We start from the raw sequence: 1,153,433 nt of genomic DNA, 5'->3' as shown, positions 1-1,153,433 counted from the left end.
CTGTCTATATCTACAATAATATATACCTGACAGGAGCCCATACAGTCTATATCTGCAATAATATATACCTGACAGGAGCCCGTACAGTCTATATCTACAATAATATATACCTGACAGGAGCCCGTATAGTCTATATCTACAATAATATTTACCTGACAGGAGCCCGTACAGTCTGTATCTACAATAATATATACCTGACAGGAGCCCGTACAGTCTATATCTACAATATATATACCTGACAGGAGCCCGTACAGTCTATATCTACAATATATACCTGACAGGAGCCCATACAGTCTATATCTACAATAATATATACCTGACAGGAGCCCATACAGTCTATATCTACAATAATATATACCTGACAAGAGCCCATACAGTCTGTATCTACAATAATATATACCTGACAGGATCCCATACAGTCTATATCTACAATAATATATACCTGACAGGAGCCAGTACAGTCTGTATCTACAATAATATATACCTGACAGGAGCCCGTACAGTCTGTATCTACAATAATATATACCTGACAAGAGCCCATACAGTCTATATCTACAATAATATATACCTGACAGGATCCCATACAGTCTATATCTACAATAATATATACCTGACAGGAGCCAGTACAGTCTGTATCTACAATAATATATACCTGACAGGAGCCCGTACAGTCTGTATCTACAATAATATATACCTGACAGGAGCCCGTACAGTCTGTATCTACAATAATATATACCTGACAGGAGCCAATACAGTCTGTATCTACAATAATATATCTGACAGGAGCCCGTACAGTCTATATCTACAATATATATACCTGACAGGAGCCCGTACAGTCTATATCTACAATATATACCTGACAGGAGCCCATACAGTCTATATCTACAATAATATATACCTGACAGGAGCCCATACAGTCCGTATCTACAATAATATATACCTGACAGGAGCCCGTACAGTCTATATCTACAATAATATATACCTGACAGGAGCCCGTACAGTCCATATCTACAATAATGTATACCTGACAGGAGCCCGTACAGTCTATATCTACAATAATATATATCTGACAGGAGCCCATACAGTTTATATCTACAATAATATATACCTGACAGGAGCCCATACAGTCTGTATCTACAATAATATATACCTGACAGGAGCCCGTACTGTCTATATCTACAATAATATATACCTGACAGGAGCCCATACAGTTTATATCTACAATAATATATACCTGACAGGAGCCCATACAGTCTATATCTACAATAATATATACCTGACAAGAGCCCATACAGTCTGTATCTACAATAATATATACCTGACAGGATCCCATACAGTCTATATCTACAATAATATATACCTGACAGGAGCCAGTACAGTCTGTATCTACAATAATATATACCTGACAGGAGCCCGTACAGTCTGTATCTACAATAATATATACCTGACAAGAGCCCATACAGTCTATATCTACAATAATATATACCTGACAGGATCCCATACAGTCTATATCTACAATAATATATACCTGACAGGAGCCAGTACAGTCTGTATCTACAATAATATATACCTGACAGGAGCCCGTACAGTCTGTATCTACAATAATATATACCTGACAGGAGCCCGTACAGTCTGTATCTACAATAATATATACCTGACAGGAGCCAATACAGTCTGTATCTACAATAATATATCTGACAGGAGCCCGTACAGTCTATATCTACAATATATATACCTGACAGGAGCCCGTACAGTCTATATCTACAATATATACCTGACAGGAGCCCATACAGTCTATATCTACAATAATATATACCTGAAAGGAGCCCATACAGTCCATATCTACAATAATATATACCTGACAGGAGCCCGTACAGTCTATATCTACAATAATATATACCTGACAGGAGCCCGTACAGTCCATATCTACAATAATATATACCTGACAGGAGCCCATACAGTCTGTATCTACAATAATATATACCTGACAGGAGCCCATACAGTCTGTATCTACAATAATATATACCTGACAGGAGCCCGTACTGTCTATATCTACAATAATATATATCTGACAGGAGCCCGTACTGTCTATATCTACAATAATATATATCTGACAGGAGCCCGTACAGTCTGTATCTACAATAATATATACCTGACAGGAGCCCGTACAGTCTATATCTACAATAATATATACCTGACAGGAGCCTGTACAGTCTGTATCTACAATAATATATACCTGACAGGAGCCCATACAGTTTATATCTACAATAATATATACCTGACAGGAGCCCATACAGTCTATATCTACAATAATATATACCTGACAGGAGCCGGTACAGTCTATATCTACAATAATATATACCTGACAGGAGCCCGTACAGTCTATATCTACAATAATATATATCTGACAGGAGCCCATACAGTTTATATCTACAATAATATATACCTGACAGGAGCCCATACAGTCTGTATCTACAATAATATATACCTGACAGGAGCCCGTACTGTCTATATCTACAATAATATATACCTGACAGGATCCCATACAGTTTATATCTACAATAATATATACCTGACAGGAGCCCATACAGTCTATATCTACAATAATATATACCTGACAAGAGCCCGTACTGTCTATATCTACAATAATATATACCTGACAGGAGCCCATACAGTCTATATCTGCAATAATATATACCTGACAGGAGCCCGTACAGTCTATATCTACAATAATATATACCTGACAGGAGCCCGTATAGTCTATATCTACAATAATATTTACCTGACAGGAGCCCGTACAGTCTGTATCTACAATAATATATACCTGACAGGAGCCCGTACAGTCTATATCTACAATATATATACCTGACAGGAGCCCGTACAGTCTATATCTACAATATATACCTGACAGGAGCCCATACAGTCTATATCTACAATAATATATACCTGACAGGAGCCCATACAGTCCGTATCTACAATAATATATACCTGACAGGAGCCTGTACAGTCTATATCTACAATAATATATACCTGACAGGAGCCATACAGTCCATATCTACAATAATATATACCTGACAGGAGCCCATACAGTCTGTATCTACAATAATATATACCTGACAGGAGCCCATACAGTCTGTATCTACAATAATATATACCTGACAGGAGCCCGTACTGTCTATATCTACAATAATATATATCTGACAGGAGCCCGTACAGTCTGTATGTACAATAATATATACCTGACAGGAGCCCATACAGTCTATATCTACAATAATATATACCTGACAGGAGCCCATACAGTCCGTATCTACAATAATATATACCTGACAGGAGCCCGTACAGTCTATATCTACAATAATATATACCTGACAGGAGCCATACAGTCCATATCTACAATAATATATACCTGACAGGAGCCCATACAGTCTGTATCTACAATAATATATACCTGACAGGAGCCCATACAGTCTGTATCTACAATAATATATACCTGACAGGAGCCCGTACTGTCTATATCTACAATAATATATATCTGACAGGAGCCCGTACAGTCTGTATCTACAATAATATATACCTGACAGGAGCCCGTACAGTCTATATCTACAATAATATATACCTGACAGGAGCCTGTACAGTCTGTATCTACAATAAGAAATACCTGACAGGAGCCCATACAGTTTATATCTACAATAATATATACCTGACAGGAGCCCATACAGTCTATATCTACAATAATATATACCTGACAGGAGCCCGTACAGTCTATATCTACAATAATATATATCTGACAGGAGCCCATACAGTTTATATCTACAATAATATATACCTGACAGGAGCCCATACAGTCTGTATCTACAATAATATATACCTGACAGGAGCCCATACTGTCTATATCTACAATAATATATACCTGACAGGAGCCATACAGTCTGTATCTACAATAATATATACCTGACAGGAGCCCGTACAGTCTATATCTACAATAATATATACCTGACAGGAGCCTGTACAGTCTGTATCTACAATAAGAAATACCTGACAGGAGCCCATACAGTTTATATCTACAATAATATATACCTGACAGGAGCCCATACAGTCTATATCTACAATAATATATACCTGACAGGAGCCCGTACAGTCTATATCTACAATAATATATATCTGACAGGAGCCCATACAGTTTATATCTACAATAATATATACCTGACAGGAGCCCATACAGTCTGTATCTACAATAATATATACCTGACAGGAGCCCATACTGTCTATATCTACAATAATATATACCTGACAGGAGCCATACAGTCTGTATCTACAATAATATATACCTGACAGGAGCCCGTACAGTCTATATCTACAATAATATATACCTGACAGGAGCCCATACAGTTTATATCTACAATAATATATACCTGACAGGAGCCCATACAGTCTATATCTACAATAATATATACCTGACAAGAGCCCGTACTGTCTATATCTACAATAATATATACCTGACAGGAGCCCATACAGTCTATATCTACAATAATATATACCTGACAGGAGCCCGTACAGTCTATATCTACAATAATATATACCTGACAGGAGCCCGTATAGTCTATATCTACAATAATATTTACCTGACAGGAGCCCGTACAATCTGTATCTACAATAATATATACCTGACAGGAGCCCATACAGTCTATATCTACAATAATATATACCTGACAGGAGCCCGTACAGTCTATATCTACAATAATATATACCTGACAGGAGCCCGTATAGTCTATATCTACAATAATATTTACCTGACAGGAGCCCGTACAATCTGTATCTACAATAATATATACCTGACAGGAGCCCATACAATCTGTATCTACAATAATATATACCTGACAGGAGCCCATACAGTCTATATCTACAATATATACCTGACAGGAGCCCATACAGTCTATATCTACAATAATATATACCTGACAGGAGCCCATACAGTCTGTATCTACAATAATATATACCTGACAGGAGCCCATACAGTCTGTATCTACAATAATATATACCTGACAGGAGTCCATACAGTCTGTATCTACAATAATATATACCTGACAGGAGCCCGTACAGTCTGTATCTACAATAATATATACCTGACAGGAGCCCATACAGTCTATATCTACAATAATATATACCTGACAGGAGCCCGTACAGTCTGTATCTACAATAATATATACCTGACAGGAGCCCATACAGTCTGTATCTACAATAATATATACCTGACAGGAACCCGTACAGTCTATATCTACAACTAGATTAAGGCCCGATGCTATCGCATCGAGAGGATAGTGACACACCTCTTGCCATGTTAACCCTCAATATACACACACCTCCTCAACACACACTCCTCTCACCTTTCACCATCTCCACTCACATCCACTCACTCTTTCACTCCACATACGACCCTTTCTCTCATACTCACACTGTCATCGTTGCTGCTCCATGATCCCCGACATCTTCTTCCGCCGGCGCCATCCTGGATCCCGACGTTGTCCACGCCGGCGACATGTTCTTGCGGCCATGCCATCTTGAGTATTCTGAAATCCTGCGAGTGGACATTAGTGGAGATAGTGAAAGGTGAGAGGAGTGTGTGTTGAGGAGTGGTGTGTTGAGGGTTAACATGGCAAGAGGTGTGCTGTGACGTCACCGGTTACAACTGGACGGAAGTTGTTACAACCCGGAAGCTGCTTAGCGCATTTATTATAGTAGATTAAGGCCCGATGCTATCGCATCAGGAGGATAGTGACACACCTCTTGCCATGTGAACCCTCAACACACAGTCCTCAACACACCACACCGCCTCAACACACACTCCTCTCACCTTTCACCATCTCCACTCACGTCCACTCACTCTTTCACTCCACATACGACCCTTTCTCTCACTCCGTCTCTCATACTCACACCGTCATCGTCGCTGCTCCACCATCCCCGACATCTTCTTCCGCCGGCGCCATCCTGGATCCCGACATTGTCCACGCCGGCGACATGTTCTTGCGGCCATGCCATCTTGAGCATTCTGAAATCCTGCGAGTGGACATTAGTGGAGATAGTGAAAGGTGAGAGGAGTTTGTGTTGAGGAGTGGTGTGTTGAGGGTTAACATGGCAAGAGGTGTGCTGTGACGTCACCAGTTACAACTGGACGGAAGTTGTTACAACCCGGAAGCTGCTTAGCGCATTTATTATAGTAGAATAAGGCCCGATGCTATCGCATCAGGAGGATAGTGACACACCTCTTGCCATGTGAACCCTCAACACACAGTACTCCTCAACACACCACACCGCCTCAACACACACTCCTCTCACATTTCACCATCTCCACTCCCGTCCACTCACTCTTTCACTCCACATACGACCCTTTCTCTCACTCCGTCTCTCATACTCACACCGTCATCGTCGCTGCTCCACGATCCCCGACATCTTCTTCCGCCGGCGCCATCCTGGATCCCAACATTGTCCACGCCGGCGACATGTTCTTGCGGCCATGCCATCTTGAGTATTCTGAAATCCTGATAGTGGACATTAGTGGAGATAGTGAAAGGTGAGAGGAGTGTGGGTTGAGGAGTGGTGTGTTGAGGGTTAACATGGCAATAGGTGTGCTGTGACGTCAACAGTTACAACTGGATGGAAGTTGTTACAACCTGGAAGCTGCTTAGCGCATTTATTATAGTAGATTAAGGCCCGATGCTATCGCATCGGGAGGATAGTGACACACCTCTTGCCATGTGAACCCTCAACACACACTCCTCCTGAACACACCACACCGCCTCAACACACACTCCTCTCACCTTTCACCATCTCCACTCACGTCCACTCACTCTTTCACTCCACATACGACCTTTTCTCTCACTCCGTCTCTCATACTCACACCGTCATCATCGCTGCTCCACGATCCCAGACATCTTCTTCCACCGACGCCATCCTTGATCCCGACGTTGTCCACGCCGGCGACATGTTCTTGCGGCCACGCCATCTTGAGTATTCTGAAATCCTGCGAGTGGACATTAGTGGAGATAGTGAAAGGTGTGAGAGGAGTGTGTGTTGAGGAGTGGTGTGTTGAGGGTTAACATGGCAAGAGGTGTGCTGTGACGTCACCAGTTACAACTGGACGGAAGTTGTTACAACCTGGAAGCTGCTTAGCGCATTTATTATAGTAGATTAAGGCCCGATGCTATCGCATCGGGAGGATAGTGACACATCTCTTGCCATGTGAACCCTCAACACACACTCCTCCTGAACACACCAAACCGCCTCAACACACACTCCTCTCACCTTTCACCATCTCCACTCACGTCCACTCACTCTTTCACTCCACATACGACCCTTTCTCTCACTCCGTCTCTCATACTCACACCGTCATTGTCGCTGCTCCACGATCCCAGACATCTTCTTCCACCGGCGCCATCCTAAATCCCGACGTTGTCCACGCCGGCGACATGTTCTTGCGGCCATGCCATCTTGAGTATTCTAAAATCCTGCGACTGGACGTTAGTGGAGATAGTGAAAGGTGACAGGAGTGTGTGTTGAGGAGGAGTGGTGTGTTGAGGGTTAACATGGCAAGAGGTGTGCTGTGACATCACCAGTTACAACTGGACGGAAGTTGTTACAACCCGGAAGCTGCTTAGCGCATTTATTATAGTAGATAGATGTATCACACCTATGTTTTTATGTGGATAAGATATTTACATAGTGAGCCTCAAGAAGGACAGTATTACTGATGTATGTAAAGTGCTATTGAAATAATAGTACTCTATTAATAAATAAAAAATTAATTATTATTACCTAAGTTATGTAGGTATGTGTTAGCTATGTAGTTGAAATCTATGTATGTTTGCCTAAATTTTTTTTGTTTTTGCCTTTTTTTTTTAATCTTTATATACCTATACCTATGTATATTTTTATGGATTTAAATATGTCTATGACATATATGTGAAAGAGATAATTAGTGTAAGATACAGTGGGGCAAAAAAGTATTTAGTCAGTCTGCAATAGTGCAAGTTCCACCACTTAAAAAGATGAGAGGCGTCTGTAATTTACATCATAGGTAGACCTCAACTATGGGAGACAAACTGAGAAAAAAAATCCAGAAAATCACATTGTCTGTTTTTTTTCATTTTATTTGCATATTATGGTGGAAAATAAGTATTTGGTCAGAAACAAGCAAACAAGATTTCTGGCTCTCACAGACCTGTAACTTCTTCTTTAAGAGTCTCCTCTTTCCTCCACTCATTACCTGTAGTAATGGCACCTGTTTAAACTTGTTATCAGTATAAAAAGACACCTGTGCACACCCTCAAATAGTCTGACTCCAAACTCCACTATGGTGAAGACCAAAGAGCTGTCAAAGGACACCAGAAACAAAATTGTAGCCCTGCACCAGGCTGGGAAGACTGAATCTGCAATAGCCAACCAGCTTGGAGTGAAGAAATCAACTGTGGGAGCAATAATTAGAAAATGGAAGACATACAAGACCACTGATAATCTCCCTCAATCTGGTGCTCCACGCAAAATCCCACCCCGTGGGGTCAGAATGATCACAAGAACGGTGAGCAAAAATCCCAGAACCACGTGGGGGGACCTAGTGAATGAACTGCAGAGAGCTGGGACCAATGTAACAAGGCCTACCATAAGTAACACACTACGCCACCATGGACTCAGATCCTGCAGTGCCAGACGTGTCCCACTGCTTAAGCCTGTACATGTCCAGGCCCGTCTGAAGTTTGCTAGAGAGCATTTGGATGATCCAGAGGAGTTTTGGGAGAATGTCCTATGGTCTGATGAAACCAAACTGGAATTGTTTGGTAGAAACACAACTGGTCGTGTTTGGAGAAAAAATAATACTGAGTTGCATCCATCAAACACCATACCTACTGTAAAGCATGGTGGTGGAAACATCATGCTTTGGGGCTGTTTCTCTGCAAAGGGGCCAGGACGACTGATCCGGGTACATGAAAGAATGAATGGGGCCATGTATCGTGAGATTTTGAGTGCAAACCTCCTTCCATCAGCAAGGGCATTGCAGATGAAACGTGGCTGGGTCTTTCAACATGACAATGATCCAAAGCACACCACCAGGGCAACGAAGGAGTGGCTTCGTAAGAAGCATTTCAAGGTCCTGGAGTGGCCTAGCCAGTCTCCAGATCTCAACCCTATAGAAAGTCCGTGTTGCCAAGCGAAAAGCCAAAAACATCACTGCTCTAGAGGAGATCTGCATGGAGGAATGGGCCAACATACCAACAACAGTGTGTGGCAACCTTGTGAAGACTTACAGAAAACGTTTGACCTCTGTCATTGCCAACAAAGGATATATCACAAAGTATTGAGATGAAATTTTGTTTCTGACCAAATACTTATTTTCCACCATAATATGCAAATAAAATGAAAAAAAAACGGACAATGTGATTTTCTGGATTTTTTTTTCTCAGTTTGTCTCCCATAGTTGAGGTCTACCTATGATGTAAATTACAGATGCCTCTCATCTTTTTAAGTGGTGGAACTTGCACTATTGCTGACTGACTAAATACTTTTTTGCCCCACTGTATATCTATCTGCTTAAAATATTTATATATATAACATATATCAAGCTATGTATAGAAGTCTTAGAAGTCTATTATCTATATCTATTTAGAATGTAACTATTATTTATATATCTATATATCTATCAATTCTAGGACCAACTTAAATAGTTTAAAGTAAGACATTTTTGTAAACGACATTTCTAGTGAAGATTTTTGGGCTATTAGGTAGCAATTGTCCTTGAAGTGGTGTATCCACCACTTTGACCCTAACGTTGCTGCGTTGCTTTACTCGGGAGAATGCAACATACAATTGTCCATGGGCAAATACAGGTTTGGGCAAAAAAAATTCCAACTCGATTGAGGGTCTGTCCTTGGGATTTGTTAATGGTCATAGCAAAAGCAGGTTTTAGAGGAAACTGTCGACGTTTTAATTTAAAAGGTAACCCAGTTTCTGAAGGACACAAATCGATGCGTGGAATAAACACAATGTCTCCTTCAGCTGAGCCAGTAATAACTTTAGCCTGTATGATGTTGCGGAGTAAGGCAGTGACAATGAGGCGAGTGCCATTGCAGAGACCTTTCTTGGTGTTTAGGTTTCTTAATAGCATCACAATGGTGCCAATTTCAAGTTTTAAGAGATGTGATGGCATTCCTGATGGTGTCAGAGAGTTTAAAAATTCAACTGGGTAGTTTTCACATTCCTCTGCCTCATCAGCATCGACAGAATCATCACTTGTATATACAGTATAATCACCACTAATGCGATCCATTACTTTACAGTTCAGAAAATCGACGTCATCATTTTTCGGACATAGTATAGCATGTGATGCAGCAGTGTTGAGGCTTTGTTGGTCATTAACATCAATGCAAATATGGTCTCCAAAGATCTCGGTTACTATAGAGCCAGTGCAAAGCATGTCTGGAGGAATTTCAATGACATCCTCTCCAAGGTTATGTTCATTAGACAGCTCACCATTTCCAAGTTTAAGCAACCAAGTGCTGTATTCAGGATCAGTGGAGCGCATGTTGTTGATTAGCGGTAGTCTGGTAAAATGTTGCCAATGTTCTGAATATTTAATGCAGGAATCTACAATGTCTATTCTTGTTCCATGAGCGATGACGGGAAGACATTGTCTGAAGTCTCCTCCAAGAACAATAACTTTACCTCCAAATGGTGTTTTATTTTTTTCAGCAACATTTGTTGTCATGATGTCACGTAGAAGTCTATCTATCACATTCAATGCATGTTTTTGGACCATAGTGCACTCATCAATAATAAAAAGTTTTGTACTCTGTAAATGTTTTCCTGCATTTGTATCGTTTTTAATCCTGGAAACAGATGTTTCGTTGATCGGAATAGGTATGCCATATAGAGAGTGGATTGTTCGGCCTCCTTGTATCAAGTTAGATGCTATTCCTGTAGTTGCTGCAGGTGACACAATTTCTCCTTGTCCTCTTAAATGATGTGTAAGTAGATGGTATAGGTAGGTCTTTCCACTGCCACCAGGTCCATCGAGAAAAAAGCACTTTGGTATTAAACTGCTATTTTGTAAAGCTTCAGTAATGACATCATAGGCAAAAAGTTGCTCCTGATTAAGAGTTTCTTTCATCTCTGCAGCTTTTTTTAACTCATAATCCTTATCATATTGTTTAAGGAGTTGTTTAATATTTTTTGCTGGGCGTGGTAAATTATAATCAGCAAAAGTTTTTCCATGGACTATGAGGACATCTTGGACATCTTTCATAGCATATCCTTCACAATCGATACACTCTTCAGTGTTGCTGTGGTATGTATGACAGTAGTCTTGTAAAAAATGGTCCTTAAATTCATTCCACAATTCAAGTGGATTACTGGGGGGGCCAAAAATACAGATATAAGCAAACATGTCTCTAAGTTGGGAAGGCATGTTAAGAATGCAAGCATCTGTTAAAGTATGTCTCCAGATGCTATCATCGAATAATAATCCGAGTTCTAACGCAGCATCCTTAAAGGTTTCATGCATAACTCCATTGACGGTTTTAATGCTGTCAAAACTGGTAGCAGCTTTTACATGCAGTAACAACAAACGTAAATAATAGCGTTCTTGGTCTTTCACACTAACAGTGTACATTCTTCCAATAACTGTGAGACCCCCTCGTTTTCTTTGTTCCCATGTGCCTTGTTTCCAAACGTAGTGTTCTGGAATTTCGCGGTAGAAATAGTTATGTGCATTGTGGTCGATCTTATTAAGGTTGAAATACGCCATAAGTGTAGAATTGGAATTGAGCTTTTGATGGATGTTGTCTGCAGAGTCATTCTCATGAAAATAGAGTGGTTGAGAATTAGGCAGATGTACGGCTAGGCGAATGATGACATGAGATTGTTTATGCATAGGAAAAGCAAATATTCGCCATGCAGCCTCAGGTGCACTAACATATCTGGTATCCGTAAATTGGTGTGTTTCATCATGTTGGATGTTATTTTGGGAAATTTCAAGGTTGGCTTTGTCATGTCCTTTGTAAACGTATTTAAATAAATATTTTACACTTTGAATGGAAGCACATATTTCTACATTAATATGGCACTTGTATTTGGTGAGTAAAAATGGGTTATATGGAACTACCCATGAATTGTCAATCGTCTTAGAATGGTGTTCATATGTTTTGCCAATGGGTCTGCGGTAAGTGGGATAGCCATCCTTTTCTTTGATGGTATATGGTTGGTTTTGTTTTGGGAAACCTTTGCTACACTTTCCAAGATCCATACAGGGAGAATTAGGATTGTGTTCTCCACAGGGACCATGAATCATGTGTTGAAGAACAATGTTATGGAGCTGAGGGTAGATTGTTTCATCAGGTATTTCAGCCCAGACTATATTATCTATGTCCGCCTCAGTCCGTAATTTAGACAGGCTGTCAAGAATAATTAAAATATGAGCGTGTGGGAGACCACGCTTCTGAAATTCAATGACATGGACCATTGCAGTGACGTTTCCAAATAATCCACTGCTAATGTCTTTTAAGAGGGATTCCAGTTTAATTTTAAAGACACGTGCAACCAAGTCTGGTCTGTGTTGAACACGCTGCCACGGTTGTAAATGTGTAGTAATCTCATTCCACTTAGGATTACATGTCATGGTGATAAATAGATCTGGTCGACCATACTTTGTAACAATAGCCATAGCATCCTGGTAGCGCTGCTGCATGTTTCTTGGACTGCCTTCAAAAGAAGATGGTAAAATGACGGTTTTCCCAATAGGGATGCCCTTTTGAACCGATTTTTTGAGTAGATGTTCTTGAAGGAGGCAGTAATCCTCCACTTTTAAATCTTTTTGGTGTTTGCGGATGTAATGTAGGCGATTAGCTTCGATTTTGACATAAGCATCTACTAAATATTGCTGTGTTAGCTTACCACCATTGAGGAGTGGATTAAAGTAATTTCTGACAGATAACATAGAGCAATAGTATTGGAGTTGAGTGATCCTCCTCGAACTTTTGCCTTGTTGTTTGAGTCCATCATGCCATCCTTGGTCTCCATAAGGGAAAAATATTGGATAGAGGAGGGCATCCAAATTGCTATGGAGAATACTAATTTGTTGTGTTTTTGGAGCTAAAGGGTTATGGGGATCAGGTTTTAAATGAATTAATATGTCTCTATTGAAAGGTGGCTCACCATTGTCATTTTGAAACACGACTGCTACTTCACTGACAGTGGGATTATTGTAGCGTCGAGGGTCTTGAGTACGATCTTGTTTAATAGCCATAGTGATGTTTGGCATGACAGTTCCGTTTTGTAGAGATTTAATTTTTTCTTGTTCTTCCACATCAGGTAACATTTGATAAGCTTCCACAAAAGGATTAATAGTTTGGATTTGAAGGGCAATAATGTTCATCAATGTAGGATGACATTTTTGATTTTCTTTACATCGTAAGCGTTGTTCGTTTGCGGTAGTGGTATCGAGAATGTAAAGTTGGGCAAATGCGCGTTGCTGGTCATCTGAGGGATGTAGTGTTCCAGTTCTATGATAGATCTGGCCATGTATGCGGAAACAGTATGGGCCATATCCAGGAGGTGGTGAAATATTTGCACCCATGGAGGCAAAAGCAAAGAAACTGTTAATACTTCGAATATTATCCATGAAATTTTTGCTAAATTCACTTTGCCCTTTCAGCAAACGTGTAAAGACATCAGGATATTGTAGTATGGGTACATGGACTTTACCCTTCTGACAGCAGAGCGTAAAGTTGTTATCAGAAGGTATCTCTGCTACAAAATGCAAAGCTTCGCAATGCTCACATACATGGATCATGTCACCACAGCTGTGTTCGGTAATACTATTTTCATCATTAGTGAAAATGTGAGGTTGTAGTAGAAGTGCATGTCCAACCGATGGGGTGCGCCTAGTTTTGAGACCAACGTATATTTGTCTTGGTTGCACTTTCTGCGGGCTAACTGCAGCTTGTATGTGAAGAAACTGTGCGTTGGTATTGACTAATGGTGGTATTGATAGGGCAGAAACAGATTGCTGATTAGTTATGTCAGTGAACGGCATATAGGATGAAGTGTGGTAGTAACTTGTTCCACATGCTGATGTGGAAGCATCCTGTTGTGAGTCTACTAATAATGATGAGGAAGAAGCCGTCTGATGTTGGCGGTGATGGCGTGTAGAGGCTTCTTCAGCCAATGTAATAGATTTAGAGTTAGGGGATTCGTGTGTGAGACGACGGCATTTATAAGCCTTAATCTTGTCAAGTTGATGCTGTTTTTCCTCAGGAGTCTCATTAGCATGGCGTTGTTTTTGTCGTAGTGCTAAAGCTGCTTTCCTTTCACTGGCATTGGCATACTGTGCATCGGTATTGAATGGTGGTATTGATAGGGCAGACACAGATTGCTGATTAGTTATGTCAGTGAACGGCATATGGGATGAAGTGTAGCAGTAAATTGTTCCACATGCTGATGTGGAAGCATCCTGTTGTGAGTCTAATAATAATGATGAGGAAGAGGCCGTCTGTTGTCGGCGGTGAAGGCGTGCAGGGGCTTCTTCAGCCAATCTTATGGATTTAGAGTTAGGGGATTCGTGTGTGAGGCGACGGCGTTTATAAGCCTTAATCTTCTCAAGGCGATGGTGTTTTTCCTCAGGAGTCTCATTAGCACGGCGTTGTTTTTGTCGTAGTGCTAAAGCTGCTTTCCTTTCACTGGCATTGGCATACTTTTTGTTATGACTCATGTTGGCACAGGTAAAGGAGTCTATTTGGCAGTTATCTGGCAGTGAAGAAGGCGTCCTGGAGTATTGTAGAGTAAACAGATACTAATTGACCCTGTAATTGCCCAGCAGTAGTTATGAAGTGGTAGTGGCAAATTGGCCCTGTAGTTAGACACCGGCAGAGGAGCAAGGCAGCAGTAGTTATGGCGGTAGAGGCAAATTGGCCCTGTAATTAGACACCGGCAGAGGAGCAAGGCAGCAGTAATTATGGCGGTAGAGGCAAATTGGCCCTGTAATTAGACACTGGCAGAGGAGCAAGGCAGCAGTAGTTATGGCGGTAGAAGCAAATTGGCCCTGTAATTAGACACAGGCAGTGAACAGTCAGAGGAGCAAGGCAGCAGTACTTATGGCAGTAGAGGCAAATTGGCCCTGTAATTAGACACCGGCAGAGGAGCAAGGCAGCAGTAGTTATGGCGGTATTGGCAAATTGGCCCTGTAATTAGACACCAGCAGAGGAGCAATGCAGCAGTAGTTATGGCGGTAGAGGCAAATTGGTCCTGTAATTAGACACCGGCAGAGGAGCAAGGCAGCAGTAGTTATGGCGGTAGAGGCAAATTGGCCCTGTAAATTAGACACCGGCAGAGGAGCAAGGCAGCAGTAGTTATGGCGGTAGAGGCAAATTGGCCCTGTAATTAGACACCGGCAGAGGAGCAAGGCAGCAGTAGTTATGGCGGTATAGGCAAATTGGCCCTGTAATTAGACACCGGCAGAGGAGCAATGCAGCAGTAGTTATGGCGGTAGAGGCAAATTAGCCCTGTAATTAAGACACCGGCAGAGGAGCAAGGCAGCAGTAGTTATGGCGGTAGAGGCAAATTAGCCCTGTAATTAGACACTGGCAGAGGAGCAAGGCAGCAGTAGTTATGGCGGTAGAGGCAAATTGGCCTTGTAATTAGACACCGGCAGTAAACAGGCAGATGACCAAAGCAGCAGTAGTTATGGCGATAGAGGCAAATTGGCCCTGTAATTAGACACTGGCAGAGGACAAAGGCAGAGTAGTTATGGCGGTAGAGGCAAATTGGCCCTGTAATTAGACACCGGCAGAGGACAAAGGCAGTAGTTATGGCGGTATAGGCAAATTGGCCCTGTAATTAGACACCGGCAGAGGAGCAAGGCAGCAGTAGTTATGGCGGTAGAGGCAAATTGGCCCTGTAATTAGACACCGGCAGAGGAGCAAGGCAGCAGTAGTTATGGCGGTAGAGGCAAATTGGCCCTGTAATTAGACACTGGCAGAGGACAAAGGCAGCAGTAGTTATGGTGGTAGAGGCAAATTAGCCCTGTAATTAGACACCGGCAGAGGAGCAATGCAGCAGTAGTTATGGCGGTAGAGGCAAATTAGCCCTGTAATTAGACACCGGCAGAGTAGCAAGGTAGCAGTAGTTATGGCGGTAGAGGCAAATTGGCCCTGTAATTAGACACCAGCAGAGGAGCAATGCAGCAGTAGTTATGGCGGTAGAGGCAAATTGGTCCTGTAATTAGACACCGGCAGAGGAGCAAGGCAGCAGTAGTTATGGAGGTAGAGGCAAATTGGTCCTGTAATTAGACACCGGCAGAGGAGCAATGCAGCAGTAGTTATGGCGGTAGAGGCAAATTGGCCCTGTAATTAGACACCAGCAGAGGAGCAATGCAGCAGTAGTTATTGCGGTAGAGGCAAATTGGTCCTGTAATTAGACACCGGCAGAGGAGCAAGGCAGCAGTAGTTATGGCGGTACAGGCAAATTGGTCCTGTAATTAGACACCGGCAGAGGAGCAATGCAGCAGTAGTTATGGCGGTAGAGGCAAATTGGTCCTGTAATTAGACACCGGCAGAGGAGCAAGGCAGCAGTAGTTATGGCGGTAGAGGCAAATTGGCCCCGTAATTAGACACCGGCAGAGGAGCAATGCAGCAGTAGTTATGGCGGTAGAGGCAAATTAGCCCTGTAATTAGACACCGGCAGAGTAGCAAGGTAGCAATAGTTATGGCAGTACAGGCAAATTGGTCCAGTAATTAGACACCGGCAGTAAACAGGCATAGGACCAAGGCAGCAGTAGTCATGGTGGTACAGGCAATGCCAAGCGTCCGCACAGCAAGTCGGCGTGAGGTAAATGACGCAATTTCACGAATGCAAGATGGCGTCGGCGAAATCTCGCGAGATTTCGCCGACGTCGTTAACACCTCTTGCCATGTTAACCCTCAACACACCACACCGCCTCAACTCACACTCCTCTCACCTTTCACCTCCACTCATGTCCACTCACTCTTTCACTCCACATACGTTCCTTTCTCTCACTCCGTTTCTCATACTCACACCGTCATCGTCGCTGCCCCGACATCTTCCTCCGCCGCCGCGATCCAGGATCCAGACGTTCTCCAGGCCGCCGACATGTTCTTGCGGGACGCCATCTTGGATTTCGTGAAATCCCGCGATATTTAAGATGGCGTCGCCGCAACAACATGTCGCTGGCGTGGACGACATCGGGATCCAAAAAGATGGCGTCTGCGAAATCTCGCGAGATTACGCCAACGCCATTTTGGATCCCGATGTTGCCCACGCCAGCGACATGTTCTTGCGGGACGCCATCTTGGATTTCGTGAAGTCCCGCGATATTCAAGATGGCGTCGCCGCAACAACATGTCGCTGGCATGGGCGATATCGGGATCCAAAATGGCGTCGGCATAATCTCGCGAGATTTCGCCGACGCCATCTTTTTGGATCCCGATGTCGTCCACGCCAGCGACATTTTGTTGCGGCGACGCCATCTTAAATATCACGGGATTTCATGAAATCCAAGATGGCGTCCCGCAAGAACATGTCGGCGGCCTGGAGAACGTCTGGATCCTGGATCGCGGCGGCAGAGGAAGATGTCGGGGCAGCGACGATGACGGTGTGAGTATGAGAAACGGAGTGAGAGAAAGGAACGTATGTGGAGTGAAAGAGTGAGTGGACATGAGTGGAGGTGAAAGGTGAGAGGAGTGTGTGTTGAGGCGGTGTGGTGTGTTGAGGGTTAACATGCGTGTGTGTGGTGACGTCACCGGTTACAACTGGACGGAAGTTGTTACAACCGGAAGCTGGTTAGGGCATTTATTATTATAGATAATATATACCTGACAGGAGCCCATACAGTCTACATCTACAATAATATATACCTGACAGGAGCGCGTACAGTCTATATCTACAATAATATATACCTGACAGGAGCCCATACAGTCTATATCTACAATAATATATACCTGACAGGAGCCCGTACAGTCTATATCTACAATAATATATACCTGACAGGAGCCCGTACTGTCTGTATCTACAATAATATATACCTGACAGGAGCCCGTACAGTCTATATCTACAATAATATATACCTGACAGGAGCCCGTACAGTCTGTATGTACAATAATATATACCTGACAGGAGCCCATACAGTCTATATCTACAATAATATATACCTGACAGGAGCCCGTACAGTCTGTATCTACAATAATATATACCTGACAGGAGCCCATACAGTCTATATCTACAATAATATATACCTGACAGGAGCCCGTACAGTCTATATCTACAATAATATATACCTGACAGGAGCCCGTACAGTCTATATCTACAATAATATATACCTGACAGGAGCCCATACAGTCTGTATCTACAATAATATATACCTGACAGGAACCCGTACAGTCTATATCTACAATAATATATACCTGACAGGAGCCCGTACAGTCTATATCTACAATAATATATACCTGACAGGAGCCCGTACAGTCTGTATCTACAATAATATATACCTGACAGGAGCCCATACAGTCTATATCTACAATAATATATACCTGACAGGAGCCCGTACAGTCAGTATCTACAATAATATATACCTGACAGGAGCCCGTACAGTCTGTATCTACAATAATATATACCTGACAGGATCCCATACAGTCTATATCTACAATAATATATACCTGACAGGAGCCCGTACAGTCTATATCTACAATAATATATACCTGACAGGAGCCCGTACAGTCTGTATCTACAATAATATATACCTGACAGGAGCCCGTACAGTCTGTATCTACAATAATATATACCTGACAGGAGCCCATACAGTCTATATCTACAGTAATATATACCTGGAAGGAGCCCATACAGTCTAGCATCATCAGTAGTGAGCCAGCTAGACTGTATGGGCTGCAGTTAGGACCTGGAAGGAGCCTATATATTCGGCTGGCTTTAATAAATTTATACCTTGAAGGACCACATACATTCTAGGGTCATGTATGGGCTGCAGTCAGGGCCAAGCAGCAGCCCATAATGTCTGCTATCTTCAAGAAAATATACCTGGAAGGAGCCCATACAGTCTAGCATCTTCAGTAGTGAACCGGCTAGACTGTATGGGCTGCAGTTAGGACCTGGAAGGAGCCTATCTATTCGGCTGGCTTTAATAATTTATACCTTGAAGGAGCACATACATTCTAGGGTCATGTATGGGCTGCAGTCAGGGCCAAGCAGCAGCCCATAATGTCTGCTATCTTCAAGAAACTATACCTGGAAGGAGCCCATACAGTCTAGCATCTTCAGTAGTGAGCCGGCTAGACTGTATGGGCTGCAGTCAGGACCTGGAAGGAGCCCATACAGTCTAGCATCTTCAGTAGTGAGCTGGCTAGACTGTATGGGCTGCAGTTAGGACCTGGAAGGAGCCCATACAGTCTAGCATCTTCAGTAGTGAGCCGGCTAGACTGTATGGGCTGCAGTTAGGACCTGGAAGGAGCCCATACAGTCTAGCATCTTCAGTAGTGAGCCGGCTAGACTGTATGGGCTGCAGTTAGGACCTGGAAGGAGCCCATACAGTCTAGGCTCAACCCCACATATATGGCTGTTCTGTGCGCACAGGACCTGGGATGAGGTCACAGGAGGGGAGGAGTCAGGGGTCACATGCATCGCTGTGCTTTGCTAGTTTTAGACATAGTGGGGCTCCAAATGCTAACATATTGCACATCACACAGGAGCATTTCAGTTATACTTACATGCGCTGAGTTCAGGTCGTTAAACGAGTGTGATAAACAATATTGAAGTCGTTCAACGCTTTATTCCTGGCTTCTTTACACCGGATGAGGAAGAACTATGGGCACAGAATGATCACTAGTAGATCAATTTGTTCCCATACAGTGTCATGTTAGCAGCATATCTGCAGTTTTCATCAGGCGATGTGCTGCTGAGAACAATGATTTACAATCCAACCACTCGATGAATAGGCAGCATTTTGCTCGTTTAGTATAATGCGCCCCATAGTGCTTCATATAGTATAATAAACTCCACAAAGTCATCAATAAACTACAATGCACCCCACGCAGAGTGATGGACAGTGTTTGCATGTGATGGGAGGCCAGGGTGTGTTAATGCAAAGATGCTCAGCTACGACTACCGCCCTGGCCCTCCCTCACATATACTCCTGTGGGGGCTGCATTATGCTCTATCAAGGACTATGGGAAGTGAATTATTCTTGTCAGCATGTGCAGAGTTCCAGCGCGTGGTCACATCACAAAACAAATCGGTGAGCTGGCACTTGAATGCGCTGCTGCAGCTGTGCCAGAGCGGCTGTAGCTAACTTGAGGAAATAGCTACTGACATGGCGTACCTTGACCAGATGCTCTGACAAATAAGGATAGGTTTGTAAAAAAACACTGAACTACCAAGCTGAGCATGTAGGTCAAGCATGGCACATGTGTGAGCTTGCCAAGCTTCACAGCCACCACCAGGTTACGGCCATTATCACACCCGACTATGCTTGGTTGTAGGTTCAGTGGTGAGAGCCACAGATCGGTCCGTTCTGTTATTCCTTTCAATAACTTTGCTGTTAGCTTCAGCAGAGCCTGTTGCCACTTTGTTGAATCAGTGCTGCTGAGCTTCCAGCTGATGTGTGCTCTGAGATAGCATATTAAAATTGAGGATGAGGAGGAGCAGGAGGGGTGCAGGATCTTGAGTAGGAGGGGGAGAAAACCCTTGTAGAAGTAGGGCCATCAATCCTCGACGTCAGTAGCACATTTACGGTCCCAGGGTAGGACTCGGCCCCAGCCTCCACAATGTTCACCCAGTGTGCCGTCAGTGAAATGTAGCATCCCTGGCCAAAAGCGCTTGTCCACGTATCGATCTTTAAGTGGACAATCCTGATAACGGTATTGGTAAGGACATGGGTGATGTTCCTGGACACATGCTGGTACAAGTCGGGGATGCTACACCAGGAGAAGTAGTGGCGGCTGAGGACCAAGTTTTGAGGGACCAAATTTGTACACCTGTAGCAGCCCAGTTTCGGTTTATTTTAAACCAACAAAATTGCACACAAATCAGGTTCTACAGCATATTGTCAATTTTTTTTAACAAAAATATTTTATGAACTGAACCAGACCAAGTGGTTTTTAAAAATTTGAACCCACTGTAATTTTACACAAAGTATGTTAAACTATATGGATGACTAATTGAATCCATAAAAAATGTTGGAAGTTTTTTGAGGAGTTTTATATATGGTATGTCAAAATCAGGGAGTACAACAAACGGATAGTTAGAGGCCAAGTCCCGGGTCAGATTCCTGAATTTCAGAGCGCCAAAAGCAGAAGGGAGAATCCAAAAAATAATCATGAGAAATCCTAGGTCCTGCAACAGGGTCAGAGGAAAGAGACACAGAACTAAGTAAACATATTCTACTTAAGCAGAGCTACAACTGACATTGACTACTAACAGCTAGACAGCTAAATACCTTGCGAATGATTAAGGATGGAAGGCACCAAAGTGAATGCCCACAGACTAAACCAAATATAGCAGTAGGGCTTCCAATCAAAATGCTGACAACCCAGCATACCCCAGGATTTGATTGGATGACTGGACTATCACTCACACAACCAACAGTCCAAGCTCACCCAGATTCCATAGGGCGGCTAAGCTGTCACTCAGTGTCCCTAGGCCAAAGCCAGTTATGAAATTGTGACAATGTGGATGTCAATGTTAGGCATGATGATAATGTTTTTCGTAGTAAAGGAAAGCTCAACCATGTCACGCTGCAGAGTGATGTTGCTGAGGATCCTCTAAAAGCAACAAACATCAGTGCTAAAAGGGCGATGGGAACAGGCTCCGGGATCATGAGCATTTAGTCTAGTGCAGCTGCCCAATGTCACGATAGACTGTGACATGGCCAGTGCTAGTTGGCTCATGATTGGCACTACTCCTGAGGTATTAGGGGAGGATGGGGACAAGGACTGGAATCATGAAGCAAGTGGTCCCGTGCAGCTCACCAGTGTCATGATGGACTGTGACATGGCTGGTGGTAGCTGCCCCATGATTAGCACTGCTCCTGAGGTAACGGATGAGGGGGGGGGAGTTTTATCCCAAGCCTGTTTGGATGGTGGGAAGGTGTGTCCAATAGGCGGTCATGGTGAGGGAAAAGTGTGTCTCACAGCCTGCCAGGATGCTGGGAAGGTGGTACTCCCAGTTTGTCAGACTGATGGGTGTTATGATTGTGTAAACACACTCACAAGGATTATGTACAAGCCAGGAGAGATGATAAATCTGAACACTGCAGGCTCCTATTCAGACTAGGCAATCACTAATCAGACTGTTCCTGCCTGATCGCAGAAGTTGGCACCTTAAGATTACAATTGCTCCCTCATTCAATATTTGCTGACCCCGAGTGTCCTTAACTACACCCTACACTACACACAGTGTACTCCAAAACAACAGCAACAGAAAGTAATGTACACAAGCAGAGATTGAGAAGCTGAGCTAAGAACGTGTTCACACAGACATACAGGAAAGATGGAAAAAATAAGAGGAACCAAACGGACTGCGTGAATAACCTCCAAGCCCTTAAAACTAAGAAAAGGGTACTGGGGATGAAGAGAAACAAAAAATTTTTTAGCAAAAGCAACAGCATACCTCCCTATACATACTTTTGAAGAAGGGAAAGAGGGACAAAGGCTGCTGCGTGTGCGGCGCGCTGTGGCAAATTTTAGGCCACGCCTCTCCACCACACTCATTTCACAACTAGTCACGCCCATGTCCATGCCCCAACCACACAATTTTAGCACTGCTGATCACACTGGTACTGAGGGCACAATGGCTGGCATTATGGGCACAGTGGCTGGCATTATGGGCACAGTGGCTGGTACTGTGGACACACTGACTGGTACAGAAGAAAAGAAAGAAAGAAAGAACAGAGAGAGAGAAAAAAGAAAACAGAGAGAGAGAAAAAAGAAAGAGCAGAGAGAGAAAGAAATAACAGAGAGAGAAAAAAGAACAGAGAGAGAAAAAAGAACAGACAGAAAAAAGAAGAACAGAGAGAGAAGAAAAGAACAGAGAGAAAGAATGAACAGAGAGGGAAATAAAGAACAGAGAGAGAAAGAGGGGAAAGAAAGAACAGAGAAAGAAAGAAAGAAGAGAGAGAAGGGGGAAAGAAAGAAAGAAAGAAAGAAAGAACAGAGGAAGAAAGAATGAAAGAAAGAAAGAAAGAAAGAAAAGAGGGGAAAGAAAGAACAGAGAGAGAGAAAGAAAGATAGGAAAGAAAGAACAGAGAGAGAAAGAAAGAGCAGAGAGAGAAAGAAAGAGCGGAAAGAAAGAAAGAAAGAAAGAAAGGAAGAAAGAACAGAGAGAAAGAAAGAGGGGACAGAAAAAAGAACAGAGAGAGAAAGAAAAACCAGAGAGGGAGAAAGAAAGCGGGGAAAGAAAGAAAGAACAGAGAGAAAAAAAGAGGAGAAAGAAAGAACAGAGAGAAAGAAAGAAAAAAGAAAGAAAGAAAAGGAAAGATAGGATAGATGGAGAGAAAGAAAGAGGGGAAAGAAAGAACAGAGAGGGGGAGAAAGAAAGAGAAAAAAAGAACAGAGAGAGAGAAATATCAGAGAGAAAGAAAGAACAGAGAGAAAGAAAGAGGGGAAGAAAGAGCAGAGAGACAGAAAGAAAGAAAAAGAAAGAAATAAGGAGGGGAATAAAAAACCAGAGAGAGTGATACAACAGAGAGAGAAAGAAAGAACAGAGAGAGAAAGAAAGAACAGATAAAATGAAAGAACAGAGAGAGAGAGAAAGAAAGAAAGATTAGAGAGGGTGTCACAGGGTCCATCTCTGGTATCACACAATCAACAGAGCAAGCGAAGAGTGAACAATTCCAAGACCTTTATTCAGGCAAAAATACGAAAAGGTCCATATTCAGTCCGCCACACAAAGGATAAGATAGTCCAGAATAAGAATGCAGTCCAGTATCAGGATAAAATGTCCAGGGAAACGAGATTCCAAAACTCTAGCACCAGAGGATAAAATGGGTCCTTCTCTCTCTGAAGTGCTGTCTGTACACGATCCTGTCCACACCGGAACTGACCTGTCCAGCTGCCGTTCTCCCCACCCCCTTCCTTGTCCAGGGGTAGTCAAACAAGCTGGGGCGTTTCATGGTCTCCCAGAGGAGAACAAAGGGCCTTAGGGGTTAATGCACTACAGGGGGTCATCAAGAGACAGATGCAGTGAGGCTGTAGACTTACAATGTAATAAGAAAAACACTATGAAAATAACTGAAATAGAAAAATAGGAATATACAAAAAATGATATCCACATAACATATCACACCATCACAACCTCTCCCCCCCCATAATAAGTGAGCACGCCATGAGGTCTACACAGACCTCTGGCCTGCTCACTTTAGTCCACATTGCTCAGTTATTTATAATTCCTTGCACAGTGGCAGGGGTAGGTCGGCCTGGGGAGCCTATGGTTCTTCTTGTCGAGACAGTCCATCGGCGTTCTGGTGTTGGCTTCCCCACTTGTATTGGATGGAGAAGCTGTAGGGTTGTAAGGACAAGCTCCACCGCAGCAATCTTCCATTGTCCCCTGATACGCGATTCAGCCATGTGAGGGGGTTGTGGTCTGTAACAATCGTAAAGTCTCTGCCATACAAGTATGGCTGCAATTTTTTAGCGCCCATACGATGGCAAGGCACTCCTTTTCAATAGTGGCATAGGCAACTTCCCGATCCAGTAGTTTCCGACTGGCAAAAGCAACAGGATGTTCTTCTCCGGCGGCGTTCACTTGGCTAAGTACTGCCCCAATCCCAAGGGTGGATGCATCTGTCTGCACGATGAACCTGCGTTTATAATCCGGGGCAGCCAAGACAGGAGCAGTGATGAGGGCAGTCTTTAATGCTGAAAAGGCATCCTCGCATGCCGTCATCCACGTCACATTCCAAGGCATGTTCTTGCGGGTCAGGTCGGTTAGGGACTTGGCCAAGGTGCTGAAGTTAGAAACAAATTTGCGATAGTAACCAGCAGTTCCTAAAAATGCAAGTACCTGCTTTTTAGTCTGGGGTCTACATCAGTTGCTAATGGCTTCCACCTTGGCAGGCTCAGACCTTAGTGTCCCACCCCCTACTCTATGCCCGAGGTACTGCACCTCAGCCATCCCTATTTGGCACTTATCAGGGCGAATGGTCAGTCCTGCAGTAAGGATACAGTCCAGCACTATGCCCAAGTGTTTAAGATGTTCCTCCCAGGTTGTGCTAAAAATGGCGATGTCGTCTAAGTAAGCACAGGTAAAGTCCTGACATTGTTGTAACAGTCGATCCACCAGTCTCTGGAAAGTAGCGGGGGCAGTTTTCATCACAAAGGGCATTCCCAGGAACTCATAAAGCCCAAATGGAGTAATGAAGGCTGAGCGCTCCCGAGCGTCCTCCGTTAGGGGTATCTGCCAGTACCCCTTGCTCAAGTCTAACGTGGTAACAAATTGGGCACTGGCCAGACGATCCAATAGATCATCAATCCTGGGCATGGGATAAGCATCACTCTTGGTGGCATCATTTAGTCGTCTGTAATCAGCGCAGAATCGTGTTGTACCATCCTTCTTGGGGACCAGGACGACAGGAGAGGCCCAAGAACTGTGAGATGGCTGAATAACTCCCAGTTGTTTCATCTCCTCCAGTTCGTTCTTTATCATGCCTTGAACAGCCTCTGGAACCCGGTAGGCAGCCTGCTGGATGGGGCGTTGTCCGGGGGTTTCCACATGGTGGCTTGTTATGATTGAGTCACCGTAGGAGGCAAAAACAGAAATGCTAGCTAAGTCCAGAAAACCAGAGAAGTTGTCAGCTATCGGATTGCAGACCCCTGAACCTATCAACACAACTAGCAGTAGCCGTGGGGGGTTCCTAGACCCCTCGATCACAGCCGGAGAATTAAATAGGCCTAAAGAAAGAAAGGGGAAATCTAAACTGCCCCAGAGCAGACCCCAAAGCAATAGGCAGCCCCCAACATATAATGACGGTGAAGCAAGATGAAAATACTAACACAGACAGAAAGATAGACTGAGCAAAGACGGGGCCCAAACTAACTAGATATAAAAGGACAGGAAGGCTGCTGTCTGCAATCCGTGAAAAACCCTATGAAAATAAGAGCCAACAGACTGACAGTAAAAAAGGCCCTGAAGACGCTAGGCTTCAAAAAAGCTATGTCAGTACTCAGGAATATTCTGAAGACAGAGCTACAGGCAAAAGGAGATTCAGCTCACCCCAGCAGGGAATGGCAGAATACAGAAAAGCAAGGAAAACAAAAAACAAAACAAAAATGCAAACAGGCAAAACAGAAAACTTAGCTTTAAAGGAGCAGGAATCAGACTGGTGCCCTAGAAGTCCACAGAGAAGTCACCCTCAGGGCAGAAGGGCGTCGGCAGCCTTATATCCAGTCCGACTCCACTCAGCCAGTCATCCTCATTAGGCTCAGGTGCCTGATAATCAGGCTCACTACCTTCCTTCACCAGAACAGGGAGTTCACCAGACCTCAGTGACGAAGGGGAAAATGAACTCACAACAGTGCCTGGTGAGAGTAGTCTTCCCCAGCCGTGAGGAGAAAGCAGCAGCCCTCGGCCTTAGTACGGCGACAATATCGTCCTTTTGTATATCCGATAAATGGGAGCCCAGGGGCACTTGTTCCAGTGATTCTCCCGCTTGGGCAACCTGGAGGAGATCTGGGAGATACTCGTCGGTGGCGGTATCACTAGGGGGGTGGCAGACAGCTAGAACAGGCAGAGATCGGTTGTGGTAGTCTTTCAGCATGTTAATGTGGACGGTTTTCTGTCGTCGACAGCTAGAGTCCAGAGCAATAACATAGTTAGTGTCATTAATTTTCTTGTTAACCTGATAAAGGCATTCCCACACTGCTTGAAGCTTGTTGGCAGGGGAAGCAGTAATCATGAGCACTTGCTGTCCTTCCATAAATTCCCGGTTCCTGGCATTACGGTCATACCAGGTTTTTTGTCTGGACTGGGCCATTCGCTGATGTTCTTTAGTGAAGGTAGCTAGCTGGGCGAGACGGTCTCTGAGCTCTAGAACATAGGGAACGATGGGCATTCCGGTATCTGAGATGTCTCCCTCCAAATGTTCTTTCAGAAGAGTGAGAGGCCCACGGACCTTCCGGCTAAACAGTAGTTCGAAGGGAGAGAACCCTGTGGACTCTTGGGGAACCTCCCGATAGGCGAAGTGGAGATGTGGCAGGTACTTTTCCCAGTCTTTTTCAATGTCAACAAAAGCCCTCAGCATATTTTTTAGGGTTCCATTAAAGTGTTCACATAGTTCGTTGGTCTGCGGGTGGTATGGGGTGGTGCGAATGGCTTGAACACCACAGGTATGCCATAGGGACTGGACCAGTTCTGACATGAACTGAGTGCCTTGATCCGACAATATTTCACTAGGAAACCCTACCCGGGTAAAGATGGTAACAAGGGCCTCGGCTACCTTTACTGCTGTAATACTGGACAGGGCCACAGCTTCAGGATACCTAGTGGCATAGTCCACCACGGTCAGGATATATTTTTTTCCCGACCTGCTGGGGTGGGCCAGAGGACCTATGATGTCGACGGCTACACGTTGAAATGGTTCCTCAATTATGGGTAGGGATTGCAGGGGTACCTTATGTCGAGCTCCTGGATGCTGCATTCGCTGGCACACATCGCAGGTGCGGCAATAATGGGCTACCGACTGCGAGACGCCCGGCCTGTAAAAACTTTGGGTGAGTCTCTTTTCAGTCCTTTTTCTCTCTTGATGCCCAGCCAAGGGGATGTCATGGGCCAGTTGAAGTAGCTGTGCCCTGTACTTCTGAGGGACAATGAGTTGCCTGGTCGTTGCGTCAGGGTTGCCCTGGTCACTGCCCTTTGTTACACGATAATACAGTCCGTTTTCTCGAGTGAAGCCATCCCCATTATCTCCCATGTGCCCAGTTTCTGCCTTTCGCCTAAGGGCTGCTAAGGTAGTGTGACCCTCTATTTCTCTCCTAAACTCCTCTCTGTCCCAAGACTCTCCCAATGTAGTTGCAGCGAAAGTATTGCTTACCGACTCTGATGCGGTTCGTGGTGGTTGCTTCCCGGTGGGGTCCAGATGACGTAGTGTTTGAAGGGCCTGTAGTCGGGTGACTGCTCCCACAAATTAGCACTGTAACTCCCCAATGTCATTCCCAAGGAGGATATCTGCAGGAAGTCCTCCCATAACTCCAATCCAACACAGTTATTCTCCACAACCATAATCCAAACGCACAGAAGCTCACTGTATATATTTGCGGGCAACCCCCACCAGGACAATGGGAATTCCCGGACCCTGGTAAATTGCCTCGGGTCGAACCACACTGGGGTCAGCGATAGTCAAGAATGCCCCCGTGTCTCTAAATCCTGACACTTTGTATCCATCAATAAAGACATCCTGCAGGTGGTGTTGCCATTGCTCTGAGTAGCTAAAGGACAGAGGCCGGAGTCCGTACACTCCTGGAGGGGTATCTATGGTGCCGTGGTCGGTGGTCCACTCTGGTGGGGGTGGTGGTAGCTCTTCCTCAGGTGTGGTGGAATGTACAAGATGCACTGGGCGAGGTGGGGCTGGGTAGGGCTCCCTCCGAATCCTGGAGGGACAGCCAGACTGCAAATGACCAGGTTGCCCACACCCATAACACCTCCTCTCTGTGATACCCCCAGGTCATGGTCGGAACTGTTGGGGCCTAGGATTGTGAGGCGTGATTGTCATCGGCTTGCGACTAGGTGGAAGGGCAGATATAATTGGAGGGGGACGGGGCGCGGGAGCAGGCCGTGGTTCATTGTCCAGAAGCCTCCTCCATTGCGGCCGGATAGTAAGGGCTTCATCGGCCAGGGCTGCAGCTCTATCCACGGTACACGGCGTGCACTCCCGGACCCATTCCCGTACCGCTGCAGGGCACTTGGCAAGAAATTGTTCTATAAGGAACGCCTGTATAACATCTTCCACAGTAAAGGCGTTTTCTGCTTCCAGCCATCTCCGACATGCCTCGGACATCTTATGTGCATACATCCTAAATGATCCCCCCATGGTGCATGGGAGGTCTCGGAACTTGGCCCTATATGTGTCTGGGGTGATAGCATGGTAATCCAGGATAGTCCGCTTTACAATGTTATAATCCCGGTTCCACAGTGCATCAATGGTTCGGTAAGCCTCCGCCATGCTTCCGTTCAGGAGCCCCACTAACAAACACATCCAGCTAGAGTGGGGCACCTCCATCACAGCGCACTGCTGCTCAAAGTCTTTGAAGAACCCCTCCACATCTCCAGAAGCCTCATCAAATGGCTTAAACTCTGTCCGGGTGATTGGTACAGGCTCCCGGATTGTGGGGGTTACACTCCACATTGCGTTACTCCCTTTTTCAAGCTCCATTGCTTCCTGTCTCCGCTGTGCCCGGCGGGCAGCCTCCTCCTTGTACTCCTGAGAGACGCCGGGGCCCAGAACCGCCATCTCTTCTTCGTACTACACCAACCACTGGCTTTTCTGGAAGGGGATCCCTGTCTCCATTGCTCGTCCTTCAGACATCTGGGAAGAGGTGGCCGGGCTAGCGCCCTCCAGTAGATCGATTAAGGCCTCTTTGGTTAGTCCCTGGTAGTTCAGGCCCAGGTCTCTGGCTCTCTCCTGTAAACTGCATACAGTCCAATTTCTGTACTCACTCTGTGGGTGGTTCTCCATTGGGTTACGCTCTGTCGATCTCACCGCTGCCACCAGTTGTCACGGGGTCCATCTCTGGTATCACACAATCAACAGAGCAAGTGAAGAGTGAACAATTCCAAGACCTTTATTCAGGCAAAAATACGAAAAGGTCCATATTCAGTCCACCACACAAAGGATAAGATAGTCCAGAATAAGAATGCAGTCCAGTATCGGGATAAAATGTCCAGGGAAACGAGATTCCAAAACTCTAGCACCAGATGATAAAATGGGTCCTTCTCTCTCTGAAGTGCTGTCTGTACACGATCCTGTCCACACCGGAACTGACCTGTCCAGCTGCCATTCTCCCCACCCCCTTCCTTGTCCAGGGGTAGTCAAACAAGCTGTGGCGTTTCATGGCCTCCCAGAGGAGAACAAAGGGCCTTAGGGATTAATGCACTACAGGTGGTCATCAAGAGACAGATACAGTGAGGCTGTAGACTTGCAATGTAATAAGAAAAACACTATGAAAATAACTGAAATAGAAAAATAGGAATATACAAAAAATGATATCCACATAACATATCACACCATCACAGAGGGAAAGTAAGAACAGAGAGAGAGAAAGAAGCAGAGAGAGAAAGAAAGAAACATAGAGAGAAAGAAAGAAAGATTAGAGAGGGAAAGAAAGAACAGAGAGAGAAAGAAAGAAAGATTCTATAAAGATACTATAGCAGTCCAGCTCCCATTGTAGTGCCCACCTGAGCCTCCCGGTGCAGGACATATCATGATCCGCTCACATGGCCGGCATCCCCGATTCCAAGGTGATCCCACTTGTCCGCACTGTTGGAGGAGGACACAGTGATGGATCTGAAGCATTCCCTGAAGTGCCTCCATGGTTCCATCGCAATCTCCTCCCGAAATTACCTAATTTTCGGTCAGCTTCCAGCACATCACTTCTGGTGGAACATCACGTGCGAGTTTTAAAGTGCTCCTCGGGACTCCACCGTGTACTCATGTGTCCGAGGGAAAAAGTAAGCTCCCGGCCGGGACAGCGGGGCAGATTCTCAAAATCGGGACTGTCCTGCTTGATCCGGGATGGTTGGGAGGTATGAATGCTCTACACCATACACCTTGTACACACATGACTCCACACATCTCATACACACACGGTTCCGCTTTGTATGCTTCGTACACACATGGCTCCACTCAGTACACACATGGCTCCACTCCATAAACCTCGTACACACACGACTCAGCTTCGTATACTTCGTGCACACATGGCTCCATTTCATACACCCCGTACACACGTGGCTCCGCTCCGTACACCAAGTACACACACGGCTCTGCTCCGTACACCTTGTACACATGCGGCTCCACTCCGCACACCCCATACACATGCAGCTATGCTACGTACACCTCGTACACACACAGATCCACTCCGTACACCTCATACACACACGGCTCCGCTCCGTACACCTCGTACACACACAGCTCTGCTACATCCACCCTGTAAACTCCTCCTTACCCCACACATACACTTCCCCTCATCCAGCACCATGACAACCTGCACAGCAGAATCCTGCATACACTGAGGCCCCTGATGATGTGACTCCTGACTCCTCCCCTCCTGTGACATCATCACAGGTCTTGTGCGCACAGAACAGCCTAGCGACGTCATTGCTGGGATTTATTAGCAGTGAGGGGCTGTGGTGGGTCTCTCTGGGAGGGGGAGGAATGGATGGAGTCGGTGCATGAGGGGGGCGTGGTGGCTTAACAGTGCAGTGTGGGAAAAGTATACTCCCGGCCGGGATAGTGGGGCAGACTGTACAAATTGGGACTGTCCCGCTGGATCCAGGATGGTTGGGAGGTATGAGCAACAGGAGATTAGTCTGGTCAGATAAACCTTAGATGAGAAGCTGTATCTCCAAACACCATCAAACTTGGAATACTGCCATCAAAAACTGCAAGTTCATGGCGAGATTAAATAGTAAGTGAAAACACTAGCATAGAAGCAACACAGCAAAGCAAAAACAAATGTATTATCAGTAGTGAAGAGAGACCACACAGTCTGTGGTCCAACAGAGAGGGAAACCGACCACTATCCAGAGGTCACTTGATCGAGTCTTGGAGCTCCCCCTTCTACGAGGGGCCACTGGACCCTCAGAAACCCTCATCCTTATAGAACTCTCATATTTATATCAAAATACTGACCGTCACTTCCAAACTGAAAGCCGATCTAAATGCAACTTACAAATTAAAGTTGCACTCTGAAATGCTATAATATGCAAACATTGAATATATGAAATTGGAATTGCATTACTGCTATAGAAAATAAGTTAATGCAATGTTTGGCAATCTGCATGCAGATCCTCCAAATTAACCCAGGAGTTATCTTCTGGAGGACCTAAAAAATTAGGAGCAAACTTCCTAGAAGCCACCTTAAGATGTAAATTCTTCGAAGTTAACCAAATAAATTCCCCCACCCTAAAGACAGTGGCCTTCTTTGACCCAGTCACTGGTTACCCACAGAACCCCCTTCTACCTCCTTCTTGGCTTTAATTACATAGTTGCATAGGTTGAAAAGAGACCCAGGTCCATCAAGTTCAACCTTCCAACACAAATTGTACATATTGTAACTAATTTAACTGCAACGCACAATGTTATGTGTATTAAGGAAATAATCCAGCCCTTTTTTATAAGCTGTTATAGAGTCTGACATTACTACCTCTTGTGGTAGGGCATTCTCCATTCTGACTGCTCTATCTGTAAAGAACCTTTTCCAATTTAGCTGCCAGAATTGCCTTTCTTCCACCCATAATGAGTGCTCCCTAGTCCTCAGCACGGTCTTTAGAAGGAATAAGTCATGTGCAAGTCCTCTGTACTGACCACACATATTTACACATATAAATGAGATCTCCTCTGAGGCGTCTTTTTTCTAAGCTAAACACCTTTGAAGTGACTCTAACTTCTGAACCTTTTTAAAATGTGGAGCCCAAAACTGGATCTCTTATTCTATATGTGGCCTCATATGTGATTTATAAAGGGGTAATAATACGTTGGTATCGCCGGATTTTATCTCTCTTCTTATACATCTTAAAATCTTGTTTGCTTTTGCGGCTGCTGCTTGACATTGAGCACTGCTCCTCAGCTTACTTGTAACCAGAATACCCAAGTCCTCTCTTGTTCTGTAGTCCTGAGTATTCTCCCATTTAATGTATATGCAGCAATAGGATTACTCCGTCCTAGGTGCATTACTCTACATTTATTTACATTAAACCTGATTTGCCAAGTGTTTGACCATTAGGTCATCTTATTCAGATTATTTTGCAATACTGTAATGTCAAGGTCACATTTTAATATCATCTTTCAAGGGACTGATACCATCTGTTTTTTTCTTTTTGGTATTGATGTATTTCCCACTGGGACCTGAAGAGAGGTTTTAACCTTGGCACTGGCTCTGCAGTTGTGAACATACTCGTCAGTATCTTTACGAGTATCCTGAATGTGGTGTCTGAGATCTGCCCTCAGAGCACTTACCCTCCCTCCTATCAAGAAGCTTGACTAGCTTTTGTCCCTCAATTCTGGGACAACACAACAAAACAAAACATCAGCCTTAACATTCTTGGATCCATGGAGACAAGTTACGGGAGCTGAGGATCCGGACAGACATTATTATTTTTATTATTATACATTTATATAGCGCCATTTATTCCATGGCGCTTTACATGCAAAAAGGGGAAACATAGACAGGTACAATAAACATGTGTAAGACAAGGGACACACAAGTACAGAAGGAGAGAGGACCCTGCCCGCGAGGGCTCACAGTCTACAGACATCTAGAAAAGCAGGAGTCACCTCATGACCTAACCTCTTGGATGTCACAATTATTAGCTGGATTGTGCATAAATAACCATGGCAGGCCTAGCACTAACTTGGCTGGTAACGAAGGGAAAACCAAAAATCAAATTGATTCAGTGTGCAACTCTTCTACCTTCATACATATGTTCTTGACCTTCATAGTAACATGACTTTGTGAAAGAGGAAAGTTATCAATAGCAGAGACTCTGGGACTCGAGCCGGTTACCTCTGGCTGGCTATTATGTTATGACTCTGTAAACACACTCACACGGGTTATGTACAAACCAGGGAGATGATAAATCTGAACTCCACAGGTTTCTATTCAGATTAGGCAATCCCTAACCTGACCCTGATTTGTCTCTGCCTGACCGTGGAGGCTGGCACCCCACGAATATGCAATGGTGCCCCCACTTAACATCGGCTGACCCTGAGTGTCCTTAATTACACAATATACAACACACAGTGTGTACTCCAAAACAACAACAGAAAGTAGTGCACAGAAGCAGAGGGTGAGAAGCTGGGCTAATAAGGTGTTCACACAGACACACAGGAAATAAGAAAGAAAATAACAAGAACCAAACAACAAATGGAATACTTGAAAAACCTCCCAGATTCTAAAAGCAAAAGAAAGAAAGGAGTACTGGGGAAGAAGACAAACAAAAAACTGTACAAAATGCAACAGAGATTAGATGAGTAAAGGTACTGTCACACTTAGCGATGTACCAGCGATCCCGACCATTGATATGACGCGGTCAGGATCGCTGGTACATCGCTAAAGTGTGACAGTAGCTTAAGAGAATCCTTAGATAAGAAGCTGGATTTCTAAACACCATCAAACTTGGAAAATGGCCTGCAAAAACTGCAAGTTCATGGTGAGTATAAATAGTCCCTGCCAAGATGTGATAGACAAACTAAATAAGGAAGTGAAAACACCTGCACAGAAGCAACACAGCAAAGCAATAACAAGTGTCTTAGAAAAAACAGGCTGTGGTCCAACAGAGAGGGAAACTGACCACCCGCTAGAGGTCATCAGATCGATTCACAGAGTTTAAACTATGACAATAGGAAAGTGCTATCCCTCAAGGAGACAGTCTACATTGCCAGTGTCACCTGCAGAGTGCCCAGAACACAGGTAACACCCTGCCTTCTGGACCCTCATCATTCAGCAGGATAACAGTACCAGTTCTTGACCCAGCATTAATGTCATTTTTGGCTACCTCCAGCCAGGAGTTTCAGACTGCACTACCCATAGATGCCAGTCTTGAGGTGCTGAGTGACCTCATGGAGAAGCCCATCTCATTGTCCATGGAGAGGGTATTGTGGAACCAGAGAGGTTGTGCCGTAAGGTGGGCTTAGAGAGATGGTCTGTAAATTAGTCTCCCATGCTGCCTCTAAAAGGGGAGGTGTCAGGTCATAGAGAAAAGTTAAAATCCATACAGATAACTCCAGGGAGGGGAGAAGAGAGAAACTAATTATAACAGAGAAAGAGAGCTGACACTTCCATCTCCATTAAAGTAAGTGCCTCCTGTGGTGACCAGATAATTATAGCAGAGATTTGCTGGGAAGAAGACAAGCCTGAGATCTGTTTACGCAGAAGCAGAGAAGTACCTTGCCCACGGAAAGAGCTTCCTCTGATCAAAGAATCTTTTTATATTCTTTGTCTCCGGTGCCCAAATATGAATATTGGGGTATGCATCGATCCAATATTTACGGGAGATAGATTTTTAACGTCATAGCAATGGAAGTAACAGAACGTATTCACTCATATCACTGTAAGGCCATCCTAGCCCCACCTTAATACTGGCCCAATGGATGGTGCTATCTAGGTCATGTATCAGCTTTATAAAAAGATAAAAGGGCGAAGATATCCTGTGAGTTGGGGATTTCATAAAATTGTGAAGGACCTAGCACACCACACAACCAGTCCCCACGTGAGCTCATCAATTGGAGGTATGTGGGCAAAGCCTTGAGCTAATAAAAATAAATGTTTGGATCTCTGTCTTTGTTAATTGTGAAAAACATAAGTTTAGTGTGAGAGTGTTCCATTTATTTTCCCAATTGAAGTGCTTCCCTCCTTAAAGATAAGAGCCATTCTGGCAACATCAGGTTTAGTAATTCTCTTTCGTTATTCCTTTATTTAATATAATTTAACTAGCTGAAGAGCCCGGCGCTGCCCGGGCATAGTAACTAACTGTGGTTAGTTATAGCAAATTATAATTATCCTCCATCCCATAGTCCCGTGCCCATATACCCATCATACATATCCACGATCCCATAGGCCCATGCCCATATACCCATCATACATATCCACGATCCCATAGGCCCGTGCCCATATACCCATCATAAAATATCCTCCATCTCATAGTCTCATGCCCATATACCCATCACACATCCTCCATCCCATAGTCCCATGCCCATATACCCATCATACATATTCGCCATCCCATAGTCGAGTGCCCATATACCCATCACACATCCTTCATCTCATAGTCCCATGCCCGTATACCCATCATACATATCCTCCATCCCATAGTCCCGTGCCCATATACCCATCATACATATCCGCCATCCCATAGTCCCGTGCCCATATACCCGTCATACATATCCTCCATCCCATAGTCCAGTGCCCATATACCCATCACACATCCTCCATCCCATAGTCCCGTGCTCATATACCCGTCATACACATCCTCCATCCCATAGTCCAGTGCCCATATACCCATCACACATCCTCCATCCCATAGTCAACCATTATGACATCATAATGAGCGGCGGGGCTTGCAACCTATGATGACATCAGCATCGCCATGGCAACCATTATGACATCATAATGAGGGGCGGGGTTTGATACACATTTTTTCCCCATTATGTAGATAGGAGCAAAATTGTTTAGTGAATTGGAACGCTGGAACGCACGGGGTTAAAATTTCACCTCACAACATAGCTTAGGACGCTCTCGGGGTCCAGACGTGTGACTGTGCCAAATTTTGTGGCTGTAGCTGCGACAGTGCGGATGCCAATCCCGGACATACCCACATGCATACTGTACATACATACATACATACACACACTTGAGCTTTATATATTAAATATATATGTAGATGCAGATTACATGTAGATACCCCGGTACGGTCACCACCAGCACCATAACAGCAAAAAGGAACCAATACTAGCTGCCATCACACAATTAGAGTATTTAGCCTCAGGGGTGCAGTTTACAGAGCTTTTACGTTTTATATATTAACCCCTTAGTGACCACCAATATGCCTTTTTACTGACCTGCGATATAAGAGACTAGCATCCCCCTACAGGTGACAATCCTGTAGCTTTCAGCTTGATGCATCAGCCACGATCAGTGTTGGCAACAACTATGCTCGTTTAACCCCTTAAATAAATATAAAACATTATATAGCTCCAAAGGTAGTTTCAGCACTTTGGAATGTCTTGAATACTTATCAGATGTGGAGTTTCCCACGTTAGGTCTTACTCAACAAGCCTATCTGGATGCAGACTTTACTATAGAGGAAATAAATGGAGCTATTGCATCCGGCCCAGGAATTGCATCTGGCCCAGGAAAGCACCTGGGCCGGATGGGTTTCCCATAGAAGTGTACAGGAAATATCGGGATGTTTTGGCGCCACTCCTCCTAAAGGTGTTTCAGGAAACTTGGGAGAGAGGCTCTCTACCAGACTCCTTTTATGAGGCAAATATAATAATTCTGAATAAAGAGGGGAAAGACCCCCTTGACTGTAGATCATATTGCCCCATATCGCTGGTAAATGTGGACTATAAGATCTTCGCTAAGATCCTGGCCACTAGCCTGAATTCGGTGATACTTGAAATAATACATCCAGATCAGACCGGTTTTATGCCCGGGAAGAATACATCTATTAATATTAGGAGAGTTCAGTCGGTGATTCAGTACAGCTCCCTGGTGCCAGATAAGTGGGTCTTGGTCTCATTAGACGCAGCTAAGGCCTTTGACTACCTTGAGTGGTCCTTCTTATCCGCATATTTACAAAAGTATGGTTTTGGTTCTAAATTTCGGAAGTGGATTGGCACAATCTATATGAAGCCAAAAGCCCGAATAATAATAAATAGCTCTATATCCAAATCATTCTCTTTGGCAAGGGGAACACGTCAGCAGTGTCCCCTCTCCCCAGCACTCTTTGCTCTCGCAATTGAAGCACTAGCGATACGTATAAGATCCACTCCGGTCATTAAGGGTATAGATTTAGTGGGCCGTTTGGACACCATTGGCTTATATGCTGATGACATGGTGATATTCATGGATAACACAGAAGAAACATTACCACATGTGATTGCCACAATAGACAAATTTAGTAATTATTCGGGATTATATATAAACTGGGATAAATCCACTTTAATGCCTCTCTTCCAGGGTCCAATAGATCACCTTGAAACGTTATCTCCACTGCCTGTTGTAACTAGTTGTAACTAATTTTAAATACATAAGAATAAATATCCCAAAAAACAGTAAACTTGATTTACGACTCAATATTCTCCTGCTGTTGGAACTTGTCAAGTTCAAATTCGCTATTTGGAGCAAATTACCATTATCTGTCTCTGGACGTATTTACTTAATTGAAATGATCCTACTCCCAAAGCTTAATTATTCCCTCCAACATAGTGCAGTATTGATACCTAAATCCTTTTTCTCAGGTCTAAATTCATTGACCTCATCCTTTATATGGGGAAAGACCAGACCCAAACTCAAACTGTCCACCTTACATAGGTCTAGACATAGGGGGGGAGAGAGCGGCGCTGCCGGATTTCTTTTTATATTATTTGGCTGGCCAGATCAGAGCCTTAGGTAAATGGATGCCCAATAATTATCTACCTAACTTGGAGAGCTATTTGGCCCATGCTGCAGGGACCAACTGCTTGTTGGGCTTTTTAGAAATAGATAAACCTAATGTCTCTGGATTATTACCCCTGCTTCATTTGCCTAGGTTGGTCTGGAGACAATTTAAACAAGTGGTTCATTTTGATGGCATCATAGCTGAAATGCCATTATGGAATAATACTTATTTTCGAATGTTATTAAATCACCCATCTACTCAATTCTGGGTCTCACATAACATCTCCTCAGACAACGATCTATACAAATACAATGTCTTAATGTCCTTTGAACAAATACAAACCAAATATATTATCCCGAGGTCCCAATTTTTTCCCTATCTACAGTTTAGATCAGCAATTCAATCAAACTTACACAAAATAAATTTGACCCAAGTACTATCGAAACGCGCGTCGGGGAGACGAGCGTACCGCCCGGTCACCCTGAGGCTGTAGTGAGGTAATGTGTTTCGGGGTATTTACCCTATTAGGGCGGGTTGTTTGCCCGTTTGTGCAGTATTAGGTATCGTTCACTGCACCATTTTTCCCCCCCACACACACAGGAGCCGTGTTAAGTATTGCCCTAGGGCAACAGTGGTAGCTTTTGGTCAATATTCTAGTTACCTCATTGGGATGGCACATGTATATTACATATAATATATGATGGGCATTGGCCCTCTTTTGATGTATGACAAATTCCTTTTTGGACCCACTTGGATATAATATGTGCCGCTCTTTATATGGATTAGATATATAATAACCATTAAACATGGCAGCTCAGGTGGACTTTGGCAGGTCCTGCTCGTTTCAGCATTTGCACTATTGCACTTTTGATTGTCTTTGCACAAGTTCCCCAATCTTCAGAATGCCCAAGATGTCTTGCAATTGGTGCGGATTTTATACATATGGTGTGGGGGTGCCCAATTATCCTATCCTACTGGAAAGAGGTAACTTCGTTGTTGACCTCCCTTATATGCACCCCTTTTCCTCTTAACCCGTTGGTGTGTCTGTTTGGTGTGCTAGAGGAAGAGATTTGGGGGCACCATGTTAAAATTTTCCTACGTGAGACACTTTTCTTAGCCAGGAAAATATTGGCCTTGCGTTGGATGGGTAATGTACATCCATCTCCTAGAGCTTGGATTGAGTTGGTGAATTCAGTTATACCTTATTAGCGGACAGTGTATCAGAATAGGGGTTGTCTGGGAAAGTTTAATAAGATTAGGGACGTGTGGAATACTTCTCACCTTACTATATCACCATGTAGACAATAGTTTGATGCCATCATAATGGCTGTAGTGAAGAATACATTGATTCACACTTTATAGTTACATAATGTCATTAGAATTGTGGAGGCTGTTTATGGCGGCAGGATAGTAGTAGTTTTAGTTTTATGATCGATATGTTGAATGTAATGTATCACTTTGAGCTATGCATAGCCAAACATATAGAATAACGAACAATGAACCCTTTTTTTTTCTTTTTAATTACCCTTTAATTGTCCATAGGCCTCGCAAGGGAGTGAGGATCTGTGGGATTGAAGTCTGTACAAATAGCTCATTATACAAACTTGTTGTTTTACCATAATGAACCTGTATACATTACATTGGTTATGTACCAAATATGCTTGGTTGTTTGTTGCTGTTTAAAAAATGAATTTAAAACTGAACAGGCCCCTAAAAATTAAGTTTTGCAAATTTCCTTGGAAAAATGAAAAGTTACTGCTACATTTTTAAATCTTCTAAAAGGCTAACAAAATAAAACAACATTTTACAAATGGTGCTGATGTAAAGTTGACATGTGGGAAATGTTATTTATGAATGTTTCTGTGTGCTATGACCATCTGGATTAAAGGGATAATCATTCAAAGTTTGAAAATTGCTCATTTTTTTACATTTCTGTCAAATTTCTGAAGTTTTTAGAAATAAATGCTAAATATATCTACAGTACCTAAATTTACCATTATCATAAAGTATGATGTGTCACGAAAAAAACAATCTCAAAATCAGTGAGATATGTTGAAGCGTTCCAGAGTTATTACCACATAAATTGACATGTCAGATTAAGGTCGCTAAGGTGTTAAATCTGGAAAGGTAGACAGTGTATATAAAAATATACATAGATAATACAAATGGTGAGCTGACTCTCCTATTTCCTCTCTTTCTCTCTATATATACAGTACAACAGGCCCCACATAGTCCTTCATACTGTAACATGGCCTCATGTAGTGCTCCATACAGCATCAAAAAGCAAACCGTTAGTTTTTTTATATTTGTAGTACACGCCTTCTGACAGAGCTCTCCTCCCATCAGCCCCTACCTGCCCACATAGTTGTACACTTTTAACCAGGGAGAGTCATGTTAGGTTTAGGGTCCAAAGAGGTATGCCTTGTTGCTGACAGTTGGGCTCACATGAATTTGCCAATTTGTGCGCTAAGTAACTTCATTATTTAACATGTTTTCTGCAGCAGTAATGTAGTTCCAATTTCATATATCTAATGTTAAAACTATTAGAGCGCCTTAGAGTGCAGATTTTAATATGTTAGCTCCATACAGTATAATGGCCCCACAGAATATAACGGCCTCACATAGTTCTCTCTACAGTATAATAGGCCCCATATAGTACTGCATACAGTATAATGATCCCACATAGTGCCCCATAGAGTATAATGGCCCCACATAGTGCTCCATACAGTATAATGGCCCCACATAGCATTCCATACAGTATAATGGCCCCACATAGTGCCCCACAGAATATAACGGCCTCACATAGTTCTCTCTACAGTATAATAGGCCCCATATAGTACTGCATACAGTATAATGATCCCACATAGTGCCCCATAGAGTATAATGGCCCCACATAGTGCTCCATACAGTATAATGGCCCCACATAGCATTCCATACAGTATAATGGCCCCACATAGTGCCCCACAGAATATAACGGCCTCACATAGTTCTCTCTACAGTATAATAGGCCCCATATAGTACTGCATACAGTATAATGACCCCACATAGTGCCCCATAGAGTATAATGGCCCCACATAGTGCTCCATACAGTATAATGGCCCCACATAGCATTCCATACAGTATAATGGCCCCACATAGTGCTCCACAGTATAATGGGCCCCATGTAGTGCTCCATACAATCCAAAGCTCATTGTAGATTGTAAGCTCTCACGAGCAGGGTCGTCTTATTTTGCTTTAATGATTGTATTGTTAACGTTGTTACTTATGACTTGTGTTTTGAAACTGTTAAACTGTAAAGCGCTGCGGAATTTGTTGGCGCTATATAAAGATTATTATTATATTATTATTATTATAAAGGGCTACAAATTAAAAAAAATAAAATACTCACCTCTGCCTGTTCCCCCGCTGTTCGGGTCTCTTTATGGAGTCTTCTGATCCTCTGCACACCTAGGTTCAGTGAGTGCATTTAGGCTGTGTACCCACGTAAGCATTTTTTTTTTTGCGTTTTTTAAGTGTTTTTCCTTGCAAAAATGCTTCAAAAATGCATACAAGAAGCACCCCATTCTTTTTATTGAATTCCGCAATTTTTGTGCACATGATGCGTTTTTTTCTGAGAAAAAAACGCATTGCGGAAAAAAATGCAGCATGTTCATTAATTTTGTGGAAAAATTCGCATTTCTAACTATATTCTATGAGCAGGAGGATGCTCCTGTAAAAAACACAAAAATCGCGCAAAAAAACGCATAAAAAACACGCGTTTTTCCTGGGAAGGAGTCCGTTTTTTTCTGCATACGTGGGTACATAGCCTAAATGACGTCATGGCACCCGCTGTGCTGACATGTAAGACGCAGAGGGGGAATGATGGGAGAGTGTTAGCTAGCGCTCCTTCCTCTGTCATCGTTTTCAACTGTATAGGCATCTAGGGTGCCAATATACAGTGGGGGAAATAAGTATAGGATACACTGCTGAATTTGCAAGTTTCCTCACCTACAAAGTATGGAGAGGTCACTAATTTTTATCGTATGTACACTTCAACTGTGAGAGACAGAATCTTCAAAGAAAAATCCAGACAATCACATTGTATGTTTTTTTCATATTTAATGCAATAAAAGACAAATTAATTTTATAGTATTTAATACAATACAAAACAGAACTTTAAGGGACTCTGTCACCACCTTTTACATATCTAAGCAATTAAGGTTATAGAATGCTGGAAAAAAAAGTCCTAACTGTATGCCTCACATGCTTTGTTGTTGAGAAATCATCTTTTGTCACTTTATATAAATGATCTCTTCCAAGCTCTGGGGAGGAGTTTGTCTGGAAGATAACTCTGCCTCCAGAGCTTGTTTTAAATATAAGGGAGAGTTACCAGTGCGATTTGTAATGACCGCTCTCCTGATCTCATTGCAGAACTCTGTGATTATGTGATTATATCTTACACATCTGCAGGTTCTTCTCAGCTTCAGCTTCCATCTCACACGATGAGTATACTTGCCTTTTTGCATTTTATATCCTAGCCTGTAAAGGGATAAATTGTATCCACACATGATTGGACAATGTTGTTTTTAAATGTTCCCATGATTCTGTGTGTTTAGACTATGACTAATGGCACTGTAACGGGGATACCATGACAGAGAGGGGCCAGAAGACCACAGTGTCTGGTTTTATGTACTTCTGCATTTGTAAAAGTTTTTTTCCTTGCAAGCAGTGCAAGGGTTAATAAGTTAAGTTGAAACTCCTGGAGCTTTTCCACTTGGATTGTCTCAGAGGTTCAGTGTTAGCCACTCTCCTCTGCTATATAAGCTTGCCTCTGGCACTTGGTAATTGCTAGTATTTGTTCTTACTACCTGGTTTTGGAGTTGGAGATGTTGTTCGTGGTTAGAGTTTGTGTTTAGATATTGTTCAGTAGATTGTTTCTTGGAGGTTTGTCTGTGTGCACATGCACATCCTTTCCCATTTGGTTTCTCCTTCCTTTAACTCCTCTGTGCGCACATGCACATCCTTTCCCATTTGGTTTCTCCTTCCTTTAACTCCTCTGTGCTCCACTCTGTTGTTTTGTGTGAGAGTACTTTGTATGATTGATATTTTAATTTATCCCCATCTGTCTTCCCTTGTTTGTCTGGTTAGTGTTTTCCTATACACTTCAGCCAAGGTCGGACTGTCCTACCAGAGAACCGGAGGATTCTCTGGTGGGCCCAGGCACTTACACCTGCTGGCATACAGGGGTGGCAGCTGCCCAGGGCCCCCGCTGCTCCAGGGGCCCCCAGCCAGTGGAATGTCGCTAACTGCTATGGGGCCTCTGAGTCAGGGGTGCCCTCCCAATGCCAGCAGAGCAGCAGCTGGAGACAGAAGCCTGTCTCCGCTGCTAAAGAGAAATGAATATGCACGCTTCCCCATGCCCCCATGGGCGTGGAGAGGAGTGAATATTCACTTCACTTTAATAGCGGGCAGTGCTAGCCACAGGCTCAGGGTGAGGCTAACACTGCCCGCAGGAACTAGTTAGTGCCCACAGTCCCAACACCATCTTGACAGACACTTTAATATTATAAACATAACATATATAAAGTACTTGACAGACTGGTTGGATGTTGGATGGCAATTGTCCTGATCATGTATAGCAGGATTTCTTCATTGCAGATATCACATTGAAAAGAACAGAGCGATATCAGACAAGTTGTGTATGTAAATGTTATGTTTCATACAGAGGTGTATTATATGGACACAATGTTTTTCAGTAACAATGAATCATTGGTAATTGCATACATTTTCTAATAATCAAATGGCCCAAATTATTTTCTCTGTTTTTTGTTTTTCTTGCTTGATAAAAGAAAAATATCTACTTCCCTGTGTGTCCTTTGATGTCTAACAAGATGTGAATTCAATATGAAACATTTCCCACATTCTGAACATGAAAATGGCTTCTCCCCTGTGTGAATTTTCTGATGTACAACAAGTTCTGATTTAGTTTTAAAACATTTCCCACATTCTGAACATGAAAATGGCTTCTCCCCTGTGTGAATTCTCTTATGTATAACAAGATATGAGCTTGTTTGAAAACATTTCCCACATTCTGAACATGAATATGGCTTTTCCCCTGTGTGACTTCTCTGATGTGTAACAAGACGTGATTTCTCTATGAAACATTTTCCACATTCTGTACATAAATATGGCTTCTCCTGGCTGTGAATTCTCTGATGTATATCAAGATGTGATTTCTGAATAAAACATTTTCCACATTCTGAACAAAAAAATGGCTTCTCCCCTGTGTGAATTCTCTGATGTGTAACAAGCTTGGATTTCACACTAAAACATTTCCCACATTCTAAACATGAATATGGCTTCTCCTCTGTGCGAGTTCTCTGATGAACAACACGTCGTGATTTCTGTATAAAACATTTTCCACATTCTGAACATAAAAATGGCTTCTCTCCTGTGTGAATTTTCTGATGCATAACAAGATCTGATTTCCCTTTAAAACATTTCCCACATTCTGCGCAAGAAAACGGATTCTCGTCTTCAAGAGCTAGTTCATGTTTAACAGTAAGTCTTTGACTTTTGTTTTGCATATCGGGCATTGATGAAGGTGAAGATAGGACTTGTTGAAAATGATCAGATGAAAGATTTTTTCTAAGAACCGCCTGAGGTGTATCTGTGATAATAGCATGTTCTTCATATGTATCTGGAGTAATACCATGATCGTCTGTTGCAAAATCTGAAAATATCAGATGTCCCTCTGAGCTCCTGGTACAGTCAGCTGTCAAGAATAAAAGTGATTTTATTATTTTTCATTAACACTGCATTGAAATCATATCAATTTCACATAATGTATACATTAACGATTTAGATGAAGGAATGGAGGGTAAACTGATTAAATTTGCTGACGACAGAAAGCTAGGAGGGATAGCTAATACTAGAGAAGAGAGAGAGGATTCAAAAAGATATAAATAAACTGGAGAAGTGGGCAGCAACTAACAGAATGGTTTTTAACAGGGAAAAAATGCAAAGTACTACATCTGGGCAATAAAAATGAAAAAAGCATATACAGAATGGGAGGAATAGGGCTAAGCAACAGCACATGTGAAAAAGACTTGGGTATACTAATAGATCACAGACTGAATATGAGTCAACAGTGTGATGCAGCAGCAAAAAAGGCAAATGCAATTCTAGGATGTATTAACAGAAGCATACAGTCTAGATCACGTGAAGTCATTATTTCCCTCTACTCCTCTTTGGTCAGGCCTCATCTGGAATATTGTGTCCAGTTTTGGGCACCACATTTTTAAAAAAGACATCAACAAACTGGAGCAAGTTCAGAAAAGAGCGACCAGAATGGTGACCGGTCTGCAAACCCTGTCTTATGAGGAAAGGTTGCAGGATTTGGGAATGTTTAGTTTGCAAAAGAGAAGACTGAGAGGAGACTTAATAGCTGTCTACAAATATCTCAAGGGCTGTCACATTGTAGAAGGATCAACTTTATTCTCATTTGCACAAGGAAAGACTAGAAGCAATTCGATTAAACTGAATGGAAGGAGACACAGATTAGATATTAGAAAAAACTTTTTGACAGTTAGAGTGATCAATGAGTGGAACAGGCTGCCACGAGAAGTGGTGAGTTCTCCTTCAATGGAAGTCTTCAAACAGAGGCTGGACAGACATCTGACTGGGATGATTTAGCAAATCCTGCTTTGAGCAGGGGGTTGGACCAGATGGCCCAGGAGGTCCCTTACAACTCTACGATTCTATGATTCTACATTTTCACACAAATTGCAATACAAATCAATCAATTGACTAAGAAAGTGGAGCACAAAGCAAGGACTATTAGGTTATGATTTTACACCTCCAGGTTGCACGGTTTCACTTTTTCACTTCTGTGTTGGATTCGTCTTCTCCATAGGTTCATGTTTCACTTTGCCTGTCATTGATTATTACCAGTTATATCAGGGGTGGGGAACCTTTTTTTCTGCCAAGACTCCTTTGGATATTGATGTCCTCATTCGAGGGCATTGCAAAACTATCAACTTGAAATTTATCTTGCTAAATTTGGTGAAACATTTAATTATCCCACCTCTAATGTGATGGCTGGAGCTACATCTCTTTGGTGAGGCTGTGATGTTAAATGGTATTGATTATGTTGCCACTTACAACTGATTTCCAAGCTTGCATTAGTCTGGAAGGTAGTCAATTGTGATGGGTTTGAAAATAAACTCACAGCAGGAAATTGTACCGAACATAGATGTACTGTATATTACACTGCATGTCTCCTCACAGTGGGAAATTCATCATTGCTCAAGTAACATTTATATAACTCAAGCAGCGGGGGGTCTGCTGTATATATCACAAAGGAAACATCAAAACTGTTGTATACATCCCATAGGGCACACCAAGACTGCTGTATGCACATCACATAGGGGACACCGAGACTACTAAATATACATCAAATAGGAGTCAATGGGGCTGAAGGATATAAATCAAATAGGAAACACTGGGGCGGCAGCATATACATTGCATATGAATACCCAAAAAGGTGCTACAAACGTCTCATACGAAAAAATACTTTAATATAATATGCAATTAACAAAAATTCTATAAATTAATAAATGGCAGAGTGACTCAAGGGAGGACCATGTGAATAGATCCAGGTAACACCCTGTCTCCATAAGCTAAGTTATTGCCTGTAGTATCACATCACAGTCAATAATATGGCAAACAAAAAATGATTATAATATTAGTAAACCGATGCATACACAATAACAGCAGGCAGACAGGAAGTTTACATTTCAATATGTTGGAACCATTTTTTGGTCCCTGTGTCCATTTTTCCAATCTGTGTAACATCCAGTTTTTTTTTCTGTCAAAGCCTCTAATATCAACTACTCATTGAAGAAAGGATAGCAATCAAATGACAACAAGGATGACATCTGAGTGCAAACAGTTTTTCATCAGAAGCAGAGTGGTCCCATGTATTATGAATTCAGATGTGTGTCCTTTTTAAGAAATCTAAAGATAATTGCACTATTTATATACATAGCATAATGCTTGTAAAGAAGAATACCAGGGTTTTATGGAAAAGTATTGCGTATATAACAGCGCAGCCTGTGGCTCACTAGTAATGTTTCTGCCTTCCATATCAGGGGTCCTGAGTTTGAATCTCCTGCACTGCTTCAAAAGTAAGTTTAGAGACATCCATTGAGCACAGTGTCTGGGTGTTAAACAAGACTGTGAATATAGAATAGGCAACCATACAGAAAAGTGTGTGTGTTTTCTTTTTTTGTTTAAGCAATTAAATCTTTAGGTGAAAAAAATAATTTGCATGAAAAAATTCACAGAATTATACCATCCAGTGACAGAGAAGAATCTGTGACTTCTCTGCATTTAGCTGTTGCTACTGACCTTGGCGGTTATTTGTAGAAATCTCCTCGTCACCACTTACATATGTCTCTGTAGTATTAGTATAGGTCAGATGTTTACCCTGAAACAAAACATTCCAAAAGTCAAAAACAAATGGAGAACTTGTATGAAATTATCTAAAAAAACCAAACAACAGTAAATCAACATCGCGACTTGAGAGAGCATGCTCCATACTCGCTAACATCTCTGTGACTCGATGTTTTATTATAACCCTTAGCTTGATCAAATAACACTGCTAGGCAGAGAAATTTCATGTTTCTGTTCAAGCCCATAAATTCCTGTTGGCTACTTCTTTCTAAGGGAAGTTTTCTTTCTTTGTGACACTATTTAAACTTGAGCTGTGCATTAATAAAGTAGAAATTGTCTGGTCCAAAACTGAACAGATACCTATGCCTTTTTTTTAACTGTGTGCATGTGATGGGATTAGTGTACAAAGTATGTAATATAGTGATATTTACACTTGGTGAATTACTATTGTTTCTTTGTCTTGTTTGGCCGTTGAGAAGGATCTACACAATACAAGGGTATTTTGTAGTCTGTTTACTGGAGATCATATTATGTACTGTATGCTTTAAATGTGGCTTGGAGCCTACCTAAACACAAATTTAAGGTTTGAAAGTGGCTTGTTGCCTACCTACACATGACTGTAGGGTTTAAAATTAGCTTGTTGCCTACCTACACACAAATTTAGGGTTGGAAATTGGCTTCCTGTCAACCTAGACGCGAATGTTAGGTTTGAAATTGACTTTTGTCTACCTCTAAGCGAGTGTAAGGATTGAAAGTGGCTTGGTGCCTACCTACACACAAATGTAGGGTTCGAAAGCTCCTTGCTACCAAACTACTGTAACGCCGGTATGTCTGTATCTTGTTTCCTTGGCGTTTCTCTGCATGTCTCTGCATTAACCCTTTGCTCCTTTTCCCCTAACTAGCAGGGATACTGTTGTCTGTTACCTTTATGGATGCTGCTCAGTTCCCTGCTCCGCTGCGTAGCTGTACATGCGTGTGTGGCTCCACTGCACTGCATGACCACCCACTTGTGCGGTCCCTGGCTGCTGCTGTTGAAAGCTATCCACGGGTTTCTAGGTCCTCTACACTGTGCATGGCTTACTACATGTGTTCAGGCTTGCAGCTCTGCCAGGTGTCCTTTGCAATGCTGATTTGTGTCTGGCTGTGCTTAGGGTGCGTACGGCCACACCTCCTCTGCTTTTATGAGTAATGGGTGTGTGCTAAAATTGCTGCTCTAGCCTATCGCTGTGAGGCAGTTCCTATATAAAAGTTCCCTGCCCTGTGGGGCATTGCCGGAGCTTCGCCTTATGTCTCTGTGTCTTGCCATGTCTGTGTGTCATTCAGCACCTGTCCTGCTTGGCTGCAGTTCTAGGTGAGCTGATGCCTGTCTTGCTGCCCTCCAGGAGGCAGAATATCCTGGTCCTTGTTCCTGTCCGCCCTCCAGAAGGCAGAATATTCTGGTCTTTGTTTCTGTCCGCCCTCCAGGAGGCAGAATATCCTGGTCCCTGTGCTATTGTTTGGAGTCTTGCCTTGTACCAGTTCCTGTTGTGTCTTGTTTCCTGAATCCTGGATCTGCTCCTGTACTTGACCCTGTCTGAACTGTGTCCTCTGTGTTATGTTCCTGAGGTCCTTCTGTGTCTTGAGCCCTGTGCCTAGTGACTATGACTCTTTACTAACTGACTTTTTGTGATCTAACCTGGGTTCATCTTGGAAGTAGGAGCCTGGTCTGCCTGCTGAGTTTCTGCTACTCTGTGCTCAGCTTGTTGTTCGGTGCAATCCCTGGCCTGTTCCAGTCCAACCCGGCCGGGCTTGCACCAGACCGCTTGGGTTCCTTTTTAGGTCGCTGCCAGATGTCCGGAGCCTGATGACCGTGGCCTCTCACCCGGAGCCTAATGACTATGGCCCGATGTCCGGTGTCTGATGACCACTTCCAGATGTGCTGTGCCTGATGTCCTCCACCAGATATCCAGATCCTAGCCTTCCCTGCCCGATGTCCGGAACCTGATGACTGTGGCCTGATGTCCGGAGCTGATGTCCGCAGCTTGATGTCCGGAGCCTGTCGATCGTTGCCAGATGTCTGGAGTCAGATGCCTGTGTGCTGATGTTCTATCTGAGATCTGAGTCCTGATGTCCTGCCTGAGACCTGATGTCTGCCTGGTGTCCTGATGTCCTGTCTGAGACCCGGTGACCTGATGTCCCGTCCGTGTTCCTGATGTCCCGTCCGTGTTCCTGATGTCCCGTCCGTGTTCCTGATGTCCGTGTCTGTGGTCCTGGTCATCCAGCGTGTCCAGATGTCTGGTTCGTGGTCCTGGTGGTTCAGCCTGTGTTCCAGAGTCGGTCCCGCCTGTGTTTCTGGAGAGGCTCCTGCCTTATTTCCCTGTTACGGCTCTGCCTGGATCTAACCAGCCGATGACCTGTGTTGCCATGCCAGAGTTCCTGTTCCTGTCATGCCTGTGTCCCAATGTTCCGCCGCTTCCCTGAGGTCCACCCTGTGATGATGAATGTCCTTGATTGGTGTCTGATGTTTTCCTGCTGAGCCTGTGCTACGACTAAGGCCTGAGAGAGAGGTCGTCCTAGTATGCCCGCGCCAGATGACCCTGGACTGCATCAACCCGTGATGACCCTTGCCATCGTCTGACGTCTGTCCTGGGTTGGTGTCTGATGTTCTCCTGCTGAGCCAGTGCTATGCCTGAGGCCTCAGAGAGAGGCCGTCCTGATATGCCCGTGCCAGATGACCCAGGACTGCATCAACCCGTGATGACCACTGCCATCGTCTGAAGTCTGTCCGCGGTCGGTGTCTGATGTTCTCCTGCTGAGCCTGTGCTACGCCTGAGGCCTGAGAGAGAGGCCGTCCTAGTATGCCCGTGCCAGATAACCCTGGACTGCATCAACCCGTGATATCCTCCTGCCTTTGTCTGTTATCCTGGAACGTGTACCCTTCCCTGATGTGCGGAATCGGGAGCCTGGCATTATGTTCTGTTTATGTACTGTGTTTGTCTTCAAGTAAACTTTGTTTCTTCTTACCTGAAGTTGTGCGGTGTCATGTCGTTCTGCCACCTCGTCTACATGCTCAGCTGCCACAGTTCCTACTCGCTGCCCTTCCCTAGTCTGGGTAGGTCCAGGTTACTCTATGTGGTCCAGTGGGTCCACATTCCTTCCCCACCTGGGACGCTCGCCCAATGTCGCCGTGGACGGGCGACGTGGAGGCGTCGGCTGGGCCGCGTCCGCGGTCGCAGTCGTGACAACTACACGAGAGAAAAGTGTTCCGGCACTGTGACACAAGCTTCAAGGGTGTTTACCTGAGATGGTTTGAAGGTCATGTACTGAAACTTTGCAGATGGAGACAGAAAACCCACAGAAAAGACAGAAAAGAGAGTGATCAGAGAAAGTGAAGGCAAAAATGCCATAACATATTGTAAAAGGATGTTGAAAAAGCTAAAGTTTCCCTAAAGGTGGGTCTGAATGTTTTTCAGTTGTAAATAATCATGAGAGAGCAGCGTGGTAGGTTACAAGACAATAGTAAAAAGCTGAGCACTGAAAGACTGTGACTGGGGAAGTGAAACAACTATAGGCGAAAGAGTGTTGTATGAACGTTTTGACAATAGACGGCACAGACTTATCAGACAGAACCATCATTACATTCTCAATATAAAAGACAATACAAAATGCAGGATTAAGAGACAGTTGTTTAACCCCTTCGACCCAAAGTCTGTTTTCACCTTCCTTTCACCTGTTCAGACCTGATTTATGTTTGGATGCGACGGTCAATTTTTTGATATTTGCATTGGCCTTCTGTCACAGAGTGACTGGCCCAGTGTTACTCGACTCACCAATTGGTAGGTCACTAAATGGCAAAACAAACTAGGAAACACCGGGGACACAATTACGATGGGCCCTGCAATGGGGAACGGGGAATAGACACCTCCTGCACTCTCCTAAGGATGTGCCCTGATCTCCCTGACGTCCCTATACAGGTTTTTTCAACCTGTCGCTGAGCAGGATACCTTAGCCCTCGCTTGCCCTGCACCTATCCCTAAGTAGGGAATTGGCAAGTGAGGACACTGGTACCACCGTTGCACTAATACAACACAATGTAAGGTAAGACAAACACCACAGGGGATAGGAAACACAAAACAACACTTAGCTTTCTCTGCTGCAATGCACCGCACAGCAGAGTAAGGCACCAGATAACAGCATTCAGCTGAAGCACCACTGCACCAGCAACCTCCTGTCTTCAGCACAGTTGGTATCCAAAAGGACCTGTATCACTAACAGTCAGCTGATGCATTAGATGACCTTATAAAAGAAGGTGGGAGTGGTCACCACATGCAGCAGCAAAACTAGCAGCAATGTAATTATACCAGTGGCCACCAGGGGAAAACTGACATTAACCCCCAATGACCTGAAAGGAATAAAGTTTTAATATGAAAGGCCAAATCTGCCACAGATCCAAAACTGGATCGTGACAGTACCCCCCTTTCAATGAGGGGCCTCCGGACCCACAACACTGGACCTCACCAGAAAACAACCTAAGGTGAGGACGCCTCCATCCACCAGAGTTCACCTCGGCAGTCATCTGATCCTCAGGTTTATGGCAAACGCGGACTGATGGAAGTGACAACGTATGCTCCGGAGGCATCACAAATCTCCAGAGCGCCAACCTGGAGAATGAGTTGTGTACGGGCATTACTGGGGGTAACTCCAGCTGGTAAGTCCCCGTGCCGAGAATGGTCGACACCCGATACGTCTCGATCACCCGAGAACTCCAGGCCCCAGCAGCACACTTCTTCGGATGTTTTTGGTGGACACCCATATGTATTCATTCACGTTTATTGCCACGCACACATTTGCCACAAGATGGTGAACTCTTTACAGAACCGACAACAGAGGCATCCCCCCTGTGTCATCACACTCACATCCCCACAATGCTCAGAAGGAACCACCACCCTCCTCTGACCCCTCCTCCTAAGAGGACTCCGACAAACAGGGTTAGCTAGTGGGGAGAGTTGAGACTTGCCCCTACTCCCTGGCAGCACCTCTGCTGCCCCCACTGGAGAAGAAGGGGATGGTTGTAGAAAGAGGGCAGAGACAGCAGCCCTCACATGACTGATCCCAGATGACTACTTCCCTGGACCACCAATCTATGACCGGGTTGTGTCTTTTCAGCCAAGGGAGGCCTAAAATGATGGATGATGGCATTCCCCCCAAGACTGAGCATGACAGGGACTCTTCATGATGAGTCCCTATACGCAGATGTATATCATCCACGACTTGGGTCAACCTCCCCTGGCTAAGTGGGACAGAATCAATGGCCTGGACGATTAGGGGTTTGCTAGCTTCCTCCACCTAAGGCCATGGGTCTGGACAAAGTGAGCATCCACCAGAATGACACCTGCTCCACTGTCCACAAGCAACAGTATAACCTCAGTTACTCCGCCAACCACTACTTCAGCAGACAAGGTACACAGAGGGGAAAACATGGAGGAAATATACACTCCCTGGTCGCCTCCCTCCACACGACCAGGGGGATGCGGCTTCTTAGATGGTACAGATAATTTGGCGTGCGCTGGGCAGACCCCGATAAAATGCCCAGTCTGCCCAGAGTTAAAACATGCCCCCACACCAAGACGAACCGCAGGCAACACCGTTTGGGAACCAACTCCTCCCACCTGCATGGGCTCGTCCGTGTGCACTGGTGTGTCCTCCTCCCTAACAAGGACTACAGGAGGCATATTTGGTATATGTCTCTCCCTCAAGCTTCTATGCACCCTGATGGCAAAAGACATGGCGGCCTCCAACAACCTGGGGGCAGCATACTGCACCAGATTACCTGCAACCTTGGAGACAGACCCTGCATAAAGTGGCTCCTAAGAGCAAGGTCGTTCCACTGCGTGTCAGTGGCCAACTCTGGAACTCTGAGCAGTACTCCTCAGCCGGCCGGCTTCCCTGCTTGATCTTATGGAGTTGGGATTATGCCAGGGAGACGCCATTAGGTTATCAGCAGAATGGAGGGCGCGGGTAGGATGGTATACTGAAACAAGGGAGGAGATGTAGGGTGGTGCTGAGCCATGAAGAGCTTTGTGGGTTAGAGTAATAAGTTTGTACTGGATTCTGGAGTGGATGGGTAGCCAGTGTAATGACTGGCACAAGGTAGAGGCATCGGTGTAACGATTGGCAAGGAATATGATCCTGGCAGCAGCATTCAAGACAGATTGGAGGGGGGAGAGTTTGGTAAGAGGGAGACCGATTAGAAGAGAGTTACAATAGTCGAGACGAGAATGAATAAGAGAAACAGTAAGAGTTTTTGCGCAGTCAAAAGTAAGAAAAGGTCGAATTCTAGAAATGTTTTTGAGGTGCAGATAACAAGAGCGAGCCAGTGATCGTATGTGGGGGACAAAGGAAAGCTCGGAGTCAAGTATGACCCCAAGACAGCGGGCATGTTGCTGGGGAGTAATAGTGGAACCACACATGGAAATGGCAATGTCGGGTATAGGTACATTAGTAGCGGGAGGAAACACGAGGAGTTCAGTCTTTGACAGGTTCAGTTTCAGATATAGTGAGGACATGATGTTAGACACAGCGTTTAGACAATCGCCGGTGTTTTCTAGAAAGGCTGGCGTGATGTCAGGAGAAGCGTATAATTGGGTGTCGTTAGCATAGAGATGGTACTGGGAACCAAAGTATAATATTAGAGGGTATATACACTAGTTTTCTTAATATTGCGTTGATCCAGGGAGCTAGTCTGATTGCCGTATGTGGAGTCGGGAAGGAATTTTTTTCCCCAATGTGAAGCTTACTGTTTGCCACATGGGTGTTTTTTTGCCTTCCTCTGGATCAACATGTTAGGGCAGGTTAGGACAGGATATGGGTTGAACTAGATGGACTTAAAGTCTCCCTTCAACCTTAATAACTTTGTTACTATATTACTATGTTAAATCTACTGATTGTTTGACCAATAGGGGCAGTATACAAAGAGAAGAGGAGGGGGCCTAGGACTGATCCTTGAGGAACCTCAAAAGTAAGGGGAAGATGAGAGGAGGAGGAGCCAGCAAAAGATACAGTAAAGGAGCGGTCAGAAAGATAGGAGGAGAACCAGGAGAGAACGGTGTCCTTGAGGCCAATGGAATGGAGCATAGTGAGGAGGAGCTGATGATCCACAGTGTCGAATGCTGCAGAGAGATCCAAGAGAATTTGCATGGAGTAATGATCATTTGATTTAGCTGTTAGTAGATCATTAGAGACTTTAGTGAGGGCAGTTTCAGTAGAGTGTAAAGAGTGGAAACCGGATTGGAGAGGGTCGAGAAGAGAGTTATCAAAGAGATAGCGGATAAGACGGGAGTGGACCAGGTGTTCCAGGAGTTTAGAGATGAAGGGAAGATTAGAGACAGGTCTATAGTTAGGGGCACAGTTTTGGTCGAGGGATGGTTTTTTAAGTAGTGGATGTATGACGGCATGCTTAAATGAGGAGGGAAAGATACAAGAGAGAAAGAGGTTAAATATTTTAGTTAGGTGAGGGGTGACAGCACGGGAAAGGGGCTGGAGTAGATGTGACGGAAATGGGTCACTGGTGCAAGTGGTCGGGCGAGAAGATGCAAGGAGCCTGCTTACTTCTTCTTCTGTGACTGGTTCAAAATCAGAGAGTGAGCTAGATGCAGGGGGGGAGGGAGGACAGTGCATGGTATGCGGTGATTGGGAGATAATTTCCTGTCGGATCTGGTCAATTTTTTCTTTGAAGTAATTGGCCAGATCGTCAGCTCGAAGCTCCATGGTTGAGGCCTGTACTCTTGGGTTGAGTAGAGAATGAAAAGTGTCAAAGAAACGTTTAGGGTTATTGGACAGTGAGGTGATGAGGGTGTTGAAATAGGTTTGTTTGGAGAGGTGAAGGGCAGTGTTATATGTACGAAGCATAAACTTATAATGGATGAAATCTTTGGGTAGGTTGGATTTTCTCCACAGACGTTTGGCGCACCTGGAGCACCGCTGCAGGAAACGTGTTTGCAGGGTGTGCCAAGGTTGTCGCCGTCTGTGTTGTGGTGTTCTATGTATAGGAGGTGCAAATTCATCCAGGGCACTTTGAAGTGTTTCATTGTAATGCTTCAATGCAGAATCAGGACATGAGAGGGAGGAGATAGGGGCCAATGAAGACTGCAAGTTCTTCATAAGTTTCTGGGTGTTAATGGCCTGTATGTTTCTATAAATATGGACAGTGGGGGTGACCTGTGCAGCCTGGCAGTTCTTGATAGAGAATGAAAGAAAGTTGTGGTCAGAGAGCGGGAGAGGGGAGTTTGCAAAATCATTCACTGCACAAAGCCGAGAGAAGACCAAGTCGAGGGAGTTTCTATCTTCATGCGTTGGAGAATTAGTAAATATGGTAAATATTTGCGGTAGCCCAAATGTACAGGGAGTAGATTTATTTATTTGTCTTACCTGTCTCCTGCCCTGTCTAACTGCCATGTTATAACTGCCAGCGTCCTTTGATACATGTACTTCGATTACATGTACATAAATGCCCCCCTGCATAAATGCCTTCCCCAGGCTAGTTCTGAATTTTTAGAAGGCTAGTTCTAAGATCTTCCTTTAAAAACTTAAGATCTTAAAAACTGGTCAGCTCCAGCAGTGGCGGAGTTTTCTTCATAAAACATTCCTTTAATGTCAGCCCCTGTTTTGGTCCAGTCCATCTGAACCGTTCATTGTTGAGGTGGATGCATCGGAGGTGGGGGTGGGGGCGGTGTTGTCCCAAGGACCCGTCGCTTTAAATAACTTAAGACCTTGTGCCTTCTTCTCTAAGAAATTTTCTCCTGCTGAGAGAAATTATGATGTTGGGAATTGGGAGTTATTAGCCATCAAGTTGGCTTTGAAGAATGGAGGCACTTTTTGGAGGGGGCTGTTCATCAGCTTACGGTGATTACAGACCACAAGAACCTGTCCTACATTAAGTCCGCCAAATGTTTGACTCCTAGGCAGGCGAGGTGGTGGCTTCTTTTTTTTCACTCTTTCATTTTTCCATCACCTTTTGACCTGGTTCCAAGAAGGTCAAGGCTAATGCCTTATCTCGCAGCTTGGATCCGTGAGGCTCAGTCTCTTGTTCCTCTGTCATTGCCTAATAACAAGCTCTTCGTTCCTGTCCAGTACCGGTTGAGGGTGCTCCGGGAGTTCCACGATTCTGCTCTTAGTGGGCATCCTGGAATCTCGGCCATTCAAAGAGCTATTGCTAGGCTGATTTGGTGGTCCTCTATGGCCTCTGATGTTGCCGTGTTTGTGTCCTCTTGTGATACGTGTGCTCGTGCGAAAGACACCCATAACCGGCCGGCCGGGGAATTGGTGCCATTTCCAATTCCGGATAGACTTTGGACTCATTTGTCCATGAACTTTACCACTGATATCCCTCCTTCCAATAGCAAAACTGTGGTCTGGGTGGTGGTTGACAGATTCAGTAAACAGGTGCATTTTGTACCTTTGGCAGGTCTGCCTAATGCAGAAACACTATCTAAGTTGTTTGTAGCGCACGTGGTGCGGTTACATGGCATGCCTCTGAGCGTGGTTTCTGATATAGGGGTAAAATGTGTGTCCAAATGTTGGAGGGCTTTTTGTAAAACGTTGGGTATTAGCTTGACTTTCTCCTTGGCCTACCATCCCGAGACCAACGGTCAGACGGAGAGGACCAATGAGTCACTTGAACAAATTTTGCGGTGTCTTGCCACGTCTGAGTAGGATGATTTATGCTCTTCATTGCCCGTGGCCGAGTTTGCATTTAATAATCGGATTAATCAGTCCACCGGCACCTCTCCGTTCTTTTGCAACTACGGTTTTCACCCACGTTAGTGAATTTTCCAGGCTGGATTCAGGGTGTCCAGGGGTTGATTCAGCAAATCAGTGGTTGGGGGAGGTGTGGAGGGAGGTCCAGAGGAACATTGGGGAGGCTCAGGGCAAGCAAACATTTTGCTGACAAGCGACGGCCTTTAGGGCCCGTATTTCTAATAGGAGATAAGGTGTGGTTGTATACCAAGAACATACGGTTGAAGGTTCCTTCTGTTAAGCTGGGTACCAAGTTTATTGGCCCTTACGAGATAATGGAGGTTATCAACCCAGTTGCCTTTTGCTTGTGCCTTCCTCCGTCGCTTCGGATCCCCAATGTGTTCCATATGTCCCTCCTGAAGTCATTTTCACCTTCCTCTGTTGGGTCGTCATCCCTTCCGCCACCTGACTCTGTGGATGGTCAGATTGAGTACCTAGCTACCTGCAACATGCAGCCTGCCAAAGAAAGGCCTGTAAACTCGACAAATTTTGCCTACAATCATGATGCAACAGTCTGTTCATATGTACCAAAGAAGAACAAATCAGTCGTGCTTCTATCATCTATGCACATGACGGAAGAAGTTGAAGAGACACTAGCAGCCAAGCCAGAGATAATAAAATACTACAACAAAACAAAAGGCGGAGTTGATGTTATGGATAAAATGTTGGGGGAGTACACTGTGAAACGACGAACATTACGTTGGCCTCTGGCATTTTTCTACAATGATTGACGTCACTGGGTTTGCATCCTACATCATCTACAGAGAACACAATCCAAGCTTCAGGACAAAGGATCAACGAAGAAAGTTCCTGAAAGATCTCGCAAATCAGCTGTATATGCCTGCAATTGAAGATCGTAGTACAAACCGAATGATGATGAGAAACCATTTTCTTCGAGGTGCAGTAGAAATGGTGCTTGGACGATGCATTCTGGTAGCATCGCAAGCAGCAGCTGGCCCTCAAATACCTCATGGTAGTCGTGGACCCTCCCCTGTTGTTGGTAGTTGCTATGTCTGCCGAGACCTGATGCGAAAACAACGTAAGACTAGAAAGTCTTGTGTGGTTTGTGTGAAACCCATTTGCGAGAAACACTCTGTAGCAAAGACAACATGCATTACTTGCAAAGAAAATCAATAAAAAAAGTTTCTTACATTTTCTTTTATAATGTAAATGAACAGTTTTTTTTACTTGTTTATAATAATAAAATAGCATTATCATTAAAAAAAATATTATTCTTTTTTCCTTGTATTATCTTCATTCAAAATATATGAGGGTACATTTGTACCTATGCAGCTTGTTATGGATGCAAAAATATCTCAACCCCTTATCTCGGAAGGGGGTGGAGATATTTTATTGAAATTTGGACAATATATTCTGGACCAAAACTGCAGAGATGTCACGAAATTTCAGCCCTCTACGGCTTTTCGAAAAAAAGTTATTGCAATTTTAAAACGGAATAGGTACAATTGTACCTACTCAGCCGGACGAAGGATATACAGTGATGGTCTCCTTTGAAGCCCGGTCACAGGAAGCTGACCCCCGGCTGTCAAGAAAGCAGCTGCGACCCGTGATCACGTCATGGGCGCGCCAATGTGTGAGAGAATGATGCACAAGCATGTTGACACGTGTTAAATGCAGTTGTCAGAGATTGAGAGTGGCAATTAACATGTGTCATGCATGTAAGGTGGGTGTCGTAAAGGTGTTAAATACCTGAGTATCCCCTTACCCACTGTTTCAACCAGTATCCTGTGGGCTCCCTCCCCCACTGTCACCCAATATCCTGTGGGCCCCCTCCCCCACTGTGTCACGAAATATCCTGTGGACCTCCTCCCCCACTGTCACCCAATATTCTGTGGGCCCCCTCCCCCATGGTGTCACCTCTATTTTTCTGTGGGCCTCCTCCCCACTGTGTCACCCAACATTCTGTGGGCCTCCTCCCCCACTGTTTCTCCACTATTTTCCTGTGGACCTACTCGGAGGGGGAACGGGGACCTACAGTAAAATAGAGGTGGTTGACAGAATGGGGTAGGGAGCACACAGGAAATTAGAATCTTACTGTGGGCCCTCTCTCCTGTGTCACCTTTAGGTTGCATGGGAGCCCCATCCCCTAACTGCCTCAGTGTCTGGAGAACTAGTCAGGCTGCAGGCATCACGTATTTATATACTTACACTCACACTGCAGCCATCAGACTCCCTCTGCTCCTCTGTACAATACATGGCTGCGCTGCTTTGGCAGGACTTTGACCAATCACAGCACAACTCCTTGCCTGAGCTGGACTGTGAGATCACACAAAGAAAACTAACGCAGATTGGGCTGAATTGCAGCCAATCAGCATTTTCACTGCTGTCCAGGGCTTTGTGGAAGAGGAGCCGAGAGACACAGGATAGGAAACAGGTGACTGCGGGTCAGCTGTTGTGTGCGTGTGTCTCCTCTCAGACTCAACCTCACAGTCAGCTGTGACTCGGTACGCATGCACACACAGCTCTCTTGGCAGAGTAATAGAAGCCGGCAGCGGTGGCAGGTGATGCGAAGACGCTGCCCCTGCACTTCCCATCACATTACTTGTGCACCTTGTCAGCCGGTGCCGGCTATACAGTAAAGTGTGCACTGCTCGGCCCACGCTATTATCAAGCAAGGCAGGCACGAATGAAGGAGGTAGGAGCTGGGGCTGAGGGTGGGCCCGGGCCCACCAGAGGATTCTCTGGTGTTCCTGTGCCCCTGTCCGACCCTGCTTAAGGGGGGCTCTTTATATGGAATCCTCAAACTAGTCTAGGAAAATCTGCGCTCCAGGAGTCAAATAGCACTCCATCCCTCCCGAGTCTCTCCGTATGGTTAAGCAGTACTGTACAGCCACATATGGGGTATTTCTACATTCAGCAGAATTTGTGGGACAAATTCTGTTGTCATTTTTACCCATTTCCCAGAGTGAAAATGTAAAACTTGGGGCTAACACACAATCTTGGTGGTAAAAATGTAAATTATTTTTTTTTCACTGCTCAATGGTATAAAAGTCTGTGACCCACCTGTGGTGTCAATATAATCACTGCACCACTGGATGAATTCATTGAGAGGCTTAATTGGTCAAATGGGGTCACTTATGGGGGGGTTCTGCTGTTCTGGCACCTCAGGGGCTCTGCCAATGTAACATGGCACTCTCAAACAAGTGCAGCAAAATCTGCACTGTAATATGGTGCTACTTTCCTTCTGAGCTTTGCACTGTGCCTCAAAAGTAGTTTTCAACCACATATGGGGTATCGGTGAACACAGGAGAATTTGCGCAACAAACTTTGAGGTCCATTTTCTCCTTTTGCCCTTGTAAAAATACAAAATTTGTAGCTAAAAAAGATTTTTCTGAGAAGAGTGATTTTTTTTTATTTTCATGGCTTAACGCTATACACTTCTGTAAAGCACATCATGACAGCACCACCAAGAGGTTGTCCTTCTTGTCTTTGATAGGGACAGGAACACAGAAGAGGTTAAATAGCCCATCCCCACCACCACCCTTCAGTGATTTTTCTAAGTATCACACCAGGATGGATGCAACACTGTTATTGAACTTCCTCTCTACACGTTTATATCACATATCAGACAGGAAATCCAAAGGAGGTTATATAAGGGGTGCTGTCATGATTGACTCCTGGAAACAACATTACTGGTAGGACTAATTCCTACTTTCCAGGACGTCCCTCCTCACAGTACCACCAGGAGAAATACCAAATAACTCCTACTAGGGCGGGATTACTGCTTGGAGGACTTTCCTCCCAAAGGCCGTCTGTTGGTTTGACAGAATGTCCAATTTATAATGTTTGCAAAAGGTATTTAATTTAGACCAAGTTGCGGCCCTGCAGATCTGGTCCATGGAAGCCCCATCACTCTTTGCCCACGAAGCCGAGACTGCTCTCAGCGAGTGAGCCCTGAGGTTTTCTGGCGGAGTCTTTCCCGCCGAGACATATGCTACTCTAATAGTTGACTTTATCCATCTGGCTAAAGTAACCTTCTTCCCTTTGTTCTTTCCGGCCATCTGGATGAAGAGGTTAGAGTCCACTCTCCAGCTCTCTGTGAGTTTTAAGTACTGAAGAACTGTCCTTTTTATGTCCAAAGAGTGGAGAGGTCCTTCTCATTACTGTAGTTTTGGCAGAAAGTGGATAACACTATTTCTTGATTCCTGTGGAAGTCAGAAACAACTTTGGGAAGGAAGGCAGGATCCAACTTTAAGACAATACAGTCCTCCTGAATTTTTAAATATGGGTCCCTTATGGAAAGGGCCTGAATCTCACCTATGCGCCTCACCAAGGTTATTGCTACTAGGAAGACTGCTTTTAACGTTACTGGTCTTAGGTGTGCCTGGTCTAGTGGCTTGTATGGAACTCTACGTAGTTCATTCAGAACAAAGTTGAGATCTCAGGGGGGCACTGAGCTACGAATTGTGGGCCTAATATGCGGAGTAGCTTTTTGAATCTCACCACACAGGGATGATTGGCTAGTGGAAAGTCAAAGAAGGAACCCAGGGCTGAAATCTGTACTTTCAACGTACTAGGCCTCAACTCTTTATCAAAGCCAGCATGAAGAAAGTCTAGAATCTGAGGGATATCTGGATCCTGAGTGATGGATACTGGAACTGTACTTTGTGAACAGAACTTCTTCCAGACCTTCTGATAGATCGCTGAGGTTACCGGTTTCCTCCTCTTTTGTATGGTAGAGATGACTGGATCCGACACACTCTTTGACCTCAGGATCTCCTTCTCAGGATCCAAGCTGACAGCTGTAACATTACTGGATTTTGATGATCTAGAGGGCCCTGAAATAAAAGATCAGGTCTTGCTGGTAGGGGAATCGGGTCTTCCACTGCCAACCACTTTAGTAGGGAGAACCAGCTCCTCTTGGGCCAGTAAGGGACTATTAGGATTACGGATGTCTGATTCTCCTGAATCTTCCTCAGGACTCTTGGTATTAGGTTGAGTGTCGGGAAGGCGAAAGCAAGCCTCATGTTTCAGCTCTGTGCCAAGGCGTCTACCCCTGTCAGGTTGTCTCCTGGATTTAAAGAGAAAAATTCTTTTGTTTTTGTATTTTTCCTTGAGGTAAATAAGTCGATTTCTGGAGTCCCCCACTGCTGTGTCAGCTGGACAAAGATCTCTTCGTTTAGCGACCATTCTGAGGGTTGAACCTTCTCCCTGCTTAGGCAGTCCGCCACCTGATTTTTTTTAGCCTTTCAGGTGTACTGCTGTGATTGATTTTACCGTGAGTTCTGCCCAGGAAAATATTGTGTCCGACAAATTTTGTAGGCGACGGTGCCTCGGACCTCCCTGATGTAGAATGAAGGCTACTGTGGTCAAGTTGTCCGATAATATCCTAACATGTTGATTTTGTAGCTCTTTCTGGCATCTCCTCGGTGTTTCCCAGACTGCTCTGAGTTCTCTTTGGTTTGAGGACCTGTTGCATATGGATGTGGGCCAAGTTGCTTGGAGGTAACGACCTTCCATGCAATCCCCCCCACCTTTGAGGCTTGCATCTGTAGTGATGTTTACACACAGAAACGTTCTCCAAGGCCTTCCTCTTTCGAGGTTTGCTGTAGTGGTTCACCATGACAGTGATTGCTTTACCTCTCCGGATAACCACATCCTGTTCTCCAGCGATGCCTTCTTGCCGTCCCATGCTGAAAGGACCTCCTGCTGTAAGTTCCTTGAATGGAACTGAGTCTATTGGACGCTGGGAAAACATGAAGTCATCAAACCCAGGACTCTCAAGGCTTTCCTTATGGAGATGCATTTCCTTTTCTGTACTGCTCGAATCTCCTGTTTCATTGTCTGTTGTTTGTGCAGGGGAACAAATTAGTTTTCGTGTTCTGAATCCAGGAGTACCCCAAGAAACACTTTCTTCCTTTCTGGTCTAAAACTTGATTTCGTCCGATTTATTAACCACCCCAACCTCTCCAGGAGTGACATGGTTGTTGTTAAGCATTACTTCATCTGTTGTGGAGAGTCTGCCACCAGCAGTAAGTCGTCCATATGGGATGATGAGAATGTTCCAACTTCCGCCAAGAGCTTTGTGAAGATTTGGGGGGGGAGAAGAGAGACCAAATGGCAAGCACCGGAACTGGAAGTGCTGTATCATCCCTTGGTCCTTTATTGCGAACCTGAGGTACTTCTGGTGTGAGACGTGGATAGGCACATGGTAATAAGCATTTTTTAGATCTAGTGTGCTCATTACCGAGTCCTTCCGGTATGACTGATTTGAGAGACTCCATTTTGAATTGCTTGTAGGCCACCCACAGGTTTAGTGGTTTCAGATTTATTATTGTTCAATATTATCCTCTTGGTTTTTTTTATGGAAAACAGACATGAATAATGTCCCTGGAACCTCAGGGAATGAGGCACCTGGATTATGGCCCGCAATTCTATAAGCTCCTGTATATCCTTTAGAAGTGTGATGAACTGCAGGAGACTGGGTCTGTGTTAGGCAGTATCTCTTGGGAGGTAACTGGGTGAGCTCTATCCTGTACCCCTGTGCGACTGTTTTCAGAATCCATTGATTCTGGGTAATTTCTTGCCAACCGCCAACCTTCCAGGAAGTACTGGAGTCTCTCCCCAACGCTTCTGGCGTCGTTGCCTGCTGGGCCTTGGCCTTTGATCCTGAAAGGAACTTTTACCTTTCCCACCTTTGGTGTAGCTCCACCTGCCAGATTTCCCCTTTCCTTTATTGTCCTGCCTGGGGTGGGAGCGAGTCCTCTGAAAGGACGGCATTTTCTTTGGCTTTTCTTCGGGAAAGCTCTTTTTATCTGATGCCTTTTCAAGCTATTCGTCCAGTACCAATCCAGATACGTGTAGGCCAGATAAGGGTATTGAACAAAGCTTGCTCTTTGACTGGGTGTCCCCTGTCCATGATCTCAGCCATAGAGCCCGCCTTGCTGCATTAAACAGCGCATTGTTTCTTGCAGAAAAGCGGACTGACTCAGCTGAGGCATCAGCCATAAAGTCAGTCGCCATTTTCAACAATGGTAGAGACTTCAGAATTTCCTCTCTGGAAGTCTTGTTCTTAATATGATTCGCTAGCTCGTCGACCCATAGACTCATAGACCTGGCTACCGAGGTGACTGCTATATTCGTTTTCATGATGTCTGCCGATGACTCCCAGGCTTTCTTGAGGAGGTCTTCTGATCTCTTATCCATCGGATCTTTAAGGCCGGACGAGTCCTCAAAGGGGATAGCTGTTTTCTTGGAGACTCTAGCCATGGGTATATCAATCTTTGGAACAGTTTCCCATACCCTGGTCTCCTCTGGATCGAAGTGAAGGCAGTAATTAAAGTCCCTTGGGACCACAAGCTTTTTCCCCACATCTTCCCATTCAGCTAATATCACTGCCGTTATGTGATTGTTAACTGGGAATACTCTATTCCTACGAGCTCTCAGCCCACCGAACATTTTGTCCTCATGGTACTCCTGACGGCTTGCAGGAGCACGTCAGTGTTTTCAGAAGAAAACAGATATCTTTTCCGTTCTTTCGGAAGTACTACTGAGGAACATTCGCCCTCGCCCGGATCTGGATCAGAATAGCCAGACTTCTCTCCTTCATAAGAGTTTGGAGCCAAATCGCATCTGGATCTCTTAGGACAGGGGGATTGTGCTGGTTCTTGCACTGAGACGGTGATTTGCACTTCCTTTTTGATCATGGATTTAATACTGTCTAGAAAAGAGGTTTGCTCCTCCTCAAGTTACCCGGATATGCATCCTTCACATATCTTTTTAATATATCCTTCTCTGAGTCTGTCCGAGCATAGGGGGCATCTGCTAGCCTTCCGTTTGGTTGCTGCAGTGGATCGCCTAGGCGTCTCCTTATCCTGAAAGAAAATATATAAGAAAGTCCTGTAGCTCTGGATCCAGTGACCCGCTAGGAGTCCTACCCCTACCCCTTACTCACATGGTCCAGGGGTGTCTCTAAGGATTGGACATCAGGACGGCTAACACTCTCCATTTTTACTGAGTCAAGTGTGTTGTCAGTTGTCTGTCTTTAAGTAGTCCACCTTACCCGGCTTCAAGACATCTGATTCGTCCTCCTGCCGAGCCCAGCTGCCGTTAATCTCGGCGTCACAGATCTTCAGCTGTACTGCGCACGCTCCAAGTGGAACGCACGCTGGCCGCCAAAGTGACACCTGAGATCAGAGCCCAGTCCGAAGCCACGTCACCAGATGCGCCCGGCACCCGTCTACTCCATGGAGCGCCGGAAGTTTGATGAGCACCGGGACCCAGCAGAAATGCTTGCCAGAATCCTCTGATGCTGGGTCCCTAACCCAGTAACCCAGGGGTAAGACGCAACAGTCACGGATTCTATGGAAATTGCCCCTGGATGTCATCACCGCCGTGCCACCTGAAGACGCAGTGCACCGGAAGTTCCGGGCACAAGACAATGGCTGACTCTGCAGCCGGAACAGCAGCCACTGCCCAAAGCCCCCTGGAGGGATGCAGCAGATGCCGGGAGCATGCAACTCAACCGGACCTCCTCTGGTATCAGCGCCATTGCAGAGTCTGCACACCAGACTAAGGCTCCACTGCCCAGAGCCCTCTAGAGGGATGCGGCTGTTCCCAGGAGCCTCCTGCTCAACCGGGCTCCGATGCCCCAAGGGATCGTCGGCACGCAGATATCATTATTCTTTGCACCTCTGCATTTGTCCCTGATAGGGACAGGAAAACCACTGAAGGGTGGTAGTGGGGAGGGGCTATTTAAACTCTTCTGTGTTCCTGTCCCTATCAAGGATAAGAAGGACAACCTCCTGGTGGTGCTGTCAGGAGGGACATCCTGGAAAACGCAGTTATTAGGTTTTGCAGAGTTTTTAATGAAAAAAAGCAAGTACAGCAGTATGTGAAACCTGTTTATTTTTGTGATTTTCCCAGGTTTACCATCTTGTCTTGGTCACCTGAGATGGCAGTTAGGATTAGCACAGTTTTCACACCCGCGGTGATCGGGTGTAGGTGTCAGCTGTATGTGACAGCTGATACTCCGCAGCAACATCCACGATCAGTGCTAGCACCGATTGTGGGCATTTAGCACCTCTGATGCCGCTGTCAGTACTGATAGCGGCATAGAGAAGCATCACGTAGGGAAGGGTCTCCCTGCGCGCTACCAACGGAAGAACACAATGCAATCGCGTTGTTCCGGTGGTCTCCATGGAGACCCCTGGCTCCAAGATGGCCGCGGGGTCCTTACAGGTCCTGCAGGGAGGTGGCTTCTCAGCACCTGCTGAGAGCAGGACCTGAGAAGCCTCCTTCCCTGCATGTCAGATTGCTGATCTCATACTCAGCAGTGGTAAGTGTCAGATCAGCAATCTGACATTATATAGTAATGTCCCATACTGGGACAATCTAATAAGGTTTAAAAAAAAATTATAATGTGTAAAAATATTTTTTTTAAAAATCCCCAAATAAAGAAAAAAAATTAATTATACCAATAAATACATTTATGTAAATAAAAAAAAACAATAAAAGTATACATATTTGGTATCGCTGCGTCCGTAACGACCCGCTCTATAAAACTGTCCCACTAGTTAACCCCTTCAGTGAACACCGAAAAAAAAAATGAGGGAAAAAAAATGCTTTATCATCATACCGCCGAACAAAAAGTGCAATAACATGCGATCAAAAAGACGGATGTAAATAAAAATGGTACCGCTGAAAATGTCATCTTGTCCCGCAAAAAAACAAGCCCCCATACAGCTCCATCAGTAGAAAAATAAAAAAAGTTTCAGCTCCCAGAATAAAGCGATGCAAAAATAATCATTTTTCATATAAAAGTTTTTATTGTGTAAAAGTGTCAAAACATATAAAAATTCTATAAATGAGGTATCGCTGTAATTGTACTGACCCAAAGAATAAAGCTGCCTTATACATTTTACCACATGCAAACAGGTATATATAAAAAAAAAAATTCCTGAATTGCTGGTTTTTGTTCATTCTGTCTCCCAAAAGTTGGAATAGAAAGCGATAAAAAAAGTCATGTGCCCGAAAATGGTACTAATAAAAACGTCAGCTCGTCCTGCAAAAAAACAAGCCCTTACATGACTCTGTCGGCCTAAATATGAAAAAATTATAGCTCTCAAAATATGGTGATGCAAAAACTAGTTTTTGCAATAAAAAGCCATGCCGTGCACCAAAACAGTGGTTTTCCCCCACATATGGGATATCGGCATACTCAGGAGAAATTGCAGAACAAATTACATGAAGCAATTTCTCCTTTTACCCTTATGAAAATGCAAAATATGGAGCTAAAAAAGATTTATTTGGGAAAAATGTGATTTTTTTTTATTTCCACTGCTCTACGCTATTAACTTCTGTGAAGGACCTGTGGGTTCAAGGTGCTCAATACACATCTAGATAAGTTCCCTAAGGGGTCTAGTTTCCAAAATGGTGTCACTTGTGTGGGGTTCTACTGTTTAGGCATATCAGGAGCTCTTCAAACACGACATGTCATTCGCTAATTATTCCATCAAATTTTACATTCAAAAAGTCAAATGGCGCTCCTTCCCTTCTGAGCCCTGCTATGTGTCCAAACAGTAATTTCCCCCACATATGGGGTATCGGCATGCTCAGGAGAAATTGCACAACAAAATGTATGGTTCATTTTCTCCTGTTACTCTTGTGAAAGTAAAAAAAAATTAGGTCTAAATGTTATGCCGTATGGCTAAGCAGTACTGTACACTCAGCAGAAATTGTGGGACAAATTTTGGTGCCATGTTTACCCATTTCCCAGTGTGAAAATGTAAAATTTTGGGCCAAAACAAAATTTTGGTGGTAAAAATGTAAATTATTTTTTCTTCACTGCCCAATGGTACAACATTCTGTGACACACCTGTAGTGCCAATATGATCACCACACCTGTAGCTGAATTCATTGAGAAGTGTAGTTTGTAAAATGGGGTCAAGTATGGAGGGTTCTGCTATCCTGGGACCTTAGGGACTCTACCAATGTGACGTGGCACCCTCAAATCAGTCCAGCAAAATCTGAACTCCAATATATTGCTTCTTCTCTTCTCAGCTTTGCACTGTGCCTCAAAGGTAGTTTTCAACCACATATATGGGGCCATTGGTGTACTCAGAAGAAATTGCACAACAAATTCTGGGGGCCATATTCCCTAGTTAACCTTGTAAAAATAAAAAAAATTTGGGGAAAAGAACATTTTTATGGGAAAAAAATTTGAGATTTATTTAAATGGCTCAATATTATAAAACGTCTGTGAAGCAAATGGTGGTTTAAGGTATTCACCACACATTTATGTACGCTTCCTGAGGGGTCTAGTTTCCAAAATGGTGTCACTTGTGGGGGGTTTCCACTATTAGGCACATCAGGGGCTCTCTAAACTCGACATGGCATCAACTAATGATTACAGCAAATTTTGCATTCAAAAAGTCAAATGGAGCTCCTTCTCTTCCGAGCACTGCCCTGTGCCCAAACAGTAGTTTACCTACACATATTGGGTATCGGCATACCGCATAACAAATTTTGGGGTCCATTTTTACCTGTTAACCTTGTGAAAATAAAACTTGGGTCCTAAAGTAAAATTTTTGTGAAATAAAGTTAAATGTTAATTTTTTCTTCCACATTGCTGCAGTACCTGTAAAGTACCTGAAGGGTTAATAAACTTCTTGAATATGGTTTTGAGCAACTTTAGGAGTGCTGTTTTTAGAATTATGTCACTTTTTGGTATTTTCTGTCATATAAGTCCCTCAAAGTTACTTCAAATGTGATGTGGTCTCTAAATAAAAAGAGTTTTGTAAATTTTATTGGAAAAATGAAAAATTGCTGATCAATTTTTAACCCTTCTAACTTTCAAACAAAACAAAAGTTTCAAAAATTGTGCTGATGTAAATTAGACATGTGGGAAATGTTATTTACAAACTATTTTGTGTGACAGAACTGTCTGATTTAAGGGCAGAAAAATAAAAATTTAGAAAATTCCAATATTTTCAAAATTGTCGGCAAATTTTCTTTTTTTTCACAAATAAACAAAAGTTGTATCAAATAAATTTTACCACTATCTTTGAAAGATAATATGTCACTGGAAAACAATATCAGAATCGGTGGTATTCGTTGAAGTATTCCAGAGTTATGACCTCATAAAGTGGCACCGGTCAGAATTGAAAAAATTGGCCTGGTTAAGAAGGTGAAAACGGGCTTTGGGGTGAAAGGGTTAATGGCATAAAAATCCAAACTTTGAAAACGGCAAAATTTTCTAGTTATTTGTAACATTTTCAATAATTTTCTTCGCTAAACCAAAATTTACCATCAACATAAAGTACCATGTGTCCCAAAAACACATTCTCAGAATCACTGGGAACGTTGGAGAGTTAGAGTTATTACTACATAAAGAGGCACTAGTCAGCTGTTAAAAATGAGTCTAGGTCATTAATGCCCAAAGAGGCTCGGTCCTTAAGGGACAAGCTTGCCTATATATCATTGTTTTGAAAAAATATGCTATTCTATGCACACAGAACGTACATGTTAATAGTTGTTCTGTGTACACACACACACACACACACACACACACACACACACACACACACACAAACGAGTGCTATCGGCATGCATACAGGTTATTATACGACAGCAGATAGACTTCATATAGCCGGTCGGTGGTCATTTCATGGCCTTGATTCTCCACTGTAAATACTAACTCACACCCAGAGGTACCTTATACAGTGACAAGCAAAAGGGTAACAATGTTTTGATCTTTTGACTTTCAGGGTCCATATTTCACCATCCAAAACTGCCTTGATTGTGAGACTACCATCATTTTACAGACAATCATCTTGGCCATCTCATACATAAACTTGACTTGCAACTACACTGCTCAAAAAGATAAACAATACAACATAACTCCAAGTCGATCACACTTCTGTGAAATCAACCTGTCCAGTTAGTGAATCAATAGCTCCTGCTGTTGTGCAAATGGAACAGACAACAGGTAAAAATGAGGGGCAATCAGCAAAACAACCCATATAAAGGAGTGGTTTGCAGGTGGTAGCCACAGACCATTTCTCTGTTCTCATCCTTTTTAGCTGTTGTTTTGGACACTTTTGCATTTTATCATTGCTCTCAGCCCCTAGAGGTAGCATGAGGCAGTGTCTACAACCCACTGCTTTTCCAGGTTTGTGTCAGCCAGGAGAGCAGTCAACTTTTTGTCATAAGTTTTGTAAATCGTATGCATCACATAGGAGACGCTGAGACAGCTGTATATACACCACAAAGGTGATGATGGGACTGCTGTATAAGCATCACATAGGAGACACTGTGACTGCTGTCTATACATCACATAGATGATGCTGAGACAGCTGTATATACATCACATAGGAGCTGATGGGACTGCTGTACATACATAACATAGGAAACATTGAGACTTCTGTATATGCATCACAGGAGACTCTGTGGTCATATAAATTACAAGAGGGGCTTGGGTCATAGACATCACAGTAGATGCTGGGACATATTCATCACCGGTGAGGCTGGGGGGGAATAGACATGACTGAGGGGCTAAATACATCACTAGGAAGCACAGACAGCACTGGGGTTATATATGTCCCTAGGGGAATATACATCACTGGTGGGGTCATATACATCACTGGGGGCTATATACATTAAGTTGGGGGGATATACAGGTCTTTGTGGGGATATACAGCACTTCTGGGGTAAATGCAGCACTGGGGAATATACATATAATTTGGGGGCACATACAACCCTAGGGGATACAGCACTGGGGGAGCACTGGGGGGACAGGCATCGCCGGGGAGGCACATAGATCACCGGGTGGGGTTCATAGATCACTGGTGGGACACAGAGATCACTGGAGGGTGGCACATAGCTGGGGGCACAGAGATCATGGAAGGGCACATAGCTGGAGGGGACATAGATCAGAGGGGGCACAGAGATCACATGGGACCAAAAATATCACAGGGGGTTCATAGCAGGGGGACACAAGGATTACATAGATCACAAAGCTGGGAGCCACAGAGATCACAGGGTTGCACATAGATCACAGGGGGCATATAGCTGGAGGGCACAGAGATCACAGGGGGGCATATAGCTGGGGGTCAGAGAGATCACAGGGGGGGCAAATAGCTGGGGGGCGCAGCAATCAGGTGGACATATAGCTATGGGGCACAGAGATAACAGGGGGGGTACATAGCTGGGGCCACACAGTTCACATCGGAGTACATAGCTGGGGCCACAGAGATCACAGGGGGGGCCACAGAGATCACATGGAGGCATATAGCTGGGAGGCACAGAGATCACAGGGGGGTATATAGTTGGGGGGCAGATCACAGGGGGCACAGAGATCATATTGGGGCACAGAGATCACAGGGGAGCACATAGCTGAGGGGAACAGATCACCAGCTGAAAGGCACACAGCTGCGGGCACAGAGATCGCTCTGGACTCTCTGACAGGAGCTCCTCTTCTGGGACAGGAGGACGGGAGCGCATTGGGCACTAACCCCGCCACCCCAATGATGTCATCATTCATGTGCATACAAGGCAACATTCTGTAATGAATGCTTCATACTGTGCACTTGGGGTTTAAAGGGTCGGCAGCTGGCAGGATACGGCTGCAGCCCGAGCATTGCTTACTCCGGGGACCTGCCCGCAAGCCGCATGAAAAATCTGAGGTTCCCCACCCCTGTGATAGACCATATGACACTTAGACTGCACACAGGTGGACTTCAGTTCACTAAGCATGTGACTTATGAAGGTAATTGCTTGCTTCAGAAATTTTTAGGGGCTTCATTGCAAAAGGGATGAGTACATATGCACATGCCAATTTTTAGTTATTTGATTCCATAAAATTAATTTAGGCCTATATTTTTCTCACTTCATCAACTTAGACTATATAGTGCTGATGCATCACACACATATTTACAACACAGGTTGTAATGTAACAAAATATGAAAAAAGCGAAGGTGAATAACTTTGCAAGGCACTGTACTCAAGTAAGTCAACCAGTATGCACCAACTTTGTAAACATGTAAAAGAGACCTGGGAATAGATTTTGGTTGAGAGACGTCTGAATCTAATTGAGAGCATGCCCAGAAGCATTCGGGTAGTGTTGAAAGCCAAAAGGTGGATTTACAAAATAATAATTAAAATTTAAATATTTAGGAGCAAAACAGTAACAATGCAGTAACATATCATGAATCTGCATACCTAATAATATGCTAAATAGTGGCAATTCAAATTTATATATGAGATAGCTAAGATGATTGTCTAAAAAAATGATGGTAGTCTACGTTCAAAGCAGTAATGGATGGGGAGATATGGAGCCTGAAAGTCAAAAGTTCAAAACATTGGTACTAGTGATGGGCAAGCACTAAAATGCTCGGGTGCTCGTTGCTTGGGTTGAGCCAATTTGAATGCTTGGGTGCTCAACCCGAGCAACGAGCTTAATATAAGTCTATGGGAAACCCCCCCGGCGGTCTGCAGAGGGACTAGAAATTGCTGAAATCGATGGGAGCAGTGTTCACATGACATGGGAACAGCATGGGGAAGACCCCTGGAAGCATTTCTGACTCCCAGGTCACTGCTGTGTACAATGTTGTCAGAGTCTTACGCTACTTTTACAGATTCACAATAAAACATACAGAAACAAAACCAAAATGGATTTTCCTGGAAAATATGTTAAGGAACATCCTTTCCAGGGTAATGACTTGTATATAAGGCAGAATAAATAACCAAAAATGCTCCTCCACATCTTGGGCTATGTTCACACGTAGCATTTTTGAACTTTAGCATTGCTTTCAACTAAGACAAATGCTTTCACTGGGAAATGTCATTTTAACATTTTACAACCTTATCTGGCCATGTGGTGTGTGACACATCCTGTTTCATTTATGAAGGAGGGACTCTGAAAGTCACAAATCTTATTTACATAGGGACATCAGGCGGCCTTTACTATTCTTAAAGGGCCAACAGTTGGCCCTCACTATTCTAAGGCTACGTTCACACTTGCATACCGGGGCTTTGTGGGCGGCTGCGTCCTTCCTCCCTGAAGCTCCGCCCACTTACACACTTCTTCCGTTTATGTCCACCTACTTCTGCATGTGTCCTGCGTACTTATCTTTAATATAGGGTACGCAGGACATGCGGATGTATGCAGATGCGTTGTTTTGACGCGCCGGCCAACCGCACGGGATCACAACTTGTGTGGTGCAAATGGCCTTTTTGGGGTTATTGGCAGAGTCTTTAAAAAACAACCAGACTCGGGGAGACCTAACAGTTGTACTGTATCAACAAAAAAAGGTGTCCAAAAAATGAATAGGGCACTTCACATAAATGTAACAACTAGTTCCCAATGTTCACATAGAGGACACAAGAAGAGATCCCACAATAATGATCAATTAAAAGGTATATATTTTATTGAAAACACGTCTAAAATCAGATTAAATGAGCAGCAAGATAACCATGACAGGGGACACCAGAGTAAATATCAAAAATAAGTTATACAAAGTAGCAACCAACAGACCCAGGATCCTAATCAGAATAATCTCCTAGCACAATGGCTATAATAAACTATGATCCCCAAAAGGTGTGCTGCATAAATTATAGGTGCTATACATATGTAAACAAGGCTTACAAGGTACTAACAAACCTCACAAATAGATCAGCACAAGCGCTGTATAAATAAATCAATTGGTGAATGCATCAGTAATTGAATGTATAAAAGTAATAAAGGAGGTATGTACCTGTGGCTGTGGCTGTATATCTCCAGGTGTCCCCTCACCCCGACGCGTGTTTCGCCGCCAGCTTCTTCCAATTACTGATGCATTCACGGATTGATTTATTTATACAGCGCTTGTGCTGATCTATTTGTGAGGTTTGTTAGTACCTTGTAAGCCTTGTTTACATATGTATAGCACGTATTATTTATGCAGCACACCTTTTGGGGATCGTAGTTTATTATAGCCATTGTGCTAGATTATTCTGATTAGGATCCCGGATCTGTTGGTTGCTACTTTGTATAGTTTATTTTTGATATTTACTCTGGTGTCCCCTGTCATGGTTATCTTGCTGCTCATCTAATCTGATTTTAGACGTGTTTTCAATAAAATATATACCTTTTAATTGATCATTATTGTGGGATCTCTTCTTGTGTCCTCTATGTGAACATGGGGAACTAGTTGTTACTAACAGTTGTACTGTCAACTTCTGTCGTGCTGGTGTTACGGGAAATGGTTTCCTGCCTTCTATCTGTGGCCACCGCACTGCTTCTTCCTGACTGTTGGGGTGCTACGCCTCCCTCCCCATGTGCTGCTGTCCTCGCTCTGCATGTCTTCCTGCCAAATTGGGTCAGTTACTATATCATCCACCACCTCATCTTCCTCTTCCGCACTCTGGTTCTCCTCCTGACTTTCTGGCAATTGTGTCTCATCATCGTCCACCTCTTGTGACACTTCCCCACCGTCACCTTCATGTGACCGTGGATGCTCAAATATTTGGGCATCGCTATATGCGATCTCCTCTTTCCCCGCTTTAAGTGGACTGGGCGAGAGTGTCCAAGTGTTGGATCAGTTGTCTCTGGGCACTCTGCATGCACCATCACCATCACGTCCAGTTCCCCGTCCCTTGCCACAAGCCTTGCCCATTTTAAATGGAGGACAATATTTTCCACGTTCACTACAAATGGCTCAATTTGGAGCGAACTTATATGTGATCTGTAAGACGAAAACCACAGTTTAAAATAGCTGGCCTGTAGGTAACTATTTTTAACAGCCAACTGGTGTCAATAACTTCACACAAATCAGTAAACACACTGCAACAAAATTTAAATGGAGGCCAGAAATGACAGAATGTTGAGCGCACTTATATGTGATCCGTGTGACGTACAAACCAGTTTTAAACAAATGGATTTTTAGCGCTGTAATATGGAAAGGATCTGGCTGTATTCTGCAGTGCCAACAAGCAAATGGAGCAGAAAAACGGTGTTCTCTGGATTGGTTTTCAAGCAAATAATCAGGATTAAGATCCAAAAAAAAATTATTCCTGGCCCCTGATACCCGGGGTTATGTCTGGAAATATCTGTAAAAGCAGCAGCAGCAGCATACAGAACTGGAATGGACTCTCTTGCTATATGCACTGCAGTATGCCACATACACCGCCTGCCTGCCTAGCACTGATATCTATGCAGCTGGATTAGTCCTCAGAAGGACTGTTAGCTGTGATAGATATGTGTAGAATATATTGTGGTATACCTACACTAAGAAACAAGCAAATCTCTCCCTAGCTCTGCAACAACTCTCCCTACACTGCTTGATTCCGGAGTAGACTGTGACGAACATGGCGTTGTCAGGTCTGATTTAGACCTGATGACGCTGTGCTGCGAGGCAATCACTGTAATGCTACAACTAACATGGCTGTGGCATTACAGTATGTGGCAGACAATCCCTGCATGTTCATTGGCTGTCGAAACAGTGCCAATCATGCAGGGAGGGGACCCGAGCTCCCGCCGAGCACCCCCGGGAATACTCGGCAAGCTCCGAGCAGTGAGATGCTCGGGCCACTACCGAGTAGTGGCGAGCATGCTCGCTCATCACTAATTGTTACCCTTTTGCTCTTCACTGTAGGTAACATGTACTGTGATTGGAATTGTTCTCATTCCTTTCTTATCATCTGGTCCTGATGCCATTATGACTTTTCACATCCAAAGCAAGTCTGTTATGACTCTGTTGTCGAGTGTCCCGGGACCAGGGGCTCCTTCCCTGTCCCTAAAGCTAGGGGAGCCCTAGCTCACCCTGTTCCCCAGGTTACTTCTGATGGTGAAGATGCCGGGGCCCCATACCTGGTCGCAGCTCCTTAATCTGCCCTCATTATGTACCCTTCCCCGACCCAGGGCATAGGAAAGTAGTAGTGTACCATAATAAACCAACTAGACTAAAAGGGAATACAAACAGGGGTAACTAAAAACACCAAACACACAAATATAGACACACAAATAACAGATGGATGCATCGGGGAATGGAGGATCACATAAACCAAAGTAGGAGAAGGTAGGGAATTATCACACACTCAAGACCTAATAACAGTCACAGATAAATCCACCAAACGCCTTCTCCAATAATAATAATCATCAACAACCTCCAGCCATGCAGCAAAAGCTATATCTGACAATGAGTGCCAGTCAGGACTGTTTATATAGGAGATGGGAGTTGCTAACAGTGCACAGCTGAGAGCCTTAAAGCTCCAGGAGCTCTCAACAGAGCAGATTAACCCCTGCACTAGCCAAAGAAATTTATACTGTTTACTAAGTAGGTGAAGTGCTTCTAATCCATGCAGGATAAGGAGAAATCAGATACTATGGCCGTCTGGCTCCTCTCTGTCGCAGTAAACCAGTGACATCGTCTCTACAAACTTTCCTCGTCACTGCGCCAATCAGGATAAGACAGGTGTCTAATAATTTGGCCTTTCAATATAAGGGCTTATTCAGACGTCACTATTTTTCATTTGTGCTTCTTTACCAAAACCAGGAGAAAAACTTAGAGAAAAACTATAATTGAAATATTGACGGTTCTGTCTTTTCTGCAAATTGCCTCTGCAGAGAAGAAGAGGACTTGAACTCTATAGCTCCACCTGTTGGTTGTAGCGATCCTACAAGTCACAATCAACCCTTTAACGAGTCTTGTAATATGACTTAGGATAAAAGCCAAATCAGAATCTCAATTTGCAAATTTCTTTTCTGGAAACGCTTTGTTTTCGCATACAAATACTGAACAGAAATACTGATGTGTGAATAAAGCCTTATACTGGTAGATAAAGCAAGACTGAAAACAAGATCTTCACAGCCTTCTACACATCATTGGGGAGATCTCATGACACCTTCTCTCCATCTACCTGATGATCCTGAGGAACATTGGGATCTTCTTGCTTACAGTCCTGTGGAAGAAGAGGACGGGGACATCTCTCTGGTGTTGTCCTCTTACTGGATAGAACTGAAAAACACATACAGGGACTGAATTCCATCTTTACCTACAGATAATTATAGGCCATGTGTATTTAGTCCTGTCTATTACCTTGTGATGTGAGGGGCTGGGGAACCTCCATCATGACGTCCTTGTACAGATCTTTGTGTCCTTCTATATACTCCCACTCCTCCATGGAGAAATAGACGGTGACATCCTGACACCTTATAGGAACCTGACACATACAATGATACCGTCATCCCCCGATCCCTCCATAGCGTTACGGTATAATGTCCCAGCATTCCCAGCAGTGTCACCTCTCCAGTCAGCAGCTCAATCATCTTGTAGGTGAGTTCTAGGATCTTCTGGTCATTGATGTCCTCATGTATCAGGGGGTGAGGTGGAGGCCCCGTGATTGGGCTCAGGGGTCTTCCCCATCCCTCAGACACAGGGTCCTGACAGCGCTCACTAGAGGTCTTCTTCACTACTGTGTAATCCTGGTTATGGAGAGACACATTAATAAATCTCACTACAGACATTTCCAGAGTCCTCACCTCTCCAGTTCTGTCTGTTATTCCCATAGATAAGAATGATGTAATGTGACGTCATCAGAATCTCTCACCTCTCCAGTAAGCCGGAAGAGGATCTCTAGGGTGAGGTGTAATATCCTCTCCGCCATCTTGTCCCTGTCCCTCTCCATCCTTGTAGGGTTACTCAGAATTCTCGTATACAGAAGATCTCCACTGAGAGGATCCGATATTGTAGGGACCTGAATGGGGAGAAGATGACGATGTAACATCATAAAGATCCCATGTAAGAAATCTCCGGAGCTGTTACCGGCTCCACATGATCACTACATCCAGTCATGGCCCCGTCCTGCCCCCGGTATAACACACAGTCCCATTATAGTCACATACAGAGATTTATCCCAGGCTCAGCACTGAGGGGGTTAATGTCCCCTGTGCCCAGTAATGGGGAATCTCCAGAACCTACCTCCACCTGCAGAGCCGCACACCACATATATGGCTGTTCTGTGTGCACAGGACCTGGGATGAGGTCACAGGAGGGGAGGAGTCAGGGGGTCACATGATCAGGGGCCTCAGTGTATGCAGGACTGGTTGTCATGGTGCTGGATGAGGGGAAGTTTATGTGTGGGGTCAGGAGGGGTTTACAGTGTGGATGTAGCAGAGCAGTGTGTGTACGAGGTGTATGGAGCGGAGCCGTGTGTGTACGAAGCAGAACCGTGTGTGTATGATGTATATGTAGAGAAGCTATATGTATGTACGATGTGCGACACGGAGCCGTGTATGTAGCGGAGCCATGTGTGTGCAACATGTATGTAGTGGAACCGTGTGTGTACGAGGTGTATGTAGCGGAGCCGAGTGCGTACGATGTTTATGTAACGGAGCCGTGTGTGTATGTGTAAGAGAGAAGACTGGGCTGCGAATACCTGCTTGCCGGGAACGGAACTGTTGAGGCTGCCTTCCCTGTTACCTGGGGGAAGGAATAGGCGACCGGACAGACCCCATGACCCAGGAAGAGGGGGCGTGTTTAGTCAGAGAACCCGGCCAGAAGCTGAGGTAGAAAGCGCGCAAAGCTGCAGAGAGGCTCCCGCCGTCAGCGTGTGAGAAGCAGGGCAGGCAGTGCGCTCCGCTCCTGAACCACCAGCGTTGCGACGGACTACAACAGACACCCAGTGGCCTAGAGACAGTTTTGGCGCGGGCAGGCAGCAGGCTGAGAGGAGTGTTCCGTCCCCAGAGCACCGATGCTGCAAAGTCCTGTGTCCATTAACCCCCACTGCCAACCGCGGGGACTTGAGAGAGAGGTGAAGGGTGCCCGGTGACTGCCAGAGAGCAAGGTGCTGTACGTTCCGTGCCCGTGAGTACAGCGCATGCGCCACATAAGGGAAACCGGGTACGGGACAGACACTTGCACCCTGATTTGCCAGTTGATACTTGCCGGTCTACGTTGGACCCGGACAACGCTGCGGCCTTAATTGACTCGACTGCATCAACTTATGTATTAAGGGCTCAGCGGAAGGTACCGGAGACCGACTGCTGCCGCCAGAAGACAGATCCTTGTTACCTACAGGACCTTCCTGGATAAGCACCGCACCAGCCATTGTTGGAGCTATTGACTTCCCAGCAGGAGTTACAGTCTGAGGAACTTCTGACACGTTAAGTGTTTCACAAGAACTGCCGTTACCGGATTCATTGTTACTGAACTCTACATATCCTTTGCAAATTGATCCGTTTATTTCCTCATTTATCTGTTTACCTCCCTGCATGGAGTATTCCCCTGTTAAAGTAAAGTTATTAACTCTTGCTCTGTCTTCTGTCTGTCACTGCATCCCACAACCTGCTTACACTTGGTGTACACTGTGTTCCAAATTATTATGCAGAAAGAGTTTAGGAGTGATAAGGTTAGAATTTTGTTGTTTGTCATTTAAACTCATTGATGGTGATGTGTGTCAGGGCTCTTTATATCACTGAAAGCAATTGCAGATACCTGTGCAAATTAGTTTGGCAGGTGTGTCCAAATAAAGGCAAGACTACTTAAGAAGGCTGTTCCACATTATTAAGCAGCCTACATTTTTTGCCAAAATGGGAAAGAAAAAGGATGTGTCAGCTGCTGAGAATTAACAAATTGTGGAGTATTTAGGTCAAGGCATGACTACAATCAACATTGCCAAGACACTTCATCGTGATCATCGCACAATCAAGAAGTATGTAGCTGATTCCCAGCACACACGTGTGCGTGCTGATAAGGAAAAATTGAGGACTCTTTCCAACAGGCAATTGCGTCAGGTTAAAACAGCAGCTGCAAAAATGCCTTGTCATAGCAGCAGACAAGTTTTTGAAGCTGCTGGTGCCTCCAACGTCCCCCGAACAACAAGATGCAGGGTCCTTCAGAGGTTTGCAGCTGTGCGTAAGCCATCCTGTCGACCACCTCTATCCACTGCACACAAGCAGAAATGGCTCCAGTGGGCCAAACGATACATGAAGACTGACTTCCAAACTGTTTTGTTCACCGATGAGTGCCGTGCAACGCTCGATGGTCCAGATAGATGGAGTGGAGGATGGCTGGTTGATGGACACCCCATGAAAACATGGCTAAGGCGCCAACAAGGAGGAGGTGGAGTAATGTTTTGGGCTGGAATCATGGGGAGAGAGATTGTCGGCCCCTTTAGGATCCCTGAAGGGGTAAAGATGAACTCCATAATCTATGTGGAGTTTCTAAAACAGCACTTCCTGCCATAGTTCAAGAGGAAGAACCGTGCTTTCCGCAACAAGATCATTTTCATGCATGATAATGCACCGTCTCATGCTGCAAATAACACATCTGCATCTCTGGCTGCTATGGGCATAAAAGAGGACAAACTTATGGTTTGGCCACCATCTTCCCCTGACCTCAACCCCATTGAGAACCTCTGGAGCATCATCAAAAGGAGTGTCTATGATGGCGGGAGGCAGTTCACATCTAAGCAACAGCTCTGGGAGGGTATTCTGTCCACATGCAAAACAATTGAAGCACAAACCATCCAAAAACTGACAAATTCAATGGACGAGAGAGTTCAGAAGCTTCTTTCGAACAAGGGGTCCTATGTGCAAATGTAACATCACCTAGAATAAAGTTTTGACTTGAAAACGGTTTGATTTCATTTTGTAATAAGCTGATAATGCTTAGAATTTCACAATTGACCATTTTTTTGTTCAAAATAAAAATAAAAAGGTTGAAAACTCTGCTGTGCATAATAATTTGGAACATGCATTTTGAGTGTTTATTATTTTTAAAAATATACTGTTTTCATAGGCAGTTTGTTCAAAAACATTGCAATTATACTAGAATAGTAGATGACTGGAAAATAACAATGACTGCAATTCATATAGGTAATTTAGAGAAAATATGAGGAAATATTATTTGCATAATAATTTGAAACACAGTGTAGTCAGCAGGATGCAGTCCACAGGCATGGAAGTAACAGACCAAGTGGCTGTGGGTGCCCCAAGGGCCAGTATGCCTTTGGGGGCAATGTTGAGCAACCCCCCAAAGTTCACAAGGAGCAACACTTTGCTATGGGACTGGACTGAGTGGGTCAAGGATATATTGAGAATGCACCCCATGACCCACGTGATGCAGGCGGAAATTGCCATAATGGCCCTGGATGGAGAGGCGAGGTGCTCCATCATGTTCCGGTGCCAGCATGAGCGAGACACCTTTACCAAGGTGTTGCAAATCCTAGAGATGCACGGGGACCCCACAGACTTTGGAGAATGGCGCATGCGCTTGTTTAGCAATGTCCAAAGGGGGCGGGAGTCAGTGACCCGATACATGATCGCGCTACAGGAGATCCACGCTGCAATTGCTAAGCGGGATGATGAAGGCATAGGGCCTCCTGATATAATTCTGAGGAACCAGCTAGTGGCAGGCTTTAGATATGCGCTGCTTAAGCAAGTTTTGCGGGAGTGCCTGCGTGCTAAGCCGCGTATGACTTTTGCAGAAATTGGGGCAGAAGCGCACATAAGGGAGCAGGAGCAAGGGACTGCAGCCTTGGCAGGGATGGTTTGGAACCGAGAAGTACCTACTCGAACAACGAAGAGCCAGAGTGGTCTCGCGAATTATTGCAGGGAATGCAGAAAATAAGGAGCCTAATGGAAGCCCTTACTTGCTACCATGGAGTCCGATCTCAGACTTGGGGTAACTCATGGCAAGAGTTAAGAGAAATTAGAGATACGGAGCGTAACAGAAACTCCAGCAGCAGCCCCAGAATCTAATTCCATATCTTATAGTGAAGAGCGATTGCAGAGGGGGTGTGCCTCTCGTGGAGGACGGCGATCGAGACCGAAGCGCCCACCAGACAGGCGCAGAAGTGAGTGGTGGACTTGTGGAAAAATGGAACACTTGTCCAGGAGTTGCCCTACACGAGACAGCCAATGGCAAAGATTCACTCACCCCTCCGAAGGTCATACTGGAGAGAACGCTGCATCAGGAAGAAACGATACAGTGAGCGGAGGGGAGCCTCACCCAGAGCAAGGCAGAGGCATGACGTTGGACGCCGAGAAGTGATAGAGAAGGCGTCATCTGCCTACAGTGAGATGTCGGTGTTCCTCAGGAGCGTGAAGGTGAATCGAGTAAAATGCCAAATTGGATCCAATGGTCTCATCTATGAAATTCAACTTGAAGGAGGGGACAAAGTGCCAAGTGTCCCTGAAATGCTCACTCCCACAGTTCCTGAGTGTGATGAGGAAGAACCACTTGCCTCGTTCTGTGAAATGGATAGTTTGCCACCCACCAGCCCAAGGGTAGGTCTGAAACACCAGAGATAGCTGCTTCAGTGAGCCCGGACGTACTCCCATTCTCTATCACCCAACCTGAACTATGCCATGCTGAGAAGAAGATGGCTGGAATACCTTCCACTCGTTATGACCAAGAACAATTTATTTGGCAGTGTATGGTGTGAGAAATGGAGGAGTGTGAATGTCTAATGAAGGAACTCTCGCCCGTGGAATGGCGATCTAAAGGAGAGGGGGAGTGTAAGTGAGAAGACCGGGCTGCAAGTACCTGCTTGCAGGCACTGGAACTGTTGAGGCTGCCTTCCCTGTTTCCTGAGTTGAAGGAATAGGGGACCGGAAAGGCCCCGTGACCCAGGAAGAGGGGGCGTGTTTAGTCAGAGAACCTGGCCGGAAGCAGAGGTAGAAAGCGCGCAAAGCTGCAGAGAGGCCCCGCCATCATCGTGCGAGCAGCAGGGCAGACAGCGTGCTCCACACCCGAACCGCGGCGCTGCGACGGACTTCAGCAGACAGACCCGGTGGCTTGGACAGTTTTGGTGCGGGCAGGGGGCGTGCAGCAGGTTGAGAGGAGTGCTCCGCCCCCAGAGCACCGGGGCTGCGCAGGCCTGCATCCGTTAACCCCCGTCGCCAAATGCGGGGACTTGAGAGAGAGCTGCAGAGTGCTGTATTTTCAATTTCTGTGAGTACAGCGTACGTGCCACATAAGTGAAACCAGGTACAAGACAGACACTTGCACCCTGTTTGCCAGTTGATACTTGCTGGTCTACGTTGGACCTGGACAGCGCTGCGGCCTTAATTGACTCGGCCGCGTCAACTTATGGACTAAGGGCTCAGCGGAAGGTACCGCAGACCGACCCCTACTGCCAGAAGACAGATCCTTGTTGCCTACAGAACCTTCCTGGATAAGCACTGCGCCAGCTGTTGTTGGCGCTATTGACTTCCCAGCAGGAGTCACAATCTGAGGAACTTCTGACACGTTAAGTGTTTCACAAGAACTGCCGTTACCTCATTCATTGTTCCTGAACTCTGCATATCCTTTGCAAACTGAACCATTTATTCCCTCATTTAACTGTTTACCTCCCTGCGTGGAGTATTCCCGTTAAAGTTATTAACTCTTGCTCTGCCTTCTGTCTACCTTCTGTCTGTCACTGCATTCCGCAATCTGCTTACATATGTAGCAGATCGGTGTGTGTACAATGTGTATGTAGCAGAGCCATGTGTCTTTATATTTTATGTGGTTATACAAGGTGTAACATAAGCTTTATCTTGTCTGGCATTGAGTATTCTCCTTACAACATGTTACGCATCTTTCCTGTTTTATAGTCCAGATCCTTTTCTGGGTCTGAAGATCCCATCTTCATTTCTGGATTCGTCTCAGTGGGATTTTTTTCTGCTCTCTACACAAATTGTTTATTAGAGCACAATTGTGAATACAGCTTTGGCCACAAGGGCCCTTATTCATTATTTTCATTTTATTTGTTTTATCGTATTTGTTGATGGTTTTTTTTTAGCCAAATTCTTCTTGAACCACTTGCACCATTTTAAATTTTGTGCAATCATTGTTTTTGTATTTTACATTTTTTGTGACTCTGGTTCAGAAGGTCTCATGCACCACTTAAAATATTAACAAAAAGTCATGAAAATTTTGATGTAAATAAAATTGCAGGGGTCACTGGAGTATAAAGTTTGCACATTTTTAAAAAATGCAAAAAAACCCGTTTGGGAGAGAAGACCAGACAAATCGCGGCGCCCTAAGTGCGTAAACACAATATTGTAGTCTTTAAAGGGTGCCCAATTTTATGCACTCACCTGATAGAAGACTAATATGGCTTTAGATTGTGTATCCTCAAAGATCCTTCCTTCTGGGATACTTTTCAATAGACAGGGCATGCAGCTTGCCTCGGGTGGATCCAAGTGAAAGAGCCAGATTCAGGCTCACACACGATGAGTAAATCAAGAAAGGCCCATCCAGCCCATGAATGGCAGCGCTTCCCAGGACTCACATCCAAAGATGATATAGCACATTTTTTTATTTGATAGGTTAAAAAAGAGGAGATACAACGCGTTTCGGATACAGTGCATAACCTTCATCGGGTATCATAAAAACAGTACAAATCCTCTTCGAAATTTTTTAAAAAGTCATAATTTGTGAATCAATCAAAAACATCTGGAAGACCCAAACCTTGTCCACAATGACAAACATTAAAAAAAACAACAGGGGTGTGTGTCCGGATGCTGGACTGAGAAAACGCGTGGCTGCAGAGCTCCTGCCAGGCATAACTAATCGATTGTAGAGCCCTGCACTGGCGATCAACCTTACCCAGCGATGGGTCCCAAGAAGCGGGGAGCCCCTGCGCTCTCAGAAGCGGTGTCTGCTGGCCCGGCGACTGCTCTGGATGTCTTTTTCCAGCGGGAGCAGAGTGGAGCTGCGGTCTGGACGCCATCTTGCCGGATCTAGGAGGCGACTGAGGAGTGCGAGGAGGATGCGACACATGGAGTACTGGAGGTGGGAGAGCAGCGACTGGTCCCGGCACGTGCTGGATCTACAAGGGGTAGGAGGAATCTAATAATAGGAGAGGACTCGGGGCGGAACTGAAAAGAAGGGGTCCTGCAGTCATTAACGCCCCTGGTCATCCTGTTGCACAGGATGATGGATCACTGCAGGCAGACAGGGGAGATCACCTTTCTCCCTCACTGGGACAGTCTCATGTTGCTGAACCTGAGGGGTTGCCTGAAAGTTTACTAACAGGGAAGGGAGTAACAATATCAAAGGGATAAAAGGGGTATGGGCTTCTCAGAAGGGTCCCCCTAAGTTAACTACAAACATCACATGTGAAGAAGAAGGAAGTGAATATATGGAAGGAGCCTCTGATGAGGAGGGAGACCAGTCAGAGGAGCACCTTCCCCCACAAAGGATGAGGTTCTTTTCACTTATCCCCTCAAAAGCAGACTTTAAAGCTTTAATAACAGAGGATAAAGACACATGCAGATTTGAAATTGCTTGCCTGTGTCAAGCTCTACAGCTTCTATCAGGCGGGATCAATTCATTAGAGGGGGATTACGATCTCACCAGATCTGGTAGAACTCCACTAGACATCTATCTTGCACCAGAAAAGTATTAGAGACCTTCATGTCCAACTAGAGGACTTAGACAATAGGGGAAAAAGATGTAACATTTAGGTGAGAGGGGTCCCTGAATCTATTGACCAGGAAAATACTAAAAAGATCCTTCAGGACATCTTTAATTCCATCTTGGGAGATCCAACTTCAAAGCCCATTAAATTTGATAGAGCACATCCTGCCCTACAGCCCAAGGGATCACTACCGTATCCGAGAGACAACATCTGTTGCCTTCATGACTTTGAAACAAAGGAAAGGATTATGGCTCAGGCTAGATCCCAAGGGGAAATATTATATATGGATGCTGCAATTCAACTATTTCCGGACTTATCCTGTATTACATTACAAAAAAGAACTCTTAGGCCTTTGCTGTCCATCCTGAAAAGACCTTAAAATACTTTCAAATTTGCCTTTAACTGTTTCCCTACATCTTATTCTGCTTTCAGTGATAATAAAAACAATATTAATATAATCAAAATGCCCCTTGCAAGTAACCAAAGAACATATCGACCCCGTGGGGAGATTTGTAAATTTAGAAGCCTCCCTGAGGGTCAGCTCTATCATTTTATGTAATTTTTATGCTCCTAATACAAGTCAGATAAAATTTTTGCTAAAGGTATTTTCTCCTATTCAAAAACATTTGTCAGCAGGCTTATTGGTAGGTGGTGATTTTAATATCCCCTTTTCAGAGGTATGTGTTAGACTCTCTATCAATAATAAACCACCTTCACAAAATCTAATTAGAATAGCAAGATAATTTAGAAAACTAATTAGGACTAATTCCCTATTTGACCAATGGAGAATAGAGCATCCAAGGGATAGGGTCTTCTCCTTTTACTCTCCCTCTCATCACACACATACCAGAATTGACTTCTTTTTTTGCATATACACTGACCCTTAGAATGATGGGGGGAGCGGAGTTGGATCAAATTACTTGGTCTGACCATGCTCCGGTTGTGTTGAACCTTAAATCCACTCAACCGTGTACTAGTAATTGCCATTGGCGATTGAATGAGTTTTTTATGAAGGACCTAGTTATTTGGAAGACCTTTTTAGACCATTTCACTGACTTCAGACTGAATGAGGGTTCGGTGTCTTCCCCTTCAGTACTGTGGAAAGCTCACAAGGCTGTCATGAGGGGGTATTGGATCAAAGAGGGTCCCAGATTTTAAAAAATGCTAAAATGGAATTTAATAAATTAACCTCTCACTTAATTAAAGAGGAACATAAATTAGCAGGTTTGCACTCCGCGAAGGTTTTGAATAAATTTGTGGGGATCAGAAACAAACTAAAAGACCTTTCAATGCGTAAAACCGAAAAACTCCTTCTCTATACAAAGCAAAAATATTATGAAAAGGGTAATAAAGCCCATACGCTTTTAGCTAAAACACTGAACTCCCATCCCCAGGCGCCTTGAGAGGGACTGATGGCACGATCCATTATAATCCAACAGAAATGTCGAAGCTATTCTGTAATTTTTATAGGAAATTGTATAATCTACATGATTCTCTCCCCTTAAATAGGATTGATTTAACTATCATATTGAATTTTTTTTTATCAAGCTTAACCTCCCGGTTCTCCCCTCGGAGGCCCTAATTTTTCTCAACCAACAGGTGCCACAGGAGGTGGTTGTGGATATTTTGAAATATCTTCCTTTAGGTAAATCTCCTGGACCAGAAGGGTTGACATATTCATACTACAAGACGTTTGCAGAGGAGCTTTCTCCCCACATGGTCAGAATGTTTAATTCATTTTGTCACATTTCTATCTAATTCTCATCCCAAAACCAGGGAAGGACCCCTTAGATCAAATTATCGTACAATTGCATCGCTAAACTCAGATCTCAAAATTTTCACTCACATACTGGCTAATAGGCTTAACAATTGGCTTCCTCAGCTTATTAATAAGGACTAAGTAGGTTTTGTCCTTAATTGCCAAATAGAGGATAATACCAGATGGACAAAAGATTTGATAGAAGTTGCCAAGAGTAGTAATCTTCAGACCCTTATATTATATTAAGTTTAGATGCGTAGAAAGCATTTGACTGCCTAAATTGGGCCTTTCTGTTTGAGATCCTGAAGATCTTTGGCATTTCCAGTCCTTTCTTGACAGCCATAGGGGCACGTTACAGTTCCCCATCGGATTCAATTAACTTCCACTGCTCTCCCTTGTTCAAGCTATCAAACGGCACTCGCCAGGGATGCTCCCTTTCACCCCTACTTTATGGCTTATGCATAGAACCACTGGAGCTATGATAAGACAAAATCCTAACATTTCAGAGATTGAGGTTAGAAACAAAATGTTTAAGATTTCCTTATTTGTGGATGATGTCCTTCTAACCCTAACCAAATTACATACTACATTCCCTAATCTCATGGATGATTTAAAAAGGTATTGGTAATTTTCGAGGTATTAACTGAACACTTGAAAAACAGAAGACCTGCCATTGAATATCCCACCTGAGGTATTAGACCATTTAAAACTAAACTGTAAATTTAGATAGAAGACTGAGGCTATTAAATATCTGGGAGTTAATCTGTCTTCTTCCTATGGTAACCTATATAACACCAATTTTTCCACTACATAACACCAATTTTTCCACTACTTTTGACTGGTTTGAGAAGAATGTTGGATAAGTGGAAATCACTCTCGCTCTCATTAATAGGATGAATTACTTCTATTAAAACGTCGCTCCTTCCTAAGTTACTCTACTTTTTTGAGACCTTACCAGTCAAGGTATCCATGAAGGAACTTAAGTCCCTCCAAGCTGTAGTGATGAGATTCATTTGGAGTGATAAGCATCATTGGGTCTCCAAGCGTGTCCTTGTCTCCCATAAATCACAAGGGGGCCTCTCGGTTCCTGACATTCTTAAATACTACTGGGCCACGCATTTAAGGATTCCCTCATGGGCTTTGCTATGGACATATAGCAAATGGACAGAGTTAGAAAAGTTGTGGCTAGCCCCAGTTCATCCGAATTCACTACTATGGTCAAATAGAACCTCTAGAATAACGGTTCCTTTGTTGGGTCCCAGGAGGTTCACAAGGGAAATATGGATTTCATGCATGAACAGGTTCGGCTTGGCCTCCCCTAATTCACCAATGATCTCATTTATATTTCAGCACTTGCTACCAGTTTGGATCATGCAATGGTTCGTCCCTGGACCTCTGAGTGACACCTCATTGTCAGAACCATTGAAAAAATGGTCTTTTATAAGAGGGACAATATACATGAGATGATCATCCATTACAATAAAACCTAGCAATATACACTTTGAAATATATAGGCCCCATGTTAAATAGTAATTAAATCATATAAATCATATCAAATTATTACTTTTCAAAACAAGTACAGTGCTTTAGTTACAGTAGACGGTACTGTAACATGGCGCGGATGGCAGCCATTAGTGGCGTACTCTTCTTTCACGCCTCGACATGGTATATAAGGGGGGAACTTGGCTGGGCGTGTGGACTTTGTCTACGGGGGCCCTACACCCTTGCAGGCCACATGATGGCAGTTACTTCAGTTGGCCAGAACTAGATGTTGAGAAGGTCAATGAGGGGGACCACCAGTCAACAATAAAGTCTTTTACTTAACATTAACTTGGTAGGCTATATGTATAGATAGCAGGTGCACTTCACAAATGTTTCTTTTACAACATGGAACATCTTCACACTCGTTCATTCTATTTCTTCCAGGGTAACTTGGTTCTGTCCCCAAGTTCCTGTCTTTACCACAACCCAGCACAACACTACAGTTCATTAAGTAAGAGCCCTCTCCTCAACCTGTGGTTCCGTGTCCTCCTTTCCCTTGGGAAAACTAGTTTGCCTTTTTGGACGTTACTTAGGTTGTCTATTACAATAAATAATGCCCCCATCGATTTAAACAGCAGAAAGAAGTGGGTGGAAGTTGGGCTGTGATGTGTGGTGAAACTCCTGCTCACTGGCTGGCTGCATTCTCACTTCCAATGGGCGCCATTTTGCTGTTTGCTTCTTCTGAGGGCGATACAGGCAATTGAAAGTAATCACAAAAATACTCATTTCCATTGTTTAAATTGATGGGGGTATTATTTATTGTAGTTCACAAGTAGTGTAAATGCTGAATTCTTTCTGCAGGTTTCCGCACCAGACAACTCAATAACAATCGTCTCTGATTATTGCGTGTCTGCTGCATTTCTTTTATGTGTTTTCCTGCTTATTGTATGCGATTTTTGGGTAGATTTGAAGCTGCGTTTTTAACGCTTTTTTAAATAGTGCAGAAAAGCTTTGACTCTGTGCTTAAAAATGTAACAGCACTCACACAGGTCTGACATCTGGGTGAGATCGTTCTGATTCACTTATTTGCGGTCAGAGCTGCGTAAGCGCAATTGCAGACAGACTCTTCCCACACTCACACAGCTTTGACAGCACTATGTGAAGCAGAACCATCTCGCCAGATGTCAGACCGGTGTGAGCGCTTCTCAGCAATCTACATCCTGTGCACGTTGTCAGACACGTGAGTGCGGGGAGCGTCTTAGGCCGGGGTCACACTTGCAACTGCAATGCGAGAAACTCGCGCTAGTCGCTCGCATCAATACCTGGCACTGCCGCCGGCACTTGGGACCAGAGTGTGCGGCTGCATGTATTTCTATGCAGCTGAGTGGTCCGGTCCTGAGTGCCGGCGGCAGTGCCTGGTACTGATGCGAAAGACTCACGAGTCTCTCACATTGCAGTTGCAATTGTGACCCCGGTCTTACATACATTGTGCACACTGGGGATGAAGAGGTGGGGGAACTTTTTTTTTTTTTTATGATGACAGGAACTGCGCATGCTCAGCCAGCTGATCAGCCACTGGGAGGACTGATAAAACTGACAGACGGAATAACGCCAGGGGGCAAACTTTAGAACATGAAAGGTTATTTTTGAATTTTTGAACGAAGCATCATTTTTTATAACTGTAAATTACAAACCATTTATTTCCAAGTTTTCTGCTTAGTTAAAAGTACTCTTTATCGTTGCAGAACCCCTTTAAGAGATATTCACCATGAGTAATAGAATAAAAAACATTATATCCAAATATTTATCAGTTTTACACCTAGATGACACCTTCAAAGAAAGAGTTCACAAAGGCTGTCAAGTTGTCTCTAAAAGAGGCAAATCAGGAGAAATTTTGTCTCCTAATTTATTTGTGAATCAAATTTCTGGAAAACCTTGCTAGAGTCAGAAAGGATTTTATTGGTGAGGAGATAGTAGGTGCGATATCTGTAGGTGTGAAGGTAGTAAGTATGATGCCTGTAGATGTGGAGGTAATAGATGTGATACGCAGAAGAAGTGTGTATACACATACAGCATATATACATACATTGCTCTAAAAAGTAAAGGGAACACTAAAATACCACATCCTAGATAAGACTGAATGAAATATTCCAGTTGCAAATCTTTATTCATTACATAGTTTAATGCGTTGAGAACAATAAAACATAAAAATGATCAATGTAAAATCAAAATGAATATTCAATGTAGGTTTGGATTTGGAATGATACTCAAAATCAAAGTGGAAAATCAAATTACAGGCTGATCCAACTTCAGTGAAAAGGCCTCAAGAAAAGGAAATGATTCTCAGTGTACACTCTGTGGTGCACTAAGGCGGATGGAACGACACATGATGTCCCAGATGTGCTCGATTGGATTCAGTTCTGGGGAATGGGCAGGCCAGTCCTAAGTATTAATGCCTTCATCATGCATGAACTGCTGACACACTTCAGCCACCTGAGGTCTAGCATTGTCATGCATCAGAAGGAAACCAGGGCTCACTGCACGTGCCTATGGTCTCACAATGGGTCTGAGGATGTCATCCCAGTACCTAATGGCAGTCAGGGTACCTCTGGCTAGCACATGGAGGGCTGTGCGGCCCTTCAAATAAATGTCTCCCCACACCATTATTGACCCATTGACAAACCGGGCATGCTGAACGATGTTGCAGCAGAATGTTCTCCATGGCGTCTCCAGACTCTGTCACATGGTTATGTGCTCTTGTTTAGGCAAACGTTACCCCTATAATTCAATGAATCAACTGAGTATATTTGTCTTTTTGTACCGTATTTTGAATTCTGGTCTGTAATTAGTTAAATTGAATTCACACATGATGTTGTTTTAAATGTTCCCATGATTGTGTGTTTAGACTATGACTAAGGGCACTTTATATACAGCTCTGGCAAAAATTAAGAGATCACTTCCAAATGTTCAGTTTGTCTGATTTTTCTCTTTATAGGTATATTTTTGAGTAAATTGTAAATTGATCTTTTAGTCTATAAACTTCTGACAACATGTCTCCGAATTTCCAAGCAATAAATTTTTTTTTTTTCTGGAAAGGAGAAATGGTCAAAATAAAAAAAAATAAAAAAACAATGCTTTCAGACCTCAAATAACGTAGCGAAAACAAGTTCATAGTCATTTAGAAACAACAATACTAATGTTTTATCTCAGGAAGAGTTCTGAAATCAATATTCTGTGGAATCACCATGATTTTTAAAACCAGCTTTCATGCGTCTTGACATGCTTGCCACCAGTCTTTCACATTGCTTGTGATGCAAAAAATTAACCAGTTCTTCTTTATTTGATGGCTTGTGACTATCCATCTTCTCTTGATTACATTCCAGAGGTTTTCAATGGGGCTCAGGTCTGGAGATTGTGCTGCCCATGACAGGGTTTTGATGTGGTGGTCTCTTAATTTTTGCCAGAGCTGTATGTTATGTATGTAATAATAAAGTACTTAACATACAGGTTGGGTGTTGGTTGGCAACTGTCATGATATTGACTAGCAGCAACTCTCCATTGCCAATGTCCCATCAAATAGGAGAAAGCGGCATCTTGTGTATGTAAATGTTAAATATTATATATATTTCATACATAGGTGTATTATATGGATACTAATTGCTTTTCAGTAACAGTCATTGGTAATTGTATACTTTTTCTAATAACCCAATGCTCCAAATTGTTTTCCATTTTTTGTACTTGTGTGATTATATCTTACTTTTTTCTCTTACGCAATTTAAAAAAATTATAAAAGGAAAAGTCACTACTTCCATATGTGTGTTTTTTTATGTCTAACAAGATTTGCTTTCAATGTAAAACATTTTCCACATTCTGAACATGAAAACGGCTTCTCTCCTGTGTGCATTTTCTGATGTACAACAAGTTCTGATTTTGTTTTAAAACATTTCCCACACTGTGAACACAAATAAGGCTTCTCTCCTGTGTGAATTCTCTGATGTACAACAAGATATGATCTTGTTCTAAAACATTTCCCACATTCTGAACATGAATATGGTTTTTCCCCAGTGTGAACTCTCTGATGTGTAACAAGATGTGATTTCTCTATGAAACATTTTCCACATTCTGAACATAAAAATGGCTTCTCCCCTGTGTGAATTCTCTGATGTGCAATGAGATGTGATAACTCACTAAAACATTTCCCACATTCTGAACAGGAATATGGCTTCTCCTCTGTGTGAGTTCTCTGATGTACAATAAGCTGTGATTTCTGTGTAAAACATTTGCCACATTCTAAACATGAAAAGGACTTCTCCCCGGTGTGAATTTTCCGATGCCTAACAAGATCTGATTTCCCATTAAAACATTTCCCACATTCTGAGCAGGAAAACGGTTTCCCCTCTTTAAGAGCTAGTTCAAGTTCATTTGTCCTCCTATGACTTTTGTTTTGCACATCAGTCACTGACGAAGCAGAAGAAATGACAGGTTGAAAATTATCAGATGAAAGATTTTTTCTGAGAAGGGCTTGAGGTGTATCTGAGATAATGCCATGTTCTTCATATGTATCTGGTGTAATACAATAATCATCTGCCGAACCTGAAAATAACAGATTTCCCTCTGAACTCCTGGTACAGTTATCTGCCAAGAATATAAAAGTAATTTTAATATTTTTCAATAACACTGCCTTCAAATCATATCAATATCATAAAATGTTTACATTTTCATGCAAATTGTAATACAAATCAATTACATAGGTATGCAAAATTTGGGTCGCTAAAATCTTTTTCAAATCTAATGGCCGATTCGTATGTTTTGTAATGCCCGGATTTAAAATATACAGTTCAATTTTTTACCATCATGAATGGATTTTGCACAAATTGCGAGTGAAATTATGTAAAAACGAGATAAAGATTTTTCTTGTTTATTGTAGACAAAAATGTACACAATTTTATATATAAAATTGTATTAAACATTCACTCTGCAACTTTATTGGAAATTTTTGCACCTTTTACTTTTGTCTTCAAAGCTTCTTCTGATACCTTTTCTTTTATAGAAGGCAAGTGGATCTGCTCTGGGAAGCATCCAACAGCAGTCACCCATCATGTTCACATTCCATCACCTACCTTGGTATCGTTGTACCATGTCCTTGATATCCTGAAAAAAATCTTTCTCCTTGCTCTTCACTAACAGAGCAGGAAGATTTTCAGGAAAGTAGTCCAAATGGGAATGTAAAAAATGTAACTTCAAATTCATCAGACAACCCAAGGCTTTGAAACGGATCTGCACGATGGACTTTTATTTTAAATGTTTGTTGTGAAATAGAATTTTTTTCAAGATTTCTTTAAAAGAATCCCATTGCCCATTTCTTAAAGCATGACTTTCCTAATATCTGGACCCACAAAAATGCCTTCCTTCAGTTTTACTTCGGAAAGTTCCTGAAACTTGGTACGCAGATACTCAAAAGACTCTTATTCTTTCAGTACAGCTTTCACAAACTGCTTCTTCAATCCAAGCTTAATGTGAAGTGGTGGCACGAGAACTTTAGTGGAATCAACTAACCTTTCTGCAACTATGTTCTTGAGCGAAGGTTGCAAAAATGGTCTTGTGGGCCAACTTTTTTGGCTCCAGTGACCAGTCCTTTCTCGGCTGTCCCATTCACACAAAAAACATGGGTACTTTGCTTCTTGGGCAGCAAGGAGGATACACAAAGAGAACTTTCAGATCAATATACTTAATTGACCATCATTAAACCTTACAGTTAAGTTTCTTGAGAATAAAGTCTACTTTTTCATACCCTTCCTTCAAGTGCACAGAAAGCACAAAACTTAATTACACAGAGGGACAAAATTAAAACCTTGGACAGACTCACTGGACAATCTTGATATTTATTTAAAAAAATTGAGGAAGTTTTTCCTCATTATAACAATTAATCTTTTAATAATGGAAACCAACTGTGTCCCAAAGTACATTATAATTAATAGCTCTTCAGATCACAGGACCAGAGCAGTGGATAATTCTTGCTTGCAGAGGTGTACATAGAAATCACGGAGCCCCATACCAAAAGTTCTAATTGGGGACTCCTCCCCAAAAATAAACCCCTTAATATTCTTTGGGCTCACAGAAGAGCGTATCTCAAAATTTTACAGTATTTACAAAGTAGTTTTCCTCCTATTGAAGCCCCATAAAGCTTAATGCCAACAAAAGTTCCCCTACAGTGAATTCCTCCACATGCACAGTATGATGACCCCAACACAGCACTATGCCCAAACTGTGATCCCCACACAGTGAAATAGGCCCCACATACTGCTCTATACAAAAGAATGGGCCCCACATTTAATAAAAAACAAGCAAACAATCACCTCTCGTTCGCCCGCCACTCTGGTCTGAGCAATGAGTGCTCTGAAGCCATTTACTGCTCGGCGCAGTAGGTGTGAAGATATCACTACTTTTTCGCCTCCTGAAATGTCAGACACAGAGGGAAAATTATGGGGTAGGGAGTGTCAGCTGACGCTCCATCTTCCATCATTGCTTTCAACTGTATCAGCATCCTGGATGCAGATACAGTTGAAAGTGCCATGCTGGCCAGGAGGAAGTGCAGGCATCGCGGGCCACATATAAATCAACCTGTGGGCCAGAGTTTGACATTCAGGTCTTAGAATCACTGAAGCATACTTGCTGCTATTGTGCAGTAGCAGTGCTTTTAGACTTTTTTTATGAAATCTGTAAAGAGTTTCCACTTGATCACATTGTACTCCGTGTTAAATTTTTCCATCAGCCCAGAATCCTGCTCTTCATGTTTTGAATATTCATGTATATCTTCAAGTTTCTACTGAGGTGAAAGGACAGGTATTTCTGGACCATGAGGCACAGGGAGAACCGCTATATTTATTAAATATATTTCCTTCTGATTTTGAAGGATTAATGCCTCCACTTTGCACGTTCAAAAGTAGCAGTCATCACTATGATTTTGCAGTTCCCTCCAGATCATAGGCACACCAAAATGAAAGTTCTCTTTCTTCCCTTTAGACCACTGTCATAGTTCTTCTACACACACAGAACACACTAAATGTGGAGCCCATGATTTGTTCTGATCACCTAGTTTTACACCAAAGTACACATAACAAACTTTACTAACAAAGTCCATAATGTTCCTTTGTTGTTTCTTCACTACAAAACAACTGCTAAAGTTTTCAGGGGAATTACGACAACCCCTTGTCGACATTTTCACATTGTTAGAAACTGAAACTTAATCCACCACAACCACTAAATACGGAAAGGAATAGTCATAAGCACACCACCACACTCTTATGACACCAAAATCAAACACCAAAAGGTCACGCACAGGGGTCAAAGTATGGTGCAAGAAAAAAAACCTATGGAGTCAGCGTTTGTGAAAAACTGCACTTGATGGAATTTTTTATCGAGTTCAGCGATCAGAAGTATATAAATATTACTTCTTACTTTGCAAACAATTTTACCCTTGCAGACCTGTGTTATACATTGACTAAGCACATAGAGCAGAAAGCAGCTTGGACAAAGATCACGCATGTGATCGAAACACGTCTCTTTGCCATCATTTTGCCATCCATTCTGTCCCAGAGCAATGATGTTTTAATGGAAGAATTTTTTCATTTAAGAATCTCAAATTTTTATGGAGCTGGAACGTTGTTTTTTCTCTTTCATTGGATTCACATCTGACCAGGGCAAAGTTCCGTGCACCTGACCACAATTCATGGTGAGCTGGCTATTTTCTTCTTTTTTCATTACTATTGGATTATGCCGTTAGGCCTCCAGGTTATGCAGTTTCAATTTTTCACTTCTCTGTTGGATTTGTTTTCTCCATAGGTTTATGTTTCACTTCACATTTTGTGAGCAGGTTGCAGGTTGCGGGATGCTGTGACGGGCAGTTGGCAGAGCAAGGGTTAACATATTTTACTTTAACAGATATATACTCCACGCAGGGAGATAAAAAGTTAAACAGGGGTAATGCAGGTAGTAGGCAGTAAAGGATATGTGGTTGAGGAAAATGCAGGGAAAGGTAACGGTGGCAGTTCTTGAAATATGACTTATCCAACATGACGTCTTCCAGGCTGTAGAGTCCACGAAACCAGTGTTGGCGCCAACAACTGTCAGCGCGGGGTTAATCCGGTGTAGTCCTGAAGACAACGATGTGCTGAGTGCTTCCTGCATCGGCGAGTCTCTGATGCCTTCTGCGGGATCCAAAGTTCAGTGGGTGCTGTGGAGGGTAAGGCACAGGCCACAGCAATGGCGGAACCTAGAGTGGCCTGACAATTATGCATCGGGGGATCACTGTTCACTTCATGGTCACGCAACCGGTCTTTCTTAGGCGGCACGTGCGCAGTACTCACGGGCCCGGAGCGTTTGGCACCTTGCTTTGTGGGGGCCAACGGGCATCCGGTACAACTCCATTCACAGTCTCTATGGGCGTCAGCAGGGATGCTGGAGTGCAGGCCTGCGCTGCTATGGTGCTCGAGGGACGGAGCACTCACCTTCCCCTGCTGCGTGCTGTCAGTTCCCACCAAGTCTGTCTGTTTCTGCATGCGCTTATGCTTTTTAACCTCAGGCACACCCCTTACTGGCAATTGGATATTTAAGCCATCTTTCGGGGGCCATGCACAACTACCAACTTGAAATGTATCTTTTTGTATTTGGTCAATCATTTAATTAACTCACCCCTAATGTGATGGCTGGAGTTGCTTCCACTTGGTAAGGCTATGACATTATGTGGTATTGATGAGGCTGCTACAAGCAACTGCTTTTTCAAGTTTGCATTAGTCTGCAGCACAGACAACTGTTTGTGATAGGTTTTGTAAATGACATACAGTAGAAAATTGTACCGAACATAGATGTATGGTATATTGCATTGCATGTCTACTCACAGTGGGAAATTCATCACTGCTTCTGTTTATTACATTTCTAAAACACAAGAAGTGGGAGAATCATAGAATCATAGAGTTGGAAGGGACCTCCTGGGCCATCTGGTCCAACCCCCTGCTCAAAGCAGGATTCGCTAAATCATCCCAGTCAGATGTCTGTCCAGGCTCTGTTTGAAGACTTCCATTGAAGGAGAACTCACCACTTCTCGTGGCAGCCTGTTCCACTCATTGATCACTCTAACTGTCAAAAAGTTTTTTCTAATATCTAATCTGTGTCTCCTCCCATTCAGTTTCATCCCATTGCTTCTAGTCTTTCCTTGTGCAAATGAGAATAAAGTTGATCCTTCTACAATGTGACAGCCCTTTAGATATTTGTAGACAGCAATTAAGTCTCCTCTCAGTCTTCTCTTTTGCAAACTAAACATTCCCAAATCCTGCAACCTTTCCTCATAAGACAGGGTTTGCAGACCGGTCACCATTCTGGTCGCTCTTTTCTGAACTTGCTCCAGTTTGTTGATGTCTTTTTTAAAATGTGGTGCCCAAAACTGGACACAATATTCCAGATGAGGTCTGACCAAAGAGGAGTAGAGGGAAATAATGACTTCACGTGATCTAGACTGTATGCTTCTGTTAATACATCCTAGAACTGCATTTGCCTTTTTTGCTGCTGCATCACACTGTTGACTCATATTCAGTCTGTGATCTATTAGTATACCCAAGTCTTTTTCACATGTGCTGTCACTTAGCCCTATTCCTCCCATTCTATATATGCTTTTTTCATTTTTATTGCCCAGATGTAGTACTTTGCATTTCTCCCTGTTAAAAACCATTCTGTTAGTTACTGCCCACTTCTCCAGTTTATTTAAATCTTTTTGAATCCACTCTCTCTCTTCTCTAGTATTAGCTATCCCTCCTAACTTTGTGTCATCAGCAAATTTAATCAGTTTACCCTCAATTCCTTCATCTAAATCGTTGATAAAGATGTTGAACAATACAGGGCCCAGGACAGAGCCCTGTGGTACCCCACTTGAGACATTCTTCCAACTGGATGTGCAGCCATTTACGACCACTCTTTGGGTCCGATCACTAAGCCAGCTATGAATCCATAGAATGGCTGTATACATTACAAAGAAGACACAGACTGCCATTTACATCACATAGAATACACTAAGACTGCTGTATACACATCACATAGGAGACACCGAGACTGCTGAATATATATCATATGTGAGACACTGGGGCTGCAGTATATATATCAAATAGAAGACACCTGTTGAGCATACACATCACATAAGACACTGGGGCTGGAGTATATATATAATTTTATCATATACGCCACACTGAGCATACTGCATATACATCACATACGAATACCCAACTAAACAAAAAGGTGCTACAAATGTCTCATATAAAAGAATACGCAATTATCAACAATTTAATAATTGAATAAAAGGCAGAGTGACTTAATGGGGGACCATGTGAATAGATCCAGGTAACTCCCTGTCTCCATAAACTAATTATTGTCTGCAGTAACAAATCCTGGTGGATAATATGCGGCACTAAACAAAAAATTAATTATTATAATATTAGTAAACTGATGCATACACAGTTACTGCAGGCACCAACTTAGTTTATCCAGAAAGTAATCTTTCATTTGAGATCTTTGTAGCTCCTTTTTGTTTAGTTTGGTATTTATATTTATTGTGGGTGTATCTCTAGTATTAGAGCTATTACTCTTTGGTGCTTGTAATTTGTTTGTTTTAATGCATCACATAGTATACACTAAAACTGCAGTATATATATAAAACAGGAGACACCGGGGCTGAAGTATATACAACAGGAGACACTGAGTGTGCGTTCAAGAAGGAATTAAAGGGCCAGCAGCTGGCAAAACACAGCTGTGAGCCCAAGAACTGTAGTCCCGTGGAATCATCCAGGGAGCCAAAAAAGGTAGTCACAGGCCATAAACTGGCCGTCTGCTGGATGTTCCCCATTCCTGAGGTATATGATCAATGGAGACCCCCTAAAGGGATCGGTGATTCGGTGCTATTAGACAGTGCCTGTTTCATACCTTCCCCATCAGATACATGCAGTCTAGCACGGAGAACGGCAAAGGGGAGGATTTAAAAGAAGCCATGGATTTGGAGAAAGTGTGGGGTTTTGTATTTTTTTTTTTTACGAAACTAATCAGTAAATTCAAGAAGGGAGAACAGGTCCTTTGTATTCTTTTACACATGATTGCAGCCAATGGAAAAGGTTAAACATAAAAACAACAGAATTGCTGTTTTTTTCTATTTTTTTCCCATAAAGAGTTAATAAAAGTTACTTAAGTTTTATGCACCCCCAAATCCTGCCACTGACAAATACAACTCAGCATGAAAAAAAAAGCCATCATACAGCTATGAGGATGGAAAAACAAAAAACCCATGAAACTTGAGGGGTTGATGGACACGTCAGGGTAACGTGTTTTCGTGTATAAAGATATGGCCCCCATACAGAGTGTGAATATAGACTTTGGCCTCAGGCGACAACATGGATGGCATCTGAGTGTTACCAGTGTTTCTCACAGACACATTCACTTGAACGGGAAAGTTTACTCTACAAATCAAATGAAACACAGACGTCTCCATTATTTGGCTGACAGCGTCAGGCCGTGTTCACACTTCTGTTTGAATGAGAAATGTATTTTGTACATAGCAGTGCAGCCTGTGGCTCACTAGTAATGTTTCTGCCTTCCATATTGGGGACCTGAGTTTTAATCCCCAACACTGACAAGTAATTTAGAGACATCCACTGAGCACAGTGTCCAGGGTTAGACAAGACTGTGAACACAGAAGAAACATCCAAACAGAATAGAGTGAAAAGGTGTGTGTGTTTTCTTTTTGTTTAAGCGATTAAATCTATAGGTGTAAAATCTAAAATAATAAAGTCTGTGTGAACAAACCCTAAAAAATTCAACACATAATTATATACTATCCAGTGACTGAGTAATATTTCTGACCTCTTGGCATTTAGTGGTCACTACTCACCTGGGTAATCATATGTAGGAATCTCCTCTTTACACCGCTCATCACCCCTCATATAGGTCTCTGTAGTATTAATATGGGGCAGATCTTCACCCTGAAAGAAAAATTGCAAGTCAGATGGATGGAGAACGCATATGAAATAATTTAACAAAACACAAACAACAGTAAATCAACATGGCTACTTTAAGAGAGCATGAACCAAACCAAAAAAGGTGCACGGTAGTCAGGATGACAATACCGGCACCGTGCTAGTGGCAGCCCATTGCAGCAGCAGCTACTCAGTTTGTTTCTGTTACAGTTTTGCCTGTTGCCTGTTCTTTGGACTTTCTTTTCGACCTTTGGAACTTTGATGCACCCCTAATTTTAATCTTGGATTGATGGATGTCCATAACTTCCCTCGGGATCAATAAAGTGTATCGTATCGTATATTTTGTTAAATAATCCCAAAAAAATCTTTATTCTCAAAAACAGATAAAGACAACTGACCTGCTCAGTTAAAGGGCCTAAAACGTATAAAAAGCGCTGAAAAGTGAAGGTAATCTCTAATGGGTATTTACACTAGATGGTAATCGTCAACTAAATATCATTCTATTTACAAAGGCTGTCAATCACCAGATGCACAAGCAAAACTTTCAGTCACCGACGGCTGACCAGCACGGCTAGAGATGTGGGGACCAATTTCAGCATTGCCTGCTCTCTGATCACTGTGATCAGTCAGTCAATCTCACTAACAGATTACAGCCTGTGATTGACCGAAGATTCCGAAACAGCACTTGCCAAGCATGATCACCGCTGGCAGCTCAGCTTAGCTGACAGCCAAGCTCCAGCGGAACAGCCAAGGCAGGTGCCTACACCACCCATAGTGGATTGACTCACCAGATGCCACGATCAATAGCAATCATGGCATTAAAAAGGTTGTGAAGTGCCATGGTATGACATTTTATGAAACACCCGTTGTTCCATTATGAACACTGCACCCCTAGATGAATTCATTGTAAAATTGGGTCGTTTATGGTGAGGGGAGGTTCTGCTGTCCTGACACCTCAGGGGCTCTGTAAATTAAACAGGGCATCCGCAAACCATTCCACACAAAGCTGGATATGGCGCTCCTTATATTCTAAGCTTTGTGCTATGTCTGAAAACTAATTTTGGACCAGAGCTGTGGAGTCGCTAAGCCAAACCTCCGACTCCTCAATTTCCATGACTCCGACTCCACAACTCTGACTCCAACTCCCTCATACCAGGGCTGTGGAGCCGGTAAGACAAACCTCCGACTCCTCAATTTCCATGACACCGACTCCAATAAAATGGGCTCTGACTCCACGGCTCCGACTCCACAGCCCTGTTTTTGACCACATATGGGGTATACAGTACTCAGGAGAAATTGGGTAACATATTTTGTGGTCAATTTTCCCCTATTATCCCCTTTGAAAATTAAAAAGTTGGAGCCAAAACAACAGTTTAGTGGAAAAAAAATGACATTTTTAATTTTCACATCCCAATGTTATACAATTCTGTGAAATACTTATGGGTTTAAAATGCTCACAAAAGTCAAATGGTGCTCCTTCCCTTCCGAGCACTACCGTGAGCCCAAGCAATAGTTTGTCACCATGTTTTCTCCTATTACCCTTGTGAAAATGAAAAATTTGAGGCTAAAGCAACATTTTTGTGGGAAAAAATTTTAATTATTTCCTTCCACATTGTTTTAAATTCCTCTGATGCACCTGAAGGGTTAATAAACTTCTTGAATGTGGTTTTGAACACCTTGAGGGGTTTAATTTTTAAAATGGTGTCACTTTTGGGTATTTACTGTCAATTAGGTCCCTTAAAGTGACTTCAAATGTGTTTTTCTAGGAAAAAATACAACTACATTTTACTGGAAAATGAAAAATTGCTGATTAACATTTAACCCTTCTAATTTTCTGACAAAGAAAAATTATGTACAAAAATCACGGTGATGTAAAGTAGACATGTGGTAAATGTTATTTATTATCTATTTTGGGTAGTATAACTATCTGATTTAAGGGAATAAAAATTCAAAGTATGAAAATTTTCAATTTTTTTTTTCTAAAATTTTCGATATTGTCACAAATCACATTTATCAACATTTATCACTAATATGAAGTACTACAAGTCCCAAAAAAACATGTCTCAGAACCACTGGGATATGTTAGAGTGTTCCAGAGTTACCACTAGTCAGATTTTAAAAATGAAGCTTGGTAATTAACGCACAAAATGGCTCTATACTTAAGGGGTTAAGCTTGCTTACATATCATTGTTTTGAAATATGCTACCCTATGCACACAGAACGATAAAACAACACTGAGCACAAGACCTTCACAGCTTCTACACATCATAGGGGAGATCTCATGACACCTTCTCTCCATCTACCTGATGATCCTGAGGAACATTGGGATCTTCTTGTTTACAGTCCTGTGGAAGAAGAAGAAGGGGACATCTCTCTGGTGTTGTCCTCTCACTGGATAGAACTGGAGGAAACACATACAGGGACTGAATTCATTCTTTACTTACAGATAATTATAGGCCGTGTGTATTTAGTCCTGTCTATTACCTGGTGATGTGAGGGGCTGGGGAACCTCCATCATGACGTCCTTGTACAGATCTTTGTGTCCTTCTATATACTCCCACTCCTCCATGGAGAAATAGACGGTGACATCCTGACACCTTATAGGAACCTGACACATACAATGATACCGTCATCCCCCGATCCCTCCATAGCGTTACTGTATAATGTCCCAGCATTCCCAGCAGTGTCACCTCTCCAGTCAGCAGCTCAATCATCTTGTAGGTGAGTTCTAGGATCTTCTGGACATTGATGTCCTCATGTACCAGTGGGTGAGGTGGAGGTCCTGTGATTGGGCTCAGGGGTCTTCCCCATCCCTCAGACACAGGGGCCTGACAGCGCCCCCTAGAGGTCTTCTTCACTACTGTGTAATCCTGGTTATGGAGAGACACATTAATAAACCTCACTACAGACATTTCCAGAGTCCTCACCTCTCCAGTTCTGTCCATCTGTTATTCCCATAGATAAGAATGATGTAATGTGACGTCATCAGAATCTCTCACCTCTCCAGTAAGCCGGAAGAGGATCTCTAGGGTGAGGTGTAATATCCTCTCCGCCATCTTGTCCCTGTCCCTCTCCATCCTTGTAGGGTCACTCAGGAGAATTCTCTTATATGGAAGATCTCCACTGAGAGGATCCGATATTGTAGGGACCTGAATGGGGAGAAGATGACGATGTAACATCATAAAGATCCCATGTAAGAAATCTATGGAGCTGTTACCGGCTTCACATGATCACTACATCCAGTCATGGCCCCGTCCTGCCCCCGGTATAACACACAGTCCAATTATAGGCACACACAGAGATTTATCCCAGGCTCAGCACTGAGGGGGTTAATGTCCCCTGTGCAGCCCAGTAATGGGGAATCTCCAGCACCTACCTCCACCTGCAGAGCCGCACACCACATATATGGCTGTTCTGTGCGCACAGGACCTGTGATGAGGTCACAGGAGAGGAGGAGTCAGAGGTCACATGATCAGGGGCCTCAGTGTATGCAGGACTGTGCTGTGCTGGATGTCATGGTGCTGGATGAGGGGAAGTTTCTGTGTGGGGTCAGGAGGGGTTTACAGTGTGGATGTAGCGGAGCCGTGTGTGTACGAGGTGTACGGGGCGGAACCATGCATGTACGAGGTGTACGGAGCGGAGCCGTGTGTGTATGAGGTGTACGGAGCGGAGCCGTGTGTGTATGAGGTGTACGGAGCGGAGCTGTGTGTACGAGGTGTACGGAGCGGAGCCGTGTGTGTATGATGTGTACGGAGCGGAGCCGTGTGTGTATGAGGTGTACGGAGCGGAGCCGTGTGTGTACAAGGTGTACGGAGCGGAACCATGCATGCACGAGGTGTACGGAGCGGAGCCGTGTGTGTATGAGGTGTACGGAGCGGAGCCGTGTGTGTATGAGGTGTACGGAGCGGAGCTGCATGTGTAGGAGGTGTACAGAGTGGAGCCGTGTATGTGCGAGGTGTACAGAGCGGGGCCGTGTGTGTACGAGGTGTACAGAGCGGAGCCGCGTGTGTACGAGGTGTACAGAGTGGAGCCGTGTGTGTACGAGGTGTACGGAGCGGAGCCGTGTGTGTATGAGGTGTGCGGAGCTGCATGTGTACGAGGTGTACGGAGCAGAGCCGTGTGTGTACGAGGTGTACGGAGTGGGGCCGTGTGTGTACGAGGTGTACAGAGTGGAGCCGTGTGTGTATGAGGTGTGCGGAGCTGCATGTGTACGAGGTGTACGGAGCGGAGCCGTGTATGTACGAGGTGTACGGAGCGGAGCCGTGTGTGTACGAGGTGTACGGAGCGGAGCCGTGTGTGTACGAGGTGTACGGAGCGGAGCCCTGTATGTGCGAGGTGTACAGAGCGGGGCCGTGTGTGTACGAGGTGTACAGAGTGGAGCCGTGTGTGTATGAGGTGTGCGGAGCTGCATGTGTACGAGGTGTACGGAGCGGAGCCGTGTGTGTGCGAGGTGTACGGAGCGGAGCCGTGTGTGTACGAGGTGTACGGAGCGGAGCCGTGTGTGTACGGAGCGGAGCCGTGTGTGTACGAGGTGTACGGAGCGGAGCCGTGTGTGTACGAGGTGTACGGAGCGGAGCCCTGTATGTGCGAGGTGTACAGAGCGGGGCCGTGTGTGTACGAGGTGTACAGAGTGGAGCCGTGTGTGTATGAGGTGTGCAGAGCTGCATGTGTACGAGGTGTACGGAGCGGAGCCGTGTATGTGCGAGGTGTACGGAGCGGAGCCGTGTGTGTACGAGGTGTACGGAGCGGAGCCGTGTGTGTACGAGGTGTACGGAGAGGAGCCGTGTGTGTATGAGGTGTACGGAGCGGAGCCGTGTGTGTACGAGGTGGACGGAGCGGAGCAGCGCGTGTACGAGGTGTACGGAGTGGAGCCGTGTGTTTGCGAGGTGTACGGAGCGGAGCAGCGCGTGTACGAGGTGTACAGAGTGGAGCCGTGTGTTTGCGAGGTGTATTGCAGCAATTTTGACCACACCCCAATCCACGCCCATTTACCATTTCTTTCTGCCCCCATAGGAGGGGATGTCAGAGGGGGCATGAGGGCAGTGAGCATGGGCGTACTCACCGTAGGGCAGGGGGGGCAGCTGCCCCCCCAGAACAGTGAAGGCGAACCTGCACGCGTGCCAGAGAGGGCACGCAGAGCCGTTTCTGCTGGCATGCGGCATCGCCAGCCCTAACCTGCTCTGTCCTTCCTCACATGGCATTCAGCTCGACGCCGCTGTGTGCCAGTGAGGGGAAATGCAGGAGGAAGCTGCCAGCTCAGAGCAGCGGAGAGTTGTGTGGGTGATGGAGAAGGCAATGATGGGAGGGATGGAGAAGGGGATGATGGGAGTGATGGAGAAGGCAATGATGGGTGACGGAGAGGGCAATTATGGGGGTGGGGAAGAAAGCAATGATGGGGGTGAAGGAGAGGGCAATTATGGGGGTGGGGAAGAAAGCAATGATGGGGTGAAGGAGAGGGCAATTATGGGGGTGGGGGAGAAGGCAATGATGGAGTGACGGAGAGGTCAATGATGGTGGTGATCAAAATGGCAATAATGGGGTGGTGAGGAAATGGAGGTGGTGGAATGGGCAATGATAGGGGTGGCAGTGTGAGTGGCTCAGTTTCAGTGTGTGATAAGCACGCATGAGCTGGAAGCCCCCCTGATGAACAGAAGAGAACACTGTAAAGGTAAGTTTAAAATCAGAGAATTGTTGACATAATATAATTGATCACGGCGGTATTTCTCCTTGTATGTGGTATTATTCAGTCACTATGTGATCTGTTCATGGTGTGGTGGTATTTCTCCCCTGTATGTGGTATCATTGGTCTTGGTATAGGGGATTGTGTTGTGTATGGCGGTCATTTGTTCATTTTCGTTTCATTTAATTTACCTTTTTCGTTCTAAAATTTTACAGCCTGAATGACCATGGCTTGCCCCCTCCCAAGTTTTCATCCTGGGTACGCACATGGCAGTGAGGCTGCGAATCTCTAACCTTCCGACGTCCCCAGAGTGGCCTTGATTAGGCCGGGCTGGTGCAACATCTGTGCGTTCTGCTCTTCTCTAGTTTGAACTTGTGGATTAATTTTTGTTCATTCACAGTCGAAGCCGCCAGAACTTTCTCATCTTTATGTAGCATCACTATATAACCGTCTACACACATTGCATAAATATTGGGGTTTTTTGTTTTCTGCAGGATCCATACCAAACTACACAATTACAATCACCTCTGGTTATTGCATTTTTTTCTTCATTTTTTATGTCTTTTCCCGTTATTTGATGCAGTTTTGGTGTAGATGTGAAGCCGTGTTTTTTAATGTGTTTTTTATACCACAGAAAAGCTTTGATGCTTCACTTAAAAACGTAACTGTGTTTTTTTTAGGCTCCATCAAACCTGCATACTTCAGCCACATGTTTGGACCCACAGGGAGCGCAGTTTTCGTGAAATCACATCCACTTTGCTTGGACTGTCAAACACAGCAGAATTTCTGTACAAAAAGAGTAGCAGAAAAGCATTTACCGTACATGTGTAAAGGTATGTTTCCACTGGCCGAATTACATCTGGATTAGCTGCGGATTGAACACTGCATACAGCCACAGCGCTCAACCTGCAGCGTCCAGATGTTACAGCATAGTGGAGGGGATTTTATGAAATCCCGTCTCCACTATACGTGCGAACACGCATCCGGCGACCCTGCATTTCTGGACATGTGGCACGTCTTTTTAGACCGCAGCATGTCTGTTTACCTTGCGGCGATGCTCCGTCTCCGCAAGGTAAATAACACAGTCCTATGTATAGGGTGCGGCGATTCCGGATGTGTTCAATGAACACATCCGGAATCACCGCGCGTACAGATGGGGGCGGAGCTTTGGGAGGAGCGGGGTTTCTGCTCCATCCAAAGCGCCGACAATACGGCCCGTGGAGACATACTTAAGGAGGTGGACCAGGCTGCGGGTACCTGTTCTGAGCCAAGTCCGAAACTGTCGAGGCTGCGTCCCATGTTGCCCGGGGGAAGACAAAGGGGACCGAACAGGTCCCATGACCCGGGACAAGGGGGTGTGGTTAAACCGGAAGGATAGCCGAAGCACATGAAGCAGCAGTCAGTTTCCCACCGTCGGGGAGAGTGCACACTGCACCTCGAGCATCAGCGACGTGCTGTACCCGGCTGATATTGGACACTCTGGCGGAACGGTGAGATTGGAGAGCACCATGTGCCCGGCTGAAAAGTGAGACCGTGCTCGTGCAGAGAGGTCAGAGACAGCTGCAGGACATTAAGTTGCACATTCTTCTCTGCGGGCCAGAGCACAGCAGCCTGTTGTGAGTTCATTCTCCCCTTCACCTTTGATGTCTGATGAACTCCCTCTGCTGGTGAAGAGAGGTAGTGAAATTGATTGGGATGGGAAGAACCTGTCATCTGAACAGGCGGAGTGTGATTCGACATCTGGAATTTCTGAGTGGATATAAGGCAGCCGACGCCCTGCAGGGCTGCTGGTGATCCTTTCTGCTCTGAGCTCTTGCATCCAGTTTAGTTCCTGTCTACTAAAAGCTAAGTTTTTGCCCTGCTATTATTCCATGAGATTTTGTCTGGTTTCCTTAGTGTTTGTGTTCAGCCAGTCCTGGTTGGGACTGGCTGAACTCCATTTTTGTCTCTGATCAGTTGATCTCTTTGCTCTGTTTTCAGAATATACCTGAGTGCTGATATAGTGATTTTGAAGTCTAGCGACTTCAGGGCCTTTTTCCCTATCAGACGGTTGGGACATTTATGGTAGGGTTTTTTGCGGATTGCAGCCAGCATCTTTTCTGTCCTGTCCTATCTAGTTAGTTGGACCCCATCGTTTGCTCAGCCTGTCTTTCTGTCTGTGTTTGTGTTTTTCATCTGTATTTCACCGACAATACATGTTGGGGGCTGTCTATTGCTTTGGGGTCTGCTCTGGGGCAGTTTAGATTTCCCCTTTCCTTTAGGCTTATGTAGTTCTCTGGCTGTGACGAGGGGTCTAGTGCACCGTAGGAACCCCCCACAGCTACTGTTAGTTGTGGTGTATAGGATCAGGGGTCTGCAATCCGATAGCTACCAACCTCTCCGGTTTTCTGGACTTAGCTTGTATTTTTGTTTTCTCCTCCTCCGGTGACTCATTCATAACAGAATCACCAGCCATACCGCAGATTCTAGGGTACTCAATAGCAGGAGAGAATTGTAAAAAAAAAAAAAGTGTCAGAATTTTTTTTTTTTTGGTGTATATTTTTTCCTCTATTTCTCTGAGGCCGTAGGGGGAATTTTTTCTCAATGGAGGTTAAGCAATTGTCTGATCGTGCGGAGCAGCTTACTGCTGAAGTGCGGGTAATTTCCGCCTATCTTGCTCATTCACATACTGCTGAACCAAAGATCCCTACTCCTGATGTGTTTTTTGGGGATCGGTCTAAATTTCTGAATTTTAAGAATAATTGTAAATTATTTTTTGCCTTGAAGCCTAACTCATCGGGGAGCTCCGCGCAGCAGGTTAAAATTGTCATCTCTTTGCTGCGCGGCGATCCCCAGGATTGGGCGTTTTCTTTGAAACCTGATGATCCTATTCTGACTGATGTGAATGCATTTTTCAGGCCTTGGGGTTGTTGTATGATGAACCTAATGCTATTGATCAGGCTGAAAAGGCCCTGTTGGCATTGAGCCAGGGTCAGGATTCTGCAGAGTTGTACTGTCAAAAATTCCGAAAGTGGGCGGTCGTTACTACCTGGAATGATGGTGCCTTGGCAGCTCTCTTTTGGAAGGGTTTGTCAGAAACCGTAAAAGATACTATGGTGGGATTTCCTGTTCCCTCTGGTCTTGACGATTCTATGTCATTAGCCATTCAGGTTGATCGGCGTTTGCGTGAACGCAAAACTGCACGAGAGGTGTTGCCACCTGTTGAACAAATGTCTGAACCTATGCAATGTGATAGAGTTTTGTCTAGGGCGCAATGTCAGGAGTTCAGAAGGCTTAATAAGCTATGTTTTTTCTGTGGAGATGCCTCTCATATTATTTCTGTCTGCCCTAAACGAGAGAAACGTTTTGCACACACATTTGCTGTGGGTGGTGTTCAACCTAAGTTTCTTCTGGCAATTACTCTGATCTGCTCCCTGTCCACATTTTCCGCTAAGGCTTTTGTTGATTCGGGAGCAGCTCTGAACCTGATGGACTTGGATTTTGCTAAACGTTGTGGGTTTCCTATGACACCTCTGCGGACGCCTATCCCTTTGAGGGGTATTGATGCTACTCCTTTGGCGAAGAATAAACCTCAGTTTTGGACCCAGGTGGTAATGCGGGTCACCCCAGACCATCAAGAAAGTTGCAGATTTTTGGTGTTGCATAATTTGCATGATACCATCGTTCTGGGGTTTCCCTGGTTGCAAATCCATAATCCAGTTTTGGATTGGAAATCTGTGTCTGTGGTGAATTGGGGTTGTCGGTGTGCCCTTAGTGACGCTCCTATTTTCTCCACCTCTCCCCAGTCGCATGATGTTCCTGACTATTTGGCTGATTTTTATGATGTATTTAGTGAGAATGAGTCTGTGTCTTTGCCTCCTCATAGGAGTTATGACTGTGCAATTGAGCTGAGCCCTGGGTGTAAATTTCCCAAGGGTCGACTTTTCAATTTATCTGTACCCGAGCACGAGGTTATGCGATCCTATATTAAGTAGTCGTTGGAGAAGGGTCATATTAGACCATCCTCTTCACCCTTAGGTGCTGGGGGGTTTTTTGTGGCCAAGAAAGATGGTTCATTAAGGCCATGTATTGACTATCGTTCCCTCAACAAAATTACTGTTAAATATCAGTATCCGTTACCCCTGATTTCTGATCTATTCTCCAGAGTTAAAGGTGCTTGCTGGTTTACCAAGCTTGACCTCAGGGGGCGTATAATCTTATTCGCATTAAGCAGGGGGATGAATGGAAGACGGCGTTTATTACTCCGGAGGGACATTTTGAGTACCTGGTGATGCCTTTTGGGCTCACTAATGCCCCTTCTGTCTTCCAGTGCTTCATGAATGATATTTTCCGAGACTTTGTGGATAAATTTTTGATCACCTATCTGGATGATATTTTGATCTTTTCCAAGGATTGGGACTCTCATGTGGAACATGTTCGGACTGTGTTCCGGATTTTGAGGGAGAATTCCCTGTATGTCAAGGGATCGAAATGCCTTTTTGGTGTAGAGAGGATTTCATTTTTGGGATTTATTTTGTCTCCGTCAACTATTGAAATGGACCTGGCCAAGGTACAGGCCATTTATGATTGGGTTCAGCCCACTTCTTTGAAGGCCCTCCAGAAGTTTTTGGGTTTTGCTAATTTTTATCGTAAATTTATAGCTAATTTTTCTGGTATTGCCAAACCATTGACTGATTTGACTAAGAAGGGGGCTGATGTGCTGAATTGGTCTCCGGAGGCTGTTTCTTCCTTTCGGGAGCTGAAGCGAAGGTTCACTTCTGCTCCGGTTTTGCGGCAACCTGATGTCTCAGTCCCTTTTCAGGTAGAGGTGGACGCTTCTGAGGTTGGTGCAGGAGCTGTTTTGTCCCAAAAAGATCCTGTAACATCTAAAATGAATCCCTGTGCTTTCTTTTCCCGAACGTTCTCCCCATCCGAACGTAACTATGATGTGGGGAATCGGGAACTGTTAGCCGTGAAATGGGCATTTGAGGAGTGGAGACATTGGTTGGAGGGAGCTAAACATCAAGTCGTGGTCCTTACTGACCACAAGAAGTTGATTTACCTGGAGTCGGCCAAACGCTTGAATCCTAGACAGGCTAGGTGGGCCTTGTTTTTCACACGTTTTGATTTTGTGGTCTCTTTTCTTCCGGGCACTAAGAATGTCAAGGCAGACGCCCTCTATAGGAGTTTCTTTGCTGATTCTCCTATTGTGACCAAGCCTGCTACCATCTTAGGTGAGGGGGTAGTTCTTTCTGCCATCTCACCCGATTTGAGACGTGTTCTGGAAGAGTTTCAGGAGGACAAACTTGAGCGTTGTCCCATTGGAAAATTGTATGTTCCTGACCAGTGGAGGAAGAGAGTGATGTCTGAGGTTCATTGCTCCGCATTGGCTGGTCATCCAGGTATTTTTGGTACTAGAGATTTGGTGAGTCGGTCTTTTTGGTGGCCCGCCTTGTCTCGTGATGTCAGGAATTTTGTGCAGTCCTGTGGGACTTGCTCCCGGTCTAAACCTTGTTCTCGCTCTAGTGGCTTGTTGATGCCTTTGCCGGTGCCTCGGAGGCCATGGACCCATATTTCAATGGTTTTTTTCTCTGATATGCCTGTCTCTCAGAGAATGACTGTTATTTGGGTGATTTGTGATAGATTCTCTAAGATGGTCCATCTTGTACCACTCCCTAAGTTGCCATCTTCCTCAGAGTTGGTGCCCTTGTTTTTGCAACAGGTGGTTCGCTTGCACGGGATTCCTGAGAACATTGTATCTGACGGAGTTCAGTTTGTTTCTAGATTTTGGAGGACTTTCTGTTCCAAGCTGGGAATTCAGTTGTCCTTCTCCTCTGCGTTTCACCCTCAGACCAATGGGCAGACGGAGAGAACAAACCAGACTTTGGAGTCATATTTGAGATGATTTATTTCTGCTGATCAGGATGGGTTTCATTTTTGCCCTTGGCCGAATTTGCTTTAAATAATAGAGCTAGTTCTGCCACTTTGATGTCACCTTTTTTTTGTAACTTTGGGTTTCATCCTCGATTCTCTTCAGGGCAGGTGGAGTCTTCTGCCTGCCCAGGTGTTGACACTGTGGTGGAGAGAAAGCACCAGATCTGGGACCAAGTGGTGGATAAGTTGTCTCTCTTCCAGGAAAAGGCCCAGCGGTTTTCCAACCGGCATAGGACCATTGGTCCCCGGTTTAAGGTGGGTGATATGGTTTAGTTGTCATCAAAGAATATCTCTATGAAGGTGGCTTCTCCAAAGTTTAAACCTAGATTTATTGGACCTTACAAGATTTTGGAGATTCTTAATCCGGTCTCTTTTCGATTGGCTCTTCCTGTTACATTCAAGATCCATAACGTGTTTCATAAGTCTCTGTTAAAGAGGTTTGTTGAGCCAGTAGTTTCTGTGGTGGCACCACCTGACCCTGTACTGGTTGAAGGTAATGTGGAATATGAGGTTGAGAAGATACTGGATTCTCGTCTGGCTAGACGGAGACTCCAGTATTTGGTTAAATGGAAGGGTTATGGCCAGGAGGATAATTCTTGGGTCCCTGCATCCGATATTCATGCCAAAAGATTGGTTCGTGCTTTTCATCGGGCCCATCCTGATCGCCCTGGTGGCGTGGATGAGGGTTCGGTGACCCCTCCTCAAGGGGGAGGTACTGTTGTGAGTTCATTCTCCCCATCACCTTTGATGTCTGATGAACTCCCTCTGCTGGTGAAGAGAGGTAGTGAAATTGATTGGGATGGGAAGAACCTGTCATCTGAACAGGCGGAGTGTGATTGGACATCTGGAATTTCTGAGTGGATATAAGGCAGCCGACGCCCTGCAGGGCTGTTGGTAATCCTTTCTGCTCTGAGCTCTTGCCTCCAGTTTAGTTCCTGTCTACTAAAAGCTAAGTTTTTGCCCTGCTATTATTCCATGAGATTTTGTCTGGTTTCCTTAGTGTTTGTGTTCAGCCAGTCCTGGTTGGGACTGGCTGAACTCCATTTTTGTCTCTGATCAGTTGATCTCTTTGCTCTGTTTTCAGAATATACCTGAGTGCTGATATAGTGATTTTGAAGTCTAGCGACTTCAGGGCCTTTTTCCCTATCAGACGGTTGGGACATTTTTGGTAGGGTTTTTTGCGGATTGCAGCCAGCATCTTTTCTGTCCTGTCCTATCTAGTTAGTTGGGCCCCATCGTTTGCTCAGCCTGTCTTTCTGTCTGTGTTTGTGTTTTCATCTGTACTTCACCGACAATACATGTTGGGGGCTGTCTATTGCTTTGGGGTCTGCTCTGGGGCAGTTTAGATTTCCCCTTTCCTTCTTTAGGCTTATGTAGTTCTACGGCTGTGACGAGGGGTCTAGGGCACCGTAGGAACCCCCCACAGCTACTGTTAGTTGTGGTGTATAAGATCAGGGGTCTGCAATCCGATAGCTACAAACCTCTTTTTTTTTCTTGGCTTAGCTTGTATTTTTGTTTTCTCCTCCTCCGGTGACTCATTCATAACAGCAGCCCACATGTGACACCGGGACTTCAGCAGCTCTCTTTGTTTCAGCTGCATCGGATTATGGACTAGGGGTCAGCGGGTAAAACCAGTAACTACCCGCTGCTGCCAGAAGTTGGATCGTATTCTTTTGTTGAACACTCCACCAGCCGTTCCCAAGACTACAACCCTGCACTGCATCACTTGTGGAGGAGGACCTTAAAGACACAATAAGTTTGATTACGGTACTGTTGTTACATTCCAATTTTCCCTTTTCAATTTAACGGTTTTCTCCCTGCGAGGAGTTTCTCTATTGTTCCAATTAAGTTATTAACCTGTTAACCCTTGCTCTGCCTCACTTACGTTACTGCATCCCCCAACCTGCTTACACATGTGAACATGGCCTATATGTCCAAACAAAGTGGATGTGATTCCATGAAATCTCCACTCTCGGTGCATCTAAGGACGTTGCTGAACTGTGCGGTTTTGGTGCTTTTTTTCTCTATAAGCTTCTATATGGAGCCTGAACAAAAAACAAACAAAAGGAAAAAAGGAAACACTGCATTTTTAAGTGCGGAATCAAAGCTTTTCTGTGGCCTTAAAAAAGAATTAAAAATGTGGCTTCACATCTGCACCAAAACGCATCAAATATGGGGCAAAACGTATAAAAGAAAACGCAGCAAACATGCAATAATCAGAAAAGATTGTTATTGTGTCGTGGTGCAGACACCTGCAGAAAAGCATTTACGTTACATGTGAACACAGCCTCAGCATTACATCTTTATTATCTTTTATAGGTTTAATGGAGAAAAAATATCAGTGACACCCTTTTTTTGCACAATTTACCGATCCCCCATAAATAATGTGGTTGCTGTGTTGTGCAGGTCATTACGATTATAGGGGCTCCAAATATGTCCATGTTATTTATGATGTTTATTATAGCACATTAGAAATAACATTACTGTAATAGCTTTTCATTAGAAATACACTGCTATGTACCTATGTATCTCTGTGTACCTGTATAATCTGCTTCTACTTTCACTGCCTGCAGTACAGCTCAATATTATCAAATTCTCCTATGTTTATTGTTGTGGGCTGTGGCTCGTAGCTATACATGCAGCCTGTGAACATGAGATTTTTATATAATTTATGTCAGAGTAGAGGAGCCATGGAGCGATGTCGGCGTCTGAGAGAGATGAATAGAAGCCGGGACAAAGCCCTGAAGTCCCAGTACAGTAGGACTGAGCCCTCAAATCGGGACAGTTCCGCCGAACCCAGGACATTTGGGGCCTATGTTACTTTACAAAGAGACTCCAATAAACTGTAATATTTTTGTTATAAGAATTATCATTACATCCTCTTTGGTTTATTAAAACTGTATTAAATATTTAGATTTAATAAGGGAGAAAGTCACATCCATATTGCTTAACACGGCAAATCTTCTTTATTAAAATTCCATTAAAAAGACATAAGAAACATTCACCATGAGTAATGGAATAGAATATAAAACATTATATATATATATATATATATATATATATATATATATAGTATGTATAAATGCACACTAGTTTTACACCTTCAATATAACATTTCACAAAGGCTGTCAAGTTGTTTCTAAAACAAGCAGATCACTAGGAGATATTTGTCTAATTTACTTGTGAATAAAAGTTCTGAAGATACATTGTTGAGTCAAAAAGATTTTATAGCTGTGGAGGTAGTAGGTGCAATGTCTGTAGCTACGCAGTTAAGAAAAAGAAAGTGTGTATATACATACAGGTGCTTCTCACAAAATTAGAATATCATCAAAAAGTTAATTTATTTCAGTTCTTCAGTACAAAAAGTGAAACCCATATATTATGTAGAGTCATTACAAACAGAGTGATCTATTTCAAGTGTTTATTTCTGTGATGTCCATAGCATCAATGCCTTCAGCACACAGAAACTGCTTACACACTTCAGCCATATGAGGACTAGCATTTTCATGCATCAGAAGTCAGGCTACCTCTGGCCAGCACATGGAGCGCTGTGTGGCCCTCCAAAGAAATGCCTCCCCACTCCATTACTGACCCACTGCCAAACCAGGTATGCTGGAGGATGTTGCAGGAAACAGAATGTTCTCCACAGCATCCCCAGACTCTGTCTCATGTGCTCACCCATGAAGAGCATAGGGTGCCACTGTCGAATCTGCCAATCTTAGTATTGTCTGGCTAATGCCAAAAAGACTAACACCCACTTGTGGACATTGGCCCTTCATACCACCCCCTCATGGAGTCTGTTTCTGACAGTTTGAGCAGACACATGGATGTTAGTGGCCTGCTGGAGGTCATTTTGCAGGGCTCTGGCACTGCTCCTCCTTGCACAAAGTAGAATGTAGTGGTCCTGCTACTGGTTTGTTGACCTTCTACGTCCCCCTCCACATCTCCTGGTGTACTGGCTTGCCTCCTAGTATCTACTCCATGCTCTGGACACAGTGCTGACAGACACAGCTACCCTTCTCGCTACAGCTCTCACTGATGTGCCAACCTGGATGAGCTGCACTGCCTAAGCAACTTCTGTGGGATGTACTGTAGACACCGCCTCATGCTACTATACCTCTGGGGGTGAAAGCAATGGCAAAAAATGCAAAAGTGACCAAAACAACAGCCAAACATGGGGTTGTCTGGCTAATTGCCTATAATATCTACCTGTTCTCTGTCCCATTTGCACAACAGCAGTAGAAATTGATTCACAATCAGTGTTGCTTCGTAACTGGACAGATTGATTTCACAGAAATGTGACTGACTAACCTGATATGATTGGCCCATATCCAGGTCCTCATAGGCATGGTCCCATCAGAAAACATTAAAATAACAAACCATTACACTTACCTTCCTGGCACTACCTCACAGCGTCTTGTTCTGAAGCCAGCAGCTGCTTTATGCTTGTAAGCAGCGCATGACAGGGACGTTATGTGCTGCTTGCAAGCCGAAGGGCAGCTGCTGGAATACTCACTACACTACACGCCGGGACTGTGTGCATGGAGAGCAGTGAATATTTATTGCTGTTTAATAGCTAGCTCAGTATCAGTCGGAGCCTTCCTGCAGCTGCCGGCTGCCACGTGTGCCGCTACTTAAGAGAAATGAATATTCACTGCATTCCTCTCCCATGGGGAAGGAATGCAGTGAATATTCATTTCTCTTTAGCAGCTCACTGCTCTGCCGATGCTGCTGACCCAGCTCCTCACCGCAGCCAGAGCCGGTACAGCAGTACTATAAGACGCACCCCCATTTTCCTCCACATTTTTGGAAGAAAAAAGTGCGTCTTATCATCCGAAAAAATACGTTACTTCCTGTAGAACCATACCTCTATACCCTATGAAAATTCAGCAGCCACGTAAAGTAAAATCACAGCAAGTACACATAGAATAGATAGATATATAGATCTCAGTAACACATATATACAGGTGCATCTCAAAAAATTAGAATATCAACAAACAGTTAATTTATTTCAGTTCTTCAATATGAAAAGTGAAACTCATATAGAGTCATTACAAACAGTGATCTATTTCAAGTGTTTATTTCTGTTAATGTTGATGATTATGACTTACAGCCAATGAAATCCCAAAAGTCATTATCTCAGTAAATTAGAATACTTTATAACAACAGCTTGAAAAAATGATTTTAAAATCCGAAATGTTGGCCTACTGAAATGTATGTTCAGTAAATGTACTCAATACTTGGTCGGGGCTCCTTTTGCATCAAATACTGCATCAATGGGGTGTGGCATGGAGTTGATCAGCCTGTGTCACTGCTGCGGTGTTATAGAAGCCCAGGTTGCTTTGATAGCAGCCTTCAACTTTTCTGCGTTGTTGGGTCTGTATTCTCTCATCTTCCTCTTGATAATACTCAATAGATTCTCTATGGGGTTAATATCAGGTGAGTTTGTGGCCAATCAAGCACAGTGATACTTTTTTTTTTTTTTAAATCTGGTATTGATACTTTTGGCAGTGTAGACAGGTGCAAAGTCCTGCTGGACAATGAAATTTCCATCTCCAAAAAGCTTGTCAGCAAAGGGAAGCATGAAGTGCTCTAATATTTTGTGGTAGACGGCTGCGCTGACTTTGGTCTGATAAAACACAGTGGACTTACACCAACAGATGACATGGCTCCCCAAACCATCACTGATTGTGGAAACTTCACACTAGATCTCAAGCAGCTTGGATTGTGGCCTCTCCACTCTTCCTCCAGACTCTGGGATCTCGATTTCCAAATTAAATGCAAAATTTATTTAATCTGAAAACAACACCTTGGACCACTGAGCAACAGTCCAGTTCTTTTTCTCCTTGGCCCAGGTAAGACATTTCTGGTGTTGTCTATTGGTCATGAGTGGCTTGACACAAGGAATGCGACACATGTAGCCCATGTCATAGATACATCTGTGTGTGGTGTCTCTTGATGCAATGACTCCAGCAGCAGTCCACTCCTTGTGAATCTCCCCCAAGTTTTTGCATGGCCTTTTCTTAATCCTTTCAAGGCTGCAGTTATCCCGGTTGCTTGTGCACCTTTTTCTACCACACTTTTTCCTTCCACTCAACTTTCCATTAATATGCTTGGATACAGGACTCCGTGAACAGCCAGCTTATTTAGCAATGGCCTTTAGTGGCCTTTCCCTCCTTGTGGAGTGTGTCAGTGACTGCCTTCTGGACATCTGTCAAGTCAGCAGTCTTCCCCATGATTGTGGAGCCTACTGAAACAGACTAGGAGAACTTTTAAAATGCTTAGGAAGCCTTTGCAGGTGTTTTTTGTTAATTATTCTAATTTACTGAGATAATGACTTTTGGGTTTTCATTGACTGTAACCCATAATCATCAACATTAACAGAAATAAACACTTGAAATAGATCACTCTGTTGGTAATGACTCTATATAATATATGAGTTTCATTTTTTGTATTGAAGAACTGAAATAAAGTAACTTTTTGATGATATTCTAATCTTGTGAGAAGCACCTGTGTATATATATATATATATATATATATATATATATATATTACATAGAGAGAAGAAAAGCGATTCATCTGCCGTGTAGTGTAAAATCACAGCGGGACCCGACAGGATAGAATAGATGGATTACATACAGTAAATACACATGAAACAGGTAGATATGTCAGTGACATATAAAATTAGTGCAGTGTACGTGCAGCCTACTGGGCGTGTTTAATTAAAATGGTGTGGGCTCCCGCGTAGTTTTCTTAAGCAGTAGAGGGAAAGCCAACGGTTGGGGACAGATGTTTACAGCCTGGGAAGGGGGTAATACCAATGGAGCTTTCCAGGCTATTAATATCAGCTCACAACTGTATACTTAGCCTTTACTGACTATTAAAAAGGTTACCCCCAAAAAATAATGACGTAGTGTCCCCCTATAATAACCAGCAAAGTTTATGCAGACAGCTGTGGGCTGATTTTAATAGCCTAGGAAGGGGCCATGGATATTGCCCCCCCAGGCTAAAAACATCACCTCTCTATGAGATGCACCAATTCTGGCACGTAGCCTCGCTCTTCCTACTTGCCCTGTGGTGGTGGTAAATGGGGTTCATATTTGTGAAGTTGATGCCACCTTTGTATTGTCAGGTGACATCAAGCCCAGAGTTTAGTAATGGAGAGGCATCTATAAGACGCCCCCATTACTAAGCCCATAGTCATATTGTATAAAAATACAGACACCCAGAATAAAGTCCTTTAATTGAAAGAATGACAGACTCCTTTAATAAATCTTAATTATATCATACAGCATCGCACATTTCAGCGACACCATTATCCTCTGCAAGATAATTAAAATAAAAAACAACAATATCCCTCACCTAACCGTCGTTCTGTCCCACGCCGTAATCCATATCTGAGGGATAAACAGTTTTCAACCTGGACGGTGCCAAGATGCGACCGACGAGGTTGAGAACCACTGGGAGAATGAGCAGGATCAGTGAGTACCAGTGATGTAATCAAGGTTATCGCAGGTCACTGAGGCTGTGTTCCCATCCAGGCTGAACTGCTGTGACCTCAGTGAGATCCACGCTAGCACCGTGAGAAAGTCGCATGGTGCAGCGGTGTGTTCACTGGGAGAATTTCACTGAATTTGAACTGCGATGAACTCTAATAGATGTGCCTTTTCTGGGCGGCTGTGGGTTGCTATTTCTAGGCTGAGGGGGACCAATATACATGGCCCCTTACCAGCCTCCAGTTGTCTGCTTTAGCAAGGCTGGATGTCAAAAGTGGGGCGACCCCACGCCGCTTTTTAAAATTATTAATTTAAATAATTAAAAAATAAGGCATGGCGACCGCTCTAGTATTGATAACCAGCCAGCTGAGGGTTGCAGCCCCCAGCTGTGAATTTAGCCTGGCTGGTTAGCAAAAATACAGGGGAACCCATGCAGGTTTTTTTTTATTGTTTATTTACAGCGCAGGAGCTGGCTGATGAATACACCCATCAGACGCTACTGCTTTCACTGTTTTTAGCAGCAGCAGGCGTCGGCTGATGGAAGCAGTAGTCACATCAGCTGACACCAGTAACCGAAGGTAAACTTTATACCACCAATCACAACTGAGCGCTTATGCTGTCTTTTGACAGCGTGAGAACCCCAGCTGTCTGACCGGGGTGATGATTTCACCGCCGACCAGAAGCGGTGTTTGCCCCGCTGTCATGCACATGACAGTGGGGCAAACACTGTATGTTCAGGCCTCCCATTCAAGTGAATGGGGTTCAGGTCTGCTGTTCAGTGTCTCTGCCGGATGACAGGCTGTATGGTCTCATCATGCAACCATGCAGCCTGCCATCTGGATGTAGTAGAGCTGAGTGTGAGGTCACATCCTGCTGTCCTTGACTTTTCAGCAACAAATACACTGTAAAAAAGGTTTAAAAAAATGCGGCAAAGTACAAAATCCTGATGACAAAAAAACCCCACAACAATATGTGTGCATGAGATTTCTGAACTCTTATAGGCTTTGCTGGTACTGTAAAAATCAGCTGAAAATTAGCAGCAAAAACGCCCAGTGTGAACATAGCCTAAGTGTTCCCTTTATTTTTTTGAGCAGTGTGTTTACTATATATACATATACAGTGTTGGCCATAAGTATTGACACCCCTGCAATTCTGTCAGATAATACTCGGTTTCTTCCTGAAAATGATTGCAAACACAAATTCTTTGGTATTATTATCTTCATTTTATTTGTCTTAAATGAAAAAACACAAAAAGAATTGTCCTAAAGCCAAATTGGATATAATTCCACACCAAACATAAAAAGAGGGTGGACAAAAGTATTGGCACTGTTCGAAAAATCATGTGATGCTTCTCTAATTTGTGTAATTAACAGCACCTGTAACTTACCTGTGGCACCTAACAGGTGTTGGCAATAACTAAATCACACTTGCAGCCAGTTGACATGGATTAAAGTTGACTCAACCTCTGTCCTGTGTCCTTGTGTGTACCACATTGAGCATGGAGAAAAGAAAGAAGACCAAAGAACTGTCTGAGGACTTGAGAAACCAAATTGTGAGGAAGCATGAGAAATATCAAGGCTACAAGTCCATCTCCAAAGACCTGAATGTTCCTGTGTCTACCGTGCGCAGTGTCATCAAGAAGTTTAAAGCCCATGGCACTGTGGCTAACCTCCCGAGATGTGGACGGAAAAGAAAAATTGACAAGAGATTTCAACCCAAGATTGTGCGGATGTTGGATAAAGAACCTCGACTAACATCCAAACAAGTTCAGGCTGCCCTGCAGTCCAAGGGTACAACAGTGTCAACCCGTACTATCAGTCGGCGTCTGAATGAAAAGGGACTGTATGTAGGAGACCCAGGAAGACCCCACTTCTTACCCCGAGACATAAAAAAGCCAGGCTGGAGTTTGCCAAAACTTACCTGAAAAAGCCTAAAACGTTTTGGAAGAATGCTCTCTGGTCAGATGAGACAAAAGTAGAGCTTTTTGGGCAAAGGCATCAACATAGAGTTTACAGGAGAAAAAAAGAGACATTCAAAGAAAAGAACACGGTCCCTACAGTCAAACATGGTGGAGGTTCCCTGATGTTTTGGGGTTGCTTTGCTGCCTCTGCCACTGGACTGCTTGACCGTGTGCATGGCATTATGAAGTCAGAACACTACCAACAAATTTTGCAGCATAATGTAGGGCCCAGTGTGAGAAAGCTGGGTCTCCCTCAGAGGTCACGGGTCTTTCAGCAGGTCAATGACCCAAAACACACTTCAAAAAGCACTAGAAAATGGTTTGAGAGAAAGCACTGGAGACTTCTAAGGTGGCCAGCAATGAGTCCAGACCTGAATCCCATAGAACACCTGTGGAGAGATCTAAAAATGGCAGTTTGGAGAAGGCACCCTTCAAATAACAGGGACCTGGAGCAGTTTGCCAAAGAAGAATGGTCTAAAATTCCAGCAGAGCATTGTAAGAAACTCATTGATGGTTACCGGAAGCGGTTGGTCGCAGTTATTTTGGCTAAAGGTTGTGCAACCAAGTATTAGGCTGAGGGTGCCAATACTTTTGTCTGGCCCATTTTTGGAGTTTTGTGTGAAATGATCAATGTTTTGCTTTTTGCTTCATTCTCTTTTGTGTTTTTTCATTTAAAACAAATTAAATGAAGATAATAATACCAAAGAATTTGTGTTTGCAATCATTTTCAGGAAGAAACTGAGTATTATCTGACAGAATTGCAGGGGTGTCAATACTTTTGGCCAACACTGTATATATTGGTTGGCAATTATGAAGTTAAAGTGGTCATTAATTTTGTTTATGATTCGGGTATCATCCATCTAAATGGTGGAATATTGGTAATTTTCTCTTCTTTAGTCAAAAGTTACCCTAATCATTCGATGAGTCAACTGTGTGTATTTGTGTTTTTGTATCCTTTATTAAATTGTATTCACATATGATTGGACAATGTTATTCTTACATATGTTCCCATGATTCAGTGTGTTTAGACTTTGGTTATGGCTTTACCTGTCAGAAAAGCACCAGTCTGTTACTCATGATGAATAGCTCTTACGTCTTTTTAATAAAATTCTATTAACGAAGATTTGACATTTTAAACAATGTGGATGTGCCATTCACCCTTACTAAATCTACATTAAGTGTTGATCTACGACGGGACTGGCACCTACAGATCTTGGACTGCATCTCAATGATTATAACAAACATGGTAAGCCCTATTACAGACTTTGTTATTATATACATAATATTAATATTTAAAAGATGGGCAAGGTGTTGAATGACAGCTGGCCTGATCATGTATAGCAACATCTCTCCATTGTTGAGATAACATCATGAGAGTGAGGAATCAGACAACTCGTGTATGTAAATGTTAAATATTTTATGTGTATGGTTCATTATGCAGGTCTATTATATGGATCTAAATGTTTTGCCTTTTTTCTTGTAGATGTGTGACTTTACTATAATTTGTACTTTTTTTCAAATAAAATGATAAAAAAAGAAATCACTACTTCCCTTTGTGTATCCTTTGATGTCTGACAAGATTTGTTTTCTCTGTAAAAGATTTCCCACATTCTGGACATGAATATGGTTTCTCCCCTGTATGAATTCTCTTATGTTTAACAAGATGTGATTTCTGAAAAAAACATTTCCCACATTCTGAACATGGATATGGTTTCTCCTGTGTGTGAATTCTCTGATGTACAACTAGATTTGATTTCTTTCTAAAACATTTACCGCATTCTGAACATAAAAATGGCTTCTCCCCTGTGTGAATTTTCTGATGTCTATCAAAATCTGATTTCCCATTAAAACATTTCCCACACTCTGAACATAAAAATGGCCTTTCTCCTGTGTGAATTTTCTGATGTCTAACAAAATCTGATTTCCCATTAAAACATTTCAAACATTCTGAACATGAAAATGGTTTCTCCTGTGTGTGAGTTTTCTGATGTACAACAAGCTGTGATTTCTGTATAAAACTTTTACCGCATTCCGAACATAAAAATGGCTTCTCCCCTGTGTGAATTCTCTGATGAATAACAAGTTTGGATTTCTCATTATAGCGCTTTCCACATTCTGAACATGAATATGGCTTCTCCCCTGTGTGAATTCTCTGATGTGTGTCGAGATGCGATTTCTTATTAAAGCATTTCCCACATTCTGAACATGAATATGGCTTCTCCTGTGTGTGATTTATCTGATGTATAACAAGTTGTGATTGCTGTATAAAACATTTTCCACATTCTGAGCATAAAAATGGTTTCTCTTCTTTAAGATCTATTTCATGTTCAACAGTCCATTTATGACTTGTATTTTGCATATCAGTCGTTGATGAAGCAGAAGAAACGACTAGTTGAAACTGATCAGATGAAAGATTTTTTCTGAGAAGGGCTTGAGGTATATCTGAGATAATACCATGTTCTTCATATGTATCTGGTGTAATATCATGATCATCTGCTGCAAAATCTGAAAATATCGGATGTCCCCCTGAGCTCCTGGTACAGTCATCTGCCAAGAATAAAAGTAATTTTATTATTTTCCAATAACACTCCAATCAAATCATAGCAATATTATATCTTTTCATACAAATTGTAATACAAATCAGTTGACTAAGAAAGTAGAGCAGAAAATAGAAACTATAAGACAATGATGTTGGGCCACCCAATTGTGCCGTTTCAATTTTTCACTTCGCCTGTCACCAATCATTACCAGTTATATCAGGGGTGGGGAACCTTTTTTCTGCCAAGACCCATGTGGATATTTATGCCATCATTCGGGGCCCATACAAAACGATCAACTTTAAATTTGTCTTGCTATATTTGGTCAAACATTTCATTAACTCACCCCTAATGTAATACCTAGAGCTGCTTCTATTTGGTGAGGCTTGTGATGTTAGATGGCATTAATGATGTTGCTACTCACAACTGCTTTTCCAGGTTTGAGTCAGTCTGGAGCTAAGTCAACTCTTTGGTGATGATAATTTTTGTAAAGAACTCACATCAGAAAGTTGCATTGAACACATGAACACAGATGTATATTACACTGCAATGCTCCTCACCCTGAGAAATTCAGCACTCTGCATGTTACATTTATAGAATTCTAGCAGTGGGACGTCTGCTGTATACATCACATAGGAGATACTGAGACTGCCATATACATCACATGAGCGATGCCAAAACAGATGTATACATCACAGAGGAGACACTGAGGCTGCTGTAAATACATGATGTAAAATACCCCAAGACTGCTAAGTATACATCACATAGAAGACACTGGGGATGTAGCAAATACATCACATTGGAGACTCTAGGGCTGGAGCATTTACATCACATAGTAAACACTAGGGCTGCAGCATATGTGACACCCCAGAGTCCGGTTGTCACAGTGACACTGCCTCCCTCTATGAGGTGAAGTCATGCTTGGAGGCAGAAGGGGACCCCCATGCCAGGTAACATAGATTAAATCACAATTCCTGCTGCAGGTCAGAAAAGGGAGCTGCCTTATAAATTCTGGCCAACAGATGGGGTTGGTGAGTCAGCTAGAGGTGAGCTGAGGAGGTTGTCATGGAAACGAGAGCAGCTTTGAGGAAAAATGACAAGACAGTTAAACGGGAGGTAAAAAGATCTTTCTGGAAGATCCAGTCAGTTCAAGACAGGGAGCTGATCGGAGAGGAGCTCAATAGGCAGAGCTGATCCGTGAAGAGGGAAAGGACACGGGCAAAGACGGTGATGCTCTGGGGAAGCTAAAAATCTGCATATAGCAGACCCCAGAGCAAAGCGCTAATAGAGAGAAAAGGGACGTCAGAGTCCATGGTGTCAGGAGCTGTATGTCCTGATCGCCGAATTTGAAAGTACAGGGGATTGTAAATCCCTGTGCGACATTGAACACCTGAGGACACGGCAGCGGATAAGGAGCCCGGGGCTGACGGTGAAGAGAACGGTACCCATGGAATAGGCTCACGCTGACAGCCGTACAGGTTAGTGAAACCATCACGAATAGAGGGTCAAAGCTTAGTTATATACAGTGGAGACCCACACACAAAGCGCAGAAAGGAAGGTCCTAACCGCCACCTGGCAAGGTGGATCTCCTGAATGCCTCCAGGCGAGCCGGACTCATTCCATCACCTGTATGTGGTACTCCGGATTGCCACCAATTGCCATTAAAAGGTAAAGAAACTGCATCTCTCTGTGTCCTCATTTCTCTGCACCCCAACGTTCACAGCCATTTTGACTATTAATCTAACATCTTTGCTCTGGGACTATTGCTCTACCTGTGGAGAGCTATTTTCACCGCAGCTGCGCCACATCAACAGTTTCAGGGGAACAACATCGCAGCGCTGGTCACTTCTGACCAGAATACCACAGGTGGCATCACATATTTAATCATCTATAAACTTTATCTTCATTTTTACCACATCACCAACAACTTTTCCCCCTTCCCCTTTCATCATTTTATTTAATGGACGCCCCAGAGCCACGGACCGGGTCGCCGCCGCCGTGACACCGTCCCCAGTTGAAATCGACGGGCCCGGTACCGAGTACCCCACGGTCCTGCAGCACAGTGTGCGTGCTCTCGCGCGCCCTCACGCTGCCCCGTGCGCTCCAACTGGCGTCACGAACAGGATTTAGCGAGCCTAGCAAAACTGGGTAAAGGAGCCCGGCAAAGATGGGTACTGTGTGCCATAGACGTTATTAAATTGAGTGCTAAAGATTTGACTGAGCTTGCAAGTAACCGCCAAAACTGTGTCACACAGTGCGTGCAAGCAGAGAGGCGCATGCCAGTGAAGCTGGAGCTCCACTCTATTGTGAGCAAGTGAAAAACAGGAAGAAAAATGCCCAACTCGGGTGAAGATTCAGCGGCGGTTGCAGCTGCAGCCTCAATAATGCTGCTATCGAAGCCATATATACCAGGAGCAGCCTGGTTACCTCAGTACTCAGGGGAGTCGCACTCTGAGCGATTTTAAAGAAAGACTATGTATCTTGTTCAAAGTGTACCCCCTGTCAGAAAGCCAAAAAGTCAATATCCTCATTGGCCAGTTAACTGGTGCGGCCCAGAGGGAAGTAAAGTCCTGGCTGGACACTAATAAAGGGACTGTCCAACAAATCTTGGCCAGACTGAAGAACACTTTTGATACCTGCACTGCAACAGAGATAGAAATGAGATTCTTTGGGTGCAAACAGAGAGTGCAGGACAGTATACGGGACTATGCCCTTAATCTTCAGGAGGCACTACGGGCTGTAAAGCAGGTTGATCCTGAGAGCGTGCAAGATGAAGATAGATTACTAACAGAGCAGTTCATAGAGGGACTCCAGTCTCACAACCAAAGGACACAGCTGCGCATAATGGCCCTACAAAATCCTGAATTGGACTTTGCACACTTTAAGGATAGAGCCATACGGGTGCTACATGAACCGAATCCTAGCAGCACAGAGCCCTCTAAGCATCATGCAATTACATACCAGCAGGAGACAGCATCCTTTCCAAAGACCTCTATTGAGACTGACAAGCCGTCCCAAGATGATGATTCTGCTGCAGACTTACGTCTCCAAGTCAAGGAACTAACCAAAAGTGTGGCTGCACTCACAAAAACTGTGAAGTCCCTGCAAGTGACTCCAAAGAAGAAGATCCAGCTGGCCTCCAGTCCAGAAGACGTCCCGTGGCGACAGCAGAAGAGGATCCCACCAACCAGAGGGAGAGACCGTGATCGTTACGACGAGGACGGACAGCCCATCTGTCGCCGCTGCAACAAGGCGGGACACCTAGCCAGATCCTGTCATTTAAACAAGCAACCCCTGGGGCAAAGAGCCAACCCTCAGGAGTAAAGACGACCAGGGCCACCAAATTGGCGGCGAGACAAGTACGTAGGAGGACGACCAGTCTTGACTGTCGTGATTGACGGTTTTCCGATGAACGCTTTACTGGACACTGGCTCCCAGGTGACAACGATACCATATGTTCTTTTAAAGCAGTACTGGGCAGATTCAGACATTACTCATAGCCCAGATAAAGACTTTGCCATTTTTGCCAGCAATGGTCAGCCCTTGCCTCAGATGGGATATAAAGAGGTGACCATCAAGATTGGCAGAGTAGAACTGCAATCGCAAGGTTTGATAATAGTTGATATTGACAAACGAGAATGCCATCCTATGATCACTTTAGGCACTAATGTAATTGAAAATTGTCTTGGAGAAATTATTGCTTTGTTACAACAGGTAGCCGAGACCGCCAGCTCCAGTCAGCAACGGGTCCTGCAAAAGGAGATCAGAGCCCTGATGCAGAGACAACAGGTAGAGCTGTCTGGTGGAGAAATCGGCAGTGTCAGAGTAAGTGATCCTTTCCCCACTGCAGTACCTCCCAGAAGTGAAATGTTAATTTGGTGTCGGGCAGCAATAGGCCTAAGGGGTCAAGATTACCAAGCCCGGGTGGAACCCATGTACTCTGATAGTAGGCCCACTATCCTGACAGCCAGAGGGGTAGTTGATGTCCGCAAGGGGAGAGTACCAATACGCATCTTAAATTGTGGGGAGAGAGAGGTCAAGTTACCCCGGTATGCCACCTTTGCTAAATTGTTCACTGTCAGTAACAATGCAATAGAGACACTAGAACCCTTGCTTCCGTCTGACAAGGTGGAAGAGAATGGCTCTGAAGGGCAGCAGGAGGATTGGTGTCAGCAGCTACACGTAGGCACTGACTTCACCCCTTCACACCAAAAGCATGGGGCTTACCGGGTGGCTTGAGAATTTGAACGGGTCTTCAGCAAGCATCCTCTAGACTTTGGGCAGGTAAAAGGGGTCCAACATCATATCCCCACCAGACATCATCCACCCATTAAAAAGAGGCACCGGCCTGTAACCCCAGCACACTATCAATGTGCCAAGAGTATGTTAAGGGAGATGAAGGAGGCTGGAGTGATCAGAGATAGTTGTAGCCCCTGGGCAGCTCCATTAGTCCTCGTTAAGAAGAAAGATGGTACTATGAGGATGTGTGTAGACTACAGGCGGATTAACAGCATTACACATAAAGACGCTTACCCATTGCCTAGAATTGAGGTATCACTAGCCGCAGTGAGAACTGCTAATTATTTCTATACCTTAGATCTCACCAGTGGGTATTGGCAGGTTCCTGTGGCAGAGGCAGACAAAGAGAAGACAGCATTTACAACACCAATGGGCCTCTGCGAGTTTAACTACATGCCGTTCGGGCTCAGCAATGTGCCAGGAACATTTCAGCGGTTAATGGAATGCTGCCTTGGACATAAAAACTTTGAAACCGTTCTGCTGTACCTGGATGACATCATCGTCTTCTCCAAAACCTACGAAGACTATTTGAAGCACCTGGCCGAGGTATTCGAAGCCCTGTCAAACTTTGGCCTGAAAATAAAACCATCCAAATGTCACCTTTTGAAACCCAAGGTGCAGTACCTAGGCCATGTGGTGAGCGCGGAAGGTGTGGCACCCGATCCTGACAAAGTCACCATTATCCGGGACTGGCAAAGACCCAGCACTATCCATGAAGTGAGGCAATTTCTTGGGTTAGTAGGCTACTACCGAAGATTTATCAAGGACTTCACCAAGACAGCAGCACCGCTGCAAGATCTTCTAGTGGGCCAATCCAAAAAGGCCAAGAACAAAAATCTTCCATTCGAGTGGAACAAAAGGATAGAAGAGTCCTTCACCAAGTTGAAATTGGCCCTCACGGGAGATGAGGTCCTGGCCTACCCTGACTATGACCAACCATTTGTACTTTACACTGACGCCAGCAACGTGGGGTTGGGAGCAGTGCTGTCACAAGTGCAGAAAGGCAGAGAGAGAGTGATTGCCTACGCCAGCAGGAAGCTTCGTCCCACTGAGATGAACCACGACAACTACAGTTCCTTTAAGCTGGAGTTCCTCGCCATAGTCTGGGCGGTAACAGAGCGCTTTAAGCACTACTTGGCTTCCGCAAAGTTCACCATCTACATGGACAATAATCCGCTAACCCACCTTGAAACTGCAAAGCTCGGGGCACTTGAGCAGCGATGGATGGCCCGGCTGTCCAACTACGAGTTCACCATCAAGTACCGAGCAGGACATAAGAACGCTAATGAGGATGCGTTGTCCCGGATGCACAATTCACTAGACGGGGAGAAGATCCACAAGAACTCGAAGAAATCGAGTTACCAGCCTTCCACCGTCCAATTGCAGCCCAGCGCTCCCAAGGAGTAAGGAATAAGCGCTTTGTCATACGAGAGATAACGTTGAATCCATTACCCCATCATGAGTGGGCAGAGACACAAGGTAGTGACCCAGCTGTTCGCCTAGTAAATGAGTGGCTGGCACAAGCTGATGCACACCCTGGTCCAGATGACCCACAGGAAGCACAGCAGTTATGGAAGGAGAGAGGCAAGCTGTTCATCTATGAAGGTAAACTGTGTCGAAGAAACATCAACTCGCGCACACACGAACTGGTCTGGCAGGTGGTAGTCCCGAAGAGGGATGCGCCAATGGTCTTAGAGGCGTACCACAATGGAGCAGGACACTTCGGTTGGAAGAAGTTGGAGGTCCTACTTCGTGAAAGGTTCTCCTGGGTTGGCATGAGGAGTTCCATTGAGAAGTGGTGCCGAGAATGTGGCCCATGCAACCTGCGCAGAAAAGACCGAAACAGCCAGCAAGCCCCATTACAGCCGATCATCACAAAACAGCCGCTTGAACTGGTAGCCTTGGATTACGTGAAGTTAACTCCGAGTAGGAATGGCTACACTTATGCTTTGACCACCGTGGACCATTACTCAAGTGTTCCAGGAGTTCTGTAACATGTACGGTTGCAAAAAAATCAGAACGACGCCGTATCATCCACAGACAAATGGCATGTGTGAAAAGATGAACCAAGTGGTCATTGACTTATTGAAGACCTTACCTCTGGAAGAACGAAACCAGTGGCCAGAGAAGTTGCCAGATCTGATAGATCTATATAATCATATACCGGTAAACTCTACAAATTGCACTCCGGCCTACTTGATGAGAGCAAGACCTGGCAAGTTACCAGTTGATTTAGACATGGGAGTCTTAACACCTGAGACAACATCACCAGATGCAGACTGGGATACAGAGCGGCAGCAACAATACCGCAAAGTGCAAGAATGTGTGGAGAAAAGTTTGTCCCAAGCAAGACAGAGGCAGGAATGAAATTACAATCAACACGCCCCTGCAGTTCCCTTGGCACCAGGAGAACAAGTACTCAAATGAAAGAGACGTGTTCACAAACTAGATGACCAGTGGGAGGCAGAGCCATACACCGTGATACCTTCAGACTTTAATAACACCAAAGTATGTATCATCAGCAAAGATGGAGGAGAAACCTTCGAAGCAGTCTCAAGAGATCATCTAAAGATGTGCCCTGATCAATTGAAGGACAAGAAAGAAGTCCAAGATGCTCCACAACCCATAGTAGAGGTGGAAGAAAAGATTCAAACTATACTTGGAGAATTTCCTCAGACGTGGACACAAGTAAATCAGGCAATAGTAGTACCAGTTCTAACCTTTCATCAGTCTACTGCACCAGATGAAGTAGAGACTCTAAATGAAATGCCTCCAGTAACAGATACCACATCTGCAGAGGAATGCGGAAATCTGTCCCCTGCTAAAAGCGAATCTGACAATCTCATGGTGAGTCTAGGAGTAGAGAGAAGGCAGTCTAAAATACCTATCTTACACAAGTCTACTTATAGCATAGTGACTAATGCACCAACAGTGGACATCAGAGAACAGGTCAGGCCATCAGAAATACCTATACTGCGTAGATCCACTCGTAGTACAAGAGGTCAGATCCCTACCCGTTACAGAGATTACATAATGTAAATAAAGTAATCAGAATGTATAGTTGTAACTGTTAAGCATGAGAGCCTACAGAGACTTACTGTATGAACCATTTTAAGTATTGGTAATAACCAGTTAAAGGACAATTCGGCCACAGGACTATGTGTGGTCAGAACTGTATTTGCAAATAGTTACTCCAAAAAGGCCTTGAAAATAAGCCGCCGGCGTGGCCGACAAACAGGCCCATCTACAGAGTGCCCTGTAACCACGCCCAGGGACGACACACAAAGTGGGTTAAGGCGGTTCACATCAACCAAACTCCAGGTACAAGCACAAAGACAATTCCTGGACAGCAGCGTAAGGACTGTTCGCTGCAGTAACTGTGCTATTGTTTCTTTTTCTTGTCTGGTTTTTGATAATTTTTACATTTTTAAGACTTTGTAGATTTTCATTAATTGTTGTTGTCAATAATTCTTGTTATGTTTCCTCAGTCCAGGAGTACTGAACTTCCCCAGAGTTAGAAACTACCGAAGCACTAAATGGAGAAGAACATGACTTTGGGTGGGGTAGACCTTTAACTACTGCTGCTTTGTTTGTATAGCGGTGTAGATTTTAAGCAAAAGTGATATTGCTTTATGAGGAAGGAGCTCAGTATGTCAGAGCCTGGTGTGTTACTGTGAGGAGGGTGGGGTTTATAGAGAGGAAGTAATTCTGTCTCTCTCCCTCTTTCTCTCACCTGATGAACTGGATGAAACATCACCCGCCCTGTTTATAATCACTGTCCTAAAACTTTTTAATTATTGCTTGTATATTGATAAATGCTTTATTATATTTTTTGAATTTGCCATTGTATATCGTTCTCTGCTCTGTCTCTGACTACTGGACAGAGCACAACACACCCCACCCCGGAGGCCCCCGCCCCGCGCACTGATTCCTGCGCGCAGTGCGGCATTGGCGGGTAACTGGAGCTCACTGGAGGAGTCACCGCCACTGCCCAGACTTGTCAAGTCAATGTGAGCTGAGCCCAGGCAGCGTGACGGACCGGTGATTTGCGCACACCCGGAGGCCGGAGGAGCAGGACGAGCGGTGCGGGGCCTGGCCATCCAGGAGGCCTCAACCGCGGCCGCGGGATTACAGTGATAGTCTTCTTCTTCTTCAGAGTCAGACGCGTCGCAGCCTGTCGCCTGTGTATCTGGTACACAGGCCAACGCCGGGTCTGTCTGTATGTGCTGCGTATTGGGGACCTGTGCAGTGCTGCCTATTGGGGACCTGTGCTGCCTACTAGGGACCTGTGCCTGCCTATTGGGGACCTGTGCTGCCTACTAGGGACCTGTGCTGCCTACTAGGGACCTGTGCCTGCCTATTGGGGACCTGTGCTGCCTACTAGGGACCTGTGCCTGCCTATTGGGGACCTGTGCTGCCTATTAGGGACCTGTGCTGCCTAATAGGGACCTGTGCCTGCCTATTGGGGACCTATGCTGCCTATTTTGGACCTGTGCTGCCTACTAGGGACCTGTGCCTGCCTATTGGGGACCTGTGCTGCCTATTAGGGACCTGTGCTGCCTACTAGGAACCTGTGCCTGCCTATTGGGGACCTATGCTGCCTATTTTGGACCTGTGCTGCCTACTAGGGACCTGTGCCTGCCTATTGGGGACCTGTGCTGCCTATTAGGGACCTGTGCTGCCTACTAGGGACCTGTGCCTGCCTATTGGGGACCTGTGCTGCCTATTAGGGACCTGTGCTGCCTACTAGGGACCTGTGCCTGCCTATTGGGGACCTGTGCTGCCTACTAGGGACCTGTGCCTGCCTATTGGGGACCTATGCTGCCTATTAGGGACCTGTGCTGCCTACTAGGGACCTGTGCCTGCCTATTGGGGACCTGTGCTCCCTATTTGGGACCAATGCTGCCTATTGGGAACAATGCTGCCTATTGAGGACCTGTGCTGCCTATTGGGGACCTGTGCTGCCTATTGGGGACCTGTGCTGCCTATTGGGGACCTGTGCCTGCCTATTGGGGACCTGTGCTGCCTATTAGGGAACAATGCTGCCTATTAGGGACCTGTGCCTGCCTATTGGGGACCTGTGCTGCCTATTGGGGACCTGTGCTGCCTATAGGGACCTGTGCTGTCTATTGGAGACCTGTGCTGCCTATTGGGGACCTGTGCTGCCTATAGGGAACAATGCTGCCTATTGGGGACCTGTGCTGCCTATTGGGACCTGTGCCTGCCTATTGGGGACCTGTGCTGCCTATTAGGGACCTGTGCTGCCTACTAGGGACCTGTGCCTGCCTATTGGGGACCTGTGCTGCCTACTAGGGACCTGTGCCTGCCTATTGGGGACCTGTGCTGCCTATTAGAGACCTGTGCTGCCTACTAGGGACCTGTGCCTGCCTATTGGGGACCTGTGCTGCCTACTAGGGACCTGTGCCTGCCTATTGGGGACCTGTGCTGCCTATTAGGGAACAATGCTGCCTATTAGGGACCTGTGCCTGCCTATTGGGGACCTGTGCTGCCTATAGGGACCTGTGCTGTCTATTGGGGACCTGTGCTGCCTATTGGGGACCAATGCTGCCTATTGGGGACCTGTGCTGCCTATAGGGAACAATGCTGCCTATTGGGGACCTGTGCTGCCTATTGGGACCTGTGCTGCCTATTGGGGACCTGTGCTGCCTATTGGGTACAATGCTACCTATTGGGGACCTGTGCTGCCTATTGGGACCTGTGCTGCCTATTGGGGACCTGTGCTGCCTATAGGGACCTGTGCTGTCTATTGGGGACCTGTGCTGCCTATTGGGGACCAATGCTGCCTATTGGGGACCTGTGCTGCCTATAGGGAACAATGCTGCCTATTGGGGACCTGTACTGCCTATTGGGGACCTGTGCTGCCTATTGGGGACCTCTGCTGCCTATTGGGTACAATGCTACCTATTGAGGACCTGTGCTGCCTATTGGGACCTGTGCTGCCTATTGGGGACCTGTGCTCCCTATTTGGGACCAATGCTGCCTATTGGGGACCAATGCTGCCTATTGGGAACAATGCTGCCTATTGGGGACCTGTGCTGCCTATTGGGGACCTGTGCTGCCTATTGGGGACCTTTGCTCCCTATTTGGGACCAATGCTGCCTATTGGGGACCAATGCTGCCTATTGGGGACCAATGCTGCCTATTGGGGACCTGTGCTGCCTATTGGGGACGTGTGCTACCTATTAGGGACAAATAAAAGTATAAAAAATTACTATTGACATAATCATGCGGACCTACATAATAAATGTAACGCCTTATATGTGCAGTGTATGAATAGTGGAAAATTGAAAACATAAAAAAAACTGAATTGATATTGTTTTTGTATTTCTCCATATAGTTAATAAGTTAGTTAAGTTATATGTACCCCAAATCCTGCCACTGACAAATTCAACTCATCCTGAAAAAAAAGAAGCCCTCATGCAGTTATGATGACAAAAAAATAAAAATAGGTATTAGACCTACCGGTAATGATGTTTCCAGGAGTCCATCCTGACAGCACCATGGAGGACGTCCTCCTCCTCCTTACAGGGACAGGAAAAGCACACGAGAGGTTAAAAGGTTCCGCCCCACCCCATTTCCCTCAGTGATTTAACAAGTACCACAGCGTGGATAATGCACGTAAAATTTTAATGATACAATCATTTTACAATATATAACATAACCTAACATAAACAGGGAGGGAACTACCCGTGCTGTCAGGATGGACTCCTGGAAACATCATTACCGGTAGGTCTAATACCTATTTTCCAGGACGTCCCCCTGACACCACCATGGAGAGTACCAAAGCACCTCCCTAGGGTGGGACTACCGCCTGGAGAACCTTTCTCCCAAATGCGATTTGCTGACTAGCCAGCACATCAAGCTTGTAGTGCTTGCAGAAAGTATTCAGTCTGGCCCAGGTTGCTGCTGTACAGATTTGATCAACTGAGACTCCCGCCCGTTCGGCCCATGAGGCCGATACTGCCCTTGTAGAGTGGGCCCTTAATCTATCTGGCGGGTTTGCGCCTTCAGCCTGGTAGGCGTCTGAGATTACTGAGGTAATCCATCTGGCGATGGTTGTCTTAGAGGCTTTCTTCCCCTTATTTTTACCCCCAAAGAGGACGAATAGATTTGGGTCAATACGCCAACTGTTGGTGGCCTCTAAATAGTCAGTAACCGCGCGTCTCACGTCCAGTGAACGAAGACGCTACTCCTCATTACGGGGATTGTCACAGAAGGATGGTAACACTATCTCCTGGTTTATATTTTGACAAGAGGCTACTTTTGGGATAAAAGCCGGATCTAATCTCAAGATCATACGGTTTTCTCTGATCTGGAGATATGGGTCTCTAGTGGACAGGACCTGGATTTCCCCTATTCTCTTGGCCGTGGTAATGGCTACAAGGAAGGCCGTTCTGCGAGTGAGAGTTGAGATGGTAATTTCCTCACTGGGGACATAGGGAGCCCTACATAGAAATCTGAGTACCAGGCCAAGGTCCCAAGGCGGGGTGAGCTGCCTAATCATGGGGCGAAGACGCTGCGTGGCCTTTACGAATCTTACTACCCAGGGATGAGAAGCTAACGGGTAATCAAAATGGGAGCTTAAGGCCGAAATCTGGACTTTTAAAGTGCTGGGCTTAAGACTTTTATTAAACCCTGACTGTAAGAAGTTTAAGATACTAGGGAGGTCAGGGGTACCCGCCACGAGGTCGGACCTGCCACCGTCCAGACAGAATCTCTTCCAAATCTTCCGGTATATTGCGGACGTAACTGGCTTCCTGCTGGCCTGTAGGGTAGATATCACCTGATCTGATAAGCCCTTTGCCTTCAGGATGTTCCTTTCAGGATCCAAGCCGAGAGGTGAAGTCTTGCTGGATTCGGGTGGTGGATCGGGCCCTGTTGGATGAGGTCTTTCTTCAGAGGTAGTTCGACCGGACTTCCCAATGCCATAGCTCCTAGTAGGGGAAACCAGCTTCTCCTTGGCCAGTATGGAACCACCATTATCACCCTTGCGCGGTCCTCGCGGATCTTCCTTAGTACCGCCGGTATAAGCGCTAGTGGTGGGAACGCGTAAGAAAGGGGTTCTTCCCAGGTCTGGCTCAGGGTGTCTGCCGGGTTCAGGGAATAAAATCTGTAGACCTTTGCGTTTCTTCGATTTGCGAACAGATCTATACTGGGGGTCCCCCAACGCTGACACAGTTGATGAAAAATCTCTTCGTCCAGTTCCCACTCTGTCGAGTAGACCTGTTGTCTGCTTAGGTAGTCTGCTACTGCATTCTGGGACCCCTCTAGGTGGACTGCTGTTACTGAGAGGACTGTTCTTTCTGCCCAGGAGAATATTCTTCCTGCTAGAGCCTGGAACGGTTGGTGCCTGGGCCCTCCTTGGTGCCTCACAAATGACACTGCTGTTATGTTGTCGGATAATACTCGGACGTGTCGATTCTTCAGGATCGGTTGGTTCCGCCGCAGAGCTTCCCAGACCGCGTAGAGCTCTCTGTAGTTGGAGGATTTGTTTCCGATTTCTGCCGGTCATCTCCCCTGGAAGATCTTCCCTTTTACGTGGGCTCCCCATCCCCACGTACTGGCGTCTGTGGTGAGTACCACGTATGGAAAGGTTGTCCATAATACGTCCACCTGGAGATTTCTGGCCTGTGTCCACCACCGTAGTGATTCCTTCATTAGTCCTGACAGCCTTATGGGTCTGTCGAATGAAGACCGACTTCTGTCCCATACTGCGAAGATCTGCTTTTGTAACGGTCTCGAGTGGAACTGTGCCCATCTGACACACGGAATGCAAGCCGTCATTAAACCCAGAACCTCCATTGCCCCTCTTATGGAGGAGCGGTGCTTTAAGAGGTCCCTGGCTCTGTCCTGAATAGTCTTCTGCTTGCGTCTTGGTAGCAGGGATATCCTGTCTTGTGAGTCTAAGAGAACCCCAAGGAAGACCTTCCTGCACTCTGGTCTGAGGTCTAACTTCTGCCAGTTGATCACCCAGCCGAGGAACTCCATTAGAGTAGTTGCTTGGTCTCTGTCTCGGATGAGCGCTTCTTCGGATCCTGCCACCAGGAGGAAGTCATCTAAGTATGGTATGATGACGATACCTTGACTTCTCAGGAAGGCCACTACCTCCGCTACCAGCTTTGTGAAGATTCGGGGGGCCAAAGCCAGCCCGAATGGAAGGCATTGGAACTGGAAGTGGCAGGTCCGGGTTGGTAATCTGATTGCAAATCTTAGTAGATTTTGGGATAAGGGATGGATAGGGACCTGATAGTACACACTCTTCAGGTCGAGGGTGCACATGACAGCGTCCCTGTCTATTAGCTGTATTGCGGACCGAATAGATTCCATCCGGAACCTCTTGTACCTGACCCAGGCATTCAGAGGCTTTAAATTTATAATAGTCCGGGCTTCGCCGGATGGCTTTGCAATGGAGAACAGGGAGGAGTAGTGTCCCTTTCCCCTTTCTGACAGAGGAACCGGTACTATAACCTCTGACCTGATTATGTCTTGTATATCTGCCCACATTGCGGAGTCCGCCGGGACTACCGTGGGTGCAATATCTCTGTCGGGGGGAGATGAGTAGAGCTCTATACTGTAGCCCTCCGTGATGGTTCTGAGAACCCACCGATTGTGGGTGACTCGGGACCAATTTGTTGCGAAGCGGCAAAGTCTTCCCCCAATACCTATGGCGTCATTGCCTCCTAGACCTGGAGGTTGACGAAAAAAGGGAGCTTTTGCTTCTCCCACCCTGGCCATGAGGGCTTCTGTATGAGCCTCTATTGGACCTGACCTGGGCCCTAGAGTCGGTCTGTCTCCTATAGAAGGGGCCTCTTCGAAAAGGCTGGGGTCGCTTAGGTTTTTCTTCCGGGAAACCTTTATTTTTGTCGGACACTAGCTCTAAGATATTATCCAGGGCTGGTCTGAATACTCTTAAGCCTGAGAAGGGAATGGAGCAAAGCTTCGCTTTAGAAGCATTATCTCCTGACCTAGATTTAAGCCAGACTGCTCTCCGGGCCGCATTAGAAAGGGAGCTGTTTCTGGCTGCAAATCTCACAGATTCGGCCGACGTATCTGATAGGAATACCGTGGCCGACTTCATGAGGGGAAGGGAGGCTAAAATCTCGGACCTAGGAGTCTTGTTGGTAAGGCGTTCCTCCAACTGCCCCATCCACAAAAACATAGATCTGGCCACCGAGGTGGCTGCTATGTTAGCCCTGATAAGGGCCGCCGACGTCTCCCATGTTCTTTTTAACAGAACGTCCGCCTTTCTGTCCATTTGGGTCCCGGAGACTTGATGAATCCTCGAACGGGATGGCGGTCTTTTTGGTGACCTTGGCTACAGGACTTCCTCCCATGATCGTGTTTCCTCGGGATCGAAAGGCAGTCGACCTTTAAAATCACGAGATAGTACAAGTCGGCGTTCCGCCTTCATCCACTCCTCGCGGACCATTGTCTTGATGTATTCACTTACAGGGAACACTATCTGCGTTCGAGACACGAGTCCTCCAAACATCAGGTTCTCTCTAGATTGCGGCTTAGGAATTTCCTCAATCTTCATGGTGTTCCTCACCGCCTGGACCAATTCGTCCATGTCCTCTAGTCTGAACAGGTATTTCCTGCCCTGATCCTGCTTATCCGCGGGGATCTCTCCTTTCTCCTCTGGATCCGAGTCCCGGAAGTCTGACCCCTCATCGGAGCTTGGATTGGATAACTCTGCCTCCCACCTTGGACGCTTTCGGCTTGGCCCTGGACTGGGGGACTGCCGCTGTGCAAAGCTGACTCTGGAGGCTTGAACTTCCTCCCGTATCAGAGATCTCATCTCGGATAGGAGGGACGGCTGCTCATCTCCTATCACCCGTGACGTGCAGGGCACACAGAGGGTTTTGGGATGGGTGTCTGGCAGCTTTACCCTGCATACTGGGCATATGACCGACTTAGATGTGGCCTTGGCCAGGTCTTTAGCCACTGTTGGGGGGCTGCTGGGGTTCCCTTATCCTATGATAAAGGATAGGATAGTCAGGCCCTTGTCCTGGGCTGTGGAGGATGGTATGGGGAGGGTGATTTGCGCCAGGCACACTTACCCCTCCATTCGCCTGTTCGGTATCCATCCTGTTGTCCGCGCTTCCAGAGAGACGCCGGGCTCCTGGAACGCGTGCCGAGATTCAAAGCCGGCACGTGACGTCACCGGAAGTGACATGCATCCTTCTGCGGTAGGCCGGGAGTCGCTCCGGCCACTTCCGCCTACCCAGACACTAGCCCCGCCTCTTCCTGATGCCGGCGCCCGCCCGAGCAGCTGCCTGCGGGGGACCAGCCCTCGCCACCATGGCGGTCACGACTGGAGCCGAGAGCCTCCCACCGGGAGGAGCGGCTCCCTCCAGGCGCATCGTCCCTCTCCTGGCCTTTGGGGCAGAGGGACTCCCCACGGGAGAGTTTCGGCCCTGGGCATCTTCACAGGGGGAAGGATTGGACTGGCCGCTCGATCCCCCTGGGCCCGGTAAGCATTGCTACGCTTCCTCTCGCGTGTCCCTCCATGCAGGGACAGTAAAAACACTGAGGGAAATAGGGTGGGACGGAACCTTTTAACCCTCGTGTGCTTTTCCTGTCCCTGTAAGGAGGAGGAGGACGTCCTCCATGGTGCTGTCAGGGGGACGTCCTGGAAAATATCATTGCTCTTGAAACACGACAAATAGATAACAAAAAAAAAAATAAAAAATTGACCACAGACCCAAAATGGGCACCCCACTAAAGAGGTGGTCCGTAGGCAAAGTCATTTTCCGCCTAACTTCTTATTTATTCCATGCCATTTTCTGATTTACTTGCTTTAAAAATTTGTCTATTTTTTTTTATTTCCCCTCTGATGACGATTCATTTGAGAGTCCCCAGTGCATCCTGGGATATTAAAACGAAGCGTCATCAGAGCAGGGGGCAGAGGCTGCGATCCCTGTCACAGCCGCTGTCCCCTCCCTGAAGCAAAGCACCATCAGTGACGCTCGTTTCTGCTCTGTCCCCGCTGCTTCCTGTGCGCTGTCCCTTGCACTCTGTGCCCTGTCTCCAGTGCACAGCATACGCTCCATTGTTGGCTTAGATGAATAGTAATAAGCCGACAGCACACAGAGCAGGGCCAGCCCCTGAAACGGGCGTCACTGATGGTGCTGTTTCAGGGAGGAGACAGCGGCTGTGACAGGGACCGCAGCCTCTACCCCCTGCTCTGATGAGGCTTCGTTTGAATATCCCAGGATGCACTGGGGACTACCAAATGAATTGTCATCAGACAGGAAGTAAAGAAAATAAACGAACAGTTAGTGTAGTAAGGGGAAGGTAGGGAATTTTTAATACAAATATATTAGAAAATAGCTGAAATTATGGCATCAAATATATAGGGAGTTAGGAGGAAAATTACTGTTCTTTGAAGAATGGACAGCACTCAGTTGGCAACACTGATGTCATTGAGGTGTTACCGGTGTTTTTCAAAGACAGCTTCACAGAACGGGAACGTTTCCTCTACAAATCAAATAAAAAACAGACGCCTCCTTCTGTTAGCTGACAGTCTCATGGTTCCAGTATGTGTAGTATCTGTTTCACGGATATCACACGTACCCATTATAACCTATGGTGCTATGCTACCATGTGTTTTTTCATGAACTGTGTGTCCATGCTGCACACCCGGAGATAGGATTGTTTTTTACGGCAGCAGGGATAACAAGGTCCAATACAATTCTATGGGTTCATGAAAAACACATACAGAACACAGATGTCATCCGTATTTAGCATAAGTATAGGAGAAACTTTTGTAATTTATTTCATTATCCGTATCGGAAAAACACTGATGACACCCTGATGGTAGAAACGGACACACGGATGACACACTGATGGAAACCAATGATGACACCGGTACCGTTTTTTCATGTGTGTGTTTTATATGGTAAAAGGAGGAAGGAGGCCTCAGGCCGTGTTCACACTTTTGTTTGGGAGTTTTCTTTTTTCTGTTCCATTTTAGGGATAAACAAACTGGATTCATGTTCAAAACTGATCTGTTGTACAACCAATGCAATCAGAAGCAGAGCGGTCCCATTTATTATGGGGTCTCTCTGTGTTTCGATACGTGTCCTTTTTAGAAATGGAAGTTCTGTATGATGAGGTTTTTTACCATTTTAAATACAATTGCACCATTTATATACTGGAATATTATGCTTGTAAGGCCGGTATCATACATGCGAGAAACACGACCGAGTCTCACATGAAAATACCCGGCACTGCCGCCGGCACTCGGGATAGGAGCGTGCGGCTCCATGTATTGCTATGCGGCAGCACGCTCTGATCCGAGAGCCGGCGGAAGTGCCGGGTATTAACATGCGAGACTTGGCCGTGTTTCTCGCATGTGTGATCCCGGCCTAAGAAGAAAGCTACTGAGGTTTTCAGGCTAAGAAATTCATTGTGTACATAACAGTGCAGCCTGTGGTTCACTAGTAATGTTTCTGCCTTCCATATTGGAGTCCTGAGTTTGAATCTCCAACACTGACAAGTTTCAAAAGTAAATTTAGAGACATCCACTGAGCACAGTGTCCGGGGTTAGACAAGACTATGAACACAGAAGAGACCTCCATGCAAAATAGTGTGAAGTGTTGTTATTTTTTTTTAAGCGATTAAATCTTTAGGTGTAAAATTCAGATAAGAAACTCAGTGCAAACAAACCCTAAAAAATTCCACACATAATTATACCATCCAGTGACTGAGAAGAATCTGTGACTTCTCTGCATTTAGTGCTTACAACTCACCTGGGTAGTCAAATGTAGGAATCTCCTCCTTACACTGCTCATCACCCCTCACATATGTCCCTGTAGTATTAATATGGGGCAGATCTTCACCCTGAGACAAAGATTATAAAAGTCACTGACAGATGGAGATGTTGTGTGAAATTATTTCAATAAACAAAGAATAGTAAATGAACATACTCCATATCGTCTCAGTGTATCCATCTTTTCTCACAACTCTTGGTTCGATCAAACAACACTGCTGGGATGAGCAATTTCACATTTCTATTCACCCCCAGGCTTGGACTGGCCCTCAGAAAAACTGGAAAATCCTCTGGTGGGTCCCTGTGCTAGAGTGGGCCACCACTCTCTTATATGAGCAGTTCTTGGCACTATATACTTCAATCACTCTGTACAGACAAAGGCGGCATCATATTCATTTAACAATCTACCCAGTTCATTGTTATATAAATTTGTGATTGAGGATGATGTCACATTTGTATGTAGGTGAAAAGTGGGGACCTGGAGTTGGTTACTGGTGGGCCCTTGGCATCTCAGTTCGACACTCACTCTTCACCCCCATAAATTCCCGTTGGCTATATCTTTCAACATGAAGTTTTCTTTGTGACACTATTTAAACTTGAGTTGTTCATTAATAGAGCACCTGAGCGCTTGTCAGTACTTTCGCAAAAATATGTCTAATGACAGAAACCTGTGCCTTATTATTTAACCACACTAGAGCTTGTCGCCAGGGGTGCACCCTCTTGTGTCCGAGCCATTTCTGTGGTTCAAGCCATGCTTGAAAAGGTTACAAAGTTACAATTTACACTTAACACCACATTCATGGTGTCCTTAGTCAGGTACAACCTAGACACATTTCAATAGCCCGGTAACGGTCGACTTCAATGTGTCCTTCACATGCACCTCCCCTCAGTTTGGTAACCTGATATAATAGAATCATAGAATCGTAGAGTTGGAAGGGTCCTCCTGGGCCATCTGGTCCAACCTTCTGCTCAAAGCAGGATTCGCAAAAATCATCCCAGACAGATGTCTGTCCAGCCTCTGTTTGAAGACTTCTATTGAAGGAGAACTCACCACCTCTCGTAGCAACCTGTTCCACTCATTGACCACTCTGTCAAAAAGTTTTTTTCTAGTATCTAATCTGTGTCTCCTCCCATTCAGTTTCATCCCATTGCTTCTAGTCTTTCCTTGTGCAAATGAGAATAAAGATGATCCTTTTACAATGTGACAGCCCTTGAGATATTTGTAGACAGCTATTAAGTCTCCTCTCAGTCTTCTCTTCTGCAAAAATAACTCCCCATTAATTGCAGAGTGTGGGAACCTGGTGTCTGATCCTAATTTGAGCAGTCCCAAAGTTCTCTTCGGACACTTCTAACTCAGCAAGGTTGGGTTCCTTGGTCACTGTCTCACCTCCTCTCCAGCGAGGACACAGAGATGAGACTCCGCCTTCTTTGATTTCTGTGGACTTTGTTTCCGAGGGTTCTGGCTTTTGTCTAAAACACTCCGTACAACCCCCTTTTACCACAAGTTCCAAAATAAGAAAAAATCCTGCCCCAATATGACTGGATGTATCAAGTCCTTTACTCCCCCAACCTTATAGGATTTGGTAACACAGTCTGTTCCCATGGTAACTCTGGCCACAGGGTAGTCCTTGGCGTCTCCGTGTATGCAGCAGACGCCCAAGAACCTGTCAGGGATCAAATGGCAGGGAAAGGTAGCACTGATCAGGGGTCACCAGACTTCAAGGGTCCAAAAGTCCAAGTATCAGTAGCCTATAAACTGACACGATACATGCCTGCAGCCCCTCATCGGGTTGACAGTCCACACTACAGACCAGATAGACATAATAGAAACACACCCGTCTAGGCTGCAGTCTATTGGTTCAGGGGACATATGACACCGATGGCTATATGTCCAGGATTGTGATATCACCAACAGATCACATTTTTAACAACCACTTTTGGGGGACCCTCCATTTGTGGCTCTGGACCCCCTTCGTGGTGAGTCCACCCCCTTTGGGTATTCCAGTACGAGGAAGTGATGATGTCCGGTTTCACAAGGGATTTCTCGACAACCTGATACCTCTCTCTTATGCTAACCAGGTCGTCCATGTTCTGAGGGTCGCCCTGAGCAACCCAAGTCTTTATTGCCCTGGGAAGGAGTGGATGAATCTGTCCATCACCACATGCTCAACCATCTGGGCAGGAATGGAAGACTCTAGCTGCAACCACTTTTGGACTAGATGTAACAAGTCAAACATCTGCGAGCAAGGGGGTTTGTCGCCAGCATATGCCAGGTGATGGACTCGTTGGGCTCCAACCAGGCATACCAAGATTTCGGTCTTTATCTTGGTGTATTCCTTGTCATCCTGTAGTGCTAAGTCATAATACGTTTCTTGGGTTTCGCCTGTAAAACATGGCGCCGGCACCAGCGCCTCCGCCCACTGCTCTGGCGGAAGATTTTCCCGATCAGCCACCCTCTCAAAAACTGTGAGAAAAGCTCTATGGTTGACATCCGCAAGGGGTCCTAGACATCACCAAGCAAACCTGGGAAGCCGAGGTCACGCCACATCAGACCATCATAGAGCATGGCACCCAGCTGCAGGAGAAGATGGTGAAAGTAATGCCTATCATGAAGGCGCATCTTCTCCAGGTACAGGAGGCACAGGGAAGGGTGTATAATCGATCAGCAAGGCTGACACAGTTTCAGTCTGGGGATCGCGTGCTGGTGCTTATCCCCATGGTCAAGAGCAAGTTCCTGGCCAAGTGGCAAGGCCACTTATATACCAAACGTACAAGCAAAATAAATCCAAAAAAAATGTGCCATAGGAAAGGAAGAGGCCAAGTACACATGTAAAGCACCATGGAATAAATGGCGCTATATAAATTTATAATAATAATAAAGTACTAAAGCTATTTTTTATATTGTCGCGAGAGGCAGAATTAAGCCACAGATAAACAAGGTCGAGGCAATTCAGAAGTGTCCGAAACCGCTTTCCAAGAAGCAGGTGAGGGCGTTTCTTGGAATTATGGGATATTACCCACAGTTTATCCCAAATTTCGCCATAATTTCCGCACCACTGATGGATCTCCTTACATGCACCAAACTGACGATGGCCAAATGGACTGCTGAGACAGAGATGGCATTCCAGGAGCTAAAGCGGGCTCTGTGTAAACAATCGGTCCTGGTCACACCGGACTTTAGCAAAAAATTTGTGGTCCAAACGGATGCTTCAGAAGTCAGGTTGGGAGCCATACTGTCTCAAGAAACAAATGTTGAAGAACATCCCATCCTGTATCTGAGCCGGAAGCTCTCTTCCTGTGAGAAAAACTATGCCATTGTCAAAAAAGAGTGTTTAGCCATAAAATGGGCCCTGGATATGCTGAAGTATTACCTACTATGCCTTAGGTTTAAACTAGTGTCAGACCATGCACCTCTGAGATGGTTAAGGGAAGAAGAAGGATAAGGGTTCTTAGGCCTCCAGGACTTTAGTTTCCACGTAGAGTATAGACCTGGGAAGTAACACGGTAAAGCGGATGCTTCCCAATTTTTGCTTTCTTGGCCTTTTATCAGAGAATATGAATGATGACAACAAAACTTTTTCTCCACTCATGGTTAGTGGTTGGGTAAAGCCATTTAGTGTCAAACTACTGTGTTTTCTCTTTTTAAATCATAATAACAACCCACAACATCCAGATAACCCTGATCAAAAGTTCACATACCCTGGTTATTTTGGCCTGATAACATGCAAAGAATTTGACACAGATGGGTTTGAATGGTTGCTAAAGGTAACATCCTCACCTGTGACCTGTTTGCTTGTAATCAGTGTGTGCAGAATGAATTTCTGGGATGCAGACAAACTCTTGCATCTTTCATCCAACCACTGCTGTTTATGGATTGTGAGTCATGAGGAAAGCAAATGAATTGTCAACGGATCTAAGGGAAAGAGTAGTTGAACTGTATAAAACAGGAAAAGGATACAAAAAGATATCCAAGGAATTGATAAGGCCAGTCAGCAGCGTTCAAACTGTAATTAACAAATGGAAAATCAGTGGCTCTGTGTTAAATATTAATAATCCGTTAATTTCTTATTACACTCAGTTCTGTACATTGCTTTAGCTGACACTACGTAGGCTATTTTTAAGTTTAGCTCATGGTAAAAGGACAACTCCATATGTAGAGACCACGTGCTTTGAAAGATGTATATTTAAGGTGGGGACTTACTCTAGGGGTTGCTCTCTCGCTCTCTCCTTCGCTATCACCATGAAACACATTCGAGGAGTTATCTGTGCTGGGCCATGACATTACGGACAGCTGGTATGTAACTTGATGGCTACGTGAGAAGCCGAACAGAGACAGACGCCATTTGCCATGTGGGATCCCAGAGAAAGAAGGATATAAGTTTTGCTATGAACAAATGGACAATCTCTTTATAATCATGCACCTATTTTTATGTTTTTCTGTAATAATCTTTTCTTTGATGGAAGAATCCAAATAAACCACTATATTTTTATCTGGTAACTAGTTCTGAGTATTTTACAAGAATACGTATTTTTTTTACACTCAGTAAAAACAAAACCACGGTCAGGTAGACCAACAAAAATGTTGTCCATAACTGCCAGGAAAATAGTTCGGAATGCAAAGAAAAACCCACAAATAACATCAGCTGAAATACTGGACTCTCAGAAAACTAGTGGTGTAGCTGTTTCAAGATGCACAATAAGGAGGCACTTCAACAAAATTGGGCTGCATGGACTAGTTGCCAGAAGAAAGCCATTACTGTGCAAATGCCACAAAGTATCTCGCCTACAATACGCAAAACAGCACAGAGACAAGCCTCAAAACTTCTGGAACAAGGTAATTTGGAGTGATGAGACCCAAATTGAACTTTTTGACCACAACCATAAACGTTACATTTGGAGAGAGGTCAACAAAGCCTATGATGAAAGGAACACCATACCTACTGAAAAGCACGGAAGTGGATCGCTGATGTTTTCAGGATGTGTGAGCTACAAAGGCACAGGAAACTTTGTCAAAGTTGAAGTAAAGATGAATGCAGCACTTTATCAGCAAATACTGGAGGCAAATTTGCAATAATCAGCCCGAAAGCTGCACATGGGACATACTTGGACATTCCATCATGACAAGGATTCAAAATACAGGGCCAAGTTGACCTTCAAAGTGAAGGTTCTGGAGTGGCCATCTCAGGCTCCTGACCTCAATATCATTGAGCCGCTCTGGGGAGATCTCAAGCGCGCAGTCCATGCTAGACAAATGATGAATTTACAGGAACTGGAGGATTTTGCCAAGAAGAGTGGGCAGCTTTACCATCTGAGAAAATAAAGAACCTCATCCACAACTACCACAAAAGACTTCAAGCTGTCATTGATGTTAGAGGGGGCAATACACAGTATTAAGAAATGGGGTATGTAAACTTTTGAACAGGGTCATTTGGATGTTTTGGGTTGTCATTATGATTTAAAAAGAGAAAATAGTTTGATAATAAAAGGCTTCACCAACCACTAACCATGAATGGAGAAAAAGTTTTGGTGTTATCATTCTTATTCTCTGAAAAGAGGCCAAGAAAGCAAAAATTATGCTGGTGTATGTAAACTTTTGAGCACAACTGTATATACAGCTCTGGAAAAAATTAAGAGACCATCACATCAAAACCCTGTCATGGGCAGCCCATTCTCCAGACCTGAACCCCATTGAAAACCTCTGGAATGTAATCAAGAGGATGATGGATAGTCACAAGCCACCAAACAAAGAAGAACTGCTTAAATTTTGTGCCAGGAGCGGTGTGAAAGACTGGTGACATGCATGCCAAGACGCATGAAAGCTGTGATTAAAAATCATGGTTATTCCACAAAATATTCATTTCTGAACTCTTCCTGAGTTAAAACATTAGTATTGTTGTTTCTAAATGATTATGAACTTGTTTTCTTTGCTTTATTTGAGGTCTGAAAGACATGTTGTCAGTAGTTTATAGACTAAAAGATTTATATATGTATAATATATATATATACACAGTACAGACCAAAAGTTTTGACACACCTTCTCGTTCAAAGAGTTTTCTTTATTTTCATGACTATGAAAATTGTACTCTGAAGGCATCAAAACTATGAATTAAGGCTAGTTTCAGACTAGCGTTTTTTGCCAGCAGTGCACGCCGCCGCTAAGCCCCGCCCCCTCCGGTCATCTCCGCCTAGTATCGCACATAGCTGCATGCGATCTGCACACCCTACCTTTAGCATAGGGTGCGCAGACCATCCGCTAGTAGAATTTTGTGTGCACTGTGCCCTTTTGACGGTGCGCCGGTGCGCGCCGAACGCACCATGTTGCATTTTGGTGCGCTTGGAGCACTGTCAAAAGGGCGCAGCGCACGCAAACTACTACTAGCGCACGGTCAGCGCACGGTCTGTGAACCCTATGCTAAAGATAGAGCGTGCAGATCGCATGCAGCCATGTGCGATACTAGGCGGAGATGACCGGAGGGGGCGGGCAGGGGGTGGGGCTTAGCGGCGGCGTGCGCTGCTGGCAAAAAACGCTAGTGTGAAATTAGCCTAACACATGTGGAATTATATAATTAACAAAAAAGTGTGAAACAGCTGAAAATATGTCTTATATTCTAGGTTCTTCAAAGTAGCCACCTTTTGCTTTGATTACTGCTTTGCACACTCTTGGCATTCTCTTGATGAGCTCCAAGAGGTAGTCACCGGAAATGGTTTTCACTTCACAGGTGTGCCCTGTCAGGTTTAATAAGTGGGATTTATTGCCTTATAAATGGGGTTGGGACCATCAGTTGTGTTGTGCAGAAGTCTGGTGGATACACAGCTGATAGTTCCTACTGAATAGACTGTTAGAATTTGTATTATGGCAAGAAAAAAGCAGCTAATTAAACAAAAATGAGTGGCCATCATTACTTTAAGAAATGAAGGTCAGTCAGTCCGAAAAATTGGGAAAACTTTGAAAGTGTCCCCAAGTGCAGTGGCTATAAACCATCAAGCACTACAAAGAAACTGGCTCACATGAGGACCGCCCCAGGAAAGGAAGACCAAGAGTCACCTCTGCTGCGGAGGATAAGTTCATCCGAGTCACCAGCCTCAGAAATCGCAGGTTAACAGCAGCTCAGATTAGAGACCAGGTCAATGCCAGAGTTCTAGCAGCAGACACATCTCTACAACAACTGTTAAGAGGAGACTTTATGCAGCAGGCCTTCATGGTAAAATAGCTGCTAGGAAACCACTGCTAAGGGCAGACAACAAGCAGAAGAGACTTCTTTAGCCCAAACACAAGGATTGGACATTAGACCAGTGGAAATCTGTGCTTTGGTCTGATGAGTCCAAATTTGAGATCTTTGGTTCCAACCACTGTGTCTTTGTGCGACGCAAAAAAGGTGAACGGATGGACTCTACATGCCTGGTTCCCACCGTGAAGCATGGAGGAGGAGGTGTGATGGTGTGTGGGTGCTTTGCTGGTGACACTGTTGGGTATTTATTCAAAATTGAAGGCATACTGAACTAGCATGGCTACCACAGGATCTTGCAGCGGCATGCTATTCTATCTGGTTTGCGTTTATTTGGACCATCATTTATTTTTCAACAAGACATGACCCCAAACACACCTCCAGGCTGTGTAAGGGCTATTTGACCAAGAAGGAGAGTGATGGGGTGCTACGCCAGATGACCTGGCCTCCACAGTCACCAGACCTGAACCCAATCGAGATGGTTTGGGGTGAGCTGGACCGCAGAGTGAAGGCAAAAGGGCCAACAAGTGCTAAGCATCTCTGGGAACTCCTTCAAGACTGTTGGAAGACAATTTCCGGTGACTACCTCTTGAAGCTCATCAAGAGAATGCTAAGAGCGTGCAAAGCAGTAATCAGAGCAAAAGGTGGCTACTTTGAAGAACCTAGAATATAAGACATATTTTCAGTTGTTTCACACTTTTTTGTTAATTATATAATTCCACATGTGTTAATTCATAGTTTTGATGACTTCAGAGTGAATCCACAATTTTCATAGTCATGAAAATAAAAGAAATCTCTTTGAATGAGGTGTGTCCAAGCTTTTGGTCTGTACTGTATATATATATATATATATATATATATATATATATATATATTATATAAAGCTCAAAGTATGTATGTATGTATTGTGAGGTGCCAAGGGGAGAGGTACTAGAAAACAGGTATATTTCTCCCCGTTTCATTTCATATGTCTGCCTGTACTGATGATGAAGCCAGTTTATTTCACGGTAATCCAGTCCTGGTTTCCTTAGTGATCAGCATGGAAAGGACTGGTAGTTCCCCCTCCACTAATTCAATCCAGGTTTTTGTTTCCTGACTGGTCCAGCTGATATAATCAGGAGGAGCTGGGATCTCTGAGTCGATCTCGTCTGCTGAGCTGGGAGCTGACACAGTAAGATTACATGGACTTCTTTGCTGTTATATAGGTTTATTTTGTAGTTAGCCTGCTATTGTTAGTTAGTGGCCAGACGGCCTTAGACGTTTTATTTCATGTTTGGCATGTGTAACATTGAATAACAAGTGTGCACAATAAATATGCCGTGTCCATATCCATGTGAAACTTGCTAGTCTGCTGTAGTAACTCCATAGCCACACGCTTGTGCCAAAGCAAAGATCCCAGCTGAGCTATCTATTCCCACAAATGGTGTTTCGAATGCGGGCAACTGTGGCTGCTGGACTGTGACTGCAGAGAAAACGCTGTGTATGTCCTGGCTGAAAGCTTCTGTGCTTTTGAAGAGCCAAGAGTCCAGTAATATGGAGGAACTAGTGAAGCAGTTATTGCAAGCAAATGTGCAACAACAGCAGACTAATACTTGCTTCCAGAAGGCTCTGAAGCAGCAACACCAGATGCAGCAAAAGCAGTTGGAGGCAATAAAACAGGCCTTGGTTCGGCAACCTCGAGATGAGGGAGACCGTGCACAAAGCGCTGCTAGTGCGCAGAAAGCCGTACAGAAGACTCTGCTTAAAATGACCGCAGACATTGATGTGGAAGCATACCTCACCGTGTTCAAACGTATTGCAGAACGTGAGCACTTACCGCTGGACAGATGGGCTGAGGTAGTTGCTCCATTTCTGAGCGGAGATCCACAAAAGGCCTATTACGATCTGAGTGGAGCGGATGCTATGGACTATATCAAACTCAAAGGCGAAATCCTGGCAAGGCTGGGAGTAAACACGTATGTACGGGCACAGAGGGTGCATTTATGGACTTTTGTGGAGCATCAGCCAGCCCGCTCACAAATGCATGATCTCATCCATCTAGTAAAAAAATGGCTGCAACCAGAGGCTTTGACGTCCACACAGATGGTGGAGCGTGTTGTTCTAGACAAATACCTGCGGTCCTTACCCGCTAAGATCCAGAGGTGGGTTGGACAGGGTGACCCAACTACCGCTGACCAGTTGGTGAATATGGTCGAACGCTACAATGCTTCCGAAAGCCTACTCCAAGGGACATTAGCACCCCACTGGCTCCCCAAGAAATCGCTGGAGAGTCCTGCGAAACCTACTTCATCTTCAAAAGAAGAGAACGTCACAATGAAGGGTAGCAGACCTACAAAGGACTATGGAGGTGGTACGGGCTCACAGCAAGCCAGCAGACCTCGTATGGGATCTCCATCGAGGAGGCAAGGTCCTATACAATGTTGGCGATGTCGCGGGCTTGGCCATGTAGCAGCTAACTGCCCAATGACTACAGAGCCAATGGACTGTAATGCTATGAGGCGTCTTTCGTTATATGTGCAGTCAGTCTGTGTGGCGGAGACCCTCACGGGAAATGAACAACACGTGTGCCGCGTCGAGGTTGACGTTTATAGTGTGAATGCCGTCTGGGATTCCGGCAGTCAAGTAACTTTGGTACATGCCAGTTTGGTGGACTCTAGCACCCTAACAAACTTAACCGTGGGCAATGGGGATACTAAGAACTACCCAACTGCCTGGGTTACTCTTGCCTCGCCAGTAGGGACCAAAAGACATCAGGCGGCAGTCATAAAGTCTATTGGACATAGTGTAATCCTGGCGAGAGACTTTCCTTTGTTTTGGGACTTGTGGAACTTCAAAAGTGGCATGAACCCTCTAGTTGAAGACGGTACTCCGGAGCTAGCCCCTGAACCATTGCAGCAAGACGACGGAGAACCCATCTCAGAGGAAGTACTAGAATCTGTGGACTCTCCTCTGGCTGTGTATGCAGGCGAGGCAGACCAGCTAGAGGATGTTTTAGAAATGCCTGATCTTGAGGTGGCCCGTGGTAAGTTCGGGACCGCTCAGCACCAGGATCCTACTCTAGCAAGGGCGTGGGAAAACGTAAAGGTCTCCGAGGGAAGACCATTGTACCCAGGGGCTCAAAACGAGTTCCCACACATGGCGGTGCAGCAGGATATGCTGTATCACATAGACAAGGTGCGAGAATTGGTGGTAGAACAACTAGTGGTACCTAAGTCCTTTCGCAAGGTAGTTTTGGAGTTGGCACATAAACATCCCTTGGGAGGACACCTGGCGGTAGAAAAGACAAAACAACGTATTCTGCAACGTTTCTTTTGGCCGGGTCTAGTGGGAGACGTTACCCAGTGCTGTCGGTCATGTCCTATGTGTCAATTGACCGCACCTATGTCACATTTTAGAAGCCCCTTAGTGCCCTTACCAATAATAGAGGTGCCCTTCGAGAGGATAGCAATGGATATAGTCGGTCCGTTAGTTAAATCTGCCAGGGGTCATCAGTACATTTTGGTAGTATTGGATTATGCCACGCGTTATCCCGAAGCAGTGCCCTTGCGGAATGCCAATGCGAAATCAGTTTCAAAGGAGCTAGTTAATATGTTTTCCCGCACCGGCATTCCGAAAGAGATACTTACGGATCAAGGGACCCCCTTTATGTCTCGTATACTTAAGGATTTATGTAAACTAATAAAAATCTCCTATTTGCGTACCTCAGTATATCACCCTCAGACTGACGGTTTGGTGGAGCGCTTTAACAAAACCCTAAAGGGAATGTTGAAAAGGGTGGTGGATAAGGACAGGAGAGATTGGGATGCCCTACTACCATTCCTCCTGTTCGCTATACGTGAGGTACCCCAATCCTCCACAGGCTTTTCACCTTTTGAGTTGGTTTATGGGCGGTGTCCTAGAGGCCTGTTAGATATTGCCAAGGAGACTTGGGAACAAGGGGTGACTCCTTATCGCAGTGTAATTGAACACATAACACTTATGCAGGACCGAATTGCAGCAGTTATGCAAAGAGTGTTTAGAGCGCGCACAACATGCCCAAAGCACGGTATACAACCAAGCGGCTAAAACACGTGTCTTTCATCCCGGAGACAGGGTGTTGGTATTGGTACCTACCGTAGAAAATAAATTTCTTGCGAAATGGCAGGGACCATACGAAGTGCTGGAACGAATAGGTGAAGTAAATTATAAGATACACCAACCAGACAAGAGAAAGCCCGAACAAATATACCACATAAACTTGCTTAAGGCCTGGCGGGACAAGGAGAGTCTGGTGGTAGGAGCTGCCCTTGAGGATGGGCCTTGAGGTGCACCACCTTCTAAGGTAAAGGACCCCCAGGTAGCTCCGCCAGAAGTGGGTATTGCACACACGCTATCCGAAAGCCAAAAACGAGAGACCAGGGAGTTCATACAGAGGAACGCAGATGTTTTCTCGGAACTTCCTGGCCGGACTCACCTAATTAAACATGACATTGTTACTGATCCACAGGCGCGGGTACGGCTAAAACCATATCAAATTCCGGAGGCTCGGAGACAAGCCATTGCCCAGGAAGTGAAGAAGATGTTAGAGCTCGGGGTCATTGAGGAGTCCCGGAGTGATTGGGCTAGCCCTATCGTACTGGTGCCCAAGCCCGATGGGACTATCCGATTTTGTAACGATTTTCGGAAAGTAAATGAAGTATCAAAATTCGATGCCTACCCGATGCCAAGAGTCGATGAACTGATAGAGAGACTGGGTTCGGCCAGGTACATATCCACTATTGACTTAACAAAAGGTTATTGGCAGATTCTCCTCACGGAATCAGCCAAAGAGAAAACTGCCCTTGTTATGCCCCAGGGATTATTCCAGTACCGAGGTATGCCATTTGGGTTGCATGGTGCCGCAGCCACCTTCCAACGTCTAATGGATATTGTCCTAAAACCCCATGGCCAGTATGCGTCCGCATACTTGGACGACATCATTATCTTTAGCGATGACTGGGACACGCATTTGTTAAAAGTACAAGCCGTCTTAGACTCCCTAAAAACAGATGGGTTGACTGCCAATCCCAAGAAATGTACGTTGGGATTGGAAGAGGCTCGCTATCTGGGATATAGCATAGGGAGAGGCGTCGTGAAGCCTCAAGCCAATAAAGTGGACGCTATTCAAAATTGGCCACGACCCGTAACCAAAAAACAGGTTGGAGCTTTCTTAGGGATCATTGGTTATTATAGGCGGTTCATCAAACATTTTGCGACCATCGCAACTCCTCTCACAGATCTTACTAAGGGGTCGAAATCTGTCACAATAAAGTGGAACGCAAAAGCAGAGGAGGCCTTTCAACGATTGAAAACTGTGACCAACCGGTGTTGGTTGCACCAGACTTTAAACGGGAGTTTACTGTCCAAACGGACGCCTCTGGGGTGGGCCTCGGCGCGGTTTTGTCTCAAGAAGTAAATGGCGAGGAACACCCAGTGGCCTATCTAAGCAGAAAGCTTACGAGAGCAGAAAAGAACTACAGTGTAGTTGAGCGGGAAGCCCTGGCTGTGAAATGGGCCCTGTGCACCTTGCGCTATTATTTACTAGGTCGCCAGTTTAGGCTAGTGACGGACCATTTGCCCCTAACGTGGATGTCCCGGGCAAAAAAGGGCAATGCGCGGGTGACACGCTGGTTCTTAACATTACAAGGGTTTAAATTTTCCGTTGAGCACAGGGTGGGCACAGCGCACAGAAATGCAGATGTGTTGTCTAGAACGCACTGCTTGGTGACTCGTCGTGTCCGACCCCACGGGTTCGAACAGAGAAGGGGGGTGTGTGAGGTGCCAAGGGGAGAGGTACTAGAAAACAGGTATATTTCTCCCCGTTTCATTTCATATGTCTCCCTGTACTGATGATGAAGCCAGTTTATTTCACATTAATCCAGTCCTGGTTTCCTTAGTGATCAGCATGGAAAGGACTGGTAGTTCCCCCTCCACTAATTCAATCCAGGTTTTGGTTTCCTGACTGGTCCAGCTGATATAATCAGGAGGAGCTGGGATCTCTGAGTCGATCTCGTCTGCTGAGCTGGGAGGAGACACAGTAAGATTACATGGACTTCTTTGCTGTTATATAGGTTTATTTTGTAGTTAGCCTGCTATTGTTAGTTAGGCTAGTTTCACATTTGCGCTTTTGAGCGCAGTGACGGCCTGCGCATGGCCGCCGCTAAGCCCCGCCCCTGCCACGCCTCCGCCTGTAGCTCCGCCTACCGACGCATAACGCTGCATGCGTCCTGCGTCCCCTATCTTTATCACTGGGGGCGCAGCCCGTGCGCAGTATGCGTTTGGCGGCACATGCGTCCTTTTCACGGTGCGCCGAGCACAACCAAACTGCAGCAGGTTGCGTTTGGCGCTGGTCGGCGCACCGTGAAAAGGACGCATGCGCTGCCAAACGCATACTGCGCACGGCCTGCGCCTCCAGTGATAAAGATAGGGGACGCAGGACGCATGCAGCGTCATACGCCAGTAGGCGGAGCTACCGGCAGAGGCGCGGCAGGGGGCGGGGCTTAGCGGCGGCCGTGCACAGGCCGTCGCTGCGCTCAAAAGCGCAAATGTGAAACTAGCCTTAGTGGCCAGACGGCCTTAGACGTTTTATTTCATGTTTGGCATGTGTAACATTGAATAACACGTGTGCACAATAAATATGCCGTGTCCATATCCATGTGGAACTTGCTAGTCTGCTGTAGTGACTCCATAGCCACACGCTTGTGCCAAAGCAAAGATCCCAGCTGAGCTATCTATTCCCCCAGTATGTATGTATGTATGTGTGTATGTGTATGTCCGGAATTGGCATCCGCACCGTCGCAGCTACAGCCACAAAATTTGGCACAGTCACACGTCTGGACCCCGAGAGCGTCCTGGGCTATGTTGTGAGGCGAAATTTTAACCCCGCGCGTTCCAATTCACCAAACAATTTTGCCCCTATCTACATAATGGGGAAAAAGTGTGTGCGTGTCAAGCCCCGCCCCTCATTATGATGTCATAATGGTTGCCATGGTGACGCTGATGTCATCAAAGGTTGCAAGCCCCGCCGCTCATTATGATGTCATAATGGTTGACTATGGGATGGAGGATGTGTGATGGGTATTATGGGCACTGGACTATGGGATGGAGGATATGTATGACAGGTATATGGGCACGGGACTATGGGATGGAGGATGTGTGATGGGTATATGGGCACTGGACTATGGGATGGAGGATATGTGTGATGGGTATATGGGCACGGGACTATGGGATGGCGGATATGTATGATGGGTATATGGGCATGGGACTATGGGATGGCGGATATGTATGATGGGTATATGGGCATGGGACTATGGGATGGAGAATGTGTGATGGGTATATGGGCACGGGACTATGGGATGGAGGATATGTGATGGGTATATGGGCACTCGACTATGGGATGGAGGATATGTATGATGGGTATATGGGCACGGGCCTATGGGATGGAGGATATGTATGACGGGTATATGGGCACGGGACTATGGGATGGAGGATAATTATAATTTGATACAACTAACCACAGCTAGTTACTATGCCCGGGCAGCGCCGGGCTCTTCAGCTAGTATGTGTATATATATATATATATATATATATATATATATATATAAATTCTAGCTACACCATTGCTTATACTGGTGTATAAAACAAGATTAAACACAAGACCTTCACAGTCTTCTACACATAAGAGGGTAAATTTCATAACTTCTTTTCTCCATCTACCTGATGATCCTGAGGGAAATTGGGATCTTCTTGCTTACAGTCTTGTCGGAGAAGAGGACGAAGACATCTCTCTGACGTTATCATCTCACTGGATAGAACTGGAGGAAACACATACAGGGACTGAATTCATTCTTTACATACAGATAATTATAGGCCGTGTGTATTTAGTCCTGTCTATTACCTGGTGATGTGAGGGGCTGGGGAACCTCCATCATGACGTCCTTGTACAGATCTTTGTGTCCTTCTAAATACTCCCACTCCTCCATGGAGAAATAGACGGCGACATCCTGACACCTTATAGGAACCTGACACATACAATGATACCGTCATCCCCCGATCCCTCCATAGCGTTACTGTATAATGTCCCAGCATTCCCAGCAATGTCACCTCTCCAGTCAGCAGCTCAATCATCTTGTAGGTGAGTTCTAGGATCTTCTGCTCATTGATGTCCTCATGTATCAGGGGGTGAGGTGGAGGCCCCGTGATTGGGCTCAGGGGTCTTCCCCATCCCTTAGACACAGGGGCCTGACAGCACTCCCTAGAGGTCTTCTTCACTACTGTGTAATCCTGGTTATGGAGAGACACATTAATAAACCTCACTACAGACATTTCCAGAGTCCTCACCTCTCCAGTTCTGTCCGTTATTCCCATAGATAAGAATGATGTAATGTGACGTCATCAGAATCTCTCACCTCTCCAGTAAGCTGGAAGAGGATCTCTAGGGTGAGGTGTAATATCCTCTCCGCCATCTTGTCCCTGTCCCTATCCATCCTTGTAGGGTCACTCAGGAGAATTCTCTTATATAGAAGATTCTCCACTGAGAGGATCCGATATTGTAGGGACCTGAATGGGGAGAAGATGACGATGTAAGAAATCTCCGGAGCTGTTACCGGCTTCACATGATCACTACATCCAGTCCTGGCCCCGTCCTGCCCCCGATATAACACACAGTCCCATTATAGTCACATACAGAGATTTATCCCAGGCTCAGCACTGAGGGGGTTAATGTCCCCTGTGCCCAGTAATGGGGAAGTTCCAGCACCTACCTCCACCTGCAGAGCCGCACACTAGATATATGGCTGTTCTGTGCGCACAGGACCTGTGATGATGTCACAATCATGTGATAAGTCACATGGAGGGGAGGAGTCAGGGGTCACATGATCAGGAGCCTTAGTGTATTTGTATCCTCACAGGTCCTGTGGTGAATTTTTTAGGGTTTTTTCGTACAGCGTCACATCTCCACCACAACCTGCTCCTGTGACTTCTGCTTCTGTCTCCAGGCGCCGCTGTAGTCACTCTGTGGGCAGCACTGGTGAGAGAGGCGATGTCAGAACCAGAAGCTCTGGACGGCGGACTCTATCCAGCCGCTAAGGCTACAGTAGCTGGGACCTGTAGTGCCATCAGTCTGGCAGTGTGAGTATGTGTGCTGCCCAGCTGAAGTTATCAGCTCTCTTCTCCAGCCAATTGAAGAGCACCAAATGCTTCTAAGCCTTCCAGCTTGCTGCTGGAAGCTGCCAGATATAGCTTAGTGTCTCCCTGGCTAGGTGTTTGTCTTCTTCTCCTGTCTGATTTAGTATATTCCTATTTTGACCCTGACTTGTTTCTTACTATTCTTACAGTTCCTGATTTTGTCCCTGATGTGACCTTTCGACTCTGACCTTGCTTGGTGATCATTCCTATCTCTTGATAGCAGCCCTTCCATGGTAGCATTCCACTTGGTCCTATTCTAAAACTAGATCCCTATTCTAAAACTAGATAACTATGAAGAGTTGGTGGAAAATCTCCTCAAAACATATAGGGATCTTGGCTATAAGGTTAATTTCTTACATTCGTATCTAGACTTTTTTTCCACCAAACTGCAAACAGTGAGCGACGAGCATGGTGAGAGATTTCACCAAGATATTGCGGCTATGGAGAAAAGATATCAATGAAAATGAAATATATCAATGCTTGCATATTACTGTTGGACAATTGTAAGAGATGATCTGATGCAGGAGTAGAAGAAACAAGCAAAAAAAGAGCTGTCAATGAATGATGAACAAATTTTGTAGTTTATGAGCACTCGCGGGCAGGGTCCTCTCTCCTTCTGTACCAGTCATAACTTTTATTGTTTAAGATTACTGTACTTGTTTTTCTTTTATTATGTATACCCCTCCTCACATGTAATGTGTCATGGAATAAATGGCACTATAATAATAAATAGTGCAATTTCTGTAACTGTTTATCATTCACAATAGTGTTTAGATTTTAGTTAGGTTTTAGTTATTTGAATTGTTGCTAAGTTTCTTCTAAATAAACATCAGAAAATTAGTATAACGAAATATTCAGCATCTTTATATTTGCAAAAATAATGTTTCAAAAGTCTTTGATATCATGGAAACAAAAGCCAACTAAAAATTTTCATTGTCAGACTTGAATTCTGACTAAAACTAAAAATTTTCATTGTCAAACTTGAATTCTGGAGGGCAAAATCATTACGAAATTGCTGATTTCATAACTAAACCTGACAACTTTTAAAAATATGTAGAAAAGTGTTATTTGTTTATAATCCATGCTTCGTGGTATGAGCTGATGTTGCTTCCAGAGAGTTCCTAAGTTCCTCTGCCCTGCCTATGTCAATTTCCCATGGTACATAGCTACAAGGAAAGGTGAGCAAAAGAGATGAGCTACTTTGCCTTTTTTAGGGTCGAGTCGGGTTTCATGAAACTCGACTTTCTCAAAAGTCGAGTCGAACGAAATCGGCCGACTATAGGGAAAAGTCGGGAAACACGAAACCCAATGCAAGTCAATGGGGAGAAAAGTCGGCAGTGAGTGGAGGACTTTAGACACACCTGGCATGAATTTTAACCTCTCTCTCTTCTCTCTCTCCCTCTCTCTCCCACTCCAGCTACGCTACGCTCTGCTTCTCTCATTGGCTGAAAAAAGTCACGTGCAAGCATTCGGCGAAAACCGACTTTGGCGCTTGGGTCGCCGACCGCATGACCGACTTCACACTGTAGTCAGGTTTCGTTTCATGAAACCCGACTTTGGCGAAAGTCGGCGACTTTTGAATCTGACCGACCTGTTTCGCTCAACTCTAGTGAGCAGCCATCATTCAGCCTGCGCCATGGCCGGAACTAAAACTATTATTATACTGGATGGTGCTAAGCGCTACTGACACTTGTAAGGATAAGTGGTGGCTAATGCATGGGGTAAGCAGTACTGTTCTAGACAGGGCTGGTTTTAGACAAAGTAGGCAAAAGTTGAAAATGAGGCCCCAAATGCTAAAATATTACACCATCACACAAACATTTAGGTCGCAGTTACGTGCGCTGAGTTTAGACCATTTAACAAGCACGATCAACAATATAGAAGTCATTTGGTGCTTGTTTCCCGGCCTCATTACAGCAGCTGAAAAGAATGATGAGCACAAAACAAGAAGATCAATCTATCCCCATTGTAAGGCGGTGATGGGAGTCATATATGTGGGTCACTGCGTGTTCTCCAGGATGTATATGGAAACATATTGAACCTGCAGGAGAGCACTGTAACCACAGCCACAGCTGTGGTTACAATGCAAAAATAAAAGTAAGTGTGGACTGGGTCAAGCTATTTGACCAAGTCAGATTTAGGAAAACCATACATGGACTTTTATTGTAGGAGAGATCTGTAGGAAGGTAGTGGGACAGATCTCTTCCTCCGGAGCGGGTTTTGCAAGTGGACCCTGGCTATGATTCACATTTAATCCTACAAGTAAGCGTTTGGTGAGTCAGTTGTTGTTTTCAAGTGCAGTTAGCTGGAGGTTCTGTATATGCCTGGCTGTGTGAGATTGAACACTTACCAGAGCCAGAGATTTGGGGAAACCTTTTGATGTCTATGGTGGTCCAGATGCGTTCAGCAGCCAACTAAATATTAGCATACCCGGCTGCGAACCAGATGATGGTTTGCCTCGCTACCGTGCTGGCGTGAAAACCGCTGCCTTACATATGGTGGAGAATGTAGGCAGTGTGAATTAAGGCATACCCCGAAGAAGAAAACTACATGTCCGTGATTAAGTGTCAGGATTCGAACCCAGCAGCTCTGGTGCACCAGGCAGCAGCTCTTCTTCCTTTGAGCTATTTCAGCCTGCTGGGCAATTCCTTGCTAACTCAGATACCTGTACCTATGTAATTTCAGATTGGCTCCATCCTGTAAGTTCCTGATTGGCTCCACCTTGCAGCTCTCCTGACTTGAACACCCTATTTAATCCTGGCATCAATTCATTACAAGATTATTGAGCTCCCAGCCTTTAGTCAAGCTCTCCTTTCACCTGCTGCTTCATCCAAGACTATACTGCTGCTACCGTGTACCAATCTCTGGCTATTCTCGACTATGCAATCTGCTTATCCCTCAACTATACTGCTGCTATCATGTACAGACCTCTGGCTATTCCTGACTATGCAACCTGCCGGTGCTGCCCCTAGTTGTTGAAATACCACTACTCCAACCCAGGTCAGTCCTTAACATTAAGCCTGCAAACATGTAACTCAGGTCCACAGAGAAGATGTAGGAACTCCTGAAGCAGCTGGTCCTCTCTTTTGTGCAACAACAGCAGAGTACCAACCTGTTATTACAACTGATTGCAGGCCCTGCAAGAAATGCCCCCACCGGCAACTTCAGTCCATCCCGAGGCCCAGGACAAAGTCAGGTTGGCGCTAAGGATGATGAGCCTGGAGCATGACCTAGAAGCCTTCCTCACTGTGTTTGAGAGAACAGCGGAGAGGGAGAATTCGCCAACCGACCAGTTGGTTGAAGTGGTGGCCCCATTCTCGATGGGAGATGCCTTGAATGCATATTTCAACCTCAGCCAGGAGGACACCCAGGACAATGGGAAACATTAAGGCATGTGACTTACTGTATCTCGTAAACATGTGTCTCCAGCCTGAGACTTTGAAGCCATCCCAGATGGTAGAGAAGGTAGAAGTCAACCAGTTGGTTCGAACTCTGCTGGTGACCATACAGATTTGTGTGGGTCAAGGGGACCAGGGCAACTTAGATCCGGTGGTTCCGGTGGTTAGTCTGAACATTATATGGCCACCCATGACTTTGTATGGGACTCTACCCCACTGCAGGTATCTCGCCGGCTCCATCAATCCCAGGAGCCTGGAAAAAGGAAACAACCCTATGCTGGGGACACTCAGAACCAAGCCCATACTGAGGGTGGTCACCAGAATGAGGGTAGAAGGAGCCCAATTTCCCTCTAAACTTGTGGACTAGCTGTGCCACCGCTCTCAGGTGCTGGCAGTGCCAAGGGCCAGGACATGTGGCTGACAACTTTTCCCTGACTGCTAAGCCCATTGACTATGGATTTGCTCACAGGAAATCGATGTATGCCCAGACTGTCTGCACCACGGACGCCGTCACCATCATTGCCAGGGGAGCATCAACGGGCACCCAGCAGAGGCTCTCTTGGACTCAAGGAGCCTAGTGACACTTGTCCATGGGTTATTCATCTCCGAGGAAAACCCCACTGGATGGAAAATCAGGGTCATCTGTATACATGGGAAACTCCAGAAGTATCTGACGATGTAGGATACCTTTTCCATCCCTTGCGGGTGGATTAAACAGATAGTGGGAGTCGTTAAAACCCTTCCTTTCTCGACTATTTTGGGAAGAGACTAGTCTCTGTTTTGGTCCCTATGGGAGGGCAAAGCTAACCTTCCCATGGTAAAGGTTTGTCTGGACGTGGAACCCGAAGATGTCGAGTCAGTGATACCTGTTGTTGGGGTCACCTTCACAGGGGAAAAGTGTAATCCTGATTGACCTCTTCTGCCAAGGAGAAACCTAAGAGACCACATCAGTCTCAGAGATTTAAGTGTCCCGGAGTACCTTTACGACAGTGCAGCTCCAGGATCCCACACTGGCCTGGGCATGGGAAAGTGTGATAGAGATAAATGGGGTGGCTCAGCAACCTGGGGCAGAGGTGATTTTTCCTAGTATGGCGGTCAACCAGGAGTTGCTATAACAAAATCCGGGATGAAGTCATAGAACCGCCTGTTGTGCCCTAATCTTACCACCAGGCAGTACTTGAATTGACCCATAAACACATGCTGGATGACCACCTAGAGGTTAAAAAGATGCAAGAGTATATTCTGCAAGGGTTCTTTTGGCCCAGGATTTATTTCAAAATTAAATTTTTATTGAAAGATTACCGTATTTTTCAGACCATAGGACGCACTTTTTTCCCCAAAAATTTTGGGGGAAAGTGGGTGGTGCGTCTTATGGTCGCAATATACTCACTTCCGACCATGGCTGGAGGCTGGTGCGGGTGCCGCGGGGCTCTGTGGTGTGGTGGTGGCGGCGGGCTGTGCTCCGGTGCAGGGGCAGCGGCTCTCTGTGCTCCGTGGGGGGCTCTGCCGGCATTTCCTCCACCCTGGAGGCCCCCGCACATCCGTTGCTGGCTGCCACCATGTTGCGGTGGTCTCCGGGAATATGGACGCCAGGAAGATGGCCGCCGATCCGGGGACGGCGCGTGCTCAGGTTCAGATCTCGTCCCGAGATCTCGGGAGACGAGATTCAAATCTCGGCAACGAGATCTCAGGACGAGATCTGAACCTGAGCATGCGCCGTCCCCGGACCGGCGGCCATCTTCCCGGCGTCCATGTTCCCGGAGGCCACCGCAACATGGCGGCAGCGAGCAACAGATGTGCGGGGGCCTCCGGGCTTTGAAGAAATGCTGGCGGAGCCGCCGCCCCTGCACCGGAGCCGCCGCCCCTGCACCGGAGCCGCCGCCCCTGCACCGGAGCCGCCGCCCCTGCACCGGAGCACAGCCCGCCGCCACCACCACACCACAGTGCCCACCTGCCCCAGCACTCCTGCCCCAGCACAGCACACCTGCCCCAGCACAGCCCAGCTTCCCCAGCACAGCACACCTGCCCCAGCACAGTCCAACTGCCCCAGCACAGTCCAACTGCCCCAGTACAGTCCACCTGCCCCAGCACAGCACAACTGCCCCAGCACAGCCCAGCTGCCCCAGCACAGCCCACCTGCCACAGCACAGCCCAGCTGCCCCAGCACAGCACACCTGCCCCAGCACAGCCCAACTGCCCCAGCACAGAGCCGCCGCCACCGCACCAGCCTGGACCACTGAATGAGCCCTGTGACCACTCCTCCACCTGGTAAGCTGAATTCGGACTGTATAGTGCGAAAAATACGGTATATCATTTTCAATTACAAAAAAGAAGCATAAACAGCACAACATCAGCATGAATGTATAATAGATTATAAGTATAACATCCAATAAAATATCAAGGTGTAGGAAGAAAAAGTAGGGAATGGAGTATTTTAAGTCCTCAGTACTTCAATTATGAGATTACTAAAATCCAATGGAAACCATACACAGTGCAGTCAGCCATAAACAAACACGGAGCACAGTCAGTAAAGAGAAGAATAAAGAGAAGAAAAGCATCAGAGAAAAGGGTGGGTCACATAAGTCTGATGAAAGGTAGTAGGCATTGGATTCCTGGAATTAAATCCAGTCTCTCCAAGTCTCACAGTATCTAACACAGTCAGTGGGGGATTTGGCAATCAAATATTACATCCTATTTAAAAGGCCTATTTCAGAGAACCACTCCTCCAGAGTAGGTGGAAAAATACTTTTCCAGTGATGAGGAATGATATTTTTAGCAGCCTGTATAGGGTAGCTTACTAAATATCTTTTGTATCTGGTGAAACTAATTGGGATCATAAAGAGCAAAAGAGATTCAGGAGAGTCGGGTACACAGAGACTAGGCATTTTTTGAATAGTTTTAATTAACTGAGTCCAGAAGCTTCTTATAATGGGACAACTCCACCAAATGTGTGTCATTGTCCACATCTCCAGCATCTATGTGATACTGCAGGAAACCACTTATAACAAATATCCTAAAATAAAAAAGTAAAAACTAAATTGCATGAAAGTAGTAATAATAATAAGGGTATTTAGTAAAGACAAATCTAGTTTTTCATTTAGTTCAGTGTGCATTCTGTGCATATAAGGGTGTGACCGCCCTGCTTCTGAGTTGGAAAATCCATCCTGTCTGGCCTATACTATTACTGGTGGTTCAGTCCCTCGGTCCTTTTTCACATTTACATCACTTGACAAGTGGAAAGGTTTTAAATACAAGAGTTAGGACTGTCCCACAAGGGTTGCCTTGACGTGGCAGGATGACTTGCACATTCTTTTGATCAAAATTATGTTTACTATATACCCTTTTTATTATAACTACTTTCATGCAATTTTTGCTATTTATTTTTCACTTTTTTATTTTAGGATTTTTTTTGTTTTCTCTGTGTAAAGGTCATGTGTTTATATGCATTTACATTTTGCATACACATTAATTTACTTTTTCAGATCAGATCTAGTTTCTCAGGAAACCACTTATGAAGTAATACTGGAACCTGTTAAGAACGGGAGATAATCTTAAAGGAGGACTCTTGAGTTTTGGTCGCACTGGAAGTTTTGAAAACATTTAGCCCCTTGCGAGTCCTCAAAATATTTACCCAATTCTTTTTCCCATACAGGGCAATAGGGCGGTCTGACAGTTGTAGTTTGGGCTATTAGGTGATTATAGAGCAATGAGATAGAGTGTGTGAATAATCATAGTTGGCTCTTGGAGGGATAGACTGGTCCTCAAATATCTCATTGAGGGGTATTAAAGATGCGTTAGTACATGAGGAAAATGAAGAGGGTAATATTTATATCCCATGTTGATGAAAATAATCAAGTATTCTGGCATGAACTGCAACCATGTAGTATTTTCTACAATCTGGAAGACCGAGAACTCCCATCTGTTTAGGCCTGACTAAGATATCACCACAAATACATGGATGACCAGTCAGCTAAATGAACTTGCAAAAGCTACTATTGTGATGGAAATATATACATTTCATATAGATCTCACTTGCATGTATTCTTTGTATACTGATATACACACATATATATATATATATATATATATATATATATATATATATATATTCATAGCTATCTTGAACTTTATAATCAATTGCTCAGAATGGTCCAGTGACCTCGTCAGCTATCCGGCTCAAACCAGCATTGTCTTGTGATATATGTGCTAGACATTGAAAAGAGGAAGTAACAACAGATGTTGAAACTGATGTCTGGTCTTTGCTGAGTTGCAGGACAATGGATATAGTAAATATGGATATAGTAAATAATATTGTTGAATCACCCTCTTGTCGGATGCTGCCATATATATTCATGTACTCAAATAGCCAATAGCATTGAAGTTCAGCCTTATGTTAATTGACTAACCACTCCTTTCTGTACGTAATGATAAAACCATGTATGTGCAATAAAGCTCCAGAGTTTTGCTGGAATGTGATGCTGCTAACAGGTGTATAGCATCCTCATTTCCTTTGAGCGCTCAAAAGACTCTGTTCTAATTACGACAGCACACACAGGGATATATCTATCCATTCAAAATTTCCATATCATTTGGTGCCTGCACGCGGGGCAGTGGACGAAACGCACGGGGACCCTGCTGACCGGAGAGATGGAGGTGTCGGCTAAGGCCTTGGCTCATGGGGACGGAGATTGAGCAACTCCATAAGTAAGGTAAGAAAATCTGATTATCTTACTTGGATGTCCCCTGTTCCCAGTCCAGGTCTATACCTCTTGCCAGTCAGGTGTGGTCACCACCGCATTCCCAGGTAGTGTAAAAAGTTCACGCCCTTATCCAAACCCTGGGATATAAGCCAAGTTGCCTGCTGCGTGTCCTGTATGTGTTTTGATCTGGGAGAGAGCTGGTGGAAACGGTGGCTGATTGTGCTTGTGGTTGCTGGGAAACCGATAGCAGGAAGTTGAATCTCTCAGATAAGTCCATACAAATTCACCTGTGCATCGGAATGACAGGTAAGGCCTAGCCAGGTACGGGTGGTGGGGGCTTGGAGATATATCATTAGTCGAGTCTCCTGACAAGTTGTCACAGATTCACCTGTGCATCAGAAGGAAAGGAGAGGCCTAGCCAGGCACAGGTGGTGGCAGCTTGGGGAGATATCGAGAGCCAAATCACTTGACAAGTTGCCACAGATTCACCTGTGCATCGGAAGGACGAGAGGCCTAGCCAGGGACGGGTGGTGGCAATCTTGTGGGGGTTATCACAGATTCCTGTTACTGGCGGACCAGGCGGGACGACCGGTACAGGGTGGTAACATTTCCCGGGTGCCAGAGAGCAGTATACCCAGTGTGATTGGCAGTTATCGGTTACCAGAGCTGCTTGTACTACTGTCACAAAACAAAGAGGGCCTCGATTTCTCCCCGGACGTCTATATGTGCGTCAACCTGTGAATTCACTGCTGCTCTCCATGGAAATCTGAAGCAGAAAAAGTTTTTTTCTTTTTACACTTCCTCTTTTGCCCGTAGGGTGCGTCTCTGATATTTTTTCATATTGTCACATCTGTTTTTGTGCTGTGTTTTCCACTGATCATTTTTGCTTTTTGGTGAAGGTTTTAACCATAGTGTAAAGATCTTTGAGGAAAGCTGGGTTGTTTGAGCTGTATATGCCATTGTTCAGCGTGCCCTTTGCTTTCAGAGACGTTGCTTAACTGAGAATAGACAGGGCAGAGGAAAGGGGAAGTGTCTGTCTAGGAATCTGTGCACGGACATAAAAATATACATTGTTGGAAGTTGTACTGATTTTTGACTTCCTTTCGGAGTGTTTTTTCCAAGTTTTACCATCTTCTTGATTTTTCTTATTGTCTTTTGCCTCCATTTCCTAAATTTTTTATTAGTTTTTCATTTTCTTTTTGAAGTTTTTATAAACATTTTGGTTTTTTTTGCCTTTTTCTTTCCTTTTTTAAGCAAGTTTTAAAAGGGTTGTAAAGTTTTTGACGTTTTTAATCACCTTTTTTGAAGTTTTTGGAATAGACACAGTAGGTGTGATTCAGAAAGTTAAGTATGTGGATTTGCAGGGGCAGCTTCTGAGGCTGCAGCGTGGCATAATATATTGAGAGGAAAAAGGGAAGTTTGTTGAAGCTGGATTGCTGTCTGCATTTTATAAAGTAGCAGCAGACTTACAGCATAGAAGGTACTAAGAGTTATGTGAACAAGAAAGGATTATTTTTACGTGTACAAGATAGGAAAAGGTGTTTTCAGCAGAATTCAAACCTGTGCTGTCTGTGAGGCACCCCGCTTCCCCCCCAGGGAGAAGGCACCATAAGTCCAAGCATGCCCTCTCTGACTGCAGAAAAGGGGAAGGAATCCGCTCCTCCCTCCCTCTCCCCCTCTTTCTCTTCCCTCCTCCCGTCTCTCTCCCCTCCTTCCATCTCCTCTCCTCCTTCTCTCACCTCTCCTCCCTCACCTATTTTTCCTCCTCCCTCATCTACTCCCACTCCTCCTCTCACCTCTCCTCCCTCACCTATTTTTCCTCCCTCATCTCCCTCTCCATCCCCTCCACCCTAACCTATTTTTCCTCTCTCATCTTCTCCCTCTCCTCCTTCTCCATCCCCTCCACCCTCACCTATCTCTCCTCCTCCCTCATCCCCCTCGTCTTCCCTCTCCCCTCCTCTTCTGTCCTCTCCCTCCCCTCCTCCCTCATTTCTCTCTTCTCCTCATTTTTCCACTCTCTCCTCCTCTCCCTGCTCCTCACGCTCTGTCTCTCTCCCACCTCTCAGTTCATTGTCACCAGCTGGGCCAATGCCAAATCCAGACAATGAGGTGTCCCTATATCCACAGGGCACCCTCTCAAAAGTGCCAGCTATGATACCGGGAGAAAAAAGTGAAAATCTCCCTACACAAAACACCACATGTGCCCCCCCCCAATACAACAGCCAGCAGAGCCCACAGCTCGGGGTGCAGTGGGGGAGGTGTAGGTCATCAGTGTCTGCAGCTGCTGGGTCTGAAAATGAGGAACCCAAGTGCCAGACAGAGCTGCCAGCATTTACATCACCATCAGTGCAGCCTCAGAAGGGGGGAACAGCCTCACACAAAAAGGCAAACACACAATGTCACAGTTTCTCCTCTGATGAATATGAAGAGGGGACATCATACATGTTGCCCAGTACTAGGGAAAGGAACCCACAGGCACCAAGTAGGCAGGGGAAGATAGAGCAAGAACCCTTACACTATGTGCCCTTCACCCCTAGTCAGGTGTTCAGTATTCTGAATAATCTGCCAGACCCAGATTTGGACCCCATGCCATTTTACCGAAGAATGCAGCAGAGCCAGCATACATATGCTGCAACCTGGATTGATCTCTGGTCCATAATGGACCATAATGGAAATAAAAGCAGGTGAAACACTCTGGACAATCATGAAGGAACACTTCAAGCTTCCATCAGAATTAGATGTGCACTCCTGGGAGTCAGGATCATAGCTAATTGAGCAGCTCAGAGAGTGGGCCAAAGCCAGACAAGCAGGGCAAGTCCTCAACCTACATGACATGAGCCAAGCCAAGACAGAGTCTGTAGACAAGTTTCATGGCAGAGTGATGCAAGTATTCCAAGATTTAGGCCTCACTATTCATGATCAGATACACAGACAAATGTTGGCACAGGCCTTTGTGCATGGACTAAGAGAACCAATCAAGAAACTGCTGATAGTGGCCAGGCCTGAGTACAGGTCAATAGCAGTAGATACCCTGCTCACAGTAGCCAGAAGAATTGAGTCCCACCCAGGAGTGCGGAAGACAGCCCCTCTTATGGTGGCCACCAATGTGGAAGAGCAACCACCCTGCAGGGACAGAAGACACATCAGGTGTTACAACTGTGGCAACCTTGTCCATTTCCGGAACAAGTGCACAGCACCCCGGCAACCCAGGACATCATGCAGAAGAATAGGCCAAGCAAGAAGCCAGGTCCGCAAGACGTCATGCCCCTGACATGTGAAACCCCATCAGCGGACCCAATACCTCAAATCACCGGGGGTTGTCATATCTTTCTGTTGTGAGTTCATTTTCCCCTTCGTCACTGAGGTCTGGTGAACTCCCTATTCTGGTGAAGGAAGGTAATGAGCCTGATTATCAGGCACCTGAACCTGATGAGGATGACTGGCTGAGTGGAGTCACGGACTGGATATAAGGCTGCCGACGCCCTTCTGCCCTGCGGGTGATTTCTCTGTGGACTTCTAGGACACCAGTCTGATTCCTGCTCCTCTAAGCTAAGTTTTTCTGCTTTGCCTGTTTGCATTAGTGTTTTGTTTTTGTTTTCCTTGCTTTTCTGGATTCTGCCATTCCCTGCTGGGGTGAGCTGAATCTCCTTTTGCCTGTAGCTCTGTCTTCAGAATATTCCTGAGTACTGACATAGCTTTTTGAAGCCTAGCGTCTTCAGGGCCTTTTTCAATGTCAGTCTGTTGGCTCTTATTTTCATAGGGTTTTTCACGGATTGCAGACAGCAGTCTTCCTGTCCTTTTCTATCTAGCTAGATTGGGCCCCGTCTTTGCTCAGTCTATCTTTCTGCCTGTGTTAGTGTTTTCATCTTGCTTCACCGTCATTATATGTTGGGGGCTGCCTATTGCTTTGGGGTCTGCTCTGGGGCAGTTTAGTTTTCCCCTTTCTTTCTTTAGGCCTAGCTATTTCTCCGGCTGTGATCGAGGGGTCTAGGGCATCGTAGGAACCCCCCACGGCTACTGCTAGTTGTGTTGATAGGTTCAGGGGTCTGCAATCCGATAGCTGCCAACTTCTCTGGTTTTCTGGACTTAGCTAGCATTTCTGTTTTTGCCTCCTACGGTGACTCAATCATAACATCTTTCCTTGTGGACACTGGTGCAGTCAGAAGTGTGATGAGGCATGTGGAACTCCCCGACCCCACTTGCCTCTCAGAACACTCTGTGTCTTGTGTGGGGATTGAAGGTCAAGTCAGACATTCCCAGCTTACAAGCCCCTGAGCTGTGAAGACAGCCAGGACACTCCATCCCGTTCCAGTTTATGGTGGAGACCTGCCTACTCAACCGAATGTGAGCAGACCTATTGCAGGAGCTGAAGGTGACCAAAGTGTTCCAGGAAGATATGACCATTACATTTTCTCCACCCCTGACCCAAGAAGAATCAATCATGCTGGTGGCCCTACAAGAGCCTCAAACAACCGGGGCAAGCCTACCCAAGGAGGTGCTGGACATAGTACCCGAAAGCCTATGACCCAAGGGAGACTTCAAGTTGCGCCAGTGTGGGCATCACTCAAGTCTGGAACCCCGTACCCTCACAAGGCCCAGCATCCCCTGTCCATCACCCAGAGTCAAACTGTCTCTGACCAACTGGAGGACTAATTGGAACCGCTGTTCAAGAAACGGCTTAAGAACTTTGGCATGGGCCAGGAAATTTTCAACCCAAAGGGACCTTACCCGCTTCATGAAATGGCTCTGCTGCTTCCGGCTCCAGCGCCAGAGGATCATCTTGGACAAGATTCTGAAGGTGCTCCCTGAAGTTTATCCAGGCCCTGGACCAGAAGACAGCCACTCAGCTCTACAAACTGGTACACAAAATGCTGACCTGAGACCAAGCTGGGTGAAAGGAACGGCTGCTGGCTGGTAAAGAAGACGTCCCAGCAAAAAGACCCCCTGTGATCAGAGCAGGGATTACCACAATGACCGCCTTGGTGGAGAGCAAGAAAGCTCAGCTGGACATCATCTCTGATGAAGAGGACCCCAGTAAATGGCTTGTTTTCCTGCCGGCTCTGTGCCAGAAGATGGGAATCCCTCACGGCATTGTGAAGAGCAAGGCCAGACTGGGCTGCCTCGTCCATAGGAATCATCATGCAGTGCCCGCTTTTCTCGATCAGGAGGAAGACTGTGAAAGGAGAACCAGCCAGGTTCGGAATGGTGCATGACCTGAGGGCTGTGAACGAAGCAACCGTGTTTGAAACCCCAGTTGTGCCAGATCTGCACACTCTGCTGTCAAACGTGCCAGCCACAGCAACAGTGCTCACGGTGATGGATCTGTCCAATGCTTCCCTCAATGTTCCCCCTTCACCTGGACGACCAGTTCCTGTTTGCGCACCAAGGGAGGGTGCAGAACACATGGACAGTGATGCCGAAGAGGGCCCAGGACAACCTTTCACAGCTCACCAAAGCATTGTCCTCCATCCTTGTCAACTTGATTGCAGAACATGCAGAAGTTATCAACATCGCTACCTGCACAGCCCTTTCCTTGTCTTCTCTACTCTACTCGGCGGAGCAGCAATGCAAGTTCTGGAAAAAAACAGTCCAGTGGTGTCAAAAGCAAGTTACGTTCCTGAGACACTGTATTGCCCGCCAGACGAAACGCTTGACAAATGACCGGAACACCGCTGAGGAGAAGATGGCTCCCTCAACATCTCCGAAGATGCTGCAGGCCTTCCTTGGTCCAGTTTCGTATTGCAGAACTGGAATCCCTGATGCTCCGGTCTTAATGCAGCCTTTGTACAATTGCATTAATGCAACCCCGTTCCTCCTGTTGTTTGCAGCCTTCATCTCATACCAGAAACTGAAAGACTCCATAGTCTCTGCGCCAGCTCTAGGCCTCCCTGACTACAAGAAGCCATTCTGTCCTTACCAAATGGAAAAAGAGGGTTATGCTACTGGCGTCCTAAAACACACCCACGGAGGAAAAACAGAGGCCTCTAGGCTACCTCTCAGCCCGCCTGGATCCAGTTGCAAGGGGGGCCACTAATGCATGAAAACAGTATTTGCAGCGCACGCCCTCCTGGACAAAGTTGCTGATATCATTCTTGGACAACCACTAGAGATCCTCTCTCCACCAAAACATCTCTTTGACGCCCTTCAGTGCTCTCAGCTGTTGCCGGACTCTACTCCCACTCCCAAGGGGGATTACGGATACGTCGTCCACCCCCTCTCTACTCCCACTCCCAAGGGGGGGATGCGGATACGGACTCTTCAGAACAAAATCTGCAGGATACCGTAGATGGCTCCAGTTTTGCAGATGACGAAGGAAGGTTCCACACGGGATGTGCAGTGACCAGCAATCAAGAAATCCTAGGGTCCAGAAGTTTGTCACCTAGCTTGTCAGCCCAAGAAGTGGAACTGATAGCGCTGATGAAGGCCTGCCAGATTGCCTACCGATTCCAGGTACTCGCATGGCATAGCACATGATTTTGGACCCATCTGGGCTGCAAGAGACTTTATCACAGCAAGCGGGACAACCGTGAAGCATCATGGAGCCATCAGGGACCTGCTGGACGATCTGCTGGACGATCTCCAACTTCTAAAAGTGGTGGCAGTGTTAAAGGTCAAGGCACATGGAAAACTGAACACAGTAGAGGCACGGGGCATCAACATGGCAGACGTGGCAGTGAAGGAAGCAGCCAGAGGAAGACAATATGGAAAAGTGGGAGAGGTCGTAGAGCCGAACGGCTACTACATGACAACTGAAGACAAGATAACCTGACAAGATGACGTCCTGGGATCTGTTCAAGAAGTTGCAGGACCAGACTCCAAAGGAGGAGAAGGAAAGCTGGATGCTGAAGAGACAACATTTGAAGGAAGAAGGGAAAAAAGCACTGGACTCCAAAACCCTGTCTACCTCAAAGTATATACCCTATGGTGGTTCAATGGGCACATGGGCCCCCGCACAGATTGAAGATCTGATTGGACTCCCACCTTAACAGCCAATCTTCCCAGCAGCTGTTTGACCTCCGACGAATGCAACATTGGACGAGTGGAAAAAAGTTCGTAAGGAGAGCATTCGATCCCAGATTTGATGGCCCTTCTCCAAGTGCTGCTGATGACACCAACCTGGAGGGCAGACCCCCACTCAGATCCACGCATCACATTGCAAGGAAGCTGTCATACCAGAAGATACACCTGAGACGCTGTGGATGCCCTACCTGACTAAATAAATTACCTACCTGATAGAGAATACACACCACTGACTACATAGACTGCTAACTAAGAGACTTTGATCACCATACAATGAACCCCCGTTAGGGACAGATCTCCTGACCACCCATTTGCGAAAGTCTGTACGGAGAGGAGGCGTATGCACTAGGCATGCGTCAGCCCACTGGCAGCATAAAAGAGTTGCCGCGCTTTGAGACAGGAGCAGGATTAATGCAAGTGATATCTAAGGGGGATTGTGATGGAAATATATACATTTCATATAGATTATTATTATTATTATTATTTATTGTTAATGCGCCATTTATTCCATGGCGCTTTACATGTAAGGAGGGGTATACATAATAAAAACAAGTACAATAATGTTAAACAATACAAGTCATAACTGGTACAGGAGGAGAGAGGACCTTGCCCGCGAAGGCTCGCAATCTACAAGGGATGGGTGAGAATACAGTAGGCGAGGGTAGAGCTGGTCATGCAGCGGTTTGGTCGATCGGTGGTTACTGCAGGTTATAGGCTTTTCGGAAGAGGTGGGTCTTCAGGCTCTTTTTGAAGGTTCCTATGGTAGGTGAGAGTCTGATATGTTGTGATAGAGAGTTCCAGAGTAGGGGTGATGCGCGAGAGAAATCTTGTATGCGATTGTGGGAAGAGGAGATAAGAGGGGAGTAGAGAAGGAGATCTTGTGAGGATCGGAGGTTGCGTGCAGAAAAGTACCGGGAGATGAGGTCACAGATGTATGGAGGAGACAGGTTTGTTTATGGCTTTGTATGTCATGGTTAGGGTTTTGTACTGGAGTCTCTGGGCAATGGGGAGCCAGTGAAGGGATTGACAGAGGGGAGAAGCTGGGGAATAGCGGGGGGACAGGTGGATTAGTCGGACAGCAGAGTTTAGAATAGATTGGAGGGGTGCGAGAGTGTTCGAGGGGAGGCCACAGAGCAGGAGGTTGCAGTAGTCGAGGCGAGAGATGATGAGGGCATGGACTAGGGTTTTTGCAGATTTTTGGTTGAGGAATGAACGGATTCGTGAAATATTTTTGAGTTGAAGTCGGCAGGAAGTGGAAAGGGCTTGGATATGTGGTTTGAAGGAGAGATCAGCATCAAGGATTACCCCGAGGCAGCGAGCTTGTGGGACTGGGGAGAGTGGGCAGCCATTTACTGTAATGGATAGGTTCGTTGGGGGGGTCACGTGAGATGGGGGAAAGATGATGAATTCTGTTTTGTCCGTGTTAAGTTTCAGAAATCTAGCGGAGAAGAAGGATGAAATAGTAGACAGACATTGAGGGATTCTGGTTAGTAGGGAGGTGATATCTGGTCCAGAGATGTAGATCTGTGTGTCATCAGAATAGAGATGATACTGAAAGCCATGAGATTCTATGAGCTGTCCCAGGCCAAAGGTGTAAATGGAGAAGAGCAGGGGTCCTAGGACTGAACCTTGTGGGACTCCGACAGATACGGGGCGAGGTGAGGAGGTGGTGTGTGACTGGGAGACGCTGAATGTCCGGTCTGTTAGGTATGATGAGATCCAGGATAGGGCCAAGTCTGTGATGCCAAGGGATGAGAGGGTCTGTAATAATAGGGAATGGTCCACTGTGTCAAAGGCAGCCAACAGGTCCAGGAGGAGGAGGACAGAGTAGTGTCGCCTGCTCTTGGCGGTTAAGAGGTCATTGGTGACCTTAGTAAGGGCACTTTCAGTGGAGTGGTGTGACCGGAAGCCAGATTGTAAGCGGTCGAAGAGGGAGCAAGAAGAGAGATGGGAGGACAGTTCAAGGTAGACGTGTTGTTCCAGTAGCTTGGAGGCATAGGGGAGAAGAGATATAGGGCGATAGCTAGATACAGAGGATGGGTCAAGAGAGGGCTTTTTGAGGATAGGTGTGATGGAGGCATGTTTAAAGCTTGAGGGGAAAACACCAGTTGTTAGTGATAGGTTGAAAAGATGGGTTAGGGTTGGGATGAAGACTGTGGTGAGGTTTGGGATGAAGTGGGATGGGATCAGGTCAAGTGCACAGGTAGTGAGATGTGATCTTGAGAGTAGAGTGGAGAGTCGATCTTCTGTAATGGTGGAGAAGTTGGTTTTGGAGGTGGAGGGCTGGGAAGTCGGGAGGAAGGGCTCTGGGGGTTGTTGACCAAAACTGTCTCTGATGTTATCAATCTTCTGCTTGAAAAATGAGGCAAAGTCTTCAGCTGAGATGAGTGGGGAGGGAGGAGTGGCTGGGGGACGGAGGAGAGAATTGAAGGTGTTGAATAACTGTTTAGGGTTGTGAGACAGGGAGGATATGAGAGATGAGAAGTAGGTTTGTTTAGCTGTGGCGAGTGTGGTCTTGAAAATAGTGAGGGACTGTTTGAATGCGATGAAGTGCTCGTTGGAGTGGGATCTTTTCCATCTGCGCTCAGCAGCCCTGGAAGCTCGCCTCAGTTCTTTGGTAAGGCTGGTGTGCCAGGGCTGTCTGTTGATTTTGCGAGCTTTGGTATGTGTAAGTGGGGCAGGGGATTCCAAAGCTACAGCTATTGTGGTGTTATATAGAGCAGCAGCGTCATCCGCATTGTGTAAGGAACTTATATCTGTGAGAGGGAGGAAGGATTCAGAGAATGAGTGTAGGTCAAGGTGTTTAAGTTTGTGGGGTGAGGATTGTAGACATGGAGTGGAGAGGGAAGAGAATGTGAGAAGGTTGTGGTCAGAGAGAGGAAGAGGTGAGTTAGAGAGGTTAGATAGGGAGCAAAGGCAGGTGAAGATGAGGTCCAGTGTGTGGCCATCTTTGTGGGTGGCTGTAGAAGACCATTGAGTGAGGCCGAAGGAGGAAGTGAGAGATAGAAATTTAGTGGAAGCTGAGAGGGAAGTGTTAATGGGGATGAAGTCGCCCATGATGATAGTAGGGATGTCCGCGGAAAGGAAATGAAGTAGCCAGGTGGTGAAGTGGTCAAAGAAGGTGGTGGCTGGCCCTGGGGGGCGGTAGATGACAGCCAGTTGGAGGAGTAGATGCGCACAGAGTGCACCTCAAAGGAAGGGAGGGTAACAGAGGGTGGCAGTGGGATTGGGGTGAAGGAGCAGGTATCTGACAGGAGAAAACCAACTCCTCCGCCATGTTTGCTGCTGGGGCGGGGGGTGTGAGAAAGGTGGAAGCCACCATATGAAAGTGCAGCAGGAGAGGCTGTGTCAGAAGGGGTGAGCCAGGTTTCGGTGATGGCGAGGAAGGAAAGTTTGGTAGTAGCAAAAAGATCATGGATGTAGGAAAGCTTGTTGCAGACAGAGCGAGCGTTCCACAGAGCTCCTGTTTGTGGGACTGGGGAAGCGGGGGCTGGGTGAATGGGTATAAGGTTGGAGTGGTTACGGAAGGTTGTGATAGAGCGTGGATGGGAGGTAGAAATTACTGTGGGAATGTGGTGAGGAGGACCAGGATTTGGAGAGATATCACCAGCAGTGAGAAGGAGCAGAGAAAGTGTTAGCAGGTGGGTGCAGGAGAGGGCATGAGGGGGCTTTCTGTGTTTGGAGACAGAGGATTGTATGTTAAGGAACAGTTTTGAGGAGGAGGTGAGGTGGATGGGGAGGATTGAAGAAGAGATGAACAGTTCCTTACTAGGAGTAGGGATTAGGGGAATTAGCAGAAAGTGAAGGATTATAGGGGTAAAAGTGAAAACAAACAGAAACATTGTTTACAGTGACTGTGTACAGTTACCTTCAGTTCCCTTCTGGTTCAATTCTGGTTTTAATTCTAAAATTTATCTTTACACTTCTAGGAATCACACTGCAGACTGAAGTCTATGCAGACTTGAGCTATGCAATATATGTACAACTAAATGCATTCAGGTGTGAAGCAGAGAGGAGTGGTCTCTGCTCATCTTGGTCAGACAATTAAGGGTGGACCAGATGCATACAATCAAGCATTGAGTAAACAAGGTCATAAATAACACTGGGGTAAGCTGGGGTTAGCTGAAGGGCATACCATGTGAATGCTAGGTGCAGAGGCAAGTCTATGTGCAAAGCTGGGTGATGTACTATGTGCACTTCATAGACAGACAGCAGGAGAGCAGGAGATCTCACTTGCATGTATTCTTTATATACTGATATACACACATATAAATATATTCATAGCTATCTTGAACTTTATAATCAATTGCTCAGAATGGCCCAGTGACCTCGTCAGCTATCCGGCTCAAACCAGCATTGTCTTATGATATATGTGCTAGACACTGAAAAGAGGAAGTAACATGTTGAAACTGATGTCTGGTCTTTGCTGAGTTGCAGGATAATGGATATAGTAAATTATATATTGTTGTATCACCCTCTTGTCAGATGCTGCCATATATGTTCTACATCTATCCATTCAAAATTTCCATATCACTATGTAGATGTTTCCAAAAATTTAAAGGGATTCTGATTGGTATAGTTTGAAAGAGGTAAAGCAGTCTAAATAGATTATTCATTTTTAATACTTTTTAATACACTTACTCTGCCAAACCAAGAGACATCCTTAGCAGTCTATTAATTAAGGTCCTTATGGATTTGACCAACTAAGGGTTTGTAGTTGAGGTCAAACAGTTTATATAGATTACTATGTATGCGTATCCCTAAGTATTTTATACCCTGTGATTAGGCCCTGGTCTTATAATGAGGCTCAGAGGTTTTGTGAGTCTTGCCCAGAGTGTCAGCTGACCACACCCACCGTACATTTTCATAGTCCACTGTTTCCTTTGTCTGTTATAGAGAAACCTTGTGAGCTGATTGCCATGGATCTGGTAGGGCCAATAGTAAAGTCATCCCCTGGCTGCTAACACATATTAGTGGTAGTGGATTATGCCACTTGTTACACCGAGGCAATTTTGCTTCATCATACCTCGGCAAATCGTATTACCTGGGAACTGTTTGACATGTTTTGCCATCCTGGGCTGCCTAAGGAGATCCATATGGATCAGGGGATTACTTTATGTCCAAGGTGACAAAGGAACTATGTAAGCTGCTCCAGATCAAACAATTGTGCACATCAGTGTACCACCCCCAGACAGATGGTTTAATAGAGAGATTTAACAAAACACTCAAATCTATGTTAAAAAAGTTGTCTCCCAAAGCTGAGAAGGATTGGTATATGTTTGCCATCCATGAGGTATGGCAGTCCTCAATGAGGTTCTCTCCATTTGAATTATTATACGACAGACATCCCAGGGGTCTGCTGGACATTGTCAAAGAGACATGGGAACAAGAGCCTACATCCCATAAAAGCATGAAGAGCACGTTGCGAGTATGCAAGCCCAGATCACGGTCATGATGCCTGTTGTAAAGGAACATATCATGGATGGCCAGGCAGTGAAGAGCCAAGCATACAATAGAAAGGTCACAGTCAGGTTCTTTAAAAAAAGGGATCAGGCATTGGTTTTGGTGCCCAGTGCAAAAAGTAAGTTCATGGCCAAGTGGCAAGGGCAATATGAAGAGGCCGGGAATGAGGTCAAGATAAGAGAAGCGGTCTCTAAACAACAGCAAGGGCAGGTTGAGAAATTAGTGCAGCAAAACGAATACGGCGAATTCTTGGAACTGCACGGCCATACATGTTAGGCGCCGGGACTCTCCCACTGCATGGGATAGATCCCAAGCATTGTCTGGTGCTGTGGTCTCCCATTCTGGTATGGCCGCCGGTATTGCTACTCTGCCCAAGCGCCGGTCCCAGCGTCTTGCTCAGACTCGTGGTATACATTTGATTACTGCTGGTCCTCCAGCCAAGTCTATTGTAACTAGTGATATTCAGGTGCAGCCTTGCGCTCTGGAGTCTAAATCCAGAGATCACCTTACTGAGCAAGTCGGTGATGTGGTAACTCCAGATTGGCCCGCGGGCAATGTCACGGCCAGCTGGGAGTGAGTGTTTGGGGTGGAGCTTTGGGTTTAAAAGGCTCTCAGCGTCGCATTCTATATCATTCACGTTCGGTGTATGTGAGTGGATACTCTATCACTCTTTCTGCACGTGTGTATTTGTCTACCTTTGAGTCTGAGCTTCTTATGTGTTATTACGCTTGGCTTAGCATCTGTCTCGTTCATATGTGTAGTTAGCACAGTTCAGTTACAGAGCAAGCTCAACCTATGTCATGTATTTCTCAGTGAAGTCAACAGGGTTTTGTACCTAGCATCATTTGAGTTATTCCACTTCACTTAGCAACTGTTTCGTTCTAGTGTGCCATTAGCACAGTTCAGTTACAGAGCAAGCTCAACCAACCCTTTTGCACTACCTCTCTGTGAAGTTAACAGTGCTGGGTATTCTGCGTTCTGTTCATACTGTGTGGAGTTAACGCAGTCTGATTAAGGTGAATGCTCGCTGCTTCGTTCCACCAGTGTTCACACTAGCAGCAGTTATACATCTCTGCACAGTGAACCCCGAGTTGCGATTGCACTTGAATTTATATTTTAAATAGTGCAACCCGCCAACCCTAACAATACATCTGTGACCCAATATGGCAATGTCACCAAGGCTTAGGTAAGGGTACGAACGAATCCATACCGTGTGTTGGAGGCTTGGGAACAAGCAATCGCGGAGGTGAAAAAAATGCTCCAGCTAGGAGATATTGAGGAGTGAGATGGGCTAGTCCTATTAAACGGATTCCAAAGCCGTATGGATCATTACGGTTTTGTAACGATTTCTGGAAATTGAATGAAGTGTCAAAATTTGACTTTTATCCAATGCCACGGGTTGATGAGCTGATTGAAAGACTGGGACAGGCCCAGTACTTCACGACGCTTGATCTGACTAAGGGTTGCAGGTGCCTCTGACAAAGTCAGCCAAAGAAAAGCCCTCCTTCTTTACAATGGAGGGTCTCGATCACTATGCCATCTTACCTTCTGAGTTGCTTGGGCCCCAGCAATGTTTCAGAGGCTGATGGACATAGTTTTAGAGCCCCATCAGAAGCATGTGTCGGCATACCTGGATGATATTATCATCTATAGTAACGACTGGCCTTCCCACTTGTCCTAGGTGCAAGTGGTAGTGGATTCGCTCAGATCTGCGGGCTTGATGGCGAACCCCAAAAAATGTGCAATAGGTCTCGAGGAATCCCGTTACTTGAGTTATGTAATTGTCCGTGGGGTTATAAAAACTTCAAATAAACAAAATTGAGGCCATTCAAAACTGGTTTCGGCCTCTTACAACGAAACAGGGAAAGCATTCCTTGGCAACATTGGGTATTACTTTGACCGATCTGTTGAAGGGAAGAAAATCGGTCATGGTCCAGTGGAACGCTCAGGCAGAGGAAGGATTCCAGCCCATGAAGTTGGCATTGTGGGGACAGTCCATCCTCACCAGCCCCAACTTTAGGAATAATTTTATCCTAAAAAAGGATGCCTCTGAAGTAGGCCTATGAGCATTTCTGTCGCAGTAAGTGCAAGGAGAAGAACATCCAGTTCCAGTAGGAAACTTACACCGGCAGAGAGAAATTAAGTGCTTAGCCCTTAACTCCTTTACCCCGACGGTGGTTTCCACGTTACTGACTTGACCAATTTTTACAATTCTGACGACCGTCATTTTAGGTGGCTATAGCTCTGTAATGCTTCATCACATCCTGGTGATTCTGAGAATGTTTTTTTCATGACATATTGTACTTCATGATAGTGGTAAAATTTCTTCAATATGACTTGCGTTTATTTGTGAAAACAATGGAAATTTAGTGAAAATTTCTCAATTTTCAAACAGAATTTTCATGCCCTTAAATCACAGATATGGCCAGTGGCGTATCTAGGGGGGGGCAGCCGGGGCAGTTGCCCCGGGCGCAGCCAGCAGGGGGGCACAGTCGGGCCGCCTAATGCAGCGGTCCGCAGTGTCCTCCCTGGCGGCTGCGTTCTGCCGCCCCCCGCCTGAGAGTCGGCGGTTCTCTGTGTCAGCTGTCAAGCTGACAGCCGGCGCAGAGGAGGCCGTGCCGGCTCCCAGGGAGCAATTGTACTGGCGTCTATACAGACGCCTGTACAATTGAAGCTCTGACCGCCGGGCCAGAGCGACGTCAGCATCGTGATCAGGTCATGTGATCACGCTGCTGACGTCACTCCCCGGCGCCCAAAGCAAACGCTGGTGGTAAGTGTGCTCCACTGTGTGGAGCTGAAGAACCACCGAAGATGGGAGATGAGGGGGAGTTAATGAGTGGAGATGGGGGGGATTTGTAGAGGGGATGGCGGTTAATGTGTGGGGGTATTTAGAGTGGGGATGGGGGTTAATGAGTGGGGATGGGGGTTAATGAGTGGGGATGCCATGGGGTTAATGTGTGGGGGGATTTGGAGAGGAGATGGGGGTTATTTAATGTGATGGGGTTAATGAGTGGGGATTGGGTTAATGTGTGCGGGGGTTAATGAATGGGGATGGGGATTAATGTGTGGGGGCGTTAATGAGTGGGGATGGGGGTTAATGTGTGTGTGGGTTAATGAATGGGGATGGGGGTTAATGTGTGGGGGTATTTGGAGTGCAGATGGTTATTTAATGTGTGGGGGGATTTGGAGTGGTGATGGGGTTAATGAGTGGGGATTGGGTTAATGTGTGCAGGGGTTAATGAATGGGGATGGGGGTTAATGTATGGGGGCGTTAATGAGTGGGGTTGGGGTTAATGTGTGGGGGTATTTGGAGTGCTCATGGGGGTTAATGAGTGGGGATTGGGTTAATGTGTGGGGGGATTTGGAGTGGGGATGGGGGTTATTTAATGTGTGGGGGGGATTTGGAATGGGGATGGGGGTACTTAATGTATGTGGGGGATTGGGGATGGGGGGATTTAATGTGTGGGGAGATTTGAGGACACAAAATAAAGAGTATGTATGAGGAAACAGTATGGGGGATTGGTGCAGACAGTATGGGGAGCGAATGGGTTAATGTATGTGGATGGACACAGTATGAGGAGTCGGGGATATGTGTGAGCAGACAGTATAGAGAGTGAGGGGGTAAATATATGAGGAGACAGTATAGTGAACAGGTGGGATGCTAGAGGGGAATAGTGTGAGGCGACAGTATATTGCAGATATTTTTATTTAGGAGCATTATAATGACACTTCTATCTTTAAGGGCATCGTGTGGAGATTTGCTGCAGAAGACCGGAGAAGATGGAAGTCTACAGAGACGAGATGTGGATGAGAAAACTCATCATGGGGTCTAGAAGAAAAGGTGACTGACTGCAGAGACGACGTCATCTATAAGGTACTTGGATGTAAATGTTATTTGTGACACTGACTAATTCTCATGTTTTTATTTGTTAGGAACATTAAAGGGGATGTCCAGGTTTGTGCTGAGTCTGCAGTCATTCTATGTGACTGCAGACGTCTGAATTCTCACAGTGCTCACTGAACGCTGTCAGGATTCTCTCATGCCGGTAATTTACATACATGCGGTCACATGCTGACTAGACATGTGTGGCCTCACTCAATGAAAATGAATGGAGCGAGGCACGTCTAGTCGGAATGTGGCCAGAAGTATATAAATCACATACTTGTGCTGACATGACTGTACATCGGCAAGGGAGAATCCTAAAAGTGTGCAGGGGGGGGGGGGGCTGGGGGGCGCCGAACCGAATTCTTACCCCGGGTGCCAGAAAGCCTAGATACGCCTCTGGATATGGCACGCAAAATAGTTAACAAATAACATTTCCCACATCTCTACTTTATATAAGCACAATTTTGGAACCCAATTTTACAAAACCATTTTTTTAGGGACCACATCACATTTGAAGTCACTTTGAGGGGTCTATATGACAGAAAATACACAAAAGTGACACCATTCTAAAAACAACACCCCTCAAGGTGCTCAAAACCACATTCAGGTTTATTAACCCTTCAGGTGCTTCACAGGAATTTTTGGAATGTGGAAAAAAAAATGAACATTTTCTCACAACAAATTTAACAAAAGGTTAACAGAAAAAATAGACCCCAAAATTTGTTGTGCAAATTCCCCTGAGCATACAGATACCCCATATGAGGGAGAGAATCACTGGGCGCACGGCAGAGCTTAGAAGGGAAAGAGTGCCATTTGACTTTTTGAATGTTAAATTTCCTGGAATCATCAGGGGATGTCATGTCCCGTTTGGAGAGCCCTTGATGTGCCTAAACAGTGGAAACCCCCAACAAGTGACCACATTTGGGAAACTAGACCTCTCAAGGAATGCATTTAGATGTATGTATGGTGAGCACTTTGATCCCCCCAGGTGCTTCACAGAAATGTATAATGTTGAGCCGTGAAAATAAAAAAATATATATTTTCCCCACAAAAATATTATTTTGGCCCCAAATTTTGCATTTTCATAAGGGTAACAGGAGAAATTGCACCATACAATTTGTTATGCAATTTCTTCTGAGTACGCCGAAAACCCATATGTGGGGGAATATGACTTCTGAGGCACGGTGCAATGCTCAGAAGGGAACAGGCGCCATATTGGAGTTCAGATTTTGCTGAAATGGCTTGAGGGTGCCATGTCACATTCGCAGAGCCCCTGAGGTGCCAGAACAACAGAAACCCCCTATATGTGAACTCATTTTGCAGACTACACTCCCCAATGAAATCATCTAGAGCTGTAGTGATCATATTGACACCACATGTGCCTCACAGAATTTTATATACCACTGAGCGTTGAAGAAAGAATAAATTACATTGTTACCACTAAACTGTTGTTTTAGCACCAAGTTATTAATTTTTCCAAGGGCTAATACAATTTTTTTTTACAACAAACTGAGATTCATATCCTTCATGTAATAGGGAAATATTTTTCAGGCACAATGCAAAGCTCAGAAGGCAAGGAGCGCCAGATTTTTACTGCTATGGTTTGCAGATGCCATAACCCACTGGGAGAGTTCATGAGGTGCCAAAACAGCAGAACCCCCATAAGTGATCCCATTTTACAAGCTATACCTCGCAATCAATTCATCTAGGGGTGCAGTGATCATATTGACACCACGGGTGTGTCTCAGAATTTAATATCATTGGACAGTGAAGAAACTACATTTTTAACACCAAAATTTTGTTTTAGCCACAGATTTCACATTTCCACACAGGAAATGGGGGTAAAACTGGCACCATAATTTGTCCCACAATTTCTACTAAATGTGGAAATACCCCAGATGTAGCTATACAGTACCACTTAGCGATACAGAATGACTCGGGAGGAACGGAACGCTATGTGCCTCCTGGAGAGCAGATTTTCCTAGAACAGTTTGCAGACTCCATATATAGAACCCTAATTGCTTGAAGAGCAGAATCCCCCCCTCAAGTGACCTAATTTTGGAAATTATACCCCTTTTAGGAATTTAACTACAGATGTAGTGGGGATTTTCCACTAACAAGCAGTAATGAATGTTGCTGAGTGAAAATGGCAAACTGCCATTGTTGTGACCAGTACATTGCAGTCACCAGTACGTTATGCCCAGCACGTGCTTCTAGAGACATGCACCCGTAAGTTAGGAGGGCTCTCATCGCTTCAGAAATACCAAACATTGGGATGCTAAATGTGGTTTAGGAACACTGTGGGGCTCAGAAGGGAGGGGCATTTGGATTTGGGAGTGGAGAATTTGCTGAATTTCTTTTGGAGAGTGAGAAGCCATATTGCTTTTCCAGAGCCTTTTCACTATCAGTAATGTGGAAGCCCCCTATATTCAAGTTAATAGATGATAGGCCTGAGCGGGTACTTGCTTTTTTTGAGGATTGAGTTGAAGCTTTAATTGGGAGCATTTTACATAATGTTTCAGATCACATTTATCCGGCGCTCTCCATCTAAATCTCTGAGTGACGTGATTCAGATGAAACCCCCGAGGGATCCATTAACTATAATGAGGCAGCAGAGTTACTCTGGACTCCATCTGACCGCTGTTCAGCGGTGTCCTTCTTTTCAGAAGCGCACAAAACTGAGGCCGACGGCACTTTTATACAATCCTAATAAGACGGACACAGCCAGATCACAGGTCAGACGGCGTCCATGGTGACTCCATTTGTATCATTATAGGGAATCTTCCGTTGAGGGTTCCATCTGAATCACGCATGGAAACCCCGATGTAAGTGCTCATCGCAGAGTGCAAGATAAATGTGCACCGAGCCTTAAGGTAGTTACACTTAGCGATGCACCAGCGATCACGACCAGCGATATGACGCGGTCAGGATCGCTGGTGCATTGCTAAGTGGTCGCTAGTGCATTGCTAAGTGGTCGCTAGTGAGCTGCCACACAGGCAGATCTCACCAGCGACATCGCTGGGGACGGGGGTCGCTACTTACCTGTCACACTAGGCGATCCTGCGTCCTCCCGCCCGTCGCTCGTCTCTCCACAGGAAGCGCAGCAGGAAGCTGACGATGAGAAACGGTCCAGCCTGTTCTCGCGCGATCAGCGATAACCAGCGGGGGAGCGGGTCGTAGGTAAGTATCACACACAGCGATATCGCTAGCAATATTGCTATAGCGTCACAAGTTATAGCGATATTGCTAGAGATATCGCTTAGTTTGACAGGCCCTTTACTGTGATCTTTGGGAGGCAGAATGAGAAAATAAACAGCAGGTGAAGAATTAGTTTTAATTTATTTTTTACACTGTTCCTCGTGTGGTATAAATGATTAGGCAACATTATTCCAGATTTAATTCGGGTTTTTATGTTTGGCTGCTGTCACACACTAAAAGATGCTTTTTTTTTTCAAAACTTTATTTTTTGCATCACCATATCTTGAGAGCTATAATTTTTCCATATTTTGGACCACAGAGTCATGTGAGAGCTTGTTTTTGCAGGACGACTTGATGATTTTATTGGTATCATTTTCAGAAAAATGACTTTTTTTTATCTCTTTCTATTCCGATTTTTGGGAGGCAATTCAGGATTTTTTGGGGGGCGGGGTTTATGTCATTCCGCATGTGGTAAAATTGATAAGGTAGTTTCACCTTAGGGTCAGTACTGTTACAGCGATACGTTAGTTATATCGTTTTTTGTGTTTTGGTAATTTTACACATTAAAAACTATTTAATAGAAAAAATAATTTTTTTTGCATCACTTTATTCTGAGAGCTATCATTTTTGCTGGACAAGATGATGTTTTCAGTGGTACCATGTTTATTTATATCCTTTTTGTATCGCGTTTTATTCCATTTGATGATAAAGCATTGTTCTTTGTCTTGTTTTTTATGGTGTTAATTAAAGGTATTAACTAGTGTTAGGTTTGGCAGATCGCATTAAATTAAACTATAAAGTGCAATCGCAACCCAGGGTCCACCGTGCAGGGATGAATAACTGCTGCTAGTGTGAATAATGACGGATAAAAAAAACTAATAGCGAGCATTCCTTCTTAAACACACCGAGTAAACTCCACACAATGTGAAGGAATGCAAGTACCCAACACCAGATAATACTCAGGAATGCACAGGAAGAGGAGTACCAGCTCAGCTAACTCCGAGGTTTACAAGGGAGATGTGTACCAGCTCAGCTAACCACCGAGGGGTACAGAGAATATAAGTACCAACTCAGCTAACTACCGAGTGGCACACAAAATATGAATACCTAACTGAGCTAACCACCGAGTGGCATAGAAAATATTAGCACCAGGCTCAGCTAACCACCGAGCGGTACAGAAAAATGAGGAGTGTGCAATACCCAGTTAATACCATAGGGAATAAGCACGTGGGTTGACTGGGGCCCGTAACTGACCCATGTTAACCTCACACGTGGCCGAGACAGGCGCTAGGTCAAGTGAAAAAGCAAAAACCTGCCTAAGGAAAATTAGGCACACTTAGGAGCCAGCAGAGTGGCAGAGTATCCACCCACACACACAACAAACACAAGTGACACTACCACGCCCGTGTGCTTCGTTGAAAGCCCTTTATGAGCTAGGCACCGCCCCAAACACTCACGCCCAGTCGGAAGGGGCGTTGTCCATGGACTAATCCGGAGCTGCCACATAACCAGAGCAGTCCGAGCACCAATAAGAAGGCGCCACATCATGGACATGCTCAATAAGGTGACTTCTGGACTTAGACTCCAGAGAGTAAGGCTGCATATGTGTACCACTGGTTACCATAGACTTTAGCTGGGGAGCCAGCATTAGCAATACATATAACAGGAGCCTGAGCAAGTTGCTGGGACCAATGTTTGTGTTAAGCAGCAAACCAAGCGGCCGGGCCCGAATGGGAGACCACGGCAGCAGACAAGGCTTGGGATCTATCCTGCAGTGAAAGAATCCCGGCGCCTCACAACTAGTGGAACAGTTTTATAGGCCAGGTCGTTACGGATGCAGCGATATCAAATATGTGCACTTTTTTTCTTTCTTCATACAAATATTTATGGGTATAATATCTTTTGATTTTTTCGATGATTATTTTTATTTATTTACAATTATTTAAAAAAAATTACTTTATTACTTTTTTACTTTGTCCCACTATTTTTTGCAGGTTGATCATTTCTATAGTATGGGGATGCAGCTGAATCCGAATGATATGCAAACTGTCAGCTCTGCACTGACAGATAAAGTTGATGATGATGCTCAGCTCTGGTGACCCGGATGTTGTCATGATGACATCGGGTTACCTGTTATGATGAGTCACCGAAGGAGGAAAAAACAAAATACTAGCTAAGTCCAGAAAAACCAGATAGGTTGGCAGCTATCGGATTGCGGACACCTGAACCTATCCACAACAACTAGCAGTAGCCGTGGGGGGTTCCTACGGTGCCCTAGACCCCTCGATCACAGCCGGAGAACTACATAGCCTAAAGACAGAAAGGGGAAAAACTAAACTGCCCCAGAGCAGACCCCAAAGCAATAGGCAGCCCCCAACATATAATGACGGTGAAGCAAGATGAAAACACTAACACAGATAGAAAGATAGGTTGAGCAAATGATGGGGCCCAAGCTAACTAAATAGGACAGGACAGGAAAGCCGCTGTCTGCCATCCGCAAAAACCCTATCCAAAATGTGCCAACCGACTGATAGGAAAAACAGGCCCTGAAGTCGCTAGGCTTCAAAAGACTATATCAGCACTCAGGTATATTCTGAAGACAGAGCAAAAGATCAACAGATCAGAGACAAAAATGGAATTCAGCTCACCCACGGCCGGGGATGGCAGAACTCCCAAAAAACAAGGCAAAACAAAAACAAAACTGAAGTGTACAAAGCAGAGCAGAAAAACTTAGCTTTGAGTCGCAGGAATCAGACTGGTCTCCAAGAATCCAGCAGGATCACCAGCAAGGCAGAAGGGCGTCGACCGCCTTATATCCAGTCCTCAATTCCAGCCAACCAGTCATCATCTAGCTGCCCAGGTGTTTGGAAATCAGCCTCACTACCTTCCTTCACCAGAGGAGGGAGTTCATCAGACCTCAACGGTGAAGGGAAAAATGAACTCACAACAGTTACCATAACAACAATCAGGACCCAGCATCACGCCACGGGGTCACCGATTCAAGGGCAGAGGCGCTGTTATCTCTCTGCCTGCTCCCGGAATGCTGCAATCGAACGCAGCATTTAGGGGGTAAAAGTGCCGGGAGCTGTGCGGGACTGCTCCTGGCACTGAGTGTTTGGTGTCAGCTGTCAGAATCAGCTGTCACCCGGTGGCAATCACGCACGCACAGTCTGCGTGGGTGCAAAATCGTGATGCAATAATAAAACATCCCCAGTCAATAAAGCCCAGGGCGAGTTGACATGTTACTACCACAAATGTCGGAAAGGGGTTAAGTGGGCCAGTTTTATGACATAGCAGCTAAAAATATCAGCTTAGTCAGCGTCTGCACTGAATTCCATAAATCCTTATATAACCCCTGACACCCGTTTAACCACAAAAAAACTTTCTAATGTCTCCTGCGCTGTATGGTAAAGTTCTCGGTTCGGTGTGATGGTCTCCATCTCTACCCCTGACTACTGTTTGCCGTCCTCCTTCTTTAATTGATGTGGAAGACGCCTCGAGTCATCCACACTGCCGGGAAAAATTGAAAAGAAATCACGGCTTGCACCTGCGCAGTATGCTTTGCCCTACAGTGGGCGCTGTACACTTAAGATGGGTGCAGAATTTCTGCACAGACATGAGATTTCGCACAATGATATTAATTATGTGAAGATAAGACTGATAGATCCCTGTTTTTTAAAGAGTAACTAAACTTTCAAGACATTTTTCATATTTGACAGGCACTTTAGTTACTGAAAAGAGAGGAGAAAGTTCAGGAGAAACAAGTGCTCAAATCCTCTCTAAGCGCACAAAGAGCAGAGCACAGATTCAATAGAAAGCATACTTTGCTATCAGACAGGAGCTCTGTGCTCCCGTCTTCTGGACTCCGAACTGTTCAGGGGTCCATTTAACAATCAACAGTGGCCTCAGGACTCATCGATCTGCAGGCAATTAAAGTGCCTGCCAATTGAGAAAAATCTGATATTTTTGACTAATTTGTTTCACTTGGTTCTCTTTATCTGTTTTTAGGACTTGTGTGAAAATCTGATTTTGTTTAACATCACATTAATGCAGAAATATGGAAAAAATTTATATTTTCTGTATAGTTGTATTTGAATTTTATTTGATTTTCAATAACAAATGTTTATTGGTAATTGCATTCATTTCCAAATAATAATTTACTACTCAAAATTCCTTCTACTTTCTCATGTAGATGTGAGACTTTATTTCGTAACTGATCAATTTCTCCATAAATAAGTTTAAAAAAATGGTTACTTCCATGAGTGATTTCTTTAAAGTATAAGAGGTGACTTTCATTCTGAACAGGAATATTTCTTCTTATTCCTGTGCCCTGTTGTGTATAAATATGTGAAACTTCAGATTTTCTATTATTCTGTGCCTGATGAAGAGACCTGAGTAGTCTCGAAAGCTTGCAATGTGTTACCATCTTTTCAGTTAGCCATTAAAAGGTATCAACCACTGAGGACTCTCAAAACTTTATATTTTTCTATGTACTGGCTAACACAGTACAAAGATATACATTCTTCCAAGTGGTAATTCTCTGATGTACAATAAAAGTTGATTTCTGGTTTTAAAAAAAGGCCACATTAGGGGCATGACATTTTATTCTCCCCTGTGTGACCTCTCTGATGTTTAATAAGTTGTGATTTCTGTGTAAAACATTTCCCACATTCTGAACATGAAAATGGTTTCACTCCTGTGTGAATTCTCTGATGTGTAACAAGTTGTGATTTCTGATTAAAACATTTCCCACATTCTGAACATGAGAATGGCTTCTCCCCTGTGTGAATTTTCCGATGTCCATAAAGAGTTGATTTATCTGTAAAACATTTTCCACATTCTGAACATGAAAATAATTTTTCCCCTGTGTGAATTCTTAAATGTTTAAAAAGATGTGATGTTTGATTAAAACGTTTCCCACATTCTGAACATGAGAAAGGCTTCTCCCCGGTATGAATTCTCTGATGTGTAACAAGATATGATTTAGTGCAATAACATTTCCCACATTCTGAACATGAAAATAGCTTTGGCCCTGTGTGACTTCTCTGATGTCTAACAAGATATGATTTACTGAAAAAACATTTCCCACATTCTGAACATGAAAATAGCTTCTCCCCTGTGTGTATTTTCTGATGTCTATAAAGGTATGATTTCTGAGTAAAACATCTCTCACATTCTGAACATGAATATGACTTCTTTCTTTTGTGACCTCTTTTATGTTGAATATCTGTACTGCTACATCTCTTTGACTTAACAGTCTGCAATGAACAGAAAGATTCACAGTCATCCAGTGGGACACCCTGATCATCTGCAAAGAATAAAACTGAAATCATTATTTTTTTTCAATAACAATTCTTTGAAACAATAAATTATTCATACTATATTAATATATTTTATCATTTATATATAAATTGTACTAAATTCAATTATCAAATAAGACAGTGGCAGAAACATTACACGTTAAAGCAAAGACTTGTAGAGTATGATGCGTGGCCACCATGTTGCGTTTTCAGTTTTTCATTTCTCTATTGGAGCCAACTGCTTCATTGGTTCATGTTTTTTGTGCCCATCACCAATCCTTTATTGTGAATCTTTCAGTGGACACTAATAAAAAGGGACTAAATCAGTGCTATTAGGTGTCCGACTCACCCACTCCCAGACCATTACATGCACCCCAGCACAGAGCACGACACATGGGAAGAGAAGAGTAATGGGGTCACGTATAATTAAGTCATGAGTTTGGGGCAAATGTAGAATTTAAGTTGCAAATACATTTTTTTCTTATTTTTAGCAGAAGTTAAAAGTGGAAGGTTATTTTTTTTATGTGAGAAAACCTGATTGAAACATTGGCTTCCATCACAAATATAGCAACATTGTGGGATTGAAAAAACTTTACAGAAGCAACCAAAGAAAGCCATATCCATCACGTAACAAAGATCATAAAGACCATAAGAATTAACACTCAATCACAATGCCTAAATCTCTGGAACTGTGTGGCAAATTTCAAGAAACAAACGCAAGTGAATGAGAACAATCTGTGGCTGCAACTCACCTGAATCGCTGTCTGTAGGAATCTCCACTTTAATCCACTCATCATCAATCTCATATGTCCCAGTAGTATTAATAAAGGTCAGATCTTTAGCCTAAAACAAATATTGTAAGAGTCACAGACAAATGGGCAAGTTGTATGAAAAGACTTAGAAGATCAGAAATTAACATGACGACCAAAAATGACACCTGTAATTATCACAAAGATGTAGATCTCCTGTATAAATCCAACCTGTCGGCTCCTAATTCTAACCAGCGGTCTCCATGACCAGAAACCTGTGAGCAGATCCAGACACCATATAATGTCTATGATCAACTTTATTAGGCATCTCCACCAAGTATAAAATATACACTGAATGGCCACTTTACTACAGACACTCATCTAGAAGCACATTGGGTTTTCTTTGGCCTTTAGAATCTCAGAAATTCATTACGTCTAAGGCCTCTTTCACACTTCCGTTTTTGACAATCAGTCAAGATCCGCCAATTTTGAAAAAAAACGGATCCGCCATTTTTCTTTGCGGATCCGTTTTTTTCCCCATTGACTTTCATTATTGGCGGATCCTGACTGATTGCCGTCCGTTGCATCCGTTTTTTGAGGATCCGCCACAATGTTAGTGTCCGTCAACATCCTCAAAGATTTCCAAACGGAGCTTGCAACGTTTTTTTTGTCCGGCGGATCCTCCAGACACTGAATTAACCCCAAAATCTGTCTGGATGCCGGACAAAAATATCTCTCTCTCTCTCTCACCAGCGGTTCCTTTAAATTTCCTCATTTTCAGGATCCGTCTAAAAACGGATCCGTTCACATCAGTTGAGAACGGATCCGCTTGTCTGCCTTTTTGGCGGATTTTAACTGATGCAAATAACTGAAGTGTGAAAGAGGCCTTAGATTCCACTAGATGCTGAATATATTTGGCATTTTTGAGGAGTTCAGATAATTTTTTGCAAATTTATAAAGCCCTCATCTTGACACCTTTAATAGTAGTGTCACCTTTCTTAATTAAGTAATCCCACCAAATATACAGAAGATTAGAGGGAACAATTCCTACTAAACCAATATTTTGCTAAAAAGGTTATTAATGCCATTATATCTTTTAAATTACATAAATCTCCAGGCCCCAATGTTTTTTTCAGGTGATTTCTACAACCAAGACCCACTACCCTCTTATTCTTTTTAAAGTGGTATTCTCAAGTTGTCTCTTGAGCAGCTAAGAGCAGTGCAATTTTCTCACTTCCTGGTTTCTAGCAGGGCGGGCTCTCTTCCTTTGGTTATAGTTCTGGTGAATAGTAAAGCTGTAGTATTAGTCTGACTATACAGCTCAGCACAGGTTCTGCTATAACACATGCAGCTATCAGTGGTTTGCTCTAAATATACACTGCTATCATTATGTTTACACATAAAAATAACAAGGCAGTTGAAAAAGCACGTAGCTCTGGACAGCAAGAGCAGAGCCATGATTAGACCTGCTCTGAAAGCTGCTGACTAGTGATTTTGCAAGAGAGCAGAAACTGCTGTATAGAAATCAATGGTCGGGAAAGAGGTGGCTGGTATGCTAAAGGGCCTGTCACACTAAGCGATATCGCTAGCAATATCGCTATAACGTCGCTATGTCTGATACTTACCTCCGACCGCTACCCCGCTGGTTATCACTGATCGCGCGAAAACGTCCTGGACTGTTTCTCATCGTCAGCTTCCTGCTTGGCTTCCTGTGGAGAGACGAGCGTGGACGCGGGCGGGAGGACGTCAGGATCGCCTAGTGTGACAGGTAAGTAGCGACCCCCGACCCCTGCTATGTCGCTGGTGAGATCTGCCTGTTTGGCAGCTCACTAGCGACCACTTCGCGATCTACCAGCGATCCTGACCGCGTCATATCGCTGGTCGGGATCGCTGGTACATCGCTAAGTGTGACAGTACCTTAAGAGTCTACTTGGAATGTAGCTACTGCACACTCTCAGCCAGGTTTTAGAGGCTGAGCTCCATGCAAAATAGTTCTGCGCTATAAAAGTTAAAATATACAAATTCAGGAGAAAAAAGGGAGCAAACGAATCCAAGTAGTATAAAAATATCAAAATCCTTTACTAAGTGCGAGCACAGACAATATTATATATATATATATATATATATATATATATATAATCAGCAAAGTTGCAGATGACAAATAGACACCAATATTAAGAAGGCAGGTGGGGGTAGTAAAAAAAAAAAAAAAAAAAAAAAAAAAGACTGCACCTGTATATAACATTAGCCAGGATAGTTTGTAAAATATGCTGACACAAGGGCTGTTACAAATGCCAAATAATCGCCATATAGGCTGACAAAAAATCCTCAGGGCAACCAGCCGATGTGTAATCAGGCAATAGGGCTAATGACGGCAAGCAGAATCCATAACATTCATCATAAGTTACATCATATATCAGTAACAGTCATATGGAAAAAGCTTACCAGGTGGTGCACAGTTACCCCCAGCCGTGGAACAAACCTCCAACGTACGTTTCGCGCTCAGGAGGCGCTTTCTCCAATAGCCCTATTTTTTCCCCAAAACTAACCTATGTAAATTAATAAACTGGACAAACTGAGACTCTAAAAATCTTTCATAACACTTTGGAAGGGCAACAAAAGTAGGTGCATTTATTTAAAACTATAGCAGTCCAAAATATTAGCTGGCCTTATTATTGCAGCCATTATGAAATATGCTATAGATTGGATAGGCAACAGGTCTTTAACTACTAACAAACAAGTAGATGTTGGGTTTTATGATCACATTTTATCTTCAAGCATTATTAAATATTAAAATGTCTAGTATCCTGGCAGGCATCAAAGATAACCCCTTTTTCTGGAGCACCATACTAGCTTGGAGGACTTCTAGAAAACTTTGTAAACTATGAAACTATCCTGACCCCATTCAAAGGAAACCCAAAATTTTGGAGGCTAGACTCCACTGGAGTTTAAAGGGCCTGTCACACTAAGCGATATCGCTAGCAATATCGCTATAACTTGTGACGTTATAGCGATATTGTTAGCGATATCGCTGTGTGTGATACTTACCTACGACCCGCTCCCCCGCTGCTTATCGCTGATCGCGCAAGAACAGGCTGGACCATTTCTCGTCATCAGCTTCCTGCGGCGCTTCCTGTGGAGAGACGAGTGACGAGCATGGACACGGGCGGGAGGACGCAGGATCGCCTAGTGTGACAGGTAAGTAGCGACCCCCATCACCAGCAATGTCGGTGGTGAGATCTGCATGTGTGGCAGCTCACTAGCGACCACTTAGCGATGTACCAGCGATCCTGACCGCGTCATATCGCTGGTCGGGATCGCTGGTACATCGCTAAGTGTGACAGTACCCTTACATGATGTGACTGTGTGTGGGTGTGAATGTGAGTTTGATATGTTAACCAATTGTTATACCACCTAATCATTTAGTGAAGTAATTGTTAAATTCCCTCTTAATAAAGGGAAATTAATTTGTATACCTCCAAATAAGAAATTTTACAGAAACGGTAATGGCCTAAGAAACTAAGGAGGCGAGAGGCCACCCATTATCAACATCTCGGTAAAAAAACTAACATGTCACTGTTGTACTATCCATGAAAGCCTGACAGCCGTTAATACAGCTTCAATAGTGTTACGCACGTGGTTGTGGAACCACTCTGTCACGGTCCAGGGAGAGCCTTGAGGGATGTAAATAAGCAAACATCTGACTCTTCGCTAGGACCCTTGATGATAGGTAGCACACTAGGTATTACTCCAAGACGGATCCACGGCCATGGCAGCTGACCCCCAAGAGGAACAGGGAAGCAGGACTGGCAAGGAACTGGTTAGCAGGATGGTACAGCTGGAAAAACGGTGTTGGATCAAGCACAAGCAGGACTGTTACAGTAACACGGGACTGCCACAGGCACGGGATCACAGATGCAGGTTCAGAATGGGCAGGTGAGCTTAGCTATCCACCCTGTCTGCACCTGTTCCTGTCCATCCTACTGCACCCATATCCGAATCTGCACTGCCTGTGTCTAGTCAAGATCCTGATCCGTCTGACCTTTTAGCAAAGAAACTATGAAACTACAATGTGGATTCACATTAAAACTGATAGACAGAAAACTGATCACTTAATTTTATGCTGAACTCCAGGGTCAGTTGTCTAATTTCCATACAGATGTCAATAATAAATTGAAGCATTGCACAGCGAATAAGCCTCCTTACCTTGACAAGCCAGAGCTGGTATGCCACTCTCCACAAGGAGAAACCTTACCCCTTAGATCTCAGTCCAGAGCCTCTCACCTAGCCAAATCAGTTCTCATACTTTGCAATGACAATAGCCCGTGTCTGCAAATTGAGATTCTGGTTTGGCTTTTATCCTAAGTCATATTACAAGACTCATTAAAGAGTTGATTGTGACTTGTAGGATCGCTACTACCAACAGGTGGCGCTATAGAGTTCTTCCTCTATGAAGAGGCAATTCGCATATATAATGAATTGGCCATTCACTGTATAATACTAGTGTGTAAAAGAAGACTGAACACAAGATGTTCACAGCCTTCGGCACATCATAGATTTCATGGCAACTACCTGATGATCCTGAGGAATATTGGGATCTTCTTGTTTACAGTCCTGTGGAAGAAGAGGACGGGGACATCTCTCTGGTGTTGACCCCTTAAAGGATAGAACTGGAGGAAACACAAACAGGGACTGAATTCATTCTTTACATACAGATAATTATAGGCCGTGTGTATTTAGTCCTGTCTATTACCTGATGTGAGGGGCTGGGGAACCTCCATCATGACATCCTTGTACAGATCTTTGTGTCCTTCTAAAAATTCCCATTCCTCCATGGAGAAATAGACGGCGACATCCTGACACTTTATAGAAACCTGAGACATACAATGATACCGTCATCCCCCGATCCCTCCATAGTGTTACTGTACAATGTCCCAGCATTCCCAGCAGTGTCACCTCTCCAGTCAGCAGCTCAATCATCTTGTAGGTGAGTTCTAGGATCTTCTGGTCATTGATGTCCTCATGTATCAGGGGGTGAGGTGGAGGCACCGGGATTGGGCTCAGGGGTCTTCCCCATCTCTCAGACACAGGGGCCTGACAGCGCTCCCTAGAGGTCTTCTTCACTACTGTGTAATCCTGGTTATGGAGAGACACATTAATAAACCTCACTACAGACATTTCCAGAGTCCTCACCTCTCCAGTTCTGTCCATCTGTTATTCCCATAGATAAGAATGATGTAATGTGACGTTATCGGAATCTCTCACCTCACCAACTATATCGCATGGCTGAAATTGTTGCCTCTGTAAACCATGCACAGTTATCTTTCGAGGAAAATTGGCACCCATGGATTAGTTACAGATCCTCCCTTAACCCTTTACATATATGAACTCATGACCAACACAAAGCTCAGTTTGTGGTGTTGTCAGACTCTTTCCTCCCCCTCTCCCTCCTCCATATTTTTTTTTCCTCCCTTGCTTCCACCACTCTTTTCTCTTCTTTTTTCTTTCTCTTCTCTTTCTTCTTTTACAGCCCCCCACTCCCTCTCATCTCTACAACTACTTCTGTGTTCCATAAGTACATATAATATGCTTTTTATACATTACACCCTTATATACCATGTTATTTAAATTGGTTCTTTCTAGTTGGTATTGTGATTTCTTGAATAATAAATAAAATGATCATTGAAAAGAATATCACCTCTCCAGTAAGCCGGAACAGAATCTCTAGGGTGAGGTGTAATATCCTCTCCGCCATCTTGTCCCTGTCCCTATCCATCCTTGTAGGGTCACTCAGGAGAATTCTCTTATATAGAAGATCTCCACTGAGAGGATCCGATATTGTAGGGACCTGAATGGGGAGAAGATGACGATGTAACATCATAAAGATCCCATGTAAGAAATCTCCGGAGCTGTTACCGGCTTCACATGATCACTACATCCAGTCATGGCCCCGTCCTGCCCCCGGTGTAACACACAATCCCATTATAGTCACACACAGAGATTTATCTCAGGCTCAGCACTGAGGGGGATAATGTCCCCTGTGCCCAGTAATGGGGAATCTCCAGCACCTACCTCCACCTGCAGAGCCGCACACCACATATGTGACTGTTCTGTGCGCACAGGACCTGTGATGAGGTCACAGGAGGGGAGGAGTCAGGGGTCACATGATCAGGGGCCTCAGTGTATTAGTGATGGGCATCCGGCTCTTTTTGGTGACCTGGCTAACTTGGCTCTGCATACCAAAAAGAGCCAACTCCTTTTGGCTCAAAAAGCGGCTCTTCTTGCAAAAAGTGCTCCTTTCCCCACTTTTAGCACTCCAGTCTCTCAACTATAAAGCCTGGGCCTCATTATACAGCTGTACAGGTGTCTAGTGAAGGCTTTTTAGCCATTTTCTCAGAGTGTAAGCTCCTGGGATCAGGCCCTCACTCCTGTCCATATTGCTGATTTGTGTTATCCTCTAATATGAAAAAAGTGGTTTGGTACCGTGTTAGCCAGTAGAAAAAAATATATAAAGTGCTCTCAGTGAGAGAAACAAAATAGGAATCTTGTGGGTATGATATCTTTTAATGGCTAACAAATAATAGTGAATGATGTTACAAAGCAAGCTTTCGGGACTGCTTATGTCCCTTCATCAGGCTGATATGACAAAATATTTGAAGAAACCTTATTTATATACAGTTTAAAGCACAACATTTCAATAAACAAACAATGAGCTTGAAGAGAGAATCCTTAATTAGGTAAGATCAGATAGGTAGTATGAAAAGTTCTGAAGATCAAAGGGCTACTTGGAGTAGATAGCTCAGATATGGTAATGGATCATAAAACCTTCTGACAAATTGAGTCCTGTGTGAATAGAATCAAAGATTGTAATGAATTTGTGCTCCCAAACTCTCCAATATGTCTGTGATTTAAAATTGCCTTTTAAAATGACAACTTTCTGTTAGGTGTCGGATTCCTGGCACTGCACAGCGGGAATCCAGAGCCAGACATCCTGCGGTCTCCCATTCTCCTCCGAGCTCGGACTCCTGCTCAGCAATCTCGGCGAGCCAGGAATTCCCTGCAGACTCGTTCTGTGAGCCTGGATGTTGCTGCCACCTCTGGTGCAGCAATGATAACGCAACCTGCTTTGCAGGGAACTGCTCTAGAGGCTAAGTCCTCGCGCCGTGCGACTGGGCATGCCCGCAACTTGTCCTCTCAGTGGAGAGCAGGGGTCACATGTGAAGGTCCTATGTCGGATCTGATTGGTCCTTCCTATAGTACTGGAAGGTCCCGGAAGCGCATGGCTATAAAAAGCCTGCATGGCGGCTCGGCCATGCGCTAGTGTAGCATATTATGCTGTGTGTGTGTATGGTGATGGATGCATGGACTGGTGTCTGACTTATTATGAAACCCCTTCCCTCGGATATTACGAATGGTGACAGTATGTTGGGTTAGTCAGCTCCAGATTGTGGCAGGCTACACGCCACTGAGCCTTCCTCACCTACACTAGCGTCCGTCGGTGCCCGGCTCCTCCGGCATCGTCGCTTAGCGGCTTCAGTTACGGCCGCGCTGCAGTAGTAGCAGCTTTTGGTGTTCGCGGCTGCGACGCCACACGTCGGCTGACCTGTGTAGCTAACAGGTTCAGCCTTTACGTCTAGTTCATACTTTGGCGTCTCTGTGACTAAACAGAGTCCGCCCTCAGGCTCTCGGGTGACGTTAACCCGAGCGCTGTATCGCACTTCTAGCGTATCTGCCATTGTCCAGCAGCGGTCTTGTCATCTACCGCACGGTGGACCCCGGGCGGCGAACGCGCCTTCCATTATTTATATCTGGTGCGTTCCGCCGACCCTAACATTACACTAGCGCCAGGGTCTGGCTGGCAATGGCAGACGTGCAGCAGCTGCAGCGCTACATTCGGCAGCTGGAGAGCAGGTTGGCGGCTATTGAGAGCGCCAACTCAGCTGCGAATGCTGTACTAGCTGCTGCTCAGACAGTCGCTGAGGCTGTCTCACGTGCGCCCACACTTTTGCCCCTGCCGACAATGTCTCGCCTCCCGCTCCCCGATAAGTTTTTGGGTGATAGTGCCTCCTGTAGGGGATTCGTTAGTCAGTGCTCCATCCAGCTGGAGTTGCTGGCTGCACGGTTCCCTACGGAGCGGGCTAAGGTGGGATTTATTGTCTCTCTGTTGTCCGGCCGGGCATTACAGTGGGCCACGCCATTGTGGGAACGTGATGATCCCGTGGTACAGGGGGCTGCTCAGTTCCTCGCGGCTCTGAAGCAAGTCTTCTTGGGACCACGGGTCACCCACGATACAGCTCTCCAACTGTTATCTTTAACACAAGGGTCACTTTCGGTTAGCCATCATGCTGTCCAGTTTCGGACACTGGCTTCTGAGTTAGAGTGGCCGGACAAAGTGTTGGTCCCGGTGTTTTGGAGAGGCCTGGCTGAGCACCTAAAAGATGCTCTAGCTACTAGGGAGATTCCCACCAGTTTGGAGGAGTTGATCGCCGTTTCCACCCGCATTGATCTCCGCTACACGGAGCGCGGGTTGGAACGAGCGTAATCCAAACGTAGGGTTAATTTGGCTCCCACCTTTACTGAGCCGCTGAAATTTCCCGCACAGGAGCACCCCTCCTCTGAGCCTATGGAGGTGTCTCGCACCGGCACTAAGTCGCGTCCGATGCGAACCTCTGTGCGCTGTTATCAGTGCCGACAGTTGGGCCACTCGGCTGGCACATGCCCTCAGCGGCCGAAAAGACGACCACGTTCAGTGGCCGTAGGTGGTGGTCAATCCAAGGTGGGACCCTTTTCACCCAAACCGGTGTTCCGGGGTACATTAGATAGTGGGTCCTCCTCCTGGGAGGCAGAGGTCACCCTGGATTCCGGGGCCGAGGGGAACTTTATGTCCTCGACTTTTGCCCAGAGACACGCTATCCCTCTGGTGATACTCCCCCAACCTCTGACCATCAGGGTGGTAAATGGGGCACCGTTACCGTCTCAGGTGACCCATCAAACAGCCCCACTCGGACTCTCTATTTCACCCTCACATCGGGAGACTCTGTCCCTGCTAATTATGCCCAATGGCATCGATCAGGTGCTCCTCGGAGTTCCCTGGCTTCGTTGCCATTCCCCGCATATTGACTGGGCTTCAGGGAGGATACTGGGCTGGGGCAAGGATTGTGAGGGAAGGTGCCTGAGGGGCAGCGTTCAGGTGGCTTCCACAGAAGTGCCTGCGGATCTCTCCGCGCTCCCCAAACCCTACCACCATTACGCGGACGTCTTCTCTAAGAAGTCTGCGGAGACGCTCCCACAGCACCGTTCCTATGATTGCCCGATTGATCTCCTGCCAGGCACAGAGCCTCCCCGAGGCTGTGTTTACCCTTTATCACTCCCTGAGACGGAGGCTATGTCCCAGTATATCCGGGAGAACCTGGCTAGGGGTTTCATCAGAAAATCGGTGTCACCGGCTGGTGCCGGGTTCTTCTTCGTACAGAAGAAGAACGGAGAGCTACGCCCCTGCATCGACTACCGAGGTCTCAATGCTATCACGGTTAAAAACAAATACCCCCTACCGTTGATCTCGGAGTTATTTGACAGGTTGCGGGGGGCCCGGATCTTTACTAAACTAGATCTGCGGGGTGCATACAACCTGATCCGCATTCGCGAAGGAGACGAATGGAAGACAGCTTTTAATACCAGGGATGGCCATTACGAATACCTGGTTATGCCCTTTGGCCTTTGTAATGCCCCAGCTGTCTTCCAAGATTTTGTCAACGACGTCTTCCGCGACATGCTCTCTACCTCGGTGGTGGTCTATCTGGATGACATACTCATCTTTTCGCCAGATTTGACCACCCACCGGAGAGACGTCTGCAGGGTCTTTGACCGTCTGCGGGCGAACTCGTTATTTGCCAAGCTTGAGAAGTGCCAGTTTGAGCAGGAGTCCTTGCCGTTCCTGGGCTATATCATCTCGGCCCAGGGGCTGGCCATGGATCCGGCCAAACTACAAGCGGTAATGGACTGGCAGGAACCCCATTCCCTCAAAGCGGTGCAGCGCTTTTTGGGGTTCGTGAATTACTACCGCCAGTTCATACCACACTTTTCCACACTGGTGGCTCCTTTGGTTGCTCTCACCAAGAAAGGAGCTAACCCCAATGCTTGGTCAGAACATGTCTCCAAGGCCTTCTCGGCTATAAAATCACATTTTGCTGGCGCTCCCATATTACATCGTCCCGATGTGGATAAGCCGTTTATCCTTGAGGTAGACGCTTCTTCCGTCGGTGCAGGAGCAGTCCTTTATCAAAAGGATGCTCAAGGTCGGAAGCACCCCTGCTTCTTCTATTCCAAGACCTTCTCACCGGCGGAGAAAAATTACTCCATCGGCGACAGGGAGCTGCTAGCCATGAAGTTGGCTTTTTCTGAATGGAGACATCTCCTGGAGGGAGCCCGGTTTCCCTTTCTGGTATATACGGACCATAAAAACCTGGTCTATCTACAGACGGCCCAACGCCTGAATTCCCGTCAGGCCAGGTGGTCACTCTTCTTCTAACGATTCCGCTTCACCCTCCACTACCTCTCTGGAGAGAAGAACGTCCGTGCGGATGCTCTCTCTGAGCCTCGGTTAATTCTCCCGCCGGAGAGTTTTACGACCGTGGCTCCAGTTGCGCTCGAGTCGGTACCACCGGGCAAGACCTTGGTGCCTCCTCAGCTACGGCCGGAGGTCCTCGCCTGGGCACATGCCTCCAGAGTGGGTGGCCATTTTGGTAAAAAACGGACCGCCGAACTCCTGGCAAGGTCATATTGGTGGCCACATATGGCTCGAGATGTCAAGGAGTACGTGCAGGCATGTGTTTCGTGTGCTCGGAACAGACCCTCTAGACAGAGGCCGGCGGGGCTGTTGTTTCCCCTGCCAGTGGCGGATAGACCATGGGAGATGGTTGGCATGGACTTCATAGTTGGCCTGCCCAAGTCTGGTGGCAGTACGGTCATCTGGGTGGTCACCGACCATTTTTCCAAAATGGTGCATCTGGTGCCACTCGCACGCCTGCCTTCCGCTCGAGGTCTGGCCACCTTGTTCATTAAACACGTATTCCATCTACATGGCATGCCGGACAAAATCGTGAGTGACCGTGGTCCCCAGTTTGCGTCTCGGTTTTGGAGGGAGCTCTGCAGTTTACTCAGCATCGAGCTAAATCTATCCTCCGCTTACCATCCCGAGACGAATGGCTTGGTCGAGAGAGCCAATCAGACCTTGGTCACCTATTTACGACATTTTGTCTCTGCCAGGCAGGATGACTGGGCATCCTTGCTACCTTGGGCAGAATTTGCCCTAAACAATGCGGTGGCTGATTCCACTGGTCAGACGCCCTTTCTCCTAAACTATGGCCAACATCCACGTGTCCCTGTCCCGATGCCAGTGTCCTCCACTGACTCCAGGGTGGCAGACTGGGCAGTGGAGGCCCGGGACATTTGGGATCACACTCAGGATGCTATCCGGGCATCTAAAGAAAGGATGAGGGCATCCGCCGACATGCATCGGCGGCCCGCGCCAAGCTTCTCCCCTGGCGACATGGTATGGCTCTCCACCCGAAACATTAAACTGCGGGTTGAGTCTCCCAAGTTCGCACCGCGATACATTGGACCATTCAAGGTCCTCGAGCGACTTAGCTCGGTGGTCTACCGCCTGGCTCTACCTCCACATTTGGCCATTTCGGACGTGTTCCATGTGTCCCTCCTCAAACCAGTTCACATGGTCCGGTTTTCTGAGTCATCTGCCGGGTCATCAGACTTATCGTCTGATGAGTTTGAGGTTAACGCCATCATGGGGCGCAGGTTTGTCCGTGGCAAAAAATTTTATTTGGTGGACTGGAAGGGTCATGGGCCCGAGGCTCGGACCTGGGAGCCGGTGGAAAATATTCACGCACCGCTCCTGATCGCGGCCTTTGAGCGCAGTGAGGCTCAGAGGGGGGGGCCCTAGGGTGGGGGGTAATGTTAGGCGTCGGATTCCTGGCACTGCACAGCGGGAATCCAGAGCCAGACATCCTGCGGTCTCCCATTCTCCTCCGACCGCTCGGACTCCTGCTCAGCAATCTCGGCGAGCCAGGCATTCCCCGCAGACTCGTTCTGTGAGCCTGGATGTTGCTGCCACCTCTGGTGCAGCAATGATAACGTAACCTGCTTTGCAGGGAACTGCTCTAGAGGCTAAGTCCTCGCGCCGTGCGACTGGGCATGCCCGCAACTTGTCCTCTCAGTGGAGAGCAGGGGTCACATGTGAAGGTCCTATGTCGGATCTGATTGGTCCTTCCTATAGTACTGGAAGGTCCCGGAAGCGCATGGCTATAAAAAGCCTGCATGGCGGCTCGGCCATGCGCTAGTGTAGCATATTATGCTGTGTGTGTGTATGGTGATGGATGCATGGACTGGTGTCTGACTTATTATGAAACCCCTTCCCTCGGATATTACGAATGGTGACAGTATGTTGGGTTAGTCAGCTCCAGATTGTGGCAGGCTACACGCCACTGAGCCTTCCTCACCTACACTAGCGTCCGTCGGTGCCCGGCTCCTCCGGCATCGTCGCTTAGCAGCTTCAGTTACGGCCGCGCTGCAGTAGTAGCAGCTTTTGGTGTTCGCGGCTGCGACGCCACACGTCGGCTGACCTGTGCAGCTAACAGGTTCAGCCTTTACGTCTAGTTCATACTTTGGCGTCTCTGTGACTAAACAGAGTCTGCCCTCAGGCTCTCGGGTGACGTTAACCCGAGCGCTGTATCGCACTTCTAGCGTATCTGCCATTGTCCAGCAGCGGTCTTGTCATCTACCGCACGGTGGACCCCGGGCGGCGAACGCGCCTTCCATTATTTATATCTGGTGCGTTCCGCCGACCCTAACATTTTCATATTGCCTATGTTGTGTCCTGGACCACAGAAATGTTTAGCCACAGGTAAATGGGGTTTTTTGTCTGTAATTGTATGATGATGAGACCTCATCCTTGCTCTCAGTCACTGCCCTGTTTCTCCAACATAGAGGCCACCCACAGGACATATATTACATAGAATTAAATACATCACATTGGAAGAGGAACATGTGAATGTCCCGGGGATCTTATAGTCCTGCTGTGTTGTTGGGAATTTGGATTTTGTCTTTGGTCTCTATATGAATGCAGGTTTTGCATCTTCTCCCATTGCAAGGATATGTTCCTCTTGGTGAACCTGAGGGCATTGAACTTCGGATAATGATGTTTCTTAGATTGGGAGGTTGTCTGTAACATAGCAAGGGGGGGTCTTTGAATAGTGTTTTTAACCGGTTATCCCTGTGTAGGATATGGTGAAGTTTCTTAGCCATTTTTCTGAGTATTTCAAGCTGTGGGTTGTAGATCACTACCAGAGGTACACGATGATTTTCCTCTTTTTTTCTGTATTGAAGTACTTGACTTCTAGGGATCCTTGTGGCCCTAACGATCTGATCATCAATGGAGGTGGGATGGTAACCTTGATTTAAAAATGACATTTTAAGGTGGGTTAGGTGTTCATTCCTGTCCTTGGGACTGGAACAGATACGGTTATATCTGAGGGCCTGGGTGTAGACAATGGATTTCTTAATGTGTTTAGGATGGAAACTGTCCCATTTGAGGCATGTGGGACGGTCAATTGGTTTCCGATATACTGATGTTTGGAATGAACCATTTTGGATTTTTGTGGTGGTGTCTAGGAAGTTGATTTTTGTTTTTGAATGGTCTAATGTCAAGTTTATGGTTGGATGAAATTTGTTGAATTTGTCATGGAAATTTGTCAGTCCAGATTATTAATATGTCATCAATGTAATGGAAATAGGCAAAGGGTTTGATGGAGCAGGATGTTAAAAAGTCATTTTCCAGTTTAGCCATGAAGAGGTTAGCGTACCGGGGTGCCATTTTAATTCCCATAGCGGTGCCTGTGCGTTGTAGGTATAGCTCCTCACCGAAAGAGAAAAAGTTGTGTGTGAGGATGAATCTGGTAAGTGCTATTACAGACTTGGAGGGGATCCCATTGGCCTCAAGAAACATTCGGCAGGCGGCTAGTCCATCTTCGTGTGGGATGTTGGAATATAAGGATTCGACGTCCATGGTGGCTAAGATGGTGCTGTCGGGGAGGGGACCTATCGTGGATAGCTTATTAAGCAGGTCTGTAGTGTCCTGGATATAGCTGGCTGTCTTCCTTACCAGCGGCTTGAGGATGTTTTTAATCCACCCTGAGAATTTTTCAGTGAGTGTTCCCACACCTGAGATGATTGGCCTCCCTGGGTTGCCTGGCTTATGAATCTTGGGAAGCATATAGAAAGTTCCCATCCTTGGATTCTCGGGTATTAAGTCCAGAAGGTTTATGGGGTCTGTACATAGACCTTTGATGACTCTTTTCAACTCCCTCAGATATTTTGGATATCCTCTAATATCTGATATTTGTCCATGTGTTCTACATTAGTCAGTGCTGTGACATCTGCCGGCACTGATTATTCTAAGGTTATGTGCACACGTTGCGGATTTGCTGCGGATGGGATGCAGAAGTGATGTACAGTACAATGCTATTCTATGGGAAAAAAAACCGCTGTGTACATGCTGCGGAAAAATCCAAGCGGAAAGGCAGCAGTTTATTTTCTGCAGCATGTCAATACTTTGTGCGGATTCCGCAGCGTTTTACACCCATTCCATTATAGGAATCCGCAGGTGTAAAAATGCAGGCCAAATCCGCACAAAATCCACAATAAATCCGCATAAAAACCTCATGGATTTAGACCTGCGGATTCTGCCAAGAGATGCAGATTCCGCACAGAAAATTCCACACAGCAATCCGCAACATGTGCACATACCCTTATAAGTAAATCCTTGGAGACATGTTCCAGGTTCTTATAGAGTAACTCTGATATCTGCACCATACATGGCACCCCTTACCTACCAATTCTGGTATGCATGGTCCCCTCATCCCCAATCCTGGATGCACGGTCCCCTCATCCCCAATTCTGGTATGCATGGTCCCCTCACCTCCCAATCCTGGTATGCATGGCCCCCTCACCCCCCAATCCTGGTATGCATGCTACCCCTCACCCCCCAATCATGGTATGCATTGTCCCCTCACCCCCCCGTCCTGTTATGCATGGTCACCTCACCCCCAATCCTGGTATGCATGGTCCCCTCATCCCCAATCCTGGTATGCATGGTACCCCTTATCCCCCAATCCTGGTATGCATGGTCACCTCACCTCCCCAATCCTGGTATGCATGGTCACCTCACCCCCAATCCTGGTATGCATGGTCCTCTCACCCCCCTATCCTGGTATGCATGGTCCCCCCTCATCCCTATCGTAGGATGTATGGTCCCCTCATCCCCAATCCTTGTATACATGGCACCCCTTACCTACCAGTTCTGGTATGCATGGTACCCCTCACCCCCTATCCTGGTATGCATGGTACCCCTCATCTCCCAATCCTGGTATGCATGGCCCCATCATCCCTATAAAATGGTATGCATGGTCCCCTCATCCCTATTCTGGTATATATGGCCTCACACACCCCAATCCTGGTATGCATGGCACCCCATTCCTCATCCTGGAATGCATGGCCCCCTCTCCCCCCAATCCTGGTATGCATGATCCCCTCACCCCCCAATCCTGGTTTGCATGGTCCTCTCACCCCTAATCCAGATATGCATGGTCTCCTCACCCCCTATCCTGGTATGCCTGGTCCTCTCACCCCCCTATCCTGGTATGCATGGTCCTATCACCCCCCAATCCTGGTATGCATGGTCCCCTCACCCCCCTATCCTGGTATGCATGGTCCTCTCATCCCCCAATCCTGGTTTGCATGGTCCTCTCACCCCTAATCCAGATATGCATGGTCTCCTCACCCCCTATCCTGGTATGCCTGGTCCTCTCACCCCCCTATCCTGGTATGCATGGTCTTATCACCCCCCAATCCTGGTATGCATGGTCCCCTCACCCCCCTATCCTGGTATGCATGGTCCTCTCATCCCCCAATCCTGGTATGCATGGTCCTCTCACCCCCCTATCCTGGTATGCAAGGTCCCCTCACCTCCCTTTTGTGGTATGCAAGGTCCCCTCACCCCCTATCCTGGTATGCATGGTCCTCTCAACCCCCTATCCAGGTATGCATGGCGCCACAACCCGCCCTCTACTGACTTCAGGGTGAATATCCGATCGGTAATCTTTTGTGCCATGATGTGAGGAGAGGGCGGGTTGTTGAGCTGGAATTGGCGCCTGCACATTCCTCTCTTTCTGGCGCCATTTTCTTGAAGACACATTGCAGTGTTTTTTCCACAAAATGGCGCCGGAAAGCGCTGACTGCGCATGCGCCGATTCCGGCCCAACAACCCGCCCTCTCCTGTCATCATCGCCAGACGCAAGACCCCGCGGCAACACCGAACCGCGATCTCCTGGGGGGAGTGCGTCTACCGCGATCTCCTGGGGGGTGCGTCACTGCGCAGGTGCGTCGCACTTGCGAAGTCTATAAAGGCTTCAGACAGAGTGATGCTTAGAGCGTTATACTATACATATACCCCGGATCTGTCCACAGAGTTTCTCTGCCTCAGATTTATATTATTACTTTCCTACTGTAGAGCAGCAGGAACTACAGAAAATAATGAGAGGGATAAGATGGCTGTCAGTGCCTGAGCTCAGTGCCTCTGCTCATCCTGCAGCTGCCGGACATCCACTGTTATGTCAGTGACACTGAGTCTCTGTGACTGCACATTGTGATCTATCACAGATCGTGTGTGCACTCACTGTACTGAGCAGCCAATCACCGTACATCTATTGTGTTCATGTGGGAGGAGCCCAGTCTCAAGTCAAAGCATTGCCAGTCACTCCCCACTTGTACTCACTGCTCTAAGTCTCCTCCTCAGCTCCTCCCAGCCCCCAGCCAGGCAGGAAGAAGCTATGCAAACAGCAGGGGAAAAAAAAAATTTGGCTCAGCTCCCAGTGGTGAACCAACTCCAGTCGGTCACATGAAAGAGCCGGATCTTTTTATCTCGGTTCGTTCACGAACGACACATCACTAATAATAATAATAATACATTTTATTTTTATAGCGCCGACATATTCCGCAGCACTTTACATTTCAGAGGGGATTTGTACAGACAATAGACATTACAGCATAACAATAATCACATACAGTAGATTATAACAAATACCAAGAGGAAAGAGGGCCATGCTCGCAAGCTTACAGTCTATGAGGAAAGAGGTACACACGAAAGGTGGGTGGTAACAGTTGCCCTGATTGTATGGACCAGCCTTAATGTTAAGTGTGTAACAGTACAAACACAGAGGGCTAATGGATGCAGAAAGCATGTGGGAACATGATGCAGGAAATCTGGTTATGGTAAAACTTTTGGCTGTGCCACACAGGGATAGATTAGGTTAATGTGTTGAGGCGATAGGCCAGTCTGAATAAATGCGTTTTCAGGGCACGCTTAAAATTGTGGGGATTGGGGACTAAATCGTATTGACCTGGGAAGTGCATTCCAAAGAATTGGTGCGGCACATGTAAAGTCTTGGAGACGGGAGTGGGAGGTTCTGACTATTGAGGATGCTAACCTCAGGTCATCAGCAGAACGGTGGGCGCGGGTAGGGTGGTATACTGAAACAAGGGAGGAGATGTAAGGTGGTGCTGAGCTATGGAGGGCTTTGTGGGTGAGGGTAATAAGTTTATACTGAATTCTGAAGTGGATGGGTAGCCAGTGTAATGACTGGCACAAGGTAGAGGCATCGGTGTAACGATTGGTGAGGAATATGATCCTGGCTGCAGCATTCAAGACAGATTGGAGAGGGGAGAGTTTGGTAAGAGGGAGACCGATTAGAAGAGAGTTACAATAGTCGAGACGAGAATGAATAAGAGAAACAGTAAGAGTTTTTGCAGAGTCAAAAGTAAGAAAAGGTCGAATTCTAGAAATGTATTTGAGGTGCAGATGACAAGAGCGAGCCAGTGATCGAATGTGGGGGCAAAGGAAAGCTCGGAATCAAGTATGACCCCAAGACAGCCGGCCTGTTGCTGGGGAGTAATAGTGGAACCACACACAGAAATGGCAATGTCGGGTATAGGTACATTAGTAGAGGGAGGAAACACCAGGAGTTCATTCTTTGACAGGTTCAGTTTCAGATATAGTGAGGACATGATATTAGACACAGCGTTTAGACAATCGCCGGTGTTTTCTAGAAAGGCTGGTGTGATGTCAGGAGAAGAAGCCTATAATTGGGTGTCATCAGCATGGAGATGGTACTGGAAACCAAATCTACTGATTGTTTGACCAATAGGGGCAGTGTACAAGGAGAAGAGGAGGGGGCCTAGAACCGATCCTTGAGGGACCCCAACAGTAAGGGGAAGGTGAGAGGAGGAGGAACCGGCAAAAGATACAGTAAAGGAGCGGTCGGAGAGATAGGAGGAGAACCATGAGATAACGGTGTCCTTGAGGCCAATGGAACGGAGCATAGTGATGAGGAGCTGATGATCCACAGAGTCGAATGCTGCAGAGAGATCCAAGAGAATTAGCATGGAGTAATGACCATTTGATTTAAGCTGTTAGCAGATCATTAGAGACTTTAGTCTTTAGTTTCAGTGGAGTGTAAAGAGCGGAAACCGGATTGGAGAGGGTCGAGAACAGAGTTTTCTGAGAGATAGCGGATAAGACGGGAGTGGACCAGGCGTTCCAGGAGTTTAGAGATGAAGGGAAGATTAGAGACAGGTCTATAGTTAGAGGCACAGTTTTGGTCGAGGGATGGTTTTTTAAGTAGTGGATGTATGATGGCATGCTTAAATGAGGAGGGAAAAATACCAGAAGAGAGAGAGGTTAAATATTTTAGTTAGGCGAGGGGTCACAGAAGGGGAAAGGGACTGGAGGAGATGTGACGGAAATGGGTCACTGGTGCAAGTGGTTGGGCGAGAAGATGCAAGGAGCCTGCTTACTTCTTCTGTGACTGGTTCAAAATCAGAGAGTGAGCTAGATGCAGTGGGGGAGGGAGGACAGTGCATGGTATGAGGTGATTGGGAGATAATTTCCTGTCGAATCTGGTCAATTTTTTCTTTGAAGTAATTGGCCAGATCGTCAGCTCAGAGCTCCGTGGTTGGGGCCTGTACTCTTGTAGAGTACAGAGAATGAAAAGTGTCAAAGAGACGTTTCGGGTTATTGGACAGTGAGGTGATGAGGGTGTTGAAATAGGCTTGTTTGGAGAGGTGAAGGGCAGTTTTGTATGTTCTAAGCATAAACTTAAAATGGATGAAATCTTCGTGTAGATTGGATTTTCTCCACAGACGTTCGGCGCACCTGGAGCACCGCTGCAGGAAACATGTTTGCACCGTGTGCCAGGGTTGTCGCCGTCTGCGTTGTGGTGTTCTATTTATAGGGGGTGCAAATTCATCCAGGGCACTTTGAAGTGTTTCATTTTAATGCTTCAATGCAGAATCAGGACAGGAGAAGGACGAGATAGGGGCCAATGAAGACTGCAAGTTCTTCATAAGTTTCTGGGTGTTAATGGCCTGTATGTTTCTATAAGTCTGGACAGTGGGGGTGACCTGAGCAGCCTGGCAGTTCTTGATAGAGAATGAAAGAAGATTGTGGTCAGAGAGCAGGAGAGGGGAGTTTGCAAAATCATCCACTGCACAAAGCCGAGTGTATGCAGAACTTTGCTGTGCTGGTTGTCATGGTGCTGGATGAGGGGACGTTTATGTGTGGGGTCAGGGGGGTTTACAGTGTGGATGAAGCAGAGTCGTGTGTGTAGGACGTGGTCGGAGCTGAGCTGTGTATGAGGTTTACAGATCGGAGCCGTGTGTGTACGACGTATAGAGAGGAGCCGTGTGTGTATGATGTAAGATCATAAAGAATTCCATGTAAGAAACCTACAGAGCTTGTTACACCAAAAACACAGAACAGAAACCAAAAAGTTATAAAGTGCAGGGAACATTCACAGATCAGAACGGCAGAACGGAGGACATCAGTAACAGTCTCACAAGGGTGTCACGTCCCCCTGGAAGACCTCAAGTTAGATGGTTACATGGGGTAATGAACCACAGGTATTCTGTTATGAACGAGTCACCGTAGGAGGCAAAAACAGAAATACTAGCTAAGTCAAGAAAATCAGAGAAGTTGGCAGCTATCGGATTGCAGACCCCTGAACCTATCAACAACAACTAGCAGTAGCCGTGGGGGGTTCCTACGGTGCCCCAGACCCCTCGATCACAGCCGGAGAATTACATAGCCTAAAGACAGAAAGGGAAATCTAAACTGCCCCAGAGCAGACCTCAAAGCAATAGGCAGCCCCCAACATATAATGACGGTGAAGCAAGAAGAAAAAACACTAACACAGATAGGAAGATAGACTGAGCAAATGATGGGGCCCAAGCTAACTAGATAGGACAGGATAGAAAAGCTGCTGTCTGCAACCCGCCAAAAACCCTATCAACACAAGAGCCAACAGACTGACAGGGAAAAAGGCCCTGAAGACGCTAGGCTTCAAAAAGACTATGTCAGCACTCAGGTATTTTCTGAAGACAGAGCAAAAAGACACAAAGGAATTCAGCTCACCCCAGCAGGGAATGGCAGAATCCAGAAAAGCAAGGCAAAATAAACCCAAAACACAAATGCAAAAAGCAAGGCAGAAAACTTAGCTTTTGAGGAGCAGGAATCAGACTGGTCTCCTAGAATCCCTCAGAGAAATCACCAGCGAGGCAGAAGGGCGTCGGCTGCCTTATATCCAGTCAGCAACTCACGTCACCCAGTCATCCTCCACCAGCTCAGGTGTTTGGCAATCAGCCTCACTACCTTCCTTCACCAGAAGAGGGAGTTCATCAGACCTCAATGGTGAAGGGGAAAATGAACTCACAACAGTATTCATTAGAGATGTTGTGATTTGTGTCTCATATTAAATGGATTTAGTTTCCTCTGGTTCTGAAGAAGTTAACAACACTTCTTGTCCCTGCAGGTGAAAGATTCGTATTCCTGTGCGGTGTGCTAAAGCTAAGTGGTTGGAGTAGAGTTGCTGTAGTAGTGGTCTGTGGTTTGCTGTAGTACAACAAGTGTGATTATCTCCTGGTCCCTCTTCCCCTGTAGTTTATTCCTCTCTGTTCCTATCCTCCTCCCTAATGTTAGTTAGTACTTTTGTATGACAGAAGTTTTCTGTTATCAATATCTTGTCTTTGTGTCTTGTTTACCTTACATTTCTGCCCCTTGCCTCATGGGGTGTTGGAGGGGACAGATTAGTGTTTAACAGGAACATAGAGAGGCCGGAGACTCAGGCCTCTCTACCTTCAAAAGTACAAGGATAGTTCCAGGGACAGTTGGAGGCTTCTCCCTTATCACAGCATGACAAACAGATAATGACAGAACATTAATATATCCTGATAGTGACAAGATGGAGTGGGCGACGACTATTTATATAATTGCCTTGTAATGTTTTAGTTTCCTGTTCTGTCCAGATGTCACCGTATCGCAGCATTCCAAGCGGAGGAAGTTCACCGACCGCCATATTGGGATACCCAAGTGATGGGTGCCTCAATACGGAAACTGCTGTTACTAAACTATTGCGCGGTACCAGCAGCGGAACTCCGTCGCACCACACAATCACTCATACACTCACACACTCACTCTCACTCACGCAACCTTGCTAAAGGACATATTTGACCCTTCTCTTTGCCCGAAACAGCGCAAGTTCTTTTTTGTTGAAAAGAAAGATGGGGGCCTGTGTCCCTATTTAGATATTCGGGAGTTAAATCAGATTACTATCCAGGACCCTTATCCCCTCCCACTCATTCTTGACTTATTTAATCAGATAGTTGGGGAAAAATGGTTCTCTAAGTTGGACCTCAGGGGAGCCTATAATTTGATATTATTTGATATAATTTGATATACTACGATATCAGGATTGTATATCATGGAGCCACATTGGGTGAACATCTGGAACCAGTACAGTTATATATTTGCTGGATACAGTTATGTATCGCAAATTATATATAATGTGGAACTTAAGAGTCCTACATGAGTCAATGGGCCTCGAGATTTTTTCTTGGGGTTAATTACTTAGCGATCTATAGCGACTTATATGTAATATAATATTATTTTTATAAGGTAAATGGGTACGGTATTATCATCATATTGTTGTTGAAATCTATACCTTTGCTATAGTGCTCTATATACATGGCCAAATCTACACATTTATTATTTTATATGACATATGTAGCAATTATGCTCTTGGGTTCTATGTCAATAATTGAATATGCAATGATATCGTTTCTATATTCCATGCGAGTAATGGAGATTAGGTGATCCGATTATTGTGTCCTGTATTACTCATATTAGAGTACTGTGCGACCGTTTAAGGAGGATGTTCTGACCAATACGCATGCGCATCATGGTCTGGGGCTGCGACGCGGCCTCTGGCGTCTCCAGCCGGTGTGTTGCCGTGGCGTCCATGACGCCGGGGCGCACACTGGTTGACGCCGGCGCCGCTTCGCGTCCCTGGTCGTCATGACGACGGATGCGTCATTTCCGGTCCAGGCCGCCTCATTTCCGGTCACGGCCTTTATAGCTCCCTGGCTCCGCTGTAATTCACGCCCCCTGACGAAGGACGAGCATCCGAAATGCGCGTCGGGGTACACGCGCAGACCTCCCAGGGACTCCCTCACCACCGCCCTTTGTTGGTAAGAAATTACCGCCATGATCACCGCAAGCGTTTTTGGGTGGAGAGAAGTAACTATGGAACAGCGGCCATAAGATGATGGATGTTTTGGGATTTTTTCAATCTTGCCCTGTGTGTGGTGAGACGTTGGTGCCATGATTTGTTGCCATCCTATTGCCTCTTAGGGCCAGATAAGGTCCTCTATATAGAAATAACAGTTTTTAATGAGGCATTTGTATAAACCATCTTGGTGGCATATGTTAACAGTGACACCCTTTGTCCACCTTTAGAGTTGCCCTTTGATAGTAACCACTAGATATATACTATTAGATCGTACTATATTTTCATACAGTGCCCTATATATATACATATACATTTACTCACATATACCTATTGGTTATATATATTTGTGCAATATGTCATCAGGGCTGGTGTGTTAACAAAGTAACATTGAAGATTTGTCATATAAGTGATGATATGGTGATAATACCGTGTATCTATTAATGTGAGGAGATTGTGGTATTCATTTGGACTTCATGATTTGAATTCTTTAGGGATGTCTGCTATGTTTCCCATGTTGCATGGGTTGTTCTAATGCACTACTGAGCACTGTTTTTGTCTAAATTCTGTATACCTGTCTTAATAAAGATATATATTTTTTATATCGGATCTGTGGTCGTATATTAGTGGTTTTCCACTCCCCCCTTTTCATATCTGTCTTTAGCGACTGATCTATATTTAGGTCTTACACAACAGAGGAGGCATCTAGGTGTAATTTATTTTGCCAGGAATATGTCCTCCTGGTCTGATTGTGTTTATGAGTATCTTGTTTTTTGTTCTGTAGAGGCCTGTCCGAACGTTTGAAAGATGCCCTAGCCCTTCATCCTCCACCGGATTCTTTGGAGGACGCTATGATCCAGGCTGTCCGCATGGACCGTAGGCTGCGGGCAAGAGGGGTCATGCTGCAGGAGACCCCTTTATTCTCCAATCTGAGAGACTCTGCATCTAGTCCTGAGCCCATGGAGGTTGGTGCCACGTCATTGGAGGAAAAAGAGAGGAGACACTGAAGAAACACCCAATTGTGCTTTTACTGTGGATCCGCTGGACATTGGAGAGGGAACTGTCCTTCTTGCCCTTCTTCAGTGAAGCCGTCAGGAAAACGACTGAGTCTGGGTAACAATCGAGGAGGTTGCCCAGACTCCCAGGTACCCTTTTCCTCACTTACTAAAATTCTGCTTCCGGTGTAACTGGAACTTACAGGCGGTCCAGTTGGGACTACCGCCTTTGTTGACTGTGGTTCTTCTATTAATCTGATCGATGCCAAAGTTGTGACTTTTCATAAGATAGGGACAGGTTAAAAGATCCTGTTAAAATCGTGGCAATTGATTCTTCTCCTATCACACAGGAGGGAATTTGTTTCATGATTGATACCTTTTCTCTGAAAGTGGGTTCCACTCACGTGGAAAAATTAAGGTGTTTTGTTCTAAATAATCTGCCGGCTGGACTGGTACTGGGTATGCCTTGGCTTCAACGTCACAATCCTACTATTGACTGGGTCACGGGGGAGATCATTCAGTGGGGTTGTATGGCTAATGGTCTATGTTGTAACTTGACAACTCTTGTCACCCCAGTAAAATCTGTGTCAGTGTCGTCTGTCGATCTGGAAGGTATTCCGGAGTACCTGAAAGATTTTGAAGACGTATTTTCTGAAAGTGAGGCTGAGGCGCTACCACCACATAGACCCTTTGATTGTGCCATTAATCTAGTCCCTGGAGCCAAGTTACCCAAGGCTCGCCTGTTCAATTTGTCCGGGCCCGAACGTCTAGCCATGAAGGAGTACATTACCGAGAGTCTCCGCAAATGGCATATTAGGCCTTCTGTTTCACCTGTGGCAGCGGGCTTCTTTTTTGTTAAGAAAAAAGATGGTGGTTTGCGGCCGTGCCTCGACTTTCGGGAATTAAACAAAATTACTGTGAAAAATACATACCCTCTCCCTCTAATTCCTGATCTATGTAACCAACTCACCGGGGCCAAGTGGTTCTCTAAACTGGATTTACGTGGGGCATATAACCTTATAAGAGTCCGGGAAGGGGACGAATGGAAAACAGCATTCCTGACGACTGAAGGGCTGTTCGAAAACTTGGTTATGCCCTTTGGTCTCAAGAACGCTCCTGCTGTTTTTCAGAATTTTATTAATGCAATTTTCTCTGATTTAATTGGTCGTTTTGTGGTTATCTATTTGGATGACATTCTGGTGTACTCGGTGGACAGTCAATCTCACTTGCACCATTTGCGGATGGTTCTCATGAGAGTGAGGGAGAATCATTTGTATGCCAAGTTGGAAAAATGCTCATTTTTCATGCAAGAAGTATCCTTTCTGGGGTTGATTTTATCAGGGGAGAGGTTCCGCATGGATCCTAAGAAGGTCCAGGCTGTTACGGAGTGGGTGCAGCCTCATGACTTCAAAGGGTTGCAGCGATTTTTGGGCTTTGACAACTTTTATAGGAAATTTATTAAGGGCTTCTCGCAGGTGGTAAAGCCTCTAACGGACCTCACTCTCAAGGGAGCTGATGTAAAAAATTGGTCTGTAGCTGCAAAAAATTCTTTCATGACATTAAAAAAGTGCTTTTCTTCAGCCCCTGTATTGGTACAACTCGACCCGTCAAGACCTTTTGTCGTGAAGGATGACGCCTCGGAAGTAGGGGGGGGCAGTTTTGTCTCAGGGCCCTCCTACCCTTACTAATCTGAGGCCTTGCGCCTTCTTCTCTAAAAAATTTTCCTCTACCGAGAGAAATTATGATGTCGGCAATAGAGAGTTGTTGGCGGTAAAGTTGGCTTTTGAAGAATGGAGGCATTTCCTGGAGTGGGCTGTTCATCCCATTACAGTCATCACTGATCACAAAATTTTGGCCTATATCGAGTCTGCCAAGAGATTGACCCCCAGATAGGCTCTGTGGGCGCTTTTTTTTTTCTCAATTTCAGTTTACCATGACATTCCGCCCGGGATCTAAAAACATCAAGGCGGATGCCTTATCCCGACACTTTGATTCGGTGTCCCCACCAGAACCTCCCTCCTCCATTCTTCAGCCAGGAGTAGTGGTGGCCGAAATCTCATCTGAGTTACAGAGAGGGATTTTGGAGGCCCAGGCTCGGGCTCTTGGTGGTAAACCCCCGGGTAAATTGTTTGTACCGGAACGTTTCCGTCTCGGACTTATGCAGGAATTTCACGATTCTGTGATGAGTGCTCATCCTGGGACTGCAGCTACCCGGGGAGGGGCAATTGCAAGGGATTTCTGGTGGCCCTCTATGGTAACAGATATTAAAAAGTTTGTGACTGCATGTGGGGGGTGTGCGCTTGTTCTAAAAGTTCTCAGGTCCGGCCGGCCGGGGAATTGGTGCCTTTGCCAATTCCGGATAGACCATGGACACATTTGTCCATAGATTTTATCACAAATCTTCCTCCTTCCAGGGGCAACTCGGTGATTTGGGTGGTGGTGGATAGGTTTTCAAAACAAGCTCACTTTGTACCTCTCCCCGCGTTACCATCTGCTGAAACCCTGGCCCGCTTATTTATGCAGCATATAATTAGGTTGCATGGAGTGCCTATGAATGTGGTGTCAGACAGAGGGGTACAGTTTGTAGCCAGGTTCTGGAGGGCTTTTTGCAAAAAGCTGGGGATTTCGTTGTCCTTCTCCTCTGCCTACCACCCAGAGTCTAATGGACAGATGGAGCACACGAACCAATCGTTGGAGCAGATTCTGAGATGCTTGACCTCTTCCAGGCAGGAGGACTGGTGTGGTATTGCCCATGGCAGAGTTTGCATTCAACAGTCGTGTGAGTCAATCTACTGGGAAGTCTCCCTTTCAGGTCAACTATGGGTTTAACCCACATTTTGGAGAGTTTTCCCGCATGGATTCAGGTTGTCCGGGTGCTGAGGATGTGATACAACGTCTTAGAATTCTTTGGAGGGAGGTTCAGAGGAATATTTCCAAGGCCCAGGAAAACTATAAGCGGTTTGCTGACAGGAGGAGGGGGCCAGGTCCAGCATTTGCAGTAGAGAAGAAGGTGTGGCTATCCACCCGCAATATCAAGCTTAAGATACCAGCTATAAAGCTGGGCCCCAAGTTTATTGGCCCATACAAAGTTGTGGAGGTTGTTAACCCAGTAGCCTACCGACTGCAGCTGCCCACCTCCTTTAAAATTTCTTCCACAGGTCCCTGTTAAAGCCTGTGGGGACGGTGAGAGAGGATCCCTCATCAAATGCTCCGCCAGTGCTGGTAGAGGGGCAGCTGGAGTATGAAGTAGGGCTCATTGTTGACTCCCGGTGGGTGCGTCGGAGACTCCAGTATCTGATACACTGGAAGTGGTACTCTCTGGAGGATCGGTCATGGGTTCCGGCCAGTTCGGTGCATGCCGATCGTCTGGTGTGGGCTTTCCACGCCACATACCCAGACAAGCCTGGGGGTCCAGTGGCCCCCCGTTAAGAGGGGGATAATGTCATGGTTTGAACAGGGTTCTTGCCCTGCACTCACAGGGTTAAGTGTTCGTGGCCTCTTTCTGGATCTGGGAGGAGTATTTATACTCACTCTTTACCAGGGTTCTCTGTCAGCTATACTGTTGTTCTGGTGTGTCTGACCCCTGGTGTGCGTGTATTCTGCGTTGCTTGTTTGCTTCCCGTGTATGACCCGGCCTGTTCCCTCACTCTGTACTCCGTCTCTCGCTTTGGTACTATTGTCTTCTCCGGTTCTGACCTCCTGGCTTGGCTATCGTTACTCCGTTACAGTTTGTCCCTATTGTACCGTCTGGTAATTGCCCGTTCTGGTTTTCTGACCTATTGCTACGTCCTGACTATCCATTCTGTCTAACCCTTTGGTACTGTATTGCTATCTTGTGCTTTGACCCTGGCTTCATCTGGTTTCTGTCTCTGTCTATGCCCCTTGGTAACATTGTCCTGTAGTTACCTTTCTAGGAGTTTCCCTGCAGCTCCTAGATCTGTGGAGCTTAGGCCACGCCCCCAGCAGTCATGTGCTTCAGGTCCTGATACTCTGAAGCACGCATCGTCACCGCTGCTGCCCTGCTCCACAGGTATCTTTGAGCACTGTCTTTGTACTCAGGACACCCGCACTGGCTCAGTGAGCAAGTGCAGTGCGGGGCTCTTGACAGCTCTCCACCTCCTGTCGCCTCCAGCTCAAAAATATCTACAGAATCCGTCCCTTCCTCAATCTACTAAACTACTTGTGCATGCCCTCATCATCTCCCGCCTCGACTACTGCAATATCCTTTTCTGTGGCCTCCCTGCTAACACCCTTGCACCTCTCCAGTCCATCCTCAACTCTGCCGCTCCACTAATTCATCTCTCTCCTCGCTACTCCTCCGCTTCTCCCCTCTGCAAATCTCTTCACTGGCTCCCACTCCCTCAGCGTATCCAATTCAAATTACTAATACTGACCTACAAGGCCATCTACAACCTGTCTCCTCCATACCTCTCTTCACTAATCTCCCGATACTTCCCCTCACGTAATCTCCGGTCCTTCCAAGACCTCCTTCTCTCCTCCGCACTTATTCGCTCCTCGCCCAACCGCCTCCAAAACTTCTCCCGAATAGCCCCCATCCTCTGGAATTCCCTGCCCCAACACGTCTGGCTATCATCCACACTCGGATCCTTCTGACGGAACCTGAAAACCCACCTCTTCAGGATAGCCTACAGCCTGCAATGACCCCCGCTGCCTCCTCACCACTACTGGAGCTACCGCCTCATAATCACTGGAGCTGCTGCAACCCCCCAACCTACTGTCTCCTTCCCCACCATCCTGTAGCATGTAAGCCCGAAAGGGCAGGCTCCTCTCTCCCCTCTATATCAGTCTGTGATTGTTAGTTTGTTTACTGTAAGTGATATCTGTAATTCGTATGTAACCCCTTCTCATGTACAGCACCATGGAATCAGTAGTGCTATATAAATAAATAATAAGCGCTAAACAGAAATATTCAACTCTGTGCACAGTTCACACTAAATAGGCTGCAGCTTCCACAAACAGATGGCTCAACTTTCCCAGCTGACCCGTTCAATCTCCATTCAGAGAGAGACTCGGCACATCTATTGCTCAACTACAGCATCACCTTTCTATATGCCAAATAACAAATGATAATAAAAACATGAGCTTGCTATGCAATAGACAAACTCTAATACAGGACCGCTGACATAAAAATAAAAAAGAGTTACACTGTCAGGAAATAGCAAAACAAGCATAATTTTATTTTAAAAATGTAAAATTTGATATTTCATCATGCCGATAAAAAATGAACTATGCATATTTGGTAACACCATAATTGTACTGACCTAGAAAGTCATGAACATAGTCAAAACAAAATGTAAAAAAAATTGGCAGAAATGTATTTCTTTAGTTTTTTCACCATTTCAGTGCACTTGGAATTTGTTTATCAGTTCTCCAGAAAATGTAGTAAAATGAATTATGCCAATCAAAACTAATATGCATTATGTAAAAAGCATGCCCTATACGACTGTGTCAACAACAGAAACATAAAAAAAATTCCGAACGTAAGGGAGGAGAGAAGGAAAGCACAAAAATGAAAACTAGCCACAACAAAATCGGTTAAAGACGGTATGCAACTTTGGTAAGGTTATAGATTGGAACAGCTCTGTGTTAAGGCACATAGCGAGTAAATGTTAGCAAAGCCCTGCTGATTCAACTGCACTACCTGCACTGCTCAAAATCTCCTTTAACATTAAAGGGAAGCTGTCAGAAGGATCAACCCTCCTAAGCCGTCTATATGGGCATGTAGGTAATGCCAGGAAGTTAAAGCTTGGGCGGACATGCGTATTCCAAATGGACAATGACCCAAAGCATACTGCCAAAATGATAAAGTGGCTGAAGGATAACAAAGTCAATGTTTTGGCGTGGCCATCACAAAGCCCTGATCTCAATCCTATTGAAAATTTATAGGCAAAGCTGAAAAGGAAGGTGCCAGCAAGGCGACCTACAAATCTGGATCAGTTACACCAGTTTTGTCAGGAGGAATGGGCCCAAATTCTGACCAACTATTGTAAGAAGCTTGTGGAAGGAGATCCCAAACGTTTGACCCAAGTCATTCAGTTTAAGGGCAATGGTACCAAATACTAATGAAATGGATGTAAACTTTTGACTTTGCAGTAAGTAATAAAAATGCCTTAAACATTATTCTGGCATTTGGCAAATGTTAATAATTATGGTAATCCTAACTGACCTAAAACGAGAATGGTTTATTCTGATTTCATGTCAGATATTGAGATAAACTGTAAGGAGAAGCAACAGTGGACCCTCTGGGTCACGGTACCGGGATCCCTCGGGCGAGCTGGTCAGGTGGTGCCGACCCCTATACAGGGACCGTTAGGAGCAGGCCCGAAGGAGTCGGATACCGCGACAGCTGATACCAAGAGGGGCGGCTCATGTGCGGATGAGACAAACAAGGCAGAGGGTCAGGAGCGACTGGAGTCAGGAGTGACCGGAGTCAGGAGCGACCGGAGTCAGGAGCGACCGGAGTCAGGAGCGATCGAAGTCAGGAGCGACAGGAGTCAGGAGCGACAGGAGTCAGGAGCGACAGGAGTCAGGAGTAACCGGAGTCAGGAGTGACCGGAGTCAGGAGCGACAGGAGTCAGGAGTGACCAGACGGGGCCAGAGTACAGTACGGAAGGCACAAGATAATCAGGCGCCTCCATGAGGGAGGAGCCGCCTGATATACCCTGTGCTGGAGCTTGATTGGTAATTGCTCCACAGGGCTGGTGCAGAAGGAGTTAAGTGAGGGGAAGTGCGCACGCCAGTGGCCTAAGGCGCATGCCCGGGACAGGAGCAGAGGAGAAAGCCTTGTGCAGAGCTGCAGGATGGGAGACCGGGGGTGCCGCGCGGCGGCTAGAGCGGTGAGCAGGGAGCCGGGGGGGGGAACCAGGGAGCAGGAGCAGGCAGAGCGGGATTCGGCATGACAGGTGACGCCGGCCCCAACCTGACAGGCGCCGCTCGTACCGACCTGACATAACCATGCATATGTGTCTTTTTATATAGTGTATGTAAACTTTTAGTTTCAATTGTATGTGACTAAATGTCTTATTCCAGAGAAATCCACGTTTTTCTTAATATGTAAATGAGTTGTTAAGATCTATGAGCCGGCCATAGATCACCCTGAGAATCTGCCTCCAGAATATATTTTATATAAAATATACCATTTCCACTGTGAGGGAAATAGATCAGGAAAGTAAAAATATTAAATATGTTTCCCAACTTACAACTTTGCGGGATGGCTTTTTTCTGTTTCATCAGAACTGTCCCACAGTGTCTGAAGCATGGACCATAAAGTCATGGTTGCTCTTTCACACATCAGGTTTTCGCCGTCAGGCGCGATCCGGCGCTTTTGACAGAAACCGGATCCGGCGAAATGCAATGCCGGATCCGGTTTCCCCCCCATTTACTTGCATTTGCGCCGGATGGCCATGCGTTTCATCCGGTTTTCGCCGGATCTGGCAATGTGTCGCGATCCGGCGTCTGGAAAAAACGGCTACTGTAACGTTTTTTGTCTCCGGCGAAAAAGCCGGACACGCCAGATCCGGCGCGTCCGGCTTTTTCACACAATGAAAGCCTATGAGCGCCGCAATGCGCCTGATCCGGCGAAAGCCGGATCCGGTGGCCGGATCCGGTTTTTTTGGTCTGAGCATGCTCAGTAGCTCTGCCCACAAGACATATATAAAAGCAAGACAGTGGGACCCACAGCCACACCCAACATGCCACCCAAGAAAGCAACCAAGCGCAGCAGGAGAAGGCAGGAGACCACTGCAGCACCATCAGCACCACCACCACCCCAAATGGAGCAGCAAATGGAACATGCTGAGGAGGGGAGGCCAGCAGCAGATGAGAGACGGTAATTATCAAATCCCCCATTCCTCCAAACTAGGGCTATTGAATATCAAGATATTCATTGGCCCTTTGTTTCTCTTTATTCAACAGCCGCCCAATAGATGCAGCAGCAGCAGCAGCAGCAATGGCAGCAGCTGGAACACCACCCACAGGCATGGAGTGTGGCCACCAGGAAGACAGCACATCATCTTCTGGGAGCCCTCCCTCGCATCGTCAGCGTTTGACGGTAAGTTTTTATTTCCAAAATCCATCATCTCTGTAATATATGTCTATTCATTGCCTTTTATTTCAAAACAGGATTCACAAGATGAAGAGGAGCTCCCAGAAGAAGAAGGAAGGGGTGGACAGACACTTGGAGTGGGCTCACAATTGGTAAGTTTTTTGCATCAAACGCAGAAACACAACATCACACTACACACAACACATAGAAAACAATGTTTTGCAGACCACACACAGCAAACAAATGCCTACATCCAAAGACATAACATTTTTTGTTTTCTTCTCTAGTCTTCCCAATCTGGTGCTCGGCCAAGAGGTCCTCGCAGTGCCTCCCAGGGTCGTCGGCGACAGAAACGCGGCGGTCACCAGCGTGTAAGTATAAATATTTTTGCTTTGTTTTTTTGCACTTTTTATTTCATTTCTTTTGTGGAGGCTAATTATGTTATTTTTGTCTTTTTCTTTAACAGCCTTCACAGCGTGCTCCCGACTCTGACGGTGAGGATGGAGGACTCGATGTGGACCACCTCATCGATCTCGTCAGAGAAAGGGAGCCGCTCTGGAATATGGCTGACCGCCGCCACGCTGACCTTATCGTTACCCGACGACTCTGGGAGGAAATCAGTTCGCTCCTTGTGGGCCGCTGGGAGGACCTCGATGTTCGGGCCCAGATTAAAGAGCGTAAGTATATACAGTACCGGTTGCTTGATGTAAACCAGTGTTTCCCGAACTCCAGTCCTCGTGGTCCCCACGGATCATGTGTTCAGGATTTCTATTTACTATGGAAATCCTGAAAACATGACCCCTGGGGACCATGAGGACTGGAGTTTGTGAAACACTGATGTTGTATATTAACCACTCCTTTCTCGTTTCAGGGAACAGAATTGTGAATCGGTGGCGGTCTGTGAGGGATCGTTTCAAGAAGGAGTTCAATAAAGAGATGCGGGCCCCGAGTGGATCTGGAGGACGCAGGAGCAAGTACAAATACGCACAAGCCCTGTCGTTCCTCCGGGAAACAATGGTCACTAGAAGGTAAATATTACACACCACATGTGAAAAAAAATGTTAGATGTAACTTTTTTTTTTCAGCCAGGGCCATACCATGTCAGTATTTTAATTGTTTTTTTTTCTCTTTATTCCACAGCACGGTGAGCAGCACTCGGGAGCCTGCACGATTGGACCCTTCTGAGGCGATCCCTGAGGAGACCGGCACCGAGGGACACTTTGACCGCCCCGGTACATCTGCACCTTCCCAGCCTTCCCACACATTCGACCCATCTGTCCCATCCACCAGCACAGGAGCATCGTGGCCGCCTACATTACATGAAGCTGCTGGTGAGGAGATCGCTTTCCCTTTACCCCACCCTTCTGCCCCTGCCACCTCTAGTACACCTGCGGGTACTGGGCGACAGCGGCAGAGGGGTCAGGAAAAGAGTTATGCGCCAGAGTTCTTGCATCTGAATGCATCTTTCCAGAACTGTCTAAAAGTCTTGTCAGAGCAAATCTCCGCAGGCTTTCAGCAGATCAACTCCAGCATTCTGGAGGTGAAGACACTTCTGCAAACCATGCATTCAGAAGCAAGATCTTCGCCAAACCACACCTTTTTCAGGTCTGTTGTGGAGCGCATGGCAACACTATCTCCTACCCAGCAGATGCATGTAATGCATTCGTGCCACGGTGCTCTACAGCAGGTTACCTCCCAACCTCCACCTCCCACCACTGTAGTTCCTCCACCTGCACCCCCTCCAGCCACTTTCCATCCTCCCCCTCCTATTACATCTGCACCCCCTCCAGCCACTTTCCATCCTCCCCCTCCTATTACATCTGCACCCCCTCCAGCCACTTTCCATCCTCCCCCTCCTATTACATACCAGCAACCTCACCAGTACCAGCAACCTCCCCAGTACCAGACATCTCCCCACTTCCAGCAACCTGCCCCGTACCAAACTCCTTCCCCGTACCAAACTCCTTCCCCATACAACTTTCCATCAACATCATCTGCTCCTACAGTCCCTGCCCAACCCTCCACTCCACCGCCCACCACCTCTTCTGCCTCCCACATGTCCACCCATTCTGTAGCTTTTTCCACACCATCACCTCTAACTGTTCCTTCCCCACCACGATCCCAGTCCTCTCTCCACACTCCCATTGTCGAAGTGTCCCGCAGCCCCTCCAGCAGTATTTCCACCCCACACTACACCGAGTTATAATGTTTTTTTTGTAATAAAAATGCCCATTTGGTTGGTTTCAAACCTTTATTAAAAAAGTTTTTTTAACTTTAAAAACAGTTTACACAAAAAAAAATATTTTAAATAAAAGTTAAATTATTGTTTACACTGGTTGTCTGTCATTTCTTTCTGCGGCGAAATATGTTTAAAAAAAAGGTTAAATACAGGGTATTTAAAAGGTAAAAAGGTATTCAAAACCAGGTATATAACTGTGGGTAAATTTTAGCTTTTTGCCACAGTTGTGTTCCTGGTTGTGTTTGAAGCAAAGTATTTCACCTGAAAAGTTGTGTTTATTGTTGGTGATTTCCTAACAATGTACACAACTTTTGTTAAAAGGTGAAATACTTTGCATAAAACACAACCAGGTACACACCTGTGGCCTAAAGCTAAAAATAGTAAGACCATGACAAGATAGCCAACTTTGGTTGGCAAAGGTATATACTGTTGGTCCAGAAGGTACACAAGTTTGGTTAGGGCACAAATCTTTCACACTCTGTCATCCTGCCAGTGTACTCTGCCTTGAGGTGACATAAAGTATAGTGCAAAATTGTCCCTCATTACTGAAACCGTCACAGAACTTCTAGTGGTAATATTTCCAATGACAACATCCATCTTCGCCAGTAACTTGCTCTTCTCTCCAACCTGCACTTTCTTCTCTACAACCTGTCAAAGAAGGGCTGTAGGAACATGCTATATATAGTTTTCCAGTAGCCAATCCCGTTCGGAAGGCCACAAGGGTCAATTTTAAAAACCGGATCCGGCGTAATCCGTCGAAAAACTGATAGAAAAACGGATGAACCGGATGAGACGGATCCGGTTTTGTCTGTCAAGAACAAGACGGATCCGGCAGAAAACCGGATCCGGCACATCAGGTTTTACAAAACATTTGCCGGATCCGGCATTCTGGCACGACGCCGGATCACGCCTGACGCCGAAAACCTGATGTGTGAAAGTAGCCTAAGTCTGATGTGGAAGATAGTGAATATCTTTAAGATTAACTAGACAGGAGATTTCTAGGTGTCCTAATATTTCTACTTATGTAGTGTATATGCTATTGCCTCTACAGTACAGAATGTAGATCTGAAATATTTTACTCACTTCTATTCTTCAAAAATTAAGAGATCTGGTTTTTGTTTATTTGTTGCGCAAGATCATATTACTGGCCAATACAAATGTTCCTAGAGTCACCCGCATCTTCCTCTAATAAGCTAGTATTAACTCTAAAATAATTCTTTTTCATGAAAAAATAATTAGTTCAGCTAGAAGATCACCCTGCAGCATAATGTGCCAAATATTAGAGAGATTATGCTGCAAATTTTATTGTTGATAAATGGAGGACCATCGTGAACCTTACAAAGGAGAATGAAAATATTTTTTTTATACATTATAAACCCATAATTGGATGATCAACAAGAACTTATTTATGCTTTAAACATTTTCCACATCCTAAACACAAAAATTGCTACTCTGTGTGAATTTTCTCATGTCTTAAAAGATTAGGTTTCTTTGTAAAACCTTTCCCACATTCTAAACATGAAAATGGCTTCTCCCCTGTGTGACTTATCTGATGTTTAGCAAAATCAGATTTCTTAGAAAAACATTTCCCACATTCTGAACATGAAAAGGACTTCTTCCCTGTGTGAGTTTTCTGATGTTGAACAAGATTTGCTTTCTCATTGAAACATTTCTCACACTCCGAACATGAAAATGGCTTCATTCCTGTGTGAATTCTTAGATGTGTAACAAGATTTGATTTCTGATTAAAGTATTTCACACATTCTGAACATGAAAATGGCTTCTCTCCTGTGTGTGTTCTCTGATGTCTAACAAGATCTGTCATTCGAATAAAACATTTCCCACATTCAAAACATAAAAACAGCTTCTTCCCTGAGTGTGTTCTTCGATGTCTAGCAAGATCAGATTTCTGAGAACAGCATTTCCCACATTCTGAACATGAAAATGGCTTCTCCCCTGTGTGAGTTCTCTGATGTATAACAAGATATGATTTGTGATTAAAACATTTCCCACATTCTAAACAGGAATATGGCTTCTCCCCTGTGTGAATTCTCTGATGCGTAACAAAATTTGATCTCTGATTAAAACATTTCCCGCATTCTAAACATGAATATGGCTTCTTTCTTGTGTGATCTCTTTGATATTCACCATTATTTCTGCGATTTTTATTTTGCGTAACAGTTTGTGATGAATCATTAGATAGATCTTTACTATGTTTGGTTGGAGGTGTATCTGGGGTCGTGGCATTTTTTCCATGTGTATATGGTGTGATAACATGATCACCTGAAAATATCATATATCCCTCTGCGCTCCCGATACAGTCATCTGCCAAAAATGAAACCATTATTATTATACAATAACAGTGATGTGGAAGTGCATTCATTCTAGTATGTTATTACATATCTCATAATACTTCTGCATTAAAATAGCTATACAATTTGCCGTAAAACTAAATTTTCAATAGATTAACATAGTAAGATACAATATATGATACAATATTGTAACTGTAAGATACAATAAGACAAAGGCAGCAACAGAAGACCTTGTAATTCAGGCAGAATTGCCAGCGGCTTCCTTCTGACCTTCATCATACCTCATCCCCTGCTTAGTTGTCCATCTGGCTGACTTCAATGTATGACCTAACTCAATCTTTTGACCATGTTGTACTGATGGACTGTAAATTTAGTCTTCAAAGGCCAACAACTTTATTAGTATTGACCTTGGAGAAATTCCGATTTACGTGGGCCTAAAAAAGGTACACAATTGTCTTTTTCAATCCAAAATACTGGGGAGAACTTATTCTCAGCCAGGTTTTGTGTGAGCCACTTATTACTGAAGTCCTTTCTACTTTTTTGGGGGGGAAACCCAGAACGCTCAAGTTTTTACTCTTGAGTGTGATCCTCCATTTTCTCAAGATGCTGCTTTGTCTCTTCACCCAAGCATTCTTCTTCCTCAATTACATTTTTGGTGGTATTATAATTGCCTGAAACATAGACATTTTTTCTGTCATCTCAGCTATTATTTCTCATCTCTTGCCAAAATCATGCTGATGATCACTTTTTCTTCTAGCCTCCTAATTGACCCGACATATCCTTCAATGTTGAATTATATTTGTTGATTGCTCTTAAAATGTATTGTAGTGGGTATTTGATAATTATTTTGTTTTTTTCACAAGTGATTCATTTTTCATGGTATTATACCCTTCAGCTTTGTTTATAGACTTAAAGAGTAACTAAAAAAATGTTTTTAAATGAAAGTGAGTGTCACAAGCTCCTTTTTTCACAAGTCAAATTTCACATCAGTAAAGGTCACATAAAAATCAAAAACCTGCTGCAGGTGCTGGATTTATGGATGTCTACCTACATACCTGACTTTTCTTATTGCATCCTTTTTGGGAAGGGTGGCTAAAAATTTATTTAAAAAAATACAGGAAAAAAATCTAGATATGCAACTGTTAGTGTCACCAGTTTTACAAGTCCAATTCAACACCTGTGTATGGCACTCCAATATACAAAGTCAATTCTAACTTTCCTGCAACCTGAGGCGAAAATTAAAATGGCACCACCTCCTGCAAGAAAACTTAAACAAGGAGGGACTAGATCCAATTCCACTACTATTTTTCTTTATCTGTATTCATTTTGTGGTAAAATTGACCTGTGAACATTGTGGCAAATCAGGATCCATTATGTCTTCTCAGTCCCCATTTGTATGCCCTAAATCTGTCATGTAGCACTTTTACACAGAAACCTCTCTACACATTCCATTTGCCTGAGAACCTGAATAAAAACCAGGCACCTAGACACATCTATCTCTAAATCCCACAAACAGTTGCTTGCTTCTTGGCATAAAGCACTTTCTCAGGGGTGTATATAAACCCCACAAACATTTCATTAAAGCGGAATCTCTGACTAGACACTGTGTGTGCTGTAATGATTCTCTGAGCTCGTACATCACAACAGCTCTAATCTGGCCTTGCACATCAGCACTGGTGGGCCTGTTGTGCCCACAGTAAATTTGGTGCCCAAACAGGGATAGGACAAGAACTATTCAAATATGGACCACTTTGATTCTCCATGTCATTGCAGGGAAGGAGACTAATGATGTAGGGGTTTATTACAATGTTTATATTTTTAAAAACGTTCAAAGCAGTTAAAACTGGTTTGAATCACTGACTGGTAACCAACTTACAATTTTACTTAAAAAAATGCTTTGTCCCAATTAATTTGCACAGCACTGTATATACACAAAGCACTGATGATCACTATACACAGGTACTGGACCCTGCATATCACCATTATTACCTCATAGTATACACACACAATACTGATCACTATACACAGGTACTGGACCCTGTATATCACCGTTATTACCTCATATAGTATATACACACACAATATTGATCACTATACACAGGTACTGGACTCCATATACCACCATATTTACCTCATATAATATATACACACAGCACTGATCACTATACACAGGTACTGGACCCCATATATCACCATAATTACCTCATATACTATATACACACAGTACTGATCATTATACACAGGTACTGGACCCTGCATATCACCATTATTACCTCATAGTATATACACATACACAATACTGATCACTATACACAGGTACTGGACCCCATATATCACCATAATTACCTCATATTATATACACACAGCACTGATCACTATACACAGGTACTGGACCCCATATATCACCATAATTACCTCATATACTATATACACACAGTACTGATCATTATACACAGGTACTGGACCCTGCATATCACCATTATTACCTCATAGTATATACACATACACAATACTGATCACTATACACAGGTACTGGACCCCATATATCACCATAATTACCTCATATTATATACACACAGTACTGATCACTATACACAGGTACTGGACCCTGTATATCACCATTATTACCTCATACTATGTACACACAGCACTGATCACTATACACAGGTACTGGACCCCATATATCACCATAATTACCTCATATTATATACACACAGTACTGATCACTATACAAAGGTACTGGACCCTGTATATCACCATTATTACCTCATACTATGTACACACAGCACTGATCACTATACACAGGTACTGTACCCTGTATATCACCATTATTACCTCATATACAATATACACACAATACTGATCACTATATACAGGTACTGGACCCTGTATATCACCATTATTACCTCATATACTATATACACACACAATACTGATCACTATATACAGGTACTGGACCCTGTATATCACCATTATTACCTCATATACTATATACACACAATACTGATCACTATACACAGGTACTGGACCCTGTATATCACCATTATTACCTCATAGTATATACACACACAATACTGATCACTATATACAGGTACTGGACCCTGTATATCACCATTATTACCTCATATACTATACACACAATACTGATCACTATACACAGGTACTGGACCCTGTATATCACAATTATTACCTCATAGTATATACACAATACTGATCACTATATACAGGTACTGGACCCCATATATCACCATTATTACCTCATATACTATAGACACACACAATACTGATCACTATACACAGGTACTGGACCCCATATATCACCATTATTACCTCATATACCATATACACACAATACTGATCATTATACACAGGTACTGGACCCTGATTGCCCTCCCCCGAATCATATGTAGGGGGGGGTCACATGGGTACACAAACACTGTCAGGTCTTGTTTTTATATGCATTAAAGTTCATTATATCCTTTTTATGGTGATCTGAGTAATAAAGGGTTAAGGTCACAGGTTAAGCTGTGGGGGCACGAGCTGTCTGTCATCTGTTTGTTTATAGTTCTCTTGGCGCCTTTTTTCCTCCCAGCTGATTGGAGGATTGGAATTTGACCGGGAAAAATCTCCATATAAATAAACAGCTGTTGCCCGTTTTTCCTCACTCTGTGAGGAAGAAAGAAATTTCCCTCCCTCCCTCTTTATTTTCCTGTCGCGATGTTTTATTTGAGGGAAAAGTCACCCAGATGTCTGGGTGGACTGGTGGTTTGGTGGTTCATATTTATTGGTACATGGTATTTTTATTTAATTTATTGGTATTTATTATGAACCTTTTTATGTCACCGTAAATAAACATCGCGGCCAATGTTAATCCACAACTATTGTGTCTGAGTCGTTTTATCTTAGTTATTTTAATTGGTTTTATAGTCCAAAAGTGTTTTGTGTTCCCATGTATATCACCATTATTACCTCATATACTATATACACACACAATACTGATCACTATACACAGGTACTGGACCCTGTATATAACCATTATTACCTCATATACAATATACACACAGTACTGATCACTATACACAGGTACTGGACCCTGTATATCACCATTATTACCTCATATACTATATACACACACAATATTGATCATTATACACAGGTACTGGACCCTGTATATCACCATTATTACCTCATATACTATATACACACAATACTGATCACTATACACAGGTACTGGACCCTGTATATCACCATTATTACCTCATATACTATACACACAATACTGATCACTATACACAGGTACTGGACCCTGTATATCACCATTATTACCTCATAGTATATACACACAATACTGATCACTATACACAGGTACTGGACCCTGTATATCACCATTATTACCTCACAGTATATACACACAATACTGATCACTATATACAGGTACTGGACCCTGTATATCACCATTATTACCTCATATACTATACACACAATACTGATCACTATACACAGGTACTGGACCCTGTATATCACCATTATTACCTCATATACTATATACACACAGCACTGATCACTATATACAGGTACTGGACCCTGTATATCACCATTATTACCTCATATTCTATAGACACAAACAATACTGATCACTATACACAGGTATTGGACCCCATATATCACTATTATTACCTCATATACCATATACACACACAATACTGATCATTATACACAGGTACTGGACCCCATATATCACCATTATTACCTCATATACTATATACACACAGCACTGATCACTATATACAGGTACTGGACCCTGTATATCACCATTATTACCTCATATACCATATACACACAATACTGATCATTATACACAGGTACTGGACCCTGATTGCCCTCCCTCGAATCATATGTAGGGGGGGTCACATGGGTACACAAACACTGTCAGGTCTTGTTTTTATATGCATTAAAGTTCATTATATTCTCTTTATGGTGATCTGAGTAATAAAGGGTTAAGGTCACAGGTTAAGCTGTGGGGGCACGAGCTGTCTGTCATCTGTTTGTTTATAGTTCTCTTGGTGCCTTTTTTCCTCCCAGCTGATTGGAGGATTGGAATTTGACCGGGAAAAATCTCCATATAAATAAACAGCTGTTGCCCGTTTTTCCTCACTCTGTGAGGAAGAAAGAAATTTCCCTCCCTCCCTCTTTATTTTCCTGTCGCGATGTTTTATTTGAGGGGAAAGTCACCCAGATGTCTGGGTGGACTGGTGGTTTGGTGGTTCATATTTATTGGTACATGGTATTTTTATTTAATTTATTGGTATTTATTATGAACCTTTTTATGTCACCGTAAATAAACATCGCGGCCAATGTTAATCCACAACTATTGTGTCTGAGTCGTTTTATCTTAGTTATTTTAATTGGTTTTATAGTCCAAATGTGTTTTGTGTTCCCATGTATATCACCATTATTACCTCATATACTATATACACACAATACTGATCACTATACACAGGTACTGGACCCTGTATATCACCATTATTACCTCATATACTATACACACAATACTGATCACTATACACAGGTACTGGACCCTGTATATCACCATCATTACCTCATAGTATATACACACAATACTGATCACTATACACAGGTACTGGACCCCATATATCACCATTATTACCTCATATACGATATACACACAGTACTGATCACTATACACAGGTACTGGACCCTGTATATCACCATCATTACCTCATAGTATATACACACAGTACTGATCACTATACACAGGTACTGGACGCCATATATCACCATTATTACCTCATATACGATATACACACAGTACTGATCACTATACACAGGTACTGGACCCTGTATATCACCATTATTACCTCATATACTATATACACACACAATATTGATCATTATACACAGGTACTGGACCCTGTATATCACCATTATTACCTCATAGTATATACACACAATACTGATCACTATACACAGGTACTGGACCCTGTATATCACCATTATTACCTCATATACGATATACACACAGTACTGATCACTATACACAGGTACTGGACCCTGTATATCACCATCATTACCTCATAGTATATACACACAATACTGATCACTATACACAGGTACTGGACGCCATATATCACCATTATTACCTCATATACGATATACACACAGTACTGATCACTATACACAGGTACTGGACCCTGTATATCACCATTATTACCTCATATACTATATACACACACAATATTGATCATTATACACAGGTACTGGACCCTGTATATCAGGGGTCCCCAACCGCCGGTCCGCGGCCCAGCACCGGGCCGTTGCAGTGCCCTTGCCGTTCCGCGGACACAAGGGGAGCCGGGGGGCGGTGCAGCAGCTGATACTCACCCTGCATCCCGCGGCGGCTTCATCCAGCGGCGGCTTCTTCCAGCGCTGAGCGGTCACGTGCTACCGCTCATTTAAGGTCATGAATATGGACGCCACTCATCTCCCATAGGCGTGGCGTCCATATTCATGGACCTTAATGAGCGGTAGCACGTGACCGCTCCGCACAGGAAGAAGCTGAAGCGCCGCGAGATGCAGGGACGTGCAGCGACGGGAAGGAAGTTCAGCGACGTGAGGGTAAGTATGATGGGGAGGATGGGGGAGCCAAGCGGAGCCATAAATATAAGGGAGAGAGAGTGGGAGCGGAGCCATATACACAGGGGAGGGAGAATGGGAGCGGAGCCATATATACTAGGGAGGGAGAATGGGAGCGGAGCCATATACACAGGGGAGGGAGAATGGGAGCGGAGCCATATATACGGGAGGGAGAATGGGAGCGGAGCCATATACACAGGGGAGGGAGAATGGGAGCGGAGCCATATACACAGGGGAGGGAGAATGGGAGCGGAGCCATATACACAGGGGAGGGAGAATGGGAGCGGAGCCATATACACGGGAGGGAGAATGGGAGCGGAGCCATATACACGGGAGGGAGAATGGGAGCGGAGCCATATACACAGGGGAGGGAGAATGGGAGCGGAGCCATATACACAGGGGAGGGAGAATGGGAGCGGAGCCATATACACGGGAGGGAGAATGGGAGCGGAGCCATATACACAGGGGAGGGAGAATGGGAGCGGAGCCATACACACGGGAGGGAGAATGGGAGCGGAGCCTTATATACTAGGGAGGGAGAGTGGGAGCGGAGCCATATACACAGGGGAGGGAGAATGGGAGCGGAGCCTTATATGATAGGGAGGGAGAGTGGGAGCGGAGCCATATACACAGGGGAGGGAGAATGGGAGCGGAGTCATGTATACTAGGGAGGGAGAATGGGAGCGGAGCCATATATACAAGGGAGGGAGAATGGGAGCGGAGCCATATATATAAGGGAGGGAGAATGGGAGCGGAGCCATATATATAAGGGAGGGAGAATGGGAGCGGAGCCATATATACAGGGGAGGCCGGGAGACTGGGAGCGGAGCCATATATACAAGGGAGGCCGGGAGACTGGGAGCGGAGCCATATATACAAGGGAGGCCGGGAGACTGGGAGCAGAGCCATATATACAAGGGAGTCCAGGAGACTGGGAGCGGAGCCATATATACAGGGGAGGGAGAATGGGAGCAGAGCCTTATATACTAGGGAGGGAGAGTGGGAGCGGAGCCATATACACAGGGGAGGGAGAATGGGAGCGGAGCCATGTATACTAGGGAGGGAGAATGGGAGCGGAGCCATATATACAAGGGAGGGAGAGTGGGAGCGGAGCCATATATACAAGGGAGGGAGAGTGGGAGCGGAGCCATATATACTAGGGAGGGAGAATGGGAGCGGAGCCATATATATAAGGGAGGGAGAATGGGAGCGGAGCCATATATATAAGGGAGGGAGAATGGGAGCGGAGCCATATACACAGGGGAGGGAGAATGGGAGCGGAGCCATATACACAGGGGAGGGAGAATGGGAGCGGAGCCATATACACAGGGGAGGGAGAATGGGAGCGGAGCCTTATATACTAGGGAGGGAGAGTGGGAGCGGAGCCATATACACAGGGGAGGGAGAATGGGAGCGGAGCCATATATACAAGGGAGGGAGAGTGGAGCCATGTATACAGGATGGGAGAGTGGAAGCAGAGCCAGGTATACAAGGGTGGGAGCGGAGCCATGTATACAAGGGTGGGAGCAGAGCCATGCATACACCATGATTAAAAAATAATCAGCATGTATACAGTACTCCAGTACAATTTTTTCTAAGTGCTCAATGCTCCATTTCCTTGTAGGTTCCAATCATTATTAGCAGTGACAGTCATCAGTAGAAGTATCCATCTTTCAGCGTTAGGGGCCCACTACGCCTCCAGCTCTTGTAAAATGAGTAAAAAACAAACATTGCTATAGAGCTTCTTTGAAAAGGGAGAAAGACCTAATGATGAGACAGATGAAGACTCCATGACTGCAAAAAAAAAGAAAGCTGCATTTAAAAGAAAATACAATGAGTCCTACTTAAATTATGGGTTCATCGCAACAGGCGATTCAAACGCCCCAAGCCCACTCTGTGTGATATGTGGTGACCAGCTATCCAATGAGGCCATGAAGCCTTCAAAACTGGCTCGCCACTTACAGACCAAGCACCCTGCATCAAAAGACAAGCCTTTGGAGTTTTTTGAAAGAAAAAAGCGTGAACATGAAGGACAGAAGAAATTATTGAAGGCCACCACATCAACAAATGTGTCTGCACTGAGAGCATCATTTTTGGTGGCTAACCGCATTGATAAGGCTAAGAAGCCCTTCACTATTGGTGAAGAGTTGATCCTGCCTGCTGCTAAGGACATTTGCCACGAACTTTTTGGAGAGGCTGCAGTTAAAAATGTGGCACAGGTTCCTCTTTCAGCGACCACTGTCACTAGACGAATTAATGAAATAGCAGAAGACGTCGAGGTACAATTGTTAGAGAGGATTAATATGTCACCATGGTATGCAATCCAGGTTGATGAGTCTACTGATGTTGACAACAATGCAATGATGCTTGTTTATGTGCGATATATTTTCCAGGAGGATGTGCATGAGGATATGTTATGTGCATTATTGTTGGCAGCCAACACCACAGGTGCAGAACTATTCAAGTCTTTGGATGATTACATATCAGGAAAATTAAACTGGTCATTTTGTGTAGGTATATGCACGGACGGAGCAGCTGCCATGACTGGACGGTTTTATGGTTTAACTACTAGGGTCAAACAGGTTGCATCTGAATGCGAGTCTACGCACTGTGTCATCCATAGAGAAATGCTGGCAAGCCGAAAAATGTCACCTGAACTTAACACCGTTTTGCAAGATGTGATTAAAGTTATTAATCACATCAAAGCATACGCCCTTAACTCACGTCTGTTTGAGCAGCTCTGTGAGGAGATGGATGCGGAGCACAAGCGTCTTCTCTTACACACTGAAGTCAGATGGCTTTCTAAAGGTAGAACACTGGCCAGAGGTTTTGAATTACGAGAACCGCTTCATAGATTTCTTTTAGAAAAAGAATCACCACTTGCAGCACATTTCTGTAGTAAGGAATGGGTCACAAAACTTGCTTACTTATGTGACATATTCAACTTGTTGAACGAACTTAATCTGTCACTTCTGGGGAGAATGACAACTGCCTTCAAGTTGGCAGATAAAGTTGCTGCATTTAAAGCCAAACTAGAAGTGTGGGGACGGCGAGTGAGAACAGGAATATTTGATATGTTTCAAATATTAGCAGGGATTTTGGAAGAGAGCGAGCCTGAACCTTCATTCTCCCAGCTGGTGCATGATCATCTATCTCAGCTTTCAGTACAGTTTGAGCATTACTTTCCAACCACAAAAAACCCACGAACTAGGAAGGAATGGATTCGCAACCCATTTGTGAACAAGCCAGGTGAATCGACCTTGTCCGTGCTTGAAGAAGACCAACTGCTTGAAATTGCAAATGATGGTAGCCTTAAAAGTATGTTTGAGATGTCAAATCTCCCAACGTTCTGGATTAAAGTCAAGGCAGAATATCCTGAGATCGCCACAAAAGCACTGAAAACTCTGCTTCCATTTCCAACATCCTATCTGTGTGAAACTGGATTTTCTGCAATGACAGCAGCAAAAACGAGATTACGGAGTAGACTGGACATAAGGAACACACGTCGGGTGTCGCTGTCTCCCATCACCCCTAGATGGGACCATCTTGTTGGAGGAAAACAAGCCCAGTGCTCCCACTGATACATGGAAACAAGCCCAGTGCTCCCACTTCAAAACCTATGGTGAGTTGAGTCTCATTCACATTATAAATGTTATATTATGATAAGTATGCACTGACTACTAAACCTGTCCATAGCCCCGCCCCCTTATGACCAAAGCCCCACCCCTGACACGCCTCCATTCTCGCCCTGCCGGGCCATGGAAGAATGGTCTTGCTTGAAGCCGGTCCCTGGTGCAAAAAAGGTTGGGGACCCCTGCTGTATATCACAATTATTACCTCATATACTATATACACACAGCACTGATCACTATACACAGGTACTGGACCCCATATATCACCATTATTACCTCATATACTATGTACACACAACATTGATCACTATACACCGGTACTGGAACCTGTATATCACCATTATTACCTCATAGTATATACACACACAATACTGATCACTATACACAGGTACTGGACCCTGTATATCACCATTATTACCTCATATACTATATACACACACAATACTGATCACTATACTGTACACAGGTACTGGACCCCATATATTACCATTATTACCTCATATACTATACACACAATACTGATCATTATACACAGGTACTGGACCCTGTATATCACCATTATAACCTCATATACTATATATACACACACACACACAATACTGATCACTATACACAGGTACTGAACCCCATATATCACCATAATTACCTCATATACTATATACACACAATACTGATCATTATACACAGGTACTGGACCCTGCATATCACCATTATTACCTGATAGTATATACACATACACAATACTGATCACTATACACAGGTACTGGACCCTGTATATAACCATTATTACCTCATATAGTATATATACACAGCACTGATCACTATACACAGGTCCTGGACCCTCTATATCACCTCATACACTATATACACAGAGTACTGATCACTATACACAGGTACTGGACCCCATATATCACCATAATTACCTCATATTATATACACACAATACTGATCACTATACACAGGTACTGGACCCTGTATATCACCATTATTACCACATACTATGTACACACAGCACTGATCACTATACACAGGTACTGGACCCCATATATCACCATAATTACCTCATATTATATACACACAGTACTGATCACTATACACAGGTACTGGACCCTGTATATCACCATTATTACCTCATACTATGTACACACAGCACTGATCACTATACACAGGTACTGTACCCTGTATATCACCATTATTACCTCATATACTATATACACACACAATACTGATCACTATATACAGGTACTGGACCCTGTATATCACCATTATTACCTCATATACTATATACACACAATACTGATCACTATACACAGGTACTGGACCCCATATATCACCATTATTACCTCATATACTATATACACACATCACTGATCACTATACACAGCTACTGGACCCCATATATCACCATTATTACCTCATATACCATATACACACACAATACTGATCATTATACACAGGTACTGGACCCTGATTGCCCTCCCCCGAATCATATGTAGGGGGGGTACATGGGTACACAAACACTGTCAGGTCTTGTTTTTATATGCATTAAAGTTCATTATATCCTCTTTATGGTGATCTGAGTAATAAAGGGTTAAGGTCACAGGTTAAGCTGTGGGGGCACGAGCTGTCTGTCATCTGTTTGTTTATAGTTCTCTTGGCGCCTTTTTTCCTCCCAGCTGATTGGAGGATTGGAATTTGACCGGGAAAAATCTCCATATAAATAAACAGCTGTTGCCCGTTTTTCCTCACTCTGTGAGGAAGAAAGAAATTTCCCTCCCTCCCTCCCTCTTTATTTTCCTGTCGCGATGTTTTATTTGAGGGGAAAGTCACCCAGATGTCTGGGTGGACTGGTGGTTTGGTGGTTCATATTTATTGGTACATGGTATTTTTATTTAATTTATTGGTATTTATTATGAACCTTTTTATGTCACCGTAAATAAACATCGCGGCCAATGTTAATCCACAACTATTGTGTCTGAGTCGTTTTATCTTAGTTATTTTAATTGGTTTTATAGTCCAAATGTGTTTTGTGTTCCCATGTATATCACCATTATTACCTCATATACTATATACACACAATACTGATCACTATACACAGGTACTGGACCCTGTATATCACCATTATTACCTCATATACTATACACACAATACTGATCACTATACACAGGTACTGGACCCTGTATATCACCATCATTACCTCATATACTATGTATACACAACACTGATCACTATACACAGGTACTGAAACCTGTATATCACCATTATTACCTCATAGTATATACACACAATACTGATCACTATACACAGGTACTGGACCCTGTATATCACCATTATTACCTCATATACTATATACACACACACAATACTGATCACTATACACAGGTACTGGACCCTGTATATCACCATTATTACCTCATATACTATGTATACACAACACTGATCACTATACACAGGTACTGGAACCTGTATATCACCATTATTACCTCATAGTATATACACACACAATACTGATCACTATACACAGGTACTGGACCCTGTATATCACCATTATTACCTCATATACCATATACACACACACAATACTGATCATTATACACAGGTACTGGACCCTGTATATCACCATTATTACCTCATATACTATATACACACACAATATTGATCATTATACACAGGTACTGGACCCTTTATATCACCATTATTACCTCATAGTGTATACACACAATACTGATCAGTATATAAAGGTACTGGACCCTGTATATCACCATTTTTACCTCATAGTATATACACATGTCGGGATCCCTCAGATATCTCTTTCATCTGAAGGACCGATGTTCTTGGGTGTAAGGCACCATATGTCTCTAATTGATTGCTCCGTCGAGAAGGATAACACAGACACAAGCTGTATAATACCACTCGGGATGCCTGCCAAGACGCCTTTGGCTTATCAGTTAGGCTTCCATCTTTTATAGCAAAGAATTTAAACATTTACAGACATGCGCAGTATAAATGGTTTCACAACTTGTTTTCTACAAAGAAAGTCACGTAGGCCATAAAGTAGAAGAATTTGACCTTGGTTCACAAGGGAGATGTCTGAGACATCTCCTCGAAGAAAAGATAAAGCAAAAACAAGAAAATGCAACATGGACAGAACTCAATTTAACTCCTTCAGTTCCTATCATTCCCCCCTTTGACATCTTCATTTTTCCACAATCTGGAACACTGGGTCCTGCAACGACAGCTGTTAGTGCCCTATTCACCAGGTACTATCCCAGGCCGACGGGTTGCCCGAGGGAGACAGGCATCCCCTGGTTACTAAGGCCACGTCTGTCATCACAAGAGTACGCTCCTTCATGTCAGAAATGAGATGTCAACCTGAAACATCGGGATTTCTACAGGTGGGAGTTCCTTTCTTATATCCAGATGACTCGTTGCAAGGTATATTACCTGAAATATTAAAACAAGTTTTATTAGTGCCCTGGGGAAATAAATTGGAATACTCCCAGGACGTGTTATGCAATCTCCTTTCTAGCAGTACTGGCTTAAAGGCATCAGTAGAGTGAGAAGTTACATCAAAGCTAACTTGTAGGCCATACATTGGAATTTGTCCCAAGTGGGTTAACCGAGTTCTACTCCTGGGTACCCAAGCCCCCCCTTTGTATGCCAGATATTGAAGGTGTGTATCCTACCCATCCCACAATAGGTATACCGACAGTTGTGTTCCATAACTTCACATTATTTGTGGCATTATTAGCAAGTGTATCAGAACAACTGGTCCAGGCAAATAATTCCTCGGGTGGCACAGGAATAACAAGGAACGGAATACTAGTGGCCGATACTGGTGAATGTGTGCAGATCCAGCAATCTGCTGGAGATTGAGTGTCTTTTGACCAATCATTCAGTATTTTTTCATGATGTTGTATAAACTTATTATTCAAGGACATTGGAGAATTCAAACTATCCCACGCAGCTACCATTATTACAGAAAATGCAACAAAACCAAACCAAAACATTATGCACTCTTATGCTTTGTTAATTCCTGTGGCTAGTTTGCAATGTGATGCGTGGATCCAGGTTGATCGTCCTTCCAACTTAACAGAAGTAGGCGTTGTCAGGAGTACTTGGTAAGGTCCTTGATATCGGGGTTCAAGGGTCTTTCTGGAGTGTTTCTTGACATATACGTAATCACCAGGTTGTAGACAGTGAGTTCCTTCCACACTATCTGGATCTGGAGTGGAAGAGAAAACTAGAGAATGCATTTGAGTTAAATGCTTTTGCAACTGGATTACATAACTTGTCAAATTATCCACATTGAGTGTTAAGACCTGTGGGTAGTACAACCCTGTGTTTGGTGGTCTTCCAAACAGTATCTCGAAGGGTGACAGTTTAGTTTTTCCCGTAGGTGTGTACCTTACTGAGAATAATGCTAATGGGAGACACTCTGGCCATGGTCTATGGGTCTGCTCCATGGTTTTCTGTATTTTCAATTTTAGTGTCCCGTTCATTCTCTCTACCTTCCCTGAGCTCTGTGGGTGGTAGGGTGTATGAAATGCTTGTTCTACACCTATCATTTGCATGACATTTTGCATTACCTCAGCAGTGAAATGTGTACCTCTGTCTGATTCAATTGTTTCAGGGACACCGAATCGTGGTATTAGTTCCATCACCAGTTTCTTTGCAGTAGCTCGAGCTGTAGCCGTTTTCACCGGGTAGGCCTCTGGCCATCCAGAGAACATGTCAACACACACCAGAACATATTCATATGGTCCACTCCTGGGGAGTTGAATGTAGTCGATCTGTAGTCTCTGGAAGGGATATAGCGGCCTAGGACTGTGTTTCTGTGGAGTTTTCACTACCTGTCCGGGATTGTGTGCTAGGCATATGGGACAGGAGGTACAGTGTAGCTGCGCCACCTTCCCAAACCCAGGAGCAATCCAAACCTTCGTGACTAGGCGTGTCATTCCATTGGCGGACATGTGAGTTGGAAGATGAACTGCTTCGGCCATCCTCGGATATAAAACCCTAGGCAAGCAGTACCTCTGATCTTTCTTCCACATTCCGTTCGTCTTCTCAGCTCCCATCTTTTCCCAAGTCTCCTTGTCCGTCTGAGCGGAGTCTTCTTGGAACTTTTGTAAGTCTGTAAACAATTCTGATGCATCCTTGTGCACTATGTTTACCTTTTCTGGAGTCCCCAAGGCAGCTTGCTTCGCCGCCTGGTCTGCCTTTTCGTTGCCTTTTGCTTCCATGTTGTCTTTTCTGGTGTGTGCTGGCACCCTCATAACGGCCACCCCCTGTGTCTGGGCCACATTCTCGAGGATTTCTCTGATCAGTGTGGCATGTTTTATGGGTGTTCCTGCTGCTGTCATGAAACCACTTGTGCGCCACAAAACGCCAAAATCATGTACTATCCCAAAGGCATATCTCGAGTCAGTGTAGATATTTGCTGTTTTTCCTTTGGAAAGTTTTAATGCCTCATTCAGAGCTGTCAGCTCAGCCTCTTGTGCGGACATGTGGGGTGGAAGTGCCTTTGCTACAATAGTCTCATGTGGTGACACTACCGCATATCCTGTGTGAAATTTTCCACTTTCATCGGCATATCTACTGCCATCCACAAAAAGTACAAGGTCTGGGTTTGACAATGGTGTGTCTGTGACATTGGGCAAGCCAATAACTTCTTGCTGCATCAGTTCTATGCAATCATGTTCAACCTCGTGTGGGGACTCAAAAGAAAGCGATAATGTGTTCTCATCTATATCCCCCCCTTCAGAATCTGCAATTGGCAACAATGTAGCCAGATTCAGATTCTGAGTTTTGGTAAACGTAACATTAGGAGGCATAAGCAAGGCACACTGCAATCTGAGTTGTCTTGCCATAGAAATATGTTTAGAAGAAACCTGATTCAGGATACCGTATATATCATGTGTGGTACAGACAGTGGGTTATCCAGTACAATATCAGAGACTTTGTCAAGTAGCAATGCGATTGCAGAGACTGCTCTGACACAGGATGGTGTTCCCTGTGCTACAGAGTCTAATTTGGCAGAATAGTATGCAAGGGGTCTATTCTTTTTGTCATGTTTCTGTGTCAAAATGCCAGTAGCATGCCCTCTAATTTCAGCGGCCATCAGTTGAAAGGGTATATCATAGTTAGGTATACCTAATGCTGGGGCTGACACTATGGCCTTCTTCAGATACTGAAATGAGTCTCGTGCAATGTCAGTCAGTTGGAAAGGTATTGTGTTGATGCAATCATACAGTGGCTACATGTGTTCACTAGCATGTATGACCCATTGGCGGCAAGACGAAACTAAACCCAAAAATGCTCTCAACTGCTTATGGGTTGTTGGTTCCTTCATTTGTTGTACAATTGTGATTCTGTCATTGGTTAAGTGTCGGGTACCATGAGACAGACAGTGTCCCAAAAATATTACTTTTGGTTGGCAAAACTGTAATTTTTCTCTGTTGACCTTACAACCATTGTCTGATAAAAACATCAGTAGTGAAAATGTATGGATTCTACAATTAGCCTCATCTGGTGCACAAAGCAACAGGTCATCCACATATTGTAAGAGCACAATATCAGGTGGGTGTGGCCAGCCGGCCAACACAGACTGCAATGCTTGCGTGTACAATGTGGGTGAATGCTGCATGCCCTGTGGCAGTCTGGTCCAGGCATATTGTTTGCCCTTAAATGTAAAAGCGAACAGATGCCAACAGCTTTTGTGGAGAGGCACTGAGAAAAATGCGTTTGACAAATCAATCACTGAAAAACATTTCGATTGACTAGGGATTTTCGCCAATAGCGTGTGTGGGTTAGGTACTACTGGTGTCAAAGGAACAAGGACCTTATTTATCTCTCTCAGATCATGTACCATGCGATATTTCGGGGCATCACCTGGTCCTCCCTTCTTTTTGACAGGAAACAATGGCGTATTAGCTTGTGATTTAATTGACACCAATGCTCCATTGTTTACAAGATCAGTGACTTGTGCCTCAATAGCAGCCTCCTGTTGGGCACTGATAGGGTACTGCCGCAGCTGTGGCAACCTTGTGTCTGCGGGCACCTCCACCACAACTGGGGATACGGGAAGTAAGCCAATATCCGCATTCCCTTTTGCCCATAAGGTTTCAGGTAATTTGTCTAGGGCTGGGTCCCATGGTTGTGATGTGGTGTCATCAGGATTTTGTGACTCGAGAGCTTGAATTATCATGCAAGCCTCAAGAGTGTCCTCGTCCCCATCTGGGATAGTAAGATGTACTGTACCATCTTCAGCAAATTTGATATCTGCCTGCAGTTTCTTCAGTACATCTACTCCCAATAGGCAAATTGGTGCTCTTTTGACAAACAAAAATTTATTCAGGAACATTTTAGGTCCTATCTTAACTGGTAAAGGTTTGCTAAAAGGAATTAGTCTAGATTGTCCACTGAATCCTGAGACAAAAGTTGAATACTCTGAAAGGAGGTCTGGAGTTATTACTTTATCATTGACCACCGAAGAGGTTGCTCCGGTATCTAATAGAAAGGGTACCTTTTTACCATTCACCTGAATTTTAATTACTGGCTCCCTAGAATCGAGTGTCATTCTAATTGCATTTAGTCAGTCAGTAGATTCCTCCCTTCTAGGCTGAGCTTCTCTATCTGCCTTCCTCTTACGGCAGTCTCTTTGGAAATGACCTGGCTTCTTACAATAGTGACATGTAAAAGTTCTCCTCCTAGCCCCACTTATTGGATTTCCCTGATTATCAAATTGAGTTACCGCTACTCTTGTTTTTGCTGGCGGTGCATTCTTCCTTTCCTGTACATCTAGCTCAATTCCCATAGCTTTTTGTCTTAATCCATGGGCATCAGGTACTGACCTCCAATCGGGGGTGCTTATTTTCAGGGGATCTCGTATTTCTTTGAGTAAACCTTCCATGAAGGCTTTTGCCAATAGTCTTGATACTCCCTCATTATTGGTATCAAGACCCTCATCTTGGAAAGCCGTTTCCAATATCCGGAAGAAATCGGTTACTGATTGTCCCGGTTTCTGTGGTATGGCTGTCATGTTACCTCTCTGTCTCTGTTTTGTCTGCATGAAATTATCAAGGGCGGTTAAGAAGGGCTCTCTCGAAGCCTGAGTTCGAGGATTACCCTCTTGCTCATTATCAACAGGTCTGTTTGGTCCAATTGTCTGTGAGAACTCCCCTTGGGTAGTTATAGGTAATTTTAGTCTACATAAGTCTTCCCCATCCAACCAAGTCCCTCTGTGTACAGTCAGTACTTGTCTTATGTATCGGGCGAACCCCATAGGAAAGGTAGTTGGATCTGGAGCATTGGACAATAATGCCATACATTCTGGGGCAGACCATGGAGTATAATGATTGGTTTGAATCTGTCTGGTGCGGGTACCGCCATGTTCATCAGGTTCCCTAAAAGGGGTGTTTTGAGTCCTAACAGGGGCTAACCTGCTAGGGTGGTGGTAACGGGGTGCTCCACAGGCTAGGCAAGTATTTCTCCAGTCTGGATTTTGTTGACCACAATTACTACTAATCCATCCTGGATTGCCATTATCAGGTGATGGTGATTGTACATCAGGGTACAGTCCAGTGGACGGTGGCGGGGGTGAACTGGGAGTTGTGGCAGGAGCCATAGGTACTGGTGATGGCACTGACAAAGGGGTTGGATAAGGTGGAGGCTCACGCATTTCCTCCTCTGGGGCATCTGTCATTCTGACCTTCTTTGGACGTATCCATTTCCCTGTCTTCTCGTTATATGCCCACTTTTCCCTTTTGGCAACCTGTGAACACTTTAAACATGCTTCAACCTGTTCTCCCCATCCTGCATCTGTAATTTTTCCTGACTTCGTGTCTTTTATTTCTTTCCATTTATCCTCATTCAAAGCCTCTTGTCCCTCTGCCTTGAATTTTTTTAATACCTTCTCTAGGTCTCTTGCTGCACGTCTTCCATATCTATCCTCAATTATATCACATAACCAATTTCCTTCTTCAGGTGTCTTTCCCTGACTGTTCCCCATCTTTCTATCCTGTTTCTCTTGTTTCTTCCTGTTAATCCCCTGCCTTAGGTGGTGTATTGGGTAAGCTCAAGACTAGGCTCTACTATACCTCGTTACCTTCTTCCTAAGGTGCTAACAGGCTAAATGGAGTGTCTGTTCCTCGGTGTACTACGTGTCTCGTGTACTTATATGCTATGTAGCATCCGAACAGAAACACTCCCACAACACACAGGATTGTAAACAAAGTATCCATCTATCGGGGTTCTTCAGTCATATCTTGTCACAGGCTCATTTCACGGTCCTGTGCTCATTCAATCACACTCTTATCTGTCACAAGGTTTATCCGTAAAGGGTGTTGATTTAAGCTTAGGCGGTGACCTCCCCGAAAGGACGCTGTCACATGGCCCAGTTAGGCAATATCACCACTCTTTGAACGAATACCTACTGTGCAGCTTATTTGTCTACTTTCCACAGTCCTTCAAATCAAGGCAGTCACTCAACAACCTCCTCTATTCCTAGTGCGGAATCGTCTATTGTGAAAAACTTGTCCGTCCGGGCTGCGCAGTATGAACTGTTCACCCAGCCTTATATTCCGTAATGTCAGACCTCTTAACGTGTCACTCAATGGGACATGTGTATTCAATGCTAACAATACCCACCACTGTTCTCCCTTCTTGAAGTGGTGAAACTTTTTTATGTTTGTGTCTGGGGTTGTCCCTGCAAATGTCCAATCACCATACCCGTTATGATTTGCATCAGTTCTTCTCCTAAAAATAGCAGTACACAGGCAGAATCTGCAATAGCCTCTCATTCGGACAGGGATACAGGAATTACATATGTGTGTCACACCCGATTTCCTCAGAGTTCTTATACGGACCTGATCTTACGGCCCCCTCCTCTACTAGATTCCCCTTTATACGGACCTTAGTTATAATGATACATTATGAAGAGCAGAGAAGAGAAAATTGATCTCTTACCTGGCCAGGTGTTTAGGTCTGCTGTTCACAATTTCATCAGTAACTGAAGTGGTCTGTAGATCGGGTAGTCTTGGAGAGGTGCCTATATCAGGTCCCTGTTTCAGGCGCCAGGAAACTGTCGGGATCCCTCAGATATCTCTTTCATCTGAAGGACCGATGTTCTTGGGTGTAAGGCACCATATGTCTCTAATTGATTGCTCCGTCGAGAAGGATAACACAGACACAAGCTGTATAATACCACTCGGGATGCCTGCCAAGACGCCTCTGGCTTATCAGTTAGGCTTCCATCTTTTATAGCAAAGAATTTAAACATTTACAGACATGCGCAGTATAAATGGTTTCACAACTTGTTTTCTACAAAGAAAGTCACGTAGGCCATAAAGTAGAAGAATTTGACCTTGGTTCACAAGGGAGATGTCTGAGACATCTCCTCGAAGAAAAGATAAAGCAAAAACAAGAAAATGCAACATGGACAGAACTCAATTTAACTCCTTCAGTTCCTATCACACACAATACTGATCACTATACACAGGTACTGGACGCCATATATCACCATTATTACCTCATATACGATATACACACAGTACTGATCACTATACACAGGTACTGGACCCCATATATCACCATTATTACCTCATATACTATGTATACACAACACTGATCACTATACACAGGTACTGGAACCTGTATATCACCATTATTACCTCATAGTATATACACACAATGCTGATCACTATACACAGGTACTGGACCCTGTATATCACCATTATTACCTCATATACTATATACACACACACAATACTGATCACTATACACAGGTACTGGACCCTGTATATCACCATTATTACCTCATATACTATGTATACACAACACTGATCAATATACACAGGTACTGGAACCTGTATATCACCATTATTACCTCATAGTATATACACACACAATACTGATCACTATACACAGGTACTGGACCCTGTATATCACCATTATTACCTCATATACTATATACACACACAATACTGATCACTATACTGTACACAGGTACTGGACCCCATGTATTACCATTATTACCTCATATACCATATACACACACAATACTGATCATTATACACAGGTACTGGACCCTGTATATCACCATTATTACCTCATATACTATAGACACACACAATACTGATCACTATACACAGGTACTGGACCCTGTATATCACCATTATTACCTCATATACTATATACACACAATACTGATCACTATACACAGGTACTGGACCCTGTATATCACCATTATTACCTCATAGTATATACACAATACTGATCACTATATACAGGTACTGGACCCCATATATCACCATTATTACCTCATATACGATATACACACAGTACTGATCACTATACACAGGTACTGGACCCTTTATATCACCATTATTACCTCATATACTATATACACAGAGTACTGATCACTATACACAGGTACTGGACCCTGTATATCACCATTATTACCTCATATTATATATACACACCCATTATACCAAGATCAAACCCTGCAGATGAAGTCAATGCCTGCCTAAAAGCATCATACCTTTGGAGACAAGTGAAGAAAATGTCACTGAACACAAACATGAGGGTCCATATGACAGCCGAAGTTTCTGCTGGACTGTTCTCAAGTCAGCTGTTGACTTTTGGAGATGGCAAGGCACCAGGAAACTAAACCACTGGACAGATCATGTTTCCAAGCAACTTTTGCTACAGTACATCATTACATCAATTGAGGAGCTAAAAGAAAAGATTTTTCCAAACATTCAATGCGACTTCAGAAAGTCTGGCAGGCTGTGTGAAAGGGTGATTCTAGCAAATGATAGTGCCAACAAGATCAATTTTCAAATTTTATGTCTCCTTCCAGGTATATGCACGATCTACAAGTCAGTGGATACAGTAACAGATCCTGATCAAGCATTATTCTATCCAATCGAGTTCCTCAACTGCTTGGAACCACAAGGACTTCCTCCGCATAAACTCGTTCTAAAACCTGGAGCACCTATTCTGCTGTTGAGGAATTTAGAACCAAAGCTGTGTAATGGAACAAGACTCCTAATTAAGAACCTGTTTATACATGTAATTGAAGCAACCATTTTGACAGGATGTGCCAAAGGAGAGGACATTTTCATTCCAAGAATTTCACTCATTCCATCTGATTTGCCTTTTGATTTTAAACGCCTCCAGCTTTCAGTTCGACTGCTATTTGCAATGTCCATTAACAAGGCTAAGGGACCAAATCTTGAAAGTAGTAGGGATCAATTTGCAATCTCCATGCTTTTCTCATGGTCAACTTTACAAGGCCTGTTCAAGAGTTGGAAGTGCCGAAAATCTTTTCATCTTTGCATCGGACCGAAAAGCCAAAAATGTTGTTTATCAAAACGCTCTTGAATGAGTTGAAAATAAAATACTATCAATACTTGGGTAACCATTTAGTTGATTTGTGTTGCAAATTTGTAGTGTTGAATATATGATGTGAAATGTTTTTATGTGCAATATAATCATTATAATTTGCTATACATAACCACAGTTAGTTACTATGCCCTGGCAACACCGGGCTTTTCAGCTAGTAATGTAATAAAGCATACTCACCTTATTGACTCCCTGATGATCCTCTTACAATGCTGCTCAGGTGCCAAAAACATGACCATTTCAGCCAATCACTGAATGCGGCAGTGACCAACACATCAGAATGTATGGAGATGGGCCCCATGTTTTCATTCTGAGAAACGTCAATTTTGCCCATTGAATCTTTCCAATAAAAATGTGTTAAGAAATAAAAACATAAACGGACTGTGTAACAAATCCTAACAACACATTTTTTTAATCCATTGACAGTAGAATCTGTGACTTCTCGGCATTTATTGGTTACTTCTCACCTGTGCAGTTATCTGTACAAAACTCCATTATACACTGCTCATCACCCCTCACATATGTCCCTGAAGTATTAATATGGGTCAGATTTTACCCTGAAACAAATATTATAAAAGTCACAGACAGATTAAGTTGTAAGAAAAGATTTCTCAGAACATAAAAAGATCATAAATTAACTTAACCAAAAAATGATAGCAAAACTTATCACATACAGGTGCATCTCACAAAATTAGAATATCAAGAAGTTAATTTATTTCAGTTCCTCAATGCAGGATGTAATATATGAATTTCACTTTTTGTATTGAAAAACTGAAATAAATTAACTTTCTGATGATATTCTAATTTTGTGAGATGCACCTGTAGCTGCAGGTTGAAAGGCATCTCAAACATTATAGTTATATCCCACCTGTGCTGAGGGATAACAAGTGCATTTGGGCACATTAGATGGACACCAGCATTGGATTCAGCTGCTGTTTGCATGACTGAGCACCTCCTGCTCCTCAGAACAGTTCTTACCATCTATCTCAATTAGTTGTTTAAATGGAAAAATGCATGCTCTTTGTATGCTTCCCATGAACAGAACATTCTCAGTACATTCTTGACACCATTGCAAGTAACAAAAAATACAACAAAAAAGCCAATGGTTTCCAAAGTTTTGGGCCTGGTTAATTTACGACCGACTACCATGCCCTGCCCTAAGCCAGTCAGATCACTTAATTTGCCCATTGTCATGTGGATTTACACAAAACTGATTCTTAGAAACCAAGTAACCTCATTTTATCTTGCACTTCAGGATCAGGGACCTAATTTCCATACAGCTAAAGTTGGGAAAGAGCAGGTGTCTCTAATAAATTGTCCACTCAGTGTATAACACTGGTGGATAAAACAAGACTGAACACAAGACACTCACAGCCGTCTACACATCATAGGGGAGATCTCATGACACCTTCTCTCCATCATCCTGATAATCCCGAGGAATATTGCATTCTTCGGCTGAACAGTCCTCTGGAAGAAGGGGACGGGGACATCTCTCTGGTGTACTAGACAGAACTGTAGGAAACAGATACTGGGACTGAATTCATTCTTTACATTCAGATAATTAAATGCCGTGTGTATTTAGTCCTGTCTATTACCTGGTGATGTGAGGGGCTGGGGAACCTCCATCATGACGTCCTTGTACAGATCTTTGTGCATTTCTAAATACTCCCACTCTTCCATGGAGAAATAGACGGTGACATCCTGACACCTTATAGGAACCTGACACATACAATGATACTGTCATCCCCCCTGAACCCTTCATAGTATTATTGTATAATATCCCAGCATTCCCAGCAGTGTCACCTCTCCAGTCAGCAGCTCAATCATCTTGTAGGTGAGTTCTAGGATCTTCTGGTCATTGATGTCCTCATGTATCAGGGGATGAGGTGGCGGCCCTGTGATTGGGCTCAGGGGTCTTCCCCATCCCTCAGACACAGGGGCCTGACAGCGCTCACTAGAGGTCTTCCTCACTACTGTGTAATCCTTGTTATGGAGAGACACATTAATAAATCTCACTACAGACATTTTCAGAGTCCTCACCTCTCCAATTCTGTCCATCTGTTATTCCCATAGATAAGAGTGATGTAATGTGACGTCATCAGAATCTCTCACCTCTCCAGTAAGCCGGAAGAGGATCTCTAGGGTGAGGTGTAATATCCTCGCCACCATCTTGTCCCTGTCCCTAGCCATCCTTGTAGGATCAATCATGACAGTTCTTTTATATAGAAGATCTCCACTGAGAGGATCTGATATTGTATGGACCTGAATGGGAAGAAGATAACGATATAACATAATAAAGATCACATGATCACTACATCCAGTCATGGCCCCGTCCTGCCCTGGTATAACACATAATCCAATTATAGTCAAATACAAACAGGATCATGGGGTGCATTAAAAGAGGTCTGGATACACATGATGAGAGCATTATACTGCCTCTGTACAAATCCCTGGTTAGACCGCACATGGAGTACTGTGTACAGTTTTGGGCACCGGTGCTCAGGAAGGATATAATGGAACTAGAGCGGGTACAAAGGAGGGCAACAAAATTAATAAAGGGGATGGGGGAACTACAATACCCAGAGAGATTAGCAAAATTAGGATTATTTAGTCTAGAAAAAAGACGACTGAGGGGCGATCTAATAACCATGTATAAGTATATAAGGGGACAATACAAATATCTCTCCAAGGATCTGTTTATACCAAGGAAGGCGACGGTCACAAGGGGGCATTCTCTGCGTCTGGAGGAGAAAAAGTTTTTCCACCAACATAGAAGAGGATTCTTTACTGTTAGGGCAGTGAGAATCTGGAATTCCCTGCCTGAGGAGGTGGTGATGGCGAACTCAGTCGAAGGGTTCAAGAGAGGCCTGGATGTCTTTTTCCTTGAGCATGACAATACTGTATCTTACAGTTATTGTTAGGTTCTTTAGAAGGACGTAGATCTGGGGATTTATTCTGACAGAATTTTATAGGCTGAACTGGATGGACTAATGTCTTTTTTCGGCGTTACTAACTATGTTACTACAGTTAGGTCCATATATATTTGGACAGAGACAACATTTTTCTAATTTTGGTTCTAGACATTACCACAATGAATTTTAAACAAAACAATTCAAATGCAGTTGAAGTTCAGACTTTCAGCTTTCATTTGAGGGTATCCACATTAAAATTGGATGAATGGTTTAGGAGTTTCAGCTCCATAACATGTGCCACCCTGTTTTTAAAGGGACCAAAAGTAATTGGACAGATTAAATAATTGTAAATAAAATGTTCATTTTAAGTACTTGGTTGTAATCCCTTTGTTGGCAATGACTGCCTGAAGTCTTGAACTCATGGACATCACCAGACGCTGTGTTTACTCTTTTTTGATCCTCTGCCAGGCCTTCACTGCGGTGGTTTCAGTTGCTGTTTGTTTGTGGGCCTTTCTGTCTGAAGTTTAGTCTTTAACAAGTGAAATGCATGCTCAATTGGGTTGAGATCAGGTGACTGACTTGGCCATTCAAGAATATTCCACTTCTTTGCTTTAATAAACTCCTGGGTTGCTTTGGCTTTATGTTTTGGGTCATTGTCCATCTGTAGTTTGAAACAACGACCAATCAGTTTGGCTGCATTTGGCTGGATCTGAGCACACAGTATGGCTCTGAATACCTCAGAATTCATTCGGCTGCTTCTGTCCTGTGTCAAATCATCAATAAACACTAGTGACCCAGTGCCACTGGCAGCCATGCATGTCCAAGCCATCACACTGCCTCCGCCGTGTTTTACAGATGATGTGGTATGCTTTGGATCATGAGCTGTACGCCTTCACCATACTTTTCTCTTTCCATCATTCTGGTAGAGGTTGATCTTGGTTTCATCTGTCCAAAGAATGTTCTTCCAGAACTGTGCTGGCTTTTTTAGATTTTTTTTAAGCAAAGTCCAGTCTAGCCTTTTTATTCTTGATGCTTATGAGTGGCTTGCACCATGCAGTGAACCCTCTGTATTTACTTTCATGCAGTCTTCTCTTTATGGTAGATTTGGCTGTTGTGAAGGGGTTTCTCTTCACCATGGAGATTTTTCTGCAATCATCCACCACTGTTATCTTCCGTGAGCGCCCAGGTCTTTTTGCATTGATGAGTTCACCAGTGCTTTCTTTCTTTCTTTCTCAGGATGTACCAAACTGTAGATTTTGCCACTCCTAATGTTGTAGCAATTTCTCGGATGGGTTTTTTCTGTTTTTGCAGCTTAAGGATGGCTTGTTTCACCTGCATGGAGAGCTCCTTTGACCGCTTGTTTCCTTCACAGCAAAACCTTCCAAATGCAAGCACCACACCTCAAATCAACACCAGGCCTTTTATCTGCTTAATTGAGAATAACATAACGAAGGGATTGCCCACACCTGTCCATGAAATAGCCTTGGAGTCAATTGTCCAATTACTTTTGGCCCCTTTAAAAATAGGGTGGCACATGTTAAGGAGCTGAAACTCCTAAACCATTCATCCAATTTTAATGTGGATACCCTCAAATGAAAGCTGAAAGTCTGAACTTCAACTGCATCTGAATTGTTTAAAATTCATTGTGGTATTGTCTAGAACCAAAATTAGAAAAATGTTGTCTCTGTCCAAATATATATGGACCTAACTGTATGTTATCACATAATATCTCCAATCCAGCACCAAAAACACAGAATATATCTAATAAAAAAATCTATAATATCTGAATGAATAAATATTTAATAAAAATAATGTAAATTATAAAGTGCAGGAAAATCCACAGAGATTGAATTTTTTAAATCTGGCCAGTGTTACTTCATGTGGTAATTTTTGGAGAATAAAAAATGTGGATTTCTGGTGGCTAATGGAGGTACAGCATTCACAGAAGTATCAATGTGGCTATGTCCTGATGAAAAAATGTCAACAATAAAACCGCAATTAATACGCCTGTGTATCCTGGACCTTCGTCAATCAGCAGCAGCGCTGAAATGTCCATTTATTTTTCCCACAAAAAATCCTAAAACTTATCTGGTGATCTGTGGATCTGCAGCAGCTGCGTAATTACGCTTTGAAAACTTGTGTGTACCACAACCTTACCAGGTTAGTATAACATTTAAAATTTTGACTTTGTTAGAAGGGTTAAAAGTTTAGCAGCAATTTCTCAATTTTTTAAAAGAAATTTAGAAAACCTGTTTCTTTAGGGACCTATGCAGATTTAAAGGGAATCTGTCACCTATTTTTTCGTATATAATTGTGTAATGCTGTAGATAAGCCCCCGATGTAACCTGAAAGAGAAGAAAAAACGAGTTATATTATACTCACCCATGGGCGGTCCGGGTCCGTTGGGTGTCGCGGTCCGGCGCCTCCCATCTTCTAACGATGACATCCTCTTCTTTGCTTCCCGTCGCGGCTCCGGCGCAGGCGCACTGTTCTGCCCTGTTGTGGGCAGAGCAGAGTACTGTAGTGCGCAGGTGCCGGACCTCTCTGACCTTTTCCGGCGCCTGCGCACTGCAAAACTCTGCTCTGCCCTCAACAGGGAAGAGCAGTGCGCCTGCGCTGGAGCTGCGACAGGAAGCAAAGAAGAGGACGTCATCGCTAGAAGATGGGAGGCGCCGGACAGGACCACGACACCCATCGGACCCGGAACGGATCTGGACTGCCCCAGGGTGAGTATAATATAACTCGTTTTTCTTCTCTTTCAGGTTACATTGGGGCTTATCTACAGCATTACAGAATGCTGTAGGTAAGACCCTGATGGCGGTGGCTGCATCTTATATACGAAAAAATGGGTGACAGATTCCCTTTAAATGGACTTTAAGAAGCCTATATATTGGAAATGCCCCCAAAGCGATACCATCTTAAAAAAATCACACTGCTCAAATATTTCAAAACTGCCGTCAGGAAATGTTTTAACCCTTCAGGTGCTATACAGGAGTTAATGAGAAGACGAATGAAAAAAATGTAATTTTTTCCCTAAAATGTTGCTTTAGCCCCAATTGTTTTAACTTCTAACAAGAAATAGCAGTACAAAATGGATCCCACAAGTTGTTACCCCGTTTCTACTGAGCACGCTGATATCCCACACGTGGAAAGAAACCTTTGTTTGGACAAACACCAGGGTTCGGAAGGGAAGGAGCGCCATTTAAACTTTGTAAAACAAATTAAGCAGAAATAGATGGTGGGCACCATATCGCATTTGCAGAGCCCTGATGTGCCTAAACAGCAGAATCACCCCACAACTGACACCATTTTGGAAACTATACCTTTTAAGGATTTTATTCAGATGTATAGTAAGCATTTTGAATCCACAGGTACTACACAGAATTTGATAAAATTAGGTAGTCATATCGAAAATTTTCATTCTTTTCACAAAAAATGTTGCTTTAGCCCCAACACTTTGTTAGGGTTGGCGGCAGGGGCGGATTAAGAGTAGCCAGGGACCCGGGCAGTTTATAAGGCGAGGGCCCCCCCAACCCCTGATGTTCACATGATTCACACATTTGCAGAAGACAAAATGTTCTCCCTTTTGCTGCTTGCACAGCACTATACACAACATAGTACTATACATAATAAAGCAGAAGTGGAAAATTAATTTTCCTGAGGGGCCACATGTGAGGAAATTGGCTGAAATTAAGTCTGCTCAATATATCACTTGATATTGATCAGAATCAAGTATGCCAACACCCCCCTTGAGCAGGATGAGCCCCCACATAGAGGTATACATCCCAATACAACATTATATACCTCACACATCCTACCCTCATGTACAGACTGGCGCAACGTCACAGGAGAGGCGACTGGAGCTTCTGTATTGCAGGCGGTGGAGCTCAAGGACAGCTCCCTGCTCGGGAATTAGCGCTACTGATTGTGGCGCATAAGACATTATAATGGAGGCAATTACCCAAAAAATTGCAACTATGCAAATTGCTTTATGCCAGTTTTCGGCTGTAAATACTTTGTTGTGAGCTACCTGCCTAATGATAATCTGATGAAACTCCGTTTTTCTCATACATGATAATAACGGAAGTCTGAATGAGTCGTTGGTGCACAACTAGCCGCTTAAGCCGGGGTCACATTGCGTTATGGCAGTCCGTTAGACGGACTGTGTTACACCGCGGCATAACGTGGTGTAACGCAGTCCGTTAACGATGCCATTGACCCCCATTGTCAGGCACATTGCAAGAAGGAGGAGCCATGAAGCAAGCAGGAGGGTGGCATCACAAGAAGATGGGAGGCGCTGGACCCGGACCTGCGACACCCATCGGACAGAACCACCCTGCAGGTGAGTATAATAAAAGTTATTTTTCTTCTCTTGCAGGTCGGATTGGGGGCAGATATACAGCATTATAGAATGCTGTAGATAAGCCCTGAAAGACGGTGGCCATAACTCGTAACGGCCAAACCTGGCAACAGGTTCCCTTTAAAGGTCATGGTTGCCTGATGCAGGTTTCTTCATTAGGGAGCACGCAGACCAGACGTCCGGGCAAATCAGTCCGAGAACAGACTGGCCATGGCTCTCCCAACCTTACAGCTTCAAAGAAATACATGAAGCTATCCCCCTCTAGTTGTGAGAGCTGAGGCCAGTCCGTGATTTGCACAGACGTCTACACAAGCCCTTTTTATCTTGCTTGGTTACATTTTCGCTCATCCTAGAAAATCAGTCAGATTATATGATGTCACACTCTGTTCAGAAAGTGATCTCATTTTTTGAGAATATGAAAGAAAAAGGAAAAAAATTCCCCACCTTCTCCATTCTGTCAGTCTGTGAAAAGCACACAGTACTTGAATGTCACCAGATTGCAGTGCCAATTTTTACATGAACTCACTAACTTGAATGGCTGAACGCAATCCAATTTATAGATGAAAATAGTGTATGCTGCAATTTCTCCCTCAGACAGAAAAAAAAATTAGACATATGGCGGACAAGAACAAGATTGGTCCGAGTGCGACGCGATGTGTTGCCAGATAACACCTGGACCAAAAAATAGGGTCGTCTGCACAAGGCCCTGAACTGTGTGTTACTGAACAGGGCTGAGCACCATCGTTCTAGTGAATTTCCAGCTGAACATTGGCATTACACCTGTATGCACGGCCATCCCAGGAAGATCTTATGGGACCCGCAGCAATCAGGAGTATGTGATGGAACACATGCAACATCGCTCATCTCCTCACAAGAGAATGCCATCTGGCCATAGGCTGTGTACAATAAGGCATGACAGTAACCTGAGATTTCGGATCGGGCACACTTGTCACTGCAGATCCTGCGTAAGGTATAGTGAAATACTGATAAAGCCATTTATATACCATCATTAAATACATAGGTGCTGCGCCGATCAGGGCTGTGGAGTCGGTAAGCCAAACCTTTGACTCCGACTCCTCAATTTCCCTTACACCGACTTCGACTCCACCTCCCACATATATTGCTTATATTTAAGTGAAAAATGTATTGTAGTACAATGTGAACATCAGACATTTAATCATTTTTATGATACAATAATCAAGATATTTAGATATAACATAATATATATTTATTGGAATACAACTTTAGAACACAAAAAAACTGTAATAAATTGTAAATATGTAATACACTATGTAATATTGATTACATATACTGTGTATATATATTGTGTGTGTGTATATATATATATATATATATATATATATATATATATATATTGTGAGGTAGCGCTGTCATTTAAGTAGGGGATCACTCGGTTGGCAGCCACAAAATCAGATCCGGCACAGGTTTTCCATAAACTCAGAACGGTCCATGCGGTTTATTAAACATCATAAACCATGACCAGTAATATATAAACGGCATAGCGTCCATGACAGAGCTTCACTATGTTAGCAATGTCCAATACGCAGGGTTTTCAGCCTCACAGTTATATCTCACCCCGTCAGGGTTCTCTCATGGCTGGTTCTCCATACTGCAGACATTCATTCCCTCCAGGGAACTCTCAGGCACTTGCAGCCATTAAACACAGCGTCCACACGTGCTGTCAGAAGGCAGGAAACCCCATCTCAGCGGGACCTTCCACACTAGACCAACCAGGTCCCAGCATTCACCCCCATGTGACCTACCCTGGCCACATTATATGGTCCATAGCCACGCCCACCGGGTCACATGACTCTGACCTCATCACAGGTCCTTCAAGCCTTTACACTCTTTGCAATAGTGCTTTAAACACACCCCCTGGGTGGGTTTGTAGGTAACCAGGTCCGCCCATCTCTCTAGTTACCTGGAGACTTCTCCCTTACACATTGAAACAACACCTCAGCAGTATCACTGCTGATCAACACATAAGTCTCCATCCCAAAGCCACTCACTTTGAGATACATAATGGCCATTCAGTATTCTGCCATTCATCCTTTCTCCTGGGACATCCACACAGCGCCCCCTAGCGGACTCAGTGGTTACTACATCACATACCTCCCCCCTCTGTTCAAACTTGTGGGGTTGAACACACAACATTACACCAGGGTCTCGCGACCAGGCACTCATTACCCCTTGCCCCACAGGTCGAGAGAACCGTCTCCATCTGTTTATATGGCCTCGCTCCTACGTTAGACCTCCCTCGCCTCCAGCGGTCAGAATATCGGTCATTGGCTTTGACCCTCCAGTCATGGTCTGTCTGCGTCGTCAGACACTGGTTAGTCACCATCCTTTCTCTATCTAAGTGTCTTGTAACAAATGGTACCCACCACATCTAAGTTTACTTTTCAGTGCATTAACCTCACAGTTCTTTGCATCTGCTGTCTCTGTAGCAACCTCCAGTTCACACTGTAATCTACGGTGCAACGTATTGGCACGTTGAGCCTCTTTCTCTGCTTCTTCCACCTGGCGTTTCAACTGTTTCAGACGCACATCATTTCCCTCCGCCAGGTCTTGGTACTGCTCAGAATTACGCCTTTCATCATCCATTTACCTTAGTACAACCTTCAGTTTTTTCTCCATACGACGTACTTGTTTGCTAGCAGATTGTCGCACTTTAATTTCTGCATCAAGCTGTTCCTCCAGTAGTGCAACCATTGGTTCTAAGTCCTTATTCTGGCGAACTAATTGCTGACGGGCATTCTCATGCTTCTGAGCCTTACTACGCTCTGTCTTCAGATCAGCATCCATCTGGTCAACCTGAAGTGTGGCCTTTCTCAGCTTGTCATTGGCTAATTCAACGTTGCCGTGTTCTTCCTCCACTTCTTCTTCAAGCTGAACAATGCGAGACTCTAACCGCCTCTTTTCTTCCAAAGCCAGAGCACCTTCACCTCTGTTGTTGGCAATCACATCAGCCAGTTCATCTTTTTCCTGCTGTGCTTGTCTTTTAGCACACTCTGCAGCAACAAGCTCCATCTGCAAACGAATCACCTCTGCTTCCATACTTTTCAGTTTCTTTTTGTCTTCACACTGTTCCTCACTCAGGCCTGGCCGCTGTAAGTCTTCGTCCCACTTCTTCTCCCGCAGAAGACCTCTTACAGTTTTTGTTAGTACTCCTACCTCTTCTCTGAGGGACTTATTCAGACCTTGCCACGATGCCAGGTGACCTTTGAGCTTGAAGACTTCTTTCTCTAGCTCATCCAGTCTGTGCTCCCTTTCTCTCTCAGAGCCACAGTCACGCCTAGAGTCTGAGTCACGCCGATCATCCGAGTCAACCCTCCAGTTACCCTCTTACCGTGTGTTCACTCCAGTCACCTCATCTCGTAGCCCACCATCTGACTTGTCATGAGACGTCAGGTCCATCAGTTGGGCAGATGTACTTCTTTTACCGGTCAGTTCTACCTCTGATCTGTTCACGTCAGGAGCCGTCACTGTCTCAGTATCTGCTGGCCCCACAGTCGAAACGTCTCCATCGTCCGACCATACGTCATCAAACAAAACAAAGTCCCGGCCTCTCTCCAAGGCATAGACTAAGTCCCGTGGTATCCCACCCCCTTGGCAGACACCACCTTTGGTCCCCTCAAACATTATTCGGTCTACTGCATAGTTCATAGTTTATGTGTTGAAACAACACCTCAGCAGTATCACTGCTGATCAACACATAAGTCTCCATCCCAAAGCCACCCACTTTGAGATACGCAACGGCCATTCAGTATTCTGCCATTCATCCTTTCTCCTGGGACATCCACACAGCGCCCCCTAGCGGACTCAGTGATTACTACACCACAATACAAACACTATGTAATAAACTATGTAAGGCTGGTTTCACATTTGCGTTTTTTAGCGCTGGAAAAAAACGCATACGTGCGCATGCGTTTTTTCCCCTATATTTAACATGGGTGCGCATACCTGCGCGCTGGCATGCGCACGTATGCGATTTTCATGCGCTGCGTTTTTTTGGGGTGTGCGTTGGTATTTTCCAGACGCAGCATGTTGCATTTTTTGGCCCTGGAAAAAAGCGCATGCGCACGTATGCGCACGTTTTGAGCTAAAAATGGCCATTATAGCCTATGGATGCGCATACGTGCGCACTGGCATGCGCATGTATGCGTTTTTTTAGCGCTGCGTTTTTTTGGTGGTGTCCACTTGTTGTCCTAGTTATAATCTTCTAAAGTAAAAAAAAAAGTCTATATAAAGGAGGTGCCTGCCAAAACTCTGCCACTACTACACTGACAGATTGAAGAGCAGACAGTCAACCAAGAACCCATTATATCAGCGAAGAATGTGAGTATATTACATTATATGCCTGTCCTTTTAAATTATGTATGTACTAATGATTTTTATTATTTTTATATGCAGTATGTCTTCAGAATCCGAGTATTCCCCATCGCGGCAGGAATTGGCGCAAGCAGACCGTGAGGTGATTATTTTCGTGCATCTGGTAAGTATATCTGCTGCTTCTCCAAATCTCTTATGTTTTTTTCAACTTTTTTAAGACATCGTCATCATCATCTTCTGCGGACGGGACTAGTGAGGGCGAAGAGCAGGAGCAGCGAAGCCAAGTCCCGGTGGTGATACGGAATGTAAGTATCAAATGATTTGTAATGTTCTTTATTTTTTATCTTCTATTTTTACTCTTTTTTATGTTTCTTTTTTTGTAACTTTTTATTCAATTTAAATTTGATTATTCTAATGAATGTGTTTTGTCTAGGTTCCACAACGGGATGAAGACGTCTACCTGGATAATGAGCAGCTCATCAGCCTGGTCCAGGAGCGTTCGCCGTTGTGGGACAGCCGCGTGACCGGCTGCACAAGGACATTGTGGTGACCCGGCGGCTATGGAATGAGGTGGCCGCAGCGTTGATGGATGGCTGGGACAGCGCCACCGCATCCTCCAAAAAGGCGTTTAGTGAGTATTTCCCTGCTCTGTAATGTGCCGCAGTGACTGTTGTCCTTGACGGCACTGTTGGGTTTCGTGCTAGGCATATTCTAGCAGGAAACCCAACAGTGTCATCGGGGTCTACAGTGACTGCTTTGAGTATTGTATTGCTACATTGTGCCTCAGTGACTGTTGTCCTTGACGGCACTGTTGGGTTTCGTGCTAGGTGTATTCTAGCAGGAAACCCAACAGTGTCATCGGGGTCTACAGTGACTGCTTTGAGTATTGTATTGCTACATTGTGCCGCAGTGACTGTTGTCCTTGACGGCACTGTTGGGTTTCGTGCTAGGCATATTCTAGCAGGAAACCCAACAGTGTCATCGGGGTCTACAGTGACTGCTTTGAGTATTGTATTGCTACATTGTGCCGCAGTGACTGTTGTCCTTGACGGCACTGTTGGGTTTCGTGCTAGGTGTATTCTAGCAGGAAACCCAACAGTGTCATCGGGGTCTACAGTGACTGCTTTGAGTATTGTATTGCTACATTGTGCCGCAGTGACTGTTGTCCTTGACGGCACTGTTGGGTTTCGTGCTAGGTGTATTCTAGCAGGAAACCCAACAGTGTCATCGGGGTCTACAGTGACTGCTTTGAGTATTGTATTATTGCTACATTGTGCCGCAGTGACTGTTGTCCTTGACGGCACTGTTGGGTTTCGTGCTAGGTGTATTCTAGCAGGAAACCCAACAGTGTCATCGGGGTCTACAGTGACTGCTTTGAGTATTGTATTGCTACATTGTGCCGCAGTGACTGTTGTCCTTGATGGCACTGTTGGGTTTCGTGCTAGGTGTATTCTAGCAGGAAACCCAACAGTGTCATCGGGGTCTACAGTGACTGCTTTGAGTATTGTATTGCTACATTGTGCCGCAGTGACTGTTGTCCTTGACGGCACTGTTTTTTTTTTATCAACAGTGGACAAAGTCCGAACACGTTGGCGTTCGATCAAGGACCGCTTCAACAGTGATGTTCGTGCTGAGGGCCAGGTTCGCAGTGGATCTGCGTCAAGGACCAGAACTAGATACCGTCACTATCACGCGTTGCAGTTCCTAAGACCGGTCCTTGCCACGAGATCGTAAGTATTATAAATTTTGGGTTTTTATTTTTATTAATCTGTGTTTTTCTAATCCACAGCTGATGCTTCTTGTAAAGGCATGGTAGTAATGATTTTCCTTTCTTCCACAGCACCTGGAGCAGCACCCTGCAACCTGGCCCTGGAGCGGTCCTTCCTCGGACGTCCTCTGACCCGTCCCAGCCATCCGACAGCCAGGAAGCACCTTGCAGGTCAACCACACACACAGCTGGTGACCAGGAAGCTGGGCCATCAGGTGTTCCCCTGTCCCAGGTCTCTGCCACTGGTTATGCGGGCACTACCCGCCAGCGGCAGAGGGCCTTGGACAGGAATGTCTTGCCCGAGTTTATGCATTTGAGCGAGACATTTAATTCCAGCCTCAAGTCACTGTCCGACAGAGTTGAAAGCGGTTTTGCACTCATGGAACGTGGTTTTAACCACTTTGAACACCGCTTCAATTCTGTAGAACAGCGCCTTGACCGTCTGGAGGCCGACCTCAACAGACCAGCACACCATTTTTTTAGTAAGATTGAAAAGGGCATGGCGGAACACCTTAGTCCTGAGCAACAGCTGAATGTGCTGCAGGCCTGCAACAATGCTTTCTTGCAGGCTATGCAGCATAATCGGTACGGTCAGCAGTCAGTGGTGTCCTTTCCACCTGTGCCACCATTGACTCGCTTCACCTCACTACCGACTTGTGCTGCATACCACTGCACGGACACCTCTATTCAAAGCCAGGACACCCACCGTTACACCACCACAAGTCTGAGTGCAGCTGGTCACTTCACCGACACCACCATGGCAAGCGCTGCTCCTGTCTGGAGCACCACCGCCACTCCCATGCATGCGTGGAGCTCAGCCACCACTAGGCAAACATGGAACAGCCCTGCCGCTACAACATGTAGTAGCCCTGCCACCACCACTCTGCAAACCTGGACCATCACTGCCGCCACCAGTCCTCCTGCAAGGACGAGCACTGCCAACGAAGAGCAGCAGCAGCAGCCACCTCAGCAGCAGCAGCCACCTCAGCAGCAGCAGCAGCCACCTCAGCAGCAGCAGCAGCCACCTCAGCAGCAACCACCTCAGCAGCAGCAACCACCTCAGCAGCAGCAGCCACCTCAGCAGCAGCCGCCACCTCAGCAGCAGCCGCCACCTCAGCAGCAGCAGCCGCCACCTCAGCAGCAGCAGCAGCCATACCAGCAGACGGGGGACCTACATTCAATATTTGCCCCTAGTTCAAGGCGAAATCTATCAAGGCGGGCATTGGGCCAAAGTCGGTCCAGGCACACAAGCCTACGGCGACATGCCATTACAGCTAATGTACCTGAACAGATTTCCTCTCCTCCAAGTGTTCCTAGTTTAATTCCCTTAACTGGACTACCTTCCCCCACAAGTTTTGTTGCCCCTTCCCCTCAAACACCGTCTTCAACTGCAAGTGTTGCATATTCCCTGCACACCCCCAAATTGAAACCATCTGCCCCCAAACGCCGGAAAAAATAATTTTTTGGTTTATTTTTGTGATAAAAAATAAATTTACATTTGTGGTTCACCATTACTAAGTTTCATTAATGTTGTTTGCGCCGCTCACACACACTGATGGGTAAATACATGTTAAAAACCAACCCAAGGCCTAGTATAGTCATATGTGAAATAACACGGACTAGTATAGTCATACCAAGGCCTAGTGTAATAACTCGAGTTTTACCAACTTGGATCTGGTTTCATGAAAAACAAACTGTTGAAACTTGTCTTAAAAATAAGTTTCTTTCTAGTTTCACCAGTTTGTTTTTTGTGAAACAAGATGCTAGTTGTTAAAAATCGAGTTATTACAGTAGGCCTTGGTATGACTATACTAGGCCGTGGTATTTCACATATTACTATACTACTAGCCCCAAGGCCTACTATACTCATATTTGAAATACCACGGCCTAGTATAGTCATTACAAGGCCTAGTGTAATAACTCTAGTTTCACCAACTAGAATCTGGTTTCATGAAAAACAAACTGTTGAAACTTGTCAAGTTTCACCAGTTTGTTTTTCGTGAAACAAGATCCTAGTTGGTAAAATTCGAGTAGGCCTTGGTATGACTATACTAGGCCGTGGTATTTCACATATTACTATACTACAAGCCCCAAGGCCTACTATACTCATATTTGAAATACCACGGCCTAGTGTAGTCATTGCAAGGCCTAGTGTAATAACTCTATTTTTACCAACTAGAATCTGGTTTCATGAAAAACAAACTGTTGAAACTTGTCAAGTTTCAACCGTTAGTTTTTCGTGAAACAAGATCCTAGTTGGCAAAAATCGAGTAGGCCTTGTTATGACTATACTAGGCCGTGGTATTTCACATATGACTATACTAGTAGGCCCAAGGCCTACTATACTCATATTTGAAATACCACGGCCTAGTATAGTCATTCCAAGGCCTAGTGTAATAACTTGTAAGTTGGAATGGAGCAGATTACATTCATCCACTCAATGCTGACTTGTATTCCCCATGGACTTTCATTGGGGTTGGGTTTTGAGGGTTGTGTTTTGAGAAAATCACATACTTTGTTTTCAACTAGTTGCACAATTTTCTCTTGAAAAAAAATGGTTTCCTGATTCATGGCCTGCAGCTTTGCTCGTTCCAATATATTTCACGCAGACTAGCAATGCTGCATTTTAACTCATATGTGTATTTACCTGCCCAGGTGTGTGAACATCAAAAAATTCAGTTATACATGGGAAGTTTTTTATTTAATTGGAGTTTAAAAAATATAGTGCACTCAGTAATGGTATCAAATAAGGTTTTTTATTACCATAAACAAACAAAAACATTACACCATTTCATCTTGCCAGTGCACCCGTCCTACATCAGAAATAAAGTAGGCCGCAAATTGGTCCCTCATTTGGCCAACTTCAACGGATGACCTGAGAGTGTGCTGAGTGAATTTAGGCAATGGGTTAGGAGCATCATCGTCCAGTTCAAAGGTCGGGTGCTCTTTAGCCATCACAAAGTTATGTAGAACCACACAGGCCTTCACCACCTCATCGACTGTTTCAAGTTTAAGATTAATGGCCGTGCCCAGAATTCGCCATCTGGAAACAAGAATCCCAAAAGCACACTCGACAGTTCTTCTGGCCCTGGTCAGCCTGTAATTAAATATTTTTTTGGTGTGGTCCAAGTCCCGGCTGGAGTAGGGTTTCAGTAAGTTTCTGCACATTTGAAAAGCCTCATCGCCAACCATTACAAAGGGCAGTGGCGGAGCTTCGGTGTGAGGAAGAGGCCGTGGCATAGGGAAATTAAATTGGTTGCCATACAACCTCCGGCCCATGTCTGAGTTTTTAAAAGCCTGTGAGTCATTACCACGGCCAAATGCTCCAATGTCCACTGCTACAAACATACATCCGGCATCCGCAATCGCAATGAGTACTATTGAAAAGTACTTTTTGTAATTATAGTACTCAGATCCCGTTCTTTGGGGTTTGATGATCCGTATGTGTTTACCATCAACAGCTCCCAAACAGTTGGGAAAATTGCATACTGTTACAGCGAGTGATCCACTAGCTAGAAGACTATATCTACACCAGCAAGCTAGAAAAATACTTGAAATAAAACACTTGAAATAAAACTAATCTACTTTATTCAAAATTAGATTTAAAAGGGACTTAGTCCATTCATAAAATATGCACATGTACAAAAAGACAGACACTTACAAGAAAAAACCGCTCAGTCAGATGCGGTAAGACCAAACTTTCAAACACCTTTACGGTATACCCTTAGTGTCGTTATCCAACTATACATAGACACTCCCTCAGAGTATCTGCTTAGTGTAAATTTCTTTTGAAAAAGCACACTCTCATGGTGCTAAAAAATGTCTTTTACAGATCCATTGTTCTAAATTTATGTGCCACTACTGTGTAACATACATCATTATCACTGACAATGATCCTAGACAAATTTCATAGTAACAGCCTAATTACAATAGTCACCTAAAATTAAAGAATGGCATAATATACAGTCTGTAGTTATGAAACCAGGGTGTGAACCTAAACATTCCTCTCAAGATCATGCAGTTCACCACCTTTACAGATTTTTTATGTCATCTTATATATCATGGAAAGATCTCACCCAAATCTTTACATTCGTGGGTTCCTCCATGTGACGCTCCCTTCTCCCTACGCGTTTCACCAACCAGATCATCAGGGGAGTACTGAGTACAGCGTTATGCCTACATGAGAAAAATGCCATCACTGGGCTGTTCATTTACCCGCTTTTTATAACATGCACTCTTTAGTGTGTTCCCGCCTCATAAAGATGGGCGGGTGTATGCCCGTGACCACTTCCTGTTTCTATGTTACTATAGTGACAAGCCCGTTACTCATATGTTCCTTCACATCACTTACTAACTTACTCACATCGCATATTAATAGTATGCGATTATATCGACCTCCATAAAAAACACATGATCGTGCGCGCTCTTTTCTCCTTCATTCAATGTTATCGGGTTGCATAGTAACGCACTGACGTCACCTTTCTTTGACGCATGCGCATTCTTCTATGTCACGTCCAACCCTCTTTCTTACGTCAAGGCGCCTATTCCCTTCCTTATATCAGCATCAGGGGAATTACCGCGCCTGCGCACTCCAAAACATAGCCGCTTCTTTGCAGGCTTTGACTTCTAAATGTTTTTTATGGAGGTCGATATAATCGCATACTATTAATATGCGATGTGAGTAAGTTAGTAAGTGATGTGAAGGAACATATGAGTAACGGGCTTGTCACTATAGTAACATAGGGAGGGAGAAGGGAGCGTCACATGGAGGAACCCACGAATGTAAAGATTTGGGTGAGATCTTTCCATGATATATAAGATGACATAAAAAATCTGTAAAGGTGGTGAACTGCATGATCTTGAGAGGAATGTTTAGGTTCACACCCTGGTTTCATAACTACAGACTGTATATTATGCCATTCTTTAATTTTAGGTGACTATTGTAATTAGGCTGTTACTATGAAATTTGTCTAGGATCATTGTCAGTGATAATGATGTATGTTACACAGTAGTGGCACATAAATTTAGAACAATGGATCTGTAAAAGACATTTTTTAGCACCATGAGAGTGTGCTTTTTCAAAAGAAATTTACACTAAGCGGATACTCTGAGGGAGTGTCTATGTATAGTTGGATAACGACACTAAGGGTATACCGTAAAGGTGTTTGAAAGTTTGGTCTTACCGCATCTGACTGAGCGGTTTTTTCTTGTAAGTGTCTGTCTTTTTGTACATGTGCATATTTTATGAATGGACTAAGTCCCTTTTAAATCTAATTTTGAATAAAGTAGATTAGTTTTATTTCAAGTGTTTTATTTCAAGTATTTTTCTAGCTTGCTGGTGTAGAAAATTGCATACTGTCCAGAATTTGTCAGCAATTTCCATCCACTTTTCAGCGGTGGGCAGGGGCATAAATTCTGGGCAAAGAACATTCCAGAGAGCCCGGCAGGTGTCAGCAACAATTCCAGACAAGGTAGAGATTCCAATACGGTACTGGAAGTGTAGTGAAGATAGGGTTTCTCCAGTCGCCAGGAATCTGTGAACAGACAAAGAAGTAAAATTAATATTTATGTATATTATTTTAAAAAACTATAAAATAAAATATTAGTACATTCACGAAAACTAATTACCCAAGGTTTTGAATACTAAATTTAAAAAAAACCATCAGACCGCACCCCTTGGTTTTTAAAACATACCGTAATGTCACCAGTAGCCGTTCCTCAGGAGGAATCGCACGACGGAGCTGTGTGTCCTGTCTCCGGATGGATTGTTGGACACGAGCAAGCAAATCCATGAAACTTTCGTGGGACATCCTGATATAATCTGTAAATTTCTCCGGGTTTGCCTGTAGCTCGCTGTAGAGGGTGTGGTATGCCCCACGGCTCTCCCGGAGTTCAACAATCGGATGTATCCACATACGCCGCCGTCTTCGCTGCCTCTCTCTCTTCCTTTGTTCATGGCAAGCAACTGCATACGCCTGAGCCATCGCGATGTCCAAATCCAAGTTGAAGTGAAAACTCTTCCAGCGCAGGTCCATGGTCACGAGAAGAATCAAGCAAATGTGAAGAATACTGTAGACAGGGTCTATATATTAACATACCACACCCACAATGAAGTCCCATTGGTCTTGTGTGTTGTTGAATGGTTGTTTTTTCATTTTTGTGGGGTTTTTCCAAAATCTGTAAAAAACCGCAAACGCACAAAAAACGCATACAAACGCGCAAAAACGCTGCGTTTTTTTCCTGCATGCGCATAAAAATGCTTGAAAAAAACGCAGCGTTTGTATGCATTTGTATGCGTTTTTTTAATGCGTTTTTTTGCGGGAAAAACGCGCTGCAAAAAAAAGCAAGTGTGAAACTAGCCTAAGTGACAAAAAACATTTTTCAACAAAAACATACTAAATAACATTTGTGCAGTCTATGAATTTGTTCTAAGAAATATCAATTGCCTCCATGAGATCCTCCTTCATAGATGACCTCAAATCTGACCTAATAATTTTAAGGCAAGAGAACAACCTCTCTACACTAACTTGGGTTGGAGGCAAAGCCGTAACCACATGGGCAATATCTCTAACAATTTCCAGGTATAAAGGAATTGCCTCATGCACAGCCAGTTTTGATAAACGGTTGAATTTTTCTATTTCTTTGAGAGCAAGTGAAACATTTTGCTGAAATATGGTCAATCTGCTTGCTATAGGAGATGGAGTGAAATCTTTTTCCTTGCGGCAACGCTTTGCCTGCTCCATGTCATCCAAATACTTGTCAAAGTCAAACTCCTCATCTGATGAGGATTAAGATATGGCAGCAGTAGCACTGTCAGGACCCAAGTCCTCTTGCGCGTGGCAGTCCTCCTGTAGGCCACTCATACTAACTGCTACCTCAGTCAGAGCTCCTTTTCCTTTAGTAAGCCATTGATCATCAAGCAGTCTACGATGACTTGGGTCCACATAAACAGCTGCCAGAAAAATTTTATTTTCCAATAGCTGTGTCTCCCTCCGTTTCATCGAAGCTGTGTTTTTTCTGTAGAGATGCCTCTCATAATATTTCTGTCTGCCCTAAACGAGAGAAACGTTTTGCACACACATTTGCTGTGGGTGGTGTACAACTTACGTTTCTTCTGGCAATTACTCTGATCTGCTCCCTGTCCACATTTTCCGCTAAGGCTTTTGTGGATTCAGGAGCGGCTCTGAACCTGATGGACTTGGATTTTGCTAAACTTTGTGGGTTTCCTATGACACCTCTGTGGACGCCTATCCCTTTGAGGGGTATTGATGCTACTCCTTTGGCGAAGAATAAACCTCAGTTTTGGACCCAGGTGGTAATGGGGGTCGCCCCAGATCATCAAGAAAATTGCAGATTTTTGGTGTTGCATAATTTGCATGATACCATTGTTCTGGGGTTTCCCTTGTTGCAAATCCATAATCCAGTTTTGGATTGGAAATCTGTGTCTGTGAGTTGGGGTTGTCAGTGTGCTCTTAGTGACACTCCTGTTTTCTCCACCTCTCCCCAGTCGCATGATGTTCCTGACTATTTGGCTGATTTTTATGATGTATTTAGTGAGAATAATTCTGAGTCTTTGCCTCCTCATAGGAGTTATGACTGTGCAATTGAGCTGAGCCCTGGGTGTAAATTTCCCAAGGGTCGACTTTTCAATTTATCTGTACCCGAGAATGAGGCTATGCGATCTTATATTAAGGAGTCGCTGGAGAAGGGTCATATTAGACCATCCTCTTCACCCTTGGGTGCTGTGTTTTTTTTCGTGGCAAAGAAAGATGGTTCATTAAGGCCTTGTATTGACTATCGTTCCCTCAACAAAATTACTGTTAAATATCAGTATTCGTTACCCCTGATTTCTGATCTATTCTCCAGAGTTAAAGGTGCTTGCTGGTTTACCAAGCTTGACCTCAGGGGGGCGTATAATCTTATTCGCATTAAGCATGGGGATGAATGGAAGACGGCGTTTAATACTCCGGAGGGACATTTTGAGTACCTGGTGATGCCTTTTGGGCTCACTAATGCCCCTTCTGTCTTCCAGTGCTTCATGAATATTTTCCGGGACTTTGTGGATAAATTTTTGATCATCTATCTGGATGATATTTTGATCTTTTCCAGGGATTGGGACTCTCATGTGGAACATGTTCAGACTGTGTTCCGGATTTTGAGGGAGAGTTCCCTGTATGTTAAGGGGTCGAAATGCCTTTTTGGTGTACAGAGGATTTCATTTTTGGGATTTATTTTGTCTCCGTCAACTATTGAAATGGACCCGGCCAAGGTACAGGCCATTTATGATTGGGTTCAGCCCACCACTTTGAAGGCCCTCCAGAAGTTTTTGGGTTTTGCTAATTTTTGTTGTAAATTTATAGCTAATTTTTCTGGTATTGCCAAACCATTGACTGATTTGACTAAGAAGGGTGCTGATGTGCTGAATTGGTCTCCAGAGGCTGTTTCTTCCTTTCAGGAGCTGAAGCAGAGGTTCACTTCTGCTCCGGTTTTGCGGCAACCTGATGTCTCACTCCCGTTTCAAGTAGAGGTGGACGCTTCTGATATTGGTTCAGGAGCTGTTTTGTCCCAAAAAGATCCGGTAACATCTAAAATGAATCCCTGTGCTTTCTTTTCCCGAAAATTCTCCCCATCTGAATGCAACTATGATGTGGGGAATCGGGAACTGTTAGCCATGAAATGGGCATTTGAGGAGTGGAGACATTGGTTGGAGGGAGCTAGACATCAAGTCGTGGTCCTCACTGACCACAAGAATTTGATTTACCTTGAGTCGGCCAAACGCTTGAATCCTAGACAGGCTAGGTGGGCCTTGTTTTTCACATGTTTTGATTTTGTGGTCTCTTTTCTTCCGGGCACTAAGAATGTCAAGGCAGACGCCCTCTCTAGGAGTTTCTTTGCTGATTCTCCTATTGTGACCAAGCCTGCTACCATCTTAGGTGAGGGGGTAGTTCTTTCTGCCATCTCGCCCGATTTGAGACGTGCTCTGGAAGAGTTTCAGGAGTACAAACCTGAGCGTTGTCCCATTGGAAAATTGTATGTTCCTGACCAGTGGAGGAAGAGAGTGATGTCTGAAGTTCATTGCTCCGCATTGGCTGGTCATCCAGGTATTTTTGGTACTAGAGATTTAGTGAGTCGGTCTTTTTGGTGGCCCGCCTTATCTCGTGATGTCAGGAATTTTGTGCAGTCCTGTGGGACTTGCTCCCGGTCTAAACCTTGTTCTCACTCTAGTGGGTTGTTGATGCCTTTGCCGGTGCCCAGGAGGCCATGGACCCATATTTCAATGGATTTTATTTCTGATCTGCCTGTCTCTCAGAGAATGACTGTTATCTGGGTGATTTGTGATAGATTCTCTAAGATGGTCCATCTTGTACCACTCCCTAAGTTGCCATCTTCCTCAGAGTTGGTGCCCTTGGTTTTGCAACAGGTGGTTCGCTTGCACAGGATTCTTGAGAACATTGTATCTGACAGAGGAGTTCAGTTTGTCTCTAGATTTTGGAGGACTTTTTGTTCCAACCTGGGAATTCAGTTGTCCTTCTCCTCAGCGTTTCACCCTCAGACCAATGGGCAGACGGAGAGAACAAACCAGACTTTGGAGTCTTATTTGAGATGTTTTATCTCTGCTGATCAGGATGATTGGGTCTCATTTTTGCCCTTGGCCGAATTTGCTTTAAATAATAGAGCTAGTTCTGCCACTTTGATGTCACCTTTGGGTTTCATCCTCGATTCTCTTCAGGGCAGGTGGAGTCTTCTGCCTGCCCAGGTGTTGACACTGTGGTGGAGAGAATGCACCAGATTTGGGACCAAGTGGTGGATAAGTTGTCTCTCTCCCAGGAAAAGGCCCAGAGGTTTTCCAACCGGCATAGGACCATTGGTCCCCGATTTAAAGTGGGTGATATGGTTTGGTTGTCATCAAAGAATATCTCTATGAAGGTGGCTTCTCCAAAGTTTAAACCTAGATTTATTGGACCTTACAAGATTTTGGAGGTTCTTAATCCGGTCTCTTTTCGATTGGCTCTTCCTGTTACATTTAAGATCCATAACGTGTTTCATAAGTCTCTGTCGAAGAGGTTTGTTGAGCCAGTAGTTCCTGTGGTGGCACCTCCTGACCCTGTATTGGTTGAAGGTAATGTGGAATATGAGGTTGAGAAGATACTGGATTCTCGTCTGGCTAGACGGAGACTCCGGTATTTGGTTAAGTGGAAGGGTTATGGCCAGGAGGATAATTCTTGGGTCTCTGCATCTGATATTCATGCCGAAAGATTGGTTCGTGCTTTTCATCGGGCTCATCCTGATCAGCCTGGTGGCGTGGATGAGGGTTCGGTGACCCCTCCTCAAGGGGGAAGTATTGTTGTGAGCTCATTTTCTCGTTCACCTTTGATGTCCGATGAACGCCCTCTGCTGGCGAAAGGAGGTGGTGAAACTGATTTGGATGGGAGAAACCTGTCACCTGAACAGGTGGATTGCGATTGGACATCCGGAATCTCTGAGTGGATATAAGGCAGCCAACGCCCTGTAGGGTTGCTGGTGATTTCTGAGCTCTGGCCTCCAGTTCAGTTCCTGTCTTCTAAAGCTAAGTTTTGCTCTGTTATTGTTCCATGAGATTTTGTCTGATTTGCTTAGTTTTGGGTTCTGCCAGACCCGGCTGGGGCTCTGCTGAATTTCCATTTTTGTCCCTGATCGGTTAAATCTCTTTTGCTCTGGCTTCAGAATATATCGGAGTGCTGATATAGGGATTTTGCAGTCTAGTGACTTCAGGGCCGTTTTTCCTATCAGACGTGTTGGGACATTTTTGGTAGGGTTTTTGCGGATTGCAGCCAGCATCTTTTCTGTCCTTTCCCATCTAGTTAGTTGGGCCCCATCGTTTGCTCTGCCAGTCTTTCTGTCTGTGTTTGTGTTTTCATCTGTTTTCACCGACAATACATGTTGGGGGCTGTCTATTGCTTTGGGGTCTGCTCTGGGGCAGTTTAGATTTCCCCTTTCTTTCTTTAGGCTTATTTAGTTATCCGGCTGTGAAGAGGCATCTAGGACCACCGTAGGAACGCTCCACGGCTACTGTTAGTTGTTGTGAATAGGATCAAGGGTCTGCAATCCGCTAGCTACCAACCTCTCCAGTTTTCTGGACTTAGCTTGCATTTTTGTTTTTTCATCCTCCGGTGACTCATTCATAACACGTATCCTCAAAAAACGCAGCAAAAACGCTGTGTGTGAATGTAGCCTTAGATCAGGAATAGAACAGTCATTTATAGGACATTTCATAACTTTCCCAAATTCCGATGAAAAAATATTCAGCACATTCTGCATTGAACAACTGTACCCAATTTATTATATATTTTAGGAGTCGGTCCATTTTATAATAATAATAATAATCTTTATTTATATAGCGCCAACATATTCCGCAGCGCTTTACAGTTGAACAGTTTCAAACACAACAGTCATAAGTAACAACATTAACAATACAATAATTAAAGCGAAATAAGACGACCCTGCTCGTGGGAGCTTACAATCTACAATGAGGTGGGGGAGATACAAAGCACAGGTTTGTATTTACAATGATGTATTTACAATGATGGTCCAGCCATCTTCAGGGGGTGGGGGTTAGATGGAGATAGTGAATGGGCTACACACACACAAACATAAAATGACTTTGATTACTGAATGTGATAGGCCGCTCTGAACAAATGTGTTTTGAGCGAGCGCCTAAAACTATGCAAATTGTGGATGGTCCTAATATCTTGGGGTAGAGCATTCCAGAGGATTGGCGCAGCACGGGAGAAGTCTTGGAGTCGGGAGTGGGAGGTACGGATTAGGGCAGAGGTTAGTCGAAAGTCATTTGCAGAGCGCAGCGGTCGGTTAGGCCGATAGACAGAAATGAGGGAGGAGATGTAAGGGGGTGCCGCACTGTGGAGAGCTTTGTGGGTGAGAACAAGTACTTTGAATTGTACCCTGTAATGAATTGGCAGCCAGTGTAACGACTGGCGAAGAGCGGACGCGTCTGAGTAACGATTAGCCAGATGGACAACCCTGGCTGCTGCATTAAGGATAGACTGGAGAGGGGAGAGTCGAGTGAGGGGGAGGCCAATTAATAGAGCATTACAGTAGTCCAGGCGGGAGTGGATCAGGGCAACAGTGAGGGTTTTTGTTGTTTCCATGGTGAGAAAAGGGCGGATTCTAGAGATGTTCTTTAGGTGTAAGCGGCACGAGCGGGCAAGAGATTGTATATGGGAGGTGAAGGAGAGATCGGAGTCAAACATAACACCCAGACAGCGCGCCTGCTGTCGGGGTGTTATTATGGTGCCACCCACGGAGAGGGAAATGTCAGATTTAGGGAGGTTAGTAGATGGCGGGAGCAGAAGAAATTCAGTTTTGGAGAGGTTGAGTTTCATTTTATACCGACTCCACCAAAATGAGCACCGACTCCACGACTCCGACTCCACAGCCCTGGCGCCGATGCCAGCTGCACCACACATCAGGGGAGGCAGATTCCAGAAATAAATGCAAATTAAGGAAGCAGTGCTAGTTACACAGAAGTCAGGGATTACTATGGCCGGGGCCCACGCGGATCCTGCTGCGTGGGGCTCAGTCTGTAACTTGCCTGCTCCCAGACTCTGGTGTCAGCCCCATTGAAGTGATCTAGCCTGTGTGTGAACCAGCGATCCTGCACCGTCACCAGCACTTCAGCTTTGCTCAGAAACCTCCTATGTGTGAAAGCATTGCTGGCTGCCAAGCTCAGGCAGGTGATGAGCAGCACTGTCAGTATGCACGCCATGTCCTCAGCGCTGGCTGCTCTCTGCTGCACCGTGTCACATGACATCATATATCAGCTGACTCTCGCCCTCACAGAGACACAGTGCCCTCTGGTGGACGTGTGCACTGCAGCAGTCATCAGGATCACTTCCTATTGCCGGTTGTGCGGTGTCGTCACAGTACACACTGTCAGAGAAGCCGGGTGCTCTGAGGAGAGGGAACACTATATATCTGCTGTATACAGTGGCAGATTATAATGGGGCAATTTACCCTGGGCTGGTGGGCCCCCCGCAACACTGGCCCCTGGGCTACCGCCCAGATTGACCTCATTATAATCCACCACTGGTTGGCGGATTGCACTAAATAAAAATATTAAATAAAGTGCAATCGCAAACCGGGGTCCACCATGCAGAGATGTGACCTGCTACTAGTGAGAATAATGACGGAACAAAACAGCGTGCGTTACCTGAAGCACACTGAATTAACGCCACACAGTGTGAACAGAATGCAGAGTACCTCAGTTACTTCATTGAGAGGTACTACCCTAAGAATACAAAGTACTATACCCTGTTGACGTCAAAGGGATGTTAGCACGTGGATTGAGCTAGCTCTGCAACTAAACTGTGCTAACCGCACACATGAATAAAGCAGATGTTCAGCCGAAAGAAAGGACTCTTATGACGCTAGGTACAATACCCTGTTGCCTTCATAGAGAAGTAAAACATAAGAATTGAGCTTGCTCTGTAACTGAACCGTGCTAACCGCACACAAGAACGAAACAGATGAAAAGCCAAGCGGCTAGTTACCCCAGTCCTGACGCTACTGAACTTGTGCCTGACCGGCACCCTAAGCATGTGGCAGGCTAGAGACTCAGGCGATGAGCCATGGGTACAAAACCACACAGGTGTGCTACCTGCCTGCCAACGTGTACAATCTTAGAGCATAGACAGACACACACAAACTTGCAGACAGAGTGGTAGAGTATCCACCCACCCACATCAAACACAAATAACACTAGGGCGCTGCGGAGAGCCTTTTATACACTAGGCTCCACCCCAAACAATTACGCCCAGTCGGTTGAAGCATATCGCTCGCGGGCCAATCCGGGGCTGTCACATCACCACAGCAGCCAACGTCCAACCACCAATAGAAAGACACCACATCACGGACATGCTCATTAAGGTGATCTCTGGACTTAGACTCCGGAGCGCAAGGCTGCAACAGTATAACACTGGTTACCATAGCCTTAGCTGGAGAGCCAGCAGTAACCAAACATATACCACGAGCCTGAGTAAGATGCTGGGACCAACATCTGTGCTGAATAGCACCCGCAGAGACTGGAGCTGAATGAGAGACCACAGCACCAGACAATGCTTAGGATCCATCCTGCGCAGTGGGAGAATCCCGACGTTTAACACACTTTCACTTTTGCAAGAGGTAACATGAAAAAGTGGATCCCAAAGTTTGTGACCTACTTTCTTCTGAGTGTGTCGACATCCCACATGTAGTCAAAAAGTTCTGTTTGGACACACGGCAGGGCTCGGAAGGGAAGAAGCGAGATTTGGTATTTGGAATGTAAATTTGGCTGGAAAAGCCTGCAGACATGTCTCATTTGCAGAGCCCATGCGGAAGTAAACCAGCAGAAACTCCTACAAGTGACCCCATTTTGGAAACTAGACCCATCGAGGAATTTATCTAGGGGTGTGTTGAGCTAGTTGAACCCCTAGGTATTCACAGAACTTTTAAAAATGTGGATGTGAAAACAAAAAAATATGTTTTTTGGATAAAATATTGTTTTAGGCTAGTTTCACACTAGCGTTTTGGAGCGCAGAGACGGCCTGCGCACGGCCGCTGCTAAGCCCCGCCCCCTGCCGCGCCCCGCCGGTAGCTCCGCCCACCGGCGCATGGCGCTGCATGCGCCCTGCTCCCCCTATCTTTATCACAGGGGGCGCAGGCCGTGCACAGTATGCGTTTGGCGGCGCATGCGCCTTTTTGACGGTGCGCCGACGCAACCAAACTTTGGCGCAGGTCGGCGCACCGTCAAAAGGACGCATGCGCCGCCAAACGCATACTGCGCACGGCCTGCGCCCCCTGTGATAAAGATAGGGGGCGCAGGGCTCATGCAGCGCCATGCGCCGGTGGGCGGAGCTACCGGCGGGGGCGCGGCAGGGGGCGGGGCTTAGCGGCGGCCGTGCGCAGGCCGTCGCTGCGCTCCAAAACGCTAGTGTGATACTAGCCTTAGCCCCAAATGTGTAATTTTCACAATGTACAATAGAAGAAAACTGAACCCATAATTTGCTATAAATTTCTCCAAAACGTGAGGATACCTTATACAAGTGCTTCTCACAGAATATCAAAAAGATAATTTATTTCAGTTCTTCAATACAAAAAGTGAAACTCATATACAGTCATTACAAAGAGTCATCTAGTTCAAGTGTTTATCTCTGTTAATGTTGATGATTATGGGTTACAACCAATTAACCCCTTAACGACCGCCGATACGCCTTTTAACGGCGGTAATTAAGGGTACTAAAACCACAGCGCCGTTAATTCACGGCGCTGTGATTTAAGTGAATAGCGCCCCCCAGTGTCGGATTTTCTCCAGGGTCTCGGCTGCCAGGGGTAGCCGAGACCCCAGAGAACATGAATCGGTCGGTTTTTACCGACCCCCGCAAAAACCCTATAACGGCGACCGCAAAAAAAAAAAAAGCTGCGATTTTACATTTAATTTCTCTCTCCTCTGATGTGATCGCACATCAGAGGAGAGAGAAATAAGGTCCCCGATCCCCCCCGGTACCTCTCCGTGGCCCTCCGTCCCCTCCCGGTGGTCCCACGTCCCGCCGGCATCCTCCGATGTGCGCCGCCATCTTGAAAATGGCGGGCGCATGCGCAGTGCGCCCGCCGGGAATCTGCCGGCTCCGGCTGGCAGATTCCATTCATTATTTTGATCACTATGATAAACGATCATAGTGATCAAAATAAAAAAAATAGTACATAACCCCCCCGTTTATCACTCCCTTATATAGGCCAATATAATGAAATAAAGAAAATATTTTTTTTTTCAGTTTTCCATTAGGGTTAGGGTTAGGGTAGGGTTAGGGCTAGGGCTAGGGTTAGGGTAGGGTTAGGGCTAGGGTTAGGGTTGGGCTAGGGTTAGGGTTGGGCTAGGGTTAGGGTTGGGCTAGGGTTAGGGTTGGGCTAGGGTTAGGGTTGGGCTAGGGTTGGGCTAGGGCTAGGGTAAGGGCTCGGGTCACGACTAGGGTTAGAATTAGGGTTAGGGCGAACTAGAATTAGGGTTAGAATTAGGATTAGGGTTGGGATTAGGGTTAGGGTTGGGATTAGGGTTAGGGGTGTGTTGGGGTTAGGGTTGGAGCAAGAATTGAGGGGTTTCCACTATTTGCCAACTTTGGGGGTCTAAAAATTGGGGTCTAAAAAATCACTTTTGTGTAAATAAAAAAAGACTTTTTATTTTCACGGCTCTGCGTTTATAAACTTTTGTGAAGCGCTTGGGGGTTCAAAGTGCTCACCACACATCTAGATAAGTTCATTAGGGGGTCTAATTTCTAAAATGGGGTCACTTGTGGGGGGTTTCCACTGTTTAGGCCCATCAGGGGCTCTGCAAGAGCAACATGATGCCCGCAGACCATTCCATCAAAGTCTGCATTCCAAAATGGCACTCCTTCCCTTCCGAGCTCTCCCATGCACCCAAACAGTGGTTCCCCCCCACATATGGGGTATCGGCGTACTCAGGACAAATCGCATAACAACTGTGCGGGTATGATTTCTTTTGTTACCCTTGTAAAAAATAAAAATTTGGGGGCGAAAAGATCATCTTTGTGGAAAAAAATAGATTTCTTATTTTCACGGCTCTACGTTATAAACTTCTCTGAAGCCCTTGGGGGTTCAAAGTGCTCACCACACATCTAGATAAGTTCCTTAATGGGTCTAGTTTCCAAAATGGGGTCACTTGTTGGAGGTTTCCACTGTTTAGGCACATTAAGGGCTCTCCGAACGCAACATGGCATCCGATCTCAATTCCAGCCAATTCTGGGTTGAAAAAGTCAAACGGCGCTCCATCCCTTGCGAGCTCTGCCGTGTGCTGAAATAGTGGTTTACCCCCACATATAGGGTATCGGCGTATTCAGGAGAAATTGTACAACAAATCTTGTGGTTGATTTTCTCTTTTAACACTTGTGAAAATAAAAAAAATTGGTTCTGAAGTAAATTTTTTGCAAAAAAAAGTTAAATATTAATTTTTTCCTTCCACATTGCTTTAGTTCCTGTGAAGCACTTAAAGGTTTAATAAACTTCTTGAATGTGGTTTTGAGCACCTTGAGGGGTCTAGTGTTTAGAATGGTGCCACTTTTGGGTATTTTCTGTCATGTACACCCCTCAAAATGACTTTAAATATGATGTGGTCCCTAAAAAAAATGGTTTTGTAAATTTTGTTGTAAAAATGAGAAATCGCTGGTCAACTTTTAACCCTTATAACTTCCTAACAAAAAAAAATTTTGCTTCCAAAATTGTGCTGATGTAAAGTAGACATGTGGGAAATGTTATTTATTAAGAAATTTGTGTGACAAATCTCTCTGATTTGAGGGCATAAAAATTTAAAGTTTTAAAATTGCAAAATTTTCAAAATTTTCGCCATATTTCCATTTTTTTCATAAATAAACACAAGACTTATCGAAGAAATTTTACCACTAATATGAAGTACAATATGTCACGAAAAAACAGTCTTAGAATCAGCGGGATCCATTAAAGCGTTCCAGAGTTATAACCTCATAAAGGGACAGTGGTCAGAATTGTAAAAATTGGCCTGGTCATTAAGCTGCAAACTGGCTGTGTCGCTAAGGGGTTAAAACCCAAAAGTCATTATCTCAGTAAATTAGAATAATTAACAAAAAACACCTGCAGAGGCTTCCTAAATATTTTAAAAGGTCCCTTAGTCTTTACAAATGTCCAGAAGGCAGTCATTGACACACTCCCCAAGGAGGATAAGTCATCAAAGGTCATTGCTAATAAAGGTGGCTGTGTCCAAGAATATCAATGGAAAGTTGAGTGGAAGTTAAAAGTGTTATAGAAAAAGGTGCACAAGCAACTGGGATAACCACAGCCTTGAGGCCGCGTACCCAATTAAGCGTTTTTTTCACGTTTTTTAGGCGTTTATACCGGCAAAAAACACTTTAAAAACGCTTACAAGAAGCATCCCATTCATCTTAATGAATACCGCACTTTTTGTGCACATAGCTGCCTGTATAAGCTACATGAATTCTGCTTCATTTAGTGAGGATAGAACACCTACAGACGACCATCCATTCCTTCTAATACATGTGGGGGCAAATGACACAGCAAGAAATTACCTAGAAACCATCTGCAATGACTTTGAAATATTAGGTAAGAAAGTAAAAGAACTGGGAGCGCAGGTGGTCTTCTCTTCCATCCTCCCAGTGGATGGCCATGGAACAAGGAGGTGGAATAAGATTCTGCAGGTGAACAACTGGCTACGTCGATGGTGCCGTCAGCAAAGATTTGGATTTCTGGATCACGGAGTGAATTACCTATACGATGGACTACTTGCTAGAGATGGGGTGCACCTTGCGAAGACTGGAAAACATGTATTTGGAGGTCATCTTGCTACACTTGTAAGGAGAGCTTTAAACTAGAACAATGTTGGAAGAGAAGCAAAAGGACAGAAAAAGCCATATACCTGACAAATACTGTTGAGAACTCTGTTATTAGAAGTGGAAAGGAAGAACAAAACAAAACATCTAAATAAAAATATTGGAGAGGAATAGAACAACCACAAACTAAAATGTTTCTACACAAATGCACAAAGCATGGGCAAGAAACAAGGAGAATTGGAACTACTAACACAGGAGAAGAAATATGATGTCATTGGAATCACTGAAACTTGGTGGGACAATACACATGATTGGAATACAAGACTAGAAGGATACAACTTATTTGCTAGAAACAGACTTGATAAACGAGGAGGAGGTGTCGCATTGTATGTTAGAAACACGTATATCTGCACAGATATTGAAGCTTCCGAGACTGGGAGTTCTGTGGAAACTGTTTGGGTAAGAATACAAGGACAGAACAATGGAAAGGACACCATTGTAGGCATTTACTACAGGCCGCCTGTGCAAGCTGAAGACATCGATGAACTCTTTATGTATCAAAAGGCCAAGTTCTCCAAAAAATATTCTGGTTTGGCTTTTATCCTAAGTCATGTAACAAGGCTCGTTAAAGGGTCGACACTGACTTTTAGGGTTGCTACTTCCAATAGGCGGCACTAGAGTTCTAGTCCTCTTCCTCTCTGAAAAGACAATTTGCATAATCTCTAAAAAATATGACATAGTGGTCATGGGAGAATCTCAGGCAAAACTAACAGATCAAGCAAATTCTTATCCTCTCTTGCCGACAAATTTATTTCCAAAAGGTAGGGAAGAAAACAAGGGGAACTGCTACCTTGGATATAATCCTTATAAAACGGGGAGGAAATGGTTGAGGAGGTAAGAGTGGCTGGGACCTTAAGAGGTAGCGACCATACTATTTTAGAATTTTGGATAACTAGAGGAGGAAGACCTATGAAGACTCAGTCTTCCCCTTGTCAAGGAGAAAAAACTGCACTAATGCTCAATGGTCCATGGTGTTTTCAGATGAAAGTAAACTTTGCATTTCATTTGAAAATCAAGGTCCCAAAGTCTGGAGGAAGAGTGGAGAGGCACACAATCCAAGCTGCTTGAGGTCGAGTGTGAAGTTTCCACAATCCGTGATGGTTTGGGGAGCCATGTCATCTGCTGGTGTAGGTCCACTGCGTTTTATCAAGACCAAAGCCAGCACAGCCGTCTACCAGGAAATTTTAGAGCACTTCATGCTTCCTTCTGCCGACAAGCTTTTTGGAGATGGAAATTTCACTCTCCAGCAGGACTTGGCACCTGTCCATACTGCCAAAAGTACCAATACCTGGCTTTAAAACAACCGTATCACTGTGCTTGATTGGCCAGAAATCTTGCCTGACCTTAACCCCATAGAGAAGAAGATGAGAGACACCAGACCCAACAATGAAGCCGAGTTGAAGGCTGCTATCAAAGCAACCTGGGCTTCCATAACACCGCAGCAGGGCCACAAGCTGATCTCCTCCATGCCACGCCGCATTCATGCAGTAATTGATGCACCGACCAAGTATTGAGTGAATTTACTGAACATACATTTCAGTAGGACAAAATTTCAGATTTTAAAATCATTTTTCAAGCTGGTGTTATAAAGTATTCTAATTTACTGAGATAATGACTTTTGGGCTTTCATTGGCTGTAAGCCATAACCATGAACATTAACAAAAATAAACAATGCAATGACTCTATATATATTATATGAGTTTCACTTTCTGTATTGAAGAACAGAAATAAAATTAACTGATATTCTAGTTTTGTAAGAAGCACCTGTATATAATCAAAACCTGCTGTTTGGGCACATGGCAGAGCTCAGAGAGGAAAGAGCACTACTTGACTTTTGGAACATAGATGGAACAGATTGTGAATGTCTTGTTGCATTTGCAGAGCCACTGTCAGGTCAACACAGCAGAAACAACTCAAAAGTGACCCCATTTTGGAAACCAGACCCCTCAAAGAATTCATTAAGTGGGGTACTGATCATTTTTAACCTACAGGTGATTCACAAAACTTTAAAACATCTAAAAAAAACTAAGAAAAAGAGAAAGAATCCCCCAGAACCACAAATATATACAAAAATTCATAATCTTTAGTTACCAATATAAATTAAAAAACACATTAAATAGCATAAAAACAAAGGAGATGACACACACACATGTAGAATACGACAGACTACGGTGCCAGCAAGAGTCGCTATAAAAGCTAACACGTGCAAGTGTGCACAGGGCCGCTGTCACTTGCCGCAGTTCGATAGTGCCCAGCAGTGGGCGACACCATCGGACGCTAGTGTGCGAGTGCTAGGTGCACGGTGGCGGAAGCATAGCCACCTGTTGGCGCTGACTCAAATACCCTAACTCATGCGTATCAAAGGAGGGGGTAATTTAATGAGTCATTCACCAGATTCATGCATCCATCATCACACATACCAACAACAGTCTATAGTAGCGCATGGCTGAATGGCCATGCGAACCTTTCATAGCAGCGTCTGTTATGAATGAGTCACCGGAGGAGGAGAAAACAAAAATACAAGCTAAGTCCAGAAAACCGGAGAGGTTGGTAGCTAGCGGATTGCAGACCCCTGATCCTATTCACCACAACTAACAGTAGCCGTGGGGGGTTCCTACGGTGCCCTAGACCCCTCGTCACAGCCGGAGAGCTAAATAAGCCTAAAGAAAGAAAGGGGAAATCTAAACTTCCCCAGAGCAGAGCCCAAAGCAATAGACAGCCCCCAACATGTATTGTTGGTGAAAAACAGATGAAAACACAAACACAGACAGAAAGACAGGCTGAGCAAATGATGGGGCCCAACTAACTAGATAGGACAGAAAAGATGCTGGCTGCAATCCGCAAAAAACCCTACAAAAATGTCCCAACCGTCTGATAGGAAAAAAGGCCCTGAAGTCGCTAGACTTCAAAATCACTATATCAGCACTCAGGTATATTCTGAAAACAGAGCAAAGAGACCAACTGATCAGAGACAAAAATGGAATTCAGCCAGTCCCAACCAGGACTGGCTGAATACAAACACTAAGGAAACCAGACAAAATCTCATGGAATAATAGCAGGGCAAAAACTTAGCTTTTAGTAGACAGGAACTAAAACTGGATGCCAGAGCTCAGCGCAGAAAGGATCACCAGCAAACCCTGCAGGGCGTCGGCTGCCTTATATACACTCAGAAACTCCAGATGTCCACTCACACTCCGCCTGTTCTGATAACAGGTTCTTCCCATCCCAATCAATTTCACTACCTCTCTTCACCAGCAGAGGGAGTTCATCAGACATCAAAGGTGAAGGGGAGAATAAACTCACAAGCGTCCTTCCGGGACCTTCCTAGTGGTCCAATGGGAGCAGCAATAGGACCTGAGCACATGACCTCAGAGCTCCAATGAGAGGACTTCCCACGGGCATGCTCAGTGGTCCGAAATAAAGACTTAGTCCCAAGAACTGCTCGCTGCTGGCTATTGCAGGTTACCATAGCTGAACCCTGTTTGGCAGCAGTAACGGTGGCGGAAGCATAGCCACCTGTTGGCGCTGACTCAAATACCCTAACTCATGCGTATCAAAGGAGGGGGTAATTTAATGAGTCATTCACCAGATTCATGCATCCATCATCACACATACCAACAACAGTCTATAGTAGCGCATGGCTGAATGGCCATGCGAACCTTTCATAGCAGCGTCTGTTATGAATGAGTCACCGGAGGAGGAGAAAACAAAAATACAAGCTAAGTCCAGAAAACCGGAGAGGTTGGTAGCTAGCGGATTGCAGACCCCTGATCCTATTCACCACAACTAACAGTAGCCGTGGGGGGTTCCTATGGTGCCCTAGACCCCTCGTCACAGCTGGAGAGCTAAATAAGCCTAAAGAAAGAAAGGGGAAATCTAAACTTCCCCAGAGCAGAGCCCAAAGCAATAGACAGCCCCCAACATGTATTGTCGGTGAAAAACAGATGAAAACACAAACACAGACAGAAAGGCTGAGCAAATGATGGGGCCCAACTAACTAGATAGGACAGAAAAGATGCTGGCTGCAATCCGCAAAAAAACCTACAAAAATGTCCCAACCGTCTGATAGGAAAAAAGGCCCTGAAGTCGCTAGACTTCAAAATCACTATATCAGCACTCAGGTATATTCTGAAAACAGAGCAAAGAGATCAACTGATCAGAGACAAAAATGGAATTCAGCCAGTCCCAACCAGGACTGGCTGAATACAAACACTAAGGAAACCAGACAAAATCTCATGGAATAATAGCAGGGCAAAAACTTAGCTTTTAGTAGACAGGAACTAAAACTGGATGCCAGAGCTCAGCGCAGAAAGGATCACCAGCAAACCCTGCAGGGCGTCGGCTGCCTTATATACACTCAGAAACTCCAGATGTCCACTCACACTCCGCCTGTTCTGATAACAGGTTCTTCCCATCCCAATCAATTTCACTACCTCTCTTCACCAGCAGAGGGAGTTCATCAGACATCAAAGGTGAAGGGGAGAATGAACTCACAAAGCATCCTTCCGGGACCTTCCTAGTGGTCTAATGGGAGCAGCAATAGGACCTGAGCACATGACCTCAGAGCTCCAATGAGAGGACTTCCCACGGGCATGCTCAGTGGTCCGAAATAAAGACTTAGTCCCAAGAACTGCTCGCTGCTGGCTATTGCAGGTTACCATAGCTGAACCCTGTTTGGCAGCAGTAACCAAGCCAACAGAAGTAGACTGAACAAGATGCTGGGAACGACGTCTCTGCTGAGCAGGCTCCTCTGCGGCTGGAGAGGAATAGGAGACCGCAGAAAGCAAGGCCTGGGATTCCTGCTGTGCAGAGGCAGGAACCCGACGTCTAACAACTAAAACCAATGTTTTAGAAAAATTGATTTGTTTGTGCATCGTCGAATTCTGAGAGCTGAAACTTTTTAATTTTTTTACTGAATGAGCCATATTAGGGCTTGGTTTTTGCAGGATGGTTTGGCATTTTCATTTATACCTTTTTTTTAAATATTACTTTTTTAAATGCTTTTTATTCAAGTCACCATGATGAAAAAGCGACATTTTGTTGTGTTTATTCTTTTTTTTTTTACGACGTTCGTTGTACGGAATAAATAGCGTGACAGTTTGATAGTTCAGGTCATTCCAGACACAGCGATACCAATTTTTTACTTTGATTACCGATCTCATTTAGTGCAGTGCCTGAGACCTGTCATTTCTTCATAGACTTTGCTTATAGCTGGATCTACCAGACCACCATACCATAGGCTAATCAGAGGACGATTCGCACCCACTATTACCATCTTGGTGGGTCCATCCTGTCAAAGGAGGTCTTTTAACCCCCTTTTAACCACTTAGATGGTGCTATCGCGATTAACGGTGGCTTTTAAGGGGTTAACTGGTTATAATTAGTTCTAAAACCGATCAGGGCCAACGCTGCAGACTGTCAGCGGTTATACACAGCTATCACCCGCAGGATTTGTACCTGTGGTGGGGCACTATTAACTTATTCCTCAAAGCCTAGAAATAGCTGAGGAATAAGGCCCCTTTAAAGGCGTATCAGTGGTCATTAAGAGGTTAATGATAGTAACAACATGGGGCGAGCGATGGCCATAATGGAGACTATAGAGTAACAGAGCAGCGAGCGCCGTCAGGAGGGAAGTGACCCAATGCAATCCAACACAGACAATAGCGACACAGGCGGGGCCGCTGCACTGAGGGGGTTAATGTGCCCTGCCCCCTGTACCCAGTAATGGGGAATCTCCAGCACCTACCCCCACGGTAGATGCTAGAGAATACAGGCTGCTTGCAGGTTATGACTTCACTTCCGGGGCGTATTCATCTACTGTTAGGGCCTTACCTCCACCTGCAGAGCCGCACACCACATATATGGCTGCTCTGTGCGCACAGGACCTGGGATGAGGTCACAGGAGGGGAGGAGTCAGGGGTCACATGATCAGGGGCCTCAGTGTATGCAGGACTCTGCTGTTGGTTGTCATGGTGCTGGATGAGGGGAAGTTTCTGTGTGGGGTCAGGAGGGGTTTACAGGGTGGATGTAGCAGAGCCCTGTGTGTACGAGATGTACGGAGCGGAGCCGCATGTGTACGAGGTGTACGTAGAGGAGCCGCGTGTGTACGAGGTGTACGTAGAGGAGCCGCGTGTGTACGAGGTGTACGTAGAGGAGCCGCGTGTGTACGAGGTGTACGGGGCGGAGCCGCGTGTGTACGAGGTGTACGGGGCGGAGCCGCGTGTGTACGAGGTGTACGGGGCGGAGCCGCGTGTGTACGAGGTGTACGGGGCGGAGCCGCGTGTGTACGAGGTGTACGGGGCGGAGCCGCGTGTGTACGAGGTGTACGGGGCGGAGCCGCGTGTGTACGAGGTGTACGGGGCGGAGCCGCGTGTGTACGAGGTGTACGGGGCGGAGCCGCGTGTGTACGAGGTGTACGGGGCGGAGCCGCGTGTGTACGAGGTGTACGGGGCGGAGCCGCGTGTGTACGAGGTGTACGGGGCGGAGCCGCGTGTGTACGAGGTGTACGGAGCGGAGCCGCGTGTGTACGAGGTGTACGGAGCGGAGCCGCGTGTGTACGAGGTGTACGGGGCGGAGCCGCGTGTGTACGAGGTGTACGGGGCGGAGCCGCGTGTGTACGAGGTGTACGGGGCGGAGCCGCGTGTGTACGAGGTGTACGGGGCGGAGCCGCGTGTGTACGAGGTGTACGGGGCGGAGCCGCGTGTGTACGAGGTGTACGGGGCGGAGCCGCGTGTGTACGAGGTGTACGGGGCGGAGCCGCGTGTGTACGAGGTGTACGGGGCGGAGCCGCGTGTGTACGAGGTGTACGGGGCGGAGCCGCGTGTGTACGAGGTGTACGGGGCGGAGCCGCGTGTGTACGAGGTGTACGGGGCGGAGCCGCGTGTGTACGAGGTGTACGGGGCGGAGCCGCGTGTGTACGAGGTGTACGGGGCGGAGCCGCGTGTGTACGAGGTGTACGGGGCGGAGCCGCGTGTGTACGAGGTGTACGGGGCGGAGCCGCGTGTGTACGAGGTGTACGGGGCGGAGCCGCGTGTGTACGAGGTGTACGGGGCGGAGCCGCGTGTGTACGAGGTGTACGGGGCGGAGCCGCGTGTGTACGAGGTGTACGGGGCGGAGCCGCGTGTGTACGAGGTGTACGGAGCGGAGCCTCGTGTGTACGAGGTGTACGGTGCGGAGCCGCGTGTGTACGAGGTGTACGGAGCGGAGCCGCGTGTGTACGAGGTGTACGGAGCGGAGCCGCGTGTGTACGAGGTGTACGGAGCGGAGCCGCGTGTGTACGAGGTGTACGGAGCGGAGCCGCGTGTGTACGAGGTGTACTGGGCGGAGCCGCGTGTGTACGAGGTGTACTGGGCGGAGCCGCGTGTGTACGAGGTGTACTGGGCGGAGCCGCGTGTGTACGAGGTGTACTGGGCGGAGCCGCGTGTGTACGAGGTGTACTGGGCGGAGCCGCGTGTGTACGAGGTGTACTGGGCGGAGCCGCGTGTGTACGAGGTGTACTGGGCGGAGCCGCGTGTGTACGAGGTGTACTGGGCGGAGCCGAGTGTGTACGAGGTGTACGGAGCGGAGCCGCGTGTGTACGAGGTGTACGGAGCGGAGCCGCGTGTGTACGAGGTGTACGGAGCGGAGCCGCGTGTGTACGAGGTGTACGGAGCGGAGCCGCGTGTGTACGAGGTGTACGGAGCGGAGCCGCGTGTGTACGAGGTGTACTGGGCGGAGCCGCGTGTGTACGAGGTGTACTGGGCGGAGCCGCGTGTGTACGAGGTGTACGGGGCGGAGCCGCGTGTGTACGAGGTGTACGGGGCGGAGCCGCGTGTGTACGAGGTGTACGGGGCGGAGCCGCGTGTGTACGAGGTGTACGGGGCGGAGCCGCGTGTGTACGAGGTGTACGGGGCGGAGCCGCGTGTGTACGAGGTGTACGGGGCGGAGCCGCGTGTGTACGAGGTGTACGGGGCGGAGCCGCGTGTGTACGAGGTGTACGGGGCGGAGCCGCGTGTGTACGAGGTGTACGGAGCGGAGCCGCGTGTGTACGAGGTGTACGGAGCGGAGCCGCGTGTGTACGAGGTGTACGGAGCGGAGCCGCGTGTGTACGAGGTGTACGGAGCGGAGCCGCGTGTGTACGAGGTGTACGGAGCGGAGCCGCGTGTGTACGAGGTGTACTGGGCGGAGCCGCGTGTGTACGAGGTGTACTGGGCGGAGCCGCGTGTGTACGAGGTGTACGGAGCGGAGCCGCGTGTGTACGAGGTGTACGGAGCGGAGCCGCGTGTGTACGAGGTGTACTGAGCGGAGCCGCGTGTGTACGAGGTGTACTGAGCGGAGCCGCGTGTGTACGAGGTGTACTGAGCGGAGCCGCGTGTGTACGAGGTGTACTGGTCGGAGCCGCGTGTGTACGAGGTGTACTGGTCGGAGCCGCGTGTGTACGAGGTGTACGGGGCGGAGCCGCGTGTGTACGAGGTGTACGGGGCGGAGCCGCGTGTGTACGAGGTGTACGGGGAGGAGCCGCGTGTGTACGGGGCGGAGCCGCGTGTGTACGAGGTGTTCGGGGCGGAGCCGCGTGTGTACGAGGTGTACGGGGCGGAGCCGCGTGTGTACGAGGTGTACGGAGCGGAGCCGCGTGTGTACGAGGTGTACGGAGCGGAGCCGCGTGTGTACGAGATGTACGGAGCGGAGCCGCGTGTGTACGAGGTGTACGGAGCGGAGCCGCGTGTGTACGAGGTGTACGGAGCGGAGCCGCGTGTGTACGAGGTGTACGGAGCGGAGCCGCGTGTGTACGAGGTGTACTGGGCGGAGCCGCGTGTGTACGAGGTGTACGGGGCGGAGCCGCGTGTGTACGAGGTGTACGGGGCGGAGCCGCGTGTGTACGAGGTGTACGGGGCGGAGCCGCGTGTGTACGAGGTGTACGGGGCGGAGCCGCGTGTGTACGAGGTGTACGGGGCGGAGCCGCGTGTGTACGAGGTGTACGGGGCGGAGCCGCGTGTGTACGAGGTGTACGGGGCGGAGCCGCGTGTGTACGAGGTGTAAGGGGCGGAGCCGCGTGTGTACGAGGTGTACGGGGCGGAGCCGCGTGTGTACGAGGTGTACGGAGCGGAGCCGCGTGTGTACGAGGTGTACGGAGCGGAGCCGCGTGTGTACGAGGTGTACGGAGCGGAGCCGCGTGTGTACGAGGTGTACTGGGCGGAGCCGCGTGTGTACGAGGTGTACTGGGCGGAGCCGCGTGTGTACGAGGTGTACTGGGCGGAGCCGCGTGTGTACGAGGTGTACTGGGCGGAGCCGCGTGTGTACGAGGTGTACTGGGCGGAGCCGCGTGTGTACGAGGTGTACTGGGCGGAGCCGCGTGTGTACGAGGTGTTCGGAGCGGAGCCGCGTGTGTACGAGGTGTACGGAGCGGAGCCGCGTGTGTACGAGGTGTACTGGGCGGAGCCGCGTGTGTACGAGGTGTACTGGGCGGAGCCGCGTGTGTACGAGGTGTACGGGGCGGAGCCGCGTGTGTACGAGGTGTACGGGGCGGAGCCGCGTGTGTACGAGGTGTACGGGGCGGAGCCGCGTGTGTACGAGGTGTACGGGGCGGAGCCGCGTGTGTACGAGGTGTACGGGGCGGAGCCGCGTGTGTACGAGGTGTACGGAGCGGAGCCGCGTGTGTACGAGGTGTACGGAGCGGAGCCGCGTGTGTACGAGGTGTACGGAGCGGAGCCGCGTGTGTACGAGGTGTACGGAGCGGAGCCGCGTGTGTACGAGGTGTACGTAGAGGAGCCGCGTGTGTACGAGGTGTACGGAGCGGAGCCGCGTGTGTACGAGGTGTACGGAGCGGAGCCGCGTGTGTACGAGGTGTACGGAGCGGAGCCGCGTGTGTACGAGGTGTACGGAGCGGAGCCGCGTGTGTACGAGGTGTACGGAGCGCAGCCGCGTGTGTACGAGGTGTACGGAGCGCAGCCGCGTGTGTACGAGGTGTACGGAGCGCAGCCGCGTGTGTACGAGGTGTACGGAGAGGAGCCGCGTGTGTACGAGGTGTACGGAGAGGAGCCGCGTGTGTACGAAGTGTACGGAGCAGAGCAGCGTGTGTACGAGGTGTACGGAGCGGAGCCGCGTGTGTACGAGGTGTACGGAGCGGAGCCGCGTGTGTACGAGGTGTACGGAGCGGAGCCGCGTGTGTACGAGGTGTACGGAGCGGAGCCGTGTGTGTACGAGGTGTACGGAGCCGAGCCGTGTGTGTACGAGGTGTACGGAGCGGAGCCGTGTGTGTACGAGGTGTACGGAGCGGAGCCGTGTGTGTACGGGGTGTATGGAGCGGAGCCGTTGTGTGTACGAGGTGTATGGAGCGGAGCCGTGTGTGTACGAGGTGTGCGGAGCAGAGACGAGCCATGTGTGTACGAGGTGTACGTAGAGGAGCCGTGTGTGTACGAGGTGTACGGAGCGGAGCAGTGTGTGTATGAGGTGTGCGGAGCCGTGTGTATGAGGTGTACGGAGCGGAGCCGTGTGTGTACAAGGTTTGCGGAGCGGAGCCGAGCAGTGTGTGTGCGAGGTGTACGGAGCGGAGCCGTGTGTGTACGAGGTGTGCGGAGTGGAGCGGAGCCGAGCAGTGTGTGTACGAGGTGTACAGAGCGGAGCCATGTGTGTATGAGGTGTACGGAGCGGAGCCGTGTGTGTACGAGGTGTACAGAGCGGAGCCATGTGTGTACGAGGTGTACGTAGAGGAGCCGTGTGTGTCCGAGGTGTGCGGAGCCGTGTGTGTACGAGGTGTACGGAGCAGACCAGTGTGTGCGACATGTACAGAGCGGAGCCGTGTGTATACAGTGTGTACTGGAGAGGAGCTGCATGTGTATGGAGCCATGTGTGTATGAGGTGTACGGAGCGGAGCCGCGTGTGTACGAGGTGTACGGAGCGGAGCCGTGTGTGTACGAGGTGTACGGAGCGGAGCCGTGTGTGTACGAGGTGTACGGAGCCGAGCCGTGTGTGTACGAGGTGTATGGAGCGGAGCCGTGTGTGTACGAGGTGTACGGAGCGGAGCCGCGTGTGTACGGGGTGTATGGAGCGGAGCCGTTGTGTGTACGAGGTGTATGGAGCGGAGCCGTGTGTGTACGAGGTGTACGGAGCGGAGCCGTGTGTGTACGGGCTGTACGGAGCCGTGTGTGTACGAGGTGTACGGAGCAGAGCCGTGTGTGTACGAGGTGTACGGAGCGGAGCCGTGTGTGTACGGGGTGTACGGAGCCGTGTGTGTACGAGGTGTACGGAGCAGAGCCGTGTGTGTACGAGGTGTACGGAGCAGACCTATGTGTGCGACATGTACAGAGCGGAGCCGTGTGTATACAGTGTGTACTGGAGAGGAGCTGCATGTGTATGGAGCCATGTGTGTATGATGTGTATTGAGCGGAGCCATGTGTGTACGAGGTGTACGGAGCGGAGCCGTGTGTGTACGAGGTGTACGGAGCCGTGTGTGTACGAGCTGTACGGAGCCGTGTGTGTACGAGGTGTACGGAGCAGAGCCGTGTGTGTACGAGGTGTACGGAGCGGAGCCGTGTGTGTACGGGGTGTACGGAGCCGTGTGTGTACGAGGTGTACGGAGCAGAGCCGTGTGTGTACGAGGTGTACGGAGCAGACCTATGTGTGCGACATGTACAGAGCGGAGCCGTGTGTATACAGTGTGTACTGAAGAGGAGCTGCATGTGTATGGAGCCATGTGTGTATGATGTGTACGGAGAGGAACCGTGTGTGTATGAGGTGTATGGAGCGGAGCTCTGTGTGTATGAAGTGTATGGAGCTGAGTCGTGTGTATACCGGAGAGGAGCCGCGTGTGTACGGAACTGAGCCTTGTGTACGACGTGTATCGGAGAGGAGCTGTGTGTGTACGGAGCGGAGCCGGGTGTGTACATTAGTATTGAAAGTTCATTATATATTTTTTCATTCTTCTTACATCAGGGCTGCACAACCTGTTATACTCTGAGACATTGTCATCTGTGCCTACTTTATGGGGCAGCGATAACATTTAAGCCACTGTGTGTCGTACTAATATGGCATTGGTACTCATGTGCTGGCTAAATAATGATTCTCATACATACTCACTTTTAGAATTGCTCATTATTCCTCTTCTATATAGCGGCAAAACAGACGCACGTAGACACAGGACCGCTGTCCCTTTAACTCTTACACTGGTTTACGGAAGGTACTGCATAAACCAGTGCAGCATTAGAAAAAAACAAATATGGCCTTTCTGGCCTAACGGCAAAACAAAAACACCCAACAATGAATGTACCAGGTGGCAGAGTGTTTATCCTCTGGACTCCACACTGCTGACTGTACAGCTGTAGCTCTAAACATGGCCGATTAACCCCTCTCAGCACTTAGTGTGCTGGAGCATTTTCCTAGGTTCATATCACTCAAAATAACAACCGCAGTGATACATATCTCCCCTTCAGTACTTAGCAAGTGACTTTGTGCTCATGTTTAGTGACATGCAGATGTCATTATGCAGGAAGGGAGAAGAGGTGAGCTCTGAAACAACCTACTGTGCACGGTGGTTAGTGTTATCTCTCATTGTAATCCTACTTGTTAAGATAATGATGTGACTGCTGAAAAGGGATCTCATCTGGCCGTGTCAGTCTGCTAGAAAAGCAGTTTCTGTTTATGTATTACTTTAAGATATGAGGGGTGACAAACTTTAAAGTAAAATCTTCCAAAAGATTAAAGAATGATTAAAAGCATTGGCAATTTTCTTCTTATTGTTGATGAATGTGTTTGAGATAAGGCACTTACTAATACGGCCTTTCTTGAATTTCGACACCAAATATGAAATATGGGAAATAGAAATATAAGATTTGCTGAATTTCTGCACCAAGTGCCATTTAATCATCTCACAAGCACATTGCTTAACAATAACCAGAGAGTGGTCACAGCCCTTAACATAAAAGCTTCATAACACATGCCCACTAAACATTTAGCTAACTAAATACATTTTTCATCAGAGTCATTTAGTTACATCCTTTGGTCAGTTATGTAGAGTACAATATTACAGTGCCAGTAGCAAAAGAGAAAACAAAAAACAAGTATAACCAATTAATACAATGAAAATAAGGTCATTTTGTGAGGTCAGAAAAACATAATAGAAAAACAGTACAGTATTTTATACGATCAAAGGAAATTAATCATAATAAGACGTATTCCCATAATACTAAGGACAGCAATCAATAGTGCACACTGTCCTAAGAACTGAGCCCTGTCATGGTCCGTCTGGAAGTTCTAGGCTAGTGCTTCAGGGGTTAATGCTGTTGGCCTCTCTCTGGCTGTGGGAGGGCTTTAAATAGCCTCTTTTTGGCTCTGTCCCTTGTCAGTGATACTTCTGTCTTTGGCTGACTTACTGACCCTGTGTATCTGTGGATACTGCTTGCTTTTGAATGCTCACTTGTGTATGATCCGGTCTGTTTACGTTTCTGAGTATTGCCGTCTGATTCTGTACCTCCTGTATCTCTCTGTTTGACCCTTGCTACGTCCCTGATATTCTGTCTTATCGCTACCGCCCAATACCTCGCTGCTCTCTGTAGTTCTGACCCTGGCTAGTTGTTGACCATGTCTCTGTCCTCCTCCTCCCGTAACCACGTCATCCTCTGGTTTTACCCATGCCTGTCTGACACCTCTTTTGGCTTCCTTAGCTGATACTTTGCTTTCTGGGTCTTTGGTATTAGGCTCCGCCCCCGGCGGTCACATGCTGCAGGTACTGTACATCTGTTGGACGTTTCACAACCACACCACATCTCAAGAATCTCCGGGCTCTGCCAGCTCAGCTCAGGACACGAGCACTGACTTAGGTTGTAAGTACAGTGCGGTGTCCCTGATAGGGACATTCCTATAAATCTAAGAACAGCAAACAATAGTGCCCACTGTCCTAAGAACTAAGCCGTAATATAAACCCCTTTGTGACTTGCGCCGTACTAGTACGGCACATGAAGTGGGCTCCGGCAGTGAGCCCACCTCAAAGGTGGGACATGTCTGCTGTTTTCAATAGCTGACATGTGCCTGCAATAGACACAGGTGGAATCGCGAACCGCCCGCGGCTATTAACTAGCGCTTCCCGCCGTCGGGCAGGAAATACATGCACCACTGACCCCTGTCACGTGATCGGGGGTCATCGGTGCGTCGGCATAACAACCAGAGGTCTTCTCTAGACCTCTATGGTTGTTGATGCTAGATTGCTATGAGCTCCACCCGGTGGTTGACGCTCATAGCATTGTAGTGATTCAGCTATATATAGGTGATCTGCTCATCGCCTATATGTAGCAGAGGCGATCAGGCTATGGCAGCTTCTAGCTTCCCATGGAGGCTATTGAAGCATGCCAAAAGTAAAAAAAAAAAAAAAAAGTAAATATTAAAAAAATAAAAAACTACAAAAAGTTCAAATCACCCCCCTTTTGCCCCATTCAAAATAAGCAATAAAAAAAATCAAGCATACACAAACTAGGTATAGCCACGTTCAGAATAGCTCAATCTATCAATAAAAAAAGGATTAACCTGGTGGCTAAACGGCGTAGCGAGAAAAAATTCAAAATGCCAAAATTACCTTGTTTTGGTCGCCTCGACATTGTGTTGAAATGCAATAATGGGCTATCAAAAGAACGTATCTGCACTAACATAGTGTCTCACCCCTCGCCCAACCCAAGATCACGAAAAATGGAGACGCTACGGGTATCGGAAAATGGCGCAATTTTTTTTTTTTAACAAATATTTGAATTTTTTTCCACCATTTAGATAAAAATGTCATGTACGGTGTCTATCAACTCGTAATGACCTGAAGAATCATAATGGCAGGTCAGTTTTAGCATTTAGTGAGCATAGTGAAAAAAAACCCTCAAAAAACAAGTGTGGGATTGCACTTTTTTGCAATTTCATCGCACTTGGAATTTTTTTTTGAGTATAAGATATGGTAAAACCAATGGTGTCGTTCAAGAGTACAACTCGTCAAGCAAAAAAAAAAGCCCTCACATGGCAATATTGACTGATAAATAAAACAGTTATGGCTCTGGGAAGAAAGGGAGCAAAAAACAGAATTGCTAAAACAAAAATGGGCTCCGGCGCGAAGGGGTTAAAGGGGTATTCCCATCTGGGGTACTGATAGTACATTGCTAGGTACGTCAGGTCCAACGCCTGCAACATTACTAACTGAACTGTTGCCTGTCACTAATGCTATGACGTTGCGTCAGAAAACCCGCAGTCAGGCTAGGACACTCATCCATAATATAGGGGAACATACACATCAATAATACACTAATGTAAATCTGACTACATTCACTCAGTGGTGACAAGAATGAAAGCGTCAGTCTGTTAGACTCTTTTTTCAATCTTTTTTTACATCCTCGTAAGAATGTGAATAGCTGTTCTTAAAACTAGCTTTACCTGTATGTTTTATACTGTTCCTGAAGTCCTATATATGATGCAGTATTGCCATTTTCAAGTTGTTCTGATTTTGTGTTGTTATATGTACGTAGACCCAGTAAGATGTACCATCATAAATCCTCTAAAAAATGAAAGGAGAAAAGGAAGCGTGATAAAGAAAAGTCTTAAAAAGAAAAACGTCGTATTTCAGTACTTTCAAAAGCCACAAAGCACCAAAGGAGGTGATGATGACACTTGTGATGCAAGCTTCTCATCAAATGCTTGAGCACACTGCTTCATCCAGTGAGGAGGCTGCCCTTTCATGCATTTCTTCAGTTATGTAAGAAGAGGCTGCAACTATGCCAACTGGTGCGAAAAATAAGCTGCATGCACCGATTTTCAGGCTGTCAAAATGACGAGCCCCGGATGAAATAACCAGCCATAACTACGTTAGTGAATGGCTAGCGATTGCTCTTTTCACACTAGCGCTAAACAAACGATCCATCACTGGCATCTGCTATAGAAGCCATCACTGGATCGTAGGTCTATTGTGAAACTGGCTTACCTGAGCTGAGTCAAGTTACAAATACGGTAGTTTACATTGAAGGGGTTCTTTGTGAAAACAAGTTATCACCAATCCACAGGATAGGTAAGAGATAACTTATCGATAGGAGGAATCAGACCATTGGAAACTGTGCCGATCAGAAGAACATATGTATGAAATGAGATTGTCAGCTCACGTCCTCCTCTGGTTAATATGTCCTCCAGGCTCCACGGATCCACTGGGTGAAAGTTGATGTGCATCAAATACACTGCTCAAAAAAATAAAGGGAACACTTAAACAACAGAATATAACTCCAAGTAAATCCAACTTCTGTGTAATCAAACTGTCCACTTAGGAAGCAACACTGATTGACAATCAATTTCACATGCTGTTGTGCAAATGGAATAGACAGATGGAAATTATTGGCATTTATCAAGACACTCTCAATACCAGTACCCATGCTTTCTGGCTGATGTTTTGGTCACTTTTGAATGTTGGTTGTGCTTTCACACTCGTGGTAGCATGAGACGGACTCTACAACCCACACAAGTGGCTCAGGTAGTGCAGCTCATCCAGGATGGCGCATCAATGCGAGCTGTGTCAAGAAGGTTTGCTGTGTCTGTCAGCGTAGTGTCCAGAGGCTGGAGGCTCTACCAGGAGACAGGCCTGTACAGAAGGAGGCATGGAGGGGGCCATAGGAGGGCAACAACCCAGCAGCAGGACCGCTACCTCCGCCTTTGTGCAAGGAGGAACAGGAGGAGCACTGCCAGAGCCCTGCAAAATGACCTCCAGCAGGCCACAAATGTGCATGTGTCTGCACAAACGGTTAGAAACCGACTCCTTGAGGATGGTCTGAGGGCCCGACGTCCACAGATAGGGGTTGTGCTCACAGCCCAACACCGTGCAGGACGCTTGGCATTTGCCACAGAACACCAGGATTGGCAAATTCGCCACTGACGCCCTGTGCTCTTCACAGATGAAGGCAGGTTCACACTGAGCACATGTAACAGACGTGACAGAGTCTGGAGACGCCGTGGAGAGCCATGTGCTGCCTGCAACATCCTTCAGCATGACCGGTTTGGCAGTGGGTCAGTAATTGTGTGGGGTGGCATTTATTTGCAGGGCCGCACAGCCCTCCATATGCTCGCCAGTGGTAGTCTGACTGTCATTAGGTACCGAGATGAGATCCTCAGACCCCTTGTGAGACCATATGCTGGTGCGGTTGGACCTGGGTTCCTCCTAATGCAGGACAATACCAAACCTCATGTGGCTAGAGTGTGTCAGCAGTTCCTGCAAGATGAAGGCATTGAAGCTATGGACTTGTCTGACCGTTCTCCAGACCTGAATCCGATTGAGTACATCTGGGACATCATGTCTTGCTCCATCCACCGTCACGTTGCACCACAGACTGTCCAGGAGTTGGCGGATTCTTTAGTCCAGGTCTGGAAGGAGATCCCTCAGGAGACCATCCGCCGCCTCATCAGGAGCACGCCCAGGCGTTGTACAGTAGGGAGGTCATACAGGCACGTGGAGGCCCCACACAATACTGAGCATCATTTCCTTGTCATGAGGCATTTCTACTGAAGTTGCATCAGCCTGTAATTTGATTTTCCACTTTGATTTTGAGTATTATTCCAAATCCAGACCTCCATGGGATATTCATTTTGATTTACATTGATAATTGTTGTTTTATTGTTCTGAACACATTCCACTATGCAATGAATAAAAATTTGCAACTGGAATATTTCATTCAGAGTTATCTAGGCTATGGTATTTTAGTGTACCCTTAATTTTTTTGAGCAGTGTACATACTCGTATAATATCAATAAATGTTAGGGGTCTCAATTTCCATAGAAAAAGGAGGCTTACCATATGGGAATTGAAGTTTCAGATAGCTGACATAGCCTTTATACAGGAAACCCATTACGATAATACTGGAACATTTAAGTTTGCCCTCAGCTCCTTCTGAGTCTCATTGGGCTTTTATTAATAGTAATAGTAGCAATTCTAATATCTTCATCATGCCAGATCTCATTGCCAAGATCTGAACCTGAGCATGCGCCGCCCCCGGCGGCTATCCTTCCGGAGGCCCCCCGTGTCACAGCAACGGAGCTGTGGGGACTTCCGGGCTTTGATGAAATACCGGCGGAGCCCCCCATATAGCACAGAGCCCCACTACCGCCACACCAGAGCCCCGACACTATCGCACCACAGCCGTACCAGCCTGGGAAGGGAGGCTGCATCAGGACCACCGCCACCAGGACCGCCATCACTGCCACAGGATTAGTAAGTATATTGCGACCTTAAAACGCACCCCCATTTTCCACAAAATTTTTTGGGAAAAAAGTGCGTTTTATGGTCCGAAAAATACAGTATCTACCCCTGGGTAAATTCCCTGGTCCGGATGGCCTGACTTATTTGTACTACAAAACTTTTGCAGAGGAGCCTACTCCCCATATGATCAAGATGTTCAATTACTTTATGGAGAGTTCTCCCATTCCAGACTCGCTGTCACATTTGTATCTGATCCTTGTTCCTAAGGCAGGGAGGGATCCATTGGATTGCGCTAACTGCCGTCCAATAGCCCTATTAAATTGTGACATAAAAAATTTCACCCGCACGCTGGCCAATAGGCTCAATTGCTGATTGCCTCGACTTATTGACAAGGATCAGGTGGGTTTTGTCCCCCTTCGTCAGTGGGGAGACAATACTACAAAGGTGATTATCGACCCTGGGGGTAGATTTATTGTTATGGAAGCTTCTCTGAGAGGTAGGCCCATTATCATATGTAATCTACATGCCCCAAATACAGGGCAGATTAATTTTCTACAGAATGTGTTTTCCCTTATACAGAAACATCTGCCGACGGCTTTGTTAATTGTACTGGACTTTAATATTCCATTTTCGGAGTTATCCGATAGGCCCCCATCACACAACATAGATTAGCATTAGACTTTAGGAAATTAATTAGGGCTAATTCTGTTTTTGACTTATGGAGGATAGATCATCCTAAAGAAAGGGCATTTTCCTCACCATGAAATATGTGCTTGGTAGCTTTGAATGCTGTAGCAGAGATCCAGAGTCCGTCTGATCATCGGATAGTGGTATAAGAAAAAAATAGGATCAACTTGCTGAATGTATCAAAAATACCTTCTTTATTTCACACCATTAAAATGACAATAGAAACCATGTGAATAAAAACAGAGATCACATTCTTACGCATTTCTATTCACATGGATTCCATTGTCATTTTAATGGTGTGAAATAAAGAAGGTTTTTTTTGATACATTCAGCAAGTTGATCCTATTTTTTTCTTATACCATTTTCCTTTTACTTCCCTCCCCATCAAACCCACACCAGAATTGATTTATTTTTTGCTAATATCATATCTCTTAGGATCCCTGGTCTGATCACGCCACGGTTGTACTAGATCTTAAATCTGATCAACCTCACTTTCGGGCCTGTCATTGGCATCTGAACTAGTTTTTAACTAAGACCATCTCACTGAGTTCTTTCATCTTAACAAGGGTTCAGTTTCTTCTCCTTCAGTTCTGTGGGAGGCCCACAAGGCAGTGATGAGGGGTTATTGTATACAGGAGGAACACATGCAGAATCACCACATCCTATACATAGACTGTGTTATTTATCTTGCGGAGACTGAGCAAGATAAATAGACATGTTGTGCCGCATGTCCGGTTGCGCAGGTCTGCCACCTGCGTCTTTGAATGCATAGTGTGGATGGGATTTCATAAAATCCCCTCCACTATGCTGTAACATCTGGCCGCTGCGGCTGTACCCAACGTCCAATCCGCAGCAAATATTGAACGTGGAAACATACACTTACTGGGCTCAGATTAGTGACTAGGTCTTTCTCTTCTTGTCTATTCCCTAGGGACTCGTGCCTCTCACCCCTCTCCCCCCACTTGTTTATGTCTTATCTTTCTATGTCTGGTTTAGTCAATAAGTAGTTAGTTAACAGATGGAGCGCATTCATGGTGGTGTCGAATCATCCTTTATTGAAAAATATCTTAGATGTACTAATATTTAACTAGTCATTTAACATTTTGGTTTCCAGTCAGGGGAAGTGTTTTATATATATTTCAGTTTATTGTACTCTGTACTTGTGGCTCCTTTCAATTTCCGTGTTTGTCCTTTTCTTTCACTTCTGGAAAATGTTCAGAGTGTAATTATTTGGATTTTTGTTTTCAATTGGTGTAATATAAAATTTAATAAAAATTTACAGTTTAAAAAAAACGGTGTGAGCCTGCACGCCCTAAGAAGCACAGTGCCCAGGAATCTGCAAACCGTGCGCTGACCAGAGAAGCAGCAGCAGGAGGAGCGAGTGCTTGACGGCGGCCGTGGCAGTGAGTAAGGCGGCATTCCTGCTGGGAAAGGGAGTAAGCATGCAGGAATGTCGGCACTACATTATGGCTATATAAACTTTGTGTTACTCAATTATAGCCAAACAAGGCTAAATGATTGTATTGTCTTGTCTCCTTGCAGCAAACAATATTCCATACAGCAATTCTGCACCTCGAATAAAATTTTTCCAACAGTAACAATTAATCTATTACTAACATTTTCCATGTTATGAACATGAAAATTGGCTCTCTCCTGTGTGAACTGTTTGATGATTAGCAAGGATCGACGTCGAAGAATAGCATTTTCCACATTCTGAACAGGAAAATGGCTTCTCCCCTGTGTGAATACGTTTATGTCTTACAACTCCAGATTTCTTTGCAAAATATTTCCCACATACTGAACATGAAAATGGCTTTTCCCCTGTGTGAGTTTTCCGATGTCCAAAGAGAGTTGATTTGTCTGTAAAACATTTACCACATTCCAAACATGTAAATAACTTCTCCCCTGTGTGAATTCTCTGATGTGCAGTAAGTGTTGATCGATCTGTGAAAGATTTCCCACATTCTGAACATGAATATGGTTTTTCCCCAGTGTGAATTCTCAGATGATTAGCAAGCTTTGTTTTAAGACTAAAACATTTCCCACATTCCAAACATGAAAATGGCTTCTCCCCGGTGTGAATTCTCATATGTATAGCAAGCTTTGTTTTAAGACTAAAACATTTCCCACATTCTAAACATGAAAATAACTTCTCCCCTGTATGAATTCTATGATGTGCAATAAGATTTGATTTATTTGTAAAAGATTTCCCACATTCTGAACATGAAAATGGCTTCTCCCCTGTGTGAATTCTCAGATGTATAGCAAGCTTTGTTTTATGACTAAAACATTTTCCACATTCCAAACATGAAAATAACTTCTCCCCTGTGTGAATTCTATGATGTGCAATAAGATTTGATTTATTTGTAAAAGATTTCCCACATTGAAAACATGAAAATGGCTTTTCCCCTGTGTGAATTCGTTGATGTCCAACAAGATGTGATTTATTTTTAAAACATTTCCCACATTCTGGGCATGAAAATGGCCTTTCAATTTTGTGAATTCTCTGATGATTAAGCAAACATGATTTCTCTTTAAAACATTTCCCACATTGGGAACATGAAAATGGCTTCTCTACTGTGTGAATTCTTAAATGGGTTAGAAGATTTGATTTGTTTGAAAAACGTTTCATACAATAGGAGCATGAAAACGGCTTCTCACCTGTGTGAATTCTTTGATGTCTAACAACACATGATTTGTCTGTAAAACATTTACCACATAGGAAACATGAAAATGGCTTCTCCCCTGTGTGAATTCTCTCATGTTTAGCAAGTTTTGATTTAGCTGTAAAACTTTTTCCACATGTTAGACATGAAAATAGCTTTTTTCTTGTGTTTGCTCTCTGAAATTCTTGATAAATTCTGTTATTTTCATTTTGTGATGATTCAACAGACAGAACTAGTGCAAAAGCATCATATGACAGACCATTATGGTGTGGTTTTGGTGGTATATCTGAGACAAGAGCATGCTCTTCATATTTATTCGGTGCAAGATTATGATCATCGGCTTTAAAATCTGAAAATATCCCATTTTTTTCTGAGCTTCTGGTACAGTCAACTGCGAAAAAATGAAATCAATTACATTTTTTAAATAACATTCCCTGAAAGGATATTAATTCATTTATAATACAGAGCATTTCAGTATAAAATGTCTATACAATTTTTATACAGGAAAGATGTATATCTTTGTACCGTGTTAGCCAGCAGTAGACCTGAGTAGTCTCGAAAGCTTGCAATGTGTTACCATCTTTTCAGTTAGCCATTAAAAGGTATCAACTACTGAGGACTCTCAATCCTGAATATTTTTCTATACAATTTTTAGTGACATTCAATTTTCAACTGACTTGGACAGTGGCATCAAACGTATCATTGACTACTAGAAATTGACCTACAAACACTTTTTCATTTTTCATATTTCATGTTTGCATGTTATGGCGCTACAGTGTGCTTCCTTTTTGAATGTATACGAGTTGGTGACTCTTGGTTAAGCACCTGTTCACACTCTGTTTATGCTTGGATGCGACGGTCAGTTTTTTGAAATTTGAAATATAGAAATTGACCTAGGCTTTCTACTTGCCTCATACACATCCACTCCGCATTGGATTCAGGAGGGGAAAAAAGGACAACTGGCAACCAAACAGATGCCAATTTTAACCATTTATATTCTTCTGTTACCGATTGTACAGATTGTTGTAAATGGTTAAACAGCAGCAATAGGAGCAGGCTTTTTTGACAGCTTTTAGACGGGTGACAGTTGTATTTGGATTTCCAGTGGAATGATACTGGAATTCAATGTCAATTTTTTCTAGACCTTTTAAACACCATTAAGAATATGATGATGCGTTGTCCAACTGTGGACTCTCTGGAGACTGCAGTGACGTTACTCCCAAACTGAGTTGTATGTTTTATAAACTTCACTTACAATGCCCTGACTTTTTCTCCTAAATGGGGGAAAAATTCAGTCTCGCCAGCTAATGAACCATTGCCGATTGGAGTTATACACTCCTTCCAATGTATCAGACTGCAGAATGAGCTAGCAAACAACTAAATAAGTGATCATGTCTGGAAGTTCAGGTTTAAAGTTCTTATCTCCCTTCACCAGAACAATCTCCTAAGCTGATTCATGGTGAAATCCAAGCTCAACCTCTCTCTTCTTGAAGTTGTTATTCATGATGCTTCCAAATCCAATCGTGTGAATACTATTTGGTAAACTACAGCAAAATTGAAAAGTCTGGTATAACACAAAACAAAGCAGCAGTAGGCGATCCATGGGTCTCTCCTTAAATTTAGGACTAAGAGTGTAAATGCTATGTTGAAGGTTGACTCCGCTATACTTAGTCTTCAGTACACAGGCCCATATAAAGTTTAATGAAGTCATTAATCCAACTACTTTCTCTTTCCAACGATTTTAATAATCACTCAATGCTAAAACTCTATTGCTTCTATGTTCATCCAGCTAAGACTTCTATAATTATCCAACCACACATTCAGTGTCCCCCACTCCCACCTCATCCCACCCTCTCTCTGTTGGAGTCCCTCAAGGGTCTGTTCTAGGACCTCCTTGTTTCTCAATCTATTGGCCTGGGGCAACTCATAAAGTCCCATGGATTCCAGTACCACCTTTATTCCTCCTTCTTCTCCTCTCGCTTCCTCAAACTCAATGTAGACAAATCTGAACTCATCATCTTTCCTCCATCTCACAGATCTTCTTTACCCGACCTAGCTATAACAATTAATGACATCACACTTTCCCCAGTACCAGAAGTCCGCTGCCTCGGAGTAACCTTTGACTTTGCCCTGTCCTTCAAACCGCACATCCAAGCTCTTTCTACCTCCTGTCGCCTCCAGCTCAAAAATATTTCCAGAATCCGTCCTTTCCTCAACCCTCAATCTACTAAAATGCTTGTGCATGCCCTCATCATCTCCCGCCTCGACTACTGCAACATCCTTTTCTGTGGTCTCCCTGCTAACACCCTCGCACCTCTCCAGTCCATCCTTAACTCTGCCGCACGACTAATTCATCTCTCTCCTCGCTACTCCTCCGTTTCTCCCCTCTGCAAATCTCTTCACTGGCTCCCATTCCCTCAGCGTATCCAGTTCAAATTACTAATTCTGACCTATAAGGCCATCTATAACCTGTCTCCCCCATATGTCTCTGAACTAATCTCCCGATACCTTCCCTCACGTAATCTCCGGTCCTCCCAAGACCTCCTTCTCTCCTCCACACTTATTCGCTCCTCACCCAACCTCCTCCAAGACTTCTCCCGAATAGCCCTTATTCTCTGGAATTCTTTGCTTCAACAAGTCCGACTATCAACCACATTTGGATCCTTCAGACGGAACCTGAAAACCCACCTCTTCAAGAAAGCATACAGCCTGCAATGACCCCACTACCTCCTTCTCTCTCACCACTACCGGTGATATCACCTCAACCAACACCGGAACTGCTGCAACCCACCAACCTACTGTCTCCTTCCCCACCATCCTGTAGCATGTAAGCCCGAAAGGGCAGAGTCCTCTCTCCCCTCTGTATCAGTCTGTCATTGTTAGTTTGTTTACTGTAAGTGATATCTGTAATTTGTATGTAACCTCTTCTCATGTACAGCACCATGGAACCAATGGTGCTATATAAATAATGATGATAATAATAATAACAACTTGGGGGGTGGATTCTGCTCTTCTAGCAAATAGGGGCTCTGTAAATGGAGTCTGCAAACTGTTCTAGGAAAATCTGTGCTCCAGAAGTAAAACAGTATCTGTTCCTCCCAAGCCTCTACGTATGGCTAAGTAGTACTGTACAGCCACATATGGGGTATTTCCACATTCAGTAGAAATTGTGGGACAAATTAAGGTGCCATTTTTACCCACTTCTTGTGAATATGTAAAATCTGGGGCTAAAAACATTTTGGTGGTAAAAAAGTAGTTATTTTTTCCTCACTGCTCAATGGAATAAAATTCTGTAACACACCTGTGGTGTCAATATGATCACTGCACCCCTAGAGGAATTCATTGGGGAGTGTAGTTTGTAAAATGAGCTCACATATAGGGGTTTTCTGTTCTGGCACCTCAGGGGCTCTGTCAATGTTTCATGTCACTTCAAACCATTCCAGCAAAATCTGAACTTTGCACTGCACCTCAAAAGTAGTATTCCCCTACATATGGGTATTGATGTACTCAAGAGAAATTACACAACTAATTGTATGGTGCAAATTCTCCTGTTACCCTTATGAAAATGCTAAATTTAGGGCTAAAAACATATTTGTGGGGAAAATGTGCTTTTATTATTTTCACAGCCCAACGTTATAAACGTCTGTGAAGCACCCGGGGGTTCAAGGTTCTCACTACACATCTAAGTACATTTCTTGAGGGGTCTCTTTCCAAAATGGTGTCACTTGTGGGGGATTTTCACTGTTTAGGCACATCAGAAGCTCTCCAAACGCGACATGGCGTCCACCAATTGTTCCAGCAAATTTTGCATTTAAAAAGTGAAATGGCGTTCTTTCCCTTCTGAGCTCTGCCGCTTGTCCAAACAGTGGTTTTCTCCGTCATATGGGGTATTGGCATGCTCAGGAGAAATTACACTACAAAATTTGCGGTCCATTTTTACTGTTACAGTTGTCAAAAGAAAAAAATTGAATCTGAAGTAAATTTTTTGTGAAAAAAAGTTAAATGTTCATTTTTTCTTTTCCACATTCCAAAAATTCCCATGAAGCACCTGAAGGGTTAAAACATTTCTTGAAAGTGATTTTGAGCACCTTGACGGGTGCAGTTTTTAGAATGGTGGAACTTGTGGGTATTTTCTATCATATAGACCCCTCAGAGTGACTTCAAATGTGATGTGGTCCCTAACAAAATGGGTTTTGTACATTTTGTTGGAAAAATGGCTATTTATAACTTCCTAATGAAAAAAAAATGTTGGTTCAAAAATTGTGCTGAGGTAAAGTAGACATGTGGGAAATGTTATATATTAACTATTTTGTGTGCCATATCTCTATGATTTAAAGGCATGAAATTCAAAGTCTGAAAATTGCCAAATTTTGGCCAAAGTTGCTTTTTTTTTCCACAAATAAAAATAAATTTCACAAATTTATTTCAAATAAATTTTACCACTATCATGAAGTACAATATGTCATGAAAAACCAGTTTCATAACCAGTAAGATCCATTGACGCGTTCCAGTTATTACCTCATAAAGGGACAGTGGTCAAAATTGTAATAATTGGCCTGGTCATGAATGTGCAAACCACCCTCGGGGGTAAAGGGGTTGACATTTGATCAGAATAGATTTTTCCAATTGTGCACATGGAGCTCTTGAGAGAGTTGGAGGTCTTCATTGCAAACAGTAAAAAGGCCTGGGCTACACTGACATTTTGTAATGCTACTGATTGTTTAACTATTTAGCTAAAGTTCCAGTCCAAAGCAATATCTTGAATTGTATGCAATTGGGTGAACTGCAGCTTCCACTTAATCCCTCTCTGCCATCCAACATACTATTCCATCCATGTGACTGGGCCTGTCTGACCATGGACGGAATAGTACGTCATATCTTTAACGCGACACTGCAACCAAAAGTCGCGGTGACCGCATTAAAATTCCGGCATCATCTCACCTGTGGTAAGATGGTGTCGGCAAACTGGGGGTGTCCCTGCCCACCCGCACTCACGATCGCTGTGATTAGCTGTTCAACACTGAACAGCCAAATCACAGCGTCTCATTGTTTCAGGCAATCAGATTGCCTGAAAGAGTGATATCCCAGCCTAGGATCAAGTACCGAAAACTGCTCAGATTGGCATGATCGACAATCACATCAATCGCGCCAATCGCATGGCACAGCCACAGTGTTACCACGCTGTGCCCTGACGGTGACCTGCCTAGCATCGGTGCTGTAAGAGCACCAATCCTAGGTCGGTGCCTAGGAAAGGAAAGGCCAGGCCTGGCCTGGAGCTGCTGATTGGCACGATCGATGTAATTGTCGATCGTGGAAATCACAGGGCACAGCCGTGGTGTGACCACGCTGTGCCCTGCCGGTGACCTGCCTAGGATTCAGCTGTGAGCTCCGATCCTAGGACGGTGACTAGCAACCCCGGCATCACCTGGGCCAGCGCTGATTGGTGTGATCAATGTCATCATCGATCACACCAATGACAGGTCACAACAGCGGTATGACCGCTCTGTGACCTGTCTGTGACTGCTCTGCAGGTCCTCACATTAGCTGAGGATTCATGTAGATTGGTCACACTGCTGGATCTCTTGCTGTGTTGGGCCTTGTGGTGCCACAGAAGCCTGTGACACCACAATCCCTGCTGAAAAAAGAAAAGAAAGAGGACAAGAGACTACAACTGTAAGTGTTTTGATCCCTACCCGATCTCCCTTCATCCACCCCAATGCCCCTTCCCTTTCTCCCTCTTTTAACCCCCCTCCACCGACCCTTTGTGCCGCCTCTGTGCGCACATTTAGCAGCCGCCGAGCGTTGATTGGTGACGCAGTTCACCAATCAACACTCATGCTCGCTTTTCTAAGCCCCCTTTGCGTCACCTCCGTGCTCACATCCAGCAGCCGCCGAACTTTGATAAGTGAAACAGTTCACTTATCAGCGCTCGTACTTGCTGTTTTCCCATTTTTCTCTCACCCCCCTTGTGTTACCCTCCTGCATACATCCAGCAGCCACCAAACTTTGATAAGTGAAATAGTTCACTTATCAGAGCTCGTGCCTGCTGTTTTACACTTTTCTTTTCACAGAACTTTTTTCCTCCCTATTTGCTTTTTTAACTTCGTTTTTTCTTTTCAGACAAAGTTTGCACCAAGCTCTTTCCCTCCTCCCCACAGAGTTAAAAATAAAGTGCTCACCTTATACATGAAATGTCGTCCCGCCATCCCGTTCATCCTAACAACGCTATTCAGTGGAGGAGGCATATGCCTTCCTGCTTTCCTTGCCTTCCTCTTCTCCGAAGAAGCGAGAGGATACCACATTTTTTTACTTCTCAGATTCTTCATCCTCATCCTCTTCCTTCTCGTCATCGTCCTCCTCGGGTCCTGCGGAATCGCCACACAGAAATCCCAGGACAGAAGATGAGGCAGGGCCAGGGCAAGAGGGCCAGGTACGGAATCAAACTCTATAAGCTGTATGAGAGTACCTCAGGGTACACCCACAGCTTTAAAGTTTACAAAGGAAAGGACACCAGGATTCAACCCCGAGTGTCCCCTGTCCTGGGAGTGAGTGGGAAAATGGTGTGTGATTTTGTGCACCCAATGCTGGATAAAGGTTATCACCTCTACACCGATAACTTTTATACCAGCATCCCACTCTTCAAATCCCTCTCTGCGCAAGGTACCGCAGCCTGCGGTACTGTCCGCAAAAATCTGAGAAACCTCCCTAAAATGCTACTTGGGCAGATGCTCAGAAGGGGTGACAACAGAGCCCAATGTAGCGACCACCTGCCGGTGGTCAAGTACAAGGACAAGAGGGATATCTTTCTCTTGACTACAATACACAGTGATAGCAGTGCCCTCAGCACTGTACGAGGTACCTCTACACAGATCTACAAACCGGACTGTATACTGGGGTACAGCAAAAACATGGGGAGAGTTGACCTCTCTGATCAACTCTTCCAACCGTACAGTGCTTTGAGAAAGGCCAGAATGTGGTACAAAAAGCTGGCTGTGCAAATTGGACAAATGGCAAAGCTCAACGCTTTCCTGCTGTCACGATGTGCTGGCCACACCGATACGTCGTAACTTCAGTTCCAGGTAGTGATTAAGGCCCTGAGCGGGCCCCAGTACATTCGGAACTGAAGGTGCTCTCATCATACCAGGTCAACACATCCCGGGGGTGGTTCCGCCGACTGGAAAAGAAGCTAAGCCGCAAAAAAGTTGCCTAGTGTGTTACACAAGGGGAATACGCAAGGACACCATTTATCAATGCGACACCTGCCCCAAAAAACTTGGCCTGTGTATGAAACATTGCTTCAAACTGTACCACACCTCCATGCACTACTAATTTACTTAAATTTACATGACAGGAAACAGTAGGTTAGTTCCAAAAAGGGGGCACATCTAGATAAGTTCCTTGAGGGTCTAGTTTCCAAAAAGGGGGCACTTGTGGGTTTTTTTTTTTTACAGTTTAGGCACATCAGGGGCTCTGCAAATGCAACATGACGCCCGCACACCATTCCATCAAAGTCTGCATTCTAAAACGTCACTACTTCCCTTCCGAGCCCCGACGTGTGCCCAAACAGTATTTTTTTCCACATATGGGGTATCTGTGTATGCAGGACAAATTGGACAACAACTTTTGGGGTCCAAGTTCTCCTGTTACCCTTGGTAAAATTTAAAATTGGGGACTAAAAGATCATTTTTTGAGGGTAGTCTGCTTTGGGGATATTATAGCTGAAATGCCACTGTGGGATAACAGTTATTTCCCGGTATTGTTGAACCACCCATCCTCCGAATTTGGGACTTTACATGGGGTTTCCTTGGTCAGGGACTTATATGACCAGGGTGTCCTAAAGTCCTTCAAACAAATTCAATCTAAACACAAAATTCCGAGGTCTCAATTTTTCCGCTACCTTCAGCTTAGATCAGTTTTCCACTCACAACTGCGCTCTATGGGTGGGTGACAAGCTATATCATCCTTCCCTTTAATAGGCATCCTTAAGTTACAAGGACCCCAGGGTCTAATCTCTGCCTTATACACGTACATGCTATCAGTGGGAACTGGCTCTGCAATAGTGGCAATCAGGGAGAGGTGGGAGGGTCTTATTACTGATGCTCAAGATGAGGTTCTTGCATCTCCAATTAAAGTATCCCCATCAATCAACAATAGAATGGTGTGTTATATATAATTGAGTCAATCGTATTTAACTCCGTCACGACTCTTCAAAATGGGGCGATTTCAATCTTCGGAATGCTTGAGATGTCATTCATTGGAAGCAGACTTTGTTCACATGATATGGAGTTGCCCCATTATCCCTTCATACTGGAGAGAGATGACATCGTTGTTGACATCCTTAGTACAGGTTGTGGTCCAGCTTAACCCACTTGTCTGTTTGTTCGGGGTGATGGACGAGGAGATGTGGGGACACTATGCTATGAGTTTCTAACGTGAGACACTCTTTCTAGCTAGAAAAGTGTTAGCACTACGTTGGATGGGTGGGATACATCCCTCTCTTAGAGCCTGGATTGAATTAGTAAATACAGTTATACCATATGAACGAACATTATATCAGAACAGAGGTTGCTTGGGGAAATTTGACAGGATTTGGGAAAGGTCGACCTCTTCTCATCTTACTATACTGAGGCGTAGTGGTCCAGTACCACCGTGATATCATGATAAAATACTCTGAATCACTCTATGACATCACATGAGTACTAATGTTACATTACACAACTATGCTTGGCAGTGTGTTAGCAGTAGCTTAATTAGGCATGTAGTGTTGTTTAGGGTGTATGTTGCCGGATGGATATAAAGTTAAATAATAATCCAATCACTTGATACTTGGTTTATTGCCCATACAGCAATACATGGACCTATGTAACTTAAATTATATTGATAATCTGCTGGGCAAATTTGCAGCTCCACTATAATTGTTTGGACAAAAGCATGTGTATTCATCTGGTTATATGCATATGTATATATGTTCTGTGGTTAATAAAAGAATTTAAAAAAAAGATCATTTTTGTGGGAAAAAAATAGGATTTTTTTATTCTCATGGACAGACATTATAAACTTTAGTGAAACACTTGGGGGTTCAAAGTTCTCACCACACATCTAGATAAGTTACTTAGAGTGGTCTAGTTTCCAAAATGGTGTCACTTGTGGGGGGTTTCCACCTTTTAGGCACATCAGGGGCTCTCCAAACGCGACATGGCATCCGATCTCAATTCCAGCCAATTTTGGTTTGAAAAAGTCAAACAGCGCTCCTTCCCTTCTGAACCCTGCCGTGCACCCAAACAGTGGTTTTACCCGACATATGGGGTATCTGCATTCTCAGGAGAATTGCACAACAAATTTATCTGTCCATTTTCTCCTTTTTCTCTTGTGAAAATACAAGTTCTTGCTAAAAGATCATTTTTGTGACTAAAAAGTTAAATGTTCATTTTTTCCTTCCACATTGCTTCTGCTCCTGTGAAACACCTGAAGGGTTAATAAACTTCTTGAATGTGGTTTTGATCAGCCTGAGGGGTGCAGTTTTTAGAATGGTATCACTTTTGGGTATTTTCTGCCATATAGACCCCTCAAAGTGACTTCAAATGTGAGGTGGTCCCTAAAAATAATGTTTTTGTAAATTTTGTTGTAAAAATGAGAAATCACTGGTCAGTTTTAACCCTTATAGCTTCCTAACAAAAAAAAAAATTGTTTCCAAGATTGTGGAGGTGTAAAGTAGACATGTGGGAAATGTTATTTATTAACTATTTTGTGTGACATATTTCTCTGTTTTAAGGGCATAAAAATTCAAAGTTTGAAAATTGCTAAGTTTTCAAAATTTTTGCCATATTTCCGTTTTTCATAAATAAGCAGAAGTCATATCGAAGAAACATAACATGAAGTACAATATGTCACGAAAAAACAATCTCAGAATCACCGGGATCCATTGAAGCGTTCCAGAGTTATTACATCATAAAGGGACAGTGGTCAGAAATGTAAAAATTGGCCTGGTCATTAATGTGCAAACCACCCTCGGGGTTAAAGAGGTTAATAGTTAATCATGCTACAAAACTCGCAGTGTAGCCAAGGCCTAATAAGATAAAGCCATACAATAATGAGAAGTTGAATATTTTCCTCACATGTATATATAAAATGTGTCTAGATTTTCTCAGTATTTCAAATTGAAACGATGATGAACATAAATATGTTGTCATGTCCTTTGGACTTGGTAATTCTCTCTCTGCCCTTGTCAATTACATTGTTTGAAAACCTCTTCCCTGAGCACCCCCCCTGTTATCTCAGAATCCTCTTCAAAAATCGGTACCAGAAATATTTTGGATAAGAGGAGATCCTGAGTAACTCACTCTCCGAGTGAAAAAACTATGGTCCATAATGTATTAAAAATAAAGCATACACCATCCCATCCGTCCCCTGATGCTCCTCTTCCAAGGTATCTCGCCAATCCCGTGCATCCTCTTCTAGCCAAACACTGACATAATTACACCAGCCACTGACTGAGAAGAATATGTTACTTCTCTGCATTTAGTGGTTACAACTCACCTGAATCGCTGTCTGTACTCATCTCCACCTTTAGCAAATCATTATCCATCAAATATGTCTCTGTAGTATTAATATGGATCAGATCGTCACCCTAAAAAAAAAAAATTGTAAAAGTCACGGAAAGATGGAGAAGTCACATGAAATGATTTTAAAAAAGATAAAAGATCATAAATTAACATGATGGACAAAATGACATGACACCAGTAATTATCACATAGCTGCTGATCTCCTATATAATTCCAACCTTTCGGCTCCTCATTCTAACCAGCAGTCTCTGTAACCAAAAAATTGTGAGAAGATCCAGACAACATCTAATGTCTTTGAAAGAATTTATCCTGAAAATTCCACCAAGTATAAAACATACACTTAATGGCTACTTTATCACTGGAACATTGGCCTTTAGAACCTCAGCAATTTGTTATGTCACACGTTCCAGATGAAGGTCCTGACTTGCTCTTAATGGCACATTCTACCTCCATGTAGAGATGCTCCATAGCAGTGTTCCCCAACTTCGGTCCTCAGGAGCCACCAACAGATCATGTTTTCAGGATTTCCTTAGTATTGCACAGGTGATAATTGCATCACCTGGACAGACAAGAATTCAAAAGCCTGAGCAATACTAAGGAAATCCTTGAAAACATGACCTGTTGGTGGCTCTTGAGGACCGGAGTTGGGGAACACTGCTCTATAGCATGGGTGAGGAACCTCAGTCCATGGGTCATAAGCATACTTTTCCCCAGCCTCAGAGCAGATTCCCGGGGACCGCAGTGTACAGGCCAACGCTGGCCACTTAATTGCTCCTGAGGTACTGAATGCTGCAGACCATGCGATGAAGGCTTACATCCTCATGGTGGCCAGTTCCACCATGAGGATGTACTTTGTGGGTGGAGTGAGGGCGCTTTTCGCTCCTGTCACACCAATGACGACAGCAGTGGCAGACCTATTCCGTGATGCCCCCAGATCCACTTTCAATTTATATGTCCTCAGCCTCTCCTGCAATGCATATGCTCCAAGCACCAACATTTGCTGTGTTGTACAGGTGCTTCTCACACAATTAGAATATCATCAAAAAGTTAATTTATTTCACTTCTTCAATACAAAAAGTGAAACTCATTATATAGAGTGATCTATTTCAAGTGTTTATTTCTGTTAATGTTGAGGATTATGGCTTAAAGCCAATGAAAACCCAAAAGTCATTATCCCACTAAATTAGAATTAAGAAAAATCACCTGCAAAGGGAATCTGTCACCTCATTTTTGCCCTATAAGATGTGGCCACCGCCATCAGGGGCGTAGCTACAGAATTCTGTAATGCTGTAGATAAGCCCCAGAAGTAACCTGAAAGATAAGAAAAACGAGTTAAGATTATACTCACCCCGGGGTCCGTTCCGGTCCGATGGGTGTCACAGTTCGGTCTGGGGCCTCCCATCTTCTAGCAATGACATCCTCCTCCTTATTTCTGCCACGGCTCCTGCGCAGGCGTACTTACTCTGCACTGTTGAGGGCAGAGTAAAGTACTGCATTGCGCAGGCGCCGGACCTCTCTGACCTTTCCTGGCGCCTGCGCACTGCAGTACTCTGCTCTGCCCTCAACAGGGCAGATAAGGTACGCTTGCACAGGTGCCACGGCAGAAGTAAGGAGGAGGACGTCATCGCTAGAAGATGGGAGGCACCGGACCGGACCGCGACACCCATTGGACCGGACTTCCGGAGTGAGTATAATCTAACTCGTTTTTCTTATCTTTCAGGTTACATCGGGGGTTTATCCACAGCATTACAGAATGCTGTAGATAAGCCCCTGATGGCGGTGGCCACATCTCATATCAGAAAAATGAGGTGACAGATTCCCATTAATATGAAATTCTCCTTTGGTTTCAGAACTCCCATTTGAGTTCAGCCGATTGATTCGGCCCTCCACAGCAGCGCCTGTTTCTCATATGGCCCCTTGGGAAAATTAATTGCGCACCCCTGGCATAGAACATTGTTCTTCTAACATGTGACAACAACTTGAATTTTGTAGCTTTGAAATACTGGTCCAGGCTAATCTAGAATAGGAATCTCACAGAAATCAGATCACTTCATTTTATGCTGCACTTGGGGTCACAGGTCTAATTTCCATACACAGTAGCTCCAATCAAGAGAGGGCCCGTGTCGGTAATGTATTGTCTGTAATACATTGCACGTTCAGTGTATGATACTGGTGGATAAGCAAAACTGAACACAAGACTTTCACAGCTTCTACACATCGTAGTGGAGATCTCATGACACCTTCTCACCATCTACCTGATGATCCTGAGGAACACTGGGATCTTCTTGTTTACAGTCCTGTGGAAGAGGACGGGGACATCTCTCTGGTGTTGTCCTCTCACTGGATAGATCTGGAGGAAACACATACAGTGACTGAATTCATTCTTTACCTACTGATAATTATAAGAAGTGTGTAGTTAGTCCTGTATATTACCTGGTGATGTGTGGGGCTGGGGAACCTCCATAATGACGTCCTTGTACAGATCTTTGTGTCCTTCTAAATACTCACACTCCTCCATGGAGAAATAGACGGCGACATCCTGACACCTTATATGAACCTGACACATACAACGATACTGTCATCCCTCCGATCCCTCCATAGCGTTACTGTATAATGTCCCAGCATTCCCAGCAGTGTCACCTCTCCAGTCAGCAGCTCAATCATCTTGTAGGTGAGTTCTAGGATCTTCTGGTCATTGATGTCCTCATGTATCAGGGAGTGAGGTCGAGGCCCCGTGATTGGGCTCAGGGGTCTTCCCCATCCCTCAGACACAGGATCCTGACAGCGCTCACTAGAGGTCTTCTTCACTACTGTGTAATCCTGGTTATGGAGAGACACATTAATAAATCTCACTACAGACATTTCCAGAGTCCTCACCTCTCCAGTTCTGTCCATTATTCCCATAGATAAGAATGATGTAATGTGACGTCATCAGAATCTCTCACCTCTCCAGTAAGCCGGAAGAGGATCTCTAGGGTGAGGTGTAATATCCTCTCTGCCATCTTGTCCCTGTCCCTATCCATCCTTGTAGGGTCACTCAGGAGAATTCTCTTATATGGAAGATCTCCACTGAGAGGATCCGATATTGTAGGGACCTGAATGGGGAGAAGATGAAGATGTAACATCATAAAAGAAATCTCCGGAGCTGTTACCTATGTTACATATGATTACTACATCCAGGGGCGCACCTATAATGAGGCAAGCTGAGCACTTTGACTCAGGCAGCATTTAGTCCCTGAAGACAGGGGGTAGCAGTGTGGCACCGCCCCCTGCAGTCAGACAACATCGTGCCGTGCTCCTAGAGATCAGAGCTGCTCAGACTGCAACATAAGAGGACTGTGCCAGGTGCATCTCTTCCCTCTTTCTCCCTACCCAGGAATCTTTGGGTACGATGGAGGGAGGCTCAGCACAGCCACCCCTCTGCACTTCACTCACTACCAGGACTCCCGACGGGCCACATGAGAGACCATGACTGTTGTGGAGGGGCGAACTAATAGCTTGAAATTAATTCTACCTAATATTAATTTATTATATTAATTGTATCACTTAATATTGAGCATAATTAAGTATGCTGACACCCCCTATATATCTTTTAACCCCCCCACAGCCCCTCATATACAGCATGAGCCTCACACAGCCTACTACATATGTGACATGAGCCCCACACAGCCTCCCTCTATACAGCATGAGCCCCACACAGCCTCCCTTTATATGGCATGAGCTCCACACAGCCTCCCTATATACGGCATGAGCCCCACACAGCCTCCCTTTATATGACATGAGCCCCACAGTCTCCCTATATACGGCATGAGCTCCACACAGCCTCCCTATATACGGCATGAGCCCTACACAGCCTTCCCATATATTGCATGACAGTATACAGCCTTCCCATATATTGCATGACAGTATACAGCCTTCCCATAGCCTCACCATGTGCAGCAAGTCACCCCCATATTATCCCCATGTTCACCCCCATAGAATCCCTATGTTCACCCCCATAGAATTCCCATGTTCACCCCCATAGAATACCCATGTTCATACACATGAATAAAAACAAACCACCACATACTCACCTCGGTCCCGTTCCCAGGGGCCCTGCTTCTGCTACTGTCTCTGATGCGCTGACTCTCCGGCGGTACGCAGCTGACTCGATGAGCTGTCGTCATCGCGTCAGCTGTTTCACACGCTGATTGGTGGAGGAAGTGGCCAGAGGCCCCTCCTCTACCAATGCTGACTGCGCGAGACATCGCGTGAGCTGGCGGGCATAGTGCAGCCCATGGACCTCAGGTTTTCAGCCCCATGGCTGTCTCCATCCGCAGGCCGAACTGAGACAGCCAGAGGGCCGGATGTGGCCCACGGGCCGCACTTTGCCCAGGTCTGCTCTACCCCTTCAAAAGCTGCTTTTCCCCCCCACACAGCTGCACATTCCCAATCCCCTCTACCCTTTCTGCTCTCTGTTGACATCACAATGTCTCCCACCACTGCTGTTCTGTGATGGTGACAGGAGATCCCCATCTTTTTCATGGTGCTTCCTGTCAGAGATCCTGTCATCTTATATTCTTATATTTGTGTGTGTATAAACATATACAGTATAAAAATAAATACAGTACATATGTCTGCATTTATGTGAATGAATGTGTACATGTGATATTTTTAGTGATAGTCAGATATTAAAAAACATATATACTTTAGCTAAAAGTGTCCCCCACCCAAAAAAAAGCCAAAACACATGTACTTTAAAAAAAGGCATTTTTATTTGCAGAATAAATTAATATATTTATAATGCTATTTATAGCAAATGCATAAGGTTATGTTCCCAGAGTCAGCAAACGCTGCGGCTTTGACGCTGCGTACATCCGCAGCGTCCAGATGATACAGCATAGTGAGGGGATTTCCTGCGTAGACAGACATGCCGCGCATCTTGCCAGACCGCAGTATGTCTATTTACATTGTGGAGACGCTCCGTCTCTGCAGTGTAAATTTCCCATACACTATCATTAGATACGGTAAAACCGTGCGGGAACACCGCTTACAACGCATGTGAAATAATTTGAATAATGTTGTATCGTGTTTCTGATGGGAAGTTCAGCTACACTGCAGTTCTCACGATGAGCTGAGCTGACCGCGAGAACAGCCGTGCACATGATCGGGGAGGGGGACATCTCCAGTCACTAGGCAACTTCTCATGGTCACCTGACTGCGAGAACTGCCGTGCACGTGGCCGCCGGGGACCGCGTTATCTCCGTTCATCATCTTCAAGCTCCGCTGTATCTGCATTTCAGGCTAAGTGGTGGCATAATGATACGGTTCAGACTGACATCCAGATGTAGCAGAGCTGAACTCGTCGTGGGACATTATGGATTATCTTCTCAGTGGACAGGTAAGGATATTGGTTTTTTTTAATTTTATTTCTCTTACAGGAGATCTAGGGCGTCATGGAATTAGGTGAGGTCGTAAGTACGGTTTAATTGAGAATATTAAAGGAGTCTGTGTTATTATTTCAAATAAAGGACTTTATTCTGGCTGTGTCTTAATTTACCATGTAACTATAAGACTAGTAATGGATAGGTGTCTTATAGAAGTTTCTCCATTACTTATAGAAGCTTCTCCATCAACCCCACAAATAAGAACCCCACTTGCCACCACTACAGGGCAAGTGGGAAGAGTCGGGTAAAATGCCACAACTGGCGCATCTATGGATGTGGCAATTGTGGGGTGGCCGCGGACAGCTATTTTTAGGCTGGTGAAGGCCAAAATCCATGGCCCCTTACCAGCCTGAGAATACCAAGCCGCAGCTGTTTGCTTTTTCCTTGGCTGGTTAACAAATATAAGGGGACCTCACGCAATTTCTTTTGGAGGGGATCTCACTATTTTTGCTAACCATCCAATGTAAGCAGACTGCTGCGGCCTGGTATTATCAGGCTGGTAAGATTCATGGATATTGGATCGTTACCAGCCTGAAATACCAGTCCCAGTAGTCTGCTTTACTATGGATGGTTAACAAATAAGGGGGGATTCAACGCCATTTTTTAAAAAATTATTTATATTTTTTTTTAATTATTATTTAAAGAGGGGGCTTCTGTGTTTTCCGCCACTTCCTTCTCTGTGCTTTCCTCCACTTTTTGTGTCATGTACTTCTGGCTGTGTCACAAGATTCACCATTATGTAAATTAGTACACATGCGTAGTAAGCTACGTTCCCGCACCTAACCCCTTAATGTCTATTGATGTGTACAGTCTGTCATGGGCGGTTGTAACTTATAACACCAGGACGGACTGTGCACGTCATGGCTTTGAACTGCCACTGCGTGTAAACACGCAGTGACAGTTCAGTGCCGACAGCTGTCTATGACAGCTGAGAGGCACGGCAAGGGATGCAGGGACCCTTGCAGTCGGTCTCAACAGCTTTCAACATAGGTATCATGCATTACAATGCTGGAACATTGTAATGTATTATACCTAAAGTGAAAGTCCCATAAAGGGACAAGGTAAAAAAGCACATTTTTAAAAAAAAATATGTAAAAAGAAAATTAAAAAATAATGAAAAATAATTAAAAAAATCCCCTAAAAAAAAGGATTACTTACCGGTAATACTCTTTTGTAGAGCCACGACAGCACCCACTGAGAGAGGGGATCTGCCCCTAGGAACAGGAAACCTACAGAGAGATAAAAGGGGCGGTCCCCCTCGCTCCCTCAGTTGGATTACAGAGAACAAGAGGATCCGCCACACATGCTTTAGTCAATTTGCTCAGTAAGCGATTCTAGCATATATATATACTTATATCTTTTGCTACATTTCACATATTTATATACAGCTTCTATCCTTCACCCACTAGAGTGAACCACGTGTATATATATCAAGGGAGGGAAGTGAGCGGGTGCTGTCGTGGCTCTACAAAAGAGTATTACCGGTAAGTAATCCGTTTTTTTCTCTTCGCCACGACAGCACCCACTGAGAGATTTTCAGAGATAATCACCTGGGAGGGCCCACTGTGTCAAGGACTGATCTACCAAAGGCCAATTCATCGGAAGAAGATAAATCTAGCCTGTAGTGACTATAAAAGGCAGAAGGAGAAGACCAGGTTGCGGCCTTACATATTAGCTCAATTGGGACATCCGTCCTTTCGGCCCAGGAAGAAGATATGGCTCGTGCAGAATGTGCCCTCACGCCCTGTGGCGGGCCTTCTCCTTTTTGCCGAATATGCCAATGTAATTGCGTTTCTGGTCCACACTTCTTGTTACCCTGGAAAGTGAGAAAAAGAGACAAAAAAGAGCCCTGTTCTGCCTCCAGGGCTTAGAGTTATCTATGTAGACTAATACGGCCCCTTTACATCTAGGCCATGCCATCTTTCCTTCTCTGGTGTTGCCGGGCTCTCCTAAAAAAGAAGGAAGGTAGATTTCTTGGATCTATGGAATTTAGCAGTCTCGCTAGGCAGGTAGGATGGGTCCGTCTTTGACACTATTCTGCCCTGAAATATTGTCAGGAAGGAGGATCTATTGACAGGGCTTGGAGAACATGCATCCCCCTTGCCAATACTAGAGCTACCAAAAAGGCGGCTTTCAATGAAACGCGCTTTATTGAGGCCAAGTGTATGGGCCCGAATGGTCCCTGTGTGAAAGCATCTAGGAATAAGCTAAGGTCCCAAGGCGGTTCTTGAAGAAAGTGAACCGGGTTTGCTTGCTGGCAAGCAGAGAAAGATCGAGCTACCCCTTAGTTGCCCGCTCGTTATAATTATACTTGGCCTCCAGAGCCGAAACTTGAACCTTTAGGGTGTTACCTGCAAGTCCGAACTCACGCCCTTCCTGCCGGAACTCTAATATGGCAAGGATAAAGACCCTCCCCGGAAAGGTCTGCTGAATGGAACGTTAAAGATTTTCCTGCAAGAGGGTGCCAATTACGTCATCTGAGAATCCCATTAGCTTCATTAACTGCCTCTCAAATTACATGCCGTGAGGCGTAGACCTTTGGCCTGAGGGTGGTAACAGGGTCTTTATGAGCGCAGGTCTCGATCCAGAGGGAGAACCCATGACATGGCTCTCAGCCATGAAACCCACGGCTTTTTGGCCCAGCAGGCTATTAAGATGACTCTCGCTCCGTATTACCTCATCATCCTGGTAACAGCTGGCGACCATAACATCGGAGGGTCTGGTGAACCGTCCAAGGGTTTAGAAGAGCGTTGAGTACATCCGAACTGTGTTGTTCTGTACAGTAGAGCGAACCTTTCGACCCACCTATTGGCCCTTGTAGCGAACAGGTCTATCTCTGGCATGCTCCATATAGCCGCTATCATCCTGAAGATGCGCCGGCTGATCACCCATTCCCCTTGATGCAGGGTATGGTGGCTGAGGAGGTGTGCTCCGGAGTTGTCCACTCCTCTGACATGGAGAGCAAACAGGGACAGGCTCTGAAGTTGTTTATTACCCTGATAAGACGGGTCAATAGGGACAACAGGTGTGTTTTGGCTCTCTGCAGGATTCTCTTATGCGGTAGATATCAGAGTTCTTGACCGTATTCCTCCTCATACTATGAAGGTACCATATCATACCATGAAGCATCTTGTAGTGATATGTGGTTCTATGAAGTACCATGAAGCACTAAGTACCATGAGGTACCATGAAGTACCATGAAGTACTCTGAAGCAATGTGAAGTACCATGAAGTACCATGAAGTACTCTGAAGCAATGTGAAGTACCATGAAGTACCATGAAGTACTCTGAAGCAATGTGAAGTACCATGTAGTACTATGAAGTACCATGAAGCACCATGAAGTACCATGAAGCCATATGAAGCACCATCAAGTACCATGAAGTACTATGAAGCACTATGAAGTACCATGAAGTACCATGAGGCACCATGAAGTACTATGAAGCCACATGAAGAACCATGAAGTACTATGAAGCACCATGAGGGATCATGAAGTACCATGAAGTACTAGGAAGCACTATGAAGTACCGTGATGCAATATGAAGCACTATGAAGTACTGTGAAGGTACTATGAAGTACTATGAAGCACTATGATGCAATCTGAAGTACTATGATGCAATACTAACTATGACGTAGTACTATGAAGTACCATGAAGAAATATGAAGTATTATGAAACAAAAAAGATGCACGATGCAGCACTATTCAGTACTATTATGCCATCTGAAGTACTATGATGCAATACTAAATCTGATGAAGTACTATGAAGTACCCTGAAGCAATATGAAGTACTATGACTTACTATGATGCAACAAGAAGCACAATGAAGTCCTATGACATACGATGGTGTACTAAGACATATCATGAAGTACTATGGAGTACCATGCAGCAATATGATGGGCTATGACATACTACGATGTATTATGACACAAAAAGAAGTACCACAAGGTACTATGACATACAATGACGTACTATGACATATCATGAAGTACCATGAAGCAATATGATGAGCTATGGCACACTATGATGCAACCAGAAGTACTATGAAGTACTATGAGAGATCACGAAGTACCATGAAGCAATATGATGCGCTATGGCACATTCTGATGCACTATGATGCAACCAGAAGTACTATGAAGTACTATGACATATCATGAAGTACCACGAAGCAATATGACGTACAATGAATTATATCATTGGCTGCGTCTGCATCACTATTTGCGCTTTTTCTCCTTTTTTTTTTATTCATCTTTGGCGCATGTTTGCACTGGGCCGTAGTATTTGGTAATTAGAAAAGACAATAGTACCAAAACGAGAGACGGAGTACAGAGTGAAGGAACAAGCCGGGTCATACACGGGAAGCAAACAAACAACGCAGAGTACACGCACACCAGAACAACAGTATAGCTGATAGAGAATGCTAGTTTGGAGTGAGTATAAATACCCCTCCCAGATCCAAAGAGAGGCCGGCAAAAGTTAACCCTGTGAGAACAGGACATTAACCATGTCCGAACCATGACAATCACGAACCGTGATTGCAACACCGGACACTCTTTTATAGGTCAGAGCCAGAGTAATCACACCTGCTTCATAATCTTGTGCACTAAACTAAAGTAACCAGAGTGCAATGACCCTAACGGCCACTGGGGGCAAAACTAGAACTGAAACCACCACAGTGCAATGACCCTAATGGCAACCGGGGGCAAAACTATCTTTACGTACACAGCTTAAGTTAAAAAAAAAAGGTTACTAGTGCAAAATCTGTCATAATCCAGCCTGGATCATGACAGACCCGAAGAATAAAGCTGCCATACTAATTTTACCACACGCGGAGCGATGGAAAAAAAAAAAAAACAATTCCTGAATTGCTAGTTTTTGTTCATTCTGCCTCCACAAAAATCATAATAGAAAGTGATAAAAAAAGTTATGTGCCCAAAAATGGTACCAATAAAAACGTCAGCTCGTCCCGCAAAAAACAAGACCTCACATGACTCTGTCGGACGGAATACGGAAAAATTATACTGTAGCTCTCAAAATGCGGCAATGCAAAAATTCATCCAAAAAAAAAGCGTCTTTTAGTGTGTGACTGAAGCTAAACATGAAAAAAGGATTTAAAACTGATATCGCTGTAATCGCACCGACCCGAGGACTAAAGTCGCCTAATCACTAATACCGCACGAGGAACGGCGTAAAAAATAAAACCAATTCTTCACCTTTTGTGGATTTGTGCATTCTGCCTCCCAAGGATCACAGTAAGGCGATCACAGTGGATTACCCCACATATGGGGTATCAGCGTACTCAGGACAAATTGCACAACTTTTGGGGTCTCATTTCTCCTGTTACCTGTGGGGGGTTTCCACAGTTTAGGCACATCAGGGGCTCTGCAAACTCAACATAACGCAGATCATTCCATCAAAGTCTGCATTCCAAAACGGCGCTCCTTCCCTTCTGAGCTCTGCCATGTGCCTAAACAGTGGTTTACCCTACATATGGGGTATCAGCGTACTCAGGACAAATTGCACAACAACTTTTGGGGTCCAATTTCTCCTGTTACCCTTGTGAAAATAAAAATTTGTGGGCGAAAAGATCATTTTTGTGGAAAAAAAAGATTATTTTATTTTCACGGCTCTGCATGATAAACTTCTGTGAAGCACCTCAAAGTGCTCACCACACATCTAAATAAGTTCCTTAGGGGGTCTAGTTTCCAAAATGGGGTCACTTGTGGGAGGTTTCCACTGTTTAGGCACATCAGGGGCTCTCCAAAAGTGACATGGCATCCAATCTCAATTCCAGGCAATTTTGTATTGAAAAAGTCAAACGGCGCTCCTTCCCTTCTGAGCTCTGCCATGCACCCACATAGTGGTTTACACCCACATATGGGGTATCTGCGTACTCAGGACAAATTGCACAATGACTTTGGGGGTCCTGCTACCCTTGGGAAAATAAAAACTGGGGGTGAAAATATCATTTTTGTGGAAAAAATATGATTTTGTAATTTTACGGCTCTATATCATAACCTTCTGTGAAGCCCTTGGGGATTCAAAGTGCTTACCACACATTTAGATAAGTTCCTTGGGGGGGGTTTAGTTTCCAAAATGGGGTCACTTATGTGGGGTTTCCATTGTTTAGGTACATCAGGGGCTCTCCAAACATGGCATCCGCTCTCGATTCCAGCCAATCTGACATTCAAAATCTCAAAATGATGCTCCTTCCCTTCTGACCACTTCCGTGCGCCTAAGGAATGGTCTTCCTCCACACATGGGGTACACAGCAGAAATTGAGCAACAAACATTGTGGTTCATTTTCTCCTGAAACCCTTGACAAAATAAAAAAAATTGTGTCCAAAGAGAAATTTTGGGGAAAAAAAGTGCCTTCCACATTGCTTCAATTCTTGTGAAGTACCTAAAGGGTTAATAAACTTCTTGAATGTGGTTTTGAACACCTTGAGGGGTGCAGTCTTTATAATAGTATCTCTTTTGGGTATTTTCTGTCATTTTGACCCCTCCAAGTGACTTCAAATGCGAGTTGGTTCCTAAAAAAAATGGTTTTGTAAATTTTGTTGTAAAAATGAGAAATTGCTGGTCAACTTTTAACCCTTGTAACTTTCTAATAAAAAAAAATGTGGGTGTCACACCGCCCTCGGGCTCGGGGCCTGCTGTCCAGGCCTCGGCCACCAGGAGACGCCGGACTGACATGTCGTCGTCGATCTCGGGGCCTGCTGTTCCGCCCTCAACCACTAGGAGGCGCCGTGGCTTGCGCCCGAGTGAGGGCGGCAACAATGAAAGGGCTTCTGCGCAGGCGTCTACTGGACGCAGACTCCGCTCCTCTGTCAGTCATGAAGGGGCTGGTGCATCATCATCAGGTCTGGTCCTGGGGGCGGTCCTGATGACATCACCAGCCCGGGAGCCTGTGAGGGACGACCTGATCCCTCAAATACCTTGGGACTGGGCTTGCAAGCCGCCGGATATATTCTTGGTTCCCCTACGTGTTACTTGTGATTGCCTATCGTTAACTCCGACCTCAGCCTGAACTTCTGACTACTCTGTTGCCTGCCGTTTTTGTACCTTGCATTTCTCCTGATTACTGACGCTTTCCTTGGCCTGGATTCCTGACCCCCTCTACTGCCTGACGATTTTGTACCTCCGCTACTCTCCCGGTTTTTGACCTCTGCCTGGACTCTCGACTCTGCCTGCCGTTTCTGTACCTCCACTGCTCGCCTGGTTTCCGACTCCATTTTTGGCTCCCTTCCTGCTGTTCTATTGCGACCGTTCTGCTCTGTCACTCTGCTCCTGTTCAGACAGCGCTTCCTGGGCTCTGCAGTAAATCCAGATCCCTGTATAGGGGTAAAGGGTGTCGGTGCTACTCGGGGCGCTGTCTGTCTGCAGCCCAGACTTGCAGACGGACGCAACAGTGGGTTCCAAAATTGTGCTGATGTAAAGTAGACATGTGGGAAATGTTATTTATTAACTACTTCTTGTGATATATCTCTCTGATTTAAGGGTATAAAAATTAAAAGTTTGAAAATTGAAAAATTGTAAAAATTTTTGCCATATGTCCATTTTCTTCATAAATAAATGCAAGTCATATCAAAGAAATTTTACCACTAACATGAAGCACTATATGTCACGAAAAAACATTCTCAGAATCAGCAGGATCCGTTGAAGCGTTCCAGAGTTATAAGCAGATAAAGTGACAGTGGTCTGATTTCAAAATTAAGGCCTGGTCTTTAACCTACAAAATGGCTTGGTCGTTAAGGGGTTAATACACATGCGACTAGGGAGGTAATGTGGTTTTACCGCATCTAATGATAGTGAATGGGTAATTTATAGAGTGGAGACTGAGCATCTCTACTACATAAATTGACATGCTGCAGTCTAGAAAGACCCACTGCATGTCCATCTCTGCGGGTGAGCCGCGGGCATCGGTGCATGCATAGTGGGCATGGGATTTCTTGAAATCCCATCCACTATGCTGTAACAGATGGACGCTGTGAGTTGGACGCTGCATCCAACTCGCAGCGTTTACTGACCGTGGGAACATACCCCAATATATCTGCAAACAGGAAATCACTTTTTTTTCTTCCCAGAAGCCAACTTTCAATTAGCTTTATTTCAAGTGACAAAAAAACGCATGCAATGAAAAAACGCATGAAAAACGCATGCGGAAAAAAACGCATCAAAAATGCATCAAAAACAAAAGTGACCTGCCAGTGACCTCAGATACAGATTTGGTGCAGATTTCACCTGCATCAAATCCTAAGCCATTCCTGACCGTGGGAACATACCCTAAGGCCGGGATCACACACAGCGAGATACGGCGGAGTCTCGCAGGTTAAAACCAAGCTCTGGCGCCGGCACTCTGGAGCGGAGCGTGCAGCCGCACAGCAATACATGGAGCAGCACGCTCTGCTCCGGAGTGCCGGTGCCAGAGCTTGGTTTTAACCTGTGAGACTCGGCCGTATCTCGCTGTAGTGTGACTCCGGCCTAACAGTAAAAAAATTACTGTCTCCCCATACCCAAAGAAGTCAATAAAAGTAGATCACTGAAAGGGTTGTCCCATTTCAAAAAATACTCCATAGGCTCGGGGGTCTAAAAAAATAAAAACAAACCTGACGTTTTAACCTTTTTATGTTTGTTGATTGGCTGCAGCTGTGAAGTTGTGTCTGCAACGCTGCAGTCAATCACTGAACTCAACCTCTGATGTAGATGTAACAAGTCACTGAGCTCGGTGATAGATTACAGCACTGTAGGCTTGAAGTCACTACTGCAACAATCAACAAAGGTGAGTACAGTGGCAAGAGGTATTGTTGGAGCCCGATAGGGTGAGTAAGGTCATGTGCACAGACTGTCCTTTTACATGGGCACATTAATCCGGCGGATTTATCCTTTGAAGGATAAATCTGGTGGAGATATGACCGTTTGAAAACGACCAAAGATCAAGGGGTCACATATTTATTTGCTGATCCCTTGATCTTTGTAAGTTGAAAAATGTATCTGCCACCGGAGAAACCTTCGTCATGTAAACTCCGGTGGCGGACAAAGGTGGGCTTACCTTGCTTCTGGATTTCACACCCCTCCACTGTGCAGAGTGGAGGGGCGTGGAATCCAGCGGAGGTCTGTGAACATCCGTGAGAGTGGCGTGGAATCCGGATGCTGAAGCCAGGTAAGAGGAGTGTGGAATCCTTCACAACAGTGAGGATCTCATGCTCACCCCTATGAAGGACTCCACGCTCCTATCAAAGATTTATCCTGCTGATATATCCATGTCTCAGAGGCAGGTAATGATAAGGGCAGCACGGGCAGATTTATCCTCTTAACGTGACTCAGTGCTTAAATCTGCCCATTTAAAAGGACTTTAAGAAAGTCGGACACTTTATTTTACGGAGTGTCAATGGACCCGTGTAACACAAGTATGGATTGTCTAAAATGGGGAGGCTGCTTAAGAGTGGCCGGTAGAGTCTCTAAGACTTGGGATGCTGCACAGTCTGCTCTTCTAATATGCGCAGCCCTGGTGTTTATTGTTGTATTCATTTGTGTCTTTTGTATAGTTTTTCTATTGTCCAAGACGTTGAAGTTCTACCTGTAGTCCATGAGCCGGGCCAGATATCGGTACTACCCGGAGTGACTAATTCTCTTTGGTGTTTTTAGGTAGATGCATGTCTGTAGTTTATGTTTTGATATGATAGCCCTTGCACATCAGTAGCTTAACCCCTTCAGGCCTATTTGTACCCAAATGCCTAGGCCATTTTTTGTAAATCTGACCTGTCACTTCATGCGGTAATAACTTTGGGACGCTATCACCTACCCACGCCATTCTGAGATTGTTTTCTCGTGACATATTGTACTTCATGGTAGTGCTAATTGTGAGTCAATAGATTTTACCTTTCTGCATAAAAAATTACAAAATACACGAAAATTTGGGAAAAATTCGCTATTTTTGAACTTTGAAATTCTCTACTTTTTACAAAAATGATGATACCCCCCATAACAGTTATTAGTTTACATTCTCCACATGTCTACTTCACATTGGCATCATTTTGGAAATGAAATTTTATATTTTTCGGATGTGATAAGGCTCATAGTTTTATACGCAATTTTTAAAGTTTACGACTAAATTTCCAAAACCCATTTTTCCAAGGACCAAGTCAGTTCGGACGTCACTTTATGGGTCTTGAATAACAGAACCCACCCATACATTACCCCATTTTGCAAACTACACCCCACAAGGTGTCCAAAACGGATTTTCAAAACTTTGTTAACCCCTTAGGTGTTGCACAGGAATTCAAGCAAAATGACAGTGAAATATCAAAATTTCAATTTTTTGGCAGATATTCCATTGTAATCCAACTTTACCTGCAACCCAACAAGGGTTAACAGCAAACCCAAACCCAAAATTGGTTACCCCAATTCCGCAGTTTATAGAAACACCCCACATGTACACGTAAACTAAATTATGGGCGCGCAAGAGGGCTCAGCACAGAAGGAGAGCTAGGCGGTTTTTGGGATAATAGATTACACTGGAAGAAATCCAGTGGGCCATGTCGTATTGGAGAGACCCTGAGGTACCCCCAGAGTGGAAACCCCCAAAAGGTTACCAAATTTTGGAAACTACACCCCCCTAAGGAATGTTTTAGGGGGTATAGTAACCACTTTGACCCAACAAGCGCTCCATTGGAGTTTCATGCACTTGGTTGAGGAAATTGAAAAGTACGTTTTTTACCGAAAAATGTCGCTTTAGGCCCACATTTTTCATTTTGAAAAGGGGGACCAGGAAAAAGTACACCCCACTTTTTATTCCCCATTGTCTCCCGAACACGGCAATACCACAAGTGTTGTCTAAAACCACAGTATTGGCGCACGGCAGGCTTCGTAAGCGAAGCTGCGGCAAAATTCACTGTAAGAAATCTATGGGGCCATGTCACATTTGGAGACACCCTGAGGTCCCGCACAGTGGAAACCCCAAAAAAGTGACCCCATTTTTGAAACTACACCCCCTAAGGAATGTTTTAGGAGGTACAGTAACCACTTTGCACCGGGAACCGGCTCCCAACCCGCAGCGATCCGGGTACGATTCGCCGTACCGCTACGGCGGCCGGCGCGAAGGGGTTAATGGTATTTTTCACCTTTTGAATAGATCCTACCTATATTTCCAAAAAATAATGATTAAAGGTCGATTTAGGGGAAATGCCAAAATGTCAATACAATGCATGTAGTATTTGTAACAAAATTTAATCCAAGTTATGTAAATACACACTGAACATGTCATGGGCTTGTCCATACTAATGTGTGTGTAGGTGTGTGTGTGTGTGTGTGTGTGTGTATATATATATATATATATATATATATATATATATCATAATATCTTCAACATCAGACTCTGAATCTGACTGTTGTTCTACTGGCTCGTCTTCAATACCCTTGTTCTGGCATGTCTGTAACCTGCACATGTCCGTGCACTTCAGGCCATTGCTGAGGCAAGTACACTGAGGAAGTTCGCATGATCGCACACACTTGCAGGACAGTAGCTGGATAATAGCTTCTGGTGCTGGTGCCCCTCACATCCACTTGACAACAAGCTTTCCGTCATTATCTATCATCCAACCGCAGTCTGTTGGGTTTGCAACAAATGGCTGGCTCTGCAGACTTCTCCTCCAGATCGCAGCCTGGTAGTTTGCATGCAGTGCATGCATGAAAAGGCAGTCTTGGCAAGGAGGGAGTTGACTTGACTCTACCACTCCACGTCTGGCACAGAACAGCTGATACCGGAGCCTGTTTACCTCAGTTGTTTGGGTAGTTGGCAGGTACATGTGGCAGGTGATTTCCTGTAACTTCTCAAAGAGTTCGGGAGACACTTCCCATGAACGACTAACTTCCTGAAAGGCATCCTGGTATGTCTTGTTTATCTTCAACTGCTTGAGTGTCGTCATCTTCCCACGGCCAGCGAATGCACTGACTGTGTCACAGCCTGTAAATGCATGCATACCAATCAATAAATCACACACGCTGCCTCCCAATGTTCTGCTCAGAGTGGTGATATCCAGGAATCTTGTCCGGTTCTGTGTACCGCATTTCTGGAACAGGTGGGATGGGATTTTGTGGCACATGCCCAGACACAGGACCATGACATCAGTATCCTCTGAAGTGATGATGACAGACTTGTAACCAGATTCTGCTGCATGAAGAGCATGGAGAAGGAGGCGTGTGTCTGCTTCTTCTTGACTTGACTTAAGGTCAGCAGCCTCTTCCCACAGTTCTTTGGTGATCTTAAAGCAGAGCTGCTCACATGTGACATACATCATCTTCTCCTCAAGCTTCTCCCTGTGGTGTTTCACCTTCCATTCTTCTACCAGAAACTTTATGAGACTTGCCTTGTTGGAGGAATTACTTAGTAGCTTTCTCCACTGCTGGATGTTGTGCCCATGTTGAATGTTCTTGAAATGGATCCCTGTGCCTTCATATCTGTTGACTCTTTCTGTATCTTTGATGGATATCTCCTTGTAGACGTCAAAGACAATATCAATGCGCTTGCTCTTAGCACCCTCATGGATAGCGTGACTCATTGCTGTGCCTGCTAGCTGGGCAAATGTTGCATCGTTTCCCTTCAGTTTCTGAACCAGGCTCATCCCATCAATGATGGTTGAAGAGGGCTCAGGGATCACCTCTGCAGGAGGAGCATTCCTCTCCAACTCCCTTGCTAGGGAAGCCTTGTTGGTCTTGCGGACAGACCCATCACCGTTGGCAAGTGCCCATGACAATGGCGCCAGGGGATGAGTCAAGACATCACTCATTTGTAGCTTTCTGTTCTCAGCTACAAGTATCATCTGGCCAAATAGGTTCCTGTCAGCCTTCAAAATTACCTCCTTGCCAAGGCCTTGTCTGTGTGTCTTCATTCTGATGTTAGAGAACGTTTTAAGATTGTTCTTCGTCATCTTGTCATGAAACAGTGTAGTTGGCGTATCGGTACCCAAACGCTCATCCTTGAATGTGTGATATGCATCCTCTCCTATACTGTATGCCCCTAGAAGGTCTTTGGCTACATCTGGTGGTGCTGCAGTCGCTGTTGATAAACTGATAAGTTCACCATTATGCTCTTTGTTGAAGGGGTTCAACCAACCAGTCTCCAGCAGTTCAACAAAAGATCGGACATCGGCTTCATCTCTTCTAATCCTGGACACCTGTAGGTCTGAATGACTGAAGTCAGTATATTGTTGGCCTACTAGGGCCCTCAGCTGCCTCAAGTACATGCTGCGGTACTCCGATGTCAGGTAGAATCTGGCGACAGCTCCAACTTTGAGGCTGAAGCCTTTTGTGCCCCCTGGTGTCTGGGTGTCTTTGTTGATTGTTTCTTCGATGGTCTGGTCCACAGGAATCCGTCCAAAAGGATTCTTGCTACCGATCTGGACCGAAAAGCCACCTTTCATGAAGCATTCATGCACCTCTGGGTGGTCTATGGGCAGCCGAGACATCGTAGCATAGTTGACCTTGTCATAGGCAAAATACCATGGTATCATCTGTTGGATTGCTCCTAGGTGAAGCATCCAGTTGCCTTCTCTTGAAGCTCGAACCAGGGCCAGCATGGTCTCGACCATGTCCAAGTATGACATCCAGAATGCTGAGAGTTGTTCATTTCTGAAGGTCTCAAGATAAACTTGAAAGAGCTTCAGGGTAAGTGTGCAAGATTCATTATCCAAGAACTTTTCGAAGGATCCCTGCGACACACTGATGCGAAAGTTTGTGATGTTCTTCAGTGTTTCATCCAGATGGTGAAGGTCCCTTGCATGGTTTTCTTCTAGCCATGGAAGGAAGTTTTCCCATGCAAGCCTCATAAGTGCTTCATAGACCAGCTTGTGTAGTCTCACTGCTCTGTTGTACCTCCGGCCGTCCATCACTCCAGACACTGATCCTTCAGCGATGACACTGGATTCAACACACAGATCTCTAAGGCCTGCATCCTGAAATCTCTTACCTATGATGGAGAGGAGATTACAGATTGTGTGGAAGACACCCATTCTAATTATAATGTTCTTGAACTTCTCCTGTTTCCAGATAACCTCGGCAGCTTTGGCATAGAGTGCTTGATCAAACACGCACACAATTCTGTTAAGCTTCAGGGTCTGCATGATGGCATGTGTTTGCTCCAAGACTTCATTCACAGTGGACATGGCTGTTGCAGGAGCATTGATAGTGGGCAGGTAGCTTACAGTGTCCTGGGCCACTACAATGTCGCTGCGGATTTGGATGTTGAACCCAGTCCAACTGCTAATGGTCTGATCCTCATGGTCTGACATTCTAGCCAGAAGCCAGATATGGTTCTTGGTTTTTGAATCCTGGACCTCCTCGGTAGTGTTAACATTCGCAGTCTCAATCCTGGGTGGCCCTCCCCGCCGCCCAACATTGTATATTGGTGGCATTAATTCTGTCGGAATTATGCTTCTTTTCTTCGACTTGGTTACATCTGGCAGGACTTTTGTCACAGAGCATGCAACATTGGACTGAACAGCGATGCCATTGACTCTATGAGATGTACCTGCTCCACTTAGTGTCTCCTCAAGTCTGTCAATGTTATCCCAGGCCAAGGTTGTGAACACACCAGGGTAGATATTTGCTGGCATTGGGATGTCATCCGTTGAACATTCCAACTTCTGGATACAAAGGGCTGTATCGATCTCCTCAGCCGTTGAATATGACACACAGTGGCCAAGACGATTCAGAGTTCGAACCAGTTCTGTATTGCCGGTCAAAGACTTAATTGCAAAGGACAGCAGTACGTGCTTGGGTGGCTTTGTCTTTCCATTGGTAACAGCAAAAACCAAGCCACTGCCGAAGGATGTGGCAAGACGTTGAGCTCTTTCAGAGGGAGTTTGGCACTCACAATCTCCTGTAAGCAGGGTTTGCAGGAACTGAGTGACTAATGCAGGAACGACATTCTGATCTGTATCGGGAGGCCATGGCTGACTCACATCTTGCTTCTTGATCTCATTCCTCAGCTGCATTGCTGCTTTGGTTACAACATCTCCAGAGTTAGCGGCTCTTGCTTCTTGCAGATCTTTTGTCATGCTGTGTGCTTGCCGGGCAAGGTCGTCCATTGATAGGCTATATGGATAGACTAGAAGCTTACCTTTCTCATCGGAGAGAAAGCGGAGTGATTCACCAAACTCTGTTTCAAGTTTTCGGCGAACATGTTTCTTTGTCGATGGTTTCAGTTTGATGATACCACGGGACATCATGCATCTCTGAAGCCTAGATGTGAGGTTTATCATAGGCAGTACTTCTGGGTTTGGGAACAATTCAGTCCTTATATACAAGAAGAGTTCCTCGAGGGCTTCTCTCTCTGCCTCTCCGTAGCGTACTTCCTTGCTTTCTTCCTGATTTTCTGCTGCACCAGACCTACAGGTCACTTGGGAATCATCTTTTGTGAATAGTTTGTAGCACGACTTGTGGCAGTGCCCCTCTGAAGCAACAAGGTCTCTGCTAAGTAAACCAAGGATTCTCTGTGTGCCTTTCCTTATCGCTGCTCTGCGGATCGTCTCATCTGCTCGTAGCTCAACACACTGGACGATTGGCTCCCTTGTTTTTTCTCCTTTGAGATACTTGCTTGACTTCTCGCAGAACATACATACTTTGGCATACACCCTGCTATCACTGGGGGTACCCCTCAGTAGCCTCCTCCTGGGGATTTCGCTTGCTGTTTCCACAATGACACCCTTGGCAAGGATAGAATCCAGTGACTTCTTCATTGTAAAGAGACTACGACATTTACGGTGATATTGTATGTGCGGTATTTCTCGTTCTTCAAGGCCCTTAGCTGCTTCCAGGACGGATTCATGCTGTCTGATCTCTGCAGCCCTAAGCAATGTTTTCCAGGAGTCCAAATCCTGTAGGGACGCCAGATCATCACTGTCATCATTAGAGCAGTGTATGATACAGTTAATCCGTGATTTCTTCCTCGCTGGTACTTCCATCTTGCCATTAGATATGTCAGTAAACACCTGCAAACACAAAGAAAAACATTAAAACCCTTGGCACCGAGCGCCGTATGAGTACTGCTCTCTCGTCCTGGACCAAAGGACAAGAGCAGTACTAGTACGGCACAACCCCTTTAGCGTCCCCGCCGCTAATCGCGCGGGGATCGGGGGTAGATGGCCGCACTTACCGGCAGCAGGGCTTGTCCCCTCGCCGTGTGTGGCCATCGCGCCGACCCCCTGCAGCTAGAATCACTGTGATTCGCTGGGCTATATAGCCCAGCGAATCGCAGCATGCCTTGTAAAACATGGTGTGATTCGCTGCAGGGGTTCGTGCCTGTGGAGCGATTGGTGCATTTACCAGTCACTCCACAGGCCAGGGGGAGGATGTCAGTGTCTGATCTCCTCCCCCTGTGCTGCGATTGGCTAGAACATCGTTCTAGCCATAGCAGCGATGTAGCAGGGCCGACACAGTGTCGCCTCTGCCTGTATGAGATCCTGTCAGCACAGGGTCTCATACAGGGACGATCGCTGCACTGTGCAGGCTGGCCGAACCTGCCTGCACTCGCTGGAACTTGTGGTACCACAAGTCCCAGCAAGTCTGGGCAGGCAGGCAAAAAGTGTAAAAGAAAGTTAAAAAAAACAAAAACACTACACATCCCCCCTCCCTCTCCCATATGCGCCAATACTGTGGTTTTAGACAACACTTGTGGTATTGCCGTGTTCGGGAGACAATGGGGAATAAAAAGTGGGACTAAAGCGTCATTTTCCAGTAAAAAACGTACTTTTCAATTTCCTCAACCAAGTGCATGAAACTCCAATGGAGCGCTTGTTGAGTCAAAGTGGTTACTATACCCCCTAAAACATTTCTTAGGGGGGTGTAGTTTCCAAAATGTGGTAACCTTTTGGGGGTTTCCACTCTGGGGTTACCTCAGGGTCTCTCCAATACGACATGGCCCACTGGATTTCTTCCAGTGTAATCTATTATCCCAAAAACCGCCTAGCTCTCCTTCTGTGCTGAGCCCTCTTGTGCGCCCATAATTTAGTTTACGTGTACATGTGGGGTGTTTCTATAAACTGCGGAATTGGGGTAACCAATTTTGGGTTTGGGTTTGCTGTTAACCCTTGCTGGGTTCACAGGTAAAGTTGGATTACAATGGAATATCTGCCAAAAAATTGAAATTTTGATATTTCACTGTCATTTTGCTTGAATTCCTGTGCAACACCTAAGGGGTTAACAAAGTTTTGAAAATCCGTTTTGGACACGTTGAGGGGTGTAGTTTGCAAAATGGGGTAATGTATGGGTGGGTTCTGTTATACAAGACCCATAAAGTGACGTCCGAACTGACTTGGTCCTTGGAAAAATGGGTTTTGGAAATTTAGTCGTAAACTTTAAAAATTGCGTATAAAACTATGAGCCTTATCACATCCGAAAAATATAAAATTTAATTTCCAAAATGATGCCAATGTGAAGTAGACATGTGGAGAATGTAAACTAATAACTGTTATGGGGGGTATCAGCATTTTTGTAAATAGTAGAGAATTTCAAAGTTCAAAAATAGCGAATTTTTCCCAAATTTTCGTGTATTTTGTAATTTTTTATGCAGAAAGGTAAAATCTATTGACTCACAATTAGCACTACCATGAAGTACAATATGTCACGAGAAAACAATCTCAGAATGGCGTGGGTAGGCGATAGCGTCCCAAAGTTATTACCGCATGACGTGACAGGTCAGATTTACAAAAAATGGCCTAGGCATTTGGGTACAAATAGGCCTGAAGGGGTTAAGCTACTGATGTGCAAGGGCTATCATATCAAAACATAAACTACAGACATGCATCTACCTAAAAACACCAAAGAGAATTAGTCACTCCGGGTGGTACCGATATCGTCAAAATTGGCTCTTGGCTCATGGACTACTGGCAAGAGGGTTTGTGGAACTATTTTCATAGTTAAGGCCCAGCTGTTGATTTCTGAAACCATACCAAGAGTAGTATTCTTAAAATCCTTTATTTCCTACTACTTAGGCTACTTTCACATTAGCGGTTTTTAGCGCTGTGCTTCGTGCGCAATAGAAACGCATGCAAAAAACGCATCATGTGTTTGCTTTTTTAGGCGCATGCGTTTTAACCAGTTTCTAGCCATGTTAACTCTTAAAAAGCATGTGAGTTTGAACGCAGGCGTGCGCATGTCTATGCATTCCCATAGACTGTAATGTGTTATTTTGGCGCATTCCGTGCGCACGTGTTTTTTTGACACAGGTTCGACGGACCAAAAATGCAACAGGGTGCGTCGGGTGCGCCTAGGTGCACACTACAAAAAAACCACATGCGCACGAAAACGCATACGAACGCGTGTAAACGCTAGACCATGCGCCCCCATGTTAAACATAGAGGCGCATGGACGCACATGATGCGCTGCGCTAAAAAACGCTAGTGTGAAACCAGCCTTACACAGAACTTTAATGGTATGCGCACACACTGCGGATTCTGCTGCGGATCCGCAGCAGTTTTTGCTGTGGTGTACAGTAGCATTCTACTCTATGGAAAAAAAAAAAACCGCTATGCAGATGCTGCGGAATTTTCCGCGCGGATTTGCTGCAGTTTCAAAACCGCAGAAAGAATTGACATGTCACTCTTTCTGCGGATTCCGCTGCGGTTTGCCATGTCCTCCATTGAGATGAAAAACCGCAGGTAAAACCGCAGAGCAATCCGCAGGTAAAACCGCAGGTCTTTTGACCTGCAGATTTACCTGCGGATTTTACAAAATCCGTGTGGCCAAATCCGCAGAACATTCCGCAGCGTGTGCACATGGCCTAACAAGTGTAAAGATCGATGTTTCAAATATATTCCTATTGTGTATATATTTTACAAGTGCGTCAGGTCAGGCTAGTAAAGAGTAAAACAGATTTATTTGTGCTGATTTTACTATGGGGTGGCACCATTTTGCAGTTCGCCTCAGGCAGCAGAGAGGCTAGGTTCACCTCTCACTACATCCAGTCCTGGCCCCGTCCTGCCCCCGGTATTACACACAGTCCCATTATAGTCACATACCGAGATTTATCCCAGGCTCAGCACTGAGGGGGTTAATGTCCCCTGTGCCCAGTAATGGGGAATCTCCAGCACCTACCTCCACCTGCAGAGCCGCACACCACATATATGCTGCTCTGTGCGCACAGGACCTGGGATGAGGTCACAGGAGGGGAGGAGTCAGGGGTCACATGATCAGGAGCCTCAGTGTATGCAGGGCTCTGCTGTGCTGGTTGTCATGGTGCTGGATGAGGGGAAGTTTATGTGTGGGGTCAGGAGGGGTTTAGGCTATGTGCAAACGCTGCGGATTCACCTGCAGGTTTTTCCGCGCGGATCAGCAGGTAAAACCGCAGGTAAAGTGATCTGCGGTTTTCCTGCGGTTTTGCCCTGCGGTTTCACACTTCTACTATGTTAAAGTAATTGAAGTAAAAGAACAGAATAATCCAGCTCACCGCACTGCCTTGCTGGTAGGATCCAAATCCTGCGCACGGATTTGACTAGGCAGTCAATCAATAGTAGAAAAAAGGGAAGAAAGTTCCAGCACCAGGAATGGAAAATTAAAAATCCATTTTATTGTTCTGAGAACATGATTAAGACCTGAGGCGTCGAAACGCGTTGTTCTGCAGTCATCCGACTGATATGCTGTACCTGCTGGAATTTTAATATGCATTGGCACAATAAAATGGATTTTTAATTTTCCATTCCTGGCGCTGGAACTTTCTTCCCTTTTTCTACTATGTTAAAGGTGTGAGACCGCTGCGGAATTCGCACAAAGAACTGACATGCTGCGATTTGTAAACTAGCAAAACCGCACAGAAAAAACCGCAGCGTGAGCACAGTGGATTTGAAATACCATAGGCTAACATGGTACTGCACCATGTCAGCAGAACTGTTGCGTTTCCACAGAGCCAAAACCGCTGAGGAAACGCAGCAGAATCCACAACGTGTTCACATAGCTTTACAGTGTGGATGTACGTGTTGTGTACGGAGCGGAGCCGCGTGTGTACGTGTTGTGTACGGAGCGGAGCCGCGTGTGTACGAGGTGTACGGAGCGGAGCCGCGTGTGTACGAGGTGTACGGGGCGGAGCCGTGTGTGTATGAGGTGTACGGAGCGGAGCCGCGTGTGTACGAGGTGTACGGAGCGGAGCCGCGTGTGTACGAGGTGTACAGAGCGGGGCCGTGTGTGTACGAGGTGTACGGAGCGGAGCCGCGTGTGTACGAGGTGTACGGAGCGGAGCCGTGTGTGTACGAGGTGTACGGAGCGGAGCCGCGTGTGTACGAGGTGTACGGGGCGGAGCCGCGTGTGTACTAGGTGTACGGAGCGGAGCCGTGTGTGTACGAGGTGTACGGATCGGAGCCGCGTGTGTATGAGGTGTACGGAGCGGAGCCGCGTGTGTACGAGGTGTACGGAGTCGAGCCGTGTGTGCACTTTTGCAATTGCTCATTATTCCTCTTCTATATAGCGGCAAAACAAAAATGCGCACGTAGACACAGGACCGCTGTCTCTTTAACTTTTACACTGGTTTACGGAAGGTACTGCATAAACCAGTGCAGCATTAGCAAAACAAATATGGCCTTTCTGGCCTAACGGCAAAACAAAAACACTCAACAATGAATGTACCAGCTGGCTGTGTTTTTATCCTCTGGACTCCACACCGCTGACTGTACAGCTGTTCACTCGACCTAGCTCTAAACATGGCCCATTAACCCCTCTCAGCACTTAGTGTGCTGGAGCGTTTTCCTAGGTTCATATCACTGAAAATAACAACCGCAGTGATACATATCTCCCCGTCAGTACTTAGCAAGTGACTTTGTGCTCATGTTTAGTGACATGCAGATGTCATTATGCAGGAAGGGAGAAGAGATGAGCTCTGAAACAACCTACTGTGCACGGTGGTTAGTGTTATCTCTCATTGTAATCCTACTTGTTAAGATAATGATGTGACTGCTGAAAAGGGATCTCATCTGGCCGTGTCAGTCTGCTAGAAAAACAGTTTCTGTTTATGTATTACTTTATGATATAAGGGGTGACAAACTTTAAAGTAAAATCTTCCAAAACATGAAAGAATGATTAAAAGCATTGGCAATTTTCTTCTTATTGTTGACAAATGTGTTTGAGATAAGGCACTTACTAATACGGCCTTTCTTGAATTTCGACACCAAATATGAAATATGGGAAATACAAATATAGGATTTGCTGAATTTCTGCACCAAGTGCCATTTAATCATCTCACAGACACATTGCTTAACAATAACATGAGTGGTCATTGCCCTTAACATAAAAGCTTCTTAAGACATGCCCTCTAACTAAATACTTTTTTCATAAGAGTCATTTAGTTACATCCTTTGGTCAGTTATGTAGAGTACAATATTACAGTGCCAGTAAGAAAAGAGAAAACAAAAAAACAAGTATAACCAATTAATACAATGAAAATAAGGTCATTTTGTGAGGTCAGAAAAGCATAATACAAAAACAGCAGAGTATTTCATACAATCTAAGGAGATGAACCATAATAAGACGTATTCCCATAATACTAAGGACAGCAAACAATAGTGCACACTGTCCTAAGAACTGAGCCCTGTCATGGTCCGTCTGGAAGTTCTAGGCTAGTGCTTCAGGGGTTAATGCTGTTGGCCTCTCTCTGGCTGTGGGAGGGCTTTAAATAGCCTCTTTTGGGCTCTGTCCCTTGTCAGTGATACTTCTGTCCTCGGCTGAGTTACTGACCCTGTGTATCTGTGGATACTGCTTGCTCTTGAATGCTCACTTGTGTATGATCCGGTCTGTTTACGTTTCTGAGTATTGCCGTCTGATTCTGTACCTCCTGTATCCCTCGGTTTGACCCTTGCTACGTCCCTGATATTCCGTCTTATCGCTACCGCCCAATACCTCGCTGCTCTCTCTAGTTCTGACCCTGGCTAGTTGTTGACCATGTTTCTGTCCTCCTCCTCCTCCTGTAACCGCGCCATCCTCTGGTTTTACCCATGCCTGTCTGACACCTCTTTTGGCTTCCTTTACTGGTACTTTGCTTTCTGGATCTCCGAGTTTAGGCTCCTCCCCTGGCAGTCACGTGCTGCAGGTCCTGTACATCTGTGGCAAGTTTCACAACTGCAGCCGCACCACATCTCAAGAATCTCCGGGCTCTGCCAGCTCAGCTCAGGACACGAGCACTGACTTAGGTTTTAAGTACAGTGCGGTGTCCCTGATAGGGACATTCCTATAAATCTAAGAACAGCAAACAATAGTGCCCACGGCTATTAACTAGCGCTTCCCGCCGTCCGGCCGGAAATACATGCACCGCTGACCCGTCACGTGATCGGGGGTCATCGGTGCATCGGCATAACAACCAGAGGTCTTCTTGAGACCTCTATGGTTGTTGATGCCAGATTGCTATGAGCTCCACCCGGTGATTGACGCTCATAGCATTGTAGTGATTCAGCTACATATAGGCGATCTGCTCATCGCCTATATGTAGCAGAGGCGATCAGGCTATGGCAGCTTCTAGCTTCCCATGGAGGCTACTGAAACATGCCAAAAGTAAAAAAAAAAAAAAAAAAAAAGTAAAAAAAAAAAATACAAAAGTTCAAATGAACCCAATTTTGCCCCATTCAAAATAAAGCAATAAAAGAATCAAGCATACACAAACCAGGTATCGCCACATTCAGAATCGCCCGATCTATCAGTATATAAAAGGATTAAACTGATTGCTTAACGGCGTAGCGAGAAAAAAATCAAATTGCCAGAATTACCTACTTCTGGTCGCCTCGACATTGGGTTAAAGTGCAATAATGGGCGATCAAAAGAACGTATCTGCACCAAAATGGTATCATTAAAAACATCAGCTCGGCAATCAAAAAATAAGCCCTCACCCTACCCAATATCACGAAAAAAACGGAGACGCTACGGGTATCGGAAAATGGCGCAATTTTTTCTTTTAACAAAGATTTGAATTTTTTTTCACCATTTAGATAAAAATGACATGTATGGTGTCTATCAACTCGTAATGACCTGGAGAATCATAATGGCAGGTCAGTTTTAGCATTTAGTGAACATGGTGAAAAAAACCCCTCAGAAAACAAGTGTGGGATTGCACTTTTTTTTTTGCAATTTCATCGCAGTTTTTGAGTATAAGATATGGTAAAACCAATGGTGTCGTTCAAGAGTACAACTCGTCAAGCAAAAAAAAAAAGCCCTCACATGGCCATATTGACTGAAAAATAAAAAAGTTATGCCTCTGGGAAGAAGGGGAGCAAAAAACAGAAGCGCAAAAACAAAAATGGGCTCCGGCGCGAAGGGGTTAAAGGGATATTCCCATCTGGGGTACTGATAGTACACCAGATAGGTAAGTAAGATGTACCATCATAAATCCTTCTCTAAAAAAATGAAAGGCGAAAAGGGAGCGTGGTAAAGTAAAGTCTTAAAAAGAAAAACGTCCTATTTCAGTACTTTCAAAAGCCACAAAGCACCAAAGGAGGTGATGATGACACTTGTGATTGAAGCTTCTCATCAAATGTCTGAGCACACTGCTTCATCCAGTGAGGCGGCTGCCCTTTCAAGCATTTCTTCAGTATTGTAAGAAGAGGATGCAACTATGCCAACTGGTGCAAAAAATAAGCTGCATGCACCGATTTCCGGGCTGTCAAAATGACAAGCCCCGGATGAAATAGTGATGGCTGGCTATGTTAGTGAATGGCTGGTGATTGCTTTTTTCATACTAGCGCTAAACAAACGATCCATCACTGGCATCTGCTATAGAAGCCATCGCTGGATCGTAGGTCTAGTGTGAAACTGGCTTACCTGAGCAGAGTCAAGCTACAAATATGGTAGTTTACATTGAAGGGGTTCTTTGTGAAAACAAGTCATCACCAATCCACAGGATAGGTTAGAGATAACTTATTGATAGGAGGAATCAGACCATTAGAAAACTGTGCCGATTGGATGAACATATGTATGAAATGAGATTGTCAGCTCACGTCCTCCTCTGGTTAATGTGTCCTCCAGGCTGCACAGATCCACTGGGTGAAAGTTGATGTGCATCAAATACACTGCTCAAAAAAATAAAGGGAACACTTAAACAACAGAATATAACTCCAAGTAAATCAAACTTCTGTGAAATCAAACTGTTCACTTAGGAAGCAACACTGATTGACAATCAATTTCACATGCTGTTGTGCAAATGGAATGGACAACAGATGGAAAGTATTGGCAATTATCAAGACACCCTCAATAAAGGAGTGGTTCTGCAGGTGGAGACCACAGATCATTCTCAGTACCAATCCTTTCTGACTGATGTTTTGGTCACTTTTGAATGTTGGTTGTGCTTTCACACTCATGGTAGCATGAGATGGACTCTACAACCCACACAAGTGGATCAGGTAGTGCAGCTCATCTAGGATGGCACAGCAATGCGAGCTGTGTCAAGAAGGTTTGCTGTGTCTGTCAGCGTAGTGTCCAGAAGCTGGAGGCTCTACCAGGAGACAGGCCAGTACACCAGGAGACACGGAGGGGGCCATAGGAGGGCAACAACCCAGCAGCAGGATTGCTACCTCTGCCTTTGTGCAAGGAGGAACAGGAGGAGCACTGCCTGAGTCCTGCAAAATGACCTCCAGCAGGCCACAAATGTGCATGTGTCTACACAAACGGTTAGAAACCGACTCCATGAGGATGGTCTGAGGACGTTCACAGATAGGGGTTGTGCTCACAGCCCAACACCATGCAGGATGCTTGGCATTTGCCACAGAACACCAGGATTGGCAAATTCGCCACTGGCGCCCTGTGCTCTTCACAGATGAATGCAGGTTCACACTGAGCACATGTAACAGACGTGACAGTCTGGAGACACCGTGGAGAGCCATCTGCTGCCTGCAACATTCTTCAGCATGACCGGTTTGGCAATGGGTCAGTTATGGTGTGGGGTGGCATTTATTTGCAGGGCCGCACAGCCCTCCATATGCTCGCCAGAGGTAGCCTGACTGCCATTAGGTACCGAGATGAGATCCTCAGATCCCTTGTGAGACCATATGCTGGTGCGGTTGGACCTGGGTTCCTCCTAATGCAGGACAATGCCAGACCTCATGTGGCTAGAGTGTGTCAGCAGTCCTGCAAGATGAAGGCATTGAAGCTATGGACTTGTCTGCCTGTTCCCCAGACCTGAATCCGATTGAGCATATCTGGGATATCATGTCTCGCTCCATCCACCGTCACGTTGCACCACAGACTGTCCAGGAGTTGGCGGATTCTTTAGTTCAGGTCTGGGAGGAGATCCCTCAGGATACCATCCGCCGCCTCATCAGGAGCATGCCCAGACATTTTACAATAGGGAGGTCATACAGGCATGTGGAGGCCACACACAATACTGAGCATCTTTTCCTTGTCATGAGGCATTTCTACTGAAGTTGGATCAGCCTGTAATTTGATTTTCCACTTTGATTTTGAGTATTATTCCAAATCCATACCTCCATGGGATATTCATTTTGATTTACATTGAATTGTTGTTTTATTGTTCTGAACACATTCCAGTATGCAATGAATAAAAATTTGCAACTGGAATATTTCATTCAGGGATATCTAGCATATAGTATTTGTGTTCCCTTTATTTTTTTGAGCAGTGTACATACTTGTGTAATATCAAAGAATCTTAGGGATCTGCATTTCCATAGAAAAAGGAGGCTTACCTTATGGGAATTGAAGTCTCAGATAGCTGACATAGCCTTTATACAGGAAACCCATTACGATAATACTGGAACATTTAAGTTTGCCCTCAGCTCCTTCCGAGTCTCATTCGGCTTTTATTAATAGTAATAGGGGAGGAGTAGCAATTCTAATATCTTCATCATGCCATCATGCCAGATCTCATTGCCGAGATCTGAATGTGAGCATGCGCCGCCCCCGGCGGCCATCTTGCCGGAGGCCCCCGCGTCACAGCAACAGAGCTGTGGGGCTTCCGGGCTTTGTTGAAATTCCGGCGGAACCCCCACACAGCACAGAGCCCCACTGCCGCCACACCAGAGCCCTGACACTACCGCACCACAGAGCACAGCCACTGCCGCACCACAGCCGTACCAGCCTGGGAAGGGAGGCTGCATCAGGACCGCCACCCCTTGGACCGCCATTGCTGCCACAGGATTTGTAAGTATATTGCGACCATAAGACGCACCCCCATTTTCCTCAAAAATGTCTTGGGGAAAAAAGTGCGTTTTATGGTCCGAAAAATACGGCATCTACCCCTGGGTTTATTCCCTGGTCCGGATGGTCTGACTTATTTGTACTAAAAAACTTCTGCAGAGGAGCCTACTCCCCATATGATCAAGAAGTTCAATTACTTTATGGAGAGTTCTCCCATTCCAGACTTGCTGTCACATTTCTATCTGATCCTTGTTCCTAAGGCAGGGAGGGATCCATTGGACTGTTCTAAGTGCCGTCCAATAGCCCTATTAAATTCTGACATAAAAAATTTCACCCGCACGGTGGCCAATAGGCTCAATTGCTGGTTGCCTCAACTTATTGACAAGGATCAGGTTGGTTTTGTCCCCTTTCGTCAGGGGGGAGACAATACTAGAAAGGTGAATAAGACACATATCGACCCTGGGGGTAGATTTATTGTTATGGAAGTTTCTCTGAGAGGTAGGCCCATTATCATATGTAATCTATGATTACATATGATAGCTGCCGCCTCATCACCACCAGAGCTGCTGCACCCCTGACCTTCTGCCTTTTCCCCGCTATCCCGTTGAATGTAAGTCCGCAAGGACAGAGTCCTCTCCCCTCTGTACCAGTCTGTCATTGTAAAATTGTTGTGGAAACTTGTTTACTGTTAACGATATTTATAACTTTGTATGAAATCCCCCTTCTCATGTACAGCACCATGGATTTAATGGTGCTATATAAATAAATAAAATAATGATAATCTATATGCCCCAAATACAGGGCAGATTCGTTTTCTACAGAATGTGTTTTCCCTTATACAGAAACATCCGCCGACGGCTTTGTTAGTTGTAGTGGACTTTAATATTCCATTTTCGGCGTTATCCGATAGGCATTCCCTTGGTGATAGGCCCCCATCACACAACATAGATTAGTGTTAGACTTTAGGAAATTAATTAGGGCTAATTATGTTTTTGACTTATGGAGGATAGATCATCCTAAAGAAAGGGCATTTTCCTTTTAAAAAGACAAAGGAAAAAAAAAAGGGACTTGCCTCACCATGAAATATGTGCTTGGTAGCCTTGAATGCTGTAGCAGAGATCCAGAGTCCGTCTGATCATCAGATAGTGGTATAAGAAAAAAAAACATATACATACAGTGGGGGAAAAAAGTATTTAGTCAGTCAGCAATAGTGCAAGTTCCACCACTTAAAAAGATGAGAGGCGTCTGTAATTTACATCATAGGTAGACCTCAACTATGGGAGACAAACTGAGAAAAAAAAATCCAGAAAATCACATTGTCTGTTTTTTTTTCATTTTATTTGCATATTATGGTGGAAAATAAGTATTTGGTCAGAAACAAAATTTCATCTCAATACTTTGTGATATATCCTTTGTTGGCAATGACAGAGGTCAAACGTTTTCTGTAAGTCTTCACAAGGTTGCCACACACTGTTGTTGGTATGTTGGCCCATTCCTCCATGCAGATCTCCTCTAGAGCAGTGATGTTTTTGGCTTTTCGCTTGGCAACACGGACTTTCAACTCCCTCCAAAGGTTTTCTATAGGGTTGAGATCTGGAGACTGGCTAGGCCACTCCAGGACCTTGAAATGCTTCTTACGAAGCCACTCCTTCGTTGCCCTGGCGGTGTGCTTTGGATCATTGTCATGTTGAAAGACCCAGCCACGTTTCATCTTCAATGCACTTGCTGATGGAAGGAGGTTTGCACTCAAAATCTCACGATACATGGCCCCATTCATTCTTTCATGTACCCGGATCAGTCGTCCTGGCCCCTTTGCAGAGAAACAGCCCCAAAGCATGATGTTTCCACCACCATGCTTTACAGTAGGTATGGTGTTTGATGGATGCAACTCAGTATTCTTTTTCCTCCAAACACGACAAGTTGTGTTTCTACCAAACAGTTCCAGTTTGGTTTCATCAGACCATAGGACATTCTCCCAAAACTCCTCTGGATCATCCAAATGCTCTCTAGTAAACTTCAGACGGGCCCGGACATGTACAGGCTTAAGCAGTGGGACACGTCTGGCACTGCAGGATCTGAGTCCATGGTGGCGTAGTGTGTTACTTATGGTAGGCCTTGTTACATTGGTCCCAGCTCTCTGCAGTTCATTCACTAGGTCCCCCCGCGTGGTTCTGGGATTTTTGCTCACCGTTCTTGTGATCATTCTGACCCCACGGGGTGGGATTTTGCGTGAAGCACCAGATCGAGGGAGATTATCAGTGGTCTTGTATGTCTTCCATTTTCTAATTATTGCTCCCACAGTTGATTTCTTCACTCCAAGCTGGTTGGCTATTGCAGATTCAGTCTTCCCAGCCTGGTGCAGGGCTACAATTTTGTTTCTGGTGTCCTTTGACAGCTCTTTGGTCTTCACCATAGTGGAGTTTGGAGTCAGACTGTTTGAGGGTGTGCACAGGTGTCTTTATATACTGATAACAAGTTTAAACAGGTGCCATTACTACAGGTAATGAGTGGAGGAAAGAGGAGACTCTTAAAGAAGAAGTTACAGGTCTGTGAGAGCCAGAAATCTTGATTGCTTGTTTCTGACCAAATACTTATTTTCCACCATAATATGCAAATAAAATGAAAAAAAAACAGACAATGTGATTTTCTGGATTTTTTTTTCTCAGTTTGTCTCCCATAGTTGAGGTCTACCTATGATGTAAATTACAGACGCCTCTCATCTTTTTAAGTGGTGGAACTTGCACTATTGCTGACTGACTAAATACTTTTTTTCCCCACTGTATATATATATATATATATATATATATATATATATATATATATATACATAGACTGTGTTATTTATGTTGCGGAGACTGAGCAAGATAAATAGACATGCTGTGCCGCAAGTCTCGGGACCCAGCTCTCGAAAGATGAGATTTCAGCGCTGAGATCTATAATAATAATAATCTTTATTTTTATATAGCGCTAACATATTCTGAAGCACTTTACAGTTTTTTGCACACATTATCATGACTGTCCCCGATGGGCTCACAATCTAACTTCCCTATCAGTATGTCTTTGGAATGTGGGAGGAAACCCACGCAAACACGGGGAGAACATACAAACTCCTTGCAGATGTTGTCCTTGGAGATTTCATCTCTCGAGAGCTGGATCCCGAGATCACATCTGCGCACGCGCCGGCGGCCATTTTTTACCGGCACCACCGCACACACAGGGAACCGAGGAAATGCCGGGGCTCTGGCCTGTTGCACAATGTCGGCAGAGCCCTGGGCACACAACTCAGCACCGGAGACACCCGCAGCACCGGCCAGCAACCGCCGGACACCCGGAGAAACCCAGCAGCAGCACAAGACCCTGCAGCAGCATAAGTCCCCCACAGCACCGGCACACATCGGAACCCCCTCATCCCTGAATGTGGCCTGCAGCATCACTCCATGCCTGCCTCCTCCAGCAGCGAGCCTGGGACCCTGCTACACCGCAGCCTTCAAACCTGGTAAGCAATAAGATGCACGGATTATAAGAGGCACCACCATTTTATTAAAAAATATTTTTTTCTTATTTTTCTCCTCAAAATTTGTGGTGCGTCTTATAAAGCGAAAAATACGGTATATAAATGAGGTCTCACTTTAATAATACTGACCCTAAGAAAAAAAACTGTCTTGTCAATTTTACCCAAAGCGGAATGACATACCCCCCCAAAAAAAATAAAAAATAAATTCCTGAATCGCTGATCTTTATTCTTTCTGCCTCCCAAAAATCAGAATAGAAAGTGATCAAAAAATGTCATGTGTCTGGAAATGGTACCAATAAATACGTCAACTCGTCCCGCAAAAAAAGCCCTGATGTGACTTTGTGGGCCAAAATATGGAAAAATTATAGCTCTCAAAATATGGTGAGTCAAGTTTTTGCAATAAAAATAATAAATATTTTAATGTGTGACAGCACCCAAACATAAAAACACGATATAAATCTGGTTTTGCTGTAATCGTACCGACCGGAAGAATAAAGTCGCCTAATCACTTATACCGCACGAGGAGTGGTGTAAACCAGGGTTCCCCAACTCCAGTCCTCAAGGCCCACCAACAGGATTTCCGTAGTATTACTCAGGTGATAATTGCTTCACCTGTGCGATACAAAGGAAATCCTGAGAACATGATCTATGGTGGGCCTTGAGGACTGGAGTTGGGGAACCCTGGCGTAAACAACAAATAAAACCAATTCTCCACCTGTAGATTCTTTCATTCTGCCTCCCAAAGATTGCAGTAAGGCTCGGTGCACAATTATCCTGCGGTCTGTGCTGAGCGCCTACACTGGGGTTTCTGTGTAAATCTGAAATACGTGATTCAGACGAAACACTCAACGGAAGATCCCTATAATGAGACCTCCTGGAGTGTTTAACAAAGGAGGGTCATGGTGGCACGGACCTCAGTTTTACAAGGCTGGGTGATTTGTGTTTTTCATGGTATTTTACTTGGTTCCAGGTGTTGTGGGGTTAAGTTTGCATGTTTGCACAGTAACAGGGGCAGGGAACTAATGGAGGTGAAGCCTGCTGCCCCAGAATCCAGCTGATTGGAGAGATAAAAAGTGCAGGGAAGAATGGGATATAAATAGCTGTGTCACACAGCTCAGCTGATTGTCTGACAGAAATCAAAGGAAGAAACGGAGCTATGGAGGAGTTGATCTCTCAGCTTCTGAAGGGTCTGAAGAAAGCAGGAGAGGAGGGGGCGAGCAGTAGCTTAGGAATTGTCTGTCCTTACAGACTGCTCCCCCTGCTGCACAAGATGCTGTGTCGGTGTCTGGTGAAGAGGATTCTGCCGTGTAACAAGATTTTATGGATGCTGTTCCTATCCTGTCAGAGACGCAGATGAAGTAAGAGGAAGACCAAGGGTTACTCACCCCTTCCTAGAGTCCAGAGGCAGGCCAGCCGCTTAAGTAAAAGGCAGGGAAAAGGCACCAAGAGACAATCTGCAAGTACAGCTGCAGCCGGTGGCCTGTCCAGAGTGGTGCCGGCTGCTGAGAACCTGCCGGATTTACAGGTCTCCACGCGCAGAGCTCTCCTGATCGCAAAAAACATGCAGAGAGACCAGGACCTCTCTCCAATTCATGGAGGTCGAGAGCTATCTAACACGGGTGCGGAGGAGGGGCACGGCCCTGAAGTTGCTGAAGTCAGCTCCAGCCGCAGGTTACTAAAGCATCATCCTCCTTTGGAGCACCGTGGGGCTGCTGCAGCATTGAGAGCATGGAGGTCTTCGGGGCAGTCATCTGTGGAACTCCTGGAGGACCAGTGCCCAGGCACATCTCTCCCTCGACGCGGGGCTCCAGCCCAGACGGACCAGTCCCTAGCTGGTGGTCAGCTCTCATGTAATGATACTGTTTTAGCTGATGATAGTTTACATGATTTGATTGCACGGATTGTGATATGCTGAAGCAGGGAGAAGGGGTGCCTGCTGGTGTGTCTGCCCCGGGGCAGAGCTTGGGGGGATTCTGGTTATGTTATACGGTAATCTAAAGTTGAAGAAGTGGTGTTTAATATAAGTATTTATTAAGTGTTATTTAAGGTAATTTATTTATTCATGGTTATTAAAAATTTTGGTGACCCTTAATAAAAATGCCACAGCCATTTTATGCCAAAGAGGTGTCAATGTGTGTTTTATTCCAGAATAAGTAAAGTTCAGTACAGTAGTTCATGTAGGTTTTGTGCTACCATGAGGCAAATGGAAGCAATGTGGTCGCCGTCTGACCTGTTATCCGGCGGTGTACGACTTTTCAGGATTGCATAAAAGTGCCATCAGCCACAGTTTTGTGCACTTCTGAAAAGGACACCGCTGAACAGAGGCCAGACAGAGTCCAGAGTAACTCTGCTGCCTCATTATAGTGAATGGATCCCTTGGGAGTTTCATCTGAATCACGTCACAGATTTAGCTGGAAAGCCCACAGTGAGTGCTCAGAGTAGAGCGCAGGATAAATGTAATCCCAAACGTTATGTAAAATGTTCCCAATAAAAGCTACAACTCAAACTACAAAATAAGCAAGTCCTCACTCAGGCTGATCATCCAATAACGGAAATACAGGGGGCTTCCACGTTACGGCTAGTACAACGGCTCTGGAAAAGCAATATGGCTCCTCACCAAAAGAGAGTCAGCAAATTCTCCTCTCTCAAATCCAAATGCCCCCTTCCCGCTGAGTCTCACAGTGTACCTAAACCACATATAGTGTCCACATGTTTGGCATTTCTGAAGTGATGAGAGCCCGCCTAACTTACGGGTGCATGTCTCCAGAAGCACGGGCTGGGCATAACGTACTGGTGCCTGGAACGTACTGCTCTCTACAGCGTACTGGTCACTACAACGGCAGTTTGCAATTTTCACTCTGCAGCATTCATTGCTGCTTGTTTCTGGAAAATACCCATGGAGTCAAAAATCGTCACTACACCAGTAGATAAACTCCCAAAAGGGGTATCATTTCCAAAATGGGGTCACTTGGGGGGTGGATTCTGCTCTTCTAGCAAATAGGGGCTCTGTATATGGAGTCTGCAAACTGTTCTAGGAAAATCTGCGCTCCAGGAGGCAAACAACATCTATTCCTCCCAAGCCTCTACGTATGGCTAAGTAGTACTGTACAGCCACATATGGGGTATTGCCACATTCAGTAGAAATTGTGGGACAAATTAAGGTGCCATTTTTACACACTTGTGTGAATATGTAAAATCTGGGGCTAAAAACATTTTGGTGGTAAAAAAGTAGTTATTTTTTCCTCACCGCTCAGTGGTATAAAATTATGTGAGGCACATGTGGTGTCATTATGAGCACTGCACCCCTAGATGAAGTCGTTGGGTAGTGTAGTTTGTAAAATGAGCTCTGCCAATGTTTTATGTCACCTTCAAACCATTCCAGCAAAATCTGAACTCCAATATGGCACCTCTTCCCTTCTGAGCTTTGCAATGCACCTCAAAAGTAGTATTACCCCACATATTGGGTATTGCCATACTCAAGAGAAATTACACAACTAATTGTATGGTGCAAATTCTCCTGTTACCCTTATAAAAATGCTAACTTTGGGGCTAAAAACATTTGTGGGGAAAATGTGCTTTTATTATTTTCACAGCTCAACGTTATAAACGTCTGTGAAGCACCTGGGGGTTCAAGGTTCTCACTACACATCTAAGTACATTTCTTGAGGGGTCTCTTTACAAAATGGTGTCACTTGTGGGAGATTTTTACTGTTTAGGCACATCAGAAGCTCTCCAAACGTGACATGGAGTCCACCAATTATTCCAGCAAATTTTGCATTTAAAAAGTGAAATGGCGCTCTTTCCCTTTCGAGCTCTGCCGTTTGCCCAAACAGTGGTTTTCTCCCTCATATGGGGTATTGGCATGCTCAGGAGAAATTACACTACAAATTTTGGGGTCCATTTTTTCCTGTTACAGTTGTCAAAATACAAAAATATTGGATCTGAAGTAAATTTTTTGTGAAAAAAGTTAAATGTTCATTTTTTCTTTTCACATTCCAATAATTCCTGTGAAGCACTTGAAGGGTTAAAACATTTCTTGAATGTGATTCTGAGCACCTTGAGGGGTGCAGTTTTTAGAATGGTGGAACTTGTGGGTATTTTCCATCATATAGACCCCTCAAAGTGACTTAAAATGTGATGTGGTCCCTAAAAAAAATGGGTTTTGTACATTTTGTTGGTAAAATGGCTGTTTATAACTTCCTAACGAAAAAAAATGTTTGGTTCAAAAATTGTGCTGAGGTAAAGTAGACATGTGGGAAATGTTATATATTAACTATTTTGTGTGCCATATCTCTGTGATTTAAGGGCATGAAATTCCAATTCTGAAAATTGCAAAATTTTCACCAAATTTGCTTTGTTTCACAAATAAATGCAAGTTATATCGAATAAATTTTACCACTATCATGAAGTACAATATCTCATGAAAAACCAGTTTCAGAACCAGTAGGATCCGTTGACGCGCTCCAGAGTTATTACCTCATAAAGGGACAGTGGTCAGAATTGTAATAATTGGCCTGGTAATAAACGTGCAAACCACCCTCGGGGGTAATGGGGTTGATGTTTGATCAGAATAGATTTTTCCAATTGTGCACATGGAGCTCTTGAGAGAGTTGGAGGTCTTCATTGCAAACAGTAAAAAGGCCTGGGCTACACTGACATTTTGTAATGCTACTGATAGTTTTAACTATTTAGCTAAAGTCCCAGTCCAAATCAATATCTCGAATTGTATGCAATTGGGTGAACTGCAGCTTCCACTTAACTCCTCTCTGTCATCTGATTTACTATACCGTCCATGTGACCTGGGACTGTCTGACCATGGACGGTATAGTACATCATATCTTTAATGCAACACTGCGACTGAAGTCGCAGTGACCGCATTAAAATTCCGGCATCATCTTACCTGTGGTAAGATGGTGTTGGCAACCTGCCCACCTGCACTCATGATCGCTGTGATTAGCTGTTCAATACTGAACAGCCAATCGCAGCCTCCCTCATTGTTTCAGGCAATCAGATTGCCTGAAACAGTGATATGCCAGCCTAAGCTCGAGTACCGATGTACTCGATCCTAGGCTGGTGCCTGGCAACGCCAGGCATTGGTGAAAACTGCTCAGATTGGCACTATCGACAATCACATCGATCGCGCCAATCGCAGGGCACTGTGCCCTGCCGGTGACCTGCCTAGGATCGGTGCTGTAAGAGCACCAATCCTAGGTCGGTGCCTAGGAAAGGCCAGGCATGGCCTGGAGCTGCTGATTGGCGCGATCGATGTAATTGTCAATTGCGGCAATCACAGGGCACAGCTGTGGTGTGACCGTGCTGTGCCCTGCCAGTGTCCTGCCTAGGAATGTGTCAGGAACACCGCACTGCACTTGCTCACTGAGCCCGTGCACGTGTCCTGAGTACAAAGACTGTGCACAAAGATACCTGCGGAGCGGGGCCTCAGTGGTGACGATGCATGCTCCAAGCTCACAGGACCTGAAGCACGTGACTGCTGGGGGCATGGCCTCAGCTCCACAGAGCCAGGAGCTGCAGGGAAACTCCTAGAAAGGTAACTACAGGGCAATGTTACAAAGGGACAGAGACAGAAATCAGATCAAGCCGGGGTCAAAGCACGAGATAGCAATACAGTACCAAGGGGTTAGACAGAATGGATAGTCAGGACGTAGCAATAGATCAGAAAATCAGAACGGGCAATAGACGGTACAATAGGGACAAACTGTAACGGAGTAACAATAGCCAAGCCAGGAGGTCAGAACCAGAAAAGACAATAGTACCAAAACGACAGGAGTACAGAGTGAGGGAACAGACCGAGTCATACACGGGAAGAAAACAAGCAACGCAGAATACACGCCTACCAGGGGTCAGACACACCAGAACAACAGTATAGCTGACAGGGAATGCTAGTCTGGAGTGAGTATAAATACCCCTCCCAGATTCAAAGAGAGGCCAGCAAAAGTTAACCCTGTGAGAACAGGTCATTAACCATGTCCTAACCATGACAGTACCCCCCTCTTAATGGGGGGGAACTGGACCCCCAGGTTTCTCAGGGTATCTGGCATCAAAAGCCAGCACCAGTCGATCAGCGTGCACCGAACTGGCCGGGACCCATGACCGATCTTTAACGGAATATCCCTTCCAATGAATAAGGTACTGAAGTCTCCGGCGCACCCACCGTGAATCAATGATGCGCCCTACCTCGTACTCCAGTTGACCCTCTACCAACACTGGTGGAGCCACAGATGAGGGATCTTCTCTAACTGTCCCCACAGGTTTTAATAGGAACCTGTGGAAGACGTTAGATATTTTGAAGGAGGTGGGCAACTGTAATCTGTATGCCACCGGGTTGATCACCTCTACAATTTTGTATGGGCCAATAAATTTTGGGCCCAACTTCATAGAGGGTATTTTAAGTTTGATGTTACGGGTGGACAACCAGACTTTTTCCCCCACTGCTAATGCAGGACCCAACCCCCTCCTCCTGTCCGCAAAATATTTGTACTTCTTCTGGGCTTTGGAGATGTTCCCTTCCACCTCCCTCCAGAGGGTTTTTAACTGTTGTAACATCCCTTCGGCACCAGGGCAATCCGAATCCATACGGTAAAATTCCCCAAACTGCGGAACAAACCCATAATTGACCTGAAAAGGAGACTTTCCGGTAGACTGATTAATACTTCTGTTGAATGCAAATTCTGCCATGGGCAATACCTCACACCAGTCTTCCTGTCTGGAGGAGGCCAGGCATCTCAGAATCTGCTCCAATGACTGGTTGGTGCGTTCAGTCTGTCCATTGGATTCCGGGTGATAGGCAGAGGAGTGACAACGTGACCCCCAACTTCAGACAAAACGCTCTCCAAAACCTGGCCACAAATTGCACACCCCTGTCCGACATCACGTTCACGGGCACTCCATGCAGTCGAACAATGTGCTGTATAAACAAGCGGACCAAGGTTTCAGCAGATGTTAATGCAATTAATGGCACAAAGTGGGCTTGCTTAGAAAATCTATCAACCACTACCCATACCACTGAGTTGCCCTTGGAAGATGGGAGATTAGTGATAAAGTCCATGGACAGGTGTGTCCATGGTTTATCCGGAATTGGCAAAGGCACCAATTCCCCAGCCGGCTGGACCCGGAGCTTTTAGAGCGCGCGCGCGCGCACACCCAACGAGTATTTACAAACCTTTTTATATCAGTACCCATTTAGGGCCACCAAAAACCCCTAGCTACTGCCCCCCCGGGTAGCTGCAATACCAGGGTGTGCACTTAACACAGAATCAAGAAATTCTTGAAGGAGTGTGAGACGGAATTGTTCGGGTACAATTTTCCTGTGGGTTTATTCCTGGGAGCTTGTGCTTCCAGAATCTCTCTCTAACTCAGAGGAGATTTCGGCTACCACCACTCCCGGTTGAAGAATGGAGGAAGGAGGTTCTGGAGGGGACACAGAATCAAAACTTCGGGATAAGGCATCCGCCTTTACATTTTTAGACCCTGGTCGGAACGTGATAATACAATGAAATCGAGAAAAAAAAAAGTGCCCACTGAGCCTGTCTGGGGGTCAATCTCTTAGCAGACTCGATATAGGCCATGTTTTTATGATCAGTGATGACCGTAATGGGATGAGCGGCCCCCTCCAAAAAATGCCTCCATTCTTCAAAGGCCAATTTAACCGCTAACAATTTCCTGTTACCGACATCATAGTTTCTCTCGGCCGAAGAGAACTTCTTAGAGAAAAAGGCACAGGGTGTGAGGTTAGTCAGGGTAGAGGGGCTCTGGGACAATACTGCCCCCACCCCCACCTCTGAAGCATCGACCTCGACGATAAAAGGTCTTGACGAATCGGGTTGTACCAACACAGGGGCTGTGGTAAAACACTTCTTTAGTGTAAGGAAGGACTTTTTTGCGGCCACGGACCAATTTTTTACATCTGCCCCTTTAAGAGTGAGGTCCGTCAAGGGTTTCACCACCTGCTAGAACCCTTTAATGAGCTTCCTATAATAATTAGAGAAGCCCAGAAATCAGTGCAACCCCTTCAGGTCATGAGGCTGCACCCAATCGGTAATGGCGTGAACCTTCCCTGGATCCATGCGGAATCCCTCCCCGGATACAATTACACCCAGAAAAGACAGTTCTTGCATAAAAAATGAGCACTTCTCCAGCTTAGCATACAAATGGTTCTCCCGGAGTCTCATAAGAACCGTACGTAAATGGTGTAAGTGTGACTGACTGTCCTCAGAGTATATCAAGATGTCATCCAAGTAGATGACTACATAACGCCCAATCAAGTCAGAAAAAACAACATTAATGAAGTTCTGAAAAACAGCAGGAGCGTTAGTGAGGCCGAAGGGCATAACCAGGTTTTCAAACAGCCCCTCAGTTGTCAGGAACGCTGTTTTCCATTCGTCCCCCTCCCAGATCCTTATAAGTTTATAAGCCCCTCGTAGATCGAGCTTAGAAAACCATTTGGCCCCGTGAGTCGGTTGCTCAGGTTGGTTGATCAGGAATCAACGGGAGAGGGTACACGTGTTCTTAACAGTAACTTTGTTCAGTTCCCGAAAGTCGAGGCACGGTCGCAACCCACCATCTTTTTTCTTTACAAAGAAAAACCCCGCTGCCACGGGTGAGACCGAGGGTCGAATATGCCCCTTGCGAAGGGTCTCTTTGATGTACTCTTTCATAGCTTGGCGCTCAGGCCAGGACAAATTAAACAAACGAGCCTTGGGTAATTTGGCTCCAAGTAGTAAATCGATAGCACAATCAAATGGTCTATGTGGTGGGAGCGCCTCAGCGTCGCTTTCGGAAGACACGTCTTCAAAGTCTCTCAGGTACTCCGGAATACCCTCCAGACCGACAGACGACACAGATACAGATCTTATCGGATTGACAAAAGGAACCGGGTTACAACACAGACCATTATGATTACATCCCCATCGGATGATCTCCCCCTTCACCCAATCAATGAGAGGATTGTGGCGTTGCAACCAGGGCATCCCCAATACCAGTCCTGCAGGCAGATTATTCATAATGAAGCAGCTTCACTTTTCCACATGAGTGGAACCCATTTTCATAGAAAAAACTTCAGACATAAAACAAATTCCATCCCGGGTAAGAGGGGATGAATCCACAGCCACAATTTTAACAGGGTCTTTTAACCTGACTGTCCCTATCTTATTAAGAGTCACAACTTGGGCATCAATCAGATTAATGGAGGAACCATAGTCAACAAAGGCGGTGGTCACAACAGGACCGCCAGCAAGTTCCAATTCAACCTGGAGCACCATCTTTGTACATGAGAAAAAACGTACCTGGGACTCTGGACAACCTCCTCGATTGTTGCCCAGACTCAGTCGTTTCTCCGATGGTTTCTCTGAAGAAGGGCAGGAGGGGCAATTCCTTTTCCAATGTGCAGAGGCTCCACAGTAAAAGCATAGTAGATTGCCTCTACGGTGCCTTCTCTCTTTCTCCTTAACCGAGACTGACCCAACCTCCATGGGCTCAGATACAGGTGCAGTGTCACACAATTTGGGGTATAAGGGAGACTCTTGTTGCATCATTCCTCTAGCACGGAGTTTCCGGTCCATATGGACCGCCTGCATCATGGCATCCTCCAGGGTATCAGGGGGAGGATGTAATGCCAGAGCGTCCTGCAGATGGTCAGACAGGCCCCTGCAGAACAACCCCCTCAGGGCGGCGTCATTCCAGGATACTTTGGACGTCCAACGTCTAAACTCTGAGCAGAACCATTCAGCAGAGTGCCTCCCCTGCGTCACACTCATCACCATATCCTCTGCCAGACGCACTCTATCAGGCTCATCATAAATGTGCCCCAGAGCCTCAAAGAACAAATTCACAGACATACGTTCAGGAGCAGAGGAAGAGAGAGAGAGAAAGCCCATGCCTGTGGAGCCCCCCGAAGTAGGGAAATGACGACCCCCACCCTCTGGAGGAGCGGGGCCTCAGAGAAAAAAAAAAAAAAGCTTGCATCCTTCCCTGAACGACCTGAACTCCCTTTTATCCCCTGAGAAAGGGTCTGGCAATTTGACCGGAGATTCGGGGGATGCCAATGACACATCTCTATCCCCAGCACTGGGAGCCCCTGCAGCGACAGCCCCCTGCACCGTATCCACTAACTGTTGCTGGATATGGGCCGTCGTGCGCTGTTCCACATTAAGTTTGTGGAACAATTGGGTCAGGTGCTTGACCTGATCAGCCAAAGCTTGCATGGGATCCATGACGATAACACACTTTTTTTTTTTCCTTCAGAGGAAAAAAAAACTGAAATGATCAGCTATGTCAGGAACACCGCACTGCACTTGCTCACTGAGCCCGTGCGCGTGTCCTGAGTTCAAAGACTGTGCACAAAGATACCTGCGGAGCGGGGCCTCAGTGGTGACGATGCATGCTCCAAGCTCACAGGACCTGAAGCACGTGACTGCTGGGGGCATGGCCTCAGCTCCACAGAGCCAGGAGCTGCAGGGAAACTCCTAGAAAGGTAACTAGAGGGCAATGTTACAAAGAGGCATAGACAGACAGAAACCAGATCAAGCCTGGGTCAAAGCACGAGATAGCAATACAGTACCAAAGGGTTAGACAGAATGGATAGTCAGGACGTAGCAATAAATCAGAAAACCAGAACGGGCAATAGACGGTACAATAGGGACAAACTGTAATGGAGTAATGATAGCCAAGCCAGGAGTTCAGAACCAGAAAAGGCAATAGTACCAAAACGAGAGACGGAGTACAGAGTGAAGGAACAGACCGGGTCATACACGGAAAGCAAACAAGCAACGCAGAATACATGCACACCAGGGGTCAGACACATGAGAACAACAGTATAGCTGACAGGGAATGCTAGTCTGGAGTGAGTATAAATACCCCTCCCAGATCCAAAGAGAGGCCGGCAAAAGTTAACCCTGTGAGAACAGGACATTAACCATGTCCTAACCATGACAGATCGGAGCTGTGAGCTCCGATCCTAGGCAGGTGCCTAGCAACCCCGGCTGTTATGAATGGGAAACCGAGGAGGAAAAAAAGACAACAAGCTAAGTCTCAGAAAACCAGAGAAGTTGGTAACTATGCAGATTGCAGATCCCTGATCTTAACCGCACAACTAGCAGAAGTCGTGGAGCGTTCCTACATTGGACCTAGACGCCTCGTCACAACTGGAGAACTACATAAGCCTAAAACAGGAAAAGAGGAAAACTAACTGCCCCAGAGCAGACCCCAAAGGAAAGACAGCCCCCCACATCTATTGACGGTGAAACAAGATGTAAATACAAACAAAGGCAGGAAAATAGGCTGAGCAAACGATGGGGCCCGGCTAGCTAAAAAGGACAGAAAAGGAAAGACACTTGTTGTGAGTTCATTTTTCTCTTCACCATTGAGGTCTGATGAACTCCCTCCTCTGGTGAAGGAAGGTAGTGAGGCTGATTATCAAACACCTGGGCAGCTAGATGATGACTGGGTGGCTGGAATTGAGGACTGGATATAAGGCTGCCGACGCCCTTCTTCCTGGCTGGTGATTTTCCTGCTGGATTCTTGGAGACCAGTCTGATTCCTGCATCTCAAAGCTAAGTTTTTCTGCTCTGCTTTGTACTCTTCAGTTTTGTTTTTGTTTTGCCTTGTTTTTTGGGAGTTCTGCCATCCCCGGCCGGGGGTGAGCTGAATTCCATTTTTGTCTCTGATCTGTTGATCTTTTGCTCTGTCTTCAGAATATACCTGAGTGCTGATATAGTCTTTTGAAGCCTAGCGACTTCAGGGCCTGTTTTTCCTATCAGTCGGTTGGCTCATTTTGATAGGGTTTTTGCGGATGGCAGACAGCAGCTTTCCTATCCTGTCCTATGTAGTTAGCTTGGGCCCCATCATTTGCTCAACCTATCTTTCTATCTGTGTTAGTGTTTTCATCTTGCTTCACCGTCATTATATGTTGGGGGCTGCCTATTGCTTTGGGGTCTGCTCTGGGGCAGTTTAGTTTTTCCCCTTTCTGTCTTTAGGCTGTCTAGTTCTCCGGCTGTGATCGAGGGGTCTAGGGCACCGTAGGAACCCCCCACGGCTACTGCTAGTTGTTGTGGATAGGTCCAGGGGTCTGCAATCCGATAGCTGCCAACCTCTCTGGTTTTTCTGGACTTAGCTGGTATTTTGTTTTTTCCTCCTTCGGTGACTCATCATAACAGACACTGTCTGCAATCTGCCAAAAAAACCCTACAAAAATATTGTCCAACACTTCTGATAGCAAAATTAACCCTGAAGTCACTAGACTTCTAAACCTATATCAGCACTCTGAAACATTCTGAGACAGAGCAAAAAAGAGGCCAATCTAATAAGGGACAAAAAGCAGAATGGCAAATACTGATTAACAGGAGTGGAATTTCAGCATAGCCCCAGCAGGGGCAGGCTGATTACACAAAAAACTGAATTGACCAACAAGCGCAAGTGTGAACATTAGCAAAAAACAAACTTAACTTGAGAAGACTGGAAGAGAACTGAAGTCCAGGACCTGAATCACCAGCACCCGGATAGGGCGTCGGCTGTCTTATATCCAGTCTGATACTCCAGAGATCCAATCGTTATCTTCCTCATCAGGTGGCAGATCACTACCACTTAAACCAACCGCACTACCTTCTGTCACCACCAGAGGGAGAACGGAAGGGGAACTCTCAACTGGTGGAGCAGAAAATGAGTTCATGACAGTACCCCCCCTTGAGGAGGGGTCACCGAACCCTCATCCATGCCACCAGGCCGATCAGGATGGGCCCGGTGAAAAGCACGAACCAATTTATTGGCATGAATATCAGAGGCAGAGACCCAAGAATTATCCTCCTGGCCATAACTCTTCCATTTGACCAAATACTGGAGTCTCCGTCTAACCAAACGAGAATCCAATATTTTCTCTACCTCATATTCCACATTGCCTTTAACCAATACAGGATCAGGAGGTGCCGCCACAGGAACTACTGGCTCAACAAACCTCTTCAACAGTGACTTGTGAAATATGTTATGGATTTTGAACGTAACTGGAAGAGCCAATCGAAAAGAAACAGGATTAAGAATCTCCAAAATCTTATAAGGTCCAATAAATCTTGGCTTAAATTTTGGAGATGCAACCTTCATAGGAATATTCTTAGGCTACTTTCACATGTCCGTCAGTGGCATTCCGGCTCCGTGCGGCAAAAAGATGAAGTGCCGGATCCAGCAGTGAATGGAGGGACCGGAAGTATATGCTGCGCATCTTACGGTGCCTGACACGGCTATGTTGCGGAGTCGCCGGGGAAGAAAAGGATCCATGAGACAGTGAACAGGGTATGAAAAAGAGAGAGAGAGAACAGGGTATGAAAGAGAGAGAACAGGGTATGAAAGAGAGAGAGAACGGGGTATGAAAAAGAGAGAGAGAGAGAACAGGGTATGAAAGAGAGAGAGAACGGGGTATGAAAGAGAGAGAGAACGGGGTATGAAAGAGAGAGAGAGAACGGGGTATGAAAGAGAGAGAGGGAGAACGGGGTATGAAAGAGAGAGAGGGAGAACGGGGTATGAAAGAGAGAGAGGGAGAACGGGGTATGAAAGAGAGAGAACGGGGTATGAAAGAGAGAGAAAGAGCGGGGTATGAAAGAGAGAGAGAACGGGCATGCGCACAGGGTAAAACCGTGCATGCGGTGGCCGGATCAGTTAGAAGCCTGATCCGGCGGCCGGAATGTACCATAGAGAAACATTGTCCCGCAGAGCCGGAAGGGCCGCATACGTCCATGTCCGGCTTTTTTCGCCGGACAAAAAAACGCTGCAGCACCCGTCCTGTCCGGCCGCCGGACAGAGGAATTCAGCCGGATCCGGTAAAAACCGGAACAAACGGAAGCACATGCGGCGCGATCCGGCGCATGTGCTTCTCAATGACAAAAAAACGCATCCGGCGGTAAATAAAACCGGATCCGTTTTTTTACACACATGCCGGATTGTGCCTGACGGCACAAACCGGATGTGTGAAAGAGGCCTTAGACGACAGCCAAACCATATCACCCACTTTAAACCGGGGACCAATGGTCCTACGCCGGTTGGAAAAATGCTGGGCCTTTTCCTGAGAGAGTGACAACTTATCCACCACTTGGTCCCATATCTGCTGCATTCTCACAACCACAGTGTCCACACCTGGGCAGGACGAAGATTCCACTTGCCCTGAAGAGAATCGAGGATGAAACCCAAAATTACAGAAAAAGGATGACATCAGAGTGGCAGAACTAGCTCTATTGTTCAGCACAAATTCGGCCAAGGGCAAAAATGAGACCCAATCATCTTGATCAGCAGATATAAAACATCTCAAATAAGACTCCGAGGTCTGGTTTGTTCTCTCAGTCTGTCCATTGGCCTGGGGATGAAACGCGGAGAAGGATAACTGAATTCCCAGATTGGAACAAAAGGCTTTCCAGAATCTGGAAACAAACTGGACTCCTCTGTCGGACACAATGTTCTCAGGAATCCCATGTAACCGAAGCACCTGTTGTAAAAATAGGGCACCAACTCAGCGGAAGATGGCAACTTTGGGAGTGGAACAAGATGGACCATCTTCGAAAATCTATCACAAATCACCCAGATAACAGTCATTCTCTGAGAGACAGGAAGATCAGAAATAAAATCCATTGAGATATGGGTCCATGGCCTCTTGGGCACCGACAAGGGCATCAGCAACCCACTAGAATGAGAACAGGGTTTAGACCGAGAACAAGTCCCACAGGACTGTACAAAATTCCTGATGTCACGAGATAAGGCAGGCCACCAAAAGGACTGACTCACCAAATCTCTGGTAACAAAAATACCAGGAGGACCAGCCAATGCGGAGCAATGAATTTCAGACATCACTGTTATGAATGAGTCACCGAAGGAGGAAAAAACAAAAACACAAGCTAAGTCCAGAAAACCGGAGAGGTTGGTAGCTATCGGATTGCAGACCCCTGATCCTATCCACAACAACTAACAGTAGCCGTGGGGGTTCCTACGATGCCCTAGACCCCTCGATCACAGCCGGAGAACTAAATAGGCCTAAAGAAAGAAAGGGGAAATCTAAACTGCCCCAGAGTAGACCCCAAAGCAAAAGGCAGCCCTCAACATATGACGGTGAAGCAAGATGAAAACACGAACACAGATAGAAAGATAGGTTGAGCAAACGATGGGGCCCAAGCTAACTAAAAAGGACAGGATAGAAAAGCTGCTGTCTGCAATCCGTAAAAAACCCTACCAAAAAATGTCCCAACCGTCTGATAGGAAAAACAGGCCCTGAAGTCGCTAGGACTTCAAAAAGACTATATCAGCACTCCGGTAAATTCTGAAGACAGAGCAAAGAGACAAACTGATCAGAGACAAAAATGGAACTCAGCACACCCCCGACCGGGGATGGCTGAACTCCAAAAAACAAGGTAAACAAAACTAATAAGTTCAAAAGCAGAGCAAAAACATCTTTGGGAAGCAGGAATCAGACTGGTCTCCAAGAATCCAGCAGAGAAATCAAGAGCAACTCAGAAGGACGTCGGCTGCCTTATATCCAGTCAGAATTTCCTGTTACCCAGTCATCATCTACCAGATCAGGTGTTTGGTAATCAGCCTCACTACCTTCCTTCACCAGAAGAGGGAGTTCATCAGACATCGACGGTGAAGGGGAAAATGAACTCACAACACATCACTCTCTTTCTCCACTGGTCAGGAACATACAATTTTCCCATAGGGCAACGCTCAGGTTTATCCTCCTGGAATTCCTCCAGGGCGCGTCTCAAATCTGGCGAAATGGCAGAAAGAACTACCCCTTCACCTAGGTTGGTAGTAGGCTCGGTCACACTAAGAGAATCGGCAAAGAAACTCCTAGAAAGGGCGTCTGCCTTAACATTCTTAGTGCCCGGAAGAAAAGAGACCACAAAATTAAAACGCGTGAAAAACAAGGCCCATCCAGCCTGTCTAGGATTCAAGCGTTTGGTCGACTCCAGATAAATCAGATTCTTGTGATCGGTGAGGACCACAACTTGATGTCTAGTTCCCTCCAACCAATGTCTCCACTCCTCAAATGCTCATTTCATGGCCAACAATTCCCGATTCCCCACGTCATAGTTGCGTTCAGATGGGGAGAACTTTCGAGAAAAGAAGGCACAGGGATTCATCTTAGATGTCACAGGGTCTTTTTGGGACAAAACAGCTCCTGCATCAATCTCAGAAGCATCTACCTCCACCTGAAATGGAAGTGAGACATCAGGTTGCCGTAAAACTGGAGCTGAAGTAAATCTCTGCTTAAGCTCCTAAAATGCTGAGACAGCCTCAGGGGACCAATTCAGCACATCAGCGCCCTTCTTGGTCAGATCAGTCAGTGGTTTGACAACACCAGAAAAATTACCTATAAATTTACGATAGAAATTAGCAAAACCCAAAAACTTCTGGAGGACCTTCAAAGAAGTAGGCTGAACCCAATCATAAATGGCCTGTACCTTGGCCGGGTCCATTTCAATAGTCGATGGAGACAAGATAAATCCCAAAAATGAAATCCTCTGTACACCAAAGAGGCATTTCGATCCCTTAACAAACAGGGAATTCTCCCTCAAAATCCCGAACACAGTCCGGACGTGTTCCACATGAGAATGCCAATCACTAGAAAAGATCAAAATATCATCCAGATTGTGGATAAGTTTTTGATCATCTAAGTCACGGAAAATATCATTCATAAAGGACTGGAAGACAGAAGAGGCATTAGTGAGCCCAAAAGGCATCACCAGGTACTCAAAATGTCCCTCCGGAGTATTAAACGCCGTCTTCCATTCATCCCCGTGCTTGATGCGAATAAGATTATACGCCCCCCTGAGGTCAAGCTTAGTAAACCAGCAGGCACTCTTAACTCTGGAGAATAAATCAGACATCAGAGGTAACGGGTACTGATATTTAACAGTCATCTTGTTAAGGGAACGATAATCAATACACGGTCTTAATGAACCATCGTTCTTGGCCACAAAAAAACCCCCAGCACCTAAAGGTAACGAAGATGGTCTAATATGACCCTTCTCCAATGACTCCTTAATATAGGATCGCATAGCATCATGTTCAGATACTGATAAGTTGAAAAGCCGATCCTTGGGAAATTTACATCCAGGCATCAACTCAATTGCACAGTCATAACTCCTATGAGGAGGCAAAGACGCAGACTTGCTCTCATTAAATACATCAGAAAAATCGGCTAGATAATCAGGAATATCATAAGACTGAGGAGAGGTGGAGAAAACAGGAGCGTCCCTAAGAACACACTGACAACCCCAACTCACCACAGACCCAGATTTCCAATCCAAAACTGGATTATGAGTTTGCAACCCAGAACAATAGTATCATGTAAATTATGCAGCACCAAAAATTTACAATCTTCTTGGTGGTCTGGGGCAACTCGCATTGTCACCTGGGTCCAAAACTGAGGTTTATTCTCCGCCAACGGAGTAGCATCAATACCCCTCAAAGGAATAGGCGTCCGCAGGGGCGACATGGAAAAACCACAGCGTTTAGCAAAGTCCAAATCCATCAGATTCAACGCTGCTCCTGAATCCACAAAAGCCTTTGTGGAAAACGTGGATAAAGAGCAGATCAGAGTAATTGCCAAATGGAACTTAGGTTGTACACTGCCCACAGCAAATGTGTGTGCAAAACGTTTCTCTCGTTTAGGGCAGACAGAAATAGTATGAGAGGCATCTCCACAGAAAAAACACAGCTTATTACACCTTCTAAACTCCTAACGTTGTGCCCTAGACAAAACCCCATCACATTGCATAGATTCAGACGTTTGTTCAAAAGGTGGCAGCGCCTCCCGTTTAGTTTTACCTTCACGTAAACGCCGATCAACTTGAATGGCTAATGACATGGAATCATCCAGACCAGAGGGAACAGGAAATCCCACCATAACATCTTTTACTGTCTCTGATAAACCCTTCCGAAAGAGAGCTGCCAAAGCTCCATGTAGTAAGGACCGCCCACTTTGGGACTTTTTGACAGTATAACTCTGCAGAATCCTGACCCTGGTTTAATGCCAACAGGGTTCTCTCAGCTTGATCAACAGCATTAGGTTCATCATACAACAAATCCAAGGCTTGAAAAAATGCATCCACATTAGTCAGAATAGGATTTTCAGGTGTCAGAGAAAAAGGCCAATCCTGGGGATCGCCGCGCAGCAAGGAGATGACAATTTTAACCTGCTGCGCAGAGCTCTCCGATGAGTTAGGCTTCAAGGCAAGAAATAATTTACAATTATTCTTAAAATTCAGAAATTTAGACCGATCCCCAGAAAACACATCAGGAGCAGGGATCTTAGGTTCAGCAGCATGTGACTGAATGAGGTAGGTGGAAATTCCCTGCACTTCAGCAGCAAGTTGCTCCACACGATCAGACAATTGCTTAATCTCCATTATGGGGAAAAAAAAAAAAATCTTCCTATGGCCCCAGAAAAAAAGAGGAAAATATATATATATATATAAAAAAATTCTGGCACTTTTTTAACAACTTTTTCCTGCTTTTGAGAACCCTAGAATCTGCAGTATGGCTGGTGATTCTGTTATGAATGGGTCACCGAGGAGGAAAAAACCTAAACTTGCTAAGTCCAGAAAAACCAGAGAGGTTGGTAACTATGCAGATTGCAGATCCCTGATCCTACCACACAACTAGCAGCAGCCGTGGAGCGTGCCTACGATGAACCTAGACACCTCGTCACGGCCGGAGGACTAAATAAGCCAAAAAGCAAGAAAAGGGAAAACTAACTGCCCCAGAGCAGACCCCAAAGGAATAGACAGCCCCTACACATGTATTGACGGTGAAACAAGATGAAAACACAAACACAGGTAGGAAAATAGGCTGAGCAAATGATGGGGCCCAAACTAACTAGAAAGGAGAGGAAAGGACATACACTCTCTGCAATCTGCCCAAAACCCTACAAAATAATGTCCAACACTTCTGATAACAAAACTAACCCTGAAGTCACTAGACTTCTCCCACTATATCAGCACTCTGAAATATTCTGAGACAGAGCAAAAAGAGGCCAATCTAATAAGGGACAAAAAGCAAATTGGCAAATACAGATAAATAAGAGTGGAAATTCAGCACAGCCCAAGCCGGGGCTGGCTGACCACACAAAAAATAGAACAACAAAATCAAGTGTGAACATTAACAGAGAAACTTAGCTTGAGCTGACTGGAACAGAGCTGAGAACCAAGACCTGACAAGCAGAAGGAATCATCAGCAACTGAATAGGGCGTCGGCTGTCTTAAATCCAATCTGAGAGTCCTGAGGTCCAATCGTCATCCTCATTCTCAGGTGGCAGATCTCCACCGATCAAATCAGCCTCACTACCTCCTGTTGCCACCAGAGGGAGTCCGGAAGGAGAACTCACAACTGGTGAACCAGAGAATGAACTCACAACAGGTCTAGTTTCCAAAATGGTGTCACTTGTGGGGGGTTTCCACTGTTTAGGCACATCAGGGGCTCTCCAAATGCAACATGGTGTCCGATCTCAATTCCAGCCAAAAAAAGTCAAATGGCACTGCTTCCCTTCCGAGCTCTGCCATGCGCCCAAATAGTGTTTTACCCCCACATATGAGGCATCGGCGTACTCAGGACAAATTGTACAATAACTTTCAGGGTCCTGCTTGCCTTGGAAAAATAAGATTTGGGGGTGAAAAGATCATTTTTTTGGAAGAAATATGATTTTTTTTATTGTACGGCTGTACATTATAAACTTCTGTGAAGCCCTTGGGGGGTTCAAAGTTCTCACCACATATCTAGATAAGTTCCTTGGTGGGTATAGTTTCCAAAATGGCATCACTTGTGGGAGATTTCTACTGTTTAGGCACATCAGGGGCTCTCCAAACCTGACATGGGGCCCAATCTCAATTCCAGACAATTTTGCGTTGAAAAAGTCAAACGGTACTCGTTCCCTTCTGAGCTCTGCCATGCGCCAAAATAGTGGTTCCCACCCACATATCAGGTATCAGCGTACTCAGGACAAATTGCACAATAACTTTTACAGTCCAATTTCTCCTGTTACCGTTGGTAATATAAAAAAAATTGGACCTGAAGTAATTTTTTTTCTGAAAAAAAGTTAAATGTTCATTTTTTTTAAACATTCCTGTGAAGCACCTGAAGGGTTAATAAACTTCTTGAATGTGGTTTTGAGCACCTTGAGGGGTGCAGTTTTTAGAATGGTATCACTTTTGGGTATTTTCTATCATATAGACCCCTGACTTGTGATGTCCCTAAAAATAAAATGGTGTTGTAAAAATGAGAAGTCGCTGGTCAACTTTTAACCCTTATAACTTGTTAACAAAAAAAAAAATTTGGTTCCAAAATTGTGCCGATGTAAACACGTGAGAAATGTTACTTATTAAGTTTTTTGTGTGCCATATCTCTGTGAGTTGGAAAATTGCAAAATTTTCAAAATTTTTGCCATTATGACCTCATAAAGGGACAGTGGTCAGAATTGTAAAAATTGGCCTGTTCATTAACATGCAAACCACCCTTGGACGTAAAGGGGTTAAGGAGATAAGGCAAAGTACATGGCCCTGGCGTCTTCACCATCAGAAGTAATCCGGGAACAGGGTGAGGGAAGGTGCTCCAAGGACTCGGCACAGGAAAGGAGCCCCAGGGCCCCGGGACACCTGACAGAGTCGTGACAAAAGGCATTGCAGAACAGCTAGCTCCTATTACTCTAATGATAATAGGTGTATGTAAAATGTTTGGTACTTACTGTTGTACTTTTATTCCCAACAATACTTCTCCAGATGGCTGTATCATAAAGGACTTAACCGCCTTCTTGGAAGAAATGGCAAAGAATTCGCAGATTAATAACCTCTTCACTAATCTCTTGGAAGGATGGTTCAGAAAATGGAATGAATGACATCTGTCAAGATATCACCGCTCAGTGTGTCTTGGATGCAGTGAATGACAGCTCAGTTGTCCAATCTTGTGCAAGGGTATGCTGAGCTCTCAGTATTTTGAGTGACTGCTCAGACGACCAATCTGAAACTGGGAGGTGCTTAACTTCCTTTAGTCGTTCCCTGTTTCTAGTGATTACTCAGCTATTTAGCTAAGCTGTCTGCCCCAGATAGCTGCCAGGCAAGCTTTGTGGCTTGTTCTCTGTGCCTTGTACTCTAAATACTGACATTCTAATAATTTATTGCCAAACCATGGATATAACATTTGACTACACTACCTGTTTGTGTTACCCCTTTTGTCTTGACACACTCAGACCTTGGAATTTTTTACTTTGGGCTATGACCTGGCTACAACTTTTGCCTCACTCCTTTGTGTATGATGAGCCCTGGACCTCTTCAGTACTCAAGCCTTAAGGCTCGTCCATGAGTAGTCACTAGTGTCCCAACATCATGTCACCTGCAGATGTTGATGCATTCTCTACATAAGAGGACTACTGCAAAGACTAATAAATACAACTTTAACAAAGACTATAAACCAACAAGTAACTATGAATTAAGAATACACAGATTTAGTCATTTGAAAGTGCTCAAAATTAAACACTTAATGAATATCTAAAGAAATGTTAATTGTGGATAGGTTAAGTATAAGATATAGTTTATAGGTGTGTTCTTAGTATAAAAAGGGGGAAACGTAAGAATAATTTGATACTGTCACTTTAACAGCTAATCTGCAACTGAGGTAACAAAAGGTGGCCTTGAATAAAAGATAAAACTGTTGGAATATTGAGGGAGGGGACGAGAGCCTATGGGGGTGAGAACATGTGACTGCCTCTTCCTATGGCTATATAACCTTAAGGTACTGTCACACTTAGCGATGTACCAGCGATCCCGACCAGCGATATGACGCGGTCAGGGTCGCTGGTGCATCGCTAAGTGGTCGCTAGTGAGCTGCCACACTGGCAGATCTCACCAGCGACATCGCTGGGGGCGGGGGTCGCTACTTACCTGTCACACCAGGCGATCCTGCGTCCTCCCGCGTCGCTTGTCATCACAGCAGGAAGCGCCGCAGGAAGCTGACGACGAGAAGCGGTCCTGAACGTTCTCGCGCGATCAGCGATAACCAGCGGGGGAGCGGGTTGTAGGTAAGTATCACACATAGCGATATCGCTAGCAATATCGCTATAACGTCACAAGTTACAGCGATATTGCTAGCGATATCGCTTAGTGTGACAGTACCTTTAGTGTTACTCAATTATAGCCAGAAAATGCTTTACAATTGTATTATCTCCTTGCACCAAGCAACAAATCAACTTTAATCCAGTGATTCTGCACCGAGTAAAATTTTTCTTACAGTGACAATTAATTAGATATGTTCCACATTATGAACATGACAATTGCCCGTCTTCTTTGTGAATTGTTTGATGTTTAACAAGAAAAGACTTCGTAGAATAACTTTTCTCACATTCTGAACATGAAAATGGCTTCTCCCCTGTGTGAATTTGCTGATGTCTAACAACAGCGGATTTCTTAGCAAAACGTTTCCCACATTCTGAACATGAGAATGGCTTCTCTCCTGTGTGAATTTTCCGATGTCCAAAAAGAGTGGAGTTATCAGTAAAACATTTTCCACATTCCAAACATGTAAATAACTTCTCCCCTGTGTGAATTCTCTGATGTGAAATAAGTGTTGACCGATCTGTAAAAGATTTTTCACATTCTGAACATGAAAATGGTTTCTCCCCTGTGTGAATTCTCAGATGTATAGCAAGCTTTGTTTTATGACTAAAACATTTCCCACATTCCAAACATGAAAATGGTTTCTCCCCTGTATGAATTCGTTGATGTCCAACAAGATTAGATTTATCTTTAAAACATTTTCCACATTCTGGGCATGAAAATGGCCTTTCATCTTTGTGAATTCTCTGATGTCTAATCAAACACGATTTTTCTTTAAAACATTTCCCACACTGAGAACATGAAAATGGCTTTTCACCTGTATGAATTCTCAAATGTGTTTGAAGATTTGATTTGTTTGAAAAACATTTCATACAATAGGAGCATGAAAATGGCTTCTCCCCTGTGTGAATTCTTTCATGTTTAGCAAGACTTGATTTAACTCTAAAATTTTTCCCACATGTTAAACATGAAAATGGCTTCTCCCCTGTGTGAATTCTCTCATGTTTAACAAGACTTGATTTAACTTTAAAATTTTTCCCACATGTTAAACATGAAAATAGCTTTTTTCTTGTGTCAGTTCTTTGAAATTCATGACAAATTCTGTTATTTTCAGTTTTCGATGAATCATTAGACAGAACTAGTCCAAAAGCGTCAGATGACACAACATTATGGTGTAGGTCTGGAGGTATATTTGGAATAAGCGCATGCTCTTCATATGCATCTGGTGCAATATTATGATCATCTGCTTGAAATTCTGAAAATATCCCATTTTTCTCTGAGTTTCTGGTAGAGTCATCTGCCAAAAATAAAATAAAATTTTACAATTTCTTAATAACATTCCTTTAACGCATATTAGTTCAATACATAGCATTTCAGTATAAATATCTATACAATTTTTTGTGACATTTAATTTTGAACTGACAGTGTCAAAAATCATTACAGAAGTTAATCTAGGCATGCTCCTTGTCTCATCTCATTCTTACAAATCCAATCTGCAATGGCTTCTGGAGGAGAAAAGAGGACATCGGGCAACCGAACAGATGCTGATTGGATTTAAATTCCTCTGTTACAGCAGCAATAGGAGCAGCCTTTGTGGGCATCTTTTAGACACGTGCCAGCTGTATAGCACATTTCCAGTGGAATGATCCTGAAATCTGATGTCAATTTCTTATAGACCTGTCACACACCATTAAGAATATGAAGATGCGTTATCCAACTGCAGACTGTCTGGAGACTGCAATGACATTACTCCCAGACTCAATTGTATGTTTTTATAAACTTCACTTTAAAATGTCCTGGCTTTTTCTCCTAGACTCTGTGCCACCAGCTAATGAACCAATGCAGATTGGGGTTACATAGTTTGATACATCAGAAGGAGTGTGTATCAGACTGCAGAATGAGCTAGCAAACATCTCAATAAGTGCTCATGTTTGGTGGCTCAGGTCTAAAGCTCTTATCTCTCTTCACCAGAACAATCTTCTAAGCTGATGCATGATGATATCAAAGCTGAACCTCTCTCCTCTTGAAGTTGCTATTCATGATGGTGCTGATTATGATCGTGTGAATAATATTTGGTAAAGTAAAGCAAAATTGAAAAGTCTGGTATAACACAAAACAAAGCAGCAGTAGGCGATCCATGGGTCTCTCCTTAAATTTATTTAATAATCACTCAATGCTCAAACTTTAGCTTCTCTGTACATCCAGCTAAAAACTTCTCCAAATTATTGTTAATCATCATTTAGAACTTGAAAAACTCAAAAAAACTTTGGATTCCAGAAGTTCTCTACAGCATTTAGTTCACTGGAAAGGTTGTGGATCAAAGGAAAGCAGTCAAGATCATGGATTCTATCAATTTAGATTGTGAGCCCCATAGGGGACAGCGATGATAATGTGTGCAAACTGTAAAGCGATGCGGAATATGTTGGCGCTACATAAAAATAAAGATTTTTATTATTATTAATAATGCTGACCACTTAAACACAAGGTCCCAAATATAAATCGCTTCTAAATGTTCTCCAAATCCTGATCCTGAGGGCCTGCAGGGAGAACTGGTGATTACTTCCCTGGGACAGAAAATTTTGAAATCTTTATAGTCAGGCATGTAGGAAGCAGTTTGTGTTTAATATTTGATCCAAATGGATTTTTCCAAGTGTGCACATTTAGAGCTCTTGAGAGAGAGCTAGAGGCCATCAGTACAAACAGTAAAAGGCCTGGTTTACACTTACTTTTTGTGAGTTAAAAGTTAAAATCAATCACTAGTGCTACAAAAACATGCAGTGTAGTCAAGGCTTAATAAAAAAAACCCTACAATACGAAAATGTTGAATATTCTCCTCACATATGTATATAAAATGCCTAAATGTTCTCAGTATTTTGAATGGAAACCATGATGGACATGAGTACTGTATATTGTCATGTCCTTTAGGCTTAGTAATTCTCCATCTGTCTTGGTCAATGATATAGTTTGAAAACCTCTTATATTTCAGTACTAGCTGAAGAGCCCGGCGCTGCCCGGGCATGGCATAGTATCTAACTGTGGTTAGTTATAGCAAATTATAATTATCCTCCATCCCATAGTCCCGTGCCCATATACCCATCATACATATCCGCCATCCCATAGTCCCGTGCCCATATACCCATCACACATTCTCCATCCCATAGTCCCATGCCCATATACCCGTCATACATATTCTCCATCCCATAGTCCCGTGCCCATATACATATCCGCCATCCCATAGTCCCGTGCCAATATACCCGTCATACATATCTTCCATCCCATAGTCGAGTGCCCATATACCCATCACACATATCCTCCATCCCATAGTCCCATGCCCATATACCCATCACATATCCTCCATCCCATAGTCCCATGCCCATATACCCATCACACATCCTCCATCACATAGTCCCGTGCCCATATACCCATCATACATATTCTCCATCCCATAGTCCCGTGCCCATATACCCATCACACATCCTCCATCCCATAGTCCCATGCCCATATACCCATCATACATATCCACCATCCCATAGTCCAGTGCCCATATACCCATCACACATCCCCCATCCCATAGTCCCATGCACCCATCACACATCCTCCATCCCATAGTCCCATGCCCATATACCCATCACACATCCTCCATCCCATAGTCCCGTGCCCATATACCCATCATACATATCCACCATCCCATAGTCCCGTGCCCATATACCCATCATACATATCCTCCATCCCACAGTCCAGTGCCCATATACCCATCACACATCCTCCATCCCATAGTCCCATGCCCATATACCCATCATACACATCCTGCATCCCATAGTTCAGTGCCCATATACCCATCACACATCCTCCATCCCATAGTCAACCATTATGACATCATAATGAGCGGCGGGGCTTGCAACCTATGATGACATCAGCGTTGCCATGACAACCATTGTGACATCATAATGAAGGGCGGGGCTTGATACGCACACACTGTTTCCCCATTATGTAGATAGGGGCATTATGACAGCATAATGAGGGGCGGGGCTTGGCGTGCACACACTTTTCCCCAGTATGTAGACAGGGGCAAAATTATTTGGTGAATTGGAATGCGCGGGGTTAAAATTTCGCCTCACAACATAGCTTAGGACGCTCTCGGGGTCCAGACGTGTGACTGTGCCAAATTTTGTGGCTGTAGCTGCGACAGTGTGGATGCCTATCCCGGACATACACACATAAATACATACATACATACATACACACACACACATACATACATACATACACACTTTGAGCTTTATATATTAGATTGCCCCAGAAGGATCCTAAGGTCTTTTCTAATCATTTGGACTCCCATTCGGAGCATGTTTCCGCTGTCTTTTAGTGGCTTTCTTAGAACCTTTGCAGAGCCTCTGACAGAGGTGCATAGTTTGCATCAAGGTTTTGATTTTTCTCTGTGAATAACTACAGGTCAAATTAGCTTTAAATTTTAGATTCTCACCCTCAGTCTAAAAGGCCAAACTGAACAAGTCAATTATCTCTGGCCTGAAGACAATAGATGATTCTACTAGATATATCAAGCAGGTCAATGTGGTGTGCTACAATCTGCACAGACCAACATTTCTTCAGATTTGTTTTGTGTTCTCATCTTAAGGTCCCTTTACATTTAGCGATGCACCAGCGATCCCGACCACGATATGACCCGGTCAGGATCGCTGGTGCATCGCTAAATGGTCACTAGTGAGCTGCCAAACAGGCAGATCTCACAGCGACATAGCAGCGGACGCACTTACCTTTCAGACGTGGCGAGGGTGTCCGTCTTCCGCCTGCGTCCATGGCTCCCTCGTTGGCGCCAGCAGGAAGCCCAGCAGGAAGCCGACGACGAGAAATGGACCAGGCCGATCTCGTGCAATCAGCAATAGCCAGAGGGGGAGCCGGTCGGAGGCGAGTATCACATGTAGCGATATCGCTAGCAATATCGCTGCTGCGTCACAAAATCGGTGACGCTTTAGCGATATCGCTATGTGTAAAGCCCCCTTTAGCCCACTAATTCTAAACAAATTCCCTGAGCATCCCCCTGTTATCTCAGAGTCTTCTCCTAAAATTGTTGGCAGAAGTATTTTGAATAACAGGAGATCCTGAGTAACACTATTTTATCTTAAAATGACAAAACTATGGTCCAGCATATATTAAAATAATAAAGCATACGCCACCCCATCCGTCCCCTGATGCTCCTCTTCCAAGGTATCTCACCAATCTCTATGCTTCCCTTCTAGCCAAACACTGATATAATTGCACCAGCCATTGACTGAGTAGAATCAGTGACTTCTCTGCATTTAGTGGCTACTACTCACCTGAATCGCTGTCTGTAGTTATCTCTACCTTTAACCACTCATCATCCATTAAATATGTCTCTATAGTATTAATATGGGTCGGATATTCACCCTGAAAAAAAGATTGTAAAAGTCAGAGAGCTGGAGAAGTCACATGAAATTTAAAAAAGATAAGAGATCATAAATAAACTTGACGGACAAATATGACATGCCACCAGTAATTATCACATAGCTGCTGGACTCTTGTATAAATCCAACCTGTCGGCTCCTAATTCTAACCAGCAGTCTCTGTAACCAAAAAATTGTGAGAAGATCCAGACAACATCTAATGTCTATAATCAGCTTTATCCTCTCATTTCCACCAAGTATAAAACATACATTGAATGGCCACTTTATTATAGACACCCATCTGGTAGCATATTGGCCTTTAAAACCTCAGCAATTTATGACCCACGCTCCAGATGAAGGTCCTGACTTGCTCTTTACAGTACATTCTACCTCCACCTAGAGATGCTCTATAGGACGTACTTTTCTCCAGCCCCGTGCAGATTCTCGGGACCGATCTGCTCAGGAGGACGCCAGCTACTGGCCATTTAATTGCTACTGACGTTCGGTACTGAATGATGCGGCACGTGCATTGAAGGCTTACGTCTTGATGCCGGCCAATTCCAGCAGCAGCAGCCCCAGCCCATCCCATGATACACATGCCCCCCCCCAGCATCTCCTGTGATGTACCTGGCCCCCCAGCATCTCCTGTGACGCACATGCCCCAAGCATGTCCTGTGACGGACGCACATGCCCCAAGCCTGTCCTGTGACACACATGCCCCCAGTATCTTCTGTGGTGCACATGCCCAGAGCATCTTGTGATTTTTATGCCCCAATGTCTCTTGTGATTTATATTCTCTAACGTCTCCTGTGATTATATGCCAGAGCGGATTCTTTAAAATGTATATGCTGCAGGCCCTGCATATCCTATGTGATGTATATGCTTCAGTCTCAGTGTCTCCTATGTAATGTATATGCTTCATCCCCAGGGTCTCCTGTGTTATGTATATGCTGCAGTCCCAGTGCCTACTATGTGATATACTGTATATACAGTAGTCTGTGTCTATGTGATGGCTATACTACTGACCCCCTACTGCTTGAGTTCTAAAAATGTTACATGTGCAGTGATGAATTTCCCACTGTGAGGCGATATTCAGTGTAATCTACATCTGTGATCAGGACTTACTGTTGCAATGCACTGTATAATTTAGGATAGAAATAAAACAATCTTTGCATAAATCAATAGGACAGATAAGTATAAGGCTGAGTTCACGCGTGGCGGTTTTTAAGCATCCCATGCATTCCTATGGGATTGTTTTACCACAGCGGAATCGCTTCGCGGTAAAAAACGCAGCATGCTCATTAATTTAGCGGAATCACGGCGATCCCGCATCCATAGGAATGCATTGTTCTGCTTACTTTCCGCATGTGGCTGTGCACACCATGCAAAAAGTAAGCAGAACATTTGCGGATGGTACCCACAGTCCGGAGGAGAGGAGACTGTCCTCCGGGCTTTGGGTACCATATCCCTGTAAAAAAGAGTGATTTTTGGTTCTTACCGTAAAATCTTTTTCTTGGAGCTTTCATTGGGGGACACAGATAACCATGGGTGTATGCTGCTGCTGCTGCTGCTAGGAGGCTGACACTATGCAAAACAAAAAAATTAGCTCCTCCCCGGCAGTATACACCCACCGAAAGGCACCAAGCACCTCAGTTGGTGAGAAAGCAGTAGGAGAAGCAACCAAAAACCATGAACATATGTACCAACCCAACAAGGGACTCGAAGACCCAACACGGTACAACTTAAACAGGGATTGTGCTGTGTCCCCCTATGAAGGCTCCAAGAAAGAGATTTTACGGTAAGAACCCAAAATCACTCTTTCTTTAATGCCTTATTGGGGGACACAGATAACCATGGGACGTTCCAAAGCAGTCCCGGGGGTGGGAACAGCAATAAAGGAACGACAGAAGGAAGGGCTTAGGTCGGCCGATGTGCGACCGCCGCCTGCAGAACTTTCCTACCAAGAGCTGCATCAGACGAGGCCTGAGTATTAACCCTGTAGAGCCTTGCAAAGGTGTGCAAAGACGACCAGGTCGCGGCTCTGCAAAGATGTAAGGCCGAAGCCTGGTGTCGCACAGCCCAAGAAGCCCCTACAGCCCGGGTGGAGTGGGCTTTCACTCCCGGAGGGGGCCGTTTTTCCTGAAGTCGGTAGGCTTCCAGGATGGTAGACCGAATCCAGCGAGCAATTGTGGATTTGGAAGCCGGAAGCCCTTTCCGGCGACCTTCAGAAATGACAAGCAGGGAATAAGATTGGCGAAAAGAAGCGGTCCTGGCAAGGTAAACACGCAAGGCTCTCACTACATCCAGTTTGTGGAGCGACTTTTCTAGAGGATGAGCAGGCGCAGGGCAAAACGATGGAAGAACGATATCTTCGTTAATGTGAAAGGGAGATACCACTTTTGGAAGGAAGGAAGGAACTGGCCTGAGAACGACCTTATCTTGCTGGAGGATAAGGTACGGGGAACGAGAGGATAAAGCCGCCAGCTCAGAAACTCTCCTGATGGATGTAATGGAGATTAAAAAAGCCACCTTCCATGAAGAAAAGACAGAGGGATGTCCTGGATTGGTTCGAACGGTGCCTTTTGGAGAGCGCCAAGAACGAGATAGAGATCCCATGGATCTATCGGAGGATGATGAGGAGGAGCCACATGGGCGACTCCTTGGAGAAAAGTCTTCACCTGCGGTAAGGAAGCCAGATCCTTTTGGAAGAGGATTGCCAGGGCAGAAACCTGGCCTTTGAGAGTACTGAGGGACAGGCCCTCATCTGTTGTGAGTTCATTTTCTGGTCCACCAGTTGTGAGTTCTCCTTCCAGGCTCCATCTGGTGGTAACAGGAGGTAGAGAGGCTGATTTAATCAGTAGAGATCTGCCACCTGATAATGAGGATGACGATTGGACCTCAGGAATCTCAGACTGGATTTAAGACAGCCGACGCCCTATTGTGGTGCTGGTGATTCCTTCTGGCTTGTCAGGTCTTGGTTTTCAGCTCTGTTCCAGTCATCTAAAGCTAAGTTTTTCTGCTAATGTTCACACTTGATTTTGTTAGTCTATTCAGTTTTTTGTGTGGTCAGCAAGCCCCGGCTGGGGCTGCGCTAAATTTCCACTCTTATTTATCTGTATTTGCCAATTTGCTTTTTGTCCCTTATTATATTGGCCTCTTTTTGCTCTGTCTCAGAATATTTCAGAGTGCTGATATAGTGGGAGAAGCCTAGTGACTTCAGGGTTAATTTTGCTATCAGAAGTGATGGACTTTATTTTTGTTGGGTTTTTTTGCAGATTGCAGACAGTGTCTTTCCTTTCCTATCCTTTCTAGTTAGTTTGGGCCCCATCGTTTGCTCAGCCTATTTTCCTGCCTGTGTTTGTGCTTTCATCTTGTTTCACCCTCAATACATGTGTGGGGGCTGTATTTCCTTTGGGGTCTGCTCTGGGGCAGTTAGTTTTCCCCTTTTCTTGCTTCAGGCTTATTTAGTCCTCCGTTTGTGACGAAGCGTCTAGGACCATCGTAGGTACGCTCCACGGCTGCTGCTAGTTGTGTGGTTAGGATCAGGGATCTGCAATCTGCATAGTTACCAACCTCTCTGGTTTTCTGTGACTAAGCTTGTTTTGTTTTTTTCTGCTCGGTGACCCATTCATAACGCGCATCCAAACCGGACTGGAGGAAACCAAGTATGGCTGGAATGGAGAATGACAATTGTAAAAACCTCGTTATCTTTGCACCAACGGAAAAACGCCTTTCAGTACCTATGGTAAATGCGGGAGGAGGCTGGCTTCCTAGCTCTGATCATGGTCTGAATGACCGGGTTGGAAAAACCGGATTCTCTAAGAATCGCAGCCTCAACGGCCATGCCGTTAAACTCAGAGACTGAGAATTCTGGTGGTAAAGGGGGCCTTGAGAGAGAAGATCTGGACGGTCTGGAAGCCTCCAGGGTATGTCCGCGAGCATGTTCACCAATTCCGCGTACCACGGATGTCTCGGCCAGTCTGGGGCCACTAGAATGACCGGGATGCCCTCTGACTTTATCTTTTTGCCCACTCTTGGAATTAGGGCAAGAGGAGGAAACAGGTAAGGCAGGTGAAATTGGGACCATGGAATCACCAGAGCTTCGCAACCGACAGCTAGAGGATCCCTGGACCTGGCTACAAAGTGCGGAACTTTGTTGTTCATCCAAGACGCCATGAGATCGACGTCCGGGGAGCCCCAACGCTGGCATATCTGACTGAAGACTGTGGGATGAAGTGACCATTCGCCTGACGCTAGACCCTGACGACTTAAGAAGTCGGCTGCCCAATTTTCCACCCCTGGAATGTGAACGGCGGAGATCGCCGGAACGTGACGCTCCGCCCAACGCAGAATCTTTGCCACTTCTGACATCACCTGCCTGCTGTGAGTACCGCCCTGGTGGTTTATGTACGCCACGGCCGTGGCGTCTGACTGAATGCGGACTGGCTTGCCTATGAGGAGAGGCTGCCAACGAAGGAGAGCAAGGAAGATTGCTCTGATCTCCAGAAGATTGATGGGAAGAAGAGACTCTTGGTCGTTCCAGCGCCCCTGGGCTGTTTTCCGATGGTAAACTGCCCCCCATCCTAGAAGACTGGCATCGGTGGTGATGATTTGCCACTGAGGCAGAAGAAGAGACCTTCCCTGGAGAACAGACGCCGGAAAGGTCCACCAAGTCAGTGATTGTCTGACTCTTAGCGGAAGAGTGGGGCGATCCAGAGAAAACAAGGTCTTGTCCCAGACTGAAAGGAGGAACAGCTGGAGAGGGCGAGAGTGAAATTGTGCGAAGGGCACTGCTTCCATGGAAGCTACCATTTTCCCTAGGACCCTCATGCAGGACCAAAGGGACATGATCCTTGAGCGTTTTAGAGACCGGATCCCCTTGCAAAGGGTTGAAAATTTGTCCCTCGGTAGGAACACCCGGGCTAGATTCGTGTCGAATTCCATGCCCAAAAAGGTCAGACGTTGGGTAGGGAGTAGGATGGACGACTTCTTGTTGACTATCCATCCGAGGCGTCTGAGAGCATCCAGGGTTATCTGAAGACTCTGAAGGCAGTTCCTGGCGGGACGAGCCCTTTATCAGGAGATAGTCCAGGTAAGGAATGAAAAGAATCCCCCTGGACCGAAGGATGGCCATGACTGTTGCCATCACCTTCGTAAAGACGCAGGGAGCGGAGGCTAGGCTGAAGGGAAGGGCCGTGAACTGATAGTGATTGTCCTGAATCGCGAAGCGGAGGTATCTCTGATGTCGCAAACAAATGGGGATGTGAAGGTAGGCATCCTGTATGTCCACAGAGCAGAGAAACTCTCCGGGTTCCATTGAGGCTATTACCGAACGCAGAGACTCCATCTTGAAGTGGCGGACTCTCACATGGCGATTGAGCAACTTGAGGTCCAAAATTGGACGAAGTGAGCCGTCCTTTTTTTTGGGACTACAAAGAGATTCGAGTAGAACCCTGAAAACCGTTTGTTTGCAGGAACGGGAACGATGACCCTGGCGGAAAGGAGGGAGGAGACGGCCTGAAGGAACCCTGGAATCTGGGACCGCTGTCTTGGGGATCGCGACAGGAAGAAGCGACTGTTTGGGGGGGTAGAAAATTCGATTTTGTATCCGGACGTGATGATTTCCCTGACCCAAGTGTCGTCGACAACGGATAACCATGCGTCCTTGAAAGAGGAAAGTCTGCCTCCCACCCTGGAAAGATTTCCAGGTGGGGGTGACCCGTCACTTAGACGAAAATCTGCCGGATCGGGAGCCTGAGGACCTGGAAGGCTGACCTCTGGATCTCCAGCGGGGAGCGGGCTTATAAGAAGGCTTTCTCCGGTCTCTGGAAGCAGAGTGTCGGTCCTGCTGGGATGAACCTTCTGCGGGAGAGAAGGGGCGAAAGGACCTAAACGATCGAGAAGCCTTCCTGTTAAAGAACCTCTTAGAACGGGACTGAGGAAGGGAAGTACTCTTCCCACCAGTGGCATCTGAGATTATCTGATCTAGCTTTGCGCCAAAAAGCCTAGAGCCGTGAAACGCCAGGTTGGTGAGTGACTTTTTTACGGTGGTGTCCGCATTCCACGACTTCAACCAAAGAATGCGGCGTATGGCTACTATGCTGCTGTTGGCTCTTGCTACGCACCCAGCTGCATCCAAGGAGGCGGCCAAAAAGTATTTGCCCGCATGATTAATTTGGCCTGCTAAATCTGCCAGCTCGTCTTGAGGAGCTGCCGCTGAAATGCCCTTGCACAGAATTTTTGTCCAAGCCGAAATGACCTTCGCCACCCAAGCGGAGGCGAAAATAGGACAGAGGGAGGCGCAGGATGCCTCAAAAATTGACTTAGCCAACGACTCTATTTGCCTGTCTGTTGGATCTTTAAGAGAAGCTCCGTCCGGAAGGGAAAGAACCGTCTTAGAGGAAATACGAGAAACTGGTGGATCTACCTCGGGAGCTTTGGTCCATTTCGTGACTAGATCCGCACCGAAGGGATATAGTACATCTAAGTACTTGCGACCTGAAAAACGTTTCTCAGGATGTTGCCAGTGATTGGCTAAGGAAGTGACAAACTCTTTGTGATTAGGAAAGGTTCGAGATGGAGGCCTCGCTTTCTTAAAGGAAACCGAGCATTCCTGAGGGGGTGCCTTATCCTCCTTTATCTTGAGAGTTTGGAATATAGCCGATATGAGACTATCTACCATATCCCGGGTTCTAGCTATGTTGTCCGCCTCTGAGTCAGATCCAGATTGGGAATAATCGTCTGATCTAGGATCGTCTGTTGAGGATGGAGACGAAAAGCGTAGCCTGGGAGAAGCGGAGGGACCCTGCGAACTGGAAGACGAGCCAGACAAGATCCGCTTCCTAGAGCCCCTACCCGGCTTGTCCGTCTGAGGGTCGTGTTCAGGTGCTGGCGACTCGCTGTGAGAGGCGGTCGGCGCACAGGTCGCTGCAGATAGCTGGGGTAACCGCTCTAAGACCTGGACCAGAGATTGAGACACTTTTGTCAAATCCAAAACCGACTGAGACATTGCCACGGCCCACTCAGGGGGTGGGGCGTTCTCCACCCGGGGCTCGGAGTACTCCTGAGGGGCAGACATGGAGTAAGGGCTGCAGGACGGGCAGAAGGGAGTCGACTAACCTGATGCCCACTTCTTTTTACAGCGCGCGCAGGCGTAGTGAATAGCGGTGGGTCTAGAACAGAAGGCCCCTGCAGGGTTGGGCATATGTCTCTGTGGTAGGAATGCTACCTGAATGAAACTGCGGGGGGAGCTAATTCAAGCGTCAGGCTGAGGCAGAGTCGAGTCTACCGAGGTTCAGAAGCAGACAGAACAGCGTTGTGTCCCCCAGGAAAAGATCCGGAGAAGAGGGAGAAAGATGTTCAGCAAGGGCAGGAAGAGACGTTGGCGGTGGGCGGGGCTTAACCGCCGCACCGCATGATTGGCTGAGGCCTGAGGGGGGCGCGGTTAACGTCATGCTGACAGGGCTGAAGCGAAACCAGCCCTGAGAGAGGCTGAATAAGCGCGCGAAGAAAGCGCACGCAGGGAGAGGGCAGGCAGCTTTTGAAAATGAAAGTGAAATTGAAAGCGCTCCCTCTGCCCTCACGAGCGCCGGCGCGCCGGGAGGAAAGAAGCCACAGGGACAACCCACAAAGACAGGGAGGCCAAAGGAATAGGAAGCCACAGGGACAGGGCAGCCACTGGGTAGGATGCTGCCGTGGAAGCTACCGCTGAACCCCCCGATGAAAGCGCGCGTCTGACAGCACTTGGTGGAGGAAAAATGGCGGGAAATTTAAAAAGGTACTGATCCTGATGGCGTGTTGCAGGGCGGTATTTTGAAACAGCGCAGTACTGGCTGTAACGGCTGCAGGGATGATAGTCGGCTAGGGTCCATATTTGAGAGCGGGGCTGGAGGGGACATCCGGATCCGCTTACCTGACGTCCCTGAGGAGGATGACCGCAGGGGCCCACAATAGTCAGCAGGCCGCTGGGAGAAACGATCCTCAGTACCCGCACTATGTCCATATGGTGCAGAAGACGGCTCCAACTCATGCTGGTAGGGGAAACGTCACCGCTGGCGACCGCCGTCTTCCTCTCAGCCCTGTCCCGGGAGAGGGGTGAGGAGGATACTCAGCTAGGACCGGCCACCGTGATAAGCCCATAGCACCCGAGGGTGATAGGGGAAGGTCCTGCCTGCGGTCCTGAGAGGTGCGATGTGGGAAATACCACACTGCTCGCTCAGCCGCCTGAAAAGGAAAAGCAGGATGAACTCACATCCTGTTTCCTGATGCTGTATCTGAAAAATAAAATGAAAATATTAATAATCACAACTAAAACCTGAAAGGAAAAAGGGCTCCATTAAATGCGGATCTGGGGAGATCCCGGTCCGCCTCCTACAGACACTAAGCACAAACTGAGGTGCATGGTGCCTGTCGGTGGGTGTATACTGCCGGGGAGGAGCTAATTTTCTTGTTTTGCATAGTGTCAGCCTCCTAGCAGCAGCAGCATACACCCATGGTTATCTATGTCCCCCAATAAGGCGATAAAGAAATAGAATTTAAAATAAAAAATATTGTTATTCTCACCTTCCGACGTGCCGCGCAGCCTTTCCGCTTCTCTCCACGCTCCCAGTCCCAGTAATCCTTTGCGAGCGATGACGTCCGTTCTCGCGGGATCGCGAAGTCTCGCGGTCATTCGCGCAACGTCATCGCAAATGACCGTGAGAGGTCGCGATCACGCGAGAACGGACGTCATCGCTGTAATTCTCGCAAATGATTACCGGGAGCGTGTAGAGGGGGGCGGGAAGGCAGCGCGGGACGCCGGAAGGTAAGAATAACAATATTTTTTTTTTATTATTTTTTTACATCCTATCTTTTACTATTGATGCCGCATAGGCAGCCTCAATAGTAAAAAGTTGGTCACACTCGTCAAACACTGTGTTTGACGAGTGTGACCAACCTGTCAATCAGTTCTCCAAGCGATGCTACAGATCGCTTGGAAAACGCTAGCAATTCTGCAAGCTAATTATGCTTGCAAAATGCTAGTTTTTCCGCGGGAAAATCGCGGGAATTTAAAATGCGATTTTCCCGCGGAATGGAATACGGAATTCTCGCGGTAATTTCCGCGAGAGTTCAGCTACGTGTGAACCAAGCCTAAAGTTTGTAAAATATGCTGTTAGATAACTTTATTCTGAACAAGCTTGTCTCAGAGTACAGCTCACTAAATACTTCACATCATATTTCTTCACAGTCCATGAAGAGGGGAGGAGGGATGGAGCATGTTTGTGCTCAATCATATTCAAGAATACACAAATATATAGGCCCTCATCAATCCTGTTACTGTATTTCCAAATTTGAGATGTTAGAAAACAGTTTTTCCCCTTATATTCTATGTATAGTGTATATAAGTTACCAGAGCAGCTATTTCTCTAAACATGAGCTAAGAGGAAAAACAAACTAAAACATCAAGCATACAGAGACAATATATACTGGACTATTGATTTATGCACAGTTTATTGAAAGTTTAGATATGCTTTAAAAAGTACTTACCTTCCTTAATCCTGCTTTCCTGTTCACTCCAGAAGTTCTGAGATGAATGTAAACTTTCCTTCCCTGTGTGTTTGTCATTTTTTCCCCTTATCTGTAGAGGAGGAGCTTCACTACTTATCATGAACATCAACTGCAGCACAGATTAATCTCAGCTAAAAGTCAAGACCTTAGATCAGGAATAGGACAGACATTTATAGGACATTTCATAACTTTCCCAAATTCTTATGAAAAAAATATTCCCCACAAATTGCATTGAACTACTGAACCCAATTTATTATATATTTTAGGAGTTGGTCCATTTTATACAGACTCCACAGCCCTGCTTCAAACGCAAGTGGAAATATGCAGCCAACCACCCACATGCCCAAACAATAAACAGCCACATTTCCAGACTGCTTGTCCTGGAAATGTTGCCATTTAGGCTTGTGGACACTGAGGCTTTCCGCAACCTATTGGCGGCGGGTGTCGTTTGGTATTCAGCCCCCAGTCACCAGTATTTCTTCTCGTAACCATCCCCATCTTATACCAGCACGTGTCCCATAACATAACCTGTGCCTTGACCAACACAGTTTCTGGGAAGGTCCACTTAACCACGGACACATGGACAAGTGCTTTTGGCCAGGGAGGCTATATTTCCCTGATGGCACACTGGATGAACTTGCTGGAGGCCGGGACAGAGTCGGACTCCGAGACGGCACACGTGCTACCGTCATCTAGAATTGCGGGCCAAAGTTTCATCGTGGTTCCTGCCTCCACCTACACCAGGTCTTGCACCCCCTCTCCTCCATCTAAGAATTATCATCCATATCAGTCGCAAGCTGGAAGTACTGCCTCGGTGAGGCAGCAACAGGCTCTGCTTAAACTCATAACTTTAGATGATAAACAGCACAGCACAGCAGAATTGTTGAAATCTGTTGCTCTTGCTGCTGAATCTACAACAAGGCATGGTTGTGTGTGATAATAGATGTAAACTGGTTGTGGCTCTGAAGCTTGGCAAGTCTGCACATGTACCATGCCTGGCCCATGTGCTCAACATAGTGGTTCAGCGCTTTCTGAAAACCTACCCCAATTTGCTTGAGTTACTTATGATTGTACGCTGCATGCGCGCCCATTTCCGTAAGTCACCTACAGCTGCCGCCGGTCTGGCGGTGCTGCAGCAGCGGTTGCAACTGCCACCTCACCAACTGGTTTGCGACCTGCCCAGCTCTTGTACTCAACATAGATATGTTGGCAAGGCCTTGTGAGCAGCCGAAAGTAGTTAAATAGCTGGTGCTCGGTTTCTGACTGGCGTCACATGGGCTCCGGTTTTGACTGGCGCAGGCCTGGTGTTTATACCTTGATCCCATAGGGTGTGTAGTTTTGAAATACTAGTCCTGGCTAACCTAGCATAGATTACATTGCCTTGTTCAAATTTGTTATGATCACTGAACTTTCACATTCTACTTTGGATTGACAATTAATCTGATCACTTCATTTTTTGCTGCACTCGGGTCACAGGTCTAATTTCCAAACACAGTAACTCCAATCAGGAGAGGACTAGTGTCTGTAATAAATTGATCATTCAGTGTATAAAACTGGTGGATAAAACAAGACTGAACACAAGACCTTCACAGTCTTCTACACAACATAGGGAACGTTACATGACACCTTTTCTCCATCTACCTGATGATCCTGAGGAACATTGGGATCTTCTTGTTTACAGTCTTGTGGAAGAAGAGGATGGGGACATCTCTCTGGTGTTGTCCTGTTACTGGATAGAACTGGTGGAAACACATACAGGGACTGAATTCAATCTTTACATACAGATAATTATAGGCCGTGTGTATTTAGTCCTGTGTATTACCTGATGATGTTAGGGGCTGGGGATCCTCCATCATGACGTCCTTGTACAGATCTTGGTGTCCTTCTAAATACTCCCACTCCTCCATGGAGAAATAGACGGTGACATCCTGACACCTTATAGGAACCTGACACATACAATGATCCAGTCATCCCCCGATCCCTTTATAGCGTTACTGTATAATGTCCCAGCATTCCCAGCAGTGTCACCTCTCCAGTCAGCAGCTCAATCATCTTGTAGGTGAGTTCTAGGATTTTCTGGTCATTGATGTCCTCATGTATCAGGGGGTGAGGTGGAGGCCCCGTGATTGGGCTCAGGGGTCTTCCCCATCCCTCAGACAAAGGGGCCTGACAGCACTCACTAGAGGTCTTCTTTACTACGGTGTAATTCTGGTTATGGAAAGACACATTAATAAATCTCACTACAGACATTTCCAGAGTCCTCACCTCTCCAGTTCTGTCCATCTGTTATTCCCATAGATAAGAATGATGTAATGTGACGTCATCAGAGTCTCTCACCTCTCCAGTAAGCCGGAAGAGGATCTCTAGGGTGAGGTGTAATATCTTCTCCGCCATCTTGTCCCTGTCCCTATCCATCCTTGTAGGGTCACTCAGGAAAATTCTCTTATATAGAAGATTTCCACTGAGAGGATCCGATATTGTAGGGACCTGAATGGGGAGATGACGATGTGACATCATAAAGATCCCATGTAAGAAATCTCCGGAGCTATTACCAGCTTCGCATGATCACTACATACAGTCATGGCCCCGTCCTGCCCCCGGTATAATAATAATAATAATTTTATTTCTATAGCGCCAACATATTCCGCAGCACTTTACATTACAGAGGGGACTTCTACAGACAACAGACATTACAGCATACCAATAAACACATAGATCAAAACAGATACCAAGAGGAATGAGGGCCCTGCTCGCAAGCTTACAATCTATAAGGAAAAGGAGGAGACACGAAAGGTGGATGGTAACAATTGCTTTTATTGTTTGGACCAGCCATAGTGTAAGAATCGGGTGTTCCTGTTGCTGCATGAACCAGTTAACAGTCTAAATAAGTAACAGTACAGACACAGAGGGCTATTAAAAGCATAAAGCATGTGAGAACATGATGCAAAGAACCTGGTTATGGTAAAAAATTTTGAATGAGCCACACAGGGATATTTAGGTTAATGCATTGAGGCGATAGGCCAATCTGAATAAATGCGTTTTTAGGGCACGCTTAAAACTGTAGGGATTGGGGGTTAATCGTATTAACCTGGGTAGTGCATTCCAAAGAACTGGCGCAGCACGTGAAAGGTCTTGGAGACGGGAGTGGGAGGTTCGGATTATTGAGGATGTTATCTTCAGGTCATTAGCAGAACGAAGGGTACAGCTAGGGAGGTAGGCTAAGACGAGGGAGGAGATGTAGGGTGGTGCTTAGCCATGGAGTGCTTTGTGGGTGAGGGTAATAAGTTCTGGAGTGGATGGGTAACCAGTGTAAGGTCTGGCACAAAGTAGAGGCATCGGTATAAAGACTGGTGAGGAATATGATCCTAGCTGCAACACTTAGGACAGATTAGAAAGGGGAGAGTTTGGCAAGAGGGAGACCGATTAGTAGAGAGTTACAATAGTCCAGATGAGAATGAATAAGAGAAACAGTAAGAGTTTTTGCAGAGTCGAAAGTAAGAAAGGGTCGAATTCTAGAAATGTTTTTGGAGGTGCAGATAACAAGAGCGAGCCAGTGATCGGATGTGGGGGGGTGAATGAAAGCTCGGAATCAAGTATGACCCCAAGACAGAGGGCATGTTGCTGGGGAGTAATGGTGGAACCACACACGGAAATGGCAATGTCGGGCATAGGTAGGTTAGTAGAGGGAGGAAACACGAAGAGTTCAGTTTTTGACAGGTTCAGTTTCAGACAGAGGGAGGACATGATGTTAGAGACAGCAGTAAGACAATCACTGGTGTTTTCCAAAAAGGCAGGCGTTACATCAGGAGAATAAGTGTATAATTGGGTGTCATCAGCATAGAGATAGTACTGGAACCCAAATCTACTGATTGCTTGACCAATAGGGGCAGTATACAAAGAAGAGGAGGGGGCCTAGAACCGATCCTTGAGGAACCCCAACAGTAAGGGGAAGATTAGAGGAGAAGCCTGCAAAAGATACAGTAAAGGAGTGGTCAGAGAGATAGGAGGAGAACCAGGAGAGAACGGTGTCCTTGAAGCCGATGGAGTGTAGCATAGTGAAGAGAAGCTGGTGATCCACAGTGTCGAATGCTGCAGAGAGATCCAGGAGAATTAGCATGGAGTAGTGACCATTAGATTTAGCTGTTAGAAGATCATTAGAGACTTTAGTGAGGGCAGTTTCAGTAGAGTGAAGAGAGCGGAAACTGGATTGTAGAGGGTTGAGGAGAGAGTTATCTGAGAGATAGTGGATAAATCGGGTGTGAACCATGCGTTCCAGGAGTTTAGAGACGAAGGGAAGATTAGAGACAGGTCTATAGTTAGCGGCACAGTTTTGGTCGAGGGATGGTTTTTTAAAGGGAATCTGTCACCCTATTTTTCGCCTATCAGCTGCCAGCACCGACATCAGGGGCTTATCTACAGCATTCTGTAATGCTGTAGATAAGGCCCCGATGTAACCTGAAAGATAAGAAAAATGAGTTAGATTATACTCACCCAGGGGCGTTCCAGGTCCGGCCTTGGTCCGATGGGTGTCGCGGTCCAGTATGACGCCTCCCATCTTGTAGCGGTGACGTCCTCTTCTTTCCTTCCCGTCGTGGTTCCTGCGCAGGCGCACAGCTCTGCCCTGTTGAGGGCAGAGCAGAAAACTGCAGTGCGCAGGTGCCGGACTCTCCCGGCGCCTGCGCATTGCAGGACTCTGCTCTGTCCTCAACAGGGCAGAGCAATGCGCCTGCGCAGGAGTCGCAACGGGAAGGAAAGAAGAGGACGTCACTGATACAAGATGGGAGGCGCCGTACTGGACCGCGACACCCATCGGACCAAGACCGGACCTGGAACACCCCTGGGTGAGTATAATCTAACTCATTTTTTTTTCTCAATGGAGATAAAGCAATTGTCTGATCGTGTGGAGCAGCTCGCTGCGGAAGTGCGGGGAATTTCCGCCTACCTTGCTCGTTCGCATGCTGTTGAACCAAAGATCCCTACACCTGATGTATTTTTTGGGGATCGATCTAAATTTTTGAGTTTCAAAAATAATTGTAAATTATTTTTTGCCTTGAAGCCTAACTCGTCAGGGAGCTCCGCGCAGCAGGTTAAAATTGTCATCTCTTTGCTGCGTGGCGATCCCCAGGATTGGGCGTTTTCTTTGAAACCAGATGATCCTATTCTGACTAATGTGAACGCATTCTTTCAAGCCTTGGGGTTGTTGTATGACGAACCTAATGCTATTGATCAGGCTGAAAAGACCCTGTTGGCATTGAACCAGGGTCGAGATTCTGCAGAGTTGTACTGTCAAAAGTTCCGAAAGTGGGCGGTCCTTACTACCTGGAATGATAATGCCTTGGCTGCTCTCTTTCGGAAGGGTTTGTCAGAAGCCGTAAAAGATACTATGGTGGGATTTCCTGTTCCCTCTGGGCTGGACGATTCTATGTCATTAGCCATTCAGGTTGATCGGCGTTTACGTGAACGCAGGATTGTACGAGAGGTGTTGCCACCGGTTGAACAGACGTCTGAACCTATGCAATGTGATAGAGTTTTGTCTAAGGCGCAACGTCAGGAGTTCAGAAGGCATAATAAACTGTGTTTTTTCTGTGGAGATGCCTCGCATATTATTTCTGTTTGTCCTAAACGAGAGAAACGCTTTGCACACACGTTTTCTGTTGGTGGTGTTCAACCTAAGTTTCTTCTGGCAATTACTCTGATCTGCTCCCTGTCCACATTTTCCGCCAAGGCTTTTGTGGATTCGGGAGCAGCGCTAAACCTAATGGACTTGGATTTTGCTAAACGTTGTGGATTTCCGATGACACCTCTGCAGACGCCTATCCCTTTGAGGGGGATTGATTCTACTCCTTTTGCTAAAAATAAACCTCAGTTTTGGACCCAGGTGGTCATGCGGGTCGCCCCAGACCATCAAGAAAATTGCAGATTTTTGGTGTTGCATGGTCTGCATGATGCCGTTGTTCTGGGGTTTCCCTGGTTGCAATTTCATAATCCAGTTTTGGATTGGAAATCTGTGTCTGTGGTGAGTTGGGGTTGTCGGTGTGCCTTTAGTGAGGCTCCGTTTTTTTCCACCTCTCCTCAGTCGCATGATGTTCCTATTTGGCGGACTTTTATGATGTATTTAGTGAGAATGAGTCTGCGTCCTTGCCTCCTCATAGGAGTTATGACTGTGCAATTGAACTGAGCCCGGGGTGTAAATATGCCAAGGGTCGGCTCTTCAATTTATCTGTACCCGAGCACGAGGCTATGCGGTCCTATATTAAGGAGGCGTTGGAGAAGGGTCATATTAGACCATCCTCTTCACCCTTAGGTGCCGGTTTTTTTTTTGTGGCCAAAAAGGATGGTTCTTTAAGGCCTTGTATTGATTATCGTGCCCTCAACAAAATTACTATTAAATATCAGTATCCGTTACCCCTGATTTCGGATTTATTCTCTAGAGTTAGAGGTGCTTGCTGGTTTACCAAGCTTGACCTCAGGGGGGCATATAATCTTATCTGCATTAAGCAGGGGGATGAATGGAAGACGGCGTTTAATTCTCCGGAGGGACATTTTGAGTACCTGGTGATGCCTTTTGGGCTCACTAATGCCCCTTCTGTCTTCCAGTGCTTCATGAACGATATTTTCCGAGACTTTGTCGATAAATTTTTGATTATCTATCTGGATGATATTTTGATCTTCTCCAAGGATTGGGATTCTCATGTGGAACATATTCGGACTGTGTTCCGGATCTTGAGGGAGAATTCCCTGTATGTCAAAGGATCGAAATGCCTTTTTGGAGTACAGAGGATTTCATTTTTGGGATTTATTTTGTCTCCGTCAACTATTGAAATGGACCCGGCCAAGGTACAGGCCATTTATGATTGGGTTCAGCCCACTTCTTTGAAGGCCCTCCAGAAGTTTTTGGGTTTTGCTAATTTTTATCGGAAATTTATAGCAACATTTTCTAGTATTGCCAAGCCATTGACTGATCTGACTAAGAAGGGTGCTGATGTGTTGAATTGGTCTCCAGAGGCTGTTGCTTCCTTTCAGGAGCTGAAGCGAAGATTTACCTCCGCCCCGGTTTTGCGGCAACCTGATGTCTCACTCCCGTTCCAGGTAGAGGTGGATGCTTCTGAGATTGGTGCAGGAGCTGTTTTGTCCCAAAAGGATCCTGTAACATCTAAAATGAATCCCTGTGCTTTCTTTTCCCAAAAGTTCTCTCCATCTGAACGTAACTATGATGTGGGGAATCGGGAACTGTTGGCCATAAAATGGGCATTTGAGGAGTGGAGACATTGGTTGGAGGGAGCTAAACATCAAGTTGTGGTCCTCACTGACCACAAGAATTTGATTTACCTAGAGTCGGCTAAACGCTTGAACCCTAGACAGGCTAGGTGGGCCTTGTTTTTTACAGGTTTTGATTTTGTGGTCTCTTTTCTTCCTGGAACTAAGAATGTCAAGGCAGACGCCCTCTCTAGGAGCTTCTTTGCTGATTCTCCTGTGGTGACCAAGCCTGCTACCATCTTAGGCGAAGGGGTAGTTCTTTCTGCCATCTCGCCCGATTTGAGACTTGCTCTGCAAGAGTTCCAGGAGGACAAACCTGAGCGTTGTCCCAGTGGAAAGTTGTATGTTCCTGACCAGTGAAGAAGAGAGTGATGTCTGAAGTTCATTGCTCTGCATTGGCTGGTCGTCCAGGTATTTTTGGTACTAGAGATCTGGTAAGTTGCTCTTTTTGGTGGCCCACCTTGTCTCATGATGTCAGGAATTTTGTGCAGTCCTGTGGGACTTGCTCCCGGTCTAAATCTTGTTCTTGCTCTAGTGGGTTGTTGATGCCTTTTCCCGGTGCCCAGGAGGCCATGGACCCATATTTCAATGGATTTCATCTCTGATATGCCGGTCTCTCAAAGAATGACTGTTATTTGGGTGATTTGTGATAGGTTCTCTAAGATGGTTCATCTTGTACCACTCCCTAAGTTGCCGTCTTCCTCTGAGTTGGTGCCCCTGTTTTTGCAACAGGTGGTTCGCTTGCACGGGATTCCTGAGAACATTGTATCTGACAGAGGAGTTCAGTTTGTGTCTAGATTTTGGAGGACTTTCTGTTCCAAGCTGGGAATTCAGTTGTCCTTCTCCTCTGCTTTTCACCCTCAGACCAATGGGCAGACAGAGAGAACAAACCAGACCTTGGAGTCGTATTTGAGATGTTTTATTTCCGCTGATCAGGATGATTGGGTTTCATTTTTGCCCTTGGCCGAATTTGCTTTAAATAATAGAGCTAGTTCTGCCACTTTGATGTCACCTTTTTTTTGTAACTTTGGGTTTCATCCTCGATTTTCTTCAGGGCAGGTGGAGCCTTCTGCCTGCCCAGGTGTTGACACTGTGGTGGAGAGAATGCACCAGATCTGGGACCAAGTGGTGGATAAGTTATCTCTCTCCCAGGAAAAGGCCCAGCGGTTTTCCAATCGACATAGGACCATTGGTCCCCAGTTTAAGATTGGTGATATGGTGTGGTTATCATCAAAAAATATTGCTATGAAGGTGGCTTCTCCTAAGTTTAAGCCTAGATTTATTGGACCTTACAAGATTTTGGAGATTATTAATCCGGTCTCTTTTCGTTTGGCTCTTCCTGTCACATTTAAAATCCATAATGTGTTCCATAAGTCCTTGTTGAAGAGGTTTGTTGAACCAGTTGTTCCTGGGGTGGCACCTCCGGACCCTGTATTGGTTGAAGGTAACATGGAATATGAGGTAGAGAAAATACTGGATTCCCGTCTGGCTAGACGGAGACTCCAGTATTTGGTTAAGTGGAAGGGTTATGGTCAGGAGGATAATTCCTGGGTCTCTGCCTCTGATATTCATGCCAAAAGACTGGTGCGTGCCTTTCATCGGGCTCACCCTGATCGCCCTGGTGGCGTGGTTGAGGGTTCGGTGACCCCTCCTCAAGGGGGAGGTACTGTTGTGAGTTCATTTTCCCCTTCGTCACTGAGGTCTGGTGAACTCCCTATTCTGGTAAAGGAAGGTAATGAGCCTGATTATCAGGCACCTGAGCCTAATGATGATGACTGGCTGAGTGGAGTCACGGACTGGATATAAGGCTGCCGACTCCCTTCTGCCCTGCGGGTGATTTCTCTGTGGACTTCTAGGAGACCAGTCTGATTCCTGCTCCTCTAAAGCTAAGTTTTCTGCTTTGCCTTTTAGCATTTGTGTTTTGTTTTTTGTTTGCCTTGCTTTTCTGGATTCTGCCATTCCCTGCTGGGGTGAGCTGAATCTCCTTTTGCCGGTTGCTCTGTCTTCAGAATATTCCTGAGTACTGACATAGTCTTTTTGAAGCCTAGCGTCTTCAGGGCCTTTTTCACTGTCAGTCTGTTGGCTCTTATTTTCATAGGGTTTTTCACGGATTGCAGACAGCAGCCTTCCTGTCCTTTCCTATCTAGTTAGCTTTGGCCCCGTCTTTGCTCAGTCTATCTTTCTGTCTGTGTTGTGTTCTTGCTTCACCGTCATTATATGTGGGGGGCTGCCTTTTGCTTTGAGGTCTGCTCTGGGGCAGTTTAGATTTCCCTTTCTGTCTTTAGGCTATTTAGTCCTCCGGCTGTGATCGAGGGGTCTAGGGCATTGTAGGAACCCCCCACGGCTACTGCTAGTTGTGTTGATAGGTTCAGGGGTCTGCAATCCGATAGCTGCCAACTTCACTGGTTTTCTGGACTTAGCTAGCATTTCTGTTTTTGCCTCCTACGGTGACTCATTCATAACAGGGGACCATGCATACCAGGATTGGGGGGGGTTGAGAGGACCATGCATACCAGGATTGGAGGGTGAGGGAACCATGAATACCAGTATATGGATAAGGGGGTACCATGCATACCAGGATTGGGGATGAGGGGACCATGCATACCAGAATTGGTAGGTACGGGGTGCCATATATAGCAGGATTGGGGATGAGGGGACCATGCATACCAGGATTGGGGGGTGAGGGGGTCATGCATACCAGGATTGGGGGGGGTGAGAGGACTATGCATACCAGGATAGGGGAGTGAGGGGACCATGCATACCAGGATTGGGGGGAAAGTGAGAGGGCCATGCATACCAGGATTGAGGGGGGTGAGAGGACCATGCATACCAGGATTGAGGGGGTGAGAGGACCATGCATACCAGGATTGGGGAGTGAGGGGTACCATGCATGCCAGGATAGGGGAGGTGAGAGGACCATGCATACCAGGATAGGGGGTGAGGGGACCATGCATACCACGAAAGGGGGGTGAGGGGACCATGCATACCAGGATTGGGGGGGGGTGAGAGGACCATGCATACCAGGATTGGGGGGTGGTGAGAGGACCATGCACGCCAGGATAGGGGAGGGGAGAGGACCATGCATACCAGGATAGGGGGTGAGGGGACCATGCATACCACGAAAGGGGGGTGAGGGGACCATGTATACCAGGATTGGGGGGGGTGAGAGGACCATGCATACCAGGATTGGGGGGTGAGGGGTACCATGCATGCCAGGATAGGGGAGGTGAGAGGTCCATGCATACCAGGATTGAGGGGTGAGGTGACCATGCATACCAGGATTGGAGGGTGAGGGGACCATGCATACCAGGATTGGAAGGTGAGGGGACCATGCATACGAGGATTGGGGGGGGGGGGTTGAGGGGACCATACATACCAGGATAGGGATGAGGGGGTACCATGCATACCAGGATTGGGGGATGAGGATACCATGCATACCTGGATGAGGAATGGGGTGCCATGCATACCAGGATTGGGGGGGTGAGGGTACCATACATACCAGGATAGGGATCAGGGGCAGCACATACCAGGATAGGAGACCATATACCAATAAAAATGCCTGCCACCCAGGCGTAGAATGGGTTCAGAACTAGTAAACTTATAATGGTTTATCACAGTCCCATTATAGTTACACACAGAGATTTATCCCAGGCTCAGCACTGAGGGGGTTAATGCCCCCTGTGCCCAGTAATGGGGAATCTCCAGCACCTACCTCCACCTGCAGAGCCGCACACCACATATATGGCTGTTCTGTGCGCACAGGACCTGGGATGACGTCACAGCAGGGGAGGAGCCAGGGGTCACATGATCAGGGGCCTCAGTGTGCTGTGCTGGGTGTCATGGTGAAGTTTCTGTGTGGGGTCAGGAGGGAGCTACAGGGTGGACGTAGCAGCAGGGTCGGGACAAGGTGTTCTTATGATAGGCACCCACTGCTACCTCTTGCCTCCCCATGGGGGGCGCACTTTGAAAAAAAAAAGTTAAAAACTGACAATGTTCAATGACTGCGGAGTCCCGGCGCCTTCCTCTGGAGGTTAGGATTCAGCACACTGGCAGACAGGATGCAGGCATATAAGAATGGGGGATTACGTCTGTCGCCTTCCTAACCCTGAAGACACCAATCACGGCAGTGTTGTCATTGTGAACAGTGTCCTGCGTCTTTGTGATGTTCCACATGAGATATATGTTCCTGTAATATGAATAGTGTTATAAGACTGGTAATGTATAATGTAGGATGTGATAATGTGATGCATTACAGAAAACTGTGAAAAGTTAACCCCATAGTGACAGAGCCAAATTTTAAAAAAAATCTGACCACTATCACTTTATGTGGTAATAACTCTGGAACGCTTCGACAAATTCCATTGATTTTGAGATTGTTTTTTTGTGACACATTATATTGTGATAATAAATTTTATTTCTATAGCGCCGACATATTCCGCAGCACTTTACATTTCAGAGGAGATTTGTACAGACGATAGACATTACAGCATAACAATAATCACATACAGTAGATTATAACAGATACCAAGAGGAGTGAGGGCCCTGCTCGCAAGCTTACAGTCTATGAGGAAAGAGGTAGACACGAAAGGTGGGTGGTAACAATTGCCCTGATTGTATGGACCAGCCATAATGTTAAGTGTGTAATAGTACAGACACAGAGGGCTAATGGATGCGTAAAGCATGTGGGAACATGATGCGGGGAACCTGGTTATGGTAAAACTTTTGGCTGTGCCACACAGGGATAGATTAGGCTAATATGCTGAGGCGATAGGCCAGTCTGAATAAATGCGTTTTCAGGGCACGCTTAAACTTGTGGGGATTGGGGACTAATCGTATTGACCTGGGAAGTGCATTCCAAAGAATTGGCGCAGCATGTGTATCGTCTTGGAGACGGGAGTGGGAGGTTCTGACTATTGAGGATGCTAACCTCAGGTCATCAGCAGAACGGAGGGCGCGGGTAGGGTGGTATACTGAAACAAGGGAGGAGCTGTAGGGTGGTGCTGAGCCATGGATGGCTTTGTGGATGAGGGTAATAAGTTTGTACTGGATTCTGAAGTGGATGGGTAGCCAGTGTAATGACTCGCACAAGGTAGAGGCGTCGGTGTAACGATTGGCGAGGAATATGACCCTGGCTGCAGCATTCAAGACAGATTGGAGAGGGGAGAGTTTGGTAAGAGGGAGACCGATTAGAAGAGAGTTACAATAGTCGAGACGAGAATGAATAAGAGAAACAGTAAGAGTTTTTGCGGAGTCAAAAGTAAGAAAAGGTCGAATTCTTGAAATGTTTTTGAGGTGCAGATGACAAGAGCGAGCCAGTGATCGAATGTGGGGGGCAAAGGAAAGCTCAGAGTCAAGTATGACCCCAAGACAGCCGGCATGTTACTGGGGAGTAATAGTGGAACCACATACGAAAATGGCAATGTTGGGTATAGGTACAGTAGTAGCGGGAGGAAACACAAGGAGTTCAGTCTTTGACAGATTCAGTTTCAGATATAGTGAAGACATGATGTTAGACACAGCGTTTAGACAATCGCCGGTGTTTTCAAGAAAGGCAGGTGTGATGTCAGGAGAAGAAGCGTATAATTGGGTGTCATCAGCATAGAGATGGTACTGGAAACCAAATCTACTAATTGTTTGACCAATAGGGGCAGTGTACAAGGAGAAGAGGAGGGGGCCTAGAACCGATCCTTGAGGAACCCCAACAGTAAGGGGAAGATGAGAGGAGGAGGAGCCGGCAAAAAATACAGTAAAGGAGCGGTCAGAGAGATAGGAGGAGAACGGTGTCCTTGAGGCCAATGGAACGGAGCATAGTGAGGAGGAGCTGATGATCCACAGTGTCGAATGCTGCAGAGAGATCCAAGAGAATTAGCATGGAGTAATGACCATTTGATTTAGCGGTTAGTGGATCATTAGACACTTTAGTGAGGGCAGTTTCAGTAGAGTGTAAAGAGTGGAAACCGGATTGGAGAGGGTCGAGAAGAGAGTTATCAAAGAGATAGCGGATAAGACGGGAGTGGACTAGGCGTTCCAGGAGTTTAGAGCTGAAGGGAAGATTAGAGACAGGTCTACAGTTAGCGGCACAGTTTTGGTCGAGGGATGGTTTTTTAAGTAGTGGATGTATGATGGCATGCTTAAATGAGGAGGGAAAGATACCAGAAGAGAGAGAGAGGTTAAATATTTTAGTTAGGTGAGGGGTGACAGCAGGGGAAAGGGACTGGAGGAGATGTGACGTAAATGGGTCACTGGTGCAAGTGGTTGGGCGAGAAGATGCAAGAGCCTGCTTACTTCTTCTTCTGTGACTGGTTCAAAATCAGAGAGTGAGCTAGATGCAGTGGGGGAGGGAGGACAGTGCATGGTATGAGGTGATTGGGAGATAATTTCCTGTCGAATCTGGTCAATTTTTTCATTGAAGTAATTGGCCAGATCGTCAGCTCGGAGCTCCGTGGTTGGGGCCTGTACTCTTGGGTTGAGTAGAGAATGAAAAGTGTCAAAGAGACGTTTCAGGTTATTGGACAGTGAGGTGATGAGGGTGTTGAAATAGGTTTGTTTGGAGAGGTGAAGGGCAGTGTTGTATGTTCTAAGCATAAACTTATAATGGATGAAATCTTCGTGTAGATTGGATTTTCTCCACAGACGTTCGGCGCACCTGGAGCACCGCTGCTATGTATTTGGAACTGACAGCCAGCACAGAGAAGCTGCAGTGCGCCGGCTCCCAGGGATCAATTGTACTTGCATCTTACAGACGCGAGTACAATTGAAGGTCTGATGGCAGGGACTAGAATGGAGGTGATTTTTTGAGGCGATGTCACTGGAAGGGGCTGGGCCTCCTTCTGTCCAGTGAGGCTCTCATAGAAGGAAGCTCAAGCTGCATATTGTTGAGGCTGCTGCAGCAGAGAAGCAGGATAGGACTGAGGGGCTGCACCATGGACCTTTATACAAATGGGAATGAGGACCCAGTGTGAAGGGTTAAAACTAAAGTCAGAGCTGAAGTTTCATTTCTCCATTTCTCTGAAGGTTTTCGTTTCTCCATTTTTGTTGCTGTAAGATAAATTTTTGTAATTAGGATGAAATCAGACTGTTCCCATCAGGTGCAAGATAAGGGAACAGGGGGTGTAGAACTCTGAAGAATATGCCATTATACTACTTTCTATGCTGTTTGGATACGGACATATATGCAGTTTCCGGTTTTCTTGCAATATTATTGGCTTAGGCTAGTTTCACACTAGCATATTTTCCATGCAGCGCACGGTGCCGCTAAGCCCCGCCCCCTGCCCGCCCCATCCGGTCATCGCCACCTACTATCGCACACAGCCGCATGCGATCTGCGCACCCTATCTTTAGCATAGGGTGTGCAGACCTGCGTTGGAGGATTTTAGCGTGCACTGCGCACTTTTGAAGGTGCGCCGAGCACGCCAAAATGCAACATGGTGCGTTCGGCGCACACGAGCACACCTTCAAAAGTGCGCAGCGCACGCTAAAATCCTACTAGCGCACGGCCAATGCACGGTCTGCTCACCCTATGCTAAAGATAGGGTGCACAGATCGCATGCGGCCGTGTGCGATAGTAGGCGGCGATGACCGGAGGGGCGGGCAGGGGGCAGGGCTTAGCGGCGCCGTGTGCTGCATGGAAAATACGCTAGTGTGAAACTAGCCTTATAAAGTGAAATGATGCTATTGGTAGTTGAGAACTTTGCATAATTAAGCAAAAGATTATCAAAGAAGTGACTAAAATAAAGGGGACTAGTGAGCTGTCTCACTCCTCCCGTACAGAGACCCCCGTCTCCGTGTGGTCATTCCCAGTTGCTAGCAACGCCCTGTGAATTAATTTGGAAATCACTGGATCAACCGTGAAGGGTTAATTTAGCCCTCCCTCAACAACGTGGCAGCCCAACGTGGGGCCCCCGAACAGGGACGCCTCTGCCCCCAGAGGACAACAAGACAAAGGACCCTCGGAGCGGACACAGCTGCTGGAAAATTGGGACTGATCATCCCCCACAACAACCATGGTAAGTTGGCAGTTATACTGTTCAGACTGACCGTTGGTGTGGTTTTCCTGTGCTTGTTGCTGCAAAGAGGATCTGAGGTTTGTCCCCGTGGTGGGGTGATTCATGGGTGGAATCATATAGAGGTGCAGTCCCATTGGGGGCCCAGTGCTCGAACCGTACCTCATAAGGGACGGACACCCAGGATTGACGAGTGATTGTGACTCTCTTTATAGTCAAAATATCCTGGTGGTGATGTGATCGAAGACTGGGTAGGATATGTAACTCAGGTATATATTGATAGATATATATAACCAAAGGTGTCCGGGGGGATAGTCTGAGACACCCTTCTCCTTTCACTGAGTACCGCGTTGAATTTTGGGTTTCCCAGAGGGGGTTGACCCTGTGGAACAGACTGTACGGCCGCTCCAGATCTGTGCACAACTGAAGTAAAGATATTTAGCTCTAAATGAGAGAATCTGTGAAAGAAAAAGAAGAATTTTGTGGCTTGTCACATGAATTGTGTGACGAAGGTGTTAGGAACAGAGGAAGTGAATTCTGATTGTTTCTGTTACTGCTATGTTGAAGAAGAAAAATTGTCTATTATTATGGCAAGGGCTGGATGTTTTGTGGTTCAAGAAAGTGACTGTGGTGTGAGAATTGAGGAAGTGATTAAAGATGAAACGGATATCGAGACTGATGTGTCAGGCAGACAAATAGTTAAGAATGATTTGAAAGAAGAGGTCTCCCTGCTAGATGATAATTGTACAAGGAGACCGGGACTAGCAGCCCCCACCTTTGCAGATGGTACCTATTATCATCCGCCGCCAGCCTCAGTCCCCGCTATGCCTAATATTGCTAGTGGTTATGAGTATCCATCCCCTTCCATTTTAGTCACCCAATCCAGAGGAAAAAAAATGTTTTCAGAAGACTTTAACCCGCTCTGTTCAGCAGAGAGACAGAAAAAGAAAAAAAAAAAAACAAGCTAGCAGCCGTAGCTGCTCCAGCCCCCACCATCGTCCCCACTGCAGCTGTGAACACACAGCTCGTTCACACACAGCAAACCCCAGCTCCCACTCAAATTCTAGCTCCTGCGCTCCAATATCTCTTCCAATCCTATGACTGGTAACCCTGCTAATTCTCGTCTGCAATGCTGGCGCTGTGCCTGACTCGGACACTTTCAGCGAGATTGTCATTCCCCTGCTGCTTTAATCGGAGTAGATGGCAGACCCAATTAATATACTTTTATAAACCCCATCCCTGTGGGACCCTTCCCCGAGGTTACTACTCAGTTTGTAATCTCTCCCACAAGTCCAGTAAATTTACTAGGGGCAGATTTATTATCACAGTTCCGCTCCAGAATACAATTCCAAGATGATGGTCAGATGGCTCTTACTTTATATAATCCCTATGTAGATGAAGACAGTGAGGAAATCTGTATTTTGCATGCCTTTCCCACAGATGCCACAAGGGGCCCAAAACAGTCCCAACCAGTTTGCAAAAAAAATATGAGCAGGTGTCTTTTGCCATTTCTGCCACTGTTAGCCTCCTCAAGTATCTGGCAGCACTGAACAGTCGGGTTTCAGCCTCGGGACTTCAGTTCTGCCTTGGTCAAGTGATATTCTTGGGTCACTGTCTCCTTCAGGGTGCCAGACACCTCGCAGAAGAAATAAAAATAGCTGTCAGCTCCCTTCCTTTCCCAAAAGATGAAGCTGAACTCCAGCGTTTTCTTGGACTATGCACTTATTTTTGTCAGTGGATACCAGATGCATCCCGCATAATGCAACCCCTTTACAACACCTTGAAAGACGGCATAATGAACTATAAGGAAAGATGGCAGTGATGAGGATTACCTCCAATATGATTGTTCCCAACTTCTGACTGAAGAAACAGCTACTCCACCAAATGTCAGTGAGAATCCACTCCCAAATCCTGATCTGGTGTTATACACGGATGGTTCAAGATATGCTGACGAGTTTGGTAGATTCCACACGGGATATGGTGTTACCACAGAGGATACTGTATTGCACGCAGATGCGCTCCCGCCATCACAGTCAGCACAATAAGCAGAACTCCAGGCTCTGTCTACTGCATGTACTTAGGCCAAGAACAGACGGGCTAATATATACATGGACTCACGGTATGCATTTGGTATTGCTCACGATTTTGGGACTCTATGGTCCAATCGAAGGTTTATTACTACTGCCGGAACCACAGTGAAAAATGCTGAAGCTGTTAAAACCCTCATGGACTCGATCAAATTACCTATTCAGGTGGCTATTATCAAAGTTAAGGCGCACGGTCCTAGGAACAGTCCAGAGACTGTTGGCAACGCATTTGCGGATATGCACGCAAAAGCCGCCGCTCTCTTACCTGTTGAACCAACCATACCAACTATGGTGACCACACGCTCTCAGCGTAAACAGTTACAAGAAGCAATGACCCTACAAGAACCTGATGATCTACAACAGACTGAAGTTTTCTGTCGGACCCCGCGAAACCGCTTAATGACGATGCAGAGACCTACACATCGAGGAAAGAATCAGGCCCTCGCACTGGCGCAAAAATTCTACTGGGCCCCGGTTCTCCAGTTGGCCGGAAGCATTCCCTGTTACCAATATGACTGCGAAGACCACAGCGAAGAAACTGGTGATGGAAGCTATATGCAGATATGGGGTTCCAGAAGTTGTTGAAAATGATCAAGGTCTTTTCTTCTCACGGGTACCAAGAAGTTCTGACAATGCTTGGATCCACTGTAGCCCTCCATACTCCGTACCACCCAGTGGAAAAGTTGAGAGGTTGAACGGCACACTGAGGGGACAATTGACCAAAATGATGCAGGAGACTACGGCTCCATGGCCAGAGCTCCTACCCATTGCACTATACCATATTCGTACTACCCCTATTACAAAATATGATTTGTTTCCATATGAGATATTGTTTGGTGCTAGGCCCCCAGTTGCAAATTTCCAGCCTCAGCAGTTATCAGAAGAAACTGACCGTGCTGTTCAATGTGTTATTCAGCTTAGTAAAAATCTTGCTAACACCCATGCTCTAGTTTCTTCTTCTTTTCCAGATTCAGCAGAAACCGACACCTGTCATAATCTGAAGCCTGGTGATTTTGTAGTCGTGAAAAGGCAAGTCAGGAAGCACGGACTAGAACCCATGTATGACGGTCCCTATCAAGTCCTCCTCATCACCCAATAAGCCAATAGCAAATGAAGGGGGCATAATGTTTTGGTTTTCCGCATTTTCCATATTATTATTGGTAGAAGTTAAAAGTTAGTAAGGACAGTTGGTGGTCAGACACTATCTCCTTTCTTAATCCAGCCAATTGATTTAAGGGAATTGGGGGCTGGATAGCTGGGATCTTACAGAGCTTGTTGCATATTGCTGCCTGTATCCTTGTTGTATATGTGATACTAAAACTTGTTCTTTGGTGTATTTCTGTATGTATTAGGAAATTCTGCACTAAGACAGCTAATGATGATACCAAAGGCGTCGGTGCCCCTGCTCTTCTCTGCACCGATCTCAAAAGGCTACCTAAAAAAGATCTCCACCACCGTCATCAAAAATTGTTATTCGTGAATTGCAGTATACAGGGGGGACGGGTGCACCGAGATAGCCATGACTGGTAACACGGCATCAGGCATCATTCATGTGAAGACCAGTACCCCTCAAGCTGTTTGCTTGGGATAGCACCTCTGGTGCTGCATATGAGTTAAAAAAATTTATCTAGGGGGAATGTGAAAGGTTAAAACTAAAGTCAGAGCTGAAGTTTCATTTCTCCATTTCTCTGAAGGTTTTCGTTTCTCCATTTTTGTTGCTGTAAGATAAATTTTTGTAATTAGGATGAAACCAGACTGTTCCCATCAGGTGCAAGATAAGGGAACCGGGGGTGTAGAACTCTGAAGAATATGCCATTATACTACTTTCTATGCTGTTTGGATACGGACATATATGCAGTTTCCGGTTTTCTTGCAATATTATTGGCTTATAAAGTGAAATGATGCTATTGGTAGTTGAGAACTTTGCATAATTAAGCAAAAGATTATAAAATAAGTGACTAAAATAAAGGGGACTAGTGATTTGTCTCGATCGTCCCATACAGAGACCCCCGTCTCCGTGTGGTCATTCCCAGTTGCTAGCAACGCCCTGTGAATTAATTTGGAAATCACTGGATCAACTGTGAAGGGTTAATTTAGCCCTCCCTCAACACCAGGACTCAGTGTGAGTACTCTGAGGATGGATTTTGGAAAGAGGTTAATGTTACTTGAGTGGGGCTGCATAGGGAAGATGATGATGACTGGATGTGTGGGGATGGGGGGATTTAATGTGTGTGGGGAGATTTGGAGTGGGGATGGGGGATTTAATGTGTGGGGAGATTGGTGGACACAAAATGAGGAGCAAAGGGGTAGATGCAGGGCATGTATGAGGAAACAGTACAGGAGAATGGGGGGCATGTATGAGGAAACGGTATGGTGGAATAGGGGGCATGTATGGCGAAACAGTATGGGGGATGGGTGCAGAGAGTATGGGTAGTGAAAGGGGGAATGTATGCGGACACAGTATGAGTAGCGATGTGAAAAATATATGTGGACAGTATGGGGAGTGAGGGTGATGGGATATGTTCAGACACAGTGGGGGTTTGTGTGAGGGGTATGTGTGAGCAGGCAGTATAGAAAGTGAGGAAGTAAATATATGAGGAGACAGTATGGTGAACAGGGGGATGTGAAAGCAGACAGTATAAGGGTATGTGCACATGCTGCGGATTCTGCTGCGGATTTGGCCCTGCGGATCCGCAGCAGTTCCGCAGACAGTGTACAGTACAATGTTAGCCAATGGGATTTCAAATCCGCAGTTCATATGCTGCAGATTTTTCCGTGCGGTTTTAAATCCGCAGCATGTTAATTTTTACAGCGGATTCCTCAGCGGTTTGACACCTGTTCCATTATCCAGGTGTCAATCCGCAGGGGAAAACTGCAGGCAAATCCGCAGATAAACCGCAGGTCACTTTACCTGCAATCCTGCAGCGTGTGCACATACCCTAAGTAGGGAGAGGAATAGTGTGAGGAGACAGAATGGGGGAGAAAAGTGAGTGGTTACAGAATAGAAACTGAGTAGTGGGGGGAGTGGCATGGGGAGACAGTGTAAGGGTATAGCCAGGAGGGGACAGTATATAAGGAGGTGGAGCATGATGACTGAGTACAGTATAGAGACTGGGCCCTATAGGGAGGACAGTGCGAGATGACAATGTGTATAGGGGGCCAGTATGGAAAGGAGAGGTCATTGTAAAGAGCATGTACCTTAAGAGGGACAGTGTGGGAGTCTTACTTTGTGCAGACAATATAGTGAGGGGCAATTTTTTTATTCAAGAGCATTATAATGACACTTCTTCTTTAAGGGCATCATGTGAAGATTTGCTGCAGAGGACCGGAGAAGATGGAAGTCTGCAGAGACGGCTGTGGATGAGAAAACTCATCATGGGGTCTGGACAATATGAAGAAAAGAAGCAGAACGACTCCAGAGACGACGTCATCTATAAGGTACCTGGATGTAAATAATATTTGTGAAACTGACTAATTCTCATGTTTTTATTTATGTTAGGAGCAATAAATGAGTTGCCAGTCATTCTATGTGACTGCAGACTTCTGAATTCTCACAGTGCGCACTGCACGCAGTCAGGATTCCCTCATGCCGGTGATTTACATACATGCGGTCACATGCTGACTAGACATGTGTGGCCTGACTCAATGAAAATGAACAGAGCAAGGCCGGGCACCTCTAGTCGGAATGTGGCCAGAAGTATATAAATCACATGCTTGTGCTGACATAACGTGTACTCTTGCCACTGGTACGGGAGAATCCTAAAAGTGTGCAGTGCATTCTGTGACGAGCGTCAGCTTACGCTGAGTCATTTTTCTTCTTAGAGTGGACCCTCTGGGCCATGGCACCCACCCACCTAGGGCGAGCTGACCTAGTGAGAACCCCCCCTGTACTGGGAGTGTCAGGTGCAAGACCAAGGGGGTGAGCCACCACGGCAGCTGGACCAGACGGCCGGCTCAGGGAGACAGTATTGAGTGCCTGGCAACAAGACGAACAGGATATGAAACATAAGCGAGGTCACAGGGTTTCTTCAGCAAACGTGGTTACACACTTTAATCAAATACAAGGCAAAAACAGAGAATCAGGTGCAGGGCACAAATGGTGAAACACGGCAAGGTGCGTGTAAGGGCATGCCAAATGTTCTAGACATAACACGTGCAAATGTTCCAGACAAAACATACCGGAGTCCAGGGCAGGGTACCTGTTAGGGGTCACACCAGAGTTCCTAGGAAGGGTGCATGCTAGGACACGCTAGAGTCCAAGACAAGGTGCGTGCTGGGAAACACGCCAGAGTCCAGGGCAGAGTGCGTGCAAGAAGACATGCCAGGGTCCAAGGCAGGTGCGAAGGCATCGGACTGCGAACGACTGGCAAGGACTGACAGGATCCAGGCATCAGGATGTAGTCATCTGGTTCCAGACCTCTGGCAGCGGTCGGCAGGCTTTTGGGAATCCAGCAGACAAACCAGGATACGAGGAGGGATGCGTGCTAGGAGACACGCCAGGGTCAGGTTCAAGGACGGAAGTCTGCGTGTGCTATGGTCACGCCAGGGACAGGTACAAGGACAGAGGCCTGCACGTGCAGAGGGCATGCCAGGGACAGGTATAGAATACAAACAAGGTGCGTGTATAGAGACACGCCAGGGTCAGATTCAAGGCAGAGTCCTGCGTGTGCAGAGAGACACGCCAGGGTCAGGGTTTGAGGCCAAGTCCTGCGCATGCAGAGGCATGCCAGGGTCAGGTTTCAAGGCAGAGTCCTGCGCGTGCAGAGAGACATGCCAGGGTCAGGGTTCGAGGCAGAGTCCTACGCGTGCAGAGAGATACGCCTGGGTCAGGTTCAAGGCAGAGTCCTGAGCGTGCAGAGAGACACGCCAGGCTCAGGGTTTGAGGCCGAGTCCTGCGCATGCAGAGAGCCATGCCAGGGTCAGGTTCAAGGCAGAGTCCTGCAAGTGCAGAGAGACATGCCAGGGTCAGATTTAAGGCAGAGTCCTGCGCATGCAGAGAGACACGCCAGGGTCAGGGTTTGAGGCCGAGTCCTGCGCATGCAGAGAGGCATGCCAGGGTCAGGTTCAAGGCAGAGTCCTGCGCGTGCAGAGACATGCCAGGGTCAGGGTCCGAGGCAGAGTCCTGTGCGTGCAGAGAGACACGCCAGGGTCAGGTTCAAGGCACAGTCCTGTGTGTGCAGAGGGCACGCCAGGGTCAGGGTTCGAGGCAGAGTCCTGCGCGTGCAGAGGGGATGCCAGGGTCAGGGTACGAGAACAGGGTTAGGGCCTGTGCAAGCAAGAGGGCATGACAGGGTACATGGCAAGGCCTGCGCGTACTTTTACAGAAGCACAGGGAGGTATGCCAAGGAGCAGGCGAGGGCCTGTGCGTGCTTTAGAAAGCACGTAGAGGACAGCACAGAAACAGTGTGAGGTGCAAGGAAGCACAGAGAGCACGACTGGGGCACTGCCTAGCTGGACGGGCTGCAGCACTGACAGACGGGCAAGACTCCAGCGAATCCGGCTGAGGCATAGCAGGCGACACAGCTGTCACTGACCGACGAGCACGGCTGAGGCACAAGCAGGTGGGCACAGCTAGAGCGGGCACGGCTGAGGCACAAACAGGAGGCTAGGAAGGCCAGGTGCATGCAAAGGGCACACAAAGCAACAAGACAAGGCAAAGCAAGAAACAAGGCAAGGCAGGGAGCGGAACACGGAGAGGAGCATAGGCAGAAACACAGAGTCAGATCAGAGAGAGAAGAGAGCTAGCAGCGGAGCGTAGGCCAAAGCCCAGAGCCGGGCCAAGGCAGAGCCTTGGGACTAGTCAGGGAGTGTGCTAGAGAGCACCAGAGGACAGAGTCTAGCAGCGGAGCGTAGGCCGAAGCCCAGAGCCGGGCCAAGGCAAAGCCTTGGAACTAGACATAGAAATGTGCAAGAGAGCACAAAAGGTAAGAGAAGAGGAATGGTGCGTGTGCCAGGAGGCACTACAGAGCACCATAAGAAGAGAGCGAGGCAGAACAAGTAAAGACCGAGAACATAGGAAGGAACACAAGGCAGAGTATAGCGAAGGCAAGACATGGCAGAAACAGGCAAGGCAGAGAACAACAGAAGGAGAACAAGTCCAAGCAGGACAAGGACGACACATGACACAACAGACAAACATAGGACAAGGCACGGGACAAGAGACGGAGTACAAGCACGGAGCATGTGCAGAGACGCACGACAGGGCAGAGTGCAGGGGCACAGAATAGAGGGAGCGACCCAGCAGACCAAGCAGCCATGCAGGGAAGCAACACAATACTCAGGCCCTGACCATAGGGAGGGGTGGTCTGATATAGCACCATAGCACCAGTACTTCCGGGTCAGGACCAGGGAGGGAGTTTGGGTTCAGATCCTCCAGGATCATAGAGAGCATTGCTAGAACAGCCTGGGTAGAACCATAGAGCAGGTCACATGATCAGGGGTTCCAGGAGTACATCGGATTGCAGAACCAGAGCAGGGCTGGAACATAGGAAAGGTCACATGATCAGGGGTTCCAGGAGTACAGCGGATTGCAGAGTCAGACAGAGACGGATGGTTACCCAGCAACAGCGTGCAGCCATGAGGTAAGGCGCGCGTGCACACTGCTCCAGGCAACTTGCGGCATAACAGACATGGCGGACATGACACATTCATTGTGAGAAATCAGAACCCTGCAATGTCAGGATTCAGCGCTGTAGGATAAAGTAGTCATCACATGGACTCTTCACTCATATGCAATTTTCATACTTATGGTCCTGTGACAACGAGCTTCTCTTCCTGCTTCTCTCAGTTTTTCACTGATCATTGAGAGCATTAGGAAGAGCAGCTCGTCTGTACATGACTAAGTGCAAATCGCATATGTGCGGGGAGGGGGGGAGGGGGGGTGCTGAACCGAATTCTTGCCCTGGGTGCCAGAAAGCCTAGATACACCTCTGGTGACCATACTATATAATCGGAGCCTGTGGTGGATCTTATAATGTATATTTGGAGGCTGTTGTGAATATCGTACTGCATAGATGGCTGTGGTTACTATCACACTGTATAGGGGACAGTGTACAGTGTGGAGAGAACATACACTTTTATTTTTAAGTGCACTTTGTGAGGATGTGCTGCAGAAAACCAGATGAGAGAGAAGAGCTGTGGCTGTGAAAAGCCATCATGACATCTAGAGGAGATGGAGTCAAAAAGAGACAACTCCTATCAAAGAAGAGGTCACCTATAAAGGTACCTGGATAAAAATGTTATGGTGATACTGCTTTTGTCTCATCAGTGCTGTGGTTCCTGTATGATCCGCTGTCTGATGATGGTTGGCAAGAACAACTCCCAGTATGTACTTACCATGACATTACAATTGATTGCTGTACTGAGATTGGCGATGTAGTCATGTAGTGATGGTAGATCTGTGATACAATAGCCAAAATAGAAGAACCTGTAGCACAGATTGGGATTGATTTGCAAAATGAACAAAGTTTATTGAATGTATAACAGAATCCATCATTTCGGCCCAATCGCGGCCTTTTTCAAAGTTATCTGAACAAAAATACATGATAATAAGCATCAGAGGACATGAAAAAAACAGAAAAAGATATTCAAATAAAATACACACAAGGGAAATCAAGTCAAATAACGTCACAAAGGGGATTAACCCCGTACTATTGCGTCATCGGTAAGTATCCCCTGCTTTGAGGAGGGCTCCGGTGGTGAGCCCATCTCAAAGCCGCGACATGTCAGCTGTTATGAACAGCTAACGTGCCCGCAATAGGCGCAAACGGAATCATGAGAAACACTGACAGCGGGTATTTAACTAGTACTTCGGGCACCTGGCGGGAAATGGGCGAATCGCCGACCCCGTCACGTGATCGGGGGTCGGCGACGCATTGCCTTGACAACCAGAGGTCTCGTAGAGACCTCTATAGTTGTTGCAGGCACATTGCTATGAGCATCACCCGGCGGACGGCGCTCATAGCAATGCAGCAAATCTGATACATATGGGCGATCAGCTCATCGCCCATATGTAGCAGAGCCAATCAAGTGTAGCATGCTTCTAGCCTCCTATGGAGGCTATTGAAGCATGCCAAAAGTTTAAAAAAATGGTTAAAAATAATAAAAAGAACCTAAAAGTTTAAATTACCCCCTTTTAAATTAAAAATAAGGATTAATCCGATCGCTAAACGGCGTAGCGAGAAAAAAGTTCAAAATGCCAGAATTACGTTTTTTGGTCGCCGCGACATTGCATTAAAATGCAATAACAGGCGATCAAAAGAACGAATTTGCACAAAAGTGGTGTCATTAAAAACGTCTGTTGGCACACAAAAAAAAAGCCCTCACCCGACCCCAGATCACGAAAAATGAAGACGCTACGGGTCTCAGAAAATTGCACGCTTTTTTTTTTTTATAGCAAACTTTGGAATCTCTTTTCACCACTTAGATAAAAAAGAACCTAGACATGTTTGGTGTCTATGAACTCGTAATGACCTGGAGAATCATAATGACAGGTCAGTTTTAGCATTTAGGGAACCTAGCAAAAAAGTCAAACAAAAAACAGCCCCTCTGCCTTTGGATCGGAGACTCCGCGGCATGATGCGGGGTCCCGATCGCTCCCATGGTAACCTGATGTCGGCATGACAACAACCGGGTTACCAGAGCTCAGAGACTTCCTGCAATGCGCAATGCGTGTCAGGAAGTCTCTGATGTCAGTGTGCACAGAAACTGCAGCACCGACAGCTTATATGGCATGTAGATCTGCATGCCATATAAGTGATCAGCCTGCACAAAATTTGTGTTCCATAGTGGGACACAGTGTAAAAGTAAGAATGAAATAAAAAAATTTGTTTTTAAATAATTGTAAAAATATTAAAAAACAAATAATAATAATAAAAGTCAATATTTATTCTATAATTAAATCAATATTTGAATTAAAAAAATCGAAACAATAAATACACAACGACTCGACCTATAAAACTGTCCCGTTAGTTAACCCCTTTAGTGAACACCATTTAAAAAAAAAAAAAACTAGGCAAAAAACAATGCTTTATCATCATACCACTGAACAAAAAGTGGAATAACACGCGATCAAAAAGATGGATATAAATAAACGTCATACCACTGAAAACGTCATCTTGTCCCACAAAAAAACAAGCCACAATACAGCTCCATCACCAGAAAAATAAAAAAGTTACAGCTCTCAGAATAAATCGATGCAAAAATAAATATTTTTTATATAAAATAGTTTTTATTGTATAAAGGCGCCAAAACAGAAAAAAAACATATAAATGAGGTATTGCTGTCATTGTACTAACCTGAAGAATAAAACTACTTTATCATCAATTTTACCTCACGCGGAACGGTATAAACGCTCCCCCCCAAAGAAATTCATGAATTGCTGGTTTTCGTTCATTCTGCGTCCCAAAAATCGGAATAAAAAGCGAACAAAAAATGTCATGTGCCCGAAAATGGCGCCATTCGTCCAGCAACTCGTCCCGCAAAAAATAAGACCTCACATGACTGTGGGCCAAAATATGGAAAAATTATAGCTTTCAAAATGTGGTGATGCAAAAACTATTTTTTTCCATTAAAAAGCGTCTTTTAGTGTGTGACAGCTGCCAAACATAAAAACCCGCTATAAAAACCAACTATAAATAGTAAATCAACCCCCCTTTATCAACCCCTTAGTTAGGGAAAAATAATAAAATAAAAAAATTTATTTATTTCCATTTTCCCATTAGGGTTAGGGCTAGGGTTGGGGCTAAAGTTAGGGTTCGGGTTAGGGTTATGGTTGGGATTAGGGTTAGGGGTGTGTTGGGGTTAGGGTTGGAGTTAGAATTGGGGGGGTTCAGGCACATCAGGGGCTCTCCAAACGCAATCTCAATTCCAGCCAATTCTGCGTTGAAAAAGTCAAACGGTGCTCCTTCCCTTCCAAGCTCTGCCATGCGCCCAAACTGTGGTTTACCTGCATATATGGGGTATCAGCATACTCAGGACAATTTGTACAACAACTTTTGGGGTCCAATTTCTCCTGTTACCCTTTGTAAAATAAAACAAATTGGATCTGAAGTAAATTTTTTATGAAAAAAGTTAAATGTTCAATTTTTTTTTAATCATTCCAAAAATTCCTTTGAAACACCTTGAGGGGTGCAGTTTTTAAAGTGGTGTCAATTTTGGATATTTTCTATCACATAGACCCCTCAAAGTGACTTCAAATGTGAACTAGGCCCCTAAAAAAAAATGGTGTAAAATTGAGAAATCGCTGGTCAACTTTTAACCCTTATAAATTCCTAAGAAAAAAAAATTTGGTTCCAAAATTGTGCTGATGTAAAGTAGACATGTGGGAAATGTTATTTATTAACTAATTTGTGTGCCATTTCTCTGTTTTAAGGGCATGAAAAATCAAAGTTGGAAAATTGTAAAACTTTTTGAAAATTTTCGCCAAATTTCCATTTTTATGTCAAATGAACACAAGTCATATCAAATAAATTTTACCACCAACATGAAGTACAATATGTTGCGAGAAAACAATGTCAGAATCACCGGGATCCATGGAAGCGTTCCAGAGTTATTAGCTCATAAAGGGACAGTGGTCGGAATTGTAAAAATTGGCCTGGTCATTAACATGCAAACTACCCTTGGGGGTAAAGGGGTTAAGAACGGATTAGTAGAGTACCTCATGTTCTCTATTCAACCCATAAGGTTCAAGGGTGTTCAGGGTGTAAATCCAGTAAGCATCCCTTCTCTTTAAGGCTGTGCCCATGTTGCGCTTTTTAAGTGTTTCCGCGGAAACGCTTAAGAAAAGCATTCCATGTTATCATAAATGTTGTGCTAATGGTGCGTTTTTTACCGCTGCGGAATCACTTAGCGGAAAAAAACGCAGCATGTTCATTAATTTTGAGGAATCGCGTGCGATTCCGCATATACACTTGTATTGCAAAAACACATAGGAAAACGCATGACAAACGCGTCAAAATCGCTTAAAAAAGCTTGTCAAAAACCACATGCGTTTTTCCGGCAAAGGGTGTGCGTTTCTGCTCAGGAATATTCTGCTTCAAAACTGCAACGTGGGCACATAGCCTAAGTTTACGTACTCTATTACTTCCTCTCTTAGATAAAGGGACATGGTTGATGAGTTAGTAAGGATGTGGATTAATAAGAGACTCACTCAATTTTGTGTCACACCAAGAGATCTAAAATGATCGATCATTACACGTATTTCACTGAGAATAGAGAAATAGGAGTCTCTATCAATGGGAGTATAGATCTCATGATCAGCTAATTGTGAATAAATCTCAGAAACATAATAGTCTTTGTTCATTACCACTATAGCTCCGCCTTTGTCCGCGGGTTACATAATAATATGTTTATTCTTAAAGACCTTGATTTGCCATAAGGTTCTGATATATTTATGGACTGATCGTGGTTTTGGTATTGTATTCATATACTGATGATGGTACTGGTGTTGTATTTATTTACTGACTGTGGTTGTCGTGATGGATTAATGTATTGATGCCAGTTTTGGTGATGCATTCATGTACTGATAGTGGTTCTGGTGAGACAACAATGTACCGATAGTGGTTCCGGTGATATATTCATCTACTGATGGTGTCTCTGGTGCTGTATTCATGTTCTGATGGTGGTTCTACTGACATATTCATGTACTGATGGTGGTTCTAGAGACCTATTTTTTTTTTACTTGTGATGGTTCTAGATCCATATTTACAGGTCCTTCTCACAAAATTAGAAAATCATCAAAAAGTTAATTTATTTCAGTTCTTCAATACAAAAAGAGAAACTCATATTATATAGTCATTACAGAGTGATCTATTTCATGTTTATTTCTGTTAATGTTGATGATTATGGGTTACAGCCAATGAAAACCCAAAAGTCATTATCTCAGTAAAATTAGAATATTTAACAAAAAACACCTGCAAAGGCTTCCTAAGAGTTTTAAAAGGTCCTTTAGTCTGTTTCAGTAGGCTCCACAATCATGGGGAAGACTACTGACTTGACAGATGTCCAGAAGGCAGTCATTGACACACTCCACATGGAGGGTAAGCCACAAAAGGTCATTGCTAAAGAACCTGGCTGTTCACAGTGTGCTGTATCCAAGAATATTAATGGAAAGCTGAGTGGAAGGAAAAAGTATGGTAGAAAAAGGTGCACAAGCAACCGGGATAACCGCAGCCTTGAAAGGATTGTTAATATAAGGCCATTCAAAAATTTGGGGGAGATTCACAAGGAGTGGACTGCAGCTGGAGTCATTGCTTCAAGAGCCACCACACACAGATGTATCCAGGACATGGCCTACAAGTGTCGCATTCCTTGTGTCAAGCCACTCATGACCAATAGACAATGCCAGAAGTGTTTTACCTGGGCCAAGGAGTAAAAAAACTGGACTGTTGCTTAGTGGTCCATGGTGTTGTTTTCAGATGAAAGTAAGTTTTGCATTTCATTTGGAAATTAAGGTCTCAGAGTCTGGAGGAAGAGTGGAGAGGCACACGATCCAAGCTGCTTGAGGTCGAGTGTGAAGTTTCCACAGTCAGTGATGGTTTCGGGAGCCATGTCATCTGCTGGTGTAGGTCCACTCTGTTTTATCAAGACCAAAGTCAGCACAGCCGTCTACCAGGAAATTTTAGAGCACTTCATGCTTCCCTCTGCTGACAAGCTTTTTGGAGATGGAAATTTCATTCTCCAGCAGGATTTGGCACCTGTCCACACTGCCAAAAGTTCCAATACCTGCTCTCTTAGCATTTAATAATGTCCTGAGTACCCCGATGTAGTGCTCCTTTATGCAATGTATGATGGACCCACAGAGCCTCTTTACACAGTATGGTGGGTCCACAGCACCCTTATACAGAGTATGATATCCCCACAGCTCCCCTATGTACAGTATGATGGCCCCACAGCTCCCCTATATGCAACATAATGACCCATATCTTCCCTATACAGAGTATGGTGGCGCCACAGCTCCCCTATACACAGTACGATAGGACAGATGCTCCCTTACATACAGTATAATGGGCCAGAAGCTCCCCTGCATACAATAAGATGGGCCAGAAGCTATGCTATACACAGTATAACACCCCTGCAGCTCCCTTATGAACTGTATGGTGGACCCAGTTCCCCCATACATTGTATGAAGAAAAAAAAAGGGTGGGTACAGCTCACCATGCTGGAAACAGTATTTATTACAGGTTGGAGTATACTGGAGGGTGCCGATCCCGCTGGTGAAAGCAGCATAATGAGGAGTGGGAAGGGAAGATTCCAACCCAGCACGGCCCTCCAAGTAATCAGTGGAAATTAGGAAACCATTAAAAATAGTTAAAGGCAACCCCTGATGAGTAGAGCGCCCTTTGTCACAGGATATGTTGCAGAGGTGAACAGACATGTGTCATGATCCAGGACGGGGTTTCGCTTTGGCCCGTCCTGGTCTGATTGGGGGTTAATTGTTCCGCCTCTCCCTGCCAGAGGGCGGCTATTTAATGCTCACTGGACCTAGGTCCGGTGTCAGTTATACTCCTGCCCTCGGCTGAGTTAGTTGACCTTGTGCCTGATATCTTGCTTGCTTGTTTGGTTTTGATCCGGTTCTGTCCGGTTTGGTTTTGAACAGCTGACATGCGCCCGCAACAGCCGTGAGTAGAATCACGATCCACCCGCAACTATTAATCCGTTAAATGCCACTGTCAAACGCTGACAGCGGCATTTAACATGCGCTTCCGGCACCCACCTGTGACCCTGTCACGTGATCGTGGGTCACCGATGGGTCAGCATGACAACCAGAGGTCTCCTAGAGACTTCTATGGTTGTCACTGCCGAATTGCTATGAGCGACGCCCAGTGGTCGGTGCTCATAGCAAGTAATTCTACTACTTAGAGGCGATCTGATCATCGCCTGTATGTAGCAGAGCCGATCGTATTATGGCAGCTTCTAGTCACCCATGGAGACTATTAAAGCATGTCAAAAGTAAAAAAAAAAAAAAAAAGTTTTCAAAAATATATAAAAGTTCAAATCACCCCCTTTCTCCCCATTCAAAATAAAATAAAAATAAATAAAATCAAACATACACATATTAGGTATCACCACATTCAGAATCACCCGATCTATAAAAAAAAAAAGGATTAACCTGATTGCTAAATGGCATAGTGAGAAAAAAAGTCAAAACGCCAGAATTATGTTTTTTTGGTGGCCGCGACATTGCATTAAAATGCAATAACGGGCGATCAAAAGATCATATCTGCTCCAAAATGGTATCATTAAAAACGTCAGCTCGGCACCAAAAAATAAGCCCTCCCCCTACCCGAGATCACGAAAAATAGAGATGCTATGGGTAAAATGGCACAATCTTTTTGTTTTTTTAACAAAGTTTGGAATTTTTTTTCACCACTTTGATAAAAAAAGAACCTAGACATGTTTGGTGTCTATGAACTCGTAATGACCTGGAGAATCATAATGGCAGGTCAGTTTTAGCATTTAGTGAACCTTGTAAAAAAAGCCAAATAAAAAACAAGTGTGGGATTGCACTTTTTTTTGCAATTTCACCGCACTTGGAATTTTTTTCCCGTTTTCGAATATACGCCATGGTAAAACCAATGGTGTCGTTCAAAAGTACAACTCGTCCCGCAAAAAATAAGCCCTCACACAGCCATATTGACCGAAAATAAAAAAGAGGAGCAAAAAATGAAAATGCAAAACCGAAAATACCCCTGGTCATTATGGGGTTATCAATGGGTAGACATTTTAGAATTATATATTTTTTTTAAATTTCTCCATATTGTTTACTGTATGGTGTTGAAAAGGTAACAGGAGCAGTGAAATCAGGTTTGATGGGCTTACATTTTTGTTTGTCTAATATATTACATCCGGATTTTTTCTGTATGTTTCTGAAGGCTTTATTGATATTGCATCTGTTGTATCATCTGTCTGCAAGTCTATTGCTTATAATGTCTCCTTCGGTGGAAAAAGTATAGTCACTGGAGCAAATTTTTCTGGCCTGTGTGAATTCTCCATATGGAACTGCCCGGATTGTGTGACGGGGATGGGAACTGGAGGATAGTAAACTGATGTTACCTGTATTAGCCTTTCTGTACAAGGAAGTGTCCAACTTGTGGGATACAGAATTGATTCCAAATTTGAAACAATTTGGAATCACCCAGCTTTCGTCTATGCAAAGTAATCACTCATAGCTTGTTTCTGACTGGCTCCTGCCATGTATATAATCATGTCTCTTCGCTTCTGCGACATATCCTATGACTAAGGGCGCTCTACGCACCAGAAACGCATCAGGTGTTGTTTTGAACTATTTTTAATGGTTTCCTAATGAAAAAAGCATTTTATTACTTGGATGGTCGTGCTTGACTGGAATCCCCCCACCAGAATGCTGTAGATAAGCCCCCGATGTACCCTGAAAGAGAAGAAAAAGGAGTTATATTATACTCACCCAGGGGCGGTCCGGGTCAGGTATGGGTCCGGAGGGAGTCGCAGTCCGGTCCGGCACCTCCCATCTTATAGCGATGACATCCTCTTCTTTCCTGCCCGTTGCGGCTCCGGCGCATGCACACTGTTCTGCCCTGTTGAGGGCATAGAAGAGTACTGCAGTGCGCACAGGGCAGAGCAGTGCGCCGGAGCTGGAGCCACATGGGCAGGAAAGAAGAGGAAGTCATCACTTCAAGATGGGAGGCACCGGACCGGACCGCGACTCCCTCCGGACCCGAACCGGACCTGGACTGCCCCTGGGTGAGTATAATATAACTCCTTTTTCTTCTCTTTCAGGGTACATCGGGGGCTTATCTACAGCATTCTGTAATGCCGGCAGTTTTTAGGCAAAAAAATTGGTGACAGATTCACTTTAAAGTAAGCATAAATAACACTCCAGCACATTCTGATTTCTTAACACGCTGCCACCACTCAAACACACAGGTGAACAGTCCCCAAAATATGTTATTGTCAGAAAATCAAAAAGTCACACAAAATCTGAAAGGCTGTGTATTCTTTAGAGCATACAAGGATCAAACTTATTACAGAATATAAAAATAAACAATGCTTACAATAAAAGATAAAAAATAAAACGACACACAAATATGCATAACAGTTCTAAAATAAAAAGGATAAAAAGGAAGAAATAACAGAAATACCTAGACGTTTCCATCTACAGTTATCTCCTGCTACTTTAAGAGAATAAATTATGGATCACATAAGCCTCCTAAAACTTCTTTTTGTGCCACCCAGCTTTTTAAAGTACTGAAAATAGGCTTATATGTCCAGGATGACCCGGAATGGCCCATTTAACAGTTTCTGTTTGTGAATGGATGATGGGCTAAGTTGTGGCATTTCAAATATCTTATGTCGCCCTTCCCTCCTCTGCGAACAGTCAATAGGAAATATTCTGCCCAGTTACAAACCATCTGCTAGCTCATTGAAAGAATAACACCCTTAAGTGCTAAAGAAATTGTCAGGACATCTGTCCATGAACTGAAGCTCAAGACAACATGGGCCATTGAGCAAGACAATGACCCTAAGAACACAAGTCATTTTACAAAAGAGAAGACAAAAGAACAATAAAGTTAATGGAGATGTCAGATGAAAACAAGTTATCACCTATCCATGGGATATTGAACAAATGGGATCCCAGACTTGGTATTGACACAGATCCGGGGAACAGGGAACTTTTATCCCTGGTAGGGTTCGCTCACACCACCGTATAAATTGGATAGCACTCAGCTCAATGTTATTCAATGGGGCAGGCAGTGCTGATGACCGATTTTTTTTAACTTACAGAATCTGTGAAGAAAATCAGATGAGGCTCACCTATTCAAGTCTATGGGTGCAAGAAAAAAAATCAAATGCTACAGTATAGCATCTGATTTTTATGGATACATTGAAATTCTGTAACATAGGAAACGGTTAATGACCAATTACTACTACTGTAAAAAACGGATTGCACACAGATGACAAACAAGAAAAAAAATAGTCCCACTTTTCTGGATAAAAATCGGAACGATCTTTTGTACCATTGTGTGACCCTAACCTTATTGTGGATGAGCAGTGAAAATGCTTGAGTTGATGCTTAATTTATTAAGTATTGTAATACTGGTTGTTGCGCTTTGATTTAAGTAAAAATATGAAAAATTCTGGAGAGTTCACATATTTTAACACCATTTTAAATAATCATTTAGTGCTTTAAATTGCTTTACTTTTCTCTTGTATGACATGTGGCTTTACTATGTTATTTTTACTTCTTGTACAATTTGCTACCTCCCCCAGCAATATTAAATTTGTAGTTGGAACATTCTCCACATTCTGAATATGAAAATTTCTTCTCCTTGTGTGAATTTTCTAATGTGTAACAAGATTCTATTTTCCTGTAAATCATTTCCCACTTGGTGAAAATTAAGTTGGCCTCTACTCTGCATGAGTTCCCATGTGTAACAAATTTGGATTTCTCACCATAACGGGGAACGGTTAAAGGATCTGGTAATATTTAGCTTGCAAAAAAGAAGACTAAGAAGAGACTTAATAGCTGTCTACAAATATCTGGAGGGATGTCACAGTGCAGAGGGATCATCATTATTCTCATTTGCACAAGGAAACACGAGAAGCAATGAAATGAAACTGAATGGGAGGAGACACAGATTAGATATTAGAAAAACTGTTTGAGAGTGAGGGTGATCAATGAGTGGAACAGGCTGCCACAAGAGGTGGCGAGTTCTCCTTCATTGGAATTCTTCAGAGGCTGGACAGACATCTGTCTGAGAGGGCTTAGTGAATCCGGCATTGAGCAGGGGGTTGGAAACTATGACCCTTGAGGTCCCTTCCAACTCTAATATTCTATGACATTTAGCACATTCTGAACAGTAAACTGGCTTCTCAGCTGTCTAACACAAGTTTCTCTTTCAGTTAAAATATTTCCCACGTTCTGAACATGAAAATGAATTATCATGTGTATTTTATGATGTGTAACAATTCTTAATTTATTACTAACATTAACATTTCCCACATTAGGAACATGAAAATTGCTTCTCTCCTGTATGAATTGTTTGATGTTTAGCAAGAACATACTTCGTAGCATAACATTTATCACATTCTGAACATGAAAATGGCTTCTCCCCTGTGTGACTTCTCTGATGTCTAATGACAGCAGATTTCCGTGAAAAACATTTCCCACATTCTGAACATGAGAATGGCTTTTCCCCTGTGTGAATTTTCCGATGTCCAAAAAGAGTCGAGTTATCTGTAAAACATTTCCCACATTCTGAACATGAAAACAACTTCTCCCCTGTGTGAATTCTCTGATGAGTAACAAGATATGATTTCTCGGTAAAAGATTTACCACACTCTGAGCACGAAAATGGCTTCTCCCCAGTGTGAATTCTCTGATGCGTAACAAGCTTTGTTTTCTGGCTAAAACATTTTCCACATTCTGAACACAAAAATAACTTCTCCCCTGTGTGAATTCTTTGATGTTCAAGAAGATGTGTTTTCTCTATAAAACATTTCCCACATTCTGAACATGAAAATGGCTTCTCCCCTGTGTGGATTCTCTGATGTCTAACCAAACAGGATTTCTCTTTAAAACATTTCCCACATTGGGAACATGAAAATGGCTTCACCCCTGTGTGAATTTTCAAATGTGCTAGAAGATTTGATTTGTTTGAAAAGCATTTCATACACTGGGAACATGAAAATGGCTTCTCCCCTTTGTGAATTTTCTCATGCTTAGCAAGATTTGATTGAGCTGTAAAACTTTTCCCACATTCCAAACATGAAAATAACTTCTCCCCTGTGTGAATTCTTTGATGTGTAATAAGATTTGATTTATCTTTAAAACATTTCCCACATTCTGAACATGAGAATGGCCATTCATCTTTGTGAACTCTCTGATGTCTAACAACACATGATTTGTCTGTAAAACATTTCCCACATTGGGAACATGAAAATGGCGTATCCCCTGTGTGAATTTTCTCATGTTTATCAAGATTTGATTTAGCTGTAAAACGTCTCCCACATGTTAAACATGAAAATAGTTTCTTTTGTGTGTGAGATCTTTGATGTTCATGATAAATTCTGTTATTTTCATTTTCCAATGAATCAGTAGATAGAGCCAGATCAAAAGTATCAAAAGTATCAGATGACAGACCAATATGGTGTAGATCTGAAGGTATATCTGGGACAGTGGCATGCTCTTCATATGCATCTGGTGTAAGATTCGGATCATCTGCTTTAAAATCTGAAAAGAATTTCTCTACACTTCTGGTACAGTCATCTGCCAAAAATGAAGACAGTTGTATTATTTTTCAATAAAATTCCTTGAAAGTATCATAATTCAAATATTATATATAGCATCTCTATATAAATGTAAATACAATTTATAGTGATCTTGTGATTTAATTTTCAATTGACTAGGACAGTCATATCTAAAGTATAATTACTAGAAATTGACCTAGGCTTGCTCCTTGCCTCATATCCTCCTTATACATCCACTCCGCAATTTCTTCAGGGAGGTTGGGAGGGGCAGGACAATTGGCAATCGAACAGACACTGATTGGAACCATTTAAAAGCCTGTTAGTGATTGATTTAAATGGCTAGACAGCAGCAATAGGAGCAGGCTTTGTTGTCAAGTTTTAGACAGGTGGAAGCTGTATAGTAGATTTCTACTTAAAAGATTCTGGAACTTGATGTCAATTTCTTCTAGACCGGTCATGTACCACTAACAATATGATGATGCATTATCCAACTGATGACTCTTTGGAGTCTGCCATGACGTTACTCCCAGTCTGAATGGTATGGTTTATAAATTTCACTTTGAAATATCCCTAGATCTTCTCCTGACTGGGGGAAAGTTTTGTGATGCCAGCTAATGAACCAATGCAGATTGGAGTTACACACTCATTCCGATGTATCACATTATTTACAGTTGCTCGCGAAAGTAGTCACCCCCTTGACTTTTTACCTATTTTGCTACATTACAACCTGTGTTTAAATATTTTGGAAATCCAATTTGAGTGTGGTGTCTCAGCACTAAATAGTCTTAGTTGGTGCAGTGAAGTGAGAAAAATATAGGTATAAATTACATTTATGGAATCAAATAACTAAAAATTGGCATGTGCACATTCACCCCTTTTTCTATGAAACCCCTAAAAATTTCTGGTGCAAGCAATTACCTTCTTAAGTCATATGCTTAGTGAAAGGAAGTACTCCTGTGTGGAATCTAAGTGTCACATGGTCTGTCAGTATATACACACCATTTCTGAAAGGTCACAGAGGCTTCAACACCATTAAGCAATGGGCACCACTAACTGAACAACAGCATGAAGACCAAGGAGATCTCCAAACAAATCAGGGACAAAATCATTGAGAAGTAGAAGTCTGGGTTGGTTTATAAAACAAATCCCAATCTCTAAGGATCCCCCCCCCCCCCCCGAGAACCATCAAATCCAACACCATCAAATGTAAGGAACAGGATACCACAACAAACCTGCCAAGAAAGGGGTGTTCACCAATAAGCTTAGCCCGGGCAAGGAGAGCTGTTGTGAGTTAATTTTCCCCTTCACTACTGAGGCCCGAGGAACTCCCTCTTCTGGTGAAGAAAGGTAGTGAGCCTGATTGTCAGACACCTGGGGCTGATGATGATGACTGGCTGAGTGGAGTTAATGACTGGATATAAGGCTGCCGACGCCCTTCTGGCCTGCGGGTGATTTCTCTGTGGACTTCTAGGAAACCAGCCAGTCTGATTCCTGCTCATCTAAAGCTAAGATTTCTGCTTTGCCTTTTTGCATTAGTGTTTTGTTTTCCTTGCTTTTCTGGATTCTGCCATTCCCTGCTGGGGTGAGCTGAATCTCCTTTTGCCTGTTGCTCTGTCTTCAGAATATTCCTGAGTACTGACATAGCCTTTTTTGAAGCCTAGCGTCTTCAGGGCCTTTTTACTGTCAGTTTGTTGGCTCTTATTTTCTTAGGTTTTTTCACGGATTGCAGACAGCAGCCTTCCTGTCCTTTCCTATCTAAGCTAGCTTGGGCCCCATCTTTGCTCAGTCTTTCTTCTTGCTTCACCGTCATTATATGTGGGGGGCTGCCTTTTGCTTTGGGGTCTGCTCTGGGGCAGTTTAGATTTCCCTTTCTGTCTTTAGGCTATGTAGTCCTCCGGCTGTGATCGAGGGGCCTAGGGCATCGTAGGAGCCCCCCACGGCTACTGCTAGTTGTGTTGATAGGTTCAGGGGTCTGCAATCCGATAGCTGCCAACTTCTCTGGTTTTCTGGACTTAGCTAGCATTTCTATTTTTGCCTCCTACGGTGACTCAATCATAACAGAGAGCATTAATCACAGAGTCAGCACACGGTGGCCACTGGTGTTACTACAAGTTTAGTTAGTCTGCTGGTGGGTTTTTCTCCCCGGTGGACGCAGTGTGTTACGACATGTTTAGTTGGTCTGCTGGTGGGGACCACTCCCATCTTCCTATAATCTTCCTATATAAGGTCAACTGGTGCACCAGCTGACTGTTGGTAATACATTTCCTTTGGATACCAACCGTGGTGGTTCAGCTTATCAGCAGTGGTGGTTCTGCTGAAAGCTGAGTTCAGGAGCCTTACTCTGCTGTACGGTGCATTGCAACAGATAAAGCTAAGTTTTGTTTTTTAGTTGATTTAAACCCGAGGTATCTGTTTTATCTTTCCTTTGGTTTTTGGTGCAGTTCACTTTTTTCCCTGTGTCACCTCCTGGGGAGGGGGTTTAGCTCAGGGCTAAACAGGAGATAGGGACAGGTCGGTGACTTGGGCCTCACTACCATCAAGTGTACCCCCAAGTTAAGGAAAGTCAGGGCACCCTCTTAGCCTGAGGGGCAGTTCAGGGGCCCAGGTTCCTCGTCCCCTGTTTTCCCACTACTGCCCCGTGACACTTTACTTACATACAAATATTGCAAGGTTTGTTTTGAGTTTTTCAAAAGACATGCAGGAGACTCCCCAAATGTAGGAAGGTGCGGTGGTCAGATTGAACCAAAATTGAATTTTTTGGCCACTAAACTGATTCATTATGAAATCAAAGTTCTATATCTCTCATTTTGAAGTTGATATTCACGATGCTGCCGATTATAATCGTGTGTCATAAATGGAGTTATGAGTTACAGATATCAAATACTGGGGACATTGAATCACTGCCTGAACCCCTGCCCCACTTTGAACAGGTAAAAGAAGCCGGTTATCTGATGGAGAACAGAAACTGAGTGCGTACACAGATTAGTTAACAAGTAGCTGACAATTGTTGGAAGGTCCACCTAGATACCTAGCCCTAAGGCAGACTGGACAGCTCAACATCAAGAGGCCTCACATGGCAAGGGAAGTACAATTTTACATATATAAAATACGAATTTGCACAATCCCTGGATATAGCCATGATTGGGGAACATATTCGAATCTGTGGGTAAACTTACAAAAGTTTTGATAGCTGGCAACCCACAGCCATATTTTTCTGAATTATGGATACCTCATATTCATGTCTGGTATGTATAGAATGCTTGAAGGATGTTCGGCAAGATGACAGCCCTATTGTTTCTCTAGGAGGTTCCTAATGGAAAATATGACTGACAGCTGAAATATGGCCTAAAACTGGATTTGATTCTAATTCAGCCTTTCTTCTCTTACCTCATCTAAAGGTAGGACTGTGGGGTTTGGTAGACCCTTGATAATATCTCATTTTATTTTTATTATTATTATTATTATTAGGCTTTGCTTATATAGTATCATCATATTCCGCAGCACTTTACACACATTATCATCACTGTCCCCATTGGGGTTCACAATCTAATTTCCCTATCAGTGTCTTTGGAATGTGGGAGGAAACTGAAGTACTTGGAGGAAACCCACGCGAACATGGGGAGAACATACAAACTCTTTGTAAATGTTGTCTTTGGTGGGATTTGAACCCAGGACCCCTGTGCTGCAAGGCTGAAGTGCTAACCACTATCTACTTAGAGAGGTAAATGGACAAGTAAGTGTGGGAAGAGGAGTCCACCTTTACAGTATCACGTATGTCGCATGCAATTGGTGTTCGTTACAAATTGTTGGAAGCAAAAGTGCTTTTCCTGACAGTGTGAATACTATTTGGTTTGAAGTACAGTGAAATAGAAGAGTCTGGTAACACACATAAGAAAGCAGCTGATAGGAGGCCATCCATGGATCTCTCCTTTAACTTAGGATAAAAAGGTGTACCATATTTTTCGGACTGTAAGACTCACTTGGGGTGTGTCTTATAGTTGGAATGTACTTACCAGTAGTGTGGCAGCAACAGGAGTCCGGCAGTTCTCACGGCCCTGGGTTCGGAAGAGGGGATGTTCGATGGTCCGACGCTTCAGGGCAATGATACGACTTCCATACCAGACTGGTGTGGCAGTATTCGGTGGTGCGGGGGCTCCGCCGACATTTTGTGAAAGCCCGGAGCCCCCGCACTTCTACTGCTGCAATGCTGTGGTCTCCGGGAAAATGGTACCACCGAGCACCGCCGAATACTGCCGCACCAGTCTGGGATGGGAGTCGAACACACCCAACAACCCCTGTAACCATGTTCCACCAGCGCTGCCAATCCGCCCGGTAAGCTTAATTCAGACTGTAAGATGGGCCACCATTTGACACAATTTTTTTCCCTATTTTCCTTCTGAAAATTTGAGGTGCCTCTTATTGTTCTATGGTCTTATAGTCTGAAAAACATGGTAATTGCTAAGTTGAAGGTTGACGCCACTAAACAGAACTCAGTATACATGCCCATATAAAGTTTAATAAAATCATTAATCCTACTTTCCGTCTCCAACTTCTTGATTCTGTCAAGATTTCCAATGTATTTCATAATCACTCAATGCTCAAACTCTTTCGCTTCTCTGTACATCCAGCCAAGACTTCTTCAATTATTGTTCCTCGTCATCATGAGTTTGATATTCTACACAACTTTTATTCTAGTAAAGTTTCTACTACAGTATTTATTTCACCAGAAAGATTCTTATTTGTTTTGTATGTCCTCTAATTCTAAATAATTTCCCTGTGTGTTCTCCGTTATCTCTGAATGTTACAAAATCTGTGTCAAATATATTTTGGATGAGAGGAGATCCTAAGTAACACTATTTTATCTTGGTGGGCCAGGGATGTTTTTCAACATTTTCATATAAATGATCTACATAAGTGAACTGAAGGTAAACTAATTAGATTTGCAGAGGATGCAAAGCTAGGAGTGATAGTTAACACTAGAGAAGACAGAGAAAGGATTCAGAAGGATCTAGATAAGCTTGAACAATGGGCAGTGCCTAATAAATACAATTCTAACAGGGAGAAATTCAAGATTCTACATCTGGGCAAGAAAATCGAAAATTACATCTACAAAATGGGAGGAATAGAACTAAGCAACAGCACGTGTGAAAAAGACTTGGGTATACTAATAGATCACAGACTGTATGTGAGTCAACAGTGTGATGCAGCAGCAAAAAAGGCAAACACTGTCCTAGGATGTAATAAGAGAAGCATAAAGTCTAGATCACGTGAAGTAATTATTGCCCTCTACTCCTCCTTGGGCAGGCCTCAACTGGAATACTGTGTCCAGTTCTGAGCACCACATTTTAAAAAAGAGAAGAGCTTCTAGGATAGTGAGCAGACTGCAAACTATGTCCTACGAGGAACGTATTAAAGGATCTGGGAATGTTTAGTTTGCAATAAAGAAGGCCAAGAGGAGACTTAATAGCTGTCTACAAATATCTGAAGTGATGTCACAGTGTAGAGGGATCATCCTTATTCTTGTTTGCCCATGGAAACACGAAAAACAGCTGAACGAAACACAGGGAGAAGATACAGAATAGATATTAGAAAACACTTTTTGACAGTGAGGGTGATCAATAAATGTAACAGACTGCCATGAGAGGTGGTGAGTTCTCCTCGAATGTAAGCCTTCAAACAGAGGCTGGACAGACATCTGTCTGAGATGGTTAAGTGAATCCTGCTTTCAGCAGGGGGTTTGACATAATGACTCTGGAGGTACCTTCCAACTCTAACATTCTATGAGTATATGGTCTAAAAAGTGAATAACTATGATGTATTAACATAATAAACCATGCACCACCTCATCATCTCCTGATGCTTCTCTTCCAAGGTAACTCACCAATCTCCTTGTTTCCTTTTCTAGCAAAACATTGACATAATTGCACCAGCTACTGACTGAGTAATATCTGTGACTTCTCTGCATTTAGTGATCACTACTCACCTGTAGAGTTATCTGCAGGAATCTCCTCCTTACGCCACTCATCACCCATCACATATGTCTCCATAGCATTAATATGGGTTAGATATTTACCCTGAAACAAAGATTGTAACAGTGACAGACAGATGCTGAAGTCCCATGAAATGATTTAGAAGAAAAGATAGTAAATTAACACGACAACCAAAAATGACAGCAGTAGTTATCCTATAGCTGCAGGTCTCTTGTATAAATCCAATCTGTTGGCTCCTACGAGTAGTTCTACCCATCAGTCTCCATAACCAGAAAATTGTGAAAAGATCCAGACAACTTGCAATGTCTATGATCAGCTTTCTCCATCAAGTATAAGACATAAACTGAAAGACACTTTCTTACAGACACCCATCTGGCGGCACTTTGCCTTTAGAACATCAGTAATTTGTCGTGTCCCACATTCCAAATGAAGGTCCTGACTTGCTCTTAACAGCACATTCTATCTCCATCTATAGTAGCTCTATAAGATTAAGATCTGGGGACTGTGAAGACCGGGGAAGCAAAAAAAAAAAAAATTACTGGAAGCAATCCATGACTATATGACCATTATGGCATAGTGCACTGTGTTACTATCATAGGATCAACAGCTGAAAAGAAATAATAAAATTGTTTGGCCAAAATGCTTAAGTCCTCGTGTCCAAACCTCAATCCAAAGGAATAAAATGAGCCAGGATGTGCCAAGAAAACATTCCCCTCATCATTACTCTACCTCCACCAGCGTAAAATGTTGATTCTTGAAGATGATACAACAGAAATCTGTATTCATCTGGCCAAGCAATGTTTTCCAATGCATAGTGATATCATTGTGTGTTCTTTTGATCAAGTTTTTCCTTTCTTTCTCCTTTAACCCCTTACTGCCATCGGACTGCCATCAAAGCAGTATCCCCCGCTTTGACGTGGGCTCCGGCGGTGAGCCCCAGAGGCGTATCTAGGCTCTCTGGCACCCAGGGCAAGAATTCGGTTCGGCCCCCCCCCCCCCCCCAAGTACATATGCGACTTGCACACTTTGCCATGCACCCACGAGCTGCTCTCCCTAATGCTCTCAATGTTCAATAAAAAACTGAGAGAAGCAGGAAGAGAAGCTCGTTGTCACAGGACCATAACTATGAAAATCGCATATGAGTGAAGTGTCCATGTGATGACTACTGGAACCTGCAGAGCTGCACTGCACACTTTTAGGATTCTCCCTTGCCGATGTACAATCATGTCAGCACAAGTATGTGATTTGTATACTTCTGGCCACACTCCGACTAGACGTGCCCGGCCTCGCTCCGTTCATTTTCATTGAGTGAGGCCACACACGTCTAGTCAGCATGTGACCGCATGTATGTACATCACCAGCACAAGAGAATCCTAACAGCGTTCAGTGAGCACTGTGAGAATTCAGAAGTCTGCAGTCACATAGAATGTCAGCAGACTCAGCACAAACCTGGAGAACCCCTTTATTGTTCCTAACATAAATAAAAACTTGAGAATTAGTCAGTATCACAAATAACATTTACATCCAGGTACCTTATAGATGACGTTGTCTCTGGAGTCGTTCTCCTTTTCTTCATCTTGTCCAGACCCCATGATGAGTTTTCTTATCACCAGCCATCTCTGCAGACTTCCATCTTCTCCAGTCTTCTGCAGCAAATCTCCACACGATCCCCTTAAAGATAGAAGTGTCATTATAATGCCCCTAAATACAAATATCTGCAATATACTGTCGCCTCACACTATTCCCCTCCCTCCTCATACTGTCTCCTCCATCCCCCGTTCACCATACTGTCTCCTCATATATTTACCCCCTCACTCTCTATACTGTCTGCTCACACATACCCCCCCGACTCCCCATACTGTGTCTGCACACATCCCATCACCCTCACTCGCCATACTGTGTCCACATACATTAACCCGTTCGCTCCCCATACTGTGTCTGCACCAATCCCCATACTGTTTCCTCATACATACTCTTCATTTTGTGTCCTCAAATCTCCCCACACATTAAATCCCCCATCCCCACATCCCCAATCCCTCACACACATTAAGTACCCTCCATCCCCACTCCAAATCTCCACACACACATTAAATCCCCCATCCCCACTCCAAATCCCCCCACGCACATTAAATCCCCCATCCACACTCCTAATCCCCCCACACATTAAATAACCCCCATCCACACTCCAAATCCCTCACACACATTAAATAACCCCCCATCCCCACTCCAAATCCGCACACACACATTAAATCCCCCATCCCCACTCCAAATCCCCCCGCACACATTAAATCCCCCATCCACACTTCAAATCCCCCCACACATTAAATAACCCCCATCCACACTCCAAATCCCTCACACACATTAAATCCCCCATCCCCACTCCAAATCCCCCCACACTTTAAATAACCCCCCATCCCCACTCCAAATCCCCCCACACACATTAAATCCCCCATCCACACTCCAAATCCCTCCCACACATTAAACAACCCCCCATCCACACTCCAAATCCCCCACACACATTAAATAACCCCCATCCCCACTCCAAATCCCCCATCCCCACTCCAAATCCCCCCACATATTAAATAACTATTAACCCCCCATCCCCACTCCAAATCCCCCCACACACATTAAATCCCCCATCCACACTCCAAATCCCTCCCACACATTCAATAACCTCCATCCACACTCCAAATCCCCACACACACATTAAATAACCCCCATCCCCACTCCAAATCTCTCACACACATTAAATAACCCCCATCCCCACTCCAAATCCCCCCCACACACATTATATAACCCCCCATTCCCACTCCAAATCCCCCCACACATTAAATAACCCCCATCCCCACTCCAAATCCCCCCCACACATTAAATAACCCCCATCCACACTCCAACCCCCCCACACATTAAATCCCCCATCCCCACTCCAAATCCCCCCACACATTAACCCAATCCCCACTCATTAACCCCATCACCACTCCAAATCCCCACACACATTAAATAACCCCATCCCCACTCCAAATACCCCCACACATTAACCCCATCCCCACTCATTAACCCCCATCACCACTCATTAACCCCCCACACATTAACCCCATCCCCACTCATTAACCCCCCACACATTAACCCCATCCCCATTCATTAACCCCCCACACATTAACCCTTATTCCCACTCATTAAGCCCCATCCCCACATTAACCCCATCCACATTCATTAACCCCCACACACATTAACCCTTATCCCCACTCATTAACCCCATCACCACTCATTAACCCCCACACACACACATTAACGCTCATCCCCACTCATTAACCCCATCCCCATTCATTAACCCCCCACACATTAACCCTTATCCCCACTCATTAAGCCCCATCCCCACATTAACCCCATCCACATTCATTAACCCCCACACACATTAACCCTTATCCCTATTCATTAACCCCCCACCCCCATTCATTAACCCCCACACATTAACCCTTATCCCCACTCATTAACCCCCATCCCCATTCATTAAGCCCCCACACACATTAACCCCCATCCCCACTCCTTAATCCCCATCCCCACTCATTAATGCCCCCACACATTAACCCCCATCCCCATTAATTGACCCCCACACATTAACCCTTATCCCCACTCATTAAGCCCCATCCCCACTCATTAACCCCCCACTCATTAACCCCCATCCCCACTCATTAACGCCCCCACACATTAACCCCCATCCATTAACCCCCCACATATTAACCCTAATCCCCACTCATTAACCCCCATCCCCACTCATTAATGCCCCCACACATTAACCCCATCCCCACTCATTAATGCCCCCACACATTAACTCCCATCCCCATTAATTGACCCCCACACATTAACCCTTATTCCCACTCATTAAGCCCCATCCCCACATTAACCCCCATCCACATTCATTAACCCCCACACACATTAACCCTTATCCCCACTCATTAACCCCATCACCACTCATTAACCCCCACACACACATTAACGCTCATCCCCACTCATTAACCCCATCCCCATTCATTAACCCCCCACACATTAACCCTTATCCCCACTCATTAAGCCCCATCCCCACATTAACCCCATCCACATTCATTAACCCCCACACACATTAACCCTTATCCCTATTCATTAACCCCCATCCCCACTCATTAACCCCCCACCCCCATTCATTAACCCCCACACATTAACCCTTATCCCCTCTCATTAACCCCCATCCCCACTCATTAACCCCCCACATATTAACCCTTATCCCCACTCATTAACCCCCATCCCCACTCATTAACCCCCATCCCCACTCATTAACGCCCCCACACATTAACCCCATCCCCATTCATTACCCCCCCACACATTAACCCCCATCCCCACTCATTAATGCCCCCACACATTAACTCCCATCCCCATTAATTGACCCCCACACATTAACCTTTATCCCCACTCATTAAGCCCCATCCCCACTCATTAACCCCCCACTCATTAACCCCCATCCCCACTCATTAACGCCCCCACACATTAACCCCCATCCATTAACCCCCCACATATTAACCCTTATCCCCACTCATTAACCCCCATCCCCACTCATTAACCCCCCCACACATTAACCCCCATCCCCACTCATTAACGCCCCCACACATTAACCCCCATCCATTAACCCCCCACATATTAACCCTTATCCCCACTCATTAACCCCCATCCCCACTCATTAACCCCCCCACACATTAACCCCCATCCCCACTCATTAACCCCCCACACATTAACCCCATCCCCATTCATTAACCCCCCACACACATTAACCCTTATTCCCACTCATTAAGCCCCATCCCCACATTAACCCCATCCACATTAACCCTTATCCCCACTCATTAACCCCATCACCACTCATTAACCCCCACACACACACATTAACGCTCATCCCCACTCATTAACCCCATCCACATTCATTAACCCCCACACACATTAACCCTTATCCCTATTCATTAACCCCCCACCCCCATTCATTAACCCCCACACATTAACTCTTATCCCCACTCATTAACCCCCATCCCCATTCATTAACCCCCCACACACATTAACCCCCATCCCCACTCCTTAATCCCCATCCCCACTCATTAATGCCCCCACACATTAACCCCCATCCCCATTAATTGACCCCCACACATTAACCCTTATCCCCACTCATTAAGCCCCATCCCCACTCATTAACCCCCCACTCATTAACCCCCATCCCCACTCATTAACGCCCCCACACATTAACCCCCATCCATTAACCCCCCACATATTACCCCTTATCCCCACTCATTAACCCCCATCCCCACTCATTAACCCCCATCCCCACTCATTAACGCCCCCACACATTAACCCCATCCCCATTCATTACCCCCCCACACATTAACCCCCATCCCCACTCATTAATGCCCCCACACATTAACTCCCATCCCCATTAATTGACCCCCACACATTAACCCTTATTCCCACTCATTAAGTCCCATCCCCACATTAACCCCCATCCACATTCATTAACCCCCACACACATTAACCCTTATCTCCACTCATTAACCCCATCACCACTCATTAACCCCCACACACACACATTAACGCTCATCCCCACTCATTAACCCCATCCCCATTCATTAACCCCCCACACACATTAACCCCCATCCCCACTCCTTAATCCCCATCCCCACACATTAACCCCCATCCCCATTAATTGACCCCAACACATTAACCCTTATCCCCACTCATTAAGCCCCATCCCCACTCACTAACCCCCCACTCATTAACCCCCATCCCCACTCATTAACGCCCCCACACATTAACCCCCATCCATTAACCCCCCACATATTAACCCTTATCCCCACTCATTAACCCCCATCCCCACTCATTAACCCCCATCCCCACTCATTAACGCCCCCACACATTAACCCCATCCCCATTCATTACCCCCACACATTAACCCCCATCCCCACACATTAACTCCCATCCCCATTAATTGACCCCCACACATTAACCCTTATCCCCACTCATTAACCCCCATCCCCACTCATTAACCCCCCACACATTAACCCCATCCCCATTCATTAACCCCCCCACACATTAACCCTTATTCCCACTCATTAAGCCCCATCCCCACATTAACCCCATCCACATTCATTAACCCCCACACACATTAACCCTTATCCCCACTCATTAACCCCATCACCACTCATTAACCCCCACACACACACATTAACGCTCATCCCCACTCATTAACCCCATCCCCATTCATTAACCCCCCCACATTAACCCTTATCCCCACTCATTAAGCCCCATCCCCACATTAACCCCATCCACATTCATTAACCCCCACACACATTAACCCTTATCCCTATTCATTAACCCCCCACCCCCATTCATTAACCCCCACACATTAACCCTTATCCCCACTCATTAACCCCCATCCCCATTCATTAACCCCCCACACACATTAACCCCCATCCCCACTCCTTAATCCCCATCCCCACTCATTAATGCCCCCACACATTAACCCCCATCCCCATTAATTGACCCCCACACATTAACCCTTATCCCCACTCATTAAGCCCCATCCCCACTCATTAACCCCCCACTCATTAACCCCCATCCCCACTCATTAACGCCCCCACCATTAACCCCCATCCATTAACCCCCCACATATTAACCCTTATCCCCACTCATTAACCCCCATCCCCACTCATTAACCCCCCCACACATTAACCCCATCCCCATTCATTACCCCCCACACATTAACCCCCATCCCCACTCATTAATGCCCCCACACATTAACTCCCATCCCCATTAATTGACCCCCACACATTAACCCTTATTCCCACTCATTAAGCCCCATCCCCACATTAACCACATCCACATTCATTAACCCCCACACACATTTACCCTTATCCCCACTCATTAACCCCATCACCACTCATTAACCCCCACACACACACATTAATGCTCATCCCCACTCATTAACCCCATCCCCATTCATTAACCCCCCACACATTAACCCTTATCCCCACTCATTAAGCCCCATCCCCACATTAACCCCATCCACATTCATTAACCCCCACACACATTAACCCTTATCCCTATTCATTAACCCCCATCCCCACTCATTAACCCCCACCCCCATTCATTAACCCCCACACATTAACCCTTATCCCCACTCATTAACCCCCATCCCCATTCATTAACCCCCCACACACATTAACCCCCATCCCCACTCCTTAATCCCCATCCCCACTCATTAATGCCCCCACACATTAACCCCCATCCCCATTAATTGACCCCCACACATTAACCCTTATCCCCACTCATTAAGCCCCTTCCCCACTCATTAACCCCCCACTCATTAACCCCCATCCCCACTCATTAACGCCCCCACACATTAACCCCCATCCATTAACCCCCCACATATTAACCCTTATCCCCACTCATTAACCCCCATCCCCACTCATTAACCCCCATCCCCACTCATTAACGCCCCCACACATTAACCCCATCCCCATTCATTACCCCCCCACACATTAACCCCCATCCCCACTCATTAATGCCCCCACACATTAACTCCCATCCCCATTAATTGACCCCCACACATTAACCCTTATCCCCACTCATTAAGCCCCATCCCCACTCATTAACCCCCCACTCATTAACCCCCATCCCCACTCATTAACGCCCCCACACATTAACCCCCCACATATTAACCCTTATCCCCACTCATTAACCCCCATCCCCACTCATTAACCCCCATCCCCACTCATTAACGCCCCCACACATTAACCCCATCCCCATTCATTACCCCCCACACATTAACCCCAATCCCCACTCATTAATGCCCCCACACATTAACCCCCACACAATAACTCTTATCCCCACTCATTAACCCCCATCCCCACTCATTAACGCCCCTACACACATTAACCCTTATCCCCACTCATTAACCGCCATCCCCACACATTAACCCCCATGCCCTCTACAAATCCCCCCCATCTCCCATCTTCGGTGGTTCTTCAGCTCCACAGTGGAGCACACACACTTACCACCATGGTTCTCTCTGGGCGCCGGGGAGTGACGTCAGCAGCGTGATCACATGACCTGATCATGCTGCTCACGTCGCTCTGACCTGGTGGTCAGAGCTGCAAATTGCACTGGCGTCTATATAGACGCCAGTACAATTGCTCCCCTCCCTGGGAGCCGGCATGCGCTCCTTCTCTGCGCCGGCTGTCAGCTTGACAGCTGACACAGAGAACCGCCGACTCCCAGGCCGGGGGGGGCCCGCAGAACGCAGCCGCCAGGGAGGATACTGCGGACCGCTGCATTAGGCGTGCAGGGGCAAATGCCCCGGCTGCCCCCCTAGATACGCCGCTGGTGAGCCCACCTCAAAGCCGGGACATGTCAGCTGTTTTGAACAGCTGACATGTGCCCGCAATAGCCACGGGTGGAATCGCGATCCGCCCACGGCTTTTAACTAGTTAAATGCCGCTGTTAAACTTTGACATCGGGCCGGAAATACACACAACGGCGACCCGCATCATGTGATCGCGGGTCACCGGTGTGTCATCATGACAACCACAGATCTCCTTGAGACCTCTATGGTTGTTGATGCCGGATTGCTGTGAGCACCACCCTGTGGTCGGCGCTCATAGTAAGTCTGCAATTCAGCTACATAGAGGCGATCTGTGCATCGTCTCCATGTATCAGAGCCGATCAAGTTGTGGATGCTTCTCGTCTCCCATGTAGGCTATTGAAGCATGGCAAAAGTAAAAAAAAGTTTTTAAAAATATGAAAAAAAAACAAAAAAAGACGTAAAAGTTCAAATCTCCCCACTTTCGCCCCATTCAAAAAAAAACAAAAATAAAATCAAACCTACACATATTTGGTATCGTCGCATTCAGAATCGCCCAATCTATCAATAAAAAAAGGATTAACCTGATCGACATTGCATTAAAATAATTAAAAAGATTGTATCTGCACAAAAATGGTATAATTAAAAACATCAGCTTGGCCTGCAAAAAATAAGCCCTCACCCAACCTGAGATCATGGAAAATGGAGACGCTACAGGTCTCAGAAAATCACGCAATTTTTATTTTTTTATTTTTTTTTAGCAAACTTTGGAATTTTTTTTCACCACTTAGATAAAAAAAGATCCTAGACATGTCTGGTGTCTGTGAACTCGTAATGACCTGGAGAATCATAATGGCAGATTGGTTTTAGCATTTAGTGATCCTAGCAAAAAAGCCAAACAAAAAACAGTGTGGGATTGCAGTTTTTTTTTTGCAATTTTACCGCACTTGGAATTTTTTTTCCTGTGTTCTGTTACACGACATGGTAAAACCAATGATGTCATTCAAAAGTACAACTCGTCCCACAAAAAATAAGCCCTCACATGGTCATAAACGTGTAAAGAAAAAGCAAGTCGACACTGCCAATACTACTGCCGATGTGAGGCTGTCATGTCCATACTGCTCGTTGTGGCTGAACCCCGAGATCTTGGGTGCTAGTGTAGAAAACACAATGTATGAATCCAATGAGAGGAAAGAATAGCATAGCACTCATCGATCCAGGTGAAAAAGTACGCTTTATTTAGCAATCCCGTCAGACCCGTCGAAGTGCTAGTAAGCACGAAACGGCCTTCGTCAGACATTGCTCACTCCTCCCTCTAGCCTCCCGGCCATGAAGTTTTAATGTGGATTGCTAAATAAAGCGGACTTTTTCACCTGGATCGGTGAGTGCTATGCTAATCTTTCCTCTCATTGGATCCTCACATGGTCATATTGACGGAAAAATAAAAAAAAGTTATGGCTCTGGGAAGAAGGGGAGCGAAAAACAAAAATGCAAAACCGAAAAAGCTCCGGGGGTTAAGGGATTAAACAGCAATGACACTGGAAGCTGCATTTAGCGTGATTGTGCATAATTTGTTTCTTGATTTTTTCTCCAGTCAAGTTATATACACAAGTTATCCCATTTCATTACAAACATTTCTTGAATCGTAATATTCTCCATACACTATTAACACCTCTGGACATGAAAACCTGATGAGGTTGGAGTTTTGAAATACTGGTCCTGACTAATCTTGGACAGATGGTCTTGCCTTCTTCAAATTCACTCAGATCACTACAATATTTTCATTTTCTACTTAGGATACAGACTGAAATCAGATCACTTCATTTTATGCTGCACTCGGGTCACAGGTCTCATTTGCATACAAAGTAGCTCCAATCAGGAGAGGGCCTGTGTCTGTAATGTATTGTCTGTAATACATTGCACGTTCAGTGTATTATACTGGTGGATAAGCAAAACTAAACACAAGACCTTCACAGCTTCTACACATCATAGGCAATATCTCATGACACCTTCTCTCCATCTACCTGATGATCCTGAGGAACATTGGGATCTTCTTGTTTACAGTCCTGTGGAAGAAGAAGAAGGGGACATCTCTCTGGTGTTGTCCTCTCACTGGATAGAACTGGAGGAAACACATACAGGGACTGAACTCACTCTTTACATACAGATAATTATAGGCCGTGTGTATTTAGTCCTGTCTATTACCTGGTGATGTGAGGGGCTGGGGAACCTCCATCATGACGTCCTTGTACAGATCTTTGTGTCCTTCTAAATACTCCCACTCCTCCATGGAGAAATAGATGGCGACATCCTGACACCTTATAGGAACCTGACACATACAATGATACCGTCATCCCCCCGATCCCTCCATAGCGTTACTGTACAATGTCCCAACATTCCCAGCAGTGTCACCTCTCCAGTCAGCAGCTCAATCATCTTGTAGGTGAGTTCTAGGATCTTCTGGTCATTGATGTCTTCATGTATCAGGGGGTGAGGTGAAGGCCCCATGATTGGGCTCAGGGGTCTTCTCCATCCCTCAGACATAGGGGCCTGACAGCGCTCACTAGAGGTCTTCTTCACTACTGTGTAATCCTGGTTATGGAGAGACACATTAATAAACCTCACTACAGACATTTCCAGAATCCTCACCTCTCCAGTTCTGTCCATCTGTTATTCCCATAGATAAGAATGATGTAATGTGACGTCATCAGAATCTCTCACCTCTCCAGTAAGCCGGAAGAGAATCTCTAGGGTGAGGTGTAATATCCTCTCCGCCATCTTGTCCCTGTCCCTATCCATCCTTGTAGGGTCGCTCAGGAGAATTCTCTTATATAGAAGATCTCCACTGAGAGGATCCGATATTGTAGGGACCTGAATGGGGAGAAGACGACAATGTATCATCATAAAGATCCCATGTAAGAAATCTCTGGAGCTGTTACCAGCTTCATATGATCTTTAGTAGCATCCTAAGGGGTGCACGCGTGTGGGGTCAGGCATGCGTCTCCCTGCAGCAAAAGTATCACAGCAGCTAAAGTATCGAGATGCTGCAGTTATTTCAACAGCAGTTAGTCATGGCAGGAGTCAGGACCCCACGCTGTGAATCTGTCTCTTTCGGGTATGTCTGCTGAGTAAGCACTTCCTATTACTTGGATCTAGCTTTTTTATTAACCCTCTTACTCCTTCACCATGTCTACATATGCCCTCACAGTGTTTTCTCCATTATTCCTCACTCTCCTTCACTATCCCCAAACCCCAGCACCCCCTAACCAAATAATCATCTCCCCTTCCCTCTTACCTCCCCACCTGACCTCCTCTACTGACCTGCTCCTCAACCTCAAATCTGTCCTAACCAAACATAAAACAAGCCAACCACTCTCCTTCTCCCATCTGCTCTCCCTTTTTCTCATTCTCCTAACTACTGACGATATATCTCCCAATCCTGGACCCCCACAGCTCATACCTCCCATTACTACCTGTTGTGAATTCCCTTGCTCGGAGTTCTGAGCCGAAGCTCCCTCTGCTGGTTACTGAGAGTAGTGGAGCTGTCCAGGTTGATGGAAGTTCCCCACCTGACGACGATAATTGGGAACCTGGGATTACTGGCTGGGAGCATATAATTGAGCTGGCTGCTCTTGGAGGTTGCTGGTGATTTCCTCCTTGAGCATTTGGAGTTCTTTTGTCCCCTGCATGATCTGCATGGTTCAGTTAAGTGATTCTTTTGCTAGTGCTTTGCATCTAATCTGGTTGTGCCCTTTTTTTGCTTTCTGCTTTGTTGCTAGGGTTCAGCGTGCTCCCTGCTGGAGGCAGTGCTGGGCCCTGCTTCATATGCTACAGCTTGTTCATTCCCGTTATGTTAGTATCTTTTTGTTTTGCCTCCAGTTTATACCAGAGTGCTGATCTAGCGGGAGGGTGAGGTCGTGTGGCCTCAGGTTTTTTGTATATCAGAAGTGTTGGACTTTTTTTTTTAATTTGTTTATTAAACCATAAGCAGTTATATCATACACACATTTAGTACAAGATGTTGAGTTTGATTCATAACATATATATGCCCAGATAACATGAAGACGTAAAGCATGATATGTGCATCAATTGTGTGTAAATAAAGCAAACACATAATATCAATTGAATCACAGTGGTGTTGTGCCATTATACCAGTAACAAAACCTGCCTAATTTCTAAACCCTACCTACATCTACCAAAACATAAACTATTCCGCAGCCTACGTCTATACAATGAGCAGTTTACTGTGTGACATCTACGCTCTGCAAGGTGAAGTGAGAGGAATTCCACCTCTCCCAAAACTTTGTGAATTTACCCAGGCTATTCTGATACAGCGTACGTTCATATGGGATAATTGAATTTACCAGAGTAATCCAGGACCCAAGAAAAGGAGGTGAATTCCGCATCCATCGTAATGCTAGTATCTTCCGTGCCATGAACAGCGTCTCCCGTAGAAAAATCCCAACATAATGACCCCACGTCTCCTCATCCCACACTCCAAATAGACACATCAGCGGCTCAAGGGGAACAGGGGCTTGTACCAGGGATGTTAATAATGACGTCACCCCCCTCCAGTATTGCACAACAACAGGACAGCACCAAATCATATGAATAAAGTCTGCATCTATTGAATGACATCTCAAACATTCCGATGATGGGTATCGGCCCATCTTGAAGAGTCACATAGGAGTCAAATATGATTGATTAATAATATACAACTGTATCATCCTGTTGTTGGCAGACGGAGATACCCAAATTGGCGACTCCAGGATTTCTTCCCATTCTTCACCCTGTGTATCCGGGATGAGCCTCTCCCACTTCTTCTTAACGGAATCTAAGTCACATTCTGTCCCCACCGACAACAAATATGTATATAGAGAGGAGACGAGACCCTGAGGGCCCTGTGACTTAAGAACCCCTATCAGGGGTAAAGACGAGATGGCATTATCTATACCCATACATCTTATGTGTGATTGAAAAGCCGATCTTAGCTGTAAATAACGGAAAAACTGGGATCTCGGGACCCTGTGATTAACTTGTAATTGCTCAAAGGATACCAATGTTCCATGATCATGTAGATCACCTATCGTAGAGACACTGTACTGAACCCAGAACTCCGCGGATGGATGTTCAATTAGCACCGCGGGAGGTAGTCATTATTCCATAGGGGCATTTCAGCTATAATATCCCTAAATCTAACCACCCCCTTTATCTGCCTCCATATCGATCGTGCCAGACGAAGCAGAGGTAGCAGTTTCAAGACATTTATTTTCTTCATTTCCAAAAAACCCAGTGGGCAACTAATCCGTGCAGCAGGAAGAAGATGATTCTCAGAATTCGGGAGATGACCTCCAGGCATCCATGTATTTTATGGCCTTGGCCTGTCCAGCTAAATAATACAAAAAGAAATCGGGTAACGCTGCCCCTCCTCCCCTCGTGGGCCTTTGTAGAGTGGTTACTTTAAGTTTAGGCCTGGCTTTTCCCCAAATAAAGGATGTGGTTTGGGAATTCAGATTAGCAAAAAAGGATTTGGGCACCACCACTGCACTATGTTGAAGAAAGTAGCTAAGCTTGGGGAGTAATATCATTTTAATTAAATTAATACGTCCGGCTACAGACAGTGGAAGTTTACCCCAAATCGCAAATTTACCTTTGACCATTTCCAGCAATGGTTGTATATTGAGTTGCAGATCAAATATACTACCCTGAGAAATATAAACACCCAAATATTTAAGACTGGTTACAATGGGCAGTGATGAGAGATTCCTAAGCCGTGGCATTGGAGCATGGGAAAGAGGCATCAAAGCAGACTTCTCCCAATTTATGTATAGGCCAGAATATTTACTGAATTTACTTATTGTAATGATCACTCTTGTCAAGGTCTCCTCCGTCTTGTCCATAAATATCACCATATTGTCAGCATATAGGCCTATGGTATCTGTCCGACCTGCTATTTCTATACCGGCAATGTTAGGGGAAGATCTTATACGAATTGCCAGCGCCTCAATAGCAAGAGCAAAAAGGGCCCTTGGAAAGGGGACACCCCTGACGAGTTCACATATGTAGTGAAAATGACTCAGATATGGAGTTATTTACGATGACCCGGGCCTTGGGCTTCATGTATAAAACACTAACCCATTTTTGGAATCTATCACCAAATCCATATCTCTGCAAACATGCACGGAGAAAAGGCCATTCAAGCGAGTCAAAGGCCTTGGCAGCATTCAGCGACGCCACTGCCCATTCATTGTCTGGTACCAGAGAGCTATATTGGACCACTGACTGGACACGTCTAATATTTATGGAGGTGCTCTTACCCGGCATAAAACCCGTCTGATCAGGATGTACAAGATCTAATATAACTGAGTTCACTCTTTTGGCCAAAATTTTTGTAAAAATTTTATAATCCACATTTACTAGTGATAGGCCTGTAAGATCCACAATCTAAAGGGTCCTTCCCTTCCTTTTTAAGGACTACTATATTGGCCTCCTAAAAGGATTCCGGCATGCATCCCCCCTCCCAAATCCCACGGAACACTGTCAACAAAAGGGGTGCCAGTATATTCTGGTATTTCCTATACAATTCCACAGGAAATCCATCCGGCCCAGGGGCCTTCCCAGAGGCCATGTCTTTTATGGCATCTTCTACCTCCTCCAGAGTGAACTCAGCATCCATAAAGGCTTGTTGGGAAGGACTTAGCGTAGGAAACTCTATATCTGAGAGATAATTTAGACATTCCGGGCCATCCATATCAGTCCTAGAGTTGTACAATGAACCATAATATTCAGAAAAGCACCCTAGTATCTCCTCAGTTGAGGAAACCACAGTACCCCCCCGAATCACGGATCTGTAGAATTGTATTAGTTGTGTTATACTGTCATACTAAGTAAGCCAGAAATCTACTAGCCTGATTCCCCATTTCAAAATAAGACTGCCGGGCAAAGAATAATTTACGTTTCGTCTTGGTGTCAGTGTATTGAGCATATAACCTTTGAGCGGTCAGCCATTCTACCCTATTACTGTTAGTTTGTTCCGATATATAGGCTGCCTCCGAGTCTTTCAGACGTCGCTCCATCTCGCCATCCTCCTCCGATGTCACCCGTTTAATGTGATAGATCGTGCAGGATAAACAACCCCGTAAGTAGGCTTTACGAGCATCCCAAAATACATGAATATTTCGGGGTTCGGGATGGGACGAGACGAAGCAACGTAACTGATCTATCGTTCTATCAGGGGATGTTATCAACTTCAGCCAAAAAGGATTCAGCTTCCATGTTATCCTATTAGTCAATGGCCCATATTTAAGCTAGAGAATAACTTGACTATGATCCGATATCCCACTATTTCCATGTTTAATATCATCCACCCACGCCGCCAGACTGCTGGACCCAAATATATAATCTATGCGAGACAGAGAGCGTGTAGTGGAGGAATGACAAGTATACTCCCTTGTCTCTGGATGGCGCACTCTCCATAGATCTAGCTACCCGCCATGAATTGTGAAAGTTGGGATGTACCCGGGGGGGGGGACTCCGCCCTGTATTCCATCGCCCAGTCTCAATTTATCAAGATGGTTATTCATAACCAAATTAAAATCTCCCATACAGATAACATGTGCATCTGGGTAATTTAAAGCAAAGCTCAATGCCTTCTGAATAATTGATATATTGGCTGGAGGGGGATTATAAATACAAAGAATGACATATTTCTGAGAGTTAATCAGCGCATGAACGAACACAAATCGTCCCTCGGGGTCCCTCCGGGCCTCCCTGACCTCCCACCGAACATCCTTATGAATTAGCAGTGAGACTCCCCTTGAGTAGCTAGTGTGAAAAGCATGTATAAACCATTGCACCCACGGTTTCTGTACCCACCGAACCGTATCTCTGGTCAAGTGTGTCTCTATCAGAGCCACAATGTGAGGACGGTAGTGTCTAATTTGTGAGAACACCTTAATTTTTTTTCGAGGGGATTTTATGCCTCTTACATTCCAGGTCATACAAATCAGCTCAGAACCCATTCCCGTCTATCTGGATATGATGCATAATGGTGCCCGATCCAAGTGCATAGATCCCACGCAAATAGCAGAATTTGACGTTGGCTGCGGCCTCTATTTAAACAACTATAAAAATTAAAACTTTTGAAAAGGAGATAGCAAAACAGAAACCTAGTAACATAGGCGTACAGTCTTACGCCCCCATTAAAAGATAAACAAGGGGATACCATCACTGAGTACAGCGTCCGGTATAGCTGGTATCTAGGAACTCGCCGAGAGAGCTCCAATTAGACCGTTGATTGGAAGGATCTGAAGCAACAGCCGCCACATTAGGATTCTTTCGTAGGGGACCCCTTATGGGACCGCAGCCACTCAGTCGCCTCCGCCGGATCTGTAAAAAATATGGAGGAACCTCCATGAACAACCCGGAGCCAGGCCGGATATATCATCGAATACACAATGTTCCTGTCTCTGAGTCGCCTCTTGACATCGACGAACTGCGCCCGCTGCTTCTGCAGTTCCATGGAGAAATCCGGAAAGATGGAAACAACAGCATTGCTGAACTTAATAGGACTTTTCAGACGTGCAAGACGCAGAATGGTATCTCTGTCCTTACAATTGAGCAGGCGTGCCAGGAATGGTCTAGGCGGGGCCCCCGGAGGCAAGGGTCTTGTAGGGACCCTGTGAGCTCTTTCAACAGCGAACATTGAGGAAAATTCGTCCCCCAGGGAGGTCTTAAGAAAATCCTCCAGAAACTGCTCAGGATGCTGACCTTCCGAGCGCTCATGTAGTCCAACAATACGGATATTATTCCGTCGCATTCTATTTTCCAAATCGGCCGCCTTCTGTGTCCAAGCATTCATGGAGCCCGCCACCTTCGTTAATGTAGCCTCCATAGGTGTAATGGTATCTTCCATCTTGGACACCCTCGCCTCCACCTCCGTAATACGTCCCTTCATGGCCTGCATATCCTGACGGAGTCCTCCCACCTCCGTATAAACATCCTCAATTTTCTCTGTCAGGGATGTCCTGGTCAATGAGATAGCCTGCATCAATTGCTCAGATGCTTGTTTAAGGGTCAATTCCTCCTGTTCCATCTCCTCTTCACCCCCAGAATGGCGATTTTTGCGCTGAACTTGAGAGGATGTGCTCTTATTGTGTCGGGCACTTTCAGCGGGGTCAGGTCTAGCAAACTCCTTCAATTTTTCCGCTGCCGCTCCCGACCCTTTTAGCCGGCTCATGATTGTCTGCAGTATGGTCTGATGAGACAACTGAAACGTACGGTCCAGGTATTACCCACCACAGGTGGGAATCACAGTCAGGCTGGTAATCGTAGATTAGACTACAAAGGGATGCCTGATAGATTATAGGGACGGCAGCCAGGTACAGTTCAAATCTTTATGGCCCAGGGAAGGGGTGGCCCCGCAGAGGCAGCTGCAGTGGGGAAGGGCGCACAGAGCCTCTCTTCGTAATGGCGCCGGCCTGCACTGTGAGCGGATAGTAGGAGATGGATACCACGCAGGGCCCATTTTTCCAGGGCACTCACTGCGCGCTCCCTCAGATAATCAGCCGGCTTCTTCAATGCCCGGCGGCGGTGCAGCAATGGGAGCCGGTGCTGCAGCTCTCAGCAGCTGAGCTGCGCGCTCAAGATGGCCGCCGCCTCGTGGGGAACCAGCTGCCCTCTCTTATCTCCCCTGCTGCCCGCTCCCAGAAGCCGTCTCCCTGCCACGGAGTTCCCAGGGGGGAAAGAGGTCTGGCCAGCTAAAAGTGAGTCGCCAGAAAGGGGTCCAGGGACCAGGATTTAACAGGATAATGAGGAGTTCTCCTTATTAGCGTCCTCTCCCGTTCACGGCATAGCCACACCCAGTGTTGGACTTTTTTAGGGTTTTGTGCGTGTTTGCAGACAGTATCTTTTCTGTCCTGTCCTGTCTAGACAGCTTGGGCCCCACCATTTGCTCAGTCTGTTTGTCACGCTCGCGCCTTGGCTGAATGGCGCGAGCCGGGGGGTTGTGGCCCCACTGTGCCACAAACCAGACTACCCTGGAAGGGGCGTAACTACGGCAGCTTCCTTGGTCTTCACTGGAGCCTCTGATGGTGAGGTCAGGCTTGTGCGGCAGGTAGCTGCCGGGTGCCACTCCAGGGTGGTGTCTCGCTGTGGCTGCTGATCCCACTCGGGAACAGGACACCTTGACAGAGGCTATAGACAGGCAGGCAGGTGGATACGACAGGCACGGCTGAGACACAGGGCAGGCGGGCACGGCTTGGAGACACAGGACAGGCGGGCACGGCTTGGAGACACAGGACAGGCGGGCACGGCTTGGAGACACAGGACAGGCGGGCACGGCTTGGAGACACCGGACAGATTGGCGTGGTATGAAAAGGAGCAGGTAGGGACCTGTTCACACAGCAGGTGTAGGCAGGAGGGAGTGGTGTATGCTGGAACAGGATCTGGACCTGTTCACACAGGAGGTACAGGGATGGATCTAGGCAGGAAGGAATGGAATATGAAGGAACAGGTTTGGGCCTGTTCACACAGGAGGTGCAGGTATGGATATAGGCAGGAAGGAATGGAGTATGAAGGAACAGGTTTGGGCCTGTTCACACAGGAGGTGCAGGTAGACAGAGCCGCAGGAGTGCGGAGCAGGCAGAGCCACAGGAGGTGCAGGTAGACAGAGCCGCAGGAGTGCGGAGCAGGCAGAGCCGCAAGAGTGCGGAGCAGGCAGAGCCGCAAGAGTGCGGAGCAGGCAGAGCCGCAAGAGTGCGGAGCAGGCAGAGCCGCAAGAGTGCGGAGCAGGCAGAGCCGCAAGAGTGCGGAGCAGGCAGAGCCGCAAGAGTGCGGAGCAGGCAGAGCCGCAAGAGTGCGGAGCAGGCAGAGCCGCAAGAGTGCGGAGCAGGCAGAGCCGCAAGGGAGCCGTGCAGACAGAGCGGCTAGGGAGCCGTGCAGACAGAGCGGCTAGGGAGCCGTGCAGACAGAGCGGCTAGGGAGCCGTGCAGACAGAGCGGCTAGGGAGCCGTGCAGACAGAGCGGCTAGGGAGCCGTGCAGACAGAGCGGCTAGGGAGCCGTGCAGACAGAGCGGCTAGGGAGCCGTGCAGACAGAGCGGCTAGGGAGCCGTGCAGACAGAGCGGCTAGGGAGCCGTGCAGACAGAGCGGCTAGGGAGCCGTGCAGACAGAGCGGCTAGGGAGCCGTGCAGACAGAGCGGCTAGGGAGCCGTGCAGACAGAGCGGCTAGGGAGCCGTGCAGACAGAGCGGCTAGGGAGCCGTGCAGACAGAGCGGCTAGGGAGCCGTGCAGACAGAGCGGCTAGGGAGCCGTGCAGACAGAGCGGCTAGGGAGCCGTGCAGACAGAGCGGCTAGGGAGCCGTGCAGACAGAGCGGCTAGGGAGCCGTGCAGACAGAGCGGCTAGGGAGCCGTGCAGACAGAGCGGCTAGGGAGCCGTGCAGACAGAGCGGCTAGGGAGCCGTGCAGACAGAGCGGCTAGGGAGCCGTGCAGACAGAGCGGCTAGGGAGCCGTGCAGACAGAGCGGCTAGGGAGCCGTGCAGACAGAGCGGCTAGGGAGCCGTGCAGACAGAGCGGCTAGGGAGCCGTGCAGACAGAGCGGCTAGGGAGCCGTGCAGACAGAGCGGCTAGGGAGCCGTGCAGACAGAGCGGCTAGGGAGCCGTGCAGACAGAGCGGCTAGGGAGCCGTGCAGACAGAGCGGCTAGGGAGCCGTGCAGACAGAGCGGCTAGGGAGCCGTGCAGACAGAGCTGCGAGCGTGCAGATGCACAGATAAAGAGGACACAAGGAAAGACACGGCAGGGAAGAACCACAAACAAGGAGACTGACAGACAGAGGTAAGACTGAGTTCAGACAGAGGCACAGGGACAAAGACACAAGGACCAGGATATTCAGCCTCCTGGCAGGAAGACAGAGTATGGACAAGGTACAGGGAACAAGACTCAAGGGCCAGGATATTCAGCCTCCCGGCAGGCAGACAGGCTACAAAGCAAGACTAGAGTAATCCTCCAAAGAAGGAGACAGACAGAACAGGGCCTGGCTTCCTCAGCAGCGGAATACTAACCGAGTATAGACATTGCTCAGGCAATGCTTCAGTGGGAGTGGCGAAACTAAATAGTCAAGGGCTCCAGGTGGTTGGTCAGGGACAGATTACCCAGGTGCACCCAGACTGCATAAGAACCAGAGAGTTCAGGCGCCGCCCCCCTATACACACAGTCAGGAAACATGAAGAGCAAGCAGGAAAACAAGAGGCATAGCACATGGAGCTCAGGGCTGGCAACAGATTTCACAGCATGGTTTGAAGGAGAAAGTAAGTTGGTGTGCGGGGGATGGGAGGCCATGTAGTGATGCCAGCAGGGTTGTTACAGTACCCCCCCCTTTACGGCCCCTCTTCCTCAAGCCTGCCAGAATGACCTGAAGAAGGAGTATGGAACCACATACAGTCCAGGCTGACAGGGCATCCTTCTGGTGAGACGAAGTAGGTGTGCCATCCGGAATCACCGAGTGCCAAGTTTCTTGGTGCCCAACAGCCTCCAACACCGAAGGTATAAGGACTTGGATCTCTTCCTCCAGAGTGGAAGAAAGCAGGGACCTGGAAGCCTCAGACTTGACCCCTACATCAGCCGGCCAGCTGGAAACCGAAGAGACCTTTACCGAGTCCAACTTCAGCCCGATATCCCAAGAAAATTGGACCTCCTCCTCCAGACGGGTAAAAAACAGAGATGCATAGGCCACTGTTCTCACCTCTTCATCCACCTGCCACATGGAAGTTGGAGGCATACATACGGGGAGCCACCTCCGCCTGTTACCCGGAACAGACTGGACCACTTCTTTCAAGTAGGCGAACGAGTACTGCTTAATCCTGGGACCTTCACCCACAGACCATAGAGGAGCCGAGGGCATCCACTCAGGATCAATCTTCAGCCCATTATCCTGGGGAAGACTATCAAGTGTCAGGGATGTTCCTGAGGACTGGTCACTGGTATGGTCACCGGAGGTGTACGGAGAGGGCGCCACTGTTTTCTTTTCTTCAGTGACGTCAGTACACCATGGCTTGATAGCCGGCAGATCAGGTGGAGAAGGAGACGATACAGAAGACTGACCTTGCAGTAATGGAACTAGACACCTCTGTTGGCTAGGCAGATCCAAATACAGCACCATGCTGGGTCTTTGGACCGGAAGGGGCAATAGAGTGCCCGGCTCAAAACGACCGGTGGGCAAGTTGGTCAGCAGGTGGAAGACAAATGTCTCTGTGTATAATGCTCCGATTAGGAGCTGTAGTTGACCCCTCAATGCTGGACTGTTCACAAGTAGGGCTCGGCCATCACCAAACCCCCTGCATGGATTCTGGAGCGGTGGAGCAGGAACCATGCACAGACTTTGTCTGGCTTGTAGCTTGCATACATCTGCACGGCCGAAACTCCCACAAGGCACCGGAACAGTCACAGACTTTAGTAGCGAGGAGGTACTCTCACCAAGGGCAGTCTCTCCTACTGGCCCAAGGTTCTGTAGCTTTGGCTTCACAGGGCTGAGACCATCAGGATGTTCCTTCTCAGGACTGGCCTCTGGCGACAACCTAGCCAGCCCCTTTTTCTTAGACCTCTTGGATCTTGCATGGGGGGCTGCTTTGGCAGGCTGAGGAACAGATGGGTCATGGACGGTCACAGACGGAGAAGATGAATTGGCCACAGGTCTCTTTCGTCTGATCCGTTCCTGGAAGCTAGGAGGGGAAGACTTTTCAGGAGACACTGTACCAGGCTTGTCAAAGGCTTTGCAGAAGGCCACCAGGAAGGCCGGTTGAGGAGATGGGATCCCCTGCTTCCCAAAGGGGGTTGAGCCACTGCAACGCATCTCCTGTTAGGTAGGACATTAGTAATCCTACCTTTACCCGATCGCTGGCGAAGTAGGGAGCATGCCATTGAAAATAGTGTAGGCACTGCTCCATAAAGGCACGACAGTGCTTGGGGTTCCCATCATATCTTGGCGGGTCCGAGGGAGGTTCAACTTTAGGTATGCCAGCCTCTAGTTGAGCAAACAGTCTATTGGAGACCACAATGGTGGGTGGAGCAGTGAAGGATTGGGCTTCAGACCGGGTAAATTTATTTGGTTGCCCATACTGGCAAAAAAGTTCATCTTGCTCCGAGGGCGAAAGGACATGGGACTCAGCGGGGACCATGGCCTGAGCAAACTGTCACGCTCGCGCCTTGGCTGAATGGCGCGAGCCGGGGGGTTGTGGCCCCACTGTGCCACAAACCAGACTACCCTGGAAGGGGCGTAACTACGGCAGCTTCCTTGGTCTTCACTGGAGCTTCTGATGGTGAGGTCAGGCTTGTGCGGCAGGTAGCTGCCGGGTGCCACTCCAGGGTGGTGTCTGGCTGTGGCTGCTGATCCCACTCGGGAACAGGACACCTTGACAGAGGCTATAGACAGGCAGGCAGGTGGATACGACAGGCACGGCTGAGACACAGGGCAGGCGGGCACGGCTTGGAGACACAGGACAGGCGGGCACGGCTTGGAGACACAGGACAGGCGGGCACGGCTTGGAGACACAGGACAGGCGGGCACGGCTTGGAGACACCGGACAGATTGGCGTGGTATGAAAAGGAGCAGGTAGGGACCTGTTCACACAGCAGGTGTAGGCAGGAGGGAGTGGTGTATGCTGGAACAGGATCTGGACCTGTTCACACAGGAGGTACAGGGATGGATCTAGGCAGGAAGGAATGGAATATGAAGGAACAGGTTTGGGCCTGTTCACACAGGAGGTGCAGGTATGGATATAGGCAGGAAGGAATGGAGTATGAAGGAACAGGTTTGGGCCTGTTCACACAGGAGGTGCAGGTAGACAGAGCCGCAGGAGTGCGGAGCAGGCAAAGCCACAGGAGGTGCAGGTAGACAGAGCCGCAGGAGTGCGGAGCAGGCAGAGCCGCAGGAGTGCGGAGCAGGCAGAGCCGCAGGAGTGCGGAGCAGGCAGAGCGGCTAGGGAGCCGTGCAGGCAGAGCGGCTAGGGAGCCGTGCAGGCAGAGCGGCTAGGGAGCCGTGCAGGCAGAGCGGCTAGGGAGCCGTGCAGGCAGAGCGGCTAGGGAGCCGTGCAGGCAGAGCGGCTAGGGAGCCGTGCAGGCAGAGCGGCTAGGGAGCCGTGCAGGCAGAGCGGCTAGGGAGCCGTGCAGGCAGAGCGGCTAGGGAGCCGTGCAGGCAGAGCGGCTAGGGAGCCGTGCAGGCAGAGCGGCTAGGGAGCCGTGCAGACAGAGCGGCTAGGGAGCCGTGCAGGCAGAGCGGCTAGGGAGCCGTGCAGAGAGAGCGGCTAGGGAGCCGTGTAGAGAGAGCGGCTAGGGAGCCGTGCAGAGAGAGCGGCTAGGGAGCCGTGCAGACAGAGCGGCTAGGGAGCCGTGCAGGCAGAGCGGCTAGGGAGTCGTGCAGGCAGAGCGGCTAGGGAGCCGTGCAGACAGAGCGGCTAGGGAGCCGTGCAGACAGAGCGGCTAGGGAGCCGTGCAGAGCGGCTAGGGAGCCGTGCAGACAGAGCGGCTAGGGAGCCGTGCAGACAGAGCGGCTAGGGAGCCGTGCAGACAGAGCGGCTAGGGAGCCGTGCAGACAGAGCTGCGAGCGTGCAGATGCACAGATAAAGAGGACACAAGGAAAGACACGGCAGGGAAGAACCACAAACAAGGAGACTGACAGACAGAGGTAAGACGCACAGGGACAAAGACACAAGGACCAGGATATTCAGCCTCCTGGCAGGCAGACAGAGTATGGACAAGGTACAGGGAACAAGACTCAAGGGCCAGGATATTCAGCCTCCCGGCAGGCAGACAGGGTACAAAGCAAGACTAGAGTAATCCTCCAAAGAAGGAGACAGACAGAACAGGGCCTGGCTTCCTCAGCAGCGGAATACTAACTGAGTATAGACATTGCTCAGGCAATGTTTCAGTGGCAGTGGCGAAACTAAATAGTCAAGGGCTCCAGGTGGTTGGTCAGGGACAGATTACCCAGGTGCACCCAGACTGCATAAGAACCAGAGAGTTCAGGCGCCGCCCCCCTATACACACAGTCAGGAAACATGGAGAGCAAGCAGGAAAACAAGAGGCATAGCACATGGAGCTCAGGGCTGGCAACAGACAGATTTCACAGCATGGTTTGAAGGAGAAAGTAAGTTGGTGTGCGGTGGATGGGAGGCCATGTAGTGATGCCAGCAGGGTTGTTACACTGTTCTCTGCCTGTGTTTGTGTCTCATCTTGTCTCCACGGCAATATATGTTTGGGGGCTGTCTATTCCTTTGGAGATCTGCTCTGGGGCAGTTTAGATTTCACCTGCCTTTAGGCTTAGTTAGTTCTCTGGCTCTGACGAAGCATCTAGGGCATCGTAGGAACGCTCCATGGCTACTGCTAGTTGTGTTGATAGGATCAGGTGTCTGCAATCCGCTTAGTTACCAACCTCTCTGGTCTTCTGGTGGCTTAGCCTGTTTCTGCCGTCCTCCTCGGTGACCCATTCATAATAGAATCACCAGCCCAACCGCAGACTCTAGGGTACTCAAAAGAAGGAAAGAATTGTAAAAAAAAAAAAAAAAAAGAAGTGTCAGAATTTTTTTATATATTTTTTCCTCTTCTTCTCTGGGGCCGTAGGAGGATTTTATCTTTAATGGAGACTAAGCAATTGTCCGATCGTGATGAGCAGCTCGCTGCTGAGGTGCGGGGAATTTCTGCCTATCTCGCTCAATCATCTGCTGTAGAACCAAAGAGCCCTACTCCTGGTGTGTTTTTGGGGGATTGGTCAAAATTTTTGAATTTCAAGAATAACTGTAAACTATTTCTTGCTTTGAAACCTAATTAATCGGGGAGCTCGGTGCAGCAGGTTAAAATTGTCATCTCCCTGCTGTGTGGCGATCCCCAGGACTGGGCTTTTTTTCTGACACCTGGAGATCCTATTCTGGCTAATGTAGATGCATTTTTTCAGGCCCTGCGGTTGTTGCATGATGAACCAAATGCTATTGATCAAGCTGAGAAAACCTTATTGGCATTGAACCAGGGTCAGGATGCTGCAGAGTTATATTGCCATAAGTTCCGAAAGTGAGCGGTCCTTACTAAATGGAATGATGATGCCCTAGCAGCTCTCTTTCGGAAAGGTCTGGCAGAAACTGTAAAAGATGTTTTGGTGCGATTTCCTGTCCCCTCTGGTCTTAATGACTCCATGTCATTAGCCATTCAAATTGATCGATGTTTACGTGAACGTAAAAGTACACGAGAGGCGGTGCTGCCTTTTGAACAAACTTCTGAACCCATGCAATGTGATAGGGCTTTGTCTAGGGCACAACGTCAAGAGTTCAGAAGGTGCAATAAGTTATGCTTCTTTTGTGGGGACGCCTCTCATGTTATTTCTGTCTGCCCTAAACGAGAAAAATGTTTTGCTCACGCATTTGTGGTGGGCAGTGTACAGCGTAAGTTCCTGTTGGCAGTTACCTTGATCTGCTTCCTTGTCTACATTTTCTGCGAAGGCCTTTGTTGATTCAGGAGCAGCTTTGAATCTGATGAATCTTGACTTTGCCAAGCGTTGTGGTTTCCCCATGATGTCCCTGAGAACCCCTATTCCCTTGAGGGGAATTGATGCTACCCCTTTGGCAGAGAATAAACCCCAGTTTTGTAAATTTTTGGTGTTGCACAATTTACATGATACTATTGTACTGGGTTTTCCTTGGTTGCAAACCCATAATCCTATTTTGGATTGGAAATCTCTGTCTGTAGTGACTTGGGGTTGTCAATGTGTTCTTAGTGACACTCCTGTTTTCTCCACCTCTCCCCAGTCTCAAGATGTTCCTGACTATTTGGCTGATTTTTCTGATGTGTTTAGTGAGAGTAAGTCCACGTCTTTGCCTCCTCATAGGAGTTATGACTGTGCAATTGAGTTAATGCCCTGTTGTAAATTTCCCAATGGGTCGGCTTTTCAACTTATCTGTACCTGAACATGATGCTATGCGATCTTATATCAAGGAATCATTGGAGAAGGGTTATATCAGACCATCCTCTTTGCCTTTGGGTGCTGGTTTTTTTCTTTGTGGCCAAAAAAGATGGCTCATTAATGCCATGTATTGACTATCGTTCCTTTAACAAAAGTTAATATCAGTACCCATTACCCCTGATTTCTGATTTATTTTCCAGAGTTAAAAGCGCTTGTTGGTTTACCAAACTTGACCTCAGGGGGGAATATAATCTTATTCGCATCAAGTACGGGGATGAATGGAAGACGGTGTTTACTCCGGCGGGACATTTTGAGTACATGGTGATGCCTTTTGGGCTCACTAATGCCCCTTCCGTCTTCCAATCTTTTATGAACGATATTTTCCGGGACCTTGTTTATAAGTTTTTGATCATTTATCTGGATGATATTTTGATTTTTTCCAGTGATTGGGATTCTCATGTGGAACATGTCCGGACTATATTCCGGATTTTGAGGGAAAATACTCTGTATGTTAAGGGATCAAAATATCTTTTTGGTGTACAGAGGATTTCGTTTTTGGGATTCATTTTGTCCCCGTCTGCTATTGAAATGGACCCGGCCAAGGTACAGGCCATTTATGATTGGGTTCAGCCCACTTCTCTGAAGGCTCTTCAGAAGTTTTTGGGTTTTGCTAATTACTAACGTAAATTTATACGTAATTTTTCTGGTATTGTTAAACCTCTGACGGATTTGACCAAAAAGTGCGCTGATGTGGTGAATTGGTCTCCAGAGGCAGTCTCAGCATTTTAGGAGCTTAAGCAGAGATTCACTTCTTCTCCGGTTCTACGGCAACCTGATGTTTCACTCCCATTTCAGGTGGAAATAGATGCTACTGAGATTGGTGCAGGAGCCGTTTTGTCTCAAAGAGATCCGGTAACCTCTAAGATGAATCCCTGTGCCTTCTTTTCTTGAAAATTTTCTCCATCTGAACGTAACTATGACGTGGGGAATCGGGAATTACTGGCCATGAAGTGGGCATTTGAAGTGTGAAGACATTGGTTGGAGGGAGCTAGACATCAAGTTGTGGTCCTCACCGATCACAAGAATTTGATTTATCTTGAATCAGCCAAGCGCTTGAATCCTAGACAGGCTAGGTGGGCCTTGTTTTTCATGCGTTTTAATTTTGTGGTCTCCTTTCTTCCGGGCACTAAGAATGTTAAGGCAGACGCCCTTTCTACAAGTTTCTTTGTGGATTCTCTTGACATGACCGAGCCTACGACCATTCTAAATGAGGGTGTAGTTCTTTCCGCCATCTCTCCTGATTTGAGACGTGCCCTGGAGGAATTTCAGGAGGATAAACCTGAACGATGCCCTATGGGAAAATTGTATGTCCCTGACCAGTGGAGGAAAAGAGTAATGTCTGAAATTCATTGCTCCGCGTTGGCTGGTCATCCAGGTATCTTTGGTACCAGAGATTTGGTGAGTCGATCTTTTTGGTGGCCTGCCTTATCTCGTGATGTCAGGAATTTTGTGCAATCACGTGGGACTTGTTCTCGGTCTAAGCCCTGTTCTCGTGCTTGTTGATTACCCTGCTGGTGCCCAGGAGGCCATGGACCCATATCTCAATGGATTTTCTCTCTGATCTCCCTGTCTCTAAGAGAATGACTGTTATTTGGGTGTTCTGTGATAGATTTTCTAAGATGGTCCACCTTGTACCACTCGCAAAGTTGCCATCTTCTTCTGAGTTGGTGCCCTTTGTTTTTACAACAAGTGGTTCGTTTGCACGGGATTCCTGAGAACAGTGTGTCGGACAGAGGGGTCCAGTTTGTTTCCAGATTTTGGAGCGCTTTTTGTTCCAAACTGGGAATTCATTTGTCTTTCTCCCCTGCATTTCATCTTCAGACCAATGGGCAGACTGAGAGAACAAACCAGACATTGGAGTCCTATTTGAGATGCTTCATATCTACTGATCAGGATGATTGGGTCTCATTTTTGCCCTTGGCAGAATTCGCGCTAAACAATAGAGCTAGCTCTGCCACTTTGATGTCTCCTTTCTTTTGTAACTTTGGGTTTCATCCTCGATTTTCTTCGGGGCAGGTGGAAGCTTCTGCCTGCCCAGGTGTGGATTCTGTGGTAGAGAGAATGCAGCAGATTTTGGACCAAGCAGTGGATAAGTTGTCCCACTCTCAGGAAAAGGTCCAATGGTTATCCAACCGGCATAGGACCATTGGTCCCCGGTTTAAAGTGGGTGATATGGTTTGGTTGTCCTCAAAAAATATTCCCATGAAGGTTGCATCTCCAAAATTCAAGCCAAGGTTCATTGGACCTTTTAAGATTTTAGAAATCCTTAACCCCGTTTCTTTCCGTTTGGCTCTTCCAGTTACATTTAAGATTCATAACGTCTTTCATAAATCTTTGTTGAAAAGGTTTGTGGAGCCAGTCGTTCCCATGGCAGTGCCCCATGACCCTGTACCGGTTAAGGGTAATTTGGAGTATGAGGTAGAGAAGATATTGGATTCTTTTCTGGCTAGACAGAGACTTCAGTACTTGGTCAAGTGGAAGGGTTATGGCCAGAAGGATAATTCTTGGGTCTCTGCTTCTGTCATCCATGCCAAGATATTGATTCGTGCCTTTCACCAGGCCCATCCTGATCGGCCTGGTGGCGTAGATGAGGGTTCGGTGACCCCTCCTCAAGGGGGGGTACTGTTGTGAATTCCCTTGCTGGGAGTTCTGAGCCTAAGCTCCCTCTGGAGGTTACTGAGAGTAGTGGAGCTGGCCAGGTTGAAGTTGCCCACCTGATGACAATTGGGAACCTGGGATTACTGGCTGGGAGCATATAATTGAGCTGGCTGCTCTTGGAGGTTGCTGGTGAATTCCTCCTTGTGCATTTGGAGTTCTTTTGTCCACTGCCTGATCTGCATGGGTCAGTTAAGTGATTCTTTTGCATCTAATCTGGTTGTGCCCTTTTATTGCTTTCTGCTTTGTTGCTAGGGTTCAGCGTGCTCCCTGCTGGGGGCAGCGCTGGGCCCTGCTTCATATGTTACAGTTTGTTCAGTCCCCTGTTATGTTAGTATATTTTTGTTTTGCTTCCAGTTTATACCAGAGTGCTGCTGATCTAGCAGGGGTGAGGTCGTGTGGCCTCAGGTTTTTTGTATATCAGAAGTGTTGGACTTTTTTAGGGTTTTGTGCGTGATTGCAGACAGTATCTTTTCTGTCCTGTCCTGTCCAGACAGCTTGGGCCCCACCGTTTGCTCAGTCTGTTCTCTGCCTGTGTTTGTGTCTCATCTTGTCTCACCGGCAATATATGTTTGGGGGCTGTCTATTCCTTTGGGGGATCTGCTCCGGGGCAGTTTAGATTTCACCTTTCTGTCTTTAGGCTTAGTTAGCTCTCCGGCTGTGACGAAGCGTCTAGGGCATTGTAGGAACGCTCCATGGCTACTGCTAGTTGTGTTGATAGGATCAGGGGTCTGCAATCCGCTTAGTTACCAACCTCTCTGTTCTTCTGGTGGCTTAGCCTGTTTCTGCCATCCTCCTCAGTGACCCATTCATAACAACTACCCCTTCCTACCGCTCCCTATCTAATAACAATTACCACAATCATTCCAACGTAAAACCCGTGCCCTTGATGCCCACCCACTTGCTCCCTCTCTCTGGAGCACTCTCGAACGCCCGCTGCATCTGCAATAAGCTTCATGTGATTCATGACCTTTTTCTCTCTTGCAATCTTGAATTCCTTGGCCTCACAGAAACATGACTCATACCCTCTGACACTGCTTACCCTGCTGCGCTGTGACGGCGGCCTTCATTTCAACCACACTCCTCGCAGTGGCAACAGACACGGTGGAGAAGTGGGTCTTCTCCTTTCTTCCAACTTCACCTTTAACCCAATCCCACCTCTTCCCTCCCTAATCCTCCCCTCTTTCAAAGTCCACTTTGTCCACATCTACTCTCCCTCCAACCTCCAAGTGGCCGTCATATACCGACCTCAGGGCCCAGCCACTGCCTTCATTGACCAATTCTCTACCTGGCTTCTTCACTTTCTTTCCATTGACATCCCCACTATCATCATGGGTGACTTCAACATCCCCACTGATACCCTTCAGTCAGCAGCCTCCAAACTCCTGTCCCTTACTTCATCCTTTGGACTTGCTCAGTGGTCCTTCGCAGCCACCCACACAGACTGACATATATTAGACCCGGTCTTCACCCACCTCTGCTCTCTATCTTTCACCACCTCCATTCTCCCTCTATCCAACCACCATCTACTCACTTTACATCCCTGTCCTCCTCTCCTGTCACCCATGTCCAGCAACATGCGCACCCCCACAGAAACCTTGCACACCTAGACACCCACACGCTCTATGACTCTATTCTACACACTGGCATCCATATCCTCACTGTACAACACAGACAGTGCCACTACTTTCTACAATGCCACTCTTGCATCAGCTATTGACGCAGTTGCCCCTCTCATTCATGGCAGAATGTGACGTATCAACAGACAACCCTGGCACAATAACACCACTAAAAAGCTCAGGCAAGTGTCCAGGATTGCAGAGCGGCGTTGGAAGAAAACAAATTCACAAGACGACTTCACTGCATTCAAACAGGCAACACTCGCTTTTAATTCTGCCCTCACCCCTGCTAAACAGGCCTACTTCACAACCCTCATATCTTCCCTATCCTACAATCCCAGTTATTCAAAACTTTTAACTCCCTCCTCCGCCCACCACTGCCCCCTCCAACCTCCCTCATCTCTACTGAGGACTTTGCCACACACTTCAAAAATAAGATCGACCACACAAGGCAAGTCTTCATTTTTCAACCACAACCCCTTGTATACTAGACCAATGCCCAAACCCCATACCCTTCCTATCTAACATCACTGAAGGGGAGCTTAATTGTCTCCTCTCCAAATCGCACCTCACAACCTGTGCACTCGACCCCATCCCATCTCCTCTCCAACCTCACCACCACTCTTATCCCATCCCTAACCCACCTCTTCAGCCTATCACTTATTTCTGGTACCTTCCTTCTGCTTTCAAACATGCCACAATCACGCCTATCCTTAAAAAGCCAACCCTCGACCCAACCACTATGTCCAGCTATCACCCAATATCGCTGCTCTCATTCGCTTCCAAACTCCTGGAGCACTACGTCCATGCTGAACTTTCCTCCCACCTCTCATCTAACTTGCTCTTTGACAATCTACAATCTGGTTCCTGCCCCCATCACTCCACTGAGACAGTCCTGACCAAAATTACTAACGACCTACTTACAGCCAAAGCGAACGGACAATACTCTATACTCCTCCTTCTAGACCTGTCCTCTGCTTTCGACACAGTTGACCACTGCCTCCTACTAAAGATCCTCTCCTCCTTTGGCATAAAAGACCTCGCCCTATCCTGGATCTCCTTATACCTTTCCAACCGCACATTCAGCGTCTCCCACACTACCTCCTCATCCCACACTCTCTCTGTTGGAGTGCCCAAGGCTCTGTTCTAGGACCCCTACTCTTCTCAATCTATACACTTGGCCTGAGGCAACTCAAAGTAACATGGATTCCTGTACCACCTTTATGCTGATGACACTCAGATCTACCTCTCTGGCCCAGACATCACCCCTCTGCTGTCCAGAATCCTGGAGTGTCTATCAGCCATACCCTCCTTCTTCTCCTCTCGCTTCCTCAAACTCAGTGTGGACAAATCTGAACTCATCATCTTTCCCCCCATCTCCCAGATCTTCCTTACCTGACCTATCACAATTAACAACATCAAGGTTTCCCCCGTACCAGAAGTCCGCTGCTTCGGAGTAACCCTTGACTCTGCCCTGTCCTTCAAACCACACATCCAAGCTCTGTCCACCTCCTGTCGCCTCCAGCTCAAAAATATTTCCAGAATCCGTAATTTCCTCAACCCTCAATCTACTAAAATGCTTGTGCATACCCTCATCTCCTGCCTCGACTATTGCAACAACCTTTTCTGTGGTCTCCCTGCTAACACCCCCTCACTTCTCCAGTCCATCCTTAACTCTGCTGCCCGACTAATTCATCTCTCTCCTCACTACTCCTCCGCTTCTCCCCTCTGCAAATCTCTTCACTGGCTCCCATTCCCTCAGCGTATCCAATTCAAATGACTAATTCTGACCTACAAAGCCATCTATAACCTGTCTCCCCCATATGTCTCTGAACTAATCTCCCGATACCTTCCCTCACGTAATTTCTGATCCTCCCAAGACCTCCTTCTCTCCTCCACACTTTATTCGTTCCTCACTCAATCGACTCCCTGACTTCTCCTGAATATCGCCCATCCTCTGGAATTCTTTACCGCAACACATCTGACTATCAACCACATTCAGATCATTCAGACGGAACCTGAAAACCCATCTCTTCAGGAAAGCCTACAGCCTGCAATGACCCTGCTGCCTCCTCACCACTACCGGAGATTTCACTTCAACCAACACCAGAACTGCTGCAACCCACCAACCTACTGTCTCCTTCCCCACCATCCTGTAGCATGTAAGCCCGAAAGGGCAGGGTCCTCTCTCCCCTCTGTATCAGTCTGTCATTGTTAAGGTTTGTTTACTGTAAGTGATATCTGTAATTTGTATGTAACCCCTTCTCATGTACAGCACCATGGAATCAATGGTACTATATAAATAAATAATAATCATCACTACATCCAGCCTTGGCCCCGGTATAACACACAGTCCCATTATAGTCACATACAGAGATTTATCCCGGCTCAGCACTGAGGGGGTTAATGTCCCCTGTGCCCAGTAATGGGGAATCTCCAGCACCTACCTCCACCTGCAGAGCCGCACACCACATATATGGCTGTTCTGTGCGCACAGGACCTGGGATGAGGTCACAGGAGGGGAGGAGTCAGGGGTCACATGATCAGGGGCCTCAGTGTATGCAGGACTGGTTGTCATGGTGCTGGATGAGGGGAAATTTATGTGTGGGGTCAGGAGGGGTTTACAGTGTGGATATAGCAGAGCCGGCTGTGTACGAGGTGTATGGTGCGGAGCCGTGTGTGTACGAGGTGTACGGAGCGGAGCCGTGTGTGTACGAGGTGTACGTAGCAGAGCCGTGTGTGTACGAGGTGTACGGAGCGGAGCCGCGTGTGTACGAGGTGTACGGAGCGAAGCCGCGTGTGTACGAGGTGTACGGAGCGGAGCCGCGTGTGTACGAGGTGTACGGAGCGGAGCCGGGTGTGTACGAGGTGTACGGAGCGGAGCCGTGTGTATGACGTGTATATAGCGGAGCCGCGTGTGTACGAGGTGTACAGAGCGGAGCCGTGTATGTACGAGGTGTACGGAGCGGAGCCGCGTGTGTATGAGGTGTACGGAGCGGAGCCATTTGTGTACGAGGTGTACGGAGCGGAGCCGTGTGTGTACGAAGTGTACGGAGCGGAGCAGTGTGTGTACGAGGTGTACAGAGCGGGGCCGTGTGTGTACGAGGTGTACGGAGCGGAGCCATGTGTGTACGAGGTGTACGGAGCGGAGCCGCGTGTGCGCGAGGTGTACGGAGCGGAGCCATGTGTGTACGAGGTGTACGGAGCGGAGCCGCGTGTGTACGAGGTGTACAGAGCAGAGCCGCGTGTTTTCGAGGTGTACGGAGCGGAGCCGCGTGTGCACGAGGTGTACGGAGCGGAGCCGCGTGTGCGCGAGGTGTACGGAGCGGAGCCATGTGTGTACGAGGTGTACGGAGCGGAGCCGCGTGTGTACGAGGTGTACGGAGCGGAGCCATATGTGTATGAGGTGTACGGAGCTGAGCCGTGTGTGTACGAGGTGTACGGAGCGGGGCCGTGTGTGTGCGAGGTGTACGGAACAGAGTCATGTATATGAGGTGTACGGAGCGGAGCCGTGTGTGTACGAGGTGTACGGAACAGAGTCATGTATATGAGGTGTACGGAGCGGAGCCGCGTGTGTACGAGGTGTACGGAGCGGGGCCGTGTGTGTACGAGGTGTACGGAGCGGAGCCGCATGTGTACGAGGTGTACGGAGCGGAGCCGCGTGTGTACGAGGTGTACGGAGCGGAGCCGTGTGTGTACGAGGTGTACGGAGTGGAGCCGTGTGTGTATGAGGTGTACGGAGCGGAGCCGTGAGTGTACGAGGTGTACGGAGCGGAGCCGCGTGTGTACGAGGTGTACGGAGCAGGGCCGTGTGTGTACGAGGTGTACGGAGCGAAGCCGCGTGTGTACGAGGTGTACGGAGCGAAGCCGCGTGTGTACGAGGTGTACGGAGCGGAGCCGTGTGTGTACGAGGTGTACAGAGCGGAGCCGCGTGTGTACGAGGTGTTCGGAGCGGAGCAGTGTGTGTACGAGGTGTACGGAGCGGAGCAGTGTGTGTACGAGGTGTACGGAGCGGAGCCGTGTGTGTAAGAAGCGGAGCAGTGTGTGTACGAGGTGTACGGAGCGGAGCCGTGTGTGTACGAGGTGTACGGAGCGGAGCAGTGTGTGTACGAGGTGTACGGAGCATAGCAGTGTGTGTACGAGGTGTGCGGAGCAGTGTATAATGTGTATGTAGCAGAGACGGGTGTGTGATGGGACAAATTTATCAAGCAGTCTTTACCAGTTTTTTTTTAGTTGAATTGTGGCATTGTTTTTGTGTAATTTTTGCAGCTGCTCAAAAATATTGTAACTTTTGGCATTTTTGCTCCAGTCCCAGCCAGCTGTACTAAAGCTAGTTTCACACTAGCGTTCTTGGGCGCAGGGCCGCCGCTAAGCCCCGTCCCCAGCCGCGCCTCCCTCCGGCGCTGACTGTGCGCTGGTCTGATTTTGCTGGCACTGCGGCCTTTTGGCGCTGCGCTCAGAGCACAAAAATGCAACACAGCGCGTTTTTGTGCTCTGAGCGCAGCGCCAAAAGGCTGCAGTGCCAGCAAAATCAGACCAGCGCACGATCAGCGTATACAACGCTAAATATAAATGATAGGAACTGAAGGAGTTAAATTGAGTTCTGTCTATGTTGCATTCTCTTGTTTAAAACCTTATCTGTTCTTCGAGGAGATGTCTCAGACATCTCCCTTGTGAACCAAGGTCAAATACCTCTGCTTTTTCGCCTAAATGACTTTCTTTGTCGAAAACAAGTTGTAAAATCATTTGTACTGCGCATGTCTGTAAATGTCTAAATTCTTTACTATAAAAGACGGAAGCCTAACTGATAAGCCAGAGGCGTCTTGGAGGCATCCTGAGTGGTATTATACAGCTGGTGTCTGTGTAGTTCTTCTCGACGGAGCTGATTTAATTAGAGACATATGATGCTTCACACCTAAGAACATCGGTCCTTCAGATGAAAGAGTAATCTGAGGGATCCCGACAGTTTCCTGGCGCCCGAACAGGGACCTGATATAGGCACCTCTCCAAGACTACCCGATCTACAGACCACTCCAGTTACTGATGAAATTGTGAACAGCAGACCTAAACACCTGGCCAGGTAAGAGATCAATTTTTCTCTTCTCTGCTCTTCATAATCTATCATTATAACTAAGGTCCGTATAAAGGGGAATCTAGTAGAGGAGGGGGCCGTAAAATCAGGTCCATATAAGAACTCTGAGGAAATCGGGTGTGACACGCATATGTAATTTCTGCTCGAATGAGAGGTTACTGTAGGTTCTGTGTGTGCACAGCTATTTTTAGAAAAAGAGCTGATGCAAATCAAAATGGGAGAGGTCTGACATTATGGAATATAAGGCTGGGTGAACAGTTCATACTGCGCAGCCCGGACGGACAAGTTTTTCACAATAGACGATTCCGCACTAGGAATAGAGGAGGTTGTTGAATGGCTACTTTGATTTGAAAGGTTGTGGAAAGTAGACAAATAAGCTGCACAGTAGGTATTCGTTCAAAGAGTGGTGATATTGCCTAACTGGGTCATGTGACAGCGTCCTTTCGGGGAGGTCACCGCCTAAGCTTAAATCAACACCCTTTACGAATAAACCTTGTGACAGATAAGAGCGTGACCGAATGAGCACAGGACCGTGAAATGAGCCTGTGACAGGATATGACTGAAGAACCCCAGTAGATGGACACTTTATTTACAATCCTGTGTGTTGTGGGAGTATTTCTGTTCGGATGCTACATAGCATATAAGTACACGAAACACGTAGTACACCGAGGAACAGACACTCCATTTAGCCTGTTAGCACCTTAGGAAGAAGGTAACGAGGTATAGTAGAGCCTAGTCTTGAGCTTACCCAATACACCACCTAAGGCAGGGGACTAACAGGAAGACAACAAGAGAGACAGGATAAGAATAAAAGATAAGATGGGGAACAGTCAGGGAAAGATACCTGAAGAAGGAAATCGGTTATGTGATATAATTGAGGATAGATATGGAAGTAGTGCAGCAAAGAACCTGGAAAAAGTATTAATCAAATCCAAAGTGCAAGATAGTCAGGCTGTGTGAATCCTTGTATATATGTCTATGAGAACCTCTGAATAAGATGAGAGATGAGTAATTGAGTATAAAAAAAAAAAAAAAAAATCAGTGAATGAGCACGTATGAATGAATCATCACACATCATTTTTGTGTCAAGAGATTTGTGACCTTTCTAGTTGTGGTGGAATCCCGGACAGATGCGTTATAGATATTTCAAATCTACATCTGAGACTGAATGAATTGAGTAATGATATAGTTCGTGTTATATGTGGCATTACATTGTAAAGTTTCCTGAATGCATTTGGCCAGAAAAAGGGCAAGGCATGGTTAATCTCATTATACAGTTATCTGCTCTTACAGTGAAATCCCGTGATTTTGAGTTTCTTTGTAGAAATTGATTTTGATAAGTCTAAAGAACTACAGAATTCTGTGAAGGACGACGCTGCATTCTGATGGGAGGGGTGAAGGATGGAGCTGCGTAGTTTTTCTTCTCCCTTCGCTCTTATCTCTGCTGAGTGTGAGCTGTGCTCAAAATTCTCTGTAATTCTATCCGTAAGGTACAAGCTGAAAGATTTGTGCATTTTAAAGCAACAGTACTTAATTGAAGATTGGAAGTTAAAAGTAAGATATGGTGCCTAATTTAGAAGGGAATTGTAAGTGATTGCTTGGTCATTAATGTGTTTGAACCTGCTTCTAGTTGTGTGATTGATTTGTATAGCAAATTGTGTCAAATTACAAGAGACAGAGAAGGAAGGAAGCAGTAAAACAAGTGGGACAAATATTGAAAAAGGCAAAAATACCAGAGTGTGAATGTTTGGATGTACAAAAAGGCACAGACAAGGGAAGAAAATAGCAAGTGAATAAATGATGCTTGAGAATGTGCAGCAGTGTGGAAGGTGTATTATGAATGTTTGATTGACAAAGTGTAACCAGAGACCCAGACAAAACAGATGGACTTGTAAACACTGTGGTCAGACTCAGACAAACCCAGACTGAATAGCTACTTGTGTGACCTGTGCTACTGACCTAAGAGAATTGCACTAAATCCTATCCAGACAAGATCATAAGAAGCTGACATAATAGTGTGGATAGTGGGTAGTGGGACATTGGCCCTTGAGGAGTAAGCTGACAGTAGACATCAGACGGCCAACCCCATCAGGACCTAGAAGTGTGACTAGAATAAGAAAGATACAGGTGTATTATCCCTGGAGCCCCTCTGACCAGCTAGCTTTGCTGAAGCAGCTGCCTGCCCCTGAAGACCAACCATTCCCGTTTTACAGACACATAAAGGAAGTACAGCAGACATATAAGTGTACCTGGGCAGACCTAGAGAGGTTGGTGAGTTTAAAGGCAGGTGACGCACTAGGACATATAATTAAGACACACAGATGTGACAAAGAATCAGGCTTGGGGCATGAATGATAAATCTGCACGATCTGGGGAGACGTACTGTGAGTCACTAAGACAATGGGCTGCAGTGGAACAATCAGAGCAGTCTGTACTCCTGACTAATGTGACACAGCAAAGAGGAGAGAGAGTAGAGATATACCTTGGACGGTTACAGCTGAAATGGGCAGACATGGGGTACATTTGCATAAACCCACTTGATGTTAGAATACTGGTGAATGCATTCATTGACGGTATGAACAAAGACTTACGAGACGCAGTACAGACAGCCAGACCTGAATGGAGACATGTAGATCCGAAAGACCTCCTTAAGGTAGCTAAAGAAATTGAGCAAACAAGGACAATAAAACGACCTGTCATGTATTCTGGAGCACAAGGAAAAAAGTGGAGACGTAATAGGGAAGGCATGTGAGATGACACTGACGTTTCTTTTGACAATCTATTCCCCACATGACATCCATGCCATACTCCTACAAGTTCAACCAAAACATCTGTCTATGGCCAGACAGCTCTGACTTGAGTGTGCTCTACTAATTCCTGAGTATGTCACTCCTCAAAAGATGTAACGTTCTGAATCCAGCCACCCTCCTGCCTGTGGATTCAGAAAAGGGGGAATTGGTGACCGTATTGGCAAGTGAGGAAGGATACTTTGACATGACGCATGAACATGTCTGCATAGGACTGATGAGTCAGGAGACAGTTGGGTTTGCACACATTCATGAAAAACCTGTTCCTAATGCAGACTTTGAGTTTCTTTTTTGTAGATGGCCCCAGATACCACCAGGATGGACGATTCTACACTGGATATGCAGTAGTATCCTCACATGAGGTAATCCGAGCGGAACCACTCTCTCCTCACATGTCGGCGCAGGAGGCAGAGTTGAAGGCACTCACTGAGGCGTGTAGAGCCGCTGCAGGTAAAGTCGCTAATATTTTCACAGATTCGAAGCCCATTAAAAATGCAGAGCTGGTGAAACAATTGATGGAGGCATTGATGTTACCAGTCCAGGTTGGCATTGTCAAGGTAAAAGCACACACAAAGGTGACTCCGTGGAGGTAGAGGGCAATAGAAGGGCGAACGAGGCTGCTAAAATAGCACAAGGCGGCCTAGAGAGAGCAGTGGACGGTGGCGGGGAGTCAGCGTATTCCAGCCACATTGGGTCTAGATGTCCTGAAATCCCTCCAGCAAAAGGCTGCCCAAACAGAGAAGGTACACCGGGGAGACTGGGAGCTGAGCTGAACTCAAATGGAGTATGGGAGAATAAGGATAAAATGTGCCCACCAAAGTCCCTGTTCCCAATCATGGCGCAAGCAGCACATGGCCCCAATCACACCTCAAAAAGTCACATGTGTGCCATGGTAGATGCCTTCTGGATCGCTCCTGGCTTCAGTTGCGCAGCCGCGAAACTTGTACAATCATGCCTCATCTGTGCACAGCACAACCCAGGTAAAACAGTAAAAGTCCCTAAGAAAGCGACACCTAGGCCTCTCTACCCGTTTCAGAGACGGCAGATTGACGACATACAGCTACCAAGGTAGGAGTGTATGCAAATATCCTAGTATGTGTAGATCTCTTCTCTGGATGGCCAGAGGCCTACCCGGTGAAAACGGCTACAGCTCGAGCCACTGCAAAGAAACTGGTGATGGAACTAGTACCACGATTCGGTGTCCCTGAAACAATTGAATCAGACAGAGGTACACACTTTACTGCTGAGGTAATGCAAAATGTAATGCAAATGATAGGTGTAGAACAGGCATTTCATACACCCTACCACCCACAGAGTTCAGGGAAGGTAGAAAGAATGAACGGGACACTGAAATTGAAAATACAGAAAACCATGGAGCAGACCCATAGACCATGGCCAGAGTGTCTCCCATTAGCATTATTCTCAGTAAGGTACACACCCACGGGGAAAACTAAACTGTCACCCTTCGAGATACTGTTTGGAAGACCACCGAACACAGCGTTGTACTACCCACAGGTCTTAACACTCAATGTGGATAATTTGACAAGTTATGTAATCCAGTTGCAAAAGCATTTAACTCAAATGCATTCTCTAGTTTTCTCTTCCACTCCAGATCCAGATAGTGTGGAAGGAACTCATTGTCTACAACCTGGTGATTACGTATATGTCAAGAAACACTCCAGAAAGACCCTTGAACCCCGATATCAAGGACCTTACCAAGTACTCCTGACAACGCCTACTTCTGTTAAGTTGGAAGGACGACCAACCTGGATCCACGCATCGCATTGCAAACTAGCCACAGGAGTTAACAAAGCATAAGAGTGCATAATGTTTTGGTTTGGTTTTGTTGCATTATCTGTAATAATGGTAGCTGCGTGGGACAATCTAAATTCTCCAATGTCCTTGAATAATAAGTTTATACAACATCATGAAAAATTACTGAATGATTGGTCAAATCATTTGCTGGATCTGCATACATTCACCAGTATCAGCCACTAGTATTCCGTTCCTTGTTATTCCTATGCCACCCGAGGAATTATTTGCCTGGACCAGTTGTTCTGATACACTTGCTAATAATGCCACAAATAATGTGAAGTTATGGAACACAACTGTCGGTATACCTATTGTGGGATGGGTAGGATACCCTTGGTGGCAGGGTAATCTTTCAGGAAGTAATACATACCTTCAATATCTGGCATATAAAGGGGGGGCTTGGGTACCCAGGAATAGAACTCGATTAACCTACCTGGGACAAATTCCAATGTATGGCCTACAAGTTAGTTTTAGTGTAACTTCTCACTCTACTGACGCCTTTAAGCCAATACTGCTAGAAAGAAGGTTGCATAATACGTCCTGGGAGTATTCCAATTTATTTCCCCAGGGCAATAATGAAACTTGTTTTAATATTTCAGGTAATATACCTTGCAACGAGTCATCTGGATATGAGAAAGGAACTCCCACCTGTGGAAATCCCGATGTAGGGTAGTGTAGCCCTTTAGGACAACTTCCAAATTGGTGTATGCTTCAGAATGTATCTGCGTTCATAGATTTAGTTCATAGACTGGTATTACAACATTCAGCCCTATGGGACCTACCTAGTGACATGTTCTGGGTATGTGGAGACAATGCATATAAATGGTTGCCAGTAGGGGTAAAAGGTGCTTGTACTCTGGGTCGTTTGACTCCAGCTACCTTTGTTATTCCGAATGACCAGTTGAATACTCAGAGCATACCTAAACACACGTTGTACAAAAGAGCTGCTGACAATACACCTCGCCTCTCTGGGAGACCACATATAGTGCAGATGAGTGTGGCTAATAAAATTGTCAGCTCTATTTTTATTTATCCTATGATCACTCAAATGTGGGATAAATTAGTCAGGGCTACAGATTACTTAGATGACCAAATATGGGATATATTGGATATATTGAACACCACCGTTGCTGTCCAAAATCAGCTTATCATAGTCACTAATCAGCATACCATAGTATTAGATTATTTAACTGCAGCGCAAGGAGGTATGTGTCAAGTCATCGGACCCGCTTGCTGTCATTATATAGATCCCAACAGTAGTTTAAAGTTAAGATCAAAAATAGAGGATGTTCAAAGACTTAGAGATCAGTACGATAAAGACAATGATCGTACTAAGGATAGTTGGTGGTCAGATACATTCTCCTTTCTTAATCCAGCTAATTGGTTTAAGGGTATTGGAGGCTGGATAACTGGGATTATACTAAGTCTATTACGTATTGTTGTCTGTATCTTCGTAATATATGTGCTATTGAAACTTGTTTTTTGGTGTATCTCTGTATGCAAGAAAAGATGTAGAAATAGATAAGGAAGTTTGACTGTAAACAACAAGAATTTAACTATTATTCCTTTGAGTCCTAGATTGACATCTCATTTCTGGCATGAAGGAGCGTACTCTTGCAATGATGGACGTGGCTTCAGTATCTGGGGGATGGAGAAGGTAGAAGACCTGTCTCCCTTGGGCAACCCGTCGGCCTGGGATAGTACCTGGTGAACGAGCCACTATCCGCTGTTGTTGCAGGATCCAGTGTTCCAGATTGTGGAAAATGAAGATGTCAAAGGGGGGAATGATAGGAACTGAAGGAGTTAAATTGAGTTCTGTCTATGTTGCATTCTCTTGTTTAAAACCTTATCTGTTCTTCGAGGAGATGTCTCAGACATCTCCCTTGTGAACCAAGGTCAAATACCTCTGCTTTTTCGCCTAAATGACTTTCTTTGTCGAAAACAAGTTGTAAAATCATTTGTACTGCGCATGTCTGTAAATGTCTAAATTCTTTACTATAAAAGACGGAAGCCTAACTGATAAGCCAGAGGCGTCTTGGAGGCATCCTGAGTGGTATTATACAGCTGGTGTCTGTGTAGTTCTTCTCGACGGAGCTGATTTAATTAGAGACATATGATGCTTCACACCTAAGAACATCGGTCCTTCAGATGAAAGAGTAATCTGAGGGATCCCGACATAAGATACGCTGATCGCCTGCAGCTTCATGCGATCAGAGGAGGAACTGACCGGAGGGGGCGTAGCCGGGGCGGGGCTTAGTGGTGGCCTTGCGCTGCGCCCAATAACGCTAGTGTGAAACTAGTCTTACATTGTCAAAAGCAGGTGGAGCGCAGATGCGACATAGTGAAGTGCCCCATCATAATTTACTCCCCAAAAGTGCTGTAGATTACAAGTCCGGTGCGGCTCCTGACCAGCTTCTCCTTCCTTTGCTCTAGGTCTCTATCAATCCACTGGAGTAGGGCCGGGAGGACGCTGACTTGGGCCATACTGGACTGGTCCGGACACTTCCTACTGTCCCCAGTCGGGTTTTTTGCGCCGCTCTGGTCGGATAGGTGCTGCAGTGGTTAGTCACTTGGTGCGGCCTCCGTGGATTGGACTTGTTTTTTTCCCAACTTTCCAGACTTGATCATATTTTCATTAGCAACTCAGCTCCTTCCGTTGGTACACAAGCCTACAATTAGTAATATTACAGCCTCGGATTATGCACTGTGCCCTTCCACACTGTCAAAAATCCAGAAAATGGAGTATTAGGCCGGAGACACACTAGGGAGGAAAACAGACAAGTGCAATGCGATAAAATATCGCATTGCACTTGGCCCAATGTTAATCTATGGGGCAGCTCCCATCATCCGATTTTTTTCTCGTCCGTTTTAATCGGGCTGAGAAAATCGCAGCATGCTGCGATTGTCACCAATTATCGGATCGGATTTGCCAATGCAAGTCTATGGGTGGGAGAAAAAATCGGATTACACACAGACCACAAGTGTGACTTGCGAGAAATACGCACGGGTGTCCTTTAACAAAAGCCAGCAATTCATTTTGCGATACAGTAAAATCACATTGACATGTTTAATAAAGGAACAAAAGAATAGATATAGACACTTAGAATACATATATATATATACACTGCTCAAAAAAATAAAGGGAACACTTAAACAACAGAATATAACTCCAAGTAAATCAAACTTCTGTGAAATCAAACTGTCCATTTAAGAAGCAAGACTGATTGACAATCAATTTCACATGCTGTTGTGCAAATGGAATAGACAACAGATGGAAATTATTGGCAATTATCAAGACACACTCAATAAAGGAGTGGTTCTGCAGGTGCGGACCACAGACCACATCTCAGTACCAATGCTTTCTGGCTGATGTTTTGGTCACTTTTGAATGTTGGTTGTGCTTTCACACTCGTGATAGCATGAGAAGGACTCTACAACCCACACAAGGGGCTCAGGTAGTGCAGCTCATCCAGGATGGCACATCAATGCGAGCTGTGTCAAGGTTTGCTGTGTCTGTCAGCGTAGTGTCCAGAGGCTGGAGGCCAGTACACCAGGAGACGTGGAGGAGACCATAGGAGAACAACAACCCAGCAGCAGGACTGCTACCTCTGCCTTTGTGCATGGAGGAACAGGAGGAGCACTGCCAGAGCCCTTCAAAATGAACTCCAGCAGGCCACAAATGTTCATGAATCTGCACAAATGGTTAGAAACCGACTCTATGAGGATGGTCTGAGGGCCCGACGTCCAGAGATGGGGGTTGTGCTCACAACCCAACACTGTGCAGGATGATTGGCATTTGCCACAGAACACCATGATTGGCAAATTCGCCACTTGTGCCCTGTGCTCTTCACAGATGAAAGCAGGTTCACGTCTGGAGACGCCATGGAAAGCGATCTGCTGCCTGCAACATCCTTCAGCATGATCGGTTTGGCAGTGGGTCAGTAATGGTATGGGTGGCATTTCTTTGGAGGGCTGCAGGGCATGGCCGGACTGGGACTGAAAATCAACCCTGGCACACCAACCAAAGCAGCCCACATACATTTTAAAAAAAGTAAATAAATAAATTGTGAGGATGTCTTTTCAATACAACCTCTTCTCTACAGTTTGATTAATCAGAAATATCTGAGAAATTCTACAGATCCACAGAAACACATTTTCCATAAAACAGACGTCTTTAAAGTATGGTCCAGCAGGATAAATTCACAACACATTTTTGGTTGCAGGTTTACGTGCGGTAATTCTGCTTCATGTTACAGTACTATCAAGGTGGATTGCTCTAACTTGAATAAACCATAATAAAAACAAGTGTTGAGGCATTAACAGTGAGGGTGTCATGTGACCCCGCTACCTCCTCACTACTACCAGAGATATCACCTCAACCAACACCGGAACTGCTGCAGCCCACCAACCTACTGTCTCCTTCCTCACCATCTTGTAGCATGTAAGCCCGCAAGGTCAGGGTCCTCTCCCCTCTATATCAGTCTGCCATTGTTAGTTTGTTTATTGTAAGTGATATCTGTAATTTGTATGTAACCCCTTCTCATGTACAGCACCATGGAACCAATGGCGCTATATACCGTATATACTCGAATATAAGCCAAGGTTTTCAGCCCATTTTTTGGGGGTGAAAGTCCCCCTATCGGCTTATATTCGAGTCATATACACCAGGGGGTCGGAGGGGGAGGGGGGGCAGGGGTGTCAGGTCATACTTACATGTCCTGGTGCTGTCTCTTCAGCCCCCAGCTTCTCCGCGATCTCCATTCCTTCCTTCAGCGGTTACATGGTACCGCTCATTAAACTCATGAATATGCACATGAGTTTTAATGAGCGGTACCACGTGACCGCTGAAGGCAGGAAGGGAGATTGCGGAGAAGCTGGGGGCTGAAGAGGCAGCGCCAGGACGGGTAAGTATAGCGATACTCACCTGTCCTGCGTCCATGGCTGCTTGCTGCTGTCCGGCACATCATCTGTCAGTGACGTTCAGACAGCAGAGGGCACGGTGACATGGTTAGTGCGCGCCGCGCCCCCTGAAGTCTGAACATGACTAACAGATGACGTGCCAGACAGCAGCAAGCAGCCATGGGCGCAGGACAGGTGAATATCTCAGGTGCCAGCAGTGACACCGGCACCTGGCCCCAGCTACGGAGAGGTGAGTATGTCATTTTTTTTATTTTTAAATGCAGCAGCGGTGGAAGCATATGGGGCCATAATCTATGGAGCATCTTATGGGGGCAGCATATAGGGACATAATCTATGGATTATCTTATGGGGGCAGCATATGGGGGCATAATCTATGGAACATCTTATGGGGGCAGCATATAGGGACATAATCTATGGAGCAACTTATGGGGGCAGCATATGGGGGCATAATCTATGGAGCATCTTATGGGGGCAGCATATGGGGGCATAATCTATGGAGCATCTTATGGGGGCAGCATATAGGGACATGATCTATGGAGCATCTTATGGGGGTAGCATATGGGGGCATAATCTATGAAGCATCTTATGGGGGCAGCATATAGGGGCATAATCTATGGAGCATCTTATGGGGGCAGCATATGGGGGCATAATCTATGGAGCATCTTATGGGGGCATAATATATGGAACATCTTATGGGGCCATAACCTTTATGGAGCAGTGTTATGAGTTCATTTTCCCCTTCACCATTGAGGTCTGATGAACTCCCTCTTCTGGTGAAGGAAGGTAGTGAGGCTGATTACCAAGCACCTGAGCTGGTAGAGGATGACTGGGCGATGGGGATTTCTGACTGGATATAAGGCAGCTGACGCCCTTCTGCCTCGCTGGTGATTTCTCTGAGGGATTCTAGGAGACCAGTCTGATTCCTGCTCCTCAAAAGCAAAGTTCTCTGCTTTGCCTTTTTGCATTTGGGTTTTGGTTTTATTTTGCCTTGCTTTTCTGGATTCTGCCATTCCCTGCTGGGGTGAGCTGAATTCCTTTTTGTCTGTTTGCTCTGTCTTCAGAAAATACCTGAGTACTGACATAGTCTTTTTGAAGCCTAGCGTCTTCAGGGCTTTTTTCCCTGTCAGTCTGTTGGCTCTTATTTTGATAGGGTTTTTCGTGGATTGCAGACAGCAGCTTTCCTATCCTGTCCTACAGTTGTGGCCAGAAGTATTGACACCCCTGCAATTTTGTCAGATAATACTCAGTTTCTTCCTGAAAATTATTGCAAACACAAATTCTTTGTTATTATTATCTTCATTTAATTTGTCTTAAATGAAAAAACACAAAAAGAATTGTCCTAAAGCCAAATTGGATATAATTCCACACCAAACATAAAAAAGAGGGTGGACAAAAGTATTGGCACTGTTCGAAAAATCATGTGATGCTTCTCTAATTTGTGTAATTAACAGCACCTGTAACTTACCTGTGGCACCTAACAGGTGTTGGCAATAACTAAATCACACTTGCAGCCAGTTGATATGGATTAAAGCTGACTCAACCTCTGTCCTGTGTCCTTGTGTGTACCACATTGAGCATGGAGAAAAGAAAGAAGACCAAAGAACTGTCTGAGGACTTGAGAAACCAAATTGTGAGGAAGCAGGAACAATCTCAAGGCTACAAGTCCATCTCCAAAGACCTGAATGTTCCCGTGTCTACCGTGAGCAGTGTCATCAAGAAGTTTAAAGCCCATGACACTGTGGCTAACCTCCCTAGATGTGGACGGAAAAGAAAAATTGACAAGAGATTTCAACGCAAGATTGTGCGGATGTTGGATAAAGAACCTCGACTAACATCCAAACAAGTTCAAGCTGCCCTGCAGTCCGAGAGTACAACGATGTCAACCCATACTTTCCGTCGGCGTCTGAATGAAAAGGGACTGTATGGTAGGAGACCCAGGAAGACCCCACTTCTTACCCTGAGACATAAAAAAAGCCAGGCTGGAGTTTGCCAAAACTTACCTGAAAAAGCCTAAAACGTTTTGGAAGAATGTTCTCTGGTCAGATGAGACAAAAGTAGAGCTTTTTGGGCAAAGGCATCAACATAGAGTTTACAGGAGAAAAAAAGAGGCATTCAAAGAAAAAAACACGGTCCCTACAGTCAAACATGGCGGAGGTTCCCTGATGTTTTGGGTTTTTTTTATGCCTCTGGCACTGGACTGCTTGACCGTGTGCATGGCATTATGATGTCTGAAGACTACCAACAAATTTTGCAGCATAATGTAGGGCCCAGTGTGAGAAAGCTGGGTCTCCCTCAGAGGTTATGGGTCTTCCAGCAGGACAATGACCCAAAACACACTTCAAAAAGCACTAGAAAATGGTTTGAGAGAAAGCACTGGAGACTTCTAAGGTGGCCAGCAATGAGTCCAGACCTGAATCCCATAGAACACCTGTGGAGAGATCTAAAAATGGCAGTTTGGAGAAGGCACCCTTCTAATATCAGGGACCTGGAGCAGTTTGCCAAAGAAGAATGGTCTAAAATTCCAGCAGAGCATTGTATGAAACGCATTGATGGTTACCAGAAAGCGGTTGGTCGCAGTTATTTTGGCTAAAGGTTGTGCAACCAAGTATTAGGCTGAGGGTGCCAATACTTTTGTCTGGCCCATTTTTGGAGTTTTGTGTGAAATGATCAATGTTTTGGTTTTTGCTTCATTCTGTTTTGTGTTTTTTCATTTGAGACAAATTAAATGAAGATAATAATACCAAAGAATATGTGTTTGCAATCATTTTCAGGAAGAAACTGAGTATTATCTGACAAAATTGCAGGGGTGTCAATACTTTTGGCCACAACTGTATCTAGTTAGCTTGGGCCCCATCATTTGCTCAGCCTATCTTTCTATCTGTGTTAGTGTTTTTTCTTCTTGCTTCACCGTCATTATGTTAGGGGCTGCCTATTGCTTTGGGGTCTTCTCTGGGGCAGTTTAGATTTCCCTTTCTGTCTTTAGGCTATGTAGTCCTCCGGCTGTGATCGAGGGGCCTAGGGCATCGTAGGAGCCCCCCACGGCTACTGCTAGTTGTTGTTGATAGGTTCAGGGGTCTGCAATCCGATAGCTGCCAACTTCTTGGTTTTCTGGACTTAGCTAGCATTTCTGTTTTTGCCTCCTACGGTGACTCATTCATAACAGAATCACCAGCCATACCGCAGATTCTAGGGTACTCAATAGCAGGAAAGAATTGTAAAAAAAAAAAAGTGTGTATATTTTTTCCTCGATATCTGAGGCCGTAGGGGGAATTTTTTTTTCTCTCAATGGAGATAAAGCAATTGTCTGATCGTGTGGAGCAGCTCGCTGCGGAAGTGCGGGGAATTTCCGCCTACCTTGCTCATTCACATGCTGCTGAACCAAAGATCCCTACTCCTGATGTGTTTTTTGGGGATCGGTCTAAATTTTTGAATTTCAAAAATAATTGTAAATTATTTTTTGCCTTGAAGCCTAACTCGTCAGGGAGCTCCGCGCAGCAGGTTAAAATTGTCATCTCTTTGCTGCGTGGCGATCCCCAGGATTGGGCGTTTTCTTTGAAACCTGATGATCCTAGTCTGACTAATGTGAACGCATTTTTTCAAGCCTTGGGGTTGTTGTATGACGAACCTAATGCTATTGATCAGGCTGAAAAGACCCTGTTGGCATTGAGCCAGGGTCGAGATTCTGCAGAATTGTACTGTCAAAAATTCCGAAAGTGGGCGGTCCTTACTACCTGGAATGATAATGCCTTGGCAGCTCTCTTTCGGAAGGGTTTGTCAGAAGCCGTAAAAGATACTATGGTGGGATTTCCTGTTCCCTCTGGTCTTGACGATTCTATGTCATTAGCCATTCAGGTTGATCGGCGTTTACGTGAACGCAGGATTGCACGAGAGGTGTGGCCACCTGTTGAACAAGTGTCTGAACCTATGCAATGTGATAGAGTTTTGTCCAGGGAGCAATGTCAGGAGTTCAGAAGGCGTAATAAGCTGTGTTTTTTTTTGTGGAGATGCCTCGCATATTATTTCTGTCTGTCCTAAACGAGAGAAACGTTTTGCACACACGTTTTCTGTGAGTGCTGTTCAACCTAAGTTTCTTCTGGCAATTACTCTAATCTGCTCCCTGTCCACATTTTCCGCCAAGGCTTTTGTGGATTCAGGAGCAGCCCTGAACCTAATGGACTTGGATTTTGCTAAACATTGTGGATCTCCTATGACACCTCTGCGGACGCCTATCCCTTTGAGGGGGATTGATGCTACTCCTTTGGCGAAAAATAAACCTCAGTTTTGGACCCAGGTGGTAATGCGGGTCGCCCCAGACCATCAAGAAAATTGAAGATTTTTGGTGTTGCATAATTTGCATGATACCATTGTTCTGGGGTTTCCCTGGTTGCAAATTCATAATTGGAAATCTGTGTCTGTGGTGAGTCGGTGTGCCCTTAGTGAGGCTCCGTTTTTTTCCACCTCTCCTCAGTCGCATGATGTTCCTGACTATTTGGTGGACTTTTATGATGTATTTAGTGAGAATGAGTCTGCGTCTTTGCCTCCTCATAGGAGTTATGACTGTGCAATTGAACTGAGCCCGGGGTGTAAATTTCCCAAGGGTCGGCTCTTCAATTTATCTGTACCTGAGCACGAGGCTATGTGATCCTATATTAAGGACGCGTTGGAGAAGGGTCATATTAGACCATCCTCTTCACCATTAGGTGCTGGGTTTTTTTTTCGTGGCCAAAAAGGATGGTTCATTAAGGCCTTGTATTGATTATCGTGCCCTCAACAAAATTACTATTAAATATCAGTATCCGTTACCCCTGATTTCGGATCTATTCTCCAGAGTTAAAGGTGCTTGCTGGTTTACCAAGCTTGACCTCAGGGGGGCGTATAATCTTATCCGCATTAAGCATGGGGATGAATGGAAGACGGCGTTTAATACTCCAGAGGGACATTTTGAGTACCTGGTGATGCCTTTTGGGCTCACTAATGCCCCTTCTGTCTTCCAGTGCTTCATGAATGACATTTTCCGAGACTTTGTGGATAAATTTTTGATTATCTATCTGGATATTTTGATCTTCTCCAAGGATTGGGATTCTCATGTGGAACATGTTCGGACAGTGTTCCGGATCTTGAGGGAGAATTCCCTGTATGTCAAAGGAACGAAATGCCTTTTTGGGGTACAGAGGATTTCATTTTTGGGATTTATTTTGTCTCCGTCAACTATTGAAATGGATCCGGCCAAGGTACAGGCCATTTATGATTGGGTTCAGCCCACTTCTTTGAAGGCCCTTCAGAAGTTTTTGGGTTTTGCTAATTTTTATCGGAAATTTATAGCAAAATTTTCTAGTATTGCCAAGCCATTGACTGATCTAACTAAGAAGGGTGCTGATGTGTTGAATTGGTCTCCGGAGGCTGTTTCTTCCTTTCAGGAGCTGAAGCGAAGATTCACTTCTGCCCCGGTTTTGCGACAACCTGATGTCTCACTCCCGTTCCAGGTAGAGGTGGACGCTTCTGAAATGGGTGCAGGAGCTGTTTTGTCCCAAAAGGATCCTGTAACATCTAAAATGAATCCCTGTGCTTTCTTTTCCCGAAAGTTCTCCCCATCTGAACGTAACTATGATGTGGGGAATCGGGAACTGTTGGCCATGAAATGGGCATTTGAGGAGAGGAGACATTGGTTGGAGGGAGCTAAACATCAAGTCGTGGTCCTCACTGACCACAAGAATTTGATTTACCTGGAGTCGGCCAAACGCTTGAACCCTAGACAGGCTAGATGGGCCTTGTTTTTTACGCGTTTTGATTTTGTGGTCTCTTTTCTTCCTGGCACTAAGAATGTCAAGGCTGACGCTCTTTCTAGGAGCTTCTTTGCTGATTCTCCTGTGGTGACCAAGCCCGCTACCATCTTAGGCGAAGGGGTAATTCTTTCTGCCATCTCGCCCGATTTGAGACGTGCTCTGGAAGAGTTCCAGGAGGACAAACGTGAGCGTTGTCCCAGTGGAAAGTTGTATGTTCCTGACCAGTGGAAGAAAAGAGTGATGTCTGAAGTTTATTGCTCTGCATTGGCTGGTCATCCAGGTATTTTTGGTACTAGAGATCTGGTGAGACGGTCTTTTTGGTCGCCCGCCTTGTCTCGTGATGTCAGGAATTTTGTGCAGTCCTGTGGGACTTGCTCCCGGTCTAAACCTTGTTCTCGCTCTAGTGGGTTGTTGATGCCTTTGCCGGTCTCCAGGAGGCCATGGACCCATATTTCAATGGATTTCATCTCTGATATGCCTGTCTCTCAGAGAATGACTGTTATTTGGGTGATTTGTGATAGGTTCTCTAAGATGGTTCATCTTGTACCACTCCCTAAATTGCCATCTTCTTCTGAGTTGGTGCCCCTGTTTTTGCAACAGGTGGTTCGCTTGCACGGGATTCCTGAGAACATTGTATCTGACAGAGGAGTTCAGTTTGTGTCTAGATTTTGGAGGACGTTCTGTTCCAAGCTGGGAATTCAGTTGTCCTTCTCCTCTGCGTTTCACCCTCAGACCAATGGGCAGACGGAGAGAACAAACCATACCTTGGAGTCGTATTTGAGATGTTTTATTTCCGCTGATCAGGATGATTGGGTTTCATTTTTGTCCTTGGCCGAATTTGCTTTAAATAATAGAGCTAGTTCTGCCACTTTGATGTCACCTTTTTTTTGTAACTTTGGGTTTCATCCTCGATTTTCTTCAGGGCAGGTGGAGCCTTCTGCCTGCCCAGGTGTTGACACTGTGGTGGAGAGAATGCACCAGATCTGGGACCAAGTGGTGGATAAGTTATCTCTCTCCCAGGAAAAGGCCCAGCGGTTTTCCAACCGACATAGGACCATTGGTCCCCAGTTTAAGGTGGGTGATATGGTCATCAAAAAATATCGCTATGAAGGTGGCTTCTCCTAAGTTTAAGCCTAGATTTATTAGGCCTTACAAGATTTTGGAGATCATTAATCCGGTCTCTTTTCGGTTGGCTCTTCCTGTCACATTTAAAATCCATAATGTGTTTCATAAGTCCTTGTTGAAGAGGTTTGTTGAACCAGTAGTTCCTGGGGTGGCACCTCCGGACCCTGTATTGGTTGAAGGTAACATGGAATATGAGGTAGAGAAGATACTGGATTCCCGTCTGGCTAGACGGAGACTCCAGTATTTGGTTAAGTGGAAGGGTTATGGTCAGGAGGATAATTCCTGGGTCTCTGCCTCTGATATTCATGCCAAAAGATTGGTGCGTGCCTTTCATCGGGCTCACCCTGATCGCCCTGGTGGCATGGATGAGGGTTCAGTGACCCCTCCTCAAGGGGGAGGTACTGTTATGAGTTCATTTTCCCCTTCACCTTTGAGGTCTGATGAACTCCCTCTTCTGGTGAAGGAAGGTAGTGAGGCTGATTACCAAACACCTGAGCTGGTAGAGGATGACTGGGCGACGGGGATTTCTGACTGGATATAAGGCAGCCGACGCCCTTCTGCCTCGCTGGTGATTTCTCTGAGGGATTCTAGGAGACCAGTCTGATTCCTGCTCCTCAAAAGCTAAGTTCTCTGCTTTGCCTTTTTGCATTTGGGTTTTGGTTTTATTTTGCCTTGCTTTTCTGGATTCTGCCATTCCCTGCTGGGGTGAGCTGAATTCCTTTTTGTCTGTTTGCTCTGTCTTCAGAAAATACCTGAGTACTGACATAGTCTTTTTAAAGCCTAGCGTCTTCAGGGCTTTTTTCCCTGTCCGTCTGTTGGCTCTTATTTTGATAGGGTTTGAATGCTAGCTAAGTCCAGAAAAGTATATAGCAAATTGGTTTGGATATATATTACAAAGAATATTAAAACTTAACTTTTAATCACAAGTTTAAAACCTGTATAGTGAAAAATATGGTGCCATAACATAAAATAATAGTGCCTGTGCAAAAGTGCCAATAAAAACAAATTGTATGAGACGCCTTATTTTATCCAGATACTAAACGGAATATTTCTCTTTTTTGTGTCTATATGTGACCAGGTATTATTATTCCAGATACATTAACCATATACCATCTCAGCATATATAATGACACTTTTTTAGTTCTTACAGTATCCAATTTAGGAAGCTATTACGTTTCTTGTTTCCATTTCAAACCTTTAACAACAGTTATAGAGACAAGGCGAATCAATAAGGAGAAAATTATTTCTCCAACTCCAATATATCTATATTATAGCCGCATATTTTAGGTCAAAATGAATCATAAAAAGCACCCATGGAGTCCAGTGTAATATATTGCCCTGTGTTCCACAATATTACTGCCTATTAAATACTCTCATGGTGCAATAATAATATGACATTATACTCATCTCATGTGTATTAGTCCTTTACACCGATGCCTGTATATGCGCTCTTGTAAGGGGGGCCCCCACTCTTAGCATATCCTAATGCCCGTATTCATCTGGGCGGCCTTTTTCATACACCGTTCTCCCAACGCGTTTCATCTATTCAGGACTCATTAGGGGAGTTTATGGAGTTCAATTAGACACATAGCGCGCAGATATCACCTCTCCTTACTTTATAATAACTGAGCACCACATGGTAACCTATCAGTTTCCGGACACCGGGTACCATACTTCCGGTCCCTCCATGTGCAATGGGCCGTCGCCGTCTGCATGCCCCACTTCCTGGGCTCGGCTTAGGGCCATACGCGTCACATCCGGTCCCAGAGATACAGCGTCATCCCAGCATCGCTCACATGACCCATAGTGTCCATGACAACCTGACGCTGCACCTCCTCACCCGGTCGCATTTCTGCCATATGTCTTACGTATAGTATTAGTGTAGCTTATCTCCACAATACTAAAAACGGCTGCATCCAGGTTTTAAGTAATTTATCTTATTCAGGCTTGTTTATTGCTGAATACCCTAATAATGGACACATTGCCTGGATTCCATAACCAACTTTTTCGTTCACATTTACAATAGAAAAAGGACAAAAGGAACGTGTCTACAGAAAAACAAAAAAAGTGGTTTGGTACCGTGTTAAGGTACTGTCACACTTAGCGATGTACCAGCGATCCCGACCAGCGATATGACGCGGTCAGGATCGCTGGTACATCGCTAAGTGGTCGCTAGTGAGCTGCCACACAGGCAGATCTCACTAGCGACATCGCTGGGGACGGGGATCGCTACTTACCTGTCACACCAGGCGATCCTGCGTCCTCCCGCCCGGCTCCACGCGTCGCTCGTCTTCACAGCAGGAAGCGCCACAGGAAGCAGACGACGAGAAACAGTCCTGAACGTTCTTGCGCGATCAGCGATAACCAGCGGGGGAGCGGGTCGCTGGTAAGTATCAGACACAGAGATATCGCTAGCAATATCGCTATAACGTCACTAGTTATAGCGATATTGCTAGCGATATCTCTTAGTGTGACAGGCCCTTTAGCCAGTAGAAAAAAATATATATAAAGTGCTCTCAGTGAGAGAAACAAAATAGGAATCTTGTGGGTATGATACCTTTTAATGGCTAACAAATAATAGTGAATGTTGTTACAAAGCAAGCTTTCGGGACTGCTTATGTCCCTTCATCAGGCTGATATGACAAAATATTTGAAGAAACCTTATTTATATACAGTTTAAAGCACAACATTTCAATAAACAAACAATGAGCTTGAAGAGAGAATCCTTAATTAGGTAAGATCAGATAGGTAGTATGAAAAGTTCTGAAGATCAAAGGGCTACTTGGAGTAGATAGCTCAGATATGGTAATGGATCATAAAACCTTCTGACAAATTGAGTCCTGTGTGAATAGAATCAAAGATAGTAATGAATTTATGCTCCCACACTCTCCGATGTGTCTGCGATTTAAAATTGCCTTTTAAAATGACAACTTTCATATTGCCTATGTTGTGTCCTGGACCACAGAAATGTTTAGCCACAGGTAAATGGGTTTTTTTGTCTGTAATTGTATGACGATGAGACCTCATCCTTGCTCTCAGTCTCTGTCCTGTTTCTCCAACATACAGGCCACCCACAGGACATATATTGCATAGAATGAAATACACCACATTGGAAGAGGAACATGTGAATGTCCCGGGGATCTTGTAGTCCTGCTGTGTGTTGGGAATTTGGATTTTGTCTTTGGTCTCTATATGAATGCAGGTTTTGCATCTTCTCCCATTGCAAGGATATGTTCCTCTTGGTGAATCTGAGGGCATTGAACTTCGGATAATGATGTTTCTTAGATTGGGAGGTTGCCTGTAACAAGGCAATATATATATATATATCGGAAACCAATTGACCGTCCCACATACCTCAAATGGGACAGCTTCCATCCTAAACACATTAAGAAATCCATTGTCTACAGCCAGGCCCTCAGATATAACCGTATCTGTTCCGGTCCCAAGGACAGGGATGAACACCTAACCCAGCTTAAAATGTCATTTTTAAATCAAGGTTACCATCCCACCTCCATTGATGATCAGATCGTTAGGTCCACAAGGATCCCTAGAAGTCAAGTACTTCAATACAGAAAAAACGAGGAAAATCATCGTGTACCTCTGGTAGTGACCTACGACCCACAGCTTGAAATACTCAGAAAAATGGCTAAGAAACTTCACCATATCCTACACAAGGATGACCGGTTAAAAACACTATTCAAAGACCCCCCCTTGCTATGTTACAGGCAACCTCCCAATCTAAGAAACATCATTATCCGAAGTTCAATGCCCTCAGATTCACCAAGAGGAACATATCCTTGCAATGGGAGAAGATGCAAAACCTGCATTCATACAGAGACCAAAGACAAAATCCAAATTCCCAACACACAGCAGGACTATAAGATCCCAGGGACATTCACATGTTCCTCTTCCAATGTGGTGTATTTAATTCTATGCAATATATGTCCTGTGGGTGGCCTGTATGTTGGAGAAACAGGACAGAGACTGAGAGCAAGGATGAGGTCTCATCGTCATACAATTACAGACAAAAAAAACCATTTACCTGTGGCTAAACATTTCTGTGGTCCAGGACACAACATAGGCAATATGAAAGTTGTCATTTTAAAAGGCAATTTTAAATCGCAGACACATCGGAGAGTGTGGGAGCACAAATTCATTACAATCTTTGATTCTATTCACACAGGACTCAATTTGTCAGAAGGTTTTATGACCCATTACCATATCTGAGCTATCTACTCCAAGTAGCCCTTTGATCTTCAGAACTTTTCATACTACCTATCTGATCTTACCTAATTAAGGATTCTCTCTTCAAGCTCATTGTTTGTTTATTGAAATGTTGTGCTTTAAACTGTATATAAATAAGGTTTCTTCAAATATTTTGTCATATCAGCCTGATGAAGGGACATAAGCAGTCCCGAAAGCTTGCTTTGTAACATCATTCACTATTATTTGTTAGCCATTAAAAGGTATCATACTCACAAGATTCCTATTTTGTTTCTCTCACTGAGAGCACTTTATATATACAGAAAAACACACCCAGAATCAATATATTATATGGGAATCATATAATGGGGGTCGTATAATCATCTGGTATGATGTAAAATATAGGTCATATAATCATCTAATATGTTGTTGAATGCTAATTAGGGACACCACGGATCTTCTTGCTTATAGAAAAATAGAAAGGGTGCTCACTAGGTCTCTCCCTAATGATCCCTCACTAACTACTCCCTACCTCACGCGGAGGTTGGCACCCTAATATCCTGCGCAAGTGGCGCCCCCACTCAACGGCGGCTCTCCCTAGTATAACTCACCCTGTTGTTCCCTCCCTACAAGAAGGAAGAAAAGGAGAGTGTATCGTTTAGTCCGTTAGGGTACACTGTTTGTAGGGTAAAAATCCAATACGTTTCTCTTTGGAGGATGTATTTGTCCCAATCACCTCCTCTCTGATTTCTGGATACCTTTTCAATACCTATAAAGCTGACCATCTTAAGATCTCCCTTATGAATCTGATTAATATGATTGGCTACTGGAGTATCACGTTTATTGATGGTATCCCTATGATGCTCTCCTACCCTTACTCTGAGTTCTCTCCTTGTCTTGCCGACATATTCTAAACCACATCTGCACGTCATCTTATAAATTACTCCTACAGATCTGCAGTTAATGAATTGCTGAATGGGGTATGTTTTTCTTGTGATATTGCTACAGAATTCATTGTTTTTTTCAATCGACATACAGTATTTGCAGCAACCACATTTAAAGCATCCTTTTGGTTGGGTGCCTATCCATGTGGCGCTGTCAACACTTTTTTGGGGCAAAATGGCTACGGACCAACCTATCTTTCAACGAACGGCCCTTCTTATATGTAATCTGTGGGTGACTAGGAATGATTCTTGTGAGGTCCTGATCCATACACAGAATCGGCCAGTGTCGATTTATTATTTCTTTTATATCTTTGGCTCCATTACAATATTTTGTGATGAATCTTGTAGTACCGTCATCCTTAGTTTTCTGCGAAGGGATGAGTAGATCTTTTCTATCCCTAGCCAGAGATGTCCTGTATGCATTCCTTAAGATCCCATCCGGGTACCCCCGTTCTAGGAAACGTGATCTCAAATCATCAGCTTGCAACTTATAGGTATCACGATCTGAGCAATTTCCTTCTCATTCGAAGGTACTGCCCTTTAGGGATGCCTTTTTTTCAAAGGAACTGGATGGTTAGATTCCCATCTCAAAAGTGAATTCGAAGATGTAGGTTTTCTATATGTTTTTGTTAGAAGGCGTCCATTCTCACCCCGTTCAATCAGGACATCCAAAAAAGGTAATCTGCAAGCGTTGACCTCACAAGTAAAACTAAGGCCCAAATCGTTCTTATTAAGGCCTTTAACAAAGTTACAAAAACCATTCTCATCACCCTTCCAGATTACAAAAACATCGTCCATGTAGCGAAACCACAGAACAATGTTTTCCTCCGCCACTTCTGAATGTTCCCCAAAGATGGCATTTTCCTCCCACCAGCCCAGGAGCAAATTTGCATAAGATGGTGCACAGGGGCTACCCATCACGGAGCCCCTGAGCTGGTGGAAGTACTTGCCATCAAAAAGAAAATAATTTTTTGTTAGGCAAAATTCAAGGGCCCTCATCACAAATTGATTGTGTTCTGTATATTGTAGACCTCTCATTCTTAAATAGTAGTCCGCAGCCATTAATCCCTTCTCATGGGGAATCGATGAGTACAGAGCCTCTACATCGATTGAACCCAAGATCATATTGGTGTCCAACTCAATGTTATCCAGTTTCAATAAAAGATCCGTGGTGTCCCGTGTATAAGAGCTCAAAGAGACCACAAAGGGTCTCAGGATTTCATCAACATATAAACCTAGATTTTGGGTTAGACTCCCAATTCCAGAGACTATAGGTCTTCCTCTCAATGGTACTAGACCCTTGTGTACCTTTGGCAGGGCATAAAAAGTTGCCACTACCGGGTGTACAGGGATTAAAAAATCTCTTTCATTTTTATCAATTAATTTTAATTGAAATGCCCCATCAACCAAAATTTTTAGTTCTCTAAGGTATAGTTCTGTAGGATTACGTTCAAGTATCTCGTAACCCATGGATTTCTGCAGTAGAGAGTAACACAAAGTTCTATACTGGGCAACATCCATTATCACTGTGTTACCACCTTTATCTGATGTTTTAATTATTCTGGTGGTATCTCTCTCTAATTCGAGCAGACCATCCATTTCCATTTTGGTAAGGTTACGGGGTCCTCGTTTCTTAGATTTTTCCAATTCTAACAAGTCTCTGGACACCAAATTAGAAAATACATCTATGGCGCTTATATCATTATTACTTGGTGGCATGCGTTTACTTTTATTCTTGAAATCCGTAAATGGGCCTTCACCATATTCATTGGGGTCTATATCCCCCAGATGATACAAAAATCTGACATCTCCCAAGAGATCCTCATCAATGCCTAATTTAGTGCAGCTTTTTTTATCGGCATTTATAAAGTATTTCTTCCATTTTAGTCTACGTGTAAACAAATTAAGGTCCTTTATGGCTTCAAAACATACAAAATCAGAGGTTGGGACAAATGACATACCTTTACTTAATAACGCCATTTGTTCATTGGTGAGGGGTTTTGAGGAGATGTTGATAATTTGGTTATTCAAGCGGGGTTCCGGGTATTGAATCGACTTCTCAGTGGGTAGTTTGAATCTAAAAAATGTTCCCTCTGTGGTGAACCCCGACCTGCCCCTCTACCTCCTCGAAAACCACTTCTACCTCTAGGTCTCCCTCTATTGTTTTTAAACCTAACCTCGGAGTCGGAATATTCGGCCTCAGAGGATGAAATATCCGTTTCTTGTTGTCTATTTGGTTTAGTATTGGTGACCGTATATGCCTTATTGTCCCGAAACTCCTGTAGGTCTCTAATAAAATATTTATGTTTTCTTTCTTTTAAGTGATATTGAAATTTTTCAATGGTATTCTGTAGACTAATTTCTTTTATAGAGAATTCTGTTTCTGCCGAAAAAATTTTTGTGACCTCTATTTGCTCCTTAAGACGTTCATTAATGGAGTTTAGCATAGATTTTTCTTCTTCTAGGAGTATTCTCATTAGCCTTAGTGAACTATCTGTGGCTTCCTTTTCAAGCTTAGCTAACAAGGCTGCACTTTTATATCTATAACCAAAATTAGTAGATATCCTGAGATGTCTCGGTACTATGCCTGCCTTTATATAGTTTTCCAAACTCTGTACCTCCCACCAAGATGTAATTTGTTCTTTGTATATTTTGGTGAGTTCTTTAAAAGCTGCATTAAATGATGGTATATATTTTTTCTGCGTGAAAACACCATCCGAAAAAACGTCCCTGGCCTCATTCATCCATTGGTTTGTGTCTATCCCTGTGGATAGGAATCCTGCCATGTCCAAATTCAAAATTTTTGATAGCGGGGGTCTATTTTACCAATACCGGTCAAAAGTATATAGCAAATTGGTATGGATATATATTACAAAGAATATTAAAACTTAACTTTTAATCACAAGTTTAAAACCTGTATAGTGAAAAATATGGTGCCATAACATAAAATAATAGTGCCTGTGCAAAAGTGCCAATAAAAACAAATTGTATGAGACGCCTTATTTTATCCAGATACTAAACGGAATATTTCTCTTTTTTGTGTCTATATGTGACCAGGTATTATTATTCCAGATACATTAACCATATACCATCTCAGCATATATAACGACACTTTTTTAGTTCTTACAGTATCCAATTTAGGAAGCTATTACGTTTCTTGTTTCCATTTCAAACCTTTAAGAACAGTTATAGAGACAAGGCGAATCAATAAGGAGAAAATTATTTCTCCAACTCCAATATATCTATATTATAGCCGCATATTTTAGGTCAAAATGAATCATAAAAAGCACCCATGGCGTCCAGTGTAATATATTGCCCTGTGTTCCACAATATTACTGCCTATTAAATACTCTCATGGTGCAATAATAATATGACATTATACTCATCTCATGTGTATTAGTCATATACACCGATGCCTGTATATGCGCTCTTGTAAGGGGGGCCCCCACTCTTAGCATATCCTAATGCCCGTATTCATCTGGGCGGCCTTTTTCATACACCGTTCTCCCAACGCGTTTCATCTATTCAGGACTCATCAGGGGAGTTTATGGAGTTCAATTAGACACATAGCGCGCAGATATCACCTCTCCTTACTTTATAATAACTGAGCACCACATGGTAACCTATCAGTTTCCGGACACCGGGTACCATACTTCCGGTCCCTCCATGTGCAATGGGCCGTCGCCGTCTGCATGCCCCACTTCCTGGGCTCGGCTTAGGGCCATACGCGTCACATCCGGTCCCAGAGATACAGCGTCATCCCAGCATCGCTCACATGACCCATAGTGTCCATGACAACCTGACGCTGCACCTCCTCACCCGGTCGCATTTCTGCCATATGTCTTACGTATAGTATTAGTGTAGCTTATCTCCACAATACTAAAAACGGCTGCATCCAGGTTTTAAGTAATTTATCTTATTCAGGCTTGTTTATTGCTGAATACCCTAATAATGGACACATTGCCTGGATTCCATAACCAACTTTTTCGTTCACATTTACAATAGAAAAAGGACAAAAGGAACGTGTCTACAGAAAAACACACCCAGAAAAAATATATTATATGGGAATCATATAATGGGGGTCGTATAATCATCTGGTATGATGTAAAATATAGGTCATATAATCATCTAATATGTTGTTGAATGCTAATTAGGGACACCACGGATCTTCTTGCTTATAGAAAAATAGAAAGGGTGCTCACTAGGTCTCTCCCTAATGATCCCTCACTAACTACTCCCTACCTCACGCGGAGGTTGGCACCCTAATATCCTGCGCAAGTGGCGCCCCCACTCAACGGCGGCTCTCCCTAGTATAACTCACCCTGTTGTTCCCTCCCTACAAGAAGGAAGAAAAGGAGAGTGTATCGTTTAGTCCGTTAGTTTACACTGTTTGTAGGGTAAAAATCCAATACGTTTCTCTTTGGAGGATGTATTTGTCCCAATCACCTCCTCTCTGATTTCTGGATACCTTTTCAATACCTATAAAGCTGACCATCTTAAGATCTCCCTTATGAATCTGATTAATATGATTGGCTACTGGAGTATCACGTTTATTGATAGTATCCCTATGATGCTCTCCTACCCTTACTCTGAGTTCTCTCCTTGTCTTGCCGACATATTCTAAACCACATCTGCACATCTTTTATTGAAACTGGATAACATTGAGTTGGACACCAATATGATCTTGGGTTCAATCGATGTAGAGGCTCTGTACTCATCGATTCCCCATGAGAAGGGATTAATGGCTGCGGACTACTATTTAAGAACGAGAGGTCTACAATATACAGAACACAATCAATTTGTGATGAGGGCCCTTGAATTTTGCCTAACAAAAAATTATTTTCTTTTTGATGGCAAGTACTTCCACCAGCTCAGGGGCACTGCGATGGGTAGCCCCTGTGCACCATCTTATGCAAATTTGCTCCTGGGCTGGTGGGAGGAAAATGCCATCTTTGGGGAACATTCAGAAGTGGCGGAGGAAAACATTGTTCTGTGGCTTCGCTACATGGACGATGTTTTTGTAATCTGGAAGGGTGATGAGAATGGTTTTTGTAACTTTGTTAAAGGCCTTAATAAGAACGATTTGGGCCTTAGTTTTACTTGTGAGGTCAACGCTTGCAGATTACCTTTTTTGGATGTCCTGATTGAACGGGGTGAGAATGGACGCCTTCTAACAAAAACATATAGAAAACCTACATCTTCGAATTCACTTTTGAGATGGGAATCTAACCATCCAGTTCCTTTGAAAAAAGGCATCCCTAAAGGGCAGTACCTTCGAATGAGAAGGAATTGCTCAGATCGTGATACCTATAAGTTGCAAGCTGATGATTTGAGATCACGTTTCCTAGAACGGGGGTACCCGGATGGGATCTTAAGGAATGCATACAGGACATCTCTGGCTAGGGATAGAAAAGATCTACTCATCCCTTCGCAGAAAACTAAGGATGAAGGTACTACAAGATTCATCACAAAATATTGTAATGGAGCCAAAGATATAAAAGAAATAATAAATCGACACTGGCCGATTCTGTGTATGGATCAGGACCTCACAAGAATCATTCCTAGTCACCCACAGATTACATATAAGAAGGGCCGTTCGTTGAAAGATAGGTTGGTCCGTAGCCATTTTGCCCCAAAAAGTGTTGACAGCGCCACATGGATAGGCACCCAACCAAAAGGATGCTTTAAATGTGGTTGCTGCAAATACTGTATGTCGATTGAAAAAAACAATGAATTCTGTAGCAATATCACAAGAAAAACATACCCCATTCAGCAATTCATTAACTGCAGATCTGTAGGGGTAATTTATAAGATGACGTGCAGATGTGGTTTAGAATATGTCGGCAAGACAAGGAGAGAACTCAGAGTAAGGGTAGGAGAGCATCATAGGGATACCATCAATAAACGTGATACTCCAGTAGCCAATCATATTAATCAGATTCATAAGGGAGATCTTAAGATGGTCAGCTTTATAGGTATTGAAAAGGTATCCAGAAATCAGAGAGGAGGTGATTGGGACAAATACATCCTCCAAAGAGAAACGTATTGGATTTTTACCCTACAAATAGTGTACCCTAACGGACTAAACGATACACTCTCCTTTTCTTCCTTCTTGTAGGGAGGGAACAACAGGGTGAGTTATACTAGGGAGAGCCGCCGTTGAGTGGGGGCGCCACTTGCGCAGGATATTAGGGTGCCAACCTCCGCGTGAGGTAGGGAGTAGTTAGTGAGGGATCATTAGGGAGAGACCTAGTGAGCACCCTTTCTATTTTTCTATAAGCAAGAAGATCCGTGGTGTCCCTAATTAGCATTCAACAACATATTAGATGAATATATGACCTATATTTTACATCATACCAGATGATTATACGACCCCCATTATATGATTCCCATATAATATATTTTTTCTGGGTGTGTTTTTCTGTAGACACGTTCCTTTTGTCCTTTTTCTATTGTAAATGTGAACGAAAAAGTTGGTTATGGAATCCAGGCAATGTGTCCATTATTAGGGTATTCAGCAATAAACAAGCCTGAATAAGATAAATTACTTAAAACCTGGATGCAGCCGTTTTTAGTATTGTGGAGATAAGCTACACTAATACTATACGTAAGACATATGGCAGAAATGCGACCGGGTGAGGAGGTGCAGCGTCAAGTTGTCATGGACACTATGGGTCATGTGAGCGATGCTGGGATGACGCTGTATCTCCGGGACCGGATGTGACGCGTATGGCCCTAAGCCGAGCCCAGGAAGTGGGGCATGCAGACGGCGACGGCCCATTGCACATGGAGGGACCTGAAGTATGGTACCCGGTGTCCGGAAACTGATAGGTTACCATGTGGTGCTCAGTTATTATAAAGTAAGGAGAGGTGATATCTGCGCGCTATGTGTCTAATTGAACTCCATAAACTCCCCTGATGAGTCCTGAATAGATGAAACGCGTTGGGAGAACGGTGTATGAAAAAGGCCGCCCAGATGAATACGGGCATTAGGATATGCTAAGAGTGGGGGCCCCCCTTACAAGAGCGCATATACAGGCATCGGTGTATAGGGCTAATACACATGAGATGAGTATAATGTCATATCATTATTGCACCATGAGAGTATTTAATAGGCAGTAATATTGTGGAACACAGGGCAATATATTACACTGGACTCCATGGGTGCTTTTTATGATTCTTTTTGACCTAAAATATGCGGCTATAATATAGATATATTGGAGTTGGAGAAATAATTTTCTCCTTATTGATTCGCCTTGTCTCTATAACTGTTCTTAAAGGTTTGAAATAGAAACAAGAAACGTAATAGCTTCCTAAATTGGATACTGTAAGAACTAAAAAAGTGTCGTTATATATGCTGAGATGGTATATGGTTAATGTATCTGGAATAATAATACCTGGTCACATATAGACACAAAAAAGAGAAATATTCCGTTTAGTATCTGGATAAAATAAGGCGTCTCATACAATTTGTTTTTATTGGCACTTTTGCACAGGCACTATTATTTTATGTTATGGCACCATATTTTTCACTATACAGGTTTTAAACTTGTGATTAAAAGTTAAGTTTTAATATTCTTTGTAATATATATCCAAACCAATTTGCTATATACTTTTCTGGACTTAGCTAGCATTTCTGTTTTTGCCTCCTACGGTGACTCATTCATAACAGAGCAGCATATGGGGCATATTATTCTATGGAGCATTTAATGGGGCCATTATTAACCTTTGTGCAGCATTATATGGGGTGTATTTTAAATGGAGCATCTTATGGGGCCATCATGAACTGTATGGAACATTATGTGGGGCTCCTGATTCAAAATGGATATTCAAAAACATTTAACCTACTGATGTCTCAATTAATTTTACTTTTATTGGTATATATTTTTATTTAAAATCACCAGTAGCTGCTGCATTTTCCACCCTAGGCTTATACCTGAGTCAATAAGTTTTCCCAGTTTTTTGTGGCAAAATTAGGGGGGTCGGCTTATACTCGGGTCGGCTTATACTCGAGTATATACGGTAAATAATAATAATAATGCGTTTGTGGGAAAAATGTGTTGTTATCATGCTTTATGGTGGCAATTAATGGATTATCATAATGGGTGAGAACACTAAGGGGGTTCAATAGGGGAAAATGACTTTGTAAGTGCTACAATACATGTCCCTCTCCCTGCCTTTAAGATCTGGGAGATACAGACTTCTGTGACTGCAGTGTGACCCCACTGACATTTTTTAGTTTTGTAAGGGGAAACCCCAATTGAGATGTCTACTAGGCCTTTCTCACCGACATGGATTACGGCGTGTGACACAATGATGGACAGGTATGGTATATTGTTTTTTGTTTTATTACAGAAGAACAGGGGCTTTGGTGGAATTAGGCGTTAGGCGAGTATAACCGTGTTTGCTATTTTTAAATAAAAAATTAAAACTGTGTTTTGTTTTGTTTTATTTATAATAAAGGATTTTTATTTTAAAAGTATATGGAGGTACTGGTGTAAACACAGGTGCTGTGGCTGATATATACAGGTGCTGGGGGCTGTTGTATATACATCAGCCTCAGCACCTGTATATAAATCATCACCAGGTCCAGCACCAGCCCACTGAGACCAGCAACTCCTGTATATACCGTATATCTTCACCAGGTCCACCACAAGCCCACTGAGCCCAGCACCACCACCTGTAAAGCCCCAGCCCACTTAGCCCAACACCAACTGTATATATACATTATATCATCACCAGGTAAAGCCCCAGCCCACTGAGCCAGCACCTCCTGTATATACATCACCAGGTAAAGCCCCAGCCCACTGAGCCCAGCAGCACCACCTGTATATACATCATCACCAGATCCAGCACCAGCCCACTGAGCCCAGCAACTCCTGTATATACATCACCAGGTCCAGCACCAGCCCACTGAGCCCAGCACATCCTGTATATACATCACCAGGTAAAGCCCCAGCCCACTGAGCCCAGCAGCACCACCTGTATATACATCATCACCAGATCCAGCACCAGCCCACTGCGCCCAGCACCTCCTGTATATACATCACCAGGTAAAGCCCCAGCCCACTGAGTCCAGCACCTCCTGTATATATATCATCACCAGGTCCAGCTCCAGCCCACTGAACCCAGCACCACCACCTGTATATACATCATCACAAGGTCCAGCACCAGCCCACTGAGCCCAGCACCGCCTGTATATATCATCACCAGATCCAGCTCCAGCCCACTGACCCCAGCACCACCAACTGTATATACATCATCACAAGGTCCAGCACCAGCCCACTGAGCCCAGCACCACCACCTATATATACACACATCATCACCAGGTCCAGCACCAGCCCACTGAGCTCAGCACCACCTGTATATATATCATCACCATCTGCCTTGCTGCCCACTGCAGCCCAGCAGCACCTGTATACACCAACCAGCCACCCCACTGAAGCCCAGCATCACCTGTATACACCAGCCAGCCATCCCTGTTGTGAGTTCATTTTCCCCTTCACTACTGAGGCCCGAGGAACTCCCTCTTCTGGTGAAGAAAGGTAGTGAGCCTGATTGTCAAACACCTGGGGTTGATGATGAAGACTGGCTGAGTGGAGTTAATGACTTGATATAAGGCTGCCGACGCCCTTCTGGCCTGCGGGTGATTTCTCTGTGGACTTCTAGGAAACCAGTCTGATTCCTGCTCATCTAAAGCTAAGATTTCTGCTTTGCCTTTTTGCATTAGTGTTTTGTTTTCCTTGCTTTTCTGGATTCTGCCATTCCCTGCTGGGGTGAGCTGAATCTCCTTTTGCCTGTTGCTCTGTCTTCAGAATATTCCTGAGTACTGACATAGCTTTTTTGAAGCCTAGCATCTTCAGGGCCTTTTTTACTGTCAGTTTGTTGGCTCTTATTTTCATAGGGTTTTTCACAGATTGCAGACAACAGCCTTCCTGTCCTTTCCTATCTAAGCTAGCGTGGGCCCCATCTTTGCTCAGTCTATCTTTCTGTCTGTGTTTTGTTCTTTCTTCTTGCTTCACCGTCATTATATGTGGGGGGCTGCCTTTTGCTTTGGGGTCTGCTCTGGGGCAGTTTAGATTTCCCTTTCTGTCTTTAGGCTATGTAGTCCTCCGGCTGTGATCGAGGGGCCTAGGGCTTCGTAGGAGCCCCCCACGGCTACTGCTAGTTGTGGTGATAGGTTCAGGGGTCTGCAATCCGATAGCTGCCAACTTCTCTGGTTTTCTGGACTTAGCTAGCATTTCTATTTTTGCCTCCTACGGTGACTCAATCATAACACATCCCACTGCAGCCTAGCAGCACTGTATATACCAGCCAGCCACCCCACTGCAGCTCAGCAGCACTGTATATACCAGCCAGCCACCCCACAGCAGCCCAGCAGCACTGTATATACCAGCCAGTCACCCCACTGCAGCCCAGCAGCACTGTATATACCAGCCAGTCACGCCACTGCAGTCCAGCAGCACTGTATATACCAGTCAGCCACCCCACTGCAGCCCAGCAGCACCTGTATACACCAGCCAGCCACCCCACTGCAGCACCTGTATACACCAGCCAGCCACCCCACTGCAGCCCAGCAGCACTGTATATACCAGGCAGCCACCCCACTGCAGCCCAGCAGCACCTTTATATACCAGCCAGCCACCCCACTGCAGCCCAGCAGCACTGTATATACCAGCCAGCCACCTCACTGCAGCCCTGAGCACTGTATACACCAGCCAGCCACCCCACTGCAGCCCAGCAGCACTGTATATACTAGTCAGCCACCCCACTGCAGCCAAGCAGCACTGTATATACCAGCCACCCCACTGCAGCCCAGCAGCACCTGTATATACCAGTCAGCCACACCACTGCAGCTCAGCAGCACTGTATTTGCCAGCCAGCCACCTCACTACAGCCCAGCAGCACTGTATATACCAGCCAGCCACCCCACTGCAGCCCAGCAGCAATGTATATACCAGCCAGCCACCCCACTGCAGCCCAGCAGCACTGTATATGCCAGCCACCCCACTGCGGCCCAGCAGAACTGTATATGCCAGCCACCCCACTGCAGCCTAGCTTTCCTGTATATACCATCCAGCCCACTGTGGCCATCCAGCCACCTCACTGCGGCCCAGCAGCACTGTATATGCCAGCCAGCCACGCCACTGCAGCCCAGCAGCACTGTATATATACCAGCCAGCCACCCCACTGCAGCCCAGCAGCACTGTATATATACCAGCCAGCCACCCCACTGCAGCCCAGCAGCACTGTATATGCCAGCCAGCCACCCCACTGCGGCCCAGCAGCACTGTATATACCAGCCAGCTACCTCACTTCAGCCCAGCAGCACTGTATATACCATCCAGCCCACTGCGACCCAGCAGCACTGTATATGCCAGCCACCTCACTGCGGCCCAGCAGCACTGTATATGCCAGCCAGCCACCCCACTGCAGCCCAGCAGCACTGTATATATACCAGCCAGCCACCTCACTTCAGCCCAGCAGCACTATTTATACCAGCCAGCCCACTGCGGCCCAGCAGCACTGTATATGCCAGCCAGCCACCCCACTGCGGCCCAGCAGCAATGTATATGCCAGCCAGCCACCCCACTGCGGTCCAGCAGCACTGTATATACCAGCCAGTCACCCCACCGCAGCCCAGCAGCACTGTATATGTACCAGCCAGCCACCCCACTGCAGCCCAGCAGAACCTTTATTCACTCACTCACCAGGTCCCAGACCCATCCGTCACTCTAATCCTGGCAGCATCCAGTGATTATTGCAGGCACGCGAAGGTAGGCTGGATGTCCTGAGTCTCTTCTGATACATCAGTGCTGCAGCCTCAGCCTAGAGCAGGAGTCAGGAGAGCAGAGCGGCTCTCTCCTCCCACAAAGAACATCCTGACTGCAACGTCAGACGTTCTTAACCCCTTCTGTGCCACTGACTTGTGGTGAGTGATGATGCAGCTGCTGCTGCCATCGCGAGCCTGTGTAAAACCGCCGTGCCCACAGATTTAAAGGGCCGGCGGCAAAAGTTTAAAACGGGCCGGTGACCGCATCGGCGGCGGCCAGATGAGCGGGTGCCGCCACTCCAGCGGCCCACAGAGTCGCACACATCCTGGCCCAGCGGGAAAATGCCCAGTTGGGCAGATTATCAATCCGGGCCTGCTGCACGGTGTTGGGCTGTGAGCACAACCCCCATCTGTGGACGTCGGGCACTCAAACCATCCTCATGGAGTCGGTTTCTAACCGTTTGTGCAGACACATACACTGTGACTACAGTTGCACATATTATTCAGAAATTTAAGAGCCATGTAGCCAACCTCCCTGGATGTGGCCGCAGGAGGAAAATTGATGACAAATATGATAATATGAATGGTAACAAAAGAGCTCAGAAAAACTTCTAAACAGATTAAAGGTGAACTTCAAGCTCAAGTAACATCAGTGTCAGATCGCACCATCCGTTGTTGTATGAGCCAAAGTGGACTTCATGGGAGACGACCAAGGAGGACACCATTGTTGAAAAAAAATCATTAAAAAGCCAGACTGGAATTTGCCAAACTACAGTCATGGCCAAAAGTTTAGAGAATGACACAAATATTAAGTTTTACAAAGTCTACTGCTTCATTTTTTCTAATGGCAATTTGCATATACTCCAGAATGTTATAAAGAGTGATCAGCTTAACAGCAATTACTTGCAAAGTCAATATTTGCCTAGAAAATTAACTTTATCCCCCAAAACACATTTCAACATCATTGCAGCCCTGCCTTAAAAGGACCAGCTAACATCGTTTCAATGATTACTCCATTAACACAGGTGTGGGTGTTGATGAGGACAGGGCTGGAGATCAATCTGTCATGATTAAGTAAGAATGACACCACTGGACACTTTAAAAGGAGGCTGTTGCTTGGCATCATTGTTTCTCTTCTGTTAACCATGGTTATCTCTAAAGAAACACGTGCAGTCATCATTGCACTGCACAAAAATGACCTAACAGGGAAGAGTATCGCAGCTAGAAAGATTGCACCTTAGTCAACAATCTATCGCATCATCAAGAACTTCAAGGAGAGAGGTTCCCTTGTTGCCAAAAAGGCTCCAGGGCGCCCAAGAAAGACCAGCAAGCGCCAGGACCGTCTCTTAAAAGTGTTTCAGCTGCGGGATCGGGCTACCAGCAGTGCAGAGCTTGCTCAGGAATGGCAGCAGGCAGGTGTGAGTGCATCTGCACGCACTGTGAGGCGGAGACTCTTGGAGCAAAGCCTGGTCTCAAGGAGGGCAGCAAAGAAGCCACTTCTCTCCAGAAAAAACATCATGGACAGACTGATATTCTGCAAGAGGTATAGGGAGTGGACTGCTGAGGACTGGTGTAAAGTCATTTTCTCTGATGAATCCCCTTTTCGATTGTTTGAGACATGTGGAAAATGGCTTATTCGGAGAAGACCAGGTGAGCGCTACCACCAGTCTTGTCTCTTGCCAACTGTCAAGCATCCTGAAACCATTCATGTGTGGGGTTGCTTCTCAGCCAAGGGAATGGGCTCTCTCTCAGTCTTGCCTAAAAACACAGCCATGAATAAAGAATGGTACCAGAATGTCCTCCAAGAGCAACTTCTCCCAACCGTCCAAGAGCAGTTTGGCGATCAACAATGCCTTTTTCAACATGATGGAGCACCTTGCCATAAAGCAAAGGTGATAACTAAATGGCTCAGGGAACAAAACATAGAGATTTTGGGACCATGGCCTGGAAACTCCCCAGATCTTAATCCCATAGAGAACTTGTGGCCAATCATCACGAGACGGGTGGACAAACAAAAACCTTCAAATTCAGACAAAATAAAAGCATTGATTTTGCAAGAATGGACTGCTATCAGTCAGGATTTGATCCAGAAGTTGATTGAGAGCATGCCAGGAAGAATTGCTGAGGTCCTGAAGAAGAAGGGTCAACACTGCAAATATTGACTTGCTGCATTAACTCATTCTAACTGTCAATATAACCTTTTGTTACTCATAATATGATTGCAATTATATTTCTGTATGTGATAAAAACATCTGACAAACACACATAAAAACCAGCAGTTCATGTGAAAATATAATATTTGTGTCATTCTCTAAACTTTTGGCCATGACTGTACATGTTGACAAGCCACAAAGCTTTTGGGAGAATGTCCTATGGACAGATGAGACAAAAATAGATTTTTTGGCAGGGTACATCAGCTCTATGTTCACAGATGGAAAAATGAAGCATATCAAGAAAAGAACACTGTTCCTACTGTGAAACATGGAGGAGGCACTGTTATGTTCTGGGGCTACTTTGCTGCATCTGGCAAAGGGTGTCTAGAATCTGTGCAGGGTACAATGAAATCTTAAGACTATCAAGGGATTGTAGAGAGAAATGTGCTGCCCAGTGTCAGAAAGCTTGGTCTCAGTCACAGGTCATGGGTCTTGCAACAGGATAATTGACCCAAAACACAGAGCTAAAAACACCCAAGAATGGCTAAGAGGAAAACATTGGACTATTCTGAATTGACCTAAATCCTATTGAGCATCTTTGGAAAGAGCTGAAATATGCCATCTGTAAAAGGCAACCTCACACACGAGACAACTGGAGCAGTTTGCTCTTGAGGAGTGGGCCAAAATACCTGGTGAGAGGTGCAGAAGTCTCATTGACAGTTACAGGAATCGTTTGATTGCAGTGATTGCATCAAAAGGTTGTGCAACAAATTATTAAGTTAAGGGTACCATCATTTCTGTCCAGGCCTATTTCATGAGTTTTATTTTTTATTTTTTAATTCTGTGGAAACATGGCTGAAATGCAATGTCTGACTTTCATTTTGTCATTTTCATAGATTTTTAATTTATTATTACTTTTTTCAGAGTCAAGATATTTCTGTCACCATTGTGGGTTTTTCTATTATTAAACGAGGGGTACCAACAATTTTGACCACATGTGTATATAATGTACAGTGGGGAAAAAAAGTATTTAGTCAGTCAGCAATAGTGCAAGTTCCACCACTTAAAAAGATGAGAGGCCTCTGTAATTTACATCATAGGTAGACCTCAACTATGGGAGACAAACTGAGAAAAAAAAATCCAGAAAATCACATTGTCTGTTTTTTTTTCATTTTATTTGCATATTATGGTGGAAAATAAGTATTTGGTCAGAAACAAAATTTCATCTCAATACTTTGTGATATATCCTTTGTTGGCAATGACAGAGGTCAAACGTTTTCTGTAAGTCTTCACAAGGTTGCCACACACTGTTGTTGGTATGTTGGCCCATTCCTCCATGCAGATCTCCTCTAGAGCAGTGATGTTTTTGGCTTTTCGCTTGGCAACACGGACTTTCAACTCCCTCCAAAGGTTTTCTATAGGGTTGAGATCTGGAGACTGGCTAGGCCACTCCAGGACCTTGAAATGCTTCTTACGAAGCCACTCCTTCGTTGCCCTGGCGGTGTGCTTTGGATCATTGTCATGTTGAAAGACCCAGCCACGTTTCATCTTCAATGCCCTTGCTGATGGAAGGAGGTTTGCACTCAAAATCTCACGATACATGGCCCCATTCATTCTTTCATGTACCCGGATCAGTCGTCCTGGCCCCTTTGCAGAGAAACAGCCCCAAAGCATGATGTTTCCACCACCATGCTTTACAGTAGGTATGGTGTTTGATGGATGCAACTCAGTATTCTTTTTCCTCCAAACACGACAAGTTGTGTTTCTACCAAACAGTTCCAGTTTGGTTTCATCAGACCATAGGACATTCTCCCAAAACTCCTCTGGATCATCCAAATGCTCTCTAGCAAACTTCAGACGGGCCCGGACATGTACAGGCTTAAGCAGTGGGACACGTCTGGCACTGCAGGATCTGAGTCCATGGTGGCGTAGTGTGTTACTTATGGTAGGCCTTGTTACATTGGTCCCAGCTCTCTGCAGTTCATTCACTAGGTCCCCCCGCGTGGTTCTGGGATTTTTGCTCACCGTTCTTGGGATCATTCTGACCCCACGGGGTGGGATTTTGCGTGGAGCACCAGATTGAGGGAGATTATCAGTGGTCTTGTATGTCTTCCATTTTCTAATTATTGCTCCCACAGTTGATTTCTTCACTCCAAGCTGGTTGGCTATTGCAGATTCAGTCTTCCCAGCCTGGTGCAGGGCTACAATTTTGTTTCTGGTGTCCTTTGACAGCTCTTTGGTCTTCACCATAGTGGAGTTTGGAGTCAGACTGTTTGAGGGTGTGCACAGGTGTCTTTTTATACTGATAACAAGTTTAAACAGGTGCCATTACTACAGGTAATGAGTGGAGGAAAGAGGAGACTCTTAAAGAAGAAGTTACAGGTCTGTGAGAGCCAGAAATCTTGATTGCTTGTTTCTGACCAAATACTTATTTTCCACCATAATATGCAAATAAAATGAAAAAAAAACAGACAATGTGATTTTCTGGATTTTTTTTTCTCAGTTTGTCTCCCATAGTTGAGGTCTACCTATGATGTAAATTACAGACGCCTCTCATCTTTTTAAGTGGTGGAACTTGCACTATTGCTGACTGACTAAATACTTTTTTTCCCCACTGTATATAGACTGCTGTATATACATTATATAGGTGATACTGCAATTATATATAGCAGTAGCAATATCACTTACATATTGTATAAACAGTGGTCTATATACATTATACAGGTGATACTGTGATTGCAATGTATAGTCGCAGTATATATACAGCAGTATAACCAATATAATGTACATACAGCAGTCTATATACATTATACAGGTCAAAATGCAAATTCTGTATATGCAGAAAAAAAGATTTCATCTTGGTACTCACCCAGGTCCCTGAGATGGGGGAGGATGAAGAGATGAGGTGGGTCCACTGTCCAGCCAGCGTCGGAGGTGCTGAGGACTTGGAGCGGATGCTGGCGATTTGGGGATTGGTCAGGCGAGCATACTGTTCTCTGACACTGGTACTGGCCAGCATCAGACAGAAAGAGGCAGGTGTCCTGGGCGTGCTGCGGCAACCTTTTCAAACTTCTGACTAGGCCAGCCCTGTGTGCGCGCTCTCCTTACCCGACATGACAAGGGCAGTAGTCGCACCCGAAAGCATGAACGAGGGCCGCCGCAGCCCTTGTCAGCTCGTGCACCAAGAAGCATGCATGCACACATGGTCTTTGTTAAAGTTTTAAAGAGATGGCAGCCAATTTTGCATCTCAGAGCCGCCGGCCCTGTGGCCATCTGCCCACCTTGGCAGATTGCCAATCTGGGCCTACAGGGAAGTGAGCTCTAGCTACAGAGCTACAATTTAATGATCCTGTTCTCCCAATACAAACCTTAGTACACAGCATTATGCACTTTATCTTAACGTGAAGTTGGTGCTGCCCTCATGTGGCCAATTGGTAGTTATACACTGAGCATATATTTTTGCGAAGCGCATATACAGGGGTTGGACAAAATAATGGAAACACCTAACGTTTTGGCATCATAATCTTCGAACATGTTATAAACATGCAAACCGTGACATATGGTAATGCTTTGTAGTTGATTATTTGTGTTATGTGATATGTGTATGTAAATTAACTGTTTGTTTTGCAGAATTGTAAGAACATTGATGAAAACCTGATACCAATGGCAGACCTCTCGGATTTTCAAAGAGGCCAAATTGTTGATGCTGGTATGGCAGGCACTAGTGTAACAGAAAGTGCCCGAATGCTTGGCATGCCAAGAGGTACTGTCTCCAAAGTAATGACTACGTTTGAAAGAGAAGGAAAAACGTCCGCAGCAAAGCACAGGTCCGGCCGAAAGTCGAAGTTGAGTGAGAGAGACCATCGGACTCAAGCGACTTGTGAGAGAGGATCACAAGACCACGGCTCCGAAAATCACTGCTGAGCTCAATGAACACCTACAGAACCCAGTTTCCACGAAAACTGTTCGTCGGGAGCTGCACAAATCTGGATTCCACGGAAGAGCTGCAATTAGAAAACCGCTGCTCTCAATGACAAATGTTTCCAAGCGTTGAGTGGTGTAGAAACCTCCAGAATTGGTCCCTCGAGCAGTGGAAACATGTGATATTCTCCTATTTCCGACCTCCGGCCGAGTGTACGTTTGGAGACAACCGAAAGAAACATTCCATCCAGACTGCCTTCTCCCAACCGTAAAACATGGCGGATGTTCTGTGATGATCTGGGGTGCAATTTCGTGGAGATCCGCCAGGCCAATGATATCCCTTCATAGAGGAATTAACAGCCGCGATTATTTAGGTATTTTGGGTGACCAAGTACATCCTATGGTTCAAGCACTGTTCCCGGAGGGGAACGCCATCTTTCAGGATGATAATGCACCAATTCATACAGCTAGAATCGTTAAAGCATGGCACGAGGAACATTCTAATGAAGTTGAGCATCTCATCTGGCCCCCACAATCCCCAGACCTCAACATTATTGAGCATTTATGGCCGATTTTAGAGATTCAAGTTAGACGTCGATTTCAGTCGCCATCGTCGCTCAAAGAACTGGAGGGTGTTTTAACTGAAGAATGGGCTACAATTCCTTTGGAAACAATTCACACCTTGTATGAATCCATACCTCGGAGAATTGAGGCTGTAATCACCGTAAAAGGTGGACCTACACCATATTAAACGAACTTTGGTTGATGTTTCCAGGTGTTTCCATTATTTTGTCCAACCCCTGTATGTGCCCTTTACTGCCCCCACGTGGCCAGAACTATATAGGGTCCTTGTAGTTCCAATGTAGGTGAGCGAAGGCATCCTCACCCTGGACCCTGGATCTTCCCCGTCACTCTTATCTCGATGTGCCCTGTGATGCCGGGTCATGTGATTCGTCATGTGGTCTTGGCATCATGGTCATATACAGTGGGGAAAATAAGTATTTGGTGCACTGCCGATTTTGCAAGTTTTCCCACCTACAAAGAATGGAGAGGTGTGTAATTTTTATCGTAGATACACTTCAACTGTGAGAGACAGAATTAAAAAAAAAAAAAACAGAAAATCACATTGTATGATTTTTAGTATATAAATTGCATTTTATTGCATGAAGTATTTGATTACCTACCAACCAGAAAAAATTCTGTCTCTCACAGACCTGTTACTTTTTCTTTAAGAATCTCTCCTACGCTGCAGTCATTACCTGTATCAATTGTGTTTGTTTGAACTCGTTATTTGTTTGAAAGACACATGTCCACACACTCAATCACACTCCAGCCTTTCCACCATAGCCAAGACCAAAGAGCTGTCTAATTACACCAAGGCCAACATTGTAGACCTGAACAAGCTAGCTGGGATGAGCTACAGGACAATAGGCAAGTAGCTTGGTGAGAAGGCAACAACTGTTGGCAGAATTATTAGTTAATTAGAAAGAAACACAAGATGTCTGTGAATCTTGCTCTGTCAATGGATGATTTTGGGAAAGGTCAGAAATCCACCCAGAACTACATGGAGGACTTGGTCAATGACCTGAAGAGAGCTGGACCACAGTCTCAAACATTGCCGTTAGTAACACACTATGCCGTCATGGATTAAAATAATGCAGGTCACGCCAGGTCGCCCTGCTCACACCAGCACATATCCAGGCACATTTGAACTTCACCAATAACCATCTGGATGACCCAGAGGCAGCATGGAAGAAGGTCATGTGGTCATATCAGACCAAAATAGAACTTTTTGGTATCAACTCCACTCGCCGTATTTGGAGGAAGAAGAAGGAGGAGTACAACTTCAAGAACACAGTCCCAGCCATGAAACATGCTGGAGGAAGCATCATACTGCTTTTCTGCAAGTGGGCAGGACGACTGCATCGTATTGAAAGGAGGATGGATGTGGTCATGTATCACAAGATTTTGGCCAACAACCTCCTACTATCAATAAGAGCATATAAGATGGGTCATGGCTGGGTCTTCCAGCATGACAATGACCCAAAACACACGGCAAGGAAATATAAGGAGTGGCTCCATAAGAAGCATTACAAGGACCTGGAGTCTTCAGACCTAAAACCCAATAGAAAATCTTTGGAAGGAGCTGAAATGCAATGTTGCCCGAAACCTGAAAGTCTGGAGAAGATCTGTATGGAGGAATGGGCAAAAATCCCTGCTGCAGTGTGTGTAAACTTGGTCAAGAACTACAGGAAACGTCTGACCTCTGTAATTGCAAACAAAGGTTTCTGTACCAAATATTAAGTTCTGTTTTTCTGTTGTATCAAATACTTATTTTATGCAATAAAATTTAAATTAATTATGTAAAACTATTACAATATGATTTTCTGGAATTTTTTTTAGATTCTGGCTATCACAGTTGAAGTGTAGCTACGATAAAAATTACAGACCTCTGCATTCTTTCTAGGTGGGAAAACTTGCAAAATCCACAGTGCATCAAATAGTTATTTTCCCCACTGTAATGCAGGCTCCGAAACCCTTCCTGGATAAAGGGTCGCTCTGCCGGGACACGCAGTGACTGGAGGATAAGGGGACTCTCTGACCAGACATAAAAGGGACAGAGAATGGCAGATAAGGCCTGTGGTCTGGGAAAGGGCCGGGCAGAAAATTCTATCCCTGGTGAAACTTCTAAAAGTGCCGATACATACCTCCAGCTGCACGCCAGTCACCGGCCGGGACGGCGGCATGCTAGGAGGTAGCACCCTTTAGCTCCAGCAACCCTTAATATAACTGTGTCGGGGAGTGTCTTTGTGAAAGGACCTGGAAATTTATCTGTATTCTGAAGACTTTTCTCCGTGCCTCGCCAGCTGTAGCTCTAGTAAAGGTAACAGATCTCTTCATAAGATACTTCCTTGCAATTTTGTTTTTTTAACGAGGACACATTTATTTAGCGCAAGTCTATACAAGGTTTATTTATTATTATTTTTACAGAGACAATCTGAGTGGTGTGTTGTCTTAATACTTGCTGCTTTGTGTTCTGTGGTTGTACGCTTTAGCGCCATTGGTATATGCACATTTACAATATTGTATTTTGCCCGACAAGGAGAGTTAGGGTTAATGTTTGGGACTAGCCCAGAGTAGGAAGGGATAAAGTGCAGGGACAGAGACAGTTTCCTGTCAGGAAGTCAGATCTGGCCCAGCATGTGCCAGAAGCAGACCTAAGCAAGCAATATGGGGGAATACTAATCAGTGTCAGTTGATAAAGAGCTGAAAATACCAGCAGAGATTAAACTACCCAAATAAATTGAAATAAAAATCAATCTTTATTAAATATAACAATTTAAGTAAATACAACGTAAAAATTAAAGAACAGGGGGATTTTTTAGTTTGTACAGTGAATAAAGTGGTAAATAGTCACATGTATAAGCTATTACATAGAAAATTACAAATGTACCCTCGCCTACTGTATCCTCACCCATCCCGTTGTAGATTGTGAGCCCTCGCGGGCAGGGTCCTCTCTCATCCTGTACCAGTCGTGACTTGTATTGTTTAAGATTATTGTACTTGTTTTTATTATGTATACCCCTCCTCACATGTAAAGCGCCATGGAATAAATGGCGCTATAATAATAATAATAATAATAATAATAATAATAATAAAATGTGATAAAATATCAGTTTACTTGAGATTCCATAAGACACAGTAACGGGCTCATATTAATTTAAAAGGATTATAAGAAAATTAGTTAGCATGTAAACCGCTTGTAAAACATCTCCGCTTGGTGAGCAAAAAAGTGTCTACAAGGTATCAGATGGGACATGGTTTTATCTGCTATGTCTATAATGAGCCAACAGTATTCATGAGAGCTCACAGTATATAATAAGCATGAACTGAAGTATGCACCACAGGATCAATAAACTTGTGCTGATTTAGATAATAGTATAAAGCAATATACAAAAGACTATAAAGTGCTACAGTGCATGGATAAGGTACTCATATTTATAAGGTGCAAGTGGAAGTACAATACTGAGCTACTACATGTGTATACAAAAGTATTTGCACATATAAGTATATAGAAAACGTGCTGACAATACTGCCTAACCCTAATCATTATATGGTAGGAGTACTAACTCAAGATAGTTTGTTCATTAGAAAGATAAAGGAGACCCTTCCTGAAGAAGCCAATAGGTGAAACACGCATTAGAGGAACCTGTGGTAATTACTAATTTTCTTTAGTCCATGTATAGTTTTTCTTGTATTATGTTTCTTTGTTTCCTGGTATTTCCTTGTGATAGCCTTCTAGCAACTTTTGAGCAGGATGCGGAACACTGGTAAAAACGGGCAGGGAAAAGTAAACTTGAAGAGGTAAAGGAGCAAGTGTGAAAGATGCACCGTATTATGAAAGTAACACTTGTGAAGTTTTGCACTAGCTATCTATTTTACTTAGTTCCCACCAAATTAATGTTGAGTAAAAGACTTTATTTTTGATTGGTAGTCTCTCTCATTGAACTGTTTTTTTGTTTTGTTTTTTTTTAATAATTGTAATTTTTATTACATTTTATACAATTTTACAATCAGAAATAAGACAAAGCAATCACAATTTGACTTACAAATTAGAGGATCAGAAAGAATGGGAGTACAATGAGAATAAACCCTTGGAAGATGTTCCCTTCAGTGGCATCAAAACATATTGTGGAATAGAACAGAAAAAGACAACGTCCAACAGTAGTTCTAAATAATGCCAAGTTAAGATGACTCCATCCCCATACACCTCTTACAATTCTTATAAAACCACAATGCTAAATAAGACGAGACATACACATATGGCAGGGAAGGGAAGAAGAAACCTGTACAAAAACCAGTATGCTCCCAACTGTTTTGTTGAGCTCTAAAATAGTCCCAGGGAGCCCATACAGTCTCAAATCTGTCCAAACTCGCATTTAATAAGGCTATCACGTGCTCCATCCTGCGGATGACAGCTATTCTATCCAAAACCTTCTGATAAGAGGGTGGAGTAGTCTGTTTCCAATGAAGGTCAAACAAACATCTATCTGCTGTCTAACAGCAGTCCATCCCTCTAGGAGAAACATCTAGTAGGTATATAGCAGGGTCCAAATCAACCTCCACATATAGAACCTTTTGTATTAAGATTTTCACCTTTTCTCAAAATCCAGCCAGCTCAGGACAAGACAAGAAAATGTGGAACTGAGAGCCCAGTGCTGAGCAACAAAACCAGCAAATATTTGGGAGCTGGTGGTTCAGTCTATGAAGGAGCTCTGAAGTGTGATACTAAAACATCCAAATTTTATATTGGTTTTCATTATAAAGGGTGCAGATAGACGATTTGGCTGCCTTTTCCCATATATTCTGCCAGCATTAGGGAGACTCCCAGGAGAGACTCCCATCTAATTATATTTGAATGTTTCAAGGGGGGGTCAGTCCAAGGAGAACCCAAGAATATGTTGACGTGCCCTTCTTACAAAGCCTCTCAAATTCCGTTGGTTGAGAAACCGTCAATGAGCCATATAGTGACGTCGCCAGGCACTTAATCTGCATGAATTGGAAGAATTCTCTATTAGGTATAGCAAATTTAGATTTTATAGTACCAAACGAGAGAATTTCCAATGTTTTTCCATCCACCAATTCCGCAAATCTAAAAACTCCTGCCGACATCCACGGATGGACCATTGTCAGTTCCAAACTGTTTGATATCAGAGGCTGGTATATAAAAGATATCATTGGAGAATTGGGGAGACCAACCCAAAAACACCTTGCACATGAAAGTCACAGATCCCTCGTAAACTGCATAGGGCCCAACAAAGTAAATGGTATCTTAATGGGCTTAGTTGACGATAAAAGGCAGTTTGGGTGGATCAGAGACAGACAAATCTTTTCTATTTCAGTCCAAATATTGTAAGCCCATAATGAAGCCCAGGAGGGAATCCTCCTCAGGTGTGCTGCCCAATAGTATTTAACGATATCCAGAACAGACAAGCCCCTTGTGATCTATGAGCTGTGAGAAAACTTTTGGATATTATATGGCATTTCTCGTTCCATATGAACTTCATTAAGTTAAGTTCATTAAGTGGCATCCACTTAATCGATAGCCTCCTCAACTCTCCAAAAGGAGCCGGGTAGTTACAATTATATAAATTGTTATAGGAAGAGGACAGATTAACCCCCATGTATTTAATAGCCTCGGTTTTCCATCTAAATTTAAAGTTTGTCATTAAACAGTCAAGGATATTAGGAGAATGTACAAGGGTAAGGCCTCTGTTTTAGCGGCATTTAAGTCATATCCCAACAGTTGTCCATAAGCCTTATACAATGCATTTAATGCTGTAAAATAAAGCTCCCGAGATGCCAAATGTTTTTTGACTGTTTCAAACAAGAAAGACCAATTAAGCCGGTAAAATGCCTTCTCTGCGTCTAAACATAAAATAAGCGTTTGTGTTTTTATTTTTGTTGGACACATCAATCAAATCTATAGCCCTTCTGGTGTTGTCTCCTTCCTGCCGAAAAGGGACAAAGCTTACCTGATCCTCACTAATAAGCCGGGGTAGCCACTGATTAAGCCTATTAGCCAACATGCAGGTAAATATTTTCAAGTCCGAGTTTTATAGGGCCATCGGACAATAATTACAACAATCTAGACGGTCTTTTCCCACAGTAGGAATAAGTATCAAATATGCGACAGGGTATCTGGTATGGTAGAGCCCTCCATGAATGAGATAAACAATTTAGTCAAGGGGATCATCTCATCTGCAAAAGTTTTATAATAAAGATACATCTGTCCGTCTGAGCCAGGAAACTTTCCCAAAGGCAAGTCTTTCAAGATTTCAGCTATTTCTTCTTGGGTAACCGGAATATTAAGAGAGTTTATCGCTTCAGGGGCCAGGACTGGTAAATTTAAATGTATAAGTAATGTTGCAATAGTGAGTCCCCTCTATTCACATCTGTGGGAAGTGTATCCTGGAGATTATAAAACTGTATATACTCGTGTATAAGCCAACCAGTGTATAAGCCGACCCCCCTAATTTTGCCACAAAAAAACTGGGAAAACGTGTTGACTTGCGTATAAGCCTAGAGTGGAAAATGCAGCAGCTACTGGTAAATTTCAAAAATAAAAATTGATACCAATAAAAGTAAAATTAATTGAGACATCATTAGGGTAAATGTTTTTAAATATCCATATTGAATCAGGAGCCTCATATAATGCTCCATACAGTTCATGATGGCCCCATAAGATGCTCCATACAAAATATACCCCATATAATGCTGCACAAAGGTTAATAATGGCCCCATAAGGTGCTCCATAGAATAATATGCCCCATATGCTGCTCCATAAAGGTTATGCCCCCATAAGATGCTCCATAGATTATGCCCCCATATGCTTCCCCCATAAGATGCTCCATAGATTATGCCCCATATGCTGCCCCCATAAGATGCTCCATAGATTATGCCACCATATGCTACCCCCATAAGATGCTCCATAGATTATGCCCCCATATGCTGCCTCCATAAAATGCTCTATACATTATGCACCCATATACTGCCCCATAAGATGATCCATAGATTATACCCCCATATGCTGCCCCCATAAAATGCTCCATAGATTATGCCCCCATATACTGCCTCCATAAGATGCTCCATAGATTATGCCCCATATGCTGCCCCCATAAGATGATCCATAGATTATGCCACCATATGCTACCCCCATAAGATGCTCCATAGATTATGCCCCCATATGCTGCCTCCATAAAATGCTCTATACATTATGCACCCATATACTGCCCCCATAAGATGATCCATAGATTATACCCCCATATGCTGCCCCCATAAAATGCTCCATAGATTATGCCCGCATATACTGCCTCCATAAGATGCTCCATAGATTATGCCCCCATAATATGCTCCATAGATTATGCCCCCATATACTGCCCCCATAAAATGCTTCATAGATTATGCCCCCATATACTGCCCCCATAAGATGCTCCATAGATTATGCCCCCATATGCTTCCCCCAAAAGATGTTCCATAGATTAAGCCCCCATATGCTGCCCCCATAAGATGCTCCATAGATTATGCACCCATATGCTGCCCCCATAAGATGCTCCATAGATTATGCCCCCATATAATGCCCCCCATAAAATGCTCCATAGATTATGCCATTATGCCCCCATATACTGCCCCCATAATATGCTCCATAGATTATGCCCCAATATGCTGCCCCCATAAAATGCTCCATAGATTATGCCCCCTGTTATGAGTTCATTTTCCCCTTCACCATTGAGGTCTGATGAACTCCCTCTTCTGGTGAAGGAAGGCAGTGAGGCTGATTACCAAGCACCTGAGCTGGGAGAGGATGACTGGGCGACGGGGATTTCTGACTGGATATAAGGCAGCCAACGCCCTTCTGCATCGCTGGTGATTTCTCTGTGGAATTCTAGGAGACCAGTCTGATTCCTGCTCCTCAAAAGCTAAGTTTTCTGCTTTGCCTTTTTGCATTTGTGTTTTGGTTTTAGTTTGCCTTGCTTTTCTGGATTCTGCCATTCCCTGCTGGGGTGAGCTGAATTCCTTTTTGTCGGTTTGCTCTGTCTTCAGAAAATACCTGAGTACTGACATAGTCTTTTTGAAGCCTAGCGGCTTCAGGGCCTTTTTCCCTGTCAGTCTGTTGGCTCTTATTTTGATAGGGTTTTTCGTGGATTGCAGACAGCAGCCTTCCTATCCTGTCCTATCTACTTAGCTTGGGCCCCATCATTTGCTCAGTCTATCAACAGCCTTACGCAGATCCTAGGGTACTCAATAGCAGGAAAGAATTAAAAAAAAAAAAAAAGTGTGTATATATTTTCCTCTATATCTCTGAGGCCGTAGGGGGAATTTTTTTCTCTCAATGGAGATAAAGCAATTGTCTGATCATGTGGAGCAGCTCGCTGCAGAAGTGCGGGGAATTTCCGCCTACCTTGCTTATTCACATGCTGCTGAACCAAAGATCCCTGCTCCTGATGTGTTTTTTGGGGATCGGTCTAAATTTTTGAATTTCAAAAATAATTGTAAATTATTTTTTGCCTTGAAGCCTAACTCGTCAGGGAGCTCCACGCAGCAGGTTAAAATTGTCATCTCTTTGCTGCGTGGCGATCCCCAGGATTGGGCGTTTTCTTTGAAACCTGATGATCCTAGTCTGACTAATGTGAATGCATTTTTTCAAGCCTTGGGGTTGTTGTATGACGAACCTAATGCTATTGATCAGGCTGAAAAGACCCTGTTGGCATTGAGCCAGGGTCGAGATTCTGCAGAATTGTACTGTCAAAAATTCCTAAAGTGGGCGGTCCTTACTGCCTGGAATGATAATGCCTTGGCAGCTCTCTTTCGGAAGGGTTTGTCAGAAGCCGTAAAAGATACTATGGTGGGATTTCCTGTTTCCTCTGGTCTGGACGATTCTATGTCATTAGCCATTCAGGTTGATCAGCGTTTACGTGAACGCAGGACTGCACGAGAGGTGTGGCCACCTGTTGAACAAGTGTCTGAACCTATGCAATGTGATAGAGTTTTGTCCAGGGAGCAACGTCAGGAGTTCAGAAAGCGTAATAAGCTGTGTTTTTTTTGTGGAGATACCTCGCATATTATTTCTGTCTGTCCTAAACGAGAGAAACGTTTTGCACACACGTTTTCTGTGGGTGGTGTTCAACCTAAGTTTCTTCTGGCAATTACTCTGATCTGCTCCCTGTCCACATTTTCCGCCAAGGCTTTGTGGATTCGGGAGCAGCCCTGAACCTAATGGACTTGGATTTTGCTAAACGTTGTGGATTTCCTATGACACCTCTGCGGACGCCTATCCCTTTGAGGGGGATTGATGCTACTACTTTGGCGAAAAATAAACCTCAGTTTTGGACCCAGGTGGTAATGCAGGTCGCCCCAAACCATCAAGAAAATTGCAGATTTTTGGTGTTGCATAATTTGCATGATACCATTGTTCTGGGGTTTCCCTGGTTGCAAATTCATAATCCAGTTTTGGACTGGAAATCTGTGTCTGTGGTGAGTTGGGGTTGTCGGTGTGCCCTTAGAGAGGCTCCGTTTTTTTCCGCCTCTCCTCAGTCGCATGATGTTCCTGACTATTTGGCGGACTTTTGTGATGTATTTAGTGAGAATGAGTCTGCGTCTTTGCCTCCTCATAGGAGTTATGACTGTGCAATTGAACTGAGCCCGGGGTGTAAATTTCCCAAGGGTCGGCTCTTCAATTTATCTGTACCCGAGCACGAGGCTATGCGATCCTATATTAAGGAGGCGTTGGAGAAGGGTCATATTAGACCATCCTCTTCACCATTAGGTGCTGGGGGTTTTTTTGTGGCCAAAAAGGATGGTTCATTAAGGCCTTGTATTGATTATCATGCCCTCAACAAAATTACTATTAAATATCAGTATCCGTTACCCCTGATTTCGGATCTATTCTCCAGAGTTAAAGGTGCTTGCCAAGCTTGACCTCAGGGGGCGTATAATCTTATCCGCATTAAGCATGGGGATGAATGGAAGACGGCGTTTAATACTCCAGAGGGACATTTTGAGTACCTGGTGATGCCTTTTGGGCTCACTAATGCCCCTTCTGTCTTCCAGTGCTTCATGAACGACATTTTCCGAGACTTTGTGGATAAATTTTTGATTATCTATCTGGATGATATTTTGATCTTCTCCAAGGATTGGGATTCTCATGTGGAACATGTTCGGACGGTGTTCCAGATCTTGAGGGAGAATTCCCAGTATGTCAAAGGATCAAAATGCCTTTTTGGAGTACAGAGGATTTCATTTTTGGGATTTATTTTGTCTCCGTCAACTATTGAAATGGATCCGGCCAAGGTACAGGCCATTTATCAGGATACAAATCCAGCTCACCAGACATGGCATTCCAACATCGGAGCACGAGACCGCTGTGTCAAAGAGCACAATCCAAGGCAATGAGAAAAAACTTTGTCCAGCTCCACGATGTAGTGAAAAATATTCTTTATTTACTCAGTAGAAATGAGGTTTAAAAGCCAGCATGAGTTACAAGGCATGTGATCGATCTACGCGTTTCGAGTGGCTAGGCACTCTTAATCATGATACGCAGCTTTGTCCATGGGTAGATCTTATATACTCTATCCGGTCTACACACCGGTTAAATAATTAATTAAAACAAATATAAAACAAATAGAGAAAAAACTAACAATCACAATTAAATATAACAATTTGATTCATTAAGATACAATATTATCGCCTTCAGTAGTATTTTATCTTTTTTTTATTTCTTAATTTTTATTCATTATTCTCTTGTTATTATCCATGAAAAAATGAAGCAAACTTCTGAAATAGAAGAGAAACATAACAGATCTCAATGTTGCAACCATTCACAACAGTAAAATTCACATAGATACAATTTTTTCAAAATGCATGTGGTTTTCAATTACATGTCAAATTTTTATTTCTTTTTTGTGCAATGTTAATTTTAGCACAACAAACCATTTTTTAGTATGCACATGTATACAAAGAAAAAAAAATAAATTCAAGATTGGAAAGATTTTTTCAGGGACTATTTCAATTAGCGCACCAAATGTGCACACAGCCATAATATATTCGTTTAAAGGGGAGATAGAAAACTCCAATTTGCACTGTTCTAAAGAATTTTTTTCAGTGTATGTGATTTTTTTATTTATATACACAACCAAAAAAACATCTAATTCTTTTGTTCCCCATCATACACCAATCATAAAAAATCCGTTCTGATACATTTGTTGAAAAGTCGTTATCATAAACTTTCTCAAGACAGAAAGATGGAAAACTTCAATTTGCACAAAAAAAAAAAAAAAAGGGGGGGAGCATTCGGTTATTATATTTCCCCTTCATGCACTGAAAAAAAATCGTTCTAATGCATATATAGAAAGATTATCATAGACTTTCCCAAATAAATGAAATATTTCCTAAATACCGTATTTTTCGCTTTATAAGACGCACTTTTGTTCCCCCAAATTTTGGGGGAAAGTAGGGGGTGCGTCTTATAATCCGAATATACGGGGGAGGGGGTGTATATATATATATGTACTGCAGGGTCCAGGGGAGGTGGGGGCAGCTTTGGAGCGGTGCTGTGAGCTGGTAAAAGCTGCCGAAGGGAGCCTTTGATCTCCTGCTCCCGCTCATATAATATGCACTGCCGCTGTCCATCACCATGGTGCTGAAACCGCACCACGGTGACTGGCTGGGGGAGCGGTGCATATTATAGCTGCCTGCGCCCTCCTTTGATCGCACATGATCCCCTGTGTTAGATATCGCCCCCATGCTGCTGCCCATAGTAAAATAAAAAACTCTTTCCTTACCTCCTCCAGCGCTGATCTCCCGGTGTCTCTGCTGCTGCTGTCATCAGCACTCTGCTGTGCTGATCACATGACCGGCTCTGAGAACCAGGAAGTGGAGGAGGAGCTAAACCACACTGAGGGAGACACGAGGAGGGACAGCGCTGAGAAGGTAAGGAAAGAGTTTATTTTACTAAAAGCAGCAGCATGGAGGCGATATCTAACACAGGGTGATGTGTGGCAGCCACAGGGGGGCCAGTGTGCCAGCCACAGGGGGGCCAGTGTGCCAGCCACAGGGGGGCCAGTGTGCCAGCCACAGGGTGATGTGTGCCAGCCACAGGGGGCCAGTGTGCCAGCCACAGGGTGATGTGTGCCAGCCACAGGGGCCAGTGTGCCAGCCACAGGGTGATGTGTGCCAGCCACAGGGGGGCCAGTGTGCCAGCCACAGGGTGATGTGTGCCAGCCACAGGGGGGCCAGTGTGCCAGCCACAGGGTGATGTGTGCCAGCCACTGGGGGCCGTGTGCCAGCCACAGGGTGATGTGTGCCAGCCACAGGGGGGCCAGTGTGCCAGCCACAGGGGGCCAGTGTGCCAGCCACAGGGTGATGTGTGCCAGCCACAGGGGGGCCAGTGTGCCAGCCACAGGGGGGCCAGTGTGCCAGCCACAGGGGGCCAGTGTGCCAGCCACAGGGGGCCAGTGTGCCAGCCACAGAGTGATGTGTGCCAGCCACTGGGGGCCGTGTGCCAGCCACAGGGTGATGTGTGCCAGCCACAGGGTGATGTGTGCCAGCCACAGGGTGATGTGTGCCAGCCACAGGGGGGTCAGTGTGCCAGCCACAGGGGGGCCAGTGTGCCAGCCACAGGGTGATGTGTGCCAGCCACTGGGGGCCGTGTGCCAGCCACAGGGTGATGTGTGCCAGCCACAGGGGGGCCAGTGTGCCAGCCACAGGGGGGCCAGTGTGCCAGCCACAGGGTGATGTGTGCCAGCCACAGGGGGCCAGTGTGCCAGCCACAGGGTGATGTGTGCCAGCCACAGGGGCCAGTGTGCCAGCCACAGGGTGATGTGTGCCAGCCACAGGGGGCCCGTGTGCCAGCACAAGGGGGCTATATTCAATACAAGGTGGCCATATCCAGATTAAGGGGGCTAATTTTAGGGTGGGGGGGCTATGAGGGACATATACCCTATATGATTTGTTAGACGGACACTGGCATTATAAGACGGACCCCATTTATTAAAAAATTCTCTATTCCTTCACCACATTTGGGGGTGCGTCTTATAATCAGGTGCGTCTTATAAAGCGAAAAATACGGTAACTGATCAACACAAAATTATGTCGAATATTTTAATTTTTATATTTTAAACATGCAGATTCGAAAAACGGCATGAAAATACAGTTCTATGCACAAAAAATACCCTATGAAAAACCTTGCAAAAAACTACCATATTCCCACATATTTTAATATATATTTAATCAGAACATGAGGATTCATTATAAATGTAATAAGAAAGATATTTCACAGAGGAAAGGGTTGATAAGTGCTAGTCTAATAAAAGAGCATGGTGTCTTTTCTTTTATTCAAGCCTCGTGGCATACTGGTGTTTAATTTGAACATCCACCACGCCTCCCTATTCCTAAGCACAGGTTCTAAGTCCCCACCTCTAATCCGATTGTGGGCCATTTATGATTGGGTTCAGCCCACTTCTTTGAAGGCCCTTCAGAAGTTTTTGGGTTTTGCTAATTTTTATCGGAAATTTATAGCAAAATTTTCTAGTATTGCCAAGCCATTGACTGATCTGACTAAGAAGGGTGCTGATGTGTTGAATTGGTCTCCGGAGGCTGTTTCTTCCTTTCAGGAGCTGAAGCGAAGATTCACTTCTGCCCCGGTTTTGCGGCAACCTGATGTCTCACTCCCGTTCCAGGTAGAGGTGGACGCTTCTGAGATTGGTGCAGGAGCTGTTTTGTCCCAAAAGGATCCTGTAACATCTAAAATGAATCCCTGTGCTTTCTTTTCCCGAAAGTTCTCCCCATCTGAACGTAACTATGATGTGGGGAATCGGGAACTGTTGGCCATGAAAAGTGCATTTGAGGAGTGGAGACATTTGTTGGAGGGAGCTAAACATCAAGTCGTGGTCCTCACTGACCACAAGAATTTGATTTACCTGGAGTCGGCCAAAAGCTTGAACCCTAGACAGGCTAGATGGGCCTTGTTTTTTACACGTTTTGATTTTGAGGTCTCTTTTCTTCCTGGCACTAAGAATGTCAAGGCTGACGCTTTTTCTAGGAGCTTCTTTGCTGATTCTCCTGTGGTGACCAAGCCTGCTACCATCTTAGGCGAAGGGGTAGTTCTTTCTGCCATCTCACCTGATTTGAGACGTGCTCTCATAGAATCATAGAATCGTAGAGTTGGAAGGGACCTCCTGGGCCATCTGGTCCAACCCCCTGCTCAAAGCAGGATTCGCTAAATCATCCCAGTCAGATGTCTGTCCAGCCTCTGTTTGAAGACTTCCATTGAAGGAGAACTCACCACTTCTCGTGGCAGCTTGTTCCACTCATTGATCACTCTAACTGTCAAAAAGTTTTTTCTAATATCTAATCTGTGTCTCCTCCCATTCAGTTTCATCCCATTGCTTCTAGTCTTTCCTTGTGCAAATGAGAATAAAGTTGATCCTTCTACAATGTGACAGCCCTTTAGATATTTGTAGACAGCTATTAAGTCTCCTCTCAGAAGAGTTCCAGGAGGACAAACCTGAGCGTTGTCCCAGTGGAAAGTTGTATGTTCCTGACCAGTGGAAGAAGAGAGTGATGTCTGAAGTTCATTGCTCTGCATTGGCTGGTCATTCAGGTATTTTTGGTACTAGAGATCTGGTGAGACGGTCTTTTTGGTGGCCCGCCTTGTCTCGTGATGTCAGGAATTTTGTGCAGTCCTGTGGGACTTGCTCCAGGTCTAAACCTTGTTCTCGCTCTAGTGGGTTGTTGATGCGTTTGCCGGTCCCCAGGAGGCCATGGACCCATATTTCAATGGATTTCATCTCTGATATGCCTGTTTCTCAGAAAATGACTGTTATTTGGGTGATTTGTGATAGGTTCTCTAAGATGGTCCATCTTGTACCACTCCCTAAGTTGCCATCTTCCTTAGAGTTGGTGCCCTTGTTTTTGTAACAGGTGGTTCGCTTGCACGGGATTCCTGAGAACATTGTATCTGTTAGAGGAGTTCAGTTTGTCTCTAGATTTTGGAGGACGTTCTGTTCCAAGCTGGGAATTCAGTTGTCCTTCTCCTCTGCGTTTCAGCCTCAGACCAATGGGCAGACGGAGAGAACAAACCAGACCTTGGAGTCGTATTTGAGATGTTTTATTTCCGCTGATCAGGATGATTGGGTTTCATTTTTGCCCTTGGCCGAATTTGCTTTAAATAATAGAGCTAGTTCTGCCACTTCGATGTCACCTTTTTTTTGTAACTTTGGGTTTCATCCTCGATTTTCTTCAGGGCAGGTGGAGCCTTCTGCCTGCCCAGGTGTTGACACTGTGGTGGAGAGAATGCACCAGATCTGGGACCAAGTGGTGGATAAGTTATCTCTCTCCCAGGAAAAGGCCCAGCGGTTTTCCAACCGACATAGGACCGTTGGTCCCCAGTTTAAGGTGGGTGATATGGTTTGGTTATCATGAAAAAATATCGCTATGAAGGTAGCTTCTCCTAAGCTTAAGCCTAGATTTATTGGGCCTTACAAGATTTTGGAGATCATTAATCCGGTCTCTTTTCGGTTGGCTCTTCCTGTCACATTTAAAATCCATAATGTGTTTCATAAGTCCTTGTTGAAGAGGTTTGTTGAACCAGTAGTTCCTGGGGTGGCACCTCCGGACCCTGTATTGGTTGAAGGTAACATGGAATATGAGGTAGAGAAGATACTGGATTCCCGTCTGGCTAGACGGAGACTCCAGTATTTGGTTAAGTGGAAGGGTTATGGTCAGGAGGATAATTCCTGGGTCTCTGCCTCTGATATTCATGCCAAAAGATTGGTGCGTGCCTTTCATCGGGCTCACCCTGATCGCCCTGGTGGCGTGGATGAGGGTTCGGTGACCCCTCCTCAAGGGGGAGGTACTGTTATGAGTTCATTTTCCCCTTCACCATTGAGGTCTGATGAACTCCCTCTTCTGGTGAAGGAAGGTAGTGAGGCTGATTACCAAGCACCTGAGCTGGGAGAGGATGACTGGGCGACGGGGATCTCTGACTGGATATAAGGCAGCCGACGCCCTTCTGCCTCGCTGGTGATTTCTCTGTGGAATTCTAGGAGACCAGTCTGATTCCTGCTCCTCAAAAGCTAAGTTTTCTGCTTTGCCTTTTTGCATTTGTGTTTTGGTTTTAGTTTGCCTTGCTTTTCTGGATTCTGCCATTCCCTGCTGGGGGAGCTGAATTCCTTTTTGTCGGTTTGCTCTGTCTTCAGAAAATACCTGAGTACTGACATAGTCTTTTTGAAGCCTAGCGTCTTCAGGGCCTTTTTCCCTGTCAGTCTGTTGGCTCTTATTTTGATAGGGTTTTTCGCGGATTGCAGACAGCAGCCTTCCTATCCTGTCCTATCTAGTTAGCTTGGGCCCCATCATTTGCTCAGTCTATCTTTCTATCTGTGTTAGTGTTTTTTCTTCTTGCTTCACCGTCATTATATGTTGGGGGCTGCCTATTGCTTTGGGGTCTGCTCTGGGGCAGTTTAGATTTCCCTTTCTGTCTTTAGGCTAGGCAGTTCTCCGGCTGTGATCGAGGGGTCTAGGGCATCGTAGGAACCCCCCACGTCTACTGCTAGTTGTTGTTGATAGGTTCAGGGGTCTGCAATCCGATAGCTGTCAACTTCTCTGGTTTTCTGGACTTAGCTAGCATTTCTGTTTTTGCCTCCTACGGTGACTCATTCATAACAGCCCCCATATACTACCCCCATAAGATGCTCCATAGATTATGCCCTCATATGCTGCCGCTGCTGCTGCAAATGAAAAAAAATGACATACTCACCTCTTATCCCTGGGGGTCAGGTGTCGGTGTCGCTGCTTGCTTAGAACCCGGCACCTGCGATATTCACCTGTCCCGGGTCCATTGCTGCTCGCCGCTGTCTGCCGGGTCTTTGCAGTGACGTTCAGCAGAGGGCATGCGCTAACTACGTCACCGCGCCCTCTGCTGTCTGAACGTCACTGACAGAGGACCTGGCAGACAGCAGTGAGCAGCAATGGACCCGGGACAGGTGAATATCTAATATATTTACCCCCTCCTGGCGCAGTCTCTGCAGCCCTGCTTCTCCACGGTCTCCCTTCCTTCCTTCAGCGGTCACATGGTACCGCTCATTAAAGCCATGAATAGGCGCATATTCATGGCTTTAATGAGCGGTACCACGTGACTGCTGAAGGAAGGGAGACCGTGGGACAAGCAGAGGGACTGCAGAGACGCATCGGGGGGGTCAGTATGATCTGACACCCCCGCTCCCCCTCCCCCACCGACTCCCTGGCATATATGACTCGCGTATAAGCCGAGAGGGGGATTTTCAGCCCCAAAAATTGGGCTGAAAATCTCGGCTTATAAGCGAGTATATACGGTAATTTACTACTGAAATTATAAAGTAAATTAGAAATCTCAGATGAATTGTAGTGTATAGTGCCATCTTCACTTGTTAATGCTTGGGGATTCGAGAACAAAGCACTCTCCTTCAATTGCCTCGCCAATAGTGTGTGCGCTTTATTGCCCTTTTCATAATTTTGCTTTGTGTATAAAAGTAGTTTCTCTACCTTTCGCATAGATAGGTCTTTCAACTTATTTCTAATCTCTACCATCCTCCTCAAGACCTGCAGAGAAGGAGATGCAGATAGTTTATGGTCTTCTCTTTTGATTTGCAAAGAAAAGTATATTAAAGTTTGGCATTTTTTTTCAATTTGGAACCCTCTTTAACCCCTTTCTGACATTAGACGTAATATTCTGTCCATGTGTCCTGGGCCAATTTTACCATGGATGGAATATTACGTCATCGCGAACGGCCGCCACCTGGTGTCAGCTGATTCTGACAGCTGATACCCGGCACTAAGTGCCAGGAGCAGTCACAGACCGCTCCCGGCATTTTAACCTCTGAAATACTGCGATCAAATAAAATCGCAGCATTCCGGAAGCTGGCACAGGGCTGACAGCCCCTCTACCTTTGGATCGAGGTCCCGATCATTGCCATGGTAAGCGGATGTTGTCGTGACAACATCCGTTTCACCAGAGCCAGGAAACTTGCTGATCATGCGCAGTGCATGATCAGCAAGTCTCCCTGTGTCAGTGCAGCTCTAACAGCTTCTATGGCATGCAGATGCTGCTTCATCTACATACTATAGAAGCGATCAGCCTGCAAAAAATGATTGTCCCATAGTGGGACTGTCATGGTCACGCGTGGCTGGACACAGCGCCACCAGCAGTGCGGATTTAGATGACACGCGTGACCCTGGATACACTGCCTCCAGTTGGGCGAATTTAAATAATAGAACGTGCAGCTGGATACACCGCCTCCAACAGGCGAATTTCAGTAATACACGTATGTCTGGAAACCCCGCCTCCTGTAAGCTGAATTTAAACAATAAAAGGGATAATCTGGGAAACAATAACAATGGTGGCCCTGCGATAGGGAATGGGGACTGTTATGAATGAGTCACCGAAGGAGGAAAAAACAAAAATACAAGCTAAGTCCAGAAAACCGGAGAGGCTGGTAGCTATCGGATTGCAGACCCCTGATCCTATTCACACAACTAACAGTAGCCGTGGGGGGTTCCTACGGTGCCCTAGACCCCTCGTTCACAGCCGGAGAACTAAATAAGCCTAAAGAAAGAAAGGGGAAATCTAAACTGCCCCAGAGCAGACCCCAAAGCAATAGACAGCCCCCAACATGTATTGTCGGTGAAAAGCAGATGAAAACACAAACACAAACAGAACGACAGGTTGAGCAAATGATGGGGCCCAACTAACTAAATAGGAAAGGACAGAAAAGATGCTGGCTGCAATCCGCAAAAATTCTGCCAAAATAATGTCCAACACGTCTGATAGAAAAAAGGCCCTGAAGTCACTAGACTTCAAAATCACTATATCAGCACTCAGGTATATTCTGAAGACTGAGCAAAAGATCAACTTGACCGGAGACAAAAATGGAGCTCAGCCTGTACCAACAAGGGCAGGCAGAACACAAACACTAAGTAAACAGACACAATCTCATGGAAAAATAAGAGAGCAAAAACTTAGCTTTCCGAAGACAGGTACTGAACTGGTTTGCAAGAGCTCAGAGCAGAAAGGATCACCAGCACCCCTGTAGTGCGTCGGCTGCCTTATATTCACTCAGTGATTCCGGGTGTCCAATCAGGCTCCACCTGTTCAGATGACAGGTTCTTCCCAACCCAATCAATTTCACTACCTCTCCTCACCAGCAGAGGGAGTTCATCAGACATCAACGGTGAAGGGGAAAATGAACTCACAACAGGGGACGTGGAGACCTCCTGCACTCCCCTGAGCCAGCGCCCCTGCACTCCTCACGATCCCTAGGCCGATTCCGCACCGGGCGCCAATCAGGAACCTAAGATCCCTTGCTCGCCCTGCACCTAAACCCTCACTAGTGAAGTGGACGGTGCAGAAACTAATCCCACCACTGCACTAAAACACACATAAGGAAAAGAGACGAAACAGGGAAACACCACTTAGCTTTGCTCTGTTGCTTACGCACCCAGCAACAGAGCCCTCCACCTGCGTGCATCTTTTCCTCTGACCGGATCCAACACCATCGTGTAGCCTTGGAGCAAACAGAGTCCACGACCTGCGTGCAGCTGTCCAGAAACAGAGTCCAGCATATTAGTCCAGCTTTCCAGCAAAAGAGTTCAGCATCTTGAGTCCAGCTTTCCAGCAACAGAGTCCAGCATCATGAGTGCATCTCTACACCATAGCTGCCACTCCACCAAGCCATGCAAGAACTCCTTGCTGACACCATAGCTGCCACTCCACCAAACCATGCCAGCCCTCCTCACAGACACCATAGCTGCCACTCCAGGATTCTGACTGAGCTGCCCGGGACTCTCCTTCAGCTCCATTCTTCACCCAGGCTTGCTTGCAACTGAGGACTATCACCAACAGTGATTGACACACCTGACACTCTCTTATAGAGCAATCACACCTGTTACATAATCACGTGCACTAAACCAAAGGAACCAGAGTGCAATGACCGTAATGGCCACCGGGGGGGAAAACTAGAACTGAAACCACCACAGTGCAATGACCCTAAAGGCCACAGGGGGAAAAACCACCTTTAGCAAAACTAAAGGAAAAAAAGGTTACTTGAACATTTAATCTGTCAGATCCAACCTGCATCATGACAGGGACAAAGTAAAAAAAGTTAAGAAAAAGTTAAAAAAAAGTTAAATAATTGTAAAAATATAAAAAAAATAAAAAATAATAATTAAAAAATCAATATATTATATCTCTAAATAAATACTTGAATAAAAAAATCTAAACAATTAAAGTACACATATTTGGTATCACTGCGTCTACAACGACCCGACCTATAAAACTGTCCCTCTAGTTAACCCCTTTAGTGAACACCAATATAAATTAAAAAAGGAGGCCAAAAGCAATGCTTTATCATCATACCGCCGAACAAAAAGTGGAATAACACGTGATCAAAAAGACGGATATAAATAAACATTGTACTGCTGAAAACGTCATCTTGTCCGGCAAAAAATGAGCCAAGATACAGCGCCATCAGCGGAAAAATAAAGTTATAGCTCTCAGAATAAAGTGATGCAAAAACAATAATTTTTTTATAAAAAAGTTTTTATTATATAAAAGCGCCAAAAAATAAAAAAATATATAAATTAGGTATCACTGTAATCATACTGACCCGAAGAATAAAATTCAATTTTACCACATGCGGAACGGAATAAACACCGCCCCAAAACAAATTCATGAATTGCTGGTTTTTGCTCATTCTGTCTCCCAAAAATCGGAATAGAAAGTGATCAAAAAATGACACGTGCCCGAAAATTGTGCAAATAAAAACGTCAACTCGTCCTGCAAAAAACATGACCTCACATGACTCTGTGGGCCAAAATATGGAAAAATTATTGCTCTCAAAATGTGGTGATGCAAAAACTATTTTTTGCAATAAAGAGCGTCTTTTAGTGTGTGACAGCTGCCAAACATGAAAACCCGCTATAAGGCCTCTTTCGCACATCCTGATATCTCTGTACCGGAGATGTCAGTGTTACTTGCGAAACATGTGTGGCATGCGTGTGCCACATCAGTACCTTACAGACAGGCACCAGGGAAGAAGTGTTGCAGTAAGCGCTGTTCCCCGGCGCTGTGTGCTGAACACAGCCGCCATCATTCTCCCCTGCTCTGCCGGCAATCTGCGCGAGCAGGGGAGAATGATGAGAGTTACAGTTCAGTAATAAAAGAGACAGCAGGTGGAGGCAGATGGGACTATTACTCCCATCAGCCTACCCCTGCTGCTGCTAATAACAGTGACAGCAGGAGTGGCTGATGGGGGTATTCATCAGTTGCCGCCTGTACTATAAATAAATAAATAAATAAATTAAACAAATGGTGTGGGTTCCCCTGTATTTTCTATAACCAGCCAGGAAAACTCACAGCTGGGGGCTGCAACCCTCAGCTGTCAGCTTCAGCAAGGTTGGTTATCAGGAAGAGAGGAATAAATAATTTAAAAACATGGCATGAAGGCCCCCTATTTTTGACAACCAGCCTTGCTAAAGCTCTCAGCTGGGGGCTGGTATTTTCAGGCTGGTTAGGGGCCATTGATATAGGCCCCCCCAGCCTAAAAATACCAGCCCGCAGCTGCTCAGAAAAGGCGCATCTATTAGAGACAAACAGTAGTTTTCTCCCACATATGGGGTATCAGCATACTCAGAACAAATTGGACAACAACTTTTGGGGTCTAATTTCTCCTGTTACCTTTGAGAAAATAAAAATTTGAGGGTGAAAAGAATTTTTGTGGAAAAAATATTTTTTATTTTTACGGCTCTACGTTACAAACTTCTGTGAAGCACTTGTGGGTTCAAAGTTCTCACCACATATCTAGATAAGTTCCTTGTGGGGTCTAGTTTCCAAAATGGGGTCACTTGTGGGGGGTATCCACTATATAGGCACATAAGGGGCTCTCCAAATGTGACATGGCATCCGATCTCAATTTCAGCCAATTTTGCATTGAAAAGCCAAACGCGCTCCTTCCCTTCTGAGCTCTGCCATGCACCGAAACAGTGGTTTACCTGCACATATGGGATATCAGCATACTCAGGATAAATTGGACAATAACTTTTGGGGTCCTGTTTCCCTTGGGAAAATAAAAATTGGGGGTGAAAAGATCATTTTTGTGGAAAAATATGATTTTTTAATTGTACGGCTGTACGTTATAAACTTCTGTGAAGTCCTGGGGGGTTCAAAGTTCTCACCACATATCTAGATAAGTTCCTTGGGGGGTCTAGTTTCCAAAATGGTGTCACTTGTGGAGGGTTTCCACTGTTTAGGCACATCAGGGGCTCTCCAAACGTGACATGGCATCTGATCTCAATTCCAGCCAATTTTGCGTTGAAAAAAGTCAAACGGCGCTCATTCCCTTCCAAGCTCTGTCATGCGCCGAAACAGTGGTTCCCCCCCACATATCAGGTATCAGCGTACTCAGGACAAATTGCACAATAACTTTTGCAGTCCAATTTCTCCTGTTAGCCTTGGTAAAGTGAAAAAAAATTGGACCTGAAGTAATTTTTTTGTGAAAAAAAGTTAAATGTACATTTTTTAAACATTCAAAAAATTCATGTGAAGCGCCTGAAGGGTTAACAAACTTCTTGAACGTGGTTTTGAGTAAAAAAAAAAATTTTGGTTCCAAAATTGTGCTGATGTAAGGTAAACATGTGGGAAATGTTACTTATTAAATTTTTTGTGCTCCATATCTCTGTGATTTAAGGGCATAAAAATTCAAAGTTGGAAAATTGCAAAATTTTTAACATTTTCGTCAAATTTCCTTTTGTTTCACAAATAAATGCAAGTTATATGAATGAAATTTTACCACTAACATGAAGTACAATATGTCACGAGAAAAACAATGCCAGAATCACTGGGATCCATGGAAGCTTTCCAGAGTTATGACCTCATAAAGTGACAGTGGTCAGAATTGTAAAAATTGGCCCGGTCATTAACGTGCAAACCACCCTTGGGGGTAAAGGGGTTAAAGCAGATATCTTGTCTCGATCCTTTAATGTGTTTGATTCTCAGAAGGACTCACAGCACATCATTAACCTGGTTAAGATTGTTGAAGTGGTTACTGTTCTGTTAAGAGACATTCCCCCAGGTAAGACCTTTGTTCCTACTGATTGAAGGAGAATTCTCTCCTGTGGACACAAATCCAAGGTCGCTGGCCACGTGACTTCTGGTGACCTTCTCTGGCCAAAGATGTTTGGGACTTTGTAACAGCCTGTACACTGTGTGCCAGAAACAGGTCTCCTAGGAACAAGCCTGCTGGTCTCCTTCATCCTCTGTTGGTTTCTTCTATCCCCTGGCAACACATAGCTATTTATTTTATCCTGGATCTACCCCTCTTTGAAGCTTACAACATCATCTGAGTTGTGGTGGACCAGTTCTCCAAGACACTGTAGATGGCTCACGCAGTTTTTTCAGCATATGTTTTGTCTACATGTCCTTCCTCACCACATTGTCTCTGATCCAGTTCACATCTAAATTTTGGAAAGCTCTTTCCAAACTGATGAACGTTTAGTTAGATTTCTCCTCCGTGTATCATCTTAAGACCAATGGGCAAATGGAACGGGTCAACCAGGTTTTCAAGAACTAACTACACCACTTTATCTCTGCTCATCAGAGTGATTGGGTGCAATTACTTCCCTGGGCAGAGTTTTCCTTCAATCATCATATTAGGGAATCTTCAGGAGCATATCAATTTTTCATTGTATACTCCCAGCACCCTCAAGTGTTCTCTCCTATGTCTGCTTCTTCTGGGGTACCAGCAGTTAATTCCACATATGGCAAATTTTCCCAGATCTGGCAGCAAACTTGATCCTTGCTCCTTAAAGCCGTGTCCCAGATGAAGTCTCATGCAGACAAGAAGAGAAGTCCTCCGCCTCTTTACCAACCTGGAGAAAAAGTTTACTATCAAGATAATGTTGGTAAGACCCTGGTTGACCTATCTAGGCTTGCACAAGATCACTCTTTCTACAGATCGTTCATCTAATCAAGGTGCCATTGCTCAAGATAGAGCCGAAGGTAGATAAAAAAAAAAATTACATGAAAAAACTGACAAAGAAATTAGTTTGGGTTGTATGTTTGGCCTCTTTCACTCCTTTTAGGAACTTTCATTCAACAATTTGTCTATTTTACCACTGGCCATAGTCCTGAAAGAGTCGGTTAAATTTAGACTGATTCACCATTTAGCCATCCTGCAGATGAATCAATTAATGACGATATCTGTGTTGAGGCAGAGCCATATGACTGATGGGGAAAGCCAAGTGAGGTTTACTTACCAAATCTGATATTGCATCTGACTGCCTTCCACCTCCTACATGTTCACCCCTCTTTTTTTCACCTACTGAGTTGCTATCAACAGGTATGTCATTATGTGTCTTCCAAATGGCTATTCTATCTTTTGTGAATAGTTCAAAATATTTAGTTCCTTTTTGAAATTGGTTATGAGATACAAAATGGGCCTGAGTTCAGTAACTATTTTCCTGGATGATTTTTGTTTGTACATCAAAGGATTTACAAAGGTTTCTTATAAATTGCTAAATTCATTTAGGTATTTTATGTCCCAATTCAGTGTTCTTTTGTCCGAAGAGAAGACTATCATATCCTTTTTGTAAATTGAAATTGACACACTTAAGTAAGCTGGTTTGGATTCAGGGCTTCATTGATCACTTCACAGCTGCCAAAAAGGTTATCCTAACACTCATTAGATTGGCCTGTGGAACTTCGGCTATAGTATTTTCGTGATGGGCAGGGTATTTTTTGGAAAGGGATTGAATCGAAGGCTTTTACCTGCTACATCAGGCATAAAGAAATAGCCCCACTTTATCAGGCTTAACAGAGTTCTTAAGAGAATACCTTATGTCACTAGGTTTCTGCTACCCCATTCCAGTGATGTATCACTTAACTTATTGTGCTGCAGTTTTCATTAAAAAGTATTTTAGATGCTGTCTACCAGTTTTCAAACTGCCGAGCTCTATATAAATCCACCCATATCGCTGATTGGCAGCTTTTTGCTTATGCACAGTGAACACAGTAAGCTGCCAATCAGTGGTGTGGGCATGGTTGGACTACTTAGGAGGAAGCAAGCGATATTCTCCTGCGAATAATCCAGCAATTGTGTGAAAACTACACAAGAAAAGGAGAAACATCGCCCGAATCAGGGTCTATGCCCCCCATACCATGCTGCCCTCAGATTAGGAAATATGTGCAATTATTACCATAATATTAATAAATATAAAATAGATAAATCTTTACTGAAAATTAATTAAAATATATCATTAGAGAATATGAGACACACAGTTAAGCTATTTGATAAAATGGAATCACACTCCAACACGTAGGGCAGATATAGTAAAATATATAACGATGACACTAAATTATTCTCAATATGCAGGATTAGCGAGACAAAGTAACATATTCCAAAGAAGCAATGCAAATGGTACAATAGGTGAGTCTAGTAATCCTCAGTGACATGATGGATGGATAGATGGGGTCATGTATCGTGAGATTTTGGCCAACAGCTTCCTTCCCTCAGTAAGAGCATTGAAGATGAGTCGTGGTTGGGTCTGACAATGACTCAAAACACACAGCCACAGCGACTAAGGAGTGGCTCCGTAAGAATCAGTTCAAGATCCTGGAGTGGCCCAGCCAGTCTTTAGACCTGAACCCAACAGAAAATCTTTGGAGGGAGCTGAAACTCAATGTTGCCACAAAACCTGAAAGATCTGGAGAAAATCTGTATGGAGGAGTGGGCCAAAATCCCTGCTGCAGTTTGTAGAAACTTCCTCAAGAACTACAGGAAATGTCTGGCCTCTGTAATTGCAAACATGCTATAAAGGATTAATATTTGGAAACTGTGACGGTCGGAGAAGCAAAAATAATTTTTTTTTCGTATTTGTAGAATAAATTCATGACTATGTAAGCAAGTTGCGGGATGCAGTTACGGACAGGAGACAGAGCAAGGGTTAACAAAGTTAACAATTTAATCTAACAGAGTATAAACTCCTCAAAGGGAGATAAATTGTTAAAGATTTAATGCCAAAAAGGAAAAAAAAACAACAAATGCAGAATATTATTATCAAACTTTTTGTGTCCTTTATGTTCCTCGTCCGCAGATGATCCCGCAGGGATTGTAGCACTGGCAACAGCCAGGAAGATGTCCACAGATAGGGTCCTTTAAACGATGGTCAGTCTTCTGGCGTGCAGCGGTTGGTCTCGGGTACCTTCCGCTGAGCCCTTTGTACATACACACGTGCGGCCGAGACAAACAGGGCCGCAGCGCTCCCAGAGTCAAACGTGGACTGGCGCACAGCAACTGGCAGGGAAGGCCGCAAGCGTTTGTCCAGCACTTGGCTTTCTCGTTTCCGCACGTGCGTGGTACTCACCGTCACTGAGTGCACGGCACCTCTCTCTCTTACAGTCACTTGGCGCACGGCACCTCTCTCTCCAAAGGTCCCGCTGAAGACGTGGGAGCCGGCAAACAGCCTGTGGCAGCGCGGTGCTTAGGGGACAGAGCACACTGCTCACCTGGCTGCACGCTGCTGGTTAGTGCCAAACTGCCTGCCACCGCACGCGCTTTTTATTTTATTTCGCCCCTCCTACCTGGGTCATGAGGTTGATCCGTCCCTCATTTCTTCCCCTAGACAACACGGGAGGCAGCCTCAACAGTTCAGGACCTGACTCGGTACAGGTACCCGCAGCTTGGTCTTCCTCCTTACATTATACTAACCTCATAGCAAGGTGGACTGTCCTTCTATCATAGAGAGATGAATTTGGCTAACTATATGTAAGCCCTACTGTCAATTTGTACAGGTAATGAATCGTAGAATCATAGAATCGTAGAGTTGGAAGGGACCTCCTGGGCCATCTGGTCCAACCCCTTGCTCAAAGCAGGATACGCTAAATCATCCCAGTCAGATGTCTGTCCAGCCTCTGTTTGAAGACTTCCATTGAAGGAGAACTCACCACTTCTCGTGGCAGCTTGCTCCACTCATTGATCACTCTAACTGTCAAAAAGTTTTTTCTAATATCTAATCTGTGTCTCCTCCCATTCAGTTTCATCCCATTGCTTCTAGTTTTTCCTTGTGCAAATGAGAATAAAGTTGATCCTTCTACAATGTGACCGCCCTTTAGATATTTGTAGACAGCTATTAAGTCTCCTCTCCGTCTTCTCTTTTGCAAACTAAACAATCCCAAATCCTGCAACCTTTCCTCATAAGACAGGGTTTGCAGACCGGTCACCATTCTGGTTGCTCTTTTCTGAACTTGCTCTAGTTTGTTGATGTCTTTTTTAAAATGTGGTGCCCAAAACTGGACACAATATTCCAGATGAGGTCTGACCAAAGAGGAGAAGAGGGAAATAATGACTTCACGTGATCTAGACTGTATGCTTCTGTTAATACATCCTAGAATTGCATTTGCCTTTTTTGCTGCTGCATCACTCTGTTGACTCATATTCAGTCTGTGATCTATTAGTATACCCAAGTCTTTTTCACATGTGCTGTTGCTTAGCCCTATTCCTCCCATTCTGTATATGCTTTTTTCATTTTTATTGCCCAGATGTAGTACTTTGCATTTTTCCCTGTTAAAAAACATTCTGTTAGTTGCTGCCCACTTCTCCAGTTTATTTATATCTTTTTGAATCCTCTCTCTTCTCTAGTATTAGCTATCCCTCCTAGCTTTGTGTCATCAGCAAATTTAATCAGTTTACCCTCAATTCCTTCATCTAAATCGTTGATAAAGATGTTGAACAATACAGGGCCCAGGACAGAGCCCTGTGGTACCCCACTTGAGACATTCTTCCAACTGGATGTGCAGCCATTTACGACCACTTTTTGGGTCCGATCACTAAGCCAGTTATGAATCCACCTAACAGTTGCCTTGTCCATTCCATACTTAGTCATTTTTTCAATAAGGATTGTATGAGATACTTTGTCAAATGCTTTGCTGAAGTCAAGATATACTATATCTACAGCATTTCCTTGATCCACCCAATCAGTGATCCCGTCATAGAAGGAAATTAAGTTAGTCTGACATGACTTATTAGTTACAAACCCATGCTGACTCTGTTTAATCACTTCATTCCTATCCAGGTACTGACATACATGTTGTTTAATAATTTGTTCAAAGATCTTTCCTGGTATAGAAGTCAGACTCACCGGCCTATAGTTGCCTGGGTCCACCTTCTTCCCCTTTTTGAAGATAGGAACAACATTTGCTCTTCTCCATTCTTCTGGGACTTCTCCTGTTCTCCAAGAATTTTCAAAGATTATGGAGAGGGGTTCAAAAATTTCTTCTGCTATCTCCTTCAGTACTCGGGTGTAATTCATCTGGACCTGGAGACTTGAATTAATTTAGGTTAGCTAAGTGTTTCCTCACTATCTTTCTGTTTATAGATATCTTGGATTCTTCTATTCCCTTAATAGGACAGTGAAGAACAGTTGATGTTACATTTCCTTTCTGAGAGAAAACAGATGCAAAATAGGAATTTAAAAGTTCGGCCTTCTCAACATCCTGTCTTACCATTTCATCATTTTCATCCTGTAAAAATCCTATAGCATCTTTGACTTTTCTTTTACTTTTGACATATCCCCAAAATCCTTTATTATTGCTTTTGACATCTCTTGCAAGCCTCAATTCATTGTCAGCTTTAGTAATCTGATTTGTGCCCTGCAGGTTCTGCAGACAGCATTATATTCTTCTTTAGATATGCCTCCCTCTTTCCATTTTATAAACATTTTTTTCTTCCTTTCTAGCATGTGCTTAAGTTCTGTGTTCATCCATCCTGGCTTCCTTAAATGCTTCCTATTCTTCCTTCTTTTTCTAATGGAGGACACAGAATGTGCCAAGGAAACATTCCCTGCACCATTACTCCACCTCTACAAGCCTGAATGCCAGGATTTATAGATTAATGATATGTTACAAATTGTGACCCTCTCCTCCATTTGGTGCCTCAGAAATCTGGATTCATCCAACCAGGCAAAGTCTTTACATTACTCATCTGTTTCTCTCAGACATTAGAACTAGAACTGGTCTACTACCATTTTAGCCCATCTGCTGCTAAAGAATAATATATTGTACATTCTAACGCCTTAGTCAGGGCCACCATCAGGGCATTATTGCCCTGACTGGTGTATGGCGCCTGATCACCAGAGGGGGCCCGCATCGGCCCCCGTCTCTTCTGGTCATCGGGCCCCAGCGGTGTATGATGTCATTGTCATTCGCCAGCGACTGTGCATTTGAACTGCACAGAGGAATCTTCGCCGCAGGAGTCCGGCAAGGTAAGGAGAAGGGTTTTTTTTCTTTTTCTTCTTTTTCTATTGAAAGCGGCATAGGGGCAGGATGGGAGACACAGGGGCCATGAATGGAGACAGAGGGGGCAAGAATGGAGACACACGGGGAAGAATGGAGACACATGGGGAAGAATGGAGACACAGGGGCCAAGAATGGAGACACGGGGAAGAATGGAGACACAGGGGGCAAAAATGGAGACACGGGGAAGAATGGAGACACAGAGGGCAAGAATGGAGACACAGAGGGCAAGAATGGAGACACAGAGGGCAAGAATGGAGACACAGGGAGCAAGAATGGAGACACAGGGGGCAAGAATGGAGACACAAAGGAAAGAATGGAGACGGGGCAAGAATGAAGACACAGGGGGCAAGAATGGAGACACGGGGAAGAATGAAGACACAGATGACAGGATAGAGACAGGGGGCAGGATCATGGGGCAGGATGGAGACAGATGGGGCAGGATCATTGGGCAGGATGGAGACAGATAGGGCAGGATCATGGGGCAGGATGGAGACAAAGGGGCAGGATCATGGGGCAGGATGGAGACAGATGAGGCAGGATCATGGGGCAGGATGGAGACAGATGGGGCAGGATCATGGGGCAGCATGGAGACAGATGGGGCAGGATCATGGGGCAGTAAGGAAACACATGGTGCAGGATCATGGGGCAGGATGGCGACATGGGGCAGGATGGAGACACATGGTGCAGGATGGATACAGTGGAGACAGAGGGGGCATGATCACGGGACATCACATGGAGGAAGAATGGAAACTCATGAGGGTAGGATGGGAGAACATATGGGGCCAGGATGGGAGAACATATGGCTGCAGCCAGGAATGAGACACATGGGGGCCAGGATGGGGGATATTATTACCATAGGGGCTATTTAAGGGATATTATCACTGTAGTCATGTATTTATTTTATTTTTTGAGGATACTGTTTTAAATGGGGGGTCGGTCATATTACTGTGCAGAGCGACACTATGTCATCTTTTTTTATTCATCTGGTGTAGTGTAGAAGTTGGGAAAAAAATAAGTAATGTGTTCTGCAAGCGGTACGCTAGATAACTGTTATTTCCTGCAGAGATGAGCCCTGGCTGGAAGAAGTGATGGCGGTCTGTGCTAGATGAAGATGAAAAGCAAAGATGAAGGACTTCACCTAGAGACATCACTAGTGAGTCAGTGTGTTACCTGTACACTGACAATATACACTGTATACTACAGTGGGGAAAAAAAGTATTTAGTCAGTCAGCAATAGTGCAAGTTCCACCACTTAAAAAGATGAGAGGCGTCTGTAATTTACATCATAGGTAGACCTCAACTATGGGAGACAAACTGAGAAAAAAAATCCAGAAAATCACATTGTCTGTTTTTTTCATTTAATTTGCATATTATGGTGGAAAATAAGTATTTGGTCCGAAACAAGCAATCAAGATTTCTGGCACTCACAGACCTGTAACTTCTTCTTTAAGAGTCTCCTCTTTCCTCCACTCATTACCTGTAGTAATGGCACCTGTTTAAACTTGTTATCAGTATAAAAAGACACCTGTGCACACCCTCAAACAGTCTGACTCCAAACTCCACTATGGTGAAGACCAAAGAGCTGTCAAAGGACACCAGAAACAAAATTGTAGCCCTGCACCAGGCTGGGAAGACTGAATCTGCAATAGCTAACCAGCTTGGAGTGAAGAAATCAACTGTGGGAGCAATAATTAGAAATTGGAAGACATACAAGACCACTGATAATCTCCCTCGATCTGGTGCTCCACGCAAAATCCCACCCCGTGGGGTCAGAATGATCACAAGAACGGTGAGCAAAAATCCCAGAACCACGCGGGGGGGACCTAGTGAATGAACTGCAGAGAGCTGGGACCAATGTAACAAGGCCTACCATAAGTAACACACTACGCCACCATGGACTCAGATCCTGCAGTGCCAGTCGTGTCCCACTGCTTAAGCCTGTACATGTCCGGGCCAGTCTGAAGTTTGCTAGAGAGCATTTGGATGATCCAGAGGAGTTTTGGGAGAATTTCCTATGGTCTGATGAAACCAAACTGGAACTGTTTGGTAGAAACACAACTTGTCGTGTTTGGAGGAAAAAGAATACTGAGTTGCATCCATCAAACACCATACCTACTGTAAAGCATGGTGGTGGAAACATCATGCTTTGGGGCTGTTTCTCTGCAAAGGGGCCAGGACGACTGATCCGGGTACATGAAAGAATGAATGGGGCCATGTATCGTGAGATTTTGAGTGCAAACCTCCTTCCATCAGCAAGGGCATTGAAGATGAAACGTGGCTGGGTCTTTCAACATGACAATGATCCAAAGCACACCGCCAGGGCAATGAAGGAGTGGCTTCGTAAGAAGCATTTCAAGGTCCTGGAGTGGCCTAGCCAGTCTCCAGATCTCAACCCTATGGAAAACCTTTGGAGGGAGTTGAAAGTCCATGTTGCCAAGCGAAAAGCCAAAAACATCACTGCTCTAGAGGAGATCTGCATGGAGGAATGGGCCAACATACCAACAACAGTGTGTGGCAACCTTGTGAAGACTTACAGAAAACGTTTGACCTCTGTCATTGCCAACAAAGGATATATCACAAAGTATTGAGATGAAATTTTGTTTCTGACCAAATACTCATTTTCCACCATAATATGCAAATAAAATGAAAAAAAAAACAGACAATGTGATTTTCTGGATTTTTTTTTCTCAGTTTGTCTCCCATAGTTGAGGTCTACCTATGATGTAAATTACAGACGCCTCTCATCTTTTTAAGTGGTGGAACTTGCACTATTGCTGACTGACTAAATACTTTTTTTCCCCACTGTATATACAGCGGTCCTGTGTACAATGTCACCAGTGATCACTGTATTACCTTTACACTGACACTATACACAAAGCTCCTGTGTATAATGTCATTGATCACTGTATAACCTATACAATATATACAGAGCTCGTGTGTATAAAGTCACCGGTAATCACTTTGTTACCTGTACACAGACACTATATACAGAGATCCTGGGTATAATGTCACAGGTGATCACTGTATTACCTGTACACAGACAATGCATACTAAGTACAGATCTCCTGTGTATAACGGCACTCATGGTGATATTAGTATTGTGTTTTTTATTAATGATCAGTATTGTAGTATTTAGTCACTATATGGTGGTAATATGTTGTCCGGCCATAGTGTGGTGGTATTTGTCCCTTGTATGTGATATTATTTGGTCACTATGTGGTGGTAATATGTGGTCTGGACATGGTGTGTCGGTATTTGTTCCTTGTATGTGCTATTATAGGTCACTATGTGGTGGTAATATGGTGTCTGGTCATGGTGCGATGGTATTTGTCCCTTGTATGTGATATTATTGGTAATTTTAAAAATTGAAAAATAAATAAAAATATACCAAAATTGTATTGGATATTTTAACAAATGATTAATAGGATAGAGTAGAGTAGAGCTCAGCCAAAAGAGTCTACCTTGTCGTTGTGGCGGCTTAAAAAAAATCATTTGGCCAAAACAAAAGCTGCTGGCTATAATGCGTGACCTGGTGATGGGAACTGTTAATGTGTAATTGGTATGAAGCGGAGTTTTTCCAAGAGAGAGTGGTGGGACTGTGGACACTTCAAGGGAGTCCCAAAATTTTATCCAGTATGGGGCCCCGAAATTACTAGTGGCAGCCCTGGCCTTAATTAATCATTCATCACATTGTAATCAGCTGTAATTTGCTTCACTGCAGAAAGTATGTTCATTAGAACTATTCTTCATATCCTTCTCGAATATGGTGGACAATTTTTCAAATACTGATCCTGGCTGCTCTAGAAACGCTGCCTGCACCCAGTAATGGATAATCTCCAGCACATACCTTGTATCTTCATTATCCTACAACCTAAAAAAATTGTTCAGCAAATTTAACTCTCTCCTCCGCCCACCACTGTCACCTCCAACTCCCTTCATCTCTGCCGAGGACTTTGCCACCTACTTCAAAAATAAGTTCGACCGAACAAGGCAAACCTTTACTGTTCCACCACCCCAACCACTCCACAAACCAGACCTCTGTCCTTCCTTAATAACGTCCCTCTCCAACATCACTGAATGAGAGCTTACTCACCTCCTTTCCAAATCACACCTCACCACCTATGCACTTGACCCCATCCCTTCCCACCTGCTCCCCAACCTCACTAACACGCTCATTCCAGCCCTAAACCATCTCTTTAATCTACCGCTATCTTCTGGTACCTTCACCTCTGCCTTCAAACATGCCACCATCACACACCCATCCTCAAAAAAGCAAACCTTGACCCAACTGCTATGGCCAGCTATCGCTCCATATCACTACTCCCGTTTGCTTCCAAACTCCTTGAGCAGCATGTCCATGCTCAACATTCTTCCCACCTCTCATCTAACTCTCCCCTTGACAACCTCCAATCAGGCTTCTGCCCCCACCACTCCACCGAAACTGCCCTGACCAAAATTACTAATGACTTACAGCCAAAACTAATAGACAGTTCACCATCCTCCTCCTTCTCGACCTGTCCTCTGCCTTCGACACAGTCGACCACTGCCTACTGCTACAGATTCTTTCTTCCCTTGGCATCAAAGACCTTGCCCTGTCCTGGATTGCTTCATACCTTTCCAACCGCACATTTGGCGTTTCCCACTCCCACACTACCTCCTCATCCCGCCCTCTCTCCGTTGGAGTCCCTCAAAGCTTTGTCCTGGGACCCCTACTTTTTTCTATCTACACCCTTGGCCTAGGACAACTCATAAAGTCCCATGGCTTCCAGTACCACCTGCATGCGGACGACACGCAGATCTACCTCTCTGACCCAGATGTCCCCTCTCTGCTGTCCAGAATCCCGGAGTGTCTATCAGCCATATCCTCCTTCTTCACCTCTCACTTCCTAAAGCTCAATGTAGACAAAACTGAACTCATCATCTTTCTTGCGTATCTCCCCTACCCGATCTATCTATTATGGTAAACGGCATCATGTTCTCTCCCGCACCTAAAATCCGCTGCCTCGGAGTAACTCTCGACTCTGCTCTATCCTTCAAACTGCACGTCCAAACTCTTGCCACCTCTAGTTGCCTCCAACTCAAAAAATATTTCCAGAATCCGTTCTTTCCTCAGTCCTCAATCTGCTAAAACTTTTGTGCATGCCCTCGTCATCTCCCGACTTGATTACTGCAACACCCTCCTCTGTGGCCTCCCCGCTACCTCTCTTGAACCACTCCAGTCTGTCCTCAACTCCGCTGCCTGACTAATCCACCTCTCTCCTCGCTACTCCCCTGTTTCTCCCCTTTGCAAATGCCTTTTCTAGCTTCCAATTCCACAACGAATCCAGTTCAAACTACTAACACTGACCTACAAAGCCATCCACAACCTGTCCCCTCCCTATATCTCTGAACTAATCTCCCAATATTTTCCCTCACGTAATCTTCAAACCTCCCAAGACCTCCTACTATCCTCCACACTTACAGTGCCTTGCGAAAGTATTTGGCCCCCTGGAACTTTTCAACCTTTTCCCACATATCATGCTTCAAACATAAAGATACCAAATGTAAATTTTTGGTGAAGAATCAACAACAAGTGGGACACAATTGTAAAGTTGAACGAAATTTATTGGTTAGTTTAAATTTTTGTTAAAATTCAAAAACTGAAAAGTGAGGCCCCTTTAACTTAATACTTTGTTGAGCCACCTTTTGCTGCGATTACAGCTGCAAGTCGCTTGGGGGATGTCTCTACCAGTTTTGTACATCGAGAGACTGAAATTCTTGCCCATTCTTCCTTGGCAAACAGCTCGAGCTCAGTGAGGATTGATGGAGATCGTTTGTGAACAGCAGTTTTCAGCTCTTTCCACAGATTCTCGATTAGATTCAGGTCTGGACTTTAACTTGGCCATTCTAACACCTGGACGTTTATTTGTGAACCATTCCATTGTAGATTTTGCTTTGTGTTTTGGATCATTGTGTTGTTGGAAGACAAATCTCCACCCCAGTGTCAGGTCTTTTGCAGACTCCAACAGGTTTTATTCAAGAATGGTCCTGTATTTGGCTCCATCCATCTTCCCATTAATTTTAACCATCTTTCCTGTCGCTGGTGAAGAAATGCAGGCTCAAACCATGATGCTGCCACCACCATGTTTGACAGTGGGGATAGTGTGTTCAGGGTGATGAGCTGTGTTGCCTTTACGCCAAACATAACGTTTGGCATTGTTGCCAAAAAGTTCGATTTTGGTTTCATCTGACCAGAGCACCTTCTTCCACATGTTTGGTGTGTCTCCCAGGTGGCTTGTTGCAAACTTTAAATGCCAGTTTTTATGGATATCTTTGAGAAATGGCTTTCTTCTTGCCACTCTTCCATAAAGGCCAGATTTGTGCAGTGTGTGACTGATTGTTGTCCTATGGACAGACTGTCCAACCTCAGCTGTAGATCTCTGTAGTTCATCCAGAGTGATCATGGGCACTTGGCTGCATCTCTGATCAGTCTTCTCCTTGTTTGAGATGAAAGTTTAGAGGGACGGCCGGGTCTTGGTAGATTTGCATTGGTATGATACGCCATCCATTTCAATATGATCGCTTGCACAGTGCTCCTTGGAATGTTTAAAGTTTTGGAAATAATTTTGTATCCAAATCCGGCTTTAAACTTCTCCACAACAGTATCACGGACCTGCCTGTTGTGTTCCTTGATCTTCATGATGCTCTCTGTGCTTCAAACAGAAGCCTGAGACTATCACAGAGCAGGTGCATTTATACGGAGACTTGATTACACACAGGTGGATTATATTTATCATCATTAGTCATTTGGGACAACATTGGATCATTCGGAGATCCACAATGAACTTCTGGAGTGAGTTTGCTGCACTGAAAGTAAAGGGGCTGAATAATATTGCACGCCCCACTTTTCAGTTTTTTACTTTCCACATAAATTTTCAATAACCAATAAATTTCGTTCAACTTCACAATTGTGTTCCACTTGTTGATTCTTCACCAAAAATTTACATTTGGTAACTTTATGTTTGAAGCATAATATGTGGGAAAAGGTTGAAAAGTTTCAGAGGGCTGAATACTTTCGCAAGGCGCTGTATTCGTTCCTCACACAACCGCCTCCAAGATTTCTCCCGACTATCCCCTATCCTCTGGAATTCCACGCCTCAACAGATCCGATAATCCACCACCCTCGGATCCTTCAGATGGAACTTGAAAACCCATCTCTTCAGGAAAGCTTACAGCCTGCAATAACCATTCTGCCGCCTCATCACCACCAGAGCTGCTGCACCCCCGACCTTCTGTCTCTTCCCCATTATCCTGTAGAATGCAATTCTGCAAGGACAGGGTCCTATCCCCTCTGTACCAGTCTGTCATTGTAAATTTGTTTACTGTAAACGATATCTATAACTCTGTATGTAATCCCCCCTTCTCATGTACAGCACCATGTTTAGTGTTCCCTTTATTTTTTTGAGCAGTATATATAAATAATAACAATAACCTACCTCCACCTGCAGAGCCGCACACCACATATATGGCTGTTCTGTGCGCACAGGACCTGGGATGAGGTCATACCCATGTGACCAGACTCTTGTGTGGGAGGAGCCATCATCGAGTTTGCAGTAAATTAGATGTTTTATTCTAGGTTGAGAAGCAGCACTTGTGATCTACATATATGTGGTGTGCGGCTCTGCAGGTGGAGGTAGGTGCTGGAGATTCCCCATTACTGGGGGCATTAACCCCCTCAGTGCTGAGCCTGGGATAAATCTCTGTATGTGCCTATAATGGGACTGTGTGTAATACCGGGGGCAGGACGGGGCCATGACTGGATGTAGTGATCATGTGAAGCCGGTAACAGCTCCGGAGATTTCTTACATGGGATCTTTATGATGTTACATCGTCATCTTCTCCCCATTCAGGTCCCTACAATATCGGATCCTCTCAGTGGAGATCTTCTATATAAGAGAGTTCTCCTGAGTGACCCTACAAGGATGGATAGGGACAGGGACAAGATGGCGGAGAGGATATTACACCTCACCCTAGAGATCCTCTTCCAGCTTACTGGAGAGGTGAGAGATTCTGATGACGTCACATTACATCATTCTTATCTATGGGAATAACAGATGGACAGAACTGGAGAGGTGAGGACTCTGGTAATGTCTGTAGTGAGGTTTATTAATGTGTCTCTCCATAACCAGGATTACACAGTAGTGAAGAAGACCTCTAGGGAGCGCTGTCAGGCCCCTGTGTCTGAGGGATGGAGAAGACCCCTGAGCCCAATCACGGGGCCTCCACCTCACCCCCTGATACATGAGGACATCAATGACCAGAAGATCCTAGAACTCACCTACAAGATGATTGAGCTGCTGACTGGAGAGGTGACACTGCTGGGAATGCTGGGACATTATACAGTAACGCTATGGAGGGATCGGGGGATGACGGTATCATTGTATGTGTCAGGTTCCTATAAGGTGTCAGGATGTCACCGTCTATTTCTCCATGGAGGAGTGGGAGTATTTAGAAGGACACAAAGATCTGTACAAGGACGTCATGATGGAGGTTCCCCAGCCCCTCACATCACCAGGTAATAGACAGGACTAAATACACACGGCCTATAATTATCTGTATGTAAAGAATTAATTCAGTCCCTGTATGTGTTTCCTCCAGTTCTATCCAGTGAGAGGACAACACCAGAGAGATGTCCCCGTCCTCTTCTTCCAAAGGACTGGAAACAAGAAGATCCCGATGATCCTCAGGATCATCAGGTAGTGTAGTGCAACAGGGTTGGATCAGTGTGACAGACAGTGACCACAGGAAAAGTTTTACAGCAAACGTGTTTGATGACTACACTCACACAGTGTACAGCATACGGTATCCTCCGGATCGCAGCCGGGAAACAAAACAGTCCATGGAGTCCGGTTGCTGAGGGCGACAGCACCACCGTATAACGCTGACGGTGCCAGTAGTTCACTCTGCTGGCCCTGTGTTAACTCACACAGGCTGAGCTTCTGCAGAGCCGTCTGCTCCGAAAGTTGCAAACTCCAAACTGACACACCCACCTGCTGCAGGGGTTTTAACAAAAGAACCTGTGGCCACATGGGATTCCTGGGGCCAGGGGAAGAAACGGACTGCCCCACTACCATCCTGTAGTCCATTTCAAAAATAAAAGCCCTTGGCAGGTTTTCCTAAATCTGTTAGGTAGGAGTAGCTATTCATCACTTTAATGAGCGGGGCCACGTGATCGCTCAGCAGAAAGAGCTGCTGGTGCCGGTGACGCGCCCCAGAGGCCGTGGGATACTCGGCGCCGGGCCCGTTAACTTCAATGGGAAATGTCACAGTGGCAGTGACCCAGTCCGTGGCCTCAGGCGGTCATGTAAAAGGGGTTGAGTTGAATGGGGAAAAAGTTTATATAGTGATTCGTGACGCCACCTGTGGTTTCTGGTAAGATTGACCAGCGCTGCGGTGTTGCTTCTCTGGGACAGATGTAGGGTGCAACTGAGACGTTGAAGCCCTCCACAGGTAGAGCTGTAGTCCCAGGGCAGTTAAGAAGAGTTAGAAGATGGTGAGATGGTGTGGAGTGGAGGAGGTAGCAGAGCCGGGTGCGAGGCGCAGAAAGAAGATGGAGGACACAGTGCATGTAGTTCAATTGGTTTACTCACAGTTCTGCTCGCGATACAGAGGCCCGCTTCGGTGCTGTGTCCTCCAGCTGAGGGGTCCAGCCAACTTCCAGATAAGATGAAGTACACCCTTCCAGCTTTCCCTGTCACTGTGTTCCTTTCCTGGCCGTCTCCAAACAATACGCTGCTTAAACTCCTTCTTCCACTCCAGTGCCTCACGATTATCGTTTTGGGCCAGCAGCTGCGAATCCTGTTCAGACAATGCCTCACCATCTCTGTGACTCTATGTAGCTGCCTTTCCAGTCGGACTAACCGTGGTAGGGGCGATGGTCCATAAAGTAACCAAAGCTGTCGGCTTGCTAGTGGCACCCAAAGGAATGCGATCTAGGCTAGGGGCCGTTCCCTTTGCGACCAGTCCGGTTCCCTCCTCCACCTGACGGCAGTCAACGTGGAACGAGACCCACGGGATAACTTTCCAACCGTGTCTCTGGAAGAGCCTGTCTTCCCTATGAAGAATCTGCTGTTTTGTCCAAAACGTCTGGCAACTCCTCATCCAAGTCAGGAGCTGCTCCAGACACGTCCTTCACCTTCCTACCCTCTGAGGGGACTCAACCTACTTCAGCCTAGATTCTCCCTCCTAAACTACGCTCCACCCACCTCCCAGCACTCTTCGTGTTCCAAGCAGGAAGCCATAAAGGGTGCTCTGCTACACTACTGGTGTGTGTGGGATGTGAGGGTTGGAAACTGGTTGGGTGCACACACCTTACCTGGTTGTGGGGTACCACACCTCTGGGTGAGGTGCAGTACCTCTGTGGCGACTGGACCCTCAGGGGCACCACACCGGCGGTCGGAAAGAGATGCAGTGCCAGTGAGGGCACGCAGGCAGGTAAATAGGATGTTTTTTTAACAGTCATGCAAATAAGGATAGGGAATAAAGAGCCATGCATAAAAGGACAGTGACGGGGGAGCCATGCATACAATGACAGGGATGGGGAGCCATGCATACAATGACAGGGACGGGGAGCCATGCATACCTGGACAGCGATGGGGGAGCCATGCATACAATGATAAGGACAGGTTAGCCATGCATACAATGACTGGGACGGGGAGCCATGCATACCAGGACAGCGATGGGGGAGCCATGCATACAATGATAGGGACAGGTTAGCCATGCGTACAATGACAGGGACCAGGGAGCCATGCATACAATGACTGGGACTTGGGAGCCATGCATACAATGACTGGGACGGGGGAGCCATGCATACAATGACTGGGACGGGGGAGCCATGCATACAATGACAGAGACAGGGGAGCCATGCATACCACGATAGAGATGAGGGGACATGCATACCAGGCATATACTCGAATCAATAAGCTTACCCAGTTGTTCACGGCAAAAATAGGTGCCTCGGCTTACATTCGGGTCGGCTAGTACTCGAGTGTATATATGAGTATATTTTATACTTGGTAGAGATGACAGGATAAAGCTGATCATAGACATTAGATGTTGTCGGGTTCTTCTCACAATTTTCTAGCTATGGAGCCTTAGGAGCTGACAGGTTGGATTTATACCGGAGACCCACAGCTACATGATAACTACTGCTGTCATCATTTGTGATCGTCATTTTCATTTATGATCTTTTCTGTTCTAAATAAATTCACACGACTTCTCAGTTTCATGACTTGACACCATGGCTCTATCAGGTGACCTCCGGATGGTGGTCGGTTTTCCACTCTGTTGGACCACAGCCTGTGTAGTCTCTGTCCCACTGCTGATAATGCTTTTATCTTTGCTTTGCTGTGTTGCTTCTGTGCAGATGTTTCACTTCCTTATTTGGTTTGTCTTCTTACATCTTGGGAGGGACTATTTGTACTCTCCTGGCACATGCTGACTTTGCTGCCAATATTCCAAGTTAGATGGATGTTTGGAGTCCCAGTTTCCCAGGGAAATATTGTCTTGCTAATATTTTCTCTATTGCTTCTCCTGCGATTTGTTTGCGTGTTCCCCTTCTCAGCACTTCCATTTTGTTAAATTCAGGGTCTGGTTTTTTTTATTTATATATACACTCACTGGCCACTTTATTAGGTACACCTGTCCAACTGTGTGTTAAGACTTAATTTCTAATCAGCCAATCACATGGCGGCAACTCAGTGCATTTAGGCATGTAGACATGGTCAAGACAATCTCCTGCAGTTCAAACCGAGCATCAGTATGGGGAAGAAAGGTGATTTGAGTGCCTTTGAACGTGGCATGATTGTTGGTGCCAGAAGGGCTGGTCTGAGAATTTCAGAAACTGCTGATCTACTGGGATTTTCACGCACAACCATCTCTAGGGTTTACAGAGAATGGTCCGAAAAAGAAAAAAAATCCAGTGAGCGGCAGTTCTGTGGCCGGAAATGCCATGTTGATGCCAGAGGTCAGAGGAGAATGGGCAGACTGGTTCGAGCTGATAGAAAGGCAACAGTGACTCAAATTGCCACCCGTTACAACCAAGGTAGGCAGAAGAGCATCTCTGAACGCACAGTGCGTCGAACTTTGAGGCAGATGGGCTACAGCAGCAGAAGACCACACTGGGTACCACTCCTCTCAGCTAAGAACAGGAAACTGAGGCTACAATTTGCACAAGCTCATCGAAATTGGACAGTAGAAGATTGGAAAAACGTTGCCTGGTCTGATGAGTCTCGATTTCTGCTGCGACATTGGGATGGTAGGGTCAGAATTTGGCATAAACAACATGAAAGCATGGATCCATCCTGCCTTGTATCAACGGTTCAGGCTGGTGGTGGTGGTGTCATGGTGTGGGGAATTTTTTCTGGGCACTCTTTGGGCCCCTTGGTACCAATTGAGCATCGTTGCAACGCCACAGCCTACCTGAGTATTGTTGCTGACCATGTCCATCCCTTTATGACCACAATGTACCCAACATATGATGGCTACTTTCAGCAGGATAATGCGCCATGTCATAAAGCTCGAATCATCTCAGATTGGTTTCTTGAACATGACAATGAGTTTACTGTACTCAAATGGCCTCCTCAGTCACCAGATCTCAATCCAATAGAGCATCTTTGGGATGTGGTGGAACGGGAGATTCGCATCAGGGATGTGCAGCCGACAAATCTGCGCCAACTGTGTGATGCCATCATGTCAATATGGTCCAAAATCTCTGAGGAATGCTTCCAGCACCTTGTTGAATCTCTGCCACGAAGAATTGAGGCAGTTCTGAATGCAAAAGGGGGTCCAACCCCTTACTAGCATGGTGTACCTAATAAAGTGGCCAGTGAGTGTATATACCAAAAGTCTTTTTGGGTTCCTTTCTTTTTTTTTTTTTTCAGTCTTTCATGTATGACTTTGTGAACACATCTTTAGTCCTGTGTTTCACCCTCTCTCTGTTGTTGTTTTGGGTTACTCTCCATGTATTGTTGAGGGTGCATTAAGGACACTCAGGATCAACAGACGTTGAGTGGGGGCGTGATTGTGTAATTTTAGGGTGCCAACCTCTGTGGTCAGGCAGGGACAGATCAGAGTAAGGTTAGGGATTTGCCTATTCTGTAAATGAACCTGTGGCTTTGTACATCCCCGTGTGAGTGTTAGGTCTCAGTCATAACACTCCGTCTGTCTGTGACTTTTACAATCTTTCTTTCAGGGTGAAGATCTGCCCCATATTAATACTACAGAGACATATGTGAGGGGTGATGAGTGGTGTAAAGAGGAGATTCCTACAGATAACCGCACAGGTGAGTAGTGATCACTAAATGCTGAGAAGTCACTGACTCTACTCAGTCACTGGATGGTACAATTATGTCATGATTTTTTTTATAGTACATACAGTTTTTAGGTGTGGATTATAATGGAAGGCAAATTTCATGTGGAAATGGCAAAGTATCAATTAGCCTAATTGAAATGGCTTTTGTTTTCTTCCTACATTCTGTTCTTGTCTTGCAGACATGTGTTTCCTGCAGCCAATAATTGGCCATAGCAGACTCTCATTGGTCAATGCTGTGTTCAGAGATTGGCTGCAGCGATCACATGACTGTCTGGCCAGAAGAGGAGATACAAAAATCAGCATGATTGGAAAATGAGCATATTTGGTATCACCACTTCCGTAAGAGTACAAATTATTAAAGGGAACCTGTCACCCCCCCGGGCATTTTTAAGTAAAAGAGCCACTTTCAGCAGCACTAAGGCTGCATTCTGTGAAAGTGGCTCTTATGTTTCTGATCCCTAGTAACGCCGAAATACAGACTTTTATAAATTCCCCGCCATACCTCTTGTGTGTCCAGGAGGTGTATTTTCTTCCCCGGTGTCCAGCGTCTTAGTGTCACGCCCTGGGGGGTGACAGGTTCCCCTTCAAATTAAAATTTAGCATCAGGACCAGAAGAGGAGTCATAGGTGATACACGGAATTTTAGAAAATAAGAGAGACATAAATAGAATTGGAAATCCGCAAAAGATCTTAGCCTGCACTTCTTTCGAACACCGTGTGCAGCGGCTTGATATGTCTTGCGCAGGGTCAGCCCTTGTCTTCCTCCTGAAACTCACTGACTTGTTTACTTTGGCCACTGGACTGAGAGTGATAGCCTGGAAAGAAATCTAAATTGATCTGCTATAATATGAAAGGCGCACATCTAAATCTTGATTCTATATTTTGGAAAATCTGTTCACAATCAAATAAATAACTGACAATTGATCTGCATAAATTTGTTTATATATTGCACGTTGATATCCATGGAGAATCAGGAGCAGGCACGAGAAGCAATAAACCTTTGTTATTTAGTAGGTGTCAACAAAGTTCCTGTTAAAGAATAACTTTCATTTAAATTTTTTTTTCATAAATCAATAGTGTGCTAGAAAATAAGAAAATTTGTAATATATGATATTTTAGATCTCTGCTTCTTTCTACTCCCGGACTGATCATTCACTCTCAATATTCCCAATTTTCAGGGAAAATCTGTCTTCACTCTCCCATTCATCAGATAAGAGATGCTACTGATGCTTATAATGTTCTATGGAGAACTGTAACTATGGCTTCAGGAGAACATGCAGTTGAATATTTTTAAAGCACACTTAAAAATGTGGGGATAGATATTAGCTGGATGATAGTGGGTAGTGCACAGCACAACAGAATTCTTGGAAACTGAGGTGAAAGGTTTGGATTATGGAGGATGTTAGTCTTGCATCAGTTGCAGAACAGAGAGCATGGGTAGGATAATAGACAGGGCTGAAGGAGGAGATGTAGAGTGGTGCAGAACTGTGAAGAGCTCTGTGTGTGCGAGAGATATCTTGATATTGTATTCTGTAGCTGATGGGTAACCAGTGCAATTACTGGCACACGGTGGGGGCATCGGTGTAGCAGCTGGACAGAAATACCACCCTGGCTGCCGCATTCAGGACAGATTGGAGAGGAGAAAGTTTGGTAAGAGGGAGACCGATCAGTAGAGCATTAAAGTGGTCCAGTGGAGAATGAGTCAGAGCGACAATAAATATTTTTGCAGTTTCAAAAGCGAGAAAAGATTGGATTGTAGAGATGTTTTTAAGATGCAGGTGAAGTGAGCTAATACAGAATCACAAATAGCGAGTTTTTGTTCCTATTCCAAACAATGAAAACCTACAAAAAAAATTAAATAACTGCTCAGGAATTAATATAAATATATTTTTTGTTAATATATGAAATTCATTAAAAGATAAGCGGACAATGTATATGGCCAGTATAAAATCTATATCCAGTAATTGGTTGTAAATTGAGAACATGGTATTGCATGTGACTACAAAATAATAGGTAAATTTTAATAACATGTTGCAGGATGAGAGCAAATAAGCTCACACTTTGTAGCAATATGTTATATGATGATGTGGCCTCTAGGGGTCTCACTACGTTGATGTGTGTACTATAGAGTTTAAGAACTTGTTGGTTAGTTATTGTTAGCAGACATCTTGTAATGGAGGAATGCTTCACAAGTCTCATGTAATAAAGAGCCTGGAGATATCCAAGGAGTGTGATCCATGACAGGAAACAAAGAACAGAACATGGTGGCAGCTGGACACAGAACCTGCAAATCCTCAGAGCTTGTGTGAGGCTGGGACTGTGTACAGAGGATCACAGCACTTGTAAGTACAGATTCCCTGACATTACTGCAAAATGGAGACTGGTCTGAAGCCCCCTCAGGGACTGGATGTCACTTCATGTAATCTGTCCCAGACTTGGAGACATTACACTGTATGTGGATCTCACAGTGGCCCCCAGTGATGACAAATGGAAAGTGAAGCTGTTTTATTACCTTATTGGGGAATATGGCAGAGAATTAGCCCACACCTTACTCCCACACACAGACAACCTCCTTCTAGCAGACATTGTGCAGGCATTTGATAAACACTGTGACCCAAAGAAGAATGAGACAGTGGAAAGATATAACTTTTTCACAAGACATCAGGAGGATGGGGAAAATGTGGACAGATATCTGACAGAGCTGAGGAGGCTGGCAACAACATGTGGTTTTGGAGAGATCAGGGACAGTCTAATCAAAGACAGAATGGTGTGTGGCATAAAAGACAGTCATCTCAAAGAAAGATTACTGAGAGAGAGGAAGACGTGACTTTAGAGAAATGCATGCAAATCTGCAGGGCTGCTGAGCTGTCAAAACACAGCCTGAAGATGATGGCAGGCACCAGTGATAATGATGATGATAAGGTACATGCAGTATCTATGAAAGGAAAGACAAGACCAAGCTCCCCTATAAGCACTGTCCACTGCAAGCATTGTGGGAAAAGACATGAGAGAGACAAAACCAAGTGTTCAGCATATGGTGAAATCTGCAGATCATGTGGAAAGAAGAATCATTTCTCAGCTGTCTGCAGGCAAGGAACAGGCAAAGAGTACAGACAGCTCCACACTGTGACACCAGACACTGACAGTGCAGAGGACATTACATGGCCACAACTGCAGCCTGCAGCTGAGAAAGTCAATGTAGTCAGTAGGCAAGGATGCCAAGCAGCTTTATGCACCATTCTTGTTGAATGAGAAGCCCATTACACCGGGTGCAGAATTATTAGGCAAGTTGTATTTGAGAGGATTCTTTTTATGATTGAATAACAACTATGTTCTCAATCAACCCAAAAGACTCATAGATATCAAAGCTTAATATTTTTGGAAGTTGGAGTGGTTTTTTTTTTTAGATTTGGATATCTTAGGAGGATATCTGTTTGTGCAGGTAACGATTGCTGTGCAGATTTATTAGGCAACTTAATAAAAACCAAATATATACCCATCTCACTTGTTTATTTTCACCAGGTAAACCAATAGAGCAACACAAAATTTAGAAATAAACATTTCTGACATTCAAAAACAAAACAAAAAAATTCAGTGACCAATATAGCCACCTTTCTTTACGATGACACTCAAAAGCCTTCTATCCATGGATTCTGTCAGTTGCTTGATCTGTTTACGATCAACATTGCGTGCCGCAGCCACCACAGCCTCCCAGACACTGTTCGGAGAGGTGTACTGTTTTCCCTCCCTGTAGATCTCACATTTTATGAGGGACCACAGGTTCTCTATGGGGTTCAGATCAGGTGAACAAGGGGGCCATGTCATTATTTTTTCTTCTTTTAGACCTTTACTGGCCAGCCACGCTGTGGAGTATTTGGATGCATGTGATGGAGCATTGTCCTGCATAAAAATCATGTTTTTCTTGAACGATACCGACTTCTTCCTGTACCACTGCTTGAAGAAGGTGTCTTCCAGAAACTGGCAGTAGGTCTGGGAGTTGAGCTTCACTCCATCCTCAACCCGAAAAGGTCCCACAAGTTCATCTTTGATGATACCAGCCCATACCAGTACCCCACCTCCACCTTGCTGGCGTCTGAGTCGGAGTGGAGCTCTCTGGCTTTACTAATCCAGCCTCGGGCCCATCCATCTGGCCAATCAAGAGTCGCTCTCATTTTATCAGTCCATAAAGCCTTAGAAAAATCAGTCCTAAGATATTTTTTGGCCCAGTCTTGACGTTTTATCTTATGTTTCTTGTTGAAAGGTGGTCGTTTTTCAGCCTTCCTTACCTTGGCTATGTCCCTGAGTATGGCACACCTTGAGCTTTTTGATACTCCAGTAACGTTGCAGCTCTGAAATATGGCAAAAATAGTGGCAAATGGCATCTTGGAAGCTTCATGCATGATTTTCCTCAATTCATGGGCAGTTATTTTGCGCCTTTTTTTATCAATACGCTTCTTGCGACCCTGTTGGATATTTGCCATGAAACGCTTGATTATTTGGTGATCACGCTTCAAAAGTTTGTCAATTTCAAGACTGCTGCATCCCTCTGCAAGACATCTCACAATTTTTGACTTTTCAGAGTCCGTCAAATCTCTCTTCTGACCCATTTTGCCAAAGGAAAGGAAGTTGCCTAATAATTAAGCACACCATATATAGGGTTTTGATGTCATTAGACCACACCCCTCCTCACTACAGAGATGCAAATCACCTTATTTACATAATTGGCAGTTGGCTTTGAAGCCTATACAGCTTGGAGTAGGACAACATGTATAAAAAAAATGGTGTGATCAAAATACTCATTTGCCTAATAATTCTGCACCCAGTGTAGATTTCAGCTGGATTGTGGAGCAAGCTGCAATGTAATTCCATCTGCTCTGCTGAACAAACAGGTTTCTATTGAGCCAAATGGCAAGCTACTGGTGATGTACAACAAACGTGTTCTGAAACCGATGGGGACATGTAAGCTCAAAATACGGAACCCATGTAACAGCAAGAGTTATAGAGTTGAATTTACCGTGTTGCGTGGTGGTAGCCATGTACCATTATTGGGAGTAAAAGCAGTTCAGGCAATGGACTTAATAAAAGTACAGTCTCAGAACATTATGTCTGTTGAAGTTACCCAGGATATACCAAATCCCAAACTAAATGCAGAGCACAACTTGGATATTCAGAAAATAAAAACGAAGTATGCTGATTGATTTGAAGGTGATGGGTGCTTTGAAGGTAAATATAAGCTAGAAATTGACAACACCGTGCAGCCTACCAGATTACCTACAAGGAGAGTGTCTGTAGCTTTAATGCAACCGCTGAAAGTAGAACTGCAAGATTTACAGAGAAGAGGCATGATAGCACCAGTCCATAAGAGCACAGATTGGATCAGCAGTTTGGTCATAGTGCAGAAACCATCTGGCAAGTTAAGAATATGCATTGATTCTAAGCCGCTCAACAAGGCGCTGAAAAGACATCATTAACCATTGCCGACATTAGATGATGTTCTACCAGATCTATCAAAAGCTAAAATATTTTCTGTATGTGATGTGAAAAATGGATTTTGGCATGTGGCACTGACTGAAGAATCAAGTTTATTGACAACATTTTCTTCACCATTTGGATGTTTTAAATGGCTGAGAATGCCCATGGGACTAAAACCTGCTCCAGAGGTGTTCCAGCAGACATTAATGGAGGCTTTGGAAGGTCTTCCTGGAGTTAAGACAATAGCAGATGATATACTAATAGTGGGAGAAGGTGAAGATATGGAATCTGCAATCAAGGATCACGATCAGAAGATGATACAATTTTTGGACAGATGCAGAGCAAAACACATAAAGCTGAACTTGGACAAATTCAAACTGAAAATGACAGAAGTGGCCTATATTGGACATCGTCTGACTTCAAACGGTGTAAAAGTGGATCCTGAAAAGGTGAGAGCAATACAAGATTTGTCTACCCCTACTGATGTTTGTGGAGTACAACGATTTTTGGGCATGGTAAATTATCTATCCAAATTTTTCAGTCATCTGTCAGACATGTGTGAGCCACTGAGACAGCTAACCCACAAAGATGTGCTCTGGGAATGGACGGAAATCCAGGAGACTGCTTTCCAATCAGTAAAGAAAGCTATTGCAGATGCAGCAACCCTAAAGTATTTCAATCCAGATCAAGAAGTAGTGGTACAATGTGATGCTTCAGAAAAAGGCCTTGGAGCTACATTAATGCAGAACAAACAGCCACTCACATTTGCAAGCAGAGCCCTTACAACAACAGAGCAGGGATATGCTCAGATTGAGAAGAAACTACTGGCTGTGGTATTTGGGTTGGAGAAGTTTCACCAATACACCTATGGTCGACGGGTAAGAGTACAGTCGGATCACAAACCTTTGGAGAGCATTACAAAGAAACCACTACTGAATGCCCCAAAGAGACTACAGCGCATGCTGTTACAACTTCAGAAATATGAATTTGACGTCGGGTACTGTCCAGGAAAAGACTTACTAATTGTAGATAAGCTAAGCAGTGCTTACCTTCCCATCACAACTGATGAGGCGAAAGACATTGAAACCATCAATATGTGTAACTATCTTGCAGTGTCAAAAGAAAAGTTGAAGCAAATCCAGACTTTCACAGAGAAGGATAAAAGTCTCCAGAGTTTAAAGACTGTCATCTTGCAGGGCTGGCCAAAATACAAGCAGCATGCTCCAAGGGAAGTTTCACCATTCTTCCACATAAGAGATGAATTGTCAGTGCAGCAAGGAATCATCTTTAAAGGAGACAGGGCGGTTATACCAGAAGTTCTCAGAAGAGACATACTGAAAACATTGCACTCTTCTCACTTAGGCATGGAAGGATGTCTACGTCGAGCACGAGAATCTGTTTATTGGCCAGGTATGAATGACCACATTAAAATTTATATAGCACAATGTGAAATATGTGCATCCTGCAGTGATAAGCAACCAAAGGAGACATTGCAACCATATGAAATTCCACATAGGCCATGGTCAAAAATAGGAACAGACTTGTTCACATTGAATGACAAAGACTACCTGATTACAGTGGACTATTTCTCTAACTTCTGGGAGGTTGATTTGTTGCAGGACACAAGGGCGGTGTGATAAAACACTCCGGGATCGCCTTTGCTGGGGTCAAATGTCACGTGCGTTCAGCATGAAACTCAGGCGCAGAGCCGGGGTCCGGGTATAACTGACACTGGGTCAGGTTTATTAAAGGTGAAAGCAATGCATAAAGGAAATAAAAACATAAAACAAATCCTTGCCTGTCCGGCACTAACTAAACAAGGTACAACCTAACTACCAACTGGCGGGCTTCTCCCGTCCAGCTAAACCACAGTTACCGTGGGCACTGCTTTAATTTACGTGGGCACTGCTTTCATTCACGTGTGTTTCTCACACAGACAGGCTCTCTGTGTCCCCAGGCTGAGACACTCACACAACCAACTGGCATCCTTTTATATCCGCCTCCCATTATTCATTAGTAACCAGGTGAGATACTGACCAGACTAGGCCACATAGGAAAGGTATCTGGGCGAGATATACCTGCCCTCATCCACTATTCCCACATGATCCTCACATATCCCCCCCCCCTGCTCAGACCACTCCGGTCGAGCAATGACACCTGACAAACAGTGCACTCGGGACAGGGTATCTGCATTCCCCATCTGTACCCCTGGGCGGTGCTCCACCGTAAAAGTGTAGGCCTGCAGGGCAAGGAACCACCGGGTCACCCGGCTATTCCGTTCCTTGTGCAAGTGCATCCACTTGAGAGGGGCATGGTCAGTGATCAGCCTGAACTTTTGGCCCACCAGGTAATATTTGAGGGCCTCTAGAGCCCACTTAATGGCTAGGCACTCTTTTTCTACGGCTGCATACTTTTGCTCATGTTTATTCAGCTTCCTGCTGAGATAGAGGACTGGGTGTTCCACTCCGTCCCTCACTTGTGACAGTACGGCCCCGATACCGGTATCAGAGGCATCCGTTTGTACCACAAACTCGCTGCAGAAGTCCGGAGTCACCAGTACGGGTTGAGAGCAAAGTGCCCGTTTTAGGCTATGAAAGGCTTCTTCAGCCGCTAAATTCCATTTAATCATGACAGAGTCTTTCCCTTTGGTAAGATCTGTCAGGGGGGTAGCGATCGCTGCAAAATTGGGTATGAACTGGCGATAATAGCCGGCGATCCCCAGAGAGGCTTGCACCTGCTTCTTGTTGACAGGTTGCGGCCAGTCCTGAACCGCTTGAATCTTATCGACCTGGGGTTTAACAATACCCCTCCCAATTACATACCCCAAATACCGGGCTTCTTCTAGCCCGATGTGACATTTCTTGGGGTTCGCGGTTAGACCTGCCTTCCACTGGTCGTCAATCACAGCTTGTACTTTCTGGAGATGAGTCTCCCAGTCGAAGCTGTAAATGACAATGTCATCCAAATAGGCCGAAGCGTACTGCCTATGTGGCCTCAGGACTCGATCCATCAGTCTCTGGAAGGTCGCCGGTGCTCCGTGCAGTCCAAACGGCATATACACATACTGAAATAAACCTTCCGGCGTAGCAAATGCCGTCTTTTCTCTGGCTGCCTCCGCCAGAGGGATCTGCCAATACCCCTTTGTTAGGTCTAGGGTCGTAATATACCGGGCTTTTCCTAACCGATCTATTAACTCGTCGACCCGGGGCATAGGGTAGGCATCAAATTTTGAGCCTGCATTCAGTTTCCTGAAATCATTGCAGAACCGGATGGTGCCATCTGTTTAGGAATTAACACAATCGGGCTGGACCAAGCACTGTGCAATTTCTCAATGACACCTAACTCTAACATTGCCTTCACTTCTCGGGATGCGGCTTCACGGCGCGCTTCCGGAATTCTGTAGAGTTTCATGTGAACTGTGACACCAGGTTCCGTTACGATGTCATGTTTCATTAGCGTAGTCTGCCCGGGTTTTTCTGAGAAAAACTTTTGGTTGTGAAGTAGAAACTGCCTGATCTCAGTCTTTTGCCGCTCCGAGAGAATCTCTGCAAACCGTACCTCCTGTACGGTATGCGAGCAGACGGGACGGGCCAGCTCCCCTGAAAAGGCAGACCGATCTTTCCAGGGTTTTATCAGATTTACATGATAAACCTGTTCAGGTTTCCGTTTACCTGCCTGGTATACTTTGTAGTTTACTTCACCAACTCTTTCCTTAATCTCAAAGGGGCCCTGCCACTTTGCTAGGAACTTACTGTCCACCGTGGGGACCATGATCAACATCCTATCTCCGGGTGCAAACGTACGGATCTTGGCACCCCTATCATAGATTCTTTTTTGGGCTCCTTGAGCCTGCATCATGTGTTCTTTGACGATAGGCATAACAGCCGCAATACGGTCCTGCATTTGGGATACGTGATCTATCACCGTTTTAAATGAAGTGACCTGACCCTCCCAGGTTACTTTGTCGACGTCTAATGGTCCGCGAGGACGTCGGACGTACACTAACTCGAAAGGCGAGAATCCCGTTGAAGACTGGGGCACTTCCCTGATGGCAAAAAGCAAATACGGAAGTAAATAGTCCCAGTTCTTCCCATCCTTGTCTATCGCCTTTCTCAGCATCTGCTTCAGAGTTTTATTGAATCGTTCGACCAACCCGTCTGTTTGAGGGTGATACACGGATGTGCGTAACGGTTCGCTTTGTAACAACCGGCAGAGCTCCTTCATTACCCTGGACATAAAGGGAGTCCCCTGGTCGGTGAGTATCTGTTTTGGTATACCGACCCGACTAAACATATGCACCAGTTTCTTGGCAATCGTATTGGTGGCCGTGTTACGCAAAGGGATGGCCTCCGGGTAACGAGTGGCATAATTCAAGAGGACCAGGATACGTTAGTGTCCACGTGCAGACCGTGGAAGGGGCCCAACTAAATCCATCCCAATCCTCTCAAACGGGACCTCAATAATAGGTAGGGGTACCAAAGGGCTACAGAAGCGGGGCTTAGGCGCAGAGGCTTGGCAGTCAGGACAAGACTCACAATATACACGAATATCGTGATGCATGCCTGGCCAAACAAAACAGTGTAATATCCTTTCGGTGGTCTTCTGGACTCCCAGGTGACCTCCCATCACATGTCCGTGGGCCAGGTCCAGCACCTGCCGCCGGTAGGGTTTTGGCACGACTAATAGTTGCACCGTGTCTTCCCCCTTTTTCTCTATCTGATATAGTAAATCATTCTCTAGGACCATGTAAGGATATGCCAGCCTAGAGCCAGGTTCTATGGGTACCCCATTTATCACTTTTACATTTGTCCTAGCCTGAGAAAGGGTAGGATCTTTTATTTGCTCGCTTTGGAAGTCATCTTTCTGAACTTCCAAATCCGACAAACGGGGAGGTGGACGGCTGTCGGCCTCCTCCTCTTCCCTGGTCTCCTCCGTATCACCCGCCATGACTGAAAACGGGAACTGCAGGTCATTTCCAGCAGACTCTTCCCTCGAGTCTTCCGGGGGGACCCATCCAGGGGTTCGGGACCCTCACGCGCCCTGGGAGAAGAACCATGTACACTATTACCCTGGGGCATCAACTGATTCTCCCAACATTTGCCAGAAGTGGGGAAAGTCCCGGCCCAAGATAACATCATGCAATAACGCAGGGACGAGTCCCACTTTATGTTGCACAGACCCATAGGAAGTAGTAATGCATATGACCGTGGTGTGGTATGAAAAGGTGTCTCCATGTACACATGCTACAGAAAATTTGTCTGATGGTCCAGTCGGGGCTGACACCAGACTGGCCTTCACCAGAGTCACCACACTTCCTGAGTCTAACAATGCCACCACATTTTTGCCATCAACAGTTAAATCACACAAGTGTTTTTCCACATCCTTTTGACCGGCATTCACACTCACTACCCATGCAACCATAGACATGCGGTTTTTAGAGTCTGTGACATCGCACTGCATGGGTTCAGCAGTGACCGGACAGTTCGCAGCAATGTGGCCCATCTCTTGGCAGCGGAAACACCTAACGGTCCCCTTGCTTAGACCATAGTTCGCTACTCTCGGCCTCGCAGCGCGGGCAGTCCCGTTTTCCTCCCCCACTGTCTTAGGGATTTTTCCTTCTCCCCTACTCCCTGGAACAGTCTTACCGGTTCCACGTGGAGATGATGAAGAACGAGGTGGGGTAGCGTCGTCTCGGAGTCCTTCCGCCACGGAGTAACTTTCAACCAGATCCACCAGTTGATCTGCAGTCATAGGATTTCCATGGCTTACCCACTTCCTCAGGGCTGGCGGTAGAGCTCTCAGGTACTTGTCCATGACGACTCTCTGGATTATCTCTCGCGCTGTCAGCACCTCGGGTTGTAGCCACTTCTTCGTCACGTGGATCAGGTCGAACATCTGTGACCGCGGTGGTTTATCCGGCTGATAAGTCCATTGATGCACTCTCTGAGCACAGACAGCGGTCGTCATTCCCAGCTGGGCCAAGATCTCGGCTTTCAGTTTGTCAAAGTCCTGCGCGGCTTCAGGTTCTAAGTCATAATAAGCCTTTTGGGCCTCACCGGAAAGAAACGGGGGAATCAGGCCGGCCCATCGTGCATTCGGCCATTTTTCTCGCACCGCCGTCCTTTCAAACGTGGTCAGGTATGCATCGACGTCATCTTCAGTCGTCATCTTCTGCCAGTACCGACTCACGTGAATCACTCTCGACTCGGCTTCCAGGTTAACCTCAGGTAAGCTTGCCAGGCGCTGCGCCACCTGCTGGAGAAGCGAACGATCGGTAGCTGTCATGTCCACCAACTCCTTCAGCTGGGCCATCATCACCCGATTAGCTTCTTGCTGGACGGCGGTGGACTGTACCAGCGCTTTCACCACGTCCTCCATGCTCATGCTTCCAACGTGATGCCCGCTTTCTCCACCACAATGTGATAAAACACTCCGGGATCGCCTTTGCTGGGGTCAAAGGTCACGTGCGTTCAGCTTGAAACTCAGACGCACAGCCGGGGTCCGGGTATAACTGACATTGGGTCAGGTTTATTAAAGGTGAAAGCAATGCATAAAGGAAATAAAAACATAAAACAAATCCTTGCCTGTCCGGCACTAACTAAACAAGGTACAACCTAACTACCAACTGGCGGGCTTCTCCCGTCCAGCTAAACCACAGTTACCGTGGGCACTGCTTTAATTCACGTGGGCACTGCTTTCATTCACATGTGTCTCTCACACAGACAGGCTCTCTGTGTCCCCAGGCTGAGACACTCACACAACCACCTGGCATCCTTTTATATCCGCCTCCCATTATTCATTAGTAACCAGGTGAGATACTGACCAGACTAGGCCACATAGGAAAGGTATCTGGGCGAGATATACCTGCCCTCATCCACTATTCCCACATGATTCTCACAGGCGGGAACAGTGATTAAAAAACTCAAGGCCCATTTTGCCAGGTATGGCATTCCAGATATCGTTTTCTCAGACAATGCGGCGCAGTTTACTTCGGAAGATTTCAAAACCTTCAGCAAGAAATGGGAATTTGAACACCAGACGTCTTCTCCCAGATATCCTCAGAGTAATGGGAAAGCAGAGTCAGCAGTAAAAACAGCAAAAAGACTCATGCAGAAAGCAAAGCAAGCAAGTACTGATGTATATCTGTCTATCCTGGATCATAGAAACACACCCACCCAAGGCCTAGACAGCAGTCCGGCACAGAGGCTCATGAGTAGGCGTACAAAGACACTCTTACCAACTGCTAGTCATCTGTTAAAGCCAAAGTTGCTGGAAACATCAAAGCTAAATTACAGAAGAATCAAGATAGGCAAGCTTTCAATTACAATAAATCTGCAAAGGATCTGCCTGAGATCCAGAGAAATGACAACATTCGGCTGCAGCCAAGCAGCACATTTGACAAACACTGGCAAAAGGCAAAAGTTGTCCAGAAACTAGGACCTCGGTCCTACGAAATTCTAACAGAGGAAGGAAGAAGACTAAGGAGAAATCGGAGAAACCTGAGGAAATCACAAGAAAGAGATGATTCATGGCCTTTTGAGCAGTATCCTGACACCCAAGACAACGAGGCAGCAAGTACAAGTCAAGTACCAACAGTGACAGCAAACCATCAGGGTGAGGATTCTGGCCAGAGACAGGCAATATCAGAAGGCATATTACCAGGATCAGAAGAACTACCAGATGTAGGCAGTGACACATCTTATATTACTAGAGCTGGCAGAATTATCAGAAAGCCGGCGCACATCAAGGATTATATCTAACTGGACTTATTATGTTATAGCTCTAACTTGGTCATGGTATACATTGTTTTATTAATTTTATTGTTCTTCCAGTTAAAAGAGAAAGGATGTAGCAATATGTTATATGATGATGTGGCCTCTAGGGGTCTCGCTATGTTGATGTGTGTACTATAGAGTTTAAGAACTTGTTGGTTAGTTGTTGTTAGCAGACATCTTGTAATGCAGGAATGCTTCACAAGTCTCATGTAATAAAGAGCCTTGAGATATCCAAGGAGTGTGATCCATGACAGGAAACAAATAACAGAACACACTTACTCATAATCTAGCGGTAATAACACCAATCAACATCCCAATACATCTCAAAACAACAGCAATGATGTCAATGCTAATGAACCATAAGGAGTAAGGGACTCCAAAGCATGTTTCACCTTGGCTTTCTGAAAGAGTCAGTGTGTTATTAATTAAAAAATGAAAGATGAGTCTAGGAGGAGAAAGAAGCATATTTCGCTGGTAAGAGATATTGAAAGTCACCAATGCTGTAATTCTTCACATTGGAGGAAAAATCCATGGGTTTAAGTTTTCCAATATATTTCCCTAAGGCAGAAGAGCCCCACACTAATTGTGTGTTTACTATAAAGTAGGAAAAGACTCAAGGCCCTGTCTCACATAACGAGATCGTCAGCGAGATCGCTGAAACGTCACAGATTTTGTGACGCAACAGCGACCTCGCCAGTGATCTCTCTACATGTGACACATAGCAGTGACCACCCCCCCCCCCCCGCTGGATATCGCTGATCGTGCTCGAATGTCCTGGGCCATTTTTTGATCGTTGGCGTCCCGCTGGCCAGCATGCATCGCTGTGCTTGACACTGACGAGCAACCTCGTTGGCGAGGCAGAACTCAGGGACGCAGGTGTGAGTCGTCAGAAAAGCTGCTGTGTGACAAGGTACCAACGACCGCCGAGGTCGTTATACGGATCGCCGTATCGTTGCTGCGTCGTTGAAGAGATCTGCCTGTTTGGCAGCTCACTAGCGACCATATAGCAACGCACCAGCGATCCTTACCAGGTCGCATCATTGTCGGGATCGTTGCTGCGTCGTTGAAGAGATCTGCCTGTTTGGCAGCTTACTAGCGACCATATAGCAACGCACCACCGATCCTTACCAGGTCGTATCGTTGTCGGGATCGCTGGTGCATCGCTATGTTAAACAGGACCCTTAAAAGGATCAAGCTGATCGAAAACTGAAGAAGGGATACAGACTGTTTTAAACTAAGATAATTTGCTTCAGCCTTAGGATTCCAGCTCTTTCAGTTGAATGTTTTCTTGATTAGAGCGTTGATGGTGGATACCAAAGATGAAAATAGGGGATGATTAGAAAGTGAAAATTAGCAAACCCCCCAAAAAATTGGAATGCTCATAGACCCTGTGGACTTAGACCCTTAAAGAATTACTCTTTCGAAACTTCTAATTGCCTAAACCTGTGTGAATGTACAGTATTTAGTGTTGTGTAAGTACAGTAATATACTCGCTTATGAACATCTTCCCTAGCTACCAGCACTACTCTGGTCCTCTTCTGGGTCATGTGATGGCTATTTCGAATTGTCAGATCACACTGGGGTTTTATGTGTGAGCCAGAAGTAAATTTTACAATGTGAACCTATGGACATACAGTGGGCTTTGGAAAGTATTCAGACCCCTTTAAATTTTTCACTCTTTGTTTCATTGCAGCCATTTTGCAAATTCAAAAAAGTTCATTTTTTCTCAATAATATACACTCTGCACCCATCTTGACTGAAAAAAACAGAAATTTAGAAATTTTTGCAAATTTATTAAAAAAAAAAAACTGAAATATCACATGGTCATAAGTATTCAGACCCTTTGCTCAGTATTGAGTAGAAGCACTCTTTTGAGCTAGTACAGCCATGAGTCTTCTTGGGAATGATGCAACATGTTTTTGGATTTGGGGATCCTCTGCCATTCTTCCTTGCAGATCCTCTACAGTTCTGTCAGGTTGGATGGTGAATGTTGGTGGACAGCCATTTTCAGGTCTCTCCAGAGATGCTCAAGTGGGTTTAGGTCAGGGCTCTGTCAGTCAGCTGGGTCAGTCAAGAATGGTCACAGAGTTGATCTGAAGCCACTCCTTTGTTATTTTAGCCATCTGCTTAGGTAATTGTTGTGTTGGAAGGTGAACTTTCGGCCAAGTCTGAGGTCCAGCGCACTCTGGAAGAAATTTTCATCCAGGATATCTCTGTACTTGGCCACATTTATGTTTCCTTCAATTGCAACCAGTCGTCCTGTCCCTGCAGCTGAAACCCCCCCCATGGCATGATGCTGCCACCACCATGTTTCACTATTGGTATTGTATTGAGAAGGTGATGAGCAGTGCCTGGTTTTCTACACACATACTGCTTAGAATTATCACCAAAACGTTCTATCTTCGTCTCATCAGACCAGAGAATCTTATTTCTCATAGTCTGGGAGTCCTTCATGTGTTTTTTAGCAAACTCTATGCGGGCTTTCATATGTCTTGAACTGAAGAGAGGCTTCCATCGGGCCAATCTGCCATAAAAGCCCAACTGGTGGAGGGCTGCAGTGATAGTTGACTTTGTGGAACTTTCTCCCATCTCCCTACTGCATCTGTGGAGCTCAGCCACAGTGATCTTGGGGTTCTTCTTTTCCTCTCTCATCAAGGCTCTTCTCCCACGATTGCTCAGTTTGGCTGGACAGCCAGGTCTAGGAAGACTTCTGCTGGTCCCAAACTTCTTCCATTTAAGGATTATGGAGGACACTGTGCTCTTAGGAGCCTTGAGTACTGCAGAAATACTTTTGTAACCTTGGCCAGATCTGTGGCTTGCCACAAATCTGTCTCTGAGCTCTTTGCTCAGTTCCTTTGACCTCATGATTCTCATTTGGTCTGACATGCACTGTGAGCTGTGAGGTCTTATATAGACAGGTGTGTGCCTTTACAAACTAAGTCCTATCAGTTTAATTAAACACAGCTGGACTCCAGTGAAGGAATAGAACCATCTCAAGGAGAATCACAAGGAAATGGACAGCATGTGACTTATATATGAATGTCTGAGCAAAGGGTCTGAATACTTATGACCATGTGATAATTCAGGTTTTTTTTTTTAATAAATTTGCTAAAATTTCTACATTTGTGGGTTTTTTTCAGTCAAGATGGGGTGCAGAGTGTACATTAATGAGAAAAAAAAGAACTTTTTTGAATTTGCCAAATGGCAGCAATGAAACAAAGAGTGAAAAATTTAAAGGGGTCTGAATACTTTCCGTACCCACTGTATTTCTATTATACATTTCCTCTGATTGTTCCGCTCGTTATTTTTGCTGAAAAATACTGATGAAAAATACTGACCAAATACTTAACATGTGAACATGGCCTAATTGTGACTTCTAGGTCACACTCAAGTCGGAATAGCCGTCCTGTGACCCATAAGAGGACTGGAGCCATGGTGGAAACCAGAGGACATAGCAATCAATGAGTATACATATACATTTAAACTGGTTAAGGCAAGATGAGAAAAGATTAATAATGGAATAGATGGTGGCTATTTTGAGAGGATATTAAGACTAGAACGCCTTCTTTTAGAGGTCAGCATTACAGAACCTGAGATCTTTTATTTGGTTTTCAGCCTATCTAGTGAACTAAATACTGGTCAAAACTCAAAACCTATTACTCTTCTAGAATCAATAATCTGTTAAATCGTTAAATGTAAAATTTCTAATGATGATGAACAGTAACTGGAGGAGGAGAAGTCTTAGCTTGCAAACCTTAGTCTTTGGCAGGAGCACTCTGCTCTCCAGGCCCCAACTTCCTGCTTGGCAAAGGGTGGGGCAGGACAGTTTGATTGACAGTTCGAGCCACCAGCATCATGGCGTTGTAGGCTCAAATTGTGCATTCTCTGATGCGGCAAACAGGTTAGTGAATGAAGAATGGGCTATTACAGCTGGTATCTGGCTATACATCACCTTTGCAGCAGGTTATAACAACCAAATGTTGCTTTACTAAGTACTAAAGATGTTCGTTATACATAAATCTGAGACTGTATAAGTCCCTGAAAGAGACATTTTGTTTTGACCATGGAGAAACCACTTGTTATATTAGTTGTGTTGAGCTATTTACATAGTTCTTGCTTTGGTTTATTGCAAACAGAGGTGATGAGATGACCATCACCTAGAGGCACGGACTTATGATTCTCCACTGTCAAAAAATGTACCTAGAAAAGGCTGGTGACAGGCTCACTATAACATCAACCAATGAAGCAGTTGGATCTGAAAATGATAAAACCTCTAGTCTACATAATAATTTATTATTAAATTCAAAATGTCCCAAATAAATAGTAACAAAAAGCTGGCACTTATACACAAACTCAATTCTAACTCGGAATAACACCCAAAGGTACCCGAAGATAAAGAGATCCAGCAATATTACAAAAAATAATTTTATTATTGCAATATTTTCAAAAATACTAATAAACAGCAATGCCCAATAGAAGACACAAAAGAATACACTGTCAAGTTTGTATGAAGCCACTATAATCTGTTGTATAAAAATATACCAAATCATGCAGCATGTATATTATATAACTTGAATAAATAAAATATTAAAGAACAGTGTCTATAAAAACTTCATTTGTATGCCACACATTCCCCTATATTAAAGGACTGAACACATGTCCCTTCCAAAACGGTACCCACTTATTGAGGTAACATTACAGGTTTCCCATGTTTACATTTATATAGGAATTACCCCGGCTAATTGGATTAGCACTCTTATTCACGTGGCCATGATATTTTTAATATATAGCCATATGGGTATATTGATTGATTTATATTCTTAATGGGTACCGTTTTGGAAGGGACGTGTGTTCAGTCCTTTAATATAGGGGAATGTGTGGCATACAAATGAAGTTTTTATAGACACTGTTCTTTAATATTCTATTTATTCAAGTTATATAATATACATGCTGCATGATTTGGTATATTTTTATAAAACAGATTTTAGTGGCTTTATACAAACTTGACAGTGTATTCTTTTGTGTCTTCTATTGGGCATTGCTGTTTATTAGTATTTTTGAAAATATTGCAATAATAAAATTATTTTTTGTAATATTGCTGGATAATAATTTATTAGTCTAAACTCTTGACACTTCTGTCTAAGGCCGCCGCTAAGCCCCGCCCCCTGCCGCGCCTCCGCCGGCAGGGGGCAACCAAACTGCAGCAGGTTGCATTTGGCGCAGGTCGGCGCACCATCAAAAAGGCGCATGCGCCGCCAAACGCATACTGCGCACGGCCTGTGCCCCCAGTGATAAAGATAGGGGACGCAGGAAGCATGCAGCGTTATGCGCCAGTAGGCGAAGCTACCGGCGGAGGTCCGGCAGGGGGCGGGGCTTAGTGGCGGCCGTGCGCAGGCCGTCGCTGCGCTCAAAAGCGCTAGTGTGAAACTAGCCTTAGGCATCATGCTTTTTACACTTACTTCAATGTGTTCATAGATAGAACACATAGCCACTCCTAGTCAATAGCGCCAATCACATGTCCAAGCTTTTTTGGAGTTCCAGATCAAACTTACCCATTCAAGTCAATAGGGCCATGAAAAAAATAAACAGTACATGGATGCCATCCACGTGTTATCTGTGTTCTATCTATTTTTTTACTGTTTAATAGGTGCAAGAAGATTTCATTTTTTTTTTCATACAAGAAAGACGATTGCCACACTGATGTCCAAACACTGATGAAAATGTGATCTTAAGCACTGATGAAAATCCTTCTGCTTCTTGCATACAAGAAAAATTATAACTGTTGAGTTTTACTAAAATTTGTATAAAACGATTCATACTTAATAATATATGTAATTCTATCATTTCCAAGCATTGCTCTTGCAAAATAATAAAATCAGTTTTATTCTTGGCAGATAACTGCACCATGAGCCCAGAGGGACGTCTGATATTTTCAGATTTTGAAGTATATGACCATGGTCCTCCAGGACTTACGACCAAAAATCTGTCATCTTATCCTTTTCAACCTTTCTTATCTTCTGATTCAATACAGACTGTTAAGCCAAATAAAAATAACAGAAGTGATGATGAACATCAAAGATCTCAGACAGGGGAGAAGCCATATTCATGTTCCGAATGTGGGAAATTTTTTACACAGAATTCAGATCTTGTTAGACATAAGAGAATTCACACAGGAGAGAAGCCATTTTCATGTCCAGAATGTGGGAAATGTTTTACAGATAAATCAAATTTTGTCAGACATCAAAGAATTCATACAGGGGAGAAGCCATTTTTATGTTCAGAATGTGGAAAATATTTTACTAACAAATCAGATTTTCTTAAACATCAGAGAATTCACACAGGGGAGAAGCCATTTTTATGTTCAGAATGTGGGAAATGTTTTACAAATAAATCACAACTTGCTGCACATCAGAGAACTCACACTGGGGAGAAGCCATTTTCATGTTCTGAGTGTGGGAAATGCTTTTCAGAGAAATCAGATCTTGTTAGACATCAGAAAGGGCACTCGGGACAGAAAGATATTTCATGTTCAGAATGTGGGAAATGTTTTATAAAAAGATCCCATCTTATTATACACCAGAGAACTCACACAGGGGAGAAGCCATTTTTATGTTCCGATTGTGGGAAATGTTTTACTCAGAAATCACATCTTGTTACACATCAGAGAGCTCACAAACATGAGAAGCCATTTGCTTGTTTAGAATGTGGAAAATGTTTTGGGCAGAAATCACATCTTCTTAACCATCAAAGACTTCACAAAGGAAAGTAGTTTCTTCTTATTTTTATTTATTTTATTGATAAATTATAGTAAAATGAAAAATAAAGTCACACTTTAATGGCCTCGTCACACACAGCGAGATCGCTAGCGAGATCGCTGATTTTGTGATGCATCAGCGATCTCTCCAGCGATCTCGCTGTGTGTGACATCCATCAGCGACCGGCCCCCCCGCCGGGTATCGCTGATCGTGCAGGATCGTCCTGGGCCATTTTTTGATCGTTGGTCTCCCACTGGCCAGCATGCATTGCTGCGTGTGGCAGCGGGAGATCAACGATCAGTGATGCTGCACACTGGTATCTAGGGTAAACAGCGGGTAACTAAGAGCCACGCGGCTCTTGGATACCCGCTGTATACCCTAGATACCAGCTTGCTCACTGGTCCTGATCGCTGGTGAGTCTGTCTATGTGATAGGGCACCAGCGATCAGCCTAACTATGTCCCAGCGATCCCATCCATGTCGGATCGTTGGTGGTATCGCTAGGACATCGTTGTGTGTAACAGGGTCTTTACACAAGATAGGCAAAGCATTTTAAAACAGATGGACAATTTCCCCAATGGGCCCTATGAGAAAATTTGACTGTTGTGGAGGACTGATTCAACAGGTTGCACTTAACTCTGCTTGATTTTTTCACTTTGTAAAAGGCGCTAAATTATTTTTTTTTATTAGTTGCTACTGGATATAATACCTGTTATAGTAAACATTATTGTAACCTGCCTTATCAGTAGCACTTAGCCAATTTCCATAATAGGGTCCTATCACATATGAGTGAGGCACAAATATCTTTTCACTAGGCCAAAAGTGTGCTTCTGGAACAGAATGATCCCCATTGTATTCCACAAGCACAAATTGGGCTGGATGAAAGGATATTTGGCCATTTAATGGGACCTCAAGGGTCATCGTGGCCAATCCCCTGCTCAATGCAGGACTCACTAAACCATCTCATACAGATGTCTGTCCAGCCTCTGTTTGAAGATTTTCAGTGAAGAAGAACCCACTACCTCTCATGGCAGCCTGTTTCACTCATTGATCACCCTCACTGTCAAAAGTCTAATGTGTATCTTCTCCTTTTCAGCTTAATTCCATTGCTTCTCATGTTTCCATGTGCAAATGAGAATAAGAATGATCCATTTGCACTGTGACAACCTTTCAGATATTTGTAGATAACTATTAAGTCTCCTTTTAGCCTTTATTTTTGCAAGCTAAACATTCCCAAATCCTTTAGCTTGGATGGCAGTACTGGATTTCAGTCTTCCCCCCTCCACTATTCTCAAGTCCTTTAATAGTTCTTCGTAGGACATACTTTGCAGTCTGCTCACTATCCTAGTAGCTCTTCTCTGAACTTGCTCTAGTTTTTCAATATCTTTTTCTAAAATGTGGTGCTCAGAACTGGACAAAGTATTCCAGATGTGGCCTGACCAAGGAGAAGTAGAGTGGGATAATTAATTCATGTGATCTAGACTCTATGTTTCTCTTAATACATCTTAGAACTGTGTTTGCCTTTTTTGCTGCTGCATCACACTTGCTGCTCATGTGCAGTCTGTGATCTATTAGTATACCCATGTCTTTTTCACATGTGCTGTTGCTTAGTTTTATTCCTCCCATTCTGTAGATTTCTTGCCCAAATGTAGAATCTTGCATTTCTCCTTGTTAAATACCATTCTATTAGTCGCTGCCCATTATTCAAGCTTATCAAGATTCTTCTGAATCCTTTCTCTGTCTTCTCTAGTGTTAGCTATCCCTCCTAGCTTTGCATCGTCTGCAAATTTGATCAGTTTAACTTTAGTTCCGTTATCTGGATCATTTATAAAAAATATTGACCAACACTGTGGCCAGGACAGAGCACCGCTTGAAACACTCTTCCAATTGGATTTGCAGCCATTTATTACCACTTACGCATCAACTTGTTCATATCCTTGATTACCATGGACCTGTCACCAGGTCCTTTGGTAGGGTTTATTTACAATAGGACAGTGGAGATCCAAACTTCTTGTTACTGAGACGGCATGGCTGGAACACAAGCATGTACATTGCAGGAAATGGTGGCAGATAGACACATACACTACATTAAGCTCCATCAGATAGGCGTGCATATTAAGAGAAACGGCAGACACACAGTGTGCAACGTGTTGTGTTCAACTGACCTGCATCTAAGGGTCATGTCTGCACAACTCAGCAACTTACTGTGTCCAAGAACTGCTGAAACACTGCTGCTTTTTGCATTTGATTTCCAGACCTTTGATTGTTTCATTATTAGAAACTGTAAGCACTTATCAATAAACATCTAGAACCAAAATTCTCCAAAAGTTGGGATGTTGTGTAAATTATAAAGAAAACAAGCATACAATGATTTGGAAATATCTTATTGTTATATTTTATTCACAACAGAACATAGAATACATATCAGGAGTTCAATACTGGACATTTTTCCATTTCATTTGAAATAACTAGTTCCTTTTGAAATTAATGGCACCAACACATCTCAAAAAAGTTGTGCCCGGGACCTATCTATCATTGTGTAGCATCCCCTTTTTTTTTTATTACAGTTGGTAAACATGTGGGATATGAGGAGATCAAATGTTGGGGTTTTGGGGAGAGGAATGTTGTCTGTTGTAGGATTCACTTTGCTCCTCAGTTCTGGGTCTTCCTTTCAGGATTTTTTGTTGTTTTCTATTGGTGAAAGATGTGCACTGCAGGTGGCCGATTCAGCCCCAGAACTGCTCTTCTGCTAAGACATGCTGTTGTGATGGAGACAGTATGGGGTTCCCTGACATAAACATTGTCAGATTAGAGCCTATGTTGTTTTAAACCTCTATGCAATGCTCATCATTGATGGTGTCTTTTAGGATGTGTAATCTGCCCATACTATTGGCACTAATGCAGCCTTATACCATCAGAGATGTAGGAACTGTGCACTGATAACAAGCTGGATGGTGCCTCTCCTTCTGAACCCACAGGACATGAAGCCCATGGTTTCCATAAAGAATTTCACATTTTGACATCTGACTGCAGAACAGTGTTTCATTTTGATTTAGTCCATTCTAACTGAGCTCTGGCCCAAAGAGGACGGCAGCATTTCTGGATTGTGTTGATATATGACTTCTATGCATGATAGAGCTTTGACTTGTATTGGTAGATTGCATGGTGAACTATGTTTACAGACAGTGATTTTTAGAAGTATTCCTGAGCCCATACAGTGATCTACATGAACGAATCATGCCTGTTTTTAATGCAGTGCCACCTGAGACACAGTATATCATGAGCATTCAGTATTGACTGTCGGCATTGTCTATTTTGCTCATGGATTCCTCCAGAATCCAAAATGTTTTGATTTTTGCTGATATTACATACTGTAGATGGCGGGATATTCAAAGTGTTTGCAATTTTATGCTGAGAAGCATTTTTCTGACATTGCGCCACACTTTTTAGATGAGGTTGTTCACAGATTGGTGAACCTCTGACCATCTTTGCTTCTGGGAGACTCTGCCTCTCTAACATGCTCTTTATATACAGTCATATGATTTAGTTGAAAATTGAGCCTGTAGCTGTTTTTCATTAGTACCACTGATGTTTAAAGTCATATCAACCCTTTCCCCAATATTTTTTTAGATGTGTTACTGCTATCAATTTCTAAATGAACCATTTTTTACAAACAAAAAGGAAAAATAAAATATGGTTAAAAGAGATTTCCAAATCATTGTTGCTTTCTTTACAGTTTATATCTCAACTTTTTTGGGAATAGGGATTGTATTATAAAGTAAGTAGAACCAAAATAACACTTATATATCGTGTTTAAAATATCATATTAAAAATACAGTGTAAGTAGTGCATGTTATATGGATTGTCCAGTGTCTGTATGCGTGATCAGGACAGTGCCTGACATGTCTAATCATATTACCCGGGTGTCCTATTTATTAGATGAGACAAGTTGAGTGTCAAGTATGCATGTCTGATGTCAGATCAGATGGAAGCTAAAGGCTTCGAACAACTTAAAAACCTGTTACCAATCATTATTAAATACCTGCTTGTATAACTCATATGCTTGTGTTTGGATCTTTATTTCATTGTTTTTTAGATGTTAGCAGCAAATATAAAGAAATTATAAAAATCTGGTACTGCTGTAATGGTACTGAACCGAAGAATAAAGCTGTCCTTTCATTACCGCCCTGTGAATGGCATACAAAAATAAATAAAAGCACTTATTGACCTGCTGTTGATTTGTTTATTCTGCCTCCAGAAGATCGCAGTAAGGCTCGGCCACATTTACTTTGCAATCTATAGCAAAAAAATCAAGAAAAACTGAGAGTTTATATCCCTCAGAATACATAAAAAATAATAAATAATAAAGTCATAGAAGTGTCTCGTCATATATACAAAAATTCCCTTTATTAAATATCAAACATTCATCAAAGACAAGACACAATGGTGTACAAAGTTGCAAAGAATTACAAAAAGTAACACATATGAAAAAGGCAGACAGTGATGCAGCCGTGATAGTGGCGTGGGGACTTATGTAAATAAGTAAGGGCCAGAAACTCCCATGTAGGTATATTAAACAATGGCCATATTGTTAATGCATGCAAATGTCACCACATAACATGGAGGTGAACCAGAGTAAAAGGAGGTAAGACAAAAAAACTCCCTATGTAAAGGGAAGCAATCACAATGCAATCATTCAAGTAGCGTTAGCAATAGTAACCATATAAGGTAAACAGCAGGAGTCCCCTTACCCATTGTAAAAGATGACACCCCGTCATGCGAACACCCCGACGCGCGTTTTGCACCTCGCTTCCTTCGGGGGGGGTGATATAATCCCTCATGACCCACTCGCTTAAATAGGCCACCATATGTAGGGATAGCCAGTCAGCCGCACTGTGTGGAGAAAGCGGACAAAGGCGGAGCATCCGGTACCACAACGTCACTTCCGGCGTTGGACGTGCTGCGCTCCAGGAGCAAAGGCTCCACTGACGTCAGTGGAACGCAAACACGCCATATCAACACCTTCCATGGCGAGGGTAACCTAGGAGACGTCGACGGCATGCGCAAACACAGAGTAGAGCAGTATTAGAAAGAAAAGTGGGAAAATTAAACCGCATGGTGCCATATAATGAATGCATAAAGGGGGGATATAATAGCCAAGAGAGATAATATATACAAGAGCTAAATAGATACGGTACAAGTGTATCTTAAACAGCATTTGTCAGGATCCTGTCAGCGTCGGCAAACTGCCACAGCTGAGCAGGGTGACTTACCCACACTACGGGAGGGCCCGGGGTCTGATACTGCAGTGAAAGTTCAAGCAGACAGGACCTGCAACACTGAAAGTAGTAAGGAGTACAAGGACCTACGATCATGTGACTGCAGGGGCGGGGCTTAGCGTCCTACTGCTGCAGATGATGTAATGTACTTACTGCAGGGATACTGTAGTAGAGGAGAGGGAAACAGGTCAGACAAGCAGAGGTCATACACAGAGAGGGCGGCGTAGTACCAGAGGGACGAGCAGAGAATAGCCAAGTCACAGGCAGAGAGTCATACACAGAGAGGGTAGCACAGTACAAGAGGGACAGGCAGAACTCGTAACAGGGTCGAAACCGGATCAAAACCAAACAAGCAACAAGTTATCAGGCACAAGGCACACATACGCAAGAGGTCAACTAACTCAGCCGAGTGCAGGACTATAACTGACACCGGACCTAGGTCAAGTGGCCACTAAATAGCCACCCTCTGCCAGAGAGAGGCAGAAACAATTAACCCCTGTCTGACCAGGACGGGACAAAGACAAAACCCCGTCCTGGATCATGACAGCATTTATGCAAATTGACCTGCTGTTGATTTGTTTATTCTGCCTCTAGAAGATCGCAGTAAGGCTCAGCCACATTTACCTTGCTATCTATGCTCAGGTTTTCTGTGTAAATCTGTCACGGATGAGGTTTGTGGAACCACTGTGCCATGGGCTGCGGAGAGCCTGGAGGGGCGTGACTAACTGATCACCTGACTGTTCACTAGCGCCTCTGATGGTGAGGTTAGACTTGGCTCCCGATGAACGCCAGGTGCCACTCCAGGACAGACCAACGGTCACGCAGCAGTTGGACCCAGAAGGACAGACTGGATGGAGCAGCAGGCAGAGCTTGCATCAGAGTGCAGCTGACCAAGTTCGTATCTGAGTGCAGCAGACAGTTTGTGTCAGAGTGCAGCAGACATGGTCTGCATCAGAGTACAGCAAGCAGGATTGGCATCAGAGTGCAGTAGGCAGGATTTGCATCAGAGTGAAGCAGGCAGGAATTACACTAGCGTGCAGCAAGCAGGATTTGCATCAGAGTGCAGCAAACAGGACTTGCACTGGTATGTGACATTACACAAAATAGACTGTAAACAGGAAGGTTGCGCAGGCACCTCCCCAGTTGGGAGGAAGCAATATATACATAATGTCCCACAGCCATTGGCTGGGGAGGAAATAGCAAGTGCACGTGCTGACCCTTTAAGAGGGTGGGAGTGCACACACACGTGCCCTAAGGACTAGAGAACTGGTTGAAAGCACGCAGAGCATGGGGAAGGGAAGAACTGTCTGCAGCACGGGTGAGTGAAAAGACACGCCAGGACCCTGCCTGTCAGAGCAGGGATCTGGCATGGTGCTAACAGTACCCCCTCTTTACGCCCCCTCCTCTTCAGGCCATCTAGGAAGTTCCGGAGAAGAATTGGAGCATGAATATTCTCCTTAGGCTCCCAGGATCTTTCTTTGGGACCGAATCCTTTCCAGTCGACTAGGAAGAAGATCTTGCCTCTCACTCGCTTCATGACCAAGATTTTCTCCACTTCAAAAACATCATCTGAAGCAGTTGGCACGGGTTTGGCACTGAGATCCTTGAAGGGGCTCAGGATGACCGGCTTCAGCAGAGATACATGGAAAGCATTCGGAATCCGTAATCAAGAAGGCGACTTCAGTTTATAGGAGACCTCATTGATCTGCTTCAGCACCTTGAAAGGCCCGATAAAACGAGTAACCAACTTGTACAAGGGAACCGTCAGCCGGATGTATCTGGACGAAAGCCACACCTTGTCACCAGGCGGAAGCACGGAGGAACCAGATGCCTTTTATCTGCATGTCTCTTCATACGGGTGGAGGATGCTTCTAAAGTGGCTTTGGTATCCCTCCACAACTTTACAAAATCCTTGGAAAGGACATCTGCCGCAGGGACATCAGAAGAAACCGTCACCCGGAGGGGAACCTCGGGTTGCCGAACGAACACAATGAAGAATGGAGACTCTCTTGAGGCTTCACCAACATGATTGTTGTACGAGAGCTCAGCCCAGGGAAGTAATTTCAAGACAAAATCCACTCCTCAGATTCACCCACAAGGGTCTTTCCTGGGAGGATTTGCGACAGGCTGACTGGGGTAACAGTAACCATATTAGAGGGTTCAATGATAAATTGAGGGTTTTCCTCTTGGTCCCCCGATAGAAATGAGCGAGAGAGGGCATCAGCTCTGACATTCTTGTCACCGGACCTGAAAAAGAAAGAAAGGAAAGTTTAAAGCAGGCAAAAAACAAAGACCACATAGCTTGGTGAGGATTAAGTCTCTGGGCGGACTGGAGATACACCAGGTTCTTATGGTTTGTGTAGATAACTACTGGATAGACTGATTCTTCCAGCAGGTATCAACACTCCTCCAAAGCCATCTTAATGGCGAACAACTCCCGGTCCCCGATGGAGTAGTTACACTCTGGATTGGAGAAGGCCTTGGAGAAGAAACCGCAGGACATGCGGTAACCCAAGGAGGACTTCTAAGTAAGCACTGCTCCGGCCCCGATAGTCTATACAGAGTTGGGGTGATCCGTCCTTCTTAACAAAGCCATAGCAGGAAAGGAGGACTTCTGAATGAACCCCCTGGCCAAATTCTCCTGAATGTAGTCTGACACGGTTTGAGTCTTGGCTAGGGACAGAGATTAAATTCGACCTCTAGGGGGTGTAGATCCAGGAATTAAGTTGATAGGACAGTCATATGGCCTGTGGGTTGGCAAACTCTCTGCTTCCTTCTTGTCAATGACATCAGCAAAGGACCAATATGCAGACAGCAAACCTGGCAGCGATGCTGGAGAAGACGGAACCATAGCCAGACATAGTCAAAAAAGACATCTCTCATGACAGGATTTTCTCCAGTGGAGCACCTCTCCAGTTTCCCAGTCCAACACAGGTTCGTGTTGTCATAGTCATGGCAAACCTAAGAGAAAGGAGTGAGACATGTGCGGAAGAACATAGAAGACTATCTTCTCTGTGTGAAGCATCCCTATACGGACCACAAGTGGCTCAGTAACCAGACAAACTGCCTCCCGAAGAGTTCTCCCATCAACAGAGTTATGGCCAGAGGGTTTTGAAGTGGATGGACTGGAATTTGGAAGCAATCCCCTACAGCCTGGTGGACAAAGTTTCCTGCTGCCCTGAAATCCACATATGCTGTCTCAACAAACTGGGATTCACCAGTTGTCATGGCCACAGTTAAAGTCAGGGGTTGACAGGAGTCTTTTCCGCCTATGAAGGCCTCTCCTACTGATCCTAGATGCTGGAGTTTTCCGGCCTCACCGGACAGGCACGAATGAAGTGACCTGTGTCACCACAATACCAGCACTGGCCTTTTGCATGGCAATCCTTCTGTCGCTGACTGGCAAGAGCAAAGTGGTTGACCTGCATGGGTTCTGATGAGGCCGCGACAAGGGAGGATGGAGGAACAAGTGTTCTCTTAAAGGACGGGGCCAGACGCCATGATCTTCTTTCACGTGCCACCTCACAGGTGTGCTCCTGGAAACGATGGTCTATGTGGATAGCCAGCGAGACCAGGTCATCGAAGGTAGTTGGTAGGTCGCGACCTGCTAGCCCATCCTTTATGTTTCCAGAGAGCCCCTCCCAGAATGTTGCCACCAACGCTTCGTTATTCCAACCGAGTTCGGAAGCTAGAGTACGGAAGCGTACCGCATTTTGTCCCACAGATAAGTTGGACTGGCGTAAGCGAAGAGCGGAAGCTGACGAGGTGGCTCGCCCGGGTTCATCGAATACTTTGCGAAAGGCCTGTCATGGTATAGGACATGGTTAATGTCCTGTTCTCTCAGGGTTAACTTTTGCTGGCCTCCCTTTGGATCTGGGAGGTGTATTTATACTCACTCCAGACTAGTATTCCCTGTCAGCTATACTGTTGTTCTGGTTGTGTGTCTGACCACTGGTGTGCGTGTATACTGCATTGCTTGTTTGCTTCCTGTGTATGACCTGGTCTGTCTGCTCACTCTGTTCTCTGTCTCACGTTTTGGTACTATTGTCTTCTCTGGTTCTGACCTCCTGGCTTGGCTATTGTTACTACGTTACAGTTTGTTCCTATTGTACCGTCTATTGCCCGTTCTGGTTTACTGATCTCTCGCTACGTCCTGACTATCCATTCTGTCTAATCCTTTGGTACTGTCGTGCTATCTTGTGCTTTGACCCCGGCCTGATCTGGTTTACATCTCTGTCTATGCCCCTTGGCTACTTTGTCCCGTAGTTACCTTTCTAGGAGTTTTCCTCAGCTCCTAGCTCTCTGGAGTTTAGACCACGCCCCCAGCAGTCACGTGCTTCAGGTCCTGTTAGTCTGAAGCACGCATCTTCACCGCTGCTGCCCCACTCCACAGGTATCTTTGAGCACAGTTTTTGTACTCAGAACACGCGCACTGGCTCTGTGAGCAAGTGCAGTGCGGTGTACCTGACATTATAGCTGACCATTTCATTTTTTTTTTCCTCTCTGAGGGAAAAAAAAAAATGTGTTATCTTCATGGATCACATACAAGCTTTGACTGATCAGGTCAAGCATCTGACCCAAATGTTCCATAAAATTAATGTTGAACAGCGCACGATGGCCCATACCCAGCAACAGTTGGTGGATTGTTGTGAATTCTCTTTCTGGCTTCCCTCTGGTGATTACTGAAGGTAGTGGAGCTGGTCAGATTGACAGAGGGGTTGCGAGTTCTCTTTCTGGGCTCCCTCTGGTGGTTACTGGAGGTAGTGGGGCTGATCCGATTGACAGAGGCTTGACACCTGATAATGAGGAAGATGACTGGAGATCTGGGGCTTCAGATTGGGATTTAAGACAGCCGACTCCCTATATCCCTGCTGGTGATTTTCTTCCTGTGCCTCCTGAGGTCTGATGTCTACTGCTCTGTCCCTGCATGTTCAGCTAAATGGTTCATTTGCTACTCTGTTTGCATTTGATCTGGTTTTGTCTATCTCTGCTTTGTGCGGGTCAGCCAGCTCCGGCTGGGGCTGTGCTGAATCGCCGCCCATATGTTACTGCTTGTGCCAGTTTGTTTTGTCCCCTGTTATATTGGTCTCTCTTTGCTTTGCTTTCAGAATATACCAGAGTGCTGATATAGTGGGGGCGATGTTGTGCAACTTCAGTGTTTTTTGTGCATCAGACGTTTTGGACTTTTGCAGGTTTTTTTGCGTGATTGCAGACAGTGTCTTTCCTTTCCTGTACTGTCTAGTCATTGTTGGCCCCATCATTTGCTCAGTCTATTTTTCTGCCTGCGTTTGTGTTTTCATCTTGCCTCACCGACAATATATGTTTGGGGGCTATCTATTCCTTTGGGGTCTGCTTCGGGGCAGTTTAGATTTCCCTTTTCTTGCTTTAGGCTTAGTTAGCTCTCTGGCTGTGCTGAGGCATCTAGGATCATTGTAGGCACGCTCCACAGCTACTGCTAGTTGTGTGGACAGGATCAGTGGTCTGCAACCGCTTAGTTACCAACCTCTCTGGTTTTCTGCAGCTTAGCTTGGGCCTGCTATCCTCCTCGGTGCCCATTCATAACAGCTCTCACCACATAAACCGTATGATTGTACCTTTGATTTAATACCTGGAGCCAAATTACCCAAGACTTGTTTGTTTAATTTGTCCGGGCCTGAGCGCCAAGCAATGAAAGAGTACATCAAAGAGAGCCTTCGCAAGGGGCATATTCGGTCCTCGGTCTCCCCCGTGGCAGCGGGGCTTTTCTTTGTAAAGAAAAAAAGATGGTGGGTTGCGACCATGCCTCGACTTTCGGGAACTGAACAAAATTACCGTCAAGAACAAATACCCTCTCCCGTTGATTCCCTATTTATGTAACCAACTCACGGGGGGCCAAATGGTTTTCTAAGCTCGATCTACGAGGGGCTTATAACCTTATAAGGATCCGGGAGGGGGACAAATGGAAAACAACATTCCTGATGACTGAGGGGCTGTTTGAAAACCTGGTTATGCCATCAGGCCTCACTAACGCCCCTGCTGTTTTTCAGAACTTCAGTAATGTTGTTTTCTCTGACCTGATTGGGCGTTATGAAGTCATTTACCTGGATGACATCTTGGTATAGTGTGAGGACAGTCAGTCACACGTACACCATCTTCGTTCAGTTCTTATGAGACTACGGGAGAACCATTTGTACGCTAAGCTGGAGAAGTGCTCGTTTTTTATGCAAGAACTTTCTTTTCTGGGTGGAATTGTATCTGGGGAGGGATTCTGCATGGATCCTGTAAAGTTCAGGCTATTACAGATTGGGTGCTGCCTCATGATCTGAAGGGGTTGCAGTGATTTCTGGGCTTCGCTAACTATTATAGGAAGTTCATTAAAGGGTTATCACAGGTGGTGAAACCCTTGACGGACCTCACTCTTAAAGGGGCAGATGTAAAAAATTGGTCCATGGCTGCATAAAATTCCTTCCTTACATTAAAGAAATGCTTTACTTCAGCCCTGTGTTGGTACAACCCTATTCGTCAAGACCTTTTATCGTGGAGGTCGACGATTTGGAGTTGGGGGTGGGGGCAGTGTTGTCCCAGGGCCCCTCTAACCTGACTAACTTCAAACCCTGTACCTTTTTCTCTAAAAAGTTCTCTTCGGCTGAAAGAAACTATGATGTTGGCAACAGGGAATTGTTAGCGGTTAAATTGGCCTTCGAGGAATGGAGGCATTTTTTGGAAGGGGCCGCTCATCCCATTACGGTCATCATTGACCGTAAAAACCTGGCCTATATCGAGTCTACTAAAAGAGACTGACCCCCAGACACGCTCGGTCGGCACTTTTTTTTTTTTCACGATTTCATTTTACCATTTCATTCCGACCAGGGTCTAAAAATGTAAAGGCGGATGCTTTATTCCGAAGTTTTGATTCTGTATCCCCTCCAGAACCTCCTTCCTCCATTCTTCAACCGGGAATGGTTGTAGCCGAAGCCTCCTCTGAGTTACAGAGAGAGTCTGGAAGCACAAGCTCCCAGGAACAAACCCCCAGGTAAATTGTTTGTACCCGAACATTTCCGTCTTACACTTCTTCAAGAATTTCATGATTCGGTGTTAAGTACACACCGTGGTATTGCAGCTACCCGAGAGGCAGTGGCCAGGGGTTTTTGGTGGACCTCTAAAGGTAGTGATATCAAAAAGTTTGTAAATACTTGTGGGGTGTGCGCTCGCTCTAATAGCTATCAGGTCCTGCCGGTGCCTTTGCCAATTCCGGATAAACCATGGACACACCTGTCCATGGACTTTATCACTAATCTTCCTCCTTCCAAGGGCAACTCAGTGGTATGGGTAGTAGTTGATAGATTTTCTAAGCAAGCCCACTTTGTGCCATTACCTGCGTTACCATCTGCTGAAACCTTGGCCCACTTGTGTATACAGCACATAGTTCGGTTGCATGGAGTGCCTGTGAATGTGGTGTCGGACAGGGGTGTGCAATTTGTGGCCAGGTTTTGGAGAGCGTTTTGTAAAAAGTTGGGGGTCACGTTGTCATTCTCCTCTGCCTATCACCTGTAATCCAACGGACAGACTGGACTGAACGCACCAATCAGTCGTTGGAGCAGATTCTGAGATGCCTGGCCTCCTCCAGACAGGAAGACTGGTGTGAGGTATTACCCATGGTAGAATTTGCATTTAACTGTTGTATTAATCAGTCTACTGGAAAGTCTCCCTTTCAGGTCCATTATGGGTTTGTTCTGCAGTTTGGGGAATTTTCCCGTATGGATACGGGTTGCCCTGGTGCTGAGGGGATGGTACTACAGTTAAAAACCCTCTGGAGGGAGGTGCAGGGGAACATCTCCAAAGCCCAGAAGAAGTTCAGACATTTTGAGGACAGGATGAGGGGGGTGGTTCCTGCGTTGAGAGTGGGGAAAAAATGTCTGGTTGTCCACCTGTAACATCAAACTTAAGATACCCTCTATGAAGTTGGACCCCGAATTTATTGACCAATACAAGATTGTAGAGGTGATCAACCCGGTGGCCTACAGATTATGGTTGCCCACCTCCTTCAAAATATCTAACGTCTTCCACAGGTCCCTATTAAAACTTGTGGGGACAGTTAGAGAAGATCCCTCATCCGTGGTTCCACCAGTATTGGTAGAGGGTCAACTGGAGTACGAGGTAGGGCAAATCATTGATTCATGGTGGGTGCGCCGGAGGCTTCAGTACCTTATTCATTGGAAGGGATATTCCGTTGAGGATCGGTCATGGGTTCTGGCCAGTTCGGTGCTGATCGACTGGTGTGGGCTTTTCATGCCAGATACCCAGAGAAGCCTGGTGTCCAGTGGCCCCCCGTTAAGGGGGGTACTGTCATGGTATAGGACATGATGTCCTGTTCTCTCAGGGGTAACTTTTGCTGGCCTCCCTTTGGATCTGGGAGGGGTATTTATACTCACTCCAGACTAGGATTCCCTGTCAGTTATACTGTTGTTCTGGCTGTGTGTCTGACCCCCTGGTGTGCGTGTATACTGCATTGCTTGTTTGCTTCCTGTGTATGACCCGATCTGTACGCTCACTCTGTTCTCTGTCTCACGTTTTGGTTCTATTGTTTTCTTCGGTTCTGACCTCCTGGCTTGGCTATTGTTACTCCGTTACAGTTTGTTCCTATTGTACCATCTATTGCCCATTCTGGTTTACTGATCTCGCTACGTCCTGATTATCCGTTCTGTCTAATCCTTTGGTACTGTCGTGCTTTCTTGTGCTTTGACCCCGGCCTGATCTGGTTTACATCCCTGTCTATGCCCCCTTGGTAACCTTGTCCCGTAGTTACCTTTCAAGGAGTTTCCTGTTGTGGGTTCATTTTCCCCTTCATTACTGAGGCCCGAGGAACTCCCTCTTCTGGTAAAGAAAGGTAGTGAGCCTGATTATCAAACACCTGAAGCTGATGATGATGATTGGCTGAGTGGAGTTACGGACTGGATATAAGGCTGCCGACGCCCTTCTGCCCTGCGGGTGATTTCTCTGTGGGATCCTTGGAGACCAGTCTGAATTCCTGCTCCTCTAAAGCTAAGTTTGCTGCTCGGCCTTTTGCTTTTGTGCTTTGACTTTGTTTTGCTTTGTTTTTCTGGATTTCTGCCATTCCCTGCTGGGGTGTGCTGAATTCATTTAGCTCTGTCTTCTGAAAATACCTGAGTGCTGATTTAGTTTTTGAAGCCTAGCTGCTTCAGGGCCTTTTTCATATCAGCTTGTTGGCTTATGTCTTTGATAGGGTTTTGGCAGATTGCAGACAGCAGCCTTCCTGTCCTTTCCTATCTAGATAGTTGCGGGCCCCATCTTTGCTCAGTCTATCTTTCTGTCTGTGTTAGTATTTTCATCTTGCTTCACCGTCATTATATGTTGGGGGCTGCCTATTGCTTTGGGGTCTGCTCTGGGGCAGTTTAGATTTCCCCTTTCTTTCTTTAGGCCTATGTAATTCTCCGGCTGTGATCGAGGGGTCTAGGGCTTCGTAGGAACCCCCCACAGCTACTGCTAGTTGTGTTGATAGGTTCAGGGGTCTGCAATCTGATAGTTGCCAACTTCTCTGGTTTTCTGGACTTAGCTTGTATTTCTGCTTTTGCCTCCTATGGTGACTCATTCATAACAGTTTCCCTTCAGCTCCTAGCTCTGTTGAGTTTTGCTCACGCCCCCAGCAGTCACATGCTTCAGGTCCTGTTAGTCTGAAGCATGCATCTTCACCACTGCTGCCCCGCCCCTCAGGTATCTTTGGGCAGTTTTTGTAATCAGCACACGTGCACTGGCTCTGTGAGCAAGTGCAGTGTGGTGTACCTGACAGCCCTCTATGAATGTGGAGAAATTGGAGATGATAGAGTACTCTCTCTCCCATAGTGTATTCAACCACGCCAGGGCCTCACCTCCAAGATGTGACATAAGTAATGCTACCTTTGTACGGTCTGATGGGAAGTGATGAGGAAGGGGTTCAAAATGTAGCTGGCACTGATTGATGAACCCATGGCAGAGCTTAGGATTGCTGTCAAAGCGTGGTGGAGCTGCGAGTCGGGGACCTGAAGCTTGAACTAAGCAGACTGACTGAGGGGTCTCCAGAGAAGACCCAGTTGCATGAACATGAGGAGACTCTGGAGAGATGTTTAAGGCCTCCATCTTGGTAGTCAGGGACTGCAACTGCATAGACAACTTCTGCTTTTCTGTTGACAGAGCTCTTGATACATGGTCTGATCAGAAGTGATCCGGGATACAGCAGGGTCCATGGCCTGAGCATACTGTCACGGATGAGGTTTATGGAACCACTGTGCCATGGACCGCTGAGAGCCTGGAGAGGCATGACTAAGCGATCATCTGATTGTTCACTAGAGCCTCTGATGGTGAGGCTAGACTTGGTTCCTGATGAACGCCAGATGCCACTCCAGGATAGACCAACGGTCGTGCAGCAGCTGGACCCAGAAGGACAGACTGGATGGAGCAGCAGGCAGAGCTTGCATCAGAGTGCAGCTGACCAAGTTCATATCCGAGTGCAGCAGACTGAGTTTGTGTTAGAGTGCAGCAGACAGGGTCTGCATCAGAGTGCAGCAGACAGGGTTAGCATCAGAGTGCAGTAGGCAGGCAGGATTTGCATCAGAGTGCAGCAGGCAGGAATTACACTAGAGTGCAGCAAACAAGATCTGCACAAGAAAGCAGAAATCAGGACTTGCACTGGTATGCGACCTTATACAACATAGACTGTAAACAGGAAGGTTATTCAGGCACCTCCCCAGTGAGGAGGAAGCAATATATACATAATATAACAAAGCTATTGGCTGGGGAGGAAATAGCAAGTTTTCGCGCTGAGCCTGCGGAAGGATCATTAACTTCATCATCTGCAGCAGTCGGCAGACTGACAAAGGCCAATTGTAGGCCGAAACGTCCTTTGTGACTGCCACAATAAAAACTTATTTTCAAAAAGGATCATTCAGTTGAGTGCCAAGTTACTTCATTATTCACTTGGGTCTGGGTAACCTACTTGTGCACCTTGTAGTAGTGCCACGCTATACTTTACACGTTTAACACCTTTCTGACATGTGACCTACTATCCCGTCCACAGTACCCGGGCCTGTATGACCGGGAATGGTATAGTACGTCACCACAATCAGCGGCGCTCACGGGGGGAGAGCCGCTAATCATGGCCGGGTGTCAGCTGATTATCACACGGACCACCCCGGGCACATGAACCCCCGGCACATACACTGCGATCAAACATGATCGCAGTGTACCGGGGCAGAGGGAAGAATCGCGCAGAGAGGGGGCTCCCTGAGTGCTTCCCTGAGACCCTCCCTGCAGGCCCCCAGATCCAATATGGCCGCGGGGGCCTGCAGGGAGGCAGCTTCCTCAGTGACTGCTAAGAGCAGGCACCGAGAAAGCCTGCTACAGTGCCTGTGTCAGATCGCTGTCACACATTGGGATAAAATAATAAAGTTAAAATAAAAACACATGTAAAGATCATTTTTAAAAAATTCCTAAATAAAAAAAAAAAAAATATTCCCTAATAAATTATTTTTTTGTAAATAAAAAAACCCAATATAAATACACATATTTAGTATCGCTGAGTCCGTAACGACCCGCCCTATAAAACTGTCCCACTAGTTAACCCCTTTAGTAATAAAAAAAAACCTAGGCAAAAAACAATGCTTTATCATCATACTGCCGAACAAAAAGTGCAATGACGCGCGATCAAACGAGCTGCCACACAGCGTCATCAGCAAAAAAATAAAAAAGTTATAGCTCACAGAATAAAGCGATGCAAAAATTATTATTTTTTATATAAAACTATTTTTATTGTATAAAAGCGCCAAAACATAAAAAAAAATATAAATGAAGTATCACTGTCATCGTACTGACCAAAAGAATAATACCCTTTATCAATTTTACCACACGCGGAGCGGTGTAAACGCCCTCCCCCCAAAAGAAATTCATGAAATGCTGGTCTTTGTTCATTCTGTGTCCCAAAAATCAGAATAAAAAGCGATCAAAAAATGTCACGTGCCCGAAAATGGTACCAATAAAAAATAAGAACTCACATAACTCTGTAGGCCAAAATCTGGAAAAATTATAGCTTTCAAAATGTGGTGATGCAAAAACAAACATAAAAACCCGGGAAAAAATTTTTAAAAAAATGTGTTTACTTCCATTTTCCTGCTAGGGTTAGGGTTAGGGCTAGGGATAAGGCTGAGATTAGGGGTGTGTTGGGATTAGGGTTGGAGTTAGAATTGGGGGGTTTCCACTGGGGACATCAGGGGCTCTCCAAATGCAACATGGCGTCTGATCTCAATTACAGCCTATTCTGCGTTGAAAAAGTCAAACGGTGCTCCTTCCATTCCAAGCTCTGCCATGTGCCCAAGCAGTGGTTTACCTCCACATATGGGGTATCAGCCTACTCAGGACAAATTGCACAACAACTTTTGGGGTCCAATTTCTCCTGTTACCCTTGGGAAAATAAAAAATTAGGGGCAAAAATATCACTTTTGTGGAAAAAAAATTTTTTTTATTTTTATGGCTCTGCAATATAAACTTCTGTGAAGCACTTGGGGGTTCAAAGTGCTCACCACACATCTAGATAAGCTCCTTGCGGGGTCTAGTTTCCAAAATGGGGTCACTTGTGGGGAGTTTCCACTGTTTAGGTACATCAGGGGCTCTCCGAAGGCAACATGACACCCGCAGACCAATCCATCAAAGTCTGCATTCCAAAACGTCACTACTTCCCTTCCGAGCCCCGATGTGTACCCATACAGTAGTTTTCTCCCACATATTGGGTATCAGCGTCCTCAGGACAAATTGTGCAACAACTTTTGGGGTCCAATTTCTCCTGTTACCCTTGGGAAAATAAAAAAATTGGGGACTAAAAGATCATGTTTGTGGAAAAAATATGATTTTTTTTTTATTTTCATGCCCGGGCGTTATAATCTTCTGTAAAGCCCTTGGGGGTTCAAAGTGCTCACCACACATCTAGATAAGTTCCTTAGGGGGTCTAGAAAACAAAGTCAGAATCACCGGGACCCATGGAAGCATTTTAGAGTTATAACCTCATAAAGGGACAGTGGTCAGAATTGTAAAAATTGGCCTGGTCATTAACGTGCAAACCACCCTTGGGGGTAAAGGGGTTAAGAGGGCGGGAGCACACGCACACATGCCCTAAGGACATGGCTAGAGAACAGTCTGGAAGAATGCAGAGCATGGTGAAGGGAAGAACTGTGCAGCATGGGTGAGTGAGGAGACACTCCGGAGACCCTTCCTATCAGAGCAGGGGCTTAGCGTCCTGCTTTCAGATATGACAGGACACCATACAACAACTCAGAGTCAGGCAAAACGGAGGTCACAACAGTACGGGCAAATGAGGTACAGGAGAGACAAACAGACGGGTAGTCAGACAAAGCCAAAGGTCATACACAAGAGGGCAATGTGGTACCAAGGGGACAAGCAGAGAGAAGTCGGGTCACAAGCAGAGAGTCATACACGAGAGGTAGCGCAGTACAAGAGGGTCAGGCAGAACTCGTAACAGGGACAGAACCGGATCACAATCAAGCAGGCAACAAGTTATCAGGCACAAGGCACACATATACAAGAGGTCACTTAACTCAGCCGAGGGCAGGAGTATAACTGACACCGGACCCAGGTCCAGTGAGCACTAAATAGCCTCCTTCTGCCAGAGAGAGGCAGCACAATTAACCCATAGTCTAACCAGGACGGGTCAAAGCGAAATCCCGTCCTGGATCATGACATCTTCACTCCAAAATCCAATTGCCCTCCCTTCTGATCCCCACAGTATGAGTAAAGCGCAGTTAGCAGTCACATGTTTGGCGTTACTGTAGCAAAGAGAGCCCACTTAATTTACAAGGTGCAAGTCTCCAGAAGCATAAAGTGGGCACAATGTACTGGGCACTACAATGTATTGGGCACTACAATGTCATATTTGCATTTTTGCTCTACTACGTCCATTACGTGCTTGCTTCTGAAAATCACCCATGGAGTCAAAATCTTTTTTACACTTGTAGATGAATTCCCAGAGGGGTGTAATTTCCAAAATGTCACTTGAGAGGAGTTTCTACTGTACTAGCACTTAGGGGTTCTGTAAATGGAGTCCGCAAACATTTCTAGGAAAATCTACAGGCCATTCACTCCCAAGCCCTGGTGTGTGGCCAAATAGTATTGCACAGGCACATATGGGGTATTGGCGCATTAAGGAGAAATTGTTTAACATACTAGGGGGACTTTTTTTCTATTTTCTCTTGTGAAATGAAAAATCTGGGGCTAAAACAATATTTCTTTGGAAAAAAAAATAATTATCTTTTCTTCACACACACCCCCACCAATGGTATAAAAATCAGTAAAACCCTTGTCGAGTCAATATGCTCAGTGCACCCCTAGATTAATTCAATGAAGGGTGTAGTTGGTAAAATGGGGTCACTTATGGGAGGGTTTCTGCTGTTCTGGCACTTCAGGATTCTGCCTAAGTGACATCTACAAAGAAAATCTGCTCTTCAATATGGCGTTTATTCCATTCTCAGCATTATTGCTGAAAAGTAGTTTCCAACCACATGCAGGGTATCACCATACTCAGGAATAATTGTGTAACAAATTATGTGGTCCTTTTTCTCCTGTTAGCAATTTGAAAAATTAAAAATGTCGAGCTAAAGCAAGATTATAGTGTGCAAAATAAATAGTATTTTCCATTTCCACTGCCCAATTTTTAAGGTTCTGAACTGTGTACCTGTTTTGCCCTTAGTTCTGCTGTACTTTGCCCTTACCTAAGATGGAGTTAATGGCTTTGCGGGGGCCATCTTGTTTGCTGTCTGAGATGCCTTGTTTCCTGTCTGCTGTATATATAAAGGGACTCTGCACACTACACATTTCTTGAGTATCTTGTACCTCACCTGCTACTAAGCTGGAAGGACTAGTATCTTGTTTGTCTCTTCAGTTCCTCGGGATACCCCGTTTGCTTCAGGATTCACGTTCCACTTGAAAGATTCTGCTGCTTCGGACCTGCTCTGCACTCACATCCGCTGCGACCTGCTCTCCGCTAGGAGCCTGGTCCGGGCTCCGGACCTCTAGACCCTGCATTCCCGGACTTGAACTCGCATCATCGGTCTGTACTGATAACCCCTTATATTCCTGACTCTGCCTGTCATTTAAAGCCAATGTTGTTTCCATCTGTTACCTGAAGCTTGTTTCGTTACAATATATATTACATTGAATTCTGACATACCGTGTCTTTGCCTTCTCTCTGACCGACGTCACCGATCTCCATAGAACATTGTAATAATTGCATGACAGAATACTCAAGCCTCAAAAAAAATGGAGCTCACTGGGTCAGAGTCTATGGAAGTGCATATAAAAAAAATATGCACATACGTCACGGGACTTCATGGGGAGCTTCAGACGATAAAAACTAAGTTGGGGCATTAGAGACTCAAACTAATCATAATGCCAATGTGGCCGATACAGCTATTCAAGCCATAGCTGCTCGTCTCTCAAATGTGGAGACTACAGCCGCAGCTCCTGGTCTGGTTCCAGCTCCAGGTCCTGCCCCGCTTCAGCACCCGCTCCGGGTCTAGTCTTCCCTAAACTTCCACCATTCAGGTTTGGTGGAGAAAGAGAAAAATTCAGTGGGTTCGTAAATCAGTGCCAGTTATAGTTTACTGCACGTGCGGCCCAGGTTTCAACTGAACAGGACAAGGTGTTAACCATGATAATGTTGTTAGCAAATAAGGCTCTAGCCTGGGCAAACCCTTTGATTGAAACAAATTCTGCATGTTTAAATTCTCTAAATGACTTTGTTGGCGCAATGTGTCAGATGTTCGATGATCCCAACCGAAACGTCACGGCAGAAAACGCATTACTAACTCTCCGTCAGGGGAAATGCCCTGTCGTAGAATACGCAATGGAATTTCGGAGGTGGGTGCTGGATGTTACATGATGTGACCCGGAAAAATACTCAGTGTTCAGGAGGGTCACTACATATCAGCTTGTCCCAGTAAAAATCGTAAGATCACGGCTGCAGTAATCGAGTGTGATTTCTCTGATGTATCCTCAGTAATTTCTCTTCCAATCTCTCACAGGTAAGAAATGTTCAATGGAAATCACGACTTTTCTGACTGTATTTCAGAAGCACCGTGACCTGTGAATGCAGTCATGTTGTCAGTAAGTTCCACTACTCTGGCCGTGGCCGGGTCAAGAAAGGACTCACACTGTTATGTCCCGATCAAGATATGGGTGCAATCCTGTTGGGTTACTAGTTCCGCTATGGTTGACTCTGGAGCGAGCAGTAATTTCATGGATGTTTCATTCGCTAAAAAGCACGGTATACATTCACAGACGAAAACTTCACCAGTGTTAATGGAAACCGTGGATGGGTCCCCACTGGTATCTGGACCGGTAGATCTTGAAACTACACAGTTGAAAGTCCACATGGAGGCGGATCATTCAGAGACTTTCCTTTTTGTTGATTTCTTCCCCGCACTTCCCCATAATCCTAGGATTACGATGGTTGCAACTGCATAACCCTACTATCAACTGGGAGACGAGGGAATTGCAGTTTTTAAATAAACAGTTATTAACAGGAGAAGTAGCTTCAGTCGGCTCAGTAGGCACAGTTGATCTAAACCTACCAACAGAATATCAAGATTTCATAGATGCTTGTGACAAAAAAACACGGACAAACTGCCACCACATCAGCCGTACAATTGTCCCGTAGAACTACTATCTGGTGCCGTGATTCCGTTTGGCAATATTTATCCTTTGTCCGGGCCAGAATTGAAAGCTCTCAAGGAGTCTAGCTAAAGGATTTATACAACCATCTTCCTCCCCAGCAGGTGCTCCAATCTTCTTTGTCAAAAAGAAAGACGGCTCACTCCGACCGTGTATCGACTACCGAGAGCTCAACAAAATTACTATTAGAAACTCTTATCCGCTCCCATTAATTTCCGAACTACTTGAGAGAGTACGACACGCTAAGATCTTCACAAAATTAGATCTTCGGGGAGCATACAGTTTAGTACGGATCCGCTCAGGTGACGAGTGGAAAACGGCTTTTCAGTCACGTTATGGACATTTTGAGTACCTTGTTATGCCTTTCGGTCTTCGTAACGAACCTGCTACGTTTCAACACTTGGCAAACGATATTTTCAGAGATATACTTGATGTTTTCGTTGTGATTTATCTAGATGACATCTTAATTTTTCCAGCAACATCGAGGATCATCAGTGGCACTTGAGAACGGTTTTGAATCGTCTACGACAGAATCACTTTTACATCAAGCTTGAGAAATGCGAGTTCCACAAAATGGAAATCCAATTCTTGAGTTATATTATTTCTCCTCAGGGTCTCATAATGAATGCAAGCAAGACGCAAGCCATTCAGGAATGGCCAACTCCCAAGACAGTGAAGGAGGTGCAACAACTTATTGGATTCGCTAATTTTTACAGGTGGTTCATTAAAAATTTTTGGGAGATCGTCACAGCTATCATTCAACTGACTCGAAAGAAGACACCGTTTGTTTGCTCACAAGTGAGAAAAATCTTCTACATACTTGTGCTTTTCTTTCCCAAAAATTGTCACCCGCAGAAAAGAATTACAATGTTGGGAATAAGGAGCTGTTGGCCATTATAACCACATTCAAAGAATGGAGGCATCTGCTACAGGGGGCATCCGAACAGATTGTCATACTCATGGACCACCGAAATCCAGAGTTCATGAGGTCGGCAAGATGTCTAAAACCCAGACAGGCTTGGTGGAATCTGTTTCTTAACCAGTTTGATTTCATTATTTCCTATAGGCTGGGCTCTCGCAACGGGAAGCCTGTTGCACTATCTAGAATTCAGTCGGATGAGGCAACTCCGGTCTCGCCCCCGAGGACCATACTCTCGGAAAGTAACTTCATTGGTGTGTTACACAGTCAAGATCTATTAACGGATATTAAGGAGGCTTATGCTATGGATCCACTTCTGATCCAGCCACCTAGTCAGGTAAATTCAATCCTGAAAAACAGACTTTGGTTCCAGGGACAACGTGTGTACATTCCCGAAACGGTGAGATTAAGTGTACTAAGGTAGATGCATGACTCTAAGATCGCCGGCCATAGAAGAGTCCAGAAAACTCAAGAATTCGTGTCTTGCTTCTTTTGGTGGCCGACCTACCGGAAGGACGTTCAACATTACGTCTCGTCATGTGAGGTATGTGCTAGATCAAAAATTCCCCACTCCTCACCTACTGGACTGTTGCAACCTCTTCCTATTCCATCTCGTCCGTGGGGGTCTATCTCAATGGACTTCATCGTAGACTTGCCTACTTCAGAAGGAAAAAACACGATTTTAGTATTGGTCGACCGATTAACTAAGGCTGCTCATTTTATCCCCTGCATCGGTTTACCAACAGCCAAACACAGCAGATCTTATTGTACAGAATGTTTTTCGGCTACACGGATTTCCAGATTAAGTAATATTGGATCGAGGGGTCCAATTTACCTCGAGATTTTGGCAAAGCTTCTGTGCTGCACTGGACATCAAGGTAAATTTGTCATCTGCTTCCCATCTGCAGTCTAACGGCCAAACTGAATGGACCAACCAGACCTTGGAGCAGTACTTGCGTTGCTACGTGTGCCATTTACAAGACGATTGGGTGAGTTTACTCCCGCTGGCTGAATTCACATATAACAATTCGCAGAGGGCATCCACCAAACAGTCTCCATTCTTCGTTAACAAAGGGTATCATCCCAGCATTCTCCCTCGACTCCCAATAGATATGTCCATGCCCGCGGTAGCTGACCGCATCACGTCTCTTCAACAGAATTTAGAGACTCTAAAACAAACACTGCCTATAGCCCAGGAGAGATACAAGAAGGCAGCAGACAGGTTCCATAAACCAGCACCAGCATACAGGGTAGGAGACAGGGTTTGGCTTTCAACAAAGAACTTGAAGCTCAGGGTTCCAACATCTAAACTGGGGCAAAAATACATTGGCCCGTACAAAATCAGCAGCATAGTAAGTTCTGTAGCCTGTCGACTCAAGTTGCCTAATTCTCTGAAAATTCATCCTGTTTTTCATGTCTCCCTGCTAAAACCGGCAGGGCAGTATCAAATCCCTTTCCTTGACGCACTTCCACTCCTCCTGATCCAGTTCTCTTTGACGGACGAAAAGAATTCATCGTGGAGAAGATCATCGATTCCCGGATCCATAGGAGACAACTCCAGTATTTGGTGAAATGGCAAGGGTACCCGCCTAAGAATTCCTGGGAACATCAGGAGAACATCCATGCTCCTCGCCTGATCAGACGGTTTCACAGAAGATACCCCAATAAACCAGGCCTGAGGTCGCCCTGAGGACATCTTGAAAGAGGAGAGTAATGTAAGGATCTGAACTGTGTACCTCTTTTGCCCTTAGTTACGATACGATACACTTTATTGATCCCGAGGGAAATTATGGTATCACAGCAGTGTTACAACAGCATTACAAGCAAAACATTACGAACAGCATTAATACATTACAAACAGCATTACATAGAGTAATTACTAGACGCAGATCTTGCGCATGACTAACCACAATACGTAACGAACAAAGGTACACAAGTCTCTGATCCTTTACATTAGTGCGCCGGCCCTAGGTCATAGCCATCTTTCACCCTTAGTGAATTGTTATACATTCCCATAGCAGTAGGCACAAACAATTTCCTGAATTTCTCCTTCTTGCACCTTAGTAGGATTAGACGGCTGCTGAATGTGCTCGTCTGATTCAAGAACAGCCCGTATAGTGGGTGTGTATTATTGTTCATTATAGCCCTACACTTCTTTTGAATCCTATCTTCCACTACCTCCTCAAAAGAGTCAAGATGGAGGCCAACAGTCATGCTTGCCTTCTTGATAAGTTTGTTGAGCTTATTGGCGTCAGCTACTCACACACTACTGCCCCAGCAACTGATAGCAAAAAAGATGTCACTTGCTACAACAGACTGGTAGAACATTTCCAGCATTTTACTGCACACATTGAATGACCTGAGCCTCCGCAGAAAGTACAGTCTGCTTATTCCCTTCTTGTGAATCTTCTCTGTATGACACCTCCAATCAAGTTTGCTGTCAAGGTGAACCCCCAAATATTTGTAGGTCTCAACCATCTCCACCTCCTGGCCAGCAATAGTGATCGGTAGTTAGTCATCTTTTTTCCTTCTATAACTCACCACCATCTCCTTGGTTTTCTTTACATTTAATTCTAGATAGTCTGGCACCAATCCACAAAGTCAGAAACCACCCTTCTATAAAAATTTATGTAATAAGTTACTCTCCCGACAATATCATTTACATCATCATGCTCTCCTCTGCTGGACTTTGCCCTTACCTAAGATGGAGTTAATGGCTTCGCGGGGGCCATCTTGTTTCCTGTCTGATATGCCTTGTTTCCTGTCTGCTGTATACACTACACATTGCTTGAGTATCTTGTACCTCACCTGCTACCAAGTTGGAAGGACTAGTATCTTGTTTGTCTCTTCGGTTCCTCGGGATACCCCGTTTGCTTCCAGATTCACGTTCCACTTGAAAGACTCTGCTGCTTTGGACCTGCTCTGCACTCACCTCCGCTGCGACATGCTGTCCGCTAGGAGCCCGGTCCGAGCTCCGGGTCTCTGGACCCTGCATTCCCAGACTTGAACTCGCATCATCGGTTTGTACTGATAACCCCTCATATTCCTGACTCTGCCTGTCGTTTAAAGCCACTGTTGTTTCCATGTGTTACCTGAAGCTTGTTTTGTTACAATATAACTTTGAATTCTGACATACCGTGTCTTTGCCTTCACGCTGACCCATGTCACCGATCTCCATAGAACATTGTAATAATTGCATGACACCAATGTTACACAATTCCTACGTGTTTCAAAGCTCACTATACTACTATAGAACTTTCCCGAGAGATGTAGTTTCCTACATTGGGTAACTTGTGGGCATTTTTTGCTGTTTTGGCATTTTAGGAGATTTAAAATGTTACAAGGTGTTCGCAATCTATTATAGCGAAAATAGCGCCCCAAAATTCAAATGGTGTTCCTTCCTTTCCGAGCCCTGCTGGTTGCTCAAAGAAATAAACTCAAAAGCAATGGAAGCAGAAACCCCACATAAAATATAACAACCTTTATTTGTAATTAACTAAAGACAAAACATAGACATTATAAAAAAATATAGTGAAAGAGTATGGCACACAGAGATCCATCCCACACAGGAAACAAATTGGCAGTCACGTTGCAAGTCTGTAATAAATATGCATTTATATACAGATTTGTATTTATGTAATGGAGATAGAAGAATATTTAGAATTGAGAATCCATAGGCCCAATGGCCCATGAACTGACCACATACAGTTACATGCAAAATAATAGCAGTCTAATATCACTAATGTGTTTACTGTTTTGGCAGAAAAGATCATACAACATGGGAAAAAAATCATGATTAGGTGTAGGCAAGTAATAACCAATCAACAATCAAGACATGCATGCTAATAATTGGTGCAATTGACTCATTTAATGAAATGAAGGGTGTTATTATTAGAAGTGTAGAGTTCAATTAGTAAGGTAATTCTGTGAAGAAATATGTGTCAATTATGGTCCTTATTTAAAGAAAGAGGGGAGCAAATTATGTACCTTGCAAAGGCAAGTTTCACACTAGCGTATGGAAGAGCTGCAGACGGCTGCGAGCTTCCTCCATGAAGCTCCGCCCCCGGCAGCACCTCCTCTGGTCAGCCCCGCCTCTGTTGGCATGCGGCCTGCGCACCCTATCTTTAGCAATAGGTACGCAGGCCGTGCCGATGAATGCAGATGCCTCCGCATGTGTCTTTTTGACGATGCGGCGAGCGCGCCAAAATGCAACATGCTGCGTTTGGCGCAGGTCACCACACCGTCAAAAAGACGCATGCGGAGGCATCTGCATTCATCGAGAGAGTACGCAGGCCGCATGCCAACAGAGGCGCGGCTGACCGGAGGAGGTGCGGCCGAGGGCGGAGCTTCACGGAGGAAGCCCGCAGTCATCAGCAGCTCCTCCATACACTAATGTGAAACTAGCCTTAGTGAGTAAACTGTGTCCAAGACATTGTACCAAAGGAGAAAGAACTTTGATCAAGAAGATGATTGGAGAGAGAAAAACATATCAAGAAGTGCAAAAAATGATTGGCTGCTCAGCTAAAAAAGATTTCCAATGCTTTAAAACACCAAACAAAACCCAAAACACGTGGTAGGAAAATAAATACTACCATCCCCATAGATCATGGAATCACAAGAATGGCAAATAAGCATCCAATGATCAGCTCCAGGGAGAGTAAAGAAATTCTTTTGTTAGCTGAGAGCCCTGTAACCATCAGAAGATGCCTACATGAAGCCAAACTATTTGCATGAAATCTTTGTAAAGCACCACTGCTGAAAAAAAATACGTGTTGAAAAGGTTACAGTTTGCCAAAGAACACACTGACCGGCCTAAAGAGAAGTGGCGCAACATTGTATGGACAGATGAGAGCAAGATTGTTCTTATTGGATATAAAGACCACAGACAGTTGTGAGACGACCCATAAACACTGATTTCATGTCACAGTACAATATGAAGACTGTAAAACAAGGAGGTTCAAGCATAATGGTTTGGGATGTTTCTCACACTGTGGAGTTGGGCCCATTTATAGCAAAGCAGGCATCTTGGACCAGCGTAAGTATATCAAAACAGTGGAGGAGGCCATGTTCCCTTATGCTGAAGAAGAAATGCTCTTGAAATTGATGTTTCAGCAGGACAATAACCCCAAAACGCCAACAAGTGGATCACATCCTGCTTCCAGACCAACATGATTGATGTTATGAAGTGGCCACCCCAACCCTCAGACCTCAATCCAATTTAAGAATTTGTGGAGTGACATAAAAATGCTGTTTTGATACAAAACCTAAGAATGCAAAAGAACTGTGGAATGTAGTCCGGTCAGCTTGGGCTGGAATATCTGTTCGCAGGCGTCTTGTGTATATGGAAATAAATGCTATTATGAGGATTGAGCATTTTCTCCCTTGTTTTAAATACACTGCTATTATTGTGCACATAACTGTACAAGCATGCATACAAAAAGCAATAATCAAATCACAATAGAGCCCAACAGTGGTTTAAGTAGGAGTTAGAGATAATATTAAATCAATAGAATAGACAAGGGAAGGCTTGGACTGGTCTTTTCTATCGATTTATACTGAGACCTTTGGGAAAATGAAAAATTTGGGTTCAAGATGCTCACCACACCCTTACATGAATTCTGTAAAGTGTGAAGTTTCCAAAATGATGTCCTTTTTTTTTTTTTGCTGTTTTGCCACCTCGGAGGCTCTGCAAATATGACATGGCGTCTGCAATCTATTCCAGATAAATTAGCATTCCGGAAATCAAATAGGTCAAATAGGGCTTCTTCCCTTCTGAGCTCTGCTATGTGCCCAAACAGTAGATTCCAACCGCATAATGAGTATCGGCGTACTACAGAGAAATGTTTAAACCCTTAATGACCGTTTGAAATCTGACCGTTGTCAATTTACTCTGGAACGCTTCAACATATCCCATTGATTTGTAGACTTTTTTTATGACACATTACACTTTATGATAATGGTAAAGTTAGTTTGATATGTTTTGTGTTTATTTATAAAAATATCAGAAATTTGAAAAAAAACGTTTAAAAAAATTAGCAATTTTCAAACTTTGAATGATTATCCTCTTTAATCCACATAGTCACACCACATAAAAACATTAATAATAACATTTCCCTCATGTCTGCTTTGCATCAGCACCATTTGTAAAATGTTGTCTTATTTTGTTAACATTTTAAAGAGTTAAAAATGTAGCAGTAATTTTTGATTATTTTTTTTTTTTCCAATTAAATTTCCAAAACTTATTTTTTTAGGGACCAATTAAGTTTTGAAATGACTTTGGGGGTCCTATATTTTGGAATCCCCCAAAGTGATATCAATTTAAGAACCGCACCCCTCAATGTATAAAAAATTGCTTTCAGGTAGTTTACTAACCCTCCAGGTGCTTTTCAGGAATTAATGTAAAGTTACATGAAAAAATGTATTTTTACTACCTAAGTGTTCAAACTTCTGAGCAGGCTGCTGTAGCCGGCAGACTGTAAGGCCATTATTTGGCCATGAATTGCCATTGCAATCATCAGGTCCGCACGATCAAGATCTCAGGGTACCGATGAGGTTTAAGACCCATCACTCTGTTAACCATCAAGATGCTGTAGTCACTATTTACAGCAGTTTTTAAGGGGTTAAACAGACATGGTCTGTACTAACACTGATCATGGCTGATGCAGCAAGTTGTCAGCTATAGTTTACAGCCAACAGCTGCTGGATTGTCATCCATAGGGGGATGCTATTCTTTAATCTTGCAGGTCAGTTTTAAGTCGTATTGGTGGTCATTAATGCTGTGTGCCCACGTTGCGATTTTTAAGTATTTTCGCCGTGTTTTTGCCACTGCAGAAACACTTAAAAAATGCTTAAAAAAATGCATTCCCATGCAATCCTATGGGATTCCGCAGTCGCTGTGCCCATGCTGTGGATTTTTCCGCTGCGGAGTCGCTTAGCGGTAAAATCCGCAGCAAGTCCATTAATTCTGCAGCATCGTGATGAGTAGTGTTGAGCATTCCGATACCGCAAGTATCGGGTATCGGCCGATACTTGCTGTATCGGAATTCCGATACCGACTTCCGATATTTTTTCAATATCGGAATTCGGCATCGGAATCGGAAGTTCAAAGTTGATTGACAGACTGACGTCATCATGATGCGCGGTGTGTGCGCATCATGATGCGCCGTCATTTCGGGCCTTCCGGGGGTCTCTGCCGGCCTGCCGGGGGGCTGTGCCGGCCTGCCGGGGGGCTGTGTGGACTGCCCGGGGTCTGTACCGGCCTGCCGGGGGGCTGTGCCGGCCTGCCGGTGGTCTGTGCACCCTGTGGGGGTCTGTACCGGCCTGCCGGGGGCTGTGCCGGCCTGCCGGTGGTCTGTGCACCCTGTGGGGGTCTGTACCGGCCTGCCGGGGGGCTGTGCCGGCCTGCCGGTGGTCTGTGCACCCTGTGGGGGTCTGTACCGGCCTGCCGGGGGGCTGTGCCGGCCTGCCGGGGGGCTGTGCTGATGTCCGGGAGTCTGTGCAGGCATCGTCCGATGGGACTACAAGTCCCATCGGGCGATGCCTGCTACCATGACAGTGATTGACACATTAGCCAATGATGGGACAGTAGTAGTCCCATCATCCGGCTAATGTGTTAAATGTTAAAAAAAAAAAAAAAAAATACTACATACATACTACATGCATGCTACATACATACTACATGCTACATACATACTACATATATACTACATACATACTACATACATACTACATGCATGCTACATACATACTACATGCTACATACATACTACATGCTACATACATACTACATATATACTACATACATACTACATACATGCTACATACATACTGCATGCTACATACATACTACATACATACTACATGCATGCTACATACATACTACATGCATGCTACATACATACTACATGCATGCTACATGCATGCTACATACATACTACATGCTACATACATACCACATACATACTACATACATACTACATACTACATATATACTACATGCATGCTACATACATACTACATGCTACATACATACTACATACATACTACATACATACTACATGCTACATACATACTACATATATACTACATGCATGCTACATACATACTACATGCTACATACATACCACATACATACTACATACATGCTACATATATACTACATGCATGCTACATACATACTACATGCTACATGCATGCTACATACATACTACATGCTACATGCATGCTACATACATACTACATACATACTACATGCTACATACATACCACATATATACTACATACATACAATACATTCATACAATACATACATAGACATACAGTACATATAACATAGAGTAACATACTTACCAATACTTGTCACATTGTTCCCCGAAGCCATTGTCTTTTCCGGAATAAATATTAACATAACAAACCACAAAAATACTCACCCACGATCCGAAGCAGTCCACGAGTGTGTCCCACGACGATCTTGGGTAGAGAACTGCAGCATCAGATGATGCTGCCGTTCTCTACGGGCTGCAGGAATCCAATGACGGAAGGTAGGTATCCTTCCGCACTGTATTCCTCCGCCACTTAAAAAAAAAAAGTCCCTAGTCTCACTTTATGCCATTGCTGCGTGGGAATTTCCCACACAGCAATGGCATAAAGTGAGACTAGGGACTTTTTTTTTTTTAAGTGGCGGAGGAATACAGTGCGGAAGGATACCTATCTTCCGTCATTGGATTCCTGCAGCCCGTAGAGAACGGCAGCATCATCTGATGCTGCAGTTCTCTATCCAAGATCGTCGTGGGACACACTCGTGGACTGCTTCGGATCGTGGGTGAGTATTTTTGTGGTTTGTTATGTTAATATTTATTCCGGAAAAGACAATGGCTTCGGGGAACAATGTGACAAGTATTGGTAAGTATGTTACTCTATGTTATATGTACTGTATGTCTATGTATGTATTGTATGAATGTATTGTATGTATGTAGTATATATGTGGTATGTATGTAGCATGTAGTATGTATGTAGTATGTATGTAGCATGCATGTAGCATGCAGTATGTATGTAGCATGCATGTAGTATATATGTAGTATGTATGTGGTATGTATGTAGCATGTAGTATGTATGTAGCATGCATGTAGTATGTATGTAGCATGCATGTAGTATATATGTAGTATGTATGTAGCATGTAGTATGTAGCATGCATGTAGTATATATGTAGTATGTATGTAGCATGTAGTATGTATGTAGCATGCATGTAGTATATATGTAGTATGTATGTAGCATGTAGTATGTATGTAGCATGCATGTAGTATGTATGTAGCATGCATGTAGTATGTATATGGTATGTATGTAGCATGTAGTATGTATGTAGCATGCATGTAGTATATATGTGTTATGTATGTGGTATGTATGTAGCATGCATGTAGCATGCATGTAGTATGTATGTAGTATGTATGTAGTATATATGTAGTATGTATGTAGCATGTAGTATGTATGTAGTATGTATGTAGCATGCATGTAGCATGCAGTATGTATGTAGCATGCATGTAGTATATATGTAGTATGTATGTAGCATGTAGTATGTAGCATGCATGTAGTATATATGTAGTAAGTAGCATGTAGTATGTATGTAGCATGCATGTAGTATATATGTGTTATGTATGTAGCATGTAGCATGCATGTAGCATGCATGTAGTATGTATGTAGTATATATGTGGTATGTATGTAGCATGCAGTATGTATGTAGCATGCATGTAGTATATATGTAGTATGTATGTTGCATGTAGTATTTATGTAGTATGAATGTAGCATGTATGTAGTATGTAGTATGAATGTAGCATGTATGTAGTATGCATGTTGTATGTATGTAGCATGTAATTTTTTTTTTTTTTTTTACATTTAACACATTAGCCGGATGATGGGACTACTACTGTCCCATCATTGGCTAATGTGTCAATCACTGTCATGGTAGCAGGCATCGCCCGATGGGACTTGTAGTCCCATCGGACGATGCCTGCACAGACCCCCGGAGCCTGCACAGACCACCGGCAGGCCGGCACAGCCCCCCGGCAGGCCGGCACAGCCCCCCGGAGCCTGCACAGCCCCCCGGCAGGCCGGCACAGCCCCCCGGCAGGCCGGCACAGCCCCCCGGCAGGCCGGCACAGCCCCCCGGCAGGCCGGCACAGCCCCCCGGAGCCTGCACAGACCACCGGCAGGCCGGCACAGACCACCGGAGCCTGCACAGACCCCCTGGCAGGCCGGCACAGCCCCCCGAAAGGCCCGTACAGACCCCAGAGAGGCTGTACAAGGGCAGGAAAGGGTTTTTCTTATTCCGATACCGGAAGTCCCATAGACTTGAATGGGACTTCCGGTATCGGAATCGGCGATACCGATACTTTTTTTAAAGATCGGCCGATACCATCCGATACGATACTTTGAAGTATCGGACGGTATCGCTCAACTCTAGTGATGAGTCCACCACCATAGAATTGCATTGAAACGCTCACTATGCCCACCATGCGTAATATGAGCGCTTCATGTGCAGATGGTACCCACGGTGTGGAGGAGAGGAGACTATCCTCTATGCCCTGGGTACCATAATCCTGTTAAAAATAGAATTAAAATGAAAAAAAATCGGGATATACTTACCCTATGTCGGCCCCCGGAGTCCTCCCGACTCTCATTGGCGCTGGAGTCAACTTCCGTTCCCAGGGATGCATTGCGCGAATGACCTCTGATGACATAGCGGTCTCGCAAGACCGTTATGTCATCAGAGGTTATTTGCGCAATGCATCCCTGGGAACGGAAGTTGCTGCCAGCGCCAATGAGGGCTCCGGGGGCCAACAGAGGGTAAGTATATCCCGATTTTTTTTATTTTTTTTAATTATTTTTAACATTCTGTCTTTTACTATTGATGCTGCATAGGCAACATCAATAGTAAAAAGGTGGTCACACTTGTCAAGCGCTATGCTTGACAAGTGTGATCAACCTGTCAATCACTTTTCCAAGCGATGCTTCAAATCACTTGGAAAGCGATAGCATTCTGCAAGCTAAAAACGCTTGCAAAACGCTTGTGTTTTGCGGGAAAACGCATGCGAATTCCGCATGTGTTTTACCCACGGCGGGGAGTTGCGGAAATGCTGCGGACAATTCCGCAACAGTTCTGCAACGTGGGCACATAGCCTAAGGGGTTAATTTTGAGACAAAGCAATGTTTTTGCATAAAAAACGTAATCTTTCATTTTTACAGCCCAATGTTATAAAATTCAGAAATCATCTGTTGGTTTAAAATGGTCACTACACTCCTAGATAAATTCCTTGAGGCATTCACTTTCCACAATGGGGTCAGTTATAGGAGGTTTCTGAGGTTTTGGCACCTCATTGACTCTCCAAATGCAACATGACATCTGCAATCTGTTCCAACAAAAATTTCGCTCCAAAAGTCAAATAGTGCTCCTTCCCTTCCCAGCCATGACATGTTTCAAAATAGTAGTTTCCAACCAAATATGGGGTATTTTTGTACTCAGGAGAAAATCGACCCTGTTATCTAGTCTGCAATTTCTTGTTACCCTTGTGCAAATGAGAAATCTGGGACTTCAGGAACATTTTAATGGAAAGGAACTTAATATTTAATTTTCAGAATCCAATATTATAAAATTCTGTGAAGCACCAGCAGGTTCAAAATGATCATCTTACCCATCTGTAAATTACTTTAAGGTTGTAGTTTCCAAAATGGGGTCACTTGTGGGGTTTTCTGCTGTTTTGTTACCAAGGGGGCTCTCTTAATGTGACATGGCATCCACAATCTGTTCCAACCAAATTTACGTTTAAATGAAGCGCCTTCCCTTCCAAGTCCTCCTGTGTTCAAATGGTAGTTTCTGACCACATATGGATTAATGTCCTTATATCCTTGTCAAAATTAAAATGTTGGGGACAAAGCGACATTTTAGTAAAACAAAAATTAATTTTTCATTTTTCTTCCAGGTTGCATTAATTCCTGTGAGGCACATAAAGGGTTAACTAACTTTCTAAATGCACTTTTGAATACACTGAAGGGTATAGATTTTAAAACAGGGTCTTGTTTGGGGGTTTTCTGACACAAAGGCCCCTGAGAGTCACTTCTAAAGTGAAGTGGTCCCTAAAAATATAGGTTTGGTAAATGTCATTGAAAAATACCTGGTAACATTTTAACCCTTCTAACAATCTAACAGAAAAAAAGGTAATTTCAGGCATGAAGCTGATGTAAAGTAGACATTTGGTAAATGTTATTAACTCTTTTGTGTGGTATGACCATCTGGTCTAAGAGCATAAAATATCAAAGTTCGAAAACTGAAAATCTTTAAAAAAAATTCAAATTTTTGATATTTTCAGAAATAAACTGAAATCATATTTGCCCAAATTTACTAATAACATAAATTACAATGTGTAATGAAAAAAATTTTCAGAATTAATGGGATACATTGAAGCGTTCCAGAGTTATCGCCACATAAAGTGACAATGTTCTGAATAAAAAAAAAATATATATGGCCTGGTCAGAAAGGTGAAAAAAGGCTGGTGGGAAGGGGTTAAAATAAAAAGGAACAACTAATTTTTTGCGTGATTTCAATGATGTTTAAGATTTTTTTTGTCTAAAACACTTTTCACATTCTGAACAAGTGAATGGCTTCCCACATTTGTGAGTTATGTGATGTCTAACAAGATGTGTTTTATTGTGTAAAACATTTCCCCCAATCAAAACATAAAACAACTTCTCCACTGTGTGAATTCTCTGATGTGCAACGACTTGTGATTTGTTCATAAAACAGCTGTCACATTCTGAACAGGTGCCTTTTCTGATGTTTAACCAGATCTGATTTCTCTGTAAAACATTTCCCGCATTCTGAACATGAAAAGGGCTTCTCATGTTTGTGAGTTTTTTGATGTCTAAGAAGATGTGATTTCTGTGTAAAACATTTCCCACAATCGGAACATAAAAATGGCTTCTCCCCTGTGTGAATTCTTTGATGTCTGACAAAATTTGATTGATCTGTAAAACATTTCCCACATTCCGAACATGAAAATGGCTTCTCCCCTGTGTGAATTCTCTGATGTCTAACGAAATCTGATTTCTGTATAAAACGCTTCTCACATTCGGAACATGAAAATGGCTTCTCCCATTTCTGAGGTCTTTGACGATCACCATCACTCCTATTACTTTCATTTGGCTTAACAGTTTGTGGTGAATCGGAAGATAAGAACTGTTGAAAATAATTAAATGACAGATTTTTGCTGTGAAGATCTACAGGTATATTTGTGGTAATGGCATGCTCTTCATAAGTTTCTGGTGCTATACCATGATCATCTGCTACAAAATCTGAAAATATCAGATGCCCTTCTGAGCTCCCGATACAGTCATCTGCCAAGAATAAAACTGATTTTATTATTTTTCATTAACATTGTCTTGAAATAAATTTATTATATAATAGCTAAACATTACTATATTTTTCATATGGTAGTAAAAATTAACTAAGATCTTCTCATGTCATTAATTTTTCTCGTGTGCAATAAACAAACTAGATTTCATCAGTGGTTTTGATCACATTTATATCAGTATTTAGTCAAAGAATAAGTTTTTAGCATCAGTCTGGCAATAAAACTTCCTCTTATTAAAAAATAATGTTTCTTGTACACGTTTCATTAACCGTTAAAAAAGGACAGAACACAGATGACAAGTGTATGACATCTAACCCATTGATTTGAATGGGTTAGATCTGTTGTTGCAAATTTACAGTTGAAACAGAAGTTTACCTACAAGACAAATATGCATGTTTTTCTCAATATCTGACATGAAATCAGAATAAACCTTTCCCGTTTTAGGTCAATTAGGATTACCATAATTAATATTTGCCAAAAGCCAAAATAAAGAGAGAGAACGTTTTAAGGCATTTTTATTACTTACTGCAAAGTGAAATGTTTACATACACTAAGATTACTATGCCTTTAAACACTTCTGGACTGCCCACATGATGATGTCATGTGTTTGGAAGCTTTTGGCAATATATGAGTTAATTAGAGACACACCTGTGGATGTATTTTAATTCACACCAGAAACACACTGCTTCTTTGTGTAGCGTCACAGGAACATCTGAATAAATCAGCCAAGTTATCACGAAGAGAATTGTGGACTTGCACAAGTCTGGCTTATCCTTCAGAACCATTTCAAGATACCTGAAGGTGCCTCCTTCATCTGTACAAACAATTATACGCTAGTACAAGCAAGATGGGAATGTCCAGCCATCATACAGCTCAGGAAGGAGAGGGGTTCTGTGTCCGAGAGATGAACGTGCTTTGGTCCGACATGTGCATATCAACCCAAGGATAAAAGCAAAAGACCTTGTGAAGATTATGTCGGAAGCTGGTAAGATTGTGTCAATATCCACAGAGAAACGAGTACTGTATCAACATGAGCTGAAAGGCCACTCTGCCAGGAAAATGCCATTACTCTAAACGAAACATAGAAAAGCCAGATTAATGTTTGCAAATGCACACAGGAGCAAAGACCTTATTTTCTGTAGACTTCTCCTGTGGTCTGATGAAAGTAAACTTAAACCTTTTGGGCATAATGATCATCTTTACGTTTATTTATTTATTTTACTCATTTATATAGTGCCATGAACTACACAGCGCTTTAGACATTATTGGCACTGTCCCCGATGAGGCTCACAATCTAAATTCCCTATCAGTATGTCTTTGGAATGTGGGAGGAAACTGGAGTACCTGGAGGAAACGCACGCAAACAGGGGGAGAACATATAAACTGCTTGCAAATGCTGTCTTTGGTGGGATTTGAACCCAGGACCACACGCTGCAAGGCTGCAGTGCTAACCACTGAGCCATCATGCAAAAGGGAGCAGCTTGGAAGCCTAAGAACACCATCCCAACTGTGAAACACGGGGGTGGCAGCATCATGTTGTGGAGTTGTTTTGCCAAAGGAGGAACTGGTGCACTTCACAAAATAGATGGCATCATGAGAAAAGAAGATTATGTGGCAATACTGAAGCAACATCTCAAGACATCAGCCAGGAAGTTAAAGCTTGGGTTGAAATGGGTCTTCCAAATTGACAATGACTCAAAGCATACTGCTTACATCAAAATGGTAACAAAAGTGGCTTAAGGATAACAAAGTCAATGTTTTGGAGTGGCCATCACAGATCCCTGATCTCAATCCTATTGAAAATTTATTGGCAAAGCAGGAAAGGTAGGTGTGAGCAAGGCGACCTACAAACCTGGATCAGTTACACCTGTTTTGTCAGGAGGAATAAGCCCAAATTCCGACCAACTAATATGAGAAGCTTGTGGAAAGATATCCCAAGCGTTTGAGCCAAGTAATTCAGTTTAAGGGCAATGGTGCCAAATACTAATGAAATGTATGTAAACTTTTGACTTTGCAGTAAGTAATAAAAATACCTTAAAACATTCGCTCTCTCTCTCATTCTGGCATTTGACAAATATTAATAACTAACATCAAAGGAGAACGGATGAAGGATAAACCAACAAAAAAATATAAGAATATATCAAAATTTTATTAAACACAGAATAGAAAACAAAAAAATTATATTTAGTTGGAACAAAATAATACTGGGGACAGTCAACAAGAGACTAAACAGCAGAATCCAACAAAGTACATATCCATACAGTAACAATATTATGTATGTAAAATAACTTTGGATATGACCAGGGAACCCTCTAATAGTCTGGACACTATTCCAATAAAGTGGCTACAGTGCATAACAGAACAAATAATTATGGCTCAATACTCATAACAATAATAGCATGCCCTGTTAACCAGATTTAAATTACCTAAAAAAGTTACACACTAAGCAAATTACAAAAATAATCCATATAATAGCTGTAGAACAATAATGCTAGTTTTGGGCAAGCACTGATATCAGAATAACCAAACCGTATCCATATAATTAATTACTTGTGTCCAGAGTATAGAGGTGTAAAGACTGCTGAGACGCACCTCGACGTGCGTTTCACCGCCGCTTGCAGTTTCGTCAGGAGGTAGAGTGGCATTAAAATATTGGATGATTAAATAGTAGTAAACTAATGAGGTAAGTTGAATCAGGCCAGTGTACCGGCGCATAGCCGCCATGTTGTGACGTCACGAGAGGGGATGGCGCTCAGCACACACGCAACCTGGTCACATGACACATGATCCGGTGAGATGACCGGAAGTGTAACTAGGACTACGCGTTGCCTGTATGAGTGCCTCCACACCCCGACACCACAGCGCATGCGCCGCTATGTACACCACAGGTACAACGCTGAAGTTGCGAATTAGGTTTGAGGCGGCACCTAAAAACAAATTGCGCATACATAACAAAATCCATTGAAAATAGGACAGTATGATAATCTTATCACTTGCTTACTCTTGTTACCCACACCTCAAAATACTCTCTAGAATTTGACCTTTTCATACCTTTGACTCTGCAAAAACTTGTACTGTTGCTCTTATTCATTCTCGTCTGGACTATTGCAATTTTCTACAAATTGGTCTCCCTCTTACTAAACTCTCACCTCTCTAATCCATACTGAATACAGCAGCCAGTATCGTATTCCTCTCCAACTGATGCACCATTACGTCTTCACTGTCTCAGTCACTGCACTGGTTGCCCATCTACTACAGAGACCAATATAAACTTATTCCTCTCACTGATAAAGCTCTCCACAGTTCCACCACATCTCTTTCCTCATCTCTGTCTACCATCCTACCCTTCCCCTCCGTCCCATTAATGACCTAACAATAACATCCTCAATAATCCAAACTTCAAATTCCCATCTCCAAGATACTTTTAATGGTCACTTCTCACCTGTGTGGTTATCTGTAGGAATCTCTTCCTTACACTGTTCATCATCCCTCACATATGTCTCTGTAGTATTAATATGGGGCAGATCTTTACCCTGAAAGAAATACTGTAAAAGTTACAGACAGATGGAGACATTTGAGAAGAACCAGACAACATCTAATGTTTATGATCAGCTTTATCCTGTCATTTCCACCAACTATAAGACATAAACTGAATGGCCACTTTATTACAGGAAAGATTTATATCTTTGTACCGTGTTAGCCAGTAGATAGAAAAATATTCGGAATTGAGAGTCCTCAGTGTTTGATACCTTTTAATGGCTAAATGAAAAGATGGTAACAAATTGCAAGCTTTCCAGACTACTCAGGTCTCAGGTCGAGTCACTTTATTACAGACACCCATCTAGTAGCATATCAACCTAAAAAAAATACCGTGGCCAGCTGGATACACCTCTCAGGCCTGAAACTAAAACCCAAGACTAGATCTCAAAGTGTATATATAACCGCTAGTGGAGTAGAACAGATCAGCAATCAATTCTATATTAAATATGTAATATATATTAGATAGAGATACCACAATTTAGAGAGGATTATAAACAATGAAAAAATTTTTTGCACATATATATTTAGATAAAAAATACACAGGTATCACGATGCGGTAGATAGAACCTAGCAGCTAAAAGATATTGGCATAATAAAGAGATGGTAAATATAGTGCCAGACAGAAAAGAAGCATCTCAAAGGCTGAGTCTGCACAGAACCAGGAAAATAGTAGTAAAGACCGTGAGCCTAATAATGCAAAAGACCAAATGGAAAGACCGGAGATAAACTGGGACAAAAGATGAAAAAACTGTAGCTAGTCCCAGTAGATGGTCAGGAAAGTTGTCCTAATAAGGTCTAAATAAAGCCCTAAAGCAGGAATCTGCAGTCTAAAAATAGAGTGACAGGGTTCTAGGCTACAGCTAACTAATGGCTTCAGCATGTCTCACGGGCGCCTCTGCACACACTCGGACCATGTCACAAGGTAATTATCCACACTTGGATTTTGAGGTTATAACTATATGCCTTGTAATGACCTAGGTAGCCATTAGCTGTAGCCTAGAACCCTGTCACTCTATGTTTAGACTGCAGATTCCTGTCCCAGTTTATCTCCGGTCTTTCCATTTGATAGTTGGTCCTTTGCATTATTAGGCTCACGGTCTTTACTACTATTTTTCTGGTTCTGTGCAGACTCAGCCTTTGAGATACTTCTTTTCTGTCTGGCACTATATTTACCATCTCTTTATTATGCCAATATCTTTTAGCTGCTAGGTTCTATCTACCTCATCGTGATACCTGTGTATTTTTTGTCTAAATATATATGTGCAATAAAAATTTTCATTGTTTATAATCCTCTTTAAATTGTGGTATCTCTATCTTATATATATATAACATATTTAATATAGAATTGATTGCTGATCTGTTCTATGCCGCTAGCGGTTATATATACTTTGAGATCTAGTCTTTGGTTTTACCCATCTAGTAGCATATTGGACTTCTTTTGAGTTTCAGAATCTCAACTATTCATGGCTTCATAGATTCCACTAGATGTTGAGATCATTTGGCAGGAATATTGTCTTATGTTGAGGTTGCCGCAAATTAGATGAAGCTATAGACAAGATCTGAAGAGCCCATTATATCATGTTCCAGAGATGCTCTATAGGATGGAAACAAAAAAAGAACCTTGCTGTACTGTTCCTGGAAATAATCCATGACTACATGACCATTCTACTATGGTGCATGGTCCTTCAGCCACACGTTAAACATCTGCCATGAAGGGGTGAATCTTGGTGACCACAACACTTAAAGGGGTTGTCCATGACTAAGACAACCCCTTCTTGAACTAAGTGTTTGGCCCCGATAAAATAAAAAAAAAATCTATACTGACCTCCCGAGTCGGCGCCGTTCCAGTGGTGTTAATATTTGAGGTCCCAGAGTTCTGGTGCTGTGAAATGACACGTGGTGTCCGGCACCCAATCAGCGCTGGCATCACTGTCTCCACCTTCGTATAGATTGAACATGAAGAGGAAGTCAAAGATCAACTGCAGCCTGGACTTCTTCTTCATGTTCAATCCATACGAAGACGGGGACAGTGACGCCAGCGCTGATTGGGTGACAGGCACCACATGTCACTGCACCGCACCAGAGTTCTGGGAACGCGAGTGCTGACTCTGCTAGAACGGCACAAGCATGGGAGGTGAGTAAAGGTTTTTTTCCATTTTAAGGGGGTCAAACTTTTAGTTCAAGAGGGGACTGTCCTACTAGTGGACAAACCCTTTAAGTAAGCTCCAGTGTCCAAACATCTATTCACAGGTATCACAGGGCATAGGATGTGCCAAGAAATCATTCCTCGGACTGTTACTCTGCTTCCCACATCCTGACAGTACGGGTTAAGAGATTCATGATGTTTGTTACAAACTCTGACCCTGCCCTCCTCATGGTGCCTCAGGAATCTGAATTTTTCTGACCAGGTAAAGTTTTTACTCTAATGAATGATCCAATTTTTGCTTTATTGTTTCACAAAGGCACCACTGCCAGTATAACTGGTCTTCTACCATTATAGGCCCATCTGTTACTGAAGGATAATATATTGTAGAGTCGGACACCTTAATGGGTCTTTCACCAGCTTTGTAATCAGCTATAATTAGTTTGACTAGAAAACAACTGTTTATTAGACATATTCTTCACCTCTTTTTCAAAGTGGACAGTTTTTAAATACAGATCCTGCTTGCCCTAGTATCGATGACCTCAATTATGGATTCATTTATTGTTGATTCAACTGAAAACTAACCTATAAAAAAATATATACAATAGATGTTATGCTGCTTTCCAGGCTAATTGGCTTATTCTACACATGGAAGCTTCAATTTAGAGAGGACGATATTGCTAATATATTGTTCATTCAATGTATAATGCTGGTGGATAAAACAAGACTGAACACAAGACTTTCACAGCTTTCTACACAGCATAGGGGAGATCTCATGACATCTTCTCTCCATCTACCTGATGATCCGGGGAAACATCGGGAATTTCTAGTTTACATTGCTGTGGAAGAAGAGGAAGGGGACATCTCTCTGGTGTTGACCTCGCACTGGATAGAACTGAAAGAAACACATACAGGGACTGAATTCACTCTTTCCACACAGATAATTATAGGTTGTGTGTATTTAGTTCTGTCTAGTACCTGGTGATGTGAGAGGCAGGGGAACCTCCATCATGACGTCCTTGTACAGATCTTTGTGTCCTTCTAAATACTCCCACTCCTCCATGGAGAAATAGATGGTGATATCCTGACACCTTATAGGAACCTGACACATACAATGATACCGTCATCCTCCAATCCCTTCATAGTGTTACTGTATAATGTCTAGAGATGAGCGAATATTTTAATGTTCGGTTCGGATTACGATTGCCGAATTTGCAATATTCGCCAATTAATTCGGCGAATATTCACGAACATAACCAAACGTCATTCAGGTCAATGAGAGACAAAAACAAACGCATGAACAACACCTTATAACGGCCCCAAATGCTGCCAAGACACATCAAATGAGGGACAGACACCAGAAAAGTGGCCTCAGAAAAACTGAAGTGGAGGCCTGACAGTCTTGAAGGCCTACTGCTACAGACAACACGCATGAAGGAGACCCAAGCAGGAGTGTTCACATTTCCAAAAATTATTGGCAGACACCACCAAAGTGGCATCAATTTTCACCACCAGAGGACCGACAGGTCTTCCACTACACCCAATCCAGCAGATGGATACCCAACCTGGAGTTTTCACATTTTAAAAAATGAGGGCTTGATACCACCAAAGTGGAATAATTGTCATGAGCATAGAAATAGTAAAATTGGGACCGACACGTCTTTAACTACAGCTAACCCAGCAGATGTAGACCAACCATGACTGTTCACATTTCCACAAATTTGTGTTAACATCATCAGCAGCAGCCACAGAAGCCATGCTAAAGATATCACAGAGTGCAGTTACGTGACATTAATGCATCACACTAAAAAATGCAATAAACCTAGCCAGTACAGCCTGCGATTGGGGTGCAAAAGTCCTTGGAGATCCATGACTTGTTCATCTTGATGAAAGTTAGGCAGTCAACACTTTCAAGGGACAGCCAGCTGAGCTTATCCATCAGGACACCACCAGCAGCACTGAAGACACATTCTAAGAGAATGCTGGCTGCCAGGCACGATTAAACCTCCAAGGCATGTGAGGCGAGTTCTGGCCACTCATCCATTTTGGATGACCAAAATGTGAAAGGGTCCAAACCTTCCCTGATGCTATTGATATACAGTTCTAGATGCTCCTGCACCATCATCTCCATTAATTCACTACACATAAGATAGATACATGTTTGATAGACTTGAGCTACAGTCATTACAAAATAAACAGGATTTCATTCCTGCCTTAGGATATCTTTTACCCTACTGTATCTCTTACAGTCTACTCTAAAGAAACAAAAAGAACTTACTGATGAAGGTCCGTTGTTGGACCGAAAACATTCATATGATATGAGTCTATTTTTGTCTGGATGCACAATAAAGAAAAAATTGCTTCTCCGATTTTGAGTGCCAAGTAATTTTGTATATGTCTATGGGTTGGAAACCTTACTTGAGCACCAATTCTCCTCTGTTTTTCTCTGGAGTGCCGTGTTTTTTTGTATATCAGCCTGGAGAGATGTCCACAACTCTTCAACTGTATGACTGTGATCTCCAAGGCATATCAATTTTAACACAGACTGATTGCGGTGAGCCATAGCTGCGCAGTATAGAGGTACTGGGGATTCGCTCTGCACTGTTGGATTGCGCGTCTCATTAAGGCAGAGGTTGAGTGCGCAGGTGGAGGCCCTAGAGGAGAAAAAGGAGGAGGCAGAAACAGTGGAGGAAGTGTTAAATGTAGAGGTTTGTCCTGCAAGCCATGGGAATTCCAAGATTTGTGGAGCAGCACCTGTTCCCACAGCTACCAGAGTCACCCAGTGCCCAGTCAGCAAGATGTAATCCCCTTGGCCATGCTTACTCGTCCAAGTGTCTGTGGCACAGGCACAGCTTTCATAGAAAAGTAATGGCAACCGGGTAATTGATACTGGGGGACTGCGACGGCCATCAGCTTTTCGAAACCGTCTGTATCTACCAGGCAGAAAGGCAGAATTTCCGTGGCCAACAGATTGGAGATGTTGGAGTTCAACCTCTTAGCTTTGTCATGCATAGGAGGAAACAATCTTTTATGTGACCACAACTGCGGAACCGTGGGCTGGCTGCAGTGCTGAGAGAGGGTGGAGTATGGTAAACCAGACAAACTGCTGGACCGTGATAGAGGTGCAGGCGGAGATGTTACGGTGGATTGAGAAACTTGTGGTTTGCTCGTTCTCTGAGATCGGTCAAAAACAGCAGGCATGTCCACTTCCGATACAGCTGTCGGCGGACTCTCAGTCAGCGTGACTGGAGCGGGTAAAGAACCCGAGGTTCTGTGGTTGAAGACCTGCGTCTCAATAGTTGGCATGGTAACAGAGGAAAAAGCAGCAGATGCGATTGATAAGGTGGTTGATGGTTGTTGAGGTCCGCTAAGCCGCATTTTTGTGCAGTGGTATTCCCACAGTAAAGGATGTTGATTGCACATGTGAAGGTTCATACATGTAGTAATCAAATTATTGCACTTTTTACCACGACTCAGTTGTTTGTTTTTTCTTGCAAGTCAGATTATGTGAGTTGGCTCATCCTTTTCAGTGTCAAAAAAGGCCCAGGCTAGTCAACCCTTGCCACCCCTGCAAGCTGTAGACCCACGGACGCTGCTGTTCACAGGCACAGTTGTGGCTGAGGATGCATTGCTCATTGTGGCTGCGTCACTATGTGTCTGCGACATACGGCACAATGTAACATCCTCATCTTTCTCCTCAGATGACGAACTCCGTCAGCTGTTCGCATCTATGTTCATGCCAACTGGGATCTAACACCTCATCATCATCCTCTGTGTTAGCACCCTTCCTGCCCTGACAGCACAGTTCAGTCAACGTGAGCCTCCAACCCTTCTTCGTCCTGCCCCGGATCCAAGCTAAAAAAAATTTGGGCATCGGTGTAGATTTCCTCCTCTTGACTCTGTGAAGCTTTTGAGTACACTTCTGATGACCATGGCATAGAATGTGTGAACAGCTCTTCAGACTTCCCCATCTGTGGTTCCGTACAGTCAGTTGTATGGTTGGAGAGTTGGGACGAGGGGGGAGGCAAGGGGAATTTGGGTGCCACCTCTGTGGACTGTACTGGGTGTGATGGTGAGGTGGAGGAAGAGGAGAGGCCACTTGAAGCTGCGCTTGCCATCCACTCAAGCACATGCACTTTCTGGCCATCATCGACAAGGCGTACCACTGTGCATCTGTGAAAGAAAGTTAGTGGAGTAGCCCATCCTGTAACAGAAGCTGTCAGTTGTCTTTGCATAGGACGTGACATTGTGCTTTCACAAACATTACCACCTATCCCACGAATACCTTGAACACCAAGCCTAATTCCCCTTCCACCATGGCCTCGCTTTTTCCCAGTCAAGTTGCTCAGTGTGGTAGGAGCACAGTGTTAGCAACAAAAGATTTTAAACTCTGCACCACCTCTGCAATCAGCTGCATTTCAGCGACAGTAAATTCCAAGTCGAAACATGGGGTGCTGTATCGTGTCAGTCACAGAAAAAATAATTGTTTGAGTGTGGATGAGGCCTGTCTGACAAAGAAGATATGCTACAAACAATTTGAAAGTCAGGTCCCCTACTGTATGACACTAGGAACAGAAGAATTTTTTTGTGGCCTATGGATCAGGCCTCTATAACACACTAGATGCTAAAACTATTTGAATGTGAGATGTCCCCTACTGTATGACACTAGGAACAGAAGATTTTTTGTGGCCTCTGTATCAGGCCACTACAGCTTAATTTCAACTCAACAAAATGAGAAAGTGTAATACGGCGAGTTGCTTAACTTTTTGCAACTGAAAAATTATAATATTTTTTAATGTGCCTAAGGCTGGTTTTACACTTACCGTATTTTTGCGGGCCGATTTTGTGGCCTCAATAGCTTTCTATGGGGCCGTAAAATCGGCCCGCAAAAATTTAATGGTGTGCTGTGTGCCGTATGGCCGTGAGGGCCGTTTTTGCGGCAGTGAGAAAAGATTGAGCTTGCTCGATATTTTATACGGCGTAAGAACATGACCCCCATTTAAATCAATGGGGCCACAAAAACAAACGGAAGTTTGTTTTTGCGACGCGCTGTCACTTTCGGGTTTGCGGAACGCCGTTTTTTTCCCCAATACTATTTCCATAATATTGCAACAATAAAAAAACGGCGATCCGCAAACATTTTTTGGGGCCCGTTATTGCGGTACAACACAAAAAATGCGGAGATACGGGCCGCAAAAAATGTGGTAAGTCTAAAACCAGCCTTAGGTCTGCAGACAGTTTCATATCACCACATCACAAAATGACAAGATGGGATACAGATGGCTGTTTCACATTTAGCTACTGATAAAATATTATTTAGAATGCTATATACTCATGCATGGAGCACAATGGAAGCAGTGTACAGCACACTTGTAGGATATTAGGACATGTGCCCTCCTAGCTTTGTCTGTGGACCTCAGTAATGGCCAAAAAAAGTGTTGGAAGGTAAATTTAACAGCTACACTGGACACTAGATAGCTGCACTATCTGACTGATAAACAACCACCTAGCTAACTGGCTACAATCTGGGATACAGCAGGCTTCTCACATTTATCTAGTGAAAAGATATTATTTAGAATGCTATATTCATGCATGGAGCACTATAGAAGATGTGCACAACACTTATAGGACATGAGCCCTGCTAGCTTTTTCTATGGTGGTCAAAAAAAATGCTGGAAGGTAAGCTTAACAGCCGCACTGGACAGTAGCTACCTACACTCTCTGACTGATATACAACCACCTATCTAACTAGGTAAACTCTTGATGCTAACAGTGCCAACACCAGGGGCAGCCTCTCTGCGCTGTTACAGTGTCAAAATGGGGCTAAAACAAGATGCCCGCTCTTTATACGGAGAGGGACCTGTGATTTCAGCAGCCAATGACACAAGCCGTGGTGTCAGGACATTGTGGGTGTTTCCAGTGCCCTGATTGGCTAGCCGCAATGTGCACACGTAAAGTTAGGGGAAAAAAATGACTACTTACAAGAACGCTGCGCCCCTGAGCTCTGAAAACCCCCTCCCCTCATCAAACATGTGCCAAACGGTCATGATACACCACCATTATCATTGCTAAAGTGCTGAAAATACTTTTGTGGCAACGCATATATTTTCCCGCATTTTTTACCTAATGTTACCGATTTTTTATGATTTTATAAGATTTTGCTCGTGTTTCCGATCACGAATCCGAATGTGTCATATTGATGCCGAATTTATGTTTGGCAATCGTTTTCCGAACAAATTCGCTCATCACTAATAATGTCCCAGCATTCCCAGCAGTGTCACCTCTCCAGTCAGCAGCTCAATCATCTTGTAGGTGAGTTCTAGGATCTTCTGCTCATTGATGTCCTCATGTATCAGGGGGTTAGGTGGAGGCCCCGTGATTGGACTCAGGGGTCTTCCCCATCCCTCAGACACAGGGGCCTGACAGCGCTCACTAGAGGTCTTCTTCACTACTGTGTAATCCTGGTTATGGAGAGACACATTAATAAACCTCACTACAGACATTTCCAGAGTCCTCACCTCTCCAGTTCTGTCCATCTGTTATTTCCATAGATAAGAATGATGTAATGTGACGTCATCAGAATCTCTCACCTCTCCAGTAAGCCGGAAGAGGATCTCTAGGGTGAGGTGTAATAGCCTCTCCGCCATCTTGTCCCTGTCCCTATCCATCCTTGTAGGGTCACTCAGGAGAATTCTCTTATATAGAAGATCTCCACTGAGAGGATCCGATATTGTAGGGACCTGAATGGGGAGAAGAGGACGATGTAACATCATAAAGATCCCATGTAAGAAATCTCCGGAGCTGTTACCGGCTTCACATGATCACTACATCCAGTCATGGCCCCATCCTGCTCCCGGTATAACACACAGTCCCATTATAGTCACATACAGAGACCACTCCTTTACTGTATCTTTTGCTGGCTCCTCCTCCTCTCATCTTCCCCTTACTGTTAGGGTGCCTAACAAGGATCGATTCTTGGTCCGCTCCTCTTCTCCTTGTACACTGCCCCTATTGGTCAAGCAATCAGTAGATTTGGGTTCCAGTACCATCTCTATACTGATGACACTCAATTATACACTTCTCCTGATATCATGCCTGCCTTTTTGGAAAACACCAGTGATTGTCTTACCACTGTCTCTAACATCATGTCCTCACTATATCTGAAACTGAACCTGTCAAAAACTGAACTCCTCATGTTTCCTCCCTCTACTAACCTACCTATGCCCGACACTGCCATTTCCGTGTGTGGTTCCACCATTACTCCCCAGCAACATGCCCACTGTCATGGGGTCTTGTAATTCTCTACTAATCGGTCTCCCTCTTACCAAACTCTCCCCTCTCCAATCCGTCCTAAATGCTGCAGCTAGGATCATATTCCTCACCAATCGTTATACTGATGCCTCTACCTTGTGCCAGTCATTACACTGGTTACCCATCCACTCTAGAATTCAGTATAAACTTATTAGGCCGGGGTCACACTGGCGAGGAATACGGATGATTGAGAGGCGTTAAAAGCACGCATTACACACGGACCAATGATTCTCTATGGGTTTGCTCCCAACAACCGTATATTTCTCGTCCGTATTCTACGGTCCGTGCCAATCGCAGCATGCTGCGATTGTCAGCGTACTACGCCCGTAATACGCCAATGCAAGTCTATGGGTGCGCAAAAAATACGGATTACACATGGACCACACATGTGACTTGCGAGAAATACGCACCAGGTGTCTTTTAGCAAAGCCGGCAATTCAGTGCGCTATACAGTAAACTCACACTGACAGGTTTAATAAAGAAGCAAAAGAACAGATATATACACATAGAATACATATATATATATATGTATTCTATGTGTCTATATCTATTCTTTGGTTTCTGTTAGAAACCCTGTCATAGGGCTCCATTATATGTCCATTTAGCAAGTCTGCGATAAAATCTCTCCATACGGATTACATACGGATGCTGACATGCGCAAAATACGCGACCACACCTTGCTTACGGATGACATACAGAGCACTATTTAGGGGTCATTCATCCGTATTACACATGTAAAATACGGACCGTATTTTGCGTCGGTTAGTGTGACCCCGGCCTTAGGCTGAGGGCAGACGGACTTTTTAGCCCTGCGGATTTTTCCGCGCAGAATGGAAGAAATCCGCAGGTCAAATGACCTGCATTTTTCCTGTGGATTTCTTCCATTTTTCATGCGGTTTTCTTGCGGTTTTTGTGCGGTTTTCCAATGCGGTTCTCCCCCTGCGGATTAGGAGACAGGGGAGGTGGAAAACCGCACAAAAGAAGTAACATGCTGCGGATTTTGTACCACAGGAAAACCGCGCGGTAAAATCCGCAGCGTCTGCACAGCGGTTTTTTTTTTCATTGATTTTAAGACTACTGTACATCACAATGCGGATATGCAATGTTTCTGCGCGGTAAAATCCGCTGCGGATCCGCTGCAAATCTGCATCGTGTGTACACATCCTTACCCTCACCCACAAAGCACTCCATGGCTCAGCACCACCCTACATCTCCTCCCTTGTCTCAGCCTACCACCCTACCCGTGCCCTCCGTTCTGCTGATGACCTGAGGTTAACATCTTCAATAATCAGAACCTCCCACTCCCATCTCCAAGACCTTTCACGTGCTGCGCCAATTCTTTGGAATGCACTACCCAGGTTAATATGATTAATCCCCACAGTTTTAAGCGTGCCCTAAAAACGCATTTATTCAGATTGGCCTATCGCCTCAACGCATTAATCTAAATATCCCTGTGTGGCTCATTCAAAATATTTTACCATAACCAGGTTCCTCACATCATGTTCTCACATGCTTTATGCATTTAATAGCCCTCTGTGTCTGTACTGTTACTTATTTAGACTGTTAACTGGTTCATGCAGCAACAGGAACACCCGATTCTTACACTATGGCTGGTCCAAACAATAAAAGCAATTGTTACCATCCACCTTTCGTGTCTCCTCCTTTTTCCTTCATTCCTCTTGGTATCTGTTTTGATCTATGTGTTTATTGCTATGCTGTAATGTCTATTGTCTGTACAAGTCCCCTCTATAATGTAAAGTGCTGTGGAATATGTTGGCGCTATAGAAATAAAATTATTATTATTATTATTATTATTTATCACAGGCTCAGCACTGAGGGGGTTAATGTCCCCTGCCCCCTGTGCCCAGTAATGGGGAATCTCCAGCACCTACCTCCACCTGCAGAGCCGCACACCACATATATGGCTGCTCTGTGCGCACAGAACCTGGGATGAGGTCATAGTCATGTGATCAGTTACATGTAGGGGAGGAGCGACAGACTCTTCATCATCCCAGGTCCTGTGCGCACAGAACAGCCATATATGTGGTGTGCGGCTCTGCAGGTGGAGGTAGGTGCTGGAGATTCCCCATTACTGGGGGCAGGGGACATTAACCCCCTCAGTGCTGAGCCTGGGATAAATCTCTGTGTGTGACTATAATGGGACTGTGTGTTATACCGGGGGCAGGACGGGGCCATGACTGGATGTAGTGATCATGTGAAGCCGGTAACAGCTCCGGAGATTTCTTACATGGGATCTTTATGATGTTACATCGTCATCTTCTCCCCATTCAGGTCCCTACAATATCGGATCCTCTCAGTGGAGATCTTCTATATAAGAGAATTCTCCTGAGTGACCCTACAAGGATGGATAGGGACAGGGACAAGATGGCGGAGAGGATATTACACCTCACCCTAGAGATCCTCTTCCGGCTTACTGGAGAGGTGAGAGATTCTGATGACGTCACATTACATCATTCTTATCTATTGGAATAACAGATGGCTAGAACTGGAGAGGTGAGGACTCTGGGATTGTCTGTAGTGAGGTTTATTAATGTGTCTCTCCATAACCAGGATTACACAGTAGTGAAGAAGACCTCTAGTGAGCGCTGTCAGGCCCCTGTGTCTGAGGGATGGGGAAGACCCCTGAGCCCAATCATGGGGCCTCCACCTCACCCCCTGATACATGAGGACATCAATGACCAGAAGATCCTAGAACTCACCTACAAGATGATTGCACTGCTGACTGGAGAGGTGACACTGCTGGGAATGCTGGGACATTACACAGTAACGCTATGGAGGGATCGGGGGATGACGGTATCATTGTATGTGTCAGGTTCCTATAAGGTGTCAGGATGTCACCGTCTATTTCTCCATGGAGGAGTGGGAGTATTTAGAAGGACACAAAGATCTGTACAAGGACGTCATGATGGAGGTTCCCCAGCCCCTCACATCACCAGGTAATAGACAGGACTAAATACACACGGCCTATAATTATCTGTATGTAAAGAATGAATTCAGTCCCTGTATGTGTTTCCTCCAGTTCAATCCAGTGAGAGGACAACACCAGAGAGATGTCCCCGTCCTCTTCTTCCACAGGACTGTAAACAAGAAGATCCCAATGTTCCTCAGGATCATCAGGTAGATGGAGAGAAGGCGTCATGAGATCTCCCCTATGATGTGTAGAAGCTGTGAAGGTCTTGTGCTCAGTCTTATTTTATCTACCAGTATTATACACTGAATGGCCAATTTATTACAGACACTGGCACTTTCCTGATTAAAACTTTCTTGTATTAAAATTAGACCCATGATCCCGGAGTGCAGCAGAAAAGTAAGTGTCAGTTTCAATGTGAATGTACAAATTTTGTTGCACCATGGAATGATGCTGGGAGAGTCAGAACTTGGTACAAACAGTATGGATCCTTGTATCCTTCTCTTTAGGTGACAATATTTTAGGCAGCTGGAGGTTTGGTAACAGTATGGGGATTTGTAGTATGTGCAAAAAGCTAAGCGATCCAATGCAGTACTAAATGGGTGTCTCTAATAATGTGGCCATTCAGTGTATGTTATACACTTGGTGGGATGACAGGATAAAGCTGATCACAGACATTAGATGTCTGGATTTTCTCAAAATTTTCTATTTATGGTGTCATGTTGTGACTGTACGTGATTTAAGGAAAGGGGCCCTGAACCGTCCCTAGGACTGGGGCCCTATCTATCCCTGCTCCCAAAAGTACCTCTAAAGTTGAGGAGGTTTGGTCCACCAGCCTTACTGTTGTTCTGTTATTCCATAAGCTGTCCCCTCCCCTTCCCCCAGGAGGCCTGGGACAGAAATGCTAGTGTACCAACATGTAAGACAGACAGGGATAACAGAAAGCAACAAACATACAAACACTCACCAAAGGTAGAGAGGTATATAGGTATGAGTAGGACTGTACAAACCAAATGGGAATAGGACAATGAGGAAAGCATACACTCCAGTAGCAACAACAATCTTCAATTCAGCACAGCATCCCCAAGGAGCTAGGAAGCAAAGCTTTCACTGGCAAGAAAGAGAAGGTCTTACCAGATTTTATGGGGGGGAAATGACCAGGTCAGGAGCAGCTGTGACATAGAGCTGCAAGGTTCTAACCAGAATAGAAAGGTTCATTAACCTCTTCAGCACCAAAAGAACTTAAATCCATTTAATATGAAACACACAGTGGCGGATATACCGCATGTGCAACCGGTACGGCTGCACTGGGGCCCGGAGGGGGGGTGGGCCTGCAGGGCGGCTAATAATGACGGCAATCTGGCCTGTTTATCTGGCTCCGGGGGGGCCCCTCTCCAGATTACCCATTGTGCGGCCGGCAGGGAGAGATCCCTGCAGCTCTGCTACCTGCAAGAGAAAATGGCAGCGGAGCAGAGCTGCAGCGATCCATCCTGCTTCCTGCTCGCGCTTCCTGTCTCACACAGCAGTCAGCAGCACGGCTGGAGATGACATCATCATTCAGCACCGCGGCTTTGTCAGTGAGAGGAAGCTGCCAGCGACGGTGATGCTGCGGCTGCAGGAGAGCGTGCAGAGAGGTGCTGTGTGTGTGCGTGTGTGTGTAGCACTACGGGAGAATGTGCAGAGAGGTGAATGGTGCTGTGTTTGTGTGTGTGTGTAGGTGGAGGAGAGGGCAGTGATGGGGGTGACAGAGAGTGCAATGATGGGGTGGTGGGGGAGAAAGCAGTGATGGAGGTGGTGGAAAGGGCAATAATGAGGGTGGTGGGGGAGGAGGAAATGATGGAGGTGGTGGAATGGGCAATGATGAAGGAGGTGGTGGAATGGGCAATGATGGAGGTGGTGAAAAGGACAATAATAGGGGTGGTGGGGAGGAGAAAAGGATGGAGATGGAGAATGGGCAATGATGGGGTGGTGCGGGAAAGGACAATAATGGTGGTGGTGGAGAGGGCAATGATCGGGATGGTCAGGGAGGAGGAAATTATGGAGGTCGTGGAATGGGGGTGGTGGGGAGAAGACAATGATGGTGGCAGTAGGAAGGACAATGATGGGGATGGTGAGGGAGGAAGAAATGATGGAGGTGGTGGAATGGGTAATGATGAGGGTGGTGTGGGAGAAGACAATGATGGTGGCAGTGGAAAGGACAATGATGGGGGTAGTATGGAAGGAGGCAATGATGGAGGTGGTGGAAAGGGCAGTGATGGAGAGTGCAATGCTGAGGGTGGTAGGGGAGAAAGCAATGATGGGGGTGGTGTGGGAGGAGGCAATGATGAAGGTGGTGGTGGTGAAGGCAATGATGGAGGTAGTGGAAAGGACAATGATGGTGGAAAGGGCAATGATGGTGGTAAGGACAATGATGGTAGTGTGGGAGGAGGAAATTATGGAGGTGGTAGAATGGTCAATGAGGGGGGGTGCTAGGGGAGAAGGCAATGATGGAGGTGGTGGAATGGACAATAATAGGGTGGTAGGGGAGAAAGCAATGATGGAGGTGGTGAAGTGGGCAATGATGGGGTGGGGATGAGGACAATAATGGGATGCGGGGAGAGGACGGCAGGAAAGTGGGATTTATAATGGATTTAGGAACAGGGAGGGTCGAGGAAGACTTTATTATCACTTATTATGTCTAACACATTCCCTTAGTATAAAGTGTACTCACTTATACATAGCACAGCCCCTTAGTATATAGGGTACTCACTTATTATGTATAGCACAGTCCCTGAGTATATAGTGCACTTGCTTATTATGTATAGCGCCATCCCTCAGTATATAGTGTAGTCACTTTTTATGTATAGCACAGTGACTTAGTATATAGTGTACTCACTTATGTCTAACACAGTCCCTTAGTCTATAGTGTACTCACTTATTATGTATAACACCATCCTTAGTTATGGAGGAGTCGGTGACCAGACTACCAGTCCATCAGCTCCTCCATTAGAAAAGAAGCTTTCCCATGCTCCATCAGCCATCATTGCATTATACATCTAACAAGACAGGACAGTAAGTAATAAGGGACTGTATAATAAGGGACGACAATATACATAATAAAGGAGACTATGTAATATATATATGTATGTGTGTGTGTGTGTGGCTCTATATACAGGGTGGTCCAAAAGTAGGTGGACAGTATGTGTAATAGGGTTATGAAGGGGGAGAGTTATCAAACATGGTGTAAAGTGAAACTGACTCAGTTGCCCTTAGCAACCAATCAGATTCCACTTTTCATTCCTCATAGACTCTTTGGAAAATGAAAGGAGGAATCTGATTGGTTGCTAAGGGCAACTGAGTCAGTTTCACAGATCCAGTTTTCACAGATAAATCTCCCCCAAATCTGTTTTCTTTTCAGATAATTCAGATAACCCATAATGGCAAATAATTTAAATACAGATCAAAGAAAATGGATTTTAAAAGAGTATTGGAAATCTCAAAATGCTGAAACAGTTAGAGCAAATTGGGTTGAAAATTTTGTTACTCAAGCCCCAAAGAGACAAACCATTTACCGCATTTGTGACAAATTCGATGCCACTGGCTCAATCCTTAATGCTCCAAAAACTGGACGACCCAAAACAGCCTGTACAGAAAATAAGAAACAACTTGTTGCTGAAACATTTGTTCAGAGACCAAAAAAGTCCACCAGAAGAGTCTCTTTAGAATTGGGAATTTCACGAGCTTCCATCATGCGAATCCTGAAATCTACTGGGTGGAAAGCTTATCGTCCACGTCTAATTCATGGGTTATTGGAGGAAGATCCAGACAGGCGGCTGCAATGTAGTGAGATTATGCTTAACAAAACTGAAGAAAATCCAGTAATTTTAGATAACATTATGTGGAGTGATGAAGCTTCTTTCAAGTTATCTGGTCATACTAACAGACATAATTGTATTTACTGGTATAATGAGAACATGCATTTAACATTAGAGCAACAACTAAATGAGCCTGGTGTCAATGTTTGGGGTCGTATTTCACGTTTTGGTGTTTTTGGACCTTTTTTTTAATTTATTTATTTTTTTTTTTTGATGGAACAGTCACAGGAGATAAGTATCTCAAAATTCTAATGAATCAAGTTGTTCCCCAGTTACAGCAACAACCTAATTCAATGACCTTTATTTCCAACAAGATGGGGCCCCTCCACATTATTCAAGAGTAGTCCGCGAGTATCTTGATGAAACATTTCCTAATAAATGGATTGGCCGAAGAGGCCCACTTGATTGGCCGGCACGTTCACCAGACTTGACCCCAATGGATTTTTTCTTTTGGGGGAGTACTCAAGGACAAAGTTTATAGTCAAAAACCAAAAAGTGTCAGTGATTTGAAAAATTACATAAGAGATGCATTTCAAGAAATTAATACCCAAAGAGACTTGTGCAAAAATGTTTGTCGAAGCGTAAGAGGCCGACTTCAAAGCTGTGCAAATTGTGATGGAAAACAGTTTGAGCACCTGCGCTGATAAAATTTAGGGCTTTTGTATTATTGTTCAGAATAAAATTTAATTGTCAATGTTATGCTTGTGTTGGTAAATATAATTTTATATATAAACCAAAATAAATGTTATTATTTTCTGTCCACCTACTTTTGGACCACCCTGTGTATATATATATATATATATATATATATATATATATGTATGTGTGTATATATATATATATGTAGCTTTGTCGTCATAAAAGGAGGGGGGCCCAGACACATTTCTTGCACAGGGGCCCCAAGCTGTCAGTGTCCGCCCCTGGAAACACAAACACACAGGCTAAATGGAAGTGTCATGATCCAGGAAAGGGTTTCGCTTTGGCCCATCCTGGTCTGATTGGGGGTTAATTGTTCCGCCTCTCCCTGGCAAAGGGCGGCTATTTAATGCTCACTGGACCTAGGTCCGGTGTCAGTTATACTCCTGCCCTCGGCTGAGTTAGTTAACCTTGTGCGTATGTGTGCCTTGTGCCTGATATCTTGCTTGTTTGGTTTTGATCCGGTTCTGTCCCTGTTACGAGTTCTGCCTGTCCCTCTTGTACTGCGCTACCTCTCGTGTATGACTATCTGCTTGTGACCCGACTTCTCTCTGCTCGTCCCCTTGGTACCGCGTCGCTCTCTTGTGTATGACCTTTGACTTTGTCTGACCTCCCGTCTGTTTACCCCTCCTGTACCTCGCTGTCCGTACTGTGAACAACCTCCGTTTTGCCTGACTCTGAGTTTGCTGTCTTCTTTGAAAGCAGGATGCTAAGCCCCGCCCCCTTGCAGTCACATGACTGTAGGTCCCGTGCCAGCTTGCTAAACTTCATCACTAAGGTCCTGTGCACCTATACTTTTCGGCTATTCTGGTTCCCAGGGGTCCCTACAGTGCGGGTGAGTCCCTGCTCAGCGGAGGCTGTACGCCGGCGCTGTCAGGATCCTGATACTGCGGCTCTGAAGTACGCACCTACTCGGCTGCTGCCCGCTCCACAGGTATCTTTGAGCACAGTTCGCTTTACTCAGGACACGCGCACTGGCTCAGTGAGCAAGTTCAGTGCGGTGTTCCTGATAGGAAGATCTGCGATTCACAGTACATAGTGATTTTCTAACCCCAAATCTCCCAGGAGGACGTGATCCGCTCGTGACATAGGGAGACTGTTGGTTACAATTACAAGCCTACTACTGCCGTCAGTTTTGACCGTCATGTTCATTTGTGATCTTTTCTGTTCTTCTAAATCATTTCAACAAACGTCTTCATCTCTCTGTGACTTTTACAATCTTTGTTTCAGGGTGAAGATCTGCCCCATATTAATACTACAGGGACATATGTGAGGGGTGATGAGCGGTGTAAGGAGGAGATTCCTACAGATAACAGCACTGGTGAGTAGTGACCACTAAATGCAGAGAAGTCGCAGGTATTACTCAGTTACTGCTTGTAGAATTATGATGCAAGTTTTAGAGTTTGATTATGTCGTTTTTTTATGTGCATTTTGCTGACAGAAAGATTTAGTAATTAAACAGAAAACATTATTTTTAATGTTTTTTTAATGAACGCATGTTGGATGCCCCATTTTCATTATTAATAATAACATCTCACAAGAAATGTACCCTTGAATGCCATGGAGTTGTCAGCCATGCATGTTGGCTAGGGTTGGACTCAGAAGCTGTAAGTATGTTTCAGAAAACCTCCAGTTCCTCAGGACGAGGTTTTGGGGGATATTTAGAATTAAGATTTGTTAAGGTTAATACGTCACTTTTTTTGACTTGTTAAAAACCTTCCTTCTGTGTAAGAATACACTATGGAAAATAACATGTACTTATGACTCCATCCCTGCTGCCAAGCTTAAGGCTTGTTCAAAGTCCACCTTTTTTATTATGCAAATTATTTCTTCATAATCTATATTACCGTACATTGTTGCATAGGTTGAAAAAAGAGACCCATCAAGTACAACCTTTCTCCACCAATTGTACATTTTGTCACTAAGTTAACCATAACTCACAATGTTATATGTATTTAGTAAATACTGTAAGGAGTAGAAAAAGATGAATTATTGCCAAAATGATTATTTTGTTTTTGGGCTATTAAGTGGTTCATGCAATGAGTAAAAACATATTCTGAAACTTGTCTGTACTTTCTAGCAGTGATGGATGGATTTTAATTGATCTCTATATAAAAGTGAATGTGTGTGTATCACCAACCAATCACGAAGCATCTTTCTTTTCACCAGTGATGTTTAAAAGAAGCTGGGCTGTGATTGGTTGCTATGAGCAACAGTTTTCCTTGCAACCAATCACTAAGCATCTCTCATTTCACCAGAGCTGGTTAAAAGAAGCTGAGCTGTGATTGGTTGCTATGAGCAAGTTTTCTTACTTGACAACACCTCAGCAGACACTGACATGTTAGGAGAAATATAGCATCCCTGGGAACATAAGCTCCCAGCCATTGTCTGCCCCCCAGAAAGGAGCAGAGAGCACATGACAGAAATGAATCCCTCCCTCTCTGCCCATATCCCATCACACATCCTTCATCCCATAGTCACATCTTCCTTCTTAAAGGGATCTCCCGTATGGAATTTAGGGCAAATCCCTCAGTGCTCTGATACTGACCCCAGGCCTCTCTTAAAGGGATCATTGGTATGGAAGTTAGGGCAAATCCATCCAGCGCTTTGGTTTTGACCCCAGGCCACTCTTAAAGGGATCCCCGGTATGGACATTAGGACCGTTCCACTCAGCGCTGTGGTTCTGATTCCAGGCTGACGGGATGATGTGGGATATTAGGGGTAGTAGTCCGGTGGCTCTGGCTGATGGGATGATGTGGGATATTAGGGGTAGTAGTCCAGTGGGTCTGGCTGATGGGATGATGTGGGATATTAGTGGTAGTTGTCCAGTGGCTCTGGCTGACGGGATGATGTGGGATATTAGGGGTAGTAGTCTGGTGGCTCTGGCTGACAGGATGATGTGGGATATTAGGGGTAGTAGTCCGATGGCTCTGGCTGACGGGACGATGTGGGATATTAGGGGTAGTAGTCCGGTGGCTCTGGCTGACAGGATGATGTAGGATATTAGGGGTAGTCCGGTGGCTTTGACGGGATAATGTGGGATATTAGTAGTCCGGTGGCTCTGGCTGACGGGACGATGTGGGATATTAGGGGTAGTAGTCCAGTAGCTCTGGCTGACGGGATGATGTGGGATATTATAGTGAATGTGGCTATGCGGAGTAGGCAGGGCTATACACTCAGCTTTATATATATATATATATATATATATATACATATCTCTCAATCCAAGGAAAAAAAGAAGCATCCGGCACTGTCCCTGGGAAAGAAATACCCGCAAAGCTGCTTATAACCGCTATTTGTTATAACTAACCGTAGTTAGTTACCATGCCCGGGCAGCGCCGGGCTCTTCAGCTAGTATTCAATAAGCATGTATTTTAAGGACCGTTTTGATTGATTATTTTACCTTTTCGTATCAAGCATTCTTGTTATGTTGTTTTAGTTTGCTATATTTTTTTGCTTCAATTAAAGTATTATATGAGTAATCTGGTCCAAGATTTTTTGCCTATGATTCCATCATGAGATGCCAATAAACTGCCATGACAGCCAAGGGCCTTGAAGGCACCACCATCTTGGTACTCATAAGTATCCTGGTCTGTAGCTGTGTTTCATAGCAGAATGCTATTTTCACTATGTAGTGCAATACTGAAGTATCTAAGTAAGTTATACTAAGCAATCACATGATCAGGATTCCTATGGGGTCTAAAAGTTAATGAAAACGGACTCTAAAGGTTTTTAAAAGTATTATATAAAAAAAACTAAAATAAATGAAAAAAGTAAGCATATTTGGTATCGCCAGTTCCGTAAGAGTATGAATTATTAAAGGGAACCTGTCACTCCCCCCCCCCGGGCATTTTTAAGTAAAATAGCCACTTTCAGCAGCACTAAGGCTGCATTCTGTGAAGGTGGTTCTTATGTTTCTGACCCCTAGTAATGCCAAAATACAGTCTTTTATAAATTCCCCGCCATACCTCCTGTGTGTCCATGAGGTGTGTTTTCTCCCCCGGTGTCCAACGTCTTACAGCTGTCCATCATCCCCCTCTTGTGTTGTTGTGCCACCTCCTCTGCTCCTTACATGCCCGGCTCCTGCGCTCTGCCAACAGTTCTCGGGCATGCGCTGTGTGCGCTGCCCGGGAACTGACATCATGCCTTCATGTAATGCTCTCTCGCCGCGAGGCCCAAGATCACGCCCCGCTGTGTTATGATATATTCACACTGCGGGGCTGGGTATCTGGCACCTGCGCAGAGAGATCCTGCGTGTGGGAGCTCAGTTCATTAGACGCTGCCGAGGGAGGAAACAGGGGGAGGGGGAGATAGATGCTTACTGCGCAGGCGGCAGATACCCAGCCCCATAGTGTGAATACATCATAACACACAGCGGGATGAGATCTGGGGCCTCGCGGCGAGAGAGCATGAAGGCATGATGTCAGTTCCCGTGCAGCGCACGGCGCATGCCCGAGAACTGTTGGCAGAGCGCAGGCGCCGGGCATGTAAGAAGCAAAGGAGGCCGCACCACATCGCAAGAGCGGGATGATGGACGGCTTAGTGCTGCTGAAGGTGGCTCTTTTACTTAAAAATGCCCAGGGGGGTGACAGGTTCCCTTTTAAAATACAACATCGTTTAACCGGTAAAAAGATGCAGCCATATGTTTTTAACTACGTTCTGCATTTTTATAAACCATTAAAATATATCAAAGAAAACAAGTTTGGCATTACCGTAATCATACTGACCTGAAGAGCCACTTTTTACCTTCCACTGAGCAACGTAAAAATTAAACTCCCAAAAATGGTGGAATTGCCTTTTTTCCATAATTTCAATCCACTTGGAATTTGTTTCCTGTTTTCCACTACATGATGGTAAAATAAATGCTATCATACTTTACTACAACTTGTCCAGTAAAATCACAAGCCTTTCTGAGACTGCATCGACAGAAAAATAAAAAACTTATGGCTTTTGGAAGACAGGGAGGAAAAAATGAGCGTGCAAAAAAAAAACAAAAATAAAATCATCACCATCAAAAGGGGTTTAACGTTTACACAGATGACATCTCTAGAGACGTATGAAGCTGAGAATATTCCAACCACTGAGGATCTTCCAGCAATAAAGAAATAGTAAATCTACCATGTTGTTGCTCGGAGTAAAGGATGAAGATTAAAATAAAATTTACGATGGAAAAGTACAAATTTGTTTTTGTAATCTCTAGAAAATTGATCAGATAAATTTTCTTTGGGTTCAGTAGCGGACGATGGTGATAAAGCTTTAGCAGTAAAGAAACTTCCAAAGTTGGCCACCTCATTGTCCATCTGAGAGAAACAATGACTTGATCCATCTCCCAGTCTCTCTGTCCATCTTAATGGTATTCGTCAGTTATTCAGTCATGATTATGCTTACCCCTGCACAGTGAAGTGAATTATGTCCAAAACAGACAGCAGGTTACCGAATTGTGGTACCCTGGTACCCGTTCTACTTCTTTTGAATGAGGCAGTTGTCGTGTGGCAGTAGATATGTTCCATTGTCTCAGAATTAGTTTTGAAAACTCTGAGTTAGAAAATGTAATACATTGGATTTGTATACTGACACCGCATAAATGTGCTTTGCTGCCATCTAATGGCTAATGTGTGTATATTGAAGTTAAGTGATTATTCTCCTCACAACAAGCTGGCTGAGGGAGCAAACACTACTGCTTCCATCATTGTTTTCCATGCGAGTCCACGCTGAGGGGACATCTTTCTCCACATAATCTCCTAACAAAGGAATGAAGACTCATCCTGTCAGAAGAGATACAGCTGCACATGTGCTCTCCTGCATGCTGGTTATTCTGTTTGCTTCTACCCAGGACCAGATCCACATTGCAGCCACGCCACTGACTTTGCTTAACCTACACCCTGCGATAGGGAACGGTAGGCTCGAAACTGTGAGTACTTCCATACGGTAGTGTGTTTCCACAGACAGCCAATCTGTGAAGGTCCCTCCATCAGTGTAATATTTCTCAGACTGCGCATAGCACTTCCTCTAATAGCAAGTGAAGAGAACTCTGCTACAGTCGCCCTGAGAGGCCATAACTACGCTTGTCTCATGAGGAGAGAATCATTACTTCTAGATGCACAATATACTGTGAACTTTGCCATAAAGAGAGAGACTATACCCTTTTAACTCTTTCAGTAAAATTGTTATGTTTACAAGTTCACCTGCGTATCTGGCTGCTTGAGATTGCACAAACGCCACGGGCGCTCCAAAACTTGTACCCACACACCACCGCTACAGGAGTGCCCCCGGGGTTGTCCTGTACCATCCAAAAGTGCCACCTCCTGCTATTGACAATTGTTGTGGACACGAGGGAAGTGTTGAGGAGTCCAGCGACCCACTTCAGCTACTGTGAAATCATTATCTGCTAAGAGTGGGACTATATTCCCCAGCTGGCCCTTCTGCAACATCTGGCGCCTCCCCAGTGGCTCACCACAATTTTTGGTGTCACGAACAGGATTCATCTTTGTGTCTATATCAGAGACTCTGTCCGATTGTGAGAAGTCACCTCAGCATCTACATCATGAATGAACCCAGCTACAACAGCCACGCTACAAGGGGGATCCACACACCTTCAGGGACTTCCATGATAAGTTGCTGGCTCTCTTTCTGCAAGTGCAATTCTGCTGGGTCAGCTTGAGGGTGCTGCTTCCAGGGAAGTTTGATCCTGGCCCCCATCAGAGAAGAGAACGCCTGAACAAATCCTTACAAAATTAAAGGATGCCTTAAAAGTTACATCCATCTCTGAGGTCAAAATGAGATTCTTTGCATTGCAAGATGACAACAACCTGGTGAGACCCTACGGGACTATGCTCTATCCCTCCAAGAGGCTTTCTCCGCTGTTCTACACGTTGACCCCCGTGAAAGTGAGGACTCTGACAAAATCCTGATAGACTGCTTCATAGAGGGGGCGGGTTCTGAACTGTCTCAGAGCCAACTAGGGCTGCCACTAGGAATTTCGGGGCCCCATACTGGCAAAATTTTCGGGGCCCCCTTGAGACTCCGCCCAGGCTCCACCCAGTCCCGCCTCCACCCCTCAAACTGTCCACAGTCCCACCGCTCTCTCTTGGAAAAACTCTACTTCTCACTTATCACACATTAACAGTTCCCATCACCAGATCACACATATAGTCGGCAGCTTTTGCTTTGGACAAAAGATTTTTTTAAGCCGCCACCATAACAGGGTAGACACTTTTGGCCAGGCCCTACTCTACTGTAACCTATTAAATATTTATTAAAATATGCAATACGCTTTAGGTATATTTCTATTTATTTTTCAATTTTTAAAATTACCAATAATATCACATACAAGGAACAAATACCGCTACACCATGACCAGACCACATATTACTACCATAGTGACCGAATAATATCACATGCAAGGAACAAATACCACCGCACCATGACGAGACCACATATTACCACCAGATGGTGACTGAATACTACAATACTGATCATTAATAAAAAAAATAATACTATCACCGTAAGTGGCATTATACACAGGAGATCTGTATTTAGTATGCAGCGTCTGTGTACAGGTAATATATTGATCAATGACATTATACACAGGAGCTCTGTATATAATGTACAGGTAACACAGTGATCACTGGTGACATTATACACAGGACCTCTGTATATATATATAGTATACAGTGTATAGTGTCAGTGTACAGGTAACACACTAACTCACCAGTGATGTCTCTAGGTGAAGTCCTTCATCCTTGCTTTTCATTCATCCAGCACAGATTGCCATCACGTCTTCCAGCCAGGACTAGTCTCTGCAGGAAATAACACGGTTATCTAGAGCTCCGCTTGCAGAACACATTACTTATTTTTTCCCAACTTCTACATTACACCACATGAAGAAAAAAAGGCGACATAGTGTCGCTCTGCACAGTAGCAGGACGGCCCCCCCATTTAAAACAGTATCCTCAAAAAATTAAATACATCACTGCAGTAATAATATCCCTTAATTTGCCCCTATGGTAATAATACCCCCCATCCTGGCCCCCGTGTGTCTCATTCCTGGCTTCAGCCATATGTTCTCCCATCCCGCCCTCATGAGTATCCATTGTGCCCCCATATGATCTCCATCGCATCCATCCTGCCCCATAATCCTGTGCGATCTGTCTCCAATCATGCCCTGTATCTGCACTCTGCCCCCATGTTCAGCACTCTGCCCCCATGTTCAGCACTCTGCCCCCATGTTCAGCACTCTGCCCCCATGTCCAGCACTCTGCCCCGATGTCCAGCATTCTGCCCCCATGTCCAGCATTCTGCCCCCATGTCCAGCATTCTGCCCCCATGTCCAGCATTCTGCCCCCATGTCCAGCATTCTGCCCCATATCCAGCATTCTGCCCCATATCCAGCATTCTGCCCCATGTCCAGCATTCTACCCCAGCACCTAGCATTCTGCCCCATGTTCAGCATTCTGCCCCCATGTTCAGCATTCTGCCCCCATGTCCAGCATTCTGCCCCCATGTCCAGCATTCTGCCCCATGTCCAGCATTCTGCCCCCATGTCTAGTATCCTGCCCCATGTCCAGTATTCTGCCCCCAGTCCAGTATTCTGCCCCCAGTCCAGCATTCTGCCCCCAGTCCAGCATTCTGCCCCCAGTCCAGCATTCTGCCCCATGTCCAGCATTCTGCCCCAGTGCCCAGCATCCTGCCCTAGTCCAGCATTCTGCCCCCATGTCCAGCATTCTGCCCCATGTCCAGCATTCTGCCCCATGTCCAGCATTCTGCCCCAGTCCAACATTCTTCCCCCATGTCCAGCATTCTGCCCCATGTTCAGCATTTTGCCCCACAGCCAGCATTCTGCCCCAGTCCAGCATTCTGCCCCAGTCCAGCATTCTGCCCCATATCCAGCATTCTGCCCCATGTCCAGCATTCTGCCCCATGTCCAGCATTCTGCCCCAGTCCAACATTCTTCCCCCATGTCCAGCATTCTGCCCCATGTTCAGCATTTTGCCCCACAGCCAGCATTCTGCCCCAGTCCAGCATTCTGCCCCAGTCCAGCATTCTGCCCCATGTCCAGCATTCTGCCCCATGTCCAGTATTCTGCCCCATGTCCAGCATTCTACCCCAGCACCCAGCATTCTGCCCCCATGTCCAGCATTCTGCCCCCATGTCCAGCATTCTGCCCCCATGTCCAGCATTCTGCCCCCATGTCTAGTATCCTGCCCCCATGTCTAGTATCCTGCCCCCATGTCTAGTATCCTGCCCCATGTCCAGCATTCTGCCCCCAGTCCAGCATTCTGCCCCCAGTCCAGTATTCTGCCCCCAGTCCAGTATTCTGCCCCCAGTCCAGTATTCTGCCCCCAGTGCCCAGCATCCTGCCCCAGTGCCCAGCATCCTGCCCTAGTCCAGCATTCTGCCCCCATGTCCGGCATTCTGCCCCATGTCCGGCATTCTGCCCCATGTCCGGCATTCTGCCCCATGTCCAGCATTCTGCCCCATGTCCAACATTCTTCCCCCGTCCAACATTCTTCCCCCATGTCCAGCATTCTGCCCCATGTTCAGCATTTTGCCCCACAGCCAGCATTCTGCCCCATGTCCAACATTCTTCCCCCGTCCAACATTCTTCCCCCATGTCCAGCATTCTGCCCCATGTTCAGCATTTTGCCCCACAGCCAGCATTCTGCCCCATGTCTCTCATTCTGCCCCCAGTCCAGCATTCTGCCCCATGTTCAGCATTCTGCCCCCAGTCAAGCATTGTGCACCATGTTCAGCATTCTGCCCCCAGTCCAGCACTCTGCTCCCGGGCCCCCTGGATCGCCGCTGTCAAAAAAAAAAAAAAAAAGTTATCCTTACCTGGCCATGGTCCAGCGGCGGGCAAGGCTCCCTCCATCCCTCCACGCTGCAGCGCGCTCTAGCCGGCGACTGACACTGACGTCAGACGCCGGCGAGATGCGCGCTGCGGCTGTCGTCAGCTGCCAGCCTCCGATTGGCTGGCAGCTGTTAACTATTGACGTGCGGGCCGCCGGGCCCACATGTCAATAGTGTTTAGCTGCCGTCCGCAGCGCCGCTAGCCAGGGCCCGGTTTACCTGCTGGTAGGGGCCCGGTGAGCAGAGAGGAGACCGGGACCAATGCGGGCCCCCCTCTGCCCGCCGGGCCCCATACGCCAGTCAGGGCAGTAATGCCCTGATGGCGGCCCTGGAGCCAACTCCGCATGCCATCTGCACAACATCCCAGCTTCACCTTTGCAGACTTCAAGACCCTAGCTTTTCGTGTCCTCGGCAATGAATATACACAGGGAAACTCTTTCACCCTTGCTCCTCTAGGTGGGTCTATTCCTGTTACCCCTCCATCTTTCCAGATGACATCGCCAGGTACCATGCAAGTTACACAAGCTGCGCAGACTCCCCCTGTGGACTCCAAGGCATCCTTTGAAGCGTGTGTAGATGACATTGCCAGAGGACTCGAGCAAGTCTCCCAGCAGATCAAAAACCTGATTATTCCACCTTCACGTTCCAGGGAACAAACTCGGGACAGTACTCTCTCCCCTGAGCCTCCACTCAGAAGTCTACCTTCAGACAAAGCTGCTCGCCATAAGAGACCGCTCTGTCAGCACTACCACAGATATGGACACACCGAGACCCAGTGCTATCAGTTAAATGGGCCACCCCGAGGCTGAGGACCGCTACTCGGGAGGAAGGATCCACGTGGGTGCCTTGCTTCATCTTGCCCTGCCCGCGCATAACTGTCTACACCGGCTCACAGGTAACCACTTTGCAGAAGCAGGCATATCTTGAACATTGGGACTTTAATGACTTAAATAACCCTCCAGATGTCTGGATGAACATTATAGCTAGTAATGGTCAGCCCATACCTCACCATGGTTACTGGGAGCCCACTATTGGGATTGGGAACATTAAGCTCCAAAGACAGGGTGTCTGTTATGACTATGGACAGGATGGTTCCGCCTCCATCCTGGTCAGGGTTAACTTTAGTTCGCCTCTCTTTGGTTCTAGGCCCGCTATTTAATGTTGGAAGTTCCTGGACTTGGTGTCGGTGATACTTCCGTATACTCGGTTTGTGGTTGCTGACCCAGGTTACTCATCCATAATCATTGTGCCTCTTTGCTTGTGTGCATTGCTGTGTATGACCCGGTTTGTCCCCTGACTTTTGCCTCTGTATCCTGCTTTTTACTGCCCTGTCCCTCCTGGTTATCTGACCTCTTGGCTTGTTTCCGTTTACTCTATCTTATCCCTAGGTACCACATTCTCGTCTGGCTTTTGACCCTCGGCTATCCTTGGACTACGTTTACTTTCTGTGCCCTGTACTCCGCGCGCTCAGTTGCCTTCCGTGTCCTCACACGAGGTGACTCTGCTCCCTGGTCATGTGACTGCTTAGGCTCAGGTCCTTGTGCACTGTGTGCCTGGCTCCTTCACTACCTGCACTTGTTCATGTGCCCACTAGGCTGCGCCAGCGACACCATTGGTGTCATCACATTGTCATTGTAACTGATGTAGAGGATGAGGGTTTTGCTGTAATGGTTCTAGGCATGAATGTTCTTATAAATTGGTTTCCAAATGTGTTGTCTGCCTTGCATGCCTCTCTACCTACAGCTACATCTTCCGATCAGTGGACCATTCAGCATGCCATCTGTGTGCTTGTTGCCCAGCAGAAGTTTGCAAATAGCAAAGGTGAAATTAGCCGTATCTGTACCTGAAACACCCAATCAGTGATTCTACAGCCTAGTTCAGAGACTATGGTATGGTGCCGTGCCTGAACAGGTATTGAAAATCAAGATTATCAGGCTCTCCTCGAACCAATCCTGCTAGAAGGACAACCATTAGTGAAAGCTGCTCATTATCAAGCATTCAGTAAGCACCCTTTGGATTTCGGTAAGACTACTCTGATTCAGCATCTAATCCTCACATGTGACCATCCTCCCATCAAGGAGCGACATCGTCCCATACCACCTGCGTGGATTACCACAAATTGAACAACATCACACACAAGGATGCCTACCCCTTGCCACAAATTGAATAGTCCCTGACTTCTCTCGGATCTGCCTCCTACTTCTCTACACTTGACTTAACCTGCGGATACTGGCAAGTTCCCATGGCGCCTGAGAACAGAGAGAAGACTGCCTTTACCACATCAAGGGGCTTTTTGAATTTAACTTTATGCCTTTTGTGCTTTGCAATGCCCCTGCTACGTTCCAATGACTAATGGAGAGATGTCATGGCCACGAAAATTTCCAGAGTGTCCTTTACCTTGATGATGTCATTGTCTATTCACAGACATATGAAGACCACATTCATAATCTGTATGAAGTCTTCAAGGTACTAAGCCAACATGGCCTCAAAATCAAGCCCTCCAAATGCCACTTGCTAAAACCAAAAGTCAACTACCTTGGACATGTGGTAAGCGTGGAAGGGGTACAACCTGACCCCGACAAAATTACTGCAGTTCAAAACTGGAGAATGCCAACTACCGTCAAAGAAGTCCGAAGATTTTGGGGATTTGCAGGCTACTATCGCCGCTATATTCCTCACTTTTCTCAAGTGTCTGACCAACTTACTGAGTTGCTACGGGGATGTCCCAAGGAAAACTACAAACGAAGACTTCCAATAGACTGGACAAATCATCAAGAACATGCATTCCAAACACTGAAAATCTTTCTTACCAAACCACCTATCATGGCTTATCCTGATTACATTCAGCCATTCCTTTTGTATATAGATGCTAGCCTCCAAGGGCTACAGTTGTGACCAAAAGTATTGACACCCCTGCAATTCTGTCAGATAATACTCAGTTTCTTCCTGAAAATGATTGCAACCACAAATTCTTTGGTATTATTATCTTCATTTAATTTGTCTTAAATGAAAAAACACAAAAAGAATTGTCCTAAAGCCAAATTGGATATAATTCCACACCAAACATAAAAAAGAGGGTGGACAAAAGTATTGGCACTGTTCGAAAAATCATGTGATGCTTCTCTAATTTGTGTAATTAACAGTACCTGTAACTTACCTGTGGCACCTAACAAGTGTTGGCAATAACTAAATCACACTTGCAGCCAGTTGACATGGATTAAAGTTGACTCAAGACTCAACCTCTGTACTTGTGTGTACCACATTGAGCATGGAGAAAAGAAAGAAGACCAAAGAACTGTCTGAGGACTTGAGAAACCAAATTGTGAGGAAGCATGAGCAATCTCAAGGCTACAAGTCCATCTCCAAAGACCTGAATGTTCCTGTGTCTACCGTGCGCAGTGTCATCAAGAAGTTTAAAGCCCATGGCACTGTGGCTAACCTCCCTAGATGTGGACGGAAAAGAAAAAAATTGACAAGAGATTTCACCACAAGATTGTGCGGATGTTGGCTAAAGAACCTCGACTAACATCCAAACAAGTTCAAGCTGCCCTGCAGTCCGAGGGTACAACAGTGTCAACCCGTACTATCCGTCGGCGTCTGAATGAAAAGGGACTGTATGGTAGGAGACCCAGGAAGACCCCACTTCTTACCCTGAGACATAAAAAAGCCAGGCTGGAGTTTGCCAAAACTTACCTGAAAAAGCCTAAAACGTTTTGGAAGAATGTTCTCTGGTCAGATGAGACAAAAGTAAACTTTTTGGGCAAAGGCATCAATATAGAGTAACCTTAGAAAATTATGGAGGGCACCACTGAATGGGATCACCAATTACATGCTATATACCAACATCATAGACCAGAAAAGAGGCATGTAAATAGGAGGGATCACCAATAAAGTATAATAAAATACAAGATAATGAACTTTTTATTAATCATCCAAAACAAACAACATGCAGTGCAAATATAAAAACAATTAAAACCGCACAATTGCGTTCATTTTACATACCCAAAAAGAGGGGGTAATAACCTCTGCACAAACCCTTAATAATTCTATGTATAACAAATGTACTTGCAATACACCTGGTATAGGTATATAAAGTCCAACAACAAATAATGAAAGAAAGTGACATATATTCCACCATCCACCTAATATGATAATGGATGCAAACTGCCTAATAAGTATAGCAAAATATTTGAACAAGCAGACTTATTCAAAGAAGCACAAATCCTTGTTGTCAAATTGCCCCCAGCAAAAAATACTCCAACCCAAATGGAAACTTGGAGGATTTATAAAGGTGTTATGCTGCTCATGCAGTATGAACAGACCAATGATCAAGGGACCCAATAGCAAATGGCCCCCTCTATACAACCTGTTAGGAGCAAAATAGTGCTGGCAGGTTAAACCCTGGTCCAGTGACCAGTGGAGGTAGGAATGAGGAAAGGTGAGGCAGAGGCAGAAGAAACGCCCGACGCGTTACGCCAGAACAACTGGCTTCATCAGGAGCAGTGTCATGTTGTGAGTGGATGGTATATAAGTACCCATAAAATCAACTTACAGTCAGGGAACAGGTGTAAGCTTGAGGGTGGGCCCAGACACAGTGTGAAACTCGCAAACCGGAAATGAGTTGTCCGGTATTGCACAGCCGCAGTAGACCGAGGTGAAGTAAGCATAATGGTGTGCCAAGATGGCGTCGAGAGAACTCTATTGCGCATGCCCCAAATAGCGCAACTACCGGGAACACACCGGAAGTAAAATATCCGGTGTTGCGCAGCCGCAATGGGCCAAGATGAAGCATACAAGGTAGACCAAGATGGCGTCCGGCGAGCTCCAAGGCGCATGCTCAGATCAAAAAAACACTGATGTAAGAGTAAAGGGCCCAGACCGTCACCCGAAACCTAGCAGAGACCGGAAGCAGTAACCATATAGAGACACGGTCACTCTGAAGTACAGACAATATAGGAGTCACAGAAATAAGATGAATGTACCAAGGGGGCATGTAGCAATAGAACACAGTTCCATTCAGGTACTAGTTAGTACAGTGGCCCGCCCAAAATGTGACAAAATGCCATGCAGTGAGGGAGGGGGGAGGGGAAGGGGGGAAGGATGGAGGGGGAAATTGAGATAACAACAAGCTATATCATTATGATGAAGTCACATATATACCCTGCAGTGAAATAAATGGAGCAACTAGCCTAAAGTGTGCAGAATATTTAATTAAAAAAACATGGTTTTTTATGCAGATCGAATACAATTCATCTGCAAGGTTGAAATGACAAAATGATATAGATTAATGCTCCTTTAGTTTTATTCACATTTTGCCCCTATAGCTTATTACAACCAAATAGTACAGCAGTAAATATACACATACGCTGGATATCAAGAAGACAAGGGAATGATTCAAAAAACGGAATATATGATATGATATAAAAAATGACTGTCCCCCATAAAGAGGCACAAAGGACGGCAAACATTGTAGAAAGCAGACAGGCCCATCAAAGATCTAAAGCGAAATTGATTGTAGTGACCAGTTTTCAATCTGTGAAGACAAAGGTTGGATGCTGGGCAATAAAGATGTCAATGTCCAGTTTGAACCGTAAAGGAGGAGGAGACTAAGAAATCTGTTGGGATAAAAATGAAACATGGAAAAACTATAAATAACCATGGTACACAAAAGCCATAGAATACAAACCCAGAGGGAGCACAACAAAAAAACGCAGTCATTTAAAGTTGTTTATAAAACCCTGTAAAAAGTAATTCTGCATTAAGGCCCCTTGGAGAGAGACTGCCCAGATCGTGTATCCATTTGGATTCACATCTGAGCAGTCTCAGGCCCACATCACCCCCTCTGATATTAGTAGGCACTTCTTCCAGAACCATTGCCCTTAATCCCATGGAGCGTCCATTGTGTACCTCTAAAAAGTGTGCAGCCACTGGGGTAATATGTTTGCCTTTTTCACGATCCCTGTTAGTAGTGGAGATATTAGAAAGATGTTGTTGTAATCTCCTTCTGAGTTCTTGAGTGGTTTGTCCCACATAAATTTTTGGACAATTACAGACAAGGGCATAAACTAAGTTACGTGACTTGCAATTAAAGTATGCCTTTTTGGGTACAATCTGGAAAGGGTAGATAGGTAAAGAAATACCATGTCGGGCAACCATATGCTGGCACACGTTGCAATCACCACAAGGATAGGTTCCCAAAATCCTAGCCCCCCCTGTTCAGTCTAACCGTGGGGCATACATAGTGGCTGTGGCATAACCGATCCTTGAGATTGCGAGCCCTTCGTGCTACCAGAGTGGGCGAGTTGGAGATATGTGGAACCAATTTTGCCTCACTTAGTAAAATACCCCAATTCTGGCCCAGGATTTTGCGTACATCGTGCCACTGGTTGTTATAGGTAGTCACTATCCCTATGGGTCTAAAAGACTCACGTGACTTCCTCTGTAACAATTCTGCACGTGTACTTGTTCTTGCTCTTTGATAGGAGGCTGAGATAACTTTCTTGGGATAACCACGGCTCTTGAAGCGATCCGTCAATGTTCTTGCTTTAGACAAAAAGTTCGATGGATCACTGCAATTCCTTTTGGCTCGAAAAAACTGACCTGTGGGGATACCATTTTTTAAGTGTTGGGGGTGAAAGCTGGTATAATGTAGGAGGCTGTTGGTGGCTGTAGGCTTACGGTATAGATTGGTGGAGATATGCGAACCTTCCAAGGAGAGACTGAGATCCAGAAATTCCACCGTCGCACGAGAAATGTTAAACGTTAATTTGATATTATAGGGATTCTGGTTCAGCTCACTGATGAATGTTCTGCAACTTTCTTCTGTGCCTGTCCAGAAAAATATGACATCATCAATATACCGTAGCCATTTGAAGCAGTATGTTTTAAAGCCATCATGAGGATACACCACCAACTCTTCCCACCACCCCAAAAACAAGTTCGCATAAGAGGGGGCACAGCGTGCTCCCATAGCAGTCCCCATGCTCTGTCTGTAAAAGGTCCTGTCAAATACAAAATAGTTTTTATCGAGGATAAAGAAAAGCAAATCCAAAAGGAAGCGGTTATGTGCCTTATCGCCCATGGAATCGTTGTTTAAGTGAAAGGCAATAGCCTCCAGCCCCAAATCATGGCTAATGCTCGTATACAGGGACTCGACATCCAAAGTGACCAACAAAGTCTGTGATGGTAAGCAAAGATTACTCAAGATTTGAATGAGATGTGTCGAGTCCCGAATGTAAGAGCTCAGATTGGCGGCAAGGGGCTGTAAAAAGAAATCAAGGTAAATACAAGGTTTTTCAAACAAACCCCCAATACCAGAAACAATGGGTCTACCAGGTGGATTTTCCAAGGATTTGTGTACCTTAGGAAGAAGATAAAAGGTAGGTACTATTGGATCAACAGTAGTCAGAAAATCAGCCTCCTTCTTATTGATGGTCCCCTGTCGCAAAGCTTGCCCAATTAAGGCATCCAATCTCTTTTTGAATATTTCACTGGGATCAGCTGGAAGGCGGGTATAGCATGGAGTGGCTTGCAGTTGACGCATCACCTCCTGTAAAAAGAGAGAGTTAGGCCACAGAACAATATTACCCCCCTTATCAGCTTCCCGTATCAAGAAGTCCTTGTTATGTTGTAAATCAAGGAGTGCTTTGTATTCGTCCTTACTTAAGTTTTGACTCTTATGAGTATCCAGAGGGAGATTCTGAATATCCCGACATACATTCATAAAGAAGATATGGACTGCTGGGAAGAGGGCCAAGGAAGGTGTACTTTGGGAAGGCAGGCGGCTGGTGAATGGTCTTCTGGAGGTCGTATTTTCATTCTCCTGCAACAGGTCCATCAGGTCTCTAAGAACTTGTCTATCAACATACCGAAAATTATCAACTGGAGAAGGATGATGGTAAAGTAATTTGAAAGTCAACTGTCGACAAAAGAGATACACATCCTTTACAAGGGTAAATTTATCCAAGATGTTCATAGGAGCAAAAGTTAGTCCCCGTTCCAAGACAGATCTCTCAGCTGTAGTGAGATTATGAGATGTTAAGTTGATAATTTGTAAATTACCTGGACCAGATGTGACACCTGTTGCAGATGAGGAGGAAAGGGTGGTTACCGTTTCCTGCGATTGTACCTCGTTTCCCTCTTGTAAGCTGGAGACATCTGGTTGTAGCCCCTGTTTCTTTTCCTTGTGCCTCCTAGTCTTGCGTCTGCCCCTCCTGCTGCTCCTTCTGGGTCGCTGTGGTCCGAAGATAAAAAATCACTAGAAGACTGTTCGTATCTAGGATTGGTTTCTTTATGGGTCACTGTTTGAGAAAAAGTAGCCCGCTTGTTCCCCCTATGTCTCCACTTATAAGCTCGGCCATTATTGAAATCCATTTTATCCCGCTGAAATTTATGGCGTTTCCCCTCTATGATCTCCTTTTCAAATTTATCTATAACTGTTTTTAGTTGCTGTTTAAATGAAGACACCATAGTAGGGTCAAATGTTTGGAGTTTAATCTCCATAAGTTTAATGTCATCCTTAAGTTTGACCAGCAGACCCTGATCATGGGCTATTAACATGTCCATCAGCAAAAGGGAACATTTAACCAAATCAGCCTCCCACATATCTTGAAAAGTTTCATCAACTTCCCAGGCTGGAAAGATTTGTACTCTCAAGCCCCTTGGTATGAGACCAGTGACCTTGTACTCCTCCAAACTCCTTATGTTCCACCATACTTTTGTGAGTGATTTGTGTAAATTAATCAACTCATTGGTAGTGGCGGTAAAACTCTCGTCTGTGTTAGATGCACCACCTGGATTACTGTTGCCTGTGTCAAAAATCCCCTGGGCCCTCTGGCACCAAGCTGTTTCCCTGGCAGATAAATCCATCTCTCAATGGTAAGATACCAATAAAGTAACAACAGCGTGCCTCCTCCTTAGGAAAGGGGAACCAAAAGGGGTACCCCAGAAACAATTGTAACCTTAGAAAATTATGGAGGGCACCACTGAATGGGATCACCAATTACATGCTATATACCAACATCATAGACCAGAAAAGAGGCATGTAAATAGGAGGGATCACCAATAAAGTATAATAAAATACAAGATAATGAACTTTTTATTAATCATCCAAAACAAACAACATGCAGTGCAAATATAAAAACAATTAAAACCGCACAATTGCATTCATTTTACATACCCAAAAAGAGGGGGTAATAACCTCTGCACAAACCCTTAATAATTCTATGTATAACAAATGTACTTGCAATACACCTGGTATAGGTATATAAAGTCCAACAACAAATAATGAAAGAAAGTGACATATATTCCACCATCCACCTAATATGATAATGGATGCAAACTGCCTAATAAGTATAGCAAAATATTTGAACAAGCAGACTTATTCAAAGAAGCACAAATCCTTGTTGTCAAATTGCCCCCAGCAAAAAATACTCCAACCCAAATGGAAACTTGGAGGATTTATAAAGGTGTTATGCTGCTCATGCGGTATGAACAGACCAATGATCAATGGACCCAATAGCAAATGGCCCCCTCTATACAACCTGTTAGGAGCAAAATAGTGCTGGCAGGTTGAACCCTGGTCCAGTGACCAGTGGAGGTAGGAATGAGGAAAGGTGAGGCAGAGGCAGAAGAAACGCCCGACGCGTTACGCCAGAACAACTGGCTTCATCAGGAGCAGTGTCATGTTGTGAGTGGATGGTATATAAGTACCCATAAAATCAACTTACAGTCAGGGAACAGGTGTAAGCTTGAGGGTGGGCCCAGACACAGTGTGAAACTCGCAAACCGGAAATGAGTTGTCCGGTATTGCACAGCCGCAGTAGACCGAGGTGAAGTAAGCATAATGGTGTACCAAGATGGCGTCGAGAGAACTCTATTGCGCATGCCCCAAATAGCGCAACTACCGGGAACACACCGGAAGTAAAATATCCGGTGTTGCGCAGCCGCAATGGGCCAAGATGAAGCATACAAGGTAGACCAAGATGGCGTCCGGCGAGCTCCAAGGCGCATGCTCAGATCAAAAAAACACTGATGTAAGAGTAAAGGGCCCAGACCGTCACCCGCATCCTAGCAGAGACCGGAAGCAGTAACCATATAGAGACACGGTCACTCTGAAGTACAGACAATATAGGAGTCACAGAAATAAGATGAATGTACCAAGGGGGCATGTAGCAATAGAACACAGTTCCATTCAGGTACTAGTTAGTACAGTGGCCCGCCCAAAATGTGGCAAAATGCCATGCAGTGAGGGAGGGGGGAGGGGAAGGGGGGAGGGATGGAGGGGGAAATTGAGATAACAACAAGCTATATCATTATGATGAAGTCACATATATACCCTGCAGTGAAATAAATGGAGCAACTAGCCTAAAGTGTGCAGAATATTTAATTAAAAAAACCATGGTTTTTTATGCAGATCGAATACAATTCATCTGCAAGGTTGAAATGACAAAAGGATATAGATTAATGCTCCTTTAGTTTTATTCACATTTTGCCCCTATAGCTTATTACAACCAAATAGTACAGCAGTAAATATACACATACGCTGGATATCAAGAAGACAAGGGAATGATTCAAAAAACGGAATATATGATATGATATAAAAAATGACTGTCCCCCATAAAGAGGCACAAAGGACGGCAAACATTGTAGAAAGCAGACAGGCCCATCAAAGATCTAAAGCGAAATTGATTGTAGTGACCAGTTTTCAATCTGTGAAGACAAAGGTTGGATGCTGGGCAATAAAGATGTCAATGTCCAGTTTGAACCGTAAAGGAGGAGGAGACTAAGAAATCTGTTGGGATAAAAATACAGGGTTTTATAAACAACTTTAAATGACTGCGTTTTTTTGTTGTGCTCCCTCTGGGTTTGTATTCTATGGCTTTTGTGTACCATGGTTATTTATAGTTTTTCCATGTTTCATTTTTATCCCAACAGATTTCTTAGTCTCCTCCTCCTTTACGGTTCAAACTGGACATTGACATCTTTATTGCCCAGCATCCAACCTTTGTCTTCACAGATTGAAAACTGGTCACTACAATCAATTTCGCTTTAGATCTTTGATGGACCTGTCTGCTTTCTACAATGTTTGCCGTCCTTTGTGCCTCTTTATGGGGGACAGTCATTTTTTATATCATATCATATATTCCGTTTTTTGAATCATTCCCTTGTCTTCTTGATATCCAGCGTATGTGTATATTTACTGCTGTACTATTTGGTTGTAATAAGCTATAGGGGCAAAATGTGAATAAAACTAAAGGAGCATTAATCTATATCATTTTGTCATTTCAACCTTGCAGATGAATTGTATTCGATCTGCATAAAAAACCATGGTTTTTTAATTAAATATTCTGCACACTTTAGGCTAGTTGCTCCATTTATTTCACTGCAGGGTATATATGTGACTTCATCATAATGATATAGCTTGTTGTTATCTCAATTTCCCCCTCCATCCCTCCCCCCTTCCCCTCCCCCCTCCCTCACTGCATGGCATTTTGCCACATTTTGGGCGGGCCACTGTAATAACTAGTACCTGAATGGAACTGTGTTCTATTGCTACATGCCCCCTTGGTACATTCATCTTATTTCTGTGACTCCTATATTGTCTGTACTTCAGAGTGACCGTGTCTCTATATGGTTACTGCTTCCGGTCTCTGCTAGGATGCGGGTGACGGTCTGGGCCCTTTACTCTTACATCAGTGTTTTTTTGATCTGAGCATGCGCCTTGGAGCTCGCCGGACGCCATCTTGGTCTACCTTGTATGCTTCATCTTGGCCCATTGCGGCTGCGCAACACCGGATATTTTACTTCCGGTGTGTTCCCGGTAGTTGCGCTATTTGGGGCATGCGCAATAGAGTTCTCTCGACGCCATCTTGGTACACCATTATGCTTACTTCACCTCGGTCTACTGCGGCTGTGCAATACCGGACAACTCATTTCCGGTTTGCGAGTTTCACACTGTGTCTGGGCCCACCCTCAAGCTTACACCTGTTCCCTGACTGTAAGTTGATTTTATGGGTACTTATATACCATCCACTCACAACATGACACTGCTCCTGATGAAGCCAGTTGTTCTGGCGTAACGCGTCGGGCGTTTCTTCTGCCTCTGCCTCACCTTTCCTCATTCCTACCTCCACTGGTCACTGGACCAGGGTTCAACCTGCCAGCACTATTTTGCTCCTAACAGGTTGTATAGAGGGGGCCATTTGCTATTGGGTCCCTTGATCATTGGTCTGTTCATACTGCATGAGCAGCATAACACCTTTATAAATCCTCCAAGTTTCCATTTGGGTTGGAGTATTTTTTGCTGGGGGCAATTTGACAACAAGGATTTGTGCTTCTTTGAATAAGTCTGCTTGTTCAAATATTTTGCTATACTTATTAGGCAGTTTGCATCCATTATCATATTAGGTGGATGGTGGAATATATGTCACTTTCTTTCATTATTTGTTGTTGGACTTTATATACCTATACCAGGTGTATTGCAAGTACATTTGTTATACATAGAATTATTAAGGGTTTGTGCAGAGGTTATTACCCCCTCTTTTTGGGTATGTAAAATGAACGCAATTGTGTGGTTTTAATTGTTTTTATATTTGCACTGCATGTTGTTTGTTTTGGATGATTAATAAAAAGTTCATTATCTTGTATTTTATTATACTTTATCGGTGATCCCTCCTATTTACATGCCTCTTTTCTGGTCTATGGCATCAATATAGAGTTTACAGGAGAAAAAAAGAGGCATTCAAAGAAAAGAACACGGTCCCTACAGTCAAACATGGCGGAGGTTCCCTGATGTTTTGGGGTTGCTTTGCTGCCTCTGCCACTGGAATGCTTGACCGTGTGCATGGCATTATGAAGTCAGAAGACTACCAACAAATTTTGCAGCATAATGTAGGACCCAGTGTAAAAGCTGGGTCTCCCTCAGAGGTCATGGGTCTTCCAGCAGGACAATGATCCAAAACACACTTCAAAAAGCACTAGAAAATGGTTTGAGAGAAAGCACTGGAGACTTCTAAGGTGGTCAGCAATGAGTCCAGACCTGAATCCCATAGAACACCTGTGGAGAGATCTAAAAATGGCAGTTTGGAGAAGGCACCCTTCAAATATTTGGGACCTGGAGCAGTATGCCAAAGAAGAATGGTCTAAAATTCCAGCAGAGCATTGTAAGAAACTCATTGATGGTTACCGGAAGCGGTTGGTCGCAGTTATTTTGGCTAAAGGTTGTGCAACCAAGTATTAGGCTGAGGATGCCAATACTTTTGTCTGGCCCATTTTTGGAGTTTTGTGTGAAATGATCAATGTTTTGCTTTTTGCTTCATTCTCTTTTGTGTTTTTTTCATTTAAGTCAAATTAAATGAAGATAATAATACCAAAGAATTTGTGTTTGCAATCATTTTCAGGAAGAATCTGAGTATTATCTGACAGAATTGCAGGGGTGTCAATACTTTTGGCCACAACTGTAGGTGCTGTTTTATCACAGGTCCAGGACAACAAGGCGCGAATGATTTCTTGTGCTAGCCGCAGTCTCAAAGGAACTGAGAAGAATGACAATAACTATAATTCATTCAATCTTGAACTGCTTGCACTTGTCTGGGCTGTTATAGAAAAATTCAAGGATTACCTGGCTGACACGCCCTTCACTGTCTACACAGACAATAATCTGCTAGTGCACCTGAATACTGCCCTGCTAGGAGCCATGGAACAACGGTGGGCTTCACACCTAGTGAACTACAAATTCACAGTCAAATACCGCAGTGGCAAATCAAAAGTCAATCCTAATGCATTGTCCTGACTGCCTGTTGGAGAAGAACCACCCTAAGATGACATTTGGGAAGAGGTAGAAATGCCTCCTTTCTATTCAAGGTATGCCCAACAGAGTCCTATCACTTCCTCTGCTGAAAAGGAAGAAACTCATTCCAAGACACATGCTGAACCTCTTAAGAACCATCCCTGTGGAAGAAATTACAAGAAGAAAGCGGATTCCTGGGAGAACTCCATGACTTATCACTGGAAGAGTTCCGCCCCGGCTACAAAAGCTCATCTTGATGTGGGACTTGCCTGCCTCTGGAGACAGAGAAAACGCCCATTTGTGCAGAAAGGGCTCATAATGAGAAACACTTTGGACCCTGTCTCAGGCGATAGACCACCAAATACTCATTACACGGCAAGATGCACGAGTCATCCTTGAAGCCTATCATGATTGTTCTGGCCATTTCGGTATCCAGAAAACTGAAGCTACCATCTGCCAAAGGTTTTACTGGGTCAGTATGAGAGGAGACATTGAGAGTTGGTGCCAAGAATGTCCCACATGTAACATCACAAAAGATGGATGCAGAGATTAAAAAGTGCCCCTTCACCCTATCAAGTCACAAAAACCAGGTGAAATTGTTGTTGATGATGTGAAATTGGGTCCAACGCACTCTGGCTATTGCTCCCGTCAAAGATCTTACAGCCAAAACTGCAGCAGAAGTCTTCTATACCAAGTTCGTCTAACACTATGGATGCCCAGACCACACCCTCACTGATCGTGGATCTGCCTTTGAATCTCAACTTTTCCACAAGCTGTGCAAGTACAGAGATTGCAAGAAACTGTGTAACACCGCTTAGCATCCACAAGGAAATGTGAAAGAGTAAACCAAGTCATTATCGGTATGCTGCGCGCAGCTTCTGCCACCAAGGGAACTGAGTGGCCTGAGATTCTGAAAGATCTTGTCCACATCTACAATAACACTACCTATTGCTCAACAGGTCATACTCCATTTTATCTGGTGTTCTGCCGACAAGGCCAGTTGCCATTAGACTTGGCTCTAGGTGCACAAGTACCTGACACCATTAATCCTTTTACACAAACGGACAGAATGATTGAACACCGCAGATGCATGGCGGAAGCCAAGGAAATTGTTGATTCTCGTATGGAGGAAGCAAGAAGAAGAAGACAACAAGAAGACTATAATCAATGTGCCCATGCTAAGCTCTTACAAATTTGCAACTGAGTTTGGCTATGAAACAACCATCGGACTCGAAATTTGGATACACTTGGGGAAGTTGAACCGTACACAATAACTGCTACACCCTTTCCATTGTCTGATGTGAACGAGATATCCAAAATTGGTTGGAAACCCCACACGGTAAACAGAAATCGCCTAAAACTGTGTCTCAAGGGAGAACTCCTAAGGGAGTCACCTCTACCCAAGTCCCCTTTGATTGGAACAAAAAATCCTCCTGATTCATCCGAAAGACTACTGAACCTCGCTGAACTTATCTTTGCTCCACAATTTGTGTTTCCTGTCTATCATCGGTTAATAATCTTTATTTTTAATAATAATAATCTTTATTTTTATATAGCGCTAACATATTCCGCAGCGCTTTACAGTTTGCAAACATTTTCATCACTGTCCCCGATGGGGCTCACAATCTAAATTCCCTATCACAGTATGTCTTTGGAGTGTGGGAGCAAACCGGAGTACCCGGAGGAAACCCACGCAAACACGGGGAGAACATACAAACTCCTTGCAGATGTTGTCCTTGGTGGGAGCCACGTTGCTGCCCTACCTCCACAGAGAATACTTTTCTAACACCTGAAGAGGCCACAGAACCTGATCTGATCTCCAGTCAATGGACAGTACCTTTGAGCTGCTCTGAGCGGAACACAAAAGGTATCCTACCTGCTCATTACAGTAACTAGGTACCTCATCATATATCCTTCTTGAATATGTCCTATTGGCATTTACATATTTGGATTTACTAGATTAATATGTGTTCTTTTTCTAGTTAATATAACAGGTCATGGACTGTGCCTGGCTAACAAAGCCAATAACTCTTAAACTCCACTAACCCCATTTACATGTAACAGTATTATATTTATTACTAAGAATTTTTTTATTCTCATGTTTATCTACTATTGCATTTTTCTAGGTATGGACATTTACATCAAATGCCTAGAGACTCTATCCCTAGAATGTTCTGAAAATTTCTCATGTGCACATCCTGCGTTGGTTTTTTAGTAATTATTCCATTTTGCCATGCACTTGTGTATACTTTTCTTCTGTATTCCTAGCTGTCATTTGTACAAGGCTTCACCCTCCAACTGAAAGAACCAACTGAGAATGGTGAAAGAAAAAACCTGGCAGAAGCCGTGAATATGAAATAAATGTGAAAAGGATAAAATTGCTAGATAAAATAGCCTTTATTATAAGAATGGCATAGCAACAATTAGTATAAAATTAGTGCGTAAAAAAGGCAGTTTATACCGCTGTAATTGAGCATATGTTTATAAATTTATATATGACCATAAATAAATTAATAGAACGGACCAAACAACAATATGCTCTTATATCATATATACCCAAACTGCTCTGGCCCAGTTTAAAATCCTTATGTAATTAACCAATAATTTGGCTTAAAAAATATACGTTTTAAAAAGTGCAAAAAGTAATTGGTCTGAAGGGGCGCGTTCAACAGGCACACCGCGTTACCCACCCTCACAGGTATTATGGCCTTACTAATCTATTATTGACCTTCTATCTTAACCATTCAGCCCACATGTCCAGCTGTTGTTCAGCACATGTTAAGTGCACGGAATTATATATTGCACATTTATCATTTTTGTATTTCTATACACTGCCACAGTTTGAATATTTGCAGCACTGAGTTTCACTTTGCACTTTTACACAATCTGCAATTTTGCACAACTTCAGAGGAATTACTTTTTGCATTATTTTTGCACTTTTTAATACGTATATTTTTTAAGCCAAATTATTGGTTAATTACATAAGGATTTTAAACTGGGCCAGAGGAGTTTGGGTATATATGATATAAGAGCATATTGATGTTTTGTCCGTTCTATTAATTTATTTTATTTACGATCATATATAAATTTATGAACATATGCTCAATCTATTACAGCGGTATAAACTGCCTTTTTATGCACTAATTTTATACTAATTGTTGTTGTGTCATTCTTATAATAAAAGCTATTTTATCTAGCAATTTTATCCTTTTCACATTTATTTCATATTCACGGCTTCTGCCAGGTTTTTTCTTTCACCATTCTCAGTTGATTCTTTCATTGTGTACCGGATGGTCTGCCATCCAACTATCTGGGAGGGGGCACATTTTTCGCATAGATGAAATATTATATTGACTCATTGAGTCTAATTGTTTTTATTTAAAGTGAGCTCTCACAGTTAATCTTCACCCTCCAACTGTACGATGAGGACGGCATTTCTTAAGAGGGGGAGTTTGTGGTATTCCGGTACCCATTCTACTGCTGCTGCATGAGACAGCTGTCGTGTTGCAGTAGATTTGTTCCAGTGTGTCAGAATTAGTTTGGAAACTGTGAGTTAGAAAATGTGATACATTACATTGTATATCGATGACTCATAAATGCGCTTTGCTGCTATCTACTGGCTAACGTGTGTATATTGGAAGTTAAGTGATCACTTTCCTCACAACAAGCTGCCATAGAAATGGCTGGGAGGAGCCTCCCAGCTCAGGACTCACACTTCCTTAGGTAACTTCCAGTTTTGGGCAGTTCAAGCTGCCTGAGGGAGTAAACACTACTGCTCCCATCACAGTTTTCCATGTGAGTCCACGCTGAGGGGACATCTTTCTCCACATAATCTCCTCAAAGTCTCATCCTGTCAGTAGAGATACAGCTGCCCATGTGCTCTCCTGCAGGCTGGTTATCCTGTTTGCTTCTAGCCAGGACCAGATCCACGTGGCTGTTACGCCACTGACTTTGCTTAACCTACACCCTGCGATACGGAACGGTAGGCTCAAAACCGTGAGTACTTCCACACTTTAGTGTGTTTCCACAGACAGCCAATCTGTAAAGGTCCCTCCATCAGTGTAATATTTCTCAGACTACACATAGCACTTCATCTAATAGCAAGTAAAGATAACTCTGCTCCAGGCGCCCTGAGAGGCCATAACCACGCTTGTCTCATGATTAGAGAATCATTACTTCCATATGCACAATATACTGTGAACTTTGCCTTAAAGAGAAAGACTGTAACCCGTTACCTCTTTCAGTAAAATTGTTATGTTTACACATTCACCTGCGTATCTGGCTGCTTGAGATTGCACAAACACCACGGGTGCTCCAAAACCTGCACCCAGACACCTGCTACAGGAGTGCCCCCGGGGGGGTCCTATACCATCTACAAGTGCCACCTCCCTTTATTGACAATTGTTGTGGACACGAGGGAAGTGTTGAGCGGTCCAGCGACCCACATCAGCTACCATGTTTTCTAATCTTCATGTTTTCTGAATGTGTATGTTCTGCTTTGCATGTCATACTGTGGATACCTTGTGGCTTATTTATAGCATATGTGCTTTTCATTGCTTGGTCCATTTGGTTCATTGTTTATCATGTCCCATACAATTCTACCTTCAGGGGTGTGGTTTATTCGCCAAGTTCTCATACATGTTTCTTAAGTGGTTTTAATGTTTGCTGTGTCTCAGATGTCTAAATAAAGACTTATACATTTTGTATTATGTGGATGTGCACACAATTTTTTTGGTTGGTCTTTTTCTTCTCCAGTACTCGGTTGTTATCCCTACCAGGTGTTGCATCCCATCATTATATTTGTGTTTGTCTCTATTTCACACAGTAGTGCGCCCTCTGCCCCTCCTTGTTACCACTTCAGCTACTGTGACATCATTATCTGCTGCCAGTGGGACTATATTCCCCAGCTGGCCCTTCTGCAACATCTGGCGCCTCCCCAGTGGCTCACCACATATCCGTCACCCTTTAACAGGGATTTGGGCACCACTGCATTAAGTCTCCAAGTCACCCCAACAATTAGTTGCCAAGTGGTATGTTACAGTTCATGACAACAAAACCAAAAGAAATAAACTGGGGTGTAAGCTGGTATGCATGCAAAGTGTAGGAGAATATTCACACTGGCCATTAACCCCTTCACGATATATGACCTATATGTACGTCATATATCTTGTCCCTGACCTTGATGCGGGCTCCAGCGCTGAGCCCGCATCTCTCTCCGCACGTGACAGCTGATTTAACCATCTGTTTTGTACCTTTAACAGGTGCGGGTGAACTAGAGGTCCATTCGCTGCTGTTTACCAGTTAAAGCTCTGTCAGCGGGATTTAACAAGCTCCAGTCGGAAGTGCATTGCCGTTTGTCACGTAATCAGGGGCACCAATGGGTTATTGTGAGGGCTGGGGCTCTGCAGAAGGCCCCCATGCCTGTAACTATGATATTCTGCAAATATTGTGCTGGCTTTCATAGGATATCGTGATTTTTCTATACATAGATCACAGCTTTAAGTCTCCTAAGAGGCCTATTAAGTAAATAAAAAGTGGAAAAAAAGTTATTACAAAATGTGAAAAAAAACACAACAGTTCAAATCTCCCCCCTTTTTACAGGCATTAAAAATAAAGCAATTTAAAAAATACACATATTTGGTATTGCTGTGTTCAGAAATGTCTGATCTATCAAAATATAAAATAAATTAACCAGTTCTGTAAACGGTCTAACGAGAAAAAAATTGAAACATCAGAATTAATTTTTTTGGGCAGCCACAACATTACAATAAAATGTAATAATAGGTGATCAAAACTTCGTACCTACCCCATAATCAGGGCACATAAAAAGAGAGCCGCCGCTGCCCCCCAAACAGCACAGAGAGCCGCCACTGCCCCAGCACAGATAGCCGCCACTGCCCCAGCAAAGAGAGCCGCTGCCGAACCAGCACAGAGCACCGCCGCCCCAGCACAGAGCACCCCTGACGCACCAGCCTGGGATGGGATTTCCCGGAAGCCACCGCACCAGACTGGACTACCGAACAACCAATGTGACCACACCTGTACCGATTCCCCCTGGTAAGCTGAATTCGGACTGTAAAACGGACCCCCATTTGACACATTTTTTGTTTTACCTAATTTCTTTTTGAAAATTTGGGGTGCGTCTTATAGTCTGGTGCATCTTATAGTCCGAAAAATATGGTAAATAAAAAATAAACTATACCTGTTTATCTGCATACTCATACTGACCTGGGAAATCATTTTGTTAGGTCAGTTTTATCATATATTGAACATGGTAAATAAATTGTAGAATTGCCCTTGGATTTTTTTCCCCTATTTTCCAGTACGCTATATGGTAAAAATCAATGGAGTCATATAAAAGTACAACTCATCCCTCAAAAAAACAAGCCCTTATATGGTTATATTGACAGAAAATTAAAAAAAGTTATGGCTCTTGGAAAAGGAAAAGAAATAATGAAAACGAAAAAAAAAAACTGAAAATGTCCATGGCATGAATGGGACGGTTTGAGGTTAGAACTGTCCAGCTTTTACGATTTTCTTTAAAATCAAAAACAGTGTTTACTAAATACCCTATGTTATTTATATGCACTTTTGCTTTTTACTTACTTATAGCAGGATATATGTTAATTTTGTTTCTATCTTAGACATCTTTGACCATGTTATGGTCTTAAGCTGAAAAAACTAAAGTATGGAATAAGGCAGAATGTAGGTTAGGAACAAACCAGGGTCGATTTATAGTTGTGATACAACACTGTTTCCGTCGTGGTCCTAGTCAGATAAAAATTGAATTTTATTACAAATTGTCAACATTTTTATGCTATATACACTCACTGGCCACTTTATTAGGTACACCTGTCCAACTGTGTGTTAAGACTTAATTTCTAATCAGCCAATCACATGGCGGCAACTCAGTGCATTTAGGCATGTAGACATGGTCAAGACAATCTCCTGCAGTTCAAACCGAGCATCAGTATGGGGAAGAAAGGTGATTTGAGTGCCTTTGAACGTGGCATGATTGTTGGTGCCAGAAGGGCTGGTCTGAGAATTTCAGAAACTGCTGATCTACTGGGATTTTCACGCACAACCATCTCTAGGGTTTACAGAGAATGGTCCGAAAAAGAAAAAAAATCCAGTGAGCGGCAGTTCTGTGGCCGGAAATGCCTTGTTGATGCCAGAGGTCAGAGGAGAATGGGCAGACTGGTTCGAGCTGATAGAAAGGCAACAGTGACTCAAATTGCCACCCGTTACAACCAAGGTAGGCAGAAGAGCATCTCTGAACGCACAGTGCGTCGAACTTTGAGGCAGATGGGCTACAGCAGCAGAAGACCACACTGGGTACCACTCCTCTCAGCTAAGAACAGGAAACTGAGGCTACAATTTGCACAAGCTCATCGAAATTGGACAGTAGAAGATTGGAAAAACGTTGCCTGGTCTGATGAGTCTCGATTTCTGCTGCGACATTCGGATGGTAGGGTCAGAATTTGGCGTAAACAACATGAAAGCATGGATCCATCCTGCCTTGTATCAACGGTTCAGGCTGGTGGTGGTGGTGTCATGGTGTGGGGAATTTTTTCTGGGCACTCGTTGGGCCCCTTGGTACCAATTGAGCATCGTTGCAACGCCACAGCCTACCTGAGTATTGTTGCTGACCATGTCCATCCCTTTATGACCACAATGTACCCAACATCTGATGGCTACTTTCAGCAGGATAATGCGCCATGTCATAAAGCTCGAATCATCTCAGATTGGTTTCTTGAACATGACAATGAGTTTACTGTACTCAAATGGCCTCCTCAGTCACCAGATCTCAATCCAATAGAGCATCTTTGGGATGTGGTGGAACGGGAGATTCGCATCAGGGATGTGCAGCCGACAAATCTGCGCCAACTGTGTGATGCCATCATGTCAATATGGTCCAAAATCTCTGAGGAATGCTTCCAGCACCTTGTTGAATCTCTGCCACGAAGAATTGAGGCAGTTCTGAAGGCAAAAGGGGGTCCAACCCCTTACTAGCATGGTGTACCTAATAAAGTGGCCAGTGAGTGTATATTACCATATTAAAATTAATATATATTTCTAAGAATTGGCCTCAAATTTTTTTTTAAAAAATGTCATTTTTATTTTTTACAGATGACAGGACCATGAGGTTAGAGAAATATGTGATATTTTCACATTTTAAAGAAGATAAATTTGAAGACCATGCCATTTTTCCAGAAACACCTTCAGCCTTTGACAGTAAACATCTATCATCTGATCTTTTTGAAGAGGTTCTATCTACTGATTCATCACAGAGTGTTAATCAAAATAAATATAACCAAAGGGATGATAAAGATCAAAACGCTCACAGAAGTAAGAGACCATTTTCATGCTCAGTATGTGGGAAATATTTTCAAGACAAATCAACTCTTCATAAACATCAAAAAATTCACACAGGGGTGAAACCATTTTCATGTTCAGAATGTGGAAAATGTTTTAGAGACAAATCAGCTCTTGGTAGACATCTGAGAACTCACACTGGAGAGAAGCCATTTTCATGTTCAGAATGTGGGAAAAATTTTAGAGACAAATCAACTCTTGTTACACATCACAAAATTCACACAGGGGAGAAGGAATTTTCTTGTTCAAAATGTGGAAAATCTTTTACTCACAAATCAACTCTTGTTAATCATGAAAAAATCCACACAGGGGAGAAGCCATTTTCATGTTCAGAATGTGGAAGACGTTGTTCTACGAAATTTGATCTTGCTAAACATCTCAGAGTTCACACAGGGGAGAAGCCATTTTCTTGTTTAGAATGTGGGAAATGTTTTACAGAGAAATCAAATCTTATTAAACATCAAAGACATCGCACAGGAGAAAAAAGATTTTCATGTTCAGAATGTGGAAAATATTTTACAGAAAAATCAACTCTTAATGATCATCATAGAATTCACACAGGGGAGAAGCCATTTTCATGTGCAGAATGTGGCAAATGTTTTAATCGGAAAACAAATCTTGTTACACATCAGAAAATTCACACAGGGAGAAGCCATTCTCTCGTTCAAAATGTTTTATAAAGGCATTTAATCTTGTCACACAACAGGGAAGTCACACAAAAGTAATTTTCATGCTCAAAATGTGGGGAAAGTTTAAACAACAAATTTAATCTTATTCTACACAACATACATTACACAGGGTGATGTTCATTTTTATTTTAATAATTTACTTGGAAAATTGAATGAGTTAAAATAAAATATAAAACAGTTACTGTCAATGTAAAGTCCGATTTCATACAAGAGAACGAGAAAACAAGGCTGTGTGCCCACGTAGCGATTTTTACGCGCTTTTGCCGCGATTTTCGGCGAGAAAACGCAGCGAAAACGTTTAAAAATCGTGCACAGAACGCCCCCCATGCATTCCTATGGCATTCCGCACATGCTGTGCTAATGCTGCGCTTTTTTCCGCGGCAGAATCGCATCGCGGAAAAAATCGCAGCATGCTCATTCTTTTGTGCGGAATCGCAAAGAATTGCCGCGATTCCGCACCCATAGGAATGCATGAGAATCGCTTACTTCCCGCATGTGGCTATGCCCACCATGCGGGAAGTTAAGCGCCTCATGTGCGGTTGGTACCCACGGTGTGGAGGAGAGGAGACTGTCCTCCAGGCCCTGGGTACCATACCCCTGTAAAAAAAGAATTAAAAATAAAAAATCGGGGTATATTTACCTTCCGGCGTCCCGCGCTGCATTCCCGGCCTAAGCGTTCCCAGTAATGCCTTGCGGCACGGTCCAGTGATGACGTAGTCTCGCGTGACTCTAGCGGTCTCGCGAGATCGCTATAGCAACGCGAGACTACGTCATCACAGGTCTCGCAAGGCATTACTGGGACCGCTGAGGCCCGGGATGGCAGCGCGGGACGCCGGAAGGTAAATATACCCCGATTTTTTTTATTTTTTTTTAGCATTTTAACATTCTATCTTTTACTATTGATGCCACATAGGCAGCCTCAATAGTAAAAAGCTGCTCACACTTGTCAAACACTGTGTTTGACGAGTGTGACCAACCTGTCAATCACTTTCCAAGCGATGCTTCAAATCGCTTGGAAAGTGCTTGAATATCGCACACGAAAATCGCGGCAAGATCACGATTAAAATCGCGGTGAAATCGTGCGGAAAAAAACGCGCGATTTCTGGGAAGGAGTCCGGTTTTTGGTGTGCGTTTTAACACGCACCGTGGGCACATAGCCTTAAACACAAAATGATGATTAAAGAATGTTTTTACTTACCATTGAACATCTGTTGTCAAATAGAATTCAATAGAAGCATCTATAAGCTGATTGGGCATTGTATTAGATTCACTCATTGATTAGTATGTTAAACCTCCTTTAGCCTGTCTGTCTGCAACAATTCATCATGACATGGATTTGAAAAGCAAGAATATTGAGCAGGGAAAGGTGGAGCTGTGAAGTAAAGCTGTGTGAACGCACAACACAGAGGTCTGCATAAAACGGTTGTCCACTATTAGGACAACCCCTTCTCACACCCAACTCTTGGCCCCGATAAAATAAAAAAGCTTATTCTCATCTCCCGTGCCAGCGATGTTCCATTAGTGTTGCTACTCGCGGATCCGGGGCTCTCGTGTGGTTGTGGTGACACGTGACCCTGGCGCTCAATCAGCGCTTGCGTCATTGTCCCCGCCTTAGTAAGTTTTGAACATGAAGAGGAAGTCTAGACTGCATCTATTCTCTGACTTCCTCTTCATGTTCAATTCGTATGGAGGCGCTGATCGGACTTAGGGGTAACGCATCATCACAACCGCACAAGAGCCCCGGGACCTCGACTGCCAACACCGCTGGAATGGCGCCTGCATGGGAGGTGAATATAAGCTTTTTTATTTTATCAGAGTCAAGCGTGGGGTATGAGAAGGGATCGTCTTAGTAGTGGACAACCCCTTTAAAGAAGCACTCCCATCAAAGTTTTTATCCTCTTAATATATTAGGGCTCACAAAGCAGCGTCATTTCAGACAGAGGGATACAAAAAGCCTAATTTGATTGTGGTGTACTACTGCTGTGTTCAATAACACATTGAGAATGGAGTGATGTGCGACAGAAAGTGTGTTCTTTAGCTAGTGAGATGGACAAGCCATCATTTTTTTAACCCCTTCACACACCAAGCCTGTTTTCACCATCATGACCAGGCCAAATTTTACAATTCTGACCAGTGTCACTTTATGTGGTAATAACTTTGTAACACTTCAATGGATCCCAGTAATTCCAAGAATTTTTTCTCGTGACATATTGTCTTCATGATGGTGGTAAAATCTGTTTCAAACAACTTGAGTTTTTGTGAAAATATCGGAAATATGGGGAAAATTTCACAAATTTTAAGACATTTAATTCATTTGACTTTAAACGAAAGAACCAATGAAGAATGTTTATTAACCCCTTTACCCCCAAGGGTGGTTTTGCACGTTCATGACCGGGCCAATTTTAACAATTCTGACCACTGTCCCTTTATGAGGTAATAACTCTGAAATGCTTCCATGGATCCCACTGATTCTGACACTGTTTTCTCGTGACATATTGTACTTCATGTTAGTGGTAAAATTTCATTCAAATAACTTGCGTTTATTTGTGAAAAAAGCGGAAATTTGGCAAAAATTTTGAAAATTTTGCAATTTTCCAAATTTGAATATTTATGCCCTTAAATCACAGAGATATGGAACACAAATAACTTGATAAGTAACATTTCACATATGTTTACTTTACATCAGCACAATTTTGGAACCAAAATTTTTTTTGTTAGGAAGTTATAAGGGTTAAAAGTTGACCAGCGATTTCTCATTTTTACAACACCATTTTATTTTTACAGACCACATCACATTTGAAGTCACTTTGAGGGGTCTATATGATAAAAAATACCCAAAAGTGACACCGTTCTAAAAACTGCACCCCTCAAGGTACTCAAAACCACATTCAAGAAGTTTATTAACCCTTCAGGTGCTTCAAAGGAATTTTTTGAATGTTTTAAAATAAAAATAAACATTTAACTTTTTTTCACAAAAAAATTACTTCAGGTCCAATTTTTTTTTATTTTACCAAGGGTAACAGAAGAAATTGAACTGCAAAAGTTATTGTGCAATTTCTCCTGAGTACGCTGATACCTGATATGTGGGGGGAACCACTGTTTCTGTGCATGGCAGAGCTCAGAAGGGAAGTTTATAACGTACAGCGGTACAATTAAAAAATCATATTTTTTCCACAAAAATGATCTTTTCACCCTCAATTTTTATTTTTCCAAGGGTAACAGGACCCCAAAAGTTGTTGTACAATTTGTCCTGAGTACGCTGATACCCCATATGTGGGAGTAAACCACTAATTGGGCGCATGGCAGAGCTTGGAAGGGAAGCAGCGCCATTTGACTTTTATGGCTGGAATTGAGATCGGACGCCATGTCGCGTTTGGAAAGCCCCTGATGTGCCAAAACAGTGGAAACCCCCTACAAATGACACCATTTTGGAAACTAGACCCCCCAAGGAACTTATCTAGATGTGTGGTGAGCACTTTGAACCCCCAAGGGCTTTACACAAGTTTTTCACGCGGGCGTGAAAATAAAGAAATCATATTTTTTCCACAAACATGATATTTTAGTCCCCAATTTTTTTATTTTCCCAAAGGTAACAGGAGAAAATGGACCCCAATAGTTGTTGTCCAATTTGTCCTGAGTACGCTGATACCCCATATGTGGGAGAAAACTACTGTATGGGCACACGTCGGGGCTTGGAAGGGAAGTAGTGACGTTTTGGAATGCAGACTTTGATGGAATGGTCTGCGGGTGTCATGTTGCCTTTGGAGAGCCCCTAATGTACCTAAACAGTGGAAACCCCCCCACAAGTGACCCCATTTTGGAAACTAGACCCCCTAAGGAACTTATCTAGATGTGTGGTGAGCACTTTGAACCCCCCCCCAGCGCTCCACAGAAGTTTATAACACCCGGGCGTGAAAATAAAAAAATGATATTTTTTCCACAAAAATGATATTTTTGCCCCCAATTTTTTATTTTCCTAAGGGTAACAGGAGAAATTGGACCCCAAAAGTTGTTTTGCAATTTGTCCTGAGTAGGCTGATACCATATGTGGGGGTAAAACACTGTTTGGGTGCATGGCAGAGGTTGGAAGGGAAGGAGCACCATTTGACTTTTTCAACGCAGAATTGGCTAGAATTTAGATCAGACGCCATGTTGCATTTGGAGAGCACCTGCTGTGCCCAAACAGTGGAAACCCCCCAATTCTAACTGTAACCCTAATCTCAGCCCTAACCCTAGCTGTTATGAATGAGTCACCGAAGGAGGAAAAAACAAAAATACAAGCTAAGTCCAGAAAACCGGAGAGGTTGGTAGCTATCGGATTGCAGACCCCTGATCCTATCCACAACAACTAACAGTAGCCGTGGGGGTTTCCTATGATGCCCTAGACCCCTCGATCACAGCCGGAGAACTAAATAGGCCTAAAGAAAGAAAGGGGAAATCTAAACTGCCCCAGAGCAGACCCCAAAGCAATAGGCAGCCCCCCAACATATAATGACGGTGAAGCAAGATGAAAACACTAACACAGATAGAAAGATAGGTTGAGCAAACGATGGGGCCCAAGCTTCAGCCTTGCAGCGCTGGGGTCCTGGGTTCGAATCCCACCAAGGACAACATCTGCAAGGAGTTTGTATGTTCTCCCCGTGTTTGCGTGGGTTTCCTCCGGGCACTCCGGTTTCCTCCCACATTCTAAAGACATACTAATAGGGAATTTAGATTGTGAGCCCCATCGGGGACAGTGATGATGATGTGTGCAAAAATGTAAAGCGCTGCGGAATATGTTAGCGCTATATAAAAATAAAGATTATTATTATTATTTATTATTATTATAGGATAGAAAAGCTGCTGTCTGCAATCCGTAAAAAACCCTACCAAAAAATGTCCCAACCGTCTGATAGGAAAAACAGGCCCTGAAGTCGCTAGGACTTCAAAAAGACTATATCAGCACTCAGGTAAATTCTGAAGACAGAGCAAAGAGACAAACTGATCAGAGACAAAAATGGAATTCAGCACACCCCCGACCGGGGATGGCTGAACTCCAAAAATCAAGGTAAACAAAACAAAACTAACAAGTTCAATAGCAGAGCAAAATCTTATCTTTGGGAAGCAGGAATCAGACTGGTCTCCAAGAATCCAGCAGAGAAATCACCAGCGACTCAGAAGGGCGTCAGCTGCCTTATATCCAGTCAGAATTTCCTGTTACCCAGTCATCATCTACCAGATCAGGTGTTTGGTAATCAGCCTCACTACCTTCCTTCACCAGAAGAGGGAGTTCATCAGACATCGACGGTGAAGGGGAAAATGAACTCACAACACCTAGCCCTAACCCTAATGGGAAAATAGAAATAAATACTTTTTTAATTTTATTATTTTTCCCTAACTAAGGGGTGATAAAGGGGAGTTTGCTTTACTATTTATGGTGGGTTTTTATATTTGCCAGCTGTCGCACGCTAAAAGACGCTTTTTATTGTAAAAATATTTTTTGCATCACCACATTTTGAGAGTTATAATTTTTCCATATTTTGACCCACCGAGTCATGTGAGGTCTTATTTTTTGCGGGACGAGTTGACATTTTTATTGGTACCATTTTCAGGCATGTGACATTTTTTGATCGCTTTTTATTCTGATTTTTGGGACGCACAATGAACAAAAACCAGCATTTCAATTTCCGGGAACCTGCAGGGAAGGAGGCCCCCGGAGCAGCGCTGCACATCGCACAGGTCCAGGGAGCTCAGGGAAGCACGGAGGGAGCCCCTGACACATAGTGCAGGGTGTCAGCTGTGATAATCAGCTGACACCCCGTGAGCGCCGCTGATCGTGCTAGACGTACTATCCCGTCCATGGGCATAGGGGCCCGGGTCCCATGGACGGGATAGTACGTCTCATGTCAGAAAGGGGTTAACTCTTCAGATTCTTCACAGGAATTAATGCAATATGAAAGGAAAAAATGAACATTTTACTTTTTTCCCACAAAAATATTGTTTTAGCCCTGAATTTTTTGATTTTCACTAGGGTAACAGGAGAAAATTAACCGCAAAATGTATTGTGCAATGTCTACTGAGTGCGCCAATAGCCTATACATGGGGGAAACTACTGTTTGAGTGCACGGCAGGGCTCGGAAAGGAAGGAGCGCCATTTGACTTTTTGAACCCCAAAATTTGAGGAATAGAAAGCTGACGCCATGTCGTGTTTGGAGAGACCCTGATGTGCCTAAACAGTGGAAACTCCCACAAGTGACCCCATTTTGGACACTAAACCCCTCAAAGATTTGTGGTGAGCACTTTGAACTCTCAAGTGCTTCACAGAAATAGAAAATGTAGAGCCGTGAATATAAAAAAAAATCAATTTTTTCTCACACAAATGTTTTTTTAGCCCCAATATTTTTATTTTCACAATAGCAAAATTGTATGGATTCAAGAGCGGACGCCATATCGTGTTTAAAAAAGCCCCTGATGTGCCTAAACATTGGAAACCCCTCATAAGTGACCCCATTTTGGAAACAAGACCCCTCAAGGAATTTATCTAGATATGTGGTGAGCACTTTGAACCCATGGGTGCTTGACAGAATGTTACAATAATGAACTGTGAAAATGAAAAGACAAAATGTTCCTGCAAAAAATGTTTTTGCCCCACGTTTTTTCATTTTTACCTTAACCCCAACATTTGTTGTGCAATTTCTCCTGAGTAAACCGATACACCAGATGTGGTTGAAAACTGATTTTGAGGAACAGTGCAATGCGCAGAAGGGAAAAAGGACCATATTGGAGTTGAGATTTTGTTGGAAGTTGAGGGTGCCATGTCACATTGACAGAACCCCTGAGGTGCCAGAACAGCAGAAACCCCAATAAGTGACCTCATTTTACAAACGACACCCCCCCAATGAATTCATCTAGGTGTGCAGTGAGCATGTTGATTCCACATGTACCTCACAGAATTTTATACCGTTGGACAGTGAAGAAAAAATAATTACCATATTTTTCAGATTATAAGATGCACTTTTTTCCCAAACCTTAGAGGAAATGGGGATGTGTTGTAAAATCTGAATGTAGTTTACCGAGTGGGGCAGCTGCGGTGGAGCAGGGTCCCAGCAGTCATCGTCACTGCTGCAGTAAGCTGGTGGTAGCAGGAGTGGGGTGATGTTAAGTGTCCTGGGCTGCGAGGATGGTGTGCCCGGCAGTGCAAGGCTGCGGTGTTCTCTGGGATTTCACAAAATGTTGGCGGAGTCCCCGTACTTCCTATGGTTTTCATTGAGTTGGACGTCAGTAAAATGGCTGCCAGAGGTGGTGCATGTGCAGATCGAGATCTTGCCACAATTTATTTACAGGACCTTGGTCCAGCAGTCAGGTCAGTAATTAATAGCTGGTGGATGGTAGCCCCATGAACAGCCTCCTACCTGTGATTATCTATAGAGGCACTTTTGACTTTTATCTCGGTGTATCATCGTGTATGTGTCACACTGCATGGATGACGTTGTATCAGGACTACAAATCAAAAGAGGAACTGACAATTATGTTAGGTAAATGACGGCAGGCAGGACATTTGTCCAGAAGCCAAGAACTATTGACCTGGCTACTGAACCAGGTTCCTGCAAATAAATTCACTCATTTTTACTGGTATATAATATACTATGATTACAGATATCAGATGTCATATACAGGGTGGGCCATTTATATGGATACACCTAAATAAAATGGGATTGGTTGGTGATATCAACTTCCTGTTTGTGGCTCATTAGTATATGGGAGGGGGAAAACTTTTCAAGATGGGTGATGACCATGGTGGCCATTTTGCAGTCAGTCATTTTGGATCCAACATTATAAATGGCCCACCCAGGTGTATCCATATAAATTGTTATGCCGGAGGCGGCGAGTACCAAAAGTGGACCCAATGGACCGCGATACCGAAACTCCGCCGAGAGAGCGCTCCAGGTTCGACCAACCCCTATACAGGGATCGTTAGGGAGCAGTCTCAGGGGCCTCTAGTACCACGGATGCCAGGACCAGGGGTCGGCTCAGGGAAACACAAGAAACGGAGAAGAGACTGGGAAGGGAGAGAGTAGAACTGAGCAGGGGAGGAGATAGTATACGGACTGAGGAGAGCGGAGGTGGAAACGGAGTACGGACTGAGGAGAGCGGAGGTGGTTACTGAGAGTACGGACTGAGGAGAGCGGAGGCAGTTACAGAGTACTGGCTGAGGAGAGCGGAGGCGGTTACAGAGTACTGGCTGAGGAGAGCGGAGGCGGTTACAGAGTACTGACTGAGGAGAGCGGAGGCGGTTACAGAGTACTGGCTGAGGAGAGCGGAGGCGGTTACAGAGTACAGACTGAGGAGAGCGGAGGTGGTTACAGAATACGGACTGAGGAGAGCGGGGCTGGTAACGGAATGCAGACACCAGGGGAAAGCAGGGCAGGAACGGGGACTGCAAGAAACAGGAGAAGACAAAAGGGTGCTAGATGCAAGCTTCACAGAGACAAGTGCAGGCGTTCGGCGGGGAGCAACAGCAGGACATGGGGAGCCCTGGAGCAGCGTGGGAGCAGCAAAGCAGCTTGTGGTGGACCCGAGCCTGGCGGCGGTAAGCACGGAGGTAACATAAATGGCCCACCCTGTACAGTGTAATATGTGATGATATATTATACTGTGACTAAATACACCATATATTGTTATGATTGAGTCACTGTAGGAGGCAAAAACAGAACTGCTAGCTAAGTCCAGAAAACCAGAGAAGTTGGCAGCTATCGGATTGCAGACCCCTGAACCTATCAACACAACTAGCAGTAGCCGTGGGGGGTTCCTACGATGCCCTAGACCCCTCGATCACAGCCGGAGAAATAACTAGGCCTAAAGATAGAAAGGGGAAAACTAAACTGCCCCAGAGCAGACCCCAAAGCAATAGGCAGCCCCTAACATATAATGACGGTGAAGCAAGATGAAAACACTAACACAGACAGAAAGATAGACTGAGCAAAGACGGGGCCCAAACTACCGACATAGGAAAGGACAGGAAGGATGCTGTCTGCAATCCGTGAAAAACCCTATGAAGATAAGAGCCAACAGACTGACAGTGAAAAAGGCCCTGAAGAGGCTAGGCTTCAAAAAAGCTATGTCAGTACTCAGGAATATTCTGAAGACAGAGCTACAGGCAAAAGGAGATTCAGCTCACCCCAGCAGGGAATGGCAGAATCCAGAAAAGCAAGGAAAACAAAAACTAAACACTAATGCAAACAGGCAAAGCAGAAAAACTTAGCTTAGAGGAGCAGGAATCAGACTGGAGTCCTAGAAGTCCACAGAGAAATCACCCGCAGGGCAGAAGGGCGTCGGCAGCCTTATATCCAGTCCGTGACTCCACTCAGCCAGTCATCCTCATCAGGCTCAGGTGCCTGATAATCAGGCTCATTACCTTCCTTCACCAGAATAGGGAGTTCACCAGACCTCAGTGACGTAGGGGAAAATGAACTCACAACAATATATTATACTAGTTGCATATTATTCTGTGTATACCATTGGATGTCTGTGCATGTAGCATAGCACGTAGAGTATGCAGGATAATATGTGCCTGGTATATGATATACTGATACAGACATTAGATATAGTACACCATGCACATTAAATAATGCATATACATATGTATGACAGTGTGCATATTGTATAAAATGATGTGTGTAGTTACAGTATATCATATACCAGTCATGTATTATCTTGTGTACTATGTACTATGTGCACTGGACTGATCAACCCAGAACCTAGGTACAGGACATACATACAGTGGGTACGAAAAGTATTAAGACCCCTTTAAATCTTTCACTCTTTGTTTCATTGCAGCCATTTGGTAAATTCAAAAAAGTTATTTTTTTTCTCATTAATGTACACTCTGCACCCCATCTTTACTGGAAAAAAAGAGAAATGTAGAAATTTTTGCAAATGTATTAAAAAAGAAAATCTGAAATATCACATGGTCATAAGTATTCAGACCCTTTGCTCAGTATTGAGTAGAAGCACCCTTTTGAGCTAGTACAGCCATGAGTCTTCTTGGGAATAATGCAACAAGTTTTTCACACCTGGATTTGGGGATTCTCTGCCGTTCTTCCTTGTAGATCCTCTCCAGTTCCGTCAGGTTGGATGGTGAACGTTGGTGGACAACCATTTTCAGGTCAGCCGATGATCTCCCACTCATGGAGGGACCCTGATCAGTGTGAAAGTTCAGACTTCTGCAATAAATCTCAATGAGCCTCCTCAGAGTGGAAACAGAGACAATACAGGACATGGCCTTGGATTTCATAGAATCATAGAATCGTAGAGTTGGAAGGGACCTCCTGGGCCATCTGGTACAACCCCCTGCTCAAAGCAGGATTCGCTAAATCATCCCAGTCAGATGTCTGTCCAGCCTCTGTTTGAAGACTTCCATTGAAGGAGAACTCACCACTTCTCGTGGCAGCTTGTTCCACTCATTGATCACTCTAACTGTCAAAAAGTTTTTTCTAATATCTAATCTGTGTCTCCTCCCATTCAGTTTCATCCCATTGCTTCTAGTCTTTCCTTGTGCAAATGAGAATAAAGTTGATCCTTCTACAATGTGACAGCCCTTTAGATATTTGTAGACAGCTATTAAGTCTCTTCTCAGTCTTCTCTTTTGCAAACTAAACATTCCCAAGCCCTGCAACCTTTCCTCATAAGACAGGGTTTGCAGACCGGTCACCATTCTGGTCGCTCTTTTCTGAACTTGCTCCAGTTTGTTGATGTCTTTTTTAAAATGTGGTGCCCAAAACTGGACACAATATTCCAAATGAGGTCTGACCAAAGAGGAGTAGAGGGAAATAATGACTTCACGTGATCTAGACTGTATGCTTCTGTTAATACATCCTAGAATTGCATTTGCCTTTTTTGCTGCTGCATCACACTGTTGACTCATATTCAGTCTGTGATCTATTAGTATACCCAAGTCTTTTTCACATGTGCTGTTGCTTAGCCCTATTCCTCCCATTCTGTATATGCTTTTTTCATTTTTATTGCCAAGATGTAGCACTTTGCATTTTTCCCTGTTAAAAACCATTCTGTTAGTTGCTGCCCACTTCTCCAGTTTATTTATATCTTTTTGAATCCTCTCTCTCTCTTCTCTAGTATTAGCTATACCTCCTAGATTTGTGTCATCAGCAAATTTAATCAGTTTACCCTCCATTCCTTCATCGTTTCAAAGTTAAAAACTTCTTCCTCAGGGGATGACATGTCATCCCCTGAGGAGAAGAAGTTTTTAACTTTGAAACGCGTTGGGAATTAAATGCATAAAGCACACAACTTGTGAGGAGTGATTGTCTGGCAGCGCACGCTTAATCCATAAAAATTCCCTTCTCTGAATCTGATGATTTATGGCCACGGCGTGGTCATTTGGATGTGCAGCAGGCTGACCTTGTTCCTTTATGTCTGATACTCTCCTACATAGGGTGAGTATAACAATTTGATTTACATACTTATTTTCTCGGGTAAGACCCTATTGCGCTCTCTTTCTTTCAGTTTTTACTACTCTCCATAAGGTGAAACGTTACCCCTTGGAGTCAGAACCAGATCTCTCACTTTGCACTGATGAGGGGCAGCACCCCGAAACACCATGTCTGCAAACTGAGATTCTAGTCTGACTTTTATCTTATGTCATGTGGCAAGGTTTGATATTGTCTTGTAGGATTGCTACGTCCAATAGGTAGCACTAGAATTCAAATCCTCTTACTCTCTCCCTATTCATCCTGGTGTTTATGCCAGAATAAAGGTGTTATTCATCTTCAAATGTTGCAAAGTTTTAATGCAAAAATAGCTACTCTTGGTGTTTTCAAGAGTTTCAGTGGGCTCTGCCAAAATGCATGTAACACAGATCGGATGGGGCATCATCTACCTAACAAATTCATTTAATGTTGCAGCATAGCTTATGCCAGAAATGTTACTCCAGTCCCTGTGAACTTGCCCCATTCTTGGTAGCTAATGGCTGTTATTCATCAACTGTTAACTCAACCTCTGACAGTAAAATTTAAAACATGCTCCCTGGGTGAGGGACACTCTGTTCCACATGACTGACTCGATCAATCTCGATTTCAGCAAAGCATTTGATAAAGTATCTCATACGATTCTCATTGAAAAAAAGACCAAGTATGGGGTTGATAAGGCTACAGTTAGGTGGATTTATAACTCGCTCAGTGATCGTACTCAAAGAGTGGTAATAAATGGTTGCACATCCAATTGGAAAAGTTTTTCAAATGGGGTACCACAAGGCTCTGTCCTGGCCTCAGTGTAGTTCAACATTTTTTATAAATGATCTAGACAAGGAAACTAAAGGTAAACCAATCAAATTTGCAGATGATGCAAAGCTAGGAGGGATAGCTAACACTAAAGAAGGCAAAGAAAGGATTCAGAAGGATATAGATAAGCTTGAACAATGGGTGGCGAATAAAAGAATGGTATTGTATGGAGAAATGCAAGATTCTACATCAGGAAGGAATAGAACTATGCAACAACACGTGTGAAAAAGACATGGGTATACTAATAGAAGAAGAAGTAAGCAGGCTCCTTGCATCTTCTCGCCCAACCACTTGCACCAGTGTCCCATTTCCGTCACATCTCCTCCAGTCCCTTTCCCCTGCTGTCACCGCTCACCTAGCTAAAATATTTAACCTCTCTCTCTCTTCTGGTATCTTTCCCTCCTCATTTAAGCTTGCCATCATACATCCACTACTTAAAAAAACATCCCTCGACCAAAACTGTGCCGCTAACTATAGACCTGTCTCTAATCTTCCCTTCATCTTTAAACTCCTGGAACGCCTGGTCCACTCCCGTCTTATCCGCTACTCTCTTATAACTCTCTTTTCGACCCTCTCCAATCCGGTTTCCGCTCTTTACACTCTACTGAAACTGCCCTCTCTAAAGTCTCTAATGATCTACTAACAGCTGTGACGTCCATCTGCAAGTCTGGGCTGCAGTAAGACAACACCCCGAGCAACCGATACCCTTTACCCCTATACAGGGATCTGGATTTATAGCAGAGCCCAGGAGGTAGCTGTCTGAACAAGAGCAATGGACCAGCGCAGGGCGGTCGCCAGAGAGGTGTTCCAATACAGGACCAAAAACGTAGTGGGATCCGAGTCTAAACTAGTTGGGCAGCAACGGTACAAAAACAGCAGACAGAAGCAGAGTCATAAATCCAGGCCAAGGTCAGAATCATAAACCAGGAGGGCGGCAGAAGTACAAAATCGTTAGGCAGAAGCAGAGTCAGAAATCCAGGCCAAGGTCAGAGTCATAAACCAGGAGGGCGGCAGAAGTACAAAATCGTTAGGCAGAAGCAGAGTCAGAAATCCAGGCCAAGGTCAGAGTCATGAACCAGGAGGGAGGCAGAAGTACAAAACGGCAGGCAATAGAATGGTCAGAAATCCAGGCTGAGGTCAAAGTTATCTATAGCAATTCACACAGTAGCACGCAGGGGAACCAAGAATATATCCGGCGGCTTGCAAAACTAGTCCCAAGGTATTTGAGGGATCAGGTCATCCCTCACAGGTTCCTGGACTGATGATGTCATTAGGACCACCCCCAGGACCAGGCTAGATGGTGATGCAGTAACCCCCTGACGACTGACAGAGGGGCGGAGCCTGCGCCCACCAGATGCCTGCGCAGGAGCCCCTTCTCTGTCACCACCATAACTCACGGGCGAACCACGGCGCCTCCCAGTGGCCGAGGCAGGAACAGCCGTCCCCGAGTTTGATGGTGAAGTGGCGGTCAGGCGCCTCCTAGTGGCTGCGACCGGAACAGCAGGCCCCGAATCTAGCGGCGACGTGACAGACCGGCGCCTCCTAGTGGCTAAAGCCGGGACAATAGGCCCTGAGTCTGACGGTGACATAACAGAACCACGGCGCCTCCCAGTGGCCGAGGCAGGAACAGCCGTCCCCGAGTCTGACAGCGAAGTGGCGGTCCGGCGCCTCCTAGTGGCCGCAACCGGAACAGCAGGCCCCAAGTCTGACGGCGACGGGATAGTACCCCCCCTCCAAGAGGGGCCTCCGGACCCTCAAAACCCGGTTTGTCAGGGTGAAGGTGAAACCTTCTAATCAACCCCTTGGCATGGATGTCACTAGCGGGGACCCAGGACCTCTCCTCTGGACCGTAGCCCTTCCAATGCAACAAATATTGCACGGATCTTCTCACCAAACGGGAATCAAGGATACCCTGGACTTCGTACTCCAAGGCACCCTTGACCAAAACTGGAGGAGGAAGGGACTGAACGGGATGAATTGGGGAGTGGTACATCTTGAGGAGGGATTTGGGGAAAACATTGGGTATTTTAAAAGACTGAGGGAGCTTTAAACGAAAGGCTACCGGGTTAATTACCTCTAATATCTCATAGGGACCAATAAACCTGGGACCTAGTTTGGCAGATGGCACCTTCAGCTTAATGTTCTTGGTAGACAGCCAAACTTTGTCCCCAACTCCTAGGTGCGGCCCCGTGGACCGCTGTTTATTTGCGGCCGAAGCCTGCCTGACCTGGGACCCTTTCAAGTTTGTGTTCACCTCCGACCAGATTGTCCTTAAGTGATGTATGGAATTCTCTACCCCCGGGAGTTCCGACAACTTGGCCGAAAATGAACCAAAACGTGGGTGCAAACCGTGATTGCAGAAGAACGGGGTGGTTCTGATAGATTCCTGGTATTGGTTATTTAGGGTGAATTCAGCTAATGGGAGATGTTCCACCCAATCGGACTGATGTTCCGAGATATAGCAGTGGAGATATTGCTCTAGAGCCTGGTTGGTGCGCTCAGTTTGACCATTGGTCTCAGGGTGGTAAGCGGAGGAGAAGGATAATTCAATGCCAATGCATTTGCAGAATGCCCTCCAGAATTTAGAAACAAACTGGGTACCTCGGTCGGACACAATATTTACCGGAGTGCCATGCAGTCGTATTACATGAATAATAAACAACTTACTCAAAGTTTCTGAATTAGGTAGTCCAGACAGGGGAATGAAATGACATTGCTTACTGAACCTGTCCACCACCACCCAGATACATGTCTTCCCTTCTGAGGGCGGCAGGTCAGTAATGAAGTTCATGGAGATGTGGGTCCATGGACTCTCTGGGGCGGGCAAGGACTGGAGCCAGCCGGCAGGCCGATTATGGGGGAACTTGGCGCGAGCACAGATTTCGCAAGCTAGTACGTAATCCTTACAGTCCTTAACTACCGTCGGCCACCAAAAATTCCTAGTCACTAGTCTGGTGGTATTATTGACACCAGGATGGCCTGCCAGGACAGAGTCATGCGACTCCTTCAGAACTTGTAGACGAAACGGGGCTGGAACGAACAATTTCTGGGGGTGCGTTGAGTCAAGGGCTGGTTCTGAGGACCTACGGATCTCCTCCAGAAGGTCCAGAGACACTGCCGACACAACGATCCCATTGGCCAGTATTGGAACTGGTTCCAAGTCCTCAGATTGTGAGGGACAGAAACTTCGAGAGAGGGCATCGGCCCTTACATTTTTAGACCCTGGACGAAACGTGATCACAAAGTTAAATCTTGAGAAGAATAAAGCCCACCTAGCCTGCTTAGGATTCAGTCGTTTAGCTGACTCCAAGTAGGTCAGGTTCTTGTGATCTGTGATTACTGTAATCTTGTGTTTAGCACCTTTGAGGAAGTGGCGCCATTCCTCGAAGGCCCAGTTTATGGCCAATAATTCCCGATTCCCTATATCATAATTTTTTTCAGTAGAAGAGAACTTTCGGGAAAAGAAGGCGCATGGACGGAGTTGAGTGAGGGAGGCAGTGCCTTGGGAAAGCACTGCCCCTACTCCAACTGCAGAGGCATCAACCTCTACCACAAAGGGGCGGTCTAGATCAGGCTGGATTAATATTGGGTTGGCAGAAAAACAATCCTTTAAAACAGAAAACGCCTGAAGTGCCTCAGGCTTCCAATTAACCACGTCTGCCCCCTTCCTGGTCAGGTACGTGAGTGGTTTGGCGATCTCCGAGAAGCCTTTGATAAATTTTCGGTAGTAATTTGTAAAGCCCAAAAACCGCTGCAGTGCTTTTAGAGTTTTGGGTTGCACCCATTCACTAATGGGTCGGATCTTGGCAGGATCCATGCGGAACCCCTTAGCAGAAATCATGTACCCCAAAAATTGTACCTCCTCAGCCATAAAAACACACTTTTCCAGCTTGGCAAATAGGGAATGTTCTCGAAGTCTCTGGAACACAGTACGAACATGTTGCGCGTGTGTAAGAGCATCAGCAGAGCAGATCAAGATGTCATCTAAATAAACCACTACATATACCCCACAGATATCCCTGAAGATATCATTCACAAAGTTTTGGAACACGGCAGGTGCGTTACTTAATCCGAACGGCATCACAAGGTACTCAAAATGACCAAGGGGCGTGTTAAACCCGGTTTTCCACTCATCTCCTTTTCTTATGCGGACAAGATTGTAAGCTCCCCGGAGATCAAGCTTAGTAAACCAACGGGCTCCCAGTAGCTGATTAAAAAGATCAGGGATGAGTGGAAGCGGATACTGATTCTTTACAGTAATAGCGTTCAGGTCCCGATGCAAGGTCTGAGTCCACCATCTTTTTTTTTCTACAAAGGAAAACCCTTCCCTTACAGGTGAGGTGAAGGGTCTAATAAAGCATTTTCGTGGGCTTTCTGCTATGTAGTCATTCTTGGCTACACGCTCTGGACCAGAGAGGTTAAATATTCTCCCCTTAGGGAGACAGGAACCTGGGACCAAATCTATAGGACAATCGTACTCTCTATGAGGAGGTAATTTCTCAGACTCCACTATGGAAAAGACATCCTCATAGTCTCTGAATGCATATGGTATAAAGGGGGGTTAAATTTTAATTTGGTTTACTGACAGTGACAAACAATTACTCTGACACTGTGGACTCCAGCGCACGATATCACCTAGATGCCAATCAATAATAGGATTATGCTGGTGCAGCCATGGCATGCCTAACACAACTGGATGTGATAAATTGTGAATAACAAAAAATGACATCTGTTTGGTGTGTAATGTCCCCACTGACATAGTAATTTCTGCAGTGACAAATTCCACCCCACCCTGGATAATAGATGTACCATTAATCGCAGTGGTTTGAATAGGGGTCTTAAGCCTTAGCAGAGGTACACCAAGGCTCCTAGCAAACAAAAAATCCATAAGGTTGCCTGCAGAACCACAATCCACATAAGCCTTTACACACAGACGTTTCTTTGCAAACGAGAGAGTAATGGGTAACAAAAGTTTAGCCGCATTTGCTGGCAATACCTGAGCCCCCGGGCAGTTTTGACCAGAGCTGCCCAGGGGCCGATGTTCCAGGAATGTGGATTTCCGACATCAAGCATTTTCATTGAAGTCTCCAGGCTGCAGCATGCTGGTATAGGAAGATGGGAGTGTTCCTTCAGGTTGTGCACTGTAGCAGGTGTTAGGGCAGGAGATTAGCTCAGGCAGGAGAAGAAGGGAAAAAAAAATTCAGGCGAGTGCTTTTATATATGATAGACATATACACAAAAGCAGCTTATGTTGTGGCCGGATATAATGTGACGTCCGTTTGCGAGTCTGGGCTGCAGTAAGACAACACCCCGAGCAACCCTGATACCCTTTACCCCTATACAGGGATCTGGATTTATAGCAGAGCCCAGGAGGTAGCTGTCTGAACAAGAGCAGTGGACCAGAGCAGGGAGGTCGCCAGAGAGGTGTTCCAATACAGGACCAAAAACGTAGTGGGATCCGAGTCTAAACCAGTCGGGCAGCAACGGTACAAAAACAGCAGACAGAAGCAGAGTCAGAAATCCAGGTCAAGGTCAGAGTCATAACCAGGAGGGCGGCAGAAGTACAAAATCGTTAGGCAGAAGCAGAGTCAGAAATCCAGGCCAAGGTCAGAGTCATAAACCAGGAGGGCGGCAGAAGTAGAGTCAGAAATCCAGGCCAAGGTCAGAGTCATAAACCAGGAGGGAGGCAGAAGTACAAAAAAGGCAGGCAATAGAATGGTCAGAAATCCAGGCTGAGGTCAAAGTTAACTATAGCAATTCACACAGCAGCACGCAGGGGAACCAAGAATATATCCGGCGGCTTGCAAGACCAGTAGTCCAGTCAAAATACGGAAAAAAAATCCTTTACCCTGAACAAATTCCAAGAAAGCGTTTTATTGTTTTTTTTTTTGTAGTATTACATGTAGGGAAAAGCATACTAAAAGTTTACCAACATAGGGTTACCACAAAGGGTCTAAATGTGACGTCAAAGAATATGGCCGCCAAAGCTGTAAAATGTTAAATGCGACTCGCCTTTCAGTGTCTATCATATTTCTTTTACAATTACTACTATTATTATATTTATTATTTAACGATTTATTTATCTTCTTTTACAGAGCTGAGAATGATAGAAAGTCAAGAAACTTGCCCCTTATGCAGCCATGAAGTAGAAGATGACGGAGAAAGAGTGGTGATTGGTGCGAAAGGAGCTGAAGGGATCAATAAAGCCAGTATTGAGAGGGGCGTTAGCACTGTGGTAGCTGCTGGAGCAGTGGTGCACAAGAGATGTCGTATGAACTACATAAACAAGAAGCAAATAGACTTGCATAAGAAAGCTACTTCCGTTCATCGTTCACCTGCCAAGAGAGGTACACGGGTGTCTACTGGATCCTATGATAGCACGACGCAGAGTTTGTTCTGTGGACATGAAGTGGTGAAGACAAGATCTAGTAGTGATTTCGATGACTATAGCTTTGTTAAAACGGATGGATTTGTAAGGTCCATCTTGTCACATTGCAAACAGCGTAATGATGACTGGGCAATCACCATTCAAGGGAGAATTGCGTACTTTGGGAAGGACTTACATGCTGCAGACTGTCTGTATCATCTTTCATGTGACATTAACTTTTGGACAAATTACGGAATTCCTATGCGTCATGGTGGTGGATCTACTACAAAGAAACCGTGGAAGGTAGGGAGGCCAATGAACATGGACCAAGAGCAAGCGTTCTTGAGAATGTGTGCATTTCTCGAGGACAACGATGAAGAGCAACTGACTGTCACAGATCTTGCAAAGAAAATGATGGAGTATCTTGTAGAAGGAGACAGTGCTGCCTATAGTAATAAATGGCTAAGGCATAGGCTGGAGGAGAGGTATGGCGATTCGCTATTCATAGCAGAGTGTGAAGGGTTGCCTTACATTGTAATATTCAGTGAAAAGACCAGAATAATCCTGAGGGACTATTTCCGTAGTCAGGAAACGGATGAAGAAGCCCAGAAGAGAGCCATCATAGAGACTGCGGCCAAACTAATCAAAAGCGATATCAAGTCTAAGATCCCATCTTCAACCGATGAATATCCGAAGACTTCTTCGCTTGAATGTCAGTCTGCCTTAGATTATCTCCCCCTGAGTTTGCTTTGCTTGCTTGAAACCCTCTTAATTGGAAAGGACATTCACAGGAAGGTCGCAAGCATTGGACAATCAGTTGTTCAGGCTGTACGTCCCAGGGCTGTAGTAGCTCCATTGCAGCTTGGGTTAGCAGTCCAGCTCCATCATCATTTCAGGTCTCGATTTCTTGTAGACAGTCTCTCAGCCATGGGATATTGTTCATCATATTCAGAAGTTCAGCGATTCGAGGAGAACACTGCCACTTCTGTTGGCCAGGATGTACTCGGTGGTACCATAGACAGACTGGATACGGCACTGCTGTTCGCTGCGGACAATGTCGATCATAATATCATCACGTTAGATGGAAAGGGGACTTTCCACAGCATGGGGATGGTAGCTACTGTGACTCCAGGAAGGAAGGTCAGTTGCACTGTTCTCAGACGGAAGACTGCGGACTTGGAGATAGTTGAACAAAGCAGAGTTGATGTAAGTGAATACCGTTTCGCAAAACACACTCGCCGAAACATAAGATTCAAGCCTTTGACATTTCTTGACGCCATTGAGCATCGTGTTGATGTACTGTGGGAGATGTCTTTACGCTTCAAAGAGCCTGCACCGAGCTGGAATGGAATGATGCACATGCTACATAAAGACTGTGATCATCCGGGGTCGTCTTCGGTAATCTTCCTGCCCATCATTGACATCTATTCCGGAGACAAGTCATGCATCTTCTCTACTCTTGAGTATCTGTGCAACCTTGCTGATAAACACCGATCCGCTGCAGTTGTTACATTCGATCAGCCACTCTACTGGAAAGCGTCAGAAATCAAACACGAGGTGCCTGAAGACAGCCCGGTTCGAGATGTGGTCCTGATGCTCGGGAGCTTCCACACATTGATGAATCTTATGGGTGCCATAGGAACGTTGATGGATGGGAGTGGAATCAAAGAGATCTTGGGAACAATTTACGGTGACAATGCTGTGCAACACATCATGACTGGAAAGGCAGTTCAGCGTGCAGTTCGTGGCCATCTCCTCCTTGATCAGTGTCTTACTCAGCAAGTTGCAGACAAAGTACTTTGCGACCATCCCGGATTTGCAGACCTGTTGCAAGAACTTGAGCAGTTGTATGCTCGGACACTGACAGGGGAGAGTGACTTGAATTCGGTCATCATTTCTACCTGCCTTAGTGAAATTGTCCACCTCTTGTCCACCAAAAGAAACGGATTATCCGCTCACTCTCGCACCGGTAAACTATGGCTGAATTACCAACAGATGGTTGGAATTGCAAGAGCTTATAGAGGCCGATCGTACAGGATCCTGGCTGATGCACCTTCATGCTGTAGCCGAATGTTTGCCCATTCTTGCAGCTGCTGGGCATGGGAACTATGTGAATGCTGCCTACCTTTACCTCCAGTCTATGACCACTCTGGAAGATGATATGCCATCAGTCTTCCATAGATTTATGAATGACTTGCATGTTGTAAGGACTGATCAGTACTGGGCAGGCCTGGGTTGCGACCTAATCATCAAGCAAGCTCTGATGCGCTCCCTAAAAACTGCATGAGGACTCACCAGAGGAAGTGGAATGTCCGAACATCAGAGGGCATTGTGGACTCTGTCTGTGCCAGTGTCCTCTTCCTACAGTGATGCAATGCAAGGTTTCACTTGCCAGAGCTTTGTCACCAGTGAACAACACAAGGAGGCAAGAACGTCAAGGATGAGAAGAGATCGTGAAGACCTGGAGAAAATTGCAGATAAACTCGAGACCTTTTCACCCTTCTCTGATGAAGTGTGTCTTCGCAACATTATCACCGGTGTCAATGCAAATAAGGATGTGAATGTCCATAACCTCTTCACCATTGGCAGAGAAATAGTGTCAACAATGGAGGGTCAATCACTGTTTTCTGTTAAGTAAAAGTGATCAATGAAAGCCAAGACCCTGGCATCCAGTGAGGCTATTGACGTTGCTAAGGACAAAACAATAGACCCCGCTCTTTTGTTCCAAAGATTTCTTGTGGTGTCTCAAACTGCTGATCTTTCCCTTGATGAGGTGATGGCCTATGAACTTTCACCATACCCACCATCCCTCTTTGAGGCAAAACATCTCTTACGCAAACCAAACAAAGCACAACTGATGGCTGCTATAAAAGAACAGAGTTCAGATGACGCAGTACTCAAGGATGTACCAGAAGTGGAACATTATGTTCTTGACGGAGGTTCTCTTCTCCATCGACTGAAGTGGTCAGAAGAAAAGACATATTGTTCAATCGCTGAAGACTATGCATCTTTCACACTAAAGCACTATGGTAAGGATACGATAGTATTTGATGGTTACATTGGAGGACCAAACACTAAGGACATTACCCATCAGCGACGGCGCAAAAAACGAACAAGTAACAAAGTGAACATTGCTGAAGGAACGAAATTTGTCAGGAAAAAGGAGGACTTCCTTTCGAATGTGGAGAACAAACAGTCTCTTATCAATCTCGTTTCACAGCGCATGAATGACAGAGGTTGCCAGGTAATACAATCAGAGGGGGATGCAGATGTGGAGATTGTTAAGGCAGCAGTGTCAATGTCATCCAACAAAAGTACTAGTCTCATTGGCGAAGATACAGATCTTTTGGTGTTGTTACTTCATCACGCGTCAATCAGCGATGGCAACAAGCTTTATTTCTACTCGGATAAAGGGAGTCCTGCAACAATATACAACATTAAAGTTATGAAGAAGTTCCTGGGAAACCATGTCTGCAGCAGTCTTCTGTTCCTTCATGCATTCACAGGTTGCGATACCACTTCCGCGGTTTTTGGAATCGGAAAAAAACTTGGTCTACACAAGATTTTGAAGGGAGACTCGGTCTTAAATAGCTGTGCCAAAATCTTTTCAACACCTAACAAAAACAGAGCTGAGATTGAAGACGCTGGGTGTAAAGCGATGGTCGCATTGTTCGGGGGCAAACCTGGAGACAATCTGTCTGCAATGAGGTATTCTACGCTCTGCAAAAAAGTTGGTTCAGCCAAAATCTTTGTTACACCTGAACGACTGCCACCGACCTCCTCTGCAAGAAGTATCATGCCCTTCGGAGTTACCTCCAAGTGATGCTTTGGAAGGACAATGGTGAGGCCATGGACACTACTGAATGGGGATGGGAATTACAGAACAACAGTCTAGTTCCAGTGATGATAGATACTTCACCCGCGCCAGAAACACTTCTGAAAATAATTCACTGCAATTGTTCTCGTGGTTGTATTACACTTCGGTGCACTTGCAAAAGACACGGACTTACCTGTTCACGGGTATGCGGACCATGTCAAGAAGGACATTGTGACAATATGAGTGAGGAAGCAGTGTCTGATGATGAAAATAGTGACTATTGACCTGACACGCTTATTCAGTGATGAAGTAGGTCTTAAAATGCACTGTGTATTAATTCTATAATTTCTAGAAATGTACATATGTCATGACGTCATTGATGACGTCATGACCTCGCATGTCCATGTAGTTAGTATAAAACTTTGTATAAAAATTGTTATATGAAAATATATAGTATACAAAATGCAAACTCTTCTGTAACCTAAAGCTACAGCTTTGAAATAGGGAAATATTCGTTATTTTTAGTGCGATGGCTGTCATCGTCTTATGACGTCATAGTTAGGACCTTTTGTGGTGATCAATTTTTGGAAAATTTTTAATATGTTGTTCCCCACATATAATAGAAATAAAAAAAATCATAAAACGCTTTCTTGGAATTTGTTCCGGGTCAAACCGTATTTTGACTGGACTACAGTCCCAAGGTATTTCAGGGATCAGGTCATCCCTCACAGGTTCCTGGACTGATGATGTCATTAGGACCGCCCCCAGGACCAGGCTAGGTGGTGATGCAGGAACCCCCTGACGACTGACAGAGGGGCGGAGCCTGCGCCCACCAGATGCCTGCGCAGGAGCCCCTTCTCTGTCACCACCATAACTCATGGGCGAACCACGGCGCCTCCCAGTGGCCGAGGCAGGAACAGCCGTCCCCGAGTCTGACGGTGAAGTGGCGGTCCGGCGCCTCCTTGTGGCCGCGACCAGAACAGCAGGCCCCGAATCTAACGGCGACGTGACAGACCGGCGCCTCCTAGTGGCTAAAGCCAAGACAATAGGCCCTGAGTCTGACGGCGACGTAACAAACGCGGCGCCTCCCAGTGGCCGAGGCAGGAACAGCCGTCCCTGAGTCTGACGGCGAAGTGGCGATCTGGCGCTTCCTAGTGGCTGCGACCGGAACAGCAGGCCCCAAGTCTGACGGCGACATGACAACAGCTAAATCAAATGGTCATTACTCCATGCTAATTCTCTTGGATCTCTCTGCAGCATTCGACACTGTGGATCATCAGCTCCTCCTCACTGTGCTCCGTTCCATTGGCCTCAAGGTCACCGTTCTCTCCTGGTTCTCCTCCTATCTCTCTGACCGCTCCTTTACTGTATCTTTTGCTGGTTCCTCCTCCTCTCATCTTCCCCTTACTGTTGGGGTTCCTCAAGGATCAGTCCTAGGCCCCCTCCTCTTCGTACACTGCCCCTATTGGTCAAACAATCAGTAGATTTGGTTTTCAGTATCATCTCTATGCTGATGACACCCAATTATACGCTTCTTCTCCTGACATCATGCCTGCCTTTCCCGGAAACACCAGCGATTGTCTAAATGCTGTGTCTAACATCATGTCCTCACTATATCTGAAACTGAACCTGTCAAAGACTGAACTCCTTGTGTTTCCTCCCGCTACTAATGTACCTATACCCGACATTGCCATTTCCGTGTGTGGTTCCACTATTACTCCCCAGCAACATGCCCGCTGTCTTGGGGTCATACTTGACTCCGAGCTTTCATTCGCCCCCCACATCCGATCACTGGCTCGCTCTTGTTATCCGCATCTCAAAAACATTTCTAGAATTCGACCTTTTCTTACTTTTGACTCCGCAAAAACTCTTACTGTTTCTCTTATTCATTCTCTTCTGGACTATTGAAACTCTCTTCTAATCGGTCTCTCTCTTACCAAACTCTCCCCCCTTCTATCTGTCTTGAATGCTGCAGCCAGGATCATATTCCTTGCCAATCGTTACACCGATGCCTCTACCTTGTGCCAGTCATTACATTGGCTACCCATCCACTCCAGAATCCAGTACAAACTTATTACCCTCACACATAAAGCTCTCCATGGCTCAGCACCACCCTACATCTCCTCCCTTGTTTCAGTAAACCACCCTACCCGCGCCCTCCGTTCTGCTGATGACCTGAGGTTAGCATCCTCAATAATCAGAACATCCCACTTCCGTCTCCAAGACTATACACGTGCTGCGCCAATTCTTTGGAACGCACTTCCCAGGTCAATACAATTAGTCCCCAATCCCTACAAATTTAAGCGTGCCCTGAAAACGCTTTTATTCAGACTGGCCTACCGCCTCAACACATTAACCTAATCTATCCCTGTGTGGCAGTCAAAAGTTTTACCATAACCAGGTTCCCCACATCATGTTCCCACATGCTTTATGCATCTATTAGCCCTGTGTGTCTGTACTGTTACACACTTAACATTATGGCTGGTCCATACAATCAGGGCAATTGTTACCACCCACCTTTCGTGTCTCCCCTTTTTCCCTCATAGATTGTAAGCTTGCGAGCAGGGCCCCTCATTCCTCTTGGTATCTGTTATGATCTATGTGATTATTGTTATGCTGTAATGCCTATCGTCTGTACAAGTCCCCTCTGAAATGTAAAGTGCTGCGGAATATGTCCGCGCTATAGAAATAAAATGTATTATTATTATTAATAGATCACAGACTGCACATGAGTCAACAGTGTTATGCATCAGCAAAAAAGGCAAACACAGTACTTGGAAATATTTAGAGAAGCATAGAGTCTAGATCTAGAAGTAATTATCCCCCCTCTACTCCTCCTTGGTCAGGCTTCATCTGGAATATGGTAACCAGTTCAACGCACCACATTTTAAAAAACACATTGAAAAACTGGAGCAAGTTCAGAGAAACGCTACCAGTACGGCGAGCGAACTGCAAACTATGTCCTACGAGGAACAAGTAAAGAATCTGGGATTGTTAAGCTTGCAAAAAAGAAGGCTAAGAGGATGATCAATCCCTTCCTACAAATATCTGAAGGGTTGTCACAATGTAGAGGGATCATCCTTATTTTCATTTGCACACGGAAACACGAGAAGCAATGGACTGAAACCAACAAGGAGAAAATACAGATTAGATAATATAAAAAACTTTTTGATAGTGAGGGTGATCAATGAGTAGAACAGGCTGTTCAATGACAGTATTCTAACAGAGGCTGGAAAGACATCTATCTGAGATCGTTTAGTGAATCCTGCATTGAGCAGGGGGTTGGACAAGATGACCCTGGAGGTCCCTTCAAACTCCAACATTCTCTAATTGCAGGGCACTGATGGGTTTCAATGGCAGCCAGGGGTCTGCCGAATACCCCTGTGCCTGCCATGTCTGTGCTCCACTGAAGTTCCATCAAAAAATGGAAATGGTGAAAGTCAGCAGTAGCTTCTTTTTTTTGCATTTGGATTGATCATATCCCAATTTTATACGGAGATGCTCTACTTTTACACAGGCAATTTGGCTAGCTTAGGTTTCTGTCCCCTCCGGTTTGCGTGTTAGGAATTATGAATGATCTTATCAACGCATCTTATGAAAAGTTTGTTTTCAGATTTCTGCATTTTAGTGCCAGAAATGTTAAATATCCCGTCCATGTCTCATTGAATTCAGCTGGTAAATATGTTCAAATGTATAAAGTCCTAAATATTGATAGGAAATTCACTTATAAATTTGAAAAAGTACGGTGTGCATGTGTCTAAATCATCACTGCGCTGAAATCTAAATCTGTGCATGCGCAGCCAGCAGTGCTCGTCCTCAGATCTCGGGAGACGAGATCTAAATCTGAGCATGCGCCGCCCCCCAGCGGCCATTTTCCCAGAGGCCACTGCATCGCTGCAATGGAGATACGAGTGCTTCCGGGCTGTGACGAAATGCCGGAGGAGCCCCCCACGCTGCACAAAGAGCCGCGGCCCCCCCAGCACAGAGAGCCGCACAGAGCACCGCTGCTGCAATGAGGTAATAGGGATACTTCACTTACACCTTCCCGGTGAGGCGCCCCCTCACCTCGTCATTGGAATCACTCCCCCCCACCATATGCGGTGACAACACATTGCTCCGCACCCTCTCTATAAGACGGCACCCGGCGTATAAGAAGACTTTAGATTTTAACTGGAAAAGTTGGGGGTCGTCTTATGTACCCAGTCGTCTTATACGCCAGAGAAAACGGTAATTTATTATATGAGCTCTGCTCTCAATGCAGAGTGAGTATAAATTGCTGTGAGCTCATAATCGTAATACCTTCAAGCTCATCTCCACACAGGCAGTCTGGGAGAAGGAGTAGTATTTCACAGGTGACAATGCTATAATAGTAGGAGAGCTGATAGAAGGATTTGTAAACTAAACTGTACTGACTTCTTATCAGAGATTAATCTAAGCACACATGAAATGTTTAAAAGTTGGACTTTATTGTGTAGAAATAGCAAAAGAAAGCCATAAAAAGAGATGCTTACGTTGCATACATGTTACTATTGATCAGTTAGTAACGTGAATTGCATTCCCTTTCTTTCGCAGGCTACAACACTTAAATAATTTTAAAAAGAAAATGACTACTTCACTTTGCCAGTTATCTGATGTGCAATAATACTTGGTGTGTTAAACATTAACCACATTCTTAAAATGAAAATTACTTTTCCCCTTTGTGAATTCTCTTATGTCTAATAAGACTTGAATTGTGTGTAAAGCATTTTTCACATTCTGAACATGAATATGGCTTCCACCCTGTGTGAATTCTCTGATGTACAACAAAATTTGATTTATATGTAAAAGATTTTCCACATTCTGAACATAAAAATGGCTTCTCCACCATGTGAATTTTCTTATGACCAAGAAGATTGGTTTTTGAAGAAAAACATTTCCCACATTCTGGACATGAAAATGGTTTCTCCCCTGTGTGAATTCTCAGATGTTTAATAAGATTTTCTTTTACTCTAAAACATTTCCCACATTCTGGACATGAAAATGGCTTCTCCCCTGTGTGAATTCTCAGATGTTTACTAAGGTTTTCTTTTAGTGTAAAACATCTCCCACATTCTGTACATGAAAATGGCTTCTCCCCTGTGTGACACCTCTGATGGATAAGAAGAATACATTTCTTTCCAAAACATTTACCACATTCTGAACATAGAAATAGTTTTTTTGCTGTGTTCGTTCTTCGTTTTTCACTACCCCTTCTGTTTTTTTTATTTTTCTTAACAGTCTGTGATGAATTTGAAGATTGGAACTGTTGTAAAGGATCTGATGATAAATCTTCGCTATGCAGAGCTGGAGATAAATCTGGGATAACTGCATGCTCGTCATAGGTATCTTGTGTTACATTACGATTATGTGCAGCATTATCTGGAAATATCAGTTCTGCCTCTAATCTGCTGGTAGAGTCATCTGCCAAGAATAAAACTTTATTTAACATTTTTCAATAACAACCCTGAAATAATACTAATTATAATATTTATACATTTTATAACATTCTATACAAATTATACTAAAATTCTGTTCCGTTATCAACTGATTAGGGCAGCACAGTTCTTTATTGATGGAGTTTTAGTGCGTTCATCGCCAAACTTAAGTGAAATATGAAATCTTTATATTTAGTGAAATATTTAGAGGAGATTTATTAAGGTCAGACTATAAAAAATATACAATTATAGCAACATCGAAATGCAGTTCAACTCAACAGATGAGCAACGCAGTCTTAGCTGTGTGCGACCTGTGCGGTTGTGCTGTCCGTGTATACCATTGCAAAGAAGCTTTGTCATTTATTTATCCATATGTGAAATCCCTGATGACATACTGAAGGTGAAGACAGACACAAGGACCAAACACTGATGACACAATGATCCAAAACACTGATGACATCGGTACCATTTTTTACGCATGTGTTTAAACACAATGAGGCCTTATTTTGTGTATATTTTTCCTATGTGTATGAGTGTGTGTTTTCTATGTGTATGAGTTGTAGAAAAGCAGAAGGTAAGGTCCCGGATAGCAGTTATGTGTCACCAGAGAATTCAAGAGTGGGTGGACAAGCACCATAGTGTTAGTGCCAAAGCCAGATTGGGATTGGTGCTTCTGTAATGACTCACTGAGGTTTCTAAGTTTAACACCTACCCAATGCCCGTGTAGATGATCTTATTGAAAGGCTAGGGCCAGCTCGGTATACTACCACCCCTTGACCTCAAGAAAAGATAGTGTCAGATTCTTGTATCGAAGGAGACTAAGAAAAAGATGGCTTTCTCGTCGCCAAATGGATTTATCAGTATATCAGGTTGTCTTTTGTGTTGCAAGGGGTTCCGGATACTTTTCAAAGAGCCATTGACAGGGTCTTAGCCACCCACAAAAAGTATGTAGCTGCCTACTTGGATGACATTCAAAAGACAAAAAAAAAAACTTACTGGCACATCCAAACTAGTGTGAATAGGTGCATACCAAGAGGAGCTACCCCCATATACAATATACAAAGAAAGGTTTCACTCTATCATGCTAAAGCATGTCAATGTGGAAGATATGTAATTTGAATAGCAAAACAGCTTTGGAATATTAAGAAAAAATATACGAGACGCTTAGCACCAGGTGGTGATTTTAATTACAGTAGGTCCCTACTTACCCATAAATGCAGGCATTGCTGACAGAGGTGTACACATTCACCCAGGAATTCAGACATCAGCCTTAGAGAGGTATTCACACAGTGTAGGTACCCATTAGATTTGAGACCGCCTTGACGTTGGCGGGTGGGCAGATAATATTTGACCAAATTTTATGCTAAGCGTCCCATAAACTTTTTCCTAATATTCCAAAGCTGTATTGCTATTCAAGTTACATATATTCCACATTGACATGCTTTAGCATGATAGAGTGCAACCTTTCTTTGTATACTTGGATGACATTGTCATACTTTACTTAGCCAGGATTGGGGAAGTCATTTAACTAAAGTCTAGGCAATATTTGGTGCATTAAGGAAAGCTGGCTTTACTGTAAATCCAAAGAAATGTGCCATGGGGATGATGGAGGAAGCCAAATATTTGGGTTAACTGGTAGACAGGGGCGTGATAAAAACCCCAGGTAAACAAGGTACAGAGTTGGCCACCACCCCTCAAGAAAAAGAAGGTCAAAGCATTCCTGGGCATCGTGGGCTATTACAGGAGGTTTGTAAATAATTTTGCCATGATAGCAGCCACTCCAACAGATCTCCTAAAGGACACAAAGTCAACAATGGTTAAGCGGTCTCCAGATGCTGAGGGGGCCTTTTGGGAGCTACATGAGAATGCTGATGCCCTGTCAAGGGTTTACTGCTTGATGGCGCCCTGGCTCCTGGCTTTGGGCAGAGCAGGTGGGAATATGAAAAGTCTTGGATGGCAGGTATGTGTCACTGAGGTCGTATGGCCTCAGTGATGCAAGTCCCAGAAAAGAAAGCTCCGGTAACTATAAGTTACTGAGATGGATTTTATTGGATGGGATTTTGGAGCGTTTTTAGATTTTGGAACATTTATAAGATTATCTCAGCACAGGAACATTTGTTGTAAAGACATCCAATTGTGGAACTTATTATTATTCCATGATCTATTCATTAAAATTAAAGGGGTTTTCTCATGAACAAAAGTTAACAATATCTTGAATAAAATTAACTTTTGGTCATTGGAAAATCCCTTTAAAGAGTGGCAGCAATTTTTTTTGCCCCTTAAAGAGAACCTGTCAGCGGGATTTAGCACTGTAAACTAAAAGCATGGCCATAATGGCATTGTGATGCTGCTCAATCTGATAACTGACATAAAGAGATCCGCCCAGTGGCTGATGAATACTCGCCTTATGAAGTTTTCATAAAAGTTTTCATAAAACGTATTCTCTGCTTCGGGGCGGGACATGGGGGCAGGGTCTTCTTCCGGTTCTAAACCACCCCCATCAGCCTTCTCTGCTTCTTGTGGGTGCGCAGAGGGAGGACACTTCAATAAAATGGCACTGGAGGCGGTGCATGTTCAGATCGAGATTATGGTTCAGTTCAGATCCGAAATCTTGATCTGCACATGCGCTGCCGAAGGCACCATTTTATTGAGGTCCTGCGCACATACAGCACCGGCTCCCATTGCGTACGTGCCTACCCACACAATAATGGTGGCAGCACTCAGTTAGCACACAAGAATGCTTGGATAACACCTTATCAGAGAACGATTGCTCATCACAACTGGTTACTACTCACCTGAATCGCTGTCTGTAGGTATCTCCACTTTAATCCACTCATCATCCCTCTCATAAGTCCCCGAAGTATTAATAAAGGTCAGATCTTCAGTCTATAAAAAATATTGTAAAAGTCACAGACAGATGGAGAAGTTGTAAGAAATTATTTCTAAGAACAGAAAACATCTAAAAAATAAACATGACAACCACAAATGACAGCCGTAGATATCACATAGCTGCAGTTCTCCCGTATTAATCCAACCTGTCGGCTCCTAACTAACCAGAAGCCTTCATAACCAGAACACTGTGAGGTCAGACAACATCTAATGTCTATGATCAGCTTTGTCTTGTCATATCTACCAAGTATAAATCATACACTGAATGGTCACATTACTAGACACCCATCTAGTAGTGCGTTGGCCTTCAGGACCTCAACAATTCATTATCTCATCAATTCCAATAAGTGTTGATCATTCTGCAGGAATATTGACCCTTGACGACAGGATAGGTTTTACAGTTGCCAGACATTATATGGAGATACTGACCAGTCCTAAATGACCTATTCTACCTTTTCCTGTAGATTTACTAAAGGATTACATAGATCTGGGAACTGTGAAGACCAGAGAAGCAAGAAAAACTCACTGTCATGTTCCTGGAAGGAATCAAAGACTATATGACCATTGTGGGATCAATCACTGTGCTGATGCAATAAGGGATGAAATCGATTGGCCACAAGACCTACAGTGGGGGAAGTAAGTATTTGATCCCGTGCTGATTTTGCAAGTTTGCCCACTGACAAAGACATGAGCAGTCTATAATTTTAAGGCTAGGTTAATTTTAACATTGAGAAATAGAATATCAAAAATAAAATCCATGTCTTTGTCAGTGGGCAAACTTACAAAATCAGCAAGGGATCAAATACTTATTTCCCCTACTGTACGTAAGATCCTGTGCTGAAGAGTTGCTCAGTCCGACACTTTAATTGTAGCTGCAGCATTGTATACACACAATATTCACAGTATACTCTCAAAATTAAATTACCGTATCATTCGGACCATAAGACGCACTTTTTCCCCCTGAAATTTTGGGGGAAAATGGGGGTGCGTCTTATGGTCAGAATCTACTTACAAATCCCGTGGCGGCGGCGGTCCCGATGCAACCTCCCTTCCCAGGCTGGTGTGACAGAGGTGGGCCACTGCCGCCCCAGCACAGAGCAACACAGAGCACTGCCACCGCACCAGCCTGAGATGGGATTTCCCGAAGGCCACCGCACCAGCCTGGACCACCGAACGACCCCAGTGACCACTCCTTCACCTGTGCCAATCCATTCCCTGGTAAGCTGTTCGGACTGTAAGACGGATCCCCATTTGACACATAATTTTTTTTCCCTATTTTCCTTCCGAAAATTTGTGGTGTGTCCTATGGTCCGGTGCGTCTTATAGTCCAAAAAATACGGTAAATAAAAAAAAATTAAATTTGATCAGATCACTTTATATTTATAACTGATCAATGGAGTCTCTTTTCCACTTAAATTTCCATCCAGAGAAACTCCAACTGTAAATGGCCGGTGCCTGTAATAAATTGGCCATTCAGTGTATAATACTGGGAGATAAAACAACACTGAACACAAGACCTTCAGAGCCGTCTACACATCATTAGGAAGATCTCATGACACCTTATCTCCATCTACCTGATCTTCCTGAGGAAAATCGGGATCTTCTTCTGAATAGTCTTGTGAAAGAAGAGGACGGGGACATCTCTCTGCTGTTGTCCTCTCACTGGATAGAACTGGAGGGAACACATACAGGATTGAATTCATTCTTTACATACAGATAATTACAGGCCGTGTGTATTTAGTCCTGTCCATTACCTGGTGATGTGTGGGGCTGGGAAACCTCCATCATGACGTCCTTGTACAGATCTTTGTGTCCTTCTAAATACTCCCACTCCTCCATGGAGAAATAGATGGTGACATCCTGACACCTTATAGGAACCTGACACATACAATGATTCCGTCATCCCCGATCCCTCCACAGCGTTACTGTATAATGTCCCAGCATTCCCAGCAGTGTCACCTGTCGAGTCAACAGCTCAATCATCTTGTAGGCGAGTTCCAGGATCTTCTGGTCATTGATGTCCTCATGTATCAGGGGGTGAGGTGGAGGCCCCATGATTGGGCTCAGGAGTCTTCCCCATCCCTCAAACTCAGGGGCCTGACAGCGCTCACTAGAGGTCTTCTTCACTACTGTGTAATCCTGGTTATGGAGAGACACATTAATAAATCTCACTACAGACATTCCCAGAGTCCTCACCTCTCCAGTTCTGTCCATCTGTTATTCTCATAGATAAGAATGATGTAATGTGACGTCATCAGAATCTCTCACCTCTCCAGTAAGCCGGAAGAGGATCTCTAGGGTGAGGTGTAATATCCTTTCCGCTACCTTGTCCCTGTTCCTATCCATCCTTGACTGGTCAGTCAGGAGAATTCTCTTATATAGAAGATCTGCACTGAGAGCATCCAATATTGTGGGGACCTGAATGGGGAGAAGGTAACTTATAATAATAATAATAATCTTTATTTATATAGCGCCAACATATTCCACAGCGCTTTACAGTTTAACAGTTTCAAAACACAGGTCATAAGTAACAACGTTAAAAATACAATAATTAAAGCGAAATAAGACGACCCTGCTCGTGAGAGCTTACAATCTACAATGAGGTGAGGGAGATACAAAGTACAGGTGTGCATTTACAATTGTATATTTACAATGAAGGTCCAGCCATCTTGAGGGAGTGAAGGATGGATGGATATAGTCAATGGGCTACACACGCATACTTACACATAGAATGACTTTGATTAGTGAACGTGATAGGCCGCTCTGAACAAATGTGTTTTGAGTGAGTGCCTAAAACTATGCAAGTTGTGGTTAGTCCTAATTTCTTGGGGTAGAGCATTCCAGAGGATAGGAGCAGCACAGGAGAAGTCTTGGAGTCGGGAGTGGGAGGTACGGATTAGTGCAGAGGTTAGTCGAAAGTCGTTTGCAGAGCACAGCAATCGGCTAGGCCGATAGACAGAAATGAGGGAGGAGATGTAGGGGGGTACCGCACTGTGGAGAGCTTTGTGGGTGAGAACAAGTACTTTGAATTGGATCCTACAATGAATGGGCAGCAAGTGTAATGACTGACGAAGAGTACCGATTAGCCAGATAGACGACCCTGGCCGCTGCATTAAGTATGGACTGGAGAGGGGATAGTCGAGTGACGGAGAGGCCAATTAATAGAGCGTTGAAGTAATCCAGGCGGGAGTGGATCAATGCTACAGTGAGGGTTTTTGTTGTTTCCATGGTGACAAAAAGGGCGGATTCTAGAGATGTTCTTTAGGTGTAAGCGGCAAGAGCGGGCAAGAGATTGTATATGGGATGTGAAGGAGAGATTGGTGTCAAACATAACACCCAGACAGCGCGCCTGCTTCCGCGGTGTTATTGTGGTACCACCCACGGAGAGGGAAATGTCCGATTTAGGGAGGTTAGTAGACGGCGGGAGCAGAAGAAGTTCAGTTTTGGAGAGGTTGAGTTTCAGATAGAGAGTGGACATGATATTGGAGACTGTGGACAGACAGTCACTGGCGTTCTGTAGTACAGCGGGGGTAAGGTCGGGAGAAGACGTATATAGTTGTGTGTCATCAGCATAAAGATGGTACTGAAAGCCAAATCTGCTGATGGTCTGTCCAATTGGGGCCATGTAGAGAGAGAAAAGAAGGGGGCCAAGGACTGAGCCCTGAGGTACCCCGACAGCAAGAGGAAGAGGAGATGACGTGGAGCCAGAGAACAAAACACTGAAGGAGCGGTCAGAGAGATAGGAAGAGAACCAGGAGAGAGCAGTGTCCTTAATGCCTAGTGACTGGAGCCTAGAGAGTAGGAGATGGTGGTCAACAGTATCGAAAGCTGCAGATAGGTCAAGAAGAATGAGCAGAGAGTGGTCACCGTTACGTTTTGCTGTCAGACGGTCATTGGTCACTTTGATGAGTGCAGTTTCAGTCGAATGTAGGGGACGGAAGCCGAACTGTGAAGGGTCTAGAAGGGAGTGAGTGGAGAGGTAATGGGTAAGGTGGGACTAAACTAGGCGTTCCAAAAGTTTAGAGATGAAGGGGAGATTGGAGACTGGTCTGTAGTTGTTTGTGCAGTAAGGGTCGAGAGCGGGTTTCTTTAGCAATGGAGTAACAATGGCGTGTTTGAAGGATGATAGGAAAATGCCCGAGGAGAGGGAGAGATTAAAGATTGTAGTTAGGTGGGTTGTGACGACTGGAGAGAGAGACTGGAGGAGATGTGAGGGAATGGGGTCGGTAGTGCATGTAGTCGAACGAGAAGAAGAGAGGAGTCTGGAGACTTCTTCTTCTGTGATGGGATCAAATGTGGAAAGTGAGCCAGGAGAGATGCAGGAAGGGATGGTAACGATGTAAAATCATAAAGATCCTAAGTAGGAATAAAATTACTTGTAATAATAGGGGGAAACAAGATGATCTAGAATGTGTAGATAATGATATACCATACTCTTCTTGCACTTTGTCATACAGAGGGTAACACAACCAGCCGAACCTTTCCCAGAAACGCCTTAAGAATTTCAGATCCGTCAGCACTTCTGGTGGAGGAGATCAATGCAGGAAACATGAACAGATCTACAATACACGTTGCTTCTACTTGGGTCTGACCATAAAGTTTTCCTTGATGATATTTTACATAGGGTTTTTTCCAGACCCGTCATCACTGCCTTTGTTAAGTTAGGAGGAGGATCGCTAATCCAAAACGAAGAGAGATCCAGTTTTAACTGGCTGCAGCCCCGCCCCGGCACTGACTGACAGATCACTTAGCAATGCATCACTACAGATCTGGATGTCAGTCAGTGGCGTAGTTGAAGTCGGGCTCAATATGACATGAGAAGTTACTGAAACTGCGTCCCTATGATTGAAAGCCTGAGGCTGTTGAGAGGAATAAAGTTCATTTCCTCCCGGCAGTCCGGGCGCCGGTCAGGTCCAGAAGGCTATTGACCTGCAGATTTATCCCATGTCTGCAGGTTAATAGCTTTTTTTTACATGGCAGATTCAATTAATGGCCTTATACATTATTTAATATTTTCTCAAAGAAATCTCCCAGCGGAAAAATAGCACCACCAAACATATTTTTACCATCCTAGCAAACACCAAACATGACTATGATAAATCCATAATTCAGGGTGATATTACATTTCTGTGGTTTGCCGACAAAAAACATTGTGTTTGTAGACACAAAAACAATTACGGGAGGTTCCTTGACCACAGAAATATCCATTTATAGTTCTGACATTAACGATATGGCATGAAAGATACTGCGTTTCCATTGCCAAGTGAGGCCTGAAGTAGAAACATACTGCCTGTATGCAATTATCTTCTCCTGCATTGATTAGGACCTCTTTGCTAACGAGGATGTACTTCCAGACACTGTTAGCTGCCAGATGTCCCGGAATATTAGATTCTAATTGATCTAATCCGGACTTGGGCAAAATCCGGACCATTGGCTGTTCCAGTCCGGATAGAGGAAAGACACAGACAAAGGGCTGAAAACAGTGGCCCATGGGCCACTCCATGCCCTCCCCGCCCACCTGGGGCCCGATAATACCTGTATCTCCATCCTCAGGATGCAGATATCAGTGAATACATTGATGGAGGAGGGGGCTGCCGGCACCTTCTTCCACCAATCAGCATGTACGACTGAGACAACAGATACGAAGACATGTCTGAATTTATATAGGAAACTAATGAGGGTTCATACTGTATATAGGGGCTATGTGGGGGGGCTCACATTGTATATAAAGATTCTATGTGGGAGCTCATGCTGTATTCAGGGGGCTATGTGGGAGCTCACACTGCATATAGGAGGCAATGTGGGGGGATTAAATTGTATAAAGGAGGTAATGTGGGGGCTCATACTGTATAGACAGATTCCATGTGGTGGTTCATGCTGTATTTAGGGGGCTCATACTTTATATAGGGAGGTTATGGGGTGCTTGCAATGTATATAGGGGCTATGTGGGAGCTCACACTGTATATAGGAAGGCTATGTGGGTGTTTATACTGAATTTAAGGGGCTTTGTTGGGGTTCATTCTTTATATAGGGAGACTATGGGGGCTCACACTATATAAAGGGGCTACATGGGAGCTCACACTGTATATAGGGAGGCTATGTTGGAGCTAACAGTGTATATAGGGAGACTATGCAGGGGTTCATATTGTATATGGAGGGCTCATACGGTATATAGGGAGGCTATGTGGGAGCTCACACTGTATATAGGGAGACTATGTGAGAGATCACACTGAATATAGGGAGACTATGTGGGGGTTCATACTGTATATAGTGGCTCATGATGACTATAAGAGGCTATGTGGGCGCTCACACTGTATATAGGAGGCTTTGTGGGGCTCACAATGTATATAGGAGGCTATTTGGGCACTCACACTGTGTATAGGGAGGTTATGAGAGATCATACTGAATACAGGGAGGCTATGTGGGGGTTCATACTGTATATAGAGGCTCATGATGACTATAAGAGGCTATGTGGGAGCTCACAAAGTATAAAGGGAGGTTATGAGAGATCACACTGAATGTAGGGAGGCTATGTGGGGGTTCATACTGTATATAGTGGCTCATGATGACTATAGGAGGCTATGTGGGCGCTCACAATGTATATAGGGAGGTTATGAGAGATCATACTGAATGTAGGGAGGCTATGTGGGGGTTCATACTGTATATAGTGGCTCATGATGACTATAAGAGGTTATGTGGGCGCTCACAATGTATATAAGGAGGTTATGAGAGATCACACTGAATGTAGGGAGGCTATGTGGGGGTTCATACTGTATATAGTGGCTCATGATGACTATAAGAGGCTATGTGGGCGCTCACAATGTATATAGGGAGGTTATGAGCGATCACACTGAATGTAGGGAGGCTATGTGGGGGTTCATACTGTATATAGTGGCTCATGATGACTATAAGAGGCTATGTGGGCGCTCACAATGTATATAGGGAGGTTATGAGCGATCACACTGAATGTAGGGAGGCTATGTGGGGGTTCATACTGTATATAGTGGCTCATGATGACTATAGGGGGCTATGTGGGAGCTCACAATGTATATAGGGAGGTTATGAGCGATCACACTGAATGTAGGGAGGCTATGTGGGGGTTCATACTGTATATAGTGGCTCATGATGACTATAAGAGGCTATGTGGGCGCTCACAATGTATATAGGGAGGTTATGAGCGATCACACTGAATGTAGGGAGGCTATGTGGGGGTTCATACTGTATATAGTGGCTCATGATGACTATAGGGGGCTATGTGGGAGCTCACAATGTATATAGGGAGGTTATGAGAGATCACACTGAATGTAGGGAGGCTATGTGGGGGTTCATACTGTATATAGTGGCTCATGATGACTATAGGGGGCTATGTAGGCGCTCACAATGTATATAGGGAGGTTATGAGCGATCACACTGAATGTAGGGAGGCTATGTGGGGGTTCATACTGTGTATAGTGGCTCATGATGACTATAAGAGGCTATGTGGGAGCTCACAATGTATATAGGGAGGTTATGAGAGATCACACTGAATGTAGGGAGGCTATGTGGGGGTTCATACTGTATATAGTGGCTCATGATGACTATAAGAGGCTATGTGGGCGCTCACAATGTATATAGGGAGGTTATGAGCGATCACACTGAATGTAGGGAGGCTATGTGGGGGTTCATACTGTATATAGTGGCTCATGATGACTATAAGAGGCTATGTGGGAGCTCACAATGTATATAGGGAGGTTATGAGAGATCACACTGAATGTAGGGAGGCTATGTGGGGGTTCATACTGTATATAGTGGCTCATGATGACTATAAGAGGCTATGTGGGCGCTCACAATGTATATAGGGAGGTTATGAGAGATCATACTGAATGTAGGGAGGCTATGTGGGGGTTCATACTGTGTATAGTGGCTCATGATGACTATAAGAGGCTATGTGGGCGCTCACAATGTATATAGGGAGGTTATGAGAGATCATACTGAATGTAGGGAGGCTATGTGGGGGTTCATACTGTGTATAGTGGCTCATGATGACTATAAGAGGCTATGTGGGCGCTCACAATGTATATAGGGAGGTTATGAGAGATCATACTGAATGTAGGGAGGCTATGTGGGGGTTCATACTGTGTATAGTGGCTCATGATGACTATAAGAGGCTATGTGGGCGCTCACAATGTATATAGGGAGGTTATGAGAGATCATACTGAATGTAGGGAGGCTATGTGGGGGTTCATACTGTGTATAGTGGCTCATGATGACTATAGGAGGCTATGTGGGAGCTCATAATGTATATAGGAAGCTATGTGGGCGCTCACAATGTATATAGGGAGGTTATGAGCGATCACACTGAATGTAGGGAGGCTATGTGGGGGTTCATACTGTATATAGTGGCTCATGATGACTATAAGAGGCTATGTGGGCGCTCACAATGTATATAGGGAGGTTATGAGCGATCACACTGAATGTAGGGAGGCTATGTGGGGGTTCATACTGTATATAGTGGCTCATGATGACTATAGGGGGCTATGTGGGAGCTCACAATGTATATAGGGAGGTTATGAGAGATCACACTGAATGTAGGGAGGCTATGTGGGGGTTCATACTGTATATAGTGGCTCATGATGACTATAGGGGGCTATGTGGGCGCTCACAATGTATATAGGGAGGTTATGAGCGATCACACTGAATGTAGGGAGGCTATGTGGGGGTTCATACTGTGTATAGTGGCTCATGATGACTATAAGAGGCTATGTGGGAGCTCACAATGTATATAGGGAGGTTATGAGAGATCACACTGAATGTAGGGAGGCTATGTGGGGGTTCATACTGTATATAGTGGCTCATGATGACTATAAGAGGCTATGTGGGCGCTCACAATGTATATAGGGAGGTTATGAGCGATCACACTGAATGTAGGGAGGCTATGTGGGGGTTCATACTGTATATAGTGGCTCATGATGACTATAAGAGGCTATGTGGGAGCTCACAATGTATATAGGGAGGTTATGAGAGATCACACTGAATGTAGGGAGGCTATGTGGGGGTTCATACTGTGTATAGTGGCTCATGATGACTATAGGAGGTTATGTGGGAGCTCACACTGTATATAAGGAGGTTATGAGCGATCATACTGAATGTAGGGAGGCTATGTGGGGGTTCATACTGTGTATAGTGGCTCATGATGACTATAGGAGGCTATGTGGGAGCTCATAATGTATATAGGGAGGTTATGAGAGATCACACTGAATGTAGGGAGGCTATGTGGGGGTTCATACTGTATATAGTGGCTCATGATGACTATAAGAGGCTATGTGGGAGCTCACAATGTATATAGGGAGGTTATGAGCGATCACACTGAATGTAGGGAGGCTATGTGGGGGTTCATACTGTGTATAGTGGCTCATGATGACTATAGGAGGTTATGTGGGAGCTCACACTGTATATAAGGAGGTTATGAGCGATCATACTGAATGTAGGGAGGCTATGTGGGGGTTCATACTGTGTATAGTGGCTCATGATGACTATAGGAGGCTATGTGGGAGCTCATAATGTATATAGGAAGCTATGTGGGGGCTCACACTGTATATAGCAGGCTACGTGGGGCTTGTACTGTATACAGGTTGGTGTGTGTGAACTCACTGTATATAAAGGGACTGTGTGCAGGCTGTTACAGTCTATAGGGGCTGTGTGGGGTATCACACTGTATAATGGGGTATCTGGATACTTAATTCTGCTGAAAATTAAATGATACAATTAATGTTAATATAAAATAATTAAAATTAAAGGGGTATTCCCATCTCCAAGAGCCTATCCCTATAACAGCAAATGTCTCCGGTTAGTAATGGAGCATATTCCCTGATTCACTACCTGCAGGCAGGAGATAGTGGCCGTAACCATGGATACCTAACAGCTCATTAACTGTCACTATGTCAGTGGCCGTAACCATGGATACCGCAGCTCCGGCATTGCCCCTACATGGTGAATCAGAGGAAATATACTCCATTATTAATCGGGGGCATTTGCTAATATTATTACAGCGGCTCCATAATGGGACCCTGGAGATGGGAAGACCCCTTTAATAGGTTCCTATTGATATTGCACAGGAGTCGGTTCATCTTCACAGCAGTGACGGTCTGTCATGTGGGCCCTCGGGAACATTAGATGCCCACCCCTCGTCTAAGCCCTAACGCCCAGTAATGGGGTCTCCGGCACCTACCTCCTCCTGCAGAGCCGCACACTGGGTCTATGGTCCTGTGTCTACACTGGCGCTGCGGCTGGGAGGGCGAGGCGTGACGTCACCGGAAGGGGCGGAGCCTCCTGCTTCAGCGCAGAGCCAGGAAGTTGCCGTGTGCTGAGGAGAGGGGATTCCACGGGAAAGGGGGAGATGTGAATTGAGTGGGGTTTTCTCACTTGTTGGTTGCTTTGCAGTGGTAGGGGTCTGCATGCTGGGGATTGTGCAGGGAAGGGGGTGATGCTGGGGGCTGTATGAGGATGCATGCTGGTGGGTTGTGCTGGGAAGGGGGGCTTGCCCAAGGGAGGGGACTGATGGCTTTTTTGGGGGGCTGCGCAAGGAAGATGGTGGTCTTATTTGAGGCTAGGGGTTGTGCAGGGAAAGCGGTTGATGTGACTTGTATGGGTCTGCGTGGTGGGGGAGGGGGTGACATGACTGGCATAGGGCTGCATGCTGGAGGGCTTAGCAGGGAAAGGTGGTGATGGGAGTCATCAAATGTTGGGGACAGGGAAGGGGGTGATGCTTGGGGCTGTGATGGGAATGGGTTAATAGTCGTATGAAGATGCATGCTGGTGGGGCTGCAGGGAGGGGAGTGATGGCATTCATGGGAGCTGGGCAAGGAAGGTGGTGATGGGGATGTGCAGAGAAAGGCTGTGTGCACACACTGCGGATTCTGCTGCGGTTCAGCAGCGGATTTGGCCGCTGCGGGTCCGCAGAGCAGTTTTTGCTGTGGTGTACAGTACCATTATTCCCTATGGGAATAAAAAAACGCTGTGCAGACGGTGCTGATTTTTCCGCAGTTTTGAAACCGCAGAAAGAATTGACATGTCAATTCTTTCTGCGGATTCCGCTGCGGTTTGCCATCTCCTCCATTGTGGAGATGAAAAACCGCAGCCTAATCCGCAGGTAAAACCGCAGGTCTTTTTACCTGCGGATTTTACAAAATCCGCATGGCCAAATCCACACCCCAATCTGCAGCGTGTGCACATACCCAAAGGGGGTGATGTGACTTGTGAGTCTGCATGAAGGGGGGGAAGATGGTGACATGACTCATGTAGGGCTCCACGTGGGAGAAGGGGGAGATGTGACTCACGTGGAGCTGCATATTGGAGTGCAGGGAAGGGTGGTGATGTGACCCACGTGAGGCTGCATGTCGGAAGGAAGGGAGTGGTGGTGATGTGACCCACGTGAGGCTGCATGTCGGAAGGAAGGGAATGGTGGTGATGTGACTCACGTGGGGCTGCGTGTTGGAGGGAAGGGAAGGGTGGTGATGTGACCCACGTGAGGCTGCATGTCGGAAGGAAGGGAATGGTGATGTGACTCACGTGGGGCTGCGTGTTGGAGGGAAGAGAAGTGATGTGACTCACAGGCTGCGTGTTGGAGGGAAGAGAAGTGATGTGACTCACAGGCTGCGTGTTGGAGGGAAGTGATGTGTCTCACGTGGGGATGCATGTTGGGACGGGTGGTGATGTGCCTCACGGGCTGCATGTTGGAGGGAAGGGTGGTGATGTGAGTCACGTGGGGCTGCATGTTGTGGGGACGGGTGGTGATGTGCCTCACGTGGGGCTGAATGTTGGAGGGAAGGGTGTGATGTGACTCAGGTAGGGCAGCATGTTGGCATGCAGGGAAGGGTGGTTATGTGACTCACGTGGGGCTGCATGTTGGAGGGAAGGGTGTGATGTGACTCAGGTGGGGCTGCATGTTGGCATGCAGGGAAGGGTGGTGATGTGACTTACGAGGGGCTGCATGTTGGCGGGAAGGGTGGTTATGTGACTCACGTGGGGCTGCATGTTGGAGGGAAGGGTGTGATGTGACTCAGGTGGGGCTGCATGTTGGCATGCAGGGAAGGGTGGTGATGTGACTTACGAGGGGCTGCATGTTGGCGGGAAGGGTGGTAATGTGACTCACGTGGGGCTGCATGTTGGAGCGAAGGGTGGTGATGTGACGCACTTGATTAAATTCAACAAGAACTGGATATCTCCACAGTTTGCAATCCCTCCAGATGACAGCAAGCCAACCTAATGGTATGTGCACACGCTGCTTATTCTGCTGCGGTTCCGCAGACATTGTACAGTACAATGTTAGCCTATGGGATTTCAAATCCGCAGTGCACATGCTGCGGATTTGCTGCGGCTTTAAATCCGCAGCATGTCAATTCTTTCTGTGGATTCCGCAGCGGTTTGACACCTGTTCCATTGTCCAGGTGTCAATCCACAGGGGAAAACCGCACGTCACATTACCTGCAAAACCGCGCGGAAAAATCCGCAGGTGAATCCGTAGCGTGTGCACTTACCCAAAATTCACCAAAAATGCTGACTCATGCTACTGCTGTTAACGTCAACCATTCTCATAAAAACCTGTTTCCTTCCTTCGTCAACCATGACTCCACCCATAGAGCTAATTTTAAGGCTGAGTGCAGACGGAGTTTTGAGCCCTGTGGATTTTTCCGTGCAGAATGGAAGAAAACCGCAGGTCAAATGACCTGCATTTTTCCTGCGGATTTCTTCCATTTTTCACGCGGTTTTCATGCGGTTTTTGTGCGGTTTTCCATTGCGGTCTTCCCCCTGCGGATTTGGTAACGGGAGATAGAAAACCGCACAAAAGAAGTAACATGCTGCGGATTTTGTACCGCAGGAAAACCGCGCGGAAAAATCCGCAGCGTCTGCACAGCGTTTTTTTTTTCATTCATTTTAAAGGTACTGTACATCACAATGCGGATATGCAACGTTTCTGCGCGGTAAAATCCGCTGCGGAAACGCTGCAAATCTGCATCGTGTGCACATGGCCTAAGGGTGTGTGCACACGGTGCGGATTTGGCTGAGCAGATTTTGTAAAATCTGCAGGTCAAAAGACCTGCGGATTGCTCTGCGGTTTTGCCGTGGTTTTTCATCTCAATGGAGGAGATGGGAATCCGCAGAAAGAATTGACATGTCAATTTCTGCGGTTTCAAAACCGCAGAAAAACCGCGTGGAAAAATCAGCACCGTCTGCACTGCGGTTTTTAATTCCCATAGGGAATAATGGTACTGTACACTGCAGCAAAAACTGCTGCGGATCCGCAGCGGCCAAATCCGCGGCGGAACCGCAGCAGAATCCGCAGCGTGTGCACACACCCTTACAAACCCTATGCACATTGTGCAGTGGACAAACCAGGGCGGTATTCCTACTCCAGCCTAACTACTATTTGTGATTGGAGGCCTTTTTGGGATAGTGGCTTCCTGTGTTAACCATGACTAAGCCCATAGAGCTAATTTTTACAATCCCTGTGCACATGGTCCTACCAAACTAATATTTGTCATTGGAGGTCCTTGTGACAGGTTGTCCCACATTGTGACTGAGATAAGGGATACGTATTCAATAGAAATCTAGGTTTGGTAGTTGTTCCTGTGTATCTAAAAGGGGCGTAATACTGCGACAAACTTATTCCCAGAAACCCTATGTGAGTCAGAAATGCATGCTGGCATATTCTCCAGGCTCTTCCCATTCTGTTTCATCACTTTTCCATCCATTTCAGCGTTTTCTTCAGGCCCCCAGACCCCTTTGTAGGGTCCAGCAAAAATTACTCGCATTTCCCAATGACTTGCATTATACTCGCTATTCGGAATGAATGCGTGATTACAAATATTACGGTACTCGCTCATCACTAGTCAGGATGCTTACAGCCATACTATGCGTATAAGATTTTTTCTCTTTATTGTTATAAAAAAAAACCTCAGAACTTTGTAGGAAAAAAAAAAAAGATTTAGTTCATGTCGCCATTTTCTGACACCCATAAAGGTTCCAATACACATTAGATCGGTCAACAGTGTTTGTGTATTGGGACCAAGGAGAGAAGGATCAGGTACGTTGGATTTCCAACGTCTGAACCTTTTGTTCTCTGGATGACAAGCTACTGCCACATAAGTCTGGGACACAAGAGAACATAGTGGTGCACAGTGCGTAGATATGGGGGTCTCGGGAGAAAGAGTCATCAGCCAACTGATCTTATAGCTATCTAGTATGTATGGGGGTTTAAAAGGGTTGTCTAACTGCAGATTTCTGAATCCTGACAGTGGATAGTGAGCTCACTATCAGAATTCTCTAGTGTTACCCATGAGAGCAGGCAATCACGTGACAAGTATAAGATTTAGATACTTGCAGTAATGTGCTGACCGAGCACATCTAGTGGTAATGTGAGCAGAAGTATGCAAATCACATATTTGTGCTCATTTGACCTTTCGCTCTCAACGGCAATACTGGAGAATCCTGATGTGAACGTACTGCACACTAAGGATTCAGAAGCCTGCAGTCACATAGAGTAACTGCAGAATTTCCTTCCAGACCTGGATAATATCCTGAATCTGCCTTCGGAAACAAAAAGCACCCCCAAATCATCCTAAAGAAATAGCACTTCCTGAGGAGGTTTCCACTAGATAACTCACCATTTTTGCCCTCTTCCAGAAAAACTGTGTGCACATAGCCCTTTGATGCAACGTCTCAGCAAAATCTAATGCTCGGAATTAGGGTTGACGCTTAGGCTGGGTGCCCACAATCCAGAAGTAGCAGAGCTTCAGATGCAGTTCATGTTCGCTGCGTCCAAAGCGCTGCTGTCTATTGAATGCAGATAAATTCATTTATGTTCACTGAACCCTGCGGATTCACCATGTTCAATACATTCTATTGGTGAAATTTCTCATGAGGACTATCGTCTCCGCAAGAGGAATTGATATGCTGCGTTGAAAAGACACACTGCATGACAGTCTCCGCGGATGATTCGTGGGTGACTGTTGTGAGGCAGTGACCACTGTTACAGCTAGAGGGCGCTGTGTGTTCTCTCCAGGATCCGCAGAGAGACGTATTGAGGCTATGAGGATGCATTGCAAAGGCATAGCTGGGATTGCAATGGGGAAGTAGTGACCGATGTTACAAGTAGGGGTCGCTGTGTAGTCTCCCCAAGATATGAACGGGGGGTGTATGAAGACCATAGGTGTGCATGGCAGTCACGGGCGTAGCTGTGACTGCAATGCAGATTGATAATAAGTGTTATTCTTGGACATGTTAGTGTCCAAGACAGAGGTACGGAAAACCTGCTCTGGATGTTATGTTTGAAGCAGACTACAGGATAGTAGTTTGTGCAGTCTGTTCCATTCCGGACCCAGGTTTTCCATGTGGTTGAAAGCCACAGGTTTCTGTGATAAAAGCCCTGCAGGAAAGGGTTAGTAATCTGAGGAGTTCTGAGTGAGTCTCGGTGTGTCAGGGCCAGAGTGAGTTGGTGCTTGATGCGGTGCAGAGCACAGGACAGAGCGGAGCTAATAGCCCTGGCACTGTCAGCGTACACAGTGATTCAAGTCGTCCACGGTAACTGGTCTCGGATATGGAGAGTCCTGTGCCCGAAAGAGGACTGGCATGTAATTACAAAACAGGTGGATATGGTGCCCGGCTGCGATCTGGAGGATATCCTGGACTGTGTACAACTGTGAGTAGAGACTGTTATACAAGCGATGCAGGACACCCACGGGAACTAGTCAGAGGAGGACTAGCGTGTGTAGTGACTGCAATCTAAAGGATGCTTTGTACTATGGAGTGCTATGAACTGGTGTGAATTGAACACTGAAGTTATATGCATTTGTGTGGATTGGAACCTTTTCTGTGTGAAGATAACACATTAAAGAGACTTTTATGTTTGAACTTTGTGGGTCATTGCCTCATCATGGCGTACAGTGCTACCGCTGCCTTACATTGTGGACATGGGATTTCTTCAAATCCCATCTACTATGCTGTAACATCTGGCTGCTGCGGGTTTGACGCATAAGTACGCAGCATCAAACCCGTAGCAACTCCGGATCATGGACATGTTACCCTTAGCTGTTATTGTTAGTGTAAGGCCTGTATTTTGCATGTACTCATCCATAGATTCACGTACTAAATAGCGCTTACCGAATAGCTGCATCGGAAACCCGGATACATGGAGCGCTCCCGATGATCCTTGACATATCATTGTTAACATGCCATTTCAATTTTGGATAAGTTACTCACCTGTATGGTATTCCAAAAATTATCATGTCTGTATTTCATCCTCTTTGTTTTTTGCAGCAATTAATATGGACATTCCAGAGGTCGAAAAAAATCTGTGGATAAATTATTTTTTATGTGGAATGAAGTCAGAGAAAGTTTGACAAAAGCAAAGAGAGGTCAGACCATCAGCTAGTAATATATATCACACTGGCCCAAACCTTGGAGTTGGGAACAAGGGGAGGATGTGGAGTAAAAACATCAGGCTTAACCCTTTCCGACATTTGACGTACTATCCCATCCAAGTGACCCGGGCCCGTATGACCATGGACGGGAGAGTATGTCATCGCGATCAGCTGCTCTCCCGGGGGAAGCGCAGCTGATCGCGGCCGGGTGTCAGCTGATTATCACAGCTGACACCCGGCACTATGTGCCAGGAGCGGTCACAAACCGCTCCTGGCACATTAACCCCCGGCACATTGCGATCAAACATGATCGCGGTGTACCGGGGGGCATAGGGAAGCATCGGCAGGGAGGGGGCCTCCCTGCATGCTTCCCTGAGGCCCCTCGGAAAAACACGATGTGCTTGATGGCCGTGGGGGCCTTCTGGGTCCTGCAGGGAGGCGGCTTTCTTAGCGCCTGCTGAGAAGCCGCCTGCACTGCCTGTCAGATCGCTGATTTGACACAGTGCTATGCAAAGTGTAAGATCAGCGATCTGACCAGGGCTGTGGAGTCGGAGTCGGTGCTCATTTTGGTGGAGTCGGAGTCGGTATAAAATGGACCGACTCCGACTCCTAAAATATATAATAAATTGGGTACAGTAATTCAATGCAGGATGTGCTGAATATTTTTTCATAGGAGTTTGGGAAAGTTATGAAATGTCCTATAAATGGCTGTTATATTCCTGATCTAAGTCTACATTCACACACAGCGTTTTTCCTGTGTTTTTTGAGGATACGTTTTTCAGCTGCAAAAGCTGATCATCTTTTTAAAAAACTGCATCACCTGAAAGGTTTTTGAGCTCATAGATAATGTTTTCAATAGCAAAAGCAGATTAGAAATCTGCTCTATCTATCCATTTATCCATATCTGTCTATCCATATCGTATCTGTACCAAAAAGAATGAAAACCGGGTAGTACACCAATATATATTCTGTTCTATCTAAATATCTTGATTATTGGATCATAAAAATGATTAAATGTCTGAGGTTCACATTGTACTACAATAAATTTTTCACTTAAATATAAGCAATATATGTGGGAGTCGGAGTCGGAGTTGGAGTCGGTGTAAGGGAAATTGAGGAGTCGGAGTCGCAGGTTTGGCTTACCGACTCCACAGCCCTGGATCTGACACAATATAGTAATGTCCCCCCCCGGGACAATGCAATGAAGTTACAAAAAAGTGTAAAAATAATTTTTTAAAAATTCCTAAATCAAAAAAAAATTCCCTAATAAATTATTTTTTTTAAATAAAAAATCAATAAAAGTACACTTAATATTGCCGCGTCCATAACAACCCGCCCTATAAAACTGTCCCACTAGTTAACCCCTTTAGTGAACCCCTAAAAAAGGCAAAAAACAATGCTTTATCATCATACCCCTGATCAAAAAATGTAATAACACGCAATCAAAGACGGATATAAATAAACATGGTACCGCTGAAAACGTCGTCTTGTCCCGCAAAAAATGAGCTGCCATACATCAGCACCAGCAAAAAAATAGTTATAGCTCGCAGAATAAAACGATGCAAAAATATATTTTTTTATATATAAAATTGTTTTTATTGTATAAAAGCGCCAATACATAAAAATTGAGATATCGCCGTGATCGTACTGACCCGAAGAATAAAACTGTTTTATCAATTTTACCACATGCGGAACGGTGTAAACGCCCCCCCCCCCCCCCCATAAAAAGAAGTTCATGAAATGCTGGTTTTTGTTCATTTTTCGTCCCAAAAATCGGAATAAAAAGCAATTAAAAAATGTCACGTGCCCGAAAATGGTACCAATAAAAACATCAATTCGTCCTGCAAAAAAGACCTCACATGACTCTGTGGGTCAAAATATGGAAAAATTATAGCTCTCAAAATATGATGATGCAAAAATTATTTTTTGCAATAAAAAGCGTCTTTTAGTGTGTGACAGCTGGCAAACATAAAAACCAGCTCTAAATAGTAAATCAAACCCCCCCTTATCACCCTCTTAGTTAGGGAAAAATAATACTGTTTTTAAATTTTATCTCCATTTTCCCGTTAGGGTTGAGATTAGGGTTGGAGTTAGAATTGGGGGGTTTCCACTGTTCAGGCACATCAGGTGCTCTCTAAACGCGACATGGCGTCTGATCTCAATTCCAGCCAATTCAGCGTTGAAAAAGTCAAATGGTGCTCCTTCCCTTCCAAGCTCTGCCATGCGCCCAAACAGTGGTTTACCCCCACATATGGGGTATCGGCCTACTAAGAACAAATTGCACAACAACTTTTGGGGTCCAATTTCTCCTGTTACCCTTGGGAAAATAAAATATTGGGGGCAAAAATATAATTTTTGTGGAAAAAAATGATTTATTTTTATTTTTACGGCTCTACGTTATAAACTTCTGTGAAGCACTTGGGGGTTCAAAGTGCTCACCACACATCTAGATAAGTTCCTTGTGGGGTCTAGTTTCCAAAATGGGGTCACTTGTGGGAGGTTTCCACAGTTTAGGCAAATCAGGGGCTCTCCAAACGCGACATGACGCCCGCAGACCATTCCATCAAAGTCTGCATTCCAAAACGTCACTACTTCCTTTCCGAGCCCTGACGTGTGCCCATATAGTAGTTTTCTCCCACATATGGGGTATCAGCGTACTCAGGACAAATTGGACAACAACTTTTGGGGTACAATTTCTCCTGTTACCCTTGGGAAAATAAAAAAATTGGGGACTAAAAGTTCCACCCCACACCTAGATAAGTTCCTTGGGGGGGTCTAGTTTCCAAAATGATGTCATTTGTGGGGAGTTTCCACTGTTTAGGCACATCAGGGGCTCTCCAAACGCGACATGGCGTCCGATCTCGATTCCAGCCAATTTTGTGTTGAAAAAGTCAAACTGCGCTCCTTCCCTTCAGAGCTCTGCCATGCGCCGAAACAGTGGTTCCCCCCACATATCGGGTATCAGCGTACTCAGGACAAATTGCACAATAACTTTTGCAGTCCAATTTCCCCTGATACCCTTGGTAAAATAAAAAAAATTGGACCTGAAGTAATTTTTTTGTGAAAAAAAGTTAAATGTTCATTTTTTTTTTTCTTTTTTGAAACATTCAAACAAATTCTTGTGAAGCACCTGAAGGGTTAATAAAAATTTTGGTTCCAAAATTGTGCTGATGTCAAGTAAACATGTGGGAATTTTTACTTTTTAAGTTTTCTTGTGTGCCATATATCTGTGATTTCAGGGCATAAAAATTCAAAGTTGGAAAATTGCGAAATTTTCAAAACTTTCGCCAAATTTCCATTTTTTTTTTGCAAATAAACGCAAGTTATATCAATGAAATTTTACCACTAACATGAAGTACAATGTGTCACGAAATAATGTCAGAATCACTGGGGTCCATGGAAGCGTTCTAGAGTTATTACCTCATAACGGGACAGTGGTCAGAATTGTAAAAATTGGCCCGGTCATTAATGTGCAAACCACCCTTGGTGTTAAAGGGGGTCAAGTCAGCAGTTGGTTCGTCACCCACAGAGATATGACCGGAGAGAGTTCATTCATGTGGCGAGTTCAATGAATCTACTTATATTAAAGGTCTGAAAAGCTGGACCTATATTTGATTAGCAACTATCCTGATCATGTACAGCTTCATCTATTCATGACTGATGTTATATGTGGTTTAAGAGAGGCATCAGAAAACATCTTTAAGATACCATTATAATATTTATTGTGGAAGGTTAGCAATAAATGTTAGGTAAAAACATAGGTTCAAATAGGCAAGACAACTAATTGAATGTAAATGTAAATCTGCTTGTTCAAGAGCTCAAAGTCCAACAGTAGTAATGCTTTGCTTCAGCATGAAACAAATTTTTTTTATATAACATAATTCTCATAGTACACCCCAGCAGGATATCATGGAGAGGTTCACTCTTTAGTGGTCAAAACTAGCTAGTCTGTGTCTAGTAGCATTTGTTTTTTTCAGCAGAACTCAGTTTTCCTGCTTCTCTAGACACACGGCTTTCATCTTTCCTGCTTACAGGCATGCTCCTCTTTAAAGCATCTCTAGAGGTCCAAATGAAACCTTAGCAGGTCCAAAATCTAAATCCCAAGAATCCACTTAAATAATAGACTTAGTGATGTTGCTCAGTACCAAAATCCTGCTTAGAATTATACCAGTGAGAACAACAACCTTTGTGGTACTTGCCTAAAATCCAGCAATTTCACTCCTGGCTTCTTACACATTCCCATCCCACCCAAGGCCATGGGACTCGGTGTTTGACAATACCAAGCTTTGAGCCCATGACAAGACTTCAACATTTACATATCACTATTGTGTTGCAAAAATTCTCTGGATTCCTGTTTTTGGGACTTGGACAGGTTTCCTCCATTAGTAACTTTTCCAAAATCTGAGTAAGATTCCAGGAATTGCATTGAGGTGGCTACCGGTGAATATTTCTTTCTTCAGGGCGTAATTAAATCTATATGGTGCAGTTGTATTGGCTTTCTTTGTAGCTTATCTTATGTAATTTACTTCTTTGAACTTAGAAGTTTGCCAAAAATTTTCTTGCAATCGTGGGCACCAGTCCCAACACAGAATCAGCAGGATTAAATTGCCTAATCTGGGAAGACCTGTAAATTCAGCTCTATATTTCTTGTGCCTTTTCCAGGTGTTCCTTCACTATTGGCTTAACACTAGATATTCGATTCTGAATTTGTTCAACATGGTGAATTACACTTCTATGGGGTATACTTTCACTCTCCCACATCTCTATAGCAATATTCGGCATTTGTCTGGGTTGTCTCCCATACAGTAATTCAAATGAGGAAAGCCCAGCTGAGGACTAAGGGAATTGAAACCCTAATATTTCAAAAGGACAATCCCCATCCCGATCATCCTGCTCTTCCACTTTTCTCAACATCCTCTTTAAGGTTTCATTAAAACACTTTAATGTACAAGGCCAATTTCTTTGAGATGCTAGTACAGAGGTTCCCAGTTGTTTTATTTTCAAGCAGCATATCATTGCGACAGTGGTGTACCAGTAATAACCACAGACCACGCTATTGGGTCAATGAGGCCTCTCCTTGCACCCCGGATTTAGATACCATTGAATACAATGATTGAACCAAGAGTCGTCAGCTTCCTGTCCCACCATTCATCCTGTGCATCTGAGCTTTGAGTCTCAGCTCTGCTGGCACAATGACGTGCAGAACTTCAGACAAAATGCTGCCAAGTTCAGGTCAGCGGGGGAGGGAGGTGTTACTATTTGGTAGTAATATGTGGTCAACTTATGATGTGGCAGTATTGATCACTTTTATGGGGTATACCATTGGTAAATTAGTTTTGGCATAATGGACCTTATTCAGTAGCAAACATGCTGGTGTAGTCTTGGGGGGGGGGGGGGTGGAACAAAGGACTCTGGGCTAACCCTGTAAAAGTCACAAATATTAGGTCTGTGTCTACAATGGTTTGCTCTTCTTTAGCAGAACTTTTCTCTGCAGCTTGGCCAAGTACACACAGACTCTGTCCTGCTCACACAGACAAATTCCCCTTTAACTCACTTTTACTACCCCACCTGGAATCCTAGCTCTGCAGTTCTTAAACCCAGCCTGTTGTGCGGGTGCATCAGTCACATATTGTAAGCTTGCGAGCAAAGCCCTCACTCCTTTTGGTATATGATTTTTGCGTTACTCTGTAAAATTTTTATTGCCTGTACAAGTCCCCTCTAAAATGTAAAGTGCTGTAGAATATGTTGGCGCTATAGAAATAAAAATTAATATCCCACCCACGCCCCATAGTCACTCCTAGATCCCAGACCATAGAATCCACCAAAATAATAGACCTAGCAAATGTTGCTCAGTGCATAAATCCTTCCAGGAATTACACCTCTTAGAGCAGCAACCACAATGTCAAGTACCTACCATCCATCAATTTCCCTGCTGGCTGCCTTCCATATATTATTAAATACAGTCCGGCTTCCACCCCCTACATTCTACTGAAACTGCAATCAGCAAAGTGACCAATGACCTTCTGACAGCAAAACGTAATGGTGACCACTCTCTGCTCATTCTTCTTGACCTATCTGCAGCTTTCGATACTGTTGACCACCATCTCCTACTCTCTAGGCTCCAGTCACTAGGCATTAAGGACACTGCTCTCTCCTGGTTCTCTTCCTATCTCTCTGACCGCTCCTTCAGTGTTTTGTTCTCTGGCTCCACTTCATCTCTTCCTGTCGGGGTACCTCAGGGCTCAGTCCTTGGCCCCCTTCTCTTCTCTCTCTACACAGCCCCAATTGGACAGACCATCAGCAGATTTGGCTTTCAGTACCATCTTTATGCTGATGACACACAACTATACACGTCATTCCCTGACCTTACCCCCTCTGTAGTACAGAACACCAGTGACTGTCTGTCCGCAGTCTCCAATATCATGTCCACTCTCTATCTGAAACTCAACTTCTCCAAAACTGAACTTCTTCTGCTCCCGCCATCTACTAACTTCCTAAATCGGACATTTCCCTCTCCGTGGGTGGTACCACAATAACACCCCGGCAGCACCAATCTCGCCTTCACATCCCATATACAATCTCTTGCCGCTTACACCTAAAGAACATCTCTAGAATCCGCCCTTTTCTCACTATGGAAACAACAAAAACCCTCACTGTAGCATTGATCCACTCCCGCTTGGATTACTGCAACGCTCTATTAATTGGCCTCCCCGTCACTCGACTATCCCCTCTCCAGTCCATACTTAATGCAGCAGCCAGGGTTGTCCATCTGGCTAATCGGTACTCGGACGTGTCCTCTCCGTCAGTCATTACACTGGCTGCCCATTCATTGTAGGATCCAATTCAAAGTACTTGTTCTCACCCACAAAGCTCTCCACGATGCGGCACCCCCCTACATCTCCTCCCTCATTTCTGTCTATCGGCCTAGCCGATTGCTGCGCTCTGCAAACGACTTTCGACTAACCTCTGCACTAATCCATACCTCCCACTCCCGACTCCAAGACTTCTCCCGTGCTGCTCCTATCCTCTGGTATGCTCTACCCCAAGAAATTAGGACTAACCACAATATGCATAGTTTTAGGCGCTCCCTCAAAACACATTTGTTCAGAGTGGCTTATCACGTTTACTAATCAAAGTCATTCTATGTGTAAGTGTGCGTGTGTAGCCCATTCACTATATCCATCCATCCTTCACTCCCTCAAGATGGCTGGACCTTCATTGTAAATATACAATTGTAAATGCACACCTGTACTTTGTATCTCCCTCACCTCATTGTAGATTGTAAGCTCTCACGAGCAGGGTCATCTTATTTCGTCTTATTTTGCTTTAATTATTGTATTGTTAATGTTGTTACTTATGGCTTGTGTTTTGAAACTGTTAAACTGTAAAGCGCTGCGGAATATGTTGGCGCTATATAAATAAAGATTATTATTATTAAATACTTTATATACATGATTGATATTTGTGTGTTATTTGGATTCTATTTGATTTTCGATAACAGATGTTTATTCATAGTTGTTTACATTTCCTACTAATAAGCTCTAAATTTCGTTTCTCTTGCAGTCTGTAATTGTTGTAATTTTTTCTTGTACACTATAAAATGAAATTAAAAAGATAAAGAAAATGGCTTCTCCACTTTGTGAGTTTTCTGATGTGTAACAAGACTGGATTTCTCAGTAAAACATTTCCCACATTCTGAACAAGAAAATGGCTTCTCCCCTGTGTGAATTCTCTGATGTCTAACAAGATTTGATTTTCCTGTAAAACGTTTCCCACATTCTGAACATGAATACGGCTTCTCCCCTGTGTGAATTCTCTGATGTGTAACAAGACTTGATTTCTCTGTAAAATATTTCCCACATTCAGAACAAGAAAATGGCTTCTCCCCTGTGTGACTCTTTTGATGTCTAAGCAGATGTGATTTCTCTATGAAACACTTCCCACATTCTGAACATTCAAATGGCTTCTCCCCTGTGTGAGTTTTCTTATGATTACGGAGATGTGATTTCTCTTTAAAACATTTCCCACATTGCGAACATAAGAAAGGTTTCCCTGTTGAGTGACTTCTCTTGTGTCTAACAAGATCTGATTTTTGAGTAAAACACTTTCCACATTCAAAACAGGAAAATGGCTTCTCCCCTGTGTGAGTTTTCTGATGTCGAAAATAATCTGATTTCTTTTTAAAACATTTTCCACATTCAGAACACGAAAATGGCTTCTCCACTGTGTCAGCACTTTCGACTTCAATATCCCTTCTGTTATTCTTTTGCCTACCAGTCTGTGGTGAATCAGAAGATAGGAATCTATCATACGATAGATTTTTTATGCGAGAGGCTGAAGGGATTTCTTGGACAATGACATGCCCTTCATATGTATCTGTTGTGATACCATGATCATCTCCTTTAAAATCTGAAAATATTTGATGTTCCTCTGAGCTCCCGGTACAGTCATCTGCCAAAAAAATATGAATTATTTTTAGACATGAGCAAATCTTTTCAAATTCACAAGCTTCAAACTTTTCAAAACAATTTTATTCACAGCAAATTAAAAGTATTCCAAGGCCTCCAATTGTCCTGAAAAGATGTTTATAACTCTACTAGCGGAAGAGCCCGACGTTGCCCGGGCATAGTAACTAACTGTGGTTAGTTATAACAAATTATAATGATTATCCTCCATCCCATAGTCCAGTGCCCATATACCTATCACACATCCTCCATCCCTTAGTCCAGTGCCCATATACCCATCATATATATCCTCCATCCCATAGTCCTGTGCCCAAATACCCATCACACATCCTCCATCCCATAGTCCCATATACCCATCATACATATACTCCATCCTATAGTCCAGTGCCCATATACCCATCATACATATCCTCCATCCTTTAGTCCAGTGCCCATATACCTATCACACATTCTTCATCCCATCGTCTTGTGCCCATATACCCATCACACATCCTCCTTCCCATAGTCCAGTTCCCATATACCCATCACACATCCTCCTTCCCATAGTCCAGTTCCCATATACCCATCACACATCCTCCTTCCCATAGTCCAGTGCCCATATACCCATCACACATTCTCCATCCCATAATCCAGTGCCCATATACCCATCACACATTCTCCATCCCATAATCCTGTGCCCATATACCCATCATACATATCCTCCATCCCATAGTCCCGTGCCCATATACCCATCACACATATTCATGCCATAGTCCCGTGTCCATATACCCATCATACATATCCCTCATCCCATAGTCCAGTGCCCATATACCCATCACACATATTCATCCCATAGTCCTGTGCCAATATACCCATCACACATCCTCCATCCCATAGTCCTGAGATGGGTGGCGCTGAGCAGGGAGTTTCTGGAGATGTGCTGTTATGTAACCTGGCAGTGTGGCACTTTGTGTGGCAGCTGATGATGCGATTTTCTATGTGGTAACAATAGAGCGCGGCAGTAATAGAAGAGGGGGGATTCATTTCTGTCATGTGCTCCCTGCTTCTTTCTGAGAGGCAGACAATGGCTGGGAGCTTATGTTCCTGGGGATGCTAGATTTCTCCCACCCGGTCAGTGTCTGCTGAGGTGTTGTGGGTGGGAAACCTGTAGCTCATAGCAACCAATCACAGCTCAGCTTTCATCTTTTAAACAGCTCTGGTGAAATGAAAGATGCTTAGTTGCTATGTGGAAAAGGCGTGGTTGACACACACACACACACACACACACACATACCCTCATTTTAATATACGGTATATAGATTCTCTTTTCCTCAAACACAAGTCTTCTTCATCTTTCTTTTACACATTATACAGGGTGAGCCATTTATATGGATACACCTGGGTGGGCCATTTATATGGATACACCTGGGTTGGCCGACTTCAAAATGACCGCCATGGTCACCACCCATCTTGAAAAATTTTCCCCCTCCCATATACTAATATGCCACAAACAGGAAGTTGATATCACCAACCATTCCCATTTAATTTAGGTGTATCCATATAAATGGCCCACCCAGATGTATCCATATAAATGGCCCACCCTGTATATACAGTTTCTGTACTATGTCAGAGCTTTCTCTCCCTATCAATATGGCTAAGCTGTGACTGACAATTGACATTCCCTGCTGCATTCCCCACTTCTGATTTTAAACATACAATGATATTTGTGATTGACTTTGACTGTGCTACGTAATGTGATAGCTGAAAGGCATTATATGGTACTCTGCCCGAAGTCATGTGAGCCTTCTCTGGGTGATGCACTCTGCATTGATGTTTATAAACGAAGACTATCAGAAAAGACTGTCTTTTCAAGTTCACATTGGTCAGTGTTGCTGGATTTTTTTTCAAAAATTTGATTTGTGGTGAATTGATTTGCTGCAAATCGCAATTACTGCAGCGGCCTGAAAAAGATGTCTGTACCATTCTGAAATCTAGAACTGTATCAACCCATTTTCAAGCTCTTTAATGCGAACACAGCCTTAGTTATCTCAAAGTGACCTCACAGATGGTAACTAACAGTAAGTTACTCCACTTGCAGAATTTTCATGCTTTTCAAGATTAAAAAAATGGTCCAAAAATTAATACCAAGCCATTTGCTATAAGGCAGATGGTTCTCACATGACTATAAAGGTAGCGCAAGTCGCAGTGATTCGCCGGTGCCTGCACAGAAGATCCCTGAATACACTGACCGTAGAAAATAGGAGAAGGTATGGATTGTGGAGAAAATGCTGGGCTCATGCGTGGGATTCTGGTGCCACAACTGCAAGGCACAGGGCACTGTGACGTGCATGGGAGGGAGGGGGATATTGTAATGAAAACACCATCATAACCACCACCAGAGCTTTCAGCTGCTCTCAAGCCTCAGACACTAAGGGTGTGTGCACACGTTGCGGATTCTGCTGCGGATTATTGCGTGCAGATTTTATCTGCGGATCTAGTGCGGATTTGCTTGCGGTTTTCCCATGCGGTTTGACACCTGTCATGGAGCAGGTGCCAAACCGCTGCGGAACCCGCACAAAGAATTGACACACAGGTATATTTATTTCCCCTCAACTCATTTCCTGTCTCCTATCAGTGTGTCACTTTATTGGCCATCAGCTGCCTGCTCTAAATTTGGACGGTTGTGTCCATATACGCATCCCAGACGCCAGCTTCTTAACACATTCACAGGCTTTCCAGGTATCCCATCATAGTTATTCTCCCATTGTATGACCACACTTATTTGGTACTATGCTGCGATATGACTGCCATATACATTGTGTCACATCCTTTGCATTTTCACGTACAGCCTCCATTTTGCTTTCAGACTCTACTTTATCTTCTTTGGCTAGCAGTTAAAGGATTTATCCATTTCAGGTATTGATTTGAATTCTATTCCTAGCCTTCTTGGTAGCACTAGATTGCACATGTATGATACACTGCTATACCTGTATCCTTTGAAGTACAAGGTCGCACTATATCACCACCAATATTCGGTCAGTGTAGTCCTCTATCCGTAACCATACTCACTTATTGGCTCCCTATTCCTTAACAACCAGCACAGAACTTTTGGAGTTACCATCGCCTGACTCAGTAAAGCACCCTTGGATAGGACCTCCACTAGCCGTCTCTTTCTCCTTGGAAGTTTGTTGATGAAGTTGGAACATATATTTTGTCATGTCTTTTGCTAGTATGTATTTCTGTGATGATGCGGACAGCAGTTAACATTTTGTTTTTGTTCTTCTTTTGTATGTATATTTCAGTAAACAAGATTGTTCTGATGAAGGTCCTATAGTGGACCGAAAACGTTTAACCCTTTCTGTCTGGATGCACGAAATAAAAAGTATCTGAATATTTCACACATTGAGTGCCAAGACTTTTGTCATTTTTATTACTTCCCCATTAGGCAGATCTGATTCCCAGGTCTTGTACATCACACAATCATCATCCAGAACTCAGCTGACGGTTGCCTCAATGTGGTAAGTGTCTTCAGCTCCTTGCCCTCCTCCTGATTTTCACATCAAGATTTGCCCTGACTCAGAGTGCCACTATCACCTCGGCATCCACTTCCCTTATAACACAACTGCCAATGCGACGACCACAGGTATTGGAATCATGTCCTCTATGTCTACATTTTCCCAGCTCATTTGACAGTACAGTAATGTGGGTGATTGAGGACCAATTTTCCAAAATGGCACATCAATGCTTTTGCGTACGCTCTCTTCAACTTACATTTCAGTCTACCACCTTCACTGCAAAGTCCAAATTGAAGGGATTGATCAGTTTCCAAAGAAGTTATAGCCAGCTCACCCAGTCTGTCGTCTTTAGGAGATCTGCTCACTGCCAGGAAGCTGCAGAGAGTTGAAATGGCAGAGGCACACCCATGATGCAATGTTCGCAGAGAACAACAAATAATTCCAGCGGATTCTTCCTACTTGGCAACTAAAATCCATTTTATTGTTCCATCTTTAAAATATTCCATTTGGCAGAAATCCTTATTATACACAGGGGGGTCAAACAAAGGGCACACTGCTGCTATATGTGTGCAGACAACGCGTTTCGACATTCTTAGGTCTTGTTCTGCGGATATTGATCAGTTTCAGCCTGAAGACAAAAGCTGATTCTTCTTCAAAGGAATCTGTAAACAGGTTTTTTCTACCTCATCTGAGAGCAGCATGGAGTAGGGAAAGAGACCTTGCTTCCAACGACGGATCACTTAGTTTATTGGGTGCAGCAGTTGTGACACAATCAAAGTTTTAGATGCAGCATGTAGCAGATCTCAGAAAGCTAAATCATCACACAGCAAAGCTCATTTGTCTCTATAAGTCACATCAAAACTCTTTGTATCACGCAGCCTAATAAATTCAACACATAATTGTAGCAGCTGGTAACTTACCTTGGTCACTTTCGGTAAGAATCTCCACTTTACACCACTCTTCATCACTCTCATATGTCTCTGTAGTATTAATAGAGATGAGATCTTTACACTGAAACAAAAAGTTGTAAAGGTCACTGACAGGTGGATATCACGAAAAGAACAGAAATTAACGTGAAAGTCACAAGGAACAGTAGTAGTTATCAAATAGATGCAGGTGTCGTCATTACGTTGTTCAGTGTGTAGTACTGGTGGATAAAACAAGACTAAACACAAGACCTTCACAGTCTTCTACACATCATAGGGGAGATCTCATGACACCTTCTCTCTATCTACCTGATGATCCTGAGGAACATCGGGATCTCCTTGTTTACAGTCCTGTGGAAGAAGAGGACAGGGACATCTCTCTGGTGTTGTCCTCTCACTGGATAGAACTGGAGGAAACACATACAGGGACTGAATTCATTCTTTACATACAGATAATTATAGGCCGTGTGTATTTAGTCCTATTACCTGGTGATGTGAGGGGCTGGGGAACCTCCATCATGACGTCCTTGTACAGATCTTTGTGTCCTTCTAAATACTCCCACTCCTCCATGGAAAAATAGATGGTGACATCCTGACACCTTATAGGAACCTGACACATACAATGATATCATCATCCCCCGATCCCTCCATAGTGTTACTGTATAATGTCCCAGCATTCCCAGCAGTGTCACCTCTCCAGTCAGCAGCTCAATCATCTTGTAGGTGAGTTCTAGGATCTTCTGGTCATTGATGTCCTCATGTATCAGGGGGTGAGGTGGAGGCCCCGTGATTGGGCTCAGGGGTCTTCCCCATCCCTCAGACACAGGGGCCTGACAGCGCTCCCTAGAGGTCTTCTTCACTACTGTGTAATCCTGGTTATGGAGAGACACATTAATAAACCTCACTACAGACATTTCCAGAGTCCTCACCTCTCCAGTTCTGTCCATCTGTTATTCCCATAGATAAGAATGACGTAATGTGACGTCATCAGGATCTCTCACCTCTCCTGTAAGCCGGAAGAGGATCTCTAGGGTGAGCTGTAATATCCTCTCCGCCATCTTGTCCCTGTCACTATCCATCCTTGTAGGGTCACTCAGGAGAATTCTCTTATACAGAAGATCTCCACTGAGAGGATCCGATATTGTAGAGACCTGAATGGGGAGAAGATGACGATGTTACATCACAAAGATCCCATGTAAGAAATTTCCGGAGCTGTTACCGGCTTCACATGATCACTACATGCAGTCATGGCCCCGTCCTGCCCCCGGTATAACACACAATCCGATTATTTGAAAGAAAAAAGAAAAGAAAGCACACCTTGTGCATATCATGCTAGAAAAAAAACTATCTCAGGGAGAGGCACTCACCTGAGCCTGTTGTGACAAAGCAGGTAAAATGCCGAGAAAAAATTAAGTCAATTTGAATGGCTGCTGCTTCACCTGCTGGACTCCAATGAGATCCAGATAGAAATCCAAGGGAGAGAGATGGTGGTTTGGTTTAGCGCTGCAACGGGTAATGAGGTGATATACCACTGGGGTAATAGTAAAAACTTTAATTGTTGCTACGCATTTCGGAGTCGGTCTAGCTTGCCTGATGATTCAATTATAGTCACATACAGAGATTTATCACAGAATATCAAGGAATTCAATAAAGAACAAAAAACAATGAAGAAGTCAATCTGATATAATACAGATTCAAATCATGAGATATCCATACAGATGGTAACTCACCCAGACGCTATATCCACAATTGTGACCCTGCCGCCCAAATGCACGTTTTAACAAAGCTTCATCGGGAGGTTCTTATGGTAGAAGTGAAGGAATGACCTTGGAATGGATTCATACACAGTGTTATTTCAGATTATTATTATAGCGCCATTTATTCCATGGCGCTTTACATGTCAGGAGGGGTATCTATATATATATAAAATTGAATGTATGTATGTGTGTGTATGTATGTGTGTATCACCAACCAATCACAAAGCATCTTTAATTTCACCAGAGCTGTTTCAAAGAAGCTGAGCTGTGATTGGTTGCTATGAGCAACAGTTTTCCCACTCGACAACACCTCAGCAGACACTGACATGGTGGGAGAAATCTAGCATCCCTGGGAACATAAGCTCCCAGCCATTGTTTGCCCCCCAGAAAGGAGCAGAGAGCACATAACAGAAATGAATCACCCCCTCCCATGCCCATATACCCATCACACATCCTCCATCCCATAGGCACATCTTCCCTCTTAAAGGGATCTCCGGTATGGAAGTTAGGGCAAATCCCTCAGTGCTCTGATACTGACCCCAGGCTCTCTTAAAGGTATCATTGGTATGGAAGTTAGGGCAAATCTATCCAGCGCTTTGGTACTGACCCCAGGCCTCTCTTAAAAGGATCCCCGGTATGGAAGTTAGGACGGTTCCACTCAGCGCTCTGGTTCTCGCCCCAGGCTGATGGGATGATGTGGGATATTAGGGGTAGTAGACCAGTGGCTGTGATGGGATGATGTGGGATATTAGGGGTAGTAGTCCGGTGGCTCTGGCTGACGGGATGATGTGGGATATTAAGGGTAGTCCGGTGGCTCTGGTTGACGGAATGATGTGGGATACTAGGGGTAGTAGTCCAGTGGCTGTGATGGGATGATGTGGGATATTAGGGGTAGTAGTCCGGTGGCTCTGACAGAATGATGTGGGATATTAGGGGTAGTAGTCCGGTGGCTCTGACAGAATGATGTGGGATATTAGGGGTAGTAGTCCGGTAGCTCTGGCTGATGGGATGATGTGGGATATTAGGGGTAGTAGACCGGTGGCTCTGGCTGACGGGATGATGTGGGATATTAGGGGTAGTAGTCTGGTGGCTCTGGCTGACGGGATGATGTGAGATATTAGGGGTAGTAGTCCGGTAGCTCTGGCTGACGGGATGATGTGGGATATTAGTGGTAGTTGTCCGGTGGCTCTGGCTGACGGGATGATGTGGGATATTAGGGGTAATAGTCCGATAGCTCTGGCTGACGGGATGATGTGGGATATTAGGGGTAGTAGTCCGGTGGCTCTGGCTGACGGGATGATGTGGGATATTAGGGGTAGTAGTCCGGTAGCTCTGGCTGACGGGATGATGTGGGATATTAGGGGTAGTAGTCCAGTGGCTCTGGCTGATGGGATGATGTGGGATATTAGAGGTAGTAGTCCGGTGGCTCTGATGGGATGATGTGGGATATTAGGGGTAGTAGTCCGGTGGCTCTGGCCGACGGGATGATGTGGGATATTAGTGGTAGTAGTCCGGTGGCTCTGATGGGATGATGTGAGATATTAGGGGTAGTAGTCCGGTGGCTCTGGCTGACGGGATGATGTGGGATATTATGGGTAGTAGTCCGGTGGCTCTGGCTGATGGGATGATGTAAGATATTAGGGGTAATAGTCCGGTAGCTCTGGCTGACGGGATGATGTGGAATATTATAGTGAATGTGGCTATGCGGAGTGGGCGGGGCTATACACTCAGCTTTATATATATATATATAGATATCATTAGAATTTGTTATAACTAACCGTAGTTAGTTACTATGCCTGGGCAGCGCCGGGCTCTTCAGCTAGTACATAATAAAAATGAGTACAGTAATCTTAAGGCCGGGGTCACATTGTTATGGCAGTCCATTAACGATGCCATTGACCCCCATTACTGGGCGCATCGTGACGCATGCCGTAAAGTGGACGCGGGCTGCAGTGTCTGAGGCTCCGTCACCGCTAGTGCAGATAAATCATCTGTGCTAGCGGGTATAGCATAACGTGATCACGTTATGCTATACCGTTAACGCAGCCCGTCAACACTATGCGGTGAACGGGCTGGGTTAACGCAATATGAACCTGGCCTACATGATACAAGTCACGACTGGTACAGGAGGAGAGAGGACCCTGCCCGAGAGGGCTCACAATCTACAAGGACCGATGTGACATTATATTCTATATCAATCATTATTATAGAGCCTATATACACAGGGTTTTGTGTTTGACATCTGTGTGATTTTACGAAGAATGCTCTGGGTTTGGTGATTTTTCTGCTATTTTCCCAGTAAGCTTCTCTATTGGAACTGAGAAAAAGGTCATTTAGAATGGCTCTACTAATGTGTGACTCGAAACACATGAAACATCTGCCAAACAATGTCAAAAAGTTATATCTACGGCAACATGACTACAACACTGAAGGGGTTAATGTCAATGGGGAATCTCCAGCACCTACCTCCACCTGCAGAGCCACACTCCACATATATGGCTGCTCTGTGCGCACAGGACCTGTGATGAGGTCACAGGAGGGGAGGAGTCAGGGGTCACATGATCAGGGGCCTCAGTGTATACAGGACTCTGCTGTGCTGGTTGTCATGGTGCTGGATGAGGGGAAGTTTCTGTGTGGGGTCAGGAGGGAGCTACAGGGTGGATGTAGCAGAGCCGTGTGTGTACGAGGTGCCCGGACTGGAGCCGTGTGTGTACGACGTGTACGGAGCGGAGACATGCGTGTGCGAGGTATATGTAGCAGAGCTGAGTGTGTATGATATGGATGTAGCAGAGCCGTCCTGAACCCCTAAGCATGCCCCAATGTAAAATTTATATAATGTATATTTAATGCTGCTGTGTATATTTATATATTGCTTTGTAATGTCGTTAAGATGAGTATTTACTGAGGTGACGCTGAACGGGGAGGACTCTGGGATGTGCTGTCCTGTGCAATCGTTAAGTGACTCAGAGAAGGGGAAGACGAAGGGATGTGCTGCGTGAACTGTGAACGAAATGGCCCTAAATCCAGCATTCCGCTGGGGGCAATGTAGAATAATCTGCCGAAGTTTACGGGAAATAATAATAATCTTTATTTTTATATAGCGCTAACATATTCCGCAGCGCTTTACAGTTTTGCACACATTATCATCACTGTCCCCGATGGGGCTCACAATCTAGATAACACTATGTTGTGCAGCTGGACTGAGCGTATCAGGGGCATGAAGGTGATGCACCCTATCACCCTGCATTAGAAGCTGAGGTGGCTATTATGGCATTAGATGGAGAAGCCAGAGACTCAGTTATGCTACGGACACCCCGAGAGCGAGACACCTTTAACAAGGTACTTCAAATTTTGGAAGAGACTCATGGAGATCCCAGAGACATAAGGGACCTGAGGACGCGGCTCTTTAGCCGCATGCAGGAGGAGGGGGAGACTGTGACTCAGAACATGAATGCATTGCAGGAGTTGCACACTGCGATTGGTAGGAAAGATGAAATTGGCATAGGCCCTACAGACATAATGCTGTGAGTCCTTTTAGTGATGGGCTTGCAGGACGCGTGCAGGTGAACCTTCGCATGACCTTTTCTGAGATAGGAAGCAAAGCGCGCACACGTGAACAGGAGCAGGGGGTGACGATCCCGGTGGGCAAGGTCCGGAGCGGGGAGGTGTCCGTGAATACAATCACCGAACCCCAATGGGTGGAAGAATTGAGGAGAGAGCCTTTGAATATTAAGTGAGAATTGGCGGATGTTAAAAAGAAAACTGAGGTTGCCGCAGATTCGCCTGGGGGCAGGGAAGGCTCAAAACCCAACCATGATAATAGAATGCTCCGTCGACAAGAGACCCCTCACTTGCTATAATTGTGGCGAGAATGGACATATAGCCCAGGAGTGTACACATCGGGGCAGAATACAACCCCGTCGTCCATTAAACTAGCGGGCCCCGAGCCAGGGGGACGCCGCACGGAGCAAGAACAGACGTGAAGGAGTAGTGGAAGTCCCACAAACCTAGTGTCAATGTGCCCTCTGGTCTGGGCTGAATTTGATGGTCGTGCAGTGTCTGGTGGACACGGGCTCTCAGATGACAACAATGCCAGAGGACTATTTGCGACTAAATTTTCTGGAAGCAAGACGGCCTCAGTGGGGCCCAGTGATAAAGTTGATGGCTGCCAACCAACTGCCCATTCCGGTCACAGGAGTGGCGTGGATGCAGATCTCCATCTGTGGAAAGGATTTGGGATGAAAGGGGGTGGTACTAACCCAGGGAGATGTGAGTAGCCGGGCATGCAGTCACATCTTAAAGGAATTTGGAAGCCTCCTTATCAATGAACCCTCTAAAGAGACTTTGAAGCAGTGGAGTTCACATACCCCCCAGAGGAGAGTATTTCAGCAGTTAGTACGTGTAGCTCAAGCTCAGGAGGCTTATTGTGATGGAGGAGTATTAGGAAAAGTGATCGTTCCCGCCTCTTCCAAACTCATTCTGCCACCCAGGCAAACAGTAATCACTCTACCCATCCGTGCTTGTATCCCACTGGAGGGAGTTGAAATTTAAATTGAGCCTTCTTCAGAACAACTGCCTTCAGGGTTCCTGGTAGCACGTACACTAGCCATTGTGCGGGATGGGACAGTACTAGTACGCTGCATCAATCTGGAGGAACAGGACATTACAATCTGCCCCAGAAGCGAAGTAGCCCAGATTGTGGGCATGCCTAAACAGATAATACCGCCTCAGGCTGTGCAGCTGAAAGTACAACAGGGAGACACCTGGACCGTAACAATGAATTCCTCTTGGACGCCGGAGCCTCAGCATATTCAAAAGGGGTGACTTATATTGGAACAAATGCGAGCTAATTTGAATGAACTCACCCAGACACAGGTGCAGCAGGTGGAGGCTCTACTGGGACGATTTTGGCTGCACTACAGCTATCACCCACGAGATACCCACAGAAAGTACCGCACCCATAAGAGAGCGCTATTGGCAAATTTCGCCATAGCTGTACCAAGAGTTGAAGAGTATGTTAGGACAGATGTTACAGAATGGTGTTATCAGAGAGAGTCAGAGTCCCTGGGCTGCTCCGATAGTTCTAGTGCGGAAGAAAGACGTTACTTTGCATTTTTGTGTGGACTATTGAAAACTCAATGCTTGTACCATGAGAGATTCATTCCCGCAACCCAGAATTGAGGAGTTCCTGTCCGCGCTAGGAAAAACAAAATTTTTTTCCACATTGGATCTCGCCACCGGCTATTGCCAAGTGCCTATGTCAGAGCAGGATCGAGACAAGACTGCCTTTATTCTACCCATGGGCCTATTTGAATTTAACCGAATGGTGTTTGGCTTGGCCAACTCCACTGGAACTTTTCAGCGTCTCATGGAGAAGTTTTTAAGTGATTTGAACTTTGAAGCCACCCTCATCTATTTAAACAACATCATAGTCTACACGGCCTCATTTTAGAAACATCTGCAACGACTGGAGCAAGTGTTGAGTCGTCTTCAGAAACACAGGCTAATGGTGAAGCCTCAAAAATGTCATCTGTACTGCACTCAGATTGAGTACCTGGGCCACATTGTTTATGCTGAAGGGGTGAAGCCATCCAGAGAGAAAATCGCTGTGATCCAGGACTGGCCCACTCCAGAGATGGTGAAGGATGTCCAAGCATTCCAGAAACTGACCAGGTATTACTGCCATTTTATGAAGAATTTTGCTCACCGAGCCAGGCCACTGTTGGAGCTGCTGAAAGGGGTGCCCTCAGGTGCAAAGTGCAAAGAGCTGGGCTATTCATTGGAAGGAACACCAAGAAGAAGCCTTTCAAGACCTGATGAGGGTATTGACGGAAGCCCTTGTGTTGGCTTAAGCGGACTTTTCTCAACCGTTCGTTCTCCAAACCGACAGGAGTTTGCATGGACTTGGGGCTGTGTTGTCACAGATACAGGGCGGGAGAGAGAAGGTGATCGCTTATGCAAGTCGATTCCGAACTTAATCCAGACAATTACAGTTCCTTCAAGTTGGAGCTGCTGGCGTTGGTGTGGGCTATGAAGGAGAGGTTCGCGGAATACTTATCTGTGTCTGAAGTACTAGTATGCGCCGATAACAATGCATTTATGAGTAAAAAATGTATGAAGTTTATTAAATACATCCAACACAGACATGGAATAACACAGACTCCATAAAAACAGGTCTTTTGAAATGTTCATCTATTTTGATTGTAGAAAAAAGGGAAGAAAGTTCCAGCGCTAGGAATGGAAAATTAAAAATCCATTTTATTGTGCCAATGCATATTAAAATTCCAGCAGGTACAGCATATCAGTCGGATGACTGCAGAACAACGCGTTTCGACGCCTCAGGTCTTAATCATGTTCAGAACATGATTAAGACCTGAGGCGTCGAAACGCGTTGTTCTGCAGTCATCCGACTGATATGCTGTACCTGCTGGAATTTTAATATGCATTGGCACAATAAAATGGATTTTTAATTTTCCATTCCTAGCGCTGGAACTTTCTTCCCTTTTTTCTACTATTGATTGACTGCCTAGTCAAATCCGTGCGCAGGATTTGGATCCTACCAGCAAGGCAGTGCGGTGAGCTGGATTAATCTGTTCTTTTACTCCATCTATTTTGATTGGTTTGCTGATTGACCATGACCGTAAGCTCTTGGTAAAGGTTAAAGAGGAAATTAAAAACAAGGAGATTTTATTAACAAGTTTTGATGAGGCGAGTTTAGTCAAACCGTTTCCGTTACGTTTGAAGGAAACCATTGATAATTTTGAACAAGAAATTATACAAAAGAAGAAAAAGAAGTTTCTGCGTGACAAAGCAGATTTTGACAGTCAGCACGTATTCAGGTGGACACACCACGGGAATAAAAGATTTAACAAATACAGTGGTAATCGCAACAAGAGGAACCAAGTTCCAAACGTATCAGCAAATACAGGTGATTCCTCCACAAGTGATTTTTTATCGTCAGGCGGCAGCGATCAGGAAAACACATCAGGAGGGGTCACAGAAAACGAATCGTATTCCAAAAAGAGGAGCCGCCGTTACAAGGACTGGTCACCCACCTACAAGAGGCAATTGAGACAACACAGGAAGAAATAGATCCTGCTGGAAATATGACGTCTACAGGTAATTTACGTATTATAAACCTGTCTGACTATATTTTATCTGATGTAGAGAAATCAGTTTTGTCCAGGGGGCTTTCTTTTGCACCCATGAACAATTTGGACAGATTTACCTTGATTAAGGATCTATATTTATTCTGTAGGCAATTGACTTTTAAGATGCTCTATCATCAGCCGTCAATAATTGATACATTGCCACAGGATGAGAGGCAGGTCTTCAGTGACCTCCTCTCTCTTTTACAAGAAAATGAGGCCATGGGGAGTGCCCCCAATCGATCATGGCGTTTACCGTCACAGGCTACACCCTCCTTTGTTTTGTTTCCGACTATACAGATTTTTTATAATATACGGGTAGTTAGCAAAGAAATTGCTCAGCTTAGTGTTACAAGCAAGCAAGGAGAAAATCTGGGATCTAGGGAGAGACTGGCTCTTAATAAACTTAAGAATAACAGGTCCTTTGTCATTAAAGAAGCGGACAAAGGTGGAAACATTGTTTTGTGGCCACATGAGATGTATGTCAAGGAGGCTAAACGCCAATTGAGTAACGGATCATGTTATCAGGTCTTACCATCGGACCCTACTGTGGTTTTTAAAAGTAAACTTGATCGACTACTTATGTCTGCTAAGCAAAACAACATTTTAAATAAGAGTGAGTTTGATTTTTTAACAACGCACCATCCTGTTGTTCCCACTCTATATTTGTTACCAAAGGTGCATAAGTCAATTTCTGAACCACCGGGCAGGCCCATTGTGGCCGGCATTGGCAGTCTTTTTGAAAGACCATGCATTTATATTGATAACTTTCTACAGCCATTTGTTGTCTCCTTAGATTCTTTCATTCAAGACACTTCCCATTTGATCCGACTACTTCAGGACCTGGAAGTACCTGACAACACCGTGCTTGTAACTATGGACGTTGAGTCCTTGTACACTTGTATTGGACATACCCAAGGAATGGATGCTGTTTCCTATTTTTTCAACAAACAAATAACAGGTGACCGGAGACATCAATCTTTTCTGTTAGACTTATTGCATTTTGTACTCTCTAACAGCTATTTTGTTTTTTGATCGTGTTTTCTATAAACAGGTGTCTGGCACTGCTATGGGGGCGCGCTGTGCGCCTTCGTATGCCAACCTTTTTTTGGGTTGGTGGGAGGAGACACAGGTGCGCCCCCTGTCCATTTTTCGAACCAGCGTTTATCGTTGGTTCAGGTACATTGATGATGTCCTAATTTTTTGGACTGGTTCATTGGAGGATTGTCATCATTTTGTAGAGCAGCTTAACATTAATCCATTCAATATTTCTTTGACAGCTTCTTTTTCAAATTAGACTGTGGATTTCTTGGATTTGAGAATCATGAAAATTGGTAATGCCATTCAGACCAAGCTTTTCCGGAAGGCCACTGCAACAAACAGCTTGTTACACTTTTCCAGTTTTCATCCTCAACATTTGCGTAACAACATACCTAAGGGACAATTCTTGCGGGTAAGACGCAATTGTACTACTGACTCGGATTTCCGAGAAGGAGCTAGAGATCTTACCAATCGGTTTGTAGAAAGGGGCTATCCACGCAAAGTAATTTCTCAGGCATATCAGAGAGCATTGATCAATGAGAGGTCTGTATTGCTTCAACCTAAATTTCAAAATTCCCCCTGTACTATCAATTTGATCACCCCTTATAACAACCAGTGGCGTGAGATTTATCAAATATTAGATAGGCATTGGGGAATCCTACTGAATGAAACTAAATTAAAACCTTTTCTTTCTGATAGACCAAAAATAATAGCCAAAAAGGCTAAGAATTTGAAGGATCATTTAACTACCAGCCATTTCCAACGACCAACAACAAGGATTGGTACTGGACATCGTCTATCAGGTTTGTTTCCTTGCAGTGGATGTACCATTTGTCCATTTATGATTGCTTCTGATACCATTACACTCCCTATTTTTCCAGGCACAATCCAATTGAGGCACTATTCCAATTGCAAATCTCGAAATGTGATTTATTTACTTGTTTGCCAGTGTCCTAAAATCTACGTAGGCCAAACCAGTCAAGAACTCAGACGTAGAGTGCAACAGCACATCTCAAACATGAACAAGGCCAAAATGGATCGTGAGAAGGGTAAGCCTATTACCTCTGTGGCGAGCCATTTTTTGGATCATCATGGGGGCAGGCATCAGGGTTTACGGGTTTTAGTAGTGGATCAAATACAGAGCAATATTCGTGGTGGGAATCCAACAAAAGAACTGCTCCGTAGAGAGTCGCGCTGGATTTATAATCTAAAAAGCATGGCACCACAGGGACTAAATGAAGAGCTTTTATTCTCCGGCTTTTATGGATAATTTTGGATGTTTATACTTCTCTTTCCTTGTATTCCAGGTGACCATTTGGGGTCCTGGCCTGTTCCAAGGATTATTGCTCCAGGACTTTTGATAACCTTTAATTGGAATAGTATAAAATCGACCTAGCAAATCTCCACTTTCTTCTTTTGTAAAAAGATTCATGGACTCTTCGAGGCGGACCATTTCATCATCTTTTTTTTTTTTTTTTTTTTTTATATTCTGGCTGGTTATGTCTTGGCTGCAAACTGTTTATTATTTGATAATATCTTTCAGTCAGTTGACCATTATTTCTAGCTATTCACAGCACCATCCTTTAGCCAGTTGACTACTATATCCAGTCATTCATAGCACTACAGCTTGCGTGTTATTTGTGATTACAGCAGAGCATGTTTATGTGAAATACAAGTCTATGGTCCTATGTCCATTCTTATGGACTATGATTGTGTACAAGTGTTTTGCGTGTTGATTTTCTGCAAAACAATTAATGTTTATTCAGGGCATATGGACTTACGCTAAAATCAATGTATTCATGCATTATTTGATACAGCTTTTTTTTTTTTTTTTTTTTTCCCCCTCCCTTTCTGACATTATGGGTTGCAATTTATATATGTGTATATAACAACACAAGGTTAAAACAAATAAAAACATTGCTCTTTCTGCATGAAAAGTTTCATTCATAATGAATCATAACTGATTATTTATTTTTCTTCTGGGCGCAAATGTATTTTTCAAATAGGCTCGTGTTCACATGTGTTGAATTCCACACATGCATCTTAGAGGCTTTTTTTGACTGGATGTTTACACATCGATGTGCCATTGCTATACAACAAAACAAGTCCCTTGTAGACTACTAAATACACTTTTCTGGCATTATGGGTCGCAATTTATATATGTGCATATAACAAAACAGGGTTAAAACAAATAAAAACATCGCTTATTTTGCATGAAAAGTTTTATTTATAATCAATCATAATTGATTATCTATTTTTCTTTAGACTCATTTGTGTAATATTCAGCATCCATCTTTTGATATATTTGTGGTGGCGTCTGTGGTGCATGTGTCGTTTATTTTTGCATATGCAGTATTTGGACATCTGTACAAGCGCATAGCATTTGTTGTTATTTATCTGTTTATATATAGATGCCATATAAATATTTAGTTTTCTATTAGCGTTTTGTGGCCTCACTTCAGCAAATTCGCCTCTGCGCATGCGCGGCTTGTTCATTTATCTTTATTGTCAGCGGTTTTCATTGACAATATGGCCGTGGTTGCAATATTACCCGGCCGCTTTATTTCAGTGAGGTTTGTTTCAAAGAACTTTATTGCTAAACGTCGTAACACTGACAAGATGGCCCCGGCCACATGCATCTCTCGCCGCCCTATGTTGGTAAGGTTCTCATCTCATTATACTTCACCTGTATTTAGGGTATTTATATGACCAACACATTCATGGTTACAGCGCTTTATTTCTCCCTTGAGAAAGCCACTTTTTGGTGGCGATACGCGTGGGGTTTGCTCCCCCCGCACACTCATCCCACAGAAGCACCAGGCACTTTATTTTTCATATGCACTGGCATATTATGGAGCTTTGGTTTATTTGACCTTTTCTGCCTTCATTGTCTCTGCCATTTGTGGTCTGTATGTCTGCAACGACCTTATTAGAGGTGCAAAGGCATTAGTACTGCTGTCCCATATGGGCTTTTTATATTTTTCCATTCTTGTATTCATCTGCTCAATTTTTTTTTTTTTTTGTTATATGCAGTCCACAGGAGTGTGTGCTCATTAACTACATCAGTGAGTACATAGATGCCAGTTCAGGGGTTTCATATGTGCTTAATATATTCATGGTGCTGTGAATAGTTCTCTTTCCAAACCAGTCAGGCATTTTTATTTTTCATGTTTAATGCCTTTTTTCATTTGTTTGTTTTAGAGACTGTTCCTCCTTAGACACTTTATAGTGCTCATTCATACATTGTCTGTGGGGTCTGTTGATGTGGGAGGTTTATCATATCATTATTTCATGATTTGACTTACCACTTTTCCACATGTTTTTAAATGTTTTTATGGAGTCTGTGTTATTCCATGTTTGTGTTGGATGTATTCAATAAACTTCATACATTTTTTACTCATACATGTGGTGTTCCCTATTCATAGGCTGGTCGCTTTGTTCTTTTTTCTGTCACATATTTTTGACTAGTCTTTGGTGAACCCCTCTTTTCAGTGGTGCCCTCCATTTTTGTTCACGATAACAATGCATTGGCACATCTGGAGAATGCGAAGCTGGGAGCCTTGGAACAACGATGGGTGGCAAGAATGGTGAAGTTTCGGTACAAAATTGCCTATAAAAGGGAGCAGAGAACACTCATGCTGATGCTTTATCCAGGGTGAAACATACTGAACCTGGGTGAAATATTGATGAAGAATTGGAAAATCAGGAGATCCCCACATTCCTGTGTTCCACTAGGACAGTGGTGGCGATGCAGGATCAGTTACAATTCAGATCCTGGGGGGCGTCTTGGTGCGGTCCCGAGATGAGTGGGTCCGGTTACAACAAGAAGATAGAGAACTTGCCCTGCCGAGGCAGTGGGTGACATTAACGAGACTTCCTAGTTCGAGAGAAACATACTCTATCCTCGGAAATACTGCGGATTCTTCGACATTGGGAACGCCACAGATTAAGAATGGTTTGTTGCATCTGAAAGCGCAGCTTCAGAAAGAGCTGGGTACCACCTGGCAGTTCTTAGTTCCGGAAGCACTGTTGCTAGAGATAGCCACTGAGGCACACAAAGAAGGAGCTCACTTCGGTCAGGAAAAGATGTTTCAGTGGTTACAGCGGTTTGTTTTTCATCCCCACCTAAAGGCTGTAGTGGAGGAAGCTTGTAGGCTATGCTTAACATGTGAATTGACTAAAACACCAGAGCAGAGAACCTCCACACAAACTATTGTGATGTCCGCCCTCCTAGAACTGCTAATGATAGACAATCTGTCCATCGGGCCGGCCCATCAGGGGTATGAATACTGTTTAGTAATGGTGGATCACTTCACGAAGTTTGCCGTCGTGACTCCAGTGCGAGATCAGACAGCGGAGTCAGCTGCACATGGCATCTGTAAATATTTCATTCAAGTCTATGGCTGTCTGAAGTTAATCCATTCTGACCAGGGAGTCTGTGTTTTAGGAAAGGTGTTTCACAAAGCATGATCTCCCTCAGTGTAGATGATAATCAGATTGTGCATATATGCAAGTGTGCAATTGCAAAGGAGATGTGGGATGAGTTACAGAAAGTGCATGAAAGATCAAATCTCAGTAATAAGCTTTATCTCATGAGAAAGCTGTATCAGTCTAAGCTAAGTAATTGACAGAATATGCAGGAATATATAAGAAACACTCTAGAGATTGTGGAGCATCTCAGGGGTATTGAAGAAGAAATTAAAGATTTTCATGTTGCTGCACTTCTATTAAGTGGTCTTCCAGAGAATTATCACACACTCGTGACTGCACTAGATGCAAGGCCAGATGATGAGCTGACACTAGACTATGTTAAAGGCAAACTTGTGGATGAATTCAAGAGAAAAAAACACAGCATGTAAGCAGCAGTAATGAATTCAGACTAGAAACAGCATTAAAGACACAGGATTTCCCTAAATATAACAGAAATCTAAGAGAAACTTGTGAACTTGTCTGTAAAAAGCCCGGCCACTTTAAAGCAGACTGCAGAATTTGGAAAGCAATAATGAGTCAGTTTAAAAAGCAGAATAGTCATGAAAGGGTTAAAACCACTGTAAAGGAAGATTTGGCATGTGTTGAAGCTGCATTTAATGCCAGTACAGACCCATGTGCAAAGCATATATGGTGTATAGATTCTGATGCAAGCAGCCATATGACAAATAACAAGGATTTCTTCACTGACCTTAATGAAAGCAAGTCAGAAAAGGTCATCTTAGCTAATGGTTACTATATGACTTCAGAAGGAGTAGGATACGGCTACCTCCACTGTCCAGTTTCCTCAGCACAAAGCAGAAAGATTCCAATAAAGGATGTTCTCTATGTTCCCAGCCTTGAAAGTAATCTTTTGTCAGTAAAGAAGCACACGCAAAATAGGGAATGTAGTTACTTTTAAAGATAACAGATGCATCATCTCAAAGAAGGGTCACACTCTTGCAGAAGGAAAAATCCAAGATGAACTTTATCAGATAAAATGCAAAGAAAGAGTGCACAGTGCTAGACAAGATCTACATAAGAACTATATCCATGTATGTCACAGACGTCTTGGGCACAGAGACCCAGAAGCAGTAAGGAAGCTAGCTCAACTTGCAAATGGTATTGAAATCAACCAGTTTAGTCAAATGATGAAGTGCACTAGCTGTCTTAAAAGGAAAATGTTCAGAAAATCCTTTCCTAAAATAAGCACCACTAGATCTGCACAGCCACTGGATCTGATACATACAAATGTATGCGGTTCAATGAGTGTTCAAACTCCTAGCAAGAAGAAATATTTTCTCACATTTATTGATGACTACTCCAGATATACAGTCACCTACCTGCTTCACAGGAAGGATGAATTTCCACATAAACTTGAAGAATATCTGGCTGTAGTGTTCAACAAATTTGAAAGAATGCCAAAAGCCCTGCGCGCAGATAATGGAACCAAATATACAGGGTGGGCCATTTATATGGATACACCTAAATAAAATGGGAATGGTTGTAACCCAGATCGGCGCGCTGAATTTGCAGAATGGGAAAAACAAAACTTGGAACAGGACCCTCAGTTTACACAGAACAATTATGTTCAGTGATGAGGCAAACTTTTTTGGGTGGGCCATTTATATGGATACACCTAAATAAAATGGCAATGGTGACAGTTTTCTTGCATAGGGTGTCTTGCATTGAAATCTGCTGCAATGACCCAGGTACTGCGTTCACCAGACATCGCACACAATTTCTATCCGCTCCTCACGTGTTAAACTCAGCGACATGTCAATGGCTGTAAACAAAGAGAAATTTGTAAATAACTCATGTAAGAATAAAGTTACGTTAAAACCAAGCACACCATTGTTTTTCTTGTGACATTCTCAATAAGTTTGACGTGTCACATGACCCTCTTCCCATTGAAAAAAGTAAAGTTGGATCCGAAATGGCCAGCTTCAAAATGGCCACCATGGTCACCACCCTTCTTGAAAAGTTTTCCCCCTCCCATATACTAATGTGCCACAAACTGAAAGTTGATATCACCAACCATTCCCATTTTATTTAGGTGTATCCATATAAATGGCCCACCCTGTACAAGTGGTAAGGTGCAAACCATTTTGAAAAAGGATGGAATCGTGTTACAGACTATCATTCCATACAACGCAGAACAAAATGGCATTGCAGAGAGAAAGAACCGTACTCTCTGTGAAAGTGGAAGAAGTATGTTGTTTGATGGAAATCTACCTACAACGTATTGGGGAGAAGCCATCATGACAGCTTGCTATCTTCAAAGCAGAGTGCCAGGTAAAGCCACAAATAAAACTGCATATGAGCTATGGAACTGCGAGAAGCCTAACCTGAAGCATCTCAGGATATTTGGAAGCAAAACGTTTATGTATGTTCCCAAAGAAAAATGTTCCAATTGGGAATCACACGCAAAACAAGGAGTCCTGGTGAGCTATAGCGAAACTCAAAAGGGATACAGAATCCTGCACCCAAAGACCAACGCAGTAACAATCAGCAGACATGTAGTGATTTATGAAAAATCTGTATTGCTCAAATGCCATGAAGTTACACCAGTTATTCAACCTAAGAAGCAAGAACAAGAATTAGCGTTAGGGCGAATTAGGATTAGGGTTAGAATTAGGATTAGGGTTGGGATTAGGGTTAGGGGTGTGTTGGGGTTAGGGTTGGAGCAAGAATTGAGGGGTTTTCACTATTTACCAACTTTGGGGGTCTAATTTCTCCTCTTACCCTTGGGAAAATAAAAAAATTGGGGGCTAAAAAAAAAATCCCTTTTTTTATTTTCACGGCTCTGCGTTATAAACTTCTGTGAAGCACTTGGGGGCTCAAAGTGCTCATCACATACAATGGGGTCAATTGTGGGGTTTTATACTGTTTAGGCACATCAGGGGCTCTGCAAACGCAACATGACACCCACAGAAAATTCCATCAAAGTCTGCATTCCAAAATGGTGCTCCTTCCCTTCCGAGCTCTCCCATGCGCCCAAACAGTGGTCCCCCCCACATATGGGGTATCAGCATACTCAGGACAAATTGCACAACAACTTTTGTGGTCCAATTTCTCCTGTTACCCTTAGGAAAATAAAAAATAGCGGGCTAAAAAATCATTTTTGAGGAAAAAATATTTTTTATTTTCACGGCTCTGCGTTTATTAACTTCTGTGAAGCACTTGGGGGTTCAAAGTGCTCACTACATATCTAGATAAGCTCCTTCGGGGGTCTAGTTTCCAAAATGAGGTCACTTGTGGGGGGTTTATACTGTTTAGGCACATCAGGGGCTCTCCAAACGCAACATGATGCCCACAGAAAATTCCATCAAAGTCTGCATTCCAAAATGGTGCTCCTTCCCTTCCGAGCTCTCCCATGCACCCAAACAGTGATTCCCCCCATATATGGGGTATCAGCGTACTCATGACAAATTGCACAACATTTGTGGTCAAATTTCTCCTGTTACCCTTAGGAAAATAAAAAATAGCAGGCGTTAAAATCATTTTTGAGGAAGAAAAAAAAAGATTTTTAATTTTCACGGCTCTGGGTTTATAAACTTCTGTGAAGCACTTGGGGGTTCAAAGTGCTCACCACATATCTAGATAAGCTCCTTCAGGGGTCTAGTTTCCAAAATGGGGTCACTTGTGGGGAGTTTATACTGTTAGGTACATCAGTGGCTCTGCAAACGCAACATGACACCCGCAGACCATTCCATCAAAGTCTGCATTCCAAAATGGCGTTCCTTCCCTTTCGAGCTCTCCCATGCGCCCAAACAGTGGTTCCCCCCACATATGGGGTATCATCGTACTCAGGACAAATTGCACAGCAACTTTTGTGGTCCAATTTCTCCTGTTACCCTTGATAAAATAACATAGCGGGCTAAAAAATGATTTTTGAGGAAAAAAAGTGATTTTTTATTTTACACCGCTCTGCGTTATAAACTTCTGTGAAGCACTTGGGGGTTCAAAGTGCTCACCACACATCTAGATAAGTTCCTTCAGGGGTCTAGTTTCCAAAATGGTGTCACTTGTGGGTTTTTTCACTGTTTAGGCACATCAGGGGCTCTCCAAAAGCGACATGGCGTCCAATCTCAATTCCAGCCAATTCTGCATTGAAAAAGTCAAACGGTACTCCTTCCCTTCTGAGCTCTGCCGGGCACCCAAAGAGTGGTTTACCCCCACATATGGGGTATCAGCGTACTCAGAACAAATCGCACAACTGTGGGGGTATGATTTCACCTGTTACCCTTGTAAAAATAAAAATTTGGGGGCGAAAAGATCATTTTTGTGGAAAAAAAATGATTTTTTATTTTCACGGCTCTACGTTATAAACTTCTGTGAAGCACTTGAAGGTTCAAAGTGCTTACCACACATCTAGATAAGTTCCTTAAGGGGTCTAGTTTCCAAAAGTGAGTCACTTGTTGGGGGTTTCCACTGTTTAGGAACATTAGGGGCTCTCCGAACGCAACATGGCATCCGATCTCAATTGCAGCCAATTCTACGTTGAAAAAGTCAAATGGCGCTCCTTCCCTTGTGAGCTCTGCCGTGCGCTGAAAAAGTGGTTTACCCCCACATATGGGGTATTGGCGTATTCAGGAGAAATTGCTCAACTAATTTTGTGGTTTATTTTCTCTTTTACCACTTGTGAAAATAAAAACAAATTGGCTCTGAAGTAAATCTTTTGCAAGAAAAAGTTAAATGTTAATTTTTTCCTTCCACATTGCTTTAGTTCCTGTGAAGCATGTAAAGGGTTAATAAACTTCTTGAATGTGGTTTTGAGCACCTTGAGGGGTCTAGTTTTTAGAATGGTGTCACATTTGGGTATTTTCTGTCATGTACACCCCTCAAAATGACTTTAAATATGATGTGGTCCCTAAAAAAAATGGTTTTGTAAATTTTGTTGTAAAAATGAGAAATCACTTGTCAAATTTTAACCCTTATAACTTCCTAACAAAAAAAATTTTGTTTCCCAAATTGTGCTGATGTAAAGTAGACATGTGGGAAATGTTATTTATTAAGAAATTTATGTGACACATCTCTCTGATCTAAGGGCATAAAAATTTAAAGTTTTAAAATTGCAAAATTTTCAAAATTTTCGCCATATTTCAATTTTTTCATAAATAAGCACAAGACATATCAAAGAAATTTTACCACTAACATGAAGTACAATATGTCACGAAAAAACATTCTCAGAATCAGTGGGATCCGTTGAAGCGTTCCAGAGTTATAACCTCATAAAGTGACAGTGGTCAGAATTGTAAAAATTGGCCCGGTCATTTAGCTGTAAAATGGCTCTGTCACTAAGGGGTTAAAAGATCTCAAGCTGATCCATGTTTGTATTCAAAAAATGTAGATGTATGTTCTCCTATATGTAGACAATGTAATCATGTGTCATCAGGATGAAAAAGAAATTGCAAAGCTAGGTGAAATTCTCAACCAGCACTTTGAGACAGGACCTTGGAAATGTGACATGGGAATCCAAATCCAGAGAGAAGAAGATGGGAGTTTTCTTCTCAACCAAAGTTCTAAAAATTTCCCCAATACTAAACCAGTTTAGAATGTCAGAAGCCAAAGATACATCGACACCAATGGATCCGTCCTACTCAAAGTTGGAAGGAGAAGATCTGCTACCCAGCAATTAGAGTTACAGACAAGCAGTGGGGGCGCTTCTGTACATAGCAGCCACAACTTGTCCGGATATCAAAGCCACAACTCGTCCGGATATCACAGCCACAGTTGGAGTTCTATGCCGACGTGTAAGCAAGCCAAGCCAAAGAGACTGGAATGCAATTAACAGAATTCTTCAATATCTTAAAGAAACTCAAAGGCTAAACATTAAGATATCTGCATCAGGAGATCTCACTCTCAGAGGTTATGTGGAGGCAGATTGGGCTGGAGTTTCAGTGATCGGAAATCAACAAGTGGTTACATGTTCAGGTTAGGAGAAAATTAAATTTCTTGGTCCAGCAGAAAACAAGTGTCAGTCGCATTATCTTCTACATAAGCAGTATGTCTTCTGCTTATGCAAGTCAAGAAGTAATTTGGTTGAAATAGCTTTTGGAAGATTTCAGCAAGCCATTAGCTCAAGCAACAATTATCTATGAGGACAACCAAGGATGCTTTAAACTTGCCAGCAGTGAGAAGATTAGTGCAAGGACTAAGCACATTGATGTAAAACATCATCACTTACGTGACTTAGTGGAACGTGATGTACTAGTGTTTGTTTATTGCGAGTCTGACAGGATGATAGCTAATGGCATGACAAAGCCATTATCAAGAGCCAAGTCTGTGGACTTCAGAACTGCAATGGGACTAACAGGATTAATAGTTGTTGAGTGGGGGTGTTCGAATATGTTTGGTGCAACAACTCCATTCCTGTCTATGAGTGTTCAGTTGCTAGATTTGTATGCTGTTCATACAGTAAAAAAATAACTCCCAGAGGCACACACAGGAAGAGCATGTGACTGTATTTCTTGTATTCCTGTGCCTGTGTATGAGAGAAGTGGCCTGCTGTAGAAGCTGCACAGATGGAGACACAGAAATGATTTATTCCTGATCTAGTAAGCATATTGTTCTTAAATAAAGAAGCTCTGTTGTTACACGCTTGGAGAGTATCCTGAATAATCCGCTGCCAACACAAAACAACATTTTTGTTGTCACTTCACAAATTCTAAATCGGTCTGAGTTCTGAGGATTGGGCTGGCCACTTCATAACATCAATCACGTTGGTCTGAAACCTAGATGTGGTTCACTTGCTGGTGTGTTTGGGGTTGATGTCCTGCTGAAGTTCCCATTTCAAGGACATTTTTTCTTCAGCATAAGGCAACATGACCTCTTCCAGTATTTTTACATATTCAAACTGGTTCATGAGGCCTGCTATGCGATAAATGGGCCCAACTCCATAGTATGAGAAAAATCCCAAACCATTAGGGTATGTGCAGCGTCCAACCCTCAGCATCCAGATATTACAGCATAGTGGATGGGATTTCAAGAAATGCCATGTCCACTATGCGGACCGCAGCATGTCATTTCCTCTTGCGGAGACGCGAGTCACCCATACAATATATTGGATGCTGTGAATCCGCACGGTGCAGTGAACACATGTGGATTCACCTGCATTCAATAGATGGCAGCACTTTGGTTGCAGTGAACATGTGCTGCGTCCAAAGTGCTGCCAGTTCCGTCACATACCGTTATGCTTTCACCTCCCTGTCTTATGGTCTTCACAGTGTACTGTGGCTTGAATTCAGAGTTTATGGGTAGTTTCATAGTCCCAGTTATTTGGTGTTCAGTATGTCTGGAGAGGCTAACTCCAGAGTGGTGAGAGAGGTAAAGAAGAACCCCAAGATCACTGGCTGAGCTCCACAGATGCAGTAGGGAGATGGGAGAAAGTTCCACAAAAATGTCTTCATTTCTGTTTTTTTCAGTCAAGATGGGGTGCAGAGTGTACATTGAGAAAAAAATGAACTTTTTTGGATTTACCAAATGACTGCAATGAAACAAAGAGTGAAAAATTTAAAGGGGTCTTAAAACTTTCCGTACCCACTGTACTATTGACACTCGGCTCGAGCTCTGCTGCGATCGTGAACAGACTGTCAGTGCAATGTGCGTCGATCCTCTCACATGAGAGAATCGCAGCACAGGTGCAGAGGAAACAGAGAAAGTAATTTCTCCCCTTCATTGCCTGTCTTGGCATATACTGGATTGTTCTATCATGCCGATTCTCAGATGTGAGCTGCCCCATAAAATAACACTGGTCCAAGTGCTATGCGATGTTTTATCACAATCAGACTACCAGTCTGGTAGTCTGATCACCTGCTCCTCCATCAGCAGTGATTTTATATCTAACAAGAGAGCAGACCATGTAATAAAAGAGGGCGCTGTGAATAACAAGAATACACTATGTAAGAGACAGCACTGTACATAACAGGAGAGGAAGCTATATAATAAGGAACGGCACCATATATAACTAGAGAGGATGGTATGTAATAAGGGACGGTGTTATACATGATAAATCAGGAAACTATGTACAGTAACTAAGGGACTGTGCTATATATTAGTGAGTACACTACAATATATACTAAGGGACTGCTATACATAATAAGCGAAAACACTATATACTGAGGGACTGTGCTATACATAATAAGTGAGTACACTATATACTAAGATGCTGCGCTATGTATAATAAGTGAGTACACTATATACTAAGGGACTGTGTTAAACATAAGCGATAATAACATCTTCCTCCACCTCTCCCTGTTCCTAAATCCATTATAAATCACCCTTCCTCCCTTCCCAATCCCCAACACCCCTCATTTTCCTCCTCCCCTCGCATCCCATTATTGTCCTCTCCCCCACCCCCATCATTGCTCTTTCCACCACCTCTATCATTGCGTTCTCACCACCCCATCATTGCCCATTCCACCACCTCCATCATTGCCTTCTCCCCCACCAACCCCATCATTGTCCATTCCACCACCTCCATCATGTCCTCTTCCCCTATCACCTCCATCATTGTCATTTCCACTACCACCATCATTGCCTTTTCCCCACCACACCCATCACTGCCCATTCCACCACCTCCATCATTACCTTCTCCCCCACCACCCCCATTATTGTCCATTCCACCACCTCCATCATTTCCTCCTCCCCAGCACCCCCATATTTCCCCACCACCTCCATCATTGCTTTCTCCCCCACCACCCCATCATTGTCCATCACCTCCATCATTGCTTTCTCCCCCACTACCCCATCATTGCCCTTTCCACCACCTCCATTATTGCTTTCTCCCCACCACTTCCATCATTGCCCATTCCACCACCTCCATCATTACCTTCTCCCCCACCACCCCCATCATTGTCCATTCCACCCCATCATTGTCCATTCCACCACCTCCATCATTTCCTCCTCCCCAGCACCCCCAAATTGCCCTTTCCACCACGACCATTATTGTCTTTTCCACCACCATCATTGCCTTTTCCCCACCACCTCCATCATTGCTTTCTCCCCTACCACCCCATAATTTCCCTCTCCCCCACCACCCCCATCATTGCCTTCTTCCCCACCACCTCCATCATTGCCTTCTTCCCCACCACCCCCATCATTGTCCTTTCCACTGCCACCATCATTTCCCCCCACCCTATCATTGATCATTCCACCACCTCCATCATTTCCTCCTTCCCACCACCTCATTATTGCTTTTTCGACAACCAACATCATTGTCCTTTTCACCACCTCAATCAATGCCTTCTCCCCCACCTCCATCATTTCCTCCTCCCCCACCCCCATTATTACACTTTCCACCACCCCATAATTGCTTTCTCCACCACCATCCCATCATTGCCCTTCCATCACCCCATCATTACCTTCTCCCCATCACCCCATATCATTGACTTCTCCCCCATCACCCCCGTCATTGCCCTCTCCTCCACCTACACACACACAAACACACACAGCACCATTCACCTCTCTGCACGTTCCCCCTGTAGAGCTGCGCATGCACACACACATACACACACAGCACCTCTCACCTCTTCGCACGCTCTCCCGCAGTCACAGCATCACCGTCGCTGGCAGCTTTCTCTCACTGGCACAGCAGCTGCGGCATGAACGATGATGTCATCCAGCCGTGCCGCTTGACTGTTGTGTGAGACAGGAAGCATGGGCAGGAAGCAGGGCGGATCACTGGAGTTCCACTGCCATTTTCTCTTGTAGGCAGCGGAGCTGCAGGATCTCTCCCTACCCACCGCAAATGAGGGCAATCTGACCAGGTGCCCCCCGGAGCCTCAGGGCCGGATAAACAGGCCAGATTGCCCTCATTATTAGCCGCCCTGCAGGGGCCCCCTGGAGCCACTGGGCCCTGGTGCAGCCGCACCGCCACAGCTGGTGTGGTCCGACTCCAGCGGGTCCCCTCACCCCTTGGGGCTCCATAGCAGTTGCGTGGCCTGCCGCCATTGGCAGTTTTGAGCACTTTGAGGGGTGCAGTTTTTAAAATATTGTATTTTTTTAGGTATTTTCAGTCGTATAGGCCCCTCATAGTCGCCTCAAATGTGAAGTGGTGGCTACAAAAATAGTTTTTGAAAATTTTGTTGGAAAATATAGAAATTGATGATGAACTTTTAACCCTTCTAACTTACTAACAATAAAAAATTATGTTTAAAAAATGATGCTGATGTAAAGTAGACATATGGCAAATGTTATTAGCTATTTTGTGCCATATAACTATCTGGTTTAAGGGCATGAAAATTAAAAAGTTGAAAATTGAAAAATGATCAACATTTTTGTCAAAATGTCGATATTTTCACAAATAAATACAAACAATATCAGCCTATATTTACCACTAACATGAAGTACAATATGTCAATAAAAAAAGATTCTCAAAATTACTCGGATACAAGCATGGACTGGCGAACAGGACAACAGGAGAATCCTTCGGTGGGCCCGTGTGCAAGTGTGGACCACCAACTCTCTTATATGAGCAGTACTTGGCACTATATACTTGAATCACTATGTACAGACATCTTATTCATTTAACAATTTACCCAGTTCATTGTTCTATATATATTTCTGATTCAGGATGATGTCACATTTGCATGTAGCTGAAAAGTGGGGCCCTGGAGTTGGTTACTGGTGGGCCCTTGGCACCCCAGTCCAACACTGCTGGGATATGTTGAAGTGTTTCAGAGTTATTACCTTACAAAGTGACACTGCTCAAAATTGTAAAATTAGTTAAAATTAGGCCTGGTCAGGATGGTGAGAACAAGCTGGATGGTGAAGGGGTTACCTGATTAACCCAGCAGGAAATAAGGTTGAATCCCTGCTATGTGTACCACATGCGATCGAATGATTGCAGCTTCTAGTCTCTTAAAGGAACCAATAAAAAAAGTTTTAAAAATATTAGTTCAAATCACCCTCTTTTGCCCTGTTGAAAATAAAACAATTTAAAAATGCACATATTTGGTATCGCTGCGTTTAGAAATGTCCGATCTATCAAAAATGTAAAGTCAATTAATTTGATCGGTAAACGGTGTAAGAAGAAAAAAAATTGAAACATTAGAATTATGGTTTTTTGGTCACCACAATAAAATGCAATAATGGGTGAACAAAACATCATATGTACCCCAAAATGGTATCAATAAAATCATTAGCTCAGAGTGCAAAAAATAAGCCATCTCCCCAGATTCAAAAAAAATGCAGACGCTATGGATCTTGGAAAATGGCGACTTAAGCAATTTTTTTTTCTTACAAATTTCAGTATTTTTTTTTTCGTTATTTAAATACAAAAATATCCTATACAAGTTTGATATCTGCGAACTCGTACTGACCTGGAGAATCATATTGCCAGGTCAGTTTTATCATTTAGCGAACATGGTAAATAAAAAACCCAAAAAGCAATTGTGGAAGTGCATTTTTTTTGCAATTTCACTGCACTTGGAATTTTTTTTTTCCCATTTTCCAGTACGTGAAATGCTACAATCAATGGTGTCATTCTAAAGTAAAACTCGTCCTGCCAAAAACAAGCCCACATTCATCTATATGGATGGAAAAGTAAAAAAGTTATGGTTCTAGGAAGAAGGGGAGAAAAAACGAAAGCGCAAAAATGAAAAATCACAAGGTCGTGAAGGAGTTAAGTTTAAAGAAGAAATGTTAAGTCATGTACTTGGGCCGCGCAAATAAAACTTATAAATTATGTACTAAATGGCAAACTGAAAAAGACTTGGGCATTTGACCAGTGCCAGGCAGCAGCTCCTAAGGCAAATAAAATAATGGGATGCATTAAAAAAAGACTCATAGTTTTCAAATCTGTACAGTCTACAATTTGGGCTCCAGTATATAAGGAGGACACGGCTGAACTAGAGCGGCTGCAGAGAAGAGAGACCAATGTTGTCAAGGACGGCCTGCATATCTTTCTTGAAAAATATATTACAGGCGATGGATACTAGATTCTGTGATGGTGCTGATTCGAGGAACTAGTCTGATTCCCGTATGTGGAGTCAGGAAGGAATTTTTCCCCTACTATGGAGCAATTAGCATCTGCCTCATTCAGTTCTTGCCTTCTTGTGTTAGGTTATAGGGTGACTTCAATGGACTTTCAACCTTTAAAACTATGACAAAATTTCACAAGCAAACATAAAAAAAGAAGAATAAGGCACAAATGTAATAATAAATAAGTCTTTATGTGTTTTGCTCTCCCGAGGCATACTGGACAAATTATTTAAAGTGTTTCACTTGGTCCTATTACCACAGATGTATATAAAAAAAACAGCCTCTAGCTATACAGTTTGCCTTTACAAACCCTTAAGAAAGAATGGGTCATTCTAAAGAGCTCCCTGCATTTGATTTGTTAGTCAGTTTAAGCTTCTTCCCTCCTAATATTCCACAATCAAGAGAACTTGGGTATTACTGAGTAGTGTAAGCATCTAGTAACCACATCCATTCAGTCATGAAAAGTCACAGACCATTGAGAAGCCTAGTGCATAAAGGTCACTACTGCTCTGCTAACTCAATAACTGCAGAAATCCATAGCTCCCCTGGCATTAATGTCCACACAAAATCTGTGCATCAGTGTAACATCTGCCTGAGGCCACTGGCTCAAAATGCTGCCTTGCACAGACATGGCACAAGTCACTCCGTCTGGCAGACTCCAGAGAAATCCCAATACCCTTTAAAGGGAATCTGTCACCCTTTTTTTGGCCTTGCAGCTGCTGGCATAGACATCGGGGGGTTATCTACAGCATTCTGTAATGCTGTAGATAAGCCTCCGATGTAACCTGAAAGAGAAGAAAAACACGTCATATTATACTCACCGAGGTGGGCGGTCCGGTCCGATGGGTGTCGCCGTCCCGTCCAGCGCCTCCCTTCTTCATGCAATGACATCCTGTTCTATCGTCCTGTAATGGCTCCGGCTCAGGCGCATTGCTCTGCCCTGTTGAGGGCACAGCAGAGTCCTGCAGTGCGCAGGCATCAGGAGAGGTCTTTCGCCTGCGCACTGCAGAATTCTGCTCTGCCCTCAACAGGGCAGAGCAATGCGCCTGCGCCGGAGCCATTTCAGGACGGGAGAAGAGGACGTCATCGCATGAAGAAGGGAGGCGTCGGACCGGACCGCAACACCCATCGGACCGGACCGCCCACCTCGGTGAGTATAATATAACGTGTTTTTCTTCTCTTTCAGGTTACATCGCGGGCTTATCTACAGCATTACAGAATGCGGTAGATAAGCCCCCAATGTCTATGCTGGCAGCTAATAGGGAAAAAAAGGGTGACAGATTCCCTTTAACTCCTATACACGGACCTAATTTTGCAATAGGACCCAGTGGAATGCTACCATGGAAGAGTTGCCATCCGGGGGAATGAATGGTCGCCAACCAGGGTCAGGGCCGAGAGGTCACGTCATGGACAAAATCAGGATCTGTAAGAATAGTCTGAAACAAGCCAGGGTCAAAATAGAAATATACTAAGTCAAACAGGAGAAGAAGACAAACACCTAGCCAGGGAGACACTAAGCTATATCTGGCAGCTTCCAGCGGTAAGCCGGAAGCTTTAATGGGGTGTGGTGCTCTTCAATTGCCTGGAGAAGAGAGGTGATAACTTCAGCTGTGGAGCACACATACCCGCACTGCCAGACTGGATGGTACTACAGGTCCCAGCCACTGTACCTTAATGACTGGACAGAGCCCACCGTCCAGAGCTTCTGGTTGTAACATCTCCAATGCTGCCCGCAGAGTGAATACGGCGGCGCCTGGAGACAGAAGCAGAAGTCACAGGTTCTGGTGGAGATGTGACAGTCAGGTACCTCATGGCATATGTGTCCATGACTGATGTCATAGAATTTAGTTTGATACTAGGATGATTGAAATTATTAGGTATATAACGTGTGGATGGAGACAAGACGCTGTAAAGATTCCATTCTGATCTGAGTTTATTCAGGTAACATAATATATTTTATACCACATATGATTACATATAGATACAGAGATATGCAATCACAATATAGGATAACAATTACCTTGGATATCTTAATCCACCAATAATAGAACTTCAAGGAATGGTGTTATTTACTAAAAAAAATAATACATTCATAGAATTCTAGAATTTTAGAGGTGGAAGAGACCTCAAGGGTCATCGTGTCCAACCCCCTACTCAATGCAGCGCAGGATTCACTAAACCATCTCAGACAGATGTCTGTCCAGCCTCTGCTTAAAGACTTCCATTGAAGGAGAACTCATTAACTGCAAACTTCACAAAAACCTTAAATACAATTATTCTAGACAGACACATCCTGTAGAATTGCATAGTCTGCGAAAAAAATCATCTTGAGGTTTACACCAAAATTATGTAAGGTCACAATTTCTAAAAGTTATCTTTACTTCCTACAAATATGTTTGAAGTACAGTAGCTAACCATAAACTAAATAAAGATTAACTACAGCAGTTTTTATTTCCCTGCACAATTTGCTACCTACAAGGTTACACTGTGTGCAGAATTATTAGGCAAAAGAGTATTTTGATCACATCATCCTTTTTATACATGTTGTCCTACTGCAAGCTGTATAGGCTTGAAAGCCAACTGCCAATTATGTAAATCAGGTGATTGGCATCTCTGTAATGAGGAGGGGTGTGGTCTAATGACATCAACACCCTATAAAAGGTGTGCTTAATTATCACATGACAGGTATGTCCCCCCTGGGAATATGTAATAAAGTAAAAAAAAAAAAGTGTAAAAATAATTTATAAAAAATCGCTAAATAAGTTAAAAAAAAACATTCCCTAATAAATTCATTTTTTGGAAATAGAAAAAAAAAAACTATAAAAGTACACATATTTGGTATCGCCGCGTCCGTAACGACCCGCCCTATAAAACTGTCCCACTAGTTTACCCCTTTAGCGAACCCCTTAAAAAATAAAAATAAAAAACTAAGCAAACAATAATGATTTATTATCATACCGCCAAACAAAAAGTGCAATAACGCGCGATCAAAAAGACGCATATAAATATCCATGGTACTGCTGAAAACGTCACCTTGTCTCGCAAAACACGAGCTGCTATACAGCATCATCAGCAAAAAAAAAAAAAAATTTATAGCTCGCAGAATAAAGCGATCCAAAAATAATTATTTTTTATATAAAATTATTTTCATTGCATAAAACCGACAAAACATAAAAAAATGACATAAATGAGGTATCGCTGTAACTGTACTGACCCGAAGAATAAAACCGCTTTATCAATTTTACCGCACGCGGAACGGTGTAAACGCACCCCCCAAAAGAAATTCATGAAACGCTGTTTTTTGTTCATTCTGCGTCCCAAAAATCGGAATAAAAAGCGATCAAAAAATGTCACGTGCCCGAAAATGGTACCAATAAAAACGTCAACTCGTCCCGCAAAAAATAAGACCTCACATGACTCGGTGGGTCAAAATATGGAAAAATTATAGCTCTCAATATGTGGTGATGTAAAAACTATTTTTACAATAAAAAGCGTCTTTTAGCGTGCGACAGCTGCCAAACTTTAAAACCGCCATAAATAGTAAATCAAACCCTCCATTATCACCCCCTTAGTTAGGGAAAAATAATAAAATTAAAAGAAAATGCATTTATTTCCATTTTCCCATTAGGGTTAGGGCTAGGGTTAGGGCTAGGGCTGAGATTAGGGTTAGGGGTGTGTTGGGGTTAGGGTTGGAGTTATAATTGGGGGGTTTCCACTGTTTGGGCACATCAGGTGCTCTACAAACGCAACATGGGATCTGATCTCAATTCCAGCCAATTCCGCGTTGAAAAAGTCAAACGGCGCTCCTTCCCTTCCAAGCTCTGCCATGCGCCCAAACAGTGTTTTACCCCCACATATGGGGTATCAGCCTACTCAGGACAAATTGCAAAACAACTTTTGGGGTCATTCACGACCGGGCTTTATAAACTTCTGTGAAGCCCTTGGGGGTTCAAAGTGCTCGCCACACATCTAGATAAGTTCCTTAGGGGGTCTAGTTTCCAAAATGGTGTCATTTGTGGGGGGTTTCCACTGTTTAGGTACATTAGGGGCTCTCCAAATGCAACATGACACCCGCAGAGCATTCCATCAAAGTCTGCATTCCAAAACGTCACTACGTCCCTTTCGAGCCCCGACGTGTGCCCATACAGTAGTTTTCTCCCACATATGAGGTATCGGCGTACTCAGGACAAATTGGACAGCAACTTTTGGGGTCCAATTTCTCCTGGTACCCTTGGGAACATAAAAAAATTGGTGACTAAAAGATCATGTTTGTGGAAAAAATACTATTTTTTTATTTTCACGCCCGGGCGTTATAAACTTCTGTGAAGCACTGAGGGGATCAAAGTGCTCACCACACATCTAGATAAGTTCCTTGGGGGTCTAGTTTCCAAAATGGTGTCATTTGTTGGGGTTTTCACTGTTTTGGTACATCAGGGGCTCTCCAATCGCGACATGGTGTCCGATCTCAATTCCAGCCAAAAAAGTCAAATGGCGCTGCTTCCCTTCTGAGCTCTGCCATGCGCCCAAATAGTCGTTTACACCCACATATGGGGTATCAGCGTACTCAGGACAAATTGCACAATTACTTTTAGGGTCCTGTTACACTTGGAAAAATAAAAATTGGGGGTGAAAAGATCACTTTTCTGGAAAAAGTATGATTTTTAAATTGTACCGCTGTACGTTATAAACTTCTGTGAAGCCTTTGTGGGTTCAAAGTTCTCACCACACATCTAGATAAGTTCCTTGGGGGGTCTAGTTTCCAAAATGGGGTCACTTGTGGGGGGTTTCCACTGTTTAGGTACATCAGGGGCTCTCCAAATGTGACATGGCGTCCGATATGAATTCCAGCCAATTTTGCATTGAAAAGTCAAACCGTGCTCCTTCCCTTCTGAGCTCTGCCATGCGCCAAAACAGTGGTTCCCCCCCACATATCAGGTATCAGTGTACTCAGGACAAACTGCACAATAACTTTTGCAGCCCAATTTCTCCTGTTACCCTTGGTAAAAATAAAAAAAATTGAATCTGATGTATTTTTTTGTGAAAAAAAGTTAAATGTTCATTTTTTTAAAATATACAAAAACTTCTTGTATGTGGTTTTGAGCACCTTAAGGGGTGCAGTTTTTAGAATGGTGTCACTTTTGGGTATTTTCTATCATATAGACCCCTCAAAGTGGCTTCAAATGTGATGTGGTCCATAAAAATAAAATGGTGATGCAAAAATGAGAAATCGCTGGTCAACTTTTAACCCTTATAACTTCCTAACAAAAAAAAATTTTGGTTACAAAATTGTGCTGATGTAAAGTAAACATGTGGGAAATGTTACTTATTAAGTTTTTTGTGTGCCGTATCTCTGTGATTTAAGGGCATAAAAATTCAAAGTTGGAAAATTGCGAAATTTTAAAAATTTTCGCCAAATTTCCGTTTTTTCCACAAATAAACGCAAGTTATTTGAATGAAATTTTACCACTAACATGAAGTACAATATGTCACGAGAAAACAATGTCAGAATCACCAGGATCCATGGAAGCGGTTCATAGGTATTACCTCATAAAGGGACAGTGGTCAGAATTGTAAAAATTGGCTTGGTCATGAACGTGCAAACCACCCTTGGGGGTTAAACCATTGTATCAACCACTGAGGACTTTCAATTTTTTATATTTTTCTTCCTTGTGTGAATCCTTTGATGTCTAACAAGATCAGATTTTGTAGAATAACATTTCCCACATTCTGAACATGAATATGGCTTCTCCCCTGTGTGAATTCTCTGATGTCTACCAAGAGTTGATTTATCTTTAAAACATTTCCCACATTCTGCACATGGAAATGGCTTCTCTCCTGTGTGAGTTCTCAGATGTTTAACAAGCTTTTCTTTCTGATTAAAACATTTCCCACATTCTGAACATGAAAATAATTTCACCCCTGTGTGAATTTTCTGATGTATAACAATATTTGATTTATCTTTAAAACATTTACCACATTCTGAACATGTAAATGGCTTCTCCCCTGTGTGAATTCTCTGGTGTGTAACTAAAACAGATTTATAGTTAAAACTTTTGCCACATTCTGAACAGGAAAATAACTTCCCCCCTGTGTGAATTCTCTGATGTCTAGCAAGATTTGACTTATCTGTAAAACATTTCCCACATTCTAAACACAAAAACGGCTTTTCTACTGTGTGAGTTCTCTGATGTGAGACTAGAACAGATTTATAGTTAAAACATTTTCCACATTCTAAACATGAAAATAACTTTTCCCCTGTATGAGTTCTCTGATGTCTAACAAGATTTGATTTATCTGTAAAACATTTCCCACATTCTGAACAAGAAAAAGGCTTCTCCCCTGTGTGAATTCTTAGATGTTTTACAAGTTTTTTTTTATGCTTAAAACATTTCTCACATTCTGAACATGAAAATGGACTCTCCCCTGTGTGAATTCTCCGATGTCCAACAAGAGTTGATTTATCTGTAAAACATTTCCCACATTCCGAGCATAAATATGGCTTCTCTCCTGTGTGAACTCTCTGATGCGTAAGTAAAATGGATTTATATTTAAAACATTTTCCACATTCTGAACATGAAAACGGCTTCTTTCTTCTGGGACCTCTTTTATGTTCACCATCATTTATGTTATTTTGATTTTCGTTAACACACGGTGATGAATTAGTGGACAGAACCTGTTCAAAAGTATCAGATGACAGATCTTTACTTTGTATGGCTGGTTTTTGTTTCACTGATCTCTTGATACGGTCGTCTGCAAAAAATGAAACTGATACCATTATTTTTCAATAGATTTCTTGAAACTATGTTATTTATTTCTTTATAGCATTTCCATGTAGTAAAGTGACTACACAATATATAAGAAAATTCAGTTTTCAACTGTCTAGGACAGTGGCGGTAACAGGAGTTTTCTGCTACCATTTTACCTTAGCTTGCTCCTTCCCTCCATCATTGAGGTTCAACTGCCTTACTTTTGTGTATGACATGAGTTATTCTTTGACCTGTTGTCCTCACAAATTTAAAATGCCAGTTAGCAACTAGTCCATCAGGTGACCTTCAGTCCAAATTCCTGCTAAAGGGATTATACCAGAGATCCCGTGGAAACATTGTCAATTTTGGCTAACATTAAGGTCTCCATAGTTTTTCTCACCTTTGTGGTAAGCATAATTACAGACTAACTGACCAATATCATTCAGATTGACAGTCTGTGGTGGATCAAGTTCATAGAGTCTCTCAGTTGGAAAATGAAGAGGTCAAATAAATTCAAAATCAGGAACTTTCCTTTAATGCTGCAACTTTACCACCAGCACCTGCACCTGAAGCCACTGTAAATTTGTTTGATAGATTTTCCTGGGATTACAAAACAATGTGCTTCCCCATTGTAAACTTTATTTAAACTTCCGTTCTCTCCTCTGAACAGCAACACAATAGACTTGCTTTTATCGGCAAACTTTTTGATTTATGTATCTCCAGAGCTGTGATCCGTGATAATCTTTCTCCCATCGTTGATCTTTGCAATTTAATTTTTTCCTCCGCTTCTTCCAAGAGCCATAACTTTTTATTTTTCAATTGACAGACATCTCAGGACTTGTTGTTTTGCAAAAAGAGTTGTCATTTTTTATGATAGCATTGTTTTACCATATAATAGACTGAAAATAGTAATAAAATTCCTAGTATGGTGAACGGATGAAAAAAAAAAAGAAAAGCCACCATTTTTTCTTTTTAGGTTTTGTGTGGTGGTGGGAGGGTGCTTATTTTTATGTAGTTTATTATATGGTATAAATTACTTGTAGATATGTTTTTTCTGGTTGGTACGATAATAGTCAACTAATTTGTTGTCTTTTTTACTTTACTTGGTAAAAAAAAATTGGTTTGCGTAATTTACTGTACACAAAACATAGCCTTCCTAGGAAGACCAAGGAGGTAGCAACAGGGATCCATTTTAATTAGGCACCAAAATGTAATGGCAATTCCTTAAACCCCCAACAATCATATTGGGATGTGAGTAACAGGAAGCTGGTGAGTGCCAAGGGTTGTAGAGCTTTCATCAGAGTAAAAGTTGGTGGGGAGTGGGGTTACGTTATTTTGATGACTCTAAGATCTAACACATTATGGTTTGTTTCAAACATGTTTTTTCACTCCTAAAGAGTTTCACTCCTTTCAAAATTTCCGAAGTATTCCATAACTCCTTGCTCAAACCAGATCGTTCCTCTGATCATCCTACTAAGACTTCTCATCCAGTTATTGTCCAGGAATTTGATATTCTACAAGACTTTGATGGTAGAAAAGTAATAGGTTCTGTGTACTTGTACTGTGTTCTTAGCTAACTTGAAAGTTTGCGAACTAAATGAAAGATCATAGGTTCTCTCAATGCTGACAACTTAACCCCTTCACTTCTCGGCAATTTTCTAATTTTATTATTTCGTTTTTTCCCTCCTTTTCTTCCAAGAGACACAACTTTTTTATTTTTCCATCCGCATAGCCATATGAGGGCTTTTTACGGGACAAGTTGTACTTTTGAATGACACCATTCATTTTACCATATAGTGTCCTGGAAAAAGGGGAAAAAAAATCCAAGTGCGTTGAAATTACAAAAAAAAAGTGCAATTCCATAATGTTTTTTTTGGCCTTTTATTTACCACGTTCACTGTTTGGTAAAAATGACCAGGCAATATGATACTCCAAGTCATTATGAGTATGCAGATACCAAACATGTTTTTTTTTTTTTGAGGTGGTGAAAAAAATTTGGGAATTTGAAATAAAATAATAAAAATGTTGCTTTTGTCACCATTTTCTGAGACCTGTAGCATTTTAATTTTTCAGGGTATGGAGCTGTGTGAGGGCTTATTTTTTGGGAAGTAGCAGTAGTTGTAGCAGTAGGAAGCACCTGTTCACACCTGATTTCTGTTTGGAAATGACTGCCAGTCTTTTGATATTTGTATACATTAGCTCTCTTACAGAGCACTCCACCCCCTCAGCCTCAGGATTTTTTAATTACAGCAGGATCCTACCTTCCCAAATAGACTTCAGTCTATGAGAGGATTCACATTAGATAGGTTCCCAGCAACGAGAATCGCCTTGTCGTGGCTGCCGGGTACACATGAATAGGCCAATTTATGCACTAAGTAGTTTCACATTTTCATATTTTCTAGTGCAGTAAAGCAATTAAAATTTCATATTTCATGTTTGCTACAGAGTGCTACTATATTTGTTGGTTAAAATCACGATCTGCTATGAATGCCAGCCACAGGCTCCGATCCACTCGCACCTGTTAGAAGTACTTGATAGCTGATTAAATCAGGACCGTTTGTCCTGATGAAGAAGTTTGAAACTTCAAAACATGTATACCAATAAACCACAATAAACCACAGAATTGGAATCCTGTCTTCTTATCATCCTTTGATGGCAACGCAGGTTAACCCATTTGTTTCCAGTTTTATAGTTGAAAGAACTGAACTTTCTCATTGTCCTCAGTTTTCCAGTGTCTGATCCCTCTAAGCATCTTTACTTGGAGCCTGTGTTGAAATATTCTATCGCAAAAAAAAATTTACAAAGAAAACCCAAACTCATAAAGTCTCCTCCAAAACTTGTCCTCTACATAGAGGAATTTCAAAAACTGTGACAGAGAACTGCATGGTATCAAACTAGCTTGGGATAAGCAGAAAAACCTACTGAAGAGGACTCATCACAGATATGTACCCACCACTAGTGGTGGACAGGGACAGAAAAGGGCACCTGTACAAGAACAGTATATGGGCCCTTTGCAGTCCAATAGCGCATCAAAACGCACAATTCTACTTGTTTTGGAGATGGAAATGGACCACATTACCTCCTGGGCACCTGTATGGCTGTATGATAATGTCTGCTCCTGCCAAACAAATTTGCTCATGGTTAAATAGTAAAGTACTTTGCAGGATCTTACGGTCAAGATATTAATATAGATGCTTTATCTTTTTGTTTTGAACCTATTGATCACTACTGATACTCAGTTCATCACTTACTGGTGAGTTCCTATATTCTTCTTTGATATCCCTCTTGGAAAGATCTTCATTCAACAGAATCAAATTAAACGGCTACTATCCTAAGGACATTTCCCAGGTTGGCTGACATCTAGGTGTGCATAAGACAATGGATCATACCATATCTATTAACCCCATTTAGACTCTTTGTGACATCTGAATGAATGATTGTCAGGAGAAGAAAAGGTGAGCTCACAGATATCACAGATCAGGGGGACTGGCCTGCTTCTGACTACTAGTACCAGCCAGCCAAGATAACATCCCCATCCTTGCAGTCTGAGATCAAGTGGCGTGATCAGCCTCTGCCAAGTGTTTACAGTCCGTTTATTTGAGCTCAGCCTTCCCGGCCTCTCCAACTCCAAATCTCTGCCTGTTCTGAAGCCACAATACAGACTTGCGATCCACTGCAGGACAAGGACTGTCATGTGTCAGGCAGAGAGCAGCGGCAGAACGCTGATCTACACCTCGGTACATAATGCACTGCTATGGTCAATTCCACGTCCCCCATATCTCCCTGGTAGTGTAATTCCCCCTGCATCTTTATCACTCGGGATTTTCACATGTATGCTTGGTGCACAGTATAAGGAACAGGGCGGAATATTGGGATCTGGGGGGTTTATATCATATCTGACAAATGCTGCAGCAGATATTTGGAAGTTTTCCTCAGACTGGGGCTCACCTGTGCGATTATCTGTAGGAATCTTCTCTTTACGCCTCTCATTGGCCCTCACATATGTCTCTGTAGTATTAATATGGGGCAGATCCTTACCCTGAAACAAATATTGTAAAAGTCACCAACTGATAGAAATTATTTTACACAACATTTCTAAGAATAGAAAAGATTATTAATTAACATGAAAACCCAAAAATGACAAAGCATCAGTAGTTATCACATATCTGTAGGTCTCCAGTATAAATTCAACTTGCTGGCTCCTAATTCTAACCAGCAGTCTCCATAAACAGAAAATTGTGAGAAGATCCAGACACCATCTAATGTCTATGATCAGCTTTATCCTGACATCTTCACCAAGTATATAACACACTGAATGGACACTTTATTTGAGACACCTATATAATAAAACATTGGACCTCCTTTAGTCTTCAGAATCTCAGTAATTTCTCACACCGTACATTCCAGTAAGTGTTGACATTTTTCTGCAGGAATATTGGCCCATGCTGTCAGGATAGCTTCTGGAAGTTGCCATAAATGAGATGGAGGTACTGACATACTCAGAACAGCCCTTTCTTCCCAGAGATGCTTTATATGATTAAAATCTGAGGGCTGTGAAGAACAGGAGAAGCAAGAAAAAATTGCTTTCATGCGCCTGGAAGCAATCTGTGAATATACAACCCTTGTGGCATGGTGCATTGTCCACCTATCATAGGGTAAACAACTGCCAAGTGTCACACTGCCTTGTGGGATGCAGGGCCTAGTACCTCGGAGGGTGGTTCAGTCACAGAGACTCCGATGGCTCTGACAATCCCTAGGTTAGGTGGCAAATAATAAAGGGGGAAGTTGACGGATATATGAGTCTGAGAGTCATGTGGATGACGGCAAGGTATGAGGCCGCGGACGAAAGAAGCATACACCTGGGGTCCCGTGCAAACTTGAAAGATGAACTTTACTGAATACTTGTAACAATTCTTATGTTTTTCCATATAACAGTCATGGGTAGCAGATACAATTTTCCTTACACATTATGTCAGTCAAAGCCTTTTCTCGGTCCCGGCCTTGGGAGGATGGCAGTAACTTTTCATTTGATTAACTGTGCTGCGTGAAGGGGGAGGAATAGCTAACCTTAATCGGATCGGAGTATCCGGAAAAATCTGCAGCTCTGTAGCTCCTTCGCTTGTCAGCACTCTGTTGCTGTAAACGCGGGGCACTCCAAAAAAAAGTGCTATATGTACTACCCGCTTGTCCTAGACGAGGAGCCTCAATTTCCTACCTCCTCTCACCAACAAAGCCGCACGTAACACTACCTTTTCAGTCTCCCTCACACCTCCAACTGCCACTTATTTTCAAATCAGTTAAACAAGTTGCAATGCCAAACTAAGGCAGAAGAGGGCAGTATAGTACTACAAGTTGTAATATCAAAACAAGGCAGGAGAGGGCAGCATAATATTAAATAATTTACCTTCTCCCAAGGTAAGACGGGAAATCGGTGTTACAAATGCAATCATGTAAGGAATAGAGAACACATTTACCATATGACATATAACATACATTAGTAATGGTTTTTCTGGTCACTACACCAGGAAGTGATGAACTTGCTTGGCACCATGATTACGTAAGCACTAGAGTCCAAAGATCCATCATTCTAAAGATATTATATTACACAGAATGTGACATGAAGGGTACATTGGTCCATGCTGCTGTTACCAAATTCTGACCCTCTCATCAGCATATTGCAACATAAATTTGGATTCATCTGATTAGAATATTTTCTACTACTGTCAATTATATATTTTTTTAGCACTTTTTGGCGAAGAAGTTTTAAAATTCTGTACATATTAGACAGCAACATTAGTGGAACTACCCATCTGCTGCATTAGGCTATCTATGCTAAGGAACTACAGATGCATTCGGACATATTAGTTGGTCACCACTTCTGTATTCAGCTGCAATTTACAAAAGCGTGAGGATCACATGTTCCTCAGAATGATTATTCATTGCTTACTCGATTAGTTTTTTACATCCAAAGGTTCCCATTTGATTGGCTATTATTCCTCAAACCCAACATTCCCAGTATACTATAGACATTGTTGCGCTTAAAAACTGTCCATAACCCTAATACAGATGACCATACCTCATTCGATATTGTTCTGATTGCACACATTTCCTATTTTAATGTGTAAACAGATCATTTTTTATATGCTGTATTCTGCGATCATTGGTCTAATTTTCATACAGGGATATGCCAATCATGAAAGAGCCGGTGTCTCTAATAAATTGTCAATTCGGTGTATAATAATAATATTAATAAATTTTATTTCTATAGCGCCGACATATTCCGCAGCACTTTACATTTCAGAGGGGATTTGTACAGACAATAGACATTACAGCATAACAATAATCACATAGATTAAAACAAATACTAAGAGGAATGAGGGCCCTGCTCGCAAGCTTACAATCTATGAGGAATAAAGGTAGACACGAAAGGTGGGTGGTAACAATTACCCTGATTGTATGGACCAGCCATAATGTTAAGTGTGTAACAGTACAAACACAGAGGACTAATGGATGCATAAAGCATGTGGGAACATGATGCGGGGAACCTGGTTATGGTAAAACTTTTGGTTGTGCCACACAGGGATAGATTAGGTTAATGTGTTGAGGCGATAGGCCAGTCTGAATAAATGCGTTTTCAGGGCAGGCTTAAAATTGTGGGGATTGGGAACTAATCGTATTGGCCTGGGAAGTGCATTCCAAAGAATTGGTGCAGCATGTGTAAAGTCTTGGAGACGGGAGTGGGAGGTTCTGATTATTGAGGATGCTAACCTTAGGTCTTCAGTAGAACGGAGGGCGCGTGTAGGGTGGTATACTTAAACAAGGGAGGAGATGTAAGGTGGTGCTGAGCCATGGAGGGCTTTGTGGGTGAGGGTAATAAGTTTATACTGAATTCTGGAGTGGATGGTTAGCCAGTGTAATGACTGGCACAAGGTAGAGGCATCGCTGTAACGATTGGTGAGGAATATGATCCTGACTGCAGCATTCAAGACAGATTGGAGGGGGGAGAGTTTGGTAAGAGGGAGACCAATTAGAAGAGAGTTACAATAGTCGAGACGAGAATGAATAAGAGAAACAGTAAGAGTTTTTGCAGAGTCAAAAGTAAGAAAAGGTCGGATTCTAGAAATGTTTTTGAGGTGCAGATGACAAGAGCGAGCCAGTGATAGAATGTGGGGGGCAAAGGAAAGCTCGGAATCAAGTATGACCCCAAGATAGCGGGCATGTTGCTGGGGAGTAATAGTGGAACCACACACGGAAATGGCAGTGTCGGGTATAGGTACATTAGTAGAGGGAGGAAACACATGGAGTTCAGTCTTTGACAGGTTGTTTCAGATATAGTGAGGACATGATGTTAGACACAGCGTTTAGACAATCGCTGGTGTTTTCTAGAAAGGCTGGCGTGATGTCAGGAGAAGAAGCCTATAATTGGGTGTCATCAGCATAGAGATTGTACTGGAAACCAAATCTACTGATTGCTTGACCAATAGGGGCAGTGTACAAGGAGAAGAGGAGGGGGCCTAGAACCGATCCTTGAGGAACCCCAACAGTAAGGGGAAGGTGAGAGGAGGAGGAACCAGCAAAAGATACAGTAAAGGAGCGGTCAGGGAGATAGGAGGAGAACCAGGAGAAAATGGTGTCCTTGAGGCCAATAGAACGGAGTATAGTGAGGAGGAGCTGATGATCCACAGAGAATTAGCATGGCGTAATGACCATTTGATTTAGCTGTTAGATCATTAGAGACTTTAGTGAGGGAAGTTAAAGAGCGGAAACCGGCTTGGAGAGGGTCGAGAAGAGAATTATCAAAGAGATAGCGGATAAGACGGGAGTGGACCAGGCGTTCCACGAGTTTAGAGATGAAGGGAAGATTAGAGACAGGTCTATAGTTAGCGGCCCAGTTTTGGTCGAGGGATGTTTTTTTAAGTAGTGGATGTATGATGGTATGCTTAAATGAGGAGGGAAAGATACCAGAAGAGAGAGGTTAAATATTTTAGTTAGGTGAGGGGTGACAGCAGGGGAAAGGGACTGGAGTAGATGTGACGGAAATGGGTCACTGGTGCAAGTGGTTGGGCGAGAAGATGCAAGGAGCCTGCTTACTTCTTCTTCTGTGACTGGTTCAAAATCAGAGAGTGAGTTAGATGCAGTGGGGGAGGGAGGACAGTGCATGGTATGAGGTGATTGGGAGATAATTTCCTGTCGAATCTGGTCAATTTTTTCTTTGAAGTAATTGGCCAGATCGTCAGCTCGGAGCTCCGTGGTTGGGGCCTGTACTCTTGCGTTGAGTAGAGAATGAAAAGTGTCAAAGAGACGTTTCGGGTTATTGGACAGTGAGGTGATGAGGGTGTTGAAATAGGTTTGTTTGGAGAGGTGAAGGGCAGTGTTGCATGTTCTAAGCATAAACTTATAATGGATGAAATCTTTGTGTAGACTGGATTTTCTCCACAGACGTTCGGCGCACCTGGAGCACCACTGCAGGAAACGTGTTTGCAGGGTGTGCCAGGGTTGTCGCCTTCTGTGATGTAGTGTTCTATTTATAGGGGGTGCAAATTCATCCAGGGCACTTTGAAGTGTTTCATTGTATAATATTGTATAATATTGGTATATACGGTAATACAAGACTGAACACAAGACCTTCACAGCTTCTACACATCATAGAAAGATTTCATGACACCTTCTCACCACCTACCTGATGATCCTGAGGAAGATTGTTTTTTTTTTCTGAACCATTCTGTGGAAGAAGAGGACGGGGACATCTCTCTGGTGTTGCCCTCTCACTGGATAGAACTGGAGGAAACACATACAGGGACTGAATTCATTCCTTACATACAGATAATTATAGGCCGTGTGTATTTAGTCCTGTCTATTACCTGGTGATGTGAGGGGCTGGGGAACCTCCATCATGACGTCCTTGTACAGATCTTTGTTTCCTTTTAAATACTCCCACTCCTCCATGGAGAAATAAACGGTGACATCCTGACACCTTATAGGAACCTGACACATACAATGATACCGTCATCCCCCGATCCCTCCATAGCGTTACTGTATAATGTCCCAGCATTCCCAGCAGTGTCACCTCTCCAGTCAGCAGCTCAACCATCTTGTAGGTGAGTTCGAGGATCTTCTGGTCATTGATGTCCTCATGTATCAGGGGGTGAGGTGGAGGCCTCAGGATTGGGATCAGGGGTCTCCCCCATCCCTCAGACACAAGGGTCTCACAGTGCTCACTAGAGGTCTTCACTACTGTGTAATCCTGGATATGGAGAGACACATTAATAAACCTCACTATAGACATTTCCAGAGTCCTCACCTCTCCAGTTCTGTTCATCTGTTATTCCCATAGATAAGAATGATGTAATGTGACGTCATCAGAATCTCTCACCTCTCCAGTAAGCCGGAAGAGGATCTCTAGGGTGAGGTGTAATATCCTCTCTGCCATCTTTCTCCTGTCTCTATCCATCCTTGGCGGGTCAATCAGGAAAATCCTCTTATTTAGAAGATCTCCACTGAGAAGATCCAATATTGTAGGGACCTAAATGAGAAGAAAGTGCAACATCATAAAGATCCAATGTAATAATACAGTTCCTGTACATCTGTAGGGGGTGGACTGACCCATGGACCTGTCTGAGATGGAAAGAACATGTAAAGGTTGATGTGCACTATGCTTTATTGTATGTGTATGGTTAACAGCTGGGAATTAGTGCAAGACAACGTAGTACCGGGTTTTGGCCACAAGATGGAGACAGAGAGCAGTGAGAAAAGGACTTAACAGCAAGCCTCAGGCTAGGGAAACATCATAGTCATGGTAGGCGGAGTTACGGGACTGAGAATGGGATTTCCAGAAAGAGGAGATATAAGGAAGGAGAGTCCCAGGGGCAGAGTAGAGAGACACCCACAGGGAAGAAAGAAGTGAGAAGAGCACAGGAGAGGACAGAGAGAGGAGAAGCTCAGGAAGGCCAGAGACGGTTACTCGGAGAGTGGGGTGGCCCTGAGATGGAAGCCGCAGGAAAGGACGGCAGTGACTGATGGAAGGTTTGAGTACCGGACGGCTGGGACACCGAAGAGTGAGTAGGTGTACAGCGGGCAGACTTAGCCAGGGGGAAGCGCTGTGGCCGTGGGCCTAATGGCAGCCAAGGTGAAAGAACCCTAAGGGTCTTTGCCAATCGTAGTAACAGAAGGTGACAGGTACCCAGTCCAGGGAGCAGAAGCTGGTGTGTCTGCTGTGGCTGTCAAGAGGACACCGAATAAAGTTTGGACCTGATTGAACGGATTTCTGCCTCTGCCTCCAGTTTGTTCCGCGGCCGAAAGGGACCACCCCCCAGTCGGCCCACATACTACACATAAAGGAGTGAAGGAGCATGGTAGCACAAAACCTACATGAACTACTGAACTTTACCTGGAATAAAACACACATTGACACCTCATTGGCATAAAATGGCCGTGGCATTTTTATTAAGGGTTACTAAAATTTTGAATAACCGTGAATAAATAAATAAATGACCTCAAATAACACTTTTAATATGTAAATTAAACACCACTCCATCAACTTTAGATTACCGTACACCATAACCAGAATCCCCCCAAGCACGTTGGGGGATTTTCCCGCTAACAAAAACACCACGACAAAACGATGAAAACAACCTGCAAGAAAATTCGGGGCGGGCGTTTCTTCCTTTGATTCCTGTCAGACAAACAGCTGACCTGTCTGACAGAGCTATTTGTATCCCATTCTTCCTGCACTGTATCTCACCAATCAGCTGCGTCCTGGTCTTGGCGGGCAGCAGGCTCCATTGGTTGCCTGCCCCTCAGGAGCGTAGCAACTGTTTGTGGCGCCTGGGGCGGTCGAAAAATTTGCCGCCCCTTTGGTCGTTGATAATCCGGAAGCATCCGAAGAGCCCACACTACACTCAAAGATCTAATTTTTAGTCTGCTAATAACTTGCTGTTATTATTTCTAAATTTCTAGACTTTCATCTTCTTGCAGTTCTCTATCTAACATGACTGACCAGGGCACATGTGTGACGACAAGCTGCGTGTAGAAGCTATGACACCACTGACTGACCAGGGCACATGTGTGACGACAAACAAGCTGCGTGTACAGGCTATAACACCACTGACTGACCAGGGCACATGTGTGAGGACAAGCTGCGTGTAGAAGCTATAACACCACTGACTGACCAGGGCACATGTGTGAGGACAAGCTGCGTGTAGAAGCTATAACACCATTGACTGACCAGGGCACATGTGTGAAGACAGACAAGCTGCATGCACAGGCTATGACACCACTGACTGACCAGGGCACATGCAGGAAGATTCGCTGACGCTGGCACATGCAGCTATATAATGCTGGTGTAATAGGTGGAGCTCACTGACCTGTGCGCCCGCTCGCACCGGCTGATCTCAGTCACCGCTGTGTAGCTCACACGTCAGCCGCACATGTCACCAGTCAGGATAGTACTCAGCGGCGCACTGTCGCTGTCCTTCCTCTGTGATCATGTGACCACTACGTTACCCGGCATCTACTACCACGCCCACCGCTCTGGAGACCGCCCACCCGCTGACCTCAGGACCTGCCTCCTCCATTATATCTGAGGTCACTGACAGAGATAGAGCCTCCTCTATTATATCTGAGGTCACTGACAGAGATAGCGCCTCCTCCATTTTATCTGAGGTCACTGACAGAGATAGAACCTCCTCTATTATATCTGAGGTCACTGACAGAGATAGAGCCTCCTCCATTATATCTGATGTCACTGACAGAGATAGAGCCTCCTCCATTATATCTGAGGTCACTGACAGAGATAGAACCTCCTCTATTATATCTGAGGTCACTGACAGAGATAGAACCTCCTCCATTATATCTGAGGTCACTGACAGAGATAGCGCCTCCTCCATTATATCTGAGGTCACAGACAGAGATAGAGCCTCCTCCATTATATCTGAGGTCACTGACAGAGATAGAGCCTCCTCCATTATATCTGATGTCACTGACAGGGAGAGAGCCTCCTCCATTATATCTGAGGTCACTGACAGAGATAGAGCCTCCTCCATTATATCTGATGTCACTGACAGAGATAGAGCCTCCTCCATTATATCTGAGGTCACTGACAGAGATAGAACCTCCTCTATTATATCTGAGGTCACTGACAGAGATAGAACCTCCTCTATTATATCTGAGGTCACTGACAGAGATAGAGCCTCCTCCATTATATCTGAGGTCACTGACAGAGATAGAGCCTCCTCCATTATATCTGAGGTCACTGACAGAGATAGAGCCTCCTCCATTATATCTGAGGACACTGACAGAGATAGAGCCTCCTCCATTATATCTGAGGTCACTGACATAGAGCCTCCTCCATTATATCTGAGGACACTGACAGAGATAGAGCCTCCTCTATTATATCTGAGGTCACTGACATATAGAACCTCCTCCATTATATCTGAGGTCACTGACAGAGATAGAGCCTCCTCCATTATATCTGATGTCACTGACAGGGAGAGAGCCTCCTCCATTATATCTGAGGTCACTGACATATAGAACCTCCTCCATTATATCTGAGGTCACTGACAGAGATAGAACCTCCTCCATTTTATCTGAGGTCACTGACAGAGATAGAACCTCCTCCATTATATCTGAGGTCACTGACAGAGATAGAGCCTCCTCCATTATATCTGAGGTCACTGACAGAGATAGAACCTCCTCCATTTTATCTGAGGTCACTGACAGAGATAGAACCTCCTCCATTATATCTGAGGTCCAGGCCCGGATTGGCAATATAACCAACCGGGCATTTTCCCGCTGGGCCGCTGTCACGTGGGCCCGATCATCTGGTCGCTTGCCAGCTGCAGCGGCCATTGTGGCTCTGCCGCCACGCCCCCCTCACGCACCCCATCCTCGTCCTAGCATGAGACGCCCCCCCCAGCCACTCACAGCGTCACACTCGCTTGCCTGCTCGCTCTGTTCGCAGGACCTGTGATGAGGTCACAGGAGGGGAGGAGTCAGGGGGTCACATGATCAGGAGCCTTTGTCCAGACCCCCGATCATGTCACCCCCTGATTCCGCCCCTCCTGTGACCTCATCACAGGTCCTGTGCGCACAGCCTTGCCTCTTGGTGTCTGCAAGACTGCTTTGCTGTTGTCATGGTGCTGGTTGAGGTAAGTATGTGTGGGGTCAGGATTTACAGTGTGGATGTAGCAGAGCTGTGTGTGTATGAGGTGTACGGAGCGGAGCCGTGTGTGTACGAGGTGTACGAAGTGGAGCCGCGTGTGTATGAGGTGTACGGAGAGGAGCCGCGTGTGTACGAGGTGTACGGAGAGGAGCCGCGTGTGTACGAGGTGTACGGAGAGGAGCCGCGTGTGTGCGAGGTGTACGGAGAGGAGCCGCGTGTGTGCGAGGTGTACGGAGAGGAGCCGCGTGTGTACGAGGTGTACGAAGCGGAGCCGCATGTGTACGAGGTGTACGGAGAGGAGCCGCGTGTGTGCGAGGTGTACGGAGCGGAGCCGCGTGTGTGCGAGGTGTACGGAGCGGAGCCGCGTGTGTGCGAGGTGTACGGAGAGGAGCCGCGTGTGTGCGAGGTGTACGGAGAGGAGCCGCGTGTGTGCGAGGTGTACGGAGAGGAGCCGCGTGTGTGCGAGGTGTACGGAGAGGAGCCGCGTGTGTGCGAGGTGTACGGAGAGGAGCCGCGTGTGTGCGAGGTGTACGGAGAGGAGCCGCGTGTGTGCGAGGTGTACGGAGAGGAGCCGCGTGTGTGCGAGGTGTACGGAGAGGAGCCGCGTGTGTGCGAGGTGTACGGAGAGGAGCCGCGTGTGTGCGAGGTGTACGGAGAGGAGCCGCGTGTGTGCGAGGTGTACGGAGCGGAGCCGCGTGTGTGCGAGGTGTACGGAGAGGAGCCGCGTGTGTGCGAGGTGTACGGAGAGGAGCCGTGTGTGTATGAGGTGTACGGAGCGGAGCCGTGTGTACGAGGTGTACGGAGCGGAGCCGTGTGTGTACGAGGTGTACGGAGCGGAGCCGTGTGTACGAGGTGTACGGAGAGGAGCCGCGTGTGTACGAGGTGTACGGAGCGGAGCCACGTGTGTGGACGAGGTGTACGGAGCGTAGCCCTGTGTGTACGAGGTGTACGGAGCGGAGCCACGTGTGTGGACGAGGTGTACGGAGCGTAGCCCTGTGTGTACGAGGTGTACGGAGAGGAGCCGCGCGTGTACGAGGTGTACGGAGCGAAGCCGCACGTGTACGAGGTGTACGGAGAGGAGCCGCGCGTGTACGAGGTGTACGGAGCGGAGCCGTGTGTGTGTACGAGGTGGAGCCGCGCGTGTACGAGGTGTACGGAGAGGAGCCGCGCGTGTACGGAGCGGAGCCGTGTGTGTGTACGAGGTGGAGCCGCGCGTGTACGAGGTGTACGGAGAGGAGCCGAGCGTGTAAGAGGTGTACGGAGAGGAGCCATGTGTGTGTACAGAGAGGAGCCGCGCGTGTCCGAGGTGTACGGAGCGGAGCCGCGCGTGTACGAGGTGTACGGAGAGGAGCCGTGTGTGTGTACGAGGTGGAGCCGCGCGTGTACGTGGTGTACGGAGAGGAGCCGCGCGTGTACGAGGTGTACGGAGCGGAGCCGTGTGTGTGCACGAGGTGGAGCCGCGCGTGCACGAGGTGTACGGAGAGGAGCCGTGTGTGTGTACGAGGTGGAGCCGCGCGTGTACGAGGTGTACGGAGAGGAGCCGTGTGTGTATGAGGTGTACGGAGAGGAGCCGTGTGTACGGGATGTACGGAGCTGAGCCATATGTGTACGGGATGTACGGAGCGGAGCCAAGTGTGTACAAAGCATACAAAGCGTGCTTTTCCCACGGACACAGGAGTACACGGCGGAGCCCCGAGGAGCATTTTAAAACACACACATGACGTTCCACCTGAAGTGATGTGCTGGAAGCTGACCGGAAATGAGATAATTTCTTGAGGAGATTGTGACGGAACCAGGAATGCTTCAGATCCATCACCGTGTCCTCCTCCGACAGCGCAGACAGCAGGATCGCCTTGGAATCGGGGATGCCGGCCATGTGAGCGGATCATGATAGGTCCTGCACCGGGAGGCTCAGGTGGGCAGTACAATGGGAGCCGGGCTGCTATAGTATCTTTGTAGAATCTTTCTTTATTTCTTTCTCTCTTTTTCTTTCTCTCTGTTCTTTCTTTCCCCTCTTTCTTTCTCTCTCTGTTCTTTCTTCCCCTCTTTCTTTCTTTTTCTTTCCTCTCTTTCTCTCTTTTCTTTCTTTCTTTTCTTTACTTCTTTCTTTCTCTCTCTGTTCTTTCTGTCTCTCTCTGTTCTTTCTTTCTTTCCCCTCTTTCTTTCTCTCTCTGTTCTTTCTCTGTCTCTCACTGTTCTTTCTTTGTCTCTCACTGTTCTTTCTTTATTTCCCCTTTCTTTCTCGCTCTCTCTGTTTTCTTTTTTCTCTCTCTCTCTGTTTTCTATCTTCCTTAGTGCCAGTCAGTGTGCCCATAATGCCAGCCACTGTGCCCTCAGTACCAGTCAGTGTGATCAGCAGTGCTAAATGGGTGCGATTAGGCGTAGACATGGGTGTGACTAGTTGTGAAATGGGTGTGGCCGGGCGTGGCCAAAATTTGCAGCTGCGCGCGCCGCAGTCTTTGTCCATCTTTCCCTTCTTCAAAAGTTGGGGGGTATGATAGGGGCAGCTATGACCAGGGGGTTTGGTTGCCCAATAGAGAGCAGTTCTGCCAGGAATTCTGTAATCATGCATACAAAAGGGGACAGAGGTTTGGGAGGAGTACTGTACCTAAAAGCAATAAATAGGACTGAGCTGAAATACTGGGCACAGCTGTGACTACATGTTATATAGTCGTGTTAATCTCCTCTCACTTCTTGTAACCTACAAGTGTACAAAGATATTATATAGTCACCATGTGACTAGTGGGCCTGTGTAACTTCAAATGCCAGGGCTGAATTTTAGTCCCAGTCCGGCCCTGCTGAGGTCACTGACAAAGATAGAACCTCCTCCATTTTATCTGAGGTCACTGACACAGATAGAGCCTCCTCCATTATATCTGACGTCACTGACAGAGATAGAGCCTCCTCCATTATATCTGAGGTCACTGACAGAAATAGAACCTCCTCCATTATATCTGAGGTCACTGACAGAGATAGAGCCTCCTCCATTATATCTGAGGTCACTGACAGAGATAGAACCTCCTCCATTATATCTGAGGGCACTGACAGAGATAGAGCCTCCTCCATTTTATCTGAGGTCACTGACAGAGATAGAGCCTCCTCCATTATATCTGAGGTCACTGACAGAGATAGAGCCTCCTCCATTATATCTGAGGTCACTGACAGAGATAGAGCCTCCTCTATTATATCTGAGGTCACTGACAGAGATAGAGCCTCCTCCATTATATCTGAGGTCTCTGACAGGGACAGAGCCTCCTCCATTATATCTGAGGTCACTGACAGAGATAGAGCCTCCTCTATTATATCTGAGGTAACTGACAGAGATAGAGCTTAATCCATTATATCTGAGGTCACTGACAGAGATAGAGCCTCCTCCATTATATCTGAGGTCACTGACAGAGATAGAGCTTAATCCATTGTATCTGAGGTCACTGACAGAGATAGAGCCTCCTCTATTATATCTGAGGTAACTGACAGAGATAGAGCTTAATCCATTATATCTGAGGTCACTGACAGAGATAGAGCCTCCTCCATTATATCTGAGGTCACTGACAGAGATAGAGCTTAATCCATTGTATCTGAGGTCACTGACAGAGATAGAGCCTCCTCCATTATATCTGAGGTCACTGACAGAGATAGAGCCTCCTCCATTATATCTGAGGTCACTGACAGAGATAGAGTCTCCTCCATTATATCTGAGGTCACTGACAGAGATAGAGCCTCCTCTATTATATCTGAGGTCATTGACAGAGATAGAGCCTCCTCCATTATATCTGAGGTCACTGACAGAGATAGAGCCTCCTCCATTATATCTGAGGTCACTGACAGGGACAGAGCCTCTTCCATTATATCTGAGGTCACTGACAGAGATAGAGCCTCCTCTATTATATCTGAGGTCACTGACAGAGAGAAAGCCTCCTCCATTATATCTGAGGTCACTGACAGGGACAGAGCCTCCTCCATTATATCTGAGGTCACTGACAGGGACAGAGCCTCCTCCATTATATCTGAGGTCACTGACAGAGATAGAGCCTCCTCTATTATATCTGAGGTCACTGACAGAGATAGAGCCTCCTCCATTATACCTGAGGTCACTGACAGGGACAGAGCCTCCTCCATTATATCTGAGGTCACTGACAGAGATAGAGCCTCCTCTATTATATCTGAGGTAACTGACAGAGATATAGCCTCCTCCATTATATCTGAGATAACGGAGTGAGAAAGAGCCTCCTCCATTATATCTGAGGTCACTGACAGGACAGAGCCTCCTCCATTATATCTGAGGTCACTGACAGAGATAGAGTGTTGTGAGTTCATTTTCCCCTTCGTCACTGAGATCTGGTGAACTCCCTATTCTGGTGAAGGAAGGTAATGAGCCTGAATATCAGACACCTGAGCCTGATGAGGATGACTGGCTGAGTGGAGTCACGGACTGGATATAAGGCTGCCGACGCCCTTCTGCCCTGCGGGTGATTTCTCTGTGGACTTCTAGGACACCAGTCTGATTCCTGCTCCTCTAAGCTAAGTTTTTCTGCTTTGCCTGTTTGCATTAGTGTTTAGTTTTTGTTTTCCTTGCTTTTCTGGATTCTGCCATTCCCTGCTGGGGTGAGCTGAATCTCCTTTTGCCTGTAGCTCTGTCTTCAGAATATTCCTGAGCACTGACATAGCTTTTTTGAAGCCTAGCGTCTTCAGGGCCTTTTTCACTGTCAGTCTGTTGGCTCTTATTTTCATAGGGTTTTTTCACGGATTGCAGACAGCAGCCTTCCTGTCCTTTCCTATGTAGGTAGTTTGGGCCCCGTATTTGCTCAGTCTATCTTTCTGTCTGTGTTAGTGTTTTCATCTTGCTTCACCGTCATTATATGTTGGGGGCTGCCTATTGCTTTGGGGTCTGCTCTGGGGCAGTTTAGTTTTCCCCTTTCTTTCTTTAGGCCTAGTTATTTCTCCGGCTGTGATCGAGGGGTCTAGGGCATTGTAGGAACCCCCCACGGCTACTGCTAGTTGTATTGATAGGTTCAGGGGTCTGCAATCCGATAGCTGCCAACTTCTCTGGTTTTCTGGATTTAGCTAGCAGTTCTGTTTTTGCCTCCTACGGTGACTCAATCATAACAGAATCACCCGCCATACTGCAGATCCTAGGGTACTCTATAGTAGGAAAGAATTGTGTTTAAAAAAAAAAAAAGAAAAAAAAAAGGTGTTTGTATATTCTTTCCTCTATATCTCTGAGGCCGTAGGGGGAATTTTTTTTTTTTTCTCTCAATGGAGATAAAGCAATTGTCTGATCGTGTGGAGCAGCTCGCTGCGGAAGTGCGGGGAATTTCCGCCTACCTTGCTCGTTCGCATGCTGTTGAACCAAAGATCCCTACACCTGATGTATTCTTTAGGGATCGATCTAAATTTTTGAGTTTCAAAAATAATTGTAAATTATTTTTTGCCTTGAAGCCTAACTCGTCAGGGAGCTCCGCGCAGCAGGTTAAAATTGTCATCTCTTTGCTGCGTGGCGATCCCCAGGATTGGGCATTTTCTTTGAAACCATATGATCCTATTCTGACTAATGTGAACGCATTCTTTCAAGCTTTGGGGTTGTTGTATGACGAACCTAATGCTATTGATCAGGCTGAAAAGACCCTGTTGGCATTGAACCAGGGTCGAGATTTTGCAGAGTTGTACTGTCAAAAGTTCCGAAAGTGGGCGGTCCTTATAATAATAATAATAATTTTTATTTATATAGCGCCAACATATTCCGCAGCACTTTACAATTAAGCGGGGACATGTACAGACAATAAATTCAATACAAGTTAAGACAATTCAAACAGTGACATTAGGAGTGAGGTCCCTGCTCGCAAGCTTACAATCTACAAGGAAATGGGGGGACACAGTAGGTGAAAAATGCTTGTTAATTCAGGTCTGGCAATTATAATAGGGATTTTCATATAAAGCTGCATGATCCGGTCATCAGCCCGTGTGTTTAAGTGCAATAGACAAGTATCAAGTGCAGTTATCATGTGCATGAAGGGTGTGGAGACAGATGAATAGTAGGGTGCAGATTCAGAATAATATTTGGAAGGAGGGAACAGGGCAAAGTTAGCTTGCTGGGTAGTTGATGTGGTAGGCTTGTTTGAAGAGATGGGTTTTCAAAGCGCGCTTGAATAGGTCAGGGCTAGGTATCAGTCTGATCGCCTGGGGAAGTGCATTCCAGAGAGCTGGAGCAGCACGAGAGAAGTCTTGGAGGCGGAGGTGTGAGGTTCGGATTACGGGGGATGTTAGTCTTAGGTCATTTGTAGAACGGAGGGCACGTGTAGGGCGATAGACAGAGATGAGAGAGGAGATATAAGGCGGTGCAGAACAGTGGAGAGCTTTGTGGGTGAGAGAGATGAGTTTATACTGGACCCTGTAGCGAATAGGTAGCCAGTGTAATGACTGGCACAAGATGGAGGCATCGGTGAAGCGGCTGGACAGATATATGACCCTGGCTGCCGCATTCAAGATGGATTGGAGAGGAGAAAGTTTGGTAAGAGGGAGACCGATCAGAAGAGAGTTGCAGTAGTCCAGGCGAGAATGAATAAGAGCGACAGTAAGAGTCTTAGCAGTTTCAAAGGTGAGAAAAGGTCGGATTCTGGAGATGTTTTTAAGATGCAGGTGACAAGAGCGACTGAGTGATCGGATGTACGGAGTAAAGGAAAGTTCAGTGTCGAATATGACCCCAAGACAGCGGGCATGCTGCTTGGGAGTTATGGTTGAACCCTCCAGGGTTATTTCGATGTTAGGTAGAGTGAGGTTAGTAGAGGGGAGAAACACAAGAAGTTCAGTTTTAGAGAGATTTAGTTTCAGATAGAGGGAGGACATGATGCTAGAGACAGCAGACAGACAATCCTTGGTATTTTGAATTAGGGTAGGGGTGATGTCAGGGGAAGAAGTGTATAATTGGGTGTCATCAGCATAGAGATGATACTGGAACCCAAATCTGCTGATTGTTTGTCCAATAGGGGCAGTGTATAAAGAGAAGAGGAGGGGGCCTAGGACTGAGCCCTGCGGGACCCCGATAGTAAGGGGACGAGAAGAGGAAGAGGAGCCGGAAAAAGATACAGTGAAGGAGCGGTCAGAGAGGTAGGAGGAGAACCAGGAGAGGGCTGTGTCCTTGAGGCCTATAGAGCGGAGCATAGTGAGGAGGAGCTGGTGATCCACAGTGTCAAATGCGGCAGAGAGATCCAGGAGAATCAGCAGGGAGCAATGACCTTTCGATTTAGCTGTTATTAAATCATTAGAGACTTTAGTGAGGGCAGTTTCAGTAGAGTGTAAAGAGCGGAAACCAGATTGTAAGGGGTCGAGAAGAGAGTTATCCGAGAGATAGCGGATTAGACGGGAGTGGACCAGGCGTTCCAGGAGTTTAGAGATGAAGGGAAGGTTAGAGACAGGTCTGTAGTTAGCAGTGCAGTTCTGGTCCAGGGATGGCTTTTTAAGTAAAGGGGTTATGATGGCATGTTTAAATGAGGAGGGAAATATACCTGAAGAAAGAGAGAGGTTAAATATTTTAGTCAGGTGAGTGGTGACCACTGGTGAGAGAGACTGCAGGAGCTGTGAAGGAATAGGGTCACTGTTGCAGGTTGTAGGCCAAGCAGAAGCGAGGAGCTTGGAAACTTCTTCTTCTGAAACAGGCTCAAAAATGTCTAGTGAGCTTGAGGTGCGGCAGGGAAGGGGATCCAGGCACTGAGGAGATAGGGCTGAGATATCCTGATGGATGTGGTTGATTTTTTCTAGGAAATAAGTGGCCAGATCCTCACCGCTGAGGTTGGTGATGGGGGCCTGTACTTTAGGTTTCAGGAGGGAGTTTAAGGTTTCAAAAAGTCGTCTTGGGTTGTTGGATAGTGAGGTGATGAGGGTGGTGAAGTAGGATTGTTTGGCCAGATGAAGGGCAGAGTTATAGGTTTTGAGCATGAACTTATAGTGGATGAAGTCTTCTGCTAAGAGAGATTTTCTCCACTGCCGCTCTGCACACCTCGAGCAGCGCTGAAGAAAGCGTGTTTGCGTTGTGTGCCAGGGCTGCCGTTGTCTGTGTCGGGTCTTTCTGCATATAGAAGGTGCTGCTTCATCTAGGGCATTCTTCAGTGTATTATTGAAGTGTGACAATGCTATGTCTGGACAGGAGAGGGTGGAGATGGGGGCTAAAGATGTGTGGAGATTGTCCCTAAGCTGTTGGGTATTAATGGTACGTGTATTCCGATAAGTGTGGTAAGTGGGGGTGTTCCGGGTGAGGAGACAATTCTTGACAGAGAAGGAAAGAAGGTTGTGGTCCGAGAGCGGGAGGGGTGAATTAGTAAAGTCGTGCAGCGAGCCGGGACGGGAGAAAACCAGGTCCAGAGTATTCCCGTCCTCATGTGTAGGAGAATTAGTAAACTGTGAGAGGCCGAATGAAGAAGTTAGAGAAAGAAGATGAGAGGCAGACTGGGAGAGCGGATCATTGATGGGGATGTTAAAGTCTCCCATGATGAGGGTGGGGATGTCACAGGATAGAAAGTGAGTAAGCCAGGTGGTGAAGTGGTCTAGAAACTGGCGGGAGGAGCCTGGAGGGCGATAAACGATCGCCACTCGTAAGGAGAAGGGCTTAAAGAGTCTGACGGCGTGGACTTCAAAGGAAGGAAATGTAAGTGAGGGAACCGGGGGGATGACCTGGAAAGCACATTGTGATGAAAGGAGCAAACCAACACCTCCACCCTGTCTGTTCTCATTCCTTACTACCTGGAATGATAATGCCTTGGCTGCTCTCTTTCGGAAGGGTTTGTCAGAAGCCGTAAAAGATACTATGGTGGGATTTCCTGTTCCCTCTGGTCTGGACGATTCTATGTCATTAGCCATTCAGGTTGATCGGCGTTTACGTGAACGCAGGATTGCACGAGAGGTGTTGCCACCGGTTGAACAGACGTCTGAACCTATGCAATGTGATAGAGTTTTGTCTAAGGCGCAACGTCAGGAGTTCAGAAGGCGTAATAAGCTGTGTTTTTTCTGTGGAGATGCCTCGCATATTATTTCTGTTTGTCCTAAACGAGAGAAACGCTTTGCACACACGTTTTCTGTTGGTGGTGTTCAACCTAAGTTTCTTCTGGCAATTACTCTGATCTGCTCCCTGTCCACATTTTCCGCCAAGGCTTTTGTGGATTCGGGAGCAGCGCTAAACCTAATGGACTTGGATTTTGCTAAACGTTGTGGCTTTCCGATGACACCTCTGCAGACACCTATCCCTTTGAGGGGGATTGATGCTACTCCTTTGGCTAAAAATAAACCTCAGTTTTGGACCCAGGTGGTCATGCGGGTCGCCCCAGACCATCAAGAAAATTGCAGATTTTTGGTGTTGCATGGTCTGCATGATGCCGTTGTTCTGGGGTTTCCCTGGTTGCAAATTCATAATCCAGTTTTGGATTGGAAATCTGTGTCTGTGGTGAGTTGGGGTTGTCGGTGTACCTTTAGTGAGGCTCCGGTTTTTTCCACCTCTCCTCAGTCGCATGATGTTCCTGACTAGGGGACCAGGGGAAGAGTCTTGAGGAGATCATTTGCATATTCCCAGTGCCTTCTGGGATAAGTGAAGAGTCTCCGCGAGCTCAACGATCACTGGGTTTTGGCCGTTGCAGCTGAAAAGAGGAAATCAGAAAAACCGCGTGCCGAAATTTGGCTCATCTTTCATCGTTTTTAAGAAATCTCAAGATGGAAGAGGCCAGGAGCCATTTGGTGAGCTGCATTTCTTGCTACATGTTCACAGATTTACCAGTGGAAAAGCCAAACTTCACATGCCACAAATGCAAGCTTGTGTCCCTGTTGGAGGAAAAGTTGCAAAATCTCGAAGAGAGGTTAGCTACGTTGAAGATCATTAAGGAAGGTGAAGAGTTCTTGGACAGAGCAGAATTATCTCTTCATGTTACAGAAAGAGAAGAAATTCGAAGTGCACCTGAAGAAACAGAGGAATGGAGACATGTGACCCAGAGAAGCAGGAGGATCAGGAGGCAGTCAGCACCCATACTGCTCAGAAACCAGTACCAGGCTCTCACGCAGGAAAACGATGAAGAAATACATCAGGATAAGACTTTGCCAACAAACAGCAACCTTGTACGCCCTCAGAGTCCTCCTGGATGGAGAAAGAAAAATGTTGTGAAGAAGAAACGGAGAGTGGTGGTCATGGGGGATTCCCTGCTGAGAGGAACAGAGGCCGCTATCTGCAGACCGGATATAACTTCAAGAGAAATGTGCTGTCTTCCAGGTGCAAAAATTAAAGATGTGTCTGACAGGATATCAGGACTCTTCAGAGCTACAGATGACTACCCATTCCTGCTACTACATGTGGGGACAAATGACACCGCAAGAAACGACCTGGAAACCATCTGCAGAGACTTTGAAGACTTAGGCAAGAAAGTGAAAGAACTGGGAGCGCAGGTGGTCTTCTCTTCCATCCTCCCAGTGGATGGCCATGGAACAAGGAGGTGGAATAAGATTCTGCAGGTGAACAACTGGCTACGTCGATGGTGCCGTCAGCAACGATTTGGATTTCTGGATCACGGAGTGAACTACTTATACGATGGACTACTTGCTAGAGATGGGGTGCACCTTACGAAGACTGGAAAGCATGTATTTGGAAGTCGCCTTGCTACACTTGTAAGGAGAGCTTTAAACTAGAACAACATGGGAAGGGAAGCAAAAGACCAGAAAAAGCCATACACCTGACAAATGCTATTGAGAACTCTGCTATTAGAAGTGGAAAGGAAGAACAAAGACGAAAGAATCTAATTAATAAAAATATTGGAGAAAGAGAAACCAATCACAAACTAAAATGTTTCTATACTAATGCACAAAGCATGGGCAACAAACAAGGAGAATTGGAACTACTAACACAGGAAAAGAAATATGATGTCATTGGAATCACTGAAACTTGGTGGGATAATACACATGATTGGAATACAAGACTAGAAGGATACAACTTATTTGCAAGAAACAGACTTGATAAACGAGGAGGGGGTGTCGCATTGTATGTTCGAAACGCGTATATCTGCACAGAGATTGAAGCTTCAGAGACTGGGAGTTCTGTGGAAACTGTTTGGGTAAGAATACAAGGACAGAACAATGGAAAGGACACCATTGTAGGCATTTACTACAGGCCGCCTGTGCAAGCCGAAGATATGGATGAACTCTTTATGCATCAGATGGCCAAGTTCTCCAAAAAATATGACATAGTTGTCATGGGAGATTTCAACTATCCAGACATTTGTTGGGAATCTCTCTCAGGCAAAACTAACAGGTCAAGGAAATTCTTATCCTCTCTTGCTGACAACTTTATCTTCCAAAAGGTAAGGGAGAAAACAAGGGGAACTGCTACCTTGGATCTAATCCTTATAAACAGGGAGGAAATGGTTGAGGAGGTAAAAGTGGCTGGGACCCTAGGAGGTAGCGACCATGCTATTTTAGAATTTTGGATAACTAGAGGCGGAAGACCTGTGAAGACTCAGACGTCAAGGTTAGATTTCAGAAAGGCAGATTTTAAGGGATTCAGAAAGAGAATTGGAGGGATCCAATGGCTGGATATCCTTAAAGACAAAAATGTCCAGGAAGGATGGGAAATCTTGAAAAATGAAATTCTCAAAGCACAGTTGTTAACAATTCCAAAAAGAGGGAAGAATAGGAAGCATTTAAGGAAACCAGGATAGATGAACACAGAACTTAAGCACATGCTAAAAAGGAAGAAAAAAATGTTTATAAAATGGAAAGAGGGAGGCATATCTAAAGAAGAATATAATGCTGTCTGCAGAACCTGCAGGGCACAAATCAGATTAGCTAAAGCTGAAAATGAACTGAGGCTTGCAAGAGATGTCAAAAGCAATAATAAAGGATTTTGGGGATATGTCAAAAGTAAAAGAAAAGTCAAAGATGCTATAGGATTTTTACAGGATGAAAATGATGAAATGGTAAGACAGGATGTTGAGAAGGCTGAACTTTTAAATTCCTATTTTGCATCTGTTTTCTCTCAGAAAGGAAATGCAACATCAGCTGTTATCCACTGTCCTATTAAGGGAATAGAAGAATCCAGGATATCTATAAACAGAAAGATAGTGAGGAAACACTTAGCTAACCTAAATGAATTCAAGTCTCCAGGTCCAGATGAATTACACCCCAGAGTACTGAAGGAGATAGCAGAAGAAATTTTTGAACCCCTCTCCATAATCTTTGAAAATTCTTGGAGAACAGGAGAAGTGCCAGAAGACTGGAGAACAGCAAATGTTGTTCCTATCTTCAAAAAGGGGAAGAAGGTGGACCCAGGCAACTATAGGCCGGTGAGTCTGACTTCTATACCAGGAAAGATCTTTGAACAAATTATTAAACAACATGTATGTCAATACCTGGATAAGAATGAAGTGATTAAACAGAGTCAGCATGGGTTTGTAACTAATAAGTCATGTCAGACTAACTTAATTTCCTTCTATGACGGTATCACTGATTGGGTGGATCAAGGAAATGCTGTAGATATAGTATATCTTGACTTCAGCAAAGCATTTGACAAAGTCTCTCATACAATCCTTATTGAAAAAATGACTAAGTATGGAATGGACAAGGCAACTGTTAGGTGGATTCATAACTGGCTTAGTAATTGGACCCAAAGAGTGGTCGTAAATGGCTGCACATCCAGTTGGAAGAATGTCTCAAGTGGGGTACCACAGGGCTCTGTCCTGGGCCCTGTATTGTTCAACATCTTTATCAACGATTTAGATGAAGGAATTGAGGGTAAACTGATTAAATTTGCTGATGACACAAAGCTAGGAGGGATAGCTAATACTAGAGAAGAGAGAGAGAGGATTCAAAAAGATTTAAATAAACTGGAGAAGTGGGCAGCAACTAACAGAATGGTTTTTAACAGGGAGAAATGCAAAGTACTACATCTGGGCGATAAAAATGAAAAAAGCATATATAGAGTGGGAGGAATAGGGCTAAGTGACAGCACATGTGAAAAAGACTTGGGTATACTAATAGATCACAGACTGAATATGAGTCAACAGTGTGATGCAGCAGCAAAAAAGGCAAATGCAATTCTAGGATGTATTAACAGAAGCATACAGTCTAGATCACGTGAAGTCATTATTTCCCTCTACTCCTCTTTGGTCAGACCTCATCTGGAATATTGTGTCCAGTTTTGGGCACCACATTTTAAAAAAGACATCAACAAACTGGAGCAAGTTCAGAAAAGAGCGACCAGAATGGTGACCGGTCTGCAAACCCTGTCTTATGAGGAAAGGTTGCAGGATTTGGGAATGTTTAGTTTGCAAAAGAGAAGACTGAGAGGAGACTTAATAGCTGTCTACAAATATCTAAAGGGCTGTCACATTGTAGAAGGATCAACTTTATTCTCATTTGCACAAGGAAAGACTAGAAGCAATGGGATGAAACTGAATGGGAGGAGACACAGATTAGATATTAGAAAAAACTTTTTGACAGTTAGAGTGATCAATGAGTGGAACAGGCTGCCACGAGAAGTGGTGAGTTCTCCTTCAATGGAAGTCTTCAAACAGAGGCTGGACAGACATCTGACTGGGATGATTTAGCGAATCCTGCTTTGAGCAGGGGGTTGGACCAGATGGCCCAGGAGGTCCCTTCCAACTCTACGATTCTATGATTCTATTTGGCGGACTTTTATGATGTATTTAGTGAGAATGAGTCTGCGTCCTTGCCTCCTCATAGGAGTTATGACTGTGCAATTGAACTAAGCCCGGGGTGTAAATTTCCCAAGGGTCGGCTCTTCAATTTATCTGTACCCGAGCACGAGGCTATGCGGTCCTATATTAAGGAGGCTTTGGAGAAGGGTCATATTAGACCATCCTCTTCACCCTTAGGTGCCGGTTTTTTTTTTTGTGGCCAAAAAGGATGGTTCTTTAAGGCCTTGTATTGATTATCGTACCCTCAATAAAATTACTATTAAATATCAGTATCCGTTACCCCTGATTTCGGATCTATTTTCTAGAGTTAGAGGTGCTTGCTGGTTTACCAAGCTTGACCTCAGGGGGGCGTATAATCTTATCCGCATTAAGCAGGGGGATGAATGGAAGACGGCGTTTAATACTCCGGAGGGACATTTTGAGTACCTGGTGATGCCTTTTGGGCTCACTAATGCCCCTTCTGTCTTCCAGTGCTTCATGAACGATATTTTTCGAGACTTTGTCGATAAATTTTTGATTATCTATCTGGATGATATTTTGATCTTCTCCAAGGATTGGGATTCTCATGTGGAACATATTCGGACTGTGTTCCGGATCTTGAGGGAGAATTCCCTGTATGTCAAAGGATCGAAATGCCTTTTTGGAGTACAGAGGATTTCATTTTTGGGATTTATTTTGTCTCCGTCAACTATTGAAATGGACCCTGCCAAGGTACAGGCCATTTATGATTGGGTTCAGCCCACTTCTTTGAAGGCCCTCCAGAAGTTTTTGGGTTTTGCTAATTTTTATCAGAAATTTATAGCAAAATTTTCTAGTATTGCCAAGCCATTGACTGATCTGACTAAGAAGGGTGCTGATGTGTTGAATTGGTCTCCGGAGGCTGTTGCTTCCTTTCAGGAGCTGAAGCGAAGATTTACCTCCGCCCCGGTTTTGCAGCAACCTGATGTCTCACTCCCGTTCCAGGTAGAGGTGGATGCTTCTGAGATTGGTGCAGGAGCTGTTTTGTCCCAAAAGGATCCTGTAACAGCTAAAATGAATCCCTGTGCTTTCTTTTCCCGAAAGTTCTCCCCATCTGAACGTAACTATGATGTGGGGAATCGGGAACTGTTGGCAATGAAATGGGCCTTTGAGGAGTGGAGACATTGGTTGGAGGGAGCTAAACATCAAGTTGTGGTCCTCACTGACCACAAGAATTTGATTTACCTAGAGTCGGCTAAACGCTTGAACCCTAGACAGGCTAGGTGGGCCTTGTTTTTTACACGTTTTGATTTTGTGGTCTCTTTTCTTCCTGGAACTAAGAATGTCAAGGCAGACGCCCTCTCTAGGAGTTTCTTTGCTGATTCTCCTGTGGTGACCAAGCCTGCTACCATCTTAGGCGAAGGGGTAGTTCTTTCTGCCATCTCGCCCGATTTGAGACTTGCTCTGCAAGAGTTCCAGGAGGACAAACCTGAGCGTTGTCCCAGTGGAAAGTTGTATGTTCCTGACCAGTGGAAGAAGAGAGTGATGTCTGAAGTTCATTGCTCTGCATTGGCTGGTCATCCAGGTATTTTTGGTACTAGAGATCTGGTGAGTTGCTCTTTTTGGTGGCCCACCTTGTCTCATGATGTCAGGAATTTTGTGCAGTCCTGTGGGACTTGCTCCCAGTCTAAATCTTGTTCTCGCTCTAGTGGGTTGTTGATGCCTTTGCCTGTCCCCAAGAGGCCATGGACCCATATTTCAATGGATTTCATCTCTGATATGCCGGTCTCTCAAAGAATGACTGTTACTGGTGATTTGTGATAGGTTCTCTAAGATGGTTCATCTTGTACCACTCCCTAAGTTGCCATCTTCCTCTGAGTTGGTGCCCCTGTTTTTGCAACAGGTGGTTCGCTTACACGGGATTCCTGAGAACATTGTATCTGACAGAGGAGTTCAGTTTGTGTCTAGATTTTGGAGGACTTTCTGTTCCAAGCTGGGAATTCAGTTGTCCTTCTCCTCTGCTTTTCACCCTCAGACCAATGGGCAGACAGAGAGAACAAACCAGACCTTGGAGTCGTATTTGAGATGTTTTATTTCCGCTGATGAGGATGATTGGGTTTCATTTTTGCCCTTGGCCGAATTTGCTTTAAATAATAGAGCTAGTTCTGCCACTTTGATGTCACCTTTTTTTGTAACTTTGGGTTTCATCCTCGATTTTCTTCGGGCAGGTGGAGCCTTCTGCCTGCCCAGGTGTTGACACTGTGGTGGAGAGAATGCACCAGATCTGGGACCAAGTGGTGGATAAGTTATCTCTCTCCCAGGAAAAGGCCCGGCGGTTTTCCAATCGACATAGGACCATTGGTCCCCAGTTTAAGATTGGTGATATGGTGTGGTTATCATCAAAAAATATTGCTATGAAGGTGGCTTCTCCTAAGTTTAAGCCTAGTTTTATTGGACCTTACAAGATTTTGGAGATTATTAATCCGGTCTCTTTCCGTTTGGCTCTTCCTGTCACATTTAAAATCCATAATGTGTTCCATAAGTCCTTGTTGAAGAGGTTTGTTAAACCAGTTCTTCCTGGGGTGGCACTTCCAGACCCTGTATTGGTTGAAGGTAACATGGAATATGAGGTAGAGAAAATACTGGATTCCCGTCTGGCTAGACGGAGACTCCAGTATTTGGTTAAGTGGAAGGGTTATGGTCAGGAGGATAATTCCTGGGTCTCTGCCTCTGATATTCATGCCAAAAGATTGGTGCGTGCCTTTCATCGGGCTCACCCTGATCGCCCTGGTGGCGTGGTTGAGGGTTCGGTGACCCCTCCTCAAGGGGGAGGTACTGTTGTGAGTTAATTTTCCCCTTCGTCACTGAGGTCTGGTGAACTCCCTATTCTGGTGAAGGAAGGTAATGAGCCTGATTATCAGACACCTGAGCCTGATGAGGATGACTGGCTGAGTGGAGTCACGGACTGGATATAAGGCTGCCGACGCCCTTCTGCCCTGCGGGTGATTTCTCTGTGGACTTCTAGGACACCAGTCTGATTCCTGCTCCTCTAAGCTAAGTTTTTCTTCTTTGCCTATTTGCATTGGTGTTTAGTTTTTGTTTTCCTTGCTTTTCTGGATTCTGCCATTCCCTGCTGGGGTGAGCTGAATCTCCTTTTGCCTGTAGCTCTGTCTTCAGAATATTCCTGAGTACTGACATAGCTTTTTTGAAGCCTAGCGTCTTCAGGGCCTTTTTCACTGTCAGTCTGTTGGCTCTTATTTTCATGGGTTTTTTTCACGGATTGCAGACAGCAGCCTTTCTGTCCTTTCCTATGTAGGTAGTTTGGGCCCCGTCTTTGCTCAGTCTATCTTTCTGTCTGTGTTAGTGTTTTCATCTTGCTTCACCGTCATTATATGTTGGGGGCTGCCTATTGCATTGGGGTCTGCTCTGGGGCAGTTTAGTTTTCCCCTTTCTTTCTTTAGGCCTAGTTATTTCTCCGGCTGTGATCGAGGGGTCTAGGGCATCGTAGGAACCCCCCACGGCTACTGCTAGTTGTGTTGATAGGTTCAGGGGTCTGCAATCCGATAGCTGCCAACTTCTCTGGTTTTCTGGACTTAGCTAGCAGTTCTGTTTTTGCCTCCTACGGTGACTCAATCATAACAATAGAGCCTCCTCCATTATATCTGAGGTCACTGACAGAGATAGAGCCTCCTCCATTATATCTGAGGTCACTGACAGGACAGAGCCTCCTCCATTATATCTGAGGTCACTGACAGAGATAGAGCCTCCTCCATTATATCTGAGGTCACTGACAGGACAGAGCCTCCTCCATTATATCTCAGGTCACTGACAGAGATAGAGCCTCCTCCATTATATCTGAGGTCACTGACAGGACAGAGCCTCCTCCATTATATCTGAGGTCACTGACAGAGATAGAGCCTCCTCCATTATATCTGAGGTCACTGACAGAGATAGAGCCTCCTCCATTATATCTGAGGTCACTGACAGAGATAGAGCCTCCTCCATTATATCTGAGGTCACTGACAGAGATAGAGCCTCCTCCATTATATCTGCGGTCACTGACAGAGATAGAGCCTCCTCCATTATATCTGAGGTCACTGACAGTGATAGAACCTCCTCCATTATATCTGAGGTCACTGACAGAGATAGAGCCTCCTCCATTATATCTGATATCACTGACAGAGATAGAGCCTCCTCCATTATATCTGAGGTCACTGACAGAGATAGAGCCTCCTCCATTATATCTGAGGTCACTGACAGGGATAGAGCCTCCTCCATTATATCTGAAGACTTCACTATCTGAGGTACACTGAGAAAGAGACTATTTCATCTGAGGTACATAGTAAGGGAAAAGTGAGACAGCCATGTAATTCAGATGAGGATCACAACGCAATGCTCAGGCTGGTCATCTGCTCTCCCAACCTGAGTGTGATAACTTTTATTTCTATGTAATTATTTAGCTCGGATCGGGAGCGCCGATGAACAGTCTAAGCTTTGCGTTGCGATCCTCATCTGAGTTATACGGTCATCTGACTCTTCCGTAGGACAGCACCTCTCACTGGTTGTGGTCTCTTGGTACATGAGGTTGAGTTTCAGTCAGGAGAGCCGTAGCTGGACTGGGGCATCTTGGACAACAGTCGGAACACAAAACATAGATGTGTGTAACTGGGCTAAGGGCTCATTTAGACATCTACTTTTTGCATTTTGTTTTTCACGAATAACAGTCATTATAATAGTGAATGGTGCTGTTCACATGTCCTTGTAAATTCGCGGAGGCATGTCAATATTGATTTGAATGTTGGATCAAAATCGGCAATACAAGTCACTGGGTCCGTGAAAACAATCGGACAGCACTTTGATGCCATCAGAATGCTGTCTATTTTTCACTGACTGCTAGATATGAACCTGTTGAGATTTTTTTTTGTTTCTTAACTGAGAAAAACCAATGAAACTCGGACCACACTCCAATGATAACACTCCAATGATAACAACTAACACACTGATTTACTTCTCTGAGGTAGGTGGCACATCTTTACATATTAGTCTTAATGATCACACAGGCATGGTGGCTCAGTGGTTACTCTAGTTGCTTTGGTTAGCATTGGTGGCTCAGTGGTTAGCATTTTTTTGCAGACATGGGGCCCTGTGTTCAATTCCCACCAACCAAACATCTTCAAAGAGTTTGTGTGTTTTTCTCATACTCTTTTGGGGACTCTGATTCCTCCCACACTCTGAAGACACACTGATAGATTGTGAGCTCAATGGATAAAGGGACGATAATGTCTGGAAATCACTATAAAAATTAAAGGCGCTATATAAGCGAGTAAAAGAAATAATGTCTACTGCTACAGATTCTTTCTTCCCTTGGCATCAAAGACCTTGCCCTGTCCTGGATTACCTCATACCTTTCTGACCGCAAATTCAGTGTTTCCCACTCCCACACTACCTCCTCATCCCGCCCTCTCTCTGTTGGAGTCCCCCAAGGCTCTGTCCTAGGGCCCCTACCTTTTTCCATCTATACCCTTGGCCTGGGACAACTCATTAAGTCCCATGGCTTCCAGTACCACCTGTATGCGGACGACACTCAGATCTACCTCTCTGGCCCAGATGTCACCTCTCTGCTGTCCAGAATCCCTGAGTGTCTATCAGCCATATCCTCCTTTTTCACCTCTCGCTTCCTAAAACTCAATGTAGACAAAACCGAACTCATCATCTTTACTCCATCTCACGTATCTTCCCTACCCGATCTATCTATTATGGTAAACGGCATCTCGCTCTCTTCCGCACCTCAAATCCGCTGCCTCGGAGTAACTCTCTGCCCTGTCCTTCAGACCACACATCCAAACTCTTGCCACCACCTGCCACCTCCAATTCAAAAATATTTCCAGAATCCGTCCCTTCCTCAGCCCTCAATCTACTAAAACTCTTGTACATGGCCTCGTTATCTCCCGCCTTGACTACTGCAACACTCTCCTCTGTGGCCTCCCTGCTAACTCTCTTTCACCACTCCAGTCTGTCCTCAACTCAGCTGCCCGACTAATCCACCTCTCTCCTCGCTACTCCCCTGTCTCTCCCCTCTGCAAATCCCTCCACTGGCTCCCAATTCACCAACGAATCCAGTTCAAACTACTAACACTGACCTACAAAGCCAATATCTTTCCTCATGTAATCTTCGATCCTCCCAAGACCTCCTACTCTCCTCCACACTTATTCGCTCCTCACACAACCGCCTCCAAGATTTCTCCTGAATATCCCGAATCCTCTGGAATTCCATGCCTCAACACATCCAATTATCCACCACCCTCGGATCCTTCAAACGGAACCTGAAAACCCATCTTTTCAGGAAAGCTTACAGCCTGCAATAACTATGCTGCCACCTCACCACCGCCCGAGCCATTGCCTCCAAACCAACAGAGCTGCTGCACCCCCGACCTTCTGTCTCTTCCCCACTATCCCATAGAATGTAAGTCCGCAAGGACAGGGTCCTCTCCCCTCTGTACCAGTCTGTCACTGTAAATTTGTTTACTGTTAACGATGTTTATAACTTTGTATGTAACCCCCTTCTCATGTACAGTACCATGAAATTAATGGCACTATATAAATAAATAATAATAATATTAGATCTAGATGAGCTCCATACTAATAATTGATCATGGGTTCCTGATGTAACAGCCATGATCAGAGATAACCAAACAAGTGAAAAAGCCAAGATTGAAGTTAAGCAGAAAGAGACGTTGATGTTGTTTCCCCATTGGCACCCCACAGCATGTCTTAATAGTTTGCTATGACAGCTGGGGGGATAACAAAGGTAACACAGAATGTTAACAAAACAAACTACACAAAGCAAAAATACAAGCGAAATACAGAGACATCAATGTATATAAATAGTTCTATCTTCTGGAATTATATGTATCCACGATGCTTCCATCAATATGTGCAGAGGACAGCCGCTCACACATCCACCATTCCTCTCCACCATCGTGGATCCAGGGGGACATTTTCAAATTTAGGAAGCTATCGGGGAGGTCATTGCCCTGTCCTTTTATCACCTGTATCTGCGTCCCCCACGTGTGCCCCCTGCACCATCTGCAGTCAGCGCAGTAGATACAATGATGTCACACTTTGTCACCCCATGGGCATGATCCGCACACTGCACAGAGCGGCACCACTTGTAGATCTGCAGCGGGATAGTCAGCAACCATAGTGGAGGGAGGGGGATGGCACGGAAAGTGTGTGGGGGTGCTCTGTGGGGAAAGTACTGTGAGGACAATGTGCGTCCTGTGCTTCAATGTTGAAAGAAAAAAGTTATCGATATTGGAATGTGGCAACGTAAATGCATCTAAATGTTCTCAGTACTAGACAGGTTAATGTACCCTGTGCCCAGTAATGGGGAATCTCCAATCTCCACTTACCTCCACCTGCAGAGCCAAACACTAGATATATGGCTGTTATGTGCTTACAGGACCTGTGATGAGGTCATAGTCATGTGATCAGTCACATGGAGGGGAGGAGCCAGTGTTGACATGATCGAGGTTCCTCATCGTATGCAGAACTCTGCATCCTCATAGGTCCTGTGTGCCCAGAACAGCCACATACAGGTGCTTCTCACACAATTAGAATATCATCAAAAAGTTAATTCATTTCAGTTCTTCAATACAAAAAGTGAAACTCATATATAGAGTCATTACAAACCGAGTGATCTATTTCAAGAGTTTATTTCTGTTAATGTTGATGATTATGGCTTACAGCCAATGAAAACCCAAAAGTCATTATCTCAGTAAATTAGAATAATTAACAAAAACACCTGAAAAGGCTTCATAAGCATTTAAAAAGGTCCCTTAGTCTTGTCATGATCCAGGTTGGATTATGACAGATAAATGCACAAGTAACCTTTTTTTTTCCTTAAGCTGTGTGCTTAAAGGTAGTTTTACCCCCGGTGGCCATTAGGGTCATTGCACTCTAGTTACTTTAGTGCACGTGATTATCACTAACAGGTGTGATTGCCCTGGTTTAACTATATAGGAGTGTCTTGTTCTCTCACTCACTGTTGGTGACATTGCTCATTTCCAACCAAGTCTGGTGGAGGAAGGAACTACAGAGAGGAGTACCTGGCAACTCAGGGGAGCTCTGGTGTTATGGCTTCAGGTGGAAGCTGAATTCAGGTGTCGAGCTTCAGGGGTGAAGCTGAACTTTGGTGTCGTACTCTGTTGCTTGGAGCAATAGCAACAGAGCAAAGCTAAGTGGTGTTTTCCGTTTGTGACTTCCCTTATGTGTGTTTTAGTGCAGTGGTGGGATTAGTTTCTGCACCATCCATTTCACTAGAAAGGGCTAGGTGCAGGGCGAGCTAGGGTTTTTAGGTATCCTGCTCGGCGCCAGGTGCGGAACCTGCATAGGGACTGTTAGGAGTGTAGAGACACTGACTCAGGGGAGTGCAGGAGGTCTCCACATCCCCGTTCCCTATCGCAGGGCCCGCCATTGTATCGGTTTCCCTGGTGTTTCCCTTTATTATTTAAATTCGCCCTGCTGGAGGCGGTGTATCCAGATACACGTGTAATTCTGAAATTTGCCTGCTGGAGGCGGTGCATTCGGCTGCACGTTACATTATTTAAATTCGCCCTACTAGAGGCGGTGTATCCAGGGTCACGCGTGTCATAGAAATTCGCCCTGTTGGAGGCGGTGTGTCCAGTCACACGTGACCATCACAAGTCTGTTTCAGTAGGCTCCACAATCATGGGGAAGACTGCTGACTTGACAGATGTCCAGAGGCAGTCATTGAAACACTCCACAAGGAGGGTAAGCCACAAGAGGTCATTGCTAAAGAAGCAGGCTGTTCACACAGTGCTATATCCAAGCATATTAATGGAAAGTTGAGAGTTGAGTGATAGGAAAAAGTATGTAAGAAAAAGGTGCACAACCAAACGGGATAACTGCAGCCTAGAAAGGATTGTTAAGAAAAGGCCATTCAAAAATTTTGGGGAGATTCACAAGGAGTGGACTGCTGCTGGAGTCACTGCTTCAAGAGCCACCACACACAGACATATCCAGGACATGGGCTACAAGTGTCGCATTCCTTGTGTCAAGCCACTCATGACCAATAGATAACACCAGAAGCATCTTACCTGGGCCAAGGAGAAAAAGAACTGGACTGTTGCTCAGTGGTCCAAGGTTGTTATGAATGAGTCACCGTAGGAGGCAAAAACAGAAATGCTAGCTAAGTCCAGAAAACCAGAGAAGTTGGCAGCTATCGGATTGCAGACCCCTGAACCTATCAATAACAACTAGCAGTAGCCGTGGGGGGTTTCTACGATGCCCTAGACCCCTCGATCACAGCTGGAGAACTGCCTAGCCTAAAGACAGAAAGGGAAATCTAAACTGCCCCAGAGCAGACCCCAAAGCAATAGGCAGCCCCCAACATATAATGACGGTGAAGCAAGAAGAAAAAACACTAACACAGATAGAAAGATAGACTGAGCAAATGATGGGGCCCAAGCTAACTAGATAGGACAGGATAGGAAGGCTGCTGTCTGCAATCCGCGAAAAACCCTATCAAAATAAGAGCCAACAGACTGACAGGGAAAAAGGCCCTGAAGACGCTAGGCTTCAAAAAGACTATGTCAGTACTCAGGTATTTTCTGAAGACAGAGCAAACCGACAAAATGGAATTCAGCTCACCCCAGCAGGGAATGGCAGAATCCAGAAAAGCAAGGCAACCTAAAACCAAAGCACAAATGCAAAAAGGCAAAGCAGAAAACTTAGCTTTTGAGGAGCAGGAATCAGACTGGTCTCCTAGAATTCCACAGCGAAATCACCAGCGAGGCAGAAGGGCGTCGGCTGCCTTATATCCAGTCAGAGATCCCCGTCGCCCAGTCATCCTCTCCCAGCTCAGGTGCTTGGTAATCAGCCTCACTACCTTCCTTCACCAGAAGAGGGAGTTCATCAGACCTCAATGGTGAAGGGGAAAATGAACTCATAACAGTACCTCCCCCTTGAGGAGGGGTCACCGAACCCTCATCCACGCCACCAGGGCGATCAGGGTGAGCCCGATGAAAGGCACGCACCAATCTTTTGGCATGAATATCAGAGGCAGAGACCCAGGAATTATCCTCCTGACCATAACCCTTCCACTTAACCAAATACTGGAGTCTCCGTCTAGCCAGACGGGAATCCATTATCTTCTCTACCTCATATTCCATGTTACCTTCAACCAATACAGGGTCCGGAGGTGCCACCCCAGGAACTACTGGTTCAACCAACCTCTTCAACAAGGACTTATGAAACACATTATGGATTTTAAATGTGACAGGAAGAGCCAACCGAAAAGAGACCGGATTAATGATCTCCAAAATCTTGTAAGGCCCAATAAATCAAGGCTTAAACTTAGGAGAAGCTACCTTCATAGCGATATTTTTTGATGATAACCAAACCATATCACCGACCTTAAACTGGGGACGAACGGTCCTATGTTGGTTGGAAAACCGTTGGGCCTTTTCCTGGGAGAGAGATAACTTATCCACCACTTTGTCCCAGATCTGGTGCATTCTCTCCACCACAGTGTCAACACCTGGGCAGGCAGAAGGCTCCACCTGCCCTGAAGAAAATCGAGGATGAAACCCAAAGTTACTAAAAAAAAAAGTGACATCAAAGTGGCAGAACTAGCTCTATTATTTAAAGCAAATTCGGCCAAGGGCAAAAATGAAACCCAATCATCCTCATCAGCGGAAATAAAACATCTCAAATACGACTCCAAGGTCTGGTTTGTTCTCTCCGTCTGCCCATTGGTCTGAGGGTGAAACGCAGAGGAGGACAACTGAATTCCCAGCTTGGAACAGAACGTCCTCCAAAATCTAGACACAAACTGAACTCCTCTGTCAGATACAATGTTCTCAGGAATCCCGTGCAAGCGAACCACCTGTTGCAAAAACAGGGGCACCAACTCAGAAGAAGATGGCAACTTAGGGAGTGGTACAAGATGAACCATCTTAGAGAACCTATCACAAATCACCCAAATAACAGTCATTCTCTGAGAGACAGGCATATCAGAGATGAAATCCATTGAAATATGGGTCCATGGCCTCCTGGGGACCGGCAAAGGCATCAACAACCCACTAGAGCGAGAACAAGGTTTAGACCGGGAGCAAGTCCCACAGGACTGCACAAAATTCCTGACATCACGAGACAAGGCGGGCCACCAAAAAGACCGACTCACCAGATCTCTAGTACCAAAAATACCTGGATGACCAGCCAATGCAGAGCAATGAACTTCAGACATCACTCTCTTCTTCCACTGGTCAGGAACATACAACTTTCTACTGGGACAACGCTCAGGTTTGTCCTCCTGGAACTCTTCCAGAGCACGTCTCAAATCAGGTGAGATGGCAGAAAGAACTACCCCTTCGCCTAAGATGGTAGCAGGCTTGATCACCACAGGAGAATCAGCAAAGAAGCTCCTAGAAAGAGTGTCAGCCTTGACATTCTTAGTGCCAGGAAGAAAAGAGACCACAAAATCAAAACGTGTAAAAAACAAGGCCCATCTAGCCTGTCTAGGGTTCAAGCGTTTGGCCGACTCCAGGTAAATCAAATTCTTGTGGTCAGTGAGGACCACGACTTGATGTTTAGCTCCCTCCAACCAATGTCTCCACTCCTCAAATGCCCATTTCATGGCCAACCGTTCCCGATTCCCCACATCATAGTTAGTTTCAGATGGGGAGAACTTTCGGGAAAAGAAAGCACAGGGATTCATTTTAGATGTTACAGGATCCTTTTCGGACAAAACAGCTCCTGCACCAATCTCAGAAGCGTCCACCTCTACCTGGAACGGGAGTGAGACATCAGGTTGCCGCAAAACCGGGGCAGAAGTGAATCTTCGCTTCAGCTCCTGAAAGAAAGAAACAGCCTCCGGAGACCAATTCAACACATCAGCACCCTTCTTAGTCAGATCAGTCAATGGCTTGGCAATACTAGAAAATTTTGCTATAAATTTCCGATAAAAATTAGCAAAACCCAAAAACTTCTGAAGGGCCTTCAAAGAAGTGGGCTGAACCCAATCATAAATGGCCTGTACCTTGGCCGGATCCATTTCAATAGTTGACGGAGACAAAATAAATCCCAAAAATGAAATCCTCTGTACCCCAAAAAGGTATTTCGATCCTTTGACATACCAGGAATTCTCCCTCAAGATCCGGAACACCGTCCGAACATGTTCCACATGAGAATCCCAATCCTTGGAGAAAATCAAAATATCATCGAGATAGATAATCAAAAATTTATCCACAAAGTCTCGGAAAATGTCGTTCATGAAGCACTGGAAGACAGAAGGGGCATTAGTGAGCCCAAAAGGCATCACCAGGTACTCAAAATGTCCCTCTGGAGTATTAAACGCCATCTTCCATTCATCCCCATGCTTAATACGGATAAGATTATACGCCCCCCTGAGGTCAAGCTTGGTAAACCAGCAAGCACCTTTAACTCTGGAGAATAGATCCGAAATCAGGGGTAACGGATACTGATATTTAATAGTAATTTTGTTGAGGGCACGATAATCAATACAAGGCCTTAATGAACCATCCTGTTTGGCCACGAAAAAAAACCCAGCACCTAATGGTGAAGAGGGTGGTCTAATATGACCCTTCTCCAACGCCTCCTTAATATAGGATCGCATAGCCTCATGCTCGGGTACAGATAAATTGAAGAGCCGACCCTTGGGAAATTTACACCCCGGGCTCAGTTCAATTGCACAGTCATAACTCCTATGAGGAGGCAAAGACGCAGACTCATTCTCACTAAATACATCATAAAAGTCCGCCAAATAGTCAGGAACATCATGCGACTGAGGAGAGGTGGAAAAAACCAGAGCCTCACTAAGGGAACACTGACAACCCCAACTCACCACAGACACAGATTTCCAGTCCAAAACTGGATTATGAATTTGCAACCAGAGAATCCCCAGAACAATGGTATCATACAAATTATGCAACACCAAAAATCTGCAATTTTCTTGATGGTTTGGGGCGACCCACATTACCACCTGGGTCCAAAACAGAGGTTTATTTTTCACCAAAGGAGTAGCATCAATCCCCCTCAAAGAGATAGGCATCCGCAGAGGTGTCATAGGAAATCCACAACGTTTAGCAAAATCCAAGTCCATTAGGTTCAGGGCTGCTCCCGAATCCACAAAAGCCTTGGCGGAAAATGTGGACAGGGAGCAGATCAGAGTAATTGCCAGAAGAAACTTAGGTTGAACACCACCCACAGAAAACGTGTGTGCAAAACGTTTCTCTCGTTTAGGACAGACAGAAATAATATGCGAGGCATCTCCACAAAAAAAACACAGATTACGCTTTCTGAACTCCTGACGTTGCTCCCTGGACAAAACTCTATCACATTGCATAGGTTCAGACACTTGTTCAACAGGTGGCCACACCTCTCGTGCAGTCCTGCGTTCACGTAAACGCCGATCAACCTGAATGGCTAATGACATAGAATCGTCCAGACCAGAGGGAACAGGAAATCCCACCATAGTATCTTTTACGGCTTCTGACAAACCCTTCCGAAAGAGAGCTGCCAAGGCATTATCATTCCAGGCAGTAAGGACCGCCCACTTTCGGAATTTTTGACAGTACAATTCTGCAGAATCTCGACCCTGGCTCAATGCCAACAGGGTCTTTTCAGCCTGATCAATAGCATTAGGTTCGTCATACAACAACCCCAAGGCTTGAAAAAATGCGTTCACATTAGTCAGACTAGGATCATCAGGTTTCAAAGAAAACGCCCAATCCTGGGGATCGCCACGCAGCAAAGAGATGACAATTTTAACCTGCTGCGCGGAGCTCCCTGACGAGTTAGGCTTCAAGGCAAAAAATAATTTACAATTATTTTTGAAATTCAAAAATTTAGACCGATCCCCAAAAAACACATCAGGAGTAGGGATCTTTGGTTCAGCAGCATGTGAATGAGCAAGGAAGGCGGAAATTCCCCGCACTTCCACAGCGAGCTGCTCCCCACGATCAGACAATTGCTTTATCTCCATTGAGAGAAAAAAAAATTCCCCCTACGGCATCAGAGATATAGAGGAAAAAATATACACACTTTTTTTTAAAAAAAATTCTTTCCTGCTATTGAGTACCCTAGGATCTGCGTAAGACTGGTGATTCTGTTATGAATGAGTCACCGTAGGAGGCAAAAACAGAACTGCTAGCTAAGTCCAGAAAACCAGAGAAGTTGGCAGCTATCGGATTGCAGACCCCTGAACCTATCAACAACAACTAGCAGTAGCCGTGGGGGGTTCCTACGATGCCCTAGACCCCTTGATCACAGCCGGAGAATTGACTAACCTAAAGACAGAAAGGGAAATCTAAACTGCCCCAGAGCAGACCCCAAAGCAATAGGCAGCCCCCAACATATAATGACGGTGAAGCAAGAAGAAAAAACACTAACACAGATAGAAAGATAGACTGAGCAAATGATGGGGCCCAAGCTAACTAGATAGGACAGGATAGGAAGGCTGCTGTCTGCAATCCGCAAAAAACCCTATCAAAATAAGAGCCAACAGACTGACAGGGAAAAAGGCCCTGAAGAGGCTAGGCTTCAAAAAGACTATGTCAGTACTCCGGTATTTTCTGAAGACAGAGCAAACCGACAAAAAGGAATTGAGCTCACCCCAGCAGGGAATGGCAGAATCCAGAAAAGCAAGGCAACCTAAAACCAAAACACAAATGCAAAAAGGCAAAGCAGAAAACTTAGCTTTTGAGGAGCAGGAATCAGACTGGTCTCCTAGAATTCCACAGCGAAATCACCAGCGAGGCAGAAGGGCGTCGGCTGCCTTATATCCAGTCAGAGATCCCCGTCGCCCAGTCATCCTCTCCCAGCTCAGGTGCTTGGTAATCAGCCTCACTACCTTCCTTCACCAGAAGAGGGAGTTCATCAGACCTCAATGGTGAAGGGGAAAATGAACTCATAACACAAGGTGTTTTCAAATGAAGGTAAATTTTGCATTTCATTTGGAAATCAAGGTCCTAGAGTCTAGTGTATGTTAGAGTATATCTTTCCTCAGATGCATGGAGAAGCCTAACCCCCTATTAAATTTAATTCCTGGAGTTTCATTTATAGTCTACTAATAGCGGACTGGGAGATGTTGGATATTTTTTTTAAGGAGGAGGCAAGAGCTGGGTTTAAAATTGAATTTCGACCACAGTTGAACTCAACTGCAAAGAGCTTCAGGATTTCCATAGTGTTGATCAGCCACAAAATTTGATTAATTTTGCGTTGACAAACTTTAGCCTTTAGACTCCATGAGAATGATCTCTCACTTTTACGGTGTGGGAAAAGATGGAGGAACCTGGAAGTGGACCCTCTGGGTCACGGCTCCAGAGCCCCCGGGGGCGAGCTGACCAGGTGGAACCACCCCCTATACAGGGAGCATTAGGAGCAGGCCCACGAGGGATGGAACCATAACAGCCGGAGCCAAAGGGACGACCAGGGCTAGGAATAAGAGAGTCAGTGGCGAGGAGATACAGAGCCCAGATGTACGGAGGGCCAGTAGGAACTAAGGGAAATAGAGGCTAGCTGGACCGGGGGCACTAGAGGCAGACGGAGACTGGTGACTGCGGGCGAGAGAGGAAGGTGGGCATGGTACGGACAACACACAGAGCGGTCGGACAGATAGCAAAGGGTAACAGACCAGAGAAGCACAAAGGACAAGGCAGAGACACCAGGCTAGGCAGGAGGACACGGAGCAGACGAGCTACCGGAGGCAGCGCAGACAGGGAGGAAGGATAGCATAGAGGATACAGGGACCTGAGGGTGGCGGAAACGCTAGAGCAGGAACAGCGTCATCGCAGAAGATAATCAGGCATCTTACCTGACAAGACGCCTTGCTGAAATAGTCGGTGGGCGCCGCCATGTTGGGGGCGGAGCCACTGCGTCACTGCTCCCAGAGGTCCGAGCGCCAAGGGGGTAGACAGGCACAGGCGCGCAGGAACGACGACGGGGAGCCCGGATGTCTGGAGCGGGGACGCGATGTGGAGCAGGAGCGTGCCGGGAGGTGCACAGAAGAGCAGCGGGACCGCGCTGGTAGGTATGGCAGGCAGGAGGCGTGACACTCACCCAACCAACCATTTTTCCTAGTTTACAGTTATTAGGTACAAAAACATCGAAACATGTTTCTGCAAATGGAGCTTCTAGTTTGGCTTCCTATCACATTAATTTAAAGTCTACGCTGATTGACATGCTTCCTACATCTTGAGTAAAGTCTGCACGTGTCTCCAGTCTCCAGTCCAACACTGATCGAATTGTTCATCCCAACGTTTGGACTGAGGTAAAGACGTGAAAGGTAAATCTATCTAGACCAGCAATTTTCGTCAGAGCACATGCAAAAATCTTCAAGCAAGCTACGCACTGGTGATTCATGCTGGCAAAAGATGTACATAACTGAGGACAGACTGGTAGAAGAAGAAAGTGCCCCATTTTAGAGAATAAGTTCACAATCACTCAAATACCTATGCAATCAGATGAGATGGGTAAATCTCTAAGAAAATCCATATTGATATGGGTTCACAAAGAATTACCAACAGGCACAGATAGCAATTGTCATGCTAGTGCAGTGCAGAATAGCGCAACCTCCACCAGAGGGTGCTGGTGAGGGAAGAAAGGTTACACACACAGGGTAGCAACACTGAGCAGCAGCACAAGCGTCACCAGGTGGCGAAAGAGTGGTCAGACAACCCGAGGCAGAACAGGAGCAGAAGTACCAGAGGTCACAGCAGTATATGTGTTCAGAAACAAGCCAGGGGGTCAGCAACTGTCAGAAGTGGATAAGACAAAGACAGAAGCAGGTCCCAATGCAAGCCAAGTCAAAACCAGGGAGTCAACAGACTTACAGGGAAACACTGAGTCAGGACAGGCAGAGGAAATAAACAGACACAGGGCAAGTCAGGGATCACAGCAGGGCAAATCAGAATATACCAGAGTCACATATACACGCCAAAGGCAGAACTGTAGCTGACACTGCCTGCAGGATACAATGGAGCTAAATAGCAAACCTGAGACTAGACTGAGGCTGAGAAAAGTTAACCTCTGAAATGACCAGATCGGGAACATGGAAAGACAGGACTCAAAACCTGGTCTGGATCATGACAGCAATAGGCGAACAGGTTTTTAACTTCTGTACAAGTAGAGGATGCCACCACAAAGTCCCTATCATCTCCAGCTAATGTTAAGAGATAAAATTCTATGTCTTCTATATCTTCTATTCAACCAGATGTCAGTCAACTTGAAGAAATGTTCACAGGTTGGTATCTGCTTAATAATATTCTGTTGAATGAGGATCTTTCCAGGAGGATTATCAAAGATGTGTAGTGGAGCCACTTGTAGAATACAGAAGAAAAAAAATCTTGTTCCAGCTTCTTTAAAAAGTCCAAATTTTATTTATCAAAAATTAAAAATAAATGATGGCAGATAATAATGTACACATCATGCGTGGCTACGCATTTCGAACACTCAAGTGTCCATTCTCAAAGCTACATGAAATGGAAACCCTCAAAGAATTTCTACAAAGACTGACTAATGAAAAAAACAATTGTAGTCACATGATCTTGTGCATAATTAATAAAAAAATCTATAAAATCAGTAGCAACAGTAGACAAACAGAAAACCCCCCACAACATAAAAAAGGAAAATGTCCTATTGGGAAGAGATGTGCCTGTACTCTGGAGATAATCTTTTTTTGTCGTGCATCTTTTGGTATGGCAGATACATCGATGACACACTCCGCATATGGGGTGACTGACAATGTATCTGCCATAACAGAATTTATAAGTTACCTTAATTCCAATCAGTATAATTTGCGATATACGCATGTAACTAATTCTTTTTCCATTTCTTTTTTGGATTTGCAGTTAATAGGTGTTGCAGGGCCATTGTGACCTCGACATTTGTAAGCCCTTATCTGGTAATAGCATTTTACATTTTTTTACATTTTACATGCTAGCTGTGGGTGAGTTAACACGTATTACCAGAAACTGTAATGATTCAATTTTGAAGCAGGAAATCAACTTGTGTTGTAATAAATTGAGGAAAAGAAGTTATCCCAAGTGGACTGTGGACAGAAACTCCAAAATTGTGCAAAATAAAAATGTCCCAAACAAGATGTTGAGTTCCTTTGAAAATAAACCTGTGCTTTCCATTCCATATTGTCAGCAATTTACAGAATAACGTCGCTTGTTAAAAAACACATTCCCATCTTGTATGAGGATCCCACCTTATCATCTATTCTGGCTTCTGGGTGTCACATTGTAGCCAGGAGAGCTGCCACTATATGTAATATTATCTCCCCAAGTTTTTTTTTAACCTCGTGAGGAAACATCCCACATGGTTGTATCATCCAGTTTTTTTTTAAATGTGGTAGTACTCTGTGTAGGACCTGTACACACTCTACATTAACGCACACATTTTGGGATCATGATAATCAAAAGCAATATGCAATACAGCAATACATCAATTGTAACTCTAAATATGTGGTGTATATGATCATTTGTGTTGAATGTAAATTAAAGGGAATCTGTCACCTCATTTTTGCACAGTATGCAAATTAGTTGAGTCAGGTCTGATGGGTAGTGTTTTTTTGCCTCTTCTGTTCTGCCTTCTTCCACGTTTGACACTGTGTGAATTCCAGCATATGGCTAAACCTTTCATCCACTCCCAGTAACAAGACTGTATGGGTGCTTAAGTCTATATTTATTGGGATGACATGGACAACAATGGAAGATAACAGATGGTACAGTAGAACAGAGTAGTAGATAGGATCAGAGGTTGTTGAACAGAGTTATGGGTGATTTCAGAGATTGTTGTACACAGTTGTGGATGATTCAGGTAAAAACTATATATTACAGATAATGCAGCATGTCAGTACTAGCAGACAATATCACAGCAATACAGGGAACTATCACAACAGTAGCAATGATACAGGATGCTGTTATATCGGTAGCATGCATTATATAGAAGCTGAGCAATACAACATACACAGCAGTAAAAGAGAAAGAGATATCTAAAATAACTCATGGCTGCAGCTTTGCCATTCACTGAACAGAGGATGCATATAACTAAAATGCAGTGTAATAGCATTACAGGAGCTGAACATGCATTGCAAATATTATGAGGCATGCACTATGGCCAGCTTAAACAGATGCATAACATATATTTCAAAAATGCATTAAACCTTACCGGAATCTGCTTGTTATAAGCAGTGGTTTTGCAGGGAGCTGAGCACGAGAGCTCCTCAGAAGTCCGGCAGAAATGGTTACATGCTGCTAACCCGGGAAAGAAGAAGGGACGGTTCTGAACAGTTAACCATTTAGCGGAACAGAAGATTCCAAACACATGAATAGGAAAGAGAAGGGAAACTATGGCACCTAAAGGCCATAGCTGGAACAGCACATAAAAAATATCTTGCTGCGCAGAATGGGCAGAACACCTTCCTTCCACCACTCCTTGGCCGCTGTACGCAATATTTCAGGTAATTTCTGTAGTGCTCGTCCAAATTTTGCGCATGCGCATTGCAATCTCCCCTCGCGCGTGCGTAATATGCTTTGCCCAACTGCGGGCAAAGCCGAAAAGCATTAGTGAGCATGCGCTGGAAGTACTATGTCCCGGAAGTATTTTGCTGCCATTTCTGTGTTCTGGGATATTGTTCACCGGCACATGCGCACTTATGCTTACCTATACAGCGCGAAAATGAGGTGACAGATTCCCTTTAAGCTACGTTGGTTGCACCACACACAGCCTAAAAATCAGAATCTCTGAGCATATAATGGATGTTATTTATTCTTCTAGCTCTAATTGCACAGTATCTGTGGCATCTAAGCATTTTATCAATCATCATCAGAAACACACGGACACTTTGAAAGTCATCGGCATTGAGAGACTGGTCAGACCATCCTGAGGAGGTGATATTCAAAGAATGCTCACGACCAAACAAGCCTTCTGGATTTTCTGTTTGGAACTTGCTACCCTGAAGGATTAAATGCCCGCAAGGAACTGATGTTTCATTATTGAGATTAATTGCACAAGTAGTTATATCTGCATTTCATACTTGTTATTTGATACAGAATTAATTATTACCTTTTCCCTTTTTTTATGTTATGGGAGTTTTTTGTTTGTATCCTGTTGCTAGTGATTCTATAGATTCATGTGTTTGTGATTTTTTAATTAATTATGCACAAGATCATGTGACTACAATTGTTTGCCATCAATTTCTTACTGAGCACTATTCTTGCATTTTATAGAAGTGCCTGGTGTGAAAAATATTTGGAGTTGAGCAGTAAATATACTTTTGCTTTACTGCTTAGTTCGGATTTCTTTGTTCTGCAACCGTGATAAAGATCTTGTCCAATACTTCTTCATGGACAACGATCTTGTGGCATACAACAGCCTCAACAGTTTAAATGAAGCTCTGAAGATAAGTCATAATCCAGAGGAATGGAGGCTCTTCATCTAAGCTAAGAATCTTGTATATCTTACACAGAGAGCATTTATAAAAGTAGGTGATGCAACTAAAATTAGGTTTCGTCTTTGGAGCCGAGTTGGTGTTTTTTGATTGGTCACCCTAAGATGATAGAATACTGAAGGTTCAATAGACTAGATAGAAGATGTAATAGACGAGCTACTATCAATTCAATAATGATGATGAAATAATAAAGACACAGTTTTTCTGTAAGCCTGCATGAAAGGTGTCACAAGTAATTACATCCTCCTCTGGATCTTGAAAATTAGAGCCAATCAACAAATTTAAGCATCATATTCACTTTCAGCACCACAAAATTAGTTATGTTCAACTGTTTTTGTCTTTGACTCAACTTGGCTGTAGAACAGTGGTACAGTTGTATCACCTACTTTTATAAATGCTCTCTGTGTAAGGTATACAGTTTTAGGATTTCTTAGCTTAGTTTCTTAGCAAATTGACACATTTCTATACATGTTTTCAGATATGCCTCATTTTTGCATTAGCAAAGAGAATAGTTTTTGCTACATATGTGGAGAAGTCACTCTGGGTCGCAAATGTGAAACTTGACTAACATAATAAGGCAAGCCTACAACCTGTAATTTGACTGCAGAATAGCAGATCAGGTCAAGAGTTGGGCTCCACACATATGATGCAATATATGTGCATCACATCTTACCCAGTGGTTGCATGAGAAGAGGCAATCTATGTGTTTTGAAGTCCCAATGATCTGGAGAGAGCCAACTGAAAACACTATGAATTGCTATTTCTGCATGGTTCCCCCAATTAAGAAAAGGAATTTCAATGTAGCAGAATGCAGAAATGGACTTTACAGTATCACAGAAAAAGATACAGCCTTACCAATACCAGGTCATATTACCAATGCACTAGCTGGATTGGGCAGACCTCTCATGATAAAGGTGGGGGCAGCACAGGTGCAAAATACTGATAAGCCACGCACAAACCTATCATCACGGGAGTGATGGCTGTGTAGATTTGAACATGCACACAAATGGAACTTGCATAGGATGCCAGTCACACAGATATGTGTGATGCACAGTGTCAGGCTTACAACCATTGCTGACACTCATAATATTAGATCAGGCGGGCTGTCCAGCACTATGAGTGCATATGTAGCACTGGTGTCCCCTTATCTCTCCATGCAGGGACGCCAGCTTACTCACAGTCACGACGTGGTTCTAAGTGAGTTCCTGCTTCCCGGTCTGTGTGTGCCGCAGTTCCCGGCTGCACGCCTATTACGACCTTATGCAAGCTTTGCTGCTTTGAAAGATGCGGCGCACATACATGGTAAAATGCTCACAGCGAGGAGGCATTTAGTTAATGTGTACATCTGCCAGATGTCTCTCAGCCAATAGCTGGGAGGCATCTTGTATAAATAGTACCCTCCCCAATTGGGAGGTGCCTGAGCAACCACTATAGTCAGTGTTAGGTGGTTTAGTGTTGCACTTGTATGTTACCAGGTCCCCTGTCCCTAGTCTGTTAATGTTTCCCACATCCTGTGTCCTGTTAGTCCTATACAGTTAGTCCTTGTTCCTGTATCCAATTCGGCGGTGTCCGTACCCTGAAACCACATCGGCGGTACCTGAACTGTTTCCTGAGACCAGTGTGCCTAACTTGTCCCTTTGACCATCCCGTCTGCCTTTCTGAGTCGACACAGTCTGAACCTGTTCCTGTGGCCGTCCCGTCTGCTATCCGGAGACTGCACAGTGTGCACCTGTCCCTGTCGCCTTCGTGTCTGCTATCTGGTCACTGCAAAGTCTGAACCTATCCCAAGTGGCTGTCCTGTCAGCACAGTCTGATCCTGTCCCAAATGGCCATCTGTCTGTACAGTCCGAACTTGTTCCAGTAGATGTCCTGCCCTGTCCAAGATTCTTGATTAATAGCTTAGACCCGTTGGGTCAGTTGCTACTGCCGGACACCGCCCTAGAGTGGTACCTGGAAGCTACTTTCAGCACAAACCTGACCTCACCACTAGAGGCTGCAGTGAACACCAAGGTAGCTGCTTAGTTGTGCTCCTCCAGGATAGGTCTGGTCCATGGCACAGTGGGTCCACGAACCACCTGCACCACCTTCGTGCGTAACAGCATCCCACGAGACATGCACCCTGTCCTATGTAAGCTCCATCTGAGTGCAAGTTTCAAACTTTAAATTTTTATGTCCTTAAACCAGAGAATTATGTCATACAAAATAGTAGATAAATAACATTTCCCGCATGTCTACTCTAAATCTGCATAATTTTTAAACAATTTTTTTTTGTTAGGAAGTTAGAAGGATTAAAAGTTCACCAGCAATTTCTCAATTTTCCAACAAAATTTACATAACCAATTTTTGAAGGGACCAGATCACACTTGAAGTGACTTTGAGGGTCCTATATGACAGGAAATACCCAAAAGTGACTCCATGATAAAAACTGCACCCCTCAAAGTGCTCAAAACCATATTAAAGCAATGTGGAAGGAAAAAAATGAACATTTTACTTTTTTACAAAAATGTTACATTAGCCCCAAATTTTTAATTTTCATAGGCATAACAATAGAAAATGGACCATACAATTTGTTGTGCAATTTCTCCTGAGTAGGCCAATACCCCATATATGATGGAAAACTTCTGTTTGGGTGCACGACAGGGCTCGTAAAGAAAGAAACACTGGTTGACTTTTGTAGCGCAAAATTGTCTGGAAAAGATAGTGGACGTGTCATGTTTGCAAAGCCCTTGATGTGGCTAAACAGTGAAAATCCGCCACACGTGACCCCATTTTGGAAACTAAACTCCTCCCAGAACCTAGAATCTAGAGGTGTGGTGATCACCTTGAACTCACAAGTGCTTCACAGAAATTTATAATGCTTAATCATCAAAATGAAAAAATCATTGGTGTTGGTTTTGTCTCAAATTTTTCATTTCCACTAGGATAACAGAAAAAAGTGGACAGTACAATTTGTTGTGCAATTTCTCCTGAGTACACAGATACTCCATATGTGGTGGAAAACAACTTTTTTATGCGTATGGCATGGCATGGAAGGGAAAGAGCACAAACAGAATTCTGAAGCTCAATTTTGGCTGGAATAAATTGCGGATACAATGTCACATTTGACGAGCCCCTGACATGCCAAAGCAGCAGTGACACCCACAAGTGACCCCATTTTGGAAACTACAACTCTTGAGGAATTCATCTAGGGGTGTTGTGAGTATTTTTAATTTTCAGGCTATTTACAGAATTGCATAACATTTGGCTGAGTATACATAAAAATACGATTGTTTCCACTAAAATGTGTTACTTTGGCCCCAAGTTTTTAATTTACAAAAGGGAAAACACTCGAGTACGCCAATACCGCATATGTGGTCGAAAACTTCCTTTAAGGCACAGTGGAAAGCTCAGAAGGAATGGAGCCCCATATTGTAGTGCAGATTTTACTGTTGTGGTTTTCGGGTGCCGTGACCCCCTGGAAGAATCCCTGAGATGCTATCACAGCAAAACCCCTCATTAGTGACCCCAATCTACAAATTACACCTCTCAATAAATTCATCTAAGGGTGCTGTGATCATATTGACTCCACTGGTGTGTTACAGAATTTTATACCATTGGATGGTGAAGAAAAATTAAAATTTTTACCAGAAAAATTTTGTTTTAGCCCCAGACTTTACATTTCACAAGGTGAAATGGGTATAACTGGCACTAAAATTTTTCACAAAATTTCTGCTGAACTTTAAAATACCCCATATGTGGCTATATAGTACTCGGGAGGGACATAGCGATATTTGCGCCTTGAATCACAGAATTTCTTAGAATAGCTTGCGGACACCATATACACTCTCCTAAGTTCTAGAAGAGCAGAATCCCGCTGCAAGTGATCTCATTTTGGAAATTATAACCATTTGAGAATTTAGCTACAGGTGTAGTGATGATTTGACTCCATGGGTGTTTTTCAGAAACAAGCAGCAGTGGATGGTGCTTTGTGAAAATTGCTTTTCTGAGAGTTTACTACTCGTACGTTGTAGTGCCCAGTAGGTTGTAATTCCCAGTACATTATGCCCAGCTCGTGCTTCTGGAAACACGTACCCATAAATTAGGTGGGCTCTCATCACTACAGAAATGCCAAACGTGTGGATGATAACTGTGGTTTACGTACACTATGGGGCTTGTTTTTTTGCTGGACAAGATGACGTATTCAGAGATACCATTTCTATTTACATTCGTCTTTTTGCTTGTGGTTTATTCCACTTTTCGTTAGGCTGCATGATGAAAAGGCATAGTTTTTGCCTTGTTTATTTTCTGATGGTGTTCATAGAAGGGGTTAACTAGTGTGAAAGTTTTATAGGTAGGGTCATTTCACACGCGGCGATACCAAATATGTTTACTTTTTTACATGAAAATATGTATTTATGGGTATAATATAATTTTTATTTTGTGATTTTTTTAAAAAGAATATTTTTAAAATTTTTAAAAAAATTTGTTTAAACTTTCTTACTTATTTCCTTTATGGGACTTAACTTTTATCACTCTGATCGCTGGTATAATTTCTCGTGCAGAAAGCTGGTAGATACTTCACCTGGATACGTTAAAACCAAAAGGCTTGAGCAATGAAGTGGAGCTATTTGCCTTTCAATGATCTTATTGATTGATAGATATTCACCAGCTTGGATATATAAAGACCCTATTTCCTCCTATGCACCATCCCTGAGGTAGGAAACCAATGCTTTCCAAACGAGTAGGAGGAAGTTTGGTGTTAGGGCTTGCGGAACGCACCAAATAGTATGAAAGGAGATATGAGGTGCGTTTGCAGCCCAGGGTCCACCGCAGAGATCTAACCTGCTGCTGAGTAATGGCGGAACTAGATGGTGGCTAAACGCTTGCTCGTACTTGGGTTAACTTCACCCAGTGTGAATAGAGGCAAACTCTGTTGCTCCACAGAGCCGCTGAAACAAACGCCGGAGCCTGTTGAACTCACAGACCTCGGCTGATTGAGCTCTAATAAGGGGTCACAGAGCCCTGTCACAGAGACGCCGGACTAGAGCTCCTCTAGACCATCAGCGCTCGGCGCCGCGGCTGCGGTGCCAGCAAAGGTAATAGTATATATAATCGCACCAAGTGCACACAGTGCCGCTTCGGCGAATGCCACTAACCACCCAGGATGGGGAGGAAAGCGCTAGAGTTATGCATGGCATCGCACGGCGGTCACAGCTACCTGGGCGTGCTCAGTACCCAAAAGATAGGACTTAGTCCCAGAAGCGTCTACTTGCTGCTGACTCAGGCATGGAGTTATAGCAGAGCCAGAAGGAGCAACCAGATGCCTAGCATCAGCCTGGGCAAGATGCATGGAGCGATGACCCTGCTGAGCAGGAATCTCTGCAGCTGCAGAGGAATGGGAGACCACAGAGAGCATGACTCGAGATTCTCCCTGTTCAGCGGGGAAAACAATACTTTGTATATCCAAGCTGCAGTCCAAGAAGAAGTGAAACAACTTTTAGATCACCACATATGTTCCAGTTATAATTTCTATAATTAATGTGGGTCAACAGTAACTCCATATTCTCATACCGTTCTTTCATGTGTACGGCATGTCCAATAGGTATAGAAGGATAGATATTTCCGTTGTGTAGTAAAACAGCCTTCAGACTTAAAACTGACGAGTCAATCAACAGTCGCCATTCCTTCGGGTTATGTTTGCATCCAAGAGCGCCAAACAACCCCAATACGTCGTTGCAAAAGGTTAAATTGTCAACATGGTTGAAAAATTGATTAAGGTCTTCTTGACGACTGCGAAAAACAGAAACTCCTGGTAATGAGAGTCCGTTCTTGTAGCTTTGATCCCAATAATTCTGCCTGCCTCTTTGACAAATTCAAATCTCTGACCAAGTCACTCAGATCAGCTTGACTGAACAGATGTGGATTAGATGTAGAAGGATCAAAGTCTGGGTCTGCAGCAGTTTTATTTTCCACTGACATTGTTAGTTCATCTTCGTTGCACTCCATTGTCCATACTTTGGGCGGCTTTGGAACATGAAGACATTCATCGTGTGGCACTGGTCTTATGGCTGAAGGAAGATTAGGATATTCTATTGATTTCTTGTTCTTTGCTGAATATCCTGTTACATTTGTAAGGCAGAAGTAGCAATCTGTTACATGATCTCTCTGCTCATTGGGACAGTGAACGGCATTGAAGGTCGTGATCCATTCAGCCATGCTCTAAGTATGTCAGTATTGTCTTTTGATTCCTCCCCTGCCCAGGAGATGTGGCATGCTCTGTACACGGTCGCCACACATAAAGGAAAACAGGGGAAAACCAGCAGCAGCAATCACACAGTGTTATATGCAGACCCAGTGGTATCTACAGCTGATAACCCCACACACTATATAATTATAATTGTTAGGACAGTCAAATCACTGAACACAGCACAAGAACACATTGACCATAAGTCCTGAATGTAAAAATATATATACTTTATTATTTTATAAATAAAGGTACTTGATGTATTTTAAAAGTAGCAAACCATCAGTGTTTTATAATATAAAAATATACATAAGAGGGCAGTACTATCCATTTCATAAGGGCATATTATTGCAGTAAAAGGTGAGCTCATATGGGTAACCTGACCCTCCCATCTCTCATAGCTACCCGCAACCCGGACCCAGGTGCACTAACCGTTATATTAGTGCTCACGTGCACTAATAATAAAACCATACCTCACAACTTTTGAAGGCAAAGAGGGACAAAGGCTGCGGCTTGCGTAGCGCGCCGCGGCAAATTATAGGCCATGCCCCTAGCCACACCCATTTTAGTAGTCACGCTTATATCCACGCCCCAACCGCACCCATTTAGCACTGCTGATCACACTGTTTCATAAACAATAATTATAAACAGAAAAAAAAAAAATTATTTAAAAGTAATGAATTAAAGTATTAAAGCAAACTTGGTAAAAGAGGAGGGGTTTTCTGTGAAGGCTTTAAGGGGCAGGACGCAGAAGGAGGCCGAGGAGCTCGCCAAGGAGATGACTGTGCCCTTTTATCCCAGCCGCATCGACGACGTATTACTGCACCAGGACGTGGACCTGGTGGTGCTCATCAACCTGCCCCCTCCTCTCACCAAGCAGATCGCAGTGACAGTCAAGACCCTAGGTGAGTGGCCATATACTAATCTCTCAGTCCTGAGGCATGACAGCCAAGTGAGACACTGTTTACAGCCAGAGAGTGACGCAGACAGGGCTTAGGCGCTGCACTGTGCCAGCCATTTGTTTCCACATCATCCAAAGCACTGAGGATGATATGAAAAGAAATGGCTGGCACAAGGCAGCGCCTAAGCCCTGTCTGCGTCACTCTCTGGCCAGGCTGCAAACAATCCCTCCCCCCCGGCCCGGTGGACAAGTGAGTGCTCCATACAGTACCCGGCTCAGGCTCACAATCTCTAACATATGAGATCCCATCTTGCCTGTCTCGCTCTCACATGCTGCCGTCCATGCGCCACGGCAGCATGTGACAGAGACAGGCAGGATCTGGGATGATCATCTCTGTTAGAGTGAGAGCCGGGTACGGAGTCCGCCGCCGCTTCTCTGTCCTCCCGCGGAGTCCTGAATGATTACCTCCTCCTGAGGTGACATGCTGTACTGTATGCAGCGCTGATGCGCCACCGCCGGTTCTCTGCCCTCCCGCGGAGTCCCGAACGATTACCTCCTCCTGAGGTGGCATGCTATAAGCTGACCGCCGGAAATGAGGTCAGCAGTCATTTCCGGCGGACAGCTTACGGCACGTCACTTCCGGTGGAACGTGATGTGCGGCTCAGAGTGCTGTATTTTGCGGTCATACACCGCGATCGCGGGATAGAAAGCTTCCCGGCCGGGACGGTGGGATACGGACCTGAAATCGGGATTGTCCCGCGGGAATGGGGATGGTTGGGACCCATGCACACGCGGCTCCGCTCCGTACACACATGGCTCCGCTCCACACACCTCGTACACGCAGCTCCGCTCTATAAGCATCTCTGCTCCGTACACCTCGTACACACGCGGCTCCGCTCCGTACAAGCGGCTCCGCTCCATACACCTCGTACACACATGGCTCCGCTCCATACACCTCGTACACACACGGCTCTGCTCCGTACACACGACTCCGCTCCATACACACACGGCTCCGCTCCGTACACTTCGTACACACGCGGCTCCGCTCCGTACACACGACTCCGCTCCATACACACACGGCTCCGCTCCGTACACTTCGTACACACGCGGCTCCGCTCCATACACACGGCTCCGCTGCATACACACACGGCTCCGCTCCGTACACCTCGTACATACACGGCTCCGCTCCGTACACCTCGTACACACACGGCTCCTCTACGTACACCTCGTACACACATGGCTCCGCTCCATACACCTCGTACACACACGGCTCTGCTCCGTACACACGACTCCGCTCCATACACACACGGCTCCGCTCCGTACACTTCGTACACACGCGGCTCCGCTCCGTACACACGACTCCGCTCCATACACACACGGCTCCGCTCCGTACACTTCGTACACACGCGGCTCCGCTCCATACACACGGCTCCGCTCCATACACACACGGCTCCGCTCCGTACACCTCGTACATACACGGCTCCGCTCCGTACACCTCGTACACACACGGCTCTGCTACATCCACCCTGTAAACCCCTCCTGACCCCACACATACACTTCCCCTCATCCAGCACCATGACAACCAGCACAGCAGAGTCCTGCATACACTGAGGCCCCTGATCACTGAAGCCAGTCACCGCCTGCAATGAACACTAGGCTGTAATTAGTTCTCTTCTCTGTGCGCACAGGACCTGTGATGAGGTCACAGGAGGAGAGGAGTCACATGATAATCTTATGACTCCTGACATCACAGGTCCTGTGCGCACAGAGAAGAGAACTAACTACACCCTAGAGTTCATTGCAGGCTGATACTGGCTTCAGTGCGTCTCTGGGAGGGCGAGTATGGGGAGGGGCGTGCGGCTTGTCTCCCTGCAGTGCGGGACAAATAGTATCGCGGGCGGGACAGCGGGTGCGAGGGGCAAAAACGGGACTGTCCCGCGGAATCCGGGACACTTGGGAGCGATGAATAAAACTCTCCGGGTTGCATCTCAGGGAGCACCCATCCCTGTGACATATATCGGCCATTCACAATCCTGCTAGTCACTGTTTCTGCATCACCACAGAGGGAACGCCTGTATGCATGAGCTGGGGAGCCCACATAGAGCCCCCTAGCTGTCACAGGGGGCACTGCATTACAATGTTCAGATCAGGGGACTGTGAGGGCCATTGTAAAACCTTCAGCTTGCTCCTTTTGAGATAGTCTATTGTGGATTTTCACTTAGTGATGACCGAGCACTAAAATGCTCGGGTGCTCGTTGTTCGGGTTGAGCAAATTGGAACACTTGGGTACTCAGTGGATAGCACTGCGGCCTGGCAGCGCTGAAGTCCTGGGTTCAAATCCCACCAAGGACAACATCTGCAAGGAGTTTGTATGTTCTCCCCGTGTTTGCGTGGGTTTCCTCCGGGTACTCCGGTTTCCTCCCACATTCCAAAGACATACTGATAGGGAATTTAGATTGTGAGCCCCATCGGGGACAGTGATGATAATGTGTGCGAACTGTAAAGCGCTGCGGAATATGTTAGCGCCATATAAAAATAAAGATTATTATTATTACTCGGACAGAACAACGAGCCCAATGTAAGTCTATGGGAGGCCCGAGCATATTTACCGTGATTCCCCCATGGGTCCTTTTAAGGTCTAAAAATGTCAGAAAATGATGGAAACACTGCTCAAATGACACAGGAACATCATGGGGATCACCCCTGAAAACATTCCTGACTCCTAGTTCACAGCTTTAAACAATGTTGTCAGAGTTTCATGCCACTTTTACCGATGCACCAAAAAATATACAAAAACAAAATCAAAACGGATTTTGCTGAGAAATATGTTAGGTACATCCTTTCCAGGTTAATGACTTGTATATAAGGCAAAATAATTAACCCCAAACCAAAATGTTGCTCCCCCACTTGGGCTATGTTCAGACGCAGTGTTTTTGAAGCGTTTTTCAACTTTAACATTGCTTTCAACCAAAACAAATGCATTCACTGGGAAATGTCATTGTAACATTTACCAACCCCAGCTGGCCATATGGTCTATGACACATAAGCAGACACATCTTGTTTCCTTTATGAAGGAGGGACTCTTAAAGTCACAGAGCCTATTTTTGCAGGGGCATCAGGCAGCATAAATCTGCTTAACCCCTTTCTGTCATGTCACGTACTATCCCGTCCATGTGCCCTGGGACTTAATTCCCAGGGACGGGATAGTATGTCACAGCGATCAGAGGCGCCCACGTGGTGAGCGCCGCTGATCGCGGCCGGGTGTCAGCTGATTATCACAGCTGACACTCGACACAATGTGTCAGGGGCGGTCACGGACCGCCCCGACACGTTAACCCCTTGCACACCACGATCAAACACGATCGCGGTGTACCGGGGCTTAAAGGGAAGCATCAGCAGGGAGGGGGCTCTCTCCGTGCTTCCCTGAGCCCCCCACAGCAGCGCAATGTGCAGCGCTGCTGCAGGGGGCTCCATCCCTGCAGGTTCCCGAATCCAAGATGGTGACAGGGACCTTCGGGGGCCTGCAGGGAGCTGGCTTCCTCAGTGCCTGCAAAGCGCAGGCAAGGAGGAAGCCTTGTGCAGTGCCTGTGACAGATCGCTGATCTGTCACAGTGATCTGTGATGTGACAGATCAGTGATCTGTCACAGGACAGTGATGTCCCACCTGGGACAATGTAATAAAGTTAAAAAAAAAAAAAGTGTAAAAATAATTTTAAAAAAATCGCTAAATAAATAAAAAAAAAAATATTCCCTAATAAATTCATTTTTTGGAAATAAAAAAAACAAAACAATAAAAGTACACATATTTGATATCACCGCATCCGTAACGACCCACCCTATAAAACTGTCCCATTAGTTAACCCCTTTAGCGAACCCCTTAAAAAATAAAAATAAAAAACAAAGCAAAATATGATTTATTATCATACCGCTGAACAAAAAGTGCAATAACGCGCGATCAAAAAGACGCATATAAATATGCATGGTACCGCTGAAAACGTCATCTTGTCCCGCAAAAAAACAAGCCTCCAAACAGCATCATCAGCGAAAAAATAAAAAACTTATAGCTCGCAGAATAAAGCGATGCAAAAATAATTATTTTTTATATAAAATTGTTTTCATTGCATAAAAGCGCCAAAACATAAAAAAAGACCTAAATGAGGTATCGCTGTAACCGTACTGATCCGAAGAATAAAACCGCTTTATCAATTTTACCGCACGCGGAACAGTGTAAACGCACCCCCCAAAAAAAATTCATGAAACGCTGGTTTTTGTTCATTCTACGTCCCAAAAATCGGAATAAAAAGCGATCAAAAGATGTCACGTGCCCGAAAATGGTACCAATAAAAATGTCAACTCGTCCCGCAAAAAATAAGACCTCACATGACTCAGTGAGTCAAAATACGGAAAAATTATAGCTCTCAATATGTGGTGATGCAAAAACTATTTTTACAATAAAAAGCGTCTTTTAGCATGTGACAGCTGCCAAACATAAAAACCTGCCATAAATAGTAAATCAAACCCCCCGTTATCACCCCCTTAGTTAGGGAAAAATAATAAAATAAAAAAAATGTATTTATTTCCATTTTCCCGCTAGGGTTAGGGCTAGGGCTGAGATTAGGGTTAGGGGTGTGTTGGGGTTAGGGTTGGAGTTAGAATTGGGGCGTTTCCACTGTTTGGGCACATCAGGTGCTCTCCAAATGCAACATGGCATCTGATCTCAATTCCAGCCAATTCTGCGTTGAAAAGTCAAATGGTGCTCCTTCCCTTCCAAGCTCTGCCATGCGCCCAAACAGTGTTTTACCCCCACATATGGGGTATCAGCCTACTCAGGACAAATTGCAAAACAACTTTTGGGGTCCAATTTCTCCTGTTACCCTTAGGAAAATAAAAAATTGGGGGCAAAAGTATCATTTTTGTGGAAAAAAATGTTTTTTTTATTTTCACGCCCGGGCGTTATAAACTTCTGTGAAGCACTTGGGGGTTCAAAGTGCTCACCACACATCTAGATAAGTTCCTTAGGGGGACTAGTTTCCAAAATGGTGTCATTTGTGGGGGGTTTCCACTGTTTAGGTACATTAGGGGCTCTCCAAAAGCAACATGACACCCGCAGACCATTCCATCAAAGTCTGCATTCCAAAACGTCACTACTTCCCTTCCGAGCCCCGACGTGTGCCCATACAGTAGTTTTCTCCAACATATGGGGTATCAGCGTACTCAGGACAAATTGGCCAACAACTTTTAGGGTCCAATTTCTCCTGGTACCCTTGGGAAAATAAAAAAAATTGGTGACTAAAAGATCATGTTTGTGGAAAAAATAAGATTTTTTTATTTTCACGCCCAGGCGTTATAAACTTCAGTGAAGCACTGGGGGGGTTCAAATTGCTCACCACACATCTAGATAAGTTCCTTGGGGGGTCTAGTTTCCAAAATGGTGTAATTTGTGGGGGGTTTCCACTGTTTTGGTACATCAGGGGTTTTCCAATCGTGACATGGTGTCCGATCTCAATTCCAGCCAAAAAAGTCAAATAGCGCTGCTTCCCTTCTGAGCTCTGCCATGCACCCAAATAGTCGTTTACACCCACATATGGGGTATCAGCGTACTCAGGACAAATTGCACAATAACTTTTAGGGTCCTGTTACCCTTGGGAAAATAAAAATTGGGGGTGAAAAGATCATTTTTGTGGAAAAAATATGATTTTTTAATTGTACCGCTGTACGTTATAAACTTCTGTGAAGCCCTTTTTGGTTCAAAGTTCTCACCACATATCTAGATAAGTTCCTTGGGGGGTCTAGTTTCCAAAATGGGGTCACTTGTGGGGGGTTTCCACTGTTTAGGTACATCAGGGGCTCTCCAAACGTGACATGGCATCCGATCTGAATTCTAGCCAATTTTGCATTGAAAAAGTCAAACGGCGCTCCTTCCCTTCTGAGCTCTGCCATGCGCCGAAACAGTGGTTCCCCCCCACATTTCAGATATCAGCGTACTCAGGACAAACTGCACAATAACTTTTGCAGTTCAACTTCTCCTGTTACCCTTGGTAAAATAAAAAAATTGAACCTGAAGTATTTTTTTTGTGAAAAAACGCTAAATGTTCATTTTTTTTAAATATTCAAAAAATTCCTGTGAAGCACTTGAAGGGTTATTAAACTTCTTGAATGTGGTTTTGAGCACCTTAAGGGGTGCAGTTTTTAGAATGGTGTCACTTTTGGGTATTTTCTATCATATAGACCCCTCAAAGTGGCTTCAAATGTGATGTGGTCCATAAAAATAAAAAAAAAGGAGAGGAGCCAGCGCCGCTTAAGGATAGAACGCATAGCATAAAGTGCATATGCACATATATCTAACTGTATTCAAAATGAGATATTTGGCAAAAAAATTGATCAATTCAATTGAGCCACCCCGCCGCGTCAAGGCAATCTCATGTGGGGGGTCCTACTCTACGTTTTTAATAAATACTGTGCCATAAAAATAAAATGGTGTTGCAAAAATGAGAAATCGCTGGTCAACTTTTAACCCTTATAACTTCCTAAGAAAAAAAAATTTTGGTTCCAAAATTGTGCTGATGTAAAGTAAACATGTGGGAAATGTTACTTATTACGTTTTTTGTGTGCCACATCTCTGTGATTTAAGGGCATAAAAATTCAAAGTTGGAAAATTGTGAAATTTTCAAAATTTTTGCCAAATTTCTTTTTTTTTTTCACAAATAAACGCAAGTTATATGAATGAAATTTTACCATTAGCATGAAGTACAATATGTCACGAGAAAACAATGTCAGAATCACCAGGATCCATGGAAGCGTTCCAGAGTTATTACCTCATAAAGGGACAGTGGTCAGAATTGTAAAAATTGGCCCGGTCATGAACGTGCAAACCACCCTTGGGGGTTAAGGGGTTAAAGGGACATTATTAAACAGTGGGTCTCCTAAACTGTTATAGCCTATGCAGTGAGTGGATGGACTGCCAAGAATTACGATGCACCCCAATACCCGTTTCACGAGATGTCCCGGACATTGAATGCAAGGCCTGCCCTGCTACCAAGTCATATGCACCCCAATATGCCTTAGAACCCAGGTACTTCTTGGGCCCAGGAAAATCCACTTCACATTATTCATTTTGTACTCCCATTCTATTTTCTTATGCATTGACTGTAAGGCCTGCCCTGCTACCAAGTCATATGCACCCCAATAACCCTAAATCCCCCTTGAAAGAAACATGGAGGAGGGCCTCTTAACAAAAAATGTCCCATTAAAAAGGAGCGGGTCTCCTAGACTTGTAATGCCCCTACACTAAGTGTGTTGGCTGGCAAACATTTTCCCCTGTGGGGTACACCTCAACCTTTTCCATAACAAGTATTTAATGCTCAGCAAAAACACCCACCCTTGTTAGGTGATCTAGTGGCAGCGGATGATGAGATGTGGAGGAAGGCCTGATTAAAAACTATGCCCAATTTAAAGGAGCGGGTCTCCTAGATTCGTAGTGCCCACACACTAAGTGCATGGGCTGACAAACATTTCCCCCTGGGGGAGTAAAATTGTTAAAAATATTTTATAGGCATCATAGACACCCTTGCCAAAAATTGGACTGGCTGTAGCAGCACATCCCGTTAACCCTGGTGATCTAGTGGCGGAGAATGAGGAGACATAATGATAAATCATACTGAAATCAAACAAATAAATAAAAAATGTGAATCCACCTATGAAAGAAAATAACAAAAGGGGAGAACACAGGTTCATAGATATGAAGCCAGAATGTGTTCAATGAGATATATTTGTCCCTAGCAACAGCCCAGAGACAGGGATATAAATAAAAATATACCATATTTTTCCGATTATAAAACGCACTTTTGTTCCCCCAAATTTTGGGGGAAAGTGGGGGGTGCGTTTTATAATCCGAATCTGTGTGCTGCTGTGCTATACAGTGGGGGGGGGCAGCTCTGGCATGGTGTCAGGGGGCTGGGGTGTTCTGGCTGCAGAGACAGCGGGTGGTCACGTGCTCCCGCTCATTAAGCTCATGTAATATTTACTGCAACCGCTGTCCATCACCTCAGTGCTGAAGCCACGCCGAGTTGGTAGACAGGGGAGCGGCGCATATTGCATGTGCCTTCACTATTCCCCCCCCGCCCCGTCACTATATTCACCTTCCGATGATGGCTCCTGCTCCCATCTCCCCAGCGGCTCTTCCTGTGTCTGTTCCGATATCATCCTCCTCCTACGAGGGCGCACGGCAGCAGTTGCTCATTCAGGCAGTTCATAGTAGCTTCAGGACCTTCCCTCACGTGAGCAATAGGACCTGCGGTCACGTGACTCCCAGTGTGCACTGCGAGTCACGTGACCACAGGTCCTATTGGTCAAGTGACGGAAGGTCCTGAAGCTACAATAAAGTGCCTGAATGAGCAGCTGCTGCCGCGCGCCCTCGTAGGAGGAGGATGTCGGAACAGAAACACGAAGATCCGCTGGGGAGCTGGAAGCAGGAGCCATCATCGGAAGTTGAGTTAAGTGCTTGCTATTTTATCATGTGCTTGCCAGCAAGGGGAATATAGGGACGGGAGGCCCGTGTGCATGCCAGCAGGGGGGAATATAGGGACAGGGGGCCCGTGTGCATGCCAACAGGGGGGAATATAGGGACGGGGGGCCCGTGTGCATGCCAACAGGGGGGAATATAGGGACAGGGGGCCCGTGTGCATGCCAGCAGGGGGGAATATAGGGACAGGGGGCCCGTGTGCATGCCAGCAGGGGGAATATAGGGATGGGGGCCCGTATGCATGCCAGCAGGGGGGAATATAGGGACAGGGGGCCTATGTGCATGCCAGCAGGGGGGAATATAGGACCGGGGAGCCATGTGAATGGCAGCAGGGGGAATATAGGGACGGGGGCCCGTGTGCATGCCAGCAGGGGGGAATATATGGACGGGGGGTTGTGTGCATGCCAGCAGAGGGGCATATAGAGAGAGGGGGAGCCATGTGCGTGCCAGCAGGGGGGCATATAGAGAGGGGGGCCATGTGAGTGCCAGCAGAGGGGCATATAGTGACCGGGGGGGGCCATATCCAAGATGGGATGGGGAGGCTATGTGCCAGCTCAAGGGGGCAGTGTGCCAGGATGGGGGTTATATAGACACCAGGATGAGGGACATATATATGATTTGAAAGACGGACACTGGCGTTATAAGAAACACCTCCATTTAACATAAAAAAATTCTCTTTTTCTTCACCAATTTTGGGGGAGCATCTTATAATCAGGTGCGCCTTATAAAGCGAAAAATACGGTAATATAATAGGATTTCGCAATTTTTATAATGGAGAGGTATACACTAGGTCATAAGAGTGTCATGATCCAGGACGGGGTTTCGCTTTGGCCCGTCCTGGTCAGACAGGGGGTTAATTGTTTCTGCCTCTCTCTGGCAGAGGGTGGCTATTTAATGCTCACTGGCCCTAGGTCCGGTGTCAGTTATACTCCTGCCCTCGGCTGAGTTAGTTGACCTCTTGTGTACGTGTGCCTTGTGCCTGATAACTTGTTGCTTGTTTGGTTTTGATCCGGTTCTGTACCTGTTACGAGTTCTGCCTGTCCCTCTTGTACTGCACCGCCCTCTCGTGTATAACTCTCTGCTTGTGACTTGACTGTTCTCTGCTCATCCCTTTTGTACCACACCGCCCTCTCGTGTATGACCTCTGCTTGTCTGACCTGCGTTTTCCTCTCCTCTACTACAGTATTCCTGCAGTAGGTACATTACATCATCTGCAGTAGTAGGACGCTAAGCCCCGCCCCCTGCAGTCACATGATCTTAGGTCCTGGTACTCCTTACTATTTTCTGTGCCTCAGGTCCTGTCTGCTTAAATCTTCACTACCGTATTGGCCCCGTGCTCTCCCGCAGTGTGGGTAAGTCACTGTTGTGAGCTCATTTTCGGGTTTGCCTCTGGCTTCTGGTGAGGGTTATGGAGCTGGCAGTGCTGACAGAGGAGTAGTGAGTTCTCTATCTGGACTCCCTCTGTTGGTGAAGGGAGGTAATGAAGCTGATCTAAATGGCAGAGACCAGCCACCTGAGGAAGAGGACTGCGATTGGACATCAGGAGTTTCTGATTGGATTTAAGGCAGCCGGCTCCCTAGTTTCTTGCTGGTGATTTTTCCTGACTGTGGCTTTTGGTTTCCAGTTTGGTTCCTGACTTCTTAAAGCTAAGTTTTCTCTGCTATTGTTCATATGAGTTTTGTCTGGTTTACTTAGTTTTTGTGTTCAGCCAGCCCTGGCTGGGACTGGGCTGAATCCCCATTTTGTCTCTGATCAGTTGACCTTTTGCGCTGTCTTCAGAATATACCTGAGTGCTGATATAGGGAGTTGAAGTCTAGCGACTTCAGGGCTTTTTTCTATCAGACGTGTTGGACATTTTTTGGCAGGGTTTTTTGCGTGATTGCAGACAGCAGCTTTTCTTTCCTGTCCTTTCTAGTTAGTGAGGGCCCCATCATTTGCTCAGCCTATCTTTCTATTTGTGTTTGTGTTTTCATCTTGTTTCACCGACAATACATGTTGGGGGCTGTCTGTTGCTTTGGGGTCTGCTCTGGGGCAGTTTAGATTTTCCCTTTCTTTCTTTAGGCTTATTTAGTTCTCCGGCCGTGACGAGGCGTCTAGGACCACCGTAGGCACGCTCCACGGCTACTGTTAGTTGTGTGGATAGGATCAGGGGTCTGCAATCCGCTAGTTACCAACCTCTCCGGTTTTCTGGGCTTAGCTTGCTTTTTGTTTTTTCCTCCTCGGTGACTCAGTCATAGCAAGTCACCCTGCTCAGTCGTGGCAGTTGCCGACGCTGACAGGATCCTGACATTATAACTGACCGTTACCATTTTTTTTTTCTCTGCTCCCCTTCTGCTGTGTGTGTGATGGATCCTATGCACGCTCTTTCTGAGCAGGTAAAGCACCTGACTCAGATGTCTCAGAGACTCCTGGGGGAACAACTAGCCCTGGCTCAGTCTCAGCTGCTGATCGCTGACACTGTGCAGGCGGTTTTATCATCAGGGGCTCGGGAGGTTACAGTAATTTCCCCTGAATCTCCGGTTAAGTTACCGGATATAGTGTTGAGCGACTTTTGGTTTTATAGGGTCGAGTTTCGTTTCATGAAACCCGACTTTTCCAAAAGTCGGGTCGAGCAAAATCGGCCGACTATAGGGAAAAGTCGGGGTCGTCCCGAAACACGAAACCCAATGTAAGTCAATGGAGAATTAAAGTCGGCAGTGAGAGGAGGACAGGAAACACACCAACAGTGCCCATTTGAATGCCAAAAGCATAAATTCTTGTTACTGAAGCTTGTCAACCTTAATTAACTTCATAATACTAGTTACGCACTGAAAAATGGGGGTTATTTGGCTACAGTTGTGGGGGGGAGGGCTGGCTCCAGGTTTTCGTGGGCCCAGGGCCAAAGAGCGCCCCTTTAACACATACCACAACTCATGATGCTCCGATACGGCAGAGAAATAGCAGTATAGTACAATGAAAAATACTTCACTTCTTACATCTCATGACTGATATCCATTTTAAATTCTCCAATACCTCCAAAAACGGACAGTATATGACTCCATACAGTATTATGGCCAGCGCTTAGTGCGCTATACAGAGTAATGAGGCCCATATATTTCTCCATACGGAATCATTATTCCCATATAATGTTTCAAACCGTATATGATGAGCTCCACATAATGCTACAGTATATGTTGGTCCCAATGGATGAAGCTCCACTGTCTTATGGGCCCAAATAATGCTCCATATATAATGGGCCCCATTTCTACTGCTCTAGTGTATAATGGGCCCTGTAAATGCTGCTCCAGTGTCTGATGTCCACCTTTGGAATGCTCCAGTGTATGGTGGGCCCCATATATCATTCACCAGAGTATAGTGCTCCCCAAAAATTGCTGTCCCAACATTGAAAACAATTACATAAGTCTCCTTGCTAGGGAATCCCTGCACTACTCTGAACTCCTTGTCCCCATCTTCCATCTCACTGCACTTGGCTGTTTAGGCCCTCCCACCGGCAGAGACACTTTTGCGTACTATGCGGTGCCCTGTGCCAGGGCCATCGCCCATGAGTATGCCCCCCCACCTGCTCAAGGAACCTGCACTTTCATCTGCACCTTCCTCTTTGTCACCGTGTAAGGTGGTATAGTATGCGGGAAGGGGAACCTGAGTTTCCTCTGGGTCAGATTCTGGCTGTGTAGAGTGCGAGGGGAATGTAGTGGTCTGGGTCAATGTACCAGCAGCATCATCCAGCAGTGGCTGGGCCTCAGTGCACTTGTGGGGTCCCTAAGAGTACGGTCGCCACTGTGGCATTGCCTTGCTCCTAGGGAGTGTGTTGTCAAGCTTGGGAGCAACGAAGGATCTCTCTAGCAGTGAAACCAACACACAACACATTTCCCACTCCAGGCCAGCAGGGAGACCTCTGAACCGGACTGCTGAGGAGCTGCTCTCTGTGGTCAGGAGGAGGTAAGTTAGGGCACTCTGTGCAGGGAAGGGGAAGTGTGTGGACGTGAGAAGGGAAGCTGGAGGATGAGCAGAGTTAAGGCTCACTCCTAGCTGGAGCGCATGGTCCGGATTCCAGTCTCCGAGTTTGTAGGGACACTGACGTTCCTGCAGCAGAAACCGGGGGAAGTAGCAGCTATAAATGCTCTGTACCCAACTAAGGCTCGGAGGCCCCAGCATCGACGTGTGCGAGTCAGAAGGAAAAGGCTACAGCTGTCTGCCATACAAGTAAAGTCTGAGGAACATCTGTTAGACAGGAGGCGTTTTAGTGAACCACGGTCCTGTGAGTGCTTCCCCCACAAGCGCTTGAAAGGAGACGTTCAGGAAGGTACATGTTGGCGGAGTGTTGGAAGGGAGCTTTTCATTCTGGTCCCGGAGGTTGGCAGAGGTCCTGACACGGAGGACACAGCATGGAGGCAGGCATCTGTGTAACCTGCAGACTGTGAGTAAAGCTTTGGAACTGCACGCTCTGGTGTCCTACAGTTATTCCAGCACCGCTACATCTGGGTACCAGCACCTGCACCGCCTGTGCCTTTCCCCCATCACTACATCTACACTTCCCTGGGACTCCAGCTCCACCTGTGGGGACCTTCACCATCTTTGCTGCACAACACCATCAGTCCCAGAGGATCTGCATGCAGCGTCGGCCTAACATCTATGTTGCCGAACACCACAGGTGGCATCAAACTATCTATATAAACTCTTTACCATTATACCACGCCATTTACATGGGCGCCCAGGGCCACCGTCCGGGTCACCGCTGCTGTGACACATCCCACTGACACCGGCCCGGTACCGAGTACCCCACAGCCCTGGGAGGGCGACCCATATGCCGACTGCTGATCGGGCGGCGTTATTCCCACGAACCTCCAAACAGCGTCCCTGAAGGCAAAGTTTTTGGTTTCCGGGGGCAGTATGATTGCAAAGCTGAACCTTAAAGGAATGTCCAAAAGGGCACCACCAGGAGTGGAGCCTGTGGCTTGATTGGACTGCACCCAGGAAACCACTACCATACAAGCTACAGAAAAGATGGACAGATTGCAAGCTTTGTCGATTCTGTGTGTGGTGTGGTATGTCCGTTTGTAGTTGTGCTAGCGATTTGTCAGCTTTATTCCGTTAATGACCGAGACTCCGGCATGGCCCCGCGGTACGCGTCAAGCTTACTAGAGGGATACGCGAGGCTGTGGCACGTGAGATCGAGCAATAACAGGTCTAGCATTCCAGTACATGTCCGGGGCTGCATGCACACTACACTGAAAGGACCAGCTTTTGTCGCTTACAGGTGCAGATAACCTGCTGAACTCCGTTAGTGATGGGGATCTGGGATTCAGATTATTCCCCACGAACGATGATTTCCCAGTAAGTTCAGGTCAACCGCAATTCCGGAATTAGGCCTAACCGTCATTACTGAAAAAATTACGTGTCCAAACCACAGGAGCTGTAGCTTGCTTAACAGCTCGGCAGCCATTCTCAGGTCCAGTATGGATTCAACAACATTGTAGAAAGTTGATAAAGGGTACAGTTTCACCGGATAACACGTATATATGTAGCCTAGTTTACACATTAAAAATATATGTCTATAGATCAGGAGGCAGACTCAGATGTTCTCAGGCCCAGTATGGATTTGACCAGATTGTACAAAGTTGAGAAAGGGTACTTTATCACTGGATAGCAGGTATATATAGCATAGTTTAAACATGTAAAATCTCCGTGTTCTCAGTATGGATTACACAGCAATCTAAAAAGTGGAAAAAAGGAAATGCATTTGAGGCGTACACAACTATATACTTTTGGTGTTATTTTTAAATCTTCATATATATTTCTGTCTCAGTAATACAGTCCAGCCTCTCCGCAATAGGAAATGAGATGCATACAATTAGTGACATAAAGGTTATTGATTGCAGAAATCTAAGAATTATTATTCACGGGAAAAACTTCCGTCACAATTCTCATAGGCGATGCTGACCCTCAATTAATTTGTGTGTTGAGACAGTGAAAACATTTTTTTGTGAATAAAGTCTTGCTGTATCGCACTTCTGTTGATTCCATCACTGTTACTCATCTCAATCCAATTTTTATCACAGGGAGCGATGTAAACATGGTGCTCACTGGCTATCGTGATCTGTCACGTAACTTTGGAGTGCAAAAGACAGAAGCCACAGGCCGTAGGCGATTCTATTTGATTGGCATGAGAGGGCACATTTTGAAATGTGCGCCGGAATGTCACACGTTTGTGAGTAGGAAAACTGTGAAAGCTGATGATAAACCACCACTGCATGTAATTGTGAGTCGACGTCCATAAGAAATGGAAGCCACTGATCATCTGGAGCTAGAGCCCGGCCAGCAGGACAGGGCATAGCTACATCTTAACCATCATCTTTCAGTTCAATCAATTTGTAGTGGCAGTCCCAGTGAAGGATTTGACAGCCCAGACTACACAGCGGAGGAGCAGGGAGAGGTAAACATTGCAAATGCTGGGGACCTGCCCAAGCAAGGGGGGCACACTCGTGGGCGTCGGTACTGGCTCTGGGCCCCTCATAGTACGGCGGTGTGTCTGACGGCGGGTGTGCACCACCACTGTCAGAGACACTTGATTGCATTATGAGGGACCCTATGCCAGTGCCCGCACCCAAGAGTCGGCATACCCACCTGTCCAGGGCAACGGCACTCACACGGTTTTGTGCGCTAGGTGGTGTCCCCGGCCATGGGGGGGGCCGCCCACTTAGGGAGGTTTACAAAGTGGCATATGTAGATGTGGGTCATTCAGCTGCTGCAAAAGGCGAAATAGGTCAAGTTCGCGGAATAGGAGGAGGACCAAAGCAAGCCATTTTTCTGGCAACCTATGTGTCATCAAGGGAAGGTGGGACAAAATCCTTGGAAACCCATGCATGGTTCATTTTAATGAAGGTTAGATCATCCACATTTTGGGTTGACAGACGGGTCCTTTTTTCTGTCAGGATTGATCCAGCTGCACTGAAGACTCTTTCCGATAGCACACTTGCAGCTGGGCAAGCGAGCTCCTGTAAGGCATATTGTGCCAATTCAGGCCAGGTGTCAAGTTTAGCGGCCCAATAGTCAAAGGGGAATGACCTGTGCGGGAGAACATCGATATGGGAGGAAAAGTAGTTGTTAACCATAGTTGACAACTGCTGTCTCCTGTCACTTTCCATCGATGCAGTATTACCAGTTGTGTGAGCGGTCCGTGAAAAATCAGTCCACAACATTGTCATGAAACCCCTGTCTCCAACGCCACTTCTGCTGTGTGCACCACGAACACCTCTGCCAAGCTGCCCCCGGCCCGTACGGCTCGTGTGAGAACCATCACCGCTGCTGTGTGCTGGGAATGCCTCAACCAACCGGTTAACCAGAGTTGCTTGTTTAGTAGCCAATATTAGGTCAAGGTTCTCCTGTGGCATGATGTTTTGTAATTTGCCTTTATAGCGTGGATCCAGGATGCTGGCCAACCAGTCGTCATCGTTCATCATTTTGGCAATGCGTGGGTCCCTTTTTAGGATCTGCAAGGCATAATCTGACATGTGGGCCAATGCTCCCGGTGTCAATGATGCACTGCGAGTGCTGGTTGGAGGAGCACTTTCTGGCAAATCCACATCCCTCCAGTCACGCACAAACCCTGTACCAGACCTTGCCACGCCAACATTTTCACTTGCCCCACGAGATGCATCCTCCTCCCCTAAGTAATCATCCCCATCATCATCCTCCTCTTCTTCCTCCACCTCGTCCAGGAGAGGTCCCTGAGCAGACAATGGCTGAATGTTATCAAGGATTCCCTCCACCTCTTCCTCCTCGTCAACATTGGCTGCAGACGCCTGCTCCTTAAGGTGCGTCAAAGTTTGCATGAGCAGACGCATAAGTGGGATGCTCATGCTTAGGATGGCGTCGTCTGCGCTTACCAGCCGTGTGCATTCCTCAAAACACTGAAGGACTTTACAGAGGTCTTTCAGCTTCGACCACTGCACACCTGTCAACTCCACTCCATGTCTGCTCTCAAAGTGCCTGGCCGTGTATCCTCCCACAAATGCATTATGGCCTGCCTCTGCTCGCACAGCCGCTCAACCATGTGCAGGGTGGAGTTCCACCTTGTTGCAATGTCGATAATGAGGCGGTGGTTGGGAAGGTGGAGCAATCGCTGCAGCTTCTGCATACGAATGGAGTGTACAGGCGACCGGCGGATGTGCGCGCACAGTCTTCGCACCTTCTGGAGCAGGGCTGTTAACTCCAGATAATTATTGAGGAAGCACTGCACCACCAGGTTCAAGGTGTGAGCCAAGCAAGGTATGTGGCTGAGTTTTGAAAGGGCTATGGCTGCCACAAAATTACGGCCGTTATCACTAACTACCTTACCTGCCTCAAGATGTACACTGCCCAGCCATGACTCAGTTTGTCGCTGAAAGTACTCGGCCAGCACCTCGGCGGTGTGTCTGTCGCCCAAACACATCATCTGCAACACAGCCTGCTGACGCTTTCCACTAGCTGCTCGATAGGGGGACACCTCGTGTGCAACAGTGGCAGCTGCAGATGGAGTGCTCGTACGACTGCGCTCTGTGGACGAGCTTTCGCTTCTGGAGGAGGAGGAGGGTCGAACACCTACAGCCAACTGTTTCCTATACCGTGGGCTAGGCAGCACTGTCCCACCACCGCTGTCCCCTGTGGACCCTGCATCCACCACATTAACCCAGTGCGCAGTGATGGACACGTAACGGCCCTGGCCATGCCGACTGGACCATGCATCAGTTGTGAGGTGCACCTTTCCACGAACTGACTGCTTGAGTGCATGGACAATGCAGTCTTTCACATGATGGTGGAGGGCTGGGATGGCTTTGCGAGAGAAGAAGTGGCGACTGGGTAGGTCATAGCGTGGTACTGCATAGGCCATGAGTTCGCGGAAAGCTGCGCTTTCCACCAACCGATAGGGCATCATCTCTAACGAGATTAGTTTGGCAATGTGGGCGTTCAAACCCAGTGTACGCGGATGAGAGACTGAGTACTTTCTTGACCTACTCATAGTGTCTGGGAGGGTGAGCTGGACTTGAGAGCTGCATATGGTGGAAGTAGCGGTGGACAGGGCGGACTGAGAGAGGGTTGATGATGGTGATGGAGTTGGTGTTCTTTCTGATGGCCTAGATTCAGTCTTTTGTTGATATAACAGTGGGATTCCCTGACTGCTGTGGCCTTGCAACGACACCTCAACATTTGCTGCTGTGCTAACCGGTGGGCTTACAGTGGGGGAAACAATGTAGCATTGGTGACTACCTTCTTTGTGATTAGTTGAGGTTTGGTGTTGTGTCCACACTTGCAAGTGCATGCTGGTTAAATGTCTAAGCATGCAACTGGTATTCAAATTTTTCAGATTTTTCCCTCGGCTAAAGGTCTTTGCGCACTTCTTACAGATAACCTTGGCCTGATCATGAGGATTTTGTTCAAAAAAGTGCCACACTGCACTCTTCCTACTTGGCAGATATTTTGCGGCCTAGCACGCTGTGATATTTTGACCCTCTGGACAAGCTTTCCAGCAACTCTTTTGATTTTTGGAACCTGTCTTTGGAGTGCTCCGGGCCTGCCAGATAACAGCTGTTGCGATGTCGATGTCTGCTGTGGATGCTCCTCCTCCTCATCTGAGCTATTGGAAGCAGCACCCTCTTCCCCCAATGGATGCCAATCTGGGTCAACAACTGGGTCATCCATCACCTCCTCTTCAATGTCATGTGCACCTTCCTCTGTGTCACCGTGTATGGTGGTATAGTGTGCGGGAAGGGGCACCTGAGTCTCATCAGGGTCAGAATCTGGCTCTGTACACTGTGAGGACAATGTAGTGCTCTGAGTGAATGTACCAGCAGAATCATCTATCAGTGGCTGTGCATCAGTGCACTCCATGTCAGATTCATCTTGGCCTGGGTAATTCACTATTTCACTTGATAATCCAGGCATGGTATGTGAAAACAGCTCCATGGAGTAATCAGTAGTATGGCCTGCGTCATCCTTCAATCTTGGTTGGGGTGAAGGACACAAGGAAAGGTGTGGTTCATGAACATGAGCCTCCAATGACGACTCAGTGCTTTTATTTTTTACAACTTCAGAAGAGGAGGCGATAGAGCTGGAGGTTGAGTCAGCAATGTAAGACAAAACTTTTTCCTGAAGCTCTGGCTTTAAAAGCGGTTTGCCAACTCCTAGAAAACTAAGCCTTTGAGGCCTTGTGGAGCCAGACGATGACGCAGGCTCAACACCTCCTGCATTCGGTCCTATTTTGCTTTTGCCACTACCATCAGATCCACCACCAACACCATCATTACCAGCTGCCAACCCCCGCCCAATTCCACGGTCTCTTCCACCAGCCTTCCTCATTTTTGGTAGAAATGTAGACAAAATCCAACAAACTATATAGTAATGTAAAACAAGGTACAAGGTGTCTATAGGACAGGGGGGATTTTGAATTTCTGCACACACTTGTGGACACTGGACACTTTTGGATTGTGTGAGGCCCACTGAATATCACAGCGCTATGTCACAGGCTCGATGTCGCAGGTGTGAAAAATGTCACTAGAGGATAACGGAGATTTTGAATTTCTGCACACACTTGTGGACACTGGACACTTTTGGATTGTGTGAGGCCCACTGAATATCACAGCGCTATGTCACAGGCTCGATGTCGCAGGTGTGAAAAATGTCACTAGTGGATAACGGAGATTTTGAATTTCTGCACACACTTGTGGACACTGGAAACTTTTGGATTGTGTGAGGCCCACTGAATATCACAGCGCTATGTCACAGGCTCGATGTCGCAGGTGTGAAAAATGTCACTAGAGGATAACAGAGATTTTGAATTTCTGCACACACTTGTGGACACTGGACACTTTTGGATTGTGTGAGGCCCACTGAATATCACAGCGCTATGTCACAGGCTCGATGTCGCAGGTGAGAAAAATGTCACTAGAGGATAACGGAGATTTTGAATTTCTGCACACACTTGTGGACACTGGACACTTTTGGATTGTGTGAGGCCCACTGAATATCACAGCGCTATGTCACAGGCTCGATGTCGCAGGTGTGAAAAATGTCACTAGAGGAAAACGGAGATTTTGAATTTCTGCACACACTTGTGGACACTGGACACTTTTGGATTGCGTGAGGCCCACTGAATATCACAGCGCTATGTCACAGGCTTAATGTCGCAGGTGTGAAAAATATAACTAGAGGATAACGGAGATTTTGAATTTCAGCACACACTTGTGGACACTGGACACTTTTGGATTGTGTGAGGCCCAGTGAATGTCACAGCGCTATGTCACAGGCAGAAATTGGCTAGTGTATGACAAACTACAAGGTGTATATAGAATTGGGCAGAATAGGAATCTCCCTAGAGTGTAGGTCTGTAAGAACGGAACAAGTCCTCGACTTATCCTTACAGAGCGACACACAGATAGCTTCACTGTGGCCGTGATAACAGCCGTTACACGGTACTGAGAGAGGAGCGTGCACGTACATGGCTGTCCGGTGTACGTAAAATTGTCAAGCTCCGTGTTTTTTAAGTATACGGACTGACACACGCTGTCTCTCTATAGTTTTGAATGTGATCAAACAGCAAATATATTTAACTGTTTGAAAACTAGACAAAACTAGAAGGTGCAGGTCTGTAAGAACGGAACATGTCCTCGACTTATCCTTACAGAGCGATACACAGATAGCTTCACTGTGGCCGTGATAACAGCCGTTACACGGTACTGAGAGAGGAGCTTGCATGTACACGGCTGTCCGGTGTACGTAAAATTGTCAAGCTCCGTGTTTTTTAAGTATACGGACTGACACACGCTGTCTCTCTATAGTTTTGAATGTGATCAAACAGCAAATATATTTAACTGTTTGAAAGCTAGACAAAACTAGAAGGTGCAGGTCTGTAAGAACGGAACATGTCCTCGACTTATCCTTACAGAGTGACACACAGATAGCTTCACTGTGGCTGTGATAACAGCCGTTACACGGTACTGTGTGAGGAGTGTGCACCGCTGTTTGGTGTGAAAAAATGCACGCTCAGTACCTCACCAGGACAAAAAAAAAAATTGGGATTGCTTTTAAAAAAGCAGTTTGCAGAGCAGTGGGTAAACAGCAATGCAGCCGTCAGGAAGCCTTAGAAGGCAGCCTAACAACCAACACCGCTGATCCAGCAAAATATAGCCTCCACTTGCACTGCACACACAGTGACTGGTGTGTTGTACAGGCAAAATCGCTAGCAGCAGAAGCAGTTTTTGGTGTCTTCTTCCCTGCCTAACGCTCTCCCTACAAAATCAGCAGCAGCAGCAGCAGCTCTCCCTATTCTGAGATCAGCATGAGTAACATGGCGGTCGGCGTGCACGCCCTTTTATACCCCCTGTGACGCCCACCAAAGCAAGCCAATCACTTGCATGCCCTTCTGAAAGATGGTGGTGACCCCTGCCTATGTCATCACGTTGCCCACAGTGTCCGTGGATCCTGATTGGCTGAAAAAGAGCGCAAAACAAACTTTTGAAACGCGAATTTGGCGCTTAAGTCGCCGACCTCGTGGCCGACCTCATCCTAGGGTCGGGTTTCGTCTCATGAAACCCGACTTTGCCAAAAGTCGGCGACTTTTGAAATTTTTCAACCCGTTTCGCTCAACTCTAACCTGATACTTTTTCTGGAGATAGAAGGGAATTCAAAGTGTTCAAGGAGGGCTGTAAGCTTTTTTTTCCATTGAGACCACACTCTTAGGGGGATGAAAGTCAGACAGTAGGGGTCATTATGTCTCTGTTAATGGGAGCTCCCCAGGCTTGGGCTTTCTCCCTTCCTAACACTGCCCCTGAGCGTATGACTGTGGATGCATTTTTTGAGGCCTTGGGGCATATTTATGATGAGCCTGATCGGATGCGTATGGTTGAGGACAGGGTGATGAGTGTGTCTCAGGGGAAGCACTCAGCTGAGTGGTTCTGCTCAGAGTTCAGACGCTGGGCTGCTGAGGTCTGCTGGAATGATGCCCTCCAGGGTTTGTTCCAAAGAGGCCTGTCTGAACATCTAAAAGATGCCTTGGCTCTCCACCCTCTGCCTGATTCCCTGGAGGAGGCTATGACACAAGCCGTCTTAATGGATCGCAGGCTACGGGCCAGGGGAATGATGCAGGTTGAAACTCCATTATTTTCTCAAGGAAGGGGAGCCAGTCTTGCATTGGAAACCATGGAGATGGGAACCATCGACTTCAAGGAGAAAGGAAAGACAACGGCGCTTGGGAAAGTGCTGTTTTTTCTGTGGGGATTCCGGACATTGGAAAAAGGATTGCCCTTCTTGTCTACCAACCTGCAAGCGACTGAGCCCGGGTGATTGTCGTGGAGGTCACCCAGGCTCTCAGGTACCCTTTTCTCCATTTTCTAAAATGTTGTTACAAGTGGAACTTTGTTGTGGGAGTGTCTCCACAATCACTTCTGCTTTCGTGGATTGTGGATCGTCGTTGAACTTTATTGACTCTGACTTGGTGTCCAGGTGTAAGTTAGGGACAGTTAGGTTGGAGACTCCTATTCACGTTGTTGCCATTGACAAAACACCACTGGCTAAGAATGATGTCATATTTCATACAGAAGAGTTTACAATTATATAATCCTGTGATTAATTGGGAATCTTGGGACATTGTTAAATGGGGTCCCTATTGTTCTGAAAAATGTCTTGTTACTGTGTCTGTGTCGTCCGTGGGTCTGGAAGGTATTCCGGAGTACCTAAAAGACTATACGGACATTTTCTCCGAAAAAGGGGCTGAGGTTTTACCACCACACCGCCCATTTGATTGTGCCATTGACCTGGTTCCAGGTGCTAAATTGCCCAAGGCCCGCTTGTATAACCTTTCAGGTCCAGAACGGGCTGCGATGAAGGAATACATTTCCGAGAGTCTCCGTAAGGGACACATTCGTCCTTCTGTTTCTCCCGTGGCAGCGGGGTTCTTTTTCATAAAGAAAAAAGACGGTGGTTTACGCCCATGCCTCGATTTTCATGAGTTAAATAAGATAACTCTGAGAAATACGTATCCCCTCCCACTTATTCCTGATTTATACAACCAGTTGTCCGGAGCTAAGTGATTTTCGAAATTAGATCTACGGGGAGCGTATAACCTTATCCGAGTCCGGGAAGGAGATGAGTGGAAAACTGCTTTTTCACTACTGAAGGGTTGTTTGAAAATTTGGTCATGCCTTTCGGTCTGACCAATGCTCCAGCAGTCTTCCAAAATTTCATACATCACGTGTTCTCTGATTTTATTAGACGTTTTATGGTGGTGTATTTGGATGACATATTTATCTACTCTCCTGATAAACAAGCTCAGATTGGTCATATTCGGGCAGTTCTCCAAAGGCTTCGGGAGAACTGTCTCTTTGCTAAACTAGAGAAATGTTTATTTTTTGTTCAGGAACTGTCTTTTCTGGGGTTCATTGTGTCTGCTGAAGGGTATCGCATGGATCCTAATAAGGTGAAGGCCATTGTCGAGTGGGTTCAACCTTGTGATTTGAAGGCTCTGCAGTGTTTCCTAGGATTCGCGAATTATTATCGTAAATTTATAAGGGGGTTCTCACAGGTGGTTAAACCCCTCACAGACATGACTCAAAAGGGGGCCGATATCAAGAATTGGTCAGTCGCAGCGATTGCGCCGTTTCAGTTTTTAAAAAAAGTTTCATGTCTACTCCGGTTCTTATTCAACCGGACCCGTCTGAACCATTTATTGTTGAGGTGGACCCCTCAGAGCTGGGGGTTTGGGCGGCATTTTCCCAGGGACCCGCCACTTTGACCAATTTGAGACCTTGCGCCTTTTTCTCGAAGAAATTCTCCCCTGCGGAGAGAAACTAAAGTATGATGTTGGGAATCGAGAACTTCTGGCCATAAAGTTGGCCTTTGAAGAATGGAGGCATTTTTGGAGGGGGCTGTCCATTCTATAACCGTAATTACGGACCACAAAAACCTAGCTTACATTGAGTCAGCTAAAAGGTTGACTCCCAGACAGGCTAGATGGTCACTTTTTTTTTACCGATTCAACTTCTTGATCACTTTTCGGCCAGGATCCAAAAATGTCAGAGCTGATGCCTTGTCACGCAGTCTAGATCCAGTGTCCCCCCCGAACCTCCATCCTCCATTCTTCAGCCTGGGGTGGTGGTGGCAGGTGTTTCTAATATGTTGGAATGGGAGATTCGGGAAGCCCAGTCTCTTGCACCTCCGGCTAAGCCGGTGGATAAACTTTTTGTGCCAGCTCAGTTTCATCTCAAGGTCCTCCGGGAGTTCCATGACTCAGTTCTGGGTGGACATCCAGGGATCTCGGCTACCCGGAAGGCCATTGCTAGAGTATTCTGGTGGTCTTCTTTAGCCTCTGATGTTGGGGAATATGTGTCTGCATGTGATGTTTGTGCCCGTGCAAAAAACCCCCATAACCGGCCGGCCGGGGAATTGGTACCTCTGCCAATTCCTGAGAGACCATGGACTCATTTGTCCATGGATTTCATCACCAACCTCCCCCCTCCAAGGGTAATACCGTCGTTTGGGTTGTGGTGGACAGGTTTAGTAAGCAGGCACATTTTGTACCTTTGGCAGCTCTACCTAATGCAGAAACATTGTCCAGATTGTTTGTTGAGCATGTGGTGCGGTTGCATGGGGTACCCTTGAATGTGGTGTCTGATAGAGGAGTGCAATTTGTTTCCAGATTATGGAGGGCTTTTTGTAAGAGGTTGGGTATTAGTCTGTCCTTTTCATCTGCTTATTATCCAGAGACTAATGGGCAGACTGAGCGGACCAATCAGTCTCTGGAGCAAATTCTGCGTTGCTTGACCTCAGCCTGACAGGATGATTGGTGTTCTGTGTTACCATTGGCCGAGTTTGCGTTTAACAACCGCATTAACCAGTCTACGGGTACATCTCCCTTTTTCTGCAACTATGGGTTTCATCCTCATTTTGGAGAATTTTCCCGTTTGAACTCTGGGTGTCCTGGGGCGGATGAGACTATCCAGTGGTTGGGGGAGGTATGGCGGGAGGTCCAGAGTAACATTATGAAGGCCCAGGATAAATTTAAATTTTTTGCAGACAAAAAACGATCCACGGGACCGGTGTTTCAGATTGGGGATAAGGTATGGTTATCTACCAAGAATATAAGGCTCAAGGTCCCCTCTGCGAAGCTTGGACCTAAGTTTATAGGTCCCTATGAAATTACCGAAGCAGTTAACCAGGTGGCTTTTCAGTTGCGTCTCCCGCCATCTCTACGGATCCTCAATGTTTTCCATAGGGCCCTTTTGAAACCTGTGAGGTCTGGTGGGGAGGGATCATCAACTTCCCCGCCACCGGTTTTGGTAGACGGGCAGTCTGAGTACGAGCTGGAACGAATTGTCGACTCTAGGTTGGTCCGTCGTGCCCTTCAATATCTGGTACATTGGAAAGGCTATGGTCCTGAAGAACGGTCGTGGGTTCCTGCTCGATCGGTTCATGCGGATCTGTTGGTCCGGACCTTTCACGCCAAGTATCTTGAGAGACCTGGGGGTCCAGTGGCCCCCCATTGAGAGGAGGGTACTGTCATGATCCAGGACGGGGTTTCGCTTTGGCCCGTCCTGGTCAGACAGGGAGTTAATTATTTCTGCCTCTCTCTGGCAGAGGGTGGCTATTTAATGCTCACTGGACCTAGGTCCGGTGTCAGTTATACTCCTGCCCTCGAATGAGTTAGTTGACCTCTTGTGTACGTGTGCCTTGTGCCTGATAACTTGTTGCTTGTTTGGTTTTGATCCGGTTCTGCCTGTCCCTCTTGTACCGCACCGCCCTCTCGTGTATGACTCTCTGCTTGTGACTTGACTATTCTCTGCTCATCCCTTTTGTACCGCACCGCCCTCTCGTGTATGACCTCTGCTTGTCTGACCTGCGTTTTCCTCTCCTCTACTACAGTATTCCTGCAGTAGGTACATTACATCATCTGCAGTAGTAGGACACTAAGCCCCGCCCCCTGCAGTCACATGATCGTAGGTCCTGGTACTCCTTACTATTTTCCGTGCCTCAGGTCCTGTCTGCTTAAACCTTCACTACCGTATTGGGCCCCGTGCTCTCCCGCAGTGCGGGTAAGTCACCCTGCTCAGCCATGGCAGTTGCCGACGCTGACAGGATCCTGACAAAAAGGATGTTCCACAGATAGGAAAAATGGTAAATAAAAGAATAAATGGGAAGAATATATGTACATCTCAGTTTTATGACAGTTCCCCCTGGGGGAGTAACATTTGTTTTGGTTTCAAATTAGTAACGGGTGTCATAAAAACACCCTTTCACAAAAATTGAGTGACTTTTGCATCACGGAATATGTTCACCCTGGTGTTCTACTGGTTGTGGATGATGAGGATGAGGAGGAGACAGAGGGGACAGGACTCAGTCCAGGGGGAGCACCGGGACTCTGCATATTAGGGAACAGCCGGCTCCATATGTAAGAGCTGCAAGGAGAAGTCTGCACTGATGAGCGGTAATGGGGGAGCAGGGACTGTGTGATAGAGGGGACAGGACTCAGTCCTGTGGGAGCATCAGGCTTCTGCACATTAGGGTACAGCCGGCTCCACATGTAAGAGCTGGAGAAGTCTGCACTGGTGAGCGGTAATGGGGGAGCAGGACTGTGTGATAGAGGGGACAGGACTCAGTCCTGGGGGAGCACCGGGACTCTGCACATTAGGGTACCGCTGATGTAACAATTATATGGGTATTATGGAATCTGATTGCATGGGATAATATGACACTGAGACCAAAGTTGATGCAAATAAGTATATTTAACAAGTGTAACAAAACTAACAGGGCACTTCCTGCAATAGTAACGGAAACACAGCACAATATGGAATGATGCAAGTAAAGCAAAACTAACAGAGCACTTCCTGCAATTGTAACGAAAACACAGCTCAGTATAGAAATGTCCAGAGTAACTGAAGAGTGGGGCGCGACTGCTAATATAACCAGTCCAACAGAAATATAACGCAGTTGCATACAGGCACTAAACGTAGGAGTCCAGCAGAAAGTATGTTAGTAAGCACACCACATTTTTTGAGGCAATCTAGCGATATTAAGAATGTGCATGCGCACAGCACTAAAGTGAAGAAGTCTAGCAATCAAGGTGGAAATGCACTCGGCACTTAAACTTGGAAACGTGGAAGACCAGCTTTATACAGGAGTGACATTAACAAGAGAAGGTCACTATGTGTACCTTTTGGGCTGAAAGTCCAGCACAATTCTCGCACAGTAGCCCACACAGACACAGACCTAAAGGAGAAGATGATGTCAGGATTCTTTACAGGCCACAGCTGTCATGATCCAGTCCAGAGTTTGTTTTCTGCTGTCTTCTCTTTGGACTGGTCATGCGGGGGTTAATCCCCTCTGCCTCGTTCTGGAGCTGGTGGGGCTATTTCAGTCCTCTGCAGCCTGCGGGTCAGTGTCAGCTATAGTTCATGCTTCCTGGCTAGAACCTCTGACCCTATACTGGTGATCCTTCTGCCTTTGACTTCCCAACTTGTATGACTTGGCCTGATCTCTGAACTCTGCCTCTTGTTTTCCGTCTCGGATACCTTGCTCTCTGACCGGTTTTGACCCTGACTTGTACCCTGACAACGGCTTATGTCTTACTTTTCTGATACCACGTTCCTGGTAGGTCCTGACTTCTCGCTCGTCCCTGACTACGCTCTTGCTTTCTCACTTTGTACTTCTGCTCCTGACAGTTGCTGACTTCGGCTAGTCTGACTACTCTTTCATTACCTGTCACACCTGTGCTATTACTTTGTGTTACTACGCTGTGTGTGTGTGTGTGCGCAGCCTCTTTCCCTCACCATCACCCCCTGGTGGAGGTTGCGCTGTATTACACTGCAGCAGCACGTTACAACAGCAGTTCCAGGGGCGAATAGCTGACTAGAAGTCCCGACAGTAATTAAGCACAGACAGCATCAGGGATATGCCCAGAGGACTGTTGGCAGCAGAACGAGGAGAGGCAGAACACCGAGTAACCAGCAGCAGCAGGAGCTCAGAAGCCAACAGCAAACAAAATACTCAGGCAAATAGGAGCACACGACCTGGACTTAAATTGTAACACCCGTCCCATGTTGGGTCCCCGCACTCCTACTGTGGTGCCCATACCTCCGCGGGACCTCTTGGCAGGGTTCTAGCTCTTAGTCAACTTCCTGCCGCTCTGCTCCTGCCTCTGCTTTCTGTCGCACGGCCACCACATCCCCAGGTATGGGACTAAGGCCGCACGCACGCTCTCGGTATCTTAAAGAGACAGCGCACCTATTTTAAAATGCGATTAACCAATGATAGTATTGTGTATACTACTTCTTCGATCTGTCTGTCATCACCAACGAGGTAAACAGGTTTCTGAACCCAGGAATTTCCTTTGCCTCAAGCTCTTCATCTCGGTCATCAAATAAATAAGGCAGCACTCTGTAGCGCCATAGCTTGCAGACATGAAATATGAAAACTGAACTACATTATTGCACTACAAATATGAAAAATTGAGAATGCTTAGCGCATAAATTGGCCAATTCATGTGTACCTGGATGCCAGGTTAAGGCGATTCTCATTTTCCAGGACCTAATGTAATGCAGTTCAATTTTCATATTTCATGCTTGCAAGCTATGGAGCTACAGAGTGCTACCTTATTTATTTGATTATATATGAGATGGTGACTCTAGGTAAGCAGCTGTTCGTCTATGCTTGGATGTGATGGTCATTTTTTTGAGATTTGTATTCATTAGCCTTCTGACTGAGCACTCCACCTCTTAACCTCAGGCATTTTTAATCACAGCAGGACCCTTCCCCTCCATAGAGATATAGATTCTAGTCCAAGAGAGGATTCACAGGTTCCTATAAAGATTAAGACTTTAGTCTAAGAGAGTCAAACAAAAAAGTTCCAGCAACCAACGTCCAAATCAGATTGTTGAATAGACGTTAAAACTTCATCTTTATTGCAATGCCTTTAAAAACATACTGTTAAAATTGTAAATCCAGGGGATTACGCGTTTCGAACAAAAATGTTCTTAGTCATAGCCATGTCTATGTTTGATTACCACAGCCGCTTTTTCCGAGCACCATCCTGGAGTCCACACCCAAAGCCACAGGAATTCATCAAATGGTGAGCTGAATACCTTTTTTTTTTTTTCCCTTCTATATTTAGACTAAGAGAGGTATGGCAGTGTTAGGTCCTGGAAAACGAGAATCACCTTAACGTGGCTTCCAGGTGCACATGAATTGGGCTCTAAGAGGAAGCAGCCTGACAAACCCGGTACATTACCACCATTAGCCGGGTGGTGCTTCCAGGCCAGGACACTGCAGTTCCATAAAGCGCTGGCGACACACACGGCCACGTCCTAAGCCGTCCAGGGAGCATGCGCGAGCAGCGATATCCCACTGCCAACCGCGAGACAAGAAGCACCGGAGAGATTCTGCGCAGCCCCCACCCAACAGCATGCCGGGACGCAGGAGCAGGAAGGACAGGGTGAGTAGAGAGGGACCGGGCGGCCGCAGTTGGAATAGTACACTCTCCCTTACATCCCCTCTTCCTAAGACCGGAAATAAACCTCCCTAGAATATAGGGTGCATTGATGTTCTGCCGCGGCTCCCAAGATCTCTCCTCAGGACCAAAACCCTTGAAATCAATCAAGAAAGTTCTCCCTCTAACTTTCATAGCAAGTATATCCCTCACCTCAAAGATGTTCGCGGTGCTAACAGGTTGAGAGGCAGAGCCAGGTGAAGAATGAAAATGATTAAGTACCATGGGTTTAAGGAGGGACACATGGAAGGTTTTGGGAATATGGAGCGAGGCAGGCAACTTTAACTTGTAGGCAACGTCATTAATACGTCCAAACAAACACGGTAATCAAAAAGCACAATCTAACATCAAAGGCCGAGAGCATAGTTCAGTTTAGCTCCCCCAACACATCAATAAAGTATCATAAATAGGTGATATACTCCAATTATAACATATAAGATACAAAAAAGTGCCAAAACACCAAAAAATATAAATAAGAATAATTTTATTCAATCATTAGACGAAAAAAACACAACATTATTAAAAATTCATTGAAAAACAAAGGAAGGAAACTAAACAGGTACACAACAGGAAGATCATAAGTCCATTGTATGACTTAGGAAAGCAAAGAGAGAGGTATATTTATGTGCACACTAATATCCAGGTATGGAGTATCATTCACATAACATCACCAAATGGCCTTTACATATCAGCCCAACACGTGTTAATACAGCAAAGTAAATGCTTCCCCATAAATGCTTCCCCACACTCCTACTGTGGTGCCCATACCTCCGCGGGACCTCTTGGCAGGGTTCTAGCTCTTAGTCAACTTCCTGCCGCTCTGCTCCTGCCTCTGCTTTCTGTCGCACGGCCACCACATCCCCAGGTATGGGACTAAGGCCGCACGCACGCTCTCGGTATCTTAAAGAGACAGCGCACCTATTTTAAAATGCGATTAACCAATGATAGTATTGTGTATACTACTTCTTCGATCTGTCTGTCATCACCAACGAGGTAAACAGGTTTCTGAACCCAGGAATTTCCTTTGCCTCAAGCTCTTCATCTCGGTCATCAAATAAATAAGGCAGCACTCTGTAGCGCCATAGCTTGCAGACATGAAATATGAAAACTGAACTACATTATTGCACTACAAATATGAAAAATTGAGAATGCTTAGCGCATAAATTGGCCAATTCATGTGTACCTGGATGCCAGGTTAAGGCGATTCTCATTTTCCAGGACCTACTGTAATGCAGTTCAATTTTCATATTTCATGCTTGCAAGCTATGGAGCTACAGAGTGCTACCTTATTTATTTGATTATATATGAGATGGTGACTCTAGGTAAGCAGCTGTTCGTCTATGCTTGGATGTGATGGTCAGTTTTTTGAGATTTGTATTCATTAGCCTTCTGACTGAGCACTCCACCTCTTAACCTCAGGCATTTTTAATCACAGCAGGACCCTTCCCCTCCATAGAGATATAGATTCTAGTCCAAGAGAGGATTCACAGGTTCCTATAAAGATTAAGACTTTAGTCTAAGAGAGTCAAACAAAAAAGTTCCAGCAACCAACGTCCAAATCAGATTGTTGAATAGACGTTAAAACTTCATCTTTATTGCAATGCCTTTAAAAACATACTGTTAAAATTGTAAATCCAGGGGATTACGCGTTTCGAACAAAAATGTTCTTAGTCATAGCCATGTCTATGTTTGATTACCACAGCCGCTTTTTCCGAGCACCATCCTGGAGTCCACACCCAAAGCCACAGGAATTCATCAAATGGTGAGCTGAATACCTTTTTTTTTTTTTCCCTTCTATATTTAGACTAAGAGAGGTATGGCAGTGTTAGGTCCTGGAAAACGAGAATCACCTTAACGTGGCTTCCAGGTGCACATGAATTGGGCTCTAAGAGGAAGCAGCCTGACAAACCCGGTACATTACCACCATTAGCCGGGTGGTGCTTCCAGGCCAGGACACTGCAGTTCCATAAAGCGCTGGCGACACACACGGCCACGTCCTAAGCCGTCCAGGGAGCATGCGCGAGCAGCGATATCCCACTGCCAACCGCGAGACAAGAAGCACCGGAGAGATTCTGCGCAGCCCCCACCCAACAGCATGCCGGGACGCAGGAGCAGGAAGGACAGGGTGAGTAGAGAGGGACCGGGCGGCCGCAGTTGGAATAGTACACTCTCCCTTACATCCCCTCTTCCTAAGACCGGAAATAAACCTCCCTAGAATATAGGGTGCATTGATGTTCTGCCGCGGCTCCCAAGATCTCTCCTCAGGACCAAAACCCTTGAAATCAATCAAGAAAGTTCTCCCTCTAACTTTCATAGCAAGTATATCCCTCACCTCAAAGATGTTCGCGGTGCTAACAGGTTGAGAGGCAGAGCCAGGTGAAGAATGAAAATGATTAAGTACCATGGGTTTAAGGAGGGACACATGGAAGGTTTTGGGAATATGGAGCGAGGCAGGCAACTTTAACTTGTAGGCAACGTCATTAATACGTCCAAACAAACACGGTAATCAAAAAGCACAATCTAACATCAAAGGCCGAGAGCATAGTTCAGTTTAGCTCCCCCAACACATCAATAAAGTATCATAAATAGGTGATATACTCCAATTATAACATATAAGATACAAAAAAGTGCCAAAACACCAAAAAATATAAATAAGAATAATTTTATTCAATCATTAGACGAAAAAAACACAACATTATTAAAAATTCATTGAAAAACAAAGGAAGGAAACTAAACAGGTACACAACAGGAAGATCATAAGTCCATTGTATGACTTAGGAAAGCAAAGAGAGAGGTATATTTATGTGCACACTAATATCCAGGTATGGAGTATCATTCACATAACATCACCAAATGGCCTTTACATATCAGCCCAACACGTGTTAATACAGCAAAGTAAATGCTTCCCCATAAATGCTTCCCCACACTCCTACTGTGGTGCCCATACCTCCGCGGGACCTCTTGGCAGGGTTCTAGCTCTTAGTCAACTTCCTGCCGCTCTGCTCCTGCCTCTGCTTTCTGTCGCACGGCCACCACATCCCCAGGTATGGGACTAAGGCCGCACGCACGCTCTCGGTATCTTAAAGAGACAGCGCACCTATTTTAAAATGCGATTAACCAATGATAGTATTGTGTATACTACTTCTTCGATCTGTCTGTCATCACCAACGAGGTAAACAGGTTTCTGAACCCAGGAATTTCCTTTGCCTCAAGCTCTTCATCTCGGTCATCAAATAAATAAGGCAGCACTCTGTAGCGCCATAGCTTGCAGACATGAAATATGAAAACTGAACTACATTATTGCACTACAAATATGAAAAATTGAGAATGCTTAGCGCATAAATTGGCCAATTCATGTGTACCTGGATGCCAGGTTAAGGCGATTCTCATTTTCCAGGACCTAATGTAATGCAGTTCAATTTTCATATTTCATGCTTGCAAGCTATGGAGCTACAGAGTGCTACCTTATTTATTTGATTATATATGAGATGGTGACTCTAGGTAAGCAGCTGTTCGTCTATGCTTGGATGTGATGGTCAGTTTTTTGAGATTTGTATTCATTAGCCTTCTGACTGAGCACTCCACCTCTTAACCTCAGGCATTTTTAATCACAGCAGGACCCTTCCCCTCCATAGAGATATAGATTCTAGTCCAAGAGAGGATTCACAGGTTCCTATAAAGATTAAGACTTTAGTCTAAGAGAGTCAAACAAAAAAGTTCCAGCAACCAACGTCCAAATCAGATTGTTGAATAGACGTTAAAACTTCATCTTTATTGCAATGCCTTTAAAAACATACTGTTAAAATTGTAAATCCAGGGGATTACGCGTTTCGAACAAAAATGTTCTTAGTCATAGCCATGTCTATGTTTGATTACCACAGCCGCTTTTTCCGAGCACCATCCTGGAGTCCACACCCAAAGCCACAGGAATTCATCAAATGGTGAGCTGAATACCTTTTTTTTTTTTTCCTTCTATATTTAGACTAAGAGAGGTATGGCAGTGTTAGGTCCTGGAAAACGAGAATCACCTTAACGTGGCTTCCAGGTGCACATGAATTGGGCTCTAAGAGGAAGCAGCCTGACAAACCCGGTACATTACCACCATTAGCCGGGTGGTGCTTCCAGGCCAGGACACTGCAGTTCCATAAAGCGCTGGCGACGCACACGGCCACGTCCTAAGGCTGGTTTCACATTTGCGTTTTTTTGCGCTGGAAAAAAACGCATACGTGCGCATGCGTTTTTTCCCCTATATTTAACATGGGTGCGCATACCTGCGCGCTGGTAAGCGCACATATGCGATTTTCATGCGCTGCGTTTTTTTGGGGTGTGCGTTTGTATTTTCCAGATGCAGCATGTTGCATTTTTTGGCCCTGCAAAAAGCGCATGCGCACGTATGCGCACGTTTTGCGCTAAAAATGGCCATTATAGCCTATGGATGCGCATACGTGCGCACTGGCATGCTCATGTATGCTTTTTTTTGCACATGCGTTTTTTTTTGTTAACCATGGAATTTAGGGGTTTGGGTTAGAGTTAGGGTTAGTTAAGGGGGTTTAGGGTTAGGGTCAGGGTCAGGGTTAGGGTTAGGGTCAGGGTTAGGGTTAAGTATGGTTTGGTTAAGGGTTAGGGTCAGGGTTAGGGTTAAGTATGGTTTGGTTAAGGGTTAGGGTCAGGGTTAGGGTCAGGGTTAGGGTTAGGGTCAGGGTTAGGGTTAGGGTCAGGGTTAGGGTTAGGGTTAGGGTCAGGGTTAAGGTCAGGGTTAGGGTTAGTTAGGGTTTAGGGTTTGGGTTAGGGTTAAGTATGGTTTGGTTAAGGGTTAGGGTCAGGGTTAGGGTTAGGGTCAGGGTTAGGGTTAGGGTTAAGGTTAGTTAGGGTTTGGGTTAGGGTTAAGTATGGTTTGGTTAAGGGTTAGGGTCAGGGTTAGGGTTAGGGTTAAGGTTAGTTAGGGTTTGGGTTAGGGTTAAGTATGGTTTGGTTAAGGGTTAGGGTCAGGGTTAGGGTTAAGGTTAGTTAGGGTTTGGGTTAGGGTTAAGTATGGTTTGGTTAAGGGTTAGGGTCAGGGTTAGGGTTAGGGTTAGGGTCAGGGTTAGGGTTAGGGTCAGGGTTAAGGTCAGGGTTAGGGTTAGTTAGGGTTTAGGGTTTGGGTTAGGGTTAAGTATGGTTTGGTTAAGGTTTAGGGTCAGGGTTAGGGTTAAGGGTTAGGGTCAGGGTTAGGGTTAGTAAAGTCATGGTTTGGGTTAGTGTGAGGGGCCACCTAATGTTGGAAAAAAACGCAAACGCGGTAAAAACGCACTAAAAACGCATACAAACGCATAAAAACGCTGCGTTTTTTTCATGCATGCTCATAAAAATGCTTGAAAAAAACGCAGCAGTTGTATGCTTTTGTATGCGTTTTTTCAATGCGTTTTTTTGCGGGAAAAACGCCCTGCAAAAAAAAGCAAGTGTGAAACTAGCCTAAGCCGTCCAGGGAGCATGCGCGAGCAGCGATATCCCACTGCCAACCGCGAGACAAGAAGCACCGGAGAGATTCTGCGCAGCCCCCACCCAACAGCATGCCGGGACGCAGGAGCAGGAAGGACAGGGTGAGTAGAGAGGGACCGGGCGGCCGCAGTTGGAATAGTACACTCTCCCTTACATCCCCTCTTCCTAAGACCGGAAATAAACCTCCCTAGAATATAGGGTGCATTGATGTTCTGCCGTGGCTCCCAAGATCTCTCCTCAGGACCAAAACCCTTGAAATCAATCAAGAAAGTTCTCCCTCTAACTTTCATAGCAAGTATATCCCTCACCTCAAAGATGTTCGCGGTGCTAACAGGTTGAGAGGCAGAGCCAGGTGAAGAATGAAAATGATTAAGTACCATGGGTTTAAGGAGGGACACATGGAAGGTTTTGGGAATATGGAGCGAGGCAGGCAACTTTAACTTGTAGGCAACGTCATTAATACGTCCAAACAAACACGGTAATCAAAAAGCACAATCTAACATCAAAGGCCGAGAGCATAGTTCAGTTTAGCTCCCCCAACACATCAATAAAGTATCATAAATAGGTGATATACTCCAATTATAACATATAAGATACAAAAAAGTGCCAAAACACCAAAAAATATAAATAAGAATAATTTTATTCAATCATTAGACGAAAAAAACACAACATTATTAAAAATTCATTGAAAAACAAAGGAAGGAAACTAAACAGGTACACAACAGGAAGATCATAAGTCCATTGTATGACTTAGGAAAGCAAAGAGAGAGGTATATTTATGTGCACACTAATATCCAGGTATGGAGTATCATTCACATAACATCACCAAATGGCCTTTACATATCAGCCCAACACGTGTTAATACAGCAAAGTAAATGCTTCCCCATAGTGAGTCAGGACTTAAAGATGACCTCCCCATGACCCCTGACACACATTTTGCGTGATCGCTTTCTTAAAGTCATTAATACGTCCTAGGATCTTGAAGGGACCAATGTAGCGTGTACCCAATTTGTAGGAAGGGATCTTTAGTCTGGTATACTTGGATGAGAGCCAAACTTTATCCCCAGGGAGGTAAGGAGGAGAATCCAAGCGCTTCTTATCAGCATGTCTCTTCATCTGACCACAAGCTTTTTCAAGCACAACTTTAGTCTCTTCCCAAATCTTAGAAAATTTCACAGACAGAGTCGACTGCTGGCACACCCGACACTGGGGAAACTGGAAGAGGAATACCAGGATGTTGCCAGGAGACAACGAAAAAAAGGTGACTTGGCTGAAGACTCTTTGGAGTGGTTATTATATGCAAATTCCGCCCAAGGAAGAAGGCTGACCCAATCGTCTTGATGAGCCTTAGAAAAAAGTTGAAGGTAGGACGTTAGGACCTGGGTAATTCGCTCTACCTGAGGGATGATAGGCAGAGAAGTCCAGAGACATGTTCATAAGCTTGCAGAGAGCTCTCCATAACCAGGAAGTGAATTGAACTCCTCTGTTGGATAAGATGTGTCGAGGGAATCCATGGCATCTGAAGATATGACAAATAAAAATCTTTGCCAACTCAGGAGCCGAAGGCAGGCCAGGTAGAGGAACAAAGTGAGCCATTTTAGAGAAATAGTCCATGACCACCAGAATGACTGTACAATCAGAGGAACAGGGTAGGTCGGTAATAAAGTCCATAGCTATATGTTGCCAGGGAGCCAATGGAACAGGAGAGGAAGGAGTAACACAGAGGGTAATCGTCTTGGAACTTTTATTCTTGGCACAGGATGGACATAAAGCAGTAAACTCTTCAATGGAGGGTAGCCCATCAGGAGCAGAAGTCGGCCGTTGAAAACTTGCTGGCTGGACAGACAGCAGACACCATTCCTCACAGGACTGTCCCCATCGAAGTACCTCACCCGAGCACCAATCGAGGATAGGTTCATGCGCCCTTAGCCAAGGAAGACCGAGGAGTGTGAGAGACAGATTAGGCAGCACGTAGAAGGCTATCTTCTCCCGATCCAGGGCTCCAACCTGCTCTCCACCTCCTCCACAACCATAGTGATGGTCACTTGCAAGGGTTTAACGTCCACCTATGCAATCAAACGTGGATTCTCCAGTGTTATAACACTAATCCTATACCTATTAACTTCTTCAAGCCTAATAAAGTTTCCTGCCGTGCCTGAATCCACATAAGCCACCTCTGAGTAGCGTCTCTGACAAAAGATCAGCTGGACAGACAAGGTAAGGGATAGAGAGGAGTCAAACACACCTAGGGAGGCCTCTCTTACCTGACCTAGGTGGAGGAGTTTCTCGGCCTCTCTGGACAGGAACGGAGTAAATGAGATGCACCTCCGCAATAAAAGCACCATCCTTGTGCGAGTCTCTCTTTCCGACGCTTTTCTGCCATTTTGAGCCGATCTACTTGAATCGGTTCCGGTGCAGAAGCAGAGGTAGATACGGTAGGTCATGGACTGAGTGGCTTGTGAATGGAAGGGGATGATCAAATTGATTTCCTCTCTCAGGCTGACTCGCGAGAGCGCTCCTGGAAATGCATGTCAGTGCACGTGGCCAGGGAGATTAGATCCTCTAGAGAAAATACTTGGCCCGTTCTAGGGCAGAGTGGGATTCTTCAATTGGGAGCAACGGATAAGAGTCTCGCACAGTGCAGGCGTTCAGCCGCCTATAATTGACACAGAAACGCAGGGTCCCATCTTTATTTTTGGACCAGCACAATGGGGGCTGTCCCCGGACTCTGACTCTCTTGTATCACTCCACTTGGCAGCATATGAGCCAGCATCTCCTTCATCTCTTTATACATCTAAGGAGGTATTTGATGATATCTTTCTCGGATTGTTGAGGCATTCCCAGTAGGAATTTCATGAGAGATAGTCTGAGTGCAACTGAAGTCATCTTTATGGTGGGCAAAAACCTCCTGATAACGCACTAATACATCCTCTACTTGCTGCACCTGTTGAGGTGATAGTCCCGTCAGTTCCGCCGACATCCGCTCTAAGATTCTACCACCCTCTTTCTTGCTGCCAGATGGGGACTCCGGAGTTGCTGTAACTGCTAGAGTCCAGGGATCCCCTTGCACAACATCCAGTTGAACTACTTTGAGTGGCATTAGGTTTTCTGGCATGCCCAGGATTTGGGCCACTTCGCTCTTGGGGAGAAGGGTGAGACTTTCGGTCCCTAGGTTGACACACCGCACTACAACATTGCCGTTTTGAACTGTGGCTAATGTCCGAGTGACAAGCAATCCAGGGGGTATTTGATCCATCGCTGCTGGCTCAATTTGCACTTCCACTCCCTCGAAAGGAACACCAGTTTGCACTGGCAATGTGATCACTGTCTGGCCGGGCGGTAAGGTAATCTTCGCAGCCACTGGTACCATCACTTTCCCCAAGATTTTTCCGTCTCCTGACATTTCCTGGGCTTGAGCTGTTCGGATTAACTTCTGGAACACCTTCCGTCGAGGGGTTCATGGGCTCCATTGGTTCAAGAAAGGTTACTGTGACTCGCTAATCAAAAGTTGTCCCATCTCACACAGCACATTCATTCCTAGAGTCATTATGGGTCCACGACCGGCGTCTCCTGTGACCAACACAACCCCCTTGCAGCCTACATCCTTCTCGCATACTTTAATCTCCATCCAAACCATGCCTGCGACCGGGATGGGCAACTGATTGGCCGCTGTTAGTCTTATTACTGGTCCGCACTCTGGCCACGAGACCTCTGGAAAGTGTCGTCTGAAGTAGGCTTCCAGCAAAGTAGTCACTTGTGACCCAGTGTCGATCAAGCAGTGAACAGCTCGCCCATTCACCACAGTTCAGACTGTAGGGCTCGCAGAAATTATATTTTTGGGACTTCCTTCTCCCCTTTATCTTCCCGGCTCCAGGCTGCGTCCCTCAGCTGCGGAGCCCACTAGTTTAATGGCTGCCTTGGTGGGGGGCCGTCTCTGGCTCACACAGCCCCAGGCATAATGTCCTGTCTTCCCACAATTGAAACACGTCAGTCCCCCTTCGGCACCAAGAGGTCTCACACCCTGACAGGGTATGGCACAAAGGCGCAATCCAGTATCACTTCTGTCCCTTATTGAGGAATCTTCTCTCAGTGGCTCTTGAGCTGGAACAGGGTCTCTCCTGAGACTGGACCATTCTCTCCGCATCTCTTGTATTTCTTTCCTGATCTCTCGGGCCCACTCCGGCTCTGCTGCAGGCAGGGTAGGTATTACGCGCATCTCCGTCCCCACCTCTAAGAAGGTCATACCTAGGCTAGCTCGCAAGCGTTCTTGCAATGCCTGTTTAAGAAGTTTGTCCCGAAGACCTGATACAAATTGATCCCTCAAAATTCTATCAGAAGACCCCACTCCCATGGTTCCCACATCTTCCCTTTTAGTAATGTGCGCATGCACCTCCTGCAACGCATTGATATATTGCGTCACCGACTTTCCTACTCACTGAATGCGAACAAATAAACGCATGCGCAACTCTCCGTGGGGTCAGCGTGCATCTCCTCCAAAACCTGTACCATCTTCTCCATTGTATCACACTCATGTATAGAGCAGAACATCACAGAACACCAGGCCTCACCATCTAGTGCCATTAACGCTATCTCTGCCTGCAGAGCAGGGGCCATGGGGTGCATTCGCAGCATGCACTTGACCCATTCAGTCCAATCCCACAACATCATATTATCTCCCCCGTGAACTTTGGGAGGTTACTAAACATTTCCCCCGACAAACTGGACCTGGGGGTACCCATAGTGGGCTGGTCTGCAGCGTCTGTGTCCATGGACTGCATCCTGCCTACTATGCCAAATGTAATAAGCAGGTACTGGGATGCAGTAACACAAATGCTGCAGAGCAGAAATTAACTATAATTGTTCAACAATAATGAACTCGCAGGGAGGTAAGAGGGAAAAAGGGATGAAAAATAAACTGTATAACGGTTGTTTAACTAGTCTTTTGTTAACAGATTCACTTATCGTGGCTCCGCAGCCTGTCACTCTCTGAAGGTCTCGTGAATAATACAGTGCAGATGGAGGTTGGTGTAACTTCTATAGGCGTCCCAGCCCACACACGGTCCTGCTTCTGGCGGCAGCGGGCGGTCTCCCGTTCTGCCCGCTGAGCCCCTAGTCCATTTAACTGCAGAGCAGAAGGGTAAACGCTCTCCACAAGGTTCCACGTAGCGCATGTCTCTCCGAGCAGCTGCCGTCGCCTGAATGGCTGCTCTGCATGGACTTGAACGTCCGTGCTGCTATGCTCTGTCTGGTGCACGTTACCTTGCACGCCTGCCAATTTCAGTAAGTCTCTCACGCAGCTGCCATGTCTCTGCACGCTGCAGCCTAACATACCCCTCACTGTACCTGCAATCCGCACCTGCTCACTGTTCTGGTGGGAAGCCCCCTTCCTTTCCTGTGCAACCTCTTTTAACTTACTTGCCCTGGCCACGCCCCCTTCACCCTGGTTACCGGCTCACTCCGGCTGCAATTTCATTAACTCCAGCAACAGGAGCTTTGGCCCCAGCAGTTGCAGACCCAGCATTTCAAAAGCTTTTGCAGCCCGGTCCTCTCTTCTACAAGCTCCTACATGTCGCCGCTTCCTACATGGAAAGCCCTTCGCTTCCTACAAGCGCCCATCCTGCTCCTTCCCCCATGTGACTGATCACAATTGTGACATTATCACAGGTCCTGGCAGAATTTCAAAGGGTTACAGAATAGAAGGAGGGAGTAACTATAAAAAAGCACCAAAACTGCACAGTTCAACCCCGTCTTTAGACTCAAAAAGCAGCAGAAAAAAACGTAGCAGTTAAGCTACATGTGAACATGGCCTAAATGGCAAAGCATCTATATATACACTCACTGGCCAATTTATTAGGTACACCATGCTAGTAAGGGGTTGGACCCCCTTTTGCCTTCAGAACTGCCTCAATTCTTCGTGGCAGAGATTCAACAAGGTGCTGGAAGCATTCCTCAGAGATTTTGGACCATATTGACATGATGGCATCACACAGTTGGCGCAGATTTGTCGGCTGCACATCCCTGATGCGAATCTCCCGTTCCACCACATCCCAAAGATGCTCTATTGGATTGAGATCTGGTGACTGAGGAGGCCATTTGAGTACAGTAAACTCATTGTCATGTTCAAGAAACCAATCTGAGATGATTCGAGCTTTATGACATGGCGCATTATCCTGCTGAAAGTAGCCATCAGATGTTGGGTACATTGTGGTCATAAAGGGATGGACATGGTCAGCAACAATACTCAGGTAGGCTGTGGCGTTGCAACGATGCTCAATTGGTACCAAGGGGCCCAAAGAGTGCCCAGAAAAAATTCCACACACCATGACACCACCACCACCAGCCTGAACCGTTGATACAAGGCAGGATGGATCCATGCTTTCATGTTGTTTACGCCAAATTCTGACCCTACCATCCGAATGTCGCAGCAGAAATCGAGACTCATCAGACCAGGCAACGTTTTTCCAATCTTCTACTGTCCAATTTCGATGAGCTTGTGCAAATTGTAGCCTCAGTTTCCTGTTCTTAGCTGAGAGGAGTGGTACCCAGTGTGGTCTTCTGCTGCTGTAGCCCATCTGCCTCAAAGTTCGACGCACTGTGCGTTCAGAGATGCTCTTCTGCCTACCTTGGTTGTAACGGGTGGCAATTTGAGTCACTGTTGCCTTTCTATCAGCTCGAACCAGTCTGCCCATTCTCCTCTGACCTCTGGCATCAACATGGCATTTCCGGCCACAGAACTGCCGCTCACTGGATTTTTTTTCTTTTTCGGACCATTCTCTGTAAACCCTAGAGATGGTTGTGCGTGAAAATCCCAGTAGATCAGCAGTTTCTGAAATTCTCAGACCAGCCCTTCTGGCACCAACAATCATGCCACGTTCAAAGGCACTCAAATCACCTTTCTTCCCCATACTGATGCTCGGTTTGAACTGCAGGAGATTGTCTTGACCATGTCTACATGCCTAAATGCACTGAGTTGCCGCCATGTGATTGGCTGATTAGAAATTAAGTCTTAACACACAGTTGGACAGGTGTACCTAATAAAGTGGCCAGTGAGTGTATATATATATATATATATATATATATATATATATATAGAGTTCCTACAATACCATGGATACCAAAAATGTCTGGTATTTGCTGTGTGATGTTTATGTTTTTTTTCAGTGCATTAAAAATAATATATATGTAATTGTTTACCATTATTTTTTTAGTAATTTTACCAGATGATATTTGATTATTTTCCCTCTACAACACAGGTATGAACAGGTATATACAGATGTATCTCTATGCTGAAAAGAATTGTTTATGGAATTGAATGTAAGTATGTGCCGTGCAGAGAAATGCTTTCCACGACCCCGGGGAGGAGCTATGGAGCAGTGAAAACAGCAGAAGAGAAGACATCGCACAAAGTGAGTGGAAGTTGTGACACAGCCCTGACCTCCCGGGACAGCAGGACACCTCCCTCAAATGAGAACAAGCCCACTTGATCCAAGACTTTTGCGAGCTATGCCTGGAAGCCAGAACAGCCATATATCTAGTGTACAGCTCTGAAGGTGGAGGAACTGTATGTGGAGATTACCCATTACTGGAGGAAGGCACCATTAACCCCAATGTAAGGATACTGCTGTCCTTCTCTGGCTTGACCACTAGTGGCTGCTATTATTCACCTTGATAAATGTGCTGCAATTCCACTCCTTACCAATGGAGGCTGTTGTCGTCCTCTGCAATCGGCCTTTGCTAAGATGTATGTTTCATGTATGGGCCTTTTTAAACTACATTGAACACTCACTCACTGCTTGAGTATTCTGCCTAGCTTTAAGGGTACCGTTACACTAAGCGACTCACCAGCGATCCCGACAACGATTCGACCTGGTTAGGATCGCTGGTGCGTCGCTAAATGGTCGCTAGTAAGTTGTCAAACAGGCAGATCTCTTCAACGACGCAGCAACGATCCGGCGTCAAACACAGCGATGCATGCTGGCCAGCAGGACACCAGCGATCAAAAAACGGCCCAGGACATTTGAGCACGATCAGCGACATCACAGCAGGGGCCCGGTCGCCGCTATGTGTCATACATAGCGAGATCGCAGGCGAGATCGCTGTTGCGTCACAAAATCGGTGACGCAACATCGATCTCGCTAACGATCTCGTTATGTGAGACGGGCCTTTAGTCTAGTAGCTGTCTTACATAGACTGTTCTTAATTTTCTCTGGATTGTTTCCTACAACTTCTATTGCTACTTTCTAATACTTTTACTGCTGCTTGCTATTCCTTAGGCTATGTGCACACGTAGCGGAACTCTCGCGGAAGTTACCGAGAGAATTCCGGAATTCCATTCCACGGGAAAATCGCATTTTAAATTCCCGTGGAAAAACTAACGATTTGCAAGCGTAATTAGCTTGCAGAATGCTAGCGTTTTCCAAGCGATCTGTAGCATCGCTTGGAGAACTGATTGACAGGTTGGTCACACTCGTCAAACATAGTGTTTGACGAGTGTGACCAACTGTTTACTATTGAGGCCGGCTATGCAGCATCAGTAGTAAAAGATAGGATGTAAAAAATAATAAAAAAAATAAATGGTGTTATATTCACCTTCCGGCGTCCTGCGCAGCCTTCCCGAGCCTCAGCGATGCTTCCGTTCCCAGTAATGCCTTGCGAGACCTTTGATGACGTCGCGGTCTCGCGAGGAATAGGGACCGCTACATTATCGCGAGACCGCGACGTCATCAAAGGTCTCGCAAGGCATTACTGGGAACGGAAGCGTCGCTGAGGCCTGGGAAGGCTGCGCGGGATGCCGGAAGGTGAATATAACACCATTTTTTATTCTATTTTTTACAGGGATATGGTACCCACAGCCCGGAGGACAGTCTCCACTCCTCCGGACCGTGGGTACCATCCGCAAATGTTCTGTTTACTTTTCGCATGGTGTGCACAGCCACATGCGGGAAGTAAGCGGAACAATGCAATCCTATGGGTGCGGGATCGCCGCGATTCCGCAAAATAATGAGCATGCTGCATATTTTTCCGCGATGCGATTCCACCACGAGAAAATCCGCAGCATTAGCACAGCATTGTGGAATCCCATAGGATTGCATGGGATGCCGTTTTTTTGCGTTTTCGCGGCAAAATCGCGCGTTAAAAGACGTTGTGAAAACGCAAAAAACAACGACGTGTGAAGGCAGCCTTATACATTCTCTTTCAGCCATTGGACTTCAGCCGTACTTGACCAGTATCGCAACATGCAGTTACATTCCAGGTGACTGAATGTGACGGTCTGTGCCACAATATCCTCCTATTTGTCTCTATTGGGTTAGATAATTTCCCTTCTGACGTCACTCGCTGCTGTATTACTGTACAGTCCCCATTATGGTCGTCCCCCACTCCAAGTTGGTTGCCGTAGGCCATTATTCAGACGTTTTGGTTTTCATGGATAAAACACGTAATTATTATAACTTGTGGAGCTGTTCACATGGTCATGGGGTTTATTTTGTAAAAAAGATCAGAGTCCATTTTCAATTCGAGTTACGGGTAAAAATCAAAGACAGCACATTATCATCTGTTATTAACATTGTAATAGATAGGAAAATCTTTGCAATTTGTCACTGATGAGAAAAACAGACGCACTGAACAAACTGCACTTTACTCACTCTCCCTGGGTCAACTGCCGAGTCTCTTCCACTACTCCCGCTGTTATTAACCTCATGATCTAGTACTGACATTTCTGGTTCTGCCTTTTTTGTTTAATAAACTTTTAAATATTTTAGATTTGTTCTTTGTTTTTCATAGTGGATTCGACAATTGGACATATGTGATAAAACCTTTGTGAGTGACTAGAACATTGTTCTACATATTTCAAAACTGGTCAGGTTCAGTTATAAAATGAGCCATTTCTTAATGACCTGAATTAACATACAACAATTAAATTTTTTAGTCGGCTCTTATTTCTATGCTATCAAAGAGTTTTCCTTTCACATTTACATATAATTAATGCATAAAAGTTTCAGTACTTTGAAACATTATTATTTTTGCAAATATAAAGATGCAGAACATTTTGTTATGCCAATTTTCTGATATTTATTTAGAGGAAACTTAGCAACAATTCAAATAACTAAAACCTGTCTAAACACTATTATGAAATATAAACAGTTACTGAAATCGCACTACAAAATTTGGTCCTCGTTCATGGACACCTTTTTTTTCCTTGTCTCTTGTACTCCTGCATCAGATCATCTCTTACAATTGTCCAACAGTAATCTGCAAGCATTGAGGGTTGCATTTTCCTGATCTCCTAATCTGCAGCCAAAATACAGGTTGGAGGCTCTCCTTATCATGGTAGTCAAAATTTTGCTTTTGTGATGCAAAATTGACTGGCTGTAAGAGATATTGTCAATCTCTTTCAATAGTGACTCTTAACTGTGACCACTGCAACCCCATAGTGTATAACTAAAAGACGCTTTTTATTGCAAAAATAAGTTTTTGTATCATCATATTTTGATAGCTATCATTTTTCCATATTTTTGGTCAACAGTCAAGTGACAGTTTGTTTTTTTGCGGGCCGAGTTGACGTTTTTATTGGTACCATTTTCAATCACATGAGTTTTTGATCGCTTTCCATTCCGATGTTTGATAATCAGAATGAACAAGAACCAGCACTTCAGAAATTGTTTTTTAATGCCATTTCACACTAGCGTATTGCCGAGGTGCATCCGCATACATCGGCATGACCTGCGTACCCAATGCAAAAGATAGGGTCCGCATGCTGAGGTAGGCGGAGCTGATGGGAGGAGGTGTGGTCATGGGCAGAGCTTCACAGAGGAAGCCCACAGCCGTCCGCACCTCGGCAATACGCTAGAATGAAACTAGCTTAAGACAGCTTTATTCTTTGGGTTAGTATGATTGCAGTGACTCCACATTTATATAATTTTGTAATTTTTTGGGCGTTTTTACACAATAAAAACTTTTCTAGAGAAAAATTATTTTTGCATGACTATTTTGGGAGCTATATCTCTTTTTACTTTTACGCTAATGGAGCTGAATTGTGACTTGTTTTCAGATGACGTTTTCAGCTATACCATTTTTATTTACACCTTCTCTTTGATCGCGTTTTATTCCACTTTTTGTTTGGCAGTATGATGATAAAGCATTGCTTTTTGCCTCTTTTTTTTTTAGTGGTGTTCACTAGATGCAGCAATACCAAATTTTTTTTTTAAAAAAAACATGTTTATATATAAAATATATGTTTATGGGTACAATGGGTTTATGGATTTTCTTTAAAAAAATATTTTTACTATTTTTTTTACTTTTTTAGTTTGGTATTTTTACAATTTTTTATTTTAATTTTTGAATTTGTCCCTTTATGGGACTTTCACCTTTTGCAGTCTGACCGCTATGCTTTATAAACTGTCAGTACTGCACTGACATATAAGCTTGTTACACCATGTTCTGAGCATGCTAACTCAGGTGACCCAGATGTCATGACGGCATTGGGTCACCATGGCAACGATTGGGCCTCCATGATGACGTCACGGGGCCACCAATCGAAGAGAAGAGGGAGCCCCCTTCCTCTGACTTTTAAATGCTGTGATCGATATCGCAAACTTTTGCATCTGCCCATTTTCCTTTTTGAAATTGTTAACATGCAAAAGATTACAATTTACATTATATATACTGTGTATATATATATATATATATATATTCTAAAATAAAAAGGAAATGTGTCATCTTTAACTTTCGGTCTTTTAGGCATTATTTCATCTTCAAATTGCGCAACTGTTCACAATAACAGTAATTTTCACTTCTACATGCCACTGTAACCTACCTGGAAAACAGGAAGGAAGATACCAAGAGTGTCCAAGAGTGAAGAATAAGAAAAGCTAACTACCGGACACCATCAGGAAGAACAAATTCCTACAAAATAACCCGACAAATATAAATATCAACACACGAAAAATACAAATGTAATTCTTTATTCAGTGTGGGATAGAGTTGACTATCAGGATATTAAAAGCACATACATAAATACACTGGACATAATTAACATTTTGAATAACAGGGCAAAGTAGCAGGGGAACAGCAAAGAAGTACTAAATAGCGATGGGAGAATCAATTCACAGGACTCCAGTCCATCTGCCAGGTCAGTAATCTGTGACATCTAGACAGGATCCTTGTGAATGTCCTTACTTCCGGTCATTCCAGGATGCTTTTGATTGGCTAGTCTGGCACAACATTGTGTGGATATCACACTGGAGTCAGGAATGCTGGGAAGGGAATTCACAGAGATGTCGTCCAGGGGTCACCGATTACTAATCCGGCAGATGGACCAGAGACCAGAGTTCTGCAAATTGATTCTTCCATCCTCATTACCAATACATGAATGTACAAAAATGTAATAGCAAGAAATACATAGTAAATAGATGCAACATAATATGGTCAATATCTGAACATAAAACAATATATCTGATAACATAAGAGAAATCTTATCAAGAAGTATATTATATTATCAGGCGCAGACATATCATTGGTGCAACCTGTGCAGCCATACAAGGGCCAAAGAGATAAGGGGGCCCATTTCCAACTCGTTCTCTATCAAAAGTTATGGTTCCAATTGTTCTCCAGACTTTTAAAAAGTTAAATTTTCAGTGGAGTTCTTCTATGTGAAGGATTTTCCCTTTTTTCATGCCGCTAGCAGGACTAAGACAAATCAAATTTCCATTCTGAATCACCACCTTCCAACCATACTGGACTATGTAATTTTTCATTCAATATTTATATACAAATAACAGCTCCCCTCAATTCCATAGATTAAAAGGCCAAATTTTAACTTGTAAAGAATAAAAAATATAATTCAAAACACAAGGGTATCAGTTTTAAAAGCCCAGTGCTGAAGGGTCCTGCCCGGCATGTTGATTCCAATAGATAAAGTTGCATAGAATGGAAGAACAGGAAGTGGTCACCTTGTTGTGCCACCGTCTATCAAGTGCGTCTTGGTTCTGCCGGGGAAGGCACAATCATCATGCCTTCTATGTGGAGGTCAAGTCCTTACACAGGACAAACGAACAGCACATCATAAAAACAAGGCTAGGTGATTTTCTTATATCTTATTTGTTCTGTGCATTTTCTGCAAAGGGACGAGTAACATCAAATTGTATTGGGGAGCCCTGTGGTGGCCTCATATTGGGAGGCACAGGGGGCCCATTATACTGCTTTGAGGAGTCAAGTGGTGGACTCATACTAAATTGGGGAACACATTGGAGCATTATAAGGTAGATATAATAGCCTCATATTGCATTGGGAGCACCGTGAGAGCATCATGTGTGTGATGGATGCTGGGGGACTCAGTAGGCTTAATATTATCTAGGGAAATACGTGGTGGGGGCATCAAACTGTGCATGCTTGAAGTTACAGCATGGGTAAAAGGTTGACTGGGAATTGATTTGGGGGCATCATGCCATGTGGAGAACTATCATGGAGGTTTTATATTGTGTGTAAGCTGTGGAAGGTATATAGTAGTTGGTTGGACATTGATAAGCATATTGTATGTAAAATACATTTCTCTCTCCTCTGTCTTTAAAAGTTGTGAATTATACTCTTCATGATCATGCTAAATAATTGTTTTGTTTGGCGGTGAGTAGTTTCAAGAAGTTTCAAATTCAGACTTCATTTTGACCCCATAATTTCTGGTCACATCAAATTATAAGGTCACCCTATTAATTAAATAAAACTAGCAACTGTCCTGATCATGTATAGCATCTCTCCATTGTCGATGTCAATAACACAATTAAAGAAATAAAATTGCTACTTTCTTGCATGAGTTTTCAGATGTGTAAGAAGATTTGTTTTCCGATTAAAGGATTTCCCACAATCTGAACACAAAAATGGTTTCTCCCCTGAGTGAGTTATCTGATGTCTAATAAGAACTGATTTACGGGAAAAACATTTCCCACAACTTGAACATGAAAATGGCTTCTCCTCCGTGTGAGTTATCCGATGCCTACTAAGAGCTGAATTATCAGAAAAACATTTCCCACATGAAAACGGCTTCTCCCCTGTGTGAGTTCTCAGATGTAGAACAAGTTTTGATTTCTCTGCAAAGTAATTCCCACATTCTGAACACGAAAATGGCTTCTCCCCCGTGTGAATTTTTCTATGTCTAATAAGAGCTGAATTATCAGAAAAACATTTCCCACAATTTGAACATGAATATGGCTTCTCCCCTGTGTGACTTCTCTGATGTGCAACAAGTCTTGATTTCATACTGCAATATTTTCCACATTCTAAACATGAACATGGTTTCTTACTTGTGTGAGTTATCTGATGTCTAATAAGACTATATTTTTCTGAAAAACATTTTCCACATTTGATACATGAAAACGGTTTCTGCCCTGTGTGCGTTCTTTGATGTTTAACAAGGTGATGTTTTACTGTAAAACATTTCCCACATTCTGAACAAGAAAATGGCTTCTCCCCTGTATGAATTCTCTGATGTCTAACAAGAGGTGCTTTTTGTTTAAAACATTTCCCACATTCTGAGCAAGAAAATGGCTGATCACCTGTGTGAATTCTCTGATGTGTAGCAAGATCAGGTTTTGTACAATAGCATTTCCCACACTCTGAACATGAAAAAGGCTTCTCTCCTGTATGTATTTTCTGATGCTTAAGAAGTTTTGATTTCTCTGGAAAACATTTCTCACATTCTGAACAAGAAAATGGCTTCTCTCCTGTGTGAGTTCTCTGATGAATAACAAGATATGATTTCTCTGTAAAACATTTCCCACATTCTGAACATGAATATGGCTTTTCTCCTGTGTGAATTTTCTGATGTCTAATTAAAACTGATTGTTGTTTAAATAATTTCCCACATTTGGAGCAGAAAAATGGCTTCTCCCCTGTGTGAATTCTCTGATGAGTTACAAGTTTGGATTTCTCCCTATAACCTTTCCCACATTCTGAACATGAATATGGCTTCTCCCCTGTGTGAATTCTCAGATGTGTAACAAGATTTGTTTTTCGATTAAAACATTTCCCACATTCTAAACATGGAAATGGCTTCTTCCCTATGTAAGCAATTTCATATTCCACAGCACTGTGACTTTTGGTTTGCATATTTGTCTTTGGTGAAGCTGAAAAAAGAACCTGTTCATAATGTTCAGATGACAGCTTTTTTCTGTTAAGGTCTTGAGATGTTTCAGCTACAAAATCTGAGAATATCAGAAATCCCTGTGAGCTCCCGATACAGTCATCTGCAATGAATAAAAATGATTTTAATATTTTTCAGTAACATTGCATTGGAATTATATTACTATTTATTTTAATATATACTTTATACCATTGCATATACTTTATTCCATGCAAACTGTAATACAAATCAATTATTGATAGACTAAGGCAATAGATCGCAAAAGAGGAACTAACATTATAGTGTTAGGTCACTAGGTTATCTTTACAAATTTTCACTACTCTACAGTATAATAGCCATCTTCTTGGTTCATGTTTCACTGTGTCTGTGCTGAATCATTTCCAGTTACATGTTCAGAGGAGACTCATAAAAGGGACGTGCAATCAATTTTATTAGGCGATTCCTTCTCATACATTCTCTTGCCTTAGACGCACTATAGAAAACCAAAAGCAAAAAACAAATTTCCTGAAATAAAAAAAGTTAAAAATAAATTGCAAAAAGTTGCATGAAGATAGTAATAATAATAAGGAAACAGGGCGGTCACACCCTTATATACACAGAATGCACATTGAACTAAATGAGAGACTGGGTCTGAGATGAAAAAGTAAATGAATGTGTATACAAAATCTAAATGCATATAAACACATGACCTTTACACAGAGAAAACCAAAAGCAAAACACAAATATCTTGAAATGAAAAAGTTAAAAATAATTTGCAAAAAATTGCATGAAGATAGTAATAATAAGGGTATTTAGTAAACATAATTTTGATCAAAATAATGTACAAGTCATCCTGCCACGTCACGGCAACCCTTGTGGGACAGTCCTAACTCTTGTATTTAAAACCTTTCCAATTGACCGCCCCGTTTCTGAGTTGAGAAATCCATCCTGTCTGGCCTATGCTTTTACTAGTGGTTCACTCCCTCGGTCCTTGTTCACATTTACGTCACTTGACAAGTGGAAAGGTTTTAAATACAAGAGTTAGGACTGTCCCACAAGGGTTGCCGTGAAGGGTTGCATACACATTAATTTACTTTTTCAGCTCAGACCCAGTTTCTCATAGACGCACTATAGAACAGAGCAAAGCACATTGAAGCAGATTGGTCTTGTATACATAAGCCATGTCTTTGGAAGAAAAGTAAGCTTTTGTATATATTTTTTTAATGTAACTAAGCAGTAGATACAAAGAATCATAGAATCGTAGAGTTGGAAGGGACCTCCTGGGCCATCTGGTCCAACCCCCTGCTCAAAGCAGGATTCGCTAAATCATCCCAGTCAGATGTCTGTCCAGCCTCTGTTTGAAGACTTCCATTGAAGGAGAACTCACCACTTCTCGTGGCAGCTTGTTCCACTCATTGATCACTCTGTCAAAAAGTTTTTTCTAATATCTAATCTGTATCCTCCCATTCAGTTTCATCCCATTGCTTCTAGTCTTTCCTTGTGCAAATGAGAACAAAGTTGATCCTCCTACAATGTGACAGCCCTTTAGATATTTGTAGACAGCTATTAAGTCTCCTCTCAGTCTTCTCTTTTGCAAACTAAACATTCCCAAATCCTGCAACCTTTCCTCATAAGACAGGGTTTGCAGACCGGTCACCATTCTGGTCGCTCTTTTCTGAACTTGCTCCAGTTTGTTGATGTCTTTTTTAAAATGTGGCGCCCGAAACTGGACACAATATTCCAGATGAGGTCTGACCAAAGAGGAGTAGAGGGAAATAATGACTTCTCGTGATCTAGACTGTATGCTTCTGTTAATACATCCTAGAATTGCATTTGCCTTTTTTGCTGCTGCATAACACTGTTGATTCAAATTCAGTTTGTGATCTATTAGTATACCCAAGTCTTTTTCACATGTGCTGTTGCTTAGCCCTATTCCTCCCATTCTGTATATGCTTTTTTTCATTTTTATTGCCCAGATGTAGTACTTTGCATTTTTCCCTGTTAAAAACCATTCTGTTAGTTGCTGCCGACTGCTCCAGTTTATTTATATCTTTTTGAATCCTCTCTCTCTCTTCTCTAGTATTAGCTATCCTTCCTAGCTTTGTGTCATCAGCAAATTTAATCAGTTTACCCTCAATTCCTTCATCTAAATCGTTGATAAAGATGTTGAACAATACAGGGCCCAGAACAGAGCTCTGTGGTACCCCACTTGAGACATTCTTCCAACTGGATGTGCAGCCATTTACGACCACTCTTTGGGTCCGATCACTAAGCCAGTTATGAATCCACCTAACAGTTGCCTTGTACATTCCATACTTAGTCATTTTTTCAATAATGATTGTATGAGATACTTTGTCAAATGCTTTGCTGAAGTCAAGATATACTATATCTACAGCATTTCCTTGATCCACCCAATCAGTGATTCCGTCATAGAAGGAAATTAAGTTAGTCTGACATGACTTATTAGTTACAATGAGAAGGAGAACAAGTCTTACATATTCTTATATATGTCATGCCAGCCAAGAACACACGATCATTTCTTGAAATTATGTGGAGTTCACCAAGAAGTACATTAGTGATGGCACCAACAGCAACTTGACCACGTTGGAGTTGAATTTGGCACACAAGTGGATGTCTGGTAGTGTACACCTGTTTCATTGTCACACAATGGGATAGAAATAGAGTAGGAGTATGAAAAACAGAAGAAGTTGTGGATTATTCAAATGATGATGCTGACCAATTACAACTTGTGGATACAGCCTGGCTACCAAAAAATACACAAGTGTGAATAGAACATGTAGGATGACATATGACCAAGACTGAAACTAGGTGGCAAGATTGTTCTTTGGTTCCTAGCATTTTTTCGCCTGTATATCCATTGTTTTTTTCCCCATGCAAAAGATTTCATATTGCAAAATGATTTACCACCAGTACAGCCAGGACCAAACCTTTCTAGTGCTACTGAGCCTCCACTAGCAAAATCAGTTGTGGCATCATCTGTTATAAAGGTGACTGAAGAAGAAGCAAATCTTCCCTAAAAAGATCTTTTGGTCAAATCTCGGATACTCTCTTTCTTGCCCATGCCACAAGCCACCTCCACGATGACATCACCTCCTCATCACCCGATCTGGTATTGTCCATTACATCATCATCTCTGACTCGGTTGACAGTTGCATCAATGGAAAAAAAAATTCTGTGCTCTTTGCAGTTCCGCCAAATTACTACTCTAACTTGTGTTGTGGGGCACTCTGTGTCTGAGCACTCAGTTGATACTACCAGTGCTCATATAAACCTAGCTGATGGAGCCACCAACACAGCTATGCGCTTGAATTGTGCCGTACATTTCTTTTGGGCTCATCTTATCCGAAGTACAATTGCTGACTGCTTATCTCATCCAATAGATCAACTGGGTTAGGGTTTAGGGATCACAACAAATTGAAATGCCATTGATGAATAAATCTTCGCAATGTAAAAGATTAACTGTTATGATGGCCGAGGACTGTACAGAACACTGACTGGATCTGACGGTGTCAGTGTCAAAGCTAGTATCATTTTCCTGTGACTGAGACAAGTAAGGTGCCATAAAATTCAATAATGCCCTCTGCTTTTGCCCCACTTACATGCTTTCTGGAGGCAAAGGAGGACAATTGTAACTGGCTTTTTTTTGGAACTACTACTGCACAGACGACTGGTACCAGTGACTGTGGTGCTTCTGCAGTCCTCACATTCTTAGCCATGATATGTATTTTATTATTTTACACTACCCTGTTCATTGCCATTATTTGTTTTACTAAACATTTTTACAACACTCTGCTTGACAAAAGTTCATCTTTTCAATCTAAACTATTCCCTTTTCTCAAAAATAACATAAGAAGACATGCTGGGTAGGCAGGAACACGTCCAAAAAGGCAGAAACTGTAAACTGCTGCTTTATGGGTGTTGCATGTAGGCGTATCAAACTAAACTAATATACAGGTTTACAAAAATAGGTATGTACAGTTAAATGTCTGGATTTTTTTTAAAAGATAAAATAAGAAATGCTAGGTAGATACATGTTTGAAAGTCAGCAACTACTTGTGTGGCATCTATGTATATGAAATTTGACTAGTAACACAAATGTCAATTAAAATAAAAATTGTGTCACACACATCACTTAGTGAGATAGATAGTCACAGTTAAATGTCTGGATTTTGGTTATTTTTAGTGAGTATTGTTTAAAATACAATTATCCCCCCCAAAATGAATACACAATAAATTGAAAAATTTGATTGTGACAAGCACTTTTTCTTTGACTGACACCAAATTCAGATTTCATTTTCTTTTACAAATATTGGGTTGGCTTGCTGATTTCTAGTGCATTAAGAATTTAGAGAAAAAAGGGGTAATATCAAATGAAGCAAGAAAAGATGCTAGCCCTGTTATATCCCAAACAAATCTCACTGGCTTCAGCTTTACCGCTGGCACCTCTCATGTCTTTCTCTACCAGTCAACTGAATCTCTATTATTCACAGAATAGTATATTCACTTTCTTTCACTGCTGCAGTTCTACAACACATACTCTGTAATAATAACAAATCACACTGGCGTTCATCACCAGACAAACAACCTTCAGCAGCTGGGATCAAAGACAGACCATGCGCCAAATCTGTCACTGAAAAAGGATTAAAATCACACCTTTTAATCACGCATTTTTCAAAAGACTGCTGAACTCGCCTTCAAGCAAGCAAGCCTGTGGGAAACCCTAAAGGGGGTTTTACACATAGCGATATTGCTATAACGTCACCGATTTTGTGACGTTATAGCGATATTGATAGCGATATCGCTGTGTGTGATACTTACCTCCGACCGGCTCCTCCGCTGTCTGTCGCTGATCGCGCGAGATCGGCCGGCTCCATTTCTCGTTGGGCGCTTCCTGCTGGGCTTCCTGTGGCGCCGACGAGCGACGTGTGGAGGCGGGCGGGAGGACGTCAGGATCGCCGCATCTGAAAGGTAAGTATCGTCCGCTGTATCACTGCTGCATCGCTGTGAGATCTGCCTGTGTGGCAGCTCACTAGCGACCATTTAGCGATGCACCAGCGATCCTGACCGGGTCGTATCGTGGTCGGGAGCGCTGGTGCATCGCTAAATGTAAAAGGGCCTTAAGTCTGGGTGATTGTTGAGGGTGTCACCCAGTCTTCCAGGTAACCTTTGTCTCTTCCGATAAAGTACTGGTTGTGAAGAATATGAGAACTATAATTTCTTACCTAACAACTATCATATTGGTTCAAGATTATAGTTCTCTTACAATATGAGAAGCTGAGACGGGAAACCATTCTCAGTACGTAACCAAGATAAATTCATGCCTCCAGCAAATAGCTGGGATAGTTATTCTTGGCAGGATGGATCCCTATTGACAGAGTAAAGCTTATTAACTGATTAAATAATTCCCCCAGCTAGACGTGAGCTGTAATTTCATAAAGAGTGATGGACTTATCGTACGTCCTAGCTGTACACTGGTTACATTTTCACCTTGAAGAAGATAGAGCGGCAGGTATCCTTTCTGATAAAACGTCTCGAAGAGCCAATGCTGGAAACTGAGCAAGGCGATCATCTCTGTACAGTAGAGAAGGGTGAGACTCCCTTGTTCAAGTGCCTTGTAGAGGTTCCTGAAGACTTGAGAGAAGAGTGTGCCAGACAGTCTGTGCACGACGACTTTAAGAAGGCTGTGGAAGCCTGTAAAGTCTACTGTCCCCAGAAGCTAAACAGCTGGTGGTTCTGTCCACCTCCGAAGTCACTGTGGATCAGGTGATGCAATTGAGGTGTATTCTCATGAAGCGGTTGATCCAGTTGAGGAATGAAGAAGCAACTAGGCAGCTGGGGCTTATGAGGAAAGCTCGAAGTTTACTGGAAGATGTTGTCCAGGTGCCTAGTGCTCTGCTGAGAGAAGTCATCCGGACAAATGGATGACTCATGCAGGAAATGGTGGAAAAGTCTGGAGTGACAAGAGTAAGAATTCCCAATAATAATGAAGACAAAATACCCAGGGAAATGGGTATGGTTCCGTTCCTCATGGTGGGGACAGGGGAGAGTCTTGGCAATATGCGGATTCTTCTCACATATAGGGTGGCTCACCTCAAAGAAGTACGGCAGTTAAGGCTGGAAACAGCGAGAATCAAGAGACAACGTCGCTTCGAAAGATGGAAGCCATCTTTAAAGCATGTTACCCAATGAAGCGTGGGTCCTCCCAGTAACAGATGGACCACAGCAGAAGCTAGAGACAAGTGGTGCAATGGGTCTTTAGGTGATGGAGAGCTTTCCGGAGATGTCTTGAGGATAGAGGACATACTAGGTTGAGGGGTAGTGAATCCCCTGTTAATCCAATGCTGAGGGTCCTAGGCAAGAGACCTAATAGTGTATGTTGCAATACCGAGTCGGTCCTGACCGTAGATACAGAGGGAAGTGAATCACACTGCTGTATTGACCACCGGAGGAGGTCTAACCAAGTTGCGACTGTAGCTCTCTAAGGAATCAGGTGACGATGAGGGATCAGGTTCCAGGAGCCAAAGCTCACAGAAGATGGAGAGGGTCCCCTCGACTGGTAGCTCAAGACGACAGGGATGTCTTTACTCGGGGCCCTGGACTGTAGTCATGTGTTCATCCCCACTGGTTTGAATAGTAGAGGGGGAGGGTATGTGATGAACCAACTAGTGGTATACTGAGAGATAGGCATGTATTGCACAGACAGTTCTGCTGCGATCTGAATCCATGATAGGTTGCTGGGTCTTATTGTCCCACAAACCTGTATATTAGTAAAGGGCTGGATTTAAGGGTTAACCAGAAAGTGATGGGTGGGTCTGGTTAACCACATACCTCCCATGGGGTGTGTTTTTGTGATGTAAGAAAAGTCTTATATGCTTTCTGGTTGCGCCACATGGGGGAAGATGGCAATATGTGAGACTGGAGCTGGCTGGACCTCCTGAAAGTCCAGGAAGCCACTGAGGGTCTGGACTACTGACAGGACCAATATGAAGTCAATCTGGGAAACCTGAGAATCTGTTAAGCAGGTAACCTAGAGCCTGGGGAATTTTGAAGTGATGTGTCAGGTATTGAACTGTGCGGACTTAACTGAAAATGATATGGACATTATAATATGTCAGACACATGTCAATAAAGTGTTCAGATGTATCCGCTAATGAAATGGACTGTATGTCAGTTCTGTGATGTTCACATGGCCTACCGTGGTTTTTGGTGGTGTAATAAACCAGGAACTTATGCAAATGAAGAAACAGTTGCTGTTTGTTTAAATATTGCTGCCAAGTGGGTGTACCCCAACCTGCTTAGTGATCGCTACGTCACATTGGAAAGACCTGGTGACACGATGCTTGGCATACTGTCCTCAGGAAGCAGTTGAGGGATAGTTGTTATATGAGGGAGAGCGAATGTTAGAGCAGGCATCTAGGCAGGGTTTAATATTTCCTTTTCAGTACTTGTAGACAATTGCATCACCATTAAAAGAACAGTCTTTTTCACGTCAACATATTTTCCTTTCGCTAGTAAAACCACTGATGCCTGCATTCAGTGGAGGGATAGTTTTGGATTATGGGCAGGGCTTAATTTTGCTATTGCAGAACTTGTATACCACAGCTGCAAATATTTTATACCCAATTTAAAATAGGCAAGGTAAGGGATGGGGAAGTGGACGTGCTGCTGATGGCGCACGGAGAGGCCAAGGGCCACATGAAACTGTGCCTGCTGCGGGAGAACAATAAAAACGTTCATCCTTAAGACCTTTAACCCTGTCTCACTTTGCATGGGGGCAGAGGAAACCACGCTTGAATCCAGAACAGTGCGAACAGGTGGTCAGTTGGATGGCCAATAGTGCTTCCAGTAGGTTTCCCAGCACTATCCTGTCTTCCACATGGTCCAGTCTCACTAGCCAAGAGTCTAAACCACATAATCCTCACCCTGATCCTTCTTCCTCCCACCATGGCGAGGCCCAAGAGACACTTTGAGGCGCTCTTTATAGTTCAATTGATTGATTCTGGCTTCTCACCCTGCACGTTTCAAGAAGGACATGAGGCGATCGTGTATGGTGATGCCCAACCTTTTGAGCAGCCATGGTCAGTAGGAGATTATGGTGAAAAACAGCAATTAGTGTCTCAAGAAGTAGATGATGAGACACAATTGCCAACGAGTGATGTTGTTAAGTCAACAAGTCAAAAGGACCAGAGTGCGAAAGTGGAAGAGGAGGTGATGGACGGTGAAGTCAATGACTCAACCTGTTAAGGTGCCATGCATAGCAAGAACAGTAGCGCAGAGGAAGGGGGAGGATCTGCAGCACCGCAACAGGCAGGAAGAGGCAGTCGGGTGGCTAGAGGGAGAAGGAGGGCACCTGTTCCCCAGAGTACACACACACGGCAAATTCCCAAGCCAAGGGTTAGGTTTCCCTCAGTCTAAAAAAAGTGAGGATGACAAAAAAGAATGGTCATTTGCAATCTGTGCCATGCCAAGATCAGTAAGAGCCTGATCACTACCAGCCTGACAACCATCAGCATGCTTAGGCACATGTCATCATAGCACCCAACTAGATGGGCTGAACACTCGGGTCCACAATCAATTTCTGTGGATGACACCACTGCTTCTTCCCCTGTGCTTTCCAATCCCCTTATCAAGACACTGGTGTGGATGCCTCACGCTCTTCACTTGTCGCTGCACATTCGCAAGCACCTTCAGCAACCACGTCCAATTCCTTGTCCCAGTGAAGAGTTCAGCTGTCCCTACCCCAGGCCTTTGAACGGAAAAGAAAATGCCCAGCTGCCCAAACACTAAACGGTCACATTGCCAGACTGCTTGCTCTGGAAATGTTGCCATTTAGGCTTGTGAACACCGAGGCTTTCTGCACTTTCATGGCAGCGGCTATCCCTCGGTACTCAGTCCCCAGTTGCCACTTTTTTTTCCTGTTGTGCCGTTCCAGCTTTACACCAGCATGTGTCCCACAACATTCCCCATGCCCTGACCAACACAGTTACTGAGAAGATCCTCTTAATGATTGACATGTGGACAAGTGAAAGTGGCCAGGGACGCTACATTAACATGACAGCAAACTGGGTGAATCTTTTGGAGACCGGTACAGAGTCAGACCCTTGTATGGCACATGTGCTAACGAGGCAAAGGATTGCTGGCCCTACTTCCATCAGTGTTTCCTACACCAGTTCCTGCACCATTTCCTAATCCTCTATCTCCAAGTTGTCATCTGTGAGCAGGTCGTTCATATCAGTCGCAAGCTGGACGCAATGCAGCAGTGCCTCGGAGAAGCGGCGACAGGCTCTGCTAAAACTAATTTGTTTAGGTGACAAACAGAACACCGTTGCAGTTGTGGAAAGGTACAACAGACCGGACAGATCTGAAGCTTTTGCCACTGAACCTACAAGGCATGGTCGTATATGATAGGAGCAGTAACCTGGTGGCAGCGCTGAAGCTTCGCAAGCTCGTACACATACTATGCCTGGCCCATGTGCTCAACTTAGTGATTCAGTGGTTTCTGATAACCTACCCAGATTCACGTGAGCTACTTGTGAAGGTATACGACATGTGTGCCCATTTCTGTAAGTCAGCTACAACTGCCGACGGACTGGCAGTGCTGCAGCAGTGCTTGCAAGTGCCACCTACAGGGCTGTGGAGTCGATAAGCCAAACAACCGACTCAGACTCTGACTCCGACTCAAATTCCACTGCACTGCCTCACTACTGAGCATGTACATAAAGTGCAGAATAGATTCATCTCAACTAAAAGCCTTGATATTTAGATCAGGAATAGAGCAGACATTTCTATGACATTTTATAACTTTCTCAAATGATTATGAAAACATTTACAGCAACAACAACATCCTGCACTGAACTACAGAACCCAATGTACCAATATATTATATATTTTAGGAGTCTGAGCCGGTCAGTTTTATATAGACTCCACCAAAATGAACACAGACTCCAACTCCACAAACCTGGCCACCTCACCTCTATCTCATATTCTCTGCGCAGATTGGGTGATTTTGAGGATGCGGAGGAGAAAAAACAGGATCTGGCTGCCTGAGCTACAGCGGGTACTACTGACACCAACATCATCCCATCTGTGCAGTGTGGATGGGTTGAAGAGGAGGTGGAAGAGGAGAGAGAGGAGGAGAAGGAGATGGAAAGTCATCCTCCTGGTGGGGACAGGGAAGTCTTGCCTGTTGGGAATCTGGCACACATGGCTGATTATGTCCCGCTGCCTTTCCCGTGATCCTAGCGATATACGCAATTTGGCCAACACTGATTACTGGTAGTTCACCCTTCTTGACCCACGCTACAAAGAGAACTTTCCATATCTCCTACCTGCGGCAGATAGGGCTAGTAAAATGGTGCAATACCAGTATGCCCTAGTTGAACAACTAGTACAAAAATTCCCATCTGATAACGGTAGCGGCAGAGGCCATAGTTCGTCAGGCAACCAAAGAGGAGAGGTGAGGAAGACACACACCAGGACCAACAGTGGCAGGGGAGCACTATGAGACAGTTTAATTGGTCTCTCCCAGCGCCCAGACACTGATGCGCGATGTAGTTTGACAAGGAGGGAAAAGTTTTGGAAGATTGTGAAGGAGTACCTAGCCGACCACACCAGCGTCCCCCATCAATCCTCTGTACAACTATTGGATATCCAAGCTGGACAGGTAGCATAAACTGATCCTCTATGCCTTGGAGGTGCTGGCTTGCCCTGCCATGAGCGTATTGTCGGGTTTTTAGTGACTGCCGGGGGCATAATAACGGATAGGCGCATCTGTATGTCAACTGAATTTGCTGACAGGCTGACTTATTAAAATGAACAAGACCTGGATTTGCTCAGACTTCTCAACCTCACTAGATGACAGAAACAGAACATAAAGACAATTCAAATGTTATTTTTTTCTGGTGTATTCCCTTGCATCCCTTCCCACCCAAAAAAGGGTATATGGTTCATTGTTTCTTTTTCTTTTAATTCTCCACCACCATATCAACAGGGTCATCATGTGGTCCTCTCTCCAAAGCATTAACAGGTGGCCCTCACCCAGTCCATCTTTCTAATTTTTGGCATGCATTGCAATTAGTGCATTGCCTTTACCAGTTTAGAAGTTTCATTCCTTAAAAATGTGCAAAAAGGTTTTCTGAGGCCCTTCTCTATGTGTCTTCCAGGGTGTATTGCAGGCCCTCCTAATTTGTAGCAGCCCTTGCACTTAGTGCATAGGCCTTAAGTCTAGGAGTCCCACTACCTAGCAATTTTAACAGAATTTGGAAGAGGGCCCTCCATTATGCCTAATACAGGGTGTATCAGAGTCCTAATTTTTGGCATTTCTTACATTATCCGCATAGGCTGTGAGATTATGCAGATCTAAGTTGTTTACTTAAGACAATTTAAAAAACATGCAAACTCAGAGGTACCACCTTTTTCATATGCCGAACATGTAATCAATGCAACTTGATCAAAAAACAATGTTCTCAACACCATGGTGAGCATCATCACCAAAAACAAAAAATTTCCTCCCACCAGCCCAAGATCAAGTTAGCATAAGAAGGGATACAGGGGCACCCTGGTGATGTGCCCGAGCTGATGGAAGAACTTTCTGTCAAATAGAAAAAAGCTCTTGGTAAGGCTAAACCGTTTAGCTCTTGGTAAGGCAAAACCGTAAAACCTTCAAGATGTAATAATTATGGTTTTTCCATATGACAACCACAGGTCTTAGAAAAAAAATTACACTGCTTCTAGGTCCCTGTTATGCGGGATTGACAAATACAAGGTTTCCAAGTCTATACTGGCAAACAGCATCTCAGATTCCAATGTAATACCCTCAATCTTTCTCAGCTGATCAGTAGTGTCCCTGGTGTACGAATTCAGTGATCATACAAAAGGACTCAGGGGCCATGCTCTTGCACTGCGCAGAAGCAAATAGAGCTTCTGTCATCCTGTTCTAAACCCCAGTTTATTGGCCCAAATGGGTGCCTGACAGTGGTGGAGGGACAGAGGTGACTATGGTGTGGTCTGTAATAAGCTGTGGGGTCCAGACACGCTGTGCTGCTGCAGGAGAATCTTGGAGTGCTGCCACGCTGAGAGGACAGCCATTTTAGGTGCCTGGTCCTGGCACGCTGAAGAGAAGCGAGGCGGACAGCGGGGGAAAAAATTGCCGTAAGACATACTTCTGGTAACACAGGAGTCTCACAGCAGTGATGTGCTGAACACACCCATGGGTCTTAAAACCCCCGACTCTCAGGTACTACTGCTGATGTGTGTTCCTGACATACTCTCCTGCACAAGAGAAGGTGTGTATATGTCTGAAGTGGTCAAGTGGTCATGTCCAGCAGGAAAAGAATGGGTCAGGAGGAGGGTGGACTATATGTTGGATATCAAGATGGCGCCAGAACACCTAGTTTGAAGAGGCAAATATACACTCACTGGCCACTTTATTAGGTACACCTGTCCAACTGTGTGTTAAGACTTAATTTCTAATCAGCCAATCACATGGCGGCAACTCAGTGCATTTAGGCATGTAGACATGGTCAAGACAATCTCCTGCAGTTCAAACCGAGCATCAGTATGGGGAAGAAAGGTGATTTGAGTGCCTTTGAACGTGGCATGATTGTTGGTGCCAGAAGGGCTGGTCTGAGTATTTCAGAAACTGCTGATCTACTGGGATTTTCACGCACAACCATCTCTAGGGTTTACAGAGAATGGTCCGAAAAAGAAAAAAAATCCAGTGAGCGGCAGTTCTGTGGCCGGAAATGCCTTGTTGATGCCAGAGGTCAGAGGAGAATGGGCATACTGGTTCGAGCTGATAGAAAGGCAACAGTGACTCAAATTGCCACCCGTTACAACCAAGGTAGGCAGAAGAGCATCTCTGAACGCACAGTGCGTCGAACTTTGAGGCAGATGGGCTACAGCAGCAGAAGACCACACTGGGTACCACTCCTCTCAGCTAAGAACAGGCATCTGATGGCTACTTTCAGCAGGATAATGCGCCATGTCATAAAGCTCGATTCATCTCAGATTGGTTTCTTGAACATGACAATGAGTTCACTGTACTCAAATGGCCTCCTCAGTCACCAGATCTCAATCCAATAGAGCATCTTTGGGATGTGGTGGAACGGGAGATTCGCATCAGGGATGTGCAGCCGACAAATCTGCGCCAACTGTGTGATGCCATCATGTCAATATGGTCCAAAATCTCTGAGGAATGCTTCCAGCACCTTGTTGAATCTCTGCCACGAAGAATTGAGGCAGTTCTGAAGGCAAAAGGGGGTCCAACCCGTTACTAGCATGGTGTACCTAATAAAGTGGCCAGTGAGTGTATGTATCTGGGGACATTGTGGCAAGGCTGAGAAAGTTTGCCCATAATGCTTCTCGTGGTACTTTTGGGCAACAAGGATCAGGGTCACATCTGAAGGCGGCACAAGTTAAATTCCCCACAGGATCACGGTACCTGGCCATAGTTGTAGAGGAAGAAGTGGATAATAGTCCTCCTGTGCTGGCTCTGTCCTCTCAAGAATCTCTCAAGGAAGGAAGCTCTCATAGCTAATTTGGCAAGGGATCAGAGGGAAAATGAATATATTTATTGTTTAAAAGGATGGCGGCCATAATAGAGTATGGTAAAGCATAGGGGTGTATTATATTCTATGCAAGAGTATGGAGTGTGCATTATTTTGAATGGAGGACAATGGGAGAGTGCAGAATAGTGTATTAAGCACCATAGGGGGGTGCTTTATAATGTATAGAGGACCATGGGGGAGTGCATTATATGGATGGCGGTGCATTATAGTGTATTGAGGACCATGAGGTGTGCATTATATTGTATGGAGGACCATGAGGGGCACATTATATGGTATGGAGGACCATGGGAAATACATTATACTATATTAAGGATTATGGGGACAAATTATACTATATGGAGGGGTATATGGGGCCCATTATACTATGTAGACGGTTAAGCGGGGACTTTTTTGCACAGTTTGGACGGCTAGTGCGGGCAATTATACTGTGTGGAGAGGTGTGGGGTCAATATACTGTATGTGGGCCCATTATACTGCATGGATGGCTGTGTGGGGGTTACAGTTGGGGGATCATACTGTGTTGGGGGTCACCATACTTTGCCTTGGGAGTTAGGGTGGGGTACAGTAGGATCATTATACTACGCATGTGGAGGAATTCACCATGAGGGTATCATACTGTGTTTGGGGGGCACTTTTGTTGGCATCATACTTTATGGGGGAAATGAAAGGAATGTAGGACTTCAGCAGAGGAAAATTACTGTAACAACCCTGTCAGCACCAGCGACTAATCGCGGCTGAAGAGGGTAACTCACCAGCAGCTACGAGGGAGCCCGAGGTCTGGCATCACGTAGGTGTACAGACAGACGGGACCTGGGTACACCGGGTTGCCGTGAGGTACTGGGAGTAGCAGGGCATGCGATCATGTGACCGCGCGTCACAGTGGGCGGAGCTACCGCAAAGCACTGCTGGGAGTCGGCTGTCTCAGGTATGCGGCGAAGGAACCTGGAGGACAGACTCAGGTCAGACAGATCGGGGGGTCATACACAGAGAGGGAAGCGCAGTACAGAAGGGACAGGCAAAACTCTTAACAGGGACAAAGCCAAATCAGAACCAGGTAGACAAAGTAGCACAGGCACTAAGTAGCACAGGCACAAAGCACAGGCACAAGCACAACAAGGTCAAACACACTCGGCCAAGGGTCAGAGTATAAGCGACAAGGAATGGCCCCACAATGAGGCTCTAAGAAGCCTCCCAGAATCCCAGAGTGAGGCCAATGTGTTTGGTTCTCCCATTGATCTTCTCACTGCATGCAAGTTTAAATGGGTACTCAGGGGATATAAAAAAAATTTTTGTACCGTTTCTGCCCTCAAATTTTAAAGAGGAGATGCAGAGGGACCTTTAAGGAGACTGGCTGATAACAGCATGGAGCTGTTACTCCCTCACTTCAGACTGGAGACAGAGCAGCATTATCAGGGGGTTGGTGTGACAGAAGCTGCTCTTCATTGCTCACCCCTCCCATTTAGGACTTTACAACAGTGTGCAGCGCCATGCTATTAGTAGCTAGTCTCTTGATAATGCCTGCTCTTCTCAGGCTGTTACTCACAGCGGTGAGCTTAACACTGGTGTGTGTGATATAATTTCCCACACAGGAGAGAGGGAAGCAGTGAGGAGCAGCACTTGTCACATGGAATAATAAGTGTTATAAAGATAATTAAAGTGCACTTGGCATGTCACCTTTATAGTCATAGTTGCTTGCTATGTATAGAAGTGCCCCCACTGCCTGTCTATTTCTCATTCTTAGATTACAAATTATCTTCTTCAAACTTTAATATACCTTTGGCTTCTGACATTCCAAACGGATGCAGAATTGAGTTGATTTTTTGCACTTTGGTTTAGAAGAAAGCTTCCATCTTCTCTTTGGACCTGGATTCTTAGATAATGACATTTCCAAGGTCTTTAGATTCATAATTTTAGTCATCTTTGCAATATATGTTTCCTCTTGATGAATCATAAATCACATGCATTTGACTGCTTTTAAATCCTTCTTCCATTAAGACTTTCATCATTTTGGTGTTCCATGACCATAAAGAGAATTTTGAAGTTGACAAACAAGATTCTTTTTACCTTCTTTGATATAACACTCAGGATAAGTCATATACAAGTCCTCTTCAATGTCACCATATAAAAAGGCTGCTTTGATGTCCAAATGTTTGACAAACATGTTTTGTAAAGCGGTTATAGCCAATAGAATCCTCATTGTGGTCTGCTTAGCAACTGGAGAAAATGTGGCATCATAATCTTCACAATATTTCTGACAATCTACTTTTGCAACTAATCTTGCTGTAAACTTTGCCTTCAGAGTCATACGTGGTCTTCAATGGTTAGAGAACCTAACCAAACTTATTATCCTTTTCCTTGTTATTTTGAAATTGTGACTGAGATTGTTGTAGCTTCAGCTGGACTACTAGAATGATGTCATGAAACTTGAGAGAGAAAGTTCTTATCAATCATTACATCTCTGCTTATTCTGACCTTGTTCATTTCTGGGTGCAGGATTCTATTTTTTTTTTTCTGGATTTCACTGTCGCCCACCATGGTACCTTCTTTTGCTCGAGAATCCCATGGGTCATGCTTTTATTTGAGAATATGTACACATACTTTACTTCTGAATATTCTTACGTGTTGTAGTTCAGGCTTCTTGCTGTTCCATTGCTGAAATGGCGTTTCCTCAGTAGCTTTACCTGGTAGTCTATTTAGAAGATTATAAACTGTTGTGATTGGTTCGCCCCAATATATGATTGGCAAATCTGTGTCAAATAGCATACTTTTTCCACTTTCTCAAAGTCTACATCATTTTGTTCAAGGTTGCATGTTAGGCTACTTTCAGATTTCCGTTTTGAAGCATCAGGCGCGATGCAGCGAAAAATGTAAAAACCGGATCTGGCGCCTGTTGCCACCGGATCCGGCTTTTTTCCCCATAGACTTACATTATCGCCGCATTGCGCCTGATGGCCATGCGGTGTGTCCGGCTTTTGCCGGAAACGGAAAAAAATGCCTGTCCGGCATCTGCAAAAAAACATTCCATGCAACGTTTTTTGACAGCGCCGGACCGCTTTTTTGCAGAGCGCATGCGCGAAGACTCTCTCTCCCTCTCCTGCACCGTATCCGGCAAAAACAGATGATCCGGCGGGCTGCGGCTTCTACCGGATCAGGTTTGACAACTTTTCGCCGCAGCCCGCCGGATTTAAAAATCTGAAGTCTGAAAGTAGCCTTACAGTGGTCTGAAACACGATTCCATTTTTCCTTAAAACGCTTGGTGTCTCATTACTTGTATATTTAGTGCCATTATCTGCACATAAGTTTATGAGAATGTCAAAAATTCTATTATATACTTCATCAAGATATATTTCACGTTTTTCTGGAACTTCATTTTTACTGTGAAGCAGATAGACAGTTGTCCATCTCGAATAATCATTGATAAATGTGAGAAAATCTCTCTTCTTCCAGGAGTTTGAGTACCCATTGGATGACAAATATCTGTGTGTTAATCCATAAGCTGTTCCGATTTTGTAGTACTATTCTTAGGAAAAGATTCTCTTGACACATTCCCTTTAAGGCAGCTAGTACATTGACAGCAACGTGGATCTCAGTCATGACCACACATGATCCTTAATCTAGGCCTCCTGACTAACAAGACACGGCAAAACACGTCGAGGAGTTCAACAGGGGATAAGTAGTCCCGCTTGTTAGTATCATCCTATATCAGCATACATCAGTCTATAGCATTGAACTGGATGTATACCATGTCATTGACGTAGTCAGTGGTGCCCCTTTTATCTTGTACCTTAAAGCTAGGTTTTGTACAAAATACTAAAAAATCCCCATTAAGGTCATCACAAAAAAAACCATACATTTTGTCAGCACAAAGCACGGGCCCTTAAACATGTTTTTTGTCTTGTGAGATGTCAGATCATTTGAATGAATCTCTATGCAAATTAATATAGGCCGTGGACTGACAATAGGGTCACAGTGCACATTTTTCTTTGCATTGAAATAGAGCTGTGCATCTCTGGACGGTGCTAGGTGGGAATAACAAACCATCAGGTCTTTTGTATCGCCCCTTTGATTTCTTTGGTCTGCATTTATATAGCTTTAATCATTAAAAATGAAACAAAGAGGGACAGTCCTTTATTGAAAACATTGTAAGAGGAATTTTGTTGTCCTTTATGTTGCTCTATACATAATGATGAGGCATTTATTGTCATAGGATGATGTATCTTAGAAATCAGACATCTATCCCTAGCTATAAGGCATCTCTTTATATATATATATATATATATATATACAGTATATATATTCCTCAATTAGGATGCGGAGACCTTGGACAGAGGCACAATATTCAGTGCCGAATGATATAGACACAGTTTGCAATTTGTCTTTCATTTCTCTTGCTTTTTCTTTCTATCTAGCTATCCAGCTATTGTTGGTATGAATGGTACTAATCCTTAAATTTTGTTAGGTTGATTTTAGGGATTTCTAGGGATATAAGGGACAGCCGCCGTGGCGTGGGAGCGTCATCTTGTATTAGCTAGGGTGCCAACCTCTGCTGTCAGGCAGAGCAAGCGAATAGGGGCCACTATAGGGTGTTTCATTAGGGTTTCGTTACTTTTGACCATGTTTGATATTTGTTAATTTGGTTTTAAAACTAATTTATCTAATAAAGATTGATATTTTTTAAGGTTTTCTTATGTTTTGGGTCTATTCACAAGCCTTATTATGATTGGTATATTATCTGACTACACAGATCGACTAATACCATCAGCAAATTGTTCATGAACATTCTTATTGTTTCTGGGTCTCTATGTGCAAGAAGCCTGTACCATACATGGATGCCATTCTTGTGCTGTTCATGTTTAGCAGTAAATACACTTTCCTTGCATTTTAGCTGGTACAACGGAATCATAGAATGGTAGAGTTGGAAGGGACCTCCTGGTTCTGGTCCAACCCCCTGTTCAAAGCAGGATTCGCTAAATCATCCCAGTCAGATGTCTGTCCAGCCTCTGTTTGAAGACTTCTATTGAAGGAGAACTCACCACCTCTCGTGGCAGCCTGTTCTACTCATTGATCACTCTGTCAAAAAGTTTTTTCTAATATCTAATCTGTGTCTCCTCCCATCTCATCTTTGATTTTTTCCTTCAGCTAGTGTGTGACCTTATTTTGAGATGATACAGCTGTCATCTTTAAATGCAGCTTCATTTCCTTATATTGTGAGTTCTTTACAGATAACAGATTGCTTTTAAAGCCCCCGTTACACTAAACAATGTCCCAGCGATCCCACCAATGATCCGACATGATGGGATCGCTGGGACATCGTTAGACAGCCCCAACGATCAGGACCAGCGACGCTGGACGCTGGTTTCCAAGGTAAACAACGGGTATCCAGGAGCCAGCGTCCAGTGTCGCTGATCGCTGGTCTCTCGCTGCCACATGCAGCGATGCGTGCTGGGCAGCGGGAGACCGGCGATCGAAAAATGGCCCAGGCCGCTCGAGCACGATCAGCAATCGATCAGCAATAACCGGCAGGGGGGCCGGTCGCTGATCCCCGTCACACACAGCGAGACAGTGTCACGGGACTACAGACCTAGAGCATGTCATTTACTGGGCTCTTTCTGCTTTGTATTTGGGAGACTTGCAATTAAAATAGGCATCTCCTAATCTCTCTAAGGGTACCGTTACACCTAGCGATGCACCAGCGATCCCGACCAGCGATATGACGCGGTCAGGATCGCTGGTGCATCGCTAGGTGGTCGCTAGTGAGCTGCCACACAGGCAGATCTCACCAGTGACATCGCTGGGGACGGGGATCGCTACTTACCTGTCAGACGCGGCGATCCTGCGTCCTCCCGCCCGGCTCCACGCGTCGCTCGTCGGCACCACAGGAAGCCCAGCAGGAAGTGACCGACGAGGAATGGTCCTGGAGCTTCTCGCACGATCAGCGATAACCAGCGGAGGAGCCGGTCAGAGGTAAGTATCACATGCAGCGATATCGCTAGCGATATCGCTATAACGTCACAAAATCGGTGACTTTACTTATTGCTAGCGATATCGCAGTGTGTAACGGGGGCTTTAGTTCATATACTGACCATCAGCCAAGATCACTTTCTCTGATTTACTTTTGTCAAGGATAGAGAAGAAGCTTCTGTCATTAGTCATATGGCTAGCTGCCCCAGAGTGTATACACCATGCTGTTACAATACTGGTGTAGCACTGCTGGAATCCAGTGGCCAGAGGAGCAAAAGCAAGGAAACAGTAAGCGGTAAATGAAGTCCTTGGAGATAGCAAAGAAAAGAAAATTCTGGATAACACTGATTATAACTGGTATTTCTTATGCTTATCTTATGATCTTAGCATTTTGTCTGTCAGCATGTAAAGTGAAATTAAAACTATGTTCCAGTTACATACAGTGAGTCAGTAAGAACTTCCTGTGCCATTTTTTTTTTTTTTTCAAACAGTGCTTTACTAGTAATATTTCTGCTGAAGACATAAATTCATGCACTATTAAATAGTAGTTGTTGCAATATATACAATAACTAGCTGAAGAGCCCGGCGCTGCCCGGGCATAGTAACTAACTGTAGTTAGTTATAGCAAATTATAATTATCCTCCATCCCATAGTCCCGTGCCCATATACCCATCATACATATCCACGGTTCCATAGGACTGTGCCCATATACCCAACATACATATCCTCCATCCCATAGTACAGTGCCCATATACCCGTCATACATATCCTCCATCCCATAGTCCCACGCCCATATACCCATCATACATATTCTCCATCCCATAGTCCCACGCCCATATACCCATCATACATATTCTCCATCCCATAGTCCCATGCCCATATACCCATCATACATATTCTCCATCCCATAGTCCCATGCCCATATACCTATCATACATATTCGCCATCCCATAGTCGAGTGCCCATATACCCATCACACATCCTTCATCTCATAGTCCCATGCCCATATACCCATCATACATATTCTCCATCCCATAGTACAGTGCCCATATACCCGTCATACATATCCTCCATCCCATAGTACAGTGCCCATATACCCGTCATACATATCCTCCATCCCATAGTCCCACGTCCATATACCCATCATACATATTCTCCATCCCATAGTCCCATGCCCATATACCCATCATACATATTCTCCATCCCATAGTCCCGTGCCCATATACCCATCATACATATCCGCCATCCCATAGTCCTGTGCCCATATACCCGTCATACATATCCTCCATCCCATAGTCCAGTGCCCATATACCCATCACACATCCCCCATCCCATAGTCCCGTGCCCATATACATATCCTCCATCCCATAGGCCCGTGCCCATAAACCCATCATACATATCCTCCATCCCATAGTCCCATGTCCATATACCCATCACACATCCTCCATCCCATAGTCCCATGCCCATATACCGGTCATACATATCGTCCATCCCATAGTCAAGTGCCCATATACCCATCACACATCCTCCATCCCATAGTCCCATGCCCATATACCCATCACACATCCTCCATCCCATAGTCCCATGCCCATATACCCGTCATACATATCCTCCATCCCATTGTCCCGTGCCCATATACCCATCATACATATCCGCCATCCCATAGTCCCGTGCCCATATACCCGTCATACATATCCTCCATCCCATAGTCCAGTGCCCATATACCCATCACACATCCTCCATCCCATAGTCCCGTGCCCATATACATATCCTCCATCCCATAGGCCCGTGCCCATATACCCATAATACATATCCTCCATCCTATAGTCCCATGTCCATATACCCATCACACATCCTCCATCCCATAGTCCCATGCCCATATACCGTTCATACATATCGTCCATCCCATAGTCAAGTGCCCATATACCCATCACACATCCTCCATCCCATAGTCCCATGCCCATATACCCATCACACATCCTCCATCCCATAGTCCCATGCCCATATACCCGTCATACATATCCTCCATCCCATAGTCCAGTGACCATATACCCATCACACATCCTCCATCCCATAGTCCTGTGCCCATATACCGGTCATACATATCCGCCATCCCATAGTCCCTTGCCCATATACCCATGATACATATCCTCCATCCCATAGTCCAGTGCCCATATACCCATCACACATCCTCCATCCCATAGTCCCGTGCCCATATACATATCTGCCATCCCATAGTCCCGTGCCCATATACCCATCATACATATCCACCATCCCATAGGCCCGTGCCCACATACTCATCACACATCCTCCATCCCATAGTCCCATGCCCATATACCCATCACACATCCTCCATCCCATAGTCCCATGCCCATATACCCATCATACATATTCGCCATCCCATAGTCGAGTGCCCATATACCCATCATACATATCCGCTATCCCATAGTCCCGTGCCCATATACCCATCATACATATCCTCCATCCCATTGTCCCGTGTCCATATACCCATCACACATCCTCCATCCCATAGTCCCGTGCCCATATACCCGTCATACATATCCTCCATCCCATAGTCCCGTGCCCATATACCCGTCATACATATCCTCCATCCCATAGTCTAGTGCCCATATACCCATCACACATCCTCCATCCCATAGTCCCGTGCCCATATACCCATCATACATATCCACCATCCCATAGGCCCGTGCCCATATACCCGTCATACATATCCTCCATCCCATAGTCCAGTGCCCATATACCCATCACACATCCTCCATCCCATAGTCCCATGCCCATATACCCATCATACATATTCTCCATCCCATAGTCCCATGCCCATATACCGGTCATACATATCGTCCATCCCATAGTCAAGTGCCCATATACCGGTCATACATATCGTCCATCCCATAGTCAAGTGCCCATATACCCGTCATACATATCCTCCATCCCATAGTCCCGTGCCCATATACCCATCATACATATCCGCTATCCCATAGTCACGTGCCCATATACCCGTCATACATATCCTCCATCCCATAGTCCAGTGCCCATATACCCATCACACATCCTCCATCCCATAGTCCCGTGCCCATATACATATCCTCCATCCCATAGGCCCGTGCCCATGTACCCATAATACATATCCTCCATCCCATAGTCCCATGTCCATATACCCATCACACATCCTCCATCCCATAGTCCCATGCCCATATACCCATATACCGTTCATACATATCGTCCATCCCATAGTCAAGTGCCCATATACCCATCACACATCCTCCATCCCATAGTCCCATGCCCATATACCCATCACACATCCTCCATCCCATAGTCCCATGCCCATATACCCGTCATACATATCCTCCATCCCATAGTCCAGTGCCCATATACCCATCACACATCCTCCATCCCATAGTCCCGTGCCCATATACCGGTCATACATATCCGCCATCCCATAGTCCCTTGCCCATATACCCATCATACATATCCTCCATCCCATTGTCCAGTGCCCATATACCCATCACACATCCTCCATCCCATAGTCCCGTGCCCATATACATATCCGCCATCCCATAGTCCCGTGCCCATATACCCATCATACATATCCACCATCCCATAGGCCCGTGCCCACATACTCATCACACATCCTCCATCCCATAGTCCCATGCCCATATACCCATCACACATCCTCCATCCCATAGTCCCATGCCCATATACCCATCATACATATTCGCCATCCCATAGTCCCGTGCCCATATAACCATCATACATATCCACCATCCCATAGTCCCATGCCCATATACCCACCACACATCCTCCATCCCATAGTCCCATGCCCATATACCCATCACACATCCTCCATCCCATAGTCCCATGCCCATATACCCGTCATACATATCCTCCATCCCATAGTCCCGTGCCCATATACCCATCATACATATCCGCCATCCCATAGTCCCATGCCCATATACCCGTCATACATATCCTCCATCCCATAGTCCAGTGCCCATATACCCATCACACATCCTCCATCCCATAGTCCCGTGCCCATATACATATCCTCCATCCCATAGGCCCGTGCCCATATACCCATAATACATATCCTCCATCCCATAGTCCCATGTCCATATACCCATCACACATCCTCCATCCCATAGTCCCATGCCCATATACCATTCATACATATCGTCCATCCCATAGTCAAGTGCCCATATACCCATCACACATCCTCCATCCCATAGTCCCATGCCCATATACCCATCACACATCCTCCATCCCATAGTCCCATGCCCATATACCCGTCATACATATCCTCCATCCCATAGTCCAGTGCCCATATACCCATCACACATCCTCCATCCCATAGTCCCGTGCCCATATACCGGTCATACATATCCGCCATCCCATAGTCCCTTGCCCATATACCCATCATACATATCCTCCATCCCATAGTCCAGTGCCCATATACCCATCACACATCCTCCATCCCATAGTCCCGTGCCCATATACATATCTGCCATCCCATAGTCCCGTGCCCATATACCCATCATACATATCCACCATCCCATAGGCCCGTGCCCACATACTCATCACACATCCTCCATCCCATAGTCCCATGCCCATATACCCATCACACATCCTCCATCCCATAGTCCCATGCCCATATACCCATCATACATATTCGCCATCCCATAGTCGAGTGCCCATATACCCATCATACATATCCGCTATCCCATAGTCCCGTGCCCATATACCCATCATACATATCCTCCATCCCATTGTCCCGTGCCCATATACCCATAACACATCCTCCATCCCATAGTCCCGTGCCCATATACCCGTCATACATATCCTCCATCCCATAGTCCCGTGCCCATATACCCGTCATACATATCCTCCATCCCATAGTCTAGTGCCCATATACCCATCACACATCCTCCATCCCATAGTCCCGTGCCCATATACCCATCATACATATCCACCATCCCATAGGCCCGTGCCCATATACCCGTCATACATATCCTCCATCCCATAGTCCAGTGCCCATATACCCATCACACATCCTCCATCCCATAGTCCCATGCCCATATACCCATCATACATATTCTCCATCCCATAGTCCCATGCCCATATACCGGTCATACATATCGTCCATCCCATAGTCAAGTGCCCATATACCGGTCATACATATCGTCCATCCCATAGTCAAGTGCCCATATACCCATCACACATCCTCCATCCCATAGTCCCATGCCCATATACCCGTCATACATATCCTCCATCCCATAGTCCCGTGCCCATATACCCATCATACATATCCGCCATCCCATAGTCCCGTGCCCATATACCCGTCATACATATCCTCCATCCCATAGTCCAGTGCCCATATACCCATCACACATCCTCCATCCCATAGTCCCGTGCCCTAATACATATCCTCCATCCCATAGGCCCGTGCCCATATACCCATAATACATAGCCTCCATCCCATAGTCCCATGTCCATATACCCATCACACATCCTCCATCCCATAGTCCCATGCCCATATACCCATATACCGTTCATACATATCGTCCATCCCATAGTCAAGTGCCCATATACCCATCACACATCCTCCATCCCATAGTCCCATGCCCATATGCCCATCACACATCCTCCATCCCATAGTCCCATGCCCATATACCCATCATACATATCCTCCATCCCATAGTCCAGTGCCCATATACCCATCACACATCCTCCATCCCATAGTCCCGTGCCCATATACCGGTCATACATATCCGCCATCCCATAGTCCCGTGCCCATATACCCATCATACATATCCACCATCCCATAGGCCCGTGCCCACATACTCATCACACAGCCTCCATCCCATAGTCCCATGCCCATATACCCATCACACATCCTCCATCCCATAGTCCCATGCCCATATACCCATCATACATATTCGCCATCCCATAGTCGAGTGCCCATATACCCATCATACATATCCGCTATCCCATAGTCCCGTGCCCATATACCCATCATACATATCCTCCATCCCACTGTCTCGTGCCCATATACCCACACATCCTCCATCCCATAGTCCCGTGCCCATATACCCGTCATACATATCCTCCATCCCATAGTCCCGTGCCCATATACCCGTCATACATATCCTCCATCCCATAGTCTAGTGCCCATATACCCATCACACATCCTCCATCCCATAGTCCCGTGCCCATATACCCATCATACATATCCACCATCCCATAGGCCCGTGCCCATATACCCGTCATACATATCCTCCATCCCATAGTCCAGTGCCCATATACCCATCACACATCCTCCATCCCATAGTCCCATGCCCATATACCCATCATACATATTCTCCATCCCATAGTCCCATGCCCATATACCCATCATACATATTCTCCATCCCATAGTCCCATGCCCATATACCCATCATACATATTCGCCATCCCATAGTCGAGTGCCCATATACCCATCACACATCCTTCATCTCATAGTCCCATGCCCATATAACCATCATACATATCCGCCATTTCATATTCCCGTGCCCATATACCCATCAAACATATCCTCCATCCTATAGTCCAGTGCCCATATACCCATCACACATCCTCCATCCCATAGTCCCATGCCCATATACCCGTCAAACATATCCTCCATCCCATAGTCCAGTGCCCATATACCCATCACACATCCTCCATCCCAGAGTCCCGTGCCCATATACATATCCGCCATCCCATAGCCCATAGTCCCGTGCCCATATACCCGTCATACATATCCTCCATCCCATAGTCCAGTGCCCATATACCCATCACACATCCTCCATCCCATAGTCAACCATTATGACATCATAATGAGCGGCGGCGGGGCTTGCGACCTATGATGACATCAGCGTCGCCATGGCAACCGTTGTGACATCATAATGAGGGGCGGGGCTTGATACGCACACACTGCTTCCCCAGTATGCAAATAGGGGCATTATGACATCACAATGAGGGGCGGGGCTTGACGCGCACACACTTTGTCCCCCAGTATGTAGATAGGGGCAAAACTGTTTGAAGAATTGGAACGCGAGGGGTTAAAATTTCACGTAACAACATAGCTTAGGACGCTCTCGGGGTCCAGACGTGTGACTGTGCCAAATTTTGTGGCTGTAGCTGCGACGGTGCGGATGCCTACCCCGGACATACACACATACATGCACACTTTGAGCTTTATATATTAGATAAGCATTATTCCGACATGTGTCCCCAATGTAAGTGTGATTCCCAGACTCCGTAGAACGATTCCCTCCTTTACATAACTTTCCAGGCTTTGTTCCTTCCACCAGGAACTAATCTGGTCTTTGTATATTCTATTAAGTTCTTTAAATGCTGAATTATTATAAGAGGGGGAGCATCTTGGTTGAGAAAAACTCCTATTGGAAAAGGCATCCTTGGGCTCAGTGGGATACATGTATGACATTCAAATGGCTATCTATAAATACGTAATAGTGAAGCCTGTGGCTGATTAGTAATATTTCTGCCTTACATATCAGATGTCACCGAAAAGTTTTCAAAAGCGTATTTAGAGACAAGCATTCACGGACAGTACTTAGAACAAAGACTTATCTTTTCATCTCACCCCTTCATTAAGACTTGAATGCATGAATGATAGAATGTTAGAGTTGGATGGGACGTCAAGTGGTTCATTGTGTCCAAACCCCTGCTCAATCCAGGATTCACTAAACCATCTCAGACAGATGTATGTCCAGCTTCTGTTTGAAAACTTCCATTGAAGGAGAACTCGCCACCTCTCATGGCTGCCTGTTCCACTCATTGCTCACCCTCAATGTCCAAAAAAGTTGTTTTTTTCTAATATCTAATCTGTATCCTCTCCGTTTCAGTTTCATTCCATTGATTTTCGTGTTTCCATGTGCAAATGAGAATAATAATGATCCCTCTACAATGTGACATCTCTTCAGATATTTGTAGACCGCTATTAAGTCTCCTCTTTGCTTTCTTTTTTGCAAGCTAAACATTCCCACATTCTTTAACAGTTCATCATAGGACATACTTTGCAGTCCACTCACCATCCTGGTAGCTCTTCTCTGAACTTGCTCCAGTTTTTTAATGTATTTTTTTAAAATGTGGTGCTTAGAACTGGACAAAGTATTCCAGATGAGGCCTGACCAAGGAGGAGTAGAGGGGAATAATTACTTCACGTGATCTAGATTCTATGTTTCTCTTAATACATCCTAGAACTATGTTTGCCTTTTTTTGCGCCTACATCAACAGTTGCCTCGTGTACAGTCTGTAATCTATTAGTTTACCCAAGTCCTTTTCACACCTGCTGTTGCTTAGTTCTATATCTCCCATTCTGTAGATGTAATTTGTTTTTCTTGCTCAGATGTAGAATCTTGCATTTCTACCTGTTAAATACCATTCTATTAGTCGCTGCCATTGTTCAAGCTTATCTAGATCCTTCTGAATCCTTTCTCTTTTTATCTATAGTTAGCTATCCCTCCTAGCTTTGCATAGTCAGCAAATTAGACCAGTTTACCTTCAGATCCCTTATCTAGATCATTTATAAAAATGTTGAACACTGGGGCCAGGACAAAGACTTATGGAACCCCACTCTTCCAGTTGGATGTGCAACCATTTATTACCACTCTTTGAGTACGAACACTGAGCTATTTATGAATCCACCTAAACATAGCCTTGTCAATCTCATACTTAGTCATTTTTTCAACAAGCATAGTATGACATACTTTATCAAATGCTTTGCTGAAGTCGAGATATATCTACCACATTTCCCTGATGCACCCAGTTAGTGATTCCTTCATAGAAGGAAATTAGATTAGTCTGGCATGTCTTATTTACTACAAACCCATGCTGGCTCTGGTTAACTACTGTGTTCTTATCCAAGTATTTACATACATTTTGTTTAATAATTTGTTCAAAAATCTTCCCCGGGTATCAAAGTAAGGCTTACTGGCCTGTAATTTCCTTGAATGGTGCCTGTCTTAAGAAATCAGCCCTTAAATCCATATCAAAGGTCCTTGTGAACACAACCAGAAAAAAAACAAACATCTAGAGTTAGGGCTCCGTCACACATAGCGACACACCAGCGATCCTGACAATGATATGACCTTGTCAGGATCGATGGTGAGCTGCCAAACAGGCAGCTTCACCAGCGATCAGCACCAGCGACATGCGGGTAACAAGCGGCGCGCGGCACTTAGAAACCCGATGTGTACCTTGGTTACCAGCTCCCTGCACCAGCGCGCTGGTAACTATGGTACAATCCGGGTTTCTAAGCGCTGCGCGCCACTTAGACACCCGATGTGTACCTTAGTTACCAGCGCCAGCTCGCTGATCGCTGGTCTCCCGCCCGCCACACGCAGCGATGCGTGCTGGCCAGCGGGAGATCAGCGATCAAAAAAAGTCCAGGCCATTCCAGGACGATCAGCGATACCCGGTAGGGGGGCCGGTCGCTGGTAAGTGTCACACACAGCGATCTCGCTGGTAAGATCGCTGTTGTGTCACAAAACTTGTGACTCAGCAGCGATTTCGCTAGCGAGATCGCTGTGTGTGACGGAGGCTTTACTCTACAAGCCAGTGACTGATTAGAACCTGTGACTTCTCTGCATTTAGTGGTCACTACTCACCTGTGCGGTTATCTGTAGGAATCTCCTCTTTACACCGCTCATCACCCCTCATATATGTCTCTGTAGTATTAATATGGGGCAGATCTTTACCCTGAAAGAAAGTCAGACAGATAGTTGTTTGGTGAAATGATTTCGATAAACAACAACAAAAAGAGTCCGTTCACACTAGTGCATATTCTCTTCTGTGAGCGAATTGGGCCATGCTAATGACACTTGCCTCAAACTCTAAACATAGACACAGGAGAAAACAGGCGATCAAGAAAGTCCAAAAGACTAGATAAATTCAAAAGATAAAAAATGGAATCTTTATTGTAATATGACCAAGGTATAAGGAGGAGGAAAACAAGTCAAACATGACCATGGTAGCACGAGGGCGACCAAGTGGGGCATACACTGGGCTTATGGACAGTACAGGGGAGAACAGGTTGCTTATACATGATTATGCTGGTAACATTAGAAATGTAGCACCCATCCCCAGACTATACATGTTACATAAAGAGCCCAACAGGATGTACTAATATAAAGATAACACTATATCATGATAACACATGAAAACATCTTTACCTGTTGGAATGGTAAGTGGAGGTCCACCCAGGTATGACCCCCCCCAACGCACGTTTCGGCAAATGGCCTTTCTCAAGGGGAGTCCGTTCACACTATTGCATATAGTGCATATTCTCTTCTGTGAGCGAATTGGGCCATGCTAATGACACTTGCCTCAAACTCTGCCAGACTTGAAAGAGTATGATCCAATCATCGGATACACCTGCATCATGCTGCGGTTAATATCTCATACCCAATCTGCATGAGAAAATAATCGCAGATCTCCAGCGCCTACAGTATAACACTTGTCTGAGTGCTATCCCTTGAAACCACACAGCACTCAGCCCTGTTATACCCCAGTCTGAGAGTACCCTCACCCCTAGTCTCCAAATTCTAACCAGCAGTCTCCATAACCAGAAAATTGTGAGAAGATCCAGACCCCATCTAATGTCTATGATCAGCTTTATCCTGTCATCTCCACAAAGTATAAAACATGCAATGAATGGCCACTTTATTGTAGACAACCATCTAGTAAACACAATGGGCCTCCTTGGGCCTTCAGAATTGCAGCAACTCATCGCGTCACAGATTCCTCAAAGTGATGAGATGGTTCCCCAGGAATACTGGCCCATGCCAACAGGATAGTTTCTTGCAGTTGTTGCAAATTAGATGAAGGTGCTGAGATGCTCTGAACAACCAATTCTACCTCGTCCCAGAGATGCTTTATAGGGTTAAGATCTGAGGACTGTGAAGGCGGAAAACAAGAAAACTCACTGTTATATTCCTGGTGTAAAGGAATAGAACATCCTGGCACCTCCTGAAGGGAATTGATGTTCGACATAAAGGTATATGTCTGATGCTGCAGGATATACTGTAATTATAGGACACTGATGAAAAGAACTGTAACTATATGGTTAATGCTATGGTTTATTATATTCAGTTATGTAATCGTTATGGACTGTAGGCAGCTGAGCAGGGGAGAGTTACAGAGAGTCAGCCCTGCAGCTGGGCAGGGGAGAGTTACAGAGGGTCAGCCCTGCAGCTGGGCAGGGGAGAGTTACAGAGGGTCAGTCCTGCAGCTGGGCAGGGGAGAGTTACAGAGAGTCAGCCCTCCAGCTGGGCAGGGGAGAGTTACAGAGGGTCAGCCCTGCAGCTGGGCAGGGGAGAGTTACAGAGGGTCAGCCCTGCAGCTGGGCAGGGGAGAGTTACAGAGAGTCAGCCCTGCAGCTGGGCAGGGGAGAGTTACAGAGAGTCAATCCTGCAGCTGGGCAGGGGAGAGTTACAGAGAGTCAGCCCTGCAGCTGGGCAGGGGAGAGTTACAGAGGGACAGCCCTGCAGCTGGGCAGGAGAGAGTTACAGAGGTTCAGCCCTGTAGCTGAGCAGGGGAGAGTTACAGAGGGTCAGCTGTGTAGCTGAGCAGGGGAGAGTTACAGAGGGTCAGCCCTGCAGCTGGACAGAGGAGAGTTACAGAGGGTCAGCCCTGTAGCTGTGCAGGGGAGAGTTACAGAGGGTCAGCCCTGCAGCTGGGCAGGGGAGAATTACAGGGGGTCAGCCCTGCAGCTGGGCAGAGGAGAGTTACAGAGGGTCAGACCTGCAGCTGGGGAGGGGAGAGTTACAGAGGGTCAGCCCTGCAGCTGGGCAGGAGAGAGTTACAGAGGGTCAGCCCTGTAGCTGAGCAGGGGAGAGTTACAGAGGGTCAGCCCTGCAGCTGGACAAAGGAGAGTTACAGAGGGTCAGCCCTGTAGCTGTGCAGGGGAGAGTTACAGAGGGTCAGCCCTGCAGCTGGGCAGGGGAGAATTACAGGGGGTCAGCCCTGCAGCTGGGCAGAGGAGAGTTACAGAGGGTCAGACCTGCAGCTGGGGAGGGGAGAGTTACAGAGGGTCAGCCCTGTAGCTGTGCAGGGGAGAGTTACAGAGGGTCAGCCCTGCAGCTGGACAAAGGAGAGTTACAGAGGGTCAGCCCTGTAGCTTTGCAGGGGAGAGTTACAGAGGGTCAGCCCTGCAGCTGGGCAGGGGAGAATTACAGGGGGTCAGCCCTGCAGCTGGGCAGAGGAGAGTTACAGAGGGTCAGACCTGCAGCTGGGGAGGGGAGAGTTACAGAGGGTCAGCCCTGTAGCTGTGCAGGGGAGAGTTACAGAGGGTCAGCCCTGCAGCTGGGCAGGGGAGAATTACAGGGGGTCAGCCCTGCAGCTGGGCAGGGGAGAATTACAGGGGGTCAGCCCTGCAGCTGGGGAGGGGAGAGTTACAGAGGGTCAGCCCTGCAGCTGGGCAGGGGAGAGTTACAGAGGGTCAGCCCTGCAGCTGGGAAGAGGAGAGTTACAGAGGGTCAGCCCTGCAGCTGGGCAGGGGAGAGTTACAGAGGGTCAGACCTGCAGCTGGGGAGGGGAGAGTTACAGAGGGTTATCCCTGCAGCTGGGCAGGGGAGAGTTACAGAGGGTCAGCCCTGCAGCTGGGCAGGGGAGAGCAACAGGGATCAGCCCTTCTGCTCAGCATGGGAGAGTAACAGGGAGTCAGCCCTGCTGCTGGGCAGGGGAGAGTTAGGCTATGTGCACATGCTGTGGATTGATCTGCGGATTTGTATCTGCGGAACCGCAGGTAAAACCGCAGGTAAAATGACCTGCAGTTTTCCCTGCGGTTTATCACCTCTACAATGGAGGAGATGGTAAACCGCAGCAGAATCCGCAGAAAAGAAGTGACATGTCACTTCTTTCTGCGGATTCAAAACCGCAGCTTTTCCGCAGTTAAAAATCCGCAGCATGTGCACAGCAGATTGTAAATCACCTAGATTTACATGCTACTGTACACTCTGCAGAACTGCTGCAGATCTTCAGCGGCCAAAACCGCAGCAGATCCGCAGCAAAAACCGCAGCGTGTGCACATAGCCTTACAGTGGGTCAGCCCTACAGCTGGGCAGGGGAGAGATACAGGGGGTTATCCCTGCAGTTGGGCAGGAGAAGGTTACAGGGATCAGCCCTGCAGCTGGGCAGGGGAGAGATACAGGGGGTTATCCCTGCAGTTGGGCAGGAGAGGGTTACAGGGGGCCAGCCCAGCAGCTGGGCAGGGTAGATTTATAGAGAGTCAGCCACAGGAGTACATAGAAATCATGGGGCCCCATAGCAAAAGTCTGAATCCCTCCCCCCCCAAAAAAAAAAATTGCCACCAAGCCCAGCTCATCGTCTTGCGTCTCCACACAGCCTCAGCTCCTCACGCTCCACCTCCAAAAGCCGGTAGCCACCCTCACATGTGCAACTACTTCCGGCTGGGCCTAGCATACACTGCTCTCTCTGGCTGGAAAGCTATGTCAGCCAGGAGGCATGGCGTCCTTATGCAAATGAAGCCAGAGAATTCAGCTGGGAGCAATGCAGGACTAGAAAGTAGGAGTTAGGGGGAGCCAGGTACAGAGTGACAGTGGCACGCTCATTTAATTAAAGGCACATGGCACAGCACAGCCCAGGGGCGGACACTGACAGCTTGGGGCTCCCCCTGGGCAAAAAATGTGTCTGGGCCCCCTCCTTTTATGGCGTCAAAGCAACGTATATAATTATATATATATCTCTCTCTCTCCACACACACATATGTAAGGGAGGGCCAGGACTGTAGTCGTGACCTGTATCACTGTAGCAGCTGTGTCCAGTCCTTCCCCTACATGAAACAATAGTCTTCTCCTCGGCATACCTGCATCTCCAGATTGAGCTTCACCAGGGCACTTCCCATGCCATAACGGTCCCTCTTTTAGGCGACCCCCATCAATGGAGACACAGTCCGAGACAACTTTAACACTTTCTTTACTTAGGATTTCGCACATTACATCCACAGTTGGTACATCATAACATTTGCTTGCTTCCTCATCTTTCCCTTGCTCGTTGTCACTTCTGTGCAGTACACGACTGGACCGGGCCGCCTTAGACTGCTTCCCAGTTCCTTCTTGGCCTGACCTCGCTATAATGACATTTCCTTCAGCCTGTTTCGCCACAGACACAAATTCATCAGTCACTACGTTTGGTGGTCCCTGGTGAAGCATCCGGCCAGTCTGTACCGATCTCTTTGAAGCTCCAACTATCTTCGTCTCCTTAGTCCAGCCAACTTCTGCCCTAAAAGCATTGGTGCAGGTGATGAGACGCCACATCTTTCCTTTTCTGTTCTGACCCACTGCTAAGAAACGCAGTGGCCGTGGGTAACATGGGCTATAACGACTTAACGTTACGTGGCTGCTGAGCTGTCCGGGCCTATAGCCCATGTGAACACTTGGGCGCCCTGGCCCCGTCTCTCTAAACTGCTCTTCAGCACTAACCTTAACTCCTAGCAGCCCCTCCTACAATTAACTCTCTATGAACATCCTATCAGGCCCCACTAGTATGCCCCCATCTAGTGGCCCGCAACATAATTCCATCTACCTGGTCTATTGAGGAACTATGTACTAAGAGTGCCCTCGTCTAATGTCCCAAGAAGGATGCACTAGCTTACCCTAACTATACATATATAACAGACACATAATATTATACAATACACAATGGTAACATACATGTAGCAATACCACAAAGACTGACAATAATACATATTTCTATGTAGCAGTACCACAAACGTTAATCAGAAACATTATAATACAGCAATATATACATAGTAACAAAGGAGGGACAACTCTGAGGAAGGAAACAAGAAAATATCACATTCCACTTCCTTACACACACATGTATATATATTACATAGTCTCCTTTATTAAGTAAATTTCTGTCCCTTATACAGTGCCCTCTCTTGCTATTTACAGCACTGTCCCTTACATATTGATTATATAGAGCCCTGTTTTTTATTACATACCGTCCTCTCTTTTTAGATATATAATGCAATGATAGCTGATGGATCATGGGAAAGCTTCTTTTCTAATGGAGGAGATGATGGACTGGTAGTCTTGTCACCGTCTCCTCCATCAGCAGTCATTTTATATCTAACAAGAGAGCGGACTATGTAATGAAAGAGGGCGCTGTGAATAACAAAAATAACAAGAATACACTATATGAGAGACAGCACTGTACATAACAGCAGAGAAAGCTATATAATAAGGGACGGCACCATATATAATTAGAGAGGATGGTATGTAATAAGGGATGGTGTTACACATGATAAAGGAGGAAACTGTAACTAAGGATGGCAATATACATAAGTGAGTACACTATATACTAAGGGATTGTGGTATACATAAAAATCGACTACACTATATACTGAGGGATGGCATTATATATACACAATAAGCAAGTAGACTATATTCTAAGGGACTGTGCTATACATAATAAGTGAGTAAACTATATACTAAGGGGCTGTGCTATGTGTAATAAGTGAGTACACTATATACTAAGGGAGAGTGTTAAACATAATAAGCGATAACATCTTCCTCCACCTCCCCTGTTCATAAATCCATTATAAATCCCCCTTCCTCCCTTACCAATCCCCACACCCCTCATTGTCCTCCTCCCCTGCATCACATTATTGTCCTCTTCCCCATCCCCATCATTGCCTTCTCCTCCAGCACCCCCAGCATTGCCCTTTCCACCACCTTTATCATTGCTTTCTCTCCACCACCCCAGCATTGCCCTTTCCACCACCTTTATCACTGCTTTCTCTCCACCACCCCAGCATTGCCCATTCCACCACCTCCATCATTGTCCTTTCCACTACCATCATCGTCCTTTCCACTACCACAATCATTGCCCATTCCACCACCTTCATTATTTCCTCCTCCCCCAGCACCCCCATTATTGCCCTTTTAACCACGACCATCTTTGTCTTTTCCACCATCGTTGCCTTTTTACCCACCACCCACATCATTGCCCATTCCACCACCTCCATCATTGTCCTTTCCACCACCCCCCATCATTGTCCTTTCCACTGCCACCATCATTGCCTTCTCCACCACCACCCCCATCATTTCCTCCACCCCCACCATACCCATCATTGCCCTTTCCACCACCATCATTGCTTTTTACCCACCACCCCATAACTGCCGTTTCAACTACCATCGTTGTCCTTTTCACCACCTCCATCATTGCCTTCTCCCCCACCACCACCATTGCCCATACCACCACCATTGCCCATTCCACCACCTCCATCATTTCCTCCTCCCCCAACCCCCATTATTGCTCTTTCCACCACCCCATCATTGCTCTCTCCATCACCCCATCATTGCCCTCTCCTCCACCTACACACACACAGCACCATTTACCTCTCTGAACGCACACACCACCACTCATCTCTACACACACACACACACACAGCAGACGGCACCTCTCCGCATGCTCTCCCGCAGCATCACCGTTACCAGCAGCTTCCTTTCACTGGCACAGCGGCCGCGGCGCTGAATGATGATGTCATCCAGCCGCGACGCTGACTGCTGTGTGACACAGGAAACGCGGGCAGGAAGCAGGACAGACTGCTGCAGCTCCACTGTCATCTTCTCTTGTAGGCAGCGGAGCTGCAGGGATCTCCCCCTGCCTGTCGCATATGAGGGCAATCTGGCCAGGGGCCACCGGGACCAGAAAAACAGGCCAGATTGCCCACAATATTAGCCGCCCTGCAGGGGCCCCCCGTAGTCTCTGGGCCCCGATGCAGCCGCATCGGATGCACATGCAGTATGTCCGCCTGTGGCACAGCTGTTGCTGTCCAACTCCGGCAGGCCCCCTCCCTCCTCGGGGCCACATGACAGTCACGTGGCCTAATGCCATTGGCGGTATGCCACTGGAGTCAGCCCTGCAGCTAGGCAGAGGAGAGTTACAGGGCGTCAAGAGTTACAGAGGGTCAACCCTACAGCTGTCGGAGTCTTGGGAGACGATTCTAGGTGGTTCACTATTTAGGGTAAATTGTGCTGTAATAGCAATAGACTGTAGTTTTAGTGTCCGTTTCCTATGTGGGGCTCTGTAGAGTGAGGTCATGGCAGCATCTACTGCTCATTATAAGGCCTCTTTCACACTTCAGTTTTTTACAATCAGTCACAATCCGCCAGGTTTTGAAAAAAACGGATCCGCAATTTTTTTTTTGAGGATCCGTTTTTTCCCCATTCACTTGCATTATGGGCGGATTGTGACGGATTGCCGTCCGTTGCATCCATTTTTTTTGCGGATCCGCCAAAAGTTGCTGTCCGTTACCATCCTCAAAGATTTCCAAACGGAGCTTGCAACGTTTTTTTTTTCTGGCGGATCCTCCAGACACAGATTTAACCCGAAATTCTCTCTCTCTCTCTCTCTCTCCTTTTGATTCCTTTAAAAATCTGCATTTGTCGGATCCGTCAAAAAAACGGACGGGTGGCATCCGTTGTCATCAGTTCTACAACGGATCCGCCATCCGTCCTTTTGGCGGATTATGACTGATGCAAAAAAATGAAGTGTGAAAGAGGCCTAAGCTCTTGAGATATAATGTCTATGTGTACAGAAAAGTCTGGAAGAAACAGAGAGGTTAAATCTATAAATAGACGCCTGGGTGCTGTTAGAGCTCAGATGTACCGTATATTGAGAGTTGAAGAAAGAAGTCGTTCAAAGTCAGATCTTTCCATTCTGAAATTTGACCCGTCCGATTTATGCTGCAGTCTGCAGTCATGTGTCTAATAAGTTTCAGATGGGATTAAGAAAATGACTCTAATAAATTACTGTTCAGTGTATAATACTGGGGTATAAAACAAGATTTCCACAGCCTTCTACACATCATAGAGAAAAAGTGTCATGACACCTTCTCTCCATCTACCTGATGATCATGAGGAACTTCGGAATCTTCTTGTTTACAGTCCTGTGGAAGAAGAGGACGGGGACATCTCTCTGGTGTTGTCCTCTCACTGGATAGAACTGGAGGAAACACATACAGGGACTGAATTCATTCTTTACATACAGATTATTATAGGCCGTGTGTATTTAGTCCTGTCTATTACCTGGTGATGTGAGGGGCTGGGGAACCTCCATCATGACGTCCTTGTACAGATCTTTGTGTCCTTCTAAATACTCCCACTCCTCCATGGAGAAATAGACGGTGACATCCTGACACCTTATAGGAACCTGACACATACAATGATACCGTCATCCCCCGATCCCTCCATAGCGTTACTGTATAATGTCCCAGCATTCCCAGCAGTGTCACCTCTCCAGTCAGCAGCTCAATCATCTTGTAGGTGAGTTCTAGGATCTTCTGGTCATTGATGTCCTCATGTATCAGGGGGTGAGGTGGAGGCCCCATGATTGGGCTCAGGGGTCTTCCCCATCCCTCAGACACAGGGGCCTGACAGCGCTCACTAGAGGTCTTCTTCACTACTGTGTAATCCTGGTTATGGAGAGACACATTAATAAACCTCACTACAGACATTCCCAGAGTCCTCACCTCTCCAGTTCTGTCCATCTGTTATTCCCATAGATAAGAATGATGTAATGTGACGTCATCAGAATCTCTCACCTCTCCAGTAAGCCGGAAGAGGATCTCTAGGGTGAGGTGTAATATCCTCTCCGCCATCTTGTCCCTGTCCCTATCCATCCTTGTAGGGTCACTCAGGAGAATTCTCTTATATAGAAGATCTCCACTGAGAGGATCCGATATTGTAGGGACCTGAATGGGGAGAAGATGACGATGTAACATCATAAAGATCCCATGTAAGAAATCTCCGGAGCTGTTACCGGCTTCACATGATCACTACATCCAGTCATGGCCCCGTCCTGCCACCGGTATAACACACAGTCTGATTATAGTCACATACAGAGGTTTATCACAGAATATCTCCAATCCAGCACCAAAAACACAGAACAAATCTAAAAGAAAAATCTAAATTATCTGAATCTTTATTAAGTAATTCCTAAAATCAAGACACAAAGTTATAAAGTGCCGGCAACATCCACAGAGATCAGGACGGCAGAACGGGGGACGTCAGTAACAGATGAGCACATTAATATATCCCAATAGTGACAACATGGAGCAGGCGACAGCCATAATTTAGACTGTACAGTAACAGATAAAATACAAACACATGGGCCATGTACACACTGAACAAGTCTGTAGGACAGTGTTCCCACCACCAAAAGACTGAAACACAGAAAAACACAGTAAAACAAACATATAAAAATACTCTGTTGTAAAGAAGTAACAGTAAACAGCAAGTGCTAGTAAAAAAGATGATAAAAAACAGGGTATTTTGTTGATACTTTTTTTTGCAAAAAATGTATACTAAGCCGCTCTACCAAATGTAAAGGTAACCCAATATCAGAGCAGTCCCTAACTGATGTATTTAAAAACCTGATCATGTGTATGGTGCCGATATGAGCAGGATTCAGACAGGTAATGTCTGATGTGGACAAGCTGCAGAGGACGGCCTATATGTGCATGGCCCACAAGGGAGGGGTGGAAAAACCTCCCTAATCATGCAAAAACAAGAAACCAATTAAATACAAACACATGGGCCATGCACACAGTGAACAAGTCTGTAGGATAGTGTTCACACCACCAAAAGACTGAAACACAGAAAGACACAGTAAAACAAACGTATACAAAATACTCTGTTGTAATGAAGTAACAGTAAACAGCAAGTACTATTAAAAAGATGATAAAAAGCAGGGTATTTGGTTGATACATTTTTTGCAAAAATGTATACCAAGCAGTGAGCGACGTCAGAAGTGACCCAATGTAATCCAATACAGACAGAGATCGTGATATAGTGACACAGAAGGGAATCATAGAATCATAGAGTTGGAAGGGACCTCCTGGTCCATCTGGTCCAACCCCCTGCTCAAAAACAGGATTCGCTAAATCATCCAAGACAGATGTCTGTCCAGCCTCTGTTTGAAGACTTCAATTGAAGGAGAACTCACCACCTCTCGTGGCAGCCTGTTCCAATCATTGATCACTCTGTCAAAAAGTTTTTTCTAATACCTAATCTGTGTCTCCTCCCATTCAGTTTCATCCCATTGCTTCTAGTCTTTCCTTGTGCAAATGAGAATAAAGATGATCCTTCTACAATGTGACAGCCCTTTAGATATTTGTAGACAGCTATTAAGTCTCCTCTCAAGCTTCTCTTCTGCAAGCTAAACATTCCCAAATCCTGCAACCTTTCCTCATAAGACAGGGTTTGCAGACCGGTCACCATTCTGGTCGCTCTTTTCTGAACTTGCTCCAGTTTGTTAATGACTTTTTTAAAATGTGGCGCCCAAAACTGGAAACAGTATTCCAGATGAGGTCTGACCAAAGAGGAGTAGAGGGCAATAATGACTTCACGTGATCTAGACTGTATGCTTCTGTTAATACATCCTAGAATTGCATTTGCCTTTTTTGCTGCTGCATAACACTGTTGATTCAAATTCAGTTTGTGATCTATTAGTATACCCAAGTCTTTTTCACATGTGCTGTTGCTTAGCCCTATTCCTCCCATTCTGTATATGCTTTTTTTCATTTTTATTGCCCAGATGTAGTACTTTGCATTTTTCCCTGTTAAAAACCATTCTGTTAGTTGCTGCCCACTTCTCCAGTTTATTTATATCTTTTTGAATCCTCTCTCTCTTCTCTAGTATTAGCTATCCCTCCTAGCTTTGTGTCATCAGCAAATTTAATCAGTTTACCCTCAATTCCTTCATCTAAATCATTGATAAAGATGTTGAACAATACAGGGCCCAGGACAGAGCCCTGTGGTACCCCACTTGAGACATTCTTCCAACTGGATGTGCAGCCATTTACGACCACTCTTTGGGTCCGATCACTAAGCCAGTTATGAATCCACCTAACAGTTGCCTTGTCCATTCCATACTTAGTCATTTTTTCAATAAGGATTGTATGAGAGACTTTGTCAAATGCTTTGCTGAAGTCAAGATATACTATATCTACAGCGTTTCCCTGATCCACCCAAGGGAACACGTTCTGTCTCCTGGAATGTGACCGCAGCACTCAGAGGATTAATGTCCCCTGCGCCCAGTAATGGGGAATCTCAAACAAAGACCTCCACCTGCAGAGCCGCACACTAGATATATGGCTGTGACTGAATTCTAGTAGATGATAGGATCTTGTGACTTTCTAAACTATGATTTGGGTTTCTCATTTGGAGCCGGCTGCATAATAATGTGCAGAGTCCCGGTGCCCCCTCCAGGACTGAGTCCTGTCCCCTCTATCACACAGTCCCTGCTCCCCCATTACCATTCACCAGTGCAGACTTCTCCTCCAGCTCTTACATGTGGAGCCGGCTGTACCCTAATGTGCAGAGTCCCGTTGCTCCCCAGGACAGAGTCTTGTCCCCTCTATCACACAGTCCCTGCTCCCCCATTACCGCTCACCAGTGCAGACTTCTCCTCCAGCTCTTACATGTGGAGCCGGCTGTACCCTAATGTGCAGAGTCCCGGTGCCCCCCAGGACTGAGTCCTGTCCCCTCTATCACACAGTCCCTACTCCCCCATTACCATTCACCAGTGCAGACTTCTCCTCCAGCTCTTACATGTGGAGCCGGCTGTACCCTAATGTGCAGAGTCCCGTTGCTCCCCAGGACAGAGTCTTGTCCCCTCTATCACACAGTCCCTGCTCCCCCATTACCGCTCACCAGTGCAGACTTCTCCTCCAGCTCTTACATGTGGAGCCGGCTGTCCCCTAATGTGCAGAGTCCCGGTGCTCCCCCAGGACTGAGTCCTGTCCCCTCTATCACACAGTCCCTGCTCCCCCATTACCGCTCACCAGTGCAGACTTCTCCTCCAGCTCTTACATGTGGAGCCGGCTGTCCCCTAATGTGCAGAGTCCCGGTGCTCCCCCAGGACTGAGTCCTGTCCCCTCTATCACACAGTCCCTGCTCCCCCATTACCGCTCACCAGTGCAGACTTCTCCTCCAGCTCTTACACGTGGAGCCGGCTGTACCCTAATGTGCAGAGTCCCGGTGCTCCCCCAGGACTGAGTCCTGTCCCCTCTATCACACAGTCCCTGCTCCCCCATTACCGCTCACCAGTGCAGACTTCTCCTCCAGCTCTTACATGTGGAGCCGGCTGTACCCTAATGTGCAGAGTCCCGGTGCCCCCCAGGACTGAGTCCTGTCCCCTCTATCACACAGTCCCTGCTCCCCCATTACCGCTCACCAGTGCAGACTTCTCCTCCAGCTCTTACATGTGGAGCCGGCTGTACCCTAATGTGCAGAGTCCCGGTGCCCCCCAGGACTGAGTCCTGTCCCCTCTATCACACAGTCCCTGCTCCCCCATTACTGCTCACCAGTGCAGACTTCTCCTCCAGCTCTTACATGTGGAGCCGGCTGTCCCCTAATGTGCAGAGTCCCGGTGCTCCCCCAGGACTGAGTCCTGTCCCCTCTATCACACAGTCCCTGCTCCCCCATTACCGCTCACCAGTGCAGAGTTCTCCTCCAGCTCTTACATGTGGAGCCGGCTGTACCCTAATGTGCAGAATTCTGGTGCTCCCCCAGGACTGAGTCCTGTCCCCTCTATCACACAGTCCCTGCTCCCCCATTACCGCTCACCAGTGCAGACTTCTCCTCCAGCTCTTACATGTGGAGCCGGCTGTCCCCTAATGTGCAGAGTCCCGGTGCTCCCCAGGACTGAGTCCTGTCCCCTCTATCACACAGTCCCTGCTCCCCCATTACCGCTCACCAGTGCAGACTTCTCCTCCAGCTGTTACATGTGGAGCCGGCTGTACCCTATTGTGCAGAGTCCCGGTGCCCCCCCAGGACTGAGTCCTGTCCCCTCTATCACACAGTCCCTGCTCCCCCATTACTGCTCTCCAGTGCAGACTTCTCCTCCAGCTCTTACATGTGGGGCCGGCTGTACCCTAATGTGCAGTGTCCCGGTGGTCCCCAGGACTGAGTCCTGTCCCCTCTATCACACAGTCTCTGCTCCCCCATTACTGCTCTCCAGTGCAGACTTCTCCTCCAGCTCTTACATGTGGAGCCGGCTGTACCCTAATGTGCAGTGTCCCGGTGCCCCCCAGGACTGAGTCCTGTCCCCTCTATCACACAGTCCCTGCTCCCCCATTACCGCTCACCAGTGCAGACTTCTCCTCCAGCTCTTACATGTGTAGCCGGCTGTACCCTAATGTGCAGAGTCCCGGTGCTCCCCCAGGACTGAGTCCTGTCCCCTCTATCACACAGTCCCTGCTCCCCCATTACCGCTCACCAGTGCAGACTTCTCCTCCAGCTCTTATATGTGGAGCCGGCTGTACCCTAATGTGCAGAGTCCCGGTGCTCCCCCAGGACTGAGTCCTGTCCCCTCTATCACACAGTCCCTGCTCCCCCATTACCGCTCACCAGTGCAGACTTCTCCTCCAGCTCTTACATGTGGAGCCGGCTGTACCCTAATGTGCAGAGTCCCGGTGCTCCCCCAGAACTGAGTCCTGTCCCCTCTATCACACAGTCCCTGCTCCCCATTACGGCTCACCAGTGCAGACTTCTCCTCCAGTTCTTACATGTGGAGCCGGCTGTACCCTAAGGCCTCTTTCACACATCAGGTTTTCGCCGTCAGGCCCGATCCGGCTCTTTTGACAAAAATCGGATCCGGCGAAATGCAATGCCGGATCCGGTTTCCCCCCCATTGACTTGCATTAGCGCCGGATGGCCATGCGTTTCGTCCGGTTTTCGCCAGATCCGGCAATGTGTCGCAATCCGGCGTCTGGAAAAAACGACTACTGTAACGTTTTTTGTCTCCGGCGAAAAAGCCGGACCCGGCACGTCCGGCTTTTTCACACAATGAAAGTCTATGAGCGCCGGAAATTGGCCTGATCCGTTTTTTTTGGGTCTGAGCATGCTCAGTATTTCTGCCCACAGCACACATATAGAAAACCATGACAGTGGGACCCTCAGCCACACCCAACATGCCACCCAAGACAGGAACCAGGCGCAGGAGAAGGCACGAGAGAACACCACCATCAGCACCACCACCACCCCAAATGGAGCAAAGCGACCATGCTGAACAACGGGAGGGGAGTCCACCAGCAGATGAGAGACGGTAATTATCAAATCCCCCATTCCTCAAAACTAGGGCCATGGAATATCAAGATATTCATTGGCCCTTTGTTTCTCTTTATTCAACAGCCGCCCAAGAGATGCAGCAGCAGCAGCAATGGCAGCAGCTGAAACACCACGCACAGGCATGGAGTCTGGCCAGCAGGAGGACACCGCATCTTCTTCTGGGAGCCCTCCCTCGCATCGTCAGCATTTGACGGTAAGTTTTTATTTCCAAAATCCATCATCTTTGTAATATATGTCTATTCATTGGCTTTTATTTCAAAACAGGAATCACAAGCTGAAGAGGAGCTCCCAGAAGAAGTAGGAAGGGGTGGACAGACACCTGGAGTGGGCTCACAATTGGTAAGTTTTTTCATCAAACGCAGAAACACAACATCACACTACACACAACACATAGAAAACAATGTACCGCAGACATCACACAGCAAACAAATATGCCAACATCCAAACACATAAATTTTTTTCTTTTCTTCTCTAGTCTTCCCAATCTGGTGCTCGGCCAAGAGGTCCTCGCAGTGAATCCCTGGGTCGTCGGCGACAGCAACGCGGCGGTCACCAGCGTGTAAGTATAATATTTAAATTAAATTTTGGTACACTTTTTATTTCATGTCTTAAAGTGTGGTGCCTAATTTTGCTATTTTTCTCTTTTACTTTAACCCCTTAACGACCGCCGATACGCCTTTTAACGGCGGTAATTAAGGGTACTTAAACCACAGCGCCGTTAATTCACGGCGCTGTGATTTAAGTGAATAGCGCCCCCCAGTGTCGGATTTTCTCCGGGGTCTCGGCTGCCAGGGGTAGCCGAGACCCCAGAGAACATGAATCGGTCCGACCCCCACTTTTGCGATCGCCGTTATTAACCCTATAACGGCGACCGCAAAAAAAGCCGCGATTTTACATGTAATTTCTCTTTCCTCTGATGTGATCGCACATCAGAGGATAGAGAAATAGGGTCCCCGATCCCCCCGGTCCCCTCCCGGTACCTCTCCCTTGTCCTCCGTCCCCTCCCGATGGTCCCGCGCCCGCCGGCGTCATCCGATGGGCGCCGCCATCTTGAAAATGGCGGGCGCATGCGCAGTGCGCCCGCCGGGAATCTGCTGGCTCCGGCTGGCAGATTCCATTCATTATTTTGATCACTAAGATAAACGATCATAGTGATCAAAATAATAAAAATAGTACATAACCCCCCCGTTTATCACCCCCTTATATAGGCCAATATAATGAAATAAAAAAAATATTTTGTTTTTCAGTTTTCCATAAGGGTTAGGGTTAGGCTAGGGTTAGGGTTAGGCTAGGGTTAGGGTTAGGCTAGGGTTAGGCTAGGGTTAGGCTAGGGTTAGGGTTAGGCTAGGGTTAGGCTAGGGTTAGGGTTAGGCTAGGGTTAGGCTAGGGTTAGGCTAGGGTTAGGGTTAGGCTAGGGTTAGGTTAGGGTTAGGGATAGGCTAGGGTTAGGCTAGGGTTAGGGTTAGGCTAGGGTTAGGCTAGGGTTAGGGTTAGGCTAGGGTTAGGGCTAGGCTAGGGTTAGGGCTAGGCTAGGGTTAGGGCTAGGCTAGGGTTGGGCTAGGGTTAAGGGTTAGGGTTGGGCTAGGGTTAAGGGTTAGGGTTGGGCTAGGGTTAGGGTTGGGCTAGGGTTAAGGGTTAGGGTTGGGCTAGGGTTAAGGGTTAGGGTTGGGCTAGGGTTAGGGCTAGGGTTGGGCTAGGGTTAGGGTTAGGGTGAACTAGGATTAGGGTTAGAATTAGGATTAGGGATTAGGGTTGGGATTAGGGTTAGGGGTGTGTTGGGGTTAGGGTTGGAGCAAGAATTGAGGGGTTTCCACTATTTACCAACTTTGGGGGTCTAAAAATTGGGGTCTAAAAAATCACTTTTGTGGAAATAAAAAAGACTTATTTTCACGGCTCTGCGTTTATAAACTTCTGTGACGCGCTTGGGGGTTCAAAGTGCTCACCACACATCTAGATAAGTTCCTTAGGGGGTCTAATTTCCAAAATGGGGTCACTTGTGGGGGGTTTCCACTGTTTAGGCCCATCAGGGGCTCTGCAAACGCAACATGATGCCCGTAGACCATTCCATCAAAGTCCGCATTCCAAAATGGCACTCCTTCCCTTCCGAGCTCTCCCATGCGCCCAAACAGTGGTTCCCCCCCACATATGGGGTATCAGTGTACTCAGGACAAATCGCATAATAACTGTGGGGGTATGATTTCTCCTGTTACCCTTGTAAAAATAAAAATTTGGGCGCGAAAAGATCATTTTTGTGGAAAAAAAATGGATTTCTTATTTTCACGGCTCTACGTTATAAACTTCTGTGAAGCACTTGAAGGTTCAAAGTGCTCACCACACATCTAGATAAGTTCCTTCATGGGTCTAGTTTCCAAAATGGAGTCACTTGTTGGGGGTTTCCACTGTTTAGGCCCATCAGGGGCTCTGCAAACGCAACATGATGCCCGCAGACCATTCCATCAAAGTCTGCATTCCAAAATGGCACTCCTTCCCTTCCGAGCTCTCCCATGCGCCCAAACAGTGGTTCCTCCCCACATATGGGGTATCAGCGTACTCAGGACAAATCGCATAATAACTGTGGGGGTATGATTTCTCCTGTTACCCTTGTAAAAATAAAAATTTGGGGGTGAAAAGATCATTTTTGTGGAAAAAAAAATGGATTTCTTATTTTCACGGCTCTACGTTATAAACTTCTGTGAAGCACTTGAAGGTTCAAAGTGCTCACAACACATCTAGATAAGTTCCTTCATGGGTCTAGTTTCCAAAATGGAGTCACTTGTTGGGGGTTTCCACTGTTTAGGCCCATCAGGGGCTCTGCAAACGCAACATGATGCCCGCAGACCATTCCATCAAAGTCTGCATTCCAAAATGGCACTCCTTCCCTTCCAAGCTCTCCCATGCACCCAAACAGTGGTTCCTCCCCACATATGGGGTATCAGCGTACTCAGGACAAATCGCATAATAACTGTGGGGGTATGATTTCTCCTGTTACCCTTGTAAAAATAAAAATTTGGGGGCAAAAAGATCATTTTTGTGGAAAAAAAAATGGATTTATTTTCACGGCTCTACGTTATAAACTTCTGTGAAGCACTTGAAGGTTTAAAGTGCTCACCACACATCTAGATAAGTTCCGTAATGGGTCTAGTTTCCAAAATGGGGTCACTTGTTGGAGTTTTCCACTGTTTAGGCACATTAAGGGCTCTCCGAACGCAACATGGCATCCGATCTTAATTCCAGCCAATTCTGCGTTGAAAAAGTCAAACGGTGCTCCATCCCTTGCGAGCTCTGCCGTGTGCTGAAAAAGGGGTTTACCCCCACATATGGGGTATCGGCGTATTCAGGAGAAATTGTACAACAAATTTTGTGGTTGATTTTCTCTTTTAACACTTGTGAAAATAAAAAAAATTGGTTCTGAAGTAATTTTTTTCCAAAAAAAAGTTAAATGTTAATTTTTTCCATCCACATTGCTTTCGTTCCTGTGAAGCACTTAAAGGGTTAATAAACTTCTTGAATGTGGTTTTGAGCACCTTGAGGGGTCTAGTTTTTAGAATGGTGCCACTTTTGGGTATTTTCTGTCATGTACACCCCTCAAAATGACTTTAAATATGATGTGGTCCCTAAAAAAAATGGCTTTGTAAATTTTGTTGTAAAAATGAGAAATCGCTGGTCAATTTTAAACCTTATAACTTCCTAACAAAAAAAAATTTTGCTTCCAAAATTGTGCTGATGTAAAGTAGACATGTGGGAAATGTTATTTATTAAGAAATTTATGTGACACATCTCTCTGATTTAAGGGCATAAAAATTTAAAGTTTTAAAATTGCAAAATTTTAAAAATTTTTGCCATATTTTTGTTTTTTTCATAAATAAACACAAGACTTATCGAAGAAATTTTACCACTAACATGAAGTACAATATGTCACGAAAAAACAATCTCAGAATCAGCAGGATCCATTAAAGCGTTCCAGAGTTATAACCTCATAAAGGGACAGTGGTCAGAATTGTAAAAATTGGCCTGGTCATTAAGCTGCAAACTGGCTCTGTCGCTAAGGGGTTAACAGCCTTCACAGCGTGCTCCCGACTCTGACGGTGAGGATGGAGGAATTGATGTTGACCTGCTAATCGATCTCGTCAGAGAAAGGGAGCCGCTTTGGAATATGGCTGACCGCGGCCATGCTGACCTGATAGTTACCCGACGGCTCTGGGAGGAAATCTGTTCGCTCCTTGTGGCCCGCTGGGAGGACCTCGATGCTCGGGCCCAGATTAAAGAGCGTAAGTATATACAGTACCGGTTGCTTGATGTAAACCAGTGTTTCCCGAACTCCAGTCCTCGTGGTCCCCACGGATCATGTGTTCAGGATTTCTATTTACTATGGAAATCCTGAAAACATGACCCCTGGGGACCATGAGGACTGGAGTTTGGGAAACACTGATGTTGTATACTAACCACTTTGTCCTTTCTCGTTTCAGGGGACAGAATTGTGAAGCGGTGGCGGTCTGTGAGGAATCGTTTCAAGAAGGAGCTCAATAAAGAGATGCGGGCCCCGAGTGGATCTGGAGGACGGAGGAGCAAGTACAAGTACGCACGAGCCCTGTCGTTCCTCCGGGATACAATGGTCACCAGAAGGTAAATATTACACACCACATGTAAAAAAAAAATGTTTAGATGTAAAAAAAATTTTTCAGCCAGGGCCATACCATGTCACTATTTTAATTGTTTTTTTTTCTCTTTATTCCACAGCACGGTGAGCAGCACTCGGGAGCCTGCACGGTTGGACCCTTCTGAGGCGATCCCTGAGGAGACCGGCACCGAGGGACACTTCGACCGCCCCGGTACATCTGCACTTTCCCAGCCTTCCCACACATTACACCCATCTGTCCCATCCACCAGCGCAGGAGCATCGTGGCCGACAACATTACATGGAGCTGCTGGTGAGGAGATCGCTTTCCCTTTACCCCACCCTTCTGCCCCTGCCACCTCTAGTACACGTGCGGGTACTGGGCGGCAGCGGCAGAGGGGTCAGGAAAAGACTTATGCGCCAGAGTTCTTGCATCTGAATGCATCTTTCCAGAACTGTCTAAAAGTCTTGTCAGAGCAAATCTCAGCAGGCTTTCAGCAGATCAACTCCAGCATTCTCAAGGTGAAGACACTTCTGCAAACCATGCATTCAGAAGCAAGATCTTCGCCAAACCACACCTTTTTCAGGTCTGTTGTGGAGCGCATGGAAACGCTCTCTCCTAGCCAGCAGATGCATGTAATGCATTCGTGCCACGGTGCTCTCCAGCACGTTACCTCCCAACCTCCTCCTCCCACCCCAGTAGTTCCTCCACCTGCACCCCCTCCAGCCACTTTCCATCCTCCCCCTCCTATTACATACCAGCCACCTCCCCAGTACCAGCAACCTCCCCAGTATCAGCAACCTCCCCATTACCAGACATCTCCCCACTTCCAGCAACCTGCCCCGTACCAAACTCCTTCCCCGTACCAAACTCCTTCCCCATACCACTTTCCATCCACATCATCTGCTCCTACAGTCCCTGCCCAACCCTCCACTCCACCACCCACCACCTCTTCTGCCTCCCACATGTCCACCCATTCTCTAGCTTTTTCCACACCTTCACCTCTAACTGTTCCTTCCCCACCACGATCCCAGTCCTCTCTCCACACTCCCAGTGTCGAAGTGTCCCGCAGCCCCTCCAGCAGTATTTCCACCCCACACTACACAAATTTATAAAAATGCGTGTTTTTAAATAAATGACCAATTTTCTGGTTTAAAAGGTTTATTAAATAAGTTTTTAAATTTCAAAAAAGCATTCTAAAAAAAAAAAAATTTTCAATAAAAGTTTAATTATTGTTTTACACTGGTTGTCTGTCATTTCTTTCTGCGGTGAAATATGGTAAAAAAAAGGTTAAATACAGGGTATTTAAAAGGTAAAAAGGTTCTCAAAACCAGGTATATAACTGTAGGTAAAAGGTAAATAAATTTTACCTTTTTGCCACAGTTGTGTTCTCCTGGTTGTGTTTGAAGCAAAGTATTTCACCAAAAAAGTTGTGTATCTTGTGGGTGATTTGCTAACAATGTACACAAATTTTGTTAAAAGGTGAAATACTTTGCATAAAACACAACCAGGTACACACCTGTGGCCTAAAGGTAAAAATAGTTAAACCATGACAAGATAGCCAACTTTGGTTGGCAAAGGTATATAATGTTGGTACAGAAGGTACACAAGTTTGGTTAGGGCACAAATCTTTCACACTCTGTCATCCTTCCAGTCTATTCTGCCTTGAGGCGACATAAAGTATTGTGCAAAATTGTCCCTCATTACTGAAACCGTCACAGAACTTCTAGTGGTAATGTTCTGATAATCTTGCAAAGTGGTTTCTTCAGAGGTGTCCTCAATGGAAATGGGTTCCTTGCAGATAACAAAATTGTGGAGTACCACGCAAGCTTTGATCACCTCGTCAACAGTTTCTGTCTTGAGGTTGATCGCAGTCAATAGGACACGCCATTTGGCTGTCAGAATACCAAAGGTACATTCAACCATTCTTCTTGCTCGTGAGGCGGTAATTAAAAATGCGTTTTGTTCTTGACAATCCTCTGCTACCGTACGGTTTCAAAAGGTGTTCTGACAGCTGGAAGGCTTCATCCCCTACACAGACAAATAGCATAGGTGGACCAGGTGTTTGCGGCAGCGGTCTAGGTGGTGGGAACTGGAAGGTGTTTCCATACAGTTTACGCCCCATGGCAGACAGTTTGAAAACTTGAGAGTCATTTGAGCAGCCATAGGCCCCAATATCAACAGCAATAAATTTGTATTCCGCGTCAGAGATGGCCATGAGGACAATTGAAAAATATTTCTTGTAATTGAAATATTCCGATCCCGATCCGGCTGGCTTTACAATGCGGATATGTTTCCCGTCCACAGAGCCCAAGCAGTTCGGAAACTGACATATCTGTAGAAACTTTTCAGAAATTTCAATCCACCTCTCTGTTGTGGGCTCTGGTAAAAACTCTTCAGCTAAGGAGTCCCACAGTGCACGGCATGTGTGCTTCACTATTCCAGATATGGTGGAAATCCCGAGTCTGTACTGGAAATGCAGTGACGAAAGGGATTCTCCAGTTGCAAGAAATCTGTGGGGAATTAAAAAACAATCAATTAGTTTAAAATCACAGCATTACACACCAAAACTCAGCTATAACACTTGGAGATACAAACTACCACCAAGATTGCAGTGAAAGTGTGCTCTGATGCGAGCATATCCAATAAATGTGGCTTACCTTAAAGTCACCATCAGACGCTCTGCGGGTGAAACAGAGAAGCGGCAATAGGTGTCCGATTTTCTTATGAGGTGTGCAATGCGCTCCAGCAAGTAATCAAAATTCTCCATTTTCATCCGAACATATCCAAAAAATTTCTCCGGGTTTCGTCTAAGGTCTATGCAGAGTGTAGAATAGACCCCACGCGTCATTCTCTTGGCTGTGATGGGGTGGATCCACAAACGTCGTCTACGATACCTGATGCGCTGCTGTCTCGCTCTCTCCTTCTCCAGAATAATCACCCTCAAACGATTCGCCTCCGCTGTAAAATCCGCCAAATTCTTCAAAATATTTCCAATCACAACATCTTCACCAGTCACTTGCTCTTCTCTCCAACCTGCACTTTCTCCTCTACAACCTGTCAAAGAAGGGCTGTAGGAACACGGTATATATAGTTTTTCAGTAGGCAATCCCGTTCAGAAGGCCACAAGGGGCCTTTTTAAAAACCGGATCCGGCGTAATACGTCGAAAAACGGATCGAAAACCGGATGAACCGGATGAGACGGATCCGGTTTTGGCTGTCATGCGCAAGACGGATCCAGCAGAAAACCGGATCCGTCACATCCGGTTTTACAAAACATTTGCCGGATCCGGCACTCCGGCACGAGCCTGACGGCGAAAACCTGATGTGTGAAAGTAGCCTAATGTGCAGAGTCCCGGTGCTCCCCAGGACTGAGTCCTGTCTCCTCTATCACACAGTCCCTGCTCCCCCATTACCACTCACCAGTGCAGACTTCTCCTCCAGCTCTTACATGTGGAGCCGGCTGTACCCTAATGTGCAGAGTCCCGGTGCCCCCCAGGACTGAGTCCTGTCCCCTCTATCACACAGTCCCTGCTCCCCCATTACCGCTCACCAGTGCAGACTTCTCCTCCAGCTCTTACATGTGGAGCCGGCTGTACCCTAATGTGCAGAGTCCTGGTGCCCCCCAGGACTGAGTCCTGTCCCCTCTATCACACAGTCCCTGCTCCCCCATTACCACTCACCAGTGCAGACTTCTCCTCCAGCTCTTACATGTGGAGCCGACTGTACCCTAATGTGCAGAGTCCCGGTGCTCCCCAGGACTGAGTCCTGTCCCCTCTATCACACAGTCCCTGCTCCCCCATTACCGCTCACCAGTGCAGACTTCTCCTCCAGCTCTTACATGTGGAGCCGGCTGTACCCTAATGTGCAGAGTCCCGGTGCCCCCCAGGACTGAGTCCTGTCCTCTCTATCACACAGTCCCTGCTCCCCCATTACCGCTCACCAGTGCAGACTTCTCCTCCAGCTCTTACATGTGGAGCCGGCTGTACCCTAATGTGCAGAGTCCCGGTGCCCCCCAGGACTGAGTCCTGTCCCCTCTATCACACAGTCCCTGCTCCCCCATTACCTCTCACCAGTGCAGACTTCTCCCCCAGCTCTTACATGTGGAGCCGGCTGTACCCTAATGTGCAGAGTCCCGGTGCTCCCCAGGACTGAGTCCTGTCCCCTCTATCACACAGTCCCTGCTCCCCCATTACCGCTCACCAGTGCAGACTTCTCCTCCAGCTCTTACATGTGGAGCCGGCTGTACCCTAATGTGCAGAGTCCCGGTGCCCCCCAGGACTGAGTCCTGTCCCCTCTATCACACAGTCCCTGCTCCCCCATTACCGCTCACCAGTGCAGACTTCTCCTCCAGCTCTTACATGTGGAGCCGGCTGTACCCTAATGTGCAGAGTCCCGGTGCCCCCCAGGACTGAGTCCTGTCCCCTCTATCACACAGTCCCTGCTCCCCCATTACCGCTCACCAGTGCAGACTTCTCCTCCAGCTCTTACATGTGGAGCCGGCTGTACCCTAATGTGCAGAGTCCCGGTGCCCCCCAGGACTGAGTCCTGTCCCCTCTATCACACAGTCCCTGCACCCCCATTACCACTCACCAGTGCAGACTTTAGTGATGTGTCGTTTGTGAACGATCCGATACAAAGAGCCAGCTCCCTGATGTGAATGAAATGAGCCGGCTCTGCAGTGAGAAGGAGCCGAGGTTTTTTTTTGCCTGGAAGCTTATCAGCTTCAGCTTATTGAAGTGTGACTGACTGTGACTCATCTGGGAGGAGCAGTCAGGAGAGAAGTAGATGTGTGCTGTGAATAATGCGCATGAGTTACCTTGAGTCCCAAATAAAGTGATATACTCCTAGCTTCATGCATGGCATATATGGCATGTGACTGTAGAGAGGTCAGAGTGAATTGGTATCATGTTCGTTCTCATACTAGTATACTATGTCAGCAGCACTGAGGAGGATTCAGGACAGGACAAGAACCCTACAGGGAGGAGGATGGATGAGGTCAGTTGTTGCTGCTGAGGGTAGGGTAAGTAATATAAAGTAATTTTAGGTAAAACCTGTGGAGAGATCTCGGTCCAGCCCCAATCATTATATAGGGTAAGCTGGTCTCACATTTGCATATTTTGGCTGCACACGGATCCGTTTTTGTCTCCATTGACTTTCAGTGGTGACGGATGGGACTTGAGTGTGCGTTCAGTTGTCACGCAGGCACAGGGACACGCACGGATCCGTGGCTACATGTCTGGAATTTAAATGGAGCTCTAGAGTACGAATCCAGGACAACATGTAACCGTGTGCTTGGATCTGTGTTGTGGCACTGATGCTCGGAAGTGAGGGATGTCCTGTATGGGAAAGTGATGTTCTGTATGGGACCAGTTTGCAGACATAATATAGACTATGTCCGCATGCTGACCTGTCATACAGTGACCTTTCCCGCCTCACTAGAAGGGTTTGCGTCCTATGTTACAGTGTGGTAATGATAATAAAATGTATTGGGAGCATGTATATGACATGGGGGCACCTGGTTAGGGGCTGCACGAGTGGTCTGCATTCACACTAGCGTTTTGGTACCGTGCGTTGTGATGCATAGCAATCCTGATCCAGATTACATCCCTATACTTAACATAGGGACGCACGGAGCGGCATCAGGATTTTCCATGTGCTCCCAAAACGCAGCCTGTTGCGAATTTTGGGTGTTAAAAAAAAAAAATCTGCAGACATCCTGTTATGTGTCAGCACGTCCAAAAACATATAATAGTCAATGTAGGCGCACCTGAATCAGGATGCCTGCGTCCAATCTGTATGTGGATTTCATACTGCGCAGGCTCCGAGCCACATTTTTTTTTCTTTCACCAGTCTCTCTCCCCTCTCCTCTCCCGTCTCTCTGCCCCAGAAGTTCGAATTTTACATTTCCAACCAAATCCTGATCAGGATACCGATCCATGCATTTGCATCCATTTACAGAAAAAACACGGATGCGGATAAATCGTGTCCAAGAGGGAATGACTACAGAAATGAAAGTGCGGAATACTAGTCTGGGGGAATAGATGTCCCACTGGGCTACTAATGGTTAATTATCAGAACTCCAGTGCCGATATGAAACTATCTTTACTGCACATGACTTTATTACAATGCAGTAATAGGGGAGTCAGGAGGAATGGTTCTAGTTGGGGAACATGAAGGATCTTTTCTCTGTAATATATAAACAATACTGGGCCGAGTCCGAATCTTTATATTAGGCTTATATTAGAAAGGAATACATGGTAAGACTGCAACCGAGGAGTAGGGGCCTGATCACAAGAGCTGACAATCTGGGGAAGCAGCAATGCTGAATAACAGTCTACACTGCGTCACTAGATCCTTATACAGGTGTATGAGGCCTCACTGTACAGGAGAGACCGGAGCGAGGCGCAGGGGCCTGATCACAAGAGCTGACAATCTGAGGAAACAGCAATGCTGAATAACAGTCTACACTGCATCACTAGATCCTTATACAGGGGTATAATGAGGCCTCACTGTACAGGAGAGACCGTATCAAGGAACAGGGGCCTGATCACAAGAGCTGACAATCTGAGGAAACAGCAATGCTGAATAACAGTCTACACTGCGTCACTAGATCCTTATACAGGTGTATAATGAGGCGTCACTGTACAGGAGAGACCGGAGCGAGGAGCAGGGGCCTGATCACAAGAGCTGACAATCTGAGGAAACAGCAATGCTGAATAACAGTCTACACTGCGTCACTAGATCCTTATACAGGGGTATAATGAGGCCTCACTGTACAGGAGAGCCTGGAGTGAGGAGCAGGGGCCTGATCACAAGAGCTGACAATCTGAGGAAACAGCAATGCTGAATAACAGTCTACACTGCGTCACTAGATCCTTATACAGGTGTATAATGATGCCTCACTGTACAGGAGAGCCTGGAGTGAGGAGCAGGGGCCTGATCACAAGAGCTGACAATCTGAGGAAACAGCAATGCTGAATAAGTCTACACTGCGTCACTAGATCCTTATACAGGGGTATAATGAGGCCTCACTGTATAGGAGAGACCGGAGCGAGGAGCAGTGGCCTGATCACAAGAGCTGACTATCTGAGGAAACAGCAATGCTGAATAACAGTCTACACTGCGTCACTAGATCCTAATACAGGTGTATAATGAGGCCTCACTGTACAGGAGAGACCGGAGCGAGGAGTCGGGGCCTGATCACAAGAGCTGACAATCTGAGGAGACAACAATGCTGACTAACAATCTGTACTGCGTCACTAGATCCTTATACAGGTGTATAATGAGGCCTCACTGTACAGGAGAGACCGGAGCGAGGAGCAGGGGCCTGGTCACAAGAGCTGACAATCTGAGGAAACAGCAATGCTGAATAACAGTCTACACTGCGTCACTAGATCCTTATACAGGTGTATAATGAGGCCTCACTGTACAGGAGAGACTGGAGCGAGGAGCCGGGGCCTGATCACAAGAGCTGACAATCTGAGGAAACAGCAATGCTGAATAACAGTCTACACTGCGTCACTAGATCCTTATACAGGTGTATAATGAGGCCTCACTGTACAGGAGAGACCGGAGCAGGGAGCAGGGGCCTGATCACAAGAGCTGACAATCTAAGGAAGCAGCAATGCTGAATAAGTGTCTACACTGCATCACTAGATCCTTATACAGGTGTATAATGAGGCCTCACTGTACAGGAGAGACCGGAGCGAGGAGCCGGGGACTGATCACAAGAGCTGACAATCTGAGGAAACAGCAACGCTGAATAACAGTCTGCACTGCGTCACTAGATCCTTATACAGGTGTATAATGACGCCTCACTGTACAGGAGAGACCGGAGCGAGGAGCAGGGGCCTGATCACAAGAGCTGACAATCTGAGGAAACAGCAATGCTGAATAACAGTCTACACTGCGTCACTAGATACTTATACAGGTGTATAATGAGGCCTCTGTACAGGAGAGACCGGAGCGAGGAGCAGTGGCCTGATCACAAGAGCTGACTATCTGAGGAAACAGCAATGCTGATCAACAGTCGACACTGCGTCACTAGATCCTTATACAGGTGTATAATGAGGCCTCACTGTACAGGAGAGACAGGAGAGAGGAGCCGGGGCCTGATCACAAGAGCTGACAATCTGAGGAAGCAGCAATACTGAATAACAGTCTACACTGTGTCACTAGATCCTTATACAGGGGTATAATGAGACCTCACTGTACAGGAGAGACCGGAGCGAGGAGCAGGGGCCTGATCACAAGAGCTGACAATCTGAGGAGACAGCAATGCTCCATAACAGTCTACACTGCATCACTAGATCCTTATACAGGTGTATAATGAGGCCTCACTGTACAGGAGAGACCGGAGCGAGGCGCAGGGGCCTGGTCACAAGAGCTGACAATCTGAGGAAACAGCAATGCTGAATAACAGTCTATACTGCGTCACTAGATCCTTATACAGGTGTATAATGACGCCTCACTGTACAGGAGAGACCGGAGCGAGGAGCAGGGGCCTGATCACAAGAGCTGACAATCTGAGGAAGCAGCAATGCAGAATAACAGTCTACACTGCGTCACTAGATCCTTATACAGGTGTATAATGACGCCTCACTGTACAGGAGAGACCGGAGCGAGGAGCAGGGGCCTGATCACAAGAGCTGACAATCTGAGGAAACAGCAATGCTGAATAACAGTCTACACTGCGTCACTAGATCCTTATACAGGTGTATAATGAGGCCTCACTGTACAGGAGAGCCTGGAGTGAGGAGCAGGGGCCTGATCACAAGAGCTGACAATCTGAGGAAACAGCAATGCTGAATAAGTCTACACTGCGTCACTAGATCCTTATACAGGGGTATAATGAGGCCTCACTGTACAGGAGAGACCGGAGCGAGGAGCAGTGGCCTGATCACAAGAGCTGACTATCTGAGGAAACAGCAATGCTGAATAACAGTCTACACTGCGTCACTAGATCCTAATACAGGTGTATAATGAGGCCTCACTGTACAGGAGAGACCGGAGCGAGGAGTCGGGGCCTGATCACAAGAGCTGACAATCTGAGGAGACAACAATGCTGACTAACAATCTGTACTGCGTCACTAGATCCTTATACAGGTGTATAATGAGGCCTCACTGTACAGGAGAGACCGGAGCGAGGAGCAGGGGCCTGGTCACAAGAGCTGACAATCTGAGGAAACAGCAATGCTGAATAACAGTCTATACTGCGTCACTAGATCCTTATACAGGTGTATAATGAGGCCTCACTGTACAGGAGAGACTGGAGCGAGGAGCCGGGGCCTGATCACAAGAGCTGACAATCTGAGGAAACAGGAATGCTGAATAACAGTCTACACTGTGCCACTAGATCCTTATACAGTTGTATAATGAGGCCTCACTGTACAGGAGAGACCGGAGCGAGGAGCAGGGGCCTGATCACAAGAGCTGACAATCTGAGGACACAACAATGCTGAATAACAGTCTACATTGCATCACTAGATCCTTATACAGGTGTATAATGAGGCCTCACTGTACAGGAGAGACTGGAGCGAGGAGCCGGGGCCTGATCACAAGAGCTGACAATCTGAGGAAACAGCAATGCTGAATAACAGTCTACACTGCGTCACTAGATCCTTATACAGGTGTATAATGAGGCCTCACTGTACAGGAGAGACCGGAGCGAGGAGCAGGGGCCTGATCACAAGAGCTGAAAATCTGAGGAAACAGCAATGCTGACTAACAATCTGTACTGCGTCACTAGATCCTTATACAGGTGTATAATGAGGCCTCACTGTACAGGAGAGACCGGAGCAGGGAGCAGGGGCCTGATCACAAGAGCTGACAATCTAAGGAAGCAGCAATGCTGAATAAGTGTCTACACTGCATCACTAGATCCTTATACAGGTGTATAATGAGGCCTCACTGTACAGGAGAGACCGGAGCGAGGAGCCAGGGACTGATCACAAGAGCTGACAATCTGAGGAAACAGCAACGCTGAATAACAGTCTACACTGCATCACTAGATCCTTATACAGGTGTATAATGAGGTCTCACTGTACAGGAGAGACCAGAGCAAGGAGCAGGGGCCTGATCACAAGAGCTGACAATCTGAGGAAACAGCAACGCTGAATAACAGTCTACACTGCATCACTAGATCCTTATACAGGTGTATAATGACGCCTCACTGTACAGGAGAGACCGGAGCGAGGAGCAGGGGCCTGATCACAAGAGCTGACAATCTGAGGAAACAGCAATGCTGAATAACAGTCTACACTGCGTCACTAGATCCTTATACAGGTGTATAATGAGGCCTCTGTACAGGAGAGACCGGAGCGAGGAGCAGTGGCCTGATCACAAGAGCTGACTATCTGAGGAAACAGCAATGCTGAATAACAGTCTACACTGCATCACTAGATCCTTATACAGGTGTATAATGAGGCCTCACTGTACAGGAGAGACAGGAGAGAGGAGCCGGGGCCTGATCACAAGAGCTGACAATCTGAGGAAGCAGCAATACTGAATAACAGTCTACACTGTGTCACTAGATCCTTATACAGGGGTATAATGAGGCCTCACTGTACAGGAGAGACCGGAGCGAGGAGCAGGGGCCTGATCACAAGAGCTGACAATCTGAGGAAACAGCAATGCTGAATAACAGTCTACACTGCATCACTAGATCCTTATACAGGTGTATAATGAGGCCTCACTGTACAGGAGAGACGGGAGCAGGGAGCAGAGGCCTGATCACAAGAGCTGACAATCTGAGGAGACAACAATGCTGAATAACAGTCTACACTGCATCACTAGATCCTTATACAGGTGTATAATGAGGCCTCACTGTACAGGAGAGACCGGAGCGAGGAGCAGGGGCCTGGTCACAAGAGCTGACAATCTGAGGAAACAGCAATGCTGAATAACAGTCTACACTGCGTCACTAGATCGTTATACAGGGGTATAATGAGGCCTCACTGTACAGGAGAGACCGGAGCGAGGAGCAGGGGCCTGATCACAAGAGCTGAAAATCTGAGGAAACAGCAATGCTGACTAACAATCTGTACTGCGTCACTAGATCCTTATACAGGTGTATAATGAGGCCTCACTGTACAGGAGAGACCGGAGCAGGGAGCAGGGGCCTGATCACAAGAGCTGACAATCTAAGGAAGCAGCAATGCTGAATAAGTGTCTACACTGCATCACTAGATCCTTATACAGGTGTATAATGAGGCCTCACTGTACAGGAGAGACCGGAGCGAGGAGCCGGGGACTGATCACAAGAGCTGACAATCTGAGGAAACAGCAACGCTGAATAACAGTCTACACTGCGTCACTAGATCCTTATACAGGAGTATAATGAGGCCTCACTGTACAGGAGAGACCGGAGCGAGGAGCAGTGGCCTGATCACAAGAGCTGACTATCTGAGGAAACAGCAATGCTGAACAACAGTCGACACTGCGTCACTAGATCCTTATACAGGTGTATAATGAGGCCTCACTGTACAGGAGAGACAGGAGAGAGGAGCCGGGGCCTGATCACAAGAGCTGACAATCTGAGGAAGCAGCAATACTGAATAACAGTCTACACTGTGTCACTAGATCCTTATACAGGGGTATAATGAGACCTCACTGTACAGGAGAGACCGGAGCGAGGAGCAGGGGCCTGATCACAAGAGCTGACAATCTGAGGAGACAGCAATGCTCCATAACAGTCTACACTGCATCACTAGATCCTTATACAGGGGTATAATGAGACCTCACTGTACAGGAGAGACCGGAGCGAGGAGCAGGGGCCTGATCACAAGAGCTGACAATCTGAGGAGACAGCAATGCTGCATAACAGTCTACACTGCGTCACTAGATCCTTATACAGGGGTATAATGAGGCCTCACTGTACAGGAGAGACCGGAGTGAGGAGCGGGGGCCTGATCACAAGAGCTGACAATCTGAGGAGACAGCAATGCTGAATAACAGTCTACACTGCATCACTAGAACCTTATACAGGTGTATAATGAGACCTCACTGTACAGGAGAGACTGGAGCAGGGAGCAGGGAGCAGAGGCCTGATCACAAGAGCTGACAATCTGAGGAGACAACAATGCTGAATAACAGTCTACACTGCATCACTAGATCCTTATACAGGTGTATAATGAGGCCTCACTGTACAGGAGAGACCGGAGCGAGGAGCAGGGGCCTGGTCACAAGAGCTGACAATCTGAGGAAACAGCAATGCTGAATAACAGTCTACACTGCGTCACTAGATCCTTATACAGGGGTATAATGAGGCCTCACTGTACAGGAGAGACCGGAGCGAGGAGCAAGGGCCTGATCACAAGAGCTGACAATCTGAGGAGACAGCAATGCTGAATAACAGTCTACACTGCATCACTAGAACCTTATACAGGTGTATAATGAGACCTCACTGTACAGGAGAGACTGGAGCGAAGAGCAGGGGCCTGATCACAAGAGCTGACAATCTGAGGAAACAGCAATGCTGAATAACAGTCTACACTGCGTCACTAGATCCTTATACAGGGGTATAATGAGGACTCACTGTACAGGAGAGACCGGAGCGAGGAGCAGGGGCCTGATCACAAGAGCTGACAATCTGAGGAAGCAGCAATGCTGAATAACAGTCTACACTGCGTCACTAGATCCTTATACAGGTGTATAATGACGCCTCACTGTACAGGAGAGACCGGAGCGAGGAGCAGGGGCCTGATCACAAGAGCTGACAATCTGAGGAAACAGCAATGCTTAATAACAGTCTACACTGCGTCACTAGATCCTTATACAGGTGTATAATGAGGCCTCTGTACAGGAGAGACCGGAGCGAGGAGCAGTGGCCTGATCACAAGAGCTGACTATCTGAGGAAACAGCAATGCTGAACAACAGTCGACACTGCGTCACTAGATCCTTATACAGGTGTATAATGAGGCCTCACTGTACAGGAGAGACAGGAGAGAGGAGCCGGGGCCTGATCACAAGAGCTGACAATCTGAGGAAGCAGCAATACTGAATAACAGTCTACACTGTGTCACTAGATCCTTATACAGGGGTATAATGAGACCTCACTGTACAGGAGAGACCGGAGCGAGGAGCAGGGGCCTGATCACAAGAGCTGACAATCTGAGGAGACAGCAATGCTGCATAACAGTCTACACTGCATCACTAGATCCTTATACAGGTGTATAATGAGGCCTCACTGTACAGGAGAGACCGGAGCAGGGAGCAGGGGCCTGATCACAGGAGCTGACAATCTGAGGAAACAGCAATGCTGAATAACAGTCTACACTGCGTCACTAGATCCTTATACAGGGGTATAATGAGGCCTCACTGTACAGGAGAGACCGGAGCGAGGAGCAGGGGCCTGATCACAAGAGCTGACAATCTGAGGAGACAGCAATGCTGAATAACAGTCTACACTGCGTCACTAGATCCTTATACAGGAGTATAATGAGGCCCTCACTGTACAGGAGAGACCGGAGCGAGGAGCAGAGGCCTGATCACAAGAGCTGACAATCTGAGGAAGCAGCAATGCTGAATAACAGTCTACACTGCGTCACTAGATCCTTAAACAGTGGTATAATAAGGCCTCACTGTGCAGGAGAGACCGGAGCGAGGAGCAGGGGCCTGATCACAAGAGCTGACAATCTGAGGAAACAGCAATGCTGAATAACAGTCTACACTGCATCACTAGATCCTTATACAGGAGTATAATGAGGCCTCACTGTACAGGAGAGACCGGAGCAGGGAGCAGAGGCCTGATCACAAGAGCTGACAATCTGAGGAGACAACAATGCTGAATAACAGTCTACACTGCGTCACTAGATCCTTATACAGGTATATAATGAGGCCTCACTGTACAGGAGAGACCGGAGCGAGGAGCCGGGGCCTGATCACAAGAGCTGACAATCTGAGGAAACAGCAATGCTGAATAACAGTCTACACTGCGTCACTAGATCCTTATACAGGTGTATAATGAGGCCTCACTGTACAGGAGAGACCGGAGCGAGGAGCAGGGGCCTGATCACAAGAGCTGACAATCTGAGGAAACAGCAATGCTGAATAACAGTCTACACTGCGTCACTAGATCCTTATACAGGGGTATAATGAGGCCTCACTGTACAGGAGAGACCGGAGCGAGGAGCAGGGGCCTGATCACAAGAGCTGACAATCTGAGGAAACAGCAATGCTGAATAACAGTCTACACTGCGTCACTAGATCCTTATACAGGAGTATAATGAGGCCCTCACTGTACAGGAGAGACCGGAGCGAGGAGCAGAGGCCTGATCACAAGAGCTGACAATCTGAGGAAGCAGCAATGCTGAATAACAGTCTACACTGCGTCACTAGATCCTTAAACAGTGGTATAATGAGGCCTCACTGTGCAGGAGAGACCGGAGCGAGGAGCAGGGGCCTGATCACAAGAGCTGACAATCTGAGGAAACAGCAATGCTGAATAACAGTCTACACTGCATCACTAGATCCTTATACAGGAGTATAATGAGGCCTCACTGTACAGGAGAGACCGGAGCAGGGAGCAGAGGCCTGATCACAAGAGCTGACAATCTGAGGAGACAACAATGCTGAATAACAGTCTACACTGCGTCACTAGATCCTTATACAGGTATATAATGAGGCCTCACTGTACAGGAGAGACCGGAGCGAGGAGCCGGGGCCTGATCACAAGAGCTGACAATCTGAGGAAACAGCAATGCTGAATAACAGTCTACACTGCGTCACTAGATCCTTATACAGGTGTATAATGAGGCCTCACTGTACAGGAGAGACTGGAGGGAGGATCAGGGGCCTGATCACAAGAGCTGACAATCTGAGGAAGCAGCAATGCAGAATAACAGTCTGCACTGCGTCACTAGATCCTTATACAGGTGTATAATGAGGTCTCACTGTACAGGAGAGACCAGAGCAAGGAGCAGGGGCCTGATCACAAGAGCTGACAATCTGAGGAAGCAGCAATGCTGAATAACAGTCTACACTTCGTCACTAGATCCTTATACAGGTGTATAATGAGGCCTCACTGTACAGGAGAGACAGGAGAGAGGAGCCGGGGCCTGATCACAAGAGCTGACAATCTGAGGAAGCAGCAATACTGAATAACAGTCTACACTGCGTCACTAGATCCTTAAACAGTGGTATAATGAGGCCTCACTGTACAGGAGAGACCGGAGCGAGGAGCAGGGGCCTGATCACAAGAGCTGACAATCTGAGGAAACAGCAATGCTGTATAACAGTCTACACTGCATCACTAGATCCTTATACAGGGGTATAATGAGGCCTCACTGTACAGGAGAGACCGGAGCGAGGAGCAGGGGCCTGATCACAAGAGCTGACAATCTGAGGAAACAGCAATGCTGAATAACAGTCTACACTGCATCACTAGATCCTTATACAGGTGTATAATGAGGCCTCACTGTACAGGAGAGACCGGAGCAGGGAGCAGGGAGCAGAGGCCTGATCACAAGAGCTGACAATCTGAGGAAACAGCAATGCTTAATAACAGTCTACACTGCGTCACTAGATCCTTATACAGGTGTATAATGAGGCCTCACTGTACAGGAGAGACCGGAGCGAGGAGCAGGGGCCTGATCACAAGAGCTGACAATCTGAGGAAACAGCAATGCTGAATAACAGTCTACACTGCGTCACTAGATCCTTATACAGGTGTATAATGAGGCCTCACTGTACAGGAGAGACCGGAGCGAGGAGCAGAGGCCTGATCACAAGAGCTGACAATCTGAGGAAACAGCAATGCTGAATAACAGTCTACACTGCGTCACTAGATCCTTATACAGGTGTATAATGAGGCCTCACTGTACAGGAGAGACCGGAGCGAGGAGCAGGGGCCTGATCACAAGAGCTGACAATCTGAGGAAACAGCAATGCTGAATAACAGTCTACACTGCGTCACTAGATCCTTATACAGGTGTATAATGAGGCCTCACTGTACAGGAGAGACCGGAGCGAGGAGCAGGGGCCTGATCACAAGAGCTGACAATCTGAGGAGACAACAATGCTGAATAACAGTCTACACTGCATCACTAGATCCTTATACAGGTGTATAATGAGGCCTCACTGTACAGGAGAGACTGGAGCGAGGAGCAGGGGCCTGATCACAAGAGCTGACAATCTGAGGAAGCAGCAATGCAGAATAACAGTCTACACTGCGTCACTAGATCCTTATACAGGTGTATAATGAGGCCTCTGTACAGGAGAGACCGGAGTGAGGAGCAGGGGCCTGATCACAAGAGCTGACAATCTGAGGAGACAGCAATGCTGAATAACAGTCTACACTGCGTCACTAGATCCTTATACAGGTGTATAATGATACCTCACTGTACAGGAGAGACCGGAGCGAGGAGCGGGGGCCTGATCACAAGAGCTGACAATCTGAGGAAGCAGCAATGCTGAATAAGTCTACACTGCGTCACTAGATCCTTATACAGGTGTATAATGAGGCCTCTGTACAGGAGAGACCGGAGTGAGGAGCAGGGGCCTGATCACAAGAGCTGACAATCTGAGGAGACAGCAATGCTGAATAACAGTCTACACTGCGTCACTAGATCCTTATACAGGTGTATAATGAGACCTCACTGTACAGGAGAGACCGGAGCGAGGAGCAGAGGCCTGATCACAAGAGCTGACAATCTGAGGAGACAGCAATGCTGAATAACAGTCTACACTGCGTCACTAGATCCTTATACAGGGGTATAATGAGGCCTCACTGTACAGGAGAGACCGGAGCGAGGAGCAGAGGCCTGATCACAAGAGCTGACAATCTGAGGAGACAGCAATGCTGAATAACAGTCTACACTGCATCACTAGATCCTTATACAGGTGTATAATGAGGCCTCACTGTACAGGAGAGACCGGAGCGAGGAGCAGGGGCCTGATCACAAGAGCTGACAATCTGAGGAAACAGCAATGCTGAATAACAGTCTACACTGCGTCACTAGATCCTTATACAGGTGTATAATGAGGCCTCACTGTACAGGAGAGACCGGAGCAGGGAGCAGGGGCCTGATCACAAGAGCTGACAATCTGAGGAGACAACAATGCTGAATAACAGTCTACACTGCATCACTAGATCCTTATACAGGTGTATAATGAGGCCTCACTGTACAGGAGAGACCGGAGCGAGGAGCGGGGGCCTGATCACAAGAGCTGACAATCTGAGGAAGCAGCAATGCTGAATAACAGTCTACACTGCATCACTAGATCCTTATACAGTTGTATAATGAGGCCTCACTGTACAGGAGAGACTGGAGCGAGGAGCAGGGGCCTGATCACAAGAGCTGACAATCTGAGGAAGCAGCAATGCTGAATAACAGTCTACACTGCGTCACTAGATCCTTATACAGGTGTATAATGAGGCCTCTGTACAGGAGAGACCGGAGCGAGGAGCAGGGGCCTGATCACAAGAGCTGACAATCTGAGGACACAGCAATGCTGAATAACAGTCTACACTGCGTCACTAGATCCTTATACAGGTGGATAATGAGGCCTCACTGTACAGGAGAGACCGGAGCAGGGAGCAGGGGCCTGATCACAAGAGCTGACAATCTGAGGAGACAACAATGCTGAATAACAGTCTACACTGCATCACTAGATCCTTATACAGGTGTATAATGAGGCCTCACTGTACAGGAGAGACCGGAGCGAGGAGCCGGGGCCTGATCACAAGAGCTGACAATCTGAGGAAACAGCAATGCTGAATAACAGTCTACACTGCGTCACTAGATCTTTATACAGGGGTATAATGAGGCCTCACTGTACAGGAGAGACCGGAGCGAGGAGCAGAGGCCTGATCACAAGAGCTGACAATCTGAGGAAGCAGCAATGCAGAATAACAGTCTACACTGCGTCACTAGATCCTTATACAGGTGTATAATGAGGCCTCACTGTACAGGACAGACCGGAGCGAGGAGCGGGGGCCTGATCACAAGAGCTGACAATCTGAGGAAGCAGCAATGCTGAATAAGTGTCTACACTGCGTCACTAGATCCTTATACAGGTGTATAATGAGGCCTCTGTACAGGAGAGACCGGAGCGAGGAGCAGAGGCCTGATCACAAGAGCTGACAATCTGAGGAAGCAGCAATGCTGAATAAAAGTCTACACTGCGTCACTAGATCCTTATACAGGTGTATAATGAGGTCTCACTGTACAGGAGAGACCGGAGCGAGGAGCAGGGGCCTGATCACAAGAGCTGACAATCTGAGGAGACAACAATGCTGAATAACAGTCTACACTGCGTCACTAGATCCTTATACAGGGGTATAATGAGGCCTCTGTACAGGAGAGACCGGAGCGAGGAGCAGAGGCCTGATCACAAGAGCTGACAATCTGAGGAGACAGCAATGCTGAATAACAGTCTACACTGCATCACTAGATCCTTATACAGGGGTATAATGAGGCCTCACTGTACAGGAGAGACCGGAGCGAGGAGCAGGGGCCTGATCACAAGAGCTGACAATCTGAGGAGACAACAATGCTGAATAACAGTCTACACTGCGTCACTAGAACCTTATACAGGTGTATAATGAGGCCTCACTGTACAGGAGAGACCGGAGCGAGGATCAGAGGCCTGATCACAAGAGCTGACAATCTGAGGAAACAGCAATGCTGAATAACAGTCTACACTGCGTCACTAGAACCTTATACAGGAGTATAATGAGGCCTCACTGTACAGGAGAGACCGGAGCGAGGAGCAGGGGCCTGATCACAAGAGCTGACAATCTGAGGAGACAACAATGCTGAATAACAGTCTACACTGCGTCACTAGATCCTTATACAGGGGTATAATGAGGCCTCACTGTACAGGAGAGACCGGAGCGAGGAGCAGGGGCCTGATCACAAGAGCTGACAATCTGAGGAGACAACAATGCTGAATAACAGTCTACACTGCGTCACTAGAACCTTATACAGGTGTATAATGAGGCCTCACTGTACAGGAGAGACCGGAGCGAGGAGCAGAGGCCTGATCACAAGAGCTGACAATCTGAGGAAACAGCAATGCTGAATAACAGTCTACACTGCGTCACTAGATCCTTATACAGGAGTATAATGAGGCCTCACTGTACAGGAGAGACCGGAGCGAGGAGCAGGGGCCTGATCACAAGAGCTGACAATCTGAGGAGACAACAATGCTGAATAACAGTCTACACTGCGTCACTAGAACCTTATACAGGTGTATAATGAGGCCTCACTGTACAGGAGAGACCGGAGCGAGGAGCAGGGGCCTGATCACAAGAGCTGACAATCTGAGGAGACAACAATGCTGAATAACAGTCTACACTGCGTCACTAGATCCTTATACAGGGGTATAATGAGGCCTCACTGTACAGGAGAGACCGGAGCGAGGAGCAGAGGCCTGATCACAAGAGCTGACAATCTGAGGAAACAGCAATGCTGAATAACAGTCTACACTGCGTCACTAGATCCTTATACAGGAGTATAATGAGGCCTCACTGTACAGGAGAGACCGGAGCGAGGATCAGAGGCCTGATCACAAGAGCTGACAATCTGAGGAAACAGCAATGCTGAATAACAGTCTACACTGCGTCACTAGATCCTTATACAGGAGTATAATGAGGCCTCACTGTACAGGAGAGACCGGAGCGAGGAGCAGGGGCCTGATCACAAGAGCTGACAATCTGAGTTAAACGGATTACTATTAAGAAAAAGAGCCGTTTAACAACCTGTACTTCCCATCACTACTGTGGAGCTCTGCTGCCAGGACCTGCGATGACGTCACAGTCACATGATCAGTCACATGATCAGTCACATGGGGGAGGAGTGGGATGGGCGCTTGTAGGAAGTGAAGGGTTTTCTGTGTAGGAGGCGGTGGCATGTAAGAGCTGGAGGAGAAGTCTGCACTGGTGAGTGGTAATGGGGGAGCAGGGACTGTGTGATAGAGGGGACAGGACTCAGTCCTGGGGGAGCACCGGGACTCTGCACATTAGGGTACAGCTGGCTCCACATGTAAGAGCTGGAGGAGAAGTCTGCACTGGTGAGTGGTAATGGGGGAGCAGGGACTGTGTGATAGAGGGGACAGGACTCAGTCCTGGGGGGCACCGGGACTCTGCACATTAGGGTACAGCCGGCTCCACATGTAAGAGCTGGAGGAGAAGTCTGCACTGGTGAGCGGTAATGGGGGAGCAGGGACTGTGTGATAGAGGGGACAGGACTCAGTCCTGGGGGAGCACCGGGACTCTGCACATTAGGGTACAGCTGGCTCCACATGTAAGAGCTGGAGGAGAAGTCTGCACTGGTGAGCAGTAATGGGGGAGCAGGGACTGTGTGATAGAGGGGACAGGACTCAGTCCTGGGGGAGCACCGGGACTCTGCACATTAGGGTACAGCTGGCTCCACATGTAAGAGCTGGAGGAGAAGTCTGCACTGGTGAGCAGTAATGGGGGAGCAGGGACTGTGTGATAGAGGGGACAGGACTCAGTCCTGGGGGGCACCGGGACTCTGCACATTAGGGTACAGCTGGCTCCACATGTAAGAGCTGGAGGAGAAGTCTGCACTGGTGAGTGGTAATGGGGGAGCAGGGACTGTGTGATAGAGGGGACAGGACTCAGTCCTGGGGGGCACCGGGACTCTGCACATTAGGGTACAGCCGGCTCCACATGTAAGAGCTGGAGGAGAAGTCTGCACTGGTGAGCGGTAATGGGGGAGCAGGGACTGTGTGATAGAGGGGACAGGACTCAGTCCTGGGGGGCACCGGGACTCTGCACATTAGGGGACAGCCGGCTCCACATGTAAGAGCTGGAGGAGAAGTCTGCACTGGTGAGCGGTAATGGGGGAGCAGGGACTGTGTGATAGAGGGGACAGGACTTAGTCCTGGGGGGCACCGGGACTCTGCACATTAGGGTACAGCCGGCTCCACATGTAAGAGCTGGAGGAGAAGTCTGCACTGGTGAGCGGGTAATGGGGGAGCAGGGACTGTGTGATAGAGGGGACAGGACTCAGTCCTGGGGGAGCACCGGGACTCTGCACATTAGGGGACAGCCGGCTCCACATGTAAGAGCTGGAGGAGAAGTCTGCACTGGTGAGCGGTAATGGGGGAGCAGGGACTGTGTGATAGAGGGGACAGGACTCAGTCCTGGGGGGCACCGGGACTCTGCACATTAGGGGACAGCCGGCTCCACATGTAAGAACTGGAGGAGAAGTCTGCACTGGTGAGCGGTAATGGGGGAGCAGGGACTGTGTGATAGAGGGGACAGGACTCAGTCCTGGGGGGCACCGGGACTCTGCACATTAGGGGACAGCCGGCTCCACATGTAAGAGCTGGAGAAGTCTGCACTGGTGAGCGATAATGGGGGAGCAGGGACTGTGTGATAGAGGGGACAGGACTCAGTCCTGGGGGGCACCGGGACTCTGCACATTAGGGTACAGCCGGCTCCACATGTAAGAGCTGGAGGAGAAGTCTGCACTGGTGAGCGATAATGGGGGAGCAGGGACTGTGTGATAGAGGGGACAGGACTCAGTCCTGGGGGGCACCGGGAATCTGCACATTAGGGGACAGCCGGCTGCACATGTAAGAGCTGGAGGAGAAGTCTGCACTGGTGAGCGGTAATGGGGGAGCAGGGACTGTGTGATAGAGGGGACAGGACTCAGTCCTGGGGGGCACCGGGACTCTGCACATTAGGGTACAGCCGGCTCCACATGTAAGAGCTGGAGGAGAAGTCTGCACTGGTGAGCGATAATGGGGGAGCAGGGACTGTGTGATAGAGGGGACAGGACTCAGTCCTGGGGGGCACCGGGAATCTGCACATTAGGGGACAGCCGGCTGCACATGTAAGAGCTGGAGGAGAAGTCTGCACTGGTGAGCGATAATGGGGGAGCAGGGACTGTGTGATAGAGGGGACAGGACTCACTCCTGGGGGGCACCGGGAATCTGCACATTAGGGGACAGCCGGCTCCACATGTAAGAGCTGGAGGAGAAGTCTGCACTGGTGAGCGATAATGGGGGAGCAGGGACTGTGTGATAGAGGGGACAGGACTCAGTCCTGGGGGGCACCGGGAATCTGCACATTAGGGGACAGCCGGCTGCACATGTAAGAGCTGGAGGAGAAGTCTGCACTGGTGAGCGGTAATGGGGGAGCAGGGACTGTGTGATAGAGGGGACAGGACTCAGTCCTGGGGGGCACCGGGACTCTGCACATTAGGGGACAGCCGGCTCCACATGTAAGAGCTGGAGGAGAAGTCTGCACTGGTGAGCGGTAATGGGGGAGCAGGGACTGTGTGATAGAGGGGACAGGACTTAGTCCTGGGGGGCACCGGGACTCTGCACATTAGGGGACAGCCGGCTCCACATGTAAGAGCTGGAGGAGAAGTCTGCACTGGTGAGCGGTAATGGGGGAGCAGGGACTGTGTGATAGAGGGGACAGGACTTAGTCCTGGGGGGCACCGGGACTCTGCACATTAGGGTACAGCCGGCTCCACATGTAAGAGCTGGAGGAGAAGTCTGCACTGGTGAGCGGGTAATGGGGGAGCAGGGACTGTGTGATAGAGGGGACAGGACTCAGTCCTGGGGGGCACCGGGACTCTGCACATTAGGGGACAGCCGGCTCCACATGTAAGAGCTGGAGGAGAAGTCTGCACTGGTGAGCGGTAATGGGGGAGCAGGGACTGTGTGATAGAGGGGACAGGACTCAGTCCTGGGGGGCACCGGGACTCTGCACATTAGGGGACAGCCGGCTCCACATGTAAGAACTGGAGGAGAAGTCTGCACTGGTGAGCGGTAATGGGGGAGCAGGGACTGTGTGATAGAGGGGACAGGACTCAGTCCTGGGGGGCACCGGGACTCTGCACATTAGGGGACAGCCGGCTCCACATGTAAGAGCTGGAGAAGTCTGCACTGGTGAGCGATAATGGGGGAGCAGGGACTGTGTGATAGAGGGGACAGGACTCAGTCCTGGGGGGCACCGGGACTCTGCACATTAGGGTACAGCCGGCTCCACATGTAAGAGCTGGAGGAGAAGTCTGCACTGGTGAGCGATAATGGGGGAGCAGGGACTGTGTGATAGAGGGGACAGGACTCAGTCCTGGGGGGCACCGGGAATCTGCACATTAGGGGACAGCCGGCTGCACATGTAAGAGCTGGAGGAGAAGTCTGCACTGGTGAGCGGTAATGGGGGAGCAGGGACTGTGTGATAGAGGGGACAGGACTCAGTCCTGGGGGGCACCGGGACTCTGCACATTAGGGTACAGCCGGCTCCACATGTAAGAGCTGGAGGAGAAGTCTGCACTGGTGAGCGATAATGGGGGAGCAGGGACTGTGTGATAGAGGGGACAGGACTCAGTCCTGGGGGGCACCGGGAATCTGCACATTAGGGGACAGCCGGCTGCACATGTAAGAGCTGGAGGAGAAGTCTGCACTGGTGAGCGATAATGGGGGAGCAGGGACTGTGTGATAGAGGGGACAGGACTCACTCCTGGGGGGCACCGGGAATCTGCACATTAGGGGACAGCCGGCTCCACATGTAAGAGCTGGAGGAGAAGTCTGCACTGGTGAGCGATAATGGGGGAGCAGGGACTGTGTGATAGAGGGGACAGGACTCAGTCCTGGGGGGCACCGGGAATCTGCACATTAGGGGACAGCCGGCTGCACATGTAAGAGCTGGAGGAGAAGTCTGCACTGGTGAGCGGTAATGGGGGAGCAGGGACTGTGTGATAGAGGGGACAGGACTCAGTCCTGGGGGGCACCGGGACTCTGCACATTAGGGTACAGCCGGCTCCACATGTAAGAGCTGGAGGAGAAGTCTGCACTGGTGAGCGATAATGGGGGAGCAGGGACTGTGTGATAGAGGGGACAGGACTCAGTCCTGGGGGGCACCGGGAATCTGCACATTAGGGGACAGCCGGCTGCACATGTAAGAGCTGGAGGAGAAGTCTGCACTGGTGAGCGATAATGGGGGAGCAGGGACTGTGTGATAGAGGGGACAGGACTCACTCCTGGGGGGCACCGGGAATCTGCACATTAGGGGACAGCCGGCTCCACATGTAAGAGCTGGAGGAGAAGTCTGCACTGGTGAGCGATAATGGGGGAGCAGGGACTGTGTGATAGAGGGGACAGGACTCAGTCCTGGGGGGCACCGGGAATCTGCACATTAGGGGACAGCCGGCTGCACATGTAAGAGCTGGAGGAGAAGTCTGCACTGGTGAGCGGTAATGGGGGAGCAGGGACTGTGTGATAGAGGGGACAGGACTCAGTCCTGGGGGGCACCGGGACTCTGCACATTAGGGTACAGCCGGCTCCACATGTAAGAGCTGGAGGAGAAGTCTGCACTGGTGAGCGATAATGGGGGAGCAGGGACTGTGTGATAGAGGGGACAGGACTCAGTCCTGGGGGGCACCGGGAATCTGCACATTAGGGGACAGCCGGCTGCACATGTAAGAGCTGGAGGAGAAGTCTGCACTGGTGAGCGATAATGGGGGAGCAGGGACTGTGTGATAGAGGGGACAGGACTCAGTCCTGGGGGGCACCGGGACTCTGCACATTAGGGTACAGCCGGCTCCACATGTAAGAGCTGGAGGAGAAGTCTGCACTGGTGAGCGGTAATGGGGGAGCAGGGACTGTGTGATAGAGGGGACAGGACTCAGTCCTGGGGGGCACCGGGACTCTGCACATTAGGGTACAGCCGGCTCCACATGTAAGAGCTGGAGGAGAAGTCTGCACTGGTGAGCGATAATGGGGGAGCAGGGACTGTGTGATAGAGGGGACAGGACTCAGTCCTGGGGGGCACCGGGAATCTGCACATTAGGGGACAGCCGGCTGCACATGTAAGAGCTGGAGGAGAAGTCTGCACTGGTGAGCGGTAATGGGGGAGCAGGGACTGTGTGATAGAGGAGACAGGACTCAGTCTTGGGGGGCACCGGGACTCTGCACATTAGGCTACTTTCACACATCAGGCTCGTGCCGGATCCGGCAAATGTTTTGTAAAACCGGATGTGACGGATCCGGTTTTCTGCTGGATCCGTCTTGCGCATGACAGCCAAAACCGGATCCGTTTCATCCGGTTTTCGATCCGTTTTTTGACGGATTACGCCGGATCCGGTTTTTAAAATTGCCCCTTGTGGCCTTCCGAACGGGATTGGCTACTGACAAACTATATATACCGTGTTCCTACAGCCCTTCTTTGACAGGTTGTAGAGGAGAAAGTGCAGGTTGGAGAGAAGAGCAAGGGACTGGCGAAGATGTTGTGATTGGAAATATTTTGAAGAATTTGGCGGATTTTACAGCGGAGGCGAATCGTTTGAGGGTGATTGTTCTGGAGAAGGAGAGAGCGAGACAGCAGCGCATCAGGCATCGTAGACGACGTTTGTGGATCCACCCCATCACAGCCAAGAGAATGACGCGTGGGGTCTATTCTACACTCTGCATGGACCTTAGACGAAACCCGGAGAAATTTTTTTGATATGTTCGGTTGAAAATGGAGAATTTTGATTACTTGGTGGCAGGGCTGTGGAGTCGGTAAGCCACAGTTGCGACTCCGACTCCTGGATTTTATCAGGCTCCGACTCCGGCTCCGACTCCTTCATAAATGGCCAATTCAAAACAAGAAATTTACTGTTGTAAAATATTAAACATCGTGCTTATTCAGTTTCTCACCATCATATAAGTAATCAGACCACTTAGAGCAAAAACTACATTTATTAGGATACAATTAGAATATAGCAAATAACTTTTATAAACGTTTCTAAACTGTAAGTAAATATGCAATAAACACTTTTATGCAGTTAATAAGAACTTATCTATAAATTTGTCCTCAGAAAAAGTATTGCCTCTGTCAGATCCTCCTTCATGGATGCCCTCAAATCTGATCTAATTATTTTGAGAGCAGAGAACAACCTCTCTACACTAACTTGTGTTGGTGGCAAAGCAGTAACCACTCGGGCAACATCTCTGACAATGTCAGGATACAGAGGAATCGCTTGTTGCACTGTTATTTTTGATGAACGGTCAAATTTCTCAATTTCTTTTAGTGCACATGAAAAATTCTGCTGAAATGTACTGGCTGTGTTCCTTGATGGGGATGACTCTTCTATGCGGGAACGCTTTGCACGGTCCTTGTGATCCAAATATTTTTCGAAATTAAATTCTTCATCAGTTGATGGTGAGGGTGAAGATGTGGCAGGACGACCAAATTCTTCTTGTTCCTCCTGACTGTTCTGCAACCCTTTCATCTTTACTGCTATTTCAAACAGAGCTTCTTTTCTTTTACTTAGCTGTTGATCATCTAGAAGAATCCGATGCATTGGGTCTACATAAACAGCTGCCAAAAGAATGTTATTTTGTAATAGTAGCTCCTCTCTCCGTTTCATTGATGTAGCAATGCCACTTGCAATTAACCCTCCTCTTTGGGACAGGCGAAACATCAGGTTCTTCCACTCCTTTAAGAAAATACCTGGAGTTAAGTCCTCTGCTTGTAATTTTTTAGTCACTGTAAATGGGTGCTCTAGCAATTTTTCCAGCTCAGTCACCTGATTCCACTGACTTTCATTTAGCGTCAGTTGAGGGTTAGCCATGTCTACAAGAAAGGTTTTCAGTTCAACCAAGCACTGAATATTAAGTAAGTACTGCCCCATCGTGTGGCTTGATCAATAATTGCCCCTTTTCCAGCACGTCTCTTCAAAATTGAGTCAACTTTAGGGGTTCTGGCAACAGTAGCCAATTTTCTCACCTTGCCAATCAGTGCAGCAGCATGTCCTTCTTGCAGACTGTCTCTTATAGCCAGCTGTAGCGTATGCACAACACAGCACATGTGATGAATGAAAGAACATATTGACACAGTTTCAACAAGATCATCTAAACTATCATGTTGCTGTTCATCTGCAGCAACTTCAGTTTGCTCCTCAGTTACAATACTGTGTTCCTCTATTTCAAACATTTCTGTGTCTGTGGACCCAGAATGTTCTTCTAGCTGCTGGTCACCATCATTACTCTCATTCATTAGCTTAATAGTACTTATCATATTTGAAGCATTGTCAGTTATGACAGAACTTGCTCTTTTTTAAGTTCATAGTCTTGCAGAACCTTTTCCACCAAGACCTGGAGAAACTCACTGGTGTGATGAGCTTTGGTGTCTTTTACTGCCAATGTCTTGGTAACTATTTCATTTTTGTCACAAACAAATCGGACATTGATGGCAAAATAGTTCACTCTGTGACGTGTGCAGGCATCCATTTTAAGAAACAGAAAGCGTCCCTTGAGAGTTTTTTTAAGTTCTTCCTTTTGTTTAAAAGCTTCTTCGATTACTCATTTTCTAATACTCTCTCTCCAGAGAAACACCAAGCTTGCGGGCCATTTCCCCATTCAGACACATAAAAGCTGGTCGTGAAAATAATAAAATAGGCACACTATCCTTTACAACAAGCGCTATGATCTGTTTTTTAAATGTATCTACTGTCATTGTCACAGTAACTTTGCCACTGACAAAATATCTTGCAACTGATGGCTGCAAAGTTCTCTGCTCCTTTGTTTGGCTGGAAGAGCTGGGCACTGGTTCATTGGTTTGGATGCAGTCTTTCTCATCCACTGCTTTCAGTACTTCTGGATGAAAGCGCTGTAAATGTCTCTTTAGATTAGAAGCTCTGGTAGGAGCATTTTTATCTTTGCCTGAATATGCACTCATCTTGGCTTCACAGAATTTGTTTTCGTCTGGATCATTTGTCATACACTGACAGACAATGTTTTATATCTTGAGTGATGGTGAAATGTTCAAATACAGCTGATTTAATGTGATGCTTCTTTGACATTCTCAGGTTTTTAATTCTGCATTCACAATCCAAATGACAATTGTTTTTCCTAAAAACAATTGTACAAAATTATTGCCAGGTCGTACAACTGATATAGTGGTCAGTAATACTGTTATTATTCCTCATGTACTCACAGTTAACTGATGCAAAGTTTGTTGAAAGGATAATACTTCTTACAGTCTTCCTCTTCTGAGTAGCAGGCAGCTGTGAGATGCTTGGAAGATGCACACCTAGTATGATCTAGTCTAGAGGAGGAGCTTTACTACTAAGAATTTGTAACACATTTTCACTTTCAGTTTCATACATTGTAAGTAGGGGGGTTGGGGCAGCATGAGGTTAACCAAGTATAAGATTAGATAAGGGCAGTGGAGAACAGTGACGCACAAGAAGTAAGAAATGTCTCTATCTCCAGCAAAACTGCTTATCACTGTTGTTCATAGTTTGATAGAACATATATATTTGAGTAACATTTATAAAATTCATATGAAAGTTCAATTATGAAATATTAATACATTTTTTTTAAAGCTGGAGTCGGTACATTTCTACCGACTCCAACTCCGACTCCACGACTCCGACTCCACAGTCCTGCTTGGTGGAGCGCATTGCACACCTCATAAGAAAATCGGACACCTATTTCCGCTTTTCTGTTTCACCCGCAGAGCGTCTGATGGTGACTTTAAGGTAAGCCACATTTATTGGATATGCTCGCATCAGAGCACACTTTCACTGCAATCTTGTTGGTGGTAGCTGAGTTTTGGTATATAATGCTGTTATTTTAAACTAATTGTTTTTTAATTCCCCACAGATTTCTTGCAACTGGAGAATCCCTTTCGTCACTGCATTTCCAGTACAGACTCGGGATTTCCACCATATCTGGAATCGTCAAGTACACATGCCGTGCACTGTGGGACTCCTTAGTTGAAGAGTTTTTACCAGAGCCCATAACAGAGAGGTGGATTGAAATTTCTGAAAAGTTTCTACAGATATGTCAGTTTCCGAACTGCTTGGGCGCTGTGGACGGGAAACATATCCACATTGTAAAGCCAGCCGGATCGGGATCGGAATATTTCAATTACAAGAAATATTTTTCAATTGTCCTCATGGCCATCTCTGACGCGGAATACAAATTTATTGCTGTTGATATTGGGGCCTATGGCTGCTCAAATGACTCTCAAGTTTTCAAACTGTCTGCCATGGGGCGTAAACTGTATGGAAACACCTTCCAGTTCCCATCCCCTAGACCGCTGCCGCAAACATCTGGTCCACCTATGCTATTTGTCTGTGTAGGGGATGAAGCCTTCGAGCTGTCAGAACACCTTTTGAAACCGTACGGTAGCAGAGGATTGTCAAGAACAAAACGCATTTTTAATTACCACCTCACGAGCAAGAAGAATGGTTGAATGTACCTTTGGTATTCTGACAGCCAAATGGCGTGTCCTACTGACTGCGATCAACCTCAAGACAGAAACTGTTGAGGTGATCAAAGCTTGCGTGGTACTCCACAATTTTGTTATCTGCAAGGAACCCATTTCCATTGAGGACACCTCTGAAGAAACCACCTTGCAAGATTACCAGAACATTACCACTAGAAGTTCTGTGATGGTTTCAGTAATGAGGGACAATTTTGCACAATACTTTGTCGCCTCAAGGCAGAATAGACTGGAAGGATGACAGAGTGTGAAAGATTTGTGCCCTAACCAAACTTGTGTACCTTCTGTACCAACAGTATATACCTTTGCCAACCAAAGTTGGCTATCTTGTCATGGTTTAACTATTTTTACCTTTAGGCCACAGGTGTGTACCTGGTTGTGTTTTATGCAAAGTATTTCACCTTTTAACAAAAGTTGTGTACATTGTTAGCAAATCACCCACAAGATACACAACTTTTTTGGTGAAATACTTTGCTTCAAACACAACCAGGAGAACACAACTGTGGCAAAAAGGTAAAATTTATTTACCTTTTACCTACAGTTATATACCTGGTTTTGAGAACCTTTTTACCTTTTAAATATCCTGTATTTAACCTTTTTTTTTACCATATTTCGCCGCAGAAAGAAATGACAGACAACCAGTGTAAAACAATAATTAAACTTTTATTGAAAATTTTTTTTTTTTTTAGAATGCTTTTTTGAAATTTAAAAACTTATTTAATAAACCTTTTAAACCAGAAAATTGGTCATTTATTTAAAAACACGCATTTTTATAAATTTGTGTAGTGTGGGGTGGAAATACTGCTGGAGGGGCTGCGGGACACTTCGACACTGGGAGTGTGGAGAGGGGACTGGGATCGTGGTGGGGAAGGAACAGTTAGAGGTGAAGGTGTGGAAAAAGCTAGAGAATGGGTGGACATGTGGGAGGCAGAAGAGGTGGAGGGTTGGGCAGGGACTGTAGGAGCAGATGATGTGGATGGAAAGTGGTAGGGGGAAGGAGTTTGGTACGGGGAAGGAGTTTGGTACTGGGGAGGTTGCTGGTACTGGGGAGGTTGCTGGTACTGGGGAGGTTGCTGGTACTGGGGAGGTGGCTGGTATGTAATAGGAGGGGGAGGATGGAAAGTGGCTGGAGGGGGTGCAGGAGGAGGAACTACTGGGGAGGGAGGAGGAGGAGGTTGGGAGGTAACGTGCTGGAGAGCACCGTGGCACGAATGCATTACATGCATCTGCTGGCTAGGAGAGAGCGTTTCCATGCGCTCCACAACAGACCTGAAAAAGGTGTGGTTTGGCGAAGATCTTGCATCTGAATGCATGGTTTGCAGAAGTGTCTTCACCTTGAGAATGCTGGAGTTGATCTGCTGAAAGCCTGTGGAGATTTCCTCTGACAAGACTTTTAGACAGTTCTGGAAAGATGCATTCAGATGCAAGAACTCTGGCGCATAAGTCTTTTCCTGACCCCTCTGCCACTGCCGCCCAGTATCCGCAGGTGTACTAGAGGTGGCAGGGGCAGAAGGGTGGGGTAAGGGGAAAGCGATCTCCTCACCAGAAGCTCCATGTAATGTTGTCGGCCACGATGCTCCTGCGCTGGTGGATGGGACAGATGGGTGTAATGTGTGGGAAGGCTGGGAAAGTGCAGATGTACCGGGGCGGTCGAAGTGTCCCTCGGTGCCGGTCTCCTCAGGGATCGCCTCAGAAGGGTCCAACCGTGCAGGCTCCCGAGTGCCGCTCACCGTGCTATGGAATAAAGAGAAAAAAAAACAATTAAAATAGTGACATGGCATGGCCCTGGCTGAAAATTTTTTTTTACATATAAACATTTTTTTTTTTACATGTGGTGTGTAATATTTACCTTCTGGTGACCATTGTATCCCGGAGGAACGACAGGGCTCGTGCGTACTTGTACTTGCTCCTCCGTCCTCCAGATCCACTCGGGGCCCGCATCTCTTTATTGAACTCCTTGAAACGATTCCTCACAGACCGCCACCGCTTCACAATTCTGTCCCCCTGAAACAAGAAAGGACAAAGTGGTTAGTATACATCAGTGTTTCCCAAACTCCAGTCCTCATGGTCCCCGGGGGTCATGTTTTCAGGATTTCCATAGTAAATAGAAATCCTGAACACATGATCCGTGGGGACCACGAGGACTGGAGTTCGGGAAACACTGGTTTACATCAAGCAACCGGTACTGTATATACTTACGCTCTTTAATCTGGGCCCGAGCATCGAGGTCCTCCCAGCGGTCCACAAGGAGCGAACAGATTTCCTCCCAGAGCCGTCGGGTAACTATCAGGTCAGTATGGCGGCGGTCAGCCATATTCCAAAGCGGCTCCCTTTCTCTGACGAGATCGATTAGCAGGTCAACATCAATTCCTCCATCCTCACCGTCAGAGTCGGGAGCACGCTGTGAAGGCTGTTAAAGTAAAAGAGAAAAATAGCAAAATTAGGCACCACACTTTAAGACATGAAATAAAAAGTGTACCAAAATTTAATTTAAATATTATACTTACGCGCTGGTGACCGCCGCGTTGCTGTCGCCGACGACCCTGGGAAGCACTGCGAGGACCTCTTGGCCGAGCACCAGATTGGGAAGACTAGAGAAGAAAAGAAAAAAATTTATGTGTTTGGATGTTGGCATATTTGTTTGCTGTGTGATGTCTGCGGTACATTGTTTTCTATGTATTGTGTGTAGTGTGATGTTGTGTTTCTGCGTTTGATGAAAAAACTTACCAATTGTGAGCCCACTCCAGGTGTCTGTCCACCCCTTCCTACTTCTTCTGGGAGCTCCTCTTCAGCTTGTGATTCCTGTTTTGAAATAAAAGCCAATGAATAGACATATATTACAGAGATGATGGATTTTGGAAATAAAAACTTACCGTCAAACGCTGACGATGCGAGGGAGGGCTCCCAGAAGAAGATGTGGTGTCCTCCTGCTGGCCAGACTCCATGCCTGTGGGTGGTGCTGCTGCATCTTTTGGGCGGCTGTTGAATAAAGAGAAACAAAGGGCCAATGAAGATCTTGATATTCCATGGCCCTAGTTTTGAGGAATGGGGGATTTGATAATTACCGTCTCTCATCTGCTGGTGGACTCCCCTCCCGTTGTTCAGCATGGTCGCTTTGCTCCATTTGGGGTGGTGGTGGTGCTGATGGTGGTGAAGTTCTCTCGTGCCTTCTCCTGCGCCTGGTTCCTGTCTTGGGTGGCATGTTGGGTGTGGCTGAGGGTCCCACTGTCATGGTTTTCTATATGTGTGCTGTGGGCAGAGTTACTGAGCATGCTCAGACCCAAAAAAACGGGTCCGGCACATTGCGGCGCACATAGACTTTCATTGTGTGAAAAAGCCGGACGTGCCGGATCCGGCGGGTCCGGCTTTTTCGCCGGAGACAAAAAACGTTACAGTAGTCGTTTTTTTCCAGACGCCGGATTGCGACACATTGCCGGATCCGGCGAAAACTGGACGAAACGCATGGCCATCCGGCGCTAATGCAAGTCAATGGGGGGGAAACCTGATCCGGCATTGCATTTCGCCGGATCCGGTTTTTGTCAAAAGAGCCGGATCGCGCCTGACGGCGAAAACCTGATGTGTGAAAGAGGCCTTAGGGTACAGCCGGCTCCACATGTAAGAACTGGAGGAGAAGTCTGCACTGGTGAGCGGTAATGGGGGAGCAGGGACTGTGTGATAGAGGGGACAGGACTCGGTCCTGGGGGAGCACCGGGACTCTGCACTTTAGGGTACAGCCTGCTCCACATGTAAGAGCTGGAGGAGAAGTCTGCACTGGTGAGCGGTAATGGGGGAGCAGGGAGTGTGTGATAGAGGGGACAGGACTCAGTTCTGGGGGAGCACCGGGACTGCATATTAGGGTACAGCCGGCTCCACATGTAAGAGCTGGAGGAGAAGTCTGCACTGGTGAGCGGTAATGGGGGAGCAGGGACTGTGTGATAGAGGGGACAGGACTCAGTCCTGGGGGAGCACCGGGACTCTGCACATTAGGGTACAGCCGGCTCCACATGTAAGAGCTGGAGGAGTAGTCTGCACTGGTGAGCGGTAATGGGGGAGCAGGGGCTGTGTGATAGAGAGGACAGGACTCAGTCCTGGGGGGGCACCGGGACTCTGCACATTAGGGTACAGCCGGCTCCACATGTAAGAGCTGGAGGAGAAGTCTGCACTGGTGAGCGGTAATGGGGGAGCAGGGACTGTGTGTTAGAGGGGACAGGACTCAGTCCTGGGGGAGCACCGGGACTCTGTACATTAGGGTACAGCCGGCTCCACATGTAAGAGCTGGAGGAGAAGTCTGCACTGGTGAGCGGTAATGGGGGAGCAGGGACTGTGTGATAGAGGGGACAGGACTCAGTCCTGGGGGGAGCACCGGGACTCTGCACATTAGGGTACAGCCGGCTCCACATGTAAGAGCTGGAGGAGAAGTCTGCACTGGTGAGCGGTAATGGGGGAGCAGGGACTGTGTGATAGAGGGGACAGGACTCAGTCCTGGGGAGCATCGGGACTCTGTACATTAAGGTACAGCCGGCTCCACATGTAAGAGCTGCAGGAGAAGTCTGCACTGGTGAGCGGTAATGGGGGAGCAGGATGGTCGCTTGTCGGAAATGGCCACAAGTAAGAACTGAAGCTGGAGAAGATAAGTGTCAGGTAATGATGACACAGAGAATAAGCGAGAACTGACCATGTGTGATAATGGGGAACATGACTGAATCCTGGTGGATGGAGGGAGCAGATCCTTAAACCTACTAGGATTCAGTCACAGCCATATATGTGGTGTGCGGCTCTGCAGGTGGGAGTAGGTGCTGGAGATTCCCCCCTACTGGGCACAGGGGACATTAACCCCATCAGTGCTGAGCCTGGGATAAATCTCTGTGTGTGACTATAATGGGACTGTGTGTTATACCGGGGGCAGGACGGGGCCATGACTGGATGTAGTGATCATGTGAAGCCGGTAACAGCTCCGGAGATTCCTTACACGGGATCTTTATGATTTTACATTGTCATCTTCTCCCCATTCAGGTCCCTACAATATTGGATCCTCTCAGTGGACATATTCTATATAAGAGAATTCTCCTGAGTGACCCTACAAGGATGGAGAGGGACAAGATGGTGGAGAGGATATTACACCTCACCCTAGAGATCCTCTTCCGGCTTACTGGAGAGGTGAGAGATTCTGATGACGTCACATTACATCATTCTTATCTATGGGAATAGCAGATGGACAGAACTGGAGAGGTGAGGACTCTGGAAATGTCTGTAGTGAGATTTATTAATGTGTCTCCATAACCAGGATTACACAGTAGTGAAGAAGACCTCTAGTGAGCGCTGTCAGGACCCTGTGTCTGAGGGATGGGGAAGACCCCTGAGCCCAATCACGGGGCCTCCTCCTCACCCCCTGATACATGAGGATATCAATGACCAGAAGATCCTAGAACTCACCTACAAGATGACTGAGCTGCTGACTGGAGAGGTGACACTGGTGGGAATGCTGGGACATTATACAATAACGCTATGGAGGGATCGGGGGATGACGGAATCATTGTCTGTGTCAGGTTCCTATAAGGTGTCAGGATGTCACCGTCTATTTCTCCATGGAGGAGTGGGAGTATTTAGAAGTACACAAAGATCTGTACAAGGACGTCATGATGGAGGATCCCCAGCCCCTCACATCACCAGGTAATAGACAGGACTAAATACACACGGCCTATAATTATCTGTAAGTAAAGAATGAATTCAGTCCCTGTATGTGTTTCCTCCAGTTCTATCCAGTGAGAGGACAACACCAGAGAGATGTCCCCGTCCTCTTCTTCCACAGGACTGTAAACAAGAAGAGCCCGATGTTCCTCAGGATCATCAGGTAGATGGAGAGAAGGTGTCATGAGATCTCCCCTATGTTATGTAGATGGCTGTGAGGGTCTTGTGCTCAGTGTTGTTTTATCCTCTAGTATTATACACTGAACGGTAATTTATTAGAGACATCTGAAATTATATGAAAACACAGGACCGAGAGTGCAGCATAAATCGGAGTGATCTATTTTCAGAATGGGAAGATTAACCCCTTTACCCCCAAGGGTGGTTTGCATGTTAATGACCGGGCCTATTTTTACAATTCTGACCACTGTCCCTTTATGAGGTAATAACTCTAACGCTTCCATGGATCCCGGTGATTCTGACATTGTTTTCTTGTGTCATATTGTACTTCATGTTAGTGGTAAAATTTAATTCATATAACTTGCGTTTATTTGTTAGGAAGTTATAAGGGTTAAAAGTTGAGCAGCGATTTCTCATTTTTACAACACCATTTTTTTTAGTGACCACATCACATTTGAAGTCAATTTGAGAGGTCTTTATGATAGAAAATACCCAAAAGTGACACCATTCTAAAAACTGCACCCCTAAAAATGCTCAAAACCATATTCAAGAAGTTTATTAACCCCTTCATGACCCAGCCTGTTTTGACCTGGCCATTTTTTTGCAATTCTGACCAGTGTCCCTTTATGAGATGATGACTCAGGAACGCTTCAACGGATCCTAGTGATTCTGAGATTGTTTTTTCGTGACATATTGGGCTTCTTGTTAGTGGTAAATTTAGGTCGATAATTTTTGTGTTTATTTGTGAAAAACACGGAAATTTGACAAAATTTTGAAAATTTAGCAAATTTTGAATTTTTATTCTGTTAAACCAGAGAGTTATGTGACACAAAATAGTTAATAAATAACATTTCCCACATGTCTACTTTACATCAGCACAATTTTGGAAGCAAATTTTTTTTTTTCGTTAGGAAGTTATAAGGGTTAAAAGTTGACCAGCGATTTCTCATTTTTACAACAAAATTTACAAAACCATTTTTTTTTTAGGGACCACCTCACATTTGAAGTCACTTTGAGGGGTCTATATGGCTGAAAATACGCAAAAGTGACACCATTCTAAAAACTGCACCCCTCAAGGTACTCAAAACCATGAAGTTTATTAACTCTTCAGGTGCTTCACAGGAACTAAAGCAACTTGGAAGAAAAAAATGGACATTTTAATTTTTCCAACAAAAATTTTCTTTTAGCATCAATTTTTTCATTTTCACATGGGTAACAGGATAAAATGGATCCTAAAATTTGTTGGGCAATTTCTCCTGAGTACACCGATACCTCATATGTTGTCATAAACCACTGTTTTGGCGCACGGGAGGGTCCGGAAGGGAAGGAGCGCCATTTGACTTTTTGAATGGAAAATTAGCTCCATTCGTTAGCGGACACCATGTCGCGTTTGGAGAGACCCTGATGTGCCTAAACAGTGGAAACCCCCCACAATTGACCCCATTTTATAAATTAGACCTCCCAAGGAACTTATCTAGATGTGTGGTGAGCACTTTGAACCCCCAAGTGCTTCACGGAAGTTTATAACGCAGAGCCGTGAAAATAAAAAAATCATTTTTTTTCCTCAAAAAATGATTTTTTAGCCCGCAATTTTTTATTTTCACAAGGGTAACATGAGAAATTAGACACCCAATCTTGTGCAATTTTTCCTGAGTTCGCTGATACCCCATATGTGGGGTAAACCACTGTTTAGGCACACGTCGGGGATTGGAATGGAGGGAGCACTGAGACTTTTTGAACGCAAAATTGGCTGGAATAAATGGTGGTGCCGTGTCGCGTTTGGAGACCCCGTGATTTTCCTTAACAGTGGAAACCCCTCAATTCTAGCTCCAACCCTAACCCCAACACACCCCTAATCCCAACCCTAATCATAACTCTAACTACAGCCCTAATACCAACACACTCCTAACCCTAATCCCAACTCTAACCGTAACCACAAGCCTAACACTAATCTTAACCCTAATTCTAACCCTAATGGAAAAATAAAAATATTTTCTTTATTTTATTATTTGTCCATACCTATGGGGGTGATAAAGGCGCACTGAGCATGTGCCTGCCATTTTCCAAGATAGCGGCGCCCATGATCCGGGATGGCGGGACACCGGGACGGCCAGAGGGACATAGGAGGTACTGGGGGGAGCGGAGGGAAGGTGGGGGGGAGCAGATGTTAACGGCGGCGGCAGATTGCCGCCGTCAGTCAGTATCGTTGGCCGATCAGCCCCGTTAGTCAGTGGGGGGGGGGGGCAGATCTCTGTCTCCAGCCATAGAAGATGCTATTGCAGCATCGACCATGGTTGGATTGTGATTTCATTGGTGGAATATTACAATGGTTCTAATTGGCTGTTTCGCTTTTATCAGCCAATCAGAGCGATCGTAGCCACGGGGTGGGCTAAGCCACCCCCCCCACGGGGTGAAGCACAAAGGGTCCTCTGCCTGCAGGTCGGGTGACCTTTCAGTGATCCCGGTCACCCGACCCACAGAAACGCGATCACCCCATGACACAGCATATGCGTCACAGGTCGGATTGGCACTAACTTTCATGACGCATACGCTATGTCAAAGGTCGGGAAGGGGTTAACCCTTCAGGTGCTTCACAGGAATTTTTTGAATGTTTAAAAATAAAATTAACATTTAACTTTTTTTCACAAAAAAATTACTTCAGGTCCAATTTTTTTTTTTATTTTACCAAGGGTAACATGAGAAATTGGATGGGAAAAGTTATTGTGCAATTTGTCCTGAGTACGCTGATACCTGATATGTGGGGGGGGACCACTTTTTCGGCGCATGGCAGAGCTCAGAAGGGAAGGAGCGCTGTTTGACTTTTTCAATGCAAAATTGGCTGGAATTGAGGTCGGACGCCATGTCACGTTTGGAGAGCCCCTAATATGCCGAAACAGTGGAAACCTCCAAATTCTAACTCCTACCCTAACTAATCTCAGCCCTAACCCTAATGACAAAATGAAAAAAAAGACTTTTTTAAATTTTATTATTTTTCCCTAACTAAGGGGGTGATAACGGGGGGTTTGATATACTATTTATGGCGGTTTTTATGTTTGGCAGCTGTCATACGCTAAAAGACGCTTTTTACTGTAAAAAGTTTTTGCATCACCACATATTGAGAGCTATAATTTTTCCATATTTTGACCCTCCGAGTCATGTGAGGTCTTATTTTTTGCGGAACGAGTTGACGTTTTTATTGGTACCATTTTCGGGCACGTGACTTTTTTGATCGCTTTTTATTCCGATTTTTGGGACGCAAAATGAACAAAAACCAGCATTTCATGAATTTCTATTGGGGCCGGGGCGTTTACATCGTTCTCCTTGTGGTAAAATTGATAAAGCGGTTTTATTCTTCGGGTCAGTACAATTAAAGCGATACCTCATTTATGTCTTTTTTTTATGTTTTGGCGCTTTTATACAATAAAAACAATTTTATATAAAAAATAATTTTGCATCACTTTATTCTGCGAGCTATAACTTTTTTATTTTTTCACTGATAACGCTGTGTGGCAGCTCGTTTTTTGCGGGACAAGATGACGTTTTCAGCGGTACCATGGTTTTTTATTTTTGTTTCTTTGATCGCGTGTTATTGCACTTTTTGTTCGGCAGTATGATAAAGAATTGTTTTCTGCTTTATTTTTTTAAATGTTTTTTAGGGGTTCACTAAAGGGCTTAACTAGTGGGACAAAAAAAAGAATTTATTGGGGAATTTTTTTTTAATTTATTTAGGAATTTTTTATTATTTTTACATGTGATTTTTTTTTATTTTTTTTTTCTACTTTTTTACATTGTCCCGGTGGGGACATTACAATAAAGTGTCAGATTGCTGATCAGCGATCTGACAGGCGCTGTAGAGGCTTTCTCAGTCAGCAGGCACTGAGGGAGCCGCCTCCCTGCAGTGCCCCTAAGGCCCCCGCGAGCAAATCGCGCTGCTCCGATGTTCTCAGTGAAGCACGTAGGGAGCCCCTTCCCTGCATGATGCTTCCCTGTGCCCCCAGTAAACTGCGATCATGTTTGATATCAGTGTGTCAAGGGTTAGTGTGCCGGGGGCGGTCCGTGACTGCCCCTGGCGCGTAGTGTCAGCTGTGATAATCAGCTGACACCCGGCCGCGATCAGCGGCGCTCACCCCGTGAGCGCCGCTGATCGCATTGGACGTACTATTCCATCCTTGGGACTTAGGTCCCAGGTCACATGGAAGGAATACTACGTCCAATGTAGGAAAGGGGTTAAGCAATCTGAGTTACTTTGAACTACTTTTGTCATCTTTCAGCATACAACTGAACTCCAATGCACCCAGTGGTCTATTTATAGAGTAACCTCTCCCCTTCTTCCATATTTTTCTTCATACCTAATATCATGTCTCAAGTGCTAAGAATCATCAGTAGATGCTGCCACAACCTCACTCTACAGCAGTGTTTCCAAACTCCGGTCCTCAAGAGCCACCAACAGGTCACGTTTTCAAGATTTCCTTAGTATTGCGCAGGTGATGGAATTCTTGCCTGTCAAGGTGAGGCAATTATCACCTGGACCATACTAAGGAAATCCTGAAAACATGACCTGTTGGTGGCTCTGGAGGACTGAAGTTGGGGAACACTGCTCTACAGAGACCCACATACAATTTTATTGTTGGATATTGTATGTTCAGTGAAGCACCTAGAAACATCTTCCAAGACTCCGGCAGCCGCAGGGCTGACCCCTCTGTAACACTCCTCTGCCCAGCTGCAGTGCTGACCCTCTGTAACTCTCCCCTGCCCAGCTGCAGTGCTGACCCTCTGTAACTCTCCCCAACTCTCCCCTGCCCAGGTGCAGGGCTGATCCTCTGTAACCCTCCCCTGCCCAGCTGGAGGGCTGACCCTCTGTAGCTCTCCCCTGCCCAGCTGCAGGGCTGACCCTCTGTAACTCTCCCCTGCCCAGCTGCAGGGCTGACCCTCTGTAACTCTCCCCTGCCCAGCTGCAGGGCTGACCCTCTGGAACACTCTCCTGCCCAGCTGCAGGACTGACCCTCTGTAACTCTCCCCTGCCCAGCTGCAGGGCTAACCCTCTGTGACTCTCCCCTGCCCAGCTGCAGGGCTGACCCTCTGTAACTCTCCCCTGCCTAGCTGCAGGGCTGACTCTCTGTAACTCTCTCCTGCCCAGCTGCAAGGCTGACCCTCTGTAACTCTCCTGTGCCCAGCTGCAGGGCTGACCCTCTGTAACTCTCCTGTGCCCAGTTGCAGGGCTGACCCTCTGTAACTCTCCTGTGCCCATCTGCAGGGCTGACCCTCTGTAACTCTCCCGTGCCCAGCTGCAGGGCTGACCCTCTGTAACTCTCCCGTGCCCAGCTGCAGGGCTGACCCCCCTGTAACTCCCCCTGCCCAGCTGCAGGGCTGACCCTCTGTAACTCTCCCCTGCCCAGCTGCAGGGCTGACCCCCCTGTAACTCTCCCCTGCCCAGCTGCAGGGCTGACCCCCCTGTAACTCTCCCCTGCCCAGCTGCAGGGCTGACCCCCCTGTAACTCTCTCCTGCCCAGCTGCAGGGCTGACCCCCCTGTAACTCTCCCCTGCCCAGCTGCAGGGCTGACCCTCTGTAACTCTCCCCTGCCCGGCTGCAGGGCTGACCCTCTGTAACTCTCCCCTGCCCAGCTGCAGGACTGACCCTCTGTAACTCTTCCCTGCCCAGTTGCCTACAGTCCATAACTATCACATAAGTGACTACAATAAACCATAGCATTAACCATATAGTTACAGTAATATTCTTCAGTGTCCTATAATTACAGTATATCCTGCAGCATCACACATACACCTTTATGTCACACATCAATTCTCTTCAGGAGATGCCAGGATCTTCCTTTCTTTTACACCAGGAATATGACAGTGAGTTTTCCTTGTTTTCCACCCTCACAGTCCTGATATCTTAACCCTATAAAGCATCTCTGGGACGAGGTAGAATTGGTTGTTCAGAGCATCTCTGCACCTTCATCTAATTTGCAGCAATTACAAGAACCCATCCTGTTGTCATGGGCTAGTATTCCTGGGGAACCATCTCAGGACCTTGTGCAATCCATGACGTGTTTAATATCTGAGGTTCTGAAGGGGAAGAAGATCCTACGTGTTACTATACGGGTGTCTCTAGTAATGTGGCCATTCAGTGTATGTGTTATATCTGGTGGAGATGACAGGATAAAGCTGATCATAGACATTAGATGGGGTCTGGATCTTCTCACAATTTTCTGGTTATGAAGACGGGTGGTTAGAATTGGGAGACTAGGGGTGAGGGTACTCTCAGACTGGGGTATAACAGGGCTGAGTGCTGTGTGGTTTTAACCCCTTACTACCATTGGACGGGATAGTACGTCCAATGGCAGTACCCCCGCTTTGATGAGGGCTCCGGCGGTGAGCCCGCATCAAAGGTGGGACAAGTCAGCTGTTTTCAACAGCTGACATATGCCCGCAATAGGCGCAGGTGGAATCGCAATCCACCCGCTCCTATTAACTAGTTAAAACCTGCTGACAGCGGGATTTAATCAGCGCTTCCGACCGCCGGGCCGGAAATACGCGCATCGCCGACCCCCGTCCCATAATCAGGGGTCAGCGATTGTGGCCATAACAACCTGAGTATTTCCTAGATGCCTCTATGGTTGTTGATGAGGCATTCCTTTGAGCGCCACCTGGTGGTCGGTGCTCATAGCAATGCTGTAATTCTGCTACATATAGGCGATCTGCTCATCACCTATATGTAGCAGGCCGATCGAGTTGTGGATGCTTCTAGCCTCCCATGGAGACTAGTGAAGCATGCCAAAATGAAAAAAAAAATGTTTTAAAAAAAAAAAAAATATATATGAAAAAAAAATTAAAGTTTAAATCACCCCCCTTTTACCCCGATCAAAATAAAAAATTTAAAAAAAAAATCACACATACAATATTAGGTATCGCCGCATTCAGAATTGCCCGATCTATCAATAAAAAAGGATTAACCTGATCGCTAAACGGCGTAGCGAGAAAAAAAATCAAAACGCCAGAATTACGTTTTTTTGGTCTCCGCGACATTGCATTAAAATGCAATAACGGACCTTAGACCTCCCCTCCCTACCTAGTGAAGCGATTGAATCTCTAAATAGTGCAGTTTCCTCTGAAGAGGTAGAGGAGGTTTTGGAGTCCCTGCCCATGGGAAAATCACCTGGCCCTGACGGTCTGACATACTTTTACTATAAGACATTCGCCAAAACACTCCTTCCTCATTTAGCCTCATTATTTAACTCCTTCTTGCAAGGCGACCCAATCCCGTCCACAATGCTACATTCCCACCTCATCCTCCTTCCAAAACCGCCCAGGGACCCCTTGGACTGTGCAAACTATAGGCCAATAGCCCTTTTGAATACGGATTTGAAGGTGTTCACCAAGCTACTGGCCTCCAGACTTAATAAATGGATACCCTCGATTATTCATAAAGACCAAGTAGGCTTTATTCCATGCCGTCAAGGGGGTGATAACACCAGGGGGTTGTGGACTTGGTGGACATCTCGAACCGAAAGAAATTGCAAACACTAGTACTGAGTCTTGACGCCGAGAAGGCTTTCGACCGCCTCTCCTGGCCATTCCTTTTTAGTACGATGCGGGTCTTTGGCATCTCGGGCGGATTTCTGTCCGCGCTGAGATCCCTATACAACCACCCTACAGCAGCCATAAAACTCCCTCTCTGTACATCCAAACCATTCACTTTATCGAATGGCACTAGGCAGGGGTGCCCTTTGTCGCCTCTCCTGTTTGCCCTCTGCATAGAGCCCCTGGCAGCGTCCATACGACGGGACCCCAATATTTCTTGGGTGATGGTTGGGAGTAAATCTTTTAAGATCGCACTATTTGCTGATGATGTCCTATTGACGCTCACTAATCCCCACGTGTCTCTTCCGAACCTCATGAGGGCTTTGAGGAGATATGGGGACTTATCTGGATATAAAATCAATTCCAGCAAAACGGAGGCTATGCCGCTTAACATCCCCCCTGAGGTATGGGACCATCTACGCCTGAATTTTAAATTCATGTGGAAACAGGATGCTGTGAAATATTTGGGGGTGAATATTACGTCCTCATATGAGACCCTCTACAAACTAAACTTCCCCTCCCTCTTTAAAGAATCAAAAGCCCGCCTGACTAAATGGCAATCACTCCCTCTTTCGTGGATGGGTCGGATAGTGGCGGTAAAAATGAGCCTTTTACCCAGATTGATTTACGCCTTTGAGACCCTCCCAGTTGGAGTTCCAGTCTCAGAACTGAAGTCCCTTCAGGCGGCTATTCTTAGGTTCATATGGCAACAAAAGCGCCATAGAGTGGCTAAGGAGGTTCTCACAGCTCATAAGACCAGGGGAGGGCTTTCTGTGCCAAATATTCTTAACTACTACTGGGCTACCCACCTGAGGAGAATCCCCTGCTGGACATCCCTATGGGCCTACAGCAAGTGGAATGAAATAGAGAAATTATGGCTTGCCCCAATACACCCTAACTCTCTCTTATGGTCGCCAGCACGGTGTGAGTCCTTTCCACCCCTTTTGGGCCCCATGCAGTTCACCCGTAACATTTGGAATACCTGCACACGGAGATTTGCCCTCATGTCACCTTGCTCCCCCCTGGTGTCCTTCATCTATCACCCACAGCTCCCAAGCAGTTTAGAGTCTCCTATGGTTCACCCTTGGCTTAAAGCGGGCCTATTTAGATTTGCGGATATTATAGACGGGGAGACCATGGAGATTCACTCCTTTGATTATCTTAAGCAACATTTCTCGATTTCCAATAGGGAATTCTTTCAATACCTACAAATCAGAGATTTTGCTAACTCCCTATATGGTAAAGCGGGAGCTTCGATCCCCACAGATTTCGAGAAAATTTGCAGGAGGGGCGTGAACACCAGGGGTCTGATCTCAGAAATTTATAACCTTTTATCGAATCCACGGGGTGGGTCTGGTGAATCTTTTCTATACATGCGCAAGTGGGAGGCCGCCTTGGAGCGGCGTATCTCTTCCCGAGAGTGGTCTGTCATTTGGAGGAATGCCGCAAAATCGTCAGTGTGTACTCTCTATAGAGAAAATATCTATAAGATACTAATGCACTGGTATCACACTCCAGAGTTTCTGCATGGACTGAATCCCTCTGTCCCTCCCTCCTGTTGGAGATGTGGAAAAAGCACTGGGTCCCTCATGCATATATTTTGGTCATGCCCAAAAATTGTACCTTTTTGGGGTCAAGCTAAGTCTCTCATTGACAAGGTATTGCATACAGATATAGAACTAAACCCGCTGGTGCTTCTCCTGGGTCACGGGGCGCCGGGTATGGGCAAACTCTCCAATAGATTATTGCAACATATCCTTACGGCGGCCAGATGCCTGATTGCGCGCTTTTGGAGGCAGCCGAGTCCCCCTTTGCTTCAGACTCTCATTAGACGGATCATGGATGTCAGAAGGATGGAACACCTTACAGCCTTACTAAATGATTCGGTGGTGCGCTTTCAGGCAATTTGGTCCCCGTGGGATTATTATGCAGCGGGATCCGACCTGTAATGCGGCTGAGTTCGGATCTGATTAGTCGATTTAATTGAGGTTTTTCCCCCATTTTTTTTTTTTTTTTCTTCCCCTCCCCTCCTTCTACTCCTTACTATCTTGTCTTGTCTTTGTCATGTATATCTTTGTAAAATTAAGGTCATTTATAGCCTTATATCGTTTATATTGTTTATTATTCATGCACACTGTACAGAAACTAAATACTTGTACGACTTTGTTTTGTTATGCCATGTTTAATAAAATAAAATAAATTTTATGGTTAAAAAAAAAAATGCAATAACCGGCGATCAAAAGAACATATCTGCACATAAATGGTATCATTAAAAACGCCAGCTTGGCGCGCAAAAAATAAATAAATAAAAAAATTTTTTAGCAAACTTTGGAATTTTTTTTTCACCACTTAGATAAAAAAAGAACCTAGACATGTTTGGTGTCTATGAACTCGTCGTAATGACCTGGAGAATCATAATGGCAGGTCAGCTTTAGCATTTAGCGAACCTAGCAAAAAAGCCAAACAAAACCACAAGTGTGGGATTGCACTTTTTTTGCAATCTCACCACACTTGTAATTGTTTTCCCATTTTTGAGTGCAAAGCATGCTAAAACCAATGGTGTCGTTCAAAAGTACAACTCGTCCCACAAAAAATAAGCCCTCACATGGCCATACTGATGGAAAAATAAAAAAGTTATGGCTCTGGGAAGAAGGGGAGTGAAAAACGAAAACGCAAAATCGAAAAAAGCTCCAGCCATTAAGGGGTTAATGGATAGCACTCGGCCCACTGTGGAGCAGTGCAGATCTGCAATTATTTTTTCACGCCGATTCAGCATGAGAAAACAATCGCAGCATGCTGCAGGTGCATCCGATGATCGGATTGCATTCACCCATTCAAAGCTTTGGAAGTACATGTGAAACATCAAACTGCACTCCGATGTCAGACAATGGAGAAGATGGAGAAATTAAGTTCTCCATCTTTCCCGCACCTGTACTGCAATTCTCTCATGAGAATCTGATCTTACCAAGGTGACACTCTGATCAGACTCTGACAGTGTTTGAGCCAAATGACATTAGTATAATCGGCCCAGTTCTGTCGCAGGAGAGAATATACACCAGTGTGAGTGGACCCTTAGATTTAGTTTGAACTTTGTTGTTTTTAAAAATCATTTCAACAAACGTCTCCATCTGTCTGTGACTTTTACAACATTTCTTTCAGGGTGAAGATCTGCACCATATTAATACTACAGAGACATATATGAGGGGTGATGAGCGGTGTAAGGAGGAGATTCCTACAGATAACAGCACAGGTGAGTAGTGACCACTAACTGCAGAGAAGTCACAGGCTCTAATCAGTCACTGGCGTGTAGAGTAACTTTACAGTGGCTTGTGAAAGTATTCACCCCCTTGGCTTTTTTCATGATTTGCTACCTCACAACCTGGAGTTTTTACTGATTCCGTAATACTGAGTCAGTACTTTGTAGAGCCTCCTTACAACTGCACGTTGCTTTGGATAGGTCTGTATGATCTTTCCACACCTTTTCACTGGGATTTTTGCCCATTCCTCAAGACAAAACGGCTCCAGCTTCAAATTTGATTGTTTCCTCCGGTAACAGCAATCTTCTAGTCTGACCACAGATTCTCAATTGCACTAAGGTATGGGCTTTGACTAGACCACTTCAGCACATTTACATGTTTCCCCTTAAACCACTCAAATGTTTTTGCTTTAGCAGTATTGTTGAGAGTTCATTTTCTGGTCTACCAGTTGTGAGTTCTCCTTCCAGGCTCCCTCTGGTGGTAACAGGAGGTAGTGAGGCTGATTTAATCAGTGGAGATCTGCCACCTGATAAGGAGGATGACGATTGGACCTCAGGAATCTCAGACTGGATTTAAGACAGCTGACGCCCTATTCTGGTGCTGGTGATTCCTTCTGGCTTGTCAGGTCTTGGTTCTCAGCTCTGTTCCAGTCAGCTCAAGCTAAGTTTTTCTGCTAATGTTCACACTTGATTTTGTTGGTCTATTCAGTTTTTTGTGTGGTCAGCCAGCCCCGGCTGGGGCTGTGCTGAATTTCCACTCTTATTTATCTGTATTTGCCAATTTGCTTTTTGTCCCTTATTAGATTGGCCTCTTTTTGCTCTGTCTCAGAATATTTCAGAGAGCTGATATAGTGGGAGAAGTCTAGTGACTTCAGGGTTAATTTTGTTTTCAGAAGTGTTGGACATTATTTTTGTAGGGTTTTTTGGGCAGATTTTAGACAGTGTCTTTCCTTTCCTATCCTTTCTAGTTAGTTTGGGCCCCATCGTTTGCTCAGCCTATTTTCCTTCCTGTGTTTGTGTTTTCATCTTGTTTCACCGTCAATACATGTGTGGGGGCTGTCTTTCCTTTGGGGTCTGCTCTGGGGCAGTTAGTTTTCCCCTTTTCTTGCTTTAGGTTTATTTAGTCCTCCGGCTGTGACGAAGCGTCTAGGTTCATCGTAGGAACGCTCCACGGCTCCTGCTAATTGTGTGGTTAGGATCAGGGATCTGCAATTTGCATAGTTACCAATCTCTCTGGTTTTCTGTGACTTAGCTTGTTTTGTTTTTTCCTCCTTGGTGACCCATTCATAACACAGTATGCTTTGGGTCATTGTCTTGTTGGAAGATGAACCTCGGTCCCAATCTCAAATCACTAACAAACTGAAACAGGGTTTACTAATGAATATTCCTGTATTTCGCACCATCAATCTTCCTCTCAAGTCAGACCATTTTTTCTCCCCCTGCTGCCGAAAAACATTGACACAGCATGGTGCTGCCTCCACTATGTAACTGTGGGGATGGTGTTCTTGGGTTGATGAGCTGTGTTGGTTTGACACCAGACATAGCATTTACTGTGGTGGCCAAAAAGTTCACTTTTGGTCTCATCTGACCACAGCACTTTCCTCCATACAATTGGGGAGTCTACCACATGTGTTTTATCAAATTCAATCTGAGCCTTAATTTTTTTCTGTAAGTAAAGGCTTCTTCTAGGACTTCCCTCCTGACAGCACCATCAGGAGGTAGTCCTTCACATCCTTGATAGGGGACAGAAACACACAATAGGTTAAAAGGCCCCTCCCAATAATACTCATCAGTGTTTTTCCTGTCCCTATTAGGGACTGATGCTTCGGAGGAGTGCTCCTGGCGCAGAATAATTTGCCTGTCAGTTGAGCAGGAGCTCCTGATTGCTGGAATCTGGGGGGGTCTATCCCTCTCCTTCCTCCTGCAGCATGGTCCGGAGGGCAACACCTCACTGATCCCGCAGCCTTTCAGAAGAGGTGGAGCCCCTGATTCAGGCAATTCCTTCTCAGGAGGGCTCTTATGTTCCTTCCATCCATTCCCTGGTCATGCGGTGAGAAGTTAACCACCAAGGACGCTGACATGCAGAGAGCATTTCCAGTTTACGAGTTATGCATAAGCCTCTAGTACCCGGCGTGCGTTCCAGCATGGACCGCACTTTTGGGACGTGAAAAAAAGCGCACCAAAAAACACCTAGTTAAAGGTTTAGGCATTCCTGAGGAGACAGATGGAAGACTGTTGAGAAGAATACTATTTATGGTACTTCTGGTGAGGCAGGGGGGCTGAGTAACCAATGCAACAAAACAGCCAGCAGTGGAAGGACAAAACACTGGCCTTTCTGATAACTCTACTGAATCCCTAGGCAAGTGCGTGCAGTAGTTGAGTTAAATTACACTTGCCCTATTTTTTGGACTATAAGATGCACCAAACTATAAGACGCACCTAGGTTTTAGAGGAGAAAATTAGAAAAAAATTGAAGCAGAAAGTGTGTGGTCAATTCTGCACTAATATGTCCAGAATCCAGGTAAACATGGCCTCCTCATCATCATCCTGGCATACATGGTCCCCTCATCTTCCCTTCCTGGTATACATGGTCCTCTTATCCCCATCCTGGTATACATGGGCCCCTCATTTTTGAGGAAAAGATCCAGCTATGAAGGATGATAAAATCCAAAACTTTTATTCCAAATTCGAATAAAATCCAAAAAACCCAACCGGGAGTCCTGGAGGAAAGGTTGCCACAGGAGAACTGGACGCGTTTTGAACAAGTTTTCTTAGACTCAGTATATCTCCCATGTGTGGATAATGAGTATAAGAAGTCTATGCACAGGTGTTGAACATTAATGACAGAATACACAGCAAAAACAGGTAAATGAATAAATATCAAGAAAAAATGTACATACATAAAGAATATGAAACATAACATTACATGATAATAAATCAATCAGTAATACAACATGAACTCCATTTTTAAATTTAGACCCATAGATACCAGAGTGTCCAACCAGAGAATCCATAGGGCTTCCCTATACCGCAAATGTCTTATAATATGAACCATTCTACTTACCTTCCCTGCACTCCCTCGCAGTGTTCTGTTCTGATGCCAGCAGCTGATTTATGCTTGTAAGCAGCACATGTCAGTGACGTCAAGCTGAAGACAACTGCTTTATTAGTAACTGCTCCCCACACCCGGGACCATGGGCGTGTGAAGCAATAATATCCATCATCTTTAATAGCAGGCACACTGCTAGCCGCAGCCGCCGGTTTAATGCAGCTGCTGGGCGATCACGTGTGCCTGCTACTAAAGAGAGTGAATATTCACTGCTCTCCACTCCCATGGGCGTGGCGAGCAGTGAATATTCATGCTGCTCCACACGCCCATAGTCCCACCCCCTCTCAATACTGACTTCAGTGCATAGAGGTGGGAGGAACTATGGACGTGTGGAGCAGTGAATATTCATTTTTCTGTAACAGTGGCCACTCGTTCCTTCAGCGGTCACGTGGTACTGCTCACTAAAGTCATGAATATGCACATACTCATGACTAATGAGCGGTACCACGTGACCGCTGCAGGAAGGAGCCTGAGACCTGGAAGAAGCGAGGGGGCTGCAGAGACCGCACCAGGAGGGGGTATGATCGGACACCCCCCCCCCCCGCTATATGACTCGCGCATAAGCCGAGAGGGGGGGGGGGCTTTCAGCCCCAAAAAAGGGCTGAAAATTTCGGCGTATATACGGTACTTATTGTTGTCAGTGTTGCAGATAGCACTCAGTACTGTCTATCAAGGTAGTTTTTGAGGAACTAGAATGCTACTATTCTGATTTTTTTGCTTTTTTTTTTTTTTTTTCTGTTTTGGTCCCATATTTTAAGTGTGTTAAACAAAAAAAATTGCTTTTAATAATTATCACATACCCGCTGTATCATTGCTGATAGGAAAGCAAGGAGACTTCGGGAAAACCATTGTCTCTATTGTGGCAAATCTGACCACTCTTTCATTAATTGTCCTTCGCGACTTCGTAAAACAGTGGCAGTAGTAGCGGATCTTAACTTTATTCGAGCGTCCATGACAGCACCACCGAGAAAGGGGATCCGCCATTCAGGAACAGGAAACCTAATAAATTGTAAATATGTAATACACTATGTAATATTGATTACATATATATAGTATATATATATCACTGTAATAAGCTATGTAAGTGGCAAAAAAAAGAGTTTTCAACAAACGTACTAAATAACATTTGTGCAGTCTATGAATTTGTTCTAAGAAATGGAATTGCCTCCATCAGATCCTCCTTCATAGATGACCTAAAATCTGACCTAATAATTTTAAGGCTAGAGAACAACCTCTCTACACTAACTTGGGTTGGAGGCAAAGCCGTAACCACATGGGCAACATCTCTAACAATTTCCGGGTATAAATGATTTGCCTCATGCACGGTCAGTTTTGATGAACGGTTGAATTTTTCTATTTCAGAGCAAGTGAAACATTTTGCTGAAATATGGTCAATCTGCTTGCTATAGGAGATGGAGTGAAATCTTTTTCCTTGCGGCAACGCTTTGCCTGCTCCATGTAATCCAAATACTTGTCAAAGTCAAACTCCTCATCTGATGAGGATGAAGATATGGCAGCAGTAGCACTGTCAGGACCCAAGTCCTCTTGCGCCTGGCAGTCCTCCTGTAGGCCATTCATCCTAACTGCTACCTCAGTCAGAGCTTCTTTTCCTTTAGTAAGCTGTTGATCATCAAGCAGTATACGATGATTTGGTCCACATAAACAGCTGCCAAAAATTTTTTATTTTCCAATAGCTGTGTCTCTCTCCGTTTCATTGAAGCAGAAATGCCATCTGCGATTAAACCTCTTCTTTGGGACAGGCAAAATAGCAAGTTCTTCCACTCCCTTATGAAAATGCCAGGAGTTAAATCCTCAGCTTGTAATTTTTTAGTCATGGTAAATGGGTGATTAAGCAATTCCTTCAATTCAACCACCTGTGTCCATTGACCTTCATTTAGGGTTACCTGAGGGTTCGCCATATCTATAAGAAACTTTTAGTTCAAGCAATCCCTCAATCATTAAATAAGTGCTGCCCCACCGAGTGGCTTGATCGACAATTGCCCCTTTCCCAGCACGACTCTTCAAGATGGAATCAATTTTAGGGGTTCTGGCGGCAATAACCAATTTCCTCACTTTTCCAATCAGATTTCCAGCATGTCCCTCTTGCAGACTATCTCTTATTGCCAGCTGCAGCGTGTGCACAACACAGAGCACGTGAAGAATTTGAAAGTTTTTTGAAGCAGCTTCAACAAGATCATCTATTTCTACAGTATAATCTTGCTGTTCTTCTGTTGTAATATCTGTTTGTTCCTCAGTTACATGAACAGCACTGTGGCCTTCCATCTCAAACACACTGAATCCTAAATTTTCTTCTAGCTGTTGTTCATTACTCTCATTCATCAGTTTAATTGTACTTATCATGTTTGCAGCATTGTCTTTTACAATAGCAAGAACCTGTTCTGTTTTTAGTTCGTAATCTTGCAGAACTTTTTCCACTAAGGCCTGGAGAAACAGGCTGCTGTGATGAGCTTTAGTATCTTTTACTGCCAGTGTCTTGGTAACAGTTTCTTTGTTGTCACAAACATATCGATCATTGATGGCAAAATAGTTCACTCTGTGACGTGTGCAGGCATTCGTTTTAAGAAACATGAAGCGTCTTTTGAGAGTCTTTTTAAGATCTTCCTTTTATTTAAGGGCTTCTTCAATCACTAATTTTCTAATACTTTCTCTTTCCAGAGAAACACCAAGTTTGGGGGCCATTTCTCCATTAAGAGCTGTAAAAGCTGGTCCTGCAAATATTGATAATGGTACACCGTCCTTCACAACAAGCTGTATGAGCTGTCTTTTAAACATATCTGCTGTCATTGTTACAGTAACTTTGTCACTTACAAAATATCTTGTTAATGATGTTTGAGATGCTCTTTTCTCCTCCTTTGCCTGGCAGGAAGTGCTGGGCGTGGGTTTCTTGGTGCTGCTGTTATCTTTCTCAGTCACAGCTTTGAAAACTTGTGGGTGGAAGCGTTGTAAATGTCTTTTTAGATTGGAAGCTCTTGTAGGAGCATTTTTATCACTGCCTGAGTATGCACTGATATTGGCATCACAGCATTTTCCTCTGGGTCACTTGTCATACATTGACACACAAAATATTTTTCATCTTGAGTCACTGTGAAATGCTCAAATACAGCTGACTTCATGGGGAGCTTCTTAGACATTTTGTAATCATATAAATTCACTCTCAAAATAATTTTGTCCTATAAAATGTATGTTGTAATTCGAGCAAGAACAGGGAACCATGTACAGTGGGGAAAATAAGAATTTGATACACTGACAATTTTGCAAGTTTTCCCACCTACAAAGAATGGAGAGATCTGCAATTGTACACTTCACCTGTGAGAGACAGACTAAAAAAAAAATCCAGAAAATCGCATTGTACGATTTAAATAATATGCATTTTATGGCATGAAATACGTATTTGATACAATAGAAAAACAGAACTTAATATTTGGTACAGAAACCTTTGTTTGCAATTACAGAGGTCAGACATTTCCTGTAGATTCTGTTTCTCTCAGTTGAAGTTTACCTATGATTAAAAATTTCAGACCTCTCCATTCTTTGTAGGTGGGAATCGACAGTGTATCAAATACATACTTTCCCCACTGTATAATTTTAGATAGAAATAAAACAAATTTTGCATAAAACAGTGACACAGGTGACAAATATAAAGTTTGTAAAATATGTTAGTAAAAAGCTTTACTTTGAATTTCCAATCTCACGCTTTTCTTAGGGTACAGCTCATTAAATGATTCACAGTCTATGAAGAGGGAGGGAGCAAGTTTGTTGTGTATCATACTCCAGGAACAAAGAAACTGATAACAGAGCTAATAATTTGATGTTTTGGCTTCTATACTTATACAAGTCCTCATCAATCCTGTTGCTGTATTTTCCCTGTATATTGTATGTATATTGTATAAAAGCTAGCTTCCCAAAAGTATATGAGCTCAAACAAAAAGCAAACAAGCATCAAGTAGACAGAGAACATACAGTATACTGGACTATTGATTTATGGACAGTTTATTGAAAGTTTAAATATGCTTTAAGAAGTAATTACCTTAATCTTGTTATCCTGTTCACTCTAGCAATTCTTCTGAGATGAGTGTAGGCCTTCCTTCTTTCTGAGTGTGTTTACTTTGTACCATTGTCTGTAGAGGAGGAGCTTCACTGGTGCTGGAGTGCAGCACTGACTTATCTCAGCTAAGACAAAGCCTAGATCCTCAGGCTACATTCACACCATGGGCGTAGCCAGGATCAAACCTAGCGGGGGGGCAGAGTCTCATACTGCACACCTCAGCTGCTGCAGAACCTCATACTGCACACCCCTACACTTGAAAATAAAGTCTGCACCTTAAGAAGATGTGAATGCAGTCTATTTGTTCCAACTATCAATTGATGTTGATGTGTTACTGAAGACGAGCAATGCCTGTCCTGGGCGTCCTTTTGGGCAGCTATGAGATGTACCTGACTGGTGCTAAAAAGAAAGGAGTGTTAGTCTGTGTACTACCCAGCTTTCACTCTTTTAGTAGTTAGAAAATAATCAGCCATGGGCATAGGTGAGTACTTAAATCACAATGTTATGTAAATGACCTGCTAGATAGTACAAACAGAAGTCTCTGTCTACTTTTAGTGTGATAATCTGATGTAGTTTTAAATATTACAAATTTTGAAGGACTCACAAACTTTCAAACACCAGTGTAAGGCTAAGTGATCTACAAAAGAACAAAGCACTGGCAACTATGCTTGCAGACGGCACTGTGGCACAGAGTTATTTAGATACTGCAGTGCGCCCATATTTCTATGTTCAGCCAATGTTTATTTGACTTGCATGACAATGTACACCAATGTGCTTTACTCTGTATTAGTGTTTGAACCTTTCCTAGAATTGTATGAGAAGGAATCACCTAATATAAAAAGGATCTGTAATCAGTTTTGAGTCTTCTCTGAACATATACCGTATTTTACGGATTATAAGACATACTTTTTTCCCTCAAATTTGGGGGTGAAATGTGGGTGTGTCTTATAATGCCTATATACCTTACTGGTATTAATGCTGTAGGCTGGGATGAGGAGGTGTCCTGCGGTGCTGTTGGGGTCTCCGGCGGTGCTGCTAGGGGCTCTGCCAACATTTTGTGAAAGGCCAGAGCCCCCCGCAGTTCCATGGTTTCATGTGCGGTGGACTCCGGGAAAATGGCCGCTGGGGACGGCGCATGCGCAGATGGAGATCTCTGCATCAAGATCTCAGGAGATGAGATTTCAGCGTTGCAGCATCGGAGACCCCCCTCATCCCAGCCTGCGGCCTGCAGCATCATCCTACTCCTACCTTCTTCAGCAGTGACCTTGGGACTCTGCTTCAAGGCAGCCACCACCCCTCAGTTAGCAATAAGACGCATGGATTATAAGAAGCACCACCAATTTATTTAAAAAAAAAAAAAAATTCCTATTTTACTTCTCAAAACTTGGGGTGCGTCTTGTAATTCAGAAAATACGGTAACTGGAAATGATTCATCACAAAGTGAAGCATGAACCCTGAAGATGGCTTTAATATAGAAGTGAAAATTTGAGATAGCCTGGAGGTCTAACTACAATCTATTAGTCCCTCTTGTGTAGTTTATTGTCTTAATCTGTCAATAATTGAATTGTATTACAGTCTGCATGGAAATGCTATAAAGTATATAATAAAATAAACAGTAATGTACTGTAATTTCAAGGAAATGTTACTGAAAAATAATAAAATAATTTGTATTCTTGGCAGATGACTGTACCAGGACCTCAGAGGGATGTGGGATAGTCTCAGATTTTGCAGGTGATAATGTTGGTATCACACCAGATACTTGTGAAGACCATAACATTGTACCAGATACACCTCAAGACCTTCTCAGAAAATATCTGTCATCTGATGTTTTTCAACAGGTCCTTTTTTCTGCTTCATCAAAGAAAAATGTGCAAAACAAAAATCACATAAGAACAGTTGAACATAAAAAAGCTCACATAGGGGAGAAACCATTTTCTTGCTCAGAATGTGAGAAATGTTTTACGAGGAAAACAAATCTGGTTACACATCAGATAATTAACTCATGCAAAAAGGCATTTTCATGCTCCGAATGTGGGAAATCTTTTAAACGAAAATCAGTTTTAATTGTGCATCAAAAAATTCACACAGGCCAAAAACCATATTCATGTTCAGAATGTGGGAAATGTTTTACAGCAAAGCATAACCTTGTTTTACATCAAAGAAGTCACACAGAAAAGAAGCCGTTTTCATGTGTCAAATGTGGAAAATGGTTTTCAGAGAAGCCATATACATGTCCAAATTGTGGGAAATGTTATTCCTATAATTCAGTTATTAGCCATCAGAAAATTCAAAAGGGGGAGAAGCCATTTTCATGTTCAGAATGTGGGAAATGTTTTGCAGAGAAATCCAAACTTCTTCTACATCAGAGCAGTCACACAGGGGAGAAGCCATTTTCATGTTCAAATTGTGGGAAATGTTTTTCCAAAAATTCAGATCTTATTAGACACTGGAGAACTCACACGGGGGGTGAAGCCCCCATGTTGAAATTGAGGGAAATGTTTTTCCAGTAATTCAGCTCTTATTAGACCTCGGATAACTCACACAGGTGAGAAACCATTTTTGTGTTCAACTTATGGGAAATGCTTTAATTGGAAAAAACCTTACACATCTGAAAGCTCACACAGGAAAGTAGCTATTTTCTTTTTTCAGTTGTTTTATAGTAATGTCTACAAAAGGAAAACAGTTTAGAGTATAAATTATTTAGAAAATGTACACAATTATCATTGACCAATTGTTTTTGAAAACTAATTAGTATTCAAATAATACACATGTAGACTTACCCTATGTTTTGGATTATAAGATGCATGCACAGACTGAGATCTCGTCTCCCGAGATCTCAATCTAAGCAGGCACTGCCTGTGGTGGCCATTTTCTTGAAGCTCACCGCAGGGAAATCAATCAGAAGTGTGGGGACGCCGCTCACTGCCGACATTTTGTGAAAGCCCAGGGCCCGCAGCTTTTCATCACTGGGACACCTTCGAGGCCTGCAGCATCACTGCACTCCCGCTGCCGCCAGCTTTCTGCAGCAGCAGCTCTGCATTCTTTGACCCTACTTCCGCCGCCGCGGCCACCCCCGATAAGCTACTACAAAATCGGACTATAAGGAGCACAATCTTTTTTATTAAAACCTTTTTTTTTGTTCCCAAAATTTGCGGTGCATGTTATGGTCTGATGCATCTTGCAGTCTGCAAAATACTGTATATATGAATAATGTGTAAATATATTTTACATTTCTAGAATTTAAATAGGTTGTCCAGTAATGATTTTTACCATCTTATTTGACATTGACAATGGAGAGATTCTGCTATACATGATTAGGACAGTTGCTAAGATAAACATCTAATGCCCAGTTTGTTTTATTTAATAGGGTGACTTGATAATTTAATGTGACCTGCAATTATGGGGTCATTAAGTCTGAATTGGAACCTAATTCAAGCTACTCACTTCTAAGCAAAACAATTATTTAGCATGGTCATCAATAGAATAATTTACAAATTGTAAAGACAGAAGAGAGAAATGTATTTTACATACAAAAGCAGTGATGATTTTCCTTGTCCAACCAGTACCTTCAATGGTTTACACACAACAGGACACCCCCTTGATAGTTCTCCACATAACATGATGCCCCCAAATCAATTCCCAGTAAACATTTTATCCATACTTTAACCTCCAGCATGCACAGTATGATGCCCCCACAGCTTATTTCCCTACACAATATTAAGTGCACTCAGTCATACAGCTCGGCCTCCATTCCAACCCCTGGCTTTCATTCCCCATATTAGCCTTGAGTTCTGCCGAAATTGGCAACACACCTCTGGATGAGACCAGTTAAGAATCAAAGCGTTGTCTTGACAGTTGTCCTGATCATTTACAGTAGAGTTCCCAACGCCTGATATCCAATCATGTGCATCAGAGAGGTGTAGGATAACCCATTTATAACTTGTTCCCAATCTTTACTAGACATGAGCTCTTAAAACTGATACCCTTGTTCTATACAGTACTTCTCATCATATGCAAGTATGAATATTGAATATTCTGTTTGTGGTTAATAAACGAATTAAAAAAAAACCTGATACCCTTGTGTTGTGAACTGTGTTTTTTATTATTTAAAAGGCAAAATCTTGCCTTTGAACCTATGGTATTGGGAAGAGCTGGTATTTGTATAATTAATGAATGAAAACTTACATAGTACACAGTATGGTTGAGAGCTGTTAGCAGCATGAAAAATTCTTCCCCCTGTGAGCTGATATGATAGGTGCAAATTTTAATTGACAGCTTAGTATAAGATACGGTGTCCCAAAATTATTCTGTTTGTGCATTTTAAGCTTTTATTAGCAAGCTAAGAATGTTAGATACTTGGACAACTCCTTCCCAATCACTATAAAATAATAGAAGCTATACTCACCACTAATGCGAGAGCTGTTTGCGCTGTATCGTCACTGGCTCTTTTGGTGATCACGTGACTGTCATGTGATCCCTGCAGCCGATCAATAGCCACTTCACTTTCCCTTTTTTGCATAACTGACATCCGAAGGTGGTGAGAGAGCAGCCGCAGCCCTGACTTCCTCTGAATGTATGTTTTGCCTGAAGGAGGGGAGAGTGGAGCAGCCACAGATTTAGCTCCTGGGAGCGCCAGTGCCAAGACCACTAGAATGACGACTGCACTAGAGTAACTGGTACCATTTAACTTGGGGGAAACATAGTGATAAAGGGTTGTCTGTGTACTGGGCAAAACCTTTTTAAGGACAATCTCTTCTGTAGATACTTCACAGTCTTACATTGAGAGAAATATAAGGAGAGGCCGATTAATATACAGCAAGATTCTAGGCCCAGAGAAGCTGATTGAATTACTGAAATGTGACCCTCCAAATTACTTTCTTTAGCAGTGAATACAGTATATTTTAGAACATTTTCTTTGTTTTTTTTTTTTAAATTTTTTTTCCAAGCTAGTGGTTCTAGAAAGGTAAATGATGATGATGTATCAAATCCAAGAACTCCACTGAAAATTAACTTCTTGAAAGTTGTGTGGAGAACATAGAGGTTGATCAAATTTTACTAAAATTTCAGAAATTAAGATACTGTGATTTTTTTTTTTCAGTGAAGTTAAATAGTTACATAGGTTGAGAGTTACCTAGGTCCATCAAGTTCAACCTTTCTCCTCAAATTGTACATTTTGTCACTAAATTATCTTTAACCCACAATGGTATGTGTATTGAGGAAATAATCCAGCCCTTTATTAAAAGCTGTTATAGTGTCTGCCATTACTACCTCTTGTGATAGTTCCTATTTAGCTGCCGGAATCGCCTTTCTTCCACCCATAATGAGTGTCCCCTGGTCCTTAGTACAGTCTTTGGAAGGAATAAGTCATGTACAAGTCCTCTGTACTGACCACATATGTATTTATACATATAAATGAGATCTCCTCTGAGGCGTTACTTTTTCTAACCTAAACAAGCCTAACTTCCATCCCTTGTAACCTTGTAATAATCTAGTTGCCCACCTTTGAGCAGACTCTAACTTCTGAATATCCTTTTTAAAATGTGAAGCCCAAAATTGGATCCCATATTCCAGATTTGGCCTCATCAGTGATTTATAAAGGGGTAACAATAAGTTGAGATCACATGATTTTCTCTCTCTTTATACACCCTAAAATCGTGTTTGCTTTTGTGGCTGCTTTTTGACATTGAGTACTACTTGTAACGAGAATACCCAAGTCTTTCTCCTGATCTGTAGTCTCTAATGTATATGTAGCGATAGGATTAATCCGTTCTAGGTACATTACTCTACATTTATCAACATTAAATTTAATTTTCCAAGTGTTTGACCATTCAGTCATCTTATCCAGATCGTTTTGCAATACTGTAATGTCAAACTCAGATTTTAATATCCTACATACAGTCATGGCCAAAAGTATTGACACCCCTGCAATTCTGTCAGATAATACTCAGTTTCTTCCTGAAAATGATTGCAAACACAAATTCTTTGGTATTATTATCTTCATTTAATTTGACTTAAATGAAAAAACACAAAAAGAATTGTCCTAAAGCCAAATTGGATATAATTCCACACCAAACTTAAAAAAGAGGGTGGGCAAAAGTATTGGCACTGTTCGAAAAATCATGTGATGCTTCTCTAATTTGTGTAATTAACAGCACCTGTAACTTACCTGTGGCACCTAACAGGTGTTGGCAATAACTAAATCACACTTGCAGCCAGTTAACATGGATTAAAGTTGACTCAACCTCTGTCCTGTGTCCTTGTGTGTACCACATTGAGCATGGAGAAAAGAAAGAAGACCAAAGAACTGTCTGAGGACTTGAGAAACCAAATTGTGAGGAAGCATGAGCAATCTCAAGGCTACAAGTCCATCTCCAAAGACCTGAATGTTCCTGTGTCTACCGTGCGCAGTGTCATCAAGAAGTTTAAAGCCCATGGCACAGTGGCTAACCTCCCTAGATGTGGCCGGAAAAGAAAAATTGACAAGAGATTTCAACGCAAGATTGTGCGGATGTTGGATAAAGAACCTCCACTAACATCCAAACAAGTTCAAGCTGCCCTGCAGTCCGAGGTTACAATGGTGTCAACCCGTACTATCCGTCGGCATCTGAATGAAAAGGGACTGTATGGTAGGAGACCCAGGAAGACTCCACTTCTTACCCCGAGACATAAAAAAGCCAGGCTGGAGTTTGCCAAAACTTACCTGAAAAAGCCTAAAACATTTTGGAAGAATGTTCTCTGGTCAGATGAGACAAAAGTAGAGCTTTTAGGGCAAAAGCATCAACATAGAGTTTACAGGAGAAAAAAGAGGCATTCAAAGAAAAGTACACGGTCCCTACAGTCAAACATGGCGGAGGTTCCCTGATGTTTTGGGGTTGCTTTGCTGCCTCTGGCACTGGACTGCTTGACCGTGTGCATGGCATTATGAAGTCAGAATACCAACTAATACCAACAAATTTTGCAGCAAAATTTAGAGCCCAGTGTGAGAAAGCTGGGTCTACCTCAGAGGTCATAGGTCTTCCAGCAGGACAATAACCCAAAACACACTTCAAAAAGCACTAGAAAATGGTTTGAGAGAAAGCACTGGAGACTTCTAAGGTGGCCAGCAATGAGTCCAGACCTGAATCCCATAGAACACCTGTGGAGAGATCTAAAAATGGCACTTTGGAGAAGGCACCCTTCAAATATCAGGGACCTGGAGTAGTTTGCCAAAGAAGAATGGTCTAAAATTCCAGCAGAGCATTGTAAGAAACTCATTGATGGTTACCGGAAGCAGTTGGTCGCAGTTATTTTGGCTAAAGGTTGTGCAATCAAGTATTAGGCTGAGGGTGCCAATACTTTTGTCCGGCCCATTTTTGGAGTTTTGTGTGAAATGATCAATGTTTTGCTTTTTGCTTCATTCTCTTTTGTGTTTTTTCATTTAAGACAAATTAAATGAAGATAGTAATACCAAAGAATTTGTGTTTGCAATCATTTTCAGGAAGAAACTGAATATTATCTGCCAGAATTGCAGGGGTGTCAATACTTTTGGCCATGACTGTAGTTTGGTGTCATCAGCAAAGACTAACACCTTACTCTAGATCCCATCCACAAGGTTATTAACAGAGAGGTTAAAGAGAATCGGTCCTAGCACAGATCCCTGCAGTACCCCAAAGCTGACTATATCCCATTTAGAGAATGTACCATTTACGACTCTTTGTTTCCTGCCAATTCCATTCCCATCTGCATATAGTTTCCCCCAGTCCTTGCGTCTTTAGCTTCAGTATAAGGCTGTTATATGATACAGTATCTAATGTCTTTGCAAAGTCCAGATACATCACATCAGCCGCATTACCAACATCAAGATTTGCGCTTACCTCATAGAAATTCAACATGCTAGTTAGACATGACTTATCCTTCATGAATCCATGCTGGTTGTCAGTTATTACATTATTCTCTGCAATATATTTCTGCAGATCATCTCTTATGATGCCTTCAAAATCTTTACACACTACTGATGTCAGGCTTACTGGACAGTACTTGTATGGATCCACCTTCTTACCTTTCTTAAGTAATGGCAACACATGGGCCAACCTCCAATCCTGTGGCACCACCCCTGTTACAAGAGACTCTAAGAATATGAGATTCAGCTGTCTGTCAATTACTGAGCTCAGTTTCCTCAGTATCTGTGGATGAATGCCATCTGGGCTGGGGGATTTGTGAGTGTTTAATTTGCTCAGAAGCAGGCATACTTCTTGTGTTAATCTAGTTATACCAGGTGGTGAACTTTGATTTTTGTCTTGTTGAAAGTTCCCTGGAACAAACATGTTGGTGAACACGGATGAAAAGTACCTGTTTAATATCTCAGTCCTCTAATTTTATCTTGTTATTATCATCTTCTAAGGGACCTATACCATATTTTTTTTCTTTTTGGGGATTTATTTTAATGTGGTTTGTGATTTGTTTCTCTGTATATAACTTTGCTAACTTTATTTCTTTTTTACATTTGTTATTGAGATCTTTATACTCCTGAAATGCTATTTCTGTATTCTCGGACTTCAAGATTTTGAATGCACTTTGTTTTCGTCTTATTAAACTTTGTAGTGTCTTAATCATAGAATCATTAGATTTACAAAGAAAGAATTTTTGGATTTAAACGTGCGCTGCTAGACAAACGACTCCTTGCAGATTATATACTTATATACTTTTAATTCCCAATGCGTTTCGAAGTTAACACTTCTTCCTCAGGGGATGATATGTCATCCCCTGAGGAAGAAGTGTTAACTTCGAAACGCGTTGGGAATTAAAAGTATATAAGTATATAATCTGCAAGGAGTCGTTTGTCTAGCAGCGCACGTTTAAATCCAAAAATTCTTTCTTTGTAAATCTAATGATTTATGATCACTGAGTGGCCATTTGGATGTGCAGCAGCTTGACCTCTATTCCGTTGTGCCTGAAACTCTCCTGTTATTGGTGAGTATAATAGCTTGATTTATATCCATTTTACTTGGGTAAGACCCTATTGCGCTCTTTCTCTTTTAGTTTTAACCACAATCATAGAATCATAGAATGGTAGAGTTGGAAAGGACCTCCTGGGCCATCTGGTCCAACCCCCTGCTCAAAGCAGGATTCGCTAAATCATCCCAGTCAGATGTCTGTCCAGCCTCTGTTTGAAGACTTCTATTTAAGGAGAACTCACCACCTCTCGTGGCAGCCTGTTCCACTCATTGATCACCCTCACTGTCAAAAAGTTTTTTCTACTATCTAATCTGTGTCTCCTCCCATTCAGTTTCATCCCATTGCTTCTAGTCTTTCCTTGTGCAAATGAGAATAAAGATAATCCTCTTCAGATATTTGTAGACAGCTATTAAGTTTCCTCTCAAACTTCTCTCTTGCAAGCTAAACATTCCCAAATCCTGCAACCGTTAGTAGTAATCGCAGGCACGCGGGATGCAGTGACAAGACAGGATGAACTTTAAGATGTGAGTTTTTTATAGCTATAGATGCCTATAGGGGCTATCTCGAGCAACCAAACAAGCTAACAGCAGTTATCCTTGCAGGGATCAAAACAAAAATACACTGGTAACACAAACATGACTAACCCGGCAAAGGCAAGTCACTATAGGGCCACAGTATGGCCGACTACGGGTCCTGAATGTGAACTACAACGTGTCACTTATCCTCTCTGACGTCCAGCAGAGTGCTGATCGGCGTGTGGCGCCCCTGAGGCTCGGTTGCCACAGAGGTACTGCACCTCCTCCTGAGGTGTGGTGCCTCACCATCCAGGTAAGTTAGAGGCTCCTGACGATGCTCCAACATCTGCATCCCACACAAAACAGTAGTTCAGCAAAGCCACATTGCGGCTCCCTGCTTGGAGTGTAGCAGAGCACCTTTGGTGGCTCCCTGCTTAGAACATGAGACGTGATGGGAGGCGGGTGAAGTTAGAATACATAAAAGAGCGGGAAGGCTTAGGATAGTCGGTCAGTCAGTCAGAGAGAGTCGGAGAGTCACTCAGAGAGGAGTAAGGAAAGAAGATCCCTGGGAGAGGGATGGAGGAAGGAGGTGCTACAGCAGACCTCAGTGACCAGGGTCTGCTGGCACGGGAAAGGAAAGAAGGAGAAAGACATTGAACTGAACCCTGATCTTCCATGAGAAGGAGAGATTAGTACGGAGCGAAGGAGTAAAAGGGAACAGAGGACGTGGGTTAGAGGAGAACCCTGCCTAGAAGTTCTAAGTGCAAGGCCGGGGCCCGGTCCTCGAGGTTGTATGGATGCTAATGGTCCTGCAGCAGACACAGGTGGAGTAGTGGGCTGTAAATGCACTACTCCCATCTAAGACTTGGGGGCACAACAGCAACTTGGATAGTGAGCCGGGACTCAGGAGTAAGGAGTCCCCGAAGCAGGCTACAGCTGTCTGCCATACAAGTAGAGTTCTTGGGAACATCTGTCAGGAGGCACTCCAGTGTAACTCAGTACTGGGAGTACTTCACACTTAAAGGCGCTATAAGAGGAGACGTTCAGAAAGGTACATGTTGGTGGAGTGTTGGAAGGGAGCATTCCATCTGACCTGGAGGTTGATTGAGCCTCTGACCCAGAGGACACAGTACTGAGGCAGGCACCTGTGTGTACTACAGACTGAGTAAAGCTTTGGAACTACAAGCCCTGGTGTCCTCCATTGATTCTTGCGCCAACACACCCAGCACTGCTACATCTGGGTACCAGCTATTACTCTGCTTGTGCCTCTCCTCTACCCCTACATCTACACTGCCCTGGGGCTACAGCTTCACCTGTTGGGAGCTTCACCATCTTGGCTGAAACACACCACCAGCCCCAGAGGATCTGCACGCAGCGTCGGCTTAACATCTCACTTGCCGAACACCACAGGTGGCGTCACAAACTATTCCATTAACTACTTTCCACCATTCAAACTTCCCCTGTTAATTGGGCGATCAGGGCCACGGACCAGGTCACCGCTGCTGTGACACATCCCGCCGGCCCGGTACCGAGTACCCCACAGCCCTGGGAGGGCGACCCAGGCCATGCTTCGGCGTTTCAGCTGCTGGGCCCAGACGACGAGGATCTGGCGGAGACTTCAGGTGTTCCTACGCCCAGGCGAAGTGGGGGCTGTTATGAATGAGTCACCGTAGGAGGCAAAAGCAGAAATACAAGCTAAGTCCAGAAAACCAGAGAAGTTGGCAACTATCAGATTGCAGACCCCTGAACCTATAAACACAACTAGCAGTAGCCGTGGGGGGTTCCTACGATGCCCTAGACCCCTCGATCACAGCCGGAGAAATACATAGGCCTAAAGAAAGAAAGGGGAAATCTAAACTGCCCCAGAGCAGACCCCAAAGCAATAGGCAGCCCCCAACATATAATGACGGTGAAGCAAGATGAAAATACTAACACAGACAGAAAGATAGACTGAGCAAAGACGGGGCCCCAAAACTACCTGGATAGGAAAGGAAAGGAAGGCTGCTGTCTGCAATCTGCCAAAACCCTATCAAAGAAATAAGCCAACCAGCTGATATGAAAAAGGCCCTGAAGCAGCTAGGCTTCAAAAACTGAATCAGCACTCAGGTATTTTCAGAAGACAGAGCTAAATGAATTCAGCACACCCCAGCAGGGAATGGCAGAAATCCTGAAAAACAAAGCAAAAACAAAGTCAAAGCACAAAAGCAAAAGGCCGAGCAGCAAACTTAGCTTTGGAGGAGCAGGAATTCAGACTGGTCTCCAAGGATCCCACAGAGAAATCACCCGCAGGGCAGAAGGGCGTCGGCAGCATTATATCCAGTCCGTAACTCCACTCAGCCAGTCATCATCATCAGCCTCAGGTGTTTGACAATCAGGCTCACTACCTTTCTTTACCAGAAGAGGGAGTTCCTCGGGCCTCAGTAATGAAGGGGAAAATGAACTCACAACAGGGGGCACAGCAGGCCCCTGGAGAGTTCCTCTGCGTTGCGCCTCCCGGTGGAGGCGGTACAGCGTTGCTCGGGGATCGGACAATGGAGGCCGCAGCCCCAAGATAGGGGCGGGCAGCGGCGGCCACGGGTGGCGGCGAACAGGCCACAGCCGCAGGCTGGAGCCGAGCTGCGGGAGCCGCGGGCAGCAGCGGACAAGCCGCAGCCCCGGACTGGGGTGAGGCGGCAACGGCCAAAGGCGGCAGTGGACAGGCTGCAGCCAAGGGCTGGAGTGGGGCAGCGGACAGGCCGCAGCCATGGGCTTGAGTCGGGCGGTGGCAGGCGGCAGTGGACAGGCCGCAACCGCGGGCTGGAGTCGGGCGGTAGCGGCCGCTAGAGCGGACAGCCGGTGTTTCTTTGCTGGACGGCTCGGTGCCATCTCCCTTACTGTCCGCAGTGAGTCTCCCTTCAGTCTCTCCAGTCGCTGCTCTCCTCTCTTGTCTCTGGCTCTCGCTCTTGCGCCTGTTATGATTGAGCCACCGTAGGAGGCAAAAACAAAAATGCTAGCTAAGTCCAGAAAACCAGAGAAGTTGGCAACTATCAGATTGCAGACCCCTGAACCTATCAACACAACTAGCAGTAGCCGTGGGGGGTTCCTACGATGACCTAGACCCCTCGATCACAGCCGGAGAGATACATAGGCCTAAAGAAGGAAAGGGGAAATCTATCTGCCCCAGAGCAGACCCCAAAGCAATAGGCAGCCCCCCACATATAATGACGGTGAAGCAAGATGAAAACACTTACACAGACAGAAAGACAGACTGAGCAAAGACGGGGCCCAAAAACTACCTAGATAGGAACGGATAGGAAGGCTGCTGTCTGCAATCTGCCAAAACCCTATCAGAGACAAAAGCCAACAAGCTGATATAAAAATGGCCCTGAAGCAACTAAGCTTCAAAAACTAAATCAGCACTCAGGTATTTTCAGAAGACAGAGCTAACGGAACACTGCACACTCCAGCAGGGAGTGGCAGAATCCAAAAAGCAAGAAAAACAAAAGCAAATCTTAAATGCAAAAGGCAAAACAGAAAACTTAGCTTTAGGAGAGCAGGAATCAGACTGGTGTCCAAGAGTCCACAGAGAAATCACCCGCAGGGCAGAAAGGGCGTAGGCTGCCTTAAATCCAGTCAGTGACTCCACTCAGCCAATCGTCTTCATTAGTCCCAGGTGCCTGATAATCAGGCTCACTACCTTCCTTCACTAGAATAGGGAGTTCACCAGGCCTCAGTGACGGAGGGGAAAATGAACTCACAACAGTACCCCCCCTTGAGGAGGGGTCACCGAACCCTCAACAATGCTACCAGGGTGATCAGGGTGAGCCCGATGAAAGGCACGCACCAATCTTTTGGCATGAATATCAGAGGCAGAGACCCAGGAATTATCCTCCTGGCCATAACCCTTCCACTTAACCAAATACTGGAGTCTCCGTCTAGCCTGACGGGAATGAATTTTCCAAGTTACCTTCAACCAATACAGGGTCCGGAGGTGCCACCTCAGGCACAACTGGCTCAACAAACCTCTTCAACAAGGACTTATGGAGCACATTATGGATCTTAAATGTGACAGGGAGAGCCAAACGAAAAGAGACCGGATTAATAATTTCCAAAATCTTGTAAGGTCCAATAAATCTAGGCTTAAACTTAGGAGAAGCCACCTTCATAGCAATATTTTTTGATGATAACCACACCATATCACCAATCTTAAACTGGGGACCAATGGTCCTATGTCGATTGGAAAACCGCTGGGCCTTTTCCTGGGAGAGAGATAACTTTTCCACCACTTGGTCCCAGATCTGGTGCATTCTCTCCACCACAGTGTCAACACCTGGGCAGGCAGAGGGCTCCACCTGCCCTGAAGAAAATCGAGGATGAAACCCAAAGTTACAAAAAAAAGGTGACATCAAAGTGGCAGAACTAGCTCTATTATTCAAAGCAAATTCGGCCAAGGGCAAAAATGAAACCCAATCATTCTGTTCAGCGGAAATAAAACATCTCAAATATGACTCCAAGGTCTGGTTTGTTCTCTCTGTCTGCCCATTGGTCTGAGGGTGAAAAGCAGAGGAGAAGGACAACTGAATTCCCAACTTGGAACAGAACGTCCTCCAAAATTTAGACACAAATTGAACTCCTCTGTCAGATACAATGTTCTCAGGAATCCCGTGCAACCGAACCACCTGTTGCAAAAACAGGGGCACCAACTCAGAGGAAGATGGCAACTTAGGGAGTGGTACAAGATGAACCATCTTAGAGAACTTATCACAAATCACCCAAATAACAGTCATTCTTTGAGAGACCGGCATATCAGAGATGAAATCCATTGAAATATGGGTCCATGGCCTCCTGGGGACCAGCAAAGGCATCAACAACCCACTAGAGCGAGAACAAGATTTAGACCGGGAGCAAGTCCCACAGGACTGCACAAAATTCCTGACATCATGAGACAAGGTGGGCCACCAAAAAGAGCGACTCACCAGATCTCTAGTACCAAAAATACCTGGATGACCAGCCAATGCAGAGCAATGAACTTCAGACATCACTCTCTTCTTCCACTGGTCAGGAACATACAACTTTCCACTGGGGCAACGCTCAGGTATGTCCTCCTGGAACTCTTGCAGAGCATGTCTCAAATCGGGCGAGATGACAGAAAGAACTACCCCTTCGCCTAAGATGGTAGCAGGCTTGGTCACCACAGGAGAATCAGCAAAGAAACTCCTAGAGAGGGCGTCTGCCTTGACATTCTTAGTTCCAGGAAGGAAAGAGACCACAAAATCAAAACGTGTAAAAAACAAGGCCCACCTAGCCTGTCTAGGGTTCAAGAGTTTAGCCGACTCTAGGTAAATCAAATTTTTGTGGTCAGTGAGGACCACAACTTGATGTTTGGCTCCCTCCAACCAATGTCTCCACTCCTCAAATGCCCATTTCATGGCCAACAGTTCCCGATTCCCTACATCATAGTTACGTTAGATGAAGAGAACTTTCGGGAAAAGAAAGCACAGGGATTCATTTTAGATGTTACCGGATCCTTTTGGGACAACACCGCTCCTGCACCAACCTCAGAAGCATCCACCTCTACCTGAAACGGGAGTGAGACATCAGGTTGCCGCAGAACCGGGGCGGAGGTAAATCTACACTTCAGCTCCTGAAAGGAAGCAACCGCCTCCGGAGACCAATTCAACACATCCGCACCCTTCCTGGTCAGGTCAGTCAATGGTTTGGCAATACTAGAAAATTTTGCTATAAATTTCCGATAAAAATTAGCAAAACCCAAAAACTTCTGGAGGGCCTTCAAAGAAGTGGGCTGAACCCAATCATAAATGGCCTGTACCTTGGCCGGGTCCATTTCAATAGTTGACGGAGACAAAATAAATCCCAAAAAAGAAATCCTCTGTACTCCAAAAAGGCATTTTGATCCTTTGACATACAGAGAGTTCTCTCTCAAGATCCGGAACACAGTCCGAATATGTTCCACATGAGCATCCCAATCCTTGGAGAAGATCAAAATATCGTCCAGATAGATAATCAAAAATTTATCGACAAAGTCTCGGAAAATATCGTTCATGAAGCACTGGAAGACAGAAGGGGCATTAGTGAGCCCAAAAGGCATCACCAGGTACTCAAAATGTCCCTCCGGAGTATTAAACGCCGTCTTCCATTCATCCCCCTGCTTAATGCGGATAAGATTATACGCCCCCCTGAGGTCAAGCTTGGTAAACCAGCAAGCACCTCTGACTCTAGAGAATAGATCCGAAATCAGGGGTAACGGATACTGATATTTAATAGTAATTTTATTGAGGGCACGATAATCAATACAAGGCCTTAAAGAACCATCCTTCTTGGCCACAAAAAAAAACCCGGCACCTAAGGGTGAAGAGGATGGTCTAATATGACCCTTCTCCAACGCCTCCTTAATATAGGACCGCATAGCCTCATGCTCGGGTACAGATAAATTGAAGAGCCGACCCTTAGGAAATTTACACCCCGGGCTTAGTTTAATTGCACAGTCATAACTCCTATGAGGAGGCAAGGACACAGACTCATTCTCACTAAATACATCATAGAAGTCCGCCAAATAGTCAGGAACCTCATGCGACTGAGGAGAGGTGGAAAAAACCGGAGCCTCACTAAAGGTACACCGGCAACCCCAACTCACCACAGACACAGACTTCCAATCCAAAACTGGATTATGAATCTGCAACCAGGGAAACCCCAGAACAACGGCATCATGCAGACCATGCAACACCAAAAATCTGCAATTTTCTTGGTGGTCTGGGGCGACCCGCATGACCAACTGGGTCCAAAACTGAGGTTTATTTTTAGCCAGAGGGGTAGCATCAATCCCCCTCAAAGGGATAGGCGTCTGATGAGGTGTCAACGGAAATCCACAACGTTTAGCAAAATCCAAGTCCATAAGGTTTAGCGCTGCTCCCGAATCCACAAAAGCCTTGGCGGAAAATGTGGACAGGGAACAGATCAGAGTAATCGCCAAAAGAAACTTAGGCTGAACCCCACCAACAGAAAACGTGTGTGCAAAGCGTTTCTCACGTTTAGGACAAACAGAAATAATATGTGAGGCATCTCCACAGAAAAAACACAGCTTATTACGCCTTCTGAATTCCTGACGTTGCGCCTTAGACAAAACTCTATCACATTGCATAGGTTCAGACGTCTGTTCAACCGGTGGCAACACCTCTCGTGTAATCCTGCGTTCACGTAAACGCCGATCAACCTGAATGGCTAAAGACATAGAATCGTCCAGACCAGAGGGAACAGGAAATCCCACCATAGTATCTTTTACGGCTTCTGACAAACCCTTCCGAAAGAGAGCAGCCAAGGCACTATCATTCCAGGTAGTAAGGACCGCCCACTTTCGGAACTTTTGACAGTACAACTCTGCAGATTCTCGACCCTGGTTCAATGCTAACAGGGTCTTTTCAGCCTGATCAATAGCATTAGGTTCGTCGTACAGCAACCCCAAGGCTTGAAAAAATGCGTTCACATTTGTCAGAATAGGGTCATCTGGTTTCAAAGAAAACGCCCAATCCTGGGGATCGCCGCGCAGCAAAGAGATGACAATTTTAACCTGCTGCGCGGGGCTCCCTGACGAGTTAGGCTTCAAAGCAAAAAATAATTTACAATTATTTTTGAAACTCAAAAATTTAGAGCGATCCTCAAAAAATACATCAGGTGTAGGAATCTTTGGGTCGACAGCATGTGAACGAGCAAGATAGGCGGAAATTCCTCGCACTTCAGCAGCGAGCTGCTCCACACGATCAGATACTTGCTTAATCTCCATTGAGAGAAAAAAAAAAATTCCCCCTACGACCTCAGAGATATAATATAGAGGAAAGAATATACACACTCTCTTTTTTTTTTTTTTTAAACACAATTCTTTCCTGCTATTGAGTACCCAAGGATCTGCGGTTCGGCGGGTGATTCTGTTATGATTGAGTCACCGTAGGAGGCAAAAACAAAAATGCTAGCTAAGTCCAGAAAACCAGAGAAGTTGGCAACTATCAGATTGCAGACCCCTGAACCTATCAACACAACTAGCAGTAGCCGTGGGGGGTTCCTACGATGACCTAGACCCCTCGATCACAGCCGGAGAGATACATAGGCCTAAAGAAGGAAAGGGGAAATCTATCTGCCCCAGAGCAGACCCCAAAGCAATAGGCAGCCCCCCACATATAATGACGGTGAAGCAAGATGAAAACACTTACACAGACAGAAAGACAGACTGAGCAAAGACGGGGCCCAAAAACTACCTAGATAGGAACGGATAGGAAGGCTGCTGTCTGCAATCTGCCAAAACCCTATCAGAGACAAAAGCCAACAAGCTGATATAAAAATGGCCCTGAAGCAACTAAGCTTCAAAAACTAAATCAGCACTCAGGTATTTTCAGAAGACAGAGCTAACGGAACACTGCACACTCCAGCAGGGAGTGGCAGAATCCAAAAAGCAAGAAAAACAAAAGCAAATCTTAAATGCAAAAGGCAAAACAGAAAACTTAGCTTTAGGAGAGCAGGAATCAGACTGGTGTCCAAGAGTCCACAGAGAAATCACCCGCAGGGCAGAAAGGGCGTAGGCTGCCTTAAATCCAGTCAGTGACTCCACTCAGCCAATTGTCTTCATTAGTCCCAGGTGCCTGATAATCAGGCTCACTACCTTACTTCACTAGAATAGGGAGTTCACCAGGCCTCAGTGACGGAGGGGAAAATGAACTCACAACATGCGCCCTCTCGCTTCCTTGATCCTTTTCTCCTGCTCCGTCGACTGCCCTCTTCTGGCGTTCTCAGCTCCTTTTATACTAGCTCCTCCCCTAACCTTTCTGGAACTCTCTGTGGTCCGTCTCCTAATTATGTTCCCCGGAAACAGTCCCTCTAGGAACCTTGGTGACAGTCCCCTTGGTTCCGGCCCGGGCACACGGCGGTGACTCCTCCTCCTACACTCCCCCATCCTGCATGCTCGCCAGTCCTCGGGCGAGGGCTTGGGAAGGCCTGGACCGTTTTTTTGAGACAAAAGTTTCTTCTGCCACATGAACTGATCCTGTACGTCACGTTCGGGGGGTTTGCCAGCTGTTGACCACTCGGAGCGACGTGGTTCCACTGTGGTGGAGTCCTTTGGGGTGGTGGAAGGTGGCGGGTCGACCGGGCCTAGTGGCTCAACCGGGTCTGCTGGAATATTATCTCTCGAAGTGTCCACTTGTACTGCTGGGAGGTATTCCTCATCGTCCTCATCCCATACGGTTGGCGGAGGTTCTGAGACCTGAGGTGGGGCCTCGGGTCGTGCAGGGTCGGCGGAGGTACAGGGTCGTAACATATTACAGTGTGCGGTACGGGTAGGGTGGTCCCCGCCTTGTTCAGATTGCATTTTGTACACGAGCCCATCGGGACTTACTTGGCGCAACACTCGATAGGGATTTTCTTCCCAGCGGGGTTCCAACTTGTTCTGAGGGCGTTGGGTCTCATACAAGTACCCAATCTCTGGCCTGGAGGTTGATGGATTGAGGTAGAGTTCCTCCTGGATGTTCCAGGTCCTGAAGTTTTGTGTGGACGATTCGGTGCAGGGTTTGCAGCCGATGCTGGTGGTTCCAAACCCACGAGGAGACCCCTGTCCATGGTTGTTTTTCTTCCGGATATAACTACACCTCCATGATTCCCTTGCCTTCTAGACCAAATAGCAGCGAGTAAAGGGTGTAACCGGTGACTCGGTGTACCCAGTTGTTATAAACCCACACCAATTCCGGGATGTATTCAGGCCAGGGGTCCTTTCGGTCGCTCTCCAGGGTGCGTAACATTTGGATTAATGTCTGATTAAATTGTTCGCATGCCCTGTTCCCTTGGGGGTGGTATGGAGTGGTCCAGGATTTATCGATACCATATAGACGGTATAGCTCTTCCATGACTTTCCCCAGGAAGCACGCACCCTGATCTGAATGGATCCTTTGGGGGCAGCCGTATACTTGGATAAAGTTTTTACAAATCGCGTAGGCGGCTGACTCCGCAGTTTGATCTTGAGTAGGGGTTACCACGGCGAATTTGGTGAAATGGTTCACCATGACGAGACAGTGTTCATACCCCTGGTGCGCGGGGCCAATGGTCAAATAGTCTATCATTAAGAGTTCGAGGGGTGCTGACGTTACTATTGTCTCTACTGGGGTCCTTTGTGCAAGCGGTTTAGTTAGTTCACACAGACTGCATGCACGGCAAGCTTCTTCCACAGTGGTCTGCAAGCGAGGATAGTAGGCTAGCTGTTGCAACCACTGAAAAGTCTTTTGAGCCCCAAAATGAGCCCCTTTTTCGAGCTAGTTCACTAAGTTGGGCTCCCGGTACTACTACCTGCCAAGCTACCATTGATGTCGTCTGCGACACTGCTTTTCAGTACAATAGTCCTCTGATTACCAATTTCTCCCATTGACGCAGCATCAACAACGTGTCCTGAGACAAAGTCTGCCTCTGATTGTCGTTAGATATCTTGCTGGTGTGCACCCATTGACGCAGGGGCCCAACCTCTCCATCTTCCTGTTGCTGTTGGATCCATTTGTCCCGGGATTGTTCTAACAGGCCCCTAGTGAGCCCTATGTGGGATTGTTCTTGGGTCGTAGCTGTGAGTCCGGAGGGGGCCAGGGCGAACAGCGTCTCCTCTCCTTCTAGTTCGTCGTCTCGGCTTTGCCCCGGAGCTGTATGTTGAATCCTGGAGAGGGCGTCCGCATGCACATTCTCCGCTCCCCGTTTATAGATGATCTTGTACTTGAACTTGGCCATTTGGGCCACCCATCGTTGCTCCAGGGCCTCTAATTTGGCATTATCGAGGTGAGCCAGCGGATTGTTGTCAGTTTGTACCACCACCTCAGAGCCCGCCAGGTACTCTGTGAACCGTTCCGTCATGGCCCACACTATCGCGAGGAGCTCGAACTTAAAGGAGCTGTAATTGTCGGGATTACGTTCGGAGTCGTGGAGTGATCGACTACCGTAAGCGATCGCTCTTTCCCGACCGTTTTGGACTTGTGACAACACAGCTCCTAGCCCGTGTAGACTCCCATCGGTGTGCAGTATGAACGGCTGTGAGAAATCCGCATAAGCTAACATCGGGGTGTCCGAGAGTGTGGTTTTGAGATCTCAGAAGGCCTCCTCCTGCGGTTCTCGCCATTGAATCTTCCATCCATTTGCTCCGGCAGGGGCCCCCTTCAGCAAGTCTTGCAGGGCTCGGGCACGACGGGCGAAGTTTTTTACGAAGTGATGGTAATATGCGGACAACCCCAGGAAGGCTCGTACATCTTTTGCCATCTCGGGAGTAGGCCACCCTTGGATTGCGGCGACCTTCTCCATGGACGGTCTAACGCCTTCGGCGGAGATGGTATATCCCAGATATTCGATCTGTGTATGGAACAGGTGGCATTTCTGGGGTTTTACCTTCAATCCGTACTTCTGCAGCTGCCCGAGCACCTGCCCCAACCGCCGCAGGTGGTCCTCAAATGTGGCGGCATAGATAATGATGTCGTCCAGGTATATCAACGTGGCCTCGAAGTTGAGCTCCCCCAGACACTGCTCCATCAGCCGTTGGAAAGTCCCAGGGGCATTGGCCAGCCCGAATGGCATGCGGTTAAATTCAAACAGTCCCATGGGTAAGATGAACGCAGTCTTAGCGCGGTCTTCCTCTGACATTGGCACCTGCCAGTACTCGCTGGCCAGATCTAGGGTCGAGAAGTATGTTGCCTTCCCCAGGGCGGATAGGGACTCCTCTATCCGAGGCAGTGGGTACGAGTCTTTGATGGTACAGGCGTTCAATTTCCGATAATCCACACAGAATTGCAAGTTGCCATCCTTCTTGCGGACCAGCACGATGGGGGCCGCCCAGGAACTTTGGCTTTCTCGGATAACTCCTTTTCGCAAAATTTGGCCCAGTAGTGTTTTTACCTCCTGGTATAGTTGTGGAGGTACAGTTAGGTCCATATATATTTGGACAGAGACAACATTTTTCTAATTTTGGTTCTAGATATTACCACAATGAATTTTAAACAAAACAATTCAGATGCAGTTGAAGTTCAGACTTTCAGCTTTCATTTGACGGTATCCACATTAAAATTGGATGAAGGGTTTAGGAGTTTCAGCTCCTTAACATGTGCCACCCTGTATTTAAAGGGACCAAAAATAAAGTAAATAAAATGTTCATTTCTAGTACTTCATTGAAAACCCTTTGTTGGCAATGACTGCCTGAAGTCTTGAACTCATGGACATCAGACGCTGTGTTTCCTCCTTTTTGATGCTCTTCCAGGCCTTCACTGCGGTGGTTTTCAGTTGCTGTTTGTTTGTGGGCCTTTCTGTCTGAAGTTTAGTCTTTAACAAGTGAAATGCATGCTCAATTGGGTTGAGAACAGGTGACTGACTTGACCATTCAAGAATATTCCACTTATTTGCTTTAATAAACTCCTGGGTTGCTTTGGCTTTATGTTTTGGGTCATTGTCCATCTGTAGTATGAAACGACGACCAATCAGTTTGGCTGCATTTGGCTGGATCTGAGCACACAGTATGGCTCTGAATACCTCTGAATTAATTCGTCTGCTTCTGTCCTGTGTCACATCATCAATAAACACTAGTGACCCAGTGCCACTGACAGCCATGCATGCCCAAGCCATCACACTGCCTCCGCTGTGTTTTACAGATGATGTGGTATGCTTTGGATCATGAGCTGTACCACGCCTTCGCCATACTTTTCTCTTTCCATCATTCTGGTAGAGGTTGATCTTGGTTAGATCTGTCCAAAGAATGTTCTTCCAGAACTGTGCTGGCTTTTTTAGATTTTTTTTTAGCAAAGTCCAGTCTAGCCTTTTATTCTTGATGCTTATGAGTGGCTTGCACCGTGCAGTGAACCCTCTTTATTTACTTTCATGCAGTCTTCTCTTTATGGTAGATTTGGATATTGATACGCCTACCTCCTGGAGAGTGTTCACTTGGTTGACTGTTGTGAAGGGATTTCTCTTCACCATGGAGATTATTCTGCGATCATCCACCACTGTTGTCTTCCGTGGGCTCCCAGATCTTTTTGCATTGATGAGTTCACCAGTGCTTTCTTTCTTTCTCAGGATGTACCAAACTCTAGATTTTGCCACTCCTAATGTTGTAGCAATTTCTCGGATGGGTTTTTTCTGTTTATGTAGCTTAAGGATGGCTTGTTTCACCTGCATGGAGAGCTCCTTTGACCGCATGTTTCCTTCATAGCAAAACCTTCCAAATGCAAGCACCACACCTCAAATCAACACCAGGCCTTTTATCTGCATAATTGAGAAAGACATAACGAAGGGATTGCCCACACCTGTCCATGAAATAGCCTTGGAGTCAATTGTCCAATTACTTTTGGTCCCTTTAAAAACAGGGTGGCACATGTTAAGGAGCTGAAACTCCTAAGCCCTTTATCCATTTTTAATGTGGATACTGTGGTGTAGTAACCACTGTGTCCACTAGGGGGCACTGTGTGGATGTCCCAAGAGAAAGGATGAATGGCAGAATACGGAATGGCCGTTATGTATCCCAAAGTGGGTGGCTTTGGGATGGAGACTTATATGTTGTTCAGCAATGATATTGCTGAGGTGTTGTTTCAATGTGTAAGGGAGAAGTCTCCAGGTAACTAGAGAGATGGGTGGGCCTGGTTACCTACAAACCCACCCAGGGGGTGTGTTTAAAGCACTGTTGGAAACAGTGTGTAAATGCTTGAAGGACCTGTGATGAGGTCAGAGTCATGTGACTCGGTGGGCGTGGCTATGAACCATATAATGTGGCCAGGGTAGGTCACAGGGGGTGAATGCAGGGACCTGATTGGTCCGGTTGGAAGGTCTCGTGTGGCTACCTTCCTGACAGCATGTGGACGCTGTGTTTAATGGCTGCAAGTGCCTGAGAGTTCCCTGGAGGGAATGAATGTCTGCAGTATGGAGAAGCAGCCATGAGAGAACCCTGACGGGGTGAGATATAACTGTGAGGCTGAAAAGCCAGTGTTTTGGACATTGCTAACAGAGTGAAGCTCTGTCATGGACGCTATGCCGTTTATATGATCTTTATGTTGCTGGTCATGGTTTATGATGCTTAATAAACCACATGGACTGTTATGATTTTATGGAAAACCTGTGCCGGATCTGATTTTGTGGCTGCTGAGCGAGTATCCCCTACTTAGATGACAGTGCTACCTCACAATACCCTCAAATGAAAGCTGAAAGTCTGAACTTCAACTGCATCTGAATTGTTTTGTTTAAAATTCATTGTGGTAACGTCCAGAACCAAAATTAGAAAAATGTTGTCTCTGTCCAAATATAAATGGACCTAAATGTATCTGTTGATATCGTTCCTTGATAGGAGCTGTTCCTGCAGTGGGAATGCCGTGCGTGATGGCTGTGGTACATCCAAAATCGTCCTCATGGTTGGCAAACACCCCCTGGTACTGGCCCATAAGCGTTTCTACCTGGAGTCTTTGGGCCGGGGTAAGGCCAGAGAGTTCTGCTCTCATTTTCTCCAGGATGGCTCGGCCCTTTTCTTCGGCCGGGGACCCAGTGGTCTGAAGAGATTGGATAGATACCGCCAAGGGGTCCCCCGCCTGTACTTTTAATTGGAACGCAGGGGTCAGGAGCACCTACTCCAGAGGTCTCACCAGTTTCGCCATTTCGGTTCATGGTTTCAGGGCGATGTCTTGGTCTTCGAGATTGACGCAGTGCACCAGGGCGGTCCCTTGCCGCACAGTGGCCAAGGTGCGGGCCACCGGGACTCCAGGGGGTAGGCACTACGAGAAGCACAGCTCCACCTGTATCTCCACTCCCTCCAGGGGCACAGGGGCCTGGGTAGGCAAGGCCACTACTGTCTGCCCGGGCGGCAGAACGAGTGAAGGAGCCGCCGGCGTGATCACCTTCCCCAGTGCCTCGCCCTCCTGGCAGTCCTGGAGAACTCGTGCTCCCCGCACCAACTGCTGGAAGACCCGCCCTTGGGGTGTGCGGGAGCCCCACTGGCTCAGAGTCTCTTGCGTGGGTTCATTGAGGAGTAGGCTGCCAAACTCTGGCAGTATGTTCATACCCAGGGTAACCAGACGTTTATCGTTTGCGTCAGGGCTGTGGAGTGGGTAAGCCAAACCTGCGACTCCGACTCCTCAATTTCCCTTACACCGACTCCGACTCCCACATATATTGCTTATATTTAAGTGAAAAATTTATTGTAGTACAATGTGAACATCAGACATTTAATCATTTTTATGATACAATAATGAAGATATTTAGATAGAATATAATATATATTTATTGGAATACAACTTTAGAACACAAAAAACTAATAAATTGTAAATATGCAATACACTATGTAATATCAATTACATATATACAGTATATATATATGTATATATATTGTGTATACTGTATGCATGTATATATATATATATATATATATATATAAATATGTATCTCACTATGACTCTCTCAGCTAAAACAAACCCTAGATCCTCAGGCTACATTCACACCATGGGCGTAGCCAGGATCAAACCGGGGGGCAGAACCTCATACTGTTGCGCAGAACCTCATACTGCACACCTCAAATGCTGTGGAACCTCATACTGCACACCCCTACACTTGAAAATAAGGCCTACACCTTAAGAAGATGTGGTGATGAATGCAGTATATTTATTCCAACTATCAGTTGATGTTGATGTGTTACTGAAGACGAGCAATGCCTGTCCTGGGCGTCCTTTTGGGCAGCTATGAGGTGTACCTGACTGGTGCTAAAAAAAAGGAGTGTTGGTCTGTGTGCTACCCGAATTTCATTCTTTTTGGTACAGATAAGATATGGATAGACAGATATGGATAAATGGATAGATAGAGCAGATTTCTAATCTGCTTTTGCTATTGAAAACATTATCTATGAGCTCAAAAACCTTTCAGGTGATGCGGTTTTTTAAAAAGCTGATCTGCTTTTGCAGATGAAAAACGTATCCTCAAAAAACGCAGCAAAAACGCTGTGTGTGAATGTAGCCTTAGATCAGGAATAGAACAGTCATTTATAGGACATTTCATAACTTTCCCAAATTTCTATGAAAAAAATATTCAGCACATTCTGCATTGAACTACTGTACCCAATTTATTATATATTTTAGGAGTCAGAGTCGGTTCATTTTATACCGCCTCCGACTCCACCAAAATGAGCACCGACTCCACGACTCCGACTCCACAGCCCTGGTTTGCGTCTCCCTGGGTCAGGATCATTCTTCGGCGGACAAGTGGTTTGCCGCATAACGAAATCTGCATCCAGACTACTCCGACGACAGGAACCGGTAGCTGGTTGGCGGCTACCCACTTTATTACGGACCCCCACTGAAGTCTCACTGCTTTGGGAAAGTGCTGCCGAAAATAAGTCTTTGGCATGGTCGTTACTTGCGACCCCGTATCTAGTAGGCATCGTACGGCACGGCCTTCGACCTCTGCCCATATCACTGGACACTTCGCGATCAGATCTTCGGGACTTCCACCACCCCACGTCGTGGTTTCTGGCTCCAAGCGGCGTCCCCCCAGCTCAGAGCCCTCTAGTTTAATGGCCGCTGGGGTGGGTATCTCCCACGCCGCGGGCACTCTCGAGCGAGGTGACCAGGTTCTCCACATTCATAACATTCCCGAGGTCGCTGGGACCAACCGACCCTGGTATTGCGAGGGCCCCGGGCCCGCACCAGACCTTTCACTGGTGGCTTCGGCCCTTCTCTTCACCTCGGCCAGCTCGACCCTGATGTTCTTCAGCTCCCGTTTCATTTCTTCCACCCATTGGGGCTCTCCAATGGCATTCACGGAGACCTCCGTGCTCCGGACCTTCACCACGGGGACTGTCAGCCCCTGTTCTTGCTCCCGCGTGCGCCTGACTCACCACCTCGGAGAAAGCCATACGTGGGTTTACCTGGACTTGCTCCCGTAATGCCTGCTTAGTCAGGGGGTCTCGGAGTCCGGTCACTAATAGGTCGCGTAGGGTGATATCGATGGGTCCCATGCCTACGCCGTCCTTCCGCTCAATGGCCATGTACAATTCCTGAAGGAGGTTCATATACTGGGTTATTGTCTTCCCTTCCCCCTACATATGACTGAACAACCGGGTTCTCAGCTCCCCCACATTCATCGGATCCCCATGAGTCTCTTCCAATATCTGTAAGACTCTAGAAAAGGTGTTGCGGTGTCCTGGGAGTCTCAACATCACGGAGTCCCAGGCCTCCCCATCCAAGGCCGTAAGGGCCACCTCTGCCTCTAAGTTGGGGGTCATCGGATGCATTCTAAATAGCCCTCGCATCCGCTCCGTCCAGCTCCACAGCATGGTGATGGTGCCGGTGAACCTGAGCAGGTTACTCAGCATAGCCCCCAAGGATAAACTGGACCGGGGGCCATCATTGCCCGCCGAGTCCACGGCCCTTCCTTGGTCTGTGGCATCTCCGCTCGCGCTCGGAGACTGCATCCTGCCCACTACGCCAAATGTAGTAATCTCAGGCACGCGGGATGCAGTGACGAGACGGGATGAACTTTAAGATGTAACTTTTTATATATATAGATGCCTATAGGGGCTATCTCGAGTAACCAAACAAGCTAACAGCAGTTATCCGCGGGCTGGAGTTGGGTGGTGGCGGCTGCTAGGAGCGCGGACGGTCGGTTAGTGTTTCTTTGGTGGACGGCTCGGTGCCATCTCCCTTCTGTCCGCGGTGGGTCTCCCTTCAGTCTCTGCAGTCGCTGCTCTCCTCTCTTGTCTCTGGCTCTCTGGCGCCCTCTCGCTTCCTTGCTCCTTCTCTCCTGCGCCGTCGACTGCTCTCTGCTGGCGATCTCAGCCCCTTTTATACTAGCTCCTCCCCCAACCTTTCTGGAACTCTTTGTGGTCCATCTCCTAATTATGTCCCCCGGAAACAGTCCCTCTAGGAACCTTGGTGACAGTCCCCTTGGTTACGGCCCAGGCACACGGCGGGGATCCTCCTCCTACATGTTCCTCATAGGACATGGTTTGCAGACCGGTCACCATTCACCTTTTTTAAAATGGGGTGCCCAAAACTTGGTTACTCTTCTGGCCGAAGTTTCTGCCATAATCGACTCAAGACCACTTGTCCCAGTGTCAATGGATCCCGAAAAACCGACGATTCTTACACCAGCTACTCTTCTCACCCAAATGATTGGGAACCCGCTAACAGTTAGTGGAGAGTTTACTCACGCAAACACCTACCAGAAACAGTGGAAACATATGCAGTACCTCGCTGACTACTTCTGGAACCGGTGGAGAAAGGAATATCTCGTGACTCTCCAAGGAAAAGAAGGAGACGTGGTACTAATGAATGAACAACAAGCCCGAAGGATCGACTGGCCTATGGGAATCGTTGCAAAGACTTTCCCTAGTCAAGACGGTAAGGTCCAGAAGGTGGAGCTGAAGGTCCTTAGGAAAGGCGAGCCTAAGACATTTCAGAGGCCAATCCACGAGCTCGTATTGATGCTACCAATTGAGGACATTCCGGTAGGATGAACCATGAACAGAACACTGCCCTACTACTTCGTCCATTGGATTACCGTTGGGTCGGAGACAGTTTGGCCTAGTGCGGCTTCTCCAATCCGAAGATGGGTACCATTGGATTGTCTCAGGAACTGACTGTCATCTACCTCGTTTTGAAGTTGTTATTATTGCATGCATATTTGTGTTTCCTTTCTAGGTTATTGAACTTTACTTAAACAAAAAATATGCGTTTCTTCTTCACAACATTTTTATTTCTCCATCCAGGAGGATTCTGAAGGTGTACAAGGTTGTTGTTTGTGGGCAAAGTCTTATCCTGATGTTTTTCTTTTTTTTAATCAAAACCATTTTTTTTGTGACAATCACAATTTTCCAGCAATACATATTACAGTCTTGTATTACATAACATTGTAAATCCATCCATTTTCAAGACATTGTTATAGTCATACATGTATTCTATCATATCATGGTATAACTTTTACATTTTATTGTAAACTAATTAACAAAACTTTCCCTACCCCCCAATTAAACTCTTCCCCCAACCCCCCCCTTTCTGGTATGTCTTCTTTTCCTATGTGTTTGTTTCTGCAGTATTCACTAATACATTCATTCTTCAGATTATATAATTCCTATGCCCTTCTATATCCTACTCTAACATAAATGTATTAAATATCACATCTCAAGGGAGAGCCTCTGAAACAACCCGGGTACATTTTTTCCATTTTCCCCTTTGTTCCCCAAATTTCTTAACAACACCTCTCTTAATATATATCTTTTTCTCCATTAGAATGGTGTTATTCAAGTCTCTAATTATCTGTTCATTCCCAGGCGGACTGCACGAGAGCCATTGCCTGGCAATGCACTTTCTTGTATATTACAAAATTTTGCCTATTCCCAATTGAATGGATGCATTAATACCACAGTCCCCCAGATATCCCAGGATACACGGTTTTAATTTCATATCCAAATGTACATTGAACACCTCTCTGACCAATTTATCCACATCTTCCTATAGCCCTCCAAGCTTGGGGCTGACCAAAACATATGTAATAGGTCAGCTTCTTCTCTACTACATCTCGGGCATGCATCTTCACTTTTGAACTTTTTTCATCATCTTTGGTGTCCTATAAGCACTATGAATAAGGAACAACTGGGATCTTCTCTGCGCTGTGTTTATTGACAATTTACCTGTAGCTTCCAATATGTCCTCCCACTCTTCAGATGGTATCTGTCCCATCTCCCCTTCCCATCGGGACCTAGTGAGTGCCATAGAGTCTCCCAAAATTGTACTTAATAGAGATTGATATATTATTATTATTATTTTTATTATTAATATTTATTTATATAGCGCCATTGATTCCATGGTGCTGTACAAGAGAAGGGGTTACATACAAATTACAGATATCACTTACAGTAAACAAACTAACAATCACAGACTGACATAGAGGGGAGAGAGGACCCTGCCCTTTCGGGCTTACATTCTACAGGATGGTGGGGAAGGAGACAGTAGGTTGGGGGGTGCAGCAGCTCCAGTGATGGTGAGGAGGTAGCTCCAGTAGTGGCGAGGGGATCATTGCAGGCTGTAGGCTTTCCTGAAGAGATGGGTTTTCAGGTTCCATTTGAAGGATCCAAGTGTGGTTGATAGCCGGACGTGTTGGGGCAAAGAATTCCAGAGGATGGGGACTATTCGGGAGAAGTCTTGGAGGCGGTTGGGTGAGGAGCGAATAAGTGTGGAGGAGAGAAGGAGGTCTTGGGAGGATCAGAGATTACGTGAGGGAAGATATCGGGAGATTAATTCAGAGATATATGGAGGAGACAGGTTATAGATGGCCTTGTAGGTCAGTATTAGTAATTTGAACTGGATACACTGAGGGAATGGAAGCCAGTGAAGAGATTTGCAGAGAGGAGAAGTGGATGAGTAGCGAGGAGAGAGATGAATTAGTCGGGCAGCAGAGTTAAGGATGGACTGGAGAGGTGCGAGGGTGTTAGCAGGGAGGCCACAGAAAAGGATGTTGCAGTAGTCGAGACGGGAGATGATTAGGGCATGCACAAGCATTTTAGTAGAGTGAGGGTTGATGAAAGGACGGATTCTGGAAATATTTTTGAGCTGGAGGCGGCAGGAGGTGGAGAGAGCTTGGATGTGTGGTTTGAAGGACAGGGCAGAGTCAAGGGTTACTCCGAGGCAGTGGACCTCCGGCACAGGGGAAAGCATGATGTTGTCAATTGTTATAGATAGGTCAGGTAAGGAGGATCTGTGAAATGGGGGAAAGATGATCAGTTCAGAATTGTCCACATTCAGTTTGAGGAAGCGGGAGAAGGATATGGCTGATAGACACTCCGGGATTCTGGACTGCAGAGAGGTGACGTCTGGGCCAGAGAGGTAGATCTGAGTGTCATCGGCATAAAGATGGTACTGGAATCCGTGGGACTTTATGAGTTGCCCCAGGCCAAGTGTATAGATTGAGAAGAGTAGGGGTCCTAGAACAGAGCCTTAGGGGACTCCAACAGAGGGTGGGATGAGGAGGTAGTGTGGGAGTGGGAGACGCTGAATGTGCGGTTGGAGAGATATGAGGAGATCCAGGATAGGGCAAGGTCTTTGATGCCAAAGGAAGAGAGGATCTGTAGTAGGAGGCAGTGGCCAACTGTGTCGAAGGCAGAGGACAGGTAAATCAACCCTTTCATCCTTTTTGCTTTGACAACATGGTCCAGTAACCCGTTAGTGGATATTCTAATCCACCCCAGATGAATATAATTTCATGTAGAACGCTCGTAAAACCTGTAGAATATCTTACGTCTGACTATGTATCCTATCCATGTCATCTGTCAACCTGTGGATATATGCGTTTTCTTTTTGAGCTTGAGCCATTTGAGCTAATAATTTTCCCGTGGTCTCCACCCTCCTCATAGAACTGTTGTTTTATAAACATTCTTTTATTATCCGCCTGTTCTTTGTTATGTGCTTTTAATTGTTTTTGGGCCTCCTTCCATTTTTCCCTATTTTCCACACTATTGTCTTGTATAACCCGGCCCTCAGTTTCTCAAACTCTGTCTTCCAAGATCTCCCCTTTTTCCCTTGACTCATCTTTTACCATCTTAAGTTCTCTAATTAGGATTCCCCTCAGAAAGGCTTTCACCGTATCCCAGACTGCTACTATGGGCCGTGCCAGAGTTAATTTGAAAAAATTCCTTAACCTGCTCTTTAATATTAGTGCAATTAATTATCTTGAGCCAGAATGGGTTAAGTTTCCACCCTCCCCGTTTTCTAGTGCATCCTGGAGCCACCTGTGTCTGCAACCAAAGTGGCGAATGATCTATCAGGGATCTAGGTTGATATTCAATTTTTGTGACCATTGAAATCATTTGAGCATTGCACAGAGCAATGTCTATTCTCGATAGTGACTGATAAGTTGATGATACACATGAGTATACCCTGTTGTTCGTAAACTTTTCCCTCCATATGTCCACCAGTCCCACCTCTTTAATTAACCTTCCAAAAGGGGATATTATTCCGTCCCCCCCTAGAAATTTGTCCATACTGGGAGCACTGATGTTATTAAAGTCTCCTATAATCACCATTGGCAGCTCTGGCCATCCTGCTACTTTTTCTAAAAATTTTCTAAATGGTATGTTTGAACACGGAGGGGGAATGTAAAGGACCGACTTACTGAAAAAAACCCTATTAAAATGTAACTTTTATTAAGTACCTTTAAAAAACCTTAATCCTGATTTTTGATATAAATATCCCCTTCTCCATGGGCTAACTGGGCTTGCAGCATTACTAAAGAAAAATGGATGATAACTTGCAGATGAAACTGATCTACCCAGTCAAAAAGCCAGTTAAATGTATCTGGCCAGATATAACAAACTGCAACAGGAAAAAATTCCTGCAAGAACAGCCCATAAGAGCTTCAGAAAAAGAAAAACGAAAAGGGAAGGGACAAAAACAATATGTACAAGATTGATATGTAGTGCTGCACATTAATTACAATTACACTCAGCCGGTGTGTGGAAAAGAGTGATCTGGCCCTATAGATAGCTTGACCTAACTGAACACCTACCTAGGTGCGGAGGTTGGCACCCTAAGAAATACGAGAATGGTGCCCCCGCTCGTGCGTCGGCTGTCCCTATTCTCCTATATCTCCCTATAAGGCGTAAGATGAAAAAAAGAGGCCAGGTGACCTGTATCCACTTATTTATAAGATCTTCATGGATGCAATAGAATGTTTTATATAATCAGATATAGGTGTTCAGAAAAAGTAAAGGGTCCATGCAGCCTAAGTTACTTCACACCACTCACATTAGATAAGTATTAGATAAATTGTATGATACAACCTAAAAGTCCCTACCCAAAAAGAAAAAAACACTAAAATAGATATGCAATATATGGTTAGTCACAGCAAATATGTCTGTTGAGCCATCATGTTGCTACAGTGATGCCATTTTTGCGTGCAAGGGTAAGGATACCAACATATCTGCTGACACACACACATAAAGATGAACTAAAGCCTCGATCCTGGACTCTAGGACAGCAGCAGTATACCCTCAAAACAAATCCGTAGACACCAAAGATGGATCACATAAGGTAACAGGTTCACATACTGATGAATACATACAAACAGTCAGTGGTTAACCCCTTAAGGTCCAATGACATCTCCCCTTCTTTGATGAGGGCTCCGGCGCTGAGCCCGCATCAAAGCCGGGACATGTCAGCTGTTTTGAACAGCTTACATGTACCCGCAATAGGCGCGAGCGGAATCGCCATCCGCCCGCGCCTATTAACTAGTTAAATCCCGCTGTCAAACCTGACAGCGGGCATTTAAATAGCATTTCCGGCCGCCGGGCCGGAAATGAGCTCATCGCCAACCCCCGTCACGTAATTGGGGGTCGGCGTCATGTTGCCTGGACAACCAGAGGTCTCATAGAGACCTCTATGGTTGTTCCAGGCTGAGGTTGTTCCAGCACAGGAGTAAATCTGCTACATATGGGTGATCTGCTCATCGCCCATATGTAGCAGAGCCGATCGAGTTGTGCATGCTTCAAGCCTCCTATGGAGGCTATTGAAGCATGCCAAAAGTTAAAAAAAAAAATGTTGAAAAATAAAAAAACCTAAAAGTTCAAATCACCCCCCTTTCGCCCCAATCAAAATAAACCAGTAAAAAAAAAAATCCCACATACACATATTAGGAATTGCCGCGTTCAAAATCACCCTATCAATAAAAGAAGCAATAACCCGATCGCTAAACGGCGTAGCGAGAGAAAAAGTAAAAACCCCAGAATTACATTTTTTTGATCTCTGTGACAATGCATTAAAATGCAATAACGGGTGATCAAAAGAACGTGTCTGCATAAAAGTGGTATCATTAAAAACGTCAGCTCGGCACGCACACAAAAAATAAGCCCTCACCTGACCCCAGATCACGAAAAATGGAGACGCTATGGGTCTCGGAAAATGGTGTTGGTTTTTTTTTGTTTTTTTTTAGCAAACTTTGGATTTTTTTTCACCACTTAGATAAAAAAGAACCTAGACATGTTTGGTGTCTATGAACTCGTAATGACCTGGCGAATCATAATGGTGGGTTAGTTTTAGCATTTAGTGAACCTAGCAAAAAAAAGCCAAGCAAAAGACAAGTGTGGGATTGCACTTATTTTGCAGTTTCACCGCACTTGTAGTACAGGACATGGTAAAATCAATGGTGCTGTTCAAAAGTACAACTCGTCCTGCAAAAAATAAGCCCTCACATGGCCACATTCAGGGAAAAATAAAAAAGTTATGGCTCTGGGAAGAAAGGGAGCAAAAAACAAAAACGCAAAAACGAAAATAACCCCTGTCCTTAAGAGGTTTTAAACACCACTATTGACACCTTAGGCAGATATACAGATGCCCATCTATGCATAAATGTGAACCCACACATCAAAAGCCAAATTTTGTACTTATCTGTGACCATCAGTTGCTGCATAGTAATAGCCCATAAGTATTTGATAGTATGATCACTCAGATGTTGTCCGCCCACTTTCAACACGTTTCCCCCTCTGTGGGTTCATCAGGAGAGACTCATTGCGGTCATAGCGGGCTGGCAGCCTCATGAATTGGACAATGTTCCACTGCCAGCTGCTATGACCGCAATGAGTCTCTCCTGATGAACCCACAGAGGGGGAAACGCGTTGAGTGGGCGGACTCCATCTCTATGAGCTCCATCAATAGCAAATAATGGAGTGAGGGTGTCCCTTCCAAAAGTCTCCAGCAACCATTTTTCAAAGAAGCTGTCTGGCTCGTTCCCCTCCGTTTTCTCAGGGACCCCTATCAGCCTGATGTTATTTCTTCTCGGATTGTTCTCCAAATCATTCACTTTTTCCATCAGTGCATTAATCGCCTATGTATGATTCTGCAGTTCTCTGCACACTGGGGCAAATGCATCTTCCAACTCACTCCCTCTGCCCTCCACTGCTTTTGTGTGTTCTGCCCCTTTCTGCACATCATTACGTATGGTCAAAATTGACTCCTGTATTTGGCCCAGCAGTTTATTAATACTGAGACTGCTTGTATTCACAGCATTAAAGACATCTTGCAGAGAAGGGGAGTCTATTGAAGAAGCCTCTGCAACATTATCCCCTTCCCCCGTCTCTGCACTCTGTGCCAGCAGCATCTCCATATCTGAGGAATCTGTGTCTCTCTCTTCCTCCAGATGCAATGCTCTATATCTGGATCCTCCTCCAGCTGCTGCCCCCAGTTCTTGTACTGACCTTTTTGCTTCCATGCTAGTGGAAGCAGACCTCCTAGCAAACTTTTGGAGTTTTGCAGCTGTCTCCTTAGATAGGTCTCTCTGTCTCCTCTCCGGCTGTACGAGGGCCATCTTGGATTCCAGCTTGTTCTCCTTCCTCCTCTCTCCTTTGTCTTTTTGATCTCGTCATTGCACCTCACCCACAGCTCTAATGGCTTTTACAGGATGTATATGGCAGGTAAATTTCAAAAATAAAAATAGATATGAATAAAAGTAAACACAGTGATGAGTGGCCCCTTATAATGCTGCACAGTGATTAGTGGCCCCTTATAATGCTGCAGTGATTGGTGACCCCTTATAATGCTGCACAGTGATGAGTGTCCCCTTATAATGCTGCACAGTGATGAGTGGCCTCTTATAATGCTGCACAGTGAGTGGCCCCTTATAATGCTGCACAGTGATGAGTGGCCCCTTATAATGCTGCACTGTGATTGGTGGCCCCTTATAATGCTGCACAGTGATTGGTGGCCCCTTATAATGCTGCACAGTGATCGGCCCCTTATAATGCTGCACAGTGATGAGTGGCCCCTTATAATGCTGCACAGTGATGAGTGGCCCCTTATAATGCTGCACAGTGATTGGTGGCCCCTTATAATGCTGCACAGTGAGTGACCCCTTATAATGCTGCAGTGATGAGTGGCCCCTTATAATGCTGCACAGTGATGAGTGGCCCCTTATAATGCTGCTGCCGCTGCCTCAATTAAAAAAAAAAAAAACCTATATACTCACCTCGTCACTGCTGCTGCTCATCAGCGTTGCCGGCTCTGCAGTGACTGTTCAGGCAGAGGGCGCCTGCTAACTACATCATGGCGCCCTCTGACCTGAACGTCACTGCCAGAGGATGCAAGACAGCAGAGCGACGCGCAGCGGTGGAACGGGGGACATGTGAATATGGCTCCCCCGTCATACTAACCTGTACTGGCATGTCTCTGCAGCCCCCCGTGCTTGTTCCATGTTCAGCGCGCTGTTCTTCCTGCTTTCTGCGGTCACGTGGTACCGCTCAGACTCATGAATATGCGCTCAATATATATGTAATTTATTATTAAATTCTTTTTGTAAAATATTTGTCTCATCATTATTATATTTTTTGTTGTCATTTATGTCCTTTTTTGTGATGCAATAAATTTGATATTTTTATCATGATTTTTTGTGAATGTCTTTTAAAAGGGAGATCTGGTACAGTGGTCCTTTAGACCCGCAGGTGCCGTCATATTCTGGGCTAGATAGGCTTCAGTTACGGCTTTTTTTATCCAGTTGGCAATCATACTTTTTGCTACTTTCTTGCCTTAGTTCCAACCAGAGAAATGAACAAAAACGTTATGGTCGATCCTGAAGGGTTTAGATTGTTCCAGGTAGTGTAGGATTATACGACGGACATCCAGAGTGTGGAATTCTTCTTCCTTTGGATTCACCGGATTTTGGCAGAAGGACGGGAGGATTATGTCCTGTGATCGGTGGAACTCCGATACCACTTTCGGAAGAAAGGATGGATCAAGACGAAAAATAATGGAGTCGTCTCTGATGATCAAGTAAGGTTCTCTAACTGATAGAGCCTGTAACTCCCCCACATGCCTTGGTGTAGATATGGTGACCAAGAGCGCCTTATACGAGAGGAGCTGGGGGAACAAGAAGATATGGGCTCGAATGGAGTGCCCATGAGGCCCCTGAGAACCAAGTTGAAGTCCCATGATGGGACGACAATTTGTTTTTTAGGCTGAAGTCTAAGTGCTGAGGCCATAAATCCTTTTATCCACCGATGACTGGCTAGATCCTGATGGAAAATTGAGCTTAGAGCGGAAACCTGAACTTTTAGTGTACTTTATTTAAGGCCCAACTCTAGCCCCTTTTGCAAAAAGTCCAGTATCTGAGATATGTTTGGGTGAAAGGGATCAGGAGTAATAGGGTGACACCACAAGGAGAACCTCTTCCATACTTTATTATAGATGGCATTGGTAACAGGTTTCCTTGACCTTTGTAAGGTGGATATTACCGACTCTCGAGAGCCCCCCCTAGCTCGTAACACTTGGGTCTCAGGAGCCAGGCAGCCAGGTTCAGCTTTCGAGGATCCGGGATGCGAAGGGGACCTTGCAGAAGATCGTCTGACAGACGTTGGAGAAATGGTCCTTCCACCTGCAGCTCTATGATGAGATTGAACCAACTCCTCTTCAGCCATACTGTGGCTACCAGGATAGTTGGTACCCGATCGTCCCGAATCTTCCTAAGGGTCTTTGCGAGTAACGGTATCGGGGGGAAGACGTATGCTAGCCGGAAGTTCCATATGTGGGCGAAGGCATCCACTCCCTGAGAAGTGTCCCTGGGATTTAGAGAGAAGTAGGCCTCGGTTTGTGCGTTCTGGCTTGAGGCTAGAAGATCGATCTCTGGTAGGCCCCATTTGTTTATTAACATACTGAAGACCTCCTTCTTCAGGCTCCATTCTCCTGGCTGAACATCTTGGCAGCTTAGAAAATCCATCTGAAGATTTGCAGACCCCTTTAGGTGTACTACTGTGAAGGAGAGGAGATGCCTTTCGGCCCAGCAGAAAATTCGGCCCAAGATCACTCTCAGGCTGTTGAATTTCGTGCTTCCCTGATGCTTGAGATGGGCTACGGTGGTCTTGTTGTCTGAGTATACTCTGACATGGTGCCCCGAGACCAGACTGTCTGCTGCCCCAAGTGCTTTCTCCACTGCCTTCTGCTGGCATCCATTGTTGCCGTCACCAGGGGGGATTGCATCCAGCTTACACTTTTGCGTAGGTTTGCCTGGTTTAACCACCAGGTTAGGGAGGCTTTTACTCTCTCTGTCATTTGGGTCCTTCTGTTTAACGAGTTGGGATTCCCATTCCAGTTTTCTAGAATATGTGCCTGCAGGATTCTGGAGTGGGCTTGAGCCCAAGGCACCGATTGTATGCAGGCCATCATCGATCCTAGGAGAGACACAGCCATCCGTAGGGTAGTTGACTTCTGTTTTTTGAAGCTCAGGACCTTTGCTATCAAATTTTGACGATGGTCCTCCGGTAAAAAAGACCTCTGACTCACCGAGTCTGAAAGGACTCCCAAAAATCTTATTGTCTTTGAGGGCTGGAGCTGGGATTTTTTTTAGATTGGGGACCCAACCCATAACATAAGCGAGCAGACTTCTCTCAGTGACTGCTTGTGATACTCCTTTCTTTGCTTACTGAGGATTTCTGTCTCCTGCCTGATCCTGCATTTTGTCAGCTAAGTGTCATTTGCTAATCTATTTGCATCTGTTTTTGCCATGCTGTCAGGGGTCAGCTTGCTCCCCCTGGGGCTGCTGGCGCCTGCCCTGTATTTTTGTATCTTGTGTTTGTTCGTTTGCTCAGTCCCCTGCTGTATTAGCCTGTTGCTAGCCACCAGTTCACACCTGAGTGCTGATATAGTGGGGGGCGAGGTTGTGCAAACCTCAGTATTTTTGTACATCAGTCGTGTTGGAATTATTAGGGTTTTTGCGTGATTGCAAACAGTGCCTTTTCTGTCCTGTCTTATCTAGTCAGTGTGGGCCCCATCATTTGCTCAGTCTATTTTCTGTCTGTGTTTGTGCTTCATCTTGTCTCACCGACAATATATGTTTGGGGGCTGTCTATTCCTTTGGGGATGTGCTCCGGGGCAGTTTAGATTTTACCTTTCTGTCTTTAGGCTTAGTTAGTCCTCCGGCTGTGACAAAGCATCTAGGGCATGCTCCATGGCTACTGCTAGTTGTGTTAATTTCAGGGGCCTGCAATCTGCTGAGTGACCAACCTTTCTGGTGTTCTGGTGGCATAGCCTATTGCGCTCTCCTCCTCGGTGACCCATTCATAACACCAGACCTCGCAATATTTCCAAAGTTCTGGAGGCATGATCTTTGAGGATTTCGGCTGACGGACCAATAATCAGTAAGTCGTCTAAATAGGGAACGATGGCGATGCCCTGTCTTTGTATATGTGACACCGCTTCTGCCATGACTCTGGAGAAGACCCTTGGGGCTAAAGAGATCCCGAAGGGAAGCACATTGTACTGAAAATGTGCTACTCTCTGATCTATTCGAACTGCAACCATTAGGTACTTCCTGTGTTGAGGGTGTATGGGAACATGGAAGTAGGCATCTTTTAGGTCTATAGTCGCCATGAAGGAGTGTGAGCCTATCAGCGGGATGGCTGATTTATGGACGCCATCTTGAGTTTGCATTAAATGAAGAGATTGAGAGCCTTTAGGTTTATGATGATTCGGGCCTGCCCTGTGGGTTTAACATGAAGAGACGGGAATAGTGACCTCTCCCTTGTTCGTTTACTCGAACTGGAGATATTTCCCTTGAGATCAACAGCTCCTGAAACCCCGACCTCATTAGGGCTTGGGCCTCCCGAGATGAAGGGGAGGTGACTCTCAAGACCCGGGGGGGGGCCTCGAACTCTATTAGAAGGCCTTCTCAGATGACATTTAGGACCCAGTGGCTACTGGAAATGGCCTGCCAACTGTGTACGAAACCTGAGAGCCTTCCCCCAATGGGTCGGAGTTTTTCTTGCTGTGGCTGCTGGGGGATGAGAATATTCTTGGGTTTACCCTTGGCATAGCTCCATCTCCCAGCTTTTCCCTTCCCCTTGGATTAGGAGGGCTGAAAAAAATGCTTTCTGGGTGGTCTCTGCTAAAAAAAAACGCTTTCTGGGTGGTCTCCTATCCGTGGCCTTCTCCAGGATTTTATCCAGTGCTGGCCCGAACACTTACTCGCCCTTAAATGGTATGGAGCATAGCTTTATTTTTGAAGTTACGTCCCCACTCCATATTTTGAGCCAGAGTGCTCTTCTGGCTGAGTTAACCTGGACGAGAGATCTGGCGGCAATACGAATTGACTCCATGGAGGCATCTGCCAGGAATCCAGTCGCCTTCTGGAGAATGGGCAGAGAGTCCAGTAAATCCCCTCTAGGAGCCCCCGGGAGATGTGGCCCTCCAATTCATCCTGCCACCAGAAGAGGGACCTGGCTACACTGGTGGATGCTATATTAAATCTGAGGGCAGAGGTGGAAGTTTCTCAAAATTTTTTCAAAAGACTTTCAATCTTCCTATCCATGGGATCTCTTAACTGGGAGGAGTCCTCAAAGGGTAGGGTGATCTTTTTTGCCACCTGAACATCCACCTTGGGGATACCCCACTTAATCAGATCTTCATCAAGGGGAAACCTGTGCTTGAAGTCTGAGGGGGTGGTTAGCTGCTTCTCTGGAAGTTCCCATTCCTGATTAATCATATCAATGATACTCTTATGTACGGGAAAACCAATGTTTTTCTGTTTTTAAGCCACTAAACAATTCGTCCTGTGTGGACTGAGGGACGGGTTCCAACCCCATAGTCCTCCCCACTGCGCTCACCAATTCCTCAATATGTTCTGAGGAAAAGAGATATTTCCTGACCTTAGGGTTTCTATAGAGCACGGACTCTTCCCATCTACTAGCGTACATATCTCCTCAGTTAGGGGTGCTCTGCTCTGACCACCTTATCTGTACAGGACTGGCACAGCTTTTTCTCATATCGTCAGGGCAGCTTTAAATTACAGATGGCACATTTGTGTCTAGTGGAGGCTTTATGGGCAGACTTGTCTCCCTAAAAAATAGAGGGAGAAGTAGGGCTGCGACCTGACGCTGGTGACCAATAGCCTCTGTTAGGACCTACCCCACCACACTTACTGGGGCTGGGGGAGCGCTGTGCTCTGCAGGTGCAGGGCAGAATGTACTCTCCATGATCAGTCTTACCTGGGAGACATCTTATGGCAGGTTTATATACCTATAAACACTGGTCCCAGCGCTGGCAATTTGCCTCCCCCTCCCGAGTCCAAAGCAGGCGTCAGAATCTTCGGCGTGCTCTGAACACCATTCGGCGCTCCAGGGCCGAAAACCGAAGTTCCATGTGCTCCTCGATGTAACGCAGGACCGGGAAGTGACGCGCGCCCCAGGACGGCGTGACTTCTGGGTCACCGAATGGCGCGCACAGGAGGTGGAGACGCCGGAGGGCTCAGCAAGGCCTCCGGGACAGGGATCACTGGCCCGCTTTATCCCCGCGAGGGGATGCAGGTTATTATTATTATTATGCATTTATATAGCTCCATTTATTCCATGGCGCTTTACATGTGAAAAGGGGAAATATAGACAAGTATAATAAACATGTGTAAGACAAGGGACACACAAGTACATAAGGAGAGGGGACCCTGCCCGCGAGGGCTCACAGTCTACAGGGATGGGTGAGGATACAGTAGGAGAGGGTAGAGCAGGTCGTGCGGTGGTTCAGTAGACCGAGGATCATTGCAGGCTGCAGGATTGTCGGAACAGGTGGGTCTTCAGGTTCTTCTTGAAGGTTTCCGTTGATGGTGAGAGTCTGATGTGTTGCGGCAAAGAGTTCCAGAGTATGGGGGAAGCACGGGAGAAGTCTTATATGCGGTTGTGGGAAGAAGAGATAAGGGGGGAGTAGAGAAGGAGATCTTGAGATGAGGTGGGCCAGAAAACCGGTCCCAGAATCCGCCCAAAGTGGGAGACGGGAGTGGAAAGGAGGAGGAAGGCGAAGCCCCCGACTGTAAGGTATTACTGCCGTCGCCGGCCACGCAGCATACCCTTAACCTCTCCATGCCCCGTGGGGGACAGAAAAGACACTGACTAATGGGAGGTGGGAGGAGTTTTTAACCTCTTTGTGCTTCCTGTCCCCCATTAGGGTATGGAGACAACCTCCTATGTGGTCGTGGAAGGTGACTAGAGAAAAAGTGACGCCTCAGAGGAGAGCTCATTTATATGTATAAATACATATGTGGTCAGTACAGAGGACTTGTACATGACTTATTCTTTCCAAGACCATACTAAGGACCAGGGGGCACTCATTATGGGTGGAAGAAAGGAGATTCCAGCAGCTAAATAGGAACTATCACAAGAGGTAGTAATGGCAGACACTATAACAGCTTTTAATAAAGGGATGGATGATTTCCTCAATACACATACCATTGTGGGTTATAGATAATTTAGTGACAAAATGTACAATTTGAGGAGAAAGGTTGAACTTGATGGACCTAGGTAACTCTCAACCTATGTAACTATTTAACTTCACTGAGAAAAAAAAATCACAGTATCTTAATTTCTGAAATTTTAGTAAAATTTGATCTTCCTCTATGTTCTCCACACAACTTTCAATAAGTTAATTTGTCAGTGGAGTTCTTGGATTTGATACATCGTCTCTGCATTTACCTTTCTAGAACCACTTGCTTGTAAAAAAAAAAAAAAAAAATTTAAAAACAAAGAAAATGTTCTAAAATATACTGTATCCACTGCTAAAGAAAGTAATTTGGAGGGTCACATTTCAGTAATTCAATCAGCTTCTCTGGGCCTAGAATCTTGCTGTATATTAATCGGCCTCTCCTTATATTTCTCTCAATGTATGACTGTGAAACATCTACAGAAGAGATTGTCTTTAAAGAGGGTTGTCCAGTACACAGACAACCCTTTATCACTGTTTCCCCCAAGTTAAATGGTACCAGTTACTCTAGTGCGGTCGTCATTCTAGTGGTCTTGGCGCTGGCAATCCCAGGAACTAAATCCGTGGCTGCTCCACTCTCCCCTCCTTCGGGCAAAACATACATTCGGAGGAAGTCAGAGCTGCGGCTGCTCTCTCACCACCTTCGGATGTCAGTTATGCAAAAAAGGGAAAGTGAAGTGGCTATTGATTGGCTGCAGGGATCACGTGACATAAAGTCAAGCGAGCCCCGAAAGAGCCAGCGATGATACTGTGCAAACAGCTCTCGCATCAGTGGTGAGTATAGCTGCTATTATTTTATAGTGATTGGGAAGGAGTTGTCCAAGTATCTAACATTCTTAGCTTGCTAATAAAAGTTTAAAATGCACAAACAGAATAATTTTGGGACACCTTATCTTATACTAAGCTGTCAATTAAAATTTGCACCTATCATATCAGCTCACAGGGGGAAGAATTTTTTCATGCTGCTAACAGCTCTCAACCATACTGTGTACTATGTAAGTTTTCTTTCATTATTTATACAAATACCAGCTCTTCTCAATATCATAGGTTCAAAGGCAAGATTTTAACTTGTAAATAATAAAAAATATAGTTCAAAACACAACGGTATCAGTTTTAAGAGCTCATGTCTAGTAATGATTGGGAACAAGTTATAAATGGGTTATCCTACACCTCTCTGATGCACATGATCTGATATCAGGCGTTGGGAACTCTACTGTAAATGATCAGGACAACTGTCAAGACAACGCTTTGATTCTTAACTGGTCTCATCCAGAGGTGTATTGCCAATTTCGGCAGACCTCAAGGCTAATATGGGGAATGAAAGCCAGGGGTTGGAATGGAGGCCGAGCTGTATGACTGAGTGGGCTTAATATTGTGTAGGGAAATATGTTGTGGGGGCATCATACTGTGCATGCTGGAGGTTACAGTATGGATAAAATGTTTACTGGGAATTGATTTGGGGGCATCATGTTATGTGGAGAACTATCAAGGGGGTGTCCTATTGTGTGTAAACCATTGAAGGTACTGGTTGGACAAGAAAAATCATCACTGCTTTTGTATGTAAAATACATTTCTCTCTTCTCTGTCTTTACAATTTGTAAATTATTCTATTGATGACCATGCTAAATAATTGTTTTGTTTGGAAGTGAGTAGCTTGAATTAGTTTCCAATTCAGACTTAATGACCCCATAATTGCAGGTCACATTAAATTATCAAGTCACCCTATTAAATAAAACAAACTGGGCATTAGATGTTTATCTTAGCAACTGTCCTAATCATGTATAGCAGAATCTCTCCATTGTCGATATCAAATAAGATGGTAAAAATCATTACTGGACAACCTATTTAAATTTTAGAAATGTAAAATATATTCTACACATTATTCATATATACAGTATTTTGCGAACTGCAAGATGCATTGGACCATAAGACGCACCGCAAAATTTGGGAACAAAAAAAAAGTTTTTAATAAAAAGGTTGTGCTTCTTATAGTCCGCCCGATTTTGTAGTAGCTTACCGGGGGTGGTGGTGGCAGCGGGGTCAAAGAAGGCAGAGCCGCTGCGGCAGGAAGCTGGTGGCGGTGGCAGGAGTGCAGTGATGCAGCGGGTGAGGAAGTTTCCCAGTGATGAAAAGCTTCGGGCCCTGGACTTTCACAAAATGTCGGAGGTGAGCGGCGTACTCACACTTCCGATTGATTTCCCTGCGGTGAGCTTCAAGAAAATGGCCACCATAGGCAGTGCCTGCTTAGATTGAGATCTCAGAAGACGAGTACTCAATCTGCGCATACGTCTTATAATCCAAAACATAGAGTAAGTCTACATGTGTATTATTTGAATACTAATTAGTTTTCAATAACAATTGGTCAATGATAATTTTGTACATTTTCTAAATAATTTATACTCTACATTGTTTTTCTTTTGTAGACATTACTATAAAACAACTGAAAAAAGAAAATAGCTACTTTCCCGTGTGAGCTTTCAGATGTGCAAGGTTTTTTCCAATTAAAGCATTTCCCACAAGTTGAACACAAAAATGGTTTCTCCCCTGTGTGTTATCCGAGGTCTAATAAGAGCTGAATTACTGGAAAAACATCTCCCTCAATTTCAACATGGGGGCTTCACCCCCCGTGTGAGTTCTCCAGTGTCTAATAAGATCTGAATTTTTGGAAAAACATTTCCCACAATTTGAACATGAAAATGGCTTCTCCCCTGTGTGAATTTTCCGATCTCTAATAGCTGAATTATCAAAAAAACATTTCCCACAATTTGTACATGAATATGGCTTCTCTGAAAACCATTTTCCACATTTGACACATGAAAACGACTTCTTTCCTGTGTGAGTTCTTTGGTGTTGAACAAGGTGATGTTTTAGTGTAAAACATTTTCCACATTCTGAACATGAAAATGGTTTCTCCCCTGTGTGAATCCTCAGATGTCTAACAAGATTTGTTTTTCTATTAAAGCAATTCCCACATTCTGAACATGAAAATGGCTTCTCCCCCTTTTGAATTTTCTGATGGCTAATAAAAAGGGAACTATCGGAATAACATTTCCCACAATTTGAACATGAATATGGCTTCTGTGTAAAACATTTTCCACATTTGACACATGAAAATGGCTTCTTCCTGATGTGAGTTTTTTGATGTTGAACAAGGTGATGCTTTACTGTAAAACATTTCCCACATTCTGAACATGAATATGGTTTCTGGCCTGTGTGAATTCTTTGATGCACAATTAAAACTGATTTTCGTTTAAAAGATTTCCCACATTCGGAGCATGAAAATGCCTTTTTGCATGAGTGAATTATCTGATGTGTAACCAGATTTGATTTCCCCTTAAAACATTTCCCACATTCTGAGCAAGAAAATGGCTTCTCCCCTGTGTGACACCTCTGATGTGTTACAAGTTCTGATTTAGTATTGAAACATTTCCCACATTCTGAACATGAAAATGGCTTCTCCCCTGTGTGAATTCTAAGATGTCTAACAAAATTTGTTTTTCTATTAAAACATTTCTCACATTCTGAACAAGAAAATGGTTTCTCCCCTATGTGAGCTATTTTATGTTCAACTGTCCTTCTGTGATTTTTGTTTTGCAAATTTTTCTTTGATGAAGCAGAAAAAAGGACCTGTTGAAAAACTTCAGATGACAGATATTTTCTGAGAAGGTCTTGAGTTGTATCAGGTACAATGTCATGGTCTTCACATGTATCTGGTGTGATAACATTATCAACTGCAAAATCTGAGAATATCCCACATCCCTCTGAGGTCCTGGTACAGTCATCTGCCAAGAATACAAATTATTTTATTATTTTTCAGTAACATTTCATTGAAATTACCATATATTACTATTTATTTTATTATATACTATATCGCATTTCCATGCAAACTGTAATACAATTCAATAATTGACAGATTAAGACAATAAACTACAGAAGAGGGACTAATAGATTCTATTTAGACCTCCAGGCTATGTCCTCTCAAATTTTCACTTCTCTATTAAAGCCATCTTCAGGGTTCATGTTTCACTTTGTGATGAATCATTTCCAGTTACCGTACTTTTCAGATTATTAGACGCATCCCAAGTTTTGAGGAGTAAAACAGGAATTTTTTTTTTAATAAAATGGTGGTGCTTCTTATAATCTATGTGTCTTATTGCTTACCAGGGGTGGCGGCTGTGGTGAAGCGGAGTCCCAAGGTCGCTGCTGGAGAAGGCAGGAGTGGGATGATGCAGCAGGCCGCATGCTGGGATGAGGGGGTGTCCGATGTGCAGTGCACCGCTGCAGGTGTCCCGTGCTGCGGGTGTGTCGTGCGGTGCTGCTGGGGTCTCCGGTGCTGCAGCGCTGAAATCTCATCTCCTGAGATTTTGATGCCGAGATCTCCATCTGTGCATGCGCCACCCCCCGGCGGCCATTTTCCCGGAGTCCACCACACAGGAAACCAAGGAACTGTGGTGGGCTCTGGCCTTTCACAAAATGTCGGCAGAGCCCCCAGCAGCACCAGACACCCCAGCAGCACCGCCGGACACCCCTTCATCCCAGCCTGCAGCAACGGTACCAGTAAGGTATATATGTTAGGGACAGCGGAACGCACCAAATATAAATAATAGGAGGTGCGTTCGCCACCCGGGGTCCACCGTGCGGTAGGTGACAAGACCGCTGCTGGACAATGGCAGACTCGCTAGCTGGCGAAGTGCTGCACTCGGGTTAACGTCACCCGAGGAGTGAAGGCGGACTCTGTTAAGCCACAGAGACGCCCTAATATAAATTAGGAATGAGTGCTGGGCCTGTTAACTCCACAGGACCAGCTGGCGTGTGGCGTTGCAGCCGTGAACACCAATAAATGCTGCTACTGCAGCGCAGCGGTAACTATAGCCGCTAGATGATGGCGCCGGAAAGCCGGACACCGTCGGATTCTAGTGAACAGTGTGGGAAACACAGTGGCGCATAGCTTGCCACTAACTGGAGCTGACTATAACCAACACTCTGTCACCATTCGTATTATCAGAGGGAAGGGGGTTTCAAATAAGTCAGTCACCAGACACATGCATCCATCACCTTTCACACACAGCATAATAGTCTACACTAGCGCATGGCCGAGCCGCCATGCGGGCTTTTTATAGCCATGCGCTTCCAGGACCTTCCAGTACTATGTGAAGGACCAATCAGATCCGACGCAGGACCTCAGCATGTGACCCCTGCTCTCCACTGAGAGGTCAACTTGTGGGCATGCCCAGTAGCACGTCAAGAGGACTTAGCCTCTGGGGCAGTTCCCTGCAAAGCAGGTTGCGCTACCATTGCTGCACCAGAGGTGGTAGCAACACCCAGACAGACAGAGCGAGTCTGAGCAGCACGCCTGGATCGCTGGGATTGCTGAGCAGGTCCCTAAGCGGTCGGAGGGGAATGGGAGACCGCTGGATGAACGGCTCTGGATTCCTGCTGTGCAGTGTCAGGAATCCGACACCTAACATTACCCTCCTCCTAAGGCCTCCCCCTCTGAGCCTCGCTGCGCTCAAAGGCCGCAATCAGGAGTGGGGCATGGATATTCTCCACCGGCTCCCAGGTCCGATCCTCCGGTCCATGACCCTTCCAATCCACCAAATAAAGCTTTTTGCCACGGACAATCCTGCGTCCCACGATGGCGTTAACCTCAAACTCGTCAGATGACAAGTCTGATCACCCGACAGATGACTCGGAGAACCGGGCCATATGAACTGGTTTGAGGAGGGACACGTGGAAAACGTCCAAAAAGGCTAAATGTGGAGGAAGGTCCAGGCGGTAGACCATCAAACTAATTCGCTCGAGGACCTTGAAGGGTCCAATGTATCGCGGCGCGAACTTGGGGGACTCAACTCGCAGTTTGATATTTCGAGTAGAGAGCCACACCATGTCGCCTGGGGAGAAGCTTGGAGCGGGTCGCCGATGTGTGTCGGCAGACGCCCTCATCCTTTCTTTAGAGGCCCGGATAGCATCCTGAGTGCGATCCCAAATGTCACGAGCCTCCACTGCCCAGTCTGCCACCCTGGAGTCAGCGGAGGACCCAGGCATGTTGGCCGTAGTTTAGAAGAAAAGGCGTCTGACCAGTGGAATCAGCCACTGCATTGTTCAGGGCAAACTCAGCCCATGGTAGCAAAGATGCCCAGTCATCCTGCCTGGCAGAGAGAAAATGCCGTAGGTACATGACCAAAGTTTGGTTGGCTCTTTCAGCCAAGCCATTCGTCTCGGGATGGTAAGCGGAGGACAGATTTAGCTCGATGCTGAGTAGACTGCAGAGCTCCTTCCAGAAGCGAGACGCGAACTGGGGACCTCGATCACTAACAATTTTGTCCAGCATGCCATGTAGGCGGAATACGTGTTTTATGAACAGTGTGGCAAGACCACGAGCGGAAGGCAACCGTGCGAGTGGCACCAAATGCACCATTTTAGAAAAATGGTCGGTGACCACCCAAATGACTGTACTGCCACCGGACTTGGGCAAGCCAACCACAAAGTCCATGCCAACCATCTCCCAAGGTCTATCCGCCACTGGCTGGGGATACAATAGCCCAGCCGGCCTCTAGAGGGTCTGTTCCTTGCACACGAGACGCATGCCTCTACATACTCCTTGACATCTCGAGCCAAATGCGGCCACCAGTACGACCTAGCCAGGAGCTCTGTGGTCCGCTTATTGGAGGCGTGTGCCCAGGCGAGAACCTCCGGCCGTAGCTAAGGAGGCACCAAGGTCTTGACCGGTGGCACTGACTCGAGAGCAACTGGGGCCACGGTCACAAAACTCTCCAGCGGGAGAATTAGCCGAGGTTCAGCATCTCCTTCCTCCGCTGAAACCACCGAGCGTGAGAGAGCATCCGCACGGACGTTCTTCTCTCCTGAGAGGTAGTGCAGGGTGAAGCGGAAGCTGGAAAAGAAGAGCGACCACCTAGCCTGATGAGAGTTCAGGCGCTGAGCCGTCTGCAAATAGACCAAATTTTTATGGTCTGTATATACCTGGAAGGGAAACTGAGCTCCCTCCAGGAGATGTCTCCTCTCAGAAAAGGCCAACTGCATCGCTAGCAGCTCCCTGTCGCCGATGGAGTAATTCTTCTCTGCCGGTGAGAAGGTCTTAGAGAAAAAGAAGCAGGGATGCTTCCGGCCTTGAGCATCCTTCTGGAAAAGGACTGCTCCTGCACCAACAGAAGAGGCATCTACCTCTACGGGATGGTGTAAGATGGGAGCGCCAGCAAAATGAGATTTTATAGCTGCGAAGGCCTTGGAGACCTGTTCCGGCCAAGCGTTGGGGTTAGCTCCTTTTTTAGTGAGAGCAACTAATGGAGCTACCAATGTGGAAAAGTGGGGTATAAACTGACGGTAATAATTCACGAACCCCAAGAAGCGCTGCACCGCTTTATGTGAATGGGGTTCCTGCCAGTCCATTACCGCTTGTAGTTTGGCCGGATCCATAGCCAATCCCTGGGCCGAGATGATGTAGCCCAGGAACGGCAAGGACTCCTGCTCAAACTGACACTTTTCCAGCTTGGCATAGAGAGAACTCGCACGCAGACGGTCGAAGACCCTGCAGACGTCTCTCCGGTGGGTGGTCAAATCTGGCGAGATGATGAGGATGTCATCCAGATAGACCACCACCGAGGTAGAAAGCATGTCGCGGAAGACGTCGTTGACGAAGTCCTGGAAGACAGCAGGCGCATTACAAAGGCCGAAGGGCATGACCAGATATTCGTGGTCAGTGGCCATCCCTGGTATTAAAAGCTGTCTTCCACTCGTCCCCTTCGCGAATGCGGATCAGGTTGTACGCCCCCCGTAGATCTTATTTTGTAAAGATCCGGGCCCCTCGCAACCTGTCAAATAACTCAGAGATCAACGGCAGAGGGTATTTGTTTTTGACCGTGATAGCGTTGAGACCTCTGTAGTCAATGCAGGGGCGTAACTCTCTGCTCTACTTCTGTACGAAGAAGAAGCCTGCACCAGCCAGCGACACCAATTTTCTGATAAAACCTCTAGCCAGGTTCTCCCGGATATATTGAGACATAGCCTCTGTCTCAGGGAGTGATAGCGGATACACACAGCCTCTTGGAGGCTCTGTGCCTGGCATGAGATCTATCGGGCAATCATATGGACGGTGTGGCGGGAGAGTCTCCGCAAATTTTTTGAAGACGTCCGCGTACTGGTGGTAGGGTTTAGGAAGCGCGGAGAGATCTGCAGGCACTTCGGTGGAAGCCACCTGAAGACTGCCCCTCAGACACCTTCCCTCACAGTTCTTGCTCCAACCCAATATCTTCCCTGATGCCCAATCAATATGAGGGGAGTGGCAACGGAGCCAGGGAAGCCCAAGAAGCACCTGGTCGATGCCATCAGGCAAAATGAGCAGGGACAGAGTCTCACAATGGGAGGGTGAGATAGAAAGCCTGAGTGGAGCTGTCTGATGGGTCACCCGAGAGGACAAATGTGCACCGTTAACCACCATGATGGTCAGAGGCTGGGGCAGCAACACCAGGGGAATAGCGTGTTTCTGGGCGAAGGTTGAAGACATAAAATTCCCCTCAGCCCCGGAATCCAGGATAACCTCTGCCTCTCAGGTGGAGGACCCACTGTCTAAAGTTCCCCGGAATACCGGTTTCGGTGAAAAGGGTTTCATATTGGACTGACCACCACCTACTTGACGTGGATGTTTTTTCGCCCGCAGAGGACACGTGCTAGCCGAGTGACCAAACTGTCGGCACTGATAGCAACGTACAGAGCTTCGCATTGGACATGACTTGGGACCGGTGCGAGACACCTCCATAGGTTCGGAGCATGGGAGCTCCTGTCCGGGGTATCTTAGCGGCTCCGTGAAGGTGGGAGCCAAGTTAACCCTACGTCTGGATTGTGCATGTTCCAGCCCGCGCTCCGTAAAACGGAGGTCAATGCGGGTGGAGACGGCAATCAGTTCCTCCAGACTTGTGGGAACTTCTCTGGTAGCTAGAGCACCTTTGACATGCTCAGCTAGCCCTCTCCAAAACACCGGGACTAATGCTTTGTCTGGCCACTCTAATTCGGAAGCCAGTGTCCGGAACCGGACGGCATAATGGCTAACCGAGAGCGACCCCTGTGTTAGGGATAGCAATTGGAGAGAAGTATCGTGCGTGATCCGTGGTCCCAAAAAGACCTGCTTCAGGGCCGTGAGGAACTGAGCAGCACCCTGAACCACGGGATCATCACGTTCCCACAATGGTGTAGCCCACTGTAATGCCCTGCCAGACAATAATGAAACAATAAATCCCACCTTAGCCCGCTCTGTAGGAAATCGTGCAGCCAGTAACTCGAGCTGAATTGAGCACTGGCTGACGAATCCCCTACAGGTGGTGCTGTCACCCGAAAACTTGTCGGGGAGCGGGAGGCGAGAAATTGTCGGCATGGGCAAAAGTGTGGGCACCCGTGAGACAGCCTCAGCGACTGTCTGAGCAGCAGCTAGCGCAGCATTCGCAGCTGAGTTGGCGCTCTCAATAGCCGCCAATCTGCTCTCCAGCTGCCGAATGTAGCGCTGCAGCTGCTGCATGTCTGCCATTACCAGCCAGACCCTGGCGCTAGTGTACTGTTAGGGACGGCGGAATGCACCAAATATAAATAATAGGAGGTGCGTTCGCCGCTCGGGGTCCACCGTGCGGTAGGTGACAAGACCGCTGCTGGACAATGGCAGACTCGCTAGCTGGCGAAGTGCTGCACTCGGGTTAACGTCACCCGAGGTGTAAAGGCGGACTCTGTTAAGCCACAGACGCCCTAATATAAATTAGGAATGAGTGCTGGGCCTGTTAACTCCACAGGACCAGCTGGCGTGTGGCGTCGCAGCCGCGAATGCCAATAAATGCTGCTACTGCAGCGCAGCGGTAACTATAGCCGCTAGACGACGGCGCCGGAAAGCCGGACACCGTCGGACGCTAGTGTACAGTGTGGGAAGCAGTGTGGGAAGCACAGTGGCGCATAGCTTGCCACTAACTGGAGCGGACTATAACCAACACTCTGTCACCATTCGTATTATCAGAGGGAAGGCGGTTTCAAATAAGTCAGTCACCAGACACATGCATCCATCACCTTTCACACACAGCATAATAGTCTATACTAGCGCATGGCCGAGCCGCCATGCGGGCTTTTTATAGCCATGCGCTTCCAGGACCTTCCAGTACTCTGTGAAGGACCAATCAGATCCGACGCAGGTCCTGAGCATGTGACCCCTGCTCTCCACTGAGAGGTCAACTTGCGGGCATGCCCAGTAGCACGGCAAGAGGACTTAGCCTCTGGAGCGGTTCCCTGCAAAGCAGGTTGCACTACCATTGCTGCACCAGAGGTGGCAGCAACATCCAGACTGACAGAGCGAGTCTGAGCAGCACGCCTGGATCACCGGGCTTGCTGAGCAGGTCCCTGAGCGGTCGGAGGGGAATGGGAGACCGCTGGATGTACAGCTCTGGATTCCTGCTGTGCAGTGTCAGGAATCCGACGCCTAACATATATGCATAAGACGCACCCACATTTTCCCCCCAAAATTGAGGGGAAAAAAGTCTTATAATCCGTAAAATACGGTTTATGTTCAGAGAAGACTCAAAACTGATTACAGATCCTTTTTTATATTAGGTGATTCCTTCTCATGCAATTCTCAGAAAGGTACAAGCACTCTAATACAGAGCAAAGCACACTGAAGTAGGCTGTCATGCAAATCAAAATAAACATTGGCTGAACATAGAAATATGGGAGCACTGCAGTATCTAATAAACTATTTGTAACAGTGTCGTCTGCAAACATAGTTGCCAGTGCTTTGTTCTTTCGTAGATCACTTAGCCTTACACTGGTGTTTGAAAGTTTGTGAGTCCTTCAAAATTTGTAATATTTCTGCATAAATTGAACCTAAAGCTACATCAGATTATCACACTAAAAGTAGAAGAAGGTAATTTACATAACATTATGATTAAAGTCCTCACCTCTGCCCATGGCTGATTATTTTCTAACTACCATGGTGGTGGGTGGCTGTTTACATCATCATTTTTGGGAGATTCGTTCATATTATAATAAAAATAACTTATCATCTCAAAGTTATTCATAAATTGGCTCTCCAAGTGTGGCATATGGAATGTGCACCTACACTCCCTGACAGAAGTTATGTCGCTTATCCATGTTATGTAACTAAAAGCTTATAACCTGACGTTAAATTCATCCATTGGTTGTATAAATTATTGTTTTGAAAGCTGAAACCCTTCGAAATGGGGTTTAGGTTAAGAAACTAAATTGACATCAATGCAGAAATATTGATCATTTAATGGACACCGAATGGTCAGATTTTGGCAAGACAAAAGTTTTGTCGGCCACAGAAAGTAATGTGATATTCAAACAAATAATTAACTCAAGATACAAATATATGTTGCATAACATTGGTGAATGAAGTTGTGGTGCTATTAGTCATATTTAATATTTTGTGTGACTTCCATGAGCTTGAAGGACTGCATCCATGCAGTTCAACAATGATTCATACAATTTATTAATGAAGTCATCAGGAATAGCAACAAATGCAGTCTTACATGCCTCCCAGAGTTCATCCAGATTCTTTGGTTTTGTCTTCCAAGCTTCCTCTTTCATCCTACCCCAAACATGCTCAATGATGTTCATGTCTGGTGACTGGGCTGGCCAGTCCTTGAGCACCTTGATCTTTTGTGCCTGGAGGAACTTTGTTGTAGAGATGGATGTATGAAATGGAGCAGCATCCTGCTGCAGAATTTGACCCCTTTTAGGATTTGAAATATAAGAGGTAGCTAATACTTCTTGATATTTTAGGCTATTGATATTGCCTTCCACCTTTCAAATGTTTCGCACACCCCCTTACTGAATGTAACCCCAGTCCATGATCTTTCCACCACCAAATTTAACTGTTTTCTGGGTGTATTTTTGATCCATACGGGCTCCAGTAGGTCTCCTGAAGAATTTGCGGTGGCTGTGGTGTAATTCTACTGAAGATTCATCAGAGAAATCCACCTTCTGCCACTTTAGCGTCCATCTGTTTAGCAGGCTGTGGGACTTTGCAAATGCCTCACGGGTTTTTATTTGCCTTTTGTTTAGTGCTGGCTTCTGAGCACTGATTCGACCATGGAGACCATTTCGAGACAGAATCCTACAAACTGTTCTAGTTGACACATGGACTTGAGGTGACCAGGCCTTTTGGAGCTCTGCTGCAGTGGAAGAGTGGCTTTGCTTTGGATTTTCTAACCAACAAACGTTCCTCCTGAGCAGTTGTCTTGCGGGGTCTGCCGGACCTGGGCTTGTCAAACACATCTCCAGTCTCTTCAAATCTTTTTTTAATTCTTTGTACTTGACGCTGAGACACATTAAAGGTGCCAGCCACCTCTGCAGTGGATCTGGTCTTCAGCCTCTTGATATAATCCAGGCTTTGGTCGCAGGGTGGATTTTTGGCATGTTGTCAGAGCTCAAGTTGCAGCTCAAGTGAAGGACTGGGGTGCTGGGTTTCTTTTTATACACACCCACTAATTAACCATTTACTGAGCACAGGTGAGGATGTAAACTAGGAATGGATGCATTATATGACCAGGTGACAAAACTTTTGCCTTGCCAAAATATTGACCATTCTGTGTCCATTAAATGATCAATATTTCTGCATTGATGTCAATTTATTTTCTTAACCTAAACCACATTTCGAAGGGTTTCAGCTTTCAAAAGAATAATTTATACAACCAATGGATGAATTAACGTCAGGTTATAAGCTTTTATTTACATAACATGGATAAGCAACATATCTTCTATCATGGAGTGTACATATTGCACTTATACCAACATGGGTTCTGGCTATTTTTTTTTTTTGTTTTGCTTTAGTTTTTTGGCACATTGTACATATTGGTATGTGGCTCCCCCGTTTTGGACTTTACATTGTATCTATATAGCTTTCATAATACCATAGAGAAAACACCCATAAAAAATTAACTTTATTGTTTACTCAATTAGCAAGATATATTACAAAAGAAAAATACTAAAAGCACCTATTTGTCAGGTAGATTTTGAAACCAATAACCACAAGTGAGAGTAATTTCCCACCATTAGTTTTTTCCTTTATTTATACGTGAATATCTAAAATAGTCCCTTATAGATAAAGGGCTGCACACAACACAATAGAAAATGCAAAAAAAACCAAAACTTAACAAAACCACACCTAGACCACAAACCTGACACACATATGATGCTGAGTGACCAATGGCAAATAAAATTGCTTGCAAGAACAATATTCTTTAATGCTCCTAGATTGAATCAAGAACAATGCCTTAATTTGAGCATAGTAAAACACTAATTCTTTTGTAGGGATATTAGTCCCAATATAGATATAAATGTTCAGACTGACCCTCACAAATAGGTATTCTTGAGCCAACCAGTTATCCCATATACTGGGCCATATAAAATACTAGTTAGCCAAGAATTCCACTACCTAGATTTTGTTAAATAACTATCTAAGAGCTTTCCCTACAGTGTTTTAATAAATTGCTCAATGATAAAGTGCAAATATGCAGTTATCCTAATGGACTAAAGTGTCATGCATGTACTCCGCATCAGCATACATATAATGAAAGCATGCTGAATAGCCCATATTCTCTGCTATAATAAGACACAGAAAATGCTGCAGTTCCATACATAGGAAAGTAAATAATTCCAGATTGCAGACACAAACATGCCCCCCAAAAAAACTTTTATAGGTCACTTATCTGAATATTGTCAATGTCATCGTCCTGTCCGTACGCGTTTTACCCCCTCCTAATTTAAGGGCTTATCAGGGGACCACAGATAGGAACACGCCATAATGGCTTAGTGGTCAAAATGGGTAAGTGGGTCGCCCTCCAAGGGTAGCGGGGTACTCGGTACGGGGCCGGTATCAGCGGGATGTGTCACAGCAGCAGTGACCCGGTCCGTGGCCCTGGGCGTCCAAATCAATGGCGTGGTTGTGGTTTTTAATGGAAAAGTTTGTGACGCCACCTGTGGTGTTCGGCAAGGGAGGTGTTAAGCCGACGCTGCATGCAGATCCGCTGGGACTGATGGTGTGGTGCAGCAAAGATGGTGTAGCTCCCCACAGGTGGAGCTGTAGTCCCAGGGCAGTGTAGGTGCTATGGATCAGGAGAGTCGCAGGATGGTATGGATACTGGTACCCAGATGTAGCGGTGCTGAAGGTGTTAGCGCACAAATAAATGGAGGACACCAGAGCTTGCAGTTTCAAAGCTTTACTCACAGTTCGTGATACACACTGGTGCCTGCCTCCGCGCCGTGTCCTCTGGGGTAAAGGCTCAACCAATCTCCCAGGCAAGTCAGGGCTCTCCTCTCCAACACTCCGCCAACATGTACCTTCCTGAACGACTCTGCCAATGTGCCTTGTGGTGTGAAGCACTCCAGTACTTAGTAACCCTGGAATGCCTCCTAAGAGATGTTCCTACTTGCACGGCAGACAGCTGTAGCCTGCTTCGGGGATGCCTCACTCCCGGCTCTCTATCTGTGTTGCTGTTGTGCCTCAAGTCTTGGATGGGAGTAATGCATTTACAGCCAACTACCCCACCGGTGTCTGCTGCAGAACCATAAGTGTCCATACAACTTCGGGGACCGGGCCCTGGCCTTGCGCTGAGAACCTATACGCAGGGTTCCTCTTCCAACCCACTTCTCTCTGTTCTCTACTCCTTCGTTCCATACTTGACTCTCTTTCTTATGGATGCTTAGGTTACAGTTCTACGTCTTTCTCCTTTCTCTCCTTTCCCGTGCCAGCTGGCTCGGGTCACTGAGGCAGCTGCAGCACTCCTTCCTCCATCCCTTCTTCCAGGGATCCCCACTCCTCTCCGAGTGGCTTCCTACTTTCCTAGGGGACTGCTCTCGCAGATTGCCCCCGCAGACTGACCTCTGCAGACTGACCTCTGCAGACTGACCTCTGCTGACTGACCTGTAATTCTAAACCTTCCCAATCTTTTATATGGATTTAAACTCCACCCACCTCCCAACTCATCCAGTGTTCCAAGCAGGGAACCACCAGAGGTGCTCTGCTACTCTCTAAGCACTGAGCCGCAATGTGGTTGTGCAGAACTTCCTAATATAGGAGGTACTCATTCTTGAACGTTACCAACAATTCTATCTAAAATTCTAAGTAAACAGTGCAAATCTTTCTCAATGCAAAAGTGCTGTACTCTGTAACACATTTCTTTATCATCTTTCTCTCTTCTAGACGTAAGACACTGACCGCAAATACCTGGTCCGTCACCTGTCACTTTCAATTCTTTATTCAAATTACTCATCTCTATATCAGACATTCCTAATTCTTCTATAAAAGCCATTTCTCAGTTACTAATACCCTTATAAAACACATTATCAAATACTTTTCAATAAAACAGTTCAAAGATTCTTGTAAATGCTGGACACTGCTCTCAGCCGGGATTTCTTGCAGTGTCCTTAGAGGTAGACATCATCTTCGAAAAGTGTCCATGCAGAACATTATCTTCGCAAAGTGTCTATATGTAAAACCAAGAAAGGGCACCTAAAGAGGTGCAACTATTTACAAGGAAGTTTGTGATACACTCCAAGTTCATGATCACTGTAGTTCAAATTAAGAAACGCTGCCAATCAAGAACTAGGCAACAAAGGTGCTACCAGAGAGAAAAAAAAACAAAAACATGATAACCAAAAATGAGGCACAACTGGTGCAAACAAACCCTCCTGGGTAACGAGACTTGTATTAACGTTGATTAGTGCTGATCCCCTCCTAAGGTTCTGGAAGCTGGTGAACCGCTACCAGATGAAATACTGGGAATGTCCTCATCCTGTTGCTGGTCGCTTGCCGCAGGATACTGGAGCTGTGGCAAAGGGAACCCATGATGCATCTCAATGCCCATCAACTGTTCCTCCTCAATAGGTGGTTCCGCTGTTCTAGTACTCGGCCTAGCACCGAGGGATTCCGCATTCTCTCAGCGCTGATAAGCGACTACATGGGGACTTGGCAGCCAAGGGATCCCGAGATCACTGTCCCAAAGCGACCTGGACTCCTCTATTCCCCGAAGGTGTCGAATTGTACGCGCCTGTTCCAGCCGTACCCTTCTCAGTAGGGTCCTCCTCCACCTTCCCATCTCCGACTCACTAGTGCCCCCAGCCGACTCTTCCAACTGCCCCATCTCGAGTTGCCGCAAGCCCGCCTACGACAACGTGAATTCAGTGGGTAACCCATTAGGAGGGCCGGGGTATTAACTTGGTACTTCCTGGCGGTGCAGCCTCTGCTCCGGTGCAGGCGTAGTGGCGGTGGGCGCTGTCCGGTGGGACACAGGGGACGGCGGTGGAGCCAATGGCGGCTCCGGCTCCGATGGGGTCTCTGACGGGACCTGCGCAGCCGCGTTGGGTCCAGACGGGGGCTTCTCTCCCTCTACTCCAGCTCCTGGGGTCTCGTACAATACTTCCGGTGGCGGCAGCGAGGGGGCTTTGGATGCTGCCGGCGCAGCAGCGGCGGGTACCGGTGTCACGGGTACCGCAGGTGTAGACCCCTCCTGGGCATGCTGCAAATTCAATGTCCATAGCGCTTCCTGCCTCTGTTGCAGGCGGCGCGTCAGCTGGCCAAACTCATCCTCCAGCTGCTGGCGGTTCATCTCAGAGATGTGGTTGGAGCCTTCAGCCATGGCGCCGGGGAGATCCAACTCAACCTCAACGTGCTCTCCAGGCCTCCTCCCCTCCTTCCAAAATGGCGTTCTGGCGTTCTTCCTGCCTCGGCCCCTTTCCCGCCACTGGCTTCTTCTGCCCCTCCTTCCGGGGGCGGCGTCTTCTTTCAGTGCCTCCATACCAAGCCAGTATACGAACCTCCCGGGGGGTGGGCCATGTTGCTGTCACATAGTAATTCAGGCAGGGGGGGCCCAAGACTCTTCGCGGTCTTTTCCTAGGACCTCCCATCTCTTCACGCCCTTCTTCTCCACACCAGCGGCCATTTTCAATGTTCATGTCACAGTCTATTAAATTGGGTCTTCTACACCTTTTCAAAAGTTCTAAGTCCAACAAATCTCAGGCACACAGAACCTGATGGCCTCGGGTCTCGTCATCCTGTTCATGACGCCAAGTTGGGTCGCCCTCCCAGGGCAGCGGGGTACTCGATACCAGGCCGGTATCAGCGGGATGTGTCACAGCAGCAGTGACCCGGTCCGTGTCCCTGGGTGCCCAAATCAATGGCGTGGTTGCGGTTTTTAATGGAATAGTTCGTGACGCCACCTGTGGTGTTCGGCAAGGGAGGTGTTAAGCCGACGCTACATGCAGATCCGCTGGGACTGATGGTGTGGTGCAGCAAAGATGGTGTAGCTCCCCACAGGTGGAGCTGTAGTCCCAGGGAAGTGTAGGTGTTATGGATCAGGAGAGGCGCAGGATGGTATGGATGCTGGTACCCAGATGTAGCGGTGCTGAAGGTGTTAGCGCACAAATAAATGGAGGACACCAGAGCTTGCAGTTTCAAAGCTTTACTCAGTTCGTGATACACACTTGTGCCTGCCTCCGCATCGTGTCCTCCGGGGTAAAGACTCAACCAACCTCCCGGGCAAGTCAGGGCTCTCCTCTCCAACACTCCGCCAACATGTACCTTCCTGAACGACTCCACCAATGCGCCTTGTGGTGTGAAGCACTCCAGTACTTAGCAACCCTGGAATGCCTCCTAAGAGATGTTCCTAGAACTCTACTTGCACGGCAGACAGCTGTAGCCTGCTTCGGGGATGCCTCACTCCTGGCTCTCTATCTGTGTTGCTGTTGTGCCTCAAGTCTTGGATGGGAGTAATGATTGTGGTGCTAATAAAAATATGGATATCTTATAGCCTACATATTGTAATATATTGTTTATATGCTTTGATATAGTGTGATCATTAGACCAAGGGTGGAAAGTATTGAAAATATGAAATATGGCTGTTTGAATCCAAACACTATATTGCAATATACTACGGTGTAATATCATTAATGCTGAACTTTGATACTGAGACACAAAGCGTTTGCTCTGTGTCAATACCGTAAGACAAGGAATTGTTCTGCGGTCTTTGAAGCTCTGTGTTTCAAAGATTCATTATCCTGATTTGCATGCAAGTGACCCCTGTTGACAAACAGTGATAGATACTGAATACTTTCATTTGGGGGGTGGTTGATGGGAAGGAGCTTTCCAACTAATTCTGTGTATTCTTACATATGTGCTAGGACAATAGGAATAACAACTGTATAGATAATGAATATTTATGCTGCTTGAACAAGGAAGTCTTGTTCTCAATAATAGTATGATTCTCGATTGACAACAGAGACCAAAATGTTATGGTCTCATGTAACATGACATCAATAATCGAGGACCGATTGTGATACACATGAAGACATGTATGCGTGTGTGCCTGGGTTATGATAGGTATCCAGTTTTCAGAATAGCTGATTAGGGAAGTCATGCTGCCCATATGTTACCATCTAAGAGTGTTATGCTATGAGCATGAAGAGTTAACTTTGTAATAAGCAACATATGTTGAACTTTGAACAGTAATAGACAACTTTGACAAGTTGACCAGAGGCAAACAGATCCTGGGTTATAATCAGTAGCAAAACAACCCTGATGCATTGTGCTATTGTTAAGAGACATGCTAATGGCAAACAAATCTCTGGTTGGTACAAACACACTAAGAGGCTATAACAAACAGACCTTGAAGTCTTGTGCAGATTCAAGATTCTGATGCAGACTAAACATACTGCACAGTTGTAATGTGGGAGTGTTGTGTATAAAAAGGTAGACCCGGTTCAGTGAGGTAGGGACATTTCCAGAAGGTATCGTGGGTGCATGGTTTCTGTGATGAAAAGACCACAGTTTTTCCTTCTCATTGACACTGTAGTCCCTCCAGTGGAGAAGTGATGTTGCAATACTACTTGGTAATGTATGGATGCTTATTTCTCTATGTACTATAATTCATAATAATTGTATGATTCACATGAAATTAATTCCATTCCATTAATTTGGTGTTTTATCATTTAAATTAATCATTGTATAATAAAATGTGCTATACCAAGTAGTAGCCTTCTTTAAAGCCGTATCCGAACCTTTACTGCTGAACAGTTGGCAATACAAATGCATTTACAGCCAACTACTCCACCGGTGTCTGCTGCAGAACCATAAGTGTCCATACAACTTTGGGGACCGGGCCCCGGCCTTGCGCTGAGAACCTATAGGCAGGGTTCCTCTTCCAACCCACTTCTCCTCTCTGTTCTCTACTCCTTCGTTCCGTACTTGACTCTCTTTCTTATGGATGCTTAGGTTACAGTTCTACGTCTTTCTCCTTTCTCTCCTTTCCCGTGCCAGCTGGCTCAGGTAACTGAGGCAGCTGCAGCACTCCTTCCTCATCCCTTCTTCCAGGGATCTCCACTCCTCTCCGAATGGCTTCCTTCTCCTACTTTCCTAGGGGACTGCTCTCGCAGACTGCCCCCGCAGACTGACCTCTGCAGACTGACCTGTAATTCTAAACCTTCCCAATCTTTTATATGGATCTAAACTTCACCCACCTCCCAACACATCCCGTGTTCCAAGCAGGGAACCACCAGAGGTGCTCTGCTACTCTCTAAGCACTGAGCCGCAATGTGGTTGTGCAGATCTACCCTGTTGTGTGGGGTGCGAGTGTTGGAGCGTGGAAAGGAGCTCCCAACTTACCTGGATGGTGGGGCACTATACCTTAGGAGAAGGTGCAGTACCTCTGTGGCGACTGAGCCTCAGGGGCGCCACATAAGGAAACAGGATACAGCGTTTATTTATAGGGAGACTACCAGAATTACCCTCAGTCTGCAATAGTCTCTTATCACAGAGCCCCTCATAGAGAGCAATGATTAGAGGCGCATATGTTAAGAGTTTATACGGTTCTCATTCGTGTACTGCTCTGTGAAGCGCGTGCCAGATTCATATCCACGCCTCTAAGCCATTAGAATCAATTAGCCATGCGCAAAGATTCCTCTCTTCCGGGATCTGGAGCGCATCTGCGGTTCACCATTCTGACATGCGTATTGAGAGATGTGCTATTCACTTCAACCCGGAAGTTACAGGCGCCTGGAGCATCAAAGCATCCAGACTTATGTAGAAATGCGCCCTGACTTAAGCGCATACATGCTCCATACATTAGAGCGCTTCTGCAGTAGACACTGAAGATAATGCCCCTCACCTAATACCCATACTGGAGCTCAAATGCACCCCAAATTCATAGCATATAAAGTCTCCCACCTCCCGGGATATAAACATAGCAGCCCCTTTATGGATCACATTCATTCCATCCAGACATAGTACAAGTCACTCTTCATGGTTTAGTTGATTACAAATCTCTGGTGGTCACTGACATATAATGTATCCCTGTCTAGATTCACTACAAAGTACAATGTGACCCTCCTCATCCTCACCATGGGCACTACCATTTAGTATCCCCCAAAAAATCCTACACCCACTCAGGTAAGTAGCATAAAGTATCAGGAGGAAAAAAAAAAGAGGGTATTCACCAAGAACTAAAAATACCCTATTTCCAAAGGTGCATATATACGCTGCTGAAACCAATATATCTACAGCCAAAACAAACCACATTGGGTTTAAACATGGACAAAAAGGGTTTGTCTGTCATAAATAGTGAAAAAATACCTCTCAGCAGTAGCGTAGCTAGCAGGGGGGCGGTCGACCCGGGCCCCTTGCTCTGAGGGGGCCCACCCACACCCAGAGCTTCTGCCACTGTTAACCATGTCAGCGTGCGCAGCTCACCGATGTAATTAAGCTTCTCTGTATAGTGCAGGGAGAATATACCTTTAAGTTTCCTCCAGCAAACTGCAGACACGCCCACACTGCTCCCTGTGCGCCCCCTGATGAAGGTTCCCGAAACACGCGTCGGGGCGGGTACCGAGTCTCCCCACCTGTCTGCGTGCACAAGCACATATTAGGTAATGTAGGACATGTCTACTGTTTACAATATGGTTACTTGCAGTGTTCTTATGCATTACTACTTCTAATGTGAGCAGACTATGCCTTTATATTATATGGAACGGTGGTTTTACTTCTTGTGTCCTCCCTATATGGGATATATTGAAGCAGCATGTGAGGACAACGGTGTCTTGATGTTTTTGAGATGAGCTACCAGCTATTTTTCTAAATCTTGTATTGTTCCTTGCCCTGTGTCCAATAAAGCAGTTTTATACTCTGACCTTCATTGTTGTCAGGAAGTCTTTTGTCCCCCCCCCCCCCTCTTATCCCTGTGTGTCTGCAGGAGAGAGGTCACCACAGAGCAAGACAAGATGGTGCTGTGAGTAAGAACTTGGGGCCCTGAGGTGTCTGTGCAGTGAGAAGAGGGCAGGACGCTGCTCACCTCCTTACAAGTTCTGGACTATTAATTTCTTCAATTTTCTTGTGTTTGCGGTCCTGTATCTGAGGTACAGTAGGTTTATGGCGGCTACTTGAACTTTTAAACAGCTCAGAGGGTGTCTCTGTCAGTGCAAATCAGCTGCCATAAATCTCACTGTGCCTCAGAGCGACTGACATGAGTAGTCAGTATCATGCTCTGCCATGATAGAAGTCACCCTGGCTGCAGGACAGCGCAGATAGAATATGTGTCTTTCCCTCTTCATAATATATATATATATATATATTACACACACACTGTATATACGGTATATAAATGTACAAATAGTAGCAAAAAAAATGAAGGCAGAGCACCACTGACAAACTACCAGGAGAACCAAAACTCAGTTATTTTCATTCTGTTTAAATGGTGTGCTGTCTTCATTTTTTTGCTGCTATATTGAAGATCAGTAAATGCCTGGAATGTTTGGCAGCCGTATATTTCAAATATCTCTCTACATATATATGTACATATATATACACACACACCCTGTGACTTGGTCCTGTAACCGGGGTGAGGGTCCTATCATCTCATATTGTAAATCAAGGGTAGCAAGCATGAAAACCCAATTACGGTATATAACTTTTTATTAGAAAAAATAATCCCCACAAAGTTGAGGATGAATATATCTGATAAAGGGCCAAATAGAAGAAAATACAAACAGCTAGCAGGTGCATATAGCTGATCACATAAAGACCCCTGAACGTATACTCAGTCTGGACAAGAGCCCCCCAAAGGCAGAAAAGGGAATAAAAGAGAAGACGTACCAGGGGGCGCAGTTTCTTCTTTACAAGAGTAATATTTTACCTCCCTCTCTTATAATTTCCTCTTTCTTTCCTGTTCCCTCTTTGGAGTCTTGTTCAGACAAGAGTATTTCTTTTAGGGTCACCTGGCCACATTCAGGGAGCTATACCCACACGCTGGCCTCTATACCCACCCTCTATCTGTTTCTATTTTCTTCTATTTAGTTCTATGTCTTATATATCAGGGCTTTGCAAGTTGTAGCCACAGACAGGGACCGACAGAGACCAGAATCAAAGGCATGGGAGCTACAGTGGGGGCCATTATACAGTGTAGAGCTAATACTGTGGCCATTATCCAGCCTAGGAGCTAATGCAGGGGCCAGTATACAGCATGAGAGCTAATGCAGGGGTTATTATACAGTATGAGAGCTAATGCAGGGGCCAGTATACAGCATGAGAGCTAATGCAGGGGCCAGTATACAGCGTGAGAGCTAATGCAGGGGCCAGTATACAGCGTGAGAGGTAATGCAGGGGCCAGTATACAGCGTGAGAGCTAATGCAGGGGCCAGTATACAGCGTGAGAGCTAATGCAGGGGCCAGTATACAGCGTGAGAGCTAATGCAGGGGCCAGTATACAGCGTGAGAGCTAATGCAGGGGCCAGTATACAGCGTGAGAGCTAATTCAGGGGCCAGTATACAGCGTGAGAGCTAATGCAGGGGTCAGTATACAGCGTGAGAGCTAATGCAGGGGTCAGTATACAGCGTGAGAGCTAATGCAGGGGCCAGTATACAGCGTGAGAGCTAATGCAGGGGCCAGTATACAGTATAGGAGCTAATGCAGGGGCCAGTATACAGCATGAGAGCTAATGCAGGGGCCAGTATACAGCGTGAGAGCTAATGCAGGGGCCAGTATACAGTATACGAGCTAATGCAGGGGCCAGTATACAGCGTGAGAGCTAATGTGGGGCCAGTATACAGTATGGGAGCTAATGCAGGGGCCAGTATACAGCATGAGAGCTAATGCGGAGCCAGTATACAGCATAGGAGGTAATGCAGAGGCCAGTATACAGCATGAGAGCTAATAAAGGGGCCAGTATACAGCATGAGAGCTAATGCAAGGGCCAGTATACAGCATGAGAGCTAATGCAGGGGCCAGTATACAGCGTGAGAGCTAATGCAGGGGCCAGTATACAGCGTGAGCACTAATGCAGGGGCCAGTATACAGCGTGAGAGCTAATGCAGGGGCCAGTATACAGCGTGAGAGCTAATGCAGGGGCCAGTATACAGCGTGAGAGCTAATGTGGGGCCAATATACAGAGTGAGATCTAATGTGGGGCCAGTATACAGAGTGAGAGCTAATGCATACAGCGTGAGAGCTAATGCAGGGGCCAGTATACAGCGTGAGAGCTAATGTGGGGCCAGTATACAGCATGAGAGCTAATGCAGGAGCCAGTATACTGCATGAGAGCTAATGTGGGGCCAGTATACAGCGTGAGAGCTAATGCAGGGGCCAGTATACAACGTGAGAGCTAATGCAGGGGCCAGTATACAGCGTGAGAGCTAATGCGGGAGCCAGTATACAGCGTGAGAGCTAATGCAGGGGCCAGTATACAGCGTGAGAGCTAATGCGGGAGCCAGTATACAGTGTGAGAGCTAATGCAGGGCCAGTTTACAGTGTGAGAGCTAATGCAGGAGCCAGTATACTGCATGAGAGCTAATGTGGGGCCAGTATACAGCGTGAGAGCTAATGCAGGGCCAGTATACAGCGTGAGAGCTAATGCAGGGGTCGTTATACAGTATGGGAGCTAATGTGGGGCCAGTATACAGCGTGAGAGCTAATGTGGGGCCAGTATACAGTGTGAGAGCTAATGCGGGAGCCAGTATACTGCATGAGAGCTAATGTGGGGCCAGTATACAGAGTGGGATCTAATGTGGGGCCAGTATACAGAGTGAGAGCTAATGTTGGGCCAGTATACAGAGTGAGATCTAATGTGGGGCCAGTATACAGAGTGAGAGCTAATGTGGGGCCAGTATACAGCGTGAGATCTAATGTGGGACCAGTATACAGAGTGAGATCTAATGTGGGGCCAGTATACAGAGTGAGAGCTAATGTGGGACCAGTATACAGAGTGAGATCTAATGTGGGGCCAGTATACAGAGTGAGAGCTAATATGGAGCCAGTATACAGCGTGAGATCTAATGTGGGGCCAGTATACAGCGTTTGAGCTAATGTGGGGCCAGTATACAGAGTGAGAGCTAATGCGGGGCCAGTATACAGCGTGAGATCTAATGTGGAGCCAGTATACAGAGTGAGATCTAATGTGGGGCCAGTATACAGCGTGAGAGCTAATGTGGGGCCAGTATACAGCGTGAGAGCTAATGTGGGGCCAGTATACAGAGTGAGATCTAATGTGGGGCCAGTATACAGAGTGAGAGCTAATGTGAGGCCAGTATACAGAGTGAGATCTAATGTGGGGCCAGTATACAGAGTGAGATCTAATGTGGGGCCAGTATACAGTATGGGAGCTAATGCAGGGGCCATTATACAGCGTGAGAGCTATTTTGGAGGCCATTACACAGCAGATGAGCTAATGTGGGGGTCATTATACAGCATGGAAGCAAATGTGGGGGCCATTATACAGTATGGGGGGCCTATATACAGTGTGGGAGCTACTGTGGGGTCTGTCATAAACTGGGGGTTATATACAGTATGAGAGCTATTGTGAGGGCACAAAAGTGACATTCTGCTATGTAAAGGGCACAATGGTGGCATTATTATGTGAGGCAGTATGAGAATCTCTGCTTTAGTACCACACAGCAGGTACAATAGTAGGGACTCATACGGCAGCAGCGGCTCAGCATTGGGGTATCAGTTGCAGTAATAGGGACACATACGGCAGCAGCGGCTAAGCATTGGGGTATCAGGTGCAGTAATAAGGACACATATGGCAGCAGCGGCTCAGTATTGGGGTATCAGGGGCAGTAATAGGGACACATACGGCAGCAGTTCAGCATTGGGGTATCAGTTGCAGTAATAGGGACACATACGGCAGCAGCGGCTCAGCATTGCGGTATCAGGGGCAGTAATAGGGACACATATGGCAGCAGCAGCTCAGCATTGGGGTATCAGTTGCAGTAATAGGGACACAAACGGCAGCAACGGCTCAGCATTGGGCTATCAGGGGCAGTAATAGGGACACATACGGCAGCAGTGGCTCAGTATTTTGCTATCAGGGGCAGTAATAAGGACACATACGGCAGCAGCGGCTCAGTATTGTGGTATCAGGTGCAGTAATAAGGACACATACGGCAGCAGCGGCTCAGCATTGGGGTATCAGGTGCAGTAACAAGGACACATACGGCAGCAGCGGCTCAGTATTGGGGTATCAGGTGCAGTAATAGGGACACAAGGCAGCAGCGGCTCAGTATTGGGGTATCAGGGGCAGTAATAGGGATACATACGGCAGCAGCGGCTCAGTGTTGGGGTATCAGGTGCAGTAATAGGGACACATACGGCAGCAGCGGCTCAGTATTGAGGTATCAGGTGCAGTAATAGAGACACATACGGCAGCAGAGGCTCAGTATTGGGGTATCAGGGGCACTAATAGGGACACATACGGCAGCAGAGGCTCAGTATTGGGGTATCAGGGGCAGTAATAGGGACACATACGGCAGCAGCGGCTCGGTATTGTGGTATCAGGTGCAGTATTAGGGACACATACGGCAGCAGCGGCTCGGTATTGGGGTATCAGGTGCAGTAATAGGGACACATACGGCAGCAGCGGCTCAGCATTGGGGTATCAGGTGCAGTAATAGGGTCACATATGGCAGCAGCAGCTCAGGATTGGGGTATCAGGTGCAGCAATAGGGACACATACGGCAGCAGAGGCTCAGTATTGGGGTATCAAGTGCAGTAATAGGGACACATATGGCAGCAGCGGCTCAGCATTGGGGTATCAGGTACAATAGAAGGGACACATACGGTAGCAGCGGCTCAGCGTTGTGGTATCAGGTGCAGTAATAGGGACACATACAGCAGCAGCGGCTCAGCATTGGGGCATCAGGTACAATAGTATTGACACATACGGCAGCAGCGGCTCAGCATTGGAGTATCAGGTGCAGTAATATGGACACATATGGCAGCAGAGGCTCAGTGTTGGGGTATCAGGTACAGTAATAGGGACACATACGGCAGCAGCAGCTCAGCATTGGGGTATCAAGTGCAGTAATAGGGACACATACGGCAGCAGAGGCTCAGCGTTGGGGTATCAGGTGCAGTAATAGGGACACATACGGCAGCAGCGGCTCGGTATTGGGGTAGTTTGTGCACGTTGGAGATAGATGGGTACTAAGCTGGAAATGTGAGAAGTCAAATGTGTCTTTGTTGTAATCTCTGCAGACGAGTCCTGGCTGGAGAAGTCGTCATGTCGGTCTGAGTAAGATGTAAAAGTGAACGATTATCAGAAAGAACGTCACCTGTAAGTTATCATATGTAACTGTATAGTAACCTCTTGTATATTCTGCAGGACTGGTATCTACCACTATGAGGTCACCATATGGCGGTAATATCAGTATTGTTTTTTGTATAGAGATTTGTTTCAGTTACAGCGCGGTCATCTGCTGAGGTTCCCCTATACCCACGACTAGAGTGCGCCAACTGAGTTGTAATCAGGGTTACCGGTTAGGGGCTTACTCAGATTTTTCACCCCCCTAAGCTGAACCCCTAGCTACGCCTCTGCCTCTCAGATAAAGCAAGTGAATGCCCCCGGGGTTCATGCTTTCAAGCCAAAAGATCCACCGACATTCCCTCTGGAGAATCTTTCTATCCCAATCCCCCTGTCTAGTTGATGGATATACCACCTCTATAACCTTAAGGCTATGTGCCCATGTAGCCATTCTGAAGCAGAATATTCCTGAGCAGAATCGCACACCCTGCTCCCGGGAAAACGCATGCGTTTTTTGACGCGCTTTTTTAAGCGTTTGTCAAGTGTTTTTGCATGCGTTTTCCTATGCGTTTTTGCCCATACAATTGATGGTATGCGATTCTGCAAAATTAATGAACATGCTGCGTTTTTTACCGCTAAGCAATTCCGCAGCGGTAAAAAACGCACCATTGGCACATGTGCGTTTTCAATTATAATTGAATGGAATGCTTTTCTTAAGCGTTTCCGCGGCAGAATCGCGAGTTTAAAAACGCTTAAAAAACTCTATGTGGGCACACAGCCTAAAGGAGATGTCATCCACATTGCCATCATGTTGGGAATTTACGTGTCTAGCCAAGGGGGTATCTCTCTTGTTCCTGATGTCTCCTAAGTGTTCCCCTATTCTTACACGTAGTTGTCTTTTTGTTTTCCCAACATAATCCATGGGGCAGGAACATGAACATAAATAAACCACTCCTTCTGTTTTGCAATTTGCAAAGAACTGGTTGTTATATAGTCTTTTGGTCACAGAACTTGTAAAGGTGTTAGATGGTGTAATACACGTACAGAAGCTACAATGGCCACATTTGAACGTGCCCACGGCCCTGTTTGTGAGCCAAGTTTCTGCCTTTTTTGGAGGGTTATAGTGACTGTTCACTACATGATCTTTAATAGACCTGCCTTTTCTGTAAGTTACGGAGGGATAAGGGGAAATCCACTTGGCCAATTGGGGTCTGTTTTTAAAATGCCCCAGTGTTTTCTTAGGATGCTCATAACTTTTGAATACTGATCATCATTGGTTCCTATCAATCTTGTTATTGGATCCCCATTTGGTTTAATACGTGGATTTAACAACGTTGCTCTCAGTTATCCGAGCATTATGGTTGTGCCTTGTCAACAATTCTCCCAGGATATCATCGGTCAGCAAACCTTCTCCTGAGGTCGCTGGCTTTGTTGTAATCCATATCCCGAGAGCAGTTCCTGCATAATCTCAGGAACTGCCCTTTGGGTACTCCACTTTTTAAGGGGGTAGGGTGAAAACTCTCCCACCTTAACATAGTAACATAGTTATTAAGGTGAAGGAAGACTTTAAGTCCATCTACTTCAACCCATACCCTATCCTAACTTGCCCTAACATGTTGATCCAGAGGAAGGTAAAAAAAAACCTCATGTGGCAAACAGTAAGCTTCACATTGGGGAAAAAAATTCCTTCCCGACTCCACATACGGCAATCAGACTAGCTCCCTGGATCAGCGCAATATTAAGGAAACTAGTGTATATAACCTGTAATATTATACTTTTCAAGAAAGGCATCCAGTCCCTTCTTAAATTTTAGTAGGGAATCACTCATTACAACATCATATGGCAGAGAGTTCCATAGTCTCACTGCTCTTACAGTAAAGAATCCGCGTCTGTGAGTATGCTTAAACCTTCTTTCCTCCAGACGTAGAGGATGCCCCCTTGTCCCCGTCACAGGTCTAAGAGTAAAAAGATCATTAGAAAGGTCTTGGTATTGTACCCACATATATTTATACATTGTAATAAGATCACCCCCTAAGCCTTCGATTTTCCAAACTAAATAACCCCAAGTGTAATAACCTGTCTTGGTATTGCAGACCCCCTAGTTCCCTAATAACCTTGGTCGCTCTTCTCTGCACCCCCTCCAGTTCAGCTATGTCTTTCTTATACACTGGAGACCAGAACTGTACGCAGTATTCTAAGTGTGGTCGCACTAGTGACTTATATAGAGGTAAAATTATGTTCTCCTCATGAGCATCTATGCCTCTTTTAATGCATCCCATTATTTTATTTGCCTTTGCAGCAGCTGCCTGACACTGGCCACTAAATGTGAGTTTGTCGTCCACCCATACACCTAGGTCTTTTTCAGTGACAGTTTTGCCCAGTGTTTTACAATTAAGCACATAATTATACATCTTGTTCGTTCTACCCAAGTGCATGACCTTACATTTATCCCCATTAAAGCTCATTTGCCATTTATCAGCCCAAGCTTCTAGTTTACATAAATCCTCCAAACAGACTATTTGCTGCCGTGGTTTTTCGGAACAGTGTCGTTTTAATTAGTACATTATTCTCAACAGAAATTTTCACATCCAAGAAGGCTATACTCCTCCCCCCCACCTCATATGTGAATTTCAGCCCCAGAATATTGTTATTTAGAGATTCCATAAACTCATGGAAGGTGTCATCTATATAACGGCCCCAAAATTGTATGTGGGGGCCCCAGAAGACATCCCTGTCCCCAAAGACCACCGTATCCTCCCACCAGCCCAGGAGTAAAATTAGCATTGGTTGGCGCACAAGGGCTGCCCATCACTGTGCCCCTGAGCTGGTGGTAGAATTTATTGTTGAACAGGAAGAAATTATTGTGCAGGATATACTCCAAAAGTTCCAACACAAATTCATTGTGTGGAAAGTGATGTTTTCCTCTAGTATTGAGATAATATTGGACAGCTTTAATACCCGCTGTATGATGTATACTAGAGTACAGAGCCTCCACATCAATTGAACACAGCATAGTATCTGCCTCAACCGTTAGTCCATTCAACTTGGTTAACAGATCGGTGGTATCTCTCACATATGAGAGTAAGGCCAAAACGAAAGGTCTCAGGATTTGATCAAGATAGACACTACAGTTCTGGGCTAGGGAATCTATTCTCGATACTATCAGTCTCCCCTTTAGGGGTGGATATCCTTGGATTTTTGGAATTGCATAAAAAGTTGCAATGACAGGGTTCTTAGGTAACAAATAGTTGAATTCATTGTTAGAGATCAAATTCATCGTTTTGGCCTTAACCAAAATCTCATTTAGCTCTTTTTTTATATCCAGATACAGGGTCTTGACGCATAACCTCATAAGTTGTGTCATCAGATAGTATATCCATACACATATTTACATACTCAGATCTATTCATAATTACAGTGTTACCCCCTTTATCAGATGGCTTTATTACCACTGACACATTCGATTGGAGCCCTTCAAGAGCTCTTCTTTCCCCATCAGTAATGTTAGAGGCAACAGGTTTCTGTCTGGGATTAATCCTCCTTATGTCATCCACAACCAACTTTTGAAAGACATCTATAATGCCCTGATCACCTAATGGTGGCATCTTAATACTTTTTGGCTTAATATTAGTAAAGCCATCTCTGTAAGAAGATATACATCACGCAGTTCATCTGGTCTTATACCTAGCTGTTGACATCTTTTAATAATAGAAGTATTTAAGGTGTTTTTTGATCTATATAGTTTCCCCCAGACAGGTGTTTAAACCGTGAACTACAAAAATTAGGGACCATCCTGAATGGGTAAACACTGTCGTGAGAAGATGGCTTTTACACCTTTTAGATCAAAATTGTGTCATCCAAGTACGCCATGTTATTTCCATGTACTATTACTCTTTATTTACTTACTACACAGTATTTGCTTATTTTGCTTTTAACATAGGTTCTGGTTTTAAGGCTGCATTGCTGCTGTTCAAAACCTTTTCACAGTAAGTCATGAAAACATGTACTGTACATGACCGTAGTTGTTGCTCTATCGTGAAAAGCATATTTAAGCTTAATGCCAAGAGAAAGAGAGAGTCCATGTAATCCTACCCATGTGAGCACAGACCAGACACCACTTTCTGTAAGAAATAATAGCATCTTCCAGCAAGGCTAAGAACACCACCATCTCTCGAAATTCTGTGGCGGTCACCAAGTAGTACATCAGTGATTTCTCCAACCTGGTCAAGTAGCTGTTGGTGCTGAGTTTGGCACAAGTGGATGACTGGGAGCGTACACTTGTTTCATTGTCACACAATCAAGGACAGATGCCTGACAGTGAGATACAAGTAGAGGAGCAGAAAAAAAACAGCAGATGTGGAGGATTCAAATGAGGACACCAACCAGTTACTACTTGGGAATACACCCTGGCTACCAAAAATACAAGTTTGCAAAGAACATGTAGGATGGCTTGCTCGTATAGCATGCCAGATTGCTCTTCCCAAATGAGTAGGTGATCATGGTTCATGTGTTTATGAAGAGCTTTAGTTCCTAGTCTTTTCTTGCCTGTATTTCCACTATTTTTATTCCTCCTGCTAAGCATTCACATTGCAAAACAACTTACCACCAGTAAGGGATACTTCACACTAAGCGAGATCGCTAGCGACATCGCTAATGTGTCACCGATTTTGTGACGCAACAGCGACCTCCAAATGACAGAAAAAAATGACGGCACATCCTAGTCTGAATAGGTGCATACCAAAAAAACAGCTTACATATCAAAACAAGGAAATGGTTGCACGCAATTGCATTAAGGCATATCAAATATGAAATATATGAAATGTGAATAGCATAATGGCTTTTTGAATTTAGAAAAAACATATGAGATACTTAGCACAAAATCTGGCCAAAAGATGTGAGCTTGAATTGTGACCTACATCTCTTTTGGTGCCATTTCATCTAAGAACAAATGATGACTGTTCATCTTATCTAATAAATCAACTGAAAGAAGTTGTGATACATATTCTTTAGACCCGGAGTGCTATTGGATTAGGGGAAACTGAAATGTTATTGATGAATTTAAATGTCCACAGTGTAAAAGATTAACTGCTATGGTGGCTGGGGACTGTGCAGAACATTGACTCAAACTCACGTGAGGCAAAGGGAGCCAATTGTGGCATGCTTTTGGATGTACTACTACTGTCCAGATTGCTGGCACCAATGATGGTAGTGCTTCTGCAGTTCCTATATTCTTAGCGAGTATGCTCGTTGCTCGGGTGGTCTCCGAGTATTTTGGCGTGCTCTGAGAATTAGTTTGTTTCGAAGTAGCTGCATGATTTATGGCTGCTAGCCAGCCTGAATACATGTGAGGATTGCCTGTTTGTTAGGGAATCCCCACATGTATTCAGCCTGTCCAGCAGCCATAAATCATGCAGCTGCATCGACACAAACTAAATCTTCGAACATGCCCAAATACTCGGAGGGCATCCGAGCAACGAGCATACTCGCCCATCGCTACTCGACACTTCCAGCCACAGACACTGAATTAAGCAACTGGCCTCCATTTTGTTCAGCAAAACACGCCCCTGGGGTGAGGATATGTGAGTGGTCATTCCCACCCATCTCTTACAGCTGCTTGTAAAACCCGGCCCTGGAGTGGCCCAAACAATCCTCTCGGCATTATATGTGCTGGAGCATACTTCCGAACTCACATCACCGCAGCTAATAGCCGCGATGACACATATCTCCCCTCAAGGACTTGTCTGGCGGCCAACTTACAATAGATATAGAACTGCAGCAGGGCGAGACGGAATTGACAGAGACCGAAATAATCCCATTGGTGATGTGCAGGGAGTTTTATACATGGCACAGGTGTTACAGGAATAAGCATTCTTTAACACTTCTCCATCAATTGGTGTCACGGTTCAACCTCTCACTGTGTCCTAGGGATGCAGTGAGTGACAGCTCTGCCGCCTTATAGAATCAGGGGCATGCGGGGCCATCAAGTATTGTGAACGACAGATCAGCTGCCCAATCAGAAGCAGGGGCATGCTGGACTGTTCGTATTGACAACCCAACCACCCAATCTTATGGTGTGATTAGATTCCATAACTATCTCCATGGGTTCAGCCTCTTGTTTAGCTGGTCCAGAGCTCAGTAGAGATCCATTAGCAGTCTCCTTAAGAATAGCTGAAAGTCTGTTTTGAATTTTTATCCCATGTTTTTAAGAAAGAGAAATATACATAATATTTCCGTTTGCTCCTGAATCAACCGTGGCAAGTGTGGAAATCTATTGAAACCTGATAGGAATGAAGCAATGAGAATCCTTGTTTGCTTTTTTCCATGTTGGATGCAATAGAAGAAATTGAACCAGCGCTTCCAGAGAATACTGAGATCCATTCAGACAAGACTGATTCTTCATCAGAAAAGTTATGATCCGCTACCACTGCCACTGTTTTACAGAGTCGCGAAGGACAATTAATGAAAGAGTGGTCCGACTTGCCACAATAGAGACAATGATTTTCCCGAAGTCTCCTCGCTTTCCTATCAGCAATGATACAGCGGGTATGTTATAATTATTAAAAGCAATTTTTATTAAATACGCTTAAAATATGGGACCAAAACAGACAAAAAAGAGGATAGTAGAATTCTAGTTCCTCAAAAACTATCTACTAGATAAACAGACAGTACTGGGTGCTATCTGCAACACTGACAACAATAAGTAGATAAAATAAAATGGAATTGTAATATTAGTCAATATCATCTATCGGTCAGAGAAAGCTACTACCAAATACTCACAAATTCAATTGTAACATACTCACGGACACACATTCACATGGGTCAGCAGTGGTTATATATGGAAATACTATCCCCATTAAGAGTGTAGGCCAGAAAATGCTCACTAATAATTGGATATATATGAACCAACAGCGGTCGGCAAAGAACAGATAAAGCTGTCATATCCAAATGAGTCAAGCTGACTTGTCCAAAACTGCACATGTATGTAAAGTGATGAATAAACAGCTGTAGATGCTAGATGGAAACAAATACCGCATTTTTCGGACTATAAGACACACTTTTTTCCTCCAAAAATTTGGAGGAAAATGGGGGGTGCGTCTTATAGTCTAGATGTACCTGCTGTGGATAGGGAGATGGGGGAGCGGCAGACAAGCAGGTCCCAGGAGGCAGGACAGCTGCTGCGGCTGACCCCTGTGCCTGCTGTTAAAGAAAAATGAATATTCACTGCTCCACACTCCCATAGTTCCTCCCACCTCTGTGCACTGAATGCATCATCGAGAGGTGGGAGGGACTATGGGCGTGTGGAGCAGGGTGAATATTCACTGTCTTTAGTAGCGGGCACACGTGATCACCCAGCAGCTGCAGAAAACCGGCGGCTGCGGCTAATAGTGTGTCTGCTATTAAAGAAGATAAATATTACTGCTCCACACGCACATAGTCCCGGGTATTGTGAGCATTTAGTATTCCGGCAGCTGTCTTCGGCTTGTAAACAGCGCATGACGTCACTGCCATGTGCTGCTTACAAGCATAAATCAGCTGCTGGCATCAGAAGAGAACACTGCGAGGGAGCGCAGGGAAGGTAAGTGGAATGGATTATATTGTTTTTCTAAGTTTTCCTCATGGGGGCCATGTATACCAGGATGGGGATGAGGGGGCCATGTATACCAGGATGGGGATGAGGGGCCCATGTATACCAGGATGGGGATGAGGGGCCCATGTATACCAGGATGGGGATGAGGGGCCCATGTATACCAGGATGGGGATGAGGGGCCCATGTATACCAGGATGGGGATAAGAGGACCATGTATACCAGGGAGGGAAGATGAGGGGACCATGCATGCCAGGATGGTGATGAGGGGGCCATGTATACCAGGATTGGGGACATATTAGTACAGAATTGACCACATTTTTTGCTTCAATTTTTTTCTAATTTCCTCCTCTAAAACCTAGGGGCGTCTTATAGTTTGGTGCTTCTTATAGACCAAAAAATATGGCAAGTGTAATTTAACTCTCAACTACCACGCACTTGTCCTAGGGATTCAGTAGAGGTATCAGAAAGGCCAGTGTTCTGCCCTTCCATTGCTGGCTGTTTTGCTGCATTGGTAACTCAGCCCCCCCCCCCAGAAGTACCATAAATAGTATTCTTCTCACCTGTCTTCTATCTGTCTCGTCAGGAATGCCTAACCCTTTAACTAGGTGATTTTTATCACACTTTACTTCACGTCCCAAAAGTGCGGTCCATACTGGAACGCACGCCGGATACTAGAGGCTTATGTATAACTCAAACTGGAAGTGCTCTCTGCATGTCAGCGTCCTTGGTGGTTAACTTCCTACCGCGTGACCAGGGAATGGATGGAAGGAACATAAGAGACCTCCTGAGAAGGAATTGCCTGAATCAGGAGCTCCACCTCTACAGAAAGGCTGAGGGACTTCTTGATCAGTGAGGTGTTGCCCTCCAGACCATGCTGCAGGAGGAAGGAGAGGGATAGACCACCCCAGATTCCAGCAATCAGGAGCTCCAGGCAAATTATTCTACGCCAGGAGCACTCCTCCTATGCATCTGTCCCTAATCGGGACAGGAAAAACACTGGTGAGTAGTGGTGGGAGGGGCCTTTCAATGTATTGTGTGTATCTGTCCCCTATCAAGGATGTGAAGTACTACCTCCTGATGGTGCTGTCAGGAGAGATGTTCTAGAAGAAGCCTTTACTTACAGATAAAAATTAAGGCTTGGTTTCAGTTTGATAAAATACATGTGGTAGACTCCCCAAATGTATGGAGGAAAGTGCTGTGGTCAGATGAGATTAAAATTGAACTTTTTGGCCACCAAGGTAACCACTATGTCTGTCGTCAAACCAACATGGCTCATCACCAGACCTGTCTCTAACCTTTCCTTCATCTCTAAACTCCTGGAATGCTTGGTCCACTCCCGTCTAATCCGCTATCTCTCGGATAACTCTCTTCTCGACCCCTTACAATCTGGTTTCTGCTCTTTACACTCTACTGAAACTGCCCTCACTAAAGTCTCTAATGATCTAATAACAGCTAAATCGAAAGGTCATTGTTCCCTGCTGATTCTCCTGGATCTCTCTGCCGCATTTGACACTGTGGATCACCAGCTCCTCCTCACTATGCTCCGCTCTATAGGCCTCAAGGACAGAGCCCTCTCCTGGTTCTCCTCCTACCTCTCTGACCGCTCCTTCACTGTATCTTTTGCCGGCTCCTCTTCCTCTCCTCGTCCCCTTACTATCGGGGTCCCGCAGGGCTCAGTCCTAGGCCCATTCCTCTTCTCTCTATACACTGCCCCTATTGGACAAACAATCAGCAGATTTGGGTTCCAGTATCATCTCTATGCTGATGACACCCAATTATACACTTCTTCCCCTGCCATCACCCCTACCCTAATTCAAAATACCAAGGATTGTCTGTCTGCTGTCTCTAACATCATGACCTCCCTCTATCTGAAACTAAATCTTCTTGTGTTTCTCCCCTCTACTAACCTCACTCTACCTAACATCGAAATAACCCTGGAGGGTTCAACCATAACTCCCAAGCAGCATGCCCGCTGTCTTGGGGTCATATTCGACACTGAACTTTCCTTTACTCCCTATATCCGATCACTCACTCGCTCTTGTCACCTGCATCTTAAAAACATCTCCAGAATCCGACCTTTTCTCATCTTTGAAACTGCTAAGACTCTTACTGTCGCTCTTATTCATTCTCTTCTGGACTACTGCAACTCTCTTCTGATCGGTCTCCCTCTTACCAAACTTTCTTCTCTCCAATCCATCTTGAATGCGGCAGCCAGTGTCATATTTCTGTCCAGCCGCTTCACCGATGCCTCCATCTTGTGCCAGTCATTACACTGGCTACCTGTTCGCTACAGGGTCCAGTATAAACTCATCTCTCTCACCCACAAAGCTCTCCACTGTTCTGCACCGCCTTATATCTCCTCTCTCATCTCTGTCTATCGCCCTACACGTGCCCTCCATTCTACAAATGACCTAAGACTAATATCCCCCGTAATCCAAACCTCGCACCTCCGTCTCCAAGACTTCTCTCGTGCTGCTCCAACTCTCTGGAATGCACTTCCCCAGACGATCAGACTGATACCTAGCCCCGACCTATTCAAGCGTGCTTTGAAAATCCATCTCTTCAAACAAGCCTACCACATCAACTACTCAGTAAACTAACTTTGCCCTGTTCCCTCCTTCCAAATATTATTCTGAATCTGCACCCTACTATTCATCTGTCTCCACACCCTCCATGCACACAATAACTGCACTTGATACTTGTTTATTGCACTTAAACACACGGGCTGATGACCGGATCATGCAGCTTTATATGAAAATCCCTATTACAATTGCCAGACCTGAATTAATAAGCACTTTCCACCTACTGTGTCCCCCCCCCCCCCCAATTTCCTTATAGATTGTAAGCTTGCGAGCAGGGACCTCACTCCTAATGTCACTGCTGAAATTGTCTTAACTTGTATTGAATTTATTGTCTGTACATGTCCCCGCTTAATTGTAAAGTGCTGCGGAATATGTTGGCGCTATATAAATAAAAATTATTATTATTATTATCACCCCAAGAACACCATCCCCCACAGTGAAACATGGTGGTGGCAGCATCATGCTGTGGGCATGTTTTTCAGCAGCAGGGACAGGAAAAATGGTCCGAGTTGAGATGAAGATGGATGGTGTGAAATACAGGGATATTCTTTAGTAAACCCTGTTTCAGTCTGTTAGTGATTTGAGACTAGGACGAGGTTCACCTTCCAACAAGACAATGACTCAAAGCATATTGCTAAAGCAAAAATATTTGAGTGGTTTAAGGGGAAACATGTAAATGTGTTGAAGTGGCCTAGTCAAAGCCCAGACCTTAGTGCAATTGAGAATATGTGGTCAGACTAGAAGATTGCTGTTACCAGAGGAAACCATCTAATTTGAAGCTGGAGCAGTTTTGTCTTGAGGAATGGGCAAAAATCCCAGTGACAAGGTGTGGAAAGATCATACAGACCTATCCAAAGCAACTTGCAGCTGTAAGGAGGCTCTACAAAGTACTGACTTTAGAGGGGTGAATATTTATGCATACTGAAGTTTTCAGTTATTTTGTCCTATTTGTTGTTTGATCCACAAAACAAAATAAAACGTAATCTTCACAGTTGTAGACATGTTCTTTACATGAACTGATGCAAACCCTCCAAAAAAAAATAAAGTCAGTAAAACTCCAGGTTGTGAGGTAGCAAATCATGGAAAAAAGCCAAGGGGGTGAATACTTTCACAAGCCACTGTAAAGTTACTCTACACGCCAGTGACTGATTAGAACCTGTGACTAGAGATGAGCGACTTTGCCTTTTTTCGGGTCGAGTCGAAATTGGCCGATTATTGTGAAAAGTCGAAGGCCGACTGAAACACGAAACCCAATGCAAGTCAATGGGGAAGAAAAGTCGGCAGTGAGTGGAGGACAGGAAACACACCTACCTTGCCCATTTTAATGCCAAAAGCATCAATTCTTATTACTTAAGCTTGTCAACCTTAATTTACTTTATAATAATAGTTAGGCATTGAAAACTGGGGGTTATTTGGCTAAAGTTGTGTGGGGGGGGTAGGGCTGGCTCCAGATTTTCGTGGGCCCTGGGCCAAAGAGTGTCACTGGGCTCTTTTAACACATGCCACAATTCATGATCCTCTGATACGGCAGAGAAATAGCGGTATAGTAAAATGAAAAATACTTCACTTCTTACATCTCATGACTGACATCCATTTTAAATTCTCCAATAGCTCCAAAAAAGGACAGTATATTACTACATACAGTATTATGGCCACCGCATAGTGCGCTATACAGAGTAATGAGGCCCATATATTTCTCCATACAGAATCTTTGGTCCCATATAATGTTCCATACAGTATATGATGAGCTCCACATAATGCTACAGTATATGTTTGTCCCCATGGATGAAGCTCCACTGTCTAATAGGCCAAATAATGCTCCATATATAATGGGCCCCATTTCTAATGCTCCAGTGTATAATGGGCCCTGTAAATGCTGCTCCAGTGTCTGATGTCCACCTTTGGACTGCTCCAGTGTATGGTGGGCCACATATATCATTCTCCAGAGTATAGTGCTCCCCAAAAATTGCTCCCAACCTTTAAAACAATTAGTCTCCTCGCTAGGGAATCCCTGTACTCTGGACTCCTCGTCGTCCCCATCTTCCAGCTCTCTGCATTTGGACTGTTTAGGTAGAGGGCGTACAGACGTGATGTCATTGTGCTCTCTGACCAGAATGTCACTGTCAGGAAACGCGGAAGACGTCACGGCGGTGGAGCAGGGAGAGGTAAGTATTTCAACTTTGCAAGTGCTGAGATCCTGAGCAAGCAGGGGGGGCCCACTCGTTGGCGACGGCACTGGCACAGGGACCCTCATAGTACGGTGGTGTGTCTGACGGCGGGTGGGCCCTCCTCCCACCGGCAGAGACACTTTGCGTACTATGAGGGGCCCTGTGCCAATGCCGTCGCCCATGAGTATGCCCCCCCCACCTGCTCAAGGAACCTGCACTTTCATCTGCACCTTCCTCTTTGTCACCGTGTAAGGTGGTATAGTATGCGGGAAGGGGAACCTGAATTTCATCAGGGTCAGATTCTGGCTGTGTAGAGTGCGAAGGGAATGTAGTGGTCTGCGTCAATGTACCAGCAGAATCATCTAGCAGTGGCTGGGCCTCAGTGCACTTGTGGCGCCCCCAGGAGTACGGTCGCCACAGTGGCATTACCTTCCTCCTAGGGAGTGTGATGTCATGCTTGGGAGCAACGAAGGATCTCTCTAGCAGTGAAACCAACACACAACACAGTTCCCACTCCAGGCCAGCAGGGAGAGCTCTGAACCTGACTGCTGAGGAGCTGCTCTCTGTGGTTGGGAGGAGGGAAGTTAGGGCAGTCTGTGAAGGGAAGGGGAAGTGTGTGGATGTGTGAAGGGGAGCTGGAGGATGAGCAGCGTTAAGGCTCACTCCTAGCTGGAGCGCATGGTCCGGATTCTGGTCTCCGAGTTTGTAGGGACACTGACGGTCCTGCAGCAGAAACCGGAGGAAGTAGCAGCTGTAAATGCTCTGTTCCCAACTAAGGCTCGGAGGCCCCAGCAGCGACTTGTGTGAGCCAGAAGGAAAAGGCTACGGCTGCCTGCCATACGAGAAAGTTTCAAAAGAGAGTCAACAGGGGGAACTTCAGTGAACTCAGTACTGCGAGTACCTCTGATAAGCGCTAGAACGGAGGCCACACTACCTATCTGCAGAGAGAGAATTCCTAATTTGCTTCCAAGCTGACCAACTTCTCCATCTCAACTCTGGGTCCTGTAGGCACTTACCAAGTACAGGTAAAGGAACTGCACGACTGTGTCTGTCATCTTTCTCCTGCGCCTGGCGCACGGCTCTGCTACATCCTGCACTGCACACCATCTACCAACTCTTTCATCTGCCCTGCGACTACGGCCCTACCTGTGCAGGACTTCTACATCTTAGCTGCACCACAACATCTGTCCCAGAGAAGCGACACTGCAGCGCTGGTCAATCTGATCAGAAACCACAGGTGGCGTCACGTATCATTCACCTATAAACGTTATTCACCCCTTTGCATGTACGCCCATGGACACATCCCTCTGAGACACCGGCCCGGCACCGATTAACCCCACTGCTCTGGCTGGCCACCCACACTCCATGTCAGATTCATCTTGGACTGGGGAATTCACGATTTGACTTGATAACCCAGGCATGATATGTGGGAAAGAGCTACATGGACTAATGTGAAGTGTGGCCTGCTGCATCATTCACTTTTGGTGGGGGTGAAGGACACAAGGAAAGGGGTTCTTCCTGACCAGGAGCCAGCACTTGACAACTCAGTGCATGCATTTTTTGAAACTTCAGAAGAGGAGGGCATATTTGCTGGAGTCTGTTTCGGCAATGTAAGCCAAAACCAGTTCCTGATGCTCCAGCTTTAAAAGCGGTTAACCTACTCCCAGAAAAGGTAGCCTTCCAGGCGTTCCGGAGCCAGACCATGACGCATGCTCAACACCTCCTGCCTTAGCTGCTATTGTGCTTTTGCCACTACCAGCAGATGCACCACCACCATCAGTACCAGCTGGCTCGCCCACGTCCGCGGCCTCTTCCACCATACTTCCAAATTTTGGAGAAAATGGACCCAAAATAACATCGAATATATGATAGTGTATCAGTAGCGTACAGCTATATACAGTCAAAGGATAATTGTCAATCTCGCCAAAATATATTTCATGAGTCACACAGAGACGCTCACAGGCTCAGTATGGATTAGACAAGAATATAAAAAGTAGAAGAAGGGTACAGTATCATCAGATACCAGGTATAAGTAGTATAGTTTAAACATTCTAAATCTCCGTATATATTTCAGGAGGCAGACACAGACGCTCTCAGGCTCAGTATGGATTACAACACAATATAAAAAGCCATAAAACGGTAATGGATCTGAAGCGTACAGCTGTACACAGTGTAGGGGTCATTGTCAATCTCAGTATTTATTTCCACAGTCAGAAACAGACTCTCACTTGGTCAGTTTGGATTAGACCAGAATATAAAAAGCAGTAAATGGGGGAAGGTATCTAACTTTAAAGTTAATTATTCCAAAACAGAAGTTTTGAACATAACTCTCCCCGAGGAAGAGGCCCATAGACTCCAATCTTCCTTCCCTTTTAGGTGGGAGGACAGGGCACTTAAATACCTGGGAGTTATGATTCCTAAAAACTCCAATGATCTACTCAATCTTAATTATATCCCACTCCTCCATACAACCCTAGCTGACTTGAAGAAATACAATAGATCCCAACTTTCCTGGTTTGGCCGTATTAATGCAGTCAAAATGGACATTCTTCCCCGTTTTCTTTATCTTTTCCAGACAGTCCCTATTTTTGTTCCTGATCATTTCTTTAACCGTCTCCAATCAGCAATTAACAGTTTTGTTTGGGGCGCAAGAAAACCAAGACTTGGGTTCTCCACTCTGATTAGACCTAAGTCGAGGGGTGGCATGGGTCTTCCTAATTTTAAAACATATTACCGGTCTGCTCTTCTTTTCAGACTGGTGGACTGGAGATATGGTGACCTGTATAAACAATGGGTGATCATTGAAAAGCTGATGTCCCCACATTCACTGTATTGGCTCCCTTGGACCTATGATCCTCGGAACTACACAGTTTCTGAACTCCCACCGCTCACACAAGTGGTAATAAATTTCTGGTACAAATATAGCACCAAAATGAAAATCATTAACAGACCAAGTAGATTAGGCCCCCTCTTTAATAACATAGACTTCCCTCCTGCCACGACACGGACTTCATTTCTTTGTTGGGACTCTGACGACCGGGTTAGTCTGGGCCAGGCTGCAGACAAGATTGCAGGATTCCCTGCGGTGGGGGATATGAGGACGGCCTGCCCGGGGAGATAGATACCCTGGCTTGAATTTATTCAGCTCAAGAGCTGTTTTTCAAAGATAGCTCTTGGTCTGCCGACACCATTTGAGACCCTTATGCAGCTAACGGAGGGCCCTGCTCATGTGATCTCACTCCTCTATGGCCTGATCTCTGATTTGGAATCTACAGACACGCCCCGCTTCATCACTGCATGGGAGAAAGATCTGCGGATTAACTTTTCCGATGCGGATCGCCATAAAATCTTCACCCTGACTCATAAGTTGTCTATCTCTTGTGAGCCACAGGAGAAGAACTACAAAATCTTGACTAGATGGTATAGATGCCCTGACTTGCTGCACAAGATTTATCCGGGGGTCCCTGATTTATGCTGGAGATGCGGAGAGGACGGGGGTTCCATGCTACATATCTGGTGGCCCTGTCGTCTACTGAAGCCATTTTGGTCGGCGATCTTCCAGATTTTCTATATCATCTCTGGAATCAGATATGAACCATCTCCTCAGATTGCTCTCCGTTCTCTGATCCCTGGCCCATTAAAAACAATTAAAAGGGGCCTCTGGAGATTTTGCCTAATAGCAGCAAGAATGATCATACCCAGACATTGGAGATCCATGAGGGTCCCTTCTGTGATGGAATGGGTGGTGGAGATGGACAGATTGGAGCGTATGGAATCACTGATGTCCCAAGATAGGGGCTCCACATCTAGACAGTGACACACTTGGTTTCCTTGGCATTCATTCAAAGAGAGTCCGGAATTTGCCAACTGGATACATAATTAGCTCCCGAGTAATTTAGATGATTTGAGTTAAATAAGTTAAATTATTTTTTTTTTTTACTGATGGCTATAATCCCCCCCCTTCTTCCTTCCTTCCCTTACCCTATATCCCCATACCTATTTTTTTCCTTACTCTTACTACTATATCTTCTCCCTCATGTCTTTTCCTTCTTTTCTCTACTTCCATACTTAAATAATGCTTAACTACCCAGATAATGGTAGCATATGGTCTATTGTATTGTACCCTTTCTTTGTTATAAAAACTTTAATAAATATTTTCTGAAAAAAAAAAAAAAAGAAAGCAGTAAATGGGTAATGTATCACAAGTGTAGAGCTGTATACAGTGTTGGGGTAATTTTTAAATCTACAAATTGCAGGAGTAACCCACAGACTCTCACACGCTCAGGATGGATCACACCACAATATAAAAAGAAGATCCGCAAGAAATAATCACACATGTGGGCCAATGTTCCAGGTGTCAATGATACACTTAGGGTGGTGGGTGGAGGAGGACTACCTGGCAGAAAGGGTACAGTATCACCAGGTATATATAGCATAGTTTAAACATTAAAAATGTACGTCCATATATCAGGAGTAGTGTTGAGCCACCCCGCTAGTGTTCGAGTTCGGTTCGGTTCGTCGAACAGGAGGCAAGTTCGTCGAATGTTCGTCGAACGTTCGACGAACACCGTCGAGCCCCATTGAAAACAATGGTGGGCAAACACATAGAAAACAATTACAAAACACCTTAAAGGTGTCCCAAAGCAGACAAAATGCTCAGAAGACAAAAATAGCATATGGAAAAGGGCAACTACATATAGAAAAGAGGTGGAAGAGTAAAAGGAGGAGGAGGAGGAGGATGAGGAGGAGACACAGATATAGGCATGTCATGCCCTTATAAAAAAAAAAAAAAAAAAAAAAAAAATATATAAAATTCTAAAATCGAAGACGATCATAAACCGTCGGACATCCCACCATAAATTATGCCAACTGCCGATCGGGCGGCGTTATTCCCACGACCCTCCGAACAGCGTCCATGAAGGCAAAGTGTTTGGTTTCCGAGGGCAGTATGGTTGCAAAGCTGAACCTTAAAGGAATGTCCAGAAGGGCACCACCAGGAGTGGAGCCTGCTGCTTAATTGGAATCAACACGGGCAACCTCAACCATGCCAGCCACGGAAAAGATGGACAGATTGCAAGCTTTGTCGATTCTGTGGGTGTTGGTGCATGGCCGTTTTTAGTTGTGCTAGCGATCTGTCAGCTTAATTCCGTTAACGAACGAGACTCCGGCATGCCCCCGCAGTCCGCGTCCAGCATACTAGAGGGACACGCGAGGCTCTGGCACACTAGATCGAGCAATAACAGGTCTGTCATGCCCTTACATGTCCGGGGCTGCATGCGCGCTACACTGAAAGGACCAGCGTGTGTCGCTTACAGGTGCGGATAACCCGCTGAACCCCGTTAGTGATGGGGATCTGGGATTCCAGTTCTTCCCCGCGAACGAGGATTTCCCAGTAAGTGCAGGTCAACCAGAATTCCAGAATTAGGCCTAACCGGCATTCCAGAAAGAATGTGAAAAAATTAAGTGTCCAAACCACAGGTGCTGTAGCTTGCTTAATAGCTGTGCTCCTCTGCTGAGTAGCACGCAGTTCTTACATAAACAGTCGACATAGTTTGGTTCATGGGTGGGCAACTCTGCTGAGTAGCAGACAGTGCTTACATAAACAGGCGGCATAGTTAGGTTCAGGGGGGGGTTCCTCTGCTGAGCAGTAGACACAGGTACTAGTTCCAAAGTATTCACTGGGCTAAATGCAGTCAAAAACTGGTTCTTTCATAAACAGGCGGCATAGCTAGGTTCACGGGTGGGCTCCTCTGCTGAGCAGCAGACAGTGCTACAAGGCCCAAAAGGATTTTCTGGACAAGATGCGGTAAAAAATTATTAGAAATACACACGGTGTAGCTCCTTGACAGGTGCACTACACCGCTGGCTACCAGACAGCGCTACAATGCCATGAAACTGTCTAACATTGAAAACCATTATTAATGTGAAAATAAAGTTACGCTTTTGGTGAACAAACCGTTCTCGAACGGAACCTTGAACAGCCGAATTTTAAGCAAAGTGTTCGAGTTCGACGAACAGCTCGAACACCGCCCAAAACCGCTCGAATTTGAACTTGGCGAACAGGTCGACTCGAACACCGCTCATCTCTAATCAGGAGGCAGACTCAGACGGTCTCAGGCCCAGTATGGATTCGACAAGATTGTAGAAAGTTGAGAAAAGGTACAGTATCACTGGATACCAGGTATATATAGCATAGTTTAAACATGTCTGTGTATATTTCCGTAGTCCAACAAAGACACTCACAGCCTCAGTATGGATTAGACAAGAATCTAAAAAGTAGAAAAAGGGTAATGTATTCGAACCGTACACCAGTATACACTGCTGGGGTATTTTTCAATCTTCATATATATTTCAGTCTCAGTAAGACAGTCCAGACTCTCCGCAAGAGGAAACGAGATGGATACAAGTACAGACGGAAAGTCGACTGATTGCAGAAATTTTGGAATTACTAATCACAGGAAAAACTCCTGGGAGAATTCTCAGAGGAGATGCTGACCCTCAATTACTTTGTCTGTGGAGACAGCGAAAACATTTCTTGTGAAGAAAGGTTTGCTGTATCGCAGTACCGTGGATCCCATCACCGTTACTCATCTCCATCAAATTGTGATCACAGGGAGAGGTGTAGACATTGTCCTCACTGCCTATCATGATCTGTCAGGTAACTTTGGAGTGCTATAGACAGAAGCCACAGGCTGTAGGCGATTCTATTGGATTGGCATGAGAGGAAACATTTAAAAACGTGGGCAGGAATGTCACACGTCTGTGAGTAGGAAAACCGTGAAAGCTGATGATAAACCACCACTGCATCTCATTGTGAGTCGACGTCCATAACAAATGGAAGCCATTGATCATCTGATGATAGAGCCCAGCAGGACAGGGCATAGCTACGTCTTAACCATCATCTATCAGTTCACCAAATTTGTATTGGCAGTCCCAGTGAAGGATGTAACAGCCCAGACTACACAGCGGTGGAGCAGGGAGAAGTATTGCAAGTGCTGGGGCCCTGAGCAAGCAGGGGGGGGCCCACTCGTGGGCGTCAGTACTGGCAGAGGGCCCCTCATATTACGCTGGTGTGTCTGACGGTGGGTGTGCACCCCCACCGTCAGAGACACTTGATTGTACTATGAGGGACCCTGTGCCAGTGCCGTCACCCAAGAGTGTGCCCACCCACCTGTCCAGGTCAACGGCACTCGCACGGGTGCGTGCGTCAGGTGGTGACCCCGGCCGTGGGGGGGGGGGGGAGGCAGCCCAGTTAGGGAGGTTGAAAAAATGCCATATGTTGGACATTCAGCAGCTGAAAATAGAGGAACTGGAAAAGTCCGAGGAAGAGGAGGACAAAAGCGAGCCATTTTTCTGGCAACCTACGTGTCAGCAGGGAAAGGTGGGACAAAATCCTTTGAAACCCATGCATGGTTCATTTTAATGAAGGTTAGATCATCAACATTTTGGGTCGACAGACGGGTCCTTTTTTCTGTCAGGATTGATCCAGCAGCACTGAAGACTCTTTCGGATAGCACACTAGCAGCAGGGCAAGCGAGCTCCTGTAAGGCATTTTGTGCCAATTCAGGCCAGGTGTCCAGTTTACAGGCCCAATAGTCAAAGGGGAATGACCGGTGAGGGAGAACATCGATATGGGAGGAGAAGTAGTTTGTTACCATAGCTGACAACTGCTGTCTCCTGTCACTTTCGATCGATGCAGTATTACCAGTCGTGTGAGCGGTACTTGAAAAATCAGTCCACATGGTCATGAAACCCCTGTGTCCAACGCCTCTTCGGCTGTGTGCACCACGAACACCTCTTCCATGTTTCCCCCTACGGCTCGTGGGAGAACCATCACCGCCGCTGTGTGCTGGGAATGCCTCAAACAAACGGTTTACCAGAGTTGCTTGTTTGTCAGCCAATATTAGCTCTAGGTTCTCCTGTGGCATGGATGTTTTGGAATTTGCCTTTATAGCGTGGATCCAGGATGTTGGCCAACCAGTAGTCGTTATCATTCATCATTTTGGCAATGCGGGGGTCCCTTTTTAGGATCTGCAAGGCATAATCACACATGTGGGGCAATGTTCCATGTGTCAATGATGCACTGCGAGTGCTGGGTGGAGGAGCACTTTCTGGCAAATCAACATCCCTCCAGTCACGCACAAACCCTGTAACTGACCTTGCCACGCCAACATTTTCTCTTGCCCCGAGAAGCATCCTCTTCCCCTAAATAATCATCCTCATCATCCTCCTCCACCTCGTCCAGGATAGTTCCCTGAGCAGACAATGGCTGACTGTCATCAAGGCTTCCCTCCTCCTCCTCGGCTGCAGACGCCTGCTCCTTAATGTGCGTCAAAGTTTGCATGAGCAGACGCATAAGTGGGATGCTCATGCTTATGATGGCGTCGTCTGCACTTACCAGCCGTGTGCATTTCTCCGAACACTGAAGGACTTTACAGAGGTCTTTCAGCTGCGACTACTGCACACCAGTCAACTCCATGTCTGCCCTCAAACTGCCTGCCCGTGTATCCTGGCACAAATGCATTACAGCCCGCCTCTGTTCGCACAGCCTCTGAACCATGTGCAGGGTGGAATTCCACCTTGTTGCAACGTCGATAATTAGGCGGTGCTTGGGAAGGTGTAGCAATCGCTGCAGCTTCTGCATACGACTGGAGTGTACGGGCGACTGGCGGATGTGCGAGCACAGTCTTCGCACCTTATGGAGCAGGGCTGTGAACTCTGGATAATTATTGAGGAAGCACTGCGCCACCAGGTTCAAGGTGTGAGCCAGGCAAGGTATTTGCTGAGTTTTGAAAGGGCTATGGCTGCCACAAAATTCCAGCCGTTATCACTAACTACCTTGCCTGCCTCAAGATGTAGACTGCCCAGCCATGACTCAGTTTGTCGCTGCAAGTAGTCGGCCAGTACCTCCGCGGTGTGTCTGTTGTCGCTCAGACACATCATCTTCAACACAGCCTGCTGACGCTTACCACTAGCTGTTCGATAGTGGGACACCTCATGTGCAACACTGGCAGCTGTGGACGGAGTGCTCGTGCGACTGCGCTCTGTGGACGAGCTTTCGCTTCTGGAGGAGGAGGGTCGAACACCTACAGCCAACTGTTTCCTATACCGTGGGCTAGGCAGCACTGTCCCACCGCCGCTGTCCCCTGTGGACCCTGCATCCACCACATTAACCCAGTGCGCAGTGATGGACACGTAACGGCCCTGGCCATGCATCTGTTGTGAGGTGCACCTTTCCACTCACTGATTGCTTGAGTGCATGGACAATGCGGTCTTTCACATGCAGGTGGAGGGCTGGGATGGCTTTTCGAGAAAAGAAGTGCCGACTGGATAGGTCATAGCGTGGTACTGCGTAGGCCATGAGCTCGCGGAAAGCTTCGCTTTCAACCAACCGGTAGGGCATCATCTCTAACGAGATTAGTTTGGCAATGTAGGCATTCAAACACTGTGTACGCGCATGAGAGGATGAGTACATTCTTGTCCTACCGAGAGTCTCTGGTAGGGTGAGCTGGACTTGAGAGCTGCATATGGTGTAACTAGCGGTGGACATGGCGGACTGAGAGAGGGTTGGTGATTTTGTTCGTATTCTTGCTGATGGCCTAGATTCAGTCTTTCGTAGCAATAACATTGTGATTCCCTGACTGCTTTGGCCTTGCGACGACACCTCAACATTTGATGCTGGTGGTGTGCTAACCGGTGGGCTTATAGTGGGGGAAGCAATGTAGCGTTGCTGACTACATTCATTTGGAGCAGGTGCACATTTGGTACGTGAGGTTTGGTAGTCCATCCATGCTTGCAAGTGCATGGTGGTTAAATGTCTAAGCATGCAACTGGTATTCAAATTTCTCAGATTTTTCCCTTGGCTAAAGGTCTTTGCGCACTTCTTACAGATAACCGTTGCCTGATCATGAGGATTTTGTTCAAAAAAGTGCCACACTGCACTCTCCCTACTATGGAAGACATTTTGAGGCCTTGCACGCTGTGCTAATTTGACTGTCTGGCCAAGCTGTCTTGCAACTCGTTGGGTTTTTGTAAACCGTTTTTGGACTGCTACGGGCCTGCCAGATAACAGCTGTTGCGATGTCGATGCCTGCTGCGGATCCTCCTCCTCCTCTTCTGAGCTATTGGCAGCGGCACCCTCTTCCCCCAATGGATGCCAATCTGGGTCAACAACTGGGTCATCCATCACCTCCTCTTCAATTTCATGTGCACCTTCTTCTGTGTCACCGTGTAAGGTGGTATAGTATGCGGGAAGGGGCACCTGAGATTCATCAGGGTCAGATTCTGGCTCAGTACACTGCGAGGACAATGTAGTGCTCTGAGTGAATATACCAGCAGAAAAATCTAGCAGTGGCTGTGCATCAGTGCACTCCATGTCAGATTCATCTTGGACTGGGGAATTCACGATTTGACTTAATAACCCAGGCATGGTATGTGAAAAGAGCTCCATGGAGTAATCTGTAGTGTGGCCTGCCACATCCTTCACTTTTGGTAGGGGTGAAGGACACAAGGAAAGGTGTTGTTCCTGACCAGGAGCCTCCATTGACGACTCAGTGCTTTTATTTTTTGAAACTTCAGAAGAGGAGGCGATAGAGCTGGAGGCTGTGTCAGCAATGTTAGCCAAAACTTGTTCCTGAAGCTCCGGCTTTAAAAGCGGTTTACCTACTCTCAGAAAAGAGAGCCTTCGAGGCCTTGTGGAGCCAGACGATGATGCAGGCTCAACACCTCCTGCCTTAGCTGCTATTGTGCTTTTGCCACTACCAGCAGATGCACCACCAACCCCACCACCATCAGTACCAGCTGGCAACCCCCGCCCACTTCCACGGCCTCTTCCACCATACTTCCTCATTTTTGGAAAAATGTACCCAAAATACCACCAGCTATATGGTACTGTAAAACAAGGTACAAGGTGTATATAGTATTGGGGAGAATTTGAATCTCCCTAGAGAATTTAGGAGGCTGAACTATTATCTCAGGCCCACTATAGATTACACCTCAATTTAACAGGCTGAAATTGGCTGGTGTATGACAAAGTACAAGGTGTGTATATAGTATTGGGGAGAATTGGAAGCTCCCTAGAGATTTGATGACGCTGACAATGATGCTCTCAGTCCAAGTATGGCAGCAGGCAGCCTAATAAGCAGGACTGCTGCACACAAAAGTGTGGAAAAATGAACCCTTGGTAACTGTGCAGAAAAGAGGAAGAAAAGTATTTTTGCTTTTAAAAAAGGAGTTTGCACAGCAGTGTGCAAACAGCAATGCAGCTCTCAGGGAGCCTAATAACCAACAGAGCTGATGCACAAAAATATATCCTCCCCTGTCACTGCACACAAACTGTTGTGTTGTAAGTGGAAATCGCTACCAGCAGAAGCAGTTTTTTGGTTCTTCTTCCCTGCCTAACGCTCTCCCTACAGAATCAGCAGCTGCAACCTCTCCCTATGCTAAGATCGGCAGAAGTAAGATGACGGTCGGTGTGCACGCCCCTTTTATAGCCCCTGTGACGCCACACAAAGCCAGCCAATCACTTGCATGCCCTTCTCAAAGACGGTGGTGACCGCTGCCCATGTCATCGCGCTGCCCACAGTGTGCGTCCTCCATCATTGGCTGAAAAAGGGCGCTGGAAGCATCATTTGAAACGCGACTTTGGCGCTCTGGTCGCCGACCTCATGCTGTGGTCGGGATTCGTTTCATGAAACCCGACTTCAGCGAAAGTCGGCGACTTATGAATTTGACCGACCCGTTTCGCTCAACTCTACCTGTGACTTCTCTGCAGTTAGTGGTCACTACTCACCTGTGCCGTTATCTGTAGGAATCTCCTCCTTACATCGCTCATCACCCCTCACATATGTCTCTGTAGCATTAATATGGGGCAGATCTTCACCCTGAAACAAAGATTGTAAAAGTCACAGACAGATGGAGACGTTTGTTGAAATGATTTTTAAAAACAACAAAGTTCAAACTAAATCTAAGGGTCCACTCACACTGGTGTATATTCTCTCCTGCGACAGAACTGGGCCGATTATACTAATGTCATTTGGCTCAAACACTGTCAGAGTCTGATCAGAGTGTCACCTTGGTAAGATCAGATTCTCATGAGAGAATTGCAGTACAGGTGCGGGAAAGATGGAGAACTTAATTTCTCCATCTTCTGCATTGTCTTTGTAAGCGTACATCCAACTGCACTCGGATGACATCGGAGTGCAGTTTGATGTTTCACATGTACCCAAAGACTTGAATGGGTGAATGCAATCCGATCATCGGATGCACCTGCAGCATGCTCCGATTGTTTTCTCATGCTGAATTGGCATGAAAAAATAATTGCAGATCTGCACTGCCATGAACCCCTTAATGACTGGAGCTTTTTTCGGTTTTCGTTTTCCGCTCCCCTTCTTCCCAGAGCCATAACTTTTTTATTTTTCCATCAATATGGCCATGTGACAGCTTATTTTTTGTGGGACGAGTTGTACTTTTGAATGACCTAATTGGTTTTAGCATGTGGTGTACTCAAAAATGGGGAAAAAAATTCCAAGTGCGGTGAAATTGCAAAAAAAAAGTGCAATCCCACACCGTTTTTTTGTTTGACTTTTTTGCTAGGTTCACTAAATGCTAAAACTGACCTGCCATTATGATTCTCTAGGTCATTACGAATAAACATGTCTAGGTTCTTTTTTATCTGAGTGGCAAAAAAAAATTCCAAAGCTTTAACCCCTTACCTACAATGGACGTAATATTCTGTCCATGTGACCCTGGACCTAATTACCATGGACGGAATATTACGTCCCAGCGATCAGCGGCGCCCATGTGGTGAGCGCCGCTGATCGCGGCCGAGTGTCAGCTGATTATCACAGCTGACACCCGGCACAATGTGTCAGGGGCGGTCACGGACCGCCCCCGACACGTTAACCCCTTGTACACCGCGATCAAACGCGATCGCGGTGTACCGGGGGTTAAAGGGAAGCATCGGCAGGTTGGGGGCTCCCTCCGTGCTTCCCTGAGCCCCCCACAGCAGCGCAATGTGCAGCGCTGCTGCGGGGGTCTCTTTCCCTACAGGCCCCCGGATCCAAGATGGCGACGGGGGCCTTCGGGGGCCTGTAGGGAGCTGACTTCCTCATTGCCTGCAAAGCGCAGGCATGAGGAAGCCTGCAGCAGTGCCTGTGACAGATCGCTGATCTGTCACAGTGATCTGTGATGTGACAGATCAGCGATCTGTCACAGGACAGTGATGTCCCACCTGGGACAAGGTAATAAAGTAAAAAAAAAAAAAAAAAAAAGTGTTAAAAATATTAAAAAAAAAAAATAAAATAAAATATTCCCCAATAAATCCATTTTTTCAAAATAAAAAAAATAAATAAATAAAAGTATACATATTTGGTATCACCGCGTCTGTAGCGACCCGCCCTATAAAACTGTCCCATTAGTTAATCCCTTTAGTGAACCCCTTAAAAAATAAAAAACGAAGCAAAAAATAATGATTTATTATCATACCACCGAACAAAAAGTGCAATAACGCGCGATCAAAAAGACGCATATAAATATCCATGGTACCGCTGAAAACGTCAGCTTGTCCCGCAAAAAACGAGCCACCACACAGCATCATCAGCGAAAAAATAAAAAAAAGTTATAGCTCGCAGAATAAAGCGATGCAAAAATAATTATTTTTTATATAAAATTGTTTTCATTGCAAAAAACCGACAAAACATAAAAAAAGACCTAAATGAGGTATCGCTGTAACCGTACTGACCCGAAGAATAAAACCGCTTTATCAATTTTACCACACGCGGAACGGTGTAAACGCACCCCCCCAAAAGAAATTCATGAAACGCTGGTTTTTGTTCATTCTGCGTCCCAAAAATCGGAATAAAAAGCGATCAAAAAATGTCACGTGCCCGAACATGATACCAATAAAAACGTCAACTCGTCCTGCAAAAAATAAGACCTCACATGACTTGGTGGGTCAAAATACGGAAAAATTATAGCTCACAATATGTGGTGATGCAAAAACTATTTTTACAATAAAAAGCGTCTTTTCGCGTGTGACAGCCGCCAAACATAAAAACCGCCATAAATAGTAAATCAAACCCCCCGCTATCACCCCCTTAGTTAGGGAAAAATAATAAAATTAAAAGAAAATGTATTTATTTCCATTTTCCCATTAGGGTTAGGGCTAGGGTTAGGGCTCGGGTTAGGGGTGTGTTGGGGTTAGGGTTGGAGTTATAATTGGGGGGTTTCCACTGTTTGGGCACATCAGGTGCTCTCCAAATGCAACATGGAGTCTGATCTCAATTCCAGCCAATTCTGCGTTGAAAAAGTCAAATGGTGCTCCTTCCCTTCCAAGCTCTGCCATGCGCCCAAACAGTGTTTTACCCCCACATATGGGGTATCAGCCTACTCAGGACAAATTACAAAACAACTTTTGGGGTCCAATTTCTCCTGTTACCCTTAGGAAAATAAAAAATTGGGGGCAAAAATATCATTTTTGCGGAAAAAAATGATTTTTTTATTTTCACGCCCAGGCGTTATAAACTTCTGTGAAGCATTTGGGGGTTCAAAGTGCTCACCACACATCTAGATAAGTTCATTAGGGGGTCTAGTTTCCAAAATGGGGTCACTTATGGGGGGTTTCCACTGTTTAGGTACATCAGGGGCTCTCCAAAAGCAACATGACACCCGCAGACCATGCCATCAAAGTCTGCATTCCAAAAACGTCACTACTTCCCTTCCGAGCCCAGACGTGTGCCCATACAGTAGTTTTCTCCCACATATGAGGTATCAGCGTACTCAGGACAAATTGGACAACAACTTTTGGGGTCCAATTTCTCCTGTTACCCTTGGGAAAATAAAAAAAATTGGAGACTAATTGATCATCTTTGTGGAAAAAATACGATTTTTTTATTTTCATGCCTGGGCATTATAAACTTCTGTGAAGCCCTTGGGGGTTCAAAGTGCTCACTACACAACACATCTAGATAAGTTCCTTGGGGGGTCTAGTTTCCAAAATGGTGTCATTTGTGGGGGGTTTCTACTGATTTGGTACATCAGGGGCTTTCCAAATGCGACACGGTGTCCGATCTCAATTCTAGCCAAAAACGTCAAATGGCGCTGCTTCCCTTCCAAGCTCTGCTATGCGCCCAAATAGTCATTTACACCAAGATATGGGGTATCAGCGTACTCAGGACAAATTGCACAATAACTTTTAGGGTCCTGTTACCCTTGGAAAAATAAAAATTGGGGGTGAAAAGATCATTTTTGTGGAAAAAATATGATTTTTTAATTGTACCGCTGTACGTTATAAACTTCGGTGAAGCCCTTGTGGGTTCAAAGTTCTCACCACATATCTAGATAAGTTCCTTTGGGGGTCTAGTTTCCAAAATGGGGTCACTTGGGGGGGTTTCCACTGTTTAGGTGCATCAGGGGCTCTCCAAACGCGACATGGCATTCGATCTGAATTCCAGCCAATTTTGCATTGAAAAAGTCAAACGGCGCTCCTTCCCTACTGAGGTCTGCCATGCGCCGAAACAGTGGTTCCCCCCCCCCCACATATCAGGTATCAGCGTACTCAGGACAAATTGCACATTAACTTTTGCAGTCCAATTTCTCCTGTTACCCTTGGTAAAAAAAAGAAAATTGAACCTGAAGTATTTTTTTTGTGAAAAAAAGTTAAATGTTCATTTTTTTTTTTAAATATTCTAAAAATTCCTGTGACGCACCTAAAGGGTTAATAAACTTCTTGAATGTGATTTTAAGCACCTTAAGGGGTGCAGTTTTTAGAATGGTGTCACTTTTGGGTATTTTCTATCATATAGACCCCTCAAATGTGATGTGGTCCCTAAAAATAAAATGGTGTTGCAAAAATGAAAAATCGCTGGTCAATTTTTAACCCTTATAACTTCCTAACAAAAAAAAATTTTGGTTCCAAAATTGTGCTGATGTAAAGTAAACATGTGGGAAATGTTATTTATTAAGTTTTTTGTGTGCCGTATCGCTGTGATTTAAGGGCATAAAAATTCAAAGTTGGAAAATTGCGAAATTTTCAAAATTTTCGCCAAATTTCCGTTTTTTTCACAAATAAACGCAAGTTTTTTGAATGAAATTTTACCACTAACATGAAGTACAATATGTCACGAGAAAACAATGTCAGAATCACCGGGATCCATGGAAGCGTTTCAGAGTTATGACCTCATAAAGGGACAGTGGTCAGAATTGTAAAAATTGGCCCGGGAGTTAACGTGCAAACCACCCTTGGTAGTGAAGGGGTTAAAAAACAAAAAAAACAATTTTGCCATTTTCCGAGATCCATAGCGTCTCCATTTTCCGCAATCTGGGGTTGGTTGAGGGCTTATATTTTGCACACCGAGCTGACTTCTTAAGAATACCATTTATGTGCAGATATGTTCTTTTGATCGCCCGTTATTGCATTTTAATGCAATGTCGCCGCAACCAAAAAACGTAATTCTGGTGTTTTGATTTTTTTTCTCGCTTCACCGTTTAGCGATCAGATTAATCCTTTTTTATTGATAGATCGGGCGATTCTGAATGCGGTGATACCAAATATGTGTATGTGTGATTTTTTTTATTGTTTTATTTTGAATGGGGCGAAAGGGGGCTGATTTAATCTTATATAGTTTTTTTTTCATATTTTTTTAAAACATTTTTTTTTTAAATTTTGGCATGCTTCAATAGTCTCCATGGGATCCACTACTTGATTGGCTCTGCTACATATAGGTGATGAGCAGATCGCCTATATGTAGCAGAATTACAGCATTGCTATGAGCACTGACCACCGGGTGGCGCTCAAAGCAATGCCTCATCAACAACCATAGAGGTATCTAGGAAATCCCCAGGTTGCTATGGCAACAATCGCTGACCCCTGATCATGGGATGAGGGTCAGCGATGTGCGTATTTCTGGCCCGGCGGCCGGAAGCGCTGGTTAAATTGTTGACAGCAGGATTTAACTAGTTAATAGGCGCGGGTGGATTGCGATTCCACCTGCGCCTATTACGGGCACATGTCAGCTGTTGAAAACAGCTGACTTGTCCCACCTTTGATGCGGGCTCACCGCCGGAGCCCTCATCAAAGCGGGGGTACTGCCATTGGATGTACTATCCCGTCCAATGGCAGTAAGGGGTTAAAATCACACAGCACTCAGCCCTGTTATACACCAGTCTGAGAGTACCCTCACCCCTAGTCTCCACCAGATATAACACATACACTGAATGGCCACATTACTAGATACACCCATCTAGTAACACATAGGATCTTCTTCCCCTTCAGAACCTCAGATATTAATCACGTCATAGATTGCACAAGGTGCTGAGATTGTTCCCCAGGAATACTGGCCCATGTCAACAGGATAGGTTCTTGTACTTGCCACAAATTACCATATATACTCGAGTATAAGCCTAGGGTGGAAAATGCAGCAGCTACTGGTGAATTTAAAAAATAAAAATAGATACCAATAAAAGTAAAATTAATTGAGACATCAGTAGTTTAAATGTTTTTGAATATCCATATTGAATCAGGAGCCCCATATAATGCTCCATACAGTTCATGATGTCCCCATAAGATGCTCCATACAAAATACACCCCATGTAATGCTGCACAAAGGTTAATAATGGCCCCATAATATGCTCCATAGAATAATATGCCCCATATGCTGCTCCGTAAAGGTTATGGCCCCATAAGATGCTCCATAGATTATGCCCCAATATGCTGCCCCTATAAGATGCTCCATAGATTATGCCCCAATATGCTGCCCCTATAAAATGCTCCATAGATTATGCACCTCATATGCTGCCCCATAAGATGTTCCATAGATTATGCCCCTATATGCTGCCCCCATAAGATGCCCCATAGATTATGCCCCAATATGCTGCCCCTATAAGATGCTCCATAGATTATGCCCCTCATATGCTGCCCCCATAAGATGCTCCAAAGATTATGCCCCCATGTGCTGCCGCTGCTGCTGCATTTAAAAAAAAAAAAATTACATGCTCACCTCTCCGTCGCTGGGGGTCAGGTGCCGGTGTCACTGCTGGCACCTGAGATATTCACCTGTCGCCCGGTCCATCGCTGCTTGCTGATGTCTGGCACGTCATCTGTCAGTGACATTCAGACTGCAGGGGTCGCGGCGCGAACAACCACGTCACCGTGCCCTCTGCTGTCTGAACGTCACTGACAGATGACGTCCAGACAGCAGCAAGCAACGATGGGCCGGGGGACAGGTGAATATCGCTATACTTACCCGTCCTGGCCCGGTCTCTGCAGCCCCCAGCTTCTCCGCGATCTCCCTTCCTGCCTTCAGCGGTCACTTGGTACCGCTCATTACACTCATGAATATGCGCATATTCATGAGTGTAATGAGCGGTACCATGTGACCGCTGAGGCCAGGAAGGGAGATAGAGAAGCTGGGGGCTGCAGAGACAGGGCCAGGACGGGTAAGTATGACCTGACACCCCCGCCCCACCTCCCCCTCCGACCCCCTGGTGTATATGACTCGAATATAAGCTGAGAGGGAGACTTTCAGTACAAAAATATGGGCTGAAAATCTCGGCTTATATTCAAGTATATATGGTAGATGAAAGTGCCGAGATGCCCTGAACAACTAATTCTACCTCATCCCAGAGATGCTTTATAGGGTTAAGATCTGAGGACTCTGGAGGTGGAAAACTCACTGTCATATTCCTGGTGTAAAGGAATGGAAGATCCTGGCACCTCCTGAAGAGAATTGATGTGTGACATAAAGGTATATGTGTGATGATGCAGAATATACTGTTATTACAGAACACTGATGAATAGTACTATAACTATATGGTTAATGCTATGGTTTATTGTAGTCACTTTTGTGTGATAGTTATGGACTGTAGGCAGCTGGGCAGTAGAGAGTTACAGAGGGTCAGCCCTGCAGCCGGGCAGGGGAGAGTTACAGAGGGTCAGCCCTGCAGCCGGGCAGGGGAGAGTTACAGAGGGTCAGCCCTGCAGCCGGGCAGGGGAGAGTTACAGAGGGTCAGCCCTGCAGCCGGGCAGGGGAGAGTTACAGAGGGTCAGCCCTGCAGCTGGGCAGGGGAAAGTTACAGAGGGTCAGCCCTGCACCTGGGCAGGGGAAAGTTACAGAGGGTCAGCCCTGCAGCTGGGCAGGGGAAAGTTACAGAGGGTCAGCCCTGCAGCTGGGCAGGGGAAAGTTACAGAGGGTCAGCCCTGCAGCTGGGCAGGGGAGAGTTACAGAGGGTCAGCCCTGCAGCTGGGCAGGAGAGAGTTACAGAGGGTCAGCCCTGCAGCTGGGCAGGGGAGAGATACAGAGGATCAGCCCTGCAGCTGGGCAGGGGAGAGTTACAGAGGGTCAGCCCTGCAGCTGGGCAGGAGAGTTACAGAGGGTCAGCCCTGCAGCTGGGCAGGAGAGTTACAGAGGGTCAGCCCTGCAGCTGGGCAGGAGAGTTACAGAGGGTCAGCCCTGCAGCTGGGCAGGGGAGAGTTACAGAGGGTCAGCCCTGCAGCTGGGCAGGGGAGAGTTACAGAGGGTCAGCCCTGCAGCTGGGCAGGGGAGAGTTACAGAGGGTCAGCCCTGCAGCTGGGCAGGAGAGTTACAGAGGGTCAGCCCTGCAGCTGGGCAGGAGAGTTACAGAGGGTCAGCCCTGCAGCTGGGCAGGAGAGTTACAGAGGGTCAGCCCTGCAGCTGGGCAGGAGAGTTACAGAGGGTCAGCCCTGCAGCTGGGCAGGGGAGAGTTACAGAGGGTCAGCCCTGCAGCTGGGCAGGAGAGTTACAGAGGGTCAGCCCTGCAGCTGGGCAGGAGAGTTACAGAGGGTCAGCCCTGCAGCTGGGCAGGAGAGTTACAGAGGGTCAGCCCTGCAGCTGGGCAGGGGAGAGTTACAGAGGGTCAGCCCTGCAGCTGGGCAGGGGAGAGTTACAGAGGGTCAGCCCTGCAGCTGGGCAGGGGAGAGTTACAGAGGGTCAGCCCTGCAGCTGGGCAGGAGAGTTACAGAGGGTCAGCCCTGCAGCTGGGCAGGAGAGTTACAGAGGGTCAGCCCTGCAGCTGGGCAGGAGAGTTACAGAGGGTCAGCCCTGCAGCTGGGCAGGAGAGTTACAGAGGGTCAGCCCTGCAGCTGGGCAGGGGAGAGTTAAAGAGGGTCAGCCCTGCAGCTGGGCAGGGGAGAGTTACAGAGGGTCAGCCCTGCAGCTGGGCAGGGGAGAGTTACAGAGGGTCAGCCCTGCAGCTGGGCAGGGGAGAGTTACAGAGGGTCAGTCCTGCAGCTGGGCAGGGGAGAGTTACAGAGGGTCAGCCCTGCAGCTGGGCAGGGGAGAGTTACAGAGGGTCAGCCCTGCAGCTGGGCAGGGGAGAGTTACAGAGGGTCAGCCCTGCAGCTGGGCAGGGGAGAGTTACAGAGGGTCAGTCCTGCAGCTGGGCAGGGGAGAGTTACAGAGGGTCAGCCCTGCAGCTGGGCAGGGGAGAGTTACAGAGGGTCAGCCCTGTAGCTGGGCAGGGGAGAGTTACAGGGGGGTCAGCCCTGCAGCTGGGCAGGGGAGAGTTACAGAGGGTCAATCCTGCAGCTGGGCAGGGGAGAGTTACAGAGGGTCAGTCCTGCGGGTACTGGAGTCTTGGAATGGTTTCTAGGTGCTTCACTGAAATACAATATACAATTTATAAAACAATAAAATTGTATGTGGGTCTCTGTAGAGTGAGGTTGTGGCAGCATCTACTGCTGATTCTTAGCACTTGAGACATATTAGGTATGAAGAAAAATATGGAAGAGACGACTGGGTGCAGTGGAGTTCAGTTCTATGCTGAGAGATGAAGAAAGAAGTAGTTCATAGTAACTCAGATTGCTTAATCTTCCCATTCTGAAAATAGATCACTCCGATTTATGCTGCACTCTGCGATCCTGTGTTTTCACATAATTTCAGATGTCTCTAATAAATTACCGTTCAGTGTATAATACTAGAGGATAAAACAACACTGAGCACAAGACCCTCACAGCTTCTACACAGCATAGTGGAGATCTCATGACACCTTCTCTCCATCTACCTGATGATCCTGAGGAACATTGAGATCTTCTTGTTTCCAGTTCTGTGGAAGAAGAGGACGGGGACATCTCTCTGGTGTTGTCCTCTCACTGGATAGATCTGGAGGAAACACATACAGGGACTGAATTCATTCCTTACATACAGATAATTATAGGCCGTGTGTATTTAGTCCTGTCTATTACCTGGTGATGTGAGGGGCTGGGGAACCTCCATCATGACGTCCTTGTACAGATCTTTGTGTCCTTCTAAATACTCCCACTCCTCCATGGAGAAATAGACGGTGACATCCTGACACCTTATAGGAACCTGACACATACAATGATACCGTCATCCCCCGATCCCTCCATAGCGTTACTGTATAATGTCCCAGCATTCCCAGCAGTGTCACCTCTCCAGTCAGCAGCTCAGTCATCTTGTAGGTGAGTTCTAGGATCTTCTGGTCATTGATGTCCTCATGTATCAGGGGGTGAGGTGGAGGCCCCGTGATTGGGCTCAGGGGTCTTCCCCATCCCTCAGACACAGGGGCCTGACAGCGCTCACTAGAGGTCTTCTTCACTACTGTGTAATCCTGGTTATGGAGAGACACATTAATAAACCTCACTACAGACATTTCCAGAGTCCTCACCTCTCCAGTTCTGTCCATCTGTTATTCCCATAGATAAGAATGATGTAATGTGACGTCATCAGAATCTCTCACCTCTCCAGTAAGCCGGAAGAGGATCTCTAGGGTGAGGTGTAATATCCTCTCCGCCATCTTGTCCCTGTCCCTATCCATCCTTGTAGGGTCACTCAGGAGAATTCTCTTATATAGAAGATCTCCACTGAGAGGATCCGATATTGTAGGGACCTGAATGGGGAGAAGATGACGATGTAACATCATAAAGATCCCATGTAAGAAATCTCCGGAGCTGTTACCGGCTTCACATGATCACTACATCCAGTCATGGCCCCGTCCTGCCCCCGGTGTAACACACAGTCCCATTATAGTCACACACAGAGATTTATCCCAGGCTCAGCACTGAGGGGGTTAATGTCCCCTGTGCCCAGTAATGGGGAATCTCCAGCACCTACCTCCACCTGCAGAGCCGCACACCACATATATGGCTGCTCTGTGCGCACAGGACCTGGGATGATGAAGAGTCTGACGCCCCTGACTCCACCCCTACATGTAACTGATCACATGACTATGACCTCATCCCAGGTCCTGTGCGCACAGAACAGCCATATATGTGGTGTGCAGCTCTGCAGGTGGAGGTAGGTGCTGGAGATTCCCCATTACTGGGCGGGGGCAGGGGACATTAACCCCCTCAGTGCTGAGCCTGGGATAAATCTCTGTATGTGACTATAATGGGACTGTGTGTTATACAGGGGGCAGGACGAGGCCATGACTGGATGTAGTGATCATGTGAAGCCGGTAACAGCTCTGGAGATTTCTTACATGGGATCTTTATGATGATACATCGTCATCTTCTCCCCATACAGGTCCCTACAATGTCGGATCCTCTCAGTGGAGATCTTCTATATAAGAGAATTCTCCTGAGTGACCCTACAAGGATGGAGAGGGACAGGGACAAGATGGCGGAGAGGATATTACACCTCACCCTAGAGATCCTCTTCCGGCTTACTGGAGAGGTGAGAGATTCTGATGACGTCACATTCCATCATTCTTATCTATGGGAATAACAGACGGACAGAACTGGAGAGGTGAGGACTCTGGAAATGTCTGTAGTGAGATTTATTAATGTCTCTCCATAACCAGGATTACACAGTAGTGAAGAAGACCTCTAGTGAGCGCTGTCAGGCCCCTGTGTCTGAGGGATGGGGAAGACCCCTGAGCCCAATCACGGGGCCTCCACCTCACCCCCTGATACATGAGGACATCAATGAGCAGAAGATCCTAGAACTCACCTACAAGATGATTGAGCTGCTGACTGGAGAGGTGACACTGCTGGGAATGCTGGGACATTATACAGTAACGCTATGGAGGGATCGGGGGGTGACGGTATCATTGTATGTGTCAGGTTCCTATAAGGTGTCAGGATGTCACTGTCTATTTCTCCATGGAGGAGTGGGAGTATTTAGAAGGACACAAAGATCTGTACAAGGACGTCATGATGGAGGAGTGGGAGCAGGGCCGCAGCTATAATGAGGCAAGTTGAGCCAGGTGCTGAAGTGGCAGGCAGCCGAGGGCGGCATTATGCGCTCCTATACCCGCAGCACCTACAATTTAGCCTCTGCACGCTGGTGCTGCAGTCATGCAAGAGGCTGTAATTGATGAGATCACAGGAGGGAAGATGTGGGGGGGGGGCCTGATCATGTGACCCCAGACTCCACCCCTCCTGTGACCTCATCACAGGCCCTGTAGTCAGCTCCTCTTCTCATCTCTAGCGTCTTCAATCCGGATATCATGTGACCCTGACTCCTCCCCTCCTATGACCTCATCACAGGTCCTGTGCGCATCAGCCCTTGTTTTATGCAATTTAGATTGTGAGCCCCATCGGGGACAGTGATGATAATGTGTGCAAACTGTAAAGCGCTGCGGAATATGTTAGCGCTATATAAAAATAAAGATTATTATTATGCAGGATTCTGCTGGCTGTCATCGTCCTGGATGAGGGAAGTTTATTTGTGGGGTCAAGGGGGTTTACAGGGTGTATGTAGCAGAGCCATAAGTGTGTGAGGTGTACAAAGCAGAGCTGCAAGTGTACGAGGTGTACGGAGCAGAGATGTGTACGGAGTGGAGCCGTGTGTGTGAGGTGTACGGAGCGGAGCCGTGTGTACGAGGTATAAGGAGCAGAACCGCGTGTGTACGATGACCGATGTGCACGTGTACGAGGTGTATGGAGCAGAGCTGCACGTGTACAAGCAATGGCGGATCTTAATAGGGGCGGATGGGGCGGTCGCCCCGGGCCCAAGGTTTTTTGGGGGCCCAGGGCACTGGCGTAGCGTGGTGGGGGGGGGTGGTCCGCCCCAGGCGGCATGTGTGTGGGGGCGGCGCGGCAGCAGCAATTCCACCCTGCAGTGCAGTGCAGCGGCGGGCAGGGAGCGATGCGATCACGGCAGCTCCGCTGCCTGCAAGACTGAATAGCAGGAGCAGAGCGGCAAGGGTCCGTCCTGCTTCCTGCCCGGAGGCCGCGCTTCCTGTTTCACACAGAGGAGCGCCGCTGAATGACATCATCATTCAGCGGCCGCTGCTGTGTGAGGGAGGAAGCTCGGGCGATGCTGCGGACAGGTGAGAGGAGAGAGGTGGTGTCTTGTGTGTATGTATGTATGTCTGTGTGTGTTTGTATGTCTGTGTGTATGATGGAGCAGGCAATGATGGGAGTGATGGAGCAGGCAGTGATGGGGTGATGGAGCAGGCAATGAGGGGAGTGATGGAGCAGACAATGATGGGGTGATGGAGCAGGCAATGATGGGGGTGATGGAGCAGACAATGATGGGGTGATGGAGCAGGCAATGATGGGGGTGATGGAGCAGGCAGTGATGGGGTGATGGAGCAGGCAATGATGGGGGTGATGGAGCAGGCAATTATGGGGTGATGGAGCAGACAATGATGGGGGTGATGGAGCAGGCAGTGATGGGGTGATGGAGCAGGCAATGATGGGGTGATGGAGCGTGATTTTGTGCGTATTGGCCATAGGCCTACAGCTTATGTGCAACGTCTTTTTAGGCCATGTCCACACGTGGTGGAATGGTGGCGGGTTTTCCGTATGGACCCGCAGCAAACCAAGTGCTGCGGTCCGTACGGCTGTCAATTCCCGCACGGGGACCGCAGCGCTCAGGTGGGAAGGGGGGTACAGGGGCCCAGGTTTTATGAACAGCCCCGGGCCCATAGTCCACTTAATCCGCCACTGTGTACAAGGTGTACGGAGTGGAGCCGTGTGTGTGTACGAGGTGTACGGAGCAGAGCCTCGAGTGTGTATGGTGTACGGAGCGGAGCCGTGTGTGTGTGTACGAGGTGTACGGAGCAGAGCCTCGAGTGTGTGAGGTGTACGGAGCAGAGCCGCGTTCGTACGAGGTGTACGGAGCGGAGCCGCATTCGTACGAGGTGTACGGAGCGGAGCCGCGTGCGTACGAGGTGAGCGGAGCCGCGTGCGTACGAAGTGTACGGAGCCGCGTGCGTGCGAGGTGTATGGAGCAGAGCCGCGTGCGTGCGAGGTGTACGGAGCAGAGCTGCGTGCGTGCGAGGTGTACGGAGCGGAGCCGTGTGTACGAGGTATAAGGAGCAGAGCCGCGTGTGTACGAGGACCGAGGTGCACGGAGCAGAGGTGCACGTGTACGAGGTGTATGGAACAGAGCCGCACATGTACAAGGTGTACGGAGTGGAGCCGTGTGTGTGTACGAGGTGTACGGAGCAGAGCCTCGAGTGTGTGAGGTGTACGGAGCGGAGCTGCGTGTACGAGGTGTATGGAGCGGAGTCACGTGCGTACGAGGTGTACGGAGCGGAGCCGCGTGCGTTCGAGGTGTACGGAGCGGAGCCGCGTGCGAGGTGTACGGAGCGGAGCCGCGTGCGTGCGAGGTGTACGGAGCGGAGCCGTGTGTACGAGGTATAAGGAGCAGAGTCGCGTGTGTACAAGGACCGAGGTGCACGGAGCAGAGGTGCACGTGTACGAGGTGTATGGAGCAGAGCCGCACGTGTACAAGGTGTACGGAGTGGAGCCGTGTGTGTACAAGGTGTAAGGAGCAGAGCCTCGAGTATAGAATCGTAGAGTTGGAAGGGACCTCCTGGGCCATCTGGTCCAACCCCCTGCTCAAAGCAGGATTCGCTAAATCATCCCAGTCAGATGTCTGTCCAGCCTCTGTTTGAAGACTTCCATTGAAGGAGAACTCACCACTTATCGTGGCAGCCTGTTCCACTCATTGATCACTCTAACTGTCAAAAAGTTTTTTCTAATATCTAATCTGTGTCTCCTCCCATTCAGTTTCATCCCATTGCTTCTAGTCTTTCCTTGTGCAAATGAGAATAAAGTTGATCCTTCTACAATGTGACAGCCCTTTAGATATTTGTAGACAGCTATTAAGTCTCCTCTCAGTCTTCTCTTTTGCAAACTAAACATTCCCAAATCCTGCAACCTTTCCTCATAAGACAGGGTTTGCAGACCAGTCACCATTCTGGTCGCTCTTTTCTGAACTTGCTCCAATTTGTTGATGTCTTTTTTAAAATGTGGTGCCCAAAACTGGACACAATATTCCAGATGAGGTCTGACCAAAGAGGAGTAGAGGGAAATAATGACTTCACGTGATCTGGACTGTATGCTTCTGTTAATACATCCTAGAATTGCATTTGCCTTTTTTGCTGCTGCATCACACTGTTGACTCATATTCAGTCTGTGATCTATTAGTATACCCAAGTCTTTTTCACATGTGCTGTCACTTAGCCCTATTTCTCCCATTCTGTATATGCTTTTTTCATTTTTATTGCCCAGATGTAGTACTTTGCATTTCTCCCTGTTAAAAACCATTCTGTTAGTTGCTGCCCACTTCTCCAGTTTATTTATATCTTTTTGAATTCTCTCTCTCTTCTCTAGTATTAGTATGTGAGGTGTACGGAGCGGAGCCGTGTGTGTGTACAAGGTGTACGGAGCAGAGCCTCGAGTGTGTGAGGTGTACGGAGTGGAGCTGCGTGTACCAGTTGTACGGAGCAGAGCCGCGTGTGTACGAGGTGTACGGAGCGGAGCCGCGTTTGTACGAGGTGTACGGAGCAGAGCCGCGTTTGTACGAGGTGTACGGAGCGGAGCCGCGTGCGTACGAGGTGTACGGAGCGGAGCCGCGTGCGTACGAGGTGTACGGAGCGGAGCCGCGTGCGTACGAGGTGTACGGAGCGGAGCCTCGTACGAGGTGTACGGAGCGGAGCCGCGTCTGTGCGAGGTGTAAGGAGCGGAGCCGCGTGTGTACGAGGTGTAAGGAGCGGAGCCGTGTGTGGGAGGTGCACAGAGCAGAGCTGCACATGTACGAGGTGTACGTTGTAGAGATGTGTATGGAGTGGAGCTGTGTGTGTGTACGAGGTGTATGGAGCAGAGATGTGTATGGAGTGGAGCTGTGTGTGTACACGGAGTGGAGCCGTGTGCGTGTACGAGGTGTACGGAGCAGAGCTGCGAGTGTGTGGGGTGTGCGGAGCTGTGTGTGTGCGAGGTGTACGGATTGGAGCCACATGTGTGCGAGGTGTAAGGAGCAGAACCGCATGCGTACGAGGTGTACGGAGCAGAGATGTGTATGGAGCAGAGCCGTGTGTGTGTACGGAGCGGAGCCGTGTGTGTACACGGAGTGGAGCTGTGTGTACGGAGCAGAGCAGCGCGTGTGCGAGGTGTACGGAGTAGAGCAGCGCGTGTGCGAGGTGTACGGAGCGAAGCAGCGCGTGTGCGAGGTGTACAGAGCAGAGCAGTACGTGTACGGAGCAGAGCCGCACGTGTGTGTGAGGTGTATGGATCGGAACCGCGTGTGTACGAGGTGTATGGAGCAAAGCCGCATGTGTACAAGGTTTACGGAATGGAGCCATTTGTGTTTAAAAGGTTTAAAGAGCGTGGCCATGTGTGTACAAGGTGTACGGAGCAGAGCCGCATGTGTACGAGGTTTACGGAGTGGAGCCATGTGTGTACTGAGTGGAGCCATGTGTGTGCGGGGTGTACAGAACGGAGCCGTGTGTGTATGAGGCATAAAAAGCGGAACTGTGTGTGTATGATGTATGCGGAGCCATACGTGTACAAGGTATATGGTGGGGAGCATTCATACCTCCCAGCGGGACAGTCCCGATTTTGAGAGAGATTCTGCCCCACTGCCCTGGCTGGGAGGTTACTTTTCCCGCGGACACAGGAGTACACGGCGGAGCCCCGAGGAGCACTTTAAAATTTGCACGTGACGTTCCACCGGAAGTGACGTGCTAGAAGCTGACTAGAAATTAGGTAATTTCGGGAGGAGATTGTGACGGAACCATGGAGGCACTTCAGGGAATGCTTCAGATCCATCACCGTATCCTCCCCCAACAGCGTGGACAGCAGGATCTCCGTGGACTCGGGATGCCGGCCATGTGAGCGGTTCATGATATGTCCTGCATCGGGAGGCTCAGGTGGGCACTACAGTGGGAGCCGGGCTGCTATAGTATGTTTATAGAATCTTTCTTCCTCTCTGTTTCTTTCCTTCTTTCTTTCTCTGTTATTTCTTTCTTTCCCCTCTTTCTTTCTCTCTCTGTTTTCTTTTTCTCTCTTTTCTTTCTTTCTTTTCCTCAGTACCAGTCAGTGTGCCCACAGTACCAGTCGAATAAGAGGTAGGAAACTAGGTGGCACTGGTCACATTGAGCCTCTCATACTTTTTACTGGTGTATAATCATATGCCCTGAGCACCCCCATAAAGTGGGCCAGCGCCAGACAACAGGGTACAAACAAATCACTATTACTATCAGTCCAAGTGGACAATTATATAGGTAAAGTTAATGATGTCCCTGTGCCAAGCACTGCGGAGGATCAGAATACACTGAGGAGACCAGAACAGCGGGGTTTGGGTAGAAGAATTATATGGGGCCCATTACACTGTATGAAGTAATATATGGTGCCCATTATACTGTATGCAGTAATAAATGGTGCCTATTATGCTGTATGAAGTAATATATGGTGCCCATTATACTGTATGAAGCAATATATGCGTCCCATTATGCTGTATGAAATAATATTTGGGGCCCATTATACTGTATAAAGTAATATATGGTGCCCATTATACTGTATGCAGTAATATATGGTGCTCATAATACTGTATGAAGTAATATATGGGGCCCATTATACTGTATGAAGTAATATATGGGGGCCATTATACTGTATGAAGTAATATATGGGGCCCATTATACTCCAAGAAGTAATATATGGGGCCCATTATGCTGTATGAAATAATATTTGGGGCCCATTATACTGTATACAGTAACATATGGGGCTCATTATACTGTATGAAGTCATATGGGGCCCATTATACTGTATTAAGTAATATATGGTGCCTATTATGCTGTATGAAGTAATATATGGGGCCCATTATACTGTATGAAGTAATTTATTGGGCCCATTATACTGTATGAAGTCATATATGGTGCCCACTATGCTGTATGAAGTAATATATGGGGCCCATTATACTGGATGAATTAATATATTGGGCCAATTATACTGTATGAAGTCATATAGTGCCCACTATGCTGTATGAAGTAATATATGGGGCCCATTATACTGGATGAAGTAATATATTGGGCCCATTATACTGTATGAAGTCATATATGATGCCCATTATACTGTAAGAAGTAATATATGGGGCCCATTATGCTGTATGAAATAATATTTGGGGCCATTATGCTGTATACAGTAATATATGGGGCTCATTATACTGTATGAAGTAATATATGGTGCCCATTATGCTGTATAAAGTATTATATGGTGCCCATTATACTGCATGAAGTAATATATGGTGCCCATTATGCTGTATGAAGTAATATGTGGGGCCCATTATACTGTATGCAGTAATATATGGTGCCCATTATGCTGTACGATGTAATATATGGTGCCTATTATGCTGTATGAAGTAATATATAGGGCCCATTATACTGTATGAAGTAATATATGGTGCCCATTATACTGTATGAAGTAATATATGGGGCCCATTATACTGTATGAAGTAATATATGGCGCCCATTATGCTGGTATGAAGTAATATATGGTGCCCATTATACTGTATGAAGTAATATATGGGGCCCATTATACTTTATGAAGTAATATGTGGGGCCCATTATACTGTATGAAGTAATATATGGTGCCCATTATACTGTATGCAGTAATATATGGGGCCAATTATGCTGTAAGAAGTAATATATGGTGCCTATTATTCTGTATGAAGTAATATATGGGGCCCATTATACTGTATGAAGTCATATATGGGGCCCATTATACTGTATTAAGTAATATATGGTGCCTATTATGCTGTATGAAGTAATATATGGGGCCCATTATACTGGATGAAGTAATATATTGGGCCCATTATACTGTATGAAGTCATATGGGGCCCATTATACTGTATTGAGCAATATATGGTGCCTATTATGCTGTATGAAGTAATATATGGGGCCCATTATACTGTATGAAGTAATTTATTGGGCCCATTATACTGTATGAAGTCATACTGTATATGGTGCCCACTATGCTGTATGAAGTAATATATGGGGCCCATTATACTGGATGAATTAATATATAGGGCCCATTATACTGTATGAAGTAATATATGGTGCCCATTATACTGTATGAAGTAATATATGGTGCCCATTATACTGTATGAAGTAATATATGGGGCCCATTATACTTTATGAAGTAATATGTGGGGCCCATTATACTGTATGAAGTAATATATGGTGCCCATTATATTGTATGCAGTAATATATGGGGCCCATTATGCTGTAAGAAGTAATATATGGTGCCTATTATTCTGTATGAAGTAATATATGGGGCCCATTATACTGTATGAAGTCATATATGGGGCCCATTATACTGTATTAAGTAATATATGATCCCTATTATGCTGTATTAAGTAATATATGGTGCCTATTATGCTGTATGAAGTAATATATGGGGCCCATTATACTGTATGAAGTAATTTATTGGGCCCATTATACTGTATGAAGTCATACTGTATATGGTGCCCACTATGCTGTATGAAGTAATATATGGGGCCCATTATACTGGATGAATTAATATATAGGGCCCATTATACTGTATGAAGTAATATATGGTGCCCATTATACTGTATGAAGTAATATATGGTGCCCATTATACTGTATGAAGTAATATATGGGGCCCATTATACTTTATGAAGTAATATGTGGGGCCCATTATACTGTATGAAGTAATATATGGTGCCCATTATATTGTATGCAGTAATATATGGGGCCCATTATGCTGTAAGAAGTAATATATGGTGCCTATTATGCTGTATTAAGTAATATATGGTGCCTATTATGCTGTATGAAGTAATATATGGGGCCCATTATACTGTATGAAGTAATTTATTGGGCCCATTATACTGTATGAAGTCATACTGTATATGGTGCCCACTATGCTGTATGAAGTAATATATGGGGCCTATTATACTGGATGAAGTAATATATGGGGCCCATTATACTGGATGAATTAATATATAGGGCCCATTATACTGTATGAAGTAATATATGGTGCCCATTATACTGTTTGAAGTAATATATGGTGCCCATTATACTGTATGAAGTAATATATGGGGTCCATTATACTTTATGAAGTAATATGTGGGGCCCATTATACTGTATGAAGTAATATATGGTGCCCATTATATTGTATGCAGTAATATATGGGGCCCATTATGCTGTAAGAAGTAATATATGGTGCCTATTATTCTGTATGAAGTAATATATGGGGCCCATTATACTGTATGAAGTCATATATGGGGCCCATTATACTGTATTAAGTAATATATGATCCCTATTATGCTGTATTAAGTAATATATGGTGCCTATTATGCTGTATGAAGTAATATATGGGGCCCATTATCTAATATATAAAGCTCAAAGTGTGTATGTGTGTATGTATGTGTGTATGTTTGTATGTCCGGGATAGGCATCCGTACCGTCGCAGCTACAGCCACAAAATTTGGCACAGTCACACATCTGGACCCCGAGAGCATCCTAAGCTATGTTGTGAGGCGAAATTTTAGCCCCGCTCGTTCCAATTCACCAAACAATTTTGCCCCTATCTACATACTGGGGGAAAAAGTGTGTGCGCGTCAAGCCGTGCCCCTCATTGTGATGTCACAATGCCCCTATTTGCATACTGGGGAAACAGTGTGTGCGCCAAGCCCCGCCCCTCATTATGATGTCACAATGGTTGCCATGGCGACGATGATGTCATCATAGGTTGCAAGCCCCGCCACCGCTCATTATGATGTCATAATGGTTGACTATGGATTTGAGGATGTGTGATGAGTATATGGGCACCGGACTATGGGATGGAGGATATGTATGGCAGGTATATGGGCACGGGACTATGGGATGGAGGATATGTATATGGGCACGGGACTATGGGATGGAGGATATGTATGATGGGTATATGGGCACGGGATTATGGGATGGCGGATGTGTGATGGGTATATGGGCACTGGACTATGGGATGGAGGATATGCTTGACGGGTATATGGGCACAGGGCTATGGGATGGCGGATATGTATATGGGTACGGGACTATGGGATGGAGGATGTGTGATGGGTATATGGGCACTGGACTATGAGATGGCAGATATGTATGATGGGTATATGGGCACGGGACTATGGGATCGTGGATATGTATGATGGGTATATGGGCACGGGACTATGAGATGAAGGATGTGTGATGGGTATATGGGCACGGGCCTATGGGATCGTGGATATGTATGATGGGTATATGGGCACGGGACTATGAGATGGCAGATATGTATGATGGGTATATGGGCACGGGACTATGGGATGGCGAATATGTATGATGGGTATATGGGCATGGGACTATGGGATGGCGGATATGTATGATGGGTATATGGGCATGGGACTATGGGATGGAGAATATGTATGATGGGTATATGGGCATGGGACTATGAGATGAAGGATGTGTGATGGGTATATGGGCACTCGACTATGGGATGGAGGATATGTATGATGGGTATATGGGCACGGGCCTATGGGATAGTGGATATGTCTGATGGGTATATGGGCACGGGACTATGGGATGGAGGATAATTATAATTTCCTATAACTAACCACAGTTAGTTACTATGCCCGGGCAGCGCCGGGCTCTTCAGCTAGTACTGTATAAAGTAATTTATTGGGCCTTTTATACTGTATGAAGTCATACTGTATATGGTGCCCACTATGCTGTATGAAGTAATATATGGGGCCCATTATACTGGATGAAGTAATATATTGGGCCTATTATACTGTATAAAGTCATGTATGGTGCCCACTATGCTGTATGAAGTAATATATGGGGCCCATTATACTGTATGAAGTCATATATGGGGACCATTATACTGTATGAAGTAATATATGGTGCCCATTATACTGTATGCAGTAATATATGGGGCCCATTATGCTGTACAAAGTAATATATGGTGCCTATTGTTCTGTATGAAGTAATATATGGGGCCCATTATACTGTATGAAGTCATATATGGGGCCCATTATACTGTATGAAGTAATTTATTCGGCCCATTATACTGTATGAAGTCATACTGTATATGATGCCCACTAAGATGTATGAAGTAATATATGGGGCTCATTATACTGGATGAAGTAATATATTGGGCCCATTATACCGTATGAAGTCATATATGGTGCCCACTATGCTGTATGAAGTAATATATGGGGCCCATTATACTGTATGAAGTCATATATGGGGCCCATTATACTGTATTAAGTAATATATGGTGCCCATTATACTGTATGCAGTAATATATGGCGCCCATTATACTGTATGAAATAATATTTGGGGCCCATTATACTGTATGCAGTAATATATGGGGCCCATAATACTGTATGGAGCATTATGTGGGGATAGGGGATGACTTTCTGTTTGTTGTGGATCTGACCGCTGGGACCCCCATGATCCTGGGAAACGTAGCTTTGAAGAGCACCATGTAAATGGAGCTGTGGTCAGTCATACGCACTGTGGTGCCATTCACTTGTGGCTCTTCAAATAACTCCTTAAAGAGAGCAATGAGGGGACAACAAAGTATAGCAAAAATTCACTGATCGGGGTGAGGAGTGTTATAGTTTGTGGGCTGGTGGGATTTGTGTGGCAGGGCTGCATTTTTGTCCCAGTCCGGCCCTGTGCCAGTCCTACCATTGCCATTATTGACCCTTGTTCTAGATACTTACGTGTTGTTCTTCTATGTGCATGTGATGGGGTTGACATCCTTGTGTTTGGACACCTTTTTTTTTCTATTTATCTAAATCAAAATGTCCACTACTATACTCAGTTTTACAGGATAGATATGAAAATTTACTTTGGGTGCGGGCGTCATTTTGCTGTTCCCCTCAGGCAGCAGATAGGCTAGGTTCACCCCTGAGTGGGAGTATTTAGAAGGACACAAAGATCTGTACAAGGACGTCATGATGGAGGTTCCCCAGCCCCTCACATCACCAGGTAATAGACAGGACTAAATACACACGACCTATAATTATCTGTATGTAAAGAATGAATTCAGTCCCTGTATGTGTTTCCTACAGATCTATCCAGTGAGAGGACAACACCAGAGAGATGTCCCCGTCCTCTTCTTCCACAGGACTGTAAACAAGAAGATCCCAATGTTCCTCAGGATCATCAGGTAGATGGAGAGAAGGTGTCATGAGATCTCCCCTATGTTATGTAGAAGCTGTGAGGGTCTTGTGCTCAGTCTTGTTTTATCCTCCAGTATTATACACAGAACGGTAATTTATTAGAGACATCTGAAATTATATGAAAACACAGGACCACAGAGTGCAGCATAAATCGGAGTGATCTATTTTCAGAATGGGAAGATTAACCCCTTTACCCCCAAGGGTGGTTTGCACGTTAACTCCCGGGCCAATTTTTACAATTCTGACGACTGTACCTTTATGAGGTAATAACTCTGGAACGATTCCATGGATCCCGGTGATTCTGACATTGTTTTCTCCTGACATATTGTACTTTATGATAGTGGTAAAATTTCATTCATATAACTTGCGTTTATTTGTGAAAAAAATGGAGATCTGGCGAAAATTTCGCAATTATCGAAATTAAAATTTTTGTGCCCTTAAATCACAGAGATGTGGCACACAAAAAACTTAATAAATAATATTTCCCACATGTCTCCTTTACATCAACACAATTTGGGAACCACAATTTTTTTTGTTAGGAAGTTATAAGGGTTAAAAGTTGACCAGCGATTTCTCATTTTTACAACACCAATTTTTTTAGGGACCACATCACATTTGAAGTCACTTTGAGGGGTCTATATGATAGAAAATACCCAAAAGTGACACCATTCTAAAAACTGCACCCCTCAAGGTGCTCAAAACCACATTCAAGAAGTTTATTAAACCCTTCATGACCAAGCCTATTTTAACCTTAATGACCTGGCCATTTTTTTGCAATTCTGACCAGTGTCCCTTTATGAGGTAATAACTCAGGAACACTTCAACTGATTCCAGCGATTGTCAGACTCTTTTTTTTGTGATATATTGGGCTTCATGATAGTGGTAAACTTAGGTCGATAATTTTTGCATTTATTTGTGAAAAAAATGGAAATTTGGCAAAAATTTTTGAAAATTTTCGCAATTTTCAAATTTAGAATTTTTATTCTGTTGAACCAGAGAGTTATGTAACACAAAATAGTTAATAAATAACATTTCCCACATGTCTACTTTACATAAGCACAATTTTGGAAACAATACTTTTTTTATTAGGAAGTTATAAGGGTTAAAAGTTGACCAGCAATTTCTCATTTTTACAACAAAATTTACAAAACCATTTTTTTTAGGGACCACCTCACATTTGAAGTCACTTTGAGGGGTCTATATGGCAGAAAATACCCAAAAGTGACACCATTCTAAAAACTTTACCCCTCAAGAAGCTTATTAACCCTTCAGGTGCTTCACAGGAACTAAAGCAACGTGGAAGGAAAAAAATGGACATTTTAATTTTTCCAACAAAAATTTTTTTTAGCATCAAATTTTTCATTTTCACATGGGTAACAGGATAAAATGGATCCTAAATTTGTTGGGCAATTTCTCCTGAGTACACTAATACCTCATATGTGGTCATAAACCATTGTTTGGGCGCACGGCAGGGCCCGGAAGGGAAGGAGCGCCATTTGACTTTTTGAATGGAAAATATGCTGGAATATTTAGCGGTTGCCATGTCATGTTTGGAGAGTCCCTGTGCGCCTAAACATTGGAGCTCCCCCACAAGTGACCCCATTTTGGAAACTAGACCCTCCAAGGAACTTATCTAGATGCATAGTGAGCACTTTGAACCCCAAAGTGCTTCATAGAAGTTTATAATGCAGAGCCGTGAAAATAAAAAAATAATTTTTTTTCCTCAAAAAATGATTTTATAGCCCGCAATTTTTTATTTTCCCATGGGTAACAGGAGAAATTAGACCCCCAATCTTGTTGTGCAATTATTCCTGAGTACGCTGATACCCCATATGTGGGTAAACCACTGTTTGGGCACAAGTCGGGGCTCGGAATGGAGGGAGCACTGTTTGACTTTTTGAACACAAAATTGGCTGGAATAAATGGTGGCGCCATGTCGCGTTTGGAGACCCCGTGATTTTCCTAAACAGTGGAAACCTCTCAATTCTAACTCCAACCCTAACCCCAACACACCCCTAATCCCAAACCTAATCATAACCCTAACCACAACCCTAACACCAACACACCCCTAACCCTAATCCCAACTCTAACCCTAACCACAATCCTAACCCTAATCGCAACCCACCCCTAACCCTAATCTTAACCCTAATTCCAACCCTAACCCTATTTCCAACCCTAATTCTAACCCTAATGGAAAAATACAAATATTTTCTTTATTTTATTATTTGTCCCTACCTATGGGTTTATTTACTATTTTTTTATTTTGATCACTGTGAGAGTTTATCACAGTGATCAAAATGAATGAATGAATCTGCAGTGCGACAGGCTCACTGCGCATGCGCCCACCAATTTCCAAGATGGCGGCGCCCATGATCCGGGACATCGGGACAGCCAGAGGGACATAGGAGGTACCGGGTGGATCGGAAGGTGGGAGGGGAGCGGAGGGAAGGTGGCTGGGAGCAGATGTTAACGGCAGCGGCAGATTACCGCTGTCAGTCGGTGTCGGGGGCCGATCAGCCCAGTCGGTGGGGGTCGGATCTCGGTCTCCAGCCATAGCAGATACTATTGCAGCATCCACCATGGCTGGATTGTAATATTTCACCAAATTTCATTGGTGAAATATTACAATCGCTCTGATTGGCAGTTTCACTTTTAACAGCCAATCAGAGCGATTGTAGTCATGGGGGGAACTAAGCCACCCCCCTCGGGGTGAAGCACATAGGGTCCTGTGCCTGCTGGTCGGGTGACCTTTCAGTGACCCCGGTCACCCGACCCGCAGGTACGCGATCCCCTCATGACACAGCATATGCGTCACAGGTCGGATTGGCACCGACTTTCATGATGCATACTGTACGCTGTGTCAAAGGTCGGGAAGGGGTTAACCCTTCAGGTGCTTCACAGCAATTTTCTGAATGTTTAAAAATAAAATGAACATTTAACTTTTTTTCACAAAAATATTACTTCAGTTCCAATTTTTTTTATTTTACCAAGGGTAACAGGAGAAATTGGACTGCAAAAGTTATTGTGCAATTTGTCCTGAATACCCTGATACCTAATATGTGTGGCAGAGCTCAGAAGGGAAGGCGCGCCGTTTGACCTTTTAAACGCAAAATTGGCTGGAATTGAGATCGGACGCCATGTCACATTTGGAGAGCCCCTAATATGCCTAAAAAGTGGAAACCGCTCAATTCTAACTCCAACCCTAGCCCCAACCCTAGCCCTAACCCTAATGGGAAAATGGAAATAAATCCTTTTTTTTAATTTTATTATTTTTCCCTAACTAAGGGGGTGATAACGGGGGTTTGATTTACTATTTATGGCGGTTTTTATGTTTGGCAGCTGTCACACGCTAAAAGACGCTTTTTATTGTAAAAATAGTTTTTGCATCACCACATATTGAGAGCTATAATTTTTCCGTATTTTGACCCACCGAGTCATGTGAGATCTTATTTTTTGCGGAACGAGATGACGATTTTATTGGTACCATTTCGGGCACGTGACATTTTTTGATCGCATTTTATTCCGATTTTTGGGACGCAGAATGAACAAAAACCAGCGTTTCATGAATTTCTTTTGGGGGGTGCGTTTACACCGTTCCGCATGTGGTAAAATTGGTATGGCGATTTTATTCTTCGGGTCAGTACGGTTACAGCAATACCTCATTTATATCATATTTTTATGTTTTGGCGCTTTTATGCAATGAAAACAATTTTATATAAAAAATAATTATTTTTGCATCGCTTTATTCTGCGAGCTATAACTTTTTTATTTTTTCGCTGATAATGCTGTGTGTGGCTCGTTTTTTGTGGGACAAGATGACGTTTTCAGTGGTACCATGGATATTTATATGCGTCTCTTTGATCGCGCGTTATTGCACTTTTTGTTCGGCACTGTGATGATAAAGAATTGTTTTTTGCTTTATTTTTTTATTTTTTTTTTTTTACTTTACATTGGGGGGGACATTACAATAAAGTGTCAGATTGCTGATCTGACACTTTGCACAGCATTGTGTCAGATCAGAGATGTGACAGGCGCTGCAGATGCTTTCTCAGTGCCTGCTCTCGGCAGGCACTGAGGAAGCCGCCTCCCTGCAGGACCCCGAAGGCCATATTGGATCCGGGGCCCGCAGGTAAGAGACCCTTGGAGCAGCGCGAGCACATTGCGCTGCTCCGATGTTCTCAGGGAAGCACGTAGGGAGTCCCTTCTCTGCCAGATGTTTCCCTGTGCCCCGGCAAACTGCGATCATGTTTTACCGCAGTGTGCCAGGGGTTAATGTGCCGGGGCCGGTCCGTGGGAAGATTAAGCAATCTGAGTTACTTTGAACTACTTCTTTCTTCATCTCTCAGCATAGAACTGAACTCCACTGCACCCAGTGGTCTATTTATATCATGTCTGAAGTGCTAAGAATCAGCAGTAGATGCTGCCACAACCTCACTCTACAGCAGTGTTCCCCAAATCCGGTCCTCAAGAGCCACCAACAGGTCACGTTTTCAGGATTTCCTTAGTATTGCGCAGGTGATGGAATTCTTGCCTGTCAAGGTGAGGCAATTATCACCTGGACCATACTAAGGAAATCCTGAAAACATGACCTGTTGGTGGCTCTGGAGGACTGAAGTTGGGGAACACTGCTCTACAGAGACCCACATACAATTTTATTGTTGGATATTGTATGTTCAGTGAAGCACCTAGAAACATCTTCCAAGACTCCGGCAGCCGCAGGGCTGACCCCTCTGTAACACTCCCCTGCCCAGCTGCAGGGCTGACCCTCTGTAACTCTCCCCTGCCCAGCTGCAGGGCTGACCCTCTGTAACTCTCCCCTGCCCAGCTGCACGGCTGACCCTCTGTAACTCTCCCCTGCCCAGCTGCAGGGCTGACCCTCTGTAACTCTCCCCTGCCCAGCTGCAGGGCTGACCCTCTGTAACTCTCCCCTGCCCAGCTGCAGGACTGACCCCCTGTAACTCTCCCCTGCCCAGCTGCAGGGCTGACCCTCTGTAACTTTCCCCTGCCCAGCTGCAGGGCTGACCCTCTGTAACTCTCCCCTGCCCAGCTGCAGGGCTGACCCTCTGTAACTCTCCCCTGCCCAGCTGCAGGGCTGACCCTCTGTAACTTTCCCCTGCCCAGCTGCAGTGCTGATCCTCTAACTCTCCCCAACTCTCCCCTGCCCAGCCGCAGGGCTGACCCTCTGTAACTCTCCCCTGCCCAGCTGCAGGGCTGACCCTCTGTAACTCTCCCCTGCTCAACTGCAGGTCTGACCCTCTGTAACTCTCCCCTGCCCAGCTGCAGGGCTGACCCTCTGTAACTCTACCCTGCCCAGCTGCAGGGCTGACCCTCTGTAACTTTCCCCTGCCCAGCTGCAGGGCTGACCCTCTGTAACTCTCCCCTGCCCAGCTGCAGGGCTGACCCTCTGTAACTCTCCCCTGCCCAGCTGCAGGGCTGACCCTCTGTAACTCTCCCCTGCCCAGCTGCAGGGCTGACCCTCTGTAACTCTCCCCTGCCCAGCTGCAGGGCTGACCCTCTGTAACTCCCCTGCCCAGCTGCAGGGCTGACCCTCTGTAACTCTCCCCTGTCCAGCTGCAGGGCTGACCCTCTGTAACTCTCCCCTGCCCAGCTGCAGGGCTGATCCTCTAACTCTCCCCTGCCCAGCTGCAGGGCTGACCCTCTGTAATTCTCCCCTGCCCAGCAGCAGGGCTGACCCTCTAACTCTCTCCTGCCCAGCTGCAGGGCTGACCCTCTGTAACTCTCTCCTGCCCAGCTGCAGGGCTGACCCTCTGTAACTCTCTCCTGCCCAGCAGCAAAGCTGACCCTCTGTAACTTTCCCCTGCCCAGCTGCAGGGCTGATCCTCTAACTCTCCCCTGCCCAGCTGCAGGGCTGACCCTCTGTAACTTTCCCCTGCCCAGCTGCAGGGCTGACCCTCCGTAACTCTCCCCTGCCCAGCTGCAGGACTGACCCTCTGTAACTCTACCCTGCCCAGCTGCAGGGCTGACCCTCTGTAACTTTCCCCTGCCCAGCTGCAGGGCTGACCCTCCGTAACTCTCCCCTGCCCAGCTGCAGGGCTGACCCTCTGTAACTCCCCCCTGCCCAGCTGCAGGGCTGACCCTCTGTTGCTCTCTCCTGCCCAGCTGCAGGGCTGATCCTCTGTAACTCTTCCCTGCCCAGCTGCCTACAGTCCATAACTATTGCATAAAAGTGACTACAATAAACCATATCATTAACCATATAGTTACAGTACTAGTCATCAGGGTCCTATAATTACAGTATATCCTGCAGCATCACACATATACCTTTATGTCACACATCAATTCTCTTCAGGAGTTGCCAGGGTCTTCCATTCCTTTACACCAGGAATATGACAGTGAGTTTTCCTTGTTTTCCACCTCCACAGTCCTCATATCTTAACCCTATAAAGCATCTCTGGGACGAGGTAGAATTGGTTGTTCAGAGCATCTCAGCACCTTCATCTAATTTGCGGCAACTACAAGAACCTATCCTGTTGTCATGGGCCTGTATTCCTGGGGAACCATCTCAGCACCTTGGGCAATCTATAGCGTGATTAATATCTGCAGTTCTGAAGGGGAAGAAGATCCTACGTGTTACTATACGGGTGTCTCTAGTATTGTGGCCATTCAGTGTGTGTTTTATACTTTGTGGAGATGACGGGATAAAGCTGATCATAGACATTAGATGGGGTCTGGATCTTCTCACAATTTTCTGGTTATGGAGACTGGTGGTTAGAATTGGGAGACTCGGGGTGAGGGTACTCTCAGACTGGGGTATAACAGGGCTGAGTGCTGTGTGGTTTTAACCCCTTACTGCCATTGGACTGGATAGTACGTCCAATGGCAGTACCCCCGCTTTGATGAGGGCTCCGGCGGTGTTGCCGCATCAAAGCTGGGACATGTCAGCTGTTTTCAACAGCTGTCATGTACCCGCAATAGGCACAGGTGGAATCGCAATCCACCTGCTCCTATTAACGAGTTAAATCCTGCTGACAGCGGGTTTTAACCAGCGCTTCCTGCCTCCGGGCCAGAAATACGCACATCGCCGACCCCAGTCCCGTGATCGGGGGTCAGCGATTGTTGCCATAGCAACCTGAGGATTTCCTAGATACCGCTATGGTTGTTGATTAAATCAGCCCCCTTTCACCCCATTCAAAACAAAACAATAAAAAAAAATCACACATACACATATTTGGTATCACCGCATTCAGAATCGCCCAATCTATCAATAAAAATAGGATTAACCTGATCACTAAACGGCGAAGCGAGAAAAAAAATCAAAACGCCAGAATTACGTTTTTTTGGTCGCGGCGACATTGCGTTAAAATGCAATAACGGGCGATCAAAATATTGTATCTGTACATAAGTGGTATCATTAAGTCAGCTCAGTGCGCAAAATATAAGCCCTGAACCAACCCCAGATCATGGAAAATGGAGACGCTATGGATCTCGGAAAATGGCGCAAAGTTTTTAAAAAAATTTTTTTAGCAAACTTTGGAATTTTTTTTCACCACTTAGATAAAAAAGAACCTAGACATGTTTGGTGTCTATGAACTCGTAATGACCTGGAGAATGATAATGGCAGGTCAGCTTTAGCATTTAGTGAACCTAGCAAAAAAAGCCAAACACTTTTTTTTGCAATTTCACCACGAGCGACGCGTGGAGGCGGGCGGGAGGACGCCAGGATCGCTGTGTGTGAAAGGTGAGTATCGTACGCTGCGTCGCTGCTGCATCGCTGTGAGGTCTGCCTGTGTGACAGCTCGCTAGCGATCATTTAGCGATGCACCAGCGATCCTGACCGGGTCGGATCTCTGGTCAGATCGCTGGTGCATCGCTAAATGTAAAAGGGCCTTAAGTCCTTCTGTCCATCTTCTGAGCATTCTCATGAGACTATCTCCCATTGAGATCGGGAGTCATGTGCTCAGGTCCTGCTCCAGATCTCATTGGTCCAGCTCGGAGATCTGGAGGCTTCCGGAAGCTGCTGGCTGCTATAAAAGGCGCGCATGGCTGTTCCGCCATGCGCTAGTATAGTCATACTTGCTGCTGTGTGAATGAGGATGGATGCATGATTCTGGTGAATGACTCATTTGAAACCCCTACCCTCTGATATTACGTTTGTGGTTAGGGATTGAGTTTAGTACCAGCGCCAGCGCGCCTCTGCTTCATCATCCACAGTTGCTAGCGTCCGTCATTGCGCTTGTGTACTAGCATTGTCGTGTAGCGGCAGTGTCCCACGCCGCGCTGCAGTAGCAGCACTACTTGGCATCCGCAGTGGCGACGTCGCACACACGGTAGGTCTAGAGTGACGCAGTCCCGCTGTCCTTGGCTCTGCTCCTGTGACCAGATACCGTGTGTGCAACTATTCTGAGCATTGTGACTTTAACAGGCTCAGCTCTATTGTATTTGTCTTGTGTTTGGCATCTCTGTGACTCAACAGCGATTGCTCTGCGCACCTGGGTGAAGTTTAACCCCGTGCGCACCTCCGCCATATTGTTCCTGCCACCACTTAGCAGCGGTTATATCACCTACTGCACGGTGGACCCCGAGCGGCGAACGCACTTTATTAGTTTTTTTTATTTAGTGCGTTCCGCCGTTCCTAACAGTAACATATATTAGAATGTTAATAATTATATATATTTTATTTGTTATAATAGCAATGCCTTTTAGTATGATAATGAGATAAGGCCCAAAACAGAACTTCAAAGCTTAAGTAGGAGCCACGTCATCATGAGGCAGGAAGGCGCCTGGGGGCTTCAATTAGAATATACCTGTCAGCTAGACACAGTAATACACATCCATTATCTCTCCCAGCCGCCCCGACTCCAGCCCCAGCCGCCCCGACTCGTCGGGGGACGAGATTCAAATCTCGGCAACGAGATCTCGTCCCCCGAGATCTCGGGACGAGATCTGAACCTGCGCATGAGCCGTCCCCGGACCGGCGGCCATCTTCCCGGCGTCCATGTTCCCGGAGGCCACCGCAACATGGCGACGGCCAGCAAGGGATGTGCGGGGGCCTCTGGGCTTGGAGGAAATGCCGGCGGAGCCGCCGCCCCTGTACCGGAGCACAGAGAGCCGCTACCCCTGCACCGGAGCACAGCCCGCTGCCACCACCGCACTACAGAGCCCCCGGCACCCGCACCAGCCTTGGAGGTTAGTGTATTGTGACCATAAGACGCACCCCCCACTTTCCCACAAAATTTTTGGGGAAAAAAGTGCGTCTTATGGTCCGAAAAATACGGTAAGTCACATTATCAAAGATATCACCCAATTCTTCTATCTGAGCATTTCTTATGGTTCCGAACATAACTCCCAGAGGACCAGTTAGGACCATCCTGGTTTTAAGATACCATGGGGTGTGCATTAATTGCTTGGGTGGCTTGGAGAGGGTGCACTACGTTTTGCTATCATGTGACTAGGGACATTTTTATAAGGAAAGTATCCCATGGTTCAAAGACAACATTATCTTTTTTTACATTGAATAGATACAATCACAGTGAGTAGTACTTCCCAAATTCCATTCTCCTTTAGTTCTTGTGAAATTTCTTGCAGTGAGATGCGTGAATCCAGGTAGACTTTGCTTCCAGCTTAACAGATGTAGGTGTGGTCAGCTGGACTTGATAGGGTCCCTCAAAGCGAGGATCTAGACTTTTCCTCGGGTGCTTTCGCGTCACTACCCAGTCTCCAGGCTTAAGGTCATGTGAGCCCAATAAGGAGGACGGATCTGGAAGGGAACTGAAAACACGCATATGAATTTGCTGCAATACCTGTTGCAATGCACCCACATAGGCCGTCATATTTGAATGAGAGGTCTGCATCTGCTGAGGAAAGTACAATCCTGTCTTGGGAGGGCTTCCAAACAATACTTCATATGGACTTAAACTTGTCTTTCGGTTGGGAGTTACCCTAACAGTGTACAATGCAATGGGAAGACACTCAGTCCATGGTTTACCTGTTTCTGCCATTGCTTTTTGAATTTTCAATTTCAGTGTACCATTTAACCTTTCCATCCTGCCACTGCTCTGAGGATGATAAGGAGTGTGAAATGATTGTTCCATCCCTAAGGCTCGGGTGATTCCTTGGCACACCTGTGACGTGAAATGACTACCTCGGTCACTTTCAATTACCTCTGGTACTCCAAATCTGCAAACAACTTCTGACAACAGCTCTTTAAACACAGTGCGTGCATTTGCATGAGCACAGTGCCATGGAGAAAAGATCCACACATACCAGCACGTATTCATAGTTGCCTACTGTTGGAAGCTGAATGAAATCAATCTGCAGTCGTTGAAAAGGGTACAATGGCCCAGGGGTGCACTTTGGTGGCACCTTCACCGTTTTTCCTACATTATGGCATGCGCAGATTACACATCCCTGTACGAATTTTGCAGCAGCATAATGGAACCCTGGTGCGACCCAACTTCCTTTTACCTGGCTTACCATTGCATCCTTGGATTGATGTGTTAGTCCATGGGAGAGGGAGAACACCATAGGGAACAGTGCCCTGGGCAAGCAATACTTACCGTCCGCTCTCCACAATCCATCTTCTTTCGCACCTGTGTGCCTTTGCCATTCCTCCTTTTCTGGTGCAGAGGCCTGATCTTGCAGGCTCTGGAGTAATTGAAGATCCACCTCCCCCGACACTTGTACAGTGTACGTTCCTGGGGGAAGAGGGAACAAAGCAGCGGCCTTGGCTGCAATATCAGCTCGGTTATTACCTTCGGCTTCCTTAGTGCGCTCTTTAGTGTGAGCTTGCACTTTCACTATAGCAACTTTTTTAGGCAGCTCCAATGCTCTGAGAAGCTGGGCCACCAATTCTGCATTTTTAGTGGGCTTACCAGATGAACCAACAAACTTTCTGCTCTTCCATATGGGACCATAATCATGGCAGATGCCAAATGCATAGCAGCTATCTGTGAAGATATTTGCTGTCAAATGTTCAGCGATTACACACGCCTCAGCGAGTGCTTTCAATTCAGCCTCCTGTGCAGACATTTCAGCTGGCAGTGCTTCACTCCTTACAACCTCATGCTGATCTACAATTGCATACCCTGTGTGAGGTACACCATTTTGGTAAAACTGTGATGCGTCTACATAAAACTCTGGATCTGCATTAGGAATTGGTGTCTCTTGCACATTGGCAAGTAGCCATGTAAAAAAAAAAAAACAGTATACCCTTAGCATGCGCCCCCCCCATTCATAACAGTACAAATGGGAAGGGGCGGTAATAATTTGGGATTCCTAGTGCCGGGGCTGAGAGAATGGCTTCCTTCAGGTTCTTGAACCCCTCTTTTTCTTCCGGGGTCGGTTGGTATGGCTGTCCCTTGTTGCACTTTGACAGCACATCAAAGAGAGGCTGCATGATTTGTGAGGGAATCCATCCTCTACAGTAGCTGATCAGCCCCAGGAATGTGTACAGGTGGAAGTGAGCTCCATTGCTTGGCTTATGGCTTTTTCCCTTCTGGTGTTAGGTCATTGTATAGAAAACAACCTTTTCCTTTGCTATTGGCAGTTACCTCTTGACACCTTACATCCTTCATGGTACTAAAATATTAACAAGGAAGCTGTTTCCATTAGACATACCTGTTTTCTCTCTGCCCAGGGGATATCGTCTAATGCGCACCGGTACTGTTCCTGGCTTCAATCTGATGAATGCTGGTACTATCCTAAACCAATGCCTGTCTTATCCTTTACCCATACTGCAGGTAGCATCTGCTCGAACATTTGCCGAATGTCCTCATCTTGGTCAGTTGCAGTTTTTCTCATCATCTAGCTAAATTAGCGACATCATGGTGAGAGGGTTGCTTCAGACAACGGGCCTGTAACAGTAAGGCCTTTCTTCCAAACTTAATAAAAAAAAAACTGCATTCATAGCACTCAGGATATCAGCACCTGTAAAGCTTACAGGACATTTGTCTGAGACTAGCAATTGGACCTACAAGTCTGTGGTGCGTGCTATTCACACATTCAGGTTCTGTATCATGCAAGGGATGAACTATTCCACCTGCTCCTAAACCCTGTACCGTTTTTCCTGTCATGAATCGTTGTGGCATATCCTTGTTTCTTGTATAATAGCACGGCTCGCCCCCGTGTCAGGCATTTTAGTTGTTTCCCAGGAGGAAGTTTTAATTATGTGATAGTGATTGGACCATCCTCTGCTACCAGGTTGGACATGAGGCTATACAAGCCAGGCATGTAGGGTATTGTACAGCTGCAGACACAGAAGAAATCTCCTGTCTGCGCAGCTTCGTCCTTCTTTGGGCTGCTTTCAAAAAAAGGGGGGCTAGTCTCAGCCCCTGCTCTCACAGGGCGGAGGGAGCTGTGGAAACACAGACTGTTGCAGTAAGGGAGGGGCTGGTCGTGCCTGCGCTGCTCTTCTGACATTCATTCTCTCATTCTAGCTTCATCACAGTCATCATTCTTAGTATTTAACCCCTTCACCCCCAAGGGTAGTTTGCACGTTCATGTCCGGGCCAATTTTTACAATTCTGACCACTGTACCTTTATGAAGTCATAACTCTGGAACGCTTCTATGGATCCTGGTGATTCTGACACTGTTTTCTCGTGACATATTGTACTTCATGCTAGTGGTAAAATTTCATTCAAATAACTTGCGTTTATTTGTGAAAAAAACGGAAATTTGGCAAAAATTTTGAAAATTTCGCAATTTTCCAACTTTGAATTTTTTTGCCCTTAAATCACAGAGATACAGCACACAAAAACCTTGATAACTAACATTTCCCACATGTTTACTTTACATCAGCACAATTTTGGAACCAAAATTTTTTTTTGTTAGGAAGTTATAAGGGTTAAAAGTTGACCAGCAATTTCTCATTTTTACAACACCATTTTATTTTTAGGACCACATCACATTTGAAGCCACTTTGAGGGGTCTATATGATAGAAAATACCCAAAAGTGACACTATTCTAAAAACTGCACCCCTTAAGGTGCTTAAAACCACATTCAAGAAGTTTATTAACCCTTTAGGTGCGTCACAGGAATTTTTTTGAATATTTAAAAAAAAATGAACATCTAACTTTTTTTCACAAAAAAAATACTTCAGGTTCAATTTTTTTTATTTTACCAAGGGTAACAGGAGAAATTGGACTGCAAAAGTTATTGTGCAATTTGTCCTGAGTACACTGATACCTGATTTGTGGGGGGGAACGACTGTTTCGGCGCATGGCAGAGCTCAGAATGGAAGAAGCGCCGTTTGACTTTTTCAATGCAAAATTGGCTGGAATTCAGATCGGACGCCATGTCACTTTTGGAGAGTCCCTGATGTACCTAAACAGTGGAAACCCCCTACAAGTGACCCCATTTTGGAAACTAGATCCCCCAAGGAACTTATCTAGATATGTGGTGAGAACTTTGAACCCACAAGGGCTTTACAGAAGTTTATAACGTACAGCGGTACAATTAAAAAATCATATTTTTTCCACAAAAATGATCTTCTCACCCCAATTTTTATTTACCCAAGGGTAACAGGACCCTAAAAGTTATTGTGCAATTTGTCCTGAGTACGCTGATACCCTACATGTGGGGGTAAACCACTATTTGGGAGCATGGCAGAGCTCGGAAGGGAAGCAGCGCCATTTGACGTTTTTGGCTGGAATTGAGATCGAACACCATGTCGCGATTGGAAAACCCCTGAAGTACATAAACAGTGGAAACCCCCCACAAATGACACCATTTTGTAAACTAGACCCCCCAAGGAACTTATCTAGATGTGTGGTGAGCACTTTGAACCCCCCAGTGCTTCACAGAAGTTTATAACGCCCGGGCGTGAAAATAAAAAATTTATATTTTTTCCACAAACATGATCTTTTAGTCACCATTTTTTTATTTTCCCAAGGGTAACAGGAGAAATTAGACCCCAAAAGTTGTCCAATTTGTCCTGAGTATGCTGATACCCCATATGTGGGAGAAAACTACTGTATGGGCACACGTCGGGGCTCGGAAGGGAAGTAGTGACGTTTTGGAATGCAGACATTGATGGAATGGTCTGCGGGTGTCATGTTGCCTTTGGAGAGCCCCTAATGTACCTAAACAGTGGAAACCCCCCACAAATGACCCCATTTTGAAAACTAGACCCCCTAAGGAACTTATCTAGATGTGAGGTGAGCACTTTGAACCCCCAAGGGCTTCACAGAAGTTTATAATGCCAGGGCATGAAAATAAAAAAATCGTATTTTTTCCACAAACATGATCAATTAGTCCCCAATTTTTTTATTTTCCCAAGGGTAACAGGAGAAATTGAACCCCAAAAGTTGTTGTCCAATTTGTCCTGAGTACACTGACACCCCATATGTGGGAGAAAACTACTGTATGGACACACGTCAGGGCTCGGAAGGGAAGTAGTGACGTTTTGGAATGCAGACTTTGATGGAATGGTCTGCGGGTGTCATGTTGCCTTTGGAGAGCCCCTAATGTACCTAAACAGTGGAAACACCCACAAATGATATTTTTGCCCCCAATTTTTTATTTTCCTAAGGGTAACAGGAGAAATTGAACCCCAAAAGTTGTTGTCCAATTTGTCATGAGTACGCTGATACCCTACATGTGGGGGTAAAACATTGTTTGGGCGCATGGCAGAGCTTGGAAGGGAAGGAGCACCATTTGACTTTTTCAACTCAGAATTGGCTGGAATTGAGATCAGACGCAATGTTGCATTTGGAGATCCCCTGATGTGCCCAAACAGTGGAAACCCCCAATTCTAACTCCAACCCGAACCCCAACACACCCCTAACCCTAATCTCAGCCCTAACCCTAGCCCTAACCCTACCCTAACCCTAACCCTAGCCCTAACCCTAATGGAAAAATGGAAATAAATACATTTTTTTAATTTTATTATTTTTCCCTAACTAAGGGGTGATAACGGGGGGTTTGATTTACTATTTATGGCGGTTTTTATGTTTGGCAGCTGTCGCACGCTAAAAGACGCTTTTTATTGTAAAAATAGTTTTTGCATCACCACATATTGAGAGCTATAATTTTTCCGTATTTTGACCCACCGAGTCATGTGAGGTCTTATTTTTTGCGGGACGAGTTGACGTTTTTATTGGTACCATTTTCGGGCACGTGACATTTTTTGATCGCTTTTTATTCCGATTTTTGGGACGCAGAATGAACAAAAACCAGCGTTTCATGAATTTCTTTTGGGGGGGTGCGTTTACACCTTTCCGCGTGCGGTAAAATTGATAAAGCGGTTTTATTCTTCAGGTCAGTACGGTTACAGCGATACCTCATTTAGGTCGTTTTTTTATGTTTTGTCGGTTTTATGCAATGAAAACTATTTTATATAAAAAATAATTATTTTTGCATCGCTTTATTCTGCGAGCTATAACTTTTTTATTTTTCCGCTGATGATGCTGTGTGGTGGCTCGTTTTTTGCGGGACAAGATGATGTTTTCAGCGGTACCATGGATATTTATATGCGTCTTTTTGTTCGCGCATTATTACACTTTTTGTTTGGCGGTATGATAGTAAATCATTATTTTTTGCTTCGTTTTTTATTTTTATTTTTTAAGGGCTTCGCTAAAGGGGTTAACTAATGGGATAGTTTTATAGGGCAGGTCATTACGGACGCGGCGATGCCTAATATGTGTACTTTTATTGTTTTGGTTTTTTTTATTTCCAAAAAATGGATTTATTTGGGGGAATATTTTTTTTTTTTTCTGATTTATTTGGCAATTTTTTTTTAATTATTTTAACACTTTTTTTATTTTTTTTTAACTTTATTAAATAGTCCCAGGTGGGACATCACTGTCCTGTGACAGATCGCTGATCTGTCACATCACAGATCACTGTGACAGATCAGCGATCTGTCACAGGCAGTGCCGAAGGCTTCCTCATGCCTGCGCTTTGCAGGCACTGAGGAAGCCAGCTTCCTGCAGGCCCCCGAAGGCCCCCGTCGCCATCTTGGATTCGGGGGCCTGCAGGAAAGGAGCCCCCCGCAGCAGCGCTGCACATTGCGCTGCCGTGGGGGGCTCAGGGAAGCACGGAGGGAGCCCCCTCCCTGCCGATGCTTCCCTTTAACCCCCGGTACACCACGATCGTGTTTGATCGTGGTGTGCAAGGGGTTAACGTGTCGGGGGCGGTCCGTGACCGCCCCTGACACATTGTGCCGGGTGTCAGCTGTGATAATCAGCTGACACCCGGCCGCGATCAGCGGCGCTCACCACGTGGGAGCCGCTGATCGCGGTAGACGTACTATCCCGTCCATGGGCATAGGGGCCCGGGTTCCATGGACGGGATAGTACGTCTGATGTCAGAAAGGGGTTAAGACAGACCATATCATTCAGAGGTTCTGATCCACGCTGCAACTTGCACACTATAGTCATATTTTCCCAAAAAATACAGCATGCTCCTTAGGCCTGTTTCACACTTCAGTTTTTCGACATCAGTCAAAATCCGCCAATTTTTGAAAATGGCGGATCCGCCGTTTTTTCCCATTGAATTACATTAGTGGCGGATGGTAGTCCGTTACGTCCGCTATTTGGCGGATCCACCAGATTTCTGGCGGATTCTGTCTGAGGTGGACGGACTCTGTAACTTTGTCTGCGTCAAAATGGCGGATCACGGCGGATCTGCCGTCGTCCGCCATTTGATAGAATGGGCGCCTATGGGCGGCGGATCCGCCAGGATCCACCATTTAGCGGAATCTGCTTTTTCGCACTGAGCATGCTCAGAAAAAAAGATAGTTTTCCAGACAGTCGAAAAACTATATAAGGTGGACTAATTGGGCTCAGACATCCGGCACAAGCAGCAAAATGCAAGAAGACAGAAGAGACAAAGCCTGTCATCACCTGCCCAGCACCAAGACGCCTGCCACCACAAGCCAGGACCGAGAGGCCTGCCACCACCAAGCCAGGACCGAGAGGCCTGCCAGCACCTGCCCAGCACCAAGAGGCCTGCCACCACCAAGCCAGGACCGAGAGGCCTGCCAGTGCCAGCCAGCACCAACTGCCTGCCAGCGAAGCCTGCAATTGTGAGTATAAAACTTATTTGTGTGGGGCATGTCTGTGTGTGTCTGTGGCCTGCCTGTGTGTGTGTGTGTGTGTATGTGTGTGTGTGGCCTGCCTGTGTGTGTCTGTGGCTTGCCTGCCTGTGTGTGTATGGCCTGCCTGTGTGTGTGGTCTGCCTGCGTGTGTGTGTGGCCTGCCTGTGTGTGTGTGTGGCCTACCTGTGTGTGTCTGTGGCTTGCCTGCCTGTGTGTGTGTATGGCCTGCCTGTGTGTGTGTGTGTGTGTGTATGTGTGTGTGTGGCCTGCCTGTGTGTGTCTGTGGCTTGCCTGCCTGTGTGTGTGTATGGCCTGCCTGTGTGTGTGGTCTGCCTGCGTGTGTGTGTGGCCTGCCTGTGTGTGTGTATGGCCTGCCTGTGTGTGTGTGTGTGGTCTGCCTGCGTGTGTGTGTGGCCTCCCAGTGTTGCATGTCTGTGTGTGTGTGTGTGTATTTTTATTATGCATTTTTTTTATACTTTACTTGTTTTTCTGTTGTTGCATGTGTACTGCATTTTATTTTCATACTACTGTAATTTTATTTGAATATTTCCAAGTGTGCTGTGATTGTGTGTTATGTGTGTATTGCATGTGGTGTGACTGGTATTGTATGTGGTGTCACTGTAGCATGCGTTCAGCAATTTTTTTTTTTATATACTGTGGTATTTAAAATAAAGAGCATAGTAGCTCCTACTTGTAAAAAAACAAAAATATATGAAAACAAAAAAAAATATAATAAAAACTGTCTCCAAAAACTGTCCGTAGTATCATTGTAAAACCAGGTCACTTTAAGTGTGGGGAGTACGCTCACTGATAGATTCTCAGTTAACTCTGCAGCAGGGAATTACACACATGCAATACCAAAAACAGGTCACTTTAAAGTGTGGGTATACCTGCAATACCAAAAGCAGATCAGTTTGAAAGTGTGGGTATACATACAATACCAAGGGTTTTTTTTAGTTTTTTTTTTTTTAAAGGGGAACACGAGGTGTAGGGTTGGGAAGCTTGCGCATTGCGCATATCAACATTCAATGTTAACCGTTATATTAAACAGGAGGGGGAAACATTCAATTAGTTAATATTTTTCTGTGTTTTTGGTATAAATTTTTTTGGGGTGGTTTTTCGATCAAAATATATCTGAACATACATTTTTTTTTTAAATTATCTTTTGTATAGTAGCATTACAATTGTGTTTATACTTGCAGATCCGTTCAGGAAGGACCCGCAAGCCAGGCCGCAGCAGAGAGAGAAAACACTTCAATTTTCCCAGTAAGTATAAAGGCCTGAAAGCTTTTTTTATCCTTTGTATAGTAGCTTTACAAGTGTCTTTTTATACTTGCAGATCCGTTGAGGAAGGACCCACAAGCCAGGCCGCAGCAGACCCGCAGGCCAGGCCGCAGCAGACCTGCAAGCCAGGCCGCAGCAATAATGTCTTTTTCTGGGAGCTCCCCCTCACAGCATCAGCGAACTGAGGTAATATAAATAATGGTTTTTTTTTTAACTCTTATTTTACACCTTTTTTTTTAACCCTATATGCATGTATTCTGTTTTCACAGGAAGCTGAATCTGAGGAGCTTCCAGGAGGAGACATGCAGGGTGGAGAAATGCAAGGAGGGGGCGTGCAGAGTGTAAGTTTAGCACATACGAACACTGACATACATAATGCTACACCCAACACAAACATTCATCACAGAACACACAATAACTACTCATCCATCCAAGCACATAACTTTTTTTTATAGTCTTCACAATCCGGTGCCCGCACTAGAGCGACTCCCAGGACAGTCGTCGAGGTGATGCTTCCGGTGGTCGGCGAACAGTAAGTAACACTTTATTTGGGTGATTGATTAATGAACTTCATGTGTCTGAATTTAATATTCCTTTTTTTTTTTTTTTTTATTCACAGGTTTCACAGTGTGCTCCCGACAGACCATTCGAAGAGGGGATCATAGATGTGGACACCCTCATCGAGGCAGTGCAACAGTGGGAGCCGCTGTGGAACATGGCGAACCGCTACCATGCCGACCAACCAACCACCTTTGGGATGAAGTCTGCTTTCAGGTTATAGAGAACTGGGAGGAGCTCGATGCGGGGGACAAGGATTTAGTGCGTAAGTATTCCAGTTTCAGTAACTTATATTACAGCATGTGATGTTGAATACTAACCACTTTGTTGTTTTTTTTTGCTTCACAGGTGACAGGGTTATCATACGGTGGCGGTCACTCAGGGATCGCTTCAAGAGGGACTTCAACAAGGAGATGCAGGCCCCGAGTGGATCGAGAGGAAGCAGGAGCAGCCGGTATAAATACTACAGAGCCCTGTCGTTCCTCCGGTCGACGATGGTGAGCTGAAGGTAAATATTCCACACACCTTTTCTGTAGTACAAATGTTTACATGTTTAACCTAATTTTTTCTTTCAGCACGGCCAAATGAAATATCAATATATTAATATATCTTTTTTTTCTCTTTTATAGCACCATCTGCAGCACTCGGGAGCCTGCTTCTGAGTTGCCTCCCTCTGGAGGGATCCCTTCGGAGACCGCCACCGTTGTCCACATCGAGGTATCCGACTCCTCTGTACCTTCCCTCTTGTGTCATCCCTCTGTCCCCTCCACCAGCACTGGAGCAGTAGGGCATTCTTCATCACATGAAGCTGCAGGTGACGATTTACAGTACCCTTTGCCCCACCCCTCTGACACTGCCGCAACATCCCTACCAACATTTGGCTATGGACGGCAGCGTCTGAGAGGTCAGGAAAGGATGACTTTGTCTGACTGTTTGAATCTGAATTCAACCGTCCAGAATGCATTCCGACTTTTAGGACAGCAGATAACTTCTGGGTTGAACATGATGAATCAAAATATCATGGAACTCAGAAGCTATATGGAACGGATAAATTCAGAGTCAAACCAGGCGCTGAGACGTATTTTTTTTCAATCAGTTGTCCGGCACATGAAAGATTTAAATCCTCACCTGCAGATGCATGTGATGCAAGCCAGTCACAATGCTCTAGTGACTGCAGTCTCCCAGGCCTCCCAATCAACCCATCTACCTATTCCATCACCTTCTCATTCCACCGTCCATCCTTCCACCGTCCATCCTTCCACCGTCCATCCTTCCACCGTCCATCCTTCCACAGTCCATCCTTCCACAGTCCATCCTTCCACCGTCCATCCTTCCACCGTCCATCCTTCCACCGTCCATCCTTCCACCGTCCATCCTCCCACCGTCCATCCTCCCACCGTCCATCCTCCCACCGTCCATCCTCCCACCGTCCATCCTCCCACCGTCCATCCTCCCACCACTCCTTCTCCTTTCTCTAATTCCCCATTCCATTCTTCCCAGTACCTTCCCCACTGCATTATACACCAATGACCTCACCGTACCCACCCCCAGCCACACCTTCAATGTTCCCACAAACCTCCTCTGTCCATCAATTCCCGTCCCAACCTCAATTTTAATGTGTGGTTTAATTTTTTTCTTTAGTGTTAAGTAAAAAAAAAAAAAACACCAGTGGTGTTGAGGTTAAATACACAACACTTCGGTAAAGGTACAAAAGGGTTCAAGGTACACCTGTGGTGTACAGGTATATACACAACATTTCGGTAAAGGTTCAAGGTACACCGGTGGTGTACAGGTATATACACAACACTTTTTGGTAAAGGTACAAAAAGGTTCAAGGTACACCGGTGGTGTACATGAAAAAAACACCACACTTTTATTACACAAAATTGGTGTAAAGGTACCATAACTCTGAAACAAAAAGGGAAAAATTACAAAAGTTTTTCTTTTGTCAACTCTTCCTTCCGGTGACACAAAATAATCAGCAAATGTGTCCCTTATTCTAGTCACTGACACAGTACTCCGGACACTTGGCTGCTGATAATCCCACAAGGTGGTTTCACAAACATTTTCTTCAATGGAAACAGGTTCCTTTGAAATTACAAAATTGTGCAGGATGACACATGCCTTCACCACGTCATCCACAGTCTCAGTTTTCATTTTAATGGCAGTTAACAGCACTCTCCATTTTGATGTTAAAATCCCAAAAGCGCACTCCACCACTCTTCGCACTCTTGTCAATCGATAGTTAAAGATTTTTTTTCGTGTGTGTCAATCCATGTGTCATGATCACGTGTGTCAGGACTTAGATGATGTCGCAAGGCGAACCCATAACACACGTGACCCTGGATACACCGCCTCCAGTGGGGCGAATTTAAATAATAAAGCGTGCAGGTGGATACGCCGCCTCCACCTGGCGGATTTAGGTATTACACGCCATGCATACATATATCTGGAAACACCGCCTCCAGTAAGGCGCATTTAAATAATAAGGGGGGAACCTGGGTAACTTTAACAATGGTGGGCCCTGCGATAGGGAATGGGGAAATGGAGACCTCCTGCACTCCCCTGAGCCAGTGTCCCTACACTCCTCACATTCCCTAAACAGGCTCCGCACCTGTCGCCGCACGCGTACCTTAACGCCCTTGCTCGCCCTGACCCTAAACCCTCACTAGGGAATTGGTCGGTGCGGAGACTAATCCCACCACTGCACTAATAACACACATGAGGAAAGAGACAATACAGGGGAAACACCACTTATCTTTGCTCTGTTGCGTGCGCTCCTAGCAACAGAGCCAACCACCTATGTGCATCTTCTCCTCCACCCTGATCCATCACATAACTGGATCCGTCACCATCGTGCAGCCTGGGAGTAGAGTCCATCACCACTTGCAGCAGTCCAGTACACAGAGTCCCAAGATGAGTCCAGCCTCTGCCAAGAATCCAAGCATGCTCGAGTCCAGTTCTCAGCAACCAAGTCGAACATGCTGAGTGCAACTCTCTTCCTAGTCGCCACTCCTCTAAGCCATGCCCGCACTTCCCGCCGACACCATAAACTGCGACTCCACCAAGCCATGCCAGTCCTTCCTGCAGACACCATTAGCTGGCACTCATCCTCTATGGCTGACTGCGCAGGACTCCTATCCCACTCCATCCTTCCACCAGGCTCTCCAACAACTCAGAAATATCACCAGCAGTGAGTGAACACCCTGAGCACACCTTTATAGGGAGTCCCACCTGATCCATAATTAAGTGAACAATAACCTAAACCTAAGTTGCGATACCGCTAACCACCACCGGGGACAGTCAAAACACCTTTGAACTCAACCAAAGTAAAAAAAATTCACTTTGTGCTTTTAACACCGCCAGATCCAACACTGGATCATGACACCATGACTTCCTTATGGCTTCAGAAGATGTTGAGACAGTTGAAATGCATCGTCACCAACACACACAAATGGCATTGTTGGGCTTGTTGTTCCAGGGAGTGGTCTTGGAGGTGGGAATTCAAAATTGTCTCCATACAAACGACGGCCCATTGCGGACATCTTGAATACCTGAGAATCATTGGATCGACCATACGCACCAATGTCGACCCCAATAAATTTGCATTTTGAGTCTGCAATGGCCATCAATACAATTGAGGAGAATTTCTTATAGTTGAAATATTCAGATCCGGATCCAAAGAGTTTCACAATCCTTATATGCTTCCCATCCACTGCACCAACACAATTAGGAAACTGACATACTTCTTGAAAGTTTTCTGCAATCTCAAGCCACCTTTCCTGTGTTGGCTGTGGGATGTACTAGTCCTTTAGACAATTCCACAATGCCCGGCAGGTCTGTTGGACTATTCCAGAGATTGTAGATATCCCAAGCCGGAACTGGTAATGGAGGGAGGTGAAGGGTTCTCCAGTTGCCAGGAATCTGTTAAAAAAGGGGAAAAAATAAACTTAATACAAACTACAAGCAAGAACATGACAATAAAAGTCTGCAGAATCAGAAAACTTAAAAAAAAAAAAAGATAACTTACCGTAGGGTCACCATCAGACGCTCCGCCGGTGATATCGAAAAGCGCAAGTAAGTGTCCCTTCTCTGGATTTGCGCTCCAACACGCTCCACCAAAATCTCAAACAGGTCCTGTCTCATCCGCACATAATTGAAGAACTTGTCCGGATTATCCCTCAATTCCAGATAAACTGTCGAAAAAACTCCAAGGGTCAATCTCTGTGCATTTATAGGATGAATCCACTGCCGTCTCTTCCTTCTCCGATGCAGGATGCGCAGTCTTGTTTCCTCCGTCTGCTGAGCAATAATTGCCAAACGATTGCACTCAAAATCGAAATCCACACAGATGCTATTAGTATTCGCTATTACTCCTTCCATCTCTGCCACTAGCGCTACAACCTTTCAAAGATATTGTGTTAAAACACCCTAGATATAGTTTTCCCCAAGTTTCTAGGATCAATCACATTTTGGGAGCAGTTTCCAAGAGCAAATCATATTTGAGAGCATCCCATTTTGGAGGTGTGGAAAAACGGATCCGTCAGAAAATAGACCCAACAGATGGCAAAAACGGATGCCAGCGGATGGTACGGATCCGTTTTTTGACGAATCCATATAAACCCCGTATAGCGGATCCATCAAAAAACGGACCCGTATCATCTGCTTGCATCCGTTTTGACACATTTATAGCGGATCCGTCAATCCGCCGCGATGCCGGATCTTGACTGATGTCGAAAAACTGAAGTGTGAAACAGGCCTTACTTAAACACTCGTCATTTCTCTCAGCATCCTAACATCCATTCCTTGGAATTCCTGCCTTTTCAAGAATTGTCTTCCATTTTCTTATTATTGCTCCCACAGTTGATTTCATCACACCAAGCTGGTTGGCTATTGCAGATTCAGTCTTCCCAGCCTGGTGCAGGGCTACAATTTTGTTTCTAGTGTCCTTTGACAGCTCTTTGGTCTTCACCATAGTGGAGTTTGGAGTCAGACTGTTTGAGGTTGTGGACAGGTGTCTTTTATACTGATAACAAGTTTAAACAGGTGCCATTACTACAGGTAATGAGTGGAGGAAAGAGGAGCCTCTTAAAGAAGAAGTTACAGGTCTGTGAGAGCCAGAAATCTTGCATGTTTTTAGGTGACCAAATACGTATTTTCCACCATAATTTACAAAATAAATCTTGCCAAATCAGACAAGGTGAATTTCTGGATTTGTTTTCTCATTTTGACTCTCATAGTTGTGGTCTACCTATGATGTCAAGTACAGGCCTCTCTCTTCTTTTTAAGTGGAGAACTTACACAGTTGGTGGCTGAGTAAATACTTTTTTCCCCACTGTATATTCATTTTTGTGAAGGGGGATATTTGTATTTTAAACAATATTCACTAAAATGAACCAAAATCCACACATTTACCTGTGACTATCTACGTAACTCACTAAGTGTGGTGTGTGTGATACAATTTTTTTTTTTTTAAATTGACACCTGTTTTACTAGTCAGAATTCACATGCGTATATGCTATACCAGTACTCCTATTCTTGTTGACTTTTCAAACAGCGGTATCAGCGGGATGTGTCACGGCAGCAGTGACCGGTCCGTGGCCCTGGGCGCCCAATTAATAGGGGAGATTGAATGGTGGAAATACAATAGATCTAGATGAATAGTTTGTGACGCCACCTGTGGTGTTCGGCAAATAAGATGTTAAGCCGACGCTGCCTGCAGATCCTCTGGGACTGGTGGTGTGGTGCAGCCAAGATGTTGAAGTTCCCCACAGGTGGAGCTGTAGTCCCAGGGCAGTGTAAAGGGGATGATAATGGGGAGACGTGGATGGTGCAGAAATGTAGCAGTGTTGAGGATGTTGGCACCAGAATGAATGGAGGACACAAGGGCTTGTAGTTCCAAAGCTTTACTCACAGTCTGTAGTACGTACAGGAGCCTGCCTCCGTGCTGTGTCGTCCGGGTCAGGGTCCCAGTCAACCTCCAAGCAAGATGGAATGCTCCCTTCCAACACTCTGCCAACATGTGCCTTTCTGAACGTCTCCTCTATAGCGCCTTTGAGTGAAGTACTCCCAGTACTGAGTTACACTGGAGTGCCTCCTGTCAGATGTTCCCAAGAACTATACTTGTACGGCAGACAGCTGTAGCCTGCTTCCGGGACTCCTTACTCCTAAGTCCCGGCTCACTATCAACGTTGCTGTTGTGTCCTCAAGTCTTAGATGGGAGTAGTGCATTTACAGCCCACTACTCCGGTGTCTGCTGTAGGACCCTTAGTATCCATACAACCTCGGGGACCGGGCCCCGGCCTTGCGCTTAGAACTTCTAGGCAGGGTTCTCTCCTAACCCACGTCCTCTGTTCCCTTTTTCTCCTACGTTCTGTACTAGTCTTTCCTTCTTCTGGAAGGTCAGGTTTCTCTTCAATGTCTGTCTCTCTTTCTATCCTTTCCCGTGCCAGCAGACCCAGGTCTCTGTGATCTGCTGCAGCACTTCCTTCTTCCATCCCTCTCCCAGGGATCTCCTCTCCTCCACACTCGACTCTCCACTCCCTGACTGACAGACTGACTGAACTCCTAACCCTTCCCGCTCTTTTATGTATTCGAACTCCACCCGCCTCCCAGCACGTTTCGTGTTCCAAGCAGGGAGCCACTAAAGGTGCTCTGCTACACTCCAAGCAGGGAGCCGCAATGTGGCTTTGCTACACTACTTTGTGATGATGGGTGCAGGTGTTGGCACGTGGTCAGGAGCCTCCAACTTACCTGGATGGTGGGGTAGCACACCTCAGGAGGAGGTGCAGTACCTCTGTTGCAACTGAACCCTCTGGGGCGCCACATAATTACCTCACAATTCTTATTATTTCTATTTTCAGAAGGGAAGATAATTTTCGTTTAAAGAAAAATAGCAAATTAATTAAAAGAATCCAGATATTTAACTGTGCATGTCTGTTTTTGTACACCTGTGTATTAGTTTATATTAATACCCCTACATGCAGCACTAATAAAGCAGCATTTAAAAGTTTCTGGCTTTTTGGACATGTACCACCTACCTACTGTAAGGCAGCGCTCACTGAGTGCATTGGGGAACGCCCGCTTGGCAGCGCTATAACATACAGGAAGACTCAATTTCCTTAAAAGTTCTCCTGGGTTTATTGCTCTATATCCCCAGCAACACAAACACAGAGTAGTCAGCCTTTAGGTCTGGCAACATAAAATAATAATGTCCATAAACAGGGCTTTGCTCCCTCAGACCCTGTTCTACACAGGCCAGGGCAATGTCCGTTAAACACTCAGTTTCATAGGACAATACAGTCTCTTACTGACCCAGGGTCAGTGCCACTCACGGTTGCCCGACCGTCCACTCTGGAGGTATCTCACAGACCTCGTTCCTCTGGTTCAGGAAAGCCAGCACTGCTTCCCCAGGCTGTGCGATATCCAGCAAGCAGGGTTGGCCTGGAGCTACACACACTGGAGGCCTTCTACCTCCCAGGTCACAGACAACTCTGTAGTGTCCAGTTACAAACCAGACAGGCTCAAATGCATCTGCACTAATCTGTAGTGTCCCACCTGGACACATGGAAGTCTGTGCACAATCCAGACTCCCAACACTCTCTCATGTGCTAAACACACCTCCATTATGTAGCTGTAACGCCACCCCCAGGTGAGGTATGGATCACATGGCTGGTCACCTGTTTATGACCTCATGGCAGGTCCTGAGAATACCTGCAGGTCCTGAAGGAAAATGGGCACAGCCAGCACCCTCACCCAAAGGTGAGGTAATATGGGTAGCCTGACCCTCCCATCTCTCATAGCTACCTGCAGTCCGGACCCAGGTGCACTAACCGTTATATTAGTGCTCACGTGCACTAATAATAAAACACTCCGGGTTGCATCTCAGGGAGCACCCATCCCTGTGACATATATCGGCCATTCACCACCCTGCCTGTCACTGTTTCTGCATCACCACAGAGGGAACGCCTGTATGCATGACCTGGGGAGCCCACATAGCACCCCCTAGCTGTTACAGGGGTCACTGCATTACACTACCCATTATGTCGTCTTATATCATTTTTGAGAAAGGAGAATAATTTAGATTGAAAAGATGAACTTTTGTCAAATATAGTGTTGTAAAAATGTTTGGTAAAGTAAATAATGGCAAAGAACACGGTAGTGTAAAAGACTAAAATACATATCATGGCTAAGAATATAGGAACTGCAGAAGCACCACAGTCACTGGTACCAGCCATCTGGATAGTAGTACATCCAAAAGCAGGCCACAATTGTCTCCCTTTGCCTCAAGCATGTGAGTTTGAGTCAATGTTCTGCACAGTCCCCAGCCACCGTAGCAGTTAATCTTTTACACTGTGGACATTTAAATTCATCAATAACATTTCAGTTTGCTCTGACCCTTTTTCCTCTAATCCATAGCACTCCGGGTCTAAAGAATATGTATCACAACTTCTTTCAGTTAATTTATTAGATAAGATGAACAGTCATCATTTGTTCTTAGATGAGATGGCACCAAAAGAGATGTAGGTCACAATTCAAGCACTTGGCTGTGTTGATGGCTCTGTCAGCCATGTTAATAAGGGTACCAGCAGTATCAACTGAGGGGCTGTGGCACTTTGCATCCCAGCAAAGTTAGAGGTAGTAAACAGGTGCAACTGGAAGGAGCTCAGAATTGTTTTGTCATCAATGATTGATGCAACTGTCGGCATAGTCAGAGATTATGATTGTGTAATGGTCAAGACATAATGGCCAGATTGGGTGATGAGGAGGTGATGTCATCGGGGAGGTGGTGATGCCATAAACAAGAAAGAAAGTAGCCGAGATTCGACCAAAATATCTTTGTTTGGGAAGATGTGCTTCTTTAGTCAGCTTTGTAACAGGTAAGGTCACAACTGATGTTGCCGGAGGAGGCTCAATAACATTTGAAAGTATTGGTCATGGCTTTACTGGTGGTAAGTTGTTTTGCAATGTGAATGCTTAGCAGGAGGAATAAGAACAGTGGAAATACAGGCAAGAAAAGACTAGGAACTAAAGCTCTTCATAAACATATGAACCATGATCACCTACTCATTTGGGAACAGCAATCTGGCAAGCTATACGAGCAAGGCTTAATCAGTCACCATACAGGCTGTCCCAGCTTTTTATTCTCCATAGAGTGTACAGATCTCCGGAAGATTTGTATAAGGCTGGTCTGCGAGCGATCTACCTCTGAATGTCCCCGATGTAAAAGTGAGAACGCTGGAATGTTTCATTTGATGTGGACGTGTCCTAGGCTGTCTGGTTTTTGGGTGGTTGTTATAAGTCGGATAGAAGGGGCTTATAGACGCACGATCCCGAGGGAGCCAGTAGTTTGTCTGTTGGGATATGTGGAGGAGATAAATGTGGAAAATTCTTTCAAGTTGGCAATTGCCAGGTGATAGCGAGGAACTGGATTAGGGAGGAGCCACCTTCAAGAGGAGAATACCTGAATTACGTAAAGCATGTCACTAAGCTGGAGAAGGGAGTCTATAAGAAGAGGGGAAAATTGGTGCTGTATGATAAACTATGGATGCCATGGCTGGAGTTGGGGTGAGCTGAATGTATGAGTTATGGTCTTTTGGATATACGCGTATGGAATGCTCGTCCATACTACTTTCCTGGATGACAATGTATGCTTTGAAGGTATATAACGGCACAGTTCATGCTGACAAGATATCGTAAGCTGTCCGGGGGGATGAGGGAGGGGCGGGGGGGGCCTGTTTTGTTACGAGGGTTTTGCTTGTTAAAACAAAATGTTTATCTCACTCTGATTATCATATTGATGTAAACTTCTTAATAAAAATCTATTTGAGTTAAAAAAAGGCTTAATCAGTCATCCTACATGTTTTTTGCAAACTTGTATTTTTGGTAGCCAGGGTGTATTCCCAAGTAGTAACTGGTTGGTGTCCTCATTTGAATCCTCCACATCTGCTGGTTTTTTTCTGCTCCTTTACTTGTATCTCACTGTCAGGCATCTGTCCTTGATTGTGTGACAATGAAACAAGTGTACGCTCCCAGTTATCCACTTGTGCCAAACTCAGCACCAACAGCTACTTGACCAGGTTGGAGAAATCACTGATGTACTACTTGGTGACCGCCACAGAATTTCGAGAGATGGTGGTGTGTTCTTAGCCTTGCTGGAAGATGCTATTATTTCTTACAGAAAGTGGTGTCTGGTCTGTGCTCACATGGGTAGGATTACATGGGCTCTTTCTTTCTCTTGGCATTAAGCTTAAATATGCTCTTCACGATAGATCAGCAACTACAGTCATGTACAGTACAATGTTTTTCATGACTTACTGTGAAAAGGTTTTGAACAGCAGCAATGCAGCCTTACAACCAGAACCTATGTTAAAAGCAAAATAAGCAAATACTGTGTAGTAAGTAAATAAAGAGTAATAGTACATGGAAATAACATGGCGTACTTGGATGACACAATTTTGATCAAAAAGGTGTAAAAGCCATCTTCTCACGACAGTGTTTACCCATTCAGGATGGTCCCTAATTTTTGTAGTTCACGATTTAAACACCTGTCTGGGGGAAACTATATAGATAAAATGTAAAGTCAAAAATGGGGGAGCCACAAACCTATATGTACAATGTGCAAAAAAACTAAAGCAAAACCAAAAAAATAGCCAGAACCCATGTTGGTATAAGTGCGATATGTAGATGCACATTCCATATGCCACACTTGGAGAGCCAATTTATGAATAACTTGGAGATGATAATAATTATTTTTATTATAACATGAACGTCTCTCCCGAAAATGATGTAAACAGCCATCTACCACCCTGGTAGTTAGAAAATAATCAGCCATGGGCAGAGGTGAGCACTTAAATCATAATGTTATGTAAATGACCTGCTAGATAGTACAAACAGAAGTCTCTCCTTATCTACTTTTAGTGTGACAATCTGATGAAGCTTTAGGTTCAATTTATGCAGAAATATTACAAATTTTGTAGGACTCACAAACTTTCAAACACCAGTGTAAGGCTAAGTGATCTACAAAAGAACAAAGCACTGGCAACTATGCTTGCAGACGGCACTGTTGCAAATAGTTAATTAGATACTGCAGTGCTCCCATATTTCTATGTTCAGCCAATGTTTATTTGACTTGCATGACAATGTACACCAATGTGCTTTGCTCTGTATTAGTGCTTGTACCTTTCCTAGAATTGTATGAGAAGGAATCACCCAATGTAAAAAGGATCTGTAATCAGTTTTGAGTCTTCTTTGAAGATATACCGTATTTTACAGATTATAAGACGCACTTTTTTCCCTCAAATTTGGGGGGGAAATGTGGGTGCGTCTTATAATGCCTATATACCTTACTGGTACCATTGCTGTAGGCTGGGATGAGGAGGTGTCCTGCGGTGCTGTTGGGGTCTCCGGCGGTGCTGCTGGGGGCTCTGCCAACATTTTGTGAAAGGCCAGAGCCCCCCACAGTTCCTTAGTTTCCTGTGCGGTGGACTTTGAGAAAATGGCTGCTGGGGACTGCGCATGCGCAGATGGAGATCTCGGCATCAAGGTCTCAGTAGATGAGATTTCAGCACTGCAGCACTGGAGACCCCAGCATCACCACCTGGCACCCCTGCAGCACGGGATGCCTGCAGTGGCGTACTGCACATCGGACACCCCCTCATCCCAGCCTGCAGCATCATCTCACTCCTGCCTTCTTCAGCAGTGACCATAGGACTCTGCTTCACCGCAGCCACCACCCCCGGTAAGCAATAAGACGCATGGATTATAAGAAGCACCACCAATTTATTAAAAAAAAAATCCTATTTTACTTCTTAAAATGTGGCGTGCGTCTTGTAATTCGGAAAATAAGGTAACTGGAAATGATTCATCACAAAGTGAAACATGAACCCTGAAGATGGCTTTAATAGAGAAGTGAAAATTTGAGAGGACATAGCCTGGAGGTTTAGCTATAATCTATTAGTCCCTCTTCTGTAGTTTATTGTCTTAATCTGTCAGTAATTGAATTGTATTACAGTCTGCATGGAAATAGTATATAATAAAATAAACAGAAATATACGGTAATTTCAATGAAATGTTACTGAAAAATAAAATTTGTCTTCTTGGCAGATGACTACCAGGACCTCAGAGGGATGTGGGATATTCTCAGATTTTGCAGTAAAAGAAAGAAAAAGCTACTGACCAAACACTGGGATCACCACAATAAATCACTAAATATACAAATTTTATTGATTTTCAGACAGACTAAAATACAATTTAAAACCATTAAAAAGTCACACCATGACAATTATCGTATACCCATGGGGTTAGTAATATAACCCTATAAGACTCCCTTGTCACACTTGTACAGTGTAGATAAAGACAAATAGCTGGTCAATATATTCGATGAATGACAGAATCATGTTGTATCAAAAATATCATATACATATGAGTAGAACCCAAATGGAAACACTGTAAGACCAGAACAATTAGGCTGCTATATACTGAGGAAATGCACCTATAATCAAACTACCCTGAGTCAGTGAAAAGACATAATACGGAGGTAAAAAACAAAAGGTGCATCTGAGCCCTGAATGCAATGGCTCAGAACCAGGTGACCATCCTCCAAAGTAGCGCATACCATAAGCGCTAAGCACATAGCAGCTATACCATACCAAGGAAAGGGGGAGCCTGTGGAATTGCCCGACGTGTGTCGCTACCGCAAGGTGGCTTCGTCAGGGGCTAAAGGTAAGGTCTGAAAGACGTAGATTATATGCTATCTAGAATACAGAATAAGAGACAGCTGCGGTAAATACCTGCGCGGTCGCGTGTAGAGAGAGGCGGAGCTTAGTGATCACAGCCCAGGGGCACGCACAAGCGTCACTTCCAGCGGGAGAAGGTCATTTGAGCAGCTGTGACCAAAATAGGCTAGTGCGCCTGCGCAGAGGAGTTACCATTACATATACCCAGTTTACACCCTAAGAGGAAGAAGGTCATTTCAGGTATTGAGTGATACTAAGTTATTGCTCATGCGTCCATACACAAAAATAATGTCATGGGAAGAAAATCGTTTCTCCCATTTAAGTTTATAGCGATACCGCTTTGTCACACATGTGTCCGCGCACAGGAGCGTTCAGAAAGTGTCATGCATAAATATCAGTCACACAAGTAAGAAAATAATCAAGAATGTCGCATAAACGTCCACGCAATAAATTTATTGAGGTACAGTATTGAAACTAAATACCAATAATATATATGGATAGTAGACCACTACAAAAACAAAGACATATACCCTAAGCTATGCGCTAGCACATGTGATAGAGTTGTAGAAATATAGTCACCACCAACATTTGCGAACTACCAATAAAACACCTAGGCTACAGTTGTATAGTAGTGATACAAGAATACTTTACGCCGGATATCAAGGGTTGCAATTATGAAAACAAGTTATGTACCGATTATTATAGGTTATAATCAAGACATCTCAAATATTGTACACTTGATAACTGTGGCATACTAGGCAAGAGCATGTAACAGTTCCGCCTAAACCCAAATAGAGAAGACTGAAATCAAGTTAGGGCATAATCCAAAAGACAGCATCGATTATCAAGATACACTTATATTGCTATGCGAGGTAAAATAAATATAACCATATTTTTATTATTGGGAAAACTTCATCCAAAATTGGTATTAAAATCACCCCTATAGTTTCATTCACACAAAGTGGTTCCATCAACACATCATATTTTGAGACTAGAAGCTCGACAAGCAAGATATATCATTGCACGCCAGAGCAATGGCCATACAAGGCACGAGACAGTACCCAACAATATAATATGCATCATAAAAGCCCAGTAATGGAAAAGAATGCCCAAAATGATCTCCATATAGGGCATGAATCATTGTCAATCCTGATTTGAAAAATGCTTCATAGGTGTCAATATTGTTGTTATAAATTGGCCATTATCACATGATATCAGTGGAGACAAACATAAAAATAGTCTTCACTGAACTCAAACTATGGAAAACTATATCCCAAGTGATCCCGAACCCATATAGGGTTCCAAGTCACCATCAACATCCACAGGCTCTACCCTAAATGGCATGAGGGAATAATATGGACATCAACAATGTCCCCTATACATCCATCATGATAAAGAAAAAAATATTTTGTTTATGTTATATTCAAGTTGCTAACTCGGAACCAGCAGCACTGGACAGCCCACAATGATGTAGGAATATCCAATTACTACTGATGCCAACCAGCACTCCTTGAACATGAAGAAAATGTATCCCACCCATAAGTGGTTTCTAATATCTACACATGCCGACCAACTCATATTAATGTTATGGGCATATTAAATAGAGGTAAAAGTGCCCAACAAATGAAAAAAGGCAATCCACCAACCAACACGAGAGCGAGAGGCACAATGCATTCTCACATACCTATTGGGTTGCGGATAATATTAATACACAGGCTCCACCCTGAACAATGTGAGATGGAATGATTACAGAAACGGGGTGGCTCCTATGAACCCAACTCAATGCAGGGAACAAATGTTTTTAAATCTGAAGCCATAAAATTAGGAAACGTAGCCCAAAAGGAGGTTTACCAAACTCTATTATTCACACAACTCCAATAGGTCCCCCAATATCAACCATGGAGAAAGTCACAAATTATTCACCGGCCAAGGTATATTCATAGATCTTTATCGTCGGCTAATATCATTGAGAAAATCCAAAGTGGATTCAATGACTGACAAAATGTCATAGAAGGGAAGAAAGCAATGAGACAGTTATTATGCATCAAAAATCCAGCCGAGTCAAGGAATGTCCAAAGTTAATAGATGAAACGGTGAGATGAAGGATCCAAAAGAATCAAACGATGTCCAGAATTGGTTCAATATTCACTTGTTCATCAAATAAGAAATGAGAACCGTGTGTCGAAGGATCCAATGAAGCAGGATAATCTTGAAAAATATGCTCCATAGTCAGAAGCCCAAACCAAACCGGTTGAAAAATGAGAGATTCTGAAAATAAAACACACAAGTAAAAATCAAAGATTATCACACCTGTTTGTAGAAACCGGTGAAAAGAAGATGTCTTGATTATAACCTATAATAATCGGTACATAACTTGTTTTCATAATTGCAACCCTTGATATCCGGCGTAAAGTATTCTTGTATCACTACTATACAACTGTAGCCTAGGTGTTTTATTGGTAGTTCGCAAATGTTGGTGGTGACTATATTTCTACAACTCTATCACATGTGCTAGCGCATAGCTTAGGGTATATGTCTTTGTTTTTGTAGTGGTCTACTATCCATATATATTATTGGTATTTAGTTTCAATACTGTACCTCAATAAATGTATTGCGTGGACGTTTATGCGACATTCTTGATTATTTTCTTACTTGTGTGACTGGTATCCCTCTCTAGGGAGGAATGCATTTGAGGATCACTCTGTATTTTTTGATACTATCTCAATGTTGCTGTGTTCGGACGCATGCGCAATAATGTGGCATTTGCTATAAACTTAATGGGGGAAATGGTTTTCTTCCTATGGCACTAAGTCTGTGTGTGGACGCATGCGCAGTACCTAAATGATTATATCTTTATAATCTTAACGCATGTACATGCTATGCATGTCTTAGGGTATGGGTCATTCTCTGTGTAGGGACCTGCTATGCATATATGTTATTTTTATTCAGTCAAAAGATTTTGCCTCAAAAAACATATTGCGAGGATATTTATGCCGTACTTTTGACTATCTATATATTTGTGTGATTAGCGCTTCTCCTTTGTGAGGTATATACATGATATATATATTTATGCATGACACTTTCTGAACGCTCCTGTGCGCGGACGCATGTGTGACAAAGCGGTATCGCTATAAACTTAAATGGGAGAAACGATTCTCTTCCCATGACATTATTTTTGTGTATGGACGCATGCACAATAACTTAGTATCACTCAATATCTTTATGTGCGGATGCATATGTAATAATGCGGTATCGCCATAAATTCAGTGGGAGAAATGACTCTCTTCCTATGACATTATTTCTATCTGTGGACGCATGCGCAGTAATGCAGTATCGCTACCAGCTGAACGACTGAAATGACCTTCTTCCTCTTAGGGTGTAAACTGGGTATATGTCATGGTAACTCCTCTTCGCAGGCGCACTAGCCTATATTGGTCACAGCTGCTCAAATGACCTTCTCCCGCTGGAAGTGACGCTTGTGCGTGCCCCTGGGCTGTGATTACTAAGCTCCGCCTCTCTCTACACACGACCGCGCAGGTATTTACCGCAGCTGTCTCTTATTCTGTATTCTAGATAGCATATATAATCTACTTCTTTCAGACCTTACCTTTAGCCCCTGACGAAGCTACCTTGTGGTAGCGACACGCGTCGGGCACTTCCACAGGCTCCCCCTTTCCTTGGTATGGTATAGCTGCTATGTGCTTAGCGCTTATGGTATGCGCTACTTTGGAGGATGGTCTCCTGGTTCTGAGCCATTGCATTCAGGGCTCAGATGCACCTTTTGTTTTTTACCTCCGTATTATGTCTTTTCACTGACTCACAGGGTAGTTTGATTATAGGTGCATTTCCTCAGCATATAGCAACCTAATAATTCTGGTCTTACAGTGTTTCCATTTGGGTTCTACTCATATGTATATGATATTTTTGATACAACATGATTCTGTCATTCATCTAATATATTGACCAGCTGTTTGTCTTTATCTACACTGTACAAGTGTGACAGGGGAGTCTTATAGGGTTATATTACTAACCCCATGGGTATACGATAATTGTCATGGTGTGACTTTTTAATGTTTTTAAATTGTGTTTTGGTCTGTCTGAAAATCAATAAAATTTGTATATTTAGTGATTTATTGTGGTGATCCCAGTGTTCGGTCAGTAGCTTTTTCTTTTTTTTACTGCATTATTGATCTGTACTGACTATTGGTGTATCCCTGTATTGATTGTTGGCGGTGCCCTCCTCATCTTCACTATTGCATATTCTCAGATTTTGCAGCTGATAATGTTGGTATCACACCAGATACTGGTGAAGACCATAACATTGTACCAGATACACCTCAAGACCTTCTCAGAAAATATCTGTCATCTGATATTTTTCAACAGGTCCTTTTCTCTGCTTCATCAAAGAAAAATGTGCAAAACAAAAATCACAGAACAGTTGAACATAAAATAGCTCACACAGGGGAGAAGCCATTTTCTTGCTCAGAATGTGGGAAATGTTTTACGAAGAAATCAAATCTGGTTACACATCAGATAACTCACTCATTCAAAAAGGCATTTTCATTCTCCGGATGTGGGAAATCTTTTAAACAAAAATCAGTTTTAATTGTGCATCAAAGAATTCACACAGGCCAGAAACCATATTCATGTTCAGAATGTGGGAAATGTTTTACAGCAAAGCATAACCTTGTTTTACACCAAAGAACTCACACAGGAAAGAAGCCGTTTTCACGTGTCAAATGTGGAAAATGATTTTCAGAGAAGCCATATACATGTCCAAATTGTGGGAATTGTTATTCCTATAGTTCAGTTATTAGCCATCAGAAAACTCAAAAGGGGGAGAAGCCATTTTCGTGTTCAGAATGTGGGAAATGTTTTGCAGAGAAATCCAAACTTGTTCTACATCAGAGAAGTCACACAGGGGAGAAGCCATTTTAATGTTCAAGTTGTGGGAAATGTTTTTCCAAAAATTCAGATCTTATTAGACACCGGAGAACTCACACGGGGGTGAAGACCCCATGTTGAAATTGAGGGAAATATTTTTCTAGTAATTCAGCTCTTATTAGACCTCGGATAACTCACACAGGGGAGAAACCATTTTTGTGTTCAACTTATAGGAAATGCTTTAATCAGGAAAAAAAACCTTACACATCTGAAAGCTCACACAGGAAAGTAGCTATTTTCTTTTTTCAGTTGTTTTATAGTAATGTCTACAAAAGGAAAGCAATTTAGAATATAAATTATTTAGAAAATGTACACAATTATCATTGACCAATTGTTATTGAAAACTAATTAGTATTCAAATAATACACATGTAGACTTACCCTATGTTTTGGATTATAAGACGCTTGCGCAGATTGAGGTCTAGTCTATCGAGATCTCAATCGAACCCTGCAAACGATGCATGCTAGATTGAACAAGCATCGACAGAATATCCGAAATGGCTTTCTCCTGCACAGCCTTTCCAAACATTTTTTAACTGTGCATCAAAAAAATCCAAAAACTTTGAAACTAACGATTATTGACCACATACCTGATACCGTGGCTGATCGCTTCAACAGTTTAATCAATAGAGAAAGCTTTTGGATATTCAAGCTTGGCACACTTGCCCCTGAAGGCCTGAATTTACCTATAGATAAAGTGACCAGATAACTTTATTTGCCTTTTTAGCATCAGTGCATTTTACCTAGATGCTATTGTTTACATGCTTTTATTATTAATATGGGTTCTCACTTTTTTATTGGTCTTTTTACTGGTCTACTAACCTGTTAATAATTTTATTCATTTTTATCTATATTATTTTATTGCTCCTTTCTGCACATTTTATACATTTAAAACTTGTTTACCTCATGCTGTTTTATCTCACGTTTTATGTAAGTTGTTTCTATTTCTTTTTTTTTTATAATATATGATGTCATCTTGTCGTAACATATGACTATCATAACATGTGACTGTTTTGACTGTTGTGATTGGCTGCCTCCCATTTAAATACCCCATGCCCTATGTCATTAATAAACTTCCACCTGATGAAGACGGATCCTCCGTCGAAACGCGTTGTGGTTTAACCCCATCTCTTGTCTGAGTCTCTTTCCTGCGCTCCTAAGACTGTTTCCATTTTCTCAGAGATCTCAATCTTAGCAGGCACTGTCTGTGGCGGCCATTTTCTTGAAGCTCACCGCAGGGAAATCAATCGGAAGTGTACTGTATGTGGCCCCAAAAATCTACCCAGTACTGTATCATTATGTATCAATATGTCCCCCAATTTAGTATGAGTCCACCACTGGGCGATCCAACACAGTATAATGGGCCCTCTGTGCCTCCCAATACAATATAAGGCCACCACAGTGCTCCCCAATACAATTTGGTATCCTTCCTCCCCTTTCAGAAAATGCAGACACAATATTATATATTTAAAAAAAAAATCACATAGCCTTCTTCCTATGATGTGCTGCTCCAGGCTGCGCTGTGTATGGGCTTGGGTTCTATGCAGGAGGCATGATAATTGTACCTGCATCGGCCAAACTGAGACTCACTTGATGAACCGTGGCGCAACAAGGTGATCGCTCCCTGTCCCTCAATTGTATGCAACTTTATGTGCCGAGGATGAAAATACTACTGGAGTCGAGATGTTGGGCAGCGCTATTCGGCACTCGGCTTCCATTCCAACCCCTGGCTTTCATTCCTTATATTAGCCTTGAGTTCTGCCGAAATTGGCAATACACCACTGGATGGGACCAGTTAAGAATCAAAGCGTTGTCTTGACAGTTGTCCTGATCATTTACAGTAGAGTTCCCAACGCCTGATATCCAATCATGTGCATCAGAGAGGTGTAGGATAACCCATTTACAACTTCTTCCCAATCATTACTAGACATGAGCTCTTAAAACTGATACCCTTGTGTTTTGGACAGTATTTTTTAATATTTACATGTTAAAATCTTGCCTTTGAACCTATGATATTGAGAAGAGCTGGTATTTGTATAAATAATTAATGAAAACTTACATAGTACATAGTATGGTTGAGAGCTGTTAGGGGCATGAAAAAATTCTTCCCCCTGTGAGCTGATATGATAGGTTAAATTTTAATTGACAGCTTAGTATAAGGCTACTTTCACACATCAGGTTTTCGGCGTCAGGCGTGATCCGGCGTCGTGCCGGAACGCCGGATCCGGCAACTGTTTCGTAAAACCGGATGTGACGGATCCGGTTTTCTGCCGGATCCGTCTTTTTCTTGACAGACAAAACCGGATCCGTCTCATCCGGTTCATCCGTTTTTCTATCCGTTTTTCGACGGATTACGCCGGATCCGGTTTTTAAAATTGACCCTTGTGGCCTTCCGAACGGGATTGGCTACTGGAAAACTATATATAGCATGTTCCTACAGCCCTTCTTTGACAGGTTGTAGAGGAGAAAGTGCAGGTTGGAGAGAAGAGCAAGTTACTGGCGAAGATGGATGTTGTCATTGGAAATATTTTGAAGAATTTGGCGGATTTTACAGCGGAGGCAAATCGTTTGAGGGTGATTGTTCTGGAGAAGGAGAGAGCGAGACAGCAGCGCATCAGGCATCGTAGACGACGTTTGTGGATCCACCACATCACAGCCAAGAGAATGACGCGTGGGGTCTATTTTACACTGTGCATGGACCTTCGACGAAACCCGGATAAATTTTTTGGATATGTTAGGATGAAAATGGAGAATTTTGATTACTTGGTGGAGCGCATTGCACACCTCATAAGAAAAGCGGACACCTATTGCCCTTCTCTGTTTCACCCGCAGAGCGTCTGATGGTGACTTTAAGGTAAGCCACATTTATTGGATATGCTCGCATCAGAGCACACTTTCACTGCAATCTTGTTGGTGGTAGTTTGTATCTCCAAGTGTTATAGCTCAGTTTTGGTATGTAATGCTGTGATTTAAAACTAATTTATTGTTTTTTAATTCCCCACAGATTTCTTGCAACTGGAGAATCCCTTTCGTCACTGCATTTCCAGTACAGACTCGGGATTTCCACCATATCTGGAATTGTGAAGTACACATGCCGTGCACTGTGGGACTCCTTAGCTGAAGAGTTTTTACCAGAGCCCACAACAGAGAGGTGGATTGAAATTGCTGACAAGTTTCAACAGATATGTCAGTTTCCAAACTGCTTGGGTGCTGTGGACGGGAAACATATCCGCATTGTAAAGCCAGCTGGATCGGGATCGGAATATTTCAATTACAAGAAATATTTTTCAATTGTCCTCATGGCCATCGCTGACGCGGAATACAAATTTATTGCGGTTGATATTGGGGCCTATGGCCGCTCCAATGACTCTCAAGTTTTCAAACTGTCTGCCATGGGGCGTAAACTGTATGGAAACACCTTCCAGTTCCCACCACCTAGACCGCTGCCGCAAACATCTGGTCCACCTATGCCATTTGTCTGTGTAGGGGATGAAGCCTTCCAGCTGTCAGAACACCTTTTGAAACCGTACTCTAGCAGAGGATTGACAAGACCAAAACGCATTTTTAATTACCGCCTCACAAGAGCAAGAAGAATGGTTGAATGTACCTTTGGTATTCTGACAGCCAAATGGCGGGTCCTATTGACTGCGATCAACCTCAAGACAGAAACTGTGGACGAGGTGATCAAAGCGTGCGTGGTACTCCACAATTTTGTTATCTGCAAGGAACCCATTTCCATTGAGGACACCTCTGAAGAAACCACCTTGCAAGATTACCATGACATTACCACTAGAAGTTCTGTGACGGTTTCAGTAATGAGGGACAATTTTGCACTATACTTTATGTCACCTCAAGGCAGAGTACACTGGCAGGATGACAGAGTGTGAAAGATTTGTGCCCAACCAAACTTGTGTACCTTCTGTACCAACAGTATATACCTTTGCCAACCAAAGTTGGCTATCTTGTCATGGTCTCTATTTTTAGCTTTAGGCCACAGGTGTGTACCTGGTTGTGTTTTATGCAAAGTATTTCACCTTTTAACAAAAGTTGTGTACATTGTTAGGAAATCACCAACAATAAACACAACTTTTTAGGTGAAATACTTTGCTTCAAACACAACCAGGAACACAACTGTGGCAAAAAGCTAAAATTTACCCACAGTTATATACCTAGTTTTGAATACCATTTCACCTTTTAAATACCCTGTATTTAACCTTTTTCGCCGCAGAAAGAAATGACAGACAACCAGTGTAAAATAATTTAACTTTTATTGAAAAATGTTTTTTTTAGTAAACTTTTTTAAAATTTTAATAAACTTGTTTAATAAAACTTTGAAACTATAAAACTGAAACCATAAAACTGGTCATTTTTATTTAAATACACACATTATAAATCTGTGTAGTGTGTGGTGGAAATACTGCTGTAGGGGCTGCGGGACACTTCGACACTGGGAGTGTGGAGAGAGGACTGGGATCGTGGTGGGGAAGGAACAGTTAGAGGTGAAGGTGTGGAAAAAACTACAGAATGGGTGGACATGTGGGAAGCAGAAGAGGTGGTGGGTGGTGGAGTGGAGGGTTGGGCAGGGACTGTAGGAGCAGATGATGTTGATGGCAAGTTGTATGGGGAAGGAGTTTGGTACGGGGCAGGTTGCTGGAAGTGGGGAGATGTCTGGTACGGGGCAGGTTGCTGGAAGTGGGGAGATGTCTGGTACGGGGCAGGTTGCTGGAAGTGGGGAGATGTCTGGTACGGGGCAGGTTGCTGGAAGTGGGGAGATGTCTGGTACTGGGGAGGTTGCTGGTACTGGGGAGTTTGCAGGTACTGGGGAGGTTGCTGGTACTGGGGAGGTTGCTGGTACTGGGGAGATTGCTGGTACTGGGGAGGTTGCTGGTGCTGGGGAGGTTGCTGGTGCTGGGGAGGTGGATGGTGCTGGGGAGGTGGATGGTGCTGGGGAGGTGGATGGTATGTAATAGGAGGGGGAGGATGGAAAGTGGCTGGAGGGGGTGTAGATGTAATAGGAGGGGGAGGATGGAAAGTGGCTGGAGGGGGTGTAGATGTAATAGGAGGGGGAGGATGGAAAGTGGCTGGAGGGGGTGCAGGTGGAGGAACTACTGTGGTGGGAGGAGGAGGTTGGGAGGTAACTTGCTGGAGAGCAGCGTGGCATGAATGCATTACATGCATCTGCTGGGCAGGAGAGAGCGTTTCCATGCGCTCCACAACAGACCTGAAAAAGGTGTGGTTTGGCGAAGATCTTGCTTCTGAATGCATGGTTTGCAGAAGTGTCTTCACCTCCAGAATGCTGGAGTTGATCTGCTGATAGCCTGCGGAGATTTGCTCTGACAAGACTTTTAGACAGTTCTGGAAAGATGCATTCAGATGCAAGAACTCTGGCGCATAAGTCTTTTCCTGACCCCTCTGCCGCTGCCGCCCAGTACCCGCAGGTGTACTAGAGGTGGCAGGGGCAGAAGGGTGGGGTAAAGGGAAAGCGATCTCCTCACCAGCAGCTTTATGTAATGTAGGCGGCCACAATGCTCCTGTGCTGGTGGATGGGACAGATGGGTCGAATGTGTGGGAAGGCTGGGAAGGTGCAGATGTACCGGGGCGGTCGAAGTGTCCCTCGGTGCCGGTCTCCTCAGGGATCGCCTCAGAAGGGTCCAATCGTGCAGGCTCCCGAGTGCTGCTCACCGTGCTGTGGAATAAAGAGAAAAAAAAACAATTAAAATACTGACATGGTATGGCCCTGGCTGAAAAAAAAATTTACATCTAACATTTGTTTTCACATGTGGTGTGTAATATTTACCTTCTGGTGACCATTGTTTCCCGGAGGAACGACAGGGCTTCTGCGTACTTGTACTTGCTCCTGCGTCCTCCAGATCCACTCGGGGCCCGCATCTCTTTATTGAACTCCTTCTTGAAACGATCCCTCACAGACCGCCACCGATTCACAATTCTGTTCCCTGAAACGAGAAAGGAGTGGTTAGTATACAACATCAGTGTTTCCCAAACTCCAGTCCTCATGGTCCCCAGGGGTCATGTTTTCAGGATTTCCAAAGTAAATAGAAATCCTGAACACATGATCCGTGGGGACCACGAGGACTGGAGTTCGGGAAACACTGGTTTACATCAAGCAACCGGTACTGTATATACTTACGCTCTGTAATCTGGGCCCGAACATCGAGGTCCTCCCAGCGGCCCACAAGGAGCGAACAGATTTCCTCCCAGAGTTGTCGGGTAACGATAAGGTCAGCGTGGCGGCGGTTAGCCATATTCCAGAGCGGCTCCCTTTCTCGGACGAGATCGATGAGGTGGTCCACATCGAGTCCTCCATCCTCACCGTCAGAGTCGGGAGCACGCTGTGAAGGCTGTTAAAGAAAAAGACAAAAATAACGCCTCCACATAAGAAATGAAATAAAAAGTGCAAAAAAACAAAGCAAAAATATTTATACTTACACGCTGGTGACCGCCGCGTTGCTGTCGCCGACGACCCTGGGAGGCACTGCGAGGACCTCTTGGCCGAGCACCAGATTGGGAAGACTAGAGAAGAAAACAAAAAATGTTATGTCTTTGGATGTAGGCATTTGTTTGCTGTGTGTGGTCTGCAGAACATTGTTTTCTATGTGTTGTGTGTAGTGTGATGTTGTGTTTCTGCATTTGATGCAAAAAACTTACCAATTGTGAGCCCACTCCAGGTGTCTGTCCACCCCTTCCTTCTTCTTCTGGGAGCTCCTCTTCATCTTGTGATTCCTGTTTTGAAATAAAAGGCAATGAATAGACATATATTACAGAGAAGATGGATTTTGGAAATAAAAACTTACCATCAAACGCTGACGATGCGAGGGAGGGCTCCCAGAAGATGATGTGCTGTCTTCCTGGTGGCCACACTCCATGCCTGTGGGTGGTGTTCCAGCTGCTGCCATTGCTGCTGCTGCTGCTGCTGCATCTATTGGGCGGCTGTTGAATAAAGAGAAACAAAGGGCCAATGAATATCTTGATATTCAATAGCCCTAGTTTGGAGGAATGGGGGATTTGATAATTACCGTCTCTCATCTGCTGCTGGCCTCCCCTCCTCAGCATGTTGCATTTGCTGCTCCATTTGGGGTGGTTGTGGTGCTGATGGTACTGCAGTGGTCTCCTGCCTTCTCCTGCTTCGCTTGGTTGCTTTCTTGGGTGGCATGTTGGGTGTGGCTGTGGGTCCCACTGTCTTGCTTTTATATATGTCTTGTGGGCAGAGCTACTGAGCATGCTCAGACCAAAAAACCGGATCCGGTGCATTGCGGCGCTCATAGGCTTTGATTGTGTGAAAAAGCCGGACGCGCCGGATCCGGCGTGTCCGGCTTTTTCGCCGGAGACAAAAAACGTTACAGTAGCCGTTTTTTCCAGACGCCGGATCGCGACACATTGCCGGATCCGGCGAAAACCGGATGAAACGCATGGCCATCCGGCGCAAATGCAAGTCAATGGGGGGGAAACCGGATCCGGCATTGCATTTAGCAACATGAACATGTAGCAAGAAATGCTGCTCACCAAATGGCTCCTGGCCTCTTCCATGTTCTTGTTAAAGAGATATCAAAGTGGTGAAAAATGTGCCAAAATTCTCTCCTCAGGACTCTTCCCCTGGTTTACCGATTTCCTCCTTTCAGCTGCAATGGCCAAAATCCAATGTCTTTGAGCTCGCGGAGACTCTTCACTTATCCCAGAAGGCACTGGGAATATGCAAATTCTCTTCTCGGGACTCTTCCCCTGGTCTTCTTTATCCATAATGGTTTCTTTTTATTCCTGGACATTTATAACCAGAGGGTATAATTTTTCTACAGGATTCTAGTAGTATTTCCTTAAACATGCCCGATTTATGTTCAAAATCCCCAGCTACCAAGACATGGTCCCAGTCTACAAGATTAATCTCTTCCCTTAATTTGTTGAAATCAGCTTTCCTAAAGTTCCAGGTTTTTGCATTTCCCCTTTTTGAAAGTTTGATTGAAAATTACATTGAGACCATATTATGGTCACTGCTTCCCAAATGCTCCCTGACCTGTAGATCTGAAATGGTATCTGGTCAATTTGACAGAATCAAATCTAGTAGATTACCCTTCCTGGTTAGTTCATCTACCAGCTGAGAGAGGTAATTGTCTTGAACTGCGGTTAAGATCATGCTGCTTTAAGCCAAACCAGTAGATTCTATGTCCTATTGATTGTCTGGATAGATAAAGTTCCCTAAAATAAGGACCCTATTATTATTTGCTGCCTTTTTAATTTGTTGCAGCATTTCATCCTCTACCTGTTCAGCTATGTTAGGAGGCTTGTAGCCAGCTCCAATTATCAGTTTTCCATTATTGCAATCTCCATGTACATTTACCCATACTGACTCTACTTTGTCGCAGCTCGCCCCAATGTCGTCATTGAGCCCAGGTCTTAAATTGGATTTAACAAAACTACAAACTCCTCCACTTTTTTTGTCTTTCCTGTCCTTTGAAAATGTAGTGTAACTGCACGTTTGTCACACAGCCACATTTCCGTAATGTTTACCATATCATAATCTGCGGCTGATATAAGAGTCTCCAATTAATTGTTTTTCAAGACTTCTTGCATTTGCCTGCAAACATTTAATGGTGTTAGTACATTTATTAATCCTACTCACCTCCCTACTTTCCTTGCATCCCAGCCCCTTCTAAATCCTCATTAACCTCTACTGTCTCCCTTTTCACTGTCAACTCTACCTATCCCCTTTTTAACACAAATACCCTACCTCCTTCCAGATCCAAGTTTAAAAGCTCCTACATCCTCCTCCTCCAGTCCATAGCATGCCTCTTTTAGGAGGACTTCACTATGACACAGAAGAGTTCCTTCACCAATGCCTCCTGATGAACAATGTACCATAAAGGAGGAAAAGTGCAGAGGCACAACATGTGATAAGTTAACCCTTGATACATGCCACTATTGTTTGCATGAAAGATGGACTAATTTTAAGTCCAAACAGGTGGATCTGTTCTATCTACAGGACACCTATGTTTTTGAACGCCGTATTATGCAAGGTGCTGTTATTTCCTTATTAAGGAACTCCTCACTTTCCACAGCGGGATGGTCCCAATTGTGAATGAATATTATAGTGTTGTATGATTACCTACAGATGTGGCCAAAAGTATTGACACCCCTGCAATTCTGTCAGATAATGCTCAGTTTCTTCCTAAAAATGATCGCAAACACAAATTCTTTGGTATTATTATTTTCATTTAATTTGTCTTAAATGAAAAACACAAAAGAGAATGAAGCAAAATGCAAAACATTGATCATTTCACACAAAACTCCAAAAATGGGCCAGGCAAAAGTATTGGCACCCTCAGCCTAATACTTGGTTGCACAACCTTTAGCCAAAATAACTGCGACCAATCGCTTCCGATAACCATCAATGAGTTTCTTACAATGCTCTGCTGGAATTTTAGACCATTCTTCTTTGGCAAACTGCTCCAGGTCCCTGATATTTGAAGGGTGCCTTCTCCAAACTGTCATTTTTAGATCTCTCCACAGGTGTTCTATGGGATTCAGGTCTGGACTCATTGCTGGCCACCTTAGAAGTCTCCAGTGCTTTCTCTCAAACCATTTTCTAGTGCTTTTTGAAGTGTGTTTTGGGTCATTGTCCTGCTGGAAGACCCATGACCTCTGAGGGAGACCAAGCTTTCTCACACTGGGCCCTACATTATGCTGCAAAATTTGTTGGTAGTCTTCAGACTTCATAATGCCATGCACACGGTCAAGCAGTCCAGTGCCAGAGGCAGCAAAGCAACCCCAAAACATCAGGGAACCTCCGCCATGTTTGACTGTAGGGACCGTGTTCTTTTCTTTGAATGCCTCTTTTTTTCTCCTGTAAACTCTATGTTGATGCCTTTGCCCAAAAAGCTCTACTTTTGTCTCATCCGAACGTTTTAGGCTTTTTCAGGTAAGTTTTGGCAAACTCCAGCCTGGCTTTTTTATGTCTTGGGGTAAGAAGTGGGGTCTTCCTGGGTCTCCTACCATACAGTCCCTTTTCATTCAGACGCCGACGGATAGTACGGGTTGACAATGTTGTGCCCTCGGACTGCAGGGCAGCTTGAACTTGTTTGGATGTTAGTCGAGGCTCTTTATCCAGCATCCGCACAATCTTGCGTTGAAATCTCTTGTCAATTTTTCTTTTCCGTCCACATCTAGGGAGGTTAGCCACAGTGCCATGGGCTTTAAACTTCTTGATGACACTGCGCACGGTAGACACAGGAACATTCAGGTCTTTGGAGATGGACTTGTAGCCTTGAGATTGCTCATGCTTCCTCACAATTTGGTTTCTTAAGTCCTCAGACAGTTCTTTGGTCTTCTTTCTTTTCTCCATGCTCAATGTGGTGGACACAGGACAGAGGTTGAGTCAACTTTAATCCATGTCAACTGGCTGCAAGTGTGATTTAGTTATTGCCAGCACCTGTTAGGTGCCACAGGTAAGTTACAGGTGCTGTTAATTACACAAATTAGAGAAGCATCACATGATTTTTCGAACAGTGCCAATACTTTTGTCCACCCTCTTTTTTATGTTTGGTGTGGAATTATATCCAATTTGGCTTTAGGACAATTCTTTTTGTGTTTTTTCATTTAAGACAAATTAAATGAAGATACAGTCATATGTAAAAGTTTGGGCACCCCTATTAATGTTAACCTTTTTTCTTTATAACAATTTTGGTTTTTGCAACAGGTATTTCAGTTTCATATATCTAATAACTGATGGACTCAGTTATATTTCTGGATTCAAATGAGGTTTATTGTACTAACAGAAAATGTGCAATCTGCATTTAAACAAAATTTGACCGGTGCAAATTATGGGCACCCTTATCATTTTCTTGATTTGAACACTCCTAACTACTTTTTACTGACTTCCTGAAGCACTAAATTGGTTTTGTAACCTCATTGAGCTTTGAACTTCATAGCCAGGTGTATCAAATCATGAGAAAAGGTATTTAAGGTGGCCACTTGCAAGTAGTTCTCCTATTTGATTCTCCTATGAAGAGTGGCATCATGGGCTCCTCAAAACAACTCTCAAATGATCTGAAAACAAAGATTATTCAACATAGCTTTTCAGGGGAAGGATACAAAAAGTTGTCTCAGAGATTTAACCTGTCAATTTCCACTGTGAGGAACATAGTAAGGAAATGGAAGAACACAGGTACAGTTCTTGTTAAGCCCAGAAGTGGCAGGCCAAGAAAAATATCAGAAAGGCAGAGAAGAAGAATGGTGAGAACAGTCAAGGACAATCCACAGACCACCTCCAAAGACCTGCAGCATCATCTTGCTGCAGATGGTGTCACTGTGCATCGGTCAACAATACAGCGCATGCATAACGCCTTTTTGTATGACCAAACAACTCAATCTTTGTTTCATCAGTCCACAGGACCTTCTTCCAAAATGTAACTGGCTTGTCCAAATGTGCTTTTGCATACCTCAGGCGACTCTGTTTGTGGAGTGCTTGCAGAAACGGCTTCTTTCGCATCACTCTCCCATACAGCTTCTCCTTGTGCAAAGTGCGCTGTATTGTTGACCGATGCACAGTGACACCATCTGCAGCAAGATGATGCTGCAGGTCTTTGGAGGTGGTCTGTGGATTGTCCTTGACTGTTCTCACCATTCTTCTTCTCTGCCTTTCTGATATTTTTCTTGGCCTGCCACTTCTGGGCTTAACAAGAACTGTACCTGTGTTCTTCCATTTCCTTATTATGTTCCTCACAGTGGAAACTGACAGGTTAAATCTCTGAGACAACTTTTTGTATCTTTCCCCTGAAAAGCTATGTTGAATAATCTTTGTTTTCAGATCATTTGAGAGTTGTTTTGAGGAGCCCATGATGCCACTCTTCATAGGAGAATCAAATAGGAGAACTACTTGCAAGTGACCACCTTAAATACCTTTTCTCATGATTTGATACACCTGGCTATGAAGTTCAAAGCTCAATGAGGTTACAAAACCAATTTAGTGCTTCAGGAAGTCAGTAAAAAGTAGTTAGGAGTGATCAAATCAAGAAAATGATAAGGGTGCCCATACTTTTGCACCGGTCAAATTTTGTTTAAATGCAGATTGCACATTTTCTGTTAGTACAATAAACCTCATTTGAATCCAGAAATATAACTGAGTCCATCAGTTATTAGATATATGAAACTGAAATACCTGTTGCAAAAACCAAAATTGTTATAAAGAAAAAAGGTTAACATTAATAGGGGTGCCCAAACTTTTACATATGACTGTAATAATACCAAAGAATTTGTGTTTGCAATCATTTTCAGGAAGAAACTGAGTATTATCTGACAGAATTGCAGGGGTGTCAATACTTTTGGCCACAACTGTATATCCTGTACCTAGGAGTCTCCCTTGTAACTAGATTGGTAAGGGAAGACTAGCTGTCAAGGAGTACAGGTGCCACTATCGTGATTCAAGGGTGCCAACCTCCGCTGTCAGGCAGGGGCGTGATATAGGGTCAGTGTCTCAAGAATCCAGTGCGACTATTCTTTTAATATAACATATGTAAGATATGAGGAATTCCTAGAGATATTTGTTATGAGATAGTTTTGTACCTGCAATAGGATTGTACAATTTTTATGTTGTATTACCTCTAAAACCAATCACAAAAGCAGAAACTTCTATATTTAAGGTCTTATACCTGTATGGTATATTTAATGTTTGACTTTGATTGAAATTTTTACATGAAATATACATCTTTTTATTTCCCCTCTGTATTCTGACACAAAACAGGTAAGAGAAATATAGGGATAGCCAACATTGAGGGGGGCGTCACTATCGTGACTCTAAGGTTCCAACCTCCGCGTCTTAGGCAGGGATTATAAAGTAGGGCGAGACCTGCCTATAAGACCCACACAGGTACTGTGACCTCTCAGTTTGATTGGATACCGATTCTAACTATGTTTTAACTGTTGTATTTAGTATTGTATGTTCACATATGGCATTTTTAATAGATTTAAAATAAATTCCCCTTAAAACATTATCTTTATGTTAACTATTAGTTCAGGGGCGGACCTACCATCTGTGCAGCCCGTTCATTGAACGGGGGCCCCAGGGGAGAGGGGGCCCCTCCAGCACCGCATGGCTAATTCATGGCTCCAATGATGTGGCTGGGCTGTGTGTGTTCTGTGCGCACAGGACCTGTGAGAGGGGAGGAGTCAGGGGTCACATGATCAGGGGCCGTGTCTTCCCCTGTGTCTGTCTGCAATCTGCAGGACTCTGCTGTGCTGGTTGTCATGGTGCTGGTTGAGGTAAAGTTTCTGTGTGGGGTCAGGAGGGTTTTACAGTGTGGATGTAGAAGAGCCGTGTGTGTATGAGGTGTACGGAGCGGAGCCGTGTGTACGAGGTGCACGGAGCAGAGCCGCATGTGTATGAGGTGTACAGAGCAGAGCTGCATGTGTACGGAGCGGAGCTGTGTGTACAAGGTGTACGGAGCGGAACCTCGCGTGTACGAGGTGTACGGAGCAGAGCCGCAAGTGTACGAGGTGTACGGAGCGGAGACACGCGTGTACGGAGCGGAGTCGTGTGTGTACTTGGTGTACGGAGCGGAGCCACGTGTATATGGGGTATGCAGAGCCGTGTGGGTACGGAGTGGAGGCATTTGTGTACTGGATGTACGGAGCGGAGCCAAGTGTGTATGAGGCATACAAAGCAGGCTTTTCCCACGGACACAGAAGTACACGGCAGAGCCCCGAGGAGCACTTTAAGACGCGCAAATGACGTTCCACCAGAAGTGATGTGCTGGAAGCTGACCGGAAATGAGGTAATTTCATGAGGAGATTATGACGGAACCAGGAATGCTTCAGATCCATCACCATGTCCTCCTTGGATAGCGCGGACAGCAGGATCGCCTTAGAATCAGAGATGCCGGCCATATGAGCAGAGCTGCGCGTGTACGGAGCGGAGCTGTGTGTGTACGAGGTGTACGGAGCGGAACCTCGCGTGTACGAGGTGTACGGAGCGGAGCCCTGTGTGTACGAGGTGTACGGAGCAGAGCCGCAAGTGTACGAGGTGTACGGAGCGGAGCCGCACGTGTACGGAGCGGATTCATGTGTGTACTTGGTGTACGGAGCGGAGCCGCATGTATATGGGGTATGCGGAGCCGTGTGTGTACGGAGTGGAGGCATTTGTGTACTGGATGTACGGAGCGGAGCCAAGTATGTATGAGGCATACAAAGCAGGCTTTTCCCACGGACACAGAAGTACACGGCAGAGCCCCGAGGAGCACTTTAAGACTCGCACATGACGTTCCACCGGAAGTGATGTGCTGGAAGCTGACCGGAAATGAGGTAATTTCATGAGGAGATTGTGACGGAATCAGGAATGCTTCAGATCCATCACCGTGTCCTCCTCGGACAGCAGGATCGCCTTGGAATCAGAGATGCCGGCCATGTGAGCAGAGCTGCGCGTGTACGGAGGGGAGCTGTGTGTGTACGAGGTGTACGGAGCGGAACCTCGCGTGTACGAGGTGTACGGAGCGGAACCTCGCGTGTACGAGGTGTACAGAGCGGAGCCGCGAGTGTACGAGGTGTACGGAGCCGCACGTGTACGATGTGTACGGAGCGGAGTCATGTGTGTACTTGGTGTACGGAGAAGAGCCACGTGTATATGGGGTATGCGGAGCCGTGTGTGTACAGAGTGGAGCCATATGTGTACTGGATGTACGGAGCGGAGCAAAGTGTGTATGAGGCATACAAAGTGGGCTTTTCCCACGGACACAGGAGTACACGGCAGAGCCCCGAGGAGCACTTTAAAACTCACACATGACGTTCCACCGGAAGTGATGTGCTGGAAGCTGACCGGAAATGAGGTAATTTCATGAGGAGATTGTGACGGAACCAGGAATGCTTCCGATCCATCACCATATCCTCCTCGGACAGCGTGGACAGCAGGATCGCCTTGGAATCAGGGATGCCGGTCATGTGAGCAGATCATGATATTTCCTGCATCGGGAGGCTCAGGTGGGCATTACAATGGGAGCCGAGCTGCTATAGTATCTTTATAGAATCTTTCTTTCTTTGTTTCTTTCTTTCACTGTTCTTTCTCTCTGTTTCTTTCTCATTCTCTGTTCTGTCTTTCCATCTCTTTTTCTTTTTCTCTCTCTATTCTTTCTTTTTCTCTCTAATCTTTCTTTTTTTCCTTTCTCTCTCTATGTTCTTTCTTTCTCTCTCTGTTCTTTCTTTCCCCTTTCTTTCTTTCTTTCTTTCCTCTTTCTTTCTTTCTTTCTTTCCTCTTTCTCTCTGTTCTTTCTTTACTTCTTTCTCTCTCGCTGTTCTTTCTCTGTCTATCTCTATTCTTTCTTTCCCCTCTTTCTTTCTCTCTATCTCTCTGTTCTTTCTTTCCCCTCTTTCTTTTTTGTCTCTGTTCTTTCTTTCATTTTTTTCTCTTTCTTTCTGTTTCTTTCTCTCTCTCTGTTCTTTCTTCCCCTCTTTCTTTCTTTCTTTCTTTCTTTCTCTCTATTGCTCTGTTCTTTCTTTCCCCTCTTTCTTTCTTTTTCTCTGTTCTTTCTTTCTTTTTTTTCTCTTTCTTTTTCTTTCACTCTCTCTATTCTTTCTTTCTTTCCCCTCTTTCTTTCCTTCGCTCTCCCTCTGTTCTTTTTTCTGTCCCCTCTTTCTTTCTCTATCTGTTCTTTATTTCCCCTCTTTCTTTCTCTATCTGTTCTTTCTTTCCCCTCTTTCTTTCTCTCTGTTCTCTTTTTTCTTTCCCCTCTTTCTGTCTCTCTCTGTTCTTTCTTTCTCTCTCTGTTCTTTTTTTCTATCCCACTTTCTTTCTCTCTGTGTTCTTTCTTTCTTTCTCTTTCTTTTTCTCTGTTCTTTCTTTCCCCTCTTCCTTTCTCTGTTCTTTCTTCCGCTCTCTGTTCTTTCTTTCCCCTCTTTCTTTCTCTCTGTTCTTGTTTCTCTCTCTGTTCTTTTGCTCTCCTTTGTTTCTTTCTTTCTCTCTCTATTTTCTTTTTTCTCTCTGTTTTCTTTCTTTTCCTTAGTACCAGTCAGTGTACCCACAGTACCAGCCACTGTGCCCATGCCAGCCACTATGCCCCTAATAGCAGTCAGTGTGATCAGCAGTGCTAAATGGGTGTGGCTGGGCATTGACATAGGTGTGACTAGTCGCAAAATGGGTGTGGATGGGGTGTGGCCTAAAACTTGCGGCGGCCGCTGCCTTTGTCCCTCTTTCTCTTCTTCAAAAGTTGGGAGGTATGCTAATTATTTACTTAATCAAATTTACCATGTGGTGCAAGCGCCGGTGCAGAGGATTCAGCTCTGAAGTGAGATCAGCGTCAGTGCTGTGCTGCGCTGCCACTGTGGGGGAGGAGAGGAGACAGACTGTCACTCACTGTGTGTGTGGCGCCGGCCAGACGGTGGCTGCGGCCGCAGCGCCAGCGTGTGTCTGTGAAGTCACTGTGTGTCGTGCCCCATAACTAAATGCAGCTCAGGAATGTGCAGATGGTGGATGGATCCTCTTGGTCTGACCTGCCCTGCCTGCTCCAGGTAAGAGTACCAGAGCTGAGCAGGACTGAGGGTCTGGGACCGAGGCAGTCATGATTTTGGGGGGCTCCTGGGGGAAAACTGAAGCATGGCAGGCATGATTTTTGGGGGGCTCCATCCTGGGGGAAAACTGAAGCATGGCATGGCTGCTCATGAATGGGGGGCCCCTTGCCTGGGGAGAAGGGAAGCATGGCCTGACTGCTCATGAATGTGGGGGCCCCTAGCCTGGGGAGAAGCAAGGCCTTGGCTGCTCATAAATGGGGGGCCCCTGGGGAGAAGCATGGCTGCTCATGAATGGGGGTGCCCCTGGGGGAGATGCTTGGTTGCTCATGAATGGGGCATCTCATGGGGGGAGAAGAAACATGAATTGGGTGGCCCACATAGGGGGAGAAGCAGCATAAACTGGGGGGGCACATGGGGAGAAGCAGCATAAACTGGGGGGCCACATAGGGTGAGAAGCACTATGCCAAAAGTAGATCGCATATGGGGGAGAGCATTATGAGACAAAGGGAAACGGTGGGTGCCTATATATATTACCTGGAGGCTGTCTTGGGCTATATGTTATTTAGAGGCTATGCTGGGCTGTATATATTACCTGGAGGCTGTAGTGGGCTGCATATATTAACTGGAGGCTGTGCTGGGCTGTATATATTAACTGGAGGCTGTGCTGAGCTGTATATATTACCTGGAGTCTGTTCTGGGCACTGTATATATTACCTGAAGGCTGTTGCTGGACTGTATATATTAACTGGAGGCTGTGCTGGGCTGTATATGTTATTTGGATGCTGTGCTGGGCTTTATATATTAACTGAAGGCTATGCTGGGCTGTATACCATATTTTACTTGGAGACTATGCTGGGCTGTATATATTAACAACTAGAGGCAATGCTGGGCTAGTGGGCTATATATGTTATTTGGAGGCTGTGCTGGCCTGTATATACACTGTGTGCCAAATTATTATGCAAAAAATATTTCCTCATATTTTCTCTAAATTACCTATATGAATTGCAGTCATTGTTATTTTCCAGTCATCTAATATTCTAGTATAATTGCAATGTTTTTGAACAAACTGCCTATGAAAACAGTATATTTTTAAAAATAATAAACACTCAAAATGCATGTTCCAAATTATGTACAGCAGAGTTTTCAACCTTTTTATTTTTATTTTGAACAAAAAAATGGTCAATTGTGAAATTATAAGCATTATCAGCTTATTACAAAATGAAATCAAACAGTTTTCAAGTCAAAACTTTATTCTAGGTGATGTTACATTTGCACATAGGACCCCTTGTTCGAAAGAAGCTTCTGAACTCTCTCGTCCATTGAATTTGTCAGTTTTTGGATGGTTTGTGCTTCAATTGTTTTGCATGTGGACAGAATACCCTCCCAGAGCTGTTGCTTAGATGTGAACTGCCTCCCGCCATCATAGACACTCCTTTTGATGATGCTCCAGAGGTTCTCAATGGGGTTGAGGTCAGGGGAAGATGGTGGCCACACCACAAGTTTGTCCTCTTTTATGCCCATAGCAGCCAGAGATGCAGATGTGTTATTTGTAGCATGAGACGGTGCATTATCATGCATGAAAATGATCTTGCTGCGGAAAGCACGGTTCTTCCTCTTGAACCATGGCAGGAAGTGCTGTTTTAGAAACTCCACATAGATTATGGAGTTCATCTTTACCCGTTCAGGGATCCTAAAGGGGCCGACAATCTCTCTCCCCATGATTCCAGCCCTAAACATTACTCCACCTCCTCCTTGTTGGCGCCTTAGCCCTGTTTTCATGGGGTGTCCATCAACCAGCCATCCTCCACTCCATCCATCTGGACCATCGAGCGTTGCACGGCAATCATCGGTGAACAAAACAGTTTGGAAGTCAGTCTTCATGTATCGTTTGGCCCACTGGAGCCATTTCTGCTTGAGTGCAGTGGATAGAGGTGGTCGACAGGATGGCTTACGCACAGCTGCAAACCTCTGAAGGACCCTGCATCTTGTTGTTCGGGGGACGTTGGAGGCACCAGCAGCTTCAAAAACTTGTCTGCTGCTATGACAAGGCATTTTTGCAGCTGCTCTTTTAACCTGACGCAATTGCCTGTTGGAAAGAGTCCTCAATTTTTCCTTATCAGCACGCACACGTGTGTGCTGGGAATCAGGTACATACTTCTTGATTGTGCGATGATCACGATGAAGTGTCTTGGCAATGTTGATTGTAGTCATGCATTGACCTAAATACTCCACAATTTGTTGCTTCTCAGCAGCTGACACATCCTTTTTCTCTCCCATTTTGGCAAAAACAAAAAATGTAGGCTGCTTAATAATGTGGAACAGCCTTCTTAAGTAGTCTTGCCTTTATTTGGACACACCTGCCAAACTAATTTGCACAGGTATCTGCAATTGCTTTCAGTGATATAAAGAGCCCTGACACACATCACCATCAATGAGTTTAAACGACAAACAAAAAAATTCTAACCTTATCACTAGAGTTGAGCGACTTTTGGTTTTTTAGGGTCGCGTTTCGTTTCGTGAAACCCGACTTTTCCAAAAGTCGGGTCGAGCAAGATCGTCCGATTATAGGGAAAAGTCGGGGTCGTCCCGAAACACGAAACCCAATGTAAGTCAATGGGGAATAAAAGTCGGCAGTGAGAGGAGGACAGGAAACACACCTACAGTGCCCATTTGAATGCCAAAAGCATCAATTCTTCTTACTTAAGCTTGTCAACCTTAATTAACTTCATAATACAAGTTACGCACTGAAAAATGGGGGTTATTTGGCTAAAGTTGTGGGGGGGGAGGGCTGGCTGCAGGTTTTCATGTGCCCTGGGCGAAAGAGAGCCCCTTTAACACATACCACAACTCATCATGCTCCGATACGGCAGATAAATAGCGGTATAGTACAATGAAAAATACCTCACTTTTTACATCTCAGGACGAGGCCCATCTATTTCTCCATACAGAATCATTGGTCCCATATAATGTTTGAAACAGTATATGATGAGCTCCACATAATGCTACAGTATGTTGGTCCCCATGGATGAAGCTCCACTGTCTTATGGGCCCAAATAATGCTCCAAACATAATGGGCCCCATTTCTAATGCTCTAGTGTATAATGGGCCCTGTAAATGCTGCTCCAGTGTCTGATGTCCACCTTTGGAATGTTCCAGTGTATGGTGGGCCCCATCTATCATTCTCCAGAGTATAGTGCTCCCCAAAAATTGCTGTCCCAACATTGAAAACAATCAAATAAGTCTCCTCGCTAGGGAATCCCTGTACTTGTCTGGACAGGTGCTGTAGCTTGCTTAACAGCTCGCCAGCCGTTCTCACGCCCAGTATGGATTGCACGTGATTGCACAAAGGTTAGAAAGGGTACCGTATCCCTGGATAACATGTATGGATAGCGTACACATTCAAAATATATGTCTCAGGAGGCAGGCTCAGACGGTGTTAGGCCCAGTATGGATTGCACGTGATTGCACAAAGGTTAGAAAGGGTACCGTATCCCTGGATAACATGTATGGATAGCGTACACATTCAAAATATATGTCTATACAGCATGAGGGAGGCTCAGACGGTGTTAGGCCCAGTATGGATTGCACGTGATTGCACAAAGGTTAGAAAGGGTACCGTATCCCTGGATAACATGTATGGATAGCGTACACATTCAAAATATATGTCTCAGGAGGCAGGCTCAGACGGTGTTAGGCCCAGTATGGATTGCACGTGATTGCACAAAGGTTAGAAAGGGTACCGTATCCCTGGATAACATGTATGGATAGCGTACACATTCAAAATATATGTCTATACAGCATGAGGCAGGCTCAGACGGTGTTAGGCCCAGTATGGATTGCACGTGATTGCACAAAGGTTAGAAAGGGTACCGTATCCCTGGATAACATGTATGGATAGCGTACACATTCAAAATATATGTCTCAGGAGGCAGGCTCAGACGGTGTTAGGCCCAGTATGGATTGCACGTGATTGCACAAAGGTTAGAAAGGGTACCGTATCCCTGGATAACATGTATGGATAGCGTACACATTCAAAATATATGTCTATACAGCATGAGGCAGGCTCAGACGGTGTTAGGCCCAGTATGGATTGCACGTGATTGCACAAAGGTTAGAAAGGGTACCGTATCCCTGGATAACACGTATGGATAGCGTACACATTCAAAATATGTCTATACAGCATGAGGCAGGCTCAGACGGTGTTAGGCCCAGTATGGATTGCACGTGATTGCACAAAGGTTAGAAAGGGTACCGTATCCCTGGATAACATGTATGGATAGCGTACACATTCAAAATATATGTCTCAGGAGGCAGGCTCAGACGGTGTTAGGCCCAGTATGGATTGCACGTGATTGCACAAAGGTTAGAAAGGGTACCGTATCCCTGGATAACATGTATGGATAGCGTACACATTCAAAATATATGTCTCAGGAGGCAGGCTCAGACGGTGTTAGGCCCAGTATGGATTGCACGTGATTGCACAAAGGTTAGAAAGGGTACCGTATCCCTGGATAACATGTATGGATAGCGTACACATTCAAAATATATGTCTATACAGCATGAGGCAGGCTCAGACGGTGTTTGGCCCAGTATGGATTGCACGTGATTGCACAAAGGTTAGAAAGGGTACCGTATCCCTGGATAACATGTATGGATAGCGTACACATTCAAAATATATGTCTATACAGCATGAGGCAGGCTCAGACGGTGTTAGGCCCAGTATGAATTGCACGTGATTGCACAAAGGTTAGAAAGGGTACCGTATCCCCGGATAACATGTATGGATAGCGTACACATTCAAAATATATGTCTCAGGAGGCAGACTCAGACGGTGTTAGGCCCAGTATGGATTGCACGTGATTGCACAAAGGTTAGAAAGGGTACCGTATCCCTGGATAACATGTATGGATAGCGTACACATTCAAAATATATGTCTATACAGCATGAGGCAGGCTCAGACGGTGTTAGGCCCAGTATGGATTGCACGTGATTGCACAAAGGTTAGAAAGGGTACCGTATCCCTGGATAACATGTATGGATAGCGTACACATTCAAAATATATGTCTCAGGAGGCAGGCTCAGACGGTGTTAGGCCCAGTATGGATTGCACGTGATTGCACAAAGGTTAGAAAGGGTACCGTATCCCTGGATAACATGTATGGATAGCGTACACATTCAAAATATATGTCTATACAGCATGAGGCAGGCTCAGATGGTGTTAGGCCCAGTATGGATTGCACGTGATTGCACAAAGGTTAGAAAGGGTACCGTATCCCTGGATAACATGTATGGATAGCGTACACATTCAAAATATATGTCTATACAGCATGAGGCAGGCTCAGACGGTGTTAGGCCCAGTATGGATTGCACGTGATTGCACAAAGGTTAGAAAGGGTACCGTATCCCTGGATAACATGTATGGATAGCGTACACATTCAAAATATATGTCTCAGGAGGCAGGCTCAGACGGTGTTAGGCCCAGTATGGATTGCACGTGATTGCACAAAGGTTAGAAAGGGTACCGTATCCCTGGATAACATGTATGGATAGCGTACACATTCAAAATATATGTCTATACAGCATGAGGCAGGCTCAGACGGTGTTAGGCCCAGTATGGATTGCACGTGATTGCACAAAGGTTAGAAAGGGTACCGTATCCCTGGATAACATGTATGGATAGCGTACACATTCAAAATATATGTCTCAGGAGGCAGGCTCAGACGGTGTTAGGCCCAGTATGGATTGCACGTGATTGCACAAAGGTTAGAAAGGGTACCGTATCCCTGGATAACATGTATGGATAGCGTACACATTCAAAATATATGTCTATACAGCATGAGGCAGGCTCAGACGGTGTTAGGCCCAGTATGGATTGCACGTGATTGCACAAAGGTTAGAAAGGGTACCATATACCTGGATAACATGTATGGATAGCGTACACATTCAAAATATATGTCTCAGGAGGCAGGCTCAGACGGTGTTAGGCCCAGTATGGATTGCACGTGATTGCACAAAGGTTAGAAAGGGTACCGTATCCCTGGATAACATGTATGGATAGCGTACACATTCAAAATATATGTCTATACAGCATGAGGCAGGCTCAGACGGTGTTAGGCCCAGTATGGATTGCACGTGATTGCACAAAGGTTAGAAAGGGTACCGTATCCCTGGATAACATGTATGGATAGCGTACACATTCAAAATATATGTCTCAGGAGGCAGGCTCAGACTGTGTTAGGCCCAGTATGGATTTGACGGCCCAGATTACACAGCGGAGGAGCAGGGAGAGGTAAAGATTGCAAATGCTGGGGCCCTGCCCAAGCAAGGGGGGCCCACTCGTGGGCGTCGGTACTGGCACTGGGCCCCTCATAGTACAGCGGTGTGTCTGACGGCGGGTGTGCACCACCACCGTCAGAGACACTTGATTGCACTATGAGGGACCCTGTGCCAGTGCCCGCGCCCAAGAGTCGGCCTACCCACCTGTCCAGGGCAACGGCACTCGCACGGTGTCGTGCGCTAGGTGTTGACTCCGGCCATGGGGGGGGAGGCAGCACAGTTAGGGAGTTTTAGAAAGTGGCATATGTTGATGTTGGACATTCAGCTGATGCAAAAGGCGAAATAAGTGAAGTACCAGGAAGAGGTGGACCAAAGCAAGCCATTTTTCTGTCACCCTATGTGTCATCAGGGGAAGGTGGGACAAAATCCTTGGAAACCCATGCGTGGTTCATTTTAATGAAGGTTAGATCATCCACATTTTGGGTTGACAGACGGGTCCTTTTTTCTGTCAGGATTGATCCAGCTGCACTGAAGACTCTTTCCGATAGCACACTTGCAGCTGGGCAAGCGAGCTCCTGTAAGGCATATTGGGCCAATTCAGGCCAGGTGTCCAGTTTAGCGGCCCAATAGTCAAAGGGGAATGACCTGTGTGGGAGAACATCGATATGGGAGGAAAGTAGTTTGTAACCATAGTTGACAACTGCTGTCTCCTGTCACTTTCCATCGATGCAGTATTACCAGTTGTGTGAGCGGTATTTGAAAAATCAGTCGACAACATTGTCATGAAACCCCTGTCTCCAACGCCACTTCTGCTGTGTGCACCACGAACACCTCTGCCAAGCTGCCCCCGGCCCGTACGGCTCGTGTGAGAACCATCACCGCTGCTGTGTGCTGGGAATGCCTCAAGCAACCGATTTACCAGAGTTGCTTGTTTATTAGCCAATATTAGGTCAAGGTTCTCCTGTGGCATGATGTTTTGTAATTTGCCTTTATAGCGTGGATCCAGGATGCTGGCCAACCAGTAGTCGTCATCGTTCATCATTTTGGCAATGCGGGGGTCCCTTTTTAGGATCCGCAAGGCATAATCTGACATGTGGGCCAATGTTCCCGGTGTCAATGATGCACTGCGAGTGCTGGGTGGAGGAGCACTTTCTGGCAAATCCACATCCCTCCAGTCACGCACAAACCCTGTACCAGACCTTGCCACGCCAACATTTTCACTTTCCCCACGAGATGCATCCTCCTCCCCTAAGTAATCATCCCCATCATCCTCCTCCTCCTCCTCTTCTTCCTCCACCTCGTCCAGGAGAGGTCCCTGAGCAGACAATGGCTGAATGTCATCAAGGATTCCCTCCTCCTCTTCCTCCTCATCAACATTGGCTGCAGACGCCTGCTCCTTAAGGTGCGTCAAAGTTTGCATGAGCAGACGCATAAGTGGGATGCTCATGCTTAGGATGGCGTCGTCTGCGCTTACCAGCCGTGTGCATTCCTCAAAACACTGAAGGACTTTACAAAGGTCTTTCAGCTTCGACCACTGCACGCCTGTCAACTCCATGTCTGCTCTCAAAGTGCCTGGCCGTGTATCCTCCCACAAATGCATTATGGCCTGCCTCTGCTCGCACAGCCGCTCCACCATGTGCAGGGTGGAGTTCCACCTTGTTGCAATGTCGATAATGAGGCGGTGGTTGGGAAGGTGGAGCAATCGCTGCAGCTTCTGCATACGAACGGAGTGTACAGGCGACCGGCGGATGTGCGCGCACAGTCTTCGCACCTTCTGGAGCAGGGCTGTTAACTCCGGATAATTTTTGAGGAAGCACTGCACCACCAGGTTCAAGGTGTGAGCCAAGCAAGGTATGTGGCTGAGTTTTGAAAGGGCTATGGCTGCCACAAAATTACGGCCGTTATCACTAACTACCTTGCCTGCCTCAAGATGTACACTGCCCAGCCATGACTCAGTTTGTCGCTTCAAGTACTCGGCCAGCACCTCGGCGGTGTGTCTGTCGCCCAAACACATCATCTGCAACACAGCCTGCTGACGCTTTCCACTAGCTGCTCGATAGGGGGACACATCGTGTGCAACAGTGGCAGCTGCAGATGGAGTGCTCGTACGACTGCGCTCTGTGGACGAGCTTTCGCTTCTGGAGGAGGAGGAGGAGGAGGAGGAGGGTCGAACGCCTACAGCCAACTGTTTCCTATACCGTGGGCTAGGCAGCACTGTCCCACCACCGCTGTCCCCTGTGGACCCTGCATCCACCACATTAACCCAGTGCGCAGTGATGGACACGTAACGGCCCTGGCCATGCCGACTGGACCATGCATCAGTTGTGAGGTGCACCTTTCCGCTCACTGACTGCTTGAGTGCATGGACAATGCGGTCTTTCACATGATGGTGGAGGGCTGGGATGGCTTTGCGAGAGAAGAAGTGGCGACTGGGTAGGTCATAGCGTGGTACTGCATAGGCCATGAGTTTGCGGAAAGCTGTGCTATCCACCAACTGAAAGGGCATCATCTCAAACGAGATTAGTTTGGCAATGTGGGCGTTCAAACCCAGTGTACGCGGATGAGAGACTGAGTACTTTCTTGACCTACTCATAGTGTCTGGGAGGGTGAGCTGGACTTGAGAGCTGCATATGGTGGAAGTAGCGGTGGACAGGGCGGACTGAGAGAGGGTTGATGATGGTGATGGAGTTGGTGTTCTTTCTGATGGCCTAGATTCAGTCTTTCGTTGATATAACAGTGGGATTCCCTGACTGCTGTGGTCTTGCAACGACACCTCAACATTTGCTGCTGTGCTAACCGGTGGGCTTACAGTGGGGGAAACAATGTAGCGTTGCTGACTACCTTCGTTGTGATCAGTTGCACATGTGGCACTTGAGGTTTGGTGTTGTGTCCACGCTTGCAAGTGCATGCTGGTTAAATGTCTAAGCATGCAACTGGTATTCAAATTTTTCAGATTTTTCCCTCGGCTAAAGGTCTTTGCGCACTTCTTACAGATAACCTTGGCCTGATCATGAAGATTTTGTTCAAAAAAGTGCCACACTGCACTCTTCCTACTTTGGCAGACATTTTGCGGCCTAGCACGCTGTGATCTTTTGACCCTCTGGACAAGCTGTCCAGCAACTCTTTTGATGTTTGGAACCTGTCTTTGGAGTGCTCCGGGCCTGCCAGATAACAGCTGTTGCGATGTCGATGTCTGCTGTGGATGCTCCTCATCTGAGCTATTGGAAGCAGCACCCTCTTCCCCCAATGGATGCCAATCTGGGTCAACAACTGGGTCATCCATCACCTCCTCTTCTATGTCATGTGCACCTTCCTCTGTTTCACCGTGTATGGTGGTATAGTGTGCGGGAAGGGGCACCTGAGTCTCATCAGGGTCAGAATCTGGCTCTGTACACTGCGAGGACAATGTAGTGCTCTGAGTGAATGTACCAGCAGAATCATCCATCAGCGGCTGTGCATCAGTGCACTCCATGTCAGATTCATCTTGGCCTGGGTAATTCACCATTTCACTTGATAATCCAGGCATGGTATGTGAAAACAGCTCCATGGAGTAATCAGTAGTATGGCCTGCGTCATCCTTCAATCTTGGTTGGGGTGAAGGACACAAGGAAAGGTGTGGTTCATGAACATGAGCCTCCAATGACGACTCAGTGCTTTTACTTTTTACAACTGAAGAAGAGGAGGCGATAGAGCTGGAGGCTGAGTCAGCAATGTAAGACAAAACTTTTTCCTGATGCTCTGGCTTTAAAAGCGGTTTGCCAACTCCTAGAAAACTAAGCGTTCGAGGCCTTATGTAGCCAGACGATGACGCAGGGTCAGCACCTCCTGCATTCGGTCCTGTTTTGCTCTTGCCACTACCATCAGATCCACCACCAACACCATCATTACCAGCTGCCAACCCCCGCCCAATTCCACGGCCTCTTCCACCAGCCTTCCTCATTTTTGGTAGAAATGTAGACAAAATCCAACAAACTATATAGTAATGTAAAACAAGGTACAAGGTGTCTATAGGACAGGGGAGATTTAGAATTTCTGCACACACTTGTGGACAGTGGACACTTTTGGATTGTGTGAGGCCCACTGATATCTGAGCGCTATGTGACAGGCTCGATGGCACAGCTGTGACCAAAGTGACGAGAGGATAAGGGAGATTTTGAATCTCTGCGCACACTTTTGGACACTGGACACTTGTGGATTGTGTGAGGCCCACTGATATCTGAGCGCTATGTGACAGGCTCGATGGCACAGCTGCCTGTGACAAAAGTGACGAGAGGATAATGGAGATTTTGAATCTCTGCGCACACTTTTGGACACTGGACACTTGTGGATTGTGTGAGGCCCACTGATATCTGAGCGCTATGTGACAGGCTCGATGGCACAGCTGCCTGTGACAAATTGACGAGAGGATAATGGAGATTTTGAATCTCTGCGCACACTTTTGGACACTGGACACTTGTGGATTGTGTGAGGCCCACTGATATCTGAGCGCTATGTGACAGGCTCGATGGCACAGCTGCCTGTGACAAAAGTGACGAGAGGATAATGGAGATTTTGAATCTCTGCGCACACTTTTGGACACTGGACACTTGTGGATTTTGTGAGGCCCACTGATATCTGAGCGCTATGTGACAGGCTCGATGGCACAGCTGTGACAAAAGTGACTAGAGGATAAGGGAGATTGGATTGCTTTTAAAAAAGCAGTTTGCGGAGCAGTGGGTAAACAGCAATGCCAGCGTGTCAGGAAGCCTTAAAAGGCAGCCCAACAACCAACACCAATGATACACCACTATATAGCCTCCCCTTGCACTGCACACACAGTGACTTGTGTGTTGTGCAGGCCAAATCGCTAGCAGCAGAAGCAGTTTTTTTGTCTTCTTCCCTGCCTAACGCTCTCCCTACAGAATCAGCAGCAACCTCTCCCTATACTAAGATCGGCAGAAGTAAGATGGCGGTCGGCGTGCACGCCCTTTTATACCCCCTGTGACGCCCACCAAAGCAAGCCAATCACTTGCATGCCCTTCTGAAAGATGGTGGTGACCCGTGCCTAGGTCATCACGTTGCCCACAGTGTCCGTGGATCCTGATTGGCTGAAAAAGAGCGCAAAACAAACTTTTGAAACGCGACTTTGGCGCGTAAATCGCCGACCTCGTGGCCGACCTCATCCTAGGGTCGGGTTTCGTTTCATGAAACCCGACTTTGCCAAAAGTCGGCGACTTTTGAATTTTTTCGACCCGTTTCGCTCAACTCTACTTATCACTCCTAAACTCTTTTTGCATAATAATTTGGAACACAGTTTATAATTTGGAGGCTGCCACTGGCAAATAATAAAGACAGCCCAGCAGTACCCTACAGATATTATATCCGGCCCTGCATAGCCTCAATATTAGATAACAACAAATAACAAATAACTCTGTTGCCCTATGAAGGGCGGGGGGCCAAAAAATTTCTTGCACAGGGGCCCACTACAGTCTGTGTCCGCCCCTGTATTAGTTGAGCAGACAACATCATTATTGCAGTCGGATATCCACACAATGTTGTGCCAGACCAGCTAATCAAAAGAACGTTCTGAAATGCTGAGAAGTAAGGAAATTCACAAGGATCCCGTCGAGATATCACAGATTACTGACCTGGAAGATGGATTGGAGTCCTATGAATCAATTCTCTCATTTCTATTCAGTACTGCTCTACTGTTCCCCTGCTCCTCTGCCCTGCTATTCCGTATTTTAATTATGTCCAGTGAATTTATGTATGAGATTTTAATATCCTATTGCTGAATAAAGATTTATATCTGTATTTTTGCTTTGTTTTGATATTTATATTTGTCAAGTTATTTAGCAGAAATTTGATCTTCATGATGGTGTCCTGCAGTTACGTTTTATTATTCTTCATACTTGTATATTAGGTGGTATCTTCCCTCTTGTTTTCCAGGTAGGTCATATACGCTACTCAACACTGAAATTGCATCACGAAGGACAAGCCGTAAGGTTATGCAAATTGAGGAAGCAGCGGGTGTCACTAAGATCTGAAAATTTTCACATTTTCAATCCCCTGTTCAGTGATGTGAAATGTAGTCAGTCAACAGCTAATGACTGGATGCACAATGTTTGAGAAAACCTGTGGAATATAGAAGAAGAAACCAAGATACTCCCAATTCTGATGAAAATGACCAAGAACAAAAAGCATATACATGGTTATCTCAAATTTAAGCCGCATTAACAAGAGAGTTGGCCAAAATAAAGTAAAACAGAATTATGGGAATCAAAGTGTAAGGAAGAGATTTGTTGGCCATTTTTATACATAACTAGCTGAAGAGTCCGGCGTTGCCTGGGCATAGTAACCAACTGTGGTTAGTTATAACAAATTATAATGATTATATTGCACATAAAAACATTTCACATCATATATTCAACACTACAGATTTGCAACACAAATTAACCAAACGATTACCCAAGTATTGATAGTATTTTATTTTCAACTCATTTAAGAGCCTTTTGATAAACAACATTTTTGTTTTTTCCTTTCAGTGAAAAGATGAACAGATTTTTGGCAGTTCCAACTCTTGAACAGATCACGTAAAGTTGACCATGAGAAAAGCATGGAGATTGCAAATCGATCCCTACTACTTTCAAGGACTGTCCCTGAGCATTGTTAATGGACATTGCAAATAGCAGTTGAACTGAAAACTGGAGGCGTTTAACCCCTTTCTGACATCAGATGTACTATCCCGTCCATGGGACCCGGGCCCCTATGCCCATGGACGGGATAGTACGTCTAGCGCGATCAGCTGCGCTCACGTGGGGAGCGCAGCTGATCGTGGCCGGATGTCAGCTGATTATCACAGCTGACACCCGGCACTATGTGTCAGACCGCCCTCGACATATTAACTCCTGGCACACTGCGATCAAACACGATTGCAGTGTACCGGGGGTTTAGGGAAGCATCAGGAGGGAGGGGGCTCCCTCTGTGCTTCCCTGAGCCCCCGCAGCAGCGCGATGTGCAGCGTTGCTGCTGGGGCCTCCTTCCTTATAGGTCCCTGGATCCAATATGGCGCCGGGGACCTTCGGGGGCCTGCAAGGGAGGCGTCTTCTGCAGTGCCTGTAACAGATCGCTGATCTGTCACAGCGATCTGTGATGTGACAGATCAGCAATCTGTCACATGACAGTGATGTCCCCCCTGGGACATTGTAATAAAGTTAAAAAAAAAGGGTAAAATTTATAAAAAATCGCTAAATAAATTTAAAAAAAAATATTCCCTAATAAATTCATTTTTTGGAAACAAAAAAACAAAACAATAAAAGTACACATATTTGGTATCGCCACACCGCAACGACCCGCTCTATAAAACTGTCCCACTAGTTAACCCTTTTAGCAAACCCCTTAAAAAATAAAAATAAAAAAAAGCCACAAATAATGATCTATTTATCATACCGCCGAACAAAAAGTGCAATAACGCGCGATCAAAAAGACGGATATAAATAACCATGGTACCTCTGAAAATGTCATTTTGTTCTGCAAAAAACGAGCCACCACACAGCATCATCAGCGAAAAAATATAAAAGTTATAGCTCGCAGAATAAAGCGATGCAAAAATAATTATTTTTTATATAAAATTGTTTTCATAGCATAAAACCACCAAAACATAAAAAAAGACATAAATGAGGTATCGCTGTAACCATACTGACCCGATGAATAAAACCGCCTTATCAATTTTATTGCACATGGAACGGTGTAAACGCACCCCCCAAAAGAAATTCTTGAAGTGCTGGTTTTTGTTCATTCTGCGTCCTAAAAATCGGAATAAAAAGCGATCAAAAAATGTCACGCTCCCGAAAATGGTACCAATAAAAACGTCAACTCGTCCCGCAAAAAATAAGACCTCAAATGACTCTGTGGGTCAAAATACGGAAAAATTATAGCGCTCAAAATGTGGTGATGCAAAAACTATTTTTACAATGCAAAGCGTCTTCTAGCGTGCAACAGCTGCCAAACATAAAAACCCGCTATAAATAGTAAATCAAACCCCCCGTTATCACCCTCTTAGTTAGGGAAAAATAACAAAATTAAAAAAATGTATTTATTTCCATTTTCCCATTAGGGTTAGGGCTAGGGTTAGGGCTAGGGGTGTGCTGGAGTTAGAATTGGGGGGTTTCCACTGTTTGGGCACATCAGGTGCTCTCCAAACGCAACATGTCGTCTGATCTCAATTCCAGCCATTTCTGCGTTGAAAAAGTCAAATGGTGCTCCTTCCCTTCCAAGCTCTGCCATGTGCCGAAACAGTGGTTTACCCCCACATATGTGGTATCAGCCTACTCAGGACAAATTGCAAAACAACTTTTGGGGTCCAATTTCTCCTGTTACCCTTAGGAAAATAAAAAATTGGGGGCAAAAATATCATTTTTGTGGAAAAAAATGATTTTTTTATTTTCACGCCCGGACGTTATAAACTTCTGTGAAGCACTTGGGGGTTCAAAGTGCTCACCACACATCTAGATAAGTTCCTTATGGGGTCTAGTTTCTAAAATGGGGTCACTTGTGGGGGTTTCCACTGTTTAGGTACATCAGGCGCCCTCCAAAGGCAACATGACACCAGCAGACCATTCCATCAAAGTCTGCATTCCAAAACATCACTACTTCCCTTCCGAGCCCCGACGTGTGCCCATACAGTAGTTTTCTCCCACATATGGGGTATCAGGGTACTCAGGACAAATTGGACAACAACTTTTGGAGCCCAATTTCTCCTGTTACCCTTGGGAAAATAAAAAAATTGGGGACTAAAAGATCATGTTTGTGGAAAAAATTATTTTTTTATTTTCATGCCTGGGCGTTATAAGCTTCTATGAAGCACTGGGGGGGGTCAAAGTTCCTTAGGGGGTCTAGTTTCCAAAATAGTATAATTTGTGGGGAGTTTCCCCTGTTTAGGCACGTCAGGGGCTTTCCAAACGTGGCATGGCGTCCAATCCCAATTCCAGCCAAAAAAGTCAAATGGCGCTGCTTCCCTTCCAAGCTCTGCCATGTGCCCAAATAGTGGTTTACCCCCACATATGGGTTATCAGCGTACTCAGGACAAATTGCACAATAACTTTTGGGGTCCTGGTACCCTTGAAAAAATAAAAATTTTGTGGAAAAAAATGTGATTTTTTAATTGTACGGCTGTACGTTATAAACTTCTGTGAAGCCCTTGGGGGTTCAAAGTTCTCACCACACATCTAGATATGTTCCTTTGGGGGTCTAGTTTCCAAAATGGTGTCATTTGTGGGGGGTTTCCACTGTTTTGGTACATCACGGCCTTTCCAAACGCGACATGGTGTCAGCTCTCAATTCCAGCCAAAAAAGTCAAATGGCGCTGCTTCCCTTCCGAGCTCTGCCATGCGCCCAAATAGTCGTTTACACCCATATATGGGGTATCAGCGTACTCAGGACAAATTGCACAATAACTTTTGGGGTCCTGTTACCCTTGAAAAAATAAAAAATTTGTGGAAAAAAATGTGATTTTTTAATTGTACGGCTGTACGTTATAAACTTCTGTGAAGCCCATGTGGGTTCAAAGTTCTCACCACATATCTAGATAAGTTCCTTGGGGGGTCTAGCTTCCAAAATTGGGTCACTTGTGGGGGGTTTCCACTGTTTAGGTACATCAGGGGCTCTCCAAACGTGACATGGCGTCCGATCTGAATTCCAGCCAATTTTGCATTTAAAAAGTCAAACGGCGCTCCTTCCCTTCTGAGCTCTGCCATGCGCCGAAACAGTGGTTCCCCCCCACATATCAGGTATCAGCGTACTCAGAACAAATTGCACAATAACTTTTGCTGTCTATTTTCTCCTGTTACCCTTGGTAAAATAAAAAAAATTGGACCTGAAGTAATTTTTTTTGTGAAAAAAAGTTAAATGTTCATTTTTTTTTAAACATTCAAAAAATTCCTGTGAAGCACCTGAAGGGTTAATAAACTTCTTGAATGTGGTTTTGAGCACCTTGAGGGGTGCAGTTTTTGGAATGGTGTCACTTTTGGGGATTTTCTATCATATAGACCTCTCAAAGTGACTTCAAATGTGATGTGGTCTGTAAAATTAAAATGGTGTTGCAAAAATGAGAAATCGCTGGTCAACTTTTAACCCTTATAACTTCCTAACAAAAAAAAATTTTGGTTCCAAAATTGTGCTAATGTAAAGTAAACAAGTGGGAAATGTTACTTATTAAGTTTTTTGTGTGCCATATCTCTGTTATTTAAGGGTATAAAAATTAAAGTTGCAAAATTGCGACATTTTCAAAATTTTCGCCAAATTTCCATTTTTTTCACAAATAAACGCAAGTTATTTGAATGAAATTTTACCACTAACATGAAATACAATATGTCACGAGAAAACAATGTCAGAATCACCGGGATCCATGGAAGCGTTTCAGAGTTATTACCTCATAAAGGGACAGTGGTCGGAATTGTAAAAATTGGCCCGGTCATGAACGTGCAAACCACCCTTGGGGGGTAAAGGGGTTAAAATAAAAAAACAAATCAGATGGAATCAGTGGAATTCTTGGAATGAAAATGTCCTCTCCTTTGGCACATCCTGTTTCTGAGCTTTGTATCTAACCCTATCCTGTGTGATAATGTCTGCTGAGCTGTGTACCTAATCCTCTCCTGTGTGATACTTTCTGCAGAGCTGTGTATCTAATCCTATCGTGTGTTACTGTCTGCTCAGCCATGTATCTAATCCTATCTTGTGTGATACCATCTGCTGAGCCGTGTACCTAATCCTATCATGTGTGATACTGACTGCTGAGCCGTGTATCTAATCCTATCATGTGTGACACTGACTACTGAGCTGTGTATCTAATCCTATTCTGTGTGATACTGTCCGTTGAGCCATGTATCTAATACTATTCTGTGTGATACTGTGTGCTGAGCTGTGTATCTAATCCTATCCTGTGTGATACTGACTCCTGAGCTGTGTATCTAATCCTATCCTGTGATTCTGACTGCTGAGCTGTGTATCTAATCCTATCCTGTGTGATACTGACCGCTTAGCTGTGCATCTAATCCTATGCTGTGTGATACTGACTGCTGAGCCGTGTATCTAATCCTATCCTGTGTGATACTGGGCTCCCCTTGCAGTCTGTGTCAGAGGGTGGTCTGTCTTGGCACGGTAATAAATTGTGTTATTTTCAGCTTTACAGAAGGACGATAACAAAATAGAAATGATAATAATAGACCTCAGTTACCACAACTGTCTACAAAGAAAACTGTTGCTGATAGCAACCAATCACAGCTCATTTTTCATCTTTTAAACAGCTCTGGGACAGCGTGGTGAGTTTTGAGTGGCGACTTTTGTGTTTCGACTTTTATGTGGCGAGGTTAGTGTATGTGTGGTGAAATGTGTGCTGAGGGTGGTATATGTGTTGAAGCACATGGTAGTGTGTGGCGCATTTTGTGTGTATGTTCAAATCCCCGTGTGGTGAGTATCCCATGTCAGGGCCCCACCTTAGCAACTGTATGGTATATACTCTTTGGCGCCATCGCTCTCATTCTTTAAGTCCCCCTTGTTCACATCTGGCAGCTGTCAATTTGCCTCCAACACTTTTCCTTTCACTTTTTCCCCATTATGTAGATAGGGGCAAAATTGTTTGGTGAATTGGAACGCGCAGGGTTAAAATTTTGCCTAACAACATAGCCTATAATGCTCTCTGGGTCCAGACATGTGACTGTGCCAAATTTTGTGGCTGTAGCTGCGACAGTGCAGATGCCAATCCCGGACATACACACATTCAGCTTTATATATTAGATGTAGGATGTATGCTGTTTAACATATTACATCAAAGAAAATATTGTGAGCATGCACCATAATCTGTATGTTTGTAAAGCATATCTGAACTAAAGGTAAGGTAGATGAAAGGGAGGAGGTTGCCTGAGAAATGGAATTGCACATGCAGGTTAGGGCTAGTGCAATGTCCTTGAATATCTTTTTGTAGACCCTGACATTAAGCCCATCTGGTCCAGAACACTTGCCCATTTTAAGATCCTTAAAGGGGTGGTCCACTACTAGGACAACCCCTTCTTGATCATAATGTTTGTCCCATATAAAATAATAAAGCTTATACTCCCCTCCGGCACTGGCACCGTTCCAGTAGTGTCAACACTCGCTCTCCTGGGGATCCCATGCGGTGATGTGAAACATGACCCCGGCATCCAATTGGTGATGGTGTCACTGTCCCCGCCTTCGGACAAATCAAACACGAAGTCTGGGCTGCAGCTGATCTTGGACTTCCTCTTCATGCTCAATTTGACGAGACAGGGACAGTGATGCCGGCGTCACATGTCACAACCACAGCACAGTAGCCCAGGGGAGAGTGAGTGCCGACAGCGCGGGAACTGAGCCAGCACAGGAGGCGAGTATAGGCTTTATTATTTTAAGGGTGCCAAGAGAGGGGTATGAAAACAAGTTGTCTAAGTAGTGGACAGCTTCTTTAATAGCTCTCTATCTCTGGAGTGGTAAACTCTGCAACTAATGTCTCTTATCTAAGTAGTCAGAGCAGGTGCTGGGTATTTAGTGCTATAATTTCTTTTTATGTGAGATTTTGCTTGCTAAAATCATTATATTTACATTTCAAAGAGAACAGATTTTCATAATTAGCCCTACATTTCTGAAGGGTATCGTTAATTGAACGTATTTTACCCCTAGTCTGTGAGGGGATAGATATCATGTAAGTCTTGGCTATCTTGTGCCTAAGCGCCCTTGCCAAGAACCTGTCACTTTTATCTCCAGATTTATAAAAAAAGTCTTAGATTTTTCATGGGCCTCAGGGAACTTTTGATTTATCAATTTCTTAACAGCTAATCTGGTATCATATGGTTCGTTTCAGACCTCGGGATTGAAAGACCATTTATGCTAAATTCCAAGGATCAACAATTTTTCAACTAACCTAAAAATCACTTCTGTATATATATATATATATAAACTAGAGGCTTAGGAAATGAAAAGTCACCTCACATTTTAGTGCTTTCCATTAAATGGAATTACTAGTAGCTTCATCCTGATGGACATCAACAAAGGCTTGTGAAGAGCAGAAAAGGACATATACTATATAAACAGGGATCACCATGAATAAGAAAAGAATATGTTTTTATTGGGACAAGCAGAAAAAAAATTGAAATAAAAAATTGAAGCAAACGATAGAAGCCCAAAATGAAACTTCACCCCGCTAAACAAGCAAACATGTAGATAAAGCAAATAGTAACAGGAATGAATAAAGTGAAATATTCACATGTAAAGTGCCATGGAATAAATGGTGCTATAATAATAATAATAATAATAGTTGGCATATACAACATTTGGAGATAGGACAATAATGTACGAATACTTGATAAAAGTGTCAGGTACAAAGGGCTCACACTGCTAGATCAATGTAATAAATGGTCACTAACAAAGTGGTAGATGCAAACAATAGTAAACCAATATGGCGGATAGCAATATAGATGTTTGCACTGATATATCTGACAAGCAAACATATAGAATCAAACTGTACAGCTCAATTCAAAAACATGCCTGTGAAAGCAAGATAACCATAACACAACCGCACTGCAAGGCAGAAATTCGACATCCAAATGTGCACACGTTATGTATCTGCTGTGCTTTTTCACGCATGTATATAGTCCAAAAAACGCAATGGAATACTTATGCAATGTAATACAATGACAATCCTGAAGTGTTGTGCACATGATCAGTAAATTTGTGTGGGGCGCATGCACGCATCCCATCCAGCAAAGCATCCCATTAGCTAAGCATCTAGAAGAAGCAGTTATTCCATGGCAAGGAATTAACATCCATCTTCTCTCATAACACGGGTACAACCTCTGCTTGCTGTCTGTCATCTGCTGCTTTACCATCTTGCAACATATTTTAATGGTACAACCTCTGCTGTCTGTCATCTGCTGCTTTACCATCTTTCAACATATTTTATTGGACCACAGCTGCTTGCTGTCTGTCATCTGCTGCTTTACCATCTTGCAACATATTTTAATGTGCCTGCTAAATCTTTGGTATAATTAATTTGTTCCTTTGTATTTAGTACTCACTGCTGTATATCCATGACTGGGATCACTGTAGATGTTTTCTGGTGGAAGGTGCTATAGCATATAGATGCATCCATGCCCAACGTCTTTGATCATCTAACCACCCCCTGGTGTGCTGGTCCTAGCTGCTAATTATCCCAAACCAGCTCCCACAATCCCTCTCTCCTGACCCTGTAGTGTGGCCTATAAATTTAGATGCATTCTAAGGGGTGCACGCAGTGTGGAATGCATGCACTCATCACATCCAGCAAAGCATCCCATTAGCTAAGCATCTAGAAGAAGCAGTTATTCCATGGCAGTTAGTCAGGGCAGGAGTCAGGTAACCCACACTTTGCACTACCTTTTAATCATGTGCTTTATTTCTATCCTCCTGTGTTCCCTTGCCGTCCTCATTCACCGCCCCATCCCCATCCATCATGACTCATACACATCAGCCCCTCTCTACTTCCCTCTCCCATGTATAGCTCCCATGCACTACTCACCTTCCTGAAAAACCTCAGCCTATCTTGCCCAACACATCACACAAAAAGTCTTACAATTCCAAAAACTACTTGCTCTTTATCTTCCTACTACTGATTTCGGGGGACATCTCCTCCAACCCTGGTCCACCATCCCTCAACCCCTACCCTACCTCACATCGAAACCTTACTAACCTTATTATATTAGTTGTACTCCTTCATCTCCTTTTAATTGTGCCCTCTGGAATCCACGGTCTGTATGTAACAAGCTTCCTGTCCTGCTCAACTACTTTCTGAACAACTCTCTTAATCTGTTGGCCTTCACTGAAACATGGATTCAGGATTCTGACACTGTCTCCCCTACTGCCATTTCCCATGGTGGCTTACAATTCTCCCAGTCTCCGAGACCCACAAACAAACTTGGTGGTGGAGTCGGCATACTCCTGTCCCCACAATGCACTTTCCAAGTCATCCATCACTCTCATTCCCTTCTTTTGAAGTCCACACCATCAGACTCTTCCATCCCCTCTCCCTCAGAGTTGCAGTCATATACCGGCCCCTAGGGTCACCCACCCACTTCCTTGACCATTTCTCTGCCTGGCTGCAGCACGTCATATCCTCAGAACTCCCAACCCTTATCGCGGTAGACTTCAACATCCCCATTAACAGCCCCACTTCCATATCTGCATCACAGCTACTATCACTAACCAATTCTCTAGGCCTCTCACAGCTCTCAACCTCTGAGACACACAAAGATGGTACACCCTTGATCTGGTCTTTGTCTGGCTCTGTTCAATCTCCTACCTAGATAACTCACCGCTTCCCCTCTCTGACGACAACATTCATTCACGCTCACAATTCCTTGCCCACCCCAGCACACTCCTACCTACCACACATTCAGAAATCTACAAGCCATTAACCCTCATACATTTTCAGACTCCCTACACATCATTGTCCCCAATCTCCTCTTTTTTCTGTCCCGATTTGGCTGTACATCACTACAACGACACCCTCAGAAGCACCCTTGACCAAGTAGCTCCCCTCACCCGCAGAGCCTCCAATCACAGAGTAAAACAACCCTGGCTCACATCACAAACTCGATTTCTGCGGCAATGCTTTAGTTGTGCAGAACTCTTATGGAGGAAAACACACCACAAGACTTCATCCACTTCAAGTTTATATTAAGACCCTATAATTCTGCCTTTCACCTCGCCAAACAGACCTACTTCACCACCCTGATCTCCTCACTATCCAACAACCCCAAGAAACTTTTTGACACCTTTCACTCCCTCCTCAGGCCGAAAGCACAAGCCCCTATCTCAGACATTTGAGCTGATGACCTGGCCTCACATTTTATAGAGAAAATAATGTAACATCCGTACCTCCGTGGGGTCCCCGCTCTCAGTCTGCTCCCCACTGCCCAGCTTAGGTCTCTGGCTCCTCTCCTGCTTCCTGGCGCGCGGCCGGCAGGTCTCCAGGTATGACGCTGAGGTTGCGCGAGCTACCGCTCTCTTTAAAGAGGCAGTGCGCATTTTTCAAATATGCTCCTAACCAATGGTGTGATAACGAATGCTAATTCTGGCCCCTCTGCCATAGAGGGGGCGCCGGAGCAACAAGTGATTCCTGCTGCTAGTTTCCGGTTTAGTGTTCTGTAGTACTTGTGCTCTGTTCTGCACTGCTAGTGTCCTGCCAGAACCCAGCTAATACTGTTTGTCTTCTCAGATTACCAGCAGCTCTCTACTCCGTACCCAGGACGATACCAGTGCTGCCTGTGCAAGTTCCTTTCCGCTCAGCCATCCATCACTCCGTTTCCCTGGACGACATCAGTGCTGTCAGTGCGAGCTCCGTCCCATGCTGTCGCTTCCCGCCTGTCAAGTTCAACGCTTCCATGTGTCCGGGGTCTAGCTGGAGGTAGCACCTGCGTCCCCTGAACACTCCAATCTGATCCTATTCGAGTGTCGGGCTCGCATAGTCAGGCCCCTTCGGAGCACCCCAGTCCGTGGTCTTGTGGTTCCACAAAAATAGTAATAAACGAATGTGCCACACAACATTTGTGCCCCCGCTTCCATTCGTTACAGATTGCACCAGCCATGGAACCCGCTGGGTCCCAAGCAGCTCCAGAGATGTGTCAAGAGGTTACTCGCCTGAGAGATCAGAAGGACAAGATCACGACCTATCTGTGCAACTTGTCTACATGTATGGACTCGTTGATTTCCTCGTTTTTTTTCCATCTCGACCACCGGCTTCCAGGCTCCCTGTTGTACAGCAGGTAAAGGACTTCATCTGGCGGCTCCCACACAGTTTGATGGCGATCCCACTCAGTGTCGGGGGTTCATTAATCAGTGCACACTGCACTTTGAACTCCTGGGGCATATGTTTTCTTCGGAACGGGCCAAAGTGGGCTTCATTATATCACACCTTGCCGGAGATGCTCTCGCCTGAATCCGCTGTGTTAGAGAGGGGATCCTCTGGTTAATAATCTCCAGTTTTTCCTGCAGGCTTTCCGCAGGACCTTCCATGAGCCTGGCCATTCCTTTTCAACAGCTTCTTTGCTTCTCCGTTTACGCCAGGGGAATCTCACGGTGGTCCAGTATGCAGTTCGTTTCTGGACCCTTTCCTCAGAGTTATCCTGGAATGAGGAGGCTTTGGTGGCTACCTTTTGGGAGGGGTTGTCTGGGAGAATAAAGGACTAGCTGGCGGGTCGGGATATTCCTGAGACTCAATGACCATATATCCTTAGCTACTCAGATCGATCTTCGCTTTCAAGAACGTTCTAGAGAATCCAAGTGGGAGAGGAGACCTTATCGCCTGGATCCTAGTTTCCAGAAACTGCCTGCTTCTTCTCCAGCCTCTCTTCCTGAAGCTATGCAAGTGGATCAAGTGAGCTTAGCTAGACAGTGCCATGAGTTGCACCGCATGGAAGGGAAATGTTTCTACTGCGGTAGTTTGGAGCATCGGATCCGCTTCTGTCCAAAGAGGTCGGGAAACTCCAGAGCCTAGGGTCGGTAGGAGAGGCTTCCCTGGGTAAGGATCATCTCTCTCCATCTCTGCAAATGACTGTCTCTGTGTCCTTCGGCATGGTCAGATTTTCGGAACTTTGCTACCTGGATTCTGGAGCCGACGGGAATCTCATCCAGCACGCGGTGGTGGACTGCTAACAGATTCCAGTCCAGTGTCTTCTAAATACATTGCGGGTGACATTCGTGAATGGCAAACCCTTGACCGAGCCTGTTCGGTTCCAGATTGAGCCAGTGGAACTTTGGGTAGGTCTAACGCAATCTGAAAGAATCTGTTTTTATGTGTTGCCTGGTTTGTCTCACCCCTTGCTTCTAGGTTTACTTTGGCTCCAGCACATGAGCCTGTCCTAAACTGGAGAACTGAAGAAGCCCTGCACTGGGGGGATTCCTGCTCTGATCGATATATTGCTCCCATCCGCCCTGTTCATCCTCCAGAAGAGCGAACTGCCCTGCCGGGATTACCATCCTCTTACTGGGCCTTCTCATATGTCTTCGGGAAAAAGGAAGCAGAGAGGCTGCCTCCACACAGCTCTTATGACTTCCATTGATCTGCTTCCCGGAACATCTCGGGGTTGAATCTATCCTCTTTCCCATGCAGTGACCCAGGCCATGTCAGATTACATCAAGGAGAACCTGACTAGAGGATTTATCTGGAAATCATCTCAACCGGGGATCTCAGAGGAGCCTACAACTTAATTCGCACACAGTATGTCAGGGAGACAAATTGAAAACAGCCCTCAACACTCGAGATGGACACTATGAATACCTGGTAATGCTATTTGGCCTCAGTAATGCACCCGCGGTCTTCCAGGAGTTTGTAAATGACATTATTAGAGATCTCTCTTCATGTGTAGTTGTCTACTTGAATGACATCTTGATTTACTCCGCAGACTTAGTCACTCATCGGAGGCATGTGCGCCAGGTCTTGCAAAGGCTGAGGGAGAACAGACTGTACGCCAAGTTTGAGAAGTGCATCTTTGAGCAATCCTCTCTGCCTTTTCTTGGTTACATAGTCTCATCCATAGGTCTGAAGATAGATCCGGAGAAGTTATCCGCTATCCTCAAGTGGCCTCACCCGTCCGGGCTTAAAGCAAAACAACGGTTCCGGGGGTTCGCCAACTATTACCGTCAATTTATTCTACACTTCTCTACTCGAGTGGCACCCATCTCGGTTTTAACTCGGAAAGGTGTTAACCCCAAGCATTGGACTCCAGAGGCGGAGGAGGCCTTTACTTCACTGAAGGAGGCCTTCTCTTCTGCGCCCATTCTCCATAGACTGGATACTGATAAACAATTTTTTCTTGAGGTAGATGCTTCCTCCATAGGCGCTGGAGCAATTCTTTCTCAAAAATCGTCTACTGGTCGTATGGTCTCTTGTGGTTTTTACTCAAAGTTGTTTTCCACTTCTGAAAGGAACTATTCCATTGGAAATCGGGAATTCTTGGCTATCAAGTTGGCCCTGCAAGAATGGCAACACCTCCTTGAGGTAGCAGTCCATCACGTTGTCATTGTCACCGATCATAAAAACCTTGCCTTTGTCAGGTCTGCACAGAAGTTAAATCCCCGTCAGGCCAGGTGGGCCTTGTTTTTTTGCTCGATTTAACTTTGTCAAGGCCGATGCACTTTCTAGAGCCTTCCTGCCTCCTGACTTAGAGGAAGAACCTCAACATAGCATCGAGCCGTCCAGGTTAGAGTCAGCAGCCTCTGTTAATCTCTCTCGGCTTCCTCCCGGAAAAACTCGTGCCCACTTCGGACTGGAATTGTGTTGTTCGGTGAGGTCACTCTTCCAAGTTGGGCAGTCATGCCGGACAGAAAAAGACTTTGCAACTTATCTCCTGTTATTCCTGGTGGTCTACCATGGGCAAAGATATCCTGGAGTATGTCTCAGCCTGTCCTTCGTGTGCCCGTAACAAAACTGCAAAGCACCTTCCATCCGGGCGACTCCTGCTACCTGTTCCTTCCGCTCCCTGGCAGCACATAGCTATGGATTTTATTACGGATCTTCCCATCTCGTTTGGCTGCTCCGCTGTCTGGGTTGTGGTGGATTGCTTTTTGAAGATGGCCCATTTCCTTCTGTCTGGTCTTCCATCTGCTCCTGAGCTTGCGGACTACTTCATACAGCATATCTTCCGTCTCCACGGGTTTCCTCTCCTCTCCACATTGTGTCCGACAGGGGTGTCCAGTTCACCTCAAAGTTCTGGAGAGCGGTTTGTAAACTAATGAAGGTAGAATTGAACTTTTCTGCTTATCATCCGCAGTCCAATGGACAAGTGGAGAGGACCAATCAAATCTTGTCCGGATTCCTGCATCATTTCGTCAATATACATCATAATGACTGGGTCAAGTTACTGCCCTTGGCAGAGTTCTACTATAATAATCAAGCAAGTGAATCCATCTTTTTATCACTGGGGCTTCAGACGTCCCTGCACCAGACACCTTTGCAGAGGAATTCTCTTAAGTCTGGAGTGATACCAAGTCCGCTTTAGAAAAAGTCTCACAACAAATGAAGAAACATGCGGACAAAAGAAGACTGGATGCTCCAATCTTTTGACCCAGAGATAAGGTTTGGCTCTCCTCCAAGTAGATATCCTCCTACAAAATAGGTCCCTGCTTCATTGGTTCCTTTGAGATCTTGAAACAAATCAATGTAGTCTTGTACAAATTGAAATTGCCTGCCTCATTACGTGTGCCTAATTCTTTCCATGTTTCTCTCCTCAAACCAGTAGTCTTGAGCTCCTTCTTTAAGGACCCGGGTACCACTCCTGATCCTGTCAGCGAGGCGGATGTCTTTGAAGTAGGCAATATTTTGGCCACAAAGAGGGTAAGGGGAAAGAGCTATATTTTTGTGGATTGGAAGGGCTTCGGTCCTGAGGAGAGGTCATGGGAGCCTAAAGAGAATATCCAAGCTCTCTCCTATTGGAGAGATTTTACGAAGGCTTAAAAAAGAGGGGGCATAAAGTAAGGGATACTGTAACATCCGTACCTTCCACGTGTTTGGGATCTAACTGGAGGTAGCACCTGCGTCCCCTGAACATTCCAATCTGAACCTGTTCGAGGGATCTTACTACATGTGTTACCTCTCCACTCTCGCCCTCCCAGACCCTTCAAAGTTCGGCTTCCTCCTCCTACATTCGACAGAAACTGCACTCATCAACGTGACAAATGACCTTCTGACAGCAAAATGTAAGGGTAACCACTCTCTGCTCATTCTTCTCGACCTTTCTGCAATTTTCGACACTGACCACCATCTCCTACTCTCTAGGCACCAGTCACTAGGCATTAACCCCTTTGCTACATTGGAGGTACTATTCCGTCCTTGTGACCTGGGACCTAAGCCCCAAGGACGGAATAGTAAGTCCAACACGTGAGCGCCGCTGATCGCAGCTGGGTGACAGCTGATTATCACAGCTGACACCTGGCACTATGTGTCAGGGGTGGTCACGGACCGCCTCCGGCACATTAACCCCCAGCACACTGCGATCAAACATGATTGCAGTGTAACGGGGGCACTGGGAAGAAATGCACAGGGAGGGGGCTCCCTGCGTGCTCCCCTGAGCCCCCCGGAGCAGCGCGCTGTCAGAAAGCCTGTGCCGTACCTGTCAGATCGCTGATAATAATCTTTATTTTTATATAGCGCTAACATATTCCGCAGCGCTTTACAGTTTGCACACATTATCATCACTGTCCCCGATGGGGTTCACAATCTAAATTCCCTATCAGTATGTCTTTGGAATGTGGGAGGAAACCCACGCAAACACAGGGAGAACATACAAACTCCTTGCAGATGTTGTCCATGGTGGGATTCGAACCCAGGACTGAGCCACCGTGCTGCCCCTGTGCAAAGCCCTTTTGCTGTGCAAAGTGTCAGATCAGCGACACTTGTCACACTGGGACATTATTATAAAGTGACAAAAAAAGTGTAAAAATAATTAAAAATCCCTAAATAAATTAGATATAAAAAAATCCCCAATTTTTTTGTAAATAAAAAAAACAATAAAAGTACACATATTTAGTATTGCACGTCTGTAACGACCTGCCCTATAAAACTGTCCCACTAGTTAACCCATTTAGTGAACCCCTTAAAAAAAATAAAATAAAGCAAAAACTGCTTTATCATCACACCGCCAAACAAAAAGTGCAATAACGCGCGATCAAAAAGACGGATATAAATAACCATGGTACCGCTGAAAACGTCATCTTGTCCCACAAAAAACGAGCCGCCATACAACTCCATCAGCGAAAAAATAAAGTTATAGCTCGCAGAATAAAGCGATGCAAAAATAATTATTTTTTATATAAAAGTGTTTTTATAGTATAAAAGCGCCAAAACATAAAAAAATGACATAAATGAGGTATCGCTGTAATCGTACTGACCCGAAGAATAAAACCGCTTCATCAATTTTACCGCACGCGGAACGGTGTAAACGTCCCCCCACAAAGAAATTCATGAAATGCTGGTTTTTGTTCATTCTGTGTCCCAAAAATCGGAATAAAAAGCGATCAAAAAATGTCAC

The 1,153,433-nt window shown here is 45.2% G+C and overlaps 10 protein-coding genes and 1 long non-coding RNA gene across 13 annotated transcripts; 5 read left to right on the top strand and 6 right to left on the bottom strand.

Moving 5' to 3' along the window:
- Positions 1–42,448: 42,448 nt before the first annotated feature.
- Positions 42,449–199,204, bottom strand: LOC141070505 (uncharacterized). The gene is made up of 24 exons (XM_073559501.1): positions 199,075–199,204; positions 198,701–198,850; positions 197,959–198,138; positions 197,756–197,876; positions 197,575–197,672; positions 193,006–193,096; positions 191,543–192,261; positions 158,865–158,953; positions 158,511–158,661; positions 158,206–158,385; positions 158,000–158,123; positions 157,819–157,916; positions 142,839–142,929; positions 123,772–124,774; positions 115,648–115,668; positions 104,178–104,406; positions 103,869–104,048; positions 103,663–103,786; positions 103,482–103,579; positions 101,094–101,184; positions 93,113–93,805; positions 54,669–54,675; positions 48,458–48,482; positions 42,449–44,645 (listed from the first exon to the last, which is right to left on the bottom strand). The coding sequence occupies exons 1-24, from the start codon at positions 199,099–199,101 to the stop codon at positions 44,160–44,162; spliced, it is 5,076 nt and encodes a 1,691-aa protein (XP_073415602.1). The 5' UTR covers positions 199,102–199,204; the 3' UTR covers positions 42,449–44,159.
- Positions 199,205–228,107: 28,903 nt separating this feature from the next.
- LOC141070491 (uncharacterized) lies at positions 228,108–399,079 on the bottom strand. The gene is made up of 15 exons (XM_073559492.1): positions 398,975–399,079; positions 390,343–390,492; positions 390,034–390,213; positions 389,828–389,951; positions 389,647–389,744; positions 378,373–378,463; positions 373,243–374,333; positions 318,840–318,989; positions 318,535–318,714; positions 318,328–318,451; positions 318,150–318,244; positions 315,869–315,959; positions 304,302–305,723; positions 229,873–229,969; positions 228,108–229,376 (listed from the first exon to the last, which is right to left on the bottom strand). The coding sequence occupies exons 1-15, from the start codon at positions 398,999–399,001 to the stop codon at positions 228,434–228,436; spliced, it is 4,863 nt and encodes a 1,620-aa protein (XP_073415593.1). The 5' UTR covers positions 399,002–399,079; the 3' UTR covers positions 228,108–228,433.
- Positions 399,080–421,310: 22,231 nt separating this feature from the next.
- On the bottom strand, positions 421,311–923,843 carry LOC141073676 (uncharacterized). 2 transcript variants are annotated; one of them, XM_073561034.1, is made up of 7 exons: positions 923,758–923,843; positions 441,662–441,811; positions 441,353–441,532; positions 441,146–441,269; positions 440,965–441,062; positions 430,563–430,653; positions 421,311–424,598 (listed from the first exon to the last, which is right to left on the bottom strand). In XM_073561034.1, exons 2-7 carry the CDS (start codon positions 441,737–441,739, stop codon positions 423,334–423,336), a joined length of 1,836 nt encoding a protein of 611 aa, XP_073417135.1. In that variant the 5' UTR covers positions 441,740–441,811; positions 923,758–923,843; the 3' UTR covers positions 421,311–423,333. The 2 variants fall into 2 exon arrangements, with proteins under 2 accessions (XP_073417135.1, XP_073417132.1); XM_073561031.1 differs by lacking the exons at positions 421,311–424,598; positions 430,563–430,653; positions 440,965–441,062; ... (1 more) ...; positions 441,353–441,532; positions 441,662–441,811 and adding exons at positions 852,554–855,848; positions 884,943–885,033; positions 893,210–893,307; ... (1 more) ...; positions 893,597–893,776; positions 893,906–894,055 and having other exon boundaries at positions 923,758–923,836.
- On the top strand, positions 466,898–472,989 carry LOC141074259 (uncharacterized). Its single transcript, XR_012227166.1, has 2 exons — positions 466,898–470,936; positions 471,528–472,989. It is a non-coding gene; the product is annotated as an uncharacterized lncRNA (long non-coding RNA).
- Positions 543,198–573,210, top strand: LOC141073931 (uncharacterized). Its single transcript, XM_073561466.1, has 7 exons — positions 543,198–543,300; positions 543,518–543,667; positions 543,797–543,976; positions 544,059–544,182; positions 544,266–544,363; positions 548,860–548,950; positions 568,120–573,210. Exons 1-7 carry the CDS (start codon positions 543,274–543,276, stop codon positions 568,992–568,994), a joined length of 1,545 nt encoding a protein of 514 aa, XP_073417567.1. The 5' UTR covers positions 543,198–543,273; the 3' UTR covers positions 568,995–573,210.
- Positions 602,720–617,786, bottom strand: LOC141074044 (oocyte zinc finger protein XlCOF7.1-like). Its single transcript, XM_073561563.1, has 6 exons — positions 617,558–617,786; positions 617,249–617,428; positions 611,946–612,069; positions 611,765–611,862; positions 608,727–608,817; positions 602,720–605,267 (listed from the first exon to the last, which is right to left on the bottom strand). The coding sequence occupies exons 1-6, from the start codon at positions 617,738–617,740 to the stop codon at positions 604,681–604,683; spliced, it is 1,263 nt and encodes a 420-aa protein (XP_073417664.1). The 5' UTR covers positions 617,741–617,786; the 3' UTR covers positions 602,720–604,680.
- LOC141073880 (gastrula zinc finger protein XlCGF66.1-like) lies at positions 620,234–658,641 on the top strand. Of its 2 annotated transcripts, none has more exons than XM_073561411.1 (7): positions 620,234–620,346; positions 620,571–620,720; positions 620,850–621,029; positions 621,112–621,235; positions 621,319–621,416; positions 626,988–627,078; positions 657,526–658,641. In XM_073561411.1, the coding sequence occupies exons 1-7, from the start codon at positions 620,320–620,322 to the stop codon at positions 658,449–658,451; spliced, it is 1,596 nt and encodes a 531-aa protein (XP_073417512.1). In that variant the 5' UTR covers positions 620,234–620,319; the 3' UTR covers positions 658,452–658,641. The 2 variants fall into 2 exon arrangements, with proteins under 2 accessions (XP_073417512.1, XP_073417521.1); XM_073561420.1 differs by lacking the exon at positions 620,234–620,346 and adding an exon at positions 620,356–620,422.
- Positions 685,367–764,680, bottom strand: LOC141070474 (uncharacterized). The gene is given in 12 exon segments (XM_073559491.1): positions 685,367–686,094; positions 713,351–714,109; positions 718,538–718,628; positions 718,853–718,950; positions 719,030–719,147; positions 750,598–751,691; positions 755,636–755,726; positions 760,368–760,465; positions 760,549–760,672; positions 760,755–760,931; positions 761,061–761,210; positions 764,609–764,680. Coding segments are annotated over 11 exon segments (3,219 nt in total). The 5' UTR covers positions 761,139–761,210; positions 764,609–764,680; the 3' UTR covers positions 685,367–685,603.
- Positions 923,844–923,862: 19 nt separating the features above from the next.
- LOC141074036 (oocyte zinc finger protein XlCOF8.4-like) lies at positions 923,863–961,205 on the top strand. The gene is made up of 7 exons (XM_073561555.1): positions 923,863–923,937; positions 938,269–938,412; positions 938,540–938,719; positions 938,802–938,925; positions 939,009–939,106; positions 949,861–949,951; positions 958,813–961,205. Exons 2-7 carry the CDS (start codon positions 938,341–938,343, stop codon positions 959,640–959,642), a joined length of 1,395 nt encoding a protein of 464 aa, XP_073417656.1. The 5' UTR covers positions 923,863–923,937; positions 938,269–938,340; the 3' UTR covers positions 959,643–961,205.
- Positions 961,206–998,726: 37,521 nt separating this feature from the next.
- Positions 998,727–1,059,601, bottom strand: LOC141073760 (uncharacterized). The gene is made up of 6 exons (XM_073561164.1): positions 1,059,436–1,059,601; positions 1,059,127–1,059,306; positions 1,058,921–1,059,044; positions 1,058,740–1,058,837; positions 1,049,513–1,049,603; positions 998,727–1,002,600 (listed from the first exon to the last, which is right to left on the bottom strand). Exons 1-6 carry the CDS (start codon positions 1,059,511–1,059,513, stop codon positions 1,001,396–1,001,398), a joined length of 1,776 nt encoding a protein of 591 aa, XP_073417265.1. The 5' UTR covers positions 1,059,514–1,059,601; the 3' UTR covers positions 998,727–1,001,395.
- A 272-nt stretch (positions 1,059,602–1,059,873) lies between these two features.
- On the top strand, positions 1,059,874–1,061,323 carry LOC141074169 (gastrula zinc finger protein XlCGF66.1-like). The gene is made up of 4 exons (XM_073561699.1): positions 1,059,874–1,059,992; positions 1,060,221–1,060,370; positions 1,060,498–1,060,677; positions 1,060,760–1,061,323. Exons 1-4 carry the CDS (start codon positions 1,059,966–1,059,968, stop codon positions 1,060,895–1,060,897), a joined length of 495 nt encoding a protein of 164 aa, XP_073417800.1. The 5' UTR covers positions 1,059,874–1,059,965; the 3' UTR covers positions 1,060,898–1,061,323.
- Positions 1,061,324–1,153,433: the final 92,110 nt, after the last annotated feature.

Source organism: Dendrobates tinctorius, unplaced genomic scaffold, assembly GCF_039654945.1.
Source record: "Dendrobates tinctorius isolate UK_male_01 unplaced genomic scaffold, ASM3965494v1 ptg000014l, whole genome shotgun sequence".
Lineage (NCBI taxonomy): Eukaryota > Metazoa > Chordata > Amphibia > Anura > Dendrobatidae > Dendrobates > Dendrobates tinctorius.
This window is presented reverse-complemented; position numbering and strand designations above follow the sequence as displayed.

What these genes read in the sequence shown, in the direction of transcription:
- LOC141070505 (XM_073559501.1), bottom strand. Translation starts at nt 199,101, where the DNA reads ATGTGGTGTGCGGCTCTGCAGGTGGAG. An exon ending in GTGCGGCTCTGCAGGTGGAG is followed by an intron (nt 158,662 to 158,864) that starts GTAGGTGCTGGA and finishes CTCCCCATTCAG; the next exon opens with GTCCCTACAATATCGGATCC. An exon ending in TTTAATAAACCAAAGAGGAT is followed by an intron (nt 104,407 to 115,647) that starts GTAATGATAATT and finishes GATGTAGTGATC; the next exon opens with ATGTGAAGCCGGTAACAGCT.
- LOC141070491 (XM_073559492.1), bottom strand. Translation starts at nt 399,001, where the DNA reads ATGTGGTGTGCGGCTCTGCAGGTGGAG. An exon ending in GTGCGGCTCTGCAGGTGGAG is followed by an intron (nt 390,493 to 398,974) that starts GTAGGTGCTGGA and finishes CTCCCCATTCAG; the next exon opens with GTCCCTACAATATCGGATCC. An exon ending in TTGAGCTGCTGACTGGAGAG is followed by an intron (nt 318,452 to 318,534) that starts GTGACACTGCTG and finishes TGTATGTGTCAG; the next exon opens with GTTCATATAAGGTGTCAGGA.
- LOC141073931 (XM_073561466.1), top strand. Translation starts at nt 543,274, where the DNA reads ATGTGGTGTGCGGCTCTGCAGGTGGAG. An exon ending in ATGATCCTCAGGATCATCAG is followed by an intron (nt 544,364 to 548,859) that starts GTAGTGTAGTGC and finishes TCTTTCTTTCAG; the next exon opens with GGTGAAGATCTGCCCCATAT. An exon ending in TCCTACAGATAACCGCACAG is followed by an intron (nt 548,951 to 568,119) that starts GTGAGTAGTGAT and finishes TATTCTTGGCAG; the next exon opens with ATAACTGCACCATGAGCCCA.
- LOC141074044 (XM_073561563.1), bottom strand. Translation starts at nt 617,740, where the DNA reads ATGATGTTACATCGTCCTCTTCTCCCCATTCAGGTCCCTACAATATCG. An exon ending in CCTGCCTCTCACATCACCAG is followed by an intron (nt 611,863 to 611,945) that starts GTACTAGACAGA and finishes TGTTTCTTTCAG; the next exon opens with TTCTATCCAGTGCGAGGTCA. An exon ending in TCCTACAGATAACCACACAG is followed by an intron (nt 605,268 to 608,726) that starts GTGAGAAGTGAC and finishes TATTCTTGGCAG; the next exon opens with ATGACTGTATCGGGAGCTCA.
- LOC141073880 (XM_073561411.1), top strand. Translation starts at nt 620,320, where the DNA reads ATGTGGTGTGCGGCTCTGCAGGTGGAG. An exon ending in TCTTCCGGCTTACTGGAGAG is followed by an intron (nt 620,721 to 620,849) that starts GTGAGAGATTCT and finishes CTCCATAACCAG; the next exon opens with GATTACACAGTAGTGAAGAA. An exon ending in ATGTTCCTCAGGATCATCAG is followed by an intron (nt 621,417 to 626,987) that starts GTAGATGGAGAG and finishes TCTTTGTTTCAG; the next exon opens with GGTGAAGATCTGCCCCATAT.
- LOC141073676 (XM_073561031.1), bottom strand. Translation starts at nt 893,983, where the DNA reads ATGGATAGGGACAGGGACAAGATGGCGGAGAGGATATTACACCTCACC. An exon ending in TCTTCCGGCTTACTGGAGAG is followed by an intron (nt 893,777 to 893,905) that starts GTGAGAGATTCT and finishes CTCCATAACCAG; the next exon opens with GATTACACAGTAGTGAAGAA. An exon ending in CCAGCCCCTCACATCACCAG is followed by an intron (nt 893,308 to 893,390) that starts GTAATAGACAGG and finishes TGTTTCCTCCAG; the next exon opens with TTCTATCCAGTGAGAGGACA.
- LOC141074036 (XM_073561555.1), top strand. Translation starts at nt 938,341, where the DNA reads ATGGAGAGGGACAAGATGGTGGAGAGGATATTACACCTCACCCTAGAG. An exon ending in TCTTCCGGCTTACTGGAGAG is followed by an intron (nt 938,413 to 938,539) that starts GTGAGAGATTCT and finishes CTCCATAACCAG; the next exon opens with GATTACACAGTAGTGAAGAA. An exon ending in ATGTTCCTCAGGATCATCAG is followed by an intron (nt 939,107 to 949,860) that starts GTAGATGGAGAG and finishes CATTTCTTTCAG; the next exon opens with GGTGAAGATCTGCACCATAT.
- LOC141073760 (XM_073561164.1), bottom strand. Translation starts at nt 1,059,513, where the DNA reads ATGGATAGGGACAGGGACAAGATGGCGGAGAGGATATTACACCTCACC. An exon ending in TCTTCCGGCTTACTGGAGAG is followed by an intron (nt 1,059,307 to 1,059,435) that starts GTGAGAGATTCT and finishes CTCCATAACCAG; the next exon opens with GATTACACAGTAGTGAAGAA. An exon ending in ATGTTCCTCAGGATCATCAG is followed by an intron (nt 1,049,604 to 1,058,739) that starts GTAGATGGAGAG and finishes TCTTTGTTTCAG; the next exon opens with GGTGAAGATCTGCCCCATAT.
- LOC141074169 (XM_073561699.1), top strand. Translation starts at nt 1,059,966, where the DNA reads ATGTGGTGTGCAGCTCTGCAGGTGGAG. An exon ending in TCTTCCGGCTTACTGGAGAG is followed by an intron (nt 1,060,371 to 1,060,497) that starts GTGAGAGATTCT and finishes CTCCATAACCAG; the next exon opens with GATTACACAGTAGTGAAGAA. An exon ending in TTGAGCTGCTGACTGGAGAG is followed by an intron (nt 1,060,678 to 1,060,759) that starts GTGACACTGCTG and finishes TGTATGTGTCAG; the next exon opens with GTTCCTATAAGGTGTCAGGA.